At 36.5% G+C, this 1,153,433-nt stretch overlaps 2 protein-coding genes and 5 long non-coding RNA genes across 13 annotated transcripts; 5 read left to right on the top strand and 2 right to left on the bottom strand.

Annotated features, from left to right (window-relative positions):
• Positions 1 to 331: 331 nt before the first annotated feature.
• On the bottom strand, positions 332 to 168,960 carry LOC101801794 (rho GTPase-activating protein 42). 3 transcript variants are annotated; one of them, XM_027467816.3, is made up of 24 exons: positions 168,448 to 168,959; positions 129,850 to 129,945; positions 109,778 to 109,839; positions 75,632 to 75,703; positions 55,989 to 56,090; positions 51,589 to 51,699; positions 43,957 to 44,061; positions 40,468 to 40,597; positions 37,039 to 37,139; positions 35,930 to 36,039; positions 35,261 to 35,339; positions 34,221 to 34,260; positions 32,989 to 33,051; positions 31,114 to 31,188; positions 30,328 to 30,412; positions 29,845 to 29,903; positions 28,925 to 29,030; positions 24,260 to 24,419; positions 21,472 to 21,616; positions 18,279 to 18,659; positions 16,253 to 16,409; positions 12,777 to 12,839; positions 5,842 to 5,921; positions 332 to 5,593 (listed from the first exon to the last, which is right to left on the bottom strand). In XM_027467816.3, the coding sequence occupies exons 1-24, from the start codon at positions 168,599 to 168,601 to the stop codon at positions 5,505 to 5,507; spliced, it is 2,625 nt and encodes an 874-aa protein (XP_027323617.3). In that variant the 5' UTR covers positions 168,602 to 168,959; the 3' UTR covers positions 332 to 5,504. The 3 variants fall into 3 exon arrangements, with proteins under 3 accessions (XP_027323617.3, XP_071888862.1, XP_071888863.1); XM_072032761.1 differs by lacking the exon at positions 75,632 to 75,703 and having other exon boundaries at positions 168,448 to 168,960; XM_072032762.1 differs by lacking the exon at positions 55,989 to 56,090 and having other exon boundaries at positions 168,448 to 168,960.
• Positions 8,194 to 35,276, top strand: LOC119715022 (uncharacterized). Its single transcript, XR_011806536.1, has 4 exons — positions 8,194 to 8,241; positions 9,836 to 9,879; positions 10,058 to 10,132; positions 32,185 to 35,276. It is a non-coding gene; the product is annotated as an uncharacterized lncRNA (long non-coding RNA).
• Positions 40,105 to 43,260, top strand: LOC140001351 (uncharacterized). Its single transcript, XR_011806535.1, has 3 exons — positions 40,105 to 40,244; positions 41,934 to 42,050; positions 42,463 to 43,260. It is a non-coding gene; the product is annotated as an uncharacterized lncRNA (long non-coding RNA).
• Positions 108,934 to 124,839, top strand: LOC140001350 (uncharacterized). Of its 2 annotated transcripts, none has more exons than XR_011806533.1 (3): positions 108,934 to 109,333; positions 109,804 to 109,892; positions 123,201 to 124,839. It is a non-coding gene; the product is annotated as an uncharacterized lncRNA (long non-coding RNA). The 2 variants fall into 2 exon arrangements; XR_011806534.1 differs by lacking the exon at positions 123,201 to 124,839 and adding an exon at positions 117,466 to 118,712.
• Positions 168,961 to 272,919: 103,959 nt separating the features above from the next.
• CNTN5 (contactin 5) lies at positions 272,920 to 971,646 on the bottom strand. 4 transcript variants are annotated; one of them, XM_038176391.2, is made up of 26 exons: positions 971,489 to 971,646; positions 970,673 to 970,770; positions 776,470 to 776,611; positions 669,069 to 669,198; positions 546,828 to 547,046; positions 538,290 to 538,413; positions 531,407 to 531,582; positions 476,009 to 476,104; positions 452,293 to 452,496; positions 437,233 to 437,335; positions 417,427 to 417,608; positions 409,986 to 410,122; positions 407,922 to 408,051; positions 405,316 to 405,466; positions 341,140 to 341,267; positions 340,275 to 340,450; positions 326,457 to 326,577; positions 313,538 to 313,696; positions 312,224 to 312,373; positions 302,953 to 303,023; positions 300,022 to 300,256; positions 288,431 to 288,540; positions 279,169 to 279,355; positions 278,556 to 278,668; positions 276,870 to 277,038; positions 272,920 to 275,685 (listed from the first exon to the last, which is right to left on the bottom strand). In XM_038176391.2, the coding sequence occupies exons 4-26, from the start codon at positions 669,124 to 669,126 to the stop codon at positions 275,582 to 275,584; spliced, it is 3,303 nt and encodes a 1,100-aa protein (XP_038032319.2). In that variant the 5' UTR covers positions 669,127 to 669,198; positions 776,470 to 776,611; positions 970,673 to 970,770; positions 971,489 to 971,646; the 3' UTR covers positions 272,920 to 275,581. The 4 variants fall into 4 exon arrangements, with proteins under 4 accessions (XP_038032319.2, XP_071888864.1, XP_071888865.1 ...); XM_072032763.1 differs by lacking the exon at positions 971,489 to 971,646 and having other exon boundaries at positions 776,467 to 776,611; positions 970,673 to 971,009; XM_072032764.1 differs by lacking the exons at positions 970,673 to 970,770; positions 971,489 to 971,646 and adding an exon at positions 843,471 to 843,489.
• On the top strand, positions 729,678 to 736,098 carry LOC140001352 (uncharacterized). The gene is made up of 2 exons (XR_011806537.1): positions 729,678 to 730,367; positions 733,151 to 736,098. It is a non-coding gene; the product is annotated as an uncharacterized lncRNA (long non-coding RNA).
• LOC140001509 (uncharacterized) lies at positions 782,327 to 799,226 on the top strand. Its single transcript, XR_011806755.1, has 4 exons — positions 782,327 to 782,543; positions 788,163 to 788,255; positions 794,249 to 794,321; positions 798,770 to 799,226. It is a non-coding gene; the product is annotated as an uncharacterized lncRNA (long non-coding RNA).
• Positions 971,647 to 1,153,433: the final 181,787 nt, after the last annotated feature.

Raw genomic sequence — 1,153,433 nt, forward strand, 5'->3', positions numbered from 1 at the left:
GATATCACTGGCTTTCTGGTCTGCAAGCACACACTGCTGGCTCATGTCCAATTTTTCATCCACCAGAACCCCCAAGTCCTTCTCCAAAGGGCTGCTCTCAATGAGTTCTCCCAGTCTGTACTCATGTCTGGGATTGCCCCAACCCAAGTGCAGCACCCTGCACTTGGCATTGTTGATATACGGACCCCTGAGGGGCCCCTTCTGACTGATGAACACTTACACTTGAACATTGAGCCATTGACAGCAACTCTGTGCAGCACTAAAGTGTTATTATTTTGGAAAAAAGAAAGGCTGAATCAGAGTCCGAGTTTAAAAATAATAAAGAAATGAGTCTGTGTAGAAAGGCTTTTTATTTAAAAAAAAAAAATTCAAATTTTTGAAATACAGTGTAAAGTACAACATAGAATTATGTCTGCAAGTCAGCTTATGCATATCATGCCAGTTATTTACATGTAGGTATATACAGAGTGCAGATAATTATTGAAACCACACTACAAAATAAACAGAGAGTTCAATAAGATAATTTAGTAGGACTTTATTAAATATATATATAGTTATTGATTGTATATACTTTCCTATTAAAATACCATATAGTTTCTAAGGTAACCCCTATAAACTCTAATACCTCTAAAATCGTCATAAATATGCTTGAAAAATTGAAGCTATCTGTCCTGTTCAGCTGCTTTGCCCTTTGCTCTAACAGAAACTCTTGTAGTGCTGAGATCATTATGCAGCCTCTAGTGCCAGAACTTTATGACAATTATTGATACAACACTTGCGAAAAGATCAGTTGCAGAATAGCTTTCAGCTGAGACGTCCAAGGGTTGAAGCACCATTCTCTATACTTAACACAGATTATCCTATGGCTTATTAAATACTGCCACATACAGGACAAGAAAAACAATGCTATTATCTTCAGTGACTGAATTACAACATTGTATTAGTAGCTGTTTGGATACCAAGCACCTTATTAAAACAAAACAAAGCAAACTCCCAAAGCCCTTGCAAAATCCTATGCAAAAAGAGACCTCCCGACTTGTACTGATAGAGCCTGATCAACAGTCTGCCTTTTGCACCAACAGTAACTGGAAGGGCTGCATCAGCAGTGGCTGTCAGGGCTGCATGACCACAAAGAGTGGAACTGAACCTTGCTTAGTTTGATCTCTGGTAACTGAATGATTCAGATAAGGCGCTCTGATGAACAACAAAAACAACAAAAGGATAATGCCAAGACATATCACATGTTTTCCCATTAACAGAATATTCTATTTATATTACATTTACTGTATGGGGGCTTCTGGCCAGCGAAACCTCACTATAATTTGCCAAGGGTCTATCTTTGTGCTCACTAGAGCTCTGAGAGTTTCCATCAGTCGAGAAGATCCACCCCAGCCTGAGGATAAGCTTCCTTACTGGGCTTTCTCTTCTTGCTACTCAATGCAAAATTGTACCAACTGCTGCCTTAGGAAAGGAAGTATTAGGAACAACAGGTTTTGGGGGTTCATCATTTATTCTGATCCAACCTTATTAACTAGAAAATAGACCAGTGGGGAAATGTAACAAAAAGCCAATTACTACCATATAATGCTTTTTTGTTGTTGTAACTATTGTTCTGAACTGCTGAATTTTGCATCCTTTTCTCTTCCTAACATATCTTTCCTAAAGGCATATTAAAATGAATTCAATTACAGGCAAATAATAGAGATTATCAACAGAAAATATATAAAAGTTAAATAAGTTACTATTACTATCATAGAGTAGACTGGTCAGCAAATCTGTGCGTCATTTTTTTCCAGAAATAATCGAACAAATGAACTTTATAGATTAGTTAGGGACTTAAGTGATATCTATGGTTTAATTTAAGAGTTTTGTTACATAGTATTCTAAATGCCAAAATATGGCAAGGACATTTTAATACTGAACTCATAGGAATTACACAAAAAATATTTTTTCATCTTTATCATTAATAAAAAGTGTGAATATATAATATAATATACTTTACATATTTATCATACAATATATCAGTCCTTCACACTATTAATTTGATTCATGTTGTACTGCAACATGTACCACAAGTTTAACATAGAAAAAACATGGCTAATTACTTAAGTGGTGGGTATTTTCACAAGACAAACAGCAATCACAACATGTTATCTACCTCAAATTCTACAGTGATATTCTGAGAAAACTGCTATATCCTTTTAGGAAGGATAATTAAAAAAAAAACTATAATAAAATTAAACTTTGCTTGTAGAGTGACTCTGACTTTCACAAAAAATAGTAAATCAATCCTATGAACTAATTTAGTTCAGCTTGCCTAACTTGCTGGTAAGGCACTATCTCAGTATTATATCGTCATTTAAATTTTACATGGATTTCTGATCCTTTACAAATATTAGAAGGGATTTTTGGCCAGGGCTGAGAGTCTTGTCAGTAGACAAGCCTTGGTGCTGCACTCTTCCCCCATTCCAGTCAGTGAGCACCCAGGTACGTAACTTTCCAGTTCACTGTACAGCTTCTCCTGGAGATAAACTCCCTCTTGGAAAGTCAGGGAAGAGCAGAGGCATCTACAACCCAGCAGTGGAATGATACAGAAAGTGCTTGTTATGTACCGCAGTAGAGAGGACCAGAATAACCCTACTTTCCATTGATACTAAGTGTAATCAAGCATGGGAGGAACATTTCCAGATGAAAATAACATTTTAAAGCTAAGCTACTTTAAAATTATTTATGTGATCACCATGGCTGGTTCAACAGAATAAGAGCCTTGAAAAGTGCACAGTCTTAAAGAGGAAAAGATAGATTTGTTTTGTGAGTAGCAGAATGAATGAGATCCCTTTCTCATGAAACCGCCTTCTGCAACTGACTTGTGTGTCTAATGTAAGATGAATGCACGGCAAAAGACACACCACCTCTCTACAGGGATTCCTCCTTCTACAACCTTTCCCTCAATGCTTACAGGCTCTACTTAATCTGTAACTGAACCTTTCATTTTTATGATTTTTTATACGAACTGAGCATCTTTTGAGTCTTCTAGCTTGCACTCAGATCAGCTGGTTTCAAAACATCCTGTTGCAGAATATCCAAACACATGCAAACGTTGTGAGGTTACCTACAATTAGTCTTCTCCTGCTCTCTCTTTTCATTTTGTTTTTGATTTACTCAGACTAAAGCAAAGCAAGTAAGAGCACGCATTTTCTGTTTCACCGTTCCTCAAGAATTTCACAACAATCAAATTCCTCGTAAGAGGCACGAGGGGTCAGAAAAGGATGTTAAACAAAGGTCAGTTTGCCTGGTGCAATTGATAGACCCAGACCACTGCATTTCTCCATGTGGGTGAGGCACGTGCAGGGCCTGGAACCTCTGCTCACAGCTCTGTCTCCCTTTCTACTCCTCTTCCCCTGCAGCAGCATTCTCCTGAGCAGTTCAACAGAGGGAAGCCTTTTGGCACCCTGCAATTTTTGGATTGTGAAATAACAGTAAAAATACAACAAAACCCATGTTGATCTGAGGGCAACAGCAGCTGCAGGCATAGCTTACACAAACAAATGTTGGCTTGCATTAAAAATAAGGCTCAGTCTGGTGAAAAAGTCCTTCTCTTCACTTCCCTTCACGCTCTGGGAAAATTTGACAAGCACACGTGTGTGCCTCCACTGCCTGCGATGAACCCTTCATCACAATGTACTGAATACAGCCTGGTCTTAAGGTGAGGGAAAACATGATTTGGGACCTAATAAAACTGTTTAGGGTGAAGAAAGAACCCAGATCAGTCAGTCACTAATTCAAGGGGTCTCTCCTCAACTGCCTTACCCACACTGGCCTGGCTTACTGCCACAGACCTCCCCTCTGAAACGCCACACCATTCTTGAAAGGATGTTCTTCCAGTCTCTCCACTTTCCTGAGTGCCACTTGATACTTCAACTAGCGAGAAGGATCCTGCAGGCTTTTGCCACCAGCCTGAATTCCAACACGGATTTTTTTTTCAGAAATCATGCGCTATACACAAGTAAAGAAGGTTCTGATGTGCTTCTTAATATTGGCAATAAATCTGTTTTTTAATTTAAACCCCCAAAAGGCTTAGAAATAAGCAACTGGTAGATTACTGGTGTTTTTAGTCCTAGCAAAAGTTCTTCCTAAAACATTCTGGAAGCAGTGTACATCTTATAAATCAGCAGAAGTTTATATACTGATTACTGTTATTGAACAAAGAACTAAGACTGAATAGGTCTATGAAACAGTGGATTCCTTCTGTGCCACTAATGCTGAAAAGCTACTAATATGGCGCTTATGTATCTTGTTTTTCAACAGGCCACGGTAACTAGCCAAGTAAGCACTGCATGTTTTCCCTCAAGGTGTAAAAGAAAGAGGTTCAAATTTAGGAAGCTGCTTATATCTTCTTTTCTTTTTTTTTCTTTTTTTTTCCAGGCCCACCAAGAGCAGACAATGGGTATTTACAAAATCTTTATCAACCAAGGTTATTTTATTTTATTTTTTTTCATTTTTTTTTTAATCCCATGTAACGGAGGAACATTTGCCAAATAATTTAGTGGAAGTCAGAAGAAATAATGCTAAGTACTTTTGTCTTATTTGAAATGGAAAAAAAAACTTGAAAAGGACTTAGTTACTTTTTATCTAAGGTTTCAAAACATATTGCTGCTTTTCATTGCTCACTTCATATCTACCCATCATTCCAGATTGAGTATTTCCTTGTTTTCTACTGCTGTTGCTCTGAGATACACCGAGAGTATCTTCCACCTGACTGCTATTACAGAAATACTAGTTATTATTATTCTTATTTATATTGATATAGAAAGGAGGAAATAAATCTAAGAAGTACTTGAATGAAACATTCATTAAACACATCACATTTTGAATGAGCACTTACTGCTCAGGCAGTGTATAATCTGATTTCATTATCAGTTACATAAATTCTATAACATATTGTAATCTCAGTGACTAACAAGTTCAAACTTCTGATTTATGGAAGACTCATTTCTTATTTGAAATGATTAGGACTAATCTCAGAATTGATTTTTCTATGGGAGCATTCAGATCACAATAGAAACATTACTTACATTAGGAAAAAAACCACAATTTTTCATATTAAAAGAAACAGATTGTAAGAAATGTCACAGAGTGCATTGCCTCTAAATTTCACACTTCTCTGAGCAACATCCGAGAACCTGAAGGTCTGCAGCTAAATGGCAACTTTTTTGATTTTATTTCTGTAGTGTTCCTTACCCATAAAAGAAGAACAGAACAACCTTTTGCAAACAATGGAAGTTATTTAAACAGAGTACCGTCTTCAGTACAGTAACTGTTAACTGTTTCATTACATTCTGTTCCGTTGATAGGGAGCTATATAACCTGCAGCTGCAGTATCTGAAGGAAATCTACCACGCTCAGCTAACGGGCTGATCCCATATCTGTGTCAGATAAAAATCATAGTGCTTATTATTTGTTACCATGGATACCATGAAGATATTGCTGTCCACTGAAGATTACTAAAGGAAGACAACATAATTCTCAGGAACGAGTCCTGTTTTGCCTTCGTAAGTTGCTTTTAACCAGCCTGGTTCTACTGATGGATACACTGTAAAAAAACAACCAAACAAAACATATTTACAATAAATTAAGACAGTTAAAAGACCCTACATGTTTCGTATATTTATTTAAACAGCTTTTATTCAACAGCAATATAATAATCAAGGCCAAAGCCGAGAGCTGGAAATGGAATTACATTCTCTTATCTTGTGGGTACCATTCATTTTTTGTTTTTATTTATTATTATTTGTTGACTGGTTTGTTTTTCATGTAAACAAAGAATGTAAAACATCTTACCATTGGAAAATATTGCCCCCTGTGGGAAAGACAGCTCATGACTATGCTCAGCCTTACAGGAATACATGGCTTTTGCTTGCCTGAAAGAAAAAGAAATATATATAGGTTTGAAAAAATAAGGAAAAATGTATGAAAAAATGGAGTGAAAACCTAGGAAGTGTAGGAATAATAAGCTGCACAAATACATAATGATAACAACTAGTTACACAGTAGTTCAGAGGAGCAGAATTATAGCAGACAATAACTCCTGGCTTACTGCAGTTATCAAGTATGTTATTGCAGAAAATAGATCAACATTCTACTTGAAATTTAAACAGGAATACAATAACATTAAAAAAAAACAACAAACACTTTTGTTCTAGTTGAAACTGTACTTCAAACATATATAAACTGAGCAAATTCCTTGAAGCAAGATATGGACTGCCTGGAGAGAATTTCAAAGAGATCATCAAGTTATTAAAGGTCTAATGACATGGTTTGTGAGAAAATACAGTTGATTAGTCTACAGGAGAAAATAACAAATATAAGGCAAATATTGGACTAAAAAGAGTAATGTGTCCTCCAGGCTGACTGTGAAAGAGATATAAATTGATTTAAATTGCAGCATGGGAGATCTAGATTAGGTACTTGGAGTGGATTACAGCTTCGGCCACCTCAGATGTCCATAAATAAACTTTGTGCCTAGCTCAGCCGGCTCTTAAGGCCTGGGTTCTGCTATGGTAAATGACTACTTGAGAGTGCAAGGGATGGCTCTCCAGGTGCCACTGCCCTTAGCGAAACCTTCAATTAAATATTTTCTCAAATAGAACCTGGCATGAAGAGACCTAAATGTAGACAGCTACGTTTATCTCTTCATTTATAGCTGTAAAAACCTACTCTTGGTCAGAATAGCAAACCACTGGAACTGCTAAGATGCTAAGAATTGGAGGATCTCTGAATTGAAGAATTCTAATTACTAAAGATTCATTAATAAATAAATAAATAAATAATAAAAAAAAGCAGCACTATTCAGACATCTGTATAAGAACTATTTAGATACTATTTAGATATGATTTGATTTGATTTGATTACAGAGGAGGACAGATTATCAGTCACCTGGTGATATGGCTTCTAGCACCACGCTTCTACAAAGCACAAAATGAGGGACTGAACATAAAGATGTGTTGCTTAAGAGTTCTCACTAGATTCCTGTGCTTTACCTATAACAGTAATACCTTGACTTTAATTTATATACTGGAAGCAATTTTTGTATGACCCACCAGTTTTTCTGAGTTTCTTTAACCTTATCGGAAAACCACATTATGCCGAGCAAAGACGAACCTGTAGATTATTTCACCTTTGTATGATGGAATAGGGGGCTACCAGGTCAGCTTTCCTTCCAGCCAGCATTTATCTCAATGACCTAGTATGTGACCTTTGGTGAAATTTTAAGTTTTTGGCGTACTTTTTGAGAAAGTGTATATGCAAGTGACCTGTAATCTATTCTGTTTTCCTCCCACAACAGTGAGATAACTGAGTCATACATCATATGAATGATAGTGCCTTATCATAAGCCTTAGTGTAAGGAAAAGACTGTTTTATTTGTGTACTGCCACTGGGCCATGGCTCTTCACTTTGGAAGTTCCACACTAACCAGGGGAGACAGACTGGGACATTTCTTAAAGGGCGCAGAGAGCATCCCTCTACCCTGGCCTTACACCCTGGAGCCAATCAAGACTATCATGTCGTGATTAATCCGAATCTCTAAAAAGGTGTGAAAGGGGATGCACGTGTGAGCTTTCAAGAAATGATCTTGTAAATCCTCTCCATGATTTACAAATACTTCCTCTGTTTTGTATCATAAAAACACTACTGTGGTGTGCTGCTACCACATGATTTACATACCGCATGATTTAACATACTGTGTAATGAGAAAGGGCATGCAAAATATCAATTATGTCTTGGGACTACAAGGCCATCATATGGGGTTATGTTTTTGGATACTATTGGTTTACTTTGGTGGGGGAGAGAAAGAGAACCAGTTCTAAGCAATGTGTATATACATAAAGCCAGTAATTCCACTTGACCTCAATATCACAAACTACTTCTTGTGTCTTTTTAATTTAGATACAACAAAAATTATCACAAAAAATATTTACTGCCACCACACAACATCCACTTTATATCCACTCTCATTTCTAGAGAAGAAATGAAACCATCAGTTCCTGCATAGGCAAAAAAATTAATTGTGCTCTCCTTTAAACACCAGCATTAATATTCCAACAGGAAGTACAGTTACTGGTTCTGACTGGGACCCTGATCTTACATAGACTCAAGGACTATATATTCACCATGAAATACAGTCACTGCTATGAGGAACTTGCCTTCTACAGTAAACAGGACAGACAGACAAAAAAATCAGTAAGTTTTGTTACTCTACATAATATATATTTATAATATATAATATAAATAATTATACAATATATTATATAAATAATATAAATAATAAAATAAATAAAATATAAATTATTTTAATCCAAGATCATTATTTTATTAAAGTAATTATGAGTAATTAGAGTGCTAAAAATGTTCTATAATATACTGACCCAGACTGTTAACATTCAGAAAAACACACAAACAAAACAAAACAAAACAACAAAACACATTTAATTCCTATGTGGCATAATAAGGATTTTTTTTAATGTATAAAACAGCAGAATAACTGTTAATAATGAATACAATGACAATGTTAATCAGATAATCGGTCATGAATTTACTATAACACAGGAACAATTTTGCACTCGATCATATGTGGCACCTCACCACTTAGTGGCATGAGTATTGAGCCAGTTTCCCATGTTAAAAATGGAACATCTGAGTAATACTGTGATATAAGACATTGAAGGCAACTGTAAAACAGAATAGCAATATGTATATGAGGGAGAATTGTCCAAGCTATTTTCAAAATACGGCATGTTTTTTTTAGTGCCCTTAGAAAGTTAGTAAAATGAAATTATCTCCTGTATGCTTGTATGTCTAGTAAACTACTCTGTTTTCAGCTTCTAATTTTTCCTGATCCAAATATGTTTATCTTAAAAGTAAAAAGAAGAAAAGAAAACATGAACTCTGATTTGCTCAGTTCTGGGAAAGAGAAAACTACCCAGCATTTGGCAATACACAGATAGACAAACACAAGGTATAAAAAAATCACCCTCTGAAAAGCTCTGAATTACTGGATTCTTCACATTATCTTCCCACTACCTTGCTCCTAACACAAAGCCTAAGAATATTTACTTATATATTTACTTATACTTCTGGAGCAATTTTCAAGCCCCTGGTTATTCCTTCCACACCCAACTTGAGAACTTAGGTTCTTTGTCTTGCTGCTCACTTCAACCCTATCCATCTAAAAGCAATACTAAGGAAAAGGGCTCACAGACTCCTGGGAAACTTTTTCTGTGCAATTATGAAAATGGATATTGTTTCTTATGGTGTTAGTGTTCTCCTCCCTGCAATCAAGTCTGCTCATTAAAAAGCATGTGATGACATCACCGTCATCTATTGTGGTTCTCTTAAGATGATGCTAACCTTCTGAGAAGAGTGTAATTCATAGTGTTGACTTCAGAGAAAAAAAAATCAGAAAATGGTGCCCACATTTCCTAGAAGTTTCTGCTTTCCATGATTTTTAATGGATAGAATCCAATGGAGAAAAATCAATTTTCCCTTTTACTACCTTTTATAATGTTTATTTTGAGACCGTAATGACAAATTTATACTAGTAGTCAAAGGATTGGTACTCATCAGATCAGAAATTATTTTACTTGACTATACATGGTCAACAACAACTGAGGTACTTTTAATAACCTATTTTAACAGTTATAAATAAGCTTTAAAATTATGCTCCTGCCATAGTAAGTTTTCAGTCTAGAAAGACACAGACAGAAGCCAGATGAACAAATCAGGGAAAACACATGAATTTTTTTCAGATGACTCATCAGTTAATACTATCTTGCAGGAAGAAGAAAAGTTTGTCGACTCGTAGAAATGGTAGACTTATGAGTAAGTAGAAAATGCTGGGCTGGGCTGGAAACAGTATTCCAGTTTTTTAAGGAAATGCAAAATATAGCATGAAAATAAAAACAGAAGTATGACTGGAAATATTTAGTATTTAATCATATGGTTGGGAGGGAAGTATGGAACTAGAGGATTTCATGTTGCCTTTCTATTCCTATTACAGTCCCAGCCTGGTACCCACAGATCCTGCTGCCAAGCCAGGGCTACTGGCTGTCACCAGCTCCTGTTCCCTACTTTTGTATGTATTCTCTTCTAATGAAAATCCTTTATGATGCAGTTTCTCATTTTATGTGCACCTCTAAATCAAAGTCAGTGTTGGTGCATTTTTGTATAGAAGATGTAATACAGAAATCTCAGGCTAGGTAATGGCAATATTTCTGAATCCAGTAAGAAAATTTCTTCACCTCTTTCAGTCCCCAACAAAGATTGGTCCCAGAGTGCACAGTACCTTAATACCACAGTATGGGAGATGGACAATTAATAAACTTGATGTCAGGAGTTAATGAATGGGATGAATGAGAAGTGAAAGTAACTCTGAAAACAGGAAAAAGAGAGCTCAGGCTGGACAGGGCATTGTATTTTGGTCTTACCTGTCCAATCCTAAAACATGTACCGTGGACTGTCAACCTTTCTCTTTCTGACTATAAAAACCTATTCAAACTGATGCCACTATAAGGGCAAGTGTATACAAAGACTGGTAACAGCCAGCCCAAATAATGACTAATCATTTTAAAAAAGAAAAAAATGTGTGGGGATACAATTTCCATAGTTGAGACAGTGCATTACTCAAAGTCAGAATGAAGTGGTGCAAAGACTACCTGGAAGAAGGAATTAAGTCAGTCCAGGTCACTGTGGTGGTAAAGCACTGAGTCTGAAATTATCTGATGGAATACATAAGACAGTATGAGACTGCAAAGCCACATAGATACTTTTGATCCATCTATTGTACAGGTGATTATGAAATACTGTTTCAGGTAACAGATGCTTCAAGTCAGAATGAAGCTACTTAGATACTACTTTGTAAGTAGTAATGTAAGGTAAGCAGTAGCTATAAATTTAAAAACCATTTATGTATAGCAGCATAAATTACCCCTGCACAGAGGTCAACACAGTCCTGACTTAAATATTTCTGGCATCAGACCAGCTTAAAAACAGTTTCTCTGTCTTATACTCTGCCCTGCATATACTCGTTAGACAGCAGAATTAGGAACACAGAAGGCCTTTCTAGTTGGTGGATCAAATGTAATTATCATGAATTCAGAGCAAAAAAGAATATACTAAGGACTCAACTCAGGCTTCATCTCCATAGCATGCATGAGAAGGAAATATGAGTCGGCTCTGAAATGCAAAATCTCAGTCAGACTTGAGCAGCATTACAGGAACAGCTGAGCTGCTTCTTATTTCTTCCTCATTTTGCTTGCTGACCTCTCATTTTCCATTCTCCTTGTTATTGTTGCTCTTCTGCTTTTCTTAGGAAGGCTGAAGTAGAGGAGCTATTAAGTCTTTCAGCATTTTCTGCTTCCTTATCTGCTCTCCATATCCATTATCAAGCTGCTACATTTTTCCTTTATCAGATTTTGGCTTCTTACATGCTTTTTATATACAGATAGAGATGGCACAGGTTCTGAGGGAACATCAGGATAGAGTTTACAAGAAGAGAGCAATACAAAATGAGAGAAGGAACAAAGGTGGAAGTAAAATGATGCAGTACTGGTGAAGCAGTCATTGCTCTCGGCTTAGGTCACTGGCTTAAGAACATTCCAGTCTCTTCTTTTATACTTTTCTTCCTTAAATTAATTCCCTGTTCTTTTTATCCCTTTCCATTCACCATCGCACTGTTTCTTTGGTCTTCTTATAGTTCATCTACTACGCAAAACAAGAACAGCCTTGATTCCTGTAAACCACTTCTCTCAAACAAAATCAGCAGGCCTTTGCAGGTCAGCTTTCTCCTCTCCCCTGCTAGATCTGTCAGATAAGACAGCTGTATTCCACTACTATACATCTCAGCGCACATTGGCATCTTTGTTTACACCTATGCTATTTTATTAATATATTTGGATTCTTCAATTAACATTTCATTGCTCAACAGTTCCAGTAAGATCGTGCTATCGCTAAGTAGAATGATGAACAAAAACATACAATTTGTCTCAAAAAATCTGAAATGCAGGGACAGTGAAAAGAGAGAGAGATTTTCCCCAGAACCAATTATTTGTTTATCTGCTTTAGCCTATTAATTGTCGTCTGGTTAATGCAAAATAGTACTGCTTCCTAGATGAACACTTATAGGAACATTCTAGCTTCATTCTATGTACGAATAGGCCAAATCCACCAACTAAATGTATATAATTACAAAGAAAATGTAAGTAATTCCTGCTGCAGACTATCACAAAGAAAGGACAACAATTTCTCCAGATAAGTAGTAAGGCAGGAGATGTGTGATGGGAATAACAGGGATCCTCAATAAATTAATCCTGAACTTTCTAAAGCAGCTGTTATTCAGGACTTGACTACACAAGCACATTATCATAAACTAGCAGGTTTACTATTCTGCTGCAAGTATGTATATACAAGCAGCTATATGGAATAAATACAGTGCCCTCATACTGTTAATATACTCTTGTAGCTGTGTTCTTAGGCAGCTCACTAATCTGAGCATCTCTCACTGCAATTTCCTTACAGGAAAGTATAGACAGGTCACTAATATATATGAAATTTAGTGTTCTTCTGTAGAAAGGATAAGTTTAACAAACCAAGACAGCTTTGCATGCCACATGATGCTGTCCTGAAGACACAGAACAAAGCTCCAATGTTTCTATTTTAATCTCTGGAGCCAGAAAAACACAAAGGATTTTACAAGCTGTTAAACAGTATGAGATACTTACCGTCCTGAAGAAGCTTGTTTAAGTGAACCAGCACTTTCAAACAACTGGGCTCTTGCAGCCACTCTGAAAATAAGGAAGCATCTTGCTTTATACTTTGCTCATTAATTAAACACACAGACTATAGAATCATAGAATATTCTGAGCTGGAAGGGACCCACAAGGATCATTGAGTACAACTCCTGCCTCCACACAGGACCACCCAAAAATCAGACTCCATGTGTGAAAGCACTGTCCAAACGCTTCTTGAATTCCAAGAACTGCTCAGTGCCATCACCACTTCCATGGGGAGCCTGTCGCAGTGCCTGACCACCCTCTCAATGAAGAACCATTCCCTAACACCCAGCATGACCCTCCCCTGTCCCAGCTCCATGCCGTTCCCTCAGGTCCTGTCGCTGTCCCCAGAGAGCAGAGCTCAGCACCTGCCCCTCCGCTCCCCTCATGAGGGAGCTGCAGGCCGCCATGAGCCCTCCCCTCAGCCTGCTCTGCTCTGGGTTGAATGAACCAAATGACCTCAGCTGCTCCTCATATGTCTTGCCCTCTAGACCCTTCACCATCTTTGTAGTCCTTCTTTGGACACTAATGATTTTCTGTTTGTTTATATTGTGGTGCCCCACATTGCACCCGTTACTCAAGGTAAGGCTGCACCAGTGCAGAGTAGAGCAGGACAATCACTTCCCTCAACTGGCTAGCAATGCCATGCTTGATGCACACCTTGATAACTAATTTCACTTTTAACCATCTAAAGACAAGGAAACATATTTTTTAAAAAAATGTTTTAATTATTCAGGCAGAGATCAGGTTAAGAAAGCTGAAGTCCTATTAGAATTAAATTTGGCCAGGGACATCAAGGGCAACAAAAAAGGCTTCTATAGGTACATCAGTGATAAAAGAAAGACTAGAGTAATTGTGGGCCCTCTCTGGAAGGACACGGGAGACCTGATTACCTGGAATATGGAGAAAGCTGAGGAACTCAATGACTTTTTTGCCTCAGTCTTTGCTGCCAATGAGCTCTAGCAATGTAGCCCAGACCAAGAAGGCAAAGGCAGGGACTCGAGAAAATGATGAACTGCCCAGTGTGGGAGAAGATGGTTGGTCAACACTTAAACACCATTTCTTCCAAGCTCAAGACTGGTGCACCCCTAAGAGTAAGAAATCAGAGCAAGGTGGCCAGAGGCCTCTGTGCTGCCCATGTGCCCGTGGAGAAACTCAAAGGCAAGAAGAAAGCCTACAAAATGTGGAAAAAGGGCCTGGCCACTTGGGAGGAATACAGGAACGCTGTCAGGGCCTGCAGGGATGAGACAAGGAAGGCTAGGGCCCATTTGGAATTAAAACTGGAAAAGGAGGTCAAGGATAACAAGAAAAGCTTTTTAAAGTATGGCAATAGTAAAAGAAAGCCAAGGGAAAATGCAGGTCCACTACTGAATGAGGTGGGTGCCCTTGTAACAGGGGATGCTGAGAAGGTAGAGATACTGGATGCCTTCTTTGCTTCGGTCTTTACTGCCAAGACTGCTCCTTGGGAATCCCAGATCTGGAGGTAAGGGAGAGAGTCTGGGGAAAGCAAGACTTCCCCTTGGTTGAGGAGGATCTGATCAGAGAGCGTCTAGACAAAATCAATGCACACTAATCCTTAGGCCCCGATGGGATGCACCCATACTTGCTGAGGGTGCCGGCAGGTATGATGGCCAAACCACTTGCTATCATCTTTGAAAGGTCTTGTAGAATGGGAAAGGTGCCAGATGATAGCCAATGTCACACCAGTCTTCAAAAAGGGCAAGAAGGAGGATCTGGGCAACTGCAGGCCAGTCAGCCTCACCTCTGTCCCTGGAAAGGTGATGGAACAACTTGTTCTGGATGCCATTTCCAAGCAATTGGAAGAGACAAAGGTTATCAGGAATAGTCAGCATGGATTCACCAAAGGAAAATCATGCTCGATGAACCTGGCAGCCTTCTGTGATGTCATTACCAGCTGGGGAGATGAGAGGAGAGCAGTGGATGTGACTTCTGGAAGATTTTTGACACTGTCCCCCACAACATCCTTGTAACGAAGCTTAGAAAGTGTGGGATAGATGAGTGGACAGCAAGGTGGATTGAAAACTGGCTGACTGGCAGAGCTCAGAGGGTTGTGATCAGTGGTGTAGAGTCTAGTTGGAGGCCTGTAACTAGCACTGTTCCCCAGGGGGTCCATACTGGGTCCAGTCTAGGTCAACATCATCAGTGACCTGAACAACGGGATAGAGTCCACCCTCAGCAAGTTTGCTGATAATACAAAGCTAGGAGGAGTGGCTGACACACCAGAAGGCTATGCTACCAGTCAGTGAGACATCAAACAATCAGGTTGGATTAGGCTTTGAGCAACCTGGTTTAGTGGAAGGTGTCTCTATTCATAGCAGGGAGGTTGGAATTAGATGATACTTAAGATCCCTTCCAATAAAAACCATCCCGTGATTCTATGATTCACTTAGAAAAACAAAGGAAATTAAAATGTTGCATTTAAATCCCTATTCAACAGAATTCTTAAGCGCATAACCTAATTTAGGCCACTGAATTCCACGTGCTCCAGAGCCTTGCTGAGTCAGCAAGTAGGAAAACCTTAGCACGCTATGTTTAAAATTATATTCATGGATGACCAATGGATATACTGGACGTGCTTGTTATTCCAGTCTGTTATTTTCATGCTTGAACTCTGAGCTGTTGTACTTCTGTTTAAGTTAAGACACATCAATTTGTGAAATAGCTACTGTCATCTCTTCCAGTTTAAGAAGTGAAGAGGCTTAACAGATTCCTCCAGTATTTGGAAAATTTCTTGGTGTTCTGCAGTGATTATGGAAATCACTTGCTCATGGCACTAGAGAAGGCCTGGGACAGTCAAAATTACAGCAATGATCTTCTAATTCTTAAGCTTGTGCTATAAACACTAAGAATCATTGCTAACCTAAATCTCAACCAGCTAAATTATAACCTCTATTGTTAGAACTATCTTCCTCTCAAGAAAAAAAAATATCGTCAGAAAAAAAACACACCAAAGATCTCAACTATTGATCATGCAACAACTGAAGAAATTTCAGATTTTTTTTAATCTCACTCCAATTTTTAACCTATAGTAATATGATCTGATGATCTTCTTCACATAACGGCATGAGCAGTAAGCAGCAATTGTGCTCCTTGAAATATTAAATTTCAGAAGAGTGAGAGATAATAATACTTATCACTTTCCAAAGATCCATGTCTTCATTAGGGACCTTATCAATAGTCTAATGAAGTAAATGGGAGTCTTTCAACTGACTTTAGCAGTCTGTGTTGTGTCTCCTTTGTTTACTTTACAATTTTAATGAAGCTAGATAAATAATTAATACATAAAGAAAATTTCAAATCAGGTATTCATGGATGCTTTTTCTACTATTTATACTAGCTCTTTGGGATCCCTTCATAGTAGACAACACTGTAACAACTCAAAACTGCAATAGGCCTTGACTTACACAGATCCTGGTCTTTGATAACCGTTACTCGATGCAGTATCTAATCTTAATCTCCTGCACATTTTGGGAGGCAAATCAGGGTTTGCTGGAGCCTTTGGTGTATCTTTGGTATCTGTTGAAGATAAGCTCTGTATAGATCCACTGTAGCTTTTGTTACCTAAAGAAAGCAATAAGGAATATTAAAGCTAATTTGAAGTTATTTCACAACACATGCAACGCAAATAATTTTTTCTTAAGAAGCAAAATAGAGAGAAAGAACTTACTAAGTAAGTACTTACTAGAAGAAAAAGCCTTTCAGACAAAGAGCTAGGAGAAAAGGACCAGCAGCAAAATTAGATTAAAATTGTAAAGGCTAAAAAGTTACATTGCACTTAAATGGTTAGATAGTACTTTCAACAAAAAGTGAAAATAAACCCCCTCAACATTTATAAAGTAGTACAATGCATACAACTGTAGAAAAATTCATGTTGGAGGGCACCTCAGGAAGTCATCTTGTTCAAAGTCTTGCTAAAAGCAGTATTCACTAAGAAATGAGATGATATTAATTTGTAAGAATTAATATTTCAGTATTCACAGAAGCTTCATGAAGCTTTTAAATTAAAAAAAATATATTAAGCACTAATAATTAAACTTTCCTAAAACAATTGTTACTGTAACTTGATAAACCTATAGCTGCAGAGTCTGTATTGTACAGAGAAAAAGTCCTTTTAATGAACACAAGGTATGCTCTCGTGCTTTTTAAGCTGATCTGTGGACTGCTACTTTGTTTGCATATACACTTGCAAGACAGTAACTGAATCCACATGTACTTCTATGTTTCTTTATTCCCAAGAACAACAGATGCTTAATGATGCTTTAAGGGCAGTTATAATATAGAGGTCTCTGTAATTATAAAAACACTACCTATATCAATCTTGTTATTAATTAACACTTGCTCATATAAGGGAGTCGTAGGAAAAAACTTGTACACACCATGAGGGATACAGGGCAAAGAACTTTCTTTAACTTTCAGTGCTTCCCACACAAACACGTATTTACCCTACCTGTACTTCTATTACTTATCATATTGACAGCTCAGTGGCAAACTCAGCACTAATACTTTGTCCACTGGAGCTCATTGTTTCAGAGCTGACTGTTGATCTTCATAATCCAAAACATTTCAAGACAGCGTCTGTTCTAAAGTAATTTCCAGATAGCTATCAATATTATCTCGTGTACTCACAGAGGTAAAGCAAGTGTCTAAATTAAGAAGCTCTAATTTCAGCCTTCTCTATATTGTAAGGACCCTTTCTACAGGTTTGTTTGGAACACAAGTGCTTCTTAGGTGCTAGGAGGGTGTTCTTCAAATCAGCATCCTTCTTTGACTGAACAGGAAGACTGCTTTCCTAACTTTCACATTGAAACTGGATTCCTAAAGGTGGGTTTGCAAGTTCATTGTTGTTCCTGAACATCATGTCCATCCATATACAGACATGTTCAGCCATAATCTTGTGTTCAAGCTACTCTGCTTGCTGTATTGGATAACAAAAAGATGCAGGTATGGCAGAATGAAGACTATTCTGTAAGGAGGGTTTCAGATGTACATTTCATGCCATGGACAAGCAGAGACAAAGCTGTTACTCGCTAGATACATAAAGCATAATGGATTTTAAATTTAAATGCTAGCTTTGATCATTATCAATCATGTTGCAAGGATTCGTTCTTCTGACACAGGGATAAACCATAGCTACCAACTCTTCTATATTATAAGCCAGAAATCATCTTGCAAGTTAGTAGCCTCAGTGAAGCACAGCAGGACAGCGAGTACTCTAAATTCGGAGAAAAAATGGTATCTTTTAAGCTGTGTGAACTTTACAGATGACAACAGAAATATGCCAGAAGCAGTTTGAAAAGTGAAAGAACACACCACAATAGTTAAAAAATAAACAAACAAGATCAAAGAATATCATTAGCTTTCAGATGCACCTCATGTTTTCTGATACCTCACAGTAAACACAATGATGTCCTAAAAGACCTTGGAAATTACCTTCAGCTGATGGAATTGATCTGAGCGAAGAACCTGAAGATCTTTTCAGCTCGGATAGACTGTAAGAACTCTTCTTGGTCAGATCTGTTGGTGGAGAGGCATTCTCTGGTCCAGTGACAGAAGCTACACTTTGGCAGTCTGATTCCACATCTGTTTTTGTTGCATCCTCCTTTGATGAGGATTCTGGACTTGTAGTCCAGAGGCCTGAACTCTTCTGGCCATTAGAAGAAGGGGGAGAGGCAATCCATGGAATCCCTCCTGATTTCTCCCTGGGCTGTGGGGGTGCACATTTGGTGGTGCTGTTCTGCTCGGAGGAGTGAGAAGAGAGAGATTCAATGCTCCCCATGGGAGTGCTATCTGGGCTGCTGCTGTACGAGTCACCTAGGCAGGAGGGAGGGGAGAAGAAAGAGAAATAAAAAGATAATTACATTGTCTTACCATGTACATTTCTCTCATGCCACCTTTACCCCCTGTACATTATTTGTCATCAAATTCTGTGGTTCCATCGACAGTCATTCTCAAGACAAAATAGCAATTTAGTTGCTCTAGGTTTCACACGTTCCTATCTTTAACCTCAAAAAGCTGCATTTTGTGGATATTTCTCTAGAGCGGATGAACATAATGATCTACTGGTGGTGCTATTTCACAAAAAAGTTTGCATTTTCAAAGAACTGCCCACAATATATCATTAGGAAATTAAACAGTTCCAGTGTCACAATATCTTTTAACAAGTATCTTACTTTGCTTAATAAAGCAAATGTGGTGTTTGTCACATTTATGTTCTGAAATGCGTAACTCTATTGCCAGCAAGTTAAATACTTAAGTTTTACTTTGTTTACCAAGTTGCTGAGGATCTTGGCAGTCTCTCTAAGACTATCTAAGACATAAGTCTATCCACAGATATTTTCTGAATCATCATACCTTTCATGAAATCCCTGTCCTGTAGAAGGAGAACTCATTCCATTATTTACAACTTTAACATTGAACATTTGATTAATTTATTTAATTAGACTGATATTAGAGAAGTTGACCTACTTACACAAAAATGTGCTGATCTAATTATTTTCAAAGATATTGTGCAACAAGAAGTGGAAACATCCTAAAGAAATTTGTTGATATGAGGCTAGGAACACGCATCAGAAATGAGGAAGCACTGGCCTACAGTATAGTGAGAGATGAGTTATCTTAAAGATTGGATTCATAAAAATGCAGTAATAGTCTAGTGACTCATATGCTAGTTTCTAATAAGATTTTTTCCCCACAGCTAGGAGATATAACTCACAAATTTCAGAAGAAGCAGGGAACGTACATTTTTCATCCACACAGTGTTGTTTATCCACATAGTATTTATAAGATAACGTGATACAGATGCTTTTGACTCCAAAAGTTTCAATGTCCTTGGCAACAGGTGACTAAAGCCACTTGCCAATACTCACAAACACCAGTGCCTTGCCTAGTAGGTGTGAAAACAGTAGTGCCACTGGAACAGTAATTTGAAATATTCTGTCTACTTCTGCTCAGAACATGGGTATTCCAGATGAGATTGTGCCCTAACTTACTCCTGACAGGCCATTAGTTTCTTGAAAATTGCAAGATAGGCTGGAGTGTAGATTTGTCAGATACATTTTCTATCATTCCCTACAGCTTGGCATTTATACTTCATGTTCTGCTGGCATATAAAATTCCTTAAATTCCTGAAATATAGTTAAATGTCCATCCTTCATTTAAATGATGACAAAACCATCTAGCACTTCAGAAATAGCTACTGCTGGAAGCCAGGGCTCTCTCTTATCTGTCTCTGGCACAGCTAGAGATACTCTGCAAGGAGAATACTTGTGCTGCTGCCTCACCCTTCCAGGCACAAATGAGATATCTTAACTGGAACTTGTGTAGCAAATACTGAACTTGAGCCAACAAGCAAAGCCTATGTTGAGAGTTCCTGGGTCAGGGCTAGTTCCAGTCCAGCCACCAGTAGAAGGTTTGAGTCTGAATAAAGAAGATTGTGCTTGCATATGCCCTGCAAAATACTTGCACAGAATTGCCCCACAATAATGCAAAAAAGTTACACAGTGAAAGAAAGTTGAAACTTGCTAAATTTCTCTTCTGGTGTGTAGTTATAAGCGACAGCTCCTCCGTAAATTCTTACTCTAAGGATCCCATGTCATTCAAATAGGGAATTGATGTGTAGACAGCAATTGTGTAGACAGCAATTGTTCTAATTCAACATTTAAATTCTCATCATCAGGAAGTATGTAACATATATGTACATATAGAAAATGCAGCATCCATGCAAGAGCATAGCATGGATATATTTCCCAACATTACAGACTTGAGAGTTAATACAGAACCTACAGAACAGATAATCTTAACTGTGGATTCATTTACTGTACTAGTTTAACGTAAATCTCCTTGAGGAAATAGGGGAGACAAAAGTTCTTTTGGAAATCTCTTGCAGTAGCTGGCAAGCTATTCTTTGGTACAGTTTCAAATGGTTTCAACCTCTTAACGGTAAGGCAGGTAAGTAATAAGTGACGGTCCACTGGATGAAAAAGAAAGTGCAACTTTTTAAATAGTCACTTCTACATGAAAATTAATACGCATTTGCAGCTGTTAACTGCAAACATAGCTCCCTGCTGTTAAACACTGTCATATGATGAGTATGCTGTTTCTCACAAAAATGTGAGCGCTTGTTTCTATTCCAGTAAAACTAACAAAGTTTCAGTGGTTTTGGCAACCTAGGCAGTGGTTTACTTTGAACCAGTGACCACAGTTTCACGCATGTGAAAAAAGCCAAGTAATGGCTTTGATCTCCGACCTTGACCAAATTGCATTTATTAAAGCTTCCAAACCTTAACAATCAACTTACAAGCAAATGAGGTGAATGTCATACAGTGAACTTTGTGGAGTTTCAAAGCAGGCTACACTTAGATTAGACTATAAAGTCTACTATAAAATATTTTTGAATACTGTATGCAATACAAGAATTGACTAAAAACAAATATTCTTTCTCCTCTGAGAGAAGTAAGGAATGCAGTCATTTAGCAGTGTGGCTGTGACTCACAGAGGTTAAAAAGCTGATGAAAACCCATCTGTGATGCTTATATTATTGGAATACAATATTTACTGGATATTCAGGATAACTAAAAGGCAAGACATAAAAAGGAAGATAACAAGTCAACATGCACTAACTTACTGTCAGGATCTGCTAGACATGGTGTGTACCTTCCTTTGGGTTTACGTGGACCTGTGGAGAGACAAATTGCTCTTGTCCTTCTTGAGCTTGAACGGGACTGAGGTTGGGGAAGAGGAATATTGGGGTCTGGTGCAGTGTGAAATATCTGTATGATTAAAAAAAAAAAAAAAAAAAAGGAAGAAAAGACAAACAATAGAGGTACTCTTAGACTTCCATTAATAATCCATTTCTTTTCTTAATTGCTGTTCTTGAAATGAATGCTGTAATAGTCTCACACATTGTAGAAGTGTAAATTAAGAGAATACATGCTTTATTCTGATCTGATTTTACAATCCAGGAAGAACAGTAATGGATTAGTGAAAAACAAGCTGTACATAAACTTATACTAATTATATAAAAATATTTGTTTAAATGTTTTTTTTTCTAGTCCCAGTTATGAAGTGCTTAACAATCTAAATCGTGAAACTACAATAAGCACTTACTACTAACTCCTGCCTAAGAAGTATATTTGTTAAATAAAAATTATGAAAGATTGAATTTTGTTCTCTATGTTCATATGAGAGCTTTTGTATGTCACAGAAAAGAGTCATGATTGTAACTTATTTCAAACCCATTTGGATTTCAGAAAACTACTTTATTTTGTCAAAGAAGTCAAGTTTCATGAGGATCGCCCTTTAGGTTTGGAGCATCTCTTGATTTTTACCTTTCCTGTACCCCTGCTATCACTGGTCAATTTTGTACTTCATTGCTATAGAAAACACCAATTTTTTTCAAGATCTGACACAAGTATACATAAAGTTTTAACAACTCTTTGCTGATGAGAACAGCAAGCCTGCCAACAAGAATAATGCCAGGCAACTTTAATTTAGGTGACTTTCATTTGTATCACCTGTTCTGCAATATTCACCACACCTGCAGTACAGGTGTTGAAAGACCCTAAAAATCATCTGGTATACTTCTAGTAAAAATGGCAACTGGCTAGGAGGAAGATTGAAAAGGAAAATATAACCAAAAGATTTCTTTTTCTTTCAGATCTTCTTCCTCACTTATTCCTCCTAATGTAGACTGTGTTTGTAAACTCTATCAAGTATCTCTTACAGAATTCTGTGGAAGGAATTGTGATTAGTTCTGTGGGATGGAGAAGAGAAAGATTGCCTGTTCTGTTAAGCTACTGAAGGAATCAGAAGTGTTCAGTCTCTGTAGTGTAAGGAGCAAGGGCCAAGCATTGCAGGTTAAATACCAAGCAAAATGGGTCTCTGCAAGGACTTCTGGATTCCCTATCAATAGGGCACTCTTAGAACAGGATGAAGGGAACAATGAGAAGACACCTTTGTGCCACTCAAAAAGTGGATGAAAGCAAATATACTTTGATAGTAGAAAATACTTTAACAGAGGATTTGAGATGCTCTTGAAGTATATTAAAAACATAGTAGTAATTGGTAAGTATCATGTCAGTGAAAAAACATGTCTTGATGCAGAGAAATAGAGCAAGGGTGATTTTAGTTGTGCAGTCATGGTCTTTGTGTTGAATTTGCTGATGATTTTCTGGAGAGGAAATTCAGTGTTGGAAATGTAATATGTATGGTTTGGAGTTACATGTACGAAGACCACCAGTGTCATACCAGTTTTGATGAGTCCTTTTGAAATATAACTGATGATTATAAAGCAGTACTGTCAGTAGTTACTTACCAACCAGTTCAACTGCCCTTGAGCTGAGTAATGTGAAATGGTATAAAACCAAAGTTCTTTCACTTTGTTTTGTTAATCGTCAGATAAGGTAATATAAATCAACAAAATACCTTAAGAATACTATTTCTTTTGAGGATTAAGTAAAGGAGGTCTTGACTATTCTGCCAGATTCTGTAATCAAATAATAAATCAACAACAACAAAACTTAGGAAGCCTTTCAGTGAAGCTGATTCCTGAAATGGTAGTGACTAAAAGTAACTTCTTCTCATTTCATAGATTTTCCTTCTTAAGCCCTGAAAAAGTTTTTATTCCGTGTTCCAGGAATGAGTGTGAGATGTACTTCTGCTGTCTCTTTGAGGAAAACAAAATAAACCATGGAGTCACAGGTTACCTTTCTTCAGATGAAAAGAAGTACCTAGAGACATCCGTATGTTCAAATCACAAAGATTTGATAGGTTAAAAATCTGTAACTAGGGATAAAAGGTCACCTAAGAAACTTTTTTTTTTCTTTTTACAAGTTTGATCTAGTATCTACACACTTGAAAAGTGACAGAGCATGTAGAATTGGGGATTCTGCTGGGAATCCCCACTGATGCTGCTTTTGGAAAGAGGAACTGAAGGATAGCTGGGGTTTCATGGTGGGACTTAACCTCCACTGTGAAGATAGCATATCCCCAAAAGACAGTAATAGTCAGAAAGACTCTGTGCTGATGCACAAAGTGTACACGCAGGAGAATCCATGAGTTCACTCAGAATGAACCTCAATATACTGCTAGCGTGAGAGATAGAAGAGCAAAGTATGCTCTTCTCATTCTGTTTCTAGATATGAGAAGGACACAGCAATCTTCAGAAAGCTAATGAAGATTCAGAACTATGCCCTCAAAGCACAGGAGATTATCCCTTGTATTTATACCTTTCATAGCCAAAAAATCTTGCTACGAATACCGATCCATAGCAAGGGCAAGGAAAAAGGTACTCTTTCTATCAATAACCTTCTACAAATGCTGAATTCAGACAATCCTGAAGAATTTTTGGATGGCAATGAAAATGAGATCTCAGTTTCATTTTATCACAAAACATTCAGATAATCTCCTACTACCTTTTCATAATGCTCTATCAGAATTTCAACGACGATATTCTGAAACTTAATGTTCATCATAGCAGCCACGGTTTCTTCTTGGGCTCTCATCAGAGTTGGTCCAAAGATAACACCAAGGTTGGATACTGTCATAAGATTTTGCTGACTGTGTAATGATACCCTTTAAATGAACAGAAATGATATGCAGTTAAATAATTGTGCTAAACTACAATTCCAACAGGCAAAATCTCACATTCATGCTTCCCCTTTAAAAATACTTTAACATTTTAAAATTTACTAGAGTTAAAAGCTAGTGCAGTACTGTATTTCCATTAAGGCTCCAATCTTACAATAATTTAATGGCTAAGAAGCAAGTCTTCGTAGAGTAAGTATCTAAGTTCCATACATAACTGATAGGGAAAAGGAAACATCTCTGAATGTAGCCACAGAGAGATCCAGTCCATTTAAAGATTAGGAGCCATAGATACCTCTCTATCTCCAGTTGTTATACAGAAAATTAATTATTCAAATGACTGAAAATATTGGGTGAAAACAGAGGTTAACTGTATACCTTAGCTTTCATGCAAATGAAAGAAACTTAGTTACTGAAAACACTTAAACTGCAATTGGATCTTTATGTCTAAAAGGTAGGAGCAGTGGGGTCAGTGTCACTGTTTTTGTGGTATAGATAAAACTCAAAAAGATCATCTTCTGCCTTTAAAATACACTAGCCTTGTAAAAGCCATGAAAAAAAAGCCATGAAAGCCATCTATCAGTAATCCTCAAAATACTTTTCTCTCCTTACAAATAAGATTTACTGAATAAAATCTGTATCATCATAAATTCTTCAAAATAAGTGGCAGTGACTCCCCAGTCACAGCTGCCCCATTGCCTTACATGTCTGAGAAATACCTTGACAAGTGAATTTTTCATAACTGCCTTAATGCTTAGTCTTACTGAATCTGCTACCAAATAGAGGCACACATTCACATTTTCCTCTTCCTTCTCACTGCTCTATCTATTACTGTTGTCAAACTGATAAACACCATTTTACCCACTTCTTAAATAAGTAAAATAACCCTTGTACCTTTTAAAATTAAGAAACAGTGAAATCTATAAAACAGTGGAAGTAGCAGGTAGGAGCAAACCATATCTTCTGTTTTTCTCTGACAGCCTTCATTAATCAAAGTTATGGAGACATCTGCCATGCTTTTCTTCCAATAAAACTCTCAGGTATCTTGATGTGTTCTTAATGTTATACAAACTCTAGCAAAATGATCTGTCTGATGTTAAAGTTCGGTAGCAAATTACACAAATATTATCCCTTTACAGATTAGAAAGCCAGTGACAAAAAGACTGTGAGATTTTCCCATAGCTGCTGGGAAATTTTGAAAGGATCAGGATCAAACCCATATCTGGACTCACAGACTACCCTCTCTCGGTCTCACAGTCGAGTAGGCACTAGTGGTACACTGAATGAGGGAATGAACAATAGAGTTATCTGGGTAGAGAGGTGAACTAGACTAGAATTACTTCTATAATGAAGTAAATACTGCCTTCGTAATTAGAACAGGAACGCTTTGGCACCTTATTTACACTGAGAATCAGGAGAAAGATGGGAAAGAGGTTTGTACAGGAGATAATGTGATATGAACTGCAGAAAAATAAATACCTGTCTTCTTACATTTCCTATTTTGTTTCATTAAGTTAGGCCTAAAAGCATCCCAAAATTTTACTTAGACACAGTGGCAGAGATTGTTTTTTGGAAGCCTAATCATGGAAATTTTTACCTTGTTAAAGCATATTTTTAGCCAGTTATTTCCATGTAAGTTTCTCTGTCATAGATCTTATGTTTGGCTAAGGGGTGTTTGGGAAGTCCACTAGTGTCTTAATGAAATGTAATTTTGAATAACTAAGCTCTAAGTCTATTAGAAAACCTAAAAAAAAAAATAACTCTATGCAATGTTAGTCTGCTTTGTGCTGCACAATAATTGTTAAGGTCTCTTACACAAACATAGTCTTACAGCATAGGACAGAAAATAGTGTTTGTACTGTGTTTGCGTTTCCTCGGTGACAAATTTGGTAGCTTGGCTAATAAAAGGAAGGGTGAATTTAATAACATTGTAACCAAAAAGGACTTTCTGCAAAGCATCTCAAAGGCTCAATTTCTAGCAAAAAAATGAAAAAAAAAAAAAAAACAGGCCTGTAAATGGATCATTTTGATAACCACTTTCCCACTTTCCTCTGACCTAGTCCTACTGTTGCTGGGCTACTGAATAGGTAGAGGCCAAAGCAATCATGCATTTTGGGTAGCCATAAGACATTCATTAATGTGCAATTGCTTTCTCCTCAAAATCTCTTTCTTTGATGTATCCCCAGTAAATCTCTGATACTACCAGGCTGCAGGCTATCTACTATAGAAGGGTATGGTGCTACTAAATTATACCAAAGAATGATCCATTCTTCAAAGGCAGATAATTTAATTAGGAAGGTTTAAAAACAACAACAAAAAAATGAGTTTCCTATCTTAAAATAACACCAAACCTCCAGTCCTTGCCTAGCTGCTGACTGAGTGTATAATCATGCAGCATGACCTCTCTTCGGAGTGCTTTTCAGGATTTGCTGGTTTTGATTGTTTTTAGTATGAGCTCCATCCTACAACATCTAGATCCTATTTAACTGTGCACAGTGACACCGAAGTCAAGGTAGGCAGAAACCTAAGGGCCTTAAGACCTAAACCAAGGAAGAAAACTAATATCCTCTTCCTATAAGGCACTGTTAAATGCATAGTATTTTTATGTAGACATAAGAGCATATGCAAAGGAACTGAACAGAAAAAAATAAATGCTGTAAAAGGACATACATTTTGAAATAGGATTTTAAACAAAAGAATTAAAAAACATGATTTTTTCATATTTATCCATTTACATAAAGTTATGCACTCTATTTTGTTCCTTGAAAAATTTCCACATGGGTAGGAAAGAGAAGGAAGAAAAATAACCAATATATTCAAAAGACTAATTTTGAATTCGGGATCATTAGAATTGCTAGCATAAACAACAGCTGGCAAATTATGAGAAATTAGAAGGGATGAATTGAATGTTGGCAAGAGACAAACTGAAAGTTTTCAGAATAAATCCAAAAGATTTAAATTTATCAGAAATGTGAATCACATCAAAGTTGAGACAGGCAAGAGCTAAAGAGAACAATTAAAGAAGGGAATACTGCAGACATGCTCTTCTTTGAAAATGCATCTGAGGTAACAGTGAGAATAAAGAGTCCAGGAAAAGAGGTCAAGAAACAAATGTTTGCCTGCAACTAATTCTGCCTACAAGTCAATTCCTAGATAGATATATTTCAATTTTGTGGCCTTCAGACTAGCAGCTTTTACAAAATCTTTAATTCCTCCTTAAAAGTCCTAACTTTTTAGGGTTCTAGAAAGCAGCAAATATAATATTTTTAACTAACCAAATAACTCTTTTGTTAGAAACTTGTTTTCTTCCTGTTCTCTGGGTCTCCCCATGTCTAATGAGATGCAAGGTCTGCCTAAACAGCTTTTGCAGTGTAAGCACCCACAGCAGTTCCCTATTATTCCACAGCTCTCCTTGGACAAAAAACACAAAGGGATAAATAATTTCCACCAAAGAAATTTTCAATGTTCTTAAGTCCACGAAAGAAAGCAAAACTGCATTAGGCTGCACTGCAGTGTACTGCAGGTGGAGGTGGCTCAAGCTGTGATCAAATTGCAAAACAAAGTGGAGACGTAATGAATAGAACTAAAACAATACGGAGTGCTTTATAACATATTCTACATGTCGATCATGTGGACCTTATCTAAAAAATTGCTGTTTCAGTATCCACATTCCAAGCATCCTAACTAAGAAATAATAACAGATTTGTAAAAGTATTCAGCAAAAGTTGGTGAAAAATGACAAAACATTTAAAAAACTTATATAAATAAAGTTTGATGCAGAAACAGGATATAAGATAACATAATAAAGGTATGTAATCATAGCTAGTTATACAGAGAGATAGAAGATAACAAAAACTTGTCTTTTTTGTCTCAGAGCGCATGCTAAGGGTAATTCCATGGAGACAAAAGATCATCAAATAAATAGAAAATGTTTTCCATGTGATATTTGGTTAAGACTCAAGAGAAGCTGACGAAACTGGGGAGACTCAAAAGTGGCTTTGGATACATTTATACAGCTATCAAGAATATAAATACAAATCCTTCAAATTAATATTTTCAAAGCACATTTCACCTCAGAGTTGTTACAGATAAAAATAAGATCAAACATGAAGGGCCAGTCTAGTCTTGATTTTTGAAACAGTTTGGGGGCCTAAACAGTAATTTCTTGTCAACCTTAGCATAATTTTAGATGTTTCTCAAATTTAGTTAGTTCCAATTCCTGTAGTTAGTAGGAACTATGAATGAAAACATTAAGTAAGTTTATTTTATACATAAACAGTCATTTTGGTGAATCATCATGGTGTTTCTTTTTAATTTTGTTTCTACAATAAGCATCCTTCAGCTACACTGAGAACTATATTTCAGAAATCAAATATAATTTCAAGAGGCACTGTCTTAACGTAACGGCCCTAATGGATTAGGCAACACTGACAAATTAAAAGCAAAAATGATCACAACTTATAATAATATGAAACAGAAAAATAAAGAATTACTTGACCAAGTGCTTGATAAGGATGTCCAGCATCTCTCTGTTCTTCTCTGGTAATTTATGTACAAGCGCATGCACTGCCTCAACTCTGTAGTTCTGATCATCTGATTCTATTAAACAGAAAACAGATATTGATGGTAAATTAGAACATGTGCTAAAGTGAGACTAAAAATGGCAGCAGTGCCTGTATGCCAATACATACATGCATTGCAGGGAGCAAAAAACAACTAGCCTTCAAAATGATGAGTACAATTCAATTATATTTATTACAAGAGCATTCTGGAATCTGGATTTCAAGCAACTTGCCAAAAACAGTTACCACCAATACCAAAGCCAACAAAATCTGTGGCAATTTTGACTGAGTGTTGTACTTAGTGGAATCCAAGATTTTACTTCTTGATATTTAAAATATCTAAAATTCTTGAGTGTATTTTATCAAGGTAAGAGGAAATGAGAAAATGACTTCAAATTTTAAACTGGAGTTGTTAGAAAAATAATTTTACTATCTTTCTCTCTAATTATTCCATTTGTGATAAGGAGATAATTATCACTCCTATCCAATTTCTCAAGGCAAGCTCGAAAAAAAAAAGATCCCTGCATGAGAGGGATGAATGATATAAAAGAATGCCTCTGTAAAACAAACAAACAAACAAACCAAGATTTAAAATTTCATGCAGAAAGCAGTCACATAGAATCTCTAAAAAGATCAGAACAAACCACTGAACAGCTTCACCTAGTATGCCTTTTCTGTTTTGTGTGCTTCACGTGGCACTGTGTTGTCATATACAGCAAAATGGAAGAACTCAAATCCTTGCCTGGATTACTGAATACTACATCAAGGAGAAAAACAGGGATAATAACTGAGGAGATTAGAGGTCAGAAATGATAGTACTTTAATGAAAGCGTATTTATTATTTTACTTACTAACAGCAACAATGAAATCTTTGTGCAGCTTGAATGTCATCAGTGGTTCTGAAAGACACCTGGTGGTAAAAAATATTTAAAAGAACATTAGGAACAATGCATCACTCAAAGTCTGCTCAGGTTTTACAGGTGCCATTATGATAGCCCAGTATCTTGCTTGTGAAGATACCAACAACTTTTTAGGAAAAAAATAGTTTATTATCACTTCTGCAGAGATTTTTACTCTGCTCCAGCAATGATGCCATGAAATATCATGGTACACAGCTTGAGGGAGTCAGAAAAGAAAAACTCAAAAAAACATGCTTTGTAGTTTACACAAAAGATTTTACATAAAAATATGCAATTAATTATATTCTACCAAATTTACATCTATACAAGAGATGATTATCTATGTTAATAGATAAAATAAACGTAGTATGATACTAACAGGCAAAAGATTAATGGGCCATAAAAAGTATACTGAGATTTGCTCATCATACTTACCTGAGGTAGTTTTTTAGTCCGCTTGTTATTGTTTTATTGTCCCAAAGTTCCATATCAATATCCATATCAGGAGGAGATTTAGGGGCTGGTAGAAATTTGAATTAGGATTGTTATGGTTTGACTAACAGACAGACAAGAAAAGCAGCAAAACAGAAGCTAACAGATTATTCATTTACATCATGTGATTACTTATTAGCCAGATTAACTACCAATTCAATCAATTTGAAATATTTTAATCCCTGCCAAAGTATTAATAAGAATAATTTAGCATTCATACTTAGTACCTGTAAACACTAAGTATATGCACTATTCCAAGATGTAAAGTAAGCCCAAGAGAATTAGTAATTTATTTGGCTTGGACATTTGAAGACGGGCATCAGACAGCCAAACTAGCATGAAAAGTGAAATACAAGAATAATTGTCTACTATGCTGAATTATTCTGCATTACAGAACTAAGCTTTGGAACACTTCTTGAAAATACCAAATAGATGTCCATAAATAGAATTTAAATGTTAAAAGAAGAAATGCATTTTATCACTAACTTGCTCATGTATATCAATGACTGCATGGAGAAACTGAATAATAATGCAAACAATAATCTAGTTGGATAGACTGCTCATTTTAAGACTGCAAAGTCAATTTAGTGGTAGTAAGTGTACATACAAAACTGTAAATTTTTAAAATTTTAAAAACTACACGCTCTTCTGGGTACAACGGTAAAGGGCAAAAGGGATCATAGTATATGTGCCGCATGTTATAGAAAAAGGTTCACTTAAATTACTTACAAAATATGGTATTCATCAGCTTTTGCACTTTGGAGTTTACACCACCTATTCTGTACAGACCCAGAATGGTGATACCTATATTGGGAAAACAAGCAGAATGAAAATAGGGAAAATGTGGTTATTTCTATATACATTGATGCTTCCCTGGTGTATGTTTTCAAACCATCTAAATTTATTTACGGAATATTGTAAAATTACATTCTTGAATACTTTATCCTATTGAGCTCTCTTCTGGGATACTAACAAATGCATTCCACTGAATCCACAGCACTCCATGCCATATCCTAATAATAATTTTATATTAACAGAAACCCTTGCATAGAAATGACACATTAGAAAACACCAAGAGGGTAACTGGCAAAAGTGAAAAATAATACCCCAAAGCAGTCTTAAAACACATTGCATGCTAACAAGTTTGTCTTGCCTAGACTTCCATGGAATTATTATGCATCTACATCACCCTTTCCAATTAAGAATTGGTTGACATCTATCAGAGAAATAATTGTACCCAAAATAAAAACATAAATCGTATACTGCTGGAACATTGTAGTTCAGAATTTATGTGATGCAAGGGTCTCCATACAAAATAAAAACAATCAAGACCCAATTTACCCATAGATTTCAGGTTTGTTTTATTTTTAATAGCACAGATACTAAAAGCAAACAATACGATGTGTGATATTCAAAACACAGTGTTTCAGGATTCCAATTATGATAATTTTATTGGCTTTAACTTTCTTTTAAAATCAGCAGTACTTGGAAATCCAAGGCAGAAAGCAATTTTTAATATGACCTGTTCCTCTTCTCAACCTACATTAAGTAGGTTGAGAAAAAAAAAAAAAAAGAGGCAAAAACAATAACAGTTCATCCCTTAGGAGGGATGCCAGCCTTTTATCTTCAGCAGGATATACTCAAAACCAACTCCTGATATGTAGATTTAATTTTGTTATGTAATTACATTCTTCTTCCTACTTCAGGTCTTACCATTCCAAAAGTGCAAATTTTCATTTGAAAACAACATTCTACTATCTGATCTGTATTATTTGTAATTTACCCTTTTTTTTTTTTCAGAACAATGCTATCTCCATGTCAGTAAAGGTGAAGCTACAAACACTGCTTCTACAAACACTGAGAAAGTGGATTTATGTTGGGCTCAGTGCTGCACAGAGTGATCACACAGCTTTTGGATTAGAACAGACTTGCATACTGAGAGTTCAGTGGATGGACAAAATAAGATTATCTCTGTTTAGGGAAGACCATATACCTTTATCTCTTTGTTTGAAAGGGAACTATCAAAAAGCTTACTGTGAGTTCTAAGATACCACCTCAAGAATAGTATAACTTTTTTTTTTCTACTTTCCCACTACCATATATTAGTTTCTAAGCATTAAAAAAATGACTGAATGACATGCAAAATAACTGGATGAAATGATCGACATTGGGCTCTACAACAAAGATGTTACAGCAAAGAGTGTTCACACCATCTTTTTGTTTGTTATGTTTCATGCCAGAAAACAAAGTTGGGAGTCTCAGCCTCATCAGGAAAAAGCACAATTCAGTGCACACAAATTAAAGACCTAGACTAAATGGTGTGTGCAACTGTATGTTAAGTTGTCTAAACAACATAAATCTATTGAAAATGTAAAAAAGCAAAACAAAACAACCCTACCCCCAACACTTTAGTGATACGCTAAGGACTGTTGTTGGAATTTGTGGCAATGGTTTTAAGCATAAAGCACACCCATGAAATGTGAGAAGTGCAGATTGAATGATGAACATGTTCCAAAACACAGCTGTAAAATATGTAGAAAAAAGTACTGCTTGAGAAAAAAGATTCATAATAATCTAATACAGAATTTGTGATTTAATACACACCTCTTGTTTCTACAGCGTAGATACATTTCCTCACGAAGTTGAAACCTGCTTCATTTAAGAACACTAGAAAGATAAGAAAAGTATTTTTGCATCTCATCAACACAAAAAATCTCCATGTTTAGCAATATTCACATTTCAGTTAGAGAGGACTAATATATTTATCCATGTGATACTTATTCTATAATGCCATAATCTAGATATACCTTTAGCACTCAAAATCCAACTTTCTCATCATGACGAGGGAAAGACTCTACTATCTTTCCCAGAAATCAATACACATAGAACTGAAAGGTCATTCCTTTACAAGATTACTGAATTCCCTTCCCTCTACTGAGGGAAATGGTTTTAAGAGTTGAGGACTTAACATTATGACCAGAATATTTTCACTGGTTTCAATACAACAATATTCTTTGTTCCTTGCACATAACTGCTCCTAAAGTGGTAACATGGGAAAAACAATCTTTGGTATTGACTTTAATTATTGAGGTTATTTCGAGTGAATGTATTTCTCATTAATTCTTTTATCTTCAACACTAATTGCTCTACCTAACTAAATAGAGATTTTATAGCAGCATATTTGTCACCATTAAAATAGCACCATCACATAAAAAAACAGACATGCTGGCTTAAATTGTAGATTTCCAGAGTCTCAGATATACTTCCTGTGAAGACACCTGGGAATATCTGACACATCTCTCTCTCCTTCTCTGTTATGTATACCCAAACTTATGTAAAATATTTTTACATATTTGTGTACAGATGTTAATATAATACAATTACACATAGATAAATCTCATAATGTCTCTACATATACTCATTTTATTACTCAGTGTATATGTAATGGATGCATATACACCTACAAACAAAAAGGTGTGATACATTCAGATATTACTTCAACACACAGGCATAATATTTTACATTTACATATGGACTGCAGATATATATCTGTTGCAGATTTGTTAAATATACTGTCATTTTTGACCAAATCAAATTTTCTTCCAATTTATGTTTGATAGTAATACAAAAGGAGAATTCTTTCACACAGTTCATATAATTTATGATGTGCTTTCATATGTCCCAATCAGGTAATCCAACAGACACTTTAAAGTATCTTCATAGCAATAGAAAGAAAACTTAAAAAAGATAATGTCTGTCTCTCACACACATCCAGAAATAAGGCCATTACAGAAATCTTGGAATATTTAGTAGGTCCTCATAAATAAAGTGCTTACTTTCTTCCTTCTTGCTAATAATGGCTGGCAGTGTGTAGATCTGGAAAAAACAAAACAAAACACCAACATGAAATGTCAATGTTTGTAGCTTTAAATTCTTTATTGCTGCGTTTGCTGATAGCTCTTAAGCAGCTGTGACATGATTAGCTTGCTGCTATGGGAAAGCCAACCAAGCCCTTCACTTCCTCCCCGGCAGCCCCTTGTTAGGAACTGAGTAGGTGGAGAGGGCAACAATGAACAGCTGGACTCCAAGTAAAATACACAGATGTTCTGCATCTCTGGGGAGAAGGCGTACAGCCAGCAGGACCTGTCCCAAAAACGTATTCAGGCCTTGAGATTCTAGGGATTGACTAGGGATAAACATTAAATTTATAGGCACGTAAAATGTGTTAGAAGTCAGATATGCAGACTGCAAATGGGTTAAATATCAATACAAAGACTGATTTAATTTCTGCACTGTTTCAGTCAAGCAGGAAGCTTTGTAACACTTATTTATCTTATAAGACCAATCAACCATTTTTTTCTCCTTGGGTAAAGGTCTGGCATCACCTCATTCAGTGATATTTTCATGAGCTGATTAAGAGTGAGAAGAAATCTCAGATAAACCTGTCTCTTAGTAGGTTTCAACACATTTTTATACTCTCTGCAGTGCTTTTCAAGATGTTACTTATTGCCAATACTCCATGACACTGCCTAAAAGATAGTTTGTCTTTACCAATCTGGTAGAAACCATCACTTTGCAAATTTAATCTGAACCACAAACCTTATATAAGAATTGGCTTACTATTATGAAACACTAAATATCCCAAAAAAAACCCACACCTATAAATAAAGGTCTAAATGCATTAATAGTTCTAACTTCACTAATTTGTACCTATCTTCACTGTGCATTTGCAATTGTGTTTTATGAAGAACAGAATTGTATTTGCTTTTATTGTACTGTATTGTAACAGATTTTATGTCTAAAATGTATACTGGCTTCTTTCTTTAACACGTGTCATAAAGCTGTAAAAATAAAATAAAATGACAAATATCCTTACAGGTTCCTTTCCATCCATAGCTTCAAGCCACAGTTTTCGATTGGATTCTGAAAAAGCTTGTAGTGTGATGATTCCAGGTCTGTCAAAAACATATACACATACTGAAGTTACTAATTTCTTTTTCTCAAACAGTAACCAAAATCAGAGTTAAAATCATCAAATCCCCTAAAGAACATCCAAAATAAGTCAAAAGAAATGTGTCCTAACAGGGTTGCCTAGAAATTGCACTTTGATGTTGTATCTTAGGTTTGGCGACTGAAGCTAACTGCCTTGAAGCAGGTGGGTTTTTTTGTTTGTTTGTTTGTTTTTTGCTTTAGAGGATTCAAAAAACTGTTCATTCTGCAGGTTGTGCTCTAACCACTGCAATACAAGTTCAAAATTCATATTCTCTCTCTTGACGAAACTTTCACATTGCATAGAAAAATATTCATGGGAACCAGTGAAGGAATGAGGGAAACAATTTCAATCTTTACTCCCAAAATTATATGAACAGATGTGTAAACACAAAGAATCTTGTCTTGTAGTAGGTCTTGAAAGCCAGGTTTGTGTGGATGCAAGCATATTGAGAAATATATGTCCCTGTTGTAAGTGTAATTAATATATATTGGTTGCGAGTGCTTTATTTCTTATTTATATTTAATTTGTTAACGTAACAAAAAGAATTCACACCTCTCAAATACTTCAATATCAAAACAGAACCGTTTGTCAATTGAATCAGTCTTTCTCCTGATGCAAGATTTTAGCTTGAATATTTCTGGTGAGCTTGTGACAAGGCCATTCTATAAAACAAAACAGAACAAAACAAAATTAGTACAGGTAGTATGTTGATACAGGCTCCAAATGTTAAATTTAACCGTATGAACAGTCCCAAAAAAACATGCCTTAAATTGGGGCTTAAGAATATTTATGAACATTTACGGTAATTTTTCTATATACAGAGACTACATTTAATTGCTTTCTATCATTTTTTTTTGTATTTTTATATTATTTGTTATTTAAGTAATATTATACTTCAGAGAGCTCCTTAACTTCAAAACTTCACAAATACTTGCATATATGATTGAATGCTGTACGTTAAAACAAGTATAATATACTTCTGTCACATGTAGATGAAAATATAAAGTTGGCCAACTCATAGTTCTGACTACTGTCATGGTGAAGCTATTCTTGATAATGTTTGAAATGCTGTGGTAATTGGCAAGGGTTGGTTCTTAGAGGTGGCAGAAAGTAAATGTCACTTCCATCTTCAAGAATGGCAAGGAGGAGGACCCAGGGAACTACAGATGGGTGCAACCAGAAACCATTTCCAAACATACTAAGAACAAGGAGGAGTTTGGGAGTAGTCAGCAGGAATTTATGAAGGGAAGGATCATGCAGGACCAACCTGATAGCCAACTACAACGTGACAGATAGCTCAGTGGATGAGGGAAGAACAATGGATATTGTTCTAAATATCATGGAAATATTCGCATATCTTGTTTAGCATGGTGACCAAAATAAACAACCTCTAGAGCACTTTCAAACCTCATCCATTCTACTACTGTGTAAATGTGATTGCTTTCCTACGTTTTTGGAACTACTATATTAGAGGAATTATTTAATATGTGGTTCATAATGTTATATAAGAAATATTATTATTTAAATATTTTGTGCATGCATATAAAATATATACTGCTTCATGTATGAAAATAGCTTTAAACTCCTTCCACCAAATCTTTTTCTTTTAAGGCTTCCTGAATACTTGAAGTATATAGTTCATGTATGTGCTAAAGACTCACCACTTTTCCACCAGATTTTGTTTCAGCTATGCTCATTGTAAATGTTTTTGTTCCTTTATCATAAGTGCAGTAATGTTTTACCCATGTAAATCCAAGTGGTCCTAAATTAAAGAGAGACAGTATTAGAAATAATTGTTTTGGTATTTTATCACTATTTAATTTGGAATTAAATACAACACATAGATGAAATGTAACAGTATCCATATGTAGCATACAAAATAATAAATACATTAAAAATATTCTTATTTTTGGATTTGAACATATTCAGGTCTAATTTTCATCTATCTCTGCTTGATGTTCGAGCAGACTGATTTTCTTTAGCAACTAGATAGGTAACAGCATTTTGATAGGATAGACAGATAGAAGCAGATCTTGAAGATTATTGTGCTTACGAAGTACAGCTAAAGATTTTTATCAACAGAAGTAAAGCACTAAGATTCACTATTACATTCTTTCTTTGAAGGAAAACTTAAATCTAGTAGCAGACTCAGAAAATTGGACAAACTCATGAAAACAGAATATATTTTCCTTTACTTTCAGAGCTCTTGTTAAAGGTAACATGCTTTTGGTAACATCATAGGATCTTTATTCTGCTACCTGTTATCTTTAGGACATTGTATAAAATGGCAATGGCTCACATATAGAGTTAATCTTATGTAGTTGAACACTGGAGGATGATTCTATTACAAGAATGGAAAGGAAAAGTAACTGTGCACTAAAACAATAGTGGTTTAGAGACAAGGGGTAAAATGCTGAAGATGGCACTTTCAGCAAGAAAACACTGGCCTTTTATCCCTTGGAATGGTGTTCTGCCAGGGAAGAGGTGGGTATAACAGTGGCCCAGAGTCTGAAAAGAAGGCTGATCGCTAAGAGAATTGGCCATGGTCAGAGATAAGGACTACAGGGTCATACTTTCAAAAATGAAAACACATTTATTTTGGCACACAGAGAAGAATAAATGGTCAAAACAGTCCACAAACTGACAATTACATTATCTAATGGTATTGTGAGCTTATGTACTTCGGAATTCACTTGTCTTTGATTTAGCTAGCCATACATGAAATCTACAATGATCCCCAGATTAAGTGGAGCATCCTTTATCCTGGAGAGGTCACACCACAGTACTTAATCCGACTGCAAAATCTGATTTCTGATGCCTTTGCTCAGGCATTGCTGTGAACCTCTAGCAAATGTAAACAGAAAGCCCCCTTGAACTGAAGCACAATGGTACTTTAAACTTTGGCTTCTAACTTAGATTAGGTACAGGCCCTTATAATGCCTGGATTACCTACAGTTCTTTGCTGTGAGGACAAAGTAAATCCTCCCATTTCCAGAATTCTCTCCATATCCTAGCACAGAAAAAGTCTCCAATATTTTTTGGATAAGATCCCTGAATCTCACAGACACATCTAAAGGAGTGTTGCACTGCAGGAGACAGGATAATTCAAGTTTTTTGCAGTGTGACTGCAGCGCCTTGGGCCAGAACATCATGGCTATGCCTGCACTGACATGAAATTGTACTGGAAGCACTCGTGCTCAGTAGATAACACATGGACGTAGGTAACTTAGACCCTTATCCCCAAATTTTGCCAATAAGAAATTTAACAAGGAACATGGGATATCTAGAGCAAGCTGGTCTCAGTGTCCGAGTACAGTTCCACTTATTTAGCTCTTTTAGAAGAATAAGCCATCTCAAAGCAGTTTTAAATGAGTTTAGAAGTCTTTTTTTTTTTTTTTTAATTAAAAAATTGTAGCCAGACACCTAAGTTTTAACTTTAATAACATTACACGACTGTCCATCTGAAAGAAGTGATTTATAGCCTACTGCCACTTTTTCAAAATATATATTTACCAACACAAATACCAGTAATAAAAATACACAGAATTTACTTTCTCTTTCAAGAATAGTGAACATTTAAGCGTGTTGTCCATAATTTGGCAAAAGCCTATGGGATGCTGTTTGCAGGAAAGTCAACCCGCATGACAAGGAAATACACAATTAGTACCTTCCCCTCTGACACACGGATTACAGATCCTGTTACTCTTACTCCAGAATACACTAATGAACAAGTATCTTTTCAGTAGGAGGATGTCAAGTTGGCCTCTCACTATTTAATGAAGCACAGCATGTGCCCAGTGCTTCACTCCTTTTGTCCTTCCCCCCATTAACAAGGCTCAATGTAATTTCCACTTAACACAGGTTTCATTTAAGATTATTACTCAATTAAAACATAGAGGGTCTTCTTCAAGCTTTCAGTGCTACTGAAGGTAAAAGTGGCTGAGGTTAACTATGATAAGCACTGAGCTTCTTTATTTTAGCTCACATACGGCATAAAGAGTAATTTCATGATGTCATCTGGAAAATCAATTAACTATAATTCCATGCAGTCTCTTGAGTTATCGTCTAAAGGAGGGGCAGTGAAGGAGGAGCAGTGAAGAAGAAGATACCCTCAAAACTGAGGTTAAGTGGAGACAAGTCCCACAAGGCAATTCTACGTCCAGATGCCTTCTATTTATTTTTAGATTGAGAAATCAAGTACAAAGTAGTATTTGATCACTTTTGAATGAACGTCAAACTTGCAAGAGCACATACACACTATCTCAAAACATTGTTACATACTTTTCCAGCATCTGGCAGATTTCACATCAAAGAAATTAATAAATACATCTGGTTAACCCACACACTGAAAAACATTTTATTAAGAATTTTGAATAACCCTTGTCTAATGCAGCTAATTTGGCTTGGTCTTCTATATGATTTAGAGTGGCAGCAGATACTTCTGATGACATGAATAATAATTAGGTGCAGGTTTGCAACTATTTTGAAGCTGTGGCAGACTGTATTTGGATATATTTTCTTCTCACACCTTTGTTTTCTATTATGTGCATGCTCATTTACAGTGCCTGGGTCAGCAGAGATGACAGGTAAAAGGTGGAGGTTGTTCTTGCCAGGTGAACTATAGAGCTTGTTCAGGCAGAGAAAGCTGAAGAGACAGAAGGGTTTGGCAGGGTGGAGCTACAGCAGTAGCCCAAAGTAGACCTAAGTGCTTGTAGTTCTGCAGTAAGGAGAAAGGCAGCCAGACAGAGCTGTGTGCAAGGGGACTTTGACAAATTTACTGCTGAGTTACTGCCAGTAACTTGGGGTTACTACCCAAGCAGAGACCTACCCACAAAGACCCAGGAAGCAGGAGACGAGATGCTTACAGGTGGGTCAGTAGCCTTAGCTACTCTGAGTGCTTTTTGAAGTGTCAAACACTTCTTTTTCTTTGCACCTTTCTTTCAGGAAGCAAAAATAGGAGAGGTCTGCAGACATTCAAACACAGAGCTGTTGCTTTATCCTAACTAAATCATTTTCTCATCCTTGTTGTGCCTTCCTCAGCATTGCTGTGTCTTTCAAATCAAATTAAATGGTACATCTGCTTTACTCACGTTTTTCCTGCACGTAGAGATAGCCCTCCATTGTCCACTGACTCGGTGGTCTGTAATCCTGGTTGGCAGACTTCATTCTTTGCATGAGTCTCTCCACTTCCTGCCTCGTGCTTTCAAAGTTATTCCGGGTCTAACACCCCAAAAACAAACAAAAAAATCAATCCACATAATTTCATGCAAGCACAAAAACAATGATTAAACGAAAAACTAATTACTCATAATGACAAGGAGTGAGATTGCTGCAAATGGAGAACAACAGAAGTGTTTACGGTAGATATAAAAGGAAAATGGGTGCAAGAATAATATTATTTGTTGCTCGAGAAGCCTGGGAAAAACACAGCAATGAAGAACTCAGTTTAAGCACATAAGTCTGCAGGTAGCTAACCACAGAAAGGATGCCATTTTGTCTCTTCATGTTTACTTACGCAGTATTTTGCAGAGAGATGCATTCTTTTTCTGTGTGTACTCGAGACAAAATGCAGGCTAAACTAGAAGGTGCTGATAGCGTAACCCCAAGCTTCACTGAACCACTAAAAGTACAGTTCAGAACAAAGTACTGGTTTGGCTTAATGCAAGGCTAATGCCTCTAGACATTTGCAGTCTCACACGTGGAAGCAATACGTTTCAGAAGACCGTTGTCCATACCTGCAGTAATACCATGGCTGCTGACACTCAGGGTAGTCAGAGCACTGTCATTAACAATTTTTGACAGAACTGTGTAAACCACAATTAAGATTAATATAATTATGTTAGGTAAAAAACAAGTCACAAGTGGCACAAGTGTGCCATAAGCCTGGAAACACTGTTTCTGCCGTAAATATTGTGCATGTTACCAGGCAGCTGGCTGAGCAAGTACAAAGGTGAGTAATTCATATTTACTAATGTGCATGTAAATTAACATTTTTTTCTGTTGAATTCACTGGGGCCAGGATTTCCCTCTACACACTAACGTGGTGTAGCAGAGGAGAATTATTATGAAGTGCCAGAGATTTGATAGATTGCTACTGATATAGGAGATGTTGAACACTTTGTTACTACAGGAAACAGAATAAATCTTTGTGATGCTTTTGCAAAATCATTTTGCAAAGTTGTCTTATGGAATCTACTCCCAACTAATCAGGAAGACATTGTTTGGACTTTATATACTGGTGAATACTTCCCCTCATTTTGTGGGACATTCTGTGTCACAGATGTCACAGTGAAGATGACACCAGGTTGTACGAAAACACAGTAGACATGTTAATAGCTGGGCAGGGTCTGCCACTACTCTGCTCCTCCTGTTTTTACTGCTGCTACTCTAATCCGTAGGAAGATTTTATGAATAGAAGCAGAATTCAACAATTCTGCAAGACCATAACACCCAATGCAATGGAGAGGGGTACCTCTGACAGCTACAATAGCCAGCCTGAACACAATTTTCCCTGAATACTCTCCTCAGTGTTTTTGTCTCTCCCTCCAAAAAATAGAGCTCATCATTATGAGGTTGGGTGATGCTGAGTGACAAGTCAATAGATAGCCCAGCTGACAAAAAGCAGATGTGGACCCAGATCTGGAGCCAGAATCCAAACTTCTGTGTAATATTGGTAAGCAATATACTGTAGGTCAGTTTTTATATACATATATGTTTGTCTCATGTATAAACATATTTTAAAAATATTATAATAGGTTGCTCCTACTGCTCAACTTTACATTTCCCACTACCTCTGCAGCCTATTTACACACTGAAGTTGTACTTAAATACTATTTAACAAGATAATCTGTTTACCTATTTCTTAATTAACATTGAAATTGAAAAAAAAATCCTTTAAGAATTTCATTTCTACTGCATAGAACATACTAACATATGGACTTACGATGCCAGTTATGGTCTGTGCTGTGGACTAATGCTCCTATCAGGACTTGTCACATTAAAGTAAATCAGTCTCTGAACTGAAGCACATTTTTCACTGAAACTGAGCTGTGCAACAACACTGACCCCTTGTGCCTTTATCATAGAGTCTCCGCAGTGAAAGAAATGCAGCAAATACATAATTTAGTTCGAAAGGAGAAGAGGCTGAGAGGCTCTACAGTCAGAGAACGTTTACATTTTGATCGCAGAGGAAAAGGTCAATCAACTAGGAGGTTTTGTCTGATTTCCTCAAGAAGCAGTTTAAATGGGATCTACACCCACATGCCAACAACAGCTGTAAAAGGGAAAGGACTACAGAGAACTGCAGTGAAACCTGGAATACAGAATACAGATTTACATTAACAGTGCTAAGGCAGTACTGTCTTCCAACACTAAGCAAACATACCTCTGCAATATACCTCTGCAACAGCAAGATGCTAGAGGGAAAATGTCATTATTTTAACTTCCAGTAACCCACAGGGGCCAGCAGATGATCTGGACACATTGAGGTGTGCATGCACTCCCAGACCTGTTTCATACTTTCTAAGCACAAAAGCTAAGGTGCTACCCACAGAAGCTGATGTCAGATGTTCTCAACCTTGTAGCTTCTCTGAATCCAGAGCAGCTACACAGAATTGTTAGATACGTTTTCTTGAAAGACTGAAATGGAAAAGAAATGGAGCCACTCCCAAAAAAATAGCACTTGGAGTCATTTAATGACGTCTCTTCACAATTATTTTCATTTCATCTTTACTTTGAAGTTACTTTTCATGAAAAATGTACATAGCCAAATAATTATACGGCTGTATGAAGTAGTTATGATGCGTGAAAAAGTATGTGTTTTTTTTTTTTTTTTTTGTTATTCCTGAAAGCTACGGAATTTTTGGGCATGATTAATCTTACTCTCAAATTCAGACCAATCTCCAGTAAAAGATTCACCAGTTCAATCGTGAGCACTCTACAGCAGATCTTTTCTTTCAGTGGAACTTTATGCTCACAAGAGCTGCCCGCCATGGAGGAAGGTCTTACCAATCCTCCAAGGAAAACAACGTAAATCCAGAGCATAGTGAGAGCACGGCTTCCTGAGCTTTCTTTATGCACAGTGGGAAGCTACTGGACAGTAGGACAAGTTTTTCATGGCAATCCGCAGTCTTCAAGAAACAAACAGTATCATTCTGTACCAGCTGAAGCATTTCTGGGATATTTACTCCAAAAGTCAGGCCCCACTCTCAAGCAAATGTACACATTTAAACCTATATGAACTAATCTTATGTTTTTTATTTATTTTATTTTTTTAATTGAAACTTGACTATTCTGCTTTTCTGGTTTTCACACCCAAAATTTTGACCTGCAAATCACAAATTAACTACATGAAGATTGAATTTTCCAGAGTTCTTTGTTGACCAGCATCTTCACTACATTAACCTTAGCAAAAAATCAATTATATCATATATTAATCAATTATATATATTAATTTGATTTCAGCTCATTAAAACATCATCATATTTACAGTTTAAAAAAAAAAAGTGCTATATGAGGCTACTTTAGTATCCTGAAATTAATTTAGCAAATAAAATGATGTAAATACAAACTATCCTTACGTTCTGCAAATTGAACTGCAGCTGCTGCTTGTATGGTGCAAACTCCTGAGCCAGTTCATATCCTTCATGGTAAAATGTAAATAATCCTTGAAGAAAAGCCAAGAGCTGAAAAGGTAAAATTGAATAGCATTACAGATTTTTAACATGCTCTTAATGCTAAATAACACAATGATAACAGGACATACACTAACTTACAAATAAGATATAGGTACTGCCAATGATAGTGAAAAATTAGTTTAAATTAGAAAGCAAAAACTTAGGACAGCTGATTTTCAGTTGTTTTCTGCAGCAAAAGATGGCAAACCTTCAGCAAAAACATCCCATGTTTTAGCTCCTAGAACACTCTGAGCTTTCATTACTTGCAATAGCAATGGTTTGCTGAGCAAGAAAACAGTGGTCAGACCTTAAGAAAGAGAGGTGTTAAAAGGGCTTTTGCCTCATGCAGTTGTCATTTCTATAATAATTTAATTCACAATCCCAGTCATTTTGTCCAATATTTCAGCTGATGGTGTGAATTTTCCAAGCTCATAGTTTCAGAGTTCAAGGTTTTTTTCTTCTATTACTCTTAGAAATATGTTTTCATTTTCTTCATAGTAATTGAATGGGCTATGACCTATTTTTCACAAATGAGACTCTTGAAGATAAGTTTTGGACAGCTTAATACAACACAAGAAGTCCAGACTATTTCTTCCTGCTCTGACCAAAATGTGAATTCTATCTGGTATGTCTGCAACTGACTCCAACAGAACAGCTGAAGTCTGTACTATCCAGCTGAAAATTCTTTTTGAAGTTTGTTCTAAAATAATGCTTAAGTAGTAAAAAGTGCAAGTATATTTTCAGAAGGCTTATTTTAGTGGTTGAGTGAATGCATTCCTACCATCTATTAAGTTTTAAAAGTTTAAAACTTTTTTTTAAAAGTTTTAATTTTTTTTTTTAAGTTTCAAACTTTAAAACTTAACTTTAAGTTTATAGAACTGTAAGTTGATAATTCTAACTTACTTATTCTGTTCTAAATTAAAAAGAAATACATTTTGCATAAAGTTGTCTTACCTACTATTAAATAACAAGCATTTAATTTTTTATTATGGAATGTTTCCCTTTACATATAAATTTAGCTTACATACATCCAAGTAAAGAAAAAAAAATTAAAAAAAATGAGCTATTAACTTTGATGTACAGTAACAAAAGCTTTAATAAACAGGATAGATTTATCTGATTATATTACAGCCATTGCAAAGATAATCATCTCAGCTAAGTAACAGATAGTCTAGGCTGTCTCTTAAACCAGTAAAAAACCACAGGTATTCTAAAGCATACTCCTGATTCCTTCCTCAGACTTCTTTCTCAGGAGAGGTTGAAAGATCCAACAGACACATTTGCCTCTCTCCACCAACTACTGAAGTAGCCTAGACTCAGGCAACAAAAATCCCATCATTCGTATTTAATGCACTTTGCTTTGAGTTACCAGTGCCATAAATTATTGTAAATGTAAAAGCTTAAAAAATGAGTCTTTTACAAAGTTTGTATTTTCTTTAAATTTACACTCATCCTTACTTGCAGAAACGTAATTAAGTTGTTCTGCCTCCCTCTTTTCTACTGACAGAATCACAGAACTGTTGAGGTAGGAAGGGACCTCTGGGTCCATCTGGTCCAACCCCCTGCTCAAGCAGGGACACCAAGAGCTGCCTGTTGTGTTCCCAGAAGATGTTTGGTGGATTTCTCCATAATGCTGCCTTGTAGGCATTTCCTTACTAACCTGTAAGTGCTGGAGGTGACCCCTCTCAAGGTCGTTGATATCACATAACATCACTGATTTTGTGATCCCTCCCTATCACATCACTCCGTGACCCTTGTTCAGCAGCCCTCCGCGTTGTTCCCTCACTGAGATTAACACTAATGAAACATTTGTATTTCAATGGAATAGCTAAAATAATGTTTTGCAATTTCAGAGCCCCATCAATTCCCCAGCAAAGCAAGACATTTCACATGCTTTAACATGGAAACTGCAGCAGCTTGAAGGATGAGAGATGAAGGACACAGGTCACTGGGCAGGGGAGCTAAAATGATGACTTGCTGCTACTGGACCAAAATCTTACTCTCCCATTACGTTCCCTTCTCTCTTTCCCCATTCGGCTTCATCATGTGCCCCTCACATCCTTCTTCCATCCCTGGTCACTGAGCCCTACAGTGAGCGTACCTCTGACTCAGAAAGCCAGTTCTTCTGCTGCATTAGAAAGTTAAAACATCTTTTGGTTTACAGACCATCAGTACTGCATAAATAAAAGTGTGAAGGCATGGCTGGGTGAAGGACTTCCCCCTTGTTTTTTACTGATACCGTAGGATGAGATAAAACTATGGCATCACAGAGCCTGAAGAACTGAGAAAATCCTTGGGCATAAAAGCCAATGGTCCTCTACAATGGGTGTGAGGTCCTGAACCACAACCCACTACCAAAGAAACAACATAGGCAACCCAGCAGAAAGCTCCACATCTTGGATAAATCTTCTCAAGTTTAAATGACCATCTGCCCAGCAGAAAGCATTATCTCAGCTAATGACTGGTCCTGAAAGTCCCTTACTTGTTATTCAAGTCATTCCGAGGAAGGTCCGAATATGACAATTTATCTTAAAAAGCTCCTATTACGTAAACTGTTATAAGAAGTTCTATAATTTTAAGGTTTATAATGTAATTCTAACTCTTTAAAAAGAAAAACTATTTTCATTTCTTTATGAATAAAGTCTAAAACAAATAATAAATTATAGTTAAAACTCTGCTCTGACTCCAGCTGTGCAAAGCCCCGGCTCATAGTCCAGATCCAGTTAGTCATCATGTACCCAACCACAGCCCCTTCAGATACAGCTGCATAATTATTCCTGTGCTTACTCAAACTTGTTTGAGTAAAAAATGAAGGGGATTAACTTGATGTGTAATTATGAGTTCAGTGCTAAGCATCCCTTTTACCAGAACTGCAGGAGTACTGTGAGCCCCCACCAAAACTGCAGCCAGAGCAGGCTGTTTAGGCACACTAAAATTTCAGTAAAAGAGCTAGTGGTAGAAAGATGCAGCATGTCAGCTGATACCTGAATTTTAAAGATCATTTTAAAACGCATTTCTGAAGAACATAACTACAAACTGTTTAAATTTCATCTTGAATACTGAAAGAAAACCAGCTTCCATTCTACAAACAGCTTTTACTGAGTGCATGGGAAAATACTGGGAAGGAAAAGATTTAGCACTAGATGGCAGCAAAGATGAATTTATTAGAAAGAAAAAGAAAAAACAAAACAACCAGAGCAAAAAAAAAAAACAAACAACAAAACAAAACAACAACAAAAAAAAACAACACCACCACAGAAAAATCAGAATGTATTTTAGTGAAAGTCCTGTTCAGCTATTCTGGCACTTGTGCATTGCAGAGGGTCTGGCCTTGAGAATCTCCTGGTCAAATACTCTCTGAGCACTTCGAAAAAGAGGAATAATAAAAGAAAAGTAAAAACGTGCTTGTTTTATGCAAGTTCTACTCCAGTTTATTCAAGTTCTGTTGAAACAACTGATACTGAGGATGGTATTTGCTGCTACTTATGTTCCACTAGTGGTGGAAGAACAGGGGGACAGAAAGCACCTAGTGCCTATGCTGTGGGGTATTTTCCTAACCATTTCCATCACCACAGGCATAGCTATAGCATTGCATGGAGGAGATTTAAAAGCCAAGGACTTTTACCCCAGGCTTGTACTCACAGTGAGGTTTTCTTCCTGCTGGTGTTACAGGAGGCACTGTTGCTAAGTCTAGGCTCATAATTTTAAAGGGATTTATTTTAAAGGATGGAAAAGAAAAACAGCCCTTCTTCTTCTTTTTTTTTTTTCTTTTTTTTCCTATCCAATGTATTTCAAGGTAATCTTCATATATTAAGAGCTGACTGATTTCACCAAACATCACATGTAATGTTCATATCATCAGTTTGACAAGCAGCAAGTACCTTGCAGTTACCTCGTTCTGAGAACCTAATCGGTCACGTCAACAAGCAAGGACTGAGCTCAGTAACACAATGCTACTCACTATCCAAGGGCTGTGAGGATTTCAACACAGAACCTGAAACAAAATCCAGCTACTTCTTGAGACTTTATTTATTTTTATGTAGAGCTGGTGACCTCAAGACTGCCTGGTCATTTCATTCTCACAGGAAGGAGACTGTGCTTAGGTTTCGGATAGGAGAGGAATTTAACCTTTGGCCTGCAGCACATCAGCCAAAAAGTCCCTGTCTCCTCAGTTTCATTTTATTTATAAGTAAATAGCACCAGAAGGTACTTCTCTATCAGATTGAAGTAAATGCAGTTAATAACATAGAAAATCCAAGAAAGGAGAAATTGCGTTTAACATCCACCGTCTCTTTGGACTAAAAAGTGAAGTCGGATCAACTGCATGCAATTACTGGCAGTTTTTTTTTTTTTTTTTTTTTCCCCTTTAAATAAACACTCCTGGGCTTTTGTGACGGTTAACGGATGACCCCTCACATTTCAGCTCACTGAGTATGAACTCTGTGCCCTAATTCCTGCAGGCCAGGAAGGCCCTGGCATCACTGAGGGGCAGGGTGGAGCTCTGGGTAGGAGGTTTTGTTTCCCTCTCAAGCACAACATCCTCAGAAAGCTTCACTATTTCTGATGACCTTCTCTGGGCCCCCACAGGCAAGGCCAGGAGCAGAGATTATTGCCACTTCTTTTTTTTTTTTTTTTTTTTTTTTTAACTGCAAGGTAAATTTTAACACTAATTTGTTTTTGCATAAGAAAAAGTTTAAATTAATGACCTGTATGAAAAGCTTATTCTTTTATTTGAAAAAAACTCAAAACCTAGGAGGGTCACAAAGAGGCAGCCACCTGTTACTCATACTCTCATGGACATCAGCAGCTCCTTGAGGCACATCAGCACTCCAAGAGGCACAGAAGAGCAGAGAAACCCAGAGCCTGACGATCAGCTGCAGAAGCCTACACTAAATGCCACTATCCTCTATGCAGAGTACAAATTATTAATATCTTGTGCCTCACGGTCCTTCCCTGCTGCCCTCCGGGAAGAAACATTTTCCACTCACTGAAATCTATTGTCCTGTGCACCTGGCAATTTTTGCTGGGCCACCTCTCCCTGTCTATTTCCCAGGGAAACCTTATCTTTGGGCACAGACAAACTGAAGATGCTGGAAGAAGCTCCAGCAGATAATTTCAAATTCTATTCTCATATGACAAATTTGCCCCTATTCCACATAGGCATTATACTTTCCTCTTTTACCACACTAATGCCATTTCTTTTATGTTGTTAAGACTCCCTTCAAACCTTCAAAGAGTCTACTAGTAGGATGTCAGACTGAGAATTATATTGAGACATGACACTGTGCTGACAAATCAGACCTAAGCAGCACCTGCATCAGAATGCCCCACAACCAGCTGAGCTCATGAGGAGGAATGTCTGTTATATACACACAACCTGGCTTCTTCTAACATCTGAACATCTTTAGAGCACCCAGAGGAAAATGAGTTATATGGTAATTCTTTTGATGGCAGATTTTAAAGTGTTAGGCTCTGTCCTTATCTGCTTGCATCTAGGTGCACATGCTCATACTTCATACATCACCAGGTATTTTTACAAAGTCTATTTTGAAGACTTTTTTTTTTCCTTCATCCCATAGTATTACTGATGTGCAGTATTTCACTTGGCATACTTTGCCTTGTGGGTTTTAGTAAATGTTTTTTATTCCAAAACTTTGTATGAAACAGACTAGGAACAAAAAAAGTAGGAATTTTGGAAATTCAGAGTTTTATAACTGGTGTTAGAATTTAAGCTCTATTTATATTCAGTTTGATTATAATTAATATACACTAGAGCCAGAAGACACTTCCCACAAGGGCTCTCAGTACTCAGTCACCACAGTTTTTCCTGTACCTTCCTCTGGGACATCAAGTAATGGCCTGTGTATAACAAACAGCACACTGGACCAAACAGCCTATTGATCAAACACAGGATGGCAACCGATCTACCCTAAGTAAATTTTACCTACTGGATGCATGTATCTGGTGACAAAAATACCCAGGTCCACAACACAGAGTCTACCAGCAACCTCCCCTGCTTGTCTGCTCAGTATCAGCACTGATGCACTAATAAATCTCTCTTTCATTTTGGTAACTGATAGCTGCTGCTGTGGTGGCTGACATATTGTGGGGACAGCTCTTGGTCAAAAGAATAAAACTCTGTATCTCCAGCTATAATATACAGAATTAAATTTATTTCTTCCTCTCTGTCTAGCCCATAGGATGAAAGATGCCCTACTTTTACTACACAGAATTGCACAACAATATTTCCTGATGTGCCATGTCTTCTCAATACAGCAAGTTTCTACTACTTTAAAGGAGCATAAAGTCTCCTATACAAGGGTCAGAGCTAGGTCAAGATTGCTAGATTTTTCCAGGATGTGAGAGTTTTACAGAAGGAGACAGAGAGAGACACTCTGGATTAATCTGTGACAGGTAGAAAAATGTTCTTATTTAGGAATCTAAGCAAAGTTTTAGTCTCTAAGATTTGGCAGCTGCATGCCATAAAGATAGGATTTCTGTAAGTACTGCTTGCTGAATTCAGGTTCATTAGTTTGCATCAATGTCAAACATTCACTATACAATACATTCTCATCTCATAGGAGGAAGGCATCTGAGACGCTCTACTTGGTGACATTGGGTGTTAGAGATGTAATTCAACCTGTTTCAGTCAAGAGTGCAGCTTCGGTTAGTTATAGGGGAGCTAGAAGATGGTGTGGAGACAGAAAAAGTTATGCTTGTCATGTTCCTTTTTCACAAACGATGTTCTGCTCTGCTCAGAATGCTTAACAGGAAGGGACAGACGACACTAGAAGTTCTCTGTCAAGGCCTACAGGTGCTAATAAATAAGGCAAATGGCAAGCTAGTCCTCCATGACATGAACAGTATTAATACTAATAATATGCCATAGAAATATGCTAGCACATTGCACTGAAGCAGCTTCTGGTTCTGATCAACCTGGCAGGTATCTTGGGGGTGTGGTACAGTCCAGAAGGAAATCCCAGATGTGAAATCCCATATCTAAACATGGACTTTAGCGTATAACTTCATCCTCCTCTTTTTGGCATGTCAAGGTATGCTTTCTTTTTTATGGATGGTAAACTAAAGACAAATGACTTCACCAGCAAAAGGGAAATATACCCATCCTACAGAACTGAATTTTCACATTATTTCATATATGATTTGGAAAAACAAACATATATGCTGCCTATACGGAATATATGAATCCAAGAACTAGCTCAAAATTTCAGCCATGAAACCATGACATTAGGAAATACCCAGTAAGTGTTGCACAGACAAAACATTACATATTGTCCCATTAAAATGTTAGGCACACTCCAAGTCATTTGACATTTCACTTCATAGTAAATACGATACTCTTACATAGACCTTTAATAACCATGGAAAATGCCCAAGCCTAGATCCTAATGCTTCTCTATACACAAATGAACTGTAATCACAACTTTAAAAAGAGACAAAAAATAGATATTTCGTATTAAATGTCCAGCTTTAAATAAATGCATTCTAAATTTGGCAAGAACAAAATATAAAACTTACAGGTTCAACAAATTCAAATTTCTTTTTCTCTTGTACTTCCTGAATTTTAAAAACATATTCTAAAGATGCTTCGTAGAAGTTCTGATGTTCTCTGTCAATCTGTGTATCTGCCTAAAAGGCAAAACAAAATATAGATGTTAGTTTACTCATGATTGCTTTAAAACAGATATTGCCATAATTAAACAGATCTTTCATAAGATTACTTTACAATCTTTATGGGGCTCATTTTTTCCCTGAAAAAATAGAATACCTACTTAAAATATCTAAATGTAAGCTGAAGAAGTCAACATTATACATTTTTGCCTCATGACTCATCCCCAGTGTTTTTTGTTTGTTTGTTTTGTTTTCCTTTTTGCGCTTTTACATTCTCCTTTTGAGGAGAGGCTGAAAGGAAACAAAGGAAACAAGAAAGGTGGCACGGGGAACTTCGTCTGTAGCACATGGAATGTTTAGAAAAAGAAGAGATCAAGACAGAAATCAGGGAGGGCCAAAAGATTAATATTTCTATTGAAATTATTGAAATGTTTATCACATGCACCAAAACCATACATATTTCTCAGTTTCAAATACCTTCTCAAGAAATTGTTCTCCTTCTAAAAGAGAGTGTCTTTAACAGCAAAATCTTGCAACATTGTTTCATAGTATGGATCTTATGCTCTGGGAATACAAACATGTCTAAGTCCTTATCCTCATGTATCAGTTATGTTTCACATTTTAATTTTCCAGTGCCATAACTACAGGGCAATATTTGTAAGAAATGCCTCAATAATACCATCCAACATGAAGATGCAGGACCAAAGCAGAGACTACAAAGCTAAGGAATTAACTCTTATCATCTGATAAGGAGTAAAAGCCTTCTATACTCAATTTAAACAAGGCATGAGAGAGGGACATAACAGACAAGCAATGTAATACAAGGATAATCCTTACAGAAGAGATGCAGATTCCATTTTAATTCTCCCTTTACAGTAACAAATCATCTTCTCAAGCAAATCCCTTTTGGGCTTTATTTGTCAGCTTTTGGTCTTGGGTCAAAAAGAGTTTTTATCAAGTTTCAACCATACAAGTGAAACCAGTTCAGCTTTTTTTTTTTTTTTTGATGCATAGTCATGTATTTCTGTAAATTCCCTGTTTCATTTTCGGCATTAAGAATAACAAATATGGGAAAAATGGAAGAGCTAGATGTCTCCCTTGAGAGCAAATATTAAAACAATATTAAAACAGCAAACGTATCAAAAAGAGGTTTAGTACTTGTAACTGTACAAATGCAGAAAATCATTGTTTTCCTTTAGGCAGGACTTGGTCATCAATAGCATCATACATAATTAACATTGCTTCTTTAGTTAAGAACATGCTACTACCATGATTTGGATGCACAGAGCCCTTAACAATATCGATCCACTTCCCTAGCACTATGCTCTAGCACCACTTCAAAGCATAGGTTTCAAAACAATATCTTTCAAGTGATTCAGTACCAGCATTCCCCTCCCACGCCTACAAAAAGGTAAATCAGGAAATCAAGTACAAAACCTAATATTATGAAACAGAAAACAAACACTCAAAATTCCAAGAATCAAGGGCTTTTCCACCAAATGAATTCTACCACGTACCATTCATATAGTGCATTCAGGTACTGTCTTCGTACTCTGTTAATAGCTTTATTTCACAAAAAATATGCAAGGCAATGCTACATAGCTGAACAGAACCAGGTGCCACCACTTTGGGACACAATTCACACTCACACAAGTGCAGTCAATAAGCACTTGAGAGAGACCTTAGCTTTCACATTTAATTTTAAATAAATAGTATAATCTGGCAATAGCAATGAGGTCTTTCAGGCTTCAACTCAGGAAAGTATTTAAAGACCTAATTAAATCCATCTCTATTCTGAACAGCATTTAAGCAGCTTGTAGTTGTAACAATACTTATGACAACTTAGTGCTATTGCAAGTATGGATGGGTTCCTAAATTAAGGCCACTAGTGTACAGGGACTAAATCACAATTTCCACGATATGTCTTCTGTGGAAGCAGATAAATTTGTGTGAATACTGAGGACTTAGATTTGTAAGAAACACTTTGAAAGTTATTTTAAAGTTTCAAAAGCTGAAAGGATTTTCACATATTTTTATGACTTCAAACTGCATGTAAAAAAAATAAAAGGATTTGATGGATGCAATTTTGAGTTTCTCCTTGTATGATATCTACTTATAGTGAGTGATAATTTCTTTGATGTAGGATATCAGTAAAGTGTATACTAGAACTTCATATAAGCTTGGAGAGTGAAGCCTTTGGTCTATATTTATGCCTAATTCTGGAACGGATTTCAGAGAAATAATATCAAGAATTTACTAACTTTTCCACATCATTCAATGTCTGCTCTGTTATGAATTTCTGCAGGCAGTGAAAAGACAGTATTATGAAGTTGCTTTTTGATGCTAGTGGGAAAAACCTCTACTGATCTATGTAAACTGTGTCAGTAGTCATGCAGGCTCTTAAAATATCCACCACATTTCAATTACATGAACATATGTCAACCACTCTCTACAGAGTATGTTCAGACCATCAAACTTTAGATGCTTAATTAAGGCGCTCTCAATTGCACCCAAGTGAGATATGTAAAACAGCTTAAGACAGAAGGAGAACTTGCCCCTCCCAATACTCTTCAACCCACATAATATGATGAAGCACCAAGAAACCTGAGCAATTAAAACAAACAGTGGGCTAAAAAAAAAAAAAAAAAAAAAAAAAAAAAAGCATTATTTTTGGTGTGATTGCTCTGGGTGTGAGTCAACAGCTATCACTTGAAATTTGGGCCACGAATCGGTGCTTGGTGGCATCCTTTTCTTTACAATACAAATGCAGCCCAAAAGTCTCCCTGGTCATCATTTTTGGTACTGATTTGCTATAGTGTTGTATACTAGGCAGACCTACATATGTAGGTCTATGTTGGTGATTCAGCACACTTTTATCTACATAAAAACGGGGAAGATAAAAATGATAAGGTATGTGCTATGTGCTTTACAAGTGGGGTACCCAGAAAAGCAAAAAAAAACCTCAGACTCAGTATGAAATTTTAAATCCAGAAATGTCACTTAAGGACACAGTGGAAAAATTTACTCCAATTTTCCATTAGTTTATATACTTGAGCCAAATCCATTGTTATTCTGCCACAGTTTATTAGATTCACAGTCATTACTTTTCACTTTAGTTTCTGTTTTTAGGCTGCAATTATTCTCATGTCTCAAGAGTAAAATATTTTATTTATTTATATTCTAGAGTAAATCATTGCTTAAGTTCAATTTTCCACATTCTGGTAAAAAATTAAATTATTTTTTTCTCAGCTGCTGCTTAGCCTCCAACTGTTTCTTCATCAATACACAAGATATTTAGGAAAAGTGAAAGCTATATATAGAAAACTTTGATATATGCGTGGAACAATTAACCCATCCTATATAATTAATGTCCTATTTAAACTGATTATTACATACACAGCTATGGTAATTCAGGATTATAAACGTTATTGCAAATTTTAAATCACTAAGTCTCTTTTGATTCAAATCACAGAATTACTGGTAAACATGAAAAAAAATCTACAATTTGTGACCAATGGTCACATATTCTGTGAAAACTCCATTGGCAAAATAATCCTCATGATTTAAGAGTCACCGTGATAACAGCGAAAATAATTCAAAATAATTTTAATAACTTCTGGAAAAAACAGTACCATTGAGATCAAATTTATGCTTATACTGTAATTTGTCTCAAAGATGAATCATAATAATTTCTACCAGCATACTGAAAAACCCTGGAACCCTCCTTTTAAACTGGAAGTCTTCATTTTTTATTTTTTTTTTTTACGATAAGAATTAGGCATACAAACTCTTTAAAGCTGAAGTTGTGGGTACAATTGCAGCATGACGCTGCAATCTCAGAATAAGGTGAAAAAGAAGAAAAAGAACCACAAAAAGTATCATTAAAATTATCCCAGTTCAGTCTCTCAAATTAAAATTTTTGTGAAACAGAAGCATAATTTCATTGAGCAATAAACTGAATAAAAACAACAACAAAAAAACAACAATTAATTATTTGTCTTTCAAATAGTTCAGATATATCTTATAAAAGTCACGTTTTTATTTTAGTAATATAATTCTTTCATGTTGTTGTAACAAATAAACATTGGTTTGGTCACATCAAGTATACAGAGTTGGACGTGTAGAATACGGCCTTGTTAAAAGATTTAACTGTTATTAGGACTGTATTAATCCCACTCAGGAATTTATACTCACAGCAAGAGTAAGTACAAGAAATTATCATATTTCACATAAATAAAGTACAACACGTTTGTTATCATGATCTCTGTGCAAACTGGAAACCAGGTAATACTGTGTTAAGTGCTTACATCTTGCAAATGAGATTCTTTCTTCTTTGCTGATAAATTTAAGTGCTTCTCTAAGATGGAATAATATTTCTCACTTTCCTTGTCAAACTTCTTCTTCCCATCCTGAAAAACAAAACATTGCCATTTTTGCCAACATTGCATTTGACTAAACATTACAGCTAACTTAAAAAAGGTGCCAAAATATGCTTGGTTATAAAACCATTTTGTTGGTTCAGATGTTTCTAAGGTTCATTTCTGCATTGAGCATGAAGACCCCAGGAGGACTGATTAGTAAACACAGTATTAAGTAGGACTTTCCCCATAAATAATAAACTTATAAAATAGACTTGTGTAGCTTCCCATATGTAAACATATATAATAGGTGCTAGGCAGTATCTTCCCAAGCAGGTATTTAGCATAAAATAATCTTTCCCAAGCTTTACACATATATGTAGCTGTCTCATACTGTTTTCCTGAATATAAACATTGTGGAAGCAGTGGTGAGTATAACATATTTGAGGATGATAGAGGCCTCTCATCTGTATTTAAGACCAATATATCCTTGTTTTCCACCCACACTCTTAAAATATGTGGATGAGGGAAAAGCACATATGTGGTTGCAAAAGAAAATTGGTCCAAAAGTCTGTTTCCAATAATTTTTGATGTGCCTGAATATCTAAGCTTGTCTCATTTAAAAGAATTATCTTGCCATTTTCCTTCCCCACTCCTCTTAAGTTTTTCACCATGTGCAGACGATCCTCACATTTTCACCATGAGACTGCTTTAATGAATGTTAATATAAAAGAAAGCTACTGTTACAAGTACATTTAAAATACTTTATTTTCTGTAACCTAATTTACAACATATACTTTAAAAATTAAGATCTGATATTCGCAGAAGTTTAAGAATAAGACATCTTTCTTAGCTTTTCCATCTTCTGAGATGGGCCAAATTTCAGGAAAGGGGAGAAGGGATTAAAGCAAACATCTCACATGACTATTAATATTAAAAATATATTTTTCATTATTAAAAATGTATATTTGAGGCACTGCTCAAATTGAAAGCAACTCTCTGCCAGTGACATTTATAATATTAAGTAAGACCTAATGATTCCTTCTAATGTTAACAAGTTGAATATGTTGAGAAAACAAAGAAAGGTCAACATGACCTGTCCTACTCACACATGTGCAAAAGCTATTAATGGTGGAAAAACTAATTACTGGACATAATAGTAACATCAGGTCATGATAAGAGCTGTAGTGATTCTTTTCCTGACCCCTTTCTTCTTCAAATTTGTTATGAACTAAGCAAACAACTAGCCTGCATTTTAGGATGACCATTTTTCTTTGTCATTTCATGGGAAAGCCTGGTCAGCCAGAGAAATAAGATATACAAGAAAGAACTTAATGCCATGAATTAAAACCTCTTAACTAACTTCTTAACTAATAACAGCAATCCTCTGACTGACTAGCTCCAGTGACTAAAGTTATCAATGGTAATTATATTAAATTATAGAACAGGTAATTCCTATCTGGCTAAATAAATAAATAAATAAAATTAGCATGGGGAATATGCACAATTTAGTGTTCTTATTTCACAATAGAAATATCTTCAAAAGACACCAGAGAAAAGACAGCACCTGACTCAACAAAGTATTAATTAAAAAGAAATACAATAAAATCCCCAATGCCAACCTATATTTAATTGAAGCTATGCAGATAGGAGGGGGGGAAAAAAAGTGTGAATTTTGCAGCACAAGGAAAATGAAGGCATATGAATTATCCTTCCAAATCTTTCCCAAAAGCATTCAGAAAAGAAAGAGAGAAGACAGAAGGTAGGACTCACTAAATGACCAGTTAGCCACGAAATCAACTTTTGTGGGACCAAAATTACAGATCAGTTCCATGGCCACAGTTTTCTCAGGGAATATTCAAGTTCCAGATCCTTACAATCAAGCAACAGCAAGGTGAGTACATCAACACCTCCTCCATTCACAAACAGAAATCAAGTTCATGTGGTTACGGACCACAGATGTGTATCTTTTCAATAAAAGGTGCAGCTAGTTGCCTACTGTTACCTTCTGAGATGACATTACTAAGGTGTTGGATGAAAAAGAGGGGAATTACATTACTTGAAATCCAAGTGACACAGGTGGCAAAGTCACCATCTTGAGGGAATCGCTGAGTGAAGGCCACAGTCACCTTACACAATAAAAAATTAAAAGAGAAATACTTCTAAAAAAATGTTTCCATATTGCTGAAAAGTGAACACCTAAGGACAGTGTTGTAGGATACCAAAGACCTGAACTAAGGAATGAGACAAGGCAAGGCAAAGCTCCTGCAGGATTGCTTGTGTAAGACTGGCCATCACCTAGCCCAACCATGCCTGAACCCCATGAGTTACAGATCACGTCAGCTATACTCTTCACATGTAAAAAGAAAACACAGAAACTAAACGATTACATCTAACCAGATACAACCATCCAAGAACAATGCAATATATCTATATATATATTATATATAGATAGATAAATTATATATATATATAAATATATATATATATATATATATATATATATATATATATATATATATAAATATATATAACTTAGATAGATAGATAGATAGATAGATAAATTAGTTGTGGTTGTGAGGCATCTTGCACCTCACATGAAGCTTCACGATGATCTTCACAGCACCATCAACAGAATATGAAGGCTCTCTTGATCTTCCACCCACATTGCCAGTCACTTCCTGAAACACATTACCCCACTGTACCAGTGATCCACGAAAACTTTATATGTATATTTTTTTATATCAGCTAATTTAAAGAGAAAGATAACAATTTGGGGCTTTCCTTGATATTAGGATAACTTTGAGCCCAAGTGCAGTGCTTCAAAGAACAATGTTGCTAGCTTCTTTCTTTTTCACTGGATTTTAACACATGAAAATTTCTCACTTCAAAGACAAGCAGAAAGGAGAGAAAGTAAGGAGAATAAACTGAAGTAGACTGAGAATATAGATCACTTGGCAGTTTTGACTGCGTATGTCTATTTACTAGGTGATACTTCTGGGAATAAGGCTGCAGTGGCAGCAGGATAGTGCCTCTGGCATTGTGCAGATCTCAGACCTGCTTCTGGGAAATGCCTAAAAAACACTGGCTTCAACAGGTAACTGAGTTCCTTTTGCTTCAAATGCCATCAGACTTGCCAGTAAAAACATACTTGAATGTATTGAAGCCTCTGAAAACTGTTTATTTCATAGAAATTAACAAGAAAAGACACAGAAGCAGGTGATTCATTTTCTGGAAGAGATGAAACTTCAGCTTATGCCAAGACAACTCTCACCTCACACTCAGCCAGTGACTCACAGCACACGCACATCCCAAGTGAAGTCACAGGTTAATCTCCTTCCAGATCCAGCCTCTCATTCTGCAACCCTCAAAACATTCTGTTATACACAGCAGCTGCCCAAATGAGTCATCTGAGTCCTTGTTCCTCCAATCTGTGCCTGTGAGACTGGGAATCCTGCTTTTCTGCAAACCAGGGTGTTTATGAATTAAGTTTCCATGTGAATCTCTCTCCTCAAAGCTTAGGAGATGGAGAACTGCTTCTGTCTCTAGGTCTTACATTGGATCAGACTACAAGGAGCAAAGAGATATGTCTGGACAAGAGAGGTGTACTGTTTTCTGAACAGCCAGCACCAGCCATAACATAAACTATAAGGTACATGGCCATTAGGAAGATATTATTGCTGACCTCTGCACCAAGCCTCTTATCCTCTTATTCCCTTCAGCCTCCAGTTGCCTTTCTTCCTTGCACAGCCTTCCTGCAAGTAATCTTCATCCTTTCTCTTTGCCCTGGAAATTTATAAACCATTTTTTTCTCAAAACATCATTTATTATATATATATATATATATATATATATATATATATATGAAATCACTGTTGAGACAATTCAAAGGATGCAATATAAAAATTCTAAATAGAGAAAAAGACAAATTACAAAAAAGCATTCCTTGGTACATTTTACATTGATGTATAAGTTACCAGTACATTTTGCAAAGATCAAGTTCAGTCTGTAGGCTGTAAGCATTGTAAATGACTGTCTGTAGCTGTTTAACTGTTCTCAGGTAGGTCAAGTCACTATGCCTTAAATCAGTATAAAAATATTTACAGTTCTAAATGCCTCAAATTTCCAACATCACTATTTGGAAAGCCCTTAACCAGATGCTCAGCTTCTAGCATGTAAGGAAGTCTCATTAACGTCCCGTACTTCCTTGACAGAGCCAAGCTTTATACTACTGGATCCAGATTTAATTATTGTTTTTACTTTCTGCTTAGATTTCCATTATAGTTTCATTTGGAAACTGATTAAACAATCTCCAAAAGGAGATTTTTTTTTTTTGAAATAAATTTTGCTCAAGATATTACTAATTATGGACATGTCAGTTAGAAGTTTACCTCAAGAGATGTTCTATTAGAATTAAATTTGGCTAGGGACATCAAGGGCAACAAGTAAGGCTTCTATAGGCACATCAGTGATAAAAAGAAGACTAGGGAAATTGTGGGCCCGCTCTGGAAGGAAATGGGAGACCTGGTTACCCAGGACATGGAGAAGGCTGAGGTACTCAATAACTTTTTGCCTCAGTCTTCACTGACAAGAGCTGTAGCCAGACAGCTGAAGCTCCAGAAGACAAAAGCATGGACTGAGAGAATGAAGAACCGCCTTTGTAGGAGAAGATCAGGTTCTCCTTTCCAGGTAGAAACCTGAAAGTGCACAAGTCCGTGGGAACTGATGAGATAGATCCCATGGTTCTGAGGGAACCAGCAGATGAAGTTGCTAAGCCACTATCATATTTGAGAAGTTGTGGCAGTCTTGTGAAGTTCCCACTGACTGGAAGAGGGGAAACATAACCCCCATTTTTAAAAAAGGGCAAAAAGACCCAGGGAACTACAGGCCAGTCAGCCTCACCTCTGTGCCTGGCAAGATCATGGAGCAGATCCTTCTGGAAACTATGCTAAAGAACATGGAAAATAAGGAGGCGACTGGTGACAGCCAACATGACTTCACTAAGGGCAGATTGTGCCTGACAAACCTGGTGGCCTTCAAATCCAAAGAATGGATTGAGAACAGCCCTGAGGAGAAGGACCTTTCCTGGGGGTGCTGGTTGATAAGAAGCCCGACATGATCTGGTAATGTGTACTTGAACCATATCCAAGGCTGCATCACAAGCAGCATGACCATCTCTCTCTCTACTTTGCTCTCGTGAGACCCCACTTGGAGTTCAGCTCTGGGGTCCCAAGCACAAGGACATGGATGTATTAGAATGAGTCCAGAGGAGGACCACAAAGATGATGAAAGGGCTGGACTACCTCTCCTGAGAAGACAGGCTGAGGGAGTTGGAGTTGTTTAGCCTGGAGAAGAGAAGGCTCCGGGGAGACCTTACAGTGGTCTTCCAGCACCTAAAGAGGGCCTACAGAAAAACTGGGGAGGGACTCTTTATCAGGGAGTGCTGTGATTGGACAAGGAGTAATGTTTTTTAGCTAAAAAAGGGTAGATTTGCCTTTGGACCAGACGTGTCCTTCAACCAGTACTGTTTAGTATTTTCATCAGTGACACAGACAGTGGGATTGAGTGCATCAGCAGCAAGTTTGCAGGTGACACCAAGCTGAGTGGTGCAGTTGATACAATAGAAGGAAGGGATGACATACAAAGGGACCTGGACAGGCTGGAGAAGTGAGCCCATGTGAACCTAATGACATTCAACAAGTCTAAATGCAGGGTGCTGCACCTGGGCCAGGGAAATCCTAGATGTGAGCACAGACTAGGAGAAGAACTCATTGAGACCAGCCCTGCAAAGAAGGACTTGGGGGTTCTGATGGATGAAAAGATCAACATGTCAAAGATCAAAACATGCACAAGCAGTGCATGCTTGCAGCCCAGAAGCCAACTGCATCCTGGGCTGTGTTAATAGAGGAGTGGCCAGCAGGTTGAGGGAGGTGACTGTTCGCCTCTACGCAGCCCTGGTGAGGCCACACTTGGAGTACTGTGTCCAGATCTGGAGCCCCCAGAACAGGAAGGATATGGAGCTGTTAGAGCGGGTCCAGAGGAGGGCCACAAAGATGATCAAGGGGCTGGAACACCTCTCCTATGAAGACAGGCTTGGAGAGTTGGGGCTGTTCAGCCTACAGAAGAGAAGGCTCCAGGGTGAGCGCATAGCAGCCTTTCAATACTTAAAGGGGTCTTAAAACAGGATGGAGAAGGACGCTTTACTCAGGTAGATAATGATGGGACAAGGGGGAATGGGTTTAAACTAAAAGAGGGGAGATTTAGATTAGAGGTTAGAAAGAAATTTTTCACTCAGAGGTTGGTAAGACCCTGGCACAGGTTGCCCAGAGAAGCTGTGGATGCCCCATCCCTGGAGGTGTTCAAGGCCAGGCTGGATAGGACCTTGGCCAACCTGGTGGGAGGTGTCCCTGCCCATGGCAGGGGGATTGGAAGTAGGTGGTCTTTAAGGTCCCTTCCAACCCAAAACATTCTGTAATTCTATGATTCTCCAGTCACTTTGCTTTACAGAAATGTATAGCTATGAAAAGATTGACATGAGCTATCAATAAGGTCACTCAATTCAGTCCGATTTTTTTTTTCCCTGTTCAGAAAGATTTTGATTCCATGCTGCAACTAATCATAGGCATGCAACTAATCACTGGCATGATTCCCACAAATTTTAAACACAAGATGCAGTTTTGGATTTGAAGCAGAACGACATATTTTGACTTCTCTTGTCCAGCGGGAAAATCAAGATTTTTTTTTTAAATGGACTAAGTTTGCTAGTACTCTGTGCCTAGTATTTTATGTCAAAAATGTTACCATTCCCCCCAAAAATATTATATAAATTATTCCTCCTTACTTTTCATAAAGAGCCTTTGCCATCTGGAAGGGAACTTTTCTTTCTGTTTATTCTAATTGTGATGACTTTGGTGTTATACTTATCTACTAGCATATCTTGGCTATGTTTGTCCTTAAATAAAATATTTTTATTCTTTGTTTGTCCTAGAACTCACAGTTAAATTTTAACATGATAATCTTTAAAACAAAAATAAACCCATTTTCAATAGCAGTAGTTTTGTGTAACTATTAAAAAAAAACAAAACATTTTTGTAAGAGGTGATTTTAAAAGGATCAAGAAAGGAAATGAAAACACTACAAAGAAACACTTTTGGAGAAAAAAAAAATCATTGAGAATCCCTTATTTAATTAGAAGACAAGAGAACATTATGAAACACAGTTGCAATTATTTTTTTTTATTCACCACCCAAAATTAGTACATGTTTCACACCATCTCAAGCTGAGATTCAGAAACAGTAGGAAGTGCTACAGAAGTGCAACAGAAAGACAAGACAGACAGATCTGTCAGCGAAAGAAACTGAAAGCAATAGTGAGACCAGCTGAATTCAGTAAAGCCACATTCCCTTTCTTTCTCTTTGACAAGAACTACAAAAAGATCAATCTAACAGAACACTGGGGATGGTTTACTACTTGGATTTTAGACTTCAAATTTGTTTTTAAAAGAAACACTTTTCATTACTTTGCAAACAAAAATTCAAAATGTCTTTCTACATAGATATTGGTATTTTGTTTGGATTTGTGAATTTTGGGGATCATCTCTTAGTTGGTAATAGGATAAGGAAAAATAGGATACTGAATTAAGCTGAGTTGAAAGGAGTGATTTGAGTTCAAATCCTATGGATTTCATGGGAGATGTATGAATCAATTCTTACAACTTCTGAGAAAATAATTTTACGTTCATTTTATGTTGCCTTAGAAATCTTATGGAGGATAGAGATCTTTTGTTGTTTTTGTATTTTTTTTATTTGTTTTTAATAAAAAAGTAATTATCATAGGTGTCTAAGGGCACAGACTGCATTTAGACAGATGTCTGGATGGTGGGATTTTTTTTTTTTGGAAGAGATTTTATTTGTTATGTGAATGCTCACATGACCGATATAAGGCCCAAAGAGATGTTTCAAAAGGAGAAATAAAAAGGTCATATAAAACTTGTTCCCTTCTGCTCTTCTTCCCAATAAGAATTTAATGGGACAGGACAGTAAAAGGTTTCTCCAAGTCTGTGAGAAAGCTATGAGGTTAAAGGTCATCCTTTTATGTACTGCTAGCAAATAATATGAAGTGAAACAAAGCTATATCATAGTTGATAAAGAAACAATTGCTGATCAATATAAAATAGGGTTAACACAGCCATAAATTGTGAGTTACATTACACGTAACTGCTAGTGAAAACATGTTTGAATTGAAGCTGAATTCATCACATAAAAAATAAATGACCTAGCAACTATAAATCTTTTAGTCAATTCTTTACTAAAAACCTACAAGCATATGCAAACTATGAAAATGCAGAAAAGAATATGGTGTGTAAGACACAAATTATCATAATAAAAGGAACATATTGCCACTAAGAAGAATAATAAGGCAATAAACAGGAAATACAGGAGTGTTTAGCAGCACTAAAGCTTTGAAGACAGATATTAAAAACTGGCAGTTTAAAAAATAATCTCATTTCAAATCAGGTATGAGATACATAGAACTACAGACATATTTTAAAGAGCCCCAAACTAATCCAAGTTTAGGATGGAATTCACATCTGTGTAAAATACTGAATAACTCTGCAAGAGATAATTTCCTTTCAGGTTCATAAAGCTCTGAAGAAAATACTCTTTTCCCTTTCTAATGTCTTCTGTAATGACAGAACCAAATATCAGGTAGTTTCCAACGTCTTTCCTGGAAGTGGAGAATCCTACAGCCATTTCATAATACTCTATTTAATTACACCAGATGTGTGCAGACAGAATGTCCTTACCAAAAGGCCAAAAAAAAAAAAAAAAGCAGCTGAAAATTTTCACTATTTTGATGAGATCTAAAATTCTGTTCAAACTAAGAAGTAGTTACTGTTAAATGAACAAATAGCAGCATTTGGCCTTGTGTTTGTAAGATGCTATTTATTTCTCTCCAATAAAATCTCTCTTGAAATGGAAAAATAATTCAAAGTTCCCAGCATTGCTGTGAAAAGACAGGCAAACCTGCCAATACTGGCAGGTTGCAAAGCAGGACACATTAGACTCCCTATTATTAAGCTGCAGATTTGTCTTGAGTTTATTTGGCATTTGCTGATTCCAGGAGTAGTTGCTAGATGTCTGGGAATCTGTTAAACTCCTGCCCAAACAGCAGAACTGGTAAGTCTACACACGTAATCTGGTTTTATTGTTTTTACTGTCTACTAAATATGAAGTATTTTTAGTGGAGTACCATACTTAGGCTATTATTCAGCATATTACTGCTTAAATAATATGAAGATTCCTAGAACAGCAGCAAATGACTTTTTAAAATATTCCCTTAAGCAGGTTCAGGACATTTTTCTAAAGCTGAAAATGTTTTATCACAATAGCAAAGAGGTCTCCTGTTCCTACCCAAAAGCCAGTGACCTTAAATGATTTTAAATTTACCCATGCTAATTAGGAATTCAGAAGGAAGCTTGAATTAATTCAGTATACTCAATCAAAAATCATATGGAATAAGCTGTTTGTGTTATAAGCAATCCATTTTTGTTTTTTCTTTTTTAGAAATCAGCAGAGCTATATATGCTGATTCGAAATTACACCAAAAGATATGACTCAATCCTTAATCGTTGCTTATGTGATGAAAGCAAAGGAAATAGTTCAGAAATGGGGCATGTTAATCTTCAAAAATGAACGGCAATCAGTAATAATACATGTTGTGATTTAGAATATTCAAAATGGTAAGTCATTGTGCTGGCACCTTTGCACCCCACATTAAGGACTGCCTTCTTAACAAGCAGAGTGGTGAATTTCTTTTCAACTTCAAAAAGAACATCCAATTTTCACAGCTGCATTACACTGGTCAACATCCTCCCTTGATCTTCACCACTGCCCCTTTCCTGCCATCATTGCTTATCCTCACCCAGTCCTCTGTCTCCCTAAGTTGCCATCACCCAGTTCCCCGAACAGCTGCCTTCGTGGCCTCCCATACATGGTGTTACCACCCTCCTCACCCCATTTCTTCCCGTTAACGCTGGCTTCCTCTTCTCCCCTTTGGAGGCATTGCTGCAGTTTCATGTTCTCCATGCCTCATTTCGGATGCTAGATTACCTCACAAATGAAGCATGTTTCAGCAATATCCCAGTACACTAGTAATCTCTTCAATCTAAAAAGTATATGAAGAAACCATTTCACCTGCGAGTAGTTAGCAACCACCTTCCTTCTCTCGTGCACTCAAAGAAACGACAAAAAGACTGTAAAGAATGCAATGTTATTCAAATAAAGCAATTCTGAAAGTCTACCTTATAGCGTCACACACTGCTTATTTTATAAACAGAAGATAAAAATATCTCTTTCTTAAGTAGTAATTTCTGTTTTTAGATACTCATTGGGATCTCTCTCCTATCCCTGCCAAGCAACGAGCCAACATCCCTGACCTCCAAACAGCAGCAGTATGTCCAGCCCTGCTTGCTTTCCCAGGCCACTTCCAACGTCATTGCGACGTGACTCTAACTCTTATCTGAGGAGGAACTAGAGATGTGTTATGAGAAAGTTATGGAAAAACAAGGAAACAGTTTGGGGTTAATGTCAGAAGTGATTTTGTTTCGTTTTAAAAGCATCTATTTTGAGGGTCCCTCTTGTAACACTGATAAAGGAACACAAACTATCACTTTGGGGGGAAAAGCCATGCCCCCTCAGAGCTGCTGCTAAGCTCCACCAGTGCTCTCCTTTTACTTCTCAGAGAGGGACAATCTTGTCATCAAAACAACTGTCCAAAATAACCCTTTCTTGGCCAACTCAACAGGAACAAATGGTTCTGCGATGGTTACTACAGCCTGAAATATCCCATAATAATAAAGCTGGTTCATCTGGCAGAAAGATGGGAGTCGCTGGTGCTCCCATGTCTACACAGAGGCACAGTCAAGTTTCAAGGAATGATGCCTGCCTTTTGTTACAGCACAGATGTGCTGCTTTCCAGCTACCATCACCCACAACACTTTGAAGTGGAGCTATTTTATTCTCACTTTGCCAAAAGCAGAATTACTACAACGGTAGAAGAGTGCATGTTTGCATATGCCCAGCCCCCTACAGAACCTGTTGCATAGAGAGAACAAAACACTAGATGAATGGAAACATGCAGCAACAAGGGAAATTCATGCCAATACTGCCAAGTGTGACAATAAAAGGAGTTTCTGTTTAGAATGGGAAACGTGACTCTACCCTAAGTGTGGACTAATGACCTGTAGAGTCAACACCATCTGAGTAATGTCCAGACATAATAGAGGAATTTTTATGCTATTATCTTAAATAATTCACATAAGAAAGAGGAGTAATGGGGAAATAAATCTTCCTTTTCTCCAACACTGGTGCAAAAGAGCACAACAGTTTATAACAGAGTAACAGATTAATTAAGTTCTGTCCAGGTCCAGGCCATAGTCCACATAGGCCACAGGCAATTGGGCACTGTCTGTTTCTCTTAATTTTTCCTTAACACTCTCCTAAGTTCTTGTCTGCAACCTTGAGACCTGCTTTTCCTTCTTATCCTTTGGAGGTGTGGAATGTCATTCCCTCCCCACCGCAGTCACTTTGGCCTTACCAGCTAAGGGGAGGGGAAGAAAGGAGAGAATCAATGAGCAGAGCTAAGGTATCCTATTGAGACTTAGAAAACTTTATTTATTTATTTATTTTCTAAATTGAAAACACTTGCCAAATCCTTCCTGCAACTAAGCACTGCATAAGGGGTTTGGTTCCCCTGTGAACTGGAAATTAAGTCTGGAGGCAGTAATGAATGCCTCCACTTGTATTTTTAATCACTGCACAGGAGGAATGCAGTAGGCTTCTAGCAGCCATGTGGGGTCAGGACACAACCTTCCTGAATCCTTCAATGTGATACCAATTACTGTGGGCTGATTTAAATTAGCAAGGAAAAAGACTTAATTTAATTAGAAAAGTGGCATATTTGTTTCCATGTTTACATTCTCTTGCTGGTTTTGCTACATTTTTTTCTTTTGTATTTTTTTTCCCCATAGAATCATAGAATAGAATCATCTAGGTTGGAAATTACCTTTAAGATCATCAAGTGCAACTATCAACTTGGCCTACCAAGTCCCATAACTGAACCATGTCTCTTAGTGCCACATCTACACGTCTCTTAAATACCTCCAGGGATGAGGACTCCACCACCTCCCAGGGCAGCTGGTTCCAATGCCTGATCACCTTCTCCATGAAGAAATTCTTCCTGATATCCAATTTAAACCTTCCCTGGTGCAACTTGAGACTATGTCCTCACATCCTACCACTTGTCACCCGAGAAAAGAGGTCGACACCTTGCTACAACATCCTTTCCTGAAGCTGTAGACAGTAATAAGGTCTCCTCTCAGCCATCTTTACTCCAGGCTAAACAACCCCAGTTCCCTCAGCTGCTCCTCCTAAGTGTTGCTTTCTAGTTTTGTTTTACTAACTGTAGATTTTTAAAAATCAATTATTCTTATTGCCAACAAAAATACACTGCATGGTCACTTAAACAATTTCACAGATTAACACATTTATTCTAAGTCTTACTTTTCAAATGTTATGGCAGAATATTGTAAATAGAATTATCCCTTGCTAGAAAATAGGAAATGTATTTACCCTTAATTTAAACCTGCTTGCTTTTGGACACAAATTAGAATTTTATTAAAGTAAAAACAAACAAACAAACAAAACCAGCTTCATAAATTGTTTTTAGTCAATCAGCTAAACTATCTTGTAGCAGAAAGAATGCATTTAGCAGAATTTATTAAAACTGACTTTGCACATAACATTAACCAATTTACTAACAAATACCTGCAGTTAATGGATTGAACTGAAAGTTTTTCATTACTGTGTCCATAATTGCATTTGCAGAATTACAAGAGCTGTTCCAAGTATATTAATTGCTTCAAAAATCCTCAGGGTCCAGGTGCTCAGACAGTGACAGCTCCCAGCTCAACACTTTGACTTTCTGTAAATGAAAATCTGACTGCCTGAGAAGATGAAGTGTGTTCACACCTGGCTCTTCACCATAATTTTTGAAACTGACAAAATATTTTAAAGTACAGGTATACAAGAAACACTAGTCATACTGTGGCACTAGAATTATTTTGTACTTTCTCTAAAATTGTAATAACTATTACCAAATGGATGCAGGTCTTTCAAAAATTCCTTTTTTTTTTTTTTTTTAAGTGGAACTATATTTGGTATGTATTTTAAACAACATTTTTATGCTTTATATTTTTATTAAATAGAAATTACAAAGGGAAAAAGTAGATAGCTTCGGCTGATGGAAAAACAATCCAGCTGTTCCAAGTTTTAAGCTCTGGGACAATTGGTAGACATTTCCCCCACTGAAGCAGAGGGAAATAGCAAAACTCGAGATTAAATAACAAATTTTTAACAAAATTTAATTTTAAGAATTTTTCAAACTTTTTTGGTTACAACAGTCACAAACACTATTTAGTATTTTGAAATATTTTTTTCAACTTTGCCTACTAAACTCTCAGTTCTTGCATCTGTCAGTACTAGTTTAGCAAAGATAATCTGATTAGACAACATATTCTAAACTATTTCTTGGACAAAAATTATAAAAATGGTCTAGGACCAACATCTTGGAACTAAATTTATTTATAACTGTTTAAAACTTCCACAGTTCACCAGTTTAATTCAAACTATGAAAAATTATATAAGTAAAAGAAAACCTAAAGAAAATTTGCACTTTTCCAGAGAGACATCCTTAAAGACTACAATAGCTAAACAGATTGCCATTTTACTTTTTTACTGTTACAGAAAATTTCTTGATTTACAGCGGTGTTGTGACCATTTAGCAGCCTCAATTTTACCTGATCCACTTTCTTCTCAATTCTCTAGTCCTCCTCCTTTATTTTGATGATACCTCTGACATACAGCAACCCCAAATGGTGTTAGTACAACTGTATTTTGTACCTGGCCGTTACAGAAAATAAAGCAAAAGACCAATCTCAAGTTGCCCCTTTGGACCTTCTGATTTCTAACTTCTCTCTAACAAGACAAAAAAAAACCAACCTCACTGCTCTTCCCAATTAGCCAGTCCTCACATTTCTTATACTTATCTCCACCTGAACTAAATTGTCTCTTGTAGTATGCTTTAAATGCCTTGCTGAAACAGAGAGTTTTGATCCACTGCATTTCCTTGCCTACAGTATCAGTTATCTTATCAGAACAGATATCAGGTAACTTTGGTACTCACCATTTCTGGAAACCTGCGCTGCATTGTAACTCAGAATAGCTGGGCATCAATGATCCTGGCCAGGGCTGTTTCTGCTGCCTTCCCCAGCCCCCTCCCCTCCGTGCTTCAGACTGACACTAAAATACTCCAAAACCAGTGGACACAAGTGCCAAACCTTGAGCAGCAGATGTGGCTTGTAATGAAACATGTTCTACCTTACCTACTGGAGCAAGGTCACTAATTTTGCGCAGTTGAAGAAATACTAGGATTTCCAACAACTCCTATAATTTGATTAGAGACCAAGGAAAACAATTCACAAAATGGGCATTCTGGCATATCTTAGTGATCTTGCATACCTATCAAGACCTCTGCTTTGACAGCTTTCTGACAGACTTAAAAAAAACCCACATATTTAGCTTTATGATCCTCATCTTCCGGACCATACACACAACAGCCAGTGAGAGCATGGCTGCTGCTGCACGGCCACATCGTGCAAGCACAGATGTGAACATAGATGTGAGAAATTAATCCAGCAGTGAACATGGACTTGTTTCCCAAGTAGAAAGGAATTCACAGCTTTGAATGAATGAAGGAATGAAAGTAAATAATAATAAAAAAATAACCCTCCAGGCCAAAATAAATAGCTTTATGAAACAAACAGAGGGAATTGTAAGGCGGAAACAAAACTCTTCTTTTAAGTCTTAAAAACTAAATTGCTTCTGTTTTCTTTGATCTCGCTTAAGTTACTCTAAAGGTCAATGAACACTGGAACAAATACTGCCAAATGCAGTGCTGGATGGCTGCAGAGAGCCATGGAAGTTTGGCTTTACTGCATACAGCACATCACACAGTGACCTCACCACCGCTACCAGCTGGGGACTCACAGACCACATTTACCAAAAAAGGCCAAGTACTTCGTGCCTGGAATCTTTTCCCAGTTAGCTCACCACGCTTTTGCTAGGATTTGTACAATAATTGCAGAGGTCATTTTTTTTTTTTTTTTAAGCTCAGATGGAGTAAATCAACGGGCTATCCAATGCAAAGCCGCATTTGTGTAGTCTCTGGAGACAACTCAGCTTTATTTAAACTGAGTGTGTACAGAAAAGGAAGAACTGAAATATGTGCAATAAAAACAGAGGAGCAAGTAGTATAAATCAAGAAGAGCAAGTGATGCAGATTTGTATATTGCTAATTTGATTACAAACACTAGTGTTTAACGGAGAGCGTTTCTCAGAATGGTTGGGTACCTTCAGGTTTTTGAAGTGCAGATGAATAATTGGTCTTTAATGTTATTCTTGTGACATTCTAAAACACTTGAACTCTGCACTCTGGGTTTATGCTGTCCTTGTATTTGAAGTATAGCTTTGTAATGTCAACAGGATATATTTTATCCTCCATATTCTCTTTGATTTCTGTAATCATATTTTGTGTCTAAACTTCATGTAGATATGAAGACATATGAAGACAGAATATAACTTTCTCATTCTCTGTATGAAATGTGACATTTACGGGAGTAAAAATCTCGCTAAATTACTTATTATAAAAACAACATGGTGATCGTCTTAGTGAAAAATATTATTTTATATTATTTTTCCTTTTTTTTTTTTTTTTGAAGGGGGGGGTGCATATGTTTGGTGCAGCAGTGGGGGAGGCTTTTTTGTTTCCAGCTGAATTTTATGTAGTATTTCAGAAAAAACAAAACAAAACAAAAACAAACAAACAAACAAACAACAACAACAAAAAAAAAACAGAAAAAAAGTCCAGCAAGCTCTCTTACAGTGGTACACAATATCATTTCCTATTACACATATTAGTAACATAGCTAGCTAATATTTTTTTCCCTGGAAAAAAAAAAAATTGGAAACACAGCTTAATGGAGTACAAAAATGAAAAATTTCAAAGTTCAGTTAGAAGACAAATAATGCAACACTCACCACTGCTTAGAAAATATGCTCTCTCAATGGAGAGCTGATCACAGAGACCAACTGCTTGTATCTCTAACTACTTCTGAAATCACCAATGCAAAAGTTATACAACTAATCTCACCCTTCTATTCCTAATCTCTTAAAATGTCAGTCCACATGATGCAAATTACTTGTAAATTCGGTGCTCTAGAAAGATCTAATACGTCATAACTAGCAGCTATCCTGCACAGTCCACACCATCTCAGCCTCAGTCTGGAGAGGACCAGGTACAGTGAAATGTTTGGGATTTTGGTGGAAAGAGGGATGACAGAGAAATAGTAGTGTATTTGTGTTTCACTATACAGTTCTACACTGTTTTAAGTTAATACTAGAGAAAATCCAGCCCAAACATGATATTTCAGAGCATGAAGTAACAGCTGATACATGGTCCACACAGCTGACATGTTTAGAGAAGATCTCTAATAAAAAGTGACATTCCCAGTGTCCTGTGAAACTTGCTGCAGGAATCCAAATAACAAGAAAGCGTCTGTTTCCTGTTTTGCTATCAATTCAAATCACCCCAGAGGAGTTCAAAGAGCCAAATCTCTGCACAAGCCTTCATTAACTGCAGATAAATAACTAGCAGTCTAAACTCATCCAATACCTACACGAGTTCATAAATTCTCAAGGGTTTAACCAAGTGAACAGGCACAGAGGTAAGTGCTCTGACCATGTCCTTCACTAACACGAAGTTTCAGAAAAGCCAAATTTCTGCTATATTTCAAAGTGATCTTGTTATTTCTAGATTGCATGTTGCTATTTCTTAATTACTAGAAAAACAGTATTAAATGTAATTAATCACCCACTTCTTTGTGTTGATTTCCTTTATTAAAGGGCCAATTGAATTTGTTTCTGCTGATAAAAATCAATTCAGAGGGAATGTATGAAACTGTTCCACAGTCTAGGTCATGCGGGTGGTCTGAATCTCTTGTTTTTGAACTTGACAGTTGAACTCCACGAGCGGCAAAAGAAAATGCGAGTTTATTTGACACTTTATAAAACAATGAACTGAGAGAGCTCTCCATGTGGTATTGATGTGTCAAGCCAATATCCTACACTGCCCAAAGCACACATAATGTTGCATAATAAAATGCATTAGACATGGGAAGAAAAGTAGTTGATCCAGGTTCTCTCCTGTTCTTTTTTAGTACACTGTTGCATGACCACATACAAGTTAAAATGATCACCATTTCCCCAAACAATATAAGATGGGTAAATGCCCATATCTGGAGGGGATGTAGACAGGATAAACTAGCCCTGTGATATACTGAATTGAGAGGATTCAGTCTGTCCTGCAGTACTCTGGAATTAATGTTGAACAATTGCCGATTTAAAAAGTAAAGGAATAATCTTCATTTAGAACATTAAAATATGACATCTACTGAGAGATATCACAAGGCTTGTCAAAGGGGACAGCAGTGTCTTATATACTTCTGCACAGAGCCCTGCATGATCCACCCACGATTCTTCTCTCTGATGTCCCAGGACAATCAATAGCACAGCAGGTTAAGCTTTCAATAAAGGTTCTCAAGAGAGAACAGTATCGCTTAAGCTATAGGAATACAAAATGAAGTGGCAGCTCAAAGAGCTAAACAATGCAACTAAAACCCACTGAAAAGTGCAAATAGTTTTGTGCTGCGATTAGTTTGATTTGTGCAGCAGCACAGTAAACAAACTTCCACCCTGCATCTAACAGCAGCAGGGTGGGACAAGAAAAGAATGCAGTTGTACACAAAAAAATATCAAGCAATGTGGTGGTTTTACCGTACTGGGCAGCTAAACCCCACAACCGCTCTCTCACTCCCCCTCCTTTAGATGAGGAGGGGGAGAAGTAAAGCAAAGAACAACTCACGGGTTGAGATAAGGATAATTTAATTAAAGGGAAAATAATTATAATAATAAAATAAAGACTACCGAACTAACAATTTAACTAAGGGGAAATAAAAAGGGAAAGGGGAAAGGGAGGGGAAAAAAGGAAAATAAAAAGAAGGGAGGAAAACAAACAAACAAAATAAATGAAGGCTATATGGAAGTGCAGAGGAAAGAAATTACTCTCTACTTCCCACAAATGAGCGATGATTGACCACGTCCTTGAAGCAAGGCCTCAACGCACGCAGCCGGTGTTCGAGAGGAGGACCGACGTCTTCCAAACGAGAGCCCACCCCCTAGGAGGGTTAGAGAAAGGCCTAATACTGTGCCACTGCTGCTCAGCAGCAGACACAACACTGGTGTGATAACACTGCTGTTCCAGCTACAAGTACAGCGTACGGCACTGTATGGGCTGCTGCTGGGAAAGTTAACATTCCAGCCAGACCCAATACAAGCAAGAAGTAAAAAAGCATCAATTTCAGAGAAAGCTGACCTCAAGTTCACTGTAAAAATTCTTCTCAAATGTTTATTTAGTTACTGTGCGGAAGCAGTCTCATCTGTTTTCTGCACATTCACAACAGCGGTAAAAAAAGCATAAGCCTGCAGTCTCTCTTTCCAACATCTCTGCTCTCCTTCTGAGGTTGTTTGAGTACAGCACAAGTGTAACCTCAGCTACAACATCAAAGATTTTTTTGTACCCATTTAACCTTACAGATGGAAGGTTTCCCAGAAAATTTTATGAGTGCTAGTACAAGATGCAAAATGCTTCAGAACTAGCATATTTGTGTAACAGGAGGAAAGGTTATTAACCGTATCACTGACTACCACAACCTTTAAGTATCTCTGGGATCAAAGTAGTGACTGATAACCACTTAAAAATACAGGATCAGACTGAAAATAGCTCTCCTAGATGAAGTTCATTTTGACATCTTTTTTTTTTCCCAATAACATCTGCTTTCCTGACTACCTGATAGAGGCAGCACGCGCTGTTTAGCTAACACCAAAGAACCGGTTCAAATCATCAACTGCAGCACATCCTCCATGGGAGAATCTCTGGGCAACATAAAGATAACCATCACCACGCTGCATCAGCTGTGTGAAGCGGAGAGGGAAGTCAGAAGGAAATAGTATGCCTTTGGCACACCAACTTCTCTTGGTCTTTACACAACAGCCACTTCAGGACCATTGCACCCATGATAAATGTTTGAACACTCTGTATGGTTCTGTGATAACCCAAGGCACAAAGAAACATAAATGCAGACATCAAAAGATAAACACAATTCCAGATGGTAAGAATGTGCAAGAATCACATACAATACACAGAAAGCGCTACACCTTATTTATATACTCAGTCTTTAAACTCAGTATCTAGATTATCTCCTTCTCTGAAGCAAATAATTCCATTCAATTTGCTAATATGTTAATGACAATGGCATCAAATATATTTGAATACGTCTGCCTGTTTTTAGTCCAGGTTTCAAAACACACTGATAAATAAACAGGAAATGAAAGAGAATTGTTTCCATAGCCACTTACTTTTGCTGCTCCTATTTGCTCTTTACGAAACTTTTCCAGGGGTGCTATGAGCACATCATTTGCATTCTGGATCTGAAAAGTTAACACAAAGCATGTATTTTCAATATTGAGTATTTGCAGAAATCGCAGTCACTGTAATCCTGCTGATGTATAAGATGGAAAGATTCATGTCCATAACATCCTACTAACAGCATATGGGTAGGACTAAAATAATTCTGGCTTCTTAGATAAAACATACTACACTAGTCATGCAACATGTCTATGAGCAACTAAAGCAATTGTAATTAATGGTGTAATAAGTTTAATTGTAAGACATAGAAGAGTTTTCTGGTATTTTACTTCCACTTCTGTATCTTGTCTAAAATCGGAATAGAAAATGAAAACTTCCAAGAAAATGTTTTGGCAGAGCAGACAAGACATAGTAATAATGACAGCACTGCCTAAAAAGCGTATGTTTACAAATTCTGAAGCTTTGACAGCTGAATCTTTTAGCTATCTCTTTGGATTATATGCCTATTTAAACTGAGCAGAGAAGAGTATGGGAGCAGAGGGAACTCTAAAAAGAAAAGCAGACAGTTTACAAAATATTCTAGATTGGATTCCTTCACTTTACTTTTTTTTTTTTTTTTCTTAATTAACTGAAGATGTCTGACAGCTATTTTTATCACTTTAACCTCAGTGAGGATTCGTAATGAATCACAGTGTTCCCCTCATGGTCTTTGTTTATTTCGTGTAAATCCAGGACTGGAACCCACCTCTGGAGATCGCTCACAGCCCCAACCACCTTCAGTAGCCCCTCATCATATGGGCTGGACACGCACAGGCAGCAGAATACAAATGCCAGTCATGCCATTTTACCCCTCTCCATAAAATGTAGCTTGACTTAACCATATGCCTTCTAAGGACAGACAGAATAACCAACTGAATTCTGATTTTACTGGAGAAAAATCAGAAGAAACATTATATACAATTTTTCATCAAATCCAGGCTTTGTGCCTACAACACAGTCGAGTCATTGCATTGCACCCTGTCTACAAAGGGTGTATTTACCTTTTTCTTTCATTAAATGATTTTCTACTCTTTTACTATTGTATTCACGATAAAAAAATATATGTATGTATAATTATTGTCAACATTATCTTTCCTAAGTGCATTTTTTTCTACCTTTCAGGAAAAATAGCCCTTTTTTGCTCCAGCTTCCTAGACAAAGGACCACACCTCCCCAAAAATGCCTCATTCTGTACACACAGCTTTCATGCATCTTTTCTGAAAACTGCCAACACATCAGAAATAAAGCACAATAAAACACATTACAATATTATATTGCACTAAGTACAGGCAAAACTTTAGGCTTTCCGCATGAACAGCTCTTTTGCTCCTCACCAGTCCAGCCTTTATACCATACTCATCACATTCCAAATTTGGGCTTTGGCACGTTTGGAGGTCTGGGCAAAGCTAACATGTACCTAAGCCAAATGTGAATGAATAAAGCTCTTGTAATTCTTCCAATAATTGATAAGTTACATTGTCATTAGAGCACAAAAACTTCCCAAAGGGCTGTAACAATAAACATACAGAACAAAACTATTAAAACACAAACACATTTTCTTTCCTCCCAAATCTAACATTACCATTTCAAAGACCACAGAATCACCACTTATCTCAGTGGGGCAGAGTTTTAGGAGAAGTCAAGTCTCTCTCTGACATCCTGATGTAACAAAGTCCAAAGCAGCACAGTGGCATGTTTGATGATGCAGTGATCAAAATGAACCCATTTTTTATGGTAATAATTAAAAATCAGGCACTCGGAAAGTAGAGGAGCAAAGTGCTGGGTGGCTTCAGTGAGCTTTTGCTTTATTCAACATATTCCGTTAGTTTGACTGGAACAGACTGCAAAGCTGTACTATTCTCCCAGCTGGCATTTCCCCCACATATATAGACTTATGGCCTATATCTAGCAATCTAGCTGAGATTCAACACTTTCTGCAAGGCAAAGTGCATGCACCTAACAGAAGGTAATTCCTATCCCAAGGATTACTATACAAATAAGGCAGATAAAAATTAACAGGGGTGCAAAAATGCTAAATGACTTGTACACCATCAGGCAGAATTGCAGTGCACATGTCTGGAAGCAGCTGGAAACTTTGAGAGCTTACAGAGCATGTATATGGCTTTTGGCTTGTACAGAAATCATGAAGGCTTGCTGGCGTCACTGGGACAGAAGTGTGGATGTATCTTTTCTTTCTTTGCATGTACAGAAGTAAGTTTCCTTGCTTTCACAGTCATTTTTATATACACCAACGATATACCAAACACCTCAGTGTTCAATTAAAGGAGACATTCATGTTATTGAATTATTACTCGTGATGTCAACAGTCACACAGAATCACAGAATCACAGAATTTCTAGGTTGGAAGAGACCTCAAGATCATCGAGTCCAACCTCTAACCTAACACTAACAGTCCCCACTAAACCATATCCCTAAGCTCTACATCTAAACGTCTGTTGAAGACTTCCAGGGATGGTGACTCCACCACCTCCCTGGGCAGTCTGTTCCAGTGCCTAACAACCCTTTCAGTAAAGAAGTTCTTCCTAACATCTAACCTAAAACTCCCCTGGCGCAACTTTAGCCCATTCCCTCTCGTCCTGTCACCAGGCATGTAGGAGAACAGACCAACCCCCACCTCGCCACAGCCTCCCTTGAGGTACCTGTAGAGAGCGATAAGGTTGCCCCTGAGCCTCCTCTTCTCCAGGCTGAACAAGCCCAGCTCCCTCAGCCGCTCCTCGTAGGACTTGTTCTCCAGGCCCCTCACCAGCTTCGTCGCCCTTCTCTGGACCCGCTCGAGCACCTCGATGTCCTTCTTGTAGCGAGGGGCCCAAAACTGAACACAGTACTCGAGGTGCGGCCTCACCAGAGCCGAGTACAGGGGGACGATCACCTCCCTAGCCCTGCTGGTCACACCGTTTCTGATACAAGCCAGGATGCCGTTGGCCTTCTTGGCCACCTGAGCACACTGCTGGCTCATATTCAGCTGACTGTCCACCATCACTCCCAGGTCCTTCTCTGCCTGGCAGCTCTCCAACCACTCATCTCCCAGCCTGTAGCTCTGCTTGGGGTTATTGCGCCCCAGGTGCAGGACCCGGCACTTGACCTTGTTGAACCTCATGCAGTTGACCTCAGCCCATCGGTGCAGCCTATCTATCTGTCCTTGCCAGTCTTGTGGCTAGTCATTGTGAGTCCAAACAAACTCCATGTGGAGCTGAATACTTCTTCACTTCGCTCAAAGCTATTGCATACAGATAGCCTCCATGCCCCACCAGGAGACCTCAAGACGTGTAGTATCCTCTTGATAGCCTTAAAGTGACTGAAACATGATTACCACCAGCCTCACTCAACTCTGAATGAAATCTTTTGGAGGAGTCCCGCCTTGAGCACTGTGGAAAAAGGTTTCCATAGGCAGCACGTGGCTTTGCGAGGAATCAGCTGGGAAGGAAGTGGCTTTGCTGGATTTCTCACAAAGCTAGAGCCAGCTGGGAGCAGCCAGTGGGGATCACAAGACTAATTAAAAGCTGTCACAAACTTCATCAAGTTAGAGTTTGTGCCTTGGAAGAGAACTGCTGGGCCACATCAACAGAACATACCTGGGCTGGAAGTTTCTGCTGCCCAGAGATGTGGCACATCACCTCCTGGCACGAGTATGAGCTAGTCAAGTGATGGGTTGTTGCTCTGGGATGAACACGGCAGTGAAGTACCTGAAGCCAGCAGCTGCCTCTTGACAGCCCGGATCACAGGACACAGCCTGCTCCAAAGCCTCCTGTTGACTGCCACCAGCTCCTGCCTAGCTTTTGGAAACTAAAAAATACATAGAAAGAAGAACTGTTTTGCCTTATGCATTTATTCATTTCTTTTCATCACTGATTCTCTTCACTGCAATTACTTTTATTTAAAGGGTTAAAAATTGGCTAAGCCCAGCCCTCCAGAATTAGGAACCTAATCTTCCCACAACCATTTTTATTGTAATTCAATTGCTTCAGATAATCTGGAATTTTCCCTGTGTGGCTCTAATATAGTAACTTTCTTCCTGCCAAGACGATAATCCCCTTCTTACTCAGTTATTGCAGCAGGCTGAAATCACAGACACTTGGAACAAGCAAACCATGTCAAAAAGTCTATAATGGTTTCTGTAAATAGCAATTTCAGAAATCCACGCTGTGTTTAAAATACAGATCTTTTTTCTTAAGAGCTTATTCAGATTAGTCACACCTGTAAGGAAGTCACACTCTTTTGATCTAATTCAGCTATTGACTGGTGCACAATTCCATCTCCCTGCATGGCCAACACATGGCATTCAATCAAATAATGGGATAGTTTCTCTCATTTGGAAAAGTACCCATATTCCTCCAGAAAAAAAAAAAAAAAAAAAAAAGAATTGTGCAATTCTAACTCAGCGTCAGTTCAACAGTCTTTTCTAAATTAAGATGCTAGACATGCAGTAAGGAAGATACAATAGAACATGTTACTTTGAAAACTGAGAAATTTACATTAGATAGATCCAGTAAAAAGAAACAAATTTTTATGAAGAATTTAAATCAACTTTCTAACTTTGATATGTATAAATCCCTCCATTTAGTATTATTGCTAAAAGTACCATTAACATAAGTACCACCAAAATCACACTGAATTTGCAAAAACTACTTGAAAAAGAACCACATAAAAATGGAGTATTTTTTCTCAGCCAGCTTTGACAATGTATGGGGTCACCCTCAGTTTCAGTAACTGCAATACTGCTCTGTGCTCTGACATCCCTCGAGCCAACACGGTGAATCACCTTAAGTTGTCTTTTCTCAGTCATGTTTTTTCACCTTTCCAACCCATCACCTTTCCTTCCAGAAGTTTGCTGTAAAATTGAATTAAAGTACTAATGGTGAGAATAAACTGTGGTTTTCACATACCAGAGAGAAAGTCCACATTCATGCTTAGGGACACAGTTGGCTAACATTATTAAACTGTTCTTTTTCAGAAAAAAATAAGTCATCAGTAGAATGAAGAAAAAAAAACACAACATCAACTAACATATCCTTATGGGAATCATGATTATTAAACCATGTTAGAAAGGAAAAAAAAAAAAAGTTATTTGTAAAGCTATCTAAACATTTCCATTCCTAGATTATCCTAAATTTAAGCCCAAGTTAATTTCTGGAATAAGTTTTCTATGACATACTGTATTACATAAATTATATATACATAACTTGAATTTCTGGCTAATTTTGAATTTATTTTCTGTTTTTATGTATTTGCCTAAATATAAATTCATATGATTTACGTAACATTAGGGTATAAATACTACACCAACTTATATTTGGGATATATGCTTTCTTGCATGTGAATATTTTATGCAAGGAATCCAAAATAAACTCTGATAAAAAGCTTTATAGCAGAACATATCACACCTCTGTTTTCTGTTTATGAAATACAGAATGTTCTTTGAACTGAATTTTTTTTGTTTAGTTTTGTTTTATTGCTGTGAATAAAAATGTCTTTTTTTTTTTTTTTTTTACTCCTGTTTTCCATCTTTCATAGAAAGACACAGTAATTCTAGTTTGAAGGCACCTCAGGTGGTTCTTGAGATTAATCCCCCTGCTCAGGTCACAGTCTGTACAGAAGGTGAACCATGCTGTTCGGGGGTTTGTCCTGAAAACCTCCAAGGACAGAGACCAGCCAGCCTCTCTGGGTGGTCAATTGCACTCCTGGTGGGATTTTTCCCCCCTTATATCAAGTGGGAATCTTTGTTTTTAATTTTCCTTCATCCTGCTGCGCATTGCTATTCACCTGCACACAGCTACTCTTCAGTCAAATATAAAGCATGTCAGTCAAGAGACAGGAACTTCCCTATTTGCAACATAAACTATTTGAGCTATGTATGAATGTATTTTTGCCATAATGCATCCAACTGAAGCAATATGCATGCAGGTGGGAAAAGCTGCAGGACCAGGGCTGACGTTCAGCTTTTTGAACTAAATTGAATCAACTCTAGCCCAAATTTGGGACAGCATATGATAGGCAGTTTGCACCTCCACTATTCTTCATCTTATTTCATTTAGGACCAGTGCATATAGACAGAAATTGAACTAAAATTTAACTAAATTTAACTAAACATTGATGCAGCTGCTTATTCTTTATTAAATACTAACAATATGGACACAGAAATCTTAAGCCCTGAAGAGTTTTTACAAGCTCTGAGCTTCACCTGGCAATCTACAAATGCTGAATTGCAGTATAAAACAAACAACAACAACAACAACAAAAACACCAGTAACAATAAAAACACAATACCTCTTAAGGTGTGTATGTGTATTTGCAGAGTTAAAGACTTTAGGCAGCTCACACAGAGAAGTAACTAACAGGATTCCCAACTGACAAAAAGACAGCAACAACAGCAAGTGAGGCAATTCCCCAGTAACAAAATAAGGGATTAATAAAGCTCATCTGAACTATAGTAAAATGTTTTAACTATGAAAGCAGATGTTGGATATTCTGTATATGCGAAAAAAATACTACTGCTACAAGTACTTTCCCTGCAACACAGAATTATCATGCCTGCATATTGGAAATAAAACTCAGTTCCTTGAAGTGCTGAATGACTCATAGGTCCTGAATGCTGACAAATACTGATTTGCTTCATGTTGGTGTAAGACTTTTAGAAAATAGCAATTAAATTCATTCAAGCAAGGCAACAAATCTCATAGCAAGTATATTCACGCATTACTAATGTAGAAATATGTAGAGACAAAAGAAACTATACAATTTGGAATCCTTTCCCCAAATCCTACTAATTCCTAACGTCATGATCTGTCAGAAAAAAACAAAACACAACAACGCTTCTTTCACTCTGTGGCATGTATCAACAGCTCCTAATCAATACAACTTCAAATGCAACAACAGAAACCAAATACAGACAATCAGGCATTTATGTAACTTAGTTATATACCAGGTTATATACATGCTACAAAGAATATAAATATGTCATTTCATTGTGAAACACTAGTCATGTATTTAAGTCCTCAGTTCTTATTTTAAAATACTAAAAGTACATAATACATATTACATAAACTTAATAATATGCATTTCAGAGCACATATCTATTTGACACAATAAATATTTTAAGAATATATTTGAAGTTTATCAGAACCCTTCCCACATGTACAAAAAAGATGATATCAAGCAATATTCAAGCTTGTGATAGATTTATATATTTTTTAAATATCACTCCCAATGCCAGTTATTTCAAATAGAACTGAAACACAGATGTTAATTCAGGATCAGAAGATCACAAAGTCTTAACTATGGACTAGTAATAACATAGGTTGGACACTTCTATGTACAATGTGTAGTGCAACATTCAGCTTCTTAGCAAAAGGCTAGTGCTATATCAAAAGGCCTTAGCACATTGCCCCAAGAGAATGCTCAGAGACCCCACACCACTGAAGGCTGGGGGTAGTTATTTAGTGCTGAACAAATAATTTTTCTCAAAGTTTTTTCAAGTGAACATTTTTTATTTTTTATATTGTATAACCTATGTTGATATTTACAGGAAACAAATCATCCTATAATTTATGGTAATTCACTGTTTAAAAAATATGAATATGGTGTCATACTTGAAATGACTATTTCTTGAAATAGTCAAGAAATAACACACAAGAACATGTACAAAGGCTGCCTTTAGCATATAAACACAACTCTCCTTATAGAGTCCTCTTGAAACATTAGAGGAAGAAACACTCCTCCAAAGAACAATGTGGAGCAGGAACTGAACTTCAGACTTTAGGTCTCCTCAAGGAGTTTTTCTCTATTGATTATAGAGCAAGCACAAGAAAAAAACAGCCCCCTTTGGATAAAGTCAGTCCTTGTGAATAACGCTTACTCACATTCTATCATCAAATTTTTAAACCTAAACACTGCTATTCTACAAACTACATATTGATATAAGATACATGTATAGAGGAAAAAGGATGTGGCACATAAGCATAATAATTTAAACGTAACATTGCAATCATTATTTCTATTTTTATGTATCCTGACTTCGCAATTGCTTGGTAAGGGGCTTGGTAAATAAAGGCTTTCTGATACATTTCTACCCCCAACATCTAATTTTGGGTGCTTAAACTAGATTAAAAAGCTTTACATTTCAAAGTATTTGCTATCAGATTCTGCTTTTTTTTTTTTTTTTTTTTTTTTTCCATTTTGAGGATTATTTACTATTTCAGAAATACTGATTTTTGGAGAGGTAAAATAAGATAGGGATTTTTGTTAGAAGTCTCCATATTTCAGATGTAAAAGTACTCCATAAAGAATGCTCTGTCTTTTTATCTCTGTGTCCTCTAATGATGCTATGGTATTATCATGCTGGATATCAACTCGCGTTCCACTTCCATGAACGCATGAATGCCTTTTTCTATTTCCAGGCAAACTGACAAGGCAAGAGATATGTCTGCTTTTGCATGAACCAGAAATGTTCTCTGGTCAAACGTCATCTGGTTAGAGACATCCTTTAATGTTCACCTGAAGAGAAACTGTTGGTGCATCGATGGTTTTGAGTGCTGCTGAGATGGAGGCAAGTGCTACTAAAGAGCACACAACTTCATTTATGGAGAAATAAACTTGATCTTGAAAAGATGATCTTTGGTAAGACCTTAGTATCTAAAGCAGTTTGGAATATTTTTGATGGAATCCTTACAATCTCATACCCTGAGCAATCCATATTCTCCTGCAAAGCTTCAAATGTCTGTGGCATGCAAAAATTTCCAAAGGAGATGCCACAAGAAAGTAATCCTAACACCATCAGAGCTTTCTGTCTCAGTAGTCAGATTTGCCTTGTCCCCACCTACGCAGGGCTACTTTGTTGGAGGTACTGGCTCACCGCTCCTGCAACCAGCAAGCCTTAATTTTTCCCCTCTGTCTCCCTTTAGGACACTGTAAATTCCATGCAAGCAGGAGACTCTACAGTTTATTTCCCTGGTATAGTCAAATCCCACAGCAATTAGCCAAGCATTCGGTTTGCCCTGCTGCCCTTCCTGTGACTGTCCTCGCTTAACCATCGTGATGCTGCAGGAATTTACAAAGAAAGAAAAGAAAAAGAAAAATCTAGGAGGTCTGTGTTGTTGTAACAGAAAGAGAAGGAAAAACAGAGATGTGAAAAGCTATTTTTTTTTAACTCAGATGTCCCATTCTGTTAACCCCTTTGGTTCAAGAAAGCTATTACAGAAATTTATATTATTGTGGACTCTGCAAGGCATCTTTCACACGCATCAAGGTAATAATACTGCTCTTTAAAAATCTGCATATTTCAGAGTGTTTTTTTTTTTTTTTTTTTTTTTTTTTTTTTTTTTGTTTAGTTTGTTTGTTTGTTTTCCCCACTGGTTTCTGTGAATAACATTATTCTCTGTTTCCAGACAGAAACTGTTAACTGTTATTCTAAACATTATTCTCTGTGCCCTTCACAGAATCAACAGCCTACCAAGGTGGTATTAATCTTAACTCTGCTCTCTCCTCTGCCAGTCTCCAATTCACGTAAGATACAGGGCAAGTTAGGTAGAGAATATTACATCAGCTGTAATTGAGACCAGGACTAACAGAAAGAAAAGAAATTCCTAGGCTGAGAAGGAAAAAAAAACGTTTCATCATTCTTCTAAGCAAGAAAAGCACCAGGACAGTAGTTGTACCATTTCCTGTTCTAATGGAACAATAAGCCAAAGACTTCATCAAGGGAAGCCAATTCAAGGAATCCCCCCAGGACTGCATTTAGAGGGGAAAAATAATAAATAAATAAATGAACGAGCACTCCCATTCATGCTAAGATTGCTAAGCATGGCTTAAAAACAAGCAAACCTTGCAGAGAGTACTGCAACTATGTTTGTGATCATTAACCAGATGGGACTTTATCCCATAAACTGGGGAGAATTCCAAATAGTAAGACATCTCTTTAACATCAGGCAAGGAAGAAAACACTGAAGTTTGCAATGAATCAATATTGTGAGCTCACTGGCAGAAATGATTGAGTACACATCCTTTCAGAAACACTCCATCAAACCATTTTTTTTTCTTTTTAAGCACAGAATGCAATTAAAAAGAACTGTTTATGATACTTTTTGTTAGAACAGTACGTTAATAATGTGTTCATGGAAAATCACATTTCATTGATTTTACACTCAACAGTCTCCAAGTTGGGCACTATTTTTTGAGATCTTTCCACAAGCTCATAACCAAGGTGAAGAAAACTTCTGCCCTCTCGGATGTCAGGTGCAACATAGTGAGTATCAGATAAAAGCACAACCATTCTTAAGCGTTTGCCTTTTTTGTGCTATCTCCATCTCTATGGCAAACTACAACATTTATGGTACTTCAGCTACTCAAAGGTCTCAGTGTCCAGTAACTGGGATCTCTCAGTGTGAAAGGAAGCACCAATGTCCTCTTCATGTTCAATGATCGTGGAGCAAAAGCTCCTTGCTTCCTCCTAGAAGACAAGCCTTGTGCATGATCCTGAAACCCTTCAGATCACTCTGTACTAACACTGGTTAACCTTCTTTGGTGCCAAGTAGTAACAGAAAAATATGAACTCTAAGGACTGGTATTGAGAGACCAAAGTTTTAAAAAAAAAAAAAAAAAAGTTCTGGGCCACTGCGCCTGAAGTTGGTTCTTACTCAAAGGATTCTGCAAACCCATTTAAAGTTTTATTTCCCAAAGAAATTTGGGACTAGACAGAAGAGTCACTGCTCATTCATCAGAAAGTGGTCAGATTCAGCAGAGCCAGTATGAACACCATAGATGTTATAGGATTCACTAAAGGTTACTGTGAAATAATGCTTAGTCCAAAGTTGCACTCACAAAGGTACAGGACACATCTAATACCTGACTAAACAGTTGAACTACAAGTGTAGTCATAACCCCCAAAATGACCAAGAATAAATTACCAAAGTACTATAGCTAATGAAATAGCGTAAGAAACAACTTCCTCCAGAAATTAAAAGAAAAAAAGTCAAGTTCATTTTAACAGAAATCTCTAAGGAGGGGCTAAATGGAAACTACATTAAACTTCATTAAAAATATATTAAGTAATAAAAAATATGGCTTCATCTTAGGCACACAATGAAATTCTATTTTTATACATCTTGATTTCATTTTGTTTAATTAATTTCTAGCATAGTTATTACAGGTAGCACCAACAGTTACGCACGTGGAGTGCTGCAATTAGTACATTTGAAACCTACTGTCTGATCCATGCCATCGTGCATGTTAAAACCCAAACTTGCCAGTGCAGATCTTCTTCTCTTTAAGATGTAATGATGTTCAGTCTGGGAAATAAGCATTCTGCCCCTGTACCATGGAGTCCTGTTACAGCACACTGCTTCTGCTGCTCACATTTTCTGTTGGTAACCAGCACACCTCTACGCTGTCGCTGGCACCAGCCATGGCTATTCCTCTCGAGGCATGAACCGGAGAAGCAGGGCAGGGGGCCATCCCGCACTGTCTGGAGACATGCCCGATATACATTCTACTCTTCTCGCAAGCATAGGTAAAATTCATGGCAGAAAAAATATTTAACGGAACTATACAGTTAGTAGTTGATGACTTCAAACCTTTTATGATTACTATGATTTTAGACATTGTTCAGTGAATGACCAGACAAAAAGGGAAGGGAACAAAGACTCTCGGATGAGAATAACTGTACCATGAAGTTATGGCAAAAAGTTTCACATGTATCTCAACAGCCTTGCCTGAACTTATTATTGCAGGCAAAAGACAATTAAGTTGGCTGCAAAATTTCCATCTATTAAAAGATGCTTTAAAGATGGAAAAAAATGGTGTTTAGCATATCTAGGATAAATTATACTATTTACATGTTCATTTAATACTTCTTTCTAAGGCTATTTCCTTTTAAGTATCTTGTTCACTCGCTGCATTCATTTCTTGTGATGTCTCTAGAGGGAAAAGCTAAATATTCATTCCATCTGTTTCAAATTCCACATTTGTGAATTTGCAGTAAGCTTGAAATATCTTTGTTGCCTTATAAATATTTAAAGAGAAAATATCATTATACTTAAACTCCCCGAATTGTTGTTATTTTAGAGTAAGTAAGCTTTAATATTTATATGCTAATCAATTTTGGTCACAAATGCACAATTCGTGGGTACTGTCATGCCACCAATACCTGAAGCAGAACTTTAAACACCACCAAGAAAAACCTGTTCAATTACTACTGTTTGCATGTGGAACAGAAATTGCATTTTTTATAATCACCTACTACTAAATGCATCAGTCTTTGACAAACCATATTAACTGTTAAAGACGTTTTGATAGCTGATGCTCAAACTGTCCTGCTGAGCTGAGCCTGAGCAACAGATGCACATTATCAATCACCCCAACCAGCAGTAAGTCAGAGGCTACAAACCTGCCACTACCCAGTGAGAAAGCTGCTTCTGATAACACATAGTGGCAATGAAATGTCAAATACATTTTATTGGCAGCCTTAAAAATTATTTACGCCACATAATATAACGTCATCTGCATGTAGAAAGCAGCTTTGTTCTCAGAGGAATATTCTATGCCTTTCAAGCATTCTGAATTGCTGAAATGAAATTCCTATAAACGCTTACATTTATTCCATTTAATGTTTTCAAGACACACAAAATAACTCTTGAAGAAAATGGATTGCTGAAAACAGTCATGTTCCATATATATGTATGTGTATAAGTAAATATATAAAGTCAGATACTCTCATTTCTGTAAAATTATTTATTTTATTGTAACTTTCAAAAGAATGCTAGATTTATTTTTAGATTTTCTTTTTTTTTGATTTTCTTCTTAAGTAGTTGAAGTGCAGAGACAGGTAAAATATATCAAATATTTGACCCAAAGAAGGTTAAACTATATCTTTTCTTGCTACCAACTATTATATCCAATAGCGTTTTATGAATTCAAATTACAATAGGAAAAGTATGTGATGCGAACATTTACAAGTGTCTTTAAGTCTGTAACACAGACATTGTAATATATGTACCCTTTAAAAAAAATTATACACAAATTTACATTTAAAACAATGTATTTTAAAATCTGATTACATAACAAAATATAAACCTTCAGTCATTACTATCTACAAAAAAATGTAAATATGAACGAAAATAAGCTTCAAGAAAAGCAACACAATAAAGTTTAAAAGATAAACAAAGAAATGGAGAAATTAAAAATGTTAAAATGGATAAAGTAAAATGTGATTGCCTTCTGTTTATGACCTAGCAGTACAGAAAACAACAGGCTGCTTGACACAAAACAGCAGCTGATAAGAATTCTATAAAATTGTTATTGTAGTAGTAATATGTAACGGTCTTGAGAAACTGAATACTAGAGTTCAATATCATGACAAAAAATCCAGCTGAATTATTAAAGGACATGGCTAATTTTATGATGATTAATAAATACATACTAGTTACACGCGTTAAACTGAAGGAAGTCAGATCTTAGACTTGAAAGTGTCTTCAGAGAAAGCATGTTACTCTTCTCTCCTCTCCTGCTTGTGGCATACACACCAGCAAAGGAGTCCTGTATTTGTTGGAATATTAGATACTATCCAGAAGAAACACCTGCATACAAAAGGGGCCTAAATAAATTCAAAGATATTATGCTTTATAATGAAGCTGAAGTGGTTGGGGAAAAATTCAAAAATTAATGTATTACGAAAATTTTTCATTTTAAAAATTCAGCTTATTCCCTACATCCTTTTTTCTTCTATTTCTCCTCTTATCCCTTTGTAACCTGGATATAAATAAAAATAAAATTGCACAGCTCTTCTCATGTGTCAAGTCTCTACTCCAAATAGCAAATACTGTCCCAAGAATTACAAGTATCAAAGATGTAAACACTGGCATGTTGTTAATTAGGCTTCGTGGGGAAATTAGGATGCAAAGAAAGGCATCAAGGGAATTATCCAGACATGGGTTTTAACAATACTGTTATTACCCTCCCACAGTAACTTTTAACAAAATTGACTTCATTCCTCTCACAGTACGCCTTGCCAAGAAATGGATTTGAATAAAGGGCCCTCATTAGCAATAAAAGTTTGAAGGATGGAAGTGCTGCTTGAACTTTTTGCATTGCTGCAGTGCGTGCAACTACAAGCACTTTTCTGAATAGCCAGTGGCGCCTGTGTGAGCCCGTCCCAGCCTGCCTGTCCTGCTGGGACAGTTGCTGCTCCTGCTTCGGGAGCCACAACTGTGGAATAAACATGCAGCTCCCGTGCACTGATAGGAAAGCTGAGGAGAACAGGCTTCCTCCACCACTGCAGCCCCGCAGTGGTTATCCAGACCTGCTCAGTTCTCAGCCAGGTTCTGTAATATGCGCTGGAGATGCCCTGGGAAGGTTGAAAGAATTCATCAGTAATTATTAATACTCAAACCTTCTTACCTTCTTTTTTTTTTTTTTTTTTTTTTCTTTTTACCTGCTTCCTATGAGCTTCTGAGCAAGATTTAAGGTATTGGTGAGTCCGACATGCAGGGGTTACAGGCAGGAAAATATCTGGGAGTTATTAAGGGTTACTTAGAAATCTCCCTGCTGGTATTTTGATGACTACTGCCCTAGTGGTGGTATAAAATATCTATGTTTTACCATGGACACCAACACTTCTTTTCCAATCTGGAAAAGAAGCATGTCCTATCTACCTACTTATGGATCACGGAATTATAAACTAAGTTCCTGTAACGCTACCATTGTTAAACCATCTTTAATTCAGCTTCTCAGGCCACTGCTGTACATCTACAATTAAGCACCTAAATCCATTTTAGGAAATGTTCATTAGAGCATGGTTTTACGAATGAAGTTTTAACCAGGATATGCTACAAACATGTCTACACCAGCCAATGATCTTTAACAGCCAGAGGGTTCACAACAGCATGGACTTACCCTTCTGGTAACTTACAGAACTATTGATGTGCCCTGAAGGCAAAAGCAGACCCCAAGATTCCTAACATTCAAAAGCAAAACTTAACTTAGGACATGTTGTCTCTGTATGAAAATACCAAACATGCCTGGCAAGTGCCTAGAGAGGAACAGCAACCTCAGCTCTTCAGTTCAGCTCAAAGAGTTAATGTCAGGAATGCGAAGGGCGAGACGCTAAAATCTGTCTCTGATTAATCGGGAGGGACTCTGATATTGTTACACACAATTGACAGAATGAAGAGCCTCCTTGAAAAGTGTTCTGGGCCAACAGAAAAGTAAAACACATGCAAGGTCAGACTCTGGGATGCGCTGATCACTGGAAAACTTCACAAGAACATGCTTAAGAAAATTCCTGTTGTACCTACTGATAACGAAAGTCTTACGAAGCATTAAAGTCTCATCTTCAGTGTGTTCAGAAATAAGAAGTGGAAGGGCAGGAACTGGTTCTTCCCAACTCATTTTTTTGATCTGGGGTTCTGCACCATGACACAGCATTGACCACTATGGCCTGCGCTCCTCTGGCCAGACAGGAGCTGCTAAAAGCCTCCTGCTTTTGAATACCCCAACACTGCACGCACTGGTAACGGCAAAGTTATCAGATTCAGATGCAGACAGCACTGTGTGTAAAGAGGTTTTTTTGTTTGTTTGTTTTGTTGTTTTTTTTTCCCTCCCAATTCTCATTTATGTGAAAAATATTCATTCTTCCACCCTTTACGAATTTTAAATGGATTAACAGAAGCTACTGGCCAGCAAGTTAAAAAGGAAAAGAAAGAAAACAACCGATTTGTGCCTTGTAATTGATTGCAAAAGCTCACTAGAGGACAATATTCTGGGACAAGTTTGCTGCACACATCTGGGGCTCCAGTTTTGTATTCCCCATGCTTTCATTCTTCTCTTTTTAGGATAGTCTTGTGATTTTCTTCCTAAAAATTCTTTCACATAACAAAGAACGTGCATGCCACCACCTACTCCTTCATTGTACAAAGCACTTCAGAGAACTTCTGTTTTGGCTGTGTCCTGAATTCTTGTTTTTTTCTTCAGTGAGCACAAGTTCAGTTTGTTTTTGTCACTACCCTCACTTACTGGAAGAAGCTTTGCCTATCTCCCTAGCAAGGGAGCTTCTGTCCCCCTTCTCCCTTCGTCTTGCTTCTTATTTCTGTCAGCAGAATTATTTCCCATCTTCTATTCGTAAGATTTGTTTATAAGTTGTTAGAGAATGCTTTCAACTTTCTTTGATCTGTGAAAAATTGCAAAGATGGCTGAAGCTGGTGAGTTTCATTAACTGAGAGAGCGATACCCTTTTTCTCTTATTGTTTCCTGTTTTTTAGCAAATTTAACAGCTTCTGTTCCTCAACAAACTGAACACTGCCTGGTGTAAAAGAAAAACAAGCAATAAACAAAAATCCCATCTTGCTTTCATCCCTCTGAAAATATTTAGCAGACAGACATAAACCAGGAATTGATATGGTCATAGTAAGTGGCTAATCATCTGGTAAGACATGCCATTTCTTCTCATGGCTTATTCTATGGATTGTCCTAGCAAAAATTATAAAAGATAAAGTCATCACAAGCATAACCACAATGAAGGAAAAATAGCTCAGCTGTGTACTTACAAGTTTAGGTATTTATCTTTTTATCACTACCACTAATACAAACAGTCTACGTCTCTTGACCAGGCTTAGAGTTCAAACCATAATGAAAGCAAAAGAAAACTTTAAAATGCCATTTCAGATAACCAGGGTAAAGAAAACTTTTCTGGTTTTTCTTCCCTTTATGGCTTTCCAAACAAACAAAAAAATCCTTAGCTTGAGTGTTTACATTACATATTATCAAGGGGGAAATGACTACATAAACACAGGAAACAGCATAATTGGGGCACAGAACTAATTAAGAAAAATAGACCCAGAATTCCAATATACCTATGCTTCACAACATTTTTAATAGTAAATTGTTCTACTGAGGACACTGCTAAATGCAGCCATTTTACTATGCTAAAAATATCCTTCACTTCTTCAACATGTATCGCAAGAAAAGACATTGTTCCCCCCAGAAGAAAAACCAAAACCAACATAAAAACAAACCTTCTTGTACTGGAGGGGAATTTTTTAATTTAAGAAGAGAAGGAATCTCTGCCTTAGTGGAGAGGTTGTGTTGTGTGTTATTTTTAGTTATTGTTATCCTTTTTACTTTATTTAAAATTCAAAGCATTAACAATTGCATGAATTACATGATTAAGATAAATCTTTCCAAATAAGCAACAAGTTTTACTTTGCAAGGTCCCCACTTCAAACCTTCCCAGACTCTTTCTTTCATGCTGGCTGTTAAACCTAGGTGAGAATTGCCCCAGACACGTCCTGCGCTGTTATTACTTTCTCTCTTTGCTTTTCTAAATCCGGATCTATAAATGCTGTGGCCAGGCCTGTTTTCCTCACTTTGCACATGTCAACAAAACTCAGAGTGGAGTGAAAGGACCCCAGCCAGGCTCCTTGTGAGGTCCATTACTATGTGAAGGGAAAGTTGGAAATCAATAAAAGAACAAATAAACACTCGACTAACTGAAGCAAGAACTTTCTGACTTACTATGAAAAGTAAAAACAATGTTTTTCAATTACCGCACATTATCCCTTAAGGGATACTGAGCTGTCAGACTCACCACAGCATTTATTTTAAAAAGTTGGATTTGTCAGAAATCCTGAAACTGAGTTTTCATATGCTTTCCTCAGTACAGAGAAAGCGGGTGCCTTCTTCAGAGCGAGAGCCTAGAGAAATGAAGGCAGATGTACAGGCCGCTCCTCAGCGACAGACTTCTAAAAGAGATCAGGAGCTTGAGTTCCTGAATGTCATCAGTAAATTTTTTCCCAGTCCAAAACATGAACAAACGCCCCAAAATTTTAACTCAAACAAACAATACAAAGGCAAAAAAACTCTACATGAATATTTAACAGCGAGGCAGTAAGGGATAAAAAGATCGCCCAAGAAAGAAGCCAAGAGATGTTGGCAGAAATATGATTGTTAAAGCTAGGATTTTGTTTCAAGTTCTCCAGATTGCCAGAAACAGTTATATTTGACTTATTAGTTCCTTTATTTTCTGTAAATAAGCAAGAAAATTAGCCAGCTACACAACACTCCATAGAAATTTAGGCTCCTACATAGTGAGAGCTCTCTTTATAGCCTCACAAAAAGCAGTCTTGGTAAAAAGTCATGGCTAATGACTCTTATATACAACTGGAAAAGCAGATATTCATTAGCGATCATCCAACTTCTGACTGTCTCTTCTATTCCCCATAATCCCACTCCCTTGAAAGAGAGTGGAAATCTTTGTGAGAAGTATATGGTATTCTTAGCTCATTATCATGACAGACACCTTTGAAATAAGTTACTAAACAACATTTTATGACCATCTGATTAACCATGGTTCAGTCTAAGGAGGATCTACAGTCACTGAATAAGCTAACAATACTAAGTACTTTGCTTCTACATTACATTTTCTAACACTTGGCTCGGTCTCATTTTGTGCCTTAGACACTTCTGTTTTCCTTGGCACAGCGTTTCACTATGTAGCTCATCCTGAGGAAGTTTTCCTGACATTCAGCCTAAATTCTCTCCCAATTTCTTCCTGTCAGATGATTGCCTCTTAACTAGATGATGTAAGCAGCATACACACTTCCCACAGAAAAAAACAAAAGTTTTGCTCATCGTGTACAAATTAAGAAGATAAAATTCCCTCTTTTCAGGAACTCATGCAGAAAAATGCAATAAAAGACCGTTTGAAAAGTGCTGTATCAGATCCTCATCTCATTGCTTTTATACAACAGATTCTGAAAATCCCTAAGGAAAAGTATGAGGATAAAAATACAAAGAGCAAAGCAGGCAAATTATACATTTATTATCTATACATATGCTTAGGTATTCCTAGTGTTTTGAACAATTATTCAACCTGCCGATGTTTACAGAAATTGTATTCAATCTAGAATGATAGACACTGAATTTAGAATGATAAATATATATAAACATCTTGACCTGTTTGTAATGAATCTGTGAGTCAAAAACTAGAAAGCTGCTTTTAGCTTTTAAAAACCTATCCACATTAAAGTATTAATATATTTCTGCTGTTGTGATTTGTTTGATTTAACAAAACATTGAAAATGCTTTTAAAAGATGCCCCAGCTAATGACATAAAATTTAAGAAAACAGTTTTGACTGCTAATAGCATGCATGAATCAGTGTAAATGCACAGACATTTGTCATGATTGTGGTTTAAACACAAGTGTTATTAACTTCCTAAACTTCATTATTAATAAACCTAGAACCAGCAAACTTATTTATAAAATACAGCATCACAGAATCAGAGAATGGCTGAGGTAGGAAGGGGCTTCTGGGTCCATCTGGTCCCACCCCTGCTCAAGCAAGAACACTCAGAGCAGGTTGCCTAAGACCATGTCCAGGCAACTTTGGAAGATCTCCAAGGAGGATACTACTACTCTGGACAACCTGTTTCCACACTTCATCACCCTCATGGTAAAGATGTGCTTCATGATGTTTAGACACAACCACCTGTGTTCCAGTTTGTGCCCATTGCTTCTTGTTCCTGGCACTGGGCACCACTAAAACCAGCCTGGCTCCATCTCATTTCCACCCTCCCTTCAGGTATTTACAGACAGTGATGAGATCCACCAAGCCTCCTCTTCTCCAGGTTGACCAGTCCCAGCTCTCAGCCTCTTCTCACAGCAGAGGTGCTGTGAGGTCCAGTATGTCCATGTCTCTCTTGTACTGGGGAGGTCCAGAACAGGACACAGGACTCCAGGTGTAGCCTCACCCAGTGCTGAGTGAGAAAAACAGGATGACACTTCTAGGTGCTAACACGAGCAATTTTAAAGATGATTTTGAAAATGGACCTTGCAAATTACAGCAGATAGTCCAATTATGTTATCACATTATATTAAGATGCTACTTTAAAGAAAGACCATGTTCCTGGAATTGTTGGGCCCATAACAGCTGCTGCCATTTTTAGGACACTGTACTAGAGTAATCTTTACTGAAAATTTCTTCTACCAACTCGGTTACAAATGTAACTACATCCCTTTTGTGATAGTCATTATCATAACAAGTATTATTCTTGGCTTGTCATTTTGGAAATGGGTACCTTGGAAACAAACCTCTCACTGTAGGCCCAAGAAATTCATTTCATAGTAGCAAGTCTTCCTTCCTGGAAATCTCAACAGGGTCATGTAGAAAGTTAACACTATTATTGCTTAAAATAGAAAATGAATGAGCCTGAGTATAATTTTGTAAATACTTGCTAATCCACAGATACTCCAGAGCTCAGACATTAAAAGAGGTTTCTGTCTTTAGAGAATATCTTTATCAGTGGATAAGTGGTGGCTATTGGGACCAAGCAGCTAAGTACATACAAGCTTATTAGAAGTCATTTAATACCTGTTGGAGGCTGAGAACTCATACAGGTGGGGTTGCGCTGTTGGTGCAGCTGGCCCTGCAGTCACTATTTGACCAATACTGTACTCCTGTATGAAAATGAATTTCAGCCTCACAGACACTGTGGGTCCCCACAGGTAAATGGGTCAGTTCCAGTAACTGTGAGAGCAGGGTTAATAACTACAAACCTCTACTATCTAGTACATTAGGAATTAATCATGTTGTGTTATATAGTGTAGCTGCTATGAAATAGAACACTGAGAAGGGCAGTCTGATGCTTAAATGCTCCACTTCTGTGCTGTGCTTGGTTCTTGACAGGCATAAGAGCCATGGCAGTAACCAATAAGCCACTATTCATTATCTCACCAACACCTTTGAACCCCTAACGTCATTGTTTTTTGTTTTTTGTTTGTTTTTTTTTTTTAAAAAAAAGCTGAGGATACTAGCTATTCTAAGAGCTGAATGTAATTGGAAGTTGTATTTTGTTTTAACAAGTATTCATGAATGAAAATGTCCAGGCACAAAGCCAAAGTCAGCCAAGCTGTTTGCAATGGTCCCATGCCCAGGAAATGTTAACTCGTAGCTTGTAAGCATGCATCCTTTCAGGAAACAAAAGCACCTGTATGAACATTTAAGGCATTTTCAGAAGAAAAGTAGGTTGGCCATAGATTTGAACAATTCAGAGATAAATGAACTTTTATAGGTGCTGGATCGCTGGAAAATCTTTCACTATGGCCATGCTATTATTGACAGCATTGCCTCACTCCGCAGAAACTGCACTCTGGTACCCCAGCACGAATTTCAAGAGTAAATTAGAAAGGTGCCATGTATCTGCTCAGGCTAATTCCTTCCTTCCAACCACGTTTTTCCTTTAAATTCGGTATAATGATAAACAAACTAATACAAAAATAAAATAGGTAAGGTTATAGACAGATTTAAATTGACTTCATAGTGTGAAAAACAATTTTACAGTGGCACACATATAAATCTTTACTGATATTTGACCCAATAAAATGCTGAAGTTATTTAAGTCTCATATGCTGAAGAACTGTAATTTAAAAGGCTCTGGTACTGCTACAAAAATAACCTCTTCCTTTGACCACCACTAGGTGTATCGACAAGACTGCAACAAACACTGCATGGAGAGCTAGATTGCAGGCATTTATTTTGGTAGCCATGCTAACTTGAGCAGGATTTGCTGATGTTGCATTGCTTACTCATGCACTGTTTGACTTTTTGCCCTCTGTTGTGATGCTGAAACAGTTTGTGGTGATGGAGCTGAACAATAACCAGTAAAAAGTTTCATTTCTGTTTTGCTTTCATCCAGGTCATTTTCCTGGAGTGCATGCATAAACTGGCATGGCTACTGAAAAAATAAAAAAAAACGTTAATCACTTGCAGTCTTAGATCAAAGTAAAAACACTTGCTCAGGGAGAGGCATCTAAAAGAGTTTTTCAAAGTAACGACAATTTGAGCTTCTGCAGGCACTTGAGAAGAAAAAAAAAAACCAACACAGTTTAAGTGTTCTGCAAATCTTAAGACAACATCCCCATGAGAAGATTTTACATGAAACTTCTATATCTGTGATATAGCTGTGGGCCCATGCAGATTATGCAACTTCCCCAAGGCAGAATACCGAACTGCTTTGACTACAAGAAAACTTCATTGATTTGCATTCTTCTGAAAAGGTTGTTTTGTTGTTGGTGGTGGTAGTGGTTGTTTTTGTTTTTTAATTGTGTGTTTTTGTTTTTAAATAAAGACATCTTTGTTTGTACATACCCTTAGGTACATAAAGTGCTTGTGTGATTTTCCATTTTTGATCACATCTACCAGAACACTCAATAAGAGAAGAAATATATGGCTTAATACTATTCCAGAGAAATAATAAATGATGAAAAAATCTAGAATAAATTGTTCATAAGAATGAAGTACCTTTTCTCATACCACTGGAAGAAGTGGAGATGAATTCAGAGACCATTAAAAAAATCAAGTGGCAGTTCTGACATTGTTACAGGGCAGTAAAGTGTACAAAAAATACCATCTGCTATGAGCAAATCCATTTCCTTCCTTTGCACAGTCACACATTAAATGCATAACTTCATTGCTGGAAGGTTGGATAGTCCAGGAAAGCTCTGCTTGCTTTGAAATACTCATTTAGAAGTGCAAACACTTTTTTCTTTTCTATGTCAATAGTCATCCGAGAAGACACTGGTTAGTGACCACACTGAAAGCCAGAGCGCCTGCAGGCTGAATTCACAACTACATGCATTACTACAGAGACTAAAATGTCAGTGCAATAAACTCATTCCTGCCACACTGCTCAGTGACTGCCTCTCAAAACATTTTGAGAAGTTACTGTCCTGCAGTGCAAGATCACATTCACTGAAATGCAGAGAACACAAGTGCATGAAATCGAGGATAAATTGGGTTTGTAAAATGAGAAGTAGCAAGCAGTTTTCCAACTAACCCCTCATTTTGCACTTTGAGTGAAAGGAAGATTTAATCTGTCTCTTAATGGTACTTTTCAAAATTGGGACCAGCAAGCAATGTCTCTCTCTTAAATGAAAAATGCTGCAAAGTACATCAGAAATTTTCTGAAATTTGGCTATGAGCCATTGTTTTGTTTCTTGGTTTTCAGTAATCACTTCCTATTGTTATCTGTACTCACTGCTGGTTAGTCAATTAAGAACTGCAAAAAATAAAAAGCTACTACGGCACCATGGCAGCCTACCAAGACATTATAAAAATCGTGAGACTGCTTACAGCAAGCTCTTAAATCTTTTAAGAGAATGCTTCAGGTTCCAAAGATTAAAGATTCCTTTCATATTGTAATAAGCAGAAACCATCCTGGCACCTTCCTGGCCAGATATGCATAGGGAGGTAAATGCACTGCATCCCAAATACAGAAAGGAGGAGATATTTTAACAAGTAGATGAACCAACCGTGTTAATCTACACTGTAGATTAACTAAAGTACTAAAGTACTCCTGCAACAAACACCATACTTTAAATGTGAATGGATTTTCCTCATTTTCATTCTCTGCAGAAAACTGAAGAGAAAATACTGAAAAGATACTAATTAACACAGCCTTCTTACTAAAGTCTTTGGGTACAGTTTATGAGATGTTAAAGGTGCATGAATGTTAAGAAATACTGTAAACAAGGTCAAGAGCTAGCGAAGCCCCTTATCTCCACTCCCCCCTTTCCCTTCCTCTTGGATGAACATTCCAGGCCCTACCTGCAGGCCTTTGGCCTCATCAAGACAGGCAAGTGCTGCTCAGAGTTGGATGCCAGCTCACCAGCCAGCGCTGAACAGCAGAGATCAATGTGATGGAGCTACTCTTTGCCACCTCTGACAAAAAATGTTTGCTACAAGAAAATAACAACATCATGCTTAAAACTCAATGACAACTATGTTGGAACACAGCAAAGACCGTCTTAAAAAAAAATGTCAGATTGCTTTCTTCCTTGGCTGGTGGCTTCATGAGGGAACGGAGTTATCAAGGACTGATCTGTTTCTTAACTATGCACATTTATATTGACAGGAAACAATCCACATTTTCAAAAGGCAAAGAAAGTTGAAAAGAGAAAGCTGCTAAGACGTCCTTCTCATGGTTTTGGCTGAGACAGTTAATTTCCTTCACAGAGGCTCACACCATGCCATGTTATGGATTTTTGAGGAAAGTAATGCTGGAGAGTGTGGAAGATAGCTTCCTGACGCAGCTGGTTAGTGAGCATGCCTGGGGAGGTGCCCCGCTAGACCTGCTGTTCACAAACAGAGAAGGACTGGTGGGAGATGTGGTGGTCGGGAGCTGTCTTGGGTAGAGTGACCACAAAATGGTAGAGTTCTCTATTCTTGGCAAAGTCAGGAGGGGGATCATTAAGACTGCTACCTTGGACTTCTGAATGGCAGACTTTGAGCTGTTCAGGACACTGGTTGGCAGAGTCCCTTGGGAGGCAGTTCTGAAGGGCAGAGGAGTCCAGGAAGGCTGGGCACTCTCCAAGAAGGAAATCTGAAAGGCTCAGGAGCAGACCATCCCCATGTGTCCAAAGACGAGCTGGTGTGGAAGAAGACCAGCCTGGTTGAACAGAGAGTTATGGCTTGAGCTTAGGAAAAAAAAAAAAGGTTTATGATCTTGGAAAAGAGAGTGGGCCAGTCAGGGGGACTATAGGAATGTTGTAAGGCTGTGCAGGGACAAAATTAGAAAGGTCAAAGCTCATCTGGCACTCAATCTGGCTACTGCTGTTAAAGATAACAAAAAATATCTTTAAAAGACGTTTAGATGTGACATGGTTTAGTGGAGGACTTGTTAGTGTTAGGTCAGAGGTTGGACTAGGTGATCTTGGAAGTCTCTTCCAACCTAGGTGATTCTGTGATAACACAGGGATGTTTCAGTTGCTGCAGAGCAGCACTCACACAGAGCCAAGGACTGTTCAGCTCCTGCTGCTGCCCTGCCAGTGAGGTACCTGGGGGTGCTGGGAGGGGACACATCCAGGAGCTGACCCAGACTGGTCAAAGGGATGTCCCACACCATGTGGTGTCATGCTCAGCAATAACAGCTGGGACAAAGAAGTGTGGGGGGGGGGGGGCGGGGGGGATGTTTGAAGTGATTATGTTTGTCTTTCCAAGGAACCAGTACATGCGAAGAGCCCTGCCTTCCTGGAGGTGGCTGAACACCTGCCTGCTGATGGGAAGCAGTGGATGAATTCCTTGATTTGCTGTGCTTTTGTGTGCAGCTTTTGCTTTACCTAGAGAACTGTCTGCATCTCAACCCACGTGTGCTTGCACTTTTACCTTTCGGATTCTCTCCCCAACCCACAAGGGGAGAGCGAGTGGCTGTGGGGTGCTGAACTGCCTGCTGGGGCTAAACCACAGCAATCCAGCACAAAATCTGGACAGTATGTTTTCTGTTGATTTCATTATAACTATAAAACTCTGACCTAACTCCATATTCCAGAAATATTTTCTGCAAGTTTAAACAAAACTGAGACTTGTATTTTCAATCCAGATGTCTACAGGTGGGCACTTGTTAAAAGTGGGACCAGTTTCTAGTGAGATCAGTTCGATATTTTAAATATTAACATCATCAGAAGTCACAGGATGATTTCATGCTTCCTTAATTTCCACAGAAATAGTGGAATAAACAATTTTAAAGAATGAAAATTAGAGAAACTTAGAAATTATTATTTGAGATCATTATTTATTATTTAGAAACTTATGGAAGCTGACACTGTAAGCTGGAAGAGCCAGCTAATGCTCAGCATGAAGAGAACCCATAATATTCTCTCCACATTGTCTGCCCTAGTATGTGTCTTTTACCTGGGGGAAAATACCCATGTGTACACACGGATGTTAGATGTTAAACTACAATAATGATAACTGAAAGGGAGCAGTTTACATTTGTTACTCAATATTGTACTCCTTTTTAAAGATTGAGCACAAATGTTAAGAAACATTCACTGAACATGTATATTTTTTTATACTTGAGTGATGCAGAGAAAGACAGCAAATGGGACTCCTTCTAGCCTGTGACACAGCAAGAGGGAAAGCAGCACTGTGAATTCTGCCCTGACAAGCAAACCAGAGGATCAGATTGCAAAGCTGCCCTCTGGGAAGCCTACAGAGAAACACAAGCCTATCACCTCTTGATTTCATTTATCGGTTGCAGATAATGCCTGTAGGCAAGTGAAGATATAGTTTAAAAATTATATTTTTGATAGAAATTATATCAAGGTAATTACTATCTTCTTGACAGTAATTCATTTTCCTTGCAGGCACTGAAGTGAGGGGAAGTAGCTGATAAAGTCAGGGTTGACAGGATTATTTTTCCAGCTGGATCACTTCTCCAACTATATTCACTATACAGTCAGACAAACACTTGTACCAACACAACAGAGAAGACTGGACATTTTACTAAATGGTCCAAGAAAGACTCTACAAATATGCAATTAGTATCAATATGAAAATATTCTACTAGGCGTCACACCAGTTACCTCCCTTTTTTTCTTTTTACATTGACAATGCTTGGGACACAGAGATGACTCAGATTTAGGATTGAAACCTTATTCTGAGAAACATTCAGGAGTTAAAAGTTTCTGTAGCAGTTATTACAACTATTTCACAGTGAAAACACAACAGAAAACCACACAGTGCTGCTGTCCATACCCTTTCTCTTCAGTAACAATTCTCAAGGCTAAGAGGCAAAAATCTGATAGATGTAGTATTATATATACTTTAAAATGTAAAATTGTTATAGTGTTGTATATGTTAATGACACATCAGATTTTTCTCCAGAAGAGGCAAATGGAAACCGTAAGTAAAAAGTTAGTCTCTAAACTAAAATAAATGGAAGAAATTAGCACATTCCACAAAAATTGAAGATTCACCTAATTTAACTACGTAAAAGATAAAAACTCACACATTCCAAAGAGAAACGTATAATACCAGTAAATTACTTTTCAGTTCCTTTTAAAGACTCTACAGGAGATTACAGTGTATCTTCCCAACGCAAGCTGAGATTGGAAGAATATAGATGTCTACAGTGTATAAGCAACCATAAGTTAAAGGAATTTCACCTGTACAGACAAAACTTGCAGGATCTTCCATAAACTGATTGCTGAAACTTTTCAGATGAACGTGGTTCATTCTTGCTTTACACTTGCACTGATCTATGGATTACTTAATACCCCTATGAGATATGATCTCTTCTCTCACAAGGGTAATGACTTCAGAATCTCACTATGTCAAGGTATTGACCTGTGTTTACTTCAACAGAGCCTTCAGCCTGCCTACCAGTCAGGAAGATCACTTGATTGCTTAATTCTGTTTTCTTCCAATAGTTTGGGTTCTGAGACCAGTTCCAGGAGGACAAAAACTAAGCAGGAAGATGGTGAGGTTGAAGATAATCTAAGCACTCCAGCACTAGGAAGCGTCTGTGGCTTGTCCAAAGACTTCCAGGAAACAGTTACAGTAAAAAGAGATGAAGCAGCAACCACTACTAATCTTTATACTCTGAGGCTCAGCTGTACTCAAATGTTCTAGATTTGGTTTTCTTCTATCCATGCAACCACTTTTAAGCTCTTGGAGGTAGACCCTTCCTCCAGATCCCATCTTCCCTTGCCTTGAAGGCAAAAGAGGACTAGGACATAATGTGCTGATGCATTGCCTGCATCTTGCTCTGCAGACCCTTTCTGTCTACTTTCAGCCATGAAAAAAGATGATGCCTGTGGGGACAGCAAGATTTGGCAGTGATACCTTTACCCTGAATCAAGATTAATAGCCTCAGTGATGTATTCAGCAATATGAGAATGAAGGATGAAAAGTGTTTTCTTTCGTTTCCTTTAATGTTTCTTTCCGTATTTTCATGTCTCAGATCAGGAAGCAGAACAGAAGAGTCTCTGATAAAAGGCAGTGGGGGAACTGGGTATCAAACATGGAAATATTGACAGAAATGCTTAGTCATATGTGAAGTTAGACTTGGAATAGTTTGTTCTGGATAGTTCTAAGGAAGTAAGATTGACAACAGTTTAAGCAGGAAAATGAAGACAAAAAAAAATCTAGTTTCAATGGCTGAAGCATTAACTTGCTGCTGAGGACTACAAGTCTGATGTGCTAACTTACAGGTTGCTGAGGTATGCCCTTGCAATTAATGATTCCCAGGCCTCCAAATAACACCAGTCTAATTTATATGAACTATTGCTACATAAAGACACCTACATTGTCTCTTCTGTTCTACTAAAGCAGAGTGACCAACAGCATATCATATGGAGAAAAATATTCAAACCAGATCCCATATGAAAGAAAATACCACATATACACTCTGTGGTCTCAGGGAGCTAACATCACAGAATCACTGAATGATTTGGGTTGGAAAGGACCTTTAAAGATCCTCTAGTTCCAAATCCCCATCCATGGACAGGGATTTTATGATTTCTTTGTAAAGAATAAAAGGTTTATATAAACCTTTATAAACTTCTTAATACGTGTGGAGGGAGGCCTGCAGCCCACTTCATGTTATGTGGGAACAGGTTAATTCTGCTCAACAGCATGCTGTGTCCTTAGTTATCTGATTATATGTACCATTCCAGGGGTGGCTTGTTTTAATAGTTCATTTATTTTTCTTCAAGTGCAGCTTTTGAAATGGAATGTTTTGATGCTTTCCTTAGAAGTAGATAGCATCAGACCCCTTGTGTGAGGGCAAACACAGGACCATAATCCACTTAACACACACACACCAAAAACTGAGATACTCTCTGAAGCATGAAGGTTATGAGATACAAAGGAAAAGATGTTAGAAACAAAAACATTCATCACGCATAGCTATCCCCTTCTGAATTTTGTACTATCCCCTGAAGTATTTAATATTGGACAGAGTTTGAAGTAACCATCTCACTTGATTCATGATGCCAGAGAGAAAAGACAGAACTGTTTCTCCTGTTCATCAGTTGAGAGCTACCCAGAAAAACTGGGTAAACAGCAAGGAATGTAACAGTTAAGAGAGGCCTATTTCAGTTCAAGATTCAGTACTCTTTCAGAAATAATTAGGGAGACACATTCAAGATAACTTAACACTCAACATATTTAATACTTCAAATCAATAGGGGATCTCAAGAAAGAGGAAATAGCATGAACCAATCCATCTATTGGGTCAAAACAGCATTAATCCTATGAAAGGAAAAGGCATTAGTATTTTATATTACTCTCAGTACATCTCTTGTTTGCTGTAAATTTTACTAACAGGATCAAATGAATAGGAAACTTAAATAATGCATTAATCTCTAAAATAAAAATGCTTATCATTTATTTAAACAGAAACAGTGTAAATTCAACAAAAGCAGAAGGAAATTATTTGAAGTAAGTTCCATTGATATAGATCCAAATATTCACACAAAATTAAATTAAGGCAAATCTTTATTGTTCCCTAATAATCATTAGGAAATAGGAGTAATTATTTTACATTCCCTGGTGGCTTGCTCATGTGTCATTGGAAAGGCAGCAGGGATCAGCCTGACTTTTATCTGACTTTTTACCCTATCGGTATACTATTTGTAAAACCTAAGAGTGAGAATACACCATTAGCCAGCCACATCATTAACAACAACATGAAATGACATACGTTAATGTTGTATATTATAAAAAGTTTCTTATGAGTTATTATTTCCTCTAATTGTGTTTTAAGAGGAATTATTTGGTGCATACCTCTTTTTTTTTTTTTTTTTTTTTTTTTTTTTGAAGACTGCTACTCAATTCTTCTGCATCAGCAAATAAAAGGTGAGGACAAAATATATTTACTCATAATAACTACTATTTTATTACTACTGCCAATAATAATCGGTGTAAAGCTTTAGGCAACATAATATTTATGTAAGACATAGTTATATTTAATCTTACATATCAATGTTTTTTACCCAATAATATTATTCCTATTATCTTGTTTCATTAGCTTCTTCCAAAGAAACCAAAACCAAGTTCCTTTTGGTTCCTTATGTAAGGACAGAAGATTTACTAAGCACCTCTTAGACTATTTTCTATACCATTAGAAATAACTGTATATTCAGCAAGAAAGCACTCCAACACATCTCTCTGCATTCACTACAACACAATAAGTTTATCTCTGAAGAATTTAACAGGCAATTACCAGAGCTATTCAGATAAGAAATAAATTAATAACATAAATCTGTACTTTCCACATTTGAATGTGATTCATGCACCCATATGCATGTTTGCCAGGATCATAAATTAATAATAAATAAAATTCAAGGTTGGGAAATAAAATCATTAGCTAGTAAATAAAACTAATGTCTGTCACTCCATATTCCCATATAGCCAGTATTCACTGATACAAAACTGTCTTTTACTATCACACACTTCCAGGATTAAAAGGAGGTTTCAAATTGCATGATGAAGTGTATCCATAAACACTCATAATCCTGTGACTGTAGCTGTTTTGTTCCAAGTCATCTTTAAAAAATGTCAAAAAGAGCAAACAATATTCCATATTTATATTTACTTTTGAAAGTATTCTCTTTTCATGCAAAAGTAAAGGAAATCAATTTCTTAATGTCCCACATGCCTTGTCTCAAGCTTTCCAGTCAGCTGATGACTTTCTCTAAAATCATGACTAATCTGCCCACGAAGTGCTTCCAGCAGAGGAATCAAAGTGTACGCATAATGCTCCAGACTTCATTGGAAATGGGAAAAAATAAATAAATTTTGAAGATTTCACAGTGAAATCATGGAAATCACGAAACTGTGAAGCTGAAAACTCTTATTACAAATTCAGCATCTAATCTAGCATGGCACACTGACCCTAACGGGAACCTCTGGATTCTATGACAGCCTGCACAGAAGTGCAGTAAGAGATCTGGAGAATCATAAAGTTGCCCCTTTGTGGATTGCTTTTTTTTTTTTTTTTTTAAGCTTTTAAACCCTTACAACAAAGATGTATGCCATAAAATACAAAGAACGTGAAGGACGGTCCTCTGACATGAAGGACGGTATGAAGTCAGGACAGCAGCAATGTTTTGGGTACTTTTGCTGAGTATTTAGAACTTGGTGATCTCAGGTTAGAACAACAAATAGTGCAGTCCAGGCATAGTACACACAGTGGAAAACATCTCTATCATGTAAATGCCATCATAGTGTAGCTCTCTGGGCATAAACTGAGAGGAAAAAAAGAAAAAAGAAGCAAACTCCTTTTCACTTATGAAATTTGCCCCTAGAGAAGGGATTGAGCACAGGAACTATGTAGAGATCTAGACAGAACAATTTTGTACTATTTATTTTCTCAAGAATCAGGTTCTCATTTTTGCAGTTGGGTCCTACATGGCCAACTATTTAAGGAAGCTTAACTTTAAGAAAAATTAAACAAATTCCAGCAACTGGCAGACCAAATATTTTAAAAACGAGAAATGCTGAATTTGCTGAATTTTCTTATGCAAGTGTCACTGCCATGATAACTGTACCTTCATGATGCTCTCAGCACGCACATTCAGTTTGAAAATAATGATGTTTTCAAACTCAGTGAAAAGCTGTATGTGAGTGATTTCCCAAGTGCAGTCTCCACACATGAACACTATTTGCAGTGATCTGATGGCTGCATACTACTAAACCTATAGCAATTTGTAAAATATTCTGCCATAGAAGACTGAAATCTCATCTAAGTCTCTGACCCTGCAATGGGATCCAACAGCTCAGCTCTTCAATCCATGCATACCCACTGTCACACCAAAATAAAACAGCATCTATTCACACACTGGAAGGAAGGGATGTCATCTAGAGGAACCGGGACAGGCTAGAGAGGTGCACCTGTGTGAACCTCATGAGGTTCAATACGGCCAAGTGCAAGGTCCTGCATCTGAGCCAGGTCAATCAACAAAAACAGGTCGGGTGGACAATGAATGGATCAAATACAGGTTGGGTGGAGCAGCCCTGAGGAAAAGGACATGGAGGTGTTGGTTGATGAGAAGCTCAACGTGAGCTGGCAATGTGCGCTTGCAGCCCATAAAGCCAACCATATACTGGGCTGCATCAAAAGCAGCTTGGCCAGCAGGGTGAGGGAGGTGATCCTGCCCCTCTGCTCTGCTCTTGTGAGGCCCCACCTGGAGCCCGGTGTTCAGCTCTTAGGTCCCCAGCACAAGTAGGACATGGACATATTAGAATGAATCCAGAGGAGGGTCATGAAGATGATCAAGGGGCTGGAACACCTCTCCTATGATGACAGGCTGAGGGAGTTGGCTTTGTTCAGCCTGGAGAAGAGAAGGCTCTGGGGAGACCTTACAGCTGTAGACCTAAAGGGGCCTACAAAAAAGCTGGGGAGGGACTCTTTGTCAGGGGGTGAAGGGATAGGACAAGGGGTAGTGGCTTTAAATTAAAAGAGGGGAGATTTGGATTGGATAGTAGGAATAAATTCATCAGTCAGAGGGTGTTGAGGAACTGGAATAGGTTGCCCCAGGAAGTTGTAGATGCCCCGTTACAAGTAGATGATCCTTAAGGTCCCTTTCAACCCAAGGCATTCTATGATTCTGATGGTTTTTGTTTTTGTTTTGTTTTGTTTTGTTTTACTTTAGGCAATTAATGTTTTTTCCCCTTTTACTCTAATGACCTTGTTACAAGAGCCTTGGAACAGGCTCCCCAGGGAAGTGGTCACTGCACCGAGCCTGACTGAATTTAAGAAGAGATTGGACTGTGCGCTTAGTCACATGGTCTGAACTTTTGGGTAGACCTGTGCGGTGTCAAGAGTTGGACTTGATGATCCTTAAGGGTCCCTTCCAACTCAGGATATTCTATGATTCTATGATTCTAAGATATAAAGTAAAACATTACATGATGAGATCAAATTATAAACCACAGAGAAGCCAGAAATTTCTAAAAGTGACAAAGGAATGAATCATCCGAGGGGGAAAACATCAAAAAAAGGAATGAAATCAAGGGAAATTCTGTACGCGTATCAGGAAACACTAACCAGGTTCAAAAGTAAAATGTTCACATCTTCATTGCTTTTCCTTTTTCTAATAGTTAGTTCAAAATAATCTTTAACCCAAACTGAAAAGCTATTAATCTAAAACATTGTTTAACTAACTAACTAATATGTGTTCTGGTAAACATGTTTTAAGATGGTAAATTCTGAACACTCACCTTCCCACACTCCCTCTCTGTACCATGTACCCAGCATGAATAAAAAATACATTTGGTATCAACCAAAAAAAATTTCCACTTTATTAGTTTAGGTGATAGTAACTGTGCAGTTCTACCACATAAATGTTTATGGTTGTGTCACTTTAAAATATGTGTGTAGACAGAAATAGTGGAAGACCTACTCTATGGTTTAATGCTCCTAGGAATAAGAGAGCGTTATGGAAGACTGTTCTTGGATTAATGAATTGCCCCCTAATATGAGTCAGAAAAAAATTATCCTCACCTCCCTAAGTACTCATAAGAGGAAGAAAAACAAGGATAGACAGTCACTGAATGGATTTGAGTTGGTTAATCTTTCACAATATTTTAAAACCCCCCTACTAACATTAATCCTAACAAATCTTTATTCATGACTGACTTCCATGGAAGTAAAAAAATGTAGTTGCATTGTTTATGTGTAACTTTTTAAAAATACTTCTAAGAGAATACACTTCAAACTTCTTTAACAAAACTACATGTGAAGAGGAACAGAAATGAAAGCGTAATGCAGATTCATCTGTATGGAAACAAAGGGAATACAAATAATACAACAAAGGATGAATCTGAGAGGTTTGATCTATAAATTACTGTGCAAGAGTTTCTCAGAGGTGATGGATTTGTTCTCTTTTCTTAACACTTATCATATTTTAATTACTATTATATGTTCACATTACTCAAATAAGCATTTCATTAAACAAAAATACTGATATTTTCAATTTTAAGGTATTTGTTTAGTGTTTACTCCATGGCTAACAAGGGAAGATGTGGAAAAGAAAAGATAAAGCAGCATTAAAAGTCTATTGCAGGAAAAAAAAAGTGAAAAAATATTTTTTAGATTGGTGCAGAGTATTTGGCTGAACAATCCATTAAAAATTGCTGAAGTCTGTGTTAGCACTTTTCTGCCTTTGCACAACTTCAAGTGATTCTTATGAAATACTTCACACTAACTGCACAAATAAAATAAAAATCAAAAGCACTTCAGGAGGAGTGGAAGAAGTACTGTTTTACATAGAAAGAGGGCCAATGAAAATGATTTTTGCCAGTAAACTTACCAATCGTCTCCTTTCCTCTTCAACAGCAATCAGGAGCCGAGCAAACTCTTTCAGTGACTGAGCTGAAAAAAAGTCAAGAAAAAATGTCCAGGTCAACATTACACTTCAAGACCGGGTAAGTCTGCTAACTGGGCTGATGTTGCAGTGACAAGATACAGTTCTTATACAGTATTTCCCTGCAAACCTTTTAAATTTAATGGATTTGATTTAATTTAAATTAAATGAAGCACAGACTGAAGCGAGCAGTTAACAACAGGTAAAAAACAAAAGAAAAGAATCTGAGTCATAAGAGTTGCATATTTAAAAAAAACACAGTTTTAAAAGGTACATGGCAAACTAATTATCGTGAAATGAGCCAAGATCAGTCTCAAAACAAAGACTCACTCATTCAGCCACAACATTTACTTTTGCAGTCTCTTTCTGTTGCTTGAGTGTTAACAAAAATCTTGGGTTTCTCCAATTATAGTGCAGCAACAAAAAATTACAAAGAACAATGAAAAATACTCAGACAAAATATTGAAAGTAAAGATTTTAGACAAATTCTGCTACAATTGTAAGAGAAGCTTTCCTCAAAATTGCCGTCAAGTATGATTCAAAGGGCTATTCTGGAAGTCAACAGAAACACAATGAAAGCACTAACCCATACAACTAGGCAAGAAAATGGAAAATGCTTCAAAAATTGTTAAGACTCCATTTAAATGAAACAAGTGGTGCAAATCTCTCTACAAAACTCCTATCTGGCTATTTATATTACTTTTTCAAGGTCATGTGGGTTGTTCAGAATTCAGCATCACTGTTTCACAGACAAGAAAGCCAGAGAAGAATCACAGGTGAAGAGCAAAATAGCTCTCTTGACCTTTTCCTGATGCATTAAGCATCAACTGCTGCCAACGACAAGATGCTGCATTTGACGTTTGACATCTCTGATCTCAGAATACACATTCATAACCCCGACAACTTCCCGAAACAAACTCGGGATGCTCTAAAACAATTTCTAAATTGGAGGGAAGGGATGTGTGTTAAAAAATGGTAACATAACTTGTGGAATTTCTTGAAAGAACAGACTTGAAGAAGAAAGTCTTCACAGCTAACTAGCATACATTGGTACGCTAACAGAGCTCTTCTCCTCTTTACTATTCTACTGGGTTTACTTGGCAAAGTTTTGGTAGCAGAATGGCTGTCTCTTTTCAGCATACGCAAGTTGCTACTTAGTTTCTGGACCATAACCAAATTTTTGTTATCCTTTATCCCATCTGGACCTTGCAGAGGTCACTCTTGCATTCTTCTTGTTCTCTTTTAACTTTCACAGCTGAAAAACATTTCACTGTTTGTTCCAATTTCTTCTGCAAGACTTTACATAGTTTATTTTTTACAGCTGTAATGGTATACCTGCACATCCTGCCCTGTAATTCATTCTTTGCTGACAAATCCTTCCCATCATTACTCATGAACTCTTCATTTAGTTCAAATACACCTGGTAATTTAAGACAGTTGTCCTGTTGTGTCTTGAACATTTTCCTTTAAGATTTTTCCCTCAGATCACAAATACCAGAAAATAAATTTTGGCACCTTTATAAGTAAGTGAAATCCTAGTCCTAGTACAAGCTTTTTAACTCATTTTATGTCTTCATAGTAAAACCTTAGTCTGCTATCGGCTAAATTAACTTATTCATTTATAATCAACTGATAATATCACATCTGTCAAAAACAAGTAAAGAAATATATGATTAACTGACTGGTTAAGTTACCTGATAAGAAAATTGCAGAGAAAATAATCTCTGAGTAGAAGGACCTGGGGGTGTTGGTTGATGAGAAGCTCAACATGAGCCAGCAATGCCACTTGCAGCCCAGAAACCCAATCATATTGTGGGCTGCATCAAAAGCAGCATGGCCAGCAGGGCAACGGAGGGGATTCTCCCCCTCTGCTTTGCTCTCCTGAGACTCACCTGGAGTACTACATTCAGCCATGGGGCTACCACCAAAAGAAGGACATGGATGTGTTAGAATGAGTCCATAGGAGGGTCACGAAGATGATCAAGGGGCTGGAGCACCTCTCCTATGACGACAGGCTGAGGGAGTTGGGGTTGTTCAGCCTGGAGAAGAGAAAGCTCCAGGAAGACCTTATAGAGGTACCTATGGTACCTAAAGGGGATTACAGGAAAGCTGGGAGGGACTCTGTCAGGGGGCACAGTGATAGGACAAGGAGTAATAGCTTTCAACTAAAGAGGGGAGATTTAGACTGCGTAAGTAAGAAATGCCCTACTGTGAGAGTGGTGAGGCACTGGCACAGGTTGCCCAGAGAAGCTGTGGATGCCCCATCCCTGGAGGTGTTCAAGGCCAGGCTGGATGGGGCTTTGGGCATCTTGGTCTGGTGGGTTCCAACCCCCAGCCCCCCTGATCTTTAAGGTTCCTTCCAATCTGAACTGTTCTATGCTTCTATAAAAATCTGTTGACTGTTATGTAAAATATCTACATACCCATTACAAAACCCTATGACCAAAATAAACAACAAGCCAAACCCACAAATTATTTACTATTTTCATACTGGTATCCCCTTGAATTTAACAAGAAACTATCCTTCCCTGTAGAAAACAGAACAGAGATAGTTTCTCCTTTCTTGCACATGTGGCAGAGTGATTCTATACCCACCATTAAAAAAAAATAATCTTTTCAAATAAACTAGATAAACATGTTGTTTGATTTTTATTACCTATTCAGGGAATTAGGAGGCACTTTAGAAAAACAGCTGAATTTCTAGTAAAGCCAGTAAGATAAATTGTTTCCAGATTATTTCAGTGAAATAATTGGTAATTTTTTAACCGCAAGATGATGTGTTACTGCAGTCACATGTTAAAACTCCATTCCCCTCTCCTTTTTTGTGTTTTATTGTGGAGCCACTTACAATGACAGAACTATTTCAAAGAGAAATTATCATGCCAAACATTATATCTTTGTGAGGACAGCAGATCCCAAACCTCCTGAAATTGAAGTTTTCCCTACCCACATCAAGCCTTATGGTGCTTTTCCCTTAAGGTTCTGATCACATCATTTTTTTTTCATCATCATCTGTAATATGAAAGTTAACATTTAACACCTTTCAGCAACCAAGCACAAATATTACCAATTCCCAGCCCCATGATATGAACAGGAAATAAAATATGCTCTCTGGTCAGACAACATTCCATATTTTAAGAACAAAAAGTTACTTAAAAAAAGAACAGTAGAACAGTAGGAGGTTGAAACCGGGCAGAAGGATGGCAGGAAACTGTGAGGAGTGGGGAAAAAAAAAAAAAAAAAGGCAGAAAAAGCAGTAAAAGAAGCTTTTGATGCATCGTAATGAGTCCTCTTAATTTCATGGTATAGCTATTGTTTTTTTAATTTCTAAGTCAAAACTTCTGCTTAGAGTATAAAAACATATTCTGCGAGTGTGCAAATCTATACTAGCATGTTATACATTGAAGAAATATCACTAATTAACATGTACTAATTAACATACAGTGCCTCAGCTAAAGACTGAGAAGCTGCTGCCATCCTCCCATCCCCAGTGTGTCACTTTTGGGTGGGATTATAAAGGTCAGAGTTTCATTGGGAGACAGAAACTACACTCTTCAGCAGCGCTAAGGCAAGTTACTTCCCTGACCCTAGAAACAGCCTTGCTGCAGAGACATCTTAACACTAGTACTGACTACACTGCTGTTTACTGCCCAACACTCAAATTCATTTCCTTTTTGCTTTCCAGCACAGGAGGTGCAAAGGGGAAAACAACCAGCACATTGTATGCTTCAGAGAGCACTGAAGGATGCACTACCCATACACAGACAGAGCTTAGCAGCAGGGATGTCTCTGGTGACCTCACCGGCTCTTCTATCCTTGCAACGACACAAAAAAGCTTTTACCACCACTATCTACCCTACAGTATCACACAGAATCACAGAATTTCTAGGTTGGAAGAGACCTCAAGATCATCGAGTCCAACCTCTAACCTAACACTAACAGTCCCCACTAAACCATATCCCTAAGCTCTACATCTAAACGTCTTTTGAAGACTTCCAAGGATGGTGACTCCACCACCTCCCTGGGCAGCCTGTTCCAGTGCCTAACAACCCTTTCAGTAAAGAAGTTCTTCCTAACATCTAACCTAAAACTCCCCTGGCGAGTACCTACGAGTATTAGAGTGCTTCTGTAATACTATGAGTATTGCAGTATTTCTGAGATTCAGAAGTATCGCAGTACTTCTAAATCTTTTATAGTATAACACCCTTCTTCCCATACATTCCCCACTCAGTCTGATTGCACTATAAGGCAGGGTATATCCCAAAAGAACTTCATCTGTGTTGGAGGCTGCAGCAGGAGGTAGTAAAGGGAGGGCAAGACAATCCTTGCTCCTGTACCTCCCCAGCCCCTTTCCCCTTCTCCTCTCCCTCCTTTCCCACAGTCCACTTGTGGTTGTACATATATTACAGTTATGCCTCATTTTGGAGCTCTGCTGGACAGAGAGGTGCACAAAGTAGCCCCCACCAGGGGGCATCAGGACCCCTGGGAGACACTAGCCTGGGCAGGCAGAAATCCCTAGGAGAACTCAGGAGTGGTGGTGTTTAACTCCACATAGAACAAGAAACTAACAAATATTAAAAAAAATATATTTAAAAATAACTTGAGATACTTTGTGTAGTTAAAAATCAGAATCACGTGTGTCAAACATGGCCCGTTCCAGTCTGTCAGTCAGTCCATGAATTCCACACAAATATCACAACCTTTTCTCACTAACTGCAACTCACTGTTTTGAGACAGAATAGGCTTGGAGGAATTAAAATGAACTTTGTAAATATACAAGGGGGTGAGAGGGAATAAGAGTCAAGTTACTTTACAAGAGGAAATGACATGGGAATGTGCTGATAAGAAATAAATCCTGAAAACGTATTGATAATGTAGATTACAATATGTAACCTAAATTTTTTAACATTAAAGTATTTCTAATTATTTTCACAAAGCAATTGTTATTGGTAGGCTGTTTAAGTAAAACAAAGTGCTGCCTTAATCAATTTAATAACACTTTATTCCCCCAAAGTCATTAGCTTACATAATCCAAATAGTTTTACAGTCTGCTTTTTATTTAAGGGCTATTCAAAGGATTTGTAAAATACACTTTGTATTAAGATGGAAACGATGTCTGTGAAAAGCAACTACCAACAAGTAAAAACAATTGTATATTTACCCTGCTGTATACTTGTGGTCCCATTCATCACAATTAAAACAGGTCACCAGCTGTTTTCTCTGGAGTGTTCCCAACCCAGCAATAATTTGCTGCAAATTTTTCCTTGTTTAGGAGAAATAGCTCCTGTTACTTTATTAAAAAAAAAAAAAAAAAAAAAAAAAAAAAAAAAAAAAAAAAAGGTTGCTTCCATACGAAGCAAATGAATTAAACAGCACTGCCAACTTAAACCATAATGGCATAGATCAGCAATGTCCTTCTCCACAAAACTGAGTGTTCTTTGTTTGTTTTAATCCTGATAATTTCAAACATAATGTATGGCTCTAGAAACAGCACCATTTGCAAATTCAAGAGAACCAAAGCTTAGTGTAGGATTGAGGGAGATAAGAAAAAGGATAAAAATTCATTTATTTGCATTTATAAAATGCGTGTTATCAAGAATATACTTTCATGATTTAGAATGCTCTTTTACTGCATCAGAATCAACTCTGGGGTTCACAGAAAAAAAAAAAATTACTTAATTATTATGAACTTTTTGTTATACACTTGTGTAGAGAACACATCACCTTGAAACAACATGCCTGGGGACACTATTGAAGCTACTCTATTGATAATTAGTTTAATACTACAATACAGTGTTGCACTGCACTGCATGTTGCATTCATTAGCTTTGAGGCTGTCTGTATCTAATGAGTAAAGGGAAGCAACACATGAAATTCAGAAGTAGTTTTATATGATCAATACCTAATTCAAAGATATAAAACCAAGTTTGCAAGGTAATGTTCAACTGAAGATAGAAAAAGTTACATGGAAGACAGGATAAAAATAAATACTTTTTTTGTGTGTGAAATGGACAGTTCATTTAACTTATCTATACCAACCATTTTAAATAACACACACACAATTTTCAAAAACTCTGAAGTACTAATCAAGATTTTACAGTATTTTAAGCAGCTACCACAATTATCTTCAGGCATGTGAATGCCAGGATGGAATAAATATACATACAGAAATACGTCTTGCATTAGTAAGAGAATCCAGTTCAGTGAAGGTGTAAAACAAATGTGCAAGCCTGGCACAGATTTCCTAACATCTTCTTGATCCGACTGGGGCAATGACAGCACAGGGCTGTTCTTTGCACCCAGATGCTGGCAGGAAGGTCAGCCAAGTGCATCCTCTCTCCAGAACCGGTCACCGCTAGCGCAGACATGCTACAACAGGCTCTGAGCTCCTGCTGGAGCACGAACATCAACTAATGCCTGCAAGGGAGTTCTCCCCAGTAAGTAATGTATTACTAAATCAGAAATCAAGACGGATGTAAGACCCAAAAGAAAATTTCCTAAGGATTAACGCTAGTTTACTAGACTTCAGTGACAACACAGAATAGACATAAGATCCCCATGAGTAGGTGGGAGGGCTGGGAGATGAAACTCTCTTTTCCAGTTCTGAAATGAAAGTAAATACACTATTAAATAGTTACTATTTCACAGACACAGTTTCAGAGCTTTTAATGACTAGCCTTATTTGCAGCCACAAATGCTATTTCAAGCACTTTTTCAAAAGCCACAACATCAAATAAAATTTCCTTCTCTCTTTCTGTGGCTTTAAGCCAAACTCTGAAAAAGCACAGGGAAGGGAAGAAAAAAAAAAAAAAAGAGAAAAAAAAAAAAAGTAGGGTAAAGGGAGCAACAGATGGTTTCCTAAGCAGACAGGAGGAGAAAAAAAAAAAAAAAAAAGATTTCAGATTAACACTGGCAGGCCACCACAAGTATCTGGAATAAAGACTCAATAATCTGCTTTCTCAGTACTTTATACCTAACACAAACTTTGAATGTCATAAAAGCCACACGGGATTTGCGGCATATCTCTGAAGGCAACCTAGTTGTATGTCTCAAAATGTCACCACTGTGGCAAGTTTTCAACACACCAAAATGTAAATCCAAAGGAGAAATGTCTTGAAATAAGGTCCCGAAAGCCCACCATTGTCTTTGTTTTTCAGAAGGTTGACTACAAATTTAAATACAGCCCTATCTGACAGGGCACAGACTTCCTTTAGCTCCATCAAATCTGGACTGATTTACCAATTCTTTTTTGTCCTTTATTCTACTGAACAAAGCCTAAAACATTGGAAACATACCGCATTGAGAGGAAATTCAGGTGCAGTTTAACCTAAAAGGATTGAGTTGCAGGATCAGTGCCTTATTGCACAAACTCACGGAATAAAGAATAATTTAAGCAATTTATAAATATTTTATAACTAATGCTGAGTGGACCTGAGTCATGCTGTAGTATAACTAACAAAATAGTTGAGTAAAACAACTGTAACACATTCCTAGAAGAAATGCTATTTTTTTATAAGCAGATTCTCAGGAAAGCTATATTTAAATAAGTATACACCTGCTGAATCTTCCCAATTATTGCTCATGTTTTCATTTTTCTTGGCTGCTGCTATTTCTTCTCCCACTTCTATACCCAGGGTTCCACTTCCCTCACTTTCCAAGTGGCAGCATTTTTGGGGAAACTTCAGTTCAGAAGACCAAGATCTGTACCATAAATAATATTTACTGGGAAAGCAGATGAGAAGACAAATGAAGGAAAGAAGAGGACAAAGTGGAAAGGATTTGAAACTGTTGCTTATCTTGCTAATTTCATTGCCTTCTGGGTTTAATTCCTCAGATATTAGAGGAAACTGAGTAACTGCTTTATTTTGTTTAGACTTAAGGTAATATTGTTTATGGATTTATGTTAATTCCAGTTTGTAAACTAACAGCATGTCTGATAACCTTTAGCTTTTAGCAGAACAGTGGTATCAAAAGAGAATTTATGTTAGAAATTTCCACCATAAAAACAAAACAAAAAAAAAAAAAAAAAAAAAAAGGAGGGATGAAAAGATGAAAATAGCAAAACAATGGTTCATCTCTTTATGGGGTTTCAATATTGTTTAAGTTTGGAAAAATAATATTGGAATGGCTTTCTTATCCTCCATTTAGTTTCTTTTATTTCCCTAATCTGGGTATCAGATTTTATGGATCTGTAATAAGGACCTCATGCATTCCTTCAGTCTATGTTTACATTTACCACAGACTCCAAAAAGAATAGAAACAAAACTATTTGAACCTTCTTGTAACATGGTGAAATATACTTCTTGTAGTAAAACACAGGCTGAAGGAAAGATTCAACTGTACAGGTTTTAAAACAACATGGAAATACCCCGGCAGACACCCTCAAAATGACAGCAAATTCTGCCAGCAGACAGTGGTTTAAATTCACAGTCTCAATAACCACAAATTGCCTTGAAGAATTCCATTGTGGGAAGATACATAAAGGTATGGGCAACTCGATCTGCTCCATACAGCTCTCTGGACAAAAGCAAAACATACTTAGAATTGACAATGTGAAGCAAGTTCAGATTCAGTAGATGAACATCCTCACTTTCTCCTCCGTAATTAATACGGTGAGCAAACTTGGAAGGGTTTAATCTAATGCTTTTTATCAATTAGAACCACTGCATTTATTTTCATCTTTCATATTTTGAAGCAATTTCTACCTAATCCAGACTTTGAATTTTCCACTCTAATTAACTAAAAATAAAAAATTCCACCCAATTTCAAGGATTGTTTATCACAACTTAATACAGACATGCCTATAAGAAAAATAAAGAGAAACAATAGCTCTAAGAGTATGATCCTCCCAAGGAGCACAACCTACAGTGTTAATCTTGTTTATCATGGCAATTTCCACCCTGGATTGTCAGGAAAAGTATTTTGCTAAATTTTTCTAAGTTCTTGAAAATAAATGTGCTACCTTACAGGAACAAATCTGACTTTGCCAAACAAAGCCATTATATACCAGAAAGGAAAAGAAAGTACAGAAAGAGACATACACAGAGATGAAAAATGCCTCATTTAAAACTTCTACAATGAAAATTACACAAATAAGGAAACCAGAAAATCACAGAACGAAAACTTTTATGCCTGAAGCTATGCGTCAGGGCATTATTATGTACTGTCCTCCAGAGAAGATCACATATTTTACTACACACTGGCAAGCACAGAACCTTATCAGAGCACACCTACTGAAATCTGTGTAACTAAAAGTAAACAAACAAAAAAAGCAGGATTTTCCCTACTTCATTTGACTTAAAGCACCGTATGTTCAGGGTATTTTGGTACTTTGTCCTCTACTTCAGAATGTGGAGCACATTGGCACTGCAGCATTCAGACAGAGGTAGTTAGGTTAGTAAGTGCTCCACGTTCACCATGAAGACAAAAACAGAAATTAAACTATCACAGATTTAGAAACATTCCCACTGCTTGACCTCCACTGGTTTACAGCATTTAATCCTAATACCTATTTTAGGAAGTGTTCCCCATGAACAGACGTTTAAAAACCTTTCTGTTGCTGGCCATGTACCAGGTACAAGCATTCCTCTGACCGTTCTTCTGGGTTTTGTCACACTAAAAAAGCAAGAAAAAAAAAAGCAGAAAAGGCCAGCAAGTTCCACAGTACAAATGGAAGCTCCTGTCTGAACACGACAGATGTGTGCATCAAAGCACATACAAATAAGCACAAACATACCAAAGTCACACAAGGGAACATATCAAGACCTATGCCCAATAAAAGCCCAAAGCATTGCAAGATGTGTCTGCAAGCACAGCATAATGTGTACATACTGTATTAGGCAACTGGAGTTTTAACTCAAAAGTATTTTCATCTTGCAAAACTTAATAAGCAAATATAGCAAGGCATTTTATGATTTTTTCTAAACATATGTAAACCATAAAATGCAGGGCCTCTATTAGAAGTAAAAACCTTTTCCCTCAATATATAAGTTTACTGAAACAAACCTTTCCCAGCACATCTGAAGCCAGCTACACAGTATCATACTTGAAAATTCTTTGCAATAAAAGGTGGCTATTGTGTCACAGATATTTAAACAAAAACATATAAGTCGCTGACAAATATATATATATATATTTTTTTCAGCCAAGACTTTCATATTTTCTACCCTATTCCTTTTCAACAACAGTCTACAAAAAGGGTACGTATGTTTATAGACAAGCTAAGCAGACTCACAAGAAAATCAGGTTACCTAGAATTCCCAGATCCACTGTTAGAACTTGTCAGATGAGCAATCTTATACAATTTAAATAAATGCAATTATTTGACTTAATATCAGTAAATTATCATGCCCTATGACTCGTGCTGAACCTTAAAAATGAAATATGAGTAGAAAACTCTAGACAGACCAAGCAAAATCAAACCATTTCCTAGAGCCCTGAAAGATTGCTAATGTACATAGCACACACTGTGTTAGATAACAAAATAGCGCACACTGTGTTAGATAACAAAACATTTTTAAAAAAATCAATTATTCAGTTTTACCACCAATCTAAGACTTTATTCAAAAAGCAACTGCGATGTATCTACCCCACATTCGTCTTCTACTCTGATTATAAAAGCAGCAAATATTTTGACAGCATACAATTCAATGCGAAGATTTATCTGTTTTCCAAAGTGTGAATTCTTCTCATAAAATTACATTATATACATTTTTTAAATAATCCTAAAGAATTAGTAGCTCAGCCTTACACTTGATACACTTGCCTCTGTGTACCAGATATTACAACTTTGTTTTCACTGCACATACACAGGCTTCACCCTGAAACGGGAGCTCTTTGTGGTAATGTTTACAAACACAACCTGAAACACTGCCTATGGCACATAGAGTTTGCAGTGCAAGAGGGCTGGACAGAGAAGAAACCAGAGCCTAAGAACAACATGTTGATTCACCCCCAACAAAGAAGCTGTTATCTACAACACTAGTAGGGCTTTGGTATAAAAAGCCCAACCTAGGCCTTGTCAGTCTACAGCAGCTTTCCCAAAATGTGGCATGATGACATGACAGCACAAACATTTTAAATCATCTAAGCGATTTCTTCCAGTTCATTAGGAACATGGGACTGAACTGATCTGGATAATCCGATACGCTCACTTGCTCTTTTATCATCTCTCCCCTTCCTTCTACACTTCTCTGAAGGAGTGGCATCTGGTACCAGCCACCAACTCGACAAGATCCTGACAGTCTTTGAGTGAAAACAGCAAACCTACTATTTTCACCGTGTTCACACAGAAGAGGTAACCACTTTAGACAAGTGGTTGTTAGGCAAAACTGCATCTTTCTGCCACTAATAGGGTTTACAATCATTGCATTTGCCAAGGAGAAGGCAGCCTCTGTTTCCACCTGATAGAGCCACAGGCAGGGCAGTCCTGCAGCCCAGGTGTTCCAGCAGCCTAGCTCGGCGGGGCGTGGAGAACCAGATCCTGAACCTCAGCTTTGGCCCAGCAGGCATGAAGTGATCTCAACATGCTTTCACAAGCTGAGGTTTTGGAGACTGACTGAAACCTTAGCAGCTTGATTTGGCCTCCGCTGAAATGAATGGCGTAATGTCCAATACTGTAAAAGTCCATTAATTAATCTTTAACTAAATTAAATTATCCATTAACCTTTGACTTGAGCAGATCAGACTTTTCCAGAGCTGAATGATATCCATGGCCTGTCAGAGGACAAACGGCTTTAAAACCGCAGAGTATTCAGAAATAGATAAGATCAAAGGTGGGCTCTGGTTAAAGTCAGCGATTCCTCCAATCCCCTTCTGCTTTCCTTTGTGTCCCCCTCTGCAAAATCTCACTAGAAAGAATCATAACATAAATTGACTAGAAATAGAAATCTTTAATTCTAAGAAAACAACTGCTACTTCCTACACAAGTTTTTTGAACAGCTAAGGCAATGTGGAAAACAACCATTGGGCAACATACAACATAGTAAGCTGCGGAAGTAATATTAAATCCTCGCATTCCATAAACAAGGGAATTAGAAGTAATTATGACTACATTTTTAGCTTGCCAGATCACTGATTCTTCAGAGGCATATCCATACTTCAAATGAGGGGGAAAAAAAATGGTATTTCCATCTTTCCAGCTGTATAAACCTTATTTGTGTGTGGCTCTATGTGGGTGCTGAATTAAGGGGAAGTAAAAAGAAAAGCAATACATTCAGGATGCAGCTGAGAATCATTAATATTTTTTTTTCTGATTTGTAAAATTTAGTGCATTTATTATTTGAATGGTGGAACACTTTAATTATGAAAACTATCAACAAATACTGCAATTAATGTTAGGTTTGCCATAATTAGTTTGTTGAATTTAGGCCTACAAAATAATCAAGGACTTTCTGGGCTTAAAACTCCAAGCTCTCCTCAGGATTCTGTTTTTAGAAAGTAAAAGTCCTTCATCTTATTTGATCAAGCCTGAAGATGAGTATCTCAAAGCCGAGTTCATCAAACCACTACTTGCTTCTGAAAATGAGTGACTGATGTTTAAGAGGCATATTAACTTGACAACTCGAAAGTGTTAACGCCTTTTTACTAAAAGCATACTATGAGCAGCAACAGCACACATGAGTTATTTTCAATCATCTCTGTAATGAGATTCTGTAGTCCTCAGACTAACCATCTCCCCACAGGCATTCATATTCATTATAGTTCTGTTGGGACATCCAATTCTAGGAAAAAAATTGTGGAGCTGGACATTAAGAAAGCAAAGAGAGGAAAGAGGGAAAAAAAGGTGTGGTGCAGTCATGGGATGAAGACGATAAAGTAGAAAGCATCTACAAGAGTTCAGAAGTTTCATCTAATAATGAAGGGCAGAACAGATGCTTCATCTTGACCAGTGGGTGGCATGGACATTTCTATTTGTTCAAGTTGCTCACGTCAAATTTAAACTGCTTAGCAAAATGCACCAGGACAGCCAAAGCTATCGATATTCATCACCAGCTTCAACCACTTTCTGTAAACAGCACGAACTCCATGGCAAGGGACAGTCTAAGACACAACAGTTTGCAGTACAACATAATTGAAATGAGCTAGCATGAATTTTAGACTCTCTTATCACAGCAGGATGTATGAACTGCCATGGCTCAGGAGATCCCCTACTTCACATCCAACTTCTACTGCCATAGAAGGAGGGTAGGATGGACAGGATGGGTGGTCACTGCATCAGCCACCCCAGTCTAATTTTTGTCATTTGAATAAATATCTTAACAATGGAGCATGCAAATTCTAACAACATTCTGATATGTATCTCAGAGAAGAAGAAAAAACAAGGTCTGTGTTTATTGTTGATCTTATTTTAACTTTTCTTCCTGCACAGATAAAGAACAACATGACTTATTTTCCTGCTTTGCCAGCCTCATGTGACCTTCCACAAGCAACTGTGGACCCACAGAAAACCAACCTTTTCTTTCTGGTGCAGATACTATTTTGAAGTCTGTGTGGGATCCTAGCCCTAGCATAATATCACTCATTTCTTGGAGTCAATAAACAATAGTGTTTGAAAACAGGCGGCATTTGTTTAAATATGCAACAGGGATAAAAAACTGTAATAATAATAATGGTAGGAACAGATTTCAAACAAATACTTCAGGCACTTCACATCCTGATTGTGCTGAGTACCTCCCATAATTAGTTACTGTTTAACTTCTGTAGATAAAAATAGACCAAAACAAGTACCAAGGAAATCTGTCCTCTGCTTCAGATCTTACAAGTAGCTTATACAAAATTGCTTTAAAGGTGACTTATAAAGTTAATCTGAAAATCCATTCTTCCAACCAGAGGGGAGAAGGCTGGCAAATCTAGGCAGGTAATCATGGTGGAAAAACAGCATATTATTGTTCTATGCAAATACACTGAGTCGCAAATAGCTTTCTATGCTAATTCAGGACTCAACCCCTTCCCACCCATCTAAAAAATGCCTGTGGTAAATATGTGTGTCTTTAATATGCTCCACAAGGTCAACAAACTCAAGCACTAAAAAAATTACTGAGCTGTTGCCTACACTAATAAAATCCACCCCCAGAAACTCCACCCTCAAGGTGGTGGCAACCTTTCCCTAGTTTGGGTAAGGCAGTAGTATATCTGAGCCACAGCAATTCATTAAAATGACTTATTTGAGAAACACAATTAAAAATGGGAGTTCAGTGCAACATAGGTAGAATATTAATTATACAAACTTTCTTGAACTTCAAAGGTAACTTAAGTGATTAAAGTGATGACCTGCAGGATATCCAAAGTGATTCAGACAGTAGGTGGCTCAAGACAGCTTAAAAATTAATTTTTGATTAGACAGACTAATTCAACAGTCCATCTCATACCACATACAATAGAAGTATCGTGACTTGAAATTGTGACTAGCTTGACAACTACTTTCTGAAGTCCCTGATTGGAGTCTCTTAGAGGTTAAAAATGAGTGTACCGTAACTTGGCAACTGCAATGTCAATACATTGGTTTGTCAAGATTTGCCTCCACACAGCTTAGGCAAGCCTAAAGCTCCAATAAATTGTCTTTTTCTGTTTTAATATTGCATTGCATGCACAGTCTGCAACATTAAAAATGGAATTTCCTCCTTTAAATGCCAAAAAAAAATGTAAAAGGTTAATTAAGAGATGGAGGGAGGGGAAGTTTTTTTTTTTCTTTATTTCTTTTACTTGCATACTTTTATACACTAATTACTTTATGTGGATCTATTTGCTACTTGGAATGACTGGATAACTATCTGCTGACAGGCTCTCCAAGAGGGCCAAACAGCTGCTAACTTGAAAGCACTGAGCATGTGGATACCCAGTACAAGCAAAAAAAGAATGAGCTTTTGCTTAACTCAAACACAAGATCTTAGGACCACAGCAGCAGAGTCTAACAAACAACTATTGTTAAAGGTTTATTTCTTTCTTCTATTTTTATTATAAAAAAAAAAAAAAAAAAAGTTTTTCCTCCCCAGTATATTTTGGTTGACTTTTCAAAGTTCAACTTGAAACTAAGTGCTATACACAACATACCTGCCTGGTATGAGTTAATAGTTCTGTAGATAGCTAGTTACTAGCAATTTCAATCACCCTATTAATGACTTACAACATGACGTACAACATGAGTATGTAAAGATCACATAAGCTGCAACTGCTAGCAGAAGGAACTCATTTCCCACACAGAAAGATACCAAATTTAAGAACTCCTCACCTATTCCTTGTGCCTTAATTAATAATAATGATTTTACAGATCATAGTCCTATTACATTCCTAAACTGAACACCTGATGCTACCTGAAAAATCTTTCATAACATAACTCATAAAAGTACTTCTAACTTCAGAATGAAAAAAAAAAAAAATCAGTAGTCACACAGTGAAATACACATGCCTTTCAGTGCTTTTTCTTAAATAGCACACTATAATAAAAACAGTTAAAGAAAAATGGCCAAGTGTAATGGTTGAGGTAAGGTAAGGAGTAACGAAAAAACAGAATGCATTGTCTTGTTTTCCTTTAGTTCTGAAGAGCACTGTTGGTATCAAATCTGATTATAGTAAGTCTCAATATAAAATAGACGAGAACTTGCTAAAGACAGAATAATGACAGCGTTCTACTGAGTGTTATTAATTATTTTCGTCTGTATCAGGCACAATCCAGATAACAAACAGAAGAAAGGAGGATAAAAACAGGGGGATTCCTGCAGAAGAAATTAGGTAACACAAGCTGGCTAATAATGGAAAAGGAGAACCTTCTCCTTGCATAATTTATGTCTGCACAGTGTATATTAACACAAAAGACTCTGGTTCATTAAAAACATAGTCTTTGCAGTTAACTGCTACAGCCTAGGTTACCTAAAAGTATAGTAATGTTTTAAAAACATGCTTTTTTTTTTTTTTTTTTTTTTTGCAAAAAGCTCTCACTTATTTAAACTTAATGCAAAATATTAATAGAATAGCTGGCTGAGACTGTGTACATGATAAATATTTAAGAGCTGAGACTTGGCACTGCTATTCACTATTTAATATTGAGGAAAGAATGACTGTTTGCAAGATGACATCCTCTCCTTTGCAAGAGTGAGTTGCATCAAGCCTTCATTACCATGCTTTTTTAGTGTTGATGATTAATGGTTTTAGTGTTAAGATGCCACCTTATGCACAAATTTCAATCATACAAAAGATTAGAGTTTGACTGAATCATATGACACTGGAACTAATGTTCATGTGCTATTAACCAGTAATATTATGGCTTTTGTAACGCTGCACATCACATGCTGCCATGTGCATTTTGAAACAGAGTAAGAGACAACACTGATAATTGTTTTAGATGTTTATTTTTAAATGAGAAACTGAAGTTGTTGACAGATCTTAAATCTGAAAAGGCTTTTTATAGTATGAATCCTCCATGTCTACAGTTCAGAAAATAAAAAAAATAAAAAATAAAAAAAATCAAGTTGTATTTGATTTGAGGAACAAGCCAGCCTGCTTACTGAAGAAAATCAGAGGAACAACTTATAACATGGGCACAAAGTGTCTGATTCTAAACTGGGCATGGTAAGTCAGAAAGTGGCTAAGTAGATAAGTTTTCACAATTTCACAATTCACAACAGTGTACAAAGAATACATGAAATGCATGTTACAGCCATAACCACATATATTTTTGTCAAAAAGGGACATCACTTCTACAAAAGAAGTAAACATTTTAAAATAAACAGTAAGAAATCATATATATTTAAATCAATTATGATAATTGAAAGAAAAATAAATTCCAATCCAACACTGGATTAAATATTAAATTAATTAAAATAAATCTGAAGAATTCTATCATAATTCTTTGTATATTGAGCACGTTTAGCTAATGAACAGGGACCTGCAACTCTGTTTTCACATCGAAGTACACAGAGCAATCAACTCCGTTTTTAACTTTTTATAGTTAAAAAAAAAAAAAAAAATCCCCTATGTTCCAATTTTTTAAAAAGTTGAAACTTTTTTTTTAAAAAAACAATAATGACATTCTGAAAGAAGAAGCCTTATTCAGGAGGTAATATTAGCATGCATTTCTAACACCATTCTTGAAATGGAAATGCTTTAAAATCTTCAGAACGTAGTCCCTGTATTAAGTCCCTATGTATTTGGTGGTTTTATACAAAAGTCATCAAATCAGAGTATCACCGGAGACTGAAGTAAAATTTTCCAGAGGCATGCACAATCATAGCTCTTCTTAAAGGAGGTGAAGACAGAAGGAGATACAGAGAGCAGGATTCATCTACACAAAGCTGTCTTTGATGATTTAAAAAAAATAAAAATAAAAATAAAAAAAAAATACATTGAGCTTGTTGGGGCACGTTAAAGATATGGACAAATTCTAGGTCACTGCTCTAGGGAGATCAAAAATTGAGACTTACCCTATAAAAGCACACAGTATCATTCAAGTTCTGTTAGACTTGAATTTGATTCCTGTCAATTTACCTTTTACTCTTATAAGCTTCTTTGATGTACACGACAATCCATCAAGGGATAGTTGCCTTAGAAGCTAGAAATCCCTTCTTTGAAGCTCCAAGTGAAATAGATCAGCTGTCAAGCTTCATGAACCCTGTTTTTTCCTAAATAGTTTTAAATGGCTGTTAACGTCCAAACAATAAAATGTCTTTTCTTTGCTACATTTAGGTTACAAGTAAAATGAAAGTCCTCCTTGTCCTCTCACCTCATTTTAAATACAAACCCTTATGTCTTCAGAAATGTTTCTGACCAAATCTGAGACATAAACTTTGAGATACTGTAGATTTAGTCTAAATGCATAAAATATGTGCAATTAACTTTAACAGACAAGAAATAATATGCAGAATGTTAAAGAGTGCAATAAACAAATGATTAGTTTTTAGTATTTTGTATATTTAACTATTCAGAAAAAAAAAGGAAATCACAGAACAAAGTATTGCATTTAGTAAACTGGAATACACAGTGCTTCATGGTCATGGACAAAAATGCTTTTCTAGTTTTTTGAACATTTTAAGAAAATCTGCAAAGGAATAAAATTCACACATGAAACTACTAAATTTGGATACTAATTTTCACTCTTTCCATACCTCCCAAGTAATTTCCAAATGTATAACCATAAGATGGTATTATATATTCCTATTTAAGAAACCGATTTGTATGAAATCAGAAAGTAACTATTTAGTGTAGTAGTTAATTAAAAAACAATTTAAAGAATTTTCATATGTAAGCTTATCAATAAGCTGATCAAATACTATTCTTTTGTTTTGTTACTTATTTTTGTTTATTAGGAAGGAATTCTCAAAGATGCTTTTAAATTTACATCACCTATCAGTTGGCTCTTAATTCCATATTGCTTTTTAAATACAAAGACATAAGTTTCACTTCAATTAAAATGATCTGCACTTAATATTAACGAACCAATACTTATTATTACATTAACGCCTCTATATTAATTGTTTTTATTTGACCAGAACACACAAGCGATCTTTTCCAAATACTGCCAAGACCTTCAGTAAATTGTTTTTGCAACAGATGTAATACTGGGTGCATCTGGTTTGATGAAGGAGCTGTAGTTTGAACAGAAAAAATAATTTATGCTCAGAGTTGGTGTCCTCAACGAAAAAGGTGAGAAACTGGCTATAATTAATGAGCACAAGTTGCCTCTTTTTATTATGTCTTTTATGTTATGTTTATTGTTATGTTTATTATGAAAAAAATAAATCTCTTATCAAACCTTTTGGGTTGAACTTCTCCAATTTTGATACAGCTAAAGAACGCATGCAGATTTACGTCTGAATAGAAGCAGCTCAGTGTTTTCACTCTCCTCTTTTTATATGTCAGTGTTTACAAAATTTTTAATAAGTCCTCCCTCATAAAAGGTTAGTGGAAGACAGTGAACAAATACCAGCTATCTTTGAGAACAGCTTTCTAACCATCACAAAGGTGTAGGATGAAGGTGAGGTAAACCTTGCCTGTGAAAGAAAGTAGCCTTTTTTCCAACATCTAACTAACTCTCACAGGAAAAGGGAAACAGTGAAGGGTGAAGACATTTGAAAAGAGACTATCTTAAGAGATACACTTGGAAAAGCCCAAATCTTGAGTTTCCCCTCTGTACTATGTGTGTCCTTTTAATTACTTTTTTATTTTTAAATAATAACAAGTCCTACATTCCTTATTGTACTGCCAGATTACTTATTTTTAGAAGCAACTCTTTAACAACCACACCTCCCTTCCTCCCAGATGTTTTAGGAGAAATGTGGAAGCCACGTGGTATCTAAGACTCATGACACTGAACCTAGTCGTTCTGAAGATGGATTAGTAACCAGGTTTCTCGACGACAGGAGCTAGAGCATCCCAGCTGCTGTGCTGCTGCCCAAAAGCATCACTGCAATTGCAGCAATGCTGTGGAATAAAAAGGGGTACAATTTCTGAATGCCAGATGTGTTTTCAGGACTAGGTCTGCTGAAGGAAGAATATTTTGAAGATATTAAAGAGATGTATGTTCAAGACAAGCTGAGCTGTTCAGGCCTGAGAGTGCACAGCAACATAACATTATGCAGCTAGTAAATTTTATTGGCAAAAACTCAGACAACTATATACTTAGGAATGCTCAAGTTGTAAAGAACATATTCCTGTCTTAAGACTCTTAAATACTTCCTGTGTCTTACTAGGTACTTAAGTGCTTTTTGCAGACCCAGGTTATTTCATGGTAAACTTGCACACCTTTTAGTATCCCAAAGAGCACTGTCTAAAGTTAAAACAGCAGCAGGACTTAGAAGATTCAGGGTTGACTCAGTTGACAAAGTACTGTTGAGTTCTTAGAACTACAGTGAACCAAACTGCTTCATGAAGACAGGTTTTTTGACAACTATTTTTAAAATTTGCAGTTTCCACGTAAGTTTTTCGATTTTTGTTATATGCACCATTATACAATTAACAGCCCCATTGTAACAGTGATACCACAGTAAACATTTAACAAACTAAAAAATATTGCAGAACATACTTACCAATATTAATTTCATCATCAGTTTCAGCATCTCCAATACACTCAAATTGGAAATCTTGCAAAGACTGTGAAAATTTTTGCACTGCCATGGATAAATCTAAAATTCAAGAGAAAGAAAGAGAAAAAAAATCAGAATTACTCCACCACAAGTGGAGCAATATTTAATGTTTTTTCTTTTTTTCCCAAAGTTTCCTTTCTAATATCTTTTTTGCACAGTAATTTCATTTAATTCCTATCACCATTTAAAATCCAACTACTTGAGACATCCCAGAAACCCACCGAAACATACTGGATGCCATGTTTTGAACACTAATACATAAATTATGTTGAGAACTGAAGAACTAAGAACTGTTATATTTATTGAAAAATATTGTAAGATATCAACAACTAGTGGTAAATCACTTATGTAGGCAGACTACTGTTGTTTAAAATACTACAAGATTAGTTCACAGATTAAAATAAAAGTCATGATAATTTCTTTAATACATGACACTGCCAAAAAATAAATGCTAGCTATTCACTATATGTGTGTATTCACTATACACTATCATCGTAAAGTATTACATAAAAGCTTTGTAAAAAGAAATCAAGGGGGAAAAAAAAGTGTTTGCTAATCAACTAGGTTGCCCATGCACTATGAGCACTGTTTTCTCTGAATCACACACAGTGGGTCTTAGGTCCCAAGGAAATGTCAAAGTAATCCAAACTTCATAGCATAAAATTTCATTAGGATTCTATACACTCCGGCAAACAACATTCATAATAAAAATAAAATATCAATGTAACCATATAAATCCATTCTTTCCTTCACTGGGTATGCGAACAACAAATGTGTAGATGAATGTGGTAATGAACAAACTTAGTCAAGACTTACAAATGCTATCAGTCTAGATGATCCCTGAATGACAGCTACAATTCTCCATGTCCTTGAGGACATATCTAAGTTGTCTGTTCAGAAGCTAGGAAAACTGGCAATTAAGAGTCTGATATCCATTAAATCTAATCAAAATACATTGTGAGGATAAGATATGAACCAAAGCCAAGTCATAAACTTTGATCCAAAAGCATCATGTACCCATTCTTGGATATCTTCTCAAAACCACCTGGACGTGGTCCCAGGCAAGCAGCTCCTGGTGGCCCCAGCTGAGCTTGAACCAGATGGCCTCCAGAGGTCCCTTCCAATTCAAACCATTCCGGTATTCTGTAACTGCCTTAAGGCACCACTCTTGTAAAGCCATATAATACTCAGTTAGCTGCACCACTATCCTAAAAGCTGGATGTGAAACTGGAAGGCTAACTTTTTTCCTGGCAGGAATAAAATCTAATGTATAAATGCAGATATTCATCTATTGTCTTAAATCAAGACAGACAGACACACACTATTATTTAAATATGAACAATCTCCAGCAATTAAAAAACATGCCATTATCCTACACACAGTAAGAGTTGAAAACCTTTCAAAATCCTTTCAAATCAGAGTCCACACAATAAGATAACTGCAAATAATTTTTTTTTGTAATTGAAGGTGACCATTATCAGAAGTCATGGTCCTTACCAAGGTTTTGCCCTGCCCATGTTTGCTCAGTGCCTGCTGCTTTCAGACTGGCCTCTAGCTGGCAGGCACCAGTGAGCCAAAACCCACTCCTGGGCTCAAATCTGCTATCCACCATGCTTACATGCAGCTATAGCGTACATCAGTCTGACATCAGACCCAACAGTCTTTAGAAAATTCAGGTATAAACAGGTATTTCTGATATTTCAGGTATTCCTTTCTATAATGATTTATATCATTATATATATATATTTATATATAAAATATAAATATATATATGTATCAGATAAATAGCTAGGATATAAAGAAATGGGTAAACGAAATCTGTATTTTTTTGATAAACAGCATAAAAAAAAAAAAAAAAAGGAAAAGAATGCTCCTCCTTCCAAGGAAAGATGTACCCTCTACTTCAACCTACATCCACTACATCTTTGACTACTTGAAAAAAATTAACATAAAATTACCACAGCAGCTCTTAAATATCTGTTACCTGTTTGTTTGTTTGTTGGTTGTTTTGTTTTTTTTTTTCCAGAAATTTAGCTAATATATTTCCTTTAAAAGAAAACTGTGAACTGTATCAGTGAGAATTATTTAGCAATGACTTACAGTATTTGAAAGTAACTTCTTGAGAACCGTATCAGTGAGAATTATTTAGCAATGATTTACAGTATTTGAAAGTTACTTCTCAGACCTTTTCTTTTTAAATATATATTCCATCTGCTTTTTTAAATTACTTCTTTTTATATACTGAACAAAAAAGAGTTTTGGTATTTTCTTTAGATGAAAATATGCTGCCTTGATAAAGCTTCCTTCAATTTGCATTACATAATTTTCTCGGTAAATCCTATTTTTATTCAACACTGTCCTTCACAGTGTATTGACACTGGTAGTAGAATGTTATCAAGCAGATTCACCTGTAATTTCCTGCCACTGAAAAATCTTATCATTATCAAAATATACTATGTTTTCCATCAAAAGCCACACTGAATCTAATTATTTCATCCTTACTGAACATTTCCTACCACATTTCCTAAAAATGAAAAGTTTATTATTAAATGTACTAACAACTTTGAAGCTAAACACAGTGTTTCCTACTGTTAGCATAGATGAAAATAAATCTTTATAAAGAAAGAAGCACTCTCTGTTTTACAGAAATAACGTCTCTGATATCTATGTAACTAACTATTCTACAGCTCATAGAAAGACACAAACTTTAATTTGTATGCAGCATATTGCTTTGAGTTTAAAGGGAAGAACCATAGTTTTATTGCTGGCTCTTCCACCAAGTCACTTCACCAAGTCCTAAGTACCTCTATGAAACTGCTGCACACCAACTGGTGCTGAAAGGAATAAAATGGCCCTAATGCAAATGAATGAAGAAGATGCTCTATGATAAGTACTAGCAAAATGTAAAAGCTATCTGTCACTAATAGGACTACAGATTTATTTCCTCTGGACAATCTACTAACTATCCATAATGACTGTCATCTCTGTGAATATGGAAGGAAATGAGGGAGCATGGACTCTTCCCTATCACTCTTCTCCATGTGCAGGGTTCACTGGAACAAAAGTCAAGGGAAAGGAAAACAAATGATAAAAATACACAAGGTGGAGCCTCCACTTTATATACCGGATTAGTCACACACAGATGCTGATATCTCTTTCACTGTGTCAGTAAATCACTTTATTAATGCTTATAGGTTTTGAACCTGAAGAAAGCATACTGAATTTAACTTCAAAATGTTGGCTAAGAAAAAAGTAATAAAAATTAAATAGCTCATTAGATAACTTGTTCAAACTACCCAAAATGATACATTTGGAGATTTCTGGCTCTACGTAAGACCTATTTAAGAGCTTGAAAATAATAGAAGACATTGTGTTAAGGATAAAGCCGTTCAGGCTCCGAGGAGACCTCACTGCAGCCTTTCAATACCTTAATGGGGCTTATAAAAAAAGGTCGAGAGCAACGTTTTACTCAGGCAGATAATGATAGGACAAGGGGTAATGGTTTTAAACTAAAACAGGGCAGACTTAGATTAGATGTACGGTGGAAATTCTTCAGTCAGAGGACAGTGAGGCCCTGGCACAGGCTGCTCAGAGAAGCTGTGGATGCCCCATCCCTGGAGGTGTTCAAGGCCAGGCTGGATGGGGCTTTGGGCAACCTGGTCTGGTGGGAGGTGTCCCTGCCCATGGCAGGGGGTTGGAACCAGCTATCTTTAAGGACCCTTCCAACCCAAGCATTTCAATGATTCTATAATAAAACAAAAGAACCAGCTGTGAAATAAGCAGGCCTCTTTTTAGTGATCCAAAGATTCAAAACTGAATTAAATCAGATGCAATCCATAATACCTCAAATAAATAAATAAAATAAGAGAAATGGAGCAAAGACTTCTCACTGCCATACATCCCAGAGTCTTAATGCCACTGAGAAGCCTCAATACATTCTGCTCTTTCTGGATGTAGGAAGATCCATCACACCATACAAATTAGCTTTTTAAGATCTGCAGGCTACGTAGCATCACAGGACTTACTCATTTTCTAATGAGTACATCCTAATAGTCATCTCCCCCTTTCTGTGGAGTCCACCTCCACCAGGATATTTCACTTTGCCCAGGTCAGAAATTCTCTTCAGTGTGCTGATCTTGCAAATTACTATAAAAGCTTTATCAGCATTACTCACTGACAGCACAAGCCAGGGAAGGATGCACATCCAAGGAAGCACATCCAGGGAAGGATGGCCACTCATAGGTCTTGATAACCTCAGTGTTGTTGCCCTTACTCTTCTGCAGGCTCTCAAATGGTGCCAGGGAAAGAAAAAAAATGCACTCTGACACCCCTCAGTTGCCAGAGGGGTGAACTGCTAATTGGCAACTTCATCTTCTGCTACCATTTGTTTTCCAACATTACTCACCTACCTTGTGTGTCCTGCATTCCCCAATTCCAAAGGAGTAATCAGTTCAGATTAGCAGTGGGACATATAGTCATGAGCAGCCACCTACACTCTGCTTATAGTTAGGGGAGGGAAATAACTGAAGTGGAGCTGCCTGTTTTAGTCAGGGCTGAATCAAGTCAAACGGCCAGCTAGGAGGGGTTGTGGAGTTTTGTCAGAGGCAGTACTAAAAGAAACATACCGCAGTATGGCTGGAAACAATGAGAGGATAATGCAGCTTAACCACAAGAAAGCAATATCACAACAGTGTTAAACACTGGTACATATATTTCCAAGTATCAGTATCATATTGCTAATAAAAGAATAGTAAAAGGCATCATTTATTCAGGAAAGTCACAGAGAAAGCAGGAAACACATTACTCTACTGGAAACCACTTCTTCCTGAAGTTGACACTTTTATATTTTCGATCAATCTTCTTAATACATATTTACCCAATAAAAAAAAAAAAAAAAGGAAAAAAATGCATTACACTAAAAGTCAGGTTTATTTAAGACTTGCTTTGCTTCAAACTGCCAAAAAAATAGATTGAATTTGAACTGTGATAATATTAGTTTATTTTAGGCTTCAGATAAGACCTTACATGCTGAGCATAGGAAGATGCACTCCCTTGCATTACGAGAATTGTTCCTCAACCTTCTCGTCCTAGGTTTGTTAAAGAGATGACAAAATTAAATTCTTGTATAAAGCTTTAAGGAGGAGGGGACAAAATATCACAACAAAGTGATGAAATGATGGATGCCATTACCTAAAGGACAAAACACTGAGTGTATTAGTTTTGGCACAGCCCTTGACGAGAAAGATTAAGTTCCACAGATAAGGAAACTTGAGAAGTTCTTGAGAAGTTTTCTGCAAGTTGGTAAGCACACAAATTTTGTTTTGGTTGGGGTGCGAGGGTTTCTTTTGCCAGTCTGCCGCTAGAGGAACAGAAAAAAGCCCAAGCCCTTTACACACAGGACTTCAAAAAGCTCCAAAAGCAGATGTTTGGTGCACTTGCTAAGGACCCATACCGCCACCCTGGTAACAGCCTTCAAGAAACTGCTCTCACACAACACAAAACTGAAGTCTTTCTACTTGTTTACTTACAAGGATAATTTCATTTGGAAATGAAATTCCAGTAACCAACACTCTTCCCGATTGCTGTCAATCATCCTGGTAAAGCTTGATATCACTCACTAGGTTAATAAAGAAAAATAGCAGCTGAAACCTAGTGAGAAGATTAAACATGCCTAAATTAACTCCCGAGCACAGGCAGGAATGCAGTAAAACAGACTTCAAACAGCAGACACTCTGGCTAAATAATAACAGCAAGATATCTGGTGATCTGACACAAAGCTGGTTATTACTGTACGGCTTCAAAGGCAGCTGTAGCAAAGGGGCAATGGCTGAGCTGGCAGGATACTCCACACAGGTCTGCAGTAGGCTGAATTTTGGGGCAGCTGAAGATGGGAATGGAGACCGAGCACAGCTACCTTTGGTGTTTCACATCTTTGAGCCATTTGTTTCCTCTACCATGTACAACTGAAGATGTTCTGTGGAGCTGAGTGATCTGTGATTTTCTGGTGCACTGACAGACAGGTTTAGCAGAACTCAAGCAAAAGCGAGCACTGACCAACTGCAATACGCGAATAAAGCAGCAGAAAGGGAGTGATATTGCTGGAGTACTTGATAAAATGGCATGGTAAAACTCGGGGAACCATTTATTAAGGTCACTGACTTTTACTCCTTCTCAGTACCTCATACCTCAGGTACCTGAGCGGTTCACATTTTTTTCTTTTAATTGATTCATTTTCATAAATTCATTTTCTTGAAAGCAATTCTCATCCTATAAACACTTTTTCTGGCTAAGTTACCTAGACACTTGAAGATGTAGATATATAATAGAGACATTGTTATTGTGAACGAGCAGCTACAGGCATGATTTTCAGCATTCCTACTACACCAAAAGACAGAGGCAAGGAAACATTTAAAAATGGATACAAGTAAACATAAAAAAAGGGTGGGGGGGAGATCAATATTATAAATACAAGTATTTAAAACATTATTTATCCAGGAAAATAGTTGTGAGATATATGTCTCCTTAAATACTTCATGATATGCTTCTTTGTTGTGGAGATGAACTGGGAATTGCCTCGGTTTTGTTATTTTCTACAAGAAGGACCTTCAAGGAGGTGAGCTGTATCAACAGCCAGAAATAAGCTGGAGGAACAAGAACACCCCACTGAGAAGCACTGAACTTCAACAGCTCCTGTGTGTGCTACAGTCAATTTGATTGTAACTAGAACATGTCACAGTGGGACATCTTTTTCCACATCAGAGACTGTAAACACATCAGCTGGCAGCATGATTATATTTAGGCAGTATGAATGATTAAGCAGTTAAGAGCAGTGATCATACAAGATCGTGTCTATCACCATTATATTTCAAATTCCCTCCTGCTTCGAGGGCTTTCTCATTAGAAAGCTCAGCTTCACAGTTGTTGGTCTTAATTTAGAAAACAGCATTAAAATGCATTTTTTTCCCCGCAGTTTTCTCCTCTTTCCGCTCTTCATCACTTGTTATTACTTTAACACGAAAAATAGTGAAAATCAACCACCAGAGTAACTGTCACATATAGAAAATCTTCCCATTTCATACATACAATAGCAGGTCTGTCCAAACAAGGGGACCTGTAATGGGCTTACAAATTTGCTCAAAGCAGCATGGGGATGTTTTCCTCACATCTCAGAACTGCAATTAATTTACACAAGCTGTTTATGTTAACAGAATTCTGCCTTTTGCTGCCAGAAGAGGTAATCACAGCTCAACAAACATCACCACCACAACACCAGGGCATGCCCATATCACGTACAGTTAGAAAGCAATTCAAAATGCATGCTAGCATTCCTTTTAAACACAAACATAAATCTGCAAAACCAGACGAAATAGCTTCTGCCACCTTCAGTTTTAAGTGACTTCTATCACTAGAGTCTTTCCAAGCGCACAAGGTTCACAGCCTGTACCACTGCATGGAAGACTGCCTTCTAGTCTTAGAAGTGCCTTAGATGAATTTATTTACACTTTCATGTGCACACACACTTTCTATTCTTCATAACTCGACTGAATTAATTTGAATAACAAATTAACTATTCTATCATAAAAGACGCACACAACAACACCCCTCCTACAAGCGATCCCATTTTTTCCCAAATTTCTGCAGAAACAGAGGGCAAGCTAGCACAGCAGAGAGGCTGTCTGCAGGGGCAGCTGGAGCTAGTGCTGGCCACCTGCCATAATGCCTTCTAACGAAGAAGCCACAAGAAATGACCACAATGGGATACTTAGTCCAGTGTCTAGAGCCAAAGATTTTGCAGCACAAGGGCCATTGCTCTGTACTGACACAGAGTTTCATTGTTGCTGTCAATGAACTCTTTATCCCCCGTATTTGCCAGCTCCTTTGGTCTATGTTCTTTGCCAGCTTGCTATTCACGGAACAATGCTGCACAACTAAAACAAACAACCCCACATTGCTTTTCCACCTTAAGCTCAATGTTTTCCTCTTTAATTCCAGAGAAACTAATTTCTTTCTCATAATCTCAAGGAAAAGGACATCAACAGAATATGTCAACACGTAGTCCACGCACTGTTGCATTCCTCTGGGGTTAAATAAAGCACTATAGCAGTTCAAAATTTTTTCAGTGTCGTTTTCTTACTCGTGAATATTTCCATGAGAAAAGCCCATAATTTACTTTCTCATTCTAATGAGCACAGAGAAATCCCCTTGACTGAACACAACAAAATCCCCACTTTCTTAACACTATGATGCAAGAGCTATTGAAAAATCTGTATCTCCTACAAACTTGACAGCTATTTACTCCAACTTCTTTAAAACCCAGATTTCTTATGTTAGAAACTTTTAAAGTACTTTCAATATTCTTAGCATTTCTCTATGGTTAAGCACTAAATCCAACATGTTCTTGAGGAAGAGAATAGAACAGAACAGAATATTGATTCTAGAACAGAATATTGATGTTTATATGAGAGTTTGAGGGGGGGACGGAGGGGGGGTGGCCACATTTGCACTGTATTTGAGACATGATCTCCTAATAAAATCATACTAAAACTCCCCAGAAGCATAATTGTCTAAAACAAAAATACTATCGACAAAATTGGTAGTATTCCACCCCTATTTTCACTATACCTCTCTTGACCCCAACTCACTTTGGTCTATGGATGTAGAAGCCTAACTTTATTCACCTAAGTAGAAGAAAATAAATAAAAGAATTTTTGTTTACTATGCAAAAGCTGTAAAGTCTATACGATGACTAACTAGTTTTGACTTTGTACTGTACTAAACATAAAAGAAAGAAGCAAAGGTAACAAAAAATGTTTGTTTATAGTGAACATGTACTGTAAGCAGCAATCTGGAAGACACCAGGTAGTATGTTCTGCAAATCTGCTTCTCTAAATTAAGGCATAAATGTAGCTTCACAGTTTTGTGCTGTATTAAGCAATGTAATTCTGTTTTGTTTCAATGTTCCTACCTCCTTGCATTTTAATTCTCATTATACCTCATTACTAAAAAATCCTGTCTTTCCCAGAACTTTAGTTCATATGACTGCATGTTCAACTATACTGCTGCATTTGATTAGTAAACAAACTGACCATGCAGGGAATTACTAGGCTCAAACCCTTCCAACCCTAAAACCATATTCAGAGCTAAATGCAACAATAAAACCTTTACAAGTAACTAATGATAAGGTTAAATGCAGAAAGGCAAATCGTCCTTTGCCACCGATTGCAATTTGCTGCATATTTTCCACAAATATGGCTGAAAGTTCCAGAACGCATTTGGTTTCATTTTACTTCTGAAATTATGAAGATTGGCTGTAGGGTCCAACTCAGTACTATTTCTAGTATATTATTATATTTTTCGAAGTTATACTCAAACAAAACATTTCTATACAATGCCAGTTTTGCAAACATACTCATTTTCATTCAGTGAACTTTTTGTCCAAGATCCACAGAATGGATTCCAATATTTACAGAACCCTCTGTGTTAGAGAAGAATAAATCTTTTTTTTTCTTTTTTTTTTTTGTACTGTGTATTCATACACATAGCTTTCCCTTAATATAAGCACATTTCCCTGCTGCTCTCCATTCTAAAATTACAGAAAATTGGCACTTACTCAATATTTTCCTTGGGTCCACTGATAAAACTATTTTTCATAGCTCTATATCAGAAGATCTCAGCTCTTGAGCCTAACTTTTTAACCATTCAGTAAAGTATGACATGAAATATACCTGAAAAGAAGCTTATATCTTCCTATAGCACATAGTAAATAATTCCTCCTGATCCTCCTTTATTGTTCACAGATTTATCTAACATTCAAATTGCTTACTTCAGTTAAGCGTTATGTATATCTTCCTAAGCCTACTGCCTTTCCATACATTTTGCTACACTTTCTAAAAAGGTACAGAATGATGGTCTCTTGAAGAGTAGCCTTGGCGGATCCCAGTACATAGCTGATCTCATGGGTCCTCTGTTCATATAGCCTTGGTCATAAATTAATTTTTATGCCACAAAAGGATATTGAAAATAATACCAGGTAAGAGCCTTGTGCAACACCAGCTTAGTTAACTGAACGCAACGCAAGGCTGCTCTAAAATCTTGGATATAAGCACACAACATCTTTCAGCATTTGTAGTATTAATACAGATACCACAACATGGTATATAATTCAAAGGCACACAGACACACAGAACTGCTAGACCTACCCTACACTGCATACATACCAGTTTTCATCCTTTTTTCATGCACAATCAATTAATTGCCATTTTGTTTCAACGGCTGTTTGAATGACAAATAATCTAAAGCAGCAGCCTTAGCATAAGATTATACTGAAAATGTAGAGAGTTGGAAAAAGCTAGATGTTAACATTTTCCCTATAATTTCTGTTGTTAGTTTTTCGTATTCTTATCATTTTAGGTGAACTCCTGCATAGTTTTCTACCACTCCGTTATCCATCCTAGGTTCTTAAGCTTTCTTCCCTGCAAATGTGCTTTGACCCTCAACATACTTTCTCTCGCTCCTTCTGGGGATTTTACACGCTCTTTTATGATCTTCCACATTCTTCCTCCACCCCGTGGATGTTTGCTGATTTCCCAGAACAGTGTCAGCCTTTCCCAGTGAACGGGATCCACAGCCCAGTCTTTCCCCCCATCCTCCTTGCTCAAAATACAGTTTTTATCAGGCTTGCTGCCGTCATTTCTCACTCCTCCTGACACATCCCAGAGAATGTGAGCAGGCGGAGAAGTACCACAAAAAAAGGACAGAGAAACTAAGACCAGATGCTGCCAGAGGTTGAAAAAGCAGAAAGTGACTTCCTGTCTAGCAACCTAGGAGTTGCCAGAAAAAACATGGGAATTCCCAGATTTCTAGTGCAATGTAAGACACTGGTGCAGTAGTAGTAGTGTTTTAAAATATGCTGTTTTCTGTTTGTTCTTGATCTAACAATGAATCCAGAGGATTTTTTTTTTTTTTAAATGCCTATGCCTATTTAGAGACAGCAAAAAACAAAGTAATATATTGTAATACAATTTCATAATGTAAAGAAAGCTGTTTTAACACATGGAGAAGGAACCACAGTTCTCAGTACATGTGCAAGATTAGTTCTGCCATTTCTGCTCTGTATACGTGCAGAAGGAGATGCACTGTCCTCACCAGTACCATTACCTAAATGTATATTCAAGTGGGAAAAAATAGAGTTGCTCAGTTTTGGTACAAACATGGAGCTGTAAACAAACTGCTTCCAGGAAAAGCAAGAATAAATCACTGCAATGATTACCCCCAAAACATACAGATCTCTAGCTGTATGATTTTTTCCAATAAATCTTTAAGTGCACACATGTGCATGATTTTTACACGAGGTCCATTCCCCCAGTTCTGCGAAGACAGCTGCTGGAAGGAGGATCAGGCACATCAGGCTGGAGGAGGGGGAGGGCTGCAAGGAATGAAAGCAGTTATCAAGGCATTTGTGAGCAGTGAGCCCTTGGAACAACATTAGAGTTGAGGGTCATGGGAAACAGAAGCTTTGCTCACTCTTCTTCCTGGCAAAGCCTTCTGCACTTGGGCAACAAAGTAAAATGTTTTGTAAGAAGAGGAGGAGGAGGAGAGGGGGAAAAAGTTAAAGTGTGTATATTTAACTCATTAAAAAAATACTACCACTTTGCTTTAAAGGAAATGAAACACATTCTGTATGAAATTCTTTTGAGCTCTTAGAGCTCTGGAATACAACATCTGATTAGATTTCTTTGATCAGACAACTAATATCACAGTCACAAGAACTTCAGTACTACACATAGCACTGTTTATATTTATTTATTTATTTTACAAACACACGCACAGATGTAAGTAGCATTTGTTTACAGACTCAGATATGCACTTCCAGACAGGGAGGACAGAACTGAGACCCCAGATCAAGCAGGATTTTGTCCAGTGAAGTTAAACGGCACTAACCATCGTACCAAATTTGGCCTGAAGAAGTTTCTTGTACCCAGATAGTCTGCCACAGAGCTGGCTCACTACTTACCTACTTCCCACTGCTTAGGGAGAATGGATAGCAAACACATCAGATTTGTGCAACAAACTATCTTAATATTCTATTTAAAACCTTAGAAATATGAAAGGTATTTAGAAAATGCAGAGATGAAAATAATGAAAGTACTTGAAAGACTTAAAAATACCTTTTAGATAATTTAAACTTAAGCATACACAGTACAGCAAACCGCAGAATCTGTTACCAAAATACCCACATTTTAGTATTGGGGAAAAATAGCCAAAAAATAAACATGCTCCTTTAAATAAGGAAATGCACAACTGTGAATCTGTTTCACTGTGAGAGCTCCTGTTTGTAGAGCTTGAGAATCAAGTGTTCCCCAAAAGTTTACAGTTTACTCCAGTTTAGATGTGATGCTATTTCCTTAACAGCTCTGAAATAGTGTCTGTATCGTACATACCCTCCAGTTTTACTGCATTCTGACAGAGGGCAAAAAACAAACCCCATAAAAGGCAGTAATTATATTAAGTTTCTCTCAAAGTACACAATTATTTCTAAGAATAGGCTCTTCATATTTTACAGGAAAAACAAAGCATCCCTCATATCTCTCACGTTCATTTTGCTGGAATCTCTTACTTAAATTCTCAGACAAAATAAGGAGCTTTAATGATATTTTCTGCTGAAGTCTGCCCAGTTTTTTTTAAGTCAAAACTTGTGTGAAGCACCAACTAAGCGTCTACATATTTCATTTGCTGGACTCTTTTTTTTTTAATAATAAAAAAACAAAAACAAAAAAAAAAAAACAACGCTTATTCTCTGGAATTTTGTTCTACTTTCCTGACACGGAAAGATTTAGGAACATACGACAACATCCTCTTGTTATCACTGTGTCAGGGTGATAGCCTTTAATTAATAATCTTAGTATCCATTAGTACTAGTACTGTTTACATTAAGGCATGCGTAATGAGTTCTGAACTTACTACTATCACTCACAAATGAGATCTTGTCATTAAAACATCTAAATAATAACTAAAGTGTTTTATTACTGTATACTCAGGCCTGGTCAAAAAGCAAATCAAACAGTAATTATTTGAAATTGGAAAAAGAAACAAACCAATATATCAAAATGCCACTCCATCAATCCACGACAAGCCTGCATTTAAATATTATGGGCATATTTTGCCTTACTCCTTCACACCATCCCAAACCTGCTGTGAAAGACATAGAGATATGTGGCATGGGTAAATAACAGCAGGAATATCTTCTTAAAGAAATGTGCTAACAATCATCAGCCTGAAAAAGACAACTGGGGAGTTATAAGAGCTCCACAAAATGACAAGCTTTACAGAAATGGTGGCCATCTCTTTGAAAGTAAAAACAAAAGGCTATCTGACATAGCAAAAAGTAAACTCAGAACAAGAAGATGCTTTTTCACAAAATGTGTATTAAATCAAGGAACTCCCTGCCACCGGATACTGTGGATATTAAAAATTTATGTGGGTTCAAGGAAGGACTAGAGAAGTTCACAGAAGAAAAGTCCATTGAGAGCTATTAAAGGCATAACCTCTTGCTCAGGAAATCTTCAAGCCACAAACCGCTGGAGGCAGCGGAAGTATCACTACATTCTTGCCTGGTCTTATACCCTAGCCTAGGCATTCACCACTGTGTGTGAGAGGAGACAAAAAAAAAAAATACAACTCACATCACAGCACTTACTCATATCCAGAGGCAGGATATAAGGCCAGGTAAACCTTGGGTCCAACCCAGCAAGGTCATTGTTATGCTTTCCATACGAAGATTTGTACACATACGTTTTGCAATAGCTCAAATGAGTCAAGACACCATCAGCTGATCACTACTAGGAGAAGGTTAACGCTCTCACAGACAAGCCAATTCACCACCATGGTTCAGTAATCAAGCTTTTTCAACGCACGGTCACCTATTTTAACTAAAAACAGTGATAGAAGAGAAGCTGAGTTAGTGCTGCAGAACTAAGGATCACGGATCTTACTTCCTTACTTCCTGAAATATCACAGAATCACAGAATTGTAGGAGTTAGAAGGGACCTCGAGAGATCATTGGATCCAACCCCCCTGCCAAAGCAGGTTCCCTAAAGCAGGTTGCCCAGGTAGGCGTCCAGATGGGCCTTGAATAAATATCTCCAGAGAAGGAGACTCCACAACCTCCGTGGGCAGCCTGTCCCAGTGCTCCATCAACTTCACCATGAAGAAGTTTTTTTACATGTTGGTGCAGAACTTCCTGTGCTCCATTTTGTGGCCATTGCCCCTTGTCCTGTCCCCACAGACCACTGAAAAGAAGTTGGCCATATCCCTCAATGGGAGATATTCTCCAGGAGATCAGCGATGTCCGGCAGGTGGAGGCTGTATCATCTTTAACTGCTCTGGAGTCACAGGAGGAGTACCCTTGAGTCAACTTCAAGGCTGTAATTCTCTCAGCAAAGACTTGTTTAGTGGTCTGTGCTAAGCATAACTTCAAACAGTAAAAATAACTAAGTAGCAAATGACAAAACTTGATTTGGGCTATCAAGCAAGCACTCAAAAGGCTTCCAGTGAAGACTGCCTGTACAGCTTCACCACTACCACCCTTAGTGTTTTCATGCACACGGATTATCTTTACCCTCTTCCTTCAAAATTTTTCCTAACTTAGTTCTTAGCACGAGGGTGGTCACCAAACACACAGCTATTCAAAATTTGTTTTCTTCCTCAGAGTTCAGTATTCCTCAGTCCTCTTCTCCTCCCAGTATTACTTACTGCATACCATCCAAATCCTGTAATGAATACAGAATTATCTCATCCTTCATGCAAGCCAAGTCTATAAAGAAAGTAGAATAAATGTATTTCTAGGTAACATGCACCATCATTACCCTATTTAACGGATGGAGATGCTAAAAGCAAGATTGCCTAAGGCCACACAGGGAAGTGGTGATTAGGCGAGCCCGGCTGGGTCCCTGCTTCATGCCCATTACTCCAGATGCCTTCCCCTTCAGAGTAGGAGATGCTAACCAGAGCTGGAAAAAATGCAGCTTCTCACACCTCCCTGTCCCCACGAAAGACATCATTTTTTCTTCCAAAGGAACATCATTTAAAAAAAAAAAAAAAGTTGTATATTAAAAGAAGAGAAGAAACCCCTAACTTCATTAAAAAGAAAGTAAAAACATAACTTGTTTTGATCCATTTAAAGCAGCCCCTCCAGAATGCCCAGTTACTTCAGCTACAGCACTCAGTGCTGTGTCTGTTTCAAGTCAGTCTCCAAAAACATAAGGAACACACCACACATAATCATGGCTCCTTGATTAACAGTCACTTACTAAAATGTAGTTCAAGCATCTTTTTTTTAGACTAGAACAAAACCAGGACAGAATGATTAAGGCTTCCATAACTGAACTCTCTCCTAACTGGAATCCTTTATATTTAAATTACCTTAATGTAGGATTTTTTGCATGTTAAATGTTTCTTTTAGTTTTCAAGTGCAGCAGAAATTCATTTCTCTTTCTCAAAATCCTGATAATCCTGAATCCTGCAGTCTGTAACCTCATCACAGCCACATCTCAAGAATCAATATCCAGGGAAGAAAATCGAGCGTTTCTTTGCCTATGTACAAGTTCTAGAGAAAGCCTGGCCAGGTTTTCTTCTAGGGAAAAATTCCTTCTCGCAATACACAGAATGAAACTGGAATAGCTCATAATGATGCTTTTGGAAAATATCCACCCAACTTGTTTACACACAGTAGAAAAGCTTTAATAAGTCAATAGTTCATCAGGAGGATGAAGAAAAAACCAGAAATACTCTGAGCCTGAACTAGTTCCTTGTTATTAGGGTATCCATAAAGCAAAATTTGGTGTTTAACCATAAAACTGTATTTTTGCCTACATAGTGACGGCTGAATTTCCCTGCCATCACTGCAATAACATCATTTTCCCTCCAGGATGCCTCCAGTAAGACCGTGCTAGGAGCACAAGCTCTGTATGGCTCACAGCTCACTGGCTGGCTAGATTTCCGTTTCAGTACACCCTCCTCTCCCTTTTCTCAATGAAAAGAGGCTTAAAGGAATTGCAGATTCCATTTTATAAGCCCAGCTGTGCTTAACATAGTGGCCTCTATCTTCCATTCAATACAAGGAAGAACATTTCCACGAAGTTACACTTCTCATCAAAAAATGGGAAACCTCAACAAGATTAAAGGCAAGTTCTGTAAGTGGCTGCAATTTTGAAATCATCAATTCTTTACAAATTCTTTCTGTAAGGGTAAAAAAAGGTTCAGTTAGTCTAGGAAGCATTTATGGCTTACAACAAGCAACATGAACTGAAGCGACAGAGGACAGATATGACAGTCCAGATCTTGGAGCTCACTCTCCAGATGCAGCATTTCTTCTTTTCATGAGCATGTAAAACCCTTTACTGCAATGGATGCTTCTTTCAGCAGGCTCTCTATATCTCCTGCAATGCTGTTCCAACCTCAGCTCTCAGCTGAACATGTAAGTAAATATGAATCAATGAAGAGCCTACAATCTTTTTGCATTACTCAGGAGACTGCAGAAGTAGCCAAGTAAAACACCCTCTTCCTAAAACGTTCATTTTAGCTTCCTTGACATAAGTAAACAGAGCACATTAAAATAGAGGCTGCAAGAAGGAAAAACATAGCACTAAATAGGTTAAAAAAATATATTTTTTATATATTTTTATATATTTTTATATTTAATTCCTTAATTTTTACATTTCCTAAAATGTGCCCTTGCTGCTAAGAAGGCAAATGGTATTCTTGGCTGTATTAGGCAAAGTATCAGCAGCAGGTCAAAAGCGGTGATCCTTTCTCTCTACTCAGCCTTGGTGAGGCTGCACCTGGACTCCTGTGCCCAGTTCTGGGACCCCCGCAGTACAAGAGAGACATGGACATACTGGAAAGAGTCCAGTGAAGAGCCACCAAGCTGATGAAGGGACTGGAGCACCTCTTCTGTGAGGAGAGGCTGAGAGAGCTGGGCCTGTTCAGCCTGGAGAAGAGGAGGCTCAGGGGGATCTCGTCAGTGTTTGTAAATACCTGAAAGGAAGGTGCAAAGAGGACAGAGCCAGGCTCTGCTCAGTGGTACCCAGTGCCAGGACAGGAGGCAATGGGCACAAACGGGCACACAGGAGGCTCCCTCTGAGCACCAGGCAGCACTTCTGTGTTGTGCAGGTGAGAGAGCCCTGGCACAAGTTATCCAGAGAGGCTCCTTGGAGATCTTCCAAACCTCCTAGACATGGTCCTGGGCAGCCTTCTCTGGGTATCCCTGCTTGAGCAGGAGCTGGACCAGATGGACCCAGAGGTCCCTTCCAACCTCAACCAATTCTGTGATTCAATATCATAGCATCCAATAAACAGATGGTTTTACAAATATCCTTGGATCTAACACAGGATGATGCATAGTGTCTCCAAAGGAGTCATTGTATTTTGTTAATTGTTTCTGAATTAAGTACCCCCCAATCTACACATTGTCAAGAGAGACCGCAATGACTCCCGCTGGCTGTTGTAACAGGTTTCACATTACTGACTGTGATTCTCTGGCTCCATAAATATACAATGCAACAAAACACCTCTTATCAAGCCAATTCTTCCTGAAGACAGGCTTGCTAAATCTTTTTACAAGCACCCTTCAATACACAACAATACTCCTAGGATCCCCTTTGCACAGACAAGAACCCACAGCACTGCTATCACTGAAACTACCCCCAATGCAAGTTCATCATGCTCATTACTGAGCAGCCAAAGAGCTAATAATTTTAACCTGATATCATACCATCAAGATAAATATGCAAATTAATCTTGTGTGATCTGCTGTCAATTTTCTTAATGGTTGGATGAGAAAATTAAAAAAAATCACTGTGGAATATTAATTATAACCTGGGTAAAGACTGTGCTCAAAATTAGTGTGGGAAGCAGTAATTCATTATGGATGAGAGAACTAATCTGAAGGATGACATAGCCTCGTTGCACATTACTTTCCTATTGGTTTTGGAGGACACCAACATACATACGCAGTTATTATGAAAACAGGTACCAACCAAACCAAACAAGAACAGTGACCTGTAACACCAAAATCTCAATGACATTCAGGTAGTCTTTCTTTTCTCCCCTCCTATTTCTAACATGAAAAATGAAACTTCCCATTAAGAAAAACAATCCTATAATAACCCTCAAAAATTCTGCCTTAGCAGCAGAATTGAGTAGTCTTCAGCTTAAGAACGTTTTTTTGAACTGATTTTTCTGGCGGCTAACATGCTACAACTGCAAACTTTCCTAGCTTGTATAGGTGTGAATAAGTCAGATTCTGCTTCTCATCAACCCCCCCCCCGAGAAATGAAGAAGAAAGGCTTTGGAGAATTTTGATTTCTTGAGGCTTTTAGGTTAAAACTCTGGTAATTTTCAAGTGTATGTGTAAATGATTACTGCAAGAAAAAAAAATAAATGAGAGTACAGTTACTGCAATAGTACAAAACAATACAGTTATCTGAACATTTCCTCTTTGTTATCGCATGCATGACTGCAGAAGGCCCTGATAAACCTCTACCGGATAAAACTTATCACTGACAAAAGTTATTGTAAAATAAAATGCAGAAGGCTATGCAACATGGACGACATTCAAGCTAACAAAAGACAACCCAAAAAATATAAGATACAGCTCTTCCTTTCAGTAGGAAGTGTACAGTAACAGAACGATACACCTAGCATTAACTGGAAATAATGCATAAAATGAAGACCACTGTAACAAACCTCAAGGATGAAGGCACAGTACACCTACACCATGCTTTCAAATATTTCTCCATTTTCAATGCTAGCAATAAAACTGAGTTTCTCTTTGTGGCTTCTGGGAATGTTTTATCAGTACAAAAATCTCTCTAACATACAAAAGAGGACGAAGTAAATTTTCTATGCTTAGTCATCCTACTTTCCAATAACAGACCTGCTTGGACAATATCTGTTCACAGTAATTATTTTTATTGCCCTCATCTGCATAATTTACAGATGGAATTTACAGATGGAGTAGATTGTCCCTTGTCTCTTGTAAACGGGAACGTCCCTCAAAAAACATAGACTAAGAGCTCCAAAGTCACTTTTTTCTTAATGTTATCCTTTCAAGTATTTACAGATAGCTAAAAGAAGACTCTCAAGACAACTGGGAAAAAGAAAAAAAAAAAAAAGGAAAAGAGAGGAAAGAAGAGAAAATAAAAAGATACATTCTATATGTGAGTTATTCTTCTATGCAGTGTGTAATGGAGGAAAAGGAGATAGCCAAAAGCCAAGGGCTTGAGGTCAGTTTTTAGGATCAAGTATTTGTATTAATACAAATTTTGAACAATAGTACATCATTTATGAAAGAAAATTGGCTGCCTAGACCTCTCTAACTCACATTCAGTAGAAGAGATGGCTGACACCTCCAAAAAGGTCTCACACAGCTTTTTCCAAAATACATCACAAGTCAGAACTGGCATTCTCGTGAACTATTTCTATTCATTGGCAGAAAAAAAAAAAATAAAAAGAGATTGACAAAGACTGCTGCCCAACATGGATACGAATTACCTGAATGCAAAAAAAAAAAAAAAAAAAAAAAGAAAGAAAGAAAGAAAGAAAGAAAGAAAGAAAAATTCTTATTACCAAGGGCTGCTTGCACAACAGCTTTTCAAGTACAGAGATATGCATTTCTGAAAATCACACTCCAGTGAGAATGCAAGAGCTTTTAGCTCTTGTTCTTCCATACTCCTGAAGCAACCAACATATTCCTGGTATATTTTATCATTCAAACAATATATTCCTGGTATATTTTATCATTCAAACAAATCTCCCTAAGGACCAAGGGAGAGCAGTGGCAGTGCTGTAGGGAGGGTAGCAGAAGACTCTTCTCTTAAAGATTCAGTTCTGGTAAGTATTGAATTGTGCAAAGTGTATATTCAAGCTCAGTGCAGCTATTAATCTCCTGAAAGAAACACCAGAAGAGGACGTGACTTGAAGCCAGTAAATACTGAAGGATCTGGAAACTGAGAGAGTAGACCTACTGAACTGGTGTCACAATTCTCAGTGCACAATGACAGCAAGAAATGATTCTTGTAATAGGACCAGGTTTTAGCAGATTTTCTGTATTATCACTATCAACATTTCTCTTTCATGCCAGATAATTCATTTGTGGACCTCAGAGGAGCCTTACTATTTAACACAGACATAAAAAAAAAAAATCTAGGGATCAGACTGGAAAAAGAATGTCAGCAGCTTGCTGCTGATAGAGATGTTTTTGATGAGCTTTCATTTTGAACTTTCTTGAAGGCAGCAGTAGGATGTCACAACCTTAAATGACAGGGAAATAAGGCGACAGATGAAAATGACATGTGGAATATCACACATTAACGCACATGGAAATTTCAGTTATAGAAAAAATGTTTCAGTTATATCCATACAGTGACGGGGTTTACATTAGTTTTAATACTCTGGAAATATCTTGGAATCACTGTAGGCAAGTCTTCTACAATGTCAATTCAATACTCAGCAATAGTCAAAAATACTAAGGGTTATTAGAGAAAGAGGGAGTAAAGCAGAAAATATCATTATTAAAATGTACTCACACCTTGAGTTTTCTACAAAATTTCTTGTCAATCTATCTCAAAAAGTCACTATGAAGAAGGCACAAAGAAGGATGACAAAGGACATTGCATAAAGGCAACAGTTACTGTTTCTCAGAGGACAGAAATTACCATAATCAGACAAAATAACCAAGTAACTGACAGAAGAAGGAAAGGAAAGACTTTTGTCCATGCAGCATACACTTAAATCGTGAAATTTGCTTCCTATCATCACAGACTGCTATGGACTCTAACAGGACAATTGGATTCAAAACCCAGTTAGATAAATCTGGCCGTGAAGCAGGGCTATTTGAGAGTGCCTGGGGGAACTTTAGCAAAATTCTACTGTGATCTGGAACTTTTCCTCATCGATTATATTTTAGAAGCTGAGTTCTCCTGGTACTGAAGGTCTGAAGGCACAGTATATGGCTCCTCTGAAAACTGCAGACATGTTGACATCTCTAAAGTCAAGTAGCCTTCCCAAACCTGAAAATTGTATTTCAATAAAAGTAGGATTTAATTATTGACTGAATAATATGGGAAAAAAAAATGTTTTGCAGAATTGGAAAATTGGTTGTGTCTTGTCACTTTAAGGTTTTCTTTAAAAAATAAAAATACTCTATAACCTTTCAAACATCATTTCAGAAGCAGAAGCCAGCTTTCAGAGACACCAAATCCCACACAGTACCTCTGGCTCTCTCCCATAGCAAGAACTCCCTAAACCCCTCCTCTAAAATTTCTCAAAGAGACACAGATAAAAGCCTTACATTATACCGAAGCAGGAATCAAATGAGTGTTAGAGTTCATTTTTAAAGAGCCAACATACACTTTCAAGGAAGTTCAACAGAACAGTGTGACACATTTTTTACTGCACAGTATGGCATACAACACTATCACAAGCTCTGCGTCACTGCGGCAGAAATCTGAAGAATCTATTAAGCTTCACCTAAATTTGCTGAACTCCTTTGCTATTTTGTTCAAAAAAAAAGTTTCAGAGAATAACCATGTGTTTTAAGATCCCCTCCCACAATAACACAGAAATGCCAGCTTTCAGTGCTTAAAAAACAAACAAACAAAAAAAAAACAAAAACAAAAACAAATCCATACAACTTTTAAAATACAGTATTTAATGGATTTAGTCACTTATTTTATTTTATTTTAAATAAAGTCATATGTGGAAACTGATGTGGAAGGGAAATACTTAGTAACACTTAACTGCCTCTTAAATGCAAATACACTGTAAAAGACAGGCCACACAGAATTACTACCTGTATAGTCAAAGATGGTCAGAAGTTAAAGAAGATAACCTCCCCCAAAATGTAATTACTATTTTACTGAGACAAAACTGGACATTCAACCACAGTAATTTTTATAAGTGCCAAGAATCCAGACGTGGGATTTGACACACAGAGACTCCAGCCCACTAGTACAGACCCTCATAGTCCCTTTCCCTATGCCCTGCACTGAGCACTCAAGACCCCCATAAGAAGAAAACAAACAAACAAACAAACAAAAAAAACAAATAGATTTGAATCACTTGGTATGTTTAGAAATTAAACAAACAAAAAAAATGAAAAATACTCAACACTCCTACCATGCTCACTACTATTCACAAGATCAGATCATGGCTCACTGCACAGTAATGTTGCCATCATGTACTATAGGTACAAATATGTAATTGTCTAAGTGCCATTTTAATTTTAAAAGGGACAAGAGAAACATTTGTCAAAATAGCACAACATTCTTTTGGGTACATTAAACGTTCAACAAAATACTGCAAGACTGACATTTAATCCAGGAACACACAGTTCTTCATGGCGTCTCCTCAAGACAAGTGACAAAAGGAGGCATGAAAGTGAGTTTTCATTGTGTAAGAGTACTGAACTCAGAAGGTGTTTTGAAAACTGGAGCTTCTCAGAGAAAACAAATCAAAGAGGCTCTGGAGTGCCAATGACAGCAGGAATTGTGACAGTTAGTAGAACACATATTTTACTGCCAAATGACTTGGAAACTGTCAAAAAGCTGGTAAGAAAAAAAAAAGAAAAAGATGTGATTGGCAATGTTATTTTTGCAAATTTAAGCTGATTACCGCTCCCAGGGAGATTAGGGACATGTTGCATTAAGAGCCAAGAGTGAAAGAACTGAATCAATAAAACAAAGAATTACATCATTGCTGTGCTGTGGCAACGTAAATAAAAGAAGAATAATCACATTTCTAACTTGCTGTATTTCAACTTCACAGAGGAGGCACTAAAGAGAAAAAGCAGTATGATATACACAGTTACCAATGTTGTATAAGAAAAGAAACATCATAAGTTCTTCAGTTTGAATGGAACCAAAGGAAGCAAGTGGAAGTTGACTAAAATAGCTAAAAATAACTAAAGAGTGGATCCTGTGCGTTAGATTTACTTGGTCCTGAGACCTCAACTGGAATTTGTCTCTTGGGACATAGAGGGGGGAAAGGAAGGGAAAATAGGACCAAATTAAACTTAAAGCAATGCCAAACAAATGACTTAAATATTCGTGTTTTTATTTTCAATCCTACAATCCAAGGATAAACAACAGGTGGTAAATGGAGAAAGACTTTCGGGGCACCAGTGGATGAAAAACTCTACATGAGCTGGCAATGTGCGCTTCCAGCCCAGAAAGCCAACCATATCCTGGGCTGCATCAAAAGCAGTGTGGCCAGCAGGGTGAGGAAGGGGATTGTCCCCCTCTGAGAAGGGCTCTTGTGAGACCTCACCTGGAGCCCTGCGTTCAGCTCCAGGGCCCCCAGCACAAGAAGGACATGAAAGTATTAGAGCAAACCCAGAGGAAGGCCACAAGGATGATCAAGGGGCTGGAGCACCTCTCCTGTGAAGACAGGCTGAGGGAGTTGGGGTTGTTCAGCCTGGAGAAGAGAAGGCTCTGGGGAGACCTTAAAGCAGCCTGCCAGTACCTAAAGGGGGCTACAGGAAAGCTGGGGAGGGACTCTTTGTCAGGGGGTGTAGTAACAGGACAAGGAGGAATGGTTTTAAACTGAAAGAGAGGAAATTTAGATCAGATGCTAGGAGGAAATTCTTTACTCAGAGGTTGGTGAAGCCCTGTCACGGGTTCCCCAGAGAAGCTGTGGATGCCCCATCGCTGGAGGTGTTCAAGGCCAGGCTGGATGGGGCTTTGAGCATCTTGGTCTAGCAGGAGTTGTCCAGGGGCGTTGGACCCGGGTGATCTTTAAGGTCTCTTCCAACCCAAACCATTCTGTGATAATCTTAGTTCCCTTCTCCACAGAAAAATGAGCTATGTCATACTGGCCAAAGTGCAGATTATGGCATCTTCAATGAACTAAGCAAAAAGAATTACAACTTACAGTGCACACTTAAAAATCTTGCATTAAAGTACCAGGAAATCTCCCAGCATACAAGCATGTGGCTAATTAAGCAGAAAACATACTGCTGAGTCTATACCCCTTTTCATAAAATGAAATATTTTTGATCTCTCATTTGTCTTAGGATCCTAACAATGTGAAAGTGCAGCAGTTCTACACTCACACAGGAAAAAGCCAACCACGCTGACTGGATTTGGGAGAAAACTTCTTGAAGTCTAATGCCAAGGCTTACACTTGTGGCTAAAACATTTTGTTTAGAGACACGTTTCTGAGTTTTTAAATCAACTTGTCTATTTTTAGATCAAACCAGTCAGGATAATAGATGACAAAACAGTGTATGTACAATAACTATGAGATTTTTAACATGTTTGAAGTACTTCAGACAACCTATATCTCAAGAGGCTAATGAGATAAGCTTGTAATGCCACTTTCCTAATATTAAAAATATTTCAAAAATGTTAGTTTTGCTATCTTTACATGCCTGTAGCATAGCAACTTGAACTGAATATATTTATTTAGCACCTGTACATATGGAAATAAAGGTACTATTACCATCTTCAACTGTCTAGATTTGTTTCATTGTATATTTCCACTTGCATATATGAACACTCTGAAGTAGGACACCCAGTCTAGTACTCAAAACTAAAAATTGGAAGAATAAAAAACACTACCAACAACAAAAAAATCCAGATAGTTATTGCTTCAGAACACTTCAGTTTCAAATCACATAATGATGACAAGTAAGGAGTCCTCATGTGAAGGAAGGCCTCACATGAAAGCACTATAAAACACAAAGAACACTGAACTATAAAATGTCTACAGGATGCATTCTCCCCACATTTCAAAGCTCCACACACATTCAAGTAATGTAAACATGAAGACTTGAAGTTAGGCTGAAAACTTTTCTTTTAAGGCCAAAAGGAACCAAAGCGATCAAGGCCAGCTACTGAACAGAGCTTCAGCAGTTAAAAAACCCCCCAAGTCCAGCAGGTAAGTGATCTTGACATTTAGGAAAAAACAAAAACAACAACAAAAAAAATCTAGATGATTTAAAAGTTTCCAGCAATGAAAAGTACATCACAGTCTTAATGAAAAGCCTCACCAACCTTATGGCTGCACATTTCTCATTTAATTTGTATAGCTTCTGCCAGCACTTGGATCTTCACATAACCAGTCTGTCAGAGAAACTTTCCATTAAACTTCTTTCCTGTGATACCTTTAACTTTCTCTTTGGATTAAGCACTTGCAGAAAACAAATGCTTTATGGTGCCTGCAGTTTCCAAGTAGCCTGAGTATTGTTATAGGTCTTCTGTGATCCTTTACAATTTTTCAGCATTCTCCTGAAAACAAGCTGCAGAATGAGACCTGACACCCACAAAAGTACCAAATATACCAAATACTCATAAAACCCTTGAAGTTATCCTTCCAGAGATCACACATTTCTGGCATCTGTCAGTCTGCAGGCCCATGTTCAGCTTATTAAATATACTCATTTTCCTCCTCCACCAACTGTTTTTCACAGCCAATGTTAACTGGCCTGCAGGCACACCATATTCTGCATTTCTTGACTTCAAAATCTGTTTGGGACATTTTCAAAGGATGCAAAGAGTGACATTTGCTGTGATTCTAACAATATTACTTTAATCTCAATAAAAAAAAAAAACAACAAGTTTTTTTTTAACACAGAAGCCTCATTTTACTTTTTAAAAACACAAAGAAAGAAGCAAGAGAATTTCTAAAATCTGGAACAAAGCACTGGCAGTTGTCAAGGAGAAACTTTGCTGAGATCACAGAATCATGGAATCATAGAATGGTTTGGGTTGGAAGGGACCATTAAAGATCATCTTAGCCAAACCCCGTGCCAATTAGTAAATCATAGAGATTTATAAGTCTAGACCAGCTTTTCAGGCATTTCATGATGCTTGCTTATGAATCTAACTGCAGTATTTTTCCTAGTTTTACCAGCAGACTTGGACAATAGCATGCTGAAACTGAAAGGAGAAAAAAAAGAAGTACTCCTAACTGTATTAAGTTTCAGTGACAATATGTGTACATAATTAATGAAAAAGAAAAAAAAATCCTAAGGATTACTTTAACCCCATATACGTTGTTATGGCTCCTAGTCCTATTGCACCAGATCCATCACCAATGGAAGGCAGCGTTTCTTCTCATCAGGTTTATTTTGAACTACTGGAACTCTATCTAGTCTCCAGTGTCCGACTCCTCAAAGAGCAAATCAGATGAAGAATCAAACTAAAAGGATTCCGCAAATTCCAATCCCTAACTCTTAAAGGCATGAACAACAATTAATAGGCCTTTTATGAATAGCACATAGCACCAGCCAAGATTCGTAAAAGCATCAAATCTCTTCTGTGGTACGCAGAGCAAACTATAATTTTTATTATAGTTAACTGTAATTTTTATTAAGTAGCTTTTTTCTTCATTTGTCTGCTAAATCAGACTCCATTTTTATAGACGCATGCAAGCTAGAACAGTTTATATTAGAGGTTAATATGCAGGACACTACTTAATGAATTAAGGATGTATTTTAATGCAAACATGTTGTTTCTATCTGTAGCAGTCTCTCAGAGAACAATGTCTCGACTTCTCACAATTTCTGCTTTTCCACAGAATAAGATTTTACCTCTTGCACAGTAAAACAAGTATTGTTTCAAAGTTTCCCAGAAGGTAAACTCCAAAGCTCTCTACCTTCCCTTTTCATAGCCTAACTAGCAACTTCATGTGAGGGATGTGAAAGCATGTTTCAATTTTCTCTTCTAGTATTAGTATACTGCTTGTTTAATTGCAGTCAGAGGACTGATAAAAAATATATATATTTTAATAGATAATCTTAGGTATGGAGCAATATTTTTCAAAGCACCAGGTTCCACTTGCATGCTTCTTGCAACGTCAGGTCATTTTAACGTTAGAGGGCAAATAACTACCCCTCTACAATATGCATGGATTTAAAGTAACAGTTTACACAAATAGGACATCCCTCAAAAAAACTGATTTTTGTGTTTTCCTCCACTCCTCATCATCATTAGTAAGCAAAAGTTTAAAGGCAGACAAGGTGGGACAGAAGGTGAGAAGATGCAAGGAATGGACATAAAGTGAAATGCAAACTTCTGTAACAGTGGAGCCATGGTATTCCTTAAGCCATGACTGCACTGGTGATGTGGGAAGGCTGCTGGATATAAAGATGCTACCACATTCTGAACTCTGCCTGCTCTTCAGTTAAATGACTGACACTTTAAAGAACTGCAAGCTTTACTGATCCACAGGTTTATGCTGACATTTGGCATAATGAATCAAACTATCAGAGCAGACAAACGTTAAAATTCAGTCAGTTAACCCTGCTTGTGTAATTCCAAATAACAGCCAAAAAAGACATTTTCAAATACATGTAGAAAGAAAAATTAAAAGAAAATGTCTTTATTAACAAACCCTACCCTATGTACTGCTTGTTTTACCAGGAATTCGTGCTCTTCTTCACATGGAAGTGAGATAGGGGCAAGGGGGAAGAAGAGCAAAGACTTTTTATACTTGGTAATTCTCTAGAAGCAAAAGGTTCTCCCTCATATTTTTGGAGAAAGCATGAAGAAGGACATCATAAAAGATACACCTTTAACAGAAAAATTAAAAGATCAGCTGAGTGCTCATCTTATTAATGATTTATAAGTCACAAGTCTTAACAGCTTTTAAATAATTAATCTCCATGTTCCCTCCCTTTCCTAAATTCCCTTCTCCCCATCAACAAGAAAATAACCCTGAATCATCAAACACCCAGATGGCAGCTGCTTGTCAGAACAGGAACCAAAAAGAAGGCGTCTCTTCCAAAGACAGATGTACTGGAAACCTGTAAAATCCCATTTGGGAGAAGAGATGAGCTCAGAAGTCACACGTCTTCAGCTTCAAAAAAAATAAAATTATTGCAGAAGATATAACAAATGTGCCATGTGAGTGTTAGCTGTCATTGGTAACTTGTATATTAATTTTGGCTGACACACAAGTAAGCTGTCACTGCTACCAAACAGTATTTTAATGCCCTGTCCCTATTCTTCCCCCTACCAACTTCCTCAGGCACTTACACTTCAGGTTGCCCTGTTCTCTGCCAGCAGGAGCACTTCCATATGTATTTTTAAGGAACCCAAATCAGGGAACTGGGACTCATGAAAAATTATTCAGCAAAGACGAACGGTTAGTTTAGTTCCCTAATCCGGTAGAGCGTGCAGCTGAGCAAACAGCAATGCTAATACCACTTACGGGACAAGAGGGGGTGGAAGTAAGGGCTGAGAGTGGGAAAAGCAGCAGGGGTAGGCTCTGGAGGTTTTCTGTTTGTTTGGTTAGCAATAAAGCTGGCTTAAAATTACGCATCAAAATGTAGCTTCAGATGGATGCTCCCTATTAACCTCCTTTAGTTACAGATTCTGGGAGAACTCCTGGACAACTGAACCACTTCACTGTTGCTCATGGAAGAAGGCAGAGACTAAAGTGCTAGAGTAGGAAATAAAAATTAAATTCAAGATTACTGCACAACTAGTCTGTGTGATAAATTTCACGAATATGTAACTTGGCGAAAGCCTGTCTAATAAAATAACCTAAGTAATCCCATGCTTATTTAGTTTAAAATTAAATGGAAGAATAGTAAAAAGAAATAAAATAAGCCTGTAACAAAAGTTCTGCATTTCAAAAAAGCAAAATCTGAGCAGCTAAGGGAAGCTGAATTTAAAGGTGACTGCATATGAAGAAACTCCAAATGTACGATATGAGATACCTTCAATTTTCACATCAGTTGCAAGGAGAACTGCATAAAACATTTAAATCAGGGTTCACTGAAGAAATGGTATGGAGATGTAAGTAGAAGATCACAGACTGGGCAGGCAATAAGGGGAAAAAAAGTCAGTACTCAACCATACATGTATATTGATGTATTTTAAAAAGCAAAGACAACTAGGTTTGGCACCAGGCACTAGTGGAACTCCAATGGCACATGAGCTTAGCCAGCTACCCATGAAGTGCCATGTCACTCCTCATAAAGCCGTGAAACAAAGAGGGTCAAAGCACAGTAAGATGGCACAGAAACAGACAACCTAAATATTAAAGTATGATCCAAAATCAACCTCAATTTGCAACACTGCTATCAATATGAAAAAGGTAAAAGAAATTCATATGAATTAGTATTCAAAAATGAAAAACTATCACATCAGCAATCTTAATATCAAAGATTTTTAAATTGGTCAAATGTAGCAAATATATACTTATATTTAAGAAACAAACATAGTGATCCAACAAGAATGCTTCATAAGTTTAACCTTAAAATCAAGCAATTTAGAACACTGATCAAAGGAAAGAGCAATTAAAAGCTTTAATTAAAAGCTTTCAAGGAAATTGATAGAAAAGAGGGTAAAAAGCAATGCAGATTTATCAAAGGTAAACTTCACCAGATGAGTGAATCTCTCTCTCACAGAAGGCAAAAGATTATTAAAAAAAAAACAAACAACAACAAAAAACGAACACAACAGGTCTTATCTAACTAGCCTTCAGTAAAGCACATGACACCAAGCTACAATGGAAGTTTAATTATTAAGGTGGAGAAGATGAGAACTTGCACAGAAGCTATACAGATAAGGAAGTAGCTAGGAAAAAGCTTTGCTGCCAACACTCAACCAGAGGAATGTCATTATTTGATATCATTTAAATAAGGCTGACGTTGAGACTAATCTGATCTATTATTTCCATCCTGACTTGGGCACAAACTTGGCTAATGCTTCAGAACAGGGAGGTATTACAAACACAGAACACTGGACCAGCATCTATGAAAAGCAGGAGAGAAAAAAGGAACAAAAAAAGAAACGTGAGAAAAACAAAAATCCACAACTGAAAGAGGCTGAGAACAAGTGAAAAACAGAAAACAGTGATAACAGTGATACTAAAAGCAGATCACAGATTTAAGGGCTATTAACTTCTGTGGGTTTGGTGTTGGTTTTGTTCCTCTTTCACATCTTAAATTGTAAATTCCTAAGTTAGAACGGTATGTGAGAAAGGATGATGCCTATTAGATAGAGGAAGAAAAACCATTTATTTGAAATAGCTGCAAAGAAGACCAACCTATCCCACAATGTATTAACTGTGTGGTGTACAGTTAATTGGGAAACAAAGTCAGTGAGTGCCCAGTAGAAAGTTACTGCTACTATCCCACAGTAGTAAATGCAATGACCTCAGAGGCTGTTTACAAGGCTGAGGTTTGTTTTGTGGTTGGGTTGGTCTGTTGGTTTTTCTGTTGTTGTTCCTTATGAGAAAGGTGTGGCCAGAGACATAAAGAAGACTGAGAAGACATAGGTCAGATGAAGCATTTTATATAACCACTATGATATCTGCTAACAGAGGCAGCTGTGTGAATCCCCATTCCTAACATTATGGCACAGGAAAAATCATCCTGCCTTAACTAAGCAGTACACAGGTATCGCAGCTTTTGTTTCTTTTAGGCATCCTTTAGCCTACTGGAATCATCCTAATTGAGATAATCTGGTCCTCAACAAAAAAAATATATATAGGAAATGAGCTGTTCAAATACATGATTCATAGGCATCAGTGGAATATACGGTCATTTGAGAGCTGGGAGAAAGCAGAGAACAACATCCTAACTGCATCTCTAACAGATTCCTAACTCTGAGGAACTCTTACTTCAGCTGTCCACTGTAAGAGCGCAACCAAATATCCTTTTCCTGACTTAGGGACATCATTTTCTCCCAGTAGACGGAAGGATAACTTCTGAACTCTGCTCACCACTGCTGACCTGTTTTTAAAATAGCATCTGCCTGTATCTTCCATCTCACGCACAAGAACATTAATTAGCAAGCTAAATCAATCGCTCCCTCTGTGGTCATGAAACAATATCAGCAAAGCTGACTGTGGCTTCACAAGATCTAAGCTCAAAGGTACACAGCTAAGGAAAACAGATTTGATTACACTCATTACAAATTTGATTTGAGCAACACTACCTAAAACAATAGCAAGTGATACAAAAATTAAATTTGACCCACTACTAGTATCTGTGCTGTTGATTGGAGGCAAAAAAAATCCTGAACATATCTTGCTGCATCCCCTACTATGAGAAACCTAAGGAGAAAGGAAGATTTTTCCTAAAGCACAGAAGGCAAAGAATAATTAATACAAGAGGCTTATTTGTTCTAATAATTCTACAGGACCAAATCACATTGGGTCTTCTTACTTCTACCCGTTTTATGTTTTCATTATGTTTATTTCACTTAATGGCTCTTTACAGAAGAAAAATAATTCTGTTGGCAATACCTGTTTTCACTTACATAATAACTTTCAGTGAACAGAAGAGTACCTTTGTAGACACAACAATGCACACCTGGCATCCAAACCTCTTTTAAGCACCTTGCAAAATATCAAATACACAACCTACACATTGCAGCGCCTTGTATCCAGCTTTGAATACTAAGCTAAAAGAAGATAAGACTTCTGAAGGCACACAGAATTTCCATGTTCTTTTCCCATGCCCGAATTATACTACGCAACACACAACATGTTGTTGAAGCTTCTGGTGTCCTGTGAAAGACAAGTTTGCATAAGTCAGGACAGGGAACCAGTTGATAACATGTGACTGATCTGGAAAAAACAAACAAAAAAAAACCATACTGTAATATAGCCCAGAGTTCATAATGTGCTGGGAAACGTATTATCTTTCTAATGAAAGTTATGTGCACTTCAAGGGGTGCCAATGGGAGGTTAACTTACTACCCAACAGTACTCCAATCTCTTATTAATGGGGAAGAAAGGTCAAGCTATTTTTCTTAAGCTTCATATTTACTTTATTTCTGCTCCTTATAAGATCCCAAAAGTTTTTCACCTTTCATCATGCTTGAGGAATTCATAGCATCACACAATCAAAAGAGAACCATAAACATTGGTTTCATTTAATGAACTGATGTTCTCACAGCATAAATACAATGACCAAAGATCAAACCTGTGTACATTGCCATACATATTAGTTTTTGTTTCCACCATTTCGTATTCAACTGTCCTGCATATTTAAAAGTAATTTCAAAAAAGTTTAGAAAGGAGCTACTAAAATGACCAAGAAACCAGAGAAACCCTTAGCAGAGAGGTTGAGAACAGCTTGTTCAGTCTAGCAAAAGGACATGATTATTCCACAGGCAAATACAAATAAACAACAGTACAGAAGAGTAGAGTGAAAGGAAAATGAGCATAAACAAGTTAGGATTTCCAGATTAAATTTATTTTTAATAAATTACTCAATCCTCAGAGTAACATGGTTCTAGAACAGTCTTCCAGAAGAAAGAGTAAGGATAAAAACTGCTTTTAAAATTGAATTTGACAAGTAGGAATTACATGATACAAGACTAGAAGGAGATCTGATTTAACAACGAAGAAATCCATGATGCTCCTAAATACCTTAATCCCCCTTATTCCAAATGTATAATGACAGTTTTGACATTATAGGACAAAATATAAAAGCAAAGAAAAAGCACTGCCTCAAATATCACTTCAGTAGAAAGAAGAACAGCATTGTCCTCTATATTTTTCACAGAGGACAACTGATAAGTTAGTTACCCATTACAGGAAATTGCAAGTTGCTGTAGTGCTTCTGCCCACGAAAACCCAAGAGATCTGTTCAAGTTCAGCAACCACAGCATCATATTTTCCATTATAGTAAAGACAATATTCATGAAACAGCTGGTTCCTTATTAATAAATACAGTTCTTGTATTCATAGCAAATGAAGCATGTAGTAGACAAAAAGCCAATTGGACCACTAAGAAACAGATTAAATTTATTATTTTCAGAAAACACTTTAAAAGTTTAAATATAGTTTTAAAACAAATAAATAAATAAATAAATAAATTTCTTAAATCAGAGACATCACTTCATATGACATTTGTAAACACTAAATTACTCCTCTGGTAACCTGACTTTATCCAGTTACAACATTTCTCTGCAGAATACATGTTTCAATATTAAGACAGAAGAACGCCCATGCTGAGTCATTTCAGGACTTAGTAACACAGTAGTTGTTACTGATAGCATGGGAATTCCCTTTCATGCTTTCTTGGTTCAAAATCATATGATAGGCAGAAAATACAGTGCTTCATAATAGATCACGACATGCTAGTATTTGCTTTCTCCGTATACATTTTGTTAAAGATAATATAATACAATACAGACTGCAGCTGCTTTAAACACTAGAGGAAGCAATTAAGCTCCTTCTCTGGCCAAGAACCAGCTTATCATTAGTATCTTTGCATGAAAGGCTGAATGCTGTTGAAGCTATTTTTAAGAATTATGTCCATAATCCACTGAACACTCAGTGCAAGAGCAGCAGAAGCTGAACAGGACAGTAGAAAAAGCAGTACAAAGTTTTGTTTTTTCAACCTGGGGGCAATGAATCATTTATTTAGACTAAGAAATGCAAGCTATTGTATTGCCCTGCCGCTCACCCAACCTAACTATGAAAGACGAGTTATGCATTTTGGAATTATATGACTAAAACAGCTAAGAACAATCCATTTGCAAAGGCGATGTGAATTACGCCTGAAATTCTCAAGAGCAAGCCATACTTTTATGATTCCATGTTCCCCATCATAGTATTCATATGGAATATGAAGAATTGGTTGTTTTTACTTAGAAACTAAATTTAAAAACTAGAATGATTGCTACCAAACTTCAGCAGTTATTATTCAATGAACTCACTTCTGCTGCAGTTGGGATCTGGAAAAGACATTTAAAAAGATATTAGCACATGAGAACATGTGAGACCAAGATATCTGGAAAAATGTATCTTTCTCTGGAAAGATACAGAAGTTTTTTTACATTAAAAAAAATCCCCAAGAGAAATAACAAGATCATAGCTTCTTATGCACTAATTTTGTCTCTCTCTCTTTTTTTTTTTTTTTTTTTTTTTTCTTACAGCCAGCTTACCTCAAAGGTTACTGTATAAATAGCCAGGTTCACCTCTGCACTTTTATAATTAGGTTTATGAGGCAAAAAAGCACTCGTGAATACTGTATGTCAAAACAGTTTAGAGGCAGTCTTTTTTTGTGTGGAATTTATATAAAAGCTCTAGTAAAAAAGACGGTATTTCTTTCTATCTTGTGCCTGTTTCTCTGTGTTAAGCAAAATAAAATCAAGCACTTCAAGTTACTAATTCTGCTAGTAAAAAAAAAAAAAAAGGACAATGCTAACAAAAAGTAAAGATTGCTAGTAATTACAAATACCTAAAGGTATCTGTTAACTTTTCTATTACACTGCAGCTCTGCATTACAATTTAAAGCACTTTAAAAGGTATGGCATTACTTAAATCAACTGTGAATGCACTGAACTTCCAACCATTTAAACCAAAACTTATGCGGCTCAAGTCTTTGAATGCGTAAAGTTATAGCTAAAATAGCAACTAAGATGCAGAAAGAAGGCCATCAAAAATCAGAGGGTAGAACTGAAGGCTTCTGCACAGAAATAAGCCATGAGATATCTGAACGAGATACATGTTACTTTTTTGGATTGTTTAATATAATATTCAGAACAATTTGGGCCCACCAGTAGACCTTACTACAGAAATTAAAAGTATACAAGTCTTTCTATAATGAAATTTCCTACATATTCTATATGACAACCCCCCAGATTAGGTTGCTTTTTCACAAAGCAACTACTAGTAAGGAAGGACATTACAAAGTACAGTACTAGCAAAAAGTACAAAAAACACTGATTTGATACTTTAACTCTTAAAATTAAACTTTTAAAATTTTAAAATTTAACTTTTAAAATTTAACTTTTAAAATTTGCTAGAATCAATGAAAAGAAAAAATTTCAATTCTGGTTCAGGAGTGGACTATGGGTGGACTTCGCCAAGTTAAACATTTAAGCATTTTAAACATGTATCTAGAAGATCTTTTAAATTAGATGCCTGAAGAACTTACAAAATCAAGTGTTATCTAATTATTTTCAGAAAAAGTTTTGTGTTTTGTTTTAATTTTTTTTTTCCTAACTTGGAAGTTAAAGACAAGGAAACCTTCCTCCAGATGTACCAAATAAAAATACACAAACCTACTTAATTGCCCCTACACACAGAGTTAAGTCTTTGTAGAAAGATAACGTACATGCATAAAATGAGCCTTTCAAGAGAGAACAATGTATTTAGCATCTCAGTTGATGTAACAAGAAACGCAGTCTATCACTGAGATACCAACTGTAGGATAAGGCTGAAGTAAGCACAATGACCATACAAATGGGAATTCTCCACCTATAATTAAACTGGATCACATGATCTGTGCTCTTCTGGTGTACTCCCCAATAGTCTTCCGTATTTAGAAAGAGAAGGAAACTGCAAAATGCATTAGGAAAAGGTGCTAAGGATTTGACACCAATCCCAGCACTATTTGTTATCTCTGCATTCACAATAGTCAACTGCTACTTCAGACAGCACATTATTAGGGCTCTGTATATTACTTTAGAAAGAAGTATTCTTCAAAATGAATGTGAAAGAACCACATCAAAATAAAAAGTGACCTCATCTTGCGACCACTATAACAATTAAAATGCAAAAAGTCTGCATGCTACTTTAGGTGTATTTGTTCTACCTTTGGTTTAAGTGTCTCATGTATTTTTTTAACATTGCATTTAGATACTGGCTTATGCACAAATGTATGTACTGTAACCTTTAATATAGAAGTTTGACTCTATCTGAAAAGCCATGCACATACCATAGATTCATCTTACATTTAGACAACTTAAGAGATTATGGTATTTTCTAACTGCATTATGTCACCTTCACTGTCTCTTCCCTAAACATAGTCAGGAAGGATGTATTCCAAAATTCATTTCCACTAAAGCTCTGCATGAGTCTGAATTTTTCCCTAACAGGACTGAGCCTCCAAAATGACATGTAAATGAAAAATCCTAGATCACCTAAAGACATAAATCAGGGTAAATAATATTTGCTGTTCTCCAGTGCTTGCAGGTTATTAAATCATAACAACCAAATCACAGGAGTTCAGCACTGAAGCCAACTACTCCATCATTTGATTAGATCTTCAAATAAATAAATAAATAAATATTGCACAAATACTTTACACTGTGTCAACTTTAAAACTGGGTAGGAGTAGCCAGTGTGTTTTAATGAGTCCAAGGTTCTCTATTTCAGAAAAACTAAGATACTTCTATTTACCTTAACTGGTACACTGTGCAGCATCTGCACCACAGCCTACAGTATAAAAAAAAAAAAGTATTTTCATTTTACTGAGAAAAATTCAGGCAATTCCCAAGCTGTCTTAACACAGGGACTGAGGCAGTATTCTGTGGAATGCGTGGTCACAAAACTAAGGGATTTGAAATGAACAAGTAGAAATATTTCTTACAAGGACAGACTTCACTTTCCTAAGGCTAAAAGACTCTAGCGCACAGCACTTTAAAGTTGCACATAGAATACAATAAGCATTGTGTCAAACACTGTAACATTTGAACTAAGAAGTTTTAAAAAACAGGGGAACTTGCAGGTTAGGTTGCAGTTACTTGTGGCAGAAATAGCACTTGTTCCTGAAGACGGACAGAATTGTTAAACATGGAGATATAAGCTCTATATCTAGCAAGGACTTACTTGTAGTCTTCACAAAGATAATGGGATTACTCACTTCAAAATCAAGGTCTAAATTACTTCTCAAGAACAAAGTTCATCCGTCAGTATTCTTTCTTTGACAACTTAAGAAGAAAGTTGTATTTGTTTATGTCTGATCTGGAACAAAAAGCAGCCAAATTCCAGTGCTAGACCAGGATAAAAAGCACCAGTGTGGCATCATCTCCTGTCATGACTCCTTGAGCACAGCACTGTACAGAACCAGCCTTAAGTTTAATAAAAACTTACATGTTCACCACTTTAAACAAGCTCCAATTTCCTGTTTTATGGAGAAGGCTCTTTAGCAAATAGAAAATCTGAAATAAATCTGAGAAACAATCTTTTTGGCTCTGGAAGGGGAAATGTACCACTGAGTTTATGCTTATATATATGTGTATACATAACACATACACACAGATACACGTAGATTTTCAGAATAATCTACCACCTCATATTCTATGGGCACAGATACATAAATATATTAAATTTAATACAAGTTTACAAGAGATACTAGGCTTGTATCCAGCTACTCCCTAATACAGAGATGAGTCCAGAAATACGTGTACTTCTATGACAAAAGTCTTAAAAAGCCAATAGTTGCTTTATGTAATGGCAACACTATACCTTAACTATGGGATAAAGTATGGGACATGCAGAAGTACAATTAATATTGAATTCTGCTTCTAGCAGAACAAAATCATCAAAGATCAACAAAATTTGAATTTCTGTTCCAGCTAAAGAGACAAACTTTGGGTTCAGACTCTGGGTTAGCATCAGTTAGATTTTCTGTGAGCTGAGGATTTTATGGTAACACCTGTTCCAATCCTAATAAAGAGCAATACTACCTTTCCACTCTGTAAATATAGCATATTGTGTCAACGTGGTAGATACTTCAAGGATCATTTTAAGTGCCTTTTTTTCCTTAAACATCTCACAGCACAAGAAGCTGTAAGCCATGTCTACATGAAGGCAAGCACTGGGCAATGTATAAAAGAGATCCTAAGTGAGTTAAAGGCAAGAAGTAGGTGGCAATAGCTAACACAGAGCAGTGCAAGCTGAGTCTAGTAATGCTGGTGGCAGTCCTTAATCTTCACTTTACGCTTTTCAAAGCGGGAGGGCCATTTTCACACTCAGGAAAGCTGTCATTTGTCACCTCACGGAACTTGAGAAGTACAACACCGTTCATCCTGAGCTTTTCTTTCAAAATCTTCCAAAATAAGTACCACGTTATCAGTAGCAAAGTTGCTAGTTAATAAAGATATGTAACTGTTTTATTTGTTAGTATGTTAACTTCGGTAATGTTATTATTGCTATTAAAAGTACGCAACAGCAGTCAGGACTGAGGGAGGGATCATAAACTTGCTCCACACAAATTCACACAAAGTCCTGCTTCACCACTTTGGTACAGCCGTCCCCGTTCGTTGAATCGTGAAGGCTGAAGAAGACCTCCAAGATCATCTGGTCCAACTGTCCCCCTACCACCAATGTCACCCACTAACCCATGTCCCTAAGCGCCAGGTCCAACCTTCCCTTAACCACCCCCAGGGACGGTGACTCCACCACCTCCCTGAGCAAAAACCTTTCCAATACCCCAGAAGGGACCACTTCCAGCCCCTCGAGGCCGGCCTCCCTGCCTCCTTCCCTGTCTCCCTCTTCCATTCCCCCGCTCCATCTCTGCCTCCTTCCATCTCTCCCTGCCTCCCTCCCGCGGCCTCGGCCTCCGGGTCCCCTCGGGGTCCCCCCTATGTCCCCGCCCGGCCCCGGGCAGCCCCCCAAGCCCCTCCGGTGGCCAGACGAAGGCAAAGCGGCGAGGAGGGAGCTGGGGAAGAAAAGTTTACGGGAGGTTTTTCTCCGGCTGCCGGCAGGGGAGCCCGCTCCCGGCGCCCATTCAAACAAAAGAAGCCTCTTCCCCCGCCCGCCGCCGCCCCCCGCCCCACTCACTCCGCAGGGCCCCGATGAGGAGGCTGCCGTCCTTAATGAGCTCCTTGATGAACTTGTTCGTCCTCTCCAGCTCGATCTCGTGGCACTTGAGGCGCTCCCTGAAATCCGGGCTGTCCAAGTAGGAGTCGCTGAACTCCAGCGTGGGCAGCCCCATGGTCAGCGGCGGAGGGACGGCGCTGCGGGGAGCCTGGGGGAGCTGAGGCGAGAGGGGAGAAAGGAGAAGGGAGGCTCCCGACCCCGCAGCACCGGCCCCTCGGTGCCCTGGGCGGCGGGGAAGAGGCAGGCGGCGCTCGGGCGGCTGTCACCCAGCTACATGCTGCCCGCGGGGCGCCGCCGCTCCGTGGCTTCCGGCAGCGCTCTGCCTTCCTCCTTCCCCGGCCCGAAGTTCAGTCTGAACCTCCCCCGGCCCGGCCGAGGAAGCCCTCCTCCTCCTCTTCTTCCTCCTCCTCTTCCCGCCGCAGCATGCTCACACGGCGGGGATGAGGCCCCGGCAGTGCCCGCCCCTCGCTCCCCGCCGCCCCCTTCGTGCTCTGCCCTCCAGCGGCGGCGCCACCCGGGCTCGGCTCGGACGGGGCAGCGAGGGCAGGAGGACAGCCTCTGCCCTGCCCTGCCTTGGGGGATTTCGGGGGCACAGGGGGAAGGAGGAAGGATCCAGATCGGGAGCTGGAAGGCTGAGGGGTAGCTGCGAGGGGAGCTCGGGGTGTGAGGAGCACCTCTGTGGAGGCTGCGGGAGGCAAAGCTTAGTGCCCAGTTAAAACAAGAACTTATAAACTTGTGTGCAGGAAGGAGAACGGTTTATTTATACAGAGCCACGGGCTAGTGTGGAGGAGTGTGGCCCACCTTTGTCCAGCAAAGGTGAACTGTAAGCCAGGTTGCCACAGCTGGAGGAGCTCTGGGCTCGGGCAGTGGTCCCCAGCTCACCCACAGCACCTGGGGATCTGCCATGGCACCCCAGTGCAGGCCTGCTGTGCTTGCGAGGGCCTGCGGCAGGGTGACACTCCTTCGAGGGTGGGTAATGAGACGAGAGAGCAGCAAAAGGTAAAGGAGGAGGAGAGAGGGAGGTGCAGACCGAGGAAATAGCAAACAAATGCTAGGAACGCCCATGGTGCTTGATTGCTCTGTGGCTATACAGCTGAGCCAACGCCAACCTGAAGAAACTGCAAGCCTGGTTACGACAACAAAGTGGTGTTTTTCAAGTATGCTGGTGGGTTTATCTCAGCAAACCAAAGCAGTTTGGATGATTCTTATATGTTATTCTGGAGTGATTTCTTTCCAACATACTGTGGCAGTATACAAATATGTGGCAGTATTACAAATATGTATACAAATTGTATGTGCTGTTTTTAACAAGAGCTGTCTTATGAACACACCTTCAAGTAGTGAGCAACTCCATTGGAAACAACCATCAACACTGGCCACACAATGATCTTAAGCACAACCAATGCCTTACCAAAAACTCACCAGTGTCTTACCAATCAGGAAGATGATGCTTCTCTTAGCTGTCCATGCACTCCTGCTATCAAATCATTCTCAGCCTTCTCATTTACACAATTCAACTGTGAAGATGGGGGAAGGCTCAATGCTGTTGCGTGTAGTTCCTTTATGCAATTTGTGTTCTTCACACTTTTTAATTGTTTGTCAAAGCTCACTTCTTCATATTCACAACAGTTTTCTGTAGGTACTAGAAATACAGAAAATATGCTGTAGTTTCTAACTGTATGGCCTGCAGAAGTGAAAAAAGTAATGCTCTGGCTTTACTGGGCTGAGAGTTTCTGCCCATAAGGCACTCTACAAACTAACTGTCTATGTTCATATTAACAGATGCTTTTAAGACTCTTTCAGTTCATACTGACCACAAAACTGTGTTCATCAACATGCTGCCTGAGACAAATTCATTTTTTTTAGTAATAAGAGGAATAAGACTGGAAAATGTTGAGTTAACAAGTTTGTTACCTTGCTTTTTCAGGCACTAGCATATAGTCTCTCTTGTAAACAAACAATCCCCCACCTAGTATAACTACTGGAAGGATGTTCAAAATATACTCTTCTCTGATTATTAAAAATTAGTTTTCATATATTCATAGAATCATTTTAGGCACACTTGTTCTTCCTTCAGTGTCATCCAGTAGCTGAAAAGACTGTCTTTCTACCATGTTTATTTGATGTAATTTAGAAAGCAGTAACATCATTGAATCATAGAATCATCTAGGTCAGAAATGACCTTCAAGTTCATCAAGTCCACCCATCAACCTGGCCAAACAAGTCATTAATCATGTCTCCTAGCGCCACATCTACAAGTCTCTTAAATACCTCCAGGGATGAAGATTACACTGCTTTTCTGGGCAGTTTGTTTTAAAGCCTAACCACCCTGTCCATGAAAAAGTTCTTGCTGTTATCCAATCAAAGTCTCCCCTGGCGCAATGTGAGGCCGTTTCCTCACATCCTGTCACTCTGTCACCCGAGAAAAGACACCGACGTCCTCCTCACTGCAACCTTCTTTCCTGTAGTTGTAGCAAGTGATGAGGTCTCCCCTCAGCCTCCCCTTTTCCAGACTAAACAACTCCAGTTCCTGATACTCCTCATACTACTTATTTTCTAGTTCCATCACCAGCTTCTCTGCACTTCTCTACATGTAAGCAACTCAACATCCGTGAGCCCAAAACTGAACACAATATTAGAGGTGCAGTTTCCCCGGTGCCACACAGAAGGGTACAATCAATTCCCTAGTCCTTCTGGCCACACTATTTCTGTTGCAGACCAGGATGCCATTGTTCTTTTTTGGCCAATGTTCAACCAGCTGTCAAACAATATCCCCAGGTCCTTTTCTGCTGGGCAGTCTTCCAGCCAGTCTTCTCCAAGCCTGTATTTGCTGCCTGGGGTTGTTATGAACGAAGTGCAGGGCAAAGCACTTCTTGATGAATGCCATACAACTGGATTTGGCCCATCTACCTAGCCCATCCAGATCCCTCTGCAGAGTCTTTCTACCCTCAAGCAGATCAACAGTCCCTCCTGTATTGGGTTTACATGGCAAAGGTTTAGTGGCAGGGAAGCTGCAGGGGTGGCCTCTGTGAGCAAAGCCCAGCAGCTAGCCCATGGGCAGCCCACACAGGTTCAGTTCGGGAAGGACAGCATCCCGTGGGAGGGACCCCATGTGGAGCAGGGACAGAGAGTGACTGTTAAGGAGCAGCACAGACAAAGCATCAGGGGCTGACTGCAGCAATCATTCCCTGTTCCCCTGTGCCAGTCGGGGGGATGAGATAGGAGAGGGTGGATGGGGGGGAAGGTGTTTTTAGTTTTCTTTTAGTTCTCACTGTTCTAGTCTGCTAGAGATAGGCAATAAATTGTATTAATCTCCCTATGCTGAGTCTGTTTTGCCCATGATGATAATTGTTCAGTGATCTCCTTGTCCTTATCTCAACCCTTGAACCCTTTCCATCATATTTTCTCCCCTTTCCCTTTGAAGAGGGATAGTGAGAGAGTGGTTATGGTGGAGTTTATCTTCCCAGCAGGGTAAAACCACTACACCACCTAACTTGCTATTGTCTGTGAACTTACTGAAAGTGATCTCAATCCCCTCATCAAGATCATTGATAAAAATATTAAACAAAATTGGCGCAAGACTGAGCCTTGGAGACCACTACTGGTGACCAGCTTCTGACTGGATTGAACTTCATTCATTGTAACTCTTTGAGCCAAGCCATCCAGCCAATTCTTCACCCAGCAAACCGTATACCTGTCTCCAATCCTGCCACATGATAGCTAAATAAATCATAGATTTCTGTCATAAAATAAGATATCTCATTAAAAGTTTGATTTCATGTTACTTGATCATGGTCTACTGAAATAATACACAACACCTTTTTCAGACACATTAATGACTATACTATGACACTACACCTTTAACATCATATTTATCTATCTCATGGCCAAATTATATCTGTGAGTTTACTAATCCGTGGAAGTCTTTCTCTACCTTTGTTTTCAATCAGCAGATTCCAAAGGTAAAACAGAAATACTAATTGGTCCCAAACACACATATTTTGCATTTTAGTTCAGAGCAATTATTCTAGTAATCAACATGACTCATTTCTTACTCTATAATGTTCCATCTTCAAAATTTCCATAACCACACTGCTACTTTTGGTATCAGGATCATGTTTGGAAATATTAATGGGACTGGGACTAGAACTGTACTCAGCAACATTTACTAAGAACCTCCCTCCAGTCTGACTTCCCTCCAAATAACTTACCATTACCTACTTAACTGGTTCCACATGTTTCTCAGAATGATCCATATCATTCGTAGCTGAACTGAGAATTTCCTATCTTAAAATGTATCAGATACCATGTAAAAATCTTACTAGTTCATATGTACTTCCATTCCTCCTTCTCAGAAGAAGCTTTTATTTTTACAGAAGATGGGTGAGTTAGCAATGACCTTTGTTTCATAAAGCTATATTTGATCAGATGTAAACCCAACCCTAACTTATCTTCCATTGGCAGAGAGACTGTTTATAGGTACCCTGTGATCTTAATGAGCATTTATGCCTGTGTCTGGAGGAGGATCTGCTAAATGAGCTGTTTGGCACAGCTACAGAGAAATTAACTAACAAGAACAAAAAAATCTTCACAAAAAGATAAGTCTTACTATGTGTTTTGTGTTGGAGTTAAGTGGAATGCTAAAGAAAGCAAAATATTTGAGGATGCTTTTGGGAAATATAAAAGTTCCAAGTGTTACAGTGAGCAGAAATATTACAATATTTCTGTTTTTTTTTTTCTTTTCTTTTCTTTCCTTTTTTTTTTTTTTTGTTTTCCTGAGAAGACTATGATGGAGGAGCCTACTAGATACATGAGGTTTCAGGACCTTTAAAGGCAAGATAAAATGGGGAGGAGCCTAGACATACTGAAAAAGCCTTTTTCTTGAATTCTAACAGTATGCTAGGAGAGGGTGGACTGTACTAAATGACAACTCATTTGGACACCTCAGTAGGTAGAAGGACCAGTCCCTTAAGTCCTTAAGTAGAAGGTTTTAGTGATAAATAAATGAGTTACCTAGATATTATCACTAGCTGTGAAGAGATGAATGAAAAGTGAGCTTTTTTTTTTTTTTTTTTTTTTTTCCTGTATCCTGGGGAACTTTGTCCTGTTTCATCCACTTCTATGTTTGTCATTCTAAGCTTGTCCTAAAATCTTACATTTTAATGAGGTCAGATCAATTATCATAGATTTCTCCTTCATTTCTACTCATACTCTACATGTGCAGTCCCCAGTTTTATGATTCTACTTGGTTCTGTTAGTTTTGCTGTTAATGCAGAAAAGGATGGTGAGTGACTCTCATCTACAGGGGAATATTTTAGAACAGAGAGTCTGCCAACTACCTTGTTATTTCTTCTGCTCAGTGTGCGCAACTGTGGGAAAATTACTTATCGAGTTGTGTGGCATTGCTCTGTCTTCTGAAAACTGCTGCTTTCCCTTGAGAGAGTGCAGGATCATAGGCAAGAGATTGCAAGGACACTGATGCTTGTGAGTCCACTTGAGTTACTCAAGGGTACAAGATAAGCTCTTTACCTATATAGTCCAGAAAATATTAATAGAACCAAAAACACCACTCAGGCAGAGTACAGAGTTTACGTAGTATTTGAATTAAAGATCTTGTTTTATCTAAGTTTCCAGTTGGTTTCTTCATGGGAATTGTCAAAATTCCCAGTAACTTGCTAGGGAGAATGCTATTAAAAGTTTTCAGTTTCTCCTTATTAAAGTAAGATTCTAGATGCTAGGTTTATGTTGGCTAACACAGACATGTTGTGTTCCTCTCCCCCCACCCCCTCAATTGAACATAAATAAAAATGAACTAAGGAAGTAAGTCTAAATTTCATAATTCCTTGTATGTATGAATTGAAAGTGGTACTACTCTCTATTTGGAATACAATCTCCATGTTGTTAGCTGATTGTTAAATGCTACAGCTGCCAAAGTTTTTGTTGTTGTTCTTGTTTCTGCAAGTTAACATTGTTAGAGGAGGAGAGCAGCTAACCAAAATCATAGCTCAGAATTAAAAGCTGTAATTTAGTATGTACTGACTCATGTTATCCTAAGATATTGGTCTCTGTGCACAAAGGTCCACTCACATCTCCATTCCTATCAGTGTTTCAGATTGTAAACAATAATTACAGATCAATAATATTTCTTGAAAAACCTCCAGTCCTTTTAATAGGTAAGTTAGTTCCAGGTGGTTTGGAGAAGCTTCAAACAGCAAAGTTCAAAGCTAAAATTAAAAATAATGTTTGGTAACTCCTATTCCGTGTTTGTTTAAGCATCCTGAGTACTTCTCTCTGGAATTTGAATATTCCCTAATTGGTATATTTCTCTGTTCTGGTATTGTCAAAATGGTATTTACCTGAAGAAATAGGTGCTTAAAAACAAGTGATATCCAGACACTTGGACTAGCAGCTCCCAAATCCCAAATAGGATTGATGAAGTACAAAAGACCAAGCAAACAAAGGCTACTCAACACTCTAAACGAAACAGTACATATGGCAACTTAAAAATCACAGCAATGTAACAAGGACTAGCAATTTCACTTATAACTTACATCTTAAAAGCTAAAGTATTTGCCTACAAAGTGGGAATGCTAGATGTTAAGTTTCTGCAGTCTTGATTCACATTGTCAGTCTCTAGAGGGATGAATCTTCAGAAAATTCCTTGCCTGACATTTCTAAGTGATCACTTTAGGGAACTCCACTCAGCATGAAAATTCTTTGGAGCACACCAAAGTCTTGGTGTCTGTATTATCATGAAGATAACTTATATGCATTATTATAGTATTATTATGCAGGTAACTTACATATATTATTTATGGTAGTATTTATTGGATATAAGTAAGTAAACAGGATTTTAATAGTCATCACTGAGGTGAAAAGCAAAAAATTAAATTTTAACATTGGTATCCAAAATTATCTCTTCACATCCAGAATCTGGTTCCATAACAGGATGTCACGCTTGATAGCCTCTTAAGTTGTATCTCTATGGCTGAACACAAAAGGAGAAACTGACTACATGTCTGCACCAAATAAAAACCGGGTTGTCACGTGGTTATAGATAATCTAAAAGACAGAGTATATTCATCTCAGACCTCTACTAATACCTTTACAACAATGCTTGGATCAAATTAGGTTTCTCTGGTTGCTGATGACTGTAGAGACACTGAGAGAAAGGAATAACAGAAGATTTGTGAAGGAAGCTCAATCACTTTGGAAGATCATGAAAATGCCACAGAAAATATAGCATGAGAAAGAAAATGGACAGACATCTCTGCTGTCTTCTTTACTGTACGTTCCTCTGTTGTATGGAAACTAGAGAGACAGCAGTTGCAGCCATACTGTGTAGTGATAACAAGCATCAGTAGATGGGAACTGGTAAAGGATTGCACATTAAGTCTTTGCTATGTTTCTTGGCTTTCAGGAGCAGAACCTGATCTACTAATACACAGCAGTGAGGCAACATCATTTTTCTCCAGCTAGTAATTTCATCGCATGATTTGCAGGCGCATAAGACCTTTAAAGGAAAGGCCTGTATTGATTTCTGACTAATGTCCATACTTCACTATATGTAAATTTAAAGTAGTAATGGTAATCTGCATTATGTATAAATCAGTGGAAAAATAGACTAATTTATTCTTGCTGTGTCAGTAAGATACTACATAAAAATTGGTAGGGCCAAGAGCTCCTGAATGAATGGCGTTAGTTGCCATTCACTGGACAATTTTACTCATTAGCATTCAGAACTCTCTACTACTTAATTTGCATTTAGATTGACTCAACAGATAACTGAACAAAAAAAGAAAAAAAAAAGATCAGGGAGTCTTTTTATGCTGCAGTTCCATCTAGTTTTTCTGGGAGCTTTGAGATCTGCTAAGGAATCAAGCTGACTCCAGTAACAATTCTTGATAATGGGCACTTGCATCAAGTAAGGTATGCTCATCATTAATATCTCCCCTGTGTGGACAGAACACAGTTGACATGCCCATTCAAAGGGCAAGCCACATAATGCAATTATAGCATTTTGTCAAGTAAAACGCAGTTCCAAAAGATAAATCTAGACTTGGCCAAGTTAAACATTGTGATAGAAATGTTGGATGACACATGAACTACTGATTTACCAAAAGCTACCTCTGCCCCAAAGGCTAACTTTAATTGCAGAAAAAATAATGTAGAAAGTAATGCAATTCAAAATTGAGAAAATATCTAAAAATCAAATGTCATTTTTGAAAAAAAAAAAAAAAAAAGAAACTTTTTTTTATTGTTCTTAACACATTTTCATGGAGGTAGATAAACCAGAAACTAAATCAATAATTTGTTTACCTGGGTGCCTTTGCTTGTAACTCTCTGTTATTGTTGTGTAACAACCCTTACTTACACGTACATGTGATTTTAACTTTGGAATCACTAAGTGTCTAACAAAGTTACTGCTGCAGCCCCTTAGCATCTACTGAGTCAACATCAGAGACAACTGTGAAGTTGTTCTTGCCCTTGGTAAGCATAAAGGAAAACTATCAGACTCTGAAATACTAGTAACTAGGTAGTGATTCAGGAGAAATTCAGCTATTTTGCTGGGTTTGGAGTGGAGTAAGCACAGCAGTGGAACTTCATCAGCCATTCCAGTATAAGTTGTCCCCAGCACATCAGAGTTCATAAGATGCTTCCATCGTAAACATTAGTGAGCTGCTCAGGGCTGCTGGTAAATTTATAAATAAATAAATAAATAAAAAGAGTCATACTGTTACCAAAGTTCACTAAGTGTTTTATATTTTCCATGTAAAAGTCCCCTCAAGCTCTGCTTTTGCACATCCTGAGAAATGTCTACAGCTAAATAGTTCTGAGTTCAGCTCATCCTTGAGTTCTTCTAAAATCCATAAGCAAGGTCTTCTTTATGGCAAATAAGGGAATAATTTCTCTCTAGGGATTAAAAGCAATTATGATGGGTTCTAATCTTTCTCTTCTCTAAAACTGAATCAGTCAATTTATGTGAAAGCCACTGAGTAGCAGTCCTAGGGTGAAAAACACAGGCTGTGACTCTGGGTGTGCAGGTCAGGTTTAGAACAAAATACATTCAATGAAATATATATATATATATATATTTCTTGCAGATGGGGAAAGTGAGACAGAATTAAGTGCCAGAAGCAAGTTACCTCCATAAGTTTATCTACACTTGAACATTTACTAAAATACCTATCACAGAATAGCAGTGTCCCCTTGAGGATTTACAGCAAAATGATCACACTGGAATAAATTAGGGATAACTATTTTAGTAAATCTCCAAATACATAGATGATATATAATGCAGAAGTAAACTTCCAAATAATATTTTAACTAAACGTATTCTTCCTTTATCTGGGAAGCTGTTTTGAACATTTTTTCCATTTACTATACAATTGGTAATAGCTCTGAGGTGGGTTTTTCCCTTCTTCCTCTAAAATATGTAAGTTACATTATAATTTCCAAGAAATTGAAGTGTTGCCAAATAGTAGGAAAGTGCTTCTTGTTTTAGCATAAAACCCAAATCAAGTAGTTAGTGAAGTCTGTTTTTCATGGCTACATCTGTGAATGCACAACAGATCTTCATGTGAACAACGAAAATGTGCACTTTCTTTGAACTCTGTCCCCTTTCTCATCAGCGTTTCATTTTTTTTTTTTTTTTTTTGTTTAATTCTTTATGTTTTCATTACTTTAAGGGAACAACAGGGTAGCCCTCCTGTAGACAGTGGAATAGCTATGTTTCCTTGTGCTATAATATACAGCGTAACTTGCTTTGTTTGAGTTAAAATCCTGTTGATTTTGTAGTTCTTAAAAAGAAAAAAAAATAAAAAAAAAACAGTACACTTTTTTGTTGTTTGTTTTAACTGGCTGTTATTAGTAGCAGTTTCATCGAGTTTATAACCAGAAATGTATTGGTAGTCATGTGAAATACATTATTAATATTTAAAAATAAGACATCTAAAAAACTATGGAGTTAGCCTATTATAACTAACCTGGGTAATTCTCCATGTAATTGATAAAGACTCAACGTTGAAAATCACCTGGAAGTGTTGAAATTAAGTTTGCTATGATGTATAAAATCCAGGTTAGTTTTCATTTTTTGATATCAGTAACATAAATTGGAGCATTATTCAGTGATTAACCCACATCTGGGAGAAGAAGGGGAGAAGATACCTATTTAAGTCTGTCCTCAGCCTCTGGTGCACTTTACCGGGTCTGGTTGGGATGGAGTTAACTGTCCCTGCAGGGGCCCATACAGTGCTGTGCTCTGCACTTGTAGCCAGAACAGCACTGGTATCACACCAATGTTTTGTCTACTGCTGAGCAGTGCTGGCACAGCATCAGGGCTCCCTCCCTCCAGAGTTAGTAGGTTGAGGGTGGGCAAGAGCTGGGGAGAGGACATTGCCAGTGCAGCTGATCCAAAACAACTAAAGGGATATTCCATACCATATGCTGCCATACTTGGCAATAAAAGGTGGGAAACGGGAAGAAGATGGAGTCTTTTGTTATGAAAACCTCTGTCCTCCCAAACAACCGCTGTATGTATTGTGGCCCTGCTTCCCAAGATGTGGCTGAACATTGCTCATTGATGGGAAGCAGAGAATAATTGTTTTTTCTCCCTCTTTGTTTCTGTATGGTCTTTGCTTATTTCTTTCTCTTTCTTTTCCTTTTAATTAAATTATCCTTATCTCAACCCATGAGCCTTTATCTTTCCCATCACACTTTCTCCCCACCCCTCATCTTTTGAGGAGGGGGAGTAAAAGACTGGTTGTGGTGGAGTTTATGCCCATCAGGATGAAACCATCACATACACGTGGTCCACAAAGCTATCAGATGTTGCTCAGAGCCATCGGAAATTAAGTTGAGATTGAAGTTATGGCTAGTCTGTTTTGCTGTTTCATGTAGAGTTGCTTGCTTGTGGTCCTCATCTACCACTGGAATTACGTAAATGATACTGGCTAAAGACAGATACCTTTGACAGACAGCAGATGCTCCTAATCAGGAATTCTAAAATTAAATTAGAGGTTGATAAAGATTATGTATTCTGTTGTTCTCCCTTCCTCATATTGGAGAATGAATATTGTGTAATTTATTGTAATGACTCTCCATTATTCCTCTTCCCCATGTTTTTAATGCAGTGTATTTTTTTCATAAAATTATAGAAATTGAAGGCAAGAAATGATTAACAGGAGTATGCGGTCTGAATTTCTGCTTTGAATCTCAATCAAGTGTACGTAAACAATCCCTGACAAAGAACTTAACAGCCTACTAATGTTCTTAGTAAGGATATTTTTTTATTCTCTTCAGATAGTGCCTGCTAGTGTCTCACCTCCTTCCTGTAAAGCTTTTCCAACCTTAATCTTTGATGTGAATAGCATTTCTTCTTATTCTTCTCCCATTGGACTTTTACCATGTGTCTCCTCCATCTTATCTAGACTAAATTCACTGCCTTTTATTTTTATTTTTATTTTTATTTTTTTCCCCATAAAATTCCTTTTTCTAAAACCTCTTGCTCTTCTTTGTTTCTTTGGAATTCTCTCTATTTTCTTGCTAGACAATTTTTTCCTAAGCTCAACACAGAATTTCCTTTGAGTACTCATCAAAGCCAAATTTGTAGGAATAGTTATCGTTCCCATTTTATCATCCTGGTACATGATTCTTTGGAAGGACATCATGGTGTTGGCTCAGGTTTAATTTAAATAACTCTAACCCATTTCTGGGTTAATCCCACTGTAACCTTAATCCATTTCTGTCCTCACCATCTAGCTAAATAGTTCCCATTCTTTATTTTCCATTTGATTGTATTTTCTCATAACTGCACAGTGTTTTGTTCTTTTCTTTGGTCCAAACCCAACAAGATGAAATGAAAACTAGAATTTGTGAAGTTAGGAGTTGTTCAATGTTCTCCCAATTTGACAGGGATCTTCTGAAAACTACTTACTTTAAAGTGATTTTTTTTTTTCTAACTCCATGTATACGCTTCTGATGCTAAAACTTGTTAACCTTCATCTTTCAGCCAAAATTTTAAAATTACGCTAATGTCAAGGTTTGTCACACCTTGTTATTTACTAGGCCATTTATTCTGTTGAAAGAGGAAACCAAGCAGGCTGAATATCTTTTGTCCTTGACAAATCCATACCAGTGGTTTAGTATTCCATTTTCTACAGTTTATCACTTTCTTAGAGTCTTTTGTTTCTTAATAATATCCCCACTGTTCCCTTTATCTTTCCTTTGTCTGTTACTTCTTATTTATAAAACTTGCCAATATTACTCTTTATACCACATTACATCCCCTTACATCTTAGCTTTTATCGATATGTCCTTGGTCTCTTATGTTCATCCTGGCTTTCACTTTTTGTATGATTCATTCTTCACTGTTTTGCAAGTTATTGAAGAGCTCTTGATGCAGCCATAATGGTCCCTGCTACTCTGTCTGTCTTTTGCTGTACAATAGTTTGGTTTACAAAATAATCTTTCAGTAATCCTACCTGCACTCCTTTGTTCTGCAAATTCTTTCAGAAAATGACTTACCATCTGTATGTTTGCTGAAATCTGCTTTTCTGAGCACTGTTGCCCTATTCAATTACTTTTGCAATCTTTCTTTCATTAGAATAATGACATTTGTCATTTAGTGATCACTCCCTAAAGGTAACTCTTAATTCTATCCCAGTAGCTAGAGCCGTACCTAAAAGAAGTGCTGCTGTGAAGGAAGAGAGTACTCTCTAAAAAAATAATTCGTCCTTGATATGTTCAAAGGATTTAACAGGTTTTTCATCAAACAACAAAACAACATAAAAACTTCATCTTTTTAGTACTCTTTTAAGCAAAATATATTTATATTAAATTTGCATGTAACACTAAGATGCATGGTTCTGCAGGTGCATTGAGACGTGGTCTGTAATTCCAGTGATGTAGTAGCCTGGAAAAAAGAATCCTGGAAAAAGCTATTTTTTTATTCAAAAAATATAAGTGCAATATTCTATACTTAGGTGCAAATACAGAGCAACTTCTTAACCAGTTTTATGTGTAATCTTGAGATTATAACAGATTAACCAGCTGAACTTTACTTACCAATGTTATGTCATTGCTAAAAGCTCATTTTGTAGCAGCTCCATAACTCCATTATAAGTTACATTATGTAAGCTCTGGTTTGGCCTATTTTGTCCTGTTTTCAGGTATGGCGTTCAAAGAAGGATGTGGACTAAGTGGTGAGAGAGAAACAGGGAGCAGAGATCTAGGAAACAAGAGGAAAGGAAGGCAGTGTGTGTTGTATAGAGAGAGAATACTGAGAGGTCATCCAAGTCTACTGCAAAAAGGAGGGAAGTATTTGTTTTCCTTGTTCACTTTAGACAGACAAAAGGTAATTGGTTTAAATTGCAGCATGAGAGATTCAAACTAGGGAAAAATGGCTAGTGATAAGAGCAATTAAGTGTTGGAATAGTGTTTCATTTTATTTGTAAAAGCTATGAATAATAGAGCACTTACATTTTTTCCTAGAAAATCATCTGGTACATACTTGTCCCTAAATAAATCAATTGTGTGTAAAGTAGAAAATCTCTCAAGAAAATTTCTCCTGGCTTCATATTAAGCTATGATATCTCTAAATTACACCCATCTCCCTGAATTGCTTCATTTTTTATTATATTGATAGTTCCTAGCAATAGGAAATTTATTGGATTCTATAGGAACTGAAAACATAATTGAGATCCTAATTGAGATCCTTGCGTTGCAAGGCTGTGAGGTCTTGGCCACCCCCACTTTTATATATTTTTTCAAAGGTTAAGCTTAGTGAGGCCTACTCAAAAGCCTGTTGAAGTCAAAGTTATGATTATTTTTATTGGGCTTCAATTAGATTCATTTGAATTTAGCTTTGTTAAATATCTGTTACTTTGTTTTTGTCATTCTATTATTATTTATATATATATATTTATTCTGTACATTCGTGTGTAGTCTAATTACAGAATCACAGACTCACAAAATCACAGAATGGCTGAGGTTGGAAGGGACCTGTGGGTCCATCTGGTTCAACCTCTGCTCAAGCAGGGTCACCCAGAGCAGCTTACCCAGGACCATGTCCAGACAGTCCAGTATAATACAACACAAATATTTGAATGGCTTTTACCGTAGGCTCCTGTCTGAAAATCTGTTAAAAGTTACTCCATAGTAAGTTCAGATGTCTTTTATGATGATCTTACAGTTTCAGAGGCTCTATTTTGAAAGATGGACTGCTGTGCTTTGTTATTATCTGTCATGCAGGGTATTAGGAAAAAAACAGTGACTGTAGTAAGTAGTCAGTCTACACAGACACAGCTTTGCATTATCAGTACTGTGAGAAAGTAGCGTACCATTCTGAAAGAGAGATGAGGCAGTTGACTTAAATTTCTTGTTCAAAGTGTAACTGGGTGTCTGGGACAGAGAGTGGAGTTAACTTATGTTCTTTTGAGTTCAGGTTTAGAATTACAGCTTCTAGGTCATTATTTTCTCCTGTTCTGTTGGACAGTTGAGTACAGGGGTTGGTGAACATGATTCTTTGCTAAGAGATTAGTATTGAGGATAAATAGCACAGTTTTCACTCAACTGCTTAAACTGATGTAATTCCCTTCAAATGGAGAACGGGTTCTCTTTTATGAAAACCAAACCAAACAAAACAACAACAACAACAACAAAAACCACAATTGCATAAACCTAATGAAAAGAACCATAATCACACCATATTGTGATAACAGAAACTTGGAAAACCAGTCTGAGGTCTGAGTGAAACAGTAATGGCCATGATGAAACAATATCCTCTAGCCAGTAGATCTTCCAACCACATAATTTAGGCTTTCTCAAAAAAAAGTGTACCCATATGACTTCAAATTGCCAAGGCAGAGATATGACAGAGTCCAAACAGAACCAGAGATGGACATATGCCAAAGAAACAGTATTTCACAGTCAAAAATCAAGAAGATGTGACAATCTGCAGTACTTCTGCTAACGGGCTGTCTTCCTCACTTAATTCAAAAAGTAAGCCTCTCTGTAGGTTCCAAGAGCAAGGAGATGTCCCAAACTTGGTGTCTGATGCAATGTTATGTGGAGCATAAAATGTTGATTGAGAACTTTGTAGGCAGAAGTAGGTCACATCATCTAGCTATGTAACAGGAAACTCATTAAAGGTAAGTTACTTCACATTGGAATCTTCCTCCCCTCCCACAAAGAGGTGTTTTCATTATACCTAAACATCTTTGCCTGAGGTGTGATCTCTATCACATCATAGGCTTTGTTAGGATTTACTCTCTGCATTGGAGACTTTAAATATGGGGAAGCAGAATGCTGAGTCAGCAGACTGAACCTGCAGATCTCTTGCTTTCTAGTTGGTACTTGCCTATCCTATCCCACTTCTTTGTATATCACTGCCCCCTCTCCCATTGATTTGTTTTAGAGCTGCATCTTTAAATTTGGTGGATTTTTTTTTTTAATAGATATATGGATTTGTGCTTTTGTAGTAGCTTAATTCACATCTCAAATATTTGGAATGATAGCACTTTCACTTCAGGGTAGATGCTTAACTCTCCCTAGGCAAACTAAACAACACAGACTTCTATTTCCACATCTGTTTATGTCACTTGTCTGTAATCTCTTTATTTTCACCTCTCTGACTTGACTTTAGCTATAAACTGTTGCAGTCAAGGTTTGTTTCTTTGCTGTGAATGTGTGTGGGATGCTTATAACAAGAAAAGGGTTGTAAGCACTATAACTGTATGAGCAAACAACAACCCTGGATTTAACTCATCTGCTTTATCATATATTTACAAAACAACTCATTCTCCTGCAACTGATTTAATCATGCTAGTGTTTGTTCCACAAAGGATAAATTTTGTGCTGATTCAAAAAGCATTTTAAATTCACAAAAGTTTGCTTGTATTTTGGTTAGGATTTTCCAGAGAAACTCTGAAGAGCAAATGGAAAAAAATGACTCCCAGCTCTTTTCTAAAGCTTTCAGACTTAAGAAAAATCTGAAGTTTTCCTGGAATAAAGTGAGAAGCCATGCAGAGAACATAATGGCGTGAAGGTCAACATCAAATCCAGTTGTACAGGATGTCTGGAATTTTGCAGATGCGTTGTGGGGTTGCAACAACATGAAGCAGAGGGGAGAATTGCATCCTGAATAGAGAATTAAAAGCTTAAAGCCGTTTAATTTGAGGAGGGCTTGGAAGTCTTTTTTCAGAGGACATTCTGTCAGTTTGAACTATTGCCTAAGAAATGGGAAAAATAGTCCCTTTTCCTTCCTTTATTTTATAAAAAGACTATTTCTTCTGTTTTCCTACAGCACTTGATTGGGTCTGTAGTTGTTACACAAGTTTACAGTGCCATACACAAATATAGATAATCACACAGTATCACAGAATCATCTAGGTTGGAAGAGACCTCCAATATCACCTAGCCCAACCTCTGACCTAACACTAAAAAGTCCTCCACTAAAGCACTAAACCATATCACTAAGCGCTATATCTAAACGTCTTTTAAAGACCTCCAGGGATAGTGACTCAACCACTTCCCCGGGCAGCCTATTCCAATGCCTAACAACCCTTTCGGTAAAGAAGTTCTTCCAAATATCCAACCTAAACCTCTCCTGGTGCAACTTTAGCCCATTCCCCCTAATCCTATCACCAGGCATGTGGGAGAATAGACCAGAGCCTCACCAGAGCTGAGTGCAGGACGCCAGAGTCAATCTGAGCTGACATCTACAGCTAGCCCTACTGAAAGGGGCTATTCCCTATCCATGGCTACATGATACTGCCCTTTCCTTTGCCCTTGCCTTAATCTGACCCAAAAGGATCAGGGAAGACACATTACCACAAAAGTAACCTTAGAATGATGACACTGGTGCCAGGGAAAGGTATGGGGAAATGAGATAATGTTGGAGTGCTGTAATGCATTAATTTAGCTGAGCCATCGATCTGTGTTGCTTGCTATAAAAACATGTTACTGATTATTTCCATAAGGGTTAGCATAGAAGCAACTGTAGGGCTGCTTTGCCTTGCCAAATGATGACTGTCTGGGTATATGCACAAACCAAACCAGAGATCTTTGGAAAATTTTACTGAAGGAAACATAAGCACCAATTTAGGCAAGAGTTTTTAAGACTGCATTCTAGGACTTGTATACTAAAATACTGTTGGGCATCTTCTATGTTTGGACCACAGGAAACTTCACTGCTGAAATGTAGGTGTCTCCTGCAGGAACAACTAAGCTTTTAGATTAGTTTTCCTAAAATGGTGTATATGGTTACCTCAGTTTTTATCCTGTTACTTGATGCTTCTAGATGTTAAGCTAGGGTAGTGACCTCTCCATTCATTTTAGTGATAACACACACAATTTACCCTATTTATTTTTTTTTTTTCAGTCAATATTAAAAAGGCTTGCTTAAAATGTCTTTATGGTTTTAATGTTTTTAATTTACTTAAGGTATCCTAAATCTATTTGATTTAGATCAGATATTATATACATACATATATATATATATATATATATATATATATTTGTTGGTTTAAACAAACAAACAGAAAAGATGACAAATATATACCCTCTTGAAAAAGGATAGATTACATAGAAAAGTAAAGTCAAGCTGCTTTTGGCTTTTGTTACATAAAAAATAAAGTTTTAGTAAAAACTATAGGCTGCTCTTGCAGAAGCATGTGATTTCTATAACTCTAGGGAGTTTACTTCTTATTTTGCTATAATAATCAGGCAGAACTATAAAGAATCTGTGTGCCTGAAACTAGTTTTAGTGCCATTGCTCTTTGACAATTATCCATGAAATTCAGGGGAGGAACATAATTCTGCTAAATTAGATTCAGTGTTTCAGGTAGTCCCTTTCTTACAGCGGTTGGCATTTTCTCACTTTCTTAAATTAAATGCAATATGTAGTTCTGGAAGTCAATCAGCTTGGCCAGCATGTATCAAGTGAGGGTTCACCTGTGGAAAAAGGGTAGCAAGTGAATACAGACAACAGTTCACACTAATTGGAGAGAAAATAATTATCTTTTGACTCAAGGAAATATAAACGATGACCGCTGGGCAAGATAAACTAGGAATATGGCTGTTTTTATTGCTGTATTAAGGAAGCATGTTCATTTGTGCCTTACAAATATATGCAGCAATGATATGTTATTTCTTTTGGTATGAATGCAAGACACCATAACATTTGAAGCTCCTTTACAGCCAAATTCAGCAGATTTCATTCAAAACAAAAAGATAATGCAATCTATTCTGTAGCTGTAAGCCATGCTGAGTTAATATTTATTAATTTGCTAAGTTCTACTGGATTTAATATATTTATTTGATTAGATTTAAGAATGTGGGATTAGGGATGCAGTACTTACTAAATTGAAGTTCTACTTTTTTCAAAATCACTCATATTTGCAGAAGAGATAGAAGCTGAGATAAAGTCTCCAGGATTAGGTTATAAATGTATATTTCTGTACAAAGTATATGGAAAGAGAGTAGACCACTGGTACCCCATTTTTCTTAACATGGCTGGTTAGAGATGTGGCTACTTACATAGTATAGACAGAGGCTTTAATCTTTCACAGCAAATCACTGTGTACTGAGGTCCAAGCCATCTTCTGAAAACCAGCAAGTAATAAACAGCATTAGAGGTCCATGGGTCAAGCCCAAGATCTCACACTGAGAGCTCCTTTCCCACAGATGGCCTGGAAGGCACCTCTGCAAATCAACTGGTCAACACACCCCTGTTTAAACCAGAGTCAACCACAGCAGGTTGTTTAGGGCTGTGATCTGGGTTTTGAGTATCTCCAGAGATGGACACTCCACAGTCCCTCTTGGAAATCTTTTCCAGTAAAAATATTTTTTCTTATGTTTATATGGAATTTCCTGTATTTTGGTTAGTGCCCATTGCCTCTTCTCCTGTCATAGGACGCCACTGAGAAAAGTGTGGCATTATTTTTTATACTTTTACCAGGTATTGCTAAACACATTGCTAAAATCGCCTGAGCCTTTTCTTCTCTGGGTTGAACAGTCCCTGCTCTCTCAGCCTATTGTATGTCAGACGCTGTAAGCCCTTAATCATTCTGGTGGCCATTTTCCAAGCTCTACATTATGTCCATGTCTCTCCAACATGCTTGGAAAAGTTCTTGAACATTATTTCTCTGTCACCTTCCTAGTGATAGGGGGAGGCTGACCAACATGTAACTGGCATTCTTAAAGATAGAAATGACATTTGCTTTCTTTCCGTCCTCAGGAAACACCATTCCACCCCACTCCAGACTCCAAATCAGTCACCAGACATTCAGAGTGGCCTCATAATGTCATCAGCCAGCACTGATGGGCACATCTCTACAACTTCATGAGAAGGTAAGCACAGAGGGAGGCACTGGTCTCTGCTCCCTGGGAACTGACGGCAGGATGCACAGGAATGGCACAGAGCTTTGTCAAGGGTAGTCAGCCTGGGCATGAGGAAAAATTTCTGTACTGTGAAGGTGGTCACTGGAACAGGCTTCCTAGCAGAGTGGTTGATGTCCCACGCCTGTCAGTGTGCAAGAGGCATTTGTACTATTATTGAGAGCAGCCCTGAGAAGAAGGACATGGAGGCGTTGGTTGATGAGAAGCCTGACATGAGCCTGCAATGTGCACTTGCAGCCCAGAAAGCCAGCTGTATCCTGGGCTACATCAAAAGTAGCATGGCCAGCAGGGTGAGAGAGGGGATTCTGACCTTCTGCTCTGTTCTTGTGAGACCCCACCTGGAGCCCTGCGTTCAGCTCTGGGGCCCCCAGTGCAAGAAGGACACGGATGTGTTAGAACAAGTCCAGAGAAGGGCTATGAAGATGATCAAGGGGCTAGAGCACCTCTCCTGTGAAGACAGGTTGAGGGAGTTGGGATAGATTTAGATTAGATATTAAGAAGAAATTTTTTACTCTGGGTGTGGTGAGGCCCTGGCACAGGCTGACCAGAGAACCTGTGGATGCCCCATCCCTGGAGGTGTTCAAGGCTAAAGTGGAAGGAGCTTTGAGCAGCCTGGTCTAGTGGGAGGTGTCCCTGCCCATGGCAGGGATTTAGAACTGGATGGGCTTTAAGGTCCCTTCCAACCCAAACCACTTTATGATTCTATGATAATGCCCTCAATAACATGCTTTAATGTTTGGTTACCCCTGAAGAGGTCATGGAGTTGGAATTGATAATGTCTGTAGGTCCCCTCCAGCTATGCTATGCTGTTCTATTCTATTCTATTCTATTCTATTCTATTCTATTCTATTCTATTCTATTCTATTCTATTCTATTCTATTCTATTCTATTCTATTCTATTCTATTCTATTCTATTCTATTCTATTCTATTCTATTCTATTCTATTCTATTCTATTCTATCCACATGCAATGGACTTGTGCATGTCTGTTTTGTTAAAATGTTTCCCAATCTGATACTTATTACTGAAGTAAGTTTTCTTTGCTCCAGACTTTCCCACTGGTCTGAGAGCTTTGGTATTCCTGATGGCAAATCATACTAGTCAGGACTGAGGGAAAGAAGATATTGAATTCCCCAGCTTTATACATGCCTGCTGTCACCAGGGCTCCTGCCCCAGTCAGCAGCGGGCCCACTGGCGTCCTGCTCATGTCCCTGTAGAAGCCCCTCTCTGTGTCCTTCACATCCACAAAATTTGATTCCAGACCTATCCCTGCATGCTCAGACAGTTCCTCTGTATGAGGACATGGGTCTTTTGTCCCTTCTCCTACTTTCTGTATGCTTATTTTTTATTAGATTATTATTATTTTATCAATTTCAGGCTGGAATCTCCAGTCTCTGATTGATTTTTTATTGACTTTATATCCAAAAATGCTATTTTAGGTTAATTAATTTGAAAATATATTCTCTGGTTTATTCAGAGGACATTTTGAACAAGTAATTACATCGAGGAGAACATTTTTCTCCATGTACTAGGAGAAAACAGTCTCGTTTCTATAACAAGAGCTACATTAATGCTGTGAACATCACACCTTCTTGGAATGTTAACAAAGAATATGAATTTACCATAGAGCTATACATCACCTTCCAGAAAAATATAATTTTTTCTCATTTTCTGAAAAATGTCAGATGGTTTAGAAAAGAGTAACCATCACACCAAGTAAAGAAGCACTTTTTAGTGTACTGCTCTTATGATCTTTACCACGGAAAACCAAAAGGTTAGAACCATAAAATTAAAGCATGCCATAAAACAAACCCCTGCGTTAGCAACATGTTTTCCAGCTGTCTTCACTAACTGATTTTTGTAGCTCTAGAAAATAAAAGACGTGGGACAGCAAATGAGCTCTACACAGATTTACATTTCATGTGTTTCCATTCTAAAAGCTCTGCTGAATCAGCTACCAAACCTGTAATATACTGCAGTAATTGTATATAAAATTGCTGCTGTGCTGGCATGATTTTGCTGCTTTTGGTTTACATGTTTAACATTTTCTGTTTTCTTTGGTATCTCAATGCTATGTTTAATATAAAGAAGTATTCCTACACAAGAAGAAACAGAGTCCTACTAGAATTCTATGTATCCATACAGACCTGAAGTACCACTCTGTTCCTTATATATTCTTTGTTACACTGAGAATGGCTGCTTTTGACTGTCCCTTGCTGCCTTCTCATGTCAGGCTTTTTATATCTTCAGTCATCACTTACACAGTCTTATCTGTTTGCTATCTTATGAGGTTAACAGTTGTGGGTCTCACAATTTGCATGGGAGGCTGCCAAGAAAACTAACTCATTTAGGAATTTTGGATTTTATTTTATTTTATTTTATTTTATTTTATTTTATTTTATTTTATTTTATTTTATTTTATTTTATTTTATTTTATTTTATTTTAAGCTTCTATTACTGTAATAACTGCATAATCCTCTCCAGAGTTTTTTATTTCCAGTTTCTGTATTTCCCCACAACAAACAAGAACTGGAGATTCTTCATCACAATTGGTCATCTGCCTCTCTAGCACTATGAGGGAAATCTTGATGGATCAAAATACAATGGTGTCCATTTCCTCTTGAAGTAGATGGTTACTGCATTTTCTGCTGAAAGTGTTAGAATTATAAACCACGTGGTAAGAAACACTTACTATTCCTTTTTGAGAAATATGGTTCATCTGAACGTACCTTTTCAAGGGACACAACCATTACACAGAACTGTTTCCCAGGATCTTGGGATCTTGGGTGATTTTAAGTTTTACCCTTTTACAGTGTTTTAATTTATTATATATTTTTTATGTGGAAATTAAATGATTTCTGCAGTCCAGCTCCCAAAAGATTTGGATCTCCAACTGAACAAAAGTGCCCTGACAGACCTCAAGGTTTCAGTTTTATCCTAAATCTCCCAACACTCCCTGCAGATTTAGGCAGCCACGTGCCTTGCCATCTGAATCTAAGATCTCCTGTTCCAATTATTCTTGCCATGCTCCCCTAGTAGTTGCTTCCCCTCACCTCGTTCATAGTCATGAGCTTGGTGTCCACCTTGCTTATGTCTCCTGACCTTTTAGTAGACAGAAAGACATACCTCTCCTCTCACACCAAAGCTGAGGGTTGCTATGAAGCTCCATTAGTCATTACAAAGCCAAGAGGCAGGCCCTGATTGTCAAGAGAACCACAGAAACCAATAGGTAGACTGTGAAGGAGGCTGGTGTGTTGATAGACAAGTGGGCTCACTCATCTGGCACAAAATGTAGATGTGATCTAAATGGGAGTAGCTTGATCTTTTCCATCCACATGTAGGTGAAGGAAGTGGTGTCACCCAGCTGGAGGCTGTGTTGGATGTCTAGCAGGAACTGATGGTCTGATTTCCCTAAGGATGCACTTTATGCATGGATACCCGTCCTATCTCTGTATTCCCATTAATCCAGGTTTTGATAAAATCTCTGTCCAGGAATAGGCACTTGCGAGAATCCAAATTGCTGAGGAAGGCTGATGCATGCTGGCAGAACTGGTACTTCCTGGTATTAGAGCATTTGCATCAACAACATTATCAACTCCATTGAATCTTGAGACAGAGTGGGTGATTTGACAGGGCTTGGTGACCTCAATACCTCTCTGATCCCACAGCTTGAAAAGAGAATTGACACTCTGCTGGTGTCTGTGAGGTAGCTGAAGTTTCATGGGCTGGATTGGTTCCTCCAGCAGGAACACACAGTGCCTACTTTCTTTATTCACAGGTCTCAGTCCTTCTCTCTCCCAATCTCCCAATAAAATGCTGGAGGAAAAGCAATGAGAAAACAGATGTTTGGTGAAGTTCTTGTATCCATCCCTAGTTTAGTCACTGCTATATACTTGGAGATTCATGGTTCGTAGTCTTACTCCTGAAGTTGTTCAACTGAAAATTAAGAAGCAGAAAAATGCAAAGTAAGCCCATTAACCTGCCTATGAATTTCCAGACCCCTCTACTCTTCTACCTTTGATGTGTCTTGCTGATTTTTTTTTTTTTTTACTTGCGTACAAAAATCTTAACTGTAGTCCAGTCACCTGTTTATTCCTTTCTCAGATTATAAGAACTTCTCTTCTTCTCAGCTCAAACACAGACACCCCCAATTCCTGCCTCCAGAAACAGCTTTATTCCATGGAGTCTCTGCCCATGTTGGTTCGAACTCCTGTCTTTATGACAGTTAGTCAAGTTTTCTCAAGCACACTCATATTTTTCAGGTTTAACAAAGTAAGTGCCTGTTACTGTTTTACTAACCATGGGGTAAGAAAAAGCTGTAAACTCCTCCTCATGTTTTCCAGTCACTGACATAACACTCTGGTGTACTATTCCAGTTAGCAACATCTGCCTGCAGATCTGAGGAGATAAATCAGAACATATTACCATTATTTATCTAATGCATCATTGCACTTGAGTGGGAGGGAACCCTCTCCCTCAATTTTAGCTACTGATTTCAGCCATAGGAAGCTAGGATAAGATCAAGAATTTTTTCCTTTAAGTGAAATTTTAATTTATAAATCAGAAGTGTGTTTGGTATATATCCTAAAGAGACTAAAGGCAAGTAACCTGTCCTTATATTTGCAAGTGTTCCTACTGAGTGTGCACCATCCTTCTTAATACTTTATTTTTCCATGGTACAAATGTAATTGCCTTAAGAGACCTAAAATACCTTAACTGTCCTGTCCAGCCCCACCTGGGACCTTCACCCATACCTGCTACCCACTGGTCTGGGGTATGGCTGCAGCTTGCCCTCTGTTACCATGGTGGTCACCAGACCCAACATGGAGGAAGCACAGGGTGGAATTTGGGTGGAAGAACAGGAAAGTCCCTCTTGCCTGGCAGCTTGGAGTTAAGCTGATTTGAATGAGGGGCGAGTTTATGCCTGAGATGTCTTGTTCCCACCACAATAATGCTTCTAGGATTTATCTTCAGAAAACCACTATTTCATCCTGTGTTTTGAACTACGTGGTCTCTTGTTGCTTGAAGTGACTGAAAATCTATAGTGAGTTTCCTGAGATGGTGATTTAGGGGTACAGTGCAGGCATAGCTTGAAAAATTTTGAGAAATGTCCAGATGGAGTTTAGAGGTGACCTTAAACAGATTCTTTGTTTATTCAGATTGCAGTGAGAGAAAACTGACATTTTTTGGTGTTTTTTTCCTTCCTTTACCCATCCTGTGAAGTCAGGCACGTATACTGACATCTTTAAATAGCCATTTGGACTTTTTTTTCTGTTTGCCATTATCATTATAGTTTTCTTTTCATTAGATCAGTATCACTCTGCTCAGTTGACTGGGAATTTCCCTCAGGAGTATGCCTTGCCAAAAGTAATATTATTTCAGGACTGATTTACGTAAGAACAGGTTTTTCAGGTTCTTGGTTGTGAGCTGTGTGGAAATATGTAAATTGGAAAACTGCAGATTTTTAAATAGAAAAATACTACAAGTTTAATTTTTTTTTTTTTTTTTAATAGGTACTTCTACTCCACCAAATGATTGCTAGTCAGCAGTGCAACTAAGGGCTGTGGCTAGCATATGGAATATATACTTCCAGAGTGTTTTATCTCCATGGGGAGCACTGCACAAACATTTTTAAACAGTTGTATAAAGCAAAAGATGAAAAATAGAAATGTTTCCTGTTTCTCTTCTGTAGAGTGGGAAAGGGGCACTTTTATCAAAATTAGGAAGGTTTGTGACTTGAATTGTGTTCTCCCCCAAAATAATACTCTGCATGTGGAAATTTGTATTTAGAAGAGTACAGAAATGTTGCTTAAACTATGTGAAGAGTCTTGGATATACTCATCTGACAGGGTGACTTGTAATGCAGTAGAAGATGAGACAGCCACAGAAAAGAAAATAAAGTTTCTTAGTCTTGTTAGATAGCTAAAGAAGGGATAAGATGAATATCTTCTGATACGTCTACATCTTGTCCCAGGGCCTACTAGAGAGCATCCTTGTGCACTGAGAGTGCACTTTGCTGTTGAAGTCTCTCCTGTCTTCTAGTTCTGAGCTTGTGGAAACAGCTGTGAAAAGTTCTGTCACTCAGTCTTTCAGGCTAAACTCTAACCCAAGGAAACAGGACACAGTTGTGGCTGGCTGAGTCTGTAGCTCAAGACTCAAAACCAACTGTATGAAGTTGCATAAGCTCTATTAGCAGAACTATAACCCCAGATCAAGGCATGTAACTGAATATCTATGAAAAAGCCCAGCTAGTGTAATTAGGGATGTAATTATGCAAGAAGATTTGGGTGTACACCTTTTAACACCAACCAGCAAGGCTGCATTTCCAGTACTTGTTCCCCTTTGTGGAAACCTGTGGCAAATGGGGAATTAAATCTTATCACATTTATTCAATTCAGATTTTTGGGTCCACAACCACATCTGAAACTCACAAGATTATATTGAAGAACTGTATCTTTTAAGAAGAGGTAAGTTTACAACTTGCTCTTAATCAGGCAATACTTGAAAACAGTTAAAACCTGATATGTAAGTAATTTCACAATTGAAGTAAACAACTGGTTGGGTACTGGAACAGGCTCCCCAGGGAAGTGGTCACAGAACCAAGTCTGCCAAGTTCAAGAAGCATTTGAACAACGCTCTCAAACATATGGCTTTATTTTTATTTATTTATTTATTTATTTATTTTTGCTGGTCCTGTATGGAGCCAGGAGTTGGTCTTGATCCTTATGGGTCCTTTCCAACTTGGGATACTCTACGAACATGTAACTAAATTATTAATATTGCTGAAATAGGTCTTTTGCTTGCTATAATGAAATCTTACAGCCATTGACTTCAATGCAATTCTTTCCCTGCTTTGTAAGCATATTTTACTTAAAGTTTTAATGCGCCTATACATTGAACTGTCTAAATGTCAGTTTTACAGTATTTCTGTGTATGCACAATAAATAGGAAAAAGTTCAAAAACGTAGCTCTTAATAAAGTATTCTTAATAAAGTATTCTTAATAATGTATTAAGTATCTTAATAAAGTATTGCACATCACATTCTACTTAAATACTAAGGATATCATATTTATGTTGAAAACACTAGAATTTATAGTCAAATATTTATTAAACTTTTCAAACGTACTCCTCCAACGCCAGTGAATTACTGTTTGTGACAGAAATGCTAGGCTTCATTTTGTATTCACGTAACTCGGTCCTAAAACGCCCTCTACTGGTCACTTTCAGCAGCCAGCCAGCCAGCCAGCCAGGCAAAAGTAAGGTTGTGAAATCTGGTGTGAAAATGTTACATCAGCAGCACAGTTTCTGGCTTTTGAAGGAATATGTTTGTTATTTAAAATCTATAATTGTCATATGAAACAGTTTAAAAGGAAAAAATGATTAGAAATAGTTAAACTTTGAAAGATTTTTCTAAAGAAATTTATTTTCTTGTACTGGAATTAAAACATTTTTAGCTGACATCCCCTTCTTTCCCCATTCCAGGCCACAAATATCATTATATTACTGAGCTAACAGGTATGCTGGGAAAAAAATAACAAGCTCTAACATTGATATCGTAAACTTGTAGAGTAATGAAAAGACAAAAATGTAACGTAAAGAGAAATGAAATTATATATATGAGAGAGAAAAGAATTTCACCACTGGTGCTCACTGATCTGCCAGAGTTGCCTTTCTTCCCCCCAGTCTGATTATGATATATTTCTAAGATCAGTGAAGTAGAATGGTGTAGAGGGGACCTAAAATGCTTTGTGTTGTACTGATGGAGGAATTCCCTTGCTGCAAAGAACCCTAACGGTGCCTAATGGCTGCATTAGGCAGAGTAGTTGCAGCAGATCAAGATGATGAAGGGACTGGAGCTCCTCTCCTATGAGGAAAGGTTTAGAGAGCTGGGACTGTTCAGCCTGGAAAAGAGGAAGCTCAGGGGGATCTCATTAATGTCTCCTAAAAGGAGGGTGCAAAGAGGACAGAGCCAGGCCAGTCACTGGTGTCCAGTGCCAGGACAAGAAGTAACGAGCAGAAATCCCTCTGACCACAAAGCAGCACTTCTGTGCTGGGTGGGTGATAGAGCCCTAGCACAGGTTGCCTGGAGAGGCTGTGGGCTAAATTTCTGTTAAAAATGTCTGTACATTTCCTATTTATCTTCTTACCAGAAACTATGACACTGGTAAAGCATACTGAAACCAGATGAATTTGTAACATCATATTTTGAATATATTGTTTTCAGATACATTTCTGTTTCATGGAAGTGTGTTCGTGTAATGTCTTCATCTGTTTAGTTCCCATTTTTGTTCTGTAGAACTGTGGTGTAACACCAATTTAGATTCAACATCTGTGGAAGCATGAAGCCTTTTTTTTTTTTCTTTTTCTTTCTCTTTTTTTTTTTTTTTTCTCTCTCCGCACTGATGACCATCTTTGAGAATGGTGATATGCTGGCCATCATGCCAGAATCCACATTTTTCAGGCCCCTTAATGACAATGAAAATTAAGAATATAAAAGAAGTTACAGCTAGCTGCATCAGGTAATACTCCAGTCTCAAATTAAGCTGTCCACCATATAAGTTTATTTTTCACCATGTGAATTCTGGTAATTTATTCCAGACTCATTCACCCCACTGAATGCTTCTAATATGGTTACTCTGTATTTGTAGGCAGTTTCGGAGGGATATATTCCATCTTTTAAATTTAACATCATCTATGAACACTGGAACATAAGATTTAAGTTACACTTTTGTTACTGTGGGCAACTGGTAGCACAAATTTCTGTAGTCATGCAAATATTGGCATTGCATCCAAAGCTTTCAGGATCTAAACCTATTGACTGACTACTGCACTTGGTCTTTTGATTGTTTGTTTGTTTTCTGAAACGATGTGTACTTTTTTATGGTTCAATAGGTAGGAAATCAATAGGGCTAGAACTTCAGGAGTGCTGAAATACTGCTTTGTGAGGTTGAGAAGAGAGGAATGTTAACAAGGGTTGAGATAAGGACAGGGACATCATTCACCAATTATTTTCATGTGCAAATAGCTCCCTATTAATACAATTTATTGCCTATCTCTAGCACACTAGCGCAGTGAGTGCTAAAAGCAAACTAAAAACACTTTCCCCACATCCACCCACTCCTACCTCCTCCTCCCAAGTAGCACAGGGGAATGGGGGCTGCGGTCATTCCCTGATGCTTCGTCTCTGCAGCTCCTTCGCGGTCCCTCTCTGCCCCTGCTCCCCGTGGGGTCCCTCCCACGGGATGCTGTCCTTCCCAAACTGAGCCTGCGGGGGCTGCCCACAGGCTGCAGCTCTTCAGGAACTGCTCCCACACGGCTCCGTCCCACGGGGTCCATCCCCCAGGAGCAAACTGCTCCAGCACGGGTCCCCCACGGGTGGGCGGCAGCTCCCCCCAGACCCCCTGCTCCTGCGTGGGCTCCTCTCCACGGGCTGCAGCTCAAGCCCGGGGCCTGCTCCACCGGGGGCTCCTCCACCCATGGGGGGGCTGCAGCGTGGAGATCTGCTCCATGTGGGACCCATGGGCTGCAGGGGGACAGCCTGCTCCACCAGGGGCCTCTCCAGGGGCCTCAGGGGAACTTGTGCTGCCTTGTGCCTGGAGCACCTCCTGCCCTCCTGCTGCACTCCCCTTGGGGGCTGCAGGGCTGCTGCTCTCTCAGCTCTCACCCCTCTCTCCCAGCTGCTATAGCACAGCAGATTTCCCCTTCCTTCAATCTGTTCTCCTAGCATCGTTTATGGCTTGGCTCTGGCCAGCAGCGGGTCCCTTTTGGAGCCGTCTGGAGCTGGCTCTGATCTGACATAGGGCAGCTGCTGGGCTCTGCTCACAGAGGTCTCCCCTGCAGCCCTTCTGCTACCAAAACCTTGCCACGTAAACCCAGTACACCTATGCATCATTTGCATCACAGACATCATAAAGATTCTTCCTTTAATATTTAGTTATTGTTTGCAATAATAAAATATTTACAGAACAATTAAAGGCTAGAGGTTTTAACAGCATAACATACTGATCTACTTAAATATTCTACCTTACAATGTAGTTCGAGTGTTTGTGTTGCTCTGTTCCTTAGGCCAATAGTAATAGTTGCAGTACTTTTGATTTGTCAAAACAAGACACTGAGGTTTTTTTTTTTTTTTTTTTTTTTTTTTTTTTCCAGTCATTAAAATTTTGGCCTAGTAAGATCAGAAAGAATTCAGACATAGAAATAAGTAAATTAGGAACTGTCCTTCTTGTAGTGTATCATTGAGTAGATGGCTGTAAATGGATTTTAATTGATTGTGTGTCCTCATGATATGTCTGAGCTGGTTGTCTAATATTGTCTGCTTGTCATCGATCAAATTATTTTGTGATAAACTTGTCCAGTTCTATCAGTATTACCCAATACTGATGCAAGCCTACATGTATTAGTGTTTTATACCTCTTGAATGTATTAATCAAAATTGGACTTTCTTTTTGGTAAATTTGTGTAAATGACCGTTTGAAATCTGCTTGAGATGCTTAACTGCATTCAACAAAGAATGTTAATGAATATTTTATGTTTGTACATGGATGCAGTTAGCATAACCTATTCTTAGAATTTTAACTCCTTACTTCTGACCCTGATTAGGGTGAGAAACTTTTTTTCTTCCAGTGTAACACTGGAATTGTGTACAGGCATTTTAACTAAATTAAGATGTATTTTAGCGAATTTTTGCACTTTGTAATTATAACCTCAGTTGTTTAATGTATCTTGATACAGTCATCTAAAAATTACTTTTATGTGAAATAGTTTACAATCACAAACAAATGCTTCATTGAAAAGTGATAACATAACTGACAAAGAGTACAATCTAAATTATAGTTATTAAGCTGACCAGACCCACAGATATGCTAGGTCTGTTGTGGAATTAACAGGGATTTTCTGTCCAAAGCACTTGCTTTTTCCTAAAGTTTGAAATCTTTGTTTTAAAACATAGAATTTGCCTAATCCACCATGTTATGTGATAGCATTTAATGTCATTTGCAGTATGCTACTTCATATTAGAAAAAAATATTTTTCTTCTATTGTTCTACAATAGGCAAAGAAGCAAATGAAATCCCTATGAAAGATGAATGCTGCTGGTCAGTCCCTAATTTCCTTAAATTGGTGGCTGTATCTTTCAGTTTCTTCTGATTCCTTCTAGGTATCATACAAGGAAAACCTTTGAGTCAGATCCTCATCTCCTTAAGTCTGTCCCAGATACCGTTGTTACTCAGCTTACCCTTATTCTTATAAAGCCATGCTTTTCTGCATACTGCCTCAATAAGCCATGCTTTTAAAATACAGAATGACAGAATATATAATAAAAATGTAACTTTATAAATGTCAGGGGGATGCTTGAATGTGTTTAAGGAAGTGGCCTTTCTACTTCAGCAGAACAAATACTCTGTTATTTTCTGACTCTTCATGAGTTTTCAAGCAGTGTAACTCCACTTCTTAACAGCTTGCCTAATTCCATTATGTTCCTTGTCCTCGTGCCATTACCCTACTTACTAATGTGAAATGTGGAATTTCAAGGGTTTATTTGTTTCAGAATACTTCCGTGTTTGCACTTTCAGCTGCATAGCTGTTCTCATTGTATTTGCCCCCCACAAACATTGGGTACCTAAAATCTTCTAGTGCATTTTCTTGCTCTTTTGGTCTTAATTTGAATTAGTTTTACTTTAATGTGATCACAGGCTCATAAATCAGGTTATCTTTATGTTGGGGAAAAATGTTAAATCATAATAATTACATATTATAGGAGAGAAAGTCTCTAATAATTCAAGGAATTTGACTTATAGCACTGAGCATTCACAAAATATATGATCACCATATTGTAAACCATATGTGTTAGACAATACATAGTTCTTACTGAATGTGTGGTAAGAACAAACAACCATATATATTTCACTTTTTAATCTTATAGGAGTGTTTCAAAATACTTATTCTGGCTCTACGGTCAGCAGGATTATTTTTCTGATGATGTAGGTGCTGCAAGTAGCTTGTTTGTTGTCAGCTCAAGGTTTGAACAGTGATAGTAGTCATTTTTTTCACAAACATTGGGAAAATACATAGTGATGTAAGCAACTTGTCCAGCCCTTTTCCCAGTGAAAGCTTTCTGTATGCATTGCTGAATGGCTATCATGTCATTGTAACAATGGGAATTTTGCCATTCAAGGGACCAAATGTATTCAATGTTGAAATTAACATATTGTTTACAAATTCTTAATGATAAAATCTTTTGGTTTCAACAGTTATAAGAATTTGTCTTCAGTCTCTCTCTCTGTCAATTTCTTCTCCACCCTATCGTGCTATTCTCTGCACTCTCTTGTCTCCCCAGTTGTCCATCCTGCACATAAACTTTTCTTTATGCCATCATTGTTCCTGAACTTCCCAGTTATCAAAATTGAGAGAGAAGAAAAAGAAGCAAGTTTCCCATACCATCTTTTATGTTGGGAGTACTGCCTCCACTTATTGACTGATACCACCAGCTATCCACATTATATAGGGCAGTCCCATGCTTGCAAAGCATGAATATGAGGCTGTCTCTGGTTCCCCTCTCTGCTGCTGTCTGCCTGGAATGTGGACTGGTGTTCTGTGGCTGGAAAGAGAACAGCCTGCAGGGAAGAGAGATGCAATGGTACGTGTTAAATGTATGTGACAGGAACAGTTTCTAAAGGCTTAAGGTAATTTTTGTCTCCTGTTGCAATTTTCATCAATCTACCAGCTACCATATTTTAATTCTGATGAGGAAATAAGAACTGGCAAACAAATACTTTACTTCCACATGGAAGGACTGATAGACACCATTTGATGTTTTGACAGGAAGATAGTAGATTCAGTTCTCTTCTAAATATTAATAAAATCCCTGCAGCTAATTTGAATAACAAATGCATTTTTCAGCTTGATGCCTGAGATCTGGAAATCATCAAATATTGTGATACTTCCACTAAAATCACAGCAGCTGCCAAGAGATTTTTTTTTTTTTTTCATTGTGAAAGTCTAAACAGAAAGCCTTCTGCTTTAATGTTTCTTCCTGCTTTAGTCACCAGATCTAATATCATCATCTTGTTTACTAGGTAAAAGACTTGGAAGTTTTATACTTTATATGTAGGGTTAACCTTTGCTGGCTGTCCACCACGCCACTGTCTCACTCCCCATCCTCAACAGGACATGGGGAGAGTAAGGGATAGAAAAGTTTGTGGATCAAGGCAAAGACAGAGGGATCACTCATCAATTATCATCATGGGCAAAACAGACTCAGCTTGGGGGAAAAAAATATTAATTTATTGCCAATTAAGATACAATAGAATGGATTAGTAAAAAACAAAGACAAAGCTGACAATCTTCCTCCCACTCCCATTCTTCCCAGGCTGAAATTCAATCTTACGTTCCCAATTCTTCTACCTCCTGCTCTGTTTACTCACAAATTTGTCCAGCCAGATGTTGAATTTCTCTAAGGATGGAAGCTCCTATGGGAACCTGTTCAGTAATTTTATTTTTTCTCTTTAGAGGGAATGTCCTGTATCTAAGCTTTCTATCTATCTGTCACAGTTTGTCCTAGTGCCTAGGGTTATTCCTCCGTAGGGGAAGGAGTTGGCATTTTCCTGCACAGAACTACATGAGGTTCCTGTCCTCCAAGCAGTGTACAGCCTGTCCTAGTCTCTCTGAATGTCAACAAGACCAGCTGGTGGATCAGCCACTTCTCCCAGTTTTGAATCATCTGTAAATATGTTGAGGGTGCACTCTGTCTCATTATCTACGTCACTAATGAAAATGTTCAATGCTATTAGCACCACTATTGGCTCCTGAAGCACTCATGGACTCTAACTGGACTTCATCCTGCTGATAAAATCCCTGCAAGGCTGGCAGTTCAGCCAATTTTCAGTCCACCTCACTGTCCACTTACCTAGTCTATACGTCACCAGTCTGTGTGTTTATCTTCAGTCTTAGCAGATGTGGAATGACAACCTCTAGGAAGCTGCCTTACTTTTTATAGTGTAGTATCTAAGTTTTCTCAATGATACAGTCCTTGTCTGGGGACGCCTTCTTATTCCTGAAATATAACTCTAAGCAGCAAAATCTCATGTTGTTTTTCTCCTTTTTTTTTTTTTTTTTTTTTTTTTAGCATTTACTCAAGACTGTTCATAGACTGAGATCATCAAATAAATTCTACTTCTCATAAATTGCATTTTTTATGAAGATATAAAATGAGCTGAATGTACAAAGCTGATGTCCCAAAGGAGTAGATTTGCTGGGGGGGGAGGGACAAAGGAAGCCTATCTCTTTCCTCATTGTCATGACTGGCTGCAGCATACACACACAGGTGAACCCGCATATGAACCGCTCTGTGCTTGTGCACACTTTCCCTGTATTTAGATGGCTTTAGGATTTTGTGTTTTCAGTATGTGTTTAGCTAAAGAGCTCCCCTGTTGATAGCTAATCAGGAGATATTTTATGGTGGAGACATGTCTTACTCTGGCACATAAAATTCCTGTGATGTCAACAGACTCTTGTACACTGTAGGAAAAGCTTCAGTCTGTAGCTGTTCTCCTTTTCAGATCCTTCTACATAGCTTGTATTTAAGTGTAAGCTATCATATTAGCATATGCTGCATAGACTTTCTTTGTGAATTCCTGTTCTTGTTGAAAAAAATATCTGTTTGTATTTTCAATAAATTTCTTAGCATGTTTGGACTTAAAAATCCAGGAATCTAAAGACTGGAAATCCTCTTTATTATTTCTGAAGTAGTGTTTGTGTCTGGGAAGAGCATACCTCCTTTGTGGTTTTTATTTATTTATTTATTTATTAATGCACTGGAATCCTAGGCACATTTGATTAAAAAAAAAAAAAAAAAAAAAAAAAAAAGGCCTGTCACATTTTTTTCTGTTTGTATATCACAATTTATTTTCTCCCCTTGGATATGCATTCCTGGCTGTTTAAAAGCAAAACAAATTCTTTCATTGTGTCTGTCTTTTACAAGTTTGGAGACTCAGACATCTAATTTTAAACCTGATTTATTAGCTGCACAGCTGGTAGTGAATTTATGGACATTGCTTCTTTGAATCAATGCATTCTTAGATTCATGTTGCAAAGTTCTCATTTTCAGAGAGAACGCCTCTGAAAATCCTTCATTTTCCAAAGAAAGCTAACTCTTGTCTTCCGAAGCAAGATTTTTAGGGAAAAATTCAATTAATCCAGCCTTTTAAATGGAAGTACAAGTAATCAATGCTTTAATATGTCCTTATGCTTCTTGTTTGTTTCTGCACTTTTCCTCTCAACTCTTATGCCTGAGGAAACACCTTACATTTGGAAAGTTCTCTGACTTTCTGACTTTATTTTTCTTTTTCAGCTCTATTGTCAGTATTAAATATGTGTTCTTCATAAATATTTTTTCCATTAGTTTTCTTTGTAATTAAGTCAAGATTTTGTTCATTTTCTTGACTTTCGATCTTATTTTTATTTATCAACTTCTTCTTCAACCTTTTCTTCTTACTTTTTTTTTTTTTTTTTTGCTTGCTTTGTTTTGTTTTTCTCGGAAACAGCTAGTTATTACTTTCAAAAGTATCAGAGCATAAAATTAATCAGTGAATTTTTTTTTTTTTTTGCCTGTTAGAACATGGTTTGACTAAATTAAAGTCAAGATTTTGTTTTGTTTTGTTTGATTTATTTGTGGGGAAGTAGGATAATAATTGTAATGATTTTTTAATCTTGTCTTCTTATCACTGAAATATACCTCTTATGCATTGATGGTCTTTGCTTCTCAATCTTTGAAACAATTAAAAATGTATCAGATCTCCCTCCTAGATTATTGAAGTAATTGTTATTGAAGTAATTGTTATTGAAGTAATTGTTATTGAAAGTACTGTTAAAATCATAGAATGGCTTGGATTGGAAGGGACCTTAAAGACCATCTAGTTCCAACCCTCTGCCATGGGCAGGGATGCCACCACTAGATCAGGTTGGCCAAGGCGCCATCTAATCTGCTCTTGAACATCAAGACCATCCAGTTCCAACTCCCCTGCCATGGGCAGGGACACCTCTCACCAGACCAGGTTGCTCAAAGCCCCATCCAACCTGATCTTGAACTCTTCTAGGCATCCACAGCTTATTTGGGCAACCTGTTCCTTATCACTCGCTGAGTGAAGAATTTCTTCCCTACACCTGCCCTCTTTAATTTCAAGCAATAATGATTAGGTGATTAATTATTGTGATTTAAATGATTTAAATCATAACGATTTAAAGCCAATAATGATTAAAAATTATGGAAATAGAGACCAAAAACAAGTTTGCCTCTTAATGAGAAAACAAATCAGTAAATTTCAAACAGATTTGGGAACATTTTCAGTACACTGGGACTAAAAAAGCTTACAGAAGTAATGGATTTTACTCTGGGGCATCTAGCTGTCAGTCAGTGCTCAGTGTTGTGGGAGAGGGTGGACAGATGTGGATGCTGATTGCTTACTCAGCCCAAGTTCCTCTGGTGGTAATGTCCTCCTAGGTACTAGGCAAATCATCAATTAAAGAGGAAGGAAATTATGAGCTATGACATGTTTTTTTTTTTTTTTCTTTTTCTTTTTTATTCTTTTTTTTTTCTGCCTCCCCTTAAAAGGCATGATTTAATCTCAAGTCTGTAGGAAGTTTAACTCTCGATACAATTTAGTAAATTAGCTGAAGAAGAACTTGAATGATACTTAGAAACAAGTATATTAAAATACATTTTTTAAAAGTTTGTACCATTTGAGGGAGAACTGTAAGCACATAACTTCTGCTTAACACACCCATTTGCATCTCCACTTCTTCCTTTACATAAGGAAAGCAAGATGGACATTTCACTAATGGACACTGTATACTACAGATTTGTTGATCGATGCAGCTAATAATCAGGTACACAGGAATCTTATTTTATCACTACTGATGCTAATTTCCTCACTAAGGTTCACATTTTTCCCTTCTCATATGAGTTTTGGCAGCAGATTTTCCATCTAATGGTATATAAGTTTACACATTGAAAATTCCTCAGTCTTAGCTTGATGTTTTTCTCAGAGCAACAGGGCACTCAAATAAAGAAGCAAAGTACTGGAAAACTGACAGACACAAGATTCATAAGGGCAAGTTTAAGTGCTCTTCTAAAACCAGTTTGAAAGCATCATTAATCATGCTGGGCACTGAGCCAGTATTTGCAACTAGTTACAATTGTATTCCGCATTTTAACAGAAAAGAGGAACATTTCTTAGCTTTCCTTTGCATGGTTCTTTGCATTGAAAGTATACCTGGCCTCAGCTAGAAGTCTTCCTCAGTAGGAAAGTGAAGCTGGAGGTTCTGAAATTAAAACAGAAGCCTATTTCAGGTGTTCCATTTTCCCCCCTCATAAATTTTGGGGCACAAAAGTGTTAATTCATTAGAAATTCATCCATTGCTTTGATTGTAAAAATAGTGGCAGGTCTTTTTTTTTTTTTTTTTTTTTTTTTGTGCTAAAGGATACCCTACTCACTCTGCAAATAGGCAAAAGAAAATCAAAGTAGATCTCCAGGTTATCCATTCCTCTACAACAGATTATGGATAGGACACACTGTCTCTACCAAAACTAAATCTAGAAACATTTCAGTGTACCACATGCATTGTACCTTAATTTTAGTTCATCTGCACCTCAAGATCTCCCAGATCAAAATTACACTGAACACTTTCAAAATCAAATTGTCAATTGAAACTTTTTGTGTGGTCTTTCTGCTCCTCCCTTGCTCACTTTGAAACTGGGAAGTAGTAGTTGTTTCCCACTATAATTTAATACAGTGATCTGGGGACTAATTTATGCTAATCAAATCCTTTGAAGATGAAAAATGCACTACTTCAATTTTATGGAGCTAGATTTCAACTTTATGTATGTAGGTTTAGAAGCCTTCACTTCTAAGGACTTGCATGCCACAAAATTCAGGTTTGCTTTGTCCTTCAGTCTAACACTTGTTTTATCCTATTTTCATTCAAAGTATTTTGAAGACTTTTCTATCAAATTTCAGAGCATAAATTTAAATAAGCATGAGATTAATCCTAGGATTGTAGAAGGATTGTAGAAGGACAATGTATGTTATCTCATTTCTAGTGGTTCTGAGTCTCGCTATTACATGCTTTATTTAGTTCTCCAGTTACGGATAAGAACAAATGTGTTCAGTTTTTGTCTTGAAATAGATACCATTCATCTGTTCAATTTAGCGTAGCTTCATTTAGTTCAAAGTGGGATTTCACGATAGATATTTACTTAGATTGACATATAGGTATTATTTTTTATCATTTTTTAACCTTCACAGAATCACAGAATTATCTAGGTTGGAAGAGACCTCAAGATCATTGAGTCCAACCTCTGACCTAACAAGTCCTCCACTAAACCATATCGCTAAGTTCAACATCTAAACATCTTTTAAAGACCTCCAAGGATGGTGACTCCACCACTTCCCTGGGCAGCCCATTCCAATGCCTCACAACCCTCTTTGTATCAACAAAATAAGTTTATTGGAAACTAGGATGTGTATCTTATTTTATTCAAGATAAATGGCCTTAACTTCAAGAGGTTTTTAAATTTTTCTCCATTTCAGGATACTAGGATGGATTAGGTTCCAAATGGAAAAGCTACTTTTCTTAGGAAAGCTGCATGAATTCTTTGTTAAATCCTCAAGCAATTTTGTTTAGGAAAGAAAATTTAAGTGTTCTTAAATATTGATTCAAATTTAAGGTGATTTGTAAGTTAAAGACTGCTAATAAAATAGTATCACAGAGTGCATGAATTCTTTGTTAAATCCTCAAGCAATTTTGTTTAGGAAAGAAAATTTAAGTGTTCTTAAATATTGATTCAAATTTAAGGTGATTTGTAAGTTAAAGACTGCTAATAAAATAGTATCACAGAGTTGGTAAAAACACAAGTATGATCAATTTGGTATTACTCCTGTGACATAAAGGCAATTACATCATTTTACACTTCAGACCCAGATAAGGCAAAGCAAGCAACTAAAAAGAAAGTGAACAAAATATAATTCAAGCTTATTATTGTATTTTTTTTCTGGCTTTTAAAATTAAAATAGCAGCAACAATGGTTCCTTCTTTGCCCTCAAAAAACAGAAACATCTATAGTAAAATTATAGTAATTCATAAAAAAATGTGGGTATAAATGTGTAATGGACAATTAATGGAATATTTAGTACATAGGAGCTAGAACACAAAAGTAGTAGTGCAATGAACAGTTCCAATTTCAGGAAGAGCGTGGGCTGAACAGTGTGAAGATGGATTTTAATATTGCAAATCACATCATTAGTTGTGTCTTCTCTAATAAAAATGCATACCAGTGTATATACCTATCTACCTGAAAACACAGTTTGTCTTTTGGTAACAGACCCTATTAATACTGCTGGTAGGTTACCCCATAATTCTGTCCTGCAAGCTTTCACATATAATTTGTTGTATGCACGAGATGTTGTTCTTTATTGAATAGAAATAATTCATATTATGTTCTTTCCATCACTTCTCTCATGCAGAAGAAAGATGTGCGTGTGGGGCATTAATGCATTGTTGTTTTCCACACTACCCACTGCAAATAAATTGTATTAACTTGTGCATTCTGCATAGAGTTCTTTATTGTGCCCCAGCAATAAGAACAAGACCACTGGTACCTAGTACAAACAAATTTCTGTATTTGACCTGGACATAGTGAACATTTCCTTCTTTTCTAATTTCTTGCATTTTTTTTTTCTGGATATAATATGTAAGCAAACAATTGTTTTTCCTTAAAATTTCTGTAACATTTTTTAGTAAAGTATTTGAGCCCTGGTCAATGAGAAACATTCTTTCTAAAAGCCCTGTATGCTGGAAATATAACTGGATAGTTCTTCATTATTTTTCCACAGCAAATTGCTGAACTGTATTGTAATAAGGATATAATAAAGCATGAAAAAAACAAACAAACAAACAAAAAAAAGCAAAAGATGAATCTGTACATGACTATATATATTTTTTTTTTTTTTTTTCTGGATTGAAGATATAAATAGTAAACCATTCGTACCTAATACTAGTAATTTTGCTATTTTCTAAGATGTATAAGGCTAAAATGTCACTGGAAACAGACTAAACACCTATGAAGAACAGACTATAGCAGTCTTCTATGATCATCCTTGGCTTTATGGGGAAAAAGAATTGATAACATGTTCAAGATTAAATATGAGATAAAGCAATGAAAAAAGCACAGTCCCACAACATATTTGGACTTTAAATATGTACGAAGGATTTTTTTAACTTACATTTAGAAAAAAAACTACACCTTCAGTTGGACTTGATCTGAATTTCTACTTTATAATTGTGTTGAAAGACAGTGCCAAAAATCCATTATCTATAAAAAAAATCTATATCTAATCATAATGTCTAGACGGCTTCAAAGCAAGCATTGTATATGTTAATCTCAGCTACCTTTAAGTATATTAATGCTGATAGTTAAATCTGAGCTTGTTTCCCTGCTTGCCTTTGCAGTCAGTGGAAACTATTAGGTGCCTCCAGGAAACATCTCATCTGGTCCATTGAGATCAGATTACATTTGATTATATTGTGAATTTACCCTCTGGAAGTGTGCCTGTTTCTTTCTATGGCCTACAAAAGGAGCCTGCAGAGACTACTTGAGATATAAACCTCTAATTTAGAGTGAATGCATCTCTTTCCACATTACCTGTCACTGCAGTAGTATGTTTCAGCTTTCTATGGAGTTCACAAGCTATTTTTGAAACCAAAGCTACTGACACAATGACAGAGCTTGGTTTTTGAATAGATACAGAAGGAGGAGGAGATAAACAGAGCCTTCTGCCTTAACTAGCATATTAGAAGAAGCATATTAGTCATACAGATTCCCTCCAGAACAAATTACGTCCTCTATTTCTGTGGCTAAGAAGGAGGTGAAAGGAGAAACTTTGGTCTTCTATGTCTTGTAAGCAGCTGGCAGCTTCAGGTGGTGCTCTTTGTCTCCAACATGATGCTTTATAAAGTTTAATGTGGGTAGTGCATACTGCCTCCAATGTGAACCAGTGAGAAAAAGTGTCACAAACAAAACTGGATATTTGAGAAATTTCATAAGGAAGATCTCCAAATGTAGTGACTAATTTTGCATTTTGGTATTTTTTGTTAGGTTACATAAACACTTGGCTGTGATAGCTTCAGGTATATATATAGGACAGAACAGTTCAACCTTTTTTTGATCTTGCTTACTATTTATGTTATAAAAAACTAAAAGGAGATATAGTAGTTATTCAGTAGAACTTTCAAAGGTAAATAACTTTGGACTATTTTTTTGTAAAGAGTCTTTTCATATGTAGAATATAAAAGACTGATAGATGTATAAAGGTTGTTTTGATTCATGGTAATATAATAGTTGCCTTTAAACCTCCAAATATCTGTGTCCTCATACCCATCCATAAAATAACGTTGCCCACCATTAGTAACTCTTCTGAATGGTTTTCACATGGAGCTGTATGTATAGCCTCCTCTATATGTTGTATCAAATTAAGTTCTGCTTTATGAATGATGAAAATGTTACAGCCAGGGTGAACTCAATGCGGTGCAATGAGAAAAATTTGTATATTCTGGTAGGTACTTTCAGAAAGAAAAATAAAATAATAAAAATTCTTCTCAGACTCTCTGAAATGACTTGGAAGCTCTAAGTTCTTTGAATGACCTCCAAGGGTATTTGTGCTGTTCAAGTTATTTGTGCTGCCCTCAGCCTGAAATTTCCAGAGCTTTAGTATTATCCAACATCTGTTACAGAAGGTGATTTGGTTTTACCTGCTGCCAAACCTCCATATTTCCGTGTTTTATGACTTTTAAAATGAGGTGGAGTTATTCAGAAAAGTTCTGCATTTTTTATATTTGTTAATATCTACAAATTTACTCAGGTATTTTTTTCAGAGGTTTTGAGGCAGTTGACTGTTCTTCCAGAATATTTTCAGCTTTCCAATCATCTATAGTAAGAGGAAAAATAATATGAGTGAAAGGTGTGGAATTTGATCTTTAAATCGGAGATGTTTTAAAGTGAAGCTTTTATTACCTATTAAGTTTCCATCTTGCAGATTTAATATCATTGTTGATATCCCCACTGGCTTGCATGTTATAACCAAAGCAGGTATATTCACTTAATTCTCATGCTACATTGTGTTCTAAGAATATGTTGAGTTTAGATTTGAAGAAGTTCACATTAGGTTTTTTTTTTGTATGCCATGTTGATTAAGTTGTTACTTCCTAGAGCTATTTTATTACTCACTTTTATACCTTCCGTGCTCCCTCTGTGGAACCACACAATGCTGTTGTTGTGTCTAACTAGGACTTTTCTTAGAATGAAATGGTAATGTCAAGCAGGAAAGATGTGTTCTTGACACCACTTGACATTATGTAGAACTGTTTACTTAAGCCTGTGCTTAGTTTGAATATGCTAAGTATGGATGTGAGGTCTAAAATCGTAATGATACCCATTATTAGTTGGCATATTATTATATTTCAGTGTGTTCTGGGATGAATTAGAGTGAAGCCATGACATGCATTCTTAAAATCTAATAAGTTTATAATAAGAACTTTTTGCCATTTGATTCTCTCTTTGGCGATTACTCTTAGAAATTGTAATTGGTGAGTGTATGGTTTTGGAACATACAAGGAACACAGTTCCTTGGCAGGAACTGTGCCTGTTACTTCTGTTCCCTCTGTTTCACACTGACCTTTCTTTTATTTCAATAGAGATAAAATGTTACTACACTTCACCAGTCAAAATAATTGTTGCTGCTAATTAGGTTATCTCTGTTCTGCTGCTTTGTAATTGTTTTTTAAATCGAGTATTATGTTATTCAGTGCTGAGTCAAATTTTCATGCTTCATAATTTCTTGAAAAATATATATATTCTTTAATAGGATAGAATAGAATAGTTCAGTTAGAAGAGACCTTCAAAGATTATTGAGTCCAACTGCCTGACCTCTTCAGGACTAACCAGAAGTTAAAGCATATTATTTAGGGCATTGTTGACATGCCTCTTGAACACTGACAGGCATGGGGCATCAACCACCTCTCTAGGAAGCCTGTTCCAGTGTTTGAATACCTTCATGGTAAAGAAATTTTTCCCAATGACCAGTCTGAACAGCTTTGTGCCATTCCCAACCAACTTGTCATTAGATCCCAGGAAGCAGAGACCAGCACCTCTCTCTGCACTTCCCCTCTTCAGGGAGCTGCAGGAAGCATGGAGCTAATCTCTCAGCCTCCTTATCTCTAAACTGAACAGCCTAAGGATCCTCAGCCTCCCCTCACAGCACATGCCTTCCTGCCCTTTTACCAGATTTGTTGCCCTCCTCTGGACACTTTCAAGGACCTTAACATCTTTTTTTATGTTGTGGAGCCCAGAACTACACACAATATTTAAGGTGAGGCTGCACCAACACTAAATAGAGCAGGAGAATCACCTATTTTGACCACCTGGCCATGCCATGTTCAATGCACCCCAAAAGGCAGTTTGCTTCCTTAGCTGCCAGGGCACACTGCTTGCTCATGCTGAGCCTGCAGTTGACCAGCACCCCCAGGTCCCTTTCTGCTGAGCTGCTCTCCAGCCACACGTCTCCCAGTCTGTATCTGTATTCTGTATTACTTCTTCTCAGGTGCAGAACCCATTGTTTACTGCTGCAGAACTCATGCTGTTGCTAGTTGCTCAGTGGTCCAATCTATCTAGATCCCTCTGCAAAACCTCTGACCCCTCCAGGAAGTCAAAAGCAGCTCCCAATTTGTTATAATCAGCAAACTTTCTGAGGATGCATTTGACTCCAGCTTCCGGATCACTGATGAGAATAGTGACAAAAATAAGTGACTTTTTTCATGTGTATATCTGCAGTGACCATGTTTTCATCTGTAATTTTCCTTTATGCTAGGTTTGCACCTATGCTGTCACTTCACTGTGTTATGTGGATATTCTTTGCCATACTTATGCAAGTCATTTATGATTTTCATCTTTTCTTGTGATTATAGTCTGTAAGACTTGTTAAGAGTTCTTCAGTTGCTGTTCTCTGTTCTTTTTCAGTCTGAGTTGTGGAAATGTTTTCCAGTTGCTAGTGAAAAAGATTTTCTGCCATAAATTAAACTAGCTTATTGATATCACATTGTTTATATATATATATATATATATATATATTAATTTCCCTACTATTTCTCAAAATTAAGCTAAAAAGAAAGAAAAATTGCTTGACAAGTTTCTTTCTTCTTTTATTTATTCAGGTTTTAGATCTACTTGCTGAGAACATTATTACTGCTGTTATAATCTATGATAATGTCATGCAGGAAACAATACATATCACATTGATGATGATTTCTTGTGAATCCAAATACTGTAGCTCTCTGAGTTTTGCTTCAGTTTCATTTTTGTTGTTTCCATTGGTGTGGAAAAATATTTTTCTAGTTAGGTTTGTAATTGTGTTGCACATAAATTAAACATCAGCTCCTCAATATCCAGATGTTCTGAGGGGCCATATAAGTTCCCTTCAAATAAGAGCATTAGACCTTTTCTTGAGACTCCTGATCACTTTGTGGTGAGCAAGTGGGGATAATGGTCTTCCAACAGTAAGCCTAATGCTAGGCAAAATTTCACTGCTTCTGCACTATTTTGCTTTAGAAAATGTGTGTCCATTTTCCTTCTCTTTATATCTATCTTGACAAAGAAGTCCCTCACTGATGGCTTTAACATTCTTGAGAATTTTGTCAGTCCAAGTTTGTAAGCAATTGTAGAATTAACCTTTGATCTCAACTGTGTCATCTCTTAGTGTATAACATTGTATAATTACTGTTTTCATGTAGTGTGTTTAAAACCTGGCTCAGAGCAATTGCTGCTAATTAACGTCTAGTCTATCAGCAATTTTTTCTGCTTTAGAAGTCATAATTAATGCTACTTGCTTTGACTGCTAATCCTCTGGACTTCTTGAATATTTTATGACTCTGTTTTTATACTTAAATTGCTTTTGTGAGCTTCTGGCCATTGAAATATACTTTTTACAGTGATTTAAAATTACATTAGTCTAATTCTTTTTGAAACAGCATTATATTGTTGCAGTTAGAATTACTGTTCCAGAAATTCCATAGTTTGTTACACCTTAATCAAGAGTTTCTTGGAGTTCTGGCAGTACCGTAATCAGTGCTTGCCAAGAAGAGTAGGTTGCTTGCATTAGTTTTAAAGGATACTTTGCTATGTTTCTGTAACTTCGTTTTATATGGCCTGTAGTACAACTTTGCCCACAGACAAAGCTTAAACTATTGTTAGGATTCCCACCAGATTATGTCCAGAGATGAAATTCACTATTGCATTTTGAATTGTGTTTGAAAGCTCATTAGGGCATTTTTCCCCCCTATTCTACTGTCTTGTAATTTTATTTGCATTTTACTCCAGCTAGTAACTTATCTTCATTAAGGGCCCAACTTTCATGCCTCTACAGCAAATGTATATGGGAAATAAGCAGATGAAACTGGAATTTTTAGCCCAGTCTCGGGGCCATGAAGCTAACTCCAGCACTTTTAGGTTAGCAAGGAAATGCCTACAAGGCAGCACTATGGAGAAATTCCCAAACACCTTCTGGGAAAACAACATACCAGGGTACCTCTCTTAAGAGCCTGTACACTAATGCACACAGTATGGGGAATACACAAGATGAGTTAGAGACCTGCATACACCTACAGGACTATGATCTTATTGGCATCTTTGAGATGTGGTGAGATGACTCCCATGGTTGGAGGGTTGGAATCGAAGGATACAGGTTCTTTAGGAAGGACAGGCTGGGGAGATGAGGAGAAGGCATCACCCTCTATGTTAATGAGCACCTGGAATGCCTGCAGCTGTGCCTGTGGATGGACAAGAAGCTGACAGATAGTTTATGGGTCAGGATTAAAGTAAGGGCAGGGACAGGCCATCTGATCAGGAAGACCAAGCAGGCGAGGCCCGCTGTAGACATATGGAAGCAGCCTCAAATTCGCAAGCCCTGGTCCTTATGGGGGACCACACAAATATCTGTTGGAAGGACAGCACAGCAGGACATAGGCAATCCAGGAAGTTCCTGGAATGCATTGATAATACCTTCCTTGTCCAAGTGATAGAGGAGCCAATGAGGAGAGGTGTTATGCTGGACCTTGTTCCCACAAATAAGGAGGGACATGTTGGGAATGTAAAGGTTTAAGGCAGTCTTGACTGTAGTGACCATGAAATGATGATCAAGATCCTTAGGACAGTCTGATGGTCCACAGCAACCACACAACCCTGGAGAGTTTCAGGGTAGTCTGCTTCAGGGGAGCAGACTTTGGCCTCTTCAAATATCAGCTTGGTAGAGTACTGTGGGACAAAGCCATGGAGGGAAGATGGGACCAAGAAAGCTTGTTCATATTCAAGGATCACCTCCTCCAAGTTCAGGAGCAATGCATCCCAACAAGGAGGAAGTAATGCAAAAATGCCTAATGTTATCTACCTGGGCTTGTGAACAGCACTTGATGTTGTCTTTTACAGCATTCTTGTCTCTAAAATAGAGACAGATTTTGATAGGTGGATCACTTAGTGGGTAAGGAATTGGCTGTAATTCAACAGCTTGATGTGCAGGTGGAGACCAGTGATGAGTGGTGTCCTTCAGGGGTTTGCATATTGCCCAACATCCCTGTTGGTGACATGGACAGTGGGATTGGATGCACTCCAAGCAGCCTTGTGGATGGCACCATGTTGTGTGATGTGATCGACATGTTAGAGGAAGGGATAATGTTCAGGGGGACATTGACAAGCTTGAGAAGCGAACCTCATGAAGTTCAACAAGGCCAAATACAAGGTCTTGTGTCTGGGTCAGGTCAATCCCAAATATAAAATACAGGCTGGGCGATGAGTGGATATAGAGAAGCCATAAGGGAATTGGTTGCCAAAAACTGAGCCTGAGCCAGCAATGTGCACTTGCAACCCAGTAAACCAAGCATATCCTAGGCTACATCGAAACAAGAGTGAACAGTAAGTTGAAGGAGGTGATTCTCCATCTCTATTCTGCTCTTGTGAGAACCCACCTGGAGTGCTGCACTCAGCTCTGGGGCCCCCAGCACAAGAAGGACATGGACCTATTCCAGTGGGTCCAGAGGAGGGCCATGAAGATGATCAAGGGGCAGGAGAACCTCTCTTACAAAGACAGCCTGAGGGAGCTATTAGCTATTAAGACACTCAACTAATTGGAAAAGGTAGGAGGTTCTAATACGTAATGTTTTATTTCTTTAAATCACATTAATCTGTTTAATGCTTCAAAACTGCATATTCATCCTGATTCTCTAAAACAAAAGAGAAGATTTGCTCTTCTCTTTGGGAAACAATGCTATGGTCTCTTTATTTATGCTGTGATCTCTAGGCGCCCAGGAATATTTCCTGAACTCTGAAAAAGGGAGTTAGTAGGCAACATTTGTCTTCAGGATTTTCCAGTTTGCCTGCTCGATCTCTGTGCTAAGCATGGTAACTGGGGGCAGGACTCTCTTTAGCATATGGGTCATTTAAATTTATGTAATGTGCTTCATGTGCCTGAAAGCTTATATATCTGGCATCATATGGTCTAACAAAGAGTAATGCCTTTCCATACCATTCCTGCTTCTCTAATTCCACATATTGAATATGGAGCCCTCAGACAGGCTCTGTGTTGAGTGCCAGGAAAAAGAAGAGGCGTGAAATGGAAGTGTACCTCAAATTCATTACTTTAATTGGATTTACCACATTTTTTTTTTTTTTTTTTTTTTTTATGTGTGGCAGCAAACTCATGCCCTGACACTTTGAAAATAAAGTAAAATGGAAGTTCAATAAAAGCTTTTTCCTCTTGGCCAACATCTATAGAAACCCTGTTTCTCAAGCATTTTCTATTTTGCTTGTTCATGTCTTGGATTAGACAACCCCAATGCAGAAACAGAAATAAAAATGTCAAGTTTTTAAAAGCTTAGGTCCTTATGAGATACATAGGTTTATGTTTTGTGGTGTTAAAATGTTCAGACCAGCTTTGTAGTTTTATTGCTCTCTTCTTGGGGATAAATACATCAATAAGGAGAGCACTTATAAAAGCACTTCAAAGTAGGTAAAATCATAAAAAAATGGATGGCTAGTTTTAGTATTTTATTTATTTTATGATAAACTTTTAATGGTTTCTGTTGTTTTAAATTATTTTGAAAAACTCCCATTTCACTCATCTTCCTGTTTATTTTATTGTTGTGACCCGAGTATGGAGAACAGAAATAACAACTACTGATTTTTCAATTTTTCAGAAGAAATATGATGCAACAAGGCTAAGAACATAACATTTGCACGTGCACACAAACAAAATGAAATAAAAGAAGAATGTGGTGAAGAGAACACTCCATGTATTTAATAACAAATTATATCTTTCCTGAAAAAAAAATGCAATCTCCAGCAATTAGATGAGGTTAATCACTTGTGATTTGGGGGCATCTACTGACATGATTAATTTGACTGCATATTAGCAGTGCTAAAAATGCACCATGAATAAAGTTTATACATTCTGAGTAGTGTTGACTTAAACTGTTTACCATTTTAATCCATTAGTAGTTTGTTTTCCTAATCATCTTGTGCATAATATTAAATACTGTAATCACTTGCTAAATAACAAGCTGAACATTGCTTCATAAAATCTAACATATGCAATGTCTAATGTTTGTGTGACAATCTCGAAGTCTTACTTGGATATATCTAGAAAACTAGAAGGGGATGTTGTATTTAAATATGCCAAAAGTAATAATAATTTGTGTGCTAGCATTTCAAACAAATATTTTTTCCTTATGAACAGGTATGACTGTTGTAGTGTGAGGAGCAGTAACCTGTAGTGTTGCAAATTTGCTTCTTCTAGGTAGGCACCTCAAATCTACCCATGCTGTAAGAGTTTCTAAAGGATCCTTTATCAGATACAAAACTATTGTTTTGTATCTGATATTGAGAAGACAAGGCTAATGTTACAATGAAAGTCTTCATGACAAGGCAAAGAGAAAGAGCAGGTCTCACCAGAGTTTCTTGTAGAGACCAAGGTCTGATCAGTTTACAGGTTTTGAAATCTTTATTTAAGACGTGATTGACATGAATCCGTTTCTCTGTTCAAAACTCTGATACCTTCAAAGAAATACATTTTAACTAAATTTTCAAGTCATAGGACAATAGTCTCTAACATCCAGACAGATCTCTTGCACAGCATTGCAACTGTTATGAACAAAATCATAGATGACTTTTTGCATAGTTGTATTTTAAGACTAAAATATTTGCTGACCATGAAACAAGCATAGTTCATACAAAAGACTAACAATTAACTAGTATTTGTAACTGAAGAGCTTCTTTAGTGTTCACCCCCAACAACTGAACAACAAGCCTGATCTGCAGAACATAGGCCTTCAAAAGTGCTTTTTTTTTTTTTTTTTTTTTTTTTTTTTAATGCAGAAAATCTGTGTTCCTTCTCAGAGACAGATAGGCCTCAAGATGTCTGTGAGCATAGCCTATAGAATGAACTAGTTCCTAAAATTTGGCTTTCTGTGAACTTATTGCTTGCTCTCTGGCTGAGGAAATGTAAATCTTGTTTAGTAGTATAATTTTCAAGAACACGACTAAGTACCATCAAGGATCACCAAGGACTAATCTGGTGAAAATGGTGAAAATATCCGGAGACAGACTGAATCAAAAAATTAATTTAAATTGTTCTTCAGAACCTGGTCCTTTTACCTTTGCCATTGTGCTATGACCTATTTATTCTACGTTTTGTGTCCCAGTTGATGAGATAACTTCATTGTACTTTGCTTACACACAGTATTATTTGTACAGAAGTCCACATTCCTTCTAGTTATTTTGATTAAGTTAGCAAAAACTATAAAGAGCAAATCATTGTTCTCAATCTGCAGTCATGTTATATTAAAGGTTAAGGGAATCAAAATCTTTGGAGTGATTACAACTAAGATGCTTCCTCTCACAGTGAAAACACCTGCTGTGCATAAAGCCACAACAAACCAGAAATAAAAGTGACCTTCTTATTAGTGTTGCCAAGGGTAACTTTTCATAGGACTCAGCAGAAACCTAAATGATCACATATTGTGTTATTGGGGAATTCAAATATTACGGTCCAGCTCCCTAAACCATGAAGACACTCTTTATTGAATGAGTCAGTTTCCTGTTTTATTTTCTAAATTCTCTCTACTTTTACCTAGCAACCTGCCAAGTTCTGAATATTAAAATTTATGGTATCTTTGCTAAAAATAATTCCATGCAATATACAATCCCTTTCCAATACAAATGAGAACGAATAGTTTACCCAAAGTTTGGCCTAGTTAACCTTATTTTCTTATGTTTAAATATATATCAGTCACTGTTTCTTTCAATATTACATCCTTCAAACCTCTTTTAAAGCGTGGTTTGGAAATTCTTTCAGAATGAGTTCTGATGCTATAAAAAACATTGTTCACATATCTTTGTTATGTGCTTAAGATTTACATGTCCCAGGAAGAGAGCCAGTGTGTGCTAGTGGTGTTTGCTAGTACATATTGCTGTGTACTTTCAGTAAACAAGTTTTTTGACTCACTTTAGAATATCTGTTTTCAAAAATATGAATATACTGACTATTCTAAAATTATACAGGAATTGTCCCTGTAGTCTTTCTTCTTGAATGTATAGAATGCTGATAAAGAAGTATTAAAAAGCTATGTAAAAGTTAATTTGAATGCCTTTCAGATAGGACTGGCCATTTAAAATTCTCTTTCCTCCATAAAACAAACAAACAAATAAATAATATGGATAGGGAACTAAAGACACAGCCAGAAATTTTGCAAGCTGTTCCCACCTGCCTTTATTTTTAAAAAGAAAATCATGAAAAATTGTGTTTCTGTTTTGTTTTGTTTTGTTTTGTTTTGTTTTGTTTTTTCTTTTTATCATCCCAGAAAAAAAGAAGCCTTTATATTGATATTTTCTGGATAACAGGCATGGGGTCTGGAGAGTCAACACGAGAAAAAGAAAGTTGATGTGAATAGCTGCCTGAAGATGACACCTGTAGAGGTGCAAGCCAGCTTGGCTTTTCTCTTGTCCCCACATCTAGTCTTCAGAATTGTGGAAGCCTGTTGCCACAGGGAAGGAGAACTGAATTTATACCACAGGTGAAATAAATATGAAACTGGACTTGGGATTCCATGGGAGTAGTAATCCACTGTATTTAAACGTATGACTACATGGCTTTATTATTATAATTCCAGCAACCTTTGTTTCCCAGTTAACTAGGATTTACTAGTTTAAAACTGATTTCTGAGAATACTGAATAGATTAGAATTTGGTAAATCAAAATCCATCTCATGTTTGACCACAAAATTATCTATTCCTTTTCAATTTACCACTTTAAAAGAGCTTTTGAAGCATGCCAGCAAGTTTTTAATATGTAAAAATTATATTTTATTACAATTGGGTTTATCAATACTATAACATTTTATTTTTTATTATTTTTTATTTTTATTTTATTTATTTTAAAGGGGGGTAGCATATATTAAGTCACGTACTTTTAAAATGGCTGTTATATTGTATATGACCGCCTTCCTTTATGGACCACCATTGTAGCTGTACCTAAGGCTGAAATTGATTTTCTTGTCAAGTTCTATTTTCCTTAAAATTATCCTGACAGGTACTGGATGTATCTTTGTCTTTCAGTTGGATACTAAATCTGATTTTTATAAAGTTGCTAGGATTGCCAGAAGAATAACTGGTCCTCTCCTACTTGAGTATTCCTATTTACCTTATTCTATGAGCAGTTTCTTCATTGACTCTCATGCAAACATAAGAGTGTGATAAGAACTTTATGGTAATATAAGGAATATAGGCTGGAATTTTAGCATTCATAGAATCACAGAATCACAGAATCACAGAATCTCTAGGTTGGAAGAGACCTCTAGATCATCGAGTCCAACCTCTAACCTAACAAGTCATAGTTTTGTTATTTCTTCTCTGATATCCTGATTTAATAGCAAGTATTCATGAAATATCTTCAGTGATTTAATAAAAGTAAAGTGAGGCCTGTGCCAAGCTGACATCTTTTATACTTAGCTGGCATTTTGTGTTAGGGAATGAAAAAAGGATGTCTTAAAATCTCCATAAATTAATGACAAAGAAAATAAGAAACTGTAATAATTTATTTTGTTTCATTCATAATCTAATCTGCATAAATTAATGACAAATAGAATAAGAAACTGTAATCATTTAATTTGCTTCACTCATAATTTGACAAGTAACAAATATCTGGCAGCTTCCTCATGGATGAACTCAAAGCAAGAAATGTTCACTTTATAACAGGTGCTCTGCATTAAAAAAAAAAAAATAAATAGCTGTTGACCAAATTCCTTTTACCTTTGTAACCATATATGTGTGTATATATATATATTTGTAAAGATAAATAACAGATTTTGATTATGCACATTCTCATGTCTGTATTTTTACCATATTTTATATTCTCAATGGATTGTTATTTTTTATCACTTTGTTAAAATGTCAAGATCATTGTTTAAAACAGAGAACCTCACTGATTGATTCAGGTATCCAGTGCAGAACAGGTTTCTACTAGATACATATTTTACAGAGTTTCCATACCATATGGTGTCATGCTCAGCAATAAGAACTGGGGAAAGAAGGAGGAGTGGGGACATTCAGAGTTAGACCATTTATCTTCCCAGGAACATGTATGTGTGATGAGCCCTGTTTTCCTGTAAATGGATGCACATTTGGCTGACACTGTGAAGTAGTGAATTAATTCGTTCTTTTGATCTCCTTGAATGTGCAGGTTTGCTTTACCTATTAAACTGTCTCAATCCACAGATTTTCTCACTTTTACCCTTCTTAATCTCTTTCTGATCCAAATGTGGGGGAGTGGGTGAGCTGCTGTGTGATCCTGAGCTGCTTACTGGGGCTAATCCATGATACTGGATGCCTGTTTAATATCTTTGTTGGTGACATGGACGGTGGGACTGAGTGTGCCTGCAGCAAGTCTGGCAATGAAACCAAGCTGTGTGGTGTGGTTGACATGCTGGAGGAATGGGGTGCCATGCAGAGGGACCCTGGAGGAGTGGGCCTGTGCAAACCTCAACAAGGCCAAGCGCAAGGTCCTGCACCTGTGTCAGGGCAATCCCAAGCACAAATACAGGCTGGATAGAGAATGAATGAAGAGTGGCCCTGAGGAGAAGGACCTGGGTGTGCTGGTGGACAAGAAGCTTGGCATGATCTAGCAATGTACGTTTGCAGCCCAGAAAACCAAAGTGTCCTGGGCTCCTTCAAGAGAGGGGTGGCCAGCAGTTTGAAGGAGGTGTTTCTCCCTCTATACTATGCTCTCGTGAGACTTCATCTGGAGTACTGCGTTCAGCTCTGGGCCTCCCAGCACTAGAAGGACATGGACATATTATAATGAGTCCAGAGGAGGGCCATTAAGATGATCAAAGGGCTGGAGCACCAGTCCCATGCTGAGGGAGTTGGGGTTGTTCAGCCTGGAGGTGATAAATAGGGACCTTCCAATATCCAAATGGGTCCTACAAGAAAACAGGAGAGTGACTCTTTGTCAGGGAGAATAGTGATAGAACAAGGAGTAATGGTTTTAAGCTAAAAAACAGTAATGGTTTTAAACTAAAACATTTACATTAGATATTAGGAAGACTTTTTTTACTCAGAGGGTAGTAAGGCACTGGAATGATGCCTAGAGAAGATGTGGATTCCCCATCCCTGGAAGTGTTTAAGGCCAGGTTGAATGGGGCTTTGAGCAACCTGTTCTACTGGAATGTGTCTCTGCCCATGGCAGGGGCATTAGAACTAGATGATTTTTAAGGTCATATAGTCATATAATAATGAAGGTTGGAAAAGACCTCCAAGATCATCTGGTACAACCACCCCCTACCACTAATATCACCCACTAAACCATATCCAACCTTTCCTTAAACACCCCTGGGGATGGTGACTCCACCACCTCCCTGGGCAGGCCGTTCCAGTGCCTGACCTCTCTTTGAGAGAAAAAGTTTTTCCTGATATCTAATCTAAATCTCTCCTGGTGCAACTTGTGGCCATTGCCTTGAGTCCCACCATTAGTTATCTGGGAGAAGAGGCTGACCCTCTCCTCATCACAACCTCCCTTCAGGAAGTTGTGGAGTGCAATGAGGTCTCCCCTGAGCCTCCTCTTCTCCTGACTAAACAATCCCAGCTCCCTCAGCCACTCCTCGTAAGACTTGTGCTCTAGACTCCTCACCAGTTTTGTTGCCCTTTTCTGGACATGTTCCAGGGCCTCAATGTCTTTCTTGTAGTGAGGGGCCCAAAACTGAACGCAGTACTTGAGGTACAGCATCACCAAAGGAAGTACAGGGGGATGATCACCTCCCTGCTCCTTCTGGCTACACTATTCCTGATACAAGCCAGGATGCCATTGGCCTTCTTGGCCACCTGGGCACACTGCCAGTTCATGTTCAGGCAAGCGTCTATCTAATTCCTTTTCCTCTGCACAGCTTTGCACCCAAGCCTGTAGCACTGCATGGGGTTGTTGTGACCAAATTGCAGGAGCTGGCACTTAGCCATGTTGAACCTCATCCCATTTGCTGTTACCCATCAACTCATCCTCTCCACATCCCTCTGCAGGGCCTTCCTATCTTCTGGCAGATCGTCACTTCCCCTCAGCTTGGTGTCCTCTGCAAACTTACTGAGAGTACACTCAATTCCCTCATCCAAGTCATGAATAAAGATATTAAAGAGGATGGCCCCCAATACCAACCCCTGAGGAACACTACTGGTGACCAGTTGCCATCTGGATTTCAATCCATTCACCACCACTCTCTGGGCCCGTCTCTCCAGCTGGTTTTTAACCCAGCAAAGCATGTACCTGTCCAAGCCATGGACTGCCAGCTTCTCCAGGAGAATGCTGTGGGAGACTGTGTCAAAGGCCTTGCTGAAGCCTAGGTAGACTATGCCAACAGAGTTGCCCTTGTCCACCAGGAGGGTCACCCAGTCATAGAAGAAGATGAGGTTGGTCAGGCAGGAGTTACCTTTCATGACTGGGCCCAATCCCCTGGTGGTCCTGCATACCAGGATGGATGATTGCATTCAAGATGACCTGTTCCATCACCTTTCCCAACACCCAGGTCAGGGTGACAGGTCTGTAGCTACCTTTCAAAGGTTGACAATTAGCTTGCACCTTAACAATAAAAAGCATTTTTAACACAATTCTGTGTGTCTAGATTTTTACTGGATAGATAAACCTTGTAACATATAAGAAGAAAATGAATATTCCGTGGAAAGGGTGCATCCTTAATGGCTGAGATTCAGAACATAAAAGATATCTACTGAGTGGATAATATTTATTTATTTATTTATTTATTTATTTATTTATTTTTGTGATTGAGTAGTAATTATACTACTTATTTCTAGAACAGCAGTGGTGTCTAGAATCCCTCACTGGGGTCATGAACTTGAAGTCGTGGGCTCTGGCATAGAAACACTCCATGTATAAAAGAGTTTACCCTCTATAAAGGCAAAGTACAGAAGTGTCCAATGTGTAAAGTATGAAAGATACTTCTCCAAGGTCACCTCAGATTAAGGTTAGATGAAAACAGGCTACAGAGTTCTTTAAAGTTGTACTTGATTTTGCTGGGCCACATTGATTCATTTGGAAATGCACTACAAATGGCAATAGTGTGGGAAACAAGAAAATGAAGTTATTCAGCTAGTGGATACTTTAAAAGCATTTGAAACACATTAGTGACAGAATTAAGTTTAAAAGCATCAGTTTCTGTTTTACCTGCAGCATTTGCACATTCAGTGCTTGTCTGTCTGGATAATTAAAGAAGTGTTAATGGTACCAATTAAGAAGTGAGAATGTGATTTACTGCTCTTTGTTACTTTCCAGGTCAGAGGAGATGCAATAGGAAAATACATATCCAGCAATCTAAAGACAATTTAAAGTGAAATAGTTCTTTGCAATTTAGGCGTTTAATTAAAAGCTTTAAAGTTTAATTAAAAAGTTAAATCATTTGTCTATTTCTGTGAAAAAAGAACCACCCCCCCCCCAAAAAAAAAACAACACTTCTTTTCTATTTAGATCAATTATATAACATAAAGCACAGTGAGGTAAGTGTACTATTTTCTGGTCTGAAGTTACAGCATTTTTCATGCATAACAGCACAACACATAAAAATTAAATAGATAGATGGTTCCATTAAACCCAGTTTGAGAGTAAGTTTTAATCTAAAAGGATATTTTTTCTTTACTTTTTGGGGTGTACAAAGACAAAAAGCCTTTTGTAACACAGTGAAAACAATGAAAGAAAAATTAAGTCTTTTCTATTATACTTTAAACTTTCAAAATATTAACCTTTTGCATTTATATAGTGCTGATAAATACTCAACCTAGCATCTGGGAAGAATTGTAAGGAACGAAATGTCGTTCAGAAATGTTTAATTAGCAGCATCTCTGAGGTCATGTTTTAAACAGTATTAAGTAATAGGATTTAAAATTCAGAACTGGTTTCATCCCACATTTTAAACCTGCCTTTTCAACAGCTATGGCAAATGGAGGAACAGACTTGTGAAGGGCTCAGAAATTCAAAAATGTTCGGAGCAAATACCATTGGCGCAGATACAAGCAGGTACAGAGCAAATACAAGTAACTAAGTGCCCACTCAACACTCCCCTTTGAAAATAACAAGAGCTGCTTGATATTACTAGAAATAATTCTGATCTTAGGCGTATAAATAAAGACTAAGTTTTTTTTATATGTATATATATATATATATTTCTGTGTAAACAAGGAACTGTCCATTTTGATGAAAAGTACTCCTTTCTTTGGAGTACCTCCCGAGTGAGATAAAATTGTCAGTTAGTATTTTTAACTGCTCAGGCTAGCTCTCTGCAAGACACTTCTGCTCTTGATGGCATTAATATAAAATGCACAGACAAGATGGAAAGGATTATTGGAAAGATGGAAAGGATTATAACTGTATTGTGCAATCCTTGCAAATAATGACAATGCTGCAGCGCTGCAAGAGAAAAGACAACTTCAACAGATTGGAAAATGTTGTCCTTAGCATGTCCAGTTTTGGACTTGTGGTTCAGCACGGATGTGAAGAAACTCTATCAGATGGCTGTCAAGAGGGCTTGGGCCTATTGGGCCTAGAGAACATCTTATGAAAAGATGGTGCAATATCTTTAATATGGTGAAGACTGGAAAGCAATCTAATACAGGCCTACAATTACTAGAAATTAGTTGTAGCACAAAGACAACAGAGACAATATTTTCTTGGTACTGCCAGATGGTGTAACAAACTGAGATGGTTGTTGATGGATTGAGAAAATCAGACTTAATTTAAGGGCAAAAAAGAAGTTTGATGGAGACATGCATCAGGTTGCCTAGAGATGCTATAGAATACTTGACCTTGGGAGTTTTCAAGATCTAACTAAATTAAGGCTTAACTGATCTTATGTAATGTTGTTGATAGTACCTTTTCAAGCATAAAATTGGACTAGATGCTTGTTAGAAGTCTGTTCTTTCCAAAATACTGCAATTCTGTGAGGCTAAAGTATTTCTGGTCATGCAGATTAATCTGTTATCTACAGCTGTATAAATATATCCAGAGCAGTATAAATATAGCATCTGATATAAGTTCTTAGTCATGGAAATAGCATGTGCTGGGCACCACTTCAGTTAAGCAGCATGGACATGACTGAACCAGGTTTATCTCCTTCTACCCTATATAATTTTCCAGTACTATCCTATTAGGATGTATGATCCTTAACTCTCTTGGCTGCTTTCATACCATAACTCCATGCAAACACAGCCTTTCTTTCATAGTATAGAAACATTAATTTGATCAGTTGCCTCACAACCTATTTCAGACACTTTGAATCAATAATAAGCAGCAATCAAACAATAAAAGTCATGTCTTCTGATCACAAGGCCTCCACAAGGGGTTCAGAGGAGACCTAGAGTTAAATGCAACTTAGCCAGGTCATAGCACTGGTGGCAAGGTCAGAGGTCATTTCTTGATGCCTTTTTGTTTGTTAGGATGCACATCATCTGTATGATTCTGAAATGCAGCCCTAAAGATATAAGTATGATTCCTTAAACTTCCAAAATGTTTTCAATATGATATTAAATTGGTGACTTCTACTTCTTTCATTACTTCCATTTTTTATTTTCTGTCTGCCCAGTTGGAGTGCCTTAGGACTATTTGCAAAAATATGTTAATAGCTGCAAATAAAAATCTGTACTTTGAGCATCTTAAATTCAGTCTAATGTGTGTTTTTTTGTTTGTCTCTTCATTTTTGATAATAAATGAGGCATGTGATAAAGTTCCCAAAGTTGGTCCTTCTTCATTTGTTTGTGCCTTATTTCTTCATTTATAAAATAGAACATTTTTTTTTCCTGTCTTCAAATGGCATTATGAAAATGTAGTTTTATTAATAAGAACTATGTAGTCATTAAAAATGGTAGAAGACAATAATTTTGTAAGATTTGAATCATCTGTACCAATATGGTAAGGTAGTATACATACACAATTCAGTAACAATTCGTTAAGTAATCACTTGTAAAGGTTCAGAGAAAAAAAATAAAAGCTACATGGAAGTTTGTGCCAAAATAATACATGTATATAAATTGGCTGAATTAGGACTGCTAACAGCAATGTTAATTATGATATATCATAATTTTAAAATAAATGTTGTTAACCGTTAAAACATTTGCAAAGGTAGTTTTGAGAACATATATATATATATATATTTTTTTTTTTCATTACTTAGGGTCAATGTTAAAGAAAACTCACATAAACTACATTGTGTGCATGCCTCAACAATTAGAATATAATTATTAGGCTTCACTTCAGTAAAGTGATAGTCTTACACTAGTAGAGATAAAGGGTTACCACTGCAGATGACTTTTATATGCAAAAGAATTCAATCTACTCAGATATTGTTGATTATGAAATGCCGTGAATAGACTATGAAACATATATTGTAGGTGTTGTGACAATACTTCTCTTAGCTAAAAGTGATTGTAAAAATCTGAAAAAGTCTTTCTGTCTATGAGCTAAAAAATGAGACAGGATTTATATAGCAGTTCAGGAGTGCATGCATTTTATAGATGTTACAGAAACATGTATGAGGTAAAAATGAATCTCCTGCTTAATTTTATTTGCTGTCAACAGCAAGATTAAAGTGTTGTTTTAAAATATTAATCCTCCTGCTCAAATCTGTGACTAAATGACCCAAGATATGTTTCATATATGCCTAATCTTAATTTCCCTGCTTTTTCAAGCAGTTTAATTATATTCATGGACCTTTGTCACATTATTCACATGGAAGGCCTTGAATATGCATTACACATCAGCATTTCATAACTCAATGTCCAAGATAAGCACTGTATTCAAACATGAAATGACATCATTAAGTCTTAAACCTCTAAAAATATACGTGAGTCATAGTATGATAGTTTTCTTAGTTGTAAATATCCAGCATAGAGGTAGACTTTGATTGTAGTGTGTTGCATGGTTCAAAAACTGTATTACATAAATGGAGCTCTTGGCAGAGCTGGTAAAGCAAACAGTGATAGAATTATTAATATACTGATTATTCTCCAAGGAGTTAAATTTAAGAGAACCTTTCTCAGTTTACCACCTAATAGCCTAAGCTAAACACGTTTGGACACAATCACGTAGAACACTCCATAGTTTAAGCATTTTCTTTGTCTGCTTGGCTTCCATAGACTGTAGTATAGACAAATTCAGTATTGGGTATCTGGGAGTTCCTTTTCTGTTAGATTAAAAAAGAAAAAAAAAAAAAAGTGTGTACCTGGATCTTTGTGTAGTAACTAAGCTGCCATGTTTCCCATTCCATATAACAGTTTAGAGACTTATCATGCTATTTGCTGAGCAAAGGAAAAAAAAGGAGAGAAAAAAAAAAAACACAAAAAACGGATAAAGTGTTAATAAGCAGCTCATTGAACTTCTGGCTACCAGATAGAATAAAGTACTTTCTGAACTGTCATCAACTGTATGAAATTCTGCTGGTGTTTAATCATTTTTGTGGATTTCATGTCTTTTTCTCCAGAAAGTAGTATGGATATATTACTCTAATTCCTCCTCCCTGAAATCTGCTGTTGTACAGAGGGGAATCAGAAATGTGTGGATATCAGCACTTTAACCTATTTATTCCAGGTTTGACCCTGGATTAGTTTACCTACTATTCAAGTGACTGTTTTGAAGTTAAAACGTGCTCATTTAATTTTAACCGTGGTATTAATTCCAGGTTAACTTTGTAATCGATTTCCCTTTATGGGATGTAAATGAAAAGTAGGTAATATGAGAAGGTGCACCAGTGCTACCTACTGTAGAACTACCTGCCTAGCACCCCAGAATAAAACATTACAAATCCAAGACATATCTAATCTGTTTTGTGTTTTTATCCTGGTTATTTATCCTGGATAAAACTTCATCAGTTGCTTTTAAGGGCTAATTAATGTACCCATATTCTAAGTATGCTCAAGCCCCAATATTGTATGTAAGTATTTTCAATCCATGTGCTTCATTCTAATGGATTTTTCCATGTGTGCAATACGACAGGTGTCTTGTGTGGACCTTCATTAATCCATTTAAGGATTAATAATATGTTATAGGACAACTGAAGTCATGCTCAGTGGGCTGTGATTTATCTCCTTATCAGTTACTTATATTTCCTCTGCATGGTCACAATAGTTAGGCTTTCTGTTTTTCTAGCAGGAATACTATTGCCGTTGTCTGTAACTATGACTCTCAGTGAAAACGGTAGATGTTGAACTTGTTCTAGAAGTAGATGCTAAATAGACAGTAGCACCCGAGTCAAGCAGATCAGATTACCTCCTACTGGTTTGCAGAAAAATCTTTTGATTTTATGTGTTATCACTGAACCTATTTTCAGTAGACCATGTTGCCCTGCTAGGGCAAAGCTATTAAAATTTTCATTTCAGAAACTACCCGAATTAGAATGAAAGCTATATAAATGTTCCCTTTTCTAACAAAATCCTATATATAAAATGATTATATATAAAATGATTATATACTAGGGTAGTATATCTTAGTAAAACAGAAATAAGAAATAACTTCCTTTTGGAAAGATAAGCTCCAGGGTCTATACTCATCTAGTGAATTGCTTTTTGTTGATCGTGGTATTTTTTTTTTTCTGTATTGTGACTCACAGTTAGAACAAATATATGTTTTGCATGCTGTGTTCATGATTGTATACTCAGCTTGCTAATAATAGATGTTATTCTAGGATAATAATGTACCAACATTATAAGACATTTTTTGTAGGTGCAATTAACCATCTATGTAGATGGGCTATCAAATTGCAGTTCTGCATGTTTGTTTTATAATCAGATATCTTATAGGCCAACATAGCCTTAGCTCAGGTTAACGGTGACAAAGGAATCTTCTTAGCCATTCAGTATCATAGCAGTATTTGGGCATGTGGAGCAAACACTAAATTGTTTTGTGTTATTAAGGGCTGGAACAACAAGAAAGACAGAATATAGTGTTTCAGGAGATTGTAGGGCAAATTATGAGAAGTTCTTTTGTGCATCCAACACACCAGGAGGTGGAAAGATAGACAAAGGCAGGTAGGATGGATTAGAACAAAGAAAAGAAACATGCCTTTGTCCTGGCTAATATTAGTGTTCCCAATAATAGGCCTACCTCTTTCATATTTCATAGGATGAAATACACGATTAAATTGTTCCTGCAAAAGGTTACATCAAATTTCCTCTATCCTGGGTTTAAATTACATTTATTTTGTACTAATAGGCACTCAAATAAAGAAACCCTACCATTTGTCTGTTGTTCTGGTCTTTATGTGTTTGATTGTGAAAGTTTCTTTGCTGTATTTTTGATTCCCATTTTTGAAAGCTGGCGCATTTAGTCACAGTCAGTCTGTTAAGCTGTATTTTTAAATAGAAGAAATCATGGAGGGAACAAGTTCAAAAGACTTTTTCTTTTTAAATTTTGAATTCTTAACTTTTCTCATAATGTTTTGATGACAGGGACACGAACATAAGATTTAAGAAGTTATTGGCAAACATAAAAAAGGACAGCACAGAGTCTGCTAACAAAATGAGTAGAACATTCACCCTTAAGCTAAACTAACTGGCAAATTATTGGCAGTAGCAGCAGAAAGTCGCAGCTCTGTGTGACAGTGAACTGAATTATTAGTTATCCTTAATAGGTGTACTACTTCTTAAGTACATCTCATATAGAGAAAGAAAAATCTGTAGTGGATAGATTTCTCAACAATTGAGAAATTGCTTAATAAAGATTTTTTTTTTTTTTTTTTTAATGTATTTTCCTATGAAATTGCCAATACTGGTAGGTGATGGAGTTAAAATACTGGATTACATGGATCATTTCTGTAATTCAGCAACTATTTCCTCTACTTTTTGAGAAGGTCTACTCATCTTTGTTACAACTGTAAATTACTAATAAATCTTAGGTCTTCACTTTTTACCCTCAAGAATACGCATGAATGTCTTATATCAAGTTGAACCTCGAATATTCTACTCAATTTACAGAGTTACTTCAAGTTGAAATGTGTTTTTATATCCATGAGGTATAGAGTAATTCAGCATGTACAACTCTCTTCATTTTCTAGACAGATTTTCACATTGCCACCCTCCCAGATTTTGCATCTGTGAATAAGGTCAACTGAAACTAGAATATTAGCAAAATACATTTAAAACGAAGTTTCCTGATGGATTTCAAAGATTTTCTTATTTTTATTCAAAAGTTGTGATTCAGTAAGCATCCTATGCCTGTTTTTATAGTAGGTATTTTATCATTATTTTTTCATTTTTTTTTAATTAATGAAACAGAACTATAAATAATGCTTAAAATAGGACTTTTAATATATACACATATATTATAATACTTTTGCATATATATGTTAATACATATATTATACTAATATATACTATATATTAGTAGTATTATATATATATACTATATATATACTATAATATATATATATAATACTATTTATATATATAATACTATTATATATATATATATTTTTTTCCTGCTCTACTCTGCACTGGTGCAGCCTCACCTCAAGTACTGTGGTACTGTGTGCAGTTCTGGGCACCACAGTGCAAAAAGGATGTAAAACTGTTGGAGAGTGTCCAGAGGAGGGTGACGAAGATGGTGAAGGGCCTAGAGGGAAGACGTATGAATAGTGGCTGAGGTCACTTGTTTTGTTCAGACTGGAAAAGAGGAGGCTGAGGGGAGACCTCATTGCAGTCTACAATTTCCTTGTGGGGGGAGTGGAGGGGCAGGCGCCGAACTATTCTCCTTAGTCACCAGTGATAGGACCCACAGCAATGGTGTCAAGCTGAGGCAGAGGAGGTTTAGGCTAGACATCATGAAGAGGTTCTTTACCGAGAGGGTGGTCATACACTGGAGCAGACTCCCCAGGGATGTAGTCACTGCACCAAGCCTGTCTGAATTTATGAAGTGTTTGGACTGTGCATTTTGTCACATGGTCTAAAATTTTGGGTAGACTTGTGTGGTGCCAGGAGGTGTTTTTTTTTTTTTTTTTTTTTTTTTTTAATGTAGTAAAAATTATAAACCTGTATTATATACTGCTGAACTTTGTACTTTTACAGTTTTTCTGGGGATTAAGTTATTTTCACCTGGAGTTTATGGACAGATCTCAAAATAAGTGCCCATATTACTTTTAAATCTCTTACTACAGGATTGGTTTTATTCACTTTATACAAATAGACCTCCAAATTATTGCTCCTGCTGAAAACATTTTTTTTCTGCACTCTGCTCTGAAATTATGTCAATTTCCTTCCAGATTTCCCTGAAAATGCTCAGGATTCCCCTTTCTAGTTACCTGGAGAGTGGAAAAAACAAGGATTGTCTGTTACAACCGTCAACTGCACATTTCCCAGGGAAACACATGATTGGATATTTGACAGGTGCTAAGTTTCTCTTTCCACATTTATAGCACAATGATTGGTGTGGAATATTGTGTTCACAGAAGTTGATTCACTGTTTATACTTCTGCTACAGAATTCAGCAGTCATTCTAGGAAAGCGTTGTTGTTAAAGAAAGTGTTTAAAGAGTCGGATTAACATTAAATTATAGTTTTTCCTCTTTAAGTTGTTGAAGGAAAAGTTAAGATGTGTCTTTGTAGCCTATAAATAAATATGTGGGTGAAAAAAGACTCCTGTCTCCTTGGTAGTGTCATTAATCTGTAAATTGGAAGCATAGCAGAATCCCACAGCTGGAAGCTTGGTTCAGACATCCTGACTTTAAATGAGGTATTCATTTAAACAGTACAGATGATTAATCATTGAAACACCTAGGGATGAGGGAGTTTGCTGTCATTTGTAATCTTCAGATCAATATTGGATATCTTTCTAAATCATCAGCTCAAGTTTAGTTGAAAACTCTGCAAGAAATCCAGTAATGGTCATGCCATATGGTATGTTCCCTTTCCCCTTAATTTTATTAAAGGATGCAATCAAAGCTAAATGTGTGTTTAAGTATGTTCTATGATATAGGAGAGAAGCTTAAATGTTTGAGTGGTTCTTCTGGATTAAAGTTTGTTTTGGTATGGAAAAGTAATTGTTTTTATGCTGTTGTAGAATTGTCAACCTTATGAATAATATATTCATAGTGACTCTACCTTTGCCAGTGCTTTAATGCGTTTTCTTTTTGACTTTATTAACTGTGCTGTTTTGATTCTCAGATGTGTGGGCTGTAGCTCTAACTAGAAACTTTATTACAAAAGAACCAAGTTCAGACATGATTTCAATTAAACTTAACAGTACAGTCTTTCTGCCTTTTATAAAACTGTTTACTCCATTCAATATTTTATCATTTGTTTTTAAATGATGTATTGAACACAATATGTATTGAATACATTTATTGAGACCCATCAGACAGCTAGAAACTAACACTGGCTATTTGCCATGAAATTATTTTATTTCTCAATATTCTATACGGTTGATTTGTCTCAGAGCAACTCTTTCGTTTGTCTCCTCCTTCTAACACAGCATTTCACTGTGGATCACACAGTGTAGTGTCTGCATATTAGAATTCTCTGTTTTTCTTTGAAAACTGTTAACAGCATCCACAAAATGTTGGTGTTCTTATTCTTTATGCTAATGATACCCATTTCAAAGTCAGTAATATTTGGTCTTCATGTATTACAAGCACAAACTAGTTCTATAAGCCAGGTCTGGAAGGGAGGAATACAGTTACTCTGCAATGGATTTATGATGAAATGGTACAGTGTGGGTGTGTTGGGTCTGTCTGAGCTGGAGTCCCTGCAGCAGCCCACACAGTGCTGTACTCTGCACTCGTAGCTGGAACAGCACTGATATCACTCCAGTGTTGTGTCTATTGCTGCATAGTGCTGGCACAGCATCAGGACTCCTTCCAAACCCCCAAGAGCCAGCAGGCTGGGGGTGGGCAAGTTATGGGGAGGGGACATTGCCAGGGCAGCTGACCTAAATTAACCAAAGGGGTATTCCATAACACCTGGTGTCACACTCAGAAATAAAAGGGGGAGCTCTCGTGGGGGAGGGGGCTGTTCCTCCTGAACAACCACACAACCACTATGCATTTTGAGGCACTGTTTCCCAGGACATGGCTGAACATTGCTTGTTGATGGGAAGTAGAGAATATATATTTTTTTCCTTCTCTCTGTGCTTCCACGCGGACTTATTGTTTCTTTTGTTTCTTTTTTTTTTCCTCCCCTTCCCTTTAATTAAACATTTCTCATCTCAAACATCGAGTTCTCTGTGTTGTATTTTCTCCCCCTTCCTCTTTGAGAAGGGGAGTGAGAGAGGGGTTGTGGTGGAGCTCGGCTGCCCACCTGAGTAAAACCACCAGAGTGGGAGGAAAGAAGTACCTGAAGATATGAAAAAATAGTTATAGAACTGCAAGAAACAGAATCTGTGAAGAAAGAAAAGAAACAAGATACTGACAGTAAACCTAGATAGTAAAAGAGACATTTGGAAATGTAAAACACTTACAAATATCATGTCATTTAATTATTCTGCATGTAATATGATATTTTTCCGAATATATACCTTAATATTGTCTCTAATATAATTTCAAATATAAAATGATGCTGCCATATATTGAATTATGCTGCAATATATTTAATATATTTTTATGTTGTGTCCTAAACATGAGTCATTTTTGCCATTTAATGCCCTGCATGATATTTGTAAAAAATTTCATGGACTCGTAACAGGAGTCTTACTTGTTTGCAGTCATCCTGTAGTAATTTTTCACACAGCGTATCTATCTCTATGTCAATGTGAAGCCAAAGGCAAAAAAGAAAAAAAAAAGTACCTGTGAAAGTTGCACTGAACTTGTATAGTAAGTTAGATGATTCTACGTTTTAAACTGAGCTTTGCTTTTGTGTCTGTCTGTTCCTCCTCTGTGAAATGAAAAAATAGTATTGTCTGAGCTCATAAAGTGAACATTGATACATGACAGACTGTTAGATGTTCAGATTTAACGATAATGAGAGCAGATAAATGGCTAGGGCATGTGCACTGGTACAGTCAGAGGATGCACAGTGTGTTGGTGACTTTAATGGGATGTGCCTGAGTGCATGGTTGCCTTTGGACATCAGGGCTGAACCCATCATGGTGACAGCTTGATGACAGAATTCAGTCACTGAAATACTCCAAGAAAGAAACAAGCTGCTTTGAATGATCTCTGTAGTCAGCCCTGGCTTTTTTTTTTTTTTTTTCCTCTTAATTTTTGGGTATTTGCATTTACAGTAAAAATACTAAATATCTTAAAATTATGAATCTGAGAGTTTAAAAATATTAAAAATTTAATATCTGTTTTATATCAGCTTATTGCAGACTTGAATTATGCATTCATTAACACTAATTTTTTACAGTAACGGAATCATAGAATATTAAGAATTTGAAGGAACTCACATGGATCATTGAGTCCAACACTTGGCTCCACACAGGACAACCTAAAAATTAAATTATATGTCTGAGAGTGCTGTTTATATTTTTCTTGCACTTCTAGCAGGCTTGGTGCCATAACCACTGCCCTGGGGAGCCTGTCCCAGTGCCTGACCATCATCTGGGTCAAGAACCTTTTCCTAACACCCAGCCTGACCCGCCCCTGTCCCAGCTCCATGCCATTCCCTTGGGTCCTGTCGCTGTCCCCGGAGAGCAGAGCTCATGAGGCCATGAGCTCTCCCCTCAGCCTGCTCTGCTCTGGGCTGAACAAACCAAGGGACCTCAGATGTTGCTCATACATCTTGCCCTCTAGACTCTTCACCATCTTTGGAGTCCTCCTTTGGATACTCCCCAACAGTTTTATGTCCTTATACTTTGGCACCCAAAACTACACATAGTGCTTGAGATGAGGCCACACCAGTGCAGAGCAGGACAGGACAATCCCTTCCCTCACAAAGCTAGCAATGCTGTGCTTGATGCACCCCAGGGTATGGTCGGCCCTTTTTGCTTCCAGTGCACACTGCAGGCTGATGTACAACTTGCTGTAGATCAGAAGCCTGAGATCCCTTTCCAGGCGGCTGCTCTCCAGCTTCTTGTCCCCCAGCATGTATGTACGTGTATATCCGGGATTGCCCCCTCACAATGAAGAGTGAAAAGCATTCCTTGAAACTAGGAATACTCAAATTTGGTGTTAGTAATTCACCACTCATACATGACCTAAGGAACAAGACTAATTTTAAGGGAGTGAACCATGGCATAGCCCATTTATTTCAACTGTAGTAACTCTTAAACTAAGGGCAAAGATCTACTAACATGTATTAGCTTCTGTTAGGAGGCTACGCTGTACATTACTGATGCTCTGATTTTATCTGAATGTCAAACACCAGATCTTAACCTCCTTTTCACCTTTAGCTTCTTTTGTTATTTAATCACAAATCATTCATTCATTTCCTTGCAGAGGAAATCCTATTATCTTTCATGTGAAGTATAATTTTAACAAATGCTTAGTGAAGTCTGAAAAGAAGGTATTGTTTTTGAAGGAAAAATCACTGAGTGGGGTTCACACCACTAAGCTTAATACAAACATTTAGACATCTCAAGTTTAAACATCTGCAACCGAATTAGTTATCTTTATATCAAAGAGAAAGAAACAAGCACCTTTAAAATTAGGTCTTTGAAGATGCTAATATTGTTTGATAGTGTTTTGTAATTAAAAAAAGTTCTTCAGTTGTTTGCTATCTTATTAAATATTGTGGTGTTTTAGGTTAAATAGCTTCTGTTCCCTTAAAGAGTTCTAGCTGTCAGTTATGCCTTTGCTACTTTTCCTGAGTGATGTGGGAATTGAGAGTTTAGGAGGGCAGAGTAGGAAAATCAATGTTCATTATTTTTTTTGAATAAACAAAAAGAAGGCATGGTGTCTGGGCTGCAGCCCATGCAGAGCTCATACAAGAGCAGAGCAAAAGCATGAAGATGAAGGAGTGTCAGAGCACGACTGTTGTGGACTGGCCACCATCCTCTACCCCATCACCCCTTTGCTGTTAGAAGTTGTGGGGTTCAGATTTGGGAAGGGGTGAAGTTGAAAGTGAGAAAAAGGGGTGGGAAGGAAAGTGTTGTTTTAATTTTGTCTGTGTTTCTCACTACCCAAATCTACTTCAGTTAGTACTAAATTATAATTTTCCCCAAGTTACATGTTTTCCCTGTGATGGTAAGTGGTAAGCAATCTCCTTGTCTTTACCTTGACCCATGAGCTTTTTCATCCTGTTTCTTTCCCTTGTCCTTTGAAGGTGGGGAGTGAGTGAGAAGCTGGGCAGACATTCATCTCTTAGCCAAGAATGACTCACCACAAAGAAGATACGGCTATATCTTTGAATATGATATTATAGTTAAAGGAAGTAAAAGGAAGCTATCTGATGTGTCAGTTAAGGTTCATATTATATTCTGGAAGTAGGAGATGCAGAATCTGAGTTAAGGTTTTAGTGTGTTTGAAATTCTTCAAGCTGAAAGAATTATATTGATTGTGACAAAACAGAAAATTACTTCTACTGTGGTGTCAAAAGATGAGATACTGAGTAGGAAGTTGTTGGTAACAAGAAAAGAAGATACAACCATGAAAATCACAAAGTATAAAAACTACCCGAATTTAATAAAAATCAAAAACAAAAACAAACAAACTGTCGTGGTTTAACCCGGCCGGCAGCTAAACACCACGCAGCCGTTCGCTCACCCTCCCCCCTCCCTCTCTGGGACGGGGGAGAGAAATGGAAAGTGAAGCCCGTGAGTTGAGATAAAGACAGTTTAATAAGACAGGAAAATAATAATAACAAAATAATAATAAAAATAATAACAATAATAATACAATGGTGATAATAGGAAAGTAATAATAGTATGTACAAAGAAGTGATGCACAATGCAATTGCTCACCACTCGCTGACCGATGCCCAGCCTAACCCCGAGCAGTCCGGCCCCTTCCCCCCCAGCTAGCCACCCCTATATATTGTTTAGCATGACGTCAGATGGTATGGAATACCCCTTTGGCTAGTTTGGGTCACCTGTCCTGGGTCTGTCCCCTCCCAGCTCTTACTGCACCCCCAGCCTGCCCGTTGGCAGGACAGAGCAAAAGGCTGAGATGTCCTTGGCTTAGTATAAGCACTGCTCTGCAACAATTAAAGCATCGGGGTGTTATCAGCACTCTTCTCATCCTAAGCCAAAACACAGCATTCCACCAGCTACTAGGAAGAAAATTAATTCTGTGCTAACTGAAACCAGGACATCTATCCACCCCTTATTCCATACCATTTATGTCATGCTCAGGTTACACTCTTTTCCATACATTCTAATTAGTCACCTATAGTAATCATGGTAGTGATAACATACAGTATAATATACTATTTAACATGGTACAATTCAGTTCATGGGCTATTCTCACCCAGTATTAAATCTCCTTGAGGTACACACCGGACCTCTCCGTTCTTTTGCATCACCCACCAAGTGTATCCAGGTCCCTGAGCGAAAACAATTCCACGAATAGGTTTGCCTTTTCCTGAGGCAGGAGTAGCCCAGACTGTTTTACCCAGCATATTTTTTACATGCACTACAGGAACTTTATCCCCATCTACAGTACGTAACAGGTTTGATTGGGCAGGTCCAGCTCGGTTGGTAGATCCCCTAGTATTGACTAACCAAGTGGCCTTTGCTAAATGCGTATCCCAGTTTTTGAACGTCCCAGCGCCCATTGCTTTCAAGGTAGTCTTTAACAGGCCATTGTATCGTTCGACTTTTCCGGAGGCTGGTGCATGATAGGGGATGTGATACACCCATTCAATACCATGTTCTTTGGCCCAAGTGTCTATAAGGTTGTTTCGGAAGTGAGTCCCATTGTCTGATTCTATTCTTTCTGGGGTGCCATGTCGCCATAGGACTTGCTTTTCAAGGCCCAGGATGGTGTTCCGGGCAGTGGCATGAGGCACAGGATATGTTTCCAGCCATCCGGTGGTTGCTTCCACCATTGTAAGTACGTGGCGCTTGCCATTGCGAGTTTGAGGGAGTGTGATGTAATCAATCTGCCAGGCCTCTCCATATTTATATTTCAGCCATCGTCCTCCATACCAAAGAGGCTTTGACCGTTTGGCTTGCTTGATTGCAGCACATGTTTCACAGTCATGAATAACCTGTGCTATAGCATCCATGGTCAAGTCCACCCCTCGATCACGAGCCCATCTGTATGTTGCGTCTCTACCTTGATGGCCTGAGGTGTCATGGGCCCATCGGGCTATAAATAATTCACCTTTATGCTGCCAATCCAAGTCCACCTGAGCTACTTCAATCTTAGCAGCCTGATCCACCTGCTGGTTGTTTTGATGTTCTTCAGTAGCCCGATTTTTGGGCACATGAGCATCTACGTGGCGTACTTTCACAGCCAGGTTCTCTACCCGAGCAGCAATATCTTGCCACAATGCAGCAGCCCAGATGGGTTTGCCCCTACGCTGCCAGTTGTTTTGCTTCCATTGCTGTAACCATCCCCACAGGGCATTTGCTACCATCCATGAATCGGTGTAGAGATAGAGAACTGGCCATTTTTCTCGTTCAGCAATGTCTAAAGCCAGCTGAATGGCTTTCACTTCTGCAAACTGACTCGATTCACCTTCTCCCTCAGCAGCTTCTGCAACTCGTCGCGTAGGACTCCATACAGCAGCCTTCCATCTCCGATGCTTCCCCACAATACGACAGGACCCATCAGTGAACAGGGCATATTTCTTTTCATTCTCTGGTAACTGGTTGTACAGTGGGGCTTCTTCAGCACGACCCACCTCCTCCTCTGATGATATCCCAAAGTATTTGCCTTCTGGCCAGTCCGTGATCACTTCCAATATTCCTGGGCGACTGGGGTTTCCTATTCGAGCCCGCTGAGTAATCAATGCAACCCACTTGCTCCATGTAGCATCAGTTGCATGATGCGTAGAGGGGACCCTTCCCTTGAACATCCAGCCTAGTACCGGCAATCGGGGTGCTAGGAGGAGCTGAGCTTCAGTACCGACCACCTCCGAAGCAGATCGAACTCCTTCATATGCTGCCAATATCTCCTTTTCAGTTGGAGTATAGCGGGCCTCAGATCCTCTGTATCCCCGACTCCAAAACCCCAGGGGCCGACCTCGAGTTTCCCCAGGTTCTTTCTGCCAGAGGCTCCAGGTGGGGCCGTTCTCCCCGGCTGCAGTGTAGAGCACATTCTTTACATCTGGTCCTGTTCGAACTGGCCCAAGGGCTACTGCATGGACTATTTCCTGCTTGATTTGTTCAAAGGCTTGTCGTTGTTCAGGGCCCCATTCAAACTCATTCTTCTTACGGGTTACTTGGTAGAGCGGGTTTACAATCAGACTGTAATTTGGGATGTGCATTCTCCAAAACCCCACAACACCTAGGAAAGTCTGTGTTTCTTTTTTGTTAGTTGGTGGAGACATAGCTGTTATTTTGTTGATCACATCCATTGGGATTTGACGACGTCCATCTTGCCATTTTATTCCTAAAAACTGGATCTCTCGTGCAGGTCCTTTGACTTTATTCTGTTTTATGGCAAAACCGGCTTTCAGAAGGATTTGGACTATTTTCTTCCCTTTCTCGAAAACTTCCTCTGCTGTGTCACCCCACACAATAATGTCATCGATGTACTGCAGGTGTTCAGGAGCTTCCCCCTGCTCTAGCGCAGACTGGATCAGCCCATGGCAAATGGTAGGGCTGTGTTTCCACCCCTGGGGCAGCCTATTCCAAGTATATTGGACTCCCCTCCAAGTGAAGGCAAATTGTGGCCTGCACTCTGCTGCTAGAGGGATGGAGAAAAATGCATTAGCGATATCAATTGTGGCGTACCACTTGGCTGCCCTCGATTCAAGTTCATACTGAAGTTCCAGCATGTCCGGCACTGCAGCACTCAGTGGTGGCGTGACTTCGTTCAGGCCACGATAGTCCACTGTTAGTCTCCATTCGCCATTAGACTTTCGCACTGGCCATATGGGGCTATTGAAAGGTGAATGGGTCTTACTGATCACTCCTTGGCTCTCCAATTGACGAATTAGCTTATGGATGGGAATCAGGGAGTCTCGGTTAGTGCGATATTGCCGCCGGTGCACAGTTGTGGTAGCGATTGGCACTTGCTGTTCTTCGACCCTCAGCAACCCCACAACAGAGGGGTCCTCTGAGAGACCAGGCAAGGTAGATAATTGTTTAATGCCCTCTGTCTCTAAGGCAGCTATACCAAAAGCCCACCGGAACCCTTTTGGGTCCTTGCAATATCCTCTTCTAAGATAGTCTATGCCAAGGATACATGGAGCATCCGGGCCAGTCACAATGCGGTGCTTTTCCCACTCATTCCCAGTCAGACTCACTTCAGCCTCCAATACAGTCAACTGCTGAGATCCTCCTGTCACTCCACAAATATAGATGGGCTCTGGTCCTTTATAGCTCGATGGCATTATAGTACATTGTGCACCGGTGTCTACTAAAGCCTTATACTTCTGTGCGCGTGATGTGCCAGGCCATCGAATCCACACAGTCCAATAAACTCGATTGTCCCTTTCCTCCCCCTGGCTGGAGGCAGGGCCCCCCTAATCCTGGTCAGAATCTTCTTCGTTTCTGTGTTTGAAGGATTGTCTGCTGGAAGTTGGAGCAGCAAACTTTTCGGAGAATCCTTTTTTCCTGATTGTTTTCTTTTGCAACTCACGTACCCGTGCCTCTAGGGTCGCGGTAGATTTTCCATCCCATTTTCTCATGTCCTCTCCATGGTCTCATAAGTAAAACCACAGGGTGGCACGGGGTGAGTACCCACCATATCGTCTTCCTTGTGTGGGTGAACGCCTACCCCTGACAGCTGAGACACTGCTTTGTACAGGTGCGGAGGAGAATAATCTCTCTTCAAGTTGGTGAAACTTTTCAGAAAGTGTTTTCTCCCAGGTGTTCTCTTTTGGTCGGTGGGCACTGGTTGGTTCAGGTGGGGAGGACAATAGATTCTCTTCAAGTTGGTGAACCTTTTCAGAAAGTTTCTCCACAGCTGAGACACAGGCCTGTAAGGAAGAGGAGAGACTTTCTTCGTACTGCCGGAGTTGTTTAGCCGCTTCATCCACTGTGGGTTCCTCATCCTCTTTCCAGGCCATTATTGCCAATGAGCTGGCATATGATGATGGTGCACTCCGTACAAACTTCCGCCACATGGGTCGTGTACACTTGACTTCATCTGGATCTTTGGATGTTTGTGTCTGGTCTGGATCCTCATAAATCACTTCCCGTACGGCTAATTCCCTCAGGTACTGGATTCCCTTCTCCATAGTGGTCCACTTGCCTGGTAGACATAAAATATCTTCCTTGAAGGGATACCTTTCCCTCACAGCTGAGAGGAGACGCCTCCAGAGGCTGGTGGGTCGTGCTCCATCTGCAATTGCTTTGTCAATGCCGGCGTCTCGAGCAAGGGATCCCAACCGTCTGGCTTCCCTGCCGTCTAATTCCACACAATTGGCTCCAGAGTCCCAGCACCGGAGCAGCCAGGTGACAAGCTGCTCACCTATACAGCGACCAAAATCTTTTCGCACATCTCGTAGCTCGCGCTCGTTTAGGCTTCGGGTAGTTACTGTTGCTCTTTCGGCATCCTCATCTTCCTCCTCCTGAATCCTTGATGGCCCAGCGTCGTCATCATCTTCGTCATCTCTATACTTAGTTTTGGCAGAAGCCTTACCTGGATTGGCAGAAGACTCTCTGCTTTCTAAACGACTTGAATTTCTATACCATATTTTCACCTTCTCTACAGGGGCAGCTTGCACTGCTACTGCTCGTTTCTCTGACACGGCCACAGGAGCTGGAGCGGCTGCAGGAGCTGGAGCAGTTGCAGGAACCGGAGCTGTAGTGGCTACAGGAGCTGGAGCTGGAGCTGCAGCAGTTGCAGGAGCTGGGACTGGAGCAGCAGTAGGAGCTGGAGCTGGAGCGGCTGCAGGAGCTGGAGCTGGAGCTGGAGCAGTTGCAGGAGCTGGGACTGGAGCAGCAGTAGGAGCTGGAGCTGGAGCGGCTACAGGAGCTGGAGCTGGAGCAGTTGCAGGAGCTGGGACTGGAGCAGCAGTAGGAGCTGGAGCTGGAGCGGCTGCAGGAGCTGGAGCTGGAGCAGCTTCAGGAGCTGGGACTGGAGCAGTTGCAGGAACTGGGACTGGAGTAGCGGCCGGAGCTGAAACTGGAGCGACTGCAGGAACTGGAACTGGAGCGGCTGCAGAAGCTGGAGCTGGAGCGGCTGCAGGAGCTGGAGCTGGAGCGGCTGCAGGAGCTGGAGCTGGAGCGGCTGCAGGAACTGGAACTGGAGCGGCTGCAGGAGCTGGGACTGGAGCGGCTGCAGGAGCTGGGACTGGAGCGGCTGCAGGAGCTGGGACTGGAGCGGTTGCAGGAGCTGGAACTGGAGCGGCTGCAGGAGCTGGGACTGGAGCGGCTGCAGGAGCTGGAGCTGGAGCGGCTGCAGGAGCTGGAGCTGGGGCGGCTGCAGGAGCTGGAGCTGGGGCGGCTGCAGGAACCGGATCTGGAGCGGCTGCAGGAACCGGATCTGGAGCGGCTGCAGGAGCTGGGACTGGAGCGGCTGCAGGAACCGGATCTGGAGCGGCTGCCGAGTCCACCGTAGGGGTCACAGTGGCCGTTGGATCTGTCACAGGGCTTGGAGTGGCCGCAGGGTCTGTCACTACGTTGATAGCAGTATCAATGGCAGCTCGATAGGCATGAGCCAGGCCCCAGCACGTTACAATGATTTGTGTTACTTTAGAACTGCCAGAATCATGACACCTTTTTTTCAAGCATTCTGCCAGTTTTTGAGGATTTTGCCATTGTTCAGGGGTGAATTTCCAACACACTGGGGGTGCCAACTGCTCTAGGTGCCTGCCCATATCCGCCCATACTCCCTGCCACCCACAACTATCCTGCCCCCGGGCAGATCTCCAGAAGAGCTTCCCAAGTAGTTGTTTAACTTTAAGCAGAACCTGAAGTGCATTCATGAGGCAGAACAACAAGACTATGGTATTCTGAGTATTCCAGAAATATTCAATATCTTGGAGAGCTATTGTGACAAGCTCAGGGGATAAGAGGGTGGTGAAGGAGGAAGGCAGAGTGACCCAGGAGGATACAGGGGTGGTGAAGGAGAAAGGGAGAGTAAGCAAGTAAGGAAAAATATCCTCCCCTTTCCCCTCCACAGCTTGACTCCCTAATGGAAAAAAACAATAGGTATAATTGCTAATAGTTTCCAAGATACAGTTTCCAAAGTACAGAGTCGACGATGTTACTGAATACAAATAACAAGTTAGAGTCATGACCACATATTTCATCGTCTCATAAGCCATTGCTACAACACACAGCACCATAATGATCTGAAACCAGGGCCCGGAGAGGATAAACAACACGACAGAGAGTAAATACGGAAAATAATGTACTATAATACTCAATTTGGAAAACAGGCGCAGCAGAGTTGAGATTAAAGCAATCAGCATCATGACAAGTGACTATTAAGCAGGTCTAATCCTTACACCAATTTTAGTTTAACACACTCTGGTCAGATCTGCCGTTATCTCAACCTTTCGGGCCCCACGTTGGGCGCCAAAAAGGTTGTCGTGGTTTAACCCGGCCGGCAGCTAAACACCACGCAGCCGTTCGCTCACCCTCCCCCCTCCCTCTCTGGGACGGGGGAGAGAAATGGAAAGTGAAGCCCGTGAGTTGAGATAAAGACAGTTTAATAAGACAGGAAAATAATAATAACAAAATAATAATAAAAATAATAACAATAATAATACAATGGTGATAATAGGAAAGTAATAATAGTATGTACAAAGAAGTGATGCACAATGCAATTGCTCACCACTCGCTGACCGATGCCCAGCCTAACCCCGAGCAGTCCGGCCCCTTCCCCCCCAGCTAGCCACCCCTATATATTGTTTAGCATGACGTCAGATGGTATGGAATACCCCTTTGGCTAGTTTGGGTCACCTGTCCTGGGTCTGTCCCCTCCCAGCTCTTACTGCACCCCCAGCCTGCCCGTTGGCAGGACAGAGCAAAAGGCTGAGATGTCCTTGGCTTAGTATAAGCACTGCTCTGCAACAATTAAAGCATCGGGGTGTTATCAGCACTCTTCTCATCCTAAGCCAAAACACAGCATTCCACCAGCTACTAGGAAGAAAATTAATTCTGTGCTAACTGAAACCAGGACACAAACAAAACCAAACCAACCAACCAACCAAAAAAAATGATTCTGAAGAATATTATGTCATGCTGTAAATGAGCAGTTTGCATAAAAAAACTGCACAAATTTACTTGTATCACAGAATATATCACAGCATGATCTGCAGTTATGACTAGACTTGGCTGACCTCTAAACTATAGATAGTAGCTTATTTTTGTCAGTCTATCACAGAAGGTTCATTTCAAATTGTTTCCTCATCCTTCACAATGTCTTTTTCCTCTATCGATTTGAGGTCAATTTTGAACTTGGTCTGCTGATTCCTAGAAGGCCAAATCTATGGCAAAAAACAAACAAACAAAAAAAACAAAACACATTTTAATTATCTCTTCCTAATCAGTGAACTGGCAGGAGGTTGTTCAGCTTGTCTTCTCATTTCTGTTAGTCATCTATCTTCACTTTTGAAAAGGACTGGTATATGTCTCTTGAGACACCTAGTCTCAAATCAGTCAATATGCTGCATCATTGCTTTCTTAAATCTACCATACACTCTGTACCTTTCAGTAAGATTGATAGGGCATGAGCATGGTAGTTTTGGACTTTGGCTGTTCTTGAGGGCTATAAATAAAGGAAACAGCAACATATTTTGTTCAACTCTTTTGTGCGTAAAATACAAAGAAGTAGAAAAATAAAAGAGTCTACAATGCAAATATATGTGCATATATTTATATGTGTGGGTGGAAAGCTGGCTATGCAGTGACTTCATTTTTGAGAGCTAGATATTTACCTAGTGGGCTGCAGCAGACTAGATTGTCTTAGAGAACAGAACTTGAAAACATGTATTTATTCTTTGTCCTAACATGAAATTTCTAGGTGATGTTAAGTAAGTCACTTCAGAACCAAATTTTTTGTGTGTAGACAGATAAATAAATGGCTGATTTTGAGATGGGTTTGTTGCTCCTGAATTCATTGGGATATCTGGTAATACAAATGAAAGTACTTAAATGATGTTTAAGTATCATTTTAGGCATCTAAGCAGAATATAAATTCCTCACAGAGAATCTTCACGGGGTTCTACACAGAGAGGGTGGTTGCACACTGGAACAGGCTCCCAAGGGAAGTGGTCACTGCACCGAGCCTGTCTGAATTTAAGAAGAGATTGGACTGTGCACTTAGTCACATGGTCTGAACTTTTGGGTAGACCTGTGCGGTGTCAAGAGTTGGACTTGATGATCCTTAAGGGTCCCTTCCAACTCAGGATATTCTATGATTCTATAAATGTCAGTTTTAAATGATTAGCTTTATAAGTCAGTCCTTTCCCTTTGCTGAAAAAATGACATAATGTTAATACCTATAACACAAAGTGAACTTGAAGTTTCTTTTCAGTAATACTTCTAAACTGCTTTGAATCATATAGCATCATAGGCTGTTGGGCAAAGGGAGTAACACTGGAAAAGGCCTGAAGAGCTTTACTGCTCTGCAGCATAGCTGGTTATCATTCTAAGAGCAATTTTGGATTTTGTAATATTGGGATATTAATCAGTTTACCTCTTTTAAAACTCCTAAGAGACAGTGAACAGTGAAATGATCCAAAGTATGTAATATATCCACAGGATAAATATGATTGTGTATAGAACTGTTCCAATCATTTAAGTGGAACCATAATATGCATCCAATTGACTTTCCGATGAAAAGCATATTTTAGATTTTATTAAAGCAAAATATCTGCTGCAATTCTTCAGGCCAAATGGCAATGTTATTTTAGTAAGCTGCTGTCTGTTAACTGGCCTGGCTGACTTAAAAGACAGTTCATCACCACTTGGTTCTTAATGACATTCTTACTCTACTTTCTTATTCATAGCTGATTGCCCATAAGCAATTAAGCAATTATTTTACTACTGATGTGTAGTATCCCTTCTGTACTATGGTAATTAACTAGACTTCCTCTTCCATCTCAGTGTTTGGATCTGGATGTCTTGTGCAGCCCAACAGAGTAAGGAACTATAGATAGATTTGACTGTGAAAATATGATCCAGGATCTTTCCCTATGATCATCAAGGTTTCAGACTGTCATATTTACAACTCAGTTTGTTCTCATTTGTTCTCATGCAGTTGCCACTGAAGTACGGCAAGTTAAGTATTCAAATAACCAACAAGATAAAGTGATCAACAATATTTAAGTACTGTTTAAAATAGCCTCTGTTATTTGCCTTCTTGCTCAACAGCACCTCTTTGTTCTGCAGCCTCTTCTGTAGGTCCCCTATCCATTAGGGGTTGTTCATCCCAGACTTACCTTCAAATTCATTGCAAGTCAGAGCATTTTTAGCTCCTGACTAATACTATTTTCTGCAGCAAAATAAGAGGACAGGAATTCCTCCTCGGAGGTCAAAACGACGTGTCATTTCTAATCCTTTCATGCTGATCCATTCTCTGTTCTCAAGAGGATAGGAGATCTACTAAAGAATCGGTAGTTCCCAAACTAAGCAGTTCTTTGTTACTGTGATACACCTGTAAAAAATACAAAGCAATGATTCTTAAAAATACAGTGAATACAAAAAAGAGAAAAATCTATTGCTTCACTGCAAAAATGGAATAATTTATTTAGACATAGTTCCTTATAAACTCACAACTCTTGGCTGTATGAACATTGTGACAACTGTGTTTCAACTGCCATTTGAACATTTATTCAAGGCAGTAATGAAATTCCTGATAATTGATCTTGAACAGGTATAGTTGTGATGATTTATGAGTGTCGCTATCACTCCAGACTTCTGACTTGTTTTTCCACATGAGGAAAATATCTACACAGCAGGGCAGCAAACTGGATGGATTCTTCTCTTCCAGGTTCACAGTCTTAGTACCTGAATAAGAACCAGCTTCATCTTCTGAAGTCTGCTGGAGTTTGCCAGCCAGATTACAAAATCCTTGCCTTAAACGCTGTGAAAAATCAACATCTGTTTGGCTTTGTGGAAAAGTAAAAGTGATATGGTAAGTGACCATGAGCCATTAAGACCTAATTCATCTGTGAAGCAGCTGTGCAGGATTCCTGACAGAAAGCCATCTCATGCACTGACTTCAGTGGAGATGTAGCAGATATAAATTTGGTACTCCAGGAGCAGTTTTGTATTTAGGGTGTCCAAATACAAGCATTTTTTTGTATGAGTACTTAAAGTCTAGTAAGCACAGTAATTGAGCCACCTCAATTCGGCAATTAGGCTTGCAGTGAAACAATTATTTTTAGCATAGTGAAAAAAAAAATGATGTCAGATTTCATGCAATAATATAGCTATTCTTATGATTAATTTTAAAAACCTTTCAAATAATGAGCTACTACATCTTCTTATTTCTGGGAGATAAAACCAAGATAAATGAATCAGTTTTCTTTTGCTTATCTTCAATAACTCCAAAATTAACAATAGATAAATTATCTTTAAATCTGTTTCCAAATACATTCTGGATACTTTAATTCCTGTATGTTATGACATTTAAACATTCAAATAAAATGACATGGCTTTCTGAAACAGTTAACTCCTGGGCCAAACTGCAGCAGTTGATAGGCTGGCATATGTGGGCTCATGAGCATGTCTGGATCAAACAGTTTTATATGCTTGCCTTTGTGTCTGCATTTGAAGATAGATTCACTGGGAGACAACTGATGCCATTCCTAATTAATCAGGCTATTTTCCTCAGAATAACGAGATTGTTCAGAAAGATGATTAACTACATTGAAAGGATTAGAACTAAAAGTCCTCTTGCTATGCAAAGAAATCTCTCTGAGCTATCATATTGTGTGGCTAGGTTGTGAAATTTGCTTGCTTTAATAGAAAGGGGAATGTTTGCATTATCTCCAGATCAACCTACCTTCCTGATCTACTCTCATATAAAAATCTGTGAATATTCTGCATTGACCTGTTGACTGTCTCATTGCATCAAACCTGTTGGTTGACCTTCAGATCCTTCAACAAGGCTCTGGATTAGGAAAATATACTTTAAAACTTGAAAACAAGAAGCTAATTTCAAAAATTTGAGAAACATAAAGGTGAATGAAGAACTGCTGATACTTAAGCATGTCACATGTACTAATGGTAGTACATGTGACATGCTTAAGTCACATGTACTTAAGCATGACATGACGTATGCTTCATGTATACGTCATGTCATGAACGTATGACATGACATACGTTATGTCATGTCATACGTAGACATGTACGTATTTCTGGTGACAGAAAGCTGTATGTTTTTCATATCTTTTTCACCACATAATTTCCCAGCATAGTCACATTTTCACATGTACGGATGGTTAGTTAACAATACAAAGCTGTTTACAATAGCTTTACAATACATTTAGCAGCAGCGTGGGTTCTGTGTATGCCAAGACATTATAAGGCAAAGTGAATTACGGGGTCTCCTTTTCCATAGTCTCCATGCTTGTAATTTGACACATCTTTAATTCTCCTCTGCTGTGGTTTCTGGAATTCTTTGGAAAGAATAGCAGTTATGAAGGATGCTGGATGTCTTAGGTGTGGTATATGCTTTTGAAAATGCAGTAGCAAGAGATTAATATTATCTAGATAAACAGTGAAAGTCAGTTTTCTACAGTATGATAAATAGACCACCAGAAGAGCTGTCAGTTATGAATTAAGAAGGCTTAATTTTCAGTATGATTGTGAACAAAACTTTTTGTTTAAAACTGCCTATTTTTGACACATAACAAAGAAAGACACATAAGAATTGAGACATTTAATATAGAATCATAGAATCATAGAATATCCTGAGTTGGAAGGGACCCTTAAGGATCATCAAGTCCAACTCTTGAATATGTTTATTTTATTTAAATGGCTATAACTTGGCCATCTCCAGTTATGGCATTTATTGTTACTTTGGAATCCTTTATACTTACAAATTTAGGAATAGCAACTCTTACATCTGATTCTTACATTTACATGACTTAACTCAATCTTTCTATTTAACCATAATGGTCAAAAATAATAATAATTAAATAATATTTTGCCACTTATTCCTTGTAGATTTTGCCATGAAAACTTCAGATTTTTCACAGTGAAAGCATATATTGTTGGTTTGTTCATTCGAGGTCTTCAATTACTTTCTGGATGAAAGTAATGCAGGGCATGCAATAGTATGAATTAAATTTACTTTCAGTACATATTAAACGTTTGATTGCTATGTTATTAAAAGTCACCAGTTTAGCTTACAATTCAATTATTGCTAAGGAATTTCTTCCTTAAGCAACAAGTTTTGAATTGCAGTAAATTTACACTGTGATATTTCTATCTTAATAGAAAGTTATTTTTGAAAATAACACATTAATATGGTTTTCCTGTTTTGGGATGCTTCCTATCATGTGGCAGATGACTCAGTGTGGTTTGTGGAGTGTATATACACAAATAATTAGACTTAGGAATGTAGTGAGCTGACCTAATAGTAACTGGAATCCTAGTAAACTCAGCCTGTTTGCAAATGTTAAATTAACTTGAACCATGATCACATTTTCAAATAATGTGCTTTCATTTAATCTGGAAAGTCTGTGTGTGACTTGTGTTATCTAAATGTTGTGCTCTTGTATACAAAGTTTTTATCTTAGTCAGGAAGAGAAAATATTACTTTTTCACTTTTTGATTCCAACAGTAGAGAATCTTGTACAAAAATATAATGTGTGTAGCTACAGGGCATACTTCATTATTCCTTCTATACTTATATGTTTTTCTCCCCCTCAATAAAAAATACAGGGCCTGTCAGATTGTACTTTCCTTTGTGGGCACCTGTGCCCTTTACATCATCATGGAAAAGACTCCACGCTCCCTAGAATTTAATAGAAAACAACCATCTCTCCACAGCAAGCAGCCATCTTGCCTCATCATTTCACTATACTATGATGCAAAAGAAAAAGGAACAAATTTTTCCTCTTCACTTTTGACTTTCGCAAAACTAAGTAGTTGGGTAATCACACCATCACACACTGATATTTCTTTACAAAGTGCAGTCTGAATATGCATGAGGATGTCAGAGCTATGATTAGTTAATACTAGGTTGTATCTGTGGGCTAATTCCCCTTAAATTTTCCTGTGTGGCCCTTGGAAAATAACTTCTGAAAGATGGTGCTTTTGTGACAATGATATTTCTTCCATCAAAATAGTTTTGCACTTGATGTGAATATATTAATGTATATCACTGAGACTGAGATAACTGCCTATATATATATCTGGATGCGGTACTTGAAAGTTTTTACTTGTAGTTACATATTTTTGTAGAGGGGTGTCGTGGTTTAACCCGGCCGGCAGCTAAACACCACGCAGCCGTTCGATTACCCTCCCCCCTCCCTCTCTGGGACGGGGGAGAGAAATGGAAAGTGGAGCCCGTGAGTTGCGATAAAGACAGTTTAATAAGACAGGAAAATAATAACAACAACAACAACAATAATAATAATAATAATAATAACAACAACAATAATAATAATAATAATAATACAATGGTGATAATAGGAAAGTAATAATAATATGTACAAACAAGTGATGCACAATGCAATTGCTCACCACTTGCTGACTGATGCCCAGCCTATCCCCGAGCAGTCCGGCCCCCTCCCCCCGGCTAGCCACCCCTATCTATTGTTTAGCATGACATCAGATGGTATGGAATACCCCTTTGGCTAGTTTGGGTCACCTGTCCTGGGTCTGTCCCCTCCCAGCTCTCACTGTACCTCCAGCCTGCCCGTTGGCAGGACAGAGCAAAAGGCTGAGATGTCCTTGGCTTGGTATAAGCACTGCTCTGCAACAATTAAAGCATCGGGGTGTTATCAGCACTCTTCTCATCCTAAGCCAAAACACAGCATTTCACCAGCTACTAGGAAGAAAATTAATTCTGTTCTAACTGAAACCAGGACAAGGGGTATCTCATGGAAGAACCTGTTACAATCTTCTGACTGTTCAGCGGGGTGGAGAAGCTATTCCTTTTATGTGTCAAGAGGCAGAGGAGCTTGGAGGCATAGGTGCCCATAGAGAATACCAGAGATCACTTTTTCCTCTTTTGCAAACAAGTTTGAAGAAAAATCATACTCCCCTGAAATGTTATCTCTTTCAGACCCTGAGGCAACAGAGGTTTTCTACATCTTCACACAGGTTGATGTCTAACGACTACAGCAATATTTTAAACATAAGGAAGCTGATTTTTGTTTGTTTAGTTTTCAAAACACTGAAACAAACTCACCTTAGTGTTAACAGGCTAAAGTAGGCAGAGCTTCAGGCATTTTGATCAAGGATGAATTTAACTTCTTGGATGATTCTGAAAATATGTTCAGAGGAACACAGCGGGTGTGAAGTGCTTATCTCTCACTGACTTTCCCTGGTATTACTCAAAAAGTCTCCTTTGTTGTCTGAAAGTGGCCCTAAGAAATCATGATACAGTGTGAGCGTAGTATATTGTGAATGTGGCCTATTGCTTTCTATTCTCTAAATCAGCTGTTTCAGGCCATGGAGTGCAACACTTGTTAGAGCTACTAGAGCTACTTTAAAATGAATGGCTTTTTTTTTTTTTTTTTTTCATCAAGCGTATAAGAAATACTAAAAATTATGTCCAAGCATGAGGGTAAAAAAGGAAAGGCTGATCAGTATTCTGAGTCAACCAGACATGAGTGTGATGGAACAAATAGGAAGAGGTGAGTATAAGCAAATCTCCAGTGCTACAAAATGTGATTGAAATTGGGGCATCAGTCTCACTGAAAACTTGCCAGGATTTACATTTCAAAGGACTTTAGCTTTTCAGTCCTCCATTCAGTGGTATGTAGCTATCAGCAGACAGCACTTATTTGTAATGTGTAAATGGGTTTTCTATAAAAAACAGGAAAAAATGAGGTTTAAAGTCAGATGGAGAACAGATTAACAGAACCACTTTAACTCAGCATAATGGTTGGGAGGGATCCTAATCTAACCAGATTTAATAAAAAGAAAGCTGAAGACAAGGGTATGTCAACCCCTTTCCTATTTTGGTTTTAAACACCTCCTGCAGTGCTGTCATCAGTCATTGCCATCTACCACGGGAGTCAGCAGCTTCTGCAGTCACCCACAAAATACTTAATTGTGGTTCAGTTGTTATCCTTTCAGAATAACCAAATTAGACTTTCATTAGCCACAAGGCTAATAGTCTGAGGGGGGAAATGATGAAATTCTCATTTTCATTTAAGCATGGTGCATTTGTTGTGCTTAATGGATAAAAATTTCTTTCTTCCTCCATGGCAATAATGTGGTCCTAAAGCTGCAGAATTCTGTCCCCCAGTGCAGGTCTCTTTGGATGTAATGAGTCATTCCCTCTTCTGCAGAGCTGAGTCACTCTAAAAACACAGATGGATTCATGGTGTCGACTGTATGCATTTAGCTTTATCTATTTAATTTAGGAACATTATCTTTTTGTACAGACACTTCAAGAAATTTTTTTCAGAATAGGAGTTTGTTTCTGTGTCTTGACTGAGCATATGTAAGAAAACTGAGAAAAAACATTCAGCCTCACAGATACTAAGGTGCTTTGGAGTGTGTGTATTATTGGCAGTTTTAGAACCTGTAACCCTCAGGAGCTCTAATTGTAGAATGAAGTCATAAATATTTTTATGATGTACCTCCCAAACTGTAAAGTCTACTAATCCTTTGACATTTTATTGTGAAATTACGATTGCTAATATCTTTAATGGCTATTTGTCATTTTTCTGGAGTCCTACTTGTTCAGATTTATTTCTCTGTCCATAATTTAAACTGTCAGTTACTTAAGTCACATACTGTGAAACATAAAAGATGATGTCATAGATCCACTGGCTGGTTTGTGAAAGTAAAGTGATTGGCCCGGTTATGAGTAAGAAGTAGGAAATTTCTCTTCTGTTGTAAATGGCCAGATACAAGTTGTGGAAATATACATTTTTATTTATTTTTCTAATTATTATAAGGAATCATTGGAAGAAACCATGATTCATATCACATGCTCACAAATGTTAAGTGGGGGATGAACATACAGAACATGTCTGAAAGGGGCATATGCATGCCATAAGCAGAAGCGTTAAAATTATACTGAGGGTGATAATATCACTGTATTTCATTGAATCGTATAATGTCCAAGTTGGAAGGGACCCACAAGGATCATTGAGTCCAACTCCTAGGTCCCCAGAGGAAATAAATAAATAAATAAATAATAAATAATAAATCAGACCACGTGTCTGAGCACGTTGTCCAAATACTTCTTGAACAGGCTTGGTGCTGTGACCAGGCTCGTTGCCATGACCATTTATTGCTGGGGTTTACTCACTAGGTGATTATTTCTCAAATGGTGTAATGTTATTTTCCCCATGTTTATTCATGCGGAAAAAGGGAGAGAAGAGTTACTCAGATGAATGAAATAGAAGTAATACATTAATCTTCACTGGTGGTTCAGAACAATCTGGGAACACCTGCTGGAGACGAACATTCATGTCACATTACTATGGGCTTTCTAACCTACCAGGTTTGTACATTTTCCAGCACTAGTAAGTAAAATAGACTACAACCTCTGAAATATTGGCTACATAAATAAACAATTATAAGGCATGCTAATCACTGGATACAGCTATTAGATGTTAACTCCTATAGTCCCTGGTTCTATCTCACAAAACCATATGACCTATGGTAACATACATCCATTTTATTTTTGCACAAGCTATCTGGTAGCTACTATTAAAGAACAGAGCTCATGTGAGTAATTCTCACTCAGTGGCTAATGTCCTGTAAGTTTTGAGGTTAGCTGATATCATAGTAATGTCCTCATACAACCACAGTAATTTTTTTGTGTAACCAAATCAACATTTCTTCTTCAGTCTCCTGTAGCTTAAATTACCTTTTGCCTTCTTCACAGTGGCATTTTTGCCTCCTTCTTCTCCATTTTGCTTCCTCTATTTACATCTCATGGCTACATGCACATGGCCCCCTTCTCAAAAAAATATATATTTTTTCCATTATCGCATCATTAATTATTGCTATTAATACTTTATATTAAATGTAAAGTATTATGCAGTCTTGTTCCACAATCTTAGTTCACCTTCAAGCTTTGAGTTATTCTCCATTAAACTCCATTCTGTGTGTAACACCCATAATGTAGCATCCATTCATTAAAGAAACTGTCTCAATGCGTCCTTCTTAAGGCAATTATTAAAAGGATTTTCTCCTGAATAGTGTTGGTAAGTCTCGCTCTCACAGTGTAGTGTTTAGTTTGTCACTCCTGAGGTTGCCTTAATTACACCAGAAATCAGGCCCCTGTTTGATGGTAAAAGTGAAAAAGAAAGTGCTCTTTTTGATTCAAATAATGTGAGAGAGACAGTGAAAGGATAAAATCTCTCATTCTCTGACAACTTGAGCGCTTAGGGCAGACAGTACCTGCTAGGATTACCATTAGCAGATGAACCCAAAACCACACTGATGAGTTTATTGATCTTTTCAGGGCATTTGAAAAAAAAATAATCAAGAAAAAAAAAAGGGGTGTGATCATCTTATCTTCCAAAATTACCGAAAAGTTTTCTGAGAAAGAATAGATTGGAGTTTTACACTCAGGCAACACAGGAAGTTGAGTATAAATGTGATGGGTCTAAAGTTGCTTTGTGTTGTACCTCTTTTCAGACTCCAAGACTTCAGCAGGAGCTATGGCAGTATGTTACAATTATATATAGAATCACCTGACTAAAACCATGCAGTCCTTGCTCAATACTTTGTTCTTAGCACAGAAAAAGGCAGAAAGAAACTTATGTATTTACAGTGCTGTGCAGCACAATATGTTTGATAAACTAGCATATTATTGCTTAAATATTTCCTCATATTTGCTTATTTTAGACCTGAGGTTTACATGGAGCTTTGGGTACAGTGTGGTGTGTGGCTAACTGGTAATTCTCAATTTCTGCTTTAAACATAATTACATTGGACATGCTGTTAGAAGTGTGACAGAGTCATGTTCTACTTTCCATTTCTCCCATCCTTGCCCATGCAGAATGGGAATTATTGTGTAAATGTTTATGTTACAAAATTCTGTGAGGAAAAACAGTCACATATATCGCTGTCTTTGACATCTGAACAAGAACTGATTAAATCTGTGATGCAGTGCTAAGGTTAAAGACTCAATTATTTTATCCATGAATAGCTTAAGCATTCATGTGATAGTGATAGACATTCATAGTTATAAACATTCATATGATAGAACTGAACCCAGACCTCCTATTCAAGAAGCACAAGTTTAAGTATTGGAATATAAAAGCCAATTTATCTGTATGGTGGTAACCAATGGGCATCACACTTTCAAAGAAGACACATCAGGACATCAAAAACATCCTCGATTTAAACACAGAACAATATATTTTTGTGTGTGTGTGTGTGTGTATATACATACATATATGCATGTATATATATGTGTATGTATGTATGTATATATATATATATATATATATATATATATATATGTCTTTTCCCTGTCACTTATTTGTCTTGGTCTAGCTGATCTGTTCTAATTCTTTGGTGTTGTAGCCATATAAGGCTGTACCCTGCATGCATGTCTCTATGGTGGATGCTTTCTTTGATACTTTCTTTCAGAACTTGCTAAGTCAATTTCTTTCACTTCACACTCTTACCTGCTAGCTTATCCCCCTGGATGCTTGTGTGTGCCCTTTTGACTATTTTAGGACTTACTGTTTCAGCTCTTATTTAATCTTTTTTTTTTTTTTTTTGTTCCCTAGAGATTTTCCCTTTCAGTATCTTAGTACTCTAGCTCCTGTGGCATTCGCTACATCTGATAAGGCATTATTTCTGTTGAGCTATTATACTGGATTTGGAAATGTATCATCACAAAGCACAGTAATGAAGCTGAATGTTTAATGCTCTTTGCACTGACAGCAGTTGGCTTCATGTTGTTTTCTATGAAACTAAATGACAAAACATTATCATAGGAAGCAGGAAAATACAGCAGAATATTATCAGAAAAACAGAACCAGATGAATTTTATATCTATATTCTTGGTGTTGGAAAAATTAATTGGAAGGTGATTGTATATGTTCATATGTTTGGGAATTAGATCTTTAATTATGAGTACAGTTTCTGTATTGTCTGTCTTCTAGGCTGTTTTACTATGGACCATCTCTAATATATCCTTTTTACTTTTGAGAACAGTCTTGCAGTCTACCTTGCTGTCTCCTCAGACCTGAAGAGCTGTCAGGCTGTAGTTAAAAATTATAGCAATGGGTACTGAGCATGTGTCCTGGTTTCAGTTAGCACAGAATTAATTTTCTTCCTAGTAGCTGGTGGAATGCTGTGTTTTGGCTTAGGATGAGAAGAGTGCTGATAACACCCCGATGCTTTAATTGTTGCAGAGCAGTGCTTATACTAAGCCAAGGACATCTCAGCCTTTTGCTCTGTCCTGCCAACGGGCAGGCTGGGGGTGCAGTAAGAGCTGGGAGGGGACAGACCCAGGACAGGTGACCCAAACTAGCCAAAGGGGTATTCCATACCATCTGACGTCATGCTAAACAATATATAGGGGTGGCTAGCTGGGGGGGAAGGGGCCGGACTGCTCGGGGTTAGGCTGGGCATCGGTCAGCGAGTGGTGAGCAATTGCATTGTGCATCACTTGTTTGTACATACTATTATTACTTTCCTATTATCATCATTGTATTATTATTGTTATTATTTTATTATTATTTTGTTATTATTATTTTCCTGTCTTATTAAACTGTCTTTATCTCAACTCACGGGCTTCACTTTCCATTTCTCTCCCCCGTCCCAGAGAGGGAGGGGGGAGGGTGAGCGAACGGCTGCGTGGTGTTTAGCTGCCGGCCGGGTTAAACCACGACAGCATGTTTGCTTAGAGAGGGGAAGAGAGAAAGAAAAACCTGACTTTAATTCAATGAGATGCAAATCAGAGTTCCTTTTACCTCTTGAAATACCTATATAACCAGGAATATGAGTGCTGGTAGCCTGATAGGGAAGCAGGCAAAAGGGAAGTTCATTCTTCTACATGAACATAGAGAACAAAGATTACCTTGGAAAAGTTGCGCTTAAAAAGGTAAAGGGTGTGCTTAATCCCACTGTCTATGTCACTGATAAAGATATTAAACAGTACCAGTCCCAGGGCAGACCCCTGAGGGACACCACTGGTCACCAGCCTTCACCTGGGTATAGAGCTGTTGACCACAACTGTCTAGCAGTGATCTTCCATTGACTTTTTATGCTACAGACTCAGTTTTCTTTGCTAAACTGTCTGGAGAAAGCCACAGCTTCCACTGTGCAAAACTTAAGATTGTAGACCTTTTATTTAAAGTTGAGTAATAGCACTTGACTGTAGTTTAGACAAGAATAATAATACAATGTAGAACTGGAAGCAGACATAGCAACAGAAAACTGTCTCTTAGTTGTAATATTACTAAATAATCTTTTTTGATGCATGGGCAACTATTTTATTATCATGAGCCACAGATAAAGAAGTATTATGCAAAATGATACATCACAATTACTTAAATATATATGACTATCTTCCAGGTGGAATTTCCTTAACTTCATTTTACATATATTTTAAATACTTTTCAAGAACAGGAACCACTTGGTAAATAATTGTGCGGTGGCCTTCCTAACCTTAGTTCTTGGGACTTTTTTGTTGCTCTTGTTTTGTAGGGAACGAGGTTCTCTCTGATGCAAGGTAGAAATGCACATGTTCAAATACATATGCAAATTTTGTCTCTAATCCTTCTCAAGTAAACCCTTTGCTAGAATTCTTGCCCCTTAATAGGGGCATTTCAGTGGTTGTTTAAAATGATTGAACACTTAAAAAATTATCATTTAATACATCTTTATTAACATTTATGTGCAATATTTTGATATTTCCAAAATATTATTTGAATATATTATGGAATCATACAATGGTTTAAGAGACCTTAAAGATCATCTGATGATCTTTACATAGGCAGGAGGGACACTTAGATGGGAGCCCAATCTTAGATGGGAGCTCCCACTTAGATGGGAGCCCAATCCAACCAGGCCTTAAACACTTCCATGGATGGGGCATCCACAACCTCTCTGGGCAACCTGCGCCAGTGCCTCACCACCCACACATTAAATAATTCTCCGCCCAGCCCGTATTTGTGCCTGGGATTGCTCTGGCCCAAGTGCAGGACCTCACACTTGGTCTTGTTGAATGTGAGGTTTGCACAGGCCCACCTCTCAGGTCTGTCCAGGTCCCTCTGGATGGCACCCTTTCCCTCTTGCATGTCAACTGCACCACACAGCTTGGTGTCATTGGCAAACTTGCTGAGGGTGCACTTGATTCCACTGTTCATGTCACTGACAAAGATGTTAAATAGGACTGGTCCCAATACTGACCCCTGAGGAACACCACTCATTACTGATCGCTACATGGACACTCAGCTGTTGACCAGAACTCTTTGAGTGCGACCATCCAGAGGTTTCCTTACCCACCAAGTGGTCTGTCTGTCAAATCCATATCTCTATAGTATCATATCTATAGTCTGTGTGTGGAATCAATATGTCTAATCTCTTATGTTTTGTAGGATACTACCTTAAAAGTTGTAGTTTTATAGATATAACTATGACAAATTTTTTTATTGCCCTTTTGGCCAATTCCTCCCATCTCTTTGGATGGTGCAGTTAAGTGCGTAGCACCTTCCATACCTGTCTGTGACACTCCAGAATTTATCTAGTAATCTGTGTGCCATCATGTTCCTTGTCAATGATAAAACATGTCTTGCTTATAGAGAATTTCCTAATTGAGCAGAGAAGGCAATACAAGCAAAGCTTCTGTGCACTGGTGATCATTCAATAAAACACAATCATAAAGAAGAGGAGGTAGCTTGATTTAGAGTATTCTAGTCTGCTTATTCTGCTGTCACTAATACAGCAATTCCATGTGCATACAAAAGTCTCACGATGCTTTAAGTTGTTAATTTAATGCTATCATTTAATGAATACTCTCAAAAGCTGTAAATTGCCACAATGTCAGGCAAATTGCTTCAGGCTGATCTGGTTTACACGTGCTAGGGTTAATGAAATTCTCTCTCTCTCTCTCTCTCTTTATTTATTTATTTATTTATTTATTTATTTATTTATTTATTTTTTACCCATCTTTAAGCTTGATATATTTATGCATATCTATATGGTAATATAGATCATTACCCATATTGTGCCTTTTGCAATATTTTAGTGTTTCTTTGTGTGTTTCCCTTATTTCAACTTACTTAAAAGAAATGTCTCAAAACAAACATTAAATATGTGAGTATCTGCAAAATCGTTCTCCTGTCTTATGGTAGCAGAGGTCTTATAATTCCTGGACTTATAAAACTTAAGTAAACTCATTTCCAATAGATCAGCTGAGGACAAACCATGGCATTCCTGTCTTTTAGTGAAACTGAAAGTATTTTTCCAAAGTCTGATGGAATATTCTGCACAGTTCAAGAAAAACGCTGTGCAGGGATGTTGTAAACAATCATTTTCTCTTCTGTCAGTTTGGTAATAGTCTGCTCTGACAGATATTCTGGCATTTTTTATTCCAGGCTTTCAGTCCCATTAAAAGTGAAAGGGAAGGATTACTTGTACTGGATTAATTGTGTTGAAGTATAATGAAAAGGCTATAAGAAAAAAAAATCATTTGTTTTTGCAAGAAAAATAAATTGAAGTCCCGTGTTAATAGAACAAGATACGTTCCTGATAGGATATCATTTCTGGAGCCTACCTCTTACTATTGGATTTTGGATCCCAAAACTTCCTTATCTATTTTACCAGAAAGGCAGGAAATAATGGAGGATTTCTATATACACTATATATTTCCTATTATTACACAAACCTTTGTCTCAGGAAATTTGTACAGGACTCCAACACACTGTTAGCAGAAATGGGGAACCAGGACAATGTGAATAAAGATCACAAGATTTGTCCCATTGTCTGGGACAGATTATCTAAAACAACTAGAAGACACAGAAAACAACAACTACAAAACAACACACCACACATCACTGAGAAAGCACAATCCTTCTCTCACTGTTGGCTTCCTTTATGTTTTTTTTTTCTGGCTTCCTGTTCTCCCTGGCAGATGCAGGCAGACACGCCTTCAAGAAAGAAAATCTCAACAGTGATTTCTTCATGCCATTTGGATCCCTGCTTTTACCCAGTTCACTCATCATAACATATGCTTATAGGAGCTGCTTTGGGGGGGTAATGCTCACTACCTGTTGGGATAAAAAGTCCCAAGAAGATACAAAGGAACCAGAGAAAGAACTACAAGTCTTCTAATATACTTGAAGAATTCCAGCCTGCTTGGAGAAGAAAGAAAAGAACATTTTCTGAACATGCTTTAAAATCTGTTTTCTGTCTTGAGGCATAACAAGTTTCTGCTTAACAACAGTGGGACATGCAGGAGGTTTGACTCTTCCATTGATGGATGTTTGGCAAACTCTTTCTTGAAAAGTTCAGCTTTCATGTTAGTCTGAGCTGTCTTTTGAATGTGTGCCACATCATCATTGCCTGCTGATTTGCAAAACTTGTCTAGATTTTTTTTTTTTTTTTAAGTAAAAAGAGAACTGTATTCCTTAGCAATGGCATAATATGTTACCATGCTTGCAGTTAATGATATTTTTAGAAAAGGTTGAGAACTCTTTGAGGATATTCGCATACATTCCCAGTAAAAGATGAATGAGACAATTTGGTAGTTTAGACAAAACTTAAGGTGTTTAAACTTACTTGAGCTAATCTTATCTATCCTTTACCTCTGAGCATGTGTATACTCACACATGTATACATATATTTTTTATTTATGTAGATCTAATGATACTTTTTTGCAGATTTATCTTTGCAGAGCAGTATTCTTGTTTTGATAACACTAGAAATAAATGAAGGCTGTTCCCTTAGCAACTGCCAGCTGAATAACCTTAAAACGCAGTGAGAATAAATAGAGTAACTAATATTTCTTGAATGTCTGGGGTTTGTGAAATATTCCTTTTCATAAATTTAGTAAATGTGCTTCAGCTCTATAAGGGGTGGGTTTTAAAATGATGTGTATTGTTTTGATGTGCAGTGTAATTTGTTTACTTGGATTGAAATGTCCTGCCACTTTGCAGCTGAATATACTGAAAAAAATTCTGAAATCGGATTTATTTTTTTTTTTTCTCTTCTTTGTGATTTATATTTGTGATTCTGTATTTTATCTCTTGTTTGTGATTTATATGTGATTTATATATATATTTATATATTGTTTTTTATATATATTTTTAACAGCTCCTTATACTTAAAACCATTCACTTTAGAGATTACTGTTTATATTATACATGTCATTTTAATTCTATTTATTCGCTTTCTATTAATTTAGTTGAAAATGATATTTATATTACTTCAATGCCAGATCCAAAAGAAAATGCCTCCATCTTTTGAAACATGCTAATTGGAATAGTGAACTCTGAATTTCATTTCCAAGCTTTTCGAACATGTTGTGAATCTTAATCTATTGTCTGCAGAAAGACCTCATAAGAAAAGAACCTCATTGTTCTTTGACACTTGTGTAATAACAAACAAACAAACAAACAAACAAACAAACAAACAAAAACAGAACAGTTTAGGGGAATGGTCTCCTCTGACTCCCAGTCAAACATGGCCAAGGCAATGGTTTATTCCTCTGTCACAAAATCATGGTAAATTCTGACTGGAGGGGAAATAATTATCAAAATATCATAATGTAGTGTAGTAGATGCCACTATCTAATTCTGAGCATTAAATGATCTTTACAAAATGCGTGCAATCTGCAAAATATTTGAGAAACCTTATGGAGGAAACTTATTGGACAATTTTTCCTTAGTAGCTGAAAGACTGCTGGAAAGGCAATAGCTGTATTACTTTGCTCTAAAACTAATGCCACTAGCTATTACATTAGTAAGTTATGCTCCCTGTGAATAGAATAAGAGGAAGAATAAGGTATGCTGGTATTTTAGACTGGTAAAAGTTGGTATATGCCAAGATGCTCTGAGTATATTCTAATTAAAACAGGTAAGAAGTTTGCAATTAAAACAGAGCTGATGATGTTAACTGAGCTCTAGTTCTTGTTGAAATTCAGTTCTTACCTTAGAAAATTCTCATGAGAAACAAGAATCTTTTATGGTAGAAAGATTTTTTTTTTCCTTCTGAGAAATAGAGATATTGACTAGTATTTTTCCTTGGAAGCATTGGATAACCTTTAAAAAATATTATTTTTTTAAATATAAGTATATACATGCACACAGTGAACCCAAGGTGATCGATCATCTTGAAAATAAAGATGAAAAACATTAAAGTCTAAGTGATATTCTAGGAAAACCTGGTACAGAAGTGTAAGATCAACTCAGATGTGTTCTTCAGAGGGTTAAGGGTTTCATGCCTATGCATATTGCTTTACCACAGTCTAGATGGAATGTTACAAAGCCAAGACCAGGACGAGACAGAGGCTCCCAGCCAGCTTAACCTCTCACACAAAATTTCCATTCTATCTCCTGGCAAAGAAAGCTAATACTCTGATGGGCCCAGATTTCTGTAAGTGATATTAAATTGGGAGCTTCACAACAATAAGTACTAGTATTGTGTTGCTGGTAGGTCAGAGTTACATGACATGAATGTAAGCAAAAACTGTTTTATAGAAACAAACGTTAGACAGTTCATTTATTGTACTCTGAAAAAGCTTTATCTTAGTTACAATGAAAAACCCACTCCCAGATAGAATATTTTTCAGTTATAAAAGCAGAAAATATTCATCTGTTTAAATGGCAACATTTAAAAACAGAATACTATGCTCTTCAATAAAGTGTTTCTGCTGAATACCAATAACTGTACTAACTGTGTCCATAACAATCATCTGCATTACTGATCATTAACTTCACAATGAGCAACAGGGCTGATTTATTTAATGAACCTGCAGGTAACTGTTGTTTCTTTTACTAATTACATCAGGGAAATGAGACCTGTTAGCACTGAAATTGTTTGAAATGCTTAAGCAAACATTTCTGAATGGTAAAATGCCTGGGTATTTTTCTCTTGCTTTCTGCCCTAAGTTTTTTTTTTTTTTTTTTCTATTCCCCTGTGGGAATTAATGAGAAACCCCTTATTCATCCATTAAATAGAAAGTCTTGGACATATGTGCTTCTGTATTCTGGGAAATTTTCCCAAATAATTAGAACATATTGCTTATGAAAAATAGAACACTTCTATTGTATTTAAAAGGTAAAATTATATGGGAAACAATTTCAGGTCAGCCTTAAGTGCCGATATTGTCAAAACTGTATTTTGAAAAATTGGGCTTGGGACAGTACCGCTCTGCTGTTGAAACAGGTCTACAGTGAGGCCTGTTGGGCCTCTCACCTCACAGCTCTGAACGTGGTAGTAGGGATCTTGCAACTTTTCTTGGCTTATGTATATTACAGGTTCTCATAACATATGAGAATACTGTGGCCACTTGATTTAACTTTCTATAAGAACAGATCATAATATTTGATCCAGTATTTCCTGGGCAGAGACCTTAATTTCTGACTGTACCTGAATACTTACTGATAGGCTTCTAAGCCAGATGTGGAGGACAGAATGATCTCGCTTTTTAGACAGGATTTAGGTTGAATAAACAGGTCATATGTTAGCATTTTCATTTGTCTCCTGTTGCCTTTTCATGCCCCTATAAAGCAATTGTTTTAATTAAGTTGTTGGCTCTCACTTTACCTGCTAACCTAACTGAACATTCAGTCACCATTCCTACCTTCCTTGATCTAAAACTACTACATTTCACCAATGATTTTCTTAAGAACTATAATATATCTTTCCATTTCGTTATATCAGGTGTCTGGAATGCAGTTTAACTTTGAAATAGGATCATTATCGAATGTAGTTTACTTTGAGCTGTAAATTGACTTAACTGTAGGTTTTAGAGAATTATATGTTTCTGAAAAAAACTTGCCTGTGTTAAATTAACTAAAACACTTTAACTTGAAAAGTAATTGCAACAGGAAGGAAATAAAATATTTGAATAAGCACAAAGCTATGGAATTCAAAATTTGAAAAAAATATCTGTTTGACTGCACATCTAAATTAAGCAGTATTATGAGACTGGCACACGAACATTCAAGGCATCTATTTGTGTTCATATTTAGGTGCTCCTATGGAGGTAGCTTAGTTTTTGAGGACACTGGGCACAATATTTTATTTTTATAGATTATTTCATGAAAATGATAGCTCAGTTCCTGTACTTAGAATTTAAAACACTTTTTTTTTTTTTTTTTAATCCCTCCTGCACTTATGCTAGTTTGAAAGATTATTTGTTATTTCCCTCCCTGCTGCTTTACAGTTTGCACTGTGCCTCTCCAGAAGCCATGGCTCCCTTATATCTATAGATCAAGCCAAACATATTAGTTGCTTGTTTTTCCTAATCAGTTAATTCAAGATTTTCATATTAACTTGCATAATTTAAATATAATTTCTTTACAGCACAGTTCTTTTAATTTCAGTGAACCCAGTAGAAAGACAGAAAAAACAATTGATGCAGCACTATCTACAGATGATGCGCTATGATGTGGTGACCTAAGATACTCTAGTATGGAAGTAGCAGTGTTCATAGTTCAGTCAATTGTGTGCAAGGCAGGGCAGCCTTCTGCAAAACCTTCCGTGTTTATATGTGAAAGGCATTTTGTCTCATATAAAAAAAAAGTAATATGTTAAAAATATGGAGTAGTGTACTAAAGCGTAGACCTTTCTGGAAGTGAAGATAAGAAACTAAAAAAAGTAGCTGAACTGCCTGGTTTTCAAATGTAGATATTCTATGCTCTCTGTCAGTAGCATTTCAAATTACTTCAGGTGTATTTAAAATCTCTCTCTCTTTTTTTTTTTTTTTTTTTTTCCTTGATGTATTTAATTTCTGGATGTCTCGACAGACCAGTTAGCTGAAATAAAAATAGGCTCTAAAAACTTCCAGAGAAGAGCACACAACCTCCAAAATCACTAGATAGCTTAACTGTGAGTCAGCAACAGCTTTACTGAGGCTTGCTGAGCTCGTCTATAATGTTTGAAATGTCCGCAACCCCTAAAAATAAATTTGATTTTTTTATGGAATGAGTCAAACATACGTGAAAACACCCTCAATAGTTTGAAGAAATACGCTTTATTCTCTTATAAGCAGAAATATAAAGTATTAAAATGAAAATGTCAGTCATCAGATCTAGAAAGATGTCTTCCTATTTAAATAAGCTGCAAGCCCAATGCAAAGCACACCAAGACTTGTATCCGTCCTTAAAAAGTGCTAGTGAGAGCTGAATGCCAAATAGCCTCCCATGAGGCATGTTATGCTAATCACTATGGCAATCAGTTATTTATCATTCTTGCAGACATGTATTTTCTATTTACGCTAACAGGGTGGTTGATTGGATTTTGTTCATTAAATGGGCAGAGTCAAAACTGGTCTTATAAACTGCTGTTCAAGTTAATTAGTGAGTGTGTGTACTCAGAAGCAGGAAACTAAGTTTTAAAATTATAACCTACATCAATCAGGCATCTTTGTTTCATTATGCCAAGATCATTCCACTGAGTGTATTCAGAATAAAAGAGAAAGTAAGAATGATACAGTTTCATTTCCCTCATTCTCTGATGTTCTGGTGGTAAACCTGATATTCTTACTCATAAAAGACTCCATATAGGATATTTTATTTTGCCTCTACTGTCATACTAAATCTCTTCCAAGTTTTGTCTAGCTTAAGAAAGGGTGCAAGGATAAGAATATTCTTAGTGGAGTTCTGTGTCCCTTCATTTATCATTCTTTATTTGATTAGCTATTAGCAGGTAACAGAGATGGCCTGCAGCCTCTACCATAAGGTTAGAACTTTAGCAGTAGTAATTAAAGTAATAATTTCACAGATATCAAACACCTTTTATTTCTGTATAATATGTTCAGGAGTAGATTTTTTTTTCCCCTCTGGCCTCTGAATAGAGAGTATTTTGAAGTAGCATCTTTTTGATATTGGAGCTTTCTTTGCCAATAGTTCAGTATTCATTGGACAGATGAAGTTGGAACTCTAACTTTGAATTTAAAGCACCGGAGTTCTGCAGTTTCCAAAGAGGAAAAGGAAGAGGTCTGTGGGTATTTCACAAACTCTTAGCGTGCTTTGTTCATTGCAAAGGAGAACAATGGAAGAGAAAGTTTGGATGTGTTTTCTTCTTATCCATTGCCCGATTGTCTCCAAAAGTGAGGAGTCCTATTCCTTTTAACTTCTCTGCAGGAAGAAGATATTCTAGGTAATCCCCTTGAACATTTTATTTGTCTTTCTTTTCACCATCTGAGTCTATCACATCCTTGAGGTGTGGAGACCACAAGTGTACACAGTAACCGGTACTATGATAAAACTGAAGTTTTGTCTTGCAGAAAAATCACAGATTCATAGAATGGTTTGGGTTGGAAGGGACCTTAAGGCTCATCCAGTGCCAGTCCCCCTGGATGCCTCCCACCAGAGCAGGTTGCTCAAAGACCCATTTAACCTGGCCTTGAACACTTCTAGGGATGGGACATCCACAGCTTCTCTGGGCAACCTGTTCTTGTACCTCACCACAGTCAGAGTAAAAAATGTCTTCCTTATATCTAATCTAAATCTATCCTTTTTTAGTTTTAAACCATTACCCCTTGTTCTATTACTGCACTCCCTGACCAAGAGTCCCTCCCCAGCTTTCCTGTAGACCCCCTTTATGTACTGGAAAGTCGGTAAAAGGTCTCCCTGGAGCCTTCTCTTCTCCAGGATGAAAAACCCCAACTCCGTCAACATGTCTTCATAGGAGACTTTTTTTTTTTTTTATATATATATATCTTTCTCTCAATAACTGAGAGATTATAGCCTGATGATAGCCAACTCTTGACTGCCTTTTAGCAGCTGCTCTATGGTGAGCCATGAGTTTCTGATTCCCTCTGACATAACTGCAAGTCCCCTTTCCTGAGTTTCACCTGTCAGCTCTACACTCAGTATGAAGTAATCACAGTATAGATTTTTCTTAATCTCCCATTTAACAGCATTGAAACACACCTTCTGTCTTTTTCCTCCCTTATTCTATTTTGTCACTCTGGAGCATGTCAATATTGCATATCATTTAATTACCTGAAAGGGTTTAGCATCACCATAATTTTGAAATTTAGGTGCCCAAAGGAGATACAAGGGTGACCAAATATCTCTCACCTGACTTTTGAGCTCTATAAAACTGTCAGCATCAACCACAAAGTACACAGAAAACTAGTTATCTATTTTCCTCAGATGTCTGGCATTCTTCCTCTATAGCCTCTTGCAATATACCTAGTGAAAAGTTGTTATGACAGATCCTACACTACTGATATTCAACAAACTAATGCCTGTATATGTGTGTGTGAGAGAACCCTACCTCCCATTTCATCTGGATAGAGAGGGATATGTGGGTCACATAGTTTCATTTTGTATTTGGCATGTGTGCAGGTCTATTCAGGAAGCCTTGCTGGCTTTTGGGGCTTTGTTGTCCCATATATTTTCTTAACTTTTTTAGGTGTTTACAGTATTTTAACAGCTGTACTCCTTGACTAGAAGTAAGAAAGAATTCAGCAGCCATTTAAGATCAGAATGCCTCATAAACTTACTGTAATTAATGTAGGTAAATATTTTTTTGGTGAAGGGAAGGGTTGGGGGAGTAGTTATTCCTTAAGCAGAGTGTACTTGTCACACCAATGATTAAAGTACTCCAGATCTGTTGTTCTGAAGGATTTTCTGTCACAGCCCTTAGTCTCCCTCATTTCTTCAAGAAATTATTCAGTCTAGTAAAAAAATGATAAAAAGGAAAGACTACGACTCTGCAAACAGAACTTGCAGAGATACAGCAGTATTCAAAGTCTTTATGGATCTAGAAATCTGAGGAAATTTTTGCACTGCAAACCTGTTTCTCGTGCTACAATAATACACCCAGTTGCTGCAACCTGCTAGCATTATCTCCAGCATTTACTGGCCAAAGGTTTTGTTAATATCATTAAATACTAATATTTTATTTTGTGGATACTCTGGTTACCCAAATTTTTAATGCACTTTTTAAAAGTGGTGAAAGTACTTTTATTTACAACTCCTATGTAAAAGTTTTGGGAGTAGCTTCTATTTCCCTGAGAAAGTCAGAAAGTGTTGACAAATAGCAGCCCATCACAGTGGTAACCTTGCTGAGCATTTTTGGTACTCTATTGCAGTCATTCTCAGATGGATAGATACTTCCTTTTCTGTATGTTTTAAGGTTTACCTGTTCAGATGTGTTGGAAGACAATCACTGCTTGGTCAAGATGGCTGTGTGATCTCCAGGCTATATTAGTGGGAAACTGTGGCTGTTGTTTCCTTTACTCTCTCCTCCCTTCCCCACATACAAACGTACCATTTTGCATATGATTTCATATGATGAGGCAGAAGGAGGAGGAAGGGGCTGCCTAGGGCCTGACTGGGCAGGGTAAAGTGCTACTTTATCATCTCTATAATGGGGCAGGAGAGACAGTCAGTGTAGCCTGGATGTTTTTGGTTAGGGTAAGGAAGAAGTGATAAAAACGTAAGAAAAAAGTCCATAAATCACAGATGTGGTGGACAATGGTACTATTGAAAGAATGTGAGTGAAATTTGCTAATGAATGAACTGGATGAGAACCATGTTCAATTTGACTTGTATTGACTGGTATTGGTTGACTGGTATTACTTACTTTGCCTTGAATATAAACAAAGAAAGAAACAAACAAACAAAAAAATAAAAGAGGATAAACATTCTTTCATGTATTATTCATCCTGTCTAGACCTCTGCTCCCACCAAGAATTATCCAAACCCCATTAGTTACCTTTCATGCTAAAGAAATATCCCCAAACCTATTTTGCCATGATATGAGCTTCTGAAAGCTACCTCTCTCAAAAATATTTCTCAGCTATTGAGCCAGTCTGATTTTTCATAGGACAGTGAATAGACTGGACTAATACTTGCAAGCTGGGATGTGACCTCACTCTTAGATTTATTTCTATGTTTGCTTTATCCTTGCTTTGTTGATTGACACTTTTCTGTTTGTCATTATTTTTGGTGGGCCATATTGTTTCTTTATCACCAGTGTGTGTCATATCTCCCATTTTCATGCAATGAATGTACATCTAACATAATGACTGGATTATGCTATATCACAGTGGGCATCATCCCACAATCTGGTATGATACTACCTGGTGTTCTGATAGAATTTCATACAGTCTTGGTACTTTTGTTTATGCCAATATTTTTAACTATCTTGGTAGGAGCATATGAGTTAGAGCAGCTCTAATTCCTTGCTGGATCTCTCTAGGCAAAGTCTCCACTCTAGGCTAAATCCCCTCTTTAGGCCAAGTCTCATCAAATTATATTTAAAAACTGAAAAGTTTAAATTGTGACTGTGGCCCACAACTGCAATGAGGGGGCATAATATCATCATGAGTTGCTATTCTGACTTGCCCTATCTTCATTCATTCTTGAAATTCTTTCCCTTCCCTCCTCCCAAGCTGTTTTGCTGAATTATACTACGTCATTGAATAACTTGTCTTGATTCAGGAATTCAGTCTGGATCTGGATGAAACCAGCTTTGGATGTAATTCAGTCTACTGAGAATGAATTTGAGCATCTTAGTGCCCTTGAAAACTCTCAGATCTTTGTTGGATTTCTGTTTTCCAAAAATTTAAATAATTGGCATTATTTTTTTTCCAAGTTAAAAAGAACAAATACCAGGTTTATACTTCCACTGATACATCTGACAGCCCATGTATTATAATCTTATAGTCAAAGCAGAATGAGTGTGTGAACATTTTTTATTTTTTCATCCAAAGCACATGTGAAACTTTGTAACCTGAACAAATGTTATCACCTAGAGTGATTCTCCAAAATAATGGTAGATTTTGGTGTGTATATTGCACAAAAATATGGGATTGAGGTACAGAAAACTAGGCAATTGATTTCAGGCTTGATTTCTGAGTCAATCACTGCATGTGGTAAAGTTTTAAAATAATAAAAAATATAAAGAATTAAAATTTACTTGCTAAAGTATTGAACCAGATATGCTTCAGATATTTTGCTTTTTATTCATGCTTCCTTTTCTGAAAGGAAATTGATGCAATTTCCTATCTTATTTTCTGTATGAAAATCAAAATATGCTGAATATGTTCATTGGTGATTAACATATGTATAGTGCCTGCCTTTGCTGTTCATTTTTATAACTTGTATCTTTTACCTTTTAGGAATATTTTTTTTGTTCCCCATAATTTTTAGAAATGATGAGTTTGGACCTAAAAGTGTGGGTGGGGGGAAGTTAAAAAAAAAAAAAATATATATATATATATATATATATTGGTGGTTCTCTGTTTCATCATAGTAAAAGATGATCAAATGAATAAAGAGGCATCGCACATTTCTTTATCAGTTCTAGGTAGGATTTTTATATGAATTGGTATGAGCTGGGCTGCTTAGTTAATAATCTGACAGCAGAAAAGGAGCATAAGAAAGAACAGCTAAATATGTGTGCCAGTTTGCTTAAGCAACTGACTATTCTAATAAGTACTGTGAATATTGAAATTGCTCATGTACAATTTCCCATTGACTTTTCTCCTGGGTTTGTGAGTCTTTAATATAAATACCCTACCATTGTCTTGTTTAAAGTATTAAAAATTGTGCCATAACAAAAGTAAAATTTATGCTGAGGTCTGTCTTTACTGGAATTGAAAGAAAAAACAGAGCAAACCCAGGCCTGTTTTTTTTCTCTCTCTTTTTTTTTTTTTTTAGAAGCAACCTGTTTGTAGGCAAGCTTAGGGAGGCTGTTTGTAATATCCTAAAGCCAACTAACTTATTATAATAAAAGGCTGTTCATTTTGTCTTGTCATTGACATTGTTTTACTTCAGAACATAGGAAGTAATTAAGAAGGAAAATGTCTTTTGTCTTCAGAGGAAATGGGATGATGGCCATAAAAAGACAAGAGTGGATTGCGGTTTGGTAGAAGTTCTGATAGGATATGGATTTTCAATACGCACAGTTCTCCTTGTCAGCAAAAACAGGTCATTACACTTTTCTATGACATTCTTAAATAATTTAATGGCAGTCCTGATATACTATGCTATTTAAGCGATACCAATTTTGAAATTGAAGTCTCAGTTCTAATGGAGACTGTGGCAATCTATTTTTATTTCCAAAATGGGCTTTTTGACTTCTTACTGTGTTGCAATGTCATTTACCCCTATAGGTATACATTACATAAAGAAGCAATAGGGGATTATTAAAAAATAAAATGAAACTATCAAAAAAAATATTTGCTATAATTAGGACATCCATTATTACATTTTTCCCCCAACAGGGTATGCATATTTTTGAAAGCTTTTTTTCCTGTGATTTTTCACACAAAATATTTCAAGTATAAGACAAAACAACTACACTTTTCAAAAGAACATGAAATGGTCATGCTGTGCTTTTGTGTTTGCTTGGCCATTGATGACACTTGAAAGAATACTACACATGCCAGAGCATTCCAATAAACTGCTTCATTATACAATGGAATTTCCCGGTGGCTTCCTTATAAAGCACATCTTTTCATGATCTTTAAAAATTCCAGAAAGCTTTTATTTCTGAAACTAATTCACAGACATATTTTGCAGTTTGTTAGTTTCATGTTAAGAGTTCTAGCCTTCTTTGTGGCTTTCAGTTATTTAATTATGAAAGTAATATCTGTCCAGGGAATCTGAAATACATCTGAAATTAGAAAGATGCAAAAATTGTCCACATTCACTATTTCAGATTCATCATTTTCTTACTGAAAATCATGTAATTAAAAGGTTGCTGCTGTTGGAATCCGAAATGTTTCTGTCACCCTGTCTTCCATGAATACAGTTCAGGAGCTGACAGGAGATAAGATAAAAGTCAATAAAAAGAGAATTATTTATTAAAAAGATCTAATGTTACAAGAACAGTACACAGGAACTATTATATTACTGTGTCTTCCACATAGTATATACCATTATATATAGTATATATACAGATTGTATACAATATATCTAACATTTTGATATGGGCCATGACAGAATCTTTCTTTTGGTCTGCAAAACAAAGTTTCTTTCAAATTATTTTCTTCCAAACAAGTACTGTGGTATTATACAAAAATACAGCCTCCTAAGTGACTCTAGACTGCACTATTACAATCTTTTACATAAAAAAGGAAAGAGTTCTTCAATGAAACTAAAAAATAATATGTCATGATAAGGAAACATCCTCTTCTACAAAGTAACAAATATGTAATACATAGGTACTTAAACATTTAAAACTTGTTTATTAATATATTTAGATGCAAAATACATTTTCTGTTCATGTTGAATATAAAACATACCCCTTTTTGTCCCTGCATTACAACTACGTTACATGATGTTATGTTCATCATTTCTATCTGTATCTTTATACTAGAGATTGAGATATAATTATATGCAGCTCTATCTCCTTATCAGACTTTCATTCTTCTTTGTTCATTCTTAAAAAAGCATAGTCATTTATTGTATTCAGAAAGTTGTTTAGCCAAACTTCCAACAGTACCCTTTTTGAATACTTTGAAATAAACTGCATTGGCAAGTATAAAAAAATAGAGGAAATTATGCTTAGCTAGTTTATAAAATAGCCATTTTACTTTTTGGTTCATCACTTTATTCTTGTTCACTTTAACCTTTTGAAAAATGATGGTTTATAGCAATGCTGTTGTTTTGCAAAATAAAACAGGCAGTTATTTCTTTGAATTTGTTCTATCAGCAAAGTATATTTCCCCTTCCTTTCTTTTATCTCAGAAGCTTTTTCACAAGCAGAGATACAGACAGGTCTCCTGTTTGTAACTACACAACAGTCAGGGTTCAGCTCATTATCCTGTCATTGTTTTGCTAGCAACATGGTGACTAAGTACATTTAAAACCTACTTTTTTCATATGTATATATATTTTCTTTTAATCTTAATGATGGAATCATAGAATCATAGAATGATAGAATCAGAATATTCTGAGTTGGAATGTATTCACAAGGATCATAAAGTCCAACTCATGTCTCCACACTGGACCACACCAAAATTAGACCATATGTCTGCAAACATTGTCGAAATGCTTCTTGAACTCCAGCAGGTTTGCTGCTGTGACTACTTCCCCAGGTAGCCTGTTCCACCAAGTGAAGAACCTTTTCCTAATATTCAATCCGAACCTCTCCTGAATAAAATAATAAAGGTTTGAGTTGATTCATCTCTGAAAAATTCAACTGGTAAAATATTCAAAACAAATTAAGTCATCAGTCAGCTTTTTACCTACCAAGCATTGTGCTTTCTTGCCTACTATTTTAAAAGTGCTAAGAAAGGACACCATTAGAGCATACTATCCAAATACAAAGTATTATTCGCTAGTGAGCTGGCAAAATAATATCATTAATTAAGTGAACACATGAACCAAAACAGATTTGCATCAAAACTTTTAGAAGGATGGACAACTAGAAGAACTATGCCATTAGGACTTGTCTCTTGAACTCTTTTTACTTGATTTTTCCCAGACAAGGAGTGTTTATCCTAGGCACAATACCTAGACACATGGTAGTAAAACACCATCCTTCATAACACCACACACTCCATAACTGTACAAACACACACAGCATATACAATGGAGATCATTTTGATTCAGGTGCCAATATATGGAAACATCTTCAAATTTAGAAAAGTTGTCCAGATTGTATATTGAGTGAAAATTTGTTTGGTACAGCAAAAAGCAGGGATTACAACTGATAGCGTACAGTCCCTATAAGAATAAATCTATCTAGTGAGCTATAGAAATAGATCCAGGTAACTAAATAATTGGAATGATGCTCATTATCCAACCATTTTTCAGACACACTATTCTCCAAAACCTATCCTACAGAAGTCTGTATGTGTGAATGACTACGTTTCAAAAATTGTTAATGTTCCTTCTGTTATATACTCTCATATATGCTTTAACTGGCTTTCCAATTATACGAAGTATAGAATCTTACTTAAAAATGGACCCAGTGGAAAAAAAAAGATTACAACTGAGAAGTGCTTGGAAAAAGTAGGTTTATCTTCTTGCATACCTTCTCTATATCATGTTTAAATGCCCAGTGGAAATTTCATTGTCATATGCATTAGGAATAGACTTTTTATTTCCTATTGAAAGTAAATATTTGAATCATTTGACATTAAATCATGTAACATTTAATGAAAAACAATGGTATTTATTTCCTTTAAATTTTGTGTTTAATTATGATCAGGTTACCTAGAAATAAAATATATGTCTTCTTTTCTCCTCCATTTTGTCACTTTTAAAGTGTGCTGTCTAGTATTTTATTGATGATTTTCTTTTTCTAATTTATTATATATTATATATTTTAAGAATAATTTCTCTGTACTCTTGCAATGGGATACATATTTTAATTATATTTTTTTCTGTCTTGCTGTCTTGTCAATAGGAACAGCCAGCTGCATGGGATGCAAGAAATCTTAGACAAAGCTATGTCAAACTTTGTTCTCTAGTTAAAAAAGTTTATTTATTTATTTTTTAACCAAACAGATGTACTGTACTAGACACCACTGTTTAAACACCTAATGATACATGTCTGGGGTTACCAAAATTGAACATATTAAAAAAGTAAAGTACATTTGACAGAAATTACATTTGCTTACAAAAGTTTATTACATACAATCTGCATATTTTTGGGCCAAGAAGAGTCCCCTCCCCAGAGGATTTTTACAAAAACTGAAGAGAAAAAAAAAAACCTGATGAATTTTTGACTCTCTTCAACATTCTTCTAAGTGCACCACAGGTATTTCTATGGGTCTTTAAGCATTAGCTTGGCTTTCCTGTTAATCCATGGACATAAAACTCCATTCCTTGGTGTCATCAAGCTAAAGCAAACAAATAACAACAATGAAGTCTTCAGTCTTCACCATGAAGTTGAAGGAACCATCAGTGCCAAAAGCAATGTTACAGAGGACGAGGAAGTAGAGAACACATGTAAGGTGGTTTGAGCACTCGTTACTTTCCCTCCTGAAATAAAAAGTGAAATAACTAAAGAAGAAACAATGCAAACAATTCTGAGAACATTTAGGTACTAAATTTTGGCTAAAAATGTTATCCTTTAATGCTCAGCAAAAGCCTAATTTTGGGAAGGCATTAGCTTGAGAGAACTGCAATCCCAGGTTAGGATCCCTACACAGACATAAAGATATTGGGGATTTTATGATGATATCTACAGAAACTCACATTCTGAATCCTCATATTCAGTCTGTAAAAAAATAGGAAATTCCAAAAGGATAGGTAAGTTTTATGCTTTAATCCTCATGAAGTATTAGGCTGCAGAAAGTGCATAATCATAAATGTTCTTTCTGGAAGAAAGAGTGAAATCTAATCCTTTATCTTGATGTTTGTCCAGGTCTTTTGCCCTATAGTCTAGTGGCGTTTTATATCATAGCACAGTGCCTTAGTTAGAGTAGAAATTTTAGGTGTAGATTGAAGTTTCAAGCCTATACTTTTTGTACAGTACTCCATATGGACAAGCAATGTTTAGTACATTTTTAAGGTGTTATTAAAAAATTAGAATTTATATACCTTGTTTTCTTTGGCAACAGATAATATAATTATTTTTATCTTTCCCACTAATCCTTAGATCTCTTTCTTAACTGTGTAACATTGTTACTTGAAATTCTTTTAACATATTGCTTTAACTGAGGAAATAGAAGCTAGGCGTCATCAGTTACTGCGTGATTAAATTAATACTGTAATAGTCTTATCTAATCAAGTCAGCGGAACCTAAGAAAAACACAGCTTATTCTAACATGGGCACACACACAGGATTCAGCTACCTAAATGCAGATACCTGATGCTGTTTTAGGTGTATTAGATGTTACACCTCCAGCTGGTGGTCCAGAGTGATGTGTGTGTCCTTTAAGTTCTAGATCATACCAGTTCTGGGTTTCCTGTAAATCCTGAATCCTGTGATTTTTTCATTAGCCCCATACAGATGCATCAGATACTCTTGAGAATCTCAAATGGCATTAGATATCTATGTTACAACATAGGAACTAAATGTTTCAGTTAATGATTTTGTCTAATAAAGAAATGTGAGAACTATTTTTTTTTATTTTATTTTATTTCAGATAGAGAGTAATAGAGTTAATAATTTTTGCACATTGCTGTAATTGCCACTCTTCCACATGTAAGTGTAGCCTTACCTACAAAAGATGGAACTCTGATCTGGGGACTAGTGGTCCCATCACCTCCTTCACTGACCGCACAGACCTCAATAATGTAGACACCAACATCAGGAAGAAGTACCACTGCAGAAGTTTTCTGTGTTTCTATAACTTGACTGTTGCTCTGTCCTTCTTGCCTAAATAATACCTATGGTCAAAAAAGTAGATGGTGGTCATAGTGACCATGCAAGATACGTTCCAGACATTTTGTGTAGATAACACAGCCACTGAAACAGTTGTTTCATACTTTCATTAAGGACTTCTGTATGTGACAATTTCTGGATGTGACATTTGAACAGTCACCCGCTTTTACATCTCCCTTCCCTATTCCCCTCCTCCCCCCCTCCCAAAACAGTAGCAGCAAAGTATATTGGCAATTAATGAATGTGAAAAGACATTGAATAGGATCCAAGCAATGATATAGGATTTGCCCTCTCCATCATTAGGTGTTACACTTTTTTATTTTATTTTATTTTATTTTATTTTATTTTATTTTATTTTATTTTATTTTATTTTATTTTATTTTATTTTATTTTATTTTATTTTATTTTATTTTATTTTATTTTATTTTATTTATTTTATTTTATTATTATTATTATTATTATTATTTTCCAAGTGACAAACATTCTTTGAAAAGCATGTTGGGTCCATGTTTCATTATGTTTGAATCCAGCTTCAAACATAATGAAAATGCCTTAAATAAAGTCCTTAACTGTGTTTACTTTAGCTGGCTAAATAACAGTGAATAGCTCAGATATAACCCTGCATCTGCTGTACATGCTTATGCCAAGTGGAAGGAATACAAGCATGTACATTGCTGTCTGTTTGGTATTCCTGCATAAGAGTTTCTGTTCCCAGACAAAATTGAAAAGGTCTGAGAGGTGTAAAAAACCAAAGTAGTCACTCCATGTTTTTTCAGAATCTCAATGATCCTGATGAAGTTTAAAGCAGTTTCTGGCTTATTTTGAATCAATTTTCATGTCCTTGGTGATATTTTCTGTTGTATCAGAGAGATCATAGTCTAGAGAGAAACGATCTTATATACGCTTCAAGATACCCATATAAACCTCACTAAGAATACATAAAACATTATTTTGATTTAAAAGATTTAGGTGAATTCCACTGCTTTTTATGATTTTTTTTTTAAGAGTTAATCTGGATTTTGCTTTTTAGAACTTCAAAACTTTAAATGCTAGATATTACCATCATCGATTGTTGAAAATCACCAACATAATTAAAACAAACAAACAAACCTAAGTATATGTGTTTTTCTGCTCCATGAAAATATTAATTTTAAAGTCACTGTAAGATGTGTCATTATTCATCATTTCTTTAAATCTTACTGTAAACACAGTCAAATTGAAGTGTTAGTAGGAATTTCATTGCAGGCTGGCCTTATTAATAGCCACTTCTCAGCCTTATATGATGAACTGATCCCCTCAGATTGAGCTAAACTCAGTCTATAATAACTAGCTGAAAGTCACAACACAAAAAATATTTGCACATTTCATTTTTATTTATTGCATTTTATAGTGAAATCTTATTGCAGATAAGATTATATTACAGCATACTTAACAAAGGAAAACAACAAAGAGAAAAAAAGCAAAGAGGAAAGAGGAGTAGTTGTTTAGAAGAGAGTAAGGTGTGTGAAGGGAAGTCACTGACCTTGTATCCCATTACATCAGATTCATTAGCTAGAGGTCTAACTGGCTCCCACCCAAGAGAAACTTGAGAGCCATCCTGTATCCACATAATATTACTTGGTGCTTGACTGGGAGCTGGGAAAAAAAATAAAAATAACAGCATGTACATAAATATATTTGTAGATACTTCCTTTAAAATCACCTTTAAAATCAAAAGTATGTAAATCTTTTAATAAATTTACAACTACGTGTGTTAGCAGGCTTCCAACTCTAAGTAGAAATTTTTTTTTTCCCCACCAGAATTATCCTTTAATAGATTTTGGTTGTGGTGAGTTGATGCTCCTTTAATAGATTGTGGTGAGTTGATGCAACCCAACATATAGACTTTACAGAATTTATGAACTTGAATGGTTTTATCTCAATTTTATTTGTCAAAAAGGTGTTACTTTCTGGGAAAATAATCTTTATTATGAATGCAAAATAATAAGAATTCACATGTATGCATCAAAGCAAAGCCATGAATCAAAACTATATGTAATTCCTAATTACTGTATGATCTTATTAAAGGGACATCAAAGAGGGCAGAATTTGCTTCTTGACTTCTCATTTTGAGCAAAGTTACTGAGATCACTTACGTGATTTCTTGGTTGTTACACGCACAGTTGTGCTAGGTGGTCCATACCCAGCAGCATTGTATGCCCTCACAGTTAGGTGATATAATGTATTTCCTTCTAACCCTGTCAGGAGGACAGATGATTCATTTCCCTCAGTTTTGACCTTTTCTGCTGCTTCTTCCTGCTCCATGTCCTTCCAGTAACCAACCTGCAAATGAGTGATAAAAGGAAGGATTAATATAGGTGTTTTGGAAGCTCTACCTTTACAAGCTATCCTGTGGTAGGTTTCTTTGCCAGTCTTGCCTGTTGTGTGATCATCAGACCCTGATAAAACACATGGGAACTGTAGTCTAACCTCAGATCCAAAAAATACTCAATCCTGCAAAATAGTGAGAATCGGAATATCATAGTATTACCTAAAGAATATCTAATTGCTGTGTACTGGCATGAAAAGATGTGACTTGTAAGACCAATAAATAGGGGATGAGTTCTGGCAGGAAGTCAAAAGTATTTCAGAGAATTCAAGGTGAGCTCAGCCACTTGTAGGTGACCAGAAATATCTACCTTCACCTGGAAAGATCTGACCACATCAGTTAAAAAGTGGCATGAGTAATATTCACTTTCTGGCCCTGTACTGCTCAGAGACATAATGTTTCTTATCAGTGCAATGAATAGGAAATGACAGAATAACTGCTGAGATGTTGCGTTGATCTGAAAAATCTTGTCTGAGGAAAAAGAAGGAAGTGAATTCTGTTTTAGTTCTTGGATATAAACAAGTTTCCTGTGAAAGTAATTTTGATAGTATGTGTCTGCCCTTTCTTTTCAGACATAGCAAACCTAAATAATATTTGGTGTTTCTTAGTCCATATTTCTTGTATCTGTGCTGAATTTATCATAAAATATATTACATGAAAAGAGGTTATAGTGCTGAGCTAAGAATTTGACTAGTTTCTTTCTGCAGACAACAGATGTTTTCAGGTCATAACTGGGGGAAAAAAAAAAAAAGGCAAGAAAAAAAAAAGCAGTACTCTCTCTCACTAATGTTTCTAGGTGACCTACTCAAGAAAAGTAATTCTCATATCGCACTACTCTCCCTAACGGAAGATGTCACTAATATCCCATTGAAACAGCTGCATTCAGCTTACTGTTTTTCATTATGAGATCTACTTGCATTTATTCCACATTTTGACCTTTTCGATGAAGTTGGTTACTTCGTAATAAGTTATTCATGTTATATCTGGGTAACTTTTCCTCTGAGAAAAAGGTCATGGACAATACAGGACTCTTGAGAAAGTATACCAAAAAAAATGGTGAACTCAAAACACGAAGGGATTCATAGGAAAATAAGACCAATGAGTACAATGTTGGCCTTTTATAGGTCTGTCATTAAAAATATATATATATGTAGAAAGATCTGGCTGCAAATTTGTACATTTGAATTCATATCTTCATTTGAGTAAAGTAGCTCTGTTACCTTTGATGGAGGGTGTATCTGAGCCAACTAAAAATCCTTTAACTCCTTTAGTTGTCAATGTCATGTACCTTTTGTATTAATTCTTAGCTGAGTTACAGATCAGATAGCAATTTTAGCTGTATTTACAAGTTCTTTAAATATGATTCACTGAAGTATTTCACTATCTGAATGCTTGACTAATACTGTTGGTATCTGTAGTAACATCTTTCTTGGAGGGAAAAAAGAATAAACAATCATTCATTCACATGGTAGGCATGAACCTCTAACTGCTAGGCAGTTGGATTAATCAATTTTACTTTTAATACGTATTTACAAACTTGACACTGCAGGTTGAGAGTGACATAGCATTAATCAGTATATGAATGGATAGTGAGAGGGAGTATGTCCTGGAGACCCTAACATCCAGTTAATCAGTTCTGCTGAGGATCCAACAGAGAAATGGTCAGAAAGGAAAAGTGACTTGCCCAAGTTTACACAGGTGGACAGTGGCAGGTGTGGAAATGTAACTGAAGTAGTGAAATCCTTATTCTAAGAAAGCCAAAATTAGAAGCATCTCAGTAGCTCTTGTGGTAACTTATTCACAGGGCCTCATATCCCAAGTGAATGTAATGTACAAGACAGTAGAGAGCCCCCAGGTTTTGCATTGAAGCTTTTGTTGTTGTTGTTGTTAAAACATGATTTCCAAATATTGACGCTCTCTAGCACTGCTTATATGGCATTAAAACTAATTGTGTTTTGATATGTTAAGTCTGCAAAAATAGCTACTTCAGAAGCACTACATGACAAAAGCATTGCCCCTTGGCAAAGGGGTTTTCTTTGGAGAATGATTATATTGTATTAATGAGCAAAAGCATGAAATGCAATTTGGCAATGCTTCTATTTCAGTTTCTTCCTTACTTCAAAGCCTTAAATGTTTGGTCCCTGCTTTTAAAATTCTCCTTAAAGTTTTGCCAGGTGAGTTTGGACTTTGATCACAAAATATGCTTCTCTCTTTAACTCTTCATGTATGCATCCATTTGTTGATGGCTAAAAGAACTAAAGGAAAAAGTGATTACAAACAAAACAAAACAAAACAAAAACCTTAATGATAGTTGACTAAGGCTGGCTAAGGCAAGGCAGTTTATGTTGATTTATACAGAGGTGAAGATACTGCTGATCTTTAAAAGTGATGCATGTTTCATAAAACAGAAGGTTTGTTTATTTATACCTATATGTGCATTAAAACAAACAAAAAAACCTTGTTATTTTCTGCAGCCTGAATTTGTACCTGTGAAAGGTGATTTACCACTCTTAGAATAAATTTCCATTAATGCTACATTTGAATATTGATATAACATAAAGCATAAATCACAAAAGATTAGACTGTTTAAAATAAATAAAGAAAAAAAGGGGAAAAAGAAAACATTTGGTCTGTTTAATACATTATTGTTTGTAAGGTTTTAAAATTTTGCTGTACTTTATGTTGTTTAGCATGTATAAAAAGATTAGAAAATGTTTATGTCTGGTTCCCAGAAACCCAGCTCTTCATGCTGGAGAGAAAACAATAATGATTAAACAACTGACTAGAGAAGATGCAGGAACACAGAGTCTTCTGCTTTGTCCTGATAATTGATTAAACAATCCTTAAAAGTAAATTAACGTATTAAAAATACTTTTATCTTCCAATTTTTGAACCTGTAATACTTGCAGACAACTTCCTTAAAGTTTTAGGTTTAAAGGTATCTAAAATAATATTACATTTTTTCCCCAATTGGTTTCTAAGGTAAGCATAATACCATTTTGTTGTAAATTCATTTAACCTAACTGCAGGCCATCTTCTCTAAATTTAGCAAGGAGTTACTGTCTAGATACTTCTTCTGTTGACCAGAGAATTTAAGCTCCAAATTAGGCATTTCAAATAACAACCTGAAGTAGGTAAGATGAATAGGAGTGTTTGTTGCAGGCTGGACAAGACACACAAACTTTTTTGGTCTCTCTGACTATCAACTCCAACAGTACCGCTGTAACTGAAAATGAACTTGAAGAAATCTCAGAATACAGAAAGTGCTAAGGGAGAAGGAAATAAAAGTGAACTGAAAGAACTGCTGATAGCCCTGGGGAAAAAAATGAAAAAAAAAAAAAGAAAAAAAGAAGAAAAAAAGCCACATTGCATAAAACCTTTTTATTATCATTAGCAGCAAACCTATTAGCTCCTTCAACTTGCACACTGTGCAATGTAAATGTTAGCACCAGCACAAAAACAATGGTAGAACCAAGCACTTAGGACAGAAGTAATGCTTTTGTATCATCTATTGCTGTTTTTTTTGTATCACTTCAAAATATTGATGTGATTGTCCTTCAGAACAAGATGATGAGTTCCTGCAAAAAGTTCAGTCAATCTCAGTTGCTTCCCTCTCACCTAAATGTTTGCTGACTGAAAAGGAGAAAGAAAACACTGTTCATTACTCCTAGGTTCTAGGGTCTTCTCTGGAGTAGCTGGCATCCTTCTTTTCTTTTTTTTCAGGTATTCTCTTCTCCCACATGTTCCTGCATATACATAGGATGAAGACCAATATCGTACCTCAACCTCAAGGGGTATTATCAAATATCTAGTCATATTTGCCTATGAAAACAGCAATACTTTTTAGGTTTCTGATGTTTGGTAATAGAAAACAAGCAGTCTTGTAGAAAAGTATTTTCTACAGACATTAATAAAGAACATGTCTCTGTTGAGACCCTCATGAGAAATCTGGAGTATGATCCATACATTAAGGACTGCTGTTACAAATGTTTATAGTCTTCAGGATTTTAGTTTGGTTTGAATCTGCATATGAGTAACTTTGAATGCTAAATTGACTAATGTTTAAAAGTATTTGTTTGTTTATTGCATGTTTGGGAAAATTCATTCATTCAGAAAGCAAAGTCTGATAAATCAATATTCAGTCTGACGAAACTCTAATTCCTCTTTTTTTCTGTCTTGCTTTACTAGCCTCTGGTAGAATCACTGATGTATCCTTTCTAAATAACCTTGAGAAATACTTCAGTAAATTTAGAAAAAGATTTCAGTGCCACGTACATGCAATTTTCTGTTTCATTGTAAAAACAGACAAATAACACCTAAGGAACAACAAAAACAACAACAAAACAAACAAACAAACAATCAAAAACAAAATAAAACAAAAAAAAACCCTGGATATTTCTCTTTGAAAAGAAAATATGATGTAAACATGTTATATGAAATAATCCTCTTGGAAAATGATGTTCAAGATTTTCTTTCTTTCTATTTCTTTTTTTCTTTTATTTTCTTTATACATTTTGGTTTCAAGTTTATCTATTGATTATTTTAGTCAAGCTCCTACCTCTCAGGGGAATTCCAAAGGTAAAGACGTGAGCTTTGTGATCTATACTTAAGTATTAGCTGGAAAAGAACGAAGAAAATAAAAAATATCTGTTCTTCCAGCTAGTAATTCTTTCCCTTTTCTTTCCCTACCCACAGTGAGTGACAAAGAAAATATTGCCTAAGGCTTAAATAGATTTTATAACCTTCAGGTTATGGATTCTAAACAATAAGTATTAACTACACACTATATTTTTCTACCATTCTGACAAAGTTTTCAAGCTACTTCTACTTTATCCAAGTGTAGCTGGCACATACATGTATTTAGTAAGGTCAGGTGGACAGCTGACAAATCTTTACCAAAGTCTGGAATAATATGTGCTTTGGAAGATGCAAATGAGTACAGCAAACCTTGCATAAAACTCATGTGACATAACAGTTAACACTGCCTTTCAGGGATGACAATGTGCAATTGGACAAGTTACTTTGCCTTTCATTACTCCTTAGTACAAAGTACAAAGAGGGCTGGAGTGAAACTGGGTCACTGTGAACTTGTCTGTATGTAGTAAATATTCTGTCACTTTTGTTGCTTAGAGCCCAAGCATTCAAATGCTAGGAAACACTCCCCCCCCTTCCATAATACTGTTGCTAAAGGCCAGGAGATTTGATGAGCGGGTAGGTGGTTGTCACAGATGTGGTGACCACCGGCAGAATAAAAATTGAAACAGGAAAATAGAATGGCAAATCAGATTGTTTTGCATAAGGCTCAGCAACATTTGAATTGAACATTTTACCTGTGGTCCACAACAATTCTACACTGGAAGATAATTGTTAAGAAAAGAGAATTAATTCTTTTTGTTTTTTTTTTTTCCAAAGTCACTGGAGTTTTGTACATTCATTGCTTGCTATTTATGGATTAATGGAACACTACAGACTGTGTTCTACACTGTACTACATATGACAAAAATTTCAAAATCAACTTTTAGATTAAATTAGTGTTTATAGAAGCAAAAAAAAAAAAAAAGATTTTTTTTTTTTTTTTTAGGGTGTCCCACTGTACAGGATCCCAGTGTCCCACTGTACAGGATGAATTTTGCACTGAGGGAATGGTTTAAAGAGATGCTGTGAGTCTAGCAAAATTAGACTTATAGTGTGGACTTAGAATTCCTAAGTGGCTAGTCTAATGTACTGACTAACTGATCCTTTCAGTTATTATATCCTTTTTGAGGCTATCCTTCCCCAAAACAGAACAGAACTGAACAATCAAGCACTATCATCCTAGGATTTCATTCTGTCTTGCTGTATCATACAGGGGAGTAACATTTATTCTTCTGTTTATTGAGTAAGGGTTGCTCTGATCATATTTTTTTTTTTTTTCTTTCTGGGTATGAGGACAAAAAAGAGCAAACACTACTCCCTTAAATATTCCTCTGTCAGAAAGTGAGCAAGGAAATTCTGGCTAAACGAACAAAGAGGGAAAATTTTAAAAAAATCCTGCAAATAAAAGCAACAGCCTCTGAAGAAGACTCTAATTCCCTCATGGAGATAAGTAGAAAGGAGCAGCAACATATTTTTAGTTTCATTTTTGTGTTCTGTCCACTGCAGATCCTTTCCTTGAAATATTTACTCTGTAATATTCATGTTAGATTCTTAAAATTGGTGTACAGTACAGTGAGGAGCCAAATTATTAATAAAGTTCAATGTTAATGACTGCTATATCAATAATAATTTCCAAATTAATTCCTAAGAAGTCCATGAGAGAAGCAGCAATTGAGTGGTACAGTTGGCATCAGAGTATGCTGTGGTCTGCAGGTCTAAGTGCTTTCCAGGACAGGAAGACCACTTCTGGTATGAAGAGTCCACGGTTTGTCACAGACATCTAATATTAGGATGCATCTGTAAAGCTAAGAGAACTGCTTTGTGGCACGTAGGAAAAAACAAAATACATTCAAGTTATGAAAGAATAAATTTCTAGAGAAATCATTTTCACTTGAAAAAGAAAATCTGTGTTTTTATTTTAAAATGATGTAAGACAAAGCTAATAGAACATTTTGAGAATCGATGTGATTGATGGAATGAGAATAAGAGTGAAATTGTAGGTGCAATTTAAAAGACATCAAGATGTGTGAGAGGGAGTAACAAAAAAAAAAAAAAAAAAACAAAACACAAACAAACATATCTTTTTGAAGAGAAAAAGACAGTACAGTGAATAAGTTATTTCAGAGGATAAAAGACTGGCCTGGAAATTGAAGACTGAGGTTAGTAGCAAGTGGAACACTTTAGTGTGGAGAGGGACAACATTTCCAAGGTGGATATCATCTCTATTGGATATAATTTTGTTCTCTTTTTTATATAACAGTCTTAAAGGTAAATTGTTAGGTATCAGTTTTGCTGCTTGAAGTGAGCCATGTGCAAAGGGGTAAAAATATGTTTAACGTAAGGGAACAGTCAGGCTAAAGTACAATGAGAGAGAACTGACAGAGAGGTTGCAGAGTTCAGCATGGAGATGTGTATGAGAAGGAGACTCAGAGAAGTGAGAGACCCAGATGAGTGAGAGGGTTCTGTGGTGACAACCTGCACAGACTGCACTAGGGAGCAATACAGGAGTAGCTAAGTACCAAGAAGCTACAGCGAATCAGGTAGAAGAAAAAGTAAACTAACTGTGTCTAAAATGTGGGGTAAATATGCCGTCCTGGACATAGCTGTCCAGCCAAAGGCTGTGCTGGAGAGTGTGGTGGCTCTGGTGGAGCACCTGCTTTTCCTCCCAAAGGCCATTGGTGATGGCTGCCAGACCCCAGCACTTGCCTGGACATGCTGCTGAGGAGACATTGTGTGCTAGTAGGTCACAGGACACAAATGTTAAAACTGAAGTCTGAACAGAGCAGACTGCAGAGGAGGCTGTGGGTGAGCATGGGCTTTGCTGCCAGGAGTCTGTTTTTATTAGTGCAGATCTCAGGTGGATGAGGCTGGCACTATAACACTGCGCCAAAGAAGTTTTATGAGAACTAAATATAATAGTCCTGGGGCGATCTAGTCCTGGGGTGATCTAAGCATTTGGATCATGGCTTACAGGAAGAGGACTCAAAGAGTCATGGTAGAAGATGCAAGAGATAAGTCCTTATTACTAAAGAAAACTCAAGGGCATGCCTTATTTTAAAATATTCTATTTGAATTGCTTGAATTTGAATTCATGCCTAATCTGGATCAAGGAAATCAAATTAAGAAGGTACTTGGCTAATCTGTTGAAATGAGGGCCATGTTAAAGCATAAAAGCCTCAGAAGCCTTAAGTTATTCTTCTACAGAACCTTTGAACAGGGAACATCATTAACTTTTGAACATAAGTCAGAGATGAATCTTAGTCAATAATGGATCTATCTTGCTTTTACCAATCATTAATAACAAGAGCACATGAAGGGTGTAAAAAATTATAGCTCAGAGTTTTTCTTGATAATAATTTTTAAGGGCTTTCTGGAGGTAAATATAATTTTCTTCAACTTAAAAAAAAAAAAATAAATCTTTACAGGAGTTGAGTTTCGGGTGCTATATGAAGTACTGGCAATTTATACAAGAAAATATTCAAGATGCATATTCTTTGATATTAATAATATTAATCACTGATATTACTTATATTGATTTCTATCCTGTAACTTATTTTTGGATTCATCTTATTTGTCTTCAGGTATTCGTAGCATTGGTATCCGCCTCAGATATACCTGTTTCCCCTCTTTGTTACTGCAGACAGGCAGGAAAGAGCATGCACTCTCAAAATAATGGGTCAAATAACCTGAAATGCCAAATCAGTAAATTGAGTCTAGCTAAGTTATAACTTGAGCAGCAGCACAGTCTGAACCTCAAGGTCAGGATGGGTTGTGCTGTCCCCAAAAGATAGGTTTATTCCCTGGAGGTTTGGATCTTAAACTGGATTTGATGCTACAACTGGATCTAAAAGTGCAAGAAGGTCCATTTCCTGTGCTGGTTCCACGTCCCTGCTCATGAAGGGCTGTCTCTAAGCAGGGCTTTGTCTGTGGACAGTGCTGCTACTGCTTCCTTTCCTGACATCCGACCTTTTATAGGCTGCCCAGCAGATGTTCCCCAGACACTGCTGGATGAGAGCACATGGGTGGAAGAGGCTGTTTCTTTTCTGTATGTTGGTTTTCTCAGTAAATAACAAGTTTGAACTGGTCACTTCGATATTCGAATCAATACCTAATCTTCCCCAGCCTGTGAAAGAGGCATGCTAGGTCACTTGCAGTTCTTTCAGTTCTTTTTGAAGTGTCAAAAAGATGGTATAAGAAGTGGTGTTGAACAGTTTTCAAGCACTAATAAATAAAAGATGTGCCAGTGCTACAGCTCTGACCGTTGTTCTACAGCTGGTTGTATGTATGCTAAAATGAGTATAATTTCTATTGAAGTTTCACTACTTCACATTTTAACAGAACGCAATGCTAGCAAAAGCAACAAGACTTCTCATTATTATATTCTGTGTTCATACCTCAAATCCCTGTGGTCTTCCTAGACTTTCTTTAATATGTTTCCACGCAACAAGAATCTCTGATACAGACAAACTCGTAGCTTTGACATCAATAGGAGCAGCAGTGGGTTCTGTATTAAGAAAAATTGAAACAATAAACCTCCACTGTAACAACTTGTATTTATCAAAAACACTCCATCTGAAACTGTCATTTACTTCCTTTATTCTACCTTAATACTCACAAGAAGGTATGACACTTATAGGGAACATGAAAAACTGAAAAAGATGAAGAGATTATTATTGTTGTACTCCTTTATTTGTGTCATGATATATCAATATCTTATCACTGATGATGGGCACAGCAAACTGTGACAGAATCTCTTATAAATTTTTTTTTTAAGATCTTTTATATTAGTAAATGACTCTCCCTCCCTCTCCCTCCTTCCCCCCACCCCACATACACCTTTCATACCCCTTGATCATCTTAACTTCAGAAGTAAATGGAGCGTTCATTCTCTTCCTGGCTTTTTAGTGCCTTTTTGTCAGCTCAGAATGAATGATACCTAACTAGGGTGCTCAGTCAATCCTGCTCTGGGGCTATATCAAGAAAGAAGCAATACCCAGAGCTGCAGTGAAATGTTAAGTAAAAGATCTTTTAAAAGCTGTGTTATCATGTCCTTGAAGTCACAAGCACCATTGTTTGGGGCATTACTCTCAGCGGTGAAGCAATTACAATTTAGACCTAAGATGCATGCTTTTCTAAAGAAGGTGTTAAGACCTAGATATGTACCTCTCATTACCTGTATTGTTACTGCTGGTCCTATGACTGTATTTGTATCTCATCGGGCACTCTGCAGTCCTAGTCTCCTGATGGAGACCAGACCAGAGGACCTATAGCCCAGGGCTGCCCTCCCACTGAGGTGGGCATCCTTGGATGCAGCTGGGGAATGGCCAGGGTGCACAGGGTTAGGGCTGCCCAATAGTGTTGCCACAGGCATGTTTTAATTTGTATTTTGATATCAGTGAACCTTTCTATATCAGTGAAGATATAGAGGTCCAACTTCCTTCAATGATTGGAAAGTTACTAGGGAAAATGTAGAGAGGATATGGCAAGGTAGGTCGTTGGACCATAGCATAAATATATATCCGCATTTAGTGCACTGGGAATGGAGGATCCAAAAAATGCCACATATCAAACCAAGACCTGAGTGAAGAAAATATTTTGAATTCTCCACTTTATTGCCTAAATATTACTGAAAAATTGCTTAAGATAAGATGTAGAGACAAAGCTTGAACACAGACAGCAAAGCGCACAGTAACTTCATTTATCTAGCTACACCATTCTGGTGTAGCTTACTTGCTCAGCAAAAAGATGGATTCACTTTCTCCTGCAGTAGCAGAGCCTGCAATTTATTCCTTGGCCTAATGTTTCTCGTTATATTTCTAATGCATTAATCTACTCTTGAAGGGCAGGCAGAGGTCCTGGCTTTTTTGTTATGGGGAGGCACATCAAAGAACTTTCTAAAAAATGTGTTTTGGGGGTTCATTTAACAGTGTTACAGGAAAGGAATTTCCTTATGGAACAGCCTGAGTTAAAATTACACACTTTTCCAGTGATCAAACTGCTTTACTAAGATGTCTAATATCAGTTTTGACTCATTAGCTACCCTCTTTTCTCTGATCATGTTGCAGGGGTTGTCCTGCCATTGCTGCCCTATACCTTTTCTCTGACATGGCTTGTACAGATTTTTCATCTTTTTTGATGTCAGATTTTTAATGTTTGCAGCTCTTTTTCATCTCCTTCTTTATTTACATTTAGAGAAAAGAAGCATTTCTTCTGTGATGCAAAATGGTATTCTCCAACAATGAGAATTACTAATTTACATGGAACTTTTCAGGTAAAAAAAAAGAATAATAGTAATAACAAAAAAACAATCAAAAAATAATAAGTAAAATGATCCTCTGAATTCAATACTGAAAGAATTGTGCTATGAAGAAGTATATTTCTCATAATATGATTTTCTGTTCCTCAGTTACGCCCTGCATTCTATTTTATGTACTACTAAGATTTGTGTGGCAAAAGCTATTTTCTAGCTTTTGTATTATTGAAGCAATTACCTTGTTGTCAGAAAAGATTGCAGTGGGATAAATAATTTGTGATGTACACAAAATGTTGGTTGGCAGCTTTTACATTTTCTATAAATGTAGAAACCATTTCCTCTTCATAACTTCATAACTTCATTTCCTCTTCATAAACCACTAGGGGTGGTTTATGTATTGTTTAGAATAGAAACACAGGGCATTTCCTGATATTTTTTGAAATTGTTTTCGACAAATGGAGTAGAAATAGTTTTGTTTGTTTGTTTGTTTTTGTTTTTAATGTGAAGAAAATGTATTTCTTACATATCCAGAAATTATTCACTATATTCTAACATTTGTGAATAAGTTATTATGACTGTCTGAAAGTTTATGGAGATGAAATAACGTTTTTTTATGGATTCAGATAGGATGAGGACCATATAATTTCTGGTGATGTGATACATTCTGTGGTTCAGTCCAATGTCATGCTTTATTCTGTGTGTCTAAAACTAATGATAAGTTTGAGAGGTTCATTAGGTTTTCCATAATGGTCACTGATGTTGTAATCATATTCTGTTCTTAATATGTTGTCATCATGCTAAATCTATTTGTTAATCTATTGGTATCTTCCTGAGATCATGTTGAGAGAAACAAAAAAAAAAAAAAAAAAAAAGCAAACATCTTTAATGGTCCTTGTAATACTTCCTAGTTAAATTAAAGATGCAATGTGGTAACTTCTCAGAAGGCTGTGTGAAGTATCCACGAAACATTGTCTTTCCGTGTGCCATAGTCATACTGTAAAGAAACATGTTCAATCTGCAGGGCTTTGGGATGACCATAATAAAGCAGAACAAAGAATTACACTGATTGCAAAGATCTGACATTCAAAGAAGGAATCCTGAATTTTGATACTGGCAGATAGGAGAAAAAGAATTAGTTACCAGCTCTCCTTTTGTTTTCTCTGTTTCCCACCAGAAACTGGTCTATTTTTTCTGAAATATTCATCCTTAAATATTTTCATGTGATCTAACTTAAACAAGTCCAAGGAACTCTTTATTAAATGTAATTACAGTTAATTCTGTTTTAAACCTTTTATGGAATAAAGCCTCTGTTGGACTCCTTGTCCAATCACATAATATATATTTGCTTTTCATTTTGACTCCAAGAAAGATTTTTACACACTTCCCTAAATTCAGAATCTGAGCTCTCATTTTAAGCTACGAGCGCTGGCCTGTGTAATTGCATTATTAGCCCAGGCAGTTCCACATAGTTAAGGCTTTAAGTCTTCCAAGGATCTGTGACTGAGTTGATTCCCTTCTGTGGAAAAATAGAACAAAACAACAACAAAACACCACAAAAGAGATCTATCAAAAGGAAAATGACAAGGAAGAGGCCCTCTTGTGTTATCCTGTAGGTAAAGAAAGAGGAATTATTTGCTATCTTGCTTGAAACAGCCACAGGATCTTCCAAATCAAGGCATCTCCAATTTTCATTCCTGAGAAAAGCTAAGAGATGTTATGCTCAGCTCCACCCCTCATATTGATGGATGTGTTTCCATGTCTGGGGGACTCCACCATCTATGATGGCATGGTTGCCTGCAGGGTAACAGTGCATCCAGCATCTTGTGCTACAAAGGGAAAAAGATGTCATCAGAAGAGGAAACACAAGCCCAAGCTGTTTAAACTTGAGTTTAAACAGCTGATTTCCAGAACACCAAAAATCAAATGAACTAATCATTCCATGGACAGACCCCTGGACTTCTCACTTTTTCTCATGTCCTTTCTGTGTCCAGCTTCTCTCTGACCAATGTATTTGCAGAAGACTTTAAAGGAGGGACAAACCACAAGGCCCAGGAAATGAGCTAGCAATGAAGCAGTGATCAGGCCTGCAGTGCTGAGCTCTGTCCAGGCCCTCCTTTGTTTACTAGTGTAGAAGTATTCCTACTTGTCAGGCAAAGCTTCTGAAACCCATTCCTTCAAGGCTTTCCTTTCTCCATGATAAAGCCTGGCTTTATCATGCAGTAGAATGTCCACAGCCCATAAAGAAGGGATATACCTATAGCATTACTTGTACATCTAACTTCTCAAGGGAGCCAGTGGCATTAAACAAATGAATGCTTAATAAACTCTTACATATCAGGGTTTGACTTCATTCTTTAAAAAATCAGTGAAGACAGCTCTAGCTGAATTTTTAGAGGATCTAATCCAGATGGATCAGGTGGCAGAAGCAGGAAATAATCCACTGTAGTTTACAGCTAATATGACAATTTATTAATATTCAGGTTCACCTAAACTCCAAGGAGCTCAGCTTTAACTGTGAAATGATCTACAGGACTTTGGTTCATGAGTGTAAGATTTTAATCAGAGAAGTGGAGTATTTAAAAAAGTGTAATTACATATTCTTTCTTCTAAATGAAAAGGAAAGGGTAATTTATTTATGTATTTAAATAAGGGATTAGTATGAATAGCAAAGGGAGTTGGACCTAACAAGAACAATCCTTCAGTCTGCAATGTCTTGTTCAACGTCATATCAACCACTATCTGGCCTGATGCAAAACTCATTCAAGTTATGAAGGAACAAAACTGCAAGGGCTGTTATATGGCCATTTGTCTTTCAGATAACTGAGAAGATTGGTTCTCTATTGGCTTAGTGAATTAGTGCAAATCCGTACAAAGCAAGAACAAAACTTTGTGCAGTATCATTGCATCTTGTATGTATTACAGAAGTGCATCTGGGGTCCCTCAGGAGGTTTTTAGAAAGCACAGCAAGACTCAGAGTGTTCAGGCTTTATCTGGTACTGCTCAGGTCTCTCTTTTTCATATCTAGAAGTTTTTAGTAATATTCACTATTTATCGAAATTATAAAACTTTAATTTTTATGAAGATAATTTCTGATGGAGAAAGGTACTGAAACTAAGTGAATGAATTATTTGTCTCCCGATGTGGCAACCATGTTAAAAACACCTTTATATAAGACCTAATTCATCCTGAAACCAGTTGTGTTCCCTCTTTCTCCCAGAAACCTATTTCTATGTACTTGTATATTTTCACCAATTTCTTTACTACATATTTTATAATTCCTATTTATTCCTGTGCTGATAGGCTACATCTATACTCTTAAGCTAACCGGAGACAGAGAAAGGCACCAGCTTGAGCACGGACATACATTTTTCTGTAGTGGTAAGTTGTTCGCATGGTCAGTGCTGAAGTATTAACTCTGGCCAATTAACTCTGAAGTATTAACTCTGGCCGTCTAGAAAGTATGCCCACCTAGGGATGGTTCCTGGGAGGTATTTAAATGCAGGCATGTTGTCCTGGGGGTGGCAGTGTTCAAGTATGTTGTGAACCCTTTTTGGTCAGTTGGCTTCAGGCATAAAGAATGCCTGGGATATTTAGGTTGCTAAAAAGGATGTACCATTATTGTCCTTTATGTTTCAAAGCTCTTCACTATGCCTAATATTTTTCCCCAAATTCAAGACAGCATCCCGACTCTGCCTTTTTCACTTGGACAAGCAAAAGAAGCTCTCTAGTTTCACTATCCTGACTTCTTAGTTGAGAGTAAGCAACAAGAACAAGAATAAGATTTTAGCAAAATGTTGTGATAGTTTTATCAGAATTGTGCCCAGATATGAATTAAAGCATATGTGCCTTTCTTTAGTACAGGTTCCAACCATTAGGACCCCATTTTGTTGGAAAGGCTTGTTACTATGCTTGTTGCATACATTTGCATGTCATTTGTGTTTCTTTTACTTGTGTTCTCTAATTCACATTTAGCTCCGTATTGTTCAGATCTCTTTCTGTTTTGACAGTATATCACAAAGTTATAGTAACAGCATTATATTAACCATGCTCTTCTGTTAGCATTATGAATATACATTATATATATACATTATATATGATCTAAGACTGATCTTTAAGAAATGTCAGTAGCTTTCCAGCACAGTATTTTCCTTTCAAGTACCTTTGTCTATCATTGCTTCTTATCCGGTTTCATACTCTACCGTTTTTGTATCATTTTGTGTCTTCTTCAGCCTAGTTAAAGAACTATTTCACTCCATATGTATGCTTGTATTGAAATCCAAAATCTGAAATCTGCTAGCCTTTATCAAGTAAATTATTTTTTTCAAATTAATGCATCATCTATGTTTCACAAAAATCTTATTTATTCATTTATTTATTTATTCTATATTGTATAGAATTTTCTATTTAGAGTAGAATCATAGAATCATATAATCATTAAGGTTGAAAGAGACCTTCAAGATCACCTGGTCCAATCATCACCCAAGGAACCATGTCCACCTTTCATGTCCACCAGATCCAACCTTTCCTTGAACACCCCCACAAATGGTGACTCCACTACTTCCCGGGGCAACCTGTTCCCATGCCTGACTACTCTTACATCTACCTCTTTAATTACTCTTTCTTCTTGATTTGATTTGAAGCTTACAGTATATTGTCATTGTGCTTTTGTAAGTGTGCTGATAAAGATACATTTTTTGCAAAAATGTAGAAATATTTTTTCTTGTTAAAAATATTTTTTGCCATCTTTTCATTAGTTTGGGATAGAAAAGGTCTTACCCCAAAGCCTTGAGCGTATTAAAAGGGCTAACTTTAACCATCAATGGCAGTCATTAATAGAAAAACTGATTAAATTTAATTGCTGGTACTGTTCAATGGTAAAGTCTTTTGTTTGAATTAGAAATTTGAATTTCTGAGCAATTGGCAATACCAAAATTTTTCATTACAGAAGTAACAATTTACAGGCTCCTACATTCTTGTTAGCTATCCTGCCTATATCATCTTATTTATGCAAAACCGATGTTACAGTACTGAAATATTTTTGTCCATTCCTTGAATATCTTAAATGTCAATGTTATTTACCTCACATCTTTTTCCTGCTTTATATGCTTTATTATTCTTTAAAATCTTTTCTCACCTTACGTTTTGCCCCTACATGTGCCATTCTTATCCTTTCCATTACTTTAATTTAATTAGAGAATCATTTTGTTTGGAAAAGATCATAAAGATCATCAAGTTCATCAATTAACACTACCAAGTCCACCACTATGTGGACTTGTATTATGTCCAGGCATTATGTATGGTCTTTACTTATTCTGAATATCCTGTAAATCCTGAGGTGCACTGTACTGCCCTAGAAATGTACTATTTTTTCCTTTATAAATTTCTGGTAGATTTTACACCTCTGACATGGAGATATTCCAAAATTCTTTAATTTCTAGTCTCAAATGTTATTTACATTTTCTTTAATAGCTTCTTGCTATTTAATAACTAGTTCAATTGTTATATACTAAGATTTTTTTTTTTCTATAATGCTGCAATTATTCACCAAAACAAGACTATAGTAGCATTATTTCTTCTTGGTTCAGTCAGTACTGGATAAATAATCTGCTAATTATCACAGCCGGAAAAAGGTAATTAGTGGTATTTACTACCCAAACTATGAGCTGCTAAATTCTCTCATAAATAACACTGTCCTGTAATATTTATCTAAAATTAGTAAGGTCTTTCTCAGAATCCAAATTTATCATGGCCATCAGCAACCTTTAGTTCAACTTCCAGTATATTTAATCGCCCTTTTCAGAAATTACAGAATCACTTTAAGTGGAATTCAAAGAATGCTTTTCAGAATGCTTTACCAAAAGTCTGTTTTTGTATTTCTCAATATCATCATCATGCTATGACTATTTTAGCTTTATGTTGTCTTTCCAATGCAGATCATGCTTTGTCTAGGCATGCTTGCTAAATTAATCCTACCTGGTCATCAATCTAGACAAAGGCCTTTTCTGTTTTCTTGCAATTACACTTTTACACTTTTGTATTTCTTTCTATGTTGCTATAGTTCTGTTTCCCAGTTTTCCTCTTCCAGTTAATTAAAACCACACATAGAAATTGCATGTGCTTCCCCTAATTCTGAAAGCTTGTCTTAGCAGTCTTGGCCACAGTAGCCTCTTTATTTAAGTATTAATCAAGAAAAATCTCCAAAGAATGTTTAAATGGTAGGACAATCAGTGTATAATGCTACTTTTGTTCCCTGTTTATTTCTAATACCTTTTGCCTTTATTCTCTGTGGATCCAAATTGTCTGTGCCTACAATGAAGTTCAGTACTTCGTTTCAGTATGTTCTAGCACAAGTCTAGTGCTTTTGTTTTTCTGGCAGAAAGTACAGTCAGAGGGTTTCTCCCTGCAGCATCAGGCCTGTATATTGTAACCTTTCTTCTGATGAGTAGCCTAACTTGTTGTGTTGTGTTATCAAGTGTTCACTTATTGAAGGCTCAGCCTTGTCTTTCCTTGGTGTTGGAATGTGTCTACTCTGTCCTTCCATCCTGTCCTCTTATAATTGTGCATTTTTTTTCCCCTTTCCTGCATCCTCTGTCATCCTCATTCCCTCTTTTTCTTCACTAAAATATCTGACCTCTCTCCTTGATAGGAAATATCATTCTTATCTCCTTGATTGTTTGCTTGCTTTCATTTCTAAGGTCTCCAGAAGAGAATCACTGCTTCATTTTTTTCCACTATATTAAACTGTCATTTTCAGAGGATCATATTTTATTTTATTTTATCTTTATTTATTTATTTTTTTCCCTTCCTGCTAAAACCCAGGAATTTTTGTGTGACCTCCTTCAGCAGACTCTAATGTTTTTTTTTTTTTTTTTTTTTTTTTTTTTTTTTTCCTTTGCTTCTCTGTTCTGTTTTCTACTCCTGCATTACATTCATCTACATCTTTAGCTCCTGGATAGTCTCTCCCATGAGGTGTACAGAGGTGATGTTTCCTAAAAGGTCAAAAAGTGAATGAAGGGGAAGAAAAGTTTTAAAGCATCTATAACCAGCCACAGTTTTTTGCCTTCACCTTTGACTTATCACTCGCATTGCTATGATGTAACCGTTGGTATCATATGGTCTCCAAAGTATCTCACTTCAAGATAAAGTGAGATTATCCCCTCCAAGTACTTGTGAAAAAAACTCACTGTTTTGCTCTCGTTTGCTGTGTTTCTTTATTCACTGGTGGATGTTTTTTTAAGGTTTTTCCCTCCATTACAGAACCTGCCAGGTCAGTCAGTTGTGCTTACACAGGGGAACATCTTACTTGATACCATCCACAAGGTTGCCTACCTAGACACAAATCAGAGCCACCACAAACAGGCTCTGACAATATGCAGTAGGTGATAATTTGCAGGTAGATATACAAGATATACAATATAGGCAATATACAGTCACAGTCATACAGAAAAGATAGATGCATGCATTTTTAATAAATTACATTTCTTCCTTGTCCAGAACCTGTCCTGTGCAGTCTTTTTTTTTTCTTTTTTTTTTTTTTTGTTTTTCCTTTTTTTTTTTTCTTTTTTCCTCTCGTGTTGAGCAGAAGCAACAGAATGTAGACAGACACTTCCTTAGAAAAATTTGTTATGCCACTAAACTGCTCTATATCCATCTGGAGGTACCTTTTATATATGATATAAAGTTTCCTTAACTTTTAATAATTTTGTCCTAGACTTTTATTCTATATGTTTACAGATCAGTGAATTGAGTATGTGATGAAAAGCAAGTAAGCTAAGGGTTTTCTGGCTCAGCCCTAGGATCATAACATATTGTACTGTCAATCTTTATTTAATACCTCCTTTTCAATAGAAATCCTTGAGAAAATGTGCTCACAGTTGTTTGACTTTTGGATTGTGAAAATCAATGCCTCTTTCAAAACCAGTTTATTTATTTATTTATGTTTCATAGCAAACTAAGACGTCTATTGTCCTCTTTCTCCATGTTGCCTGGAACTTAACTATCATAAACTGTTTCATTGCTTCTTTATATATTCAGTATATCACCTAGTGTTAGTCCAGGAAAAAACAAAACAAAAAAAATCTTTTTTATATATTAATTTTGAACTGTGCTGTCATAGTATACCATGTTTTTTTCCTCAAATATAAGTCTAAGAATGTAGCCCACAGAGTTCTTCCAAAGAAAAGACTGATGTATGGACACATACACAGATTGAATTAGGTAAGCTATGAACAGTAGGTATGTGTCAACAGTTGCATTGTAACAAGATCATTTTTTTTTCTAGATGTATTCTCTAGTAGCATAGGAAGAAAGTTAATTTTAATAATTCTGTTCAGGTCATTTGCAAAGTTTGTAATTAAAAAAAAATATTTGAAATATTGATATTGCTCATTATTCCATTTCTGATCTTACCCAAGAAACAAGCAAAGGACTTTTTATTACAATTCAGTGTTCCATTTTTGCTGATATATTTTGCTTTAAAAAATATGCAATAAAGTTTTGTGTCTTTTATTTTTTTAAAATTTTTTTTTGAACTTTCTGATCAGGGTATGAAATTGTTAAATAATAAAAGCATTATCATTAGATTCACAGCATCATTTTCCATTGAGGAACAAGGAAGTCAAATGTAAAACTGTTCTGGTTGATTTAGGCAATTTTTACATTTTAAAATATAATTGTTTTTATAATAACATGAATATTTACTAATGATGATCCAAACAGTGGAACATAAATAGATTACTGAAAATGCTTTTAGCAAACAAGCAATTCCAACCTCTATAATTACTGTGAGAGAATAGTAGTTGATGATCTCTGCTACACAATAGCTTCAAAATTACACATTTATTATGGGTTATTACGGAACAATGTTTACTGTTTTCCAGCTTCACTTGAAAAAACATTATCTTCATTCTACAGTTTTGTAGTGATAATATGAAATTCCACCAGTTTCCACTGATTCCTTGCTGATTTTATTCTCTTAACAGTAGACAGTAGGATAGTACTACTGAAGAAGAGTGGGACCATACCATTTCCAGCAACAGAGCTTCTCATAATATTTCTGTGGACAACGTTTGCTTATGTTTCATTTATATGGAAATTTACATATGTTGGCTTCTGTCAGTACAGAACATCTTATTTTACTAGTACAAATAAGTCTTTTTTCACAAAATACTTTTTAAAGTTATATGAAGTTCACCTCATAGCAATTCTCCAGGGACATTTTCCATTTGTTCTTCTGAACTATTCATATAATTTTCATTGAATATTTGGCCATTAAGATAAAGACATAACATTTGATACTAATGAACCAAAAAAGACAGGAAACGGTAGAAAAAAATGAAAATCCCATCAAAAAGTTATCGTATCCCCATCAAAAAGTTATTGTGAACCTCAGAAACATTAGAAAATATGAGCCTTTCTTTGTTCAGTTCTTTAGAGCAACCCAGCTTACAGTTAAGAATACAGGCTTCACGTTACAGATGAAGCTTCATTAAAACTTTTTTTTTTTTTGTTAGGATTGACTTGGCTTCTTTTTAACTTGCATTGTGGGTAACCTTGCAAAAATGGTTCACCGGTTCACCTCCTTCTCTGCAAAACCTGAAGATTTATACTTAACACTTCTGCACAAAATTTTGAAATATATGGTTAAAAAGCATACCAAATGGCATATGAATATAAAAATACTTTGATATAGATAAAAATATAAAACTTAATTTTACTGTACATTGAACTGACCTCCTTCAGCTGAGCAGATGACAACAATAGGGCTGAAGGGACCATCTCCTTTGTTATTGTAAACACCAACTTTCACCTCAAAAGGAGTCAGAGGCGGCACACTTTCATCTCTATAGATGAACTTCGAGGCATCTGAAGATGTCACCATTTTTTCCTTCCAACCACGTGTTCCATTGGGTCTGAAGGCTACAATATATCCAAATCCTTCTCCATTCTGAAACTCTTCTGATACTGGCTGAAAAATAAAGTTCCAATAATAGTCAGATGTGGTTTTACTAATTTAGAAAGCAATCACTCAGTGAATGAGTGTCAGGGTGGTAACTTACAGTTGCATTATAGGATTTTACTTATCATGCCTGAGAACACATAGGGACAGTTGCTTCTGAGAAGGAACATTTTAAGAGAGTTTCTTCACCTAATGGCCATAGTTAGGTCATTGTCCCAGGACTGAATATGTTCTTTAGGCTCAAAAAGATGCTTCTTCTATACTTCTCACTTTCTGGTTAATGTTTGAACCATTGATATGTTAATGGAAACATTCCTTCAGTTGGGCTTTTAAAAAGTATAGAGCAACATATTGTTAAGGACTCCTAAAATATGATGTGAATTACTACAATGGGACTTTCTTGTTTTTTAAGTTGCCAGCCTGTTTAATTTCTGTATCCAAATGGGGTGTCGAGTGCTAGTGATTTAATTCTGGGGTTCAATTTGAGAGTTAGATTATGATGCAATAAATTTAGTTAGAATAACTCTCAAACTAAAAGTCTTGAAAAAAAAAATCTCATTTACTTTTCCCATCTCAGAGGATCTGTGAAATTAGCCACTTAAATTGGGACACATCTGCCATAAGCAGGAAGACAGCAAAGGGATTTATGTACTGAGAGGCTGAGCACTGCAAAAAGCTAAATTTTAAATGTCCAGCTCAAGGAGTGGAATTTTTCATGCTAATTTACTGCCTGTATTTGTTATAATGTCAATGGACTTGGTTAGGCATTAGGTTATGTTTAACAGCTGTCAGCATATTAAGCCTGTGGGAAATGAGAAAAAAAAAGTGACTAAACTCCATCTCTTGAAGTGCCCATCTTAGATTTTCAGCTAATGAACATGTGAATCAGAGCAGAGACACGGGGAACACAGAGTCCTCTTCCCTCCACATTGTAAATGAAAGTCTCATCACCAGGCACCTCACTTGCAGAGGCTATTTTCTACCCAGCTTTCTGAAGCTGTGCACTGCTCATCAAAAGGAATAAATAAATAAATAAATAAATAAATGTATCCTAAAGTAGTGGAGGCAAAAACAAGACAGCCCTTCTAAGTGGTTTCAGTTGGAAAGGAAGAGCTTTAGATCTCTGCAATATTTCTGGGTATGGCAGTAGATAGTCACTAATCATGGTTTATGATTCACACAGATGAAAAGCCATTTTATTATCTTAATAAGATTAATGACTATGCGGTTTACAAGGTATGTGAAACAGTGTGCTGGAAGTATCAGATTTAGGAAGAACAGCACTAAGAGTTGATGGAAACAATGAGTTCATCAGAAATATTCGGGAAGAATTGACACCTTCTGCCTTATTGGTAATTTGCATCCTTAAGCTATAAAAGAATGTCACAAATACATCAAATATATATATATATATATATACACACATACACATACATATATATATATTTATATATTTCAAAAAATATCAAAGTTTACTGAAAGTTATGTTATGACATTTGCTAATTCTTAGATATCTGTACTACAGAATATCGTGAATGCATCTCAGGTTTCTTTTGGAAGACTTTGGCCTTTGACAGAGAGGGGAGATACGACACAATCCTGTCGTGCCCAACTCTTAGGAAACACCATAAACACACTTAATATGAGTACTACATACTAATATATCATATTAGGGACTGGAATTAGGCTAGTTTATATCAGATACAGTTTTAGACACCTGAGATTATAATTTGGGATTCTGTGAGTTCTCTCCAAGTTGGAGAAATACTTCTGCTAACAGTCCTAAAATTATAAACAATATGAAAAAAAAGCAGGCTCAGGTAGCAGATGTTGGGGAATACAGAGGCACCATGAGAGGACATCCTCTTCACATGTCCCCAGATTTGTTACTTTAAGAAGATAGCCAGAATTCTGTGTGTCTTACTGTATGAATCACTCCTAAAGGTGGCTAAAACTTCCTTTCATTAAAACTCCCTATCTTTATTTGATGTATATATATATATATGCATATATAGATATATATACACACATACATACATATGTATTTAATCAAGGCTGAAACTCTTCATGATGAATCTAAAAGTTTTGAAAACTCCTCAAGAAAGCTTCTGCTCTACTATGTTATTTATTATTAGAAGAGAAAACAACTCTCACTTCTCCAGTTTCCCGTTGCATTGGTGATACATATGTATTGCATCTTGTATCACAAATATCTTCTCAAAGTAAAGGTTTATTTTAGTTCTTCAGTATTTTATTTTTATGAAATATTTCAAAATTTATTCTTTCTTAATTTAAATTTAAATATAATTTAAATTTATATTTAAATATAAATATACTTTACATTTGAATTTAAATATAGTTGTAAAGGTTTCCTCTGGAAGAGGAAATTAGCTATTATTTTATCTGTGTAGCATTCACTTAAGATCCAAGAATGTCGGGACAACGTAAGCGATAGATCTGGAAAAAAAGACTGATGAATTAGGAGAGCCTTGGAGCTGCCACTAAGCAGGGCAGATTTACCACAGTGCCCTCAAGCTATGTGAAAATGCACATCAATTTGAAACTTTAAAACATATTTAAAGAACACTATTTTGTATTCACGTCTTTCCAATATTTGCTGTGATGAAACCCCAGTACAGTGCTGTTTACTTTGCCCACAAAGAAGTCAACATGAAACAAGACTTTTAATCAGAAAAGTCCCTTACCTCCCATGCTATTACTAATTCATGTCGTCTTCCACTTCTGCCACTTACATTAGCTGGAGGTGTCTTTGGAACTGTGAGCAAAAAGGAAAAAAAAATTAAAATAAAATCAGAGAGCCCAAGTTATTGAAGTTTTCCCTGTAGTAATAAGCTGCTGCAGAAGACATGAGGCAGCATGTTAAATCAGAACAGAAATAACAAACATAGCACACATACATAGTAAAGAAATTTTTCTCCAGTTTCATTTCAAAGGATTCCATAGTCGTGTGATTGTAACTCAAAGAAAGCATAAACTGAGAAGAAAACTGATATTGAAATAAAAAGTTACTTAAACATTATTTCTTCTGCAGCTTAGTCAAAATTTCAGTGTATATATCATCTGAGAGATAAAACAGGAATTATTAACAATTGTACTTTTTCAAAAAAACAATTCAAAAATGAAATGCCAGGGAACCGGGTATTTTCCAGACTTCAGGTAAAATTTTAGGAATTAATTTCAACATTTTCCCAGGTCATTAGTGATTTAGAATATTTTGATTCTTTTAAATATATTCTGGTATGCATTACCAATTTTCAGAGACTTTAAGTTTACCATCCTTAAACAGCCCTTATTATTTCTTGAAAAATATTGGAAACAGTACTACCTTCAGGTCTTTAAAAACTGAAGCCATCTATCATCATCTGCAAGACTTCATAAATCTTAGTTGTATCGTTGGAATTGTATACCGTCTTTTCTCTTATTTAGTACACCTAATGGAGCTCCAAAAATGACTAGTGCCTTGAGTTTATTAACTGTGAGCATGTAGTACTTACATTTTTATTTTTTTTTAATTAAATATGTTCTAAGATATAAACTTCCTATTTTCTTCCTTACAGCAGTACATAGATCATTGGTAGAAATGTACTGTGAGGCATTTAACTGTTAAGGCCTTATTGCATGCTATTGAACTCGTCTATTGAGTAGCAGTGTCCCTCTGACCTATACAAAGAAAAATACATTTAAATGAATGTACACAGACCTCTCTATTTCCCATGTTGATCATTAACAGCTTAAGTTCAATGAAAGTGCAGTTGTTACTAGATCCTGGGAGTTCACACAAAACTTCAGAATTAATCTATATAGTGTCTTTTTGAACTCTGATCTCCCTTTTAAAGAACATTATCTTAGTTCTGTTTTGTTTTGTTTTGTTTTCTCTTCATAACTAATGCAATCCCATAATGTTTATGAATTGCTTCTGATTTCCACTGTTGAAAATGTGGTAAGAGTGAGAAATTAGTTATGCATACATTTCTAAAATTAAATTTTTTGCCCTGTTAATTGTGGCTCTAACCAGAGCAATAGGGGAAATTTCTAATTTGTGAAAATTTCTCCCATAAAGATGCATTCATTTGGCAAACATAGTATCTGTCATTTTTCTTCCTTCCTTTATTCTTTGCAGAAAAATATTAACTTGCATATAATAATTAATATAATGATCTAATTGCCTTGCGGTTAAACTTTAGCTATTGGTAAACAAGCTATCCAGTCTAAGGATGTAGTCTAGGGTCAATCTCCAGCTTTGGGCTCATCCATCCTATTTTAAGATAGCTGCCTAAGCATGGGAAGGATATATCTCATTCTACGGACTGGAGCTATGAACAAAGTTAAATTAAAACCTGGTCTTTAGAAGGTGAAATTTTAATAAAATGTCCCAATCAGAAACAGAATTTTACTGTATTGAATTGTGAGGAATTGCCTCTGGCAAAAGAACAAAAACTGTGCTATACTGGGACGAATGTTCTACAGAGAAGATGTGGTTAAACAACATTTGTCAGTTAACTAACATGCAAAAACTACTATCATGCCATCTCTGATGGAGCACATTTAAAGCAAGTTCAGCACCCATTTTTTTTTGCCTTTCTAAGATTTTTTTTTTTGTTAAGTTATAAAGTTGTACTGTTTATGTAAATTATTGATGGGAGACAATGCCATCTTCCTTTGAAGTGACAAATGTGATGGTCTTATTTAACCAGCAGTGCCCTCTTTCTAGAATTTTCCAGTTAATAAGTTTGCAGACCGAAGCCCTATTCAAATGAATAAGCGTTAAAAGAGTAAAACCGTCAAAATGATGAATTTCTTTTGCACCAAACTAAAATGTACATTCACACAGAAAAACTCTCTAAAATGAATAACCATTAAAAGAATAAATGTGTCAAAGGAATAAATTTCCCTGCACTACACTAAAGCAAATTATTTACTGTTAGAGGAGAACATTTTAAAATGAGTTAAGTGACGAAAACTATTAAAAGAAAACATTTTTGCCAGGCCTTGAGGTTATATATTATAAACCATTTCAGCAACATCACTTTTATATCAGTTTTATATCTGAATTTTCTTACTCATAACTTGTTTATTGCCATGCAATTAGTGACTTCAAGTTGTTAATTTTCAGCAATGACACACATGGCACACATGGAGAAACACTTGTTCCAAAAATGCAAATGATACCAGAACTTGGTTCCCAGACACAGGGTCTGTATTCCTAGGGGACAATGACATAATGATATGTTTTCTTAATTCCTATCAAGGGTGAGAAATTTAGCATTGTGTCTTCTGAATAAATAAAACCCCAAGTAGCAGCACGGATCTCTTTGCTGTGCTAATTCATTTCATTTAATAAGATGAAAGAATTCCATCTATGGGGAAATGAATCACTTCTTGGCTTAACACTGGTCCTTTAGATCATCAAATATTATCATGCTTTGCTTGATTGTATGTCTTTAATTCTGCTCAAACTGTTCTCTTTAACCCCTTTGTTGACTACGTAGTATTGCTCATCTCCCATTTCAGTCTTAGACTGTAAGCTCCTTGGGATCAGATCAACTGTTATTTTCTTTTGGTTCTTCAGCTAATGGTAGGCTTGAAAGCTAATAGTTGGGTCTCTGCATTGTCCTGGTGATGCAATCAACAAAAAATACTAAAACCAATGTTCTGAAAGTTTGGCAGACAGGGACTAAATGTTGTGCACAGTAAATGTGGGTCACAGTGGTTATATGCTGGCACATTTTGACATTTAAACCTTCACTTAAGTTACGCAAACAAAATTCTGGAAATGGCCAAAATGATTATTACCAACTTGATTTAAACTTAAACAGTAATCTCTTCAGAGATTTTATTTCCTCACTTTGGGGCAAAATATTGAAAATGATTAAATATTTGGTGAAATATTTCAATTTTTATTTTAAAATGTATAATTTGATATTTGCTTCATTTTTATAAAAAAAATGGAAAAATGAAAACCGTAAACAGAAATTAGAATATGTTGCCAAATTGTCAGATTTTTTTTTTCTTTTCATAAATTATGGTTTTATTTCCAATTTTCTAAGGGATGCCAGGAAATTTTTGAATTTATTTAAAATCAGGTTTCTTCTTCTCCTGTTTTTACTTAAGTGGGTGAATCTTTTTCACTTCTTGAACTATAGGTTCCTTTCCTTGTAAAAAAGAAAATAAAGTGTCACATTGAACCTGGAAAAGCTGAAACTGCTTGAAAAACAGTTCATCCACTTTTTCACATTCCAGTCCTGCAAAGATTTTTTTGTAATGTTGTTCCTGAATGAATAATTAATCATTTTAAAATTGTTCCTTTCTTTGTTAGCTTATTTTTCAAGGAAATGTTGAGTGGCTTTTTTTCAATTTTGTGTGTTTCAATTTTGTGGTTAGCATAAACAGAAATGACAGATTTTTAATTTTGTGGTGTATTTTAATTTTGTGTAGAACAAAAGTATTTGGCAGCCAAGATTATAATTGATTATAGTATTGTTGTAGAAACATGTAACTAGATTTAGCCCCTATCACTCACTAGGGACTGTGAAATCTGAATAGGTGAGATAGAGGGAAGACTAAGAGACGCAAGAACCTCACAATCCTCCTATTAGTCAGAGTAAGAAGTGCTTAACATGAGCTGCCTAAACTGACAGAGAAGGTTCTGATAAACAACTGACACCAGATTTTCCAAATACCAGCTCTATGTTGTCTTCAAAATCAAAAAAAGTTTTTTTTTTTTTTTTTAAATTCTGTTTGGATTCTATATCGATAAAGATATTTTCTACATGGATTTTTTTTTAAATTTTATTTTTTTTTGTATAAATTCTGAAATAAAGAAAAAACAAAACAAAACAAACAACAACAAAAACAAACAAACAAACAAACAACAACAACAAAAAAACACAACCTGCTACACTATCTGGGAAGATGAGTTATTAAACTTGGCTTTAGTCCCTAAGAAAATATTTGCTCAAGATGTAGGTACTATTTATTTATTTCAAAGCTGCTTATATCTTTTAAAAAACAGATATAGTTTGAAAGACAAGTAGTAGCTGTGGAAAAGTTATGGTGGGGATAAAAAAAGGTTTGTCAGCAGCATGACAGAACTTCATAATGTGAAAACCAGTGCAACAACACATTCAAAGGTTTTTTTTTTTTTAAGTTATTTTCCTTTATATAAGTATATATGTGTGTAAGTGTGTACTGCAGTACACACTTGGGAAACAGAGATGTTAAGTGAAAACCTTTGCTGCATATTAAAGGCTAGCCCTCAAGTTCTCACACTCCCAGGGAAACATCTCATCTGTTCAGGACTGAGACGTAAAATGCTCCAGCATCTCTGAAGCAGATGATGAACTGCATTCAGCTATTGGAAATGCCCCAACTGGTCTCATAATCTGCATTTCTGCTATTCTCATTTTCTTCTGTATTTTTAACATCTGTAATTTAGTAGAAGATAGGATTCAGTTCTATCCACTGAAAACAGTGTCATACATGTCTGCAGGATTCACCCTGAATAGTCTCCAGATTGCTACACAGGGTCTGAAATCTCAAATGCTGTAACATACATGCCAAAGAACCAAATCCTTAGTTTTCCTGACATGTTTTCTAATAATACATATATTTGGACTCTTTGTCAATATAATGCATATGTGTTTGGGCCTGCAATATTACATGTAGCCTATTGATTTCAAATATATCCATGCAGTCAATGATTATTGCCTACTTTATCTTCTCCTTTAGTTTTTCCCTGTGGAGACATTTTCTGCAAAGGTTTCAGTTGCCCATCTAATGATACAAATAGACCAGGCAATTCATTTTTCTCTAGAACCAAAAATAGTTATGATAATGGGAAAAAATGAAACTTATTTTGTACAGGTCTCAAACATAAAAAAACACCACCAGCAAAAGAAACCCCCTGGAACAAACCCAGTATAAAACATATTATTGCCAGGACACAGTTTTTTCCTGGTATACCATGAAGAAATATTAACTGAGAGTAAGCGTGACCTAATGAAAGATAAGGACTTATTAAAAATCAATCCTATGTACAATCTGCTACCAATTGAGTGCATTATATTTTTACCTCATAAAATCAAGTTTTCATGCCTGATTAGCAGGTTAAATTTTGATTCTACTCAATTTCTCTCTCCCCATGTTTCCCCATGAATAGATAATGTAATTGATGCTTTGCCCCAGGCTTCAAATGCCCAACTGCTGTAGTGGAATGCCAGACATGTCTGAATTCATGTTATTGGCTCCTTTCACCTTGTGGACCTGTAAAATATGTATCGAGGCTAGAAGTGACAGAAATGCAGCAGCTGGCTATAAGTTAGATGTGCCAGAAAATTGCAGAATTATCCATTCCAATGAAAGAAGCTATGAAAATCAACCATGTTAACTAAATATAAACTAAGTAACAAGATTAAGGTTTAATTAGAAAATTAAAGCAAGTGGAAACTTGTTTATTATTCTGTTGATTTCCTTACACCACCCCAAGCATTGCTTCCATGGGTATTTTTACATAATGTACTTGTGTAAAATGCTGTTACTATCTAGGGGAAGAAGTGGTAAAATAAGTGAGGTGTGGGGAGAGAAAAAGATTTTAGTCTCCAGCCAAATTAGCTGATGCCATTAAATTACAGATGCTGATTTCCATTTAAGTATAAAATAATAGCAGCAGAATCACACATTTGCTACCTCTGTGGGTTGTCTACACAGCTATTATTCAGCCTTGTGGATCATGACTGTCCTCTGAGTGCAAGCCTCAGTCATCGTCTCCTTTGGGAGACTGGATTCCTGTATTTTTTTTTATTTTTTTCCAGTGCAGTTTGTTTTCCAGTGCATTTTTACTTGTAGGGCACGTCTAATATCATTGCAAAGAGCCACCTTACTCTGCTAGGTCATGAGAAGAGAGGTTGATGACATGTTCTTGCTAAAGTATGATGTCCTTCCACATGCACTTCTAATTAGAATTCAGATCTATGATATTAGAACTGGAGCAGTTAGCAGAGGTTTCTGGTTTAAAGCAGAGACTATTTTGTTATTGTTTTTACTTTACAACCCTTTGAAGGTTCCAACAAATTGGAAAGTTATATCTTATTGTTTTTTATTGTAAATACTGTCTTCTCACTGCCTCTATAGAATAAAACAAGAAAACAGTTAAATCTGTCTCTTATATAGGTAATAACAAAACAAACAAAAACAAACAAACAAACAAACAAACAAACAAAACCAAAGCCATTCACAACTAAAAGAGAAACCAAAGGGTTTCACTGAAGAAAGTTATTTTGAAATTGAGGTGATGACAACTAACTTCTGCTGTACCACACTGTGCTAAACAGGCACACCAATAAATTCAACTTCAATTTCTCTGAAGGCTGTTAAGTTATTTTACTAGCACCTGTCTGGAATTCAATGTCACACTACCAAATGCTCCCTTCTAACATGACACTTATGCCACTGTAACTCTGGTAACAAAATTGTGTTTCTAACTGGAAAGCTGAAAGTGCAGGTAAACACTGAGTGTGGTCTTTTCCTATTTGAACTAATATGTTCAAAAATCTTGATTTTCAATTCAAAAACTGCATTATTATTGTCTATTGCTGTTTCTCAGGAAGAGTCCCATGTAAGTGATTATATATATATATACATATATATAGGCACTCAGATTAAATACGTCTGGTGGATTAAAATCAAACTCAAGGAGCGTGTTCATAAATCTGCAAGAACAAAATACCAGGAGTGCAACCTACTACAGGATAAACTTTTTCCAGAATGTCTATGTCCTTTCTGATATACACCACCTGAACAAACAGAGAAGTCATTTAAACATTTAGGTTCAGTAATATTCTTGGCCAATGCTGCATATAGTTCTAAATCATGGAAACAATAGTGGTGGGGGAATATATGTATATATTTTAATCATTTGACATGAACATGTGTTATTATTATTATTTAATATCATTTTCTCTTTCTTCCTTTTCTCCTCACAAAATATGCAGAATCTGAAACTTCTGTGATACACTGAGGGCAACTTGCAGAAGACTGGGGGGGAATTGGAAAAGTAGCATCCTTCAATATGGGAACCAGATGACTTCGGTGCAGTTTTGTCATTGCATCTATATTACCAGCCAACAGCTACGCAGTTGTTTAAAGAAGAAAAAATAAATATGTCTTATTAAAACAGATCTATCTTGAGATTTAATAAGACATATTTATTTTTTCTTCTTTAAACAACTGCTTGGTTGTTGTTACTTGGTAACTGCATCCAATTTTGGATGCCAGAGAATGAGAAAGACATTGATCAGCTAGGGAGAGTTTAAGGGTGGGACTGAGATTGTGAAGGCTGTAGCTCTTGCCCTTTGAGGAGAGGCAGGAGGAGCAGGGCTTGGTCAGCCTGGAGCAGAGACAGCTTCAGGGGTTGAACAGCAGCCCCAACGCCTACAATGAAGGTCAATGTGCTGGAAATGATGCTAGGATTTCCACAATGGTACAGGGAGGGAAGGAAAGAGGCAGCAGTAATAAGCTGAAATAGGGTCAGTTCTGACTGAATGTATTTAAAAAAAAAATAAAAAATCCTAATTAGAGTAATGAAGCACTTGCACAAAGATGTGCAGTCTCCATCCTTGGAAGTTTCGAAGTTTTAAAGACCAGGAAAAGGTCTGAGCAACCTGGTCTGAAGTCTGTTTTTCCAGCTTTGAACAGGAAGATGGAGCAAGGGTACCCTCAGTTCCCTTCCAGCCTCAACTATTTTGTTGATTCTGTGGTTCCAAGAAATCAGCCTGAATAGTTCACTGTGAATGTTTTTGGGTGGTTATACATAGATGTATGAACTAGGGAGCGGAGGCAACAAGATTAATATATCTTAAAAGAAAAGGATTTTTATTTCAGAATAAGAGACATAAATATATTGTGGCATTGCCACTTTTAGTTTTTATGATCTCTCTTAATGAGAAGACAGAAGATGGGACAATGCAACTGACATTCATCTGGCGTGTTTACAACAATAAAATCTTATGCTTTCAGTTTAAGTGGAATCTTTGAATTTGGCACTCATCTATTCTGTATGATTAATAAGCTACTTTCAAATTATTCAGCTGAGGAAAAATCAAAACAAAATCAAACTTCTCTAGGCCTCCTAAATAATAGAGGCATGCAACTAGCAATGGAGAATAGTATGAGAGTGTCCTGAGGTGGATATCTGTTCTGAGGCTTTGTTCAAACCCTGACTCTGTCTCTTTCTCTTTCTGCCTCCTGAAATGTGTTTCTCTGTCTTCATAGTGATTTTTGTCAGATTCCCAGTCTTCAAGCACCACTTGTTTGCTCCCTTCATTCTGCCTAAGTTGCTGTCAGTGATTTCAAACTTTCAGAGACCATTGCAGTTTTCAAGAGATGCAAACTGTATATACAATATTCTTCTCTGGACTCCCACAATATCATCCCAGTCAGAAATTTAATTACATTTCTTCAAATGCACTAACAATTCATGGTAGAATATGCATGATCATGAAACATGTCGAGTATGTGGTAAATAAAGCAGCTTCCCATGGATTTTCTACCTGCTGAAAAAAAAAGGTTTCAGTGTACCTTTAAGGGGAGAAGTTATGAGGAGTAGGGGGGAAGAGGCTGCCTGGGAGCGGTTGTGTGAAGGGACTGGGAAGTAGCCTGCAACTGAAGATCAGTGGAAGCCCATGAGAGACTAAGCAGCAAAAGCTTAAGAGTAAGTTGCAGAGTAAGATAGCCTGGAAGAAGTAAGACATCAGGGAATAGGGTTATTTGGAATTTCTGCAAAATAATACTCCTCTAAATAAAACAAACTGTTCTCCATTACAAAGAATATCACCTTTGCACAATTTTAACTCAGCCCAGAGATGTGTGCTAGTGAGAAGAGAACAGCACTATTATTACATTAAAATAAATCTTGTTGCTGGTAGCCTTTGAAAATTTACCTTTGTATACTCTGCTTACCTGCTTCATTGGTTCTGATCAGGCGGGATGGTGCACTTGGATCTCCAGTCCCAATTTTGTTGGTTGCTACAACTCTAAATTCATACTCCACCCAAGGATTAAGTTCAACAGCCATAGCAGATTCCATGTCTCCACTTATCACATCAGGAACTGCAGACAGTAAAGAAATAGGCTGCTCAGAAACATGAGGCTCACATGAAGTGTTTCAGTAGGAAGTGTTTATTTTTATTATTATTTTTATTTAAAATATATATTAAAATATGCATATCAATATATTATAATTATATAATTATATAATATATAATTACATATTATGATTATATAGTTATAATATGTAATATATTTCATATATATTTAATACATAATATGTATTATATTTTATAATTAAATATAAAAATAATTGAATCATCAAATATAATCACAGAATCACAGAATTTCTAGGTTGGAAGAGACCTCAAGATCATCGAGTCCAACCTCTGACCTAACACTAACAGTCCCCACTAAACCATATCAATAAGCACTACATCTAAACGTCTTTTAAAGACTTCCAGGGATGGTGACTCCACCACTTCCCTGGGCAGCCCGTTCCAATGTCTAACAACCCTTTCGGTAAAGAAGTTCTTCCTAAGGTCCAACCTAAAACTCCTCTGGTGCAACTTAAGCCCATTCCCCCTCGTCCTGTCACCAGGCACGTGGGAGAACAGACCAACCCCCACCTCACCACAGCCTCCTTTAAGGTACCTGTAGAGAGCAATAAGGTCACCCCTGAGCCTCCTTTTCTCCAGGCTGAACAAGCCCAGCTCCCTCAGCTGCTCCTCGTAGGACTTGTTCTCCAGGCCCCTCACCAGCTTATATATATATATATATATATATATATATATATATATATATACACACACACACATATATATATGTGTGTATATATATTTAATATATTTAATATATTATAATATATATTAATATAAAATACATATTCATATATATGGACTTTAGAAATGAAAGATATTGCGGGTTTGGGTTTGTCAGAAATCACACTTAGATTTTTGACACTGTGGTACTCCCCAAAAGACAAAAATTGAAGGGTATTGGGAAGAGCTTTCTGCTTGTTCACAGATGCATCATGCAAGTATCTTTGTGCTGTCCTTTCAGATATGTTGCTAAGTAACATGACAGGAAAAAAAATAATAAAGTCAGTTCTTTTAATTAGTCATTGTTCTCTTCAGGGTATCTGTTCCTGCAGATGCTGCTGATTATTATTGCCATGTGGCAGGAGTTTTGAACAGCCTACTATTACTATTTTAAAGTTTTTCTCACCTGTTTTTACTGTCTGCCAGCCAAGAGAAAATGGACTGCGTGCTTGCAAGTTGTAGAGGGAGATCGGGCTGTGATTGTCTGCTCCAGGGCTCCAGGAGAGTGTTGCTGTGTTGTCTGTAATTTCCTCCACTATTACAACCCCTGGGGGACCAGGAGGACCTAGAGTAAAGTGGAATAATCAAACAGAACACACCATCATTGCAACTGAACGGTAATAATACAGGAGACATATTCTGTAGGGAGTTCATGAAATGCAAGGGTTAAAATGCATACTACTACAACGCGGTGATAGCTTATTTTCAAAATTTCTACTGTCAAATTGTGATATTGTTTCTACTTTTTAAATGTTGTGCAGGTGAGAAGCAATTTACTTATCAAAGTGACAGAAGGAGAACTAGAAATAGCAGATTTCTAAAATAATCCTCATTTATAATTATTCTGATTCTAAAATTAAAGGAAAAACAAAACCAAACAAAACAAACAAACAAAAAACAATCTTTAAGTAGCATCCATGCTAGATTGAACACTCACAGTAACATCTCTTTGTGAGAAATGTCATCAGGAGAGACAAATCATGATCAAGATGAAGCAAGGTCAGATATGTTTCTTGAGGAGAAAATAATATTGCTATTAACTGATTTCTAAGAATATGTCATGCATCCTGTTCTCGGATTCACTCATTCAAGGAAACACCCTTCTAAGTCCAGAGCCACATATTCTTAAGGTTGATATTTACTATGATTCTATTGAAAACAAACAAAAAAACCCTCCAACAATTTCTCAATTTGAGAAATTAGAGGATTATTTTTTCCACTTAACTATGCCAAATGAGAAAATGTTAATTGTCAGTTGTGTAAGCCATGTGATTACTCCAATAAGTAAGTTATCTGGTAACAAACATGACTTTGGAACGAAAAATATGCCTATAATTTCTATCTACCCCGCATTTTCTTCTTTAATTTTTCCTGGTATTGGTACTACTGATGTTTGAAAACATTGTATGTATGCATTTGCTAAACTAAATTGGAGGCAAGGTTCCCCCAAATCAGAATCCTTTTCCAGCTGCTGTAAACAGATGTTTAAGGGAAAGAGCACATTTCTGTCATGGTTCAATGCAGAATTAAAAATCTTTCGTGTGGTTCCTTATATTTTAAAGCTTAAAAAAGTTCAGAGGTACAGGACTTAATACTTTTTAATACTACTTAATTAAAATATTAATATAATCAATAACTCTAATTAATTATGAGAAAATGTGGATATTTTTGGCATCCAATTCTTTCCCATTTTTCAGTTTTTGGAGGCTGAAGTTCTGCTTCTGCTCATGTACAGATGGAGGCCTTTGAAATCAGAAATGCACTGGCCATTTTCTTCCAAAATGAAACTGCAGGAAAGGTGATGATGTAAACAACTTTTTTTAAAAAAAACATTTATTTATTTATTTATTTATTTATTTTCCGTTCATTAGAAAGCAATGCTGGATACACTTCTGTGAGAGCCTGAAGCACTTTGCATGTATCAGACTTTTCCCTAGAGTTACAGTGGAATGGATCTGCTAGACACCTCCACTCTTGTCCATCCTAACAGTGAGCCATTATGAGAGGCATGGTCCTACTAGAGTTCAGCAGCTGCAAATAAGAGAGAAAATACTCAGGTCTGGTTCCACCATTTGGTGTTGTGGTTGTAGCCATTACATGTAGTACATTAGTGAATATAGTACATTACTGAACTCAGTTATTTTTTATTTGTTTGTTTGTTGTCTGTGTATGTGTGCACTATTTCATACAACCAAATCTTTAAATATTTTGCTGGCTAGAAACTTAGTCCATAAGTAAAAAAAAATTTGTATGAATATGAAAAGCTAAAAAAACCCCTATTAATTGAAAAGGTTTCCTTCTCCCCCCGTCATAGTTTGCAGCTGCAAACAATTTTCCACAGGTATTCCTTCAACAAAAGTGTGTTTACATGAACTATGACAACAATGCATTCAGAATTTTCTAGTAGTTCAACTCAGTATTCTCAGAGAGGAAGAGACATTGATTCCTTTAAATAACAAAGCAAACTACACTATTCACTTTCCTCTGTTTGTCTGATAATGATCTACTAGTGACTAATTGACACCAAAATATTGGAAAGCTATAGCATTTACAGGAATAAAGGCAACAAAATAGAAAATATAATTGTCTTTTTAAAATGTATGTATAGAATTCAGTAAAGTTTAGTGTTACAGATGTATGAGAGATCAAGACTTTCTGAAATACATGTTCAAAGGAGCCCTGGATACTGCAGTGGGCTATGGGAAAAGAAGAGGCTTTCCACCCTGAATGGTGGTGAGCAGCTTTTGTGGCTCATAGTGCCAGGAGTCTTTCCTCTTCCCTTGCCCTTCTTGCTCAGAAGTCCTGACATTACTGCTGCTAGTGCCTTTCATCTCCTGTGCGGGATAACATGGCACCACCCCTTGGACCCCTTGTGACTCGGGCTTCTGGAGTACCTCATTTGTAGCTGAAAGGTCTTGATTTTCTTCCTGGGAGAAAGCAGGGCAGAAAACTGTGTCCTGTGCACACCTCCTTTTCTACCACGTATTTGCTGTTCTTTGGTGGAAAGCACCAGGTAAGACCTTTGTCTCGGAATAGTAACTCCTGGGGCTAATTTAATAAAACAGGGTGGTCTTCAATCTTCATCATCTACTGTTTCAGGCTATCTGTTGATGTAGGAAAATATTAGTGAAATTTTTATTTGTAGCCATGAGGGAAAGTTTAAAGGAAAGCTTGGATCCTGATGCAATCATATTCTTTTAGTGATTTGGAGCCCTAGGCCCAGAATTATATCATGGTTCTAAGCACAAACAAAATTAAGGGAAAATATTTTAGTGCTTTTCCTCTACGACAATATTTCTTCCATGCTCAATGAATATTGTTAAAGAGTTTCTAGCCACTGCATTATAGGAAAAAGAACAAGATTCTTGTGTATATAAAAATATCTAAAATATATTTATGCAGATGTCTCCTGCTAAATTCTCAATATATTTTGTTGTAGGAGTTCTCTCATGGTTTTTAAAACCTTTTAAACACATTCCTAGTCGTGATAACGTGTCATTATGCTTTCTGAGATGTGTGCTCTTACACAGTCTGTGGGATGACTGCTAAAAAGCATTTCCATTTCCAACAGCAGGCATCCTTGAAAGCGGATTAATAAGGGACAAAAGCCTCTGTGATGACAAATCTGTGACAGTTAGCCAGGACCTGAGTGCTATGCAGATGTCACTCATTTTTGTAGAAATCTCATTAAATTTTATGCTTGGATGTAATCATTCATGGTGTCAGCTGGATGGCTAATGCAGAGAAGCATTTCTCCCAAGGGCTGTGCTATTGTTCAGGATCTCTAAAACAATTTTTTAGTTGGGAATAGTCAATTGAGGAAAAAATGCACAGTCTGCTCAAATGCTTCTCTGGAAACCACACAGAAAATGACTGGTCATAAATGCACTACAGTGCAGTTGACCTTCACAGAGAAGACATTTGAGGCTGTGATAGGCTCTTATGTAGCTCTAGAAACCTAGCACAGAGGTTGTTAATCAGTTATCTTCTTTCAGAGCAATTCCATAGATCAATGTTTCATTTCAAGACATGCATGAATGCATTTTGGCAAACTTGTTTTATGTGTCTTTTTATTGTTTGAATGATCATCCTGAGAGGTCCTTCAGATTACTTGCGATGATTCAATGTTAATGTGAGAGTTCTTGAAAGAATGTTACCAATAATAACCTCAGTCATTCAGTGAGACAGTGCCCTTTCCTGTGAATCCCAGGATGTGCACTGATTTACTCTACTGCAGTCTGACCAGGATAATCCTTACTTTTACCAAATCACTAAAAAGGCTGATACAGCCTGATTCTTCATGAATACATAATTCTTTACCTGAAGGCTTTGCCAGTACAATGTGTACTGGCTTGTCATAAAGAAGATCTTAAGTCAGAAAAAAAGAGGAACAGAAAGAGGTGGTAACTACAAGATAATGGAAAAGTTGTTTGAGGAAACTGGAGGCTGACTCTAACATGAAACCATTTTGCTGTGTCCACCTATGGCACCGCACATGTTGAGGAAGAACAAGATGGAGAGAAAGAGTGATATGTGGTGAATACTTTAGAGGATATGTCCTCATTCCCATCCCTACATGTGTGGTATACCCAAATGGTTTCTGTAAGACAGCTACATAAAGCCATGGGAGAATAGAGAGGTCACACTCTAACCAGACCAGTACAGAGAGGTCAGACTCAGCACTGGAAGGTAACAAAGAGAAGATGTTGATGTTCCAGCCTTGGTAGTCTTGACTCATTCCAGGGATGCATTTCTTTGCCCCATCCCTGGAAGTGTTTAAGGCCAGGAGGGATGGGGCTTTGAGCAACCTGTTCTAGTGGGAGGTATCATTGCCCATGGCACGGGTGTGCAACCAGATGATCTTTAATGTCCCTTCTAATCCGAGCTATTTTTTGATTCCATTATTCTATGTTTAAAGGTATGATACTCCACCTACCCTAGCATACTGTCTTCCTATACTGTAGATGTTTCAGCTACACTGATATACAGAAAAGGGCCAAAGCACAGACTTGAACTCTATCAATGATCCTATGTACTATTATACCATCAGCCGTTCCCTATCATAATTTCAACCCTGTGCCAATCACACTTTTCCCATCCAAGGCCTGTGAACAGTTAACTGATTACCATGGGTTAGGATAGATCCCAATAGCCAGTTTGTTGTGTCCCTACTGTTTTGAAAGGGGAGGAGGACTTTATCTATGTGAATGGGAACTCCACTGTATCCATTGACCTCGGGAAGTGGTTTACTACTACTACAGACATATCTGTGAGTCCAATTAATGGGGTCTGTACCTAGGGCATTTCTGTGGCTCTTGTTACAGCTCAAATGTAAGTTCAAGGACCAGCAAAAACCTGCTAACCCTGTTTACGTTCCATTTAATAATATTGTGGCTGATGGCCTTTAAACCCAAATGCTTGTCTTTAAGTTTTATTGGTAATATCCACAACTGAAAGGAGCAATGTGATCAATCTAACCAGCAGTTCCTGTGTTATATTTGCTCCAGGTCAGTAGAGTTCAGAGGAAACATTGCTTCTCCAAAAATATATCATGAGAGTGGATTTCTTGCTTAGGTAGGTAGTTTGCCAGTCTACAAGAAGAATAGCTTTAACTTCCTTTATGATTATTATGATTATTATGATTATGATGATGATGATTATTATTATTTAGACCACAAAACATGTACTGTTAAACCACATTTTACAGTCACAAAGGCTTTCACCTCTTTATGCTACAGAATTGCTCCCAGCTCCATTTCAAGATCTTACTGCTTTCAGGTAGCCATTTGATCTCAAAGCTCATTTTACTTACAGTAGGCATGCTTAGTGAGTTTGGCTAGCCTTCTCTTCATAATTTTACAATACATGCTATTTATTCATTGTAGGAGAAATCTGCTTTTCAGTTTGTTTTAAAGAAATTGTCCTGCCACGATTTTTGTATTAACATTTCTATAGTTTAAAGGATTTTAATTAGTTTTCTATATGCTGATAAATTTCCAAGGATGTACAGAATTAACACAGAGCATTCAGAACACTATACATTATTTTTTTTCTTCCTCTGGAGGAGCACTATGTCTGTTAACATCCATAATAGAAACAGAAAACACATTACGAGCAGTCTGAATGGAAAGCATAATAAAAACAAGTAACAGTAAACAAACTATTACTCAAATACCCCCCAAATATCTAATCTAGTAAAATCTTAATTATAGACCAAAGACATAGCATTAGAAACAAAGTTACTGTATTAACTATTAGAGAGCAGAGAATTGAGACTGATAGCATGATCTGTGTTTGAGTTGTTCCTAAAACATATTATATATCATGTAATATATAGCATATAATTTTTTGATATATAATACATAGATACAATATATAACTATTTTAAAATAAAATTACTAGATACTTTGAAACAATCTCTTTTGCATGACCATTGATGAGTACAAGGAAACATGGAAAAATAATTTGTTGGTTAGCACCTCAAATGAAAAAAATAAAGGAGTAGTTTGCAATTGATACTGCTTACTAGTTTGTGTATAACATATTGTAAAACAGCTTTGCAAGAGTAATTTACAAATAGAACTAAATGATGGAATTTATTTGACAAAGTTACTGAACCTGGTAGCATACTTTTTCTTTTATTAAATATATATATGTTAAAACATTTGAGACTTAGTACTCTTGATTAGACACTGAATTTCACAAATTAAAACAACAACAAAAAAGACATTTCACACATTTCACAGCCTTGTATTCCTTACTCAGTCACGTTGATCCTGAAAAGTAAGGTGATACAAGAAAGGGATATGTGAAAAATTACCTACATTGTTGTTGATGGTGTCACTGTCATTGCTAACAATGCAGAGGTTTATCCAGGAAAAATCACTCACATCTGTTTGAAGCACTGTCCCAGTATACATCAGATAACAGGGGTAACAGTACTACACAATGAGCCGCTGCTATCCAAGAAACTCCCTGCTGTTGTGTAAAGCTACTGCTACAGCAGAAGTGCCTCACACCTCAGTGCAGGTGGAAAGGATCTCTGCTCTTGAAATACTATAGGAATACTCAGTGACCTTTGTAGAAGTATTAGACTCCTGTGTGACATCCCCAACTCCCACAATTTTACTATGCTGAACTGTCTAAGCCAATCCTCCAAACTTGCAGAAGCAGCAAGGAGTATAAAGCTAGTTTTAGTAGCAAAGACTTTGCTCAAACTTTCCTTCTTGTGATCTACGGCAAATCAACCCTTCAGTGAGTTCTTTAAAAACTGTGTGTTCCAGGAGCAAAGGGCTACTTTTTAAGGAAAGTGAACATAAGAAGTAGCCTTTGGCTCATAGTTATGAGTTCGCCTAGTGTTCTCTAAAACCTCCTTATCTATGAGTAACAGATTTATTTTGTACTGATAATTTAAATAACCACAAAGTGAAAAGCACTGTTGCCCTTTTCTAATGGAGTTGACTGGAGCAATGCAAGGTACTAAGGGATAGCTCCTTCAGACTGTCAACCTCTTTTATGACAGAGGTATTTGGTGTTTAAAATTTCTCTACACTGAAACATGATAAAAGCATAAGATCATGAAGACATCCTTTGTCAGGAAAACATGAATGCACAGATTGATTCAAATTTCTACAACATAATGGGGAAATAAGAACATAATAAACCCTTTGGAAGACAAGCTTTAGAAACAAATTAACTTGCCAAGCAGGCATTGTCTTGAGGAAACCTGACATGTTGCTGGCTACAGGATCACCTGAGACATCTGTGGGATGCAAACCTTCTGGCTAGTTCTTGGGTGTTTGGTAACCAAATTTGTGATCATAACATTAGTGTCAGAACATGACGTGCATATTTATCCTGTATTAGAGCCTTCTGCTTTGGTAATCACTTCTTTGTGAAAAATCAGCACAGAGACAGCTCGAATACCAGGGTGCCAGTGATACATGGAAAACCAGCCAACCTGAAACATTTTGTTATTGTGCTTCTCTGCTAGCTAATACTCCCTGAAAATTGAAGGTCTGGTTGGATAAATAAAGGCTAGTAATCAGAAAAAATATGCAACTTAGGAAAACTATTATTGGACTGATGTCAAGAATGGGACTAATGTTCAACTATTCATAAATCACTTTTGCTTCTTAAATGGTCGATGGCTTCATGTGCTGGGGCAAACATTTATTGACTGTGTAGCAAAATATCTAGATTATCCTATAAACATCCTTGTTTGCATTATGAACAGCTATTCTGCATACATTTTCCTCAGGTGAGGAAACAATTCAAGGCATAATGTAAGTAGAATCAAGCAATCACTTGGTTTCAGCAGTGAAAGTCCAGAACTATGATTTTTGCAGTATTCATTTGCACCAGTAAAACTGCTTATTTGCCCATTAGACATGGATAACTCCTCTTACAGGAGTCCTCTGAAGTAACATGTCTGTGCAGGCCTGGTTCCAGAATAGTTACTACTGTATGTGAAAAGCTGTTTTCTCTTCTGGATGTCCTTGAGTTGTCTGTTTTCTCTTCTGGATGTCCTTGAGTTGTATCAGCCTGCACTATATGCCCTCTGCTCTGCTATAGGTTCTGATGATTGCCTTCCAGAAAATCTTGCAGTGACATTTAAGTTTATTCCGCCTTATTCTCTTGCTGGAGGGGTGCACATCTGTTATTTGGCTTTCCCAACTCTCACTTCAGTGTATTGGCTTAAGCAGATGAGCAATGGCTTCTCTGAGGACTCTTCATTTTGTGGGCACCAGCCAACTCAATGAAAGAATCAAATATTCAGGTTGCTGGAAGGGACCCTACATCCTACCCTAAACAGGAATGCTCGTTTGTTTGTCTGCTGGCTTCTGTATTTCTAGCTCCCCTGCCTCAAAAAGGGCATTGAGTGTGTGTTGATCCCACCTAACCTACTGCCAACAAGTATGGCATACTCTTGAGGAGAGACAAGCTACATTCTGAAGCAGGGTCTGAGGGCATCCAAAAGTGATATCCTTCCAGCACTTGAGCACTGCGGTTACTGAACTTGGCTGTATGTGATGTGCATCACCTCTTCTTCATTGAATCAGTGGCCCACATAACCTGGGCTTTGAGCTGAATCCTATCTCTCATCCTCCCCACATTCAGAGGGTAAAAAAACTCTCTGGAGACTTCCATTGAATTAAAGGATTCATCTAGAGAGGATGGGTGACACTGCCCAAATGAGGAGCTTCTGCATGCACACAGAAGCCTAAATACAAATATTTAAGGCTCAGGCACACAATGGATGTGAGAGTGCTGTGACCTTTCAGATGACTCTACTGTGTTTGGTGACCAAAATGTGAACTTTCTTGGGTTTACGTGCCAGAAGTGGTGAAAGATACTTTGCTGTAAACCATGAAACAAAAGTAAAATAAACTTAATAAGTAGTCAAAAACAAACAAACAAGAAGGACTTTTTCATTCATGTAACTACTAATAAGAATAACTTGTGATGATGAATAGCAGAGAATTTCATATAAGCTTATTTTGAAGAAGAAATGCTCTTGCCAAGTTAGGTAGTAGCCTACCTGAGTATAAACAGATCATGCCAAGTATGCCAGGACAGCTGTTCTCTGAACATTGTTAACTAGCATGAGACTACTATGAAGTATTTGTCATTCATATTCCATATCAAGATTAAAATGCAAGACATTTAAGCTGGAAAGCTAATGTACTGCCTGACAGGTCCAGCTGCCAACAGAACATCTCTTCCTAATGACATCCACATTCTTGGTGACATTAGAAAAAATGAAACAAAAATGGAAAAATAAATAATTTGAGCTTCGAGAACAGTATTTTGGGAACAGAGAAATGACTAGAGATCACTAAAAAGTTGTTTCTTACTTTAATATACGTAATTTAATCACATTTTTAAAGCACTTAGGGAAGTATTTTAATTTTGTTTTGAGCAGTAAGTGCTGAAGGGATTTCAATCTTAATTTTGCCCAAACATGGTCTTTCACATCTTTTCAAATGCAATTTTGAAGTATTCCTGAAAAAAAATCACCAGATAAAAATCATTACAAAAATAATGTTGGCCATGTGTTTCATTGCAGCTTAACTAAAATCAAGATCTGTAAATTAGTGACTCTGAAAATATTTTGAAAATGTTTTTAGAAGTCTATAACCCATTGTAAAAAGTTGCAGTATAAAAACTTGTTGCTGTCCTAACTTTTGCAGTTCACACACATACACATATAATAAATTCAGAAATGTTGGACCATTAATTAGCTCTTTGTAAGTAATTAAACTTAGAAGAATTGAGATTTACTTGACAGTATTCATTATCTGTTCTTCTGATACTCCTCTACTAATGACATCTTTGGAATTTAACTTCTACGATGTAATACAGGGCAAAGAAGAACTGCTGTAAAATGGGAAAAATAGTGACAGGATTAGTTCTTTGGATTATATTCAAGGGATCTTCCAACTGAAAACTCACAAATATGGTTTTACAAAAAAAATAAATATATTTTTAAAACATAGTCCATGACTTCTTCACAATAAAAGATAATGAGACACCAAAATTGTCCATCTAAAGAGCAGCAGCAAGGTTAGTTGTCATCCAAGTTACTTACAATAAAGTTCTAAAAAAAATGCATTGAATTGGAAACAATGTATGAATTGAACACATAATTCAATGCAAATTCAATTAGTTTGCTAATAGCAATAATTCCTGAATATCATAAGGAGGGAAAATTACATGATTCTCATTTAAATTATTATGTGTCCAATTTATTTCCTGAGGAAATGGTGTTCGTAGAACAACCTTTTGAGTCAAAAATTACAATGATACATTAAAAATATCAGATGAGCCTTACAGTACAACTAATGGTTGAAATGTTTTTGTATGCTGCTGGTATGTTATTGCCAGCACTCAAGACTGGTATTTTGTGTAGAAGTAAAATGAAAGTAAGGTCAGAACAAGGTTATGCTGGAACTTTGCTAATATTGGCACTTCTAAAAGTTCATTGTTTCTGGTATCTTGATTTGGCCATGGACTGTAACGTTTAAAGTAGGAATCACAGAATCACAGAATCAGAGAACTGTAGGTGTTGGAAGGGACCACGAAAGATCATCAGGTCCAACCCCCCTGCCAAAACAGGTTCCTCAGAGCAGGCTGCCCAGGTAGGCGTCCAGACAGGCCTTGAATATCTGCAGAGAAGGAGACTCCACAACCTCCCTAGGCAGCCTGTTCCAATGCTCAGTCACCCTCACCATGAAGGAGTTCTTTCGCATGTCAGTGTGGAACTTTCTGTGATATAACTTGCAGCCATTGCCCCTTGTCCTATCCCCACAAACCACTGAGAAGAGGTTGGCTACATACTTCTGTACCCAACCCCTCAGATATTTATATACACTGAGGAAATCCCCTCTCAGTCTTCTCTTCTCCAGGCTGAGCAGACCCAGGTCTCTCAGCCTTTCTTCATAGGGAAGATGCTCCAGGCCCCGTATCATCTTTGTGGCCCTCCGCTGGACTCTTTCCAGGAGATCCCTGTCTTTCTTGTACCGGGGAGCCCAGAACTGGACACAGTACTCCAAGTGAGGCCTGACCAGGATAGAGGGGGAGGATCACCTCCCTTGACCTGCTGGCTACTCTCCTTTTAATGCACGCCAGGATCCCATTAGCCCTCTTGGCCACAAGGGCACAGTGCTGGCTCATGGTCAACCTGTCGTCCACCAGGACCCCCAGCTCCTTCTCCTCAGAGCTCCTCTCCAGCAGGTTGTCCCCCAGGAAGATGTTTTCTGATATGAATAAAATGAAATTATTATTATTATTATTATTTTTTAAACTGGAAACTATACTGTAAATAAAGAATATATAGCTTTGTATTTCATTGACTTTACTGCATAGTGGCAGTGTTTTCATAAATGAAGTCTTCCTCTGCAAAGTGAAATTCTTCAGTTTACTGAGATGTTTGTTGAAATATCTGTTGCTACTGATCTCGTTTGCTCAGCAATGCCCAGTATCTCCAAAAGCTAAACTTAAAGACGTTTGAAAGTTGCTGAAATTTGGGATCATCAGAGAGTGTCAAATTGCAGGCTACTGAGTGCACTGTATAAGCTGAGATAGATAGAGAAAAAGAATTATCCAATCATAGAAATGAGGGAAGTAGAACATTGTAATTAAAGTATATTTCAATATAAATTCTATTACAAAGCCATCATAGTTTTAGTTTCATCAACAAGGTGGCACGATAATGAGACACTTGAGTACATACATTCTGATACTGCTTATAATGCACTTTACTTTCATCTCAAACCTCTTCCTCAGAGAAATATTTATTTTCTACTTCAAATTCAAGAAACTCATATATATAACTGGTATTCTTCAATAAAACAATTTAGTAGCTGGTCTGCAGTGTCCTAGATAGTAGTAAGCTAAAAGATTTTTATCGTTTAACAAATTCAGTGACATTAAAGTTGAGATAGCCTTGCTTACCCATAGAGCTTTCTCATCTTGTCTCAGGGAGGTAAAGGTAACACACAAGTTTTGCATAACCCATAAGGATGACTCAGATTTCCTCAGGCAGCTAAACCAGCGTTATGTTGAAGTGCCCAGTTATGCCATAGCTTATAGAAAGATGATGGTCCTTAAAGTAACTTTATGGAAATATTTAGCAGCTACTCCCATAAAAATGTGAAAAGCCCTGCATCAGCCAGAAGCATTCTTTATCATTTCAAGCATATATTCATCCTAAAAGTGGTGGATATGAAAACATCAAAACTAAAGAAGTAGTGGAATGCGATAGAAGAAATATTTCTGAAAGATTATAATCTCTAAATAATTTTGATTTATTTTTATCTAGAGTTTTTCAAATATTAATGAAATATCTACCTCAATTTATACTTTCAAAACCCGTGTACTCCAAGCGAGGTTACCCAGCTGTGCTACCTAGCAGGGATCCATGCCTTTTGTCATTATAACACTCCCCAGTTGTATTGCCAGTAAGTGGACTAGAAGTCCTTAGCTCCTGTAGTGCACTGAGCATACACATGCACACACACAGTGCAGACATACTCAGCATAAAGGAATATACATATGGTGCTAAAGTTTGGCTTTATTGCAGGCCAATTGGTGTCCTGGTTAAGATATGAGATCCTGCAGAACATCGACCATGTGTTCCTGCATGTAATCAGGAATGTTCAGTGGAATTTAACATTCAGGTTAAAAAATTACCCAGGCCTAAAGATGTAGCCAAATTTTGGTGGTCACAATACCGTGCAGTCCCTAAAGCCCACATATTTTAATTCCCTGGTACAGTGATTTCTGGTGCCTGCATATTCAGAGGGCACTGTGAGGCTACTCACCCCTAACAAGCAGCTCCGTCTCATCTGACACGGTGTCTGCTGCAGTCTGGACCCTGCAGCCGTATCTCCCAGCGTGCATCAGGAGGATGTTCCTGATCATCAGATCTGCAGAGGACGCTTGCTGAAACAGGGATGAAGGGTCCATTTAAAGTTTAGTATATCTCTGTGTTCAAGGTACCTCACAAAGGTGTTTTGTGAAGTGTGAGAAAGTCACAGCTGCAACTTTCATCTTACACTGGTGTGCCTTAATACTCTCTTTGAGGATTATCAGAACACTTTTCTTATACAATTATTAATAGGGATTGAAGAAGAGGATTTCATTTTTTTAATAACTTTGACTTTGCTTAAAACAGTCTGTGAATATTTGCATGCTCAAAGAAAATGATTCCAAACTAACACTAACATAAAGAAATTTGTTAAGGAGCCAAACAGTTTTTTTTTTGTTTGTTTGTTTGTTTGTTTGTTTTTTGATGTAATCCTTAACATACATTGAACAGGTAGTCTTAGAAACGAAGGACTCTCTCTTCCTCTTCCCTACAATGCAGTGACATTAGGAGTATATATCTCTACATTAATGAAATTAAGATAAATTGAAACAAAATGTTAATTGATTTTATTGACCAAGAGGAAATTAATACTAAATAAGACCAAAGAAATATAAACAGATTTTCATTTTTCCTGATGAAATTTGTATATATTTAAACCTAAAACATGTAATCCGTAGATATATGTACAAAGAGAACCAGTTCAGATTTTTATTTTTCATCATTCTAGGCAACAGTAATTGCAATGCCCCAAAACCATGATCAGAAAATTGAAAAGTAAAACAGATAAGAATCTCTGTGTTATTTCATAAATGGAAGTGATAATATTAGATTTTATATATACAAAATCATGTATATCCAAGATTTACTTTAGTCATTCCATCTTATTCCATCAGATGTAGTGAGGCTAAGTCCACAGATAGTTATAATACTGTAGCTACTTAAGGAAAGATCATGTAAGGGTGAACAGAAGTCACCCTGAGGATATGATGTAGCAATTACAGTTTACTTTGTCAATTCTGTGTTCTGAAAATACTTGAAAAATTTGTAATTCTAAGGTAAACATTAGCAATACATACATATATATTAGCTAGCTACATATAGCTAATTGCCATATATATATTTGTTCCTGTCAAAATATTTTTTTATTGAGTCAAAGAGAAACGTTTTTAACAGATTAAATATAAGATTAAAACATATTAGATATCTCTAAATTTTCTTGTTGGTGCTACTCTGTATGATATGTAAATCTAACATGTACAATAGAATTATAATTACACTGCTTATGATATAAAACATATCATTTTAATAATTACAGAAGTTATATGATACATAATCTATAATAATCTACAATTAAATAATATATAGTTTTACTAAGTACAACTATTCCTATTATAAGCTATTATGTAAACTGCTATTATATTCTTGAGCCATGTAGAGTTTATATAATAAATCACTATGCTATATAAAATGTATTACATCATGTACACTGCATTTTTTACAATAGTATAACAAATATACATAATCTATAATAAATACATACAACATATGCATATATTGCCTATTTATGTTATGTTAAATTATATTTACATATTGCATATTACATATCAAGAGCAATAGATTTTCATGTATAGTTATATATTTTTATATAAAGTAGTATAATGTAATGCAGTGCAATATAGCCTTATATGGTATAATACTATATGTTATATATTATGTACAGGTGTTTATATACTCCTCTTCCGTGTTTCACTTTAAGAAACATTTACTGAGTAGAGGTATTTCTCTTCTCAGATTTTATTTACTTTGCTAACCAAGAAAAGATTGTCAGTCTCTCCTTGAATGACAGTTTCCCCAGGTCATCATTGGCTGCACTGGTGACTAAATGGTGACTAAAGTTGTATTTATTTGCCTGTTTTTTCTTTCTGTTTTTTTTTTTTTTTTTTTTGTTTTTTTTTTTTTTTTTTTTTTCTTCACATATTCTGCAGTCAGGTAGGTAGGTACACTCAGATCTTCATTTGCAAGTTATGAGCTCTCACTTTATAACCATCATCCCATATGTATCTGACCTTGCACTTTGAAGTATTAAATTTATGTTTATGACTTCAGTTCTCAAACCCATCTAATTTTTCTTTTGTGATATTTTTGTCATCTGCTGTTTTGGTAATATAATAAACAAATAAACAAATAAACTTGGGCAATTTTGTACCACACAATTGTCATTCAAATTCTTGTACTTCTATGCCAATGTCAAGGTTAAATAAGATCGATTCCAAGATGCAATCTTTTAAAAGCTAGTTTCTCCTTTCTGGGAAGAGCAGCTCCTTTTCAGCACAATATCTTGCCTTATCTTCTTTAGCTGATGAATGGAATGGAATGGAATGGAATGGAATGGAATAGTTCAGTTGGAAGGGACCTTCAAGGGATCATTTAGTGCAACTGCCCACTTCAGGGCTAACTAATCTTCTCCTCATTTACATTTTTGGAAGTGGGGTTGTCGTATTCCACACAGCACCAAGGCCAAATCCCTACTGAAGCATATTCACATGGAAGGAAGGAAAACAGAGGAAGCAGGTCAAGAACATTACTGACACCAGAGTGAATGATCTATGGCTCAATAACCCTGTAAATGTAAGAAGTGTGTATATAATGGTAGTGTTTTGCCTTCTGAAGTGTCCTCAGAATGATATTGCTGGAAGCAAGCTACTCATTTCCAGGTCGTAATACAATTCCTGTATTTCTGCTCTGGCATTCCAGAAATCACAGTGATGAGTGCTCTGCAGCTGTAAAAGCACATGCATGACCAGGAGTCAACTTCAGGATACACATTTTTCTAACACATCAGAGTTTACTAGCCAATGAAATGGGTTGCTCAAGATGATTAATGATTTTAGTACAAAGCCTTCATTATTAGAAAGGTAAGGCAAGAATCAGTCCACTTTTGTTCTCTCTTCTTTGGATGTAATTTATGTGTTTTGTTGTCAAGTGGGGAGAAAAACATTATAGGTAGCAATTATTTGGTTTCATTGCTCATAAGCTCTTAAAAAACCTGACTGTCACTGTCTTCCTGAGAGTTCATGACAATATGAATCATAATATTCTTAATCAGGAAAGATATGCATTTCATATGCATACCTGTGTAGCTGGGCTGGCAAGCAGCTATTGGAAGAATCATTGCTCTAAGTAGAGAGCTGTGCAGTAAAATGTAAGCCTGTGAAACACTTGGATTTATTACAGCACAACAGAATGTACAACCAGCATTGTTTGTGCGAGTGGAAGAATACTACATTTGGTATGTTTAATACAGATGGATATATGTTTAGACATTAGCTTCATTATCATGGTAAATGATGAGATATTTTAGATTCCATTTAGATAACTAGGAACTATGTTTGACCAAGACCTCTAAAAAAGACAATATTATTTGCCGTTCAGTGGTATCAAGGGTCTTTACAAATTTTAAGGTTTCTCCTATTTTATGCAAGATATATAAATTTTAGAAAAAAAAATATTATATAGTAAGATTTTGGTAATATTTAACTTTACTCTGGGGATAAAACGCTTCATAACTCTAAGTATTCTTAGATTTTATCCTTGTTTTGTACAAAGGTTTCACAAAATACAGAAAGACTAAGTAAAGGCTTTATTAAGAGAGCTATACTATTGTTGCTATGCTGTTGCTATGCTCATTCTCGTCTACTGGAATGTGAGGACTTTCATATTGACCCTTAAGGCAGCCCTCATTATTGAGAATGAAAGGATTTGTTTATTTAGGAAAAGTATTAGAAGCCATAGTAATAGGCCATTATTTTGTGGTGATTATTATAGAGACTCCCTTTTACCTGGTCGATTATTTACACTAATGTCAATAGAGAATTGTTTGGATAATCTTAATTTGTATCTATTTTGAAAATTAGCTTTGTGTCTGAACTTCCTTAGGCCTGGAGCAAGCCAGGGAAGAAGAGGCTGCAGCCAAACAGTTGGCACATGTAAGACTGGACTAGAGTTTTAGACTGGATTAAAAACAATGAGAATTTGAAAGTAAAGACATTACAATACCAGTGGGTCAAGGTTCATGTATCGTTTTGTTGATGATCTTATCCTGTTATAAGTTCAGAACTACAAAAAATTCTGGTGGTCAAACTGATGTGCTGGCTTTCCATATCTTAAGACAATCTCTATAACATGTCACTGGAGTTGCTTGTTTAAATCTGAATGATGACAATCCAGTTTTAAAAAATCTGTTAAGCAGGGAAGCATGTAATGCTTCAGCAAAAGCAGAGCCTTGCCCTCCTCTTTAGGGAAGATGCAGAACAGGTGGTTACAAGTAGCATAGAAAGAGTTTGCATCTTGACTATGTGACTCAGAACAGCCTGAGTTATCTGTGACAGCGTGGTTTTAATATAACGAAAGCCAAAATTAGTGGTGTCTAAATTTCTTTGTCAACATCTAAATTTCCAATTTATTAAGTGTACATTCTGGAAAGCTGCATTTAATTCCACTAATTTTATGCTCTTCTCCAACAGAGCACATTTCGCAATACATGCATTATATCAAAGAAGCATTTAATTAGAAAAAATCTATATTCATTGTTGTTCTGAATATCATTTATTACCCATTTAGCCAAGTATCAAAAGTATTTGTATTTATTCAGTAAAAACTTCTACTGTGTGGAATATATATTGTATTTTAACAAATTTAAGGAACATTTATTAGGCAACTTCTAATGATTTTAAGGAAAGGTAAAATTAGCTTTCAAGGCCAACATCAGCTGGGCACTTACGGCAACACTGAGCACTTTCGGGGCCTTCATTAACCAACAAATAAATAATAATACAGCTACTATGCTATCTGTCATGACTAATAGTTCTTCTTTCTGGGACAACAAATTATTGTGTCATTTATATTATGCTCCAGAGTATTCCATTCATCAGTTTTTGGGTAGCTCCAGTGATGAATACTGCGTGAATTTATTATTCTTACTGTTCCAGTGTGATATGTTATCTCTGAGGTCATAGTTACGTCTTCAGTGTATCTACTTAGGTTTACAAGTATTGACTTTTTTTTTTTTTCCTTTCTTTCTTTTTTTTTTTTTCTTTCCCACAAGCTGATGCAACCTCTACATAGCATTTGCTTTTGGTATAGAGATACTTCCAAGGACTATGTAATATTTGTATTTAGTTAAATGAGCATTATCCTGTTGGATTTGTCTTTTGCACCCATTGCCCTAAAGTAGGGGAAGGGGAAGGGAAAGGAGAAGGGGAAGGGGAAGGGAAAGGGAAAGGGAAAGAGGAAGGGGAAGGCCTTGCTGAGAACTTTTTGTTGTTGAATTAATACTTTTTCAGCCATTCCACATCACTATTGAAAGGAAGCTGTATGTGGATTTTTTCCCTCTCTGTTTCATAAATCCTAAGAGACTGTGAGTTGCTTTGCAGTGAAGCAACTTTTACATATGGTTCTTAAAGTGGAAAGAATTATACTTATTCTTCCTTTGAGACTGGGTTCATTATCTTGAGCTGGTTGCTAGGAAACCTCCCCATTAATCTGTCCATTCATTTGTTGTGTTTTTATCTCCAAACCAAGGTGGTTCATTCAGTATCCCACCTTTTCTTTTAAAGGCTTTGTGCAAGAACAATCTATAATCTACCTTCTTGAAATGGAGCTCATGGTTACACAGCCGAGTCCTTTTTTAACATCCAGTAAGTCTGTTCACTTCCTCTCTCTTCCATCGAAGAATTAAACATTGGTTTGATAATTAAAAAGCTCATTACATCTATTCAAACTACTGAATCATATGTGGAAAATATACATTAAAGAACCTTACATTACTCTCTCCTCATGAGAGGATCCTAGCATTCATTTCACCTGTTTCTAATGCCTCTAATTTTCTATGTTGGTTAAAATACTTCCCTTCCACACTCCAGATGCAGTTCTGTAAATGTAGCCCCGCTTTGTCTCGGCAAAAGGGACAAAAAGACAAGGTAGTTCAAAATACCAGGTAGTCAATTGAAATGATTTGGCAACTTGCAGCTCACAGCTTCTGCACTGCAAGGGCCTGGGGTCTAGAAACTCTGCCTATCACTTGTGTTGAAGACTGGGCTTGGGAACTCCATCTGGCCACCACGCTGTGAAAATTGTCTCCCTGCTTGGGAAGAACATATGTAAAAAGGTAGTGAGACTGTTGTGAAAGATCATGAGAAAACACAAGGTTAAATCAATAATGAAAAGAGTGGGCCAATCACCATTACAGGAAAACTTTTATGTTGAAAACCTAACCCATGTTTGAGTCAGTTCTTTACAATGACTACAGGGGTTTACTGAGTCTATTTGTCTGTCATCTCACTTGCTTGACAGTCAGGTGTGAAGATACTTTCCTGAAAAAATTGTTTCTGCATAGAAGAGAATGATCAAGAGGTATAAAAAGCTTGGAAAGTAGATAAACATTTTGTAAAGTCATCTTCTGTACAAGCTTAGATCAGTAAAACAGTGTTCTGTAATTAAATTTGACAGAGATTTGATCCCAAATAATAAAGACCACAGCTATTAATGTTATCTTGTTCAGTTTAAGTAATTATTTAAAATATACAGCTATTTTTACAGCTAACACACAGGTGAATTCCTGACTCATACATTATTGGATTTAGCAGAATAGTCTTTATTAATGAAACTCAGTCTGACTAAATTAAAAAATGATTTCACAGCTGAATCTTGCTTGGTTGACATATTTGATTAGCAATGGAATTTATTTTTGGTGAATTTATCTGAAGTAAAATAATGATTCTACAGAACAACCTCATGGCTATGTTAGCTTTATACCATCAAGAGTAAATGAAAAATAACAATACAATGAAGTTATTTTAAATTATACTGATGATTTAAATGTACATTATGATGGATTGTTGGCTTCAAGCCAACTTCTGTTTGTAATACATTAAGGTGCCATTTTATGCAAATTCTTAGCTTTAGCATATCAACCACTTGCCTGTTTCTCATGATGTTTATGAATTGAAAATATTTAATGTGTTGAAATGCAACAGATTTTTGTGTTGATATAAGGATTGTGGAAAATTATAATGTGTGTTCTATCATTTAATCATATAAACAAATTCAGAACAAAGATTAGTTTATTGTCAATGTTTGTTGTGATTACTGGTATATAACAGTACAATAATGGTGGTATAATAGTATCCACGCTGGTGCCGGTTGACTGAGGAATACCTGATGATATAAAATTTGTATTATCCCTATCAATAAGAAATTGTAAAAAGAGGTGGCTTTCAAAGTTTCAGATTTTTGGATCCATGATGATCTTTAAGTGGGAATATGGAACTTTCTAGTAACATTATTTTTGAGCACTGTGCATAGTGAAAGCAGCAATAATGAAAAGTGTTTTTTAGAGTGAACACTGCTGGTTAGGAACAGGTGTTGGGGTGGACAGAATGGACTTTGCAGTAGTGCTTGACTTGCTGCAAATTAGTTCAGTTCATAGTATCTGAGAAAAGACGGAAGAGATGAAGTTAAATGCATGCCAGGAATATCTCAGGTACTGGTATAGTTTTGTGAAGTTTAGAAGGAAAAAAGCAGATAAGATATTTTTTAAAAATGGAAAAAAAAAGTGATAAAAAAAGCTGGGATATGAAGTGAAAATCTTCAGGACAGAGAATGTCCCTACTCTCATATTCCCCAATTTGTTTTCTGTACTGAAGTTACTATTAACAGGAAGGAAAGAGTGAAGTACATAGAATATTTGTGCTTTGTTTAAAGCTGCAGATTTTTATTTATTTTTATTTTTAAAGGAAGACTGTAGAGCTAAATATATTATTTGAATATTGAAAATTTGAAATTTGAATATTTGAAAATTTGTGATGGTAGTGATGGTGTTAGTGATGGATGTGGTGTTAGTGGTGGATGAAGATGATAGAAGTGAAAATAGCATCCAGCTGTGACAGTTGTAACATTTTAAAGAAACATCAGAACAGGAAACATGAAGAGCAGACACATGATTGGGATTTCATTAGCATGCACCACAAAGGATGTTACAACAGCTGTATGTGAACAGAGATTTATTAGCTGGGTTCAAAGCTGATGGCACACCTTAACTCTGGGAAAGAAAGCCACCTAAGAGAAGAAAAAATCAAAAGAAAACAAACAAACAAAAAAACACGAGAAAGAGAGAAAGGGAAAAGAAAAGAGAATACTTCTCCTGGTGGCCAGCCAGAGAAACCCTTGTCCTCTCAAGGTTCTCTCCAGTGCAGTAGGTGACAGAGAAGACAATGATGAGATATAGTTTTTGCCATTTCCCCCCCTGGCCTTAACCTTTTCTTTGAGACCTGTTCATTCACCTTGGTTAATGTTGATTGGCGTATGTTAATTATCAGCCACTGTTGTACCCAGCTTGACTGTTAAGCTTTTCAGGACATACATTAGATAATACTTATTAAGTAGTTAAGTGATTGATATTTATTTTACTTCACACTATTCTCCCCTCCCTCTTTTTTTTTTTTTTATTTTTATTTTTATTATTTTTTTAATTTTCCCCTAATATTAATCAAGATCTATAAAACAGGAAAGAAATAAAGGAGGATGAAAGGAGGGAAGTTTTTCAGACTACTGGGAGCTTTCCATATGACCCTGCCATAGCAACCTGACTGGGGTTTGCAAGTGTAAGGCCATAAGAACAAAAACAATTGAACAGCAGCATAAGGAATGATGCAAGGGAGAAATACTGCCAGGGGTGCTCTGGAAAACACTGGACAACAGCTTGGGAGCAAGAATGCAGAGCTGCAGGTGAAAAACAGGCTACACAGAGCTGTAAATGGAAAGCCTTCAAATTAGACAGTATTGATCAGGTGCTCAAACCATCAGTGGTGCTGTTACAGCCCAGATTAATACTGGGCTAAACAGAGTTAAATGGTGCAACAGCTGCAAAGAAAGAGAGGAAAGAATAAAAAATGGGCTGTTGTGAAATATCTGTTATTTACCCCCCCCCCCTTTTTTTTGTCCTTTATATAATAAATTTCTTGTAAACAAGGGAAGGCAGAAATACTTTAATGGAATAAGGCTATGATTTTTTTTTTTTTTTTTTTAAGGATGTGACTTTTTTATGATGATCATTTTTCTGATAGAAATCAGTTTTCAAGGATATTTAGTCACATTGTCCAAAATGGTCAGTTATCTCCCTGTTCCAAAGTAAAATGAAATGTAAGAGATGTTACTTATCATCTTCTCTCTTTTACTCTTTATTCATAGCCAAATACAAGTATTTGGGCATATCAGTTCACACACTGTTGATTTTGGGAAATGCTCAGTGTCCCATCTTAATGCATCATGCAGGTATGTCTGTAAATTTAATCAGTTCACAGGGACTGTTTTATTCTGGAAGCAGCACATGGAAAAAGTTTGTATCAGACAATGGTCTTCATTGTGTTCAGATTTTGAGTAGTAGCTACCAGTCATAAAACAAAAAGTTTTTTGACATGCAATCTTTATTCTGTTATGTGTGCACCTCCTCACCCCACCCTCACCGTGAAGTCTATAAGAAACAGAAATCCTCTGTTCATAAAGCATATCTCTTCTACAAGACTTTTGGCAACTATTACTTTTTTTCTATGGGTGGGTGTTAAATAAAACCAAACAAGATTAATTAAATAGGGCTTTTATCTCAAATAAAGAGCAGATATATTATTATTAATAGCCTGCTCTTTTAATTGATACCATGCAGTGTAGAACTTAGTGCTTCCTATTTAGAAAATGGTAATGAAATTTTAATCTTCTGAAAGATCATTACAAGGCAACAAACAAAGGAGAGACTAGAAAATGTAGGGAAAGATGCAAAGTTATGCTCTCATAGGTTCTAAGTTATCATATTCAAGTCTCCAGTGCTAGAAGGTTAATGTACTGTCCACTTTATAAATACTAGCCTTTTCTAAGTGAAACAGTGGATTTTAATTCACTTCTATGTGGAAAAAATTATAGCAGTAAAATATAATGTGACAATTTGTGCTTATGGCTTCCCATGGTTGCAGTTTCAGTTAAGGTAAAAGACCAAGAAGATATTGAGACTAAATCACTTTCCTCAGTCTGAAAGTTATTCATACAGGTCAAGGTGAGGGACACTAAGAACAATGTTGCTGCTTACCATTATGTAGATGAACACAATAAATTATTTTATTTGGCTGCCATAAAAACAATATCAGCTTTCAAACACAGGTTTGGAATAAGGATAGCTGGTTGAAAATCAACTCATAAAATCAAATGTCTTTAACTAGAAAATTGATACCTCCTGTAGAAAATTATGGTAAATGGAGATCTCAAAAACCAGAAAATTCTGTACAGGAATTCTGGATTTAACAACAACAACAACAAAAAAGTAGGATAGAAAATCAAAGTTACCCTAACAGATGCAAACAGGTTTATATTTTCTGTGCTCAAGTGCTCACTGGTGTTGCTGGAAGGAAATTCTGGCAGTTCAACTTCCATTCAACATAATTTCTTTTAATTACACAGATTACCTCCCCACAGACCCTGAAATGTTATCAAGTCTTTTGGTTGACAAAATATGATTTTTCTGATGCCAAAGGACTCTTGGTATATGTATGCCTTTGAATGATTGTTCTGCTACAGAGCCTGTTGTAGAGTTATGCATGCAAAATATTTGGCACATTTTCTGTCCTAGAGTACAGTCGCTCCAGTGGATTTTTGCCTCTTTCCCTTCAAGCATAGCTTTTTTCAACTTGACATCCTTACAACACTTATCCTACCTAAATTGCCATAGGTATGAAATCCTTGGTAGCTCAGTAAATAACAGAAAAAACACCTTTAATTTGTATAAAAAATAGTTCTCAGTATGATTTTTTTTTTTTTTTTAAGAATGCAATTTTAGACCAAGCAAAGTAATATGTATTATTAATAGAAGCTTGTCCCTTTCCTTTTAACTGTAATTACTAAGGAACATGCAATTTTAGCAAATGGAAATTTATCTAGGATCCAAATAAATGTTACTTAGGTGATAGCTTTTATAACACTTTATTAAACATCAAAATGTTTGTCATACTTAACTCCTGGAGCTGTCACAGTGATACTGTGAGCAATGCAACTGGTGTTGTGAAGCTGACAGTGGTTTTGTTATTAACAAAGTCCCCATTCAAATAATGTTCAATTTTTCAGGCTTTCAAACAAATAGACAAAACCCAAACAAACCTGAGCAATTTATTTATTTTTAATCTGATGAAGAATCAGTGTGTGCAGCACAAAATGGGTGTATAATTATAGAACTTCATGCACACAAAGGATATTATTTTTTCTTAGATGTACTCAGATAAAAGCATATTGTGCAGGATCAACACATGCATTTTTTTTTTCCAAAAATATAAAGTAAGGGATATAAATGGAATTCTATTAGATTTCAAGTGTTCAAGTTCCTTTACTCTGCATTCTTAAAGCAGTGTCTTTATCACATTGTGTAGCACTCTGAGAATGGATGGATGGGATTACCTGATGGGATTACCTGATGGGATAAACAGAAGAGGTTTATTTTATGTTGCTTTCCCATAGTACATGGTCATTCTTTAGGTTTCAATTAAGTAAAGGAATATCTTTCTAACCTCTTGATTAATTTTACATGTTCATGTAGTTAACAAAAAGGTAAATGAGATATAATTAACTAGGCTCTGGAAATGAATAGGTATGAGAATTTTTATTATTATTTTTTTCCCCTAATGTCTGTCAAAACACAGAAAGTTTCTTATATCCACAAATATTACTTTGGAGTTTTGCACCTTATGATACAACTTGATTTCAAGACAACACAGGCAGGTCTTTTGATAAATGGACATCTGCACAGGTTTTTACTACTACTTTTAAGTGGGAGAAGGATGTGTCAGATATCTCCAACAGCATTAAAAAAATTGTAGTGAGGATTGTCCTAAATGATCATGCTCTGGTATATCTGTCCTGGAAAGGAGTGTTTCTCCTATTCCCATACTGTAATGAGTCAGTAGGTATCAGTACTATGAGTCAGTAGCCCTCTTCTAGTTCATCCAAGCCTAAACTACTATTCTAAAATAAATAAATTAATAAATAAAACAGAAGAGAAATGTCTTGACATTTAAATGACTTAGGAATGCAAGTAAATGAAGCATGGCCTGACAATCTCTTGTGTGAGCAATCTTGTAAAGACAAATCAAGCTACTCCAGTTTAAAATAAATAAATAAATAAATAAATAAATAAATAAATAAAAATAATTTTGGCATCATTTTATTATTTCTTTAAAGCTTTATAGTATTTCACTATTTTAAGACTGGCTCAATAAGGACAAAGTAGACCCTAATCTTAAAAAAAAAAAAAAAAAAAAAAAGTGTTCTTTCTCTTCACCTTGTTTTTCTTTTATGATCAGCTGAAGTTTGCAATTTGTTAAAAAAAATGTCTTTGGTAATTTCCTAGCCTGAGCAATTTTCTTGGTGATTATAAATTCCTTTCAGACTTGAAGATGCTGAAATGTACTAAAGGATTTGTGTAACACATTTTAGATTTCAAATTTTTTGAAATAACTTGATTTAAACTATAAGGATAGGTGTTTTCTTGAATTATAAGATGTTTTAAATTTGAAGTAAAAGAGGAAAAAAGGAAGAAAGAGAGAAAAGGAAGGAAGTTACAGTTTTTCCTTCTTAAATATTTAGTATTGGATTTTGAATATTGGATTTTTGATGAAGAAAAGTACGCTAAGAACCTTCACACCTTACTAATATTTTTCAATGGCAAAGCTTATTGAAGTCAAACTTTTGTTTTGTTTTTGTTTTCAAAAACAAAAATGAAAACAAACAAACAAAAAACCAAATCCCTCACCACCAACACGCATACAAAATGAATACAGTATAACATATAAAGCCAAGCAGAGGAATAAATTGATTGTCACTGACAAGATTTCTAATGCAAAGTTAACTTTGCTACATTGTGCTCAAATTAGACACATTGACTTTTAAAAGTTCCTGACCTTTGTGAGGTTCATTATTCTGTTAACATAGCATGGACATTTGATTTACATTTCATTAATGGCTAAATAGAAGTAAATGTCTGTAGCTTTTATTTCCATACTCATTCACATTAAGAAATTTCTTTCTACTAAGAAAAGTTCAAACAGTTTTACATGGGACGGGCTCATGTTACTTTATCACACTATTTGATCATATTAAATTATTTTTGTTTTTAATATATATAATTTGTATGCATATTTTTCCATATGATTTTTATTAACTTTAATAGCAGTTGCACAGCTAGAATCTACTTGGGGGGGTGGGGGGGGTGCGAGGGGGGGAGGTGGGCAAGGGATGGTGGTGGCAGAGAGAAGGCTGGAGAATAAAACATAGTCCTTGTTATTCAGATAAAAAAAATATGAGCTAAATAAATAAAAACATTGGGAGGTAAGTACATTCCAACAACCATACTATCTGTAAGAAAGATAAAGTTTATAGCAGCATCCTTTTGGTATTAAAATCAATAGAATTATGCAAGGAAGGTTAGATTCAAACTACTTTCTGTTCCCTCACAAAGATCAACAGGTACCTCACTAATACTAACAGATGAAGAATTAACTCTAGTAACCTGAAGTTTGTACCTCTTCTAGCTGTAATTTCTTTCCAACATTAGTGAAACAAGTTATCTTTCAATTTTGTTAGACTTTTGTACACGGAAGGCATGAAAAACCATGTAAAAAACATGTAAAATAAATTTTTATCACTTTGCAGCACACATAAAACCATACATATGATCACTTACTGCCTTGATGCTTTCAAAGTGTCCACCTTCTTTATCAAAGTCAATTGGCTGCCCATTAAGTGTCCAATAGAAAGTGACATCTAGTGTGCTGTCATGAAGGGCTTTGCAACTGAGGACAATGCTTTCTCCAACTGTTAACTCTATCTTCTTGGGAGTCAGCTCTATTCTTGTTGGTTCTTGAAATACAGAAGGATAAAGAACATTTCAGTGGAAGTCTAGTTATGGCAAGGCATGAATATAATGTTTTTAAGTTCTGCTTGGTTTACTCAGACCCTGCATTTATTGCTTTTTGCTTTTTTTTTTTTTTCAAAATATATAGTTCTAAATACTGAAATATACATATATATGTACATATATGTATATATTTGCTTGCTTTTAAAGCTGTAACACCTGGAATCTTGTGATTGTATTGTTTTGTCTCGTAAAAAATAAATGAAAAATAATAAAAAAAATCCAGGCATAAATACACAAAGATGACCATTGAACATCTAAAATGAAAAGCAATATAAGAAGTCACCTACAAAGTGAGAAAAAATGTGGCTTAAAAATTAATCGTGACTCAGTCCTTAGAATGTTCATTGATACATTTTTTTTTTTTTTCCTCCAGACTTCAATCCTCTTTAGAAAGGGGATTCCTCTTCAGAAAGCAAGTGAGATCCCAAAGATAAAATATGTTAAAAGGGATATAAAGGGATATTGATTTTTATTTTTTCTTCCTCTCTCTCCCTTCTCTCCTTTTTTTTTTTTTTTTTCCTTTTTTTGTTTTTAATTTTATGGAACTATTTGTGATGATCTGGTTGATTTAATATGTATGCAAATATTAGCAATGAGATATCATCAATAACATCAAAGTTTTTTGTCATACCTTTAACAGATACTGATGCAATGATTTCTGCAGATCCAAATACATTTACACCTTGGCATAAATACCGTCCTTCATCAGATTTAGAAGCATTCACGATTCGTAGGCTCCCATGTGGAAGAATAGTTATCCTGAAAACGAAAAATACATAAATATATCTCCATTCCTAGCAGCCAAATTTCATGATGATAAATTTTACAGCTAATAAATAAGATTAAGGCCTGCTGCCTCTGTAGTTAGGGATGAGGAAGATGATAATTGTGATAATCTCCTGTTTCAAAAGGTTTGTAATAACCCCATTTTACTCCTTTTTCTTTAATTCATAAAGTTACAAGGAGCCATCAGTGGATTAGTATCTTTTAACACATATCCATGGTGAATATTAATGAATATTTTGTAAAGAGTAAAAAGGTGATTCTTCATAATTTGTGTTTAAAGTTTCACTGTTATATTTTGTCAAATTAACCACAAGATATTTCATTAAAATAAAATAAAATCTTATAAACCAAATCTAAGAGAAATGGAAAGCAAAATGTAAAAGAGAACTGGAAAAAGAAAACAAAAACAAAAACAAAACAACACATAAAATTAATTATATCTAGTCAAAGTACGATTGATGACATTACTACACAGTGTAGCATAGACACTTAAATAATCTCCACTTTTTTGTAGTTTAGAATTTTTTTTTTAAATTGAGTCTAGTATGATTCCAGTTTCACCACATTTCTTATTTGAATAACCTCACTTAAGTATACTCACTAGAAATATTTAGTCATTTACACTTGGGAATTTCAGATTTTGTCTTTGCTTACACTGTATTAGTCATAAAATATATTAAGCTATACTAAGTACAAATTAACATGCTTTAACTGATCTAAAAGAAACAAAGCCACAGAATTTATGTTAAATCTGCAGCCCTGGAAGAACATTAAAACAAAACAAAATGGAAGAACATTAAAACAAAACAAAACAAACAAACAAAACCCAATAACAATAATAAAAACATTACTTCTGTCCTGAAAGAGAACTGCAAGGCTAAATGGCATATCTTAAATGGCAATTAAGCCAAACCCTGCTTGCAGATATTGAACTCTTATTAATATGCTGGGTGGTTGTTAGGATTCTCCAAACAACATAGGAGGTATGGGTTGGAAGCAGGCATGGACACTGAAGGAAGATAATTCTCAGTAAATGCTTTCAGGTATCACATAGAAGTGGAGGAGGTGAAGGAGTGCTTCCTTCTCCTGTATTTTGAAAGTAAGATTAAGATCTCTATCTGTATTAAAGTATCTAAGTGGGTAGGTGGCCTTTCACAATGATGGCTGGATTTTTAGATATAACTCTACAGTAAAGATTTTTGTTAAAGTAGTGAGTAATATTCCTTCTGCTGGGAATATTGTGTTGAGGTCAGAAATTGCGGAGACTGCAGTGTTATAGTTTATTCTTCATAGAAAAGTGTTTCACCAGGAGTAAGGATTTCTCACCACCCTTATTAACAGGTCTGTGTTGGGCTCTTCAACAAACAATAAATGGAAGGAATTCCCTTTGTAGGTTGGACACCTTAAAGTGCAAAACTGAGTTTTGTTTAAATTAGCAGTGATTAAATAAATACTTAAGATTCAATTATGTGTTCAAACCAAATCACCAATATGAGAAAAATCACCAAAATGAAAAATATTAATTTTTTACTGTCAGGAAAAACGACAACAACAACAACAACAACACTCCATTCTCTGACTTTGGTGTTTTATTATATGACATTTATAGAAATAGTGGTGGAGAAAACAGAATTTAATTCTCATGAGAGAATGTACAGTTATTCACTTCAGATGTAGAAATACTTACTGTTCTCAGCAAAAAATAAAATAATAATAATAATAGCTAAATAGCTTCAAATGTGAATGGAGCAAAGAAAAGACGTCAACAAATTCCACAGTACAATATGATGCTCTATGTCCCCTCTTACCCTAAACTAATATATATCAGTTTTTGAGTTATATTACTTGTCTAAAAGTAATTTTTTAGAAAGCAAAATTATATTAGATAACTGCTTTGTATCAGAATTTTGAGCTTCCTTTTATCTAACTATTTATTTATTTATTAATGCAAATGGGAAAGTTTTGTTACAATATTTCACACCTGTGACTGGTTTCACATCTGAAGTAAAAAGGAGTACATGTTTCACTAGAATGGTATCTGGTTTAAGAACTGATTGGGATGTAAGCTTCCTTCTTTTCTTCTTGGTGCAAGTAGGCTTTTGTATATTTCTTCTCAAGATACTTGGTGATCAATGCTCTGAGGACATTGTATTATTAGTATGATAGTAGCCTTTGCAGAACAGTAATAGTTGTCATCATACTGTCAGCATCAGACAAGTGAAAGGACACTCCTGCAATGTTTACAAATTATAAAAGCTTATACACAACATAAGTCATGATATAAAACTGTTTTTCATTCTGATCTTGGAAGAAAAGAAAGTTAGATGCATATGGAAGATGAATGAATCTTATACATATAATCAACTACTATTCTATTTAGCTAAAAGCTCTTGGAAGCTCTTCTCTATTCTTTCATGAGGAAAAGAATAATTGCTCAATCAAAGAAATTGCAAACACATTTGCTGGTGAATTATCTGACTTGGAAATTAATACTTTCCTTAAAATACCTAACATTCATTTGTTCTCCCTTTTTGTGTTTGGGAAAAAAGCCAGGGTTTGGCTATGATGAAAACTGAAATGCTTTATTTATTCACATAACACTTGCAGAAACACCGACTTCTCCCTCCCTCCCTGCAAATATCTGTCATGGAGACACCACCCGTGTAGTATGTCAACATATTTTAATAAGAAAATTCTGTAGCAAAAGGTTTTTTTTTAACATTATAAACAGAAGGGTAGCAAAGAGAGAAGAAATGAGGTTGGAGTACAGTTAAGAACAATTGAACAATTCAGGAAAACAAAACAAAACAAGACACACAAAACAACACATTATAAACTGAGGGAAAGATTATGATTATAGATGAAGGTATAGAGAAGAGATGGATCAAGGTGATAGTTTGGAGATTATTGTATCTAAGTTTAAGCAAAACCTAATGGAGATAAGTGTTGTCCATCCAAGGACTCTGAAAAAAAAATGGCATATAATCTTACTCTCTCTGTAGAAAAAATTGTCTACATAATAATGTGGAGAAAAAGATATGAGAATTGATGTCTTGGAATCAGTAAATATGCTGGTTTAATACCAAAAGCAAAAAAGACTTTTAGCAATAATATTAGTAAAAAGAATAATTGGGATAATAACAGCAAATGGACAGGATATAAAATTCAACATGATTTAACTAACATAAAACTTCAGGGCAAGACAAAATTATTATAACATTTAATAAGATAAATATTTTCTAGAGAAAGTGAATGCAAATTTCATCTTCTAAGTGTTCAGTGATGAGGCTATTGGAATTCACGTGACTGTTTAAACAAGTTTAATACAGAAATTTGAGATGGTTAAGGAACTGTCTGAACAGGAGAGGAAAATAAATTTTGTTGAAAGAGAGCTGGGTCTTTGAAATATCATCTTATTTTTCATAATGACAAGGATACAAAAAGAAGGATGCTAGAAATTTGCTGAAACAAACAGTACACTGATGCAGCAAGTACCAAACAGGAGGGCTTTGGTGACTGAGAATTACATTCATAGAAAAGTAGTGGATGTTGCTCTGGACTAACAGTACTATACAACAAAGGTAAATGCAATCCTAGAATATAGCAGATACTAACCAGCAGCTCATTATGGAAGTGTTTATAGTTAAGGAACTGAGAAAACGTAACCTGGAATATAGGTCAAACATCAGTACTAATATCATAATTATTCAGAAATATTAATTTTAATAGAGCTAGCACTCAGGAGCTCTATTATCAGGATAACCAGGAAGGAAGATGCTTATAAAATGAAAGATAAGGTGAGATGAGCACATGTTAATTCATGGATCTTTCACATAGAATCAGTACTGTTTCTATTGACAGTAATAAAATGCCACATGTATTTCATATTATGGATATCTAAACTCAGATATCTCCACCTAGAACTGAATCTCACCCTCAAATCTTGAGAAAGTTCCCCAAATATAAATGCCTATTATCACCTGACATCATGTGAGGCACAGAATCACAGCTGCTGTTTACATCAGAAGTGTGGTTCAGAAGTGAATTCCCCCATTTCCTCCCCTTATTCTGGCTTTATAGACTGATATCAAGAAGCAGTCTATAAACTCATGAACTAAACTTTCAGCCGAAATTGAGAGGTATTCTTGAGGAGTGCATCAGTTTTTGGCCACAAATATGCATCCAAGACATGGGATGGGAATAAAGCTACTGTGAAGAGAAACCCTGAATCAGGCACTGTGGACAGTGGCAACTTACGCTCTGTGAATTTGCTCCTTTTCATTCATACTGAAATAGTCCAAAGGTATCCAAGACACCTGTATAGGGCTGAGAAATGCTATACAAAACCTATGAGATGCTTATGGCACAGACATATAGGTTTGTGTAACCATGTCTTTTGGAAGTCTGGATGTGATCCAGGGTACTCTCAAAGGGAAGTAGGAATCTGGGAGGGAGAGAGAAAGGGAGGGGCAGATGACTTACATAGGTGGTGTAATCTCAGAGACAGTCTGAAGAATTAAAGCATATAAATTCTGCTGATGATGGTGGTGGTGAGTACCAAATATGATGCTGGTCTTTGAACTTGAACACCTGCTTTCTCAGAAATCAGTTAACCACATGCTTCACAGCATACTGTATACCCATGAAGCTAAAGATATTGACTGACAATGAAAAGAGCTAAACTGAAATTGAATGTGATTTTCTAAGTGTATATGATGTCCGTGTATATTATACTTTCCCACTATGAATTCATTTGAAGTACTACAGCCATTGAGTGCCCAGCTTGCAAAGCCTGTGATTTTCTTGTCTGGAATATCAACAAGTTTGAAAATACATATTAACCTTTCTATACATATAGCCTTTCTATAAAGTAAACTTTGTTAATTACAGAATAATTCAGTAAACTAAGTTGAGAATTGTTATAAAACCATAAAAGCATGCATAAGAATGTTTTTTTTTTTTTTTTTTTTTTTTTTTTTTTTTTTTTTTCCTTAAGGCTTAAGGATTGGATTTAGATTGACATTGGAAGGCTGCAAAATGATCAGTAATTATAGTTTTCAGACAATATTTTCAATTGAATATTTTCACTGTAAAAACATTTGCAATCTATTCAAAGCTCCTGTTCAGCAGTAACACTTAAGATTGGAAACATTTTTAGTACATTCTTTTAAATAAAAATGCATTAGCTCACACAGATCAACCCTTTCATCAATTTTACTCTTTTACCGATAAAGTATGTATCAGGGAAGGTAAGATACTTTATAAAGATGTGCTTTTTTATTTGGAAGAATGAACATTCATATCATTTGCATGTGAGAAATTGATTTGTTCTGGTGATTAGAAAGGTATTATTTGAGGCTGTCTTCTAAGAAGCTGATGAATATAAATTACAGTTACAAGAAATGCTGGATATTTCCTTGAAGATGTTTGAAGGTGTTTGGAAGTCCTCTGCTTGCCAACTAGAAATGCCTTCAGGGTTGACTGGCAGAGAGGTAGAGAAAACTGATGATGAACAGAATATGAGGTCCCCACAAATGTGAATGACAAAGTTTAGGCTCCTTCAGGTGTGTTATGATTTAGCAAAGAGGACCGTGTAAAACAATGTTTAAGAGTTGCTCATATCAAAAATACTAGTGTGGCATAAAGAAGTCTCTCATTTTACATTGTTTTGATTTTAAAAATTCCAAGTTTCTTCCTTACTGCTGTTTTATTCACAGAAAACAAACTTGTGAGAGTGGCTGTAATATTTTGCCTTATTTTGAGGGAAAGGATAAAGAAGGAGGACATGCAGTCATCACTGTCTTCATGTAAAACAAGGAGGTCTATTCTTCCTGATATATTATTGATGATTATTTTCCCTTTAAGTTCTTAAGGATAAATGAAATGAATTAATAGTCCATATCCTCTTATTGCTTTGCTGTGCTTCAAAAATATATTTCCTTGTTAATATCTGTTACCATTCAGTAAGAAAGTTCTCAGATATTATCTAGAGTCAATAGAGGATATACTGGTTTAGAGGGTGGAAAATCTCAGCCGTCTTTATCATCAGGGACAGTTTTACCTTGATTCACCAGGGTCAGAATGTGCATTTGTTCTTCCTATCACATGTAAAATTGGTGAGCAGAGTCTTCTATCAAGATTAAGATAATGAGAAGGGGAAACTCTCTGATTCTGTTGGATCATTCCTAACAGATTCTCACAAACAGAGGTACTGATGCAGTGGCTAGGTTTTGTTTTAAATTCTGTGATGGACCCTGAAGTCCATATGTAGAAGGAGATGAGTGGTTGAACACAGAAAAAGTTATAATTGCTATACAGTCTTTAGAATCTTATTGGAGAGTAATAGAGGGGACACTAATAAAAATGAAATCCAGGCAGATTATATTTGGAGCTTTATGTTTTTTGAAATATATACATATATATATTAAAAAAACAAACAAAAAAAAAGCCAAATATGTGGGCATTTTTCATAGGGGATGAAAAGTAATAAGTAGCAATGAGTAGTTTGATTAAGCTATGCCTGCTTTTGCCTTTCTGTATTTCTGTTATTTATTTATTTATTTATTTTGTGCTTTTGACTCTTCCACACTAAAGTTATTTTTATAGGGCTAATAAAAATCAAAGCAATCGGGAGCATTAATAAGAAATTCATTAAAGATTTAGTCAGCAGTTTTGTAAACTTGAACACACATAAAATAGGTAAAAGAAGATTATAAGTTATTCAAGTGGTTAGAATTTTTTCCCCCATATTTCACAGCGGGGTCTAAAAAAGAAGTATGAAATTGGTTTGCGTGTATATTGGAATTAAGAACCTTTAAGATGCAAATGCAGAGAAGCTGCTCTGACTCACTTAGCCTGTGGCCCTTTAGAATGTTTGGATCTGAGCAATCTGTCATTTCACATTAGCTTGGATATGGGACCTGTCAGTATTCTTTAATGTAGATTACAAGGAATCAGGACAAGCACTTGTAAATAGCTGAAACTTTTATTTCTCCTTGAATGACTGTGAGCTCTCTCATTTCCCTGTGCTTTCTCTCACTCCTTCATAATAGATGTACAAGCCTATAAATCTCACAGAAAATGAATATGAGTTATTATAGTAAAACCACTTAAATAACCAGAATACCATCTACTTTATATACATTTTTTATAGCATCATACTAGATGGAGTGTTTTATTTTAATATTGTTGACCTGATTAGAAAAAAAAGGTGATGTTTGGCCCAATCCCTTAGCAGGATACAATATTAGTTGGATTTTCTTCAGATTTTCAAATATTTATAATAGTGTAATTCCTGTGTGTGATATGCTAGGTCATGGGAATATGCTAAGATTTATGATTAATAAACTACTTCCAGCTCTATTTAATCTAATCTGTGCAAACTGTCTTAGGGCAAGTTTTTTTCAAAGGAGCTACAAGTGGGCCCATCATTTTGTCCTTGAAACATTTGTGTATGCAAATGCACTGACTTTAACAATTCAAGTGGTGTCCACATAGGTACATGCAATTTCAGGTGACAAGCATTACAAGACAGATTTTGCTAACTAATGTAGTTTCTGTTCTAAGCACAAAGAATATGTACAATTTCTGCATTGTTGCTGAACAGTAATGTCTAGAAACCACTGAAATGTCATAATGAACACGGTCTCTTGAAGTGCTTTTTTCTCTGTATGAGTGGGCTGGTCGTTTTTAATTTTAACATTGCTTCTTATTAATTCCCCATTTCAGACAGGTACTTCAGTACTCTATTCGTTTTAAAGACCCTGTTAATAACTGAAGTCAATGATGACATGAATGTCATAAAATGTAAATATGTGCAGTATTAAACTCATTCAGAACCTAACTGTAAATGGAATAGAGATCTGTTACCTATATAAAATAAACAAACAATAAAACATGTCATTATTCTAGTTTTCTATAATACTCTTGAAGTAAGAAAGATCGGTTCGTGTATTTTGAAAATTTAGCATCACTTTGCTAACAGACACCTTGCATTTCTGCTCTAATATTATGCCTCAAAATGTGTTTAGTCTTGTATGAATAGGAAAAACTGGAAGAATTTATCAGAATTTATCTCAGAAAAAGTGTTTGAGAGAGTAGGGAGGAATGTTTAAGGTCTTTATGTTCTTCATTATAGTCAAAAATTTCTTTTAAAAGTCTTTTTATAAAATAGGTTGGGTTTAGGACAATATATCTACAAACACACTGAAATAACTCAAAAAAGTATGAAAATGTTATTTTGTATTTCTTACCATACTGTTCTCCTGATGCATTTAAAAATAAAATCTATATTAATATTTTAATATTTCTAATAATTAAGTTTATATATTTATTTATTTTACACACTGTTTCAATGTCAGAAATATTCTGCTACTTAGAAAAAGTCCTTGATTTTCAAGGAAGACTTTTGTCACAATAATTTTTTCCTTCTTCCTAGGTGACAACAATGAATTATTAACTTACCCTATTTTTTCTCAGAAACTTTAAAAACAATCATGTGCCTGTAGGACTTCATAATTCCCTCAGGAAAAAGAAAAATACATGGGGAAATTTTAGTTACTTTAAGATATTTCCGTGTTTCACTCATTAGAAAGACAGCTTAGCAGACTGGGTATGCAAAAGTGAAAATAAAAATATACCATGTACTCAAGGAAGCAAACCTTTAGTCATTGTAAAATGACAGTTTCATTCAGTCACACGGATCTGCTTTAATTTATACTGGTTAAAGACACAACTCAAACCAGCCAAACTGTCTTATGCCTGACGTGTTAACATTAACTTCAGCAATGTAATATGAATAGCAGAAATATTTTTCATATTAACCTGTAGCACACTAAACTTTTATTTCATTAAAATGTGATTGTTTTGATTATTTGATTTAAGACAGTTAATTAGATGTTTATATGTGAAGTTTTCGTACGCTCGGGGCAGCAGTAATCTAGCTAAAGCATTATTATTGTAAGCTTTGTAATAACACCCAGTCAGATGGAACCTGCTTTTCAACATTGATTCATGTTCTGCAACAACACTACTAGAATACTAACTTAAAGTTATACCTCCATATAGTTAAGTACTGAATTTAAATCTTCCCCACCTCCTTGAAAAAATATAATAATTATTATTATTTTTAGAGGTAGTTCCTGTTTTCATGTGAATAGAAGAGTTTTGTAGATAGGAAGAACTGACAGCCTTTTCCTTAGAACTCATGCACACTCTCTCTCCCTTTCTCTCAAAAAAAAAAAAAAAAAAAAAAAAGAATATCAGAATATCAGTGCAACTGGTGATGCAAAAGAAAAGTCAAGGCAATTGACAATTTTTAAATTTACATTTTTTAAGAACATCCCAATGGATCTGTTTTCTACTTTCTAGTGATCTCTACCTTGCATACCTAGGCAGTCAGTTATTTGGGTGTCAATGGGAGCAGAATGTTATAATCCCAAGGAAGATAGACCAGTAGCCAAAGCGGCTGCTTATTTCTTCCAAGGGTGGCCAACAGATGAGAATCAAAAGAGCAAAAAGCTGTGAACCCATCTAAAAATCCCAGCATGGAGTGCTGAAAAGCAGTAAGTTGAATACATGCGCTCTATATCCCATTGATATAATACATCCAAACAGCCGCAAAATATGCACCTGTTCTTGTCTATCATTTCTCCTAGAAACAGGCACTAAGATGAAATGAGTATGCTCACAGTACGGGAAGACTGAGATCATTTGAATGATCTACTGATAAATGCTGTTGGTATATCATTCTATTAATTTCTCATTTAACACCTTTGAATTTGAGGTTGTTTTACAAAATTTTGTTTTTCAAAAATGTGAAATGTGTAATCTCAATGTAGTTCAAAGATCACAGAATCACAGAATTGTAGGGGTTGGAAGGAACCTCAGGAGATCATCAGGTCCAACCCACTTGCCAAAGTAGGTTCCCTAGAGCAGATTGCCCAGGAAGGTGTCCAGATGGGTCTTGAATATCTCCAGAGAAGGAGACTCCACCCCTGAGCAGCCTGTTCCAGCATTCTGTTACCCTCGCTGTGAAGAAGTTCTTTTACATGTTGGTGCAGAACTTCCTGTGCTCCATTTTGTGGCCTTTACCCCTTCTCCTGTCCCCACAAACCACTGAAAAGAGGTTGGCCAAATCCTTCTGTCTCCCACCCTTAAGGTATTTGTAAACATTAACAAGATCCCCTCTTAGTCTTCTTTTCTCAAGTCTGAACTCAGGTCTCTCAGCCTTTCCTCATAGGGAAGATGCTCCAGGCCCTGTATCACCTTTGTGGCCCTCTGCTGGATTCTTTCCAGGAGATCAGATCCCTCTTTTTCTTTTTTTTTTTTTTTTTTTTTTTTTTTTTTTACCGGGAGCCCAGAACTGATGGGACAGATGAAGATTGGAACAGCTGTCACATCCTATGATCAAACTGACTGTAAGCTCTAAGTTTATTTCTTTTATTTCTAATATATTAGAAATCTAAGTTTATTTCTATTATCTTTCATCCTCCTCCTGCCTCTGTAAGCGCGCAAAGCCTGCACTTAGTACATTTTTGCTCAGAGGTTGGACTCGATGATCTTGAGGTCTCTTCCAACCTAGAAATTCTGTGATTCTGTGGTTCTGTGAGATATAAACTCTTTGTGCGAAGACTCAATTAACATGATGAACATTTTACATGGATCAATAACTAAAAGTTCTTCATTAACTGTTTAGAAATTTCTTTATAAGATACAATGTTCCACAGAACTACTGGCATTCTAACCATTTCTGCTGTGAAGTGACCTATTTCAATAACTACAGGGGCTCAGTTGGAGTATGGTATAGTTTGGCATACTGTTTTCATGATCACTCTAGTCTTAGATTATTTTAGCTTTTGAAATAAATTACATGAGAGGTCTGTGGAATTGTCAACATTGAGAATCTTTGTAGACTGTATATAACAAATATGGCATAGATTACTATTCTGATAGTAATGATAGAATGGTATAATTGGTAGTACTTTTTCATAAGAAGTCCCTACTAGACCTATGGTTATTCTAATAAGAGATTACCATGCTGTGAGCAATCAGAGGCAATCTTTGTCACTTGTGTGCTCAGTTCTACAACACTTCTGAGAAATTCTGGCACTTCTTTCTTCTATCATTCTTATTGGAATATAGATCTAGTGGGAAAGATCTAAATAATCTGTCACTACACTTTCTGTCAAAAGAAAGAAAGCAAAGGCTAGATGCAAAAAGTTGTCTTGTAGCTCCATTTTCACCCTACACAACTTCACACCTTGAGATATGAGCAGTAAAGCAGAGAAATCTGCCTGATGAAACAAACAGCACAAAGATGTGAGAAGTGAATGTATATACCTGACAAGCACTCTTCCCTCACTAGTCCCATGGTGCTGCTCTAATCTAATTTGGTGATACAGCAACATTAGCAGATTTCTACATCCTCTGCATCCAACAGAGTTCTTGACTGCATCCTCCATGAGTGGCGTGCTTAAAAGCCAGCAGCTCTTCTGAACACATGCTAGTTTATTAAATTATTGGTGCAAAACTGAGAATTCATCTGAGCATTCAGAAAACTTCATCAGGAATAGCAGTGCAGACTAAAGATTATACTGTTTCATATGTACAAAATCATCATAGGAACATCTGAGAAGGAAGATAGCTTTTCTTGAACACTATCTAATTTCTTATAGTGTCAGTTGTCTCTGGTAGTTTCTCTCTTTGTAGACAATCTACAGGTTAATCATAGAATCATAGAATGGTTTGGGTTGGAAGGGACACTGTTCCAGTACCTTAACACCCCCATAGTAAATTATTTCTTCTAATATAAATATACCCTTTTCTAGTTTTGTAGTGGGTTTACGTGGCAAGGTTTTGGTAGCAGGGTCCATAGGGGTGGTTTCTGTGAGAAGGATCTAGAAGCTGCCTCATGTTTGGTAAGGGCCCCACAGCTGACCAGAGCTGAGCCGATAAGCGATACTGTTTTGCGCCTCTGTGAGAGCATATTTAAGACAGGGAAAAAAATGCTGCGCCACACAGCAGCTGGGAGAGTGAGAGGAGTGAGGAACAGCCTTGCAGGTGCCATGGTCAGTGAAGAAAGAGGGGGAGAGGAGCTCCAGGCGTCGGAGCAGAAGAAGTCCCCTGTGGCCTGTGGTGAGGACCATGGTGAAGCAGGATGTCCCCCTGCAGCCCATGGAGTACGGTGGAGCAGGGTTCCACGCTGCAGCCCGTGGAGGAGACCACGGTGTAGCAGGTGGCCCTGCACCGACGGAGGCTGCCGCTTGTGGAAGACCCCTGCCGGAGCAGATTCTGGACCAGACCTGTAGCCTGTGGAGAGGAGACCACGCAGGAGCAGGTGACCTGGCAGAAGCTGCTGCCCATAGGGGAGCCAGGTTGGAGCAGTTTTCTCCTGAGGGATGGACCCCGTGGTATGGACCCATATCTGGAGCAGTTCTGGAAGAGCTGCTGCCTGTGGGAAGCCCACACCAGATCAGTTCATCAAGGACTGCATCCCATAGGTGGGACCCCACAGCACAGGGGATGAGAGTGACCGAGAAGGAGCAGCGGAGAAGAAGTGCTGTAGACTGACCATAACCCCCATTCCCCCGTTCCCCTGCGCCGCTCGGGGGGAGGAGGTGGAAGAGGGTGGATGGAGGGGGAAGGTGCTTTTGATTTCTTTCTTTGTTTCTCATTTCTCTAGCTTGTTAGTAATGAGCAATAAATCTTACTATCTTCTTATGCTGAGTCTGTTTTGCCCGTTACAATAATTATTGTGTGATTTTTCTCGTCCTTGTCTCAACCCTTGAGCCCTTTTCACATATTTTCTCCCCATTCCTCTTTGAGGAGGGGGAGTGAGAGAGCAGCTGTGGTGGAGCTTGGCTGCCCACTCGAGCGGAACCACGACAAGTTTAAAACCCTTACTCATTGTCCTATAAATATGGTCCCTAATGAAGAGTCCCTCTCCAGCTTTGTTATAGAAACACAGAATCATTTAGGTTGTAAAAGACCTACAAGATTGTCAAGTCCAACTGTTAACCTTGCACTGCCAAGTCTAGAGTTAAACCATATCCCTAAACACCATATCTACACATCTTCTGAATACCTCCATCAATGGTGACTTGACTACTTTCCTGGGCAGCCTGTTCCAACTCTTCACAACCCTTCAGTGAAGAAATTTTTCCTAATATCCAACCTAGACCTTCCCTGGTACAACTTGAGGGCATTTCCTCTTGTCCAATCATTTATTGCTGGGGAGAACATAATGACCCCCAACTCACTACAACCTCCTTTAAGGTAGTTGTAGAGAAAGATTATGTCTTCCCTGAGCGTTTTCTCTAGGCTAAATAACCCCCATTTCCTCAGCTGCTTCTCATAAGACTTGTTCTCTAGACCCTTCATCAGCTTTGTAGTCCTTCTCTGGACATGGTCCAGCACCTCACTGTCTTTATTGTATTGAGGGGCCAAAAAGTGTACACAGTATTCAAGGTGCAGTCTCTCCAGAGCTGAGTACAGATGGACAATCACTTCCCTAGACCTGCTGGCCACACTTGTGATACAAGCCAGGATGCTGTTGGTCTTCTTGTCCACCTGAGCACACTGCTGGCTCATATTTAGCTGGCTATCAACCAATACCCCCAGATCCCTTTCTTCCAGGCAGCTTTCCAGACACTCTTTCCACAGCTTTGTATGCTCCCTTTAGGTAATGGAAGGCCCCTATAAGGTTTCCCAGGAGCCTTCTCTTCTCCAGGCTGGACAATCACTGCTCTCTCAGCCTGTCTTCATAGGAGAGGTATTCCAGCTCTTTGATCATCCTTGTAGAGTTCCTTTTGGCTTGCTCTAGTACATCTCTGTCCTTGTGCTGGGAGCCCCAGAGCTGGACTCAGTGCTCCAGGTGTGCTCTCACAAGAACAGAGCACAGGGGGAGAATCACCTCACTCCACTTGCTGGCCATGCTGCTTTTGATGCAGCCCAGGATATGGATAGCTTTCTGGGCTGCAAGCACACATTGCTGGCTCAAGTTGAACTTCTCATCAACAAAATTTCCCAAGTCCTTCTCCTCAGGGCTGCTCTCATTCCATTCTCCACCCAGCCTGTATTTATGCTTGGGGTTGCTCTGGCCCAGATGCAGGACCTTGCACTTGGCCTAGTTTGAGTTTATGAGTTTTGCACGGGCCTACCTCTCAAGCCTGTCAAAGTCCCTCTGGATGGCATCCCTTCCCTACAGCATGTTGACTTCACCACACATCCTGGTGTCATCAGCAAATTTGCTGAGGTTTCACTGAATCCCATTGTCCACATTGCAGACAAAGATGTTAAACAGTGCCAGTCCCAATGATGACTCCTGAGGAACACCATTTGTTACTGATCTCCACCTGGACACAGAATCGTTGACCTCAACTCTTTGAGTAAGACCATCCAGCCAATTCCTTACCCACCAAGTGGTCCATCCATCAAATCTCCAATCTGGAGACAAGGGTATTATACGGACAGTGTCAAATGCTTCGCACAAGTCCAGGTAGATGATGTCAGTTGCTCTTCTCCTATCCACCAATGCTGTAACCCCATATGGAAGGCCACTAGATTCATCTGGCACAATCTACCCTTAGTGAAGCCATGTTGGCTGTCACCAATCACCTTCTTATTTTCATGTGCCTTAATGTAGTTCCCAGGAGGATTTGCTCCATGATCTTGCACAGAGGTGAGACTTATTGGCCTGTAGTTCCCTGGGTCTTCCTCTTTTCCCTTTTTAAAAATGGGTTCTATGTTTTCCCTGTTCCAGTCAGTGCAAACTTCACTGGACTGCCATGACTTAAATATGATGGACAGTGGCTTAGCAACTTCATCTGCCAGTTACTTCAGAACCCATGTATGTATCTTATTAGTTCCCATGGACTGCACCTTCACGTTCTTTAGCTGGTCTCCAACAGTGGGTGTTTCATCATCCTCCCAGATCCTGCTTTTGTCTTCTGGGACTTGGGCTGGAACCCTTGCTGGTGAAGACTAAGGCAAAAAAGTCATAGAGTACCTCAACCTTCTCCATCTCCCAGGCAACCAGTTCCCCCATTTCTTTTCAGAAAGAGACACAATTTCTCTAGTCTTTCTTTTATCACTGATATACTTATGGAAAAGCCTTTCTTGTATCCCTCGCCAAATTTAATTCTAACAGGGCTTTAGCTTTCCTAACCTGATCACTGCTTGCTCATTTATTCCTCCCAGGCTGTCATTGCTTCCACCTTCTGTAGGCCTTTTTTTTTTTTTTTTTTTTTTTTTTTTTTAACTGACTTCCTCTTTGCTAGGATATGTCGCTTTGAGTTTGGAGGAGGTGATCCTTGAATATTAATCAGGTTTCTTGGGCCCCTCTTCCCTCCAGGCCTTTGTCTTATGATACTGTACCAAGCAGATCCCTGAAGAGGCCTAAGTCTACTCTCCCAAAGTCCAGGGTACTGAGCTTGCTGTGCTCCTTCTTCACTGCCCTCTGAGTCCCAAACTGCACAATTTCATGGTCAGTGTAGCCGAAGCTGCACTTGAGTTTCATATTCCTCACCAGACCCTTTTTTTTTTTTGGTGAGAATGAGGTCCAGCATAGAACCTCTCCTCTTTGGCTCCTCCATCATCTATCAGGTGGCATGTAGCAGACACCCAATATAATGTCACCCCTCCCTGCTCTCCCTGACCCATAAGCTTTCTGTCAGTTCCTCATCCATACCCAGGCAGAGCTCCAAGCACTCCAGCTGCTCATTGACATAGAGAGCAACAACCCCTCCTTATCTCTCTTGCCTGTCCTTGCCTGTATCCTTCCACCCCAGTCATGAGCCATCCCATCATGACTCCATAATGCCAAAGAGGTCATAGCCCTGCAGGCATGTGCACATCTCTAACTGCTCTTATTTATTCCCCATATTGCATGTGTTATTGTAGAGATATTTAAGTTGGACCCCTGATGAAGCTGGTTTATTGGCTGGAGTGGCTGGAGTTCCTCTGTGCTGCTCTTCATGTGCTCTCTTGATGAACTGTGATCCTTCTCCAGGCTCTGGGCATCTGTCACTGACACTGGCATCAAACTGGGAGTAGTGGGATGGACTGAGGTTCCCTTCTCACAGCAACTGTATTTTAAATCCCTCTTTACCACCTTGGCAAGCCTATGACTGAAGATGGTCATCCCCTCTCTGATGCCATCATACCCCAACAGACCAGGTTTCTCAAAGCAAGCCCCTGTCAAAGCAGACAAACCTCTATCTGTGGCGCCAGTCCTGTGACCATCTGCTGATTTGCCGCGTTCGACTGGCCCTTTCAATCCCCTTGATCACAGTGATAGGGTCACTGACAATAATTGACTGAGATGCATTAGCTTTCTTATACTTTGTGGGAAAAAAAAAAAAAAAAAGACCACAAACATTCTGGCCTGTGAATGCAGACACCTTGGAGGAAGAAGAGATCATCAGTTCAGTAGAGATGCAGTTTAATAACACCAGATTGCCACAAAAATACTTCTAAGCTGTACAAAAATTGTAAATGAGATTTTGCCACAATGGTCAATTTTGGGGTCAGTTGAGTTCACTTAGTATTCTGGAAGAAAATCTGCTACTATGTCTGAAAAACTAGCTAAAATAAGATTTGTATTTGTGTGTGTCACAAGGTGAAATACAGTCTTTTAACTGTGAAAAGGCAGTTAAAAAGACATGTTCTCTCCAGAGAATTATATTACCACTAATAAGTGAAAAGAGTAAAAAATTTCTTACTGACAAACAATCTGCTGATTAGGATTGTTTGAACCTTAAAAGCTTCAGTTTACTTTGGAATACCTTGCACTTTAGCCATGACTCAAAAGATTTTAATTATATGTTGTAATAACAGTTCAGTTGGAAGTGCTTCTCTTCAAAAGGGACCACATCTATCTACAGCTATATCATTGTGCATGAAAGAAAACAGATGGAATTACCCTGCTGACATAAGTTATGAGCAATAAAGCATAAACAATAATAATGATACAAAGAAAACTTTTCAGTGACTATATCTGGGAGAATGTGGGGAATTGTATCTGGATGTATTAGGGAATTGGGTTAAAGTTGCACCAGGGGAGGTTTAGGTTGGATGTTAGGAGAAACTTCTTTACTGAAAGGGTTGTTAGGCATTGGAATGGGCTGCCCAGGGAAGTTGTTGAGTCACCATCCCTGGAGGTCTTTAAAAGATGTTTAGATGTAGAGCTTAGCGATATGGTTTAGTGGAGGACTTTTTAGTGTTAGGTCAGAGGTTGGACTAGGTGATCTTGAAGGTCTCTTCCAACCTAGACAATTCTGTGATTCTATGATCTGTGCTACTCTGCCAGGTTGCTCCCAAAAATGGTTCTTGTAAAGGTGTTTTAGAGGGAGATGGTCACAGGCCTCTTTGGGACACACACTCAGGCTCATCCCATTTTACTTTATGCATAAACATTCTTAACCTCTACACCCTTCTTTTCATTGTCCGTAATGCTTTTGCAAAGATGGTGTGTTGCAATAATAACACACTCCAAGAGAGGACTGGGGAGCCAGTGAGAAGCATGTGGGGAGAAGATAAAATACCACGATGCCAGATGGAAACACCATTTCAGAGACTCATATTGCTCTTGCTGCTGCTAGCCACATGCTCTTTGATTCATGGAATGTGGGGACCCAAGCTCATATTTATCTTGTTAAGTCTGGGTGCACATCATTACAGCCCACTGATGGGATATTAACACCTGATGAAATTAGCACCTGATCACCTCTACCAAAGGTGATCAGGTACTAATTTCAAGATATAAACTGTTACTGTTGCAGTGCCATACCACTAGCTGAGAAGAGGCATTGAAGAACCTCCCACTTTGGTCCAGAGGCAGGAGTGAGTTTTGGCACTACCTGTGTGACGCCTACAGATTGGTGGGTGGGCATCATTACAAGGTCTCTACTGCTGGAATTGTAAAGGAAAGCTCTAATGCCAAGAATTGGCTCATGTTGTCTGAGGTCAAAGTGGCATTGGGGCATTCATCTTTACTGTTTTCCTAATTTCTATTTTCTTACTTCCACATTTTTTCTCCACAGTTTTTCTTCCCTGAAAATTTTCCTGCTCAAAGCAAAACATTGTCTCACCTCTCTTCTTCCCTAAACTTACCAAGGTAGTGCATTATCAATAACATCAGTGTAAAGCTAGGAACACAGAGTATAGAAAACAAGGTGAAAAGGATACAATGTCACTGGGGTTAACCTGCTGACAGACATACAGTTGTGTCACATAGTTATACAGATAAATACTAATCAGATTAATTCATTTTATAAATTCATATAAGTGTAGAAAACTCCATTCTCAGGATGCTAGAGAGTAGTAACGAAACAGTGGAGACCTTATACATAGCTCATATGTATATATATGCTCATATATATATAGTTCATTATATAGCTGCTCTAAAGCCACTATATGGCCGCTATATTGCACACAGGCTTATATTCTCTATATAAAGGTACACTGATCTCTTCCTATTGGCTGTACTTATATATCTCGAATCATTCTATTAAGCCACATAACTAATTCCCAGGGACCTGGCAAGGATAAGCTAAATATCTAAAGCTGGCAGTGTGAATGTGTCCTTAAAGCAGATAGGAACAGATGGCATCAGTTTTGCCTGTCATTTTGTAGTTCACTGTGTCAGTATCTCTTTTTGCCTCTCCTCTGAAGTCTGGGAACACACACGGTCAGGGATCAGAGGTGATGAAAAGAAAGATATTTTTTTCCTAGGGACCCAGCAAGGACTACATACAGAGTTCCTTGAAACCTGATGAAAGATTGCTGAAATAAGGGCACGCCTGAAGGGAAGGATGATCCTTCCAAGGACACAGTGGACAGGGATAATCTGTTTAGAGTTTCACTTTTCTGTCTCCAAGCTTGCTTCATTTTTAAGATGTTTCTTGATTTTATCTCACTTCTATAAAAAACTATAGCTTCTGTGGTTCAAAGTGTTTTGGTGCTTTGGGGATTCTCACTTGGATGAAAAGTTGCAAAAAAATCCTCAAAACTCCATTTGACTCATGTTCCTGTCACACTTATGTGCATTCCTGCTGAACTGAGATTATACCTGTAACCTCATTCACCCTTTTTTCCCTAATTTTTGAGTTGAATGTTTGAACTTTTAACCCTTGAAGTGCTGCTCACTTAGATTCTTGGATATGATTATAGCATGCTTTAAAACTGCACAAAATTAGAAGATTGTGAAGAGTAAATGACCTTTCCTTTAATTCAAGATTTCATAGCCAAGGACAACCAGCAAAAACAAAAACCTGTTTTATATGATGATTTTGCTTATTGCTGTTATTGAAAGTAGAAACCTAAGCTAACAGTTAACAGCAGGTCTACGGAAGAGAACACAGTAAAATGGTCTTTCCTACAAAGCTCATATAAACACAGCCCTTTGAGAACAGGGTGTGGTTTGGAATCTAAATAAGGAGCAGAGTGGGTGACCTTGATAATACTTATTATGTGATACCCAAAATATCTGTATATTCAAGGTGCAGTTCAAGCTTCAAGATCATTTACAGACTTTATGTATGGACATTTATAAGGTTTATGGCCTTGTCTGTACTGTGGAGGTAGCTTGATTTATAATTCCAAGTGCTGGATCTAAAGAGATTCCTACTCAAATGCATACTGTTAGTATTAATTGGGAGGTATGTGAGATAACTCTAATTAGCTAATGCTCAATTCAGTGTCTTAACTCAGTAACATTACCCATATCACTACAATCTTCTACAGATATCCTTTGTACTCAGAAAATGGGAAGAGTCTTATGGCAATGGAAAAGGATACAACTTAATTTAAAGACAGTGTGAAGAACCAGAGGTTTTGTCTCATACAAAGTGAGAAGCAGTGAATGTAGAATCAATGCTCAGTAACTTGGGTGCAGCTAATGATATAATCCAACAAGGGGACACATTTTATACCTTCAGTTTATAGCAGAACAAATAGCCTGTCTCACCACTTGTTCAGCAATGATTCAGGCAGTAGATAAATCAGTATGTTAATCAGTTGGTGCTACTGTCAAACATGAGGTAAGTATGGATTTTCAGTAATTATTCATGCAAAGGGGACATTAGCAATCGTTATACCTGTGTGAAAAACATGGGACCTCTGACTCATCTATGAACCATGGTCCATTGACTACGTTTTCACGGACTACTGTTTCTACCTAATGATTTGCATCTAAAAGCTTTTCTTGTTAAAGCTGGAATTAAGTTACATTTATAATTTGTCTGTCCACATTTGGTATATTGAGAAAATAATGATTGTCTAAATTTCTAAGCATGTCTTACCTCAAGGTTTGATGACTGTTAAACAAATGAATTAATTAAGAGAGAGATTAGTGCCATTCTTGCAAAGATATGCAAATAACATTGGAGTTACAAGGAAACTGTACTATTCTGTTGTTGGTTTCTTATAAGGACCAGGCCCTTTCAAGAGTTCTTTATAGAGAAGACAGAAGACATCAGAAAAAAACAACAATGGGGAAAGTCTGGGAAAAAGGTGAGAAGAGTTTTTTGTTTGTTTGTTTGTTTGTTTTCCCTACCTGTGTTTCCTTGGGAGCAACTCCAGCTCTTTTCTGAACTACAAAATGTGGGTACTATGATTCAATAATCACAATGTTGTTGTAAATTAGGAAGAGTATCAATGCCTATGTAGTGTTGACATTATTGAAGAAAAAAGTGCTATAGATCAGAGCCCTTAGGCAATGCTATCATTCAAAAACAAAAAAGAAAGGATGAGATGAAAGATTCATGTTTGCTTTGATAAAGGAATGTTACATATCCCATCTTTTACGAGTATTTTCATGTCAAAATGAAGATATTTATAGGGTATTTATATTGTTGATTTTACATGTCCCTATGAACTCAAAATCCAAAGTTCATTGGAATGAAAGGGGGGTTTTGAATAGGTTTAATCTATTAAATATTATTCTAATCTGGTTTCTGAATTTTTGAAGACAGTGCTCAAGATCTTGTTCAGGTTGTGAGATCTTGTTCAGCTGTGATTTAACTCTTTCAAGTGTGTAATCACTAAAGTTTGTTTTTTTTTCCTTTAAAGATAAAGTCATCTAAATGTACTCCCCTCCCTCCCCCTGAAAAACAAACAAACAAACAAACAAAAAACACACAAAAATCCACCACCACAACCAACATAAAACTTTGCAAAAAACTTTGCTTCTACTTTGACTACAAAAACCTACCCAGACTGTTGGCAGGTGTCAGAACACCTGCCTAATGGACCACTTCAGCCATTAATTTCCATGTTCCCCTTTCATGATAGGTACATTATGAAGGAAATTTTAGATAAACATTTGGCTCATTCTTTACCTGAATTTCTAACTCAGTCAGAATTCAGTAGTCCAACACTTGCTTTCTCATTTTCATGAGAAACATGTAGGCCAGCAAGATGTGGTCTTGGAATTTTTAAGAACAACCCTGTCTTTGCACAATATTCTTAGATATGATGGGATAAATATGTGTTTAAAATATAAATTATGCTGATTTTCTTTGTGTGAAGAAGACAGGAATATGCTCAACAGAAAAAGACATTATATTCTAGTGTAATATTCTAGCACTTGAAAATGTAAATTTAGGTGATATTCTAGTATTTCAGACATAATTCTCTATTGTAATTCTCTATTGTGTTAACTCAATAGAATTACATGGTTCTGGAAAATTCAAGTTTGGTACGTGAATATTTATTTGTTTGTTTGTTTGTTTGTTTGTTTACAGATTTCCAGAATTCCATGGATTGTGACTAAATTTTGAGCATATATCTAAAAAAATATGTCAGAAAACAGTTTTGATATTCAACTTGTTATATCACTTAAGACATATACAAAATGATAAAAATCTGTGTTCTGGAAAACATTAGTATCTAAAATGCAGGCTGGGCATTCACAGTACTCACTAACAGATGGCATGACAAAAATGGAAAATACTATATTATTTAATCAAGGATTAAATAAAAAAAAAAGACTTTTTTTTTTTTTTCTTTAAAAGTTATTTTGACAGGTTTTACTTGACTAAACTTTTTAACAAGTCACAAAATCAACTTCCAAACAAATAATGCCAAGCCTTACCTCCTCCTTTTTATAACTTGTTTTACAGATCAACAGTTTAATGTATGGAAATTTATTTAGATATTGCACAAGTACTGGAACAGAAATGCTCACATGCTTTTGGAAAATTATTTTCATGTGCAGGTCATCTGTTGGGCAAAAATATGATATTTCTTTCTGAAGATACTAATATCAGACATTTTAAAGGATTTCATTTAGATTAAGTCTGTGTTCATGGAGAGATACAGATTCATTCTTGTTTAATTCAAGGTAATATGCCTAATTACTGTATTATAGAATTACCATTTTCATCTTTGTAAATGCCAAATGAATTAATCACGGTGTCTAAACAATGAATATCTTGGCAATTAAATAATGTCTTACTTCTCACTTCAGGTTGTTATACTAATTCTTGGTCCTTGTGTCAGGACATTTGACATAAGATTTCATTTCATTTATTTTTATTAACAGGAAACCATTAAAATAAAAATCACAAATGCAGAAATTCAGTTTAAAGGTTCATACACCTGAATGAAGAAAGCTAGCACATTGATAACCGGACTTGTAAACAGATCTGCTTACAAGGGAAACAACAAATTGCTAAATATATTTCATGAAGTGGGAGTATATTTTCATTCAAATTTACTATTTTCAGCTCTGGAACTTATGGAGGAAGATGAAACAACTGTTTCTAATTCTTATCGTCACTGTATTTTAGTCTGTTATTCTACAGCAACTGTGGATCATTTTCCACTAGAAATTTGAACCAGATGAAGGATGGCCACTTTCATGGCCAACTCATTTGGAGTTGGATGATCTTTAAGGACCTTTCCAATCTGAGCCATTCTATGATTCATTCAATTAGCCTAAACTCATTATTGAGTCTATGACAGCCTTATGTTTTTATTGGCTTTCCAATAACATAGGAGGACTTAATTTACTTCATTTACATAAAACCATAAAACCTGATGAGACTCTTTTTTATTTTATTTTATTTTATTTTGTTTTATTTTGTTTTGTTTTGTTTTGTTTTGTTTTGTTTTGTTTTATTTTATTTTATTTTGTTTTGTTTTATTTTATTTTATTTTATTTTGTTTTATTTTGTTTTGTTTTATTTATTTTGTTTTGTTTTGTTTTTTCTTTTTTTTTTTTTTTTTAACAGATCTGAAACAGTAGATTGCTTTTGTACTATTTTTGGTGATTTATGAAACCACTTAACTTCATCATGTTTGGTTTCAGAACAAGTAGTCTAGAATTGGATTTACTTTCTTGTGAGTCATAGCCATAGGAAGAGCATCTGCAGAGCAAAAAAATAAATCACCAGTGTGGGACATGGTGCTTCCAGCACCATGAAGAAGACCAGGACATGGTCTTCTAAATAGACACACTGTTTCAAACTTGGAAAACAGTGACAGTTAAAACACTGGCTTATCAGCACTATGTCATCATTACAAGAACCAGTTCAACATTCTGATTCTATTACTAAAGAGCTTGATGTACAAAACTTCTGCACTATGTACAATGAAGATGCAGCCAGTATGAAAGCACAATGGGTAGCACACTGGTAATGCATCTACCTTACTTTTATAGACTGTTTTGTAGCTCCTTCTGGAATGAGATAATCATCATAGTCATGAATACGAGAAATCTAGTTCTGGGTTGCTGTCACATGCACTTGATTACTTTTTATATTACAGCAAACTTTGCTTCAAGCCCACATAGTATTTTAATTTTAATTTATATCTAACAATATTCTTGAATGCTACTTTTAGGGGAAAATGTGAACTATTTTCCCTTTTACACTGCCCAGTCCATGAAAACTCTGGAAAACTATAGAGAAATCTATTACATCTCTATTTTAGCCAGATCACATGACTGTCACCCTGCTTCTATTTAGTAGTCTTGATATTATGTTTGAACTCAGTGCATATGCCAATGGGGGAAAAAAAAAAGGTAGAAAAACATCATGATCTTCATGTGCTTTACTGTTTTTTTAGCAAACAGAGAATCTAGAGAATCCTGTAGCTCACATATTGTTTTGCAGTCCATCATGCAGTAACCATGGCAGCACCTGGTTCTATTTAACTGCAGCTTCTATTAATAACTATTAATATGAAACAAGTCAAGGCCTTATTAAAGTGCAGAGAAGCCTGAATTTGGAAGACAAAAAAGACAAAACTTTTGCAGCAGCTGGATGTAAATTTAGAAATTCTGACAAAGGTAATCCCAAAGACTTTATCTGATATTTTCATCTTTGGCTAACAATACATATTCTTTTTTCTTTCTGCTTGCCTTCTTTCTGTATATAGATTTACATGGTACAGCAAATTCAGATATGAACTCAGTCATGCAAAAACTAAAATGTCTTACAATAGAATGTCCCAACTATTTGTTAAACTATATATTTTTTCTCATTATTTATCTTTTAATTAATGTTTTATAGGTAAACATACAAAGCCATCCACTTTCTTATTTAGACAAACAATTCTCTACACACTTTATTACAAGAAAGAGAAGAAAAGTAGATGTCATTCCTAGTCATTACTGCCACTCCTAGTTTTAAATGTTTGTAATTAATGCAGATATGTGGTGTGATCCCGTAAACAGAAATAAATTTCTACATTTATTAAACATATATTTTACCTCCATAAGACACTGAAGCATTTTGATTCCAAAGCACCTATCTAGTTAAAGATTAAAACAAGAGGAAAAGAAAAAGTTGTATTTCCAGAATTCCAATCTCTTCAATGTACAGATGAGTAAGAGCTATACTGTCACATAAGAAATATAAAAATGTTACTGTACGAAATTGATGAAGTGTATTCTCAAACATGAAAATAGAAGAGTCATTTTTATTTATTATTTGAATAAAAAAGAAGTACTATTCAAAGACTAAGCATCCCAATTCAAATTCCCAGCAGTGGTATATAGATGATTTTGCCAGCTACAGCTGAGTAAACTGAATAAATTGTTCCTATAAAGTTAACTCAGTAACAGAAATCTATGGATACAGAACAGTGTGGTTGTAACTGCACAGATAATGGTGATAAACAAGTCACATTGTGGAATCAAATAAATCACAAGCAGTATAATGAACAATGGACTAAATCTTGTAGCACATTAAGGGATATATCCAACAAGGATGCCATTATATTAGACATAATTGAACGAAGACAAAATGAATGTACATAAATCCAAATGGTGAAAGCTAGTAACAACATGCTGCAAAAAGAATAGGTGCAGAAACATCAGAAAAAGGTACTTGTCACTTCTACATTAGATCTTTACAAAACATTTATTAGCAATTATGAACTGCTCTTTTTCTCTTCCTCTCTTTCTATGCTTTCAAAAACTAGCCTATGTATCATAGAGCTCTAAAAATAGAATACCTCTGAAAATCTGGCAATTAATGAAGATTCTACTAACATGCATTATCAAAAAACAGGAGTCAATTTTTTTCTTATCGTAAAGATCCAGTAAAATGTATCAGAATCTCAGACTAAAATTTTGAAGCTAGTTTTGATCTTTGCTTATAGAAAATAACTTACTATCAAAAAAAGTTGTTTTATTCTGCTTTTTTTATTTCCCACTGTTTCTAATGAATCTTATGAAATAATTAACATGTCTCACAAAAAAAAAAAAAAAAAAGTATAATTCACACAATTTGCCATTATCAGTAGTAACTTTGGATACGTGATACTTCGTAGTATTTTATACCTATCAGCCTAAATGAGAAAAGGAGTTCAGTGATATTGGAATGCCAGCAGTTCCTTGTTATTCTGATCAGAAAAGCTGAAGGAGCCTTGACGCATACAGAATGACGATGCTGATTAAATTTTTTTAAGATAGGAACAGGTACATGAAATATCAGGCATGTCCAGAGCAATAGTTCATCTCTGATTGTAGTGCTCAATAAATGCTTTTAAAGAAAAGAATGGAAATCTATAATGGTGTATTTCTAAATTCCACATTAGAGATAAGATTAAGCTCCAAAGCTCTTTCAAATATTATAAATAAAACATATTCCTACAATTTGTATATTATTATTATTTAATTAAATGTCTAACCATTCTCTGAATATTTTTTAGATCTTAGTTTCTAAATAATCTATTGTAGTAAACTCTACAATGGGAATATCTGGAACAGCCCTACCATAATTTACCATAGATGACAGTGAGACTTCTTTTTCATCATGAAAATACATTACACCAGACTGCATTCTGAACAGAAATGAACAACTTGGACTGGAACATTTTGAGTCTACTTTTGTATATATAACCTGAAATAGTAAAAGATTTCTGAGTCTCTTTCTAGGAATCTCAAAAATTGTATTATTAGTAAATTAATTTTTATCTGTATATGGATATTTTTTATAAACCTGTGTTTTCAAAGAGAAATCAATTCCTTCAGTGTCTGTGATAACAAATCAAAAAGGACATTAACCAAATGGTCATGCTTGTAGTTTATTTAATCCTTTCTTGTTGGCAATTTAGTGCACATCCATTGTTGGCCCAATATTTTACGCAGACAAAAATCTAAATTTTATCAGACAACCAGACAGCTGAAGTGAAAGTTGGTAGAAATTGAGCTTAATGTTTAATGACTTCATGAGTACCTACTTCTTAATTCAATCAAGATATCTTTGCCTAACATCTTTTTCTGCAATGACTTCTGCAAAGTCATTGGAGAAATCTGTCTGTGTTTTTACTGTTGCTATATGATATTAAAGTCCATGTACAGTAAAGTGGATAGATCCAGGATTTAAGGTAGAAAGCTGAAATTGGAAGTATCTAAACATGTGGCTTCAATTTAGATGTTGCAAATATATGCTCAACTTCAACCCTGATTATCTGAGATGACAAAGTTAGGCTTCTTATTCTACCATGTCAATAAGTAATTTTAGCCAATATTTTATATTAGTCAAGTAAGAAGCCAATCACTCCCCACTTCATATCATAAAGGATAGGAAAGAAGGGAAATTAAAACAAAACAAAATAAACAAACAAAAAAACCTTTTTGCCTTTGTCACTCAAACTGATGTTTTGGTTACACGATAAAAATCCTACTCTTTCAAGTTACTGGAAACAGTTTTGAATGATAATCCAAAAAGCCTACAAGAAGTGCAGTAAGCCACAGGTAGCCAAGACAAAATTCTACCTAGGGTATTTTATCAAAAACTTACCAAACCTTTGGTACCTAACTGGGTTATATCTTACTATTCTCATATTCAGCAACACACTAGAACTTTCATATAGAAATTTAAGAATCAAAATATTAGGAACTTGTCTTTGAGTTTAAGCACAAAAATGGAAGGTGCCTTTCTAACAAGTAGGTGTGTAAACTCAGCCAAAAAGCAAAATTAATGTTTCTAATCCTGCTTTGCCTTAATGGTACTCATATTTCTTTCCTCTGTAACTGTGAACCTCTAGAAAACAAAACAAAACAAAACCAAAACCAAACCAAACCAAACCAAACCAAACCAAAACAAACAAACAAACAAGCAAAAAACAACAAACAAACAAGGAATAGTCAGCTGTGTAGTCTCCCCTGTAAGTCAGGGAAAAATGATCTTGGTTTCTTTGTGACTGTTTTTCTGCCTTGGTCACCAACATTTTATGCTGAGAACATTTTTGTATTTACTTATCTGATTGCTTCCTTCATTTCACTTAACTGTGATTATGACTTAGACTTTCAAATGTATTCTATGAAATAAAACAAAATCTGTTATCATACATTGTAAATTTTGACCCCTCTGATGGCAGTGCATTGGTTCTTTTTTAATCTCTAAGATTCACATTCCCATTATGTAGCCCAAATCAGTGAAGAGTATAGTAATTATCTTCATTTGAATGCATACATTAATGACTGACAATTTATTCTCTTTCAGTGGTGGCAAGTGATTACAGATGACATTAAAACACTGCATTATTGCATTAAAACTGTGATTTTCCATGGAAACTCGTTATATTTCTATGTATCCCACCTAGGTTTAGATTTATTATTTATGAATTTGATTCCTCCTTCAACATAAAATATTAAGAGTAGTTCTATAAGACACTGAGGAAAAACATTCATTTTTATCTGAGATATATACAATAGAAAAAAAAATCTACCTTTTACTATGGGGGTTAAAACATTCCCTATTTCTCAGCAATAACTTTGAAAAGAAGCATATTTAGTTTTATCTAGCTACTAAATTATTAAATTGTTAAAGAAGACAGCTAAAAGCAGCATCTTTCAAGGTTTCTCTGTTTTCCCACTTTTGTTATCAAGGTCATGCAGTGGCTTTTGCTACTGTTTGTCATGCTTCAGAAACACAGGATTGCTTGATGAATAAAATAAGAAGAATGACAAGTGCATGAAGTTGGACCTTCAGAAAGGTGCCCGTACTTCATTTAGTAAGGATATCAGCTACTCCCAAGGCTCAGATGACTGCAGTGGAATTTGTCTTTGATCCATAGAAAAGAATTGAGAGGATTTAAAAGCAGCATGCTTCAGTGCTGTCTTGCTGTCTGAAACTGCCACTCTATTCCAGCTCTTCATATTTGCACTAATTGACAAAGATCTTGCAACATTTGGCAAGTATCTCCCCTCCAGTTTACAAAGAAGAGAATTAAACACTGCTTTCAGTTAAATACCTCCTGGTAAAAACTGAAGCACATTAAAGGAAAGAAGCTCGAAGTCTTTATAGTCTATTCTATGTGTCTAACAGCCCCATTTTTCTTTATCAAAAATAATTCATCTGCTGATAGAAGTACAAATGAACAAACCTTGTAAAAGGATTAACATAACCGTATTCAGATGGAACACAATTATAGACCTTGGCATTTACCACCAAGTTCAAGGAAAACAAGAATGAGCATTAAAAACATGAGACTGGAAATGGCAGTGCTAGGTAGTATCTTCTACTTCCACCAGTAACAGTTTCAGTTATTTCTTATACTTAATTCTTCAACTGGTCTGAGTGTTAACTGATATCCACCTTGCCCATGCAGCTCAATCAGCTCCTATGACATCAAGCTGTTGAACTATACTTCAAAATGAATGTCATATATTGCCAGGGGTTTGACATCAATTGCTACAGTTCTGAAAATAAATGTCTCTATCACATGTACAAACACTTTTGAAAGTGATTGTACATCTGTGGCTTTGCAAGGAAGCACACAAAGCAGGAGAAGTTGGAGATCCTGCCTGATCTTGCCCTCCCTTTCACTTGTCTGCATGTCTGTGGGTTCTTAGGGTACCACACAGACATCTGCTTGTTTGCACCATGTTATGGGGCTATTGATTTAAACAATGTTAATTGGGTCAAAAATAGGAGTGGCTGATACCTCATAGGGCTGTGCTGCCATTCAGAGGGAACTTGACAGGCTGGAGGGATGGGCCGAGAGGAACCTCATGAAGTTCAACAATGGCAAGTGTAGGGTCCTGCACCTAGGGAGCAATAACCCCAAGCACCAGTACAGGCTGCAGGCTGACCTGCTGGAGAGCAGCTCTGCAGAGAGGGACCTGTGAGTCCTGGTGGACAGCAGGCTAGCCATGAGTCAGCAATGTGCCCTTGTGAAGGGCAACGGTATCCTGGGGTGCATTCAGAAGAGTGTTGCCAGCAGGTCAAGATCTTCTCCCTCTACTCAGCCCTGGTGAGGCCTCAGCTGGAGGATTTTGTCCAGTTCTGGGCTCCCCAGTACAAGAGGGACATGGAGATACCGGAGCAAGTCCAGAGGAGGGCTACAAAGATGATTAGAGAACTGGAGCATGTGTTGTACAAGGACAGGCTGAGAGATCTGGGCCTGTTTAGCCTGGTGAAGAGAAGACTGAGGGGAGACCTCATCAATATATATAAGCATCTGAGGAGAGGGTGTCAAGAGGCTGGGACACACTCTTTTCAGTTGTGCTCAGTGACAGGACAAGAGGCAGTAGGCACAAACCGAAGCACAGGAAATTCTGGCTGAATATGAGAGGACACTTTACTGTGAAGGTGAAAGAGCACTGGAACTGGTTGCCCAGAAAGGCTGTGTATCTTCTCTGGAGATATCCCACACCTGCCTGGATACTATCCTGCGCAACGTGCTCTAGGTGATCCTGCTCAGCAGAGGGGTTGGACCAGATGATCTTCAGATCAATTACAACATTGGCCATTCTGTGATTCTGTGATAATAATTTCATTATCATAGTTATAGATTTATTAGTATTATTGGTATTATTAACATATATTTTGCCATAGGTTTCTCAAGAGTAAACTTAGTCATGGAAATCAGTGGCTAAATTCCTCTTAACATAGTTAGGGACAGGATTTCACCTTTTACAACACATTTGATTGCTCATTGCTTAAGATTCCTTTAAGAAACATTTAAATAAAGGGTTTATATAACTATAATTTCAGTTTTAGTCATAAAACACTGTAACAAGATGGATCTGAGAAAATATCTAATGCCATAAACCTGTTATGAACTCTCTTCAGAAGAATAAATAGAAGATGGAATAAATGGAAAATGGAAAAATATTTCAATTTTTCATTGTATCATCTCTCATAATGCATCTCAAGAAAGCAGAAAGACTGTTCTATCTAAAACTCCTCAACTGCTGTCCAATAATTTTGAAACTGATAAAATATGACATTATTGTGATTAATGCATGCATTTTGTAAAAAAAAAACAATTAAAATAAAGCTGAATATTAGTGAAAATTCATGGTAATTGCAAACCTTCATTAACCCTGCACAGCTGAGGACATTAGATAAAAGTCTTAAGAACTGCCTGCTTTTGAATCAATCCCCTGCTATTGACTGTTTTATAAATAGCAATCTATTCACAACTCATAGGATATTTCAGAATGTCCTTAAATCACTTAAAAACTTAATCTGTGCTATTTTATTTATTTATTTATATATTTGATGTAACATTTATTTATTTATTTATTTATTTATTTATTTCTGTTAAAGGTAAGAACAGCAGAGGTGCTGACTATTGAGAGGTGTTATATTTCAAAGGTGAAAGAGAAATCTGAAATGGTTCTAACCCGTAAGAAAACTGGTAGCATAAAAACAGAAGCAATCTTGTTGCCACACTACTTTAGTGTAATGAAAACTGGCAGAGCAGCATCTGTTGTGCTTTAGAGCATAAGTGGAAAGATTTCAATGCTGCCTCTGATTTCTACTGGAGATCCATCAGCCAGTAAAGAGGGTGAGCACAGATAATGTATTGTACTAGTATCTTATTCCATTGTTATCTGACAAGGTCTAAGATAAAAAGGGCAACATATGAACATGGTACAAAGATTGAAAGTATGCTCCATGTTTTCTAGGAGTATTTGTTCATTTGTTTGTTTGCTGTTTTCAAAGAGAGTATGCTGATTTAAGAAGAAGGAAATATATATATATATAAATATATAGGTCAGTTAAATCCTGCTGAGTGGGCAGTTTAGCCCTAATCTGTTGCTATCACTCACCAGTACATGGTCTTTACCAAAATTACATTACTAGGTACAGCTTCATGTCCCTCCGTTCTCACTTGGAAAGCACTGTGGCATTATGTTATAACCCTTAAAAATAGCTAGAAATTAAATAGTGAAGTTGGAAGTACAAGCATTTTCCACTCTTGAAGCAAGTAAATCCAAAGTAAATCCAGATTTGGAATGTACTGCTGCTGCACAATGCAGCGTGTTCCAAAATGATGGTTACTTCTTTATTTCCTTCTGAATTTGATTAGCTAACAGGACATATAGGTAGAGAAAGAAGAGAGCAGTGTTTACATGGACAAGTCACACTTGAAAATGACAGTGACTCTATAAATTTAATGTTTCTACATTTATATTATAAAATTTTTTTTGTGTGTGTGCGTGGTTTTTTTTTTTTTTTTTGTAAGGATTCAGAAAAGAAATTCTAAGGTATATCAATAGCTAGGGAAAGCATTGTTTAGTGAAAAACAGAGTTCCTCAGCATGGTTATCTTAAAAGACTTGTTTCAGAAATCTTTTTAGGTTGATTGAATTCTAGATCCCAAAGGGTTACATAACCTAGAAGAGAAAGGGATTAAAAGTGCAAATTGCAGGAAGCTGCAGAAAAAAACAAATTAAAATCTGAAGAATACATTTCTTGCTGGGAGAAAGATTAGTTGCTAGAAGAAAATCCCCTCCACCCCCTAAAACAAACAAAAAAACAAACAAAACAAAACAAAACAAATCATAGGAAGCGTTAGTTCTCCATCTTTTTATGTTTTTCTATTAAATATAGGCTTCCTTTCTCAAATTAGACATGCTATAATCACACGCTATTTTACAAGGTAAAGGGAATTAGGAGGATCTGAGTTGTAAAGCACTTCAAACAAGTTTATCAAGTTGTCCACCCCAGTTTTAACCTCTATAAAACTAAGAAATATTCAGATATCATGTTATTTTTTCTCTTCCAACTAGCACCGACAAGAATATATGCTCAGCTGGCTTTAGATGTCACATTGCAACTATTTACAAACTATTCACTATTAAAGGGATGTAATTAAGACTATGCATTTTCTTGTTTGCAATGAATCTATGCTCATCCCAGGGCTCGGTGCTGGGGCCGGTCCTCTTTAACATCTTCATCAATGATCTGGATGACGGCATTGAGTGCACCCTCAGTAAGTTTGCAGATGACACCAAGCTAGGTGCGTGTGTCGATCTGCTCGAGGGTAGGAAAGCTCTGCAGGAGGATCTGGATAGGCTGCACCGATGGGCTGAGGTCAACTGTATGAAGTTCAACAAGGCCAAGTGCCGGGTCCTGCACCTGGGGCGCAATAACCTCAAGCAGAACTACAGGCTGGGAGAGGAATGGTTGGAGAGCTGCCAGGCAGAGAAGGACCTGGGAGTGATGGTGGACAGTCGGCTGAATATGAGCCAGCAGTGTGCTCAGGTGGCCAAGAAGGCCAATGGCATCCTGGCTTGTATCAGAAACACTGTGACCAGCAGGGCTAGGGAGGTGATCGTCCCCCTGTACTCGGCTCTGGTGAGGCCGCACCTCGAGTACTGTGTTCAGTTTTGGGCCCCTCGCTACAAGAAGGACATCGAGGTGCTTGAGCGGGTCCAAAGAAGGGCGACGAAGCTGGTGAGGGGCCTGGAGAGCAAGTCCTATGAGGAGCGGCTGAAGGAGCTGGGCTTGTTCAGCCTAGAGAAGAGGAGGCTCAGGGGTGACCTTATTGCTCTGTATAAGTACATTAAAGGAGGCTGTAGAGAGGTGGGGGTTGGCCTGTTCTCCCATGTGCCTGGTGACAGGACGAGGGGGAATGGGCTAAAGTTACGCCAGGGGAGTTTTAGGTTAGATGTTAGGAAGAATTTCTTTACTGAAAGGGTTGTTAGGCACTGGAACGGGCTGCCCAGGGAGGTGGTGGAGTCACCATCCCTGGAAGTCTTCAAAAGACGTTTAGATGTAGAGCTTAGGGATATGGTTTAGTGGGGACTGTTAGTGTTAGGTTAGAGGTTGGACTCGATGATCTTGAGGTCTCTTCCAACCTAGAAATTCTGTGATTCTGTGATCCCTTAGAAGTGATTAATGAACATGTGAAAAGACAAGCTGCTCCATTTTACTTCTATGAATGCAGAAGACGACTCCTGTCTACTGATACTAGATTTACAATACACATCAAGTTATTGTGGAACCTGTGCTGATGTAGTGGAAATTATACTTCTTTGAATCTGATAGTTGTTATCTAGCTACATAGTAAATAGCTCCTTTGATATATTACAAATTAGAGTACAGCTAGATTTGTTAGATATTTTAAAATGCACCAGAAAAGCAGATCTGGACTAAACTGATAAACGCTTTTTGTTTATTTCATTTTACACTAAATCACAATGCAATACTCAACACAGTAACTATATTTGAAGTCAACATATGTTGTCTTCTTTCATAAATATGCTAAAATTTGCTGAATATGCTTATTTGGTCTATGCATGTTATTGTTTTTGGCTGGGATAGAGTTAAATTTCTTTGTAGATGCTCACATGGTGCCGTGTTTTGCATTTTTATGACAATATTGGTGATAACATGCTAATGTTTTAGTAGTTGAAGAACAGTACTCACACAGAGCCAAGGACTGTTCAAGTCCTCATTCTGCCATGCCAGCAAGGTACCTGGGGGTGCACAAGGAGGGGACACAGCCAGGAGCTGACCCAAACAGTCCCACACCACAAGGCCTCATGCTCAGTGATAAAACCTGGGATAACAAATGAGGAAGGGGAGGACGTTCAGAGTGATAGTATTTGTCTTCCTAAGGTATTTGTAGGTTTTCTGACTGATAGAGAGATAATATAGTTGTGTCTACTCCTGTCTCTCATAGACATTATGGAAAGTTATAGTGAGAACATGGACAATACATAACATGTAAAAGTAAGGTATATTCAGGTGCCTTTCTATGTATGTTTTATGTTTCTTTACGTTTATATATGTTTTATGTTTCTTTAATGAAGTATAAATCATTCTCATCTCAGTGGAATCAACTGTTTATCTTCTGATGGAAAATAAAGGAGAAAAGGCAGGAGATGCAGAACTAAAAAAGTGTTTAACTGAAAGCAGCCTTGTTACATGATTTTATTTTATTTTATTTTATTTATTTAATTTTAATTTTATTTTATTTTACCTTTCAAAGGGATGTTAATGGTTTATGACTAAAAAAGATAAAAAGAGAAGATTCTAACCTTGCTGGCAACCCAAGACAACAAAATATATGCTACTGCAGTTTTTTGACATTTTGGAAAAAAAAAAATCGATCAAATGCCTTTAAAAAGTTTACTATATTTACTTGGTAAAAAGAATTCCATTGCTAAAATCCAGCTGGCAGTAGTTTAATGTTGTTCAACCTGGAAATTTAAGGTTTTGAGAAATTAATAGCTTCTAGGTTATACATGTCCTCTTTTCCAGTTATCTCTAATTATTATATATACATAGTTTGATGATGACCTTAATCTGATAATTATGTGATATATACACATTCCTAAGAATATGCATCACTGATATATTGGGCACAAATCATCAATGATAAAAGAGGAAAAGGAGAAAGTATAAAGCAGTATGGGAAAGCTAGATCATAGAACATTACTGCATTCTCACTTGTTGACTTGTAAATAACTTTAGAAGAAGAGGAAGATACTACCAACACTAAGACGAAGAAGACACTGGGAATTTCTATTAAAAAAAATGTCAATGAAAGTCAAAACACCTTTGTACACAGAACTTGAGATAAGGTCTGATTTTTCACAGAATCACAGAATCACAGAATATCTAGGTTGGAAGAGACCTCAAGATCATCGAGTCCAACCTCTAACCTAACACTAACAGTCCCCACTAAACCATATCCCTAAGCTCTACATCTAAACGTCTTTTGAAGACTTCCAGGGATGGTGACTCCACCACCTCCCTGGGCAGCCTGTTCCAGTGTCTATCAATCCTTTCAGTAAAGAAGTTCTTCCTAACATCTAACCTAAAACTCCCCTGGCACAACTTAAGCCCATTCCCCCTCGTCCTGTAACCAGGCACGTGGGAGAACAGGCCAACCCCCACCTCACCACAGCCTCCTTTAAGGTATCTGTAGAGAGTGATAATGTCACCCCTGAGCCTCCTTTTCTCCAGGCTGAACAAGCCCAGCTCCTTCAGCCGCTCCTCGTAGGACTTGTTCTCCAGGCCCCTCACCAGCTTCGTCGCCCTTCTTTGGACCCGCTCAAGCACCTCGATGTCCTTCTTGTAGTGAGGGGCCCAAAACTGAACACAGTACTCAAGGTGCAGCCTCACCAGAGCCAAGTACAGGGGGACGATCACCTCCCTAGCCCTGCTGGTCACAGTGTTTCTTATGCAAGCCAGGATGCTGTTGGCCTTCTTGGCCACCTGAGCACCCTGCTGGCTCATATTCAGCCGACTGTCCACCATCACTCCCAGGTCCTTCTCTGCCTGGCAGCTCTCCAACCACTCATCTCCCAGCCTGTAGCACTGCTTGGGGTTATTGCGCCCCAGGTGCAGGACCCGGCACTTGGCCTTGTTGAACTTCATACAGTTGACCTCAGCCCATCGGTGCAGCCTATCCAGATCCTCCTGCAGAGCTTTCCTACCCTCGAGCAGATCGATACACGCACCTAGCTTGGTGTCATCTGCAAACTTACTGAGGGTGCACTCAATGCCCTCGTCCAGATCATTGATGAAGATATTAAAGAGGACCGGCCCCAGCACTGAGCCCTGGGGGACGCCACTAGTGACTGGCCTCCAACTGGACTTGACTCCATTTACCACGACTCTTTGGGCCCGGCTATCCAGCCAGTTTCTAACCCAACGAAGCATGCGCCAGTCCAAGCCAAGACCAGCCAGTTTCTTGAGGAGAATGCTGTGGGAGACGGTGTCAAAAGCCTTGCTGAAGTCAAGGTAGACCACATCCACAGCCTTTCCCTCATCCACCTAGTGCGTCACTTTGTCATAGAAGGAGATCAGGTTCGTCAAGCAGGACCTGCCTTTCATAAACCCATGCTGACTGGGCCTGATCGCCTGCTTGCCCTGCAAGTGCCGCATGATGACTCCCAAGAGGATCTGCTCCATGAGCTTCCCTGGTACTGAGGTCAAACTGACAGGCCTGTAGTTTCCCGGGTCTGCCCTCTGGCCCTTCTTGTAGATGGGCGTCACATTTGCTAGCCGCCAGTCAGCTGGGACCTCCCCTGATAGCCAGGACTGCTGATAAATGATGGATAGGGGCTTGGCCAGCTCCTCTGCCAGTTCTCTCAGTACCCTTGGGTGGATCCCACCCGGCCCCATCGACTTGTGCACATCCAAGTGCCGTTGCAGGTCACCAACCAGTTCTTCGTGGATGGTGAGGGCCACATCCTGCTCCCCATCCCCTTCCACCAGCTCAGGGTACTGGCTATCCAGAGAACAACCGGTATTGCCGCTAAAGACTGAGGCAAAGAAGGCATTGAGCACCTCCGCCTTTTCCTCATCTCTTGTAACTAAGTTTCCCCCTGCATCCAGTAAAGGATGGAGATTCTCCTTAGTCCTCCTTTTTGTGTTGATGTATTTATAAAAACGTTTTTTGTTATCTTTAACGGCAGTAGCCAGATTGAGCTCCAGATGAGCTTTGGCCTTCCTAATTTTGTCCCTGCACAGCCTTGCTACATCCTTATAGTCCTCCCTCGTGGCCTGCCCACTTTTCCAAAGATTATAAACCCTCTTTTTTCTCCTAAGCTCAAGCTACTTTTGAACTCAAGTAAAACTAATCAATATATTAAAATATAGTTTTAATTTAATTGTAGGCTAAATGAAGATAGGAGGGTTACTAGTCTTTATGTGGTATATAATAATAATAATAATAATAATAATAATAATAATAATAATAATAATAATAATAATAAATTTTATTTCTTATTACGTATGACTGACTTAGCAACAACAGTATGGCCATCATTGACCTGATATTTATTTATAAAAGATGAAAGTTTCCAGCATTTATGATACAATACATTTAAGTTGATGTTATCTTAACCTCCATTTGCATCATATTCTGTAACTCTTATCAGCTATATTTTATTTTAAAGTTAATTGAGTCAGTGCCCCTGTAAAGCAGTTATTCTGTCCTTCCTGTGCAAGTACAGAGAGCTATTTTAAGTATGTATTGCCTTTATGTATATTTGCATCCCTACTATTTGTGAGAATATGAATAATTATTCACAAGTGTACCGTTTTCTTTTATTCATACCTGATAGTCTATGATGGCTTCAGGGGACACTGAGCACCTCATCTACTATGTAAAAAAGTCACAGAACTGCCACAGAAATTCATGACCAAACATGTGAAGTAGTTTTCTTCACACTTGAAAGTTTTATTATATATATATATATATATATTTGTGCGAGGGAGTGGGAAGATTAAAAATATATCCATATATTGCAAGAAAGGAACAGACAAGGTTCATAGACCCATTTGCCTTCTCATTGTATAAACTGAAGTGAAGGATAAAATGCATGAAGATTAGTGCAGTTTTCAGTGATTGTAAGAGTAAGAAATCCCAAAGGCTCACCACACGTGGGAAAATCCCCTGTCAGTAGAAGGCACAAGGGGAGATAATGAACCATGAGAACACCATCCGGACAAAACTTAAGACTTAACTTGCTGACTTGCCCTGGGAAATTTGCTGGAGAGGCATAAGTGCACTAATCTGGAACATGATGTGCAGTGGCCTTTCTCAAGCAGGTCAGAGGACAAATAAGAACTTCTGGTCATATTATTCCAGACTAGAAAATACAAAGAAAAATATATGGAAAACCAAACAAGCAAGCAAGCAAGCAAATAAACAAACAAAAAAAAACACATCAACTTACAACTGTAACAGAATTGGGTTTGGAAGGCGATGGCAGTAGTTTGCCAACACTATAAGAAACAGAAAACATAAGGATTATTCACTCTGGAGTGCTGCCACTTAGAATGCTTAATTTGCTTTCTGTTATGCCTGTTGTAATAAATCATAACAATCCAGGATCCAGAAACTACAGAAGGAGACTGTGTACTTTATAGAAGATAAATGAGTGGACAGACTTTGGGCTAATATGTTCAAAGCTTATTTACAGTCCCTATTTTAGCTTTGAACAGAGATAAAATCTGTCAGGAACAATCCCAGCATATTAATTTACAAATTAGGGCAAACGACACAATCAGTAAGCAATCAAAATAAAGTTCTCAATTTGTTTTGTATTCCACACGACTTCAAGATAGACAATATTCAAACCTGCTCAGTGTTTTTTGTTGTTATTGGTTCTTGTTTTGTTTGTTTGTTTGTCCATCTCTGCCCCTGCCCCCCTCCCCCCGATAGTTACAAAAATCATTAGAAACAGATTTGTCTTCTTGTTCAGGAAAAAAGGAATTGTACATGGTTGCATAGAATATTTGAATAACTTGAACATAAATATTTCTAAGTTAAAAATTAATGTCTATAATGTCTACCATATTTTCTTTGATTAAAATCTTCAAAAGTTTCAATAGTTTTTACCAGGCTCAAAATACTATAACACCATTATATCTTTCATCATAAACTGTCTACTACAGAATAAAACTGATCTCTCCTCTACTAGGTAGCTGTAACTTCTTGTTTGAACTATGTGTAGGAACTTGAGCAAAATTCTGAAAATATGATCTCAAGAGTAATCTTTATGACAATAATCTCTAAACTCTGTTTACTCTATTGTGACAATATGAATCCATACTTTTGATTTTTTCACAATGTTTGCTCTTCATTTTATTATTTGTTGAAAAACACTCAAAGTACAGTACATCAAAACACTGCCAGATTCAGTCCAATTCAGTGGTCATTCTGCTCATGAGGGGTAACTAGGACTTTCCAAAGTCCCTTTCATCTTGCATAATGCTCTGAATGTATGAGCAATCAATGCCTAAAATAAATTAGAAATATTAAAATTAATTAGAAATATTATTCCTATCCCAAGGAATCACGATTTAAGTGACTTTAGTAACAGCAGCCCTTGCTTAAGTTAGATTTTAGTTCCCAAAGTTCCTATCTGTTTATTCAGAGAGCCAGAAGCACACACTGACACTTTAAGAATGTTTTATGTAAATACATGTGTGTATATATATACACATTATAGCAATTATATATACATAATATAATTTGTATATATAATTTGTATATATATATGTACATATATAGATATGTACAAATATATACGTAAATATATATGTATTTGTATGTATAATTTGTATATGTATGTATATATGTGTATATATATATATATACAAATTATATATATCTACATGTGTATATATATAAATCGTGACAGCACATTCTGAAAAAGCACATGAATCTTTATTACAGTAGCAAGAAATAAAAGCCCATGATTGGGTACCTAGAATAAATTATGCATATATAAAAATTAAAATATGTGTAAATTCACACATATTTATTTTAAATAGTTATATATGTGGTAGCTTATATATATATATATATATATAATATACAGTACAATAGGGATTGTATATATATAAATACCCCGTCACTTGCTCCAGAACATAAAGAACACATTCTTTGTGATTAACATACACTTAGAGCAGGTGCTTCATGTTGTAACACACATAGATGAAGATTTCTTCATGTTAAGGTTTCTAATGAAAATTACTGTTTTGCTTCTGGTATTCTTGTGTATACCATGTAAGAGAAGATTGCTTGTAGTTTAAGGGTTAAGTTTCTTGGATGACATTTTTATGGCACTTGTAATTAGTTCTATATTTTTTGGTCATTCTTCTGAATGTGGTTGACAACAGTATCAGATAATTTCTACTATGTGCCCCGGTAATTGCTGAAGTCAATGATCTTACAGAGACCGTATCCTCATTACTCTAAATTGGGGTCACACTTGACTAGGATTACAGTTGTGCAATTTTTTAGCACAGATTTATCTTATGGTTATATATATATTTCTTAACATTAAGATAAGGAAGTGAATGTAAACAAAAAGAAGCTAAAAAACAGTAAGCAAAAAAAACCATTAATTCTATGCTATGGCATGTCTCCAAATCCAAAGGAGTAGTTGAATATGATTGAAAGCAACGTAATAGCTGGATTGAAGTCAGGAAATTTATATCAGTGCCAAATCAATTACAGGTTGCAGGTGTCCAGAATTAATTAAAATAAATTGCTATAAATCAAGCATTAGCTATCTGCTGTGAGTGGAGAAAACCAGAAAAATATAGTTAAAATAAAATCAAGCATTTTGTTTATGGTGATATATGCTTAAAAGTATCAGAAAATAAATGTCAGAATAAAAATGTACATAATTAGGTAGAGTTTTATTTTAAAACCTAAAGTTTGCTTGAAAGTTTCTTCTCAAATTATATTAAAGTGTGCTTCATTTTTATAAAGCAATTTACGCCAGATAACTTTGTTGTACTAATATTTATACTTTTTGTGTTTAAGATTAGGAATATATATAACTATACCATTAAAATAACTTAAATTCTGTACTGCATACATAGGCGCTTTAGTAGATGTAAACAAATACTGATTTATACTTACAAGTGCATAGAAATAAAGGTTTTATACAAGTAAATACTTAGAGATTCTAAATGTTAGAAACTGTGTGCATAAAAGTGATACCATGCAAATAAGTATGAACATTTTTTCGATATTTCTTCCTTGTCATTAAAAATTGTCAAACTGTGAAATGGTATCAAACAGTTCAAACATTAGAAGAAATTGTTGTTCTATAGAAATCCCTACAAAACTTTAGAAATCCAATGACTAAAAATAATGGTGTGTTTTCCTAAATCTTAGAAACACCGAATCAGTGTCTACATCCATAAAGTTCCAAGGACCATGAAGTTGCACAGACATGATGCAAGTCACAACAGTTTTTACTGTAATGGGAAACTTTCCAAACTAAAAAAAATATTGGTGAAATATATCAGTTACCAGTGGTTCAAAGATCTATCTGAACATCCAACACATCAGAGTCTTGCTTTTTCTGAAACTAAATTAAAACTTAAACTGTAAGTAAAACAAACAAACAAAACAACAACACAAGCAGCAGATAAAATTCAGATAAAGTTCAAAGAAGACAGAAGAGAGAAAAGGCAGAACTCCAGACAAGTATATACACTCTGCCATACGTATCATGTGATGAAAAACATCATATTAGGGAGAGACTAAATCTGATTCTATAAGCTTGTGGCTATGAGAGTGAAGTCACTGAGGCACTAAAGTCACAACTGTTTGGAATGCTCTTCAGATAGAGATTTTTGATCTGTGCACAGGAGTCTGTTTGGATTTCTTCCACAGAAAATTGCATTTGGTGGTGAAGTCTTGAGGATGGGACTTGTCTCATCTTAGCTACTTGAGAGTGTTGTTCCTTGTCTAAACTATGTGTCCAGGTTCACTTTCCCTGTAGTGAGCAGACAGAAATAAGCATTTTAAGGAGACAATTCATATCATTTGTCTTAGTGATTATTTTTGTATGTACACTTGTGTTGGGTGAGCTATTATGTTTCTTAGTAGGCTTTTAAATGTGTAATATGAATATGATCAGAAGAAGAGCCATAAGCATATGAAAATAATTGTGTATGGATAATATATCATACATTATGTAACATCCTAAGCAGAATTATTCTTGTCTACATAAGTACCTAATTTAAGACTTTCATAATGGCAGAAGAATAACCTACAACTTAAGTCATGAACATTAAGATGTTTACACGAGCATTTTCAGTGAAGTTGCTGGGTGTTTGTGGATACATTTGAATCAGTATTGTTCTGTTTACATTGTACTTGAAAACAGGGTCAATAAAATCAGTCACCTATGTTATCTTAAAGAGGTGAGGAGAGAGTTGAAAGAGGGGGACTGAAAAACAAAACAAAAGAACAAAACAAAAGAACCTTTCCACATCCCCCCTACCCCCCCCAAAAAAAAAAAAAAAAACATAAAAAGAAGGCTAATGAAAGCTGTAAGTTTAATCAATGAGCTATAGTAATGAACTTCTTTAGTTACCCATGCTACAAAACAAGGACACAGTTTTTGAACTGGCTTCTCAAGTACCTTCGTGTATAACTAAAAACACATACACTTGTAAAACACTGGGATCACAGAATCATCTAGGTTGGAAGAGACCTCCAAGATCACCTAGTCCAACCTCTGATCTAACACTAACAAATGCTCTGCTAAACCATATCACTAAGCTCTACATCGAAATGTCTTTTAAAGACCTCCAGGGATGGTGACTCAACCACTTCCCTGGGCAGCCCATTCCAATGCCTAACAACCATTTCAGTAAAGTTCTTCCTAATATCCAACCTAAACCACCCCTGCTGCAACTTTAACCCATTCCCCATTGTTCTATCACTGGGCATGTGGGAGAATAGATCAATCCACACCTCACTACAGCCTTCTTTGATGTACTTATAGAGACTGAGAAACTTGCCCTCAAACCTCCTCTTCTCCAGACTAAACAATCCCAGCTCCCTCAGCCGCTCCTTGTAAGACTTGTTCTCCAGACCCCTCACCAGCTTCGTTGTCCTTCTCTGGACCCGCTCGAGCACCTTGGTGTCCTTCTTGTTGCGAGGGGCCCAAAACTGAACACAGTACTCGAGGTGTGGCCTCACCAGAGGAGACAATCACTTCCCTAGTCCTTCTGGCCATGCTATTACAAGCCAGGATGCTGCTGGCCTTCTTGACCACCTGAGCACACTGCTGGCTCATATTCATCTGTCCATCAACCAATACTCCCAAGTCCTTCTCTGCCAGGAAGCATCCTAACCACTCATCATCAGCCTGTAGCTCTGCTTGGGGTTGTTGCGCCCCAGGTGCAGGACACGGCAATTGGCCTTGTTAAATGTCATACAGCTGGCCTCAGCCCATCGGTCCAGCCTATCCAGATTGTCCTGCAGAGCCTTCCTATCCTCAAGCAGATTGACACATGCACCTAACTTGATATTGTCTGGAAACTTACTGAGGGTGCATTCAATCCCCTCATCCAGATCGTCAATAAAGATGTTAAAGAGAACTGGCCCTAGTACTGAGCCATGGGGGACCAGTTACAGGCCTCCAGCTGGATTTAACTCCATTCACCACAACTATTTGGGCCTGGTTATCCAGCCAATTTTTAACCCAATGATAATAATGTAAAACTGCATCCAATAGACAGTCTCAATAGGCCAGTTAAGTGGAGACAAAACGCCAGAAACCTTGTGACGGGCTGTGACTCCAGCTAAGTTAAGGGTTTCTGTGCTGTAAAGAATCTACAAGATTTGTTTACTTCCAGGTTTCTTGTTTGAAACAGGAAATAGGTGACTTAACCCTGGGTACCTCACAGTCAGAACTGCAGCCTCATTTTTCTTCCAGCTTGTTTCACAGAGCTCCCATGAATACACCATCTGTTTCTCTGGGCTTTGCCCCAGACCTCCTCCACCAAATCAAAGCTTCTTATTGTTTTCTAGAGGCAACATGCACAGAGGCAGATAGATAATAAACCTGCATCATTGTTACAGCCTGTGCCTAAAGATTTTTAATAAAATGCTGCAGACTAAAATGACTGTACTCATATATCACCATTAATGTTGCAAATGGCTCCCATGACCTTTTGCCCATCTATAAATCACAAACTATGAAGATATACCAGAGTGATCAGATTAGTCAGTGGACATTTAATTAAGTTCACAGCTTTTCAAGCTGCTATTTATAAACAAGCAGAAGTCATTTTTCTCTTACAACAGAAAATTAGAGTCTAGGTGACGGTGTACAGAACAGATTAAGCTATACTTTTTCTGGATTGTGTGTGTAACAAATTAGATCTTCTTGTGCTTTTTCTTCAAGAAACACACATTATGTCACAGAAAAAGCACGTATCAAGTCCTACACTCTTTTATGGAAAGTGCTTAGCATTTAAAGAGGATCTGATGAGAGCTTCAGCATGTGTCAGAGAAAATATTTGTATTGTTTTCATGTGTCATTGAATATCAATCTCACTAACACCACTAAGAATACTTCAAAGTCTTTTTTATATGCTGTGTTTGTTTCTTATGACAAGCAATGTGTCCTGGGACAAGCTGCCAGTGCCAACTTTCCTACATGTAAAGCACAAGCTTTTCATTTTGACTTCTAGAATTTAAATAATCAATTGATTTTTTTCCACAAAGAGGGAAATCTGCTGACATAACATCATTTGCTGCAGCTACTTGCATCCTCATCTGGGAACAGAATGTGCTTGAGCAGTGCCTAGCACAGGAAACATTAAGACAACATTCATATAAAACATGATTTGCAAATTTTTATTTATTTATTTATTTATGGCTGAATAGATATAACAAAACCTATTTTATTGGAAAAGAACAAATGCAATTTTATTTGTTCCTTTCAGTTGTCTGCCTCTGTTTGGATTATGAAATAGCCTTTTACAAAGTTGTTAATCTCCATACTGACGTTACTAGATGAAGTTAAGGGACTGTAAATAGATCAGTCAGGTAACATTCATCTACCTTTTGGCTAAAATCTAATGAATCCTTGAAATTATATTCAAAATAGCTGTCCAGCATTGGTGATCCCCTAATTTTACCTTATTTCAATTTTTCACCTTTGATATTTCTCTCATGACTTTGAATCATTTGCATTCATTGAAAAATGACTTTTGTTTTGTTTTGTTTTGTTTTTAATTGATAGGCCTGGGATAGAAATCCCCCTTTTTAAATACTAAAAATATTAATCTTGGATGATATTCAGTCAGTTAGTTTTCTTCATCGTATTTTGAGCTCAGCTTCTGAATCTTTTAATAGGAAAATATAATATTTCCCATGAAATGAAAAATGAGCCACTTTGCAATGTTTTAACTAATGTATATTTTGGCCTTCTTTGATGGCAGTTCTTTTCTCACAGTCAGTTTACTGCTGAGAATGTGACAAGAGCAGCAGCCTGTAATTTGTCAAGACTCCTTGAAACTTCTTTTAGTTGCTTCAGTAAGTTTAATGCCTATCCACAGAGTCCCTCTTGTAGAATTCTTGTTATTGATCAAAACCCTCCACTTGCTAAGTGCAAAATCCAGCTTAACAGTACACAGATAATAATATCACACAGCAATCTAACTCAGAGCTCCATGGAGTGCTGTTAAGAACCTGGGGCATCAATACTCATCTTTCAATCACCCTGCTATGAGGACGACAGCAGCTGCAGTCTGAGCTTCCTGAATTCCTGAGCTTCCAGAATGTGCATTAGAAGTGCAGCAGGTGTTTTGATTCTCCTAGCAAGGTTTCAACATCGCACTAAAGAACATTAAGCCACAGTCTAGAATGACATTCCTGTCCTCAACATTTTAGAAGAAAAGAAACTGAATGATTCTGAAGCCCAGAATAAAGAGAATTAAAGCAGCATTTGTTTACCTGTTCTTTGTGCACTCTGAAGAGCCACATTTTGTTGGATGAACTATCCTGGATCAATCTCAATGTTCTTTTAGATTTTTCCTCTACTCTTTTTGTTTGAAATGTGCATTGTGGAAGTGTGAATATTACCTTTGCCGTTTGCAACATTACATCAAATGTTTCCATTGTTTCTGTAATTAAACTGTTAATTTTGTGCTTCAATGAAAGCTCACATAGTTCAAAAGATAACAATTTTGTCATACAATATTTCCCATTTTTCAGATGTTTTCAAGGCACTCATATGGTTTTGATACTTTACCTTTGAAAAAAAAATATCTGTCTGAATTTATTTTGGGTTTTACATAAAATTTAAGCTGAATTTTAACATAATTCTCTGTGAAGACTCTGTTCCAAGTGTCCTTCCCTTTCAACCCTCCTCCTGTCTACAAGAGCAGTCTGTTTTCCTCTGGCAGTTCTCTTGACCAAACACTTGCCAGGTGGGGCTGTCTGTCTGTCTGCAGCCTCCTTGGTGGACCTTTTGTTATTACATTCACAACATAGTGCTGGTACTGGTACTTTAAAAACTACTGGGAATCCCCAAAGGGAGCAATTTAATTGTCAATGTTATGTTCTGATAAAGCTTAAGCACTGAAAATATTACACATGATATTTAAAAATAAATTTCTCAGATATCATTTGTTCCAATTGGTCAGTTGTGCCTCTGATAATGGAAAAGAGCTGATGAATCTAGGCAGTGACTGTAGGGGTTGTTTTTAATTTCTGATTTTTGGTGGCAATGATGCTATTAGTATGTCTACTTGACAACTATATTAAAGTGTATGTCACATTTTTTAGGAAAAAAAAAAGATTGTTCATCACACTTCAATTCACTCAGGAACCTTTCTTTTCTGATGAACTCCAGATATATTTTCATGAGATAAACTTAGATATTGATATTTGGAAACTGCAAAGCATTGTCAACCTGTGCAGAGCACTGGTCACCATGAACCATTGTGGCTCACAGCCTGCATTCTCTGTCTGGTTCTGTCAGAAAGGATCTGAGGTAGCATGTGCTACCTCATCTAAAACTCAGGTACCTGTACCAATATGGGGAAAGTAAAGTATTTTTGTATTTAATCAAATGATACACAACTTGTTGGCATAGGCTAGAAATCTCTATATATGATTCTCTGTTTAAAAAGGATATAGACTGTTTAAAAAGGATATAGATATAGAAGTTTTTTCTCAGCTTATCTCATGTTGCTGGAAAGTTAACCATAAACACAGCTAAGGAATGTGTGTCACTCTGAAGAGAAACAGAATCACAGAATCATAGAATCAGAATGGTTTGGGTTGGAAGAGCCCCTTAAAGATTACCTAATTCCAGCCCCACTGCCATAGGCCAGGACACCTTTCACTTGACCAGGTTGCTCAAAGCCCCATCCAGCCTGGCCTTTTACACTTCCATGGATGGGGCATCCACAACTTCTCTGAGCAACCTGTTCACCCTAATCACCCTCAGAGCAAAGAATTTCCTCCTTATACCTAATCTAAACCTACCCTCTTTTAGTTAAAAGTCATTACCCCTCATCCTATCACTACACTCCCCAACAAAGAGTTTCTCCACAGATTTCCTATAGGCCCCCTTTAGACATCGAAAGGCCACTGTAAGGTCTTCCTTCTCTTCTCCAGACTGAACAATGCCAACTCCCTCAAACTGTCTTCACAGGAGAAGTACTCCAGCCCCTTTATCATCTTTGTGGCTTTCCTCTGGACTCATTCTAAATACTTTGATGTCCTTGTGCTGGGAGCTCCAGACCTAAAAAAAAAGCAGAGCAAGGGGGGAGAATCACCTTGCTCCACCTGCTGGCCATGCTGTTTTTGATGCAGCCCAGGGTACAGCTGTCTTTCTGGGCTGCAAGCTCACATTGCCAGCTCACATTGAGCTTATCAACCAACATCCCCAGGTCCAACTCATCAGGGCTGCTCTCAATCCTTTCTCCACCCAGCCTGTACCTGTGCTTGCAATTGCCCTGACCCAGATGCAGGACCTTGCACTTGTCCTTGTTGAAGCTCATGAGGTTTGCACAGGTCCATCTCCCTGTCTTTTCAAGTCTTTTCAAGGCCCCTCTGGATGGCATCCCTCCCCTCCCTCCACCTGGACATTGAGCCATTGACCACAACTCTTTGAGTGCAACCATCTAGCCCATTCCTCATCCGCTGAATAAAGCCATCCATCAAATCAATGTCTCTCCAATTTAGAGACATAAACATATTATTCCTGGAAAGAAAAGCAACTGAGTACTGGGCCTCTGAAAACAGAAACAGATTATGTGTGACTGAGGTAATTAGAAACTTTGTGTGTGTGTGTGTGTGTGTGTGATGAACTATTTTGTATATGCGGAATCCTGAAGAGGAGCTCTCAGCAAGTCACTGCTACCTATTGCTGGGCCATTTGTATAATCAGGCTTTTAGGGACGCAAAAATAAAGGATAACGTGTCTGGAATTAGGTGTCACAGGTTGAAGACATTTGAATGTAGGCAGTGTGTTTTTTAAGTGTTCACACATCTACATGAATGGCTGTGCAGTAATTGTCACGTGGACATCATAAAAAAAAAGGTTGAGTATAATAACAATTTTAGCTCTGATGACTTGGTAGAAGTTTTTTCTTTTCTTCTTTTATGTCTTATTTCCTAAAATCATACTCCATTCCTGAAAGTAAGTTATGTATATGTATATATATAAAATCAAAAATCAGCACATACAAACAAAACATAACAAGCAGATAAGGGCTAAATTAAAATGGCCCAATGGTCCAGCAGAATTTAAAGTTTAGAAACAAAAAAACAAACAAAAAACAACAACAACCACAACAACAAAAACTTTGTTATCTGATTTACGAAGAGAGTTTCATTACAGAGTTTTCTACACTCTACAGTTTTGTTGGAAGTGGCACAATTAGTTTGTTTCAATACTATGCAGTGCCTTTTTTTTTTTTTTTTTTTTCATTCAAAGTATGAGGCAAATTACATCCAACAGAATGGGAAATCCCTTGCTGAGGAAAAAGTAACTTCTAATAAACCAGGTATCACTTATGTAGTTGCAATAATTTCTTTTTGTATGAATTTGTGTTAGACACAAGGGATTCTCTTCAGTACAGATTCTGGATTATACTTTCTAGCATGTTTTTATCTCAGTGTTACATGAAAGTGCAGTTGAGCCATGATGAAGAACTCAAATATCAAGGAGGAATTACATCTTAAAGGAAAAAGCACACGTGCTCAAACTCAACATTCTGAATCTCTTGAGTCTTTTAAGCTGACATTAGAGTTTAGGAACTGTTGTGTATTAATGGAGTATCAAAGAAGATGTATGATGTCCCTGAGTGGGTGTTCAGTAGACAAAAGAAAACTATTGTTTTGGCCTTGATCCTGAAAGGCATAGAATAAAAACGTCAAACAAAATACAACAGCACTACTACAAAAACACGCTATGCACTACATGTGACTCTGAAGTGCTGAAAAACTGATTCCAAAAGAAAATGAATCACCACTAAGGGGAATATTGTGATAAAAAAAAATTAACTGATATGCCTTTATGAATGCTGCACTTAGCTCTTGAAATACTAGGAATTTTAAAGCTCCACAAATACTACTTTTTATCTGAAGGAGATTCAGTTCAAAGATAAAATATATGGTGCTGTTAATGGCTAATTACCATTAAAAACAAGAACTTACAATGAAGAAACAGCATCTCTGGTAACATATAACCAAGGCAATACAAACACAGAGAGTCTTTTACTTCCTTCCATTTTTACATAAAAAAAAATAGAAAATAAAAAATGTAAGTATTATATTACCCAATACAAGGTAGTCAGATTGTTCAGAGTTTACTGATGCATGATATCAGAATGAGGAGAAAAGCAAGAATGAGGAGGTAAGCTGAGAAAGATTTGGTTGTACCTACAGAGATGCCAGTCATAGAATTTCTTTGTGCAATTTCTTCCAAAAGTGCTTAAGACCTCAGTAAAATTAAAGGTCCAGTAGTGTTAACTTTTAAAGATTTATTTATTGGAAAGCTTGCTTACAATATAAACAATTTCAGTTTCTGAGTTGTAAAAGATTCTGTATATGCCTGTGCTAAACAACATACTATTTCTGATGCATCTGTTAGCTTACAAACATGTGGCTATAGCACCTTGTTTCACTTCTACAAGAACACAGATTGCCATTCTTTTAAAGGAAAATTATAGTTATCCATAACTGATTCAATAAGAAGATTTTTAACATCTAAATTAAGTATAATACAAATAGAGTCCTTCATATTAATGCAAATAAAATAGAGTCCTTCATATAAATGTCTTTTTTTTTCTTCAGTTCGATGCCCTTTAAAATCCAGAAATGTTGTTCATCAAAACTTAGCAGAAAGGAAAACTTTGGGATGGAGGAAAACAACAGGACTCAGACCTTAACCACAAGTGAGTTAGAGATTAATAAAGCACATATGAAAGGAGAAATATGGATTGATCCACGTCACTGTTGTTGTATTGCCAGGTTTGGAGTATTTGTGTCCTAGAATCTTATTCATTGCTTTTCGCATTCTGTAGTGAGTAGTCACTATCCTTCACTAACCTCTGCCCAAGTCCATATCCTGCCTGATGCACATTCTAGATTCAAGACAAATATTTGCCAAAGTTTGTAAAACCTTTCCAGCACTGAGCTGTTGGCTTTACAGTAAATTTTATTTAGCATTTAACTTATGCTGTGAGATAATTAAAAAAGGTGAAATTGTTTTTTAACTTACCATTTCCTTAATAATATGAGGTTATGAAGAGGCATGATCGGGAAAACACTGAGAAAAAGGTAAGTTAAGAAAATGTTCCCACCCCATATGAAAAAAACAAAAACAAAACAACAAAAAAAAAACACAAAAGGACGCTGAAAAATCAACTGTAGAACAAAAACATTTTCCAAAGCACGGCAAGCAGGAACTATCTGTTATTGTTACAGTTCCCACTTTCTTTTGAGAACTTCTTCTGGATACTTTTGGTGGCTTGTTGTTGGTGAGGGTTGTTTTTTGCTTCTATCAACTAACAGAAGATTTGACTGTTTACAGGTTAGGGGTTGTCTGTGCCTTCTGTCGTCATCTGACTGTTGTCAAGAAGAGACCCAAACACATCTGCAGGTGGTGCTTTGGGAGCAGCCATTTAAATTTCAAGCTGGACTAATGGTGGCAGAGGCCTGGCAGTTTGTGTATCAGTGCATATAGGTAAGCAGACTGTGAGACATTAGGCTGTTTCCCAGAGAGGCTGTAGAATCTCTGAGATCCTTAGAGGTATTCAAGACTGGACTGAACAAGGTCATGAGAAACCTGATGTAGTTGGTCCTGCTTTGAACTGAGTGTTAGATTTCTTAGAAATCCCATCCAATCTCAGTCATTCTAAGATAAAAGTCATGCTTTCCAAGAATACTGCAGTGCACTAGAAAAGTACAAACTAGAAGAAAGAAAAGGAAAATAAAGAAAGGATATATGAAAAAGTGATAATTTGTTTATAATAAATCTTTACTAACTAACTAGCTCTTCACAGAGACACATTTTGCTTTTGACTGATGACAGAAGATTTGGATTTGGCATCATTAGTAAAGGATATAAGTACCTATTCACAGTAAAAAGGTATCAGAGATGCAGGAAGGAAACTGAAAGATTTCTGATAAAATCAGTAGAAAAGTAAAGGTTTTTCAAAACTGTATGTTACTGTATCAGGAAAATAGAAGTTGCCAATGTGTTAAATAAATTTGGGGATGTTAATTTGCTGAGGTACTGAGATAAAGAATTATCATGATATAGGCCGAGATTATTTGTAGATTCATTTGAACTTTCTCTAGCTTGAAAGTTACTTTTACATTTTTGGGGGGAATTGGAGGGCCCTGTCTTTTAATTTTTACTGGACAAGAAGCTTTGAAGAAAGTCATTGTTTTTTGGAGTATGGTGAATTTCCAGCCAAGTTACAAAAAACATTTTCTGTTCTAAGGTAATAAAAGTAATAAACATGGAGAGCTAATATTACATGGATATAATGATTTATTATTTTTTAAATATATAAAAAAATAATAATTATATTATCCCTAAGTATATGTTCTACAAATGACCAGACAACTTCTACACCAGAGGATGTTTTTGCAGTTATGTAGCTGCTGAACATGTTGAATAGTAAAACAAACAAACAAACAAACAAATAAAAAACTTTTGAGGAGCAAAAGTTAGATATCAAATGACAAAAATATAATGAGAAAAAAAAAAATATGATGAATAAACATTCACTAAACAGACAAAAGTCCAAGCAAGTTTCCTTTGAATATTTGTAGCTGTTCTTGCTGAAGAATCAGTAAGGCATAGATCTGAGAATGTTGAAAGAGATGGTTCCTACTAAAATAGGAAAAAGGGGAACTGAAAGGACTTTCTGCTCAATGGTTTGAGAACTTTGTAAAAATGAAAGGCTTTTGGAAGCTACATCAAACATTTATCAGCTTCAGAAGGTACATTTTCTGATTCCTACAGAATCGTATTCTTATCGTACCATATCACCTTATATTGGTAAAATACCATTATCATTTTCCAACAACATAAGACTGTGTAATAAGGAGATTTTATGCATTGTGACCTTAAATCAGTATATATGAAAATAACACACTTTTCTCATAGGTCTTTCTGAATTTTTAACTAGAAGCTGTAAATTTTTAATCCTTTAAGGAAGTTTCAATGGCTCTAATATAGTTATTTTAATGACACCATGGTATAATTTAAAACATACAATTTCCAGCTTCAGGATGATTATGTCTGCTGTGAACACAGGCTAAGAGATAATAGCCAATGAACATAATACAAAAAGCATATTATGACTGTGTACAAAGACAGCAGGCTATGGTGACAAAGAAGAATAGAAAGCATAGCATTCATTATATTAGGTCCAGTGAATTGGTGCAGATACTAATGTTGCTGCTGGTTTTAGTAATTTGTTTTTAACAATCTGATAAAGGTGACATAATAATTATTTTGGAAGTTATTAATTGTTAAAATTTAGAAACAGAAGCTACAGAAGTAATTTACAAAAAGATTTTGCAAGAGAAAAGTGGAATAGAAAGGCAAAGCTTATGGATGCTCATTAAAAGGCTTCACAAATACGAAATGCTTCAGTTTGCTCTTACTAAAACGTTCTCTTTTGTCAAGGCTAGTCTAATAAATGTCTTGGTACATGTTTAACCTTGCTGTGTGAGCACTTATGATTCTTTTATACCTGTCATTCTTTTCATTTATTTGCTGTACACAGTCACCGAAAGGAACCTGTAAAATACAGGAATCTCAGATATGTATGTAGAAAATACATCCATGGAGGTCATTAAATTCAGTGGAATCTTTTTTTTTTTTTTCTCACTAATGCTAGTAATTTCATGAGGCCAAATAGATGTTATGCACAACTAAATCATATTAGAAATAGTTTCTTTCACATTGTTAAATGTGTTTATAATTTACAAACAGTGATGGATCATTTCTGTTATTGGTTTTCCTAAATATCCTATTTTGAAATTCTTGCCTTCTATCATTTGTAAAGGAGAAACATTTAATCTGAAGTTCTTTTATATTAACACCTTGCTCAAAGGGAATATGAGATTTATAGTGTTAAAGACAAGGAATGCAACTCATAATCAGAAATAGTGTGATAACCGATTTGTGATATTAATTGCCATATTACTTGAATAAATGAATACCTTGGGTCTGTTTATAGATAAATTGTTCATCATTATAGATAAATTGGTATAAAATTTTCAGGTGAAACTGTGATGTTGTCCTGGTTTCTGCTAGGATAGAGTTAGTTTTCCTCCTAGTAGCTGGTATGGTGCTGTGTTTGGGATTTAGGATGAGAGTAATGTTGATAACATACTGATATTTTAATTGTTGCAGAGCAGTGTTTACACTAAGCCAAGGATTTTTCAGCTTTTCACACTGTCCAGCAAGCTGGGGGATGCAGCAGGAGGTGGGAGGGGACAGACCCAGGAAAGCTAACCCAAACTGGCCAAAGGGGTATTCCATACCATCTGATGTCATGCTGAATAATTAATATGGGGGGCTGGCCAGGGTGGGGGGACTGGCTGCTCAGGGATAAGCTGGGCATTGGTCAGTGGGTGGTGAGTGATTGCATTGTGCATCACTTGTTTGTACACATTATTATTATTATTATTATTATTAATTATTTTCCTTTCTTTTCTGTCTTAATAAACTGTCTTTATCTCAACCCACAGGTTTTAATTTCTTCCTAATCATCTCCCTCCCTCATCTCCCCCAAATTCATTTTAAATATTGAAATTTAATAATAAATTTAATTCTGTAGCTAGTATTTTCATTACAACAAACATCTGAAACTTGATGGAATAAGTGATAATGTTTCGAAAAGATCTTTGATTTATGACAGATAAGGAAAAATATTCCTCGTGAAGTTGGCTCTCTGGTTCAAAGTGAATTTTAGCAGACCGTGAGAATAAAATCTTTATCTGCAGTCACCAAACAGGTCATGGACACTGAATAATAGACCTAAGGGCATGTTGAACTACACTTAACATGCACTTCAACTGTGTACAGTGGTATTGGAAAAACATGTACCCAAATTTGTATTTTGGAGCCTGACAAGGTTTCTCAATCTAAATAATTTAGGTTCATTTCACCAATTTCCCAACATGTCTTGGGAATTTATTCTTTAAAATTCTGAGTTTCTTCATAAATTAAAAACAGACCCATGACTACATATTTTTTATTGCTATAAAGTAACTTGTTGCTGAGCCACAGAAATTATTATTTATGTTGTGACTATTTCAGTATATAATGCCCAGAGATTCTGAATGAGGTAAGACTCATATGCTGCACAACTAAATAGGCATACATTTTCCACATATTGAAGCCAGTTTTTACATAACTGTTTCCATCCAATTGTACTGGGTTTAGGTGGCAAAGTTTCGGTAGCTGGGGGGCCATAGGGTAGCTTCTGTGAAAAGAATCCAGAAAATGCCCTATGTTAGATAAGGACCCCACTGCTGGCCAGAGACAGCCCAATAAGCGATGTTATTTGTGCCTCTGTGAGAGTATATTTAAGAAAGGGAAAAACAAAAACAAAACCAAACAGAACAAAACAAACAACCAAAAAAAAACAACAAAAACAACAACAAAAACTTGTGGAGCAGCAGCTGGGAGAGAGAGAAGAGTGAGAAACAGCCTTGAAGACACCAAGGTCAGTGAAGAAGGAGTGGGAGGAGATGCTCCAGGCATGCAGCACAAGTTCCCGTGTGGCCTGTGGAGCAGGCTGTCCCCCTGCAGCTCATGGTCCCACATGGAGCAGATGTCCATGCTGCAGCCTGTGGAAGAGCCCCTGGTGGAGCAGGAGGATGTGGCCTGGGGAAGGCTGAGGCCCCTGCAGGAGCAGGCCCTGGGCTAAAGCTGCAGATCATGGACAGGAGCCCATGCAGGAGCAGGAGGCCTAGGGGAAACTGTCACCCGTGGGGGACCCGTGCTGGAGCAGTTTGCTCCTGGGGGATGGACCCCGTGGGACGGAGCCGTGTGGGAGCAGTTCCTGAAGAGCTGCAGCCTGTGGGCAGCCCCCGCAGGCTCAGTTCGGGAAGGATGGCATCCCGTAGGAGGGACCCCACGGGGAGCAGGGGCAGAGAGTGACCATGAAGGAGTTATAGACTGACCGCAACCCCCATTTCCCTGTTCCCCTGTGCTGCTCAGGGGGAGGAGGTGGAAGAAGGTGGATGGGGGGAGGTGGTTTTTAGTTTCTTTCCCTTGTTTCTCACTTCTCTAGCTTGTTAGTAATAGGCAATAAATCTTACCGTCTCCCTACTCTGAATCTGTTTTTCTTGTCATGACAATTGTTGAGTGATCTCCCTGTCCTTATCTCAACCTTTGAACCCTTTTCATCGCATTTTCTCCCCTTTTCCTTTTGAGGAGGGGGAGTGAGAGAGCAACTATGGTGGAGCTTGGCTACCCACCTGAGTAAAACCATCATACTTATTAAATACTGAAAATGCTGATAGCTTTTAAAACATAGCATCAGAACACGGACAGCCCAGAAGGAATGGGTTTTGGCCTGCACAAACTCCTAAAGTGCCTAAGGACTACCTGGGGACAGCTACTTGATGCAAACTAAATTCAAGCCAGGGACTAACTGCTTAATAGCATAGCTGATTGCATCCGAGTGCAATCCCAGGCAACCTTACAAGGCAGTTTTTAATTTATTTGTATAGATAAATCGTCTGCCCCAGTTAGAGTACAGCACAAGAAAGTGTGAAATGCTTTGTATGCTATCCTGGACACTCCTATGTTGTGAGCACCTGTTCATGGTCCATGGCTATTTGCTCTAATCCCTCCCGGGCTGTCCTGGTAAAAGCATTTCTACATCTGAGTGACCAGCCAAAAAGAGAAAAAATCTGGGAGAAAAAAATAACCTTGATAAAGTAAGAGGAACTATTTCTCAACTGGATCAGGTCCCTAAATCTTTCCATTGTAAAGCAAGAGACATGAGAAGAGGGAAGGGAAATCCAGCAATGTAACTTTCCCACCGAAAGCAGATCTAAATGCATTCACAGAAAAAGAAAAACAAGTCTCTTGCGTAAGGTTCACAAAGCAAGAAATATTCCAGGTATGATGTGCACTGTTTTTTTTTTTTTTTTTTTTTTTTTTTTTTTTTTTTTTATTTTTATTTTATTCATGTTCTCTGCTTTCTTCTGTATTTTGGAAATGATTTGGAAATTGAGATCCTTACGATCTTTTGACGTTACTTCCGAAGAAACTGTTTCATTGAATACTATGATTTTTTTCTCTTTAATGAGTGAGATAATTGGGGATTTTATGTCAGAATCAGACTTGTTTAGGAGAATGACTAAAATCATTGTATTATCAAAATTTGTATTGTACAATAAATTATTGAACAGTGTGGCTTTTGAACAAAGATCCTTATTTTGTGAAGGGGTGATCTTGCCATTTGTTTTTACTATTTAGTCAAGGTTATCAGTGTTTCCCTTTTCTACTCTATAACCGTATCTCTAATTCCCATTATGAGCCTGTCACAGCTAAATTAGACCATGATTTATTCAAAAAGTGCAAAGAAGTGACTTGCAGAACTCTCACAGGAAGATAAGACTTTCTGTCATGAAGTTTCTCTTTCTTAATGTCCTCAGCATTTTCTATATTCACTACTTTCTGATCATTAAAGTGCCACTTGGGAATCTGGGGATCAGCTGGTGGCATGAAGTTAAGTGTTTAAATTCCCAAGAATTTTAGATGTAGTCTCTATTAAGGACAAATTATGCTGAAAGTCATAGTCTGAAGAGCCTTAAGCAAAGAAAAACCTTTAAGCAACTGATGACTTGTCATTCTGCCTGTGTAGTGCACAAACAGACAACCATTTATAACAACAACAGAGAAATGAATAAATGAATCACAATTAGAATTGGAATTTATGAACTGTTTGCTCAACTGGTAATTAGTTGAGCTGTTTAAGTAGATATTAAAGACATATATAGTACATGAAATATCTGGTGATTTTTAGCAACTTAAAAAGTACTTCAGCTTTTTTTTTTTTTTTTCTTTTTTTTCCTTGCAATGCTATGGGGTATATCCACAGTTCAGTAAAACAAAAAATAATAATAAAAAATAATAAAGAAAAGCAATTGTATGGAAATATTGAAAAGCAAGGCCACACAGGGTGGGACTTAGCTCCTTGAGTTTTACTGTGTAGTCTTGCCGTAGGTGTTTGAAGAGGTCCAAAATATCCACGAGTGCTTGATGATATTACAGAATAATTATGGGAGTTTTGTAGTCTGCTGACACAGGAGATGAAAATCAGGGGGCAATAAGACACCCCAAAGGAACTGCATGCCTGTTTTACACAATTAAATCCCATTTGAACTCAGCCTTGGTGGGACATGCCTTCAAACATCAACCCTAGTAGTGAGGAATAGAATGTTTCTCTAAAATAATATTTGCTTCAATGCACTGTTATACATGCAGTAACACACTTTTTTTTTTTTTTTTTTTTTTTTTAGGCTCAATCATTATTTCCTTAAGAACAGACAGCAAGTGCCTAAATAGCTCTATAGCAATATCTCAAGTACTATATTAATAACGAATAACAGGAACTGTCATCCTGAATACCACTTCTGGGAAAAAAAAAAACAGGATTTTTCAGTTCAGGAATGTCATTTAAGATCTTTTAGATAAAAATTTCTTTATAAATAACCATTTCCTTGTAGATAGCCACTGAATTTGTTTGGTAGCCTATGGAAATACTATTTGTTAAACTAATTGAAACTTAGCGCCCATTTTCTTTGTATATTATGCTGGGAACACAAAGTAAAATATTCAGACTACTTAATATTCTGCTGATGTAGTTGATTAAATCTGAAGATCTTATTAAAAGGAAAAAAAATGGTGTTTTCACCATAAAGTGGAAAGATAGTAGACTGAGCTCCTGTGCTCTGTGTGACTTATCACACAGATACAGGAAAGCTTGTACCAGATATCAGCTGAGACTGATGCAATAGACAAACTGAATACTTTTCCTCCTATTTTACATATAAACTTTCTTTTGCTGTCACAATGCAGAGTTTTCAGATTAAGCAAATTTTACATACCACAGTTAGATGGAACTGAAGTCATTTTGGAATGCTACCACAATTATAGGGAAGAAAGCCTATAATAAGAAAGCCTCTATTGCATACAAATACAAGTACGTATTTGAAAACATAATGCAACACATACTAAGCAAAGAACTTTTTAAAATTAAATACAAATTTCACCTACAAACTCAAAAAAATTTTTTGTCTTGTTTCAGCTCTGAAACACCCTTTTTTTTGTCCTTTTTTTTTTTTTTTTTTTCCCTAACAATTGCACTATAAAGCTGTTAAAAATGGGAACTTAGAAAGGAAACATTGACAGATCCTTAAATATAGTAGAACAAAGAGTAGAACTGTAATAAGAACCTGTCAAAACTCAAAATGAAGGAGTCTGAGAGAATAGAATAATATAAAAACATGTCAATTTCTAAGTTTTTGAATGATGATGTTTTTAGATTTAAGTGCTCTGTGTGTTTCCACTAATTGCATAGCAAAGGGTGACAGAAAAAAGGACAAAGGCATACAGGACAACTACTTCTCTAGTTCAAAGATTTTGGTATTAACCTGAACGTAGGTATAACAAAATCATCTCAGGCTTCTCTGCCTCTCTGTCTAGCCACACTGTAGCAATCCTGTATTAGTGTTTGGAATTTAATATCACAATACAAGATCTCTTTCTGGTAATAGTTTTCTGCAAGCTTGTTCAGCCATATGAAAGGGAAAGTTTTGAATGTGTCATAAGAAAGAAAGGACTACATAAATGCAGATCTATATTACCAATATGTAATATTACACATATGTTTTTATATATATATATATATATGGATAAAATGCACCCAAATTGAGATATACAAGAAACATTGACAAAATAAATATTATTATTTAAAAAGACAAAATAACATTATTTTGAGACAAAAAGGAAAAAAAAAAAAAAAAAAAGAAATAAAGCAGCACAAAATGTGACCAGTAGAAATCCTGCTTCTTCAGTTTGTTGGTTGAATTGTTCAATTCTTTATTTCTTAGTGAGCTGAATGGACAAGAAATAATAGAGACTGAACAGAACTCTTTTGCACTGCTAGAGTGGTTTTGAGTGATTTTGTTTTAACTATAATTAATGGATATGTAATGGAAATAATGAGCTTAAGCAAAAATTCAATATAAGTTTAATGAGAATAATATTTTAGATGTAGAAGAAAGAACAAAAACAGATGAACAAAGATTTATAATGCTTTTTAACATCTATGACTCCGCAAGAGTATCTGTTGATACATCAGATACATCAGCTTTAGTTGCTACAAGTTAATCTACGCACCAAAGGTAGGTGGCCTTAAGAAATTGACAAAACAGAGATCATCGTAAATGGAGCATTAGCTCACAAAAATGTATACAGCAATATATCATTAGAAAATACCAGCTTTTTATGGAAGCCTTAACAGAAAAATTTAAAGAATTTATAAAAACATAGAAACAAAATTTATAAAAACAAACGTTTATTTAGAATCCAATTGTCATTATTAGCATTACTCATGATTTGTACTGAAGAAATGACAGTAAATTCAGAAAATTCCAGTCTATTCTATTATTTACTGCCTACATAAAATAATCTGATGAAATATCTTTGTTGTTGTTGTTGTTGTTGTTGTTTTCTTTTTCTTTTTCTTTCTTTCTTTCTTTCTTTCTTTCTTTCTTTCTTTCTTTCTTTCTTTCTTTCTTTCTTTCTTTCTTTCTTTCTTTCTTGTAGCTTTATAAATAAGTTAAAGAACTTTAAATTAGAAACAGACACTTTGATTTAAATAGTTCGGATCTGGGTCTTGTCTAGAACTTAATACTAAAATTGTAAATGGGGGTTTGATTACTTATGAGGGTTTCATTGCTTATCTGATTGAAATTCTTCAGAAACATCACAAAAAAAAAAAAAAAAGAAAAAAAAATCACCAAACTCTTACACACGGATTAGTTGTTCCTATCTAGGACCTAAATTAAAGTTCCAACCAAACATTTTATTACAAATCAAAGAATAAACTTGTTTTTCATACTTGAATCTGAACACAATTTGTTTTTTTCATAAAACCAAAACTTTTAATGAACTAAAAGATTCAGAAGTTCTTTACCAAATTCTTATGGACTAAAAAGATCATCATATTAATAGCCTGAGTATGCATTATCACAGATTGCTACAAACGACATGCAGCCTTCTATCAGCCTGTGAGACCATAAATTCTAGAGGAACTTGGTGAGTAAAGATACATAAACAAATTAATTATTGTCAGATGACTAATGAAAATATGCAGATTAAGTATGTCTACCAACTCACTGCTGCTGTTCTCTGGTGTGTTCCAATTTCAAAGAAGAAAGTATAACAATAGTATTTTATTTTTCTCCTCTTAACTTTAAAGCAAAAATACCAATGAATTCATATTTTTATGGATGTTTCACCATGACTCACCAAGAAAGATGTGATATGAAAGAGATTTGAGTTTTATGTATAGTTCCTCTTCAATGCTGTGTCCATTAAATACCCTGTATAATCAAGTTTCCCTGACTGTGCCCCATGCTTTGAGAGTTTTACTTTCCTGAATAGTAGATCTCTAATAAAAAAATATTTTATTTTATTAAAATGTGGCCGTTGCAGCAGGTTTTGATCTTTAAATCAGGTTAATAGAATGCATTGTGCCTATTGTTTGGTGAGTATGTATCTTTCCATAGGAGCAAATTCATCATATTTAAGACATTTAGCATACTGTAGCACTCAGAATTATACATTTTGTCAGCAAATAATTACAAATATCCTACTTTTCTACTTTATTCTATAGCCTTGCAACTTATTTAAAAAAAAAAAAAACAAACAAAAAACAGTTAAAAGATCTGTTCTAGTCTACTGGTGCTTTCTAAGTGATCTCACTGCTCAAAATAATGACTGTTCACCAGGGAAAGCAAACCTAGCACAGGTAGACAAAGAATACTAAGAGGGTTGAATAATTAGTTCATACGTAAAAAACGCCAAAAGATGGAGCTCATGATGACTCTTTCCACAGTTACCTTGTCAAGTGAGAGACTTTAACTTTTTGTCTCAACCTGGAACATTTAAGGCTTTCAGACTGCATTCAGTTCCATCAGGTAGAGTCAAGGTCTGACTTCAGTGATAAATGTGCCCAGCTATGAGTTCTGCAGGCACAAACTCATTCTTTAGCAAAGTTACAAACTGAAATGTCACGTGAAGTATTTTTGTCAGCTAGTCAAGTGGAATTTCCTCTTTCCTGTAGAGGGGAAGCTCTCATTGCTCTCATTGATATTTTTTTTTGTTGGTGGTGGTTTTTTGTTGTTGTTGTTTGTTTTGTTTTGTTTTGTTTCACACAGATGTAGCTAAATGGTGCAAATTCCTTTTTCTAGCAAAACACATGTTCTACCAACACTCCATAGATGATGAAAAAGCTATAGAAGAAAATCATATTAGGCTGAGCTCTTCTTGCTTTCATTGTTATTTAACCAGAATGTTAGTGTTCTTTACTTTTTTTTTTTTTAATTATTATTATTATTATTTTTTATCTTTGATGGACTAACATTCTATGTAAACTCATCACACGACAATTCCATGACATCTTCACATGACAATTCAGTTATTGTTGATATTTGTATCAGCTATCTCTGAAAAAAATAAAAATAAAATAATAATAATAAAAAAATGTAACATACATAAACATGTTCCTCAAAATATGTCAGATTTTTCCTTTTTTTTCCCTAAACTTTTACACACTTCTCTTCCAGTGGTTCTTTCTCAGATTGCCTACAACATGGAAACATAAATTCTAACTCTACTGAATGGAAACACAGATTCTAATGCTACTGATTTACATTTACTTTACCAAAATCATGATTGCTTTCTTCATCTGCTCTTCAAACAGATTCTATTATTGTGTGAGGAATACTGTATACAGAGGCAGAACAGAGTTCCCTTGAAACAGATATTGTTCCCCAAGATACATAATAGACATCAGTGAATTGCTCTGAATGACACAAAGGATTCCTTGAACAGCTGACTAAAAGCTAAATTGAAATCAACCTTTCAAACATTTGAAACAGTTCAAATATCTCTTTTAATCTTCCATATTTCATCATTTCCTGCTCCTGGCTCTGCCAAAATAAACAAGTATCAAAAGCTGCAAATACCAAAAATGTAGCTCCAGATTTCACCTTTATGATATTTTAATTTCAGAGTTAGGCTCAATTTGGACAGATAAGGGGTAATTACCAAAGTGTTTTACTGGCCATTAATTAAAAAGATGATTTACATGTGTTGATCAGAGCAACCATAATGAGTTTTGTGCAGATGAGAAGAACAGGTCACGTAGTGCAAGCTACATAACTATAGCATTAAAGACATCAAGGAATATTTTATATTAACATCTTTGTAGATGTTGTTCTATCATGCCTTATCAGTATGTAGAATTCAGATCTGTCAATAAAATGGTTAATATAATGCAGGTTCACTCTGCTTCCCCCAAGAGACAATATGACATGAAAGGTTATCCATTTTTTCCTTTTGAAAAAGTAGCATGACACGAAAATAAAACTCACCTGAATGAAATGCCTTTTGCAGCTAACAAGGAGAGATGTGCTCTACTGCTCTCATCAGTATTGCACAAATGAACAAAAAAGCCTTGCTTTTAACTTTTTGACTAATGCCACACAAGTAAGTTTAATTGGTTCATTCATATACATTACCAGAAGGAAGATAAGATCTCTGTGTATACTTAAAGACCATATGCAGGCTGGCGAAACTATTCTAGTGCACAGACATCCAATCCTGTAAAGTGCAATTACAGCTGGCAGTTAACCCACAGTACTTAAACTACCTTTAATGTACAGAGATGGACGAAACTTATTTAATCAAACATATTCTGTTAAACAGATGTGCTGCTGAGTACAGAAATTACTTGTATAATTAAATCCTGTAATAGAATCACATTTTTCTTCACTGAATCATTTTAAAACTATTCATAGATGGACTTCCAATACGACCAATCTGCCAATCTGCCTTATTAAAAGCATTTAAATGATTTTTTTTTCATTTTTTTTTAATTTTTATATTAAATAGTTTTTAAAAATATTTGATATTTTATGCAGCCCTGACTACTTCAGTCTGTATACTTTTAATACCCTCAAACACAGATTCAAAAATGAGTAACCAATTCACAAATCAGTAACATGAAATAGAGGAAAAATAAAACAAACAAGTTCTTTTCATCTTCTGCATCTTTGAACTATTATAATAGTTTTCAATATTGTGGAAACAATAAAGTCACTACTGTAAGACTAAGTAGCTTGAAAAAAGTATGGCATAGACATGCTTACATACATGTTATTGTCAATGGCTGTGTTTTCATTTAGTATCACAGAATCAGACATGCAAACACAATAATTAGTTTACCGAACAGGCTTCTGACCTCTTACTCTCCCTTAAAGCTTTGTCTCCTTTCTTCCAAGTGATAGTTGGCTTTGGAGAGGCTTGTGGCTTGCACTCAATGACAACTTCTTGGCCCTTGGTAATAATTATTGTTTTCCTCATTTGATTTAGTGGGAAAGTGGGAGCTGAAGCTGTTGAAAAGAAACATGTTAACACTACAGAGAAAAATCACAGTTTTTCAGTTCGCTACATTTTAATAAAGTTTGGTTTAGGGGAAAGAATTTCAATTTTAGGTTTGAAACTTATTGTACCACAGATTAGATAGAATTTTACAAGATGTTTGAAACTGCAGCCAAGACTAGATGGTAGGCCTGTAATTTATTCAAGTTAATAATTAGTGAGATGTCATCCATGTAAACATTCTAAAGTAAGATTGCTTGTGAAAACCAGTACCTTTAGAAATTGAATGCTACAGTTGATTTGGTTATACCTTTCCTAAAATTTTTGGATTTCTCTGGTAGCTTGTTATATGTAACTAGTTCAAAATGAAAAGAAAATTAAAATCCACAGCTATCCAAAATGCACTCTCTAGAGTTATTTCTTATTAAAATTTTACTTTTGGAACAATTTTGTTGCTTCCCATTTTATATTTTGTCTAAATGCTGGGGGTTGAAAAGGTATTTACATAAGGTATTTAATCATATTTTGTTCTTTTCACTTTTCAATAAGTCCCATTGATTGCAATAAAACAGCCAAGGTAACAAATATATCACAAAACGTTACTCGTTACTGTAATTTCACAAGAAAGGACAATTCTGCAATTGAATGCTTTGGAGGCATTGGAGTGGGCTGTACAGGGAAGTGAAGGAGTCCACATCCCTGGAGGTATTTGAGAGAAGTGTGAACATAGCACTAAAAGGACTTATGTTTAGATGGTTGGACTCGATAGTCTTGAAGACCTTTTCCAACCTGGATGATTCTATGATTCTATGGGATATTATTTGTTTGTGTTTTTGTTAAAGCTGTTTTGCAAAAATAGACACAACTCCCCTCATAACACAAACATCTCAAATGCATGTATAACATATTATACTTCACTGCCTCACATATTTTCTAATGTTATTTTGGGTAATTTTCATGCCATGCTATTTATATGGACAATTTATTCTGCTCTTTTCCTTTTAATAATCCAGAAAATAATAAAAAAAAAACTACCACATTAATGCAACATTAAGGTTAAAATTTAACAGGGGTACAATTTCAAGTGACAGAATTAAAGGCTGATTTTTTAGTGGTAATATATATCGCCCATTTTCCGTGTTACAGAACGTCAAAGAAATTGTACAACTACCTTATAAATTAGGTATAGGAAAACAAACAAACAAACAAACAAACAAAAAACAAAACAAATAATAATAATAATAATAATAATAATAATAATAATAATAATAATAATAATAATAATAATAATAATAATAATAATAATAATAAAATAAAACAGAACAAGAGAACTTTGTAACTAACTGGGACCTCTTTGTTGACTATATCTGAAATGACAAAGGAAAATGATGGGAAATGTATAGCCACTAACTGTGTAATTTGTAGGTAGACAGAAATATTTCTAAGAGTTAACACTGAAATTTTAATGTTGGCCAGCTAGGAAGTAGTGGAAATGCACTACATACTTTTTTCAGAAAAGAACAAATTTTAGCTCAAATGTATTATATTATTTCAGTAACTTCAGCCTTATTATTTATTTACTGGGATTTTTCAAGAAGGATTCCCAGGTGCAGGTTTTGAAATTTTCCAGGTTTAAGCAGTGCAGAGACTTCTGACATGACCAGAGAATTACTTTGTCAGAAACCTGTCTTCCAGCTGTACTACACTGGATTATAGAAAATAAGTCTCTTACAAGTTTGCCTCATTTATCACAGTGTAATTCCTTTTATCACTTCTGTATTGTTTTGTGCTACTTTTTTTGCTTTATACAAAACCAGAGTTGGTAAGGCATGCTTCATATTTTTTCTTCATTAACTCCCTTCCTCAACTTGTGAATGGTGAAAATTTTCCTACATTTACTGAGAAACACTACATAGTATATTTGCTTTAATATGGGGTGATACTAGCTCAAATATACAATTGCCATTATTCAATCAGCCCTGGTGAATTTCTAGGAAATTTTCAAGTTTGTAGAAGTAACTTCATGCTTAATCACCTGTGAACAATGGCCCTTGTTAAATAATAATTTAATTTAACATAGATTAAAATGTCTAATAGTTCTCTAGGTTTCTCTCTTGCATTTGTTTTTGAGGGAAAAAAATATTTTCCATGTATTTTAAATTGATATAGACTTATATGAGAAATAGATACAAAATGTAACTAAGTCAGTAATTTAGGAATGGAAGCATTCAGTTACAAAAAGGATCTGTGGTCTCCTATGCAATAAAATTCCCCATCAGAAATAACAATAAAACCCACTATTATCTGTTCTGCTAAGTTTGGACAGAAGCCATTCTTTATCATAAGAGGCCAAGAACAAATGTAACTATCAAACAGAAAAAAAGAAACAGTCTGTTTTTTTTTTTTTTGTTTGTTTTGTTTTGTTTTTTGTTTTAATTAATTCATTAATTTATTTATAATACTCACCTAAAATCTTCAGCTCAGCACTGGCATAAATAGTACCATACTTATTTTCTGCTAAGCACTGATACATTCCAGCATCTGAGACATTCACACTGTTGATCATCAGTACACCATTAACCATCTCAGTCCTGCTCTGTAATGAAATAACAAAAAACAGTTCAATGAAACCAAAAAGGTACTGGAAATTTGCTGGGCAAGAGACAAAAGACATTATTAAACTAAAATAAAAATAAACAATAAAAAACCTTAGGCTTTTGTTATCTAAGAGATAACAAAACTTGTTATCTAAGAGATAACAAAACTAAAACAGGCCAGAAAAAAAACTCCAAGAATATTTAAATATTTCTAAGTGTAAGTTCACAATCACCTATGCTTGCTTTTGTTTCTTTGCTTATATATATATTTGGTGCTATCACCCTTGTACAACTTTTAAAAACATTTCATCCTGGTAACTTTAATGAGGCAAGAAGTGTTCTGTGGGTGGAAAATATCTGATGATCTTCATATCTCTGTCAAATGTTTGGTCTCAGTCACGACCCTATGTTATAAAAGTAGACATAAAAGATTTCATGAGTAAGAGTGAACGGTTTTAGTTGCCTTAAACATCAGAGCCAATTTCTATTTTGAAATGTCCACTAGTAGAAAATAATTAACACAGGTAGAAAAGAAGGGGTATTAACGGCTGTTTATGGAAAAAATATACTTTATGGAACTTTATAAGGAATAACTTGAACTTCTATAAAACATCTCTAGGTTTCATTACTGAAGATGATATTTTAGTTAAAATTTACTAAAGAACAGATTGTTTGGAAATACAGAGGAAACTATGAATAAAAGTTTTCTCTGTCATAAACTCCTGTTTAAAATGAAATTTAATATGGAAATTTTCAGAGCCCAGTGCAACTAATGATTTAGATAATCAGAAAACCAAAAACTACAGATATTTACACTGCTTCAATTTCAGGAATGAAATGAATAAAGTAAAGGCATATAAACTTATTTTCAATGCCTCACAGCTTCAAAAATAAACTCTGTTTATGTTTCCTTTCTCATTGTTTGCATAATTGGTTGATGTTCACAGAAGTGACATTCACTGAAAATAAAGACATTTCATTTTATATTTATGAATCCATTCCATGAATTCTTTAACAAATGGAGATGTTTTCTCCCAACATTGAACAGCTTTAATTTAATCTGGAAAAAAAAAAAAAGTATGAAATAAATTTACAAAACTTTTCCTTAAATATTTTAAGACTGTAAAAATGGAAAGGTGTTAGGCAAAAACAAACGAACAAAAACCCCACATGAATTGGGTTGTTGACATGTTGATGGGTCAATGGGAAAAAACAGAGTAAAGACAAAAGGCAGTCTATGCCGTGACCGTTCTTTTAAAAGGAAAGACAATATTATCTAGGTCTACTTCTAAAACATATCACGTGATTGTATGAAAGTCTTTACATCTTTATCTGGAATATTTTAATGGTGTCGATGGTGAGTTCTGCTACTTGTAGAGAATTAATGGAGTTGAAAACTGATGAAACGTACTTCTTACATAAGTTTCAAAACACTATCAGTGTTTTGAAAAATACAAAAAATCTTACTATGTGGTAAATAACATAATATTGGGGGAAATATGAAGGAGTCTGATTCAGCAAATACAACCTTTTTCTGACTTGTTACAGTCTCTTTATACAGAAAAATAGACACAAATAACATAATTTGTCAATTAATATCAATATCTAAAATAGAAAAAGTAAATATACATATACTGGGGTTTGCTTAGATCATTATTACAGTACAGTGGCAGTGCTATTGCAAACACAACTCAGAAGATTTTGTTTCCAAAATATTTCTGAACTAGAGAGAATTACTAATGAATGAAACTCAACATTGCTTGAGATGATTCAGAGGGGACAGATATTGAGAACCTGTCTCTAAAATTATACTTCAGAAACTAATACAGAAAACTCTCATTTCTGAAAGTACTTTTCAGTACCTTCTTTAATTGACTTTATCTGTATTAAAAGAGAAAAATGTGACATACTGGTGATTCCTCATCTAATGTACCTGTGGCCAGAGTGGAACTCCATTTTTCAGCCAACGATATGTGGGCCTTGGCTTTCCAGTGGCTTTACATTCCCATCGGAGTGGATCCCCACTATCTAATTGAGTATCATTAAGTTTCTCCACCCAATGTGGGTAGGCTGCAAGAAAAATATACCATGGTATGTACATAGCATATGAACTGTTAAGTTTCTAGCATATATGCAAAGACCTAATCAATTAAACAGATTGAATTGTGGCCTTTACAAAGCCTAGCTTACTATAAAAAAAGGAACATTGTTAAACAAACAACCAAAACAAAAAGAGAAAGTAATAAAATTTATGAAATTTCTTAACTTTAAAGGAAATGCTGTAATGTCATCAGACAGTTAGCAGTATCATGATCAGGAATAGAAAATCTGCCCAATTTAATAAAATCCAAAGGATTAAATTACAGCACTATATATTAAAATATTATTACTGGATTTAAGAACATTTGCTTGGGAGTCACAATAGAATATTTAGTAACATTGCAATACTTAAGCTATTTAAATTTCAATAAAGAAGTCAATCATTGCAGACTCTGAGTTTCATAGTTCTCTCATTTTACTAGGAAATCATTGTTTATTCAGCTAAGAATGACTGGGCATTTAGTAAGGCATTTGCACATATTTTTATTAAAGTTTTTTTTGGCATTAATTAGTATTTCAAGTGAGAAAATATTTTTAATGCTTTTAAGCACAGAACCCATGAGATTTCCAGCACTCATCATTAACATAAATTACATAACAAGTCAATGTTAAAGTGTCTCTCTCTCTTTTTTTTTTTTTAAAGGTAGACAGTTGATAGTTGTATATATGATCATTAATACCCAGATTTCATGTAATAACCTGCTAAAAAAAAAACAAAAAAGCAGGGAATACTTTTTGCAGAAATGCAAATTTTTAAAGCAGCAGTCAGACAGTTACATGTAGGATCTTATCATTTGGAAAACTTACTAAGACTCAGTGAAGAACTGAGTATTCATATATAAGCATATATATTCATATATATATAATCATATATATATTCTAAACATATATATTCAGTAAAAATATATATGCTTAGAAGTCCAGTTTTTGGTTTTCGTATTGTAGCAATACCAATTTCTCTAGCAAAGAAGATAATATATTAATTTAATTAATGTATTTATACTAAATATATATATTTTAAATGGTAGAGAATAAATAGCTAATGACCTTCATTTCTAAAGGAATATAAAATTCTTCTGTTTCAAATGAGTAGAAAGAAATCTAGTTCTGTCAAAACACAATCTCTACTTCAAACATCGGATAATTGATAACATGCTTAAACATGGGGAACCAAGTTTAAAAGTAAATCTTTGAATCTAGCTGCCAATTGACAGATCACCAATCAAAGATGTGAGTAGGTATGAGGATGCATGACAGGTGACTAACTGCTTCTAGCTTACATCTTGTGCATGCACGATAAAAGTAGTGAATGAGTTGTCTATCATTCCTAAACAGAAAATAATCTGCAGTACAGTCCCTGGCCAGACGGTTGTCAGAAACTGGATATGTATCATAAAAAGGAATCACTTATTTCCCTTTCAGTGGAGGAAAACAGAGACAAGATAGACCCAACTTAACTCCTACACCAAGACCGAAAACAGCTGCTCTGACATTCTTATTACAGCTAAGGCAATGCATGGCATGTACTCCTCTACACTGAATCACTTGATTCTTATGTTAATCAAAAAATCTCATGTAATATTTTGAAGAAGTTAGTGCGAGTGCCTGTAGTCACTTGTCTACTAATTTTCCTAAAAATATAATTCAATTGCATTGTTTAGTTGTTTCTGTTGTTTTCTTCTGTAGTGTATTGGTATGCACAAAAAAAGCATGCTGAGAAGCACTTGCTTCCTTTGAAAATTAATATGCTAGTATGATTTTGGCAAGTGTGACAGTTTAATATGTAGTTAAAAATTGTAAAAGATAGACAGTGGTGCCTTAAAGATATGCAGTTTCAAAGAGGCACTAAAATGTTCTTTTTGCTTTTCTGAAACTTCTACTGTGTGATCCAAAGCATATATGGTCTCATTTTTCTATATTGAATTTGATCTCACAATGAACCAAAGCATTACTTAATTAAGAAGTAACCTGATTTCACTGAAACAAAACTGCCTCACCAAGTCTGGCTGCAGAGGTGTTCTTATTGGTACACAGCTGCCATTCCCTTCCCCCTGGCTGTGACTGTCATGAAAGTATAATGGCACAGTTTTTCCTCTATAACCACAAAATTTCAAATCATAGTGATATGATCAGTAGGTATTAACATTTTTTTTTTTTTTTTCATTATATGGAGTATTTCTACCTTAAATTTTCTCCTCATAGTCTAAGTGGTCTTTGGATTCAAAATTTTCAATCTTGCCATCAGCAAAGGCAATGACTTGGATTTTTACCTTTTTGAGTGAAGCAAAAGAAATTTTGAACAAGATGGTAAAGCGGTAGGTAGAATGAAAACAACTAAGTGCATGATTAAGCCAAATTTTTGGCTTCCTTTCTGCTCTTTGTTTCTTTATGTTTCTCTTCCTACTTTGCTACAGGAAAACAGTTCCCTTTCTAGTTATTAGCAAGAGCCTCTCCATAATATCATAACATTTGTTCTTAAACCTTGTCAATAATAAGAAACAAATGTTTAACTGGATTTGCAACTTCTAACTCAATGTATGATTTTAATTTTATTTAAAAAAAAAAAAAAACAAAGCAACTTTTAAACATAATCCTGATATACATGTGGGCAAAGAAAATTTCATTCCATAATTGAACTTAATTTTAATAAGAAAATATAAATTGTATTTAAACAGATTTTGAAATTAACTTTTTATTTATATTGATTTATATTTATTTTTGGAATTAATATTATATTTATATGATATAGATGTATGTATATGTATATACATATGTAGATGTATGTGTATATATATATATTTTTGCGTGTATATATATACAATATTCATCATGGAAAAAAAATGAGCATTTGCCAGTATTTATCTGTCCAATGAAGTTTTGGGAGTGAATGTAAGAATAGAAGGATTCATTAAACTTCATAGATACTTTACCATAACTTTCTATAGTCCTGCCAAGATTTTAAAATCACTGTCCATCCCCTGATTTATTTTATTAATTTCTGTAGCTTTTTATTCAAGGATGCCAAAATGTTTTACAAAAACGCATTGGCAACAAAACAGCAAGTTTACAGGCCAGTTTTTGTATCCTCTGTGGAACCACTTTCTGGAATAATTTAGCAAATTTTTGGCTGAAAGAAAACTTATGAGAAAATTTTGCATAGACAAATGACTTCAGATAGTGTCCTAAAGTGTGAATGAGTAAATGCATTCAGGGTGAAATAAATTATTTTTCTGAACATGAGGCCAATTGAAAAGTATAAAGTATGAGAAGAATAGGTAGCTATCACAGTGAGAAATCAAAGATAACAGATTTCAGCTGAAGATGCAATCAGCAATCTTATCCTTTTTAGCCGGTTTTACTCTATTTTTCTGGGGCTAACCTGCAGTGACCCTGGTGGATTTTACTCCATACAATTTTTATGAGGAAGTGATTAAAATGGTGTTAAAAATCTGGTTTGCCTACTACACTGCATTTCAGAATATTCCTGCCCTCAGCTGCTTGTTCAACTGCCACGTTATGGCAGACCTCCCATCCTGCTGTGTCAGCAGAGCTGTTCATGGGTTGCTGCTGTGAGCAGGATCAGGTAACTGAGCCAGCTGAAAGAAAAATGGCAAGAAAAATGTTTTCATTCTCTGGTTCACATCACCACCCTCTGCTGAACTGGCACTAGTGAGTAGGTAATACAGAAGCAAACCCATCATTTTCAGAGTGAGAAAAGAGCAGGAGGAATTGCACAGAGCAGAAGTTGCCATTGGGAACATCCTGGTAGTCCTGGTAGAGTTTGTGGAGAAGCTGTGACTGCAAATGGTTAATGCCCAGTTTCTCCACCCAAATTTTTGTGCTCTTTTCTATTAATCATTTTCAGCTTGAATATAATTTCTTGTAAGCTACAGGATGAGCTTGGGGAAAAACACACCTCTCAAAATAGGTTGCAGTCAAATATATGAAGATGTCTCGCATCATCAAAATTATATTTTTAATAACTATGCCACTTTTACAGCTGAATTTCAACCAAGTGTTGAGACTACAACAATCTGAAATTGTCAAATTCTGAAATACCACTTTCTGCACAACATTCAAAGTGTCATTTGAGTCAGGCAGTTATGTTATACCTGGATTGCAGCATCAGGAAAGAAATGATTGATAAATCAGCAACTTCTGATTAAATCTGAGGAGACAGGCAGACTTGGGGCCCTGGTCTTTCTCCAAAATAACTTGTGATGACCCAGATTAGATGCAACTGATGAAATGAAGATTCAAACAGACAGCAACTGAGTTCCTACAGAGATATGCAGATTGTAAAACCACAGTATGACACAGCTGGTACTACAATCTGCTCTGAAATTTTACAAGAAACCCCTGGTAAGGAATGACGGCCTACATCTGAATTTCTGAGCCAAAATAATCCTTGTCTCCTGGAGGAATAAGATGTCAGTGAAAAGACAATGAGCTTTAAGATAAATAATTCATGTTGACTGTTGTTATGAATAAGAAATACATCAGCAAATGCTGCCCCTGTATCCTGCTATATCAGCTCTCACCAAAGGAAGCTGAGAATTTTGTAAAGTAACACTTGGCTAAACTTTGTGCTGTTAAGAACCTTCTTACCCAAACTCTCTTACATCCCTGGAAAAGGAAGTTGGGGATTTTAGGCCAATGAGGAACTAATGTCTTCAGGAGCAGTCTGAATGTGAGAGGCTCACTGGGGAATACTTTATCTTGAGGCCAAGATACTTGTAAGGAGCTATTAACAGTTTGCACTTCTTGTTTTTCTGGGCTGGAGGTCACTGCCGTTCTCCTCCACTTGAAAGTCCCTTGTCACCTGCTCTGACCTTCCTCCCTGCTAATGTAGGTGAAACGTTGATTTGGATGTGGTTCTGAATTAACCTTCAGAATTTACCCATTACTAAAAGATAGTAATAGACTGCTACATTTAGAAATGTAGCACTATGATAGTCTGATGCAGCTGTTAATCAAAGGATTTAGACAATCTGAAATGAACCTCCTTTATTTAATGTACAAGCATTTGGTCTGATATGGAAAAAAAGAAAAAAAAAAGTCAATTAACACAAACTGTGTGTTATCCGTAAAGTCAGATTGAAAACAATATTATTTTTGACAACCATACAATGGCAGAGAACTAAAAATTCTTATTTCTATCTAAACAGAATGGAACAAAGCTGACAAAAAGAATGTTTTCTTCTCTTCTACATTTGAATAGCATCTTTACTACTACTGAAAATGAAAATGTATCCTGGCTAATAAGAGAGGTAGAGTTAGGTGGAACATGAGATCATGTGTGCTGTGATATGAGTTCTGCTTATGGCTCTGCACAGGTCTGAAGGCTGCTCTTGAGGAAGCAATTTAATTTTCCAACAGCTTAATTTCTCTCCTGAAAAGGTATTTTTTTCTTTTATTTTATTTCAAAAGAAAGAGGTAAAGATAATTGTATCTCTATTACAGAAAGCTTTGGTTATTTTATTTATTTATTTATTTATTTATTTTGTTAGTTTCACAACTCTAGAGAAGAGATAGCAACTGTATGAGCTGGGGTATGTATTATAATCTTTGGAATTTCTGATATTTTAAGAAATATTAAGGAAAAAGACCAAACATGTTGCTAAATTCTTTGGCATCCATGACTGTAACAGAATTTGTCATACTTTTGTAGAAGTAAAAAACAGTAGGAATTAGTAATAATGGAGAAATATCACTGTGGAATTGGCACAGTGGAAGGCATAAAATAGTTCCTGAGGCTTTGAGTTTTCTCTCTTTCTCTCTTTCTTGTTCTCATTCTCTTTCTCTCTCATTCTCTCTCTCGTTCTCTCTTTCTCTCTTTAGTAAAATACTTTTATTCAAGTGCAGTATGGGTGGCATGTCCAAAAGGAAAGGTGCAAACCACCACCTTTGCTATCACATATTTTTTCCTATACACAGTAGAAGGCAAAAACCTGCCCTTGGCTCCAGATGGATAAGAAGGAAAAGGAAGGAGAGGAACATCATCCAGCTATATGCTGACACTCACTGAAAACTGAGGAGCTAAGATAAAGACATTTGAAAGTTGGAGGAGACAGCAAATTTGATTATGGACCTGGAAATATTGACTTATATGAAAAATAACTAAACATATGGTGACAATCTATGATTATTTGATGAAAGTGTGGAAAAAAAGACAGAGAACTATATACAGTGAGCAATGGGGAGAAAGCACTAATAACAGTTGTCTGAAATCCAGAAAATAAAAATAAAATTAATTAACAGGATAGACTTAAAGGTATCTATTAGCCTGAGGAACAGTCTCAAGTAATGAAGTTTGAATAACACTGACTGCAATATTTGAAGACCAAATACAACTCAGAGTCTGAAAGATTTGTTGCATGATCTCCTGCAATAGACTGCTCCTGCTAAGTACTTAAGGTTGTAGGATTCATGGACTGATAACAAGAAATAGGAGGGACTAAAGTGAAATATTTGAGCTGCAATTAATCAATAAGTCATGTTTTGTATAGGCTTTTGTTTCTGGCCTCTAGGGTGTATCAATGACATTATATAAAAATGAATTAATGAATTACTTTTATCAAATATTCTTAATTCGGGGTCTTTTTTTTTTTTTTTTTTTTTTTTTTCCAACAACATATCAATATGGTTGAATTTTTTGACTCAAAAAAAAAAAAAAATCTAGGAAGGCTACATAAATTGTGCATCCCCAGACTGAGAGCTTTTATTTACAAAAAGAGAATTGCTTCTCCTATTCTGATTCCTGTACAATGACTTTGGCAAAACTCTGCACCCAGGCATGGCAAGTATGTATCCTTAATAAAAGTAAGAGAAAAATACTAAGGTATTTCTAAAACTGATTTTCTGACATATGCATTATGGTTAATGTGAGTGAGTATATATATATTTATATATTAATTTATATATTACATATTATGTATTATATCAGGAGAAAAATAAAGACCTCTAAAATTACAAGAATTCTCTTCACAAACAAACAAAATAAAATGCAACCCTAAACATCAGGAAACATGAAATGCTATTTAAGCCAGGTTTTGTGTGAGACAGCTTCATTCCCATTCCAGACTTTAGTGCATTACTGAGGAACAAAAATATATATCTTAATTAAATAAAGATTTTATTTCATATTTATTTTATATATCTTTAATTTCTAGTGGATATTATAGATATTTAATTTCTAGCATCCTTCATATATCGTTAAAGCCTTGAGTATGGACAAAGCATTGATGGACAATACCGTGTGCAATTATACTTACTGTACACTTGAAGTTGCCCTCTGAAGACATTCCTTCCACGTGAGTTTTCAGCTTTACATTCATACATCCCCGCATCCTCTAGCTGCACATTAGGTATTTCAAGCACAGCTTGAGATTTTCTCAGGCGGGCTTTACTTGGATTGTGACCATTAACTTTCCTCCAAGAGATTGTTGGAACAGGGCTGAAATGTTTAGTAAAATTACTGTTACTACCCTTTCACTACTGAGAACATAGATTCTGTTATCTCATAGTTTAAACAAGTTTAAACATTTAATAATCCAAGGAGCAATAAAATATAATTACAATTAAGGTTCATTTAATGCTTGGTATAGCTTGCTTTCTGCAGGGAATCTTTAATAAATGGGTCATTGCATAGAATATGTCTCTTTCACCTACAAGGGAGGCCAAGATTTTATCGAGATCAAGCAAATCACTTGAAATGCTCTTCATGCATCTTCAGTGCTCTGTTTTACTCCTGATTATGTTCATTCTATAGGTAAAAGAAAATAACTTAAAAACCTGGATGAAATGAGAAAATTCCACCACTTCTGTTGTTGTTGCTGTTGTTGTTGTTGCTGTTGTTGTTTTTGTTTGTTTGTTTGTTTGTTTGTTTTTCTGCCATAAACCTCCAGTCCAGGAGATCAGTAAGTGACACATTCAATTAGATGGGGGATTTCAATAACATTGTTCTTTAGCTAAAATGAAGTGACCGAAGTCTTGGGGACCTTTACTTTTGCAATATTCTTTAAGTTACAAAATTGTTTGGGCAATAAGTATGTACTCATGTCACTACCACTTCTTAATGACTGCATTGCACACCTGTTCTCTGGAATAGAAGTGTTTATCACTGTATTTTGCTATTCAACAGAGATCTAGGGGAAAGCTCAGATGTGTCATTTACATTCATACTGAGGGAAGAAACGGATTAGAGAAGAAACGGATTAGAGACTAGATAGTGTTTATACTAATTCAACTTTATTTTTAGCTCAAACACTCATCAGTCATTTTACAAGATTTTTATTCTATAGTTTTACATTTCTCTAAATATGGCATTAGATAGGAAGGAAATAAAAAAAAGTAAAGGAATAAAAATGTACTCGTTTGATTTTGAGCTGAGAATGAGACTACTTCAGGTATTCTAAAAGAAGCTAGGAGGACATCATAAAAGGAAAATCAATTGTTACATGCTGATTTTTTCTCATTAAAATATTTTGGATTTATTTTAATTGCTATCAAATCTAAACTTAGATGTAAACACAGTTGGATTTTGTGGAAGATGGGGATATGCAGTTCATAGCAGAGATTGAAATTTAAATTATCTATTCATTTCTACCATCATTTGCTGGATTCCACTGATGGAATTTTCTGGAGCTGTATGAAGCTGCAGGTAAAAACAAAACAAAACAAAACAAAACAAAACAAAGCAACAACACCTTTCACATTATTTAAGGGTGTCCTTTTGTTGAGACACAACAAATACAGACATGGCAACTACCAATGTATAAGGCTGTAGCTATCATTCAGCCAGAAAAAAAAAAAAGGTTGTGAGTAATTGAGCCTGGGCTTAAGCTTTCAGCCAAACACTTCCAAATTCAAGAGCTTTAAAGAGATTTGGGAAATAGTAATTGGAGCTCAGAAGTTAGTATTTTCTGAATGTCACAAATCATTGAATCTCATTAAGCACAAAACTTTTGTATTGACTAATATACAATCTCTGCAGTGGTATCCATTGTTTATTGGGATATTTCAGAAATAGAGAATCATTTTTTTCCTTATCAGTTTGTTGATAGCTTGATTATTTAACCTGACAAAAGATAATTTATTTTGAATGAGTGTGGATTCATCTCTGAGACTCTGACACTTAATCCCTAAAGTACCTTTCTATTCTTGTGAAATGGTCTCTTCACCATAGAACCATAGAATAGATAATGTATGGAAATGAAGTTTTTTTTGTTTTTTTTTTTTTTCTTAGTAAAAGAAACAGACTGATCTCTTTTTCTTCAGTACTCTATTAATTTATGTCTTTTTATAGATATGTGTGGATCATATGAGGTCTCTTGTATTCTCTTTTCTATTCTATCACCACAGTTGCTTGGTAGCATGCATTATTAATCTGAAAATACTTTCTTACAAGCTAGTTTCAAAATTTGGTGTCCTGTTTGGCTTGAGGACTCTTCTGTGTAGCACATTTGGGTATAATCTATAAAGTTTGCTTTATAGAACTTTTCAGAAGTTGTTTTATGGCAATTTCAATTAGAACATTAATTTATTTTTTTTAAATTATTTTTATCTGACATAAGTACTTCATACTTTTCCGTTCTACATACTAAGAACAAATAGGATATTTCTGTCTGTGGTACACTAATAAAACCAACTGTCTTTACCCTTGTCACTTATAATATTCCTGTTACTTCCTTAGCAAGATATTTTGATTTGCTATACTTTGATAGTTATTTATATATGTTGGAAGTAGCACAAGAAACAACATTAATTTATTTTTTTCCCATTTATTAGCTAGCATATTTTAGCTCTAATTCCACACTTCAATTTGAAACTCTAATTTACGCTCTTTTTTTTTTTTTTTTTTTTTTTTTTTTGAAGGATTTTATAGAGATTTCATAGCTCTGTTGTTTTGGGTTCAGATTTAAATGTAAATTACTTACATGCTTGTCCTCTTTCTATATATAATTATGTCATGAATACTGGCTGCAAAACAGCAACTCTAGCCAGGTAAGTGTTTAGCTAGTCATTACTGATCACAACACCAGTCCACAGTAGAAATACATTGTACTTGTACAGTGCAATACTTCTCAGTTACTCAGTTTTATAAATGACATAAGTGGGCAGGTACACTCTATTTGACAGGTACACTCTAATGTTGCCATGTGTGTTGCCCATATTCACTTACTTTTTCTTTCACCTTTCTTGCAGTAAGGCTCAAAAACAACCAAACAACCAACCAAACAACAAAAAAAAAAACAACCAACCAAACAAACAAACAAAAAACCAAACATTTACTCTATTATCTTGGAAGGAAACAGATTTAGCTGAATAGAACTGATAAATGTAATTTTCCATGTTGTATCTTTCCAAGAAACAATGAGGACATTATAAACCATGATTGTTGTCTCATTTAGCTACAAAGAGGTAACTCATTTGATTCATGTATTTAGAAAATTCCCTTTAAATTGTGTTTATTTCTATTTTTTGAAATTTTCTTTACTGTATACTACAGAAAGTGTGTATAACATGCAAATACAGAGCAAATGACGTTCTCTAGGTAATTAAGAAGTGTATTTAAAAAAATAAATGTCTATTGTCTTCATCAGTGTAAGATAGTAAGTGGAGTTTTTCAAAGAAATAAAATTATTTTAGCTGTGTACATTTAATGATTTCAAATGAAATTACTCCCAAACTGCAAATCACTATTCACAGACAACTTGTTTAATGAAGCTTCTTATCTTCCTTGCATAACTCACAAGTGAGGTATGAATTTTAGGTCTGAAATAAAAATATATCTATACCTATTCCTCCTTTGTGACTCATGTGAGAGTGAAATGAAAGAAGGAAATATATCTGAGTAAGGACATGAAATAATAAAAGTGACTGTTGTAGAAAACTCATAAAATCTAGCATAAAAGCTAACATATACACATATTGTTCATCCTTAAAAAATAGAGTAATAGTAGAAGTAACTGTAACATTAATATGAGTTCAACATAATATGCATAATTGGTAAGTCTTATAATTGTTATATCCCATTTTTATTTTGGACTAAGCAGATATTTTTGGGGAATATTACTTAGTTTTTTATTATAACAATGCTCAAATTTAACTCCAAAAAGTATCTTTATGCAAGTTTCAGTTGAGTTCAAAGAGAAGGTTCTCCTCACTTTTAGAAACTATTCAGTAGAATAGTGCTGGTAAATCTTAGAACTGCTAACAAAAAAAAACAAAAAAACAAAAAAAAAAACTAATTCAGAAGTGTCATCATTAAACCTCTCATTAATCTGAGCTGAAATAAAAGTTCAAAGAGGTCACTTGTAAATTGATAGCCATTACATTGTGGGTTTGTTCACTTTGAATCTGAAGAAAACATAAGGTATAGTTTTGCATTTATATTTAGAAGAGATTATAAGAGTTAAATTTCAGCAGTATGTTATCAGGAGGAAAAATATATTAGCCTGAGATGAATACAGAGAAATTGTCTGAGCAGCCAGGGATCAGGTTAGGAAAGCCAAAGCCCTGTCTTAATTAAATTTGACCAGGGACATCAAGGGCAATAAGAAAGGATTTTTCTGTAGTTACCCCAGAGATAAAAGGAAAGAATAAGGAAATTGTGGGCCCTCTCTGGAAGGAAATGGGAGACCTGTTCACCTGGGATATGGAGCTGAGGTACTCAAAGACTTTTTTGTCTCAGTCTTCACTGACAAGAGCTGTAGCCTTGTCAGACACAAAAAAAAAACACAAAAAACAACAACAACAAAAAAAACCAACCAAACAAACAAAAGGCCCAGGCCCCAGAAGGCAAAGGCAGGGACTGGGAGAATGATGAACAACACAGTGCAGGAGAAGATCAGGTTCAAGACATGCTAAGGAACCTGAAAACCCACAAGTCCATGGGACCTGATGAGATACATCCATGGGTCCTGAGGGAAACAGCAGATGAAGTTTCTAAGCCACTATCCATCATATTTGAGAAGTCATGGCAGTCCAGTGAAGTTTGCACTGACTGGAAGACAACAAACATAACCCTAAACATAAAAAGGGAAAAAAGGAAGACCCAGGGAACTACAGGCCAGTCAGTCTCACCTCTGTGACTGGCAAGATTATAGAGCAGAACCTTCTGGAAACTATTATAAGGCATATAGAAAATAAGGAGGTGATTGGTGACAGCCAACATGGCTTCACTAAGGGAAGGCAGATTGTGCCTGACAAATCTAGTGGCCTTCTACAATGGGGTTACAGCATTGGTGGATACGGGAAGAGCAACTGACATCATGTACCTGGACTTGTGCAAAGCATTTAGCACTGTCCTGCATGATGTCCTTTTTTTTTTTTTTTTTTTTTCTAAATTGGTAAGACATGGATTTGATGGATGGACCACTTGGTGGGTAAGGAATTGTTTGGAAGGACTCATTCAAAGAGTTGCAGTCAACGTCTCTGTGTCCTAAGTGGCGATCAGTGACAAGTGGTGTTCTTCAGGGGTTGGGACTGGCACTATTTAACATCTTTGTTGGTGACATGGACTTTGGGATCAAGCGCACCGTCAGCAAGTTTCATCCTAAATAATAATAACAACAAAAAAAAAAGTATTTGGACCTATAAAGCATGTATTTCTTTTAGAAAAAGGGTGAGATGGAAATGAGAGAGTCATTTCTGAATTTTAAAATATCTTTTCTGTTAATCTGATCTCCTAATTTTTCAACTGTATATTAAATAAGACTGCATTGGTTACTTTTTCTATTTTTGGTTGGTACAAATTAATGTGCTCTTTTGAAATAGTTTACTTTCTACTGTAATTTCAATTCCTTTCCACACTATTTATCTTTTCCATACATCACTATTCTGAGTTGTGTCTTTGAACTCAAAGGCTCACATCACAGTATATCTTAAAATCTCTGCATGCCTGTGCATATGAGATTAGAACAGAACCCTTTGTCCTTACGCCCTCCAACTGTGTTAAACATATTTTAATTACTACAGACTAATTATGTAGGATTAAAATGTTGAGGAGAATCATGAAATTCTCTCCATCAGACTCTTTCCAGAAATAAACACCAACCGTTCACCAAGTTTTACCTTTAGATTATTGTATATAAGCCTATTTTGGTCAAATGAGGTTTAGGAGACTATCTCATTATTCTATACAAGATAATAACTTTTGCTTTCATTTGGTTATGAAAAGATACTCCTGTACCTTTTATTTATATATACTCATGCATCATATCTCTGTACTTATGAAACACAGCAACTGTGAGTATTGTTGACTTAAGAACAAAAAAAAGAAGAAAATGACAATGAATTTGGAACCAGTGAGGAGAAAAATGGTGAGGTTTACAAGTCAGTTGTACATAATTCCATGACTTTGATAAAAGGTCTAATGGTTTAGATTAGGTCTGATACATGTGACAGTGTTGTATATTAACATGGATTTACTTTCCCCCTACTCCAGACTTGTTCCTTACAGCACAGAGCAAGGTCAGAATGCCTTTGCCTGACTGTATGTCCAACTCCAAGTCATCTTCTTCACACTCTGAGTGTTACCATGGTAGAGCATCTCTAACATTTATAACAGTCCTGTGTCTACTGATTCATTATTCATAATGATTCTTTAACCATGATGAATTATACTCCAGAGGCTTTTCTCTACAATTTTCTCAGTCTAAATTGATAGCTCAGACTTGATTCCTAACTGCTTGATAGCTCAAGTAAGATAAGATACGTTGCACTTCTGGTGATTCCAAAGAAGTTTCCAAGTTCTTAAATTCAAGTTGTTCATAAGAACAATAATAATCTGATACAGATGTGACTCACAACAGGATGAGTTGTTTTTGCAACTCGTGAGTTAAAGGGAAAAAGATATTCCATAACATTTCATCTCTTCATTTAAAAGTTAGATAATGGTATTTACTCTTAATGAAATCACAACATCAAGGATAGATAAAGACAAATCTAATGGAAAAATGTTGAATGTCTCCTGCCATGCATTCGGGGTTGGTCACATTGCAAAATTCCATGCTATATTTTATCATTATCAAATACTGTATTATATTGTGGAATGGATGAGATACTGAGCTACTATAGTTTTAAATAAGGACAAAAGTAAGCTCATTTTTTTTTCCTCAGCCATCCAGTTACTTTTTTTTTTTTTTTTCTAGTCTCTGTATCATTCCCCACCGCTGTTGAGAAAAGAGTTTGAAGCAAGTTGAAAAGCAAAAGACATATATGATATCTGCTGTGTGAGTATGGGAGATAACACACAAAAATTCCACAAATTTAAGTTAGATTACACAAATACTTTAAAGTAGAAATTTTGCCTAAAAGGTGACTAGTTTTTGACAGGGATTCATATGGATTCTCAGAGTCACAGTACCAGAGAAGCACTGTTTTCTTACTCAGTATAAATCTACTTCATAACAGGTTTTTGTGTTATTATTCTCTTAAAACTTTGCACAGGAAGAATTTCTGTAGCTTGTACATTAATATAGGATTTCTAAACTCATCTTAACTGGTATAGAAAGTATGTGTGTAAAGATCATTTCCAGAGGACTGAAACATGAGTCTTGCCTTGCCTTTCATTGCCTTGCAGAAAAAAAAAGGTCTACCACCAATCATGACACAAGGGAATATCACATGTAAATCTAGAATCCAGGGTGTATAAGATGTCTTTGAATCTGCTGATCAGCAATGAAGTGTGAAGATTGTGAACACAGTAAAGATAGGTGATTTCTGAAAGCACTGGGTTTAATGTTTTGTACCATGCATTTACATGCGTTTATTTCTTTACGGGAAATCCTGAACAAGTAATGACAATTATAATTACGAGGAACTACTATTGATGATGGCAAGATATTTTTTTCCTTCTGATCATCTCAATTTTGACACAGAGAGCCTGCATATGCACTTCTGGATAGTAAGTTCAAAATGCAAATGGAGGGAGGCAGATCTATCTGTGTAGAGAAGTGGACAAGTAAGCATCTGCATAAATTCTCCTCTGTCTTTAAACCTAAATCAAAACTGTCTAAATTACCAAAGTTTTTAGTTACATTTACAGGTTTTCATTGACAGCCCTCAGAGAGAAAGATAGGGGACTGGTAATATTGCTTCTTCAGGATTTATGTCTTATTGATGGGGACTTGCAGTTTGCCAGGGTTGATTTTTTCCACTTTCCTTATGGCATATGATAAAAGCAATTAACTCTAAATTTCCAGATGTAAGTATGAAGCATTTAGTCAGAGTGAGACAGAAAGAGAACTGGGAGTGCTACCTGAGATTTACCAAAGAATGTTTATTACATTACTATGAATGATTGCAATACTTGTAACAGCATTATAAAGTCTATGCAACAGCAAATCTACTCAAAGAAGGGTAGAAATCAATCTAGCTTGAAAAAATAGGAACAAAATCCAATCCTACTCTAGCACTTTATGACATAAATTCTTTTTCAGTATGAAGTAAAAATGAACTTTAAATTGATGAAAGTCTTAGATTTATTTGACATAAACATGTACTATCGAATGAGACAAATACTGGATCTGTTTCTATCTTATATAAACAAACTGAGCTTGAAGATGCCATATTCACATTCAGAAAGGTTCCTTCCTTTCATCACAAATTTATCTCCAGATGTAAGGACATCCCTATCTATAATACTGACAAATGATGTTCTACTATGTATGCTAATTTCCCTCTTGGGATTGTTTCGCTATCGGAGAACTTGAAGAGTAGCTTTCACAGTTTCTAGATTTGGAATCTGATAGAATTAACAAAATCTACTTCCTAAAGTGAGAAGTGGTGTAAATAGGCACGAAGGAGCATGACTTCCTAAGTATGGGACTTAGAGACATATATTTCAGTACCAGGTTTTCTCTCTATCCTGTAGCTTGATTGGCAAATCATTTTATTTTAATACATTGTGCCACAATTTCCATGTTAAAAAAACAAACAAACAAAAACACATTTTTACAGCTTGGTGACCTGCAGATGAAAAATAAGATATCATTTTAAGAATTGTTTTTGAGGGTGACGGCAAATTGCTGCCTGTGGAATTCTACATTGTGATTTGCTTAATATTTCACACTGCTTAGATTCTAGTATCTTTTGTTCCATTGGTATTTCTCCTATTTGTAGGAAAAACACTTAATATTTGAATCCTTAGTTCCACCAAGGAATTTGATGTATAACATCTAGAATGATTTGTTCCATTAAATGCAAACCAGGGATCTTGGCATGTCATTAAATTGTGAGTACCATAATGCATTTAAAAGACAAGTCAAAATTAGCTTTCAGTTCACTTGCAAATTTTATATTAAAAACTTGTTAGTATTCCTCAATCCTCCATCCTTCATTTATCAGCGCAGGGATTCATCATGCCCTTTCACACTTTGTTTTGGCTAGTAGTTCCTGTGTAGAAGTTAACAATATATGCAGTATTATCACAGGAGTCAGTGGAAATGAGACCTGTTAATGTGCACCGAATGTTCTGAATGTAGACTTACGTAACCTGTAATATCAAAGTATCTCTGTGTCACCATTATTGTAGGAAGAGGCAAGGACTGTTTCATGTTCATGGAAAAATACAAGGAGGCTTAATCTTCTGAAATACAATGTCCAAAGACAAGCAGCTCCTGTGGGTGAAAGGCCATTCCACTTTGGAGAATATTTTTGAGCTATATCTCTGACTGCCAGCACACCATAAAGATCTGATAGAATATTGCAAACCAATGGCCATCAAAATTGTCATATTGGCTCTAAAAACAGTGAAGCCTGCTCACAAGTATCACAAGTATTAGTATCATTTTATAACCAAGTTACATTCCCATGTTTTTCCTATATAAACAAACCATCCTGGAAGTTATGTTGAAACACGTGGAAGACAGGAAGGTGATTGAAGACAGCCAGCATGGCTTCACCAAGGGCAAATAGTGCCTGACTAATGTAGTGACCTTCTACAAAGGAGTAACTACATCAGTGGACAAGGTAAGAGCTACTGATATCATTCTATCTGGACATCTGTAAGGCCTTTGATACAGTCCTTCTTGCCTCTAAATTGTAGAGATATGGCTTGATGGAAATAATTGGCTGTATGATAAAACCCAAAGGTCTAGTCAATGGCTCCATGTCCAAGCAGAAACTAGTAATGTGTGGTGTCCCCCAAGTGTCTTTGCTGGGACCAGTACTATTTAGTATCTTAATTACTGACATAGACAGTGGGATTGACTGAACCTTCAGTAAGTTTGCAGATGACACTGGGCTAAGTGGTGTTAATAGGAGTTAATATTTTAGAGGGAAATATGAGTTATATGTTAGAAGGAAGGAATACCAGATAGACTTAGCCTTGAGGTGGGCCCATGTGAACGTTATGAAGTACAACAATGCCAACTACGTGGTCCTGCATGTGGACTGGGGGCAATTCCCAATATCGGTAGAGTCTGAGTGTTTAATGGATTAAGAACAGCCCTGCAGAGGATGACTTGTGGATACTGGTGGATTAAAAGTCACATATGAGTTGGAAATGTGTGCTTTCAGCAGAGAAAACTGATCATACACTAGGCTACCTAAAAAGGCAGATAGCCTGAAAGTCAAGATGAGAATTCTACCCCTCTGCTCTTGTGGGACCCCACCTGTTCTACTGTGTCTAGTTCTGGGTCTGTCAATACAAGACATGGATCTGTTAGAGTGCATCCGGAAGAGGGACTCAAAAAATTATCGAAGGACTGGAACATCTCTCTTGTGAAGAAAGGCTGAAAGAGTTGGGATTGTTCAGCCTGAAGAGTTGTCTGGGGAGATCTTATTTTGCCTAAAGAGGGCTCTAAAGAAGGATGGAGACTTTACAAAGGCCTTTAGTGGTAGGTGTAGTGGTTTTACTGTGCTGGGCAGCTAAACACCACAACCGCTCTCTCCCTCTCCCTCCTTAGATGAGGAGGGGGAGAAGTAAATCAAAGAACAACTTACGTGATGAGATAAGGATAATTTAATTAAAGGGAAATGATAATAATAATAATTAAAGAAAGATTATTATGAACTAAACAATTTAACTAAAAAAAAAAGGAAAGGGGAAAAGGGAGGGGGAAAGGAATAAAAAGGGAGGAAAACAAAAAAATAAAACAAATGAAGGCTATGTGGAAGTGCAGAGGAAAGAAATTACTCTCTACTTCCCACAAATGAGTGATGCTTGACCACGTTCTTGAAGCAGGGTCTCAACACACGTGGCCGGTGTTTGGGAGGACTGACGTTTTCACAATGAGAGCCCACCCCTCCCCTCTTCTTCCTGTTTCCACCTTTTATTGCTGAGTGTGACATCATATGGTATGGAATATCCCTTTGGTTGGTTTAGGTCAGCTGCCCTGGTGATGGCAGCTTCTCACTTTTTGCCCACCCCCTAGGAGGGTTAGAGAGAGTCCCAATGCTATGCCAGCACTGCTCAGCAGTAGACACAACACTGGTGTGATAACACTGCTGTTCCAGCTACAAGTGCAGAGCACAGCACTGTGTGGGCTGCTGCCGGGAAAGTTAACATTCCAGCCAGACCCAGTAGAGTAGGACAAGAGGCAGTGGTTTTCAACTGAAGGAAGGTAAATTTAGACTGGATATTAGAAACATTTTTGAAGATGAGGATAGTGATAAGCTTGAACAGGTTGCTCAGAGAAGTTGTGGATGTCCTGTTGCAGGAAGTGTTTAAGGACAGGTTGGATTGGGCTTTGAGCAACCTAATCTATTGAAAGATGTCCCTACCTATGGCAGGGGTGGGTGGAGAAGATGATCTTTAAAGGTTTTTTTCCAACCCAAACCATTTCATGACTCTATGATTCTATGAATATTCAGCTGCCGTTTTTCACCTTGACCTTTCACTCATATCAATGACCCTGGGATGCAGCCTAGTACAGTTAGCAGAGATTAACTTCAAGTTTGTTTTAAACTGTGATTAGTGCATTAGGTTTGTAATTCCTTAGCATAATACAAGGGCTGGAATGGAATGTATAGTAAGGAGATTTATGTCAGCAAATTGGTCATACTAATAGAAATTCTCACAAGACCTTTTGTTATACTGTATTGGTGTGAAGAGGTCAGGCTACAGGCTGCTCTCTTCTGCTTCTCTTGACATTTTAAAGCAGGAGATGCTTCCTGCTGGGTATGAACCCGCAAAGAACACAGAGAACACTGTTATCTACAGATAACACATGAATACCAGTTCTGCAACCTTCTGGATGAATACAAACAAGGTCATATTGGATTTGTCAAGATCAAACAACAGAAGGATGCAAGTCAGGGAGAGAGATAGAAAAGGCCTGGAACACAGTTTTAACTGGTGGACTGAAAGGAAAAGGAATATTTTACAAATATGAATAGCAGAGAGGGTTAAATTTTGTTCTTTGTAGTTAAGAAACAGCATGGGGCAATACTATAAGATTCTGTTCACCTATGTTGGAAGACCAGATGAACATGTTAGCCAGAGAGCTGTTCAGCCTGGATCTGTGACTCACTACTGTCAGATTATTTTCTGTTCTAATTTTATATTCCTGAAAGAAATTGTATATATATCTAAATTTCAAAGAAAAAATATATATATATATACATATAAGAAATGAGAGGAACCAAACACTATAAAACCTTTGACCAAAGATGTACTTCTTGAGTGCCTTTCTTCTTTTCTGAAATTTCTCTAATCCTTGTAAAGCTTTTTGCTAATCAGATCTCACAGAACCATCCTTTTAACATGTGGACTTGCTGTGGTGTAATTGCCTGAAGTAACTAGGAAAATAAAACTAACATTCATGTTTTAAAGAAAATGTACAGCACTGAAGAGGCTTTCAGGGTAGGGCATAGCTGCATTACCTGAGTGTTCCCTGGGCTTCCAACCTTAGATGCTATCGCTCTGGGGAAACTTGGTGTGCTAGCCCTAAGGAACAGTATGGAGCGTAGAATGGAGTGGAGACACCATGACTAGGCTCTGTAACCAGGTGGGGACTCTATTGTTCTTGTGCACACCAAGACTGATACTGCACTTTTTGCCACCCTGAGCCAAGGACCTATCATGTTTTGACAAATGCTGTACCCTAGTGTACTTTTTGCTCATTATAAAATCATTATAATACCAAAACACACCTCCATCCAAAAAGCTACCCACCTCCAAGGTGCGACCACCCCTCACCGAGCATGTGCTCTGAATTTCTCGGAGCCTATTACTTTAAATGGAGACGGGAGAACTTTTCAGCAATCATAACTAAGATATGCTTGACTAGAGTCACTCAAGCTCCACCTAAAAGATAGAAAATAATATAAATTGGCCTAAGAGAGAGGGGATGTTAGGGAAGATACCACCGTCAGGGGAGATACAACATCCTTAGGACCTCCTGACTCCTGGGATCACTTGACAGGCTGAGCCTCTCTTCCCCCCCATTGGGACACCTTTGGGTGAGATCTGAACACTTGCTTATAGATCTCTCTAGAGTTTTTGATCCTTTTAGCATGTTTATTTCTAGACTGAGCACCTGTAACACCTGTAACACCTGTAACACCTGTGTATTTCATGCATGCTAGCTTGCTTTTGCAGACAGTCACTATCACTGGCAATACAAAAGAACCTGGTTATCTGTTGCTGTAATAAACCATACTTGATTGCATTGTGATAGCTCTCATTAAGTGTAGCTAGGGTAAGGGTGGTTATCCGTGACAGTGATAGTTCAGTGTTCTGAATCCAACCAGACCCCAGACAGTTAATGCGTTATTGGTGAATGTCTGACCGGACCCCCAGACGGTTAACGTGTTATTGGTGAATGTCCGACCGGCCCCCAGATCTGACTGGTTCAGTACCCTGAATCCGACTGGGCCCATAACGGTTAATCAGCTACACCCCTTAACGCGACACTTGCAAAGTCTATATTTTTACACCTACAAAAAGATATGCAATAGTTAGCCTTCCTTATAGCCATTATTCTATGTCATTTTCTTATTCAGTGACTCAAGCAGAAATAACTTCTGCAGATACTTCATGCACATGCTTCACGGTTCCAGTCATAGAATAGAATATCCTGAGTTGGAAGGGACCCTTAAGGATCATCAAGTCCAAAATACCTTCCAGCAGATCATACAGGTTTTATATCATCACTCTGATCTTTGCTTAGATATTACATTCACCTATTCAAATACATTTTGCATTTATGTCTGCATATTGTAAAATCTTCAGTAAGCTTTCTGTACATACTGTATAATGAAAATACTGATAATGACATAAAATAAATAACACAATTTTAAGTAAAGCATGAATAACTATTAGAAAAATCAGTTAAAAAGTCAAATCTAGGTGATAAAATTCAACATTCCATGGATTTAAAACTGTGGGATATTTACAAACCAGAATTTGTTCCAAAAGTTAATTATTTCAGGAAGAACACTTTACAACATTTCCTGGATTCACAAAATTTAATTCAGTTTTGTAACTTAAATATATGTAATTTTACCTCTTTTTTGTTTTATTTCCTTAAAAAAAATAAATAAATAAAATGGACTATCAGCTGAGTTCTTGCAGACCATATTACAGATGAATGTTTATGACTGAGCTATAAAGCTCTTCAAAATAGAGTTTACAACAGAATCTACAATTATTAAAGCAACATTGTCTATAACAGCATGAACAATGCTTCTATCATAACAACATCATCATAATAAATGTAACAAAAAGAAGTCAATATCTCTACTTTATTCTTATCTTTAAGATTATTTTTCAGTAAGGACATGGTCTATTGGTCTATACATCAGTAAAGTCAACTAAGATAACATTTATAAAGAATATTGACATACTGTGTAGATGTTACTATTGTACAGAAATAGCACAAGCATGAAACACTCAAAAATACAGAAAAACAAGTGTATGGGATGTAAGAAAAAATGATTGCAAGAATGGTTATCTATTGATTATTGATTCGATTAAAATCCCTGTCTGCTGGTCTATGTGGTTAAAAAAAGGCCATAGTGGAAAAAGGATAGATAAAACTCTTTTTTCTTTCTTTTGTTACAAACAATCCTTTTGGCTGTCTGTGTGGCCCAGGAATCCTATTTGAAATGAAAAGACTGAAAATTTTGAAAACCTGTAAGTACAGGTATAGCCTATGTCCTCTATTTTTTTCTAATAGGAAATAAAGTATGATTACTCATTCAAAATTGGATTTTGGCAATATCATAATACAAAACGTATTTTATTTCGTGGCTGAAGTCAGGAAACCAATGACGCACAGATTTGTATGGAGAACAAAACAGAATGCTTGTATGTTATGTTGCATGGCCAAATCACAATGAGGAAAAGGTTGAGGAGTGAGGTATATGTAAAGTGAGTGCACGGTACACAATTTGACATTAGAGTATCAGTGTGAAAAAGTATGTTTAGATGTAAAGTTTAGAAATTCAGTTTATTTGAAACTGAAAACAGAATACAATCTAAATACAATCTAAAAAATAAAAAAAAAAATAGAAAAATAAAAAGGAAAAGAGCAATATATGTGACACTTTTTTTTTTTTTCTTTTTTTTTTCCTTGAGCTACTTTCCTTTGAGGGCAAGACTTTTTGATTGCTGAACAGGGGCATAATATTCATACTAGCTTGGACAAGGAGTCCTATGCCATTGTCTGAGCTGTGAAGACCTCTTAATTATTATTATTATTATTATTTATTATTTTTTTTTAATAAACACTTTAAAAAACCACGTCATGTAGTGAGGACAGATTTTAAAGTCCTTTTACCTTTCAGCATTATGATTTTCACATTGTTCTAATGGGGAAAAAAATGATGTCATCGGAATTCTTCCTTTTGAAAGAAGAGGAAATGAGAAATGAAAGAATTAACTGGTTCCCTCTGGATGTTCTTGGAGGCAAATTTTGTAATACTTAAGAAAAAGTGCAAATGCAGTCACTTCTGTCACTGCAGTGACAGAAGCCAGAGAAATTGTGTTTCTGGAGCAGGAATACTCTGATCTATGCTAGACTGTTGATGGGGAAAATCGTGTTTTCTTTACCACAACCTACACAAAGAATGAGGCCATGATTTGTCTTTCTGATTTACATAATAAATTTAAGTTAACATTGGAATGATGGATTTGTTAGAGAACCGAATTTGTCCAGAATCTGTATCTGGACTACAGATGAGCATATCATTAACAATAAGCTCATCACATATTTGCTTGTCTTTTTAAATAACAAGATATAATCAGTGAAAATTGATAGCAAATACTAACATACCATTGGTTATGAAAAAAAAGTTATGAAAAAAAAAAAAGAATTTGTTTTGAATTCTTCCATTCAGTAAGATTTAAAGTAGATATTTTCTATTACTATTATTATTTTTTAAGTTTAATCTAACGATATTTAATCTAAATCTTGATCAGGATTTAGCAATTATGTAAATTAAGAATATATATTATGTCCTTACAAAAAGTTCAAAAAATAGATGTCAATACTTTGTCATTGCAAGAGGGTTTTTTATTTTATTTTTATTAAAAAAATCATCTGCCTTGTTAGGAAAGAAATGAAAATTCAGGTGTTCCTAATTAAAATAATGTAACTGAATCTGTGTGCTACAGATACATATCAAATGTAGACATAATCAATACACAAGTTTTCTGTGGAGATGAGTAATTCTCTATATAAAAATGACCTTTCAACAAAAGTGGGACAGCATAAAAACCCAGCACAAAACATTAAATATCACTAAACTGCAAAATACACACTCAGATATATATAACAGTAAAATTTATTTTGGACTTTTCTGTCTGTTATGTCTTTTCCTATACCTCAACAGTAAATCATGGATAAATGCTGTGATTTCTTAGTCAATGAGTGATTCTCATTATAAGCAGTATTACCTAATATAAATAACATGATTTTGAGATTTTTCACTTCTGTATTACTTTTAATTCTTTAGAAATAACAAATATATTTATAAGTGGTATTTGTAACATAATATTTTTACTTGTAATTGTAGCATATTGCTTGGGTTAGACTAAAATCCTTTTCAGACAATTTCTGTCTGTTAAGAAATTAAGTAAGTTTGGAGACAAAAGCTGAGCAGCTCCAGTTTATTTAATTTCTACAGCCATGGTGACTGGCAGTTCTAAATAAACACTATTAATAAATCATTAATCTGTAACTAAAGACTAGGCTTTCTCTGGAATATCTCTGAAATGTCTGGTTCAAGAAATCTTTCTGGAATGGCTATCACTGTGACAATTACATAAGTAGCAGAGAGCAGTGCTTGAGAACAGATATATTAAAGCATGAGAAAAACAGCAGCATATTGATTCTGAGACTGCAATAACCATCATTTTAATTACAATCAGAATTCAAAACTCCAAAATTCAGAAAGCTAAATAAAAAACAAATTAGCTGCTGATTCAATTTGGCAATGAATACCCCTGGCAGGAGAACCAGAAAATATCTGTACAAGCTATTGGGAATAAGAGATGGGGAAGAAAGTGAAAGCAATAAAAATGAGGAAGGAATCTGATGTATTTCCACCTTCCACCTCAGCCTCCAGGTTTCAAATGAGGCCTGAAATGTCATTCATGTAATTATGACCATATCAGGTTGAAAGCAATTTCAATTCAGCTGGCTTGATTAATGGCTGCAAAAAGAAGATAAGGAGCATTTATGGTAAAAGTAGTTGCTTGTAATAGCAGCAAATGAGGTCAACTTATTTGATAACCTAAAATTCTCTGATGGATCAGGTGTTTTTGTTTTGTTTTGTTTTCTTGATAAAGGTTAGCTCCAAATATGAGCCCAGCTAATTGAAGCTTTTCCTGTCAACTGTCACTTTTATTTTGTAGCAGTTTGAATAGTGTGAACTCTCTTTTTGAGAGAGTTTACTAAATCTTGAGGTGCTGTTGATGGAAAATATTAATAGCTGCTTTTCTTGTCTGTCAGCAGTCATTGTGAAGGACAACAGTTGGCTTACCTCCTCTTTTCTGGAAAGTGACAGTTGAGTAGGAATCTGCCTGCAACTGTAGTTCCAACAAGAGGGGGAAAAAAACAACATGTCAGTTACTGTTCCAGCCATAGCCAGGAGTCTGAAAGGGCCTTGTTGTCACTACTGACCTGGCAGAAAACTAGTTAGCATTGCTGACAGGAGAGAGTCTGGGGCCACCTGCCTCTACAGAGCAGCTGTTTTCCTCACTTATTTTAGCATCTCAGCTAATCTCTCCTTCTATTGGAGAGATTTTTGCTTCTTTGCTTCTCTTTGCTTCTCTTAAAACATAAGACCCTATACATATAAGTTCTCTCCTTGTATTTGCTTTCTCAACTACAGCTAACATTTATGTAGAGCATGAATTTGCAAAAAAAAAACAAAAACAAAAAAAAACACTTTCTCTGCCTGATGGCCACCTGCATGTAGGCTATGGTCTCCTACATTTTGTTTTGTATAGCTCAGTTGAGCCTGTCTCTCCTTACGGTCAGTGGGTCTAAATAGATATAATAATAATATATATATATATATATTTTAGAAAATTCTCTGTAATTGTTTATGAACACTCTCTGTATCATAAATCATTGAGATTACCTGGATATTGGTCACATAATTTTGGATTGTCAGTAGAAACAGGCAAGAAGGGAAGCAAGTTAAAGACAAATCTTATCCAGGTAGTAAACAGGAACTGTTAAGGGAAAAACCTGAACCAAAAAGGAAAAAAAAAAAGTAGAAAATAATAATAATAATAAAAAGAAAATAAAAAATAAAAAAAAGAAAGAACAATGACTATAAATACATTTTTTTTTTCTTCTCCACTCTCAAGTCATGAAGACAGGCTGGTCTGGAAAATCAGACTTTCTGAGCAAGGTACAGTGGTGATCCCCAGGAATATGATGTATTGCTTTTCTTCTGAAGCTTTCTTCCTACTTAGGTAAATAAGAACGAAGACTTGGAGGATACAGTACCCCTGCCATGGGGCAGTATCCCATGCCCTAGAATAACTGAGTTGTGAAATTTCACTACTAATTTTACAAAGCCAAATGTTCCCACTGTTTCTAAATCCAAGCCAGCCTGTGAGGACCTGTATGTGCCCTAATAATCTAAGAACTAGAAAACCAAGCAGGATAAATGATACTGAGCAGTATGACTAGGGGGAAAGATGAACAAAAGGAACACCAATATAAAAAGAAATATAAAGGAATTCAATACAGTGAGATTTCTTTCAACATACACACATCACAGATTTTTATGGTATATATATTTAAAAAATATATTTTTTTTGTATTTGTTTATATATCTGTAATGAAATGTCAATGATGGAACACCTTTTTTAAGCTACATACATATAAAGAGGCAAAAATGAACTCTTTGAATCAACAGAATTACTATTTATTTCTGACCGTACACTACCTTTGCCACACTTACTCTTTACAATGATAATAATACCTACTGCCACAACAAAATCAAGTTATCAGTTCCATTTTATATTCTGTGATCTGAATAGTATACAGCGATCATTTCACTCCTTAGTTAATTTGTATGAAACAGCAAAGTAGTATTTATAAAACCATTCTGTCCCTAAACTCATTCATCAATAAATATATAAACAAAACACTTGACATGAATATGAAACACCTGCTCTCTAGTAGTGCTATTAGGTCAGGTGGAAATTAGAGAAATGCCAGTTCCACAGAGTGTGTTAGAAAGGTTAGACCTTTGTGCTCTTATGTTCATAATATTTCTACAAAAATAATGCAGTTGAAAAAAAAAAAAAAAAGCTACTCATCCTATTTATTCTCCAACTAATTTTGGCAGATGAAAATGGAATTTATTGATTAAAAATTATCACAGTTAATAAATAGGTGAATGTGATAAAATTTTCACTGACTAACTTTTTTTATTTGTGAGAACACTACTTTTCATTTTGATGGAGTCTTTTAACTTAACTGAATTACTGTTCACGTAAATGGTTGGGCAGGGAATTCTTAAGTGGCTACTTAGTCAATTGGTTACTTTGAGTATGCAGTAAGGGCTGTGTGAAAATGAAATCCAGCAAAATAATGAAGTAACAAATTAGGCATGTCACATCTTAGACAATGATGTCTAATTATAAAAGAATCTGCACTTACTTGCCAAGCGCAAAACACTCCATCTTAACGGTAGTTCCTTTTGCTGCTGTAACTGTGTAAGGAAAATGAACTTCAATTTTTGGTTCATATTCCCCCATCACACCTGGAAAATAAGGAACGTTTAAAATATGAAATATCACCACTCTTCCATACATGAGATTATCACAGAACAAACCATGTGGATTGCTTTTTAAACCTGCCCAGCAGTAAAGCTAGTAATTGATGGAGATAGCCTTGGTTCATCTGATTTGCTCTACTCAGATCCAGTACATATTTTAAAATGCTCTTCAGGGCTACCAGCAGCACTACAGCAAGTTTAAGAAAAAAAAATATTTCTCAAACACAGGTCCATATTTACATTTTGAAAGATTTAAGAAGGATGAGAATTTTCCTAGACCAAATATTTATTTATCAGTGCAGTGACAATTATAATTATAATTATAATAAAAAATACACATATGTTCTGTTCAACTGAGGACCTTCCAAGATCAGCAAGAAAAACTCAACATTTGTGTGCACAGATGCAAATACAGATATGTAGAAACACAAAAAGTTCAGTTATTTAGTTATTTAATTTTCAACAGTCATTTTAATATGGAAAATGGTTAATTTAATCAAGACAACATGCTTGGTACACAATGAGAAAAACAGTCAGGGATGTGGAAAATATAAACAATGCCATCAACAACGTTATGAAGAATTTGCTGTGGAGTGATTGACATTTTGGAGAGCTGCAAGAGTTTAGAAAATTAGAAATGAGTGGGGGAAGGAGGCAGGTTATGAAAGGTGAGATGAGAGGTTTTTATTTGATATGTCTTAGAGAGAGGAAGTATCATGGTGTGAAAGGGAGGAAAAGAATATATGATGCCAACAACTCTGTTCTGTTAGACACGTCGGGCTATTGGGGTAAGCAGTACTCAGCAGCTACATTAAAGAAAGTGTATTATTCAGAAGATGAAAAATGAGCTGTGGATACACTGGCAGCAAGACAAATCTAATCTAAATCTAAAAAATTCAGTCAAGATTCTCCAAATAATTCCAGAGCCAGCGACTTAAAGAGAAAAAGAAAAGGATAAGAGATATCTTATGCAAGAGAAAATAAAGAAATAAGTAGGAACATGGAAGTAAGGGAATATAAGATTTACAGCTGAGAGAACACCAGCATGCAGAGACAGAAAGAAAATCAACCTATAAATTGCGGGAATAAAAATCATATATATAAAAGGCTGAACGGTAAACAGCTTTGCCTTTTTTCATAGAAAAAATAAAATGTTTATTTCGGGATGAGAATGCATACACATCTAAACATACATGTCTTTAGGGGCTAAAGTTTACTGAGAAAATCTAAATGTGTCAAATCAAAAGAATGTTATTCTGTAAATAATGTGTCTGTATGTAGCAGTAGATTTCTTTAAAATAAAAATCATAGCTATGCAAGTAATATATATACTAACAATTGTAACATGTGCGACCTATTTTTCCTCAAAATCATGACCAAATCAATGTTTTGACATTGTTTCATGAACTCCTTGAGAAATACTGACTGAAATACCGACCCTTGAATGAAAAGGCACATTCTGAATCAGTTCTATCATTTAAGCTTAAAAGGTTTTGCTTTTTGCTTTTGCAGGAAAAAAAAATAATAAAAAATTAATCTTTGTGTCCTGGGTATTCAAATAGTCAGGACATCACCCGAATTTAGTCAATTAACATTTTCCCTAGCCTAAATTGAAATAATTCCTAGCCTAATCTGTCATAAAAGAACGTCCCCAGTGGCTCATACTATGTTGATAAATTTCATAATTTAATTATGCTCCTTGTGACTTCTTTTACTGTTTCCTGACTTTGTGAGTACATTTATGAACACCAGTTTCTGATTCATCTCATTTGAGTCATTTGTGAATTTATAAGATATTTGTCATATTCCCTGTTAGTTGTGTCTTTTGCAGACTGAAAGATTCAGTCTTGAATTTTATTTTAAAAATATTATTTTTTAATAAAAAGATTATTAATCCTTCCTCACACAGAATCTTTAGTAAACTTGAAATCATTCCTAGTGACCATGTTATGACATTTCAAATTACCTGATACTTTGAGATGGGAAGTGAAAACAACATGCCGATATGGAAGCTGAGGATCTTTATATCACAGATTTTTCTTGTTTTGTTCGTTGTGTTAAAACAAGTCCATAGGAGGGCCATGAAGATGATCAGGGAGCTGGAGCACCTCTCCCATAAAGACAGGCTGAGGGAATTGGGGATGTTCATCCTGGAGAAGAGAAGGCTCCAGGGAGACCTTACAGTGGACTTCTAGTATCTAAAAGGGGCCTACAAGAAAGCAGGAGAGGAACTCTGTCAGGGATTGTAGAGATAGGACAAAGACTAATGGTTTTAAACTAAAAGAGGGTAGATTTAGATTAGACAAATAAAAGTTCTTTATTGTGAGGGTGGTGAGGCCCTGTCACAGATTCCCAAGAGAAGCTGTGGATGCCCCATCCCTTGGAAGTGTTCAAGGCCATGTTGAATGGGGCTTTGAGCAACCTGGTCTAGTAGGAGGTGTCCCTGCCCATGGCTTAGGGATAGAATTAGGTGACTTTTAAGGTCTTTTCCAACCCAAACCATTAGCTGATTCTCCTATTCACCGATTCATATTGTCCCTGACTCTTCAGGAATGTTTTATAGAAAGTGAGGTTGTATATTAAAATAAAAGCCATCTTTTATTTTATTTTTAAAAAGCCCTCTTTAAAAGCCACGTTCATGGTATATGGATATATGGTAAGATATATGGTAACCGTATGGTTATGTGATACACAGGATCATACCTACTGGTATTATTTAACATCTTTGGTGGTGACATGAACCGTTGGATTGTGTGCACCCTCAGCAAATTTGCCGATGACACGAAGCTGAGAAGCATGGTCACATGCTGGAGGGAAGAGATACCTGGATAGGTTTGAGAGGTGAGCTCATGACAACTTCATGAGGTTCAACAAGGCCAACTGCAAGGTCCTGCACCTGGGTCAGTGGAATCCTGAGCACAAACACAGTCTAGGTGATGACAACAACCTTCCATTACTTAAAGGAAGCCAACAGGAAAGGTGCGGAGAGACTCTTTGTCAGGGGGTGTAATCATTGGTCAAGAGGAAACAGTTTTAAACTAAGAGGGTAAGTTTAGATAGGGTATAAGGAAGGAATTCTTCACTCAGAAGGTGGTGAGGCACTGGAACAGGTTGCGCAGGGAAGCAGTGGATGCCCCATCCCTGGAATTGTTCAAGGCCAGATTGGCTGGGGCTTTGAGCAACCTGGTCTAGTAGGAGGTGTTCCTGTCTATGGCAGGGGGGTTGGAAGTAGATAATCTTTAAACTCTCTTCCAACTCAAACCATTTTATGATTCTATGATTCTACTAATTGCATTTTTAATGTATTTTCTGTCAAGACATTTCCTATAAAATTCAGGCTTACTTACTCCTTGGATACTTCTAAAGTCCTATTTAAAAAAATGCATTTTATTTCATTGAATCATTGAGTTTCATTGAATTTCTACCTGCCCATCCTCTAAATTTGAAGCCAAGCGAAGGAAAATGGTGATTCCTGGTTCCTTTAAAACTACTGTATGTGTTTAGTCATGGTAATTTATTATTATTTGTAATGTCTATATTTCATGTAAAATTTCTTCTGTTGAAACTTCAGTTATGGAAACCTCAAGGTCTTTTGTAAACACTGTTGAAAATAATTCATTTAGCATGAATAATATAGCCTTATACTCTTTTAAAGGAGTTTCCTCAGTTCCCTTTAAGCCTCTGCCACTCTGCCAACTGTTAACTGTACAGACTCACTCAGATGTTTTATGCTTTGATTATTATTTTTTTTTAACTGTGCTTTAATGTAAGACTATTCCTAAAAACAATTTTGTTAAATTGTCATATGGAATTAAATATTTGCCTTTTTTATCCCTGAAAAATTCATCTTAAAATAGAATTAAATTATTCATGCCCTTAAAATAATACAATGCTTATGAACACATCTAAAGGACAGTATTATGTTTCAGTTCTTATGTTTTTAATGTAACTCCCTTTAGTAGGTACAATCTATACAACTACTGAATGCTCTTTGCAAATCATGTAATCATTTCATATTCCTAATGAAATGATCTGCTAATATTTTGTACCATATACTGTTCTTCTGGGTTATTGTTACATTAGCAAGCAATATGCCTGCAGCAACTGGCAAAAGAATGCAGAAAAACTACTAAGTGATTGCATGGTGTCCCCATGTTATCAATGCTCCTTGTGAAAATTAGGAAACAAAAGTTTATTATTGCAAAGGGATATTTTTCATCTTATGATTGAAGTTTCATCTTATTTCAAAGAACTTATGATCTTTGAGACCAAGGAGGACATTACATTTGCATAGACTTTAAAGGAATAATCAAGGTCTTACCTTCCCATGTTACATTATAATTGCTTTGCTATGACTAGTGTACCTCCAGGCTCTTGAACTTTCCCAAATTCTGTTTTGGTCACTATCAGTCAGTAATAGCAAAATAACCCTTGTGTGCTTTTTCTCAAGATTTTTGTTCATTTGCATCAGGTGTTAAAAAGAACCCAAACTTTCAAGAAATATTGAGGCCTTGAGCTATGTACATTAGAATCAATCTCTCAGAGGTACACATGACTCTCTTTCATCGTTTGGTTAAGGCCATAAAAAATTCCGTTAGACATTTTTTTATTTCCAGTTATTAAGCATGAAATACAGCAATAAATAAAACTGATCAGCAGAATAAAAACATAATATATGATTTTCAAAATCCTAACAAATCACAGAGATCACATGGTCTGAGCACAACAGAGGAACAGGGAGCTGTTCTCATGTTCCCATGTCTGCCCTTCCCATGAAAACACCTCCTTTGTGACAATCTTCCATTTCTTGCCTTCCCAGAAGTGACCTCAGTGATTCATTCTTCCTTAGACTGGATAGTTTACAAGTAAATCTTATCCCTGGTCTTCATTTGGAGACAAGTCATCTTCCCTGGCATTTTCCAGTCTCCAGGTTTCTGCCTTGTCAGTGTGCATGGGAATGAGAGCACTCTATATTGCTGTCCAGCCAGGGTATTTCCTGGCCAGATGAGTTTGGACTGGAACACTAATGATCTTTCTATTATATCTATATTATCTATTATATCTACAATTACTGAAAAGACACCAATTTAAAGAACTGAACGTATTCCTGTACTAAGCACAGCTTGATCTTGCTAAAATGAATGGTGTGTTAAGTCACACAGTCAGAAATGGAGCTTAATATTTATAGAAGAGATGACTTTCCTATACCCTCTTTCAGATATATTTTACAATGATGCAATGATCACAGAGCAATTGTTACATATTCTCCAACTAATATAAGGAAAACTAATATAATGAAAAATCTAAAAACACACAAACAACAACAACAAAACATAAAATAAGTTTAATTTAATTTAATAATGCTCTGCCTCTTCTTTTTGTCTGCCAGTCCATGACTTAGAAGCTTAAATAAAGAGTGTAGAAAAATTGTGAGTCTAAACTGTATCTATACAAGTACACTTTTCGTCTTCATGGGGAAAAAAATCAAACTGCTGAGAAATCATCACATCACCTTACCTCAGATGTGTAGAGGCTAATGCTTCTATTCCATTAATCTTCCAGGTACTAACTACACTCTTGAAACTCCCAGAGCATACGCTTCTATAATGGCCCCTTAAATGCTTTCAGCTAAAATGGTCTGGGCTTGTTTCAAACTCCTTAAGTAATAGCTCTTTAACTTAATTCAGAAACTTATTTTGAATGGAGCAGGTTACAGGGGACACTTGACTAATAAACTTTTAAGGTGGTAGAAATAAAAGAATATAAGAATATAATGTCATCAGAGTGCTAGGGAGAAAATGAAACCCAAAGAACTCCTATACTCAGGAGAAAGATTAGGGACAGATTTATACTTACTTATTTACATTATTTTGCTAGCAAAAGATACAAACTCCAGAATTCAGTGATTAAGAGTATTTACCTGAGAGGTTTGGATGAGATACCTGATCTTAGCCAAATGATGTAGGAATGTTAGTCTGTGTCCCTTACAGCTGAAATAGCACTTTAATCACAAAACTATTGCTATTCTTAGTTGTTTGGGTGTTTCTGGCAATTTCTGGTAAACTTCCTGAGGAATCCCTAAGAATTTTCTAATAATTACACAGGTCAAAAAATGTGTTTCTTAACACATGGTAATTCTGATCTATTGGGTGAATCTTGATTCAAAACCAAGATTTTGATTAAGAAACTGCTGCAGCAATGCTCAGGTATGCTCTTGTCATATCAATAATCTCCTATTAATAATGTGATGCAAACTAGGGTTATCCATTGTAGCATTTTTTTGACAAAGGAATATTTAACAAATTCCCTGAAGATCTGTACTTTTAAATGTCTCCATATATTTATCTGGGAAAGAAAGCTTTGAATACGGTCATTTACACTGACAATACAATCATAGTATAAACTGAATTAATTCAAATATAATGATGATACCCATCCATTACATCCTGACTGCAGTGGAATTTTTCAGTGCATTGTGAAGAATTTATTGACTCACCTACCATTGACCTTATTCTAAATACTGCACGTGCAGTAAACCTCTAAAAATTTACTGTGGGAATGATTGTTTTATGATAATTATCCACAATATTCTTTCCATTAGAGATTTTTCTTGATCTCTTTTGAAAAGTCCTAAAAATTTTTATGTGAAATTCTGTTCAGCAATGCACTAAACGCTAATGTACCTACGTTTCTGTACATTTCTCCAAGAGAAAGTCCCATCAGATATCACAGGACAGAAAGAAGCTGTTGCTAGAATCTGTCCAAATAACAAAGGAAGTTCAATAACTCAGCATCTGGGATTTAGTAGTTCAGTCTACATTTGGGAGCTAAGATGTTCATATATACCTAATTATGGGGGTATACATGTATACATAGAAGAAGATCAAATTTAATAATAATTAAAAAAAAAAAGTTTAAGTAAAGCTTAAACAAAACTTTACTATTCTCACTTTAAAGTCTTTACAGTCCATTTCAATTCTCCAGCAGCTACCTTCTGAACTCCGTCTAGAAAGCCTTTTATAGAAATAAGATTTCTGATTGTTCAGCCTGGAGAAGAGGAGGCTTAGAGGCAACTTTATCGCACTCTACAGGTACCTTAAAGGAGGCTGAAGCAAGGTGGGGGTTGGTCTGTTCTCCCACATGCTGGTGACAGGATGAGGGGGAATGGGTAAGGTTGTGCTGGGGAGGTTGAAGTTGGATATTAGGAAGAACTTCTTTACCAAAAGGGTTGTCAGGCATTGGAATGGACTGTCTAGGGAAGTGGTTGAGTTGCCATCACTGGAGGCCTTTAAAAGATGTTTAGATGAAGACCTTAGTGATATGGTTTAGTGGGGGACTTGTTAGTATTAGGTCAGAGGCTGGACTAGGTGATCTTGGAGGTCTCTTCCAACCTAGATGATTCTGTGATTCTGTGATCATGAAACACTTAAAAAAACTGGTTATTTTACTCATGTGTCATACATATATCAGAGATTTCTGTCTCTCTTAAAGAGAGAATAAAACTGAGAACAGTTTATTTTCAATACAAATGGATGTGTTATGACTAAGAGAAAGGACACTGGAGCCAGTGAGAAGCAAGGACACTAAGGACACAAAATCAATAAGGTAAACACAGAAAAAGCACTGAGGAGGATATTGATACTTTCTAGTGCCAAACAAAAGGTCAAAGTTTCTAATTTACAGTTTAGGCTGGGGAGATTTCTATTTATGTGTGTTTGAAATATCAAGCACTAACAATGACTAACAAAGATGGTTGTCTTTTCTTTCTTCTCCTCTGTATATGAAAGTCTTTATTAAGACAGAACTTAGACTTCAACCCATCAACTTTCTTATGTATATGTAAGATAACATCTAAGCTGTCCTGCTAAACCTAGCACAGTTGGAGCTGGATGAAATCAAACTTTGTCCTCTGGACATTCAGAGATGAGGGAGGACATCTTGTATATAACATTCCCCTACAAAGATTTGTGCATATGTAGATGTATGAAAACTTGAAAACCTGAACATTTACATTGAACATGTGCAAGAATGTTTCTTACCAGCCACACACACCAAGAAAAAACAGGACTCCATTCCACCAGACAATGTGTTTTCTTGCATGAGTCCTAAGAATGGAAGTCAACAGGAAGCCAAAAGTATCACTGCTGTTTTTCTGTTCCATTTCATTTTTACCAGGGAGGAGATTGGGAGACTGTGCTGAAGTTGGCATAAGAAATCTGTTGCAGTTTTTTTTTATTTATATATTTTTTCCCCAGACATCTCTGGCCAATATTTATTTTTCCTTCTTTCCAGTTGCCTGCTATTCACAGAATCACAGAATCGCAGAATCATCTAGGTTGGAAGAGACCTCCAAGATCACCTAGTCCAACCTCTGACCTAACACTAACAAGTCCTCCACCAAACCATATCTCTAAGCTACATCTAAACGTCTTTTAAAGACCTCCAGGGATAGTGACTCAACCAATTCCCATTCATCCAGGTCAGTCTCACAAAAGCTATTCAGAAACATTTGCAACTATTAAGATTATATTTGTCATCAATTTGGACAAATTTTAATTTAGTCACTGTTAATTAAAATATTGCCCATACACTTCTGAATGAAATCTTAATAACAACAGTTCCGTGTAACATAATCACAGAAATGTAGGGGTTGGAAGGGACCTTGAAAGATCATCGGGTCCAACAACCCTGCCAAAACAGGTTCCTCAGAGCAGGTTGCCCTGGTAGGCATCCAGACAGGCCTTGAATATCTCCAGAGAAGGAGACTCCACAACCTCCCTAGGCAGCCTGTTCCAATGCTCAGTCACCATCACCTTGAAGAAGTTCTTTCATAGTGCAGAACTTCCTGTGCTCTAACTTGCAGCCATTGCCCCTTGTCCTGTCCCCACAAACCACTGAGAAGAGGTTGGCTACATCCTTCTGTCCCCCACCCCTCAGATATTTATATAAGCTGAGGAGATCTCTTCTCAGTCTTCTCTTCTCCAGGCTGAACAGACCCAGGTCTCTCAGCCTTTCTTCATAGGGAAGATGCTCCAGGCCCCGTATCATCTTTGTGGCCCTCCGCTGGACTCTTTCCAGGAGATCCCTGTCTTTCTTGTACCGGGGAGCCCAGAACTGGACACAGTACTCCAAGTGAGGCCTGACCAGGATAGAGGGGGAGGATCACTTCCCTTGACCTGCTGGCTACTCTCCTTTTAATGCATGCCAGGATCCCATTAGCCCTCTTGGCCACAAGGGCACAGTGCTAGCTCATGGTCAACCTGTCATCCACCAAGACCCCCAGGTCCTTCTCCTCAGAGCTCCTCTTCAGCAGGTTGTCCCCCAGCCTGTACTGATACTTTGGGTAATTCCTAATCCTGAGTTGAATTGAGAGGAACATCTATTTCTCCAGTTCATTTATTTTATGTTTTTGACTTTACTATGCATTTGGATCAGTTAACTCTTTCATTTATTTAATAGTTTCATAAGTCATCAGGAGGAGAAGCAAAACAAAACTACATGACTACAGAAAGCGTGCAAGATGGTACAAGTCTAGAATCTTAAATTATGTTAGCTAATTAAAAACAACAGCTTCTTTTCCAGTAGACAAAGTTGCTACAAAGTAGTGGGAAAACTTAGCAATTAAAACTCCTTGAATGAAGTTACCGTAACAGAACTCAAAGAAAAATAAACACAAAGCAAACTTTTTCACAATCTAAGAGTTTTTGTTCTGTATTGAACACTGGGACCTAATCTTTTCACCTGTTGCTCCTGAGATGTTCTCCTGGTTTCAGCACATTTATATTGTCAAAAGACCATCCCTGCATATTTTCTCTCTGATTTTTATTTATTTATTTAATTTTTTAGACCAAATCTTTTGCAAAGAGCATCTTTGAATTTCTGCATTTTTTTGATAATGTGATTGAGCCATGCTACAATCAATATAAAACTCTCTGAAAAGAGTTATGAAACTTCCCCCCTACTTACAGATTTTCACTTATAGTTTTAGGTGGAAGGACCACTGGTTGGCTGTAACTAATGTGAACTCTGTATTGAAAGACATAATTCCCTTATGCTACTATATGTATGTCCTTGTTTTCTTTTTGTATTAAAGAAAAGTTTTTTGTTTGTTTGTTTGTTTTTTAATGCTATGACTTCCTTCCTATTATTTTTGACAGCCTTGTAGCAGGATCTAGATACAAGAACCAGAGTGAAACAGATAAGAATATGGTTCTTCAAAATGTTTGTTTCCCATGAAGTATATATAAATATATTTTTCATTAGAGAAAAGAAGAGATTGAGTGAAGTCTTTTATTTTCAGTTACACGATGACTCACCATAAAAATAACTCACTACAATTTTAGGGGAGAAACAGGAGTAGTGAACAGATTATTTTACCAACCGTACCCTGGAAAGGGGGAGTATACAATTCCCATTTTATACTTTGATGTGTCTGTCAGTCTTATCATTGTCTCTGGAGTTCAAATGGTCTTTTACCAGAGAATTTGGATCTGCTTGAAAAAAAACAAAGTGGGATCCTTTCAAGTTCAAGTTCAGTCCTGTAGTATTATGAGGAGTTCCAAAAATTCCCTCACAGTCTTGCACTTCTTTTAGAGATTTTCCCAATTCAAATATAAGCTATATTCCAAGAATATTCTTAGAATATTCCAAGTTGGTGGTAAAGACTCAGGAGGATCATTGACTTAAAATGGAACCCTCCTAAAATTGAGTCAGTTCTCTTTAATGTTTTTAAAACTGATTTGGATGCAGGACTCAAATGCTTACTCAGTATGTTTGCAGATAATACTAATAACATATTCAAATAACATATTCTAGAGTTCAACCTGAATAAGCACACTCAGAACCCATTTCATCACAGAAAAGCAGAGATGAGTATTCCTAATACCTAGATATCCATACTATCAAGACTAATAACCACATAATGAAAATCAATAGAATTAGGACAGACATGATTCAGTTCATAGAACTATAATGACATGGAAAAAATTGTGAAGGCTAATCTCTGCATTCAATTATATCACAATATGTCTGGTCAGGTACACCAACCTCAGCTGAGCTAAACTAAACTAACTTGCTGTAATGGAACAAAGTAGAAAGTGTCCTCTGATGTTTGAGACTGTACAGGTTTTCTTTCTTTCTGGAAATTCCACTCTGGCAAAAACACTAGGCAATATACACAGAGATAAAATGAAGAACTACTTAATTCTCTCCTGTACAGTAATAATGTTAAAGTTAACATCTTTTCAAGAGAAATTAAAAAAAAAAAAAAGAAAAAAAAGAAAGAATTAAAAAGTGTGAATTTCAAATATGTGCTTTATGCTATCAAAAGTTATGCTTTATACCACCTAGGTTTCTATTTCTTAAATTTGAGGAAGTTTTCTGTTATTTTTATTAATCAAAATACTTTACTACTCTTAATCAGCACCCATGCCTACAAGGATCCATGTTAGCACACTGTTTATTATTTGTTAAGTGTTATTAAATAATTCCTCATAGTTTCTAATGCATTATAAAAGCAGTTAGTGAAATTATATTTTTTTTTCCTGGTAAAAGTTTTTTATCTCCTCAGATAGTTTTAGAGTGTTTTTATAACCCAGCTTGAAGTGAAATTGAATTGTATGAAATGACTGATTGTCAAGGACATCTGAACAAATAAGGTATTCATTTTATTCAGAATCCATTGAAGGATTTCTTGATGTTTTTATTTAATTTGCTTCATATCGAGGAGCTAACTTCCCCTTTGAGACACATCATGAAAGAAATAAAAGATTAATAAAAGCCAAGGAAGTTCCTACATTCTTGCAGAGTTTGACAAAAAGCCTTAATATTATTCTGTTTCTTCCTCATAGATAAATAGGGACCAGTGTTATAATTGGATTGTTTTTGTCACAGGCTGTCCATTCCCCTGGGTACAGGTACTGTTTATACCTATACTGCAATCTATTAAAAAAGAAACCAACCAACCAACCAACCAACAAACAAACAAACAAAAACAAAACCACACAAGAACAATGACAAATATATCAAGTATTAGATTTTTGAGTTAATGAATACATATGTCCAGAGAATAGAGAACATATAATTTGTTTTATTTATATAGCACCATTTGTAAATGCTGTTTAAAACCACAAGCTCTTCCTTTGGTTTCTGACTCATTCTGACCAAATGAGTTGACTGAGTAGGATTATGCCAGTTGGGATGCCAATCATTAGAAATCAGAAAGCTGTATGGTTTTTTTTGCACTTAAGTGAATATTTGAAAAGTTGAAAGTGATTCAACTCATTTTTATATCTAAAAGCTCAAAAATATAAGGCATATTCAAAATTACAAAACAGTACTCAGTAACATAACAGTAAGAAAATGTTCAGATACATGGATATTTGTTTTAAAAATCATTCTATTTTCTCACTTGCTTAAATATGGACTTGTTTATAAGAGCTCCCTCCTCTCCACAAACAAGTAATTTTCTGTAAGGCTAATAAGCATCTCTTTTCATGGCAGAGAGGTGATCTAAAACTAAATGATCTCTAGGGTCCTTTCCAAGTCAAGCCATTTTATGATTCGTCAGTTTTATTATACCATATATTATATATACATATACAAAATTCTGACATCCCCCTTTAATATTTTAAAATAAACAAGTAATATAACCTAAAACAATCTATATCAAAAGGAAAAAGCATAGTATTGCTATTTGAGTATTTTAATTGTGGTCCCATGTAGTTTTTAAAAGGTTATTATGATTGCTGTCAGTGAAAGAAGTAGAACAAGGCAGAAGTTTTAAATAATGAGACCCAGTTGCTAAACCATAACATTTTCCTTAACATTTTTTCAAGGTAGGATTATGAAAACTACAAGGATAGGTAGAAAATTCCATTCTCTTCACTAAAAAAAAATCCCCAGTCATGCAGAAAAGTAAATGCAATTTACTAAGAAATATTAAAGAACTCCATTGAAACAATAGAGAGTTTTCAAAAATCCCAACAGACAAAAATGAAGTCATAGGAGGCTGGTAGAAATTCATACATGGGAAAGAATGAATTGGGAAATTGTTCAGGAGCAGTTCATCTAAGTGCATTTGCCTCCCCTGTTTTCCAGCACAGTTCAGAAGGCTGGATCATCACATCTGTATGACAGTCAGCCATGAAACACACATTTTCTTGAAGCTAATATACGTATATACTACCCATTTGACATTTAAGTAAATTTTCACTGTTTTCCTTCACAGAGTTTGTTTCATAGCTCAGTGATGTAGACTGCTGCCTTTATCCTTATTTATCCATATTATGTTATGGATAATCAATCACAGGATCATAGAACTGTTAAATTTGTTGAATCTGTTGAAATGCTGCACACAAATGGAACCTAATAAGAGCATGTAAAAATGTAATAAATAAACAGCAGAACAAGATATAAATAATAAATATGGTAATAAAATTCTTTTTGTGTCAAAATTTAAACTCATTAAAACATATATTTTTTTCTGTTTTCATTTTCAAAGAGCTAATATTGAAAAGAACAGGTCTGCTTTCTTCATTTGGTAAAACTAAACATCTCAAATACAATGATTAGCATAAGTATTACGCCAGAACTAAAAAAAAAATAAATAAATAGGAAATGATACTGTAAAGCACGCAGCTTTTTGTTGTAGACTGCATACTCTACAGACAGACATGATACAATGATAAAGATTAATTTAATTCCATTCTAATCTGTGAACACATTTTTTTATTTACTCTGTAAAACTAAATTGTCAGTGTTAAAGTCTAGTCTTTGTAATGCTTCTGCAGGGATAGTCTTAGTGCTAGATTAAGTTATAAGCAGAACTAAAGCCTCAGAGTCTCTCTCCCTGTCTCTCTCTGTCTCTGATTTATGTAAATATTAATTCATATTTGCTAAATTGCTGAAATTAATTTCTGAAGAACTAGAAAGTGTCATTAAATGTAGAACATCCTGGAAAAATAAAAATATAGATATTTATAGAACCACTAATTATTAGTCTCAAAAATAACGTTATTTTGATGGAAAACAAAACCAAAAAGGAATTATAAAATAAAAATACTAATCTTTTAGTTGTAAAAAAAGCAATAAATACCTGTCTGTATAGATAGCTATTCCAACAGAATTGCAGATACATATATTTTTTATTGAAATGTCATACTGCTCCATAAGAAATATTATTGGAAGGTATTTTCTTTTAATTTTTGGAAATGACTAAGATATCTCAGCTCGTAAGCTAGTTTTTGAAAATAATATTTAGGTACTTAATTACAGAAAAAATACTGTAGTGATATGCCTTGATGAAATTCAAAAGCACCTGGGTAGCTAACTATCTTTGTAATCAAAGCAATTGTGGTGGTCTTAGTGGTTCTTAATCACTTCAGTGAATTGGAGCCTGGAAATGTAATAGGTCTTCAGAACAACATCAGGTTTTACGTGTTAGGGTCTCTGTTCAGTTTTCTAACTGTCCTGTGACAGCTGAGATGCATCAATGTATATCTTCAGGCATCCAGCTGGCCTGTAAGGGCACAGGTTTCCTGTATGTCCTGTGTGATATTTGCTAGTCTCCTGTGGATGTTTCAGATGTCTAACAGCATCTCAGTGTGGCAGTAGCCACATTCATTTGGCAATTGAATGGAGTCTTAAATAAACAGACATTACTGAGAAAAGAGATTTGCTTCTCTCTGACAGTGACAGAGCACTAGAATAGCAAAAAGAAATCTTCTAAACAAAATAATTCAGGACTGTCAGGTTGCACCTCAGTCTCTGGAGGTCTAAATAGTCCCACCACCAGAAGACTATCTGCATGGACACCATTCCTATGCTGACTGCAGCAGTAAATGCATGTATAGATTGAAAAAATAAAATAAAATAAAATCATGTTTTTTAAATTACTGAGTATTTTGCTTCCATGTGGTACCCAGAAATAATACCTGTCTTACCATCATTTCTCAGTGTCAGAGGTGTAGGAGGACTCAAAACTCTGGCATTTGTCACCGTGTTTTTTACCAGACATATATAGCTGCCAACATCAGATGTTTGCACCTTGGAGATGTAGAGATTGCCTGTCTCCTGAGAGATGAAGCGTCTGCTATCTTCTGTCACAAAAGATGGGAATTCATTAAATACCCAGCTGTAGATGATCTCTAAAAGAAAACAGAAAAATAAGAGAAAGCTATTATGGAAACAATACTAAATAATATTGTTAATGGATACCCTCAAGAAATGTTCATTAACTTTATTTAAATAAAGAAAAAAAATAAAATAAATAAAAAAAAAATAAAATAAAGACTTTAAAAAAATTATTTGCTTTAGAACTGAAGGGTTTTTTTTTTGTTTTTTTTTTTTTTTTTTTTTTTTGTTTGTTTGTTTGTTTTTTTTTTCTCTCTTTCAAATTTTGGAAATGAAATAAGCCATAATTGACAAATTATTCAACAGTCCTAAACAGGTTCTCTGGGAGGGAAAAATTAGTTCAGAAAAAAAAATAAATTATTCAACAGACTCAGAAATTAACTGTAAAATATTGGATGATTTCCTTTTCTATTTTGTGGGGTCAATAAAGAAATAAAACATTCTTTTCTCTACCTGTTCAAATTTTCAGTGAACTACAAGATGTTTCCTATAGAGCTAGCAATGATTTTTTTATGTGCACACATAAGCAGGTTTTATTCTGAATACATCTTAAAATATATATATATATATAAAATTAACCAACAGATTCTAATAGCTTTTCAACCTACTTTGCAGGTATTATTACTCCACTACACTTACTATACTCTTCTATATCTGTTTATTTGAAGATATCTCAGAACCCTTTCTATATGCAGCTTAAGTCCCTAGAATTAATCAATCATTAATTCCTTAAACCAAAGCTATCAAGCACTTTACCACAACCTGATTAATCAAGGCGTAATCAAAGAGATTTATTTATTTTATTTTATTTATTTTATTTTATTTTATTTTATTTTATTTTATTTTATTTTATTTTATTTTAAAGTGTAATCTGCCTTGGTTATCATTTTTATCCTGGGAATCATTCTGCACACCCAAAAAGTATATATATTTTCCTTTATTTGGTTGAGAAAAAATATTCTGTATGTAATTATATTATGATGTATTACAAATTATTCATGTGGAATTCTACAAATTAGACTTTAAAGCCTTAACCTTAGGTATACTTTTTAACGTGTTGTTCTCTTCTGTTTCCACTTTATCTTACACTGTTTCAATTTGTCTTTACACTGAAACAAATGTTCTTCACTACTTACACATCAGCTATGAGGTAACTTCTTCTGTAATCTTCCCCTATGACAGTTTTTAAAAATCTGACTCAAGAATTAGAAAAGCCAAGGCTAGTTCAGGTATATTAAACCCTTCCTACTTTTCCTAGATGGATACTGCTCCATTGGTATAGCTAGCCAGAAAAGGAAAGAAACAAAGTGAGAGGAAACACCTCAAAATTTCTGTTTTTTTTTTTTTTTTTTTTTTTTTTTTTTTTTTTTTGCCAATGATATGATAGGAATTGGGGTATCTATTTATGGTACAAGAAATACACTAACTCAAACTGATCTTTCCTTCGTGTCCGTACGTTGTACCACTCCCTGATGTGGTCAGAAAGAAATTGAATGATGAACAGTTTTCAGCCAATATAAGCCAATAACGTAAGCAGTCGTGTAGTGATTTATAGATGAGGGAAGTTCTGGATTAATTTTGCAGAAGTTCAGTCCACTTATGTGAGAAGAAAATTTTCTCATGACAAATTGATCAGATCAGTACAAAAATGCTATGTTAAAGGACTAAACATAGTCATCACACAGAGGGGGAAGATTTTTGCAAAACTGAGAATTAAGTTGACTTTCTGCTTAGAATCCTTTTTTCAGATATAATTGCAATTCTGAGCAGACCCTGAGGAATTTCAGAGAGCTCTCTGAATGCTCAAAATCTCCTTCGTCTTCTGCTATGTTTCAGGCAAAATACTAATTAACCCAAAATATTTCTCTCTGAAAATTTAGTTGCCACCATAAAGTCTTATCTGGCAGAAATGATTTGGGACAGTATGAAATTCTACAAAGTGGTGATGAACATATGAGTTCAAGGAAAATGCATAGATTTTAATTGAAGACACCTGTTACTAATTCTAGTGAAAACCAATCAATCTCACTAATTGCTCTGGCTTAAAAGTAGTTCAGACCAAATGTAAAGTAGTCATCATTGTGAGTTCATTGTCAGTTCATGAAGAAAAGAATTTACTTTATTTGTACCCTAAAAACACACAATTAATTATTCAGTAATTAATTAAAACTACTGCTAATGTATGAATTTCAGGCAATGAAGTTTTGTACCTCTAATGAAATGAAATACTTAGTCTTTGCTGGTTCTGAGTCTGGAGGGATGCTGTTATTTTGGTAACTTCCAAATAATTTTTGCTCTTAAAAATTGAGTGATGGATGAATTATGACAGGGTAGTGAGAAAAAAGCAATAGAACTTCTGTGAAATCTAAAACTCAAACAATTTGTGTTATTAAACTGTGGTTTAATCTTTCTATTTATTTACTTATTTATTTTTCCTTCTTGCTACAAAAACCCAATACACAGAGAAACTCTGAAATTTCCAGCTGATGTTATGCAGAACAGTCAGAAACAACCATGGTTGGTTAGGGATCTGGGATCTCAACAGTTCTTAGCTCACATAAATAGATGGATGATCTTGTAGAAGTGATGTTACAAAAGTGTGTTAGGAGAACTACTGCTATTATGGGAAAATGGGTGTATCTTGACATTGACCCATTTTACAAATCTCTGACTCTTCGAATTTCTAAGACGATGGAGGACAAAACACACACTGATTTTCATACTCTAGGACTCTGACTGTTCCTGGTTTACATACCAACAAAATTAAAATTTTGGGTTCTTAAATCACAGGATTACTGATGCAGGCTCCCCAGGCAGAAGATTAATTTGCTTTTTCATTTGATTTTTTTTTTTTTCCTGACAGTGTCATGCATAAGTGAATACTCTAGTAATTGCAATGACATTTACAAATAGCTAACAAAGAGATGATGAAGAATCAACAGTTTAAAACATTGCTGTCTATTTTTTAAGTCTGTTATTCATAATACACATACGTAAAAAAGAATTCTAGAACAACAGTAGATAGTAACGTATCACAACTCCCACAGCTGCTCATCACAGGAGCATATATAAATTACAAGAGAGTCCTTGCTTTAAATATCACCTGATATACCACTCTTACAAAATGGCAAACTGATGAGTGAATTTCAGACCAAGATTCCTATGACCAAGTAGAAGATACTAGTTCTATTTGTACACAGGTCACTGCAGTTTTTAGTTTAAAAAAAAAAAAAAGTAAAAGGTTTTTAGAACTTCAAGCCTGTATTTTAGTGCAACAGTTTAGGTTGTAAGATTTTAGAACCAGTGTTGTTTGGTTAGGCATAGAGTACAACCTTTCATTGCATTAACTTTTGAATAGGGTATTAAATCCCACAGATGTATCACTCCTGACAGGTAAATAATTGTGAGTTTGAAGAAATTTTGAAGCTTAAATTAAGTGCTGCCAAAACCTTAATAAACCAAACTACAACTGTAAACTCAAGAAGTAATGACTTTAGAGATAAACCATCTGAAGTCATCTCTTTTTGAGAAAAAAAAAAAAAAAAAAAAAGTGAAGTAAGACTGAGTAGACGTTTTCTTCATGTTGTACTTACTTTGATTTCAATAGAGAAAAAAGTTCAGGTGAAAATAGGAAACTGTGAATACTGCTGTACACAGAAACAGAGAGTATTTTTAAATAATATGTGCTGAGCATATTTTTTATTTTTACAGCCATATGTTTTATATTTAATATGACACTTATGCCAAAATCACAAAGATGATGCAGAGACCTTCCTGGAAATTACAGTTGAATGCCAACACAAAAGAAACTTGTTTATATACTATTTTTCAACACAGGGAATAAAAAGCAAGCAAACAAACAAAAAACAGAGAAATAATGAATTTTGAATAGAGGCAGTTGTAAATTGGTATTTTCCTGTGGCATGGGCTTGAGGAGTCTTCTGCTGCCAGGTTCCAAAGTCTTCCAAATGCCCAACTTTTTTCTGTTTTATTAAGGAGTTTTTAGTGAGCTATGTAGGTGAAAATTTGGGTCACTTGGTGATAAAGTACTGAGAAGAATACATCTATCTCCTGCCAAAAAAAAATGTATGGTGAGAAATTTTGTTTACTATTATTTCTTAAATGATTTAGTAGATCTATTTTTCTGTTTCACAATACTGATTTCTATACTGTCACAATGTTACATATTTCTCGTAATGGATGATGCTGGAGTACTGACATAGCATTTTTGTTAGCACTATATGATGTTTTTGGAGATATCATTCTGATGTAGTAAATGTTAGTACTATGGTAATGCAAAAGTTTTTTTGTCAGTGAGGATCAGTATTAAGTATTTTAACCAGAACTGTGGTGGAGGCATTCAGATATCACCAAATATTCACTCCTATGTTTGTTAATGCCTGACTGTTTCCCATGTTTGTTTCAAGGCTTTTCTCCTCAGAAATTGCTTCTTTTCTCCTTTAAACATGTAGTTTCTGGACACAAGTGGTATTTCAAGTGGCATGCGAAGATGTAACATGAGAGTCACCACTGAAACTCCTTCAGAGTGCCTAGAACCTAAAGGTTCATATAGTCCATATTAATAATGCAATATTAATAAATGCAATGTTAAATATTGCATTTTCAATAAAGCATGCACACTCATCCCACAATTGCACTTTTGTGGAATTATGGTATTTGCAAAATAAAGAAGTCTATTTTGTGTCTTCTTATTGTGATGCAGTGAGATATACTAGTCCATCTTCTCCAGTATCCTGTTGGGAAAATGTATTTATCTGCCTCTGTTTTAGGGTTTCCTATGATTGCTCCAATTCCACAAGATGGCAGTACCTGATGGTACTAAATGGTACTGACGCCTGATGACAGCCAAAATCTGAAGTAATCTGGGAATTTTAGCAACTCTGATGAAGTTCCTTCTTCTCTTTCTCTCTCTCTCCCACTTTATTAAAACAAACACACAAACAAAAACAGACCACCACCACCAACAAAAAGACAAACTAGCAACACATTCACTCCAGATTAGGGTATGAATTTACTATGCATAACTGTAAACCATCAAATTTACATGATAGCTTTGCTTTATCATTCAGAAATATTCAGTTCAAATTAAATATATAATCAGAAAAAAAAATCTAAATCTCCCCTGCTGAAAATACAAAACCTTATTTTATCTCAAGCCCGGTTTTAACTTTTATCATCACACTTGATGTTTGGATATTCTGTGTACCAAGCACTGAATAAGGGTGTAATATGTTGCACTTTCTAATGATGGAGTACATTTCACATTTCTGTGAAAATGTGAAAGGCTTTCTGTAGCTAAGATGAATGATAATAATGGGTTGTTCCTTCAGCGTCCCACTACAACCAGATAAATAATTTTGGTGCATTTCTTTGTGCTGCTGTGGCTTATTATCAGTGCTCATTAATCCTCCAAGAAAATATTTAATGAAGGTAATTTATTTGTTGCATTGTAATGTCCCCATGTAGGGCAAATAGATGTCTATTTATCAGCTAGCAATGGAACTGCTCCTTTTCTGCTCTGGGGGCTCAGTATCTACTGCTCACTTACCTGAAACACAACTCTACCGATCACATATTTATCTTTGTTCAGTTTTAATTACAGTGATAAATCTTCAAATATTTTTTTAATCACTTACAGAGATAGTAACTAAAATACGTTGGAATAGGTAAGTGTAGTGTTAAGACTGATCTTGTACTGGATGTTACCAATATTATATTAACATTTCTAGTGTACGCAGTCAGTATAGTCAGTTTTGCATTTGACATATATGAAATGCAGCTAGTCATTGAAATGTGTAAATACTTTTATGTATGCTCTTTAAAGAGACCACATTGCATATAACAAAAAAAATGGTTTCTCAGAAATTTTAATAGATTATTACGTGTACATGTTTGTCATTGATACGAGTTTCATATTTAAAAAAATATTTCATGCTATAAATAATCAAAAAATAGGAATCAAAAAGATCTCAAGAATATATGTCCTTCAGGTTTTTTCCTTTCCCTGAGGCACATTTTCTTAAAAATGTGTGTAGAGTTATATTCCTAAATTAAGAGCTTCAGAATAGCCTATTTCATAGCTCAGTTAATGATTGTAAAGTTTTCCTTTACATTCAGATGTATTTCTTTTATTTATTTATTTAATTTCAATAGTTATTGCTTATTCAAATTATCATGAGAGTATCAGAGTATCATTTTGTTGCTAACCTATATTAAGATTTACAATTACAGTAGTAGACTGTTACTCCTCTGGTCTGTATAAAGCTTATGTTTTCAAGGATAGGTCAAGCAAATCTCTTTAAATTTTCCTTAGAAATCACGGTTTTGAATCATCTACTTATTTTTATAGTTATCAGTTCTTCTGCTTATTTACAACTTATTATGTAGGACCCAAAACTGGACATGGTACTCTCACATACTGAGACATTAACAGTGGTGATAAATGGAATAATAGTCTCACATACTTTGTATATAATACACTTACTATATCCTGGAATTGAGGCATACAATTATCCATTCAATTAGGTATTCAGTAGCAAAATTATAGTAGCACAATTTGTTTAATTTTAATTTAATAATTGTTTAATCACTTATTTCCATTTATTCTATCTTTATGTTTGATTTTTTGGTAAGTTTCGTACTTTGCATTTTGCTGAATTTTATGTTACTAAGTTCAGGCCACTTCTCCAATTTACTAATGATTTTGTATTCCTCTTCTGTCCTCTGCAGTGGTTACACTCTCTTGGAGCTAGGAGTAATTCACAAATACTAAATATACCTTTCTTTACATTAGGCCATTCACACTTTCAAAGATAAAAAATAATTTAAATTTTATATGATTTGTTCATTAACAAATCCATAAAGGCTGTCTCTTAATAGCGATTTATTATCTTATTGCTTGCAAATTGAGAGTTCAATTGAATTCTACAGTAAATTTGAAGAACTCAAGCTCAGCCAGCTATGATTTATGGACCATCCTTTATTTTAAAAAATAATCATAATAAAATATAATTATTACATTTTCATATATTTTTATATATTTTTATTTATTTAAAAGTATATTTTAATATAGAACATATTTATATATAATGTGTATATTTATATAAAATATATTCATAAAATAATAATAATAATAATAATAATAATAATAATAATAATAATAATAATAATAATAATAATAATAATAATAATAATAAAGCTTTTCTTCCCATAGTTTGAGATAATTTTTGAGATATTATATTCCCAGTAAGATTTTCATGTAAAGGTATGTTTAGACATGCTCTCATTTCAGAATGTAAAGCTATTTTATCAAAATATACAGTTTTCTTATATAAATAGAGAAAATATATAAGTAATATAAATTTATGGAAAACAGCTGATGGTGAAAATATATCTATTTAGGCTTACTTTAACTTTATTAAAGAAGAAAAACACTGGGAAGAGATTTCTCTGACAAACAAGACAAATAAACTACAAATAAATTTTTAAAATATTCCAAGAGAAAATAAAAGCATTCCTGCTAAGGGTCTGCTATTGAAACTCATATATTATTAGGTAAGAGTGGAAAACAATGCTTATGTAGAAAAATCCTAACTGCACTGTTTACATGTATGTTTTACATTTTCTAATATACTGTTATTTTGGAGAAAAGCAAGGAAAAAAAGGGGGGAGGGGTGGATGATAAAAATAAATAAATAAATAAATAGCCTAAATAAGTAGTAACAAAGAACTTAGAATATAAGATTTATCAATGAAGCCTGTTAAATCAATACCAGTGTTACTATTGGAACAATAGTAATTTCCAAAGTCAAGAATTAGGGATAAATTCATTCTAGCATTAAAAAAAAATAAAATAAAATAAAAGACCCCATAAAGTCATTAGCTTCAGTCTTAGATGAAATAATTGAATGATTGATATCAGAATTGATTGATATCAACTTATTAAAAAGTATGATATAATTAATGACATTGGATGAAAATAAATCTATTCAAACTAACTCAGTTTATTTTTATTGTTCTTTCTATGGAAAAAGACAGCAAAGCTTCTGTAATACACCTAGAACTCATGTTTGTATAAGTATGCTTTGTATAAAAAGAATTGGAAGAACCTTCCTATTAACTTGTTGTATATTGAAAAGAATAAAAACTTACTTTAAAACATGATCAAAAGGGACAGTTCCCATCTTGTTCTGGGATCCTTGATCTTTTACTGATGAACATTTTAATGGCTAAAAACAAACCAGTGCAGTTGTAATCACTGATCTACAGGAGATATAAAACTTGTCAGAGACCAGTGTGCAAGACAAGTCACTGGTAAATCTGATTTGGATAGATTATTATTATTATTATTATTATTATTATTATTATTATTATTATTATTATTATTATTATTATTATTATTATTATTATTATTATTATTATTATTATTATTATTATTATTATTATTATAATGATGGAAATTTGTTGAATACACAGCACCACAATTTGATAAGTTCTTAATGAATAAGTTCAAATGAGAAAGAATTAATAATTTGTTCCAAATTCCTTTAGTAAAGTCAGTAACCAATGACTAACTAATTATTGTCCTCATATGAAAAGTGTGGCATTGGAAAATTCTGAGGAAATTGTTTCATGCTCAGGAAAACACATTATTCTATAGAATACATGTATTACATATGTTTGTTTTTTTTTTTTTTTCCTCTGGCAAAATGTCCAACAGAGTTTAAGTAACATTGTTTCCTCTCCTTTTTTCTCATTCCCACTTTTGCACTCTGATCATGCTCTGATATTAGAGTTTTACAGTATCATAGATTCACAAAATGATTTAGTCTGGAATAGACCTTTGGATGTCATATTGTCCAATTACCCTGCTCAAGCAGGGCCACTTAGGTCCTTAATGTTATCGTCATTTTATATATGAGGAAACTGATCATGGAATTAGAGGAAGTGACTTCCCAGCAGTCATGAGTCAGGTTATAGTTAAAGTGAAATCTCAACTAATATATAATTCTTTTAATTTTTAATGTTATTACTTCTCACCATCTCTTCTTCACACTTATAAATCACCTCAACAAAACAAAAAATTTAGAACCAACTAATCCTTAGGAACTTGGAAGATGAAACCCCAAATATTGCCTTTGAATTTCACTTTCAAATGTTGAAATGAATTAGCAGTATAAATCACATAGTGATTCAGATGCTGAATGTGTAATGCTCAGCTCCTTTCTGGTATATTTTCTAGGCTTAAATTTAGCAAGTAATGGATCATCCATTACATCTGAACACAATGGGACATGTGAACAAATGCTTCAGAGGATAACATAAGAACAAATGTGTAGTCCCCAAAACACAATTCATAAGTATTAAGAATGACAGTGACAGATCTTATTTATATATATATATATATAAATATATATATATATATATTATTTATCTCAAATAAAAAATAACTCAAAGTGCAGATGAAGAGGAAGATACAAATCACATTAGTAAACTGCTCTAGAATGCCAATAACACTGTTCAACCATGTTGTACAAATAAATCACTACAAATAACCTCAGCAACAATCAATCATTTAAAATTTAACAATGTAGAGACTGTTACTCTTACCTGTTGTTACATATAGACAATACATAGCTGAGTCTCAGTGCATGTCATTCTGCACTGCTGGAAACCCAGGAACTGTTGCCATCCATCTTCTACTTGTCACATTATTATTTAGAAATAATATATAGACTTCTGTTGCCTTACTTGCAGCTTAGGGCAGTGTCTCATGATTATAATCTCTCTTCCTCATCTCCTTACCATTAGCAGTCAAAGTGACACCTGATATGTCACATTATATGTATGCATTATATTTATATGTATCACGTGGAGAAAGAAGATATTTTTCCAACTCTTTCTGGTTGTTGTTGTTATTCTAATAGAGATAGCATTACTAAAGTAATGTAAATGACAGGCAATTCTGCTTCTTCCTGTGTTGAATACATGTGTAGTTTTCAGAACTCCAGTTATGTTTTCCAAAGCCCCTTTCCTTTCCCTAATATCTCCCCTAAAACATGTTTATTTCAGAATTCATATGCTGAACCAATGAAATTTGATCTAAAACTGATCACCTGAAAATCTGAAGGTATCTTCTCAAAGTTCATGGTTATAATGTTTTTAATCACAGAATCACAAAATCACAGAATTTCTAGGTTGGAAGAGACCTCAAGATCATCGAGTCCAACCTCTGACCTAACACTAACAGTCCCCACTAAACCATATCTCTAAGCTCTACATCTAAACGTCTTTTAAAGACTTTCAGGGATGGTGACTCCACCACTTCCCTGGACAGCCTGTTCTAATGTCTAACAACCCTTTCAGTAAAGAAGTTCTTTCTAACATCCAACCTAAAACTCCCCTGGCACAACTTAAGCCCATTCCCCCTCATCCTGTCACCAGGCACGTGGGAGAACAGACCAAACCCCACCTTGCTACAGCCTCCTTTAAGGTATCTGTAGAGAGCAATAAGGTCACCCCTGAGTCTCCTTTTCTCCAGGCTGAAAGTTATATTCAACCACCTAAACCAAGTTTAACAAGCATAACATCTGGAATGGGAAACTGCTTCAGAAAATTTACCTTAGGTGTTCATGCTTACACAAAATCAGAGGACAAAAGCAGAGTGAATCAGAGGTACTAAGCATCACTCATCTGCAGATGAGTACCTTCCTGTTTGCATTAAGCAGAAAAGTTAAGCAATACTGTCTTATTTCTTACTAATCTTTGTTTGTTTGTTTGTTTTTGTTTGTTTGTTTGTTGTTGTTCACAAAAATGTGTAAAATACCTAATTCTTTCAGTTGCATCAGTGGATTATATTGCCAGGGATTATATTCAATATGTATCTCAGGGAGTAAAATTAGGAAGCATATAAATAAGTAGCATTCATACATTGATTCACAGGCCACCAACTCTGAGAGGCCAGTGGGAGTAGTACATATGTCATTTTTCTAAACACATGTCTACATGGATCATTTTCATAAGCACATGTAAGTGCTTTTCACTGACCTTTTTTGACTGCAGTAAACAGAAAATGAATGGATGCAACTTCTGGTAATTTGCAACATCTATCAAAAAAGGCCTTCAGAATAAATAAACCTGAGTCTCAGCCTATCCATCACCTTAGAATTGTCCCAGATTCCTTTCATCTGATCTGGAGAAAGTAGACAGAGTCAAATCCTGTTAACTATCTAGCACTTCTGAACAGCAGCACTGAGATGGAAAAGTTTTATACCAGGCCATTCCCTGACAACAGTGATCTCAGAAGTAAGGATCCTGGTGTTTCAGCTTTCTCTCACAGCCCTTCATCTTGCCATGGAGTTGGGTTGACTGATCTCAAGTCCTAATGGACCTTGTGGTTCTTCGGGAAAAGCAAAACTGAGACAAAAAATTGATCGGTATTATCTTTCTTTCCATTCTTTTTTTCCTATTATTGATTTTTTATCCCTGTAGTCTCCACTGGAAAACTTTTTTAATTATTAAACAAGAAAAGTGCCATGAAAATTAATGCTTCAATAAACCAATAAATGAAGTGAAATTTTCCAGTTACATATTCTCTGCTTTTGGTATAATAGCTTCAACACAACAGGAAGTGTATTAGCTGGCTAATTAAGTCATCAGTGATGATTTTAACAATATTGGAACATAGCATGAGACCAGAGGAGATAGAAATGGACAAGCAAATTATCACAATTGATGGCATCAGAAAAGATGTCATTGTGATTGGAAAGAAGACACCATTCCACTGTTGCTGCTCTGAAAAACATATTTTGTTGTCAGAAAGTAAGGATGCATACTGGTTTAGTTTAGCTGTAACCATTCAGATTTCAGTCTGAAAGCCATGATATTAGGCTTATATCCATTCAGTCATTTTCTTCTTGATAAGTCCAAACAATTGTCTTTAACATAATTATTATTTAAGTTATAATTGCCTTCAGTTATATTTGTATTGGGCAGGTAAAAGAGCATAAACACATCCAGATATATGTTTCTAAACAATTTCTAAACAATTTATAGTTTCACTTCTGTAAAGGAAAAAATAAAAATATCCAAAATAGGTTTTTTTTTTTTTTTTTTTTTTTTTTTTTTTGCATAACATTCCTTTTATCTGGAACAGTCTTCCTGAACTTATTAAATATGTGAAAATATGTCTCATTAAGAACTGCATTACCTCTAATGATTGTATGATTGTCTTTCATATCAAACATATAAAATAAGGAATAACTGACATACTATTGAAAGAATTCATATCAGAACTTACTCCTTTGGTCAAGACTGACTTCCTACCATCTTCAGTAGTCATCTCTACCAGAATCACTATTGAGTTCAGTTAATCATGCCTAGACTGGGAACAGTAAACAATTACATCTTCTGAAAAATCAACTGTTTTCATCCTTTTTCATTCCTTTGATATTTACTCACAGGGGTTATGGAGAGAAAGAGCTAGACTCCAAACCCTTATAAATGAATATTTTTTAATGTCTTTCTCTTTATTATGTATTCTCTTGTTTTAGCCGTCTGACCAGCATTGTATTTCTGGCTTCTTCTCCTTGGTTATATTGATTAACGTGCACTCTTGCTATTGTTGACTGCGATATGGAGAGGTAATTGGGATTAATTAGGAATTCTCTATCTTAAACAAAATAGACTTTCTGGTATTTAACTGACATGTTTGTAAAACTGTGTTGTTCCTGCCACCAGCTTAGTAAACCATCAAAACTAAGTAACAAGTGGATTGTAACAGAAAACGTATTATGAGAGAGTAACATTTGCAAGAACACTGTGCCACTGTATCTGTAACTGCTGTATGTTATTCCGATCTTAAAAACCTGTAGCACATTAAAAAAAAAAAAAAAAAAAAAAAAAAGGAACATTTTTTTTTTTCCTTTTTCTGCCTTAATTGGCATTTTTACATTATTAGTTGCTGAGATGTGGTTGTGACACCATGAACATACATTTCTGTTAAACCTGGATGCCATCTTGTTTAATCACTAGACTGAGGGGTCCCTGATAGTTGTATCTAATTTGTTGGGACATCTCAGTAACAGACTAGCTTTGTGTCTCCAGGGAAGAGAAGTTTTCCCATTACAGAAACTTTTCATCATTATTGTCCCATATGTCAGCCTCTAGAAAATAGCCACATATGGCTGTTGCCTGAAAGGCAATAAAACATGAGTCTGAAAGCCAACATACTTAATGCATTTTTTAAATTAATTAATCTCTTATATTCCCTCCCTCTTTTTCTTGGTATCCACTTTAATTCTCCTGAACTGGCAGCTGGGGTAATATTTGTTGACAGCAGTGAGGCTGTGAAACAATAGTACATATGCCTTAAGCACATGTACTTAACCTGTCAGGGCTGCCCCTTCATCCAGCATTGCATGCTGGTTTAATTTGCCAAGGTCAACCAGTTTTCTCTCACTATGTTTTCATAGTACTTGAGGGGTAAAACAGTACCAGTCAGTGATCCATTGGGTCTTGGGCCACTAAGCTTTTGTTTTCTAGTGTAGCTTAGCATATATTTGGAAATAATTGTTACTGTTTTTAAGAGGATGGTAGTGCTATATCAATAGAGATAACGTTTGGAAAAGCTTTTTTTTAAAAAAAAAAGTTTTTTTGAGGTAATTTACTGTGGTTGGATCACCAATACATTGCTTTTAATTTATTAATTTTCAATGTGTTTCTTAAAGGAAAATCTAGAAACCTATGTACAAAAATTTTAAATGGTTAATAATTATTTATCCCTATGACTATTATACAGATATTCCCTAGAATAAAATGTGGTGAAGAGAGGAGATGACCCTATGGAATGTTCATTGAGAAAGAATTAGGGCAAAATTATGGAGTTTAAAGTACTGTGTACCTGTCTCCTAACGTATTTTTTTTTTCTCATTATCAAAAAGCAAAGTCAAAGCTTTGTTATAATTCAGTCAAAGTCAAATAAACACAAAAATATAATAAATCCTAAAAGACTGGTGCCCTTCAAAACATTCAGTTGGTAGGTGTGGCTCTTGAAATAATATTTTTAAAACATTTAATATTTGCATTATAATAATTTATATGTTATGGGCATTTGAAGAAGGGATAGAGAAGTTGTGCCATCTTGTCCTATATATGTGACATATTAACTTTATTAAACTTTTCTGTCATGCATTTTTCTAATCATTTTCTAATACTGTTAGTCATGGCCCATTTTCTGTTACTTAGCATCATGCCTTGATAATGAATAGAAATGTGTGAAGAAGAACATGGCATATTGCATACAATTATGAGAGAAGTAAAGTAGAGTTAAGATGGGTGTCTCATATGTCTTCATACAGATCTTCTTATAGACCAACCATTTGTTAAGTCTAGGACACAGATTTACCTTTCATTTTGACATTGATATGTCTTAAGGGAAAATAAACAAAAACCTCAATGTTTTTCTTATTCTCACTTTTGTTAACAGAAAGAGAAGCACGAGGGCATTGGACAGATCAGCCTTCCCAAGAAATAGTTAGGCAATTACAGTTATGTACAGTAATGAGAAATGTTCTATTTGCCATCATCTGCATCATATATATCTAGCCTCTAAAAATTGTCAATAGAAGATACTGTGTGGAGAATACTTCTTAGCTTAAAGGAGAGTCATGGCTGGATGCATGACTTGTACAGATGCTGTTTTGATTGCTAATGTTTTGATTAGGAACCAGCAAATCAGTCTTATTTGGTGTTCTCAACAGAGAGGAAAAATGTGACTGCTTCAGCAACACACTGGTTTCTTCTGGAAACAAATTATACAGCTTTACATGTTAAATTGATTTTAAAAGCCAGATTTGAAAAAATATAGAAAACAAAATGAAAAAAAAATTAAACAAGACAAACAAACAAACAAACCAAACAAGTAAACAAACAAACAAACAAAAAACAAAATATTAATTTACTGTTTAATACACATAGAACTTTACTGATATCATGGTCAGCAAGAAACCTCACCTGTAAAAACAGGCTAGAATTATGAAGTAGCACCCACCGTTGCCAAGAGAGGCGGAGATTCAGTGATATAAGTTCATGCAGGCTTCCTATGATTTTAAAGAAATTGGTAATGGCTAGATAAACGTAGAGACTGAAGTTCTCTTACGCTACGCACTGTTAACTGCCTGGATCCTGGGACTGAATTCATATCCTTAATATAAACTTGTTGCATGAGTATAAATACAGAAAGTGAGATGTGTGAACTACATTCACAAAAGCCAGTTTAGTGAACTGACAGGACCATAAGATGTATGTATGCCTTCAGAACAGAATTTGATGTGACATGCATGCAGGTATCTGAGCCAACTGCCTGTAAACAAGCTAATGAGTATACTGAGGGCAGTCTAGCCAAATATAAGAAGCTTGTTATTAAAGCTAATTTGCCTGGAGAAGTCTCTACCTGTATAAAGTCATTTAGAGACTGCCTTGTTATTTCTGTGTATTGTTCATATAATATTGGCCAAACCCATGGACTTCTGACTAAAGGAACTAATGGACTTCAGACTAATGTTATGGGATGCACCCACGAGTCCTGAAAGAGTTTGAAGATGTGATCTCAGGACCACTTTCTATAATCTTTGCTTGAGCATGGCAACCAGGAGAAGTGCTCAAAGACTACAGGAAAGAAAAATATCACTCCTATCTTCCGAAGGGCAAGAAGGAGGACCTAGGGAACTAGAGGCTGGTCAGCATCACCTTGATCCCTGGGAAGTCGATGAAACAGCTCAACCTGAAAAACATTTACAGGCACATGAAGGAGAAGAAAATCACCAGGAGTAGTCATTATGGATTCAACAAGGGGAGGTCATGCCTGACCAACCTGATAAGCTTCTATAATGAAACAGTCAGCCTGATGGATGGGGGGAGAGCAGTAGATATCATCCTCCTGGGCTTCAGGAAGGCATTTGACACTATTCCCATAAAATCCTCATAAAGAAGCTGTTGAAGTATGGGCTGGATGAGCTGACAGTGAGGTGAATCAGAGCAGGCAGAACAGAAAGACGCAGAGGGCAGTGGCTGGTTGTGCAAAGTCTAGTTGGAGGCCAATAATGAGCACAGTAGCCTGGGGGTCAGGACTGGGTTCAGTGCTGTTTAATATCATCATTAATAATCTGGACAATGGGGTAGAGGGTAGAGTGTCCCTCAGCATATTTGTGGATGACATGAAGTGAGGGGAAGTGGTGGACTCAACAGAGGGACACACAGAGATCCCGAGGGACCATGACAGGCATGAGAAATGGGCTGACAAGAATCTCATGAAGTTCACCACAGAGAAGAGCAGAGTCCTGCACCTGAGGGGGAACAGCCCAAGGTACCAGGACATGCTGGGGGCCACCCAGCTGGAAGGCACCTCTGCAAAAAAGGACCTGAGGGTCCTGGTGAACACCAAGTTGAACGCGAGTCAGCAATGTGCCCTTGCTGCTAAGAAGGCTAATTGGCTGCATTAGGCAAGGTATCACCAACAGGTCAAGAGAAGTGATGTTTCTACTCGACAGCCTCGGCAAGGCCACACCTGGACTACTGTGTCCAGCTCTGGGCCTCTTGAGTACGAGACCTAGAGATACTGGAAAGAGTCCAACAGAGGGCCACCAAGACGATCAAGGGGCTGGAGTACCTCTCCTAGGAGGAAAGGCTGAGAGAGCTGGGCGTATTCAGTCTGGAGAAGAGAAGGCTCAACAGGGATCTTATCAGTGTGTATAAGTGTCTGAAAGGAGGACGTAAAGAAGACAGAGCCAGGCTCTTGTCAGTGGTACCCGGTGCCAGGACAAGAGGCAAGGGACACAAACTGGATTACAAGATCTTCTGTCTAAGCATTAGGAAGCACATCTTCACTTGTGCAAGTGACAGAGCCCTGTCAAAAAAACATATTATTTGATGTGACTTTCTTCAATTAACATGAGGACATGAACAGCTACTTAGGAAACAATTACTGGACAAAACCTATTTGAACTTGGCATAAAGTGCTTTTTATTTATTTTTTATTTTTTTTTCCTAGCAGCTTGCTAAACACTACACAACCTCCAGAACTCCAGAAGGGGAAGTAACGTATTTAAGAGATGTGTGGATTTGACACTTAGGAACATGTTTTAGTGATGGGTAGGTCAGGTTGATGGTTGGATTCCATGATTCTGTGATGTCCTGTGAAGCATCTCTTATGAAAACTGGTTTTATAACACTGAAGATGATGCATAAAAGACACAGCTTATAAAACAGTTTTCAAACTGGGTAAGATCATATATGTCTGCTAAAAAGTGATAAAAAAAAATCAATTTAGCATCTGTGCAGATGTTTCATACTGCCTCCGTACAGCAGCATCCTTTTGAGGCAAGAAGGAGCATGCATCTGCTTTCCTAGCTTGCGGAGTGCAGCACATCCACACTACTCTAACAATGGGAATCTTCATTCTCTATTAAGCTGATACAGAAAGCTTTGAATAAAAGCCTTAAAAAGCTCATCTGAAAGTATTAATTCTGAAGGAAACATGTAAATCTTGATGAAATCTTCTATTCATCTTTAATCTTGTTATGGTAAACCTTGTAATTAAGATGATTAAATGACTGAATATAACCCTATATTTACATCCTTTGGAGTATTACAATGAAGAACCATAATCCTGTTTATGGAAAAACAAACAAACAAACAAACAAACAAAAAAACAAACAGCAGAAACCATTTTAAATGGAGACATCAAGCCAACCTTGTTTTTTATGTGGTAGGTAATTAATGAATCTCTCATTTAGCAAGGGTACATAAGAGTTAACTGCATAGGAAAACCATTGAGAAGAAAAGCCAAGGTAGGGCAGAGAAGGAGAAGCAAATGTAATGTTTATAGGGAAAAAAAGATATCAAATGCATTTTTGGATGTCCAAGTTATCCACTATTAATATATTTCTAATGGAACAACTTTAGGGTTTGCAACACAATTAGGATGAGTGGGAAAGCTTCTGAAGTAGACATATTAAAATGATATAGCACTCACAGTGAAGTGAGATGCAGCATTTTTATTATTATTATCTATTTTTATTTTTATTTTGGAATGACTATCTCATAAAAGCAGGAAGTGAGAATCTGTCAGTAGCTCTTTGAAAATCCTTTTGGTTGATTGTATTTTCCTTCACCATTGTGAAGGAACAAATACTTTCTCATGAAAAACTCCTTCATTGTGCTGCTCAGCTAGTTCTCAGCAAAGATGATGATAAGAAAAAAAAAGAAAACACTAATAAAACCAAGATATTCTCTTTATAATTCTCTCATCTGAGTCTGCTCTACAAATATTCTGAATATATTTCTGGTGTTTGTTTGTTTGTTTGTTTTCTCCCCTCAAAATAATTGAACAATCCCATGAACCTACATGAATAATCTGTATATATTACAAGTTTGTGTTTGTTTGTCTATTGTATTACCTCTTGATAATATAACAACACATTAATAAACAGAAAACAAATTTATCTACATATAAAAATCTTCTTAATAATAAATTTGCTGTACTAATTTTTCATTCACTGGTGCTTTGTAAAGACTTTTGGATATTTCTAGAATTGTTTTCTGTAAATAATAGAATGTGGGCACTATTCAAGCAAAAGTATTTATTTTATCTCCTATTCGAAAAGAGATCAATAAACTTATATCTCTTTTAATATAGTGTTCAAGCACTACATAATCTTTTCCCAAAATGATATTGCCATTTTCTAAAAAGGCTCAATCCTGAAATTCTTAGGCAAGTTTATTGACTTTGGAGACTGAGGAATAGGATTCTGTTGAAGGATGAACTGCTTATGAGGTTGTGGAGAATGATTGGATTTGATATAGTATCATGGATCTCCTGAGATAGCAAGTTAAATTTATTTCTAAAGGTGTTGATAAATGTGACTAAATCAATATAGCAGAGCTTGCAGTGTTCATCTACAAAAACAAAACAAAACAAAACAAAAAAACAACACTCTACCAAGAACACACCCATAACTCATAGTCTTATTAATGTAAGATGTTCACACATTTTGTATATGCTTTAAATAGTTTTTATCATATCTGCCAGAGCAGCTTAGTATTCACTTGTAAGTTTGCCTACAAGGTGATTCTAAGGATCAACATTTCTTAGAGCGACTTATAAGACAATGTCATTTTTCAAATCTGACCCAAAAACTAAAATGGAGTATCCAGAAATGAAATGCTTTCAAAAAATAATAAAAATGTTTTTGACGTTCCTGCACACAAATACGTGATGTTCCTGTCCTCTGCAAAAGGGTTTGGAGAAGTTTCATATTTACTGCTTAATTATACTATTGAGCTCACACAATTCCCCTTTAAAGTTCTGCTTGTCTAAAATTCTTTTTCACAAGCTGAAAAAGATCTGGCAATCATCTTTCATTAATGTCTTGTATCCTTGTATCCTATAACCAGAGCTTCATCAAATATTGTTGTAACATCACTAGGTGTGGAATTTTTTGGAAGGTCCATAGACATAGGTCTCACCTTTCTCAGGCATTTCTAGCCACTCTACTAATATTATTTTCTTTCCCACTGTAGTACTACAAGGACTTGAAACCCTTCAGTATATTGCAAGAAGGGAGATGAAAGGAAGTTGTATTTGATTACATGACAAACAAAGGAAAGGAAATCCAATCCCCTTTCCCATTTACATGAGCTTGTGTTTACTTTTGTATATCAATGCAATTTTTCAGCCTTCTTCGACAATGCAGAACTTTTTCTATGGTGAAAAAATTATGCTAACAGGGGTTCCAAATATTTTTTCAGAAGGAATTTTCGTGTTGGCATAGGATACCAATACTCAAACAATATAAACAAAAGCAGCTGAACATTGTCTTTGTAAGCACAGGAATTTCCACAGCAGGGTTTTTGCTGACCCACTGATGAAAATGAAAGATAATAGTTTGTCACAATCAAAAGCAATGTGCTTGTCACAGTAAAACATTGAATTGGAATCTGGCTAAATATAGGTTTAACAGCATAATTTTAGGGAAAATTTACAAATGCTTCGATGATATATAAGGTGCATTTGTTGGAATGACATGTGTTAGGTGTATGACTACTGCTCTATCGTTGCCCATCTATCTTTACACTGTCAGTTTGTTTGGAGAAATGGAATTTAGCTCTCATGATGAAACTGTTTCTCACTTTTTGTACCTACTTCTTCTTCCCAGTTTATTTATCTTCATTAAACCTTAACATCATGCACTCAATTCATCAAATTGTAGTAACATAGAATATCCTGAATTGGAAGGGACCCACAAGGATCATCGAGTCCAACCCCTGGCTCCAAACAGAAACACACAGAAATCAGACTGTATGTCTGAGAGCATTGTCCAAATGCTTATTAAACTCCCACAGACTTGATGCCATGACCACTTTCCTGGGTAGCCTGTTCCACCCCTGTTCCCAGCCCGACCACCCACTCAGTGAAGGACCTTTTCATAGCATCTAACCTGATGAAGCTTCCATATTTGAGAAGTTGTGGTCAGCGGCTCAATGTTCAGGTGGAGATGAAGGGTGTTCCTCAGGGGTCAGTATTGGGACTGACACTATTTAACATCTTTGTTGGTGATATGGACAGTGAAATTGAATGCACTCAGCAGGTTTGCTGATGACACCAAGCTGTGTGGTGTGGTTGACATGAGGGGAAGGGATGCAATCCAGAGGGACCTTGACAGGCTGAAGAGGCAGGCCTGTACAAAATTCATGAAGTTCAAGATCAATTGCAAGGTCCTACATCTGGATAAGGGCAATCACAAGCACAAATACAGGCTGCATGGAGAATGGATTGAAAGCAGCCCTGAGGAGAAGGACCTGGGGGTGTTGGTTGACATGAAGCTCAACAAACTAGCAATGTTCACTTGCAGCCCAGAAAGCCAACCAAATCCTGTGTTGGCCAAGGGAGATGATTCTCCCCTTTTCTACTCTTGTGAGACACCACCTGGAATATTGTGTTCAGTTTTGGGGCTCCCAGCACAAGAAGGACATGGAAATATTAAAATGAGTCCAGAATAGGACAGAAAGATGATCAAGGGGCTGGAGCAGTTCTACAAACAGAGGCTGAGGGAGTTAGGGTTGTTCAGCCTGGAGAAGAGAAGGCTCTGGGTAGACCTTATAGTGACCTTCCAATAGCTAAAGGGGCCTACAGAAAAGCACAAGACAGACTCTTTATCAGGGATTGTAGTGATAGGACAAGGATTAATGGTTTTAAAGTAAAAAAAGGTAGATTTAGATTAGATATAAAGAAGAAAATCTTTGCTCTAAGAGTGGTAAGACACTGGAAAGAGTTGCCCAGAAAATTTATGGAAAGCCCATCTCCCCGAAAGTGTTCAAGGCCAGGCTGGATAGGGCTTTGAGCAACCTGGTCTAGCAGGTAGTGTTCCTGTCCATAGAAAGAGGTGTTGGAATGAGAGTATCTTTAAAGTCTCTTCCAACGTAAACCCTTCTATAATTCTATGAACATCCCTGCTTGGCCAAGTCAACCTTCTGCCCCACCTTCTTGACTTCTGACATTTTGAAACTGACTATTTCTGTTCTCTTAAGAGGTGGTACTTAAAAATTCACCAGCACTGATGGATCTCAATGACTTCAATAGCAATTTCCCAGCAGAACTTACTAGGAACCTCAGCAGCCTGAAGTCTGCTCTCCCCATTTCCAGGGTTGAAGTTTTGGTGGCAGTTTTCCTCATATCACCAAAGACTTTATACTCTCCTGCTTCATGGTCACTGGGGCCAAGATGGAAACTGATAACTGCTTCACCCACAATACTGTCTCTGTTTACAAGCAACAAATCTAGAGGGGAACCTCTCCTAGTCAGCTCCCTCAGTACCTGTACCAAGAAGTTATCCTCAAAGGTGTTTCAGGAATCTCCTGCATCTATTTGTACCAGCTGTGTGTGTTTTCCCAGTTCATGTCTGGCAAGCTGAAATCACCCACAAGCACAAGAGTGGTTGACCTAGAGGAACCTCTTAGTTTCTTAAAGATTAATTCACTGGTCCTGTCATCCTGGCTTGGTGGTCTATAGTAGACTTCCACAATGACATCCACTTTACTTGCTTGTCTCTTAATCATTACCCAGAGACTCTCAACAGTGTCATTGCCAGCTGCAATCTCTATACAGTCTAGCCTCTCCATTACACACAGCACCAGCACTCCACCTTGCCTGCTCTGCCTGTCTCATCTGAAGAGCCTGTCCATTGTAACACACCAGTCACAGGACTCTTCCCACCAGTTTTCAGTACCACTGATGTTTTAGCTCTGGCACAGACGCAAGGCTTTTAACTCCTCTTGCTTGTTCCTAATGCACTACACATACAGACTATAGTATCAAACTTAAAAATAGATTATAAAGGCAACCATAACAAGGCAATATACTCAAAAGACAGAAAAGCAGAGATGGCCAAAAGATAACAATTGTTAATTTGGAAATTCACAGCCATTTTGTGGGATTTGTGATATTTCTGGATTCCATCAATGATGGTATTGTGCTGGAAACTAAGCTATACAATAATTGGAAGCAACCAAAATCATGGCTGTACTTCTGAAAACAAAAGCCAATTTGTATTCAACTGTACAACGCAGACATTTTGAATAATTTTTGGAGATTTTTAAAATCTGAAAAAAAAATTGTGACCTTAAGGCAGCATACATTTTTGTACTCAGCTCTGGTGAAGCTGAATACGGTGTTTGGGCCCCTTACTACAAGAAGTAAGTAGGTACATCAGGGTACTGGAATGTGTCCAAAGAAGGGCAATGAAGCTGCTGAAGGGTCTAGAGAACAAGTCTTATGAGGAATAGCTGAGGGAGCTGTGTTTGTTTAGCCTGGAGGACAAGAGGCTCAGGGAATACCTTATCATGCTGTACAATTACCTTAAAGGAAGCTACCACAAGGTGGGAATCAATCTCTTCTCTCAAGCACGAACTGATAAGATAAGAGGAAATGACCTTAAGTGTCACCAGGGGAGGTTTAGGTTGGATATTAGGAAAAATTTATTCACTGAAAGGGTTGTGAAGTATTGGAATAAGCTGCCCGGGAAAGTGGTTGAGTCACTATCCCTGGAGGTCTTCAAAAATGTCTAGATGTAGAGCTTAATGATATGGTGTCATAGTGGACTTGGCAGTGCTAAGTTAAAGGTTGGACTAGATGATCTTAGAATTCTTTTCCAATTTAAATAATTCTATTATTCTATAATTAACCACTGATAGTACGGAGAATATTGCTACACTGAACTTTTATAGTGGGAATAAGACATTCTTGCAGGCAAAATCTTGTAGCTATTCAGTGACATTTGTAGTGTATGGGTTTTAATTACTCCTTTGGTGCTCCAAAACTGTCAGCAGAACTGTGTATATTCCATCTTTAAGTACCACAATCAAATGCACATTCTATCAACAATACTGAGCATCCTATGATGAACCATAATATGAAGAACCAATGTGCGTACAAGCTGCAACCTACTGTACCTGGTGAATGAAGTGGAGGGGAGCACATCAGAACGACTCCTTGACCTTCACGTACAGACACAGCGCTTCTTGTCCGACCACTAAAATTCCCCAGATCTATTCAAAACAAAACACAAACACAAACAAAAACAGCATTTTAGTTACAGAAAAAAATAATAAACTTGAATATGGTGTTAAAGGAAAGCTATCAGACAATATATACATATAATTTAAAATATCTAATAGTATTTTTATTTCTTTTTTAAACATCCTGTTTGTGACTTTTTTTTTTTTTCTTTTTAGACCTGTAGGAATCATTCATATACAGTGAAAAAAGAAACGAACGTGGAGAGAACACCTTGTCCAACATCCAGACTAATGACTGTTATTAACATGTCATCTGGAGAGTGCACAAAGCATTGTAATGATTAGACACGAATATCAGCTAAATAGGTGCTAAACCCAAATCTTGTCCATAGCTTTATTCTTCTTAAACACATTTCTACTGGTTTCTTCAGTGTTGTAAGCATAATCCAGTTGTGGGTAAATATATTTTCCCTCCATAAGTTTCCCTCCAGCAGGTGAATAAGGAATATTTCATTTTTCACACAAAAACTTTTGAATGAGGCTGTAGGGTGCTGTATTGAACAGTTCATTGTGTTTCTTTAAAGACCCTCAACAAGAATGTTCAACTACTATATTTACCTCAGGGAACACTGGATCTTTATTCGCTTTTGAGGTGGATAGCTATGCTGTAGCATGCTTATCTGTAGCAGAACAAATATGGCAGTTCTGACATCACACTGATTCTTTCACCTTCATCATCCCCAGTGACAGCGATTCTATTAAAGCCTCTATTCACTCACAGATCTAGGTACGTTTATTTCTAACGTAGATCAAGGGGAAGATAACTGAGTTAGTGGTACCCACAGTTATCTTTGAAAAGGACACAGAAGTTTCAGCAGACACAAAATGAGGTGTCTAAATATAAACAGAATGAGCTTGGGCATCTCTCATGGACCTGTTCATTTCTGAGTGCAGACCAAGGTGCTGGTATGAGCTAAGCAGCACCGAGCAGTTTGATTAGGTTGAGCAGAATTATTACTTTCTTAACTACACTCAGTTTTCTGTCAAGTTCTGGAGCTCCACAACTTGTGCCATGCCTAGCAGGATATAAAATTGAAGTTCAACAATTTTCAGAAGTAATACAAATTGAACTTTGATGGTTTTTATAGTGTGGAATAGGTACAGTTTTAAGTAGAAAGTGAGTTATAATCTTTCAGAATGCCTATTCACATTTTTAGATGTCTTAGGCATAGGCAGAAGCCTAAAATTTAAATGTATCTAAATGTGCCAAAGACAGGGCACATTTAGATATGTTTAAATTGTATCTTTGGCACATAAATAAGTATTCTTGTTCATTAATAATGTTTGTACAGGAAAAAGATGGATGGGCTTCAGAAACTATACAAAATTTTGCTATGCAATAGTTAATTAAATATTATTTTGTATTTTAGAAAAATACCATAATGGGTTATAATACAATCTGGTGTAATTACATTTAAAATGTCACCTAATGATTCTGCAGGAATGCAAATATAATTATTTTACATTTAGAAAGTAGAGGCTGGTATAGTCCTGCATAGGCAGTTGTTTTGTATGGGAGCACAACTTGCAGTGAAAAGTTTTCTTAGGAAATGTCTGGTTTCCATTGTCATGTGACTTAGGGACTATAACTTTATGTATGCTTGTGTTAAGTTCTGTATATTTCTAAAAGAAAGCAGATATATCAACAAATATTTTCTGCTATCTGTTAACAAACCAAAGTTTAACTTTTATTTTAGTGCACAGTTTAGGAATATAATAAACTTTTAAAATGTCTTATTGCTAAGTCCTTGTAAAAACAGTGTGTGTCCTCAAAGATCTTTTTCAAGGGCAATTTTTCAGGTGAGAAGAATGTCACTGAATTTCCATAAAATTATTCTTTTAGCCCTCCTTCTCAGAAAAATGTGATGAATCTTCTCCGTATTAGTGCCTTAAACCATGCTGTTTGATTTGCTCATGTGCTTTCAAGGTTCCAGACTGTATTCATGAACAGATCTCACTGAATTTAAAACATAAACAAAACTCAAATTGATATGTCATGGTTTCAACAAGTTTTGAGGAGATGTTCTGACACCAGACTTTCTTTCCTCTGGGAGAAACATGTAAGCCATCTATCTATATGTTGGAATAGATACTATCACAGTAATGCTTCCTTTTGAAGCATTGAGAGAAAAACAAAAAAAAAACAAATCAAAAAATTAACACTATTTTGTATTTCTCTGACACCAGATAAGAGCATTAGCACTACTGACTACCTGAAACTCATACTGCAAATACTGCTATATGCATTCTGAAAACGAAAAGAAAAAAATAAATAAAACCACTTGGTACAATGAATTAAATAGCTAAACAAATATAAATATTGTCAGTTCAATAGTGAAAATTCATACCAGTATCAGGACAGATTCTCTACAATGTATATAAAGAGTGGAGGACAAGGAAGTGATTTTTTCTATTTCTAGGAAAACTTTCTGAGATTTATTTTCATAGACTCTCTCTGTGATCTGTTGTATATGTGAAAATATCAGAGTTTTCAGAAATGTTCTGGTTTAAAATTAATGAACTTCAGTCTTTTGATTTCAATTCCAAAATCAATTTGAAATATCAAATTATTTTTCTACATGTCTGTAGTTTTGGAAAATATTTTTTAATTTCATGAAAAAAAAAAAAAAGATAATTTAAGTGTTTCTTCTGGAAGCTATAACATTTTAATTTCAGTGTGGAATCCTATGTCTCATGTGTTTATATATTCTCATCATTAACATTAAATTTTTACTTCCTATGATGCACAACCTGGAAATCTGTCACCATGAAATAGAGGAAATTTGTAAAATCTAAATTGTAACTTCCAGAGGCAAAGTAAAAGTTTAAATTAATTTCATTTTTACTAACATATATTTCTAATTGTTGCTATTATTTTCCTCAGATTAATAAATGTTATTTTTCAGTTGGCTATAGTCAAAGTAAGGAATTTTTTTTTTTGTTTGTTTTATTTTAATTTCCTCGTCTTCACACTGTGATGGGCATATATATATATATATATATATATATATATAAATCTTTTCTTTTTTATTTCCTTCTCTTTTCAACCAATTTCAAGGTTGGTTAATTTCAAACTAAAGAAGGAAGAAAATTGAAATGTTTGAATTTCATCTCTTTTTGGCTGTTAATTCAGAATTAGATTTCTTGTTAGTTTGTAGTTGGAAAAAGAAAGGATTCAAAGATATAAAAGTAGAGATTTAGTTGTAAAACAAATGAATATACAGAAGCTTAAAAGGAAGGACACAGGAAGGTTCATGCTTGCAGTTTCCCTGTGTTGAAATAATAAGTACAGCATGGAAGAATCAAATGAAAGAGAAATTTTATACATGTTCTGTAATCTCATACATTTCACATGTGGATATATTGGGGGGGAAAACAAACAAATAAATAAATGAGAGAGATACAGTTATTAAAAACACATTCAAAACCCTATCATTTCACTCTAAAAACTCTGAAAAGAAATAAAAGAAGAGAAAGAGTGAGGCAGAATACAGCTATCAGTTCTTACTACTTCTATATCTATTACTACAGCTATCAGTTCTTACTACATCATAACATCATTCTTACTACAGCATAAACTTCTAACTCTCTTTCAGACAGCCCCAAACAGAATGAATGTATCCTTCATATTATGATGATATACTTGTTTGGTTGATAAGAAAATGTGTTTTTTTTTTTTTTTTTGTGCTCCACAAAAGTTTATTTTATGCCAAGAAAGATTAGATTTATTTACATTTACCTCAGTACTAGTGGCAAAGATAACACTTAATGTATTTTCAAAGCAGTTTCTGGGGTATTAGCTACCTGGCTTACATATTCTTTAACATGCTCACATGTGGCAATGGCAAAAAATTTGCCTCTGAAAAAGTCAGTCACCATTTCTAATGTGAAAATAGTATTAGCAACATATCTGCCAAAAATGCAAAGAACATTATAGGATGGAGTATGCATGTGGAGAGGAGGAGTATCACAATAATATTTTTGCTAAATAAATAAATAAGTAAATATTGCAATTCAATAAATCTTGTGCAGTGTCGCTAGAGAATAACCTGTGACGTGGGAGTGGTCTCCACTATGGGAGAAAAAGAGTACAGAAATTCCAGATGTAGTGAACATCACAAGACGTTAAATCTAATGGTGTAACACTTTCTGGATGTCCTACTTCAGGTGTAAATAGTTCAGTGCATTCCTTGATCTTTGACAGAATTTATAAGTTTGGCAAAAGCATTCAAGTCTCTGTTACAAAACATCTCCTGGAAGTATGTGTCTCTCTGCAGTGGCTACTCCTGTTCTTCTGAAAGGAGCTAAAATATGAGTTTCTGTCAGAACACAAATGTGTATTGATGTGCATTATGGGAGAGTGACATTCACTCCAGCAAGAGTATCTTTTTAAGGAAGACTAGCAGACAACAAAGCACTTCAGTGGAAAGTGAAAGGAGTAATGGAAAATAAATGAAAAAAATATCAAGACAATCAAAGAAACAGAAAAGCAGTGCAGAACTAGGAGCAAAATAAACAACTAAATAAAGGAGGAAAAGGATCACTTACAAAGGGGATCTAGTAAGTATTTTTCCATTAGTAGATGATACATGTGTGGACAAGAATAGGAAAAGGAGAGTCAGTTACATTAAGATCTGTTAAGATAGCTTACATTGGCAGAACTCATACAAAAGCTGGAGTACCTTCAACTCTTTTTATCCTTCCAATTCATCTCCAGTGTGCTTTGCCTTTTGCATAGGAGGGATAATTAATTCCTGTGTTCATCAGTTGGGTGTTGCTGATGCAAACATTAAAAGGGCAGTTTTTTTGTGGCCCAGATAACTGTCCACTAATTGTTATAAAACTAAGATCAAGTTAAAAATTAAAAATAATCTTGTATTTGGGTGATTACTGCTTGGTGACCTCATGTGAAAGCTGTGGAGGGCTCTGTAGTTCATTATCAGTGACTTAAACCAATCAATTTACTTTTAAAGTAGAAATTTGACAAATGTAGAGCAATGTCCTCTTCCAATCCGATTCTCTGAGTTTAAACTATTTTATGTGCAAATTTATTATGGAGTTTAAAAGGGGCATGGCATATATTGCAGAGATTAAAGGCACATGCTAAGGACACCTAAAGAAGAGTATAAAACAGGAAACATTCTTTCAAATAAGTTAAAAAATAGCTCTACACAAAGTAAAAATCTTCTGTCAGGCCAAGGACAAATATAATCATTGCATTGTTGCTGCAGAAACAGTAGCCTTCTTTGCCTTGTATATGAAAGACAGGACTAAGAACTTAACCTTGAGCTGGAACTGTATCTGTTTTAAAAATGTAAGGTTTACAGGGAAAGAAATTCCATTAAAAACATATTTTTTAAAAATTCCATTATAATCTAAATAAAAAACATTGCTTAACTGTACACTCTAAACAACACGAAATATAAATGTTGTGTTTAGTAATTCATAAGCACAGGCAATAGAAGAATGAAAGGTAGGTATTAAGAAGAAATGACATGTATGATTGCATAGGGAACTTTTAAGTTGGAGGAATTAAATAAAACAGTCATTGAATACCAAGATGTCCAAAGAAATTACTATATCATTTTGCATTGACATACAATTATTTTATAGGAATGCAGTTTAAGTAAGTGGAGCTTTATTATTAGAGTCAGTCTTTGGGCCTCAGAGTAACTTTTAATGCTGAAGATGGTAGCTAGAAACAGCGTGAAAGAAAGAAGACTAAGGCAAAAAAAAAAAAAATAAAAAAAATCCTGCCATGACAAAAAAATAATCTCACCACACTTAATAAGAAAATCATAAATCTTGAACTTTTAAAAATCATATTACCATATGACTTTCAGGTGATAAAATAAGGGCCAGATTCAAGTGCTTCACTGCTATCATGCTTATTATCACTGCTATTGCTTTTATTTATTACCAAAAAGCTTTTTAAATCTTTCATGGATCATTAGTTTGACATAACCTGAAAAAGTCTTTTTTTTTTTTTAACCTCCAAAGAAGTTACTGTGGAAGTATGTAATGAGAGACAAGAGAAAAACAGGGAATACCAAGAAACGATGTATTGTAAACCTGTGCACCACCCTGTGTCTCAGACCTAATAAAGAGTTTTAAGGAAAGATTTTGTGTAAAATAATGTGGTAATTATACAGATGCTTTGAGGCAGTTCCAACAAATGATGAGGAACACAGGAGAAATTTTAAAGATTTCTGTCTGAATATATGAAGAAGAAAAAAGAGACAGAAATTGTATTTTTGTATATCTTAGATAAACTTTGTTCGGAATCTGTGTAATATACTAAGAATTTGTTTTTGTTTTCGTTTTTCTCTTCAGAAAAGAAGTTATGTAAGAAATTCTGAACAATGGTGGTCTTTGAGCATTTTCCTGTAAGATGAGAAGAATTTTCTTCAAACTTGCTTCCAGGATTAATTATAATGTACAGACTATTGATTAATTAGCCTGGAACTAATTTTTTCACTAGAAAATGCAAAGGAATAATTAACTAAAGTAACATTGTTTTCCCTGTCATAATGACATTTTTATATCTGTGATTTTTAGGGATTATAACAATTCAAACTAGATTGTTTATATAGTAGTAACATCCTGTTACGTGTATACTTCACCTGTCTGTCTATGCATAACTGTATTATATTTTAAGCAGAGAATATATTTCTTTACTTTCTTAATTTCCTATCACAAACAATTTACAAATCCATTAAAGGGGCTAACACACGGTACCATAATGAAATTAATTATAACAGAAATAATCTATTCTGGTGGAGATAAGAAATATGGAGAATCATGGAATCAGTTAGGTTTGAAAAAACCTTCAAGATCATCAAGTCCAAGCATCAACCTAACACTACCAACTCCACCACTAAACCATATACCTCATTGTCATGTACCCATGTCTCTTAAATACTTCTAGGAATGGGGAATCTACCACTTCCCTGGGAAACCTGTTCCAATGCTTAACTGCCCTCTCCACAGAGAAATTCTGCCTAATATCTAAGTTAAATCTCCCCTGGCACAACTTGAGGCCATTTCCTCATCTCCTATCACTTGCCACCTGAGAAAAAAGACTGCCACTCTCCTTGTTACAACCTCCTTTCAGGTAGTTGTAGAGAATGACGAGGTCTTCTTTTCTCTAGGCTAGACACACTCAGTTCCCTCAGCCACTCCTCATAACTCTTGATTTCTAGTCCTGTCGCCAGCTGCTTTGTTCTTCTCTGCACGGGCATGAGCAACTCAACAGCCTTTTTGTAGTGAGGGGCCCAAACCTGAATGCAGTATTTGACGCGTGGTCTCACCAGAGCCACATAGAAGGGGACAATCATCTTCCTTGTCCTGCCAGCCACACTGTTTCTGATCCAGGATTCCAGTCCAGGATTCCATTGGCCTTCTTGGACAGCTGGGCACACTGCTGGCTCATGTTCAACTGGCTGTTGACCAGCACTCCCAGGTCCTTTTCTGCTGGTCAGCTTTCCAGCAACTCTTCCCCAAGCCTGTAATGCTGCCTGGGCTTGTTGTGCCCCAGTCGCAGACCCTGGCACTTCCCCTTGCTGAATGGCATACAGTTCAGCTCAGCCCATTGATCTAGCCTCTACAGATTCCTCTGCAACTCTTCCAACCCTCAAGGTCATCAACACTCCCACCTAAATTGGCATTGTCCACAAATTTTGTGTTTGCACTCGATCCCCTTATCCAAATTATTGATGAAAATATTAAATAAAACTGGCCCCAGTACTGATCCATGGAGAATAACACTGGTGACCACCTGCCAACCAGATTTAACTCCATTCAAAATGATGCTTTGGGCCCAGTCATCCAGCCAGTTTTTTTACGCAGTGACTAGTACATCCATCCAAGCCATGCGCAGACAGTTTCTCTGGGAGACTGCTGTTGGAAACAGCATCAAATACTTTGCTAACGTCCACGTAAACAGCATTCACAGCCTTTCCATTGTCCAGTAAGCAGGTAATCTTAACACAGAAGATACGGTTAGTCAAGCAGGACCTGCTTTTCATAAACAGATGTTGACTGGGTCTGATCACCTGTTTGTCCTGTGATCACATGCCATGTGATGGCAGTCAAAATTATCTGCTCCATGACCTTCCCTGGAACACAAGGCAGACTGACAGACAGGCCTAGAATTCTCTGGATCCTCCTTCCTGCTCTTCTTGTAGTTGGCCATTACAGTTGCTAACCTCCAATCAGCTGGGACCTCCCTGGTCAGCCAGGAATGTTAATAAATTATTGAAAGTGGCTTGGAGAGCACTTCTGCCAGCTCCTTCAGTACCCTTATGTGAATCCCATCTTTTTATAAATGCAAATAAGATAATTAATCTTTATTTACTATTCTGTACCTGTTAAAAAAGAATACTACTTTTCAATTAAACTACTCATTACTATACATGATCACTACTACCTGTGATTATGTATATATGTTATATAAAATAGAAATTGATTTGCTTCCTCCATAATTTTCTCTTGACCAACTACTCATTTTTAATGTTGTCTAATAGTTCATGGAAGGTTACCATAGAAGTCTTATGTATATTGGGAGCCTAAAATATTTTTCATTTTGTTGCACCTGGTTTCAATAACACCAACGAATACCATCAGTACTATCAATAAAACTAAATTCTTCCCAGAGTCTTGAAGAAAAAAAGGGAATTTGCATATAACAACATCTCCCTGAATTTCAGTAGGATTTCTGCATTCATAAATCCTGAAGTACTAGGTAAAAGTGAATTAGAAAATGAAATGTTTACATCCAGAATCAAAATAACAAGATTATGTTGCAAATTACAGAGTTGCTATATGATTCAATTTGCCATGTTAATTGCATAATATTTGGGATGTTTGTGGTTACAGTTGTTGATGGTTATGATTAATTAACTACAATCATTCTGTGTCTGTCACGTTTCATCTATTCTCACAAGAATTATTTCAGCATGCTCCTTTTCAGCATTTCATATCTGCATACTACCATATCAAGGTAAAACACAGAACTAAGTGTGAATATTGTAGTTAAGACTTTTAATCCATTCATTACATTCATGATTTTTCATTTAGGATCTGTGTTAAGTTTACTTGGCAAGCTTCTGGTAGCAGGGTCGCTGCAGGGGTGGCTTCTGTGAGCAGAGCCCAGCAGCTTCCCCAGGTCAGATCAGACCCAGCTCCAACCTGCTCCAAAAGGGACCCACCACTGGCCAGATCCAAATCATGAGCAATGCTGGTTGGGTCTCTGGGAAAATCTGCTGTGCTACAGCAGCTGGGAGAGAGGGGTGAGAGCTGAGAGAGAAGCAGCCCTGCAGCCCCCAAGGGGAGTGCAGCAGGAGGGCAGGAGTTGCTCCAGGCATGCAGCACAAGTTCCCCTGCAGCCCGTGGAGAGGCCCCTGGTGGAACAGGCTGTCCCCCTGCAGCCCATGGGTCCCACATGGAGCAGCAACCTGTGGAGGAGCCCCTGGTGGAGCAGGTGGATGTGGCCTGGAGGAGGCTGCAGCCCATGGAGAGTCCCCTCAGGAGCAGGTCCTGGGCCAGAGCTGCAACCCGTGGAGAGGAGCCCACGCAGGAACAGGAAGTCTGGGGGGGAGCTGCCACCTGTGTGGGACCCGTGTTGGAGCAGTTTGCTCCTGACGGATGAACCCTGTGGTACAGAACCAGTATGGATCAGTTTGGGAAGAACGGTATCCTGTTGGAGGGACCCCACATGGAGCAGGGGCAGGAGTGACTGTGAAGGAGCAGCAGAGATGAAGTGTCATGGACTGATTGCAGCCCCCCATGCCCTGTTCCTGTGCAACACTCAAGGGGAAGACATGTCAGGAGGCAGATGAGAGGGAAGCTTGCTGTTTGTTCTCACTGCTTTAGTTTGTATATAATAGGCAATAAATTCTATTGATCTCCTTATGGTGAGTCTGATTTGCCCATGATGGTAACTGATGAATGATCTCCCTTTCCTTATCTCTAATAAAGAGGTTTTTTTTTTCATCATATTCTCTCTCCACATGCTTTGAGGAGGGTGAGTAAGAGAATGGTGAGCAACAGGTAAATCCAAACAAACAATTAACCTGCCTTAAGTAACAAATGAAAAGAAAGATTTTCAAATACAGATTTCAACATTTAATCACCAAAATAAATGGCATCAATAAATGGTTGTATTTCCAGAGCTGCTGAGCAAATATCTTGCACTATACACAATATACTTTTTTTTTTTTTTTTTGTAAACACATTGTTTTACATAACCCTGTCTGCTTCCTGAAAAACACATATACACATTTCTGTTTGATTTCTTTTAAATACTCTTTCCTGTCACTGAGTAGCATACTAATCTATCAAAATTCTATATACATGTTATTTACAATTCTACTTTCTTACTTTTTATTTTGTACTTACAAGTGTTTTTTTCTTTTTTTTTTTTTCTTATTTTCTCTTTTAATCACTTTTTAAAATTAAATTCATTCCAAACATTCAAGGATATATTGCCAGGTCTATTTCATTTAGAATAACTTTCTTCAATGACACGTGACTTTTCCATCCTTGAATTAGTGACTAAAGACAATAACAACACTTAGAATTTTGCACGGGATAACAGTTTCTTGTTGTATGGTGTCATCTCGAATCAATTGTGACTAACATCCTCATCAAAGTTTATTTGAAAATCACTATGTAGTTGTTGTAGTTGATAGGAGACTGATATCACAGAATCACAGAATCATCTAGATTGGAAGAGACCTCCAAGATCACCTAGTCCAATCTCTGACCTAACACTAACAAGTCCTCCACAAAACCATATCCCTAAGCTCTTCATCTAAATGTCTTTTAAAGACCTCCAGGGATGGTGACTCAACCACTTCCCTGGGCAGCCTATTCCAATGCCTTACAACCCTTTCAGTAAAGAAGTTTTTCCTAATATTCAACCTCTACCTCCTCTGGCACAATGTTAGCCCATTCCCCCTCGTCCTGTCACCAGCATGTGGGAGAATAGACCAACCCCCACCTTGCTACAGCCTCCTTTAAGGTACCTGTAGAGTGCAATAAGGTCACCCCTGAGCCTCCTCTTCTCCAGGCTGAACAATCCCAGCTCCCTCAGCCGCTCCTTTTAAGACTTTTTCTCCAGACCCCTCACGAGCTTCATTGCCCTTCTCTGGACTCACTTGAGCACCTTGATGTCCTTCTTGTAGTGAGGGACCCAAAACTGAACACAGTACTCAAGGTGCAGCCTCACCAGAGCCAAGTACAAGGATTAGTAACAAAGAGGAAAAAATGTTTTTATAGCTAATTTGTGTTACAGAGCAGAACACTGCTTATAAGAATTTAATACTTTTAATTAACTTTGTCTCATTAAGATAACATTATGTTTTCAATTCCCTATCTACAGGACAATAGTGCAAACCTTGACGATCAAAATCCTTTCTCCTGTTTCTTTTAGGTTACAAATCACTCTTTGACACAGATGAAGGTTATTATAGAAAAGGTATAAAGCAGATAAAATATGAAATTATTCTCATCAGGGAAAGTTAGTAAAGCAGTAAGCTTTTCCAGGTTTTGACATGGTGGTGTTGATTTCACTTAAATTTAATTCTTTCCATCTTCCATAGCTGCTACATTTGAGGCTATCTTGGGTTTTACTACACTGACGAATACCACTGTATTTCCATGACTTGTTTCATTTGACCCAGTCTGTAATTTAAGAAGAGATTAATGCTACCCATGAATTGATTATTCCTTTGTAATGACTACAAAGGAGACCTATGTGTAGTTTTACAAATCAAGCCAAGGTTTTGTTTTAACTTCATGGATGTTTATTTAGCAGCATGAATCTAACAGTTGCTACAGGCAAAGACTGCAAAAAGTGAAAGAAAAGTCTGCCCTACCAGGGTCGAGTTTTGAAGATAACAAGGTAAAGGTGTTTGATAATATATATATACATGTATATATATTATATATATATATATATATATATATATATATATATATTTCTGATTAAGTAATATTTTGTGTAAGTGGAGGCTTTGTTTCAGAATTGCAGGTTCTGTGTGCATGAACTAGGAGAAATATGTTGTCTAAGAACTGAAGTTAACATCGAAAGCTAGGGGAATGGCATGACTGTCATAACTGTCCAGATTTAGGTAACAGCAGGTAGCTGGCAGACACAATTTTTATGAGGTATGACATATCATATTCTGACTTCACTGTGGAGAAGTGATTTCACAGTCCTCCTCTCCTCTCCTCTCCTCTCCTCTCCTCTCCTCTCCTCTCCTCTCCTCTCCTCTCCTCTCCTCTCCTCTCCTCTCCTCTCCTCTCCTCTCCTCTCCTCTCCTCTCCTCTCCTCTCCTCTCCTCTCCTCTCCTCTCCTCTCCTCTCCTCTCCTCTCCTCTCCTCTCCTCTCCTCTCCTCTCCTCTCCTCTCCTCTCCTCTCCTCTCCTCTCCTCTCCTCTCCTCTCCTCTCCTCTCCTCTCCTCTCCTCTCCTCTCCTCTCCTCTCCTCTCCTCTCCTCTCCTCTCCTCTCCTCTCCTCTTGATACTTACTCCTTCAATGAAAATTATATCCTACCTGATATGCATATAAGAAACTGAATTACTCATAGATGCATTAATACTATGCATAGACTGCTAGTTAATAGTTGCACAAAAAAAGTGATCACAATCTTTTAGAAATATACTTCAGTCAACAATCCCTCAGTATTTCATTTCATCATTTAAACTCCTTATCATTTGTCACAATTATATACTATTGTCAGTTAATCAAAAGAAATAAAAGTAAATTATTTTTCCTGAACTAAGTCAGTCAGATGCTCCACAATATGGATTGACTTCTTTAAGCAATCTAATAACTACTTCTGTTCTAACTGACCTTCCTAAGGCAAAACAAATTACCACCAAGTATGTCCCTGGTGACACAGACTTCTGATATTCAAACTAAGTGCAATAAGATCTGAGAAAACTGTAGGTTTGGAAGCTATGAGTAATTTGGCAGTATTAGTAGTGCTGCACAGAAGAATTGCAAGTCAGATTCTCATCATATGGACTGCTGCCCACATAGCATGCAAGAGAGAATCAAATATTTTTCGTGCTAATCAAGTCTGCAGTCACATGTAAACACAGTAGCATGTGAAACTTGAAAATAAATTAATAAATAAATCTGTAAAGACAGATATTTCTGTACAAATTAACTAAATTTGCTCATAGGACAGGTCTGGGTGTCCTATCATAGAACTATACTTTCTCATACAATTTTCCAAATACATTATGCAGTGCTTGTTAAATCTTAAAACTGACCATGATCAAAGACTTCATTTAGACAAAGCTTATCCACAAAAGAATTCAGTCATTCAGAGAGAGACAGACATAAAAGAGGACATGGGGAAAAATGTTAAAAAGAAGTTGAGCCATTTCAAATATATGGGGTGCATTTGCCAGAATAGAATAAATACATAACATATTTTTCTCAGCAAGGAAAGAATACAAGCTGCTGTGGTGGATACAGTGTATGAAGAAATTGAAAGTTCACTTCAACAAAAGTGGATATGCATTGAAAATATTGTCTGGACTTTATATTGCAGTAAGATATATTGGACCAAGACATATTGGACCTCGTAATTAGAGGCTGTGAAATGAAAAATATGAAAGTGGCTGGTCAAGTTTTAATATTATGAAATGATGTAAAGAATGAATTGGATATTAGTGAATACTGAAGGAAAAATAATAAAAAATATATAAATCTACAGATGAAGTACACACAGGACAACACTTTCTGCAGAAATATTACTAGATAACCATTGAATGTCTTAGAATAAGCAGGTAAGTAACCTAAGAGGCTCTAAAAGATTTTACTAGTTGTAACTAGTCAACGAGGAGCTTCATATATGATTCTACTTTAAGGTAACGGGATACTGTTAATGCTGAGAATCCCTCTCTTTTGTATTAATTCTTACACAAATTATTTTGAATGGAATAGAACAACATTTTAAATTGCTATCCGTAATCTTTGGGAGTATTTTTTTTTTTGTGTGTGGAATACAGATGAGAGAGTACAAGTATTCTTCTAACGTGCCACCACAAAAACAATATTTGTATGTTGAATTAGCGTGAGATTTAGTTTTCTGATAGCTACATCTGATCCAGTCATCCTAATCTTCCCATAAAGACAATGCAAAGAAATAGACACTTCAAAGACCTGATTCATTTGACCTATGTCAGTTTGACATAAATGAATTGCATGCTAGGAGTGCAGTAGATTAAGTAAGGAATCTAAACAATTATATCAGTTGCAGCTGCCTGTGAGTGTAGATATCTGACATTAAAGGAAAATGAATAAAGTGCCTTTGGAGCCACTTTACTATTTCCTTGATCTCCAGATTGCTTTCTGAATGTTTCAATGTCTATAATAACCTGATATAACTGAGAAGAATTTAACAAATGATTCTTCTGATCAAACACATGGAAGAAAAGTAATAAAAGACAAATTTAAAATCCCTGAAGTCTTTTGGTCCTTTGTTAGTAAAAGTGGAAGCAACAATTTTCTACTCTTATCAGTACAATACTAAACTTATTTTTTAAATAGTACATATGAGATCAGGATATAAATTTAGTACTTTTCCAAACATTTTCAAAATAAAGGCAAAAAACAGTCTTTAACATTTCATAGACTTTGTTATTGAAAACAGTAGCACTAATTGTATTGTAAAATACTGTTTCAAATGGAAAAGTAGGTAGCTTTAGATGTAAAACAACCTGGATCACAGAATCACAATCCCAGCTCTCTCAGCATCTCCTCGTACAAAAGGTGCTCCAGTCCCTTCATCCTTTTGATTGTCCTATGCTGGACTCTTTCCAGTACATCCAGGTTTCTCTTGTACTGTAGTCAAGAATACTATTAGCCTTCTTAGAGGCAAGGGCACATTGCTGGCTCATGTTACATATATATATATTATATACATTTCACACATTTTTCATACTTTAATTTTCACACTTAACACGTTTCATATTGTTTTACAGTATGCCACGTTTTTAATTTTGAATCTATGGAGAAAATATAAAAGCCACATATATTAAAGTACTTAAAATATAGTGAGCCCCGTCTTATTGGTGACAAACAGACATGCAGAAAAACCTCCAGCTCAATCAGCTGAGACAGCATGATGCTTAGACAACTGCATCTAGGGAAGACAATTATTGAATAAAAGATAGTGGCAGAAGTGGCACCACTGTTGCCATGATGCTCCATTAAGTGCACAGCTTCAAAAGACTAGCAGACTGAATTCAGCAAGCACAAAGTGAGCTAGAATTTCATATTTATTGTGTGTAATTTCTATTGAAGCAAAAGGCATTAAAAATAACAAGGAAGGAATAGAAGAGCCTTTGTTATGCACTTGCATTGCTGCATTGTCTTTTTAAAGAGTTAAGGAAACTATTTTCCTGTCTAGAAAGACCTGCAATATCAAAGAAGCAGTGCCTTTAGGTAGGTATTGATTTTAACTAGACATAGTGATGACTGTCAACAGAAAGATTGTTGTTATCATCTTAACCTGCTCCTCAGCCTCACAATTGCAGAATTTAACCTGTTTAATTCTTTTTTTTTTTTTTCTAAATGACACCAATATTTAAATACTTCTAATTTATTTCAGTGCTTATTTCTTTTAAATAATAAATTAGAATTGAAAAGGAACTGAATTGATACATATGACGCGATATATACACAACAGCAAGACAAGCTTCATAATTGAAAGTGCAAGGAGGTTCAATATTCCTTTCTGTGTAAAACATTTTTTTTCCACATACAAGTAGTGAAAGTGATGGGAGACACAGGTCCTAAATGCTTAAAATAATGCTTAAAATATTTTTTTTCTGTGTCATGCTGTATTGATTTGCAGTCCTATCAGAAATTTTCAGGACATAGCCTGGCCTCCCCTACAAAATTTAAATACACTCATATATTTTAGTGTCTGTAATCAAACTACAGAAATAGCAGATGCTGACATACATTCCTATCGTAAATCAAAATGTGAAAACTATTGCATGTAAAAGGATCTCACTCCACAACCTCTCTGGGAAACCTGTCTTAGTGCTCTGTCACCCACACAGAAGAAATGCTTCCTGATGTTTGTATGGAACATACTGCCTCTTGTCCTGGCCCTGGGTACCACTGAAAGAAGCCTGACTTCATATTTTTTGCATTGCCCTTTCAGGAATTTATGCACATTGCTGAGATCCCTAGAGCTTCTTCTTCTCCAGGATGAAGAATGCCAACTACCTCAGCCTTTCCACATAGGAGAGATGCTTCAGTCCACAGCTGGCAATACAGTCAACTCTCACTGAACAGAAATCAGTTCTTTCAAAAAGTTTATTTAGAAAATGATGAATATTGATACAACATAAATCCATGGATAGAGCAAACCGTACAGATGCAAATAAAAACTGAAAAAACAGCAATTTATCCCCAAAATTGAGTTTTGCTTACTTGTTTTACAGTAATGTCTTTATCCCAGCTTTGATTTAGGTCCATTGTTTTCTATTCAACTTAATTTTTGTGTTCCTGGCCATTAGGATCACTAGGAAAATAAATGTAATTCCAGATTAATTTTCTCTACAGTTTCCTTAATTGTCATATTGTCCTGTTATATTACTGCAATGAAATTCTCTAGATGACTTTTGAGCTTTTCCTGAAGCATTTTGTAAGTTAAAACAATGATTGTTCAGTCCTGTTAAATCCCATAGACACTGCCTTTTAGTAGAGATGACATAGATACTCACGGCACTGTGCCTGTAGAGAAGTCATGTACAATACATCATCTATGAATTGGATACAAATTTTGTTTTCCTCCAGCAAACTGCACAACGGCAGTTCAGCAAAATAGCTGTTGTACTTACTTTTTATTATATAATGTGAAATGCAATGCCCAGAATTCTTAATTTTATATAATCTGTGAAAATAGTGTTTACATAATTTGATTAAAAGCAAGTGCCAATTGCTCATCTATTCTTATCCTAAGGATCCACTTTAATGTATATCAGGTATGAAAAATCTCAGTGAAGGTTCACAGATCTTATTGTGTCTGTTATTTCATCCTCATGTGCGCGTAAGAAAATGCAAAACAGTTCTGTGTTTTAGGATATACATATGAACGTATTTGAGAAGACATTCCAAGAATGCTTTTCACTGTGTCTACACTAGTCAATTATATCAATGATGGGAAAATGTATGCATTTTTTTCAATCATTATGAGAAATGCACTGATACACTTTACAGTGCTTAGATGTTCAACACATCATCTTTACTTATGTACCCTTGCTAAATGAGAGATTCATTAATTACCTACCACATAAAAAACAAGGTTGGCTTGATGACTCCATTTAAAATGGTTTCTGCTGTTTGTTTTTTTTGTTTGTTTGTTTGTTTGTTTGTTTTTCCATAAACAGGATTATGGTTCTTCATTGTAATACTCCAAAGGATGTAAATATAGGGTTATATTCAGTCATTTAATCATCTTAATTACAAGGTTTACCATAACAAGATTAAAGATGAATAGAAGATTTCATCAAGATTTACATGTTTCCTTCAGAATTAATACTTTCAGATGAGCTTTTTAAGGCTTTTATTCAAAGCTTTCTGTATCAGCTTAATAGAGAATGAAGATTCCCATTGTTAGAGTAGTGTGGATGTGCTGCACTCCGCAAGCTAGGAAAGCAGATGCATGCTCCTTCTTGCCTCAAAAGGATGCTGCTGTACGGAGGCAGTATGAAACATCTGCACAGATGCTAAATTGATTTTTTTTTATCACTTTTTAGCAGACATATATGATCTTACCCAGTTTGAAAACTGTTTTATAAGCTGTGTCTTTTATGCATCATCTTCAGTGTTATAAAACCAGTTTTCATAAGAGATGCTTCACAGGACATCACAGAATCATGGAATCCAACCATCAACCTGACCTACCCATCACTAAAACATGTTCCTAAGTGTCAAATCCACACATCTCTTAAATACGTTACTTCCCCTTCTGGAGTTCTGGAGGTTGTGTAGTGTTTAGCAAGCTGCTAGGAAAAAAAAATAAAAAATAAATAAAAAGCACTTTATGCCAAGTTCAAATAGGTTTTGTCCAGTAATTGTTTCCTAAGTAGCTGTTCATGTCCTCATGTTAATTGAAGAAAGTCACATCAAATAATATGTTTTTTTGACAGGGCTCTGTCACTTGCACAAGTGAAGATGTGCTTCCTAATGCTTAGACAGAAGATCTTGTAATCCAGTTTGTGTCCCTTGCCTCTTGTCCTGGCACCGGGTACCACTGACAAGAGCCTGGCTCTGTCTTCTTTACGTCCTCCTTTCAGACACTTATACACACTGATAAGATCCCTGTTGAGCCTTCTCTTCTCCAGACTGAATACGCCCAGCTCTCTCAGCCTTTCCTCCTAGGAGAGGTACTCCAGCCCCTTGATCGTCTTGGTGGCCCTCTGTTGGACTCTTTCCAGTATCTCTAGGTCTCGTACTCAAGAGGCCCAGAGCTGGACACAGTAGTCCAGGTGTGGCCTTGCCGAGGCTGTCGAGTAGAAACATCACTTCTCTTGACCTGTTGGTGATACCTTGCCTAATGCAGCCAATTAGCCTTCTTAGCAGCAAGGGCACATTGCTGACTCGCGTTCAACTTGGTGTTCACCAGGACCCTCAGGTCCTTTTTTGCAGAGGTGCCTTCCAGCTGGGTGGCCCCCAGCATGTCCTGGTACCTTGGGCTGTTCCCCCTCAGGTGCAGGACTCTGCTCTTCTCTGTGGTGAACTTCATGAGATTCTTGTCAGCCCATTTCTCATGCCTGTCATGGTCCCTCGGGATCTCTGTGTGTCCCTCTGTTGAGTCCACCACTTCCCCTCACTTCATGTCATCCACAAATATGCTGAGGGACACTCTACCCTCTACCCCATTGTCCAGATTATTAATGATGATATTAAACAGCACTGAACCCAGTCCTGACCCCCAGGCTACTGTGCTCATTATTGGCCTCCAACTAGACTTTGCACAACCAGCCACTGCCCTCTGCGTCTTTCTGTTCTGCCTGCTCTGATTCACCTCACTGTCGGCTCAGCACAAAGGACAAGTCACTGTAGGGGAGCTGTCATAAGGGCCAGAGGCAGGGAGGGCCACCACACTGTGGCCTGGGCCATCAGTAAGTATAGCTCACACCTCCTTCAGGCCATGGATCAGCTAATCTTCCTTGTCCTGGTTGTGCTGGGCATTGCCCAGAAGCCACAGTGGTATAGATGTAGATGTACATGGGCAAATGCAGGAGCATGCAGAGCAACTGAGTCAGGGCATGGCTCAGCTGCTGCAGGAGATGGACGAGAGGAGCCAGGAGCATAGTGGGGTGGCCCTCAGAGGTCTTCTCTTCACTGCCTTGCAGCAGTGGCAGCTCTTCACCTTGGCTGAGCTCCTTGTCCTGCTCTTTGGGCTTTGCTGGTGGCTCAGGAAAAGAAGTTGGGCAGCAGCAGCAAGTATGGCAGCTCTACAAGGAAGATGGAGGACAATGATGATGCAGACAAAGACGGTGACTCCTGATGACACCTGGGATCTGGGCAGGGTTTGGGCTGATAGCACAGTGGCCAGTGCCGTACATGTCTGACAAGTGCGTGGTGGTGGAGAAGCTGCTGGACAAGCTTCTTGATGCTTGCCAAGGACTCTCCAGGAACTGTCTCTTCAAGCCACAGCTGCAGCCAGCCATCATCATGGACTGCCTCTACAAAGGCTGGAGTGCCTGGGAAGACAACATCCTCTACCACCTGCTCATGCCCCTGAGGCCTTCCCCTGGGCATGCCTTCCACCTGGAGTTGAGTGCCACAGGGGAGATGCCAGTGAGGAACTCCTGCCTGTGCATGAAGCTGGAGTGCACCTGCTCAAGGCAGTGGCTGGTGGGGGACATGTTGTGCTTCCTCCACCACCCTGAGGACGAGCTGAGGAGAAGACAGGAGCCCGGCCTGCTACACACCCTCTGTACTGACTCCTATCTGAATGTGGAAGAAACCATCCACAGGCCTTGGTGAAAGCAGACTGGGAACATCTGCCACAGTCGTGCCACTGGTGCCTGATTGTGCTGCGCTCCCGCTGCTCCTGCAAGATCAGCCTGGCCAGTGCCTACAAGAGCACCCTCTCCATTGAGATCATGCTTGGGGTGCAGGTAGATGACTTGGACACCTTCCTGAGCCTGGAGTAGGCCACAGACAGCTTTACCAGCAGGACAGCACAGATGCATAACACCAATTTATTTATTTATTTATTATTATTATTAATTAGAATTAGTATTAGAATTAGTATTATTATTTATTCTGGGATTTATTGAAAAACTCCCAGAATTGAGTTTATTGAGGCCCGTTGATGGGCCTCAGTGTGCCTGCCAAGGGCCAAGCTGGAGAATCTGCCTGTCCCAGACATCCCCTGGGTGCTGGTGCCTCAGGACTGAGCACATCGGACACACAGAAAACAGTGCTCAACAGGCAGTGGGAATTACTCTTGAACAGTTTCTCTGCAGCCAAGCCATATTTGGTGTCCTGTGCCGCTGAGGAAGATGATGTGTGGAGGCTTGCAACAGAGACAACTGTTAGCAGCTGGGCAGTGACCACTCACCCTCTTGGAGAGAGTCCATTCCCTCCAGGAGCTTTAGCCTATGCAGATACATTGCTCATATTAACAAACACTCTGTCCGTGACTGCCTGTGCAGCACTTTGTAGGGGAACATGGACATAGGGTACAGAGTACACCACTGCCACATAATTGGGAAGCATTTTCCAAAAACGAACCACAGACCAGCTCAAGTTGGAAGGGACCTCTGGAGGTCACCTGGCCCATCCCCCCTGTTCAAGCAAGGCCACCTAGAGCAGGCTGCCCAAGACCGTGCTCAAGATGTGGTAATTACAGGCCTGTCAGTCTCACCTCAGTGCCAGATAAAACTATGGAGAAAATTATTTTAGGAATTACTGAAAAACACTTGAAAGACAATGTGGTCATTGGTCACAGACAACACAGGTTCATGAGGGGAAAGACCTGCTTAACAAACTTTGTTTCCTTTTATGACAAGGTTTCCCATCTAGTTGACCTAGGGAAGACAGCTGATGTCATCTTTTTGGATTTCAGCAAAGCTTTTGATACTGCTTCACTTCTGGACAAAACATCCAGCCTACAGCTAGACAAATGCATAGTATGATGGCTGAAGGCTCAGGCTCAAAGGATTATGGCAAATGGGGTTTCATTAGGCTGCTGGTGAGCCACTAGAGGGGATGCCCAGGGCTCCATTCTCAGCCCAGTTCTCTTCAATGTTTTCATAAATAACTTGGGCATAGGACTTGAAGGTGTTTTGTGTAAGTGACACTAAACCAGTCTTCCTAATAAAGAATGAAGCAAAGAAGGCATTTTCTCTTAGTCTTTTCTCTGTCCTGGGTAACCAGCTCTCCTCTGTCCTTCAGGAGAGGGCACACACTTGCCCTATTTTTCCTTTTGTCACTGTAGAAGCCCTTGATGTCCTTGCCCAGATTAATTTCTATCTGGGCTTCAGCTTTCCTATTTTGATCCCTGGCTGCTTGGACAATGTCTGAATTCCTACCTGGTTACCCTCCCTGGCTTCCAACCTATCTAGGCTTCTTTATTGGCTAGGAACATCTTGTTCATCCATACAGGTCTCCAGACATTTTTGCCTGACTTCCTCTTTGTTGAGATACATCACTCCTGAGATACATTATGAGTGAAATAGAGGTGGACTAAAATAACTTCCACTTTCTACATACTGTAACATACAGTAAATAAATTTGCCCATAGTTAATGTTTAGCATGTGAAGTTGTATACTCATTCTTGACTTTTGAATCACATCACAGAAAGAGAATCAAAAAGTGTATATTTTCAATTGCATTGAAATTCTTAATGTAAGTCACTTTTGAAAGAAAAAATGCATTTGTCTTTTACTATTTAATAGGTTCCTCTCTATGTTCTCCTATCCTCAGACCTTGTCTGTGGTCTTAATCTGTTCTTTCATAAACCAAGAATGGTCTGTGCAAGAGCAGACGGACCTGAATCTTATGATCCAGATGATATGTAGCAATGTTGGCCTGGTGCTGAACAGGGGAGAATGTGCTGTCTTTAAATGACAGACATTGGTACTTGACAGGGAATATACCATAACCAAACCCTGGTTATATGTACAGATTGTGGGACAAGATGCTGGAGATCAGCCCCACAGGAAGGGTTCTGGCTGACAGCATGTTGAACATGAGCCAGCAGTGTGCTCTGGCAGCCAGGAGGGCCAACTGTATTCCGGGTGCATCGAGCACAGCATTGCTAGCCAATCGAGGGAAGTGATTGTCCCACTCTACTCTGTGCTGGCGCAGCCTCACCCTGAGTGCTGTGTGCGGTTTTGGGCGCTGTAGTATAAAAATGACATAAAATTATTAGAGTGTTCACAGGTCTACAAAGATGGTGAAGTGTGTGGAGGGCAAGACATATGAGGAACAATTGAAGTCAATTGAAGTATTGTTCAGCCTAGAGAAGAGGAGACTGAGGGGAGACTTCATCGCAGTCTACAGCTCCTCACAAGGGGAGCAGAGGGGCAGGCGTTGATCTCTGCTCTCTGCTGACCAGTGTTATGACCTGAGGAAATGGCTTGAAGCTGCAACAGGGGCAATTCAGGCTGGTTATCAGGAAAAGGTTCATCACTGAGAGCATGGTTGGGTGCTGGAACAGACTCCCTAGGGAAGTGGTCACAACACCGAGCCTGCTGGAGTTCAAGAGACATTTGGACAATGATCTCAGACACATGGTCTGAATTTTTGGGTCATCGTTTGGGGATCCAAAATTTAAATTCAATGATCTTTGTGAGTCCCTTCCAACTCAGGATATTCTATGATTCTACGATCAGGAGGAATCCAACTGCTTTTCATTAGAGCTTGGATGTAAGACTGGGTGTCCTTCAATATTTCCCCAGTAAGCAGAGCATTTGCTTCAGATGTACTGTCAGAGTGGAGGAGCCACTTCTATCATTCATCACTCTACAAGGAATTCTCTAGATGATGGAGACAGAGCTTTCATTGCAGTTTGCCCTTCAAATGCTATGTCCCATAACCAGATGATGCAAGTCCAAGTTTGTAGTTATTTCTTTTCTCATGTATCAAATAAGTTTTTAAAGTTGTATTTCATTTTTCCCATGGCACATGTAAAAACACTGTTTTAAAACTTGACTTGATATTTCTTGAGGATACTTTATGGCTTCTACCATTTAACCCTACATTGAGTCAAATTCCATGAAGCTGAATAGACAACTTGTCATTTAGATACTCTGTCATATCAATGAGCTCACATTACCAGGGGAAGAATCCCTTACTGTTCTTACTTTATTTTGAATTTTTCCCCTAAAGAAATATCAGTTGCTGAAATTCACAAACTGACAAATAAAAGTCATTAGTAATAAGTTTAAAAATATGAAGCTAGACTTTTAATATTCTATGTTCTTGCTATATTGAAGGACTTAAATGATTATATTTAAAGAATTTTCTTTGTTTAAATAGATATGAAAAGATGAATATCTTCCTTCAAGTTTCTTTGTGTAGTACAATTAGGTGTCAAAATACTGTCAGTCAATCCTGTCTTTCTGAATATGAGAATACTTGTCTTTGCTTGTCATCTGGGTGAACTGAAAATATTAACAGTCCTACCCTGAAGTAAATAGACATGTGATGCTTGTTGCGAGAACAAAGTCAAAGTTATTTAACAGATGGAGGAACATTTAGAAACTGGAAATCAGATAGATCATAGAATCATAGGGTCATAACATAATTGAAGGAAGAGACCTTAGGACCTGGTCCAATCTTCTTTTTGACCAGGGTCAGCTAGATCATCAGATGAGGCTGCTTGGACCTTTATCCAGTTGGGTCTTGAAAACTTCCAAGGAGTGACAATGTACAACCTCTTAGAGGAACCTGTACAACTGCATGGCTGTCCTCATAGGGAAAGTTTGTCCTTATAATTCTTCCTACAGTTTGTTCCCATTCTCTTCTCCTCCTGACGGTTACCACTTTGAAGAACCTGGATCCACCTCCATGATAACCTTCCTGTAGGCACTGGAGTCTGTTGTTAGGTCACCTGAAGCCATCTGTGTTTCATGCTGAAGAAGCCCAGTTCCCAGTTCCCCCCAATCATCTTGGTGGCTATCCTCTGAATTTCCTTCAGTTTATCAGTTTTTTGTTTGTTTGTTTGTTTGTTTGTTTGTTTTTCCTACTAATGGAACCAAAACTGGATGCACGAATCAATTCACAGTCTAATGATTGCAAAGTAACCTCATCTCCTTCTATGACTGGTTCACCTGCCTGGTGGACGTGGGAAAGGCTGTTGACGTAGTCTACCTAGACTTCGGCAAGGACTTTGACATGGTCCCTACTATTGTCCTGGAGAAGCTGGTACCCATGGATTAGCTGGGTACATGCTTTTCTGGTTTAAAAACTGTCTGAACAGCAGGGTGAAGAAAGTGAGGTTGAATGGAGTGAAATCCAGCTGGCGACCGGTCACCAGTGATGTTCCTCAGGGGTCGGTTTTGGGGCCCATCCACTTTAATATCTTTATTGATGATTTGGATGAGGGAATTCCTGCTCTAAGGAACTTGCTTTGGCAGGGGGGTCTTTTGTGGTCCCTTCCAACCCCTATAATTCTGTGATTCTGTGATTTAGTGCACCGTCAGTAAGTTTGCAGAGGACACCAAGTTGCTGTCGATCTGCTGGAGGGTAGGAAGACCCTGCAGAAGGACCTGGACATGATGGGTTGATAAGCAGGGGTCAATGAGATGAGGTTCAACATGGCTAAGTGCTGGGTCCTGCACTTTGGCCACAACAACCCCATGCAGTGCTACAGGCTTGGGGGAGAGTGGCTGGAAAGCTGTACAGAGGAAAAGGATCTGGGGGTGCTAATTGATGCTTGCCTGAATATGAGCCAGCAGTGTGCCCAGGTGGCCAAAAAGGCCAACAGCATCCTGGCTTGTATCAGGAATAGTGTAGCCAGCAGGGCTAGGGAGGTGATCGTCCCTCTGTACTCTGCTCAGGTGAGGCCGCACCTTGAGTACTGTTCTCAGTTTTGGGCCCCTCGGTACATGAGAAGTACATTGAGGTCCTGGAGTGTGTCCAGAGAAGGGCTACGAAGCTGGTAAAAGGCCTGGAACACAAGTCCTATGTGAGGAGTGGCTGAGGGAAGTGGGGTTGTTTAGTCTGGAGAAGAGAAGGCTCAAGAGAGACCTTATTGCTCTCTACAACTACCTGAAAGGAAGGTGTGGGGACTGGGGGATTAGCCTCTCCTCACAGGTCACTAGTGACAGGACTAGAGGGAATGGCCTCAAGTTGTGCCAGGGGAGGTTTAGGTTGGAAATCAGGAGACATTTATTCTCAGAAAGAAGAGGCAGGCATTGGAACAGGAATTGGCTCAGGGAAGTGAAATCACCATTCCTGGGGGTGTTTAAAGAAAGTTCGGGCCTGGAGCTTAGGGACATGGTTTAGTGGGTGACACTGGTAGTAGGGTGAAGGCTGGACAAGATGATCTTGAAGGTCTTTTCCAGCCTTTATGATTCTACGATTCTATATAAGAATGTCTTAGTCTTAGAGTTCTTGGATGTCTTGGCTTTGCCCCTACTCCTGAAGCGCAGGCTACTGTTCCCCTCTTTCATCTCAGCGTCCCTGAGCATAATGCTCAGCTTTGTTCCCCAGCAGAACACCTAGAGCCCTTTCACATATTTTCATTTATTTATTTATTTATTTACTGTTACTTTTTTTTTTTTTTTTTTTTCAAGGACTCTTCTCCAGGTAGAAGCTTTGCATTTGCCTTTATGAATTTCATCAAGTTCCTGTGAACCCCATCTACTCCTCAATAGCAGGAATCTTATCAGTAGGAACTGTTTTCTGATAAGTGTCTGAGTTCTTAATTTTTATCTCTTAGACTTTATCCTTTTATAACTGTAATTACTTAAGTTTAAAGAATATTAAAAAATATTATTGAAATAATTGAAATAGAAATATTTCCTTGGCTCAATATTTATACACATGCTGGAATTTATGTACCATGATAAAGCCAGTCAGAACATCTTAATGTTAAAATCATAAGACACTACATTCTGGGAAGAACGGCACACTTTAAAAATGACAAAAACAAGCAATTCAAGGGACAGCTGTGACATTCAACACTCTCTGGTGATAAATTTCATTTCTCTCAGACAAATTAACTGATTTTGTCATTGTGTGGTCCCTTTTAGAATGAGGAACATGTTTTTTTTTTTGTTGTTGTTGTTGTTGCTTTTATCTTGTTTACATCATCGAGGATTTTATCAGTATTATTTCCTCTGGAATCATGCCCTGAGTAATCCATTTATTTATTTATTTACTTATTTATTTTCTAAATCCTTTCTGAACATCCAAGCCTTTCTACTGAATTAGTACGAAGAAGTTAAAAACACAAGGTACAACAATACTGGAACTACATAGGATCTCTGCATGGATTTGATTGTCTTTCAAAAAAAGTTATCACAATTCAACAGGTAATTGCAGTAAGTCCTTTACATACTAGATCTCTAAGAGATGATTCTCTCATACTCTCCATGTCACTGAACTAAATTGAGTTATGCAAATATACCCCATGTGTATATTAGTTTTCTTGTGTTGTTATTATCCAAATAAACAAAGCACAGAGGCACAAAATGTCATTCTCTGATAAAAAATAAAAGAAAATGCAACAATCTAATGCTCTGTAAAGCACGACATACAAGACAGAAAAAAATGCATTTGATGAAAAGTGTTAGAGATAAAATAAACTACAATTAATTAATCTCTTGACACTGCAGATGAAATGGGTCAAATTAATGCTTTATCATTCCACTGGCTTGATGGAGTCTGACAAAGGGTAAATTTAACTGTATATTCAGCTGTAAAGTGAATGGTATCTTGCTGATTGCTTTGTGACCCTACTTTAGTGTTATTATCTGTATTACTGAAAGGCAACATGAGAGTATAGAACAGCATTTTGTGAATGATGCATACATATGTAGTGGTTATAATGGGAGAAATAATTTTATTATAATTATTATTTTCAGAGAAGAATAATTCAACAAACAAACACCTTCTGGGTTTCAGATCCAAGTGACAATCAGATTAGTTACTGTGAAGAGACTCAAATGATCACCAGAACCTGAAGTCTGTCCAGAGTCAGGCACTGTTCTTAATCTCCCCTAAAGTGACCTTTGCTTTCTACAGTATGCACAGTACAGGAACAAGTAAGACTACAACATAGACATTTATTCGGGAGGCTTAAAAGGTTTTACATCCTGACTTGAAAGCAGTTGTATGTTTTCCATAGGGTAGGAGTACACAGACGATACAAGCCATCCAGTGAAGTAAGGTGCTTGTGTATTCACTCTCTCACCAAAAGCAATGCTTAAAATATGTGGGTATGTAAAGATATGCAATCAGCATTAGTACTACAAAAACAAACAAACAAACAAAAAGGCTCAGGATCAGCTACTTGGCACTGTATGTACCTCTGTGAGGCACAGCAGCTGCTGATTTTGACCTCCCCCATCCCAAGAAGCTCGAAATGCAGAAGAGCTTTGCTCTTCTAAAGGCGTGACACCAGCTTTTCTCTGCACATGTATACCTCTATGTATAGAAATAACATATAGCCAAACAGCATCTTCTCTTCACCTTGGAAAGAGGAATTATATCCAGATTTTTTCCCTAACTTTCATCACTGTATGTGTGTGTACAGTTATCAGAGGGAGCTCAAGCCATTTCCATGTTTTCTTATTTCATTCTCATGGAAGAAAAATATGACAGCTTATGTTACAGACAGCATTTTTTGCATTGTGCTGCTGTTTTGGATAGTATACTAAGTGTGGACAACTGAATGTGAGTCACAGGTATTGAGCCAACTATTCCTAAGAATTTGAATTCACTTTGTTGGAGCTGGAATCTGATTTTGATCAAGAAATTTATCCCTCCTCCCCCACAAAACTGTCATAGAGTAGTTTGGAAGGGACCTCTGGGGATCATTTACAACCCTCTGCTAAATTTCAATCAGGCTACCTTGTCTGATAGTTTTGAAGGTCTCCAAGGAACCTTTCTACCATAAGAGCAGAGTTAACAAATTGCCTCCGGGGGCCAGAGAATTTAGGTCTAAAAAATATAAGGAAAATAAAAATATATTACTAATAATTTTGGTTACATTAATGGCTACTTAGTCCATGTCTAGATGTCTGAATTTGTTTTATATGGTCAGACATGGCAAAGTTAGCACAGTGATTGTCACAGAGAATAAATCATGTACCTTATATCTAGTTGACTGGAGAAGAGAGAATGCATGAAAGTAAATTTCAGAGATCCTGTGAATAAAAAGATGGTATGTCAAAGTCAAGCAGCTAATCAGACTACACACCCTAAGGTATTCCAATAAATCAAGTTGTCATGAGTGTTAATGAAGGACCATTTCTGAAAGTTTTACCTTTATTGTCTTCAGCTAGTATTTAGTGAGTGAAATAATTGCCATGTTGCTCCCAATAGAATATGCAAAAAAGTCAGAAATACTACAGAATGCAAATTTTAAACATCTGTAGATACATTAAGTGATAAATAAAGAAATGGCTATTGCAATCATCTGCTGTAACTCCTGTGGAACATGAACTGTAGGATTTCTCTAAATTAATTTCTATTTAAAATAGACATCTCTTCCAGGAATAAAATAAATTAAAATAAAATAAAAATATATAAAAATATATTTGCACTAGCCAAGGTATTTTAATAGTTATCTCTCTCTCTTTTTGAAGCTAAAGCTTACTCCTAATCTAAAAGTTTAGCTTTAAATTTCAACTGCTGAATTTTGTTCCTGCTTCTCCTGGTAGATTGTGGAGGCCATTGTCTTTTTATTTTCATTGTCTGTGTATCAGTTCATCAGTAGAATTCTTTTTGTTGAACTAAGAAGAACAAATCCCTTGTTTTTTAGACCACACTCTGGCTTTCTACTCAATCCTTCAAGTCCTTGCCCATCTCATCTTTGTTAACTTGAAGTGCCTGTGTGTCTGTGTGTGTCAGGGATATGTGCTCAGCCTTGTTACTGGTTGAACCTCCAAAGGTTAACACAGCAGCAGCTGTGATCCCCATCCTGGGAAGTGACCCCAGGTCCCCAGACAGTGGGCTGGGCCCCGGTGGCAAGATAGGATTGGTCCTGGGCTGGAGTGGCTGAAGGAGGAGGCTGTGTTCTTAACATCCCTTAATAATGTTAATTTCTCCATTCCTAATTTTGATGACAAAAAAAAAAAAAAAAAAAAAAAAAAAAAAAAAAAAAAAAGATTGCAGCTTTACATGAAAAGATTTAAGCTTCTACCTCCTGGGAATGAAACGTTATGTAATAATTTGAGCAGAAGTCATGTATATTAGATGCTGGGACAGCACTAGTATCAGTACAATACTCTTAAATGTACCTTAGCTTTGCAAATAAAACTCGATTACTTAGATTACTCATTGAGATAATTTTCCAAGCCATTAGATGATTATCCAGTCCTGATGCCAATTTTTATTTGGCAGTGAGTAAAACATCTCATGATAATAAGGATGACAGTAGTTTTATAAGAAGCCAAAAAAATCAAGGAAGAAATCACTTCTCTTACTTGTGTTTTCTATGGCTACAAACAGACTGCTGATACCTTATTGTACAAGGCTCTTTTGAACAGTTCAGAGGTCAGCAGGATTGTGAATCATGTTCACGATGTTATATAAATATTGGTTGGTATTTTCCCCACGGCTATTGGCTCCCACAATATGGTGGCTGCAGCACAGAAGCACTTTGGATTTTACAATGGTGTGCTTCTCTGTCCCCGCCACCTTTGGCCTGATGGTTGCCTTGCTCAAACATTGGCCATCACACTCAAGGCCTCATTCAGGCAGATAATGACTACAGCTGTGGCTACACCCCAGGCCTTATTCATTCAGACATCAACCTCAATACTGGCTCAAAGTGGGTGCTAGAGGAACCGAAGGACAAACATTTTGTGTTGCTCAAATTCCACCACCCATTACATTGCTCATTTATATATTTTCATTGAATATCCATTTCTGTTGATTTTATTTTTATTTTTTTTCAAAACATTTCATAGTGTTTAGGGATCTAGAACACTTACTGCTTAATGCACTAACCTTCTCCTTTGCATGCTGCCTTCCTGTTTTTTTTTTTTCTTTTTTTTTTTTTTTTTTTTTTTTTTCTTTCTTTCTGTTGTTATCTCTTATTTTTATTTTGCGGTGTAAAATCCTTTAGTTGTTACTTATGTATTCATCATATGATGTATTACATCATTACATGGCATGGTTTTGGCAGCAAGGCGGCTGTAGGGGTGGCCTCAGAGAGAAGAAACCAGAAGCTGTTCCTGTATTGGTCACAGATGGTTCCAAAACAGACCCACTGCTGCCAAAGCTGAGCCCATGAGTAACACTGGTGATAACATTTAAGAAGGGGTAAAAACACTGCACAGCATCTGGGAGAGAGAGGAGTGAGAAAATGTAGAGATCCTGCAGATCAGTGAAGAAGGAGGGGGAGGGGGCTCCTGGTACCAGAGCAGATATCCATGCTGCAGCCCATGGAGAGGACCCTGGTGGAGCAGGTGCATGTGGCCTGGAGGAGGCTGCAGCCCGTGGAGAGCCCCCGCAGGAGCAGGCCCCGGGATGGAGCTGCAGCCTGTGGAGAGAAGCACACTTAGAAAAAGGTTTTCTGACAGGAACTGTGGCCCATGGGGGACCCATGCTGGGACAGTTTGATCCTAATGGACTGTACCTTATGGAAAGCACTCAGTCTGAGGCTGGTGTGATTTTCTTCCCCCTGTTCCATTGTGGGGAGAGAGTGAGAACGTGCCTGGGTGGGGGTCTGGCAGTCAGCCAAGTTCCATCCACAACATAGGTTTATAGGGTATCTCAGACAGCAGGCCCTCAATCCTGTGCATTTTGCCTCTTCATTATTATAGAAGAAATAGTGTTATAAAATAGTATTGTCTCCTCTCTTCCTAGTCATCTACATGTTAGAATTTGGAATCACTTACATAAGTGATGGTCACCTTTCTGTTTTTATCTTCGTTTTAAATGCTACAGACTTTAGATATTTTAGATATATTAGGTATATTAGATATCAAAATTCTCATGGGTAACAATCGCCAGCAATCTAGATGACAGCTGTCCTCGTATCTTAGCACTATTTTGTTTAAAAACTTGTAAAGAAAACAAACAAACAAACAAACCAAATAAAAACACACCTAGCAAGTAGTTCAGTGAGAATATCCTGGAAATGCCAAATCAGACCAAACATGCTGCTTCAAGAATGTCTAGAGTCTTTTTGCTGATCTGACATTCCTTCAGGCAGCTCTAGCTTCTGTACTTCACTTGTAAAATGTTTCCACTGTTTTTCTTTAAATAAAATATACTGCAATACAGTCTACTTATTGATTCTGAGAATATCACAGTTCTTTCATGACTTCAACAGCTTTTTGTCTTAATGTGCACATTGAGATGAGAATGGTGAGGTAATGTCCACAAGAGTTTCCATGAAAAAAAAAAAAAAAGAAAAATATAACTTATGTAAACTCAAAATGTTCTACTTTCACAGAGTAAACTATGCAAAGAAGCTGCATAAAAGTAAATAGCAGTTTTATAAATCAAACCTTAAGTGCCTAAATGCATTTCCGTTTCAAGCAGTAATTTAAAAAGTTGAAGCAGAAACATCATCTTTGCAGCCATTATAATTCAAACACCAAAATTTGTAAGCCTTTTATTATAGCCCTTTTTCAAAATGCCTATGCTTAATGTGAGAAAGGTATTTCTATTTCTAGTGATTTGTGACATCAGAGAGGTACAAACAATAATTTTACTCCCCGTAGGTACTTTACTTTTAGGCTTTCTATAAACTAAACCAAAAAAAAAAAAACAAAACAAAAACCTTTTTAATTTTTTCAAACTTAATTTCAGGTGTAGTATCACATAAATCCTACCCAAGCTGAATGCGCATTCACAAACATATATATATCTCAGGTAACTTAAATGAATTCCACAAATGAGACTAATCTAAGAGCAAAACATCCCATGAGTACAAATTCCATGTATTCCATATTAAATACACTATAGAATCATAGAATCGCCTAGGTTGGAAGAGACTTTCAAGATCATCAGGTCGAAACATCAACCTAATGTTATCAAGTCCACCACTGAACAATGTCCCTTAGTGCTACATCCCCATGTCTCTTAAAAACCACCAGGAATGGGGAATCTACCACTTCCCTAGGAAGTCTGTTCCAATGCTTAACTGCCCTCTCCATGAAGAAATTCTACCAAATATCCAAGTTAAATCTCCCCTGGCACAACTTGAGGCCATTTCCTCATCTCCTATCACTTGCCACCCGAGAAAAGACACTGCCACTCTTCTTGTTACAACCTCCTTTCAGGTAGTTGTAGAGAATGACGAGGTCTTCTTTTCTCTAGGCTAGACACACTCAGTTCCCTCAGCCACTCCTCATAACTCTTGATTTCTAGTCCTGTCGCCAGCTGCTTTGTTCTTCTCTGCACGGGCATGAGCAACTCAACAGCCTTTTTGTAGTGAGGGGCCCAAACCTGAATGCAGTATTTGACGCGTGGTCTCACCAGAGCCACATAGAAGGGGACAATCATCTTCCTTGTCCTGCCAGCCACACTGTTTCTGATCCAGGATTCCAGTCCAGGATTCCATTGGCCTTCTTGGACAGCTGGGCACACTGCTGGCTCATGTTCAACTGGCTGTTGACCAGCACTCCCAGGTCCTTTTCTGCTGGTCAGCTTTCCAGCAACTCTTCCCCAAGCCTGTAATGCTGCCTGGGCTTGTTGTGCCCCAGTCGCAGACCCTGGCACTTCCCCTTGCTGAATGGCATACAGTTCAGCTCAGCCCATTGATCTAGCCTCTACAGATTCCTCTGCAACTCTTCCAACCCTCAAGGTCATCAACACTCCCACCTAAATTGGCATTGTCCACAAATTTTGTGTTTGCACTCGATCCCCTTATCCAAATTATTGATGAAAATATTAAATAAAATTGGCCCCAGTATTGAACCCTGGGGAACAGCATTGGTCACTGACCACTGTCTGGATTGAACTCTGTTCAGTGTGACTTGAGCTTGGCCAGACGGCCAGTTCTTCACACAGTGAACAGTATGCCTCTCCTAGCCATGAGCAGCCATTTTTTCCTGGGAATGTACTGTGGAAATCAGTTTTAAATGATTTACTAAAAACCATGTGAACAAGGTTCATAGATTTTCCTTCATCTGCTAAGTGTGTCATCTTATCCCAAAGAAAGAGAAAGTTATTCAGGTAGGACCTTCCTGCATAATGCCATTCTGGTGCCATCTGATCTTGATTGTCATTATAGAATCACAGAATGGTTTGAGTTAGAATGGACCTTAAAGATCATCTACTTCCAAACCCCTTCCTGTGGGTATGGATGCCACCCACTAGATCAGTTTGCTCAGTTCAGATCAGTTTGTCCTGTTATAAGCTATGAGATGACATTCAAGATGAACTGTTCCATAACCATATAGAGATGTGAGAGGTTCACTAATGAATTAGTTAGGTAATAAAGTGGTAAGGTGTTGTTTGCCTGTTGGTTTACATCTTTAAAATCAATGTCATTCTTTCAGCTGTCCTCTTTTTTTACAAAAACAAAACAAAACAAAAAAAAACCAGTAATTATTACCACATTACCACCGAAGAGGGTGAAACTTACTTATATTATACAAACTACCTGTGTTTAAATTTCTACCAGTTTATTTTTAAGAGAGGATTCCCAGGAATATGTGTCAGCAAGTTTCTTAAATGAAAGTACTTAAATTAAGAGACTACAGATCCATAGATAACCCAAAGTGAGAAGTCAGATATTTGGTAGAGCCATTTCAAAATGCCAAGTTACTGACAAAAAAAAAATAAAATAAAAATAAAAAATAAAAATCTGTGATATCTGTTCTTACTTTTTTTTTTTTTTTTCAGTTCATGATCAAAATCCAACATGACTTTTTTGTTCTCATTGTTTATAAGAAGGTGCTTTTTGGCCTTGTTATAGTATTGGTCCAAGTGTACCAATATAATGGTGCTTACAATGAGCAGTGTACCAAACCCTCATATGAGTTTGCAGTTCACAAACCAATAATTCCCCTAAAGCTGACACTATCAAACCAAATGACTGCCTGATGGACTAACTAAAATAAATGTTTCAAATTAGTATAAAGGTGGATTTTAGAAGAAACAGAAGCAGAAGTTTCTGAAATCTAGACAATTTACAGAATGAATATTTTGTTTTTAGCATATTACAGCACTGACCTACTTTGCATGTATTTTCATAGCAACTACAGACATATCATTAGTCTTTGCTTAAAAGATATAAATCATAATTATGATCAGGAAACAATATCTGCGAAAGTGGATGAAAGCATTTTAAGACCATTGATAGCAAAAGCATTTAGCTTTATGGCAGACATCATTTACAGATTTTTCTGTTGCTGAATCACAAAAAATATTTCTTTTTTTTTTTTTTTTCCTTTTTTTTTTTTTCTTTTATATATGTGTGTGGCTGATTCTCTTGCCTTGACTTTGACTGTTTTTCATTAACAGAGATGAGAATAAACACAAACATATATACAAATATGCATTGTACTAGAAAACCCATCAAATTTCAGGATACTCAGTAACATTAGAACAAAAAAATGGAATGCAGCTTGGCAGACATGACTAACTGAAGTAGACTGCTGAACATTGTCTTCATTACCATCCTCTGTCACACGTTACTAGTCTCTAAATTAATAAAGTCAGAAGATACAAATTCTCTGTAAGTGATCTAGAAAGCTTGGGAGCTTGGCTATTTAAAAACAGAAGCCATTTGGTATTTTACTTGTCCGCAAACATTTTGTGTATGTAGTCAAATGAATGAAAAGCATGTTTATTACATAAGGCTGTGAACAATTTATTGGATGTACAAAACAACTAACATAGGATTTTGTTATTATTTTCAAATAGAATGTCTCCTAAAACTACGAGATGAGCAATTTTAGTCACTGGTATGTGTCTACTATATTACATATCAAAACACATGTATTCTCTAACAAACAACCTATCCGAAAGGGGTCTTTACATTTTTCTTGTTATACCATGTCATTTCCTTACACAACTCTACATGTTACATTAGAAAATAATATAAGACAGCTTTGAAAATGAATGATTGTATCATGTCTTTAAAATAAGTAATATTAATTAATCGTGTTCATTTCTACCTCAATTGTCTAGGTCCTCTCTCCCTCCCTCCCCTCCCCCCCCCCCTTTTTTTTTTCCCAATTTATTTCAGCAAATATTTTATTTAAATCAGATAAGGCACCTATGATGCTATAAAAGTAAACATTAGAATTGCAATTAAGTTTGCTCCCAGATAATTAGGAGATAATTTTATATGTTAGTTTACTGACTTTCTTTAAGGTCTTTCTAAAACACATTTCTCTGAAAGTTATTGGTCTGATACAAAGTTCATTTAAGTCAGTAAGTAACTGCACAGATTTTGGGTGTCTGGATAAAGTTTTGTTTTGTTTTGTTTTGTTTTTCCTTCTTTTATGTAAATATTTACCTCAGGAAAATAAATGCATACATTTTATGGACATAAGTATAAGTCTTGTTCGTCACACTTTTGGATTGTGTATGAAATAACGTGAAATAAAGGTAAGTTTATAAGCCACAAGAAAATCTCACTTTAGGTCTAGATGACTACGAAGAATGTACAAGTATTTGTCAAAACTGAACAAAGATGACTTATTGGATGTGGATCAGGTAGTGTGAGGAGAAATTGTATGGAAGATCTTGGGATGGAAGAAAGGGAGGGAGTTTAAGAGTTAAAATAGCACTGCAGTATTGGTGGTTGCAGGGCAACTCAATCTCTGGTCTTAAATTCCTCATCAGATTATTTTCTTTTAACTCCAACAATTGAATAACTAAATGAGAATATTAAAGACTTCAAAATAAAATAGCTTTCAGAAAAAAAAAAAAAAAAAAAAAAAGGAAAGAAAAAGAAGAGAAAAAAGAGAGAAAGGAAAAAAAAAAAGATCATTACGAAGACATTTTGATATCAATATTGTACATTTTCTGTAATTTTCCAAAATTATCAGTACAGAAACCTATTTTAAGAAGTCTTATACATAAAAATAGTAATTTTGGTTTTAATTTTCATTTTGGCAATTCTATATCATGTTTTACTGTGCCTAAGTACATATGTAAATTTTCATTATAATACAATTTTCTGAACTCAGATTTGACAAAAAATTTGACATTATTAAAATGTCATATTTTGTTAATTCCAAAAGAGATTTCTTTGGAATCTTCTTGTGAAGGAAAAAATAATAAATAAATAAATAAATAACAATAATAATAAATTATATATAATTATATGTAAATTATACTATATATTATATATAATTAATATCACAGAATCACAGAATTTCTAGGTTGGAAGAGACCTCAAAATCATCGAGTCCAACCTCTGACCTAACATGAACAAGTCCTCCACTAAACCATATCCCTAAGCTCTACATCTAAACGTCTTTTAAAGACCTCCAGGGATGGTGACTCAACCACTTCCCTGGGCAGCCCGTTCCAATGCCTAAGAACCCTTTCGGTAAAGAAGTTCTTCCTAACATCTAACCTAAAACTCCCCTGGTGCAACTTAAGCCTGTTCCCCCTCATCCTGTCACCAGGCACGTGGGAGAACAGACCAACCCCTACCTCACTACAGCCTTCTTTAAGGTATCTGTAAAGAACAATAAGGTCGCCCCTGAGCCTCCTTTTCTCCAGGCTGAATAAGCCCAGCTCCCTCATCTGCTCCTCGTAAGACTTGTTCTCCAGAATATAAATATAATAATATAAATATTATAATAATATAAATCCCATAAATTATATAAATTTATAATAATAATAAATTATAATTAATAATAATAATAATAATAAGTTACTGGGAAATATAAAAGTTAGAAGTGCTTAACTCTCCTGTGGATCTAGTATCCTAGTTTTTAAGTATGTTTTGCTCATATAGTGCATACCTCTGTACATTTCAGAGAACTTTGACTAAAATACTCAGCAAAGAGCTTTATTCTGAATGCAGTTGAAGTGATTTACAGTGAACTGCTGGTGACTGTGCTTTGCAGGATAAAGTGCTTAAAGGATTGGCTCCTGTGTTGATATTGCCATAAGGCTATTCTAGATTTGAGAATGCTTACTGTCTTTTGTTCAGCGAGCTATGATTTTCTTACCAAAATTGCAGTCTGATTTTTACATTCACTAACAGATTTTGTCTCTGATGATACTACTTGTTGTTGTTGTTGTTAGCAGATGTAGATGCTTTTAATGAGGTAACAATGTTTTTATGAGATAATTAAAAATTAAAAGAGATATCACTTCCAGTATGCATATATTCCAGTATTTTAACAGATCTTACGCAAACAGCAATACAATAAAGAAAGAAAAAAACATCAGAGGACTTATCCATATTTGCAGTCTGTCATGGCTAGTGATGACCATAAGTTAGGATTTTCCATATTTCCTATGCTCCATTTTAGATGGAGTAATAATCTTTCATTTGTATGCCATAAAGGCACATAGTAGGCAAGGACAGGAAACAAAGATGACAATTGCACAATAAAATAGCAGTAGATTTCTGGGGATGTGGTTGAATAAAGGCTGTCTTAAAAATCTGAAAATCTTGTAGTCACCAACCAAAATGTGAGTCATGGTTAATAATTGTTATATTAGTAAAGAATGAAGGGTTTGATTGAAATTTCACAGTAAGGAAAATGCTGATAAATGGCAAGTACTTAAGTGGAAATCACTTTTCAAGGAGAAATTTCCCAAGGAGCACCTGTTTCATTACAATGGTTTCTAAAGTAATGATTTAATAATTCAGAAGAAAAAGTGCCAGTTACTGAATTAGAAGAGAATGCCCTACTCAACACACTGTTTACCAATCAGGGCCTTGCCCACTTTGTCCATAAGAGTTAGCAGAATAGTAATTTATTTAGCCTGAAGATAAATAGAATTTTGGAATAAATAGAATAGATTTTTTTTTTTTTGTCCAAAAAATCTTTTCTGTCAATGGGTGTTTGTACTGTAAATACATTCAGCCATTAGAATAAGCAACAATTGGTAACAACTACTGTGATTTGGAGGACCAACACTTTCCATTAGAATATCTTGTTTTAGTTAGTCCCCATGTTAGTAAAAAGAAAGGTAACGCATATTAATTTACTCTTTAAGGATATAGAAGGTTACAGATTGAAGAAGCATGGTATAAAAAGGTACTGAATAAGGACAGGAACAGAAACTGTGTTTAGGAGCCTGAAAGTGGGAAATGTGAGATAGAGGAACTGAAGGCAAGGAAACAATGGGAGCATAGGGAAACTAAAGGAGAGCTAGAAAGATGTTACTACCATTTTTAGTCAAATAGATTCTTTCATTAAGTTAGAAAACCACAAATGGGATTAGAGGTTTAATCGATAGTAGGATAGGGATCAGAAACCAGATATGACCAATGGACTGAGATATGACCGATACAAGAACTGAGAAAAAGATTGGTCAGAGTGATGAATAGGAAAGTAATCAGCTCTTGCTCTGCTAAGTGCTTGGGAAAAACAACTCCTCATGATTTCATGAACATCTCCCCAAAATACTGGATATTTTGTATCAATCTTTCGTGTCTCTGTTTTCCATTTATAAAAAGGAGATGGTAATAACGATTCACTTCACAGGGACATTGTAAAAATAAATGTATTAATGTTATGAATCACTTGGATGCTGTAATGATGAACACCATGAAAAGCTTCTGAGGAAATTAATTTTGTCTTCGGGGTAGACTTTAAATAGTCTGGATTAATGAAGGTGGAGGACTGTGCACTGAAAAACAGAAAACAGAACACTGCTCGACAAGTAAGCAGCAATTTTTCTGTGACATGATAGAGTCAAGGGGTATAATACTAAAAAAAAAAAAAAAGAAAATTCATTGTGAAAAATCTATATCATAGAATCATAGAATCATAGAATCATAGAATCATAGAATCATAGAATGTTTGGGGTTGAAATTAACCTTGAAGATCATTTAGTTCCAATCACCCTTCCATGGCACAGGGATAGCACAGGGATGCACAGAAGGGGAGAATTCAGAACATATAGAAACTGTAATTGCCCCATCCCTTAGGTTTTGGATGTTTGACCTTGTAACTCTAATAAAATTCAGTGTAATAATTAGTGTGTACTTAGACACAGTGTTTCTGACTTAAGTTTCTGACATTAAGTTTCTGACTTAATTTATTGTCTTTCAATTAATATGGTGTGTGGATTATAGATAGGTGGGTGGATTCAAGATTTACACATTTATAGGATCCTAAGGGCATTTTTACATTTTTCCATGCTTGATGAGAAATAAGTCTGAAACCTTATTAAACTTTTCTTTAATTGTTTAACTGTGTGTTTGTATATGGAGGCAGGTTACAATACATTTTAAAGAGAGAATTTGTCCCTTTTTATATATGCACCATCTTTTAGTGAAAACTTCCAATATCTGCCTTTAAAAACTAGTGCAGAGGAAATTAGTAACTTCTGGATCCTGGTGCGCAGATATCTATCCAATCACAATAATTTAAGATTGTCACGTCTGGGCACTTGTCTATAATCACATTCTCATCATATGGTGGTCAACAGAGGATGCTTCTGATGTTATAATTGTAACCAGTGAGAAACTATTCTCAGAATTATAGAATTATAGAATCATACAATATCCCAAGTTGGAAGGGACCCACAAAAATTATCGAGTTGAACACCTGAGTCCTGAAAATACTACACAAAAAATCAAACCATATGTCTGAGAGCATTGTTCAAATGCTTGTTAAACTCCAGCAGGCTCAGTGCTGTGACCACTTGCCTGGGGAGTCCGTTGCAGTGCCCAACCACCCTGTCAGTGAAAAATCATTTCCTGATATCCAGCCTGAACCACCCCTGTCCCAGCTTCAAGCCATTTTCTTGGGTCCTGTCACTGTCATTAGAGAAAAGAGCTCAGCTCCTGCCTCTCTGCTCCCCGTCATGAGGAAACTGTAGAGTGCAATGAGGTCTCCCCTTAGTCTTCTCCGCTCCGGGTTGAATAAATCAATTGACTTCAGCTGCTCAGCAGTGGCTTCTCCTCAGCCACTCCTTGCCCTCCAGACCCTTCTTTGTAGCCCTCCTGTGGACATGCTGTAACAATTTTATATTTTTCTTATACCATTGCACCTATAACTGCAAACTGAAAAAAGGGGCAAAGTACTCAAAGTATGGCTACACCAGCACAAAGCAGAGTAAGACAATCCCTCATTCCCTCACAATCCATTCTAGCTACCATTCTAGCTACCATTCTAGCTAGCAATGCCATGCCTGATGCACCCCAGGGTATGGTTGGCCCTCCTGGCTGCCAGGGCACACCGCTTGCTCATGTTCAACATGCTGTCGACCAGAACCTGCATATCCCTTTTTGTAGGTTTGATCTCCAGCATCTTGTCCCCCAGTCTGTACGTATAACCAGGGTAGCCTCTTCCTACGTGAAGAATCTGGCACTGACTCTTGTTAAATGTCATATTGTTGATGACTGCCCAGCTCTCTAATTTGTCTAGATCTCTCTGCAAGGCCTCACCACCCTTGATGGAGTCAACAGCTCCACGCAATTTGGTACTGTCCATGAACTTGCTCAAAAAACCTTCAAGTCCTACATTTAGGACAAAATAGTTTATGAAAACATTGATGAGGTCAATAAAACAGTCAAATCAAGCTCTGAAAATCAATCAGAGCTTGATTTGATGTTGTCCCTACAATAATTAGAAGAACTGATATGCAAAATGACTGTGATGTTACAATATTCATGACTTTGAGTGCAAAAGATTAAAAATGAAGTGTATAGTTATTACAGTTAGGAATCTAATTTCTATGTCGACAATACTTACCATCTTTGTAGTGTCAGATAATTTAATTAACTTAATTTTAGCATTGTGCTCTGAACACTAATGAAAATATCCAGAATAACAAAGGACAAATTGGCTCTGGAACTGCACACTATTCTAATGTTATATCACCAAAGTACTAAACTTTACTAATAAAGCTTGTGGATGTCATAGGAGCCTCAGTTTTTATCAAATACTATTTTTGAACTCTGGATTTACTTTTACCATTCCTGTCTTCACCTATCGCCATGCTAAATGCATAACTTTCCATTTCTGGAATCTCATGCTTTGTATGGAATCATCTGTATAAGTTATGCTGTTCTTACGGAAAATCAAAGTAAGGTAATTATTGAATTTGATGTTATATATAAATTAACTTTAATTGTACATTGTTCTTTTCTTATTTGCTTGTACTAACACCACTAAAAAGCTTATCTGTATTTCTTTTAATTTCCTTTGTCAATCTAACTCATCTTGATTTATTATAATTCTCACTTTATCCGTATGTTTCACAGCCTCCCAGATGTTCTTTTTTTGGTAATCAATCTCCTTCATTCATTGCAGGCTTTTCTTAAACAACACCTTCTCTGCAATATTTTTAACTCAGCTAGAATTCAACCCTTTCCTAGAAGTTTTTTTTCTTCTGAGTTCCAAAAGAATCATCAAGAATGACTCCACTGCACTTATCCTCCTGAATGAGGACATCTTAAATGTCCTCTCCACTTCTTTTTTCTTCCCTCCTAGCTTTGTGCTGCTTTCTCTTGTGCTATCATTAATACCTGTGCACATGAGTTTGTAAACAGAATACCTGACAGGAAAGTTTATTTCTCAGTAAGATCAGGATCCTGATCCACTTCCCAGGAAAAACACAATAAAGCTGCATCAGGATAATGGAGGAGTCATGGTGAGAACAGGAATGCCATTGTAGCACTACAAAGACCATGCAAAATATGTAAGTCAAATCACACCTTTAATTTGAAAGAATGCAGAGTACTGATCACCATAATTTACAGTGCCTGAAAGGCTGTTAAGTAGAGACATGATGCAATAATTGCCAAAAGTCAATCTGAGCTAGAATTTGCAAAGGAAATTTAAAAAAAGTGTTATCTTGCCTTGGAATAGAATTCTCCTTTAGCCTTTTAAAATTTCTCCTATTTAATAATGCTACTCTTAATTATTGTAATCCATATTTAAATGTCAAGGCTAATGGTTCATTAGCATGATAAATTAGATCGTGAAATATAGGTAAGTAGGTTATAGACAGGTTAAACATGAACCGTCCAGTCCTGCAGAGAAATGCATGATGCTAAAATGGGAAGTCAGTAGATGTACTATGCATCTTTAAATGATTGCTGTAATTACATTTCAAACTGTGTCTCCCTACATGACTGATTTCTATTGGTTTCCACAGAACAGAAAATATAAAATGTATTGTTTAAAGTACATTGTGAGTGTTAAAGACTGAGAAGAACTTAAACCTAAGAATACTTTTTTTTTTGGCATCAAAACTTATTTAGGTATACATGAACTTGTCAGGACTAATAAATCTCATTTCCATTTGAATAATTTGGAATAATCATATTTATTTTTTTTTTGGTGTTTGATGGATAAGAGGATCAATGAGGTTGAAGTTATGCCTGTGCACAGTTAAATGGAATAAGATAATAAATGTTGCTCAATGGAGTACATCCAGAATTGATACCCTTTTCTGAAGCTGGTAACCTACTGCAATGAGAATCAAATTCACACTGTATTGATGTATAATCCCTATCAGGGATCTGACCTCAACATTTCAAGCTGCCTTCACTCTGATACTACCCTGCAAAAGAACAAAAACTTCTGGGTTGTTGCTTTACAGCATCCTGGGTTTTAACTCTCTGCTTTGTTAAAATGTCCCTCTGAGGATGAAGTAATATGTGATTTCACCACACAAAGTCAAACGGACAAAATGAAGAAAAGTTTGTAAGGACATGTGCAGCATAACCAGCTTCTGGAACACAGTGCTGGTTAGAATAGTCTTCCCATGTTCCCAAGTGTCATCCTACAGCAAAACTTTATGTCTATCTAGGATATTTCAGACTAAATCTCTCTTAAAAAATCTATTCCAACTATTATATAACTGAGATATCAAAATGAAGACTAAGAATTAAGGAAGTGTCGATAAGGCCTAGTCCAAAAATTATGAGTTGATTTGTTTAATGCTTATATAGCATAATTTGTTTTTGTAATTTTCTTCACAAAATAAAAATCATAAAATTACATTATTTCATAATACTGTGGCACAGCTGATTAATATATTAAAGTTTGAGTGTGTTTTCTTCAACATTACAAAGTGTCTTGGTTCAAGATACTCCGACTTTGCCTACGTTAGAAATGATAAATATCAAAAACTACACTCCTGTTCTGGAATTTTGTCGTGGACACTCTAAAAATGTTAGAACCACCCCCAGCATGCCTTGGTGGGACCGCAGCCTTCACCAAGACAATTCTTGTCACATATATTGGATGTTAACAGAAATGACTAGGGACCATTCCCAAAAGACATTTTGGAAGTACTCTGTGTCTTGAAAAACAGAAGAATTTAGAAGCATGGATTTGGACCTTTTCATATGACTTGGTCTCAGTGACAGGGAATGTTTAAGTTACTAGCACAAACATGGATTGCATTTGGAACTAACAAGATACTGATTTAAAGCAGCAGAGAGATTAAATTTTAAGATTAAATATTTCTTAAAGGCTAGCACCAAAGTTCAGTGTTCAAAGTTCAATGATGAATTCAAAATGAAGCACCTTGCATCATTAAACTAATTACATATGCTGAATGGTTCCATAAATAGCAAAGGAAGTGCCACTACAGCTAAAATTAAAATAACTTTTTTTTTTTTTTTTTTTTCCCAAAATTGAAATTAAACAATTGTTCTAATCAAACAAAAGTTCTAATTTGACTCAGTCTTTTTTTTTTTTTTTTCTCACTATTTGCAGGTGAAGAAAATACATAATTTTCAAGTTAAAATTCTGTTTGATTCTCTTAACAAAATAAAGAGCAATCTAGCACAACTGCAAAGTAGATATGTGTAGGGGGCTTGTGCATTTATTTGAGAAACAGAGACTCATGGATGTGATCAAAATCCTGCACTCACTGAAGACAGCACCTTAGTTTTGGATGTGATCAAAATCCTGCACTCACTGAAGACAGCACCTTAGTTTTGAGATCTCATTCTGTAAGAGAGATCTCACAACTTCCTTTTGAAATTGTCTCACCTTGCACAAATAAATAGTGGAAGAAACAGAAATCACAATCTCCACATCCAAACTAGAAGTCAGATGCTTTCATTCCATAAGATGACACAACATTATTAGTCTTTGTTTATCTGAAACTGTTTGTGGAATGTAACACAAATCCATATTAATTTCAGGTTCACTGAATGTTAGTCTTAAATTAATAAACTACTCATTAAAAAAAAAACAAAAACAAAAACAACAAAACAAAACAACAACAAAAAAAAAACAAACAAGGAAAGATGTCTATATACAATTAGAATTTTCTGTCACGTACATCTGCTTGGGAGGTGTATCTTAAGAATGCATTTCCTAAAAACAGTAACTTGGAATTATGGAGAAAAATATCCAAATGTTTTATAGCACAAACTGCAATGGTATTTGTAGGTATTCCTAACTGACATGGTAACATTTAACACATTGCTATGCTGGTGTCAGAGCAAGACAGTGAAAAACTTAGGCTGTATTACAGGATAAGAGGCATTTTTACAAATGATAGTATGAGTTGTATTTTAATGTGTTTTTTTTTTTTTTTTTTTTTTTTTTACCACTTCAGCTTGTTTTCATCTTTCCTTTATAGTATTTAATATTCTGCTTTGCATGGTTTAGAAAGAAGTGTTGATACTGTAATGTGATCAAACATTGTGTTACATTTTAGATTCTGGAATTAGCATAAGAAATCAAGGATTTTCTCACGTTTAGGAGGTTGTAGTCAAATCAACTGTTTACAAATTAATTTTTATTAGGAAATTATGTAGTAAACCCAACAAGACATCCAGGAAGCATGACATCAGAAAAGATTAATAACATGGGTTATTAAGCATATTTCTTAGGAGGTGAACACGCTAACAGGCTGCCATAATGGAATGTACGGTGCACAGGCTGTCTCTCCAGAAAGCTATTGATTTATATGTCTATATCATAGCTGACTTCTTATTCTGTATTTCACTGGACAGCTGTGCTAGCTCATCAACTCAAAAGGGGACACAAATTTTATCTGATCAATATCCTTCTCTGTAGATTAAAAGAGAAAATAGATTTAATTAAAAAAAAAAAAAAAAGCCAGTGACAATCAGATAAATAAAACTGCAGTGAGGATTTCCATAAACAACTGATAAGTTATTTCCCTCTAACCCTTCTCAATTTTTTAAACCCAGGTTATAAATATCACTGCAATGGTAGACTTGTGAAAAGTTGTATAATCTACAGATGGAGAAAAGTGATTTTGTTTCATGACTTAATGAAATATAGAGATTGTATGTGTGGCAAAGTCAAGCACAATATGCTTCATCTGTTATAACCAAAGTTGCCACACACTGTTCCAAAGAGAAGCTGTACAACCCGGAAAAAAAAAAAAAAAAAAAAAAAACAACAACAACAAACAAACAACAACAACAACAACAAACAGGCACTTGTGCAGTAAGGCAGGTAGATTTAGTCAATTTGGATGCTGTATTTTTTTCAGCTTCTCATGAGGTTCAAGGAGACACATTTCCTTTTTAGCTCATGTATAGAAGCCTAAGGTAACTATTGTTGATAAATATTAAAGTTTAATTTTTAATTCCTCCCTTTAGGTTATACAAATTTCTAACAACAGAAGTCAGAGAAGATAGAGATCAAACGAAAATCATCTACCAATAGACATGTGCTTAGTGAATAAGTAACTTCATAAAACTTTTACACTCTGTTATTGTTTCATATCCTCAAAACACTTTTGCTGTTATGCACTTTTCTGAAACTACTAGGTGTTCAACAAAGTTAGGTTTCTGCTTGCAGCAACTATAAGATTGTTTTCAGCTTGATAAGCTGTTGTTGTTTTATTACCTGGTTGATGTTCTTGCCTTCATATATACACATTTTTTCTTAATACAGAAAAAATGTATTCTTTCCCTTTTGGTTCCTTTGAATGCAGAACCTGTAAAGTTGTGTTTGGGACTTGAATAACTTTTCTATAGAGCTAGCTATACACAACACTACTAAATTCATTAATGTAAGGATGAGCTGAAGGAATTCAGTAATTATTCCTCTAATTCTCTTACATGAAAGAATTAGAATCTTGTTAAGAAAACAATATACTTTGTAATATGAGCTCTTTCTTCAGACTGTAAAATGTAAATGACATTTGAAACTACAGCATATTGACAACTTCTTGTTTTTTAACAACCTGCTATGAGCAAACTTCAGAAATGTGACTTTAAAAACATGGTTTGGGGATAATGAGTTCTGATTTACTTGCTATTTTGTCGATGCTATTTTTTGGTTTAGGTTTTGTTATTGTTCTTATTTCTTCCCAGTTTTTCTGCATAAAATTTTATAGAAGGCAAATGAAATTTTTGGCAAAATATTGCTTTTATTGAAAAATATAATTCTCCATTGCTTCTGTTACACCTTTTTTTTTTTTTGGCCTTTTTTTTTTTTTTGATTACTAAAAAATCACAGAGCATAACTTTGGGTATATGAGATTGTAGGAAAATCAAACAGACAAAAAAAAAAAAAAACTTTTTGCTTTGTTTAGGTATTCATAAATATTTCCTATGATAGTATAAAATTCTGAAAAGATCTTGAGCTGCACATAGCTGGTCCTTCCAATTTGCTCCATCAAAATAACCAGTGACACTGGAGACCATATCAAATGTTATACCTATAAGCATATATAAAATAATGTTCATCTTCTCTCTTTCTCTTTCAAATCCAAAGATATAGTATTTCAAATGCCTATTTAATTATGCACACATATGCAAATAACATAGTACATAAACATTTATGCATCATCAGTGCTAAACTACATAATAACAACCATAGCAACTGGGCTTTTGGTCATGCAGCTATGAAAAAAAAACAAGATCCAATGCAATATACATGGTCTTTTTCAAATTTTGTGATATTTTGCATATGCACATTAGAGCACATGCCTTTTCCTATAAGACAGTGTCAAAGGCCTTGCTTAATGGTTCATAATGCTTTCTATTTCTATTTCTGCATGCTATTTTTCTCTTTAATTAGAACAATCTCTTCAATCTGCAAAGATGTAAATATTTTCCACAGCAGTACAAACTATGCATTCAAGCAAGCCCATGAACTTTAGGGCCAATCCATGAATTTTAGTGCCTCTTCAGTGTTTTTGTAAACTATCTGTATGCAAGACTAGAATGCATACTACATGTTTAGATGATACTAAATTAGGAGGAGCTGTTGACTCCTGTGAGTGTGGAGAGGCCTTGGAGAGAGAGCTTGACAAATTAGGGGACTGGGCAATCACCCATCACAGAAAATGTAACAAGAGCATGTGCTAGATTCTGCATGTGGGAAGGGGCAAACCCTGGATATACGTACAGACTGGAGGACAAGAAGATGGAGAGAAGCTCCATGGAAAGGGATCTGGGGGTTCTGGCCAATGGCAGGTTGAACGTGAATCAGCAGTGTGTTCTGGCAGTCAAAAGCACCAACTGTATCCTGGGGTGTGTCAAGTACAGTACTGCTAGACAGTCAAGGGAAAAGATTGTCCTGCTCTGTTCTGTGCTGGTGCAGCTTCACCTTGAGTACTGTGTGCAGTTCTGGGCACCACAATTTAAGGACATAAAACTATCTATGAGAGTGTGCCCAAAGGAGAGCAACAAAGCTGGTGAAGGGTCTCAAGGGTAAGACATATCAAGAGCAGATGAAGTTACTTAGTTTATTCAGCTTAGAGAAAAGAAGGTGGACTGGTGACCACATAGCAGTCTACAACTTCCTCATGAGGGAGAGGCACAGTTCTGTCTGTTGAGCAGTGGTAGGACCCAAGTGAATGGCATGAAGCTGCATCAGGGGAGATTCAGATTGGATATTAGGAAAAGGTTCTTCACCAAGAGCATGGTCAAGCATTGGAACAGGCTCCCCTGGGAAGGTCATGGCATCAAGCTTGTGGGAGTTTAAGTGTGAAGACAAGTGAAGACAATGTTCTTAGACATATCATTTAATTGTTATGTAGTCTTGTAGTCTTGTGTGGAGCCAGGAGTCAATCTTTGTGGGTCCGTTCCAATTTAGGATATTCTATGATTCTAACTCAATTTTCAAAACTTTCCTGTAAAAAGACTTCTAAGTTTCTGGAATCCATGAATTTTGGTGAAGAAAGGGAAACTGAAAGCCATTATACACATCTCTGTTATAATCACAACTGCCTTGGGTTTATTACCCACCAAGCCATTAGAGACAGGTAAGATTGTAGGGTATCAATTACTTTAATTAACTGAAGGTTAGGACCTTTTCTTAAAAAATCATTTTCAAAGCTTTATCTTCTGTCTTACTGAAAATAACTGGAGACATGTAAATCTGCTGTTAATGAACAATATAAAAAAACGTACTTCAACTACAGTGAAATTTTATCTTACAGTATTTGATCACAAACATGACACTTTGAAAACTCTTACTTTCATTTCAGGTTAATGAATGCCAATCTTTGTTTAGTTCATGTCTGTTTTTATATAGTGCTTTAGAGCTCTGTGCTAATTACTGAACAAGGAACATTGCTGAATCTAAAGCCATTTTATTCTTTTTACTACATCATTCAGAGTTGTTTTCAGGTAATGAATGAATTTAAATACATTTAAATACAAGAGAAAGAGTTATTAATTAGTTGTTGTCTATTTTTATGTTTAAAATATCTTGATATGTAAAATATCTTTTTTTTTCCTTTTCTTTTTTTTTTTTTTTTTTTTTTTTTCAGAAAGATAGTGATGAGACTATGGAAGTTTTTCTAGATATGAATTAATAGGGCTCCAAACCATTATGCTTTAATTCCTAAAGCCATCCTTCATGCTATAAATTAAGGAGCTTTTCTTTAAGCATCTGAAAAGCATTTTTCATTTTCCTAAAAGAAACAGAGTACCAGCGCTTTGGGAACCAATGAAAACTATATTTCCCAAGATATCCAAATGAAAGTATTCTATTCTTCCCTTAAGAAAATTTAGCAGAACATTCTTGTCGAATTCAAGACAGTGTCTTAGAAATACATTTTAAAGCTGTAACCACAATTAAAATCTTTATTTTAAATTTCCTTTGGATCTGACTTCCTATAACATATTTGTGTGACCTAAGCTTCTGATAGGTAGCTATGATTTTACAGTAGTGACAGTAGTTCACACTGTGAATTGCTGCATCATACAAATATTGTTTCGACAGCAACCCTTGAGTTATTTTATGCTATGTCTGCAAGTGATAAAAATACTTCACAATGAACCTTGCAATGAATGGAGAACTTCTACATATTAATGCTTACCTCAGTCTGATAAGCATTGATTATAATTTATTAAGCATATCGGAATAGTTCACAGCATTCAAAAACAAACAAACAAAAAGGGTTGGGTAGGATTTTACAACTAAATAAATATCTTGCTGTGTAAGAGGACAAAGAACTACATATAGTCCCCAAGAGATTTGACTGTGGCATTTGAACTGGGAGAAATTACCATTGTTATTTTGCATGTGCTATATTACTTCAGTTTGTATGCAGAATGACTTTATGCAAAAGGACAGAAATTCAGTATTGGGGGAGTATGGCAATAGGTTTTGAAACTTATGAGGAAGAAAAATCAAGAAATGAAAGGCTTTGGGTGTTATAAAAAAAAAAAAAAAGGAGATTTAAAGGAGTTTATAACAATTTTTTAAATATCAGATTCAGTAAGTAGATGACAATCATCTTAACGTTCACCAATATATGCTGAAGTTACCAAAATTGTAATCCCTTTAAGTGAAAGAGCAATGTAAGGACAGGAATTTGAGGAACTATTGCATCAAAAGTGGAAGTGAGAATGTCATAGTAGGCAAAATTTAACTTCTACAAATATGCATTAAGCTTGAAATCATTCTAATGAAAGGCCTGCTAACAAACTTCTGAAATAAAGTCAGCCAGTTAGACTGTCCAGCCACTTATGACTCTCTTGTTTACAGTTCTCTGTGTTCTGTGCTTCTCTGTCACAAGCTCTGAAGCACTGACCTCAGCTCTTCCAGCTAGTATTCCTCCATTAATATTACATGGGAAATCTTCACCATGATTCCCAAGTAATACTCCAACAAAGAGATAAGCGCAGTGGGTTTACGTGGGAAGGTTTTGGTAGCAGGGGGCCATAGGGGTGGTTTCTGTGAGAAGGATCTAGAAGCTGCCTCATGTTTGGTAAGGGCCCCACAGCTGACCAGAGCTGAGCTGATAAGCGATGTTGTTTTGCGCCTCTGTGAGAGCATATTTAAGACAGGGAAAAAAATGCTGCGCCACTCAGCAGCTGGGAGAGTGAGAGGAGTGAGGAACAACCTTGCAGGTGCCATGGTCAGTGAAGAAAGAGGGGGAGAGGAGCTCCAGGCGTCGGAGCAGAAGAAGTCCCCTGTGGCCTGTGGTGAGGACCATGGTGAAGCAGGATGTCCCCCTGCAGCCCATGGAGTACGGTGGAGCAGGGTTCCACGCTGCAGCCCGTGGAGGAGACCACGATGTAGCAGGTGGCCCTGCACCGACGGAGGCTGCCGCCTGTGGAAGACCCCTGCCAGAGCAGATTCCGGGCTGGACCTGTAGCCCGTGGAGAGGTGACCTGGCAGGAGCTGCTGCCCGTGGGGGATCCAGATTGGAGCAGTTTTCTCCTGAGGGATGGACCCCGTGGTACAGACCCATATCTGGAGCAGTTCTGGAAGAGCTGCTGCCTGTGGGAAGCCCATGCTGGATCAGTTCATCAAAGGCTGTATCCTGTGAGTGGGACCCCACAGCACAGGGGACAAGAGTGACCGAGAAGGAGCGGCAGAGAAGAAGCACTGTAGACTGACCGTAACTCCCATTCCCCCGTTCCCCTGCACCACTTGGGGGGATGAGGTGGAAGAGGGTGGATGGGGGGGAAGGTGCTTTTGGTTTCTTTCCTTTGTTTCTAACTTCTCTAGCTTGTTAGTAATAAGTAATAAATCTTACTATCTCCCTATGTTGAATGTGTTTTGCCCATTACAATAATTACTGCATGATCTGCTTGTCCTTATCTCAACCTTTGAGCCCTTTTCATTGTATTTTCTCCCCGTTCCTCTTTGAAGAGGGGGAGTGAGAGAGCGGCTGTGGTGGAGCTCGGCTGCCCACTCAAGCGAATCCATGACAATAAGATATTCAAGATATTGCCCTATAACAACTTTGATATCTACAAAGGCAGGCATGCAAGTGAATACTAATGAAAAATACATATATATAACAATAATCCTCCCTTCCCAAAACTCAACTGTTTCTCTCCTAGTATGTTTTTTACAACTTTATTTACATTTGTTATATTGAAGAGTAATATGAAATAATATAATTAGAAATACAAGGGGTTCTAAATGAGCTGTGGATGTAGCTACTGAAATTCCATAGGCCTGTTTGAGCTCCAAATCTCATTTTCCTGTTCATTTTTTTTTTTTCAGCTGGAGGTCAAACAGCCATGCTCTTTGACTTCAGTGCTCCTGAAACAGGAACAGAGACCTGAGGTTCAGAGCCCTGGGACAATATAATTTTACCAGTTGCCAGGTTCTCTAAACAACTGATTTGTTCTACAATAGTTACCTTGTCTAAAAGACAAAATATGGCACTGCCAAGTCTACCATTAACCATGTCACTAAGCGCTACATCTAGATGTTTTTGAAGATCTCCAGGGATTGTAACTAACCACTTCCCTGGGCACCCTATGCCAATGATTAACCACCCTCTCCATGAAGAAATTTTTCCTAATATCCAGCCTAAAGCTCCCCGGCACAACTTAGGACCGTTCTCCCTCATCTTATCACTTGGCACATGGAAAAAGAGACCAATCCCTGCCCCACTATATCCTCCTTTAAGGTAATTATAGAGTGCAATAAGGTCTCCCCTGAGCCTCCTTTTTTACAGGCTAAACAACTCTAGCTCCCTCAGCCACTCCTCATAAGACTTGTTCTGTAGACCCTTCACCAGCTTCATTGCCATTCTTTGGACAAGTTCCAACACCTTGATATCCTTCTTGGAGGGGCCTAAGACCGAACACAGTACTCGAGATGCAGCTTCACCGGAGACAAGTACAGAGGGACAATCATTTCCCTAGTCCTGCTGGCCACACTATTTGTGATACAAGCCATGATGTTGTAGGCCTTCTCGGCCACCTGAGCACATTGCTGGCTCATATTCAGCCGGCTATCGACCAGTACACCCAGGTCCTTTCCCACTGGACATCTTTCCAACCACTCTTCCCCCAGCCTGTAGCATTGTATGGGGTGGTTGTGTTCCAAGTGCAGGACTTAGCCTTGTCGAACCTCATAGTGTTGGCCTTGGCCCATCGGTCCAGCCTATCCAGATCCCTCTGCAGAGCCCTCCTGTCCTCAAGCAGATAAACACTTGTGCCAAACTTAGTGTCACCTGTGAACTTACTGAGAGTGCACTTGATCTTATCTTCCAGATCATTGATAAAGATACCAAAGAGAACTGGCCCCAGTACTCTGAGCCCTGGAGGACACAACTAGTGACTGGCCTCCAACTGGATTTAACTCCTTTCACTGTGACTCTTCAGGCCTGGCCACCCAGTCAGCTTTTAACCCAACAATGTATACAACCATCCAAGCCATAAGCAGAAAATTTCTCCAGGAGAATGCTATGGGAAATGGTGTCAAAAGCCTTACTGAAGTCTAGCTAGACCACATCCACAGCCTTTCCCTCATCCACTGAATGCATCACCTTGTTGTAGAAGGAGATCAGGTTTATCAAGCAGGACTTGCCTTTGATAAACCTATGCTGATCACCTGGTTGTCCTGTAAGTGCTGCATGATGGCACTCAAGGTAATCTGCTCCATGAGCTTTCCCAGCACTGAGATCAGACTTACAGGCCTGTAGTTTCTCATATTCTCCTTCTGGCCCTTCTTGTAGATGAGCATCACATTTGCTAGCTGACATTCAGCTAGGACCTCCCCTGATAGCCAGGACTGCTGATAAATGATGGAAAGAAGCTTGGTGAGCACTTCCTCCAGCTCCCTCAATACCCTTGGGTGGATCCCACCTGGCCCCATAGATTCAAATATGTCTAAGTTGTTTAGCAGGTTGCTAGCCATTTCCTTGTGGATTATGAAGGCTTCATTCTGCACCCTGTCCTGAGGTGGGACTGAGTACAGGGAGAAAAACTGTTTTTACTGCTACAGACTGAGACAAAGAAGGCATTAAGTACCTCAGCCTCTTCTGTATTTCTTGTCACTATATCTCCCCCCACATCCTATAAAGGATGGAGATTCTCCCTAGTCCTCCTTTTCTTGTTTGTGTTTAAAAAAACACACACACATATATATACATATATACATATATATATAAATTAAATTATCTTTAAAAGTGATAGCCAGGTTGAGCTCAAATTGGGCTTTGGCCATTCTAATTTTGTCCCTGCACAGTCTCATGACATTTTTGTAGTCCTCCTGAGTGACACACCCCTTCTTCCAAAGGTCATAAACCCTCTTTTTCTTCCTGAACTGTAGCCACAGCTCTGTATGCAGCCACGCCAGTCTTCCATGTTGGCTCATTTTTTGGCATGTAGGGACAGCCTGCTCCCAGCCTTTAGCCTTTAGGATTTCTTTCTTGAAGAGTGTTCAGCCTTTGCTCTTCAGGACTGCCTCCCAGGAGACTCTGCCAACCAGTCTTCTTAACAGACCAAAGACAATCTTCTTGAAGTCCAGGATGGTAGTTCTGCTACGTCCCCTCCACCCACTCCTACCCCCCCTTACTTTTCCAAGAATCAAAAACTCTGTTAATTCATGATCACTATGCTCAAGAAAGACTCCAACCTCCATACCACTCAGAAGTCCTTCTCTGCTAACAAGCAAGAGATTCACCAGAGTACCATCCCTAGTCATCTCACTCACCAGCTGTATCTAATGCTTGATAGCATCTGCAGCAGATAAGACTAAAAACAGAAGGTAAGACTAAAAACAAGAGATTTGAGAGGTCTGGATTTCACAAGGGGCTGTGGAGTAAGAAAAGGTCTCTAACCCCACACTAACTCTGCTGAGTACACCACGTCACAAGGGTTAACAGATGCAGACAGGCAACTTGTTCTTGACACTACTGTTTTCCAGTTGTATAAAGGTCTGGCTCACTACCTCATGTTTCATGGTAATGTCCTAGTTTCAGCAGGATCTGAGAAATAAGGATGGAGTTCTTTCTGCATCTGTGCCTCTTAAGGAAGTTTCACAGATAAAGCAGTAAAAAATGTATGCCTTCCTGTAAAGTGCTGAAGGAAAGCCAGGGCTGGATGTAGGATATCTGAAATCCTGAGCATGTTTCTTCTGTTAGTATATTTGAAAACATGAATTCTATGGATGGAGTATATGCATTACTCAGGATCATGAATTGTTAATAGCTCCTGGAAAGCATACTGCAATGAATTATTCCAGAAACTGTGATATTTTCAGTTTCTGTGCTGCTCATTAACAGACACACACAAAAAAAAAAAAAAATAAAATAAATAAATCACTTTGATAATGTTTAAATGTATGTGTAAACATGGACATAGGACATATATATACATTTAAAATTTTGCTTAAGCATGCATATAATTATAGATGCAAACTATCATTTGTATATAGATGTAGTTAATGCCTAAGTTTCTAGTTCTTTCTCACTTACACAGGTAGTATGGCAAAATGATATATGTTTCAATAAATTAGCAGAGTGAAATATATCATTGGGAAGTACTCAAATATGTCACTAAAGGACAGAATTTTTGATCAAGTAATAAAGTTATTTATTTTATCTATAATTTGTTTCTATCTATTTTCAAAGTCAAAAATCACCAAAAACAAACAAACAAACAAACAAAAAACCACTTTCATAATGAACATTTTACTTCCATTTCTAAAATCCTAACCCAGCAACATCAGTGGACAGTGCAACTTTTATGTAATATATTGAAATTACAATTTAGAACCTTATCAAACAATGTAAAGATCAGATTTATCCATGTTAAAAAAATTGTTACTTACATGCAAACTGAAGAACAGCCTCTCTGCTTAATATACTACCAAACATGTTGGTGGTTAAACACTGATACTGTCCAGAATCCTTCATTTCACTGGGGTTGCTGATGATCAAACTTCCTTCTATTAAACTGTAGCGATAATCACTTTCAATGTCGATTTCAGTTCCATTTCTAAGCCATCTTAGGAAAAAAAAAAAAAAAAAAAAAGAAAAAGAAAAAAAACTACTTGAGCATTTTATGGCCAAAGGAAGACATCAAGATTAGTACACAGAACCTGATAGCACCAGCTAAGGATGAAAGCTATTCAAAGATAGCCTGTGTAGTAACTCAAGACTATGAGTTTTACCATGATTATAATAAGTGAAGTTTCAATTAATATTTTATTATTAAAGCCTTAGGCCCAGATGACCTTAGATCTGTGTCTGCACTGTGTGAGAGCTGGAACTTTTTTTTTTTTTTTTTTTTTTTCAATTCTTTCACCATTTGTTCTTAGCCCAGGAAATGCAGAAATCTGATTTTACTACAGAAAGTAGAAGAACATAACCTGTGAAGAGCAGGGAGGTGGATTTATGTACACAGATTGCTGTGAAGTAAAAGATATTGGTAATATTGGCAATGGACAAAGGCAAAATAATGTTAGCTGGGCCAAGATATTTGAAATTCAGAGAAGACTGGATCTGGGGAAATTGTAATTAGTTAATTTCAAGGATAATGACTGGCAGCTACCACATAAATGGAAGCTATGGTCAGAGGAGTTAGGAAAAGAAATACTAAATTTGGGAGGTGTCTGGGAGTGAAATTAAAAGTATAGACAAGGAGTGGAGTGACGAAAAGGTGGAACAAGCTAAGCGGCAGGAATCATATCACGCTTTAGCTGAAGCACTGAGTAATTCTCATGTGAATACTTATTCTTCTGAGGTTCAGAAGTAACCTAAGAGTCACTACATTTTTCTGCTGAGCATTTTTTTGGGGTTGGGTTATTTTTTTATGAATGGGGATATTCTCCAGCAAAAAGCCTCACCCCTCTCATTCATCTCCAAAGACTGGAAAAAAAATTAAAATAAAACAATACTCAGCCCACTGGATAAAAGAGAGATTTTGGGAGGCAGATTAATAGACTTCACCACTCAGAAATAATCTCTGAGAAGGGTACAATATCTTAATTAAAGAATAACAATCCACATAAGCAACCCACATTTTAAATTAGCTTTTGTGTTAAACTGTTAAGAACATTAAATTGTTAAATGAATGTTTCTGATATTGCAAAGAAGAGACAAGCAGTATAACAGGTATGACAAATCTCTATGAAAAGTGTAATGTGACATCATTATTCTGAGATACAGATATTTCTTTTATGACTAGTTCACAATCATTCTGCAGTTTCAAAGTTGTATCAGGAAACTGCCAGGTACATTCAGGCTTTGCCAGAATTCAGCAAAGACTGAACTTGACAACACGTAGATTCCAGAGGCAAATTTAACGAAGCCAAATGATTATCGGTTCATCCTATCTTGTTAACACTCATGGTGAATGAGGTATAGACAACAAAATTCAGCTGGAGTACTTAATTTTTTCTTAATGCAAAAATCAGAATTGTCAGAATTAAGTTTAACTGTAAAACTATTATTTGCCTATTTTATCATGATTGAACTTTTGGTCTCAGAGGAACCCTGCCTCATTCAATGTAAGAAATAGAGCACCGTTGACAATATCTTTATACTGTAAAGGATATCACAGAATCACAGAATTTCTAGGTTGGAAGAGACCTCAAGATCATCGAGTCCAACCCCTGGCCTAACACTAACAGTCCCCACTAAACCATATCCCTAAGCTCTACATCTAAACGTTTTTTAAAGACTTCCAGGGATGGGGACTCCACCACTTCCCTGGGCAGCCTGTTCCAGTGTCTAACAACCCTTTCAGTAAAGAAGTTCTTTCTAACATCTAACCTGGACCTCCCCTGGCACAACTTAAGCCCATTCCCCCTCGTCCTGTCACCAGGCACGTGGGAGAACAGGCCAACCCCTACGTCACTACAGCCTCCTTTAAGGTATCTGTAGAGAGCGATAAGGTCGCCCCTGAGCCTCCTCTTCTCTAGGCTGAACAAGCCCAGCTCCCTCAGCCACTCCTCGTAGGACTTGTTCTCCAGGCCCCTCACCAGCTTCGTCGCCCTTCTCTGGACTCGCTCAAGCACCTCGATGTCCTTCTTGTAGCGAGGGGCCCAAAACTGAACACAGTACTCGAGGTGCGGCCTCACCAGAGCCGAGTACAGGGGGACGATCACCTCCCTAGCCCTGCTGGCCACACTGCAAGCCAGGATGCTGTTGGCCTTCTTGGCCACCTGAGCACCCTGCTGGCTCATATTCAGCCGACTATCAACTATCACTCCCAGGTCCTTCTCTGCCTGGCAGCTCTCCAACCACTCATCTCCCAGCCTGTAGCACTGCTTGGGGTCATTGCACCCCAAGTGGAGGACCCGGCACTTGGCCTTGTTGAACTTCATGCAGTTGACCTCAGCCCATTGGTGCAGCCTATCCAGATCCTCCTGCAGAGCTTTCCTACCCTTGAGCAGATCGACACATGCACTAGCTTGGTGTCGTCTGCGAACTTACTGAGGGTGCACTCAATGCCCTCATCCAGATCATCGATGAAGATATTAAAGAGGACTGGCCCCAGCACCGAGCCCTGGGGAACACCACTAGTGACTGGCCTCCAACTGGGTTTGACTCCATTTACCACGACTCTTTGGGCCCGGCTATCCAGCCAGTTTCCAATCCAATGAAACGTGCGCCAGTCCAAGCCAAGAGCAGCCAGTTTCTTGAGGAGAATGCTGTGGTAAAAAGTGTCAAAAGCCTTGCTGAAGTCAAGGTAGACCACATCCACAGCCTTTCCCTCATCCACCCAGCGCGTCACTTTGTCATAGAAGGAGATCAGGTTCGTCAAGCAGGACCTGCCTTTCATAAACCCATGCTGACTGGGCCTGATCTCCTGCTTGCCCTGCAATATTAATGAAATGTCTGTAGAATCACATCTTTAAAAAGAGCCATACATAGCAGAGCATAAGAGAATATTTTTTCATCTTGAACAGTTTATTGATGATTCAAGATTTTGAACAAAATCATTATGAAAGTTAATATATATATATATATATGAAATAAAAGTGCAAAATCAATTGATCTTGAAATGATGGATGTTTAGATAAGGAAAAAGTCAAAATGACATATTTTGGTATTTCCAAATGGGAATTGAAACAAAATTCAGTTTGCTTTGAGTAGCTGACTTCATTTAGTTTCATTTTTGTTTAAATTCAATGCAAAAATATGTTTTTGTAAGGCTACCCCAATACTTCGAGCTTTACAGCTGCGTACCTATAAGTCTCCAAGGCCATTCTGATTGCATGCATTCTGATAATATAATTTAAGCATATTAGAGGAAAAGCAATGCTGAATTTTATGATGTGTTTTCTTATATCTAGCTAGACTGATTTGGGAGGACAGAAACACAAATATAATACTTAGAAGACAATGAGCCGATGATGAAAATCAGTTCTCTCTATATATATTTCTTGAAGGAAAATGACAAAAAATATTTCATAACATTCTAATTTGGTGTAAGAAAATAAAAATACTTTTTTATTATTTTTTTTTCTCGTCTGTTTTTATTCTATCAAGAACTGATTGTGATAAAAAATTTCCAACCAGATTACGTGTCCTAAGTAAAATTGTGTACAGGTTTTGGCTGCAATAGAGTTAATTTTCTTCACAGTAGATTGCATAGCACAATAATTTGGATTTGTGATTAAATGTTTTAGATAAAACACCAATGTTAGTTTTTGCAGAGCAGTGCTCACACAGAGCCAACTTGTTGTGCTGCCCTGCCAGTAAGGAGGCTGGGCTTGCACAAGAAGCTAGGAGAGGATGCAGCCAGGACAACTGATCCAAGCTGACTAAAAGGATATTTCACACCATATGATATGGGGAGAAAAAAAGGAGGAAGGAGTGTGGCAAGAGTTATCATGTTTGTCTTCCCAGGTAACTGTTACATGTGATGGAGCCTTGCATTCCTGGAAATGCCTAAACATCTACCTGCTGATGGAAATTAGTAAATGAATTCCTTATTTTGTTTTCCTTGTGCGTACAGATTTTGCTTTACCTATTAAACTGCCTTTATCTCAGCCCACAAGTGTTCTCACTTTAACTCCTCTCATTCTTTCCTCCATCCCAGTGGGTGGGGAATGAGTGCGTGGCTGTGTACCTATGAGAGTTAAACGACAACAACTAGTAAACACAGTGTTTCACAAATAGTACAGGTGTAGTGAACTAGCATCTCAGGGAATTCTGCACCTGCCTTTAACTCAGTATTGCTGGTGCCTTGTGACAGCCCACAGGAAGCTTGTGAATATGCGTATTTCTCACCAAAGGTATCTCAGTTATGTCCTTCACTGAGTGAGTCCTGACTTATAATAATGAAGTCTGATTTGCAAAAAATGAAATCAATTTATCTGAGGCATCCATTATCTAAGAAGTGAGAACATTTAGATACATTGACTAGATTAAAAGACTGACTCACAAAAAAAAAAAAAAAAAAAAAAAAAAAAGGTACACATTTTGATTTCAGGATAGAGCTTGAATAAAGAGAAAAAAGATCTTTGCAAACAGGAAGAATATCTGAAATGATATGAGCATTCTCCATGCAATTAGCTTGAAGCAATGTCTTAGCAAAAAGTAATTTGTAAAGAGTTTATGAACATTGTGCCATCAGTTATACAGACTAAGGGAATGAAATAAAAATGGCAGAGACAATCTCAGTTTTGGAATTTTTTTAGTTCTTTAAGAGGTCTTTTTGCATACTTCTTAAAAAGAAATATAGAAAAAGAAAAATTACACTCTATTTTGTTTATGGATGAAAAGAATTCTTAGTGGCATAGACCTTACAGCCCAGGTAAATAAAGATCTCTATTGTCCAGTGCTTGTAGATAATACAATAGGGACTTTGGTGATATGGAAATATGCCATCTCCGCCATATTTCACTTGGCAAAAATTGGATAAATACAACAAACCTCTGTTTTACCATAATCTTATTTTGAGGCTAAATTCACTCTTCACCTTCCCTGAGAACAGTATATGCCTGACAAATTCATGCATATCTTTTATTTTTCTTCCACTGAATAGTAGTGATGGCATGCACTGTATGGACAAGTGGTATCAACAGAAGGAAGAGAAGTTAAATAGTGCTGTTAGAATTAGACCTTTCTGGTCAAAGCTCTCCTTGCATGAACACCTGTCAAGTCAGCTTGTTTCTGAGACTGCTGGTACTAGTGAATCTCTGGAGAACTGAAGAAATGAATATGCTGAAAGTGTTTGTTGATTGAATTCCTCTGGGAAAATGTAAAAATGGTTGGACCAAGAAAGAAATGAGATGGCATAGATTCTCCATAGATTTCCAAAAGAGAATGTTTCCACAATATTTGTCGCTGCCCATGGCAGAGATGGTAGTGATGGCTAAGCTAAAGATTATCTGATCTGTAAAAGTACATTCCAAACGAAACCATTCTATGATTTTAGTATTAATGAGGTTGTCTGTGAGATCTGAGAACAGGGTTCCCCTCTTTTGTTGGTAATTTGTACCTTTTGCCCATGACTCTTATGGTGTTGAATGGACTGATAGCTCTTAAACTGAGTGTAGAATTAGCACACATTATTTTTTATCAACAAAGTAATAAATATGCAATAGAAATTACACAGAGGTTATCAGTAAGAAGGAATGCAACACTGTCTTTCATCCCACAGTGAGTTCAGGCAATTCCAGTTTGAAGACTTTCTGGCCACTCATTCCTAATCCTATGTTCTATGTTAGCCATGTCTATGTTGTTTGAGGAGTCTGTGCCACTTACCAAATCAGTTTAATGAATCACATCTGTTGCATTGAGGCAGATTCAGTGCTGTTGTAGTAGAGGTATCTAAAGGGGGTACTGCCTTTGAATGTGTGCCATAGAAGTGCAAGTGCAAGTTCTGTGACTCAAATAAGCCTAAGGAAAATTCACCCAGTATGCTAAAGAATCCACAAGTGAAATAATTGTAATAGATAAAAAATAAAACTAAGAATCAATGACTGTCACATAAGACAAAAAAAATGGTGATGAGTCCTTATTCTCCCTCAGTAGGTGAAGAATAATTCTGTGTGAAAATATAAAGGGTGTCTGGAAAAAATAATTACCCATATGTTCTCCCAGCCCTGCTACATCACTTGGAATTCTTAAAAATACGAGTAGAGTCAGATACAGCAAATGGGTAAGGTGACTGCAGCGTGCTGGTTCTGCCTGTAAGTGGGCACCATTATGCTGAACTGTCAGACTCATAGACGTGACATAACAGATCTGTATGAGTTAACTGTCAAATAACACTATATGTGGGAAAACAGGGAAGAGAAAATGGTTGCAAAAGAGTAAGATGCTGGTCTTGTAAGTGAAAAGATTCCAGACATGGCTGAACTATGGTGCCTTGTATTAGACAATCATGTAATTTAATTTACCTGTTCTTGGCTGCTTTCCCCATAAAACAGGATAGTATTTCCCATCTTTAAAGATGTTGTCTTTAGAAAAAAAATCAGTTAAAGGTTTTGATCTTGTCAGTTGTTACAGTCATATGTGAGAAAACAAGGCAAAAGGAGTCCCTTCACATGGATAGATACAATGCATAGATAACATAATTTGAAATTTCACAGATTGCTTTGCCTTTACTTACTCCCATTTATCTTTCTTGCTTATTCAGAATCAGAAAAATCATTGAATCAGGAATGTGATTTGGTCACAAAAGTTTTAAAGTGTTTCTGTTATATTGTTATGACCAAATATTCTTAAAGATACAAAAACTTCTAAAACATGTACCTGTATGTGGGGATAGGATTTCCATGAGCTTGACAATTCAGAGACACTTTCTTCTCTTCAGAATCAGTAGGAAAAATCACATCATCTGGCTCTTGTACAAACACAGGCCCATAATTGACACTTTCTGTGGAAATAGAAGTGCAAAAGTTTTGAAAATATGAATAAATATTAATGTGTTTTAGCATTTATAAAGTTAGATGATAGTATTAAAAACTGTCTTTGTTATCTAGAGATTCGAATCACATTACCTCGGACGCTGTGTTAAAAAGCAATAGTTAAAAGAAAATTAATATATATGTAAGAAAGAAATATTAATGTAACAGTGAAGTAGTAAGATTTAAGGTGTGCACTAAGCCAGTGCATTAAAATAGCTTTCCCAATAGACATATTTTGGCCTGAAGCCTAATGAGCAGTTTAAGAGAATTAAGAATGCTAGAGGAATTAACTCTGTTTATAGGAAGCAAGGTAAACAAAAATTATCTTGATGCTTTCAGAAGCTCATATCAGAACTGAAACACATTTCCTCTTTATGTCAAAGATATGCTAAGAAAAAAAATGCTTTTTAAATTAATAGCAGCAACTGGTTGCTACTATTATATAATGTAAATGAAAGTTTGACATTTCATTTTCTTTCACTGTCTTCTCTAATTTTGTCATATATTGTATCTTCATATGAATTAACATTTCTGGATAAGAAAAGCTGTATAGACCCAGACAATATGTCTATGACTCCAATTCATTCATAATGTGCAGAGGGAAGTGTAACCTTCAGAAAAGTAAAAGGTTGCAGGTAGACTGTTTGTGAACATGTATGCTCACTATGCAGTAGAAGACTGTGGAATTTTAATCACCTTAGCCTTGCTCCAAACTCTTGAATCATTTAGTCTTATAATACACATCAAATTCAAAGCACGAACCTATGGATTTGGATGAGCAAGAGAATAGTCATTTTGTCCTATTTGCTGCAATGAAATGTATGGGAACAGAGTTTTACCTGTCATTTTATGGTTACAATGTATTGTATGGTTTGCATCTTATAATTCAGATACGTACTTCTCACATCGCAACAGAGAGAATCTGTTTGTAAATAATCAGAGCATTCATCAAGCTAGGGTTTAGCAATAGTAAGAATTGATTAATAAATGCAAAACTAAATAATGCTTTTAGTTGTTATCCCACACAGATTAAGAGGTGTACAGCTTGGAAGTATTGATGAGCACTAATGGTTTTACCTTCTCTCTAGGAGTGACACTGTAGGTAAAATATTTTGTTACAATCTAGGATTGCTAGAAAGTAAATGATGCAATACTAGTTAGGTGCTAGTGTCACTAGCAATGCTGGTTCTATACCTCCTGTCTATATTTCAAAAGAAGTGAAGGGAACATACTGCACATATAAACATTTCATTTAAATATTTCCAAATAAGTATAAATATGAAATTAAAATACTGCATGACATATATATTTATATTTAAAGTTTTAATCTTCTTATGCGTAATGATAATAAAAGCTCAGATAAAACAAAGCCTTGTGAAGGCTTCAGTATTTGTATCAATGATGAGCACATGTTTTAGCCAATATTTAAAATCGCCATTGAAGATAATGGATAATCCATAACTTATCCAAAATCTACTAAAACACCAATTGAGGCTAACTGTATTCTGATTTTTGTGTAGGGAGTTTAACATTACATTGAAATTGTGGGACTTAATAATTCCCAGAAGCCAGTGCACACTGCTGATGTTTCAGTTTCATGGTGGGGTGAGTCTCAGGTACTCAGGTCCACAGCCTTACATCTCTGAAAACAAGCAGTGTAATTCATACCTAAACTTATATAGTTAATACATTTTTTTATAATAAATAATAATAATTAAAAAAAAAAAGTGTGTGCATGGCACCACTCATACTACAGACTATGAGACTTACCATTTGGCAGGATAAAATTCTGAATTTTCGTGAAAAAGTGTAATAGAATTCTGACTGTGTTTTGCCATCCTACTAACTGATAAACTTTTATTTTTAATAAAAATTACTTACTAGCAGTTCTCAACCTTTTCATATTAAAGAACAGAAATAAGGAACCATAATCCTAACTTATAATTTTAAATATTTAATTTATTGGTAAGGGAATTGAGTCGATAATCAACGTTGAGATAGATGGCTTCAAACTACTATAAATTCTTTAATTTTCATAGTGCTTTTCAATTTTCAATTCACCAATACTATTTCATTTAAATTTTTGAGTATCTTCTTCACCCATTATATTAATTTTATCATTTCTGAGGCAGATATTTATACCTGAGAGAATAATATGTAGACTAAAACCTGAGGTACTTGGAAAAAACATATTTTGTGATCAGTATGGGATTTCTCAGGAACAGATGAATCTCATCTATCACTGTTTTTTAAGGACTGGAGATTTTTGAGTAGATGGCGATGAAGTTTTACAATTGAAAAATACACACGGGTTAAGACCTCACTTTTAAATATCTTTGGTTTTAATTGCTAATCTTGGTGTGTTGTTTGAGAATGTTCACTTATTCAGGAATTCCAAGTTATAGAGGCATTAATAACAACAGCAAATACCTAGGAGAGCTTGACTGCAATCTGCTTGAGGATTCCAGTTTGAAGTGGAGTACCAGATGAATTTCACCTGATTACAACTGGGAATATCTTAATTTATCTTTTAGTGTTGTATCACATATTAAACACATTTAATCACCATTAAAAACCTAAATACAATTTCCTCTGCCTATAGCATAACTGCACATAACTGCACATTAATATTCACAGAAATTGGTCATGTGTACTTTTACAAAATATACTGAAGGACTGCTCTATTATGCTTGGGAAAGCCAACATCAGGGTTAATAAATGCTGGTTGTTAGTCCCAGGTCTAATAAACTGAGTAAGTTTTTTTTTTTGTTTTGTTTTTTTTTTTTTCTTTTGAGAATCTTCCCTGAAAAGTGCATCTCCGGGTCTTACCACAGTGTTATCATGAACAGTTGTTGTAGTACGTTTTCTGAGACCTTAGGCTAATCCCATGAGTAACCAAGGTGACAGATTTTTAGATAGCAGTAAACATGCATGATTGTTGAGCAAAAATAGAAAGAAAAAAAAAAAAGTGCCTGAGTGCCTAATTATAAAGTCTGTTTGACCACATTTATACATATGAACTACTTTACAAAAGCAAGCAGGCTTATATATTTGTTCAAATTTTTACATAATTATAAGCATTAAACAATTCATAAGCTAAAACAATAAAACAAACAAAACAAACAAACAAACAAAACCTTCTATATTTACAGTACATACTCTCCAAAAAGCATTACTGTAGTACATTACATATTATGGTGGGTTGACATCTGCCAGCTGCAAGCCACCAGCCACTCACTGCCCCTCCTCAGCAATAAAGGGGAGAAATAGGATGTAAAAGCTCATGGGTTTTACAGGGAGATTGCTTACAAGCAATCAAAAGACAGGGAGATTGCTTACAAGCTACTGTCTTGGGCAAAACTGCTGGGAGAGCAGACCAGCAGAGTTCCATGTTTGTGTCAGCCCTGCTCTATTCTGGTGTAGGTTCAGGTCAGGTGAGGGTCTTCACAACCCCTGAAGTGCTGCTGCACAGTCCAGCCCTAACAGATGAGCCCTACTCTGTGCAACAGCGGTGAGTTACCTGTCTGTAGGTGGAGCCAGTGGACTTCTTGATATTACCACTAGAATTAAAATGAATATTTAGTGCCATATGAGGTGCCCTGGTGTGGTTGATCTAGAGGCATGCATTTTTATTTTTTTTTTTCCAGGTCCAGTGTCATATCTGCCAGTTTCATGTATATCCATAGGATATTAGTTTTTTTTTAAGTTGAAAGTTGAAGTGGAGCTATGTGTATTAAACACCTAAACTACTCCCCAGTGTTTAGACAATCCATTTATTTGTCTGCAACCTCATGCTGAATTCCACTTCCCTCGGCCCTGGCCCTGGGATGGGGCAAAGGGCCTCAGGATGAACAGTCCTAGTTAAGAGGCTGTCCTCACAGACAGGAATGATAGTGGACTCTTTGTGTCAGCCATTTTCCCAATGGGCCTGACTTATGGGGTTTCTCCCACTGTATTTGAGTGACAGCCCTTTTTTCCCAAGCTGATGAGAGCTCGGCCTTTGTCCTGGTTTCAGCTGGGATAGTTAATTTTCTTCCTAGTAGCTTCCTAGTGCTATGTTTTTATATGGTATGAGAATAATACTGATGTTTTAGCTGTTGTTTAGATTATTGTTGTTTAGCTGATGTTTAGACTATCCCAAGGACTTTTCTGCTTCTCATATTGCCCTGCCAGCAACGAAGTTGAGGGTGCACAAGGAGCTGGGAAGAGACAGAAATAGGACAGCTGGCCTAAACTGGCCAAAGGGATGTCCCATACCATATGACGTCATGCTGAACAATTATATGGGGTGACTGGCCAGGGCGTGTGTGGGCTGCTGCTCGGGGATGGAATGGGCATCAGTCAGTGGGTGGTGAGCAATTGTAATAATTATTGGGGCTTTTCCATATGGTCAGCAATATTCAACAAGGCCAAGTACAAGGGCCTGCATCTTGGCCAAGGCAATCCCAAGCACAAATACAGGCTGAGTGGAGAATGGATTGAGAGCAGCCCTGAGGAAAAAGACCTGAAGTTGTTGGTTGATGAGAAGCTCAACCAACAATGTGCACTTGCAGCCCAGAAAGCCAACTGTATTCTGGGTTGCATCAAAAGAAGTGTGCCAGCAGGTCAAGGGAAGTGATTTTTTCCCCTTTGCACTGCTCTTGTGAGACCCCACCTGGAGTACTATGTTCAGCTCTGGGGCCCCCACCACAAGAAGGACATGGATGTGTTAGAACAAGTCCAGAGTAGGGCCATGAAGATGAATCAAGGGGTTGGAGCACCTCTTCTGTGAACACAGGCTGAGGGAGTTGGTGTTGTTCAGCCTGGAGAAGGAGATCTTACAGTGGCCTTCCAGTACCTAAAGGGGTTCTACAGGAAAGCAGGAGAGAGACTCTTTCTCAGGGAGTGTAAAGATAGGACAAGGGGTAATATTTTTTAACTAAAAAAGAGTAGATTTAGACTAGGTATAAAGAATAAATTATTTACTCTGAGGGTGATAAGGCACTGGAACAAGATGCCTGAAGAAGCTGTGGATGCCCCATCCCTGGAAGTGTTCAAGGCCAGACTGGATGGGGCTTTGAGCAACTTGGTCTACCAGATAATGTCCCTACCCATGGCAGGGGTTTGGAATTAGATGTGCTTTAAGATCCCTTCTAATCCAAATTATTCTATGATTCATTGGTATATCTCAGTTTACTATTTTAATTTCTCAAGGGAAGATTTTCTGTTCCCCACACACTTTTATAAAAAATACTATTTCTTTTTTATCTTATTTAGGTAGTTTGAGAGTACCTAGCAGACGGTGTGGAACTAGGAACTCAAATTCAACAAAAAACTGACTCATCTTGAAATTCATTGATTCAAACATTTTCTGTTGTGAGGTAGACCCTCCTCTTTCTTTTCTTCTAAAAGATATCAAACCATAGATAGAAGGATAGTCTTTATTCAAAGTTAATTTCAAATATTTATTTACTGTTGTGTTTCCAAAAGTTTTAGGAACAGTAAGAAAATTCGTTTGCAACTGAGTTTACAATTTTATGATTCTTCGAGTATCGCATGAATATGCGCTTCATGAATGTGCACTTTCTGTGCAAATTCTTTAGTCATGACTTTATGCATTGATACATAGCTTGAAGAGGACTGCATTGCCTTAACTGCATGTTTACGCTAAGTAGTTCTATATAGTTTAAATTCAGCAGTGAGCTGCAGGAGAGTTCTTTTAATTTGTGATATCAAGAAAACCATACTGATATACTGCGAGTGCAAATTAAATAGCATAACGTCAGTATAAGAAGAGCTTTATTAAGAGCCATGTCAGGCCTCTGAGCATGTCTGCTGGGAAATCAATTAAGTCCCTTGAGAACCCCTATACTTAGGCTGAGTATTCTGTCATTTCTTATGGCAAATCTGGCTCCTAAGTGTATGCCACATAAAAGATGTTTGAATTATGCAAGTTCTCAATTGTAATAACATAAAATATGTCCCTCCCACCCCATTATTAATGTTCTGTCACTTGTTGCAGGCACCTTATGACTATACATGAGCTGTACCGTTTCCTTATTTAGAATGCCCTGGCTAGTAAATACCATCACCCAACTTTATCAGTTATCACATAAAAGTAGGAAAATAACTAAAGGAAATAGGAATAACTAAAATTATTAGGAAAATAACTAAAATATTTTTTCTTCAAGAGCTTTAGAATCTTAAATAAGTCTGAAGACCAAACTGAACTCAATAAATTTACTTATTTTACTTAGTTCAAGTCAATGGGAAAACAGATAATTGAGGAAGTAAATTTATTTCTGTTTTCTAAATGTTAAATATTTATCTCAGACATAAGTAATTAACAGAAAATATACCATATCATGAACTAAGAGAGGTTTTGAAAAAAATGGATTCAGTTGCCTGAATATAGATGTTCTCACCCTCTACGATGATGCAGAATATCCTACAGAGCCCAGTCTCCTTACAAAGGATCCTCACTCCTGTTGTACCTGAAGTACAATAGTCTCTTTCAAGTCCTAATTCATACCTGTGTCTGTGCCATGGAGGTGCTTCAGATAATCAAGGGCTCTTAAAATATTACTCAGGTGCTTCATATTTACCTGTCTGTGCAACTGTCTGCTTCTACTCAGCTGGATATACAAAGGCCTGTAAGTAATGGAGTAACTCCTGGGACGGTTTTATGCAGTCCTTGAAAGAAAGAGTTAAGGTTCCCCTCTTCTGAGTGAAGTGCTCTGTTCACTGGGGCTTACGAGTTATGACCCTTTTTAAATTTTAACTCCAGTTAGTGGTTCTTCACTTTCTGCTGCAAAACAGAAGAAGCTAAACTGCAAAGTGAAAATGTGGTCTCTGTATATTGAGAAGAGTCACAATTGCTGACCAATACCAGGCACAATCTCAGTATATCTCCTGGAAATTCAAAGGATTTAGGTGGTAGAATGCACCCTAAGGGTCACTAGACCATCTCTTATTTTCTTAGAAAGTGATAAGTATACATTTTTTTCAGCTTTGTCAAAGGATTCAAATGTAACAGTCAAACTTCATATCAAATTTAAACATAGTAATCTGTTTTCCAGAGGAAAACAATGGAAAAATCAGGGTCAATTAGGAAGAAAATGCTTTGTAGTTTCATATTATATTACATTATTCCTAAAGTCTCTTTTCTGTTGCCTTACAGCTACCATTTCCTTCTACTTTGGTCTCTAACTCATGATGTTGAAGACCAGGATAGTACACTGCTTCTAATCTTGAACTTTGTTTTTCACCTGCACATACTAGGTTGCCTGGGAGGTTTCATCAATGTCTGGTGCATGGACAATAACTGAATTTAGTGTAGTCAGTGCTTACAAACAATATCGCAGAAAACAGAGAAATGTAAAAAACTGCACCAGCAACAGAAATGCTATGAAACAAAATTTATCTGGTTGCTTAATTCAAGTTGTTTGTCTGCTAGATAAAGCTTCATTTAGGGAACATGTTCATGTTTATACATAAGCCACTTCTGTTCACAGGAAAAAAAAAACACATGTACCATTATCTTTCAATGCATGCAAGGTACTTTCCATAAAACAAACAAACAAACAAACAAACAAATAAATGTGTCTCCTATTGAATGAAGCTGTAATCCTGTAACCACAATCATTATACTGCATGAATGTTGTTGATCTGTGGTCTTTTTTTTTTTACCCTCTCCCTCTCCTTCTTTCTTCACTTTCTCCTTTTCTCTCTCTCTCATCTTTTCTTTTTTCTTCTTACATAATTCAGGTAAATATAATTAAATAAATACTAACGAAACACAGATTCTTTAAATGTACCCAAATATGAGAAAATACATATTATTTGAATTATTGTATTTAAAGGTAAATGAAACCATATTGCACCATAAGTGTAGCTATGCATATAACAGAATTGACTATACAAAGCAGACAATTTAGAGAAAAAGCAATTTTATAAGATTTACTATTCATCATTAATTTATGTTACTATCATTCTTGATTAAATTAGAAAAAATCCAAATAATATATATATGTATATATATATAGACTGTCAGAGTCTGACATTTTATTACTTTGCTTCTCAAATATACAGATACTAGTTGCACAGATCAAATTGTGCTGTAATGGAATTTCAAATCACTAGCTTGCTACTTTCATGTAGCAAAAAACTGTATAAAACAGTTCCGTATAGTAATCTTTAATAAATATTTTAGCCAGTGACTTTATGGCTAATTGGAAGAATCTCAAGGGAAAGATGCCCATTTCTACTTTGTTTAATAAAATTCAAAATTAAGTTTGAGAAATGCTGAATTAAACTGATAAGAAACATACTGTGTTTGAAAAATTGTGTTGGCCAGACATAAGCATGGGCTTTTCGAAGAACCAGAGAAGGAAACTAGACTTACCATCATGTTTGAAGGCCTCTGAAAAGTGGTAAAGGTTTGTTGGGGAGTGATAATGTTGTGCAGCTCCTCTCCAGCCTGGTGAAGATACACTTCCTAATGAAGGACTGCTTAATCGTGGTCTGTTCTTTGAGTTAAATGAGGCTAAAGATGAACTACCAGATTTGATTCTGAGAATAGCAGCATATGAAGTGGGGAGGCCAGGAACAGCTTCTGAATATTCTGAAAAAAACAAACAAACAAACCTCACTAACAAATAAGAAGTCAACACTGACTGAATAAAGGTAAGAATCTATAATTTATCAAAATAATATTTCAATTACCCAGTATACAAGATATGGAACAAGAATGGAATAAGAAAATCTCTCTTATTTATTTATTTATTTATTTATTTATTTATTTATTTATTTATTTATTTTTACATATGTCATGTTAAAAATTTAAAGGTAAATCAAGAATTTTTATCCCTGAAAGGACTATCAAAGACACTATGGACTGCAAGAAGGACTCATATTCTAGACTGAAATGAGTAGCAGCATAAAGCTTTAAGACAGAAAATTCTCCTGTAGTTTCAAAACAATATATATATATATAAAAAGATAGCTATTAAATTTATTACTTATGGTAATATGCATATTCGATATTTTTAATTGTATTTCTACGAACCTAAGTCACCAGTACAGAAGTGCCTGCCAGCCCATTGTCTTTCCTTCACTGCTGTACATTACTTTGTATATGCAGTGCAGAACTACTAGCTGTATCTAAATATGCTAAATATGTTCCTCCTTTCAACAATACTCTGCAAATCACATGGGTTAGCTAAAAAGTCTGACACTACATGTTTGCAGAAATGTCTCACAAAGATGCATATGTGAAAGCTAATTCCTTTTTTTTTTTTTTTTTTTTTTTTTTTTTCCTTCTGCAGCTTTTACCTATACTTAAAATTTCAGTGTCTAAAAATATTGGGTAGTGCTGAAGATTTTAGTTCCTGTCTGATGCCAAATATAAGATAAATAAATTACATTATTATAATAGATTAAATATCACTGCAGGAATCAAGCAATCAGAACTTCTATTGAAATCAATAGTTGTTAACATACAACAGCTGAAGAACCAAAATCTTTAGGAGGTGAGAAGAACGTTTTTTAAAAACACTGATACAGATGAGAAAAAGAAGTCAGACTGCATATCAAAAGCTTATGAAGCAACTGATTTTTCAAAATAGAACTGGTTGGCAGAAAAAAAAAAAAAAAAAAACCAAGTCGTCTGTTCTCTACTGATTATAAATATTTATAAATCAGACATTCTTCATATACATGTAGGCATAACATGAAAAATAAAAAAATTATGAGTGTTCTCTTCAAAAACTTTGAGTGGTAGCTCAATCAACTGAAATAAAATCTCTTTGAAATATTAGTCCATGGAAATGCTAGAGAGCTTTTAGAAAAATTTAAGCATAAATAACTATAGATCGGACAATTCTATATTGCAAATGGTTTAAAATTAGAGAAATATGTGTTTTACTTTGTCAAGATAGTGACAGTGAACACTGAGAGTCTTACAGATTTGGGAAAAGGTCATTCCACTGCACTGGTTATTGTCTCTGATGTTAAGAATGCACATTTTCTACCTTTTATTAGAGGCTGGAGTTTGGCAAAAGCAAATAAACAGCATTTGAAAATATCTATTTTCTTCTATGTATACTACAAATATGTATATTATATATTGATGCGGTATCTCATTTAAAATTAGGATTTAAATACAAGTTTTGACAGTCAGATGGAAAGGTCACAAATAAGGATAACTGTGTTTTTCATACTGGTCTAATAAAGCATTTTATGAAGTATATTATGTTGTTATATATCCCATATACATTACATCATATTCCCTGGCCCACAAAGAAAGTGAAGATAGAAGATCATCATGATTAATTACAATGTAGTATGACAGCATATCTTATAGGAAATCTTGTAAGTTTATCATTGGAATATAACTGAAAACAAAACAAAACAAAACAAAACACACACACACAAAAACACTCTGATTGTCATTTAATTTATTCTTTAAACATTTTTCAATATTTAGGTGTTTTAGTTTTTCTAACATAACTTCCAGCAAATATTTTTTTTAAAAAAAAACCTTTACAATATCATACTAAAATCTATCATCATTAAAATCAGTTCTTTTCATGCTGATTTCTCTGAGATCAGTATACAAAGGCTATTTAGTTTTCTTGTAAATATGTTTTACTTATTTTGGTCTCACCAAATACTAATTTATCTTATGAACAAAATCATTTGTTTGCTTTACAAACACAAATGATTTTAGATGAATGAACTGCAGTAGAAATATCAACATTTAAACTTATCATGCAAAGTGCTCATCACAGAATTGACATCTTCCTTATAAGCAAAGAACATGGGGAATACAGACATAAAGGAAAGGGACCCAACTCTCCTAACCCATTTCCATCAAAGGATGAAAATGCTCAGTGGTGAATGTAGCAGTCCTAGTGGCAGGATAGTTGTAATGTAAGGGGGCATTGTGCACTGTGAAGGTCCTCATATCTTCACAGCTCAGATCCTCTGATATCCTCCAAAGTGCTGATACCTTGGAAATTCTGCAGAATATTGGGAAATGGGCAGATTGGGAAGCAATGCTGTTTTTCTCTACATGGAATTGGGATGTAGCCATATTGAACCTGTAAATAAGGGCACAAGGCACCATGAAAGGGACTCTTGCTTTGAAAAAATGATCACATCTCTGCTCTGTCTTGTAAATGCATACATATCCTTCAGCTCTTAACGCAAGGTGAGCAAGCAATTTATAATCTACCTGAGACACATAAGGAATCAGAAGGAAAATGCTACATTAAAAAGTATGGTTTCACAAAACAATTCCTGTGTAAGTTAAAACAAACAAACAAACAAACAAACAAAAAGTTAACTAAAGTTAACTATTATATAATTCTAGCAGACATATATGTATTCTGTTCCAGAGAATCCATATCCACAGCTTTTCACCCCAAAAGTATAAACAGTTGTGATTGCTCTTGGAAAAACATTCTTCCACAATGCACACAAACACAGAAAAAATGTACACTGGAAGGAATTTTACTGTTTAATAAAAGAATGCAGACCTACCTTTGGTCCAAACTTTACAACACAGCATCATAAACCTTAATAAGATTTCCAAAGGAAACATGATTGCAATCACATCTATAATGAATGTAGTGCTCCCTGAGTATTTTCTGCAAATATAGGCACTTTTCTATTTTCAGCATGGTATTTTAGCTCTGTGCTGTTTACCCTATGGCAAAGGACATGTATTTGGGAATACTTTGTGGCAGTACTTTTTCAGCAAATCTTGTAAACACTGTGTGACTGAAATTTTACTGGATTGTTAAGTATACTATCTAACATATGCATGTCAGTAATGAAACTGTAGTTCCTGAAGACCTTTTAATCTATGTAATCCACTTGTTGACAGTAGAAGATAGTTTCGTAGATAATGATCATGAATATATCAGCCATTCTAGTCTGTGAACATTCAAGTAATTATTTTGTCAATTCACTGGGAAAATTATGAAACATTCATCCTCAATAAATAGAAAGGAAAGTTTCCTGTGTAAACTAGACAATCTGAGAAATGTATATCTGAGAGCTCTGTTTCATTAGCACTGAAACAGAGATTAGTAATTAGAAATGAAATAATCACACTAATAATTCTAATTTGTAGCTAGACAGGCCACTTAATGTAGCTTCCTGGTTCCTATTGCCAGCTCAGAAAGCGAGTGGCAGAGACACCCAACATTTTCTATATAAACATATTTTTTTATAAGTTTTCTTTTTGTTTTCAATATTATATTTCCTAGTTCAATGACACACTGAGAATGAAAGCAGCTAGGCTTTTATTTATCCTATTTAGGCTTTTTTTTATCCTATCATGAATCTGCCACCCAGCACTCCTTCTTTACTGTCTCTTATGCTCTGCTATCCTTCCATAAAAATCTCTCATATTATCTTGCTCATAGGAGAGTTACATCTTTCTAGGGTTCTGCCAGATCTAGCACCCAGCAAAAAAGCTAAGAATAATAAGCATTATTTCTCCTTGTGTGTTGGCAGGCGCACAACAAAAACAATAAGTAGCATGCATATATAAAGTTATAAACAAAAACACACACAAAAAAAGTATCATCCATTAAATGTAATTTTTTTACCACCATGCCAAATTACAGATTATCAAGGCAGAGGAGAGCAAAATAACCATTATTTCTTTCAAAATTGTACTATGAAATACTTTTTTCTTTTATTTGTTTTTGTTGTTGTTGTTTTTGTTTTGTTTTGTTTTTTAATTGGAAGTACATGCCAACTTCTGAGACAACACATACTACAGTTCCTAGTTAAGTTTGAGCTAACTAGGTACTTCTGACCTGATAAGTTTGGTATCAGGCTTTATATCATTAGGATGAGTGCAAAAAGAGGCCAAAAGAAGCAGAAGCAGCCTGTTGGAGAGGTGGTGAGGCAGGAACAGCTTCCAGTCAGAGGGATGCAGAAGAATGGAGGGCAAGATGCTTCAAGTCCCTCTGTTATGAATGATGTCCCTCTAGGGTATGTACTGGGAACAACGTTATTAAATATCTTCATTAATGATTGAGATAGTAGGATTTAGTGCATACTCAGCAAGTTTGCAGAAGACACCAAGATGAGTAGTACAAACTATTGATATGTTAGAAGGGATGTCATCTACAGGGACATGACAGGCTTGAAAAATTGGCCCTTGTCAACCTCAGGAAGTTCAACAAGGCCAAATGTAAGGTCCTTCACCTGGGTCAGGAACATCTCCGGTATCAATACAGTCTAGGTGATGAATGAATTGAGAGCTGCCCTGCAGACCGCTTTGACATTCTGGTGAATGAAAAATTGGACATGAGATGGCAACATGCATTTGTAGTTCAGAAAGCCAGTTATATCCTGGACTGCAACAAGAGAGTAGTCAGTAGATTGATGGAGGTGTTTCTCACACTCCACTCTTGGGGGACCCCACCTGAAGCACTGTTTCCAACAATGGTACCTCAGTACAAAAAAGACATGGATCTGTTACAGTGAGTCCAGAAACATCATCAGAGGACTGTGAAGAAAGGCTAAGAGAGCTGGGATTTTTTCACCTGGAAAAGAGATGGCACTGGGGAGACCTTACTGCAGCCTTTTGATTGATAATAATGCTTATAAGAAAGATGGAAAGACATTTTTTATTAGGGCCTGTAGGGACAGGACAAGGGGTAAAGTTTTTAAACTAAAAAATGATAGATTTACATTAGACATAAGGAAGAAGTTTTTTACTGTGAGGTTGGTGAGGCACTGAAACAGGTTGACCAGAGGAGTTGTAGAAGTGTTCACGGATAAGTTGGATGAAGCTTTGGGCAACCTGATCTAGTGGAAAGCAACGCTGCCCATGGCAGGGGTGTTGGAAGAGATGATATTTGAATGTTCCTTCCTACCATTCTATGTTTCTATGAGATGCAGAAGCCAGAGGAATTTGGAGGGCTAAGTAGTTAGAAGGATGACAGAGAGAAGAAGAACAAGAACAGTGAGACTCACTCCAAGCTGCCTAAGTTTTGCCAAAATATAACATTGCTAGACAAAAATAAACAGAAGCCATACTGAAATCTCTAGTTGTAGTATGTGGTCTCACTTTCTGCAGAAGTTTAAATCAAAATGTAGCTTTTGTTAATGTCATCTTTCTAATTTTTAGGCTGTTTCTAACTCTCCAGTTTCTTTGCATACATCACACACGTTCTAATTGAAGCACTAACACTTTAAAAAATAATGTGTTAATGCAATGCAATCAGCTACACCAGTACACCAGTAAATAGGATTCAAGAACTCTGAAATAATTTTGACAACTTCCTTTTGCCAAAATAGTACATGCAGGGAGCTTGGTGAACTTGTTCTGTGCTGTGTGCTACCTCATCAACTCCAGAAGACTTTTTTTTTCCTTTTTTTTTTTCATTTTAAAATTAAAAAAACCATATCTTATTATCTAGTTAAATGAGGAATGATTGCTTACATTGATTAATGAAGAGTTTTAAAGAACAACAAAACCAACATGATCTTAGGTTCCATGAATGTGAAGTATTGTGGGAAGAAAGAGAAGGAAAGGATACAGAAGTTATTTTCCATGGTGAAAAGGTCCTATAGTAATGGCAGTACTACACAAGATGTTTTCCGATATTTCATTCTATAATTGTTTTATTTGGCTGGGATTCATGATCAGTGTGAAATTTCACCCTAACTCTGGTTGATTTGTCATTTTCATCTGTGTGGTGGTTTTACCGTGCTAGGCAGCCAAACACCACAACCGCTCTCTCATTCCCCATCCTTAGATGAGGAGGGGAAGAAGTAAAGTAAATAACAGCTCACGGGTTGAGATAAGGATAATTTAATTAAAGGAAAAAAAATTATTATTATTGTTATTAAGGAAAGATTATTATTAACTAAACAATGTAACTAAAAGGGAAAAACGGGGAAAGGGGAAAAGGGAGGGGGAAAGGGAAAAAAGAAAAAAAAAAAGGCTATGTGGAAGTACAGAGGAAAGAAATTACTCTTTACTTCACACAAATGGGTGATGCTTGACCACGTCCTTGAAGCAGGGCCTCAACACACATAGCTGGTGTTCAGGATGAGGACTGACATTTTCACAACGAGAGCCCACCCCTCCCCTCTTCTTTCTGTTTCCACCTTTTATTGCTGTGTGTGACATCATATGGTATGGAATATCCATAGGTCAGCTGCCCTGGTGATGTTTCTTTTCTCACTTTTTTGCCCACCCCCTAGGAGGGTTAGAGAGAGTCCTGATGCTGTGCCAGCACTGCTCAGCAGTAGACACAAAAACACAGAAGACACAGTAACACTGATAACACTGTTGTTCCAGCTACAAGTGCAGAACACAGCACTGTATGGGCTGCTGCAGGGAAAGTTAACATCCCAGCCAAACCCAGTACAATCAGTATGCTGTATCTGAGTAAGGTTTCTCTGATAAGACATAACTAGAAATGGCTAATAAATATTGTAAACAAATATGTCTTGTGTTTTTTATTGAAAGTCTGTAGCTTGTGATCATTACTGACAACTAGAGCAGAAATGAGGTTTACCTGAAAACAAAACCCACTTCCTAATCCAAATGTTTGCATGCATGAAAATCTGCAGCTTGAAATTTGCATGCATGAAATTCTTTGCACTAGAACTACCGTAATTACAGCCATCTTAACAATAGTGTGACAGGTTTAAGACTATGTTTTTTCTTATAAATGCACATTTCCTTAAATGTGATTTCCAACAGCAGACTATGAGGTTTTGGTAACTTTTTAATGAATCTGTGTCAACTCATTAAATTATTTATACCGCTTTTATTATTTTGCAGTATATGCTGCTGTCCAGTGTTTCTTTGATCAGATTCAACACAACTAGGAAAAACAGCACCACAGGTAATAGAGAAACAGTCTTCTACTGATTACATTTTTTAAATTCTATTAGAAGAACCATATATATGAATTTTGAGATGATAGAAAATAATTTTAATTTAATCTGTAATAGCTATTTACAGCTATGTCAGCTATTTCATATGTGCTATGGTAAAACCAAGCTAACTCTGAAAAAAGAGGTATTTTTTCTGCCAGAACAGTACATGCTCCTTAGCACATATGTCCCTTAGGTATAGTCCACAGGTACAAATGTAAATTACCAATACTATCCTGTTTTATTTAATTAGATAGATTTGTTTCAAAAGGTAAAATAGTTCCATCAACAGTACTACATAATTTTACCAGAATGCATTATATCTCCAAACGGTGTAAGATGACAAAGCAAATTTGCAGAATCTGTCACTCAAAACTTCTTTTAAAACATTAGTTGTAATTTGAAATCTATGGAGAATGAAAGCTTCTGATTCTTGGGGTGATATCTATTTATTTATTTATTTATTTATTTATTTATTTATTTATTTTTCTGTGGGACTACTGGTCAGTATCTACATCAATGACTTTTCTCAACTCTCAGATTAAAATTTAGTCTATTTTACAATACTTGTAAGTGTGACCTTCATTCAGATATTTTTGCTAGCTATCGTGCTTGATCAAATGCCACTAAGAATGCTAATATGTTGTTTTTGTTTAATTTTGTTTTGTTCATTTTTGTTTTTCATTGCAACTTTTAATTGGTTCCTTTAGAAGTGTTCATTCTTCTAAGCTTATGAAAAAGCATACCTTTACTCTATAAACTTTGGATGGTATCACTGTTGTTTTCCCAGTATTTTCAAAACAATTATGTTTTCTGCTTTTTTTGCACTTTTTTTTTTTTTTTTTTTAGAATACTTCAAGACAATTGAGTGTCAATAACCAGAGAGAAAGATGCCACTTGTTGATAAATGTTGTGTTGATAAGATATTCATGCAGGGCAATGCAGTGCTACTGCAACATAGTAAAATGTCAATAAATTATGTTTTACTGATGATCTTTAATTAACTATAACTAAAAACAATTAAAGAGAATTTAACAAAGAAAAATGTAGAATCTGGTAGACTTTCTCAAAAACTTGTTAATACATCTGATCCTCCTATTCACACCTCCAACTGCCTGTGGTTTAGTTTACTTGTCAGTGGTTTAGTTTACTTGTCAGAGATTTCATTTTAATAGTCAAAATAACAGGTAATGCAACAAAATAGGCAGAAAAAAAATGTTGAAACTGAACAAAACCAAACAAAAACACTGCAACCCTCATTGTGAATGTCATTTTAAATAGCTGGAGTCTGGATGTGTACGTATGACCCGTGGAGGCCAGGTTCACTTTATGTGTAGTGAAGAGAAAGAGTAACAGGGCAAGGGACATGCCCATTAAATAGCTAATTTTTGCCACTGAGTTTAAAAGGAATGTAAGGGAAGTAGCTGAGATGTGAACACTTCAACTTGTTCCGATGTCTGTTGTCTTAGTTGTCTCATAATAAATCAATCTTACTTTGTTTGTGTCCTTCCTTCTCAAAGCATATTGCAGAGGAATGAATATGAAAAGATTTGTGGTTTTTTTCCAAAGCAGCAATGGGGAATGATTTAGAAACTGAAAGTTCTCAAGGAAAGCATTCTGGCAGTCTTGACCTGCAGGACTAATCTTGCATCTGGCAGAACTGATCTTTTTCACCAAAGATTTGATAGTATGAGAAATGGAGAAACTTAATCTATTTGGACAATCTTTCCTTGGAAAACAACAACTGACTTTGCAGGACTTCATCAAGAAAATGTAAACCTTCAATCCAAAAATTGTATTGTTGAAGTTTTCAGTAGTTCAGTGTTCAAGGAAGATACACAGTAATTGAATTTGAAAATCCAGAGTAGCCCCTCACTTATAGCATTTGCTTTTCTCTCAGCAATCTGATCACATAAAGCAGCAAATTTGGGAACATAGAATGCCATGGATAGATATGAAAAAATAAAATACCGATTAAAAAAAAAGGGGGGGAGGATACATTTTGTTTTCCTTTAGACTAGCAAAGAGAAAGTGGTTTGAAGACAAAAGCTTCAACTGAAAGATAGTAAAGAATATTTCCAGCGGCTATTAGCAAATCAGTGTCTTTGGAATATTATACTGTTAGAGTTAATTTAAATGTCATGAATTTTTATGAGGAATTATTTTGAATAATATAAAAATGATTTTCACTGTTTCTCTTCCTACTGAAAAAGCAATCTATTTTCCATCTCACTATCAATTCATACTTACAATGCAGCAAATAGATGATTCAATATATGCCCAATTATTCCCACTTTGCATCCAACATATAACATCCACCAGATAAAAAAAGAAAAGGCTTTAAATTAGTGCACTTTCAGCTACATAATGTTTACAGCTGTAATTATAATAATAATAAAAGTAATAATATAATCTATTTATAGAACATTCATCCTAATTAAAGTCATTTTAATCCAAGAAAAGTGCTTTGAGATTACTTTGTCATATTTTTTCTATCAGAATATTTAGCATGCTCTCTATCAAAACACATTAATATCACATATGGATTACAACTATTTAGGATATGCTTCTGCCTTAGAACAGGATTTGGAAACTGATTATTCACTAAGTGCTTTGAAGCTTTTTTCAGATTCACTGAACCCACGTCATCAGAATCACATGTTAGATGTAAAAAAGAAAAAGAAAAAAAAAAATAATTGAAAACTTCTCATAAGCTTTCTGAAAGAAAATTTAGCTACAAATAATATCAAAAGAAGTTTTTAATTTAGCATATTCCATCTAGTTTAGTATTTATTACCTTTGTGCACTCCTATTTTTAATACCAGTAATGTGTTTAACACTTTACTGATTTGTGGAATCTTTCTGCCTAATAAAAAGAAGTTTTTGGCCAGCTTCATCAGAAAAATAACACTTAGAGAGCACAGTGTAGGCAGCTGAAGGCATCACTATTCTCATGCAGCCCAAGAGTGAGAACGTAAAAATTAGGTTATTCTAAATATCTTGTAATCCTTGACTTGAAGAAGTAGTGCTACTTACTAGATGTGATTTGAAGGTATATATAAAAAAGTGTCCAAAGACTAACAGTTTTTTTTTTTTTTTTTTTTTTTTTTTTTTTACAGTAATTTTTAAGAGATATTTAATTGTTCTACTTCTTCAGATATCACAGAATCACAGAACCTTCTGTGTTGGAAGAGACCTCCAAGATCACTTAGTCCAATCTCTGACCTAACACTAACAACTCCGCTAAACCATATCACTAAGCTCTAAATCTAAACTCCTTTTAAAGACCTCCAGAGACTTGCCATATAACTTTTTTCAGCTCAAAGTTGACATGTATTCTCTAGCAGGAAAGTATGCAGCGTTACTAATATAAGATCCATAGATTAGCCAACACTGCATGCTTTCAATTGAAATCTTAACTTATTTTCCCCGTGGCTGATGAACATCAGAGTGAGCTGTCAATTTTGAATATGAAGGGAGAACCAAGCACAAAAGGTCAACTATTTCATCACAAATCCATTAAAGTAATTAGATGGATAGAAATCCTTATTTATAACCCTTCCTTCCTACAGCAATCTGCATACCAATGTTAGGTGGACAAAAACATATCAATCCACAGCAAAGGAGAAATTTCTAACTTACATTGTTAATGTAAAAGGCTTAATTATATTATTCATAACACCATGAAAACTGAAGCACTCAAAATCTTTAATAATCAGCATATGAAGGAAAATATCTGCTGATTTTCTTGGCAGTAGTAATGGGTTTACATTTGCTGTTGTCTTTTAAGAGATCAAATTGTTACTTGGTCAGAAAAAACAATCTAGAATACTGCTCACTTCTCAAAAAGGTCTTGAAACATGCATCCTTAAGAAACTTGAAAATAACCAGTTCATCTGCTGCTGCTAAAACATAAGTTCTAGTGACTGCCTTAAAATTCCTAGATTTGCTTTCAAAAATCACTATTCTGCTTTCTCCAATGTCTTTCAAATAAAGAATTATTTTCTTGTAAGAAATGTTATTGCTGTCTTATCATGTTACTGTAGTGGTTTTACGTGGCAAGTTTTTTTTTTTTTTTGGGGGGGGGAGAGAAGGAGGGGAGACATAGGGGTAGCTTTTGTGAGAATTCAAAAGCTGCCCCATGTTAGATAAGAGTCCTACCGCTGGTCCGAGCTGAGCCAATAAGTGATGTTGTTTGTGCCTCTGTGAGAGCATATTTAAGAAAACAAACAAACAAACAAACAAAAGCTGTAAAACAGCAGCTGGGAAAGAGAGAGGAGTAAGAAACAGCCTTGCAGATGCCAAGGTCAGTGAAGAAGGAAGGGTGGAGTTGCTCCAGATGCCAGAGCAGAAGTCCCCTGTGGCCTGTAGTGAGGACCATGGTGAAGCAGGTAGTTCCCCTGAAGCCCATGGTGCACCACAGTGGAGCAGGATTCCATGCATCAGCCCATGAAAGAGACCACGGTGGAGCAGGTGGACCTGCACTGACAGAGACTGCGGCCTGTGGATGACTCCCGCCAGAGCAGATTCTGGGCTGGACCTGTAGCCCGTGGAGAGGAGGTCCACGCAAGAGTAGGTGACCTGGCAGGAGCTGCTGCCCATGAGGGACCCAGGTTGGAGCAGCGTGCTCCTGAAGGATGGACCCTGTGGTATGGACCCATATTTGGAGCAGTTCTTGAAGAGCTGATGCCTGTGTGAAGCCCATGGAGGATCAGTTTGGAAGGATAGCATCCCGTGGGAGATACCACACGTTGGAGAAGGGGAAGAGAGTGACCATGAAGGAGCAGTGGAGATGAAGTGCTATAGACTGACCACAGCCTACATTCCCTGTTCCCTTGTGCCACTTGGGGGGAGGAGGTAGAAGAAGATATATAGGGGGTGTTTTTGTTTGTTTGTGTTGTTTTGTTTTGTGTTGTTTTGTTTGTTTCTCACTTCTCTAGCTTGTTAGTAATAGGCAATAAATCTTACTATCTCCCTACACTGAGTCCGTTTTACCCATCATGATAATTGTTGAGCAATCTCCCCGTCCTTATCTCAACACTTGAGGCCTTTTAATCATATTTTCTCCCCCTTTCTCTTTGAGGAGGGGGAGTGAGATAGCAGCTGTGGAGCTCAGCTGTCCACCCGAGTAAAACCACAATTACCTCCTAATACCTTTGAAAACTTTTTTTTCTTTTTTTTTTTTTCAGTGATGTGCTCAGTGGACTTGGGTTTTTCATGGGCTTGGGTTTGTTTTATACAGTAACCTCGCTTAGGGAGAACTATGTCACTTTGGTCTTTTACACAGACCCCCCCACTAAAACCATCAATTATATCCTAGCAGAAGCAGCACTGACTTCAGTATTGCTGCCACTAACATAGTGCTAATAATTATGTAACTTATTACATGAAGTGAAGCTTCCTTCCTTTGACCTTTAGCACCAGCCTGGAGCATAAGGTCAGGCCTGGACATGGGCCTGGCTCAGTAAGTCCCATGGCCAGACAGGACCAGGCTGTGTGAGATGGAAACTAGTATGGTATTGCTGAAGAAGGGACTGTGCTGAAATGGGGTTCTGGGCCATGGGCACATTAAAGGGAGGCCCTGGGGGTGGTTGGTTAGGAACGTGCAAGCAGGGCCTGAGAGCTTTGACAGCAGTCTCCTTTTTAAGGCACCAACAGGTGTGTCAAAGTCCCACAGGGACCTATGCTCAGAAGCGACTCACTGTGGAGTGGTTTAGTTGCTATGGGTTGGCACAGGGCTTTTCTGAGGGACAAAGCGCCAGGCAAGGGACAGAGAAGTAACACAGTAATGGCAGGGGACCCTTAGGGTGGTGGGGCAGGGGATTCAGGCTGCCAGTGAAGTCTTGGAAGGCTTGAGAAGAGGCTGAGCGAGCTCGGTCCATGCCTGACCTTAGGACTCCTGGCTGCATGTTTTAAATGGAAGCACAATTAAGGCTATGATCTTTATCATTAAAATGAAGATTTGCTATCAAAATACATTAAAAATAATAAGAAAAAAAATACTAAAAAAACACACCCTAAACATATATAAAAAACTATAAAAACTATACTAAAAACTAAACATATACTATTAGAGTATATGTGTATGAATGAAAACTTATAATGTGTTTGCTTAGAAAGAAAGGAGGCTACTACTTTAAGTTCACTTCTCCAGGCATGTCTTTCAACAAAATATAGGCACATTCTACTATTCACATAGCTTCCATGTCTTCAAATTCACTTGGACTGAAGAAGCTGAAAATTAAGAGAAAGCCACTTTCTTAAGAGAAAGTACTGGAAATCGTTTTAAGAGGGTATTACAACTTTTTATACATCACAAACAGGTATAGACATCTTTTTATGAAATAAAGAATATGTCACATTTTTCATCAAAGTATGGAAGCACAGTAAACAGTAAGGTTGTAAGTGTTTTTGTAGTAATGAAAGATGACTATAGCATACAAGAGAAGGTAATTTATTAATAAGATGAAAAAAATATATAGAATTTGATAGGTATATGTAATCTAGAAATTAAGTTTAGTTTGGAGAAGTAACAGCTGCACAGTATATGACTAGTTTAAAGAATTTTTCAAAATATCCTTTTACTGTAAGGGAATGGAAACTGTACTGGTAAATAGAGATCAAATTAATTTTCCATGCAATGAATACAGGAGCAAGACTTTCTAACTTAATTCAAATAATAAATTAAGCCACTAGATACTTCTTAGTGAACATTTATTTTTTGGTTTTGTTTTTTGAGAAGGATTCATTTTATTTTGTCACTGAAATTTGTCAATAAGTGACATTTATGATTCACAGCTAAAGTAAATCTTTCATTAAATTGAAATATTAATTAAAAGTTATCTAGGATAATGTAAGTTTTTCTGTTCTCTGTGATACTCATTCTTACGTATTATCCCAATTATGTTTAATTATTTATCCAGTGGAAGCAGACAGTCTTTCATCCCCTTTAAAATATCTATATCCTCTTTAGAAGCATCTGTTGATTTTTGAAGCAGCTAATGCATTCTCCCCTACCCTTGGGTCCTTGTCTTTGGTTTGCTTTAGTCTTCGTTAAATATTTTACAGAACACTCTCCAGCTTGGTTTGCATCTTTGAAACCTTTATATAGGTGAGCCTTAGCAATTAAACAAAACTTATACACACCGAATGAAATTCATTCTTTTGTTCTAGACAAATACACTGGGAAAGCACCTCTTAAGCATTTTTGAGTTATTGAAGAGGCATATAGGTCTATACTCTAAAGGGGGTAAATTTTGTCTTCTTGCTGCTGAAATGTTTGCAAGTATAATAATAATAATAATAATAATAATAATAATAATAATAATAATAATAATAATAATAAAGCCCTTATGGGTATTTGGATTTGGATATTATTACAGATACTATTTCACTGTCTTCCTGCATAGAAACAACAGTTCCATGAAAAGGTACATGCCAAAGCTTGTCTCATGCCTTTTTTCTGAGACATACTAATGAAGGTGAATACTCAAATTGACAAAATATTTGCAATGTAAATAAATTAGGGTTCACTATGCAGGGATTCATATTTTCATGGGGTGTAATCTGGTTAACACTTAATACAAGCACATCCCTACAACATTTTCCTATATTTAAAATAACTTTATTGTACTAAAACCTTAATATTTCCCAATCTCTTTAGGTAATTCTTAACTCTTCTCTATGTACATAATAGTTGTTTTTAACCACAGGATCTGGTGGCTCCTTGAATGCCTTTCCAACTGTAAACCTCTTTTCTTGTGGCAAGCATAGCAACCTCAAGGAAATATTTGGCAATTCAAATGAAAGTCATCAAAAGGATGTAGCCATGAAGATAGATTAGCAGGTGCTTGAAGCACACACACTTGAGCTGTTGCATTCTTTTTAATTGAAAGAACATGGCTGTAAAGCTGATCTCCACCAAAGTGTAAATTATTTAAAAATATTAATAGAAGCACTGAGATAATTCACTGGTAAAACTGTTTTGTTACCCAGACAAGGCAAAAAATATAGTTTAGTAGTATAGACCAGTAGAGCTACCTAGTGTTCTGGTAAATTTTAGAAAACTGAATATTTTAGTTTTTAAGTTCAGGAATAGATTTTATGGATCTTGGAAAACAAAACAAAACAAAAAAACAGCTGATCAAAGTTTATCCCGCTTAGAGTTTTGGCAAACTTATCATAAATAGTCATTCCATCAAAACCCTGTAAGTGCTAGCCTGAAAATACTTTGGCAAAATGATGCTATATGAAGGTGAAAAAATGACTATATCTTATGACAAGGTGATATACTGTAGCAATATTTATGGTTCTGTTTGCATGCAGAGAGATAACTAGAAGTTTGATTAATTACTTCAGGTAAGAAAGAGCAGAAAATCGGCTATAAACTCAAAATAATACTTTAAGATATTTGATAAGATTTTCAAAGGAATATAGATGTCCAGGATTTCTTACCATTTTCCAAAAAAATGATTTGAGCACACAGAATTTTTATGAAGTACTCACAGAGTCTCATCTTAAAGTGATACTAAATATGTGAGCTTGGGATGTAGGGGATTTGTTCCTCCCAGTCCACTGGAGCCAGGCTGCTCTAGTCCTGTGAGCCTAGGTCCAGGCACTAACAAGGCATTTATCCCCAATACACACAGACAAACAAGCAAACACATGTACTCATACACATTTAACACACTACACAGATGCCACTGAACATCAGTGGATTGAAACAAACATGGTAGTGCCTTTACAGGCACTACAAAGTACTAATAACACTTTCACAAACATGAAGAGTGTTAATCATCTCATCTTGTTCTGACTTGCAGGCTAAGCATAGCCATAACTAACTAGCAGATTGTACATGACATCCACACCCACACCCCTGTATCTCCAGTAGCTGGCCCAAATCTACAGTCTCACCAATAGCCAACTACTTCCACTAGCTCCAATGTTTCTTCCACTAGCTGACTCTCAGATTATGTGATTTCTTCAGTAACCAGTCTGTAGACCTATGGCTGGTCACCAGCTACCACACTGCTTGAAGTTCAGATTGAATTTCAGTAGTGTTTTACATACCCAAGAATAATGCCTACCCTCTCCCAGGAAAATAGGTAGGAATAGAATATAATAAGAAGAGATGTCGAAGAAAAACATTGGACTGAAATTTGGAGAAGATGCTCACCTAACAAGCATAGATGAAAAACAGGTGGAAGCATTTAATGCCTTTTTCACCTCAGTTTTAACAGTGACAACAGATCTGCCTGTTGCCAAGATCTGCCAAGATCTGCCAAGATCTGCAACAGATCTTGGACTGCCTGGTTCTCAGAGTTGTAAACCATAACTGGGGAAGCAGTGACTTTCCATCTGTAGTCACAAATATTGTAAGGTAGGAGTTGTATCAGCTCAACATTCATATGTCCGTGGGGCCTGATGGGATTCACTCCAGAGTACTGAGGGAGTTAGTGGGCATTGTAGCTGAACCCTCTAACAACTTGCCAAAGTTCTTGGGAGTCTGAGGAGGTCTCTGCAGACTGGAAGCTTGCCAACATTATACTCATCTGCAAAAAGAGTATTAGGGAAGACGCAGAAGACTACAGACCTGTTAGTCTAACTCCAGACCTTGGAAAAGTTATGGAGAAGATTATCCTGAGGGTTCTTAAAGGATAAAGATATTATTAGACATAGTCAAAATGAATTCATCAACAGAAAATCTTGCCTTAAGAATTTGGTCTTTTGTGATAAGGTCACCTCCTTGGTCGATGAAGGGAAGGCAGTAGACATAATCTTTCTAGATTTTAGTAAGGCCATTGACACTGTCCCTCAAAACATCCTTATGGGTAAATTGTCCAACTGTCAGGTAAACAGGTTCATGTTATACTGGATGATGAACTGACTCAACAGTAGAGCTCAAATAGTTGTAGTGAATGGGGTTACATCTATCTGTCGACTGGTTACTTGGGGTGTTCCAAGGCCTCAGTTCTAGGGCCATTTTTATCAATGATCTGGATGCAGGAGTGGAACACATCCTCTACAGATTTACTGATGATACTAAACCAAGTTTAACATAGGAAAATGCCAGGTGATGCACCTTGGATGGAGTAATGATGGACACAGATACATACAGGGAGATGCCCAGCTGGAGAGCAGCTCAGCAAAAGGGGATCTGGGGATGCTGGTTGACAGCAGACTCAGCATGAGCCAGCAGCATGCTCTGGTAGCCAAGAGGGCAAAACGTATTTTGGGGTGCATTAAACACAGCATGTCCAGTTGGTCAAAAGAGGTGATTCTCCTGCCTTATTTATCATTGGTGTGGCCTCACCTCGAATATTGTGTGCAGTTCTGGGCTCCACAATACAAAAAGGTTGTTAAGGTGCTTGAAAGTATCTAGAGGAGGGCAACAAAGCTGGTAAAAGGACAGGAGGGTATGTCCTGTGAGGAGAGGCTGAGGACTCTTGGATTGTCCAGTCTGGAGAAGAGGAGATTGAGAGGCGATCTCACTGCTCCCTGCAACTCCCTGAGGAGGAGAGGCAGAGAGGGAGGTGCTGGTTTCTGTTCCCTGGTAATCAACAACAGAACACATCAGAATGGCACTAGCTTGTGCCAGGGAAAGTTCAGACTCGACATTAGGAAAAAGTTATCTACTATGAGGGTGGTCAAGCACTGGAACAGGTTTCCTAGTGAAATGTTTGATTCCCCATGGCTATCAGTGTTCATGAGACATTTGGATAATATCCTCATTAATATTCTTTAACTTTTGGTTAGTCCCAAAGTGGTCAGGCAGTTTGGCAAGATGATCATTGAAGGTCCCTTCCAACAGAGCTATTCTATTCTATTCTATTCTATTCTATTCTATTCTATTCTATTCTATTCTATTCTATTCTATTCTATTCTATTCTATTCTATTCTATTCTATTCTATTCTATTCTATTCTATTCTATTCTATTCTATTCTATTCTATTCTATTCTATTCTATCCTATCCTATCCTATCCTATCCTATCCTATCCTATCCTATCCTATCCTATCCTATCCTATCCTATCCCGCTCCGCTCCGCTCCACTCCACTCCACTCCACTCCACTCCACTCCATTCCACTCCACTCCACTGTATTCGAAGACAGGAGAGAATGTGAGAGAATGTGACAAGAGCAGGTGATGGCAAAACAAGCATACTGACCAGCGACAGATAAACTGGGTACCCTTTTATCCCTGAATCATACAATCACAGGCTGGCTAAGGTCGCAAGAGAACTCTGAAGGTCATCTTGTCCAACACCCCTGCTTAAGCAGGTACACCCACAGCAGGTTGCCCAGCACCACATCCAGTTGGCTTTTGAAGATCTCCATAACCTCTCAAGGCAACCTGTGCCAGTGCTAACTCACCTGCACAGTAATGTGCTCCCTGATGTTCAGAGGCAACCTCCTGTGTTCCAGTTTATGCCTATTGACTCTTTTCTTGCCACTGGGCACAACTGAAAAGATCACAGAATTGTAGAGGTTGGAAAGGATCTCAAGAGATCATTGGGCCCAACTCCTGTGCCAAACCAGGCTCCCTAGAGCAGGTTGCCCAGGTATGACATCCAGACAGGCCTTGAATATCTCCAGAGAAGGTGTGGTGGTTTTACCGTGCTGGGCAGCTAAACCCCACAACCGCTCTCTCACTCCCCCTTCTTTAGATGAGGAGGAGGAGAAGTAAAGCAAAGAACAACTCACGGGTTGAGATAAGGATAATTTAATTAAAGGGAAATAATTATAATAATTAAATAAAGACTACCATGAACTAAACAATTTAACTAAGGGGAAATAAAAAGGGGAAGGGAAAAAGGGAGGGGAAAAGGGAAAAATAAGAAGAAGGGAGGAAAACAAACAAATAAAATAAATGAAGGCTATGTGGAAGTGCAGAGGAAAGAAATTACTCTCTACTTCCCACAAATGAGCGATGATTGACCACGTCCTTGAAGCAAGGCCTCAAAGCACGCAGCCAGTGTTCGAGAGGAGGACCAACGTCTTCTCAACGAGAGCCCACCCCTCCCCTCTTCTTCCTGTTTCCACCTTTTATTGCTGAGTGTGACATCACATGGTATGGAATATCCCTTTGATTGGTTTAGGTCAGCTGCCCTAGTGATGTTTCTCTCCTCACTTTTTGCCCATCCCCTAGGAGGGTTAGAGAAAGGTCCAATGCTGTGCCACTGCTGCTCAGCAATAGACACAACACTGGTGTGATAACACTGCTGTTCCAGCTACAAGTACAGAGTACGGCACTGTATGGGCTGTTGCCGGGAAAGTTAACATTCCAGCCAGACCCAGTACAGAAAGAGACTTAACAACCTCCCTGGGCAACCTGTTCCAGTGCTCCGTCACCCTCACCGTGAAGAAGTTCTTTCACGTGTTGGTGAAGAACTTCCTGTGCTTCATTTTTTGACTGTTGCCCCTTGTCCTATCCCCACAAACCACTGAGAAGAGGTAGGCCAAATCCCACTGTCACCCACACTTAAGATATTTGTAAACCTTGGTAAGATCCCCTCTTTATTCTCTTCTCCTGGCTCCGTCTTTGCACCCTCCTTTCAGATGTTTATAGACATTGATGATATCCCCCCTGAGCCTCTTCTTCTCCAGGCTGAACAGTTCCATCTCTATCAGCCTTTCCTCATAAGAGAGATTCTCCAGTCCCTTCATCATCTGGGTAGCCCTCCCTTTGTTGTATTCTCTCCAGTATTACTGGAAAACCTGTAACTGTGCCTACTATTCCAAGTGTGGCCTCACCAGTACTGAACAGAGTGGAAGGACCACCTCTGAAGTGCTGCCGATATTTTGCCTAATGCTGCACAGGATAACATCAGTCTCCTTTGTTACAAGGGTATACAGTTGTTTTATATTCAACGTGGTGTCCACCTGCACCACCAGGTCCTTTTCTGAAGATGCTTTCCAGCTGGGCAGTCCTCAGCATGTACTGGTGCCTGGGGCTCTTTTTCCCCAGGTGCAGGACTTCGCAATTCTTGTTGAATTTAATGAAATTCCTGCAAGCCAGCCTGTAGGGACACCTCTAGATGGCAGCATGAGCCTCTGGCATATCAGCCACACCCCCATATTATGTCATGAGCAAACTTGCTGTGGGTACACTCTGCTCCATCATCTAGGTCATTAATGAAGTTGTTAAAGAAGACTGGACCAAGGACTGACCCCTGGGGTACTTCAGTAATTCCTGGCCTTCAACTAGGCTTTGTGCCACTGATCAGCACAATCTGGGACCAGCCATTCAGACAGCTTTCACACAACTTCACTGTTTGCTCATCCAGCCCATGTATCAACAGTGTGTCTATGGGGATCTTATGGGAGACTATTACTGAATTTTTATTACTGAAATTATGGGAGACCTTACTGAAGTCAAGGTAGACAACTGCTGTCCCTTCATCTATGAGGCATGATTCCTGGCATTATTCCCTGTCCTCTCTATTTTTACAGGTTTATTTCTCTCTAACCCACCTCCAATCCCTTCCTTTCCCTGTATTTGGCCTTTTCCATAAGCGTTCTCTATTAACTATTACCCCAGGTCCCCTCAAACATCACGTAGCTTTGCTTTCCCATGAGACCCATGACAATGCCTTTTTTCTCTTTCTTATGAGTTACCAAGTTCTGTCTGCGCATCTCTATGTATACAGCTGTGAGTCTCTTTCATGGGTCTTTGATATTGCCTATGTTATCTCCTCTTCATTAAAATTTTTATATCTAGAAGCTTAATTTTATATTTTTTTTTCCAGCCTCTTGTCTTTTCTTTTAGGGATAGACCAGATAGCCTTACATTCTATATGCCCTTACAGCTCATGTAACTGAGTGCATTTCCCTAGAAAGCACCTGAGAGTAGTAGCGCAACAAATGTTTCTCTGATTTCTTTTTTGGATAGGTTTCTTCTCTTCATTCACAATAGTGGATCCTAAGGAGACTAAGCTTCCTAAATGTAGCCTTTGGGAATATTACCTTTATTCTCAGTGAAAGTCAATGGTAACTTAAGTAGCTTAATCACATTGACTCAGATCAGCCACAGACTATTTATAATAAGTTTACCTCTTCAATAACTTTTTAGAAAACTGAAGTATCCATTGTGTCATGGCTGTGTATAGGTGCCATATATATTTATAGTAATTTATCATTATTGTTGTTACATTAAGGTAGTATAAAGAGGTTAGCCTCTTCGAGCAAACTGAATGAAGTACTGTATTGATTTTCAGTGACTGGGAATAATATTTAACAGAATAACAAGCAGACATTAAATAAGTTTCTCAGAAAATCTGACAGATTATAACTGCTTTACATACTTTACATGCAACTAAAAGATCTCTGTATTGCAAATAGAACTCACAATTATATCATACAAGGTGTCTGAAGGAGGATGGAACTCTGAAATCTCAAAAGAAGACTCATGGTCAAAATGACAGAACCAATTTACAATTAATATCATAATGCAGCCCAAAAAACCCACCCTGCAACATCAATCCATTCAGTTGCAGGTAGCAGCATGCCTTTTTGTAGACTAGTCAGAGATCAATTACAGTCCCAAATAAATTATTCTGAGTACATTACCTAGTCTTTCAATAATGTGATTGGGAAGAATTCCTATTAGGAACTAACAAGAAGAAATACATGATATGATAATTATAAAGCTAGAATGAAAGCATGTTTTCTTATTACTAACAGCAAAAGCAAGTCTGAAGAGAAAATTACACCAGCAAGCAATGCTATTATAAATTTGCATGCATGATTCTAGTAAAATGTATAAATGCATTAGAACCATCTATGTGGGAAACAAATCATCTGCAAGTATTGGCACTGTAACAGATGTAATGGGATTACAGTTGCAACCAGCACTGAAACACCATGATAGACAAATTTAGTCCCCATATGTACATCAAGTGAATAAGCAATGAAACCTTAAAATACAGCAGAGAAAAATGAACACAATTGATTTTAGAAGTCACCACAAAGGACTTTTCTAAGGCAATCAAAAACATCTATTACATTTCAAAGTAGCATTAGTTTGCCAAGCACTTAGGGGAATACAGATGGGCATCAATAGGAAAAGGCCTGTTATGTCTTGAAATGTTTTGGCTTTATTGATAATTTCAATTTCAAAAATTAGTTGCCATTTTATAGACATAGAACACAGCAGAAATTTTTAAGTAAGGAAGATTTTGTAATCAATCAAGGCTGTATAAAGTGTAGATCCCTTTCCAGGAGATTTTATAACAATTCTTTTTATTACAATGTAATTTAGTGCTGGCACATAAGTAAATTTTTAAGTATGAATAGCACAGAAAAGAAAGATTTATTCTACGTCATCCACTTGATATATATAACTTTACAGTAAACACAGTTAGTGTGAGTGTTTTGAAGCCTGAGGCTATAGCTTTCATTTCAAAAACCTCTCAATAAAGAAAAGATATTAAATCAATAAGCCTTATCATTTCAAGGGATTTTGCATTCAGTGGGTTTTATGTTCCCAGCTATGGTATTGCATTACTAAATGACAGTGATTGTCAATTGTGATAATAGAGAAAATACATTTCCTTACCTGATATTTCCTTTACTTTGAAATAATCACGTCCAAATAACTGTCATTCTAGGAGTGTAGCATGGAGTCAGACAAGAGACAGTAGGAAGGGCATACTTCGGGGTACTCTTCCAGTAACATGGCTTCCAGAACCAAAGTATTTCTACCAATTTTCCTAAATTTTATATGATGGAAAATAGCTAGAGGGAAAAACACAACAACAGCTACTAATGAAGCATGTGGGAAATCCAGCTTTTCAATAACACACCAAAATCTTTGTGTGTTAGTGTCCATCTCTGTCTTCAAAGCAGGTTGGATTTGTGGACCTCATTAGTCAAGAAAGTCAATTTCAAATTCTTTCAAGTTTATTCTTGCCCAAAGGAAGTTTTCGTTTTTGATAGTTACTATTTTAATATTTGATTCTTAAACTTAATTTGAGCTACTAGACCTCATTTCCTACAGGGAAATACCATGAAGGCACATCTGGAGGGATTAAAATATATTTTTGACCTGATCTCCTTTGTATTAATTTCATGTCACTTCTGTATAAATAAGCAGAGCTAGTTCCAGAGGATTATCTCCCTATAGCCTTCCATGAGGAAAAACAAGAGAAACATTGAAATTTTATTGTTAATTTAGATACATTTCAAAATTTTGCATCCATAATCTCATCCAGAGGTAGTGAACTCAAACTGTCTCTGAAAATGTTTTAGAGCATGCAGCATTGTTCCCAATGCTGGATTTTTTTGTCTCCCTTCTTCCTATTTAGCACGAACAGGCTCCCTCAGAGGAGGAAGAAGCTTCCAAAAAGCTCTGATTCTTAGTGCTGTATGGAATCTGTGTGGGTCAAGTGTTTCTATGCTTCTGCTTTTAACTATCAATGTAGAAAAAAACAAACAAACAAACAAAAAAAAAAAAACAAAAAAAAAACAACTGAGTTTCTGAAAGTTATAACAAGTGAGAGCAGAGAGAGACTGTTTCTTTTAAAAGCCTTTTGAGAACAACTGGTGCTGGATTTCTCCATTCTCCATTCTTTGTCTTCTGTCAGTGACTTTCTGGGAAGCAGAAGTTAGGGAGAATAGACATTGTAGGTCAGAGATACAGTTGATGGTGTGGACATCAGAATCAAGGAGGCTTGATTTAATGTACTGTTTAGTGAGATTTATACTTATGTTACTTTTTCAATCTCCATCACTTCTCCAAGGAAAAAGCAAGAAGGCCCTCTACAGTTGAAAGCTATTCTTGACTCTTCCTGAGCTTGGATGACTGAAAATTCATCTTCTTAAAATGGAAGATTTTCTTACATATACTTGTTATTTCCAATGAAATCACATTTGAAGACAAATCCTATGCAGAAATTCTAGCATTTTAAACTGAAGTGTTACTTTCAATTTTTCATCCACATACATTTGCTGTAGCTAACTGACACTGAAGAGTATTAGAACAAGGAAAAGAAAGAGAATTTTTTTTTTTTTTTTTTAAAAAAAAGAGAGAGAGAGAGAGAGAAACTCAAATATCAGGGTTTAGAAGATGCATAGACTGAAGAAGAAAATGAAGACAGCTATGTCTCTTTCCCCTGCTTGTCATGATTGCTTTATTTCTGTCAATAGCATAGAGCAGGGAAGAATAGTGGAGGTGCAGGGAATCAGGAAATCTGATATTGTAAACCCAAAGAAGTAGAAAGAACCACAGTATATTACTGATAGTAGAAATAAGGATTAAAATCTGCCTGGTTCCATTTGTAATTTTGCTGTCACTGGCAACAACAGAAACAGGAAAATCTAGTCACCAACATAATATTTCCAGAGCTAATAAAGGATAATATTGATAAGATTGAAACACCCAGAGGAAGAATAGAAATGAGATGAATTCTATAAAGCATCAAAACTCTATACCAGCAGGTACTTGGCCAAAACACCTGTTCTTTTTAGAATCAGAACCAGCCATTTTGTTATTGATGACCACTAACTTGCTAACACAGCAAAACCAAATATCAGCTGCTGTTACCACTTTAAGCTCTAAAAAGAGATCATTGTGCAGACTAAAAAAAAAAATAGCACCTACTCTCTTGTGCTCAGTGATTTAAAATGTTTCTTGACCTTTGAGGGAAAACCTGCTTCTAGGAGAGTTTGCAGAATTTAGAAATCCGAATACACAGAGCGATGGTGACAATTCTGAAATTTACCTATGGGTTGTGTAAATGTTCAAAGGTCTCAAAACAGAAATATCTGTCTATTTAGAAGACAACATCAATTCTTTGGTATAGAAATTGCAGAGGAAAAGAAAGATCTTTTCCTTGTGTACTCTGTTACGTTTGTGGTAGGATTTTCCATCACTTTCTTAAGGAATTCTCTTTGCAAAGTTTTCTACACCAAGTTGCTTATACAGTCACATTGAGAGCTGTGATTATGGCCAACATGTGGTTACAGAGTTCACTGAGAACACAAATGACTAACAGTGACCTTAACTATCTCTGGGAACTCACTTCTGTATACCCTGTAGAACAAAATTCTGCTCACCTTTTCACTTCTTTTGCCCAGCTAACCCCTTTATCCACATATAATCACTGTCCATGAAACACAAGCAGAATACAGTCAAAGAAGATACAAGGATTTCTGATCAGATGGGCAGACTTCAAAGAAAAATCACACATGACACAGCTGACTGTCTCAGACTTCCAGAAGAAGCAGTAGTCAGGGCAAATTTTGATGGAGATTTTGGAATGTAAACACATGTCTCCTAGAGAAGACGCTAATCTCAGAGAAAGATGGCAAGGATGACAAACAGGAAGTCTATAAAAAGCCATCCCATTTTTAACAAAAGTTGTGTGAAGGCATCATCAATTGCTCTGACATAACAAGCTATTGAATTCATTAATACCACTTGATAGCTCTTCAAGCTTGGATGGGAAATGGGATTAACTTTGTGCAACCTGAACAATTTAACTGAAAAACTTTACAATGCTAGCATCAGTTTATTCAAGCTTCATTTTCCATAACTATGGGGAACAAAAAAAAAAAAAAAAAAGATTTTTCCCCCTTTTCTATTTTTTTTTTACTTTTATTATTATTATTATTATTATTTATTTTTACTTTGTTGTTTAAATTCAATGTGAAATTCTCTTCTATGATTCTGCCATAGCTCTTCAGCTGCAATCCAAATCTGCTCATGCTTTAGTAAATTATGTTCATTAATACCAACATTTTTGAAGAGTAACAACACAGTAGATCATAGGACATGTTTTATTTCCTCTGGACTGTTCCTGCAAGTCAGGTTTTAGATTCTGTAAAGAGATTATTAAGATTTAGCTGTAGCAAGAAAGGTTCAAGCTTGGAAATATAAATAAAAAATAGTTTGAAGCAAATAAATCTTAAACTTTCTCTTTCAGAGTTTGAATTGGCTGTCATCATGTGAGGAGCTGCTCATAAAAAATGAGGTCAACTTTTCTGTAGAAAATCTTCCTAAGAATGGATATAACAAATTCCACCTAGAATAAAAAGGATTCTTTCAGTAACAATTTACTCAGCTTTCCACTAAATGTTCACCTGCCTTACTGCTTTTCTGTTTTGTTCTATCAGAAAATATCTATATATCAACAGGGATAAAAAAATAAAAAATAAAAAAAAAAATGCAAGGATGTATGAAACTAGACAGATGTTTTACTGGAATAACTTCTTAAATATTGATACAATCAGAGAGTAAAAAGGATTGGAGAATACCCAGAAGCTTAGCATTATTCACATAAGAAGTAGGAGATCTATATTCATGCTGTGTTCTTTTCAATTTTCATATATATATATTTACTAAGCATAGAAGACTGATTGTAGAGGTCAGCAATGAAAGCTTTCACTTCCACAAAGGCACTTTCTAAAGTCACTGTTTCAATTTGTATTTTATTATCTACATAGGTGGAGTAGGTAATAGGAACAGCAAGAATACTAAGTCCAATTGTAAACTACACCACTGTGTGTAAAACTCATTTACAATACTGAAGACCAGACTGGAAAAGCATAAAATGAATATGAGTTAAATATTCTAGTTGTAAATTTCAAGCACAAAGTTACTGAATAGTTATCAGGGTGGGCTCTCCACTTGGTTTTGGTTTTAGATTTTTTGTCATAGGCACAGATAGGTAGTGTTTGTCTTCCTCTTAATACTAAAATGCCCAATAAATTCTATTCTTTTTAAAACGAGTACTTCTAAAGGCATTTATAACACTGTACTTTACAATGAAAATAATAATACTTCAGAAAACTACTGTATATTTTAACACAAAAATGCTATAGTACAGTATTTTGTATAGGGTAGTGGATACTGAATATATAGTGATCAATATAGTGATTACTAACCTCGTGTTTCCTCAAACTGTACCTTCCTTCCAGAGAAGAGACTTCCACCTTGTGGGTCTGATGTGGGTCTCTCAACCCTGATATGCTGTGAACCTCTGAACCTCTTCAGACCTTTCTGATTACAGTAATTTCTTCCTGTAAGCAGCCCATGTAATAAATAAGCTGCTGGGTTATGACACTGCCCTGGAAGGGACTGGTTCATGACAGCATGTTTTCTGATTTTAACTGGCCGATAAGGTTCTCTCCAGAGCAAAAAGGAATCTCCACACAAAGCAGGCCATCAAGGACCAGAAATATTTTTAAGCCATAAAGATAAGCTGAAGACATTTGAATCTTACTGTTTCCAAGATAAATTTTGATAACTCTAGTTAGGTATTAAAGATATTTTACTCAAGCAGCATAGTTAAAAGAAAAGATAATGTAAAAGCAAAACAAAACAAAACAAAACAAAAAAATCAGGTAAAGAATACTACTGATTATATCTATCTGATTTTTGATTGTATACACATATGTAACTGCATGAAATATTTGTTTTTTTTTCTTGTTCAGCCTCCTGTAAAAAACAACATTTTGGTCTAAGTCACAGTTACTATGTGTTTCTCAATAAAACACATCATATTTTTCCACATACCCACTTAATATTATTCTTACATCACAGTTGAGCTTCAGTGTGTAATAAATTTGAATTTGATTAAAAGTAACCAACACTTACAACTGATTTCAAAACAAAAAAACAACAACAAAAGTAAATTGAAAAGTATGTTCCTATCTTTTTAAACAAAAGCTGTCAATAGCACTTGGGAAAAAAAAAAAAGTGATTTACTTCTCGGCTTTCAAAATCAGAAACACAGACACCCTATAACTCATTCACTTCCATAATATAAAGTCTTCTAAGTACAACTGGAGTTTACTGTGGGCTATTTGAACTATCATAAGAGGAGATTCTTACAGAAAATTCTTTCTGAGAGATTTATTCCACAGCAGGCCTGCTTCCCCAATGCAATTATGAACCTTTGGTGTCACACGCAGAATTAATAGAGACTACTCTTCTTTTTCTGGATGCATAACAGTTTGAGTTTTTTGCATGTCTGTCTGTCATCTGTGTGATAAAATATTAGATGCCCTGATACTATTGAAGCAATTAGATACATTCATCTTTTCAAAATTGATTCAATTTCAATACAACAGAAATTGACCTTTCACTAGCAAGCAGCAATCCCAATGTGCAAACTGAAAATAGACTATAGTTATAATGCCAAGTAAGGGGTTTGCTGATGCAAATCTCTTTAAAAGTCAGAGAAACAAAGACTGGTTGTCCCTGAACAATGCTGACTAGAGCTCTTTGGGGTGAGACCATGTGTTACGCAAAGGAAGTGTAGTTTCACTCAGCTTAGTTTCTCATGTGTGTTGTGGTATTTTTGTATCTCTTGCAGGAACCTTCCAGTCACACAGTTCCTCTCTTAGTACTAAGCAAAGTGCTAGAAAATGGCATGAAATTCTGCCCTACTAGGGATCCTCATATAATAAGATCATTTTTTCATTATTTTCTAATGACAGCTGAATTAACATTACAGCACATTTCTCCTTCTAACTGTAGCCATATATATGGCTATATATATGGCATATTAGGCACTGCAGACTGGTCCAGAATCACATACTGCATTTTAAAGCAATATTTCTGTTTAAAGTTAAGGTTAATACAACAGAATTTCCTGGACAGAGGCCAAAGTGCTCATTATTTTGTAGATAAATGGTTTAAGGCGCTACACAAAATAATACATTTATGATAGGATGAATTTTTTAACAACATAAATAGACAACAATCCATTACACAACAGCATTTATGAATACCAAAAGGAAATATATCTATTCTAGCTCTTGTGACTTTTAGTTATTTCATTTAGTCAAGTTTTTCTTAAGTTTATCAGTTTTGTTATTAACAATTTATTTTAGAAATGCCTATAATCCAAGTTTAGCTCCAGCTTACACTACACTCCAGTGTGACAATATGAATGCTTAACGAGGAAAATTCACTGAAATACCATGTAAAACTTCTATGAATTACATTTTTCGCTCCTCAGAGAAGATCAGTGAAAGTAGGAAAGACTGATGTATATTTGCAAGAGGTAGGCATTAAGGAACATAAATGAAAGAATGAACAGAAAATTTAGATGACTGTTTGAACTCTAGTGTTTTACTTGCTAATGCTTTCTTCTCTGGGTACCACAGCAAACAAATACCTAAGACAGGAGACTGATCATATATCTATAGTAACAAAGAAAATAGATCTGGGTTAACAGGTGTTCTGGAAAGACAATGATCCTATGTAAGATAATGTGTCATTAAAATGTAATTTCTTCTGGTAATTTATACATTGCAATTTTAGTGTTTGTAATGGAATGGGCTGCTGAGGATCACTCCGCTACTGCCTACTATTGAGTTACCTATGAAAGATATTTGTGGCTTATTCCATATTCCACAGTTTGCTAACCAGGATTGTTTTCTACTTACAACCAGGCATGCTACTGTTCTTTCTACATTTACAGATCTTCTACTGTATTATCATAAAAATATTTGCATATGAGTTAATACAGTACATATTTTATAAATTGTAAGACCAAGGGAAATCTTGATCATTCCTGATATATCTTCTTACATAATTTCCACCAAAACTCTTCAAATGAATCCTACTTATACTCCTGAACATCATCCAAAGAAAATACAAAGACATACTCAAAGGTTTTAATTGTTTTTATCTCACTATTCAACTCCTACACATTTTTCCAGTTACAGCTCCCCTGATTATAGATATACTTAGTAAACCAAAGTGACTGTCCAATAGTGGAAAACGTTTTCATATGTAATTATGTGGAGATAATATTCAAGCGTTCTTAATACCTTAGTTTAGAATAAAAAAATTGTTTTTCATTGCTCTCAAATAAGAATTCTATGCAGACAGCACTGTTTTTTACCACCATTTTCTTTGTTAACATATAAAGATTTTGTTTATCTTCACATTCAAATGTTCATTAAAAAAAATGGAAGAATGTATAGTGTACTAATTTAAAACTGCTAGATGGGGACAATAAAATAGTGAGAAAGCAGGACAGACCTACAGTCTCTAGTAATTTGGACTTTCCTATGAGTTTGTGATTGTGCCCAATACAGAAAGGCCCGCTTACTAATTTTTTTTTTCCTCAAAGAACCTGAACCAGTCTCTTTTTGTACTTTGGCAATAATTGATGGAAACAGGATTGTCAAAAGTGGATGTTTGTTTGAGAATATACACTCCAGAAATGTGGGCTTCTGAAGTGAGAGCTTCAGGCTAAGAAAAGGTGTAGAGCAAGGTGTAAAAACAAAGCTTCAGAACCTTTAGAAAAGGCATGTTGTAGCTGTTGCCTTACTGAAGTAGTAGAGGGTATAATAGTCTGAACAAGATGTTGAAGTAGGTTGCTTGGGACACACACACACACATATATATATATATAAGGAATATATATACATATTTAATATGTATTCTTTGTCTCAAATAGAATATCAGACTCTACAGTTACAGTGCAAGTCATTCGTGTCTATACTCATAGTACAGGTAGGCATTAATTGAAGACATACTAAAGGCAAGAATCCAAAGGACTGCCTAATACGTTGTCTTTGGTTAAGCACTAGGAGAAATTGTATCTGTGTTTAATACCGAGAAAAAGTATGTTGTATATAGAGAGACAAGAGTCAACAGGAGGAAATGGCATTCCCAAAGAGAATGCTGAGAGGCAAACTAGAACAAGAAAAACATGCATTTCCCTTGCCTCCAACTTCCTTTTAGGTTTCTTCCTGCACCTGTCATGGTTGACTGGCCTAACAGGCATTCAAATTCACTGGTGCAGGTAATGGGCTACAACCTCCCCAAACTCCCCAGAAATGACTGAAGTCTACTGATTTACACAGGCAATTTGAGTTTGTTTTTCCCACGTGGTCCTACTCATTACTCTAGAAACTTCATTATTCTCACGGACATCAAATTTTTACAACAGCAAGACCAATGTAAAATGGCACAATAGGAAACAGTAATGACAGAGTCAGCCAAATTTAGAACATGTAAAACTCATTTATTATTATTTTTTTTTTTTGATGGATCTTCCACACAAACATACCCTCCAAACACTTCTACTACAAAGAGACGAACAGGCCACCATCAAAAAGTTCTTTCTTTCTACAGGCTGTAAATTCTATTATTGATCTTTCTATTTTTTAATTATTTCATACGTGTCAACATACATGTATCCACATACATCCTTTTTGTGCATATATCCTTTTTCTCCATGAAAGAATGTACTGGGTCTAGCTGGAATGTTAACTTTAGTGGCAGCAGCCCATACAGTACCATACTCTATACTTGTAGCTGGAACAGCAGTGTTATCACACCAGTGTTGTGTCTACTGCTGAGCAGCAGTGGCACAGCATTGGGCCTTTCTCTAACCCTCCTAGGGGATGGGCAAAAAGTGAGGAGAGAAACATCACTAGGGCAGCTGACCTAAACCAATCAAAGGGATATTCCATACCATGTGATGTCACACTCAGCAATAAAAGGTGGAAACAGGAAGAAGAGGGGAGGGGTGGGCTCTCGTTGAGAAGACGTCGGTCCTCCTCTCGAACACCGGCTGCGTGTGTTGAGGCCTTGCTTCAAGGATGTGGTCAATCATCGCTCATTTGTGGGAAGTAGAGAGTAATTTCTTTCCTCTGCACTTCCATATAGATTTCATTTATTTTATTTGTTTGTTTTCCTCCCTTCTTTTTATTTTCCCTTTTCCCCTCCCTTTTCCCCTTCCCCTTTTTATTTCCCCTTAGTTAAATTGTTTAGTTCATGGTAGTCTTTATTTAATTATTATAATTATTTCCCTTTAATTAAATTATCCTTATCTCAACCCGTGAGTTGTTCTTTGCTTTACTTCTCCTCCTCCTCATCTAAAGGAGGGGGAGTGAGAGAGCGGTTGTGGGGTTTAGCTGCCCAGCACAGTAAAACCACCACAAAGATCTATTGGAAACATTCCACAATGTAGTAGGTTTACGTGGCAAGGTTTTGGTAGCAGGGGGGCCATAGGGATGGATTTTGCAAGAAGAATCCAGAATCTGCCCTGCCACTGGCCCGAGCCGAGCCAATAAGCGATGTTGTTTGTGCCTCTGTGAGAGCATATTTAAGACAATGAAAAAAAAAATGCTGTGGAACAGCAGCTGGGAGAAAGAGAGGAGTGAGAAACAGCCTTGCAGATGCCAAGGTCAGTGAAGAAGGAAGGGTAGAGTTGCTCCAGATGCCGGAGCAGAAGTCCCCTGTGGCCTGTAGTGAGGACCATGGTGAAGCAGGTAGTCCCCCTGAAGCCCATGGTGCACCACAGTGGAGCAGGGTCCCATGTTTCAGACCATAGAAGAGACCATGGTGGAGCAGGTGGACCTGCACTGAAAGAGGCTGTGGCCTGTGGATGACTCCCACCAGAGCAGATCCCGGGCTGGACCTGTAGCCCGTGGAGAGGAGCCCATGCAGGAGTAGGCGACCTGGCAGGAACTGCTGCCCATGAGGGACCCAGGTTGGAGCAGCGTGCTCCTGAAAGATGGACCCTGTGGTACGGACCCATATTTGGAGCAGTTCTTGAAGAGCTGATGCCTGTGTGAAGCCCATGGAGGATCAGTTTGGAAGGATAGCATCCCGTGGGAGATACCACACGTTGGAGAAGGGGAAGAGAGTGACCATGAAGGAGCAGTGGAGATGAAGTGCTATAGACTGACCGCACCTCCCATTCCCCGTTCCCATGAACTGCTTAGGGGGAGGAGGTGGAAGAGAGTGGATGGGGGTAATGCATTTTTGTTTTCTGTCCTTTGTTTCTCACTTCTCTAGCTTGTTAGTAATAGGCAATAAATCTTATTATCTCCCTACTCTGAATCTGTTTTGCCCATCACAATAATCATTGTGCAGTCTCCCCATCCATATCTCAATCCTTGAGCCCTTTGCATCATATTTTCTCCTACTTCCCTTTGAGGAGGGGGAGTGAGAGAGTGGCTGTGGTTTAGCTAGGCTGCCCACCCGAGAGAAACCACCACTCACAGAAACAGGCAATCTTTCAGAGAGTGCCTTTGCATCCCCAAAAGAAAATTCTTCTTTTAAATTTGACAAAAGGCTGGCATTTCAGAGAAGGAGTTTTCAATAGAAAAAAAAAAAACAATCTTTCATAACTGTTTTACTTCATTATGCCAAAAAGAATATTGGCTAGACAGGCAAGTAAAAAGATGTGAAAGTTTAAAATAAGAACAAATATGTTTTTAAAATTATTACAGGTGTTCATCAGGTGATACTTTCCTTGCTGACAGATTAAAATTGATCAGTAGTCATTCTAAAAAGGAAAATCTGTCAGTAATCTATCACAAAAACACTTTGAACTCCTGTATTTCATTTAGAAGTCTACTTTATGTGAGAAAGATTTCAAAAATTATACAGTGAATAGAAAAGCAAAATCAGAGAAATTTACGTATAGGACCAGCTCGACACACTCCCAAGTGTAACACAGATCTGTTTGTGACACTGTATAAGTCCCTTGACATCACTCTGGCTCAATCTACAAAACAAAACCAATGATCCTTTAGGATCCTTGTCTATGCACTCACACTGAAAATGTCAAAAGAGACTTAGTCAGAGGATTAAGTAAATAAATTGTACTAATTTCCAAGGGGAACTGGTAAGTTCATTTCTTTGGACAACAAAAATCAGCCTCCATACTACTTCTGTTTATCACACTCTTGATAATCATCAATCAGACTGGATAAGCATGCAAACAGACTGGATATTCAACACTGCCAAGCTTTGTTCTTCTTTCAAGGCAAAATCTGATATTTTATGATGACAAAGGTCCTAAAATTTGTGTCAAAGAAGGTCATGTTATTCTTTAATACCTCCCTCCTCTGGATTAGTGACATTTTGTTGATTTTATTGTGATAGCAGCTGGTGTTCCAGTTTTTGTTTGTTTGTTTTTTTGTTTGTTTTCAAAGAATCTGTAATCTAAATGTTCCATAAGTGTGAAATATTGTACATATTTTTATGTTCTTCATGGGTTCCTACTGGTGTACTAGGTTTACAAGATTTTCCAAGAGGGACAATGGAGAAAGCTAGTCTGATTTTCATGAAATCTTGCTGCAAGTGTTGTAATATTTAACCTCTAATATTATAAGTAGGTATAGAAATTTATCCTAGGTCAATATTGAACTGAGTTTAGTGACATCAAAGGAATTCCATTTCAAGATCAGATAACAGATATTACCAGCAGAAGAAACAAAACTTAAGTTGGGCATCTGGGCTTTAAAATTCATGGACTAGAGGAAGAAATGTTTGAGGTTATTTTTGTCTTAATTCTTATGTTCTGTAAAGGGCATTAACAGTCTGTCATATTTTATGTATTAAAAGCATTGAATATAATTAGAATGAGACTAGCATGTAATTAGAATGAGACTGTTTTCCACCTTTAAACTTCTATATATTTTTTTGTTTGTTTTATATTCTATTCTAATTTATATTTTTAAAAGCATTTTATTAATTTTTAAATCTTTTTCAAAAATCTACACTGAGGCCATTATTAGTAAATATTTTAAAATCAGATAATAATTATCACTGATAATAATAGAGCTGTCAGAAAATTCTTCTTATTAAAGGAAGGGATGGCATATTCTATATCATCCATAGTTAGAGCTCAACAAATAGTTTATTAGAAAGACATAACTTCTCTTTTTGGCTTGGAAAGCCTCTGCAAGTAAATATAGAGTCATAGAATCGTAGAATATCTGAGTTGGAGGGGACCCACAATGATCATCAAGTCCAACGTCTGGGTCCCCAGAGTACCACACCAAAACAAATAAATAAGTATATAACTAACTAACTAAATGTAGATCAGATCATGTGTCTGAGAGTGTTTTCCAAATACTTCTTGAACTTTGACAGGCTTGGTGCTATGACCGCTTCCCTGGGGAGCCTGTGCCAGTGCCCGATTACCCTCTCAGTGAAGAATGTTTTCCTAACAGCTAGCCTGAATCTCCCCTGTCACAGCTTCAAGCCATTTCTTTAGGTCACCAGAGAACCTAAGAGGTCATCAGCGCCCGCCTCTCCGCTCCCCCTCAGGAGGAAGTTGTAGACCACCATGAGTTCTCCCCTCAGTCTCCTCCAGGCTGAACAATCCAAGTGACTTCAGCCATTCCCCATACATCTTCCCCTTTAGACCCTTCACCATCTTTGTTACCCTTCATTGGACTCTTTCTAACAGTTTTCTATCTTTCTTACACTGTGACATCCCAAACTGCACACAGTACTCAGTGTTGATTTCCTTACTTTTATTTTTTCAGGTTTTGTATTCTATGGATATGATTAAAAGATGTCTAATATTTACATTTGATCTTAGGGTTTGGAAAATTAAGTGTTGTTTCATCTGGGACAGATGACATGAGTCATGCTCTTGTCATCTTTCTTTTCAGCTAGATTCAGAAACAGAAATTATTTCAGAAATAGACTATTTCAAAGGTTTGACATGCCCCACATGGAGCTAGAATTCTGCTTTCTGGACTATTCAGCATGAATGAATTTGAATTTTTGCAAGGACTAATTTGTAGGTTAGTAACAATCAGATGTTTAACTGTTCACCGTATCAGCATAGCAAAAGACAATATAAGTGAAGCTTGCAAATCTCCACCTTATGGAAATTACACTGTTGGATTTTCAGAACAACAACAACAACAGAAAATATATATATTAATAAAATATTTAATTATAAGCCAACGGAGAAGCATAAACTGATATTATTCCTTCTCAAGCATTGATTGTAATATCTGCCAAAAATTTTGACAAAAGCATACAGGAGAAAATAGATATAGTTATGAAAAGAACTAATTCTTTTTTCTTATACTTTTATGTCATGTTGGATTGTCTTTGACATATAAAATCTGACAGACTGTTTGCACAGGTGTGTCCTGTACCCTCTCATAAGTATAATTTCAGATCTCATCAATACTGTACTCTGTCAGTACAGTACTGTCAGTACAGTATTTTTTGACTCCTTCTTGGTCATGAATTCTTTACATAGAAGTAATCAAAACTTCTTGTCTTATTCTCTTTATCTGGGAGACGTCTGGAATTTCTGTTAGCATAACATAAACAGCTGAAATCTCAAAATGAAGAAATACCCCCTAATATTTTATTTAATCACCCTGTTTGGGTGACAAAACACTGGAACAGGCTGCCCAGAGAGGTTGTGGAGTCTTCTTCTTTGAAGATATTCAAAACCCACCTGTGCAACATATTAAAGGTGGCCTTGCTTGAGCAGGGGGGTTGGACTAGATGACCTCTTGAGGTCCTTTCCAACCTCAAACATTCTGTGATTCTGTGACACCTACTGTCATAGAACTGAAAGGAACTCAGTGATCTTCGAGATCTTCCTTTGTTAAGCTTGGCAGAAAATAATCAATTGCTTAATAATATGTTATTATGGGACATGGTAAAATGATGATAAAATAATCACCAACAAATAAAAAGAAATCATAAAGAAAGCATGACCAAACATAGTTTCTTCCTAGGGGGGCAGGCTTACAATCTACACACTCCTTTACTTCCAGCAGGGGACAATGGAGTTTCAGAGTTTCAGAACACCTAACTAGAAAAAAAAAAAAAAAGGGGGGGGGGGGGTCGATTTTGAATATGCTAAAGCTATATTACTTTGCTAGCCATAATTTGTTCAGATGTGGTAATGTATTCAGAAACGGAATCTTAGAAGTGTGCTTAGGTTTCATTTAAAAAATCTGCTTTGTAGGGACTCTCCTCCCTGCTTACATCACATAAGGTTTTTACATTACTTTTATATGACATGAATAAGGTGAATGAAACGTTTAGCATTAGATGGTTTGAATAATCCATGTACAATAAATAAATAAATAAATCGCATAGATTGAACAATTGCAAAATTGACAGCAAGCACATAAAATGAAAAATGATATATCCTGATGAAGGTCATACACTCAGTAATAACACTGAAATTTAGGCATCTTTATTAAATTGCCTACTATAAATTACAGAAACAAGACAGAATAAAGATCAAAGGGAGACCTCAGGAGACCTTATCATCCAATGATACACTTGATATGCTTATATTACCTACCACTTATATAGTTCTGTACATACATGTATGAGCTACAGCACAATGTTGTTTAAAGGTAAAATGTGTTGTCTGGAATAAAAGTTTTAACCTTATTGTTATCTAAATAAATCAATATAAACATAACACCTGTCTTTCCTTTCTGCATTCTTTCTATGGTAAATACACTCTGTAAAAATGTGCCAGAAATACAGCAAGTATTCCATATAATTTTCCAGACTTAATCTTTCTAACCATCCTTCTGTAGCATGAGTGCAGTATATGTCTAACAAAGGTTCCTTCAATTTTGATATGCCAGTTCTTTTTTCCTAGGAAAGATAATTATATTTATTAAAGCATGTTCCTTGAGTTAGAAAGAACTTGCAATGTTATTAAATTTTTATACCTTAATATGGGATTATCTGTGAAAAGAAATACAGAGGGGTAGAAAGGAGACAAGTTCTATGATGTTAGAGTGATTAGACTCCAGATAATGAGTATTACTGATACTTCAGAAGGGTAAAGACAATAACTTCTAATTTATGTAACACATGAGCCCTCATGGAAATGAGTACAAATGTGTAGATGTCCCTTGTGTGGGAATGTGTCTGAGTGAAGATGGCACTTACAGAAGACAAAAGAACTTGAGATGAAAGAGAACGAAAACATGAGTATCATGTATGTCTCAGACCTGTGAAAACATGGAAAAATGTCCCTAAGTATTCATAATTTCCCTTAACCTCCTATTTGTGGGAAAAATGTCTTATGGACTTTAGTTTCAGAAAGAGAGACACAACTAATCCACTTTCCTTCAATACGTTAGTGTTACTGTGGTAGGCAGAGGAAAGGTGGAAGTCATTGTCATCCTCACAGCTCAAATGCAGACCTCAAGACTATATGAATGTTTAGGCTGCACATTTTACACAGTAGAGAAATAATAATTTCAAGCTGAATACACATTGTTTCCTGTGTGCAGGACAGGTGAAGTGTAAGAAATATCAGTTTTATATGACCAAGATCAAGGTGTTCAAGGAGTACAGAATAATACTTCATATAGATAAAGTTAAGTTTCATTAGATTCAAATTTTGCTTATTGAATTTGGTCAAATTAAAAAAAAATAAAAATCTTTTGAAGCTATCACAGAATCATTGTCATTATATTTACATTGAAAAGTTTGAGCAGTTCTTGCATTATATATTATGCAAACTACACAACCTGAAGTTGTGCAAATGTATTTATAAAATAGCTATTATTTCCTATTACTTTGTTATCTTTGCAATGTGGATATCCATAAATGTTTTGAGGAATTCAGTATTATAATGCTTACTTGTGCTTGCAAGTTTTATATTATATGAGGAAAAGCAGTCTCTGAAAGCCTAGAACTTTTCATTAAAACTCCAACTATGTAGAATATGTGTTTTCTACTTTGAGGTGTGATTCAAAGATGAACAGCAATTTAGAAAGTGCATTAAAGCTGAGTTCACACAGTATATGACACCGAACTTTATTACTTCACGCATTTTTTTCAACCACTGTCAATTGCAAAACAAAAGCAGTTATTTTGAACTTTAGAGAAAGTAACAGTGGCAACTACATTTTTAAGTCATGTAAATTTCTTCAAGGTTATTTGCTTGAAATCCATATTATTTCACATGTAGACTTACTGTTGCCATTAGAAAGACTTTTTATTCTATAAGCCTAATGTCATTCTAATTATTTAAGATGTTACACTGTCTAGAACTATGATTAAACATTTATTCAGACGTCTATTACCAGTATTTATGAGTATCAATAACTTAACATCTAAAATTTATTCAGTCATTTTTTAAATATTTTTGAATAATTCAAGTATCTATGTCATATTAAGTTAGCATCACTATGTCCCTTAATGATATGCATTACACAGCATTCTGATTTACAGACACACTAATATGAATAAAAAATAAAAAAATAAAATAAAATAAAATAAAAAATAAAAGATGCTTAACTCCAAGCATAGCGTGTTCTTACCTAAGTATGTGCCACCTTTTCCTCAAACTCTAGACAGTTTGCAAGATGGGTAAACTTTAGTGGACTCGTTTTAGAGATGAAGCAGCATAAATGGTCTTTGAAAAATTCATGCACTTCTCCATTATGTGTTCAGTGGTTTGAATATCCAGGGACAAAATGTCTATATTTTTAGTTGCTATTGAAAGAAAAACTTGAGAAAGGAACAAAACCCAACACTAATCAAACAAGTAAGCAAAAAATAAAATAATATACCTTTCAGAAACAAAACCTGTTTCAAAGATTCCATGATTGGTCATATTACATTACAGTTTTACTTCTATAGTTTTCTTTTTATTTATTTATTTATTATTTATTAGCGAGGGGAGCAGATGGGGGATGTAGGGAGAGGATTAAGGAGAAGTGGGGAAGATATTAATGAAATATCTCAGTATGGACAAGAAACAACGTAAAAGGCTGTAACCTCAGTTTGAAGAGAAACTTAAAAAGAAGAATGCACAATATGTTTCACTGTGCTACTGAAATATTAGGTGACTTTTTATTAGGAATTACCTACTGATAATATAAAAATACTGTGTTTGGTATACTAGCTTTGCCCTGCAGAAATATTTCTTTCTTTCTTTTTCTTTCTTTCTTTCTTTCTTTCTTTCTTTCTTTCTTTCTTTCTTTCTTTCTTTCTTTCTTTCTTTCTTTCTTTCTTTCTTTCTTTCTTTCTTTCTTTCTTTCTTTCTTTCTCTCTCTCTCTCTCTCTCTCTCTCTCTCTCTCTCTCTCTCTCTCTTTCTCTCTCTCTCTCTCTCTTTCTTTCTTTCTCTCTTTCTTTCTCTCTTTCTCTCTTTCTCTCTTTCTTTCTCTCTTTCTCTCTCTCTCTCTTTCTTTCACTTCCTTCCTTCCTTCCTTCCTTCCTGTTCAGCACCAGCAGTTTCTATAAAAAAGTGTTTCAATGTCCTCTCTGAGCAGCACTGAATATTGAAATACTGACTAGGTTATATGGCTAATTTTAGATGCAGGAAAATCTATTAGTCCCTCTATGCTTCAGCTTTATCATTTGTAATTCTGGTGTAATCTTCAAATTTTTCACAAGAAAATGTGTTAACCTACATTAGTCTCCAAGGAAAAACAAATAAAGCATGTCTTCCACATTGAGATTAAATGCATGTTTACTCCTCAAACCAAATGTCACAGAAAGACCAATGTCATTTTTAGTTTGTTTTGGGCTCTACTGAGACCAGTTTAAACACTGATTGAAATATAACCTTTTGATTACATTCATAAATAGAATTATTAAACATCTATTTCTCCATTTTTAGCTTCACAAATCTTTATGGCAATCTCTACTGCCCGTATTACAAGGGTTTTCTTTTCTTTGTTTGTTTGTTTTGAGTCAGTGTATGTATATTCCATAGACAGTAAGGGTTATGGTGGGTTTTGTTATGGGAGTATGTTTACCATCACTGCATCACCTTTAAAGTCCTGATCAGCAAAATTATTATAGGCATGAAAATAATTTATGGCCTTATGGGAAGAGTCTGGCCTTATCCCACAGTGCAGTGCTTTCTGCTCACTTGCAAAGAAATTGGAGAGCTCTGCTCTGGTAAACAGTAGTCATGCTCGACCATCTGTCCCTATAATGCTGAGTTTAGGGGTCCAAATAGGAAAATTAAAAATAAAATCTTGGGACTTCAGGGGATAATGATTTACACCGTTATATCTTCTGAAGCAGGTGTGTGGCCTGCTGTTGAAGGTAATTATCAACTATTATCAGTGAAGCTGGCACACTGCCACTTTTCTAAAAGTATGTTTTTTCTCCTAGTCTAGGCTGAAAATATTTTCATTTTCATTTTAGTCTTCCTTCCATTTATGTATGTCTCAGATTTGACCTTAAAATTTATCACCTTCAATTAAAATAATCTTTATAGAATTACTAGTCCAGAAAGCATTTAGAAACACCAAATGGGGTAAAATAAAACCCAGTATCTTATAACTTAGTTCATTTCCTTCCACAAATAGCTATGATTAACTGAAGGAGTAGTTATTCATTTCAAGTATTGTTTGTTAAATCTGTTAAAAATTTTGCATACAAACGGGCATGTATAAATGAAATTATAACAATAATACCCAGAAATCAAAACATAGAGCTATTTCATCTTTTGTTCAAGACTCTGTTACTGCAGAGGTGTAACTCACTGGCACATCAAAGTTTAAAAATAAACATGATGTTTCTGGATCAAAAAAGTTTCCTCATACAATAGATAGTGGACAGATTTGGGGTGTTTCTATGCATTGTGGTTGATCTGGTATCAGTAAATTCTGTCTAATTTCTACAAATACAAGAGCAATGTACAGAATATTTAAATTTCATATAGAAAAAAATAATAATCAGGGTGTAAGAAGAAAAAATAGGTTACTGAAACTGTCTTATACCATCAGGCTTTGTTACAGTCGTAGTTGGAAAGCAAATTGGTAGAACTAGGTGATCAACTAAACAAATACACACACAAAAAAACCCCAAAACCTAACAAATAATTAGCTATTTTAGTTTTAAATACATTAAAGAACTCTAAAAAGGAAAGTGACAAACTATTTTGCATTGTGATTTTCTTTGATCAAAATTCTACTCTCAAATACATCTTCATATCTCTATTTAGTTTTGAGGGAACTGTAAATGCTACCTGCAATGTGGGAATTATAGATAAGTGTGGAATTCATAAAACTGAATTTCATGATAAATAGTGCATTCCTTAATAATAAAAACAGTTGAACTAACAACACATTTAACAATCACTAACAATCACTCCTATACTAAAAAGTAATAGGATGGGATTTACACAACCAAATGCAGATGCCTACGTTATGCAAGTCATTCAGTGTTGTTTTGTAGTGAAGAAAAATAAATAAATCTCAGATGAAGAGCATAATTAATCTCCCACCAAAGTGGATGAAATGTATTTATAAAGTGCTTTTTACAAAGATTTAGAGCTGCACTGAAAGCTCAGAAGTAGAAACCTAAAGAGTAAAATAAATCCCATATAATATTTCTAATTCTGAAATCAGATGCACAATATGAGTTCTGCCCATTAAAAAAGAAAAAAAAATGTTTATAGATGGTATCTAAGTTAAGATTATGTTTAACAAATATTTTGAGTTCTTCATTCTTTATAAACTGTCATCAGATTATGTTTAATTTAGTAAAGATATTCATTCAAGTGACAAGCTTATAGAACTCTGATTATATGCCTTTATGCATGATAATAAAAAGAATTTAGGTTTGAAATTCCCTCTTCTTCAGATTTGAAAAGACTTCAGAGCAGACTGTTTTAGAGAAAAATATGTTCTCCACTTCTGGATGCTTCCAGACAATACAGCAATATAGCATTAGGATGGTAACAGCAACCAGTAACTGACATAATATATAAAACAGAAAAAAAAAAAAAAAAAAAAAAAAAAAAAAAAAAAAAAAAACATGGGGATGACTTTATGAAATATTCTTAGTAAACTTTGTGTTATTAAAAAAAAAAAAAAAAAAAAAAAGGAGAGCTTAGTGTGTAATATGAATTTTATTAAAGTCAATGGAACAGCAAGACTAATATTATACTACATCATTTTGACAGGTCCTAAAAGACCAAGAAAAATGTGAATAGAAAAATATTTAAAGATGGGCTTTGGGGATTAAAAAATGTCTATAGTGTAACATTTTCAACATGTAGTTCCTTAAAGCACATGGCAGGTCTAATTTCTTCATCAGTACAAAATCTATAAGGCGTGTTGCTTCATACTACTCTGATAAATGTTTATATAATATATGTAAAACCAAATCATGTATTAAATGTTTATAGTAAAATAGATATGTGGAAGTTGAGAGCATCTGCTTCATTGAGGTTAACCAATCAAGGACTTCAGCAAAGCAGAAGAGGATAATATGTAAAGGTGGAAGCAAAAAATAATACAGTAAGATAGAAACTTAAACAAGGTAAAGCAGATGATGCCAAAAATCAAAGTCTCCAGTCACTAATGGCTGAGCCATCAACAAGCTCCATGCTCAGCTTTGGAGCAGATTAATGAGATTTTGTAACTGTTAAGAAGGGGTTAACAAGAGGAAGATGAAAGGAGAACCTATAGCAGACTTCCAGTACCTAAAGGGCAAGAGACAGACTCTGTCAGGAATGTAGTGATAGGAAAAGGAATAATGGCTTTAAACTAAAAAAGGGTAGGTTTAGATTAGACATAAGGAAGAAATTATTTACTCAGAGGTTGGTGAGGCACTGAAAGAGGTTGCCCAGAGAAGTTGTGTATGCCCCATCCCTGGTGGTGTTCAAGACCAGGTTGAATGAGGATTTGAGCAACCTGGTGTAGTGGGTGTCATCCCTGCCCATGGCAGGGGGGTTGGAATTAGGTGATCTTTAAGGTCCCTTTCAACCCAAACCATTCTATGATACTATGATTCTTCACTGGTGAGCCAGTAGCTGGACCTGCTGGGGCTCAGGATACAAGCAGAGGTATTGGATAGGCAGAAGGGCTGTGCCAGTACTTGGGATCTACAAATGAGTGTTTGTTAACCTGCAGATTGTCATGTGTATGCTTTTACTTGTGAAATTCTTTGCTGACTAACCAAACAAGAGAAAGGAGGCTGGGCTCCAGCAGCCAGGCAGGAAGAATCTCCAGGCTCCAGAGCTGCTAGAGGTGGTGACTGTAACACTCCTTCACAAAGAGTATAACAGTAATTTCTGATTAAAACTGGAAAATTTATTAATCTGTCTGGGGAAAAATAAATAAATAAATAAATAAGTACCTTAAAATAAAGATATTCCAGAAAAATAAGTAAATCTCTTTTTAAAATATATCATGCTGTCAGTGAAGACAACTCTCTTTTAGTTAAGCCAAACTGCAGTTCCTCCTAGCATAGTATTTTGCAAAACAGATGTTGTACACTTAGACACAGAGGTTTGTGTTCTGAGAGGTTCTTCTGAATTACAAGTCACTTGTATCCTATCAACATATCTTTTTGGAAAGGTTTCTTTTAAAAATGCACAAAATTGAAATACCAATTTGAAGAAGAAAAAAATATTCTGAGTGGTAATGGTAACACAGAGAAAGAAGATGCTGACTTTTTTGACTTAGCAGGAACAACAGAAGCCTTTGAAAGCTGCAGTGTAGCAAAGATGACACAGGATGGCATAGAAGTGGATGACATCTCAGTGTACAAAATTTTATTAAACCTTGCTGAATTTAATTTCCTGTTCCTGCATATCTGCCTAACACATCTAGGTCATATTGGGCTGAGCGTGCACGCACTTACATTACTTAATCGTGTATTAAACTGACTCATGTAATTCTGTGTTTGCACACTGCCATAAGTTGCATAAACTGCAAGACTAACATTTAAGTTCAATGGTGTTAGAAGAATGGTCTGAGGCTACAGCCACTTCAGAATATGCAAGATTTATCACCATTATATATATATATATATATTTATTTGTGTGTGTGTGTGTGTGTGTGTGTCCTATTAGTTTATTATTTGAACTTGGTTGCCTTTACCTCTTCAGTGTGAAGATAGATGTAAATTTTCAGGGTTTGGTTGTTGTTTTTTTTTTTAATTTCCACTGTTATGTTTTGTTTACAAATGCTTCTGCTGGAGGCCTGCAGGCTGAGGAGCAGCTCTGAAATAAAAGCCCTTGGGTAAACATGAGCCCATACTGTGTGTGCCCTGGCAGTAAGGAAACCAAAAGCAACCTGGGCTGTAGGAACACAGGCAAAGCCAGGAGACCCAGGAACACATGCAAAGCCAGTAGACTCAGAGAAGTGACCTCCACCCTCTACATGGTGCTTGCAAGAGCCCATATAGATACTACATCCAGTTTTGTGCTCTGTAGAAAGAGTGACCAATGGGAGGGAGTTCAGGGGAGGCAATGGTAGGAGCTCAAGTATGAGCCCTGTGAGAAGAGGCTGTTCTTGGTCAGACTGGAGCAGAGACATCTTTGGGGACCTAAACAGCCGCCCCCAGAGCACATTGGGAAGTCACAGAGAGACCAGATTTCACAGCTGTCCAAGGCAGGATAAAAATAGATGGTGAACTGGTAAGACAGAAGTTCAAACTGGATATAGGGAGAAACCTGATGTCCCAAAAGGCTGAATAATCTCTCTCCTCTGATGCTGTGGATAAAAAGCTCTGAACAACCTGATCTGACCTTATAGCTGACCCTACTATGAGCGGGAGGTTGGAGACCTCCTGCATTTGCTTCCAGCCTGAATTATTCTATCACAGCATTTAACTCTACATTGTTTGCAACATTAGTCAGGCTTTTAATCAGGTAAGTATTTAACTTACTGTTAAACCCATTTACTGTTCCATTACAGCCACTGATAATATTGCCTATGCATCTCACTTAAGAAGTTATTCCAAGTTTTTTTTTTTGCTTGTTTGTTTTGTTTTGTTTTGTTTTGTTTTGTTTTGTTTTGTTTTGTTTTTTTAACCAAGTTGATTAAGAGTACCGGAGAAAACAATTATACTACTTCATATGGTTGGATTATTATTCTTTTTTCTTCTTTTTAAAATAAAATCTGTCATTTTTGCTGGCACATCCAAAGTCATCACTCACTGAGATCAATGAAAAATTCTTTCATGATCTGAAAGAGTAGGATCGAGTATAAAGTTGTTTACGATGTAACAATAACTTGTAATAACAGCTATTTGGACTGACTGTCTTTGAGTACTTAAGCTTTCCTTGTCAACTAAAGCATAACATTTGAAGCTGTGTGTAAGCAGATTACTTTCAGTAATGGTGGATGTTCTGTTGTGAGAACAGACATGAGAGTAACAGGACAGGTGGAGTGAACAATAATACAGGTGCATGCTTTGTCACCTCAGCTTTTATTAAAGTAATGCAGCATTGGATATTTTAATCCCAGGACAGGAGAACAACTGGCATAGCAGATCTACAGTGAGCATGATGCAGGTGTGTGTTCTGTGGACTCAGCTTTCTGAACAGCATCAGTGGCTAGTAGGCTGACGCAGAAAGGACAATGAATAACATGATTAAATAAAGTACTGCATTACCTTTCAATATGTAGTGGTGTAAAGAAAAACACAGAGCTGGTAGCATGCTTTAATAAAAAAATTTAGGTAAGCAGTATTTTGGGGTTGAAATATGCAATATCAGAGAAGCCAAAACTACCCATGAATATGACAAATGATTTCAAATTCCCTGGCTTTTTGATTGACTTTTGTTCTGGTTTTGGAACTAGGATTGATAGGTTTAGGATTCAGTTAATTTTGCTCATAGTAGCTGGTATGGTGCTGTGTTTTGGATTTAGAATGAGAATAATATTGATAATACACTGATGTTTTAATTTTTGCAGAGCAGTGCTCGCACTAAGTTAAGGACTTTTCAGCTTTTCATCCTTCCCTGTCAGTGAACAGGCTGGGGGAGCACAAGGGGCTTGGAGGGGACAAAACAAGGAACAGCTGACCCAGACTGGCCAAAGGGATATTGCATATCATCTGACATCATAAGGAACAATTAATATGGTGTGGCTGGTCAGAGTGGGGTGGGGACCACTGCTCAGGGAGAGGCTGGGCATCTGTCAGTGGGTGGTGAGCAATTGCATTGTGCATAACTTGGTTTGTCATATAATAATAATAATTATTACTATTAATTAATAATAATTAATAATATAATAAAATAAATAATAAACAATAAATATTTAATAATAACAATGATTTTTCTTTTCTGTTCAATTAAACTGTCTTTATCTCAACCCACAAGCTTTTACTTTTGTTTCCCAATTCTCTCCCCCATCCTACTGGCCAGGGGAAAGGGTGAGCGTACATCTGTGTGGTGCTAAGCTGCCTGCTGGGTTAAGACAAAATATTCAAGTCCTGAAATTTACCCTCCTGTTTGGCAAGACAGCCTAAGCATAAGACCCGTACTGTTCTCCAGACCAGTTCCTTTTTTTTTTTTTTTTTTTTTTAAATTCTTTTTTAACTGAAAATTCTTAAAACGGGAAAGGAAGCAAGAGATAATGCCATGATAATGCCACTAACTGGGAATTGCAGGATTCTGGATTCTTTTTGATACCTGTTTACATACAAAGATTTTGTGATGTAGCCTGGTTTCTCATATATTCATTGAATTCTGAAATTACTTGTATATTTTCACACTCACATGATGTTCTTCACAGAAATTTAAAAAGGTACAAAATACAGAACTTCTTTATTCTCTGCAAGCTTCCTGTACAAGGACAGACTACTTTTTTTTTTTTTTTTCTGTTCAGATCTGAATTATAGTTTGTGAGAATGCTGTAGGTACTTCGGGGATCTAAACCTACAAATCCCGCTTGCTTGTTGCAAAACTTCAGGATCCTTTAGTACACCAAATCCTCTTTTTTTTCCTATCACCAGCTAAAGACAGATGAACTGTATTTGAAAGTCCAAAGTGAAACTGTTATCTGAAAGCGGTTTACAAGTCATGGAGAAAATACTGTGGATAAAACCATTTTGCTGCTGAAAAACTCATCTATCCTTTTCATTCCAAAGATTTTATTTAGTTAGTAGTATCCCCTCTTATGTGTGACTCTTTTCACATAACAATTAACTAGTATATATTTAGAACTATAATAGTTCTGAAGATTGCTTAGTTTGGTTAAACTGCCTTATATGCAATTTGAATTAAATGAATGCATTAAATTGAAGTAAGCGATAGAAGTCTTCACATTTTTCATGTAAATTAAGGCAGTCAATGTATGAAAAGACCTTTAATAATTAAAAATCTTAAAAATTAAAACTTTAAAACACTTTTTTTTTTCCCTTGCTTCCAACAGTGGTTAACACTGATTTGATACTAATAACATAATTTATCATGCTTTGCAGGTAGAATTATGTCAAACCAGATGAAGGATCTCCCTCTCAGCTACTGCTAAGCAAACAGTCAAAAGTATTTCAGAAGAAAGCAAAATCATACATATGTACAATTAAATACTGTAATTAAAGACAGTCGGTCAAACTTAAGGTTTTATGAACATGATTAGTCAAAATATCAGCCTAACTCTCTATTCAAATATCATATGCACCTAAGTAGTTGGAGTGCGTAGTTACTTTGTCAGAGTCACAGAATTGTAGAATCATTAAGGTTGGATATGACCCTTGAGATCATCTGGGTCAACCATCACCCTACCACCAATGTCACCCACTAAACCATGTTCCTGTGTGCCAGGTCCAAACTTTCCTCGAACACCCCCAGGGACACCGCCACTTTCCTAAGCCAATTCCTGTTCCAATGCCTCACTACTCTTTCGGAGAAGAAATGTCTCCTGATTTCCAACCTAAACCTCTCCTGGCACAACTTGAGGGCATTACCTCTAGTCCTATCACCTGTGAGAAGTGAGAAGAAGCCGACCCCCAGATCCCCACATCTTACTTTCAGGTAGTTGCAGAGAGCAATAAGGTCTCCCCTGAGTCTCCCCCTCTCCAGACTAAACACTCTCAGTTCCCTCAGCCACTCCTCATGTAGGACTTCTGTTCCAGACCCTTCACTAGATTCCTAGTCCTTCTCTGGAGAAGTTCCAGGGCCTTGATGTCTTTCTTGTAGTGAGGGGCCCAAAGCTGAACACAGTACTCGAGGTGCAGCCTCACCAGAGCAGAGTACAGGGGAATGATCACCTCCTTGGTCCTGCTTGCTACACTATTCCTCATAGAAGCCAGGATGTCACTGGCCTTCTTGGCCACCTGAGCACACTGGACTCATGCTCAGGTGAGCATCAATCAGCACCCCCAGATCCTTTTCCTCTGCACAACTTTTGAGCCACTCTCCCCCAAGTGCTGCATGGAGTTGTTGTGACCAAAGTGCAGGACCTGACACAGTTCCATGTGGAACCTCATCCAATTGGCCTCTCCCCATTGACCCATCCTGTCCAGGCCCCCTGGAGGGCCTTCCTACCCTCCAGCAGATTGACACTTCCACCCAACTTGATGTCGTCTGCAGACTTATTGAGGGTGCAATTCCCTCATCCAAATCATCAATAAAGATATTAAAGAGGATTGGCCCCAATACCAGCCCCTGAGGAATACCACTTACCAGCTGGATTTCACTCTGTTCACCACTACTCTCTGGGCCCAGCCATCCAGCCAGCTTTTAACCCAGCAAAGAATGTACAAGTCCAAGCCATGGTCTGCCAGCTTCTCCAGGAGAATACCATAGGAGACTGTCTGAAATTCATCTCTTATCAAATACCTTAAAGTCAGCATGTATTATTTCGGTTTTCAAATACCTCAATGTAATCAAATAATAATTTGATAGAAATAGTATTGATAAATAGGAAGGGCTGGTTGGTTGGCCGGCTGGGACAGATGTAAAACCTATATGCCAAGGGAATGTCATGAAGCTGTGATATGGAAGTTCAAGTTGGATATTAGGAAAAGGTTCACTGAGAGGGTGCTTGGGCACTGGAACAGGCTCCTCAGGGAGGTAGTCACAGCACCGAGCTTGGCAGACAGAGTTGAAGAAGTGTTTGGACAACACCCTCAGACATATGGTCTGATTTTTGGGTCGTCCTGTGTGGAGCCAGGGGTTTGACTTGATGATCTGTGTGGGTTCCTTCCAGATACAGAGATTCTATTATTCTAGTAATTTTCATAAAACCGTGGTGACCAGACCAGACCAGACCTGATGACCCTGAGTAACAGCCATTCTCTAATACATTAGGCTGCTGGTTTGTTCCGATGCTAATCATGAGACATACTATGTCTGTGTCCTCTTCTGCTGACTACTGATTTTTGGTTGATACATTGCTTGCAGGAGTTACTCTGAATTTGTAAAAAATACAGCACAATAGGCTGCTAAGTATTAATATATTATTATCACACACTATATTATACCCCCACACCAGTATTTGATATCAGTGAATTCATAGGTTTGGATGGCTTTTTCTGCTTTTTGTTTTTCTTGTTTCTTTGCCTAAGAGAAATTAAACTCTCAAAGCAGCACTTTTCTAGGGCATTAATGTACTTCTTAGGTAAAGTATTTGACCTCAGGATTTATAGCATATTTCTTATTCTCGTTTGCGTGTCCCTTGAGGGTGTTCAGCACTTACCTTGCTGTATGATATCTGATTTGTCTTCATGCATTTTCCCTGTTCATGTGACATACTTTGAAACATTAGCAGCAATTTGTGACTGATAATGGAACATCTTTCATATGGAAGTTTGTTAAAGATAAGCAACAATAAATCCAAGCAACTCCTTCAAACTGTGATGGACTTGTAAAATAAATATAATACAGTGTTTAGGAATATTTAAAAGTGGACTACTTCTGTTACACAATATTCAGTGTACCAGGAAACACAAGTTATGAAATGCAATTTAAAAGTCTGTCACTCACATCTACAATACGTGGCACAATCAGCTGCTTTTCTGACTGGATCTAGTGTGAATCAGTTTCTTCTGTCAGAAGAATATATATAGAATATGTAAGAAAATATTAATTCCCATTGAATAAGGGTTTTTTTTTTTTTTTTTATATATCTAAATGTATCCTTGAAATTGTGCTTCTGAATATATATATAATCAATAAACATGAAATTTTAAATATTCATTTATCTGCTTTCATACAACCATCTCATTTTTATGGCTACACCTTTATTTTATCTTATTTATTTAAACATAACTGTAGACTAACTGATAGACCTTAAGTACAATTGGAAGCTCAAAAAGCAGGAACATTTTATTTGCATTTTCTGTCACTTTCCATATACATTTCAACAAAAGAAATCATCGTAAATATGATGATTTGAAAAGTATAATTATATCTTTTTAATATTAAGTTGTGAATACACTGTGTGGTCCTTAACAAAACTCAGTTACTCTTGGAAGTTGTAGCTCCTCTCCTTCTCCACTATCTGTCTATCTTCTTCAAGCATCAAAACTCCAAGAAGCACCACACCATTGCTGAAAGACCACTGTAATTAAACCATTCTAAAACAAGAACAACAAAAATAAACTTTTTTTTTTTTTTTTCCCCCTTAGGAAGGATTGAGCTGTTGGGCTGTAAATCACCGGAATATCAGTTTGATCTGTTAAGAACCTGTTAACACCTATAAGGAGATTTTCAGGCATTTGCATGTCAGATAGCTTGGAAGGTTGTGAAAGGTTAGGGTCTGTGCCCATCAGTCCCACAGTCAGCTGGAACTGCCTGTGCCAGACAGCAGTGTGAGAATCATTGCTTGTCTGAATGCAGACAGACACTGGTGTGTTCCCATGGGAATGATGAGTAAGATCAAGGAGTATAATGCATTAGGAAAATAATAAACATATTAATCTCTTGTACTTCCTTAAAGTAAAGCATCATCACCTTTAGCAATGCAGTGCAAAGCCTATTTGCTTGCAGCTATACACTTTAACTCCTCTGATGGCCCCTTAAACCACAGCCATCTTTGATGTGATGTTCTGAGAAAAACTCCATTACGCCTTTACTGAAAATCGAAGGCAATCATACTGTGACCATATTGAGGGCCACAGGGAGTTAAACAGAAATTCTGCCTTTTAAAAGTATGGGACATGAAGTGTAGCATCAGTTGCCTTTACAGACTTGAGAGACTTGAAACTACTAGGTTCAGTGTCTGGATCTTCTGCTAATAGTCTACCAATCAGACGGAAAGTGTTTTATTCTAGGATGTAATTAGTAAAATGACAATGCTAAGACAATTTCTAGGCCAACTGGTCTTATGGGAGTTACTCCAGATTTAAAAAGTTTCACTATAAAATGGAATTCAGCCCTTAACGTATGACTAATAATGGTACAAACCTGCATTAATGTAGGTTTTCTCACTTAAACTTTTACTTGCAATGATAAAAAATGAATAAAGTTAATAGAATTATATTCTTCTATCAATCTCTTCAGAATATATCAAGCTCTGTCTTCATTACATTTTGTGCTCTGTGCTTTAATGTTATTGTTTTGTTTTTAGGTATAGCAGAACAAAGGACCCAAGAAAAAATCAGTTGCCCATAAAAAAGAAATGTAAACTAGTTTTGAATGCATATCATGCTTTTTCATCTTTGACAGCAGCAGTATTTCAGAAGATACCAGATATGAGGTATTTATGGCAGGTGCATTACTACTTAGAAACTAATCTCACACACATGGCTGTTAACGTGAAATATGGATTTTAATAATCCAGCTTGGTGAGATATGTGAGCCTGCCTGGTGGGGATGTGATTAGCCACAGTCTGCAAGATTAATTGAGATACACAGTGCAAGATTGCATTTAGTGAACTCCAAGCCAGCCTGATTATGCAAGAGACCACTTAGTTAAGGCTGTATCTTTATGGATAAAAAAACAGATAAATCACACACTCTACTCTGACAGGAGAGTCAGAATAGAGACTATTTAAGTCAGTGAGCCTTGTGAACAGATCATCAAAGTAAAATACCAGATTTTTTTTAAGTGGGGAAAACAAACCACCACCACCAACTGAAAATCACATATAATTTAGATAGAAGAAAAAACAAACAAACATATAAGCAATGGGATTTAAAATGTCAACCATAATAATTATTTTAATATGATGGTGTGAAATTGTGAAATTTACTTTTTGTTTAAACATAGCGATACTCATTCAGAAGACTACTGCTTTTAAATGAAAATATTCTTTTTAGTTTGCAGTGGGGTCTGATATTGCATTAAGATCAGAACAACACAAGATACCTTTTTCATAATGAGTATATTTTTTCTCCTTCCAACCCACCACATTACTGAAAACACCAATTTGTAGTACAGAAAAAAAAAAAAAAAAAAAAAAAAGTACAGGACCATACTTGCACAAACCGTCCAATGCCTTTTGCCACAGACTATCTGTGTTTGGTATAATGTACCTATTCACTCCTATCCTCAATTTTCCTGTCTATGAATTCATTATAAGATGTCAGATTCACAGCAGGGTATTTAGATACTATTGTTTTACCTTTAAAGTAATATGAGTTCTAAAAGCAGAAAGTTCTCTGAGAGAAAATTTTTTGTGACACCTGGTAATAACTTCGGAGTATAAAAGCCTGAATAAAACACAATTACTAATGTAAAAGTCTAGATTTTCCTTACATACCCTTAATTTTTGTAATTGTTACATGGGCTCCTAGGTGCACAACTAGTAACATATTTAGTAATCTAACATTTGTTTTTTTCATTCTTTAGAACTAGAGATGAAGACAGCATGCACAATAAGAATGCCATAATAAGACATTGTGAATTGTACGCTACTTTAACAGGAACAGTTTAGCTTAAATTATTCATGAGAATATTTTGTATTTATTAGAAAATGCCATATCTTATATGTAGAAGTACTCAGCTCTTAATAGCGTGAACATCAGTTTATAAATTTGCTATTAAAGCATTTTCTGAGAAAGAAATTTTCATGCATGTACAAGGAAACACTAACAGTAACAACAGTAACAACCAGAGGCAATGGGCAATGGACATTTTTTCTCTAATTCACAAACCACATCATTCCTATGTTGGATTTAGCGGTTTTCTACAGTGTGACAGCCTGACAGCATAGTTTTTTTTTTTTTTTTATCCATTTACTGTTTTTGCCTTCCTCAAGTTATGTGCCCTGAAGCACTTCAGGAGACTTTCTCCTCACCTAAATCTGTTAGGCCACTTCTCAGTCAGGGAAATATGCAGAACAGGAGAAGCAATAGCCACCAATAACAGTGGGGTAAGGATGAAGTAAAATGAACAAATTCCTGACCTTGTTGTCATTTGACTACCAGCTCATGGCTAGACACAAGAGTTGAAAGCAGAACCCTGAAACACCCAAAGAATGTTATACAGCGACATAAAATACAGAAGGGAACCACAGTCAAATAGGACTAAATTAATGTTGGTTTTGTTTAGCTTTTACCGTTCAAGTTCCATGGAATCCTTCAGGGATTTGAGCTGTTACTGCCATAGATTTTCAGCAAAAACATTTAGCAATTTTGTAGTGTAAAGGAAGTTACACTTTCAGACAAACAGAAGCTTGTCAGTCTGCTGCAAATGGATGCTATTGGTTTGTGAAGCAATTGAGAAAGAAAAGAATAATAAAAGAAAAGCATGCAGTAGAATCAGTACAAACTTACTTGGATAAACTACTTACTTGGATAAAGTATACTACTTGGATAAGTATACTACTTACTTGGATAAAAAATCCTCTGTGCCCTATGTAAAATCCCATTATACAAAACATTGATTCTTTTGATCTTTGACAGCAAAGTATTCTGTATACATGTGTTTATTCTAGGATTAAGGTTTAATATCTATCTACGTGTTCTTACAGAATTCTCAGAAGACCTGAGAAATGTAGACTTTCAATTAAGGTCTTGACTTGAAGAAAATCAACGTATGTGCATGAGTCTTTTAATTAAAGTAATAGCTTCTCTACTGATGAGGTGGATTCTAACATCCCATGTAAGTGTTTGCTTTCAGCTTCTATTAAAAAGGTCAGGAAAAATAATTTTATCACATACACCATTATTTTTCATTAAAGGACAGGATTTTCAGATATATTTCAGCAATTTAGGAGTAAAAGTTTCAGAAACAGGTTATTTTATTTTTTTTTTTCATAGATCACCAAAATACTCTAAAGATGGAGTTAAAATTAGAAGTGAAGAGTTATCCCATCAGTGAATCACATACAGACACTTACAATGAATTTTAGCTTCAGTGAAGATTTGCTGTCTACTTTGAAAAATCAGTCAAGTTCGAAAATTATATGTGAGAAATAAGAAAAATGTAGACTATAACATTACTATGCCATAAAATTTCTGTCAATGAAGCAGCTCTTACAGTTCACAAGCATTCCACTCACATTACAATGTTTAAACAATGAAAAATAATTTGGTTTGCATTTCATTCCTTAAAATTTTAGTCAAACATCTGACCAATGTTAATGTATGCTTTAGGTATGCATGATTAAATGAGTTATCTTTTGCATCCATTTATATTTCTTGCTTTATTTCTAGTCATTCTATAGAAGTTCATCATAATACTGTCAGGGTTTTATATTTGCAGTCAAACAGAATTTAAATTGTGCCTGGATTTTGCTTTTTTTTTGTCGTTGTTACTGTTGTTGTAGTAGTAGAAAGATATTATATTCCAAATTAATTTGTGTATATAAAAATGTACAATTAATTAAACATTCTGAATAGTCTATTTTAAAATCTTCTTTTTCATGAAGACAGCCACTGATCTAAAAAAACATTAGAAAGTTCTCAGCAGTACCTCAGTAGGTCTGCAGTCCTTAGTATGCAAGTAATGATTAAAGACATCTTCTATAATAAACTTCATGACAGTAAATGATAAAATATTTCTTTTCCCTTAAAAGTGTTGAGATTTCTTCTTTCCATGCAGATAAAACTGATGAAGATATCTGTACAAAATTTTAAAGGAACTGTAGAAATATACTTAAGGACAACCGCCTTCCCAAGGAGTCTATTGCTTATTTGTATTTCTCCATGCATATCAAAACTGAATCTTTTATTCTTAATGATGACCATAACAAAACACTGTCTTTGAAACTACCTGAACGTAGAACCAGTTTCTGTAAAGTCACAATAACATTATGCAAATACAACCATTATGTGATTTGAACAATGAAGGTGGATATGTTGTCCATGAAGTAATATGGGAATAAAATGGGGGTGTCTCCCTAATTATGGCATTTCTTACTGCTGACATAAGAACTTGCATGAAACAATGCAAAAAGAATGATGAAACAGTGGCAAAAAAGGTCTGCTTTATTTCCCACTTATATCTAAATTAAATGTTTTCCCCATCCCATTTTTTTCTTGAGTGGTATAAATGCTCAAGCTCTCTTTTCTTTAAGATAAAATTGACATTTAATGATGGTAAAAAAATCTTCCAACTATATAATGTGTATGTGTATGTTCATACATGTGTATGTTCAGAAGAACATATATGCAAAAACAGATTTATTTTAAATTTTGGAGAAAGCATACTAGATATAATGAAGATTATTTAAAATAAAGTTGATAGTTCAGGACAACAACAACAAAAAAAACACGCCCTGCTTCTGGTTTTGAATTTTGCAAGATATCTTTGTTTTGATATTCTTATGGAATTCTTTTATAGTACGTTGAGCTTGACTACAAACAAGATACACAGAGTTCATTCATAATAAAATTACATTTTATTATAAATAATGCTTCCTCTTTTCTGTAATTACCATTTAATTCATAGAGCCAAATGTTTAATTACATGATGAAGATGAATTACAACATGTATTAAATATAATAGTTCTGGTTTCTCAAGAACATAATGTGAAATTAGAAAAGGAAGAGGTTACACATTCTATTATTAATGAAAGGGGAAGAGTAAGTGAGAGTTGTATTTTTATCAACTTTGTCTTATTACTATATATTTTTTTTTCTTTTTGACTTGCAGAATTTTCTATGGAGGTTTATTTTTCTCTGTGCCTGTTCAATTTTTAAGTTATGCTTAAAAATAGTACTAAAGGATAATATAATTACTTTCATTTAGCAAGGATGAAAAATCTCATCCATTTGACCCATTCCTTTAGATTTGTTTTGGATTTTGGACTTGAGAATTAACAGTATTCAATGTCTGAGAAATTAAATAGCTATGTTTTCTGCTTTAGCAGTCCACTAGAAGGTAGGTTGTTGTTGTTGTTTTCCCCAAAAAAGGTAGGACATAAACAATAAAATGGCAACTGCTTTGTTAATAACAGAAAAATAAAATTTCTACTGAGTACCTTTTAAATGTCCACATAAACATTCTAGTAAAACAATAACCCGTTTCAAGTAGTATTTGAATCCATTCCACATGTGGTAGATTATTTTTTAATTTTTTTTATTATTTTATTTTTTCCAGAACAGTCCAGCGTCTTCCACATTTCATCACAATAATTACACTGAAACTATAGAATAGTTACCTCTCTTCAGATGTTACGTGGACAGCTAGGTAAAGAATTACTGAAAAAATAGGACTAGATTTCTGTGAGTATTAGTACCTATAAAGACAATAGCATATTGACTCATAACATCAGATAATCTTGGTAGCTTGTTGCTTGTATTTTTTCTCATTAGAGAATTACATAAAATTAAACGATACTATCTGCATATAGCATAATTTCCGTATAATTTATGTAGCATTGGCTTGTCAACACAAATATACTTTATTTCTTTATACTGTAAAGGTACAGTAATTTTGTATAGTCCTTTTTACATCATCAAAGCATATGGAGTTACCTCAAAAGAAGATGTAGAAAAACAGAAAAAAAAAAAAAAAAAAAAAGTCTTGGGGGGAGCTCTATGATTCATCTAGACTAGTTCACCACCCCTGCAATAACATCCAACCACATCTAACCATTCCTGACAGTTTTTGGCACCAATAATGGATATTCCACTATATTCCACAGCAATTTTTATGATGTTCAACTGTCTGTATAAAATTAGAAACTTTTCCTTAATGTCTATTCTAAATCTCTTCATTTGTAGTTTAATCCTGTTTTGATTTTCATGTTGCTTTCAGCGGTCATTTTATTTGATTTCCTGTTTGCAATTAACTTCAGTTACTCACTAAGAAAAACCAGCCAAGCTCAAGTGCTCTACCCTTCCCAATTATATCAGATTTTGAATAAGCAATCTTTCTATCATTCTTTATATGCTTTGTTTTGTTTTGTTTTTATTTTGTTGTTTGTTTGCTTTTGCCTTTGTGGTTTTGTGATCCTTTTCAGCTGAGCACATCACAATACTCCAGGCAGAGCCCTTCCATTGGAAGAAAAGGTTTACTTCCCACCTAAGAAAGAGCATTACTGTGTATACATTGTGCTGTAAATCTATCTGCTTCCTCACATACAACAGCAATTAACCTGGTTTGGCTTCTTATCCTTTGTAACTTCCTGTTCTTTCTGAAGGACTCCTGCACCTCTAGTGCATCTACTTCATCAGAGGAATGACCATACTGAGATAGGCTAAAGGTCAGTTTAACCCAGTAACTCTCACATGGATGTCTAATGATAAGCAAAAGATACTTTCCAACATTAAAAAACAACAACAACAACAACAAAAAACTTATTTCTTTAAATTGCTTCCTGTTACTTGCTTATATCTAGTGTTAGTTACTTGCCACCTCCTGAAACCTCTCATTTTTCTTTTGAATTAAAAAACACATTATTTAAGATTTTATAGTACAATATGTTGTCACTTTTCCTACGTGGTGACTTTCAAACCATATTTTTGTTCTTTCTTTTAACATTTATATACATACACAACTGTGAAATTATAGAAGAATGCTGTACTGAAGTTCAGTGTTGTTATTTTTTTCTTCCCTTTTTCACAATAATCAAGAACTTTGCCATGACCTTGATCACAGTAAACAAGCTGCCTTCTATCCTCACACTAGCCATGAATTCCTCTATGTCATTACAAAGTTTTAGAAGCACTCTTTCTCTGGCTGATTTCTTCAGAAAATTCAGGAACTTAGCGTATACAATTTCACAAGTTTGAAAAAGATGAGGAATTTCATTGAAAGTCAGTAATGCAGGTGTCTCACTAGATATGTTTCCCAGTGACATTAAGTCCCTTGCTGCTAACAGCCCTGCTAATGAGTCATCCCCCCCCACCCCTCCCTTCATTAAGCTTCTTGGTGGGTATCTCTAATAAAAGTCTAAATGTTTGCTTATAAGTATTTTATTACTGCTAGTCTTTCAACAGATGTGTTTTCCTGTGCACTGTACACGTATAAACCTGAGAACATCCACATGCAGCTTTCATACATAGGGCAACATTTTCTCTTTTCTCTCTACATGCCTTTACTGAATTAATAATAAGAAGAATAAATAAAAATAATTTAAATCAATCTAGCAATATTGTTGCCATGAGAATTATCACAAGTCTTCATCATGTGAATTAAGTTATATATTAAGCTTGTAACATAATGATATCCATACTCCCAACTTCTTTTTTTTTTCCCCGTATTTATGATACCTTCACTCACAAACACATGCATGGGCACACAGGAAGATACTTCCAAAACTGCTGCTGACTTGTTATGCAAGTGAAATTGGTTGAAATTTATTTGAAACTATGGGAATTTTGGAACTTCTCTGTCAAGGTAAAAGAGAGGAAAGGATTTGAATTAAAATTAACAAGCTATAGAAAATTATGATAGTGCAGGTAATTCATTTGAAACATGTCTGGCTCCTGAGGATTCAATGAATTTATAATACTTGCTTCAGGTGTTTCTTATAGAACAAATAATAAGAAAGGAATGGAAGTATGCTGTCACATACCAGTGAAAATTTTTAGATTAATAAAAAAATAAAAATAAAAAAAGTCCTCCATTAGTTCAATTCATGCTTGGATGGAAAAATATATTAAAACACACACACACAGACACACCAGAAAGAGTAATAGGTTAATAAGGATGTTTTACATACAACTGGAACAGAAGAGACTTGGAAACTAAATAAATTTAACTCACATGCCTATACTAGGTTTGTGAAACAAATCTACAAGAGACAGAGAAATCAGTTACTTTATATACAGTACTTGCTCTCTGACTAAAGCTAAATTTAAAAGGGAAAGAAAAATTTAAAGGTCACTTCACTGGAGTTTGATTTCCTGCTGGGCACTAATATGGGGAACTTCCATAATCAGAACACCTATCACTGCACACTGTCAGAACCACCACTTTTTTTTTTTTCTAAATAGAAATGCATCTAGTTGTTTATTAGCAAAGAAACAAAGAATTAAAAAATAAATAAAATAAAATAAAAACTCACCACCAAAAAAAAAAAAAAACCACAGGTGGGAGGAACTTCTTAGTACACCTGCTGGGTTGTATGCCTCAGGGGTGCTGCATTCCTGTAACCATCAGCTGGGTCAGCTCTGGCTCACAGACTTGTGGCTAATCACAAAAGCACCAATTTGATACTGATCCCCACTAATGGGAGAGGCACATATTGCTGTAATTACCAAATTTTATTCTGTTGAGCATTGCTCATCTAAACTTGGGAATTAATTGCATTCAAAGTGCGTAGCAGAGAAGAGAGATTTGGCGCATGTTCTCAGGGACATGCGTTGCAGGGAAGCATGACTGCCTTCACATTTGGCAGGCCTCAGTTTGGACTCACAGAGAAAGTGCTAGATCCTGTTGGGACCAAAAAAGGAAAGGATATTTTACTTGTCCTAAAGAAAAATTTTCTGGACTCTATGGTGCCAGAGATACAAGAGAGGACAGCTGCAAGCCTCTAGACAGGGGCAGAGGAATTTGGGAATTTCTATTAGTAAGTTTCTACTCAGAGGAGCTTTATATACAGAAAATGCGTTAAGGGGATTGACCCATACTATAATATTCATTCTACTTTATATTATTTTTAAATAGGCTACGTTAATTTAACTTAAAGAAAGAATAATAAAGAAAGAAAAGCTTAGCTCAGTTAAAAGGTAACCTTCTTATTATAAATGAGATAAATTTGAGATAATTGCCTGAACTGCTTGACAGCAACCTGTTGTTTTGTGATGGTTGTATTTTATTTATTTATTTATTTTTAATTAAGTATATCTGTTTCCTTCCCTGATATAAAGAGATAGTGGCTGGTCCTTAACATACAGTGAGCTCCATGTCTTTTGGTCTTGGAACTAACTCAATTCCCAGATGAGACTGCCTTCCTTTTTTTTTTTAAAAAAAAAAAAATATCCATAGCATAGTCATTATGTACCTGGGGTAACTCTACTTGTTCTCTTCATTGTAACTGGAGAAAAAGTATGCATTTTTAAGAACAGAATTCATCTTAGCTTGAAGGAGAAGATGAATCATACTCTGAAAATACCATGAAAGGAACCTGGAGTGATCAAGTCAATAGATTTATATTGTAGAAATCAAAAATACATGCAAGACTCACTTGTTTTGCCACTCTTTGCAATGAGGATTCCATAGTCCAAATATACAGGGCCTCAAATGGGACCAGTTTCTTCATTGCAGTTTCTTTTTTCTACAAGTCATTCTAGAATTCAAATTCATCTATTTGGAGATATGAGATAAAATATCTCCACAATCTATTGAATTAATTTTTTTTTTTTTCAAAAAGATAAAGAACTAGACATTTCAAGTGATTTTGAATACATGTGCCCCAAACCCTATAGTTAATTCAGTATATTCTCTCAGATCCTTTGGGCCCAGCTTTCACATTATGAAGAATGTCCATGCAATTGCTTTCAACCTGACAATGGATGATGGTCCAAAATAAGTCAACTCATGCCATTTCTAGTCTTTCATCTTATTTTATATGGAGTTTTCTGAACAGACCTAGTAATTGACAGCTGAACCCTACTCCATGTGGACTGAACTTGTCAGGTTTTCTCAAAACTGCTCTTGGTCTGGCCATAGTTTTATTTTAGTTGATTGATCTGCAACATAAAGAAGGAAATTTGACTCCCTTTTGCTTATCTTTAATTATGTATAAATGATATATATGTATTTATACACATACACACATAAGAAAAACAAAAAAAAGTCGGGTAGAATAAATATATATGACCCTAGCATAATGGTGTAGTGTAGGGTGATACAGATACAACATGATAACAGACCCTCAAAATGGAGACAGAGGATGTACTATAAAGGAATGCTGGCAGAAGATGATACAAAAAAGGGACACAGAATCATATGAGAGACCCCAGAGCTGTAAACAACTGACCTAGTAAACAACTTTGACCTAGTCAAAGAAATGCAGACCTGAGAACTGGGCAAAAACACTTATAGGTTTAACAGAAGTAGCAAGTATAAAGCACAGTAACACTCAAATTAAAAAAAAAAAAAAAAAAAAAAAAAAAAAAAAAAATGAAGTCACAGACTCACAAAGTCTAAAAGTATGTTAGAAAAAAACAGGGTAGGGGGGGAGGAAAAAGAAAGCCTCAAGTATCTTAGAGCCTTAGAGCTGGAGAAAACATCAGCCTTGCACCAATTCTGGGTTGCAAGATTCTCAAGATACTGCTGACTCACTCTAGCACACTGCTCAGAATGACACCAGCAACTGTGGGACTCATGGGGGTCAGTGAATCATCAATATCAGAGAATGGGTGCTTCTCTGCAATAGCATTCTTCTCTGTATTTTTGTTCCTCTCTTTTTCTACAACAATGAGACGTGGGCTAATCATTTTTATTGAAATTTCAGTTATACGAACAATAAAGTATTGGTTTTACAAGGTCTGTTTCTTTTTGCCCTTAAGATTCTGAATGCAAAACAAGGTTTTGAGTGATCATAGAATCACAGAATTATTAAGGTTGGAAAAGACCTTCAGGATCATCTGGTCCAACCGTCACCCTACCACCAATGGCACACACTAAACCATGTGTCCCTAAACGCCAAGTGTATCCTTTCCTTGAACACCCCCAGGGACGGTGACTCCACCACCTCCTTGGACAACCTGTCCCAATGCCTGACTACTCTTTCTGAGAAGAAATGCCTCCTGATTTCCAACCTAAACTTCCCCCGGCTCAACTTGAGACCATTGCTTCTAGTCCTATCACTAGTTACCTGTGAGAAGAGGTTGATCCCCAGCTCCCCACCACTTCCTTTCAGGTAGCTGTAGAGAGCAATAAGGTCTCCCCTGAGCCTCCTCTTCTCCAGACTAAACAACCCCACTTCCCTTAGCCACTCCTCATCCTATATGAGTGTTCTCGGTCTTCCACCAGCTTCATAGTCCCTCATCCTATATGAGTGTTCTAGGTCTTCCACCAGCTTCGTAGTCCTTCTCTGGACACACTCCAAGGCCTCGATGTCCTTCTTGTACCGAGGGGCCCATATCTGACCACAGTACTCGAGGTGGAGCCTCACCTGAGCAGAGTACAGGGGAACAATTACCTCCCTGGCCCAGCAGACTACACTATTCCTGATACAAGCCAGCATGCCATTGGCCTTCTTGGCCACCTGGGCACGCTGCTGGCTCATGCTCAGGTGAGCATCAATCAGCATTATAATGGGATGTGGGTAAGGTGCTTAGCACATGACAAGATCACTTGGGTATAAAATTCTTTATGCTTTAGTAATAGATATGTTGTTTATCTTACTTAGCATGTACTTAGCATTTCCAGCAGGTACTCAGCTGGACAGTATTTCTGAGCAGTGCAAATGTGAAAAACAAAAAATCCAACCCTTGCTTTAAAAGATCCTTTGCTAGTGTTGTTTTATTATATATATATATATATATATTAATCTGCTTTCAGAAAATAATAATGAAAAGAATAATACAATACTACCAAATGGAAACAAGTATTTGTAGTCTAAATTGTATGATATTTTATAGGGGCTTACGTAATGTAACATTACATAGGTACACTGGTTTTATGGGTACAGAAAGAAGATCTATCACAGAGATGTGTGATAGATGGAAATGAGATGGTTTCCTTATGGAAACCCTGGAATATGAATATAACTAATGAATGTAACTGCACCCATATTCTTTATTTTCCATATGTGAGTAAATTCACTTATATAGCATCCAGTCCTGCCTAGTGTCTTCAAACTATTTGCCTTTCCTACTGTTATTTTCAGCATTGTCTTGCATATCATTTTTTTTCCTTAGCAGCAGTATTTTTTTCTGTTATGTCAGTATGTTGGACCATCCCAGTAGCCTTTACATACATTGTCTTACTTACTTTAACCTTCAAGGATAGGTTGATTGTCTTAAATCCCCAAATTTCAGTTCTTTTGGACAGAGTCTAGAAAAATATATAGTACTGTAAACCACATTGTCATCAGCTTAAGAGTGGAAAAGGTGGGGAAAAGGTGGATCCTTCATTTATCAGGTATTGTTTTACACTGAAAGTATAATGGAAATGTTAATAATACATAGAAATAAAGAGGATAAAATTCACAAAACCAAAATTAAGATATATATGCATATGAGAAGAGATTTCTTAATTAAGAGTGTTGGTTAGGCAAGTAAGATTGACGTTCAAGCATTAATTAAGTGCTATATGTCCTTAGCGAACACTTTCTGCAAAACAACTGAGAATTTAAGTGTTGTCAATTAATTGTTTAGATTGATGAGAAAGTAAATGTTGAATGCTTTTTCAATACTATTTTTGAAAGAGAAATTTAAAAACATTTATTAATTCTAATGACATGATTTGGGAGTTTGTTTTTATTACAATTTTCAATTAATTACTTGCAGCAGTTACAGTCTACAGCTTTTTGTTACCAAATATGAACATCCTTAACCATCTTATTTTTGTCTAATTTTTCCTATATCATCAAAACACTTTTTTTAGTTTAGACATACTGTATGAAGTTAGATTTTTCAAAAGTCATAGAAATAACACTACCCAAAGAATAAAATGAATTTATATTGTAATTATACAGTGTAATGTTATATACTGGAAATAGCTTTAAGAAGTAATGAACACACCCAGAATGAGTTCATTGTAAAGTGATACATTTTTTCAGAAGCCTGCCATGAGCACCTACCCACATTTTACAGGTTTTATACTGAAATGGATTTCCCACTTAGATTCATATCTCTCTGAGAGCTATTCATACTGTTATTCACTGTAAATATCTTCAGAAGCCCTATTAACTTTAATGCATTAGCTCTTCTATTTATTGCAACTTAATGAATGCATAATAATTTTAGTTTAGGACAGCATTAGCAGGATAGATTTTCCAAGCTCCTGTAGCTCAGCAGATGTACTATCATAAATTACCACAAAGCTACGTGCTTTTTTAAAATGGTCATAAGACAAAATTATTTGAAATTTCTTCCTCTATTCTCCTACACATAGGACATTTGGAAAGGCTGCAGGTTTAGTAAAAGCATCTTGTCTGTCTGTTATAATCAACATATGTTCTACAACTTACAAGGATTTAGCCGGAAATGTGGATATAAAATCAGGCCCAACAACATTCTTTTAGGTAGGACAAGACTACAAAAATCCAGAAAGCATACTATCAAACACAAGAGAGCTGCTTGTGTCTGACAGTTGGAACGATTACTTTACATTGTATTCATAACAGTAGTTCCTTCCCAATTATTTGAGACAACAATCAGTAAAAATGAACCATATCTTTGAGGGCTTGTTGAGGGTTTACATGAGCAAATGATATAGTATTTCTATCATTCTATAAAGATAAAGCAATGAAATAGAGATAACTGAGTGGATTTCAGGGAAATTTTAATGTATAAAATGTTTTCTGAATCTCTCCCACACTTGAAAAGCAATTCTTGAACCTCTGGAGAATAGTTTAAGTAGCTGTAATATGCACTTGGGTAATTCACGTAAATACTACATATAAAGTTTTAGTCTGTCAAACAGATCAGCTTGCTTTGATCTAACTTTAGACTATTTAAAAACAAAAACAAAACAACAACAACAACAACAAAAGCTAGCTAGCTTTTGTAAGATCCATATTATAAATCCTATAGACATCAAAATAAGCTACATGAAATAGAGATAACCAAGAAAGAATATCACTTCCAAATGCAAAATATATGTGAGCATTTGATAACTGGTACATTTCTAGCTGAACAATATGTTATATTTGGAAGTAAAATTATAAGTACAGTAAAAATAAAATAAAATATTATTTTTAGAGATTCATCAAAGTAAAAATAGCTAGCTGAAACTGAAGCTCAGTTACTTCCAATAAGGTTTCTGGAATTGCATATGGACCTGTTGAAAGACTAGGATCACTTTACAGAACAGGAGGAAAAATGCAAAGTTTTCATAAGCAAAATTGAATTACGACAGTAAAATGGTTAGCCATCTGATTTAATTTTCAGGTGTGTTTTTTCTCTTTCATTTCATCAAGACAGAGATTCAGCCAAAGATAAAGTTTTCCATTTTTTCAGTACTTTCTTTCTCATTTTGTGGCCAAAAAGAGATGTTTCTTAAAATTTTGTTATAACTTAATATATCCAAACAATTTTTGTTATCTGTAATGATTGTCTTTGCCATAGTTCTTGAACAGTAGATGACAAATTCTATTCTCTCTAAAATCAGTAGCAACTATCACTTCGAAATCAATAAGAGTTTAGGGACTAAAAAAAAAAAACCCACAACTATGAAGATATTACAGTGAATTAATTGCAGGTTATTTTATGTGTATGCAAAGCCTTGCTGCATACACATATGCAGTTGAAATTGTTGAAAGATTTTGGTAACTATTATTATGTCAAACTGTCCACAAAAATGTTCATTTGTGCTTCTTTATTTATTGAAACTGCTGGTGCAGGACTGCAATACCCAAACTTCTCTGAAAATCCTGGGACATGTCAGCTTGATGCACTACAGGTGACAGAGCAGACAGCCTGTCAGCAATCAAACAGATGTTTCCTTCACATTACTGTTTCTTGCAATAAGCTGTGATTGATGAACAACCATGCAACTGTGAAGAGTCTCACATTTACTTAAGATTAGCATATTTCATAATAGGATAGATGTATAGACTTAATACTCTCACACCCTGTTCCAAAAAGTACCGTTCACATGAAAAGCAAAGTTTAGCTTCTTTCTTTTTAGTTGGATGAAGATTTCTGAATCAGGAATTCTCACCTCCATGGGATGTATGAACTAACATTTCAATACTACACATATTTCTTCAGAAATCACAAAGAGAAACAAGGGGCATACTGTTTTTGTTTGTTTGTTTGTTTGTTTGTTTTTGTTTTGTTTCTTTTTTTTTTTGGCAGCATCAGAAATTTTATGGAAGTCAGTTCTGGCTAAAAGTTCACATGTGGACAGCGGTTCTCAGAGCAGTCATTCTAAGTCCTCTTTGACTTGCATTATGGAATGAACACTGCATGTTAGCAGCTTGAAACTCTTGCATGTGATTCATGTAAATGAGATGTACATCTTACATTTTATGAGATGCTACATTTTATGAGATATGCCAGTCTGTGTGGAGTAAATTTTCAAGAACTATCTTCCAGGGCAGATAGCTTTGCACTGCATGTCATTGGCTCTTCTTTGTACTGCATACAATGATGTTAATGACATCATCATGTGTGCTAAATCAGGGGTGAGTAATCTCAGAAGTTTTTTTTTGTTTGTTTGTTTGTTTTTTTTTTTTTTTAATGTGTTCTCAAAGGAATAGCACCTTCCAAATATCCCAAACAAGTATTGAAATACATTATTATAAACTCTTTATAATTTGCTGTTGAAGAACTATGCCTTTGTTTAATTCATCTAGCTTTTCTCTGTTTATGTACGTATGCATTCTGTTGTAGATGTGCACATCATGTAGAAGAAAATATTCCTCAGAAATAACACTATCTAATCAACTTCTTCCTGGTAATTAAAGAAGGATTAGAGAAGTGTTTAATTCTGTTTTACTTAATTCCGTTGGATTTGAAAATGCAATGGGATATCTTTTTAACTCAGTTCGCTATGTCTTATACATAAGTTATAAATAGTAAATTGTAAACAGACACTTGTTTACACCTTAAAAACAATATTCTGGGTGAGCTAGCAACTTAAAGACTTATTATTTTTGAATTTGTCCTCTGCAAGGAAGTTCTCTCTTTGAATAGGTCTTAAACATTCTTTTCAATAGGAATTCCTAGAATTACAGACAACCTGTAACTAATATTAATGCTGTTTTGTATTATATATGTATTATGCAGATACTTTGTTGCATATATTAATACTCTTTAACTGCTTAAGTAAGAATTACAAACAGTTAAATCATCAGACGAATTCACACTTCCTAATTAAGTTTAGAAATCTATTCTAAGTTTGGAATTACCTTGGTTTTCCTGTTTTTGTAGTGTTAGCATGTAGGGCAGTATGTAAATGTGGCTCGGCAGGCACTTACTTTAGATCTGGAAGATCTAGAGTAAGCACAACTAATGAACGAATGAAGTCACTGATGAAGCTACAGGACTGACCTTGATCATTTGCAGAGTCCAGGCACATTTTATGCTGATGGCCTGTGATTCTCTGCAACACACTGATGCTGAGAAGATCAGAGGAGGAGAAGGAAAGTGGGATTCTTCAGATAGCATTGAGCAGTAAGACGAGTCACATTTCATGTAAACATGTGATGACCAAGATCTTGTTTGGAAAAGTAAAGCCATCTGTAACTGTAAATCAGGCAAATAGAATAGTTTTGCACTGTAGAACGCACAACTTCTGAAGCTGATCAAATAATAATAATATACTTTAAAAAAAAAAAAAGTTCTATTTTCCTGTCCATTTTTCTTTCATCTGTTTAATATTATTATTATTATCATTATTATTATCATTATTATATTAAATTCAACAATAGCTGAAGAAATAAATTAAATTTTAGTATAATCAATTACACATTTTTTAAGCAGGAATTATCTGTATGGGGAAACGTCATGGGTAAAGTCTTCAAGTGTTAGAGTTGGTGGATGAATGTTTTTTAACCAGGAATGAAGGAATACACATAAACATTGTTTTTTCTACAAAGAGTGGAGTTAGTATAGCATAGATAGCTAGTAAGGATCATATGGATCACCACTGGACTTGGAACTGTGAACATCTGGATGAGTTTCCGTTTGTGATTCATAATACTATCACAGATATAATTTGAGATTTAACATGTCTTTTCTCATTATTCTAGGTTTCCTTTATAGACAATGGAGAGGGAGGGGCATCCTTGGGATGACATCCTACTTCTGCATAGCATCTCCTCTGGAAGTGTTTTTTAGGAATCTGTACTAACAGAGATTCACCAGAATTCACTGTTTCTTTATATCAAATGCATATTGCTCTGTACAAATGAAGCACTAGGATATGACTGCATGAAGAACAAACAAAAACAAACAAACAAACAAACATTGGTTTGCAAATGAACTTCAGACTCCAAGCTAAGTCAATTTTTTGAAGAATCATTATTGCATAAACACTCATTTCTTTAATGACATTTATGACTGCTGTCCCAGTTGATGGCAACCCAGAAAACTGCACATGACTGCTTCCCTTCAGGGAAGGTGTTCTGCTGAAAGAGACAAAATAACTCATGCAGAAGTAAAGAAACAAGTGAAGAACAAAGTGCTTACAATCAAATGATGCACTGGGGCCCAAAGTAGCCTGACATAAGCCTGACTAATGATTTAATTCAGCCCTTCAGCATGCAGGTGTATCTGTTCTATCATCTAGAGGACATACAAATCACTAACACATGCAAAGGAGCTGAAGTTACAAGATAAAGGTAAAGTGCACCTGTAATTTAGAAAGCAAATCAAGGCCTTAAAATAGTAGGTAACATAAATTGTTATAAAGGGGGTTTGACTCGGAAAATCGGGAAGTTGCTATATGTAATACAATAGCTTAGTCCTTATATTTTGATATTTTATCAATGATTTATTCTAACTAAAACAAATAACAATAAAAAATCCCCATATGAAGGTTTATAAACAATCCCAGATATTTGTAATGTACAGTTGTCAAGATACTTTTTCCAGAACAAGGAAATGGGATGATGTCCAACAAGCAGTGGCTGACTACTTACCTTCTGTTTCTTCAGGTTAGCATTTCAGGTTTGGAAATGTATAGCCTACTTATAGCAAACTAAATGCTTCATGCGTTCATCCTTTTACTCTAAGATTATTTTTGCAGCCAGTTTAGAGTTTGTGTTTGCTTTTGTTTGTATGAGAGTACATTCACGTATAAAGAAAAATGAGGGACTGAGACTAGGAAATTGCTTTTATTTTCCTCCTACCACTAAATAAGCTTTCTTTTCAATATCAAGTTAAAATGCCAATATCTAATTAAGGATCCTGTTTCTATAACACTTGAAATGGATAACTCGTGACTGCAAGGGAGATAGCTTAATGATTTAATACTACTTTAATGTGAGAAAATGATGAATAATTTGGCCTAAACCACACCTAAAACCAGTCATTGAAAAAAGCACATTTTTTATTTTATTTTATTTTATTTTATTTTATTTTATTTTATTATTTTATTTCATTATTTTATTTTAAAATATATTTATTTTCTGAACATCTGCTTGCTGGATATTCCATGAAGGCTCTTAAAACAGGTGCCACGGCTTTGACAAAGCTCTCTGTACTAGTGCTTTCCAAGTGCCTGTGTTTGGGTATATAAGTAGTCTAGGAAAAAAAACAACAGAAAACAGTTTACTGGTTTATTGCTTTATGGTTTATTCATATTGTTTAAGATTTAATGCTATGGACACACAAAGTTTAGCTTCATATCTTACCTCTGTTTTGGGCATCCCAACTCTCACGAAATCTGTTGGGGTAAAATGTAGCTCTAAGTATTTTTCTCTTTGGCCCAATGAGTATTTCCTGCTATTTGTTTTGAAGTGATCTTGGATACACTTCTATTTAGAATTTTAGATGTAGATTTTGAGTCTACATCTCTGGAATAAGATCTGGAGCCTACTAGGTCTCATATTTTTCTCTGAGAAGTCTGCATTAGATGTCACAGAAAAACCATAGTCTTCCATAGGACTAGATACTTCAGTCCTTTCACAGATGTGAAACTTGTGGGCACACAAGTGTTAAGTTCATTTACATAAAATAGATTCATGCTTTGTACAATAAAGAAAATTTCTCTCTTCTTAGCAAAAGATGTGCATTTAAACAAAGCCATCTCTCTCTCTCTATATATATATTTTTCCCTTCATTTTCTTCTTGTCTTGAGAGTCTGGGGAGATAGGATAAACTTTTCCTTGGAATCTCAGTATTCTGTTGCATGTGGCTTTTTCTTTCAAATTAAAGTATACTCATCTTTATCCTGTAATTAATTTTGTTTTTCCTTAAGTGACACTTAAGGAAAAGAACCTTAAGAGGAACCTCTCTACTGCAAACAGAACCCTTCAATTCTATTTTCTTTGCTAATTTTTCTCAGTGAATAATGGTGAAATGTATGTATAAATATTATATATATATGTACAACTGAGTTCCAACAGCTTGAAAATTAGGTGGTTTTGAAGAGATTTTCTACCTCAGACTTCTGTGTTGTTTTTATTTATTTATTTTTGTGTGTGTTGCCTTCTTAGCCTAACTTTGTTTGGCCAGTGTCCAGTGACTAGGTTAATGGCTGACACTGTGCTTTACAGCTTCATCTAGACAAGCAGATTGATTTTTGTTAGAGCATTTGTCAGTTCACGATGGACTTAATACTCCTTGAGGCATGTAGAAATATTGATCTTAGGATTTAACAAGCATTTTTCATTGATACATATACCGATGTCCCAAATTATTCCAGCAGCTACACTGAAAAATAAATTTCCCTGAGTATATGAATGGGATGTGAAGTGTTTACTGCAGTATTATTTGAGTCTGTCTTACTGTGGCAAGCATTTGAAGTCCATGAATTCTCCTGTAGAGAGTGTCCTTTCTTTCTTTCTTATATTATGAATTATTTCACAATGCCACAAATACATACTGAACAAATATTGAAAGATTTTGGAATTTATTATAATTGTCCTGTGAAAAGCTAATTTATTTTACCTAATATACAGAGTTACTATTTTCACATTAATTGTTCTTCACAAAGCAGAGCAAAAAAGAAGATGAAAACTATCAGAAGAGTCTGCCCAATGACATTTTAATGAATACAGGCATACAGCAATCTAAACTGTGGAAGAAAAGTGTTGTTTGCTGGGCAACCTTTTTTGGCCTTTATGAATGAAGGATGTCTTTTGATCTCTTCCTAACTCTGTGTTTGACTTTGTGTGACCTTTGGCAAATCACATTATTTGGGTGTGAAACATCCATAAAAATTAGTAAACTATTGCTTTACTTGTTCTCTTGAGGTTTGTGAGGCCTAATTAGTGAAATTTATAAATCTGTTTTAGACTTACAAATACAAAGTATTATAAGGACAAAGTTTTATTGCCACCATTCCTTTGGGAAATGAGTTTCTTAGAGCTGTGGGAGATAATTAGTCACATTTTTCAGGCTGTAGTGCAGTTAAAACCACTTTTAAAATAGTCTCCAGTATTATATGAACAATTCTCACAAGTTTGTCAAGATCAGATGTGGGTTTTGAGCAACTTGGCCTTTTTCTGCCCTTCCGCAATGTGGAATGCTAGAATTTATTCTATTTCCTTCTTTTTTAATGGTGATACATTTTCAGCTTATTTCAGAAAGCTGCTTATACTGAATGGTTAGGAAATACGTTCTGCTTAATAATTCTGCTTTACTTAGGATCATATTTTCCCTATTCCTTGCAGTTGTCCACAGTTGTAGTCCATAGGAACTATAAACATCCTTCCCAAAATACTTGGCATAGCCACAAACTTTAATTAATTAAATAATTAATTGCTAAAAAATCTTGTAGTTTAATATAATATTTGTTTGTTGGTATTCTTGTCCTGGCTACAACCAATGTCAGTAAGCCTGTTGATCAGCCGGCCATTTGCAAATGTACTCATTCTTTTTCTTTGAGCAGACAATGTCACCTTTGTTCGTTATTTGGAAGAGCATATCAGATGTTGGCCTCATTTAGTGGAATTACAGAAACTGGACTCTCTGTGTGTCATCAGTAAAGGTAGTAGGGCACTTCTGATTAGTTTATCTTATGGGCCATATATATTTTTGTTTAAGTAGATGCATGAAGATTCACATACACTTCTCATGTTTTTCTTATGCTGATATTTCTATCTTTTCTTATTAACCACTGAAATTTATATTTGTATGGTAGCCTGTTTTAAATAAGTTGCCTTATTATTTCTTTCTTTTATTCAGATACATCTTGTTAGAAGAAACCATACAGACAAAAGGAGATATACCTTCTCTCCATTATTTTTGTCCTTTAACTAGTTTTTAAGAAAAAAAAAGAAAAAAAATAAAATTATATATATATATATATATGACCATCATATTTCAAAACTTCCTTGTCAATTCAGATTCTACTATTTCCTTCTGAATGATTGTCCAGGTAGTTTAGATCTTGCCCTACTTTTAAGATCTGTATGCTACAGAATTCCACTAATTGCTCCCCCCTCCCTCCCCCCCCGCAAAAAAAAAAAAAATCCTATCCACACGATCACTCATTTATCAGCATTTAAAAGACCTTATTCACAGTACTCATTTTTTTTTTATTATTATTATTATTATTATTATTAAGCACAGACTCTCAGCAGGTACAATTGCTTAGGCAACTCAAAGAAACTTCTCACTTCCCTTTTAAACTGTGCCATGTTTACATGCCTCCTTTTTTGCCAGCCAAGTAAGGACTACTATTGATGTTAATGTTCCAGTCCTGTGACTCCACCAAATTTCTGTGACATGAACTAATTCATAAATGTGTTCACAATCATAATGTAAGATGTTTCTGTTTACATTTCTTGCATTAAAAAATATTCATATAAAATGTTCATAAATTTAATTTATGACTCACTTTCTTCTCCCTCATTATGAAGAGTAATCCTCTTGACTTTGGTTCACAGTCCCTCTGCCAGATTGATTAAAAATTAATAGTAGCGTTGTGACCTAATTTTAAGTTCATTTTCAAATTTTAAGTTTACAGTTAGTAAGTCAGTATGGAAAGGCTGCTTGTTTTTAATTCTTTTTAATGAGGCCATTGTCACTCAACAAGCTCATGGAACTTCAACCTGTGATTTAGGAAGCCTCTCTCCAGAAATACTACCAACATGGTTAGGCCTAGGAAAACTGATATTAATGTTATCTATGCTTAGAGGTTCCAATTCCAGTGGTATCAGTGGTGCCTTTGTAATGAGAAGAACACAGTAGTAGCCTGTATAAAAGATGAGCTATAGCATACTTGTAGTAACAACCTGAATTTGATCTCCCCATACCTATTGTTCCTTACAAACTAGCAAATGGAGCAACTTTGCATCCCTGGAGTTCACTACTACTTGCTCATCAAACAATCTGGTTATCCTGATGAGTCTGGCTGTGAGACAGAGACTTTATTTAGGTCTATACTGATTTGGGAAAGTCTGTTGTGGACTTACACAAAAGTATCTTGACAAAACAAACCACAATAGCAAGAAGTTCCTCTTGTGCTTTCAGTGGTCAAAACAACACTCAAGGTACACATTGATTTTTTTTTTTTTTTTAATTTTTTATTAAATCTTTAACACTTCTAGGACAGTTCATAAAGAGAAAGGTAAGACCAAGACCTAAATGATGCTAATGTGCTAACCCCCAAATAACCCAAACTTACACCGGAGGTGTAAAGCTTTTCCACAGTACTCATAGATAATCTTCTTTGCTTTGTAGGTAATATAGTTCACTTTCCTCTTGAAATTTATAGAGCATTTTGAACAAAATCTCAAGGGACCCATAAGGCTCGGTCTTCTCTACATTCCATTTACACGTCTATCTTCCATTAGATACAAAATATTTAGGTGTCCTCTTCAATGAAACAACATATAAAAGGAAATGTCTATATCCATCTATATCCTTCATCTATATCCATATTCACTATATATTATACATGTATATCCATATTCACTTATATATTTTAATAAGAGCAAGTGTAGAGTCCTGCACCTGGGAAGGAACAACCACATGTATCAGTACAGGCTGGGGAGCGACCTGCTGGAGAGGAGCTCTGAGGAGAAGGACCTGTGGGTCCTGGTGGATGACAGGTTGACCATGAGCCAGCAGTGTGCCCTTGTAGCCAAGAGGGCCAATGGGTTTCTGGCATGCATTAAAAGGAGTGTGGCTAGCAGGTCAAGGGAGGTGAACCTCCCCCTCTACTCTACCCTGGTCAGGCCTCACCTGGAGTACTGTGTCCAGTTCTGGGTTCCCCAGTACAAAAAAGACAGGGACCTCCTGGAAAGAGTCCAATGGAGGACCACAAGGATGATACGGGGCCTGGAGCATCTTCCTTTTGAGGAAATGCTGAGAGACCTGGGCCTGTCCAGCCTGGAGAAAAGAAAATTGAGAGTGGATCTTATCAATGTTTATAAATACCTGAGGTGTGGGAGACAGAGGGATTTGGCCAACCTCTTTTCAGTCGTTTTTGGGGACAAGACAAGGGGTAACAGCCACACAATGGATCACAGGAAGTTCCGCACTAGCATGCAAAAGAACTTTTTCATTATGAGGGTGGTGGAGCACTGGAACAGACTGCCCAGGGAGGTTGTGGAGTCTCCTCTGGAAATATTCAAGGCCTGTCTGGATGCCTAGCTAGGCAAAATCTTCTAAGGAACCCGCTTTGGCAGGTGGGTTGGACTTGATGATCTCTTGAGGTCCCTTCCAACCCCTACAATTCTGTGATTCTGTGATATATAGTTATAATCCAAGTACCATGTCAGATATGATGTGGAAATTAATTTGTCTTGTAGAGAACATCCAGTACAGAGATTCATGTACTCCAACATGTGTCCTGGTTTCAGCTAGGATAGTTTATTATCCTAGTAGCTGGTAGGGTGCTATGTTTTGGATTAGAATGAGATGAGTGTTGATAGCATGCTAATGTTTTAATTGTTGCAGAGCAGTGCTTATGCTAAGCCAAGGACTTTTCAGCTTCTCGCTCTGTCCTGTCAGCGGGCAGGCTAGGGGTGCAGCAGAAGGTGGGAGGGGACAAACCCAGGACAGCTGACCCAAACTGGGATTATTCCATACCATGTGATGTCATGGTAAACAATATATAGGGCTGGCTAGCTGGGGTGGGGGGACCAGCTGCTTGGGGATAAGCTGAGCATCGGTCAGCAGGTGGTGAGCAATTGCATCGTGCGTCACTTGTTTCGTATACATTATTATTATTATTATTATTATTATTATTATTATTATTATTATTATTATTATTATTATTTCTGTCCTAATAAACTGTCTCTATCTCAACCCACAGGCTTCATTTTCCTGATTTTCTCACCCATCCCAGAGAGGGAAGGGGGAGGGTGAGTGAACGGCTGTGTGGTGCTTAGCTGCTGGCTGGGTTAAGCCACAACAACATGTTATCTCTCAAAAATAAATACAATTTACATTGTTATAATAATAATAATGGCCATTTGTGCTGTGGATGAAGACAGTGTTGTAATTAGTCAGTGGAAACCAAAATACAATGTGTTGTTCTCCATTCCTACATTCTTCCTAGGTAATTTCCAGGAACAACCCCCACATTGTGTCATATATATATAGGTTATATAAGCACTTTTTTTTTTTTTTCCTTCTAGCAACATGGTTTTCTGAATATCAAAGGGTTGAAAAACTTTCACCTGATGCTGACAAACAGCTTGTCAAACATTAGTGTCTTTTTTGTTTGTTTATTTTTAAGTTGTATCAAAATAATGAACTATTCAATCTAATTTCTGAGCAGGGTTTATATATATATATTTTCATGATGAGGGTGATGGAGAACCCTCATATATATATATATTATATATATATATATAATTACATATATGTATTATATATATTATATATTATATATTATATATTATATATTATATATTATATATTATATATTATATAAATATACTATATACTATTTTACTCCAACATATATATATATATTATAATATATAATGGATATATAATATATATATATATATGTTGGAGTAAAATAGTCTTTATTGATTCTAGCTGTTTTAGTTATGTAACCATGGGAAGATTGGTCTCAACCCACTGCACAGAACTAGGAGACTATTATAGATATAAATAATGCAGACCTATGCAAAGGAATGCATTCCTAGGATTTTGCTTCCCTTTTCTACTAAATATTCATTCATGCATCTCATCCTGATGAAAGAAAACAAGAGGGAAACAATCTGAAATATGCTCATCCATCTCCTATATAAATTTCCTTTCCTTGTTCTCTACATGCAAATAGTATTAAATTGCATCTGAACAAGGATCCACAAAGAAACAACTTACAATATAGATCTAACATTGTGCTCACCAGTATTTTTAAATGCTTTAGTCAAAAAGTGGCAGCATAGTTGTTTGCACATTTTGTGCTGATAGGTGATGCATTACTGGCACCCTGAAGAGTGGTATTGTGATAAGCATGCACAGGCAGAATTAGACAGTTCTTTATGCAGGTAACCTTCTTAATGGGAAATAGCATTGTAGGTCTTCTCTTCACATTTTCTTTATGATTGTCATCAACTCCTGACTATTCCAGTTTATCTTTTAGCATCGTAAGATAAAAGTTATTTCTATCTTTTCCATTTTTTTTTTTTCAAATCAGATGTTTTTCAGCACATTTAAATAAAATTATATTCCAAAGCAATAAGACAGTAAGTGTGAAAGATGAACAAATTCTACTGTTACATCTTCCCACCCACCTTTTTTTTTTTTTTTCTTTTTTTTCTTTTAACTCAATAACATTAAATGTCAGCAGCAGGTGCAGTACTGGACAGTTTGACTAACATTCTGCAGTTTAGGCATGGCTTTTTCATATATTGCTGAGCACTGTTTGCCTGTCTAAATTAGTGAATGTTATGTTTATTCACCACAATTTTCAATACATTTAATATTGGGAGTTTATGCAGACAATTTATAAATTTCCAATTATTTTTCTGCACTGGATCTCTTCCGAGGGAAAACTCCAGCCAAAATAGTGCTGCAAACCCTGTGGAAAGCCTGCTACACAACACCTCTTACAGTATTTCCTTAACTGTTGTGACTGATATGCAATGTTTATTCCTGAAGAATTCTTAATATACTCAAAAGCTTGTAGCTCTAACAGACTCTACTTTGGCTCCATACACATGCTACTAAAATAATTTTAACCTTAGTCAGGCTTTCATTGTAGCAGTTGATCAAAACCATCAAACTGAAATGCTGCAGGATAACTTATCAATGATGAAAAATGTTATTGGGAAAGTCTTCAAATCCATTTATATCTATGCATTTTGCTGTAAGATAAAACAGAGACAGGCACGTCTGTTGCTGTGTGTAGGGTATGTAGACAGGGCAGACCTTGTAACAGTTGCATTATTTCTTTTATTCAAAGCAAGATTTTTAATAAAAATATCAAATATTTAAGGAAGAATATCTTCCAGCTGATATCCCACAGTATCTCCTGATGAAGGTTTTATATTTTGGCTAAAGCTGATTACACTGAGGCATGCAATGGAGATACTCAAGAATGAATGCTACTGAGTAAATTACTTGCCAAGCTTTCTGAAACTTGAATTCAAACATACTGTATTTGTCTCCCACAGATATTAGTGCTTTAACATTTTCACTTAATATTTTGTTATTCTCTGGCTTGTGCATTTTAAATTTAATTTTCATTCTGATCTATATTTTTCATTGTAAAACCTTGGAATTTTTTTTTAAATTTGATGTTCTTGTTACATCTCCCAGTAACCCCGGTTGCTAAGAAAGAAGCCTTCATCCCTTTGGAACAGACACTTTGTTTTGTCAAGAACAATAGAATAATAAAATATAGTTGTAGTCACTTATTTAGATTAAATGGAACTAAAGAATTCCAGAAAATTCTGTAAAAACTGCAAGAAAATAAGCATTGAAGCTGATACACTGAATTCCTTATGACCAGAAAGGTGAGGTACTTGTCTAAAAAAAATCCAAGGATTTTTTCTCTTTTTTTCAATCCAAAGCCATCTGACAGATCACAAAATCCCTAAATGTAAGAAATAAGAAAGTCCAGATAGTGGCATGAGCCCTTATTCTCAATGTAAAACGTTTGCTGGTGCGTCTGGATATAAGTACCTTTCACTGGGTCTGTGTGGAGTCATAAACTATCTTCTACAGGGCAGTGTTGAATCACTTCAGTCTTGTGATGAGATGATGAGGAAGAAATAGACTCCTCCCTTTAACTCATTAGAAAGATTCAACCTATTTTTGTATTTTGAGGGCACAAGAACTCATATCTACTACCTTTGTCAGAGCTCCCTTAAACAACATGGCAAAAACATGCACTATGAAGCTCTCTTGATGGCTAAGGCTGTTCCATTTTTGATGGAATATTTATCCCAGGAAGGACAAAGCCTTTCTTTCTCAGTTACTGGTGAATAGTCTGGGGAGGGAAGAGACCAGGCAAAAGTTCAATTCTAGTCTACCTTGTTCCAATTTTAATTACTACAACCTTAATGGTCCTACTTCATGTTTGCCTGGCATTGTATTTATCTGGTAGGCAAGTCTTGAAATCTTCCAGCTCAGGCTCCACAAGGCAAGAGAATGCCTCCCTGAGGAATCTTCATGGGGCTTTGACATGAACGAGTTACTTCGTTGCTCCATTTCACAACATAGATTGTTGAGTGCATGTCTACTGGCAAAAACTTAGGCACTTGGGAAACATCCAGTAGGAAATATGTGCACCCAGAGTATACAAGTATTCAGAAATTTAGGCAAAGACTGACTTGGGATTTCAAGATTTATTTTTTGAAGCTGGGTATGTTTTTTACATTTCTTCCTCTCTTTTCAAAAATATTCCCAAATTTTAATTGCACGAAAATATGTGCTGCCCACACTGGAATAAACAAAGAAAAGTAAAGTAAATGTTTTTAGCTGAAAAATAATAGGAAAAAAAAACAAAAATCCAGCTTCTTGCAATGTTGTGCCCAGATCAAAAATCAATTCTGGAAAATAGATTCAGAAAAAAAAAAAAAACAAATTAACTATGCTAATGATTTAGACTTTTTCTGTAAAGTTTTCTTCTGCTGTTTTTAACCCTTTACAATATTAGATGGCTGCTAGATAATGGAAGATGTCTAATTTTATTTATTCTTCTTTGTGATGTTTTAGCAAAATTTGTTAGCACAGATTTCAAGATAAATCTCAACATAAAGTCTTCAAGGTAGATTCAGATCACTATTCAGATCACTCAAAGACAGACTAAAGAATGTATGGTACTTGTAAAATTTGTTTCAAATATCAACAAAGTAAAATCACATTTCAGGCATGACTATATTCCCTACTGGTATACAGATATGGAATTTAAATTGTTGGTGGATTCTATCTACTCCTTTTTTTTTTTTTTTTTTTCCACTAAGTACTTCAGATGCTTTTGTTCTGCAGTTTTCTAAATGATGGCTGCATTCCAAACAGAACTAGGAAAGTGATCAAACCAATATATCATAATATAATTTTCTAAGACTGACTGATTCAAATAGGCTGCTGACTCAGAGAGATAGAAAACAATGAATGTTCAAGATTATTCAGAATGCTAATGTGAATTTTGCCTTCTGTCCCCTTAGTGTTAATTAAAATTAAAACAGATTCTTTCATCCTCTTTATCATTACAGCTTAAACAGCTTCTGACTGACATCTCAGTTGACTTATTTTCCTTTCTAACTTTTACACATATGCCAGTCTGGCCACAAATCTAGACAGTATTTTTTCTTCACATTATTTGCAAGTCTAAACAGTGCTAATGAACTGAAGGAACTGAGAACTTCTACTTCCAAGGGCAATCTTTTTTCTTCCTTCATTCATTTTGGATTGGAGAATTTACACCTTTGTGGAAAGCAAAGAATATATGTATGTAACATAAATGATTATAGAAGTAATGGCAAGTGAGGATAAAAATAAAAATATTAGTTTTTAATTTACAAACCTTTGGTAAATTGACACTACCATTTGACTAGTCACCACTAAGTGCTCTCTATTACTTCAAGATGTATTTAAAAATATACAAAAATATTTTGTATAATGCATTTCATTTCCAAAATCTGTTCCTCAGCAGGATCAAATCATGTACCTAATGCTGCTTCTATGATGAAATTCACTCAAAAAGTAACATGCTAGGAGGATTTCATATAACATTTAAATCTCACATAGTGACTAGAGATACAGCTGAGAAGGAGATTACCCATCAAACATTTGTCTTTGATTCTGAGGACTTTTGTAGATCAGTCCCGGAGCAGACTGCGGTTTCCAGGACTTTTAAAACAAATGCTACTGAACTAGAGCCTCTGCAGTAACTCCTGGCATGAACTTTGATAGTGTGATGCACTATGAAAGCATGTCATCTAATGCCAAATTTTAATTGTGCTGGTGTCTTCTTTTTCTTTGTGAACAAACTAAGTGTTATAAGAATATGTTTTTACTTCTTATGTTCCCTCTTTCTTTTCTACCTGTCCTCTCATACCACCAGAACTCGTTAAATGAAACTGGTAAATGTCTCATAATTGTCTGTTCTTTTATACAGCTCTATAAAACAAACAAGCAAACATAAAACAAAACAAAACAAAACAAAAGAATACACATAAATCCTTAAAGTCTTAATACTTTTGGAAACATCATAACAGCTGGGCTTAAGACAAGCCACTTATTCATATTTTATTGGTCACTGGAAAACAAAAACTCATATTTTAGTATTAGATGGCATAAAAACAGCAGTAGTCACAATGTGTATTTAAAAATGCTGTCATACTGAGGCCAGAAAAGCTCATTTATATTATTACTATATATCACTCTCTCTATATATGTATATTTAAGTAAAAAATAACACAGAAAGGTCTTAGATCTTCCTCTCTTTCCTTTGTTCTGTGGAAATTAATGGAGTATGTATGTCTGTGTGTTCATATTCTTTCACATCTGGGATTTACATCATAGACAAACACCTCCTTGTTTCAGGATTATCACGTGTGGTGGAGTAACACTTTCTTCAGTTCAGCTGTGACTCAAGATTAACTAATGTTACATCATCTGCCTGTTAGCAACAGGCATAACAAGTGAGTATGAACAGGCACTCCCTGACGCTGTCTTGGACACTGCAACCTGGATCATAGCCTAGCCTGGGAAGTACCAGAACAGTACATTCTGGAAGGTACCAGAATGGCATGGTTGGTGGAAAATACCAGAATTGCCTAATCTGAACAGGATATCTGTCAGGAAGGAGAAGTACTGACAGTCCTTGGTGGTCCTAAGCAAAGCATCCTTTCAGCTCTCCAAGGACCACAGCAGGCTGTGACTGATGGTCTCCCCCTGAGGTGGGACGCCTCTCAGGGCAGACTCCTCGAGGTTCAAAGGTTTTCTGCTGTACACACTGACGAAAGAGAAGGGTAGTTCATGAAAAAGAGAGAAGGTTTGTGAGCACGCATTTGAGTTTAGAAATCCTCCAGTAGCCTGCAGTAAGTCTTGAGTGAACCTTTAAATTCTCGCATCTTTAACTAAGTCATGGTTTTGATTGCAGTAAATTCTGTTGAATTATATGGTGTGACACCATGGCATTTATTCATTCTCTAAATATAGAAAAAAAAAAAAAAAAAAAAAAAAGAAGTAAATGGAAAAAGTTCATCGTTTTGTAAGGATATTTCTCATTTTTCATATTCTCTCATAAACCAAAAGTTCTTTCTTTAAAAGAAAGAAAAACAAACAAGATTGTTTCAGGTTTTCATTAGAGACATGTTTTCATCTGTTGTTTCTGTGCTTCCAAAGCCTTGGTACAAGCGACTGCAGTTAAGTGAAATATTCAGCCCTTAAATAACAGCTTGAGAAAAACAGCAAAACTGGCATCCACAGAAGTTATGCACATATTCCTTCAATTAGTGCTGAAATACTTATCCTTATTAGGGACATTGTCATTTATAGAGCTTCCCTGCCTCCTCATCTGTTTTCACAGCTACACTGAATGCATGTGAAACTGAAGAATGATGAAAATTCATAAAGCTGTCAGTTTGCACAGTCTCCAGCCTCTACATATGGGCTGCCACTCTGCCAAGGCCTTTCCTAAATGCCAGTTAAAACAAGGAAGACATGAATATTGTGCTATATTAGTTGCTATTAATTTCCCAGTTATTTTGGCTAGCACTATTGATTCTTCCATCAAAATGAACAAATTGGACTGGACAATGCAGTGGAAAAATCTCTAATTATAAACACCCTCTAAACAACACCTCTCTTGGAATAATCACACCCTCGTCATTATTGCTATATATTCAAAATCGCAGCTGAAGAAAAATCTTGTTAGCTGTACCTTACAATTCATGTCTTATTCTCTGCTTGCTCACAAGAGATATTTCATTGTCCTACTTCTTCAGGTATCACAGAACCACAGAATCACCCAGGTTGGAAGAGACCTACAAGATCACCTAGTCCAACCTCTGACCTAACACTAACAAGTCTTCCACTAAACCATATCACTAAGCTCTACATCTAAATATCTTTTAAAGACCTCCAGGGATGGTGCCTGAACCACTTCCCTGGGCAGCATATTCCAATGCCTAACAACCCTTTCAGTAAAATAGACACTTCATTTCAAGTATTTTATGGCATGTATAAACCTATTTTACCAGTGGTTTTAATTTAACGTAATCCCTCTCTCTGTATACATCACTTTCAGGACTGAGGCTAAGTATAAAATTCCTGGTGCTTTTAAATAAAATATAATTTATTTCCTGAAACAAACAAACAACATGGTCTGTTTATTTACTTTCTACCTAAATCTTCCAAAAGAGTTTCCAGCAGAAATACAATTTTATTATTTTTATTATTTCTGCATTTGGAGGTATGTAGATGCCAATATTGCAAGTGAACCTTCTGGAAACAATCTTGCTTTGCTCACAAAGTCTGATCCCAGTATCCATGTTCAATACACCTGACTTTAGCCACTTGACACATTCACTTTAGCAATGTACAGCTTCTCTTTCAAGACAGGGGCAAGAAAAAACAAACAAACAACAACAACAACAACAAAAAAAAAACAGTCTAGAGTGAAGAATTATTAATCCAAAGTAACCAAACCTGATTCTTTATACCAAAATCTTCATATGGCCAATACTCACAGAATTTACACTACGTTTTTGAGGGGGAGGAAGAAAGGGAAGTTTTGAAAGTGATGCTCAGTTGTATAACTGCAGTTACAACTCGCCACTCCATTTCAGAAAGGAACCAGTCTTTCTCATCTGTGGTACAAGTCCCATTTGGGTGACCAGGCAGAGGACATAAATTTGTACTTAACGATTAGCCAGGTGCACTCCAACAGACAGTTTTGTCCAGAAGCAACCTGGGCTTCACAGAGACATAAACCTTTTTAAATGCCATAAATACATAAATAAATAATTTTAATAATAGTAGTTCAACTCACCTCATCTCTAATCTATAGTCTTCTGAAAAAGTCAACTGCAGTATTAAAATGTCAAGATGTTTGTTGTTATTAACAAGGCCAAAAATAGATCTTTTAAGAATATGAAAATGAGGGCAGCAGAATTTAATAGGATCTCTGATGACCTGAAAAAGCCTATTTACAATTCTTTTGCTGTGTACAAATCAAAATAAAGCTAATTTATCTCCAAAATAGCAAATTGCTTTTAGTAAATGGCCCACGAGGGGGCAATAAAAAATTAGAGAATCTTTGACATGGTAAATAATTAAGAGACTGGTCAAAAGCTTGATAGAAAGTCCCTATTGCCTGCAAATTACAAGACCTCAGGAGTACTTCTGTAGATAAGGAAATGTACAGTAACACAGGAAATGACTCAAGTGCCAAATCCAACACAATAGCATTGAACATTAAATATTAAGCAAGCCCCAGAGGAAGGGAATTTTACATCATGATCTAATTTATCATGACCTTTATCATGGGGACTTACACATGTTAATGGTTCAAGTGATCAATTCAAATAAAGAAGAAAAAATAAAAAACTGTAATAATCTATAAAAGGAAGTACATTAATAGGACATGTATATAGTAATAGCTTCTTAAATTTTCCAATTAAATGATAAAAGACAAAATTAGGCACCATAATTAAGTATCCTGTAAGCTACTGTCCAATAAATACTCATTTTTTTCTCTTCGTTTGTTGAAATTCTAAATACAGTAGACCCATACTAAAATATTTTGGTTTCAGTAAGCTACAGTATCCTCATGAACAAGAACGATTTAGGTTCTCAAATAAGGATTTTTCATTATGAAGATTTTCATCAAAATATTTTTGTTTTTAACAATACAAGACCTGTGCTTCCCTTTAAATTGGTCAGATAGTAGCACCTTCCCAACAACTGCAACAGAAAAGTCAAGTGCACTGTCCTCCATGAAAATGTCAACAATGCTCCCCCCAGCTCAGCTTACTTCCGTTGTTACTTAGGTCCCCAGTAGCTACAATATCAGTATGAAGCAGGGCTGGCAGATTAATTACATAATAGTGCCACAAAACTTACAAGTCAAGAGTCATGTGTTTACCTTGGTGGAAGTAACAATGGGATAGCTGGAAACACACCCTGTATACACCAACATCCAAAACACCACCCTAGGCCTTGAAAAGGAAGTTCTGCGGTGAAACTACACCCCAGAAAGAACCGAGACAATGGGACACATTTCCAACACATCCACATAAGCACCTTGCCAAGAAACCTAGCATTAATCAGGTGTACCATATTCTCTATCCTGCACCAGCCTTCTGAAAGCTTGAATGATACCATGGACTGTTGAAGACTATACTGAAAGCAATGGGCACAGGGACATGCAAATACTGGGATACAAATTTAGCAGAAGTCATTTGGCTGAGTAATATTAGAGGATCAGATCACAGAATTACAGTTACAATATGCATGAGGTTTGAAGGGATCTCTGGAGGTCACCTTGTCCAACTCCTTGCTCATAGTAGGGTCACCTACAGCCTTTGAATATCTCAAAAGAAGGAGACTCCATAACTCAGTAATCCTCATTGGAATAACTTCCATCTCAACCACAAAAAGACAGACCCATACGAAAAGGGTAGTGTAAAATATTTTATAGTGAAGTACTAATGCTTGTGTAAAAACATAAAAGCTAAAACTGGAGTGTCATGTTTGCAATCAAGTAAATCATCACAATAATACAGTGATCATTCTATTTCATATCTACTCATATATTCATATTTACTAATAGAGATACTATTGTCAACAAAAGTTTCATTCCTTTTTTTTTTTTTCTCTGTAAAATGAATACGAAGATAGTTCTACATATTTGTACCATGATAAACCTTGATAAAATTATAATCACTTAGCAGAAAATAAAGAACAGCAAAAACACCAAGACCCCCCTACTGACTTTAACGAGTTTGGATGTGAACATTAACAACTTTGAACAAAGACACGTGATGCCTGTTCAATGTACATCTCTTTCATGGTTCCAGAAAAAAAGACATCACTGAACTTGTATGGTAATAAAGCGTAACAGCTACAGTACATGTATTGTCTCTAGATGTGCCAGAAAATGCAGCTAAAAGTTATAATTATACCTATACTTTCCATGGAGAGTAAGAATAGAAGAGACTTATATAGTATCTAATTTGGCCTTGACCAAACAAAACCCCTGTGTATTGTTGAAGGACATCAGGTTGCACTGTAGCCCATGTAGGGAACTGGCTGGGAAAGACATTATGAGTTGTTCCTCCATCAGGAAAAGGCAAATCTGTTGTTGGGATTGCTTTCACTCAAGGACCCAGGCAATGGATAATGAAGGAGGATGGGGAAATCTGATGTGTCACCTAAATCATGATGAATCACGATGAATCACCTAAATAAATGCAAAAGCCAGGCAAGAGCAGCAGTGACCCAATCTGAACAGGCTTTGGCATCTAGTAACTCAACACAACATATGTCTCCTGTCCAGAGCAACCACCATAACAAATAGAACCCAAGTCCTGGACTTTATATGGATATATTATGGACATCTGACAGAAAAGACCTATAGATGAAGGGAGTTATGTATATACCAAAGGACAGGAAATGAGGTGGCTATTAATGAAGATATATTAGATAGCATAGGTAGTGAGGACATGCCACTGAGCATGACATAAATGGTATGGAGTAAGGGGTAGATATTACATTGGGTATGGCTGGAATGGAGTTAATTTTATTCATAGCAGCTCATATGGTACTGCTTTTTGGATTTGCATGTGATGGTATCACATTAGTGATAACACACATGTTTCAGCTATTGAGCCATTTGCTGAGGCGATCAGCTCCGGGGCAGATGTGTTCTGCAGCGGAGCAGGGGACTGAGGCGGGCAGGGTTTTTTGTCCGGCATCGAGGCCACTCGGGGGAGCCGCCGGGACCCGGCAGTCCTCGCGAGGGAGTCTGACGAGGCGCGGGCGGAGCCAGCAGCGCCCCCTCCCAGGCTGTTTAAAAGTTGCCTCTAGGGAGCGCGAGCGACCAGGAGCGTTGCGAACAGGATGGGCAAACAGGGCGTGGCACAGCAGTTTGCACGGCAGTTCGCGCGGGCAGGGCGAGCGGGGGGCCCATCGTCGCTCTGTTGCAGCTGCCTCTCCCTTCGGTGCTTGTAACCTGCTTGCGTAGAACCTGACCATGGTATCAACCAGGCAGAAAAACATGGCCTCCGCATCTCGTGCGGCATCTCCAGCCACGTTCACCAGTGTGGCTACTCAGACGGAGGGCTCGGGGAAACATGCAGCCGTCCAGGTCCTGGGCTGCAGAGTGTGCCCCAGCCTTCTGTCGGTCTCCGACAGCAGTGGTGGGTATGCCTGTGGGAGGTGTGCCCAGGTTGAAGAACTGCTCAGCCAGGTAGCGGTGCTCCGGGAGGAGGTGAACAGGCTCAGGAGCATCAGGGCATCAGAGATGGAAATTGACTGGTGGAGGTGCACTCTACCCTCTCTGAGGCAGGCTCACGAGCCTGCCACAGCACAGGCATCTCCTGTTATGCAGAAGACGGAGGTTCCCTCCTGCCAGGCAGCGGGAGGAGACCTAGATCGAGGGGGGGAATGGAGGCAGGTGCCTATTCGGGGTGGTAGGCGAGCCCTCTCTCTGCCCACCTCACCTTCTCATCTACCCTTAAATAATCGATATGAAGGACTAGAACAAGACAATCTGAATGACAAAGTAGATAAAAACCTGTCCCAGTTGGAGGGGGCGCCTAAGACAAGGCGACCTACACATTGCATTGCCACATCATCCTTCAAAAAAGAAAGAAGGGCTATTGTTATGGGGGGCTCCCTTCTGAAAGGGACAGAGGGACCGATATGCTGACCGGACCCAACCCGCAGAGAAGTCTATTGCCTCCCTGGGGCTCGGGTGAGAGACTTTGCCAAGAAAGTCAAGCGCCTGGTACGGCCCACTGACTACTACCTGCTACTGGTCTTTCAGGCTGGTAGCGATGAAGTAGCAACGAGAAGTCCGAAGGCGATCAAAAGAGACTTTAGGGATTTGGGGCGACTACTTAGAGGATCAGGCGCGCAGGTTGTGTTTGCCTCTGTCCTTCCGATAGGGGGGATCGAAGCTGAAAGGCGTGCTGTTCACATAAACTCGTGGCTTCGAGACTGGTGTGACCGGCAGAACTTTGGGTTCTTTGATCACGGCAAGGTCTATGCTACACCGGGCCTGATGGCACCGGATGGGATGCGCCTCTCTCGGAGAGGGGTAAGGATCTTTGGTCAGGAGTTGGCAGGGCTGATAGATAGGGCTTTAAACTAGAGTCGAAGGGGGAAGGGGCTAAAACCAGGCACGCCGGTGAAGACCTAAGGGATGGTACGCTAGAATCAGAGGGGCTGTGTGCCAGTGAGGTCCTTCAGTCAGATCCACAAGGTGCTGAGTGTAAGGAGACGCACCTGAAGTGCTTCTACACGAACGCATGCAGTATGAGAAATAAAATGGATGAGCTAGAAGTCTTGGCCCAGTCCCGCAACTACGACATCATCGGCATAAGCGAAACCTGGTGGGATGAGTCCTGTGACTGGGGTGTTGCGATAGATGGTTACAGGCTCTTCAGGAGGGACAGGCAGGGTAGAGGAGGTGGTGGGGTGGCGATGTATGTGAAGCAGGGGCTGGACTGTGTGGAACTTCAGGTTGGCGATGGCAAAGTTGAGAGCCTCTGGGTAAGGATCAAGGGATGAACGAATAAAGGGGATGTCGTTGTGGGAGTCTATTACAGACCGCCTGGCCAGGACGATAGCGCCGATAAATTATTCTTTACAGAACTAAGAGAGGCCTCGAGATTAACTCCCCTTGTCCTTATGGGGGACTTCAACTTGCCAGACGTTAACTGGGAGTGCTACACGGCTGACACGAGCAAGTCCAGGAGGTTCATGAAGCACCTAGATGATAACTTCTTGGTGCAGGTGCTAACGGAGCCAACTAGGAAAGGTGCCCTCCTAGACCTGTTGCTAGAAAACAGAGAGGGTCTGGTGGGAGATGTGGTGATTGGTGGCTGCCTTGGTCATAGCGACCATGAAGTGGTTGAGTTCAAAATTTACGGTGAAAGAAGGAAAAGTGCCACCAAAACCTCATCCCTAGATATGGGGAAGGCGGACTTCAGGCTGCTCAGGGAACTAGTCAGCAAGGTCCCCTGGGAAACTGCTCTTGAAGGCCTCGATGTCCACCAGTGCTGGTCATTCTTTAAGTGATGCCTCCTAGAAGCACAAGATCAGGCAATTCCTAAATATCGCAAGTCAGGCAGGCGAGGCAGGAGGCCGGCGTGGCTGACCAGGAACATTCTAATGGAGATTAGGCGGAAACAGAGAGTGTTTCGCTACTGGAAGGAGGGCCAGGTGTCATGGAAAGAATACAGGGATGCTGTTCGTGTTTGTAGGGAGAAAATTCGTGTGGCCAAAGCACACCTAGAGTTGAAGCTGGCTGTGTCTGTGAGAGAAAATAAAAAGTTTTTTTTTTTAGATATGTGAATGGAAAAAGGAGAACTAAAGAATACATAGGGCCGCTCATTGATAGGGAAGGTCTCCTCACAGACAATGACATATGCAAAGCAGAGACGCTTAACGCCTTCTTTGCCTCTGTCTTCAATGCCGATGATGGGCTTCGGGACCCAGGGTGCCCTGAGCTGGAGGACCAGGACGGTGGGGATGACAAACTCCCAATTGACCCTGAACGTGTGCGGGATTTGCTACTCCACCTGGATCCCTACAAGTCCATGGGTCCAGATGGGATTCATTCCCGGGTGCTGAAAGAGCTGGCGGACATCATTGTGGAACCTCTCTCAATTATTTTTCAACGATCCTGGCAATTTGGAGAGGTCCCGGTAGACTGGAAGCTGGCAAATGTTGTGCCAATTTTCAAGAAGGGTCAGAAAGAAGACCCTAGCAATTACAGGCCTGTCAGTCTCACGTCAGTGCCTGGTAAAATCATGGAGAAGATGGTTCTCGAACTTATTGAGGCGCACCTGGGGGACAAAGCAGTCATTGGTCCCAGCCAGCATGGGTTTGTGAAGGGTAGGTCCTGCCTAACTAACCTGATTTCCTTTTATGATAAGATCACCCGTATGGTGGACCAAGGGAAACCAGCTGATGTGACTTTTTTGGACTTCAGCAAGGCTTTTGACATGGTTTCCCATAGGATCCTACTGAACAAAATGTCCACCATACAGCTAAATAAAAACATAATACGATGGATGAGCAATTGGCTAATGGGCAGGGCCCAAAGGGTTATGGTAAATGGGGCTGCGTCAGGCTGGCAGGCGGTCACCAGTGGGGTCCCTCAAGGCTCCATTTTAGGGCCGGTACTTTTCAGTATTTTTATAAACGATCTGGATGTAGGAATAGAAAGTATTTTGAGCAAGTTTCCTGATGACACCAAACTAGGAGGAGTTGTGGACTCGAATGAGGGTGGAAAGGCCTTGCAGAGGGATCTGGATAGGTTGGAGAGCTGGGCGATCGCCAACCGCATGAAGTTCAATAAAAGCAAGTGCCGGGTCCTGCACCTGGGACGGGGAAACCCTGGCTGCACGTACAGACTGGGCGATGAGACGCTGGAGAGCAGCCTAGAAGAGAGGGATCTGGGGGTCGTGGTAGACAGCAAGTTGAATATGAGCCAGCAGTGTGCCCTGGCAGCCAGGAGGGCCAACCGTGTCCTGGGGTGCATCAAGCACGGCATCGCTAGTAGGTCAAGGGAGGTGATTGTCCCGCTCTGCTCTGCGCTGGTGCAGCCTCACCTCGAGTACTGTGTGCAGTTCTGGGCACCACAGTATAAAAAGGACATGAAACTGTTGGAGAGTGTCCAGAGGAGGGCGACGAAGATGGTGAAAGGCCTGGAGGGGAAGACGTACGAGGAACAGCTGAGGTCACTGGGCCTGTTCAGCCTGGAGAAGAGGAGGCTGAGGGGAGACCTCATCGCAGTCTACAACTTCCTCGTAAGGGGGTGTCGAGAGGCAGGAGACCTTTTCTCCATTAACACCAGTGACAGGACCCGCGGGAACGGGGTTAAGCTGAGGAAGGGGAAATTTAGGCTTGACATCAGGAGGGGGTTCTTCACAGAGAGGGTGGTTGCACACTGGAACAGGCTCCCCAGGGAAGTGGTCACTGCACCGAGCCTGTCTAAATTTAAGAAGAGATTGGACTGTGCACTTAGTCACATGGTCTGAACTTTTGGGTAGACCTGTGCGGTGTCAAGAGTTGGACTTGATGATCCTTAAGGGTCTCTTCCAACTCAGGATATTCTATGATTCTATGATTCTATTGTTGAACAGTGTTTGCACAGTGTAAAGGGCATGTCTGCTTCTCACTCTGCCCTCACACGCTGAGTAGATTGAGGGGTACACAAGAGGTTGGTAGGGGACACAACCAAGCATATGACCTGAACTAAACAAAGAAATAGTCCATACTATATAACACGATGCTCAGCAACAAAAATGGAGAGAGGTCAGACATTTTTTGCTTGGAACTGGCTGGATATTGGTCTACCTGTGGGAGGTAGAGTGTGATTATCTTTACATTACTTATTTTGTTTTGCTTTTTTTCTCACTTCTTCCAGTTCCCCTTTATTTATTAAACATTTTTTTATCTCAATCCACAAGTTTCCTTGATTTTACTCTTCCCTTCTCCTTCCCCCATCACTCTGTGTCTGGGAAGGGGAAATGGGTGAATGACTGCGCGGTGCTCAGCTGTCTACTGGGGTTAACCCACAACAAGGATTAACTAGATTTGAAAGGAATCACAAACACAAAATCAATGACAGTCATGCCAGAAAAAAAAAAAAAAAAAAAAAGAGTTAACATATTAGGCAAAAAAAGATACAGATTTTCAGTATGTCAGTTGCCCTACACTGCAAATTAAAAATCATATTTAGGGTTATTCAAAAATACAAGTAAATATAACACTATAAACAGTTCTACCAGGTTAACTAGAAAAAAAAAAAAAAAAAAAAGGAAAAGAAAAACAAAAAGGAAAAAAAAAAACGACTTAAAAGCAACTACAAGTATATCTTTCTACCTTTCGGACCCTCTGAATCTCTCCTCTCCTCTCTGCAGTTTTCCTGGTGTGCACACATGTATACAGTCATGTGTGCTAACCATTACAATCACCTAATGAGAGTTTCGTAACGAGTAACGTGTTTCGCAAAACTGCATTTTGGAGATGATGAAAAAATGGAAGAGGAAACCCATTTAGAAGAGGCCTGAATTTCGACTCACCAGACCTCCGCATTTTCCTAAGAAATTGTGCAACATGAAGGAGCTGACAAAGACTTTTTTCATTTGTTGTCAGTAACAATTGACCACCATTCAGTAACACAAGCTTCTGTGTGTCCTGTGTTTGTGTCAAGTGGGTCTATATTAAGACTTAAACAGATATGTCTTCTTATCCTGTGGAAAGTCTTTTGGCAATAAACCTGGAAAATGACTGTAAGATGAAACTTCACACTGCCTTCTGCTATTGCATTAAAATATAAATATCTTTTGAATATTTGCTATGAATCACTACAGCACTGATGTAACAGCTATAATAGTGCATTATGCAGTTTTTAGTTTACTCTGAGAAAAAAAAAAAAAAAACATAAAACAATCAAACAAACAAAAAACACTTTATAGCAGAAATAGGACTCAAATCAAACTTATTATTTATTAATCTAGGTTTCACGGAGCAGGATGGGGAGAGAGATATACTCTATCATCATATTCATTTATATTCATTTTAGCAGAACTTGTATTGTCTGGTGAGGATTTTATAGTCCATCGTCTAACTGTAGTCTAGAATATATGCTTCTTTTTGTATAAGCATTGTCAGAGAAAGCTTTTAAATATATATATATATTAAGGACAATCAGGAAAGACCAAGAAGTAGAGAGTGGATGAATTCGAAATCTAGAATGTTCTTATGACTTGGAATAATGTATTATTTAAAAACCAAACCGTTTGTATGTCTTCTGCACCAAGAGATTATTATGTCAATGTTATTATGACACAGTATAACAATGTCAAAATGTTCATCTCTTTTTGATGTGTGATACTGTCATTACAAAGGATGTGAAACAACATCAACAGCTTAGATCAGCTAAGTAAATCTATATAACTCGTGATAACTTTGTCACACCATTTATGCTGTGAAAGCTGTCTTGCTGAAGCTACAAAAGTCCATTAAAATTCTCATGTCTTATATTAATGTGTTTGTATTCTGGTTTAACCACAACAGGACATGACTTTGGCCAGCATGGGTCCTGTCTGTGTCCTCTCCCAGCTCCTTGTGTACCCCCAGGTACTTTGCTGACATGACATCATTAAGAGCATTCAGCTCCTTGGCTCCTTTTCAGTCCTTGGCTCTGTGTAAGCATTGCTCAGCAACAACTAAATAATAACTGTGTTAGCAATATCTCATTCTAAATTCAAAACACCGCACCATACCAAGTACTATGAAGAAAATTAAGTATATCACAGATGAAACTAGGACAATTTGAAATATTTTTCAGAATCACAGAATCACAGAATTTCTAGGTTGGAAGAGACTTCAAGATCATCGAGTCCAACCTCTAACCTAACACTAACAGTCCCCACTAAACCATATCCCTAAGCTCTACATCTAAACGTCTTTTAAAGACTTCCAGGGATGATGACTCCACCACTTCCCTGGGCAGCCTGTTCCAATGTCTAACAACTCTTTCAGTAAAGAAGTTCTTCCTAAGATCCAACCTAAAACTCCCCTGGCGCAACTTAAGTCCATTCCCCCTCGTCCTGTCACCAGAAACATGGGAGAACAGACCAAACCCCACCTCACCACAGCCTCCTTTAAGGTGTCTGTAAAGAGCAATAAGGTCGCCCCTGAGCCTCCTTTTCTCCAGGCTGAACAAGCCCAGCTCCTTCAGCCGCTCCTCATAGGACTTGTTCTCCAGGCCCTTCACCAGCTTCGTTGCCCTTCTCTGGACCCGCTCAAGCACCTTGATTTTTTATCATGTGAACCTTAGAAAAATTAGAAAACATACAAAATATCCCACGAAAACAGACTAAATCATATGCAAACAAATATACACTTATAAATAGCTAAAATGAATGATTAAAAAGATAGAGGAAATGAAAATTCATATTTTTTTATCTTATAAAACAGGATGCAGAAAAAAAATATATATATATATATAAACGTTTGTATTCAGTGTTTAATATTGTTTTCCTATAGACATAGAACTTATTTCCCTTTCTGTTCCCCTTGCTAAAAAAAAGGCCTAAAGCATCAATATTCATTTTTAGCATCTCTTCAGAAAAAGTCCAGGAACAATATAGATGCCTGCGTAAATTGAATTTTTGTCCTTGTTTATAAGCACTGCTGAGCAAGTAGAAAATACATGTAAATGATGAAGGAAAGCAGCCAGGGTTCTTCTGTGTTCCACTGGGAATGTAAGGAACATGCTTCTGGTGATATTTTTGCTGTTGTATTTAGTGGTAACAAATCTCTAAAGAATTTTTGTTTCACAACAACAAACTGTTGCAAACTTCAGTAAATGTACTTTTCATAATAGTAACTCTAAATGCATACAAGATTCCTTTCTGCTTTTCAAGCTAAGCACCTAGAGACCCCAAATCAAGACAGGGAATATGCTGCATATAAAGTTATAGTCTATGGAATTACTAAGCTTTTTAGTATTCTAATTTACTGTCAGGACAAGGTATTTTACAAGCATCGAAGTCAGCAAGTCAAATGAGTAGACTAAATGTAATGACTTATACAGTGGCATTAGGAAGCTTGGAAGCTTGTTGTGGCTAACAATGAGATGGTAAGTAAAAGCATAGAAAAAAAAAAAAAAAGAAGAAGAAGATGGAAGAGAGGTAGTGTGAAAGAAAAAGAAACGGTGAAAAGCCGTTACACTTAATCAATCACATACATAAAGGTCAGCAAAATAAAAGAAAAAAAGGTTTTCTCACTTTACCTGACAGAAGTAATGCTTCTCATTAAACTTAACGTCCAACTCTCATTAAACATAATGTCCAACAGCTGCTGGCTTCTCTGAGACCAGAGAAAGGCCCAGAGAATGAATTATACACAGAAGAAGATATGATCTGTAAGGAGGATTAAACAACAGGAAAACAGCTCTCTTGCATGCATCCTTCTGTTATGGAAAACAACTTTTCCATATGATTCCTGCTTCTTGGTAAACCCACTGGTACCTAAACTGATTTTTTTTTTTGAAGCCTCTGGCTGTCTTAACATGCTCCAATATTGATTAACTAATTCATAGAATGACCAAGGATGGAAGAGAACTCGAAATCATCTTTTCAAAATGTCCTGCTCAAGCAGTGTGGTGGTTTTACTCAGGTGGGCGTCCGAGCTCCACCACAACCGCTCTCTCACTCCCGCTCCTGAAAGAGGAACGGGGAGAAAATAACATGAAAAGGGTTCAAGGGTTCAGATCGACAGTAATTATTGTGACAGGCAAAACAGACTCAGCATAGGGAGATACTAAGATATTGTTTATTACTAAGAAGCTAGAGAAGTGAGAAACAAAGGAAAGAAACCAAAAGCACCTTCCCCCCCATTCACCCTCTTCCACCTCCTTCCCCTGAGTAGCGCAGGGGGACAGGGGAACGGGGGTTATGGTCAGTCTACAGCGCTTCTTCTCCGCCACTCCTTCTCAGTCACTCTTGTCCCCTGTGCTGTGGGGTCCCTCCCACTGGATGCAGTCCTTTCTGACCTGATTCGGCATGGGCTTCCCACAGGCAGCAGCTCTTCAAGAACTGCTCCAGATATGGGTCTGTACCATGGGGTCCATCCCTCAGGAGAAAACTGCTCCAATCTGGATCCCCCACGGGCAGCAGCTCCTGCCAGGTCACCTGCTCCTACGTGGTCTTCTCTCCACGGGCTACAGGTCCAGCCTGGAATCTGCTCCAGCAGAGGGGTCTTCCACAGGCCGCAGCCTCCATCAGTGCAGGTCCACCTGCTCCACCGTGATCTCCTCCACAGGCTGAAGCATGGAACCCTGCTTCACCTGCTTCACTCCGTGGGTTGCAGGGGGATAGCCTGCTTCACCATGCCCCTCACCACAGGGGACTTCTGCTCCGGCACCTGGGTCACCTCTTCCCCTCCTTCTTCACTGACCTTGGCACCTGCAAGGCTGTTCCTCACTTCTCTCACTCTCCCAGCTGCTGTGTGGCGCAGCATTTTTTTTTTCCCTGTCTTAAATATGCTCTCACAGAGGCACAAAACAGCATCGCTTATTGGCTCTGCTCTGGTTAGTAGTGGGGCCTTTACCAAACTTGGGGCAGCTTCTAGATCCTTCTCACAGAAGCCACCCTGATGGCCCCTGCTACCAAAACCTTGCCACGTAAACCTTCTACAAGCAGATCACCCAGGACCATATGCAGATCAATTTTGAAGCTCTACAAGGAGAGAGATTCCACAACTCCTCTGTGCAACCTGTTCCAGTGCTCAGTCACCCACACAATTGAAGTGCTTCCTGATGCTCTGATGGAACCTCCTGGAATAATCCCATCCCACTTTATTTTTCTAATTTACACTTCTTACATATGTTTTTAAAGACTACGTGCACCCTTGACAGTGAGCAAAGAGAGACAGACCCTCAGAGGATAATTTGGTTTCTGTTTTGATAATATAGGGTGTCATGGAAGACAATGCTCCTGATTTTAAGCTCTTCAGTTAGTTTACTATCTGTTTGAAGGACCCCACTCTTATAAACATAAACCATTAGACAGATTTCTGCTTAGACTTGTACACAATTATTTTGCTCACCATGAGTGTTCACACATACAGCAACGTTGTGAAATTGAATGAAAAAACAAAAAGAATGACAAAAGCCAAACAAGGGAAACAGCAGCTCCAAATTATACTTCTACTAGAGCTCCATACTTTAACTTTCCCTAATTATTCTCAGTAACAGTGAAGTAACAGAAGATCAGCAGTGTAAGATATAATACACTGGTATATGAATTTATTTGCTGAGGTATCAAAGAATACTGAGTTGCATGTTTGATGCACCAAAACAGTTCCGTGAAACTTTGGTATGCAAAAATTATGCCTTATCTCTTGAAAAGCTCTTAATGTTGTCACTATTGTTGAAAAAAACAAGGTGATTACAATACCTGAAAAACAAGCAAGCAAGCAAGCAATATTTTTGTTAAACATTATCTAAATTCTGTCAGAGAAATTCTGAATTCTATTCTGATTTTTTTTTTTTTTCTTCAAATGAAACAAGTCAAACACTCCCATTGTTTAGACTGGAAAATGAATGACAGTTGAGTAAAATAACATTTATCTAATGACAATGAAATAAAGTGGAAGTACAAAGGCACTAAATATGGACTGCTAGGCACTTGTTGGTAGAATAAGTTATGGTAATGTATGTAGTAAGAAATTCTTATTGTAATAGATGGGAAAACCTAGAAAAATGCTCTCAGGGTTCTAGCACTTCCAAGACATAAGGAAGTTATATCTCATAACTAAGAATTCTCTGATTTTTATTAGCTGTTTCTGGATGTCTCATTTTATGTAGAATGAGACTGAGAGAGAGCTATGAAAAGGAGACCTATATGAAAAAATAGACATTGTTTTGGACTGCACTGTAAGAACACTCCTGAGAAGATCAATAAAGTTTTTGAGCAAGTAGACACACAATTGTGCACACACTAAATGAAATTGCACAACAAATATTTTAGCACATCTACATTTTTTTTTTATCATAAAATGATACTTTTAAAACTTAAATCACAGACACGTAGACAAATTGCTTTTCAGTTTAATTAAAAAGCAAATAAAAATAAATTCTGTAGAACTCAGGACCATTTCCAAATAGGCTTTTTTGGAACATAGATTGATTTTGTCTGGTATTCTACAATTTTTATTTACTTATGTACAGTTTTACAAGGTACCTGCAAAATATCTTTTAGAAAATAAATCTCTGTATCTCCATGGATGAGATAATTAGAATTTTGTAGTTGAATGATTAAGTGAGGATATGGTATTCGAAATCTCTCTCTAGTGTAGAAAAAGCTACATATCCACATGATCTGTTTGGATTTTTTACACTTGAATCTATTATGAATTCAATAAAGTACCAAAAGACTTTTACTCTCAAGTAATTTTCTATGGTTTTAATTTCATTAAAGCGAGTTCATTTCAAGTCAGTTTACAGTTAAGAAAACATAATGCTGTAAATTTTATTTTAACTCTTTGGCATGCATGATCTAAAAAAAAAAATAATAATAGAGAAAAACCTTCTTGCTGTTGTGAATGTACTGACATAAGGTTTACTTGCTGGATCTCACTTGCCATAGGCGGGAGGGGAGGGGGAAGACAAGGAAAGTAAATTAGTCAAAATTTTTAAATGCTCAGGAAAAGGCAACAAAAATTAGATTTGAGTAGTGATTTGGTACATATCTATCAGAAAACTGAATGATCTTACAGAAATAGGCACTAATGCATTTGTATAAGACAGAAAATAAAAGAACAGAAGAAAAACAAAACAACAACAACAACAAAAAATGTGTAACTGACATGCCTAATTATAAGACTCAACTCACTCTATCACCAGCAAAAAGAGAGAGAGGACAATTTTCAATAGGCAATTCAACTTATCCAAGATCTGATGCAGATTCCACTGAAGGACTGATATCCATTTACCAGTTACAGAATCATAGAATCATGGAATGGCTTGGGTTGGAAGGGACCTTAAGATCATCTGGTCACCATAGGCAGGGTTGCCAACTGCTAGATTGCCCAGGGTCCCATTTAGCCTGGTTTTGAACACTTCCAGGGATGGGATATCCACAGCTTCTCTTGGCAACCTGTTCTGGTGTTTCATCACCCTCAAAGCAAAGAATTTCTTCTTAATACCCAACCTAAATTCCCCTCTTTTAGTTTAAAGCCATTACTCCTTGTCCTATCACTACATTCCCTGACAAAGAGTACCTTTCTAGCTTTCCTGTAGCCCCCTTTAGGTACTGGAATGGGCTGGACTGATGGGCTGAGGTCAACTGTATGAAGTTCAACAAGGCCAAGTGCTGGGTCCTGCACCTGGGGCACAACAGCCCCAAGCAGCGCTACAGGCTGGGAGATGAGTGGTTAGAAAGCTGCCTGCCACAGAAGAACCTGGTATTATTGCTTGATAGTCGGCTGAATATGAGCCAGCAGTGGGCTCAGGCAGCCAAGAAGGCCAACAACATCCTGTCTTGCATAAGAAACAATGTGGCCAGCAGGACTAGGGAAGTGATTGTCCCCCTCTAGTTGTCTCTGATGAGGCCACACCTAGAGTAACGTGTTCAGTTTTGGGCCTCTCACTGCAAGAAGGACATAGAGGTGCTCAAGCGAGTCCAGAGAAGGGGAACGAGGCTGGTGAAGGGTCTGGAGAACAAATCTTATGAGGAGCGGCTGAGGGAGCTGGGATTGTTCAGTCTGGAAAGGAGAAGGCTCAGGGGTGACCTTATTGCATTCTAAAAGCACCTTAAAGGAGGCTGTAGCGAGGTGGGGGTTGGTTTATTCTCCCACATGCCTGGTGACAGGACAAGGGGGGAATGGGCTACAGTTGTGCCAGGGGAGGTTTAGGTTGGGTATTAGGAAGAACTTTACCAAAAGGGTTGTTAGGCATTGGAATAGGCTGCCCAGGGAAGTGGTTGAGTCACCATCCCTGGAAGTCTTTAAAAGACGTTTAGATGTAGCGCTTATTGATATGGTTTAGTGGAGGACTTGTTAATGTTAGGTCAGAGGTTGATCTTGGAGGACTCTTACAACCTAGGTGATTCTGTGATTCTGTAATTCTGTGATTCTCCCTGGAGCCTTCTCTTCTCCAGGCTGAACAAACCCAGTTCCCTCAGCCTGTCTTCATAGGAGAAGCTCTCTAGCCTTTTGACTATCCTTGTGGCCTTCTTTTTGAGTCATTCTTAAATGTCCATGTACTTTTGTGCTGGGGACCTCAGAACTGAACACAATACTACAGGTGGGGTCTCATGAAAGCAGAATAGAGGGGGACAATCACCTGCCTTGACCAGGGCTGCTTTCAATCCATTCTTTTCCCAGCCTGTATGTGTGCTTACAATTGCCCTGACCCAGATGCAGGAACTTGAACTTGGCCTTGTTGAAATTCACGTGGTTTGCACAGGCCCACCTCTCCAGCCTGTCCATGTCCCTCTGAATGGGATCTCTTCACTCGAGCATGTCAGCTGCACCACAGATTCGTTTCATTGTCAGACTTGCTGAGGGTGCACTCAATTTCACTGTCCATGTCACCAGCAAAGATATTAAATAGTATCGGTCCTTATACTGACCCCTGAGGAACACCACTCATTACTGATCTCCACTTGGACACTGAGCTGTTGATGGCAACTCTTTGATTGTGACCACTCTGCCAATTCCTTACCCACCAAGGGGTCCATCCATCAAATCCATGTCTCTCTAATTTAGAGGCAAGGATATTATGCAGGACAGTGTCAAATGCTTTGCACAAGTCCATGTCAGTTGCTCTTCCCCTGTGCACCAATCCTGTAATCCCATTGTAGAAGGCCACCAGGTTTTTCAGGCACAATCTACTCTTAGTGAAGCCAGGTTTGCTGTCACCAGTCACCTCCTTATTTTCCATGTGCCTTAGCATAGTTTCCAGAAGAATCTGCCCCACGATCTTGCCAGACAGAGAGGTGAGACTGACTGACGTGTAGTTCCCTGTGTCTTCCTTTTTTTTTTCTCTTTTTAAAAACGGGGGTTATGTTTTCCCTCTTCTGTTCAGTGGAAACTTGCACATGAGACTACCTCAGCTTCTCAGATATGACGGAGAGAGGCTTAGGAGCTTCATCTGCTGGTTCCCTCAGGATTCTCAGGATTCTCATGATTCTCAGACTTGATCTTCTCCTACACTGGCTGGTACATAATTCTCCCAGTCCCTGCCTTTGCCTTCTGGAGCTTAGGCTATGTAGCTAGATCTTTTGCCAATGAAGACAGAGGCAAAAAAGTAATTGAGTACCTCAACCTTCTTTGTATGCCTTGTAACCAGGTATCCCTTTTCCTTCTAGAGAGGGACCACAATTTCTCTAGTCTTCCTTTTATCACTGTCGTACCTACAGAATCCTTTCTTCCCCTTGATGTCCCTGGAGAAATTTAATTCTAACTGGGCTTTAGCTTTCCTAACATGATCCCTGGCTGCTTGGACAATTTCTCCGCATTGCTTCCAACCTCTGAGGGCCTCCTTTTTCTGCTTCAGCTTGTCCAGTAATTTAGCTTTTAGAAAGAGTTTTTGGCTGTACATGCTGGTACAAGGATGCTCTTAGTTCTGTATCATATGAGGGGAAAATTATTGGTCTCACCTGATAATTACAGAGATGCTCTCTGGGCCTTGTTGAGGGCCATTTGCCGAGGCGATCGGCTCCAGGGCAAATGTGTTCTGCAGCGGAGTGGGGGATCGGGCCAGGCAGGGCTAATTTTTCCGACATCGAGCCTACTTGAGGGAGCCGCCAGGACCCGGCAGCCCTCGTGAGGGAGGCTGACGAGGCGAAGGCGGAGCCAGCAGCGACCCCTCCCGGGCCGTTCAAAAGCAGCCCCTAGGGAGCGCGAGCGACCAGAAGCGCAGCGATCAGGGCAGGCAAACAGGGCGTGGCATGTCAGAAGGTAGTGGCACAGCAGTTAGCACGGCAGGGCGAGATGGCAGGTTGCGCAGGAAGGGCAGAGCGCTCCCCCCCGCCCATACGAACACCTCCTTAATGACAGCCGTTAGCTAGGTGATAATGGTCTCCACCACGCACGGTGCACTCTCCAGGATGTCAGTACACACCCAGACCGACTACCCGTTAAAAAATGCAGCAGTTCAGGTCACTGGATGCAGGGAGTGTCTGAGCCTGTTCCTGCCATCGGCGGGAGGCAGAGAAACTGCGTGCGTGAGGTGCGAGCAGGTGGATGACCTGGTCCGCACGGTGGTGGAGCTCAAGGAGGAGGTGGAGAGGTTGAGGGATATCAGGGAGTGTGAGCGGGAGATAGACTTGTGGAGTAACTCCCTTCAGGGCCTCAAGGAGAGGTACCGAGGTGAGGCACCCCAAATGGGGGTGGACCCCCTGCCCTGTCGCCATCGGGCAGAGGGAGGGGATTTGGGAGTTGAGGAGGAATGGAAACAGGTCCCTGCTCGACATTGCAGGCGATGCCCTCCCCTTCTGGCCCCACCTTCCGAGGTGCCCTTATGGACCAGGTTTGAGGCCCTGGAGCTCGAGAGACCGGTGGGTGAGGAAGAGGTAGCAAGTGTTCCCAGGAGGATGCCTAAGGCGAGGAGGTCGACTCCACGCCTCAGGACTGCCTCCACCAAGAAAGACAGGAGGGTTATTGTTGTGGGAGACTCTCTTCTTAGGGGAACAGAGGGCCCTATTTGTCGGCCTGACCCTACCCGTAGGGAAGTCTGCTGCCTCCCTGGGTCCAGGGTCAGGGACGTTGCCAGGAAGCTTCCCAAACTGGTTTGCCCCTCCGACTGTTATCCTCTCTTGATAGTCCAGGCAGGTAGTGATGATATTGAAGAGAGAAGCCTGAAGGCTATCAAAAGAGACTTTAGGGTGCTGGGATGGTTAGTGGATGGAAAGGGGGTGCAGGTGGTTTTTTCGTCCATCCCTATGGTGGCAGGGAGGGGAACGGAGAGGACACGGAAAGCCCATCTGTTAAACACGTGGCTCAGGGGCTGGTGCCAACAAAGAAATCTTGGGTTTTTCGATCATGGGGCTCTTTACTCGGCACCTGGCCTGATGGCTGCAGACAGGTCCCTATCTTTTAGGGGAAAAAGGATCCTGGGCCAGGAGCTGTCAGGGCTCATTGAGAGGGCTTTAAACTAGGTAAGAAGGGGGATGGGGCTGAAGCAAGGATTGTTGGAGCTGGGCCCGGGGGAACAATAGCAAGGCCGGACGATAGGGCAATGGCCCAGCTGAAGTGCATCTACACCAATGCACACAGCATGGGTAACAAACAGGAGGAGCTGGAAGCCATCGTGCGGCAGGCAGGCTACGACTTGGTTGCCATCACGGAGACGTGGTGGGACCAGTCTCATGACTGGAGTGCTGCAATGTCTGGCTATAGGCTCTTCCGAAGGGACAGGTGGGACCAGTCTCATGACTGGAGTGCTGCAATGTCTGGCTATAGGCTCTTCAGAAGGGACAGGCAGCACAGAAGGGGTGGTGGTGTGGCTTTCTATATTAGAGAGTCTTTCGATGTGTTAGAACTCGAGGCTGGGAATGACAAGGTCGAGTCCCTGTGGGTTAGGATGAGCAGGGACAACAAGTCTAGTGTCCTGGTCAGGATCTGTTATAGACTGCCGAACCAGGATGAGGAGACTGATGAGGAGTTCTACAGGCAGCTGACAGAAGTTGCAAAATCTTCAGCGCTTGTTCTCGTGGGGGACTTCAACTTCCCTGACATAACCTGGAAGCACAACACAGCCCAGAGAAAGCAGTCTAGGAGGTTTCTTGAGAGCGTGGAAGATAGCTTCCTGACACAGCTGGTTAGTGAACCTACCAGGGGTGGCGCCCCACTAGACCTTCTCTTCACAAACAGAGAAGGACTGGTGGAGGATGTGGTGGTCAGAAACTGTCTTGGGCAGAGTGACCACAAAATGGTGGAGTTCACTATTCTTGGCGAGGCCAGGAAGGGGACCAGTAAAACCGCTGTATTGGACTTCCGGAAGGGTGACTTTGTGCTGCAGAGGACACTGGTTGGTAGAGTCCCTTGGGAGGTGGTTCTGAAAGGCAGAGGAGTCCAGGAAGGCTGGGCGCTCTTCAAGAGGGAAATCTTAATGGCGCAGGAACGGTCTGTCTCCACGTGCCCAAAGACGAGCTGGCAGGGAAGAAGACCAGCCTGGCTCAACAGAGGATTGTGGCTTGAGATAAGGAGAAAAAAGAGGGTTTATAATCTTTGGAAAAGTGGGCAGGCCACTAGGGAGGACTATAAGGATGTTGCGAAGCAGTGCAGGGACAAAATTAGGAAGGCCAAAGCTCACCTGGAGCTCAATCTGGCTACTGCCATTAAAGATAACAAAAAATGTTTTTATAAATACATCAACACAAAAAGGAGGACTAAGGAGAATCTCCATCCTTTACTGGATGCGGGGGGAAACTTAGTTGCAAGAGATGAGGAAAAGGCGGAGGTGTTCAATGCCTTCTTTGCCTCAGTCTTTAGCGGCAATACCGGTTGTTCTCTGGATACCCAGTACCCTGAGCTGGTGGAAGGGGATGGGGAGCAGGATGTGGCCCTCACTATCCGCGAAGAACTGGTTGGCGACCTGCTACAGCACTTGGATGTGCACAAGTCGATGGGGCCGGGTGGGATCCACCCAAGGGTACTGAGAGAACTGGCAGAGGAGCTGGCCAAGACCCTATCCATCATTTATCAGCAGTCCTGGCTATCGGGGGAGGTCCCAGTTGAGTGGCGGCTAGCAAACGTGACGCCCATCTACAAGAAGGGCCGGAGGGCAGACCCGGGAAACTACAGGCCTGTCAGTTTGACCTCAGTGCCAGGGAAGCTCATGGAGCAGATTCTCTTGAGAGTCATCACGCAGCACTTGCAGGGCAAGCAGGCGATCAGGCCCAGTCAGCATGGGTTTATGGAAGGCAGGTCCTGCTTGACGAACCTGATCTCCTTCTATGACAAAGTGATGTGCTGGGTGGATGAGGGAAAGGCTGCGTGTGTCGATCTGCTCAAGGGTAGGAAGGCTCTGGAGGAGGATCTGGATAGGCTGCACCAATGGGCTGAGGTCAACTGCATGAAGTTCAACAAGGCCATGTGCCGGGTCTTGCACCTGGGGCGCAATAACCCCAAGCAGTGCTACAGGCTGGGAGATGAGTGGTTGGAGAGCTGCCAGGCAGAGAAGGACCTGAAAGTGATGGTTGATAGTCGGCTGAATATGAGCCAGCAGTGTGCTCAGGTGGTCAAGAAGGCGAACGGCATCCTGGCTTGTATCAGAAACAGTGTGACCAGCAGGGCTAGGGAGGTGATCGTCTCCCTGTACTTGGCTCTGGTGAGGCTGCACCTCGAGTACTGTGTTCAGTTTTGGGCCCCTCACTACAAGAAGGACATCGAGGTGGAGGTGCTTGAGTGGGTCCAAAGAAGGGCGACGAAGCTGGTGAGGGGCCTGGAGAACAAGTCCTATGAGGAGCGGCTGAGGGAGCTGGGCTTGTTCAGCCTAGAGAAAAGGAGGCTCAGGGGCGACCTTATTGCTCTCTACAGATACCTTAAAGGAGGCTGTGGTGAGGTGGGGGTTGGCCTGTTCTCCCACGTGCCTGGTGACAGGACGAGGGGGAATGGGCTTAAGTTGCGCCAGGGGAGTTTTAGGTTAGATGTTAGGAAGAACTTCTTTACCGAAAGGGTTGTTAGACATTGGAACATGCTGCCCAGGGAAGTGGTGGAGTCCCCATCCCTGGAAGTCTTTAAAAGACGTTTAGATGTAGAGCTTAGGGATATGGTTTAGTGGGGACTGTTTGTGTTAGGTTAGAGGTTGGACTCGATGATCTTGAGGTCTCTTCCAACCTAGAAATTCTGTGATTCTGTGATTCTGTGGAATACGTAGATTTGAAGAGTTACTATCAACATTTCTAGCAGTTGCAGAGCATACAGTTTGAAAATTGCTAGCTTTGTTAGAAGTTCCGATAAAATAATTTCTGATTATTTGATCTTACATTTATGAATCTGTGAAGTTTACAGGTTTCCTAAACGTGCTTATGGAGACTTCTTGAAATCAGTTATGTCAATATATCTAAGTAGCATACCATCATATCAGCTCTATGTGCAATTCCTAAAAGTTATATGATTGGGAAGTTTTTTTAAGCAACAAATTATTTCATAATATTATTAAGTGGTTCCTAGTGTTTGCATTTTTTTAAGAACTAAAATACAAACCAAACAAATTTTGCAGGTCAAGCACGAAACAGGCACATATGCTGTTTAACTAATCAATAAATCCCATTAGAAACCATCCCTATTTGCATTTTGGCCTGTTTGACACCGTTAAAATACAGCTACTAATCTATTAATTCCATCAATATCTAATACTCTGAGATTAAAAATAAGAGGGACTAATTGTGAACTAATTAACAGAATCCTTGCCTGCTGGCATAATAATATGTTGTTAATCTAAAATTTGACTTGCAATATTGCTATATTATTACATCAAGAACATAGGGGTTTGTTTATCTTAGCTAGCGCATGGCCTTGAGTATTAATCATCTCTAAGTGTGTAATTCTTCAAATTTGTAATAAAAGCTTAAAAGCTAAGCTAGCTTTTTAGCCATTTGCAATTTAAATGCAGTATGGAGGAAAACTGCCAAGCTACTAGTATCACTGCTGGCTGTGGTCATGTCTCACCTGACAAGAACTAAACAACTGACACACTAAAATCAATCAATCAATCAATCAATCAATCAATCTCTACAAAGAATTGATACATTCTCTGGGTTCAAATGAAAGAACTTTCAGAATGACCTACAACTCTATACCAGCATTGCAAATCCAGTCACTTCCCAGATCACAGACTCTTAAAGGCATAAAGATTCTTTCACATCACTGTAATACACAAAAGTCGTATGTAGCATGTAGTACCTAGGCAGACAATATGACATTCTGAAGACATGCTTTCACAACCAGACCAAGACAAGTTTCAAGACTCCCAGATAGAATAAACTTATTGGTTGCTACTTTTGCAGGTAATATTTTTTTGGCTACTCTTAGATAAATTAAGCCAAATGCTAAGCAACTTACTTCAAACTGAATTATGAGAATATTGTGATCAGAGCACGGGAAAGCAGTTTTGATGAATTTCTCTGCAGACACATTAAAATACTTTGTGGATTTAGAAATAGGACATAGATCTATTTTTAATCTTTTACTTTTATTTCATACCAAAAAGTCTTCACTAATAGCATGCTGGGTCTAGAACTATTTTTTTTAATGATTATTTTATTTTATTTTACAACTTCTCATTTCTTAAACATCAAGAAAATACCGCAAACACTGTGATTAATTCTGTCTTTAGTGAGACTTATCTCCCCTGAGCCAGTGTTATAAATTACTTACATATTTAAATATTTTACACAGATTAATAATATCTCCATTTGATATCTCCAAATATTGTAGGAATTAAGAGCTTTTTAGACTACACTGTAGCACTGCCTACACTGCTGAGTGACATAATATGGAACTTCCCCTAACCAGTAATGGTAGAAGGAAAAATGGTGGATATGTTTAAGTAATAGAAGAAAAGGAAAAAAAATAAAAATGTTTCACAGTTCATGGGAACGGATATAATAAAAATGTTCCAGTAATACTCAGGTTGGAAATGAGGTGCCTTTGTAGAAAGCCACATGCTTTCTCTCTAGTTGGAAGATTAATTAGTAGTTCATAATGAACTTTTTCAATGACATCAGTAATGTCAAAATTAGGATAATTAAGAAAAGTTCATTACAGCACTCTATAATTTATGACAAAATATACTTTATTAAAGTGCAAACGAGATTTTAGAACTCATTAATTTCCTTTGTAAAGTATTGCTAAGAATTATGAATGTTTTTAATCATAATTTTCTTTAGCCTTAAGTTAGAATATATTTGTTGAAACACTATATTTTTTTTTTTGCTTAGATCTCCTACTTATTTTTTTCACCTTTTTAGTCTAAAGAATTTTATCCTCTTTTATGAATATATAAGACCTATTAAAATCTAAGCATTTTTAATATTTAAGAGGTGTTCTACAAGTAATAACAAAAAATGTTATTATTATTTATGCGATTAAGTATCAAGTTAAGTTCTGTGGGTTTCTTTCCCTGTCTGGGGATCTTAAGTTTTGACTGGTGTGGCAAAACTCCACTAACCTTAAAAATGGTTCTGAGAAAACACGTTCTGTCATGCCCACAAAACTGTCAGATTGCACTATAGTACCTGTTGTGCAAGTCTGGAGATATGAAAATTAATACTACCACAGTTATAAGAATTATTTATGACAAGTGATGAAAAGAAGACAGAAGATTGGGAATTTCAGAAGAGTGTGGTTTATTTTGTTTTTTGATTATTTGTTCATTTTTTAATACATTTCACAGTACCTAGTACCTAGCTCACATAGGAATATCTTGTCACATCAAGTATTTGTAATTTTGTTTGACATCCTTAAAGATGTAGATGAATATTTCTTAAATATTTCAGAGACACAACCATAAAACTAAAGAATAAGAATTCTAAAGAATTCTAGAGGTATCTTTTAAATCTTATTTGTTTCTCTATCACTCTTTCCTGTTAGATGAACTAAATTAAAAATAGACCAAATATGTTAGACCAAATAGACTGAAGATGTTAGAAAAACTAGGCCCCATTTCACACAATGAGGTAAACAATGCCCAAACCAATGTAACTTAAGTACAAACTGAAATAACTTAAGGAAAGATCAGGCATGGTTTCTGGTTCATCATTTTACTTTGGACATCGTTGTTTGGGGTTCAAAAAATTTGTTCACTGTTTAAGTCCATTACTATTTTTGGACAGTTTCCATATTCACAGACTGTACCTTGCACTCTCTAAAAAATTATTTTGTTTGTTTCTTTCTTTCTTCTTTCTGTTGCAAGACACTTTGATTCATTCACTTAACCATTCTTCCTCACACTCTTCAGTTGGTCCACATACATAAGTGTGGTGTGCAGATTAAGTCCATATTCCAGATGGTACTGTGTATCAGTAGAACTGAAGAATTAATTCCTATATATTAGAATGTCCAAGAGGAAATATTATAACATTTAGAATAATTTTCATGAATATCTAATTATCTGAGTTAATATGTAGCAGAAGAGAAATTGTCTTTCAGATATTGTTACCTGTCATCTTTACGAATGACATTTTGAATTTAAAGATCAAAAGGAACTAATCATGAACAAAATATATTGGTGCTATTAATGGAAAGAAAGTTGTTTCTAGGTCAATTATTTCACAAAAGAAGTAATTGTTAATGTATAAGTAAAATTGATTAACTTTTGCTATTTCTGCACATTCAGAATATTTTCTGTAATTTCTAAGGCAGAAAAGATGACAAGATTTTTTTTTTTTTTTTCATAAGTGAGTGACATGATATTCACTATTATAAAGGTTAAAACTAAACATTACTGGATTACTAATTTAAACTGAGTTCACTGATCAAGATTTTACATTGTTAAAATAGATGTGTTATACTCCATCCACAGTGTGTTGTTGGGTATTTCTACAAATCACAAAATTAGTGTGGTCAAATAATATTTTCTGAAACTCTGCAACATGACGATATTTTATTGAATGACAACACTGTTAATTGAAAAGGGTCTCAAAGATTATTTAAAATAATCAAAATAATTGATTTGTAAATGATATTAGACTTTACTACAGGGGCAAAAATAAAAAATGAGAAACTAACTTTTTATTCCGTATACTTCTTTTCCTTTTTAATACCAGCTTTGTTGATTTTTTCTCCAGAGTTATTCAAACATTCACTCAAGAGAAATAATTTGACAAATCGTCATTGAAATGATGGCGTCTACTATCTTCAGTTTAGCTTAATTCTCACACTCATGAATTTACCTATTTTTTTCTTTAACCATTTTATGAATGGTGAAACATATTAAAGCAATAAAATCAACACAGCACATTAACTATCAAGAAGTGTTAAGAACAGTTTGACAAATAAAACAAAACAAAACAAAAAAAAAAAACAACATAATTTCTTGATATTCTATTTGAAATGATTAAACAACAAGAATTTAGTGAAGAAAAATAAACTAAATCAGAAAAATATGCTATTTTGAACTATAATTATGTTGAGCCAAATTTAATTATTCTTTTATATTATAGAAATCTAATTAAATGTTACTTCTATAAAGATTAAATGTGTATTTATTAACCTCACTCCCAGGTGAGTAAGGTCACCAGATCAGGATGGGTTTGATGTAGTTGCAGAAGATTAAGAGGTCATATAACCATTTCACTTTTCCCCCTCTGCCTATCTTTGACATAAATAGATCTAGAACAGATGATCGCAAACCTTATATCTCAAATTAGTTACAAGGCAAAACTATTCTTTTCTGTACTCTACTAGTTCAGTATAACCTTTTTCTACTTCCTATTGTGTATTTTGCACTCTAAGTCTTTTTGAGAGGCTTTCCATTTTTTACTTTTTGATCAGTTTAGTACTTCAATTGCAAGTGAATAGTTGGAGAGCTAGGGTGCACCCATCACAGGGTTCACATCATGGTGGACATCAACAGCACCTTGGAATTTATGATTTGCTATGGCTGTCGTGGTGCAGTGCTGAATTTTTTGCCTTTTTTTTTTTTTTTTTTTTTTTACGAAATTCCCTCCCTCCCCCCAACAAATAAATACATAATACATGCAAAAAACAGCCAAAACCAACTCTGATGAAGTATTTAACAGAACAGTAGTTAAAGCTTTTGTACTCGAATACCCAACATTAAGGTTAATAAATCCAATGAAATAAACTAAAACCACTACAGAAAGTGGCCTCAGTACATAGCACGGCTAACCATGCTGAATAAAAGCCAAAATCTCAGGATATGTTCTTCAGTGTTATCAGCATTTTCACGCTACTGCACTTAATAGGAAAAAAACTACCTATCAAAACAGTCCACTGAGCAAAGCAGTTACCAGTCATGGTGCTGTACAGAGCTCAATAAACTCTGCTTCCCACAGCCTTAGCACTGAACAATAGATGCACATTTCATACTTTCTGTCAGATATTTATTTTTCACACTTCATTTTCATTCAGTTCAAGATAGAGGTTTAGTTACACTACAGTTAAGAAATTGCTTTCACTAAACTGCTAGCTGCAATTTAAACAAAGACAGCTATAGAGTTGACAAGTGCATTTTTAAGTTGGGAAAAGCAAGATTCCCTGATAGCTACACATGTTCATGTGTTCCAATACTTACAAAGTGTATTTATTTTGTATCTGATATGTGTCTGCTCCACATCAGCTAGCTTGCCTCCACTGTGGAGAGTCTCTACAAAATTTATTCTTACATAATTTAGTAGTTTTTGCAAATACGACCCAGGTGGGGTGGCTTCAGAAAGGAGCTGTATTTGCAAATGGTGGTAAAACCTTTTACTTTATAAACAAAGAGAAAAACAAAATTGCACCAGCTTTTTTTTTTTTTTTTTTTTTTTTTTTTTTTTAACGCATAAAGAATTCTGATATATGATATATGATATATTTGTATGATATAGGCAACAAACTCTATGTTTGTATTATACAAGAATGCTCTCAGTTGAACCCACTTCCACTACTCAGATGGGCACATATGGAAGAAAAAATATTGTTAGCACACGGGGGACAGAAAATATTTGCAAGGACACAGGTTATTTGATCACTACCTCAACACAATTACTGCATGTGTAATTATCATATACAAAGAAGTTGTGGATTTAAGCAGTGTAAAGAAAATTGTATTATTGCAGAAAGTCTATAACTTGAATAAGTACATGACTTTCCATTCCAATAGAACAAAGAATTTAGCTCCTTGGATCATTTTTGAAGGAGTTTTATATGGGTTCCTTGATGATAACAGTGATAACAGATGTTTTTGATTTGTTTTGGCTTTGTGTTTTTGTTGTTGTTGTTTTTGCTTTTTTTTTTTTTTTGCTTTTTTTTTTTTCAAAAGTTAAAAGAATTTCTATTTTTTATTATCTAGATTTATTCAGTTCAATGTAACAATTTGATTTCCCCCACTGAGTCTTTGTAATATTATTTGCTACAGCAATCTTTCCCATTTGAAGAGTAGAGAGGTTTCGTTTAACTGAAAAGTGTGATATGTAATTGTGATTTGATAGCTCATTCTCTTGTTGTAACCAAATATGCTTGACCATACTAAATAAAAACTCAAGTTTTCCCTTGGCAGTATACTGTCTGAAGAGGCCTGAGTGGAAAGTTTAACCAAAGAAAAGTAGTAAGTCTGGAAGTCTGAAAGAAACAAGGAACTTTTATAATAATATGCTTCCTATCAAATGTTGTTGGAATTGAGCAGTGAGAAATAGAAATAGCTCAAAAAAAAAACAAACATACAGTTTCTTTTTTTCTAAGACCCGGATAACATAGTATTTCTATCAGTTATTTAGGGCTAAAATGATCAAAAGAAGAAATAAGGTTTTCCATACAGCCATGATGTATTTTTATACATAGGAGGCAACATGTAAACTGGATTACTAAGAAGGTTTGAGCTTAGCGTTTCTTAGGGTTAAAAGCACTAGCTGCTAGTGCTTGAAACAGAAGCTGGATGGGAACCAACAATCTGGTTGTTCTATCTTGCTCTTCTGGTTGTATCACAGTAAAACCAGAAAGATTCATGATCACTTCTAATCTGATAAATTGATATCACATTGGAAAACATCTGACCAGCTCTGTGGAAGAAACGAATACAGAGCTTCCCATGTTCTCAGTAAAACCTTCCCCACGATTCCACCCACCTCTACCCCCACCCCCCCACAAAAGGATAAAAACAAGTCCATAGGTATTAGTGACATCCAAAATTATTTAAAAGGGAAAAAAAACATTAGTATACTGTTCCAACAAAAGCACATAAAGACATACACATTCACCCACATCCTCTGTGGATTTTATATTAGAAACTTGATAAAACACTTGTTTTTTGAAGATATTTAATTTTACTTTCTGACTTGAAGTATTGTTATATCCACAAGCTCTCCTAGTAGAGCTGTTCCAATATTGTTTTAACCTCATTACTAGAAAACTGTTATCTAATTTCAAAGATGAATTTGTCATCATTTAAAAGGTTTCACTGCCTTTTCATTGCATTCCTATTAGGAAAGGCCAGGGCAATGCTTAAAAAACATTTTTCTAGCCTCTAATGACTTTTTGAAATGAACTTAATGACTAATTTTATTTTGTATTTGTGATATTGTTAAATGCCACACTGAAACTGGAAATTATTCTGTATTATGAGATAACTACTTGTATAAGTCTGGCACTAGAGGAAAGAGAAACAGGCTCAGTTGCTTGTTGAGGCCCACTACCCAGTGTTACTGGTTTTATTACTTCTAATCATGAGCACCAGTCATGCAGAAGTACACTTAGGGAAAATGATGACCATTTCACACAAAGAATTACTTTTGAAAGCCTATTACAAAAACCTATTACAAATATTCCTGCAAAAAGCTTATCACTGTGGCAATATGTTGCACAATGGCTTAATTTCCAGTATTGTAAATAAAAGTAGCAGAGATTCCTGGGATGAGGACCTCTGGTGAAGTGCTGCTCACAGCAGTAGTTAGAAAAGACATTAAATATTTGGTGAAAATACTAAAGAGCTACTTTTAACATCCTGCTGGATGGCAGTAAGAGAATTTATGAATTAAACCAGTGTATCCTTAGTGGTGACTTTAAGTTGGCATATGCCATCTTTCACTGTGCTGCATACAGCTGAAATGCTATCCTCCATGGTCCTGTTCAGCTGAGCTTCTGGCTGAGGGCAAGCATTTTACACTCTACCTGAGAGATAGATTTGTTGGTTTGTTCTAGTGATGATAAGTCAGTCTCTACGCAGACTCTGTGACCTTGTTTTACATCAGCTACAAACTTGAAAATTACTTTGGGGTGAAAAAAAAAAAAAAGCAACATTTATCAAATGGATCCAATTGACTGTTCTAGTAGCCAAATTGTTCTGTTAAATTTAACTGTGTGAGCCTTTTTTAATGACCTTTCCTCATATGGTAATTGGAGGTGCTGGGTGTAAGGAAAAAGTTACGGATTGTGCTCAGGAGGAAATAATACAATTTGCCACCCACTGTTTTTTCTAAAGATTTCTCAGAGTCTGGAAGCTGCCTGAGGGTTGGTGATATTTTTCTGGCACCCCATGGCCAGGGCATTTTCCATAACACTTGCCTGACTACGCTGAGCCATCTCACAGCCAGGATGAGGAGAGGACTCACTGTCTGGACACTTCTGAATGACCCAGCACACAAAACTGTTCATTCCTCCTCAGTCAAAGCTTTCATTGTTATTATAAAAGTTTTGAAGGTACAGTGTGGAAACGCACTACCTTAGATTTATTTATTTTTTATTTTTTTATGTCTTCCATTGTTATGAAAATTTAATATCATAGCAATTCAGATACAGATGTGTTTAGCTGCCCTAGTGGCTATCTCTGTCCATTGACTATACAGGGGAGAAGAGACATTATACTTTTAGGTATTTCAGTTTAAACATATACATTAGATTAGATGAATGAGGGCCTGTATGGTTGATGTTTTGTGTAACATGAGGTTCTGCATGACATCGGATCATGAGCTCTTCATGACAACTTCTTGACAACAGAATTCACCCCACTAGCACTATTTTAAAAGATGCTCTAATAGCTTTAATAACATTATTTTCCTATTAGGCCATTATCTTAACATCTTAGCCCATAAAAATAAACAAGCTGCTTTTTTTTTTTTTTTTTTTCTTTGAAGAAAGAAATAAACTTTTTTTGCCTGATTTTTTTATTTTTACTTCTTCAGTAAAGAAAATTCAGGCAAAAGAAGTAAAACAACAAGAAAAACTAAATAACTGAATGTCTCTTTCTTGATTTTACTCTAATATACACGTTAGCTTATATCAATGCTAAAGATGTTAAGTATCTTTAGCTTCAAATGACGGGCTTTTGAAGTCAGAAGAGATTTAGTCTTTAATATTTTAACCACAAAGATGGAGAGGGATGAACAAACACATTAATTGAAACCACTGTAAATAGGTAATACTGACTGACATTTTTCACTCCAGGATTTCACATCAGGATTGAATTCAAATACTTTGTCATCTCCAATATCATTCCAAAATGATATAAATAAGAGGAAAAGAGTCTTTATCGTATGATGTAATCTTGAAATCAATAGATATTTCTGTGTAAATTGTGAGAATGCAAGGCAAAACTATTATTTTTAACACAACAACACAACAACATTGCTTCATTATGTTTTTGTATATTCCTATCAGTAAAAAACGTATGATTTAATATCACATGTAATGCAACAGAAAATACTGTGAAAGTGTCAGTCTAAACAGACTAAACAAGATACATTAAACAGCTTGTCACACTAAGACATATCCACCACATAAGAGGAAATGCAAAAATAAGGATAGATGTGGAGAATGTGGAGATTATGGTTTCTCCAGGTTGATAGTAACAATAGCATCATTATAATCTTTTTTTTTTTTTTTTTTTTTTTCAGTAGATACCAAAAAAATTCTTCTGGAGAAAGATTTGTCATCCCAGTTCCAAATTGGTGCTAATCTAAGTACCTGTTCCACAGTTGTCTCTATGATTGATAAGAGCTTGCTAGGAGGTTGAAGCTTTTTAACTAACTTAACTGTAATAAGTTGAGAAAGTATAGTTAGGTAGGTGATTAAATTCTAGTGTAATGGTGATATTAGTGGATGTATTGCTACCCTTATGTGATGAAATATTAATCAATTATTTCTTGTATACATGTTTTTTTTTTTTTTTTTTTTTTTTTTTTTTTTCTGATTCAAAATATTTTTCACATTTACCATGGACTCAGTTCCGGATAGACCTAGCACATCAATTACTTCCATGCTAAAAGTAAAGCATCTATTGTTCCCTAGTATTTAGTACCGTGCAAGTTGAAGCACTATATTTCACATATTGTGACTGGTGTGTTATGATGGATGGTAATAGTCTCTTCAGAAGGTCCTATACTAAGTAAGTTTACAGATGACACTAAATGGGAGGAACAGTTGACTCTGTCAAGGGCAGAGAGGCCTTGCAGTGAGATTTTTACAAATTAGAGGGCTGGACACTAACTAACTGCATTAAGTTTAACAAGAGCAAATGTTGGATTCTGTACCTGGGAAGGGGCAACCTTGAACATTCTTTTGAGCACTACAATATAAAAAGGACAAAAAAAAAAAAAAAAAAAAAGTGTCCAAAGGAGGGCTACAAAGATGGTGAAAGACCTAGAAGGCAAACATATGAAGAGTAGCTGAGATCCCTTGGTTTGTTCAGCCAAGAGAAGAGCAGACTAAGAGGAAACCTCGTGGCAGCCCGCAGCTTCCTCATGAGGGGAGTGGTGGGGCAGGCACTGATCTCTTCTCTCTGGTGATCACTGACAGGACCTGAGGGAATGGCATGGAGTTGAGACGGGAAGTTCAGGTTGAATGTTAAAAGGTCCTTCACTGAGAAGGTGGTTGGCACTTCCTTTTTCCCAGGAAAGTAATCATAACAGCAAGCCTCCTGGAGTTCAAGAAGAGTTTGGACAACGCTCTCAGACACATGGTCAGATTTTTGGGTGGTTCTGTGTGGAGCCAGGAGTTGGACCCAATGATCTTTGTGGGTCCCTTCCAACTCAGGATATTCTATGATATCACCGCATTAGTATATGGTTGAATATCATTGCATAGACCCAAGTAGGTATAAAAACTGAAATAGTTTATATTTTTTTTAATTGAAAACAAAACAAAAACAAATAAACAACAATGACTACAACACCTGAACTCCCTCCCAAATCTATTCAAACAAGCTGAAGGGTTGCTCATAAAAGCACTTCCTTATGGGCATACTCAAAGAGTTTCTTTTCACAACCACAACTTTTTCAGCTTTTAATGCTCCTGATTGCTTAACATTAAGCACACTGGATTCTGACAGGAGTAATTTTTTTTTTTAACCTTTTAATTCTTCTTTTTAATTAAGAATTATACAGAGTGTTACATTCAGAAGGTTAGTGCTTCCCACCCCAATTCAATCAAACGTTGAATCCAGAAATGAGACAGTAGCAGTCTGCATTATATTTCAGCATTGCAAGAAGTCGTTTCTTCTCTTGCTTCGTACTGTCTGTGAGGATGGTATTTCTGGGTGGGCAGTAGAAGGGTGAAGTGTATTTTGACTTTTCCATTTTACCTGGAACTCCAAGAAATTGAACATCCCCAAGCTCTCATACTTATCTAAAGCTCTGTCTCCAGGCTTTTGTGCTCAGCTGTCAAAGGTGACACAGCTGCATGCTATTTGCTATACTGTCATCAGTTTGGGGCTGGGGAAGGGAGAGGGAGAAAGAAGACCGGTAATTGCATAGGCTTATCAATAATAAACACTAGTCATTCATGTGTTTGTCATTCATTTGGCAGAAAAGCAACCTTTTGTATACTGTCTGTTTTGAGGAAAGAAGGATGTTGTCAAATAGGGGGAGGAATAAAAATGAGAAATAGCCCTGGCACTCATTAGTAGTATGCATACTTTATATGGTTTGCTTAATGAGTTCATGAACCTTAGGCTATGAATTTTAATCCTGTCAGTGGCTGTTGGAATTCTGAAGGTCACATATTGAGCAGGTTTGAGATGTATTTTGGATGCTGATAAGTGCAGATGACAGAGACAATTCCTGAAAGCCTCCAAGTAGCCAGATGGCGAGAAATGGTCATAATAAAAGACTGGAAGCACCTCAACTTACTGCCAGCTGTAGGTCAGAAATAGACAGGACACTTGTGTTTGTTCCACATATGCTGTCTTACTTAAGAGCATTTTGGTAAGTGTCCATTCATGTTGTATTCTAGCAAGCAACTGTTCAGAAAAAGTCGTGCTGTTTTTAATTTTGAGCACCATACTGAGAGATAGAAAGAAAAAATTACTAGTCAGGGAGTTTTTGCCTGGTAGTAAGAATGTTTTATGTGGAGAGAAATGAATAGTACATAAAGATGAGGTTTAAAGACAAGAGTTAACCCACTTGGCTCTATGAGCAATGACCACTGAGTCTCAGAGATACTGCTTCTATCTTCCTAGTCCTTTCTACTTTCATTATACCTATAATTTCATTGATGTCATGAATTATAAAGTCTTACAGAGAAAATGAGTATCTATTTGACCTGATTAACATGCAGCAGGTGATAACACATTAGAAGTAGATAAATGAGCAAGGGAATAAAAAGGCATAAGGAATATATGTCAGATTAAAACAGAATCAGAACTCTACAAATGCCACTCAATCTATTATGTACTCTTTAACATGTATTTAAAATTTGAAGTGTCTTGTCACAGGCAGCAATAGTTATTAAAAAGAATGTCAGGGAGCCCTACTCTCAAGCTGGCTTTTGTCAAGTGTCTTACATCTGCAAATAAAAGCCAATGTCTTACTTTTTCTATTAACTGTTAGCTGATAATCTGAAGTGATCTTATTCTGTTATAAAAAACATTTATCTTCTTCCTGAAACACAGAGAAACATACCCATTTTTCTCATTGCAAATTCAGGGTGGGCTGCTTTAAAGCAATGTCTTTCAGCAATATTCAATTCCAGGTTCTCTGAGAAATAAGTACAAGAAAACCTTGACATCTCTAGCCAAAATAAATAAATAAAATAAAATAAAATAAAATAAAATAAAATAAAATAAAATAAAATAAAATAAAATAAATTTAATAACATTTACTATACACATAAAAGCAGATTGCAAAATGATCCAAAGGAATGAGGCCAGTAAAACCCTGAGAACATAACCATAGTCCTGTTGCACGTAGGACAGTGCAGTCTGAATCATAATGTCATGACTACACAACAGGAACACACAGGCAAACACATCATCCAGAAGGAAAAGCTGTCAATGCCACACTGTGGTATTCTGTACTACTGAAAAGTCAATAGACACCTGTCAGCTGTTGTTATTCCAGTTTAACTGTCCTGAACATATACATAAAATGTATAATTATATATAGATAATTCAGTAACTCGACAATAACTCAAGAAAGCTGACTACTACCAACAAGTTAAATTGTCTATCTTGTTTTTAAATTTAAGATGGCCACCTCTGAACTCACTTCAAGTATTACTCTAAGTGAATCAGTTACATAAGGCCCCTCTGAATTTCAGATTAACAGTCTATCTTTGGTAACCTATTCTGTTACAGCTGGAGGTCTTTCCCTACAGGAAAACCTCATAAGGAGGAAAAAAGAAAAGCATATTTTACCCCAGCTGTCTGTTCAGGAATAAAGCAGGCCCTAGGCCTAAAATAACATCTTAATTCCTCTTCAGCTCCAATTTGGCTTGAAATGAATTATCTGCCATAAGAAAAGAAGCCACATATTATCAATTTTGAGAGTTTCTTTGCATGTGTTAATTATTGACACTTCATAAATGTAAAAATTCTCAGAATGTAAGTGTATAACCATGAGCTTTACTGTTATTTACACTAAAACAATCAAATTTGAATGAGACATAATTTTGTCCTCAGTCTGGTAGTCAGAAAATATACTTTTTCTTCACCCACAATTCATTTTGACACAGCTTAAGCACACTTGCAAATATTTATGCATAAGCAAAGCCCAAAATACCTGGGTCAGCATTAAAATAAAAATAATATAAAAATAGAGTCAACACAAACCACAGAGGTCATCTTCCTTTTCTTGGATGATTTCCCTCAACACTGCAAAATCAATACAACAATGTAGTACTCTCTTCCAAACAGTCTGCTGATAAGAATGATCGCATGATCTGATGATTTAATGGATAAGTACTGAATTTTAACATAGCCCAAAACAACAGGAATTGGATGAATTTTATCTTACTGAAGCAGCATCAATATCTATTGCTCTTTAAGAACAGTGCATTCAGGCATCTAACTTACTAGGCTGCATCAACGGTAAGAACTATTTACTGTTGTAAGCATATTTTAGTGAGTGCTGCAATACAAAAGCAGCTATAAATGCAGAATTATGTAATAAAACGTGAAAAGTACAGAAAAAGTAAATTACCAGGTACATTGACAAGTTAATTAAAATACCTTTGAATCCAATTTATTTTTCTTTCAGCTCTATAGCATTAAATGTTCTAATAAGTGATTATTACAACTAAAATTATTTAAAAATATTGTTGTGTATGAGAGAAATATATGTGCTACAACATACATTTTAGGAACCTCAACACGTAAAAATAGGTACTGTAGTTTAAAATGATTTCTTACAGGAGTCTAAATTTACTCCATTAATATGGAATAAACCTTTAGGAATCTTACAGAATCACAAGACAAAATGAAATGTATAAAGAAGAATACAATCTATAACTGTCAGGTATAAGTAGCAAATAAACAGATAAGAGTAATAGTCATTTAATTTTAAACATTGTGCTGAATGACTAGAAAGACATTTCAGGACATTAATGTTATTTGAATAAAATACATCTGTAAATACTGACTTTAAGTTCCAAAGTAGTTACATATTTTAATGCTGTATTAGAAAAGGTCACTGCTAATGCTATAAAACCTGTGCAAAATGTTGGTTTAATATATCTACCTAAGCAGTGGTTGACATAAACAACTGAAACTTCTTCATGCATTTGCAATTTTAGTATGTGAAAGTGCCATCATACGAAATGTGTCATATACATTTTGCAAAATGCTATAGTATAGATTTAGATAATTCTGTTTGGAGCAAACTCTACTACTTTACTACTCTACTGCATTTGAGTACAAGAAGATTTCTGAGAAACAGAATGCATACTCAGGTACACTAATATCACTCTAATACCTGCTGCCAGACATTGACTTCACTCAGTTTTCAAAGTTAAAGACATAACTCATAAGCAGAAATTCTAGACTTTAATTTCTGAAATGTTTTTGAATTTTGCATAAAAATTTTTGGAAATTGTATCAATAAAAATACAATCTTCAACTTAAGAAAAATAAAATTACATTTTAATATGCTTGGTTTTAACACTCTTCTTATAGAACCATCAACATACAAATATTGACAAACATGCCTGATAATGCAGGACAAAAGAGAACACTCCGTGTTCGAGAGTGATAATGAAAAATGGTTTAGATAACACAGTATAATGAAGCTACATTAGGAAAACCAGATTAGATTTGACCATTTCATATATGCTTCCAACGGACATACATTCAAGGAATATCCATAGGCAGTTCTGTAAATTTGTGTCTCCAATATCACAGTATTATAACAACCTCAAATATATAATTTCACTGAATATTGTCAAACAAGATTTGATCCTGTGATGACACAAAATGATAAATTTAGGGAGAATTTGAGAAAAGAATAACTTAACTGACAGGGAGAAGAAGGGCCAGCATTATGAAAATCATATGGTAAAAAAAAAAAAAAAAAAAAAAAATCAATTGGAGACTATATGTTATCAAATTGCAAAAATTCCCATACGAGAAGTCTAAATGAATATTGATTAACTCGTTTTATTACTATCAAAGATAAAGCCAACCAAGTTAATGCCGTGAGAAGAAGAAATATACTTATTAGACAGACAAAAATCAGAATGATCAATAAAACATTCACAGTATTAACAAAACAACCTAATAATTAGTTTCTAAAATTTGAACATGGTTAAGAATTCACAGATCCCAATGTGAAGCTTTCTACACCTGTTAGTCTTTAGGAAAACACTGTCCTAATTAATCATTTTTTCTTTCTTTTTCTTCTTCTTTTTTTTTTTTTTTTAATAATAAAGTTAGCATTTCTTTTTCAAGTAAGATACTTAGCTTTTGTCTATTTTAATGTTATTCAGGTTTACCTATGAATTAAAGGCAGATGGACAGCATTTTTAAATCCGTTAATATATTTTTTTACAATTACACCACTTAGGCATGTAGTTTTAGTAATGACGTTATCATCTCTGGCATGCTTTTACATATTCCTATGTCTGTTTGCAGTTAAAAATCTTCAAATAATAAGCAGATTTTTCTTGGTTTTGTCTTGATTTACCTGAAAGGCTCCCGGTGAGTGACAGAAACAGAAACAGTTTCCATGACAACCACATCATTGGTCACAAAGGTCTTCGGTCCCTCTTTGTGCAACAGTTAGCTTTGTTGATGCTTCTTCATTAAAGCTTAGCCTAGTGAGACAAAGGCAAATCTTTGTCAAGAAAATTAAAAATGTCTTGCAATAATATGGTAAGCAATTCAAAAGACAAAACTGGTCTTAATGCAATTAAAAGTCTAATTCAGAAGAACTCTCTACGTAAAAGGGCAGGTAATCTGACAGATACTCAGAGGGATATTGTTCCAGTAGTTACCTGTATTAATAGCTGAAATTTCTGTGGTAGTGCTTTGGATATTGTGCATGGTTATCATTCCAAAGCTGTATATTGCAGATTTTAATTTCCAAAACACCAAGCTTAGAACACATATCTTTCACACCAAACATATTTGAAGTATATAGCTTGGCATGTGTCCTTCTTTTCCTGAAAGCAATATGCTGATATTTGGTATACAGCATTTTAGAAAGCTCAGCACTAAAAAAATAATTTTCTTTAAGAAAATTCATGTATTTTTACCACTTGCAAATTGTGTTGAAATAGGTTCCAGTTTCTTCCTGTTTATTCAATATACAAAGAATCTACCATTATATTTGAAACAAACACCTTTTATACAAAAGAGACTATTCATACTTATCTCTCTCCACCACTCCTCACTTTTTTTTTTTCCTATCTGTCCCATACTTAGCACATACACCTTTGTACATTGCATGTTTGATCATTGTGTTCTTAGTTATCACTTTGATAATTTCAATAACCGTAACAGAAACTCCATCCAAAATTGGATTTTCAGATGGTCTTGTATGGACATAAGTGTATTATTGGTCTTTGATTTGAAAAACATTGTTGCAAACATAAGTTCATTTCCTACACTTAGTTGTATGTATTTAGGAAATCTTTGAGATCCTCTTCTTGGAGCTCAAGGAACCTTCAGCCCCTTTTGCTTGTGATCCGCAACTGTAAGAGCAATCCTCAAGAGCAGAACAATGCACTAGGTAACAAAGAAAAGTGTGGCTTTTTTTCCCCTATTAGACCAATTTTGAGGACAATAAGATGCCTTCAGATTACAATAAGTTTAGTTACATGCCACAGCTCCTGTTTTTGGGGACCTATACCGTGTGTTCACAGTATATTCACAGTAAATAAGCAGAGGCAAATCTCAACACATTTGTTGTGGGGGAAAAAAAAATAAATAATAATTTCATAGTTTAAGAGGTGGTTCTTGCTGTATCATATCAATTCAGCTGCTCTCCGAGCATCTCCAGTTGTAACATACTTTGGCAGTCCTTCCTCTGTATATAAGGACAAGCATGTATGCATACATGTGTAGAGAAACACAGTGTGAGAACAAGATGACATCTTCTATTTAGGTGCCAGTAGTTATTCCTGCAACAATCTAAACATGTAACTTGTCAGCTTTCATTTATACAGCACAGCAGGTACAGCTTTCAATACAGATAAAAATTCCCAATTAGGATTTTACTTCCTTCCAGGTAACTCAGACCAGGCAAACAGGGTGTACACATTAATAAGAGTTTCTCTGAAAGGGATCATAACAGTCGGCTAGCCAAGTGACTCATAGTGCCTGTAGCTCATCTAAACCTCCACAGGAAACCTCCTCAATTAATTATTAATGTCAGCTGCCTTTGTTTTACACTTCAGTGATAATCTATTTTTCAGTCACTCTGTTCCTTTGCTTAGTAAATTATCTCTTTCAGCATTCTTTGCTGGCTAGGCCTTTGGGAAATAAGTATTTTCATTAATATTTAAATTTCCCCTTATGGTCATATCTGTTAAAGAGGGTAGAGCTCAACTACCCCTCCATGCACCCTCATCTTTATCAGTCTTCTTTCTCTTTTACTTGTCTTGACTTATGTTTACTTATTTTTACTTCAGCTGTTTTTATAGTGGTGCAACACAGAAATTACCAAGTTGACTTGGTGATTTCTCTGTTGCATAAACAGAGAAAAATAAAACAAAGTTTCCAGCATTAAAGAGTGAAATTGTTATTATCATAAGGTATTACTGTGCCTATTTGACCAGACTTTTAAAAAATTATATTAAAGGTTGTAATTGACAGAGCAGAAACAGCATAAGGAATAGTTAGAGCTGAGCAATGGGAACATCATAATGAAAGATGAATTTATATAAATTTCTCATTGCATTCTTGAAACAATGGTTTGAAGTTCCAGGGGAATAAAAATTAAACACAACAGAGTTATTACAATTTGCACCAGATAAGGAGCCAAGGAAAACAGCTATAACAACTTTTATGTGACATCTCTTAACTGTGACCTATATAACCTGACCCAATCAATGTACACGTAAAACAAACTTCAGTCCTCTTCCACAGCGATATTAATATGTTGAAGCAGAGTCTAATGACAAGGGGATGCTGTGAACTAAGTCATGAATGTTGGACACTGACAACCCTATTAGGATATTTGTTGTATAAATACGTTGGTTTATCTCAGTAGAAGTGTCACCAAAACAAGAAAATGGAAAATATGTCATTCTGTAGCTTTTTTTAAAATCTACCTACCTAGAAATCTTGCTTATTATTATAAAGAAAATATTATATCTTTATCTTTTATAATCTTGGTCCTTCAGGGATACCTGATAAACATTTAACTGGCTGTACAGATGAAAGGAGTGCAGAGCAATATGGTAGGGATATTGTAAATCAAAGAGTTGAGGAACACTCTGAGACTCAGACTCTGAGGAACACTCAGAGTCTGACAAAGACTTTGATACTGCCTATGGGTCCAGCACTCTGGAGCATGTCCAGAGAAGGGCTACGAAGCTGGTGAAGGGCCTGGAACCCAAGTCGTATGAGGAGTGGCTGAGGGAACTAGGGTGTTTAGTCTGGAGAAGAAGAGGCTCAGGGGAGACCTTATTGCTCTTTACAACTATCTGAAAGGAAATGGTGAGGACCTCGGGGTCAGCCTTGTCTCACAGATAACCAGTGATAGGACTAGAGGGTCTCACATTGTGCCAGGGGAAGTTTAGGTTGGAGACTGGGAGACATTTCTTCTCAGAAGGAGTAGCAGGCATTGGAACAGGTTGTCCAGGGAAGTGGTGGAGTCACCATCCCTGGGAGTGTTTAAGGAAAGGTTGGACATGGTGCTCAGGGAAATGGTTTAGTGGGTGACATTGGTGGTAGGGGGATGACTGCAGCAGATTCTTGGAGGTCTTTTCCAACCGTAATAAGTCTATGATTCTGTGAAATAATATGTTAAGGTGCATGAAAATACTATATATAAGAAATGCTAGCATATATTCTAATCTCTAATGGAGAATTTAGGAAGGGTTATAGTCCAGGCTTCTCTACTATCAATGGCTGTCATCTGATTTTTGGATGACTAGGCTCTGGCTTCTAGATAGTTCTGGGTGATTGAAGAATTCTTTTACTCAAAGGACCAAACAAAAAGACCAAAGCTGCACTAAACATGTTATGAAGAGTATCTGATTTCTAAAAAAAAAGTAAAAATTAAGAAAAAAAAAAAAGTGTCATTCCTTTATAAGTAGTTAATTAATATTTCCTTACGTCTTGGAAGGAAGTGGTTTTGTTGTTGTTGTTTTGTTTTGTTTTTAAACTAGCTTGTTTGTTAGGTCACTTGAGGACATATAGACAAAAAGTTTTGAAGTCTCAATTTTGTGGATTTATCTATTTATTTATTTATTTATTTCCCGGTCCTGGGTATCCCAAGCCCAAGGTGAGAAATCTTTTACAACAAGCATTTGCTTTTTAACCCTAACAAGACAGAGCAAAATATATCATCACTTAGTACTGGAAAATAATACAACTAAAGATGTCACTAAAAAGGCCTTTAAAACATTTCAGCTGAACAGTACTTTTTTTTTTTTTTTTTTTTTTTTTTTCCATATATAAATGTAGAACTCACAAAAATCCAACTGTTTGGAACAGTTTGTTGGGTTCATTAGAAATTAAGTGCTATGAAAGAAAATGAAATTGTCCAGAACCTATTACTTTCTATGGTTTTCTTTTGTAACATAGCATGATTTGAGCAAGCTCTTTTTTTTTTTTTTTTTTTTTTTTTTTTTTTTTTAAATAAGGATGGAATGTGTAGCATTTATTGAACTTTCTTCATGTGCTGATTTCTTCATGAAATATGCAGATATACAAATTTTCCCTGGTGGTAAGTTGTAAAAATCAGAAATCTAAAATAAGGTTGATGCATATAATGTGCAGCAAGTAATTTGTCTAACAAATTTAAGTTCTTGTTATGCACAAAGAATTAGCAGATGTGATTTTTAATTTCCACGATACTATGCATAGTTCTTTATTTTCCCCTGAATTTCAGTCAAATTACTTTGCAATTTGTCTTTATTCTGTGTGCTGAATGCAGACAATTTATTAGAACATTCAGTATATTTTAATGAATTGTTTTGGCTAGTAGTGAAAGAGTGGATATTGTTTCATGGTTCTGAGTCCAAAATAAACATGAGTACTTATGCAATGGTGTCAACACTACTGTAGAAGAAGCCTCAACTAGATTTAGTAAAATCACAGTCTTTTGCTACTAATAGCACCTACTATCATTAATATTTTTTTTTTTCTGGCAGTTAATGTGTATGGAACTATGATGATTTCTGCCTTTTTTAATTAAAATAGTTAAGAAGTGAAGCTTTTAGCATAGATACTGTGATATTGATATTAAAGAACTTTCTTCCATTATCACAATCTTATTTTCCGTTTTCAATCATATGCATATTTAGCAGTTTATCTGTACCGACATGAATGAGATAATTACTTGAATCCACACCCTCTCGCAAAGCCAGTCTTTCTCTACAGTGACTACACTGCTGAGAGGAAAAGATGGAAAGGGGAAGGGGAAGGGGAAGGGGAAGGGGAAGGGGAAGGGGAAGGGGAAGGGGAAGGGGAAGGGGAAGGGGAAGGGGAAGGGGAAGGGGAAGGGGAAGGGGAAGGGGAAGGGGAAGGGGAAGGGGAAGGGGAAGGGGAAGGGGAAGGGGAAGGGGAAGGGGAAGGGGAAGGGGAAGGGGAAGGGGAAGGGGAGGGGGAAGGGGAAGGGAAAGGGGAATGGGAAGGGGAAGGGGAATGGGAAGGGGAAGGGGAAGTGGAAGGGGAAAGGGAGGGGAGAGGAGGGGAGGGGGAAGGGGAAGGGGAGGGGAGGGGAGGGGAGGGGAGGGGAGGGGAGGGGAGGGGAGGGGAGGGGAGGGGAGGGGAGGGGAGGGGAGGGGAGGGGAGGAACATTTGCTATGTAATAATTATTGTTCCTGTACAAAAGGAAACTGTATTGTTCCTGTAGAGGAAAACTCATCACTGACACTTCAAATTATTTAACTTTCCCTTTTCTTTATTAAAAAAAGAAAAAAAACATATTCAACATATTCACAGGTAATTAAGAAATGTCCAGTGATAAGCAATTCTTATGTTTTACATGAACTTAGAAGAGAAGAAACTGAACAGAATAAGAAATTAAGCTATTGCCACCCACGTTTGAACTGGAAAATAACATATCCTGGAAAGAACAGATATTCTTGGATGATTTTGGTTGTAATTTTAGGCAATATTTTTCTACACATTTGGAGGATTCCCTAAAATCCAACTAGACTGCTAATATGATTCCTCAAGGTGGCAAAACTTGCAATAAATGTTAAGTATCACTGGGCTTTCTATAAAAGGCTTGCTATACTCCTGGAAAAGGTCTGAGATCTAACTGAAGATCCACCTATCAAATCACTGAAATAAAGCCTTGTAATCAACACTGAAGCCTCTGTCCCTCCCTGAACAACCTTTACTTCAATAAGGACTTGGAAGACGTGAATTGAATTGAATTGGCACAGTCAGCAGGTCAGTCAGTCTTCCTTGCTCTCATGCATGTAACACACAGTCCATGGAGAATTTAAGGCTTTAGAAAAGCAAAGGCTCAGATGTTACAAAGTTCATCATCAACAGTGGAGATAATTTTGTTGGATTTTTTTACAAAAAAAAAAAAAATGCCTGCTAAGAATTCCCTGATGGTATATTTATATATAAAGTCAACTACTAGACCATGATTATGACAGATATTGGTTACACACAATACAAATAACCTCTATTGAGTTCATGTTCCCACTTGCTTTCAATAAAAAAATAATTTGTTCAGTCCAGAGACTTTTTGACAATGCTGTTTATAAAATTCTTTAGATGTAATAAAATTATATTAAGTTAATGTTTGATAAGAAGTCATACCATAAACACATTTAAAATGAAATATCAGTGGATTTTTGTATAGGACAAATGGAAGTGGAATGATGTTAAGCCAATGTAAACAGCAAGACATCTTTCAGGATTGATTATAACCACTAGGGAAGATCATTTATTTTCAAGTTTTAATAATAGTTTAACCTACTGTAAAGGAAATTTAATAAAGCACAAGTTTTCATAGTTTTGTAAAACAATTTCTGCATTCTTTTATGAACACTTAATTTACTGCTAACAACATTAAAAGTTTATTCTGCAGCAGAACTTTTTCTTGTCAGGTTCCTCCTGGCAAGCAACTAGGACTTTCACTATCTAAATTAATATTTTATAGTTTTTTTTGTTGGTGGTGGTGGTGGTGGTTTTTTTTTTTTTTTTTTTTTTTTTTTTTTTTTACTTATGATGTTAATATAGCTTTCAAAGAAACCAATCAATTTCTACGAATAAACATAGAATGCTACTGTGCAAAAGAAGAAAATTGGTTATTTTTGAAAAGTGGATCTATCACAACTTCTATAGTAGTCAATGAACATCTGGACTACTGTGCTGAAAAACAAAACAATATTTGATTGCAAGTGCTGAATAAAAATCTCAAAATGTCTCTTAGTCCAAGAAGTTGTGAATTATTCAGATGAAGGAAATCTGTTTTAAAAACTCTGCACAGTACCCACAAAATAAGAAATTAATATCATATTAAACTTTGATTACTTTCTAGTATTTGAATATATTTGCAAGTACATATTTTAAAATTAGTTTTTTGAATATGAAATACAGTGTCTCCCTCTACAACACATATGTATCAAGCTCTTGACAAAAGGAAATGTTAACATTTCTGCCAAATGACTGCATTTTTACTTTGTCTATTATTACTTTTTTATGAAATAAATCATTAATAAGCATGGTGGAGATGAACAAAAACATTGACCAGGAAAGCTTGTTTAATGTTGAATGATTTCAGGGATCATTCAATGTTAGCTGTCAGAGGAGCTAGATCTTCTTTGGGATTCTTATTGTAAATTAGACATAAAATGTCATCAGTGTGCTCAGGGGGAAATGACAATTGCAGAAATACTTTACAGCTTCTCTAAGCTAACACTAGTGAGGCACTGCTATTTGATTGTATTGACTTGAATATTGATCTGAATCTAGATTTGGGTACAGCTCAGGAAAATGGAGTGGATCAGGATAAACCTTTATGTAGTGGATGGGTACAACCTTGCAGGACTGTGCTGCTCACAGTATGTCATGTACGTTTTCTAGAGTGAATAAATACCTCTTAGATGTGGCCTTCTGAGAAGAACTGCAGTGGAATTAATTATTTGGGATTTTTCAACCCATTTCTCAAACAGAATGACATTTTCTAAATTTAAGCTCACATGTTAAAGAACAAGCAGCAGCTGCAGATAGAGCAATACAAAAATCCTTGCTGCTGCTTTTGCTTGGATATGCAAATGAGCACTGCAACACAAATTGACTTAATCAGAGTGATTTTTTAGTTTATCAGAAGCTGTAGAAGGAGTAACAGAGATTAGTACACATCTATCACTGTTAAGTTCTCTGGTTATCTGTAGAAATTTTATTAATGGTTGTTTCTTAAAGTCCCATGAGAATTTATGACACTCTCATTAATATTTGTTTTTAGCTGCACCAGTATTAATAACATCTAGGTACTAGGAACGTTAAGAGTAAAGATGAAAACTATAAGTAATTCGACACTGAAGAATTTAGTTATACAAGCTCTCCTCTTAGTCAGTAAAGGGAAATGGGTAAGCTAAAGGAAAATGCATTCAAACCATTTTCAGAAGCTATTGTGGAGTGCAATGAACAACTTCATTTTGTGCTAGCTGTGATTTTAACCTGATTGAAGCAGAAGTGTAGTCAGCTACTTAAAATTATTGTTAACTTTCAGACAGCTAAAACTGATTGATGTCAGTCTTCTCTTGTTTGTTCAAGCCAGGATGAAAGTTTCCACAAAACCTAAGAAACTTAACTGGTCATTTCATTACTATCCCCGAGGTCTTGCAATGAATTAGCCTTTCTTTATGATGGATATTCTTCAGTATTTTGCTTTAATTATTCAAGAAATATATTTAAACAATTTTATTAAATCCCACATAGGAGTTTGAGGATGAACAAATATAAAATTGTGTCCATGACCTGACCTCACCCTGCATTATTTGTGATGGACTCGATTTCTTTACTACCTAAAATTTCAGGGGAAAACAAACAAACAAACAAACGAACAACAACAACAACAAAAATAATTTTATGCTAGTCTTTTCAGACCTACTTGTTTACTTTTCAATTCCATTGGGAGATCATAACATGTGCCAGAATAATCACATTGGGAAGTTGTCTTTTCTCTGCCAAGAGGGAGGATTAGTGACAAAGACAGGACCAGCATGACTGCTGTTGTTCTGTTTCTCAGCTGTACTCGGCAGATCTACCTCTAATGCATAAGAGGAGTAGCTTATCTTGGCCTCCGTTCTGCAGCAGCCAACTAGTGCCAAGAGTGAAGAGGACTGCAGTTAAATAAATATCCTTGACTGCCACTTGCATCTGGTATTATATCAACCTTTATAAATAAGTACAGCTTAAGCCTTCTACTTAGTATGACTGCCAGATTAATGATATTCTGCATTTTAATAACACAAAACAACGTCACCACTCAGGTCTCTACAAGGATATGAAAACCTGCAGATTTTTGCATGTATAATGTGCCCTGGAGTAGTGGTCAAAAACCCTCTGTGGGCCTGTAAATCCAGTTCATTTTTATCCTTACTTCCACAGAAGTTATCTCTGACATAACAGGTTATATTGTGTACCAGGGTGTTCAATACTGTATGTGAAAATAATTAATACATTTTCTGTGCCTAAGATGTGAAATCGTATTCACTTTATCAATCAGGTACCTACAGGGCAGACTCCCAAATGTATGTAAAGGAAAAAGTGAGATGCTTTAATACCTACTTACCTTCTGATTATGGGCCTAACATGATACTGCCAGCCTGTCAGGACACTGATACAAAAAGATGTAGGTTACATACAGTGAGTGGAAGTCTGTTTCATGCTTGCAGATGATGGGAGATACAAAGAGCAGTTTGTATATGAAAAGATTTTTGTGATTGGTTAGTGTGGATATGTCTCTCTCCTTGTCAATCCCCAAATTGGAAAAAGCGCAGTATTATATAGAATCATAGAATATCCCGAGTTGGAAGTGACCTATAAGGATCATCAAGTCCAACACTTGGCACTGCACAGCTCTACCCAAAAACTCAGACCATGTGACTAAGCGCACAGTCCAAATGCTTCTTAAATTCAGACAAGCTTGGTGAAGTGATTACTTCACTGTGGAGCCTGTTCCAGTGTGCAAACACCCTCTCCATGAAGAACCTCTTCCTGATGTCCAGCCTAAACTTTCACTGCCTCAGCTTAACATCATTCCCATGGGTCCTATCACTGGTGATTAAGGAGAATAGGTCACCTGCCTCTCTACTTCCCCTCGCGAGGAAGTTGTAGACTGTGATGAGGTCTCCCCTCAGCCTCCTCTTCTCCAGGCTGAACAGACCCAGTGCCCTCAGCCGCTCCTCCTATGTCTTCCCCTCTAGGCCTTTCACCATCTTCGTCGCCCTCCTCTGGACACTCTCCAACAGTTTCATGTCCTTTTTATACTGTGGTGCCCAGAACTGCACACAGTACTCGAGGTGAGGCCTCACCAGCGCAGAGTAGAGCGGGACAATCACCTCCCTTGACCTACTAGCGATGCCGTGCTTGATGCACCCCAGGACACGGTTGGCCCTCCTGGCTGCCAGGGCACACTGCTGGCTCATATTCAACTTGCTGTCTACCACGACCCCCAGATCCCTCTCTGCGGGGCTGCTCTCCAGCGTCTTGTCACCCAGTCTGTACGTATAGCCAGGGTTGCCCCGTCCCAGGTGCAGGACCCAGCACTTGCTCTTATTGAACTTCATGTGGTTGGTCATCTCCCAGTTCTCCAATCTGTCCAGTTCTCTTTGCAAGGCCTTTCCACCCTCATCTGAGTCCACAACTCCTCCAAGTTTGGTGTCATCAGCAAATTTGCTCAGAACACTTTCTAATCCAAATCATTTATAAAAACATTGAAGAGGACTGGGCCTACAATGGAGCCTTGGACAACCCTACTAGTGACCATCCGCCAGCCCGGTGTGGCACCATTTTCCACAACACTTTGAGCCCTGCCCATCAGCCAATTGCTCACCCATCGTATAATGTTTTTGTTAAGTTGTATGCCGGACATTTTGTCCAGTAGGATCCTGTGGGAAACCATGTCAAAAGCCTTGCTGAAGTCCAAAAAGATCACATCAGCTGTTTTCCCATGATTGACTAGATTGGTGATTTTATCATAAAAGGAAATCAAATTTGTTAGGCAGGACCTAACCCTCATGAACTCATGTTAGCTGGGACCAAAGACCATATTATCCCCAGGTGTGCTTCAATAACTTCAAGAATCATCTTCTCCATAATTTTACCAGGCACTGACGTGAGACTGACAGGCCTGTAATTGCTAGGGTCTTCTTTCTTACCTTTCTTGAAAATTGGCACAACATTTGCCAGCTTCCAGTCTACTGGGACCTCTCCAGATTCCCAAGATTGTTGAAAAATTGTTGAGAGAGGTCCTGCAATGACATCAGCCAGCTCTTTAAGCACCCTAGGATGAATCCTGTCTGGAACCATGAACTTGTATGGATCCAGGTGGAGCAGCAAATCCCACACACATTCAGGGGCAGTTGGGAGTTTGTCATTTCCACCATCATGGTCCTCCAGCTCTGGGCATCGTGGGTCCTGAAGCCCGTCATCAGTGTTGAAGACAGAGGTGAAGAAGGCATTAAACGTCTCTGCTTTGCCTGTGTCATTGTCTGTGAAGAGACCTTCCCTATCAAGTAGCGGACCTATGTTGTTTTCGGTTCTCCTTTTTCTGTCCTCATATCTAAAAAAACCTTCTTTATTGTCTCCTACAGACATGGTGTTGTGGTTTAACCCAGACGGCAGCTAAACACCACACAGCCGTTCACTCACCCTCCCCCATCCCTCCCTGGGATGGGGGAGAGAAATGGGAAAGTGAAGCCCGTGAGTTGAGATAAAGACTGTTTATTTAGACAGGAAAATAATAATAACAATAATAATAATAACAATAACGATGATAATAGTGCTACTGGTAAAAATGTGTACAAAACAAGTGATGTACCATGCAATTGCTCACCACCCGCTGACCGATGCCCAGACTAACCCCGAGCAGTCCCACCCAACTCCCCCGGCTAGCCACCCCTATGTATTGTTCAGCATGACGTCAGATGGTATGGAATACCCCTTTGGCTAGTTTGGGTCACCTGTCCAGGGTCTGTCCCCTCCCACCTCCTGCTGCAGCCCCAGCCTGCCCATTGGCAGGACAGAGCAATAAGTTGGGACGTCCTTGGCTTGGTGTAAGCACTGCTCTGCAACAATTAAAACATTGGCGTGTTATCAACACTCTTCTCATCCTAAGCCAAAACATAGCATTCTACCAGCTACTAGGAAGAAAATTAAGTCTGTCCTAACTGAAACCAGGACACATGGCCTGCTTCAATTCTAGTTGGGCTTTGGCCACATGAATTTTCTCCCTACAAACACAAACAGCATCCCTGTATGCCTTCCTTGTTGCCTGACCCTCCATCCAGCAGCCATACACTTTCTTTTTTCGCCTAAGCTTCAGTATAAGATCCCTGGTCAGCCAGGCCAGCCTTCTGCCCCACCTGCCTGACTTCCGATATTTTGGAATTGCCTGATCTTGTGCTTTTAGGAGGCAGTGCTTAAAGATTGACCAGCACTGATAGACACCAATGCCATTCAAAAGCATTCCAGGGCACCTTGCTGACTAGTTCCCTGAGCAGCCTGAAGTCTGCTTTCCCCATATCCAGGGCTGAAGTTTTGGTGGCAGTTTTCCTTCTGCCATAAATTCTAAATTCAATCACTTCATGGTCACTATGACCAAGACAACCACCAATTGCCACGTCTCCCACAAGACCTTCTTTGTTCTCCAGCAACAGATCTAGGAGGGCACCTTTCCTAGTTGGCTCCCTTAGCACCTGCACCAAGAAGTTATCATCTAGGTGCTTTACAAACCTCCTGGACTTGCTCATGTCAGCTGTGTGGTGATTCCAGTTAATGTCTGGCAAGTTGAAAACCCCCATAAGGACAAGGGGAGTTGATCTCGAGGCATCTCATAGTTCTGCAAAGAATAATTCATCAGCGTTGTTGTCCTGGCTGGGTGGTCTTTAATAGACTCCCACTACAACATCCACTTTGTTCATCCCTTAATCCTTGCCCAGAGGCTCTCAACTTTGCCATGGCCAACTTGAAGTTTCACATAGTCCTTCCCATACTTCACATACATCACCACCCTGCCACCTCGCCTACCCAGTCTGTCCCTCCTGAAGAGCCTGTAACAGTGCTGCTGTATTGCAGCACACCAGCCACAGGACTCATCCCACCAGGTTTCACTTATGCTGATGATGTCATAGCTGTGGGACTGGGCCAAGACTTCTAGCTCATCCATTTTATTCCTCATACTGCATGCGTTTGTGTAGAAGCACTTCAAATGTGCCCCCCTACACACAGCACCTTGTTGAGCCGACCAAAGGACATCACCCGCACACAGTCCCTCTGATTCTAGTCTCTCTTTTCTAACAAAAATTTGCCTCTACTTTTTGTGAGGTCCAAGTCAGTATCTGTGTTAGCCATTGTGGTGAATTTCACATGAGCTCAGTCTTCAAGTTTGGTTAATAAGAGTGATTTGTTGAGTCACCATCCCTGGAGGTATTTAAAAGATGTTTAGACATAGAGCTTAGTGATACGGTTTAATGGAGGACTTGTTAGTGTTAGGTCAGAGGTTGGACTAGGTGATCTCGGAGGTCTCTTCCAACCTAAATGATTCCATGATTCTGTGATTTTGACATATGAAGTCAAAATTTATTGAAATATTTTCTTTTACTTTATTTCAATATAAGATGTCTAATTTAAGAAATAACTTAAAAATAGACAGAAATATACATCTAAGGAAAATATTCTGCTTTAAAGACATGGGGACTTTCTGTCATATTTTGTCATTATTTGAGAAAGAAGAAAGCAAGTGTTCTACAAGCTGAGGGGATCTATAGATACAGATCCCTTTGACAAGTGTACATCTCCATTTTGCAAGGATTTTGCATAAGCTTTTTTTTTTATACATATGTGTAAGTTGTTACTGCATATGTATTCAGATGAGATGATTCTCTGCAAAAATGAAACAGGTCAAAAGGGTTACATCTTCAAGATAGGATAAAAGTTTCCTAAGCTTAAAAGACACAAGTCATTTTAGACACTTTTGAAAACACTCTTAACAGTGAATGTATTTTAGAAATATATGTATAGTTCAATCGCAAACTATTCAAAAGAATAACAACAACAAAAAATATTATTTGTTTTATTTAGATGGTTGAACTAGATGATCTCCTTATTTTTAATAGTTGTTTCTAGTATTAGAAAAGCAAACCTAGTTAGTGCAGTAAGATCTCACCAAGAAACAATTTATTTAATTGACAGTAAAAATAAATAATCTTTGAAAACTTAGCTGTTAGAGCTATAGATATATATATTCTTTATATTCCATATAAAGACATGAAATTGGAAAATACATCTTTGAAAATAAAATTAGTTTGCAAATGAGACTTGAAACACTTAGCTGTTGTTCTGAAACAGTTATGGTGGTTTAAATGTTAATATTTTTTTTTCTTATCTATTTTCCACTTGAAACACTCCAATATATTTTTAAACTGCCATGTTGAAGAATATTAATGATGCAACAAATTGACTGGTGCTACAGAGATGTATCTTTTTTTTATTATTATTATTTTTTTTATGAGCATATTTAATTGCACATGTTTCTTAAATTTCTAATTACAGCCAGCACTAAAAGCATCTAGATATTTAAGGATGCATTTTTATATTTAAACATACCTCATTATTATTACTTATCTGGCAGATAGTTCACTAAGATATAATGGTGGGATATTAAAGTGGATTAGAAATCTCATTATTAAAACACAAGCTTGTCTGAATAAAGAGGGAAAAAAAATAAAGTACTCTAAATGGAATAAGCACTTCTTCATTTTCTTTCACAAATCTCATTTTATTATGGGCTAAATGTCAGAGACATAAAGACATAACTGGTGGCATGATCCCATCAGGGAGGTTTGTATCTGTTATCATACTGTATTTAACATTATTTTCCCAAAGATTTTAAATAAAGCCAGTGAACTTTACTAAGGGCTCAAATTTCAACCAAAAGTGTTTTAAGTCTATCTGGAGATGGATTGTTTATTTTTAAAGAGTAAGATATGACTGCAGTCAAATTATATCTCCTCCTGTATTTTAACTCAGTATTAGGGCAGACACCAATTATGAAACTATGCTGTCAGGTTACCCCTCTAAGGGCAGTAACACACTTCATGTTTTCAGTGACAAATTGAATTTGACATTTAATTTTAAGCCTAGGATACCATAATGTAAAACCTCCTGCAGTATTAGTGATAAAGTAGGAAGGCTGACATCCTGGCTGCCTCTTTTAAATAGTCCACTCCATATTACCACTGCCTTCATTATTTTCTAACTGGATTTTTTACCTGATCATTAAAGGAAAATTAAAGTGTTTGGAATGACAGTTGATCACAACTAGAGTATTGTAGGTTCCTTTATCCATGCAAATAAATGATCTACTATAATTTTCATCCATAATGTGTTATCCAAGCATCCTGTCATTTCTGAGTTTAGATTATATATAACTTATCTAGATATAGATATAACTTCTAGCAGCCTAAAGTTGAAAGACCTCATTATGATACAGTAAAACACAATTAACAATATTTTTATAAGTACATAAACAAGAAAAGGAGGACTAAGGAGAATCTCCATCCTTTGTTGACTCTAGGGAGAAACATAGTGACAAAAGATGAGGAAAGAAGCATTTAGTGCCTTCTTGTCTCAGTTTTTATTAGTAAGACTAATTCTTTTCAAGGTACCCATCCACACAAGAATACTGAAGGAGCTGCTGGAAGTGCTTGCCAACCAACTTTCAATTATTTACCAGCATTGTCATTTAGCTGTGATGTTGCAGCTGATCGGAAGTTCATGAATGTGATGTTCAACTACAAGAAGAGCAGGAAGGAAGATCTAGGGAATTCCAGGCCTGTCAGTCTTCCTTGGGTGCCAGGAAAGGTCATGAAGCAGATAATTGTGACTGCATGGAATGTACAGAACTACCAGGTGATCAGATCCAGTCAGCATAAGTTTATGAAAGACAGGTCCTGCTTGACTAACCTGATCTCCTCCTGCTTAGCAAACAAGGGAAAGGCTGTGGATTTTGTTCACCTGAAATTTAGAAAAGCATTTGAAGCTGTTTCCCACAGAATTCTCCTGGCTACTCATGGCTTGGATGGATGTACTAGTCACTGTGAAAAAATCTGTCTGGATGGCAAGGCCATAAAAGTTGTGAATGGAGATAAATCCTGTTAGCTGGACTGCAGTGGTGTTCTCCAGAACTCAGTATTGGGGAGACTTTTATCTAATATTTTTATCAACAATCTGTATAAGGGATTCAGTGCATCCTACCTAAATTTGCAGGCAACATCAAGTTGGGTGACAGTGTTGATCTGTTTGAAGGGAGGAAGTATAATCAAGTCCACACAATCAAGTATATATAATCAATATACATGAGTATAATCAAGACCAAGTATTTGAGTGGGATTATCCAGCCCACACAACACATTCATACCTAATTCGGTGTAAAGATAATTCTGCATAAACTGACACTATCTGATCTGCAGGAGAGCTTGCGAAGACCAAGTTATTTAACATTTTCTTTCTACCAGTTCTGCAATCTGTGTCAAGTGGCTGTAATGACACTTTTGTATTGTATTATTTTTGTATATATTTTGTATTGTATTATTTTTATATTTTTGACATCCTAAAATTAAGTTTACTGTCATGAAAACAACTTTAGTATTCCCTTCTATTCATAGAGTACCCACATTTCCCTAATTATACCAGGAAGATGTCACACTTCTGTCAGGAGAACTAGAATTTTTTGCTCATATGCTGGTTTTGTTTCTGACATAAATTATTCTGGAAGACTTTTTGTGGGGAGAGGGTATCCTCCTTAACCAACACCCATGAAGAAATGCAACGTCATTGATTGCAATAATAGCATTTATTTTCATTTATCTTGCCCAGTTCTTTTTATGTCTATCAAAACTTGTCTTTCAAAATTTGTTATTTTTTCTTTATATGGTTATAAGTTTTTTCAATGGCAGAGAACAAATACTTCATTTATTTATTTATTTATTTATTTGCCATTTAGGAAAGCAGAGAGACAGAATTTAGAAACAAGAACACAAAGAATACATGACTTAAAGTTTTCAGCATTTTCTTTGCTGTACAAGAAACTGCACTTTGGCAAATTCACACTGTCCATAAAATGCAAACTAGGAACAGCAATTCAGCAAAATGCAAGGAAATATAATGAAGGAACTATGCACTTTTTGTCGATGCCATGCTGAAATTCTGCTATTGCATCAGGCAAAAATCAGCCAGTTATATACAAGCCTGGGGCTACTCAATATTCTGATACATGTTGGACAAGTGCTGGTAAATCCTACTAATTACTTAGTGTAGGCTCTATCAAGATATAGTTTCCAGTCACTAGTTTGGCAGTGAGTGTCCAGCTCATCACTGCCTCTACTTAAGATGATTTTCTGTGTTTCTAGAAGATTTGTGGCATGATGTCTGCTTTCATTAAAAGTTTAGCTATTCTCTTGCCAGAAATGGAAACCCATCATGTCCCCATCAGTGGCTACAAGAAACCAAGGTGGAACTGATGCAGGGGAGTGAATGTGTTTCTCTTCCTTCTCTGACAATTATTTGGAATCATACGTGTTTTACAATTCAATTTCTAACCTCTGCTGCCAAACGAGAATAGCAGGATGGCTAATAGCCAGAGTGACACTTACATCTGAGAATGAATACTGTCTCAGGACACCTTGTCACCTTTCTACCCTTTTCTAGAGGTTTCATGCAAAGCAGCAGAGGGAGAGAATATGCCAAGGACACAGGGTTTCAGGGCTATGTAAAATAAAATGTGATGCTATACTTTCTATTTTTCTCATCTTGGATGTTCCCTGAGATTCTAGTTATATTAATTTATCAATACAAAATAGACAGTTAATCTATATAATTGTTTATTCTGACAGTTACTACCGTTAAATAAATAAAAAAAAAAATCAGAACAATTGGAAAGACAAAAAAAAAATCTCTTCTATTTTTCACATTATGTTGGAATGCTTAAAAACAAAACAAAACACTACAAATAAAATAGTGAGGGTGCCATTAAACATGATTATGTGGATTACTGTTGAAAATGGAGAGGCAGATATTGCCTGTTCTTTGATGACTGTTTCTAAGTGTGAGAAGTACTAACTTGCAGCCTTTCTGTCTGTGTTTATGGGACATGTTGGCCCCACAAAGTTACCTGTCAAATGGCCAAAGCTTTCTAAAAAAATAATCTGATTTTAAATTAAACTGATTTTACAAATTGAACCAGACGTAAACAAGGACAAAGGGACATTAGAAACATGATAATTCTTCATAGTTTAACTATACAGTTTTATACAGTTAAGGAAAGGCTTAGCCTACTTCTGGTAAATCAAAAGTTTATAAGAAAATTTATAAGTGTAAATCATTTACTTCAGCACTATAAGTGTACAACAACTGCTAATCTCCCAGCTAAGGAAAATCTGAAATCTGAACACATGGGATAGTTCAGAACAAATCAGTGGGAGATATTTCATTTTTATGACTATTTAAAAACTTCAGTGAAAGAGAAACATGGAGCCTGGTTTCTGAGATTTCCTGGAGGAACCAGAAGACAGCCATTCCTTCCCATCCATCCATTTTGCTTCAACAAAACTCGGTTTGATTTTTCTTTTATACTGGGGACAAAGGAAAGGAACCTTATCCACTTCCTGAAGACTTGAGGACTTGCTAAACATAGCAAAGGTGCCAGTTTTAGGGATCATCCAATACTTTAAATGCTGCAGAGGCAGAGAATAAGGAAGGCAACATATCTCTATGATTTTAATTCAGTGAAGGGAAGAAAACATATAGTAAAAGTTATCTGAATATTAGAGAAGAACCTTATTACCTCTTCTTATCTTTGAAGTTCAGATTGGCAAATTAAAATAAAGAAAGAATGAAGGAAAATTGCTAATTTTCCATTTTTTGTCAGTTGTCTTTTTCCAGTGTAAATTGTAGGCAACCATTGATGTCCAAGGTGAACAACTGATGACCAAGGTGAACAATTAAAGACATGGCATTCTGCCCCCATATAACTTCTTATAGCACAAGGAGATTAAATATTACAGAACAGTTATCAATCCAAAAATAAATCTGCTGTGTTTCCCATTCCTATATATACTGCAGTATCACATCTTACCCTAGTTGTCCTTACTTATTGGCCACTACAGGCCAGTCTCTGCCCTTGCATATTTGCATATAATACACTAGAAAGTTAGTGCAGTATCAGCTTCCACGCTTTTTAATATCTCTTTTCTTTTTTTTTTTTTTCCTTCACAATAAAAGCATAAAATTCAGAGAAATCTTTTTCTGCCCTGTAAGTACTACAATGTTATTGTTCCCCATCCCCTTCAAAAGTCTTTAAGAATAAATATAATAATAATTTAAAAAAAAAAAAAGACAATGAAGTAGAAAAAAAAATCAAGACCTTTTTTTTTTGTTTGTTTACTCAAATGACCAAGGACAGGGCAGAAAAATCTCACTATTTCCTGTCATCTCTTTAGCCAATTTCACTCAGCTATTGCCAACTAGACAGCAGCTCCAAACAGCTATTGGGAGCAAGAGTGCTTGTTTCTAATCTGACAACAATGATTTTCATTCTGACCAGCATTTATAACAATATATAACAATAATACAATTTTTAAATCTTTGCCAGTCAAAGTGGAGATTTTCATTTTTCAAACTATTAAAAGTTGTAGTTCTTTTGACAATGCAACAGGAAATGTAAATACATTACTTTAGGTATACAAGGTAGTGCCATAATAATTACAAATGTCTGATGTGCCCATTTTTAAAGCTTGTTTTACACAGTATTTTAAAAATCTACAGACCATTAGAGATTTTTAGCACCAGGCTCCCTCTCTTACAAACACTGCTGTGTTCATTACATTCATTGTGTTCATTACCCTATCTGCCCCTTGTCCTGCAAAAAGAAAAAAAATCACCTACCCTTCATCATTATTTATCCCTTCAGCTCTCCTCATGAAATATCCATTAAGCACAGGTTCCTGGCTGAGATACATACCAATGATGTGCAGTGAAAACTGGCTGGATTCAAGAAGGTTGGAAGGCTGGAAAAGCTTCAGAGATGCTAAGTCAACAGAAGTGAGCATCTGTACATACATGTACTTACAGATGTACAAATGTATTCATGAATTAAAAAAATAGTTTTACACAAGTTTTATTTGGCAAGTATCACACCTAAATATTTCAGTTTAATGTCCAGATGTGAATCTAACATGATCTTTATAATAAAAAAAATGTTCCAAAGAGCTAAAATAAAAAAAATTTTATTGTGACTTTTATAATTTTTACCTAAAGAGTAAATATTGCAAAGCCCTGTGTTCTTGTTTGTTTGTTTGTTTGTTTGTTTGTTTTTGTTTTTCTTTAAAATTATTGTTAGGAGGCTTTTTGGAAAATAAATCTGTTTTTGTTATTTTTTGACTGATGCACCAAGGGTAGTTTTGAGACTAAAGCTGACAATAGTTTTGAAACTTAAATTTCATTTTAATAACTGAATACATTACTTCTAATTTCCCAGACTCCTATGATATAAAGACTTTCTGGAAACCTTTGCATTAATTAAAAAAAAAAAAAAAAATAGTTTTGATACTCATGGTAACATATGTTACCTACTAATTTGATAAAAAGAACAGTAAAAATAATTTATTACACAACAGACACTGTGCTCTCTACTTATACTATGTTCAAGTAAAAATGTTTTGATTTTTCTTTTTTCCCCCTATGTCAAGTTGCTCACACATTTTTTTTACAGGCAACTTCATCTCATACATACGTTAAACAAAATATTAGAAGGATTAGGACAAGTTTAGAGATAAATGATGTATTTCAGTACTTAGTTGTATGTCAGTATTTTGGCATATGGAATTACAAAGTAAACTGCAAGCAATTCAGGAAGGTGTTGGTATGAAAACACAAACATAAGCATAAAAAGAAAACAAGAAATGTGCCACTATAAAAGAAAGACTTAAATCACACAGTTACTTGACTTCCAATGTTATGTACTAAGAGGTTCAACTGGGTAGCCGTAACATTCAGTTAAGTAAATTACTTTACCTGTTTAGTCTTTTGAAAATGAATAAGACAGAATGATCAAAATATATGACTTTATTTATCTTTCTCCTTCAGGAACAATTTTGATTACAACACATAGTGCAGAAAGTCACTGGATATGTATATCACGCTCCAGGTATAACCCATGACACCTGTAAACCTTATCTTATCTTTAGGATTCAAACATTATTGTTATTTTTTACCTCATTTGCAAGATCTTTCCATTAAATATATCAATATTGCTGATCTTAGTTTTCAATGTTAACAGTAAAGACAGCTGTTCCAGCACACGTTTGCTCCAAGCCCACTTTTTTTTTTTTTTTCCTAGGGTTGTGGGAAATATGGCTGAACAATAAAAGCTCCATTTAAACTAAGTGACAAGTAGATAGAGAAATTGAACTTACTGCCCCCAACAACTCTTAGAATCATTCTTAAGCTGGTACAGATTTGTGTATGACAATATACACAATATTATTATTCTCTTTGAAATAAAATATTATTCAGCTTAGTAACTAGCTGACAGAAATTAATCCAACATAATACAAGTTTAAATTACACATTTAGGAGTCAGTAGAAAGTAGTTCACACTGACTAGTTTAAAAAATCAATTTAATTAACTCAGTGAAAGGTACAAATCATCTCTGAAAACAAGTAAAAACAAGGACATACACAGACTAAATATAATTGATGATGTTGACACTTCATTACATCATCATCAGGTTTTGTGATCAGTGTGATATGATCATCTGAGTTTTGAGCGCTAGCTCTCAAACTCACACAATTCATTTAATGTTTCATGGTGTTCAGTCTTGCCAACTGCTCCTCTTGTCATAAAACATAAAGAGACTGCAACTAACTGTGAACTTTGAATCGTTTATTTCTCTGTTAACCTTTAGGCTTTTTAGATTAATTCTTCTAAAGATTTGCAATACATTTTCTTGGAGTTGTTACAAGGAAGTGTCTTAAAATAAAAATAAAATAATGAAAAAGACCTAAATATCTTCACTAAACAATCTGAGACTGAACAATCCAAGTTAATTCCAATAAAAATCATAGAAAGATTATTGTGTGGTAGAGAAAGCCAAACTAAACCAAACCAAATATTAAACAGAAACAAATGTCAGGAGAGACAAAATATTTTACTGGGTGCCAACTCCAAAAGCTGCTCTTTCTTATAATTATCATAATTTGGAAGTAGATATTGTATTAATTACTTTAATTAAGACATAATGGTGCCACCCTGCAATTAAATCATGTTTAAAGGTATGTGAGAGATAGGAGCTAGGTGTTTGTTAGCTATCTTAACTACCCATTCACAACACAGTGTCTGAACAATGTCTTATTTCTGTTAAGAATACCAAAGCCTTTCTTTGCATTGGGTCAAAACAACGTATCCCTTAAAAAATATTTCAGCTTCTTTTTTTTTTCTTCTTTTTACTAACAATATATTTTTATTTAAATATATATTTATATGTATATATATGTGTGTGTGTTATTCCGTAGGTGGGTTTCTAACTTTCCTACTTATTTTCTGCAAAAGAGAAGATCTTATTAGATGGTACCATTTGATCTTTATGTATTTCCTCTCAATCACAAGTGTTATAGACAAACAATAATCTCTAATGCTTTTCTGTCTGCTCTGGCCATGTTTCCTGATTCTTAACCAGAAGAAGGTCTAATTCGGGTACTTCCTCTTCTCTATTGCCTATAATAAACACTTTCTTAATTCTCAAAAAAACTGATATCTGGTAATCACAGCAGAACCGCATCACATACTTGTACTTTGAAGAACATTTCATAAGACATATACCTCAAAATGAGCAGCTAAAAAAAATAAATTAAACAAATTAAAGGAGATATTAAAATTAAATTATAATGTACTAATATTTTCTGCTTATCTGTCCTTATTACTACATCAATGATTTTATTTTCGTACTTAAGAGTAGTCATGTATTATCAGAGACAGATTTAGTAATTCTGGCCAGTTGTCTTGGATTTTTTCCCATCAATAATACTTCAGCAATAAAAATATCAGAATTACAGAGAGATGAAAATCACTTAGAAAAGCATGAGAAACTGAAGAGAATTTGAAAAAGGATGTATTAAAAGAAAAAAAAATATGTACCTTTAAATATTATATTTGCCTACAGTTTAATACAGGTTTTGTCAAAAAAAAAAAAAAAAGGAGGGAGGCCTGTTGCAAACATAGCTCCTGGAAGGAAACAAAAACAAACATTGAATTTCGAGCTATTCTGTCCATTGCTGATGAAGCACAGCACACAAATGCTTTCACAAATGCTGTACACAGACAGGTATGTGTGGATACATCTGATAAACACTTACCAGGATTTGAATACCTGCATCAGCAGAGGACAGGAGCTGTGCATGAATCCTGGGAAACCTAACCCTGCTGTATAACTACCCTCTGCAGAAGTGCAGATCATACAGTCTCAAAGTGGGTCTGGTTTTTAACTTTATAAAATTCCCTGGGGGGGGGGGGGGGGGGGGTCCTGTACCTCAAATTAACATCATATTACATTCTATATCAGAGGGATAAGAAAAATAATTTAGGTACTGCACTCTTGCATCAATATTCTGGATTTTACAATCCAGTTGTGAGAATGAACCTGAGCAACCCCTTAAAACCATCAAAAGTTCTTAGCATTGACTAGCATAATTAGCACTGCAGAAGAGCACTTTTCACATGCTTTAATGTATTATATTTTAACTGAACATCTCTAATATGACTTAATTTCATTAAAAACATTGCTTTCTCTTTGAAGAATTAAAAATAGCTCTATGGATTTTCTTCAAGCTACACATACATTTTTCTAAGCAGAAGTTCCAGAAGCTACTGTCAGTTTAAAAACTAATGAAAATTATGACATGGAACAAAAGAAAAAATATGGCTCAGCCTTAAAGAGGAAACAGCAGCAAAATATTAGAGTGAGTTGAATCTTCCCTCAGAAATAGCTTCTCAAACTAGGTATTTACTATTATCATAACTTGGTACAGATAAAACGTTATAAAATACATTTCTTGAAAAGCTGTCCTAAGTGGTAAACTTTCCAAATTGAAAGTGAAATTCCATATTCTTGCAGTTACTGTGTTAATGCATGTGAAACACATTTTTTTATTATTTGTTCATCAAAGATTGAATAGAGATCTGATTATATTACTTTAATGGAGATTATTTAAAAAGGTCTAAAAAAAGATAAAAAAAGAAAAAAAAAAAGAAAGTAAAAGAAAAGAGAAGAAAGAAAAGAAAAGAAAAGAAAAGAAAAGAAAAGAAAAGAAAAGAAAAGAAAAGAAAAGAAAAGAAAAGAAAAGAAAAGAAAAGAAAAGAAAAGAAAAGAAAAGAAAAGAAAAGAAAAGAGTAACAAATACATGTAAAGTTATAAAAACACCAATTCGTAACAGGCCCCTGTCACTGTTATATGACCTGTGAATGAAGAAGATATGAGGTGGGAAACTGGATGAATAAACTTCTCAGTCTGAGAAAAATAAGCTGCTATACCAGGGCTTTCTGGAGGAATTTAATTGTCTTCATTATGCTGATTATTAAGGCAGACAACTAAACAGCCATCTTTATAATATTACAGAAATTAAGTAGGTCTTGAAGAAAGTCAGAACAGATTAATCAACTTTTCGTGTACTAACATTTGTCTGAAGTGAGATGCAAGAAGACAGGAAAAGATTTCTTTTCCTCTCCAGAAAAAAAAAAAAAAAGTAAGAAAATTATCAGCACTTTACAGAAGATAGTCTTTTCATTTTTAAAATCAATTTGAATATTCTATCCTAAACAAGCAAGGTTGCAGGTTGAGTGTAATTCAGAAATAATGATAATAACAAAAAAAAAATATTTAAAACATATAGTGCACTTTAATGAACTTTTTTGAACTATCAAGATTCAGTCACTTAAAATTGTCATAACTATATGCAAATTATAATGGCAGAGTTCACATGTGAGAATTTTCTGACTGGAAACAAGGTATTTTAAAATTGAGAGATCCCACCTTTTCAAAGCAAAATGCGTAAAAAGGCTTAACATTACTTTTTATGAAAGAAACGTACATGGTGAAGCTCTAGGAAATACGAATGCACTAGACAATATTCTGCACAAAGGAGAATCCATACACTCAATAAATTAAAAGAGGTACAAGGCAGAATATACTCTAACAAATGGTGGTTTTTTGTTTGGTTGGTTTTTGGTTGCTTTGTTGTTGCTTCTTGTTGTTATTGCTGTTGTTGTTTTCCCTAAGGGATGGACAATATTTTCAAAGAAGAGACTTAGGGGAGACCTTATTGTGCTCTATAATTACCATGAAGAAGGCTATAGGGAGGTGGGGACTGGTCTCTTTTCCCAAGCACCAAGTGATAAGACAAGGAAACAGCCTTAAGTTTTCACCGGGGGAGGTTTAGGTTGGATATTAGGTTAAAAATAATCTTCACTGAAAGGGTTGAGAAGTACAGGAACAAGTTGCCCGGGGAAGTGATTGAGTCACCATCCCTGGAGATCTTCAAAAAATGTCTAGATTATGTTTTAATGTGGAACTTGACAGTGATGGGTTTAAGGTTGGACTAGATGGTCTTAGAGGTCTTTTCCAACCTAAATGAATCTATGATTGTAAGAATGGGAGAAACATTACTTAAGACAGAAATGAAAGCCACGTAGACAGTTTAGATAAATAATATATATTTTCATTTAAAGATAATTTAACTATTATCTGTACATTCTTTGAATATTAAACAGATGACATGATTCCAGTGGCAACTAGAAAGGCAGCACACTGATAGTACAGGTTTGTAAATCGACCTGAAAAATTAGTAAAGGAAGGAGGGAGGGAGGGAGGGAGGGAGGGAAGGAAGGAAGGAAGGAAGGAAGGAAGGAAGGAAGGAAGGAAGGAAGGAAGGAAGGAAGGAAGGAAGGAAGGAAGGAAGGAAGGAAGGAAGGAAGGAAGGAAGGAAGGAAGGAAGGAAGGAATCATAGAATCATAGAATATCCTGAGTTGGAAGGGACCCTTAAGGATCATCAAGTCCAAAGGAAGGAAGGAAGGAAGGAAGGAAGGAAGGAAGGAAGGAAGGAAGGAAGGAAGGAAGGAAGGAGGGAGGGAGGGAGGGAGGGAGGGAGGGAGGGAAGGGAGGGACATGCCTAAATGCCTACAATTTATAAGACACAGCAGAGGGGTTGCCTGTCTTGTTAGGATGTCAACTGCCAAGATGAAAAGTGTTTTTTGTCTAAAAAATTTCAACATCTTTTTTTTTTTTGTCCCATTTCTAAATATTGTAAAACATAACTATCTTTGACTAATATGTTTCCTGGAAAGGCAGGATGACATAGAAGAAGTAACATAACTGATTATGAGCTGGAGTTTCTGATGGGCATGAAGATTTATGTGTGATAATAACCAAACTTTCCTTATTTATTGTTTTATTCTTTTTTCTTGTCAGCGATACATGTTCAGTACTCCAGTATATGTGGCCTATGCATGCTTTATACAGGGCATACTTTTTATTATCAATGTTGTCTGAGTTGTGGAAATCCCCACAACTGGAGAGTGTCAAATACTTATTTTGTTGATGCTGAAAGCTAAATGATAAGGAAAATAAATATTTCTTTCATTTCATTTCATTTCATTTCATTTCATTTCATTTCATTTCATTTCTTTCATAAATATTTCTTTCATTCTTTTTACTAATATAAACACTTCTTGCCAACAAAATCTTGGAACTTGCTTTTGCAAATAAAATGATCAGTTCAATAGAAAAACTAAAGATTATCTTCTCAATTTATTTGTAAACTAGTAATTAAAAATAGATAGATAAATATCTGGAGTAAAAAAAAAAAAAAAAAAACAACAAACAAATAAAAAAACAAAAAAAAAAACAATTTTTGAATTCTAAATCAGATATTTATTTTTATTTTTTACTTAACACTGTACTTCATACTTATTTAATATATGCTAAAATGATGTTAGCCTTTTGATATAAAGCTAACTAAATGAAAACATTTTGTGTTCCTTACTGTTTTTATGTTGGATAAAAGTCATATTGTTCCCCAAGAACTAAGTCAATTTAAAATTTCATCTAAGCTGATATCAGACACATTTTAAGCAATAAAATGAAATGTGTGAATCACAGGTTTTATGACTTTCAAAATTATTTCAACTATATGCAAAGACAATGCTTCACGTACATGGAAAGATGAAATTTAAATACAGTAGCCATGCAAGCAATTGGAAACACAGAAAGCTGTAGGGTGTGACTGAAAAGCACATTATGTCAGAAAAATAAGCAAGATGTCTAGCAGTATATCAGAAGTTTGACCAATGTCTGTAGAAGATATTGTATTATATGCATGTGGACTAGCAATTTTTCAAACATATAATCACAGAATCATCTAGGTAGGAAGAGACCTCCAAGATCACTTAGTCCAGCCTCTGACCTAACACTAACAAGTCCTCCACTAAACCATATCACTAAGCGCTATATCTAAACGTCTTTGAAAGACCTCCAGGGATGGTGACTCAACCACTTCCCTGGGCAGCCTATTCCAATGCTTAACAACCCTTTTAGTAAAGTTCTTCCTAATACCCAACCTAAACCTCTCCTGGCACAACTGTAGCCCATTCCCCCTCATCCTATCACCAGGCATGTGGGACAACAGACCAATCCCCACATCTCTACAGCCTCTTTTAAGTTGCCTGCAGAATGCTATAAGTTCACCCCTGATCATTCTCCTTTCCTCCTCTTCTCCAGGCTGAACAACCCCAGCTCCCTCAGCCACTCCTCGTAAGACTTGTTCTCCAGACCCTTCACCAGCTTCGTTGCCCTTCTCTGGACTCACCAGAGCTGAGTACAGGGGAACAATCACTTACCTAGACCAGCTGGCCACACTGTTTCTTATGCAAGCCAGGATGCTGTTGGCCTTCTTGACCACCTGAGCCCACTGCTGGTTCATATTCAGGTGACTATCAGCGAATACTCCCAGGTCCTTCTCTGGCAGGCAGCTCTCCAACCACTCATCTCCCAGCCTGTATCACTGCTTGGGGTTGTTGTGCCCCAAGTGCAGGACCTGGCACTTGGCCTTGTTAAACTTCATACCATTGGCCTCAGCCCATTGGTCCAGCCTATCCAGATTCTCCTGCAGAACCTTCCTACTCTTGAGTAGATTGACACATGCACATCACTTGGTGTTGTCTGCAAATTTACTGAGGGCATACTCAATCCCCTCATCCAGATTATCGATAAAGATATTAAAGAGAACTGGCCCTAGTACTGAGCCCTGGAGGACTCCACTAGTGACCGGCTTCCAATTGGATTTAACTCCATTAACCACAACTCTTTGGGCCCGGCTATCCAGCCAGCTTTTAAATCAACGAAACTTATGACAGTCCAAACATGTTATCGAAAATGCTATAACATACTAAATGGAAGGCTACCCATGTTCATAACTTGCATGAGTATCTAGTGAAAGAATAATGTGATTAACTAGTTTGAAATGCATGATAAAATACTTGATAAGAGAGCACAGGATACAGTGTGTATAAAGATGTATGCAAATACAAGGATGGGCCCTAATTTCAGACCACGGACTCAAACAGCTACAAGGTGAGGTCTCTGTGTGTTACTTATCACCCAAATAGAGAATTTGATATCCTGTTGTATTGTACCACACAGAAAAATAGGAATTGTGGAGTCAACCTCTGAGTCCAGTAAAGATCTTTTAGGGGCAGCTAGGTGCAGAGCAGCTGTGTCCCTAAATGTCAGTGCTGGATATTCAATGTAACAGGTGTAGTCCCAGCAATGATGTTTGTCCGTTCAGGGAATTGTCACTAGCATTATTTGAAATCATGATAATAACTTTCTATATAACTTACTTTCAGAGTGTTTTAATAACAAAAAATATGTTAGCTATCAACTTTTAGGAACTTATAAGTTCCTAAATATGAGTTTACATTGATATTATCTATCTATCTAATCTACCTATCTATCTATTTTTAAGATAGACAGAAATATGTTTGAAGAAAGTCTGTCATTGGCTGAAATTTTACAAGCATTCTGCTCCATGAACACCTTAGAAATGTTCTGAAGCACTTTGCATGCTTTTGGGAAAGGCTGAAATGCAATATAATCTTCACCCTTTTGTTCTTTTTTTTTTTGTTTTCTTAAAAGGATGATGTGTCAGGTTTTCAGGTGGAAGATGCATTCTGTTACACAGCAGCATTTCATTTGTATTTCTCAGAAGACATTTATAGAGTGATTCTGATAGCAGAAAAAACAGCTCTGCAGAGTAATGGAAATACAATGATATAGAATTATTTAAATCCTTTAAAGTTTTATGGTTGGAAAAAAAAGTAAACTACTGTTTTTCAACACACTGCTTATTTTTTCCATTAGAAACTGCCCTATGGGATAATTCGAGGGTCCCCTCTTCGAAGCTCAGGAGCAATGCATCCCAACTAAGAACTCAGGCAAAAAATCCAGGTGGCCTGCATGGATGAACAAGGAGCTCAGGAAGCACAAGGATTCAAACATGAACTTATACTTGCTACCCACAGAAGTCACTAAACCCAACATTTTACAATCAAAACTGTACACACACACAGACTCTAAGCAAGTTGGTGCTTTTAAGCTAGAAATGTTAAATAAATAAATAAATAAATAAATAAATAAATAAATAAATAACAAAATTGGTGAATTACTGTATTTATGTTAGGTGGGAACTTTCATAATGCCCTTAAGGAACCAGACATACAGCTGGCATCAGAACCTCGTAGGAATGAATACTTAACATTTGGAATTGCTCCGTGAATCATGTAGTTGGGTGACTGCATGTTAGATGGAAAGCTGTGGTCAGAAAAATTAGATTATCCTGTTCAAGAGCGACTATATAGTGATAACAATAAAAGTTGCCTGAGGAGTCCATTTAAATGTTAGACTTCCACATCAGAAACCTGTGAAGTGTTTGATTTTTTTCTTTCTACAGAATCTTGAGTACTTGGATTTTGTATGCCTTGCAGATCTACAAATGCTTGAATTCAGCATGGTTAGTTACATTAAATCTCTCTATATATAATGATTTTTTTTTTTACTCATAATTGAGCAAAAGCAAGACTATTTTGAACAATAAAACCTTGTAAAACTGCTCACTGAAAGATCTGCATACCCACAAACTTCTGTTTTGAGCATAAAACTATGAGCCACTTCTGAAATCTAGTGTTTCTACGAGTAACATCATGGTATTAGATTCTACCACTTGAGATATGAAGAGTGTTAGCTTATATTGAAGCAATTTCTTCTTTTGATTCAGCAAAAATGGTAAACAGTTAAAAGCATACAACACTGTGACCAAATGTTTTATGCAAATGACTATGTTTAGAGCTAGAAAAACTTAATCTTCAGTTGCACTTTACAATCTGGTGCAAAAGAAATGCAGAAAAAAAAAAAAAAAAAAAAAAGAAAGAAATCCAATTTCTTTCCATTAATCTATTTTTACTGCCTCCTCCAATGAGTCAGCTGTGGTTACTGACCTCCTGGAATTAACTGCCATGGAAAACGAGATAATGTCATCTATATCAAGTCCTTGTTACAAGTAAAGTGAAAGAGTAAATCATTGAAACATTTCCAAGAACAGAAAATAATTAACAAAACCTTAGACAAGTTAATACTATGTTGTTATTGCTTTCATCTCTAAAGATGAAAGAAATGTTTCTTTTTCACATGTCTCCTGCCAACTTCAGCTTTTATTTTACAAGATGAAATAAAAATTTTCAGTGTTAAATCTATGAATACATGAATGTATGCACATCACTGCTGTTCTAAATGTGACTTTGACCCTTAAATATATTTAGATCTTCCAGGAAGGTAAGTGTTTCGAAAATTTTCCTCCTAATCAAAAATGGTTTCTGGAAGGAATCCAATGTGTATTTTAGTGATGAATGAACAGATGAATCCAACAGGGGTATGAAAGAACTTTCTGTAATCTAAGGAATTATAACAGAGAAATCTTAAACCAAGCTTTTATGCAGCTTCCCTCTGCTTTTTTCCCAAGCATGTTCCTGAAATGTGATTTCCTTTCCTAAAAGACTAGTTCATAGGCAACCTCATCAAAACATTTAATTACTAATACAGAACAATCCCCTTCAAAAATATTAGTAATAAGAGCATTGAATAATAATAATAATAATAAATAATAATAATAGTTTTAAAAAAGATTAACATTTTCAATTACCTGAAAGAAAATAGGAAAGAAAAAAAAAATCCTTTCTGTTAAATACAAATACAAATATAAATATTTTTAGAATAAAAGAAAATAAGATTATAGCAGTGAATAATAAAGACATGTTTGCTGTGAAATCACTTTTTCTCAATGAAATTGAAAAAGTGATTATTATTAAACCTCACACATCTGAAATGTTATTACTATGCTAAACTAAAAGCCTTCATGAACTATGAACTGTCCTTGAAATTTGTGCAAGAAGCAGAAACTAAGTCATTGACTTTTGGGTAAAGACCTGGCAAATAAGAGTGTACAAAAAAAGCATTGTTCCTTCTACATGAAGAAGTATGCACTCAGGTGATGATGAATAGGAATTTAGTCTATGCATGCCCAGCACTTTGTGCAGCATGAATGTATGGCTTCTAGGCTACCATTAATTCATGAATTTCTGTTCATGTAAACAAATGTATATGTATTACTATGTGTGTAGAGACGACACCTCCAAGTTAATATCAGAGTATCAGAATATTACATATTTATGTTTCACTAGTAAAGTAAAACAGTGTAGCTTGCTTATGGGAGATTATTATTACATAGAAAAGCAACAAGTGACCTCACAGCTCTGAAGTTTTACTGTATTGGCATTGTCACTGAATTTATTTTATAGGTCTAATTTTATTGTATTGGTTTAGAATTGAAACTTTTCATATACTGCTATGTCATTAAAGATATATGAGTTCAAAATTCTGGAGTAATTTTATAAAACTAATTCCAGATCCTAAACACAAATGTATAAATATGAAAAGTGTTCATAATTTTCTCTTCTGGTGTATTCAATGGACATATATAACATAAAATGATCATGAAGTTCCTCCTCAGATACAGAGTGTCATATAACTGCCTTCATACACAGATGTTAAAGCTTGTCACTTTCCTGACCATTTTATTTTATTTTATTTTATTTTATTTTATTTTATTTTATTTTATTTTATTTTATTTGGTATTGCACACCATATTATGCTATCCAAATAAACAAATGTCACAGAGAAATGTTTATTTGTGCAGACAGAGGCTAGGAAGAGGAGAATCAATACCAAAACAAAATCAATGAAACAAAAAAGATCTACAGTATTGTTCATCCTACTCATTATTAAATTTTATTTACCAAGCCGTCAGATTTTTTTAATTGTAAATCAAGTTTTTGCAGCTCCTCCAGTATACTACATGCAGTGTTACAGAAACCAGATCTCACTGTAAAGTTCTAAGAGAAGGCAAACATCTTGCTTCCTCACTTATGAGGAAAAAAGAAAAGTGCATACATGTTACATACTTACAGCACATACAACTGATAATCTGAAAGTAATTAACAGTATGTAAATTGTGGGAATGTGAACCATGCAAGAATTTACCAAAGGGTGTGCCTAAAGAACTGTATTCTAATTTCTTTCGGACTTGATCCACCTCCAAGGTCCCTTCCAACCTCAACTATTCCGTGATTAGCCTTTACATGTTGCAGTGATGTACTTTACAATAAGAATGTATACACAAAGATTGAAAATTCTTACAATACAGTAGCTAGGTGGAAGAGAAAATAAATTATTTATCAGTCTCTCTGAAGTGATCTGTCTCTTACTACAGGTAATGCATTTAAGACAACAATTAACTAAATTTAACCTAAGGAGAGAGATGAACATTTAGTTCACTACAATAGGTGAATTTCAAAAGTCAATGAAATATACTGGTATGAATCACAGAATCACAGAATCACAGAATTTCTAGGTTGGAAGAGACCTCAAGATCATCGAGTCCAACCTCTGACCTAACATGAACAAGTCCTCCACTAAACCATATCCCTAAGCTCTACATCTAAACGTCTTTTAAAGACCTCCAGGGATGGTGACTCAACCACTTCCCTGGGCAGCCCGTTCCAATGCCTAAGAACCCTTTCGGTAAAGAAGTTCTTCCTAACATCTAACCTAAAACTCCCCTGGTGCAACTTAAGCCCATTCCCCCTCATCCTGTCACCAGGCACGTGGGAGAACAGGCCAACCCCCACCTCTCTACAGCCTCCTTTAAGGTATCTGTAGAGAGTGATAAGGTCGCCCCTGAGCCTCCTCTTCTCCAGGCTGAACAAGCCCAGCTCCTTCAGCCGCTCCTCATAGGACTTGTTCTCCAGGCCCCTCACCAGCTTCGTCGCCCTTCTTTGGACTCGCTCAAGCACCTCGATGTCCTTCTTGTAGCGAGGGGCCCAAAACTGAACACAGTACTCGAGGTGCGGCCTCACCAGAGCCGAGTACAGGGGGACGATCACCTCCCTAGCCCTGCTGGTCACGCTGTTTCTGATACAAGCCAGGATGCCGTTGGCCTTCTTGGCCACCTGAGCACACTGCTGGCTCATATTCAGCCGACTGTCCACCATCACTCCCAGGTCCTTCTCTGCCTGGCAGCTCTCCAACCACTCATCTCCCAGCCTGTAGCTCTGCTTGGGGTTATTGCGCCCCAGGTGCAGGACCCGGCACTTGGCCTTGTTGAACTTCATGCAGTTGACCTCAGCCCATCGGTGCAGCCTATCCAGATCCTCCTGCAAAGCCTTCCTACCCTTGAGCAGATCGACACACGCACCTAACTTGGTGTCATCTGCAAACTTACTGAGGGTGCACTCAATGTCCTCGTCCAGATCATTGATGAAGATGTTGAAGAGGACCGCCCCCAGCACCGAGCCCTGGGGGACGCCACTAGTGACTGGCCTCCAACTGGACTTGACTCCATTTACCACAACTCTTTGGGCCCGGCTATCCAGCCAGTTTCTAACCCAACGAAGCGTGCGCCAGTCCAAGCCAAGAGCAGCCAGTTTCTTGAGGAGAATGCTGTGGGAGACGGTGTCAAAAGCCTTGCTGAAGTCAAGGTAGACCACATCCACAGCCTTTCCCTCGTCCACCCAGCGCGTCACTTTGTCATACCCCCTGCTTTGTCTGCAAATCTACAAAAAATTCAGCAACTAGCACTAATTTGTCAGGACCTGATTTTCAGACAGAACTCAGACTTGACTTTTCTTGCCAGTATGTACATTTACTTGAAGCATAGCTGCTGAAACAGAAAACAGACCAAAAACACTACAGAGCTGTAATGTCCTCTAATAACTTTTCCTTGACACTTCAAGCATGCACTAGTCAACATTGTTAGCACTCCTGCATGTTATAAATGGCTTATACAGTCAATCTGGAAATATTTATTTATTTATTTATTTATTTATTTTTTCTCAATTTCTGTTCTTATTAGGTATGAAAAACCTTCAAGAAAAAACATTCACATTCTTATTATTCTTTTAATATCTCTGTTATTCTTTATTCAGAGCTCTCGTGTTTACACTTCAAATGACCAAAATCTTTACAGCTATATAATATTAGAGAATTTCCTCCAGACAAGAATAAGGTCAGCTTCACTCCTGCATCTCCTGTATTTGCAAAGTTCATTTCTGAACTGAGGACACTGGAACTCTGTAACTAACAACAAAGTAATGATATCTCTCAGTCTGTGCTTGAGGTCTATATATTGTAAGTTCCTGAGGTCAACTTATTGCAAGCTTTATACATCTAATCTTTTGAGGTTATCATCTAATTCAATTATATTGGATCTGTCAATTAACTGTAAGTTCTTCCACTGGTTGTGCCTAAATCCATCTCTAACTATGTCACTTAACATTTCTTCCATTTTCTTTTGAAAGTGTGATGCTGTTTATTGGGAAAATAGATGTTTTCTGAACTGAGACATGATGAAATATTAAGCTTTTACACAATAATAATAATAACAACAATAACAACAATAATAATAGTAAGTATTTCTTCTTTCCGCTCTTGCCACAATGCTTCTTGACCCATATTCATTTTCTTCCATGGCAAGAATTATGAATACAGTTTATTCTTCTTCCCTGTCTCTCCTGGGAAGTCTGCCTAGTGACACCTTCATAATACTGCCATACTCAGTCCTTACTTTAACCATGTCTTTGTTGGCATTCATATTGTTTCATACCATAGTGCTGCAGTCACTGCATTATTTATAATTTCCATGTACCCTTACTTCAGGGAACAACAAAGTGATACAGCCTGATTATCATTCTACTCCAAGGCATTATCAGCCTCTTGGAGGAAAAGAGGCAAAAATAAATAAATACCTATAGAATAAGTAAATGACAACTAATGAGGAATATATTAAATAACAAATAATTTAAAAGCTGTAGATAAAAGTCTTGAGTTAATAAACTGACTGCTTATTATTGTTGTTGACAGAGTATAATATGCAAACTAAATATAATAAAAATGAAATTTCAGAATGTCATCTGACTTCATCCCTTTTTTTCTTAAAAATAATAATAATAATAAAAAAATAATAATACAACTTTCTGCATTTAGTAGAAGAAAATCATGCAATTTATCTCCTTATGTTTATATTCATGAGTACCTGAAGGAAAACAGTTTCAGGAAGATTTGAGTAAAATGGGTTTCAACATAATCTTTAAGAGCCCTGAATCTAGATATTCTTTTAGGAAGGCATTTAAGAAGGCAAAGAGGTTACCCTTAAACATATTTAAAGATCGTCCAAACAACAAAGGAATATTTCAGTCCAATTTGAAGGAGATATGTCATTTTTCCACTACTTTGAATTTTCCAACTTATATTTTAAAGATGGAATTATTCTATGGTCTATTTGTATTAGCTATCATCCAGCAAAGAACAAATGCTACTCAAAATGCTTTCTTCAGACATCCTGTTGAGGCATGGTAGTCCTGCATTTCAGGGCCTTTTATCATCCATGCATTTAGATAGTAAAAGGCAAGCATATCAGGATGCTAGCAATAATAATCATGATCATCATCATAATAATAACAAACACCTTTGTGTTGTGGTAAAAGATAGTTGTCTAAGGAGAAAGGGGGAGAGCTAGACTTTAAAAACAGCAACAAAAACAACAAATTTGTATTTTTATCAGATAAGACTGTGGTCTCAGAGGCTGATTTGAACTGTGTTCTGGCCAGGAGCTTTAGCACGTTTGTTGCATACATAGCGACCATGCCTTTTACATTTTTTTAGGTCATGACAATCATTTCCTAGAGACTCAGTGGGATTTTTCCACAGAAACAGAACAGCAAATGCTAAAAGACCATCAAAGTCCAATATGTGATGCCTTTTCATTTCACACAGGCTTTCTGACCTGCTCTTTATTTAAGAACCTAAATTGTTGTTTAAATCCTCTAAGTCCCACATAGACATTATAGCAGGCAGTCTGTTATTACACTAAAGCTCATTCTTCTTTTCCCCTCCTCTCCCAGATTAAATAGTTAAAACAGACCTTTTTAAGGATTAACTTGGTTTTATGAATTTACCAATAGAAATCCAATAATTTCTATATTTTTATATTATATAGATTATTTTTATATTTTATCTTTATAATTTCCACAAAAGCAATAATACAAACTGAGTTCTGAGGTTTTTGTTTGTTTGTTTGTTTTTGTTTTGTTTTGTTTTGTTTAGAAATACCTTACAGGAAATATCAATTACTTTTTCTTCATTCTATCTAATTTTTGATATGTTGGGACATGGGTTTCACATTGTTCTATTACTATAAATAATGGTGTCAATGTTCCTTTTTTAAGGGTATAATACTTCTAAACAATAATATAAAGACACCTTTTAAGCATTTTTCTTTTGGAAATAAAACAATAGGTAGCTACGTTTTTTTTGTTATCGTTTTGTTTTGTTTTGTTTTGTTTCTTTGTTTGTTTTTTGTCTGTGAAAATTTAATGAGACTTTGTTTTAGCACTTTGTACAAACTGAAACTTGTCTGTATTGAAATTTACTCCAACTAACAATGTTTTTGTGCTTTAGATAATGAATGTTGGAATATGTTTCTATACTGGAAAATTATGTTTGCTTCTTTGATTTTTTTTTTTTTAAGGAAATGCAATTTTGGTTTTAGTCCATATTGTAAACTCTAACAAATGACTTGGAGCTAGAAAAGGTTTCATGTTATCCAAGAAAATTAAGTTTTAGATGTGAGAAAAGTTTTGGATCGTTCCTTTTCTTTTAAAAACAGTGTTTGTACTGATTCAGTACCCAGCCTCATTCACTGCTTTGATTTTTTGCCCTCAAGCCTTGCTTTTCCTACCTGCCTCAGCCTCATGAGAATGACTGAAGGTTAAATCATTCTCAAAGGATTTATGCTGTGACCCACTGATCTTATTTTTCCCTTTTCTCCTGTCTTCCTTGAATTGAATCACTATGTTTTCCCCTTCTTGAGGCAGAACACTGTGTGGCCTGTACTAAGAAATCAGCTGAAGAGAAAGCCAAGTCTAATATATAAAAAGGATTGTTACTCCTTCTAGGATTTTATAGTTGCTCACATGCTTCTTTCTGTCCTCAGCTCTTTAATGAGCTTTTGCTAGCTTAGAAAGGTGATAGGTTTCTTCTCTTTGGAAACTGGTCCTTATAGAATGCTACAATATATATAATATACATATAATATATATGGGATACAAATATATATATATGTTTTATAAGATACCATATATTACTCAAAAAATACAATACTCCCTTGTCCTTCATTCTGGAAAACCTTCCAAGACATCTTTTTCATGGTAAAGTGAAACTGTGGAACCAAGGACACTGTATGTTATAGCGACAGCCAACTGCTGTCACACAGTGATGCAGGAAAGAGCGCTCTGCAAGGAGCCAAAAACAGCCTCATGACTCCTTCTGTAAGTACATGAAACATCCTGGTGAAGGAATGGAGAGCAGAAGCAGGACAACTACACAGTGCCATAACTCAGTGAGACAAGCAAATCTGTTGCTATAGTTTACAGCTGTTCCTCTCATGCATCAATATTTTGTTTATCTCAGTTTGCCAATTTTTCTCCAACCTTCTCTGTAATCTCCCATTCCCCTTTCTTTCTCCATTTTTTCCTCTACTTTCAGTCTTTCCCACTTCTTTTGCCCTAATTCTTGCCTCAGGGTACCATTTATTTTCCTAAAGTCTTCCACAGCGTTGTGTAAGAGGGTTCTTCATCTCTGCTACATTCTTCTTATAGTCAACTGACATCCAAACACATCAAACGTATGTACACGCTTTGCTCCTTATTTTTCAAGTTATCTCCAAATGGTACTAATTTGTATACCATACTCCTCATTACTACTGAAATGTTTGTTTGTTTACATGTGTTGGAATTATACCTTATGGAACAGATACCTACTTTCACTTAGCTAGGCATCTATTTGTACTTGTTGCCATCAACACATTGACAAATCTATTTGTGGATGCTTTGTTAAGAAGGTTCACCTGAATGTCCTCTTGCATTCTGAAGCCAATATTATCTCTGACACAATTTCATCAGCAATTTCTTCTAAGATAATGATTGGATTTATGATTTATGATTAATCTTCATGGTTTATATTTATGAAAACTGAGAATTTTAGGACAGTCCCCCTCAACCCCATGACCATAAGCAGTCAATGAGAATCACAGTGAATGGCAATGAGGAATGAAAGTTCTCAGGAGACAATGCTTGTTACTAAGTCAGTTGTTTACTAACACTGTTAGTAATGTTAAAACAAGTAGTTTCTGGATAACCTCAATTTCTTGCATCTCTTCTCAGTATCACTAACTAGTTTTCAGTTTATGTGTCTTCCTAGAATATTGAGGTGTTTAATTTTCCTTTAGATTTCAGTCACACTGGTTTGGTAAGTACTGGGAATGCCATTCTCCAGCACTGAAGAAAAGAAAGGACTGCTTATCACTGTTGGAGTTTCATCTACCTCATCCAGGCTCTAAAGATAAACAGGGAGGTCCACCATCACAGTGAAGGCACAAAGATGAGGGCATTGATTCAGTGTATTTCTTCTGTTTTGGAAAATATTACTACTAAGAGAGACACCTGTCCAATTTTGAGAAATAAAATTGTTTCATCACAGATCTGAATGGTAGTAAAAGATGTTTAAATGGTATCAACATACATAATTGAAAAAAAAAAAATCTAATTAACCTACTTCAGAAAAATCAAATATCTTGCCCTTGATGCAATTATCAAAGAACTAGAACTAGTATTAATAAAAAAAATATTTTTTTTCCACTGAAGTTCCTATGGTCAGCCTGAGGAAAGCACACAGCTGGAGTTAGTACTTTTCTTTCAAAGGATGAGAGAAACCTAAAATGATATCAAAGGAAGAGTCTTTCTATTAAAATAGCTTTTCCACATTGTTTGGTAATTTTCTTGGTCCTTCCATTTTTATTAATTCTCTAATTAATACAAAGCTTGCAGTACACAGCTAATAAAAGACTAGCTATTCTTAATAAAACCCAAGATCTAAACAAGAGATTATCTATTCAAATTTAAAGGAATTATCTATCCTCACAACCCACTCCCCCGTCAAAAAAAAAAAAAAAAAAAAATCCTAAATTTCGTAATTCCCTTCAGGTTCACTTTTAAAATCTGACTGATTTGTACTGATTACATTACAGCTTTATAGACTCCAGTATAAAAATGTGCAATGTATCAGAGAAGCCCAGCCCAAACAGTAATGTTGTTTACAGTATTTATCTTAAAGTTCCACATAAATATATCAAGTTCTTCATTTGGTTTTCTATTTCATGTTACCAGCTAGAATGCTTAATAATGAGTAGAATATCTAAACCTATGTCAGTTGCTGTTTGTGTACTAATTTAAAACACTTTTAGACGGAGCCTATTTCAGTAATCTGTTTTTTAAGGTTACAAAAGGTGATTAAATTCAGTGACTAAAACTGCAAGATAATATCTTCTTTAAAGGAACAACTTCACTTACTTATATGGAATGCTAATTCTTAAATGAATAGTTAAAGAAACAGTCTTGAATATCATTAAAGCAAACTCGAGAAAACCACCTGCTTTGCATGTAGTAATTGTCTCAAAAAGTACCTCAAGGTTATTTTCTTATTTTCTGGAAAGGACTAGATATTATTATATTTTTTTTTTTTTTTTAATTTTTATTTTAAGGACTAGGTATTACTATTACAATTAAATATCCCTCTTATTTTCAAGATATAAGTTCCAGAAGTTCCTTTTTTTTTTTTTTTTTTTTTTTCCTTTATGTCTCCCTCTAGTTTAGCACAGAAAACAAATAACTTTATCATTTTGTATTTCAGTACTGAAAATACATCTGTTCCTGATCCACTATATAATTTGTTGCTTGAAATTTTAACAATCAGACACTAAAGCTTGTTGCCTTATTTGTCACTCACACTTAAGTGGAATACCGCATGGACAGATGTCTACTCTGCATCTTTTTTTTTCATGATTCTCCTCAAATCTCCTAGATGACAATTAATACTGAAAACATGGAAACAGCTAGGTTGCTACTCAGCCAAAGAGACTTGTTCATTTGTACTTCTCCACCAAGCTTTGTGTCTTGTCTTTCCCTCCACTTGCTGTCCCAGAATTAAATTATCTTATTATTCTGACTTCTTACACTATTTGTCATCTTCAGGGCTCTTAAGTGATAGTAATCATCACATTCTTCAAGAGCTAGCTTTGTTCAAAATGATTCTTTTGTAGTAGTAAATTTTACAAGGTTGATGGATAAGAATTATGTTCAGTAAATTCTGATTTTCTTCTCTTCCCTTTGATATACATGTACTAAGACTGGTGGTCCAGAATGTCAAATATTTCAGTTATTAGAGCTTCTCACTTTCTGACTCCTGTCTTTCCTAATGAACTGCTAAGTCATCTGTTCCACCCAAGGCCATGATTTACTAACCATAACTGACGGTGATATTTTATGATATGTATTTTCCTAATTTGGATGCTATCTCCATGTATTGATTTTACCAGTGTGAACCTTATGCTACTGCTAGACACAGAAGGAAGTTGTAGTTTTAAATGTTGTTGTCATTATTGTTATTTAATTTGTTTGAAAAATCTGCTTTTAAAATAATTAAATAATAATAATAAAAAAATCTATCCCTTAAGAAGGATAATTGATGCTTAAGCACACAGAGGAACATCCAAATACTGAATTCAAGGCTGAATATTTACCAAGCCAACATCAGGAAATCAGTTGCCTCTTGACCCTTGAACATTAATCTCAGTTGTAAAGAACAGCAAAATAAGCTCTCACATTGCTGCAGACGTTTTAATGTTTTGAATTTTTCTGTATAAGGATAGTCTATAAATCATAAAAAGCATGATGTGGTAATAATCTTTTCTTAAAGTCTTTCAAATAATTTAAAATGTTTTGTTGCTCTATCTCATGCATATGTCCAGGACAACCAGGGGGTGAGGCCCAGTCATGAAAGGCAAGTCCTGCCTGACAAACCTCATCTCCTTCTATGACCAGGTGACTCGCCTGCTGGATGAGGGAAAGGCCTTTTACATGTACCTAGATTTCAGCAAGGCCTCGCACAGTATTCTCCTGGAGAAGCTGGCAGCCCATGGCTTGCACAGGTACACTCTTTGCTGTGTTAAAAATGGGCTGCATGGTGGGGCCCAGAGAGTGGTGGTGAATGGAGTAAAATCCATCTGGAGACTGGTCATGAGTGGTGTTCCCCAGGGGTTGGTGTTGGGGCCCATTCTCTTTAATATCTTTATTGATGATTTAGACAAGGGAATTGAGTGCATCCTCAGTAAGTTTTCAGACGACACCAAGTTGAGGGAAAGTGTCAATCTGTCAGAGGCTACGAAGGTCCTGCAGAGGGACTTGGATGGGTTTGGTTGATGGACAGAGGCCAATGGGATGAAGTTCAACATGGCTAAGTGACAGGTTCTACAATTTGGTAAAAACAACCCCATGCAGCGCTATGGGCTTGGGGCATAGTGGCTTGAAAACTGTGCAGAGGAAAAGGATCTGGGGATGCTGATTGATGTTCACCTGAACGTGAGCCGTCAGTGTGCCCAGGTGGCCAAGAAGGCCAACAGCATCTTGGATTGTATCAGGAATAGTGTAGCCAGCAGGACCAGGGAGGTGATCTTTCCCATGTACCCTGCTCAGATGAGGCTGCATCTCATGTTCAGTTTTGGTCCCCTCACTGCAAGAAAGATATTGAAGCCCTGTAACCTGTGCAGAGAAGGTCTACAAAGCCAGTGAATGGCCTGGAGCACAGGTCCTATGAGAAGTGACTGAGGGAAGTGGGGTTGTTTAGTCTGGAGAAGAGGAGGCTCAGGGGAGACCTTAATGCTCTCTACAACTACCTGAAAGGAAGTGGTGAGGAGCTGGGGGTTGGCCTTTTCTCACAGATAGCCAGTTATTAGAGGGAACATCCTCAAATTGCACCAGGGGAGGTTTAGGTTGTAAATTAAGAGGCATTTCTTCTCAGAAAGAGCAGTCAGGCATTGGGATGGGTTGCCCAGGGAGGTGGTGGAGTCACCATCCCCAGGAGTGTTTAAGGAAAGTTTGGATGTGGTACTTAGGGACATGGTTTAGTGGGTAATATTGGTGGCAGAGGGACAGTTGGACCAGATGATCTTGGAGGTCTTTTCCAATCTTAATGATTCTATGATTCTATGATAATTTAAAATTTACGTTCTTATTGTGACTGGAGCTCTACATTAAAGGTATATTCTGTATGTTTTAGGCAATGCTACTTTTAAATGCATGAAAGACAGACATAACCGTTCATTTCAGTGAGTCAAACACTACACGAATAGATTATCACTATTAAAACTCTATGTGTGTGCATGTGTGTGTATTCTGAATGAGAGAATGCTTCTTTCATCTGTCAGGAGTATTAACTGAGAGTCATGGCAAACTTTCAACTTTCACTTATTCTAAGCTTACATTAGCACAAAGCGATCCATTACTAGCTGATAATTGATCACTATATCACAGCATAATAGCTGATCCATTCTAAGCATAATATTGCATAGATAGTTTAATATTAAACTTTTAAAATTAGCTTGATAACAAAAGCTATCCTAATTTTATTCTTATTTAGGGGGTTTATAGTAAAGACTTTTACAAGTAGTTAATTACAGTCAACATAATTCATTAAATTGTATTGTAAATGTCTTACTTGGATATGACCTACTTTATCTTTTCAACATTCAAATGGTGACCCAAATCCCAAATATCGTAACATTAAATATTTTTTTCTAGCTTTGACTGCAAGCATTTTGCTTAAAAATCAACACTGACTAATAAATGAATAAATAAATAATTAAAAAAAAAGACTATATATCTATGTATCCTCCCATTGATGACATAGCAAAAAGCTGTTACATCTGACAGCAGAAGGATTTCTCTGATAATGAAATCTATGTTGATAGAAGAAATTTAGAAAAATTACTTCCTAATCTCAGCACCCAGATCAACATGAAGATCGTCTCACCATGTTTCCATAGTGTTAGAAAAATCCACAAAGACCAGCAAATGTAACAAAACACTTTACATAAAATAAATACAATTACATTTGCTGCTCAGAATACTTTAGTCTTATAGCCAGAATTTGAAAGGCATATTATAAGCAAAAAAAGTGTATGCTGCTGAGTTAGCATTTTCTTAGAGGCTTGTGGGAAATTAGAGGTCTATCAATGACATGCATCATCATGTTAAATGAACTGTGGAATCCTATAAAATAAGTGTGCAGATTCCATATACTTGGAAGTGAATGCAAAAATTTAGTAATTTCTCATGATTTCATGCAGTGGCTTTTTCATTATGATGTCATTTTTGGCACTTCTGAAATTTAAAAGCTAATAAATAAATAGACTAAAGCAGAAAATAGCTTATGAAGGTAAAATGAGTTAAGAAGGTTGAGGATTAGGCCTGACATATTACTTGGACTATGAAGTTCTGTTTTAAGGGGAAAGGTACCATCACAACCTGTCACATTTAAAACCTATGCAAATGTATAGGAAAGTACACAAGCAAAATCAAAGAGCTTTTCCAAATGTCCTCTTGTATGGGCAGTTTAACATGTTCCTGCCCAGATATGCATATCCTGCCATGGCAGAAAGTTCTCTCTTGTAGAGTTCTCTCTTGTAAGAGAGAACTGCATATTCTAGTCTGGCAAAAAGATACAAAACCTATCTTTTCATTAGCAGACTAAATTAATGAATCAAAATGTAAACTGAAAGTGCATGAACATGTTTTCTTTTCATCACCTCTTCCACAGGGGCAGTAAACTTTGCTAGGGAAAAGGCAGGAGAGCTGGAGATAGATGTGTCACATCAGCCTAGCTATATTCACTAGGGGATATCTATCAAAACCCAGAGCATCCTGTATTAAGGTGGTGGCCAGCTCTGATAAGAAGGAAGAAAAGTATTTTCTTTAAGCTGCTTAGCAAAGATGGCAAAGAAAGTACAGTGTTTTCTGGGTGACCAAGATACAGTCTAATGTGTTAATACCTCTGAAACAAAAAAATTATAACCGATTACTTTTCCTAAGGTATTTCTCATGGAAAACACCATATGTATATAGATATTCCATTCTGTAATAGATCTTCTATTATGACACTACTCCTGAAATGCAAAACAGATCCCTGCATATGTCTTTATTCACAATGCTTTCAACAATTTAAATGATAATATTTTCCATCTATTTGTGCATTCATCAATTAATATTCCTAATATCAATGTAATTCTGAGGGTAGAGAATTAAAACAAATTCCTTGTATTCGATAACCATTTGTTTATTTTCTGTTAACTTTGTTGTAGTCTAAGTTATAACTTCTAGATTTTTTTTCCTCTTGGAATGACAAGAGTGAAATACTTATTATCTGCAGTAAAATAGTCAATCTCCATAATTTTACCAAATAAATAAATAAATAAATAAATCTTAGAATAGAAGGCTCAGATGAAATCCTGGCTGTACTGAAGTCAAATCCAAAAGCCAAATTTGGTCCTTAAATTTTGGCATGTGTATGTTTCATTTAACATTAGCAGATAACCAAAAATATTATAAATCTTCCTCTTGAAAGACAAATCTTCCTTTTTTCACTGAATGTTTCTACTTTGGTAAGAAAAAGGAATATCATATTTTATAAAAATTATTCCAGTCAGAGGACATCATTATTATATGGTAGTATTTTTAAACTATCATTTTAAAAAAGATGTAGAGGACGTTAGCAACATGGAAGACTCAGAAATAATAATAATAAAATAGAAATACAGAAATACAGTAGAATAATTAAAGAATATGATGAAGAACACTATACATGATGAAGACATGTATATGTATATACATGTATATGTATATATCAACATGAGATGAAGAAGAAACAGATTCAAAACAGAAGTAATAATTCAATACACCAGGAATAATATATTAGTTCAGACTTCCCAGAATTTAACCACTTATCTTGGAAAATGAAAGTATTATTATAGTATATCTAGTATTATTAACTATTTTTTTTTTTTTTTTTTTTTTGCCTGGGATGGCATCTGCGGTGGTTATTCTCGAACAGACCTAGTGATAGGCATATCTTTTGTTCTAATACACATTGTTTATTTCTTTAATTTGGAATATGAAGTGATTTTTTAAATGAATTTTATCTGTTGTGTGAAAGCTGTATATTTGTTTAAAAAGTCTCAAGAATTGTGTGGGGTTTTTGTTTTTGTTTTTTCTTTTTCTTTTTTTTTTTTTTTTTTTCAATCACAAGTAACTGAAATGATGCAAACCTTGGAAATTTTAAAATTCTTAGAAGATAAATTGCAAAAATCCTGTTTTTCAAGTCAGAATACAGAAACTTTAAGAAAATAAAAGGCATCTCACTATCTAGAAGAGCCAATAATTTTATTATTAGACTAATCAGTGGAATGAACAGAAATTTAAGGATTTACATCATCACACCTTAGATCAAGAATTTAGGGCTTACCACATAGTAACAGGTTAATTCAACAACCTTAGTTGTCTCCTTTTTCTGAACAAAACAAGCAATCCTTGTCAATCTCTAAGATAAGAGCTAATATAAAGGTATGAATTTCTTGTTAAAACAACAACAACAAAAATGAAACACAAAAATAACCCAAACCTTTTCCCTCATCAGAATGCTCAAATGACTGACTGTCCCACTTTTATCTTTATTCCTCCATAGAAGATCATAAAAGGGCAGGATTACAAGCAGAATTGGTATGGTCAGTTCTGAGGATAGCAACTGGCTACATTTTTGAGAGATAATCTTTGTCACAATGTTAAATTATATCTGTCAGTCTGATTCTCTTGAAACCCATGCTTAGAAACATGACAAAAGGTTTCAGATTAGAATTAACTCAAACTTCGGTGCATAAGGGCGCAATTTGTTTATGTAATAATCTTATTTTCTCTTTAAGCTTAACCCCAAAATATAACTGTAATATTCAAAATGCATTTTTATGCATTTATACATTAATGATAAAATACAAGCATTTTCCATTTTAAAACACATAGCTAAAATAATAAATACAATCATTCAAAAAGTCATAAGGCTATTAGTTAATAGGTGTATTTGTGATTTCTGAATTTATTTAGTTACTAACAGTTTGTGATAGAGATAGAATGAATTAATTATACCCTCTGTGTAGAATGTGTGATGTAGAAGACTGAAAAGAAATTCTAGTCAAGTCCCTCAGTATTATAGAGAAGTATGCTCTACTATCTACCATTTTACTACACTTGACAGGCCTTAATTTCAAATACAATCTTTTACTCACCCTGTTCGTTTTGGAAACACCCTTCCTTAGTGGCTAAAGACCATTTCACTTAATGTGTTATTTTACAGGACATATTCTTTTTGTTTTGTTTATTTTTCAGACACAGTTGAGTATTTCTTAGTCTTGTAAGTGCTCTTTGTACCTATTCCTTCAATGAATACAAGCACTACTTGTGGTGTTCCCCACAAAGTTTTAGCAGTATCTGACAGTATGGCATTAACATTTCATCATTGCTACCATAAGTATTTTGCTTAATACATAAGATCATACTAGTCTCTCTAGTATGTATCTCTCATATATCTCTCTAGTACACATCAGATCAGTAGCCCATACTATTAACTAACATAGATCATTTCCTCCTCGGATTCCAAGGGCTGAGTTCCAAATTTATACAATAATCTTCTTATCCTCTTATTTTGCCCAGAGAAGCTGTGGATGCCCCATCCCTGGAGGTGTTCAAGGCCCTGGAAGCATTGGATAGGGCTTTGAGCACCCAGGTCTAGTGGAAAGTGTCCCTGGCCATGGCAGTGATTGGAACTTTAAAGGTCGCTTCCAACTCAACCCACTCTTTGATTCTATGATTGATTCTGTGATTCTGTTTAGTCAAACAATGTTGTCCCTGATATTCAAAGCACAGCTGGACTTTTGACTATCGTTCATGAAGGCTAGGGCATAAATATTTCATGAGAGCTTCTACTGTATGTAAAATATGTTGCAAGTCCATCAGACATTAGTAGCCAATAATGGAAAGACTGCTTTTCAGTTCAACCCATACCAGTTTGTATTTTTTAAACCAGCAGAGATCCTACTCAAATATTAGGGCACTGAAACAAATGTGAATTTGTACTTAGACAGAAACATAACTTCCTTTGAGTGACCTCTGACTCAGCTCCTTCTGCGAATAGCTGATATTCAGATTTTTCATTGTCTAGCTCACATTTCCAACTTGCTTCACAGGATGAAGGCTTCAGAACAAATATCAACAATTATAAAATATATATTTGTTAGAAAAGATGTTAAGCCGACTAAAGGTTACTCTGAACGATTCTGTGATCAGCTCAGGAGCAAAGTATTAGATAAATAAATCTTACGACTGAAATTCATTCTTTATAGAATCTTCTCAATATGAAAATCCTCGTTACTCAGTTACCTTTCATTGCAACCTGGTTGTATACTTCTTCTATTTTCCTTTTAAACTAACAGGTAACACTTTTCAGTAAAATTCACACCCATACTTTCCATTGAGCACAAGCTTAGAATTTAGATATACTGCAAGATGAAAGTCCAGGTCAATGATAAAGGCTTATCTGTGTCATTCCTCCAATTTTCTCAACCCAAATATATTAATACAATAGTAAAATGAAGTTTGTAAAATCATACATCTAGAAATTTGATTGCTTTTACTAAAAAAAAAAAAAAAAAAAAAAGAGTTCTCAGTGGGAATTGAACAGTATATTTAAAAATAAATTAAGTGATTGTCTTGAAGACTTGTCCTTATTTGTTACTTAAATTATTATATACCTTTAAATGAAATAAAAAATAACAACAAAATGAAATAATTCTAAAATGTTAACCATGAAATTTAAAATATTAACCATGAACTTAGGAATATTCATATGAACCTGCAAGTTTTGCAGGTTCTAGAGAAGTTTATATTTCTTTTAAAACACAGACCAAAGATTGTAAAACTCCCTAAACAATAATTTAAAAAAAATCCTCCAAAGCTTTAGATTAATGTGTTTCATAGGTTAAAATGTAATTTTTAATAAAAAGAATATAAAAAGAATACAAATTAATTTTTTTCAAGAGATCTGTTGAAATCCAGATAAAGTAAATTGATATTCTAAAGTTCAGGTTAAAGGTTAAAAATTATGGAAGTGCAGGAAAAAAAAAAATGAAGTCAGTGGTGTATGATTCATTGAGTGGAAGAATCACAGTAGTGATTAGTGAAATGAGGGATTATGCCCTAAGGGGGGGGAAAAAAAAAGAAAAAAACAAAAACAAACAAAAAAACCCACTTCATTATATAGATGCAGAAATGCATGTATTTCCTATGTAAAATAAGACTTAATTAACTTGTACTTTTTTAAAAAACATACTGACCTGAATGCTACAGTGTATCATGAATAAAAAAAAGCATGGCCAAAGACAACCAGGGTATAAACAATACTAATATTTCAGAACAGTTGCATTTTCTTTCTATTCAAATCCAGAAGATACATGTTCAAAGTTGGTCTGCAATACCACACAATTTTAAAATAATTATCAATATAAATTCCAGAATATTTATTGACTATTCTTTATTGGTCTAGACAAAAATTAAATTTCAGGGAGCACCAGTTTGGAGGCATGTCAAAGTAAGGACAGGAAGATGGTTTTGGTTCTAGATTTCTTTTGGCTACTTTTTACCCTAGTAGTGTGCAACTTAAAAATCAAAGGGCAAAAAAAAAAAAAAAATATATATATATATATATATATATATATATATATATATATATATATATATATTATATATATATATATATTTTACTCCCTCATGTCTGAGAAACAGAATTGTAAAGCATGTCCCAGTATTTTCCATGGGAAACATCAGAAAGTTTTGTATGTGTGTGTGGCTTGTCTTTTCTACTATATTTTTTTATTTCAGTATTTTCTGTCTTCACAAGTACCTGATAGCTTAATATACTGCAGCATGCTTGCAACTTGGAACTAAGTTTATACATTAGGAAAACATAAAATTAAACACTGTATTCTGCAAGGAGTCTATAATAATCCTAGGATTTAATATAATTATGTATTATATGTTATATAATTATGTATTATATGTTATATATTATATATTTTATATATATTATATATATATATATTATATATAATATATTATTATATATATAATAATGTTATGAGTTAATTATCCTAGTTAAATTCACCAAACCTCCTATATTTCTTTGTAAGACTACTCAGCAATTTCAATGTTAATATCTAGCTTTCTTTCCAAATACAATATTTTAGCATACACAAAGCATACAGTAGGTAAAATTCCTGCTCTATTAGCAAAGATAGAAAGAAAACCAAACCAAAAAAAAAAAAAAAAAAATGTATTTGTCTGCCACACCTCTAATCTCTATCCTCATATAGAAGAAAAAGATTGTACTGAAAAGTTAGGCGTCTTCATCATCAGAAAATTCATCAAGGCACTTAAAATGGTTGAAAGGAGACTTCATGTTAGTTAAACGGAGGAACTTTTTAGTTAATTCAGTGCCATATTGCAAAAAGGCAGAAATAATGCCTTTGCCTTAAGAATCATGCCAAGCCTGTCTGGTTTCTGCAGTATTCTAACCCATCCTATTGCAGCCATTCTGTATTGATTGCCATAGATCATTTCTCATTGGTAAGTAGGTTCATTTTCATTCTTGGTACATTAGGCACTTCTTCAACCTCAGTCTGAATTGCTGTTTAATAAGATAAATAATCATAAGTAGTAGTTACCCAATATTTAAGCTGATTTGTGACTGTAGCTGTGGAACTGCAAGAGTATCGGGAGCATTACTTATATATTTGTGTTTCTTTGTCTTCTGTTTGAGAGTACAAAGTTGTCTAATCCTAGACTAAGAGATAGGAAAATACTAATTTTCTTACTTAGTTTTAAATTAAGTCTTTAAATATTTATCCTCAAGGAAGTTTTATAATATTTATTGTTCAGTTCCCCCACCTAGATAAATAAATACATGTATATCACTATTTATTTACACTGTGGTATGATCTACAGATTCTGACCAAAGTGTCATCAAGCTGAGTGGATTTCTTGAGCCTCTTACCCTGCCTCAATACAGAATCAGTTGCATCTACATCATTTTTGACAAGCATTTTTGACAAACGTATTACTAGCCTCTGTAGTTAAAAGAAATGTTGCCACTTCTTCATGCAGTCTGCTCCATCTACCATTAGAAACTCTTCCTTAATGGACTTTACACATCTTTATTTTGCAAACTGAACTGTAATCTCTTGTCTCATGAATTTTGGATATGGAGAAAATTGTGTTTATTTCTCTATACCATGGATTTATATGTTTTGGAAGGTTGTTACAGAACACCCAAATTCTATCTTCTTCATGGTGAACAGCATTAATTAGGATAATCAATTTCAGAGATAAGTTTTGCTAGATTGCTAGATTGCTCTCCCTTTTTTTCTCTGGACTCTCCAATAGATGTACGTATCTCTTAATCTGTGACACATTAAAATTGTTTTTTTTTTTTTTTTTTTTTTTTTAAACATTATCATTATTACTGTTTATTTTATTTATTTATTTTAAAGTATCTGTTTTGTTGTTTTGAATACTTATTGTTGTAGAGTTTAGCAGTAAGAATACTTGAAGTGTCTTTCTAAATGCCTGCTCTGTCACAAATCTTCTGGTTGCACATAATAGGATAGTGTTGTTCTGCTGTTTTGACAGTAATATGGCATTTATGTTTCATCTTCGCTTTGTGGTCTCTCTTTGCCTGTGTTAGATAGCCCCTACCAAAGCAGTTGCTCTCAAATCTGGGAAGTCATTGTGTGTATCTTAAACAGTATTTCAGGTTTATACACATTAATATTTATCTTTTTCTTCCCTCAATGATTGCTTGTTTGTCAGGTTAATTTTGAAATCTTCATCTTCCAATATGCTGCAGTCTTAACAAGGATGATGTGATATGTGATTTAATATAGAACTTTCTGTTCCATCATTAGATGCTTAATGAAAGCAGTGACTAGAATTATACTGAGAATAGGCATCTTGGTTTGTTTGACACAACAGACTCTGTGCATTACTGGCTGCTATTCACTGAGTATAGTTTTCTAGCTAATTTTGTATTCACCACTTTGACCTATGCAGATCGTTTTCAGATTCCTTTGAAAAAGCCCAATCCTAAGTAGAAAACCAAAATATATTCCCTTTATAATATATCAACAAATATATCAACAAATCAGGTGTCACTTAGCTTTCAGTCTATTGGACTGCATAAAAATTGAGACAATTCAATAATCTAAATTGTGACAAGATTAGGCAGAAGGCTCTTTTTCAGAGTGAAATCCTATTAAAGGGTATGAAGATAATGGTGATGCTTAATGGCCAATTCTCAGTGTGGAAAAAAGTCAGCTGTGGCATCCCCCAAGAGATGAAAATGCCCACTGGATTCAAAAAGCAATTAGAAAGATTCATGGACATGTCCAGAGACAGGTATTAAAATGTGGGTTCAGAGATGTATGCTTTAATACTTCTAAAAATGACTATGGATGCTGGAGGAGAACAAGAGAAAATGACTACAAAAAATGATCAGGTTCCTGTGGTCTTCCCAGACAGCATCTTTTGTTGCCACTAGTAGAGGGAGGATGAGCCATCAATCTGAAAAAAAACAAACCACTTCTATATTCTTAGGACATAAAATAATTTGATATAATTACGAATAGATGCACAAAAAGAAAGTAAATCCTAGAAATGTAAGATGACATTACCACAGAGGAGAAACTCTTGGGGCTAAAACAGACAGTTCAGTGAAACTATATGTTCTGTACAGTGACTAACAGGGTAAAGGACAGAACCAAGAACATCATAAAGCTATTGCATAAATGCATGATTTTCCTGTACCTAAAATGCATTCACAAATTTAGCTCAAAAAGCATACAGTAGATTTGGAAATGGTCCAAAGAAAAACCACAAGGATAGAATGGAAAAAACAAGTATGGTAAGAAAACTTGGTCTGTTTAGTCTGGAAAAGAGATAGCTGAGGGAAGATAAGCTTTATAAGATCACAAAAGCCAAGAAGAGGCATTAAATATATCTTTCAAAACACAAGCCAGAAATTATCAAATGAAATCAGCAGAAGCCAGGTCAAAACATGTACAGAGAACATTGATTTTTTCCAGAGTGCATATGCACAACAGAGGATGTTATGGATGTTAGAAGTTAACATGGAAAAAAGGAAAGATTGGAGGCATTCATGGGACTGAGATCTGCAGAGAGTTGATAAATATGTGTGAATTTCCAAAGATGGATTTAGTTTCCTGAGCTGAAAGGAAAAAAAAAAATAATATATATATATATATAAAATATATATGTGTATATGTATAATATATATATATGTATATAATACATACACATAAATAAATATATATATTTATATATGGCCTTTCACAAACCTTCTCCAGGCACATATTTAGGCCAACATTAGGGGCAAAGTAGAGAAGAATATTTTCATTATTCAACATGCCTGGTCTTTTGCTCACTGCAACAAAATCCCAAAACATTGCTATAAATTTAAGCTACAGAAGTGTTTATTGTTGATGAAACTTAGAATAGTTTGTTGGATTGTTAGATTACTGGATTTTGCCAAATAATGTATTTAGGATTATTAAATTGTATTTTAAGCATACTAGAGAAGTCCTTTACAACTACCAACTCAAAGAAAGATTTCCGTTACATGCAAATGCAAGTCCGTGATAAAATAAACAAAATAAATAAATAAACAAAACACCCTAAGTTAAGGTAATAGTACTTCACTTTACTTTTTTTCCCAATGACTTTTTTGATACTACCCACACTAATATAATTTGTCATAACACTGTCACAACGAGTTGAAGAACTGTCCAAGAAAGAATAATAATTGTCTTAGTAACAAATTGGTTATTTTGGCACTATGAAGATCTTGGATGTCACTATACTAAGGGTTCATGAAAGACTACAGGAGGAAAGAGCTTCTTGGAATAACAACCAGACAGTAAGTTTTTTGTGTAAGTGTACATCTGTTTTTCAGCACAGCTACACAATGTTTTTACCCCGTTTTACAAATTTCTAGTGATGCTTGAGAACTGCCTCAAAGACAATTGGCATCTGTGCAAGCTAGACAAAGTGGGAGGTAATAGAGATTGACAGATAAAATTGTCTAAGGCTTTGGATAAGCCTGCAAAAGCCATCCCAATTAAGGGAGTTTGTTAGTTTCTTCACAAAAGGGTTCACTGCTGCAGGCCCTAAGTAGATCAACTACTGCTCTTAGCTTTCCAGTTTGCACAATGGAAAGAAGTGAGTGCTTCTTCTGATTCTGACCATTAGATTATAGTCTACCATACTAGAGAAGAATCTATGCACAGGAACACTCAGGTTGACTGAGGAGAATTAAGAAGTTACATTACTACAGGAAGCACTACAATGAAGAAGACTCTTGATTATTTTTCACTGCACCACAGATTTTATACACAGATTTTTGTGTATAGGAGAACATACCAGGCCACATTGTACATTGAGTAAAATAGAATGCCTTTGCAACAGTAGCATTTGCTCCAAGTACCCTTCCCATCTCCCATTCACCGTCACAGTGGTAGATGTACCCATACCTTGGACTTCTTTCAGCATTTTATCCTTGGAATGAAAAAAAAACCTACCAATTAGAAGCCCCAATATAGTTTTTAATAGAAATAGACAGTGAGATCATTTCTTCTGTTTAATAGAACTAGATTGTTCTTTAAAAATATCATTCACTGATCCTTTGTATGTTCAATTAAGGAAAAAAAAAAATATTCCATTTTTTTGTTTGTTTGTTTTGTTTTGTTTTTTTTCCCCCCAGTACGCGCTCTGGTATACCCTATTTTATGCAAACACATAATGAATCCTTTTACGCCTCTCATTAACTGAGTTATTTTCAGCATGTCTGTGTCCTCTGCTGTTACTATCCAATTTTATTATATATTCCAAATGAGAACAAAAAGAATGTATCTCAGCTTTTTATTAAAGCTAAATATTTGCACAAAAGAATCACAGAATCACATAATCACAGAATTTCTAGGTTGGAAGAGACCTCAAGATCATCGAGTCCAACCTCTAACCTAACACTAACAGTCCCCACTAAACCATATCCCTAAGCTCTACATCTAAACGTCTTTTAAAGACTTCCAGGGATGGGGACTCCACCACTTCCCTGGGCAGCCTGTTCCAGTGTCTAACAATCCTTTCAGTAAAGAAGTTCTTCCTAACATCTAACCTGGACCTCCCCTGGCACAACTTAAGCCCATTCCCCCTCGTCCTGTCACCAGGCACGTGGGAGAAAAGGCCAACCTCCACCTCACTACAGCCTCCTTTAAGGTATCTGTAGAGAGCGATAAGGTCGCCCCTGAGCCTCCTCTTCAGATGCAAAGTATTTAAACGTGCAATGATTCTATTGAGATAACAGTAAATGCCATGATTATGTTGTAGGTTGAAAAAAATAATAATAATAATAAAAGGAAATACTGATTTACAAACAAATGCATTGAACATAATTTTCATACAGCATTTTCTGTTCTAAACCCATAATATTTTGCATCTACCATTTTCATTCTTTGTTGTAGATGGCCTTTAGAACACAGAGTCTAAAGACATTACCAAAATTGTATTTGGCCAAGATATACTAAACTGACTGTAGTCTAGCAAATGTTACACCAATCTACAGGTAGGGCAGGAAGGAGGATACAAGGAATTACAGGCATGTCAGTAAGTTTGCAGATGACACCAAGTGTGGTGGGAGTGTGTGTTGATCTGTTTGAGGGGAAGAAGTCTTTGTAGAAGAATCTGGATAGGCCAGATTGATGGGCTGAGTCCAATCACATGGCATGCAACAAGGCTAAATGCCAGATGCTGAACTTGGGTCACATTTACCCCATCCAGAAGTATAGGCCTAGGGAAGAGCATCTGGGAAGTTTCCCAGCAAAAAAGGACTTGGGGGTGTTGGTCAACAGTTAGCTGAATGTAAGCCAGTGCAAGCCAATGGCATCCTGGCCTGCATCAGAAATTGTGTGGCCAGCAGGACTGTCCCACTCCATTTGGCACTGGTGAGACTGTGTGGTGAGTCTGGTGTTCAGTTTTGGGTTCTTTATCATAAGAAAGATATTGAGTTGCTGAAACACATTCAGAGAAGAGCAGGGAAGCCAGGGAAGGAACTAGTGAACAAGGCAGTTTTGTCTTGAGAGAGTTGAGGTTGTTCAGTCTTGAGAAAAAGGCGGCTGAGGAGAGACCTCATTGCTCCCTACAACTACCTGAAAGGAGGCTGTAGCCAGGACGAGTCAGTCTCTTTTCTCAGGTGACAAGTGATAGGACATGAGGAAATGGCATAAAGTTGCATCAGGGAAGGTATAGATTGGATATCAGGAAGAATTTCTTCACGGAAAGGGTGGTTAGGTTTTACAACAGGCTGTTTGGGAAGTTGGTAGAGTCTCCATCCCTCCGGGTGCTTAAGAGACATTTGGTGGTGGACTTGGCAGTGTTAAGTGATGATTGGACTTGACGGCTGTTTTTCAACCTTAGTGATTCTCTGATTTAAAATTTATAAAGTTCAGTACTGTTTGAAAATAAGAATTCTCTTCCATTTGCATTGCTTTTCATATTTTTGAGAATGTATGACTGTCACTTATAGCTAAACATTTTATATTAGTGTTCAATCAGGACTTAGAATAAGGTGTCCAGCATTAACCTTTTTACATAATAAACATCAGTGCTGCTCAATTGTTCCTGGTATTGTCCTTTCATTTAATTCACTTTTTATCTGCACTCAAGAGAATGAATAACAACATTTTCTGCCACTCTATCAAGTGACTCACTTCATCCTGTGAGGGATTAAGAGATAAAGCAGCTTCATGACTTAACTTTCCAGTTTCTTTTTTAAGTGCTGCAACACGATTTTCACACACCCATTTTCATCTTACCATCAAAGCTGCATTTGTATTGGTTAAAAGAAGACCACCTTTACACACATAATTTCAGGTCTACATTCAAAATACACAGAAAGAGAAGTACGATTTTACCAATATACTAAGGTCCTTAAATCCCAATCTTCTCAAAAACTGTATGGCCTCTGATTATTATTCCAGCAGAACTCCCACAAAAGCATTGCCACAAACAGTGTCCCAGTTGTTCAGACATACATACTCTGGTTCCAAAGAGCTAACAACCTAACTTCAAACTTCAAGCAAGGAATTTAACAACAAGATAAACTAACGGAGACAAAAAAATTAAGGTCAAGTAGCTATATTAATTAAAGTCAAGAAGACAAGGTTTAAAAAAAAAAAAAAAAAGAGCAAGGCATGAAGTAATTTCTTCATCAGGAAGCTAATAAAGACAATTTGCTCCCATTTCATGGAAGCAACCATCAATATATATTCTTTCTTTTACTTTTCTAAAACCTTTATATTTTCACTCATGAAAGACAGCAATGTATACACTGCTATGGTCTTATAATAGTGTTTCATCCACTTGAATGAGAAGTGACTAATGCTAACTGCCTTGAAGGAACAGCAAGAAACCTCTTATAGCAGCAGACTGTGCATCCTGTGCATTCAGCCACAGCCAGTGTTTATCAGCAACAATTTCCTTTCAGTTACATGCAGAGCTTTGGTGAACCTACTTCATTTCCACACCATTAACTTCCAAACATTTTTTTTCTTCCTACTGTCACTCACCATGATCTCTTCTGTGTCTTTCTGTCAAATTCAATAGCTTCTTCAGCAGACTCACTCTGTCTGCCTCAGAACAAGTCCACACCTTCCTTATTCTAAAGAGCCCCTCTCATTCACATCTATCTTTCTGAGTAGCTTAGACAGTACTGTGGAAAGTACTCCTAGGACAGCTCATCATCATCATCATCCTGTACTCACCCCAAAAGTATTAAGCATCCTGTGATTCCAAGTGTGGTAGACAGAGCCAATTTAACTGGGTTACTCAGCCCTTTCCCTTAAAGAAGCAAGACACCATGCTTCACTTGCCAAGGCAGCAGTACAATTGTGCCAAATGCCAAGCAGTTTCTGGCTGGCAGTGCTCTGAAGCATGGGGTTTTATCTCCTGTAAACAGGATCAGCAAATGAATATATGTATTCTCGTTTCATACAGCAGGATTATCAGCAAACCAATGCATTTCTGGGATGTTCCTTTTAGCTCTATTTTCCAATGAGTACAGCTTTAGTTAACCTCTTCTGTAAACAGACAAGTGCACATATTCTAACATGTTTAACGTGTTATATGGCAGATTGAGACTACAAATTTTAGAATCACTTTGGTAAGAATAATAGAAATATCTCAGTCCACTTTTCCTTTTAGAAGAGAAAATGTTGTGTCGTAAAATCTCTACAGATAACAGAATAGCTTAATGCATCGAAAACCTACGTGTTTTATATATATCCACTATATATGTTTCCACACTGTTGGAAACATGTGCTTCTAGTTTTAAGCTATTTCAAACAAGCATATTATTAAAAATAAAAGGAAGCATTACTGCACAAGTTTCATTACTCTCCTAGAAGCAGATTCTGACAGTTAACTATTTTTGAGAAGGCACTGAAAAAAGTAAATCCCCCTCTCATTTTAACTCAGTGACAGTTCAGGAACACTATATTTGCCATTTGAAGTTTCATAGTATGTTTCCAAACAGGCTTATAAAAATTCGTCATGAGGTCTCATACTGAAGCAACGTAAGAAAATTTCCCTGAACCTTTGCCCCATTTATTATCTGCCTATCTTCATTACAAATTATTTTGTTCTATTTGAAATTTAAAATATGATGTAATGCGCTTATGAACAAAAGAACTAATCCTCCGAAGTTCCATTTAACAGCAAAAGTAAGTTTACCAGCCTGAGCATGTATTATCCAAGTTGATTCTACAAGATGGTTGAAATATCCAGAGATATTCTTTCTGAAGAATGGATAGCATCTAATGTCTGTGAGACGCACTTTCTGTTAAATATATGAGGGAAGTAACAACACAGCCAGAATTTGCATTTCCCTCTGCAACAACCAGAAATAAATACACCAGATTACAAAGAATATAAATTTGCCATTTTTATTTCATTTGCAACTTGTATTTCATTATTAACTTAAAAAATAATATGAAGAAAGGCTATCTTCTAAAATGTATACATTTTTTTAGTGCTTGATGTGTTTCTTCTCTAGAGCCAATCAACATGAATCACCCTACCGATTTTTCTCTGACAAAATGTAGTTGTGCACACCCATGTAGTAAAACATTTTACTGTTATGCATAGAAATTATAAATATTAGCACCCATAATGAAAAATGAAAATAATGAAAATGTTACTCTTCCATGCAACATGTAGATACAATGCTGAAACTCCCAGCTAAGAGCCTAGGTAACTGTTTTCTTCAATGTAGACAATGTCAGATTGACAGAATAACTGGAAAGACATATACCAGAATAATAAGTAGCATTCTGAATTGTATCACTGTCAAATTGTTAACCAGGTGAAAGCAATTTCCAATAGACAAACACAAGGATCTAAACACCAAGGGCAAAAATCCAAGCTACTAAATTACTAAATTCTTCGGTTTAAACTATTAACAGATACACATAGACACACAAGTGGACCGACCTCAAAAGTGATGCAGGTATTTACACTGACACTGTTTTCAAAGCTTTCAGTTAAAAAATTCTCTATTCAACGACTGATACAGTAATATTCTTATTTTGGAGCAAAGAAGAATAAATAGATATGGGCTTTAACGTATTTAACAGCTATCTAATTTAATATAATCACATCATTTAAGGTATTACTACAAACAAAGAAGCAGTAAAATACATGCAAATTCTCTTTATTAATTCTCCATTCTCAAATGTCTGTTCTGGTCTCTATCCTCCTCTCCACCCCACTCTCTTTTCACCCTAGCAATGATTTCTGGCTCTCACAGACTTGATTGCTCTGATGACCTCAATCAAAAGGCAATTATCCAGCAAGGATGGAAGGTAATTATTCCCATCAAGGAGAGATTGAATGCACCTGAATAGACAGCTGCAGTTCTTCCAGGGATTACATTATTACTATAGAAATTGTCTGCATTAATTTGTGATGCATGTCAACTTTATGATAAAAAGTTGATTTGTCTGCAGGACAACAGTTTTTCCCATTTCGCTCTCAGGTAAGAGTGACAATCCATTGTAAGTTGCTTTAATGTTATATGTGACAACCGTCAGCACATGTCCACTTGCTCAGAAGTGAATGCAACATATCCAGAAAATGGAAATGAAACACCAGCTAGATGTACATGACAAAATTCACAAATAGAGACAAAAGCATAGCTGTTTCAGCCCAAGCTTACCAAAATCTTGCTTCAGGGACAAAAGTATAGGGACAATAAACATCACTAGTAAAAATAAATTAATAAATAAATAGAAATCTAAAGCTCAGTTCTTCACAGTCAGAAAGTAAGTTTACTCAACTTGTTTACTTTCAACTTATGATGGGAAAATCTTTCATTCTAGAAGAGGAAGAATATCAAATCTGCAAGTTCTTATGAAAGATTTCTACTTCAAAATTTACAACAATGTTCTATTTTAAAAAGAGAATGAAAATCTTCCTGCTCCTGGAGTGTTAACAACTTAAAAAGTATGTCTTAAATGCTGACCCTTTTCTGAAAATTCTGGAAAGGCACATACTACAATTTTAGCTTTCCTAGGGGGAATTACATAATGGATAAATGTGATTTCTAACATAAAATATTAAAATAGATCTGGATATACCACTATAAATAATCAAGAAGCAATCAGCTGTTTAAGAATCTCAGAGGATAAAACTAGTCTCATTCAGGGCTGGCATTTTCCCTGAATTAAAAGGAACTGTTTCCCTTACAAATACTTCCCTCCTAAAAAGCTTGAAGCTCGAAGACTGAATGAGAACATTTTACTCACTCACTCAGTGCTGAAATGTAAGGAGTTTTAGTGGCCAGTCAACCAATAAACATTACATTTTACTACACGTTATTTTCTGCACAGGCCTCATCTGAAAATTCTGCATTTTAATACAGATAAAATATGTAAAACTTGCTATTCTAATACTAATAAACTCAAAAATCTCAGCAGTAAAATCACACAATAGTGTTATTTAAATATGTATATAGCCTTTTTAATTTAGAAATTGAGAATTTTCCATTTTAATCTTATATGCCTTCATTCTTGAAAGTATACTATCTTGTGTCATTGTGGTGTAAATGCCTGAAGTAACTAGGAAAATAAAACTAACATTCACGTTTTTAAGGAAAAGGTACAGCATTGAAGAGGCTTTCAGGGTAGGGCATAACTGCATTATCTGAGCGTTCCCTAGGCTCCCAACCTTAGATGCTATCGCGCTGGGGAAACTTGGTGTGCTAGCTCTAAGGAACACCACGGAGCGTGGAGTGGAGTGGAGACACCACGGCTAGGCTCTGTGATCAGGTGGGACCTCGATTGTTCTTGTGCACAAAGCTGCACTTTTTGCCACCCTAAGCCAAAGACCTGTCATGTTTTGACGAATGCTGTACCCTAGTGTACTTTTTGCTCATTATAATATCATTATAATACCAAAACACACCTCCATCCCAAAAGCTACCCGCCTCCAAGGTGTGACCACCCCTCACTGAGCATGCGCTCTGAATTTCTCGGAGCCTATTACTTTAAACGGAGACGGGAAAACTTTACACCAATCATAACTAAGATATGCTTGACTAGAGCCACTCAAGCTCCACCTAAAAGATAGAAAATAATATAAATTGGCCCAAGAGAGAGGGGATGTTAGGGAAGATACCATCGTCAGGGGAGATACCATCCCGAGGACATACAACATCCTTAGGACCTCCTGACTCCTGGGATCAGTCGACGGGCTGAGCCTCTCTTCCCCCCCCATTGGGACGCCTTTGGGTGAGATCTGAATATTTGCTCATAAATCTCTATAGAGTCTTTGATCCTTTTAACGCGTTTATTTCTAGGCTGCGCACCTGTAACACCTGTAACACCTGTAACACCTATAACACCTATAACACCTATAACATCTGTAACATCTATAACATCTATAACATCTGTAACATCTGTGACATCTGTAACATCTGTAACACCTATAACACCCGTGTATTTCATGCATACTAGCTTGCTTTTGCAGACAGTCACTATCACCGGCAATCCAAAAGAACCTGATTATCTGTTGCTGTAATAAACCATACTTGATTGCATTGTGATAGCTTTCATTAATGCGACTTGGGTGAGGGTGATTATCCGTGATAATTCAGTGTTCTGAATCTAACCAGACCCCCAGACGGTTAATGCATTGTTGGTGAATGTCTGAACGGACCCCCAGGTGGTTAATACGTTTTTGGTGAATGTCTGAGTGGACCCCCAGGCGGTTATTACGTTTTTGGTGATTGTCCGAACGGACCCCCAGTTTTGGTGAATGTCCGACTGGTTCAGTACTCTGAATCCAAACGGGCCCGTGACGGTTAATCAGCTACACCCCTTTAACGCGACAGTAAAATTGGCGTAGTCGGCAGGATTGCTATGGATAAACTTCTGCAAAAATACAAATGTGCCCCTTCCCAGGCAGGGAAGGAGTTTTCCCAAAAGTTTTGGAAAGATGAGGAGAAAGTGGTAGAGCGCATTGAGCTGTGTCAGGCTTCACGAAAGATTGGTCAAAGAAAGGGTAAAGGTGCGATTTATGCTGTGTTAGGAGATTGTTTGTCTTGTGCTCGGCAAAAAGCTAAGGAAACTCCTGCTCCCAAATTGATCTCTGATGCGGAACATACAGCTTTAAAATCAGAGAATGAAATATTGAAGTCATCATTGGCCTTTGAAAGGGAGACGGGAAAAACATTAGGAATCAGAGTGGATAAACTTTTGGATGAAAATAATAAACTTTCCATTGAGAATGACAAACTTGTGACTGAAAATGATAAACTTGTGAGTGAAAATGATAAACTTGTGCATGAGAATAATCATCTTAAACAATTGCTGGAGAGGGTTAGTCATCTGTTAAATAAAGTACAGCCTTGTGCTCCGGTCAAGCAGATTCGTGGAGTGCTGCATAGTGCAGAACCTGAAAGCTGGGACAGTGATTTCTGGTCTGACAGTGATGATGGTGTTAAAGAGATTTCTGATTCTGAACCCCAATCCATTTCCTTGAGACCTTTGGTTAAGACTGAGACTACTGTTGATGATAATGATGAAATCCGCACTACTGTGCAAACAATTCCGTTGCCACCAGCAGAGTTGGTTAAAATACAGGAGAAGTTCTCAAGGCGGTCAGGGGAATCAGAAGTTGAGTATGTGTGTCGAGTTTCTCTTAAAGGAGGAGATCGAATGATGTTGAGTGAGGAAGAGGTAGGAGGCTTTTGGAGACCTGGAGTATCTTTAACCACCACACCAGGAGCTGACCTGGCTGTAGCAGTACAGAAAGCAGCCTGCATTCAGGCGATATATGAAAGAGATGAATTTAGGAAATCCCCGATGTTAGCTCCTATTGATCCAATTCGGTTAACCCCTCTCATCCTTGGACTCCCTGATTGTCTTAAGATGTTTGTAGCAAACACCCAAGATCATATACTAGCTGCTTGTAGGGATAATGATAGTGGTTGTAGGCAAAATCCTAACTCCCCTATTCCCACCTGGAGTGAATTGGTACAAGACATAGATAAGTACGGACACCGAATGCGCTGGGCTAATTCATCCAGTATTAAATCCCAAGACCACTCTCGGCGAGTCCACCAAATCCACACTAAAAATCCCAGATATCCCAAATTCAAAGAGAGGTTGAAACCTAATAGGGAACGAGGTGAGTTGTGGTGTCAGCAAAAAAACTCTTATCCCCGGGGAGGGCAATGAGCCACCCTGCTTGGCAGGTATTAACAATTCAATGGCTCTCTAATGAACATATTGACCCTATCATTGCCATTCCTGTTGAACCCCCAAAAATATTGGTAAATTTTCTTATTGAAACCAGGACCCAAATGTCAGTAATTACACATGCAACAGCACAAACCCTGAGCATAACACCTGGTCAACGCAGGGTTAAATTCACGGGAATCAATGGTGTGGAAAAACAATGCCCCACTGCAAAAATTTCACTCTGGTTGCCAGAGGAACAAAAATTAACCAGGGTAGAAGTATTAGTTGGTGCTGCATATACTAATATTTTAGGATTTGACATACTGCATGGTTGTATGTGAAAACTCCCTGATGGAACTGTGTGGAGTTTCGCGACACATCAAAGGGTTTCAGGCACCATGAGACTGAGTCTGTTACAAACATCCATACCCTCATCCCCTGCTAAAATCATTAATGATCGGCAATATCTGTTGTCAGCAGCAGCACTTATGGGGATTGACGGGGTGGTAACAGAATTGGAAAAAAGAGACATTATTAAAAGGACCAATTCACCTTACAATTCACCAGTGTGGCCGGTAAAGAAACCAACCAGGCAATGGCATTTTACAGTGGATTACAGACAGCTGAACGCTAACACTACACCTTTGACTGCCGCAGTTCCAAACATGGCAGAGATAGTGAAAGCCCTCTGTGTTTCTAACAGTAGCAATAGTGCTAACTACTCCCAAATATTTCTACGCATGGGAAATCAAAGATTGCTATTTCACCCTCTTTCTAACCCTGCCGGTTGAATACAACCGAGCATATTTTATTTTCTTTTGTGTTCACAGGAACCCTGAGCGAACTGTATATGGACAGCTGGAAGATGACGAATCAACAGTTTGGATTAATGATGCTATGCTTTACCCTGACCTTGATGCAATTACAGACTTTAAAGGAAACTTAGCTACTGTGGCTGTGCATGGAGCTGAGGTGTTTCACCATGGCATTTAACCATGTATTGTCACAGTATAGCACAGTCACTGGAGCATCTCAAAACAGAAAGGACCTAAATCTCTCTACTTTAGTTCTACATGGAAACAAAATATTTTCAAAAGATGAATGGAGTTGGAACAATTCTCTAAGAATGGCTGAACTTCAAGCCATGTCTGGACAGACAATACAAATTGGTTGCCAAATAACTAAAATAACTGAACCAAATTTTGATTGCTGGTACCATTTTACTTTCACCAAACCTATAATTTTGTACTGTCTCTGGGGCTACAGAGGCACAGAATTACTATTTGAATTCATGGTCAAAGGATATGAAGCCTCTGCCCCTGCAGATATTTGAAAACGAACCGACTCAGCCTCCCATTGGTCTAACTCCTTCCATCTTCAACACAGGTCCTTACATAATTAAAAATATGGGACAACAACAAATTCTCTTTGACCCTAGTTGGTCCCTAAAAAAGGGCCACAGGATGCAACTGGGTTATTAGGGACAGGATTAGGTATATTAAATAGCATTGATGCTGAGGTCTTAATGAGTAGAATAACTGCTACTACAGATGACCTAAGGAAATTGGAACAACCAATAAAATCATCCTTATTGGCTTGAGGAAAATGATCATCAATTAATTGTAAATACCCTTGGAAAAGCCCAAGGCAATACCTCCCTTGCCTTGAGCTGTATCCAAGCACAGTTATGGATACAATCTGTAGCAGCAGCTATTATTAGAGAGGGAGAAGGAGGAACTTTGCCCACTGAAATTTGAAAATTGATTTGGGATAATGCTTCAGAATTTGAAAAAGAATTTCAAGCTTGGTGGCAATTAGTCAACTTTACCCATTAAAATGATCAAATTGTTGCCTTTATACTTACTATAAGTAATGCCACCGTATATACAATGTATATCCAATCATTGCATTAGGACTCAATCATAATGGAACTATACTTTATCCTAAAGAGCATAAAGTATGGGCCCATCAAAAGGGAGGAAAGTGGCAAACAATTGATGTAAATGCATGCATTGTGCGTGAACAAAAAGGTTTCATCTGTGAAAGTAACACGCTGGAATCTCAAGACATTTGTCTTGACACTGAGCAAAATATTTGCCACTTTGAGATACATCCTAATGAAACCCTTGAAACTGTACTTGTATATATTGGGAAAGGTTTTGTTTGTATGAGAACTCATTGTGATTCTATAGTTGTAGATACCAGTAATCACTCTAATGTTTGTGTTTGCAATTTTACCAAAATTCTAGGATGTGATTTTAAATACTCAGCTCCTGTCACTTCTTATCAACTTATTGCATCTAATTATATTCTGCTTCATGAACTGCTGCCTACTCCTATTGGAATGAACCTCACCTTGGTGAAGAAATTGCTGGTACATGAGGACCTGAAGCAGCTGATGACACAAGTCCGAGAAAATGGACAAAAGACTCTGATTACTGTCCATCATGATGCACAAGAAATACATCAAGTGATGGAAAGAGTGAAGAGAGATGAGAGACACCATTGGTGGGACACTTTGTTTGGATGGTCGCCAGCTGCCAAGGGAATCTTCAACAAGATGCTTCACCCTGTTATTGTTCTGCTAATACTCACTGTGTTATGTTTTATACTGACAATTAGTTTGTATGTTAAACTCTGGTTTATGATGAAACGTTTAGCATCCCTACACAATGTACATACACTCGATAAACCTCAATCCGAGAATGTATGTGACATCCCCGACATATTTCAACTGTCGTGAAGCTTGAGTGACTATAGTCACGGGGTGGATTATGTGGTGTAAATGCCTGAAGTAACTAGGAAAATAAAACTAACATTCACGTTTTTAAGGAAAAGGTACAGCATTGAAGAGGCTTTCAGGGTAGGGCATAACTGCATTATCTGAGCGTTCCCTAGGCTCCCAACCTTAGATGCTATCGCGCTGGGGAAACTTGGTGTGCTAGCTCTAAGGAACACCACGGAGCGTGGAGTGGAGTGGAGACACCACGGCTAGGCTCTGTGATCAGGTGGGACCTCGATTGTTCTTGTGCACAAAGCTGCACTTTTTGCCACCCTAAGCCAAAGACCTGTCATGTTTTGACGAATGCTGTACCCTAGTGTACTTTTTGCTCATTATAATATCATTATAATACCAAAACACACCTCCATCCCAAAAGCTACCCGCCTCCAAGGTGTGACCACCCCTCACTGAGCATGCGCTCTGAATTTCTCGGAGCCTATTACTTTAAACGGAGACGGGAAAACTTTACACCAATCATAACTAAGATATGCTTGACTAGAGCCACTCAAGCTCCACCTAAAAGATAGAAAATAATATAAATTGGCCCAAGAGAGAGGGGATGTTAGGGAAGATACCATCGTCAGGGGAGATACCATCCCGAGGACATACAACATCCTTAGGACCTCCTGACTCCTGGGATCAGTCGACGGGCTGAGCCTCTCTTCCCCCCCCATTGGGACGCCTTTGGGTGAGATCTGAATATTTGCTCATAAATCTCTATAGAGTCTTTGATCCTTTTAACGCGTTTATTTCTAGGCTGCGCACCTGTAACACCTGTAACACCTGTAACACCTATAACACCTATAACACCTATAACATCTGTAACATCTATAACATCTATAACATCTGTAACATCTGTGACATCTGTAACATCTGTAACACCTATAACACCCGTGTATTTCATGCATACTAGCTTGCTTTTGCAGACAGTCACTATCACCGGCAATCCAAAAGAACCTGATTATCTGTTGCTGTAATAAACCATACTTGATTGCATTGTGATAGCTTTCATTAATGCGACTTGGGTGAGGGTGATTATCCGTGATAATTCAGTGTTCTGAATCTAACCAGACCCCCAGACGGTTAATGCATTGTTGGTGAATGTCTGAACGGACCCCCAGGTGGTTAATACGTTTTTGGTGAATGTCTGAGTGGACCCCCAGGCGGTTATTACGTTTTTGGTGATTGTCCGAACGGACCCCCAGTTTTGGTGAATGTCCGACTGGTTCAGTACTCTGAATCCAAACGGGCCCGTGACGGTTAATCAGCTACACCCCTTTAACGCGACAGTCATTGATGAACCAATCCTTAACTTACAAGATCTTCTGTAACATTCTTCTGAGAAACTAAAGTCACCAAAACCATTTGTAGTCACCAAAACTCTTTTTCCCAGTCTAGTCCAAATGAGACAAATGCATCTTCAGCTTTTCACTATCATCTCCACCCTCTCAATGACTCAGAACTACAAGTAGTTCACTGAAATACGAGAGGGAAAGTGCACAGAGAAGGGAGAAAAGTGTTTAAAAAAAAAAAGTCTTTTTTTTTAATTATTTTTTTTTTTTTTTCAGTTTGATACGGCTGATTTTCCAACCTTTAAAAAATAACTATTTGATCCACCTGGCTTTACTCTCACAACACATCTTGTTCTGCCTTTGCTTTCCTTTTTTTGTTCTTTGTTACAATGATCTAAAGTACAGTCAAATTTCACTTCCTTAAGCCTATTTCACCACTGACTAAACGTGTAAGTCCTAGTTTGTTACTAGGACTTCACTACTTAGAGCTGTGTGGTGCTCTCTATGAAAGACTCCATGATGTCAGTTTGTACTAAAATAACTTTTTTTTTTCTAGAAGAATAGTAGAAATGAACTGCAGAGTTTAGAATCTCTATTGAACAGTAGAGATTAAATTTGTGTGCATCAGTACAGATAAAAGAAAAGATAAAACTTTTTTTTTTTTTTGAGATATTTTGGCACATGCATGACTTCTCCTAAAATTATCTTCAGATTCATAATTATTGTGATTAAATACAGATTTTGCAAGTTACTAAATAACCTTCAATTCATGCAATTCTAAAAGTTTGTCAGTTTCTTATTTAGTTAAGGTAATTTTCTTCCAGATATTGTGATACATTCTGTAAAGATCTTAAGAATTCATGCATGTTTTCCTGTATTTTACTTGATGTTAGCCAACCTTCTAGTAGACAATTTTCTCTTTGGCGCAGACTTCTGTAGCACAAACTCTTTACTGGGGTGATGCAGTCTTTATGCAGAAACTCTCTCCTTGCTTTTGGCTATTTCAGAAAACATGAGGGAACTGGGTAGTTAAGGAGACCAAGTGACCAGGTTTCTAGATCTGCCTTACTCTTCAGTGAGGAACATGTTGCTTTGGGGTTATTTTGAGATTATTTTTATCTAAAGCTTGGTTAAAGAAAACTGTAGTTAAAGCTGTTATTCAAAACACCTAGAATAGCTGAGAGTTAAACAAACAAACAAAAACGAGAACTATATTTCATCTACTTGTGCTATGACATTATAAAAAATAAAAAATGGCTTTATCTAGCAAGTGTGATATAGACTTCTCCAGTATCTGTTGATTTTATTTTTCTCAATGTCCCAAGTTTTATCCCTGAAAGAAAATCTTGTCTCAGTAGTACAGGATTGGTTTTATAGTTAATTTCCATTTTGGAGCCCTCCAGTGGGTCTAGATATATTTAATGTGCTTTTTCTAAAATGCACTTTTACTTCTCTGATTCTGGAGATAGTCTGGCCACCTAACTAAATCAAAACAAATTTTTCTTCACTTCCTCAGAAATACAAATTCCTTCTTAAACCAGGTCAACTCTTATACCTGACAACTTACCCATTCCTCAACTCAGTGAAGGTATAAACTCTCTCTCTCTTTCTCATTGTGTGACTTAGTGTGATTTTTTTTTTTTTTTCATTACAAATATTGCAGCAGAACACTCTCTCTTAAGAGTAGTGGGAAAATTGTTTCTTCTCCCTTCCTGATATTATATCTAAGTTGACCTCAGCTGACCTGATCAGAAGCTTTTATTTTGGGTAGTGTAAATAGATAATTTTCCAATCTACTGATTGAACTAATTCACCTATTAATAAATTATTATTGCATCTGTTGGAAAGGAGGCAACAGAGTGTCTGGCTGGGAATGAGTAAAAAAGGGGTAGAATGATTCTTCATGGCAGCAGGCTGCTGTTAGTTGTAATATGTGTAGCAATTACACTGACAACACAAATGCTGCAGTTGTCAGGTACCTTCTACGCTGATTCTTGTATGTCTAAACTGATGAATATAGTGGAAACTATTACCTAAACGGTATATATGGTTCATTACTGGTTCTTCTCAAAGACCCTGACATGAATGTAATTAGCCTTCTGGCATGACAATGGAACTGGGAATATCAATGTTCAGTCCTCAAATCCCTCCTATGAGGATGTTATAACACATAGGCTCTTTATTCAAATCCCTGCTAAGCTCTTGCAGTTTTCCAGTGAGGATCTCCTCTTTCCTTATCACTCTTAAGCACTGAGGCAAGCTATTTCGCAATCAGAAGAGTAATAGGAATAGCTACTGCAGCAAATAACCCCTTTGAGAAATAGTGCAGTAAGAGGTTATCAATTTTGAGTAAACAGACAAATTGTGCCCCAGGCCTCTGGGTATATCTACTACTGCTCCAGTACTCCATTGATTCACAAAGTTGAATATTCAGTTTGTTGCTGCAGAACAGCAATTGAGGTGTCCTGGGTAATCTACACAACTGAATTAGTCATGGTCATCTTCTACTAATTATGGTTATGGATGAACTGCTTTCAATTCACCTACAAGTTTGTTAATAAATCCACCCTCCATGCAGAGACTAGCTTAAGGGTAAATCAGAGTGAGGTGACTTACAGGAAAGAGCACATTACCTGCTAACACCAAACATATCAATTTATATTGCCAAGAACTGCTGATAAGAAAGTTTTATAGCATGCTGTGATATACAGCTTTAAATTATGGCATTACCACTCACCCTGTATATGCCTTACAGGAGATTTATCTGTATCTTTAAGGGTTTATAAAATTAAATATTCCTTTAAAGAATCATACCAAATGTAGAATACTTTTAAAGATGTAAACCTAGAAATCATAAAAGCTCATAAATTATTTAAAATGAAAACATGTTAATATAAACAGAAGCCAAAATGAATAATAAATCTCATGATCAGCAGACAAAACCCAGATTGCCATTCTAAGAGTCATGGTTTCATTTCTAATCTCTACTAACTAAACAAAGATAAATAAAAAGAAAAAAAAAAAAAAAAAAGAGGAAGACATGACAGTAGGTCAACTCTTTTGAATTTTTAGAAGTTAATGAGAGAAATGTAAAATTTCTGCTATGTTTTTTATATTGACATGTATGTTCTTTTGGGAATGTAACATGAGACTATTAGAATACAGGACGCTGCTGCATATTCATTGCATTCTTTATAATAAAGAATGATAAATTACTGCAAATATCTGTTGCAGAGGTGTATGAGAGAGATGTAATGAACACACCAAGGGGTTATATTTTAAAGACAATATGTGATTGTAGTATACACAAAACCAATTATATAAGTAATGCCCACATCATTCATGCTCTGTTTTGCAGATCAGCACACATTTTAAAGTTCCCAGTAATGAGAACTTGGCTGATTGTTACCCAGGGAGGAGATTTGAAGAAGTCTTTTTAAGGAAAAAAAAAAAAAAAAGACCAACCAACATATTTTCGTAGCTTTACTTCCTGCATTAGATACTGATTAGATACTGATAGCCTTTACAGCTATCAGATGTAACTCACTGTTTTAAAAATAATCATGGTTTAAACTTATTTCCATCTGCTCTGAAGTCAGCTAGGAAAGGTAATGCAGCCTTGTTTGAGATGCAGAGCAGTCCACAGTCCACCTGCTGACAGCTTGGCAAGCTCCTCTCTCACCCCAAATTCCTCGTCTATATGGCGTTCTTACCTGTCTCCATATACCTGCTTTTTAGACCTCATAGACAAATTATTTTACCACTCCATATATATATGTATATATAAAAGTAACCTCAGAGTTGTGTGCTGAACAAAAAATTGAATATTTTATGAACATTTTATGTGTTCAGAATGACAAACAGTTTGTGCCCTCTCCACTTGCATTAATTCTGGCACTGATATGAGTCTTTGCAAACTCACTCCTTATGATAACCTAGGAGAAAACTCACCTGAAAGTGAGCAGTTTTCTGCAAGGTCAGTTTGCTAAAATGCATCAATAAAAGGGCTGAAGAATTGAAAGGGAGGTGGCTTGCATTGCATGCAAGCAAGAAAGGAGGAAGGATGCAAGTAGCTCGAAGCTGGACTTAAGATGCTGGGTAGCCCTAGACTTCATTGCCACATCTCTGCAAAGAAGACACAGGTAGAACAGAAACATTTTACTCATCTATGACTGTTGAAAATTACCATGAGAAGATAGAAAATGAGCAGATTTGACTCATGACTGCTAATATCTTGGATCTCCCCTCCATGTTACAACAACCAAACCTGCTTGCTAGTGTCCATCTGTTGGATCTTGTCTCTAGCAGCTAACATTCACAAATATGCAGTGATCCCAAAATTACTATCTGCCACATAACCTTAGCGTAGCAATGGCAGTCACCCAAAAGTATGGATATAGGGTATACTAGATGCCAGTTGTAGCGACAGCTGGGTTACTGTATTAGAAAATTCAGTTTGCCCTGAGCACAGGGTGACCCACTCTGAGGAACAATCAGATGCACAGAGTGCAGCATTAGGGCATGATAATATTCACATTTTATGGTAAGATAAGGAAATATATATAATGCCTCCAAGACACATGAGTGGATGTCATCTTCCATCATAAAGACTTTATCCACATCTCTTCTTTTGAATTTCTTCATGGAGAAGTCAGTAGAAATCAATCATGATGTATACAGAACAGCCATACCAAAAACTCCATTCTATCACTGTTCTATTAATAGAACATGTTATATAATATATAATATAGACGTTCTATTTAGAACATTTCAATATTCTATATAGACTTTATCCTAAATCATTAATGGGTGTCTGTGGACAGATAAAATTAATTAGAGACTGTGGAAGTTCTACAGATGCTGTAATGACACAAATTATTTCCCCTGGCAAAAAATAAATAAATAAAAATAAAATAATAATAATAAAAAATAAACAAAAAATCCATATCATATTTGAATCCACATACACATAAACTATTCAGAAAAGTATAATTCTATGATTCTATGATCACATCTTCTCTCTACAAATACCTGTTTACTTGATGTGGTAAAGGAACTACAAGACACCACAGAAAACAAAACAAAACAAAACAAACAAACAAGTACAACAAAACAAACTCACTTAAAAAAAAAAGCTGATGTAACTACAGAATGGTATGCTAACTTAAACAACACCTATTACAAATCCATTTCATTTATACCAAATGCTTTTTAAAATGTCAGCTGTAGCTATAACAACACACAAAAAAAAAAATGCACGAAGTCTTTTGGGACTGAATACAATTTTAATAAATTATTAAAAAGTACTATCCAAAATAATACTTAGACCAGCATATTTGCATTTTCTGTAAAAACATACAAACAACGACAAAAAAAAAAAAACACCATAAAAACTCTAAAAAAAAAGTTAGAACATAATTAAGTAAAGTTTCTTTGACTACAGATCTTTGTCATCAAAACTATATATATACAAATATACTATAACCGGTTCTTGCATTATCCATACAGTATCTGTGTGGGTTAAAAGAAAGGACATTCTGTGTTAGTCTACCACTGTGCACAGCAGTTTAGTCATAAGATGTATTAAATCCACATTCTACCTGAATTTCTACCAGTGAAGAATTCTGAATTCTTTTTCTATGTTTATATACTGGTTTATCCTAAAAATGCATGTTGTATAATTCTATATTTATACATGTATATACTGTTTTTTCACTCAGTTTTGGTGAACATGAAGTTAGAAGATTTTTGCAATTTTTTTTTTTTTTTGATTGCTTGAAGAATACTGCTTTTACTGAAAAGGGAGAAAATGAAGATCCTGATGGCCACATTGCATACAAGTTGGAAACTCTCTTAAGAATGCTATAAAGACTCAACATTAATTTTGTCTTTCTCTATATTTTCACATGTATTCTACATAACTGTCACATTTTTTTCATCCTATAATCAGTTTTGTTTGTGGTTCCCAAGCTTCAATTAGATTTGGGAAGAGAAACATGATAGTGCTGGTGAAGTCCTGGTGCATGAGTATTATTGCTACTGCCTCAGTAATAGAAATAACAGAAAAGCAACACTGAAGAACACACCTATTGGTATTCACAGTTGGACTTCTCACTGTGGTCTAGGCTATTGGCTGCTGGTATAGCAATTATTAAAATGTCACTTTCTTTCTCCTGGAAGGTCCAAGTGTCAAATCTTAGAAGAATATTATGATTTCCACGGGCCACAGTGTGGGTATTGATATTGTTTATATTACACAGGGAAGCATACAGATTCAGAGTTTAATGATTTTACAACATTTTCTAGCAAAATCTCAAAAAGGTTGTAAAACAAACGAGCAAAAAAAAATTTCAACATGCCAGAGAATTCTGATTTTCTAAATAAAGATTATATTTCATCATCAATACAAAAAGTTCATTGTAAAAGTCTATAGTAAAAAATAAATAAAATAATAACAGAACCAGAATACTTGATTCCAAGGTCTATAAGGAAAACTCCTTACTGCTCCATTTCCATTAAAGTCGAGTCACTCTGAACAACAAATGATGCCTGAAGAGTAAGGATGTCTCCATCTCTTTTGGTGGCATACTCCTGAGGAGTTATGCCTCATCATTTTTCAACAGCCAAAATCTTTGACAGTTTTCAAGGACAGCTCTAAAAAGAGCTCATTGCAATATTCTAGCCCAAAGACACACAGCACTGTGGGCAGGTTTGTGTCCATTATCATCTTTGAATATTTCACAGATAAAAATTATATATATATATATATAAATTATTATATATATATATATATACAAGAAGTCTGAACTGTTTTACTATGAAGCACTGCAAGCCTATGCTTTGATATTATTGAATATTGCCAGAGACATCATTTCCAAGTGAAACAAGGAAAAAATTGACCATGTTTAGCCATTTCTAGAAAAGCAGGGCTTCCTCACATATAGGGTTACTTGGGAAGATAGATACCAGATATATGAACATTCTTCCACCTCCTTCTTGCTCCAGCTTTTACCTCTTAGCTCAATGCTATATGTTATGGAATATCCCTTTGGTCAGTTTGGATCAGCTGTTCTGGCTGTGTTCCCTCTCAGGCTGTCCTTGTGCTCCCCCCAGCCTCCTCACTGATGGGGCAGTGTGAGAAATGCAGAAAGCAATACACTGTGTAAGCTCTGTTCAGCAGTAACTAAAACATCAGTGTGTTAACACTATTTTGGTCACAAATCCAAAACATAGCACCGTACAGGCCACTATGAAAAAAAAAAAAAACAAACACACACACACACACACACACACACAAAAACCTATCTCAGACAAAACCAGCATGCTAATAAAGTCATAATACGCTTGAGTTCTCCAGTTATAGACGCCATACTGCATACAGAAAATAAATAATTAAAATAAATTTAATTTAATTAAAAAAAATAATAATAAATGAAACTATCTTCATTGTCCTCTCTTTTAGCGTAGCAGCCTGCTCAGATGGAAGAGATGCAAAGAGACCTGTTTACATGATCTAGTTATCATCAGATTGTGTTCAAATATTATACCCATAGAACATATACATACCCATGCATACCAAAGACATACTTGTTAACTGGGGACAAATGGAATTCTTAGATGTCCATCTTAAGATATGAGTTTAAGAAAAGAAAATTAAGAAATTAAGTATAAATAAATAAATAAATAAATAAATGAAAAGAAAGACAGTTAACCAAAAACAATGATGGCAGTTTTCAGATACACGCTGAAAGGTGTGTGAGATAGTTATTTCTGTGTACTGAAAGGAAAGCATAACTCAGAGGAAGCTGTAACAGAATTTCTTTTCCTATTTATTGGTTAGTGTACTGAGAGTTAACACTGACTTAGGATATGATTATGAAGATGTTCAGAAGTTCATACTACATATGAATACTTCCGTCTTCTATTACACATTGTAAAGCAGAAATTACAAGTAAAGATACAGGAAAATAATCAATTTTTGAGGACTCAGAGGCATTTTTTTTTTCTCCCTGAATAGTTTGCAGATACTGTGAATCTATGAAATTGAGATACTGTGAAAAATCAATGTAACAGTCTCTTCATGTGTATTCCCTAGCTGACAGTGGAAAAAGGAAACTCATAGTTTGCTTCTCAGTGGAAGAAAAAGATTCATTGGTATAGTTTTGAGCAATCTGTACAACCACCACATACTTAACTAAACAGAACTCTGAACATAATTAAAATCCAGAACTTGAATTCTGTGCTATTCAAGATATACCCCAATGTAAATAAAATAAAACATTGTATTGAAATTTTTATTAATGGATGTTAGGTCTGTCCAAGAATTAAGATTAGTTTTACTTTTATTTTTATTTTAGGGATTATGAAATATTTATTGATATAAGGATTCTTATTTTGTAAAAATAATTGTCACAAAGTGACAGATCCCCTACTTGCCTTTTCTCACTGCTTTAATATTTTCCTGCCACAATTGGCTGAAGGTTCTTTGTCACCTGCTAAATTATCAAGCAACAGCTTTGCTCAGAGCCCTTTTGAAATTAAAAATAATCAATTGAACTTGACTCTCCAGAGGTGAAATAGCATTATAACAACTGTTTCTGAAATGAAACTGTAGTTTCAAAAGTAATCAGACTTTCAGGCTGGATTAAGGAATGACATTGTTCTTGTAAATGTGATTTTATTAATTAAGAAATCATTAAGGAATTGCTAAATGAAACCCTATATCATAAGTAGCAAAATCCATTTCAGTTTCTAATCATAATCCTTTTAAACTCCTAGGGGCAAAAAGCAGTTTGTGATTTAAATTTTCTTGCATTTAAACATCATTAAAAATATATATATATTATTTCTACAAACTTATTTTTCTGATCTTTCAGATGTTTCCAAGCAAAAATATATTTAATTAAATGAAGGATGGCTATGTCTAGTGATTGTGGTTTTTAAGTGTATTCTTCTGAAGTACTTTAGATTTCATGATTTTTTTTTAAAGATATAGAAGTTGCTACTGAATTGGGTAAATAATTAAAACAGTTTATATAACTACAGCGAGATAGTAATAGAGGTTCCAAAGTAGATCTACCAAGTTTTCCTAGGTTCTTATTGTTATCTGACAAATAGTCAGCATTATATGAAGATCTATAGTGTGTCTTTAGAAATACTATTAAATGTATACCAGAAACAGAACTAGCCAAAATGTCCAAATACTTAAAAAAATGTTCAGACAAAACAAATTATTTATTAAGAATCTCTTTTAACTATAATGGTATTTTTTCATTAGAATAAAAATTAATTACAAGTATTTTGATGGCATATTTTTAACTTTTTTCTCCAGATTTTTAACTTGTCCTTTTAATACTGTTTTCTGAAGAATCAATTTATGCCATTGTCTTTTTCACATAAGGAAGTAATAGGTAAAGGATCAGGGCCAGTATGTTGGAACTGTGGGAACTATGGTATTCAAGCAGGCCTTTGGAGTCTCCATAATCATACTTATCACTCCTGGATAGATATTATCGTTGCCAAGAAATCCCCTGAAAAAGCCTGCCTGAGTCACACAGGTTTTGCCTCAGTGATCAGTGTTTTAAAACAACCAGCCTGAATGAAATATTTAAGCAGTTACAGCAAATGAAAATAATATTTGAAGAAATTAGTTGTACAAGTGTACAGCATTAAGCACAATGCTCTTGGAATGTTAAAAGAAATCTTGTCATTTATTCATTTATTCAATTCATTTATTATCTAGTTTGAGAACTGTATTTCTTTATAATCATTTCATTGACATTGGTGTAATGATTGACACTTTGGCATCACCAGCGTTACATGCTCTGGATAGACCAAACATGACAATAACAAAATGGAAAGATTACTTTTCAAATGTATTAGTCATGACACACAGAAATATCTTACTGAAATGAATCTGACAGTTTTTGGTGTGAAATTCCTTCACTCTTAAAAAGGAACTAATTAAAAAATTAATTCATACCGAAGATGAAATATATGAAATGGATTTTCATGAATGAGCATTAGTTAACGGCTCTAAATCCTAAAATTTACAGAAATATAAAGAAATATTTAAGACAAATTCAAGAAATGATTTTAAGCCATCTGGACTGAACTGGTAAACTCTGAACACTATAGTTTAGGTATATTTTCACACAAACCGCTTCCCTTTTGAAAAATGGCCCACTGAATGCTTTCTACCAGCTCTGGAAAAGCTCTGATAAAAGATGCTATTTCAGATGTTTCCATTTTAGAGGAACTTGGGAAAGAAGTAGACACATGTCCTAAACTGCCTTCATAGAGCAGTCAGTTTGTCCGTCTTGTTCAAGAACATCTCCAGAAATAAAAATCCCCTTTGGCATAAGAGGCAGAGAATTTTTTTTAAAGAAGGGTGTGTTTTTTTTTTTTTTTTTTTTCTTTTTCATATTCCATAAAATATCATTCCACTAGTGACAGAATAAGGATATATCAATTCAGAAATTTCATGTAAAATCTTTACCTTTCAGATTCTATTTTCACAGCAGAATGATATATGTTACAATTTTTTGAGTAAGTCCCAGCTAACATCTTGTTTATGTAGTACGTAGCAGTAATCAGAGTAGAAGTGTTATCATTACTTTACAAATTATAAATTCATTTTTTGCAGATTCTCCTATGACTCTCTACAGTCATGGAGAAGTCATGTATACCTATGTAGTCATATACAAAGACACTATGCTTACTTCTGTCATCGTCAGGATCTTACAAATGGATTATTATATTTTGGGATCATTAGTAAGTGATTGACATTATTTGTATGAATAGCATTAAGATGTAAGGGCAATAACTAGACAAATGTAGGGGAAAAAATAATACACAAACACACAAAAAAAAGAAATGGACAGGAATCCAGAAATAAAATATTTCCACCTGATGAAAATGAATTTTTTACCTGTATATTTTGCAGGAAACTTTCAATTTTTCTAGTAGGTGGGCCCACCTGGACAGGATGGGTCAATGGGCAAAGAAATAAGGTTCAACATGGTTAAGTGCCAGGTCCTGCACTTTGGCCACAACAACCCCATGCAGCACTACAGGCTTAGGGTGGGGTGGCTTGAAAGCTGTGCAGAGGAAAAGGATCTAGGGGTGCTAATTGATGCTCACCTGAAACTGAGCTGGAAGTATGTCCCGGTGGCCAAGAAGGCCAATGGCATCCTGGCTTGCATCAAGAATAGTGTAGCCAGAAGGACCAGGGAGGTGATCGTTCCCCTGTACCCTGTTCTGGTGATGCCGAGTAGAATCACGCAGAATCATAGAATCACAGAATGTTAGGGATCATAGAATCATAGAATATTAGGGATTAGAAGGGTCCTTGAAAGACCATCTAGTCCAGTCCCCCTGCCAAAGCAGGAAGCTTAGATCACTTCGCATGGGAACATATCTGGGGGGGGGGGGAGGAGGGGGAGGGGGAAGGTGGGTTGAATGTCTCCAGAGGAGACTCCACAACCCCCTCAGCAGCCTGTTCCAGTGTTCTGTCACCCTCACCATAAAAAAAAAGTTTCATCCCATATTTACATGGAACCTCCTATGTTCCAGCTTGCACCCATTACCCCTTGTCCTGTCATTAGATGTCAACGAGAAGAGCCTGCCTCCATCCTCCTGACACTCACCATTTTCATATTTATAAACACTAATAAAGTCTTCTCTTCTCCAAGCTAAAGAGACCCAGCTCCATCAGCCTTCCCTCAAAACGAAGGTGCTCCACTCCCTTAATCATCCTCATGGCTCTGTGCCGGACTCTCTCAAACAGTTCCCTGTCCTTCTTGAACTGAGGGTCCCAGAAATGGACACAACATTCTAGGTGTGGTCTCACCAGGGCAGAGTAGAGGGGAAGGAGAACCTGTCTCGGCCTACTAACCACACCCCTTCTAATACACCCCAGGATGCCGTTGGCCTTCTTGACCACAAGGGCACAGTGCTGGCTCATGATCATCCCGCTGTCCACCAGGACCCCCAGGTCCCTCTCCCCTTCACTGCTCTCCAGCAGGGCAGTCCCTAACTTATACTGGTGCCTGTTTGTTTTTTTTTGCCCACATGCAGGATGCTACACTTGCCCTTGTTATACATCATTACATTTTTCCCTGCCCAATTCACCAACCTGCTGAGGTCCCACTGGATGGCAGCACAGCCTTCTGGAGTGTCAGCCACTCCTCCCAGTTTAGTGTCATCAGCAAACTTGCTGAAAGCGTGCTTCATTCCCTCATCCAAGTCACTGATGAATATGGTGGTCCCAGTACCAACCCTTGAGAGACTCCACTAGATACAGGACTCCAACTCAACTCTGTCCTATTGACCACAACCCTCTGGCTTCTTCCTTTTCAGCCTGTACACAGTCCACCTCACTATCCGATTGTCCAGACCACACTTCCTCAGTTTAGCTGTGAGGCTGTGTCAAAGACTTTACTGAAATCAAGATACACCACATCCACTATCTTTCTATCACCTATCCACGTAGTTATATCCTCATAAAAGGCTAATAAGTTGGTCAAGCATGACTTCCCCTTGGTGAAACCATGTTGACTGTCCCTAATGACCCTTTTATCCTTGATATGACTAGAGACAACTCCAAGGATCAGTTGTTCCATCACCTTACTAGGAATGGAGGTGAGGCTGACCAATGCACGTCGAGTAATGTGTTCAGCTTTGGACCCCTCAGTACAAGAAAAACATGGAGGCCATGGAGTGTGTGCAGAGGAAGTCTATGAAGCTGGTGAAGGGCCTGGAACACATGTTCTACAAGGAGAGGGTGAGTGAACTGGAGGTGTTTAGTCTGGAGAAGAGGAGGCTCAGGAGAGACCTTATTGCTCTCTATAACTACCTGAAAGGAAGGTGTGGGGAGCTGGGAGTCAGCCTCTTCTCACAGATAACTAGTGTTAGGACTAGAGGGAATCGTCTCAAGTTGTGCCAGGGGAGGTTTAGGTTGGAAATTAGGAGATATTTCTTCTCAGAAAGAGTAGTCAGGCATTGGAACAGGTTACCCAGGGAAGTGGTGGAGTCACCATCCCCGGGAGTGTTTAAGGAAAAGTTGGACCTGGTGCTTAGGGACATGGTTTCGTGGATAATATCGGTAGCAGGGTGATGGCTGGACCAGATGATCTTGAAGGTCTCTTCCAACCATAATGATTCTATGATTCTATATTGATAGAAGTTAAATATCATGTTAGCTGCTAAGATAACATTACTCTTGGTTAGAAGAAGTGACAAAGGTGCCTTTCCAGTTATAACTGGCATGATAATAAGGAAAAATCTAAGAAGGGAACCATGAAAAGGCATTTCAGACAGAAGTTAGCTATGGAGAGCCTGTATTCCTTGTTCAGGCATGCAAATTTCATTAAAGTTCTTTTGATATCAGAGAAACCAGAAGCATTAGAAAGATTGAAATTAATTTAATTTGGGTTTCATAAACCCAATGATGAAAACAAAACAAATAAAAACAAAACAATGCATTTCTCAGACTACAAAGAAAAATTAGCCATGGCAGTTATAAAGTCAGAACATTGATAAACAAAAGTAATGAGATATAATTTGAAATCGGCAGTTAAAGGAGTTAGCCAAGGATTGAGTCAACTGTTGTCCTGTCTCAAGACTTAGAACACTAAAAAGTCCAAGGCTATGGAACAAAATTGATGCTGTGACAATATAAAGTTGCAATTGGATAGACCAAGTAATTACCAATCTATCAACCTCGTGTTAATCTGTTGAAAAATAACACGTAGGATTCAACTAATAAAGGAAAATAGGACCTTGTTAACTGGCATGAATTATACAAAAAGACACAATACTGTACTTAATAATTAAAGGAAGGTAATTAATCCAAATCTGCATTGATTTATATTTATAGAACTTAACTTGGATCATTGGATGGATCTTTTTCTTTTTGATGCATTTATGCATTTGGCTGATACAAACAATAGTGCTGACGCAGTAGGTTTATATTTTTTTAAATGACATTCATACAATACCTATTTAAATTCAATTGTTCTCATTTCATATTAAAAACTTAAAGTATACTGAACACTGAAATCAATTAAAAGAAAAAAATGGTTAGTTGATAATGTGAGTAAATGAAAGAAATGTCTATGACTAGGAGTGTTTTTTTATTGTTGTCCCAGACACTTAATTGTGGCTAATATCTATTTCACAAAATCCCAAAATGACACAAAAAAACTCTAGCTCTAAATAACAAAATCTGTAAATGACACAATAATCAGACTGGAAAAAACAAAAACAAGAAAAACTTTAATTTGTATTTCACTGTCACTTGAGGCAGAATTGTGTTGCTAAGTACACAGAATACAGGCAATAATTCTAGAACGGAAGACTGTGGAAGAACTTCAAAAAAAAAAATCAAATCACTGAAAGCTCCTGAGCCAATGTTATAGGCAAATCACTAAAAAAGCTCAGATGAGTATAAACAAAAATTCTCTTCCACATATCCTACATACTGTCTTTATAATTCAAAGTGGGTGTTGAGGCACTTGAGATGGTTCAGGAAAGAGCTATTATTGATTTGATGGTGTGGAAATCATGCTTGGTGGTGAAAAATTCCAGTCCTTATACTAATGGAAAAGTTAAAGGTGTCCTGTACAGAAGTAAACTATATTTAGAAATATGGAGTAGTCAATGGAGCATTTTATAAATTAATAGCAAAATCACAAATTCAAAGGCTGAAAATTAAAGCTGGAAATTCTTAGGCTGAAATAGGCATATATTTAATATTTTAAGATATAAGATCTGGATCAACTTTTGTTTTAAAGATTGATTTTTTGGACTCAAATATAGTTACAGAGATTTTATAAATTCTACTGCCTGTTTTAAAGAGACCAGACTATGTAATTGCAATAGTTCCTTTGGTCTTAAGAATTCTAGTTCACTCTATTGTTTAATCATATTTCATACTGATCATTTCTCCAGAGAAGAAGAAGTTCCACACATTCTAAGAACAGGAATAATCTCCTTCATGATATTTAAAATTATGAAATACACATATCTAAGGACTAAACAGAACACTTATCTACAGTTACCATTAATGTTGTTTTCAATTTATTTTCTCATCAAAATTGTACCTGTTCTTACAGCTTTTTCTCGTTCAATTAAGAGAAAGAAAAAAAAATCTTTCAAATTCTGCTTAGCTCTGCTAAATTCTACAAAACAGATTCCACAGCTGACAGGCTTGAGTTTCTTCTAAGACTGCTATAGACAGAAATCAGAAAGAAGTACAAGTTTAAGAAATTAAGAGTTATTTTTCAATGTTGTCTTTTTACAGAACCTTGTTCAGAAAACTGTCAAGTACACACCAATATGGGAGTATATTCTGTATTTATTTATTTTTATGTTGTGAATTGCTAAAGACATTGATATCCAGAAAAAACAGATACCCAAACAATTGACATGTTTGGAAAAATGTTGCATTTAACATTTAAATGTCTTAATTCATGTAACCTACAGGTAGCATCAAGCTTTGTCTGAAGTCCTGATATTCCAGGAAGACAGTTACACGAATCAGACAGTTATATTTAATGCCACATGTCTGTGATCTCCAAATATCACTAAAAAAATAAAATATCCCTGAAACAAAACCCCACAGGTTGTTACTTAGAGTATTTGTATTAACAGACATTTAATTGGCACTTAGTGTAATAATTATTCAAACTGAATGAAATATTCATTCAAAAAAAATAAGATTTTTTTTTTTTTTTTTCCCAGTATGTTTAAGAGACAGCAACAGAAACCTTAGCAGGACAGAATTTGTTCATCTGACTTTTACTTTCACAACACTTTAAGGGCCAATATATTTTGCTGAGCTGTACTCATTTAAATTCTTTTTAACAGTTCATATCTGCACTGCAGGATCATCTCTGGAAAACATTATTTTCATCTTCATAAAATAGGTAGGAATATTTATAAAGCTGTAATTACATTATATTTTCCCACATTTATATGAAATTTTCACTTAGCCACCTCAGCTCATTTACCCAAAGACATGAATTAATTTATTTCTGCATGAAAAAACAAAACAAAACAACAACAAAACATGATAATATAATATGGTGGAAGACAGATCTTCATGTCCTTATGGCAGAACAGAATTCAAGGCCAGTCACACAATTCTGGAATTATGTATCTGGATACTTTGATACTTTGGATTGACCAATAAATAAATAAATAAATAAATGTTTAATGTAATTTGCTAGTCTTTAGCAAAACTGCATTTCAGGCAGCCCAGATTCCAGACACCTAGAGAAATGACAAGGATCAGGTTACAGAATACTTAAACAAACTGGATACACTTAAGTCCATGAGACCTGATGGGATAAATCCGTGAGTGCCAAGGGATCTGGCGAATGTCATTACAAGACCACTGTCAATAAACTTTACTCAATCAGGTAATTTGAATTACGGTTATAGGTGGCCTATATGCCACTATCAAAGTGGATGCTTACATCAAATAAACACTCCATTGTTGCAGTTGTTCATAGTGTTTGACCTTTCAGGTCACAATTTTATGTGTTTTTGTACCTCCAAGTTGTTATGTTCTTTTGTTCTTTTTCTGAAGTTTATCCCTAGTAATTTATGAAGCTTTATTGGTGAAATTAAATAAAAACATTGTTCTCCTTTGCTAAAACCCAAGCTGTTACAATGATAAACTCAGAAATTCTAGCATATCCATCTCATCAACTTGTGATTTCAATTTTGAGAAGTACATATTCCAGGCACTGTAGGTGTTCTTTACCTGTTCCTCTGAAAATATAAACTTCATCTTTTATGAATATCAGTTCACACATGGTCTGATCTGCTAGTTCTCAGCACCTAAATGTTCTGATTGAATCTTTTCTTTATGGAAAAATTTGTGTTTAAATTTTTTAATATTTTGTTGCCTTTTTTTTTCCTCCAAATATTTTTTTTTCAGGGCTAAGGAGCATAATGGAATTTTGCACAAAACAAATAAAGGGGACCATTGTACTTTTCTATTGTCATTAAGAAACGAAAGAAGAAACAATTTTCTGAAGTATGGAAAAAGCAGGAAAATGAGAAAAAAAAAAAAAAAGAAAAAAAAAAAAAACAGAGATGGAGCAAAGGCCGAACAACACTAACAGAAATCAGAAAGGAAACATTTATTGTGGCCTGTCAAATTTTTCTGACAACTAGAGTGAATCACAGAGCCTCTTTAGAGGTAAGCACAAAGAAATGACTAATTTTCTATTTTTCTGCATCCATTTGTTACATAGATATGGACTTTGGTCAAGTATTCTGAAGATCCTGTTCTGAAGATGAGGATTTGGACGTCTGGAAACCTACCTGGGTAACCTGCTCTAGGGAACCTGCTTTGGCAGGGGGGTTGGACCTGATGTTCTCAAGGTCTCTTTCAACCCCTAAAATTCTGTGATTCTGTGATTTTTTTTTTTTTTTCTTCTAGATAATAGGAAATTATTGTTAAAAGAGAGAGAGAAAAAATCAAAGAAAATCTCCAATGAACTAAAAACCAACCAACCAACCAGACAACAGCAACAACAAAAAACACCTGGGTAAGCAAACAAAAATGCATCAAAAAATGTCAGTCTGTAAAGAAAAAACTGCAAAGGTAGGATGTGCCAGACTATTTGTGACCTGAAATCACCCTGGCATATGTAGGCATTCTGTTACAGCTTTTAGTTACAAGATCACGTAGTATTTCCCACAGGATACCTACCTCATTTAGGTACTGTGTACTGGAAATAGACAGGACTATACTTTTCCAGGCAGCTGAGGTTCAATTTGCAGGGGTCCTAAGCATTGACAGTTGAAACTGAAATCAGTGGGAGTTCTGCTCTGAATTAAATTTCTGTGAAAGTGCTAAGAAAAGTGGAAAAACAGCCAGCCTTTTAGATTCTTGGATAAGGCATAAAACTGGTCAGCACTTTTAGAGTTGCTGCCTACCACTTGTGACCTGCTTTCCTAGCGAAGCCGAGCCATGCAACATGACTTCTGGAAAACGCTTTAAGGATAAATTCATTGACAGTTTGCAAGAGTGAGAATACGCTGCATGAAGACTCTGGAGTCAAACCCTTATGAAAATTAATCACTCTTTGTTAGACATTTGTGTGGTATAGAACACATGGGATTACATAGGTCTGTTATAGAACAGATAGGACTGGCATAGGAAAAGATAGAACAAGATTAGACTCTAAAAATAAATTAAGAAGAAAAATAATAATAAAAAAAAAATCAAATAGAATTAACCAAACAACGGCAACAAAAACATAGACTAAACAGCTGTGTTCAGCATTACACAGAACTGCTGCTATCCACCCTGGGCACAGATGTTAAGTCATTTCCTTAGCTTTCTTCTGTTTAGTTGAGAAACGGTCATTTCTCATTTAGAGCTAAGCATAATGTTCTCCACAGATTGTTGACTGTTCAGGTACCAAAGAATAATATAATCTTTATAGTCCAAGCAGAGTCAGCTTTCTGGAGTGTGTATTGTTTGGAACTATTGAGCATTATCCCCAATAAACAGTTTTTGTTTGCCTTTGGGACCAAACCCTGAATATGTAATTCAGGGGAAAAAATATATATATATTCAATGTGTCAAGCTGAATTTGCTGCTGTATCAAGCTCCTCAGATACAGAGATAAAAGCATTAAAACACAAAACTGATTCATTCAACTAATTTGAAATTCAAATCTCTGTGTTTTGTTTCTGGGGAAATTAGCATTGTTATCAACTCCTATGTGTTCTAAATATAAAATAAATAATCACATTTTACAACAAAGCCAGTAAGAATTTTACAGAACTTGAATTTTAGCCTGTGATTCATACCGTATTTGCCAAGGAGATACAGATACATACAGATACAGAGAAATCTTCTTTAGGGCTTTGTTAGCACAGACAATAAAAAAGACATCAGACTGATTTTAAAAGGTGTACCAAGCTTTTTAAAGTGTTTCCTTGTACATCTAATACAAGTAACAAGATGCCTAGGGTGTAGTCCATAATGAATGTCCGCTCATCTTTGCTTGTACACAGAAGTTCAGCAGCAACTTCAAATATACTAACAATTCTTGTAAACTCCTGACTATTAAAATTAAACCTTCATAAACCAATCATAAACCTTCCCAAATTATTTGTGTCTACCTGACATTCAAAGAAAGATGAACAAAAATGCTAAAAATTCTCCACACATTTGCCAGTTTGGGCCCTAAAAGGAAAAAAAAAAAAAAGCTCTTCCTGAGCTTAAACCAAACAATCTATCAGACTATTAGCACTGTTAGACTAAAACCACCTAAAAGTTTGATAGAGGGAAAGAGGATGGGGTAGTGACATTGAGCATTATAAAGTTTTTAGCAAACATTTTTATGATGGAGGAAGGTGAGTGTGCAAACTAAAATCTTTCCTCTATCTGTGTGGTACTTGAGACAGAAAACTCCAAGTTCTGAAGTGTCCTCTCCTTCATTTTCACATGATTTTCTCTCCCTGCTTTTTTTTTGCATATCCTTTTCCATTTGCAATTTGGTCAGCTACACTATCTGCAGCAGAGTGGTGATAACAGCTGATCAATAATGTCTAGGCAGATATTGTTTGCACCAACAAATTCAAGTTCAAGTATTTTTTCAAGCAATGACAATTAATTTGTCTAGCTGTCTATTTCAGCTGAGCACTTAGCATGATATGCAATTTAAAAAAAAAAAAAAAAAAAAAAAAGTTATGTGATCTTTTTATGAAGATTCAGATTTTAACACTATTGACCATAACTGTATACTCCATTTTCTACCAAGGTAATAGAAACCCTTGAGAAGCATACTAGAACTCTAAAATCTGCATTAATGTATTTCTGTCTCATAAACACATAATAAAGACTATTTATTTAAATTCCATCAGTGAAAGAGATCATTCTTATCAAAGAATGAGAATTAAATTGGATCTCTTCATTAAAGATCCACTAATGTTCCTCTACATTTATGTCATCTGTTATTATTGTGATTCAATTAAACATCAGTCACATATTTCTCTGAAATTTCTACTTTTTCAAAGGAAAGGAGAATGAGGCTCAGACAGTGGCAATTATCTGAAGAAAAGATTCTACAGACTGCAAATTCATGCTTTTTCATTCAAGGACGTACCAAAAATCCCACTAGCAGTACACTAAACAAACAAGGGTGGAACCAAATACTTCTGCTTCAGTAGATCTATATTAAGTAGATATGTTTATTTGCACACATACACTGTTTTGCTCTGTAATCCAAAATGTTTGCAAACACACCTGGACTCACTTTGTACTCACTTTTTATACCCTTTAAATATTGTCACTTTGAGGAGTAAATTTGTGAGTTAAATTTGAAGCTCTTCAATACAAGAAAGGCTTCATTTAATTGTACAGACATTCTGTCTAGACCCAGATTTGTTTGTTTGTTTGTTTTTTTCCATATTTTGAAAATCTGTGAAGAAATTCAACATAGAGGACAAGACAGGCAAAGGCATCTACTGTTTGTGCATTCATCAAATTGAAAATTTTAAGTAATAGCAGAAGAAATAAAATACAAATCTGAAAATTCAAGTTGAGATCCATGTGATCTCAACAAATTCTCAACAAATACATTCACTATGAATCTGAACCTTTGGTATAATGATCAGTTAGTCTTAAAAATCTGCAGGACTTAATAAAAATGTGGGGCGTTCATTGTATATCAAAATTAAACTTTCTTATTTGCCATAATTTCAGATTATGTCATACTAGAAGCTATATACTTTGAAAATAATCTTATGCAATTTTGCAGCATTTCCATAGTGCTTTAAAGATCATATTAAATTTAAAATAATGCAAACAGTAATTTGTTTAAGTACTAAATTTAGTATTACCGGTATGAATCCATTTAGTAGGCAAACTCTTAAACATCCTAAATTCAGACAGTGTTTGATTCCACTTCAATTGACTGACTAGATAGGTCTTCTGCTATTTAAAAGATCAAGAAAACATAATTTAGGTCATTTATCTTTCTAAAGTGGTTATGCATCGTGTGATTAAATCCTTTAAACACATTTCTGAACTAGATGATTTAATTTTGTCAAGTATTTTTAAAACGCTCCCTACATAAGTCCTACAAATTTTAATACCCTTGATATTTTGTGGTTTTGTTGTTGTTGTTATTGTTTGTTTGTTTGTTTGTTTTTTTTTTTTTTTTTTTTTTTTTTTTTTTTTTTTTCAAATAGTGAATATATTAGGGCTTTCTTCAAATGGTATCTGTCTATATCCCAATATGATAGCATTCAAAGATATTTTTTATCTGCAAATGCAGAACATCTGCTATTTTGTCACTTAGCAACACTGTGCAATAATTTTACCCTCCTCCCCCCCTCCTCTATTATTATGCAAAATATGTTCAGGACAAGAAATGATTAGAGAAAAATTGTTCCTGTAGTGAGATATTTTGACACAAAAATCTTTTCTCATCAAAGATGAAAAGCACCTTGTCATTCATTTCTAATTACAGCCTGCATACTGTCAGTACATAAAGATGCCAACTCCCTGTGGTGATGTCATACACTGACATTTACAAAACTACATTGGACTTTGTCTTCTCTTGGTGTTTGCCAAGATCAGTCAGTGTCAGCACAGACAGACACCGATAAAGGGAATTTATAATTATGAGCATTAATTGTGTTTAAAGTCAAGAAAGGGGCGTTATGCCTTTTGATATTAATAGTTGCTGAATCATCTTCTAAGACAATGGAAAAAGCTTCAGTTTGTATTCTTGTTCAGAAATGTTAAGACATTAAACCACAATGACAACAGAGATTTCACACTCCAATAATCAATTTGAAAAGATGTAAACTTATTAAAGATTAAAATGAACTATTTAGTGTTCCACAATTAGTGTTAACATCCAGGCTAAAACTACCAGCAGGGAAATAGCTGAATGGAAGTGGTATCCATGTGAGAATGCGAAGCCTATAAGGAATTATAATCTGGCCACCAAACAGCATTAGACATTTTAATTCAAACTACAGATGCACTCATATTAGCATAAATCAGTAGAAGAGAGGAAACAAACAAACAACAACAAAACATCATCAGTTCTACTTAACACAGTATCTCTTATTAATTTTCCTAAATTAATAAAAATACCTATGATTGTATGAGTGCAAGTTAGAAGTTTATTTTACATCTTAGTAAGAATTATTTACAGCTTTCAAGATAACCACAATAGCAGATAACTTCAAAGTTCTTGACATAATTGTCAAATAAGCATTCTTGGTAATTTACAGATGTCACTATTTAATGAATTTTAATGAAATTATTGTAGGCTCTCCAAGATACTAATGAACTTAGCAGAGATATGAAAAATTACTGAGTTACCTACACTGTATAATATTTTGCCTTCTTAAGCCTTCAGCAAGAAATTTTCTCAAAGAGATCATGATCTACTATGTTGCTTATGACACCTTGCTCTGAACCAAGAATTGGATTTTCTTCTTTTTGACCTAAGACTTTTCCTAGTCTTGTTTTCAATATGTATGTTCCTTCTTAATGAAAATAATTCTTTGGGAACCCGTCCCAAATGGTTATGAAAGCATAACCTTAAAAGAAAAATTAAAGTGGAGCAAAATCAAATGATTATTGAAGGATGACATATTTAAGAGAAAGTCTCTATAGATCATTATCTATCTACTCTTGCTACAACAAGAAAATCAACCTAAAATACACAAAATGCATTCAATCTGTTGCAAGGATGATGTTCCCTATGGGAATGGCACTGAACAAGTTTATGTATATGTATGTTATATATACATTACATATATACAAAATACACTGCAGTGGCTTGTCGTGTATGTCAATTAAATATCTTGTTTGCCTAACTTTCAGGAAAGCTATCTAACTATTTATGTGAAATGTTTATAATAATTAGATTACATATCTAATCACCATGGAACAGCAGAGTGGTTATTGCTGTTAGCCTGTATGTGGGGAACAACTTTATGTAATCCCAGTGCATTTTTTTTCCCAGTTTTATGACACGAGTTTCACAGTCTCCCAGCGTGCATGTGAATCTGCCATGCAGGAAGGTGTTCTTGTCAAAGAGTCATCTCTATAGCAGTTGATAGGGTGTTGAAATAGGGGTTATCAATAGACTACTGCTGTGAATCTCTTATTTTGAAATTCACTGCAGTGCTCTCATCCCTACTGTTGGTATTCTGGTGCTTTGAAGTTGTCCAGTCGGCAGCTTCAGTAAAGCAGATATTATTGATAGCTGCAGGGGACCCAAAGTAGACATCTATTTATCAATAATTAAAATATATGCAGCACAGTATTTTCTACTTTAGTCATCTTAGGTTATATCCTTTTTATAGAGGATAAATGATACAAAACCAGTTCTTATGTCCAAATAAAGAATCAAAGGTATTTCTGTAGAGTGAATTTTACAAGTTGTCTGTGCAAGTTCAGTGTCTAACCTCTGCAGGATTTTCAAGAGTTTGACAGAACATAAAAATCTGGCTCTAATCTTCAGGAAACAGCTATCTAGCACTCAAAAAGTTTGAGCCAGATATTTCAAATGAACTAAAAACAATTGCAAGCAGCTTCATCTCTCTTAGACACACTGGCGGGAAGGGATGTCATACAGAGGCAACTGGACAGGCTGAAGAGCCTGTGAAAACCTCATGAAGTTCAACAAGGTCAAATGCAAGGTCCTACATCTGGGCCAGGGAAATCCCAGGCACAAATACAGGCTGGGCAGAAGATGGATTGAGAGCAGCCCTGAAGAGAAAAAAACTAGGGGTGTTGGTTGATTGGAATCTCAACGTGATCCAGAAATGTGTGGTTCCAGCCCAGAAAGCCAACTGTATCCTGGGCTGCATAAAAACAACTGTGGTCAGCAGGTCAAGGGAGGTGGTTCTCCCCCTCTACTCTGCTCCTGTGAGACCCACACAGAGTACTGCATTCAGCTCTGGGGCACCCAGCACAAAAAGGACCCTGCTGTGTTAGAACAAGTCCAAAGGAGGACCAGAGGATGATCATAGGGCTGAAGCACCTCTCCCATGAAGACAGCCTGAGGGAGATGGGGTTATTCAGCTTGGAGAAGAGAAGGTTTCAAGGAGACTTAATAGCAGCCTTCTATAACCTAGAGGGGGCCTACAGGAAATCAGGGGAGGAACTCCTTGTCAGGGAATGTAGAGATAGGACAAGAAGTAATGGCTTTAGACTGAAAGAGGGTAGATGTAGATAAGGAGGAAATTATTCACTCAGAGCGTGGTGAGGCACTCAAACAGGTTGCCCAGAAAAGCTGTGAATGGCCCATTACTTGAAATGTTCGAGGCCAGTTTGGACAGGACTTTGAGTACCCTGGTGTAGTGGAAGACGTCCCTGTCCATAGCAGGAGGGTTGGAATTAGATGATCTTTAAGGTCCCTATCAACCACCCCAAACCATTCTGTTTCTATGAAAATTTTCACAATTTATAGCACTGAGCTTAATGATACACAGGGAAAATATCACAGAATCACAGAATTTCTAGATTGGAAGAGACCTCAAGATCATCGAGTCCAACCCCTGGCCTAATGCTAACAGTCCCCACTAAACCATATCCCTAAGCTCTACATCTAAACGTCTTTTAAAGACCTCCAGGGATGGTGACTCCACCACTTCCCTGGGCAGCCTGTTCCAATGCCTAACAACCCTTTCGGTAAAGAAGTTCTTCCTCAGATCCAACCTAAGTAAGTATATAAAGGGAAATCCCTGTTGAGATTCACACGGTTTGTAGCAGTTAGAAACAAAATACACTTTTGGCACCAAAAATGTATTCTCTTGGTGTAAATAACAGTGAAAATACCAGTAGAGTGAAAATAAAGTTTTATTATCTCACAACAATGATTCTGGTTTGGGAGTGTAAATGCAGCATATTGATTTTTCTGATCTTTGCAAAAAAACAATTGAGTTAGATATTTCATTTTAAAGATAAACACAATTATCACATTAATTAAAATCTTATGCTATACTAAGCACTGCTATTCTACCAAAGTTAACTAATTTGAAAGCTCTATTGAATGGATTTATTTCATTTTTAAACTACTAACAAGTGCTCATAAGGCACTAAGTAGTAGAACTTAAAAAAAAAAAAAAAAAAAGTATCATTATTTTTTAATTAGTTCTGTTTAAAAAAGTACTCCCAGAAGAGATGCATATTGCATCTCTACTTCAGCTGTTGAGACAAATGACAAGAAATATGTATAATTTTAACTTTTCACCCAAAATAATCAATAATGAACATGAATTGAAAGGCCGACAGTCTATTGTTGAAGGGATTGCAAAGCTGGTCATCACTGTTTCCATTAAAGGAAATGGAAACCTATCAACCAGAACTAATGCAGGACCCTATGATCCTCTTTCCACCTTAATAAATTGATACCTGCTAAGTTCTACCTTTGAAACTCAATTTTAAGATGCAGCTCAAATGATAATGGTACAGATTATTCTGGGAAGTGAAATAAAGGTTCAGATTACACTAGGGAAAGAAAAGAAACAGAGAATAAATCCAGAAAACTAATCTCTCTCATGAACTCAGGTATATTTTGCTCTCTGAACAAAACCACTAATCAGCATAAATTAAATACACAACATTTATCCAGATTTTACATAGAATCAAAGATCTGAAGGTACATCTTTCTATGTGCCACACTAGAAGAAAACAGCCACATTTTTGGCAGTTTCTGGCCAAAAGTAAATCTCTTTACTATAGTTATACAATAATGATAAAGAGAAATTTGTTCTTGAACTAGTAAATTTGGCATTCAAATAGCCTGTAGCAAGATCAATTTTTGACCTGGTGTTAGGGTTCTGAAGGAAACACCACTGAGTTTTGTCAGGACACATGTTATTATTGGTCCATATTTGCCTTCTGGATTGCACAGCACCCAGATCCTAAGTGGGTTTTGAGGTGTAAAGGAATGAAGAGACAAAGAATGGATATCAGACTGAATATTAGGAAAAAAAAAAAATCTTCACTGAGAAGGTAGTCAGGTACTGCAACAGGGTCCCCAGGAATATGGTCACAGCCCCAAGCCTGTCCGTGTTCTACGAACAGAAAAATATGTTTTCTTTTTGAATTTCTTCTAAAATAAGAATTGTCTTATTACTCTCAATAAAATTTGTGACTTTTTTTTTTTTTTTTTTAAGAAAACAAAAAAATCTTATATATCCCAGTTGATGAAGTAAGAAATTCTATGAAAAATGTTTCAGAACGAAACAGAAATGAAGAGTGTGGAATGTAATCTCTTATCTTCTTCTCCTCATCACAACTTCATCTTTTGGTGAAATCTAAACTGATACAAAGTCAAAATCTAATGTTGTTTCACAAAGGCATTTCACAAAGGCATCATTCACAATGATTTTAATAGAACTGGTATTGCTTTACTGTGGTGTATATAAAACAATTCAGGCTACAGTGAGATAAAGTGACAATACTTTCCACAAATCAAAGTATACTAAAGCTTTTAAACAGAAAAAACTGTTAAAACTGAATAAAGATTATAAGCATTTTCTTTTCCAAATGCTATTAAATTGTAAGCATTTTCTGTTCCAAATGCTATTAAATTATAAGCTTTTACATAACTCGGCTAATATAGAAAACTCTGGACACATTACTAGCTCCTTAGTGCTCTTTCTAACACTAACCTATTACAACTTTTGGTTTACAGTTCAAAACAAACACTGAACTATATTAGATGAAACTTAATTAATTTTTTATTCATTGTAAAAGGTAATTTAGACATACAGAGGATGACATTAGTTACACACTAATTCTAAACTCAGGTATAATGTTTTAAAGGTGCCATACGTATACCTCTTGAATGAATATATATATATACACGTATATGTGTGTGTATATATATATATATATATATATGCAAAAAAAAAAAAAAAAAAAAAAAAAAAATCAAATCCCCAAACTGAAAGATGTGTAAATGCAAAAACATTTTTTTGATTTTTTTGATTTAGTAAATACATTACAGTTGACTATCTACATATATCCATTAAAAAATATATATAACTAAACTTTCCCTTTCAAAATATAAAGATATCAATTTGAAAATTTACATAGCTAGTTGTGTAATCAACAGTATTTTATTTCTTTTTGGATCCATATCTCCAAGTCGTTTGTCAAACAAGATATGCACAGTTACTAAAGAAAGTTTGTACTAAATCAAGGCCTTTTTTTATTAAAAAAAAAAAAAGTTATTATTATTTGAAACAAAACATTGACTAGACATTTATTACTCTGTTCTTGAACTACATCCAATTACTTTTACATTCAATTACTTTTACAATACATGGCATGTTTCAGTATTTGACAGAAAAATAAGCTGCAGTTAAAGAAATAAAAAATAAATAAAATGCATAAAAACATAATGACTCTAAATGCCAATTCTAACCCACAGCAAATACACTTGACTAGAACAATGACGTAAACAAATGATTTGTTTCACAATATGCAGTAGGTTTGCCATCTATTCAAATATTGGTAATCACTCTGGTTGGATGAGAAAAAGAACATAGAAATTAGAGGAAAGATAAACAAATATAAACTAGTTATCACAAGGTAAATATGCTATAATGAATTCTCTATCCTATGTAGGCAGCCTAATTTGTATTTAAGCACTTACAGAAAAGAGACTTCCACGCTTATCCTGCATAGGAGAGCTTGTTGTGCCCAAAATGATATGCATTGCTTCTTATTTCTTAACTATTGTGCTAGTTCATTATGCCCCCAAATTCACTTTCAGCAGGTTCAGAGCCCTCCAACAAACCCACCAGCACCCTGCAGCCCAGTAGGATTTTTAAGTTTTTCTTTCTCTTTCAAAGTAGAAACAGAAGTCCATTACAGAACCAGCAGAAAACAAGAACAAAAAAAGTTGGCTAATTATGTGTCGTTAATATAATCAACAAACCACTTTGAACATGATTGAAAAACAAATGCTCAACATCATGGGGTGAGCTTTTTTTGTTTGTTTGTTTGTGTTTTGTCTAACTTATTACAGACTTCACGTTCAAAGAATATGTCTTCAGTTAATCTCTAAACATATAACAAGGAAGCAACCTCCAGGAGCCAGAAATGCGGAACACATTTCCTACCCAAATACTAAGCAGAAGCTTTCAATAGTGAATTGAACTGTGGTAAGAGGATGAAGGGTGTTGAAATCAGGGTATTGCAGCAGAGGTGGCAAATATAAATATGTAGATACCTCATATGGGTGGGTTCTGAAGGTGATTACAGTCTTGACCATAATATAGGCATAGCCCATAATAGTACATGAAGGCTCTTTAACAGTTAAGAAACATTCTGATTAGACTGGTTGATAGAGGTATGTCAATTGTAGGTAACAGCTTTTGCTCTCAGAAGAAAAGCCAAATTATGACAAAATGCTTTTATAATAAGAACTGTGAAGTTCTGTTTTACTACCCATAAGAATGTAATTTCCTCAGCAATTCACAATAAAAGAATTATATGACAAGGACTGAATGCATAATACAGACAAAACATACTCTGAGGAATACTATTTCAGACTAAACATAGGTTATATTAAATATGGTTTACAGTTACAACATAAAATCCTGTTATACCTTCTCTGTGTATGCCATTTTGCAAAACCTTAACCAGTTGACTTCTGTAACATTACACTTGTGTGTGTCAAATTTGTGTGTCAAATGAACTTTAATATATAATAGATGTGTCCCATCTAGGCATCTCAGGTTCCATTCATTGACCAAAAATAGTTTTGTTTGTTTGTTTGTTTTTTTTTAATAGTTTCTTGAACTGGCTATTTCTGAATGGCAAGTTCTGTGTAAGCAAATAAAGTTAAATAAATAAATCATGCTAATTCATACATGCATTTCTAACCTCATACAACTGGAACTGAAAAATGTGGAGTCATTCGTAAAAAGTGAATTTTAACAATATTCAACATTGCAATGTATATGTTATCAGCTACATAGTTGCTAATGCATATGCATCTGTTTATTCAATTACTATGATCAGTACAGTTACATTAGTTGCAGTAGATTCTGTTAAACAAATAATCTAAAACCTAGCATGTAAGACTGTACACATGCATTTTATCACATAGAGCCAGGATGGTAAGTACAGTTGATTTATCAAATGAAAGAGAAGGAAATAGTAGGAAAGTGAAATATTGTGGCTTGTAATAGTCAGAATGTAATGAGGAAAGTATAGCGATACTTTCCTATATTACTTTCAATCTCTTGAGTTCCTCTTCAGGGGTAACTGTGTTTCCAATGAACTGTATTACACAAGGGACACAGCAAACTGATTTTCATATTTTCATATAACCAAATAGACTACCTGGGACCTCAACCTACAGAAGCCAGTGGAAACGTGTTTCTGTCTCCCTGAATGACAGAGATCAGACACTGTACCTCCACAGTTTCTATACATAGATTATTGTCCTGATCAAAGGACTAAATTCAATTTCTCCACTCAGACAATTTCTTTTGTCTGTGACCTACAGAGTAAAGGAAGGTTTTTGTTATTGTTGTTATTGTTTTTAAATGCATTTTTATTTTACTTTATGACTTGTTGCATTTAGCTTACTAAATACTATGAATCACATTTTACCAAGTCTGTGAACTAAGCAGTTCCTACCTTGGGTGAAAACAACTTTCAGTGCCTCAAAAATGCAACCAAACAAATAGTGCTGAATGTTGTCTACCAAAAATATCTTTCACTTTTAACCTCAAGAAGGCAATAAAGTCATATCTTTTTCCTAATCTATGGATAGTAGGAGAGGATTCCATCTGAAAATTTGCTTTACAAAAATAATTAACTAAGATTTACATATCAATATATATAGAAAGCTGCACATGATAATTATCAAAAACATATTTAATATAAAAAGAACAGCTATTACTGATTTTATACATGATCTTTGATAGAAAGAGTTACACAATTTCTTTAGGGTTGGAACTAGTGCAGAGACATCAAAAGAGTGCAGACACAAGTGAAGTTCTCAGAGGGTAGTCTTGAAACTGAGTTCAGAGACCATTTATTGAAATATATGTAGCCAATTTTATCTTTATGAGATGCTCCAGAATTAATTACTATCAGCAAAAATGAAGATTTGCCTAAAGAAGAATGTGCTATACTCCTTAAAAAAAAAAAAAAAAAAAAAAAAAAAAAAAAAAAAAAAAAGATAATAATAATAAAAGTATATTATCTCTACCATGAAGTAGATAGAGAAATCTGGGGAAAAAAATGTATTTTCCCACACTGCAGAGTCCAGGCAATTGTGCTATTGAAGATACACATTCAGTTTATATATGGAAATTGAGATGTTGAAAGTTGAAAATAAAAAGCAGATTTCTTTCACTTTGAAAAAATAAAGCAACTATTTAGCTCACACTCATTAGAGAAAACTAAGCAAAATTTTCTGTCTACAGGTATCAATTTGAAGTGAGTTTTGCCAAGGAACTGCTGACACTTGCAATGACATTCTGTTTCCCTTCTATTTATAGTTATGTCTCTTGAAACTATACATTTGCACAAATAAAGGCTTAAAAAAAATAAAATAAATTAAATTAAAAAACTAATCTGGGGTGAAGGATTTTCTGAATCTAATTTTGGAAATTGAATTTTGCTGCAAGAAACATCTCAAGTGCTAACTAGGATTTTAAATATATTTAAGGCATTTAGTTGCTGTATTTTACTTATTAGAAACAGTGGTTTACCTAAATTTATTTTTCTACTGCCTAGTGCTCATAAATAATTAAAGTATTAATTCTGTACAGGTTTCCTTGCACTTTCATGTGTTTAACATATTAAAAAGTTAAAATGACTTTTTTTTTTTTTTTTCTCCTTTTTCATCCATGGAAGGGTTTTCTTGAAGGACAGTGGCCTTGACAGTCTGGCAAAAATGGGGAGTGAATCTTTATCAAAAGCCTTGATTTTCAGAATTCAAGAATACTTCTTTCTCTATGGTGTGTCTCTACTGACACACAAAACTTTCTTGAAATCCAGAATATACTCAGCACGGTGGGTATGATTCTATCAAAACTATTCTTCAACACATGTGCTTCCTTCCACACTTTATTATTTAGTAAATAAATCTGGTGATTTCTTTCACCACTAATGATAAAACACCATGGTCATAATGGTTCTAATTGTCTATCCAGATGTTAATGCTTAATTAATTATGTTAATTATGTTAGATTATTCTGTGTGATAACTTGTCTACTTGTTTGTTCTTAAATTACAAATTATTTTGAAACGATTTTGGAGTAAAAGAAAAGAATCATTGAAAAAGTATGGTATTTCTATTCTATTCTGCTCCAACAAATGGTGACCTAAAACCTGCAGTTGCTAAATCACAGATACAGTCTACGTACCTTTTTTTTTTTTTCTTTCTTTACAGCAAAGTCCATGTTTTTAAAAGCTTTAGTTTTAAAAGCTTTAGTTTTAAAAAAATTATAAAAATGAGTGCTGTATTCACTTATGCACAATATTCATTGACTGTGACTCCTGTGTTTGATGTAGAAACACTGAGCTCCCTTTCAAGCTAATAGAAATAAACCCAAGACAAATTGCCTACGTATTTCTATTTCTTAGGACTTTATATTAAGAGGACTTAATTTTGTCCTGCATTTTCATTTTCTCTCTTGCCTCTAGAAGAAGCAGCAGTGAGCAACCCACACTTAGATGTCTTTTAGTATCTAAAAGCAGAGAAGCAGAACATCACCACATGCAACAAACATGAGGTAAAGTCAAGGCCTAAAAAAATAAAAAATAAAAAATTACTCACTAATAATTAGATCTAGTAAGGGACAAAAGGGATAAAAATAAATCATGTCTATACTTAAGTATATCAAAGAAAAACAGTTACATGTAAAACTAATATTTTATTTTACTCAATCCCTCATACAATGCTAAATTATAATAGTTTCTTAAGGATGTACATCGTCTTTAAAGTCGCTACACTAATGACTGCCATATCTTGGTCTGAGGGCAAGGCTGGACTTTTGGAAAAGTAGGGATGTGCATGAGTACCTGGTGTTTACTAACATTATTGAAACAGACCCATTCAGATATTTTATTTCATAGCAAGATCTGGTATGGTTCCCACTCATTTTAGAACAACTATACAGGGATGCCTTTCACATCAGTTAAAAGTTGTTCTTTCTTTTTGCTTATTCACTTTAAATAGAGAATCTGACATTTATGGGAAATTGCAGCTGTGCAAGTATCACCAAAAGACACGAGTAAAGAGAATGCCTAAAAAATCGAATTGGATTATTATGTTTCTTATTTTCCCTCTTTATCTCATTCTGATTTTTCTGAATGTAAAAAAAAAAAAAAAAAAAAAAAAAGGAGTTATACAAGATCTTGACTTTTAAGAAACTGGATGCACTCTTTGGATGTTTTTATCTGAAGGCCAAATTCTATTTTTGTTAATCAATGAGAGTCTGACTCATGCTACTTTAAATTAAATAAAAATAAAAATTGGCCTCAAATCAGAATAAAAGATCAAACATGTTTCTGAATGTTGTCTAATGAAGTTAAAGAAAGTCTTATTTCACACTTCCCTGAGAATTTCTGTATGTAGAATAGTGGGGAAAAAAAAAAAAAAAAGATGGTAACCAACTGGAGAGAGGCCACCAAGACTATGGGGCCTGGAGCACTTTTCTTGTGAAGCAAGAGGAGCTGGACTTGCTCAGCCTCTCAAGCAGAGACAGCTTGAATGATCCTAACAGAACCCCCAGTGCCTACAGGGATGTCATGAGGAGGCGGAGCTGAGTTGGTCATGTCAGCACAGGTAGGTTTTAATGCGAACACTATGAATCTATGAACTTTGTTTCTATATGTAGCCACTTTTTTTTTTTTTTTCTTGGCAGTTACCTACTTTCTTTCATGTAATACAAAATCCAGACATGTCAGTAACAAGTGATTTTGAAGTTGTACAATCAATAATACTGAAGCCTATAACAGCAAGAAGCCCCCTCCTCCTCCTCTCCACTCTAAAAAAAAGACACGAAAACCAAGGTAAGAGACAATGATGTGTGACTGCCACATTCATTAGTATTAACTAACAAGACTGTTGATTTCTAAAATTGCTTGTGTCAGGTGGTAATGACAAACTTAATAAGATATTACTTGCAAAATGTCATTAAATATTTTGCAACTCAGTTCTATCAGTATCAAATGTTAAAGCAATAACAATATGCATATGAATTTGAAAGAATTAATTACATAAATTCTTTAGAAATCCCACTGCATATGTTATTAAAATGATGAAAATAGATTTCATTCTAAGGACTTTAAATAGAAAAAATACTCCTGCTATAACCAATAAATGCTAATAATTAATAATGATAAAAAAAAATATTGAGCTTTAGTTCTCATCTTGTCAAAGCAGTAGGAATTATTTCACCCCTTGAAACTGCTGATAAAGTGGTTCTGCAAGTGGCTTACATGCTCAACACAAGTTTCAATATTAGTCCTAAGTTAGGAACCAAAAAGGTATAAATTGAAAGTTGAAATGAATCATTGGTGCATAGTAAGCTTTGGTAATTCTCTTAACATGAAATTTGTATTGATATGGAATGAGTATGATGTACATAGCATTTCTATAGGAAATCGATAAAATGCAGTTTAAATATATATATCATACTTGAATATTTCATATATATATTTATTCACATATATGTACTTGAAAACTACATATGCTATACATATACATATGATATATATATATATATATACATATATATATATCATATGTATATGTATAGCATGTATATGCTATATATACATGCTATATATACATGCTATATATATATATATATTTATATATATATATATCTTTAAAAAATCCAGGTTTAGGAATCTGTATGAATAAATTAACATTTAAAATTTTAGATCCCTCTAACTCTTCAAAATTAGGTAGGAGTAATATTCAAGACCAAAGTATCTCAAAAGCAGAACTACCAAGAAGATATTTTTCCACAAAATTATTTTGTTCTAGTTGGAATGGAGTAGCTTTATATTGAAGTAGCTGATAGGAAGATCCATTATTTCTACACATTTAATAAAAAATTAATAAATGTTTTTCATGGAAATTGGTGTTATTCCAAGTTTCCTGGTTATCAGAATATTACGTTGGAGATTCAGATACAAAAAACTTGGACAAAACCTAAAATCATCAGTGTCCAAGATTGAACGTGACCATATGCATAAGTAGAAAAACTTTCTCAGTCACACTTTTCTAAGTTAATGTACTCCAGAAGCAATCACAACTTCCAGCAAAATGGTATATTCATCAACATCTGAGCCACAGTTAGTTCTTTTTTTAGCAAGAAGAGAAGTAAGTTAGTATGTTTAGTCAGTGTGGATCTTTAACTGTCTATATGCTATAAAAACAAACTTGTCAGACTGGGGAAACTAATCCTATGGAACATGAATTGGCAGGAGGCCAGATTCTGCAAGGAAATTTTAGAACAAGTTATAGCATAACAGCAATCCAAATCAAAGGATCAATTTTCAGAATAATAGAATCATTACTTAGCACATGAAGTGCTCAGTAATGCAATGTATTATTTTATTTTCTCTGAATACGTTACAGTAACCATTAGAAGTGAATTAGTAAACACTTTTCTTCACCCATAGTTTTGAGTGACTAGAATTTCTGGCGTCTACCCAAACAGGTCACCATGAACAGGATAATGTGGCAATCTGTTATCATTAGCTCTGTTGGAAAGGTTCTGAAGACACTAGAGAGAATTAAATGACCTGGAAAACTCAGTCTATGGAAAAGTCTATTGTAGTCATCTTTGTTATATCCACCTCTACGCATCACTGGAACAGTGGAACAACATGATTTGCAGTGGTGGCAAAGATAAAGGTCATTTTTCTGTTTTTATTTTATCTAGCACAAGCCATTTAAGGTTTGTTAAATTCCACACATATAGAAATGACTAATTCATGTGAAGTCCTTCCACTCACTCAATATGTTAATCTACTGAAATCTTTGCATTTGGGAGAAAACGTGGAGATGTATTTTTGCAAATCACTGATACTTTTGTTCCTGTCCATCACTATTATAACTGTCAGAATTTCAGATTGTCTAAATAACAATATATGACAAACATATATGGTCTATTTTAGCAACGTTTTTTTACTAATGGAAGCATTTTTTTCAAGTAAAACTTGAAAGAGCAATTCTAAAAAGATCTACTAAATGTAATCTCTATGCCCAGGTTCACATGGTAAAGATAGATATAATAAGAGGACTAACATAGCCTATTCAAAAATATGCACTGGAGAGATTTCTTTTATTTATGCAAGCTTTGCTGCTGTTGTTCTACATTTATCTGAGTAATTAACTTAAAATGATGAACCAAACTTTGACGTGCACCAGCTATTCTGATTTAACATAGCTGTGCATGTAATCTTCACTCCTGGAAAATTCAACTGCAGATAAATTTGTAGAGAATAAAGAATAGAAACAGGAAAAAACAAAACAAAACAAAACAAAACAAAACAAAACAAAAAACAACAACAAAAAAAAAAACACCAAACCTGTAGAATCATAGAGAATCTTTGAATGACTTGTGTTGGAAGGGACATTAAAGATCATCTGACTCAACCTCCCCTGCCATAGGCAGGGATGCCACCCACTAGCTCAGGTTGGCAAAGGCCCCATCTACCCTGGCCTTGAACACCTCCAGGGATGGGGCATCCACAATTTCTCTGTGCAACCCGTTCCAGGGCCTCACCACCCTCTGAGTGAAGAATTTCCTCCTAACTTATAATCATCTAAATCTGTCCTCTTTTAGTTTAAGACCACTCCCCCTTGTTCTAATATTATCTACCCGAGTAAAGAGTCCTTCTCCATCCTTTTTATAAGACTCCTTTAAATACTGAAAGGCAGGATTCTCTTCTACAGACTGAACATCCCCAGCTCCCTCAACCTTTCTTCATAGGATAAGTGCTCCAGCCCTCTGATCATCTTTGTCAGTCCCTCCTCTGGACTGACTCTAACAGGTCCACATCTTTCTTGTGATGGGGCCACAAACCTGGATACAGCACTGCAAGTGAGGCCTCACCAGGGCAGAGTAGAGGGGCACAATCACCTACATTGACCAGCTGGTGACATCTCTGTTGATGCAGCCCAGGTAAGATCTGGCCTTCTGGGCTGCAAGCGTACATTGCTGTCTCATGTTGAGCCTTTCATCCACCAGAACCCCAAAGCCTTTCTCTGCAGTGCTGCTCTCAAAGAGTTTTTCTCTCAGTCTATACTCTTGTCTGGGATTGTCCCAACCCTGTGTGGGGCAGTTAAGGGCATATTCTTCACCAGTAAATAAACAGCTCACACTTGGGCATAAAATTGTTTATAGAAGTGGAACAAAATACAGAATGACTTGTGTTTCATGGGCAATCTTGGATTATTTTTTGTCCTGTTTTCAACTGGGATAGAGTTATTTTTTTTCCTAGTAGTTTATATGGCACAGTGTTTTAGATTTAGGATCAAAATAATGCAGACAATACACTTCTGCTTTAGTTGTTACTGAGAAGTACTTACACTAAGTTAAGGGCTTTTCAGATTCCTGTGCTGCCCTGCAAACAAGGAAGCTAGGTGTGCACAAGGATCTGTGAGGGGACAGAACCAGGACAGTTGACCCAAACTGTCAGATATCCAAAGGCGTATTCCATACCTTATGAATTGTTCATGCTGAACAGTAAGACCAGGGGAGTTGGCTAAGGGGGGCACCTGAATCATCAGTCAGCTGGTGGTGAGCAATTATATTGAATATCTTTTTTTTTTTTTTTCTTATTAAACTGTCCTTATCTCAACCCATGAGTTCTTGCACTTTTCAATTTTCTCCCCCATTACACTGAGGGAGTAGGGAGATGCCCAAGGACTGGAAGAAAGCCTCTGTCCCTCCAGTCTTCAAAAAGGGCAAGAAAGAGGAACCAGGAAACTACAGGCCAGTCAGACTCACTTCCATCCCTAGAAAGGTGATGGAACAGCTCATCCTGGGTGTCACCTATAAGCATGTGAAGGAAAAGAAAGTGAGCAGGAGTAGTCAGCATGGATTCACCAAGGGGAAATCATGTTTAATGAACCTGATAGCCTTCTGCGGTGGAATGACTGAGTAGATGGGGTGAGAGCAGTGGATGTTGTCTACCTTGACATCAGAAAGGCTTTTGACACTGTCTCCCAGAACATTCTCAGACATAAGCTCAGGAAGTGTGGGTTAGATGAGTGGGCAGTGAGGTGGACTAAGAATTGGCTGGATGGCAGAACTCAGAGTGTTGTGAGAGTGGCCAAGCAGCATAGTCTGGATAGAAGGTTGTAGCTAAAGGTGTCCCCCAGGAGACAGTACTGGGTCCACTCTTGTTCAACACCCATCAATGACCTGGATGAAGGGACAGAGTGCACTCTTAGCAAGCTTGCTGATGACACAAAACTGGGAGGAAGAGCTGATACACCAGAAGACTGTGCTGTCATTCAGAGAGACAGGCTGGAGAGCTGGGCTAAGATGAATGGGCTAAGATGGTTCCTGCACCTAGGGAGAAATAGCACCATGAATCAGTATGGGCTGGGGGGCTGACCTGCAGGAAATTAGCTCTATGGAGAAGGATCTGGGAGTCCTGGCAGACAGCAAGATAACCATGAGCCAGCAATGCGCCTTTGTGGCCAAGAAGGCCAATGGCATCCTGGAGCGCATTAAGGACAGGGTTGCCAGCAGGTCAAATAAGATCATCCTCCCACTGTATTCAGCCCTGGTGAGACCAAATTTGGATAACGTGTCCAGTTCTGGGCTCCCTAGTACAAGAGAGATATGGAGCTCCTAAATAGAGTCTCATGGAGGGCTACAAAGATGATTAGAGAACTGGAGCATCTCTCTTATGAGCAAAGAGAGCTGGGCCTGTTTAGCCTGGAAAGAAGAAGGCTGAGAAGGGAATCTTATCAATATATACAGATATATTAAGGGTGAATGTCAAGATAATGGGGCTGGACTCTTTTTGGTGGTGCCCAGTGATAGAAGCAAAGGGCAGATGCTGAAACACAGGAAGATCCAGCTGAATATGAGGAAAAACTTCTTTAATGTGAGACTGACAGAACACTGGAACAGGGAGGTTGTGGAGTCTCTTTCTCTGGAGATATTCAAAACCTGCCTGGATGCCATTCTGCACAATGTGCTCTAGGCGATCCTGCTTGTCAGGAGATTTAGACTAGATGATCTTCAGATGTTCCCTCCAACCTCAAACATTCTGTGTTTCTGTGAATAAATGACATGGCTTTAAGAAACAGACACAAGACTCAGAGTAAAAGAGCATAAAGGTAAAATCATACACAAAGGCTGGCAGGCCAGAAGTTGGCTCAGTCACCAGTTATTAGAGATTTTTGTAGAAAAAATCTTTATTAATACTTAAATCTTTATTAATACTTAAGATCCTTAAGTATTTGTCAAAGTTGGACTGTCAAAAGACTTGAAAAACTTACAGAATTCTTCAATTTTGATAAACAGAAATCTACAGAAAGTTAAATTCTCAAATAAAATTATGTATTAAATTTATCTCTACTGCTCTTTGGACAGAAAAAGAACAGAGAATGAGTTTTCATTTATGACTCTGGAAATACTCTTCCCTCTTCTCTCCTTCTAACACCTCTTGCTCCTCAGGGACATTAATGACATCTCTTAGATGCCAGAATGTCTATTTTACATGAACTTAGAGCAACACCACTTTTTTATAGAAAGGTTATCCTTCAATAAATCTTCTACTATAATAAGGCTTGTATAGAGAAAGCAATTTAAAATTCAGCATGCTTTCCTATACTTTTAATGGTTGCAATAAATTCTCAAGAGCAGGAAAATGAGTTAAACTGTGTTATATTTAAAATGACAGTGTGAATCTACTCATATCAAGTTCATCAATTCTAATTCACTTATGCCTGGTCAGACTACACTGTCTCATTCATTACTATGGCTTCCTAGTCTTATGATTCTCAATTAGTTAGGTAGGCAGGTAAAATGTCTGACATCCAGCAATGAACTATGTGCTTCCAAATATATTTGCACAGCCACACACTGCACTTTAGCAGACTCTTCATGTTGACCTACTAATAAAACATAGTCTGAGGTTGAGAATGAAGACTCAATTCAAAAATTAATTAAAGATGTCCTGAACTACATGATCATAAGTCATTCAACTATTATATGATGAAGCATAGCCATTAATAGACAACCACAGACATTTACTGCATCTTATTTCCATCTGCAGATGTATTCATGATAAATTTAAACTGAGTATCCATCATTCATCTGGAAAATGAATATCAGATACAAAAGAATCATGCTTACAGCTACTACACTGCACCAGTTTGTGTCACAATGGGCTTTTAATGAGCAGACCACTTTTTACCTTCAACTGTATCATTAGTATACATTTGTATTTATTTGAATATAATAATAAAACATGCACTGAGTTACATAAGCCACTTAAGATTATTTAGGAACAAACGTTTACTGCTTAACCAGGTGCATTAGCCTTGATCTTTAATTTTATTTTCATGAGAACTTGCCTGTTAATTCAGACTCCTATAATAAACCCAACATATTCTAGAACCAGACCAAGCCACACTGAAATACCTGGGAGTTTAGAAGTGCAATTTAGATGTAGTGTCTGATTCTTGTTTCCAGAGTTTTCCAGAATCGATCAAATACTATTAAAAATGAGTCATAAACTATTTTAAGAAGTTATTCAGCATGCTCAGGTCCCAAGAATACCACAGTGATTATTTTAAAACATTTACAAGGGGTGGTGAACACTTTCAAGACAGTATCTTCTACAAACCCATGGTGAGAAACCTAATAGTAACATCCAGAAAACTGGATCTCTCTTTTTATTAATCTATGTTCTATTGGCAAGGGTATTCAAGATGAATTACTGGCAAAAGCTTCTATGTTTGATCTTACTTTTATGAACTAATAACTGCAAGCAATAACACTCATAAACATATTCCCCAAATACTTTGGTTTAAATATCCACTACCTCAGCTCTCCTACTGGCTGTCCAGATGTTGTCCTTCAAAACAGAGATGATCTCCACAAAATTTTTCTTGTATGTTTGAAATCTGATGATGCTCAGGAGAAGAACTGAATCGACAAATGTTAAGACTCCTTTTCAGTAATCTCTGGAACAGAAAAAAATATATATAGTGTTAGCTACCTGTACGTGTAGACCTATATTTGGACCCTTAAATCACTCAATCCTTCTTGTATTTGGAGATCAATTTCTTTAACTCTCTTGTATCACTCCCTGTGTGTTGCATGACATGGCAGCATTGGTTGGCTATATGAACTAAATCTTAGACACATTTCTTGTTTTGGAATGGCTATAGGATATACAAATGCTTTGCTATATGCTGTTATGAAAAAAGTGCTTTTTCTCCAACCTTCTCTTCCCTCCCACATGAAAGAAACAGTAACAAAGAATTCTTTTTGCTACTGTATAAGGAAATGATAGTACTGAAAAGAATGAAAAAATAAGTTTCAAGTTTATACTAATTTGCCTGTTAAGCTTAGTTAAGCTTAATAATCTTTGTTGTTGAATTTTAAACTACTTCATGTGCATTTTTCTAATTATGATTTTCCATATTATTTTAATAATAAAAAGTGACCTTTTCCAGATAACATACAATTAAGGTAGTCATTGATAACTTTGTTTTCAAATGAGTCATTTGAAATGATGCTACAGGCATATGTCTCAATTTAGCTTAACTCCCTAAAAAAAAAACAAACACCTCAGATAGCCATTCATTAAGTTAAATTGACACAACACTTCTAGTAAATTTGTACAATTGCTAGCATCTTCAATTACAAAAGACAAAATAAATAAATAATCCCACTGTTGTGACAGTATGTGAGCTTCTGGGTTAGTTAACTTTCACATGAAGGCTGAACACTTTTTTTTTTTTTTAGTTTTTAGTTTTTCTTGTGCCTAACCTAATTTATGTACTCAGTTGCTTGACTCCTTGGCTTCCTGTTCCAAGTTATTCTTTACATAAGTTATTTTTCTGGAAATCAGTCAGCACCTGGGAACTATGTCTGTTCAATAATTTTAGGTCTAATCATAAATACATACATACATTTATACAAATATGCCAGTTACCTGTCTTAGTCAGAGCTGTTTATGTTACTGTTAGGGAATACATTATACACCTGAAGTTCTGTCAAAGGTTTTGTGGTAGAACTAACTAGTGATTTCATAGCTAACGCACCTGAGTATTATGAAACATTTCCTTATCGTATTGGTATTGAAGTCTGAATTGAAAAATTTACTTAGACCTTGCTTTTGGTGAGGCACTGAATTCAGGGACTGAACAGTAGTTTTGAGTTTTATTGAATATTTAAAAAGGAAAAAACAAAACAAAACAAAACAAAAAACCAACCAACCAACCAAACAAACAAAAAACAGTACAAGAGAGAAAATCTGATGCTTTTCTCATTAACTTATAACTCCAGGAGGTTCATGAAGCACCTAGATGATAACTTCTTGGTGCAGGTGCTAACGGAGCCAACTAGGAAAGGCGCCCTCCTTGACCTGTTGCTGGAAAACAGAGAGGGTCTGGTGGGAGATGTGGTGATTGGTGGCCGCCTCAGTCATAGCAACCATGAAGTGGTTGAGTTCAAAATTTACGGTGAAAGAAGGAAAAGTGCCACCAAAACCTCATCCCTAGATATGGGGAAGGCGGACTTCAGGCTGCTCGGGGAACTAGTCAGCAAGGTCCCCTGGGAAGCTGCTCTTGAAGGCCTTGATGTCCACCAGTGCTGGTCACTCTTTAAGCGATGCCTCCTAGAAGCACAAGATCAGGCAATTCCTAAATACCGCAAGCCAGGCAGGCGGGACAGGAGGCCGGCGTGGCTGACCAGGAACATTCTAATGGAGATTAGGCGGAAACAGAGAGTGTTTCGCGACTGGAAGGAGGGCCGGGTGACATGGAAAGAATACAGGGATGCTGTTCGTGTTTGTAGGGAGAAAATTCGTGTGGCTAAAGCACACCTAGAGTTGAAGCTGGCTGTGTCTGTGAGAGAAAATAAAAAGTTTTTTTTTTTAGATATGTGAATGGAAAAACGAGAACTAAAGAATACATAGGGCCGCTCATTGATAGGGAAGGTCTTCTCACAGACGATGACATAGGCAAAGCAGAGACGCTTAACGCCTTCTTTGCCTCTGTCTTCAATGCTGATGATGGGCTTTGGGACCCAGGGTGCCCTGAGCTGGAGGACCGGGACAGTGGGGATGACAAACTCCCAACCGACCCTGAACGTGTGCGGGATTTGCTACTCCACCTGGATCCCTACAAGTCCATGGGTCCGGATGGGATTCATCCCCGGGTGCTGAAAGAGCTGGCGGACGTCATCGCGGAACCTCTCTCAATTATTTTTCAACGATCCTGGGAGTCTGGAGAGGTCCCGGTAGACTGGAAGCTGGCAAATGTTGTGCCGATTTTCAAGAAGGGTCAGAAAGAAGACCCTAGCAATTACAGGCCTGTCAGTCTCACATCAGTGCCTGGTAAAATCATGGAGAAGATGGTTCTCAAACTTATTGAGGCGCACCTGGGGGACAAAGCAGTCATTGGTCCCAGCCAGCATGGGTTTGTGAAGGGTAGGTCCTGCCTAACTAACCTGATTTCCTTTTATGATAAGATCACCCGTATGGTGGACCAAGGGAAACCAGCTGATGTGATTTTTTTGGACTTCAGCAAGGCTTTTGACACGGTTTCCCATAGGATCCTACTGGAAAAAATGTCCACCATACAGCTAAATAAAAACATCATACGATGGGTGAGCAATTGGCTAACGGGCAGGGCCCAAAGGGTTATGGTGAATGGCGCTGCGTCAGGCTGGCGGGCGGTCACTAGTGGGGTCCCTCAAGGCTCCATTTTTTTGGGCCGGTACTTTTCAATATTTTTATAAACGATCTGGATGTAGGAATAGAAGGTATTTTGAGCAAGTTTGCCGATGACACCAAACTTGGAGGAGTTGTGGACTCGAATGAGGGTGGAAAGGCCTTGCAGAGGGATCTGGATAGGTTGGAGAGCTGGGCGATCACCAACCGCATGAAGTTCAATAAAAGCAAGTGCCGGGTCCTGCACCTGGGACGGGGAAACCCTGGCTGCACGTACAGACTGGGCGATGAGACGCTGGAGAGCAGCCTAGAAGAGAGGGATCTGGGGGTCGTGGTAGACAGCAAGTTGAATATGAGCCAGCAGTGTGCCCTGGCAGCCAGGAGGGCCAACCATGTCCTGGGGTGCATCAAGCACGGCATCGCTAGCAGGTCGAGGGAGGTGATTGTCCCGCTCTACTCTGCGCTGGTGCGACCTCACCTCGAGTACTGTGTGCAGTTCTGGGCACCACAGTATAAAAAGGACATGAAACTGTTGGAGAGTGTCCAGAGGAGGGCTACGAAGATGGTGAAAGGCCTGGAGGGGAAGACGTACGAGGAACGGCTGAGGGCACTAGGCCTGTTCAGCCTGGAGAAGAGGAGGCTGAGGGGAGACCTCATCGCAGTCTACAACTTCCTCGTAAGGGGGTGTCAAGAGGCAGGAGACCTTTTCTCCATTAACACTAGCGACAGGACCCACGGGAACGGGGTTAAGCTGAAGCAGGGTAAGTTTAGGCTTGACATCAGGAGGAAGTTCTTCACAGAGAGGGTGGTTGCACACTGGAACAGGCTCCCCAGGGAAGTGGTCACTGCACAGAGCCTGACTGAATTTAAGAAGAGATTGGACTGTGCGCTTAGTCACATGGTCTGAACTTTTGGGTAGACCTGTGCGGTGTCAAGAGTTGGACTTGATGATCCTTAAGGGTCCCTTCCAACTCAGGATATTCTATGATTCTATGATTCTATGATTCTATGATTCTATGATTCTATGATTCTATGCTAGCCGCAAGGAAGAAATCATTGAGTCCTAGTGGAGGATTCAAGATATAGAGAACTAGCCATTCTTCCGACTGAAGCTAACATTTGCATCCAGATGGTGTTGGAAAATTGCATTTAACAACGTAAAAGGGGTAGATATGAGGAGAGTATGCATGGCAGTTTCAACTTACTCCTTCTAATAGTGTTCTTTCCTTTATTTTTTGTAATAAGATGAACTGTGATAATAAGAATTCTTCAAGACAGAATTTTAATTACACAATAAAAAAAAAAAAAAGACTTTACACATTAGGTATTTTTTTTGTTTGTTTGTTTGTTTTCCATGAAAATATCTTAAGCATAACAATTCCTCTCCTTCACAGCATATTTTGGAATTAATTCGTAGATGTTATTAAGCTGATCAGTCGTTTGCCTGGAGGTTTTACAACCACACCTGGGGAAGGAAAATGCTGCCCTTAAGAATCACATTATCTTATGGTGTTTTATATACTTTATATATATAAATGTATTCATGTATGTATGTGTATATATACACATACCTATATATATATATATATATATATATATACCTAGATATATATATATATACCTATATATACCTATATATATATATATATATATATATATATATATATATATAGGTAGTGGAATGTAGAAACATTCCAAAAGACAGACATTCTCTGTTGAAATAATACCAAATCTCTTCTTTTAGGTACAATAAGCACTTATCTCTTCTATTTTTTTGAGTTTCTTTCTCTTAAATAAATTACACAGGTATTCAATATCTCCATGTGTATGTGTATCATATATGCTATTACTGCATGTTCATGCACAGTTATATGTCTAGATATTAACATTTTTCATTTTTAGACTGATTTAACCTGAAAGAACAGAAATAATTCAGCTGTTTTGCTTTTACAATAATAATAAATCTTTGTGTAGTATTTTTGGCTTTGAACTGAATGATACAAAAATCATTGTGCAAAAAAAGGTTACACAATGTCATGGAAGTACAATGCATTAAAAGGAAAAGGAAAATGACCACAATTTACTCAAACTTCTTATTATATATAAACATCTGCAGATCACTGAATTCCACAGAAGGTGGGCTGGCCATCAGGTTTCATTAACTGGAAGAAACAGTAAATCACAGCTTTTACTTTTACAGCCCATTACACCCAAAGGTCTCAAACCTTTCTTTGGATATTTTCAATCCTTAGAGTACTCCAGCTGTAGAGTTTTATACTTTTCCACATTCTGTGATTAATAGATGCTATAATATACACTGAACAGGAAATTAGAGTAGAAGAGAGGTGTAAAATAACCCCCAAAAAGGTTATGCAGGAAGGCTGTGAAGAATAGCTCAATTTAGGGCTATGCAGTCTAGCAGTGATCCTCAGACAAAACAGATTACATGCCCATTAATGACTTAAGAATCTGAATTTTTATATGTTACAAAGGGGAAACAGTGTCAAAGTCACTAAATATTGTGGAAGGGAAAGGTAGGAGAGGAAAATGTAGAGGTAACAGATCTGGGGAGACATTTGATTAAGGCCTGCTGTAGTTAGCTAGAAAAAAATAGCTTAAGAAACATACAGTTCTTTCTCCTGCTTTTTACTTCTTACAGGAAACTGATTCCCTTTCAACGTTTCATTCCAAGTAGAATCACAATACCCTTCATTTTTCCTTCGCATATTCTGGCAACTGACTTGCCCTTCTGCATTTATTAAACAAATCTACTGCTTCTGATGCAGTGCTGTGCAGAAAAAAAATAGTTACCTTTTGCTCACTTGCCTATTCAGTACTTTGCTTCTTGAAGTGGTTAAATCAGATCTTCTTCCTCCCACTTCATTTAGCCTCTTTCTATTGTGTTAAATTGGCTCGCAGATACTTGTTAATTTGAAAATGTGTCAGGCAACATCAGCTGTGTGGAAGAAAGGCTTCTCTAAGAAATGTAACGCTTCCCATATCGTACTAGACGAAATGCCAGGAATCATTAGACAGTCGAAGCAGGTCTCACTGTGTCTCTACTACAGGTGAAAGGTACTCCATATCCTGGTTCCTGCTGCGCAACTAGGTTATGCAGTGACTGCAAGATAGGCAACACCATCTTCAGAAAACATAGTTTTCATTGAAATCAAAGACAGCTGTGTTCCTAAATGCCCTCTGGGATATCTTGTACTGTAAGTTGAATTGAAGAATATGTTTGCTCTAATAATATATATATATATTATATATATATATATATATATAAGCATTTCCACTGTGTATGTTTCGAGACTGCCTTTGAGTTCTTAGTGCAATATTTTCCATTTAACATCTTTCCTTCTGCTTTTTTGCTTTCATCTGTTTCTAGTACCGAACAGTCTTCAGAGGTGAAGATTAAAAGGTAATATGAGAAGAGACACAGAGGGTAGCTATACCAGGAAATCTTAATGGCAAGAAATTGCTCCTCAGGTTCCTCACCAAGTATACAGGTTGTTACAAAGGCTGTCACATTTCAGCCAAAGCATTTTAAAAGACCAGATGCTTTACAACAGAACTTCAACATTTAAAATTATTTCTCAAGATAGTAATTTATTTTTTTTTCCTATCTTATATTATACTTCAATTTATGCTTTCTATTTATCCATATAGGTATCAAGGATATAATACCTACTTTCATCAAACTTAACAGAGTATTTCTACTGATTTATTAGGAAGTGTGAAACCACTTCTATATTTGTGTGCTGGACGTTACTTTGGTAAGCTCACGAAAAGCTGAGCACAATTCCAAACTTAAATGCATAAGAAAAAAAAAAATATTTAACTTAGAAAGAAAAACCCACATCCTGCAGTGGTGAGAATTTGTTATCTACAGTTACAAGCAGGCACAAGAGAATAATATATATCACATACTAAGTGGCAGGTTATGATCCTCAAAGCGACTTTTTAGCCTGCTAACTGTAGTTAAAAGACTCAATATATAGGAGTTATATATGTATATATATGTATATATATATATTAAATCTGTGACTAAGAATTTCATTCAAATATTTGCATATTCCTTAAAACACAATAATGTCAAAAATTAATTTCTTAATAACTTTTTAGTTTGGTAGACAGAGGCAGATAGTGTTATGCAAGTCTTTTAATATATAGCAACAGGTCCATCTCTAAATTTAAAGTATGTGTTGATGTTCACAAGCCATGAGAATTTTGCATCTTTTTTCAGTGTCTCCTAAATCTTAACTAAGAATGCATGGCATGTCGTTTTCATTTCGGAGACCTTCTGTTTTCAGTTAAGTCATGTTATCAAACTCACAGCAGTAACCATATTATCCTCTCTGTCTCTCTCTTTTTTTCTCTCTCTCTCTTTTTTTTCTTTCTTTTTTTTTTTTTTTTTTTTTTTTTTTCCAGAATGTTCTCTATTCCTTTCCTTTCAGTTCAGGAAAAAGTTCAGCATCCTCCTCATCCTCCTGAATAAAGATTTAAGGAAGAGCTCTCTTAAATACATGAGTTCTCTCTCTTAATATGTGTGTTCTGTGTTTTGTTGGATACTAGAAGTTCAAGAGCAAAATAAATATAAATTCAGTCATAAAGATGCATTGGGTTTATGTGACAAGGTTTTGGTAGCAGGAGGGCTGCAGGGGTGGCTTCTGTGAGCAGAGCCCAGGTACTGCCCCATGTCAGATAAGAGCCAGCTCTAACCTGCTCCAAAAGGAACCCGCTGCTGGCCAGAGCTGAGTCACGAGTGATGCTGGGTGGGCCTCTAGGAGAGCAGATTAAAGAAAGGGGAAATCTGCTGTGCTACAGCAGCTGGGAGAGAGGGGTGAGAGCTGAGAGAAAACCACCCGTGCAGCCCCCAAGGTGAGTGCAGCAGGAGGGCAGGAGGCGCTCCAGGCACAAGGCAGCACAGGTTCCCCTGCAGCCCATGGAGAGGCCCCTTGTAGAGCAGGCTGTCCCCCTTCAGCCCATGGGTCCCACATGGAGCAGATCTCCATGCTGCAGCCCCCCCATGGGTGGAGGAGCCCCCGATGGAGCAGGTGGATGTGTCCTGGAGGAGGCTGCGGCCCATGGAGAGCCCCCGAAGGAGCAGGCCCCGGGCCGGAGCTGCAGCCCGTGGAGAGGAGCCCACACAGGAGCAGGGCATCTGGGGGTAGCTGCTGCCTGTGGAGAACCTATGTTGGAGCAGTTTGCTCCTGGGGGATGCATCCCGTGGTACGGAGACATGTGGGAGCAGTTCTTGAAGAGCTGCAGCCTGTGGGCAGCCCCCACAGGCTCAGTTCGGGAAGGACGGCATCCTGTAGGAAGGACCCCACGTGGAGCGGGGCAGAGAGTGACCATGAAGGAGTGGTGGAGATGAAGCACCGTGGACTGGCCGCAGCCCCCATTCCCTGTTTCCCTGCACTGCTTGGGGGAGGAGGTAGAAGGGGGTGGATGGAGGTGAATTGGTTTTCATTTCTTACTGCTCTGGTGTGTTAGTAATAGGCAATAAATTACATTAATATCCCTATCCTGAGTCCGTTGTGCCTGTTCCAGTAATTGGTAAGTGATCTCCCTGTCCTTATCTCAGCTCTTGAGCCCTTTTCCAGCAGATCTTCTCCTCTTGTTCCTTTGAGGAGGGGAGAGGGAGTGAGAGAGATGCGTGGCGGAGTTTGGTTAGTCATCAGTGTGAAACCACCAAAAAAGATCAAGTTAAACTCTTAAATATTATCAAGATCAAACATTTTAGGATAGTTAATCCTTTACATCACCAGTTTTTCTATTTTCTTACATATGACAGAAACATTTCAAGTCAGGTGCTGTTAAACAGCTGACACACATAGAAGCATTGTGCCAGGGAACTGAAAGCTCTACCTCTCTTCTAGAACACTGAAATACAAGAGACCCTAATTCAGCTGTCAGAGACAGGAATAACAACCTCTGTGGTAGAAAGGTGCAGTGACCTGCCCTGCCACAGAATCCAAATATCCATCTGTCCTGGTTCCGCTCAAGTGGGCAGCCGAGCTCCACCACAGCCGCTCTCTCACTCCCCCTCCTCAAAGAGGAATAGGGAGAAAATATGTGAAAAGGGCTCAAAGGTTGAGATAAGGACAAGAAAATCACACAATAATTATTGTAACAGGCAAAACAGACTCAGCATAAGAAGATAGTAAGATTTAGTGCTCATTACTAACAAGCTAGAGAAGTGAGAAACAAAGGAAAGAAACCAAAAGCATCTTCCCCCCCCCATCCACCCTCTTCCACCTCCTCCCCCGAGCGGTGCAGGGGAATGGGGGAATGGGGGTTATGGTCAGTCTACAGTGCTTCTTCTCTGCCGCTCCTTCTCGGTCACTCTCGCCCCCTGTGCTGTGGGGTCCCACCCACGGGATGCAGTCCTTGATGAACTGATCCGGCATGGGCTTCCCACAGGCAGCAGCTCTTCCAGAACTGCTCCAGATATGGGTCCATACCACGGGGTCCATCCCTCAGGAGAAAACTGCTCCAACCTGGCTCCCCCACGGGCAGCAGCTCCTGCCAGGTCACCTGCTCCCGCGTGGTCTCCTCTCCACAGGCTACAGGTCCGGCCCAGAATCTGCTCCGGCAGGGGTCTTCCACAGGCGGCAGACTCCGTCGGTGCAGGGCCACCTGCTCCATTGTGGTCTCCTCCACAGGCTGCAGTGTGGAACCCTGCTCCACTGTGGTACTCCATGGGCTGCAGGGGGACATCCTGCTTCACCATGGTCCTCACCACAGGCCGCAGGGGACTTCTGCTCCGGTGCCTGGAGCACCTCTCCCCCTCCTTCTGCACTGACCTTGGTGCCTGCAAGGCCGTTCCTCACTCCTCTCACTCTCCCAGCTGCTGTGTGGCGCAGCGTTTTTTTCCCTGTCTTAAATATGCTCTCACAGAGGCGCAAAACAACATCGCTTATTGGCTCAGATCTGGAAAACAATGAGGCTCTTACCAAACATGGGGCAGCTTCTAGATCCTTCTCAAAGAAACCTACCCTATGGCCCCCTGCTACCAAAACCTTGCCACGGAAACCCACTACATTTCACCTTTTTTTTTTTTTTTTTTTTTTTTTTTTTTTTTTTTTTTTTTGAGATGAGAAAGGTTTAATTAAAGGGAAAGGGAATGGGGAGGAAAAAAGAAACAAAAGAAACAATCAGTCCGTGCAGAAGCACAGAGAGAGAGAAAAAAATATATTCTCTACTTCCCAACAATTAGTGGTGTTCGGCCACATCCTGGGAAGCAGGGCCTCAAATGCGTAGTGGTTGTTCAGGAGGAACAGCCCCCTCCCCCACGAGAGCCCCCCTTTTATTGCTGAGTGTGACGTCAGGTGTTATAGAATATCCCTTTGGTTGGATTAAAGCTGCCCCGGCAATGTCTCCTCCCCATCACTTGCCCACCTGCTGGCTCGTGGGGGCTTGGAAGGAGTCCTGATGCTGTGCCAGCGCTACACAGCAATAGACACAACACTGGAGTGATATCAGTGCTGTTCCAGCTATGAGTGCTGGAGTTCCAGGTATGAGTGCAGCACTGTGTGGGCTGCTGCAGGGAAAGGTGACTCCAGCTCAGACAGACCCAACACACCAGCTGCAGTGAAATCCAATAAGCGGTTTGGCCAACTTGTTTACTCACTGTTCCCTTGGCATTTGGGCTTTCTGTAGCTCCTCTACTTTTGACATACATTCCAAAACTTTCAGGAACATTAGGGATGATCCCAGAATAGTCTTTCTTTCCCCCTGCATTATAACAACAGTAATAATGGTGATTGTAACATCTCTAATACCTAGAACTGGTGTTTTCTGTAGGGTATCACAAGTTTTTCACAGTAGAAGTAAATGTCCTTTTACCAGAAGAAAAGACAGAGAGATGAACTGGTAAAGAGAAAGGTCACCTGTGCCCATTGTCAATACAAATCAAGATTATAAAGATCATTTCCAGTAGAGTTCAGCAATGGGAGAACCCAATTGCTCTGGTGCAGGTTTTCACAGAGCAAAATTTTACAACAGGAGCTAATTCCTAGCTTAATAGATGAAACTTTAGGGTCACACACTCAGCTTCAAAAGATCATCTGTCTAGTGGTCAAATGTTTGTAGGTGATGTAATACTTGGCTTCTGTTTCTTGATTCTCTATCAGAAGCAGAGAAGCCTATGGAAGCTGAATAACATCACTCTGTGCATTTCAGTTTGAGATTTTTTACTCTCTCAAATCATAACTAATACTATAACTTTGCTAAATAACTAAACTTTAGTTATATAACTTTGCTTTATAACTAAAACTTCGAGGTTTTTTTTTTTGTTTGTTTGTTTGTTTCTTGCATATTGTCTTGTCACAGTCTAATCTTCCCTAAGTGTACTGTCATGATGCAACTACATTTGCTCTAACCCAGGCACTCCATAGTCACATTGATCAGAGAAGGAAACTCTGAGCGAGTTTGTTGACTGCTATCAAACTTCACTCCAACTGGATCTTCATGTTCACATACAAGGGCATATTGCTGTACCTTGCTACCAGAGACGTTGTTTCTCCTGGCACTGCTACTGCTGTCACTGTCAGTAAAATAATAGCTTTTGGAAACCAGCACACTGTCATTGCTGTTTGCCAATGCAAGTAATCATCTCATGATGAACTCCTCTGAGCTCAACTTCTGTTACATCTGTTTGCTTGGATTCTTTTTAATTGTGGCAAAATACTTACTTTTAAGTCTAATTAACACGATGATTTCTTTCACCTTTGTAACCACAGATGATTTTTCACAGATGTATGTCACTTTTCTAGGAGAGATAGGATTATAACTAATTCTTTTTTGTTGTTGTTGTTTTGACTCATAAGGTACCCAATAGTGTGGATCAGTGTGCAGTGAAGACTGACTGAAACTTGTTTATCAGAAGTCCTGGAGAACAGCCACAGTCTAACAAACTGAGTGTAAGTTTCAGATGGGTTATTTCCATCTGTTCTTGTTTGTAATATTTCCAGAATGTGTAACTTAATACTAATATAGCTGAGTAAATGTCTTGTTCTATAACACAAGAAATCATGACAATTTTTACAAACATTTGCAATCAACAGACCTTGTGAGTGCTATGATTTTCTATTTGCAGATAGGGAAATCAAGGAACAGTACTTTTCAAGACAACATTAAAAACATACATGCTTGAAATCATCTGGGGTTTTAAGATGTTGACTTTGAAATGCTTTAATGCTATTCTGATTTTCCAGTATGTCAAGCACCTGTAGCTCTTACTGCCTTTAACTGCTGTTCTCTGTGTTGAGCACCTCTCAGAACAAAACTCTGTGGTAGGCCACAAAATGAAGACACCCAAACTTTGTGCACCTGCTTGTACATTTGGACCTCCTAAGTGATTTGAGCAAAGTCAAACAGTGAGTCACTGTCTAAACAGTAAAAGAAATTAAGTCTCCTGCTTGTCGCTGCACTTTACTCTGGGAACATGCTGCTTCTCAGACAGCAGAGTTCCTTCAATTAGAGAAGAGTGGTCTATTAAAGCTGCAAGGAAAATAGTATTGCTTAGTGTGTCACTACAAGAAAACAGGTAATGCAGGAATAAAGATCAGACAATACAAGGTGCTTGTAACTAACAAACAGCAAGGCCAAATGTAACTGAAGTGTCTTCTAGTCCAGAGGAAGTTGCTAAGAAGTAGCATTTGAACTGCAGAGGTAAGAGAATTCATCTGCTAAAGAGTGTCCACTGTGGCTTTGCTATGTCATTCACAGCACTTTCTCCTCAAGCCATGGTATGAGTAAAGTACACTGTGAACTGAGACATAGATGCCACAGTTCCGTGAATGTTAAATATAGGTGGAATAAATGAGATAAAAATCAGAGACATGTTAGGACCAGACAACTAAAAATTTAAGGAAGATCAGGATAATGCATTTCCTTGTTTGTTAAGTGGAGGTTCAGGAGGCAGATACATGCTTTAAATATTTTAAGCATAGTAAAATTCCTTGCTAAAAATACCATTTTAGTGAAAGTCACGCCGAAACTGTGATAGACAAAATGTGCTGTTTTGGAACAGATCCCAGGTTTAAAACTACTGAAGGATGAATACCAAAGACATTCATTATCGTAAAAAAATGTTACTGCAACACACATGACTGCACCAAGACTAATCCCATATAGGTTGCAGATAGGGCAGCTACCTATGGATGTATGGACTGGATGAGCAGTGAGGTGGACTGAAAACTGGCTGAATAGCCAGGCCCAGATAGTGGTGATCAATGACACAAAGTCAGGCTGGAGGCAAGAAACTAGCAGTATACCCCAAGGGTTAATACTGTGTTCCACGCTGTTCAACACCTTCATTAATGATGTGTATGATGGGGAAGAATAAGTTTGCAGATGACACAAAACTTGAAAGAGTGGCTGATACAACCAACAGAGGGTCATGTTGTGATCCAGGTGGACCCAGAGTGGCAGAAGAAATAGGTTGACAGAAATTTTATGAAGTTAAACAAAAGTAAAAAGTCCTGTACCTAGGGAGGACAACCCCAGGGACCAGTACATGCCAGGGACCACACAGGTGGTCCTGGGTGGACCACTGGTTTAGCAGAGTTTTCAAATTGAATGTGAGCCAGTTATGTGTCCTTGCTGCTAAGAAGGCTAATGGTATCCTGGGCTGCAGCTGGCAAAGTACTGGCAGCAGTTCAAGGAAGGTGATTCTTCCCCTCTACTTACCTGTTGGTAGTAAGGCTCTACTTAGAACACTGTGTCCAGTTCTGGGCTTCCCAGTATGAGAGAGACATGGAAATACTGAAGAGTCCAATGAATGGCCATGAAGAGAATGAAGAGACTGGAACACTTCCAGTAGGAAAGGCTGAGAAAGCTAGGGCTGGAGAAGAGGAGGCTTGGTGGGGGGGGGGACACACACCTCTCATCAATGTCTATAAATACCTGAAGGGAGGATGCAAAGAGGCTGGAGCCAGGCTCTTTTCAGTGGTGTCCATTGACAGGACAAAAGGCAATAGAAACAAACTGGAACACACAAAGTTTTGTCCGAATATCAGGATACACTTATTTACTGTGAGGGTGACTAAGCACTCACACAGGTTGCCCAGATAAGTTGTGGAGTCCCAGTGCAAGGTGCTCTGGGCGTTCCTTTCTAACCTTTACCATTCTGTGATGATGTGTTTATTTATTTGGAAATAGCACATGCATTATTGTTTTCTCCAAATCTATATATTCACAAAATCACTAAATCATAGAATCATTGAATATCCTGACTGTGAAGGGACCCACAAAGATCATCAAGTCCAACTTTTGGTTCTACACAGGACTATCTAAAAATAAACTACGTCTGAGAGCATTGTACAAATGCTTTTTAACTACGTCAGCCTTGGTGCCATGACCACATCCCTTGGGAGCTTGTTTCAGTGCCTGATGAAGATCAGAGAAAAACCTTTTCCAATTCAAAATCAACAAAATACCAGAATCTTTCAGTTTCAAACCAATACCTCTATTACCAGTTAAAAGAAGAAAGTGCCAGGTATGTTTTTGTAGCTTCCCTACAGTTAACATAAGCAAAGAATACTTATTGAATACTTTTCAATATTTTTATTAACGATCTGGATGTAGGAATAGAAGGTATTTTGAGCAAGTTTGCTGATGACACCAAACTAGGAGGAGTTGTGGACTCGAATGAGGGTGGAAAGGCCTTGCAGAGGGATCTGGATAGGTTGGAGAGCTGGGCGATCACCAACCGCATGAAGTTCAATAAGAGCAAGTGCCGGGTCCTGCACCTGGGACGGGGAAACCCTGGCTGCACGTACAGACTGAGCGATGAGACGCTGGAGAGCAGCCTAGAAGAGAGGGATCTGGGGGTCGTGGTAGACAGCAAGTTGAATATGAGCCAGCAGTGTGCCCTGGCAGCCAGGAGGGCCAACCGTGTCCTGGGGTGCATCAAGCACGGCACCGCTAGTAGGTCAAGGGAGGTGATTGTCCCGCTCTACTCTGCGCTGGTGAGGCCTCACCTCGAGTACTGTGTGCAGTTCTGGGCACCACAGTATAAAAAGGACATGAAACTGTTGGAGAGTGTCCAGAGGAGGGCTACGAAGATGGTGAAAGGCCTGGAGGGGAAGACGTACAAGGAACGGCTGAGGGCACTGGGCCTGTTCAGCCTGGAGAAGAGGAGGCTGAGGGGAGACCTCATCGCAGTCTACAACTTCCTCGTAAGGGGGTGTCGAGAGGCAGGAGACCTTTTCTCCATTAACACCAGTGACAGGACCTGCGGGAACGGGGTTAAGCTGAGGCAGGGGAAATTTAGGCTTGACATCAGGAGGGGGTTCTTCACAGAGAGGGTGGTTGCACACTGGAACAGGCTCCCCAGAGAAGTGGTCACTGCATCGAGCCTGTCTGAGTTTAAGAAGAGATTGGACTGTGCACTTAGTCACATGGTCTGTACTTTTGGGTAGACCTGTGCGGTGTCAAGAGTTGGACTTGATGATCCTTAAGGGTCCCTTCCAACTCAGGATATTCTATGATTCTATGAAAGTAGGAAATGATTTACATTAGAAACTAGGTCACCACAGAAAGATAAGTGTATCAAACAATTAGTCGAGTTTCCTATGAGTAGCTACATAGAGGTCACAGAGTTTACTGTGGGTAGTTGAGTCTGTATTGAACATCTCTAACACACATGAGCTTTGAAGAAATTCAAAAGACCTGCTCTGTGTCCCTGTGCCATCAGGGTCTGGAGAGTCTGCACTCCTGGAGTGGAAATTCCCATTTTATGTCCTTGAAAAGAAGTAAGTTTGATATGGAATTACAAAACCATAGAATGGTTTGAGTTGGAAGGGACCTTAAAGATCACCTTGTTGCAAATCCCCTGCCATGGGCAGGAACATCTCCACTAAATGAAATTACCCAAAGGCCCATCCAACCTGGCCTTGAACACCTCCAGGCATCCATGACTTCCCTGGACAATCTGTTCCAGTGCTTTGCCATCCTGACAGTAATTAATTTCTACATAATACCTAATCTAAATCTACCCTCTTATATTTTAAAACCTGTCCCCAACAAAGAGTCCCCCACCCATCTTTCCTGTAGGCCACCTTTAAATATTGGAAGGCCACTGTAAAATCTCCCTGGAGCCTTCTCTTGTCTAAACATCCCCAGCTTTCTCAGCCTTTTTTCATAGGACAGGTCATCTATCTCTGTCATCTTCGTGGCCCTCCTCTGGACACATTCTAACAGTTCTTATGCTGGGTGTCCCAGAGCTGGACACAGTATTCCAGGTGGGGTCTCAGAGAGCATATTAGAAGGGGTGAATCACATCCCTCAACCTGCTAGATTCGCTTCTTTTGATGCAGCCCAGAATATGCTTGGCTTTTATTAAAACCACACTGTAAAGCAAACATACATACAGAAAAGGAGGATGGCCAGGGCATTTACGTCAAAACTACACTAGTGCTTTGAATCAAAATGCTAGTGTTCCCTTTTCCCCGCCTTTCTCTTCTCCTTTGCTTTTTCCCTTCTGCTCTCCTCTCCTGGCCAGGGGACCTCTTGTGATTGATTGAGATTTCCCAGAGAGAATTATCTCCTGAGTAGCTGCTAACATGGAACACTATATCATGTTTAACAATTATCATCAATATTTATAACACTTTTATGTACAACAAGTTGAGTCACATTATCAGACAGAAATGAAACCTACAGTAGATTCATTATAAGAATTGCAAAGCAGCAGCAGGAGGTCATCTGCTTAAAATTCGAGTTGAGTCTCTCTTGAAAGGAATTGCCTCTTTAACCAGTTTCTCCTTTTTGAATGACAGACTAGCTGGCTTTTTAAAATGTCATCCTGTTACACTGGATACATGAATATAAAACTTTCCAAATTTTTATTTTGACTTTGATAAGGAAAGAGAATGGAGAAACAAATTAGAGTTATTTTTTGAACATCTAAAGTATTTGATTATTGGACTTGGGAAGTTTTCTAGGAATGAGTTTGCAATGTGAATGGTAAAGAAAATCCTGTAGAAAGAACAGACATAATTATACGTAAGGAATCATACAGGTGTAGAAATACATTTCTACAACTAATATAGATATTTGCAGCATATTAATTTATGCATGTAAAACTTGAATGCATGTGACTCTTACACAAAATTGTCAAAAGCTACCTTAGCAAGATAGTTTTGCTTATATGCATAATTGTCCCAAACATCTTTTAAAGTATTGACTCCTCGTCATTACATAGGATGAGCACATCCCATGTTTTCTATAAGTGAAGAAGCAATCCTGTGTTGTGACAGATGAAAATGATTTGATTTATGTTGACTATGCATAATAACATAGTTACAAAGTGATCAGATGTAGAAGTTTGTTCAGGTGTGTGCCTACACAGGCAGAAAACTAAAAATGTCCAATAGGTATTTCTCAACTGAAAATTAGTACTAGTAAAAAAAGGAGAAAAGGTATAATGAAGGATGTTCTGCACAAGTCTTTCTACAAATCCAAGGATAACCACTCCTCAACAGTTCTTGAGAAAACATCTTAACGAAACAAATTTTTCCGTCTAAACATTGCTTTTACTTTTTTTTATACAATCACTTATTTTAATGAACATAGTAGATATAATCACTATCCAAAAAGATATTATTATATGAAATTCCAATAGTGCAGCAAACAATATGTAGGCCAAAATACCACAGAGGTTTAAAGGTATCTAACAAAAGCAGTGCGTGGAGTAGATGAATGATCCCATGTTCACAGAGGGATGACCCTTTCCTTGTCTTCAGATGATATTTTAGTTATGGATTTTAGCAAATAGTAGAAATTTCATAAATTCATAATTTCAAATACATTCTAAAAAGGGAAATGATTTTGCTATCCCGTAAAAACAATCTAAATTTTAAGGTAGTCTCTTCTATTAACTCTTTCCAAATTAACATCTTTTCATTAGACTGGAGATGAAGCTGTACAAGGACTGTCGTTGGACGGCATACAAGAGAAAGCAGATTAATACTTGGATAAAAGTATGATTTACTCAAAATTACTTCCATAAATCTATATTAGATTACTTACTGACCTTTGTGAAGAATTACTTTTTTTCTTCTTCTTCTTCTTCTTCTTCTTCTTCTTCTTCTTCTTCTTCTTCTTCTTCTTCTTCTTCTTCTTCTTCTTCTTCTTCTTCTTCCTCTTCTCCTTCTCCTTCTCCTTCTCCTTCTCCTTCTCCTTCTCCTTCTCCTTCTCCTTCTCCTTCTCCTTCTCCTTCTCCTTCTCCTTCTCCTTCTCCTTCTCCTTCTCCTTCTCCTTCTCCTTCTCCTTTCTTCTCCTTCTCCGTTCTTCTTCTTCTTCTTCTTCTTCTTCTTCTTCTTCTTCTTCTTCTTCTTCTTCTTCTTCTTCTTCTTCTTCTTCTTCTTCTTCTTCTTCTTCTTTCTACTTAATGTATTTGTATAAATAGAACTGGAATTCAAACCTTCGGTGTTGGATCAAACATAAAAACTACCAGATTCAGGACATGTATCTTGTTTTGACCAAGCCAGTTCTAATTTGAAACCAGGTTTGTATTGTCTTGTTACATCTATTGATCTTTTTTCAGTCTGTCAATTGCCACATCAAATTCTCTGAATTCATAACACCTCATTTCTTAGATTCGTTGTGGCGAATAAAATACAAATAGTAGTATACAATTCTTTCTCTTTTAAATATACACCATATATACCCTTTATCTGCTTTCTTCTTTTTCAGAATATCATGAGGTTATATGATTTCTTAAAAATAATTCTCTTAATTAATTACAGGATACTAAGAATATGAGATGAAAATTTACATCACTATAAATTTTGAATACATCTTTATACACATATTTAAATGTATAGTATTAACACTGTACCCAATTTATTACTTCTTATGCATTTATTTCTTCAGCTGATTTTTAAATTCAAAAGAAAAGTAAAATAAACTAAAATCTCCCAAATCATGAGACTTAATAAAAGCCAAACAAGACAAACCTTGAATTACTTTTTTCTGACATTAACTGAGTTGAAGTGTGGTGTGCATTATATGCATCATGATATTTTGACAGTCATTCTCAAAACACTTCACAAAAAAAGTGGTAAGTGTTCAAAAATTCATTTTCCAGTTAACTAAAAAAGACATATTTTATTTTTACAGCAGTTTCTGGAAAATAATATACACTTAAAGATAGTGGCAGCATTATATCCTCACAGGTTATATCACCTTTCAACTCCACCGAGGAAACTGGCCGTATGATCATTTTTAGTGAAAGGGAAACACACCTAATTAGACTAAGTTCAATGTATATATGCTCTCAGTTATCTGGAATATAGTTTTTGAGGTTTAAATCAATGCAAAATCTAGTATTTTAGTAGAAAATCACATTTGAGTTTAGAGAAATTATAGGAATGTTAAGGAAGTTCTATTTTATAATTAGGTGAAATCTTAATAAGCTGTAATACTTTTATATTTTTCAATTTTCTTCAAACTTCACAAAACTTTGCCTACAGTAGTATATTTGCTGGTTTTTAGGTCAAAGGAACTTGCAAAGAAAAGAAAGTAATAGTGTTTAAAAACTGTCAGTTTTGAAAAACTAAATATAGAGCCAATGCATTTCTGCAGCAATGTTAAAAATGTATAACAAATCATGCATATTTCTTGCTTACTGTTATAGAGAGATCAACTTATTTATATACCTATTCTCTCTCTCTTTCTCTACAACTTGTAATAAAATGAATGTACTATTCCTTTATTTATACTGCACAAGTTTCTGTAGAGTCAACTAATGAACTGATTCCTCAGCAATTTTAATTCCTTTTAATGTTTTCAGAAATAATCTAGAATTCTACTGGAATATGTGTTTTTAGATAAAACCACTGTTGAGGAAAAGCTTGAGGATATTCTTATAAACTTAATGATGACATTGCAAAATGATGCACATTTCACACATGATGGTGGTATTTAGTCTTTTCAGACTTGAAGACCTGTTGTAATAATATCTTCTGATTTCTACTTATTCCTAAATGGAAGCTGAACAGCTTTAAGAAGATGACGTTAGTCCTGATTTGAGCAGGAGATTGGAATAAATGACCTCCCTTTAAACATATTTTTTTTTTAACATAACTCTGTGATATATGTCCCTATGTCTCCCTTCCATAATTGTAAATGCTTTTTTTACTTTGAACTTTACTTTAATTTGAACAACTAGTTTGTTGAGCCAACAGCTTTTACTGGGTTTCTCAGAGTAAATAACACATCAACCATAATCTTGTATAAGAATTAGGCAAGAAAAAAATATATTTATTCTAAAAATAATGTTAGATATGTTAAATTGCACATTAAACTCTATGTAGCTAGGAGCTTCGTAGCAGTCAGGAGCATGTATCTTCACACACAGCCAATTTGTATTAGCATGTTTAGGGAACAAGTGCTATAGCAGTTCAAGATATATGAAGGAAAAAAAAAAATAATAAATTCTTGGATCTCAGGTGACTTATTCTTCTGCTTTACCAGATATGCTTTCTTTTGTCAACAGTTCTGAATATAAATTGCAAATTCTAATTCTTGATACATCACACCAAAGTGAATAGGGGTATATCATCAATTACTTGTCTTTGAATGATAAAGCACATATCAGTTGAAATTGGTTTATTTTTTTAAAAAACATGTTCTGTAGACCACTGACTGGAATTCCCAAGAATTAATTGTAAAAGAAGCCAGACAATGCAACTCAGAAAATAATAACAACAACAACAACAACAACAACAACAACAACAAAAACAATAATAATAATAATAATAATAATAATAATAATAATAATAATAATAATAATAATAATAATTCATAAAAATGCTTTGTTAACTTTTTAAATTCAGGAGAAATAGAAGGACATCAGCTTCCATACGTAGTGAGATGATAATTATCATGATTAAACCTTGAATGTAGTCTACAAAACAGAAAATATATTTAGTGCACATATCTCCAGTACATCTGTACACTTCATTTTATGTTTAATGTAGGTGGAAAGATTCCTTTAGCTTATGGTGAAAAATATGACAGTCTGACTTTTTTTTTTTTTAATTACAAACTCTGATGTGTTTAATAGCACAAATCTGGCTTCCAACTTGACAGTTCTCTTTCTTAGAATCAATGGTTAGACTCCAGGGCACCAGCTTGGTCATCAAGATCAATATTAGAAAAAATATAGCTTGTCAAGACCTCTTGGCCCCTTATTGATTCAAATAGGGTACTGCAGAGAATTTAATAATGATGTTACTGCTGTCGGCCAACAAAAAGAAGCTTCTTTCATTGATTTCGGTAGAAGCAGATGAATAACACAAAAATACAATTACCCTAGACACAGTAGTAAGACCTGTTACAGAGCTTCCAAAGAGGGAATTTTAGAGGTGTGTTGGTTAGGTGGAACGACTTTCAGACAAACTAAATTGGATTCATGTTTGCAAGAACGTAACTTCCTGAATCTGAATGAAGAGTAGTACTTTTACATCCTCTTGAAACTGTATGCTTCATTTCACCAACCTAAGTTGAAAGACTACACTTTTTTTTTTTTTTTTCTCAGCAAACATTTCTGCATTGTCTTTTGCAATACCTCCTCTTCAAATTGAAAATGTCAGATATCATTCCAATATTGTAGTTTTAAACTAATAACCCCCGTCATTTACTCCTACACACTGGGAAATTTCAACTATGATTTTGAACCTTTTGTAAATAATGAAATGTTTTACAGAGTCTGGGAAGGTCTGAACTTTTCATTATGTTTAGTTGTTGGAAAACTGTGTAGAAAGAAATTACCCGATGTCAGCTGTATGAGGGTACTTGTAAGAAAACAGAAATGCCTCTTAGTTTTTATTTATTTGTTTGTTTGTTTGTTTGTTTTTAAGATAATAGGTTAAAAGGAGTTAGTTAATGGAAACACTTATTCTTCTTGCTATTCTCTGTTACTATACTCTTCTCTCAGATAATGTTTTCCTCCAGATTCATTTCCTATGACATATTAAACTTTATAAACTAGTAAATAGTTTGCTAATATTTTAATGATTAATATAATTCTTTAATTTAGAACTTGCAAGAATTCAGAAGGAAAGTATAAATTGTACTATAAAAGTAATGTAAAATAAACGTATTTGCTGAAGGCCTGTTATGGCTGAAGAAAAATTCTGCAGCAAAAGAAAGATAAGGACAGAAGTAGAGGAAAAAGCACAGAATTTTAACATTTCTTTTTCCAAGAGGCAAAATTCTTTCATCTCAGAAGCAAACTTTGTGCAATCAATTTTTCTCTCTTTACAAAAATATACATAAATAAGTAGACAGACAGCCGCACATTTATATCGGTGCCATAGTGGACGAAATGCAATGTCACTATTTCCCACCTACTGATTCTGTTCTGCATCTCTTAAAGCTGAAAACCTCTAAAATGATGTTTTTTTTCCCTTATCTTCTGCAGACACTGCAATACTGACAACAGCAGAAGTTAAGGCCTAGAAAACAGAGGAAGACACTGTCAATCCCACCATACAGACTGCAATCAGCAGAGGGAAGCACCTGAAAGCCCTTCAGTGTTGTCATCACAGTAGCAGTGGGTTTCATGGCATGGCATAGGACCAACGCTAAAACATGCTCTCAGAGAGCCTTTACACTTGCAGCACTCACACACTGGTCCTGCTCATGTTCAGAAGCAGCATTAATATACTTTAAACTTCATGTTGAAGTTGGTTTTGGCTTGTCTATTTTTTATTATGCTACCTTTTTATTATGTTGACAAGGTATGGGAATAAAGCTGTACGGTTTATGCCTGTTTATAATATATTAATGTTTGTCTTACTTAAAAAGCTGAAACTCAGAGTCCTATGTGTTATAAACCTCAATTTGTCTTTAGTTTATCCACGTAGATTTGAAATATCACTGAGGTACCTGGTTCAATATAGTTTAATCTTTAATAAAAAATAAATAAATAAAAATGACTAATGAAAGGACAAATTATAACAATGTATCTTTCACTCTGTTCCTTTCAGATTCACCTGAAAAAAACAGCAGCAAGTTTTCCAGCAAACTACTGAATCTGGCTCTTAAAGGTCCCTGATGAATCAATTATCTTCTAGTGGAATTTATTTCTCTTTGCTATGTGTGACTGTCAATTCAAGGTCTTCACTAACTCTTTCTTCTATGTCTATTACTCTCTTAAGATGTAATATTATTACATCTCATTCTAGAGGGTGAAACAGCAATCAGGTCTTCAATATACTGAACATTATTCAGTCCAGTAAGGACGGTGTTTGATGAACAACTTCTTCAACAGCAGTGCTGGTCTAAACAGCACTGTGCTCTCTTTCATCCTCTCCTGCTGCAGCCCTTGGATTCTCATCCTGGGCTCCATTTTGGTCACTTGGACACTGCTAGTGTAAGTACTGTGCTAACTGAAAATCTCCCCTAACTAGTCTATAGATGCTCCTGCCAAGTGTGGCACAATGCTTGTAACTAACTAGAAATTTTAGTATTAGAAATTTAGAAAATTAGAATTTATTGTTAGTGGCAAAAAATAATAATAATAATAATTAAAAATAAAATAAAATAAAATAAAATAAAATAAAATAAATAAAATAAAATAAAATAAAATAAAATAAAATAAAATAAAATAAAATAAAATAAAATAAAATACTGCTCTGACCCTCATTGTTTCTCCTTTCTGTGTTACACAACATGAATAGGAACACAAGGATTGTGTTCTGATCTTTCTGGATAGATTTTATTTTTTTTGTCTGCAGTTTAAAATGAAAGTTAACTTCCCTCTTTTTAATACCTTTTAATGCCACACATTTTTCAAGGTAAGTTGCTGGAACAGGCTCCCCATGGAAGCGGTCACAACACGGAACCTAATGGAGTTCAAGAATTATTTTGACAACACTTTCAGGTGATTTCTGGGTGGTCCTGTGTGGAGCCAGGAGTTGGATTTGATAACCCTTGAGGGTCCCTACCAACTGGGAATATTCTATGGTTCTATGGTTAAGTCTTGAAGCACTGATGTTAGTCACCTTTTCTTTTTTGTTAGCCAGTTGTCTCTCTTCTGGACAATACCTAACTTTGCAAGTCTGGTGCTTCCATCTTTTCACACTAGCACTGAACCTTTTCCTTCAACACAGTTTTCTTTTTATCCACAAACACTAGCCTCTCTGCCTGTAACATCATTCCATAATTTATCATAGAATCATAGTATGGTTTGGGTTGGAAGGGGATCATCTAATTTCAACCTCCTGGCAGGGACACCTTCAACTACACCAGGGTGCTCAAAGCCCCATTCAACCTGCCTTTGAACACCGCCAGGAATGGGGCATCCACAACTTCTTTGGGCAACCCGTTCCAGGGCCACTCCACCATTATAGTACAGAATTTCTTCATAAAATTGAATCTAAAACTGACCTTTTTCAGTTTTAAGCCATTACTCCTTGTTCTGTCACTCCACTCCCTGACAAAGAGTCCATCTCTTGCTCACTATAAGGTCTCCCTGGAGCCTTCTCTTCTACAGGCTGAAAAACACCAACTCCCTCAGCCTATCTTCATAGGAGAAGTGCTCTAGCACTTTGATCATCCTCATGGCCTTCCTCTGGACTTATTCTAATAGGTCCATTTATGACAAAGAAGAACAACTTCGACATGGATTTCTAGTTAGAAATGCAGATGTCATTTCAAAATCAAGAAATAAGACACAAAGTAGAAAAAATTCTGATGAGAAAAATAAATAAATAAATAAAAAGGAACCAAGGAACAAATCCAGAGAAAAAGCATTTAAAAATACACAAATTTTTATTCTTCTTTCACTGCTTCAGTTCACGTAACATGCAGAGCATGGCAGATTAATTAGTTGATGTTTGGTATGTAATAGGTATGTAGTAGGATAGGCTAAAAGTAGTAAGAAGAGATGACATCAAGAAAAGGAAAAGGCACATTAAGTATTAGGGAAAACATCTTTCCAAGCATTAAATATCTTCCATTATGGAATAATCTATACGTACTGGGAAGTTAAAGATACTGTTCCTTTGGAGCATTTACATTTTCCTGGGAAGAGGACTAAACATGTACAGACAACTTTATGACAATAATTCTCATGTGCCAATAAAAAATAAATAAATAAATAAATAAAAATAATTTACTAATTCTAGTGAACTTGAACATGACACTTTGTATAATGCAGATACCAAGAACAAAATTGAAGGGTATTTTACACAGGTATCAGCTGTTCTGGGTTATTAATTTGGATTATGGGTTAATAATTCTGAAATTCTACTTAATAGTAATAGGTGAGGATCTACATCAGAAAATCCAAGATAATATAATTTCTTACCACAAAAATAATAATAATCCCAGTTAAAGTAATGTTAATCACCATTACTTTTGTAATGTGTTGATTTTTTATCAGCAAGCCATCTGTATCCCATTAAACACTATTTCCATTGCAAGCAGTAAAAGATTTTGTACTTGATCTGTCAATATGGAGTTGCCTTGAGCTATGTTTGTTTTTGGCCTGATCTGATTTCAGCTTGTTTGAGCTAAGACAACAATTGTCTAGTAGTCAGGTTACTATTGTCTGATCATCCCCCTATACATGTATACTCTGCTCTGGTGAGGCTGCACTTTGAGTACTGTGTTCCGTTCTTCTTCTCACTAGAAGAAGGACATTGAAGCCCTGAAGTGTGTCCAGAGAAGGGCTACAAAGCTGCTGAAGGGCCTGGAACATAAGTCCTATGAGGAGCAACTGAGGGAAGTGGGGTTGTTTAGTCTGGAGAAGAGGAGACTCAGGGGACACTTTATTGCTCTTTACAGCTACCTAAAAGGAAGTTGTGGAGAGCTGGGTGTCGGCCTCTTCTCACAGATAACTAGTGAAAAAACTAGAGGGAATGGCTTCAAGTTGCACTAGGGGAGGATTAGGTTGGAAATTAGGAGATATTTCTTCTCAGAAAGAGTGGTCAGGCATAGGAACAGGCTGCCCATGTAGTCAATGAATGATAAACCTTAGCCCAAAGAAATGTAACTACATTGATGTTAATCAGGCTAAAGCAGCCCATTATGCTTTCAGTAGGTAATGGGAGAAAACTTAAGATGGGAATGAATGAGGGAAGATCAAGCAAAGCAATCTACATTGGAAGAGCAAATAAACAAAATCTAAGTGGAATTAAGACTGGGTAGAAAAAAGTTCTCATCAGTGTTGAGCTCCATTATATGGAAACTCAAGATGCTGATGAGTTGTTTTAAGCACAGGTAACATTTGCCCTCAGCAAGTATGCTGATGACACAAAGCTGGGAGAAGTGGCTGACACGCCAGAAGGCTGTGCTGTCATTCAGAGAGACCTGGACAGGCTAGAGAGATGGGTAGGAAGAAACCAAATGAGGTTTAATAAGAGCAAGTGTAGAGTCCTGCACCTGGGAAGGAACAACCGCACATATCAGTACAGGCTGGGGGGCGACCTGCTGGAGAGGAGCTCTGAGGAGAAGGACCTGTGGGTCCTGGTGGATGACAGGTTGACCATGAGCCAGCAGTGTGCCCTTGTAGCCAAGAGGGCCAATGGGATTCTGGCATGCATTAAAAGGAGTGTGGCTAGCAGGTCAAGGGAGATGATCCACCCCCTCTACTCTACCCTGGTCAGGCCTCACCTGGAGTACTGTGTCCAGTTCTGGGTTCCCCAGTACAAAAAAGACAGGGACCTCCTGGAAAGAGTACAGTCCACAAAGATGATACGGGGCCTGGAGCATCTTCCTTATGAGGAAATGCCGAGAGACCTGGGCCTGTTCAGCCTGGACAAAAGAGGGCTGAGAGGGGATCTCATCAATGTTTATAAATACCTGAGGTATGGGAGACAGATGGATTTGGCCAACCTCTTTTCAGTGGTTTACAGGGACAGGACAAAGAGTAACGGTCACAAGATAGGGCGCAGGAAGTTCTGCACTAGCATGCGAAAGAACTTTTTCACGGTGAGGGTGACGGAGCACTGGAACAGGCTGCCTAGGGAGGTTGTGGAGTCTCTTTATCTGGGGGCCTGTCTGGATGCCTACCTGGGCACCCTGCTTCTAAGGAACCTGCTTTGACAGGGAGGTTGGACCCAATGATCTTTTGAGGTCCCTTCCAACCCCTTCATTTCTGTGATTCTGTGATTCTAACATATCAACTTATTTTTGATTTTGATTTCTTTACCTCAAAAATAGATATGACCTGTTACATGATATAATTGGAGATAGAAAATCTCTATTAAAGTTTTGGACTCTCAAGAGGTACAATTACATGTACTGAATTTGCTGACAACTCTTTTTGCATATCTGTATTATTATTTTTATTTTGGAGCCTTTGTTACATGTATGCAATAACAGTCATCTCCATCATTTTTCTAATTTTGATGATCTTTTACATGTACATGCTCCATTTCATTCAATTAATTCTTTACCATTATTCCTTTGTAAGGATAAAAGGGATTGATGCAGTATATTAATTAATGATATGATGGTCTCTCCTTTTACTGGTAACTTTGAGCATAGAATGGTAATCAAATATAATTCAGGAAGTTGGTTATGTTGAACTTCACATAAAAATTACAGGCTTTTTATTTTTTGACTTTCAGCTCCCTAAAGGAACAGCTATGTAGAATGAGACAAAATCTTAGTCTAGCCCAATAACCTGTTGGAAAAGAACTCAATAATACAAACTTTGAAATAAGACAAGCCTATTGTTAAATTTTCACAGCCTCCAGGATTCTTTGATGAAGAGATCTGTCACCAGAATTTCTCTTTAAAATTTATAATGTATTAAAGGCCAAATATACATAAATATTTTTATACTATTATTCATAATAAGGGATGAATGTCTGAAGACAGAGGGGAAATCATTACTCTCCTAAAAATAGATCTTCTGCATTATATCTTCAACATTTTGCACTTCAAGACTATATAATAGCATGTGAAGATGTCATCTGAATGACAGCAATTGCCTGAGCATTAGTGTTAACATTGAACTCATTTGCACAATCACAGCCCAATTCAGTACATATCCATTACTATTTATCTCCATTCTGAAATTTCACCTGCCTTTTCCGTAGTATGAATAAATCATTAGAACAGATGGTAAAAGCTTACCAATAAAAGGCACTGTCATTCTCAGAGCAACCCACCATGTATAGTCAATGTGCATTCACTAAAGCAAAACAGCGTTTCTATGTTTTGGGAATGTATGCTGTTAGAATTGCTGATTATATTATTTTAACAATTAACCTAAACAGGAACCATTCACTTATTCCACAGAACTAGATCCGTTCACTACAGTCTTTAGTTAATTAGAACTGGCTTGTTCTGATTACATTCATTTCTTTGAAGGCTATGCACACACAAACCACACACATCCAATTTCTGTTCTGTGGTAAGAGAACAGGATTCATTGTAGAGGAGCCAGATCTTGAAGATGAAATGTTATTGAAATGTGGTGAGACCATTAAAGATCTCTCTGATGTATGTCTGCTTACAAATGTGTTTAACTGCTGCTCAGACTGGTAATCTTGCAATTGTTAAAACTTCCTGACAGTTTAGTGAAATCAAGAGTGTAGTAAGGTGTTTTTTGTTTTGTTTTGTTTTGTTTTGTTTTGTTTTGTTTTGTTTTCTGCAATCCTTCCTACCTGCAAATAGTCTGAATTGCTCTATGCCCAGGTGGAGGCTGGTGACAAGTGGTGTCCCTCTGGGGTCTGTCTTGGGAGAGGTACTGTTTAATATCAAGTGCACTTTCAAGTTTGGAGATGACACTAAGATGAGTGGTGCAGTTGATACAATAGAAAGAAGAGATGGCTTTCAAAGGGACCTGGACAAGCTTGAAAAGTAAAGCCACATGAACCTTATGAGGTTCAACAAGTCCAAGTACAAGCACCTGGGTCAGGACAATCCCAGACATGAGGACAGACTGGGAGAAGAATTCATTGAGAGCAGCCCTGCAAACTGAAAAAAAAAAAAAACACCTGGGTGATCCAGCTTGGTAGGGGCATTGAACTAGATGATCCCCAGAGGTCCCTTCCAACCTCAAACACTCTGTGAAAAATAAAAAACAAAAAAATATCCTAATAAGCATTTGCATTAATCACAGACCGAGGCACAGTGTTTCCATAGCCCCCAGCATTGATTCTGCTAACTGAAATGACATTGATGCACGTGTTGGAGCTAAAAAGTATAAGATAAATGACCCTATCCATAGCAAACACTAATGAAGGATATATGTAAGCAAAACAGAGTATAAAAATTGAAAATCTCCTTTTCTAATACATTAAATGGGTAGTTGTTATTTATTGCATACATTGACATTCTGCCACTGTATTACTGCACAGTGCAAAATCTTTTAAACTGTCCGAGTTTTGCAGAAGATTTCATCTTAAGGACTATTAAATTATAAAGCCTGACATCTTTTATAACACAAGCAATATTATTTAACCCAGTTAAACTTGCAGTGAATTAAATGGCTTATACTGTTATAAAGCAAGACTTTCAGAAAGATATTCCTCAACAACTTCAAGAGGTGATGAACCCATCAATTCCAATATCTGATCAATTATTAAAAATGTACACCTTAGTTCTGATTTGAATTACTCTGGATTTAACTTTCATATATTGGCCATCATTACATCATTCTTAGCAAATTAAAGAGCCTCTCAGTATGTGCTACTTTTCCTCCATGAGAGCATGATTCTAGTAAGTGTTGAAAAACGTGGTTCCTTAAGACATTGCACTAAGAATTTTAATACACAATAAATGGGGTTTAATGATAGTATAATCTTACTACAAATGCTTACGAGTACTGAACAATTACTTGCAGATATCCGACCAGTTAATTATGCATAATCATTTGGCTCATTTACTTAAAAAGCAATACTTGTGTTTTAAGCAGAAACATCAAAAGATGAAAGATTAAATCTGTTTCTCCTAACCATTCAAATACTCATCATTACCTGAGTGGAATATTTTGGAATGGGATTCTACAAACATGAAAAAAATAGGATTTACAAACGCTGAATCTGGAATCAAGTTAAACACAATACAAGAAAATTTGGGTTCATAAGGTCTAAATGAAATTAAAGTGTAATGAAGAGGCATTGACATCAAACACCTCTGATGTTCATCATTTCTGTTGTCATCAGATGATGAGTTATAGGACTGACTCTATGCTATAAAAGTGATTAAAAGAGCAATTGCAACAATCTGAGCATAAATAGTAAATAAAATATTCTGAATTTTATTTAAAATACTAGATTAATTCAGAAGAAAAGAAAAAAAGAAAGAAAGAAAGAAAAAAAAAAAAAACTACTGCAGAGGAGCTGTTTTGACTGGCCACAGATTATTTCTCTGCCACCTTGTAGCAAGTCATAAAATACCTTTGGCTGTGACCATTACATGTCCTAGGCTGAGTCCCGCTGCGTGGTTGTTGTACTGGGTCTGGCTGGAATGTTAACTTTCCCGGCAGCAGCCCATACAGTGTTGTATTCTGCACCTGTAGCTGGAACAGCAGTGTTATCACACCAGTGTTGTGTCTACTGCTGAGAAGCAGTGGCACAGCATCAGGCCTCTCTCTAACCCTCCTAGGGGGTGGGCAAAAAGTGAGAAGAGAAACATCACTAGGGTAGCTGACCTAAACCAACCAAAGGGATATTCTATACCATGTGATGTCACAGTCAGCAATAAAAGGTGGAAACAGGAAGAAGAGGGGAGGGGTGGGCTCTCGTGAAAACGTCGGTCCTCCTCCCAAACACCAGCTATGTGCGTTGAGGCCCTGCTTCAAGGACGTGGTCAATCATCGCTCATTTGTGGGAAGTAGAGAGTAATTTCTTTCCTCTGCACTTCCACGTAGCCTTTATTTATTTTATTTGTTTGTTTTCCTCCCTTCTTTTTATTTTCCCTTTCCCCCTCCCTTTTCCCCTTTCCCTTTTTATTTCCCTTTAGTTAAATAGTTTAGTTCGTAATAATCTTTATTTAATTTTTATTATTATTTCCATTTAATTAAATTATCCTTATCTCAACCCATGAGTTGTTCTTTGCTTTACTTCTCCCCCTCCTCATCTAAAAAGAGGGGGAGTGAGAGAGCGGTTGTGGGGTTTAGCTGCCCAGCATGGTAAAACCACCACAGTTGTCTTATTAAATATGTCAAATTTGATCATACTTTATGTGTATGTGTGACATATGTGTGTCTGTTTTCATGTCTGTGTCCTGCCTTTCCCCACCATCCCTCCAGTCATGGTCAATATCAGTATTTACCAAAAGTACCAGGAAAGCGGAAATCCTAGTATTATTAAGAACTCAAAAATTTTGTCAATATCAGAATTCATTAGGTGGAAAGAGGAGAGAGACTTTGTCAGTGAACCTAATGAGAAACCCTGTGGAAGAAATGTGCAGCATGACCTTTGTCTTGACTGGGCTTCAGATAACCCAATGGTTACAATGATGTTAGTAATGTTTCACCATCCGGAAGAGTTGTCTGCTTGAACCAGTGCTGTGATAGACATTCATATAGGACAGATATACATGGGAAATAGACTTTGGTAACTTTGATCCTCAAAGAACAGCTAATGTTTCTTTGGAATTCCTTTTTTACTACTGGTCTGAGTTGATATTCTTAGGGATTGATAATGTGGAAAAAGCATTAGTTATAACAGCATCAGGTTTACTTGAATTATACACATTTTAGACTAATCATGGCCTTTTCAGCATTTCTTAATTTTTCTAAAGTCAGACAAAAATAAGATAGGAGAGAGATTAGACAGTATGAAGTGTTAGCAGATTAGGGTTGTTGATCTAGGAATCCTCTTTCAGTGCCTTAGCCCTCATGTAGGTAGTTACACTGTGTAATACAGTTTTTTAATTCAGACTTTTGCTCCTAGTTCCTGATTTATTAGACACAAAGTGCTGTATCTAATACCTGCTTTACTCACAAGAGTTTGAATTAGAATAGAAAAATATGGTAGAATGTTGTATGGGACAAAGAAATAAGAATGCTTTCATCATGGTTTGCTTAAAGGCTTGTTGTTGCTGTTTTTTTAACCTGATTCTGCAAGTATTGAAATTGATCATCTTAAACTTCTTGTGAGCTTAAATCAGGTAAGGGTCTCTGGAAAATATGCATCTCATTTCTACAAGGTTAAACCTTGGTTTACTGAATTATTTATAACTAAAGAGTACTCTCTGGAATGGTTTCATTTTTACAGACTTTTTTTTATTTTTTTATTTTTTTTTTTTAGTATTAGCCCAAATCAGCACCCACATTTCTGTGTGCTACAAATAAGGCAAAACTGATGGCAGACTGATTAAAAGACTCTAGTCTGACTGTGAATATCATAAATGATATTCACATTCAGCTTATTCAGTTCAGCTCGTTGGACAAAGAAAGCCAATGGCTTCAAGCACTTTCATCGAAGTAGTCAGAAAATAACTTCCAAATCATAAGCACAGAGAGCTGCTGAACTAATTTCTTCATCCAGGAAAAGATGTTCAGCAAAAAATACCAAAAGTAGTGGTACTCAATTGTTTTTTCTTTACAGTGTTTGTTCTGATTTATAAACTTTTTGATGCATTTTTCTATAATTTGTTTCACTGTAAGGCTAACATTGGCACTTCCAACTGATCAATATTCATAGTATTTCTCACGCAGTCCAGCAGCCATACTCCAAAATTATCAGCAATTTAAAAAATAAATAAATAAATAAATAAAAGCACGTTACATTTTGAATGGAAACAAACTGTTTGCTGAAGTGTATACTAGAGTGCAATTTCCCATTCAGAAGACAGAATAAAAATGGAGCATGGAGACTGCCTGTTATGCCGAACCATGTTGTGTCATTACTTCTTTGTATTTCCATACCTGTCTGTCCATCTCCTGCCTTTCAATTTTACATTGTAAAGTCCTGTGTTGAATAGAATAATTTTATATATCTTACACACAAAATGTTATATAATTTTCATCACTGTTTTGGATAGATATATTAATACTTCTTTTCCACATACATGAATAGATTGAGTAGCAGCTTATTCCATTTCACTACATAAGTGAAATATACTCAGTATATTTGCATATACTTTGCATAAGTATATGCAAAAACATAAAACAGAGGTAGATCTTTTCAATTAATTTTGTTCTTTTGTATGTACAATAATAGAATGTATCTTTTAATTCCAAATAAAGATTTGTCAAATGTGGAAAAATTGTGTCACAGACACAATTCACCATAGTAATATAAGAACCACAGAATCACAGTATATTGAAGTTGGGAGGGAATTATGGAGGTTCTCTGGTCCAATCCCCCTGCTCAAGCAGGGAAGACAAAGTGGACATAGACACTTAAAAATCAGATGGAAAAGTTATATTAAATGAGTTTCATTAGATTTCTATATTTTGTCATCACCTGTGAGTGATACAGAAAATTCACTGACAAAAAGTTTATGACGAAAGAACAGTTTAATGACTAATGAAGGAGAAGGTAATTTTAGTATTGGCAGGGGGATTGTGAAAGGAAACAAAGGTAAATGTGCAGGTAGAATCTGCTAATAATCACGACCTGGATATAAAGGCCTTTTTTTTTTTTTTTTTGGCCAATGTTACAGTCATGAATCGGTTCAAGACATCACCTTTACTCACCTTTGAAATGAAAAATGCTTCTTCCTGTTTCTACCAATAAGTGTCAAATGCATTTTCTTAGGAATAAATTTGCACAATAGGATAAAGAAAATAATTAATAAGAAAAATACTCGTAAACTGTGCTGTGAGACTGTTTCAGATTACCTTTCATATTTGGAAATGGGGTTAAAAAGTTTTTTTTTTTGTTGTTTTTTTCTTTGTTTATTTGTTTGTTTTCTCAGCAGGATGTCCAGACTTTGTCCTAAAAGATTTCGTGAATGTACCCACTGACATGAAAGTATCTGATGACATCATAAATTCAAAGATACAAAGATCTAAACATTGGAAGACTAGCATACACATTAGTGAAATTTATGAGTTACAAAAATTGCGATAAAAGTCCAAAGAAAAGTAATGATCTCATTTGTAAAATACAATTAGCTTTCTTTTTTTTGTTCTGTCATAAAACTCCCACAGTAATGGAAACTCATTTCAGAAAACTGTCAAAGGGGTTCTCATCTTTGTCAGTCTCTCATATTCTCATATAGATTACTTTTCCAAAACTGATTTATACTTTTACCAATGAGAAAGTGATGTTGGTCGTTTCTTTCATTCCAATTACAGATTTGTATCATGTGGTATATTTTTTTCATCATAATTATATCTGTTTCTAAATCTATTAATGTGCAATTTTGCACTGTTTCATGTAGTTTTCCAAAGGGCATATATAAATGAAAAAAGGAGCCAGTAATCACCAATTTTCTTTTCTGGTGGGAGTTTATTTCCATTAATGTTTTTGCTTTTCGGTTTGCAGTTTTGCTTTTCAGTTTGCCTACATTTCTCTCAGTCCCTTCTACCTAGCTTATCCTGGAAGCTCTGAGCTTCCAGCCAAGCTGTTATCTATTATTCATTAAGTCATCTTTCCTGTCTCTCTTTTTTTTTTTTTTTTTTTTTTTTTTAATAACCTCAACTCTCCATGGCTTTAACAAATTGGGGTTATTACCTAATGCAAAAATATTGTCAGTGCAAAATAATATTTGATGGGCATTCCCTGGCAGAATGTTGAGTTATAAAAGTTTTACATCTAAGGAACATAAATTTTCAAAATTAAGATTCCAACTCTTAGAAAAAAAATATCAGCAACAATTAATTATTCAGCATTGTCCCATGAATACCTCTGAAAAGACTTTTCATTATTTTGTTTAAATTCCTCTTGAAAAGGAAAAAACTGTTACACTTCTAAAGAGCAGCTACAGGACTAATAAAATTTTAGACTTCTCATGGGTAACAATGACTTCTTAGGGATCTTAAAGTTACTACATAATACAAGATATTTTTGTTACAAAATTGATTTCGTATTTACAAAATGTTAATTTGTATTTCACTTTAATTTGTGAATGTAATTTTAAATTAATTTTTAACATTTGATTGATTATATTACTTGGTTCTGAATAATGGTATTTTTCCATCAAGAACAATGAACAATATAAATATAACATTTCAATACATTTAGTATTTCACAATCATTTTCTAAATGGGGATACATAACTTTTATGTGCACCAACACCAACAAAAGTTCTGTGGAAATATAGAAGAACCATATATTTAAGAATATGAAAAATCACACTGAAATCAATTTGGCTTAATTAAACTGAATTGAAATAGGGCAAAACACAAACACAAACACCCCTTAGCTCTGTTAAGTCCTTTCCTCTCTGTTTATTATTACTATTCTTCTTATTGTTGTTGTTGTTGTTATTATTATTATTTTATCATTCAGTTGTTTGCTTGCTTAGGTCTTTAAAAATTTGAGGCAGCCACAGACAAAAAGCCCATTTTTAGGTAACACGAAAGAATGAAATGTAAATAATGTCCCTGGTGTAAACTTCAAAATAAAGATTGCATGCATATATAAAATTATTTTGTTTATAGGTTAGTTCTGATATTAAGTGAGATTTTAACTTGTTGCACATGTGCTTTATATAGTCATGTTTACATATATTCATACTAGACATCAATTCCTACTTAAGTCTGTACCTTAGAGGCTAAGACACAGAGGTCAATGTGGATCAGAGGTCAAGACACAGAGGTGAATTTAGTACAATGCCTATTTTTCTGAGACCAGGCAGGAATAAGCAATTTTTATTCACTTGGGAAAAAAATAAAATAAAAAAATAACCACGGTTTGTTTTCATTCAGAAGAAAAATGAATTTAAAAAGCTCATCATTTTTCATGAAATTGAAGTTTTTACTTCTAACCAGGAATAGACTGACATATTGAGATTGATAATGACAGATGAGAGATTGAGATATGCTTCAAAATTAGACCAGAGACCATATATCAAAAATATGGATTTTTTGAGCTTTTTTTTTTTGGCAAGTTCAAGTGAATGAATAAATGTACAAAATCCTGCCAGAAACTGGTGTTAATTAGCAGAACACCAATTATTGTTTTCCTGGTTTATGTCATCTGGAGATTTGACCAAGAATTTTGCATGTTACAAATTCGTTGAAGTGCCTTGTTCAATTTCTTTATTTTAGCAGTTTCCTAAGACTATAGTTGTCACAAAGTACTAGGAATTCACTGTTTCATTAGGAATTGCAATTGAGAGGCATTATTAAATGCTAGCCATTCACAAAATCATATCTTCAAAGACATAATAACATGAAAATGTAAAAATGAAAACAATTCTCAACTTTATAACCAGAAGTATAATCACAGCATTTTCAATCACTGATAGTATACTTCTGCAAATCCAGAATTAAAGGGACAGAAATTGACTCCATTTATAAATTAATAAGTGGATATTTCAAATGTAGATTTTCAGTAATATTACACACTTGATCTTTCAAAATACTACTGAACTCTTTTGCTATATAATGTTTGCAGAATTACTCTGTCACATTGAGGTGAAGCCCTTACCTGCTACATGAGAAGGTGCTATTAAAAAGACCCAATGATTCAGGCACATAATGGTAACTAACATCAGAATAAGCCTGTTATATGTCTGGGAAGGTATGTGGAAGGTGGAGTTATCATAAGGACAGTTTTGGGGAGGGGCTGTTGATTTAACACCATATTTGCATAAAGAATGTTACTCCACTGGCAGGATTACCACTCCAATTTGTTCACTCTTAAAAGACTACATATGGCAATCTGAGAATCAGCTACTACCAAATGTTTATGTACTGCTATATCATATTTAAATATACTGTTATCATAGAATATCCTGAGTTGGAAGGGACCCATAAAGATCATCAAGTCCAGCTCCTGGCACTGCACAGGTCTACCCAAAAGTTTAGACCATGTGACTAAGTGTACAGTCCAATCACTTCTTAAATTCAGACAGGCTTGGTGAAGTGACTACTTCACTGGGGAGCCTGTTCCAGCATGCAGCCACCCTCTCAGTGAAGAACCTCTTTCTGATGTCCAGCCTAAACTTCCCATGCCTCAGCTTAACACTGTTCTCACAGGTCCTATCACTGGTGTTTACAGAGAATAGGTCACCTGCCTCTCCACTCCCCCTCGTGAGGAAGTTGTAGACTGTGATGAGGTCTCAGCCTCCTCTTCTCCAGGCTGAACAGGCCCAGTGACCTCAGCCCCCGTTGTCCTCCTCTGGACACTCTCCAACAGTTTAATGTCCTTCTTGTACTGTGGTGCCCAGAACTGCACACAGTACTCGAGGTGAGGCCGCACCAGCGCAGAGTAGTTATATTTGAATACAGTAAAAACAAACATTACATGTACATGCACATGTGCATGTACAATGAGAAGACTCATTGAATAGAGCTATGTGAAACACTAAAAACTCAAAAACTATGCATTCTGAACCAAGCTCTGACGCAGATTTACCTAGTGATGTTGGATTAATACCCTAACCTCTTCACTTATCAGACACTGCTATGCTGCTATGTCCACTTTCCTCTTAGGTATGTCTTCCAGATTATATAGGACTTTAAAAATATGATTTCAATATTATATATATATATATATATATATATATATATATATATAATATATATTATATATATTTATCACCAAACTATTATCTTCAGCCCTGTATTTCATCCTGTCAGAGTAATTTTTCAGCTTCCCTCACGTTGGCTTTAGCTGAATATAGTCAAACCTGAACTTCTGAGATTTTTTCCAGAACCCTTTTCAGGTTCTGTTGTCCTCCTTACCACAGAAAAAATGAGGCTAGATGAAATCTTTAAGTTTATCTAGTGTATCATGCTATTCACAGTTGCTCTTTCATCTTACTTTAACTATCAAACATTTAGCTAGAGCACTATTCTAAATCTAATCTTTATTTTCTTGTCCCTTGAAAGCAATAAATTGCCTTCATGTTCCAAGTCCCACCTACTTAGACATGTCTTTACCAAAAGTGTCTTATTTTTGCAAATTTTCTTTCTCTTGTATTAGCACATAATAATAACACAGACAATAACAACACAGATATTAGCACATGGAAAAAAAGTCAAATATTATAATATCACCAAAAATGAAACAAAAGAGAATCAGAGGTAGAGATAAGAGAGATCAGTCATACTGATTTTTACATCACTGGAAGACATAAAACACTACAGTTGTGAAGACAGGGTGAAAATATAAGGAAGAATACAAGAGATATCTAGTTCTATTCTAACAGTGAGTATAACTTTGAGGAAAAATCTGTCAACTTCTGTTTCAAATATTTCCATGCTGATTCTATTACACTGAACATTTCATCTGAATGGATCAATACTATGTGGTCTCCATTTACAACTATCTCGTTTCATAGAAAACAATTATTATGTAACAGTTATAGAAGAAAGAAAAAGGTAGATTGTTCATTTACTAAAACGAGCTGGCTTATGGCAACGTTCATTTTCAAAGAGAAATATTTGTGAGGGATTCAGAAACATTAAGTGGAATACTGGACAGCCCTGTAGCATTAGGTCAATACACTGCATTAATTGTTCTAGTTTCTGTTCTGTTTTCAGTTATTTGCCAGGCTTTGTAATCTTGATATTAAAGTAAAAACATAGTTTACTGTATCCTATACCACATTTTCAAGTTGTGTTCTCAAAAAAGATACTTTGGCTTTTCAGCTCTGCTCAGTTCAAAAGCCTGCATGACTTTGTATTGAAGTTTGAATCAAAAGTGCATGTTTCCTCTGAGACTTCACTGTGAAAAGTACACTTTCCACCAACCTTGCATTTATTAATGAATTAGAAAATACATTTGCATTTTAATTCTTAATAACAAGCATTGGTTAGGAAAGATTGATGTACACACAACATAACTTAGAAAGTTAGTCATGCTATGATCAATGTGTTTGCCACCTACAGAAAGTGGGCCTTCTCAGGACCTTGTACTTATTTTTGTCTCTACAAGAATCTAAAACAAACTTGGGTAATTTATATTCCTCAAATAAATGCTAATACCACATATTAACAAGGAAATAACAATATTGCTGACACAAAAATGGCAACTGTGTTCTATTTACTGGAATGACTCTTCTTTCTGGGAGCAAGACTGGAGAAACAGTACATACACTGACTCTTCAAGTGAATGAAAACCTCTCCTCATAAGAGATGCTAAAGATCACTGCTTACTAGTGCATATTTCAATAAAACGATTTTGAAAAATTTTATCGATTCAATAAATTCAGGCACAGTGACTGTATTCGGACCCCCATTGAAGTGGTGATGTATGCTCTTCTCAAACACTGATCAACTTCTTTCTTGACCTGTGCTTAAATCTAGGTCATGGACCATCATCTTTTAGGGCTTGTTACAAAATTCCACTTAAGTCCCAGTTCAATGATCCTCCTCATTAACTCCTTGCCAAGGAAAATCTTTGACCAATTTTGGCCACCAAAAACACTTATTTATTGAGGTAGTTATCAGTGCTTTACACATGGACAGCTTGTACTAGAGTATGCCTCATATTGAGATTGATTCCTTGCTCCCTACACGTATGACATTATTAAGACTAAGAAGTCAAGAGTTTTCTTTGACTACAGAAAAATTCTAGAGCCTTTTGTTTCCAGGGAGTTTAAGGAATAAAGATGGAGGGGAAAGAATAAGGAATCAATAAAAGAAATTGTGTAGATGAAACATGCATCGGACATTTTTCAAGGTCTGGAAAGGACTAAGACATACTAATGCTCGTCCTTTTCTGACTCCACAAGGATGGCTAGAAGGCCAAGTTTGCTAGGTGTGCATGTTTCTCATTTTTTTAGGTTCTTGTTGTTGATTTATTTAGCAGTAGATGTCAATGTCCCCTGCAGTCTTCACAGTCTCCTTTTCTATGTTTTGCAGGATCTGAGGTGAGTGCTGGTAGCTATCATGGAGATGATCATGTCTCTTTTTCCATTGGGAAGCAAGGTATTCCTATGTTAAGGTTCCTCCACATAGATAGATTGAACAAACAGACATAAGCCACTTAACAGTAATGTTCTGTTGCTTTTCCAGATTTCAGATTAGTCCTTTTTGTAGATAGAAACTTGTTCTTAAACTTCATCTGAAAAGAGAATGCTACCTCAAGTATCTCTTGAGCTCTGTACATTACACTTTCGCTTCTTCCCAATAAATTGAAGAGCCTGGGTGTGATATAAAAGGCTTTCTAGCAGGTCCACACAACAGGTTGGAAAACATGAATTTGCAATTTAAGATTGCTGAACCCAGTCAGTGAATTGGCAATGTCTTGTTAACTTCATTCTGAAGTAATCACCAACAGAAACAGAGATTTAAATTGTTTTCTAGAATAAATAAATATACATATTTTTAAAGTGACTGCATTAAAAAAAAAAAAAAGAAAAGTTTTATTTATTTAATTTCAGTAATATCTAGCCTGAAATACATAGATCTCTATCTAGCTACCTATCTTCATGACCTACACACATTTGTTTAGTTATCCTATTGTGGAGATCAGATATTTTAAACAATTCCCTTAAAATTTAATTATCAAATAAGGGAACTCTGTAAAGCTGTCCTTCACCACTTCATATGCATTCTCTTTTTATAAGACTGCTTTTTATTTTTGCCCTTTTAAAATACGGAACACTGTAAGTCTATGTTATTCTCCTGCAGAAGATACGAAGAATCTGTCAGCTTGGGAAAGCGTGGTCAACACAAAGAAAACGAGGCACCTCACTGCAAATCTCTTTTCGAAGTTCGCAACAGGGCTTGGTCTCCAGACAGGCCATATTGTAAACAGTGTTTGGTTATCCATGCTGATGAATCAAAGAGTATTGCAATGTGTGATATAAGTTACAACTTTTTGCCATTTACCACTGAAATCACTTTGCTGTAAATAAATGTTAGCTTGAATTTTTGTTGCATTTTTTTACTCAGATTATTCATGTTATTTCAACATCAATAGGCACACAAGAGAAAAAAGATACGGTAAAGACAGACTGCAACAATAGAGCTAGCATGACCTCTGTGGCAGAGACTTCAGGTAGTGCTCTAGAGGAAACAACCAATGGATGGAAACTATGGAAATGAAATAGTGACAGACTTCATGTGATTTCAATTCCTCAAATGAGATACAAGGAAGAGTATGAATGAAACAATCAGCTTCTGTATCAAGCTGCATATTTCTTAATACTCCCTTTTTGGGAGTATATTTTTCAGGCAATTGAAATGTCGATGGCAAACATTTTTTAGACACAATTAGATGTCCTCAAATTACGGGAGTGGCGTGATGGATATACTGAACCAGTTTACAAAGAAAAAATAAAACTGAGGCTGTTAAAGTAAGATCTGAACTAGACAGTGCACAAAGTATTCGTTATTCCAGAATTAATCATTTATATAAAATGAATACAGTGACTCTATACCCTTTGTGCCTCTGAAACTTAAAGGAAGGAAGGGAGGGAAAGCATCTGTTGGTCTTACTTAAAACTAAAGAAAAAAAAAAGAAAAGATGTATAGATTTATATATGAAGGTAACAATTGAAAGTCCATGTGTGTCTCACTTTTATTACCAGTGAACCCAAGAAATACTAAGAAAAACTACATCACCATAGGTGACTATTATCTGCATTGCACACATGATGTTTAAAACTCTGGGAATTAAAGCATAGAAGTATTTGTTTCTGGTTTAGAATACCAGCTCTGCTATAACACTGGCACCTGCATGATATTTATGGAAATAAACATGACGGAATGCATCTTCCCTTCCTCTCACACAGTAGGGGTAGGCAAAAGAGAAAAGAAAAAAAAAAAAATCAAGCAGAGCATTTTAGAGACAGTAAGATGTGTGGGTTTTCAAACTATTTTAGTGTACTGGACTATTACAGCAAAAGTTCAGATTTCTTGTTGTGATCTCTTTTCACATCTATACACAACAGCACCAGAGAGAGAGAGAGACAAACAGTGAAAATGATAAATAAATAAAATGATAAATAATTTCAATATCCCCACAGAATAGTTTCATTCAAGAAAAAAAATTCTCCTACCATGATAAAGAAGAAAGTGAACAACTCTACCCTGGTTTTGGTTGTCCTTTCAAGTACTTTCTTTCATTGCACATTTTTGCATGCATAAGTTATGTACCTACAATATACAGACTTGCATTGTAACTAAAACAATACTTCACACTTTTATCAGTAATGAAATCTAGAGTGCCCATCACGGTTAAGGTTCAAAACCAATACCATCCACACAGGGAGCAGGCCTGAAAAATTTCCTGACTATCCCCAAGGCATTAAGTTACCAAACCTGAACCATCCCAGAAAATATTTATCTAACTTGTATTTGAAGTGTGTCATTCTGCCTCACTTCATTTTTTGCCTCTCTAGTACAAACGTTTTATCTTATTTCACTCAATTTAAGTATTGGGTGTCTACAGAAAGGCAGGGGCATCAAGGAGGTTACAGGAGCCTCTGTGAGGAGAGGTGAGGGCTGCCTGTGCCAGCCACGGCTGATTCCAGACAGGTCCAAAGGATACAACTGAGCTCATCAGCAAGGCTGGTGGTGCCTTTGTGAGAATATAGTTAAGAAAGGACAAGAATGCTATATAGCAGCGTGATTAGGGGAAGAAGAGGACAGTGAGGAGGTGCTCCAGGTGCTGGAGCAGAGATTCCTCTGCAGTGCATGGAGAGGACCATGGTGGACCTGATATCCACACTGCAACCTATGGGGGACCCATGCAGGAGCAAGGGTCTACCAGTAAAAGTACAAACAAAAAGTGTGGAGAGGAGGAGCTGGTATGGACTGACTGCAACCTCTATTTCCCATCCCTCTGCTCCACTCAGGGTAGGGAGCTAAAGGAGTTGGAGTTGATGGACCCAAGCTGAGCCTGGGAAAGAGGGGGTGAGGGTGGAGGGAAGATAGTGCTTTAACTTATCCTTGTTTCTGTCAATAAAAATCCATTTTAAGTTCAAAAATTGTGTTTGGGCCTTTTTCTTTCTTTTTCAGATCTGGATTTTATTCTAGTCTATTTAGTATTTCAAACTATGCACATCACTGTAATCATTGGAACCTGTTCTCCAAAGCTAAAAGTGCTTGCAGCCTCCTCAGTCATTATCATTAAGGTCTAGCTATGAAACAAACAAAGCTTCTTGTTGTTATTTCAAATGATCTGCATTTCTTCTTTTAACAAACTCAGTGATGACTGTTTTTGCAGTCTTGTGAAAACAGAAGAAACAGGGCTGCTGAACATTTTTGTTTTCTCTTTTATTGTCTACTCTATTCCCTACTACAAGTCTGTAAGGGTAAAAATGTATTTATTTTTTTTTTCAATTTTACTATATTGCAACATAAGCCCCAGTGACTTTTAATCATCAGTCAGCACCCAGGGCTGTATGCTCCGTTAGAATGATCTGGTGTAGCTCTAATCAATTCACTGGACCAGTATAATTTCATATCAGATATGAACCTTGGCAGTGGCCACTAAACTAGAAAACACAATGGAGTCCAGCCACAGAATTGCTGATATATTTTCCCTTAAAAAAAAAAAAAAGAAAAAAGAAAAAAAAAAAAAAAGTAAATAGGAAACAAGTATTCTAGGTTAAAAGCAATTATTTTAGCATTATAGTTTTCCTGACTGCAATTCACTAGACATACAATTTATAATGACATTATCAAAATGTCTTCAGTAAAGAAATAATATGGACCACCTCAGTGAATTAACTCACGGAAATATGCGGCTGCTTGCTGCACAAAACAACAGTAGGATTTGGTTGTATGTGTCGGATCAAATCATACTTAGTCAAATTATTCACTTTTATGATATGAACAGAATAGACAAACATTATTGGAAAAGATATTTCCCTGAAGGATAAATGGAGCTGGAGATTCCATCGAAGAGTAGGATATCACTGAGAAGATGCTAGGTGATGGCAGGATGCTCATGGCTGAAAGGCCTGAAGGTAGTCAGCTGAAACCATCCTAATTACAGTGAGACTGGCTGACAGAAAGATGGGAAAACATAACCAGAGGTAATCTGGAGTGAGAGACAGAAATGGTTGGCTATATTGATATAGGCATTTAGGAATGACTGTCAGAACAGCAAAGAAATGATTGAAACTCAGTGACAATTTTAAAAAATAGTCTAATACCCTATGTTAAAAGGACAAAAGTCTAGGTTCTTGGAAACAGCACAAAAGAAGGATTTAGAAAATTATCCATAATTGAATTATGAAGGTCTGCAAAAGGATGCACCACCAAATGACTGTATCATTTCTTAGGCCATATCTTCCAAATCTATTATCTAGTATGAAGATAAACCTGCTTGTACTGGAATTTGTTTCAACGGTTCAACTATTCCTGTTTTAATTTACATTTCAATTTAAGGTCAAAATCCTGCTTGATTTATCCATTTTGAATAACCACACATAAATCACACAGGAAAACACTGAGGATGTATCTGTAGATCGGGGTTGCATCAATGAATTTTGTGGAGGAGCTCAAGAGCAAAGTTGGACCCTGTTTGTCCTTTGAACCACAAGCATCTGTGGGAGTGAGGACAAATCCATGAGGAGGCTGCCTCAGTTGATTCTCACAACACAGTTGCACAAAGATACATCTTTATCTCATTCATTTACAGTGGAATAGCATTGGATTTATTTGTGGGTACATGTTGCTACTAACTACATGCATCCCACTGTGAGGTAGCACCTACATGTAGTGTTTCCTTGATGTGGTCATTTGTCTTCAATTAAGTAAACAAAAGTGTCTATGGCTACCTACAATGCCTGAAACATCTTCACTGTGCTGACACTTGCTCCTTTATGCATCTCTGGTGGTGAAATTCAGGTCTAGTTTTAGGTGTTTATATGTAGGTATCTGCATGTGCAATAGATGTCAGGGTCTGTAACGCAAGACAGGCAGGCCTTGAGAGTGATTTAACTCTACTACAAAAAGGCATCAACACTGATCAGCTAAGTGCTTAAGCATTATATAAGTACTGACTTTGTTGCTTTGGGAATGATTTTGCTGCTCACCCAGGGGCACATGGTTTAATCTCAGATTCTCTAGTGAACCCTGCAAGGACTCCAGACACATCTCCCAGCAGACATTCAGGTACAACTGCCTGCTTCAGATCTGCCAGCCACATAGATGTCTGCAGTGGATATTTAAAGGACAGTAGACACATTTTATAGGCAGTCATACTCTAGGTCCTTTTCATTTATAACACGGTAAACATCTAATACAAGTTGGAGGTAACATCTTTATCATTAATCCCTGTCCTGATATCCGAAATCAAGTAAGTCTGAGGTGCAAGTGATGTCAGCAGGAAAAGAAAATAAAGAATAAAGAGCAGGGATAAATTACATCTTTAATTAGTCCTTCCTTTGAGAAAGGTGTTTATAATCAAATACATTCTATACTCTATATAGCCCAAACTGAGCAGATAGAACACTTTTAGATAGTTTTCAGGAGGTGTCAGTAGCTCTAATTTTAAAAGGGCAGGCCAGACTGTAATGGTACAGCTAAGCTTTTATTTCCTCCACAAGAAGGTTAATACAGTTTTAAAAGGTAACAAAAGAACATGCTGTAACCTTTTATCCTTGTCTTTAATCTGACACTAACAAAAACCAATGAAATGCATCCTGCCACCTCCTCTCACATCACCACACACTGCTGTATGTGTGGAGTTCCCAGGAAGCAATATCAGTCATGGACATGTGCAGATACGTGGACAGACACTCCCTGCAGACTGCCATACACACCAGTTCCCTCACAGTGTATGGGAAATAAGAAATTAACTCTCAGGAGTGCAGTGGCATGGAAAGAAAGGTTGCTATCCCATGATTTAAATATCCATTGATATTGTCAGTGCTGTTAATGGTCCTGCTGTTTGGACTGAAGTCTTCATTGTTCCCGAAAAATCCTATGTAGGGTGACTGCAGAATTCTGCTGTGCCAGTGATAATACTGCCAGCATAATTCTGCCTGCATCTCCCATCTCCTCATGAAAATTTTCCCATCTGTATGGTACCATAGGAGATAAGCACGTTTCTACCATAGAGCCATCACTGCTGGGGAAAACAATAATGAAATAAATAAATAAATAAATAAAAGACCTAGCATGGAGAAAAAGAAGCTACTTTTCATTGGCAAAATTACTGTTTCTGTAGCCCCTTTGCTATGTATTGGGAATAGAAGTTCTGGCAAGTTGAAGCTATCAGATACTAAAAAGTTAAAAATAAAAACCTCTTCAAATGGTAAAAGGCAGGGAGAGGTTTCCTAGCATGTTTGAAGGAGCTCCCTTGATGTAAACCATACTGCTGATTAAGGCAGGAGTTTCAGGATGGAGCAGAATGGTTTTATGGGGTCTGAAGGCAGGCATGATTTGCAGGCAAAGCAGCAAGGGGAGATCTAATTCACAGGTAATTGCTACTTTTTATCCCTTTTTTCCCTTCTGAGTACTTTAAAAAAAAAATAATAAAAGTAGTGCCACAAATTTCAATGAGTATTTTAGACAAATTCTAACCTTATTAAACCCTTAGTTAAACAGCAATTGTAAAACTTCATGCAGTAATTCAACCCACTGACTGGATTCCTGCCCTGCCAACCCACACCTGGAAGAAATAAAAAATAGACAGAGGCACATAGGGAAGTATTAGGAGATACGTGTGTAGGGAAACATGAAGCTATCTCTCATTATGCTTATTAGCATGTTCACTGCTTCTTACCTATCATAGAACAGTGTTTTTCTATTGCTCTTTACTTCACCTGGGCATATCTGCATTTCAAAAAATAACTGCAGACTGATAATATTGAGAAAAATAAAAACAAAGCAAAGATTCAATTAGGAGACTACAGGCATATTTAGGAAACCTTACTGTGTAGTATTTATTTGGCCTGCATAATGTTCATTCATTTACATAAGTGCTAGCTAAAATATAGAAACCTCATGAATATGTAGGAGAGATTCATAAAATTATTCTAAGACAAAATAGTCTGATGCTACCTTCTCGTGACTTGGCTGTATTTACTCATCTTACCCAAAATTTTGGCAATTTAATCTCTTCTGCTGAGAAAGAACCTAGCTGACTGACTATAATACAGGATTTGTGGAATATTTGAAATACTATGGTTCTAATCAACACAGGAACTAAAAAGTAGCATTTTTACAGCATGAACAAAACTAGAGCTAAAAAATACAATTTTTAATGTCTATAGTAATATAAAGTAAAGTGAAAATCATAAAGAGAAAATGAAAGTATCACCCTTAAGCTTTCTTTTTTTCTAAAATTTCAAATTGTGATGTGAGATTAATGTCAATCAGATGAGGTAACTTCTTAGAGAGAGCAAACAATTTACTGCAGTAGCTGAAGTTTCCATTTTAAAACCCTAGAATTTTTACATATCTGTGTTAACCTTGAAAAATGTGTCCAATTACTTTTATCAAAGCATATTCTATATCCCTCCCAGTCATAAGAGGCCAGCAGTACCTCGCTATTGCACTGCTTGCCTCCCACCTTGTTGCACTGTGGGGTCACAGGTTTGAGCTACACCCTGGGCCGCTGTGTGGGCTTCTTCACCCAGAGACTGGTGGTCAATGGCTCTTTGTCCAAGTGGAGGCCCGTGATGAGTGGTATACATGTATCTCAGGGGTCTGTCCTCAGACCAGTACTGTTTAATATCTTTATCAATGACATAGACAGTGGGATTAAGTGCACCCTCAGCACATCTGCAGATGACACCAAGCTGAGTGTTACGGTTGATACAACAGAAGGAAGGGATGCCATCCAAAGGGACCTGCACAAGCTTATGAAGTGGGCCAATGTGAACCTAATGAGGTTCGACAAGCCCAAGGGCAAGGTGCTGCACCCGGGCCAAGGCAATCCTGGGCATGAGTCCAGACTGGGAGAAGAACTCATTGAGAGCAGCCTTGCAGAGAAGGATTTTGGGGTTCTGGTGGATGAAAAGCTCGCCATGAGTTGGCAGTGTGCATTTGAAGCCCAGAAGGCCAACTGTGTCCTGGGCTGCATTAAAAGAGGAGTGGGCAGCAGGTCGAGGGAGGTGATTGTGCCCCTCTGCTCTGCCCTGGTGAGGCCCCACTTGGTGTGTCTAGGTCTGGAGCCCCCAGCACAAGAAGGATGTGGAGCTGTTAGAGCAGGTCCAGAGGAGGGCCACAAAGATGATCAAGGGGCTGGAGCACCTCTCCTACAAAGACAGGCTGGAAGAGCTGTGATTGTTTAACCTACAGAAGAGAAGGCTCCAGGGTGACCTCATTGCAACCTTCCAATACTTGAAGGGGGCGTATATAAAAGATGGAGAGAAACTCTTTGCTCAATCAGATATTGACAGGATGAGGGGAATGGTTTTAAACTGAGGATGATTTAGATTAGAGGTTTGGAAAAAATTCTTCACTCAGAGGGTAGTGAGGGACTGGAAAATGTTGCCCAGAGAGTCTGTGGATGCCCCATCCCTGGAAGTGTTCAAGAGCAGGCTGGATGAGGCCCTGAGCAACCAGATCTAGTGGCATTCCTGCCTATGTCAGGGGAGTTAGAACTAGATGATCTTTGAGGAGGTCCCTTCCAACCCAAGACATTCTGTGGTTCTATGATAACCTGAACAGTATAAAGTAAGCTTAAAATATCACCCCTTACATTGAAGCCAATGTTTTCTCCTATACTTTGCAGCATTATTTTAAGTGAAACCTATGAATATGCTATTATGTACTAACAGTCAGATAGGTGACTCTAACTAGGATCTAGTTATTTTAATTGATGTTCAGCATCTTAAAAAAAAAATCAAGTACCATGAATAAATAAAATAAAACAGAATTAAATGGTAGAATGAGTTTCTATAGGATTACCAACATGATGCTCATGTCTAACAATTTAATCGCATACCGCCATGGTCATCCCCAGTGACACTCTTGTGATTGCACATACATGGAGCAGAATAAGCAAGTAATGCCATGAAATCAGGAGTGTTCAGTTCTGTTTTTCTATAATATAATCGGTGTCAGTGGAAAAGAAGCATTTCCACCAGTGTTTCCTGATACACTGACCACAGTGTATTTCAGAAACTAAACAATATGTCACAGATTCTCAACTACAAAAATAATTTATTAAAATGTCAAAGTGGTGATAAATACTTTCTATCTCTTGTTACAGAATTTTTGCATTCCACTGTCTAATAGGTTTTAAATAGCAACATCATTATATACAGATTTATAAGCAAATCAAAGGATACATAACTGACAGCAAAGAGATATCCAGACTGGCAGAGCTTTGAGTCTCAGGTTTGAAACTGCTAACAACAAGGTTGAAACTTCGCAGAGTTTTGCATATCCTTCTCTCAGATTTGTTCTTCCTAGTAAGTCCTCTCTCTTTCAACATGCAAAGAACCAGTTGGTGTCAGGACTTTGGTGACATCAATTCCTTTGTGCCATATGACTTCCTTGAAATATTTTGCAAATAATTGTTACTTCTGGAAAATTGCAGGTGTTATTTATTTTTCTGTATTGGATTTATGTGGTAATGGTTTACTAGTAAAAGACGCTGTGGCAGGGGTAAGAAGTGGTCTCTTCTGTGTGAGAACCACTGACAATGAGCTGCCCTGTGTTGGACACAGCCAGTTCCAGCTGGCTCCATGTCAGATCCACTGCTGACCAAAGCTGAGCACATGAGCAGCACTGGTGGTGCCTCAGTGATAACATCTTTAAGAAAGGGTAAAACAGCAGCAGATGTGAGAGAGAAGATAGAAAATGTTTTAGAAGCAGCCCTGCAGCCCCCAAGGTGAGTGCAGCAGGAGGATAGGAGTTGCTCCAAGAATGCAGCACAAGTTCCCCTGTGGCCTCTGGAGAGGCCCCTGGTGGAACAGGCTGTCCCCCTGCAGCCCATGGGTCCCACATGGAGCAGATCTCCACGCTGCAGCCTGTGGAGGAGCCCCTGGTGGAGCAGGTGGATGTGGCCTGGAGGAGGCTGCGGCCCATGGAGAGCCCCCGCAGGAGCAGGCCCCAGGCCAGAGATGCAGCCCATGGAGAGGAGCCCACGCAGGAGCAGGGGATCTGGGGGGAGCTGCTGCCCATGGGGGACCTATGTTGGAGCAGTTTGCTCCTGATGTATGGACCCTGTGGGAAGGACAGGAGCAGGGGAGAAGTTTAGTGTTGAAGGAGAGGGTGTTACAGACCCATTCTCACATCTTTTGCACTGCTTGAGGCATGGAGGAGGGAGACAAATAGTGAATGAAAGAATTAATTTGAGACTAGGAAGAAGGCTGGGGATGAGGGGAAGGTTTTTTTTGTTTTGTCTTTGTTTCTCACTGTCCTATTTATTTATTTATTTATTTATTTATTTGAAATTAAATTAACACCCCTATTTCAGTTCTACTTTTCCTGTGACAGTAACTGATAAGCAGTCTCTATATGTTTGACCCATAATTTTTTTCCATCTTAATTTCTCCACCTCTCCTCCTTCAGGAGGAGGGGGAGAGAGAGCAGCTCAGTGAATATCTGACAGCCAAGCCAAGCTTAACCTATCACATTGTCTCAGCATGTATGTCTAGAATGAAACTGATCTTTGTAGCCTTACAGTCAATGAAGAAAAACAGGCACTTGTTGGAATTATTAGGAAGAAGTGACCAGTGTACAAGATGATTTTGTATACTGGTCACTTATAAATTGTGCACATAGAGCTAGAAGAAGCAGAAAAAAAGCAAATAGGAAAACTAAAGAGACTAGAATTCTACGTCTTGAGAAAGATTTGTGTCATGAATGATGTGGAAAGATAAAAAGGGAATTATGATTCAGTGTTTCACATAATACACAAGACAAACACTCACTAAAGTTTAAAGTGAGTTTAGAAGAAACAGGTTTAAAAGAAATAACAGGGCATTTTTGTGCAGTGGTACATTATTATTTTCTGAAAAGTGGTTAGTTCTCAGGGATGCTGCAGAGGCCAAAGCTATGCAATAACCCCAATGAGTATCAGATACATTCACAGAGTTATTAAAGGGTAAATACTGACTATAATCTTCACTTCAAGAAGCACTTAAACCACTGAGAAATTACTACAGTGGAAAGCATCACCCTGTATGTGCTGTTGCACTTCTGAACTTTTATTGGCTACTGCTGGAGACAGCATACAGATGTACATGGACCTTTGCCATAACACAGTGTTCACTTTTGATCTTATTGTCTTACAGGAAGGTGATTTTTAGAAGTCTTAGAAGTCCATTTTTTCAGGAGTCTTAGAAAGACATGCTAGAACTCAAACATAAGTGATAAGGTAGAAATGTCCAGACAAATTTCTTTGAGATGCACTGGGAGGAATGTTTTGGGAGAAGATTTTTAGCTTGACAATTAAAACAGTTATCTGCAGGTAAATTAGGTCTGATTTCTGAAAGATGACATTTAAATGTGTTTTTGTTTTTTTTTTAACTGTTAAAGTAAGCGGTAATTCTGAAGCTCTTAATGCCCCTAACACTTTGACAGCTGCTATGAGAACTGAAAGGCTCAGATCTAGAAATAATTTTAAAAAATAGCTGAAACAGTTTTTACATTACAATGCTGTAAGGACTTTTTATTTGATTGTCTAGGTTTTAATAGATGGACATTAGAGACCTTAATGTAGTTGAATATTATAATAAAACAAGATGGATACTAATATAAATGTACATTAACTCATTTGCTAATGATCAACATCAGCCATAGGGACAGCTGCCAGCGGTTTCATGTCCGTTCATCAAAAAGGAGACAGAGCCTATTTAAATGTTTTAATTGTTGGGAAAGAAATGGATTTGCTTTTATCCGATCAATACTTCTTTGACCAAGAATCAATTAAACTGACAAGGCTTCTGTTATTGAAGTAAGTAGGGGCTTTAATTAAATTCCTTTCTATAGTTTAAGTTAGGCATAGGAAGAGAAAGAGCATATAAAGGCTGGCTTTTATTTGGTGTACATGGTTTTAGGAGCAAATAATAAATTAAACTGCAGGTGCATTAACATTTCACTTTATATCATACTGTATATCAAGATAAAACCACAGATATATACTGGTCCCATCTACTACAATGCATATTTCTATTTTCAATGAGCACAAAATGCAATGCTCAGTATGATCTTTTATACTACAGTGACACAGTATGTAAAAGGGCATCCTTCTCCTATTTCCTCAGAAACCATCATTAGTACTAAACAGACTCTTTGCCTATTTTCTTTAGAAGATCACTGCACAAAAATGAGACACTGTAGAATAACAATAAGTTCCACTTAATTGGTGTAACCCTTCCCCCTGCCTATCAGCTGCACAACTCAATATCCACTCTGAGGCAAAGGAGTTATTAAAGCACTTCAAGTGATATTTTCAAAGGGAATTTTCCTTTTTTCTTATTACCTGTTCAAATCTGAATCATTGGGTGAGAAGGGAGGCCAAGGGGATGAAAAACCAAGAGCTTAATTCCTAGGAAATTATTGAAAATGATGTCATGAAAGCAAACAGCACTTTGGTGTAAAAAATGTTCAGAAGAGAAAATACACTTTAAGCAAAGCACCTAGAATATAATTTTTTTTTTTTTTTTTTTTTTTTTTCAAACAGCAACACCTCAGATCACTTAGCCCAAAGCCTCTGTCATTCCAGTCTCGTTATGTGGTGCTATTCCAGTTCATTTTCCTCAGGCTGCTTTGCTCACTAAGACAAGTAATTAGAGAAGCAAATAATAGAGCCAGAGTCCCAATTTAACTTTCAATATTATCATCTGGTTGCTAGTGGCTAAAACAATGCTAACATTGGTAAATCTATATAACTGCTAAACAGCTATTAAAATTAATGATTATGTAAAAATCATCTTCAGCTTCCTTGTTCTAAAATATTAAATTGCATTCTATGTGAACAGTAAGTGGTTAAATGTTCTTAATTGCTCAACGGTTCAGTCCACACGAGTTTCACACAGAGCATCTCTTACATCACTAGCTATGTCCACCTTGTTGTTTGATGATATTTTCTTTTGGTACTAGTACTTTTCAAAGATTAGCTGGATAGCCTTACTTATATTTTAAACAGCAAAAATGAGATCTTTTTTGATTTATTGTGTATATTGAAAATTACAGTCCTTAAGGATTAGTCCAGTCTTTTCCAGTGTAAGATTTTTCTTGTTCTAGACAATTTTTTTTAAAGATGATAAATTATTGATTGAATGAAATATAAAATTTTCAGACAATATTATAAAAATGTATATACTTAATGATATATCTCATTTTTAGTGTTTCATATGATAATAGTGACATACACATACTATTTCATATCTGGAAAAGATTTAAACTGAACCAAAAATGTAAACAAAATGATTTTTAATTTGTTTCATAACTGATATTTAAACTTTCATTTTGTATTCTGAAATGTTGAAAATTCCTACAGATAAAAGACATTTACAAAACATATTTATGAGTTAGGCACTTTTTTCACATTATGCTGATATAGGAGAAATCTGTAGACAAGGCATTAGCCTTTTCTACTTTCAAAGTAATAAATAATATTTTAGAAAAATTTTAAAAAGAATGAAAAAAAAAAACTTTCAAAAATAACTTTATCTCACCTTTGTTCACAAAGTCATAGCAGTGTAATAACAGTAGGACCGTGTCTAGTATTCCTGCTGCACAGCAATGTTAAATTTATTAAATTGCCTTTTAAAATTGGCAAAGTTTTAATTTTGGGTAAACTCTTGAAATTTTGGTATGGCTATGAAAATAAAGTTTTGTCTTCTGTTCCTCAGCAGTTTTCATACAGGTTTTCATGAGCTTTTCAAACATTAAGGTTCTCCACATCTTTCAATAACGTTCTGCATATTACATAAGTGGTAGCTAACATGAGTTTTAACTGGTGGAGAAGTTCACACTGGTACTTAATCACAGTGATGGCCATACTCCACAGAATGTTCATGTTCATGAACTCCTATTTGGAGTCTATTGAGCTATTGACCTTCTTACTGAAGAGTTAAATATTTTCTTTCTAATTATGACCATTACAAGGGCTTTAAACCCAGAAGAAATTACATATAATCATCTGAATATATTTACAGAAGAGTGATCTGTCACATCCTGAGCAGTTTTGGCCAATTTTTTTTCAACTAGTTTAGTCTAGTCAACTAGTTTAGTTGACTAGTTTAGTCAATTGGAACATATGGTTTTGAATTTATAACGTGATTTTTACTTATTTACTCAGCAGGTAACAGCCATAATGCACTTCTTTCTGTCCACAGCACTGGTGTGGTAGCAGTTTCTTCAGCAGTTTTGAAATAATTTCTGTTTTTATCAATGATTTGCTGTACAGGTCATAAACTGTTTTGGAGAACATAGTATTTTAGGTTATATGCAGAACTGAACTGCTTAGTACCTTGATTAATTTTTCCAAGAGTGCATATACACTGTACTATTAGCCTGTTCTAATAGCAGCCCAATAATTTTCTACAAATTAAAAGAGAGCACCCTATAGTGCTGTAGCGTCTCACTCCATTTGCTTGCCTATTGTCTAGATAATGGACCAAAAGGAAGCATTGATAAGGATGTAGCATATACTTCATGCAAGAGACGATCATATTTTTTCACTGAAAGGCTGAATTATTTAATCTTAAATGTTGTATAAAAAAGAATTCCATTCCAAGAAAACTGTGCAAAGTATTTCAAAAATACAGAAGCAGCTGCTTTTCACACTTCTGACTTCTTTTCTTGTTTTCTTTTTGAAGGAAATTGTTTTGAATGTATACTTATAGCTTTAAGAAATAATAATTATAAATTAATTTCATCCAAAAAGAATGTTTTGATCATCTTAGGTTAGAGGTTGGACTCGATGATCTTGAGGTCTCTTCCAACCTAGAAATTCTGTGATTCTGTGATCTTGCCAAATACGTTTTTCAGAGCTATGCTTTCTAGAAAATGTAAAAATTATTTCTGTGTGATCTCAGAACAAAACATTTCAGAACTGTATCTATTTTCACATAATTAATGATCTATGTTTCAACATCTCTACTCCTTTAACACTGTAGAAAATTGTTTCCTATAGCAATTTGTACTTATGTTGAGCTATAAAATATTTCTATGTTGAGTTATTAAAAAGCTTCCAATATTGTGTAACAGCTGAATAAACATTCCCTTTTTCTCTCAAAGATGTCAGTAAGATATCAGTATCATGCAAAAGAAAATTTCTTTGGTTGCCTTATATATAAAGTTCAAAGAAGAATCATCATCTTTTGCTGCCTCCCTCTTCAGCAACAACTTGCAATATACAGTTTATGTTCTTTAGACTCATGTGTGTTCAAGGATATTTTTTTATTTTTTTTTTTCCTACCACCTATAACAGAGTTGTATGGGCAGTTCTGGGTCCTGCTTTTTAGAGTTTTTTCATCCAGACTCTTCCTTTGAAAAGGTGCAAAAGAGCAACCAACAAAGTCATCTCCAGCAGCTAAAGTTGTTTCTTAAAACGGTAAGGGCCACTATCAGACCAGTATAGGCGAGCACAGTTTTTTTTTTTTCTTCTTGAATCTGTTTAATACCACCAGCTAGAAACAACTCTGAGAGGAAAAGGCCATGTTTAGCTAGTAAATGCTCTGTGACACTGCATTTAATTAACATCATGTTATTCTGGAGCAGTTATAATTTATTTTAGTAATTAGATCAAGATTTCACGCTTTTATTTCGCTACTACTTCCATTTTAATATGTCGTATTTAAATTTGTTAAGTCAGCCATATTAAACAGACCTAGCCAGGGAGATAGTAAACACACTGTCATTTTGTGGCATGGATGATATCACAAGCCTTACAAGGGTTTGATGGGCCAAAGCTGTGCTCTCCATGAGACAGATCTCAGAAAACTGGGGCATCATGAAGGCTGGATTACTTGTCATACAAACTGGGACTAGCAGGTAATGATGCATAGCAGGCAGTGATGCATGGAAATACAAGCCTTTGCAAAAATTACCCACTGCATATGTGCTTTTCTGTCTAACACAGCCAGTTAGAGATGAGTATAGTCTTATCACATGCAATGCAGACTTTTTTTTTTTTTTTTTTTTTGAATATGGACTGAATGGTGAAGAAGCATTCTTATATAAAAGCCAATTCCCACTTGATGGAGGGCAGAGTCTAGAACAGGTCACCTACTATGCGTATCTTCTGAGTTCTGCTCTTGATCATTTCCTCAAGATTTACTGATTTTTGTAGATGTCTGTAAAACTTCTAGATCAATAAGCATATTTAATAGTGCTGAAGAAAACATCAGTTTCCTTTCTGTGAAGGGAAGCTGTGTAATCAACCTAAGCACTTTGAGATTCAAGGTTAACTGAAACCAGAATGCTGCTTCAGCACAGAGGATGTCTTGAATCTTTTGATCAAGGGAAAAAAATCAGGATTTAAGAGTTACATGATATTTAGGTGGCGAACCATAACACCCTTTCTGAAAGTATTTTCGGAGGATTTGAATAACAGTTTTCTTTAGCTTCCATTATTAGACACAGTGTATTTGTCAGTGGAGAAAGAATATGTATTTGGATTTCCTTAGACAGAGCCTTTTTCAAGCATTTTATAGGATATGATTGATAGGGTTAGCAAGGTTAGCCATGATCTTCAGTTAGGAAAAGAGCAATGCAGCATGCTATATTTGAGTTGAATCAAAATAACTATCTAACAATAACAGCAACAAACCTTTTCTTCCCCTCCAAATCAGTTAAATATAGCCTGCTTAGCCCAGTGCTCCCAGTTTCAGCACTGATTTTATATAGACCAAATCTTATGTTCCCCCTTTTTTCTTGGATGCCATATGACATATGATTTTCTCCATCATTACCATTGAGTTTGATAGCTTATGAGATTGCATCATGATGTTCTTTTAATTGGATGATTACATATATGCCCCAGGCAAGATACAATCCTAACATCTGATGATTTTGCAAACTGATTTGTTTTTATTTATTTATTTTACTTCTGGCTGAAACATTTTCTAGTCTTGATGCTGAAAGTGTAATGCCTTTGTGAAAGCAGCATAGATTCAAAACTTCTGGGTATTGTCATTAGAGGTAATGACGGATGCCTTGAGCCATGAGAAAACAAAAAGACTTTTGTTGTTGTTGTGTATGTGCTTAACTGTTGTGCTAGGTCCTTAACTTTAAAAACTCAGTTAAAATATTTATGAAAAGCCATTGTTAAGTTTGAATTGATTAGTCACTGGTAATCTTTTAAAGAGAAATCTGAAAGATTTGCAATCATGTTGCTTTGCTGAGTTGCAGAGTCAGATGCTGCTTCAGCTCTCCTATGCCAGAGGGTTCAAACCATGCTAAAGTTTTTCAAATAAAAATTTAAAGTGAAATTATAACCAAGCTATGGGGGATAATTCAAACTTGGTTAATGCAGTTAGATAATAGTGATTTAGGATGATGGGTTCTGGATTTGAAAGAGAAAATAGTTTCCTGGATTTATTTGACATTTGTTTGTAAATTGTACAGGTTTCATACTTGCAGACTGTGCCTCCTTCAACTTGTATTGAGTGTGTCTTTTTACTATCATCTATCTATTTTACATCTATCTCAAGATATAGAATACTCAACACAAGCTTACTGCTATTTTTTCCCCTGTCCTTTAAGAACTCTGTAGTACCCTAACTTTTCTAAAAATAATTTCTGCAATACATTTTGCAGACAATGCAATGGATATAGATGCATAAACAGGCCTAATCACATGTCACAATGATCTATTGTGTCTTCATTTTCAATTGTGACATGAATGTTCTTTAAATACATTCTTTGACATGAGTAGAAAAAAATCAGTAATATCAGCCAAAAATGAATCTATAAGCTTTTGGCTAGAATAAAAACTCCACCAACTCAGCCTCTGTAAGGATAAAAAATACTGGTTTAATAATATTACGTTTTCTTTGATTTGAATTAATAATTATTTTGTGCCAATACATAAAAAGCTTACATAAATATTGCACCTATGATCTTCTTTATTTCATTTGATTATATATATTTTTTCCTCATAAACAAACCCGTCTATGAGGCAAATATGCTTGACTGAATAGTAGTGAATATTTAGATAAGGTACCAATGGCTGGAGGGCAACTGCAATATTCTGCAATTATATGTATAATACCCCATGCCCCAGTGGGATTCCTGCTGAGAATGTGCTTTGCATTGTGTAGAAACAACCAAGGACATAATAGAGCCACAAATATTCACATTAGGCAGTTTAATGTTGGAGACTATTTCAGAAGATAAGTTTAAAATAATAGATACCAGTAGACTAAGAGCTCTGTGAAGAACTGGAGACAGCTATTTCCTGAGGAACAGAACCCTTCCTGTGCAATTAATGGCATCTGTTACTTCTGCTCTACTAGTTCCATATTGTTTCCCCTCCCCAGACCTGAAGGAGAAAAATAAAGCTTTTCTAGTCAGAATGGAAAAAACTCTTTAGCTTAAGTCAGTAATAGAAAGCTTGCTTATTTCAAGTTCCACCAGGGTTACTTGGCCCTTATGATACAGCATAACAAAACAGTAAGTAGCACATATTTAAAGAACAACCTTGTATCTGGCCAACACAGTGTGAGGCATCAAGGAAATGGCAGAAAGATTTTAGCCACCTGAGTTAGAGAGGAAATTAATCCCTTGAAAAGGGCTTGTCTGGACTCTATTATTGCTGTTATGAAAGGCACATTTATTGAAAGAAATAAATTGGTTATTACTAGTACATTTAGTGACCAGCACAGATTCAACGTAAAACACAGTTGCTAAACAGAAAACAAGTTCTGCAGAGGGTATTGATGACCCCATTACTGCTAATGACCTTGAACACCATTCAAACTTAGTTTAACGCTCCAAAACTTGTCAGGCACTGTTCTGTTTTTTATTTAATTAACTCTTGACATTCTTCTGTGTCACAGTATTAAAGGCAAAAGTAAATATCTTAAGGCTGCTTAAATTTCAACAGTCTTCATTTATTCCAATATCCCTTATGGACACTAGATTTAGAAATCTTAGGCAAGATGTGGGAATACCCATACGACATGGAATGTTAAATTTTATTATGACAGCTAGGATTCACTGTGAGGGCGCAGTGATTGCTTACAGTTCAATAATTATCCAAACATCTCTATATGATGAAGTTATGGTTAACTGTGAACATTTATTCTAGTTTTCTTCTTCTGCTGTAACTTATTTTCTGTCTACCATCTGTCCATTTGTTCTTTTTAAGGTTCTGTCAGCTTCAGCTAAAAGTTTTGCTCGAGAGTACCCTTAACTGGTTCCTGAACATACCCCAAAATGCTAGCTTGAATTCCATAATAGCTGCAATTTATGTTAGCCTGACTATCATGGGAGCTGGGCTGAATCTTTACTGCTGCAGTGAAAGAGAGAAGCTGAAATTACAATTCCTGGGGTGCCAAACCTAATAATTTAGATCTGCTCATTCAGCCAAGTTCTGCTCATGCCGCCTGACTACAGAATGAAGCTGGCCAAGTAGCAGCCTAGGTCTGGCCCAGGGGGTGATTTTACCTACGTCCCTGAAACAGAACAGAAAACCTTCAGGTTAGGAGTGGAGAAAGAGATGTGTCAGAATCTCTGTCCTGTTGAAATTGCTCCCCGGGAAGAAGAAATAAAGAAGAGAGAGATAGGACATGTTGTAGTGTCAAAGGGCATGTGGCAGTAAGGGCATGTGGACCATTGAAGAAATAAAGTGATATTGTCCCTGTGTGATTACAAAAAGAGGGGAAAAAAGGGTGGGGGGTGGTCTGGGGAGGCGTAAAGAAAAAAGTGCTGAGATACAGGATCTGCTTAATCAGGGACTAGTACAAGATGATGAAAGCCATTGCTTCTTACACATTGAAAGAAGCATTTCATAAAGGCATACAAAGCCTATAGACGGATCAGTGGATTGAAGCAACTATAGTCAATACTGCATTTCGTAGCATTTCAAAGCATATGCTCACTCTTATGTTCATCTCTAGGTGCTACATTGTTACTTCAAAGTCTCACAATTACCCCAATCCGTTATATAAATATGAGTGTAAGGCAATTAACAAATATAGATTATACCTACAGAGGGGATCTGTAACACTTTTTATCAAGTATATATTTATATATGAAAGTGAAGGGTTTATATATTGTGCAGTGATGCTGGGGGAACTTAAGGCCAAATGGGGCCTTTAGGATGGTTACATCATGAAATAAAAGAAATGTAATATGAAGATAATGGACATGAGGGTGCAGAAGTGGAGGGGTAGAATAACCATAGGTATAGTAAGAAAGATTTAATGTAGTTGTATAGCTCATCTTCTTGTCAATTAACACTCAGTAACTCCATGCTGTCCACCACGGATTAATCTGGATTACAGTTTAGCTATACCATGGGTGAAGAGGACAGCTAATATCAATCCTTGCAGAGCTTATTACATGACGTGAATAATATGTAATGACAGTTGAAGACGGTCATCTAATTCCTAGGGCCAAATGATAATCTAGAGAGCACAGTTTTACATGAAGGAAATTTGGGCATTCCTTGCCTGGTGCAATTAGCTTGGCTCTGTGTTGTCAATATATTGACATACTTGAATATCTTCTCATACTTGTTTATCATCTTTTTTCCTTTCATAGGGCTATCTCAGAGTGCCTTTGCCCAAATACTGCAGCAATGATTAACTACCATACCCCACTGTATTTTTCTTACTCTCAAGCAGCCGGTTTGAAGAAATCTTCCTTCAAAATACCCTCCCTCCAAAAAAAAGAAAAAAAAAAAAAAGAAAAGAAAGGCCAACACTAATAAACAGCTGCGTTTGACAATATAGAAAAAAAAAAAATCTCTTTCTTTTTTAAGTATGAGATATTTAAATAAGAGGAATTTATGTGCAATGTATACTCACAGCATGACACAGCCCTTCAAAATCTCTATTTCCATCTTCTACCAAAATCATAGCTTGTATAACTTGCTAACTGGGCTTTTCCACAGTGAAGGAGAAAGTATTAAAAACAGCCACTTCTCCAGTTCAGACAGGTCCCTCCAAAAGACCCCATCAATAGACATCTCCTTGTGTTACTTGCATATAGTTAACATGGCTACAGAACAAAGACCAAAATAATCTTGCCTTATTCTTGACAGTAATCCTTTTTAAACTGAGATGAGTGAGTTGGAACTTTAAGCTGCAGTCATATTAATCTTATTGCTAAGCAAGACATATTAACTACCTAGGTAGCAAACATAAATAAGCAGAAAGTTCTGTCTTCGTCTTAGTCAAAGCAAATGATTAGTTCCACATTTTCTGTGAAATTTTGTTGATGACAGTAAAGTACTGTCACAAATAAATATCATGCAGTGATGCTAGTTTGTAGTGAGTCATCTTTAAAGGAATACTGTCAATTTGAAGGTCTCGTTTCTGTGCAATTTTTTAAAATATCCAATTGTTAAATGCCTCTTTGTATATTGTTAGTACTGTAAGAGATCAGAAAGGGAATAATTCCCTATTCAGTTTTGCTGCAGAGAGTACAAAGTCTTTTTTTTTTTTGTATGTATATATATAGTTAGTGACAATGCTGCCTTCTGCCTGTTGTTGTACCTATCTGTGTATCTCTTTAAAAAGACAGAAAAATACATTAAAATGAAATACCAAAAATGCATCTGATAGGAGTTAACCTGGGGTCTGGCATCATGGATTCCATGGATTGTTTGTGCATTTTATATTAGATTGATGGGAAAAAAAAAAAAAAAAAAAAAAAAAAAGGCTGATATTGGGACCAATGTTTTGGTCTCCTGTCTGCTATCTGTCTCTCCTAACCGCTTAGTTATGGAGTTATGTTTCCAGCTGCTTGTCCTCCTTTTGCCTGTCAGGCTCTTTTGTTGCCTCTCATATAGGGGTTGAGATTGAAGATGAAGCAGGTGCCTAAGCCTACAAGTAGTAAGCTTCTAGAATCTATTTTACCTTTCAGGCTAAAAAAAAAAGTCTGAAGTCCCAAGTCTCCTAACTTGTGATTTGGACATTTTATCTTTGGATTTTAAGCAAAAAGTAAACAGTGCTATCAACACCTCCTCCTTTTCTGGTACTTTTAAAATACATGGTTGTGATACTGTATCAGATAATGAATCTTGGATTTAACTAACAAAAGTCCCAGCCTTAAACTCTATGTCCGTATTGAAAATGTAGCCAATGAGTTTTTTGATTGCTTTGGCTGACTAGGTATATTCCTGGGCTAAATTTTTAACTACATTACTGTGTTTGGACTGCTTTCACCCATTGCTTGCAGTTGTGTTGTCTGACATTATAGGGAAATATAGTGATGCTTTTATAATCCTCTCCGAGACTTTAATGAAGAGGTTTGACTCCAGGCTGCGATACGGTCAAAGCTCATATAACTGTTTGGGTCAACTCTTCGGTATTCCTTTGCAACTGGGAGTTCATCTTCTAGACATGTAAGACAATCTGCCATGTTCAACTAGAACAGAGTTTTGCAGCTGAAACAGAACTTCAATGTTCAGCCTTACCACTTTTCCATTAGGAATTATGGGCAGAGCAGCAAAGAGCTGTCAGCTTCTGATTGACTGATAGCCAGATACTCCCTAGAGATTTTTGGTTTATGTATTTTAAACATAAAATATTTTGGAACCTTTGAATGGATGGACACATCTTTGTCAGACAAGCAAGGGAATAATAAAGGCAAAATAAAGGCAAACTCAATAGTTCAATTTGTCAATTAATACTTGTTAGAATCATATCCTAAAATGGCATGAGAAGCTGTGAAATGAGAACTTTGATTGGGAAAAGTGTTGAGATGAATCTGCCTACATATCACTGTTGAGCAGTGGTCTCATAACTGGAATACAAAGATCCTGAATAAGGAAAACGAGGTCTCCAGTGTGACACAATAACAAAAAAAAAAAAAAAAAAAAAAAAAAAAAAGTGGGTAAGCAAATTTGTACACTAGATCCCTAGGATGTGTCTTTTTCATTTCTTCCTTGCTAAGACGTACATGCATGTCTGTTCCCTGGTCTTCTCCAGGGTTACCTGGTGGCTGCCTGTGCTGTCTCCCTGAGCTTGCTCTGCGTTTTCACTGTGCTCTTTTTTTCTTCCTGCACATCTCAGTGCAAAGTTGAGAAGTCATCCAGCCACTTAGGAATTTCTAAACTCTCTCAGAGAAAGAGCAATCCCTGCCTGCTGGGTTTTCATTTGACCCTCCCTGGTAACAAGCTTCCTTCTCCACTGTCTTCCCTCTCTTAACCAAATAAAACAAGGCATACACTATCACATACCTAATAGAGAACAAATAAATAAATCACTCAGTGTAAACTGTTACAGTATATTATACATGTTGGTCAGTGTTAATCCCACCACTCAATGAGAAAGAATATGCCCTCTGCAGATAACCTGCTGCCAGCTGGAGAACTCACGTTTTGTAGGAGTGATGAGCTCTGAGACCTTCAAAGGCTAAACTACTAATCTCTAGTCTCTTAAATAAGGGTACTTGTCCCCACAAAGCCATAATTGCCCCAGCACACTATAGGATCATTTCTTCTAAGGAAGATCTCTACTGTGCTGGTATTTTGCTAAAAAGCATTTGGTGTAAATTGTCACTAAGTTTCCTCTTTTTGTCCCATTTGTCTCTACAGTCTCTCTGTCACCCTTTGCACACCTAAATAATGATTTTTCTCCTTTGATTAAGATCGTGATAATCTTTAACTTTACAAAACAAATTAAAAAAAAAAAAAAAAAAAAAAAAAGGAACAAATAGCCCTGTCTTCAAATTACTCTGCTTTTATCTGTTTGTGGTACAAAGTTATTTAAATGTATGTCTTTGATTGTATTACTTAATGCTAGAGCCATTATTATTTCCTTCCCTTTCAGCTGATGCACATATTCAGTTAAAAATCAATTGTGTGCCACATCCGCAAACATACCCTCAGTCTTATTTCCTCTCCTTTATATTTTCCACTCTTTGCTTGGATAGTTAAACTTCCATTAATACCACTCAGGACATCTAACTTATTTATTTATTTATTTATTTAAGTTCCATCATTTCACAGTCCAATTGCCATTTGTGGCAAATTGACCTCCTACATAGCATTGATAGAGAGCTATTTATCGTGCAAGGCTCTAACCTCAATCTATAATATCCCTTCATTCTTAATTTTATAAACAGTTTTTGATAGCTGTCTCCAGTACAGTTCCAAAGGCTTTTCATTTGAAAGTTATTTTAAGAGTTGATAGTTTTAGAATAAATTATTCGTGTTAGCAGGTTTGGAATCCACATATCTATGTCTATGTTTATTCATGTCTAAGAAACTGGCACTTGTCACAAGAAGTATTAAAATACAATGCTGAATCTAAATGTCATTAAAGTTTGCTAAGAATGAGAGATATGTTTTTTTAAGTAGCTATAATTTTTTAAATCAAAGGCTGATATTAATATGTGCACTGTTACTGGTGATACGGAATGGTATTTACTGAATAATGAATAAAACTACAGCTGCTCCCTGCAGTGAATTTCTGTTATGCACACAGCTACAATGTAGAGCAACAGATTCAGCTAATTGCCAATGTGTCATAAATGCAAAAGGACAGGTAAAAGAAGAGTCCATAAAGATTTGATGACTGACAAGACTTAAGACCACTGTTATTATTATTATTTTTTAAATCACTTTTTGTCTTGCAGATCTTCAAAAATATGATTCCTTCTTACCCTTTAAAGTGAATATCCAGGTTTAGTCACCAATGTAGCTGTTTGTTTTGTTTTGTTTTTGTTTTTAATTAAAAAAAATAAAAAAGCTTTTTCTTTTTTTATTTTTTACTTTCTGTGAATTACATTTATTTATATATATATATATCTATATTTTTTTTCTGAATATCATGTATTTATATATAGGCATTTTTATGTAGGCATTTATATATAGGCATTTTATAAATCCTGCAGTAGAACTTACTTGTCCTTAAACAGCTGCTCATATATTCCAAATTTAGCTATATTATATAGCTCATCTCCATTTCAAGTGTGTACACTTTATCTCCTCTCCCCAGGAAAGTACTTTACATTTTTATGTGCCTACCTTTCTCCTTTTTTTCTGGTGTAATGATGTTCATCTTCGTTTCCCCTTAAACTTATGTTTTCTTTATTTCTGTTTCTCTCAGTAGTCACAATTCCCCGTCCTTTGTCTTATGACTTATAGGGTTCTCATGTACACTAAAAATGCTTTTTTTTTTTTCTTGTCCAGCATTTGGCAAAGCAAGCAACTAAGTTTCTGCTACTATATATGGTTTTGAAGGCAATAAAGAGAAAATAATATCAGGTAGAGTGTCCTTTTTTTCTTTTTTCTTTTTTTTTCTTTTTTTTCACCTGTGTTCTAACCCTTATTCTCTGTGTTCAGTTCATAACTGAAAAGGTTATTTATAAATTAAGCAGTGTCATATGCAAATGTATTCCCTTGTTTCCTTGCTTTCCTGAATCTGTATAGGAGGTATTTATATGACAATGTCCTTCTAATTTTCTGTGAATTAATTATTTAGAAATTATTACTTCAATTGAAGATACCAAAATCTGATTCCATACATTATAAAAGCCCATTTTTCCTCATCTGGAGTATTTTCTGCTGATTCCTGGCATTAGTCCCCTAAAGTCAGTTCTAATTTCAATTAAAATGAACCTTCCTCACTCTAGTAAATAGACCTGTTGTCATATATTTGCTTTAGATAATCTTCTAAAAATGTGCATCATTCCTTTTACTTCAGTTGCATCCCTGGAGGGAACTGGGCACCTCCAGAGACAGTTCGGTTAGGGAGGCAGAAATGCATTTTCTCCTATAAATGATTATAGAGTCTAAGGAAACTGCACTTCTAATTTAAGCATCTTTGTCAATAGCTTAAGCTGATAGCTGTGCAAGATGAAGCTCAATTCAAAAACCAAACCCAGACATTTCTCAAAAGCTTCATTCAGACACTACTCACAGCTCTGTCTCTGCTGAAGACCAGAAGTCTTCAGATGCATTCATGACAAGGAAAAAAATAAGGGGTATGAAAACTCAGGCTTTCCTCCCTTCTCTTCCCAATGAATCCATACCCTCATAACTCATTAACATCTATTATTTGTCCACAGTTTAACTGCCAGACTAACCATAAGCTATAATAAGAGAAAGGCTGTGAATTATCAGCTGAAGTGGTTAACACTAAAAACAGAACAAAAAGCTAAGCACTGTGCAGTACATACATCAGTACTGTGTATTAAGATGCAAAATATCTGACTAAATCCTGGGAAATCGTTTCCAACTAGCATTTAGTTTTGCAAACCTATGCTTTTATTTTAGACCTGAAGAAGAGCTTCTGTGCTTGAAGAGCTATTTAATTGTCTCAAACTAAGCTGAATGAAGAAAAATTTTACATCAGTCTTTGGACATTGTTCTCTGTACATCCTGACACCACCATAGTTACAGCAAAGCCCCACTGAAGTGCTACACTAACCTATATTTGATTTCCTTTCCTTTCTAACCTTCAACATGTAAAAGAAGAAGTTAAAAGCAAGGGAGAAGTTCATGTTTGGTGTATGCCTTTTGACTTTCCTTTTGATTGCCATTTTTTTTTCTGAGAATCAAGAAAAAAAAAAGTATTAGATTTTCATTAGGTAAAGTGATCATTGACTAATTTTTCAGCAAGTATATAAGCCAATATTTCCAAGTAGCAATACTTTTCTGAGTTTTGCAGTATCAATACGTTTACATGAGAGTACATACTCTATGCAATATGCAGCTATAAAATCTATGATATACATCTATTACATATAAAACAATATACTATGTGAATATCTCATGCAAGTGAATAGCTTTATTAGCCCCAAAATTCACTATTGAACTCTAAAGGAATTAGGTCTCCACAATGGTATCTGCCTATCCAACCTCGTTTATATATGTCAGGAGAACACCTGTTTAAAGCAGGATAACAATCTTTACTTTATTCACTTTTTTTTTATTTAATTTGACTTTTTTAATTCACTCAAAGAGATTCTTTCTTAAAATATAGTGTTTACAATTTTATTATTGCTGATGTTATTTTTAAATTGTTTCCTGAAACTTTAAAAAAAATCAATAAATTAACAAATTTTGTGATTTTACTTAGTGTTAGATACGTACACTTTTCACTTAGCACATGCGGATATCTTCTACTTCCTGTAAGACACAGAAAAGAAGCAGCTGACAGTTGCAGTCAAAGCAAAAAGCATCTACAATTTATTTCTGTGAAGTCCAAACAACAGTAATAAAAGATTTAATAATTTAACATTCAACAGAATTCTTGTCTCTTTGCCTAAGTGTGGCTGGATTCTCCCTGTCTCTGTCAGACTCAGATGATTCCAGGTGCAGCTATTCCTCAATTACTGTCATCTGAGTAAGAAGAATTGTGTGCAGCCTCAGCAAATAGTGTCTCTCAGCCATTTATATTTCTGGAAGTGTTCAGAAATAGAAGTTTCTTTGATAGCACATAAATAAGATATTCCTGTAAAAATCATGATTCCAGATATAGTCAATGTACTTGCAGAGATTAAGAAGCCAGGCAAAGCTAATTCAAGAAGTAAAAAAACAAGGGGGGGTGGGGAGGGATAAGGGGGGTGGGCAGGGGACAGTGAACAGTTTTTTTGTTTGTTTTGTTTTGTTTTGTTTTACAGCACACTTTTCTCTTATACTTCTGTACCAAAAAATTTCACTTGTCTTTTCTGAAGTCTGGAAAAATCAAAATACAAGACAAAGAAATTTTGTGCTGAAAGGATCATAGTTGAATACATCACAATTTCCCTTCATTTTATTAATTTTGTGATGCTGGTAGTTATTGAATAGTAAAATTAAGTGTTTGGAAAAAATAAAATAAAATCCAAGCAAGCCTTCAGTTTTGCATTTGTAATAACTTTTTAATTGCTAGAGATGATAGTTTTTTCCAGTACTAAAGGAAAAATTCAATTAAAACTAATAAAGAGAGAAAGGAGTTTGAGCCTGTGTTTGAACACTGAAGAACACTTATAGCTTCTTAACATTCTGAATTTGAATTAAGATAAGAAGGAGACTTATGCAACTGACTACTTGTACATGCTGCTAAGGCTGGAGACTTTCCTCAACATGCAGTTAATGGAACATTTTAGTCTGTAAATTGATAAATAAATAAATTAAAGCACCACCTTTATAAATTTATAAAATCACATAGAAAAAATGTTACCAAATGTCACCACCATATTTTTAATGCAGTGAGATGTTCATTAAAATATTGAAGTGTCTGCTTAAAAACAGTGTTTGTAGACAGGGTAAAAACTAATTCTAGAGGGTAAGATAGGAAATAATTCATTCTTACTCTGCAAGGAGAATTTCAATTCATCAAGAAAAATAGTTCTTCTATTAAAAGTATTATTTTCTAAAAAGCAAAACTCCAGGACCTTTTTTACGGTAAAAATAAAATAAAATAAAATAATGCTCCTATCTATATTTATATATAGATATATATTCTTTTTTTTTTTTTTTTTTTTTTTTTTTTTTTTTGCATAATAGGCATGATATAATGGAAGCACAAAATTATATATTTTTTGGAGAAAACATTTCCTTTTCCAAAAATATATTTATTATATTTTTTCAATAACTTATTTCCTACCTACTGCTCATGCAAAGGTAAGAAAACAATGCAATTAATAAAAGTGACACTAATTATTCGTAATTAAAAATAAATAAATTCAAAAGACATAAAGCAGTTCTATTATCTGCTTGAATGTGACCTAAAATAATACGGGTGAAGTCACCAGAATGAATGAATAGGTTTCCTCTCTTTATTGGACATTGGTAGATATCTCTACTTCTTAAGACAAATTCTACATTATATTGTTAATAAAAAGACCTACTGGGCAGGTTGTTCACTACAGTATAAAAGTAAGTAGTGGAAAGGTCAAGTTTAGAAAAACTTCTGCCATGCTCATGGATCTGTTTCCACTCTGATGAACACTTCTTCCCCATCCCATGATACTTCAGGGTAAATAGAGACTTGTTATAAGCAATAATAATATTTGAAAGAAAGTCCTGGTATAATTCTTGAAATGTCCATGACTCAGAGACTGTTAGAAATGTAGTTTTGATTCTGCCTATCAGCCAAAGCTTCCACTTCTTTAAATGAAAGAACCTTTCAGTTATCTATTTCTAACTGAGCAAGGAACTGAAATATGTGGTACACCCTGCAGATACTAATGTAAGCAACTGCTTGGTAAAGCATAACACAAAAATAAATGTGTATATAAATTGAACTCTTCCTTCCTTCCTTCCTTCCTTCCTTCCTTCCTTCCTTCCTTCCTTCCTTCCTTCCTTCCTTCCTTCCTTCCTTCCTTCCTCCCTCCCTCCCTCCCTCCCTCCCTCCCTCCCTTCCTCCCTTCCTTCCTTCTTTCCTTCCTTCCTTCCTAATATACATACCTCTAGCTGATATTTCAAAGTCTAAAATAAATCAGATGACTTGTCTCCTGGATGTGCTACATTCTCTCATTTTCTTCAGCTCTTCTAAAAGTAAGTCTAGATGAACTCAGATTTCTACACCTTTTCTGTATAAAATTAGGTGAGATAAATGATACATCTCTAGCTTCTGAGAATACCTTGCCAATTTAGAGATGTCTAGATGAACACATATATTAAATATTATAATCCTATTAAAAATATTTTAAAGTTCCTAAATGTGAATTTAAATGTGAATAAATGTGAATAAATTATTTCCTTGTTTAGTCATGTCAGACAACACCATTACTGTGTAGCTGTCAAATTCAAGTTGGAAAATGCATTAGTTAACTTTTCTTGGCTTCTGTAGCCCATAACTCTTTGGTAGTGGTACTGAAATTTAATTTTAGTCAGTACTAAATTGTTAAATTTAACTAAGAGAAATAATACTAGGTGGTTATTATGATTTGAAATAGAAAAATAATCCAGTAATTTGAGCAAATACCAAATATTCAGAAAACATTAATACTGGAAAATATAGTTGTATAATATGTGATGCTGCAGTATATTTTCAACAGGAACACAAAAGCATTCATTAAAAATAAATAAATAAATAAATAAAAGAGAGAGAGTGAGAGAGAAGAGAATAAAAAAGAAAAAAAGAAAATGATACTGAAGTGTTAATCAAAAACTGTATTTCAAATTATATGACAATTTTGTTTCAGTTGATGCTTGTTTATTTTTCATTTACTTGGTGTTCTCCATGAAAATAACATTTGTTTCACACTTTAATATTTTTATTACTTTATGAGAAATCAATTAAACTATGATTTAGACTTTGCAGGGAGTTAATGGATAGCAATTTAAAGAAGTATTGCTGTGCTTCAAGTAACATCAAGTATCTTATTCTCCTTACATAATTTTTGTCCTTCCTACTGCTTAAGAAGCTATTAGGAGGTGCCCCTGACACTGTCTTATGATGTGTATCTGCAGAACTCCTTCCCATTGCTTCTGATCCAGATGTTTTATATTGGTTACATTATGTTTAAGAAAAAACGTAAGGCCATTACAGAAAGACAATGTTACTGCATTTGTTTACGAACACAAACAAATGAACAAACAAAACAAATCCATGATTACAGATTTTAAACTGAAAAGTTACAAAAATTCAAGACAAAATAATTTTTTAAATGTGCTCAAGAAACCCAGGAGCCACATTCAGTCAAAATCAGCCTAGCATACTTGTGTCTTGTATGTCTGAAAGAAGTCAATATGCTAAAAGCAGCTGTGATCTGCATGGATATGTAAATTACACAGAGGGAAAAAAAAAAAAAAAAGTTATGAGTAGATGAAAGTAGTGAAAGAGTGCAATAAGCAGCACTTTGCCATGCATCAGGTATGGGATGCTGAGGTATGTTAGCTACAAAGCACTGCTTTGGTGACTCAAAGTACCAATAAACCTCACATAGCAGATTCATCAACCTGAAGATACTGGGGAATCTGACCCCTTTGTATATGAAGTTGCCACATGTTATACTCTATTTGCTATTTAAAGCTATTTGTGAGAAAATTAAGCATTTAAATTTGCATTTTTGTTCACTTGAATTGGGATGGGCCTTATTTTCATATACTGCAAGAAAATGTATAGCAGGAATGATAAAACAAAGGCAGCCAATGCCTTGCACACAAGGCGTGCAAAGTCACCATGAGAAGCAAAAGAGGCTACTGACACGTTAACCGTTTTAAGGATGCAGCCTATAGCAGATGATATATTTTTCTCAAGAAGACATTTGTTCCAATCAGACAACTGGTAATGTGAACCCTGGAGAGGAACTATGAATGGAGATATCTCATTGGATGCCTTTTTGTTTCTTCCATTGCTAAGTGATTGTTTTCCACTTCACAAATTGGTATCAGCACTAAATGTGGACATGAAATTGTTCTCATATCAGAGTCAACTTCTAAATTTTGTTTGCCTTTCACCCACAAATATCTAAACCCTAATACTTAGCTTATCTTTCATTACCTATATTATATATATATATATATATATATATATATATATATATATATATATAATGTATATTCTGGTTTATGACCCTTTCAAAATTAAGTGAACTCTTTAAAAATGCATCTAGCATATGTAATTAGGCATTTTACTTTGTCGTGTCTGGGTACAGGTAAGCAGGAAGAATTAGATCAAAACAAAGTCTGCTGAGTCCTAATTAATATTATGAGGAATTTATGACCAGTAACTAGCCTTGGTTTCTGTATGACTACACAAACAAGTAACATCATTTTGGGACATCATGATTCCCAGCTCACCTCCTCATTGTCTGTAGCAAAGATAAATGTTTACTCCATCTTAAACATGAATTTATCTAAAATGCAACAACAGAAAAGCCTTTCAAGAATTCTTGACTGTCTCTAAACGTTTAGCTTTGTACTCTGTTGTTCCAAGTAATAATTATTTAACTTCTCTGTGAAGAAGAGGACCTTTTACTAATAGGCTTCACACTGCATGCTGACATTTCAGGAGGTTGCTATATTAGTTCTATCATTCAGAGCCATGAATTATTGATTCACCTACACTATTCTCCTTCAAACCACTGAACTACTCACCATTGTACTGATGCAAATAGCTAATAAATAAGCAGAATGTAAAATGACTTTATTCAGCTTTAAAAGAATATCATAAAGTTTTAGTATAGCCTGCACTATTACTAGTGCTAGCTAGGTAGTAAATTTTGTTTGCAGCTTTCAAGCTTTATGCACCAGACTGCCATCTCCAAATTAGTTTCAGCTTCATATTTCATGGGGATTATACACTCATTTGTAAGGTAAAAATGCTGCAATTCTTCCATCAGTTCTTCATCATGTTCCCATTCTCAAACCCCAATGCAATGCTCCAGAAATCAAAGCTGTCCTTCCCTTCCCTTCATTTACTACGGGATGTAATTCTTTTACACAAAGTTACATTTGTGTGAATCAGGAAAGATTGTGGCAATATGTGGAGCTGCACCATGGAGAGAAGTATGGAGAACTGTTTAGTTTCTAAGAAAGCCTTTGTTATTAAGATGAATGGCTTATATTGACAAAGTGAGATGATAGACTTTATAAAGTACAGTCCCTGACATTAGCCTTTAAAGGCATTTACAGCCTGCTGTAAAGGTTGGAAACATTATACAGGATATTTCAGATATTCCAGAAGTGCTGTAAAATATTCTGTTCTACTAGCTTCAAAATAAAGATAACCTGAAAGACTTTCATTGTAAGGCATCTTCCTACAGTGGGAATGTTTTTATCAAAAAAATTCAATAGAGGTTTTGGTGAGCTCATCCTGTTTGTTTGTGTTTAATGGGCATAAAAATTTTAAAATTTTCTTTTGCTGCAGGAGCTATAATAGATTGACTACTGAGATACTGATACAATGTGTGCAATACAAAGATATTCATAAAAATAGAAGCAGTACTGGAATATTTCCCTGTTCTCCAACCTCAACAGAAAAGCAGCAAAAGCAGTGATTAGTTACACCTGGACCATTTGCTCTGAAGGTATTCATTATGCTACAGCACACAGTTTCTTTTGATGAGCAAGAAAGAGCACTTTTCAGTCACTTTAGATCCTCCGTATACTTTTTTTCATTTAAGAAGTTATGAATTTTCTCTGAGAAAAAATAGAGAAATATATCTTTAGTGCATTTTATTTTCTATATAAAGTAAAACTAAACAAACAAACAAACAAAAAACCTGTGGTTTTATGGGAATTCAGGTAGAAATAATAAAATTCCAAAAATATCATTTGTGTGTTTTAATACGTGAGGACAAAATGCTGTAGAGACCATGATAGGATCTTTTGTCTGCTGGAAATATTAAGCTTCTTAAACAGAAGCCATCTAACTAAGTTTCTGAAAACCAAATGACTACAGAAATACCTACTAAATATGTTGGATGCTCACACCATGGAAATGCCCACAGAACCCATTTAAAATTTTTTTTGTTCTCGCTTCTGGGAAAGTGTGAGCATCGTTTCAGCAAAGCTTAGCACTATGGGGACATGTGGTCCAGGCGAAGAACAAGCACTAAGAAGCTAAGAGACTCCTGAGGGCACGTGAATTTTGTATCAACCTCTCCTTTTACATTGCATTGGGGCATGGAATTCCTGAAGTGACAGAGCTGACAGAGTGTTAATTTACCCCAAAATGGGTTTTACAGATTAGGCTGCAGTCCTGGAGGCCTCAAGGTATCTCTTCAGTTCATCACACATAAATAGTGACTTCAGAGCAAGTTCAAGTATACTCTATGTACAATATATTCCAGCCACATTGCTGACTGCAATGCTGGAGACCCTTTATTTTTATCCATTATACCGAGTTTTTATGATTTGCTTATAACTGGAGAGGGGAAAAAAATACTTCACCCATAGTTTTACGTGCCCTAATTTCTTACATCAGATGACATGATTCTTCCAGAAATCTTGTAGAATAGCCTTAAAATCTCACATCAGCTTAGAGATGACATCAAAAGGTTAAAATTAATTTACACTTTGAAAAAGTGGATCTTCTCTATGGATTCCACAGATTATGGAATGTGGTCTCACTCATAAAAAATGTGATCTAAAATGTTTTAAGTGGGATATTCTGGAAAATTTTGCATTGGGATAATTCCATTCTGTAACTTCTCTTGTTCATCTTGATCATTAGTAAGCTTCTTCAAAGATCACTCTGCATACTTCACCTGTTACATGTCTAAGGACTAAATATAGTTTTATGTTGTCCTGGTTTCAGTTAGGACAGAGTTAATTTTCTTCCTAGTAGCTGGTAGAATGCTATGTTTTGGCTTAGGATGAGAAGAGTGCTGGTAACACCCCGATGTTTTAATTGTTGCAGAGCAGTGCTTATACCAAGCCAAGGACATCTCAGCCTTTTGCTCTGTCCTGCCAACGGGCAGGCTGGGGGTGCAGTGAGAGCTGGGAGGGGACAGATCCAGGACAGGTGACCCAAACTAGCCAAAGGGTTATTCCATACCATCTGACGTCATGCTAAACAATATATAGGGGTGGCTAGCTGGGGGAGGAGGGTGGGACTGCTCGGGGTTAGTCTGGGTATCGGTCAGTGGGTGGTGAGCAATTGCATTGTGCATCACTTGTTTGTACACATTATTAGTAGTACTATTATCATCATTGTTGTTACTATTATTATTGTTACTATTATTATTGTTATTATTATTTTCCTGTCTTAATAAACTGTCTTTATCTCAACTCACAGGCTTTACTTTCCAGTTTCTTTCCCACATCCCACACAAGGATGGGGGAGGGTGAGTGAACGGCTGTGTAGTGTTTAGCTGCCGGCCAGGTTAAACCACTACATGTCTTCAAGTTTTCTACATTACAACCCCTTCCATTCATTTAAACGGTAAGATTCTGATTTTTCTGGTGCCCTTTAACAACTAGCCAGCAGTAGGTTTGTATCTACAGATAGATTTAAGTTCCTAATTATATCTACAAGAAATATATAAAGAATATTTTTGAATGTTGTTTTTATCCGATAGATTGATAGGATTCCTTTCTACTAAGCATTATGATAATCATAAATTATATGGTGATGTGGTGGGTTTTTGTTTGTTTGTTTTCTTGTTTGTTTTCCATATAAGATCCTTTGTGCTGAACTTCCTAATGCTGGAATACTGCAATTTTCAGCCTTAATGTAGTTTCCAGGTAATACAGCGGAAGAAACCTGTATGATACAGTAAATTGAGCCAGCATTACATGTCATTGTTTACTCACCTAATTTCTTTTTGGACTTTATTGATTTTAGTAGTTTCATGTGCACCACTGCAAATATAAAGCTAAGCAAGGCTATATAAGATAGACACCTTACAGTTTCTAACTTTCCACTATATTTTAATCCCTACTTTTCTTTCCCTTTTGTTTTAAAAATGTCTATCCTCTATGATAGTTTTTCTTATTTTTCTCCTTTTTATTTTTCTTTTTAATGGAGGTCACTGTTTTTTTCATGAAATAAAGCAGACATCACAGAAACACAAAACTGTAGGGGTTGGAAGGGACCTCAAGAGATCATCAGGTCCAACCCCCCTGCCAAAGCAGGCTCCCTAGAGCAGGTTGTCCCTGTAGGCATCCAGACAGGCCTTGAATATCTCCGGAGAAGGAGACTCCACAACCTCTCTGGGCAGCCTGTTCCAGTGCTCCGTCACCCTCACCATGAAAAAGTTCTTTCGCATGTTAGTGTGGAACTTCCTGTGATCCATTGTGTGGCCATTGCCCCTTGTTCTGTCCCCACAAACCACTGAAAAGAGGTTGGCCCTCTGTCTCCCACACTTCAGGTATTTGTAAACATTGATAAGATCCCTTCTCAGTCTTCTTTTCTCAAGGCTGAATAGACCCAGGTCTCTCAGCCTTTCCTCATAGGGAAGATGCTCAAGGCCCTGTATCATCTTTGTGGCCCTCTGCTGGACTCTTTCCAGGATATGCCTGTCTTTTTTGCAACAGGGAGCCCAGAACTGGATACAGTATTCCAGGTGAGGCCTGAGATAGGCATCAGTTAAAGAAAAATTAAGCAATTTAAATACGAATATGCATTGGGTGAAGAAACTTTAAAACAAAAAGCAAAATGAAACAAAACAAAACAAAACAAAGCAAAAAAAATATAGAAGCAAATTTCACAGGAATGAAAGCAGAAGATCTGTCTTTCCATCACTATCCTGGCAAACTCTCTGTTTGCATGTGAACCCTCTGTTCTGGACAGAACTGTCTATTAAATCTTTCTATAAAGATGTCTACATACTCCCTCTTGTCAATGGTTAACAATAAATATGGACCACTATAGAGAATCTTCATGTAAATTTTATGGAATGCACTGAGCCACATACATTTGCCATTCACTGAAGGGTGGGGAAGAAATAAATGACAATTGTGAAACCATATAAGTATCTCTATTGGACAATGTCCAGATTGGGCATGTGGACAATTTTCATCTACATAGCACAGTGTACTTTGAAAAATGGAGTAGAAAGTATTTGGCTATGGGGGTACTATGTGTTAATGCTCTGTAAATATTCATCAATACTCACAAAAAATGGACATGAGAAAGTAGGGTGCATATATAAATTACTATAATTCCATGGTGCTGTGTTCATGCTCATGAACAATTTACATATGCTGTATAGAAAATAAATTGCACAATAAAAGAAACACAAGGTCACTCTAAAATATTTAAGCACCATTATGTAGTATTTATCCTACTGCTGGATATTATTGGATATAATTCTGAATATTTTCTAGTACAATATGCAGACTTCTTCCCCTTTTCTCAAAAGCAAAAGGAGGAAAAAAATAAAAAAGATAATTGGATAATTGTTAAATCTGTCACTTTAGACAAAAGCTACCTAGGTGTTGGAGAGCATTGTGAGCCTCATTAAGTATTTTTCTTTCTCTTTTTAATTCTCATCATTCGCTTACGTTTCATAAGGTGCTTTGTAATGGAGCCAGTAAGGAAAGCAACCACATGCTCTGTATTAAATGTACAAAGTCTTCTGAATAATCTGCCTTTGAGATACAATTTTGAATTGCTTCCACTGAGAGTCAGTACAAATTTATCTAGTTGGTGCATGCATGGTCATTTTGTGCAGGCAAAGGGAGAGGGACAAGCAGCATGAGCATCACCTTCATGGCTTCATCATCCAGCAAAAGGTGCTCTGCAAGCAGTGTCACAGAAGTCAGTGTGATTTTAGTAAATACACTAAGGTAAAATAATGGTTCTTTGCCATGTAAATAACTTGAATCTACATGATACTTTACAGCATATCTCCCACTACAATAATTTGGCAATACATTTCAGTACAACTAAAATATTCTGAAAAGACAGAAAAATGCTTTCAATATCATCCAAAATGATGAAATAAATTTAGACAACGTATCTGATTTTTCACCCATTTCCTATAGAACAGTGTAATCAAGAAGTAGATATATGCTACTACTGGAGTTCAGAAGTTTTCAAATACTATATATAGCTCAATATATATACATATATATATAGCTCAAGAACACTGGATTTGAGTATTTGAGATAATACATACTATTCCATCAAACACTTAAATAAATATTGCAAACCAACAAAATAGACAGACCTTAAAATTAGGCCATGACCGCCTAAAGTATCCAATGGGTGCATCTAGATGTTTTTATGATGGGAAAAGCATTAAGCCAAAATAAGGTGAAATTGCATCAGACTTATTTGAGACCACAAACCTAAAGCAATATACATCACTATAAGAAGTTTCTGTATCTGACAGATTTTTTAGACTTCTGGAATATGTCAATTTAACTAATTGTCAATTAATTAATTTTAGATATATTTTATGTGGAAATACACTTTAATTACTTCCCATATTTATCATATATTCACCTGGAAGTGAAATACTTTATGTCAGTCAGATTGTATATAACAGCATTTTGAATAGGCGTTTCAAATCCACACAAAGGCCATCAGGAAATACAGATATTGATGGAAATAAAGTCACCTTTGTCTTTTTTACAAATTAAAACAAACAAACAATATTTCCTCTATTAAGCAATGAGAGTACAATATTTGTATTTATTTTTTATTTTGCTGTACATGTTAAGTAGTACATTTGAATTGTATGTTTGTCACATTTTTTCTGTAAGTTTAGAGGTGGTGGGACTGTTTCCATTGGTGTGTTGTTTTTTGTTTGTTTGTTTGTTTGTTTATTTGTTTTTTAATTCATTTTCTTCTCTGAGTGAAAACATTTTGTGTATATTTTAGACCACTGTTACTCACTCAAAAACAAAACCAAAAACCATTATAGAACAGTTTGAAACACAGCTGATGCTGAATAATTCTTGAAGTTTTAGTATAATTTTATTAAGTTGTTTTTATCAAAAATGAGTTATTAATTCAGGTAGCTTACAAGGAGAACAATTCAAATTCAATAGTGCGTTCTTGCTTAAACATACCAAGGGAGCTGACCCAATATCATCTCATTAATTTCAGTGGGCTCATATCCAAAGCAGAAGCTAAAACTTCCTATGACAATTAACAAAGAAGAAAGGACTCAAGTGAACTAAGGATAATTTTGAAACACTACAATTCCTTTTGGTTGAAGAAATGTTTTTCAGAATCGCACACCACTGGATTATAGTTGACAACAGAATTTGATTTCTGCTTTTATTAACATAGCGATGATGAAGAAGAATATAAAAGCTTTAGTCTGAGTCCTTTCAGAATCTGAGGTTTTAAAAATAAATAAATAAATAGAAAAAAATGTCACTTGATATCATTAAAGTCACTTGATATCGTTAAAGCAGATATGACAGGTAAAAATGTATAGAGTTTGAGTCAGTGTTATTCATCTTGCACTGAAAGTGTTTGGTTACACACACAAACACACACTGGGTAACGTGTTTGTAGGAACCATGTTTTAAGAGGCATTTAGTAGCGATTTCTAATAATAATCACACTTGTTACTGAAGGTTAATCCTCTGGGTATTAATTTAGCTTTCTCACAAAGCAGACAGTGTCTGTATTCATCTCACTTCACTTAACATATTAGCAAAATTAAGGTCTCTATAGGAAAAAAAAGCTTTATTTCAAAACAGTGAAGCTTAGCCAATGCAAAAGTAAACCTAGCATTTACTGTGGCATGTTCAATATACAGCACAAGAACATGCATTTAGTACTCAAAGAAAGTGAAGTAATACACACTTTCCAGCTCTGCTGTTTATGTATGTCATATTTTCTGAAAATTTCTCTTGGCATAATGAAGGTTCAGTTTCATGCTAAAATAGCCTCTTATATACAATCTTTAAATGCTTAGATAAATATGCTGTTAAAGTAAAAATCTTTATATAGCATTTTATAATTCAAAATATGTGTGATTAACTAAAAACATTTTTTTTCAGGTGTAATTAAGATCATTTTACAGTTTAAAAAGACCATCTTTATTAATAAAAAAATAAAAATATAAAAGAACAAGCCCCTCTCACTAAAGCAAAAACAAACTAATTTTTAGTCATTAATTTAGTGAGGCAGAACATTTTCATTGTATAAATGCATTGCAACACATGTTGCTTACTGCAAAAGTGAGTTCACATAGCCATTTGCTACAAGGCTTTATTACAGTGTTAACAAGTACAGATGATCAAAGTTATGTTATTTTGCTCATACTCGCTAGAAACATTGTCTAAAATCACTATGAAACACTGAATGAAATGCTCAAAAATCCCAGTGTTTATTATTTACATGAAAATATAGTATGAGACAAACAGGCTCTTTTTATCATTACCTCTTATTAAACATTCACATGCTTGTATTATGTAAAGCATGCTTCACATACTTTTATTAATATGTCCACAACACGACTAACATAACAAAATAAAATACAGAAAAATAAGTGTTGTTATGCTGAAATCATGATTAGTTACCTGTGTTAATGTGGTCACTTGGAGTACGGTCAAATGCTAGACCTGTCACTGCTCCTCCTTAGCAGATAGCATTGCCATTAGCAATCCAGTATGGCAGAAGGATGGTGACAGCTTAGCTGGGTAAAATTCAGTGTCTATGATACAATTATTACGCTACTGATTACTTCAGACTTTGGCGAGTTATTCCTTAGGGTATTAATTTACTGCTCTGACTGTACAAAACAGATCCTAGCGCTTTACTCTTTTGAGGGCTGTCACTGTAATTATTCCATATGGTGGCACCAGTAAGGTTTTTCCTGTGCATCTTTCCCATTGAACCAATGTTAGGATATTTTCAAGCCAGCCAGCCAACAAAAAAGATCTTTTCACTGCTTTGGAGCACTGCAAAATACAGCAATCTCCTTTTAAAAATAATGTAATGATTTCAAAATCTTACTATATTTTACTGAGGAGCAATCCTACATGTTTCAAAACTTTCTGAAGGAAACTTCTGAAACTTTATACCGATCAACTAGAATTCTGTTTTTATGTATAATGATATAGGTACATTAGTTAGGCACATAGGTACCTATATTTACATATATACAACATTAATTATGAACAGAAATAAATTTTAAAACATCTGTTCAAAAGTATTGAAGCATACTATCTCAGCAAGTCTGAATGTCCAATATTATTTTTATTTTTGAAACTAGAATCTGAACTAAGTAAATACCATATTGGTAATTAAGTAGTACTTATTCCACCATAATTTTATATCTCGGTGTCAAAGTTTTTCATAAAAGTTCATAGCTCCTTGCATTTAGTTGCAATGCTAAAGTTAAAAAAATACTATCAAGAGTAGAAACAATCAATGTGAGAAATTCAGTCTCTAAAGCTGGAAACTCCAAGGTAAAGATGATACCTACTGATAAGGTAGTTAACCTTGAATTTGAGACATTTCTTCTATTTCTGTCTCTGTTACAATGTTATTTTTCAGTACTAGATTTCTTTGTGTGTAACAGGAAAGCAAAGAACAGAGAAGAAACATTTTCAAGAGGTCTTTGTCAAGATCTTTCCTGAGAGAGGGCCATAAATGAGGTAATTAAGCTTGGGAGCCAAGGCAGTATCGTCATGGATTCAAGGCTGTCTGGGAGGAAAAAGTCAAAAACTGTGATTGAATAACTGGGTTTCCCTGTGATAAAGGTCAACAATCTTAAAGTCTCAGAATGAGTATGTGAGTATGTCAATTTATCTTATTTTATATATTTTACATTCTTATCAAAGAGCAAAGAGGCAAAAATTGGCAATGAGACCACACTACTTAGATTTTAGGAGGAGTGGTAAAGATTTCACATCACCACAAAAGAAAGGAAAAGTAAATGTTTCAGATTAAAATTAAATGAAAAAATTGGCCTGAACATCGTTTTTGAAAAGTAAGTTTTCTTTGAAAATTATTACAAGTAGTAATAATAAAGAGAACTTACATAAAATGTTTGCAAAATAATTAAAATAATGATCAATCCAGAGCATATGTTGATGCCTTCATACTAATAATCAATGTTGCAGACTCATTTGGTTATTTTACCTCAACTAGGCACTAGCCTCCCTTCTTACAGAAAAAAAAAAGGAAACAGAGAAGGACAATGACACTGAGTGTAGACATGTATCTCTTGCACAAGAAGGAGCAACATGATAAGAGCTGTGATACATACAGTATTTGCATTACAAATAAATAAAATGCATATAAATATTATTATGTTGGTTCAGTGACATCTGTGTCACATGTCAGATGTGACATAAGATGTGTCACATCTGGTACAGGTATAATGATAATAAACACAGAAAGTCACTCGTGACATCTGTGCTTATTATTGTTATTTCTACTGAATGGAGTTTGGGAAAGTCACTCATAAATGTGTAAGCCTGGATGGAATTTCACGGCTTCTTTTCTGACCATTTTGAAATATATGTGCTGCTTTCTTTTCAGGCTTCAGACTTACTCCTTTAGGTTTACCCACTGCTGACAAGCTTCTGATAATACTGTTCTGTTGTTTGTTGCTCAGCTGAGCTGTTCCTTCCTTTTACACATCAGAACATTGCTGTGTTGATGGATGCAAAGAGCCCCTTTGATCTGTGGGCATTTTTTAAAGCAGCGAGTAAAACACTCCATAGCAGCAAATTAATGTGTTAACTAGTTTTTTTTTTTTTTTTTTTTTTTTTGGGGGGGGGGGGAATTTTTCATCTTTAGAGGCAAAACAGTTTTTTTACAGAAACAGCCTGTCCTATTTGTGTGTGTGTTTCTGTTTGTTTTGTTTAATTACAATTTACAGATGCACCTTGTCATTGTGCATTTCCAATATTTCAACAGCATTTGACTCTTACTAACAAAATATCATGAATATACCTGTAAAGTAATTTATTTTTGCTTATTTGCAATTTTTTGAAGTGACATTTATTTAACCAAATATAGCTATCTACAATGTATACATCTAATCAATAAAATGGATGTTCCTGTATAGAAGAGGGAGAAAAAAAAAGACAATTCTTAGCTGGGAATGATATCATCCCAAAGAAGAAATCCATTCCATCTAATGCAACTAGTTATAAAAGCAGCTGTTTTTCTTCCTTGTCTATAAAAGAAATCTGATTAGCAATATCTGCTTGGTTCAGACATTAATGTTTATGCTGCACATGTTTGAGATTATATTTAGATTATTTAGATTTGAGATTTAGATTATTGAGATAAATCCCTGGTTTCTGCTTTTCTTTCACCTCTGGGCTCTTTCATTTGAGTATCATTTCAATGCATCACCTGTATCTTTGGAAGGATTCCAAAGCCCTGGTATTCCTCACTGAATTTTGTATTACTGGCATTTCAAGTACTTAAGACATTGCTAAAAAGTAAGTTTGGCCTTAAGGAATCAAAAATAATTCCCTCTCAATATTCGCTGAACAAAATGAATAGTAAATCCAAATTTAGATCTCTTACTCAACAGAAACAAATAGGGATGCTTGGTCAGCCATGAGCACTCTCTTACAGGACACTGAGGTTGAGCTTTAGTAATCAGGAAAACATTTTCATGTCTGAGTGACATTACTCTGCTGTATATGTCTTTCAAGTCCTCCAAAGGAGAAGAGTTCTCAGTGCCTTCAAGCTATGACTGGAATTAGAATTGATAATGCCTAGAGTATGGGGAACTTCAAACACAGTGTGATGCACAATTTAAAAGCAACGTGATTATTTCATTCAAGAATATCCATCAGATAGGTTAAATACACTGCTGTATGTGTAACTATGTAATCTACCTAGCTGCAAATTCAATTAACTCTTAGATAGATACATTTCAAATTGTCAGTTTACAAGTAAACTCTCTTTGGGGAAACAGACAAACAAAAGACCGCAACTGTACATTCCTCAACTACTTTAAAATAATACATTCCAAATTGAACTAGGCCTTATATTGTGAAGGAAAATAAGGCCAAACACCACTGCTCCAGATGAAAAATGTCTGTATATGCCACCAACAATGTGTCTGTAGTACATGCCACAGCATATTTGCTTAACTTAATGGGATCAAAAAGAGGGATACCACCAGAAACACAATTCATTCATTACTGTAGTTCAGAAAATGTACTGCATTCTACTCTTTACACAGGTTCTAATTTTCTGTTTCTGCATGTATAAATTGATGCATGCAAAACATCAGGAGGTATTGATACTATTTTTGCAATGATCTAACAATTAGTTTTTATTATATATATATTTACTAACATAAGACTATGGAGAGGGAAGGGTATCTTGCATGTGTGTGCATATGTGTAGATTTTTTCTCTATGTGAATCCGTGTGTGTATATAGATAGGTGTTCATGCACTCTGTAGGTTAAGTGCATTCAGTAGCATTTGGGAGTCTTATACATTCCAAAGCTTTCTAAGGTTCTCACATGAGAAAACAGACAACTGCAAATATTACTGTTTGTTTCATAGGAACACAAGTTTCCCATTTAATGATTTGGTAAAGTACAATATTTAATAAAGTACAATATTTAATATTTAATAAGTGACTTTAGCCGTGAGAAGCAGAATAAACTATAATAACAAAAATAAACAGAGTGTGATAATCCATTCCTTAGTAGGTATCTCTGATAGAGGTTGCCTTAAACCTTGAAATTTTAAACTTAATATACCTTTATAATTTGTGATAATTATGATAATTCTTTTAGGTACTTTTATATGTATACAAGCAGTATACATATACAAGCACTCACTTCCTTTTTGAATCATTTTCAACTTTTTTTGAGTCTCGATACTCAGTTGCTGTGTATTTCAGTCATGTTTCTTACAAATGATTAAGCCCCCCCCCCCAAAAAAAAAAAACAAAAAACACAAAGAAAAAAAAAAACACTAAGGAACCTTCAGTGACTCTTCAATTTTGTTGTAATTCCATTGGAAATGTTGTCATGTTCATATTTAATGAGAAAGGAAAATTAAAAAAAAAAATCTTTTTCTGTTTCAGCTCATAAAACATTAACACATCCACTATTGTCTTCTAAGATCAACTGTTCTTGTGAGAGACAGTACTCTCTTGCTCATTTCCATATCAATTTTGCTCTCTATCCTATTCTTTATTCATATAAAGTCTTTGATGTTTTTTGACTATAGCTTTACTAATGGTAGACTCTTAAATTCAATTCTCCAAATTCAGTAAAGGATCTGCTTGCAGACACGAAGCAAACAAGACAGCCTTCTTTGAGGCTTCCCATGTGTTGATGTCCATCATGGAATAGATGAGACCAAATGATAAAAGTAGAGCAGAACTGATCAAAATCCTAAAAGTTTATTTTCATTCAGAGTATGGTGTCTTCCTTCGTGACTCCCACATGATAACTCTTTATTCCCATATGTTTTTAAATTTGAAACATTCTAGAGTGGTAGCCATTTATTCCAATGAGATGGGGGCGGGGAGGAGGGGGGAGAAAGAGAGGAAGGGAGGAAGGGAGAGGGGGATGGAAGGGAGAGGGGGATGGAAGGGGAAGGGGAGAGAGAGAGAGAGAGGCTGGATGTTGCCTCTTCTGGCAAGATAATTATATCATTTATTGAGTTGACTCCAGTAATAATAAATACACTTTCACACTAGGAGGTGATATATATCTTCCCAATGTGAACAAGTAGTCTTTTGTTAAGCTGTAAAAGATTTAAACATTTATTAAATTCATAGTAGAAATGAATATAAATCTGATTCTATGAGAATGCTAATACATTATCTTTACTGCAATGCACTGACAAACATATCAATTCATGTAGGACAAGGCTTTTTTAATGAATGGGTCAACTGCTATTGTGTCTTGCAACAACAGAAATGTACTATAGTAGAATGTCTTGATATCAAAACAAGCAAACAAACAAATAAACAAGCAAACAAAAACTGGCCAGAACTGAGCAACTCTGCCTATTTTAGAAAGGATTTTCAAGAGAATTTGAAGTACATGCATGTCTTGGGACAGATTATTTCTCACACCAGGGTAGCCTGGTCTGATTAAATGGAGGTCTAAGCATACTTCTTAAGCAAAATGCCAGTTACTTGCTGTCCAAATGTGCATGAGCTTACTACCATGAGTGAATTACAAATAACAAGGATGGAAGAATGGGCAATGAGAAGGAAGGCCCATGAGTTAGAAGGAATATACAAAATGATCCATAAGAATTCCAGGATAATTTACCAATGTGCAAAATCTCAAAGACTTCTGAAGATCCAAAATATTTTAGGAAATTTCTTTCAAATTAGGAAAGTAATAATCATTTAAACATTCATATTAAGCCTGAGGACAAGAAAGTCACAGGTATACATATATACATATATATACATACAGCATGTGAGGGAAATATTGGAACATTGGGGGAAAAAAAAGGAAAGAAATTATATAAGTTCTTAAACCCTACTGTGATTGAAAACAAACAATCAAACAAAAACAAACAAAAATTCAACCATGACTCATGACAAATAGCTATGTGTTAATTAATCAGCTAGCAAAATCACTTACTCTCAAGATCATTTTATTCAAGCTGTTTGTGTCTATCCGTGTATATATGTAAATATATGTCCATATATAAATTTCCAAGTTTGTCATGCCAATAGAGTGTCATTCATTACAATTACTGCCAGGTCATTATTCCTCATCTGATGAAAATAGATAGATAGATAGATAGATAGATAGATAGATAGATAGATAGAACTTTAGGTTTTTATTTTCTATAGCCTGTATACAATAGGGGAACTAAAACGCCCTAACATGGTCAGAAGGAAAAGAAATTCAGAATGCTTTCTAGAAAACAGGCAGAAAATCTTAATTCCAGCAAGCAGTAAGCATACACTTACTTCTTTGGTCGTGGTTTGGTGTCCTATATAATGAAAATTTAGTCCCAATTTGTGGAAACTTGGCAGGGTATAATTGTAGTTATATATCATCACAGCAAGAAACAGATTTGCAGGAGAATTGTCCTCCACTCTATTCCATTGAATTTATCAGTATCACTGCATAAAAGCCTGGGATAACTTCTGAAAGAGAATGTGGAGTAACAAAATAAGCCATAATCCAGCACATTCTTGTTGCTCATGGTCTGCTCAGAATGGGGAGCTTCAGTGACAACCCAGTTTGCAGTACATTACAGGCTATTTGGTGCTGAAAAGTTCAGGAGGCTGTTTTGCAGCTGCTGATGATTGTAGTAATGAGAAGAGTTTAACAAAAGAAAGGTATTTCAGTTACCCTACCTAGAATGAGTTATGGTGTGTTGCACCAGTACTAAAGTACCATTGCTTTACTTGTATCCCATGCCAGCTGTGAATCTACTCCAATACTGAAAATGCGTGGCAATGTTAGTGAAAATTACTGATAATATACTCTGATTCTCATCAGGAATTGACAGCTCAGACCTGGTGATGCAACTAGCATCCTCACACATTTTGTGCGCTTGAGGTAGATTACATCCACATGCCTTCCTAACTGCCTGCATTAACAGTAATTTCTGGTTCCTAAATCTGTGGAAAATACTACAACAGCTTGGTAAGTAAAGTGGGTGATCTCAACAATAACAACAACAACAAACACCTGAATCAACAAAGAAAATAGATCTCTTCTCTTCTGAAGTTTTTCATTTTTGCAGCTGACTCATATTTCAGGTTCCTTAGAAAATCCTGTGCTTTCTCATCCAAGTATTTCTGCCATCTATATTATATCTGAATTGAGGGTACCAGCTTCCAATTTTGCCTGTAGTGCTTGTTTTCTGGGGGCAAAGTGCTGAGACTGAATTAATTTCCACCCTTCCCTCATATTTTTTCACCCCAAAATAATAAATAAATAAATAAAAGCAAATAAAACACAATAACAGAGGTGATTTGGGTGATTTGTTCATTAGAAATTTAATCAGAACATTTCTAAAGATTGAGAATAAATTCCTCTTTCAGCTGCTTGATGTGCCTTTCAAGAGGCCAGGGAGGTGGGGACAGCTTTTAGCTCTAACAGCTTAAATGAGGTCAAAAGGAGCAAACTAGTAGTTGAAAAATTGAAAATTTGCTGGAGAAGAGAAAGGAAAAATCTCCTACTTGAATTGTGAGTTACATCAATGCCCTTCAGGAATGCATTTGAGTGGTTGTGTTGCCTGTGTTTCTGAGATTCTCTTCGTCTGTGACATGACTTCTCCTGACACTATTGCAGTGTGTACATACATTAATGTACTGTCTGCATGCTTTACTTTTTGCCTTCCAAAACCATCTGAAATAGCAAGATCTCTAAAAGCTGTGAAGACCAGTTCTTCTCTGAAAACTCTATCAAAACCATCTCAGTCTTACACCTATAGTACCTTGACAATACACACATCAGCTGTCCTACATTTACAAATAAAATAACTTATCTCACAAAACAAAACAAAAATAAACTGAACACTCACTTGATATAAGATAGGATTTGTACATGGATAGGTCTCTATAATCCTACACCACTGTATTGCCATCCTTTTCAGCTTGTGTTCTCACTCAGGGTTGCTCTGTCTTATCATTGCAGACAGCAATTCAGATTTTGTAGTACAAGAATCATCAAGCTCAATACCTGCCCTTCAACAGCACTTTGCAGTAAATGCTCTAGAAAGTGAAAAAAAAAATCTAAATTTGATATAGGATGATGTGACATTAGAACTCCTATGCTGAGTTGATATAACTAGAAATCAACTGAAATCTGAAAGTATGGTATTTTAAATTCCTTGTGAAATGTGTATATTGAATTTTGATAACAGCAGATATTCTTTTATTCAGTGTCAGTCACATGTTGAGACTTTTTTTTTCTTTCCCAAAGAATTGCTACACCTCAAAGACCTCTTTTTTCAAAGAATTATTAGCCATGATTTATTAAAAAAGCATATAAACTATCTATTCAAGGCATTTTATTGTTATTATTTTTTTTTAATATTGACTTCAGTGACTGAAGTACACTTAAACCATTTGTAGATTTTATGAGATAGAAGAATTTATTAGCACTCTGTAGGATAGGATTTCAACATGACTAATAAATTGAATAAATGGTTAAAAATCAACAATACAAAATTCAATGAAGAAAAATGCAAATTACTGCTGCTAGAAAGGAGAAAAATAAAAGTAGAGATTCAAAATGAAGATAGCTGTTTAGCAGCAATATGATACAAAAGGATGTGGGAGTTTTGATGGATCATAAGTTGAATATGAGCTTTACAGGGAAAAAAAATCAACTTGATTTATCCTTACAAATGCTATCTAAATAATAAAACAGATAAAAGCGTAAATTCTAATTGACTCATGTGCTGTCTCAGGGACTGTTAGTACTGTTTTAGATTGTGGGGAGAGGGTAGATTTCAGTCAGCTTTTTAGGAAGACATTTTTCTTAATGATGATGGTGAGACACTGGAACAGTTTTCCCAGATGCTCCATCTCTGGAAGTGTTCAAAGCCAGGTGGGATGGGGCTTTGAGCAACTTAATCTAGTGGAAAGTGTCCCTGCCACCCTGCAGAGGGTTTGGAACTAGATAATCTTTAAGGTCCCTTCCAACCCAAACAATTCTATGACACTACACTTTATTAAAGATGTAAAAAATAGAAAGGACATGAAAAATAAAAAAAGAAGAAAAACAAACGAACAACGACAACAACAACAACGAAGTTAAAACAAGGGTTAGGAAATGTGTTGCAGAAAAGTTTGAAGAAAATAAATTTCTTCAATTAAAAATGTCAAGTAGACATAAAAACAGTCTTTCAATTTATAAAAACTATCAAGCATAGGATGATAAAAATAGTTCTCCCTTTTACCTGGGATTAATGAGTATTACAAGAAAATATTCATAATTTATTGGTAAATATAAAATATAAAAAATATTTATATTTTCCTGAGTAGCAGAGGGGCAAGCACTGATCTTGGTCACTCTGTTTTGACTAACAATGGGACGCAAAGGAATGGCATGAAGCTGTGATGGAGGAGATTCAGGCTGGATGTTAGGAAAAAGTTCTTCACCAAGAGGGTAGTTGGGCACTAGAACAGGGTCCCTAGGAAGTGGTCACGGCACCAAGCCTGTTGGAGTTCAGGAAACATTTGGACAATGCTGTCTGACATAGTTTGATTTTTGTTTAGTCCTGTGTGGAGCTAGGAATTGGACTCAATAATTCCTGTGGGTCACTTAGAACTCAGAATATTATATGGTTCTGTGATTCTATATTTTCAGCAAAAATCATTAAGATTTAAGATTGCATGCTAGGGACAAAATTCTTTGGAGACTTGAGTGCTTGAACAGGACTGATTAGTAGAGATTTTCAAGATGTGAGTATATGCTGAAAATGTGCATTCCTTGCACATCAATTCCAAATGTAGACAGCCATTATGCATAAAGACATATATAACAATAGAGAGGTGAATTTTAGCAAGCTATAAATAATTATAGATCTTTTTGATATATGTGAATAAAATTAAAGAATTTATAAACATGAGTTCCATGGGCACAAAAGCCAATTACAATTACAACTACAAAACGAACAACAGTAATAATAATAAAGTCAAATTCCATTCAAAGCAATAACTAAAGTAGTATCAGCATCTGATAATACAAGTAGTACTTCGGCAGGTGTATGAAATCTTTAGACTTTGACCTTTCCTGGCTCTTGCTGCAAATAAGACTGCACCAACAGGATCTCCAAGGGCATCAGATCGACTCTGTTAGTCATTATATTTTATTATTATATCATTTTATCTTATGCTAATATGAAGAAACTTCCATCAGTGAGCAATTATTTTTCATGTTCACTAGGGACAGGACAAGAATAAATGAGCTTAATGGAGAAGATTGGGTTTGATATTAGGAAAATACATATAATTATACAGATTGGTAAGTGCTGAAAACAGTGACAAAGTAAAGCCATAGAATTTCCTTCCCACAGAAGCAAAGGTAGGAAAAGACCCTAACCAGTAAAGCTGATAAGGACTAAGTGCATTTGCCATATGCCAACAACTTTGTTTCCATAAATAAACTACAAATCACAGCATCACAGGACCAGAAAATAATAGAGCTAACAGGTAGCTGAAAAAAAATAAATGCTGAATTCACAGCAGAATAAAATACTGTTGCACTTCTTCTATTGTTAGTTTACCTAAATTGTTCTTAAAAACCTCCTGCAACCTCCTCAGGCAATCTATTCTTGCATTTGTACTCCTGAACCAGTGCATGTACAAACCCCTACAGAAGTAGACTATACAGGAATATCCAAAGCCAAATGAAGCAAAACAGATACAGGGGATGGGAGAAATATTGCTATCAGCAACTTCTGATGTTATTTTTTGACACAGTTAGTACTTTGGAAACGTTACTGATAGTAGAAATTACTGGCATGTTTTCCACAATTCTTGTAATACTAAATCATGAATCCCACACAAGGGAATAATCTAAGCAGCATAAAAATGTAAATCTTAATTTACAATCTGATAAAACTCATTGCTACAGACAGGACTCATAATGAACAGGCAAACTGTCTGGGCTGGGAATGTAACATTGGCCATTATCAGCCGTCCTGCAAACCCAGCCTTCCAAAAGAAACAGAATTGTAACTTTCTGCAAGAATGCACAGTTTTTAAAAGCTTACTATTTTTTTTTTCAATTCTGTTGCTGCTTGAGAGCAATGAGCTCCCATTAGTTGAGGATGAAACAAAAATTAACATTACGAAAAAAAAAAAAAATCCACTTGTTTTTAAAATACGCTTAGTTAGCTAAATATAATTTATGTTACCAAGTGACAAAAGTAAGAATCAGTAGCATATGGACGTGGTCATTTGTGTTGGTGATAAAAAATATACATCTGCTTGAAACAGATGCACTGTAATATTGCCTTTACATTCTATAGTGTATGTCTGCGGGTGGCAGGGCCAATAGGCAAAACTGCCCATTTTCGGATTTCTTAGCATCAAGTGAATTTTATTTCCAGAGTGTAAATTACTTGAATACTTACTATACAGCACAATGCTGTGACTGACATTGATTTAAAAGCAACTTACTCAACACAAAATATTAATACTACATGTATGGATACAGCAAATGCCAACAACAAATATTTTCTTTAATTTTATTTCTCGTAATAAAATTGTATTCTACAAAGCCAAATGTTCATTGCACATATACACAACTGCATTCGAATAATATAATTTTAATTGACTATCAGTTCAGTGAACAGTATCTAACTACCTGAAAAAGGAATTAACCTTAAATATTCAGTGATTTGGTTTTTTTCTTCCTCAGCCTAATGCCAGAGAGTTTGAAGTGAGATAGAAAAAAAGATGGAAAATACTTACATAACATGGCTTCTAAAGTTACTGAGAAACTACCCCATATTGCTTTTATTCTAATATTCCAGCACAGTCGTAAAAACATTAATTGTACATAATCATGATCCATTTTTTAAAACTATATAGTAACTAGGCACAACATTATTTCTGAATTTTATTAATTACCAACAGTACTTTCAAGTTATGGAACCTACGAACCTACTGATTCTAGCAGAAAAGCACTAGATGTTATATATATATATATATATATATATATATATATATATATATAACATTTTTATAATCATTTTATTTAATTGGTTTATATTAAAAATGCATTTTTTTCTAATCCTCATTACTGTTGCTACCATTGCTACATTACTACCATTTTTGGCATCTCAGGATATCTTGATAGTTAAGCAAAAAGAATTATTTTAATTGTTTGAAAGAGAAGAGTTTCTTCTATAGTTTCTCCTACTCTGGTTGTTTATCTTGGTTATACATAGGAAATAGCTACGATATTGTTACCTATTTCACCAATGAATACTTAAAAATTCTTTCCTGGAAGTCGTTGAGAAAGATTTCAGTATACCAATTCATGAACATACACACACACACACAAAGAATTCCGCTGACCAGCATGCCAGTTAACACCATTATATTCACAGCAAACATCTTTTTTTAGGCTAAAAACAGAACATGTGCTGTGAAGCACAAATACTCCTGCTGTACAATGTATGACTGCTCGTAGCTTGATCTGGAAGTATATGTACTATATGCTCTTCAGAGCCAGACATGAATGATGAGATTTTCAGAGACCTGTTCTGGCTAAGAATCTGCACTAATCCTTCATGTCGAACCCTGTAAAGCAAACATACGTTTTCTCTAATCTTTGGTTGTCTGGAGAAGACACAATCATAAATGTCCAGGTACCTAAATAAACTTATGAAAAATAAATACAAAATAGCATATCATGAACACAGTACATAAATACAGAAAATAAAAAAAAAAAGGAAAAAAAAAAAAAAAAGGAAGAAGAAAAAATGTACTGGAATTTATTTTGCAAAACTAAGTCTTCTGCAAAAAAATTAACATTCAAACTCTTCCAATATTTCACAGGAAATAGGTTATAAAAAATAGAAGACCACTGGACAACTGTCCAATTTTGCCTCAAAAAAAAAAAAAAAAGGCAAGCTGACAATCAGAAAATCTTCTTATGAAGCTTTGAAGAATGTGTTTGGCTGTATTTAAATAAAGTTGAAAGAGCAAAGTGATATCATCTTAGACACTCTTCTCTCCCTATACTCTGCAGACGAGAGAAGAAGAGAAAACTTGGACGAGCATATATTTCATATGCTCGTATTGCCAGAAGGCAAAGCTATAAGCATCCAAAACAGTGTGATGAAAAAAAAAAAAAAAAAGAAAAAAAAAAAGCATTGCAAATTTCATTACAGTATTTCTTCTTAAATAAATAAATATCCAAAATTCTTCTGTAGATTCTCCATGTATTGCAAATTCCATAGTTCTGGGATAGATGAAAGCAACTAGCTAAAAGGAAAGCAATATATTTTAGCTTGCTTTAGATTGGTTTTTAATTATGAGGCTAGGAACCAGCTATAATTTTTTGACATATATAAGCAATTATTTAAATGCAAAATGCTCTGAAAAATGAAAGATGTTACCTAAGAACAATTAAAAACAATCAAACAACAAAACAAAACAAAAAGCTTGCAGCCCTAATGAGGACTGTTCACCTGCACATGAGCCAGAAGCATGCCCAGGCGGTCAAGAAAGCCAATGGCATTCTGGCTTGAATCAGGAACAGTGTAGCCAGCAGGGCCAGGGAGTACAGTCCCCCTGTACTCTGCTCCAGTGAGGCCACACCTTGAGTATTGTGTTCAGCTTGGGGTCCCTGAAGGACAAGAAGGACCCCTGATGTCCCAAGAAGGACATTGAGGCCCTGGAGTGTGTCCAGAAAAGGGCTACAAAGCTGCTGAAAGGCCTGGAACACAAGTCCTGTGAGGAGCAGCTGAGGGAACTGGGGGTGTTTAGTCTGGAGAAGAGAAGGCCCAGGGAAAACCTTATTGCTCTTTACAACTACCTGAAAAGAAGGTGTGGGGAGCTGGGGGTCGGCATCTTCTCACAGATAACTTGTGATAGGACTAGAGGGAATGGCCTCAAGTTGTTCCAGGGGAGGTTTAGGTTGGGAATTAGGAGACATTTCTTTTCAGAAGAGTGGCCAAGCATTGGAACATGTTGCCCAGGGAGGTGGTGGTTTCACCATCCCTGGAAGTGTTCAAGGAAAGGTTGGACATGGTGCTTAGGGACATGGTTTAGTTTAGTGGGAAATATTAGTGGTAGGGTGATGGTTGGACCAGATGATCTTGGAGTTTTTTTCCAACCTTAATGATTCCATGATTCTATTCTATTCTATTCTATTCTATTCTATTCTATTCTATTCTATTCTATTCTATTCTATTCTATTCTACTCTTACTCCTTATCCTTATCCTTATCCTTATCCTTATCCTTATCCTTATCCTTATCCTTATCCTTATCCTTATCCTACTCTATAAACCTCATTACCTTATCTCATAAGGAGAAACCTTGTCCACAACTCAGGGAAAGTAAAATGTGTGCTACCAATATTGGAGATTATAATGATAAAACTTTTATAAATAGAAATGAAGCAGAATTAAAATACTTACTGTTTTTGTTGTTGTTGTTGTTGTTCTTTTTTGTTTGTTTTGTTTATGAATTTACTATAGTGTATACACAAGTATTTTTTTTCTTTGTTTCTTTCAGAAAGATAATCTAAAAGACAGTATTATATTTAAAAAGACGCTCATAGACTAGATGCTCCTTATTGATCATCTCCCAGGTGGCAGATCTGCCATAGCTTGGAATGCCCTTTTGAAAAAATGCCATCCATCAATGTTATTGTAGAATTAAAGGAAATCACATTTCCTACAAAAATGAATAATCTTTTTATTAAAAATAGAAGCACAGAATTGAGGTATTTGTTCACCTACACTATGAGCTGTCAAGTTTTAGAGTATAATGATGAATTCAGTTTGTGGTCTTGTTTTGCATTTATTTTTAAAATTTCTCAGTGATAGACTACAGAAATAATAAAGATAGCTAAAGAACTTTCTGCCACAAATTATTAATGTTCCACATGCTTTAAGGACAGGTTAAATGTCAACAAGGGCCTCCATAACTTAATGAGTGAGATTAATGGTCAAGTTCTTTTTGCCACTGGTATGAGAAAATTTTGACTATCAACACTATATTTTTACACTTGATTGTGAACTCATGACATCAAAAGATTTAGACAGAGATTTATTTGTAATAGATGTGAGTACACCAGCTCCTGTGGAAAATAATGGTTCTTTTGTGTACTGTAAGATACAATTCTGAAAACAAAGACCAAGTTGGCTCAGTTATAGAGCATTTTACTTGAAGTGATGTTCAAAGGAACGCACACAGTTGGAGTAATCAAGAAACTGAAGTCAGAATGAATAATATGACCATAAATATTTTGGAATGAAAGTCTAAATAATATTGTGATTTACAACCATGATAGCTATGACAATTTTGATCATATGACAGCCTACATTCATGTCTGAGGTACAAACTTTTCCACAAAGAAAAGACCATATTCAAATACTGGAAGATTACTATCTTTACATCAGATTAAGCATATTCCTGATGACTGTCATTAAAAGAGAAGTAAGACTTTGGATGAGGACTCAGTTTTCAGTAGAAATCACAATATTGGCTGCAGGGTTCTTTATGACTGACTCCAGAAATCTCTGAATGTGCAGTTGTACTGGGGGCACTGGAAATAGATAAAGAAATTATTGATCCCATCTGATTCCCTCTTCCCCCTCTGCCCTTTTTTGAATGGGGGGTTTATGAACCCTGGATTAATTTAGGATTAGCGTACATAGAATATCCCTGGTTGCATGATCCCAATGCACAACAGAATTGAAATGATTGATTGTGAGAAAGTGAGTGAGCATAAATGTGGTGAGGGTAAGGGAATGCCTTAGTTTTCCCAGCAACGATAATGCAATCTGTAACTACATTCTACATTACTAATTTGACTGGCTTTGAATATTTTATTTCCCTGTTCCAATATATATGTTAAAAAAAAAAAAAAGTATGTGTATATCTATATAATTCAGTTCCTTTTTTATGTTTTCTCTTTTTAACAAGTTTAAGAAATCTGTATACATAAGCCAATGAATTTCACTTTTACCAGGATTTAAGAGTATGACCCCAGTTCTGCTGGCTTATTGCTTCATGTTCTGCCTTTCAAAGGTTACTTTTTTCTTGTTTGCACTTTCTAGCTATATTCTACAGTTATTAAAAATCTTTTCAGGCCATCCCTTTCAGAAATGCTAGCCTGTGATTGATGTAGACTACTGAGAATTTTTGAATTTTGTGTTTGCTGCTCCAGGATACTGGTTAACAAGTTATTTCATAAACTTATTCCAGTGTGGCACATTTGAATGACCAAAATATTGTTGCCATGCCCTATTTTGGTTTGAACATTAATTCATGAACTTCAGATATCTGGAGTTGGTTAAGAGATAACCTACAAGGCTGACAGACTGCTTTGTATAGAATACTTTTACAGCTGCCTCATGGCACTCATGCCAATCCATGGTATAGCTGCTTGCGCATTCTTAGAGCCTATTTCTGCTTTCCACCTCCTATTTCTGTCTTTTTATTTGCAGTTACTTTTAACATTACAAACTTGTTAGTGATGAACAACAGAACTGTCTGAATGGACTACACACCTACGAATGTTGATGTGTATGGAAACTAAGTAAGTGAAATGAAGTATACTGTCTTGAATGGCCCATCAATAGCAAGATAAACATTGGAAGACAAAAAAGATTTTTCCTATATTTTATAAAATATATTTCTACTATCAGCTGATTCAGAGTTACAATGTATAAAAATCACAGATAGCAATGATTTCATTAGATAAAATGAGAAATATGGAATTCAGTGTTTTCCTGTTATCTTCAATTAATTATCTTAAATGGTGACATTTAAATCAATTGATCTATTAAACTTATGTCTATGCTAATCGGCCTCACAGGCTGTGTGGTGGTCATGAAGCCATCTGCACTTAACTCAGTTTTAAAGTTTACTTTGACATTTACTTTAATGCTTCAGGTGCTGTGATTAAATAGAAATGATGAATGAGTAAGTTTAATGACTACACAATTGTCAGGGGTACAATGTACTACTTCTCCAGCATGACCTCTAACATTTCTTCTATCACTTTTCTCCCAATTTATTCAGAGGACTGATTTCTGACCCAACAGATATTTCTAAATCCCAATTTTTTCCTACCTGCTCAGTTATTGTACCCCCTTCCTCTCCCCAAAGGTTTCCACTCTGTTAATCATCAGATGTAATTGTGAAAGGTGTTAGAGGTCCTACAAGAATTAGTTACTACCTGTTTCAGTCACCGTGGTGGAAATTTGTACCAGTTATCCCAGACATAGCCGGGGTAGATGTCTACAGCAGAGCTACTCAGATAGGCTTCCCTTATAGTCAAAAGAATGAAGTAACCACTTTCAGACATAGTTTGTCTTATTCTGAGATGAATTGTGATCTAAAAATGTTTATTTCTTATAACAGACCATAAAGGGAACAAACAACGAATAGACTGGGTATAGATTTTAAAGCTTCAGTGAATAGATCTGATGTAGATGTTTAAGTCTGATCAGAGCATAAGAGAATATTACTCTGCCCAGATTCTCAGAAATACAAAATACTGCTAATTGTATGAACTGGATAGATTTCAGAAGAATTTAGTTCACCTTAAAATAGGGAAAGGAGGACAATAAAATAATATAGAAATGATTAAGATTGTATTGCTCAGTACCATACAAAGGAAATTATCAAGATTGTTGTAGACAGGCAACTACACAGATGCTGTACAATCATTCTGACTTTCTCATTTTCTTTTTGGTAGAACCAAGCTTTTCTGTGAATTTTAGTCTTGTGAATACTTTCCTAAAGAAACTGTCCATTCAGCTCTAAATAAATATGTAAGTCTTTTGATATAATACAAACAAACAAAAATGACTTTAACTTGTCTGGTCTCATATCTTGTGGATCCTGACATTAGTCCTAATCTTTTGACTTGACTTTCTGGCTTGGCTTCAGACTTGCCTCCTCTCTCCAGACCTGCTGGGTGATCACTCTTGGCTGACACCAGAGACCATCAGGGACCTGTTCTGTTCTTGCTTGTGTCCTTGTCAGTAAGGTCACTGCACTTGCCTTGTTGTGGCTCCCAGCTCCCAGCCACAATTTCCCTAGGGTTGCCCAGGGAGATAGTAGAGTACCTTTTCCTTGAGATATTCAAAACTTTCTGGGTTTAGTTTTGAGTAACCTTCTGTAGCTGACCTTACTCTGAGCAGAGGCTGTATTAGATGGTGTCACAGAGATCCCTTCTGACCTACACTGTTCTGCAATCTATGACCTGTAACAGCTGTTTGTAACTACTCTCCATCATAACCCATCACAGAAGCTTTTGTTTGTAAATAACTTGGTAATGCAACTTGGAGTTAAATATTTCCTGTATCTGCCAATGGAGAGCTCTACATACGTGTGTGTGGAATGTCATGCAATTTGTGTGTCGTTAATTCTGGTGCTCCCAAGACAGAACACCTGGACTTATATGGCATAAGAATGAGGTTTCTGGGAACTTTATGATGACAATCTTAGGCAACTGAAACCTATAAGTACATGAGAATTTAGGTTGTAGATATCACTTTTAATTTTAATTCCATCTAGTTTTCAGTCTAGGTATTACGTCTTTTTATACATTTGGTGCTGATCTTCACTAAGCTAGGTCCATATTTAGTTATTGCTATCACTGTTTTCAAGTTCACTTTTAAAAACCTTTTGAATCTCTCCAGACTTATGTCTTCTTAATGAATATATCAAACTGCACTTACCACCACCAACAGCAAACCACCCATACAACAACAACAAAGCAACAAACAAACAAAACTACTGATTATGAAATACTAAAATATTGTTATGTAACAGCATCCACTTATACACCCATGTCCGAGGTCTAAGTTATGTCTATACTGTTCATGTCACTGCTCTGAAAATGGTGGTATTTAGGGATGCCCTGAGACTAAAGTCGTCCATATTGTGGACAAGCTGATCATGTTTTGTTTTCTAGCCAGTCTGAACTCAGCCCAAGTTCATACTAATAAATCTACTGGATCTATGCCTGACGGAATCAGAATTCAAGTATTTTGATGAATAACTTCAGAGACATTCAAGATAGATCCTTGGGAATCATAGGTCCTTGTCTATATTACTTCTGAAAATGAGTTTTTTCCCTCTGATAATTGTAGCAGGGCCATAACAGTTTTCATTTGTTCCTATCCAGGCAGCATGTCCATGCCATCCAGATAATAAAGGTGCTTGGGGCTGCCCTATGGAATAACAAAAATGTAGACATAGATTTTATAGCCATATTTTTTACAAAAAAAAAGCACAAAAAGGACTTGAAAGCACAAACACTTAGTAACTTTCTGAAGAAATGAGGAAGCCTTCCTGTCTAGAACCTGGGGAGGTTCAAGAAAATTTAAGAAAAAAATTTCAGAGGTGAGCTCAGTAAGAAAAAAGGATTCAATGACTGTATAGTCAACAATGAAGAGGTTCTTTATGGTGCCACTCTAGTTCTCCTTTTTCAGCAAATGAATCAATGATTATTTCTTCATTTGCAATGGAATTACCTTCTGATTTATGATAATAAAACTAGAGCTCCTGATGGAGTATTTGTAATCCATGAATAACTCATTATGCTACCTCTTTTTACTTTTTATTTCCAAAATAATCTTCACAATTGACTGTAATTGGAACCCTAGAATTGATTTCAAATCATTATCTTCCATTGTACAGTCAGTAAACATTTTAGATTTTGTTTAAGGTATATGTATACTAATAAGAATGAATTCTGGAAAACAAATACAGAAAAGACTATTTAAAAAGATGCTCTGAATGACTGCATTACCACCGTGTATAGTAAACTTCTTAAAATTGTTTTTAAAAACTGAGTTGTGAAAAGAAGCTATTCCTTAAACAACGCTTCATTTCCTATGGTAATGCTTTTTCTTTTTCTCAATCTACTGTGTTCTGTTGGGACTATAAACATCGTTATTGCTGTTACAGTTTTAAAATCATTCCAGATGAAAGGGAAATTATCAATGGATTAAACAGATTAACATATTACTTAGACATTTTTATTTGACCAATTTCATTGTGACTAAGCATTTGAACTTATTTTATGAAATCAGTATATTATTCTGTATTTCTTCACTACTTGGGAATAAGACCTTTGATAAAGGCAACTCGTATATATTTTTGTATTCAGGAAAGAAGTCATATATTCAGTCACCATCTTTCTTTTGAAACAGAACTGACTTGTATTTCCTAATTCTTTGTATTTAGAAGAAGCTGGTCTTCAATCAGAAGCTTATCATTAACAAGCAAAGGCGTCAGTGAGGACAAATGAATTCAAGGCACTTTAGTTACACAGCAGATTGGGCAAAGACAGCTACTGTTGTAAAGATTGCTTTGTTCTATGAGCAATCACCTAATTGGATCTAAACAAAATTATTTTATGTTAAGGTACATACATTGTTCAGAAGATCTGGATGCCACAAACTTTAGAAAGCAAGAAAAACTCAGCAAACTTATGGCTTTCAGCTGCTAATAAAGCATTCATCTAGACACTGTATTTCTAGACAAACAAAATTTTTGACAGAGATCCTATAATCCAAGCACCAGATATACAGCATGTGTTTAGGACAGATGGTTAGTTGGGTGGCTACAATAGTTGATTAAACAGGCAACAATATTAAAATCATTCCAAATACAGTATTCAGGGAAATATCTACACACTGGTATTCTGTTTAGATTATTGTATTTATCTACATAATTGTTGGTCAAAGCTGTTGATATGACCTAGTTTTGCACTTACATCCTCCCATCCAGCTGGATATTATTAGTAATTCATTCTTAATCCGATTCTTAATCCATGGTAAATGGTTAGAATTAAATTCTGTGACAAATGCAAAGGTCTTATTTGAGTTCCATGAGGAGGGTTTGTCTAGTCACAGAAAAGGGTTAGCTCAAATAAGAAATCTGTATACTCTAAGGGAAATGGTGCAAAACCTTTGTTGGATTTCTTTTTGAATAAATCTATACCTAAAGCTCAGCACTATAAACAGGCTTTTAGTGTAAAGTACCTCTATATTTCTGTCAAGCCATTCTTAATACAGTTTAGGATGTTTGTTATTTCTATCTGCAGAGGATCTGAGTAACTTTCATACAAAATCAGTACAAAAATCAAATTCATGTTCATGAAGATCAATTGTAAAGTTAGTTTCAAAATGCATCTTTTAAAGTGTTGTGATTCATTGTTCCTGGTATCAGCCTAAATCTATACTGAGACTGAATCTGGCACCAAGACTGGGTCCAGTCTTGTCTAACATCGTAACTATCAGGATAATGGAGTAGAGTACACTCTCCATAAATCCACGGATGACATGAAACTGGGGTGAATGACTGACTCACCAGCCATCCAGGGTCATGCAGCCATCCAGAGGGACCTCAACAGGCTGGATGGAGAGGTGGGCTAACAAGAATCTCATTAAGTTCAGCAAAGAGAAGTGCAGAGTCCTGCACACTGGGAGGAAAAACCCAGGCACCAGAACATGCTGGGGGCCAGCCACCTGTAAAGAAGCTCTGCAGAAAAGGACCTAGAGGTCCTGGTAGACACCAAATTGAACATGAGTCAGCGATGTGCCCTTGCCTCTAGGAAAACTATTGGTGCTCTTGGATGCATTAGGTAAAGAATCATCAGCAGGTCAAGAGATGAAATGTGATCTTTTCATTCCACTCACTATTAGCGAGGTCGTGAGTGCTGTGTCCAGTTCTATGGGTCACAGTACAAGAGAGACCCGGACATACTGGAAAAAGTACAACAGAAATGATAAAGGAATTGGAGCACCTCTTCTATGAGGAGAGACTGAGAAAACTGGGACTGCTCAGCCTTGAGAAGAGGAGGATTGGGGTGTGGGGAATCTCAGCAATGTCTATAAATACCTGAAGGGAAGATGCAAAGAAGATGAAGCAAGATTCTTTTCAGTGGCTCCAGTAGAAGGACAAGAGGCAATGGGCACAAACACAAGATGTTCTGTCCAAACACTGGGAAGAATTTATTTACTGTGGGAGTGATGGAGCATTGGAACAGATTGCCCATAGAGGTTGTAGAGACTCCCTCCCTGAAGATCTTCCAAAGCTGCCTGGACACAGTCCTGGGCAACCTGCTCTGGGTGTCCTTGCTTGAGAGGGCAAGGGGCTGGATTGGGGGGCTGGATCAGATGACCTCCAGGGGTCCCTTCCCACCTTAAGCATTCTGTGATTCTGTGAGCACTTTCAAAGGTCAAACATCCAGTGGGAATAATCACTAACAGGGAGGTGTTTTACTTGAAAGCTTGACTGACATTTCCCCCTATTAGGGGGTCAAACTAGAAAGACAGATTAGAAATACTAATCAAAGCAATATTTTGGAACTTTCTTACTTTCTTCTTTTTTTTTTTTTTTTTCCTTTTCCTCCACTAAATGAATTAAATTGTAAAGAATGTGGTGCAATTCTATGTGTTCCTTTATATATCATATCTGAACTTATTGTTTCCTGAAAGACAGAAGTGATCAAATGTCACTAATATGTGACTAGTTGTCACATTATGCAAAATGTTCATCTCCTTGGAATCATTAGACTTAAGAAAACTTTGCATAAATTTCCTGTCCTTTTTATCCTCACCTACCTCCTTCTTAAGTCACTGATATTTTGATATTTTGGCCAAACCTTTACTTTTCTAGGCAATGAGAATCTGGATGATACTCTTTTCTGTTTCCTGATATGATAACATGAACAGCTGTGCACAATCAGCATATGGCGTACATTTAAGCCTGTAGCATTTTATGATGTTGCTGGCTGGTTTAACGCATATATTGAACAGGGAAGAAAGAGGAAAAGATATATCTTTTTGAAACTCTGCAGAAAAAAAAAAAAAAATCATTGTTCAGAGTATCTGAGATTTAACTAAGAGAAAGGAGTATAATCACGGCCAATCCATTCTTTCAATTCCTACTGAATATCTCAGATAATCTTTCAGTATCCCAGGGAAGATGTTGCAAACAAAGAATATATGTAGGTGGAACAGTCTGGATGCCTTTCCTCTGTCTTTGGGTAAGCAGAGATAATCTCTCAGGAAGAATAGCTCTCTCTGAATAGTAAAAGCTAAATACAGAACCTGACTCTGACAGTGGGAAAGTAATGTAAGGCTAATGCTATAGGAGATAATATAGGAGATACAGGAGAGCAAAGAGCCCTTGGTTTGGACCAAAGATGAAGGTAGGAGAATAGCTGAGCAACAGCTCCAGTTAGTGCAGAATACCTGTTCTATGCTAGGAGGAGCATATTTAAATAACTTTTAAGTGCCACGTCTGATAATCTAATTTTGTTTTCTTGACAAACTGCAACCAAGTCTTAAAAAAAAAAATAATATCTAAAACAAAACAGCCCTCTGCTCCCTAACTAAGTAAACAAACCTTCCCAAGCCATTCAGCAACCTGAATTGATTAGTGATGGTGTCACAGGTATTTGACTCTCTCTGAAGCACCTTAAAGTATATTTCATTTTATGCAAAACATAAATCCCCCAAGGCCAACTACACAACAAAGTGCTAAACTCATTTTGGTATGTGCCAACAATATTGTTTCATAATCAAGTACTTGTTTTGATCCCTTAATGTAACTTGCTTGAATATAACTTGCTTGAATATTAATGAGATCATGGAGGACTGCGGAGGGTCACTATTAAGCAACTTTATAATTTTTCATAGGATCATAGAATGGTTTCTGTTCAAAAGGAGCTTAAAAACCATCTGGTTCTACCCCCACACCCCTCCCCCACACACCATGGGCAGGGACACCTCCCACCATAGTTGCTCAAAGCTCCATCCAACCTCATCTTGAACAGCTCCAGGGTGGGGCATCCACATCTTCTCAGGGCAACCTGTTCCAGTGGCTCACCACCCTCACAGTAAAGAATTTCTTACTTATATCTAATCTAAATCTCCCCTCCCTTAATTTAAAGCCTTTACCCTTTGTCTATCACAACACTCCCTGATAAAGAGTCCCTCTCCCTTGTAATATTTCCGCATAAGTATGCTATAATTGCATTCTCCATGCAATTGAACAGCTTCAACACTTCACCTTGTTTTCTTCCATTCCCCAGGAGCCCAGAGAGGCACCCACAATTCTCTTCATTTTGTTCCTAAGACATTATGTTCCCTCACTTTGCAGAGATAGGCATTGCCTGAGTCTCCCATACCTCAAGTGGGCAATGCATCTTATTGAGATGCTCAGCGTAAAAGGGTGAGAAGTGACTCCCTGTCTCTGTACAGTTCTTTTGCTACAGACCTTCAAAAAACAGAATATTCATGCCAAGCAAATGAGTAGGACATTAGCTTGAATTAGATATATTTTACACATTTCATTATACAGTTTCATTATCGGAAATGAAAAGATAACTGCTTTGAAATAAAAAGAAGAAATAACAGATGGTAACCATGATGGGTGCAAGTGTATGGCCAAAACCCAAACATTGTTGCTCCTGAAAAAAAAAAAAAAAAAAAAAAAAAAAAAAAAAAAAAAAAAAAGAGTCAAACCAATAGGTGCAAAAACACTAAAACATTGATTAGCAAGTACTTTTGGAAGCTGTAGTTCTGTAGTTGGACATTGTGATAATTACATTATATAGCAAAGTCCAGAAAAAAATCAGCAACACAAAGTATAATCTTAAAATTACAGCACTACAAAGTATGACTTTAAAGGTGCCTAAAATCTGTATATATCTAACTGCTGTCATAAGCCTGAAATTCTGCCTGAGAGATGTGGCGGGACAGAAATAAATGTGCAATCCACAGTAGTAAATTACATTTCAGTTGTAAGAATACAAGTGACAACATTGTCATATTCTTTGAAATAACTGAAACACAAATAATTTGAGGAACAAAACTTGTTGTGGCTAGATAGGCCTGTAGAATTCACGGTGCTAGAAAAACCATTCCTCATTCATGGTTTCTGTTTAACCTGCATGTATTAAGTGGTGCTATACTCAGTTTTTGATGTGGAACCTCAAATCTTACAAAGAGCAACACAGTTACAGGGGAATAAACTCCTTAAACTGTTGCCAAGTCCACAACAGAATAAGATCCCAGTATCTCTGGTCTCCTACTCTTTTTAGTTTTGATAGCAATCAGCTTACTGTGGCATTAACCTTTATAACTAGTAGCAGTAGCAGTAGCAGTAGCAGTAGTAGTAGTAGTAGTAGTAGTAGTAGTAGTAGTAGTAGTTTAGATACTTGGAAAAGGTAAAAAAGAACAAATCATCCATTAGCTAAAAGACACTAAATTTATTTTGTGTTCATGTGTGTGTGTGTGCGCACGCCAAGCACAACCGAGGTACAAATAATTTTACAAGAAATATAAATTAGTGCTGGTGTTATATCCATGTTCAGTTACTACACATTTATATAAACTATACTCTGATGCATCAATATGTAATTCCCTTTGAAGAGTTCATTCAAAGTCCAAAACTTCCAAACCATGATGAAGACCAGGAACACAAAATTCAAACTTTAGGAAGTAATAGGGAGAGTTTTAAATACAATTTTAAATTTTAAAATACAATTTTAAAAGTGGAGGCAGTGTAAGCCTCCATCTCTGACAGGTTATGTTATTTAGAGCTATAAAATAAAAGTAGGCTTTAGGTCAGGAATAAGACGCAATGCACTTCATTTATGCCAGATTTTTGCATGATCTTAGAGAATAATAATTGAGCTCCAAATAAAATGCTTGCGTTTCAAACAATGACTTAGATGACATGAAATGCGAGCAGAGACCTATTTCATGTCAGTGATTTTTCATGTTTATTCAGAAAAGTTTATTCAGCAGTTGCTGCTTGCATTTTGTCATTTTCAGCTTTTATCATGTGCATACTGCTTGGTGGCTATAGAAAGAAGAAAGAAAACTAGCCAGTAACTTTGAGATCCATTATTCATGTCTACATCCCCTTTTCTCTCTCTTTTTTTTTTTTTTTCCTATCTCTATCTCAAAGATGTTACATATTTGTTCATCTGTCTGGTCTGCTTATTTTTCTGATCTGACGTTTTGAAGACGAGGAGTACAGGTGGTTTATTAATTATTATATATAAAATGTTAATAATATTTTTAGTGCAATAGTACTTTAGGCAAGACAATAATTTTATTTTATTTTTTTCTTCAACTGTGCTTTAAAGTTCCAGACTGGCCAGGTCAGATTTCTTCAGGGAGAAAATCTACTTTCTCATTTGAATCCATGAGCCAGCACAGTTCCCCGCTTAAAGTTTAATGGAAGGAGAGAGGTGAAGAACAGATGGGGTGTAGGAGATAGGGGGAGCCAAAACTGTGCCACAGTGCAGCATGCCAAGCAGCAGTTGGGTCAGCTCCTGAACTGCTAATTAGCAAACAATTAAAACAATATACATGGTGGTGTCAGTATTCTCACAGTAGTGGGAATTATCATCTTGTAAGTTTAAATGAGAATTTTGATGTTAACTATTTTATCCTCTTTGAAGTAAATGTTCTTGTGTTATTGCCTTGTTCAGTAAATCTTTCAAGATGTTGTTTTTACTGTTTTTTGCTTAGATAGAAATGTACGTGTACACATCACTTTACAAAATATGCTGAATGACTAATGTCTGCCTCCAAGAATTTGCAAGATAAATAAAAGATATCAAGAATGACTGTTCAGAAAATAAATGAGATAATGCTAGGAAAAAAAAAAATAAGAAGAAAAAAAAATGAAAAAGAGAAAAGAAAAAGGAAGAACAAAAGAGAAACACGGGACAATCAGGGAAAGGGGAGGGCTTTCACTGAGTATTTACTAATGATTGCCTATAAAATATTGTTGTATGACAACAATGCTGAGGCAGAAGCAGTCATGTCTAATTCCTTCTGACTCAGTGCAAATACACTTTTAAACATCCATTACTTTCAAATTTGGGCCCATTTACTTCATCAACTAAACAGAAAAGTACATATTGACTTCAGTGAAGCTATAACTATCTGCTATATTTTATATAGCAATAATTGTAGAAATTTAGGTTTAAAAAATATCGTCTGTATTTTTAACACAAAAGATTACAGAGTAAAAAAAAAAAAAAAAAAGAAAAAAGAAAAAAGTAACCTATTTTTGTCTATGTAATATTTTATGCCAGATGCAGGTATTGCTATGTACATATACTGCATTTTGGCTCTGCTTTAGACTGTCTGGGGAGGGGGAGAGCGAGGAATTCTATCTACAGCTCCATTTAGTCCTTCTGTATTTTAATATAGGTACTATTAATATTGAAATAGGTACTAACCCAACCTACAAACCATTTATCCAATATGAACCATCTACTTGTGTAAATTAGGGAACAACTTTGTATTTTAATTGAATACACAGAGAAATCTTCTGGGGCAGCATAACTGCTCTGAAGTACCTGTTTAGCAAAGCAAGACAGCTTGCTCTGAGCATTCTGGAACTGGAACTCTGTGCTAACCATAACAGCATATTATGGGATTTGATTAGAATTAAATGTTAATTACTCAATAATATTGAAGAAAAATCATCTGAAGTACATAAGCTTATTAGTTATGTAAAAGTCATAAAGGAGGTCTACTTATTAGAAGATTTAATTAAGCAAACAGGCCTTCTTGCCAAAGTCAGCTTTCCAGTCTTATGGAACAACAGTCCAATAATACTGCTGGGTATGCTTAGGTTTTTGCTGTTCAGTTTTGAGTCTCTGTTCAGTATAGGAGTCAAGAATGTGTCTAAGACCCTATGAGATTTAATCAAGCTCATTGAGACTTAAATTTAGGTGCATTCTAAACACCCTGCCAAAGCAAGAACTACGTGATATAACCAATGTGGTGTTTAACAGCTGTCGGTACAATTCAACCTTAATTTTAAGCAGTTTTTTGAATCTGAAATACTCCAAACTGGACAATAACAACTTTCTGTCTAATTAAGAAATTTATATGGCTTCACCACTTAAGTGTCTGAGCACTGCATAGTCTCTAATACCATGAGATAATAGTGCAAATTCCATTGCTGAACTAAAGCACAAAGAGAATGAAGTGAGACTTGGAAGGAACCTCTGGAAGTCATTTGGTCCAACTCCCCAACTCAGATAAGGACACCCAGAGCAGGTTGCCCAGGACCACGTCCAGCTGGCTTTTGAAGATCTTCAAGGAGGAAGACTCCACAGTCTCTCTTCACAATCTCTCTAGGCTACCTGTACTAGTGTGTAGTCTCCTGTATAACAAAAAAAATATATTCCTGATTTTCAGACAAAACCTTCTGTGTTTCAGTTTGTCCCCATTGCCTCTTGTCACAGAATCATAGAATAGGCATGGTTGGAAGGGACCTCTGAAGATCATCTTGTCCAAATCCCTGCCAAACAGGAACACCTAAAACACATTGTGCAGGATGGCATCCAGGTGGGTTTGGGTTACCTCCAGAGAAGGAGACTCTACAACCTCTCTGGGCAACCTGTTTCAGTGTTCTGTCACCCTCACATAAAAGAAGTGTCCTCTCATATCTGCTTCAGTTTGGGCGTCTTGCCTCTCATCCTGTTGCTGGGCACAACTGGTAAAAGACCAGCTCCATCCTCTTGACACCCTCCCATCAGACATTAATGAGGTCTCCCCTCAGTCTTCTGTTTTCCAGGCTAAACAGGCCCATATCTCTCAGCCTGTCCTTGTACAACAGGTGCTCCAGTCCTATAATAATCTTCATAGTCCTCCTATGGACCTGCTCAGGTAGCTCCATGTCCCTCTAGTAATGGGGAGCCCAGAATTGGACACAATACTTTAGGTATTGTCACCAGGGCTGAGCAGAGGGGCAGAATCTCCTCCCTTGACCTGCTGGCAACACTCTTCCAAATGCACCCCAGGATACCGTTGGCCTTCTGGTCATAAGGGCATATTGCTGACTCCTGGTCAGCCTGGTGTCCATGCTTTATGGTCAAAATGCAGACAAATAATAAAAACTTACAAAAAAAAAAAGAAACAAAAAATGAAACCATATAAAAACAAACAAAAATAACTCCTATCATTAAAAAATAAAAATAAAAAAGACAGTGAGGAAAGTCTATTGCAGAAAGACTTCTCTAAGTAGCACATCCTTTAGATTAAATCAAATATACCTTCCTTTATTATATACTTTTATAATACTTTTCCCATGCAATATATATACTTTTCTAGTCATAAATGAGTATTGTCTACCTGTGTGCAAATGAAGGTTGAGGTATATTAAATACTACCAGTATTGAGAATGAATTCACGCAATATAAATACGTTAATACATTGAAAAGGTCTTCAGCTACCAAAATGAGCTGAAAGCTAGATTCAGAATAATCCAAACTACAATAAAGAGTTAGTGTAGAAATGTTAGTACCCCCTTGGTTGTCAGGAATGATAAGAGGAAATAGAAATATTGATTCCCCCTCTCTCCCCCCCCACTTTTTTTTTTTTTTTTTTCTGAGAGGTCTATTAAAAAAAGGAGGCTATTACAATTCTAGCTTATATTTCCATACAAAAAATTGTCACCTAGGGAGACTAAATAAGACAAGGCTGTTAAATAATAAAACTACTAGACAAGTAAATATTCCTTAGGGAGCTTCACTATACAATAGAAAATCAGAAGCTGGATTTGCACATTTCTTTCATCAGTACCTTTTCTATTTCAGAAATGAAAGCACGTTCTAATGGACTTGTATGTAATAGGTGGGAAAACAGACATTTCTGATGTCCATGATTTTGACTCTGAAATAAAGCCAAACCATGCCACATGCTCTGTGTAGACAATGCTACCCTGCCCACTCTAAGTTTCTACTTTTGCGGTTTAATCAGAAAAAAAAATGATTTAATGCTGCCCTAGTTTGCACCCAATAAACCTTTACAGTCCTCGTTCTACTATTTTCAAGATGATAATTCTTATTTCTGCTTAATTGGATTGGCTAAATTGTGTTAAATTAATGGCTATTTGTTTCCCTTACAGTTATAAAACAGTTATAAAACATTAGATAATTAGCACATTCGAGATATTTTTACTTGTTTTTAAATACCTCTTCTTGTAGTTCTGTGACACTAAGAATGCATCTGTTTTAGTTTTTAAATAACTGAATATGACATTTCTTACTTCCTTACTCTTGCACATTATTAATGCTGAGGATTTATACCAGTGTTGCTACTGGCACCCTTACATCTTTCAGTCATGCAGCCAGATTCTCTGTTTTTTCTCCAGGCTATTCTCCCACTCACTTCCATACTGACTTTGTGTACAAGACCAGTCTGTCTTACTCTAGCCTGGACGTTCTGTCTTGTTAGTGTTTATTTTTCCAGTGAGTTCATATTAATTTTCAAAATATGTATTAAATTGTTGAGATGCTTGGAAATATGCTCCAGTATCAACAAAACAGGTTGCCTACTGTGGTGGTTTTACCCTGCTGGGCAGCTAAACTCCACTACAACCACTCTCTCACCCCCCTCCTCAAATGGAAAGGGGAGAAAATACGATGGAAAGGGCTTGAGGGTTGAGATAAGGACAGGGAGATAAGTCACTAGTTATCATCATGGGCAAAACAGACTCAATATAGGGAGATAAATATAATTATTGCCTATCTCTAGCAGACTATAATAGTGAGAAACTGAAAGCAAACTAAAAACACCTTCCTCCCACCTCACCTCTTCTACATCTTCTCTCCGAGCGGTGCAGAGGAATGAAGAATGGGGGCTGCGGTCAGTCCATGGCACTTTGTCTCCATCACTCCTTCACTTTCACTCTCTTCCCTGCTCCATGTGGCATCCCTCCTACAGGATGCCATCCTTCCCGAACTGAGCCTGTGGGGGCTGCCCACAGGCTGCAGCTCTTCAAGAACTGCTCCCACATGGCTCCATACCGTGGGGTCCATCCATCAGGAGCAAACTGCTCCAGCACAGGTCCCCCATATGGGTAGCAGCTCCCCCCAGACCCTCTGCTCCTGTATGGGCTCTTCTCCACGGGCTGCAGCTCCGGTCCAGGGCCTGCTCCTGCAGGGGCTCTCCATGGGCCGCAGCCTCCTCCAGGCCACATCCACCTGCTCCACCGGGGGCTCCTCCACGGGCTGCAGCATGGAGATCTGCTCCATGTGGGACCCATGGGCTGCAGGGGGGCAGCCTGTTCCACCAGGGGCCTCTCCACGGGCCTCAGGGGAACTTGTGCTGCCTTGTGCCTGGAGCACCTCCTACCCTCCTGCTGCACTTACCTTGGGGGCTGCAGGGCTGCTGCTCTCTCAGCTCTCACCCTTCTCTCCCAGCTGCTGTAGCACAGCAGATTTCCCCTTCCTTCAATCTGTTCTCCCAGAGGCCCAACCAGCATCACTCATGGCTTGGCTCTAGCCAGCAGTGGGTCCCTTTTGGAGCCCTCTGGTGCTGGCTCTTAACATGGGGCAGCTGCTGGGCTCTGCTCACAGAGGCCACCCCTGCATGGTTTTAGCACCCAGTATGAAAGTTTCTTTATAATTTCTGCCTTATTACCAGCAGTCAGAGCAATTTCTATACAATGATGACGTCTGTCATAAATAATCATAATCATAATCATAATCATAATCATAATCATTATCATAAAATTATATATTAAGATCAATATAATTTTAATAATTGTTGTTGTTGTTATTATTGCTGTTTTTTAGGGATTTTGATGTTTTTTCTATTAATTTTCTAGATTTTCACCCTATTTTCCCATTTGAAATATACCAGAAAAGACAGAAAGTTTAAATGTTTGATATGAAGCTCTATTAGGAAATTAATAATATCATATGAATTCTTTCTTTTTTTTCATCTGTATTTCTTTGATTTTTCATTAAGACACAAAAAAAATCAACCACAAAAAAAAAAAAAATCAGTATAGACAACTTAAATGCTACAGCCATCAAGAATATTTGCACAGAGAAACTTATCACATCTAAAAGTCCGTATTTCTGAAATTATTGTGTGATAATTAAATAATCCTCTTGCATAAAGACTAAATATTGCATAAATATAACATCATACTTATAAAATTTACATATAAATAGATTTGTGTGTGTGGTGCTTAATAATCTCCCCTGATCTTTCCTTTCTCATATTAAGTTAATAGTAAAAGTCTTTATGCAAGACTTTTGGACACATTTGGACACAGCTTAGTTAAGTGAATCATTTTCAAATTTCTGTAGTGTTTTAGATATTTCTCTATGGAGATCTCACTAGCACATCTCCAAGTAGGGGACTGATGTTCACAATTTAGTGGAGAAAAGAGTGAAGATCAGAAAGGTTAAAAGCCTGCCTGAGGTAGGAGAATTAGTTGATAGCAAAAGTGGAATTGGAATCCACATTTTATAGTTGCCATCTCTTGCCATCTCTGTACCGCATTTGCTGCTGTAAAGAAGCCCTTGCAACAAAGAAGGTAATGTGGTTAAATACAGAATGCTACTCTACTGATACTCCTGTTCTTTTGACTACTACAATGAAAACACTTTTTTTCAGTCCGTATTAAAAAATAAAACTAAAAATATTTATCTTGTGCTTCTCACCTCAGCATGCATCTATGTTTCTCACATTGCAACTTCAACACATTTGTTAGAATCATACTTATATCTCCTGACATTTTCCATCATTATGTGTTTGTGTATGTATATGTGCTAATGGGAATGTGATGAAAAACTGCACAGAAAATTAATCTAGCTAATATAATAGAATCATAGAGTTCTGATTCTAAGATTCCGCATTCTAAGAATGGAACATATTTTACAGTATGATTGTATCAAAGTGAAAAAATGCACAAGAAGATGAATTTGTACCATGTCATTTCCAAGAAGTCCTGAAATATAGGTGCTGAAGCTCTATATAAAAGTAGTGTCCTTTTTAAGGCACTGTAAGTAAATATAGCTATTACTATATAATGTCACTACTTGGAAGTGTACTATAGGGAATAATAATACTTTTCTGAACTCTAACTCATGTGATTAGTTGATAAATATATTACTGTAAGTTATGAACATCGAGATGAATTGCTGTGGTCAGTCATTTAAAAAACTTACTTGGATTTCACATGTACAGTTTTGTTTAAAAAATATCTTTAAATTAAAGTAGGTGAGGTTTTATCCAACAGTTCTAATTCATGCTGCTTCTTACTTGTCAAAATACAGACAGAACAGCATCTTTTATTTTATTTGACATTTCAGATATAAAATCAGAAATAAATATGAAACTCAATATATCTTTACTATTACTATAAAGTTTTTGAATATTAACAGATAAATTAAAATTATAACTAGCCAATAAATATCATGGTTCTGTTTTGGCTTCTCTGGTGATATTTTAAGTGGTTCTTTTCTTATCTGTCTCTTTATATCAACCTCGGTGTACTTTACTTACTATACATGTAAGAGTATGTATATATATGTATATACACACACATATACACATGCACACTTTCAGAAAGAGAAATACTGAGTCACAGACCAGAGTGGGAAAGCCATAATTTATTTACATAGTAGGATGAAAAATTTGATTATACTAAGATGCATTACGTCTAGATATTTGTAAAATGTTTTAATGTGTTTCAAAAATATTTTTACATGCTTTACGTTTTATGATCTATGTGATTTAGATGTGAATCATAAAAAGCCTACAGTGATGAAACCATCAATGAATATATAGTAGTGCTCAAAATCAACATGGTGATTATCATTGTAGAGGAACCTATATGTAACATTTATATATATCCACTTGTCTGTGTACTTAGACCTACCAATTTGCATACTTTAGACATGATACATTCATGTTATTCTGCCTCCCTCAAAGATATAATTTGCCACAAAAATGCAACCGGTCTCTTCCAGGACCTGTTACACACTGCAAGACCAGGAGAATGGAGTAGAATAGAGTAGAATAGTTGGAAGATCTAGTAGAATATTTGGAAGATCTTCAAAGATCTTTCAGTCCAACTTTCTGACCACTGCAGGGCTAACCAGAAGTTAAAAGAGATTATTGATGTCATTATCCAAACACCGTTTGAACACTGTCATGCATGGAACATGCATAGTAGCTTAATGGGAAGCCTGTTCCAGTGTTTGACCATCATCACGGTAAAGAAATTTTTTCCAGTGCCTAGTCTGAACTTCCCCTGGCACAGCTTTGTGCTGTTCCCAAGCATCCTGTCATCAGTTACCAGGGAGAAGAGATCTGGAACTGATACAAAGGGCAGTTCAAGTCAACTTGTGAATTCAAGACCTCACAGCTTAGCCAGGAATGCTCAGTGGTTTACCTGACATTTTATCAAATATCTGTATGAATATGTTTTTGGATTTAGGAGGAGCAGCCCTTAGCATTCTCTCCTTTTTTTTTTTTCTTTTTTTTTTTTTTTTTTTTTTTAAGTAGGGCCCTACATTGAGAATATTGGACTGGAAATTATGTCATAAGTATTCAGTTTTCCATCTGCCAGTTTTTTTCATATGATTTCAGTTCAGAAACCCTTGTCGTAGCATTGGACTACAATTTATAGAGGTGTAGAATGGAAAACAGCAGATCTGAATTATGCCTTTAGCATATTTTCAGTCTTTTTTTTTTTCTAGCAAGAATAAAAAGATCCGATTGGTACCACCTCTGATGTGTATACTTATGTTGTAAGTATAAAGAAATAAGTGAATTCTGTCATAAGAGATAACATATTCTATAATAAGAGATATTATTCAGAATTCTATCATAAGTTTGTTGTTGCTGTTTTTCTGCAAAATGGAGTGATAATAGTCCACTTCCCCTTTGTTTTGTTCACTATTTACTTTATCTTGTATTTTCTAAAATGTAACTTTTAAAGATCTAGGTTACGATAGAAAGTATTATTTGGCTATTTTCAAACCGAGAAAGACAAATATGTAGATTATATTAAGCTACTATTAAGCTCAGAGTATTGTTTAAATTGACACTAATATTCAAGAAGCTATGTCTGTAAAATTATTTTATGCATTTATTTTCCATAATTACAATGTGTGATAATTTATGTTAAATTTAACATGAGCATCTTAATGCTTAAGACACACTTTTACTGTATCTATAATACAAAGTCTCATAAAGATTGCACTTAAATCTAAAGAGATTACTAACACTAAGGCCAGTGCTCAAAAATCCTTGCTAGGAATGGTAAAAGGCTGAACCAGTAAGAGATTTCTACATCTTTTTGTACAAGGCTCTTTAATACAGGAAGAAATAAAACAGAGGCTTTTAAGCCCCAGGAAGACATTCAGACATGGAACTGACATCTTCCACCTCACTCAGGTTCATTTTTAAACAATGACAACCAGGTACTACTTATAAGACTTTACGGGAAGGTCCTACATTACAATATTATAATACAGTTATAAATATAAAACAAATTATGGTGGAAAATACAGTTACATGACCATATAGTAAGCCGTAAGTCTAAGTGGGAGGCTGGGGACCTAGGTTTCCAAAGAAATCCCAGTAAATTATGGGTAAAATTACTCAGAGACTGTAAAAACACCCCTTATTACTCCGTATTCTCATTAGTGTTTATGACATCTAACTGGAATGTAAGTTCTCCAGGGCAGGAATTAATGTTAACTAATTGTGAATATTTTCATAGATATCCTGACCTCCATTCATACATCTCAGTGCTGTGTGAATATATATAATATTGCATTAATATATATATATATATATATGCATATATATATATATTAGTTATTTGCATATATTATCATAGAATCATAGAATGGTTTGGGTTGGAAGGTACCAATGCCCCTGCCATGGGCAGGGATACCACCCACTAGATCAAGTTGCTCAGGGCCTCATCCAACCTGATCTTGAGTAACTGCTGGGATGTGGCATCCACAGCTTCTCTGGGCAACCTGTTCCAGAACCTCACCACTCTCTGAGTGAAGAATTTCTTCCTAACATCTAATCTAAGTCTTCTCTCTTTTAGTTTAAAGCCATTCCACCTTGTCAAGTCATTGTCTGCCCGAGCAAAAAGTTGTTCTCCATCTTTTTTATAAGCCCTCTTTAAATATTGAAAAGCTTCCATAAGGTCACTCTGGAGCCTTCTCCAGGCTGAACAGCCCCATCTCTTTGAACCTTTCTTCATAGGAGAGGTGCTCTAGCTTTCCGATCATCTTCATGGCAACCTCTGGACCTATTCTAACATAACAACATCCTTCTTGTGCTGGGGGCCTGGATGTAGCATTCCAAGCCTCACAAGGGGAGAGAAGAGGGAGACAATCTTCCTCCACCTGCTGGCCACTCTGTTGATGCAGCCCAGGACACAGCTGGCCTTCTGGGCTGCAAGCACGTACTGCCAGCTCATATCAAGCTTTTCATCCACCGCATCCCTCAAGGACTTCTCTGCAGAGCTGCTCTCAATGAGTCCTTCTCCCAGTCTGTACTGAATTATGAACTTTAAGAAGTCTCAGAATTCCCTGACTGATACATTTCTTTCATTCAACCCCAAATTTCTCCAATTGTCCTCTCAGAAAAAATGTGTGTGGTTTTTTTCATGTCCTTTTGTTTGATATAAATGATACACACACACAGCAGAATATTTAAGATGCAAAATAAATAAATAAGTAAATAAACAACAAACAAATAAATCTTCTATTCAATAAATTCTCTGTCTTCTTCTGCCTTTTAAGCGTTCAAACTTTAAGAATCTTATTCTTACCCTAAATAATAAATCAGTCAATTTAAACTGCAGTTCTTTGCTGGACCTACATAAGAAATCAAGATTCAGACAGTTTTTTGAAGTTTTCCTTCTCAGTTGTCACCAGTCTCCAAATAGATTATCATCTCAAATACTATGATTAAATCTGCATTACTTCACTTGCTGTTTTCATTCACGCTTTAATGCAAAATTACTATCACATCTCTGAATATAAATAATCACAACTGTTACATGCGGATGATATGCCATGAATTTAATTGTGTTAATTGACCATGCAACACATTTGCTTTCATGAGTCTGTTATCTGATGGCTTATCCAGTTGCTTTTCCTATTGTTCCAACTGCAGAAGACTTGAGATAGTTTTAGTCATCCAAGTTACTGATCTAACTATGTTAAGTACTAACACAATTCCATGTGAAGCTGGTAGGAGTAATGGATCCTTGGTAACTTGTGGTATCAGTCTGAAACTAAGAAAATTGTTTTGGTAGAAATTAACTCTGGTCTATATTCTAATAAACTTTTTTTTTTTTTTTTTTCATGTAGAAATTCATAGTCATTGAGAGAATCATAGTGCAGACACTGCCTTCATTACTCAGTCCTTGCTGTCTTACTGCTTTTACAAATACTGTCCTTACTGTATCCCAAGACATTGAGAGTCCATCACTTGTAAGCAACAAGTGTTTAGGAGCTCTTATAATAAACTAAATGAATTGTTGCAATGCTTGTTGTATCTTGTGAAACTCAAATTACTGCAGTCTTAGTTGGGAGTATTTCAATCAACAACTGTCATCAATCTAGTTAGGAACACAACTTAAAAAGTTTAAAATTCTATCTTGATCACAAATCAGAGACAAGTAAGGAACTCCAGCATGTGTTAAAAGAGTGTTAAGTATATAATTCTACTGAAGTCAGTAAGACATACATGAGAAATTTTAGAATGTGCTAAAGTATTTTGCTAAACAAGGTCTTATGTGTGTATATATATATATGTATTATATCTTATTATATGTATATTATATATCTTATTATATCAATATTTTATATATATATATATATATATATATATATTTGATAAATGCCACATTCCAACATTTTCTTCCTGATGTAATCAATAGAGAAAACAAATCAGCAGTCTTGAGTTTTGAAATATTCTGTGATAAGCTTGTGTGTGTTGAAGCAAGTTATGTATAGTTCATCCTTGGAAAGTGCTAGGGTTGACCAAAGGTAATTTAATTTGAAGCATTCACTAGTACCCTCTAAATCATCCTTGAACTGTAGCTATAACACGTTTAAGAATGCTTTTAGAGTTTCATTAACAACAAATACATAGGCATAATTGCAGGGGAAAAAAAACAAAAACAAAAACAAAACACCATTTCCACTGAGTATGTGTGGTGTTACTTTCCATTTACAACTGACTGAACAACAGAAAATGGAGCCTCTCAAACCCCTGCTTTCTTTCATTTCATGAAAAGCCAAAGGAAATATTCAGCCAATTCAGATATCTAAACTGGTCAAATGTTGCTGGCTCTAAACCTGATGATAAGAGCAATAAAATGGGCACAATGATGTTAAAACCAACAGTGTAGTTGTATGCTTGCACTTAATATAAACTCCCAAAGTAATCGAAATCAACTCATGTTGTTGAAATATATCTGGGATATAAGGAAGGTATACTGAAAGAAATAATCATGTATATTTTCCAGTTCACTTAAATAGTTAATATAAATATCACCATCTACTGGCAGGAAAAAAAAAAAAAAAAAAAAAAAAAAAAAAAAAAAAAAAAAACATGTAACATAGTTCACAAGTTTGCAGGATCAATAAAGTTAAAGATGTGAATGGAGTCCAGTTTATATAGCTCTTAAAAATCTGCAGAAAAGCTGTGAACTTCTTTGCTGCCTGGCAACATCCACAGATTTTGCCCAAGTTATTACGAAACTGTAGGTTGCTTGCTGAGCAGCTTCACACACTTCAGCAAAATTACCCTGTGTGATCAAGATGCTCATCTCATTTAACAGGAATTATCTTAATTTGGATTTACAGAAAGCTTTTTCCTACTTGCTATTCTCTTTGATCCATATAAAAATAATCTTAGTTTATTTCTGAGGTTTATTCCTGTAGTACTAGTTGTTACCAAGTGTTCCTCATATTAGCGTGAACATTTTTATCTCTAACTTCAATGTGGAAATATTTCTGAGATAGGAATTCTCCTGTTTTCTCAATTGTGAGGCTAGTTTTCTTAGTAATGGACAGGAGAAAAAAAATATTAAAAGAAGGGTAGCCTGGATTTTTATTTGCCTTCTGGTATCTGAGTCCTTAATATGGTCTTCTTTTGTGATTTTAGGCTTTTTGTGTAAACCCGAGGGCTAAGCATTTAGTAATTTTGATAAAAGCTTGGAGTTTCTTGTTCTCCATTCCCTCTAGGAAACGAAGCTTTAAGTAAAACATTAAATAGCACAAGACTTGTGGTAAAATTGTGACAGTTTGCAAGACTCAGCTTGACCTGATTTGGTTTGAAACAAATAAAATAGTTGTGAATAGAAAGATGTCAAAAGAAAAAAAAAATAAATAAATAGCAGAATATTACCACAGTTTGGATAACAGAAGATGAGGAGAAAACAAAAGAAAAAAAAAAAAAAAAAACACACAAAAAACAAAACAAAACAAAACAACAACAACAAAAACACACACACAAAAAACCTATGATTGAGAAGCTAGCAATAAGGGAATGGAAATACTGTAAATTGAATATAGAGATAGTAGAGTAGGTCTTAGAAAAAAAGGTCAATGACCTGGGAGACATAAAAGTGTCCTCTCCAGAAGGAAAAATGAAAAACCAAGGAGGACATTGTTATGAAAGTCAGAAAAGAGCAAGGTAGAAGTATTGATGGACCTGGAAAGACTAGGAAGTGCAAAGAAAAAGTAGAGGCTTAGAAATTTTGCCAGAATTTACACATTGCTTTAGATCTGAGCAGGATTCCTCTAAATAGAGAACATAGCTGGGAAGATATATTTGAAATAAAGTAGGAACAAGACAATAGATCAGTTTGTTAATGCCTTACTATAGACTGGGGTCCAGGAACTGTTTTAATATGATAAACTAATAATTTCATACTAGAGGACATCCTAGTAAAGAGGAAGAACTGGTATTGCTGACTATACCTCTTGCTACGATGCTGCTGATGGTGCAGCAGTACTGGAAGACAGGAAGTTCAGCAAAATCTCTGTGTAAGGTGGAGGTGATTACGAAGAAGATCTGAGGTGTTATCTTCAACAGTAGTAACACAAGCAGTAATTCTTCATGCAGTGGCATGAAGAAACATGATCTGTAGAAGAAACAACATGATCTGTAGGTAGTAGGAAATGGGTGAGCCCAAAGTAAAAGTTTTTGGAAAGGTATATAAAAAGATGTATAAAACATTCAGAAGGGTTGAGGGACTGAAGAATATCAAGACTTTTTATGTCATTAGTCCACTTTAAATCACAAGGCATTTTTCCATAGATTTTAACCCTGCCTTCAGTGTCTGGAAACACAGAACATACAGCCTGTGTTCAGCGGACGTAAGAAGCAGAACCAAATGCTTGTGCTTGGAGTTTATCTTAAGATAATGTCTTAAAGTATTGCTACAGAGTAGGTTTTTGCTGCTCTAAGACCTCACTTACTTTTCCATTCTGTTAGACATACATTGTATTCTTCTGCTTTCACTTCCTCCCCCTTATTATTTTGGTAACTATTTCTTTTTTGCTTCTTTAGCCAGAGGAGCACTTTAGAACAACCTTAGAGCTTGTAACTGATTCTTCCTGACAACTGCATTAGTACTAAAAGGAAAAAAAAAAAATCAGGATGTCTAATGGGACCAACAAATTTATCAGTAGTCCTTTTGGTAAAGAGGTCAGCAGTTGATTTCACAACACTCAGTCAAAATTTACAAAAATAACTACCCTTTCTAGAAAACAAACAAACAAACAAATAAATAAAAATATTACATTCAAATCCTCTGCTTATAAAACAAAAAGTTAAAGCTTTGAAGATTAGCATCTTTCTATCAATTAGCTAATGATGCTGTCTAATTTTATTTAAAATATCATCTGAGAAAATAAGAATGTGAAAAGACTCTTCCCAATCCCAGCTCGATGTCTAAGGTAATTGGCAAATTAAATATCATTCCTTGCAAAGCAAAGCCAGGAAAAATAATTCAGCATCTCAAGCAGTGAAAGACACCTTTTCCCTATTTTAGAGAAATGTTGAATGTAGAAATCAGGAAAAAAGGACCACTAGAAATCTGATTTCTTACTTTCCCAAGCTATACAGTGAAACATCATAAAGAAACACTGAAGTGATTAGGGCACTATCTTGCATGATGCCAACAAATTCCTAGGGCCTTACTCTCACTCTTTAGCAATAACAGAATTTCTCATTTCTGTAGCACACCTTTCTGAATCACAGCCTCAAACACATTTCCATATCATCCTTGAGTCTAAGCAACAAAGTTATGATACGTAGGTCATTGATTAAGACTGAAGTACAGAAATGATGCACATTGAATTCACATTGTAAGCCACCCTATTTATGTCTATACCCTATACCCCATGCTCTCATTGCAGTCTAGAATGAGACAACTTACTTTTCATACAGAGAAACTCACAGAGGGCACTAGGGGGATGGATCCATACCTGAATTTTGCCTTCACAGAAGATTTGGACATAATTTCTTTAAGCCATTTGGTTCTAAGAAACTGATCCAAAAGTTTTACACAAGGCAATTCAGACATTTACTTATCTAACTTTACAAACCAGGAATATAGCCAGGGAAGCCTCAGACCTTCACCCTAGAATCCCATGGACAGTGGAGACAAATAGGCATTTTTAGGACTCAATTCATGTGAACTATTTCAGATTTTTAAGTCACGATGAGATGAATCATGTTCCACAAGTGGCTATTTCTCTTCCCTGAGTATAAAAAGTCACCATGCTGTCTGGCTCAGACATATACATCCACATTAAGGAAAGATATTTCAAGATAGGTGAGATTAATCTTACACATGGAGGCTAAAGATTAGCTTTCAAAAGATATATGTGGGCAGGTATCATGGCATGATTTTCCAATATATTTAGATGCTTAGGCACTTTTGAAAACCTCTCTGGATGCCCAACTACGATCTTTGATATTTACAAACTTCTACCAAATTTGTCTGAGGAAAAAAAAAAAAAAAAGTGAAAAAGGTGTGGAGGAGAGTCCACAGGAAGATGATTTTTCATTAAAAACAAAGCAAAGCAAAACAAAACAAACAACAATCCTACCACCATGCAGACACATACAAAAAGACATAGCAAAATTTTAAATGCTGGACTACCGGTCCTATTATATTAGAGGATGTTAAGCACTTGATAGGATAAAACCCTTATATCCAACTGTTGTCCAAAAGTCTAAAAACTACATGATTATTTCTGATTTAAAACTTTGCCCAAAGCAATTGAGAAAAATACTCCATTTACAATAAATTTCCTGTGAATTTTTGTTGCGCCCACAATTTCACAAACTTAAGAGTAACCAAAACCAGTTCTAGAATATTCAGGAGTTGGACATGTATTTCATGTTACAATTTATCTTTTCTAATACATCACAGAAGTTCAAATAAACAGAAGAAGCTTTTACTTCAGCTGAAAAATAGAGATTGCACATTCCAATCTTATGAAGATAAGATTGGAACAGTATGGTTTGGGTAACAAATACAGTATGGTTTGGGTAACAAATAAAAACAAAAGCTTGGAAGCACAGATCACTAACTACGAGTAGTAACAGAATTGTGTTGTCTAATCAGCTGCAAACATATTCTTCTAGTAATTACAATACTTTTTTGTTTAGTTGGTTTTTGTTTTGTCTTATTTTTAGAACCTGAAACCTCCTGCCATCTTACGAGGAAAATATCCAACACCATTAAAAAAAGAAAAATATTTCTGCACTATTCAAGTTGCTACCCTGCACATTGTCTAATGCTGGATTCTCTGGAAGCTCCTTAGATGCTGTAGATTTTCAGATTCCTTTGCCAATGTTAGTTGACCACTATGATGATTGGAAGACACAGTAAAGGTCTATTCTAAATGTCTCTATTTACTATAATGCACAGTCATAATTATTATAGTACAATGCCATTTTAAGGATGTTTTGTACTATTTAACATTCAAAATAAATTTGTAATGTTACATTGTTCTGCTCATTCTTCAAACTGCAGTCATAGTAAATTAATCATACAGTTTGAAGTGGAATATATTAGCTAACGTCCAAACAGTGACTGCCTGACATTACTGTCAGCTGTGTATCATTAAGATTCTTATTGAGTGCAATGAGGGGTTGGTTGAATGGGTATTAATGGCCTATGTAGATACGGATGAAACAAACAAACAAAAAAGGCTGCTTGTACACAGTTTTTCCAATAGAAAACATGTATTTATACAGCTGAAAAACTTCAATTTATGTGCAACGGAGAATATGGGTTATCAAAAGTAACACACCACTGCTACATTGGGGTGATATGTAAGTTGCTGCATTTTTTAATGGGAATTACATCTATAAAATTTATGGTAGGAAGACATAGCTTTCCTGCAATTAACACATGCATACACACAGAGAGTTGTATCCTATAAATATTTATAATCAGAATTTCATTATTTGACACTATTCTCCATAAGAGCTTAGCTATTTCTATCAGATTCTTCCAGCACTTTAGTGCTTCACAGGTTGTGACTTTTGTGAAGTGTTAAACAGCTACTCTGTTATAAAAAGAATAAAGGTTCTGATGATTAATTACTGTTAGTCACCTGCTGCATTACTATCTGGATGAGAATATTAACATAGTAATCATCGCTGCAGTCTTCTGAATAAAATAACCATAAAATACATGAAATAAGACATTCACAGAGTGAATCACCAATGGAAATGTATGTCTATCAGCTCTATGAGGTATATGATCAGAAGGATGATCTAGACAGAGCCACCAACTCAGCCAAGCATGAAAGCCAGAAAAGTGAAAAAGCCAGATGTACACAGAGCAATGAATGACAAAAAAAAAAAAAAAAAAACAAAAACAAAACAAAAAAAAACACCACCACCACCAACAACAAAAAACCTGCAGATCCTGCAGATCCAGAAGGCCAAATTATAACATCCTCATAAAGGTGTAACCACCAGTCACTCAGGGTATTTTCTGTTAAGATTGATTCAAAAAGTCTAAAGAAACAGTGAAAAAAAATTACCTAAATGAGGTGACGTGTTCATTTCTGTGTGGATCAAAGCAAAAGCTGTGACAACTGCAGAGCAAGGAGCAAGGTAAGAAAAAAACGTGTAACTACAAAAGATATGTGCAATTTTTTTTTGTTGTGTTCCAAGAGGCCTAACAACTGAATACTGAAATCCATCCCTTAGGTTACAGAAATGGCTTCTCTTGGCTGATGCACTCTTCTTCAGCTGAATTGCAAACTTTTTAAACTTTCCTGTTTCTTGTATATTGCTACATTTTCAGCTACATTTTGCACATGGAACAAAAAGACACTGATAATCGCAGCCACTCTATAAAAAGGTGGGGTTTTAGCGTGAGTAAATTCTGTGTTGTGAATGACAGGAGCCAACTTTGTGGGCAGAGCTTGGTACTTGTGTGAAAGGAGAGGAGAACCAAACACAAAGAGCTCCAGTCCACAGGACCCACTCACTACATCTCCCCTTTTGACTAGAATGGGCAAAGCATTAACTTTCTCATAGGGGGACTGGAACACCGATGAATAGTGTTACAAAAGCACAGAAAACATTTATTTTGTGACTTGACTGAACTGATACACATAATGTTTGGTATATTTTTTTATGTTTTAAATGCAAGTCTTTGAGAGTGAACAAAATGTATTTTTGCCTTTGTGCAAAACCATGCTGGTACATTTTTTTATTTTACTTTTTCTACAAGACCTTGTTTTATTCAGTACATGGAGTGGATAGGTCATGAAGAATGATCAGCTGTTCACTTTTTCTTCATATCCACTTATGCTCATCACTCAATGTATGACCTTTACCTTACATACCATGCATCATCCAAACCAAGCACTGAGCTCTGAATAAATATTTGTTTCCTAAGTCTTACACTACAGGCATGCAATATCTGACTGTCTCAAAAGGCAGGCAAGTTATCTTGTCTATCATTACATCTCCCCTATGAAAAAAAGGCAAATTTTTGATCATTACTCTATGGTTGGAGATCCAGAGACTTGGCAGAAGGTAAAAGAGGAAACACTGTTGAGGCCAGAATTGCAAAGAAGGAACAGAAATATTTGTGCTATATTATGAAGCCCTACTTTAGATACGGACAGGTTACGTTTAACCTCTAGCATCTTCTAAGCCTCCCAATGATAAACAGTTAAATGTGTTAAGCAACGATAACAATTAAACATTCATCTTTGGTGTGGAAGAACCATGGTAGAGGCTCCGAGTTTCCATGGTCTGTGACTTTATTTCACATTTCCTGTGGACATCTAACTTATACCTGAGAAGACATATTCAAGAGCTATCTTAAAGGCTATTCATTTGTATAAAAATTTTCATTTTAAGAGAATAATTTCACAAAAGGTTCCCAGAAAACTCTTCTTGGGAAAAGTACCTCACAAAGCTGTTCATTCATTCACACAGCCCTGCCAGTGGTGTTGAGCAGAAAAGAACAGTATGGCAAGAGAAATACCTTGAACAAAGAAATTTTGTATGTAATAGTACATTAAAAAATCAGCAATGATTTGTGTGAAATGATTAGACTCCTTTGTGTTTGCCAGTGATTTGTAATATGTAATAATTGCAACTGTTGTGGACCAAGGAAGATACAAGAGGTCCAGATTAGATACAAGCAGTAGTACAATGTGGAAGATGCCAAAAAATAAATAAAAAATATTTCAGCCCACACTCCTGAAACCAGAGCTGTTCCCAGCTACATGTGTCTTCAGTGCCCATCTAAAGATTCGAGTAGTTTTCTCCTCCCTTTGAGAAGAATAGATGCATTTAACATCCATATATCCTGGTTAATAGACAGTCTCAATATTACTTTGAGCTTTTGTATAGAAGGCATTCATAGTTTAACAATTCCAGTTTAATAATAGTTTAATGTTAACAACAACAACAACAAACAAATAAATAAATGAAATAAAAGCAACTGTGTATTGGTGTGCAGGACATAAGAAAAAATCTCACAGAGCAGGGATCTAAATGGAAAGACTTGTATTTACAGTTTTGACAGCAAAACTATGTATGCTGAATGTTTTCTGAGGAAACAGGTTGGGTAGGTCTTGTTCAACTCTTCTTCTCATGTCCAGATCACCGCTTACACAGGTTTGAATATCTAGCTGTCTTCAGAAAAACAGTCCCACTGATCACTGGATTTGAGTTAATGATTAAAATTAAGCATATATTGAAATGATCCATTTGAGGATTATATTACAAAGCACTGTTGGAAAGCATAAAAAGCAATTATAAATTAGTGGGTAATTCCTGCTTAGTGGGTAATTCCTTTTCTTAGTTTATAAGCCCCTGAGGGCAAGGTCCCTTTAAACCAGTGTGGTATCATTGAACAATATCTAATCAAAATTATTCATTCACCATAATAACATGTTTTTGCAGTTCAGACATTTATTTGCAAAACAGAAAATGTCTGTATATTGATGTTACAATCAATATTTTTTAGCAGAAATCACCAGTTCCATAATACATAAACACAAATATATGTATACATATACAATATATCTTTTATGTATATTTACATATACATATATATATTTCCATTTTAGCAAGTGAAAACAATATAACATATAGAGACAGAGCCCAAGTCTCTTCCTGCAATGGCCACTAAATCTTTTTTTTCTCTCTCCATAGTAAAGTGTTAGCACCAGAAGCCAAGGTATGTCTATTTCGCTAAGAGATGAAAGCTAGGTCTTTGCTTTCACAGATGCAAAAGCCAGTCATTGTCTCATTGCCTTTCTCAGTGGAGACACCAAAGCAGAAAACATGGTACTTTAGCTCCAAACAAATCAATCAAGCTACATATAAATAGAAAGTGCTGTTTTACAGATGTAAGGTAGATACAATAGCACAAGCCCAGATCTGCACTGTTTTTAGCCATTTCATCATGAAAAATGAAAAAATAAAATAAAATAAATAAATAAATAAATAAATGGGAGGTGAAATATGGAGGCATAAGTATAGAGTGCTGTATAGAAAGTGTTCTCACCACTTCATGATCACTTTAAGGGGACAAAATGTGTTTTTAGATTAGAGTATTGTGGTTGTTGCTGTTATTGTGTGTTTCCTTAATTGTTCCCCAATATTTGTTTTATGCCTTGGATTCAAGTGGAAAGAGTCATAATTTGTGATTTTTTTTTTAATAAACTTTTTCTCAAAAAAAAAATAAAATTCTGAATAAACTATCACATTCAAATAACCATTCTCATAGTCTCTCAGTTGTCAGACCCTGCACCTCAAATGTCCTGTCTATTCATTTTACACCCTGTTCCACATAAAATATTCTGAATTTCATATCATTCTTTTGAGGTTATTCTATACTATAGGGTAATAATTGTGCAACTTGATGGATGATCACTTGACTCTGAGTTTCACTCAATTCTCAAAAGAACACGCTAGTTGAAATATTAAACCAATTATCAATGTTTGAAATAACGCATTGTGACATCAGTGTAAACTATGAAATTAAGGCAATTGTCACTTAAGAAATAAATTAGGCTAAGAAGAAGATACTAAATCTATTAAAAATAAGTAATCAATAAAGATTTCCTCCAAATTACCAAATCATGCAGAGTCAAACATTGGTATATCAGAAGATAAAAATTATAATATTGTAATAAACCTCCACCTAACTGCCCTGAAGTTCACATTGTTCATAGATCTAAGCTAAATATTGACAAAAAACAGAAACATGACTACGTCTGGAAGTCAATCTCTTTAACCCAGTAACTGGGAAGTTATCAAAATGGCAACACTAAATTCAAATAGTGAGAATGTATGTCAATAATATAAGAGTATAATTTTAAAATGCTTTTTGATTGTAAAATGCTTTTTGATTTAACAGGGCTCATACTGTTTGGACTTGGTGATCTGTAGATACTCAGATATTTAAAGTTTACGTAGACATACAGTGCTGATCTCCAAAGCTCTAATAAATTGATGAGAAAAAAATCAACTCAAATAGTCAGTCATATGCCTGAAAGCTGATACTTTGCTAGCTTCCGTATGTTATTAATTTTTCTCTCTTATGGACTGTCTTGTAACTAATTAATAGATTTATCTATCTGACTTACTGAGACTTCTAACTGCAACCACTTATTTATGTGCTTAGATAAAAGCATGTAAATCGTTCTGTCACAATAAATTAGATTTAACACAAACCTAGAATTAAATATTAAGTGTTAACAGAATCAAAATAGAGTAAGTTTCCCATGACACTTATTCATGAGAACAAAATAGAAGAAATGTAAATTATTTTCAATAAAAAATATTTGAAGCAAAGTAGAGGTAGATTTTTGACTATGAACAAGTCACTAGAAAATTTAAATTATAAGTTTGAATTTTTTTCAAATTTACAAATCTGATTGCAGTTAGCATATGGTTTTTTTTTTGTTTTGTTTTGTTTTTCCCCAAATCAAATCCAGGTGGATTATTTGCTAGTTATTTTTCATGACTAGTACTAATTGAATCTCTCTATTGCAGAATATAAATTAAGACAGTTAATTTCAATCAAAAAGGCTACAGGTGTAAGTGAATTTACATGTTTTTTAGCAATTCTGACTATCAGTTTTAGCAAAGGGAAAAGAGGAGGCAGCAAGTTCATGCTCTGTTAAATACACAAATATAGCAAAGAAAAGAGTATGCACACGTATGCACATGTGCATATTTGGATACATCTCAGAGCTTTGGTTTTGCATAGACAGCTTGAAGCACTTTAATGGGATATAACTTCCGCTTCCTAAAGTTCAAGAGGCTTTAAAGATTTTTTAAATTAGGCAACCAAAATCATTAATCTCCCTAGAAAATCTTGGCAAAACACTGAATTCATATTGACACAAGGACTAGGAGGCAGCAGGCTCAATTAACAAAACCATTTCTCTCCTCTGATGGCTTTGCTCTTTTCTCTCTGAAGTCACCAAGGTAACACTGACTTTATCACACAAAGAAAAGGCTAATATTTTAGGAGGGGCAACAAACAGGTATGGATAAAATAATTACTGAGACAAACTGAATCCAAACCTGAACTCAGTCTGCTTAGTGCATCATTACAGACCAAGAGGCAAGTATGACAGTGGACAAAGTGAACATCCTCACCTACTCATAACTATCCTTTTGCTAAGTTAAGAGTGCTTTACTAAAAAAAGCAAAGTCTTATAAGGGAGTGCAATGTTAATTAGCTGGGAGGAGACACGATCACCCTGCTCTGATTTTCTGTACCTTAAAGACACAGCAGAAAGCGAGCTTATTAACAGTACTGTTAATTACCTTATGCAGAAGAAAATCAGCAAATATAATGTACTTGTTATTTTTCAGATATTACAATAGCTTGTACACAAATCCCCACCCTCATCCCCAAAAGGAGGGGGAGGGGGTCATTTTCAACTTTGTTGTCTATAAGAAATGATTAAACAGGACTTTTTTTTTCCCAGCAGAAAACATTCAGAACATTTTTTTTTCTACTCACGATGCTTTTGATTCTCACACCTATTTCCTGAGAAACCTCACTGTAAATAATTCCAGTGGGAAAAATAATGTCATACTTAGCAAAAATACTCAGCAAAAGAATGAATAGCCAAATTTGATCATCTTCAGTTCTTTACACCACATTTTTATGGCCTGTAACTTTCATAACATTTTGCTTTAACAGTGGAGCTTAATATTTTTGACAGAACCTGAATATATCCTTACACCCTGAGACTCAGTAAGGTTTCTGTCCTTTTTTGGTAAACTACATCACTATTTACTTACATATGTATATGTAGGTTCATTGTTTTTCTTCCATCTTCTTTCTAATGATTAAAACCCTTTCAAAGTGAAGAAATAGACAAAATACATAACTTGTCCCAGTGGAGCATAAATTGCATTCTGTAAGTGTCTAATCCAAATAGTTTTTGTGAGGGAGGAAATATTGAAAATATAATTGAAAACTCTTCTTTATTGCTAGGAAGTTGCATCACTTATGATTTTCCTAAATCACACTTCTCTGATTATTCTTTGTTTATCTATGGCTTCACTTTACAAAACTATCCTACCAAATGTTGAGAACCATGTGTATATATATATATATATTTATGTATGCATGTATGTATACATTTTAAAATCTGATTGAAAACTACAAGCAATGAAGACTGGGTTATGTTGAATTCACTATCCTTCCTGTCCTTCTTCTGGATATGTCTACATAAACCAGGAGAGTACAACTCAGTGATGATCAACTCTGCCATCTTAAGCTTAAATATGAGTGATTATGTTTTTCAAACATACTTTCCAAAGGTTTAGCAATCTGAGAACTGTTCATTATTATTAAGCTTGGGATGGACTTTCTGGGATTGTATGCGTTTTTTCTCCCTCTTCTAGGCAGCGTACTATATGGGTAGGCAACATGGCTATGAAGTCCACAACTTCACTGCTTTTTACATAGTAATATACTACAACACTGTGTATCTGAAAAAGTTAGCAGGTACTAAATTAGCTATTAGAGAGTTTCCTTTGTACTTTTTAATATGTCTTATTTAAATAAACTTAAATAAAGAAAAATCAAGATAACTCTAAAGCATCAGTTTCAAACTGTCATTGAAATCTATACATAATCAAAAAGTCCTCGAATCTACATCTCTAGCACACAACTAATATCCATAACCACAACATCCAAATCAAGAGATCTAATGTTTGCTTCATAGCTATGTTAAATTTTCTTGTTTTCTCAACACATCTTCTCATCCTTTCAAAACCAAACTTGAATGTGTAAAGTTGTTCATATGCAGTTTGCACATGATTTATACTTAAGCTTCATGTCCATCTTCATGGGATTGTGATATAGTAGATTTTCAGTACCTCAGAAAATGAAGCTATACAGTTAAGCATGGTTTTATTACTATATTTTAGATAATCAGTTTGGAACATCTGGACCTCTTTACATATATCCACATCTATATTGTCATGTACATAACATATCTGTGTAGATATTTGTGTGTATATGTATGTAATCAGCTTTTCTATCTAAAAAATGGGGATAATTATTCTTTCTTTAAAAGTATCATGAGGTTTCACTTAGTAATTTCTGGCAACTGGTGTGAGATATTCTTAATAAATAACTACATATGGTAAGTGATAAGGTTAATTATTCTGTTATGACAGAAATCAATCACTATTAAATCATTTCTAGGTAGATAATGGGGCAATCTTAAAAATTTGGATTTGATGAAACTGACTTGACAGAGTCACATTGGCACCATATGTTGGAAACCCAGGAGACTCTTATGGATATTACAACATAGCTCACAAAGTCCCTGTGCAGGTTCCAAAGGACTGAAAGAGATTATAAAATAAAACATGCCAAATTTTGTCTTTTTTTTTTTTTTTTTTTTGTTATGCTTCCATTTGACTCAGCATGTTACTCTAGAAAATTATTTATTACCCAAACCACAGCACAGAATAAATCCATGGCTCTTCTCATGAAATGTGAGGTTAAAAATCATTGACATACTAACTTGAAACAACAACAACAAATATTTGATTTTATAATTCTAGCCTTTATATTTGACTTCAACAACAAGAAGCTTCTAGAATTAATAAGATTCAGAACTTGTTGATTTTTTGAGTCCATTATTCATGATACTTATCTTTGTTATTTAAGTAAGCATGTTAGGAAGTACACTTAAATTGATATGTAAGGAAGACTAGCAAATAAAGAGTAATATGTGATGCTGAAAAACTATATATACTTGAATGCTTTTATCTCTCCTGCACAGGCAATATACTACTAGTTGTCTCTCATTCAAAATTCAGTTTTGAATACTGATTTTGCCACTCTTTGTTATTGACATGAAACATAGAGCAGTATTAAGTAGTGTTCATGGCTGGCTGGCTAAGTAAACCTCTTCCAGTGGTGGAACATAGACTTTTGTAAAATAGGAAGTTCAAACTTTCACATCATTAGTGGAGTTTTAGACCATATGCTGCCAAGCTCAAAGGTAGCCAGGCTGAGCTTTCTGTGTCAAACTCATTATCTCTCACAACAAATGCAGTCTCATGCCTTCTGCAAACACGAGATGAAAGTCTCAGCTTTCAGTCAAGGTTTGGTTTGTTAGTAATTAGGCCCTATAACACTGTGGAACAGTGTCTTTTTTTTTCTTTTTTTTTTTTTAACCCATCTTTTTTTCTCTATTGAATCAAGGATCTTTCAAGTTTCTCTCATTCCTGACATTTTATTGCCAGCAGTTACAAATGTATAACAGTTCTAACAGTAAGGAGAAAACTCACTGGAAGGTGGTTGTTTTTATCTGTTTTGCTGTTATGCAGTGTTTGAATTTCTCCCTGCGTTCTCTCAGCGTAAAATAGTTACAAATTCATTAAAAATTTAGTTGTGCACTTTGGGTTGAATATTTTGATAGGAAAATGCAGTGGCCAAGGAAATTGAGAAAGATACCTTTCTTCCAAATCTTCTTCTTCTCCAGCTCTTCTGTTGTTTTCTACTCTAACACTTGTTTTAAATCATATTGCCTATGATTCTCCCTGCCTTTCCTTGTATTTGTTTACTCTCTTGTTTTATTAACCACACTATATTAACTTCACAGAAAAGGTTAGTTTAATCTCAGTAGGTGAGAGACAAACCTAACCCTGAAAACAGGGCTCCCCTTAGGAACCATAAGCAGTTTTTAAGACTGCTAATGTTTGTATACTAAACTGAACAACTGAATGTTTCTTGCTGGTAAACTCTGAGAGTTTTATTTTTTCTTAACATGTTCGTCCTAATTCAAGATGTCATCCTTAGCAGTGTAAGTCATCATTAATCATCAGAAATGGCAAATTCTTGATGACTAAGTGGACTAGGAGGGGCAAGCTTCTCAGAGTTTTATCAAATTGTTTTGCTGTTGTGATTTTGGAGAAAAAATATCTTTACCTGCAAAATTTTAGAGTGTTCCAAATTGCATTATAAACTGATTTAATGAAAAATAAGCTTCGAAATATCTGAGACATGGAAGAAAATAAGCCTCAGGATCCTAAGTACTTCACACTAAGTACTAAGTACATAAATTTTGGGTCTCACCATTCTTTCACAGGAAGCCTGGAGGAGAGAATTGAATTTGGCCTTCACAGTCCCAGCCAACAACTTGACGGACACCTAACAAAACATTTATTTAATCCAGTTCATACCATGCCCACTATTTGCAAAGAACCTCAAGTTCATGCATAAGCAAATTATGTGCTAACCATGTGTGGACCAATTCCTTATGCTTAGCAGAGTCTGTGTAATTTGGTGTCACAAGAGGTTATAAAATGTGTTGGCTTCTATTTTTAAAGGGATGTCTGTGAATAATTTAATTTGTGAATATAAATGGAGGTGAGTGTTTGTAAAGACTAAGTTAAGCCTACACTGGATAATCTCCTCAAGCTCCTACAGTAATCAGAGGAGAGAGAGGTTCCTTTGGAGTATGTCAGAATAGACACTTTTCTTTGCACTAACTCCAAATGATGCCAGGGAGAATCAGGTTTATAAGAAATCAGACAGAGTAAATCTCATGAACAATTAAGACTAACTCTGTAGTGAACTCTAAAATGCCAAGACAGAGCTCTTGTGCACGTCTATTAATTAATTAATGCAGTAGGAGAACAAAAATAACTAAATAAATACAAATAAAAATAAAGGCTTGATAGATACAGTTATAGTTATACTGCAAAATTTTAGTGTCTAATGCCAAATTTCAACTTGATGTGAAACTTTCCAGAATACAAGACGCCTTCACATTTTTTGGCTGCAGTCTCTCTGGAAGACAGAGAGTAGTTTCTGCCTAAAAATCATATACCTTATAGATCTTATAAATTAGGATTTTTTAAGATTTGTTTTTTTCTTCCTGGAGAATACCCAAAAAGGTTAGTGGTGTCTCAGAAAATTACTGTTTTATAAATATGCTTTTTCCACTTTTTGCTAGCCCTAAGCAATCAGGCTTCCTGAGACAAGCCCATGCTGAAAAGTAAAAGAAACAAAAGTTTTTTATTTTGATGTTGCCAGATAGAGTTCTTCATTGCCAACGCAGTATGTGGGATAAAGCTGATGTTGTTAGACTGTCAATATACTTAATAACTTAAGCAGGAAAAGATATTTTTTTAGAAAACAATAATTTGGCAGAGAAGGAGGAGAGAGGCTGTATGGGTGTGAATTCAGTGAACAAGAGAAGAGGGATAGTCCATGCAAACAGAAGGAGAAATAATCATTAGTGACTCCTGGAAACAGCACAGCTGCTGCTTACACAGACTGTGCTCTGTTGTGGAAGTGGAGTTGCAGTATGATGCTGGTGCAGCTGTCCTATGAGGAGAGGCTGAGGATTCTTGGTTTGTCTGACTCTGTCACATCTATCACCACCCACTAAGAAACTGAAGACAGAAACAACATCACCTTCTCATAGCCTCCAAGATGAACAAAACACTATTATCTCCCTCTCTCTATCCCTCTCCTCTCCCTCCCCCCCATCATATGCTGGAGGTTGGCTTCCCAATGGAGAGAAAATCTTTTATAGAATCATTAAATTATTTAGGTTGGATAAGACCTCTAAAAGTATCAAGTCCAACTGTTACTACTAAACCATGACCCTAAGCACCACATCTACATATCCTTTGAATACCTCTAGACTCAACTACTTTTTGGGCAGCCTATTCCAGTGCCTCACAACCTTTTCAGTGAATAAATGTTTCCTGATATCCAATGTAAACATTCCCTCCCCCCCTTTGCTCAACTTAAGGCCATTTCCTCTCGTCTTATCACTTGTTGCTATGGAGAAGAGACTGATTCCTACACCACTACAACCTCCTTTGAGATAGTTCTGGAATACAAATATAATTCTAGTACAAAGATAGTTCTAGTACAAAGAACCTGACTAGACATCATGTATAATTTGTTCCATATACTGACCAATTCTAGAACAGATCAGTACCCAATCCTTTCTTTCAAGGGTCTCGTTTCAGTCATTCAATAATTTGTGTACAAGAAGCATATTCCCCTCAAGAACTTCAGCTCTCATTTGACCTGTAAAACAAAAATTCATTGCACAACTTCAAAGTTACAGTACTGATTATCTTCCAAAGAAAATAAATAAATAAATAAATAAATAAATAAATAAATAAATAAATAAATAGGACATTCTCCTGCAATCTGCAAGTCAAATCTGAACCTAAGTTTGTTCAGACTACAATCATTACAATCCCTCCACTACATAAAGGTTTCTAAGTTTTTCTTTTACATGATAAAACTTTTATACAAAACCCATTGTGTGAACAAAGTAAAATTAAAAGCATTTTATATAACATGTGGTGATCCTTAATTTTCTCTTTCTGAAAGTTTAAAAAAAAAAAAAAAAAAGAGAGAGAGAAGTATTACAGTTGTGCCTAGACATAGAAGACAGCTTGATATAAAGGATTTAGATTTTTTGGGGAGGACAAATAAGTAATGAGGAGCTTGACAATTTTGTGAGCATACTTTTTTTTTTTTTTTTTTTTTTTTTTACATATTTTCATCAACTTTATGACAGAAGCTAGTCTAACCATGATAAAGTTAATCATTTTTCTATAGAAATCTCAGCTTTCTAGGAAGTTGTACAGTGAATGTCCTTAAATATATACCATTAGGGAGACATATTGCTCTATGCTGTCTGGCACAGCTTCTCTTAAGAGCTTGGATCTAGAAGGCCTTTGCTTTTATGGTTAAAAAAATAAAAGGGCTTGCAATGAAATGGTAACACTAGATGATCTCTGACACACAAATGTCATTTCATGGAAGCTTTGTATAGAAAACAAAAATACTCTAAAATACCACCTCTAACTGGCTTCTGAAAGAACACATATTTCAGGTTTGAAGAACTAAATTGTTTTTCTGCATATAAACATCCATTTAGGTCACACTCCCACACAGCAGTGACTCCTCCAATAAAGAGTATGACTCACGTCAGTGGTAGTGAAGGATATTGACTTTTCTTTCCAGCACTAAACATCTGTCATCAGGATTACAAAATTATTAACTAGGATATATAACAAACTAGTACCACTGGCTCCAGAATAGCTTTAGTTCAGTAGTTATTGAGCTCTCCAAGTCCTCTTCAGGTGCAAGACTATTTTTTATTACCACAGTAAACCTACAAATGTCATTTCCTACCTCAGAAACAAAAGGATTTTAAGTCCCCTATATTAAGTTACATCTCAAGGCTTTCTTTATCTGTTTAATGCAAATCAGGCCAAAATACCAAATCCTAACTTTCTTATATTACATTCAGAAAATCTTCTCTTATTTCTCTTGTTTCATATTTTTGAGACACTTCTACAAAAATCTTTTTAACATTAATATTCTTGACTACCTGAACTCCCTTTACTTTTTTTTTTTTTTTTTTTTTAATTTTATTCTACATATCATCTCTGTCTCTTCAGGTAGTCACCCAGTTCTTAGCCTACCCCAAAAATACCAGAATTCTGAGATACCTTTTTCTATTCTCACAACATTCATATCTGATTTATTCCACTATCATTCTGTCACAAATATTTCTACAATGATCTCATGTGTAATCAATCAGGAAACAGTGTGCATCAAGTATTTTATGTTTATAAGGTATGAAAGCTGATGAATAAATGTTCATCTGTAATTTTTCAGGCAATCTTCCAGAGTGGAAAGAGAAGATATGTAGTTACTTATGGCAGCTTAACCATATTTCCAATGAAAACAAAAATTCCTAGAATAGCACATTTGTTCTATGAACAAGTGCATTCATGCATGTGCCAGTGCTACTACTCTCACAGACAGCTCAATCTATATTTATCGTGCTGAAAAGGAAAAACGTACAATAATTTCCAGGCATGTAGAAACCCAGTCACAGGTGCTTTGAAGACTAGGAGTGGCACAGCTGTTAGTTTGTCAGGGGTAAGGTCTGTTAATGAAACTGAATTGCTGGCTTATGGCAAATGAGCATTGCATGTGAATAAACTTATGGAGGTACATCAGTGGCTAAAAAACAACAGTATGACAGAAAAAATGTTAGTTATAAAACACTGACCTGGGGGACTCAGATGGAAGGTTATGCCTAATTAAAGTAACTAGAGTCAAATACACAATTCAAACAACAACATCTGTTAGGAAACAAAGCAACTGAAAAAGCATTTATTATGATGCTGAGCTTTAGGAATAATCCACTTCAGGCAGGTTAACTGTGTTTGTCACATAACTGCCAGGCATTTTTCCATGCTTTGATAATAGCAAGGCATATATGGGATACTTAAAGACAGAATGCCTTGAAACAAAGGCATTTAAGCCCTTCCTGGAGAGCCAGCTGTGGTTATTCCTGTGTTGTTAGCATAGAAGCTCATACCAGAATAGGAAGAAGTTATATTTCCCCTGAATCCTGCTGTCTCTCTTCTATCGCTAAAAGTTGTTTCATCTAAAATGGGAAAAGGAGTAAAGTATCATAGAATATCCAACTGAGAGAATGATAGTTAAAGCTGAAGTCATGTTTTAAAGCCCCATGTAGGGGGTAGGAAATTCACTGTTCAGCTTTTCATTCTCTTTTCTTTTACAACCTTTTTTTGCTTCCTCAGAAGTACATTGATACAAACTCCAGTGAGCCAAGACATTACTCTCATTACATGTAAGCAGCTGATTTATTGACTACCAGTGGAGTCTCTCCATTGGCTTCAATAAGCTTCCAAACAAATAAGAATTTTTCTCTTCATATCAGTTTTCTCCTTTTAAGTATACAAAAGCAGTATAGAAAAGAAGAGAGGGAAGAGCCATGTGATGGTTTCCACCTAATTTTTTTTCATTACATTAGTCATGTTCATTCTTAAAAAATTAAATGAATAATATTCCCCTTCTTTCTTTCCCTGTGATTGACACTCAAGAGCACGTTTAATGACACAGAGTTGTTAGATGTATTTATACATAGAAAATAATTTTTAAACTGGATTGAACAGAAGATCTACAAGGAAGAAGAAAAAAGAAGGTTCAAGGAATCTTAATTTATGTTAATACACATGTAAAGCTGGTTTTGTGATATTCTTTGTAGCAGATAATTTATTTCTAAAAAGACTAGAGCTTTTCTCTTGTTGTTTACATTAATAAAGAGACTTTCTTTCTTCTTCTTTTTTTTTTTTTCCTTTTCTCATAATGACCATGGTGTTAGTCATTTACCTATTTAATATTCTACAATAAAATAAAAAAGAAGATAATCAGGAAGAAAATCCTAAAAAGGATATTTAGAGCAATATTTTACTGAATAAAGGAGAACAAAGGACTGAACAACATTAAAATGAGATTTCCATATATATATATTATTATTATTATTTATGTTTGAGAACATTTCGGTCACTTTATCTTTTTTAAAAAATGCAGTCTTTTTGATTGCCCAATAATAATAATCTCATCTGGAATTATTAAAACATTTTTTGCAACTATATTTTTCTCACTAGTCTTTTCTCTCTTCTAGTTTGAAAAGATTAATACATCTGTAGAGAAAGTTTAGTTATTTGTATAATCCATTTTACAAATATCCTAAGTCTCTGTATCATAAGACCTGAAGGAAATCTAGACTCTAGTGAATCTACTTAGGAATTATTTATGCTTATAATTTTCAGATTTAATGCACAAAATTAAATAATATGTTATTTAATAAAGACTAACCTAAAACAACTGGCTGAAACCTGATTGAAACCTGTGACAAAAAGCTAAATTAAATTATTCACTGTTGCGTTATATTCATAGGTCTTTTCTTATCTCTTAAAATGAATGAATAATTCTCTAAAGTTTGGAAGCAGGAACTAGGATTTTTATTTAAAGACTTAAATTCTTTCATTTATTTCATAGTCTTCAGCTAGAGATCAAATGCTAAAGAGTTTCATGTCAAGTACACATGGATGCCATGTTAACTTAAAGCAAAGCTAGACAATGCATATGCATTTTGGTTTAGATTACTTTGGTCTTGGATTGCTCTTGAAGATGGAACAGGGTGGAGAATTTAAAAGCACACAGGTGAGGCGATTTGAAGTGCCATGCCTGACCTCATTTCATGCACATCAATATCTCTGTCTTGGAGCCGTAATGAACAGCACAAAGTCAAAGGCAGAAGCAGCTGTACAAGAAGTTCCTACATGCAAGGGGCATGGAGTATGTTGAATTTATGATTCATATATTCTGTATTATTTATATAATTAACTTAATTAACTGAAATGTAACTGGATAATTACTAACTAGGAGTTAAGATGCTACCTGAATACATGTGGAGGAGAAAAAGAAAAAAAAAACTTTTCAAATTGACTTAATTACAAACAATACTTAATAATTAAATAATGGCAATGAAGTTTTTGTGGGTAGTTAGGGTCTGGCGGCCGGAAGATGTCGTGCTGTACGGAAAGGTGGAGCCCCTCCCTTGATGGACAGCAGCGTGTGGCCTGTGATGTAAGCAAGCGGAAGTGACGCTATGGGCCTCGGGTATATAAGCCCATGTGACTCGACAATAAACGCCATTTGCCATCCACCACATTGGTGTCTGTGAGCCGATGGACCGAGCGGCCTGGGGTTGGTCGCCGTGCCGTTCCTGAACCAGGTCGCCACTGCCCCCTGAAGGCAACAAGTTTTGTAACTTTGCACAGATGTGCCTTTTGTGATATTTGATGAAAAATCATCCACCAAACACAATTGCATCATGTGGAACCACGTTTCTACACAGCGATTAAACTATGATATGTTTTCTTTCAACTGTGACATCTCTTTTCTGCACTGGAAGATCTCGAGAATTTACAGGACTGTATTTATGTCTTAATTTTTCCTATGAATTAAAAATCTGTTGGAAAAGAGGAACAAACTTCTTGTAAGTTCTCCCTCTAGTTTTAAGTTATATATGATGAGAGATTTGCAAGGATGTTGAAAAAAAATCTGCCAAATCAGACGGATATAGCAGGAATACAGTGCAATACAGAGATTCCAAAACTTAAGGGTCAGTTTTCATTCTAACTCTTTGTAAAAACCTAAAATTTTCATTATTTTTTTTTTTTTCCCAAATAATAATTCTAAATAGATTTGCTTCCAAAGCATTTCATTAAGGTGTCTAATTATTTCAGAGTTCTTCAAATCAAAATGTCTAATTTTAATTTAATGAACTGTCCCGTTATATTTCTATTAAAATCAGCTCTAATACTAAACAACATTTCAAGTGTCACATTACTAATAGAAATGTCTCAGTTGATGTTTCTGATATCCCTATTTTCTACATTCTTTAATACATCCACAGTTGTGTTTCTGATGAAATCATATTGTGGTTGTATTTCTATTAGAGGGAGATCTACAGCATGCTGCTGAGACACAGAGAATTTCTGCTGGCCAAAAAAAATATTGAAAATACCCCATAACAGGAAGTATCTTACAGTTTTCAAAGCCCTGATAAGAAAATTTAGTTTAAAACTTTTTGATGTTTCAAAACTAAAAACTCTACACCTGTTCAAAAACATGAAATAATCTTGGATTTAACTGATCAGCATATGACATTTAGATTTTTCTCAGATTTATTTCCTCATTAACAATTTGATTTTAAGAAAACTGCAGCTTCCTTTGTGTAAACAAACAAGCAAAAATCCAAAAATCTTTTGGTGATATCTGATTCCTAACTAGTTACCTTGGTAACATTTTGCATCTATATTGCATTAACTAGCGTGGGCTGGTGGAGGAGTATACGCAAGTATACAACAATGTAAGTCTATTAATATGAACGTAAATTTTAGCAGGAATGCCAAGGAGCAAGCTTCATTTCTACAACAGGCTATTATATTATGAAAATGTGTTTTCTAGCTGTTGTGCCTGTCTAGACTACTATCAGCAGCTTGTAGTCATTTTGAAAGCCTGCAGCTGGTCCATGCAAAGTTTTCTGTTTTGCAGCCCATCTGCTCAAGAGATCTGTAACACTGCCCAGTTTGGAGTTATGCTCCCTTATCATTGTAGCTGTGGTTTCTAAATAGAACTCTGACATAATGATGGTTGCTTTCTTATTTTAGATCCCATTAAATTCACTTCTATCTGGGCAGTTGGCTATCTGGACAGTGAAACCAGTGACAGCTGAGAATCAAGTGAAACCATCTGGGGAGTAGCATCCTTTCATTTCTGTGGCTGCTTGATCCCTGTAGTCCCACTGAAACTGCAATGCTGACTGTGGTCAGGAGATGAGAAGGCGGCCATGAGGCCATGAAGTAAAGTGTGAATAAATTAAGTTGTTAAATGCAGGAGACAAAAATAAAAGTCCATGCTTGGAACTAAGTGCATTATACACAGCTAATATGCCATGACATTTCCAGGATCTCCTAAGCAAGGAAGTCCTGAACTTGATCTTTAAGTAAAGTTTTAGAGAATGAGTCCAACACACTCCTTTTAGAAGTACTAGCTATGTTGTTAGTAAAAGTTCAAAAACAAAAGCAAAACAAAACAAAAAAGCAAGAAAACATATTCCCACTGTCCTAATTTTTTAAAGATAGAAGTAGAATTCTTTTTCATTATTTACATTTCATTTAATATTCTGAAGGGGAAAATTTGACTGCAGCTCATAAATAACCACTTTCTGTGTGACCAAAATCAACAAACTGATTTACATGTATATTGTTTTGAGTTAATCTTGTTGTGTTGTAACTTACCCTTATGGGTATCAACTGATTACCACTGTCTTAAGAAGGAACTAGAAAAGATTACTGAATGTATGTAACAGTTGTCTGTAATTAAAAGTCTCTCTTTAGCTACAGTTTGAGTACCAGGGCTCTGTAACGGGTTAGTGTGTTCTTGATCAAACTCCTGCCAACCTGAGGCACTAAGATACTGATAGAGTCAGCAGAAATGGTAGAATATGGATAAGAGCAGCTGATTAGTGTTCTCTAGCAGTGTGTAGGAATTCCTTGCATGGATTGCTCTTGGCTAGTTGGCTACTGTGACTTTTTCCTTTGTTCTTTCTCTTGCCTCCTTAGTTGTGACTTCTGGAACTTGCTGTTCTGCCTCTGTCTTCTTGTCCCTGTTATTATTTGTTTTCCACTATAAATCTCTCCTGAAGCTCAGAAAAATAACTGCTAACCTTGTTTCTGATTACATTCTTTATACTTTATGCTTTATACTTTATGCTTCTGATTACATTCTTTCTCTTCTGGCTTGTGAATCCATGTCTCCAGCTCTGGTTCTAGCCTCATTATAATCATCAGGACCAATGGTGCAGGTTCTTAGTATGATGAACCTTATACAACCAGTGCAATGATGAATCAGAAAAAGAAATCAGTCAAAGCAAGTGATTTTGAATCCAGAAATATACTATGTAATACTAATTGACTTTCTATCTAGCTTTCAAATATTGCCATATATACCATAGTTAATAGAGATGTTAAAGTAATATAGCATTAGATTCTCTCTCATAGTCCGGTTTGCATGGAATATATGTGTATTGTCCTTTTAAGGATTGTATCACTAGAACAGATGGTCTCTCTACAGCATAGAACTTGGCCTGGGTAAACTCTGCTTGTACATGGGGCCTTTAAATGTAACGTTTTTGTATGTGTATGCTTTCAAAGTGTTTGAGAAACAGCAATAGTTGAGTTGTAACCCATACAAACACTGCTTCTGTAGACAACATGACACTAAAAATATGTTGCATACCCTGGGGAATGATAGGAGGTTATGCAAAAATATATGAAAATATGAGGGCGTGTGAGTAACACTGAATTGTACTGGAAAATGAATGCAAAGAGCAGAAACACATGGAATAGTTCCTTAAAAGAGAATAAAGTGGCAGTTGACAAACCGTAGTAAAATTAGTATAGAGATCATGGAGGGACTTTTTCCCACCTCTTTGAGTGCTGACTATTGTAGGAAATTAGGAAAAAAGCAAGCCCTCTTCTCTTCTATGAAAGAAATGTATGTTCTTTCTGTTCTCTGTGGAAGAGTGAAGGAAGAAAAGGCATCTCAAACACTTTCCCATGATTTACTTACCCTAGACAGGCTGGATATGACCTTTAATTTGGCTGGATATGCATTGATTCGGACTGAATCTCATTAAGACAAAATCTACTGGGGGTGGTGCAAGAGAAAATATAATATTGATTAAAAAATAAAATAATCCTCCTCTCTCTCTCCCTCCTGACTGTCTTACTTCATAATTAGCCTTCCCATCCAGCTTTCCTCCTACGTGTTATGTAGCTGTCAGTCTGACAGGAAACACAATCACAAGAATGCAATTAGAAATTTCAAATTAACAGTTAAGTACTGAAAAAGGATGGGAGAACCTGCATCATCCCCTATATGTGGCTTGACTGAAGTTTGATTGCGATAATGTGCAATAAAGACTTAATTCAGCATAAGAATACAACTACTATTATGTTACAGTTTCCAAAACCCCAAACAGTTTTCTTATATGGAATGACCAACAAAGCTAGCTAATTTGCAACACTAAAAATAAGGTTGTTTTCTCCCTAAAATACAATACTGAAACAACAATACTGAAAGGACTACTTCAGGCCCATGGCAGGATTATTTAACACAGAAAGCCTTAAAAGGCAAACTTCGCCAATATTGGCTCTGTGTTATTGCTGCAGAAAGGAAATGAATCAGAAGTGGTAGTGTTCCACTCCCTCCTTATTTTTTTATTTTTTTTTTTTAAAGTGCACACTTTCTTGATAAGGGATCTGACAGTAATGAGTAAGTATCAAAACAATGCTTTTATTTATTTATTTATCTATTTATCTATTTATTTATTTATTTATTTATTTATTTATTTATTTATTTTACAAATGTCAGCACTTTTTTAACAGCACACAGACAGTTCAATTTCTACTTTAGTTGGAAGTATGTGAAATTGTTTACCAGCTAGCATCAGGGAACAAGATGCAAAGTGTTAGCAGTTCATGAGTCCAGAGAAGGATTGTTTCCATGTTGTTTTTTTTTTCAAATTTCATTTCAGACTATCAGCATCTGTTTTAGAATTTACAACATTGCAAAGTAGTAATTTAAAAATTATCCTGTGTATTCTGGCTGCTACTTAGTTGTAGGGAAATTTCATGGGCAAGGCTCTTAACAAACAACAACAACAAAAGGGTGGTAAATTTGGTGTATGAGCAAGGCAATTTCTTCCTGAGAGAAAAATAATTTTAGCTGACATATTAAAAACATAAATGATTCAGTATTTGGGCTCCTCACAATGATCACTCACTGAGTAATGAGCAAAAAAAGCTGCAGTAAGCATCTTCAGCTGGTTTGTGTAGGACAACTGACTTCACCCAAGTGATGCACTTCTCCTCTCTGTTAAGATCTATGCCAAGCTGAAAGTTCAATAAGATTTATTTCTAATGACCATTTAATAGATTGCTTTTTCATGTTTGAAACTCAGTTTCAAAAAGAGTTGCTCAGTGTTATGTGGTCTAAGAAAGTTCTATAGCTCTCCTTCAGCTCAGTAAAAGAGTAAAAGTAACTCATGTTTGTCTGAGATTAAATAGTATTAGATGCTGTGGATGTTTTATACTTTTGGGCAGCTAAATTCCACCACAACCACTCTCTCAATCCCTTTCCTCAAAGGAATACAGAGAGATGAAAGTATGATTAGAAAGAAAAAGGCTCATGTGTTGAGATAAGGATAATTTAATTAAAGGAAAAACAAACAAAAAAAAAAAAAAGAGGAAAAAAAAAAAAAAAACAAGCAAAGGCTGTATGGAAGAAAAGAGGGGGAAAAAAGTCTTTACTTCCCATCAACAAGCAATGTTCGGCCACATCTTGGGAAGCAGGACCTTCATACATGTAGTAGTTGTTTGGGAGTACAGATGTCTGTAAAAAGTGTCCCCCTCACCCTTCTCCTTTCCCACCTTTTATTGATGAATGTGACACCACATGGTATGGAATATGCCTTTGGTCAGTTTAGGACGGCTGCTCTGGTGATATTTCCTCCCCATCTCTTGCCCACCCCCAGCCTACTGGTCCTTCTGTGGAGGGGGTGGGGAGGTGGGGGTTTGTGTAGAAGGAGTCCTGGTGCTGTGCCATAATTGCTTAGCAGTAGACAAAACACTGGTGTGATACCAGTGCTTTTTTAGCTACAATTGAAAATTGCAGCACTATATGGACCACTGCAGGGAAAGTTAACTCCATCCCAGCCAGAAGGGTACAGAAGCAAACCAGGTACAAAAGAAACTGATGGAGTAAAGGAGAGGAAATGCGAATTTCAGAGCTTCTACTGGGGCTTAACACTTTGTTGCAGACATGTTTGTCTTTGTGAAAATAGAATAACCCCCTCCTTCTCATAGGTTTGTTACCACCAAGATTAAAGATGAGACAAATTTGTCATCTTTACTTGTTTTTTGTTTGGTTGCTTTTAATTTTTTCCCCCCATCTTCGGAAGCAGAAAGAAGACAAATAAAATGGAGCAGAAGGGGCAGACATATAAGTGAAGATAATAAAAGCTTTTCTTTGCTTTTGACAATGTTGTATGCTGTCTAACCATTTGTTCAAATGGTAATGAACAAAATCATGTAACAGTGGCCACACATGTTGAGTGGAGATAACAGGTGGGGAGAAGTGTTGGGAAAAAAAAATATATATAGTTTATCATCTGAGAAAGGAAAGACAATCTGTCATCTGGATAACAGTGACGTTACCATGATGGTGAAATCAAAATATGCCCAGATCCAAAGTGAGGTGGTGCAGTCTCTGTTTACAATCGTGTCAGAGCTCTGAAATCAGAAGACTATTCAGAATCTGTCAAACCCTCATTGAGAAAATATTCAATACTCGTATCATCAATGTTTTTTAACATTGTAGGATTTCTGGTAGTCAGACATTTAAAACACTTTATTGTTAAAAACAACAACAAAAAAAATGTGGAAGAGCAAGATCCCACTGTTATTGACTAATAGAATATTACAATACTGAGCCTGATGAAAGAGCAGGAAAATTTAAAGAACCCTGATGAATGAAAAATCTTAGGTACATTAAGTGTCTGGGTCTCTCATCTTAAAAGCTACTTGTTCTCTTCATATCTTTGTGAAATTAAGTTCAGATATCTTTGGTCAATATGCTGTTTTAAGTCTGTATTCAAAAGCATTTAAACAGATCTATGGCATTCATTTAATTTAAATCAAAAATGGTATTTCCCTTTTTACATTTTTCATTTTTACACTGCAGGGGTTTAAGGATTCTTTTTAAAAATGAAAGATTTTTGTCTTGCTTTTTAAGAGATGTACATTCTTCCTAGAACTTTTATTCCTGTCTTGTACTGTAGTTCACTTCTTCAGACCTAGTCATTTAGAACAGTAGCTTTTCTACTCCCTTGCACTTTTCTGTTCTTTTAGTAAAAATTGTTTTGTCTTCCTTAAAGCCATAATAAAAAACAATAGTGAGGATCTCCTTTGAGAGGCACATAATAAAATTCACTGTCAAATTCACGAGAAATTTCCTAAAGGTCATTCTATGCTGCACTTAACAATGTTGTTAGCATGTCATTAGAAGATATTTTTTTACCTTTGAGGTTAGTGGATAACCTTCTATATAAAAGTTAGCAGAGAGAACCAAAAATAACTTGCAGAAATATTATTACTTCCTACCACCACTTCAATCTAGAAAAAATAGGAAGCCAACAGCAGCCAGTAGGAACAGAGTGCTATAGTGTATAATACATAGCACCACATTGCTGTCTGGAAAAATCTGATAGAAAAATAAGCACCTGAAAATAAGATCAGAGAAAAGAAAAAAATGTAGGTTGATCTCTTGCTATTGCTAAAGATCTAGTTAACAAAATAATGACTTATGTGCAAATAATGACAAATCCTTGGAGATAGAAAAAAAAAAAAAAAAAGTAAACATTCTATTTCTCTTGAAAAGACTAAGCATTAAAAATTGGAAACTTCAAAATGAGTTACAAATCAAACTGAAAACCAACACATTATGTTAGATTTCTAAAAAGAGAAACTCAAAAAAAAAAAAAAAAAGGAACCCCATTATCAAAGTCAAAGTTTTTTTTTTTTTTTTTTCCCCTAGATTACAAGGAGAAAAAATTTATGGCTTGTTATAATTTTGGATGAATTTTGGAAGAAATGTGCTTCCATACCTGGAAATGGGTTTATGGGCTTGGAGCCATGCTCATATTTTACTAAAGAGCTTCAGGGAAAGATACTTAATATGAGATTTAGGCAGTTAAGTTCTTGCAAGAAAATTTGTGTTAGTCAAATCATTTGACCTCTGGTGCAAACTACAATTATAAACACATACATTTATCCATATCCACAGGCATATATGAATGAAAATAGGATTTTGTTACTCCTGGTGTTAGGATGCTGATTCATCATCCATGAAGAACTTTAATAAAGAGTAAATATTTATACCTTCCATGTCACAGGTACCTGTTGAACAGTGCTAATTTGAGCGTATTATGCAGGAATATGAGTGTTATGTGAAATAGATACCATCTCCCCATAATCCAGAAAAAGTATTTGTTTACTCCTGTACTCAAATTTCCGCGAGAATTTGCTCCAAGGAGGTAAGTACCTCTAGCCTTTTCCCATCTGCCGTTAGACATCAGATATCCTAAGAGAACTTTGCACTACCAAAACATGATGAGGAAAACATAGCCATCTGCTTTATAGGATTTGGGGTTCACCAGTTGATCTATAAAATAATTTGCTTAGGGAATGGCACCAATCTGTCTTGCAAAATGGCTCTGGCAATTTATACTTGTTCAAATTCATATACTTTAGTGAAGCTAATCCTCATTTAAAAATATATGTCACATCAATCAACTTGATTTTAAGGTATTAAATTTTCCATCTTTCATACTTATTCCATTCATCTTTTTACTATTGAATACATGTTTTGTGACTAATAAAAGACCCACTTAGTATATCTTGAGCACATTCTTTATGCCAGCATAACATGAAATGTGTACAAATAAACCACAACTGAAAATGAACAAGAATGTTGTAATGAATGAATATTTTTCATTTTGAATTTTCTCATTGATACATTTACACAAAAAATAAATGTTTCATTTACATATTTTTCCATTTCTCATAAACTGTATTGTCCATCAGGATACTATCTAACTGTAAAATTTCAATCAACTACAGATATTAAATTTTGAAGATTTAAATATTTTTCCCAACTTTTTGTTAAGATAACATTTTTCCCTGAAATGAGCAGTTTATATGCCTTCACTGACTATACATCCCTACTACTGAAATCAGACCATTTGTATGAAAAACATTATTTTTGGATGGATTTTTTTTTCCCACAAAAAGTACATTCTAAAAAATTCTAATAACTTTTTAAAAAATTCTAACAACTTTTATCCAAATGTAATTATTTTTCAAAACCTATGTTCTCTAATTTATATGAAGATGCTTTTTATCACATTCTTTGTTTCACAGTCTGATATTTTCAACTAAACTAATTATGTATAATTTGTAAGAAAAAAAAAAAAGTATTTGTATTAAAAGCACTGAAAATTAATTTAAATATGCAGTTTCTTTTAGCAAATTAAAAATAAGATGAATTCTGATGTGCCTTAGAGTACTTTTATGTCTGATCCTCAGAAGACATCAGGTCATTTTTTAATGAATCCATATATACTAGTCACATATTTAATAGTCACATTTGTAGTGCTAACAAACACAAAGGACTGGGTGGGAAACAAGTATTCTATTTCACACACATACCAAAAACAAAACAAAAAAAAAATGAAAGTTTTGTTCTCTTTTCAGCATAGAATTTTACATTATTTTGAATTTGTCTATTATAATAAGCAAGTAATAAACATGATTCAGGGTATATTGAAACAAAGAATGGACTTGTCCAAGCAACTACTTGCCTACTGGGAGTTGTGTGAGTGTTTTTTTTTTTTTATTATTATATATTTATATATATTTTTTATTTTTTTCTTAAATTATCAGATAATTGAGGTTCAAAGGATCCAATCCAAATTCCTGCTCACTTTAGGGAGATCTGATCAGGTTACCCCAGTTAAAGTCCTGCTGTTATTGAAAAACCTCTAAAGATGGAGGCTGCACAACCTCTCTGGGCAATGTGTGCCACTGCCTGGCTGCCTTTAAAAGGAAAAAGTTCTCTTTATATGAATCTAATGAAATGATATGAATCTAATAAAATGTATGTATCTAATGTATGAATCTAATAAAATTTATGCTCTTGTCTTCCCACCCCTCACAAGAGTGAAGTGCCTGGCTCTGCCTCCTCAAATACCTTTCTTTAGGCACTGAGGGCTGCTGCTACATCCCCCTGAGGATGGGGGATCTCAGCTACCTAATCCCCTCCTCACATGGTAAATACTCAAGCTCCCACCACCCTGCAATTTTGGTTTGATTTTTTGCTCAGAGTCCCCTGGCTAAGTGTGTAGGAAGCATTTTGTATATTACACAGATCCTGATAGTTTCCTGCAGAAGCCACAGTTTTAAACAAGCCAGAGTTATGTTAAGAGCTTTCTGGGCAAGAGAAGAGAAAGGTTTAGAAAATAATTTGTGTTTAATGCACAGAGGACTTAGCTAAATAAAAACAACGCTTGCATACACCTCGTTCAGTTCAGCTGCTCAAATTGTCTGCTTGACAAAATTTATTGTTCAATAAAACTAATTTTTGAACTCTGTGCTTGTTTGACATTGCTGAGTATTTGCTCTTGTCTTTCCCTAGCTTTACTAGCACCACTTGCTCTTCCTGTCTCTTTGTGACCTCTTTCATGATCTTGTTTGATGTTTTCCCCGACCATTTCTCTTTGCACTATAGAACAACAAGATTCTTCTGTGTCCTTCCTCCCTATAGGCCATGCTTGTTTAGAAATCTTCTGCAAATCCCAGATCAGTACTGAGAATATCTCCCAATCTTCTGGTGTTTTTTTTTTGTTTTGTTTTGTTTTTGTTTTTTTTTTTTTGTTTGTTTTGGTTTTTGACATGTATGCTCCAGCCAGTCTCATGTTATGATTTCTGCAACACCTCTGTTGTAGTCATATTTATCACTAGTCTGAACCAATATTATCATTTCAATCAGTGAACAAATTTAATCTGCTAGGGATCTCCCTTTATTTGCTTTACTGTATTTAGCTGGACATCAGGAATACAGAATCAATCTCTACTCTTTTGGCCACTTGTGTAAGATGGTAATTAGCATCTCGATTGCTAAGCCAAGAAGTCTTTTGTAAGACTTCCTTTTTATACTTTAAATTGCACTAATGTACAATTTCTATTCAAACCTTGATATATTTCTAAGATTTAGATTTCTTTTTTTTGTCCAAAAAGTATCCATCTGTAGTCCTTATCATTAACAGTTTTTCTATTTTTATTCCTATAAACACCACCTAGCAACCTCCTTCAGACTGTGGAAACTAAAATATGTTTGTAATTCTGACCAGTTAGCTATTTGTTTGTCATAATAATCTTTCCATCTGCAGTGATTTCACACTGATGGGCAACTAAACACCACCATGTTCTCACTCATTCTCCTCAGAAGGACAGGGGGAGAAAATATGATTAAAAAAGCTCATGGGTTGATATAAGGACATGGTGTTTTACTGTCACAGGCAACACAGACTTAGTATGAGAGAGATTCATGTAATTTATTAACAGTCTAGAGCAGTGAAAACTAAAACAAAGGTAAAAACACCTTCTCCCTCATCCAAACTCTTCTACCTCTTCCCCCAAACAGTGTAGAGAATGGGGTTTGTAGTTAGTCCATAACTTCATCTCTGCCACTCCTTTGTCTTCTCTTTTCCTCTGCTACAATATGGTTCCTGAGCAAGAATAAGCCTATGAATAGATTAAATGGGATATAGCTCATGTGGTAGCCCTTGATCCTGTCCGTACAGTACCAGCTGTACTGGTGTACAAAATGTACTTTACACCACAGCAAGGGAACATGGTTTCAGTTGGAGCCTTCAGCATAAAGCTCCAGGATAAACCCAGGGTTGACTTAGGTTGGTTAGGTGTATCACACCCCCTATCACCCACAAACATCTAGAAAGGATGAGAGATGTAACAGGATGTTAAAGACTATGCTGATGGTTTTGCGTGCTGGGGGATGGTAGCACTGGGAAAGAAATTTACCAGAAATCACTTGACGTGTTAACAGAACAGAATCTGCCAACCTTCCTGTTTCTGCCCAAATGAAGCCCCTACATACTATAGAAGGAGATAAAGTCTCTGTAGTGCATGAAGGGAAGTGGCTGAGGAAGACAGTATGAGTTATTTCTCCCTTCCACCTGTTCATAGAATCCTCTTCACTCAGGGACCCGGGTTCACTCAGTGGGCAATGCAGAAGGATAGGGAGGACAAATGTGCACCTCAAAGATATTTAACCTGGGACTGTGGTGGTTTTACCGTGCTGGGCAGCTAAACACCACAACCGCTCTCTCACTCCCCCTCCTTAGATGAGGAGGGGAAGAAATAAAGCAAAGAACAACTCACGGGTTGAGATAAAGATGATTTAATTACAGGGAAATAATAATAATAATAATAATTAAAGAAAGATTATTATGAACTAAACAATTTAACTAAAGGGGGAAAAAAAAAAGGAAAGGGGAAAATGAAGGGGGAAAGGAAAAAAAAGGAGGAAAACAAATAAAACAAATGAAGGCTATGTGGAAGTACAGAGGAAAGAAATTACTCTCTACTTCCCACAAATGGAAGTATCCCACATCCTTGAAGCAGGGCCTCGAAGCATGTAGCCGGTGTTCAGGAGGAGGACCAACGTTTTCACGAGAGCCCACCCCTCCCCTCTTCTTCCTGTTTCCATCTTTTATTGCTGAGTGTGACATTCCATGGTATGGAATATCCCTTTGGTTGGTTTAGGTCAGCTGCCCTAGTGATGTTTCTCTTCTCACTTTTACTTTTTTCCCACCCCCTAGGAGGGTTAGAGAGAGGCCTGATGCTGTGCCAGCACTGTTCAGCAGTAGACACAACACTGGTGTAATAACACTGCTGTTCCAGCTACAAGTGCAGAGCACAGCACTGTATGGGCAGGGAAAGTTAACATTCCAGCCAGACACAGTAAAGGGATGAAACTAATCTGTAATCTGAAGTGTTTGTGGTGCTGAACCATCAATGAATCAACTTCTCAAGGAACTGGGCCAGTACAGCAATGTCTCAAGCTAAACTGGTAGTTGTGTCCAGCACTTCAATATGCTGCTTTTCCTGTCCTGAGTGACCAACTTGATGAATGGTTCCTAAGTCATTGATAATTCTTATGGGAATTCTGGGAAGTGGGAGAGGCCCACTGAATGGGAAGATAGTATGCATATACCTGTTAAGGTACAGGTAATAGTGGTGATTAAAATGTATACATCGTTATGTTGGATATAACAATGATTACAGATATATTAAAATGTGTGGAAACTGGGCATGATGTAAATGCTGTGGAATAAGGAGTGGAAGTTGTACTGGTTATGGCTGGGATGGAGTTAACGTTCCCCACAGCAGCTCATAAAATATTGTGTTTCACACTTGTAGCTAGAACAGTGTTGATATTTCATCAATGTTTTGGCTATTGCTAAATAGTGCTGGCACTTCATCAAGGCTGTCTCTCCAATTTTGCCCCCCACCTTAAAATCCAGTAGGCTGGAGGTGGGCAAGAGGTGGGGAGGGGACATAGACAAGATGGCTGACCCAAAATGACCAAAAGGATATTTCATATCATATAATACTTCAGCAATAAAAGCTGGAGATGAGAAAGAGAACAGGACACTCTTGTTATGAAGGCATTAGTTTTCCCAAGCAACCACTATGTATATTGAAGGCCTATTTCCCAAAGTCTGAACATTGCTTGCTGGTTGGAAGTAGAGAATTTATTTTTTCTCCTTTGCTTTTTACCTTTCGTTACAGTGTTCTTATCTCAAAATGCACAAGTTATTATTACTATTTTTTTCCTCCAACTCATTTTCTCTTCTTCCCTCTTCCCCCTATCCTGATCAGGAGAGGGAGTGAGAGAGCAGGTATGTGGTACTTAGCTGCATATCAGTGTTAAACCACAGCACATCCTGATCTGATATCCCCCTTTTCCACCTCTTCATTTTAAGTTTTTGCTTCAGTAGTATATTGTCAATCAAATTAAATTCCTGAAATTCATTACATACCTGTCTTTTATATAGATGAGGGAAAGGCTGTTGATGTAGTCTACCTAGACTTCAGCAAGGCCTTTGACATGGTCTCCCATAATATTCTCCTGGAGAAGCTGGCAGTCATGGCTTGGACAGGTACACTCTTTGCTGGGTTAAAAACTGGCTGTTCGGCCGGGCCCAAAGATTAGTGGTGAATGGAGTGAAATCCAGCTGGCTACTGGTCACCAGTGGTGTTCCCCAGGGGTCAGTGTTGGGTCCCATTGTCTTATATATCTTTAATGATGATTTGGAACGGGAATTGAGTGCACCCTCAGTAAATATGCAGACAACACCAAGCTGGGGGGAAATATCAATCTGCTGTAGGGTAGGAAGGCCCTCCAGAAGGATCTGGACAGAATGGGTCAATTGGCAGAAGCCAATAGGATGAGGTTCAACATAGCTAAGTGTCAGGTCCTGCACTTTGGCCACAACAACCCAGTACAGTGTTACAGGTCTGGGGGAGAGTGGCTGAATGCTGTGCAGAGGAAAAGGATCTAGGGGTTCTGACTGATGGTCACCTGAACATGGGGTCTTGAAGGTGTCCTCCAACCTTAACGATTCTATGATTCTTTGATTCTTTAAAAGTAGTAGAAATACTTAAGTGAAACATTAAGCACATTCTACATTTGTGTACATCAGTCTCATACAAGATGATTAAAGTGGGAAAGATTATGGATTTACATAATTTCTGCAGATGTTATAAATATTTTCATATTAGTCTGATTTTATAAACCAATTTAGCAAATGATAATTCAAGTGTAGCTTTCCAGGTTGTTCTGACAATTCCCTGTATAGCTTTTATGGTAATGGTGATGAACAATATTTTAAAAATGTATGGCTGCAGTGAAGAAATTATTCCTTACTATTATTATCTATACCTTGATTCTGCAAACACTTCATCATGGCAGCAGTTTTACCCATCTGAGTGGTTGGATTGTACTCAAAGGAACTATTCAAGTGATATTTCCAGCTTTCAGAGCCTGAAAGCAATTAAAGCATTACCTGACCTCTTGCTTTACATAAGCCAAAGACCTTCACCCAAAGATGTTAATATGAAGCACATACTTTCTCTCTGTGTGAGGAGGCTTATAATGGTACGTTCCAGTCTTACTCGATTATTCTTATTCTATCTATCCCATTTTTCTCAGTAACTTCTAATAGATGCACATTAGATCGAACTCTTTGGAGATTATGTGAAATTCACCTACCCTAGCACCATCATTTGGATCAGAATGAAATTTTGAATCATAGAATCACAGAATGGTTTGGGTTGGAAGGAACCTAAAAGATCGTCTAATTCAAGGGACCAAGATCATCTAATTCCAACCCCACTGCGATGGGCATGGACACCTCCCACCAGACCAGGTTGCTCAAAGCCCCATCCAGTCTGGCCTGAAACATGTACAGGGAGAGGATGTCCACAACTTTTCAGGGCAATGCCTTCCAGTGCCTCATCATGCTCAAACTATAATTTCTTCTTTATGTCTAATCTAAATCTTACCTTTTTTACTTAAAAAACATTCTTCCTTGTCCTATCACTACACTCCCTGATAAAGCTTTTTTATTTTTAAAAGCTGATATCAGCTTTTTTTTACCTCATCAGCTTTTCTGTATGCTTAAAAACCTAAAATGTTATGTACTGGAAGACTGGAAATTCCCTGGAGCCTTCTCTTCTCTAGGATGAACAATCCTAACTCCCCCAACAGGTCTTCACAGGAGAGGTGCTCTGGCCCTCTGATCATCTTTATGGCCCTCCTCTGGACTCATTCTAATAGTTCCATGTCATTCCTATGCTGAACACAGTACTCCACGTGGGGTCTCACAAGAGCAGAACAGAGGGGAAGAAACCCCTCCTTCAATCTGCTGGCCACATTTCTTTTGATGCAGCCCAGGATAACGGTTGGCTTTCTGGACTGCAAGCGCTCATTGCTGGCTCATGTTGAGCTTCTTGTCAACTAACACCCCCAGATCCTTCTCCTCAGGGCTGCTCTCAATCTATTCTCAGTTTACCCTGTATTTGTGCTTGGGATTGTCCCAACAGTGATGGATGACCTTGCACTTGGCTTTGTTGAATTTCATGAGTTTCACAGAGGCACACCTCTTAAGCCTGTCCAGGTCCCTCTGGATGGCATCCTTTCCCTCCAGTGTGTTGACCACACCACACAACTTGGTGTCATCGGCAAACTTGCTGAGGGTACAAATCAAGCCTACTCCATCCTACAGTGTCTATGTCACCAAAAAATATGTTAAACAACAAATATCTGGATCATTTCAATTTTTCAGGGTTTGCATTGCATAGTGGCCTCCATGTATGGAAACTATTTATTCATATGAAACTAACAAGTTCATCTGAGGCACTTCAGCTACTAGCTAGCACTCAGTTCACGAGACTGCATTAGATCTAGTCCAAATTAAAACTCTCTTGAATGGGTTTATGTAGACACCACTAGTTTCATTGTAAATAGCTGCACTATTGAAATATGCTGCTTGCTACTGAAGACAATCTTGTAATACTTGCACAGGGCAGATTCTCTAAAACCACAGAAGTAAACCACAGTGTAAAACATGCGTGCTTTATTCTTTATTTCTTACTTATATCAGTCTCACTATTAGGTTGTATTAGTTTTTTGTTTGTTGTTTTGGTTTGGCTTGTTTGTGTTTTTTTTGTTGTTGTTGTTAGGTAGAAAGTCTGTTTCTTCTAGCACCACTGTGTGATATTTATCTTATCCATGTGTGTTGGAAAAAAGAAGAAAAGAAAAAAAAGTTAACTTCCTCAATTAGTTTTAATTGTTATTTTTACTTAAAATTTATGCATATATATATATATATATTTCTAAATTTTGCTGACACTATCATACTACTGGACAGTGTCATACTACTAGATAGAATAATGTATTTATTTTTACATGATGGCTGATGTCAACAAGCCTTCTCTGATCTACTGGAGAACAAGTGAATCTTGGAATTATGATCATATATGGAAAATATGATAATAATTTCCATATATGGAAAAAGCCAGGATTAGAGGGCAGATTTTCCAGAGTTAAAAAAAAAAAAAAGTGCAATGAATCACCACAGTATTTTATTCTCATGCCAGTACTTTAATGTGTTCACAACGAGAACCACTTAATAGATTCAGGAAAACAGGGAGGTAACTGATCAAATACTTCAAAGCTTAAGTTTTTTGAAAAAAAGAATCTAAAACTTGTTAGATTTCCTTTAACAAAGCATTTTTTTTACCATTAAAACTCATATGGATAAAAATCCTGTCCACTGTCTTTATCAATATCTATATTTCTTTAGCAATAAATCTACTTTAATTAAAACAAAATAAAACAAAAACAAGAGGTTCTCAGCTAATCACACTTGAGGGTATTGTCAATAGCCATAAAAGACAAACTAATTCTCTGTGATACAATTCATAAAAAAATAATAAAAACATACAAAATTAAAATAAAATAAAATAAAATAAAATAAAATAAAATAAAATAAAATAAAAACATTCATTGCAATTTTTAAAAGTTGTTTTAATCCATGAATGTGTAGGCACATCTAATATTTATAGTATAAAGAGGACAAATACATATAATTCCCTCTGAATTACATTTTACAGATACCTATATATGATAGTAAGACATGTCAAAAGGACTGCCATATAAAAAATGCAAGTTTATACAAATACAAAATACAAATACAAAAAGTACAAGTTTCATCTGTATTTCCTTGATGAAAATTTGTAATAAGTATCAGCAGTACTACAACCTACTGTCACACAGCTTTAATATTCCAAATCACAACCATGAAGACATACATATGAATAAATAAATAAATAAGTAAATCACTTAAGAATTCCTCAATTAAAATTAAATTTTAGAAATGAAAACATATCTACTGTAATATGACAATAAAGAATATAGATACTGAGTGTAATAAGGAAAGGGAAAAATATAACAAAGTGAGACTACATAAGACATATAAAGAGCAATTTAATAACTAGGCTTTTAACCAGACTTGCTCAGAGATATTGTCCTTTATTTTTTTCAATTTCATTCATGAAAATTTATAACAGAAAATATGTTATAACTGTTAAAGTTGACAAAATCTATGACAGCAACATAATTTTACCTCATGAAGGGAATTGTGTTCAATGGGTAATGGAAGAAATGGAAATAAAGATAACATCTGACAAATTATAACTACAAACATTTTTGTTAGTACCCAAAAAAGTACTTGCATTTGGTTGAGACCAGCTCCTTAGGTATCCTTCATCAAGGAGGAGAAGTATAATAATCACTGTAATATCTGTAAGTGGTCCTAGATAAAACACACTTTTTTTTTTATCTTTAATTTTTAACTCATCTTCTGTATTTCCTAACTGTCCTGTATTAAAGGTCTAAGAAAATAAGCTATTAGTAAAGATTTCTAATTTGTATCAAGATATTTACATCTCCTAAACTTTTTATTTATTTTTTTTTTTAAAGTTGGTTTTATTTTGACAAGTTGGAAGAATAACTGGTCGGTTTATTGTAATTCATAGTCAAGATCTGATTTTTCACTTATTCAAAGTCCAAACAAAGATTTCAAATGTTTTCCTACTTGGTGCAACACACTAACAAATGTTACTGTACTCAAACTCCAAACATATTCAAGTGATGCTGGCCATGTATGCTCTCCTGACAGTGCATCCAAAGGACACATCTGATAGGGCTTTTTATACAATGCTTATATGAAAATTAATGGTGATGGTGATCCTGAAATATATGTATATACCTACATGAAAGGTGGAAAAGGTGAACTCCTGGGGCTTTTTCCAGCCTTTATTATAATTATCAAACATCCAAAAGACATCACCTTTTCTTGATAACATTTTTGTCTCATTGATCAAGAAGAAGAGCAACATTTAGTTAAGTGAATATTCTTAGGTCCATGCAGTGATTATGTTACAAAATGTCACAGGAAACAAAGACATGAAGCTTGAGAAATCCTCTTAATTATAGAAGTCTTCAGTTTTCAGTAAGTGGACTAGTATTCCCTCCAGTTATACTACTGTGTTTATTGGTTCACAGTTAGTTCTAAAATGTTCCACTTCATAAGAAACACCAGAGCAGTGGAGAACATTATGGATGGTTTGTGTTATTTTCTTGGCGGTACAAGCTTGTTTTTTCTTCCCTTCAATACGAATAGAAAAAAATATAAAAGTCCATTCTGTAAATTTTATATTTATAGCTGGGGACATGAGATATAATTCAGTGCTGTTTTCTGTCTACATACTTCTCTTTTATTTCATCTCCTTCCATCTAATGTATACATACAATATAGTTAGTATGTTTTCATAGCTAACAGGATGTAGGTGGAAGTCAGACAATGTTCTCTTAGTGACTTCTCCAAATATTCTCAATGCAGCAGAGGAAGGCACCATGAAATCCAGGTGGGGTGAAGCTTTGTACTACCTTCTCCTCTCCATCTAACTCAAAGACTGCTTGCCTGAACTCCAGCTCCAGAAGTTCATTATCTTGACCTTCAGTTGTAGCGTTTTAATCCAAATTGTTCTTAGTGTAGGCATTATAATGCAACTTCTTTGAGCTGCAGAGAACTGTTTATTAGTAATCTACTTCTGATTTTCCAGAAACCTACAAAATCTGATGTGATTGTATGTATGTATTCAACTAATCGAATACAAGTTATATCAGACCAATTATTGTTTAATCTACTGGTGCTGATACCATGTGATACCAGAGATCAAGTACATCAGAAATGGATTCTCTCTTTTGAACTAATGAAGGGAAGGTTATCTATGCAATAAAAACACTCCTGTTTTAGCAGTCAAGATCTTCAGAAAATACTATAATGTAATTTAGAGGACTGTGGGAATTTATGCAGAATGAATGCATCATTACTTCATACTGGCTGCATAATGGGAATTATGGAGGTTTCAGAATCAGTTTTATACAAATAAATGGATATTAAATATATATATATATACCTACAGACATGGCACCAACAGCATTTCTTTCACTGATACATATACCTTGGCGCCAAATGTATCAGCATTGCCATCTAAACACTTGTACAATTTTTATGCTTGTGGATGACTGATAGGACCAGTTCAAGCTCACAAAGAAATCAATGACAAGTCCCCAGCTACCTTCACTGGGATATGGATCATGTTAGGTCAGAGGTTGGACTCGATGATCTTGTGGTCTCTTCCAACCTAGGAGTTCTGTGATTCTATGTCTACACAGCATCACGTCAAGCTACTTTGTATTACAATTTCATACCCTTTGTTGAGTTAAAATATGAGATTTCTAACAGTGCAAGCTGCTGCAAAATCTCCATCTTGATTTCTCTAAAAATGTTAACCTACATCTTTAGGCACGCCAGATACTCTGAGCTGAGTAGAATCCTAGATCTTGGTTTCATATGATAAAAACTACTGATACTTATGCTTAGGTCTTCTGAGGGTGAAAGGAAAGTAAATTACAAGAAGGTCTGTAACTGCCTAGGCAGCACTCAATTCTTACTTGCAACATCTGTAAAAAAAATGTGTTATTGGATCTGTGGAATAGAGGAAAACAAATAAAAGGGATAACTCTCTCCTGAGAACGCAGAAAAAATACTGCTACAAAATACAGAATAGACAAAGGTTTGTAAGGCTATAGAACTGTAATATAGGATAAAAGACTTCATGAGTTTCTAAAACACATAGCTGGTTGCATTGCATCTGTGCATATGAAACAAGTCTTTTCTTTCAATTATAAAGTGTCTTTGTTACTATCAAGTAGCTATAATTAGGAGATTTCAACTAAATTAGTTCTGAAACATATTACCAAGGATGAGAAAACTGTTTTTTTTTTTTTTGTGTGTCTTATCCACTTACTTAGAGGATATATCCTGCCATTATATAATAGAATATAAAGTTATAATTCTATATTCTATAGCACCAAGAAACATTTAAGGTAACAGATCCTGGGTGATTACCATGGTACTTGTATAAAAGCAAGAATTGTTTAGTGGGAAATGTATTAATTCATATCTATGTCTTCTATCAGTAAAACAAACAATCAATCAAACAACAACAACAACAACCCTTTCTTAGTCTTGTTAGTTTTGCTCTCAAATACAGCTGGTTGAAAAATTCTCAGTGGAACAGTTTTGTTTCAAAATGTAGTTTTGTTAAAAAAATAAATTGAATAAAATTTTAAACTGTGAAAAAGTTAAAAAGCAGCATTTAAGTTTTTGTTGGTTTATTATTTATTTATTTATTTATTTATTTATTTATTTTTGTAAATACTGAACTGCTTTGATAAGTAACAGCTTCATTTGAATTTTATTGTTTCATTTCAACTTCTACAGCAATGTATTTCTTTATTGTGGTTATAAGTATGATATTATACATAATATTGTAAATTACATAAGTGTTAGATTGTGTTTTGACTGATTGAAAGCCAGAATAATTCTTCTTATTAAAACAAACAAATAAAAATCATATGTTCCAAATTTTAAATTACTATTGTGGAAAAATCAACATGTTTTGATGAAGAACTTTATCTCCCATCAAAATGTCAAAATTTTCCATGTAATTAAAATTCCTCTCACTGCTAATCTTTGTTCCAGAAAAGTCATGGCATGACTGAGTTCACAGCATGAATTCTGTGATTTATGAAATGTAAAAAAAAAAAAAAAAAAAAAAAGAAAATAATAATGTGACAGTCACACATTTTGTTGCTCTTGAATGAAGGGACTTAAGGTATTAATAAATGAGATTACATACATACTGGAGAACAGCATAAATGCATGAGGAAGGGCAAGGACATGAGGAAGGCACCATCAACAGTGGCTTGATAAAAATTATCAAATATATTCTTATTTTAAGCAATTCTTGGAGCTTTTTCCCTTTTTAGTGAAGACAATTGCCTTAGACATTGGCTTAGAAAATGGAGCCGGACTAGTAGGCAGCAGCACCCTAATTTACCAGTCATGTTAGCACTTTTATATTGCCCTTTACGCTGCACATCACAGCTTCCCAGTAACAGTTTGAGAGAAAATTTAAAAGCCTCCTACATATTATGTTACATATAGGAGAGAATCCATGTTCTCCAGGAAATGTAAGAGTCACTTCATACTGTCACAGTTATGTGTATTTTCTCAAAATAGAAGTGACAAAGAATGTTCATCTTTTAGCTGGTAAGAAGACCAAAAAGAAGACCAAATAATAATTTTAAAATCCACAAAATCCTTTTTTTTTTTTTTTTTTTTTTTTTTTTACTAGATGCATGCTAAATTTACAGCTATACTAGAAAAGACATGGCATTGGTTATAAGGTTATAACTTTTATAACTTTATTGGTTATATGGTTATAACTTTACAAGCAAATAGTGTAGATGAACAGGAGAGCAGTCTTGTGGAGCAACATGGATAGTTTCCAGTGCCTGATGTTCACACTTACTTTATTCACATTTATTTATGGGGAAGGTATTCCAGAGAATCTGCAAACTGGTCTCGGGCTGAAAGCCTACCAGCTGTTAACTAGGTGAGCTCCAGGAGGTGCACAAGTTTCATACAAGAGGAACTCTGTTCATGTTCACAATCCTGCTCTTGGGTGTGAAGCAAGGCAGTTAGTGGGGAAGATAGGGAGATTCAGTTCAGAAATGCACTCTTGTATTGAAAAAAAATGTTGCTGTATGTGCACCGCCACACACACTGGGTCAGATACAATGGACACAGAGAACGTTCAGCAATGATTTGTGAAGAAGTTAAAACTGAGAACCTTGGTTTTTATCTCTCACCATACACACAAGAAGGACACAATGCCAGGATTACACATTTTACACAAAAGGTGAGTTAAGATTATCTGCCACAAAATAATAAATAAATAAATAAAGCAGCTTTTCTGCATATGTTTTCTGCTCTAGACATATATAAATCTTTATTTCTTTGTGTTTTCTGAATCATTTATTGCTGAAATACGAAATAAATGTTTCTCAGAGAAAAACAATGGAATTGAGCATGATGAGATAAAGCATAACAATAGCAGAATATCTATCAGCATTTGACCGTACATTGAGATGGCTGTAATGACACAATAATGGGATTTTAGGAGTGGGAATGAGGTGCTTCTGTTATGTTCCACACAGAAATGAGAGTGTTTGTTCAATTTCTTGTGGTTTCTAAATCAGACAGGTTTGGCATAAGGACAAGTTCTAGGTCTGTATACAATGGGTATATAAAATATCATCAAACTTGATTTTGTTAAATAACAAATAACTAGCAGTATTAATTTTCCTCATGGAAAATCTTCACCTCCCCCCCCTTGTCGTCCCCCCCCCCCCCCCCCCCATGGTTATGCTGCCTGATTTACTACAACTTTAACGGACCAAATTCAGTATATATTTTCCTTCCAGTTGTATTAAAACTTAGTACAAAGATGCTGATTGTTCACTGTAAATTTGTATCATGACAGATGGGTGGTTAATTCTTGAAATTTTCTTGTCTGCAAAGAATGCATGTTATAATTTTTAAATATGCACATTAATTCAAGCAAGTGGTACAAATATATTTCTCCAAGGCTGCACCATCTGCCAAAGACATGCAAAATTTTCATTTTTGCAATATAGATCTATATGCATACATGTAAGTAACATAAATATATATATATATACATACTTGTTTTTCAGATTGCTCAATTGCCATAAAGATTTCAAGGAAGTTTAAGTGAAAGTTAAAACACATATCCAGTTTATTGATGTGTCACTGGAGATGCTATTCAGAATGTGAATTATTCATAACTCAGAACTGTCAGAAATTAACTTTAAACCCCTGAGGGGTTTATAGTTAACTCAAAACAGATAGTTTCGGGGTCTTTGCATTTCAGTGTGATATGGCCAAGCATCGTATTTTTGAATGGCAAGTTTCCTGCAATGCTAAATTTGGTGTAGAAGAATATGGAAACCTTTTTCATAAAGAAAAAAGTTGACTAGAGAAAGAGGGAAAAAGTAGTGTTTCTGTCACTTTCACAGATAAAAGATCATGAAAACTTTAATCTCACCTAACTGCATACATCTAATCTTATTCACTTGTATCTATGTGTGTTGCCCTGGGATCTTTTTATACAGAGCAGAGAGAAACAGTTTTAGGACACAATTCATATAAGATAGTTTCAATATCTGCCCTACAGTGAAATTGATTATGCTCTAAAAGTACATATAAGGGAGGCCTAGCGTGGCTAGATTAGATGAAGGCATTCACATTGTGCATATCTTAATTTTGTTAGATTTTTTTTTTTTTTCCCTAGATATATTCCTATATAATGACATTTAGTACTGATGTAGCAAAGGATGTGTTAGCTCTTTCTAAAAAGATAATAAGATAATAATACAGAGTTTATCTCTTGTTTACAAGTGTTAGAAAAAGCAGAATTGCTATAGTGAGAAATCAATGTTACCTTTGAAACAAAATAGACCAACTGACTTGGAGACCATATCCACTGAGACTTATAATTTGATCTCAAGCAATGAAGGGCCAGAATTAGAGAAAGTAAGCTAATAAAGCACATATACATAGTGAAATGATGCATAATTATGTGAATTTATAAAAATTCAATTAGAATTAAAAGTCAGAATTTTACAGAATACAACATTATATAAGCAACATTTTCAATGTCATTGGTAGTTAAATGAACTTTTAATTAAAGAGTTGTCTTTTCCTCAGTTTTCTATTACTTTATCATCACAGGTAACATGTTTAAATATAATGCACCTGGATCCTGCTATGTGAAACCTTAGGAAGACTGCTGTCTACTGTTTTCTTAAATGATAATGAAACAAGAACATATTTATTTTTTTTATATTGCTTTCTAGTTTTTCAGAAATTCACTCCTTGATCTCAGTGCTTGTTCCAAAGATACCAAAATCTAATACTTTTGCCTCTAGATCCCTTTGCTAAAGAAGAGTCTATGCTCTGTACTCTATTCCAGTACCTATTCCTTAGGTAAGATTGCTTCTGTGAAAAATAAAATAGCTTTTTTTTTTTTTTTTTTTTTTCTTCTCCCAGAGATGGTGCAGAAGTAAACCAGAGGTCATGTTCTTGAATGCAATAGGTCATGTTCTATTACAACTTACAACAGTGTAAAGCCTGAGCTATTTGAGAAGAATGGAGTGAAATTATATAGTGTTCTTGAACAAAATAAAAATAAATAAATAAATAAATAGGGTGAGAGGTGGATTTAATCTTTCTGAGGCACAGATAGAATTTTTAGCCATCTACATGTATGTACTGTTTTGGGCAGACATGTCTCAGTTTGAGCTTATGTTCACCAAGCAAAACTACCTGGGGGTGTAACATTCATGCCATAAGCATTCGTAAACTTCTTTTCTTTGTCAATAACATCATACCTTTCTTCAGCAGCAATAAACACTATTATCCCGTTAGTAAGACACATTTTTTCTTTGCCAAAATACAGTTTCTTGATTGTATATTTTACCTTAATTATCCCACCTCTGGAAGGGACTATTTCTGACTCCTATCTCCGTGTAACCAAGTGCTGTGCCTTCTGTTGATTTTGAGTATGATGAAGGGCTATGTTCATAGACCAGCAGCAGATGACCAAGCAATTTCTTGTTTTTTGTATAGGGGAGCAAGGACTTGCTCATTCAAACTTTGTGGAAAGAAAAATTGCCATGACTCTACCTTCCATAATCACCATGAATTGATAAGGCAGAAAAGGAGTCTGTAACTAGAAAGGACTAGCAGCCTATTGTAACATTGGCCTAAAGGACTGACCATCAAGATTTTACCTGCAACCACCAGTGTTTTTCCTTTCTCAATGAATTATTGAAGCAGCAGATGTCATGCGGCTATCCTGGGTCAATTCTTGAGTGAGATTAATTTTACCTAGTTTTATACATCTAAAAGGTAGCCTTCCAATCTAACCTAGTTTCTAGTTCCTTATGTTTCCTCTCTAATAGATGGAAAGTAAGAAGCAACATCTAAAAGTAAGCTGTTACATCTGTCCCAGAAACTAATGCCTCAAGGTAACAACATGGAGGAAATGGTACTGAAAGCTGTTGCAGAGTTTTGAGACCATTTTCCCATTTTCTACTGCCTGGCTCAATATCAAATTGATGGCACTTAATTATGCTATCTCTTGTTGACCAGCTGAACATAGAATTTCACTCTTAGTTTATACTGGTGATAGACAATACTTACAAATGTTTTCCCAGGAGATATTTAATAAAGACTGTCAGACTTTATAATTCCTCACTGGATGGAGGAACTTACTGGAGTTATTAAAGGAAATATACAAAGACAGCATTGTCACATTTGTTCTACTTTATTTTAAGAATGAAACTAAAAGAAAAAAAATCAAAAAGATCATATTTGAGAACTATAAATTAGGAGTAAATAATAGATCACAAGAGAGTACATTGTTACTGTTGCTTGGCTTTGATTGTCACATTTGTAAGTTTATGCACTAAGAAAAAAAAAATATTTTGTAGAATTCTTTCTAGAGCAATAGTGAGTTAATAGCATAATTGAAGTTATACCATCATATTGCTCCACACCATTGGTTCCCATGGCATCTCATGGCACCCATAAGTGTGACATAGCTAAAGAGTGATAAAATATTCAAGATTAAATTATCATTGTAGCTCCTAGTACAAAATAGATAAATAAATAATAATAATTGGGTACCATACATGAAATCTGAAGGGTCAGAATCTGAATGTGTAGACTAATTTAATTTCTCCATAGACATATGCATTTTAGCAGTGTATTTAGCAGACAGTGATTATTTATTTATTTATTTATTTTTGTTCCTTTTCTTTATCTCATCTCAGGCATTCTGTGGCTCTGTGAAGTATTTTCTCATAATCTTACCCTAGCTTCTCCCCGCCCCAGTGCAGCAGCATATAGTTGGGTCTTGATAAGGAGTACACCATGCATGAAATTTTGAAGGACAAGGAGCCAATGGAAAAGATGAACTGTTGCTCTGGAAAATATAGGATAAACAAGCAAGTATACAGAAAGCAACACAGTAAGTGAGCACTGATGTGTGTGGAAGTGTATCTAAACTATGAAGGCAACATCCCAAACGTTTGCACACATCACACATGCTATCAATGCATGTGTAATTCAGGGGCAACTTTAAATGTAATACTGTCAGCAATGGGAAGTTCAGTAATTCAGCAATGCAGTAATGAAGAGCTTTTTTTTTTTTTTTTTTTGGAGCTGAACACTTCAGTAAGAACTCACATAAAGAGATGGACAAACCTTTAAAATTTCATGTGGCGTTCTAAAATGTTAAGAAAACTCTTGCATTTATTCACAAAAGGAAGAAATGTATCTGTTATAGTTCTCATGCTTAAAAATGAGTGGAGCTTGCAAGCAATTTCAAGAAAATCCTAAATAAATATTCAGTGAGGATTCTTATCATGTTGCAACACAGAATAGAAGTGTTAACAGTAAGGTAATCCTGAATAAACCAACCCAGTGAATAACAAGAAATGTAAAAAGGGAGGTGTCATCAGTGCAAACAATGCAACTGTGGCCAAGTGAAGCATGACACAAGAAAATACTAAAATGGAAAGTGTTATAAAGCCAGTAGGTCTTTAAAGCTTAATACTGAAATGGAAAGGTGAAAATCTGAGGGCAGCAATAATTCCAACTCTGAAATTGAAACTGAAAAGAGACAACCCAGAGGCAACATTCAGTCAAACCCTGATGATCAGGCTGAAAGAATAGAGCCTGAGGGCAAAAATCATTCAGACCCTGACAGTAAATTTGAAAGGAGAGAGCTTTAGGGCATGTATTACTCAGGCCTTAACAATGAGCTGGGATGGACAGATCTTGAAGACAGCCTGCACTCAGGACCTTACCTTTCCAGTCTCGGGTCCTGAGCATCCATACTGCAGCCTCTGATAATGAGCTTCATTGAACCTGTTTTATTTACCATTACCAAATACTAAATTTAAATGAATGCATTGTACAACATACTTAAAGGTCTAGAATTATAGTGAAGAAAGGAAGAAAATAGGAGGACCGACATAGTTTAGTCTAAGAATGATGTTAAAGCCTTAAGAGCATCTAAGATGTGTGCAAATCTAAGCTATAATTTTACATTAACAAAACTGACTGGACAAAGAGTTTTCATAATATATGTCTAATAAAATTACACTATCTTTTCTCAGGATATACAAAATCTGCTGTAAAACTTCACAAAAGCAACTATCTCTACACAGCACTTAGGCTATGTAACTACATTTGCTTTGCTTTGTCTTACTAATTACATTATGTATATTATATTTATGGTTTTCAAATTTAAGAAATAAAAAAGAATAAAATATTTTTCTGTAAAAAGGAAACAAGGAAAAAAAAAAGTTTTGTAAACTGTAGTTTTGCAAAAGGAAACATGTTTCTTAGTAAATACTTTCCAATTGCTGTTTCTTTCTAAAAAGTAAGCCCTGTTAGAATTAAATTTGGTCAGGGACATCAACGACAATGAGAAAGAATTCTATAGGCACATCAGTGATAAAAGAGGGTTGACCGGCTGGAAAGCAGCTCTGCAGAGAAGGACCTGGGAGTCCTAGTGGACATCAGGTTAACCATGAGCCAGCAACATGCCTGTGTGGCCAAGAAGGCCAGTGGCATCTTGGGGTGCATTAGGAAGAGTGTTGCAAGCAGGTAAAATGAGGTCATGCTCCCATTCTGTTCAGCCCTGGCGAGGCCACACCTGGAGTATTGTGTCCAGTTCTGGGCTCCCCAGTACAAAAGGGACATGGAGCTACTGGAGCAAATCCAGCAGAGAGTTACTGAAATGATTAGGGGATTGAAGCATCTGTCATACGAGGACAGGCTGAGAGAGCTGGGCCTGGTTAGCTTGGAGAAAAAGACTGAGAGGGAAGCTTATTAATGTGTACAAATACTTGAAGGGAGGCTGTCAGGAGGATTGGGCCAGACTCTTTTCAGTGGTGCCTGGAGACGGGAAAAGAGGCAATATGCACAAACTGAAGCATAGGAAGTTCCTGCTGAATACAAGAAAACACTTATTTACTGCAAGAGTCTGTGGAGTCTCCTTCTACAGAGGTATTCAAAATCTGTCTGGATATGAATCTGTGCAATATGCCCAAGGTGATTCTGCTTGGCAGGGGGATTGGACTAGATGATCTCCAGATGTACATTCCAACCTCAACCATTCCATGATTCTGTGATTCTGTGAAAAGGAAGACTACGGAAATTGTGAGCCTTCTCCAGAAGGAAACAGAATACCTGGTCACTTGGGTTGTGGAGAAGGCTGAGGTACTAAATGACTTTTTTGCATATCTTCACCAGCAAGAACTCTAGCCACATAGGTCAGGCAGTCAAAGAGAAGGACTAGGAGAATGAAAAACCACCCACTGTAGGAGAAAATATTCTCAGCCCACAGGCTGGGCTGAGAACAGATTGAAAGCAGCCCTGTGGAGAAAGACCTGGGGGTGTTAGTTGAAAAGAAGTGCAACATGAACCAGGAACGAGCCATAAGCTTGCAACCCTGAAAGCCAACCGTATCATGGGTTGCATCAAAAGAAACACGGCCAGCAGGTTGAGGGAGGGGATTCTCCCTCTCTACTCTGCTCTTGTGAGACCCCACCTGGAGTAATGCATTTGGCTCTGGGGCCCCCCTCACAAGAAGGATGTGGACATATTAGAGCAACTCCAGAGGAGGGCCATGAAAATGATCGGAGGGCTATAACACCTCTCCTATGAAGACCTGTTGGGGGAGTTGGGGTTGTTCAGCCTGGAGAAGAGAAGGCTCCAGGGAGACCTTACAGTGGCCTTTCAGTACCTAAACAGGGCCCACAGGAAAGCTGGGGAGGGACTTTTTCAAAAAGTGTAGTGATAGGACCAGAGGTAATGGTTTTAAAGTACAAAAGTTAATATTTAGATTAGATATAAAGAAGAAATTCTTTAGTTAGAGTGTGATGAAGCACTGGAAGATGTCTTGAGAAGCTGTGAATGCCCCATCCCTGAAAGTGTTCAAGGACAGGTTGGATGGGGCTTTGAGCAACCTGGTTGAGTGGAAGGTGTCCCTGCACATGGCAGGGGAACCAAGTGATCTTTAAGGTCCCTTCCAATCCAAACCATCCTATGATTCCATAATTCTAAGTAATACCCTTTCAAACCTATAAATGAAGCCTATAAATGAAAACATTCAGAGTACCTAATATCCAGATTCCCTGGTATCTAAAAGAGAGATACGTATTCCCCATTGAACAATCCAGACTTCCTAAATCCAGATCCTAAAATTCATGGTCAGCTGAGTGAATGAGGCACCCTGGAGGTCTTAAAACAGAGCTCAGAATGCTGACAGTAATCTACTGATATGAAGACTCAGTTTAAGAGAGATTTTAGAGTTGTGCTCCCTGCATGTCCTCTCTGTTCAGCCAGTTAGTGTCTTATGTCATAAATGAGATGCTGATAACTACCCATAACCAAAGCATACACTCTGGAATAAACCTAAAGACCTGAAAAATTTAATATCTTTTTAAATACATAATTACTTTCTCAGCATGTGACATTCTCTTACACACTAAATCAAGTTTCATTTTTTATGTATTTTTCCCTTCCTTGAAAAATATCTTCAATTAAAAGTGTGTCCACTTTTCAGAGACTAATTGTAGCTCTTTTTAAATTATAAAGGGGTTTGTCATAATATTTCAACCATCTCAAATGTATGCTGAGTGTGCTATTTCTTCACAGGAAGTAATAATCTTTCAAACCTTTATTTTTATTCTGATCATCCTCAAACTATTTTAGATTTTAATTTAGAAATTGGATGATTTGTAGAATAAATATTCTTCCCATGTCCACAGATTCTCTTTCTTCCTTTAATGAGGTAGCAGTTGATGCTTCTTATTGGGAATGTCTGACTGTTCTGCTTCACAGCAGTTCTTATATATTTAAGAATTATGGGAGTAATCACTCTCTGAAGGAATATGTCCCACTACAGCTAGTGATATGGTTCTCAGATTTCCAATTTACATGTTTTAAATTAATGACTGTTTACTCTGCTGTATAATAAAAAGGGTAGTTATCACTGGAGCTAATTCATTACACAGTACTTTATTTCTGAGATTCACAGTCTTTCCATGTACAGGACACAAAGTAAGCAATTACAATAAGCATACATCTGTCAAGATACAAGAAAACATTCAGAGTACCTAACCTAGTCTTTGAAAAGATTCTTGCCAGCATGCCATTAAATCAAAACAAAACAAAACAAAACAAAAAAAGAAGCCTTTTAAAGAATATATTTGTCATCTGAAACATTAGAAAAATAAATAACAAAAAAGTAATTTTCAAGAAACTTAGGGAAACAGTCTTACATATCAACATTCTGATATTTAATATAATGTGAACTTCATTCATTAGTAGCTTCATTTACACCATTTGTTCAGCACTGTCTTTAACATTGAAGGGAAGATCAAACTGAATGGTGCTGCCTGTTTCTGGTACAGCACTCAAACAAATGTCCTTGAAAGTACATTTTATCACATTCGCTTCTTAGTACCTGAAAAATATGAGTTTCTTTATCCTTCAGAAAAGTTAAGATTTGGTCTTTGGACTTTGTGGTCTTACTAGGTAAGACTGTCAAGACTTTCGAGTAGACCACCCAATGCAGTTAATGTACCAGAGGTAGAAAATCCAGATAAAAACTTTCTCTCTCCCTCTCCCTCTCTACCCCATCCTCTCACAGAATCACAGAATTGTAGGGGTTGGAAGGACCTTGAGAGCAGACCCGATGGTTGGACCATCGGGTCCAACCCCTCTGCCAAAGCAGGCTCCCTAGAGCAGGCTGCCCAGGTAGGCATCCAGACAGGTCTTGAATATCTCCAGAGAAGGAAACTCCACAACCTTCCTGGGCAGCCTGTTCCAGTGCTCCATCACCCTCACTGTGAACAAGTTCTTTTGCATGTCAGTGTGGAACTTCCTGTGCTCCATCTTGTGGTCATTGCCCCTTGTCCTGTCCCCACAAACCACCAAAAAGAGGTTGGCCAAATCCGTCTCCCACACTTCAAGTATTTATAAACATTGATAAGATCCCCTCTCAGTCTTCTTTTCTCCAGATTCTCCAGACTGAACGGACCCAGATCTCTCCCTCTCCACCTCCATTCCCCTCCATCTCACCCTCTCTCCATCTCCCTCTCCCTCTTTCTCCACCTCCCTCTCCACCTCCCTCTTCCTCTCCCTTTCCCACTCCTCCTTCCTCTCTCTCCCTCCCCCTCTCTCCACCCCCCTCCTGTCTTTGATGAAAGGGGAGGGTAACAGGGACTGCTTAGAAACACTGAGATATGTATTAGGGAGATAAAATATGAAAATATTACTACTTGTAGATTACTATTATTGCCTGGTATATATAAAGAAACTACTTTAAATGACAAAACTTAAATATGTTGAAAGAAGAAACTTCCTTCATGTGTGTTGTTACAACGTTAAAAGAGAAACAGAAAAGAATGAACTCACAGTGTTTTAACAAGAAAAAAATAAACAAATTTATTAATTCCTAGGTTTGTATATATTTATTGATTTCAGCATTCTCTACTGGTAAACTTGCAGAACTATTTATCTGTTAAAATTGTTTTGTTAAATATTCGTGCATATGATCATTTTAATAAATGTGATATATACATGATTGTTTTTTTTCCTCATCTTAAAGCAAAATAATGAACATTCATTATAAAGTGCATATTTTGAAAGACAGGTTATTTTTCAGTCTAAACCTCTCAATAACTAAAAAGCCATTGGTACATAACAGAGTTATTGAAAATAGCTGATTATTATGTAACAAAGGAAAAGAAGTATTTGAGTATGAGCAACTTCATGCTCTCTCATTTATAAAAGAAGTTGATATTCTAAAAGACTTCAAAGTTTTAGTATTACCATTTGAAAAATGTTATGCTTACTTCTTAGTCAACAAAGCAAAATAATAAGAAACTGCTCAAATCCTTTACTGTGATGCACGGTATTTTCAAGAAACAGTAACTTTTCAGTTCAGTCTCAAAAAAACATAATTAGAATTCTTATTTATAGTCTTTGAAGAAATGTTGGAGATATGTTCTAAAGTTGAAAAACTAATGTCCAGTGACCAGCACTATACTAGAGTCAATATCATTATGATATTCTGAATCAAGTAACCACATTTGTGGAAGATTTAATCAGGATGTTGTCTCAGACACTGAGTTAGGGCTTTGGCCAAATATCAGACCCTTAGGCATAATTCTGCAATTCAGCACATCTAGCTAAATATATTTGACTTCAACAGAAATTATATAGAGGGAATCTCAGAATCAGGTCTTTCTTGTAGTTTAGGTCATTTTCCATTCAATCTGTGAACCAGTATAAAAAGTTTGACATCTTAGGAAATACAGCTGTGCATTGACTGTAAAAACCTTTGGGCAAAATGAGACTGGAAGTTATTCTGAAAATGACTTTACATGCATGATTTTATTATGCTTCTGAATTATAGATACTGCAGCTAACTCCTGTCATTCATGAGCCTGACACTGTAATAAAAAATTAAGAGTATGTTTTATGTATATGTATATGAAAACACTATGTGCACATACATGTATAAATGCACTTATGCAAAAATGAGTAGACACCTGTAAAGAACCTCCTAAGTACATCTTTTTTTTTAAATCTAAAATTGGAAATACAAATAACTGATTTAATTAGCTCTATTGTGCTGTTTTATTTTCCTTAACTTTTTAGTTTACAATGAAGTCATAAACCATTGTATAGTTATGAATGAAAATTATTATTATTATTATTATTATTATTATTATTATTATTATTATTATTATTATTATTATTATTATTATTATTGCATTATATAACAATAATAATTAAATTATATTTAATTATTATTTAAAATTTTATTTTTAATTAATTTAATTAATTTTAATTATTATATTTAAATTAATAATAATAATAATAATAATAATAATAATAATAATAATAATAATAATAATAATAATAATAATAATAATAAAAATAATAGTTTTCAAATGTTTTCTCTTTATTTGGTAAAATGTGAAATCTTTCACATGCCTTGTGTTTGCTTATGGGTGTACCTTCTCTGCAAACATCTGAAAACACATAAGATTTCAATTAGTAAGATTTGCTGTATTGAAGTATTCACCTGAAAATATCAAATGCAATAGGACAGAAAAATGAAAAGATTTTTTTTTTTTAGTAGGTCATTTTTCAAATAATTTAGCTCTGTAGAGGCAACACAGAAATCTGGGTAATAAAATTTCAAAACAAATATAGTGCACAACATACGCAAAAGGTTTGCCACCTTTAAAAAAAAATCTTATTTTGTCAAACACATCTCTGCTGCTTTTGAGAAAATGGATCTATATAGTAACCACTGCACTGCCTCAACAAACAAAGCAACACTCAACATGAATTCATGAATAGTAAGCAGCATTAGTGCCAACACTCACAATGAAGCACATGATAACATTAAGCATCTGGATTTAAAGCCTACTGAATTCACTGGGAATCCACTGAGTTCACTGACCTTTGGATCAAGGCCGTGGTGTCTGTCTCACTAGCCTTTGTATCAGGCCTGATTGAGAGAGCAAGAGATGTGACTGCACCTGCATTTGAGCATGCCCAGCTAGGACTCAGTAGTACAAACATGAGAGTGAATTTCTGTAGTTACTGGAAATTTGAAGGATGGGTAACAGTCATAGGCAGTAAGCTCCTATGTAAGGAGTAAGGTCATGTGCTCTCCAAACTCCAACAGCAAGTGTTTGGTAGACCCCATCTCTCTTTGGCCTGTGTAATGTGTTCCTACTTCCCATGCTACAGATCTTCCAGAGTAACGATGGAAATTTTACAAAATTGTCTGAAGTTATCAAAATCCTTTATTGGAGACTACAAGAAATGGCACCAAAAGTATTTAAAAATGTTTAATTATTGTGATCTTAGAGCAAAGCATCCTATATTTTAACTGTCAGTGAAACTTCCTTGGAAACAAGGATAAATAAGAGGAGACTGTGCAATGATTATGTAGCCAACCTCTTCTCAATGGTTTGTGGGGATAGGACAAAGGGCAATGGCTGCAAGTTAGAGCACAGGAAGTTCCTCGCTGACATGCAAAAGAACTTCTTCACAATGAGGGTGATGGAGCATTGTAAACAGGCAGCCTAGGGAGGTTGTGGAGTTTCCTTCTCTGGAGATATTCAAGGCCTGTCTGGATGCCTACCTGGGCAGCCTGCTCTGAGGAACCTGCTTTGGCAGAGGGGTTGGACCCAATGATCTCTAGAGGTCCCTTCCAACCCCTACATTTCTGTGATTCTGTGATTAATCTCTGCAGGGAGATTAATGTTATTTATTGCCTATCACTAGCAGACTAAAGCAGTGAGAAATGAAAAGCAAACTAAAACCACAGGCAGCAGCTCCCCTCAGACCCCTTGCTCCTGTGTGGGCTCCTCTCCACGGGCTGCAGCTCCGGCCCGGGGCCTGCTCCTGTGGGGGCTCTCCATGGGCTGCAGCCTCCTCCAGGCCACATCCACCTGCTCCACCAGGGGCTCCTCCCTGGGCTGCAGTGTGGAGATCTGCTCCATGTGGGACCCATGGGCTCCAGGGGGACAGCCTGCTCCACCAGGAGCCTCTCCAGGGGCCGCAGGGGAACTTGTGCTGCATGCCTGGAGCACCTCCTGCCCTCCTGCTGCACTCACCCTGGGGGCTGCAGGGCTGCTTCTCTCTCAGCTCTCACCCCTCTCTTCCAGCTGTTGTAGCACAGCAGATTTCCCCTTTCTTCAGTCTGCTCTCCCAGAGGCCCATCCAGTGTCGCTCATGACTGGGCTCTGGCCAGTGGCCTTTGGGATTTTTCTGGAGCTGGCTCTGATCTGACATGGGGCAGCTGCTGCGCTCTGCTCACAGAGGCCACCCCTGCACCCCCCCTGCTACCAAGCCCTTGCCAAGTAAACACAATACTGAAAACTAGAATGGTCTACATTCATTTGCAAATTATATGTGACAAAACCAACACTGTAATTCACTGTATTTGGCTAAGTATAACATTATTTGGTTAAGTAAATGTTGGCCAGATCCTTGTTAGCTTAACTGACCCATCTTTTCTTCATTATGTTCCTATCTGTACTTTTTAGAAATAAAATTTACATGAAGATCTTGTGCTAGGACATGGCTTCTCCTCTCATGCCACTGGTTATGTGAAATACTGCAGTAAATATGTAACAAATTAAATATTAATTAATTAATTAATTTCCAGAAATGCATTGCTTTATGTTGTCTAAGAAAATCCTGTTGAAAATGTAAAGTGGAAAGACATCTGTCTGCCTCTGAAGGAAGACAAAGGGAACCACTGGTAGCTTAAGTTTTCTGAAAGCTAGTCCACTTACATACAGCACCTGAATTTGTTTTTGGAACCTAGCTATACACTCTATCCAGTTGTCTTTAGATTTTCCAGAATTTGCAATTTCTCTGGTAAAGGAGTACCAATTAAAATCAAATAAATATACGTGTTTTACCAGTTCCTCCTTGTACAATTTAGTTTAATGCTACTATCTTTCTTAAAAAAAAAAAAAAAAAAAAAAAGTTATGACTTTGTTTGGTTTCCTTTCCTCATCACAATAAATGCAAATGTTGTGAAATGTTGTGGTGCTATGTCCCATGAATTACCTGTACCATGAATCACTGGGGTGATGAGCCTCAAAGCTAAAACTACAGTTTAGAAACTACCTACCTAGCACAGGAACATATGCAAATAAACCTTCCGTCAGTCCTCAGGCCTCTTCCTTTTTCCCACAGCTCTCTGGAAGCATGTTTATTTACTCAGAGGAGAGTCTGGAAGAAATTTGGCTAAAAATACAGTATCACCACCTACTTTCTTTCCCTGTTCATGTTCATCCCCCCGCCCTATTTCACTAATCACATTAAGATTGTTGATAGAGTTAGTCTAAAGAGAAAGTCTTTAACCTTGATTCAAGTATAAGGCTGATAACATTTTTCCTCTCTCCCTGAAAGATACTTTCAGCCATTTCTGAACAAAAGTCTAAAGGGAACATTGTCACATTGATACAAAGCATCCAACTCAAACAGTACCTAGTGAAGAACACAGTGAGTGTACTTCATCTTTAAATTTTTCATTTATTGCTACTGTTACATCTGTTGAACATCTTTTGCTTTAATCCAAAAGTGGAAGTTTTTATTTATAATCCAATTCAGTTACTGTGGAATCAGTGTATTGAGAATGTATGCAGCACCTCATAAAAAATAATGTAGCATCCAGCAAGATTTATTTATTTATTTATTTATTTTGTCAATCCAACTTTTGGCAGTGTTTCCACAGATTTACAGGATTTTATTTTATTTTATTTTTATTTTTTCACATACAGCTATGGCAGAGAGCGCTAAATTAGAGTGTTTGCAAATTAAATAGAAAACCCACGGAACACTCATCTTCTGTTGAAATCTTCTTGTGCATGTAGAAATAAAGATTTACATGTATTTGTACTTGGTAGAGATGACTGGGCAGAGGATTACTTCCTTAAATGAATTTTAAAGCCTTCAGACACCCACATTTCTAATTGTTTTAGTATAAATGCTTCATAGATAATACACAGTTTAATTGTTTCTAGAACACCTGCTTCATAATACTTAATCTTGACTTTTGAAAATTAATTAAAAAATATTAAATACATAATACTCCATCATTCTGTGCAATGCAACATTTAGTGCTAAAGAGCAGCTATTGAATGACACTTCTGGTGAATGGAGACAGAATGTCTGGTCATTAGACGATAGCAGCAATATTTTAGGTAGTAAACAGATGTCAAAGGAATTCATCAATACAAATAAAAGTTTGCTTAACCAGATCTAAACCCACTCTTTTAAAGCATTGCTAATTTAATTATGCTTTCCATATACAAAGAACAAACTTACATTGTTTATTTATTTATTTTTTCACTCAGAGAGACCTTTGGTTTAGATTACTACAACAACAAAACAAGAAATGGATGAAAAGCATTCAGAAAAGTCATCAAAACCAGCACAGTTCCTCCTTGCCTCTGCCTATGGGCTGCAGAACCTTCCCATAACACATTGGCCACCATCTTCTGAAACAGCAGTACACAGAAAACAATATTACTATGATGATATCTAGTACAAACACACACAGTTCTGTTGATAGCATTAATAAATTGTGAAGTTTGGATGGAATGAACTAGCATAAATCTACAACTGAAGAAACATGGTAGTTTAACATTGATGGGCAGCTAAGGACCAGTGTGCTGCTCCTTCACTTCCCTTCTTAGCAGAAGAGGGAGAAAAAATATGATGAAAAACCAACCAACCAACCAACCAAACAACAAAAAAAAACCCTTGGCTGAGATAAGGATAGGAAGATCACTCACCAACAGACTCAACATAAGAGATCATACTGTAAGTTTTGATAACAGACCAGTTTTGCCTTAGCCTTTCACAGAACACAGGAGGGCTTTTCCCTTGATCCCCCAATACTCTCAATGTGTTTAGTCAGAAACTTGCCTAAAGAAAATGATACATCTCTCCCCACTCCCACCCCTCCCCTCTCCCCCATCATTCTTGTTTTTCTTCTCCTGTCTGGATTCACTTGCTATTTCATAGCTTAATAAAAAGCTGACCTACTTCTTTCCGTTTAATACACTTTTAATAGTTTCAGCATTTATAATCAAATAAGTCTTGATGTCATGTCTATCAGAGCCATTTTTCATCAACGTAAAATTCTCTTTGGCTTTTCTATAATTATACTTCCACCTTCTTCTTGTCTTCAACTCTATTTAAACACTACCTGCATCATCAAGATCATAATTTACATTTGCTCTAACATTGCTAAGCAAGATAATGTATATGTTGTCCGTTTGAATTTCCATGTGTAGTTTGTGTTTATTTTTTAATTCTCAACAAATTGCCCACTGTGTAATGGGGACAGACTGTCACTAAAAGGCAATGCTTCTGACTAGTTTTCCAGTTATGACTGTACTACCTATAATTATGTTTTACAGAAGTATTTAGGCAGTCTAAAGGGACTAAGTGATCTGCAAGAGGCTAATTCATTAGAGGACAGAGCTGCAGTTTTTCACATCTTTTGCTATTCATTCTAAAGTGAATGTATCAGGAACTGAAGATAAACTGGATCAAACAGGGTGGGACCATAGAGTCTGAAGGTTCAGAATGGAGTATTTGGATCCTCTGCTGGCTGTTTCATTATTGTATATTTAGCAGATGCAGTCCTGGCAGCAGAACTGAGAACTCCTTCCTGGCAATTCAATCATTAGCAACACTGAAACTTCTAGCGTGTGCTCTGGCTCCAGCCCACAGCAACATCTAACTCCTTTCTCCATGATAAGGGAGCATAAACTATGCTATGCCAAGGTACCCATGTGTTTGCAACCCTCCTCTGGCTCCTTATGAAACTGAACCCAAAACTCAGACTTGGGGAACATCTCTAAACAGAGGGATATTGCAGACATGAACTCATCCTCTTGCATTTTAACAGACTGGTATTATACATTTATTTTAAAAAGATAAGCAATTCAGTGACATGCATTGTGAGTGACTGGGTCAGCTTCTGAAGCCTTGCAGTTTGGCATCTCCCCTGTGGGATATAGGCCTTGTCCCTGTCATCATTGTTTGCCTTTGGCATGCTCTAGGCATCTGCATGCTGAACGTACAGGCTTTAATTGGCTTCTTGCTGGTGCCTAACTCTCCTCCTAGCCTGAACAGCCAGCCTAAGTGCTAGGAAAGGTTTCAAGATTCTATCCTGGTATCTGAAAGTGCTGATAGTGATACATGATAACTTTAATGATCTCATTAATTGTTCCATTCCTCCATAGGTTCCGATTCCAGTGTTGGTAATATACAGAACACTAGGAAAAAGAATAAAATGATGCCAAGTGTGCTATTTCATCATACTTATAGTATGTAGTAATAATCCTCTGAATTTTCAATTTATTTCTAATGTTCACCTATACTTTCACTTAAAGCAAATACTTAAAAACTAGCCACACGGTTTGGTGATTATTTTATATTTTATTTTATTTATTTTTTTTTTTTACTTTATGTTGATTTCTGAAATGACCATGATAGAAGGGTGAAGGAAGTGTTAACTAAACCAGCAATCACATTTCAATGACTGTGTCTGCAGCCAACATCTGGCACTCTGGTAGTGACTGAGGCTTGCATAGCTTTTCATATTCCCAGAAGCTTTTTGAATATTAAGAACTGATGTTTTGACACATTCTCTTTCTCCTGCAGCTGGGTCCAGACTTGCTGACATTTGCAAAATGGACAAAGTGCCCGCAGTTTTCACATGTGCCGTGTGCATTGTAATTACTATAGTTACTCTGCATGGCTCTTGATATGTAGAAGTTGGCTTTAACTACTCAGAGCCAGTGGCCTATTCACTGATTCAAAAAATTCCCTAGCACAGATTACCAAAATCCATTGTTGCATATAGGTGATGGGTGTGAATACGTGTGTATGTAAATACAACCCCTCCTTGCCTTGCAGAGATGCAGAGGCTGTGTAGCTGATACTATGAAGCAGGAAATCCAATTATACCTAACTTAGCATGCATAACTAAAAATGTTATTATTGGTCATAAAATTATCGAGCCCTTTTAAAAATCAAATCTATGAACTATGTGTGTGTATTCCTCAGGCTGACTTCATGCTGTGTGAGGAAGTGCTCCCTTTAATTTGTTTTAACATTGCATGCATTATGCAGGCCTCATTTCAGTGTGAGAGAAGGCTGAGGTAAAGTGGACAATTTCCATTGTAAAGTGACTGTGAATTTGAGCTCAGGAAAACTTCTGCCACTTCAGTGACAGGTCAGCTTTCATGTACATTATATGGCATTTCCCAAGTCAAAGCACAACAACAACAATATCTGTTTTCCACATGTGTCCTGAAACGAAATGTCACCATTTTGATGAACAGCTTCTGTGGCAGAACAGCATGTGTTTGACCAAATGGCAATACACCACTGTTTACCCCCAAAAATGAGTATAATAAAATAAAATTACACTAAACAGTAAAATTCCATGCTATTAAGAAAGAAGGAAAAAAAAAAAATCCCCATTAGAGCCAACAGCAAACCACATTATCTTTTTAGAACCTTGAACATCTACAGATTCATCATCTAGACAAATAAGGTAGATGAGAGTTAACAAAGATCATCACTATTTACTGTGCAGTGAATTCGTCTTATCAAACTTAAACTTAAGTTCTATGGGGAAAATTCAATCACAGCCCCATGGCAGGAGGACTGTGCGCTGTTTTTGATGGCATGTGGTGTCTGCCCAAAGCTCTGGGATTTCTTCTGCCTTTTGTATCCACTAAAATCCATTCTTTTCCCACCAAATTCATCACCTTGGCAATATGAGCCCAGATATGACTTACTTCAGCTTTCCCAGAAATATCCCCTGAACATTAACTTTCATAAATGTATTTCAGGATGCAAGTCCTTGAGGATTTGTGTGAAAACTAGTTTATTTGTATTTGAAGAGTGGAAAAATGTTATATTTGTGAGTTTCCCTGTGCTGCTGGTAAACTAGACAAGCTTAATGATGCAGTAAAAAACATATTAATCAAAAGTTCAAGTCAGATTTTTATACACTAGTAGCAGAGGTTATAAGTAACACAAACACAAACAAAACCCAATTGAGATTAAGTGTTTGCAAACCAGTTGCTTTCTAGCTGCTCAGCCTCCCATACTGAGGACAGTAAGATATATCTCAGCAATCACAGGTCACAGTCACAGTCCACAGTCTTTTGAATTTAACTTACCATTCAAAAAACAAAAGGAAGGAAGGAAGGAAGGAAGGAAGGAAGGAAGGAAGGAAGGAAGGAAGGAAGGAAGGAAGGAAGGAAGGAAGGAAGGAAGGAAGGAAGGAAGGAAGGAAGGAAGGAAGGAAGGAAGGAAGGAAGGAAGGAAGGAAGGAAGGAAGGAAAGAAAAACTTTCCCTGTGCACTCATACATGCATTTGAAATGTGTTTAGGATACAAATATATTAGACTTGGCCATCTTGGGTACTTAAAGATCATTTTCTCCCCTCCTTGATTCACACCTCATCTAGTACAGGCTCTGCAAATTGCCCAAATTCTGTTAATTGCTCTTCCAAAAGATAGGCACCTTATCTATTATGAAGAGCTGTTACCTTTTTTTTTCTTAGTCAGACATGAACATTAAACATCATAAAAGAAATTTGCTTATTCTGAAAGCTCATGTTTTTTATTACCTTGGCAACAAAATGATCTGTTGAAATTGCTTTTTGCTGCTAATTTTAGGAATGTTCTATGTCACAGAAAAATTCATGACAAGCAACTGAATAGGTAACTGTCCTCTTTCCTTATACTTGCATCAGCTTTTACGGAGGGGAGAATGGACATATTGTGACAATGAAGTCCCTGTTTGTCCAGAAACAGCGGTAGTTATAAGAACTAGATTAAAAAGAAATTTTTCAGTTTTGTGACAATCACTAATAAAATCCCAGTTGGGAATAGAATTTTATTTTAAATACATCCAGAGAATATTTTGAATCTGGAGAGGAAATCTAACCAGAAAGAAACAAAATATTTGAACAAAATCATTTTTTTTTGGTAAAGCTTTGTATCTTAATTAACAAGTAAGCAATCAAATGCTGCCAGTAAACCTTGTTGTAAATTGAAAAATTAAATCATTTCATATGAAAGGTGATGTAACACCCTCCTCCTCCCCCTTCACCCTCTTTTATTTTATTCTATTTTTTATATTTTTTTCAAATGATTGTGACATTTGGTTGATTGTTTCCAAGGGCAAAAATAAAAATAGAGACAGTTACACATTGATCTAATGTTTCTCTGCTGTCATACCAGTGTGTGTCATTGACAGGTGAAAAGCCTCCCACCTCAGCACAAGGAGGAGATGAAACGTGTTCCCACACACCAGTGCCCAGAGAAAGCCTCCCATCATTCAAATGCACACTTCCAGGAAACTTCTACTACTCAAACGGCAAGTGACTTGCAACATGATCTTTAAAATGTTGAAGGCAGCAGACTATACTGAAATATGTGGATGAAGTTTGATATTTCTCCGGAAGACAACTACACATAAATGGCACTGCAGGGTTCCAAAGTTACATTGTTTTCTGTACCAAACACAATGGTACAGGTATTTTGTAAATACCTCTAAACCTTCAAATTTAGTATGAAATATGAAAATTAGGCAAGTCTCTCTCCTTAGTGTGATCATGATTAATAAAAGAGTTGCAGTGAAAATCTTCCCTAAGTTACAGCTCAGGGGCCTCAATGTGGACTGCAGTAGCACAATTACTTCATCGAAGTGGACACAGCACGAGAACCCTGTGGACATTTTTCTGAGTGCTACACTAGCCAGAAAATATTATTTGTCAGCCTCACACAGCACTGGATGCATCATCATCTAGTCTCGAGGAAAATTAATAAATGAATAAATAAAATAAATGGGCAAGTGATTTTGTGAATGTTTTATGCAGTTGGTAGTGAATCACATTTGACAGAATCAAACAGCTAGTTTAAATGTATTTTATGAGATATTTAATATTATTGTGATATAAAAAAAAAAAAAAAACTAATGGAAGTGGTGTTTTTTTTATATGACAAATCATAAGGTTTTTGAGGTTAGAGGGTATGTTTCCAAATGTTTCAGATAAAAATGCAAAATTGCTGTAATTCTGAAAGTTCCATTCCATATAATTAAGTAAAGTTTAGCTGCAATATATGTCTTTCTGTTCTTTAACAACTTGTCTAGGACTTCACCTAAGATTAACATTATTGCTTTCAAGGCTGTTGAAGTGTAGGTTCAGTTTAAGTTCATGTATGAAGCTGCACACATGTATATGTGTGTGTTTCTTGAAGTCAAATTTACAATCACCGCTGTTCCAGCACACCCCACACAGAAGCTTTGTCTGTTCTGTGGGTCTGGGTTTTCTCTTTTCCAAGTCATCAATATTTATGATAAAATGCCAACGAATTTGACGAAGAGGTGCATGTTTGAGTTGTGCTCTCTCTAAATATGCAAAGAAAAGAGAAGTCACAGCTGAGATTTAAATGTGTGTGAGACGTTATGTCCTACAGGACCTGAGATGGAGATTAAACTAATTGCACTGAATTAAAAATTAAACTAGTTGCCATTGCACTGCACTGAACTGCTTTCTATCAGCTCCCCCTCCTGTCTGTTTTTTTTTTTTGTTGTTGTTGTTGTTTGTTTGTTTTTGTTTTTACCATTTATTTTCTGATATCTTCTAAATTTTTATGCTCTCATTTGCAGTTCCTCTGAGATCTTCTTCTGCATCCATCTCCTGCAGCCCTTGGTGGTAAGATGCAGTTTGGGGAGCCTACCCTTGCTCATATCTTAGTTTTCTTAACCAGATGGTAACTGTAACCTGACATCCTGCAAGAATTGATTGGTCACTCAGATCCAAACATTAAATATTTAAAGTGGCACCACACCATTCATAAAGTGGAACATAAAGTGTTTGTTTACTCTCTGCTAATTATTTTAGTCAAAGCAGGCAGACTCAACTGTCTGCATTATTAATTAAACCTCTAAAAATGAGCTGAGGACAGGAAATGTTCTTCTCTGCTGGTAATAGTGCTAAAGAATAAGTAATAACTCTCATTAGACATATGATAGCATGAATTTTTTTATTTATTTATTTTTTCCCCCAAAACTGGGCCAATACAAAGCAATACAAATCATATTAGTTCATATTTCCAAATCATTTGGAAAGAAGCTTACTGGTCATGAAAGCTCTGATGCTAGCCATCTTTAGGAGTATGTCCAGTGTTACTAATTTAGTACTGCTTGAGGCTATGACAAGTGTCTGCGGAGCTAACCAGCAAAGCCTCATGGTCTCTAAAATAACGTGCTTTAAAACAGATTAGTTTGAAGGTTATCTTGAAGGAAAATAGGCTTCCCCACAGGTCATGGAATAACAATATATAAGAATACAACTTTATCAGTGATCTATTTCTTTACAATTATGTTTCCTAATGGGAACATCTTATAAATACTAATCACTTGGCTGTGTGATCAAGAACACTGTACAGTGATGGAAACGACAATAAACATTCACATGCATATTAAAATAAAATAAAATAAAATAAAATAAAATAAAATAAAATAAAATAAATAAAATAAAATAAAATAAAATAAAATAAAATAAAATAAAATAAAATAAAATAAAATAAAGGTAGTTTCATTGCATAACCTGAAGCCATACAGGATTCCTGAGCTGGGATTTTCAACTCAAACCTGAGACTGCACCATTGTATCAAAAGTTTCACATGGTGGTTGAGTGTTGATTTGCAGTTTAGGACCAAAACTACTCAAAATTCTCCTTTTTATTAGACACAGGGGGACAGATCGAAAGGGAATGAAGAAACTAGTTATAGCATGCAAAGAGGTGGGATAGATGCAAGCATACGTGTCTGTGAACTGCAACTTTTGAGTGTTGCAGAATATAAAGCCTACAACTCTGCTGTGAGTCTCCACAGGACTCGGGAGCCTAATTATAAAGCTGTATGAAAAAGTTCTGCTTGTCAGCAGAGCCAGCAGGGGAAAAAAAAATCCACATTTTTGCACATTCACAGAAGAATAAAATATTTAGGCAGAAAATCATCATTGCTGCAGATGGACACTTATAGAACAAAAACGGGTAATTTTTGTGCAGTTCTGCTTGTTGCTAGCATAGCCAGAATCCATTTTTTTTAGCAGATTTAAAATCCAGCCTAGAATTCCTCAGTCACTGTAAAAATATGCTTCATAGGGTGGTAGTGGTTGAAGGTCATGGGTAAATTCAAGGTGGAGGAGCCATTCTAAAATGAGTAGGGAGGACTCACCAAATTTAGTGTTGCTGAACTTCCTTTTGCCCACATGGAATTTGGCTCTGGATAGTTTCTAGTCCTTTTGAGTAAGGACTAGCCAAAAAAGCCTGATCACAATTACAACAAGGTTGTGAGAATACACTGTCTCCAAGTAATGAGGAAAGAGAACTAGAAACAACACAGGAGATGTGTGCAAACTGGGAAAGAATGCACCAGTCAACAGTTGTAAATGGATTTCATCTGGTGGCTTCTGTTGTATTTAAGGGCACACTCATTAAATACATGCTCTATGTGAGAAAAAAAATATGCCTATTAAAAAGCTATTTTATACACAGAGTGTGTTATAAGGATTTTTAGGATAAATATAACCTGACAGGATGGCAGGTACAGCTCTGATTCCCAATGGTGTTCAGGTGACAGCTTCCATTTAGTGTATCCAAAAAACTCAATTGCCTAGATCAGTGTTCTGTGTGTGTGTGTGTTGTGTGACCCTCCATATCCCCAATATTGCTGATATGCAGGTGCAAGTCTGTGACAGAAAAGAGAAGTAACTTATGTTAATTTTCCACTTCTTTCACCCACTTAGTATTGAGCAGAGGAAGGGGGATACATTACTACATGGTCTCTATCTTTTCTGTACTACCTAACCTCTGTTTGCAGCCTCTCAGTGGAGAACCTGGCCCTTAAGCTGCAGTGACCTTTGCTTTCAACTTGGGCTAAGTGTTTTTCTCTTAAGCTTGTTAAATGCAGTGTTAATTTTATGTGAAAGTGTTTTTTTCTTATTTCTTTTTTTCTTTCTTTTTCCTCTGCATTGTCTAATTTGGCAGTCCTTGGAGTGCTAGAGAGCCTCTTTAATGTGCATCAAGCCAACAAGAACTCTGACTTTGCTGTATTAACAAAATACATTTATTTGTTGCCTTCATACATGGCAATGAGAGTGATGAAGGGCTATGTCCTCAATAGTTCCCTCATCTCCTTCTTCTTAGTCTAGCATTATAATAAAATCTGAATTATAGAAATGACAAATCAAGTACACAAATTAAGAAAACTAATTTCAGGCCAGCCAACATGTGGAAAAATCTCAGGTGATGAGGAAATCAAAGGAAAATAGCAATAAAATAGATATTACAGGGAAAAATAAATAAATAAATAAATAAATATACACATGTATATAACTAAAGTTAAAAAAAAAAATCCAATCAGATTTTTATATACTGGTAACTAACACATTCCAAACAAGAAATAATACAAAGCAAAAAATATCTCCTGTGGTAGGACCTTCTGTCCATAGTCTGACAAAATGTCTGTTGACTGAGTTGTTGGAATGTTTCCTTAAAAAAAGGAAAAACATTTATTTCTGTCTGTGAGGTGTCTTAAAATCTGTAGTATTGTATAAAGAAGTGAGATAACTTTATGTGCAGTGTGCTTCACCCTGGAAGCTGGATTTGTTTGATACGATTTTTTTTTCTTTTCAAGTTAATGGATGATTTATTTTTTTTCTTAACCACTTCAAAGGATAAGGTTAGGCCCAGTGAAAGATAAACTTCTGTATTTTTATTTACTTGATATCTGTCACCTCATCAGAATATATTAATAACATCAGTAATAACAACAGTCCAGAATTACTGCCTTACTGTTTACAGTCTGTTTCTTCCACTGGCAAAATATTCTAGATCTTATTATACCACCTACAGGTAGTTTTTAGAGAAATGCTTGGGATCCACTAAGCTGCTTAGTTACACTCGTGTAGATTGCAAAAAGCAAGTGTCCCCATCACTTTTTTCGAGAGGTTTCTCATAAACTACATTCTTTAAAGCAGCGTTCCACAAAAACAGTCCATCTTTTCTGAAATCTTAGATAACATATTAAAACAACACAATTTGTTGAAACAAATGATATTTTCATTATACTATTCAACTGACAATACTTTCTCATATATTAGCTTTTATTTTATACAGAATGTCACCTTGAACATGTATAATCATTTTCTGTTGAAGCAGAATAACAAAACATTGATATGTTTTTCTCTCACACGATGCAACAGTTACAGATCCTATAATTGTATATAAATTATAAATGCATACTTAAACATTTTAACTTATTTTTGTAAGGTCTGAGATAAATCCTCTGCAAATTTCTTTACATTCCTTTATTAATTGCCCTTATGGATAAAGTCATGCTGTTTCAAAGCAAGTATTTTGCAAAGATTGATAGGTAAGGAATTTTAAACATATTTAATGGAAACTTGCAAAGATAACAGAAATTTTGAACAGGTAACTTCTGGAGGTAAATTACCTTAGGTTATAATCATTAATACTCCTGTGCGCTGAATGCGTCTCAATTTCTCAATTTGCTCAACATTTCTTGTTAATTTTCCAGAAAAAAAAAAAAAAAGGTGGTGGGGGGGGAAGGGGCTTATTGGCTTATTGCAGGACTTGATCAATCAGTCTAACTGTTTTGCTTCTACTTTTCAGAAAATATGCTAGAACTTATTCCAAATTCAACTAAATTATTATACTTTGATGCTACATATTTTATCTTGTTGTTGATTAATACGCCCCTTATACAAACACCCTCCTACTACCTGATGCCTTCAGTAGTGTCTCAATTCATTGTTCATGACATTCAAATTTCCTCCAGAGATGTTTTGTGAAGTCACAAACAGAGGATTATACCCATCAGAGAATGACTCAGACACAGAGTGATTGATAAGGCAAATAAATACTTAGGTGTTAGCAATCAGTCAGTTGTGATATGCAAGGGGGGAAACAAGACTGCAGACATTTCAGCTATATATCATGTTTTCTAAATTATCTCTTTGTGTGCCAGTGGTCCTCTTAATAAATTATCCTGCCTCATTATCTGATGTGGTCTATGTTTTCAATTATGCCTTTTCTTAAAACTGTGTAACCGTCAGTCTTTCTCAGCCTGAAGCTATTTCAATATCCAACCTTCATCTCCCAAAGTCCAGATAGAGGAAATACTACACAACTGTTTTTGAGTTGAGAAGCTGTGCACATACGCATCAAAGAGATGTTATGACATCAGAGAAGTCAAGGCTTTATTCCCAGATTCCCCAAGCTGAGTTTTATGTAAGCATTAATACATGACACTGCATATGTTACAGTGGAGCAGAACATTTTGGGCATGTAGTGAAGCATAAAACTGAAAAATCAAGCAATTGTATCATCTCAGATGTGCAGAAGTCAAAAACAAATAAAGAAACAAACAAAAAACAATAACTTGGCCTTTGCACAGCAGTGAGCGTAGTCTTTGGTTTCTCTAAAATTATTTTTTGGATTGAGAAAAGCAAATGCAATGTTTTAATAAGGAGAACTTACCTTATAATAGAATATAATATGGAAGGCCAAATACTTGTTTTTAACAAGGTTTGTTTAGCATGAAATTTTGGAAAGCTAAAGAATGAATAATTTAGAAAAAAAAAGTTTTAAAGCTATGCATTTCAGAAGTAATTGTTGTGGACTGCTGGTACAATGAACTCAGACAAATGTTCAAGACATTTTATGGCATGTGCATGATGTGCATGATCACTGCACATCATAGTGTTGCAGATCGTATCTTTTTTGTTTTTTTGTTTGTTTGTTTGTTTTCTCTGGTCTGGGATGTGATCTTGAAGTCTGAACATGACCGTGGTTGCAGGGCTGTGAGACAGGTGTATTCCCTTAGATGTAAGCTTTTAAAATGTCACAGATAATCGCAGAAAGGGAAGAGCTCTTGAGTTAAGCCATATGTTATTTGATTCAGGGACCATTTTGTGTTTACAGCTCCTACTACAATGCAATCTTGATTTATGATTATAGTACCTAGTTGCTATGATGATGATAATAATGATAAGGTTTATAATAGAGGCAGAGGACATTGCTAATGAAACAACAAATCTTCTACGGCATTCAGAATTCTGATATAAATGTTATTTAGTATGGATTTCTGATGTCAATTAGACAATTGTGTCATCTGCATTTTAAACTGGCTTCTGCATTTTTGTAAATATATGTACCTACAGGTTATGTCTACAATTTATACATGCAGTCAGTGAACTGCACATCAAAGTAATTTAAATAGTAGGTTTAGAACTATGCCTGAATTTTTTCAGCTTTGAAAGTATATTTTTGCAACCTTAGAGACAAAGTTTGATATCATTAATTTGGTCCAGAAAGTAGTCTGTATAATATTCCAAGCAGCAAATGCTTGTGGAAAAGAAAATAGTAAGCACAGAAAAGCAAACAAACAACTAACCAAATGAAACAAACAAACAAAGCAGATTTTTAATCTGTGTCTATGTCCAGAAGTTCAAATTCTTGTCTGGAAAACAAGCACATCTTTGTGTGCTAGGCATACCATAATTCCAATATAATAACAAGATCAGGCTCAGTAAATTTTCAGTATTTTTATCCATTCCAGAAACTGTTCAAGTGCCCCCACCACAGACATTGCAAGAAAGAGTGACAAAATATAAAAATAAATGAATAATCCTGATTGCATCACAATAATGCAAATATGACAAAGCTGATTGATTCTGTCACACCAACAGTGTTGAATGCCAGAAAAGTTTTCCAGCATGTTCAGAATCTTTTTTTTTTTTTTTTTTTTTTTGAGTGACTAAAATACTTCACTTTTGGAAAATGTTCTCTATGACAAACATCTCAAAAGAAGAAGTGAAATATATATATTGGATCTTTGTTGACTCATTTTAATATGGTTTTGTTCACTAAGTTTCAGGTCTGTGTGAGACTGACAAATAATTTTGTGCAGGTGTGCTCAAAAAAGCAACAGTTAATCATTTTGTCAAAAAATAAATTTCTGTAAAGCTCCTTGCCTTACTCAGCTTTGAAAGCATATTTTGGGGGCAGATTATTTCAACATATCTTCTGGATGTGTTCATTTTAACCATAGTCTTTTTCACTCACCCGCCCATCTGCGTAGCTACTACTCTTGGTTGAATGCATTGGTGTAATACGCTTTTAGTAACCTGAAATGTTACATCCACAGGGCAATCCCTGTCCATCACATACTTAATGAAGACTATAAAAACAATAAAAATAAAATGGGGTTCATGAATTCTTGCAAATTGTTGTAATTCAGTAAGAGAAGATGCTTAAAAGACTGAGCTGATACTATGTCTACATCTATGTCCACAAAACTGTACATTTAGTCTTCAGCAAAATGATTTACAGGCTAGGAGTCCCACTGAATACATAGTAAATCTTGAACTTCTGGCTATTAAATATTCAGTATTTCTCACTCACAAGGAGGCTGAAGTCCTCCCTTCTGTATGTTAAATGGAAAGTTGTTATCCTTTACCCCTCTCAGCAACCTTCAATATTTGTCTGCTTTTAGCTTCATCACAGATGGTTCTCCAAAGATACCATCACAGTTTAACATCATTTACAATAAAACCTTTAAGAGCATCCTGAAAAAGGAAACTCCCAGAAGATGTTTCTGATAGATGGAAAGAGTATGATGCGTTCTCTATTTCCAGGTATGGGAATGGAGAAGTTATCAATTTTTCCAGAGACCGACATGCAAGTTTAGTCCTAAAGATGTAAAGAGGTGAACTATGACGTTGGTAACTACTACCTGAAAACATGAATAGCCACATCATTCTGACAGTTCATGGCTCTGTAAGCTTAGGAGTGGATGACTACACAGAATAATTATGGGCATGCATGATTAAAGAACATCAGCTGTAACATGGATGGTAATACTAATGTTTTATTATATTCCCAGCATACAGATTCTACAATTGTATTCCCTTGTTTTACATCCACTTGCAACACCTAAAACTTGATTTGCAGCTTTTATAGAGTACAGCGAAAAATCATTCTGAACTCCCTTTTAGAAAGTAGTATATAAGCAAAGATCACATTTTCTTGTGATTCATACAAATAAGGATACTTTCATAAATCACTTAATAATTTTTTTATAAAAACAAGCAGATTACATTTCTTTCCACTAACCAGAAAATGTTATTTTTGTTTCCATTCCAGCTTGCAAAGACACAGCATCATTATTCCAATATACACTATGTGTGTGTATAAACACATACAGATATACATACATATGCACACCTTATGAGGTTTTGAAATCTTAAATTTAAATAGAATCAGAATGTATTTATCTTACCAAGTTCTAACTATTCCATATTTTTTTAAAAGGCACTAGCCTCTAATGTAGTGTTATTGATCAAGATTGCTTAGAAGATGAAACTCTGTAGGGACACTTCCGGACAGAGTATTTTCCCCTTGTATAGTGCTAAGGAGTTGATATTCAGGGGTGTAACTGACCCTAAAGAAAAACAAAAAGCACCTGAAAAGGTATGTGCAGAAGGAAGAAGAAAAAACTGTGGAACACCTGCCAATATCATATTAACAAACAAAAGTCTATTTGACATTTTCTCTCGGTAATTAAAACCACAGTATAGACTGTGTGGTAGATTTCAGTTTAGTATTTTAGAGTATGAGAAACTGTTCAAATGATTGAGGTGGTCCTGAAACTGAGAGAAAGTGCAAAGCACAAGCTGATAGCAGGTGCATATGGATGGAGTGGATCAAGAGTGGTGAATTATGCAACGAATTCAGAGGAACCAAAGGAACCATTCAGGTTACATGCATAGAGACCAAAACATTCAAACAACGAGACAACAAACAACAACAAAACAAACTAACAAACAACAAAAAAAAAGGTCAACAACAACAAAAAAATATATAATTATTTTTGCAATGTCACTGAACCAACTACCTCAGCTAGCTCCTTTGGCATGTACATTTTATATAGTTTCCTATGATGCCTTTAGCATTTAGACTTGCATTAATTACTTAAAATCAATATTCATATCATTAACCTAGTCAGAAAACTTTCAGTGCTCTGAATCATTTCAGTGGAACAGATTTTTCTGTACTGCTAGCAAATCAGATTTATTCTTTTTGAACGTGACAGATTTATAGCAAGCAAAAAAAGAAAAAAAAAAAAAAAAGATCTCAGACTGTCACTTAAAGCATCATACTTTTAACCTCCTCCTTTCATCCATAGATCCATAGCTCCTTACCTTTACTGACACCCTCTGGTCCCTATCTCTAAGTCGGTTTTGATTTCATTCCAGCACTCCTTCCAAAATTTACTTTCCAAATCAATATTTTGTGGAGCACAGAACTGGACATTTTCTGAAACCCCCATAAATCATATCACTGATTCCCCAGTAGTCTACCATGTCAGCAACTTATTCAGGGGACTCAAGCAAATTTGCCAGTCATGACCTTCCTGTATTGAATCTGCGCTGACAGTCCTCTAAGTTGTGCATTTTTAAAGTTGCCCTTTATTATTTCCTAACAGCTGAGTTTTTAATCATCCTCTTTACCTTATTTGCTAGGTTATTTTTCTGTTTTCAAACTTCTGTTTCAAACTTCTTTAGATCTGTTTTCAAACTTATTTTCTAACAAGTTCTTCAGCCAGTCAGATTTTTTTTCTATTTCCTAATATCATTCTTAATAATTCTACACTCGTTATAAAAGTAAATTAACATTCCTTAAGATTTTAACCTAGAATTAAAAATATAACCTTCAGCTTCATGTTGAACAACAAAATCACAATCTAGAGATCTCTTACTTTCCAGACTATTTGTAGATGTCTTCACAGTTTTATGTCACACACCGCTAGTTCTGACTTTTTGTATTGGCATTTTTTCTGAAAGTGTATGAAACAGAAGTACTGCATGCTGAATAGTTCACTTTTTAAACTAGTTAACTGTTATCATCTTCCTGAACATTTAACACTTTAACCTCCTCTTATATATATATTTGTTGTCTTCTAAGACTTTGTCTTCTTAACCACTTTTCTTAATAGATAGAGGCATATTGCCACAGAGGGCCACTGTACATGAAATATTCTTTAATTACTAGAGTTCATGTCTCAGTTTTCTGTCTTCCTTTTAGTATGCCTCACACTGGAAAGTAAGCTTCTTCACAAGTTGCATGATATTGAAATCTATCTATATGTATGTTTCTCTTTTTGTACTTGAAACTTTGCAGATAAATGCTACACTTGTTAAAGAAATTTTATGAAAATGATATATTTGCAAATTCTGATAAATAATTTGATAGTATTTTAAAGTAATGGCCCATTTATTCCTAATTCTTTTGGTGTTCACTGTAATAATATTAATCATTTTTAACTGATTTTGCATAGTATTGATTGCATAAAGTACTTCTGAAGGAGTTCTACTGTAACTCAGAAATAATTAATTGCAGCTTTATTAAACAGAAAATGTCATCCAAATTTTAATTGTTAGGAATTCCCCTTAGCTTTTGGCTAACAGTCACCATGTAATTTATTTGTAGTTTAAAACTTCAGGGTCTGATCCAAAGGCTACCAAACACTATGGGAATGCTGTACTCCTGTAAAAGATTACGGCATCAGGTCCTTCACTGAAAACAACACTGAAAAGTCATTCAAGGAAAGTACTATCTTAAATAAATAAACAAATAAATAAATAATTATTATTAATAATAATAATTAAAAAAAAAGAGAATGAACTTTGCTAAAATGTTAAATTTCTTAACGGCTGCAACACAGAAAACTTTAGCTCTAGTAGTCACATCACACTACCTTATATTTCTTATGTTTTATGAAGTTTCTGTGCTCAGCAGGAATGAAACTAAACATCTGAGTGAGTACAAATAGAGTAATGGATGGTGATTTTTTTTTTTTCTGAGATAAACATAGAAGCTTAGTTTCATACTTCATGATACAGGAATAACTCTCAGTTCATCTAGCTAGCTCACAGACATTCCAGATAGTCTTATCTACAGTCCTCACCTCAGAGAGGAAAAATCAGTGCATCTTTATGTAATTCCATCTCCTCTGCCTGTCAGCAAAGAACATTTCTGGCACTGTACTTTTCTAATTAAGGAGATAATTGTTTATCCCAAAGCCAAGTTCCATCCTGAACTTCACAATACAACTTTTAGTGCTTCACCATAAACTCAATATGCTAGATTATTTTGCTTCACTCTCAAGCATTTGCTTGGTAGTTCTTCTAAACATTTAAAAATTAGCATATTAAGATAGGCATTCTTTCTCCAGAGTACGTATTTGTTCTAAGAGCTTCACATCTCTCTTCACAACTCATTCACTGCAGTACTCTGCTAGCTACTTAAATGACAGGAAGCATATAACAGATCACAGTAATTTCTGCTTCAACTTTTCTGCTCAATTATGACAACAATTTCAATGCAAGATTCAAAACAAAAACCAAAACACATAAACCCTGCAGTAGAAGCCCAAAAATGGGATCTCTCACCATTACTGGCTTCACGACAGACTGCTCACAGAGATGCCGCGATGGATATTTCAACAAATAATCTACACACACTCAAAAGTCTAACCAGGGAAATCTGTGCCTGGCTGGGGGAATGGCAAAGGCACTTACCGCTGCTGTGGCACCGTCTCTCTCGCGCCCTGACTCTCAGTCTCTCTCTCCCATCCTCCTGACAGCCTCAAATATAGCAGTCCCTTATGCTGTTCAGCCTGTGGGGAGCAGAGGATTGCGGAGTTGTTTTTTTTTTTTTTTTTCTTTCCCCTGCAATTTTTTTTTTTTTTTTAAACCATCCAGAGGTAGTTCTCCAGATCCGACCGCCTCTCCTCGCCTCGCTCACTGATGGAGAGACCCAGGTGAAGGCATCCGCGGCGGCAGCTCCCGCGAGCCCCTCCCGGCCCCGCCGTGCCCCCTCCCCGGCGGGGGGGAACAAGGCACCTCCCCCTGCCGATCCCGGGGGGGTGGCGGGGGCTCTGCCCGCCCCCGGCCGGGCGTGTGTGTGGGTATATGTGTGTGTGTGTCCGTGTGTGATGTGTGTGGTTATCTGTGTGCCATCTCACACCGCCGCCCGCGGCTCGCCCCTACCCCTAAGCGCACGCGGACGCCCCCCTTCCCCGCTCCCCTCCTTCTCCTCCCCATCATCATTCTCATCTTCTCTCTCCTCGCTGCCTTCCTCCCCGATTTTCTCCCCGTCCCCACTCCTCTGACCCAGAGCGTGAAGCAAGAGGGCGACCTGGCGAGCGCTCTCCCCTGATCTGCTGCCCGCCCCTATAACCCAAGCCACCAGCTTTCCCCAAAAAAACACTTTCTCCCCTTCCTCTCCTTGTCACCCCCTTCTAGATAGATAGATCTTTTTTTAATTATTATTTTTAATTTTTATTTTTCCTGAAACGTTTTTTATTCCCCTCCAGCCTTGACGACCCTCCCTACCCTCCACCCTGCTGCCGGCTCCCGTTCTCCCTCTTCACACCGCGGCTGCGGTAACTGGAAAAACACCGGGACAGCGGGCTGGGGGCCGGCAGCTGCAGCTCCGCGGCTCCGGCAACCCCTTCTCTCCCTTCCTTCCCCGTTTCCCTTCATCCCCCCGGTGCTAATTGCAGCCCGTTTCGACCGAGCACAGCGCCCCGCCTCGCCGCCGCTCCGCGCCGCTGCGCGCCCTCTTCGCCGCTGCGCGAGTTGGGTTCTTGCCTTCCTCGGCCGCTTCGTGCCCATCACTGCACGTAGTGCGCACTCTGTGCTTTTAATGGCTACCCTCAGGATTTTAAGCCCCCTCTTTATTATTATTATTATTATTATTATTATTATTATTATTATTATTATTATTATTATCATTATTATCATTATTATCATTATTATCATTATTATCATTATTATCATTATTATTAATCCTTTGGCAACGACAACTTTCTGCTTTAACTTAATGCTTCTCTGGCCTCCTATACATTTTTTTTCCTTGCTCTTTTTCTCCCACCCCTTCGGCAAGTAATGAGTTTGTTTGTTTGTTTGTTTTAACTTATGCATTAACTGAGTAACTGTTGTCCATCTCATATTCTCCGAGATTTTTCTCTGCTTCAGTGACTCCATGTCATTGGTTAATGCTTCCTAGACCTTTGTGGTGTACAAATATATGTGTGTATGCATTTTTCTCTACTAATTTGTGTTTATATATATATATATATATATTATTTTTTTTTTTTTTTTTGCGTATTTGTTTCTTATAAATCATTCTTTGTTTGTTTTAGATGCATGAGGAAGAGGAGTTGTTCAATTTAGGAATTTGCTGTGGGTTCTTACACAACTCCAGTCTTAAATCTCGGCAATACTAATATAAGTTTTTCTCCCTGTGTCTTTTGCTTGTCTTTCATATGATGCCTCTAGCAAGATAAGTTATCAGTGATGAGTGACACAGTTTTGTGATCTTGTATGCTGTATGGAAGTCTGTTAGAGGATTTACAATTCAACATCATGTTGAATGAATTTTATCTACTAATATCAGTGAGGATGAGTTGGGAGAAAAAAAAAAAAAAAAAAACTTTCAATTACCCCTTCCTTTTTTTTTTTTTTAATTTTAAAATTGTAAATGTTTCTTCATTACTTGCTACCGCTGTCTTAAATTTTATAGTAAAAAACTGAGAATGAACTTATCATTAGAAATGGACTTTGAATACATTGTCCCATACAAACACAGAAGAAAATTGTCTCCACAACTGTGGATGGTTCTCTAGGCATATTTCTGCTGGGCAAATAATGTTGCAACTTGACATGTCGAAGCTTCTCTTCATTGACTCAATTCACAGAACATTATCATCTGGTCATTATTTCCAGTGTTACTAGGTTACAAGACAGTATTTAATCAGAAGCCAGGAATAGGGACTGCATTAATTCTGATAGTATGAATAACTTATGAGACTCCATTTCTCAGTATTTCCAAAGTGGACATTAAAGCCAGAAGCATATTTGCTAACAATTTTTATTTTTTTTTTTTTCAGTACAGTAGTTATTTATGACAACAGTAAAGAATTACATGTGAACAGGTGAGATTCATTAGTTCTTTAAAATAAAGACTTTTTTTTTTTTTTTAAAAGTCATGAAGACTGGATTTTATGGCCTCTACCTTGTGAAGTTTGTAGATGAAGCTTATTTTTCACTAATATAAAGAACACATACTATCCACACTGAGTTACATTATTTTTGTTTTTAACTCACTTCTACTTAGAGCTCTTGTCAATAAATGTATTTATTTTGAATGGCAACTGGCAACTTTTTATATTTGCTTCTTTCTTTTTAGCTTCACATCAGCAATATTTCTACAAGGACATGTTTTTACATTTTCCTTTAAAATAATTAGGAATGGACAATATACATTTAAGCACCGGCATTCTTCTCTGAAAGTAAAGTAATGCACAGCTTTTAAGACAACCTGTTAAAATTTCATTTGATTGTGTGTATCCTTTGCAAGGTCAGTTCTGTTTTCACTTCATCATTTAAGAACATGAGCTGTTTTATAGCATATATATGTTCAATGTTTAATGCACTGACATTGAATAACATTCACCACTTTGTTTCAGTATTATTATTGTTTTACATTTTAAGTCAATCTAGCTGCATTTTGCTTATCTGATATAGATGGCTAACTATCTCCATATAAATAGCTTAATCTCTCTATCTCAATGTCCCCAGTGGGCAAGCAAACAGATGCAGCACATCTGCAGGATCTGAATTGTTTCTGAGCTCTTTTCTTTATTTTTTACATCTTTCCTTTTCATTGAGTCTCTCTTCTTTTGAGCTGAGTATAACGTATTTTTTTCTTTGCCACATGGAGAGCTATCTGAGCAATACCATTATTATTGGGAAATTTTAATGTTCTTCCTTAACCAAATGCAGAATATAAATAAAGATAAGGAGTGAATTTCGAACAAAATAGTTGTCTGCACAAACTCCCAAACATCTGTGTCTGCAACAGCACCAGGTGTATAGCTTCAGAGTGGCATGAAAACTCCTCTCTGTCTTCCCCTCCCCATTTATAATAAGTTCCTTCAGGTAACCGAGAACAATAAAACTGCTGTTTTTAATTTGTTTGATTGTTTGTTTTGAAAGTATGCATTGAACCTGTTTTAGTATATAACTGTGTAATTTTAGTTGCAACCACTATATTTTGTCCTCCACTACAATATTCAGCTCCTCATGGTTACATAATTAGAGTTATAAGAAAATTTTTAGGGAGATAAATAGAATTATGTGTAAATGTGACACATAATTCTTCAGGCCTTCAGCAAACAGGAAGGGATTCAGATTCATGGAGGATTTCAGTTATAGCAGATAATTAGCAAACTGGAGATGTTAGCAAAGTCACTGCATAAAACAAACAAACAAACAAACAAAAAACTAACAACCTTTGAGACTTCTGAATTTTCAGAAGTGCAGACATATGACATCTGGTTCAACATAAAGACCGAGAGAAAGTTAACCTATCTGCAAGATTGTTGATGCAACAGAATGAAGCATATGCCATATTGTCTTATATCATGTCAGAAAGATCTTTTGTATCCTGCAAAAGGAACCTTTAAACTGAATATATTGTTTCCTTGAGCCATGGCCTAAGTAAGAGAGGATGATGGAGCGACACTGAAGTTAGTCATGTACCTTAAAGGTGGGGAGGACATTCTATTCCTTGGCAGAAAATTCTGCTGTAAACTTCGACTGCTGTCTGGATAAAGAAATACTCTGGGTACTATGCATTTTGAAATATCCAGGTAATGTCATTAAATTGCTACTAAAATAATGTTAATTAAAGAACAAACTAGCAATGCCATGATATTCAATTTTTAGCAGAGACAGACTTGAAGTTGCCTTGTCTCTGCAGATGCCACAACTACAGGGAGAGGCATAGGGAAGTGATAGATTTGAATATCTTAGCCTTATCTCAAACCCATTTGCATGTTGCTTCTCCTCTGAGTGTCACTCATTTTGTAAGGAGCTGGTCCACAGGAAGCCAGAGAAACAGATTCCTAAAAATGTCTGCTGGATATTGATACAGAAGTTGCCATCGAAGAGGATTCCTATCACTTTTGTGAGTGGTTTGCTCAAGTGCAAAATAACTTTGTACTTTCAGAAGCTGAATAAAGATCAGAAGGGATTTACAGAATCCCTTATCTGCTGGCTTTCCTAACCTTGTGAGAGACATACCTGGAACATCTGTTATCAGACACAATGCACTGCTTTTGGTGCTGTGATACAACTTACTAGTTAGTATGCTGGGAATAGCAAAATCATAATATTACTCATTCCTTCCAGCTTGATCTTCACCATATGCACAGGAAGGATCTAGTGTCCCCTGGAGACTGTTTTTATCTTCTACAAACATGGTGAAAAGCTTCTGCTGTACATGAGAGCAAAATCCACAAAGGGATAAAGAGTGGAGAAAGAAAATACTTGTTCGCCACTGTGGCCATCCCTTGCTAACATGAGATGTTCAGATAGTGAATAAGGAATGTGGTGAGCCAAAATCCTCGGAGGAAAGAAAAACAAAAAGGAAAATAAGAGGTTCCTGAGATGCAAAGAATTTCAGAATAACCCATACTTATGTCTGAATGTTCTAGCAGCAAAAAGAACGGGATAGTAACAAGGAAGACTCCCAGAGCATTCCCAAAACAAATCTCAAAAGAGCGAAGGACATGAAGAATTAAAAGGAACCCTCCTTTCAATTACAGAATAGTCAGAATTTGTGACTTCCGAATGCAGATAGAGGTATACACTAAATTTAGCTTCTTGACTCATATTTCAATACCTAAATATAAGTGGTCTGTTTTTTGTTGTTGTTGTGTGTGTGTGTTTTTTTTTTTTTTTTTTTTTTTTTTCCCCAAGAAGTTGAGCAATTGCAGATTTATTTATTTATTTATTTATTATTTGCATATGTGGTTCAAGTGTTTGGGGTTTTTTTTTTGGTTGCTTTTTTAAGCACTTGGGGAAAAACAGGCTCTTGATTAAGTATCTAACTCTACCTTGTAATATATTTGAAAATAACCATCGTGTTTTCCAAAGAAGTAAGATGCTGCAATGCTGCAAAAGTAAAATTTTCTTTCTCGTGTATTTCTATTAATTATTATTTTTTTCCTTGAGTTTAACAGAAGTACATTAAAAAAAGTAAGGTTGTTGTTTGTCATAAAAGTCTTAGAAGTGTAGTACAACTATAACTACATTAGCAATTTTCATTAATTTTAAATTATCAGCCTTCAGTCCTAGGTGATTTTCTTAATAAATACAGTAACAAAAATCTAGAATTTATGACATAAACAATTTATGTATTTCAAAGTACATGCCATTATATTTTGTTTCAGAAGATTTGGGACTCAGTGAAGTTAGGAAGACTCCCTACTAAGAACCATAGCCTCCTGGAATTTCAGCATTTCAAGGTCACACAAGGAAAAGGGGGAATTATGAAAAATGACACAATGTACAAGGCAAATAAATACATAAATAAAGCTGATTAATGTAATCCTCAGGAAAACTAGGTGATTCTATTAGAAAGTCCTTGTTTAATTAAATGTGTATACCTGAATTTCTGAATTCTCATTTGAAAAGGAAAACAACAACAACAACAAACCAAACAAATAATCCCTTTTCCTAATGCCTTCATGAAAACAAACAAGTAAGAAAGCAAGCAAACAAACAACCAAAAAAAAAAAAAAAAAAGCAGAAAAGAAGACTATATCTGTGAATATCTTCCTTGAGTCTTGGAAAATCCTGATAATTCTCAGATTATTCTGTTAACCTCTGAGTTTCCCAGAACAGTTGCCAAATTTACTCTGAGTTCCCTACCACCATGTTACCACATAAAAGAAAGAATTGTATCAAGAATGCCTGAAATGAAGAGTCTGTAGTAACTGCAATTAAAATAGCATGAATCAACATTGCCTAGTTTACCTACTTGCCTGCCCAAGGGGTTTAGATTCAACATTTGAATTTTCTCTTTGAAGTTTTATCCTTTATATTACAGTTTACTGGAAGTAGTGAATTTGGAACACCTTATTTGAAAACAATACAAAAGAAAGCTAGAGTGAAGCTGTTTCTTCAAGACCAGCTGGAACTGCCTGTTTAGTTCAGGTATAAGCATGCTGAATATTCTATCAAATCTACATATTTAATGGTGGCATTAATTTAATAAAATAAATTGAATTAATCTAGTAACAAAGTTTATCAATGGCAGGTGAACTTACAAAAAAAGATGGCTTTTAAACCTTTAATTGTCTAAGGGAAGAATAATTATCTGACAACAGATCTTTCATCTTAGGACCACAAAACTAAATAAATTCCTAAACATATATACTTGAACTAAATGATATATCATTTATAAAATGTATACATAGATTGTAGGATAACCCATAAAACATTAATTATAGCACTTATTCCACAGATGTTCTATGAAATATCAAATAAAATGTGTCTACAGTTAAAACTGAATATGTACTGACATCATTAACTTAACAGCTGCACCAATAACCAATACTAGGGAACATACCCTACTTTGTTAATGTCTTGATACCATCTGTAACAATCAAAACTATTGGGTTTTAAAGCAGGAGATGTCTTACTGTTATTGTGATCACAGCTACCTCAATATGCTTACACATGCTACTAAAGTGAATTGATCTATTTCAAGGGAACTTCAAGGGTTATGTGCAGCAAGATGGTTTCCTAACAGAAGTGGATTTGCTACAAAGTCAAAACCAGATAATCCCGATGTTGTCTTTCCATTTCTCGTGTGTACAAACATGAATTTCTCATGTGTCCAAAAAAAATTCAGCTTCAGGGCAAATGTGGGGAGAGACTAAAGTACCATAGGAAATTTTTACACTACATTATTTTTCTTTCACTTTGACACTACAACCCTGCCATTTTCACCCATATTTCAAAGTGTAACTTCCAGTTTTATAAAGAAAAACATACCCACACAAAAATCAGAAATTCTGTCATACAGGATCATAAAGACATTCAAGGAAATATATCAGATTTTTAAATCTGCTTCACAAACTCTCCTAACATGAAAGCAGTAAGAGTTAAAAAGAGACATCAAATTTTATACCACAAAGAGATGATTTCATCAGATTTATACAGCAGTATGTCATTAGATTCGGGTTTTCCTCCAGGCTCTCTTTTGGAGGTGAACTTATATCTACTCTTCTGAGTTTTCACTAGCTATGTTCTAGGTATTGCAATCTGTCCTTCACTGTCTATGCTTAAGTTATATCCTCACACAGCTGGTTCTTTTCTGTCTTCATAGCTCCTCTAAATTTCCAGGACAATTCCTACTTTTTCATTCCTGCTTCCTCACTTCTTCTGTCATGTCTGTTGGTCAGAATTTATGACTCATGTAATTTTCATAGCTCTAATTCCCAGCGTTCCTTATTTTCCTCTTCCCAAAATTTCCTCACTTATTAGCCAGTGTTTTCCTCCTCCTCCTCCTCCTTACACTCCCTTTCTGATTTTTCTTGTTGCAATATGCTGCTTTGCTGAACAGTTACCCCTCCTGTTGCTTCTTTTTGTGCTTGCCTCAGATGTTGCAGGGTTTTTTTTGTTTGTTTGTTTCTCCCCCATGTTTTCTGTGCTTCTGTATCAATTGAGCACTAGTAAAGATATACTTTAAAGCACTAGAAAAATAACTTCTTAGTGCACAGGTTTGCATTCTGTATCCCACATTAACTGGCACTGAGATTTCGGAAGTCTTCTTCAGTCTTTGTAATTGTGGCAGGCCACAAAAAGTGACTGTGTTCAGTCACTTTCCAGATGTGAAGCTTGCTCAGACAAGTCAAAACTCTGAGCTTGAAGACAGAAGCTATGAGGAATGTATCTGACAAACCTTTAGAAGGACTTTCCAAGCTACTGTGGACAGATATTTTTCAGGAGGTTGCAGCACAGAAAAATGTAGTTTTATTACCAAGATTGTACCAGACACACCTTTGGCTTACAATTACATTCTGCTAAAAGGTCAAGCTCTTACTCTGAAGTGTTCATAAAGTAACTGGTGAATTTGTTATAAACTAATATCGGAGAAACTTAGCACATGCATTAGCTTGTGTTTAGAAATGTCTGAATAATTTTTCAGAAACATTCATTAAAAAAATAAATAAGTCATCTGCCTGACCGACACCTAGTGGAAAAAAAAATTCAAACTGAGTGTTAAGTTTTGGTAAAGTTAATAGCATCCTCAATCAGAATCTTCTAAAGAGAAGTATCAAGCAAGAACAACTCCAAAGACAATACCAGCTCCATCTATTATAATAATAATAATAAATAATGATTATATTAATTATATTTAATTATAATTAAATTACTATGGTTTTACCAATGAAAGAATATTAAGATATCTGTTTTCCTTTCAAAGCATGAATATAAGGGATGTAAGGGTTTTTTAAAAAGTTTTGTTTATTTATTTACTATTGCTAGCATCCTTTGTGAAAGAGTGACAGACTGGATAATGATTTACTTTTTCATGCACATTTGTATACATTCCTGTCATTAGGGATGGCTACCCAGCTGGATAGATAGTGGCTTTGCTGCTTGGCCCTGGAGGCTACAGGCTGAGAGGTGGTATCCTCTGATGTGGAGAAATTGCAGCTCTCAGGGAGCAATCAAGCTGCTGTGGTAGAGAAAATTGTGAAAAGTTTCATTTGTTGCTCCAAGTCAAATGGGGAAGGATGGACAGATGCACATACAAAGTTCGCAGGGAAGCTGCAGTGTGGTGGAGGCTTCTGAGGGCCAACTCATAGTGGCTCACAGGGACAGAGAAAACAGCCAGCATGGGATTTGTTGTTGGAAAGGAAGCAGTCTACAAGGGCATAACAGGAAATGGGGAGGGGTGTGTGTGTGTATGTTTTTAATCTTGTTCTCGATTTTCATTATTTTAAAAAGATTAATTTTCTAGTTTGTGTTTCAATAAAAATATCTTTTGAACTTCAAAGTATTTTAGTGTTTTTATTATTTTTTTTTTTTTTTTTGGTGGGGGATCTCTTTATTTAAAGAATTGTGGATTACATCTCAGAGCTGCATCTTAAAGTGCCACTTCAAAATATTTTTTAAGAAAAGAGAGAGAGAGAGAGACTTTTACTCCATACCAGGCTAGTTCTGAGTGATTAGGTAAAGGATACATTAAGTATTTAGTAGAATATCAGTTATTGTTGTGAAATATCAGTCAATTAGTGTAAAGCATCTTTACCACAGGAAAAGATTGAAAAAATAGTTATACAATTAACTAAAATGTGTTCTATAGAATTTGTATTAGCATAGGATTAAAGTTTTGACAAATACATTTCTGGTTTTAATTGAACAGACTAAAAGCAAAATTGTTTATGTGTGAAAGACATTTTGGCAGATACATAGCCAAGTACCATTTAGTGAAATTTAGAGAGTGATGACAATATGTAAGGATTTTTTAGCATACTAATAGCATAATTTAAAAGCAAAAGCAATTTGTTAAGAATTAAATTGCATACTCTACATGTGCAGTAAAAATGTTTTGTGCCCCTCAAAAGGTTTTATTTTCTTAGGGAGAGTATACATGCTAATTGAATAATAAACTTAGAAATAACATTTTTCCAAGCATTCTGGTCTATTGTCTCCATAACAGATTCAAAACACTGGTAGACTAATCCTTCTCCTATTAGGTATATAATGCATGCTACATAAATGGCATAATTATGTTTTTACTGTAGTTGATGGATTTTAACATGCACTTTAAATGTCATGATACTATGAGAAGCAGCTGTGAAAATGGCATCTTTCTGCTTTATATCTATTTCCCCCAATCAGTGACTTCCCTAGCAGTTTTGAAAGTCTGAAGGTGTGCTAACTGCCACTATTGCCATCCCAGAATGGTGTGTGAACATCTTTCTACCTGACACGTCCTCATCCTCCACCAGTGCCAATTATAACAGAGTTGGACTCAAGGGATTACTAGCAATTTCTTTAATGATGCATGAGAGCTCCTATTGCCCTCTTAGATTTACTTTGCAACACTGACAGTGACAAAAAGGTGTGTGTCTTGGCTTACACTTACACTTTTACAAATAGTGTGCCATTGTGTGTCATGTCTTGTACCTGGAAGAAACGCATTTTTTTCTGTATGTCCATTCATAGCAACCTTCTGAATATTTATATGACTAAAGGTTCATGGGTCCAACAACATGTCCATGCTGTCCCTTTATGTCTGGGTATTTGCAACACAAGTAGTGAAATATACAGGTTTGCTAACTGGGTTTGCTGTGTAAATGCCAGGGATTAAATAACATTGATCAGAATTGCTAAAGTGCCAATAAGAAGCAAACTTCTGGTAGATAGTAAGGAATTAGTCACTTCTAATACTTTTAGTCCCTTTTTAAATAGAAGTGCTGAATCTAGTTTGCTTATATAGTGAAATCAATCATAATAAATGTGGTCTTGAATATATGTAATATAACAAATGATTCAAAGGTGGAGAAGGTTGCTTTTAGACATTTGCATTGGGTTTTGCAAAGTACCTAATATTTTAATGGATATTTTCCTTTAGAACTTCTAAAGAAATGTACGAATATTTCTGATATCACAGGAATCACCAGAATACATAGCTATGGCTGATCCACCTGTAAAGAACCTAACTGGAATTTCCTTAGAGTCAAACATGACTCACATTCATTTTGCTAGGTTTTAAATGGGGCTTCTAATCCTCTTACTAATCAGTTTACAAAATCTAGGAATATTGTCAAACGTTTATGCTTACTGTATGAGAAAATGAGTACTTCATTCTGTATTGATCTACTTATTTCAGGACTGGTCATTGCAACATGTCCTTAAGAGGATTAAAACAAGCAATAGGAACTGAAAGATTCCAGAATATCTTTAATTCCACAAATTCCATGAACCTCCTCCTGTGGTTTTATGCAGGGAGGAAGCTCATATTACACTGTGAAACTGTGCACATTTCAAGTCTCTATAAAAACTCAATGACTGATCAGTCATATCTCTAACGTTTTGTAGTCAAAGCACTGAACCAGTTTGCATAACATTTGGATTCAATTTCTTGCTATACTATAAACCCCTCGATGGCCCTGGACCAGTGATTTATTTATTTATTTATTTATTTTCACAGTTCTTCATAATGACTTTTCCTAACTTTATGACTATATTGAGTACATTTTCTGAGCCAGAATAAAATGTAGTAATAATTCCTATTTTGTCTTCATCAGTGTATTTAATGTAATGGTCTGATTTTGGGTATAAGGTAAGTTGAGGGTAGGTTCTACAGATGTCTTTTTCATGTGTGATTTTTTTTAAAAAAACTTTCTTCTGTTATGAACTGTGGGTTTCTTGTTAATTGATACCTAGATATAAAGCTTTACTTCTGGAAATAACTAAGCAATTAATTTAACAAAATGAGCTGATCAAAATGTATGTGTTTATTTTTAATTATATTTCTACACATAAATGTTAATTAAAATTCGTTGCTGCTGAAAATAACATTATTAACATGTATACAGTGTACAGTTAACAGAAAGTAGCATTAATTAGTGGAATTAGGTGTTTTTTTTCTTTTTTTTTTTTTTTTTCTATCGAGAAAGAGTATCCCAAATGGTAACTGCATATATTCATATCTTCTATGAAGATATTACTAATAGCATCATTAAATCAACCACTTTAAAAACACTAAATAGGTTTAGTGATTGGGGACTAGATAGAGATTTCACAGATATAACTCTGTAGTTTGTGTCACTGAAAGTAAAATAATGTATGTGGAAGTCTTTTGCTTCCAAATTATTGCTTTTCAGGTACTTTTGAAGCAGTTGACATCTTATTAAGTGGTCATTGTGTAAGTTCACATAGTTACTTTTTTTTTTTTAACCTTTTTTCTCAGATGTTTAGTCTTCAAATTAAGAAATGGTGCAATCACACCAAACCCCCTGTAAATCCCAGTTTTTCTTTCCTCTTTTAGTGATATAACAACTATAATTTTACAAGGATTAATTCTCTCGACACCTCTGAGGGGCAGACATGCTAAATAAGTCAACAGAGGGAAATGCCATGACAAGAGAGAGAAAAGGTTTCCCCAGAGGTGTTGCACTTAAGGTGAGACTATTTAAAATTTAGCGAACCTGACTGACAAACTCTGCACTCAGACCTCAAGTCCAAAACACTCCTTGAAATTTAGCTGCTTGTTTTCAATAACGTAAATATTATAGTATTATGGAAATGAAATTGAATTATCTTAATTGTCATCTTGTAGCCAGAATGATGTAGGAGATATGTGTTGCATAAATCCTTCTATGGATAATCTAGAGTAACAATCAATGCTGGAAAAATTAGCTGTATGTTATTAAGGAAGCTAAACATGGCAATATATCACATGAATGGTTAACTTATACTGACAGAACAAGTTGGCTGATTAAAGTCAATTTTATGCAGGTAACGTGCTAACGTGAAGAGGAAAGTAGAATTAATGTTGAAGTTACTGAGATGTTATCGATTATAAATACACCTTTATATGCTTGTTTGTTGTACTCCTAAGAAGGACAATGAAAGATGATGATAAATAAATTTAAAAAGGGATACTTAGCTGGTCAGCCTGCATTTAGGACAGCTAAGTATTATGCAGGTTGACAGTGGTTGGAGGGAGGTGTGACAATATTAGGGTCTTCAAAAAATGTTGTTATGTGTGTATGCTGTAAAACAGTTTTAAGGTGGCATCCAGGTGTCATTGATAAAATACAATTAACAAGAGCAACAGAATTAAAAAAAAAGAAAAAAGTAAGGAACAGAGGATAGCAAAATATGTAAACAATATAAAGGAATGAATTGAAGTAGGGTTTAAACTGCAGATGGTGAGAGTGGTGCGAAACTCAAAGATGTGGATATTTTATCATGATGATAAAATATCTCTACATTTCATATGCAATGTACAGCCTCTCGGCTCTTTCCCTTTTCAACTCTTCAAATTCCATCCTTGCTCCTTACTGTCAATGGATGCCATGGATAACCTGTCAAAGCTGTTTCAAAATTTGCTAGCAGGGGATTAAGAATGAATATCTTTAGGCACCCACTTCCTTTCAGGAGCTAATTCCCTTTCCAGAAGTGGCTTAATTGTTCAAAAATCCTCGTTTCTACAACCAAAAAAATAAAGACTAATCTGGGGATTTGAACAGGAATGCTTGGCTTTGACTGAGCCACCAGGCTTGGCTGAAGTCTCACAATGATGACAAAGCTTTATAGCAAAACCAATTCCTCATGGAACAGAGAGTCTGAGAACATGAGAAAATAGAGCAGAAATGTCTCTTTATACACAACTCACCAACAGCATAGAGCATAATGAGGAGCAATAAATGTGCTAACTGGATCTGGAAAATTAAATCTTCTTTTGTATAGACCACTCTTTTGGAGAACCTGGATGTACTTTGCCCGAGGCTTCCTTTCCCCAATTTCTTTGTAAGGAGTAAGAGGGTTAGTCATGCTATAGCTCTCTAGTTTGTAATAGTGCTACCTGTGTGATACCTGCTGTTGGTAGCCTATGGAGAAACTATAGCGAGGGATATGTACTGTTGCTGTTGCTCACATTGACCCTTAGCTTATTTAACGACTGGTCTCAGAGATTAGTAACATAAACCTCGTGGTGTAGTGGGCATCTCTAAAGGACGTTTCAATCAAATCACATTAATTAACTATTGAATTTATAAATGTTATGAAATCATAAGGTACTATGTGCCCTCATTTCTAACCTACAAGAAACTTTAAACAGTGTATTTAAGGTCACCTTGGGGTTAATTTAGAAATAAAATAAACATACCACATTTCAAAAGGAAAAGAATCCTCACTACCTTATTACTTAATCTATTTTACAGCAAGCAGGGCTGAAAATAATTACTGCCTATCTAAAATATGCCTTCTATATATATATTAAAAAAATACATTTAAATAAATGTATTCTTACAAGTGGAGCCTGCAGAAAAAAAAAATGTAGAGTACTGAAATATTTTTACTACTTTTGAAGCATAATTATATAATTGCATAATTAATGATACATTTCTAAAAGGTAAGGTAGTGGCTTTACACAGAAAAGTCTAGAATATGTTATTTTTATGTTCTACATAATGGTTGACTGTTATGATATCTGAAAGCACTATGGTGTAATAAAATGTGCTATTTATAATACTTTTTTTTTTTTCTTAAATATACAAAGGGTTTTTTTTTTTTTTTTTTTTTTTTTCTTTACAAATACAGGCTCAAAACAAATCAAATTGTAAATCTGGCTTGTTAAACTATGTTTAAGTATATATGTCACCTTTCTTTCTGATTTTTATATACCACAGATAAAGAAGTAAAAAACTTTGCTTACAGTCTTGTACCATCGTTGTTGTTATATTTATATATTTAAAGAAAATATTTGCATGACTATGCATCCCTGCTGTCATCAGTCTCAACCCTGCTGCCATAGGTCTATCACATAACAGGTGGCATATGGGCAAACAGATGAATTGTAACTGGGTGCATTAGACTGCCCCAGGGCTGCCAATTGCAGGATAGGGCTGGTGGCTCATTGCAGTTCAGTAAGTTGGGAGTGCATACAGTATGCTGGCTCTCAGCCTGGTTCCTTGGAAAGTGTGATCAAAGCACCATGCCACATATAGAGTGTTCGGGGAATATACTCCCGTATTTCTCAGTCATAGGGAAATATCCATATCCTCCAAAATACACGACTGTGTATGGAAGTTAACACTCTTGCAAGAATCTATTTGATGGCAATGAATTAGTAGGCAAGCCACCTATGCATTATTTACAACACAAAGAAAGATGAATGAGTGGGGGGAAAAACAGAGGAAAAACACATGGAAGCTAAATACCAGGGAAAGTAAACTGATGAAAAGTGAAGAATCTGTACTCTTCTAGTCCTCCAAAGGAAGACAGTACAGAGGCACAGTGCTAAACTCTTGTCTGCACAGCGGGTGTCTATCTGTCTGTCACAATTTATTTGCCATGTAAACAATTTAAAGGAGAAAAAAATCCTATGTACAGTATATTGTGTTCATTTTCTTTTCTACAGTTTACTTCTCTAATCTACTTCTTGTCACTGCTTTGGTGTTCCATGTTGTTTCTTTTCTTTTTGAAAATTCACTGCTCTAAAATTGGCATTCCTTTCCCTTGGTTTCATTCCCAGAGAATATGGATCCTCCTTCCATCTACTGTCACATCACTGAATACTCCTTGTATGCTACAGTGATCAAAAATAGATGGGAGTTGACTTTCCTGGATCAGTCGCTATTGCTGTCCCTTTCTTCTGTGTGTTGGTGCCATCTGCCTAACACCTGAAGCTCAGCACTGGGGACGAAGTCTTGAACCATAACCATACCCCTAACACTGACTTGCTTTGTGATCTTCAGAGATGACAGAAAAATTGTTCTTTCAATGAATAATTCAAGCATTCAGACTGGAATTCAAGCAGTCATGGACCTGCTGAAAAATACCCCATACACCATTGCACCAAAAAAAAAAAATAGGAAAGTGCTGCATTTGAAAAAAGTAACAGAGGTGGCTTTTGTATTAGTGTCTCAGTAAGTATTGGAATATCAGTTCACATCATCCAGTTGCTGCTTCTGTTGTTAGGGCAGTCTTTTAAACTTATTTATTTATTTATCACTAGGATTTTTTTCTTCTGCAAAATGAAGTTCCCTGTCCTGCAGAGCTATAAAAATTAATTACTACATGAAAACAGTAGATGTAAGTCTCCTCATCCCCATCATTATCCTCATCCCAACCTTCATCCCCATTCTCACTCATGTTAGTATTAATCTCTTCTTTCTGCTATACAGTGAAAAGATACTACTTTCCCCTTCCCCCTCCTTAGAATTATTATTTTTTTTTTCCATAGCACAGTCCATTCTGTTACTCAGCTTCCTTCCTCTGCTGCCTATGTGAGAGTTGCAATAACCTCTTCCATAACAAGTTATCTTGTCATTTTATCTTTTTCTATAAAGTGTTTTGAGATGTTTTGTACGAAAGATGCTTTATGAAAATGAAATTAATTTTACTGTTTTAGCCTGAAGCAGGTGTTGCACGATGAGTCGATTCCCCTCCTCTCTCCCTTCTAGACTTAGCTGTCATATTTTTAAACAGATGTTACATTTGTATATATACATATATATATATATATTTAAATGTTACTTATGAATTCAGCATGCAAAACAGCTTGGATTTAGAAGTTCTCAGACATCCTTTTTAGAAAGGTCTTACTCTCGTGAAATAAAATAAAAATTAAAACAAAACTAAAAAGACACCTGAGAGTAATGGACCTGCAAAACGCATTTGCCTCAACAAAAACCTCACAACAAGCCTTCAAGTCACAACAAAATTGAAAAGTCACTGATGAAAAGGGACAGTTTAGAGAAGGTCCCTAACAGAACCTTTCTCTTCAGTACATTTACCTTCATAGTTTTTATTTAAAATTTTCAGTGCTGAGACTTTATGCCAAGTGGTGATAAAATTTCTCATGTATTTCATAAATTTATGTGTTTTTTTCTTGTGTTGTTGTTGTTGTTTTTGTTTTGTTTTGTTTTGTTTTTCCCTTCTCCCTGTAGTTTCACATTTATGAAGTAGTAATAGTGTCAGAGGCTCCTGCAGGACCACCTGAGCAAGCAGCAAATATGAGTAAGGGGACCTCTGTATAAGATTTCATGACTGTGAAGTTCTCTGTGAAGTTTGCCTACTGGCCTAGGCCAAAAGAATAAGAATTCTTTAGTCAGTACTCACAGTGCCATCAACTGATCATTGACAGCCACACTCTAGATTTTCAAGTCACCTGACCAACAAGGCCTGAGAGGGCTTTTCTCACCTCCCCATTCACATCAGTAGCTTGGAGTCTGACATATGACAATATAAGGTTTGAAGCTCATATGGTGATTACTGAGGCTAAACTTGCTTAATGATGAAAGACAGGAAGACAAGAATATGAAGACAAGAATGTATTACTTCTCTGAAGCCACTATTAGTTTTATCAATGGTTTCAGTGGAGCCAGTATTTCATCACAATTTATCAGTGCTTTCAGAAGTTAAAATATTCACACACACAAATTAAAACAAACAAACAAACAAACAAATAAAAACATATAAAAAACTTCCAGCAAAAAGCTCAGTATGAGCTGATGCTTTGTATTTAAACTAGGCTCCCTCACTTGAAGGAGGGAAATCGGAAAAATCGGTAGGAGTTTCACACTTTTGAAGGAGTGAGAATAAGGCAAACTAGTAGATTCCAGAGAACTGTACAAGGAAAATGAATCAGTGGCACCTGTGGAAGAGATCTGACAGTTAAGATCTGACAATTCAGACCTGTCTGTCTGCTACATTCATCTTCCTTGCTCATTTCATTAACTTTACAGACTGTGTTTTCTTTCTTCAGAAAATCGCTTCTCTTATCACTTGTTTCTCATCTGGAATCCTAATACATTGTAATATTACACTTTTTTTTTTTTTTTTTTCCATGTTAAATCATTGTGAAATCACAAATACAGGGTTATGGCTTTAGGTGGGATGATGTGATGATTAACTCTTATAGCAGTCTACTCCATAGACATGAGGCAACATGTACCAACAGATATCTGCAAAACCATGCAAGGTATCAACTGTGAAACAAAGACATCATGGAGATTTACTTATTCCTTTGAAATTATTGTGAATACCTTTTCTTTATTTCTTACTTCTGTATGCCTCAGAAGGCTGCACTCGCCATAATGACAGAAACCCATAAAAATATCCAGTTTACTGAAGTCTTCCCAGCATATCTAACACAAGGAGCATTTTCTTTACCCATAATATGTTGGCTCGATTCATTCTCTCATAGGAATACAAACTCTGTAGTGGGTGTGACAGACTGTTTTTGTGTTGGCAATGGCCTGCTCTTGTTGAAGATTGTTTTGTTTCCCACAGCACTTCCCTCTATATAGTTTATACTGGTCTACCTGTTTTAGCTGGTATCCGATTATGCAGAGACTATATCCATATATAGGGAGGACTTTAAAATTTAAAAATTTTATTCCAATAAATTGGAATAAATTATTCCAATAAATCTATTCCAATAAATTCTTTAAATTTGGGTGTTGTTAGATCTTGCATCTCCCTAGACACTCTACATGGAAGATTGAGATTGATAAATTCCACAATATTACAAAACACTTGACAACTCCATCTTTCTCATGTAATTACATAGTGATTATGGACATCATCTATCACTGTTTTCTGAGGTGAAAGAATCTTCTTATGATGTTGTCATTCATACGAAAGCAAGAATAAATCTACTACCACAGGGAGGCAATTCAAACTATCAGATTAAGGTTTCTAAGTGCAGAACTATAACAATGGTACTTGTGTTTTTGTCTCTTCTGAAACCCTGAAAAGAAAATATTTGTTACTGGGTTTGAGAGAGCAGGCAGAACTTAGTTATCCATCTTTCGGCTTCAGGTAATGAGTTAACATGGTAAGGGAAAGTTTGGGACAAGTCCTGCCTGTCTTCACTTTTGTGTTATCCATCCATAAGAGAAAATCAGAGTCAAATATTTGCCTGTTTCAGAGCCCTGCTAAGGGCTTTCAGTGAGATGGTTTCACAAAGCTTAATGTATTTAATTAGGCAACAGATAGATTCAGAATCGATGTTGATAAATACACTTACTGCAATAGCACAAATATATGATAATAGTGCTAGCAAAATGCTATCCCAGGTATTCTTCACTAAAAGATGAAGGCTTAGAGATTATCAAGGTGTCTCTGTCTTGGTGGAGGAGAAGGAGCACAGCCTCTTCTAGGTTTCCAAATTATTCCTTATCCCCTCCAGTCTCCTTTTTTCTGCACTCTGCACTTTTTTTCTGCACTTTTTTTTTCCTAACACTAAAATTTAAACACTAACTCCTGACACTGTTTTATATCCTAACCTTATCTGTTCATCCCCTGTAGTGAGATTTAACATGATTTGGATGAAGAGTTGAGTACTATACTCATATATATTTAGCATATACTTCATTAAGATCAGTTTCATAATTTGGGTTTTAACTTTATTATTCATTTTACAAATAGGGAAGCAAAAGGTTTCACTCTAGGCACCATGGACTTCAAGATTCTGTTCTGCCATCAAAACAGGGCCATCCCACCAAAAAAAAGACTCCATGGTGGTTTTACTCGAGTGGGCATCAGGGCTCAACCACAGCTGCTCTCTCACTCCCCCACCTCAAAGGGAAAGGGGGAGAAGATCTGATGTGAAGGACTCAAAGGTTGAGATAAGGACAGGGAGATGGCTCAACAATTATCATGATGGGCAAAACAGACTCGGAATAGGGAGACAATAAAATTTATTGCCTATTACTGCAAGCTAGAAAAGTGAAAACCAGAGGAAAGAAATCAAAAACACCTCCCCCCATTCACCCCTTTCCACCTTCTCCCCTCAAGCAGAGCAGGGGAACAGGGAATGAGGACTGCAGTCAGTCCCTGGCATTTTGTCTCTGCCACTCCCTCACTGTCCCTCTCTGCCCCTGCTCCACGTGGGGTCCCTCCCACAGGATGCCGTCCTTCCTGAATTGAGCCTGTGGGGGCTGCCCACAGGCTGCAGCTCTTCAAAAACTGCTCCCACATAACTCCATATCACGGGGTCCATCCTGCAGGAGCAAACTGCTCCAGCACAGGACCCCCACGGGTGGCAGCTCCCCTCAGACCCCTTGCTCCTGTGTGGGCTCCTCTCCACAGGCTTCAGCTCCGGCCTGGGGCCTGCTCCTGTGGGGGCTTTCCATGGGCTGCAGCCTCCTCCAGGCCACATCCACCTGCTCCACTGGGGGCTCCTCCATGGGCTGCCCCATGGAGATCTGCTCCACCGTGATACACTGTGGGCTGCAGGGGCACAGCCTGCTTCACCATGGTCCTCACCAAAGGCTGCAGGAGATCTTCTGCTCCAGTGCCTGAAGTACCTCTCCCCATCCTTCTCCCTGACCTTGGTGACTGCAAGGCAGTTTCTCACTGCCCTCTCTCTCCCAGCTGTCCCAGCTGCTGTTCCCAACAGGTTTTTTTTTGTTTTGTTTTTCTCTGTCTTAAATATGCTCTCAAAGAGGTGTAAACAACATTACTTATTGGCCTGGCTCTGTCCAGTGGTGGTGGGGTCCTTATCTAATATGGGGCAGCTTCTGTATTCTTGCAGAAGCCACCCCTACACCTCCCCCCCCCCCAACCCAGCTACCAAAACATTGCCATGCTTGCCATGTAAACCCACTACAATCCCCATCCACAGAGTTTGTATAAGAGATAAACAAGAACAAGCTGCTCAATTCCCTTTTGCCCAAGGCCATTGCTTACCAGTGATGCTAACAAGTCTGAATATTCTCCACACAGGGTAATGTCTACTTGTATTTTGAATATCTCCAGGGCTGGAGACTCCACAACATATCTCAGAAACCTGTTCCATTGTTTAACCACCCTCACAGAAAATAATTTTGTCTGTTTATTTGTTCTGTTGTGTATTTTTGTTTGTTTGTTGAACTTTTTACCTTCTGTTTATATCATGCAGATCATGTACTAAAGTAAGAGCTTGATATTGCAGTTTACTCTTAACATTTAGACCAAAACCAATACTATTTGTGGTCAGTCCCTGACGCTTTGTCTCCACCGCTCCTTCACGGTCTCTCTCTGCCCCACTCCACGTGGGGTCCCTCCCACAGGATGCCGTCCTTCCTGAACTGAGCCTGCAGGGGCTGCCTATAGGCTGCAGCTCTTCAAGAACTGCTCCCACACGGCTCTGTACCATGGGTTCCATCCCTCAGGAGCAAACTGCTCCAGCACAGGTCCCCCACGGGTGGGCGGCAGCTCCCCCCAGACCCCTTGCTCCTGCGTGGACTCTCCATGGGCCACAGCCTCCTCCAGGCCACATCCACCTGCTCCACCGGGGGCTCCTCCATGGGCTGCAGTGTGGAGATCTGCTCCATGTGGGACCCATGGGCTGCAGGGGGACAGCCTGCTCCACCAGGGGCCTCTCCATGGGCCGCAGGGGAACTTGTGCTATATGCCTGGAGCACCTTCTGCCCTCCTGCTTCACTCACCTTGGGGGTTTCAGGGCTGCTTTTCTTTCACTTTTCAGTACCCTGTCTCCTAGCTGCTGGTGGTTTTGTTTGTTTATTTGTTTGTTTGTTTCTGGCTCATTGGCTCTGATCAGTGATGGGTCACTTTTGGAGCCAAGTGAAGGTGTCTCTTATCTGACAATGGGGCAGTTTCTGGACTCTTCTCACAGAGGGCATCTCTATAGCCCCCATGCTACCAAAACTTTGCCATGTAAACCCATATTAACACCAGTTAGAGGACTGTGGTGTTTCTTTCCAGGAGTACAGAAAGAGTATGTATATAAACCTAGGTCTCCAAGAGTGCTGCTATGCTCTCTGCCATGAACTACTACTATGTAAGTAGTTGCCCTCCTCACCTTTCACACCCATAATGTGATTTTCATAGAATGGAAAATTCAGACGTGTAGGAAAGATGGAAACTGATCATATCTTTTGTCTTGTATTATATCTTTTGGGGAGGAAAAGATACTCTAGCCTACACCTGCAGGTCAGTTTAAAAGGGACCAAAGATAGCACTGGCAGATTTGAGGAGGCATTTTACAGGAGCAGAGGACTGCAGGTGCCAGTTTGTCCTTGCTCTGGCGGTTGGCTTGGTGCTGACTAAGGCTCTAGAGGTTATGTACAGTTTGCCCTCAAAATGTGAGTTGTTAGAAGATTATTTTTCCTGCAATCCAAGCCATTTTCAGAAAGCTTTATGCTCTAAATCAACTCTTCACAGTGCTTGGACTATTTTGTAAGAAAAGCTTAAAGTGCTAAAAGTATATTTTGGTTTAAAATAAGCTAAAAGATTTTTCTCTATTTGAAACAGAAACATATAAATCAAAGAAAAGAAAGCTTTGCTTCAGAATGAGGCTTTTTTTTTTTTTTTTTGGCTGCTTTTAATATCTTAGTATGACAGTTTTAAACATCAGACAAAAAGCAAGCAAACTAAACTTTTGGACTTTCAGAATGGAGAAGACTAGGAAGAAACAATTGTTCCAGCAGTATTCTACTTCACTTAAACACTTGTTTTGAATTCATGCCTTAATAGATACTTATATACATGTATATGTATACATATAGGAAAATCAAAGCCCAGAAAAAGACAATTTATTCAGAGAGATCTCATTTTTTGTGAAAACCTTGTGAAGACTCTAGGTCATCCCACAGCACACTACTGTAGATTTTGAAATTTCAGAATATTTCAGGGAATGGACAATCTCATTTCCACTCCTGCCTTACTTGATACCATATCTTCAGGTGTTCTTTGGCACCTCTAGCATTAACAGAATGTGAGACTTTAACATTGCTATCTATCAACTGAATAAGGGAAGAGGCTTTAATTAGGATATGCCTCAATTTATCTTGCTAAAAAGCCAGAATTACATACATAGAAAATCTCTCAGAAGATGAATGAATATGAATATAAAGGAGACTTATGCAGATAACCAGATAAATTCAGTAGGCAAACCATGAGTCTATGTTTTCTCTAGTTTGAAAGGAGATCAGGTACATGCAGTCATGATTGTAGAACATTAATCTAGAACCATTTTCAGTGAACTTTTTTGTTTTTCAAACAGCCAAATATAATCTGTAATATTTGATTTATTTATTTTTAATCTGACTTAAAGGTCAAGTATTAAATAATGCCAGACCTCTGACAGTCTCAGGTCAGAGGAAACTTGAGATTGTAATATATAATAAAGTGGAGACAAAGTCAAAGATACAAGGCAGAGACAAAACCAGCTGAATTATGAGCAAGTGAATAGGGAAAGAGAAATGTGATATTATGGTACAAACAAGTGAATTCAAAGAAATGCCTTCAGACAGTTATGGTATAATTTATCTGAGGAAATGAAACCATGACCCCACCCCACAAAAAAAAAAAAAAAAAAAAGTCTGGTAGGACAACCATATTTAAAGAATTTATTGCCTGGAAAAATGATCTAATTTTTATTTCTTTCTCTCTATGCTTCTTCCCCAGTCTGATAATGCCCATTAAAACAAACAAAACAAAACAAACTAACACCACCAACAACAGCAAACTCTTGCATAAAGCTGAAATGAACAGTCATAAAGCAGTTATTTAAAATGTTCAGAATCTGAAAGGTCAGTCTCTTTGGTAAACTTTACACATAACCTGGACTTAGAAGACACTTGGATAACAGTCCTGCAACTTGTCATGATATTGTTTTCTGCAGATGAACATCATTATCAGATAAAAACATTTTTTCCCAATGAGTTCTTGTCAAGGCTGTGATGTTGCCTGCAGTGACTACAGCTTTATTGTCAACATCACAGGAACGTGAAATGTGTGGTCTTAAAGATGTATTCTTATGAATATAGTCATGGTTGTTCTGAGCATATGCTGCATATCCAAAGGACATCTGTGATGAATATCTTCCAGGTGATAATTGTATAAAGGACTCTCTGCTCTGAAAGGAACAGCTCCATCACTGAAGGTAAAGAATATAAAATGCTTGTAATTATACTTTATTCTGACATAGCACCTTTGTTCTAAAGATTTCAAGCATTGTACTAATTTCAATAACATTTACTTCTATGTAAATAACATAAAAATATTTCTACCAATAACAATATTTACTGGAAAAAAAAGACAGATATCTTTTTTTTTTTTTTTTTTTTGATTGCTCAGATGAAAGTTTAGCAAGCTGTTTTTTGTTTTGTTTTAGGGACACAACCGCACACTCAAAGCAGTCTCTGCCCTCTTCTACCCTCAACCCACTTTTGCTTTCTACAGCTTTCTGCCTCAGTCACGCACCAAGCTCCATTTTCAACCCACCACAAACCAGTTGTTTTTCAGGTGAGCAGTGTTACATAAACTAGTACTACTGCAATATTCTTTTCAGATAGCTTCCAGTAGCTTGTCTCTGTCTGTGATTTCTATCCATACTTGTTTAAGCAATGAGGTTAAACACATAAGTCTTCCTCTCCTCTCCTCTCCTCTCCTCTCCTCTCCTCTCCTCTCCTCTCCTCTCCTCTCCTCTCCTCTCCTCTCCTCTCCTCTCCTCTCCTCTCCTCTCCTCTCCTCTCCTCTCCTCTCCTCTCCTCTCCTCTCCTCTCCTCTCCTCTCCTCTCCTCTCCTCTCCTCTCCTCTCCTCTCCTCTCCTCTCCTCTCCTCTCCTCTCCTCTCCTCTCCTCTCCTCTCCTCTCCTCTCCTCTCCTCTCCTCTCCTCTCCTCTCCTCTCCTCTCCTCTCCTCTCCTCTCCTCTCCTCTCCTCTCCTCTCCTCTCCTCTCCTCTCCTCTCCTCTCGAGTGTCTTTCTCTTTTTTCTTTACTCTCTACTTTTCAGCAATTTTCTATCCTCCCTCTTTTCCTAAATATTAACCTTCCACAGAATGAATAAATATCTGATAGTAGTGATTTCAAATGAAAGGGAAAAATGTCATACCTATTTCTAAAACAGACTTTTTATACCTTGTTCTTGTGGTCACTGCCTATTAAGGTGGTTTATGTGTTACATTTTTAAAGAGTTTACCAATGTTTATTTTTCTGTTAGACAATGCTGAAGAAGTTCATGAAGATTTTCTGTGAATTCTACATCAAAAATTGTACAGAAGTTTTCCTCTGGTTATTTTTAGAATTGACAGATATGAACTTACCCGTTCAACAGTATAAAATTTTGTGCACTGTTGTCTTATCTTCCAGACAGGATATCTTTGATAGATGCTGGAGTTTTGAGGTTTACTATTAACTGATTTTTATTTTTTTTATAAGTATTTTTTTTCCTTCCAATATTTCAACCATGGAAGATCTCACATTAAGCATTTCAGTGTTTTAAAATATAAATAAAGTAACAGATATTTTCTAAATAGTCTTTTAAAGAAAACAACTATTAAATTATCCTATGACTTTTTTCTAAGGTTCCTGTTAAACTGCCAAACTCTTTTTAGGCTATATATCACTGTTTTTCAACTCAATGTTTTTTGTGTATGAACAGAAGAGATGATCAAAAATATATGTATTTGAAAGTACAGTACAAACTTATTTTTGTGATAGCAGGATCTCAAATTGTAACCCTATCTGATCTTTAAAAGTCTATTTTTTAGTGACAGATGCTAAGTTCTGAGGTCTTGGACATTTATGGATAACACCTGCACAGACCTGCACCACATATTGCTTCACTTGTAAAACTTTTCTTTCAGGTGCTACTTGATTTTCAAAACAGGATGGAACAGTGTCCAAAATTTTTAAAAACTTCTTCACTATTAACTGTGTTGATACTTTAAATTTATTACAGTTTTAGTAATAAATTAGCTCTTCTACTGAATCCTTATCCATCCATGTTGCTCTGTTGGGGATGGATAACGCTCTACTTAGGGCTGAGTTCTGCAAAGAAGTAGCTGCAGCTGAAGTCCCATAATTCAGGATAATGAGGGAAAAGGATGCAGATGAGGACTGGGACGTGAGACTAAAATGAGAGAGTCCAGAGTAGTGCTGTAATCAATATTTATTTATTTATTTATTTATTTATTTATTTATTTATTTATTTATTTAAAATTATATAAACTACTGGGAATCTTGCCATCACAATCTTAAAAAATCAAAAATACATATTTTTGGAAAATAAAAATATTGGGAAGACTATACTATAGATGTAAAAGTGCTTATATTTTCCAATCATGAGGCATTTGGGCTGCCCAGGGAAGTGGTGGAGTCACCATCCCTGGAGGTCTTTAACAGACATTTAGGTGTTGAACTTAGTGATATGGTTTAGTGGAGGACTTGTTAGTGTTAGGTCAGAGGTTGGTCTCGATGATCTTGAGGTCTTTTCCAACCTAGACAATTCTGTGATTCTGTGGTAATTCTTTCCTTAATCGTAGAGCATTTCTGATAAAGTGTTATTTTAGAATATAGAAACATGCTAAAGCCCGTTTCCCCTAAGAAGGGAAAAGAAAAAGGAAGACTAGGGAAATTACAAATTATTAAAGTTTAAATTTCCTATCTTAGTCAAAATAAAACAAGAATTTTATACTCCTGCGAAAAAAAAGTCCAGTGAAAATGAGTGATTTGTCAATAAAAATTTTCCAAATATGCCTGTGTCTTCATGTCTGTTTAAATCAAGGGTAATAAAAGACATCTTGAGATGGTAAAATTTTTGCAAATTTTCAGAGATATTACCTTTGTTTCATTTTTTTCTCCCTTTTTTCATTAATATATATATATTTATTTTATATAAAATATATAACTTTTATATAAATTTTAATTAATTTTATATTAATTAATTAATTTTATATAAAATATATTTTATATTTCATATAAATATATATATATATATATATATTTTAAGCAAAATGCAATATTTTGCTTTGGTTTGAACTGGTTGACTTACTTGCTCTTAAAGACCTGCTTGTGCAGAGCACAATGCAGTATTCACAAATCAGTACCAGGGATAGTACTTCAAAAACATCTACATAGGAGAAGTTCTTTTTCTGTTGATAATTCAGATATGTGAGATACCTTGTTCAGGATACCAAGATACAGGAGAAAAGCTGTAAAACCTTCCCCTACTGGGAGCTTTGAAATAATGTGGTACTATAACATATTTTTACTTCCAGAAATTTGAATTTTAATTAACTTTCAGTATTTTATGGTTCATAATTTTTTGTCTTGCAAGTGCCAGTCACTTGTTTACTCTTACAGAACTGAGCTGGCTGATGTTGGTGTAAAAATGAATTATCATATCATGTTAGCATACAGAGCAGTGTTTATGAGAAGAATGTATTGACAGCTACACTTGCCAAAATGACTGACCAAAGTCACTCTGTTCACAACTGGACACAACTATCTTGGTTTTACCATGTCCTGGTTTTAGGTTGAAAATACCTGGGTTTTCTCTGATCTCATGTTTGCCTCAGACATTGTCCTAGAACCAGCAAAAGCAGAAAAAGAATCCTGCAAGAAGGTAATTAGAGCTTTGCTGACAAATCAGCCATAATGTTATTAAAATGGTCATTCCCTTGTTAATTCCAAATATTGAGTTACAAAAATAAAAGTTTAGATGCACTTTTCATCTGAAAGTTTCACAGTTCTGTGCCAGTAAGTTTAACACAGAATTAAATGTATCTATTTTGTGCAGATTGTTTTTATTAAGAGCTATTTATGTTAATCTGTGAATTACCTTTCAGATACCTTGCAAATTTTAAAGGCAGCTGTAGTCATACAGAAATTAAACATCATTAACCCTAAACTTCTTATGAAGCTGCCCTCATCAAGCTACCTACTGAATAAGAACTTGTCAGGCAGCAGCATTGTGCTGCTCTATTTTTGCTTTTACTGGAAGAGGCCTGGATAATTTAGCCTGTCTTTTAAATTTTATCACCTATAAAGGAAGCCAGAAATTTGGCATTTTTGGGGCTATTCCTAATGTGCCATGGATTTCTTTCATAATAAGTTAGGCTAAAGCTTTTCTCCACTGAAATTATTTATCTGACATCAAAACTAGAGCTCAAGTACTACTGTAAATCTGCTGACACTTACATACATACAGCACATACAGCAACTGCAAGCAGTCTGTCCAGATCAACCATTGTAATTACATTACATCTAATGACTGCTCATTAAGAAATTTAAAGGTAAAGTCACTTGTTTTAGACAGAAGGCTCTAAAACATTCTATAGTTAAAAATATGTATGTATATAAATGCATAGTATAATCTATATGTACAGATATATGTATGTATATACATATACTGGAAAGTGATATAAAGAAACCAGAAAATACGAACTATGTCACATACATATAACTAAAGCGTATTTCATTAATGACTGACTTTCAGCCTCAGGAAGTAAAGTCAGAACTATACAATAGCTGTCAGATCTTTCTTTCACTTTATATCTTTTAAAGGTCTCTGAATGATGGAAAATGATTACTGTTGTGTTGATTGCTCTTCTCCTTTCAGTTGCCCATTTAAATTCAGTAATATTATACCTGTTTGTACTTGCTACATGAAATAAGAGCATTTCTATTCTGCTTTGCCTATTACTTTCCAGTATTCTGGTAAAGCTGAGAATTCTCACTTGACAAGTGCCATTGTGCCGTTCCCCATAACCCTCCAATAAGACATATCTTTCCCACCCCCAGCTTCATAAACTAAATGACGGAAAGGAAAGGAAAGGAAAGGAAAGGAAAGGAAAGGAAAGGAAAGGAAAGGAAAGGAAAGGAAAGGAAAGGAAAGGAAAGGAAAGGAAAGGAAAGGAAAGGAAAGGAAAGGAAAGGAAAGGAAAGGAAAGGAAAGGAAAGGAAAGGAAAGGAAAGGAAAGGAAAGGAAAGGAAAGGAAAGGAAAGGAAAGGAAAGGAAAGGAAAGGAAAGGAAAGGAAAAAGAGAAAGTTGGATAAAATATCTTCCATGATTTGCACATAGGGAACATAGGGAAAAAGGTCAGCAAAAGGGATATGTGACTCCTTCACACACACACAACCATATGAAGAACTGACTTTAGATCTCCTGTTTTCCTCATGTCATCATTATAAGACCTTCCATTCTACCTTTGATTTAACTTTTTTTTATACTTTCTCCATGCACCTGCTGTTTAATATCAGGGGTTCAGATTCTACGGAATGACAAGGTGAGCATACAAATGTGCAAGGTTGTAGATGTAACCAAGACACTTAATATGGATAGGCATGCTCAGCACATTTTTACTCTTTTTTTTTTTTTTTTTAACTTCACAGGTAAGGTCTGTCTTGCCTTTGAATTTAAGAAGAGGCACTATGTAGTATTCCTACTTCAGTTAATTGATGAATACATTCTCCCCCCCTGATTTTCTTATATATCTAGAAACCTGTCACAATGCAACCTAAATATTCAAAATAGGGAAGAGACAAGGAAAAGAAAAAAAAAAAAAAAAAAAAGGAAAGAAAAAAAAGAGAGGAACTAGTTGATATTTGTCAGTTACAGTATTTGTATTCTGAATTTATACTTCTAACCTTGTTTGAAATCCTAGAGAAATTGGGAGTTTCAGTTAAAAGTGACCCTAGGCAGTTTCAACTCACATGATAATTATTTGCTCAGAAGTTCACTAAAGGTCTATTTGAGTGTGGCATTATTACAGAAGGTTACATTTTTTCAAAGACGAACTGATATTGAACAATTTCTACAATTTAGTGGGTAGAAATAAGCGATCAGTACCGAACACATACTCTTTTTTTTTTTTACATATTTCTCTTGAAATATTCCATTGCTTTTTTGTTTGTTTTTATCACTCCTTCCTGAAGATTTTACACAAAATGTTACATTTTTCTCAATAACATAGAAATGTCCTTAGTTAGTGTACAGCAAAACTACAATAGATTATAATATCCTATGTCATTCTAAGATTTTAATTTTCTGTTGTGAAAATCTGGATCCAAACAGAGCAATGAGTAGTTACTATTTTCAATATATCTGGAAACTAAGTAGTCTACAGGTCCATTGCACTGGAAACTGAACACATATTTAAGTATGTAAGTTTCTGATTTGTTGCAACTTGAAAATGTGAAAAAAAATCCAAGGAATGAAATTAAACATGAAATTATAAAAGAAAAAAGAAACAAAGCAAAAAAAAAAAAAAAAGTTTGTGTAATATAAAATTCTCTTTTAGAATAGTACTGCAGTTCTTTTTTTTTTTTTTTTTGGAAAAAGCTGAGAGATTGTTCTGACCAGACATTTGATCATGTAGAAGGTATTTCCCTCTTTTTTTTAAGTTTAAGTTAAAAAGTTGCTGGTAAGTTGAAATCTGAAGATTTGCCATAGCTTGTCTGCTGAGGGTATTCTACTGAGCCTGAGCAGACTGACAAGTCCTAATACTATGTGTAGAGCTACTGCACGGAAAAACAAAAAATATGTTATATATATATACACATATATAATTGGTGCCATTCTCATTCGGCAATGAAGTTTTTATTTTTCAAAATTCTTTCTGATGAATTCCCATATCCAGAAACCCAGTTGCTGTAACATGAGCAGTTCTTGGTGGACTGCAGAAGAACTTGTCTGGAAAAAGGAAAAACGAGTTCTGATGGTACTTTTTCTGAAGACAATTCATATGAAATATCTAATGGGGAAAAAAAAGAATACATGAAAACAAAAAACAAAAAACAGTTAGATCAGTGCAATACTTATTCCTTCTTCAATATCAGAAAGAATAAATAGAAACATTTGTACCACTTTTGCTATCCTACCTATAGCTTTTATAACTTCATAATGTCCTATTGTATTTTTTGTCTTCCTTAAGTAAATAGCCCAAGATGCTCCAAACTTCTCTGCGGAAGTTGTAATGCCTGTCTCACGTTTGGAATACAGTGCTGTAACAGAAAATACTAGCTCTTTTGTGTAATAGCAATGCAATATTTTGGTAATATTTCCTATTGTTGTTCCTTATTAATCACAGTGTTTTGTTTGCTTTTTCAGCTGCTACTGAAAGCTCAGTTTGCAAAATGGTTGAAAGTATTGTCACTGGGATGTGGAAAAGGATGCTGAGTAAGGTCTGGATTTAAACCAACCAAACAACCAAACAAAACCAGAAAGGACAAAATGCCTTTGTTGCATAGTACCACAGAGTGTTTACACATATATTTAAGGTTATGTAGAATCACAGAATCATAGAATAATAAAGTTTGAAAAGAACTTCCAGATCATCAAGTCCAAACACCCATCTGATCTACCAAGTCATAAAATCATCGAATCATAGAATTGATTCGTTTGGAACGGACCTTAAATATCGTCTGGTTTCAACGCCCCTTCCATAGGCACGGATGCCACCCACTAGATCAGGTTGCTCAGGGTCTCATCGAACCTAGCCTGGAACACCTCCAGGGACAGGGCATCCACAACCTCTCCGGGAAACCTTTTCCAGTGTCTCACCACAGTCTGGGTGAAGAATTTTCTACTAACCTCTGACCAAAATCTCCTCTTTTTTAGTTTAAAAACATTCCCCCTCCTCCTGTCAATATCTGATTGAGCAAAGAGTTGCTCTCCATCTCTCTTATGTCCTCTTCAAGTACTGAAAGATGCAATATGGTCGCCCTGGAGCCTTCTCTTCTCTAGGCTGAACAGCCTCAGCTCTCAGCCTATCTTTGTAGGAGCAATGCACCAGCCCCCTGATCATCTTTGTGGCCTTTCTCTGGACCTGCTCTTACAAATCCACATCCTTGCGCTGGGGGCTTCAGACCTGTATGCAGTACTCCAAGTGTGTCCTCACAAGGAAAAAAAAAAAAAAATGAAGAACTTCTTCCTGATGTCTAACCTAAACCTCCCCTGCCTCAGCTTGACACCATTCCTATGGGTCCTATCACTGGTGATTGAAGAGAATAGATCAGTGTCTGCACCTCCACTCCACCTCGTGAGAAAGCTTTAGACCACAATGAGGTCTCCCCTCAGCCTCCTGTTTTCCAGGCTGAACAGGCCAAGTAAACTCAGCTGCTCCTCATACATCTTCCCCTCTAGTCCCCTCATCATCTCTGTAGCCCTCCTCTGGACACTCTCCAACAGTTTTACATCCTTTTTGTACTGTGGTGCCCAGAACCGCACACAGTACTCGAGGTGAGGCTGTACCAGCACAGAGTAGAGTGGGACAATCACTTCCCTCAACCAATTAGCAATGCCGGTCCCACCATTGAACCATGTCTCTTAGTGTCATGTTCATGCTTCTCTTAAATACCTCCAGGCATGGTAACTCCACCACTTCCTTGGGCAGCCTGTTCCAATGTTTGAACACCTTCTCCATGAAGAAACGGTAATATCCAATAATATCCAATATCTAATATCCAGTCTAAACCTCCTCTGGTACAAATTGAGGTTATTTCCTCACTCGTCACCTGAGAAAAAAATAAAAATAAAAAAAAGACACACTTCTTCCTGCAGCTTCCTTTCAGCCAGTTATAGAGAATGACGAGTTCTCCACTCAGCCTCCATTCTCCAGACCAAATAATCCCAACTCTCTCAGCCGCTCCTCAAAACACTTATTTTCTATTCCCTTCACCAGCTTCATTGTTTTCCTCTGCACACACTCAAGCAACTCAATATCTTTCTTGTAGTGAGGATCCCCAAATTGAACCCAATACCCGGAGTGTAGTCTCACCGGTGTCAAGTACAGCAGGACAATCACCTCCCTGGTCCTGCTGGCCGTGCTATTTTCAATGCAGGCCAGGATGCTGTTGGCCTTCTTGGATATCTGGGCACACTGTTAGCTCATGTTCTGTCAGCTGTTGACCAGCATCCCTAGGTCCTTTTCTGATGGGCAACTTTTCATCCACTCTTACACAAGCCTATACCACTTCATACATGCATGACTAAAGTGTAAAACCCATCAATTACTCTTGTCCAATGTCATGTGACTGGAATCATCCCATTGGTCTAGTCAGATCCCTCTGCAAAGCCTTCCTTCCCTCAAGCAGATCAACAGTCCTACATAATTTGATATCATCTACAAACTTACTGAGGGTACATTCAATCCCCTTATCAAAGATCATTGATAAACACGTTAAATAAAACTTGCCCCTATACTGTGACCCGAACAGTGGCACTAGTGACTAGCCACCAGCTGGATTGAACTCCATTCATTATGACTCTTTGAGCCTGGCCATCCAGCCAGTTCTTCACCCAATAAACCATACAGCTGTCCAAGACATGAGCAGCCAGTTTCTCCAGGAGAAAACTGCGGGGAAGAGTGTCAAATGCTTTACTAAAAATGGTTGTAAACAACATCCACAACCTTTCCTTCATACACTAAATGGGTCATCTTGTCATGGAAGGAGATCACGTTTGTCAAGCAGGATGTGCCTTTCATAAACCTGTGTTGGTTTCTTCTCATCACTCAGTGGTCCCCTGTGTGCTGTGAGATAACAGTCAAGATTATCTTCTCCATAACCTTTCCTGGTACCAAGGTTTGACTGACAGGCCTGCAATTCCCTGTTTTCTCCTTCCTACCCTTCTTGTAGACTGGAGTTACATTTGCTAACCTCCAGTGAACTGGGACTTCCCTGTTTAGTCAAGACAGCTGGCAAATTCTTGCAAGTGTGCATTTCCACTGCAAGGTGAGCACTTCCACCAGATACTTCAATTCCTTTGGATGAATTATGTCTGGCCCCATAGATTTATGAGTATTCAAATATTCATATACATGTATATCCTATAGTTTCCCATTGGATTATAGGCACTTATTCTCACTCCCTGTCACTGTCTTTAAACACAATGACCATGAGATCACAGAATCACAGAATCACAGAATTTCTAGGTTGGAAAAGACCTCAAGATAATCGAGTCCAACCTCTGACCTAACACTAACAGTCCCCATTAAACCATATCCCTAAGCTCTACATCTAAATGTCTTTTAAAGACTTCCAGGGATGGTGACTCCACCACTTCCCTGGGCAGCCCATTCCAATGTCTAACAACCCTCTCAGTAAAGAAGTTCTTCCTAAGATCCAACCTAAAACTCCCCTGGCGCAACTTTAGCCCATTCCCCATTGTCCTGTCACCAGGCATGTGGGAGAATAGACCAACCCCCCACATCACTACAGCCTCCTTTAAGGTACCTGTAGAGAGCGATAAGGTCGCCACTGAGCCTCCTTTTCTCCAGGCTGAACAAGCCCAGCTCCCTCAGCTGGTCCTCGTAGGACTTGTTCTCCAGGCCCCTCACCAGCGTCGTCACCCTTCTCTGGACTCGCTCAAGCACCTTGATGTCCTTCTTGTAGCGAGGGGCCCAAAACTGAACACAGTACTCGAGGTGCAGCCTCACCAGAGCCGAGTACAGGGGGACGATCACCTCCCTAGCCCTGCTGGCCACACTGTTTCTTATGCAAGCCAGGGTACTGTTGGCCTTCTTGGCCACCTGAGCACACTGCTGGCTCATATTCAGCCGACTATCAACCAATACTCCCAGGTCCTTCTCTGCCAGGCAGTTTTCCAACCATTCCTCTCCCTGTCTGTAGCTCTACTTGGGGTTATTGCACCCCAGGTGCAGGACCCGGTACTTGGCCTTGTTGAACTTGGCCTTGTTGAACCTCAGCCCATCGGTGCAACCTATCCAGATCCTCCTGCAGAGCCTTCCTACCCTCGAGCAGATTGACACACGCACCTAGCTCGGTGTCATCTGCAAACTTACTGAGGGTGCACTCAATGCCCTCGTCCAGATCATTGATGAAGATATTAAAGAGGACCGGCCCCAGCACCGAGCCATAGGGAACGCCACTAGTGACTGGCCTCCAACTGGACTTGCCTGCATTCACCACGACTCTTTGGGCCCGGCTATCCAGACTATCTAGTCCTCTGGCCCTACTTGTAGATAGGCGTCACGTTTGCCAGCCGCCACTCAACTGGGACCTCCCCTGATAGCCAGGACTGTTGATAAATGATGGTAAGCGGCTTGGCCAGCTCCTCTGCCAGTTCTCTCAGTACCCTTGGGTGGATCCCATCTTGCCCCATCGACTTGTGCACATCCAAGTGCTGTACCAGGTCACCAACCATTTCTCCTGCTCCCCATCCCCTTCCACCAGCTCAGGGTACTGGGTATCCAGAGAACAACCGGTATTGCCACTAAAGACTGAGGTGAAGAAAAGATGATAAAGTTCTTGATTGTTGGTGAAGTAAGAAAAGTGATTAGCAAAACTGCTGCTTTGGATTTCCAGAAAGGCAAACTTTTGCCTATTTAGAAACCTGATTGACCAAAGTTTGCCTTCTGGAAATCCAAAGTTTGCCTTCTGGAAATCCAAAATAGCAGTTCTGCTAATCACTTTCATTACTTCACCAAGGATCAGGAACTCTATTACCTCATGAGCATTGACTTCAGAGACAGTGACAGGTCTAGTGGAATATCTTCCCTAGTTGGCTCACTAACCACCTGTATCAGGAAGACTCCAGGAATCTCCTTGACTATATACTCTCTGCTGCACTGTATTTCCAGCAGACGTAGGAAGTTTAAGTCCCCCTTAAGAAAAATGGCTAGTGATTGTGACACTTCTCATAGCTGCTTGCAGAATTTACTTCTTCAACTTTATTGGACTTTCCCCTGACTCTTACCCAGAAACACTCAACCATTTGATCTCCATTGCCCAGCTCCATGTAGTCAAGGCATTCCTTAACATACAGGGCTCTATATGTGAGCAGATGAATGCCTTTGATGACATAGGTTAAGGATATAATGAAATGTTTTGTGAACTAAATTCACTAGGGCAAGAGCTGAATGGAAAAAGACTGAAAGACTGGAGCCCTAAAAAGATCACTTCTTGGAGTAATATTTTTAAGACATTTATTAAAGCCTTTCAATTTGTGATAATCAGGGAGACTTTAAATACGTCTATTCAAACCCTATTGAAAGTAATTAGTGTTCTCGTATCAAATTATCAAATTTCATCTCCTGTTCCCTCTTCCAAATAATACATGTAATTCCTGGTGTTAGCTCCATTTCAGGCTTTACTTAGTAAGAATAACAGAATAACAGAGCTTTTTTTTTTTTTTTTTTTTTTTTTATGTTTTTCCTGTAAAATTCTTTCATCTGCAAAGATCAATCAATTGGTGTTACATTACTCTTGATACTGTTACCATATCATTCTGTAAAAAAAACAAAAACAACAACAACAACAACAAAAAAAAAAAAAAAAAAAAAAAAACAATGAGCTTTGAACAGGCCATAAGTCCTCTTGTTCAATTAGTTTCACAGAGATAAAGGTTAATGAGATCAGGAAGTGTTTGGGCAAGGGAATAGCTCAAAGGAGTTATTCATTTGAATAGAGTAAGGAGCATATCTAGGGCTATCTACGTATTCCTTTCAAGGCCACCTCTTTTTTCTTTTTGAAGATGGAAGCGTGCTTTGCTTTGAAATTTGTTAAGACAGATGTCTTTCAGAGGCTGCAGACTTGATCAAGAAAGACAGAAAATCCCTACATATTTTATTTCTATTTTGCTGTTTGAATTGCACTTATTATTGGTCCTGACCAATTTCATTTACCGTACTTTTCCTGCACTTTGGAGTACTCTGTACTTTTAAAAAGCATCTGCATGCTCACTACACTCACATGATAATTCAGGTGGGAATAGATCGCAGGAGGACTCTAGTCCAGTCTTCTGATCACAGTTTGCTATGTGTTTTATCCAGCCCTATCTTAAAAACCTCAAAGGATGGAGACTGTACCTCTCTCAGCAATCTATGCCATGGCTTAACAGTCCTCGTGGGAAAATATCCTGTCTGAACCTCTCATATTTTAACTTGTGCCCATTGTCTCTGTGCCATGAAGCATTGATCCAACTTCTTGATAACTCGTCATAGGCACTGGGGGCTGCTGTTAGGTCCCTCAAAGCCATCTCTGCTCCAGGCTGATTAAGCCCAGTTCTCTGATCCTCTCTTCACAAGGCAAGTGCTTCAGCCTCCACTGTCTCAGTGGCTTCTCCTGAATATCCTCCGGTTTACCAGTCTTTCTTGTGTTGAGGGCCCCAAAACTGGACACTGTATTGAGCCGTGGTGTAAGTACTGAGTTAAGAGCTCATTATCACAAGAAATCCACAGGCCAAGAGACTAGCAGTTAGGTTTCATAGAATCATAGAATCATAGAATATCCTGAGTTGGAAGGGACCCTTAAGGATCATCAAGTCCAACTCTTGACACCGCACAGGTCTACCCAAAAGTTCAGACCATGTGACTAAGCGCACAGTTCAATCTCTTCTTAAATTCAGTCAGGCTCGGTGCAGTGATCACTTCCCTGGGGAGCCTGTTCCAGTGTGCAACCACTCTCTCTGTGAAGAACTTCCTCCTGATATCAAGCCTAAACTTCCCCTGCCTCAGCTTAACCCCGTTCCCGCGGGTCCTGTCACTGGTGTTAATGGACAAAAGGTCTCCTGCCTCTCGACACCCCCTTACGAGGAAGTTGTAGACTGCGATGAGGTCTCCCCTCAGCCTCCTCTTCTCCAGGCTGAACAGGCCCAGTGCCCTCAGCCGTTCCTCGTACGTCTTCCCCTCCAGGCCTTTCACCATCTTCGTAGCCCTCCTCTGGACACTCTCCAACAGTTTCATGTCCTTTTTATACTGTGGTGCCCAGAACTGCACACAGTACTCGAGGTGAGGCCGCACCAGCGCAGAGTAGAGCGGGACAATCACCTCCCTCGACCTACTAGCGATGCCGTGCTTGATGCACCCCAGCACACGGTTGGCCCTCCTGGCTGCCAGGGCACACTGCTGGCTCATATTCAACTTGTTGTCTACCACGACCCCCAGATCCCTCTCTTCTAGGCTGCTCTCCAGCGTCTCATCGCTCAGTCTGTATGTGCAGCCAGGGTTTCCCCGTCCCAGGTGCAGGACCCGGCACTTGCTCTTATTGAACTTCATGCGGTTGGTGATCGCCCAGCTCTCCAACCTATCCAGATCCCTCTGCAAGGCCTTTCCACCCTCATTCGAGTCCACAACTCCTCCAAGTTTGGTGTCATCAGCAAACTTGCTCAAAATACCTTCTATTCCTACATCCAGATTGTTTATAAAAATATTGAAAAGTACCATCCCTAAAATGGAGCCTTGAGGGACCCCACTGGTGACCGCCCGCCAGCCTGACGCAGCCCCATTCACCATAACCCTTTGGGCCCTGCCCGTTAGCCAATTGCTCACCCATCGTATGATGTTTTTATTTAGCTGTATGGTGGACATTTTGTCCAGTAGGATCCTATGGGAAACCGTGTCAAAAGCCTTGCTGAAGTCCAAAAAAATCACATCAGCTGGTTTCCCTTGGTCCACCATACGGGTGATCTTATCATAAAAGGAAATCAGGTTAGTTAGGCAGGACCTACCCTTCACAAACCCATGCTGGCTGGGACCAATGACTGCTTTGTCCCCCAGGTGCGCCTCAATAAGTTCGAGAACCATCTTCTCCATGATTTCAGTAAGAATAAGATGGCAGTTCTTGTCACCTTGCTCAGATAATTGCATATATTGGTTTGCAGAAAAACAGCTGCACTGGCATATTTTAGCCTGCTCAGCTGGCCTGTTTTCCATGCTAAATACCCTGGTATGAGGTTTTCATATCCTTTCATGGGAAATCTCAAACTTGTGGATTAGAGTTTTCTGATTTTTTTTTTCTGATTTTTTTTTTTAATTTGTTTAAGAAAGAGAACTGAACTTCAAAATATTGAATTGATATAATCCACCTGACACTCACCTAAGGTGCTTTAAAAATGTTTTCTACAGAAATCAGTGGAGACATAGGAACTGAGTTAAGGCTAGCATTTTCCAGATAGCCTAAGATAGTTAAATACCTATCCTTAGCAGGACACAGGGCTCTCAAGTCCTTGCCATATCTTCATGGAAGTTCATGGAAGGCATCTGAAGGTCAACATTCAAAACATTTTCTAATTTTTGTTACTACTATTCAGACATATTAATTTTTAATTTACATTATAAAAATAAACATTTAAAATGCAAGCTTTTTTCTTTTTAGCAAACTACAAGACACAATTACTAGATATAGTAGGAAAAGAAAATAATGAAAGGAATGTATGAAATGTAAATAACTGGACTGTGGGATCAATTTCTGTTTGCATCATTTTTATATTATCATTAATCTAGTGGTTTGCTCTTGATTTAGTATTCAAGGTGGAGATTGCTACCATAGCCAGAATAATTCTGTTAGGGCATTATTGAAATCCTGAAAAGGCTAATTTGCAGTAAGGAAAACAAATTATAACTTGACAAGTAATACATATACACATTTTTTCTTCTTCAAAATAAATATATTTAACGTATTTTGTATTTGTTAAATAATCTATATTGAACTTTCCTCTTTTATGCAATAAACCCTAAAAAAGCTGTGCATTTACTGTTTAGAAGCTTCAAAAAATAAGCCAACAAATTTGTTTTTATGAGACAACTACTTTTGTCTATGTTTTCAAATACTTCCAAAAATTATGCTCCTAGTTAGTAAAATAATAATAATAATAATAATAATAATAATAATAATAATAATAATAATAATAATAATAATAATTATTATTATTATTATATATATTATATATATATTATATTATAATTATATAATATATATAATATAATATAATTATATATAATATAATAATAATAATAATAATAATAATAATAATAATATAATTATAATATAATTATATAATATACATTATATATATATATTTATATATTATTATTATAAATTATAAATAAATTATAAATTTATTTAATTATAAATTATAAATTATAAAAATATAATAATAATAATAATAATAATAATAATAATAATTAATAATAATAATAATAATAATAATAATAATAATAATAATAATAATTATTATTATTATTATTATTATTATTATCATTATCATTATCATTATCATTATCATCCATGTAATCAAAATGGCTAAATGATATATATTGAATAATACATTTTAGAATCAATATTTTAGAAGTGTTTAGACAGCACCCCAAATCAGTACTTTGAATCATAAAGACACACTGGGCCTCCATTTCTTTTTTTGTCATACTTTGCAGTGTAGTCAAGACAGACTAATGTAAGACTAATGCAAACATTCATTTTGGTTCTGCTGTGCTCTATGTCCAAGTAGACAGAATACAAAGCAGTTGGGAAGTGTTTGAACTAATCTTATCATGACAGATGTTTAGGAGTACAAGATACAGTGGTGACATTAGTTATAATACACACAGAATACTCACAAAAACTATTGAAACACCTGAAAACTTAAAGGAACATTAGCCATTGATATAATTCTTATCTTCCAAAATCATTTTTTTCTTATGGTTGACTTAGGAAGCAATAGTCAGCAAATCAGTATCAAGCAAGTATGTTTTATAACTTTTGCCATTAAAATAATAATAATAATAATAATAATAATAATAATAATAATAATAATAATAATAATAATAATAATAATAATAATGATGATAATAATAATAATAATAATAATAATAATAATATCTTTATTTTAAAACTGAATTCAGACATCAGGTCACTGATAAATACTTTTAGTCTAGTCTACACTTTTGATATTCAGCTTAACTGGAGAACCATAAGACTCCTGCATTTATTGTGCCATATACTGTTGCAGCTATAAAGAAGCCTAAATACTCTAAGATCTCCTTCGATAGTTACTGCTGAAAAAAAAGAACATCACGCTTCTCTTAATGAAATCAGTATTCTAATTTTGGTTTTCTTAATTAAGTATTAAAAAGGAAGAGCTGCATATAATTTAGATGACTGCTTATCACAAGGATTCCTCTGCTTGCATAACGAAATCTTTCAGGAAATGCATAACAGCTTTGAATTACTGAATTATCAAAAAAGAAAGTTCTGAAGTATACCCTACCCCTGCAAGATTATTCTTGCTTTCATGACTGATCTGCTAACCATAACTGTTGTAAAATAAATTAAAAAAAAAAAAACACTGCAGACATTTTTCTCAATATGCTTCTTTCAGTTAGAGATTTTTTAAATTTTATTTATTTATTCATTAATTTTCTCAGAAATGCAATAGATATGACTTGTATTAGAAAGGTGGTTCACTCCTGTGGAATTTGTATAGTATTGCTATATTGCTATATAATATTATATATATGCTACGATTTCTTCAACTTTACTTGTCTCCACAACTGTTCCCAAAAAGTTATAATTTATTCAATTTTGATTAAAGTTAAGAAATGCGTAATATTTATTTGTACATATTTATATAGTATAATATCAATATACTTTGAAATTTCACAAATTACAATGCATCCTGATGTTATGGTAGTGGCTACTTTTTTTGTTGAAATATGTCTACCTTAAACAGTCTCCATACCTGCTGTTCTCCAGTAGATATAATTTTGGTTCAATTAAAAAATGGATGCCTTTCAAAATTGGTCAACATATTTTGACTTCGATCTTTTTCAATTACATATGTTTTCTTAAAAGGAAAAAGTAGTTTGCAATGTAGTCAATTTTTACAAGAGATTGAGGAATAATAACCTTATTTTATGTTATTAACTAATGCCTCATTCCTAAATCCTTATGTACCAAAATTTGAAAGGAAAAAGAATGAAAAAAGGTGATTGGAAAAAAGGTAGTCTGTCTTTCCATCAGTTACTAAAAAGTTACTACTAATAGTTACTACTAATAAAGCTCTTTTGCGATAGATAGAAGGGATGAAATTTTTAGAGCTGTCAACATTCTAAAAAACATATCTTTTGGCATGTGAAAATTTCAATCATACTGGACCAAAAGCTTGGGACTGCAGAAATAGTTTGGTAGACCACACTTATTGAAGACCCTCCCAAGACTGATAAATTTTTCATTAATTTTCTCCCAGAGTTCCAGATGGCTGTATATGTTATGATTCATAGTTTAAGTATTTGAGATCCATGAAGCAAGGAAAACAACAACAAAACAACAGAAACAACACAAAAGTCTGTAAAGGAATAATCCTTAAATGGATTATGGATTATGGATAAATGGATTTAACCATTTTGCTCCAAGACAGAATAAGAGAACTACAGATTTATATAAAGTAATGCACAACTTTTGTTGTTGTTTTTTTTTTTTTTGTTGTTGTTGTTGTTAAAGATCACTCAGAACAGAAGAAACTAGCAGATTTTCTGTGTTCAGCTTCTTTAATTGTAAGCTATCCTTGTGAGATGAGACTTAACACGAAATAGCTACCCATTCCAGTAAAAACCTTTATCAGTGCAGTTCTTGCCAAACTGAAATACTGTTGTTACTGTGCACTGATGGCGTGATCCCACACTTCAGGTTAGGAAGTATGCATCTAGTTTTGGTTGGACGAACACTACATCTAAACCAGCTGGCTGTGGTTTGCCTTTCACACACAGAACATTTTCTGCCTCTCCTTGCTAAGAACTTTAGTTTGAAAAATTGTGTTCCAATCATAGAAAGCTCCTATGTATTACAAACTTCCTTCACAGGTCACTTTCTAAAAAAAAAAGAACAAGCAGTTCTTGGGGTAATCTTTTGTGGGAGGCTTCTTCATGGTTGAAAAGTACCCCTTCTTCTCTTTATGACATACAATAATGTGGGAAAAAATACAGCAAATCAAAAGTCTTGAATCACATAATACAAATTATATTAAGACACCAAATGGGAGTTGTAAGCAAAAGAAGTTAACAACAACAACAACAACAAAACAAACAAACAAACAAACAAAAAACTTGTGTGTAAAACCTGAGGGAAATTATTTAAGTAAGATAAACATATTCTCAAATATTATAATCTTATAATTAAGAGCCACTGCTTGTTTGGAATCAGCCTGCATAGTTAGTTATATGGTAATATTTCTCTGGTTAGTCTATCCTCTTCTGACAAAATATTCTGATAGTTATCACAGAAACATATGTCATTGTGTGCAAATTCTGAAACGTATGACAAAGTAAGACTTAATGCAGAATTTCTGAGCCTGACACCGGGTATAAGCTACTTGCAAAAATAAATAAATAAATAGTTATCTTTTTATTAAAAAATAGAATTGGAACACATTTGAGGACTGGAAAATACTTGCTCTCTGGATGTGGAAGAGCTTAATATTTTGTATAGGTCTTTAGTACACCTATAGAGTACACCTATAATAATTACTACATCTCTTTGGATGCTTAAAACTTTTATGATTTGGAAACTGAAGCATAGAACTAGTGTAGAGTGAATACTTGCTGAAGTATTATATGATATGAAATATCCTTTTGGTCATTTTGGGTCAGCCATCTTGTCTATGTCCCCTCCCCACCTCTTGCCCACCTCCAGCCTACTGGATTTTAAGGTGGGGGGCAAAATTGGAGAGACAGCCTTGATGAAGTGCCAGCACTATTTAGCAATAGCCAAAACATTGATGAGATATCAACACTGTTCTAGCTACAAGTGTGAAACACAATATTTTATGAGCTGCTGTGGGGAACGTTAACGCCATCCCAGCCATAACCAGTACAACTTCCACTCCTTATTCCACAGCATTTACATCATGCCCAGTTTCCACACATTTTAATATATCTGTAATCATTGTTATATCCAACATAACGATGTATACATTTTAATCACCACTATTACCTGTACCTTAACAGGTATATGCATATTATCTTCCCATTCAGTGGGCCTCTCCCACTTCCCAGAATTCCCATAAGAATTATCAATGACTTAGGAACCATTCATCAAGTTGGTCACTCAGGACAGGAAAAGCAGCATATTGAAGTGCTGGACACAACTACCAGTTTAGCTTGAGTCATTGCTGTACTGGCCCAGTTCCTTGAGAAGTTGATTCATTGATGGTTCAGCACCACAAACACTTCAGATTACAGATTAGTTTCATCCCTTTACTGTGTCTGGCTGGAATGTTAACTTTCCCTGCCCATACAGTGCTGTGCTCTGCACTTGTAGCTGGAACAGCAGTGTTATTACACCAGTGTTGTGTCTACTGCTGAACAGTGCTGGCACAGCATCAGGCCTCTCTCTAACCCTCCTAGGGGGTGGGAAAAAAGTAAAAGTGAGAAGAGAAACATCACTAGGGCAGCTGACCTAAACCAACCAAAGGAATATTCCATACCATATGATGTCACAGTCAGCAATAAAAGGTGGAAACAGGAAGAAGAGGGGAGGGGTGGGCTCTCATTGCGAAAATGTCGGTCCTCCTCCCAAACACTGGCTGCGTGCATTGAGGCCCTGTTTCAAGGACGTGGTCAAGCATTGCTCATTGGTGGGAAGTAGAGAGTAATTTCTTTCCTCTGCACTTCCATATAGCCTTTATTTGTTTTGTTTGTTTGTTTTCCTCTTTTTTTTTTCTTTTCCCCCTCCCTTTTCCCCTTGCCTTTTTTTTTTTTTTTCCCTTTAGTTAAATTGTTTAGTCCATAATTATTTTTCATTTATTATTAATTATTATTATTATTTAATTATTTTTATTATTATTATTCCCCTTTAATTAAATTATCCTTATCTCAACCTGTGAGTTATTCTTTGCTTTACTTCTTCCCCTACTCATCTAAGGAGGGGGAGTGAGAGAGCAATTGTGGTGTTTAGCTGTTTAGCACGGTAAAGCCACCACAAGGTATCATGTTTTTCTTCCATAAAAAGTAACATAAAATGATGAGTTGTTTTGTGTTAGTATCTCATAATAGTCTGGAACATTTGTCATTATTTTTAAACAAATTCCTAAAATAATCACTTTCTTGAGGAAACATAATAAGAAAATATTATGTAGATGCTAAGACACTGCAGCACTGTAAAGAAGTGAAAAACTTATTGTATAACCTACACATAAGACAGTCTCTGTTGTTATTCTGTAGATAGAATTCTCCCTTACTGTTTTCTATTTTACTACAATAAAATTATATAGGGATTCAGGATACAGGCTTCTTCAGTCTCTTTTTTTCCCTCTGGGATTGTCACTCATGTCAGTATTTCTAAATCACTGTACACATGATATTTGTGTGTATTTGGATATGGATACGTGTTTATATGCAGAGAGAGACAATCGAGTACAGATGTTAGAGACTGTAGAAATCATAAAAGCTAAAATGGTACATTCTTCCTTCCTGTTTTAATCTCACAAAGTCATTCTTAAATGATGAATAGTTGCAATTCTTCCTGAAAGTCATCCTGCTTACTTTTAGCTCCTTGCTGACTGCTGGAAGTCACATCCTCAGCACACTAAATTGGCATCTCTCTGTCAGAAATCATAGAGCTACACCAGGGGAGAATCTGTCTCTGTACAAGCATAAATCATACAGGAACTAATTTTTCATTGTGTTGAACCCCTTATAGTACATAGTAGACTGGGGAGCAACAATAGAGAATGAGTACAACTCTCTTTGAAATCCTAGCAATCAAAGTTTGCAGATAGAAATGAGTACTCCCAGTTCAGGATTTGGCAAAACTGGGTTCAAATTTAACAGAATCAGTCAAGAGTCAAAACACGCAAAATTGTAAAATAAGATTACTAGAAAAATAAGAGAAAAATAACAGAAAACCAACCAACCAACCAACCAACCAACCAATAAACAAACAAAAACATTTGCTCTTTAGGAATCTGTTTATAGATAGTGCTTTGGACAAAATTACCGAGGAAAGGTAATTACAGCATTAAGCATTAAGTTTACTGATATGGACTCTACTAAAAAGAGTTAATGTGTTATGAATAGTAAGTCTGAGTTCATAAGGCTAGAAGTCAAAAGTATTTTTTAAAAAGGTATATTGGTGGTTTTATTATGAGTCTCTGTAGCTAGCTAGGTATTTATACTATTATCTTTGTTTCCAAAAATGTCTCATCTCAAAGAAGGCTAAGCTCCTAAACTTGAGCCAAATGATTGATTTGAATAGAAACCAGAAGTTTTAAAACAAACAAACAAACAACAACAAGAACAATGAAACACCACCAAATGTCAAATGTACATTTTGGTTGAGTTTCCTGTTGAAGCAAGACAAAAATATTAACTACTTCCCCATGGAAAACAGAAATGTTGATGACAGAAACAAATTTGAATCAGTCTTGGATTTAAATTTTGCACAAAGCAGCACGTGTAAAACTCTATTTGAAGCTCTGAAATATAATTATAATTAAGACTTCAAAACATCTTTTTCATTACATTCAGAGCTTAAATTGTGTAACTTATTTGCATTTGAGATAAAAAGAGATGCATATTTTGTATGTTGAAATTAGATTTGTAGAAGTATAAGCTCATTCCCAATGGCAAATATTGCTAACTCCAATTCCAGTTATGAAACAGTAAATTGTTTTTTAAGTGGGAGCCAGCTCTCCTAATAGGCTTTCAATATTAATCCTCTAATGCTTATTGTTGTTTTACTTTCTAGAGGTTATGTTAGATGGGATGAACGAGGAAAGTGTGAATTAAATTTGCAATAGAATTTAGGATTAAGAATTAGAAATATTTGGCATGAGATTGGCAGTTTAAAATTAATAGTGGTACAATAGTGGTTGTAATATTAGCCATGATTTTTCAAAAAATTCTAGAGATTCTTTTAGATTAAATGAGCTTTCAAGGCTTAGACTGTCTTTACTGTTGAAATTCTCACTATCAACTGTTTTTGAAAGTTTTCCTGTCTTTTGATCTAATATTCAGATGACAGTTGGTCTTACATATTCTTGTAGAATTTAACAGGAACAGGTTCTTGTTGCATTGAACAAGATCATTTTGCATTTTAGAACTTAACTTTGATAGCACAACCAAAAATAAAAAACAAACATCAGAAACTTATCTTTTGTCCTTGTTTTATGCTGCAATGGCAGACATAGGACTATCTGAGATCAGTGGCAACCATATCATCTAATGCACCAGTGCTGTGCTGCCTAATGCCTGATCCAAATGGCAAGGAATGAAGAAGAAATTATTCTTAACAGGTACTCCACACATTCTGCAAACCCATTATGGTATTAATCAGACACTTTTAGGAATTTTAACAACCAATTTTAAGAAAATAAAATAAATACTATTGAACTCGAGAGGGGAATGAAGGTCTTAAACTATTATACTTTTTAATAAGAATCATACAAGTGGATTTGTTTGTATGTTTTCCAGCAGGTGGATATGGCCAAGCAGGATGTGGATAGATCTTTTCTAAGAACGTGTTAAATCTGCAAGATTTCTAGGTTCTTCAGGAAACTAGTAATCTTTCTCTGATACAGAAAAGTGTATATTTATACAGCTCTTAACTTGCAGACAGGGTTAAAGTTATAGTGGTTAAAATTAAGCATGTATATAAATGCTTTGTTGCATCAGACTTCCATGAGTCATCTCTCTGTGATTCCGTATTTAGAGGGAGGACACATTAAAGAATATGTTTTGAAACAGGAACTGGAATCCAGGTTTCATAAATGGAGCCTATCACTCAAAATGTAGTACCTACAGGAACAACAACTCTATTAAAAATGAATACTGAAATGTTCAAGTTCTAATCCTCCATTTTCACCTGACTCTCCTTCCTAGGAAAGAAGTAGCTTAGAAAGAACTTTCCACCTCTAGATGTATTATTATTTTTAAGGATATAGTGCATAAATGCCAATTCCTATTCCAGATACTCTGGCAAATACCATCCAGTTCTGTTTGTTTATTGCGGATGAATTTTCAAGTTGCTCTATAATTTCTTCTTTATGGACTTCAGCCTCTGTAAAGGCTATACATAAGAAAGGCCACTGGGAGTTGAATTCTTCTACCACCCAGGTTAATAAACACAAAAACAACAACAACAACAAAATGTTATTCAACTGCACTCATACTTCAATATATTCCTGAAATGTCAATTCAATTGCTGTTTATCTTTATACCTATGAACTATACCAAGCTAGAATCTCCAGTAGTCCTGATTTCATTCTGTAGTAATTTCACCTTTCTCTGAGGGTAAAAAGAGAAGCAAGCACACAGTCCACATGGTTTTGGTATTCTTGAACAAAAATAAAATTTTAAAAATAATTTGTTTTTCTTGTTATTTTCACACCTTCCATTTTAACGGGCTTCAGCATTAAATATTGAACATATGTGATTTAAAACAGGATAAAGGACAATTAGCTCACTTGAGAGCTTTACAGGACATAAGAATAGAAAGTCAGATGCAACCACTGAAAGATCAGAGTGGACTAATTTGTGCTTCTTTTTGGAACTATTTGAACCTGCTTTGATCTGTTGCTGTTCCATTTACTTCTGGGATAAACCTAATTATTTTCAAAATATATTAAATATATAAAAAGTATATAAGTATATATACATGTATATACCTGCAAGTGATTGAATATATGTTGGCTGCCATTAACTTGAAGAATTTGCCAGAGAGAAAAAATTATCTCCTCCATGCTGCAAATGTCACAAACTGTTTTAGCAGTAGCACGAGATTCATAAATTCTGGATTAGACCAATAGGGTCATGAGATTTACACATTTAATATATTAAAAAAAGGTATGGTAAATATCTCCAAGTATGTGTGGTTAAGCATAAATATACCTAGGAAAGGCACCACACTGAAACTGAGATTAAATGCAAACTCTTAGCTTTGTAACTCTGAAAAAAATGATGTTTATATGAATTTTGACTGGAGTAAGAGAGTAGGTAAAAACATACACGGAGACATTAAAATGTATTTGCATTTTTTTTAGGAAAAAGTCAACTGTTTTTTCTCTTTACAGTGGTGCCCAGTACCAGAACAAGATGCAATGTGCACAAAACAGAACCCAAGATATTCCATCTGAACACCAGGAAGCACTTCACTGTGTGGGTAACAGAGTAATTGAACAGGATACCCAGAGATGTTGTGGAGTCTATCTCCTTGGAGAGCTTCAAAAAATGACTGGACATGGTCCTGTGCAAGCTGCTCTGGGTGTCCCTGCTTGAGCAGGGCAGTTGTACCAGATGACCTCCAGATGTCCTTTCCAACCTCAACCATTCTGTGATTCTGTGATTCTGTGATATTTTTAAAGGAGTTATTATATATAACCTTTGGGTAGAAACAGAAAAAAAAAACCAGCATGAGATTAGGCAAAGAAACCTTTCAAAGAACATTTCAGGGATTGTCAGCTAGAATCAGTGAACACTGAACTAAGTATAAAAGATTGACTAATTTGCAAATCTGTGAACTGTACAAAGTGGTCTTAAGGGGAATGAATGAAATTCACTTGACAATTCACTTGATAGAAAGACAGTCGAAAAGGTGACAGGAATTTTTTGTATTTCTAACAGATGTAATTCATGGATACACAGAAAGCACTCCACTAAAAACAAATAACAACTACCATCAAGAAAAATGCTCCAAATGTCCTAAACTCTGCCTAACTGATTCAATGAGTATTTTTCAGTATTTTGATGATCGGTGCAAGATATAAATATCATTTAAGGTCAGATTTTTGAAGACAGCAAATAATTGAAAGTGCTAAGAAAAATAATTGAAAATGCAAATAATTGGAAGTGTTAAGTGATAAGAAAAAAAGAAATCTAGGCTTTCAATGATTTATTTTAAAGACCACTCATCTGAGTTTTCCACACCCAGAAAACATTGGAATTTATTTTTGTGCCACTGTTTGATAAAGAGCTTCCTATTTATATGGCAAAGGTGGATAGCAAAGTCAACGCAGGAAACGGATGTCGTTGTGTTTCTACAGATCACATCAAGCTAACATCTGATGATGTTTGATATGTTCTATATGTTCCTTTGTATGACAGATCATGTTTTCCTTCAGTGCTAAAGTACTGTTTCCAATACATTCCCTTCTTAGCTGATCTGTGAGCTGCTTGTTACAATACAATGATTTAAGATGCTTTTAACATCTTAAATAAAATCGATGATTTTTTTATCCAATAGTTTTGAAAAACTCTTCATAGGTGGTCTCTCAGTTGCTGCTCAAGTAGCATGGCAAAATGATATGCAATGAAATGCAGACTCATACGGAACCCAAAGTTCTGCTACTAGCTAATTAAACCTTGCTTTCTATGGATTTATACCTTATGGTTGATTGACTTTATAAATGAATGAAATTAAAGCTTCCACTGGAATGCACATTCTCTTAGGCTTCAGGGAACGGTAGCAGGGGAGGGGAAGGAGGTAAAATGACTTTATAAATGTCAGCAGTATGGAAGAGTTGGAGACTTTTTAAATTTAATTTTTTTTTTTTAATGTTAGAAATTGCACATGATAGAAAAACATGGACTGATATTTAGATTCTCTCATGTTTAATAAAGCATGAAGTTTACATGAATCTTTCTCCAATCCTAGATCATAATAAAGTTTTCCTGTATTGATTCCCCAGTGTATTATGTATTGTACTCACATCAGATTCTTTCTTTCCATGAAGATATTCTTACTTGGGCACCCATTTTCATGAGCTATGTGAGCACACAACAGATTTGGATATTGATGCAGCTGAAGTTGGCAACAGGTTCAAAAATTGTTAAGAACTTGTAGACTAGCTCATATACATACAGAAATTGTGTGATCTTATGGCTCTTTTTCTCATAGGAATCAGAATTACAATTTTTTATTTTTTATTTTTGTAAATGAAGTAACCACTGTCCATACAAGATACAGTTTCATATGTGCTAGGAATTAATATGTATGTAGATTGTAGGAGTATCTATTAATTAGTTTTGTTAAAATAAAAATAGTATGATTCTGCCTTTACTTAGGCTATTCATGCTCTTCATGGATTAGATAATATATGTCTTTTGGCAATGTCCCTAAAACATAGTATGTTGAAAAACAATAAGTGTACTTCAGTTTCCATACCAAACATCTCAAATTAACAGTCATAATAGAAGTCTATTATAGAAGTCTAATTATATAAAATATATGGCAAGCAAACCTATTTTGGGGGTGGATGTACAACAATTCCCTAAGCACTTTTATTTCTTCATTAGGCCTGGATACCGAAAATCCCTTGGTGTGGTTGCATTAAAACATTTTTGCACTTTAATGATAATTATTTTTCACATAGATTTTGAAATCCCCTGGTATGATGGAAGATCTATATTATCCTATGAATCAGCTATATAACTTGTGCCTTTTGGCTTTTATTAATAAAAGGCCTCTGGCATATTTTCTGTGGTGAAGAATATAAGAAAGAGAAAATAAATACAGTGAATAGTTAAGGACAGGCACTTGTTTTATTCTTTGCAAAACTGTTATATTTCTAAAGTAAAAGTTATTTTCTTACAAGGTCTTTGCAGTCTCTATAAATCACTTCTTTAGCTAAATCTGCCTGTTAGCATATTTTGAGCTGCCATTGCATGCTCCTAGCAGTTTCTTTAAGCAGCCCATGCATTTGTTTTTGACAGAGGTTGGCCTTAAGACAAAATCATCCATTCAAATCAATAACCATCATGCAACAACTGTTGACTAAGCCAATGTTCTCTCCTTCAGAACAAAAATCCAGTGGGAATACTGTATAATTTTACAATTTATTTTTATATCAGGGCTCATCTGTGTAATTTTGCTCTGTCTTTCTCCACCTTGTGGTTATTTTGTATAGTTACAATCAATTATTTCAGTTCACAAACTGAGAGTTGTTTTCCCATATATACATTGAATATTTAAGGATGTTATCCTCCTCCATTTATTGGTCTACCTGTTATCTGTTATAGCTCAAATTTGTATCTGATCTAGCTGAAATTTATAGTTGCTAATTTACTTTAAGGATTAAGTTTTTCTGTCTTGTTTAAGAACACACAATGGGAAGTGTTGATTACCACACACTTTCACTTTTATATATCATATCAGGTATATGATATATATATATATTTGTTGTCTTTGCCTTAAGAACTCAGCTAAGAACACCTTGTGAACATGTAATAGATGATCAGGGAAAAAATAAAAATAATAAAAAAAATCTCATTTTATCAACAAATACAAAGGACTGTTATCTCTCCACCTTTTTGGAAGTCCAGGTTGGAGTAAGCCAACGACAGACTCATGCTGATTACTGATGTGTTTAATTTTTAAGCTATGTGCTTAATGAAAGCACAGATTTAGATACTTTGGCTACCTCTGTAGCTTACACTGTGAGTTAGTCATCTGAATGCTAGGAATGCTAACAGGTTCAACACCTAGATCACAGCCAGCAATGAAAACACCAGCACATCCTCCTTTCCCCCAAAGTAAAGGGTTTTTCTTATATTTTTCTTATATATATATATAGAGAGAGAGAGAGAGAGAAAAAAAAAAAAAAAGACCTGAAGGTTCCTCATTAATCTAATCAATACTGAATATTAAAGTATTTACAAAGTGGTCGTTTTTGTCTCCCAGATAAATGTATCAGCCATTTTCATCATATTCACTTTGTCTTCTGTGCCAAATGAATGTTCATTGATCCTGCATAAAATGGAATGATTTTAGCTTAAGGGAAAACAAAAAACAAACAACAAAAAAAGTGAAAACACTTCCTTTCACTAGAGTCAAACTCAGTATGACAATTAAGGCACCCCTATATTAAATGTATATTCTGTGACTGGAACTAACCCCTCTCTCACAGGTGCACATTTTTCCATGGGTTCGTAGATAAAAATAGATCAAGAAAAGGGCATGGGATGTTATCTGCTTTGCTTTGTGTGGAACCAAATTTTGTTTAGTATGCTTTAAGGAAGTTTGCAGAAACTATCTGTGCCAGGGACCTAAGCAGAAGTTCAGGTTAAAAACTGCGACATGACTGAAACAAGAATTAGGACTGGAGCTGCTCATCTTTACCATGATTCAGCTCAGGAAGACTGTTTTTTGTTTGTTTGTTTGTTTGTTTGTTTGTTTTTTGGGTGGACATCATCTGAGCATCTGCAGTAGCAAATGTAGCTAACTATTTCAATATCTTTTTGTTTGTTGTCTATTATGCACGATCAATATGTTTTGTTTTGTTTTTCCTTGACTATAATTTCCAGTATTCCTGTAGTTTGGGGCTGTTTTTCTTCCCAAACAAAAGCTTCACAAAGCTATCAATCGTACAGGATTTCTATCAGGTGAGTCATTAATTATTCATGTTGATGAGTGTGACCACTGTTGTGAGACAGCCCCAGGAGGATTTCCAAAGGACCATTTGGTAATAAATATTCAACAATTTGTAATATTTAGTCCCTATTCATGTCCCAGTACCCATCAATGGCTGGACATGTCCACTGTCCATGCATAATATCTCCTTTCACCATCATTTTATAACATCAAAATCATGCATTGGACCATCCTGAAACAGAAAATTAACAGATTTTTAAAGTCACCTTGTCAACTCCAAGACTACACTTCAGACTTGTAAGTCCATAAGCTCTTTTAAAATGCTTATTAAAGATCATAAAAAATACTTCTACTTCAATGGAGATGTTCTCATTCACAGTGCAAGATGTGGTTCCTTATTTGCAAAAGGAAGTGAGGCAGAATGGAAAGATGTGTGGAAAAATGACAGCAGCAGCAGCAGGCGGCATATTCTTAAAAGGATAAGAATGATAGCTGGGAGGTGTTTCCAACCCTAACCACACAGTCAGGAGTCAAACAAAATAGATTCAGAATCCAGTGATGTGATGTTATTTTTTTTTTTCTTTATGCTATCAGGCAAATTTATATAATTCTTGTCAAATTGATTTTACTTTATTTTTTTTTTCCTAAGTAATAGAAACACAAAAAACCATGCCTATAACAAATATGTGTTAGGATATGACTCATCAAAACTTTTTAACAAGTGTTTCAATCTGTCATTTTTCTGTGTTCAAATCAAATCATGATTCCAGAGAAAGAATTGAAAAATGAATGTACATTGACTGTACATTGTATGTACATTGACTGTATGTACATCTCTTTCTCATTTTAAACAAGCCCACACAGAGGAATTAAACTTCTGAGTGGCAGGTGCATCTTGAATAAATGCCAGCACTGCTGAAACACCAAAATGCCAAGTTGAATTGGGCTTGGCATAAGGAAAATCATGAAGAAGAATATGAAACTTGGTACAACGTTCTAGTTACCTCCAATGAGTAAATCTTGGTAGAAATCAGTGATTTATTTATTTTTACTTCATCTTTTTTATTTCTCCTTTTTCTGATGAGAAAGAAAAAAAGAAAAAAAATACAAGTTTCTTATGAGATTGAAAAGTATGGAGAGAAATGAGTCAGGATATAGGTGTCAAAGCTGTCAGTATAAGGAGCAAGTATAAGATTATTTTAGATGTCCCTGATACTGAGATTAAGAATATTTATACTCTCGGTTATGCTCTCATATACATTTTCAATAGCATCACTAATATAATTAGCATGATATAACTAACTTTGAAACCAGTATAAACTGGAGTAAGAGAGATCTCTTATATTCAGAATTTAAAATTTGCAATATCTGAAAATTAACTTTTTGATCTCCAAAATCTGAAACCATTGACACTGATCAGAGAATCATAAAATCAGAGTATGCTGAGTTGGAAGGGACCCACAAGGATCATCGAGTTCAACTCCTAGCTCCAGACAGGAGCACTCCAAAATCAGATCATACGTCTGAAAGTGGTGTTCAAATGCTTCTTGAATTCAGGTTAACTTGACTATTTATCATTTTTATAAATGAGCTGCTCTGCTACCTGAAGTTTCTCAATGAATGAAATATTCTAGTAAACAAAAAATCCTGGATTTTTAGTCACAAAGGCTGGATTGATTGTACTTTAACCTCATGAAAGTTAAACATCACGTTTAGGCTAGTTGACAAGACATCATCTATAGCTCATGCAGGGAGACACCCCCAGAAATTAATTTATCAATGACTAAGATTCTGTCTGAGATAGATAGCACAAGCTGTCCTCAGGACATACTTGTCTCTTTCTCTTGACAATAGAGAAGGCCTGCACAAATCCCGGAGGTGCGATGCTTAATGTTTAGAAGATTAAAGTTAGGTAAGCTGAATCCTACCCTAAGTTCCTCACGTTGTTGTGAATTATAAGGAACAGCACAGTTCTCATCCTGACTCAAAAAGATAATTTTATTGGATCAGAAGAATTGATAAGTAAAAATAATTGATATAACTTTAAAGGAAAATATCTATCATTAAACATGACATGAAAAACGCTAAATATTCCTACATTTAAAGACATTCATTTCACATCCTCTCGTGTTTCCAGTATACAACAAATCAGAGCAGTTGTAGGGTCTGGGCATCAGAAATCACAAACCAATTACTACTTTATTTGTAGAGAATCCTCATCATCTCATTATATAGGTTTATGCAGAAAAAATATTTTTAACCTAGAAACACACAACTAGATTCTGAAATGGGTTTACTATGTGGAAGAAGATGCCTAAGAAAAGTCATAACCTTCCACAGCACCTCATTAACTCCATCTATTGTGAGCTTCACCTCAGTTGCATGATACAGTGCAACAGCATGCAGCTGTGCAAAACTCCTGTACTCAGCTATACAGGGCTTCACATGGACCTCAAATTTCTTCCTAAAATGTTTTTATAAACCAAAGAAATATGTGGCTGATAGAACTAAAACAATGGAGGTATGTTTTGGTATGTCTCAGAGGACAAGGTGCTGCAGAGACATGGACAGAATCTGTTTAGTTGACGATGGTGGCTGAAGTTACATACTTTAGATCTGCTCATTGGTATGTCTTTAGTCTGAGAAAGAAAAACATCCTCATTAAAAATATTATTTCTCACAGCTCTGTTCTGTCATGCTGACATCTATTTACTCCATTTCATATGCTTGAAATCTTTCAATTTATCTAGTAGAGTTACGCAGAATGGAATAACTTCTGAAGCAATATGACTCTTAATGTGAAAGAAATAAGAGAGTATAAAAGCAGTCCACATCAAACAGTTCCTGTTATTTTAAAGGCAGTAGCAAATAAGTAGCTCTGTCAGCCTAGAGTTGTATTCCAATAAGAGAAGACACAGTAAAAAAATAGTAAAAAGTAAATTAGGTAGTTAGGTAGTTTTAATTTAAAAAGTTGTCTTGTATCAAATCTTCCAAATACAGTTTTTGACTTATTTCTGATCTTTAATATTTAATAACACCACATTAAAATTATAACATCTAAATTAGTAGAATTAATGATGTTCTTACTATAGACAAATGTAAAGGAGAGGATAAGAGGAGCAAGTCCCATATAAGTAAGTGCTTGGTCTGTCTGGCCAAATCGTGTACCTGATCATTGCAGTGTGTCCTGTCTTCTTGTTAAACTCTGTTCCTGCCTCTTTTCTATGTGACCTAGCTCTCTATCACATATGTGATTTACTATTGAACATCAGGCAGGACTAGTTAGCAGACAGGAGACCAAATCTGTCTAGACTCAAGTCTGGGACTAACCACTGATTCTGAAAAAAAAACATGGAGCTGTGGCTTGAGGACCCCATGGATGTGTCTGTGCCCTTGGGATGGGAGTGTGATAGTGTCTGTATTTCTTCAAGAGAGCTCTAATCCTGATCACAGAATCACAGAATCACAGAATTGTCTAGGTTGGAAGAGACCTCCAGGATCACCTAGTCCACCCTCTGTCCTAACACTAACAAGTCCTCCACTAAACCATATCACTAAGCTCTACATCTAAACGTCTTTTAAAGACATCCAGGATGGTGACTCAACCACTTCCCGGGGCAGCCTACTCCAATGCCTAACAACCTCTCAGTAAAGAAGTTCTTCCTAATATCCAACCTAAAACACCCCTGGAGTAACTTTAGCCTCATCCTGTCACCAGACATGTGGGAAAATAGACCAACACCCACCTCACTACAGCCTCCTTTAAGGTACCTGCGGAGTGTGATAAGGTCACCCTTGAGCCTTCTCTTCTCCAGGCTGAACAATCCCAGCTCCCTCAGCTGCTCCTTGTAAGACTTGTTCTCCAGACCCCTCACCAGCTTCGTCGCCCTTCTCTGGACTCTTTCGAGTACCTCCATGTCCTTCTTGTAGCAAGGGGCCCAAAACTGAACACAGTACTCGAGGTATGGCCTCACCAGAGCTGAGTACAGGGGGACAATCACTTCTCTAGCCCTTCTGGCCACACTGCTTCTTATACAAGCCAGGATGCTGTTGGCCTTCTTGGCCACCTGAGCACCCTGCTTGATCATATTCAGCTGACTATCAACCAGTACTTCTGGTCTTCTGGTCCTTCTAGGTCCTTTTAGGCCAGGTAGCTTTCCAACCACTCATCTCCCAGCCTGTAGCTCTGCTTGGGGTTATTGCGCCCCAGGTGCAGGACCCGGCACTTGGCTTTGTTGAACTTCATGCAGTTGACCTCAGCCCATCGGTGCAGCCTATCCAGATCCTCCTGCAGAGCCTTCCTACCCTCGAGCAGATCGACACATGCACCTAACTTAGTGTCATCTGCACCTGCAGAGGAAATACAGGATCAGCCCTCAGTGCTGGTCACAATGATTAAAGTGCAGCTGGTGCATTCATGGGTACTGGTAAAGGCTCTGCTCTCTCTCTCTCTCTCTCTTTCTGTGTTGACCTATCTGTGTGTGTGTATCACAGCATGTGGCTGGATGTATGTTTGTGTGTTGTGTGTGCATCTGCATTTTTTTTTTTTTTTTTTTTTTTACATGCTCAGCCTTGCTGTTGGCGACACATACACTTGGGAGTAAGAATAAACTGATTACAGAAGAGAAATCCCCTGGGCCTTCAAGTATTCCAGATCTGTTTTCCTGTAACAATTAAAAAAGCTAATGTCATCTAAAAATTAAGTTCAGAGCATCCAATAATTTCTGGAAAGTACCAGGTGCTCTCACTCTTAAACTTAAATTCAGACTTTTAAAATCTTGTTCTGGAGATATTAATTGTAACTACATGCTTAAAACAGTTAAGAGTTCAATGTATTTATATTCTGTGCTCAAAAATGTAGTCAAAATCCATAAGCCATTAGCAATTATTTTCAAAAACAAAAGGAAGATAGGTGAATTCCCTAAAGACTGAGGAAGGACAATCATTGTACCTATTTTTGAAGAGGAGTAAGAAGGAAGACACAGGTCTATCAGCCTCAATACCAAAAACATTCTGGAACAGCTTGTTAATTAGTTTGGATCCACACTGAGGATAAGGTGGTAGGGAACAGTTGACATGGATTTGTCAACAAAAAAGTCATATCAAATCAATCCAAGTTCTTTCTGTGGCAGGGTAATTGCCTAGAGGGCAAGGGAAAAGCTACAAATTTGATATAACTTGACATTAGTAAGCATTTTCACACAGTCCCATTTGGCACTGTCGTAAACAAACTACAGAGGAGCTGGCTGTAATTGTCACATGGAGGGTGCACAGTTGTTTGAAAAGCTGAACTCAATCACTACCCAATAGACACCATCAAATCTGGAAGACTTTGCAGTAAAATTCACCAATATAATTAATAATAATATAATACCAATTACTAAAGTAATAGCAAAAGCCAGGACCAGTATAAATAATTGAATAAATAATTAATTAATTTATAGCACAAGAAATGCTTTCTAGGGAATCTGTTGAATCCCTGTCATTGGAGATATTTAAGAGGGAGTTAGACTACCATCTGTTGGGGATACATTTTGGTATAGTTGATGGATAGATGTGACTAGACAGATGCTTGATGTTCCCTGTGGCTCTATGATCTCTTCAGTGTTTTCTTTTTCCTTGGCTCTGTTACCAGCTTCTGACATTACTTTGGGGCAGTCACTTACTTGCTTCTTATCTCAAGCTTTACTAAATCTCATAAAATCCTCAATATCTTTCACAGCCGCTAAATTAGAGGAGCTGCTTGGCACAATTTGGAAAGGTTTTGGAATGAAATCATTGTATAAGCACAAAGTTTCCTCATTATGTGTCAAATAAGAAGTTATTTGTGCCATAATTTTCTAGCGAAGGCTAGAAGTTAAAGTTATCTGGCTGCCTATTGTGTGTATGCATATATATTTCTGTATTAAACAGAAAGATTGTATATAATTTCCTTTAATTATATCTTTCCCTATTAAAAGTCAACTGAATGTTTTTTGTACCACATGATCAATGGTGTTAAATCACTTGCATTTCAGTGCTGAAAATTTATTTTTGAGATTCAGTACTTCAAGCTATAATAGATTTCCTAATTGTAAATCTCAAAATTATGTTCTGCCTAAATTACAGTGTAACTTGCAGCAGTACATGCTTTGTATCCAAATATAGTGCTTCATGTTTTGTGTGAGATGGAAAACCATTCTGTTCAAGCATTCTGTTAAAGATGGTTTTGTATAAACTTTCATTTTTTACTGTATTCAGCGAGTTTATAGAATGATATATATTTATATAACATCTTTCTTTCTCACTATGCACACACATGAACACCCTGAAAGAACTTTGAAGGTGCAAAGTCAAATATTCAAGTCAAATTCAGAAAACCAGTGTTGAAATACTGTCTTCTGTGTGTGTGTGTGTGTGTGTGTGTGTGTGTGTGTGTGTGTGTGTTTGGTTGTTGTTGAAGTTTTTGGGTTTTGTTTTTAGCCATCTGCTAGGTGAACATCATCAGGCAGTGTTTGATTAAACAGTCTCATAATATTTTTTTGGTTTTATAGACTCTGCTCTTATGCTTAATGTTGTCCTGAAGTTGCTCTTGGCTGACAGATAAATATACTTGGTAAACCATGTGTAAAACTGAAGAGAAAGATTGGTTTCCTTAGCTAATGGCTGCCAAAATGTTCTCAGGAAATAAATAAATAAATAAATAAATAAATAAATAAATAAATAAATAAATAGATTTCCTCCCTTTACCAAAAGATACTAACCTCAAAAAAGAAAACTGCAGTTCAGATGAATCTGCTAGGAAGCTTTGAGCCCGGCACCTATTCAGACATACTACTCATGTTACATGCATTGAGCTGGCTGCTCCCAAGCAGCTTCTCACACTGTGCAGACATCTAGAATCATTTTTCACATAACATAAATGGCAAGATTCTCCCTGTAGTCAGATGAGACTTAATTTAACCTATCAAAATATCTGTGTATTGGCTTTCAAAGGTACCCTGATTCTTCTGGCTTACTTCTGAACTGCCCCATGGTTCCATGTTTTTCTTCCCAAAATCAAGGTAGAAAAGGGAAGGGATGTGAGATAAAGGGATCCTGGATCTTTGAGTTAAAAATACAGCATTTTGATAAAATGTATAGTAAGCTTATAAAACAAATCTCAGTACTGCAATTCAGAATGAGTCACTTCTAAAATTTCTTGCTATCATTTGTTGATAGATCAGAGTGAACTTGATGAAAAAGATGAAAATATGCTTTTCAAGGAAACAATTTCTAGCCATTTTTAAATGCTATGATGTTCCCTAAATCAACTTATAGAGGTGCAAAGTGGTTTTCGGTTAAATGCAACTGTTTCTTGACGTGTTCAAGTTGAAATTAAAGTGGTTAAATAACACAAGTTTGTAATTAACGAAAAGAAGTTTTAGATGCAGGAACATAAACAAGATTCTCTTGCGTCTTTGGTGCAAAAGCCATCTTAGCACAACCACTCCATTTATGATGGTAGCATATGTGAACACAGAATAGATAATCTGGGTTAGCAGAAGAACCAATATAGAATTGTTGCGAAGCACGGACGAAAGCACGACAGACACCAGCAGAGTAAGATCATGGTTCACCATTTCATTGCCCGAATAGCCCAACTTTTATAGTGAATTTTACAGGGGTGGACAGTGTTTCACACAAGATTATTGGTCAAAAGCACTCAGACAAACCGTTAAGAAAATAACACCACCTTTTGATTAGAAGTTAGGAAAACAACCCCCTTTGTGCTTAACGGTCACGTAGACCTAGTCCTTGAGGCCAGCTGCTGATAACAATATTTTCTGAGTTCCTTAATTGGGTGATGTGGGAGTCATTGCCGTGGGAGCTTCTCACAGTTACTCTGGCAGCTTGGTTTGCTCAGCTACAGCAGGCCCTGAGATTTCTAAGGCCTACCCCTCGTTGCTTAAAGCAAGCTTAGATCGAACAATTATGCCAATTCCCAACATAGAATCACTATTGCATGACAGTTATTTGTCCTTCAAATAGCCAATCAAATTCCAATAAAATTTCTTCTCAAATTCCAAGAAATTCCAAGATAATTTCTTTTCTTGCCCTCCTAATTAACAGGATTGTTGTTTGTCCCTACAGTGCATTGACCAGTATATTGACTCGCTTATCAATTTTTGCCTTGGTTCATACTCTTTGAAGACAGTCTCTGCATGGCTCAGCCACCATTATCACCTGAGCTTCTAGTCAGCCTTTGGTTCAAACTGTCTGATCTCCCAAAACAAAGCCAATACTTTTGCTTAGAAGGTATTTCTGTCTTATACAAAGATATTGAGCCTTAGAAAGCTACATAAGAGTGAAAATTTGGGACATTCTTTTCTGTCCTTTCCCCAAATGGAAAGCCAAAGAAGTGATTCATTGTTAGAGGACGCACGGCCGAAAGCACGACAGACACCAGTAGAGTCAGATCATGCTCCATTTTATTGCCTGAATAGCCTAACTTTTATAGTGAACTTAACAGGGGTGGACAGTGTTTCACACAAGATTATTCGTCAAAAGCACTAAGACAAACAACTAGAAGAAAACAACCCCACCTGCAAGAAAACAACGCCCCTTGTGATTAGCAGTCACGTAGCCCTTGTCCTTGAAGCCAGCTGCTGGTAACAATATTTTTCTGAATTCCTCAATTGGATGACGTGGGAACACTGTCATGGGAACATCTCATAGTTGCCCTGGTAGCTTGGTTTGCTCAGCTACAGCAGGCCATGAGATTTGCTAAGGCCTACTCCTGGTTGCTTAAAGCAAGCTCAGATAGAACAACTGTTCCACGGACTCATGTCCACACCCTTTGTGCCAATTCCCAACAATTCATATTTAGATTCCAAGGCTCAAATCTTGAATCAGTCAGTGCAGAGGTCTGTGACAGCCCGGATGAGTGCCCTTCCTCTGGGATATTTACCAGAAACACCAGTTTGAGAGATTTCTGCTAAAGCATATGATAAGAATTTATATAATATATATATATATATATATATATATATATATATATATATATAATATATATCACATATATTTATATATATATTTATAATCCTAAGTATCAAATTCAATTGTAATGGATGGACTTTCTCTGATAAGAAAATTATTTTTTTCAAAAATATTTATCGAGCTGTAAATTTCATTTTGCTGGAATACCTAAAATGCCAGCCAGTCTTGTGTATAATTATGCTGCCTTCAGTGAGTACTCAGTTAGGAAACCATTAGAAAATTCATATCTCAGATAGGTATCATCAAGAGTTTCACAATCAGCTTTGCATAAAAGGGAAAACACCTGTTGTACTCCTGTTATTCTAGCTTTACACAATTACCTCCATTCTGCTTGTTACCTCTGCTTAAGTTTTGATTCATCTCACCTATAGTTATGTACCTAATAGAGATTCTTAAACTGAAATTATAAGCATACTTAACAGTTAAGGAGAGAGAAAGGCACCTCCACAGGATAATTCAGAATTAAATTGGGCTCTATTCCCAGCAGAAGTGCTTCTCTCTATCCTCTGACAACAGACAGTACCCACACCATTCGTCCTCCCAAATTAGGACCTTCAATTAATTGGGTCAATCAGGATCCATCTGGGACATTGTCTTAAACTAGAATAAGCTCTACTGGTCTCTTTCTTTATGTTTTGTTAGTTGTTGTTGTTGTTGTTGTTGTTTGCTTGTTTTTAAATCCTGAACAATAAAATCTTAACTTTGATTAGTTTTTGCTCCATGCTGCAATCTTAATATAATAATACAGGGTAAGCAAATAGCTAGTTGATATTATGCTGTGATCCTGGCAGACTTTCTAAGCCAATTAGGGTCAATGTAGATCAGTTTTGAGCCTGCAGGGAGGTAGTCATAGCTATACACTAAATGATTCAGAGAAGCAGCAGACAGTATGGTATGAGGAACAATAGGACTGCCTTGGGTCTTTGTATTAATTTAAAATATACAAAAGGGAAAATGCATGAATGAGTTTGTAAGACTTTAGCCTCCTGGCCTGTGTGGAAATGCTGGTTCCAACATATAATATCCCTGGTGGCAATAGCTACACAATACCTAGTGGCATCATCTTATCTGCTGGACAGCTATACATCTGCAAATGCTGACTGTACTTAGTATATTGGCAGGAACTGTGGGGATGGAAACTAGAACTTATGCACATGCTTGCTAAATTCCTAAACTGAACCCTCCAGCAAATATTGTAAACATATCTTCAGCACAGCAGGAACAATTCTACATGAGCATTATGCTTCTTTTCCAGGAGGAATGTTGACACTAATTCTCATAAAAAAGGAATGAGTACAGGGAGTCTGTTGACTACTGAGTGTAGCTGAAATGGGTAAATGAATGAGATCCTACTGCTACAGGAAGGAGAAGTCAATTAGTAATGATGTGACAGTAAGCACCAATCATGAGAAATCTGTGAAGAAATAGAACAAGGGCTAAATCATAGACGTGCCAGTTCAGTTTCCTTTCTTATATATTACATATCATGCTCAAATACCAGACAGTTAAAAGCTGTAAAAGGAGGAAAGCAGGCAACCTCTAGATACCCAAATACAATATATAAGTATTTTTGAAAGGTGAAATAAAGTTCTGCTACATAGGGGAAAAAATGAATTTATTGGTCCCAAAATATCTATAAAGCATTGCCTCCTTAGTCTTAAGGGTCCTTCGTCTATTTCTGGCTTTGCTACAGATATTCTGCATCAACTCAAGATTTTCCTTATCTGTACAATAGGAGTAATGACATATCCCTGATATTCACTGTCAATGCAGTGAGATTCCTATTCAGAAATGTTAAGGCCAGAGGCTCTAATAGTTCATCATATCCAATGTGCTTGGATGCACAAAATCTCATTCATTATTCCTAGATTTAGCCTAATAATTGTCATTTGAATAAACAGTATGTTATAAAGATTCTGAGCTTCTTTTGAAGATGTAGATGTAGATTCTACAGGATGCAGAATCTATCTACCTTGATAGCTTTTGATTAAAATTATATGCCTTTTTTCCAGCTTGAATCGATCTGGCCTCAGCCACTGATTTTTGAAATGTGTTTCTTTGCTAGTCTATAAATCTCACAGGGGTGGCACAGTCGGTCTTGAACTCAATGCCACTACATGTCCATGTAATAAGAGCAAGAATGGTTCTTCATCTTACACAGATGCAGTAATAATATTTGATGTGGGGAAATGTGAAGGAAGGGTTGGAACTAAAGGCATTTGACTTACTATCAGTTCCCCTCAGCTCACCTTAAATGTATTAAAATTCCCGCTTTCAATTGGTAAAGGGAGAAATAATGATAAGTGTCACATTACAGGGCAATTTGAGCCTGTTCATTACAAGTGTACTAGAGATATTTTCTCAGCAGTGCACACACCAGAGCTCAATGCAAGTGCAAGAGTAAAAATCAGTACAATAACCCAACAAAGTAATTAATTCAGATAGGAATAAGAAAACCACACAGTTTTAATTTCTTGTTATCCTTTCAGACATAAAAATAACATTGTAATGCAGAGTCCTTACACTGTGCTTTTCACCTGGTAAAGAAACAAATATCTGCTAACATTTTTAACTCTTCCTTTGCTATAATTGAACCAGTTCATATTCATTCTGCTTCCTTGTGCTTCGTCAAGTATCCAATGATAGGGTGGATTTAAGGCTCCAGATCATTGCATAGTATGTAATGTTGGTATGTTAGCAAAGGTGGATTAAGGGTTGGGTTTGTCATAATATATCTATGCCATGTGAAGAAGCATGCTTTAAACTGGGAAAAAAAAATATAGAAAAGCCAGCATTTTTCTATCAATTGTACTAACTACTTTGTGAGAGAAGGAACAGGATGGGAATATGTCACTGTCTGCATGAGTAAATATCCCCGTAAAGGTTGGAAAACCTGAAATTTATTGACCATTTGCTTGATCTCTCTAGTCCCATATTGCTGGATAATAGAAATATTCTGCTTAGTAGAAAAGAGAGGATTTTTTTCTACCTGCTTACATAGAAGAGCAGAGATAAATGATGTATCTATAAGGCTAGGGCACATACTTCCTTGCTATGGAATATACTTTTGGAGCAGTGACAGATATGTGGGCAGTCAGAAAACAAACAAAGAAGACAAACAAAGAATAATTCTTTCATGATTTCCCCTTTAGGCTGTCACAAAGGAAAAATATTGTTGATTATCACTATGGTCATACACATTTGAATTAGAATATCTAAACTCTTGCATCTGTCAATTTGTGCCACAAATTGCAGTACAATAACATTGCATGTGAAAGATATTATTATTCTGGCACACCGCACTATCCCATCTTCTATATCTCTGTTTTGGGTGGCAAATGCATCCCTGATGAATATTAAGTCATGTCATATGGCTGCAGAAGACAGAGTCCACACAGTTGAGTTTTCCAAGGATTCCAAGAAGTACCTGAGAATTAAAGACCACTGAGTCAATTTAACTATAGAATGACTCACTGACATTTGGTTTTGGAGGCAGATTACTTATATTGAGTAGTCTAATGCAATCAGACATACTATTCTACATTTATTATTTCCCCTTTGAGATATTTTTGACATTTGTGTGCATTTTCATTTGCAGTAGACATCTTTTCACAAAATCAAAACCTCAGCACGTGTATATGGATGTTCACAGATAAAAAATTGCTGTTTTTCATAAAAACCTTGGAGGTATTTTCCTGTAGTTTTTTTCAAGCTCTGGTATTAAAGAGAGACAGAGAGAGAAAAAAAAAAAAAAAAAAAGAAAAAAGTAATTACAAGGCTGATTATTTATTTATCATAGTTTTTGAAAATGTGAAATATTAAAGTTGGGGTTTTAGAAAACTAGAGCTCCCAGTTGTCTGCATAATAACTGTGTAGCTTGAACAACATGTTAACTAAAATATATAAAATACCAAGAAGCTTAAGAAACCTTTTTTTTTTTTTTTTTTTAAATTAAAATACTAAAAAAAAAAGAAAAAGAAAAAAAAATGAAAAAAGACAGTCTTTTGGGAAAGGAAAGAAATGTCAAAAAGGTAAAAATGGACTTGAGATCAAACACTTAAAATCCTGCTGGGTTTAATATATGACTCTATTATTTTTTTAGTGGTTAGTAAAATTCAAATGTTTAAATAGAATTTGGTTAAATGTTTACTGAATTTAACTTTAACCCTTTTATTTTTCTTGTCATTCTTGCAAGGTAGTGGTAGAACATTATCTAAGGGTAAAGTTACTCTACTTTCTCAACCCTTTGTGGTAGCAGACTAATATTATACAGAGGCACAGGAGGGCAAATGGTTTAGATCCTGACACTCATTCACACTACACTTTGCAGTAAAGTTTCCACCTATTTCATAAATTATGGGTCTATTCCTCATAAGGTTAATACCATCCCCTTTGAATTTATCAAAAGACTTTACTCTTTCTTGAAATTAAATTGTCAAGGATTTCTTTGGTGAGCTGCTGGAGTGGAGTATTCTAACACTCTTTGTGCACAGGTCAGTTTTCTGTCTTTAATGAACCCAGTCTTATCTGTTTATAAAAAAAAAAAAAAAAAAAAAAAAAAAAAAAAAAAAAAGTTATATTTTATGAAGCCAATTATATAGAATGGTAGTTAAGATTTTTAGATCTGTATTTAATAGTGAGGCAGATTTGCAGGATTAAAATGCCATAAAGACTTTTCCAGGTGTAGACAATAATGTGATAATAACATATCACAGAAATAGGAGTCTATTCTCCATTTGACAGTCCATTAAATGTAACAGTAGCATTATTAGTAGTATTAAAAATGTGATTTTGATCAGTTTTTATTCACTGTGCTAGGAGCTGTACAGATATATATGTGTGTGTAATCTTTTAATTACATTATAAATTAAAATATTTTCAGTTAGGTAGTCAGTATCAATAAGTCAGTATCCATACGTTTAGAGCTAAACAGTGAACTGCACATATCGTAAACCTTACATATCCGCATAAAAAGCTGTGCGCAGTCTTCGTAATGTTATTACCCCAAGTGTAAACATTTTGATTGTTTCTGAAATTGTATCTTTGTTGTTTTCCCCTCCCTGTGATCTGTACTGTTTTTGATTTTCAACAATTAAATAGGATGAACCTTTTAAAGGGGAGCATGAATACTTAGAAACAATATCAAAGACACAGCTCCCTGGGGAGTAAAAGGCTGGACCATCAACATGGGATAAGCAATCTTACTGTTTAACTCCCTCCTATGTGGCATAATTCATTGTTCTGAAAACTCAGGTTTAGAATAAAAGAGGATGTTGAGGATCTGACTTTATTCAAAATGTCAGTGGGAAGGTGGAAGATTAAGTTTCAAAGAAACAAAGGCAAGCGGACATGGCCTTACATGTTCTCTCTGTAAGCAAAGAGCAGGTTTGAGACCATATGAAGATTTAATAAAGTACAACTCTATGGGGCTTGATGCAATGCATCCCAGGGTCCCGAAGGAATTGGCCGATGTAGTTGCCAAGCCTGTCTCCATCATATTTGAAAAGTCACGGCAGTCAGGTGAAGTCCCTTGTGACTGGAAAAAAAGGAAACATCACATTTTTAAAAAAGGTAGAAAGGAGGACCTGGAGAACTACAGACTGGTAAGCCTCACTTCTGTGCCTGGGAAGATCATGGAAAAGATCCTCCTGGAAGCAGCGTCAAAGCACATGCAAGGCAAGGAGGTGATCTGAGACAGCCAGCATGACTTCACCAACTGCAAATCATGCCTGACCGATCTGGTGGCCTTCTACGATGGAGTGACTGCATCAGTTGGCAAGGGAAGACCGACTGATATCATCTACCTGGACTTCTGTAATGCCTTTGACATGGTCCCACATGGCATCCTGGTCTCCAAATTGGAGAGATATGAATTTGATGGGTGGACCCAGTGGATAAGAAGTTGGCTTGAAGGTCACACCCAGAGAGTGGTGGTCAATGTCTCTATATCCAGGTGGAGGCCAGTGATGAGTGAGGTCCCTCAGGGGTCTGTCCTGGGATCTGTACTGTTTAATAACTTTATGAATGACATAGGCAGTGGGATTGAGTGTGCCTTCAGCAAATTTGCAGATGACACTAAGCTGAGTGGTATGGTTGATACAATAAAAGGAAGGGATGCCACCCAAGGGGACCTAGACAAGCTTGAGAAGTGGACCCACATGAACCTAATGAAGTTGAACAAGCAAGGTTCTGTACATGGGCTAGAGCAATCCCAGACATGAGTACAGACTGGAGGAAGAACTCATTAGGAGCAGCCCTGTGGAGAAGGACTTGGGGGTTCTAGTGGATGAAAAGCTCAACATGAGCTGGCAGTATGTGTTTGCAGTCCAGAAGTCCAACTGCGCCCTGGGCTGCATCAAAAGAAGTGTGGCCAGCAGGTCGAGGGAGGTAATTGTCTGCCTCTGCTCAGCCCTTGTGAGGCTCCACTTGGAGTATTGCATCGAGGTCTGGAGTCCCCAGCACAAGAAGGATGTGGAGCTGTTAGAATAGGTTCAGAGGAGGGCCATGAAAATGAGCATAAGGCTGGAAAACCTCTCCTATGAAGAAAGGCTGGGGCTTTCAGCCTAAAAGAGATGGCTCCAGGTTGACCTCATTGAAGCTTTTCAGTACTTAAACGGGACTTGCATGTATAAAAAATATGAAGAGCAACTTTTTGCTCATTTGGATTAGAGGTTAGGAGGAAATTCTTCTCTCAGAGGGTTATGAGGCACTGGAACAGGTTGCCTGAAGAGGCTGTGGATGCTGCATCCCTGTGGGTATTCAAGGACAGTATTCAAGGACAGGTTGGATGAGGACCAGGGCAACCTGATTTAGTGGGTGGCATCCCTGACCATGGCAGGGGTTTGGAACCAGATTATCTTTAAGGTTCCTTCAAACCTGAGCTCTTCTATAAAGAGCTCAGGTTGGAAGCTATAACATATATATGTTAGACTCCAAGTTTTGCCTAAGATCTGAGATCTAATTAGTGATTTTGCAAGTAATTGTCTCTCCTTAAATACTGACTCATATACATAAACATTCTCATTTTCTCCTCTGAAAATGTTACAGTTCTATATTTGGTATGATAATATAAAGGCGTCTGGCCCTTTAGGAACTGTTTCAACTATGTTCTACATATGAGTTAAAAAGAGATTGTGAAGCGGAGTTTTTCTTGGAGTTTTTTTCTTGGAGTTCTTTCTTGGAGTTTTTCTAGTCTCGAGATATCTTATCCAGCTGGTAATGTCACTCCCATGGAGAAAAAAAAAAAAAAAAAAAAAAAAGGATTAAGATTAAAAAAAAAAAGGATTAAAAAAAAGATGGGGAAAAGAATCACTGGAATAATAAAAAAAGTGTGAGGGGGGATGAATAAACAGTGCAAGTTACAAGGAATCTGCAGCTCTCTTAAAATGTTTTTTTTTTCTTTTCAGTAATTCCCTATGTTCTCTTTTACATGCAAAATTGAGATAAAACCCTGAAATTTTGTAAGCATATTATAAAGATGATACATTGAACTCTGATTTTGCTTCTATTCATATTATTGCCTATTTATGGTGAAGTTTTAATCTATTTTACATTGCTGGACTTTCAGTCACCTGTGATTCTGCCTCTTAATTTACTTTCCTCTTTGTTCTTCGGCTATTTCTTCTTGTGAGTAGTTCCAAGATGTTTTGTCAATTAAAACAGAATAAGAAAGGAAGACCTGTCTAACTTACACAGATTTCTATTAATGCCTTATACCATGGGCTTAGAAATTAGGCAAGAAGTTTTCTACATTTAAATTACAGTTGCATTTAATGCACTGTTTACCTCTTTAAATGAATTACACCATTGTATAGAAATCTTGATTCAATATCATCTGTTGTATTACACTAAAGCAAATACTGCTCTATATACCGAACACTATGACAAACATTCTATACAAATAATCAACTTTTTTTTTTTTTTTTTTCCACTTTTTAGGTATTTATTCCAAAGTGCTTAGTGATTTTGAGGATTTAGAACTAGTGAATAGGTCATGGCAATGGGAGATGGAGGGACAGTGGGGAGATTCCTGATAACTGGAAGAAAAGAAATGTCACTGCAGCATTCAAGAAGGGCAGGACAAGAAAGAGGCTCTGAGGAACTACTGGCTAGCCCACTTCACATCACAGGATTCTGATCAGTAAAACCCAGCATGGACTTATGAAAGGGAAATCATACTCAATCAAGCTAATGGCGTTCTACAATGAGATGACCAGCTCAGTAGATACCATTAAATGCTGCTTATATTAACTTTTGTAACGTTTTCAACACTGTCTTCCATCACACCCACATGGAAAAAGAATGACAGAACTAGACAAATGAACAGTGAAGTGTACTGAAAACTGACTGCACTATCAACTCAAAGAGTTGTGATCAGAGACACAAAGTCCAGCTGGAGGCATGTTGCTAATGGTGTGCCCCACAGGTTGATATAAGGACCAGTATTTTTTAACAAGTTAATTAATGACCTCTGTGATGGGACAGTGTACCCCCAGTGCATTTGAAGTTCATACAAAACTGAGAGGGGGGTTGTGTTAATATTCAGAGGGGTCTTGACAGATTGGAGTTATGGGCACGTAGGAACCTCATGACACTCAGCAAAGGGAAATGCCAAGTGCTTCTTCTGGGAGGAAATAACCTCAGGCACCAGGATGGGCTGGGGGCACACCAGCTGGAAAGCCTCTTGGCAGGGAAGGACCTGGGAGTCATGGTGGCCAGCAAGCTGATCATGAGTCAGCAACATGAGCTTGTGGCTAAGAAGGCCAAAAACTTCCTGGGCTGTATTAGCCAGAGAGCATTGCCAGCAAATCAAAGGAGGTGATTCTGCCCCACCCCAGTGCTTTACTCAGCCTTAACACACCTGGAGTTCTACTCCCAGCACTAGGCTGCTCAGTACATGAGAGACATGGACATAATTCAGCAAGTCCAGCAGAGGGACATGAAAATGTTTTATGGCTTGGAGTATCTAACTGCATGAAGTTTTTAACTGCATGAAGTTTAACAAGGCCAAGTGCTGGGTCCTGCACCTGGGGCGCAATAACCCCAAGCAGAGCTACAGGCTGGGAGATGAGTGGTTGGAGAGCTGCCAGGCAGAGAAGGACCTGGGAGTGATGGTGGACAGTCGGCTGAATATGAGCCAGCAGTGTGCTCAGGTGGCCAAGAAGACCAACGGCATCCTGGCTTGTATCAGAAACAGTGTGACCAGCAGGGCTAGGGAGGTGATCGTCCCCCTGTACTCGGCTCTGGTGAGGCCGCACCTCGAGTACTGTGTTCAGTTTTGGGCCCCTCGCTACAAGACGACATCGAGGTGCTTGAGCGGGTCCAAAGAAGGGTGACGAAGCTGGTGAAGGGCCTGGAGAACAAGTCCTACGAGGAGTGGCTGAGGGAGCTGGGCTTGTTCAGCCTGGAGAAGAGGAGGCTCAGGGGCAACCTTATCGCTCTCTACAGATACCTTAAAGGAGGCTGTAGTGAGGTGGGGGTTGGCCTGTTCTCCCACGTGCCTGGTGACAGGACGAGGGGGAATGGGCTAAAGTTGCGCCAGGGGAGTTTTAGGTTAGACGTTAGGAAGAACTTCTTTACTGAAAGGGTTGTTAGGCACTGGAACAGGCTGCCCAGGGAGGTGGTGGAGTTGCCATCCCTGGAAGTCTTTAAAAGACGTTTAGATGTAGAGCTTAGGGATATGGTTTAGTGGGGACTGTTAGTGTTAGGTTAGAGGTTGGACTCGATGATCTTGAGGTCTCTTCCAACCTAGAAATTCTGTGATTCTGTGATCTGTGATATGAGGGAAGGATAAGAGAGCTGGGACTGTTCAACAAGAGAAGAGAAAGCTCAGATGGGATCTTATCCATGTGTATAAATACTTTATTGCAGTAGGGCACAAAGAAGTAAACAGATGTAACCTGCATCTTAACCTTCCTTTGTGATGTGGTTCATTTTAAATACCTGAGTGATATTTACATCTCAGCTGCCTGTTAAGCTTACTCTTTGAAATCAGTGGCAAATTCTGAATCATGGCAGCTAACTATGTATTTAACAAACTACCCCAGGATAAATACCCCTTAAAATGGTGTACCTGGTGGTCAGATATTAAACCAAAACTCCCAGATTATATCTCAGCTTTCTCCCCAGTTATAATTTTGGGAAACCTTCCTCCTCTGTATTTGCTTTATTCACTAGGATATTGTCAGGCTTAATAACTACGCATTAAAGATTTTGCTTGAAAATGCTGTGTAAAACCAGATTTATTTGCACAAACTATTATTTTATAAAAATACACAGACTTGTATCCTTCAGAAGAACTCTTGATAAATGTCACTAGTTTGAGCTTCTATTTGGAATCTTCAAACAATAAAAATAAATAAATCAAGCAAAAGATAGAAAACAAAACGTCTCCCCTCCCACAAGCAAAACAAAACTACAAAACCCAACCCAACCAAAACAAACAAACCAAAATGACAGATAAACAAATAACAGCATCAACAAACTTTTCTCAATTAGAAAAAGACCTCAGGACAATATTTTCAGCTACACAAGCACAAACGTACACGTAGAGATATTCCCACTTACAAAAGGCCATTTGAAAATTCTCTGCTTTTACTTAAGTTTTATTAAAAATGTTTTAATAAAAAAAAAAAAAAGCCTTTTCAATAAAATGCTACTTTCTCTTTGAGATGAGAAGCTTCAAAAGGGTTGCCTACAGGATCAGAGCAGGTTGCCTTTAAACTGCAGTGTTATAAGTACTACAGAAGACCTTACATCCTTCTTGGGCTTTAAATCTTGTAGTATATAATGATTTATTTAAATCTACTTGAAAAGAGTAAGGATTGTTGAAAGAGATAATAATTGTTTCTTTCTTCTTTTAAATTTCATATTTCAACCAGAACTAAGTTTGATAATGAAAAGCCAGTAAAAGCTACGTTATAAATAAGCAAACAAATGGTAAGATTTTTGATAAGGCATATATTAACACTCTACCAAGTCAGAAGTGTAGTGAGTAACTACTATAGTTAACAGGTAGCATGATTTGCACATTGTAAGATAGTGGTTTGTTTTTGTTTTTGTTTTAATTATTATTTGTATTATATTTTTTTAAAAGACTTAGTCCTGACTGGTGTACTTGTTCCTTATATCATAAATATAAATGTATAAATAGCATAAATGCAATACAAAAGCATTTTATATAAAGGTGATATAAAAGTGGTTTATTATTACCAAAATGCTTATACAGCAGGATAAACTCTTAATTTGAATGCAGATGACTGTACAAATATGCTTAGCGTCAACAACTATAATTATACCGTGCCATTTTACCTAAACTATTATATGACAGATTTCAGTAAACTGCAATATTTTAAATATAAAACCAAAGGCTGATCTGAGACTATGATTTTTGCAATATAAAAGTCAGATGTGAAAGTTTTGGGTAGATAGCTTAGTTTGACTTTCTGCTGCTTATCTCCTCTTCAAGACCTAATCCCAAATAAAAGAATTCTGATGATTTTTTAACACAATGTAACTATCAAAAGATTTTTTTTAAAATTATTATAATGTTAATTGTTTTTCACCTTCTTGATTATCTTTTGCTTCTGGATGCTAAGCCTTATCTCCTTTCATTTTATGACAACTAATTTCCAATTTTTTTAAACAAGCATTTGATCTTGTTTTTGTTCCTATAATTAATCTATCCATTCATTCATGTAATTTAAATAATGCAAGGGTTTGTTGATTTTGGATTTTTTTTTCTTTCCTTTATCCCCTAGAGAACCTTATTTTTCCAGTATGTTCTCATATTATGATCCATCAGATTTTTATAGTTTATTTTATTTGCTTCCTCAACAGTTTTGTCAGGATTATTGGTCTGTGTTATACAAGTGCTTTTCTAGTATTCTTGTTATCGCTGATGTATGCACAAAGTAATGCTACAATTCATTCAATCCATTTGTCCTATAAGTGTCCCTTCTTGATGTTTCATAACTGAGTTAACAGTATTTAAATAAAACATAGAAAATTTGGGGATAAATAAAAAAAAAAAAAAAGTTTTCTTTGTAGCACACCATTTCAATTCAAGGTTAATTCATGATTTTTCAGCAAATATCATGAATGTAGTGATGCATTTCCAGCTTACATTCTTCTGCTTACGTTCCCTCTGTTGCACGCTCACGGTGCTGTAAGGTTGGACTTCTCTAATTAAATCAGTGGAGCTATTGCAACAAAACTGTTGATAGAGGAAGAAAACACTACTTGAAATTGAACTCTATATAGTCAAAAAAGCATACAGAATCTTCAGTGTTTCATAAACCAGATATCAGTTTGCACACAATGCTATTTACAGGCCAACATATAATCTTAATCAAAACCAAACAATAAAAGTTACATTGATAACTGATTTTCAATTAGTCTGCAATACTGCAAATGTTGGAGAGATATTGCAATTTAGTTCAGGTGGGTATATTTTTTTTTTCAGTATATTTGGTGAATGGCACCTCCAGGTCAGGGGATAAGACAATTGGTAGATTTCTGGGAAGAGAAGTTACTACTCTTCCTTTACCATTTTTGGAGTTATGATCAAACTCTTGGTTTCCCCCTCTCAATTCTGAGCTTTGTTTTTGCTAAGACACAGTTTTAGAAACGTACTTTGCTCTTTCCTACAGCCTTCAGACATTGAATAAAAGTTCGAAAAACATTATATGAAACATTACCATTGACTTGCAAACCATACGTTAATGACACTCTTACTACATTCTCCTAAGCCTGAAGAGGGTGTTAGAATGGGTAACATAAAAATAATGGATAATGTTTAAAGAAATATTGATGTAACAATATAAATAAGAGTATACAGTCAAGACAGAGAAAATTAAAATATAAAGCCTTTAGCCTCAACAAGCATTTCACTTCTCATCTTGAGAGGTGCTACTAATCTCTGTTAGTAATGAGTTAGAAAAGAGACTTCTATTCACAGGTATAAAACAGCTGTTCCTTTTTCAAAGATGGGGAAAGAATGTCACAGAGAGAAAAAAAGGACAACAATTTTTCTTCTGGAAGTTTGAGTACTTTAAGAGAGCTCAGAATTTGTAGTGCTGAGCTCAGAATGCAAACTACTAGAAATAGATTACACTGTCCATGTTCAGGCACCTAAGTATTTTGAACATTAAGCAGCTGGACAAGAGCTATCTTCTTTCTCTATCAGGTTGAATACACCATCATCCCAGAAACATTCACATCTTAGAAAAGTGAATCATGTTTGAGTGACTAAAGTAGCATGACCATTGTTTATTTGTCTAGTTAGAAATGAGGTACAAAAATAGGTCCAGCCTGAAAAACATGCACTATTATAATTTCTTGATTCCTGCCCAATTTTTCAGATAGTAAAAACCTGTGAAGAGGAGGGTTTCTGGTTCTGTTTTCCTTTTCTAAGTGAAAACTACCCATTCTTGTGCAAATATATCACCTTGTAAATATTCATCTCAAACTTCTATGCCAAAATCGAATAAAAAATCAGAGCTGAACAAGTTCCATGAAACATCATTGCTCTCACAGAACGATTAATTCAACACAGTGCATGTAATTTAGACAGAGGATAAAACATTTCTCTTCATCTATAGAACCTTTCCATTCCCAGCAGCATGCTCTTACATCTTGACCCATCATACATTTACATGCTATTTTCTTTTCATCTGCTTCACATCTGCCTTCTCTGTATTCATAGCTTTAATCCCAGCAGCTTCTTTCTGGTGCTCCTGTGAGAGCACATGTAAATCCTGCTGTAAAACTCCATGTTCCAGTAGGAGCTGACTGCCCTACTGTGGAAGGATGGCATCTATTCAGAAACTGAAGGACTGACTTTTATTCTATATGGAGTAGAAAGCTACAGTCTTTAAAGGCTGGAGGAAACACAGACAGTTTACTACTATAGACAGAAAAAATTGTAAATGCTGCCATCCCAGTTATATTCTGCTGTCATATGTGCTCTGCATCCTCTTGGCATTTCATTTAAATAAATGAATACAACCTTTAATGGATCCTTTGCTTCAGCCAGGTGAGGTTGCAAGTGTATTGCAAAGAAAAAAAAAAAAAAAAAGCATAGGCGAAGCTAATGGGAAATAAATAAATAAAAAGTAAATGCATAAATCTTTATTGACTGTTACTTTGTCTTTACTGGTTTCTGGTTCTGGGAAGAGTCTCTAGACTTCTCATATACTTTTGTGTGCAAAGAAGTGGCAGATGTAAAATGCTAAGGCAGTACCTTCACTGGTATCCTGGAGCAATCCTCTTTTGTCTCCTGGGCCCTTTGGCAAGCCCTAGGCATTGAAGCAGGGTGTTCTGTAAGAGGCAGTAATGTAATCTGGATGGGGAAATGTGGAGAGGGGAGTAATTTTCTGTACCATTATGGAGCCTCATGCTCTGGAGTTCAGACCATCAAATCACAGCAGGAAAATTGTTTGTCTGACATTCCAGGTCTTGCTCACCTGTGCCTGCACTGATCTTACTAGTATTAAAGACTAGTACTAGATTATGGAGTTACAAGGTTATATGAGTTATATGTACTAGGTTATATGGAGAGAAATTGGCCTCCTTAACGCCACACTGAACACAGACCTATTAGAAATGTGTCCCTAGCTCAATATTCAGTTCCTGCTGGTGCAGAAGACTTGCTTGCCTCATGTTGTGTTTCATTTTGTCTTTGTAGCAGTTGTCAGATCCACAGATTGGTCATATCCATTGGCAGATAATGCTACCTTGCAGTACTGGTGTTTACAGTACAGGAAGTGATCCATGGATCTTTTCAAAAGAAGGCCTTATAGCCATTGCCAAAATGTCTAAGCACACTGCATGCAAATATATATATTATATAGATTTATCTGATGAAAACTCCAGAATTTCTGGAACAATAACTAACATGGAATTGTATTATTTCCCTGATTTGAAATGATAAGCAGTACTCTAGAACTTCTGCATGAGTGGACTTGTCTGTTAAGGCTTTGCTTTCTTGCCTTTGTTGCCTCCAGCATAAGTGGGGAAGCTGGCCTGGAAACCAGCCACCTCACATTGTCACACATATGTGCTAATCATTTTGACACTGGAAAATCAACTCAGCCTGGCAGTGCCGGGGGACTGCTATGTTCTGCTGAGAATTGTTTGCCTACCATTTGTAGCCATGAAGAATATGCCAGGAAAAATATTATTGTCAGGAAGCAGCGAGAGCCAATAACTCTTTTTGGGCAATGGTCTCCTTGGAAGCAGCATGGCCTGGCCTGGCAGCAAGGGACCACCCAACCACCCATCCACCCCAGCCTTGAAGACTGTGAGTCAGGCGCAACCCCAGCTGTGGGAACTCGGCACTTCCCTAGCAATAGGGACAGGCTGAAGCAAGGCTGGGATATTGGCCTGCAAGTGGGCCTGGCGTTGAAGAACCCATTGGTAGACAGGGCAGGGCTGCAGGGAGCTGGATACCAATGTCCTATGGTGTCACTGGGGCAGGGTTTGACAACCCCAGGCTGGGCTGAAATGGGGTCCTAGGCCATGAACTGGGGTTAAGGGAGACCCAGAGGAGACCAGGCATGCAAAATATAGCCCATTCGTGCCCTCAGGGCCCTGACAATTTTTTTCTTGTAGGAAGTGTGTTTTATTTTTCTTGTAGAAAGCTAGAGCCTTTGGTGTCATGCATGTGTCAATGGCATGAGCTGTCTCCACCATTCTGATCCTTAGTAAGTAAATTTGTCAATCCTTCTTTGTTTGATGGGTTAACAGGTCCAGTTTTTGGACAATCACATGAAAATTATAATACACATCCTCTCAATGCTCTGAGAAGATCTAGCATGGACATGTTCTGCTTCATACTTGGTTCTTTCCAAGGGCGTACTATAATAATCAGTTTTCTACCTTATAGGTAGGAATCCTTCCTCCTTTTGACTAATATTGCCTATAACCACATGGAGGGCCTCAGTGAGAATTCTTTTACCATCTAATCAGCTGCAGAGTAACAGGGGAGTGCTTATTTGGACAGCTAATGGAAGGATGGAGTTCTATGCAAAATAATAGGACAGGAGAGAATATTTGAATTCAACAGTTCAGTGAGAAAATGTCAGATTTTCCTTTCTAATACATTTTGTTCAAAACAGTGAGCTTTCATAGAATCATGGAACCATTAAGGTTGGAGGAGACCTTCAAGATCATCTGGTCCAACCATCACCCTACTTCCAATGTCACCCACTAAACCATGTCCCTAAGCACCAGGTCCAACCTTTCTTTGAACACACCCAGTGACAGTGACTCCACCACCTCCCTGAGCAACCCGTTCCAAAGCCTGACTACTCTTTCTGAGAAGCAAGGTCTCCTAATTTCCATTCTAAACCTTCCCTAGCACAACTTGAAGCCATTCCTTCTAGTCCTATCACTAGTTACCTGTCTATGAGAAGAGGCCGATCCCCAGCTTTCCACACCTTCCTTTCAGGTAGTTGTAGAGAGCAATAAGGTCTCCCTGAGCCTCCTCTTCTCCAGACTAAACAACCCAGTTCCCTCAGCCATTCTGCATAGAACTTGTGTTCCAGGCCCTTTGCCAGCTTCATAACCCTTCTCTAGACATGCTTCAGGGCCTCAAGAGGCCCAAAGCTGAACACAGGACTCAAGGTGCAGCCTCATCAAAGCAGAGTACAGGGGAACGATCACCTCCCTGGTCCTGCTGGCTACACTATTCCTGATATAAGCCAAGATGCCACTGGCCTTTTCGGCCACCTGGGCACACTGCCAGCTCATGTTCAGGTGAATATCAATCAGCACCTCTAGATCCTTTTCCTCTGTGCAGATTTCCAGCCACTCTCCTCCAAGACTATAGAGCTGCATGGGGCCACTGTGGCCAAAGTGCAGGATCTGGCACTTAGCCATGTTGAACCTCATCCCATTGGCCTCTGCCCATCGACCCATCCTGTCCAAGTCCTTCTGGAGGGTCTTCCTACTCTTCAGCAGATCAACACTTCTCCCAACTTAGTCTCATCTACAAACTTACTGAGGGTGCACTCAATTCCCTCATCCAAATCATCAATAAAGATATTAAAGAGGATGGGCCCCAACACCAACCCCTGGGGAACACCACTGGTTTCCGGTTGCCATCTGGTTTTCACTCCATTCACCACCATGCTCTGGGCCCAGCCGTCCAGACAGTTTTTAACCCAGCAAAGAGTGTACCTGTCCAAGCCATGACTGCCAGCTTCTCCAGGAGGATACTATGGGAGACAGTGTCAAAGACCTTGCTGAAGTCTAGGTAGACTACATCAACAGGCTTTCACTCATCCACCAGGCAGGTCACCCTGTCATACAAGGAGATGAGGTTGGTCAGGCAGGACTTGCCTTTCATGAACCCATGCTGACTGGGCCTGATTACCCCATGGTCCCGTATGCATTGCATGATTGCATTCAAGATGACCTGTTCCATCAGCTCTCTCAGCACCGAGTTCAGGCTGACAGGCCCGTAGTTCTCTGGGTCCTCCTTACAACCCTTTTTATAGATGGGCATCACATTAACAAGTCTCCAGTCATTCAGAATCTCTCTGGATGACCATCACTGCTGATAGCTGGAGAGAGACCCAGCAATTACATCTGCCAACTCCCGCAGCACCACTGGATGGATCCCATTTGGCCCCAGGGACTTGTGACAATCCAGGTGGAGCAGCAGGTCTCTGTTTCCACCAGAACTGTGGGGGTGTTCTTCTGCTCCTCATCCCAAGCTTCCAGGTCGGGAGGATGAGTACACCAAGGATAAGTGGCCTGGCTAGTAAAGACAGATGCAAAGAAGGTATTAAGAACCTCAGCCTTTTCATTATCGTTAATAGTCATGTTCCCCACTGCATCCAGTAAAGAATGGAGATTCTCTTTGGCCCTCCTCTTGCCATTAATATATTTATAAAAACATTTTTTATTATCCTTAACCATAGCAGCCAGGTTGAGCTCGTGCTGGGCTTTGGCCTTCCTGATTTTTTCTCTGCATATGCTGGCAACTTCCTCGTACTCTCTGAGTTGCCCGTCCCTTCTTCCACCTGTCATAAATTCTCTTTTCCTCCTGAATACACAGAAAAAGAGCCCCAGTCAGGGTGGAACTCAACCTGAATTCCTGATGACTCTTTCTGGAGCCTGTGCTTCTGGGGACCCTTACGCCATTCAAGAAGTTGACACTGAGGTGCTCTTACACTGATGGGCAGCTGAACTCCACCACTCCCCTCACTCCCCCTCCTCAAAGAAAGAGGGAAAGAAAATACGATGAAAAGGGCTCGAGGGTTGAGATAAGGACAGGGAGATCATTCACCAATAACCACCACAGAAAGAACATATTCAATATGGGAATATTAATATAACCTATTGCCTACTACAAACAGAATAGAGCAGTGAGAAACCAAAACAAAACTAAAACCACCTTCCCCTCATCCACCTTATTCCACTTCCTTGCCCTGAATGGCGCAGTGGAATGGGGAATGGGGGCTGCAGTCAGTCCCTGACACTTTGTCTCCACCACTCCTTCAAGATCACTCTCTGCCCCTGCTCCACGTGGGGTCCCCCCCACCAGATGCTGTCCTTCCCGAACTGAGCCTGCGGGGTCTGCCCACAGACTTCAGCTCTTCAGGAACTGCTCCCACATGGCTCTGTACCATGGGGTCCATCCCCCAGGAGCAAAATGCTCCAGAACAGGTCCCCCATGGGTGGCAGCTCCCCCCACACCTCCTGCTCCTGCGTGGGCTCCTCTCCACGGTCTGCAGCTCCAGGGCCTGCTCCTGCAGGGGCTCTCCATGGGCCGCAGCCTCCTCCAGGCCACACCCACCTGCTCCACCCGGGGCTCCTCCACCCATGGGGGGGCTGCAGCGTGGAGATCTGCTCCATGTGGGACCCATGGGCTGAAGGGGCACAGCCTGCTCCACCAGGGGCCTCTCCATGGGCCGCAGGGGAACTTGTGCTGCCTTGTGCCTGGAGCACCTCCTGCCCTCCTGCTGCACTCACCTTGGGGGCTGCAGGGCTGCTTCTCTCTCAGCTCTTACCCCTCTCTCCCAGCTGTTGTAGCACAGCAGATTTTCCATTTCTTTAATCTGTCGTCCCAGAGGCCCAACCAGTGTCACTTGTGGCTTGGTTCTAGCCAGCAGCAGGTCCCTTTTGGAGCTGTCTGGAGCTTTCTCTGATCTGATGTGAGGCAGCTCCCACATTCTGCTCACAAAGGCCACCCCTGCAGCACCCCTGTACCTTCCCCTACAGGTTATTGCTAATCAAGACACCATATGGTATGAAGTATCCCTTTAGCCAGTGTTGGTCAGCTGTACTGGTTCTGTCCTCTCCCAGCTCCTTCTGCACCCCCAGCCTCCTTGCTGGCAGGGCAGCAGGAGAATCTGTACTGCTTTGCAGCAGCTAAAACATTGGTGAGTTGTCAGCAAAAACACAGAACCATACAAACTACTAGGAAGAAAATTAACTATCCTAGCCAAAAGCAGGGCAACTACAAACTGTGGTTTTGGTCATCTCTATATGGAAGTAGCATATACGTCTGTGTTTTCTTATGCTGTACAGAGGTGAAATATGTCATATACTATAATGTGTCTTACACACTCATGAGTTCCTTTATCAATTCATAGACTCATAGAATCATAGAATATCTCGAGTTGGAAGGGACCCACAAGGATCATCGAGCCCAACTCCTGGCACCTCACAGGTCTACCCAAAAATTCAGATCATATGACTAAATGAACAGTCCAAATGCTTCTTAAACTCTGACAGGCTTGGTGCTGTGACTACTTCCCTGGTTAGACTGTTCCAGGGCTTGACAACCCCCCCCAGTGAAGAACCTCTTCATTCATGCAGCTGGGAAATGTTCTCCAAAATCATATGAATCTAGGGTCAAGGGAGGCTTGGGAAGTAAGAAGGCCTTGAATATGTTGCTAATAAAATAATTTAAGTGTGTGACTGATTATTTGTGCACATAAGTCTTTCTGGATTGTGAAATACCAAACAATATCTCTGAGCGATATTTTATAGAGTTGTATAGTAGCTTTCCACATGCTTTTTAATATACCTGAGGTGACGGAGCTGCTAATCCACATGGGGTATATTGTGCCCAGTTAGTTTTATGGAACGCATTGGATAAGAGTTGATTTATTTGCTGAAAAAAATACCAACTTACATACAACTCTATGTGTTTTCTAGTTTGGGGACATGCAGTGCCATTTAATTTGCTTGTGTAGATATCTTTCTGATTTTTGTTACTTTAATAAAACCTTCTGGTATAGCTGTCTCTTCACCTTTCCTTACAAGTAAGTGGTTGGCAATATGGTCAATAAGAAGCACATAACTTTTTAAAACTTATATTTGTAATGCAAGGAAAAGATTAGGAACAATGAAGTCAGACTGTTCAATGCTAAAAATAAATAAATAGCCTTTATAAATTTTGAAGTTTAACTTATGAAGTAAGTGAAAAAACAACAGCAACAACAACAAAACATATTTTACTAGTGGTATTCATGGCTATCAGCATCCCTTGTGTTTTCTTCTCTCTTTTCATCCTCTTGCATTTTCTGTCAGGAATACTGCACTTTGGCTTGTCCCCCAAGGCTCATTTTGCTCCATTCTATAAAACCTCTGTAGCTATCACTTCTACAAAGAAAACAACTTCTTTTGTTTTCCACTTTCAGGATCTCATGTCACTAACTCTAGGCTGCTATAGGAGCGTAAATAGAAATACACCCAATTAGTCCGGAAATGATCCATTTAGAGTGTCTCAATATGTTTGGTTTTACTGATCCCATCAGTAGAAGACAAATGTTGACTCTCTAGATTATCATTGAAAGAATCAGTTTTACCATTTCATAATGTTTAAATATATTTTTATATAAAAGCAAATCTAGTGCTTACTGAAAAAAAAATAAAAAAATATCTATCAATATTGGGACTAAGTTACAGAACAGACAAATCAGGGAAATGCCTTATTAAAATCAAGCAGCAAACCACTTGTATTTTCTATATACGTATTTCAGTCTTAACTTAAAATGAACACTCCATTATTATTTTCTTCATCAGGTGATGTCTTTTTCTTTCTTTTTCTCTTTGTGGTGAAGGAAAGACTGAGTAAAAGCTATGATCTTTGCTATACCAAAACACCCTTCCCTTGTGTTTTACCAGGCATTGTTTCTTAGCAGTGGGATACTGCATAGTCCCCCAGGGGTGTACCATTGTACTTCTGAGGCTTACATGACTTCTGTCCCTTTTTTCAAATCCTTTGATTAATTTCATTGTACTATAAGTATTAATTAGCACCTTCTTGACTCCTGTTTTTCTCTCTTTATTGTAGACTTCTGAAGAAATAAGAACACAAGAATGTCTGTAACAGGTCAGATTAAGGGTCCACTTAGCCTAATAGCTGCTTTTCAGAACTGGCCAATAACAAATGTTGTAGATAAAAGTATGAAAATAGGATAAGCAAACAGCAGTGCTGCTTTCTTCTTCCTTTTCCCCTTAGTGCACCCAAACACCTGGTGATGTGCTACTTACAGACTATCTGAATCAACAATGGCATCGTTATTTTTTGATGAATGTTGCTTCCAGGAAGTTCATAAAACATTCTACATCTTATTCTGAGAACAGTAAATACATAGCTTTCATATTAGATGCCTTGTCATTTTTTTCTCTTGTAACATAATGTATCATGTAGAGGCTAACGATTTCAAAAACAGAATACGATGTAATACCACAACTAATAAAATTAGGAATGGAGTGGTTAGATTTCACAGATGTCCTTCTTTTGCACATCATGTTTTTAGTTTTATGAGGATACTGTGTACCTGTATAGACTCATTTTTCTCATACGGTAGTAGACATCAAACTGCATTAGGAGCAGAGTCATCAGTCATAGTTTTGTAAATGGAGCACTGAAACAATGATAATGGTGTGAGATAGATATATTTCAGGTATACTCAACCCACTTAAAATCGGCGTTGTCCTTTAAACATTACTGTATTTTCTCCTTTTGTCTATGTGCAGCCGGAACGACTGTGTGACTCATTAAGTTCTCTGAGCTGATTTATTTTCCAAGCATGTGTCAGAAAATAGTTTGAACGTTTCCTTCTTGCCATCTATTTTATGAGTGTAGCTCTAGTTGTGTCTTGCTTGTAGTTTTCTTGTTAGTTTAAGAAATCGAGAAATAAGTGTTTAATTTGCCTCTTAATCACAGTTCTGTGTCACTTGACAAATGGTTACTGCATTCTGAAAAGAAATAGCTTTACCATTTTCAAAATCCTCCTATCAGCATTGAGCAGATACATTTAAACAAGTACATGAAAATAATTTCCAGTCAAAATCTGAGAAAATATAAAAATAATATTTCACAGTCACATAGTCTTAGTTTTAAAACCATTGTCACTTTTATGCCATGAAAACTGTATTTTTTAAAACCTATTTCTTTTTTTTTATGCTCATTTGTGAGTTTTTGGAGACTTCTTTTTCAAAAAATGGAATACCCTGAATGAACTTGGAAAACATCAAAAGTTCAGTTTATTTTTAAAAATGCTTAAATCTAAATGAAGCATAGTGTATAGTCTTCAGCTTGAAGATGGAAGCTGTCCCTAGCTAGGGAGAAAACAGAGAAAGCTATTCTATAGCTTTCTATAACCTATTCTATAGCTATTCTATAACCTATTTTCCTGATTTGACTAAGAATTTACCTTAAAGATTTACTTAAAAAAGAAAAAAATTTGTCCACAATTTGACATGGTAGGACACATAACCCTTTCTGTTTCTGAACTCAAATTCGAGAAGAGGAAAAACATATCTGACCTCCATCTCTACATTTCATTTCATATCCCATGAGACATTAGCTGCAGCCTTTCAGGTAAATATCTTTATAGAATTATTTCATCTCTATCAAGAACATAATCGTGACATCACTGAGATGACATAAAATACATATTCATTACATGAAGCCTTACAGCCCCAAGGGACACTTAGGTTTTTGAGCACTGCAGAAAATATGTTTGGGAAATTAACTGAAGTTTTTACTTAGACTTTGTTAGTAGGAAAAATACTTTTGCTCTTTAAAAAATTGAGATTTATTTATTTATATTCTCTCCTAATGAGACATAACTAATTTATTGTTTTTTTGTTTGTTTGTTTGTTTCATTTGGAAGTAGGGAAACATAGCAAAAGATTTATTTATTATTTTTTTTTCACTGCTTTAAATGCCTTCTGAGATAGATTTTCTTTATATTTCTTCAACAGTCATGGTGAGTCCATGCTGTGATTCTGCAAGGTAAAGGGTTACAGAAGCTACTAAATAACCTTTGACTTTTCTCATTTTCAAACACCTGGTCTCACCTTCCACACACAGTTCCAAAGACTGTGGAAATTTCCTACTACACACCCTGCAACTCTGAGAAAACACTACATGGATGCCTCACCAAAGAAAAAAATATGAAAAAAAAAAACATAAAGAAATATAAAAAATATAAAAATATAATAAATAAATAAAATGATAATAAATTAATAAAATAAATAAATAAATAAAATGAATAATAAAATAAAATAAAATAAAATAAAATATAAAATATAAAAAAATAAAAATATATATAAAGGAATATAAAAAATATAAAGAAAAACACTCTATCCTCCTTTTTTTTGACCTTCTTCCTGAGTACAACTTAATCTGGAACCTGATAAGGAAACTATAGTCTATACTATTATTATTATTATTATTATTATTATTATTACTATTACTATTACTATTACTATTACTATTACTATTACTACTACTACTACTATGACTACTACTACGACTACTATTATGTCCACTTAGAAAAATCTAATTCAAAATAATACAACAGCAATGAGAAAAGGACTACTAAAATAAAATAATTCAGTGTTCGTATGTTTTTGGATATCTTATTATTAAGAATAACAACATCCATGTAGAGTGAATTAGAAGTGACTAAATAATCATAGAATCATAGAATCATAGAATATCCTGAGTTGGAAGGGACCCTTAAGGATCATCAAGTCCAACTCTTGACACCGCACAGGTCTACCCAAAAGTTCAGACCATGTGACTAAGCGCACAGTCCAATCTCTTCTTAAATTCAGTCAGGCTCGGTGCAGTGACCACTTCCCTGGGGAGCCTGTTCCAGTGTGCAACCACTCTGTTCTTCAGAACTCTGTGAAGAACTTCCTCCTGATATCAAGCCTAAACTTCCCCTGCCTCAGCTTAACCCTGTTCCCACGGGTCCTGTCGCTGGTGTTAATGGAGAAAAGGTCTCCTGCCTCTCGACACCTCCTTACGAGGAAGTTGTAGACTGCGATGAGGTCTCCCCTCAGCCTCCTCTTCTCCAGGCTGAACAGGCCCAGTGCCCTCAGCCGTTCCTCGTACGTCTTCCCCTCCAGGCCTTTCACCATCTTCGTAGCCCTCCTCTGGACACTCTCCAACAGTTTCATGTCCTTTTTATACTGTGGTGCCCAGAACTGCACACAGTACTCGAGGTGAGGTCGCACCAGCGCAGAGTAGAGCGGGACAATCACCTCCCTCGACCTACTAGCGATGCCGTGCTTGATGCACCCCAGCACACGGTTGGCCCTCCTGGCTGCCAGGGCACACTGCTGGCTCATATTCAACTTGTTGTCTACCACGACCCCCAGATCCCTCTCTTCTAGGCTGCTCTCCAGCGTCTCATCGCTCAGTCTGTATGTGCAGCCAGGGTTTCCCCATCCCAGGTGCAGGACCCGGCACTTGCTCTTATTGAACTTCATGCGGTTGGCGATCGCCCAGCTCTCCAACCTATCCAGATCCCTCTGCAAGGCCTTTCCACCCTCATTCGAGTCCACAACTCCTCCAAGTTTGGTGTCATCAGCAAACTTGCTCAAAATACCTTCTATTCCTACATCCAGATTGTTTATAAAAATATTGAAAAGTACCATCCCTAAAATGGAGCCTTGAGGGACCCCACTGGTGACCGCCCGCCAGCCTGACGCAGCCCCATTCACCATAACCCTTTGGGCCCTGCCCGTTAGCCAATTGCTCACCCATCGTATGATGTTTTTATTTAGCTGTATGCTGGACATTTTGTCCAGTAGGATCCTATGGGAAACCGTGTCAAAAGCCTTGCTGAAGTCCAAAAAAATCACATCAGCTGGTTTCCCTTGGTCCACCATATGGGTGATCTTATCATAAAAGGAAATCAGGTTAGTTAGGCAGGACCTACCCTTCACAAACCCATGCTGGCTGGGACCAATGACTGCTTTGTCCCCCAGGTGCGCCTCAATACGTTCGAGAACCATCTTCTCCATGATTTTACCAGGCACTGACGTGAGACTGACAGGCCTGTAATTGCTAGGGTCTTCTTTCTGACCCTTCTTGAAAATCGGCACAACATTTGCCAGCTTCCAGTCTACCGGGACCTCTCCAGACTCCCAGGATCGTTGAAAAATAATTGAGAGAGGTTCCGCGATGATGTCTGCCAGCTCCTTCAGCACCTGGGGATGAATCCCATCCTGACCCATGGACTTGTAGGGATCCAGGTGGAGTAGCAAATCCCGCACACGTTCAGGGTCAGTTGGGAGTTAGTCATCCCCACCGTCCCGGTCATCCAGCTCAGGGCACCCTGGGTCCCGAAGCCCATCATCGGCATTGAAGACAGAGGCAAAGAAGGCGTTAAGCGTCTCTGCTAATGTCTGTAATGTAAATAGTGATTGAATTTTAATATGTTAAAGGTGAAATAATCTAATTTCTCAGGAAAATAAAAAAAATATACAAGGAAAACAGAATTATGAAAAGAAGAAAAAGAACATTAAATGAAGGGTAAAGTTCCTACATAAAACAATTAGGGAAAGGTAGAATGTATTTTTAATATTGAGTAGATCAGGAGTAAGATTTAATTACAAAGAAGATACTTCAGAAAGGTTTTCTACTGTATAATGTCAACTAAAAAGGGAAACAGATAATGCAAAATTTCATTTTATAGTTTAGCTAAATCCTTATAATTATTTTTAATTTTAACATAATTTTAAAGCTATGGTTTCATAATCTCCCACGCAGGTCAAGATTTGAAATCAGTTTGCTGAAGCAAATCATGGACAATCTCTGTTTGAAAACCCATCTTCTCATCTGCTTCCCCAAGAACTCTACATTCCTTAAAGTGAAAGTAATACGAGGTGTTTGGAAAGAAACAGTGATAAAGGAACTCTTTTTTTTTTTTTTTTTTAATTTAAATATTATGAAAAAAGTGGACTAATTTTTGAAAAAGACAAAATGTGTGACAGGTACAACTGGAAAGGAAAATTGGTTTGACTACTTTTTTTTTTATAGTTATGCTAAGTTCTATATTCAATTTGACTTTGAGCTAGTCATCAACCTAGAAAATGTAAACATAGGAATATTCACAGCAATTATTATTTGCCATTTTGTATTATTATTATTGTATTTTGTATTTTTATTATTGAATTATAGTATAATTAATTATATATAATTGTTATTATTATATAAATAATTTGCTGTGTTTGTATTATTATTATTGCAGGATTATGCAAATTTTAATGTTTTCCTGGGTCATAAAAATAATTACATTGAGAACATCAGATTTTTTTGAAAATAGATCCTGACGTTCAATAAATTTATTTGTTTAAGCATCAGAAGATTTCAAAATTTTTCAATTCATATGGGCAAATGCAATACAGCAACTTATAATAAACTGTAGTGATAGCATGGCAGTAAACCCTCTCTCCAGTCATTGAACCTGGCAGAAACAAATACCTTATTTACTGGAAAACATGTTTCTTGATATCCTTTTTTTTTTTCAGATTTCACACATATTTATGGGAAACATATTTGTAAGAAAATGGATCACAAATGTTTATTTTCCCAAATGACTGCTCTAAGCACTGGAATGGGGATAATCTTTAGTTTGCATAGTTGGGATAGTCTATTGGAATAGTCGTTTTCTCTCTTTCTCCGTTACAAGAATCTTGCCTGTCCTGCACAACAAACATTTAGAATATGTTTTTTCTAAATTGCATTCCTCCCTGTAAAATCATATACAATTATATATCTTTCAGCAATATTTGTATATTTTCATCAATATTTCAATATTTAAGCGTATCTTGTTGTTATAAGATGGAGCAGTACCAATAGTAAAAAAAGAACAGCAAATTCCTACTGCAACAGTTTTAGGCTCTTTTTGAAAATGCTTTTAACATTAATTCTGGAAAATGACTGAATATGCATCTCTTAATCATGATAAAGTACCAGAATAACAGAACTTATTCTATTTCTTAGCATATCTCACAGTTCTTGATTTGATTTCAAGGAATGTTTGATTAACTCAAAATCATTTTTATTATTATTTTATTTGTGGAGGGGTTCAGGTTCCACAGAAAAATAGCACAAAACGAAATGTCACTCCTGGAGTCCTATTTATGGTATTTCCTTGGTGTTTGTGAGTATGTGCATGTGCACAAATATGAAAACACACAAACAAATATACCCACTTTTTGTAAATACCAGGATATATGAATTGCAAGACATTGGATTACTAAATTGCAGGCAGGTAGAATTTTTCAGGAGTGAGTTAGGCTATCAAAGAGAAGTACAGAAAAAGAAAGCAAAACCATTTGAGTTGAATTATGCATAAGGCAATAGGATCTTGGTTTTGAAATTCTTTGCATCTTGTAGAGGAGGCAAGTGTGTGTGTTCTCTTCTACCCAAGCACATCATTAACATGGAAATTAACATGTATTATGAGGAAAAGATTGTGTGTAACTAAAGAGGACCTGTAATTTTTCTAAAGTATAGGTGTATAAAAATATTGAAATAATTTATTAGGCTTTTATTTAAACTATATACATTTATAAAATCAATTATATATATATATATTATTTTTTTTTTTAAAGATATATTACTTTCTTCACACCATTTCTCTGTTATTCTCTGTCTCTTTCTCATCTTTGAATAAAACTGCATGTTCTTTCTCTTTCCAGATAACTTGTTCTCAGACAGGTAAATGATAATATCCATTGTTTATCATATCTTCCTGAATTAGGAGAGAGATTTACCCTTCTTAGTCTCATCTCCATGGTTAGAAAATCAAACAGTAAACCTTTAACTTGTCTTCAAACTAGAACAATCCACCATCCTAAAATTCGAGAAGTCAACCATTAGTTTAACATGTCGAAGCTATAAAAAGTGTGATTTCATTACATCCTGAACACTCAGTTGGAGTTTCAAACTTGCATGCAGACAGTGTTCAGGGATTGTATGGCCAGTGTAAACCATCTCTCCTATTGAAAGTATTTTCAGCTAAAAATATTTTGAGTTGTACTACTCTGCCTTCATGCATTGGCAATGAAGTTATCATAGATAAAGGAGAAATTAAACGAAATCAAGCACATCGGTAAGATTTATTTGACCACATCCATGTGGTCAAATCTGTTCTGTTTTGGTCAGTGGTGAGAAATAAGAAACTCTAGGTCACAGTTATCTCATTCTAAAGTAGACAAATTTAAAAGGTTGTAAGAATCACACTCTGAAAAATGCTGCTATTTCTCCATTGATTACAACAGGAGCCCAGAGGGAAAATCATAGATAAGGATGTCTCTGTGGTAGATTTCTAATGCTACATGAACTTAATCCAACCCATGCTATATCTCCCAAGAAGAAACACTATCAGAAGGCATGACTGCAAAAATTTGTCACATTTTATCTTTATGTTATTTCACAAATGAAATAACATAAAGAACTACTGAATTTGAAGGAAAATTACTGACCAGTTCATAATTGTGTAAAGTACCAGTATTTATCATGGGCCAGTTTCAACATAAGCCAAGAATAAAGTCATACACCTCATTAATTGAATTAGTTTGAAACAAAAATGCAAGCCAAGCCAAAATGCTATCTGAGTATTCAGCAGTTCAAATCTATATATTTGATCTTGCGTCACAATCTGCAAGGCATCATAATATCCTTTGTGAGTTATGACCACAAGACAAATTCAACACAAATTCTGTCAGTTTGTATGAATAAACACAAGAGTTGCTGCTCTCAATTTTAGCATTTTGATTTTCATAGTTAAAAAAAAGAAGAAAATTAATGTAATTTCAGAAAATTTAAAAAAGGATATTATGGAACTTGAGTAAATCATTTTTATTGAAATTGCACAGAGAACGGCACAACAGATGCGAAGTGACTGATACTTGCAAAGTAAATCTATTGCTAAACATTATCTGAAATAGTTCCACTAAGCCACTGTAGAGGAACTAGTACATTAAACTCCAATAAACTACTGTAGTGGAGCATTACTAATTTGCTGCTTCTGTGCAAATGAGTTGAACAAGTGGTTATACTTGAAAGATGAATAAGAATCAACAACATCTGCAGCATTAGGATGAAGATATTAGGCCTGAAGTAGTTGGGAGAAATTAGCAATAACGAGGAGCTAGGATGAATATCAATAAAATTGTTGGATCCTTATTAGAGGAAACAGTGACCTCAGCTGTGAACTGATACTCAATAGGTTCACTAAGTGGAGAGCTAAAGAGAATAAACCAAAGTCAGAGTTCCAAAGCCTGTCTTTTTCTTTATTATTTATTTATTATTTATTTATTTATTTATTTTTGTCCTGGCTATGCTGGCTGTCTTTGCAATTGATAATTATAATTTCTCTTTTTGTCTTCCATCTTATTTGCTTATCAGTGGTTCTTCTATCCTAGCAACAGCCTCCAGAGTATAGAGCTTAAACCAGAACTAAATTAAAAGATAATGGTCTTTGTCCATTTTTGTTAATAAAAGAATCAAGCAAGTTGTAGCAAAATACTGACCCAACACATAGCCACTAAAGATACATTTCTGATAGCAGTAACTGAAATCATATGGGGAAAACATCACTGTAAATGCTTAATAGTGTCCAGAAACAGGCCAGAAACTGTTTGTGCTGTCCAGGTAAATTGGTTCAGTGCTTTTACAGTGCAGAGTATCCATCCATAGATTTAAAACAACCCCTTTGTATTGCTTTATGTGCCAAGGTTTAGGTAGCAGGCTGGGTCTGCAGAGGTGGCCTTTATGAGCAGAGCCCAGCAGCTGTCCCATGTCAGATCAGATCCAGCTCCAAACAACTCTAAAAGGGACCTGCTGCTGGCCAGAGCTGAGCCATGAGTGACGCACAGTGAGCCTCTGGGAGAGCAGATTGAAAGAAAGGGAAATCTGCTGTGCTACAGCAGCTGGGAGAGAGGGGTGAGAGCTGAGAGAGAAGCAGCCCTGCGGCCCCCAAGGTGATTGCAGCAGGAGGGCAGGAGGTGCTCCAGGCACGCAGCACAAGTTTCCCTGCAGCCTATGGGGAGGCCCCTGGTGGAGCAGGCTGTCCCCCTGCAGCCCATGGGTCCCACATGAAGCAGATCTCCATGCTGCAGCCTGTGGAGGAACCCCCTGTGGAGCAGGTGGATGTGGCCTGGAGAAAGATGAAGGCTGTGGAGAGCCCATGGAGGAGCAGTCTCAGGGCAGGAACTGTGGCCCATGGGGGACCTACACAGAAGCAGAAGGTCTGGCAGGATCTGCATCCTCTGGGATACCCACACTAGTGTACTCCATTCCGGAAGGAGTTGTTTGGAACCCTGTTGTATGGACCACAGGGGGAGGACATAGAAGAGTTTAGGAGTGAAGATGAGCTTGGAGAAAAGTGGGGCTAGGGGGAAAGTGGCTTTACTTTTTTGTCTCACTATCTTACTCCATGTTTAAATGGCAATAAATTAATTTTCTCTGAGTCAAATGTTTTGCCTATGACATTAAATGGTGAATGATCTCCCTTTCCTTACCTAGATCTACAAAAGTTTCATCTTGTTTTATCCTGTTCTCGTGAGAAGGGGTAGTGAGAGAACAGCTTGGTGAGCACTTCACAGACCACAAAGCATGGGACCACCAAACCCATGTAGCTAATCTTCTTACAGATTAGTTATAACTGTATAAATCTGGATGAAACTTGCTATTGCTTAGTCTTTAGGAAGGTGTTAATCTATAAAGAAATGCAATTTATAAACTGTACATAAGTGTAAAGCCTGATTGATAAGGAACAAGGAAACTGAAGATAACTGTAGGATTATTTACCTTCCATGCTCTCAGTAGCCTTAACTAAATTAATAAATAGAAGTGGAATGCAATAATAGTGAAGAAAAACAGAATGACAGAATGGCTGAGGTTGGAATGGACCTCTGGAGGTTATTTAGTCTACCCACTGCTCAAACCATGCCACCTAGAACAAGTTGCCCAGGACTGTGTCCAGATAGCTTTGGATACCTGTAAAGATGGAGGTATCCAAAGCCTCTGGAGGTATTCCTCCAGCCTGTTCTGTTGTTTGACCACCCTAACAGTAGAGTAGTGTTCCCTGATGTTCATATGGGGAAAAAAATAATAATTAAAAAAAAAAAAAGAGGAAAAAAAAAAAGAGAGAGAGAGTAAACGGGGGTGAACTATTTTGCTTGTGAGTCATGCCAAACTTTAGTGCTGGAAAAAAGAAAGTCGTGAATCAGGAAATTAAGTCTTCTGATATCATACAAATCGCCATTGAGTCCAACGTATTTCACATTGGAAAAAGCCATTTGAGCCAATACGGAAACTGGCTTGCAAATGTTCAAGTGTGAATCACAGCACAGAGGCAAAACAGGCTTCTAAAGCTACCACAAGTACAGAACATTGTTAATTACCTTATCTTGAGAGACAGGATCTGACCTCTTTTATGCCCTTTGTAATTTAGATGTGCATAATTTAAAATGGGAATCATTATTCTCTGCAGTTGAAAATAGATAATTGTGCCTTAAAAGTAATGTGTTCTCAAAAAACTTTCTCAGGTCTGCATATACAGGGTCAAGAGATGTGTATTTTCTTCAGACGTTAAATGGAAAACTAAAGAAACATTTGTTTCAGATGCCCTTGTGCTTTTTAACTTGTAGAGTGCCTTCAGCCTGGGGAATCAAAGCACTTAGAGTGTACAAATTGTATCCACAATTAAGTTGAAACACTAATTCCGTTGTTCCATAGAAAAAGAATGCTATAGTTTTTTATTTACTTTTACAGTCAACATCCCATTGTTTACTTGACAATTCTTGACAATTCTGTAACTTTTTTTTTTCCCTTATAAGCTATTCACTGTTCATTTTAAATAAATTCCTTTATTTATTTAAATAAAGGAAATATGACTTGTTTCTTTTCCACCACATGTGAACAATCCTTAAAATAGAGCTATAGTGTCCTTAATTTCTTTGTTAAGAACAGTAACCTCCCTACTCCCATTATAGTTAAAAAAAAAAAAAAAAAAGAAGCGTTTTTTAATAATTTTAAGAAATATGTATATATTTGACTCTTTATCTTTGCCTTAGGAGTTTTGTCTCAAAGGCTTTAAGAAAAAAGCAAACAGTATGTACTTATTCTGCAATATACAAAATCTTAATATCCATATTTTGCATACTTATTCAGCTGTATGCATCCTTGCACAAATCATCCTTACAGGTTGTCTAGGGAGGCTGTTAGACCAATCTCCTGTTGTAGGTGCCATCCAAATTCAAAATGGCACAGAGCCAGCATACTGATGATTTAGTTAAGATAAGCAAAAGGTACAGAAAATAATTTCAAAATGGAATTTAATTCCATTAAGAGAGTACACAATTTTTTAAGTGTAGTTCAATTTGAACAAGATTCCCTCACCAGATTGCAAATCTCAGCTTTTTGTGATTTGTGCAATCACTTATAATAGTGCCAAAGACTAATAATGCATTTTTTATTTTATTATGTGAATCATCGTTGTCCTTCATGACTATAACAGTTTTCCCAAGACTCAAGAACATCTTCTTTGATCATGAACGGAATCTGTGGCACAGTGTTGACTGCAGAGGTGGTAAAATGCTATATAATTATTTCCTGTGATGAAAACACACAGACTAAACATCAGAGTAAACACAAGAAATATCACTTTCTGTGAGCATGTTCAAACTGGAATTTATACCCACAGGAAGCTTTGAATAAAAAGGAAAATCTCTTGAAAAACATAATAACTAACTTTGTGTTTTGTTTGTTGTTTGCTCATTTGTTTTTTTTTTTTTTTTTTTTTTTTTTTGTTTTGTTTTTCACCTAGTAGTTTTTCATTGAAACAAACAAGCAAACTGAAAATATTAGTTCATTTTCAAGATGAACATTCCCCTGGGGGAAAAAGAAATATATATATAAGAAAAGTTTTTTTTTTTATTCCCAATATTTTAAGAACAAAGTCTCATCAATCTAGCTTAGTTCCCTCTGTATTTGTTGAGTAATAACTCTTTTCTATTTCTGTTTTACAGTCCATCTTCAATTAAAACATGACTTCATGTGATATTGTCATGATGTTTCTTTGCCAGTTTCACAGAATCAGAGAATTATCTAGGTTGGAAGAGACCTCAAGATCATCAAGTCCAACCTCTGACCTAACACTAACAAGTCCTCCACTAAACCACGTCACTAAGCTCTACATCTAAACGTCTTTTAAAGACCTCCAGGAATGGTGACTCAACCACTTCTCTAGGCAGCCCATTCCAATACCTCACAACCCTTTCGGTAAAGAAGTTCTTCCTAATATCCAACCTAAAACACCCTTGGCGCAACTTCAGCCCATTCCACCTCATCCTCTTGCCAGGCACATGGGAGAATACACCAAACCCCACCTCTCTACAGCCTCCCTTAATGTATTTATAAAGAGCGATAAGGTTGCCACTGAGCCTCCTTTTCTCCAGGCTGAACAAGCCCAGCTCCCTCAGACACTCCTTGTAAGACTTGTTCTCCAGACCCCTCACCAGCTTTGTCGCCCTTCTCTGGACCCACTCAAGCACCTCAATGTCCTTTTTGTAGCGAGGGGCCCAAAACTGAACACAGTACTCGAGGTATGGCCTCACCAGAGCTGAGTACAGGGGGACAATCACTTCTCTAGCCCTGCTGGCCACACTGCTTCTTATACAAGCCAGGATTCTGTTGGTCTTCTTGGCCACCTGAGCACACTGCTGGTTCATATTCAGCTGACTATCAACCATCACTTCCAGGTCCTTCTCTGCCAGGCAGCTTTTCAACCATTCATCTCCCGGCCTGTAGCTCTACTTGGGGTTATTGCACCCCAGGTGCAGGACCCAGCACTTGGCCTTGTTGAACTTCATACAGTTGACCTCAGCTCATCAGTCCAGCCGATCATTCAGTTGGAACTCAGTTCTAGACTAAGAAACTTATATATAAGTGTTCCTATATATGAGTAGGAGTATAAGTTCCCATTATTTAGGTGGTGGAAATGTAGATAATTCCAAGCTGTAGCTACAGTGGAGCTATGGAGTGATTAGACATGTACTAAAGCAGATGCTTGTGACCAAATCTACTTGCTAACTTTGGTTAGCAAGTGTTATTTCAGAGGCTGTAGGGAATTCAAGATATCTTCAAAGGAAATGTAAGTATGACACAATATCTTTGAAAGGTCAATGCACTTCCAAACCACAAGCCGAAGTCCAGAGAGTTGATACCCTAGAGAAAATGAAATGGCTCTGAATGACATTTTTAGGCAACTGAAACAAGAAATTCGGCGGGAGATGATATTGCTACCTAACTATTGCTGACTAAAACATATGGTCTAATTTATGTACCATATCTACTAACCCTGAGCAGACATTTCAAAAAGTCTTGCGGGTTGGAGAGATCCTCCATGGCATAAACTAACCTAACAGGTAACTAAAATTTCTTCCCAATACTTGGTCATATGAATAGCCACAAGGGCACCAGTGACTACATACACATCCAGAATTAAGTAACTATGTCTGAAGATATATCCTGCTTCCTATTCTGGAAATTGTTCAAATTCACTGACAAAGTGGAAAAACAACAGTGTTAAGAAGTTAAACAAAAGCTAATCTTTATAACCTGCGATGTACCAGTATAAGATGTAATTGATCATTAATATGGATGTTCTTATTCCTTACAAATATAAATACAATTCTTAAAAGAAACTCTGTCAAGTTCTAATCACTTTACATTAATAGTGAAGATCTTTAGCAGTTTCTGTGATTTAAAAATGCATACTCTGCCACTAATTTGTTAAACGCATTATTATGTTTAATACCATTTTTTTTCCTAAGTGAGCTTAGCTTTGCCATGTATTTTCCAAGACTGTTCAGCAATAGTGTTGAAAAGGGTATTCCTACTACTTTGTAATGGTAACTCAGAAGCTGAACGAGCATTTAGCCTGTAATGCTATCTTGCTTCTTTATTAATTAGTCATGCAGTTAACATTTGTCATTGATACTTACTTTAAAAGAAATAGAATTGTTTTTAGAGAAAGCTATTCAAGACAAATAAGTTCTGCAGTGATCAATGCCCTAGAACACTTAGCTTTCCTAAGCATAGCAATAAATTGTCAAAGCAAAGAGCTTGCATGCAACAGTATTTCTTTCATTAGCTATGCAGTACTTATTGCATGTACTTTTACAGAGTCATTTTAGCATTGGTATAATTCTGCAGTAATTTATGTGTGACTCTTAGTGAGAATATTTCTTTATGATAGGAGTTTCCAAGAAAATACCCTAATGTTTTCTTGTAATTCATGAAATGGCTTATGACTTCCTATTATAATAGAGTGTAGAATTGGGAATCTTTATTCAGGCAAATTATTTATCTTTCTTTACTGGCCTTTATAGGAAATGGATTCTAGAAAGCAAATAACTTTAGGAAAGTGATATTCTTCATTGATATATATTATACCAGATAGACAAAGAATATAAATCTACCAAAATTTATTTATTAATTTCCTATTTCCCTCAGTAATTTAATATAAAATAGAAAATTAAAAAGAAGATATTTGGAACAATATGACATCAAAACTTAATAGTTGCCTGAGGAGTTGCTCTTTTTTATTTTATTTTATTTTATTTTATTTTATTTTATTTTATTTTATTTTATTTTATTTTATTTTATTTTATTTTATTTTATTTATTATTTCATTTCATTTCAGTATAAATTGACTTATTAGTTACTTATGAGATATGAAAACACTATGGTTCTCAGGAACCATACACAGTCAGAGACAGATTACATACTGACATCTCTTCTGAAAATAGGGACCTTTGACACTTAATGCTAGAGTGCTAGAGTAATTGTTACCAGGTGGAAGGATTTCTTAAATTGTTTGTCTTCAGAAGGAACTGAAAATATCCTCATGATGTACAGGGCAATTGTGAACATACACAAAAAATTTCAATTTACATGATACCAAGAAGCACTGAGATTATTCATATCTATCAGCAGTTCACAGGCAAAAATGAATTCCAGTCCATAGATATTTGGTCCATAGATATTTGTGTTGCAACCTTATAAGAGGCAAGTTTTTTTTTCCTTCAAACTAATAGACTATGAATACAAAAATAAAGAGATAAAACAAATGCAAGGAAGAAAATTTGTGTAAATGTGCTGAGCAGGGAAAGTAACCTAAATAATTATAAAACCAATGTTAATATAATTTGATTGTAAACTGAGAGATAGGCACAGTTTATGAAGGGGCTTGAACTAGAAGAGTGTTTTTAACAAGCTTGTTTTTATTGTGTTTCTTTACAGCATCTCTTGGGAAGTATCCACAAAGTCCAATGAGCAGGACAGGAGGAATTGTTATAGAGCATGACTGGACAAATCAGTGTTAGATTCATCCTCCAACGACATATGGTGTCTTGTAATTGTTGACAGAAAGCATAACCCTATTAAAGGCTTTGGAATTCACAGCTATCACAGGATAAAAAGTATATGTACCAAAGAGATGTTGTTTATAGTATTAAAAGTAGGGTTGCTAAATAGTGAATTCTCAACCTCCTCATCTCCAAATCATCAGAGCTGTTAAGGAGCCGGACTTAGACTTCATGCACATAATCTCCAGGTCCAAGGTAATTTTTTTTCTTTTTTTTTTTTTTTTTTTTTTTAAAGCATTACTAATTAAAAATATATATTTTTAGAGTTAAATTAACTGATGGTGTGCTGTGGTGGTCTTGGAATTTTATGTACCTCTTATTGTTGTAGGTAGGAAAAAGATATGCTAATTTCTTTTGTTAATTTTTTTTTTTTTCTAAAAAACATACCCTTCTAACTTGAGTAAAACTCTCCATTTCCACTGAAACCACAAAACTTTTCCCATCAAATGTTCTGGAAACAAAACCACAGGTATAAGCAGCCTTGATTTTAGAAGAGCTTGGATCTACACCTAAACTTAAGAGAAGTAGTTAATGTATAGCCTTTACATTTCCAGATATTTAAGATCTAACCAAGCTTGGTGGGAACTGGATGAAGAGAATAAACCCTCTGACTGTTGCTGGTGGTGGTCTGTCTAGAATTTTAAACACAAGACTAAGCATAGAATCACAGAATCTTTAAGGCTGAAAGAGACCTTCAAGATCATTTGGTACAACCATCACCCTACTACCAAGGTCACCCACTAAACCATGTCCCTAAGCACCAGGTCCAACCTTTCCTTGAACACACCCAAGGATGGTAATGCTACCACCTCCCCGGGCAACCCGTTCCAATGCCTGACTGCTCTTTCTGAGAAGAAATGTCTCCTCATTTCCAACCTAAACTTCCCATGGCGCAACTTGAGACCATTGCCTCTAGTCCTATCACTAGTTACCTGTGAGAAGAGGCCGAACCGCAGCTCCCCACACCTTCCTTTCAGGAAGTTATAGAAAGCAATAAGGTCTCCCCTGAGCCTCCTCTTCTCCAGACTAAACAATTCCAGTTTCCTTAGCTGTTCCTCATAGGATCTGTGTTCCAGGCCCTTCACCAGCTTCTACTTGCACACAGACAAAAAGAGATCTGATGGGAATATATTACTGTGATTTAATTAAAGAAAAATAGAAGATGTAAAAAATGATTCCATGAATCATATAAATCTCATAAATTATGTGATGTAAAATTAAATTATGTGGTGTAAAATTACTTTTAAGGAGACAAAATTTATTTACTAAGTACCTACCATACTGGAATCTTTTATCTAATGTTTCTGTTGCTTGTGCTATTCTATTAAGAACATAATAATTCAGAATACTCTTTTGATGTTGACAAGACTTTGGAGTTTTATAGTTACTTTTTAATGATCAATGGGAACATTTAATCACGAGTGCAATATCTACAACATGCATGTTTAAAATTTACATCATATTGTATTTGTCAAGTTCAATGGTAGCATAGACTTGTTTACAATAGGAAACTATTTATCCTGTATAAAAAGGGAAGAAGGTAAAATATTCTCCCCTGTACCTGTGGTGTGCATATAAATAAATAATATAATAATAAAAAAAAAACATGGTTTTATTTTCAATGAGTTAATTAATTTATTTATTTATAATAAATAGTGTAATATTACTCATGTATCACAGAGGTAATCAGAACGAGTTTTGAGTAAACAATCTCCTCCATTGAGAGGAAACAGTACCTAGCATTAATCATAACTTCTCAGGACTTCTGTTCTTCCCAAAATTAAATATATATATAAAAAAAAGAAATAAATAAGAGACAATATTTGGTAGTACCAGTGGCCAAGCGATTTACTTTGGTCATGAGTTAGAATAACAAGCAAAACTGTGCTTTCTTTCTATTTATTATTAACTTTGAATTTGTACAATGCATTCCATTTCGTTTTGAAATGCTCTATTGATCATGGTAAGATTAATTTCTGGTCCTCGATACCCCTGGCTCCAGAACCTCAAAGGCTGACCCTAAGTTTCTCCTGGGTTTTTCTGCCAGAGGCTCCAGGTGAGGCCATGTTCCCCAGATGCATATAAAGTATGTGTGCATATAAAGTATGTTTTGCACAGCTGGTCCTGTATGGACAGGCCCAAGGGCTGCTGCATGGGCTATTTCACAGAATCACAGAATCACAGAATCACAGAATTGAAGGGGCTGGAAGGGACCTTTAAAGATCATTGGGTCCAACCCCCCTGCCAAAGCAGGTTCCTTAGAACAGGCTGCCAAGGTAGGTAGGCGTCCAGATGGGCCTTGAATATCTCCAGAGAAGGAGACTCCACAACCTCCCCGGGCAGCCTGTCCCAGTGCTCTGTTACCCTCACCGTGAAAAAGTTCTTTTGCATGTTGGTGCAGAACTTCCTGTGCGCTATGTGTGGCCGTTACCCCTTGTCCTGTCCCCACAAACCACTGAAAAGAGGTTGGCCAAATCCCTCTGTCTCCCACACTTCAGGTATTTATAAACATTGATAAGATCCCCTCTCAGTCTTCTTTTCTCCAGCCTGAACAGATCCAGGTCTGTCAGCCTTTCTTCATTGGGAAGGTGTTCCAGGCTTTGTGACCCTCCACTGGACTCTTTCCAGGAGATCCCTGTCTTTTTTGTACTACTGGGGAGCCCAGAATGGGACACAATACTCCAGGTGAGGTCTGACCACGGCAGAGTAGAGGGAGAGAATCACATTCTTTGATCTGCTGGACATGCTCCTTTTAATGCATACCAGGATCCCATTGGCCCTCTTGGCCATGAGGGCACACTGCTAGCTCCTGGTCAGCCATCCACCAGGACCCCCAAGTGCTACTGCATGGGTTACTCCTTGTTTGATTTGTTCAAAGGTCAGTTTTTGTTAAGGCCCCACTTGAAACAGTTCCTTTTTAGAGTTACTTGATATAGAGGACTTAAAAGCTGCCTGTAGCCTGGAACATGCATTCTCTAGAACCCTACAAGTCCTAGGAAAGTTTGTGTTTCCTTTTTGTTGGTTGGCAGAGACATCACAATTATTTTGTCGTTCACATCCATTGGGATGTGACGACATCCATCCTGCCATTTTGCTCCCAAGAACTGGATTTCCTGTGCAGGTCCTTTGACCTTATTCTTTTCAATGGCAAAAAACAGATTTAAGGAGAATTTAGATTATTTTCTTCCCTTTCTCAGAAACTTCTGCTGTGTTGCCCCAAACAATTATATCATCTATGTATTGCAGGTATTCAGGGGCTCCACCCTGTTCCAGTGCAGTCTGGATCAGTCCACGGCAAATGGTGGGGCTGCATTTCCACCCCTGGGGCGGTTGATTCCAGGCCTACTGAACACCCCTCTAACTGAAAGCAAACTGTGGCCTTCACATGCAGCCAAAGCGATGGAGAAAAATACATTAGCAATATTGATTGTCTGCCTTTGACTCCAGTTCATATTCAAGTTCTAACATATTTTTTTGGCTGGATAGCCGGGCCCAAAGAGTTGTGGTGAATGGAGTCAAATCCAGCTGGAGGCCGGTCACTAGTGGCGTTTCCCAGGGCTCAGTACTGGGGCCAGCTCTCTTTAATATCTTCATCGATGATCTGGATGAGGGCATTGAGTACACCCTCAGTAAGTTCACAGATGACACTAAGTTAGGTGCGTGTGTTGATCTGCTCGAGGGTAGGAAGGCTCTGCAGGAGGATCTGGATAGGCTGGACCGATGGGCTGAGGTCAACTGCATGAAGTTCAACAAGGCCAAGTGCTGGGTCCTGCACCTCACGTGCAATAACCCCAAGTAGAGCTACAGGCCGGGAGATGAATGGTTGAAAAGCTGCCTGGCAGAGAAGGACCTGGAAGTGATGGTTGATAGTCAGCTGAATATGAACCAGCAGTGTGCTCAGGTGGCCAAGAAGACCAACAGAACCCTGGCTTGTATAAGAAGCAGTGTGGCCAGCAGGGCTAGGGAAGTGATTGTCCCCCTGTACTCAGCTCTGGTGAGGCCACACCTCAAGTACTGTGTTCAGTTTTGGGCCCCTCGCTACAAGAAGGACATCGAGGTGCTTGAGTGGGTCCAGAGAAGGGCGACAAAGCTGGTGAGGGGCCTGGAGAACAAGTCTTACAAGGAGTGTCTGAGGGAGCTGGGCTTGTTCAGCCTGGAGAAAAGGAGGCTCAGTGGCAACCTTATCGCTCTTTATAAATACATTAAGGGAGGCTGTAGAGAGGTGGGGTTTGGTGTATTCTCCCATGTGCCTGGCAAGAGGATGAGGTGGAATGGGCTGAAGTTGCGCCAAGGGTGTTTTAGGTTGGATATTAGGAAGAACTTCTTTACCGAAAGGGTTGTTAGGCATTGGAGTAGGCTGCCCAGGGAAGTGGTTGAGTCACCATCCCTGGAGGTCTTTAAAAGACAATTAGATGTAGAGCTTAGTGACGTGGTTTAGTGGAGGACTTGTTAGTGTTAGGTCAGAAGTTGAACTGGGTGATCTTGGAGGTCTCTTCCAACCTAGAAATTCTGTGATTCTGTGATTCTGTGATATTTAGCATACTAGCCCTCAGCAGTGGCATGACTTCATTCAGGACACGATAGTTCACTGTTAGCCTCCATTCTCCATTAGACCTTTGTACTGGCCATATGGGATTTTTAAACATGAGTGAGTCTTTCTGGTCACTCAGCTCTCTAGTCAATGAACCAGCTCATGAACGGGAATCAGGGAGTTGGTGCAATATTGCCACCAGTGCACCATAGTGCTGGGTAGTGTTAATTACCCTCCGATAGGCACAAGCCACATCCCAGTACAGTGCAGGAAGATGGAGTTCTCCAGCATTGCCAGGTTTGGTGCTAATATCTTTCAAACATTCCATCAGATTTTTTTAGGATTCCACACTTGTTCAGGGGTGAAGTTCAAAACCACTGGAGGAGACAACTTTGACAGGTACCTGCCCATATCCTCCCACATACTTTGGCACCCACCACTACACTGTCTCGGGGCAGATTCCTGGGTGGTATTCTTAACTAATTGCTTAAACTTAGGGGAAAAAATTAAAAATCTGAAGAACTAATAATAGAAGTATGTTGGTTACCCATGGATGTTTGAAAAACTCAAAAGCTGCTGTAATTCTCCCACAGGGAAAGAAGGAAGAAGTACCATTCCTGATACCATTCACAAACTGCCTTCCAGAGAAGGAAAGTAAGAGGGTATAGTTCTTAATATTACCAAAGGGATAGTTCCCAAAGGTCAGAAATGATAGCAATGCAGGGTCCGAATACCATATTAGGCTGAAGGCCAGTGCTTTACAGCACAGTGAGCTGAAAAAAAAGCCATACGCAGCCTTTAACAAACTCTCTGACTTGATATACAGTAAAAGGGAGAACATGGCACAGATCACATAAACCAGGATCACACAGAAAAATATTAACAGTGCAACAAACAACATAGTGACTAGTAACTAAGCTTTATAATTGTAAGTACCCTCTAAAGCACTCCTGATCAAATCTACTTCAACCCTTCAAGCCCCACTCTGGGCACCAAAAAGGACTGCAGTGGTTTTACCTTGTTGGGGAGCTAAACTCTACCACAAACACTCTCCCACTCTCCATCCTCCTAAGAAGAGGAGGAGAAGGATACTGAAAATAAATAAATATATAAAAAGGCTCACAGGTTGAGATAAGGATAATTTAAAAGGAAAATGAAGAGGGAAAAAAAAAAAAAAAGCCAATGAAGCTCAGAGAGAAGAAAAAAAAAAAAGTTATTCTCTACTTCCTTCTACTTCTCATCAATGACTGATGTTCAGCCATGTTCTGGGAAGAAGGGCCTCAATACACATAGCAGTGGTTTGACAGATATCTTCATAATGAGGCATCCCCCTTCCCTCCCTTCCTGGCCCCCTTGCCTTCCCCTTTACCACCTTTTATTGCTCACAGTGACATCACATAGCATGGAACATCCCTTTGGTCAGTTTAGGTCAGCTGCCCTGGTGATGCCCTCCCCATCTCTTGCTCACCCCCAGCCTACTGGTTCTTGGGGGGGTTGGAGGGAGAATCCTGATGCTGTGCCAACATTGTGCAGCAAGAGACAAGACACTGGTCTAATATGAATGTTGTTCTAGCTGCAAGTGCAGAGCACAAAACTGTATGGACCAATGTGAGGAAAGCTAATTCCATCCAAGTTAGACCCAGTACAGTAGGACAGATAGAGTCCAAGTTTTTGGGGAAAAAAAATGTAAAACTTATCTGTGGTTGGTACTTTTGTTTGTTAGTTTTTGTTGTTGTTGTTGTTGTTGTGGTTTGTTTTGTTTTGTTTTGTTTCCTTGCACATGCCAGAATCATTGAATTAGAACTGAGTATATGTGGTTCAAGTCTTTCACCTGAGCTGCACTTTCAGTCAGGTTTTACTCTTTTGCATGCTAACACAGAGGAAAACTGCTGAAGCTAGAGTTCTCCCTACATTTCATCCAAGAGGGAGCTCTGTGCCAGTTCATCATTTATTACATCAGAGTATCTGAGTGTTTCCAGGTGTATAATTTCTACTACTTATTAGTTTAAGTGTCAAACTTGAGTTTCATTCACCTAGAGGAAGTCACAAAAATCATATCCCAAATGACAAACACAACACCATTGCGATGACCACTGAATAGACATTCAGAAATCTTCCAAAAGGATATAATAGCACCACTTTCAGATTTTAGTAACAGAAAAGTTGTTTCATTCACTTTTCTTTAGTTTGGGGACAATTACTCCTAAACTTTACTGTTGGTCAATATTTTTGTATTTTCACATATTTATGCATTTTCACATTCTTAAGTCCAGCAACCCCATCAGCATGGTAGAATAATTGTTACTAATGGATGAGAAGTTTCTCCAGTATAATGCAGAATCATCTCTTGCTCTCATTCTTAGGAATGCCTTTATTGTAGTTCTTTCCACAACAAAGCTCTTAATCATTTTATGAGAGCAAAGGGAATTCTGTATGTTAATTACATGCTATTTTCCCTGTGCCATTTTTAGCATTGCATAGCTGACTATATTGCTTTTATATATGATTTTTATTTCAATTTCTCACTAACACTAGGGAAAATCCGTAAGAGAGAGCACAATAGAAACAGAGAATGTTTTAAGAGAAAGCAGAGCCACTGAAGGAGAACTGAAATTTGTAGATATTTTGACTCCCTTATGATCTTATGAGGTTTGTATTAGTTGAATCGTTGGAACTAAAAGTCACAGCATATGTATTAGTATCTTAAATAGTGAAACACACTTGTAAACATTTCAGAAAAATGCAATGATAGCCTAAACAAATGGAAAAACATCTGTGTATTCAAAGGTGATCTTTATGTATTAGGCTTTGAGCAACCTGGTTTAGTGGAAGGTACCCCTGCCTACAGCAGGGGGGGTGGAATTAGATAATCTTTAAGATCTTTAAGTCCATACCAATCCAAACTATTCTAAGATTCTGCTTCTATGATTCTATGATTTAGAATGTTAGAAACATCATTAATACATAACAGATTTCATATGTTCTAGAAACATAAGGATCCTTGTGAATACTGAAAGAGTAAATATATGCAATATACAGTTAGGTGTGGCTTTTTTAATCTTTTTTTTTTTTTTTTTTTGAATCATAGATTGATTTTATGACATTCAGACTTCACAAACAGAAGTTATGCTCAGTGTGATATTCAGTGATGATAGTGGTAGCATAGCAGATTGCTCAAAAAGACAGTTGATTATCTTTGCTAATAGTTTTCTGAATAAAAACATATGGGTGCCACAGTATGTGTAATCATATGTTAATTGTTAATATAGAACAACTGTTTGATAACAACTGTCACATCACTTCCACTAATATTTATTTTTAAAGCTTACACTTCTTTATATATTGCTTATATATTGCTTTTAATGAGTCAGGTTTGATCCAGGTGTTTCTGAAAATGCATGTATTTCTGTACTTCTTGTGAAAGTTGAAGAGACATATATGATAAAAAGTGAAGACTTAATTTTGGAGTTTTATTTGCTATTTAGTATCACAGACCTGTTGTGATTCTAATAGGGATGCTAAGCTATATCACCTGGTGATGGACTCTGAAGGTCGTCAAAATTAATATCCATGGAGGAAGTGATGGCTTTCTTTCATCCTATTTTTTTTTTTAAAGTGCAATTAGACTTATCACCTCACCTTCTAAATAAATTCAGGTTAACATCCAGTTAATCATTTTCAGTCTCTTCTAATTTTTTTTATTTTTTTTGCATATAATTTATTGTGATGTGATATTTCTGTCTTACCAGCATCATAAACTTCATCACTATTGACTTATTTCCTTGTTTACACATGTACAAAATATTGCATTGATGTCTCTTAAGAGCTACTGATTACTGGTATAATGTTTGGTGATGATTTTCAATAAAGAAATGATTAAAGGGTGTTCATGTGAGCACCTTGCTAATATATTAGACCCTCTCCAATGCTCTAAGAGTACCTCTGAGGTATTCCAGGATCAATCAAGCACTTCAGAACTTGCAAAAATATTCTCTTCAATATATTACCTTATGTAAATAAACTGTAAGGAACATGCAGCTTGATTCCAGCCTTGGAAAAAAAAAAAAAAAAAAAAAAAACTTTCATGAGAGGAAAAATTGTGAAAAGTATCATAAACAAAATGACTTACATTCTTTGTGGCATGTTCCAGTAATTCATTTAACTAATTAGATTGGAAGATGGCTCACTTTTATTTTTCAAGTTAAAATAAATTATGCAGAAGAAGGTGCCTATTCTTTACATATTGAAATATGTAAAGCAAGGAATCATTGTAGCTGAAAAGGGACCCTTGGAAATCTTCAGTCAAACCCACCCATCCAAAGCTGCATCAAGCAGAGCTGTTTACTTAGGTCCAGGTCCAGTCAGATTTGGGATTTTACAAGGGAAGGACAACATCTCTGGGCAATCCATTCCACTGTCTGATCAATCTTACAATCAAAATGTTTTTCTTACTTTTAAATGCAATTCCAAATATTAATATATCTTAATATATTATTATATCTATTCCTTCATATAAACTTTGCATTACTATTTTATTGTATATCCTATAATTATGCTGATATGCACCAATTAACTACTGTGGAAGACAGAACTGTTGAAATATTATTCTGGCATTTTCAGTTGCCAGATTATGAGCCTGATGAAAGCAAAAGATGTAAGCTGATACTGCTGCATGTTAGCTAAGATAAAAGCTGTGAATCCTCTCTCTGTATATATGCAATTCACCCTAATCAGAAATATCCAGAGAGCTTATTGCAGTGACTGAACTTAGATTCTGTGAACAACATAAAGTCGACTCTTCTTTAAAACACACATTAAAAATATAAATTAAATATATATCTCTATGTGCAGTGTAGAGTAGTGATCACCATGCAGTAATGAAAATCTGTTTGAGGTCTGTAGTAAAAACTCAGAGCAGAAACCAAAATACATAAAAATAGCTTTTGATTTTCTAATATGGCCAATTGCCCAACTAATTTCCTCAAAAAAAAAAAAAAAAAAAGAAAAAAGAAAAAAAGAGAAAAAATTGACTGAGTCTTCCACCTCCGCAGTAGTTATACGCAAATATTTTATTCATCCAAAAATTTAGCTGAAGTTTTACTTTATATTTCTATTAAATAATAGTTACAGGTGTTACATTACAATTGTGTACTGAGGAAATACATGTTACATTCTCATGAATGTCAAATTAATTCTTTATGATTAGTACTGTTATAATGAATACCAAACCATTCCATTATAATTAGTGCTATTACAACGGATACCAAAGGAAATCATGATAATTAGCAGCAGTAGGCTGAATAACAAATAAGCTCAAAATGAGAGATTGGAGAAGTCTCTTGAAAAGAAACATTAAACTTCCTGTGATTTAATATAACTTTATGGTTACCTGATAGTGAAATGTATGCAAACGCAGCATTCTAAGCCATAAGATCTGTTTCATCCAGGCAATCTCAAGATATGTGATTTTGTGTCGGACATATTTTTAGTGATTCTGGAAGATGACACATGACAAGGAATTCAGGTGTCTACATGGCCACACACTATGCTTAGGTGGAAAGGGAACTAGCATGTATGTGTGTTAAAACCTTTAAAGCTGGTTGGAGGAATAGTGAAACAATGTATGTTAGAGTGCACTGTTCAAGGTGTTTTGCCTCAAGGCAGTGCAGAACAAGTGATTTAATTAGAATTATAGAAGAGGTTAATATTGGTGTTATCAGTGGTACTATAGTCACTATGTTACTTTACTCTTAGTGTTACTAAAGTCAACATGTTAACAAACCTAAATAATGTAGCAGTGCTCTTGCAATTCCTTAAAAATTGAGGTAATAGCTGCAGTCTGACCAAGTAAATGAAATTTTCATTTGCATGTAATTTTCTGTTTTAGTCTAACTGTAGTAAGATGTGTGATTAAAAACACAGTGTCACCTATTTTTTATGTTAACAGAAATAAATTTATTTAAGCAAAACAAAAACTCTCTTATGTTTTGGATAATAATGCATTTTTTAAAGGGAAAAGACCACAGGGATAAATTTCTAACACCACCAACAGACTTATCCGTGTTTGACAAAAACACTTATTAAGATTTCTAAAAAAATTCTCTTTCACAGTGTTCTATCTTTTTATTTCATTGATGCTTGATATTCTCCTTTGTTTCTGTGAATTTTATTTTTCTGAAAGAGAAGTGAAAATACTTTCCATGTTACCAATAGTTTTGTTGCAGCAGGCAAAATAATTGTCTGATTGTCCTGTATAGGTATGACTGCTATTCTTTAGTCACAGCTATTATTACTTTATAAAATGATTGACTTCCACAGTACCTGTGGCTAAAATGACACATTCTTGTGGATCCTCTTGATAATTAAACTTTAATACAAATTAGTGCTTGTTTATCCAATGCTTATTTGTCCCACATGTTCCTGTTATGCTTCTTCTGACTTTGACTGCTTGACTATCAAAAGGTTTAAAATAAATAAATAAATAAATAAATAAATTAATAATAAATAAATAAATAAATAAATAGTGTTTCTTTCATTTTATAAAACAGAAAATTTCAGAAATCAGGATGGAGAATGCAAAGACAAATGGATTACAGTTGGACTGCTTTTTTTAAAAAAAATATGTATTTGCATGTATATTTGTATCTTCATTATTCCAGCTGTCTTTTCTGAGAATCGAGATACAATAAAAAAATGTATGGAAGATTTTTCTTTCCTCAAATATTTATTTGAAATGTTTCATTCTTAAAGGAATTCAGTTAAATAAGAGACATAAAAAATAATCTACAAGATTACATCAACTCTTTAAATGGCCCCATGATTAAGATCTTAATTGAGGTAGCATAATGCATCCCTAGTGGCAGTAGAAAATGAAAGAAATCATCATGCGCAAAGTGAACTGCGCAGGCAAGACCTTTAGATTGACTTTTATCAAACAGAAGGCTTAATATGCACTGTGACATGTCTTAACAATTCCCATGAGTTCCAACACAAGTCCAAAGGCCTTTTTTTTTTTTTTTTTTCCTCTGAAGAGATATATATCATTTCTTCAAAAAGAGAAAAACAAAACACCCCAAAATGTTGAAATATTGGTAGGATGAGAAGGTTTGTTCTGGGTGTAAAGGTCAGCACCACAGCTTTAGTGAGCATAGTCTGTGCCTGAATAGGAGTAAAGCAGAATCCACCTGGTTAAAAATAAAAACCAAAATAATAAAAAAAAAAAAAGACAAAAAAGCTCCAAGGCATATTACTAAACTGGGTCCAGTTCTGAGGCTAACGCTAAGACAGTATGTGATACTACCTTGTACTGCTCAGCTTTTAAATCTAGAAATTGATAACTTGTTATTTATGCTTATAGTGTATCTTTTTCTGAGGATTGTTTTGAAAGTCTTTTTATTCGTATAATTTTTCAGTGAAATATACTACTGTAACTGGAAATCAAACTGAACCCAGGCATATAAACACAAGAAGGATACTTGTGCAACACAGTCCAATGCAGAGTAACAACTTCCATGACAACAGCTTTGCGCTCATATTCTCAGCTCGTTGCAAATCCATTGGAGCAAGCAGAATTACAGGTGAAAGAGCTAGCTGGGAACTGGTGTATGCTAAAAAATGTGACTGACAATTTTACATCCTTTTGTGAGTGGTAGAAAGGCTTGATGATAGCTTTCAATAATGTTTGTAAGCGTGAAGCTTTCCCAAAGCTTTCATGTAGTTTGAAAGATCTCAGAATTTTTGAAAGCTGGAATTAAAGCTAGAATTAAATATTGTTTGATAGTTGCTTGATTGTAAGGTAATTTTATAGGAAAACTTGAAGTCAATGTTGAAGGAAGCTGAAGTAACTTAAAATTTTTAGTGTTGATTTATTTTATTTTTTTTTTTATAAGGAGGAGAACATATTGAAAACTTTTAACTAATGGGATAAAAATAGCTGTATGTGGGAGGTGACAAATTCTAAAATAAAATGATTGGAAATTGTAATAAATGGCTCAGTCTTCAAAATAGGATTATAATCAAAGTTTACAATTTATTAAAGGAATCGAGGTAAGCAAACAGCGCTGGGTGCGCTGGGAGTCTCTGCTCCACCAAGACGCACAACAGTTACATCAAGCAGCTGATTTTTATGCTCCTAGGCTGATACATATTCATTACTACTTCTAAAAAAACCAGTGTTATTATAATTAGTTTCTGGAATCTGAACTCTCCTACTGGAGCATGCGTATCAGTCTCCAGTGGTCCCTCTGGGGGTCTCTCATGCTGAAGGCTCATAGTCTTCCTCCCTCTTGTCCTTCTCCTTTGTCCAACTTGGCTGTATGTCAGAGACTTGTGCAACATCCCCTTCAAGCTTTTTCTTTTAGTTGTTTTTCAGCTTTCCCCATCTCCTTAATCTCCTGGCCAGATAGCAGAGATGTCCATAGTGTCCCATGCAATAGTCATAATAGTTAGCAGTTATTCTGAAACCTCCCAGATACCAGAGACTTCAAGGAAAAGTCTAAAAATACATTTCCCTTCAAGCTCTCTATTGACACAAATTGCTAAAACATTCCTTTGCAAGATACAATAATTATATACTAACCACTCTGTTTTTCTTAGACTTGTGGTTATACAAGGGTATGTAAGACAGAAGGTCACATTGATCATACCATGCGGCCCTAGCATTGTTCTATACTGACACGAATCAGATGAACATATCTCACAATCCCCCATCTCCTTTTTCATGGCATTGATTCGTATTTTCCTTTCTAATCAAGTTAATACTTGCCGAATTGATGCCAATTGATACCAATTCTGGATCTTTATTTGTTTTTATTATCATCAGAGAATGGGTTTTCTCTTTCCCTGGTTCTGGGTCAACAGGTACTACAGATATTTGCATTCCTTGCATAACTGAGTGTATGAGTCTGGTAATATTAAATATGGAATTATTAACAATCCTCCACATATCCCCAATACAACCATCCTTATTTTAGCAAACCAATCACTACCCATAAAGCCCCCTTCCATAATCCTCTTAGATCGATTCCATTCTGAATTTGAACTGGGATATGTGTAATTTTCTTCATTTCCTTTACAAGTTCATTTACAGCTTTTCTTTCTGTTGTGGTTTAACCCAGCGGGCAGCTAAACAACACACGGCCGCTCGCTCACCTCCCCCCCTCCTTCTCTGGGATAGGAGAGAGAAATGGGAAAGTGAAGCCTGTGAGTTGAGATAAAGACAAAAAAAAAAAAAAAAAACAATAATAATAATGACAATAATGATGACAATAGTACTACTAGTAATAATGTGTACAAAACAAGTGATGCACAATGCAATTGCTCACCACCTGCTGTCCGATGCCCAGCCTAACCCCGAGCAGTCCGGCCTTCCTCCCAGCTCTTGCACCCCCAGCCTGCTTGCTGGCAGGACAGAGTGAGAAGCTGAAACATCCTTGGCTTGGTGTAAGCACTGCTCTGCAACAATTAAAACATCAGCATATTATTAGCATTCTTCTCATCCTAAACCAGAACATAGCATTCTACCAGATACTAGGAAGAAACACCCTTATCATCAGTCTTTAAGCAACAATTACTAAAGTTAAATTTTCCACAGACTTCTCCTTCTTGTGCTAGTAAATAATCCAAAGCTAAGCGATTTTGATATAAAGCAGTTCTCATCTTGGTATTTTGCTTTGCAATTAATCCAAGTGCATCTCCGGTTTTATTTATAACTATTTCTATTACAGCTAGTAACCTAATTATTCTATTAAGTATATATTTTGGGGTCCTATAGCCCCAGGATCTGTCTTCTGCCCACATAGCTGGATCATAATAGGCAAACGCCTTCAATCAAGGGGTTGCGCCTGCTTTCAGGGGGAAATATAATTTCTTCCTCTATCCAGACAAGCATAAGTAACAAAACATGTGACATAAGTTTGGGATCCAAGGAGGGAATTGTTTAGTGATTAGTTTATCTTCTACTCTTCTTTTTACTGAAAATTCCACCATGGGATAACATTTACCAAGGGCAGGTTTAATCTGAGGAAGAGAGAATCACTTGCCTTCAGAGGTACCCTGAACATGTATCATAATTTTTATACATTTTTTTACGATAGTACCATCAATTACTCAAATGATAATGTCCAGACCTGACTGTTTTCTCTCATGGTCACTGCCTTTCATCCCAGTAGAAATAAAATGGCTTTATTTCTCTTAACACTGCGCAGAAATAATAATAATAATTATTGATAACAATAGCAACAGCAACAACAACAACAGCAATAATAACAATAATAATGATAATAAATAATAATAAAAAACTAAGCTTTGTGGGAACCAATACAATGCCATCTAGCCCTACTTTAAATATTTTCTTTTTTACATTTTCTGGTAACTCATAATGGTCGGAGTTCTCATCTCCTTAGTAGGATATTTATTTCCTGAAAAGTATTTCTATCTGAGACAACAATAATAATTTATTTACTAAGACAATTCCAACAAGCACACAACTTTACTGTAACAGAATAAATGCAAATTTCTAACAATACTAAAACCCAATAAACTAATCATTCAGGAAAATGAATTTCTCCTTCAAATTTTGAAGAAGGGCTGAGCTGAAAACAAATATATATATATGTATGTATGTATGTATGTATTTTCCCCTTGGATCAAATTACACCCATGTAAGTAATGAATTAAACACAGATCTCAGAATTTGTGTCAAGATCCTGGTAATTTCTTCTTAAATACATATAGAATAATAATGACAAAAAGACTGGAAAAAAAGGTATTCAATAATCATAATTCTCTCTTGGACAAGTTCTTTAGTCTGATAAGAATACTTCCTCATTCCAGTGCAGTTCCTTATTTTCTTTTTACTCTTTTTTTTTTTTTTTTTTTTTTTTCACTTAGGTGAATAGTTTCATCTGGAAAGAAACAAGAACAACAAAAGTGTGTGTAATTTTGAAAGGTCAAAATAGAGCACTTCAAAGTTTTCAGAACGAAGTTTTACGGATTCTGATTTCAAAATATCATTCTGAAGTTCAGATAAACTAATTCTTGTTGAATAAACAAGGTCTTTTTTGTCCATCATAGATAAATTAGTTTGATTACAATCTCCAGCCAAGTAAACTAAGTGACCTCTCAACTGTAGCACAGAAATGAGAATAATTTGCTTCAGATTTGTGCAAAGTGAATGGAAGTGATCTGGTTTAACACAGAAATATAGATGAGCTGTAGTTCCTTACAAAGTGCAGGCTGCTTCACGAATTCAAGGCCTGGTGCAGATATGGGGAAGACAAAGTCAGGCAACACTTTTTTCTGTAATAAAGGTTAAAGATTTGTATCTGAACTACAGAGTAGTAGAAATAATGACTTTTTATTATTATTATTATTATTATTTTCAGTTTTGTGTGTGGACAGGACATTTCAACTTTTTTTGGCAATATGTAAAATACCTAAAAGCATTCATCACAAAAAATGCTTTTGTATTAATATAAGATTAAATGTGTTTTATTTCCTTCCTTCCTTCCTTCCTTCCTTCCTTCCTTCCTTCCTTCCTTCCTTCCTTCCTTCCTTCAAGTAGGATAGGCACTACTCTTCTTAGAATCCATATAGGTGTAGCATCACAGGAATCCTAGGACTGGCTGAGATACTGAGATACTGACACACTTTTATTATATTTATTTATTTATATGGAATAACAGAAATAGGCTGAACAAAACCGAGAATGAAAAACACACTACTATTAACCCTATATTATAGGCAACTCAACATAGGACTAAGGATGCTGGTGACTCTTCATAACCCCAGTCCCCACTCTTCTTGAGGAAAACTCTCTATTGATCTTAGGATCTAAATAATAGGAGGAACATAACACCAGAGAAAAAGGATACATACTAAGATATATTATGTAGAACAGTTTTAACTGCTTTTTAAGGTTTTTCTGTAATAGTTAATTTTGACTAGGACTGTAATTATTACTGTAATTAGACTAATGATAACTAGGTGCATTTTGTTTAAACTGTAAAGAACTCCTAGATTAATAATAAATTCTTGCCTTTGTAGAATCACATAATCATAGAAATGTAGATGTTGGAGAGGTCCTCTGGAGAATGTCTTTTCCAATCCCTGCGAACACAAGATTTCTTCCAGTTGTCTGAAGAAGACCTCATCTAATCTAATCTTCGTGATTACATGAGCTGTGGCATATGATCATGCTGCCATGTAATACTAATTGTAACCAGTAAGATCTCTATCTTGGCTCCTCATCCATCACTAGGCTGAGCTCCATGTATTCAATGATTTCCCCTGACTCTCTATGCTCTGTGCATTTGCTAATTACAGACACTTCAGAGAGGTACCCAGTCATACAGATTTCCCAGAAAAATGTGAAAGCCACTGCTATCATCCTGTCAGTTTGGCATTTCCATATTTGTTCTCTTGATTACAAGTTTTCTCTTTTCCACATTACCAGTATCTTTTTGCTTTTCATCCCAGGTCACTATTTCCTCACTTGATTGTGGATCACATTCTCCCTCCCCAATTGTTCCTAGTTTAAAGCTTTCTTAACAAAGTTCACCTCCCTGTAGGCAAACTCTTTGTAACAGACTTCAATCCTTAAATATGGTACCCTAGTTGTAAGAACAAAATCCTTTTTTTTTTTTTTTTTTGACACCAGATGCACCACCTTTTGACCTTCAGGATCCAGCCACTCCTCCTCAAGTCCTTTCCCTTCACCAACATAACTGGTGAAAAAAAGCACCTGGGTCCTCAAGCCCTTGACCATTGTCCTGGGTTCAATCATGCTTAATATGCTCCAGGTCTCCCCTGATAGTGTCAAGGATAAATCTTCACATGCGTTCTTTTTCTTTTGTTATTTAATATAATGAGCAAATAGCAAGATCTCATTTCTCCTGTGTAGGCACACCAATCTGCCACAATTTGAGATTTTTTAGGTGTTCTACTTGGCATCTGAAAGACACTAAAGTGTTTGTATTACTCATTTTATCTGCTGCATCTTCTGACTCTACATGTTGCATCTGCCAGCCTGCTCCAGATATTTAAGTCACACTGGAGTGTCAGAAATAACATTCCAGTCATGAATGTTTAGGAAATAAATTTATCCCCAGGCCACCAAATATCTCTTTATTCTCCATTGATGATAGTAACTAGATTCAATTTTGTAATATGGGCATCTAGTGACATTCTAGATGCTCAGTGCTGAGGTCCATCTGCCTGCACAAAAGGATGAAGATCGTATATGTTCTAGGTCCTATCTGATAGTCTCATTAGAGCATTTCAGGTACCTTCAGTCATCTCAGATCAAACTAGGAAAATTAAAATAAATAAATAAATAAATAGATCTCCAGTGCTTATACTGGGAATTATGACATTCAGCATGTAAACACATTTTAATTTATATTTCTGAACCTGGACCTGAATCCAATCCCCTGGGTGTGTAAGATAGATATAGTGTTCACAGTCATAGTGCAAGGGACTGAGTATCTTTCATGTCAAAGTGGACACAATCTGCATTGTATTTTGTTTTTGTAATGTAATAGAAGCAACAGTCTTAAATATATTTTATTGTTTTCATTTACTAGTATTTGGTTTTTTTGGGCAAAAGAAAGAACAATAACACTTCAGACACCCTACAGTTCATAAAGATGTTGTTTGTAGCACTATTCTGGTTTCATTTCAGAAAGAGATGGTAGGAAGATTGTGTCCTACCATTTCCTCATAATGGGGCTCATAATGTTGGACTCGATGATCCTTGTGGGTCCCTTCTAACTTGGGATCTTCTACGATTTTATGATTCTATGATATGAATGCACACAATCTGTTTGAAGAAGTCTTTCTTTTGAACATTGTAAATGTTGTCCAAGACACGCTAATTGGCTTAACAAGCAATGCTTAAGTCCTAACACACAAAGATAATACAGTCATTTATAGTAAACTGAGAGGGAACTGTGCCAGAGTTTCACCTGAGAGAGAATCTTATGAAATGTATATGCTTTTTTCAGTTTGCAGCCAAAAGGAAACTGAACAGAGTTTTTAAAGTGTTATATGTAAAGAATGTAAAGAGTTATATGCAGTTATAATAATAATAATAATAATAATAATAATAATAATAATAATAATAATAATAATAATAATAACAACAATAACAATAACAATAACAATAACAATAACAATAACAATAACAATAACAATAATAAATGGATTAGTTTGCTAATATTGTTAGGGGAATATATGCCAAGATGAATTCTTTCTGTTGTTGTTGTTTCTTTGAATCTAGCACTGAACTGATGTCTATGTCTCTGCATACTGAGTCTGGCTGGAATTAAATTAACTTTCTTCACAGCACCCCGGATGGTGCTGTGCATTGGATTTATGGTTAAAACAATGTTTGTGGCTAAAAACAACTCTTCCCTAGTATTCTGGCTATTGCTGGACAGTGCTTGCACAGCAACAAGGCTTTTTCTCTTTCTCATTCTGCCCAGCATCCCCCTTCACCTTGGTGAGGAGTCTGGGAATGGGCAAAAAATTGCTTTCTAAGCAAATGTTATATGTGCTGAAGTCCCGCTGTCCAAGAAATGGCTGGACATTTGCCTGCTCATGGGAGGAATCCTTATTTTGCTTTGCTTGCACAACAGTGTTTCACCTATTAAACTGTTTTTATCTCTATCCATGAGTCTTCTTTTCTTTATGTTGCTCAGGAGAGGTGAGAGAGTGAGTGGCTATGTGGGTGTGTGGCTATAGGTTGGGGTCAGCCTACTACCAGCTAAGACTCCTTTCCATAATCCTATGCTTGCTCTGATTTCTGTTATGAAGAGCAACTTTAATTTATTTTAGTCAGTTCTCAACAGAAAGAAAGTGATTTTACAAGAAAAGTACACGCTAACATGACTTTAGCTGAGCAGCTGGCAAGAAATATTTAATACTGTTCTGTATTTTTCTTAATGTAATTATGATTTCATAGCCAGCTTTTATTGCATCAACCTTAAACTCAGAAAAGTAACTGTCACCTTGATACGAGCAAACATACAGTTCTTCTATTTATCTCCATGCAAACATTTTCCTCATGACATCTCTTGGAGTTGTGAAACTTGCTCACATGGTTTACATCTCTGTAGTCATAACACTAGGAATGACACTTTCAGAAATCAGTAACTGAATTAGTTTGAGAAACATGGGATCAACTGTAGAAGCACATAGGGAAAACAGTCTAATTATCCTTTCATTGCCTTCAGTACCTCATCTTCTCAGGATGGATTCCAAATGTGAACACTGTGAGCTGCTGAATTCCTGCCATCTGGAGCATAGCAGAAGACAATGTTTGCAAAGTGTGAATGGAAGCCAGTGAAAGGCAGTCCAGATATCAGTGGGAATGGGGATGGAGGAAGATGAAAACTGAAAATAAAATAATAAAATAAAATATAATAATAAAAAAATAAAACGTTACTTCAGGCACGAATATGGCACTGCAAAGTCTTTTTCTGAGCTAAGCCAAATATGCTTTTAAAAATGACGTGTAGCTGTGAAAACAATTTGTAGGTCACAAAGTCTTTCTTGTTGGAATGAGTTTTGAAATGAACCTAGTTCAATTCATTAGCCTCATGTCACATTTACGCTGTCACAAATCTTTCCATTAGGTAGGAAATTAGTTTACCCACTGGTGAACCAGAGGAATGAAACATAGAAATTGTATAACTAGAAGTTGGACTCTAAAGAAAACTGACAAGATTGCTTGATAAAGTAGATGAACTTCTCTGGGGTTTTGTAAATCCTTCATTCAATCCATGCCCCTGAGCAGGAGCAGATGCACTACTCTAACATGAAACAAAATTTCAAAGGTTTAGAGCCTCGTTCAGGCTTCAGTACATTTCAAGCCCTGTGAAGCTCCATCACTAATCATCTCCCATCTAGAATACTCTGACACTAAATGACTAGAAAAAAAGATATCCCCCAAAGTAGCATAACATGCACTTGATGTAGTGGAGGACCACACAGAAAATATTTAGTAAATTACCATGTTGGAATTTTGAAACATAAATCAGTACATAGTGGGGGGGTAAAAACATCCGTTACTCAACTGTTGAATTACCATAAAAGCATGAACATGTTGAAGATACTGGTCTTCAATGACAATTATAATTCCATTTAAAAGCTGTTCAATCATTAGAGCTAATAACACAGTTAAGGGACTTAAATAGAAACTGGTTGATGGGGAATAGAAAGCTGATACATATCTGCTGATCTGTGATAACTTATGTAGGTACAACTCAGCCCAAAGCAAATACAATGTAATTCAAGTTAACATAGACTGTGGTGGAAAAGTAATAATCTAAATTCAATTATACAGTATTTAATATGAGCTAAGATCACAAGCATTATTTAATGCAGATTTATCAACCTGTACTCCTACTTAATGATAATTTATTCATGTTTCCAAGCCTTGAGTTGCATTGTTTGTTTTGTTTGTTTGTTTGTTTGTTTTCTCCCATTTAAAATAATATAAAAAGAGGTCAAAACGGTATGCTCTTAACCATACCCATTCAAAATATACAAAGTTTAAAGACAACCTCAATATTGATTTTCTGGGTTTATCAGCAATTGTTGCTTTTTACTTTCTGTTTTGCAACTGTCTTAAAATATGTGTGTGTGTGTGTGTGTGAAAATCAACACAAATTCAAATTATTTTACATATCTAGTGGTGAGGTTTTCTGTTGAGAACAAAAAGATGTTCAGCAATAATATAATGAAAGTATTTTAATATGCCCAGCCTAAAGGACCTTGATATTAATAACCTAATATAATTAGAAATTGTCACAAATAGCTACTTTTTGCTCTGTTATGTTTGGAAAACATTAAATATTTTTAAGAAAAATAGCTTGCATTGATAAAACTCATCACTCTACAAAACTACTTTTAAGATTGGCAGCTCTCAGAAAACCTCAATATATATGAAACTTCAAAGTATGAGAATTATGATTTTTATTATTTTTATGTTATTTTATTTTATTTGTGTGTATGTGTTTTCTGATGGATTAACAGATGGCTGCTGAAAGAATGCAGATACTCAGTAAGACTAAATGTGTTTTTATTTAAGGAAACAGAAATTAGAGAAAGTTAGAAAGTGGGGGAAGGGTAATGTTATAATAACACCTGCAATAGAACTTTTGGAATCCAAGTATCCATAATCCTATTTGTTTATTTATTTATTTTAACTTTAGATATTGAACCAGAACAAAGGACATGCCTTGGAAATGTAACAGAAAAGGAAAAAATATATATATGTGAAACAAAAATTTAAAATTACCATACACGTATGAATATTTTTGAGGTGTCTTGCAGTATTAATTTTCCCTGTCTCATATATATATATATAAAGGAAATTGTCAGACGGGTGCATGAATTTGCATAAAAACAATGTGAACGCTTTGTATAAATACCAAATCACAGACACTCAGATAGATTAAAATATGACTTCTTGTTGAATGGATCTTTTTGAAACAAATTAGGTGAAAAAAAAAATCAGTTTCTTCAAAGTTTGCCTACATATTTTAATAATATATATTACATCTTCCTCCAAAAATATCTTTACTTGTAGCTTTGAAGATAATTGCAATCTAATTCATTTGCTTGTATTTAGGAAATTTAATGCGCCAAAATAAAAATGCTCTAGTTCTATTAGAATGAGTACCGAAAGAAAAATACTAAAAATTATGAGTGAATACACTATATAAAACTACAAAACAAGAAAAAGATATAATGCACAGAAAACATTCATACATAAAAATATGTTTTTTGCAGAATCAGAGAATGTTAACAGACATTCATCTGAACATGTCATTACAACTTAATTTTTGGAGACAGAATAGTTCCCAGTAGGCAGAACAATAGATTTTATGCTCCTAGGTTCAGAGATTTTATGTAACTCCCACACTACCTGATAAATTAATCTGAATTAAGACAGAAATATTCTGGGAAGCAATATTGCTTACTGTTTGTTTCTTTGTTTGTTTTAATTATTTATATTTATCCAATAACATAATGTGATGCAAATGACAAACACTTGCTTAGCACTGCAGTTTACTTATAAGGCCAAAAAATTGGGAAACTGTGTAGAGTATAAGACTTAAACCAATTTATAATATTCTAGTTGTGCTGTGAAGGATCCCCACCCTTTGGGAATAGAATATGCTAATGTACAGGTGATTAGATGACATCTATACCATGAGACACTAAACTTGTTTCTGGAATGAGAAAATGAAATGACATCAGTAGTCAAAGGGTATCCTTACAGTTGCAATAAAGAATAGATTTTGAGGCTACTCTGTTCTCCAATGTGAGAAGTTCAAAATCTATAGTTAATTTAACTTAAAGAAATCCTATCCTGATTTGAAAAAAAAAAAAAAAAAAAAAAAAAAATGAAACCACCATGGAGAATTCTCACAATTCTTCCTGAAGTGTTGACGTAGTTAATTATCTTACCTTTTGAAGAAATGGGCATCTTTTTTTCACTACTAAGTTACCTGAAATCTCGTTAGTATTTCTGTATTATATTTGTGCATATTTATATTCTAAATTGAAGGGCATTTTGTTATCAAATTCCCCCCCCCCCCCCCCCTCTATTAGTAAGTGTAGGTCTTAGAATGGTTTGCATCAGAAGGGATCCGTAAGGATTATTTAGTTCCAACACCTCCCGCCAGACCAGGTTAGACCAGGTTGCTTAAAGCCCCATCCAGTTTGGCCTCAAACATTTTCAGGGATGGGGCATCTACAGTTCCTCTGGGCAACTTGTTCCAGTGCCTCACCACCCTCACAGTAAAGAATTTCTTCCTTATATTTAACTTAAATCTACACTCCTTTAGTTTAAAGCCATTACCTTATAGCTTTAACCCCAACACTAAAATTTCTTTGATAATTTAATAGACCGAACTGTCTTGAGTCTTTCATTGGAATTAATATTTTACAGTCCTTTGTGTATTCGGGTCTATTCTGAGACTTCTCAAATTTTCAGTAAACTTGTTCAAAGATAGATACCACAATTGGATACAGATTTCAGAAATGTCACAGTATGACCCAATAGAGAAAAAATAAAATGTCTAAAGATACTTTTTTTTTTTTTTTTTACCTCTTGCATATCCACCTTGAACAATATGTCCAATTCATTAATTAAGAATCATGATACTTCTGAGACCTCTCTATACTTCCTTTATTCCCTAAGTATCTGTTCCTCAACATCCCATAGCTTTGAGCTATGTATATGATTGTGCATGTCTATATTAGCCTTTAACAAAACATACACTATTTGTTTACAGGCTAACTACCACCTTATGAACTGGATTCAGAACTGTCTTTTCTGTTATTTGCTATTTGTTATTCTTTCAATTTTGGTGTCATCTACAAACTTCATCAATGCCTTTTTAATGTTGTGTTTTGAGTTAGTGATAAAATTAGACAAACAGACAAACAAGAAGGCATTATCTTCAGTACGCCACAACATATTACGTGTGGTGGATTCCCAGTTACATTTTCTATTTCATAAAGTATCCTTTTTTAGTGAATAACTTTATTCAGATTGTCTGTAGAGGCACAAAAATTTCTGCGTAACAAAGATTTTCCTAAAATCTCTAGATATTAAACTAACACAAAAACATATAAGAAAGAACTTACAATTCATGATATTCATGAATATACAAAGTTCGGTCATTGAATACACACAGACTCAGAGTGAAATTATTACAGGTTAAGTTATAAAAATGTCTTTTTTTTTTTTTTTGTCCTGGCCTCAGCAGCTGAGATAGGGTTAATTTTGTTCATAGTGCTGTGTTTAGGTTTAGGAGGAAAATAATGTTGATAATACACCAATGTTTTAGATGTTGTTGAGGAGTGTTTAATTTAAGTCACAGACTTTTCAGCTTCTCATGCTGCCCTGTCAGCAAGGAAGCTAGTTTGCACAAGAAGTTGGGAGGGACAGAAACATGACAGCTGACCCAAACAAGTCAAAGGGATATTCCATAATTTATAACATCATGTGGAACAATAAAACTCTGGAGGAGCTGGCTGGAGAGACTGCTGCTTCTTGGGAACTGGCTGGGTTGGTGAGCAATTGTATCACTTACTTTGTATATTTTTATTATTATTATTATCTCTTTCTTTTCTGTCCCACTAAACTGTCTTTATCTCAGCCCATGAGTTTTACCTTTTTCTGATTCTCTCCCCCATCCCAAAGGTGAGGAAGTGAGTGAACAGCTGTGTGGTGCTTTCTGGGTTAAATCATAACATACTTTTTACTGTTTCTGTCACAAATTTGTACAGCACCTGTGTTGCAAATGAACACAGACATACAGGCACCATTCATTGACTCATGGAATGGTTTGGATTAGAAGGGACTTTAAAGATAATCAAATTCCAAGTTCCCTGCCATAGGCAGGGACACCGTCCACTAGACCAGGTTGCTCAAAGCCCCTTCCAACCTGACCTTCAACACTTCCAGGGACAGGGCCTTATCTTCTCTAGGCTAAGTAACCCAATCATAGGATAGGTGCTCCAGTCCTTTGATCATTCTTGTGGCCCTCCTCTGGACCTGCTCTAACAGGTCCATGTTCTTATGTTGGAGGTCTCAGAGCCTCAATGCAGTACTTCAGGTTGGGATCTAACAAGAGCGGAGCAGAAGGGAAGAGTCACATCTCGCAGCCTGCAAGCTACACATCAATCATATAGACTGAAAAATATGTAAAAACTTTCTATGAATTTTGAAAGAAATACTAACAGGAAATATAAATAGTGCTGTAAGATATGTGAAATATCCTCAGCCTGTTCTGTTTGTCAAAATTGTAAAGCAGTTGGTATCACAGAATCACAGAATCACAGAATTTCTAGGTTGGAAGAGACCTCAAGATCATCGAGTCCAACCTCTAACCTAACACTAACAGTCCCCACTAAACCATATCCCTAAGCTCTACATCTAAACGTCTTTTGAAGACTTCCAGGGATGGTGACTCCACCACCTCCCTGGGCAGCCCGTTCCAGTGCCTCACAACCCTTTCAGTAAAGAAATTCTTCCTAACATCTAACCTAAAACTCCCCTGGCGTAACTTTAGCCCATTCCCCCTCGTCCTGTCACCAGGCACATGGGAGAACAGGCCAACCCCCACCTCTCTACAGCCTCCTTTAATGTACTTATACAGAGCAATAAGGTCACCCCTGAGCCTCCTCTTCTCTAGGCTGAACAAGCCCAGCTCTTTCAGCCGCTCCTCATAGGACTTGCTCTCCAGGCCCCTCACCAGCTTCGTCGCCCTTCTTTGGACCCGCTCAAGCACCTCGATGTCCTTCTTGTAGCGAGGGGCCCAAAACTGAACACAGTACTCGAGGTGCAGCCTCACCAGAGCCGAGTACAGGGGGACGATCACCTCCCTAGCCCTGCTGGTCACAGTGTTTCTGATACAAGCCAGGATGCCGTTGGCCTTCTTGGCCACCTGAGCACACTGCTGGCTCATATTCAGCCGACTGTCCACCATCACTCCCAGGTCCTTCTCTGCCTGGCAGCTCTCCAACCATTCCTCTCCCAGCCTGTAGTTCTGCTTGGGGTTATTGCGCCCCAGGTGCAGGACCCGGTACTTGGCCTTGTTGAACTTCATACAGTTGACCTCAGCCCATCGGTGCAGCCTATCCAGATCCTCCTGCAGAGCCTTCCTACCCTCGAGCAGATCGACACACGCACCTAGCTTGGTGTCATCTGCAAACTTACTGAGGGTGCACTCAATGCCATCATCCAGATCATTGATGAAGATGTTAAAGAGGACCGGCCCCAGCACCGAGCCCTGGGGGACGCCACTAGTGACTGGCCTCCAACTGGACTTGGCTCCATTCACCACAACTCTTTGGGCCCGGCTATCCAGCCAGTTTCTAACCCAATGAAGCGTGCGCCAGTCCAAGCCAAGAGCAGCCAGTTTCTTGAGGAGAATGCTGTGGGAGACGGTGTCAAAAGCCTTGCTGAAGTCAAGGTAGACCACATCCACAGCCTTTCCCTCATCCACCCAGCGCGTCACTTTGTCGTAGAAGGAGATCAGGTTCGTCAAGCAGGACCTGCCTTCCATAAACCCATGCTGGCTGGGCCTGATCGCCTGCTTGCCCTTCAAGTGCCGCATGATGACTCCCAAGAGGATCTGCTCCATGAGCTTCCCTGGTACTGAGGTCAAACTGACCGGCCTGTAGTTCCCCGGGTCTGCCCTCCGGCCCTTCTTGTAGATGGGCGTCACATTTGCTAGTCGCCAGTCAGCTGGGACCTCCCCCGATAGCCAGGACTGCTGATAAATGATGGACAGGGGCTTGGCCAGCTCCTCTGCCAGTTCTCTCAGTACCCTTGGGTGGATCCCATCCGGCCCCATCGATTTGTGGACATCCAAGTGCCGTAGCAGGTCACCAACCAGTTCTTCGTGGATGGTGAGGGCCACATCCTGCTCCCCGTCCCCTTCCACCAGTTCTGGGTACTGGGTATCCAGAGAGCAACCGGTTTTGCCACTAAAGACTGAGGCAAAGAAGGCATTAAGCACCTCTGCCTTTTCCTCATCTCTTGTAACTAAGTTTCCCCCCGCATCCAGTAAAGGATGGAGATTCTCCCTAGTCCTCCTTTTTGTGTTGATGTATTTATAAAAGCGTTTTTTGTTATCTTTAACAGCAGTAGCCAGATTGAGCTCCAGATGAGCTTTGGCCTTCCTAATCTTGTCCCTGCACAGCCTCGCTACATGCTTATAGTCCTCCTTAGTGGCCTGCCCAATTTTCCAAAGATTATAAACCCTCTTTTTCCTCCTAAGCTCAAGCCACAATTCTCTGTTGAGCCAGGCTGGTCTTCTTCCCCGCTGGCTCATCTTTGGGCACATGGGGACAGACCGCTCCTGCGCCATTAGGATTTGCCTCTTAAAGAGTGCCCAGCCTTTCTGGACCCCTCTGCCCTTCAGAACCGCCTCCCATGGGACTCTACCAACTAGTGTCCTGAGCAGCCCAAAGTCAGCCCTCCGAAAGTCCAATACAGTGGTTTTACTGGTTCCCTTCCTGGCCCCGCCAAGAATAGTGAACTCCACCATTTCGTGGTCACTCTGCCCAAGACAGCTCCCGACAATCACATCCTCCACCAGTCCTTCTCTGTTTGTGAAGAGAAGGTCTAGCAGGGCACCACCCCTGGTAGGTTCACTGATCAGCTGCGTCAGGAAGCTATCTTCCACTTTCTCCAGAAACCTCCTAGACTGCTTCCTCTGGGCTGTGTTGTGCTTCCAGGATATGTCAGGGAAGTTGAAGTCCCCCACGAGTACAAGTGCCGACGAATTCGCAACTTCTGTCAGCTGCCTGTAGAACTCCTCATCCGTCTCCTCATCCTGGTTCGGCGGTCTATAGCAGACCCCGACCAGGACACTAGCCTTGTTGTCCCTGCCGATCCTAACCCAAAGGGACTCGATCTTGTCATTCCTAACCTCGAGTTCTACAACATCGAAAGACTCTCTAATATAGAGAGCCACACCGCCACCCCTTCTGCGCTGCCTGTCCCTTCTGAAGAGCCTATAGCCAGGCATCGCAGCACTCCAGTCATGAGACTGGTCCCACCACGTTTCCGTGATGGCAACCAAGTCGTAGCCTGCCCGCTGCACAATGGCTTCCAGCTCCTCCTGTTTGTTACCCATGCTGCGTGCATTGGTGTAGATGCACTTCAGCTGGGCCTTCACCTTATCCTCCGGCCTTGCCATTGCTCCCCCTGGCACAGCCCCAACAATCCTTGCTTCAAAGCAAGGATATCATAGATTAAAAAATAGATTATCAAAGCAAGGTATCATAGATTACTTATATTTTAGTTGCAAATATAGATCATGAGGCTAAACTATCCTGGAACATCAATATTTAGGCAAATTTAATTTAAGAGGGTCAGATTCACAATATTTGTGTACAGGAGAATTATGCATATGCATAAATTATGCATATGTTGCTTAAGAATTTTCTTTAAGTAACTAAAACAAGAAGTTAATGTAGACCTGTAAATATACACACACACACATACACACACACACAAACACATACATATACATATTTATTTTTGATGAAGTCCCTCCTCAAAGTTTAGGGACATAAATAGCCATAGGAATAAATAGCCATAGCCTAAATTTCCCCTGGCGCAACTTGAGGCCTTTCCCTCTAGTCCTATCACTAGTTACCTGTGAGATGAGGCCAACCCCCAGTTCCCCACACCTTCCTTTCAGGTAGTTGTAGAGAGCAATCAGGTGTCCCCTGAGACTCCTCGAGACTAAACAACCCCAGTTCCCTGAGACACTCCTCATATTGGACTTGTGTTCCAGGCCCTTCACCATCTTAATAGCCCTTATCTGGACATGCTCCAGCCTTCACTGGACTTGCTGCAGGGCCTCGATGTCTTGTAGTGAGGGGCCCAGAACTGAACACAGTACTCAAGGTACAGCCTCACCGGGGCGGAGTACAGGGGGACAATCATCTGGTCCCATTGGCTGCACTCTTCCTGATACAAGCCAGGATGCTGTTGGCCTTCTTGACCACCTGGACACACTGCTGGCTCATGTTCAGGTGAATATCGACCAACACCCTCAGGTCCTTTTCCTCTGCACAGCTTTCCAGCCACTGTGTCCCAAGCCTGAAGCGCTGCATGGAGTTTTTGTGACCAAAGTCCAGAACCCGGTACTTTGCCATGTTGAACCTCAACCTGTAGGCCTCTGCCCAATCCAACCTGTCCAGGTCCGTCTGGAGGGCCTTCCTACCATCCAGCAGATCAACACTTCCCCCCACATTTATCTGCAACTCCTCCCTGTCCCCACATGAACAGACTGCTTATAATACTACTGTTTTCTCTATGCCAGTCTCTTTCCCCAAACTTATCCTTCATGAAAATATTATGGCTGCTTATGATATGAATGTGATTCACCACAAGAATACTTATTGCAGCAAGCAAAATTTGGCCTTTAGCTATCAGTTTCCACACATTTCTTTCCTGTAAGCCAAGCTTAGACGTCAGTAATACATGTAGCTACATTTTGCTTAAAGCAAAATTAATGTCAGCTGACATAAACTTTCTAATATTCTAATGTTTTTGAGAAATCATCAGAAAAGATACTGCTTTTTCTTGTATGCTCACTAGCCCACTTAATCTGAAAGCAGTGAAATAACTTGATTATATGTTCAGTATTTCTGTTTATAACGAAACAAAGTTTGATTAAAAATATGTGCATAATCTCTCACAGTTTCAAGTTAGGAGTGTCAAGGATCATAGGCAACTCACTTCCACTGAGATCACTGCAAAGAAAAACTTCTAAAAAGGATAGATCCAGGCCCCAGCCTCTCTGATAAGATTCACGTGGAAAGATTCTAGTACACCAAATTTAAGAAAGAACAATATTCTTTGTATGAAAGTTTTTATAATTATAACAATAATAATAAAAGGAAGGAAGGAAGGAAGGAAGGAAGGAAGGAAGGAAGGAAGGAAGGAAGGAAGGAAGGAAGGAAGGAAGGAAGGAAGGAAGGAAGGAAGGAAGGAAGGAAGGGTGTTTTAGTTTGGATATTTGGAAGAACTTTACCGAAAGGTTTTTTAGGCATTGAAGCAGGCTGCCTAGGGAAGTGGTGGAGTCACCATCCATGGACATTTTTAAAAGATGTTTAGATTTAGAGTTTAGTGATATGGTTTAGTGGAGGACTTGTTAGTGTTAGGTCAGAGGTTGAACTGGGTGATCTTGGAGGTCTCTTCCCACCTAGATGATTCTGTGATTCTATGAAAATCTTATGGGAGACAGTGTCAAAGTCCATACTGAAATCCAGGTGGACAACATCCACTGCTCCCCCTTCATTCATCAGGCTGGTGATTTCATTATAGAAGCTTATCAAGTTGGTCAGGCATGACCTCCCCTTGATGAATCCTAGTGGTTTTCTTTTCTCTTTCATGTGCCTGGAAATGTTTCCAGAAGGAGCTGTTCCCTCACCTCCCTGGGGATCAAGGTGAGTGTAATCAGCCTGTAGTTCCCTGGGTCCTCTTTCTTGCACTTCCTGAAGATAGGAGTGACAATTGCTTTCCTCCATTTTTTAGAGCATTTCTCCTAGTTATGTTTGACCAAAGACTGTAGAGAGTGCAATTACATCTCCCAGTTCTCTCAGAGTTCATAGGTGCATCCTATAAGGCACTGTGGACTTGCAAATGTCCAGTTTGCTCAAGTATTCCCTGACCTTATCCTCTTCCACCAAGGATACATCTTTTCTGATCTACCCTTTCATGCTAGTCTCTGGGAGCAGGGATTCCTGAAGGCTGGTCTTCCAGTGAAGACTGAGGCAAAGAAAGTATTCAGTACCTCTCAGCCTGTCCTTGGTAGCCAGGTCTCCTGTTTCCTTCAGGAGAGTGCCTGATGTTCTATAATAGCAGGGATAGCTATCACTATCATAGTTATTAAAGGAATACTATTGCTATTGGCTGAAAAAGATCAAAGCTTCACATTGTACAATGGATCCAATATATTACTTTTAAACAATAAACCAGTCTTTATACATACCCATACTATGTCGACATATAATCATAATTGAGTCAGGTTGTGATAATTCAGATCTTCATTTTTTTCAGTTGAAGTATATTCCTTGAAATGAAATGAGTACATTTTGTCACTTTGCTCCACTTAGTACGAATTGATAATACGAATTGTGGTGAGCATGTTGTTACAGTCTCTCAAAAACGGCTTAAGACTATTGCATGAACTCTCTAGGTTTTAGGCAAATAATTATCAGAAAAGAAAAAAGAAATATATAAATATATATGTATCAGCAGATAAAGCTCAAGAATATGCACAGTTTTTTATTGGTTTGGTCAAACAAAGTACATTGATATGCACTCTAAATACAGCTGGGCTGTTAGAAGCATTTGACATAGACAGAAACAATGTTTTATCAGTGCTTTATTTATGATCAGGGAATACTTTTGGCCATCAGTCTTTGCAACCTAGCCCACAAGCAGCTGAGCCTGACAATTCCATTTACTTTGACAAGTGTAATTCAGATATAATTACTTATGTTCTTAGCAGTGAACTGGGATTCTAAAGATCCAAATCCCAAATCTGCCATTCAGATAAAGGACTTTGGAAAGGTCAATCTCCTCCCCCTGTGCTGAGACTCAGTGACTGTTTTTTGCCTTTTAGGGGGTATTGTACTGAAATTCTATGTCTTCTACTGGTAAAGACAATGCCAAAGTACAACTAATTTTATTAGTCCTAGTATGCCAATTAATATACTACAATTAATCTACTGAAAACTGGTCTTCACTGAAAAATACAGTGAGACTGAGCTTTGTGAGGCAATTAGCAGGTTTTCAGAATTAGTTGCTACTTTTCACATTTAGCTTGTTTTTCTTATTTCTTGCTGCCTGATAGACTTGTGAATGGAAAACAAGAAGGCTGAACTGCCTTTGTACTCCTCATGACTGAGGGAAGAAAGGAAAGGAAAGGAAAGGAAAGGAAAGGAAAGGAAAGGAAAGGAAAGGAAAGGAAAGGAAAGGAAAGGAAAGGAAAGGAAAGGAAAGGAAAGGAAAGGAAAGGAAAGGAAAGGAAAGGAAAGGAAAGGAAAGGAAAGGAAAGGAAAGGAAAGGAAAGGAAAGGAAAGGAAAGGAAAGGAAAGGAAAGGAAAGGAAAGGAAAGGAAAGGAAAGGAAAGGAAAGGAAAGGAAAGGAAAGGAAAGGAAAGGAAAGGAAAGGAAAGGAAAGGAAAGGAAAGGAAAGGAAAGGAAAGGAAAGGAAAGGAAAGGAAAGGAAAGAAAAGAAAAGAAAAGAAAAGAAAAGAAAAGAAAAGAAAAGAAAAGAAAAGAAAAGAAAAGAAAAGAAAAGAAAAGAAAAGAAAAGAAAAGAAAAGAAAAGAAAAGAAAAGAAAAGAAACAACTGCTCATCTACCTTTAAGATAAATAAGCAGCAGTGCCAAGGACATTTCTGTATCAGCTTAAAAGTAAGGTATATGATAAGTGAATTAGGTTGATAGATTGAATTCTACCCTAAGGGACTCAAAGGAAGAAGGCTGAGTGGTTATTAACTTAGTGATGCTGGAATTTCTCCTGCAAACTATAAGACCTTTCAAGAGCATTAGTTGTAGTAACATTAAGATGTAAATGTAGTTTATTTTGCTATAACATTTTTAATCTGCTATCAATTCCTCATGAAACCCTTGTCTGTATTGTTGAATCACAGATATTTTAACTTTAAATTTTATAAAAAAATGTGAATTTCCAAGTTTTCAAGGTGGAAGTTCCAATACATCATAGAATCTCGCAAATGGTATGTTTATAAACATATACAAAAGAAAAGTAACGAAAGAAATTCAACTTCACTGGAAACAAACAGACAAACAAACTGTCCTCACCACCACCAACAACAAAGAAAAGCTTAGGGGGTTTTGAATATAATATATGAAAAATGTAACAGTGGGTAATATAATTCAGAAAAAATACATAATTGTTTAAGATACACTACATGTGATGATGTCGATATATAGTGCAGGGGGAAGACACTTTCTAAAATCTTCCAAAAGCTTCCTTGGATATTAACTTATTTATTTTTTCCTTGAGGTTGCCAGTTTCTTCACCACACATGTCCTTAGCCCAAAATAACAAGATTTTAATATTGTTTTGTGTTTTAGGCTTTGCATTTGCTGCAGCATGCACAAATAAAAAATAAGTAACAGAAGTAATAATTGCATCATAATTTCTGGTATACTCTTCCATTAAGAGATGTTCTTTGAGCTTCTTCAGAGAGGAATTTTCACTTGATGAGTACAGAAGAGGAAGTGTTCACAGACCCATGGGTTTCTTTCCAATGTTTAGGAAGCAAGGTGTTATTATTTTATATTATCCCCTTCCAACTGAGGTATTGTCAGAAATTTATAGTATGGGTATTATCCACAGAGAGACTATCATTAATATAAGTTATTTTTTCTTTTGTCCTTATTTTATTTTACTAGTAGTAATCCCAGTAAAATAGCAGGAGTTCATTCACAGCTGAGTTAATTACCATGCTGCTAGTGCTGATGAACTAAGTCTGATAGAAAACACAGAATCTTGGAAGAAGCACTGCAGGAGTTTGGTTTAGCTCATGGCAATTCAATATAGAAAATTAATTTAAATGGGAAATTTAGTAGAAAATAAAATATCTTAATTAGTAATTATTAATAATTGAAAGAATAGTCAATAAAGTATTGTAGTATTTGAATATTTGAGATTTATAACCTCTAACTACATTTGTTGTGGTTTCTATAAACTTTGAGAAAAAAACATCCAGAAGATGAAACACATGAAGATACAATCAGTAAAATATATGTTTCTAATTGGAAAAATGACTTCACTAGATTTCCACAGGGTAGGGATGATGTACTCCACATAAAATATGTGTCAATCTAAAAGTTTTAGGTTTTGTTGTTGTGGTTATTGATTTTTTTTTTCCCTTAGAGGAAGTTTTTTTTCTCCCAACATAGGCCTTGACTTAAGAATCAAATTATCTTTATGTTTCTTGTGTCATCCCCAATATGTAGGTTCTGCAGGCAAAACACAGTCTTCCGGGAGCAACTAGACAACTTTATTTCCTGCTGTTTACACACTACATGAGACTGAAAACACAGCTCTGCTGAGGGAGTGTACTCTAGCTCACTAATCCCAGAAATGCTGACTCTAAGAGCTGCTCTGAAAAAGATAGCAATAAAAGAATCATTTTTCTTGCTCAAGGACACAGAGAACAGAAGGGACCAGAACTCTCTTTCAAAGGAACCATCTGGACTTGTGATCTGTCTGTATAGGCTGCAGATTTATATATATATATACTTTTTTTTTCCAGAAACTGGATTAAAATATGTTTTTTGGGGAACAATCGAATCTGTTTTTAAACACTCCAAACAAAAGCAAGACCATGGCTTCTTTTGGCATGTTGTTCTAAAGGTTAATTACCTTCACCAATGCATCTTATTTCAAGTCTAACTTCAGTCCTCAGGCCCTGGATCTCCTTAAGCCAGTATCTGCAAGATACAGACACTCCACTTATAAAAAAATATGGTTATTCAGACATGCATATTCATTTATGTATGTTGAAGTAACTTTCTCTTCCATAAACAAGTATACTGAATTCCATATGCTTCCCCTTTTCAAGGATTGCTTTTTGCTACTTGGGTTATTTTTGGATATCTATGAATTCTCCTCATTCTATTCATATCCTCCATGAAGTTCAGACCTTGAGCAGGATAAAAAATTCTTTAAATTGTTACAAATGCTGCTTACAGTGTTTATCTTGTTCCCCTCTTGATGTTCTTTTATGCATCCAGTGACAATATTCACTGAAGATTATTCTCAGCTACTATATTGGCACTGTTGTCTCTGGTAATTGTTATGTCTCACATCTCTTCTTTCAAAGGAGAAATCCCTAATTCTGCAGCTGAAGTCTTCATCAATTCCAATATGCAGAACTTTGCACTGGCAATGCTGCATTGAAATACATTTTGCTGAATTATAGTCTTCTACATAGGGGATTTGGAACATTGCATAACCACACCCTATTCTCCTCATTGTTTACTGTTTCCACTGATCTATTCAATGTACTAGCAAAGGTCTTATATGATCATCTAAAAGCACATGGTATCATTGATTAAAATATTAAGTAGTATCAGATCCTGAAGAATAAGAAGCTTAAGATAGCTACTAGCTATCTTAAACCTTAGCAATAATATCTTTCCATTTAAGTGATTTCTTCCCTGAAGTGGTCAGACAGTTGGACTAGATGATCTTTGAAGGTCCCTTCCATTCTGTACTAAATTCCATTTGCTACCTTTGAATGTTTTGGCCAACTAAAACATATGAGCAATTAATTATATACATTGTAAACAACATATAATTCTGTGTCAAAAGCTTTGAAATATTTGATATGTGTAATCACTTTTACCAATTTGTTTTATTATCTGATCAGAGTTATTACAACATTTTCATGCTCTGGTAATATTTTTTAACAGAACATAGCAATTGTATTTTTATATCAATGTCTGTTGGCACATTGCATGCATTCTGAATATAAATATTTAATGAAGTCTTCTGGAAAGAGAAATAGTGACATTTCTAATTTGATGGTAGGGATTCTAGGTTAAATAAGGTTGCTTTTTCTTGCTATGCATGCCCACATTCTTCTATGAAGGATATAATAATAAGAGGAGAATGATAAAATTCTTCTCTTGTCTTCAGAGTAAACCAGAATGAAACATTTATAGATAAAAAAATCAGTAAGGATAAGCGATATAATTATCCCAGCAAGTAACACTGTAATTGATAGAATACAGTATTCTCTTCCTGTGATATTTGTATTGATAGTGTTTGAATAGCAGTGTATAAGTTCCATATTCTAAAAATAATTATAAAAAAAAACTTCTGTTTCAACATTTGTAAATGAGGCTGAGCATTTTCAGTCTTTTGTTGTGCGTGCTGCGTTTTCTTATTCCTGTAACAATGCTCACCATGTCTTCCATTTCTGTGCTCACCCATGCCAGTGGATTGCTGCCTTTCTGTCTACAATCATATACTTCAGAATCTTTTTTTTTTTTTTAATTATTTTTTTTTTATTTTTTATTAAGTTCCAGTTACTGTTACTGTGTTCTTGAAAGGGTTCTCCTGTGGTGTCTGGAACTGCTGACAAGATGATGAATGTGAGTAGCTGAAAAATTATTTTATATAATTTGTTCTCAGATCCTGTATGATCATTGCTTTGAAAACTGAACATAACTAACTTGACAGACTTTTTGGTTCTATACTAACGCCAGGTCAGTGATCTCTTTTTTTTACAGTTGCCATTTTTATGCTATAATGCTTGGAGAACAAATCAAGTATGTTAATCCCCAACTGTTCTTGTAGTACACAAGACTGTAACAGTGTAAATTCAATGAATATTTTTGAGAACTATATATTTATAAAATCACTGTCTTCCAAAGCAGCTATATGATTTAGAGATACTGATAAAATTTTGTACATACAAACACTTTTGCAGGCACTTGTGTTCAGTATGAACACATACTTTCCAATGCCAATGGTGACAATGATTTCTTATTTCTTGTTTAACTTTCCAAGGAAGTTGTACAAGTCTTCTAACTCGTACATATTTTGTATGATTCTTTTTCTTTAATTGATAATCAACTGTTTGAGGAAGACGTGAGGAAGATAACATGATGAAGCAATTAATTTCTATCTTTCTCCAGGACTTTTCACACACTGGAGATGCAGTGACAGTAATGGACAAAGATTTTATAAGTCTTTTAATTCTCTAACACACTTAGGTCTATGCACTGTGTATATAGCTTAGCATTCTAAGAGTCAAATTATAGCTTTTGGGTGACCAGCTAGCATGCCCTATCTGAGTCATTTTTTTCATAGAATTTCACCTTTATCTCCTGGTTCCATTTTAGCAGAGAAGCAAGTTTTGTTCTTCACCTCCCACAGCATCAACAATGTTGTATCTGCAGCCTAGACCAGAATGACATTCAAACCTGCAAGTTCTGTCAGCATGCTTTGCCACTTATTTTTTCAGTGAAGGTTTATTCCCTACTAACATTTTCAAAATATATTTACCTGCTGGCACACCAGATGTGATGAGACATTTTCTTTCTCTCTTCCTGTAGCATTTGCCAATATTCATTTTGGCATCAATTTCTCTTTTATGAAGTCTGTTATTACTATTATTTTACCTTACAATTTCTTAGTAATTAGTATTTTTACTTACATTGCTTTAAATGAATTGGCTTTATGAACTTGAGGAGAATTTAATGAATTTCACCCATTGTCTATGTGATTATCCTGTCAATAACTTTAGCGTTTTAAGCAGCAACGACTTGTTTTCTCATTATATATATATGTGTGTGTATATCTATATATATTTATTTTATTTTATTTTTTTCTATCGATACAGTGGAAACTCCATGTGAGAGTAACAGTTTTGGCACATGAGAGGAACTGTGTGCTCTCATGACTTTGTTAGTTAAGCTAAGAGATTGCTAGATATCACAGGTTAGCAAATTTGAAAAATGGTTACCAGATAAAAGAATGTTCATATTATGACTGACTGCTGTCTGACATCTTCCCCACAATCAATCTTGACGTATACACACACATTATAAAAAAAAAACTCTCAGATGTATTCTCGAAAAATACTAATGGTAACATAATTAAATAGTCACACCTGTGGATAAAGGACCAGAAACATGGAAACTTTTGAGCACTTAATGACTGATAACAATACTAAAGAATTAATCACTCTGTTGTGAGAAGTATAAGAAAGCCAGAAGTATAGCCCTGTATCTGGTAAAACACTGTAAATGACAACTTTTGTTCAACTTGATAAAAACACGTACCCAGGCAGAAGTATTATTATTCTGGAAGCACTTTAAAAGAGTATCATTGAAGGATACCAAACAGTCAAACATTAATTTAAAAAATGGAAATGTTTAGACCACAAAGAACACATTTAAAAACTACATAGTAAAACTGAGTTGTATAAACAGGAAATCAAGGCTGGTTTAATTGAAATAATTGTCAAATTTGCAACAGGTTTGTGAAACAACTGAAAATACCTGTTCGGTCACTCCCCTTCTTCCAGTGGGATGGAGGAGAGAATCAGAAAAAAAAAAAAAAAAAAAAAAGAAAGGAAAAAAAAAAAAAAGAAGGAAAAAAAAAGTAAAAAATATGTATTAAGATAAAGATAGTTTAATAGGACAGAAAATGAAGGGAAAATAATCACAATAATTGTGATAAAGGAATATAGAAAACAAGTGATGCATAATGAAATTCCTTACCACCCGCTGACTGAAACCCAGCCCCTCCCGGAGCAGTGCTCACTCCCTCTCCCTGGCCAAACACACAGCTTTAGCTAGTCAGCATGCTACAATACGGTATGGGACATCATTTTGGTCAGTCTGGATCAGCTGTCCTGGCTGTGTACCCTCCCAGCTGTGCACCCCCAGGTACCTCACTGGCAGGGGAACATGAGAAGTTGAAAAGTCCATGGCTCTGTGTAAGTGCTGCTCTGCAACAACAAAAACATTGGTGTGTTATGAGCATTGCTCTCACCCAGAATTCAAAACAGAGCAACACACCAACTACTAGGAAGAAAATCACATCCCAGCTGAAACCAGGACACCCTATTTTGGAAAAAGGGAACATAATGGATATGACAGTCTGGTATCTCCTTCCTCTTAACGGTGTATCAAATATAATTTTCAATATGTATATATATTGCCATTTTTAAAAGGAGGATATTGAGAAAAATCTATATCGTTCAAGAAAAAAAAGCCAGTGACATAACACAGTTATTCTGGAATGAGTGTCACCTATACCATTACTTTTTTACAGATTTCAAGAAAACACATGAAAAGCCTATTGTGCTACAGGATATGTTACGTGCAAGAATGTGTAGTACCCATTGAAATTATTATATTTGTACAATGTTGCATTTGCATTCAGAAAATCCAACATGAATGTCAAGTGAAACTTTTCCTTGTTCTGATTTCAATATAGGATTAAAGACAGAAAATTATTTATCCACAGGACTTACTAATGTAAGTAAAGAAAAAGAAATGTGAACATGAAAAACATTGACGTAGAGAAGATTTCAATTATTACTGAAAGAGCTGAACACAGAGTTATAAAGATGGTCAGAAAAATTGAAAAAGCAAAAGGAAGTAATGTCTACAGAATTTGATGCTCTACCTGGATCCATACAAATCTATGGGTCCGGATGGGATTCATCCCAGGGTGCTCAGAGATCTGGCTGACATCATCACAGGACCTCTCTCAATTATTTATCAGTGGTCTTGGGAATCTGGAGAGGTCCCAATTGACTGGAAGCTGGAAAATGTTGTACCAATTTTCAGGAAGGGCAAGAAAGAAGACCCTGGCAACTACAGACCTGTCAACGTCATGTCAGTGCCTGGTAAAATTATGAAGATTATCCTGGTAGTTACTGAAGCATACCTGGGGGACAATGCAGTCATTGGTCCCAGCCAATGTGGATTCATGAGGAGTAGGTCCTATTTAATAAATTTGATTAAATTTGATTTCCTTTTATGATAAGATTGCCCATCTAGGCAATCAAGGGAAAAGAGCTGATGTAATCTTTTTGGATTTCAGTAAAGCTTTCAACACAGCTTCCCGCAGGATTCTGCTGGACAAAATGTTCAGCATACAGTTAGACAAAAACATCAATGCAGAGATCTTCAATAAAAGAGTTTGTGTCTCTTCTTGTACATTAGAAGACAGAAATCCAGAAAGACATAAGCAATTTTCTTCACTAATGCTTGTATATAGAAAACCCAGTCAATTTTGCATATAGAATCTTAAAATGGTTTGGGTTGGAAGGAACCTTAAAGATAGTTGCAAGCCTCCTGCATGGGCAGAAACACCTCCCACTAAATCAGACTGCCCAAAGCCCTGTTCAACCTGGACTTGAATGCTTCCAGAGATGGGGCAACCACAGCTTCTCTGGGCAACTTGTTCCAGTGCCTCACTACCCTCTGAGTAAACAATTTCTTTCTTAACTCTAACTCTCAAATTTACCCTCTTTTTGTTTAAAGCCTTTACTCCTTGTCCTATCACTACACTCCCTCTTTAGCCTTCTTATAGACTCTTTTTAGGTACTGGAAGGCTGTTATGAGGTCTCCTTAGAGTCTTCTCTTCTCTAGGATGAACAACTCCAAATCCCTTAGCCTATCCTCATCAGAGAGGATATTTTATCATTAGTAGTCTAACTTTTCAGTCTACCTGAATACATACCTCCTGAAGAGAGACCCATCTCATATTGGATTAAAGACACTGAGAGACAGAGAATCCAGTAATCTCAGTGAAAATTATTTTGTTTCATACACATAATATAGACAGCTTTCAGTTTTAAAACACTCAGATTTGTATTTTTTTTTTTTTGGTCTTATTCTCTGGCTTATTTTAAAGATAAAGTTTATTAATATGATGTTTAATAACATGTCTTTGCAGGGTGCTTCATACATTATATTTAACTAAGTATACATTAATCACCTTTTATTGGGATTTGGATTATAGCTATATTTCTAAATCCTGGTAATTTTAAGTGTTAATGAACACTAAAAATGGAGATGGAAGACTGAGGAAGATTATTTAATGGTTAAGGTTATTCAGTATTGATAAGTATATTTTCAATTAAGATAAACACTGACCTGCCACAAAAGCCACAGGGTAAATTCTGAAAGTTAGATAGAACTCAAAAATAGGAGACAACATATTTGTGATTATGAAATATAGTGAAATATAGATTAAGGGTTCAGGTTGCTGTGATTTAACCTTGTTTTACTCTACAGATTTCTACTTTTATTTATTTATTTATTTATTTATTTAATGTTAGTCGTGTATATTCAGGAGACAGAAAAAAAAAAGGAGGGGGAACGATGACACAAAACCTGCCATATGTTTATTTCTTTTTAATTAAAAGAAGGGGGTGCTGTCGATTTATACAATATGATCCTCATTAGCCCTAGAAGTATGTATTTATCTGGCCAAGCTTATTACCCTTAAGGGTTTTCTCTCCTAATTGGTAAGATGAGGTCACAAGTTATGTGGCTTCTGCTCATTGAACTTTGAAAACTCCCTTTAACTACTGTATGACTGAAAATAAAAACTGTCATTCAGTTGTAACAATCTCTAATCTTCTGCTTGTAGCCTGCCATCTGGTCTCACATACAATGTCAGCCTTGCATGACTCCCTCTCAATTGGAGTGGTTGTAGCCCACACTGGCTGGCATTTTCTGCATGCAAGCCATTCTGAGGCAGGAGGATGGTGCAAAACCCTTCCACAATTGAAGGGGGAATGGCTTTAAACTAAAAGTGGGGAGATTTGGATTAGATACTAGGAGGAAATTCTTCACTCAGAAGGTGTTGAGGCACTGGAACAGGTTGCCCAGAGAAGTCATGGATAACCCATCCCTCAAGGTGTTCAAAACCAGGTTGGATGAAGCCCTGGATGAGGCCCAAAGGGTGGCATCTCAGCCCATGGCTGGTGGTTGGAACTAAATGGTCTTTAAGGTCATTTCCAACCGAAACCATTCTATGATGATTCTGTGTTAAATTCCCCATTTCTATAATATATTTTCAAGTAAAAATAAACAAAAAGACAAACAAAGAAAAAAGGTTTACCTGCTACATAATTATAAGGATCTCATTTCCTCATTTTCAGTCAGGCCCAGTTATTTTCCATCCAATACTTCAAGTATTTTATGACTGAAATGTCTTCCAGAGGCTGTATTCAGAAACAGGATGCTCATTTTACCAGGCAGCAAGATGACAACCAGAATAGAGTGTTGGGAATCTATAAACTTTTTTATCTGGCATAGTGTTGTGCCATGTAAGAAATTCTCAATTTGCTTTTGAGCTAGCTGAGAGAGATAGCTATGTGGGACAAAGCAACACTGATCTGTTGTTCCTAAAATTATAACAGCAACATTAACACACAGGTATTCAGAAGCTAACCATTGAGCCTCTGAGCAAAGTTACTTAGCAAGGCAAGGTGCACTCTGCAGAAAGCTGCTTGTTTCAGAGCTGTCTTCCCTTGTTCAGTTCCCATGAAGGTTGCTCGGCTTATACCATATATAGACAGATACAAGGTGAAAAAATACAGCATTGACTTTTTTTTTTTTACTATTATGTTTAATTTATGTTTAATTTTTACAATTAAACATAACTGCCTATAAGCTTTATTATTATTATATTTTAATGTGTTTTATTATATTTATTTATATTATTATTATTATTATTATTATTATTATTATTATTATTATTATTATTATTATTATTATTATATTTATTATATTTTTTATGTGTTTTAGGATTTATACATGTTAGGAAATCATACTAGTTTAATATATTTCAAGAAAATTATACGGACTATTGTGAAGAAAATTGAAATAACAGGTGAGTGGGAGAGAGGTTGACAAGAATTTCTGAGACTTTTTTAAACTCAATTCCAATATATTTTCAATTGCCCTTTTCAGCAAGAAGTTCAAGAAGAAGAAACAATACTCAGTCTTGAGGCTTATTGTACCAAAATGAGGAACAATTTTTTTTTCAAACACAGATGTATGGAATATAGAGTGCTTTCTCTTTATCCAAAGAAGAACTGACTGTTTTTGTTAGGTTCATATTTTCAGTAAACATCTTCGTTGTTTTCCTAAAATCATAGAATCATAGAATCACAGAATATCCTGAGTTGGAAGGGACCCTTAAGGATCATCAAGTCCAACTCTTGACACCGCACAGGTCTACCCAAAATAAATATTTTGGGTCTACCCAAAATAAAATACCTTACAGCAGCGGAAAAATACTATTCTTCAAATTTCTCCCTATGACTAGTAGAATAAAGACTGTCTTTGCTTTAAAGTGAATCTCTACTGGATTTAGAGATACTGAATTTGTTTTATGTGAAAGTAAACTGCTTCTTCAAGGCTACTCAGATAGTAATAGTGGTATAGATCAGCTTAAATAACAATTCAGCTTGGAGAGATATAGTCATGATACATATACAGCTGCTATTTCTAATATTCAGCAAAAGAGGTCTTAGAAGACCAAAAATGGTCTTCTAAAAAGAAGATGGTCTTCTGAAAAGAAGACCCATTCCATTTTACAGTGGTTTCTGAAGACTTCATGGAAGACCCAAAAAGCATGGAATGGCACTAGACTTCTGTGTGTTGGTGAATGAACTAAGCCCAAAGATATCTATAACTAGTCATAGTTTATATTCATCCAGTCTTCTAAGTCCTCAACAGAGACCAAGTGAATGATTCGATTGATTAAACATGGTGTCTAGTGCCATTTCAAGACATCTTACAGATATACATTTTGTATATAGCTGTTAGATATGACGCACAGCTATAGGAATATCTGTGCCCTCCTGGAGTGGGAACATAAACCCAAGTAGATTAATAAATTAGTGTAAAAATAAATCCTACTTAAAATACCAGCAGACATGGCCATACCAACAAATGTTTTTAGTCAGCTACCCTGTTCTTTCACAATCTGCAAAGAGAAATAGGCACTTAAAGGAAAAAGCCATTCTGCGTTAAAGTAAAATGATTAGTTTTGTTCTATTAACTATGAAAGGATCCATGTTGACTGGCTCACATTCAACACCTTTAGACATAAGTGTCTATAGCTAAATCAGAAGAATCACAGCCAATATGATGAGAAATGCATATTCAGTCAAGATGGGAGCAGAGTGGATGTATTTAATTGCATATCAGTGTTTTCTGTTGACATCTCCGCACCTTTCATAATAACTGTTAATTTCATTTACCTATTTCACCACCATTAAATATTTAACTGGTGTATAAAAAGCATTGTAATAAATGTATATATGTTTCTTTGAGTGTTAACTGAGTCATAAAAAATACATCATTTTATCACTTGGCTTTATTTTTAATAATTATATTACTAAGAATTTAGAAAATCTGAATTTTATTTTACATCTATTTGCTACCATGAGATCTTCCTGCAAGCTTTTGAATTCAGATTGTTACATATCTATTGTGACTGAATTCATATTATCTTCAGAATTTATCACTATTAACCTCCTTACTAGATCATTTACTGAGGATTCCACAACCTTTATTAAAAGATCTACACATAACAACTATAACAACATAACAACAGAAACTTATGCTTATTTTGAAAATCACATATAAAATGTCTTCTTTAATTTTCATACTTTTAGCCACTCATTGTGTATAAAACTCTTCTTTATAGTTGTTCACATTTTCTTTAGGAGCTTTTGGTGAAGGTCTGAGAGATCTTGGTGAAAGCTTTTTAAAATATAGGTACACTGTATCTACATGTTCATGTCCTCTTTCAAAATTTGTTAATATTACTTTTCTCCAGAACAAACAAACAAACAAAAAACTCCAGATTTAATTTTGGAAATACATGTTGTTCTTGTCTATAGTATTTTGATGGGAGTGTTAACAGTACAGAAGTTGAAACAAGAAAGGAAGCAGCCAGTAAAGCATTTGTAAGTTCACTAACCTGCTTGCAATAGCCCGTTCTCACAGATCTCATTGTATCTAATTTCTCTGGTACGTTTCCTCTTAGCATTTATTTGGAGGAAGTCTCAATCTTTGAAAGCAAGACTGAGAGGCAGTAAGATCTCTCAGTAGAGAGAAGAGGGGAAAACTATGACAGAGTAACAAGTGCATGAAGAAATTGACCGGTGAGCAAATAATCAATAGTGAACAGGGATGTAGTAGGCGACAGAGTAGAAGTGAACAGAGGCAATTTGTCAAACTGACTTTCTCCCATACACAGTTCACCCTTTATGGATAAACATGACTGTCCAATATAAGTATCAGGCAAGCTTGAACACAAACAGTGCGTGAGTTAATATGCTGTCTCCATTAGAAGCTCAAACGAAGATTTAAGGAAAACCTGGGACAAAAACCTGTGAAGTGAGAAAGAGAGAAAGACGTTATTTAGTTAGGCTAACTGGCAGCAAAGAGTCAGACTGAAGGAATAGTCACAGATTACCAAAGTATCCAATACTGGAGGGAATAGGAATGAAATGGGAATCACAATATCATAGAATGCCTTGAGTTCGAAGGGACCTTAAATATCTAGTTCCAAGCTCCCTGCTTGGAAGTCCCTCTAGTGGAAGAGACACCTTCCTAGTGGAAGAGACAACTCTAGGTTTCTCAAAGACCCATCCAACCCAAGGCCCAACTTGGCCTTAGACACTTCCAGAGATGGGGAATCCACAGCTTCTCTTAGCAACTTGTTCAAGCACCTCACAACCCTCACAGTAAATAATTTTCTCCTTATATCTAATCTAAACCTACACTCTCTCTTTTAGTTTAAAACCATAACTCCTTGTCCTATCCCTACACATGGTGACAAAGAGTCCCTACACAGCTTTCCTGTAGGCCCTCTATAGGTACTGGAAGGCTGCTATAAGGTCTCCCCAGAGTCTTTTCTTCTTCAGGCTGAACAACCCCTACTCCCTCAGCCTGTCTTCATGGGAGAGGTGCTCCAGCCCTTTGATAATCCTTGAGGCTTTCCTTTGGACTCATTCCAATAATTCTATGTCCTTTTTATGCTGGGGGTCCCAGAGCTGACCACAGTAGTCCAGGTGGGGGTCTCACAAGAACAGAGTAGAAAGGAGAATAACCTTTCTTGACCTGCTGGCCAAGCTGCTTTTGATGCAGTCCAGCATACTGGCTTTTCTGGGCTGCAAGTGCACATTGCCAGCTCACGTTGAGCTTCTTGTCAACTCAAACCCCCAGATCCTTCTCTTCAGGGCTGGTCTCAATCTACCCAGCCTGTATTTGTGCTTGGGATTACCCTGTCCCAGGTGCAGGACTTTGCACTTTGCCTTGTTGAACATCATGACATTTGCACAGATCCACTTCATAGGCTTGTCAATGTTCCTCTGGATGCCCTTTGTCAGACTGTGTATTTTCCACTGTGGCAGTGTACTCCCTCCGGCCCTGCCCCCAACCTGACCCTTCATCTGCAACCCTGCTTGGGTGATAATCAACAATGGTGACCATGATGAAAGTGTTTGGTCATGATAGCTAACTGTGCTCAAGGTAGATTTGGGGAAGGTAGATCCAATGGCTAGCTGAACATGTAGCAAACAAATGTGTCTGGTCTGCAAATATGACTAGTAGCCAATCATCTCACCCCATATGTAGGGGACAACCCAGAGCCCATTAAGGTCTCCTTTATTGCAGCAGGCTGTACACCAGGATCTTCCCCTTGAGTGCCTCTCAATGGTTATTCCTTGAAATCGAGAGATTCCTTGTATGTGACATACTCAGTGACTAATAGGTTGCTTGTTGAAACTTTGCTAAGCATGCTGAAACTTTGTAATCTTAGCTAAATGATAGAGATGATTATTGTACATATAATCTTTTAGGCATAAAATGTTAAATCTGGGATTGGGATAGGATCTGATTATATCTAGACTACTAGGGGTTTGGATGGGAAAAGGGACTCTATTCTGAACCTGGTGACTCAACTTGGGGGTCTCCCTGATGCTTTTAGCCTTACTCTGTCCTTCATGCAGTAAATAATCAACCAACCTTGCCATCAAGAATCTTGTTAATGTCACACTTAACATTAGTTTTGTCAATCACTGTCTCAGTCACCATTAAGCTCCATTAAATCACTGTTTTCATCAATAATCATATTGCTACTTCTTTCTTACGAGTGGAATGCATAAATTCCTTTTTTGACATCCACCTCTTTCTTCAGAGATAAGTCTAAGTATTAACAAAAATCAAAGGAGACCAGCTCAAGTGGAGAAATGATCAATTTCAATGGCTAGTTTTTTAGTTTCATTTGCTAGTTAACTAATGTGTTCTTCTAATGATCTTCACACTTCTTTTAATTGAGATGCTTTTTGTTACTTGTGGAAGAGAGAACCTTTCTTATTACTTCTTAAGTTTGGTGGACAAGCCAATTCCTTTCCTGTTCATCATCAGTAAAGAATGAAAGTAATACATGAAATTGCCTATAGCTATGTTTAATAACATTCTGTAAAGGTTTTTTTTTTCCAATTCCTCATCTCTTGTTGAAATCTTTATGGTGGCTCCTCAAGTCCATAAAATGCAAAACCAAGCCTATTACTTGGTAAATATTCAGAGGAATCAGTAAGCCAACAGTTCGTTCAGGTACATTCCGCTACATTCAGTGTAACCCTAGAATACATAATTAAGATAATCAAAATTGAGTCATCTCTGTTTAACTCTGCTGCTCCTTAGGTTGGTCAGGATTGTCTGTTAGAGCATCACATTGTAGTTAAGTCTGCTGGGTTTAGTAACATGAACAAAATAAACTACTGAGACATTTACAAATTGTATCTTCTCTGCATTCTGATTTATCATTTGAATTTCACATTTCCAGAGCTGAAAATTAAAGACTCTTAATTTCAGGAGTGTTTTTATGGTGTTCATAGATTTAAATGTAACTCTCTGGATGTTATATAAATGCAGTAACTTTCAGGATTGGGATATAACTGATTCTTAAATCATAACACACTTAGAGAAATGCTGTTAAGGGCTAACAATGTCTCTACATTGCTACAAATTTAGCCTATGGTTGGTGATGATATAATATAGAACATGCAGTAATTGTCTTGTCCAGATGGGAAGTCCTGTGAAAAATAGTTTTATTTGTTCGCATCAGTAATACATCTGCTTCCAGACACATTCGTTTCATAGTCTTTAATGCTCACCTCATTAATTTCAATCCATGGTGGACTGCCTAAATGAAAATAAAAAGAGTCTTGTCAAAATTGTAACTATAAAATTTCTTATATCCAATCATGTGTCAAATTTGGTGGCTTTTATATTTGATCTCAAGCTTTTCAACAAAGCAGAGGGAATGAGGACATCTGTCTTCTAGAAGCTCTGACATAAATAGGTATGTAACACTACAGACTTCTGAAGGGAGATTCACAGACTTTATGGAAAAAAAAAAAAAAAAAAAAAAAAAGCTTTATTTGTAAAATGAAATGGTCATATTTTACCAACTATAAAATGCTTACTGGTATTCCCAGTAAATAAAATACATCTTTTGCTCATGATGATAATTTTTACAATTGTTAAAACACTGTTTTTAAATTTCAGTTAGGTTTTAGGTTTCATTCATTCTTTAAGAATATTGTTTTATAACATTTATTTGAGAATTTGCACTGTGAAATTTGTGGTCTTTTTTTGAAACTTTTCAAAAATTCTGGAAAAAATAAGGTGTTGGGAAATTACAGAAATGTTGGAGATCCAGTTTCTAGCTTCTTTTCCAATGTATATGATTGTTTCAGCGGTGATTATGAATCTAGATATTTAACAGACTCATTCTCAAGTGATTCATATGACATCTTCCACATAAGATCTATTCATGAAAATAATTATTAATAACATAATTAAGAAAATAATAATTATTACTATTATTATTTTTGTCAGACACTGAAATTGTTATCATGCACTTGTGAAAATAAGAATAAGAGGAAAAAAAAATCATATGCAAAAACCTACCATGCCTTACAATGTTGGAAGCAACCACTGGATGTCTGGAAACCTATCCTGTGGCCCATGCTCTATTCTGTGCACCCAAAACACTATTCTGGGCCTTGAAAAGCAAGTCTTATGGTGGTGACATGGCACCCAGAAAGAACTGAGTCAGACAATGGGGCTCATTTCTGAAACAGCCTCATGGACAACTGGGCCAAAGAGCATGAAACTGAATGGGTGTGTCATATACCCTACCAAGCACCAGCCTCTGTAAAGTTGAATGGTACAATTGAATGGTACAATGGACTGTTAAAGACTAAGCTCAGAGCAATGGCTGCTGGAACAGTAAAATGTTCTGAAACACCTTTAGGAAAGTACAAATGGTTAGTGAACACTAGGGGATCTGCCTACCAATCTGGCCCTGCCCAATCAAAACTTATGTATTGTACAAGGTGATAAAGACCCTGTAGTGCACATAAAAAATATGCTGGGGAATATGATTTAGGTTATTCCTGTTTTGGGCAAAGGTGAACCCACACATGGGATGGCTTTAACTGAAAGACCTGGGTGCACTTGCTTGCTGGGTAGACCCCAGCATTCTTCTGTGGAAGAATGGGCAAGTCTGATGTGGTCTTCAATAGGATTTGATTTGGGGTGATACTAACCAATGATTTGAATTCTGTGATGTTAATTACTACATTAGACTGTACACCATCATTGCAAAGCTACATTCCGTACTGATAGTATTACAGTAAGGATAACCCAGATTAACAAAAAAATTTGAAGAGAGCAAATGCAGTGGTGATGGCTTCAGCATGTGACAATTCAACACCACACATCATCTCTTCTGCCCTGAAGGACTGTTATGATGGAGCTCAAAGTCATGGACTAAATAAACTCAACAGATATTTTAGAGGCATGGCCCATAGACTAAGGAAAAGCAATTTATGTGTATATATCAAAAGATGGTGGTGCTTAATTCGGATGTATTGGAAAGTCTGGGACCTGAGCATGACATAAATGGTACAGAATAAGAGGTTGTCCTGGTTTCAGCTGGGATAGAATTCATTTTCTTTCTAGTAGCTGGTATGGTGCTGTGTTTTGGATTTAGGATAAGAATAAAGCTGATAACATGTTGATGTTTTAGTTGTTGTGGAGCAGTGCTTACACAGAGCCAAGAACTTCTCATCTTCTCATGTTGACTTGCCAGTGGCAAGGCTGGGGTTGCACAAGGAGATGGGAGGAGACACACCCAGGACATCTGATCCAAACTAGCTGACCCAAACTAAGATATTCCACAACATATAACATCATGAGGAAAAAGAAAACGGGGGGGAGCTCCTGCTGCTTGGGGACTGGCTAAGCATTGCTCTGTGGATAGTGAGAAATTGCACTGTGCATCACTTGCTTTACATTTGTTGTTGTTATTATTATTATTGCTATTGGTATTACTATTATTACTATTAAAGCTACTATTAAAGTTTTCCCTTCCTTTTCTGTCATATTAAACTCTCTTTATCTCAACACGAGTTTTACTTTTTTTCTGATTTTCTCCCCCATCCCAAAGGTGGAGGAGTGAGTGAACAGCTGTGCGGTGCTTAGCTGCTTTGAGGTAGAATTTTCTAGACCTTCTCTTTGTCACAAAAGAAGACAGAAAATATTTTAAATACTTCCTCTACCCCTCCCCTGGCGCTGCACACAAAACAAACATTTTTTAAAAAAATAATAAAAATAATATTTTATTTGAGTATGATCCACAAAAAAAAGTGATTTAGCTCTTTGTTTAGGACTAATATTTATTGGACTGCAAGATGATTGGCTTTAGTCAGTATTTTTTCCATCCTGGCCACTATTCAGGTTAGGTAATTCTTGTGTTTTCCACCAACCATACAATTCCATGATCTTCCAGATTGTACATCTCTTGTATACAGGAGTTCCAAATGCAGTTAGGAAGTACCTAATTGTTCCAACTCACTGTGCTCGTAACAAAGGCAAACCTGAGATCACAGAGTGTCCCAAAGTGGGTGGGGTGCACCACCACAATATAGCAAAGTTATGAAGGATTGTGAAGGTGAGAACACTGCAATTTGAACTCGATGTGCAAACAGACAGGTGTCAAGGACAGAATAAGAATAACACATACAAACATGCCCTCAGTGTCAAAGGGAAAGATAGTTAAAATTTGACTGATACATAAATGTCTAATTTTTCAATCTTATTTTAGCATTTTGTTTTCTTTATTTGAAAAAGAAGACATCTGTTGTCCCCAATAGAAATGTATTCCCTAAACTGTCATGTACAAAAATATGATTTCTCTGAGAAAACACTCCAGAAATAAAACTGTAACATGAAGACAGATAATTTATTTATCTCATTTTCAGTTTTGTTTGCTATTAGTAAATAGCTAGCAGTCCTAGCAGTGATTTCATTATACTCGTTTTTCTTAGTTATCTATCTGTCACTGAAATGAATTTTCCTATTGATTTTTTTTTCTCTTTTAAAATCTAAGATTATTTGAAAACTCCTCAAGTCTTATTTAATATCAGAACGTTACTTCTGACCTTACATGCCTTAATTGGAGCTCCTAACTGCTGCTATCTACATTCTGTCACTACACTGCCATTTTCACTATGTATCAAATTTCTGCCTCTTTTACTATGTACTAAAATCTCATCTGTCTGTGCAGCCTGTTTCATTTAGAATGTTAAAAGGTGATTATCAAAAGAAGGGTTATGCTCAGCAGAAAAAAAAAAAAAAGAAAAAAAAAAAAAGAAAAAAAAAGAAAAAAAAAAAAAAGAAAAAAAAAGTAGCAGCTCAGGTAAATTTGGAAACTATACTTTTTATTCTTTTCAGCCTGTTCTGAACTGGAGTTGGAAATAACTATGCAATTTGGTCACAGCAACTCCATTCAGTGCTACAGGCTTGGGGCACAGTGGCTGGAAAGTTATACGGAGGAAAAGGATCTAGGGGTATTGGTTGGTGCTCACCTGAGCATCACCCAGCAGTGTGCCCATGTGGCCAAGAAAGCCAATGCCATCCTGGCTTATATCAGGAATAGTGTAGCCAGCAGGTGATTGTTCCCCTGTACTCTGCTCCGGTGAGGTCGCACCTTGAGTCCTGTGTTCAGCTTTGGGCCCCTCAGTACAAGAGGGGCTCTGGAGTGTGTCCAGAGAAGGTCTACAAACCTGGTGAAGGGCCTGCAACACAAGCCCCATGAGAATTGCCTGAGGGAACTGGGGTTGTTTAGTCTGGAGAAGAGGAGGCTCAGGGGAGACACTATCGCTCTCTATAACTACCTTAAAGGAAGGCGTGGGGAGTTGGGGGTCAGGCTCTTCTTGCAGATAACTACCATTATGACTAGAGGTAATGGCCTCAAGTTGCACCAGGGGAGCATTAGGTTGGAAATTAGGAGACCTTTCTTCTCAGAAGGAGTAGTCAGGCATTGGAACAGGTTGCCAAGGGAAGTGGTGACATCACCATCCCTGGGGGTGTTTACAGAAAGGTTGGGTGGTACTTAGGGACATGATTTAGAGGGTAATATTGGTGGTAGAGTGATGGTTGGACTAGATGATCTTGGAGGTCTTTAACAACCTTAATGATTTTATGATACTATAAATTTCTGTTTATACCAAAAGTTCAGCTATTGGCATGAATAGTGATGATGAAGATATGCATCAGTCTTACATAACTGCTGATTTAGTCTAAAAAAGCTTTATCTGTTTTTTGCTCTAAGCTTCACATAATTTTACCCTTTGTTAATGACTACCCTTAATACTTAGATTCTCAGAAGTTAAGAGGTGATAAACTGTGAGCAAGAAAGGGAAAAGAAACAGTAAAAATGATAGGAATTAAAGTCAAAACCATCTACAAGGGAGTATTTCTGTCACTAATATCTAAACCTCCCTAAAATATTTGCCTAACCTGTTCTGAAGCCTTCAACACTGTAGATTACAATCTCTGGTCTAGTTGACCAGTATTATAGCCACCAGAAATTTTTTTCTGATGGCTAAAGAAATTAATTTATTTCCATACATTACCACATTGTACCTACACCAGGAAGAACAGAAATGAAAAACAATTAATTTATTTCATGTTTGCAGATTATTATTTTTTATCATTTTGCATCTATTCCTTTCTTTACTGTCTTCTGTCAGTAACTGAATTAATTAGGGACTTTTACATCCTTGCCATGTCAAAGACAAAATGTCTTTGTATTCATCCTTGCCATGTCTTCCAAACCTCTGATTTGTCTTGGTAAATCCCATATTTCTCTAACTGGTCCATATATGTCTTGAGATGTCCTTAAAAACAATCAATTTCATGGGGATTTTGCAAGGCATTTCTTAAACATCTGGGGAAAAACAGCTACCCCAATATACAGAGTTTATTTTTTAATTGAAAACATTATAATAGAAGACATCATATATTATAAGAGAATGATCAAATTCTTGATAGTTAAACAAGTGTTACAACCATACTACTAATAAAGAAATTGTATTGAAATGTTATAAAGCACAACAGAAAACTGATGTAGGAGAAATCTGTAGCACAAAATCCAGTATCAGTGGTATGAAGACCAGCGGGAGGACAGCGACTAGCAGTGTACATCAAGTCAATACCACAGCCAATACTGTTTAACTAATCCCTAATGACCTGGTGATTGGACAGAGTACACCTTCAGCAAGTTCACAGAGGTTAAAAAACTTTCAGGGATGACTTATAGATTGGATGGCTGTACTGCCATTTAGAGACCCCTGGACCGCCTAAAGAAATGGGCAGAGAGGAATCTCATGAATTTCAACAAGGGAAAATGTTGAGCGATGTGATAAGAAGCAGTGTGGCCAACAGGTCTGGGGAAGTGATTGTCCCCCTGTACTCAGCTTTGGCGAGGCCACACCTCGAGTACTGTGTTCAGTTTTGGGCCCCTCACTACAAGAAGGACATCGAGGTGCTCGAGAGAGTCCAGAGAAGGGCGACAAAGCTGGTGAGGGGTCTGGAGAACAAGTCTTACAAGGAGTGTACAAGGAGTGGCTGAGGGAGCTGGGTTTATTCAGCCTGGAGAAGAGGAGGCTCAGGGGCGACCTTATCGCCCTCTACAGGTACCTTAAAGGAGGCTGTAGTGAGATGGGGGTTGGTCTATTCTCCCATGTGCCTGGTGACAGGATGAGGGGGAATGGGCTTAAGTTGCGCCAGGGGAGTTTTAGGTTGGATGTTAAGGAGAACTTCTTTACCGAAAGGGTTGTTAGGCATTGGAACGGGCTGCCCAGGGAAGTGGTTGAGTCACCATCCCTGGAAGTCTTTAAAAGACGTTTAAAGACGTTTATATGTAAAGCTTAGTGATATGGTTTAGTGGAGGACTTGTTAGTGTTAGGTCAGAGATTGGACTCAATGATCTTGAGGTCTCTTCCAACCTAAAATTTCTGTGATTCTGTGATTCTGCTTAACATTTGTGAGACACAACTGTGTGCAGTGTTGGGGTCCCCGGTGCAAGAGAGACATGGACATACTGAAGCAAGTCCAGCTGATGATATTAAGATACTGGATTATCAGTCATATGAGGAGAGATCATTTGAGGAGAGAACTGGGACTATTCAGCCTGTAAGAAAAGAAGGTTAGGGGGGATCTCTTCAATGTATATAAATGTGGGGTTTTATACATATTGATGGGGGCTTTAAAAAGACAGAGCCAGTCTCTGGGAATGGTCACACATTAAAAATAATAAAATAAAATAAAATAAAATAAAATAAAATAAAATAAAATAAAATAAAATAAAATAAAATAAAATAAAATAAAATAAAATAAAATAAAATAAAATACATTGCTTGCTTTCTCCTTTCTTGCTTTCTTTTTGCTTTCTTTCCTTTTTTTCTTTTCATATGACCAATGGAAAAGGCAAAAAGAATAAGGGAACACAAGAGTAAAATGGTTGTCCAACAGAAGTCCCTAGGGGTTTTATATTTGGCTTTATTTCTAGATAATCTACACATAAAAGCCCAAATGACTTGAGTTAACCACCCACACCCCAAACAAAAGTATATATAACAAATAAAATTAACATAAGTGATAAATAAAAACTTGGTAAATTTCTGCTGCTTACAGAACATGTCCGTTTCACATCCCAGACATGATAAAACAAATTCTAACTGTTTTTATCTAAATGTTTTTACAGTTGTTTTTTGTTTGTTTGTTTGTTTATTTGTTTTAAATAAGAGGTATTTCTTTCTATCCAGGATCCAAAAGAAAGCTGGTTAGGCATACATAGTTATATATATAAGCATGTCTATGTGTACGTATATGTATGTGCATATGTGCATATATAGATGTATATAGACGTATATGATATGCATATAATATATATATATAATATATTTACGTATAATATATGTATGTATATTATATTTTTTTAAAGGAAGAAAACAAAACATTATAAATGTGAGTGAAACATAAAAGAAATATTTTCATTTGAATGTGAAGACACAATTCCTAAAGGATATCATATCAAGTCCTATATTGACAGTTGTCCTCACATTATTCTATACAAGAAGTAGAGTATTAGTGGAGAAGAACAAATCTTTGGGCCTACATGACATCATCAACAGCTGATGAACTCCTCTGAAACAAATGTGCTAAGGCGAGATAGAAATGGATAATAAGGTACATGGGAAGGAAAGCTGAAAATAAATAAAATAAAATAAAATAAAATAAAATAAAATAAAATAAAATAAAATAAAATAAAATAAAATAAAATAAAATAAAATAAAATAAAATAAAATAAAATAAATATTAAAATTAAAATTAAAATATAAATGAATAAATCAATACATAAAAATATAGAAGAAAAATTCAGGATAGATCTATCCACTTATTTGTCAGCATCTAAATAATCATACAATCTTTTTGAAATGGAACAAAGTATTTGAATGAACAGCCTGAATTTCTGACAAAAAATGCAGGAATACTAACCCTCTTTTGGCAAAGTGATGGAAAACACCATCTGATGTGGTCTAAAATGCATTGAACCTTGTTTTCCACTTATTTTGATCATTCCCCATATTGTTCATATTCTTGTCTTTATATAAAACACTCTAGTATCTCCTCTGACATGCTGAACATGAAGAAAAGTTCAGCTATTGAGTCTGTCACAGACTTACTTAAAAAATGTATTATTTTCCATTTTATCACTTCAAAAGGTAACATTCTTTATATGTATATTATTTGGAAGACAAAGCGTAAGAAATACAAATAAAAAGAAGCCTGGTTTACATCCATCCAAAAACAAGTGCAATTAGATTTATTAATTCCTGGAAAAGTTTTGAATAAAAATTGTAAAAAAGAAATTAAAACGTTAGTATCTCAGGCTATAGATAGTTAGTATCTCAAGCTTGGATCAAGTGATTTGAAGGATTTGTCATGGTATGAGACTACAACAACAAAATTTTGTCATTTTGACAGTTACTGTCTCAGAACATGACATTTCTTTTTCATTATGTTGATATTAAAACATTATATTCACTTCTCATATTTCCTCCATGAAATTTACTGCATGAACTCCTGGTCTGAAAACAGACTGACCACGTAAAGCACTTTGTGGGTTTGTCTTTAGCAGTGCTCTTTTCTCAGATGGAGGTTGGGACTATACACTTAATATACTCCCAACTCCCACATAGTAGGAGGTAGAAGTGAATCCCACTGTCATCTGTGTTGTGGTGACATATTTCTTCAGCCATATTTTTTATATAGCCATAACATATTTGTTTAGCCAGAAAATTCATGAAAACAAATTGAGGGGAGCAAAATCTTCACAAAGCCTACAAAGTGGGCTTGAATATTCTTTATATTTAGAGTGGAAAATATACCACAGTTCTTACTGACTTTTCTACATGATTATTTGTCTTTTATCTTATGAAATTTAAGATTTTTAACATGATTGTTTCTATCTAATATTTTATAACATAGCTATGTTTACCTACTGACAAATTTAGTTTGCAATATCTCTTTGAAACTGCTGTTGTCTATGAGACACTGAATAGGGAGAATTCACCCAGTTTGTCCTGCAAAATTCTGATGGGAGAAATGTTCACTGAAACGGAAATAAAAAAGGTTAAATACAAAGAGTCAACAAAAGACTTCCCAAAGCTTATAGAAAAAATACTAGAGAGTATTTTACAAACACTTTTTATGATTCTTATCTCTCTACTGCACATACCACTTTTCACCTGACTTTAATAGAAATGCATATGAACTCATGAGAATTACTACCATATTACTTATAGAGTACTACTATTCTTAAATTCTTATTCTATTACTATTCTTAAGTAATTCAAATAATTGCTTTGTTCAGAATAAAGTATATTGCTTCAATATGAACAATTCTTTACAGTGAAAATGTAACTACTCATATTCACTTTCCACTCTAGGTCTGAGTTAAAATTAAGCAAAAGAAATTTTCACATCTACCTTTGTGCACTGTTGCTTTTAATGTAAAATACTTTCTACAAGTTCTCATTTGGTTTTTGGTTGTTTGTTTCATCTAACCAAAGGTATAAAAAAGTGTGTACACAGGTTTTGCAAGTATACTGTTCAGTAGGTTAAGTAAGCTGATCTGAAGACAGAAACTCTAGTTTTTGCTAGTGATACATGCATGTAAGACACTACTTTGTACTACTTTCTTATGTAAGATTCTACTTAAAAACTAGACTTTTTTCCTTCTGTTCATTACATATGTTTGGCTTCTAAGAACCTATATAGTCAAAACAATCAAATTCAATAGATAGCTCCAAACTAGCAATGTGAACTATTGCAAATGTCATGACACCATGCACTGACAGACATGCCTGAGTGAATCTTGTTGTGTCAGTTTAAAATGTCACCTTACTTAACCACCCTTCTTTTACCTCTACCAAATACAGCCACTGCCCTGAAATGATATCACAATAGGAGGAATGTGTCTGCTCTAATTGGTGACTAAAGGTTTTACATTCTGCTACCACTAATATAGGGGAAGTATCTTTTCCTCCAGAACAAAGCCATTTAATCAAAACTATCTATTGTTTCAGCAGAGAAATTCAGAACTTCAGCTTTGTACTGGCCTGATGTGGGAGATAATTGGAAAGGTAAAAGTGCAAAAACTCATGGGTTAAGATATAGACAGATTAGTAGGTAATGCCCAAAGCCATGAGAACAAGCACAGCAAAACAGAGAATTCATTCATGATTTCCCATCAGCAGTCTGATGTACAGACATTCCCAGGAAAGCAAGACTCATCACTTATAATGGTTCCTTGGGAAGAAACATGCCATCAATCCAACCTTCCCCACCTTCTTTCTTTACCCCAGCTGTTATTGCTGAGCATAATGACATGGGACATCTTTTTGGCCAGTCTGGGTCCTGCCTGTGTCCACTCCCAGCTCCTTGTACACCCCCAGGTACCTTGATGGCAGGGCAGTACAAGAAGCTGAACAGTCCTTTCCTCTGTGTGAGCACTGCTCTGCAACAATTAAAACTTTCTTGTGTTATCACCACTATTTTCATCAAAAATCCTGAACACAGAATATGTGAGCCTCTACAAAGAAAATTAACTCCATCCCAGCCAAAACCTTGACAAGAGGTTAGGAACTGTTATCTCAAGGCTCTCTTAAATGTTGGGAATGATAGTCCTACATTAAGAGCATCTTTCAGAAAGTAATGAAAAATATAAGTGCAAACAAACATTTAATTCAACATTTAGAAACACAAAAAGTCTGTTGCACTTCTTCTAGTGGAGTGCCATAATAACCAGAGCTGTATGCACAGGTTAGTAGTATACAAAAGACTCCTGCAGTTTCCCTGTAGACCCTCTATCCACTCAGACTGAAGATTTCTGAAACAAAGATAAAGTGGCAAGGTCCAAGGACAATGAACGCTTGTAGCCCAATGTAGTGGGTTTACGTGGCAAGGTTTTGGTAGCAGGGGGCCATAGGGTAGGTTTCTGTGAGAAGGATCTAGAAGCTGCCCCATGTTTGGTAAGGGCCCCACTGCTGACCAGAGCAGAGCCAATAAGTGATGTTGTTTTGTGCCTCTGTGAGAGCATATTTAAGACAGGGAAAAAAACGTTGCGCCACACAGCAGCTGGGAGAGTGAGAGGAGTGAGGAACGGCCTTGCAAGCGCCAAGGTCAGTGAAGAAGGAGGGGGAGAGGTGCTCCAGGCGCCGGAGCAGAAGTCCCCTGTGGCCTGTGGTGAGGACCATGGTGAAGCTGAAGGGGATGTCCCCATGCAGCCCATGGAGGAGACCACGGTGGAGCAGGTGGACCTGCACCGACGGAGGCTGCCGCCTGTGGAAGACCCCTGCCGGAGCAGATTCCGGGCTGGACCTGTAGCCCGTGGAGAGGAGCCCACGCAGTAGCAGGTGACCTGGCAGGAGCTGCTGCCCATGGGGGACTCAGGTTGGAGCAGTTTTCTCCTGAGGGATTTTCCCCGTGGTACGGACCCATATCTGGAGCAGTTCTGGAAGAGCTGCTGCCTGTGGGAAGCCCATGCCGGATCAGTTCATCAAGGACTGCATCCCGTGGGTGGGACCCCACAGCACAGGGGAAGAGAGTGACCGAGAAGGAGAGGCAGAGAAGTGCTGTAGACTGACTATAACCCCCATTCCCCCATTCCCCTGCGCCACTCAGGGGGAGGAGGTGGAAGAGGGTGGATGGGGGGAGGGGGAGAGAGTGCTTTTGGTTTCTTTCCTTTGTTTCTCACTTCTCTAGCTTGTTAGTAATAAGCAATAAATCTTACTATCTCCCTATGCAGAGTCTGTTTTGCCCATTACAATAATTACTGCATGATCTTCTTGTCCTTATCTCAACCTTTGAGCCCTTTTCATCATATTTTCTCCCCCTTTCTCTTAGAGGAGGGGCAGCGAGAAAGCAGTTTTGGTGTTTAGCTGCGCATCAGGGTAAAACCACAGCAATCACTTGGCTGGTGAACACCTGTTGCATGATCTAATATTTTTTGCAGATATCAGGTAAACCACTTCAGCTTTGCCCAGAGTGGAAGACTTACATATGGAGAGTGACATTAAAACTGTCTTAAGCTAATAATAGAAATGCATTAAATTACCATGTTTTCATTGATGACTATTAACTTCCAATTAACAGTTAACAGTTAACAGTTAACTGGAAAGCACGTTTGAGTTCCATTCCAAAAAATGCCACAGGGACCTCGATGGATGATGTTTTTCCCCCTGTTTCAGTGGCAGGAAAATTAAAAGAGAAAATGGATCTCAGGCATGGTGACCCTATATGCATCATATATGAGAAGCTGTGGCAGTCTATTGAAGTTCCTGTTGAATGGAGAGGGCAAACATAACCTCCATTTTTAAAAAGGAGGAAAAGGAAGGCCCAGAGAACTCACCTCTGTGCCTGGCAAGATCATAGAGCAGATCCTCTTGGAAACTACGCTAAGGCACATGGAAAATAAGGAGGTGAATGGTGATAGCCAACATGGCTTCATGAAGGGCAGATTGTGCCTGACAAATCTGGTGGCCTTCTATGACAGGGTTACAGCTTTGGTAAATGCAAATGACATAATCAACCTGGACTTCTGAAAGGCATTTGATATTGTCTCACATGACACCCTTGCCTCTAAGTTGGAGAGACATGGATTTTATGGATAGACCACTTGGTGGGTAAGGGAGGATGGTCACACTCAAAGAGTTACGGCTCAATGTCCAAGTGGAGGATCAGTAACAAGAAGTGTTCCTCAGGGTTCAATACTGGTACCAGCACTGTTTAGCATCTTTGTTGGTGACTTGGACAGTGGGATCAAATGCACCCTCAGCAAGTTTGCTAATGACACCAAGCTGTGGGGTGCAGTCTACACATTGGAGAGAATAGATGCCATCCAGAGGGACTTGGACAGGCTGGAGAGGTGGGCCTGTGCAAACCTCATGAAGTACAAGTTCCTGCATCTGGGCCTGGCTAGGTGGAGAATAGATTGAGTACAGCCCTGAAGAGAAGGACCTGGAGGTGTTGGTTGGTGAGAAGGTCAACATGAGCTGGCAATGTGCACTTGCAGCATTTGCAGCCCAGAAAGCCAACCTTATCCTGGTTTGTAACAAAAGTATGGCCAGCATGTCGAGGAAGGTAATTCTCCCCTCTACTCTGCTCCTGTGAGATCCACACCTGGAGTACTGTGGTCAGCTCTGGGGCCTCCAGCATAAAAAGGACATAGAATTATTGGAATGAGTCCAAAGGAAAGCCTCAAGGATTATCAAAGGGCTGGAGCACCTCTCCCATGAAGACAGGCTGAGGGAGTAGGGGTTGTTCAGCCTGAAGAAGAAAAGACTCTGGGGAGACCTTATAGCAGCCTTCCAGTACCTATAGAGGGCCTACAGGAAAGCTGTGTAGGGACTCTTTGTCACCATGTGTAGGGATAGGACAAGGAGTTATGGTTTTAAACTAAAAGAGAGAGTGTAGGTTTAGATTAGATATAAGGAGAAAATTATTTACTGTGAGGGTTGTGAGGTGCTTGAACAAGTTGCTAAGAGAAGCTGTGGATTCCCCATCTCTGGAAGTGTCTAAGGCCAAGTTGGGCCTTGGGTTGGATGGGTCTTTGAGCAACCTGATCTAGTGGAAGATGTCCCTTCCCATGGCAGAGAGCTTGGAACTAGATGATCTTTAATGTCCCTTCCAATCCAAAATATTCTATGATTTTATGAAATAATGTGTATATTATTGCTCAGAGATGCAAAACTTTATAATTAATCCAACAGACTTTTTTTTTTTTTTTTTTTTTTTTTTTTTTTTTTCTGAGAAAAACAACTTCTTTATTTGAGAAAAACAACCCTCCTAAGGAGGGTGATATAAAAATTAGACCTTCTCTACTTGATGTTGAACCCTTTGTAAGCTTGCATTTATTTTATCTTGTTTCAACTAAACATTTATGTTTTAATGTCTACGATGAAAGACTATTTTTAAAACATATTTTAAGATTGGTAGCTCAGCCTGGTTGCAGGGTTTAATAAAGAGGTATCTGGAGGTTAGTATAGGTGATGGTATATTCCATTTATACTTTAATTCTATGAGTCCATGAAACACAATTTGCCAGCTTCTAATACCTCATATCTCTTATTCTTCTCCACAGTCTCATTATCTTTACTTTGAAATTTTACTCAAGGGATGTCGTGATAAATTTGGAAAGCTAATTCAGTGAGTATTCTTAGGTTATTAACTCCATGACCTACTCAGGATTAGTTAACCTTTTTGCTTAACACTTTTCATTAAATGATGCAGTGTTAACTTTAACACCTTTGATTTAAATAAATTGCATGTATACAGTGGATGTGATTTTGCACTTTTCACAAGGTATAAAATATTACATTCAAACAATAAGTGAAATGGAATGTGTCCTTATAGAAAGCTCTTTTAGAAAGACTTCTACTCTTCCATATAAGGTCAAATTCTCCTAAGGACTCTGTATAAACTTTCCAGGAATTTGGTGCCAGTCCCTCAGCTGAAAACTATGTTAGAATCTTTTCAATAGACAGGCTGTATTTTATTTGACTCAGATATATAACTCCTGGGTATACATCTCATATTTGACTTGCACCATATTGATCTGGGTCTACAGAAGACAATCTCTTCCTGGACATCAGTCTTTTCATGTCATCCTGTTCTGTTTATTATTTATTTACACCAGGAGTTGACAACATAAATAGCACTTCATGAACTCCTCTTCTCTCACATGCCTTTGTGAACATTTTTGCTTAGAGCAGCCTGCCTTGCTTCCATCCTGCCTCACTCCTACTTCACCATTTTTACCTGCTTACTTTCTGGGTAATGTTCTCCCTGATGATGCTTTGTGGCATAAGCTCATGGACCTTGGGGGAAAATAAATAAATAATAATAATAATAATAATAAAAAAAAAAAAAAAAAAAAAAAACAAGGAGAACCAGGAACCAGGAGGTTCAGGCTTGGCATAGATTCAGAACAGTCATGCAGAGAGAAATTTATTGCTCAATGAATTTGGTGACAAAAAATATAAGGATGCAACTGTGTAGACAGAATTTTTGGAGACCTCAATCTCCTACAGTTTTGCATGTTTTAAGGATGTTTAAGAAAAAGTACCCTCACATTTCTGTTACTTGGCTTGGAAATAAAGAACGTTACTTTGAAAAAGAGAAGTTTGTAACATGAATAGTTTTCTGAGGAATTTATTTTATTTTATTTTTTAACCATACTCAGTTTAAGGATTGATTTTTATCATGTTTGCTAATACTCATGAAAATAATTGATTCTCCGCTGAATTTAACTATTTCTGCATCCACCTGGCACATTTAAAAACTTCTAGGAAAAGTTGTATCTAAGAGTAGCATACAGTAAATTCTGCATGCTATGTGAAATAGAGGTCATGCCCTTCAGAAGATCCTTCAGATAAACAGAAGGAAGTATATGAAACTTTCTGTGTAATATAAGTGCAAGTATATGAACTATTGCAGATCTGTTCATTTGTATCCAGGTGATCTATGCTGTGTTCCTTATTTCTCAACTATTCTGTAAGGATATTTCTTGTATTTCCTGGCAGTGCTGTCAAGACTGAGTATTCATCTCACCTACAAAATTGTTACCTCTGCACAGCATGGAAAAGGCAAGAAAGGAGAACTTTGAGATTGCTGGGAAATAGGCTCAGAGGAAGAATCAAGCAGGGAAAGTGCTCGAGAAGATGCAGCAGAAATGAGATTCAGAAGAGCTCCCATAATTTGACTAGATATTTGGATAGAGGTAAAGACTTGCTGGATCAGAAGTGGAAGGAATATCTGAATCAGGAATAATCTGAGTTCTGGTCTCCATCCTTGTAAGTAGTTATGGAGATTTCATTAAAATTACTTTAGGTGAAATATGTAAACAAGTATTGGAAAAAGTTGTCAGAATCAAGTTCTGTATTTCTGCTTTTCACTTTTCTTCCTCTTGACATAAACACATATGCTTATTCTTTTTTACTTTTGACCCTATGAATCTTTGACTATTTCTGCAAAACATTACAGTATGAGCAGGAGAGATGATTTCTCCCCTTAATTACACACCTGTTATTACACATACAGCTTTTAATTACAACTGACTGCTTGACAGATGAGGAAGGAGGTGAATTAAATTTTCCACAGAGAGGAGATGAACCCAACTTTCTCACATTTCTGGTCAGGGGGACACTGCTAAAGTAAAAATGTAGGTTTGCTTTCCTTCCCTAGCAACCTCAGTGTTTTCAATGAAAAGCATGATCTTTTTTTTAACTTTTCCTGAAAGGGAAGATTCTGATATCTGATTAGACTGTTTGCTTCAGAGCTGCAATTTCCAAGCAAAGAGACCAGGTGACTTTCCACAGCCTGAATTTTGACTTTAAGCCTCAGGGAAAGCTGGAATATTAATACACACCTGTGTGATCAGCATTCGTTATTTGTTAGTTAACCATTCTATGTCTTCCACTCAGTGCCCTAAATATTATGATATTTCATTCCCTCCCTTAATATCCAATTGGCCTCATGTAAAACATAGGAAGTCTAAACACCTAACTTAGAACTTTATCTGATGATTTCTGGAGCCCTTAAAGTAGACACTGAAATATCTAAGTCCTTCATTAATCTATCTCTAATTGCTTAAGATACCATGAAAAATTTATAGCAGACTAGGTAGTTAAACTCTGGGTTTGCAACATATCATGCTTTCTTTCCCTTACAAATAGTCCACCAGCTACAGAATTCACAGATGCAAATTGTAGTAAAGCACAGGTACAGTAGATGGGAATTATGGTTAGTAAATACTTCAGAAAGTCTTTTAAAGTGAGTGTTGTGGGAAGCAAGCAAGCAAGCAATAAACTTCAGCTGATTGCTTTTCCTACCTTTCACATTATCTCTTGAACTGTAGAAGAGTTTTTTCTTTTCTGCTTTCTACTCTGGAAAAAAAAAAAAAAAAGTGTGATTGGTGTCTACTTCAGCAACTTGTGTGCTGCTTCACCATGTCTGGAGCTACACACTCAGCTCTATTATCCCAACAGTGCAGGTAGCAGAAACCAGTCAGGAGGGATGCTATAACACAAAGCCAAGATTGGAGGCCAGCAATAACTAAAATAGTGAGGGAGAGAATTACTTTTAATGAGGGAATCTAGTGAAGGAAAAAATTGCTACCCATAAAGAGGAAAGCAACCAGAAGCCAAAACTCTGGGAGCTAGGTTTTTCTTCACACAGCTGTTATGAAGAAACCAAAGAGAAAGGCTAATCTGTGAGACAAAAATGAAGAAAGGCAAGATGTGATTTGTCTATAAAAATGAGGGATCAGCTATTATCTGTGGAACTTTTCAATGTTTCACAGATAATACGAACAATAAATAATAAAAAATAAATATAATACATAAAATAATATATAAATATAAATATAATATAAATATAAATTATAAATATAAATATATAAATGTAATATAATAATAATAATGATGATTATAAAATAATAATACTATATAATATGATAAGAATAAATAAATATAAATATATAAACAAACAAATAAATAATAAACAGTAATGCACAATTATAAATAATTACTAGATTATGTCCATATATGTCCTGGTTTTGGCTAAGATAGAGTAAATTTTCCTCCTACTAGCTAGTACGGTGCTGTGTTTTGCATTTAGGATGAGAATAATGTTGATAATATACTGATGCTTTAGTTGTTGCAGAGCAGTGCTTACACCAAGTCAAGGACTTAGCTTTTCACACTGCCTTGCCAGTGAGCAGGCTGGGGGTGCCCAAGGGGCTGGGAGGGGACAGAAGCAGGACAGCTGACCTGAAATGGCCAAATATTCCATACCATGTGATGTCATACTGAACAATTAATATGGGGTGGCTGGCTAGTGTGTGTGTGGGGAATGCTGCTCAGGGATGGGATGGGCATCAGTCCATGAGTGGTGAGTAATTGCATTGTGAGTCATTTGCTTCATACATATTATTATTATTATATTATCATTATTATTATTTCTCTTCACTTTCTGTCCTATTAAGGTCTCTTTATCTCATCTCACAGTCTTTTACTTTTTCTTTTTTTTTTTTTTCTTTTCCCTGATTCTGTCCTCCATCCCACTGCAGAAAGGAGGATGAGTGAACAGCTATGTGGTGCTTAGCTGCCTGCAGGGTTAAACCAAAACAATATATCATATGTAGAACAAGGTATTCTCCACAGCTTTCCTCCAGTAATTCAAAGAACTTGACATAGCTCTGTTTCCTATAGGTCTGGTTTCATTTTGGTTTAGAGCTTTAGCGGTATTTGGCTAACTCTACCTACACATCACAATCATGAAAATGGTACATGAATCCTTTTGGAGGTCCACACCTCATTTTCTCATATTTTTTTCTGAGTCTCAGCTTTGTGAAGTGAGAAGCAGTGTGCTGCATCCACTTGGTACAACTGATAATAAGGTTATTTTAGAATGTAATTTGTTCACATCTTAGAGACTATTGAGGGAATTCTAAGCAGTAATTCATCTTGTCCTAAAGTAAACACTTTAAATTAGTCAGGGAATCAGTATCCTGAACTTGTTTACTTTTTTTTCTGTTAACTGTCAAGGAAGTTCAGAGTGACCATGTATAAGACATCTTCATGTCTTCAGAAGAATCCCATCCTCAACATCTAGGAGTCAGTTTTTACTATTTCAGGATTTCAAAAGAGATATTAATACTCATGTGAGATTAATGGTTTGTTCTTGTCAGTTTAGTATTTAAAGTTAAATAAGTGCCTTAGACAATGATCCAGCCTGAAGATGAATGTACACATGTATTATCTGCATGATATAAGTCACAAAATCAAACACAATAATTTCCGCATCAAAGTTATGATTTATAACTTTGCTATATTACATTTATTCAAGTGTGGCATTTACTTGAATCCACAGGCTCCCTGGGCAGCTTGTTCCAGCATATGACAAGCCACAAGTAAAATAATTATAACAGTTTCTAGCATTAATTGGAATTTTCTGCATCTCATTGATTGTGTCTTCCAGTATACATTTTTTCCCTGTATTGAAGTTAATTCCTATGGTAAAAATTTATTCTTCATCAAAATATGTAAAGACTACTAACAAGTCTTACATAAACTAAATGGACTCCTTACCGTCTTACAGTAAAGAATTTTTTTTGGACCACAGGTCACTCTTACAGATTTACTCTGATCATTTTCTTATTTATCAAAATCCTATCAAGAATAGCTGACAACAGAACAGTATTATCTCCAAATTTCATCAGCGTAATAAATGGTGTTGATCCAAGGGTACAGGCTTGCAAGATAGTCAATAAAAATAGTACTATGTTGTGGCTCTTCTGCTTAATTTTAGAAATGTATCAGATAATAAATATTACTCCAGTTTTGTATTACACAGTTTTGTAAAAAATTAAGATCAGTATCTTCCAGGACTAAGTCAAATGTCTTAGAGAAGTCAATTATATCGGCATAGTAAATTCGAAAATTTCATGGTTAAGTATGAATCTGTGCGTCATAAAACCATTGATAGTCATTAATTTTGCCTAATTCTTTACTGGTCTAACACATTTAAATCTTGCCTGGAAGGCATGTCGTGTTAAAAAGCATAGAAAACACATACTTTTTATAAAATATTGGTATAATTTTCCATTCTTACCAACCTCTGCAAACATCTAAGGTTTTCCTAATGTCTTAAATAAATCTATACTGATAAGTTTATGCTGACTTTCTAGTTCCTTTAAAGACATAAATGGATTTCTGGGTGCACAGTATTTAGGTCTTCTGATTAAAAAGATATTATATGTCTTGTCTGAATCATAACTAAAAATTTATTCTTATAGTATCTGAACATTTTCTTCTTTGTCTTTTCTTCTTTTGTCTTTTCTGCTTCTTAATATTTCAAGTTTGTTTCATTTTTCTGTTCCCTGCTAACCAAGAATTTTTCATTGATGTAATTTCTTTACTTTTAAATTATCTTCGTTCTTAAACTTCTTATTTTTATATTTCTTTAAATGAAGTACTTTGTTTCCATTGAAAATGTAAGAGGGGGAGCCTTTATTTAACCGTTACTTTCACCACCCCTCTTGACCATATTTTTTAATAAAAGACCTTTAGGTGTCTGAAGAATTGAGATTTGCAGGTAATTAGAAAAAAAAATCATAAATCATTTTAAAACTTTTCATAAACATTCATAATAATAATAATAATAATAATAATAATAATAATAATAATAATAATAATAATAATAATAATAATAATAATTCCTATTATTATTATATATTTTTTTCAACTGAGTTTTGCTCATGACTATTTTCAGCTTAGGAAATAAATCATTTTGATGTGTATGGTGATACTCAAATGTTTTTAGGTTCTTAGCACTGACTGAAATAATGGGATTTAATTGCTTCAGAAACACAGCGGAAAAAAAAAAAAAAAACAAATTGTGTCTGTATCTTTCTAGTTAGGGTATTTGGTTTGTGTGTAGGAAACCAAATTAATCCATGAGCAGTTACAATTGCTTTGTCTTTAACTGTCACTATGAGTTGTTTTTTTTAGAGAATTGCCCTGTGCTGCTTCTACTTACTTTTTTTTAAAAAACAAAAACAAAAACAAAAACAAAAACAAAAACAAAAACTTACTAGAAATGCTTCATTGTTTTTTAAAAAATCTGTATTAATCATTGAATTTTGTTAGTCTTGATAATAATTTTTTGAACGTTCTATGAGATTTCCAGCCTATCAAGTGGCAGAGATGTGCCACTTCTGCAATGATTTTGTGTAGAGATGCAATGTGTAGTTTAGGTTTAACATGTCTCCTTATCATCTCATTTTCCTTCCTTTATGAGGGTCAAGGAAAAGCCGTACTGGGGCTGACACCTCTTTGTACACTTTTCAACATTTTCTTCCTGAGCTCACAGACTAGCAAAACCTCTATTCCTTCAGAAGATGTGTGATACATCTGGTGAAACAGTCTTTTTTTGCTGACTGTGGAGAAGGGAAAAGTGCCCATCCCTGTCACCTCTAGGACTGAAGATGTTCAAGATGTTTAACTGTAGGTTTACAAACATTAAATCTTGCCAGGCAAGTCCGTTTGCTTTTTGTTGTTATTACACAGCTAGCGAATGATTTTATTCTCAACACTAATTAAAATCAACTTATAAAAATAATCGTTCATATTGACAGGATCTAACAAGACTCTAAAATAGAGTAATGAAGAATAACATTGTATTAAATCTTGATGAGGTATGGTCCTTGGTTTAATTGGGTGCTATTTCAACATTTTCATTAATAAACTTAGGTGGTACCTTGATCTTACTGAAGTCAATGCCAAAACTCATATTCACTTCAGTAGGCTAAGAAGTTCAATAAAATTGTACATTAATGAAACTCACAGCTGATATTACTCTGAGGTTCAAATAATGAAGGAAATAGAAAATACACCAAAAACCTCTGTTGCAGACAACAAAACATAAAGAAGGAAATAATGTTAGGTTTAAAAATTTCAGAATATCACAGATCACAGAATCGTCTAGGTTAGAAGAGACCTACAGGATCACCTAATCCAACCTCTGGCTTAACACTAACCAGTCCTCCACTAAACCATATCACTAAACTCTAAATCTAAACATCTTTTAAAACGTCCATGGATGGTGACTCCACCACTTCCATAGGCAGCCTGCTTCAATGCCTAAAAACACTTTCGGTAAAGTTCTTCCAAATATCCAAACTAAAATACCCCTGGCGCAATTTTAGCCCATTCCCCCTCATCCTGTCACTAGGCACATGGGAGAATAGACCAATCCCCATCTCGCTACAGCCTCCTTTAATGTACCTATAGAGAGCAATAAGGTCGCCCCTGAGCCTCCTCTTCTCCAGGCAGAAAAAGCCCAGCTCCCTCAGCCACTCCTCATAAGACTTCTTCTCCAGACCCCTCACCAGCTTCATTGCCCTTCTCTGGATTCGCTTGAGCACCTCCATGTCCTTCTTGTAGTGAGGGGCCCAAAACTGGCAAGGTGTGGCCTCACCAGAGCTGAGTACAGGGGGACAATCACTTCCCCAGACCTGCTGGCCACACTGCTTCTTATACAAGCCAGGATGCCGTTGGCCTTCTTGGCCACCTGAGCACACTGCTGGCTCATATTCAGCCGACTATCCACCAATACTCCCAGGTCCTTCTCTGCCTGGCAGCTTTCCAACCACTCATCTCCCAGCCTGTAGCTCTGCTTGGGGTTATTGCGCCCCAGGTGCAGGACCCAGCACTTGGCCTTGTTGAACTTCATGCAGTTGACCTCAGCCCATCGTCCCAGCCTATCCAGATCCTCCTGCAGAGCCTTCCTACCCTCGAGCAGATCGACACACACACCTAACTTGGTGTCATCTGCGAACTTACTGAGGGTGCACTCAATTCTCTCATCCAGATCATCAATAAAGATATTAAAGAGTACCGAGCCCTGGGGACTCCACTAGTGACCGGCTTCCAGCTGGATTTGACTCCATTCACCACAACTCTTTGGGCCCAGCTATCCAGCCAGTTTTTAACCCTACAAAGCATACACCAGTCCAAGCCATGAGCAGCCAGTTTCTTGAGGAGAATGTTGTAGGGAATGGTGTCAAAAGCCTTGCTGAAGTCAAGGTAGACCACATCCACAGCTTTTCCCTCATCTACCTGGCGTGTCACAAATATATTGCTTCATTAGTATTAGTGAGTGAATGGAAAAACAAAGAAACAAACAAACCAAAAACACAAAGCACATCTATTTGAGCTGGGGGAAAAAACGGTAAAAACAAAAAGACCTCTCAAAAGAGTTGTAAAGATGGCAGAAAGATCTTAGGGTGATATTGAAAAATACATATGCATTTTATATATGAAACTTCTGAAATATTGGATAATAAAAAGATGATAATAACATTATTTAATTAGTGATTTTCATAATAAGTTCCACACCTGCCTTTGTTTGTGGGGTGCACAATTTATTACTTGTATTTGTTGTTATTGTTCCTGAACTTGAATTGAGCAGAAACAGAAGGATATATTCTACATGAGCCAAAGCCTTATTCTAGATTGAAAGAAGTTGAACATATTAATCTACATGAGTGATGAAAACATGACTGTGACTAGACTTTTTTTTTTTTTTAACATCTAAATAAGTTATGAACAAACAATATACATATATGTCACTATAAATATCAATACATATTTTGTCTACACTCAATCTCAAATATGAATATTTTATCAGGAAAACCAACCTACCAAACAAACAAAAAAACAAGTACCAGCAACACATAACACACCAGTAGTGTCAGGGAATGACCAGAGAGGAAATCTGAATTATTAAACATGAATTTTATAGATTTACTTAATTAATGTACTTCATTATTTGGTAATATTGTTAAGCAGATTAAAGACTCAGCAGAAGATATTTGTCCAGTAAATGTATTAACATTGGCTTGACCTAACACCCGCTCTTCTACTTTGCCCAATGTCATGTCATTAAAATGTGAAGGCTGCATTTTCATTTGTGAAGACTAAAACTGCAAAAATGTTTTTCAGAAGAATCATATACATATTCTATAAGCATATTACATAGCAATAGCTATATTAATACCTAACACTTATACTGTGCTTCTCTTCTGATCCAAAGATACCAGAGAAATTTACAAAGAAAGAAAAATGTTAAAAAAAAAAAAAAAAGAAAGAAAGAAAAAAAAAAAAAGAAATTATAAAGAAATTATAGAGACCCAATAAACCTTCCCTAGAGAGGTTTTGTGAGCAAATAGAATATTTGCAATAACTAAAATAGAATATTTTAAATCTCTCTTTGTATAAAATCAGTGTATTTGGAATGAATATGCAAAATGCAGTCAAAAGCATGTATTAGTCTGACAAATAGCCCTCACCGAAAATTGATGTTCTGCTTTGTAAGATACCTGAGGCCTGCCTATCCTGTCAAATAATTTGGCTTCTAAGTTAAGAGTTAAGCCCTGACTCCTTGATCAGCCATGCTGCATAAATGTTTGTTTGTTTCTAAGCTTTCCTTTTGGACCACTATCAGTCAGTTCCTTATGATACAAAATCCATCCACTACAAAAAGGCAGATGGATCTTTTTATAGAGACTGTTTTCAATGGAGAGAGTACATGAGGGCTGCAGCTGATTAGACTTTTTTTCTGCTCTGTAGCACCCTCCAATGCTACCTGGCGGGCACTGAGACTTCTTAATTAGCACAATTTCATGTGCCTTGGGACGTGCACTATGCATTCTGAATTTCACACTATTAAAAAAAAACAAACCAAACAACAACAACAAAAAAAAACAAAACAGGACCAAGTGTAGTTGGTCAGTCTGCCTGCCTTGAAGGCACCTAATTCTCTGTGGTGTATGTGAACCCGTGCCTCTGTTCACCATGGATCAAAGACACTATCTGTCATAGATATCCATATCGACATACTCTTCCTCAGAGAAATTGATCCAACGCAAGCTGAACCCTAAAATGCTGGAATTTTGAGCAAACCACAGTTAACTGTGAAACTTCTGTGTGTACAGTTGTGATACACAAAAACATCGAAGTCTGTGGCAGGATTTGGTACTTCTCATGGCCTAGTGCCAGACACAGCATCTCTACTTCAAGACGATTCATAAAAAGTCCTTTGAAGCCAAGATTTTTTAAATGAATACCTAGGGCCCAGAGGATTCAAACCAGGCATTCAAGCAAGTTCACAAGAAGGATCTAACAGCTGAGATGAAAGGCCTCTAAAGATGTTAAAATTTTAATAACCCTGTGTGTTGAGTCTGTCTGGGATGGAGTCACCTTGCCCTGCAGCAGCCCACACAGTGCTGTGCTCTGCACTCATATCTGGAACAGCACTGGTATCACTCCAGTGTTGTTTCTATTGCTGCATAGTGCTGGCACAGCATCAGGACTCCTTCCAAACCCCCAAGAGCCAGCAAGGGTGGGCAAGTGATGGAGAGGGGACATCGCCAGGGCAGCTGACCTAAACCAACCAAAGGGATATTCCATAACACCTGATGTCACACTCAGCAACAAAAAGGGGGTCTCTCATGTAGGATGAGTCTGTTCCTCCTGAACAACCACTATGCGTTTTGAGGCCCTGCTTCCCAGGATGTGGCCGACCATCGCTCGTTGATGGGAAGTAGAGAATCTTTTTTTTTCCTTCTCTCTGTGCTTCCACATGGACTTAATGTTTCTCCTGTTTCTTTTTCTCCCCATTCCCTTTCCCTTTAATTAAACCTTTCTCATCAAAAACCTCGAGTTCTCTGTGCTGTATTTTCTCCCCCTTCCTCTTTGAGGAGAGGGGGAGTGAGAGAGCGGTTGTGGTGGAGCTCGTCTACCCACCTGAGTAAAACCATGACACCCTGGACATTACAGTTTCTAAGCTCACACATTGATCTTGTAGATTTCTTACATGTGCCGTATTCAGCATATACTACTGAATTTTCTTCTGTCTACTTGGATAGAAATTATACTACTGAATGAAGTTCCAGTGTAATTTCAATAGGATACAGGTGCAATCCAAAAGTAATTATCCTTAAAGTTTTGGATATTGATTCAAATTTGCCTTGTGCCTAATCACTAGGTTTTACTCTGTTATCACCAGAGTTAAAAAAGATAAATAAAAATAATAATAATAATAATTGCAAAACATTTGACAAAATCATACATTTGCAAAGGCAAAAGGGTACACCATTCAAAAGTGTTATGTATAAGTGTTAAAATTTACTTTGAAGAATTGATGGGAACACTAGATTATTTTTATATCCCACTCCACCTCTCTATATTTATGCACAGTAAACTTACTGAAAAAATACAAGAGGTGACAGGATGAGTAAGCTTTTGGTTACTATATTATTTATAGTTACTGTAAATATAAGACAGCCAGAATCTGATCTGGCAATAAAATAAAATATTATACTCCAAAATCTCAGTTTTTGATTTTACCACCAGGAAGAAAAAAACTTGAAAATTTATCTTTATTAAATAGTGCAAAGCTTTGAAGTGTAAATTTCCCCTTTCTCTCTGAGAAACACACAATAATGCCTGACACACAAGTAAGGTTTGAAAAAAAGTGCTGTGGTCTCTTTCCTCCAGTAAAACCACTTACAAAAGTAATTGGAATAAACCAAGTAGAAAAATATCTAGTATAATGAGTCCTACATTTTGCTGCTTTTAGATAAATATTTAGCATTTCGCAATGAAAGCACATTGTGTATATTTATATTAAGATTTTGGTGAAAATAGAGGTAGATGATTTATTTACAGGAACACATGAATGTAGTTAGATTATAACTAGATCTGAAAACAATACCAAGAGGTGACTGACACAGCACAGCTATGGATCCTGTCCCAGGTTACATGCTTACCAAGTCCCTCATCTACCACTCAGCCTCTGAGACCCCGAGGAGGTGAGATCTTTGTGTTCACTATGACTAATACCCATCTGCAAGGATGATATGTCCAATGATGAGTTTTACAGTAACTGAACTCTTTGGGAAATGTACTGGGCAGCATAAAGCCTCTTTCCTCCACATTGGTAAGCTGGGAAAAGTATATAAGAAGGTGACACTATTGTTCTAGTTACTGTGCTTATACAGAGTCAAGGTCTTCATTTTTCTCATGCTGTCCTGCCAGGGAGAAGGATGGGGGTGCACAGGTAGGACAGTTGACCCAAACTGACCAGCAGGCTATTCCATACCAGATTATGTCTTGCTCAACAATAAAAGCTGAGAGAAAGAAAGGGGGGGAAGAGGGAGTGAGGGTGTGTGCATTCAGAGTTATATTGTTTGTCTTCCCAAGCAACCATTACACAAAATGAAGCTCTGCTTTCCTGGAAATGGCTGAACATCTGCCTGTCAATGGGAAAAAGTCAATGAATTCATTATTTTGCTTGGCTTCCACCAGCTTTTGCTTTACTTAGTAAACTTTCTTTATCTTAGCCCATGTGTTCTTGCACTTTTACTTTTCCAATATTCTCCCCAGTTCCACTGAGGGGAACAGAGCAAGTGGCTGTGTGGGGCTTAGATGCTTTCTAAGGTTAAACTACAACATAGGGAGAACAGATAATTTTTTCCTTACATTGTCCCATTATTCTGTTTTCACACTACTTATCTCTTTTCAAATTATTGTCTTAAAAAAATGTGGTGGTTGAAGCAAGGCCTCAACGCACGCAGCCGGTGTTCGAGAGGAGGACCGACTTCTTCTCAACGAGAGCCCACCCCTCCCCTCTTCTTCCTGTTTCCACCTTTTATTGCTGAGTGTGACATCACATGGTATGGAATATCCCTTTGGTTGGTTTAGGTCAGCTGCCCTAGTGATGTTTCTCTCCTCACCCTTTGCCCATCCCCTAGGAGGGTTAGAGAAAGGCCTAATACTGTGTCACTGCTGCTCAGCAGTAGACACAACACTGGTGTGATAACACTGCTGTTCCAGCTACAAGTACAGAGTACGGCACTGTATGGGCTGCTGCCGGGAAAGTTAACATTCCAGCCAGACCCAGTACAAAAAACTATCCACGTTTCTATTCAGATTCATCTGTAATGTTCCTCTGTGCCACAGATGCACCAGCCCGTTTTACTTAAAAAAAAAAAAAGCACAAAAGAGTGATAACACATTCATGGCTAAAGCAGCATTTGACACACTTCCTTCCATGAGTCCCTTTCATATGTAAGGGAATTTGCTCTTTCTAAGAGAAAGGCCTCATGTCTTGCACCGATAATCAGTAATAAAAAATTATGGGATAGATAGAAACATGTCAGCTGCAATATGATATTTTAAAGGCCAAATAGAGAAATATATAAAACATGTGGGCTCAACATCAGTTTAACTTTTCTCTTGATGAAGAGAATTATAGACATTTTTGTAGGCAAACTTAATCTCCTGTAAAGTAGAGCCTTCTAGCAATAGATTTAATCCGTGGAATTATTGTATTGTTTTTTTTTGTTGTTGTTGTTGTTGTTTGTTTTTGTTTTTCAAAGCAGATCTACGGCAATTTACATTAATTGAGATTCTCTCCTCTCAGATGTTGCAAGATTAAATAAAAATGTTTTCCACTACTCAGTTGAGGTCTATTAGGTTTCTCTCAGAAGTCTTAGTTTGAGTGAGGCATGAACGATGTCAACTCAGAGGTAACCTATAGTATAAAAGAAGCTAAAATGAATGTTATCCATCCCTTCAGAGGGAAAGAAAACAGAACACTGCTTTGTTCATGAAAGCCTAGTATTCACAGCTCAGTAGTCAGTCTTTGATTTGGAGCTAGTTAGCACCAGGGGTACCACGACACTGATTTATTATGGGAAAAAAATGAGGATAACAAGGCACTTAATAAGATTAAGTGATTTAAAGATACATCTGCGATGCACAGTTTAAAAACATCAGTGTATATTTTTTTCTTTTTCCTTCCCTTTTCATCTCCTACACAGGAACAGAGAAACAGACTTTGGAATTGCTGCATTTTTTCTTTTTTTTTTTTTTGTGTTTTTTTTTTTTTTTTTTCCCTCAAAATCTTATATATTTATTTAAATGATAACAAAGAAATCTTTAGTAAGCAGTTGACATATTTGTTGCTGTAATCATAAAAGCACATTAAAAATCCATAGCGGGAAAAAAAAATAAATGGTGAAAAAGTCTTTACTGACAATTAAGTATCACTAACGTGGGGGAAAAAAAAAAAAAAAAAAAGAGAGAGAGAGAGAATGAGAGAGAGAGAGAAGTTGCTTCTGTGAAAACTAGAATTCATGGCACCATGTCTACAGATTTGTTTCCAGCATCCTTTACTAATTCTTTTCGTCTCTGTGTCCATGCTCACCCTCATATTCTCAGCTTCCTTCTATGTCTCCATCCTCAAACACCTGTTATTCCTTCTCAAATCTCCCGCTTGTTTGTCTGAATCAGAGGCAGCCTACACTTTGACTGATTTAAATGTTCACTTAAGTATGCATTGGTCAGGTGGTTGTTAACTCTTGGAGAAAATTAGGGGATAAGTTTTTCTTCCTTTAGTGGGTACTAACAACTACAGAAATTACAACCTCTTACTAATGGTATTCATGAAACCTAAAGAATTTTCATCTCTTTAAGACCTCTTCTGTTATTTTCAATATGCTTGAAAGCTAATTTCAATGAGGGTTAAAAAGAGAGATACAAGCAGTGTGATCACATAAAATTTGCTGCCTTACACAAGTATGCTAACAGATACAAAGATTGCTTATTTCTGGCTTGATATAGCTTAGTGTTAATTCCAGAAAGATTTAAACTTTAACAATAACTGAGCAGTAAAAATGTGTTAAAGTACTGAGCAGAAATTGAATCTTAGTGATTTCTGCACATAGGATATCTTTGAAATTTAGTTTCAGTTTTACTTCAGTTTCGTTCACAGATAAATTAAGAAAATCAAGAGAATGTCCATCACTGAAAAAATATTGTTGTTGTTTTTTTTTTTTTTTAAATAAAAATATAATAAAAAATATTATATTAAAAAGTGGAAACAAGGAGAATCATATCAAGGAAATACGTTTCAGGAAAAAGTACGTTGTTTTGGACATACTTTTATTCTGAAACAGAAGGTGCTCTTTCTAACATCTGAATTCCTCACAAACTCTTGCATCAGTATACAACTTCCCAATCTGCTACTTGTGACAGAAAGATCCTGTGACTGGAAAGAACCTGTGGTGACCAGGGAAGCCCTGATATCTACTTAGGAAAAATATAGTTGGCACATATGTATTAAACTCATAGTTTCCAGTTTTTGAGACAATCTAAACTGTCTCAAAGTCACAATTTTTTTTCAATTTATAAGACAAGGAGGAAAAAAAAAAAAAAAAGTGGAAAACTGAAATGAAATAACATTCTAATATCAAAAAAATTGAAAATTGGATTCTAATTTTGAGTTTTCTTGAAGATAACTGGTTGACATAATTTTTTTCTGAAACTTATGGAATTCAAAACTTACTCGCCCCCATTTTTTCCAAGGTGAAAGTCATAGATACTAGTCCAGTTCCAGCATCACTCTAGTTTATTTTTAACAGGGACAACCTGACTCCAGTGATGGTCCAAGGATGTCTTGTGAACTAAAGTATTTATTTCTTACTGATATTTAAGGGCTAATAAGATTAGGACTTGTAGCTGATGTTTCAAAAGTTGAAGCATAAAATATGCTGATCCAAACCTTAGTTCATTTCCTTATCTGCCAGATTTAGAACTATTTTTGAGTTTTATAACATTTCCTAAAATTAAAACATTTCCAGAACCTATAAAACAGCTTGCACTGCTGAGGATATCATTCTTCATAAACTGTCTTAAAAATAAATAAATAAATAAATAAATAAATAAATAAATAAATAAATAAAAATTTAAAAAAAAAAAACATATGGATCTGGCTCTTTTACGATGTATTTTACTGAGCCATCCTCTCTTTAAAAAAGAATTAGAACAATAACAAGAAGAAAAGCTGTCAGTATTTTAAATGTTTTGACCCCAAAGCATTTGGCATGGATTTATCTCATGTAATCTTACTGCTTCAAAGTTCTGGTTATATTTTGGAAGTACATTTTTGTAACTTCTGTGATAAATGCACACTTTCTAGGAGGCTAATAGTTAAAAGGAAGAAAAATTTTTGGATTAACTCTGAGTTACTGTATTTTTTTTTTTTAATTTAGAAAGGTAATTTCTGTCAGTAAAATAAAGTTTCTGTGTCTGTTACTAGCTGAAATACTTAACACTTGGAAGGTCTGCTTTCATTGCAAAAATAAAGAACAAAACTGCTGATTATTCAACTGACAGTGTTTTTTTGTAACTTAAAAGGTGTTAATTGAAAACATGTTAGATTTATTTAGAAACATGGGCTTAAATTACCAAGTAAAATTATGGATAATTAAAGGAGTATTTTACATGCAACTTGAAATGCAGTTTTACTGCAGTGAAATAGTAGCTTTGCTAGTTGTTGGAGGAGGCTGGATTTCATCCTTACATATTTATCCATTATCAAAATGCACAGGAAGTGCCAACCTCTGTGATGTGTTTAGAGATATGCACCTCCCAGATATTATTTACTACAGTATATAACCTGAAAATAAACTGCTTGCTTATGCAGTGCACATTTGTAAAGACATTTTTGCTGAACTTGAAGCGCAAACCTACTTCCTCCTTCATGTGTCTTCCTAATTAGAGCTATCTCTTGCAGAGGATTTAAGTGTATTTTGTGATCCAGCACAATGATGCCGCATGCTCTGAAGAAGACAATACTTAGGGAAACTGAGGAGATGCAAATAAATCCGTATTCCTTTAAAATGGAGTCAAAGTCCTTACTTTGCAGTCTGGTACCTAATACGTATCAGCTACAGCAGGAATAAATAAACTAATGTTTCCTTTTAAAGAGTTATGGATTGAAAGGAAGCTGAATTATGCATCTTGAATTTTGTCTGAAAACAAACATTGTTTCTGTTTCAGTCACAGAAAGAACTGAGCAATGATATGCCCACATCTCATCAAAATTCATTTTCTGTCTTTCTTGTGGGGCCTTCATTGCCATCTGGTATATTTTATTTTCTTCCACTTCAGATGTGTATCCTTAAGAGCCAGTTGCTATACAGCCCCCAATTTCTCAATGCTTTTCTCGAATAATACCACAGCTGACTTACACCAACCATCCTGTTCGCTGCTGGGGTGTCTTTTAATATATATTTGTTCACAGAGCCCACCATCACAGGTTGTTGATTTTGGATTAAATCATTGTTGGTTTCTTTTAGCATTTATTATTTAATCTAAACATGAGCCAGGTGGCTGAGCAGAAGACAGGAGTCAGTTCTTTACAAAAGAGTTGATTGGCCTTCAATCAAATTTTTCTGAATCCATATCTTATTAGTTCTGCATGAATACTGGAATGATCCTTTCAGGTTTTTAATAAAGGCATTTTGGATCCTAATTGTTCTATACTGGTTATCAATGTATGTTCAGTGTTTGGAAGAGATGACAAGTAGACTCTGTCAATTAGAATATCAAATTAACTTACCTGATTTGCCATGCAAATGGAAAATCAGAAGGCACCTAAAAGTAACTTCTCTGCAGTTCAGTATGGGCCTGTTGTCTTTCTCCCTTCTCCTTTATGCACACGCATTTTGCAGAAATGACAGCAGCAGAAGCAGTTCCAGTCTGGATACCAGATGTCACCTATATGCTGATGACACTACTTAATAGACTTGGCTCAGCACCTCATGAAATTGGATCACCTCTGCAAGCAGACTTTTTGGTATTTCAGAAGTGCTTGATGAGTAATAAATTAGTGCTAAACTTTGAGGAAAAGTTATAAAATTCACCTTTCATTCAAAATTAAGAACATTAGTGGCTCAGTTGCTGTTAGGTAATACATATATTAATGATTTTTTATTTTTTTTTTTCTTTTGGAGCTATCTAATTTCTTTAAATACCTTGTTATTTGCCCATCTAAATTGGTTTTTGCCTGGCCTGAAGTTAAGAATTTCAATATCGTCCTCTGTATATTAATACATTATATTTCAGGAACAACTGTCACTGTCCTTCATGTAATCACTAGAAGCTGATTTTCTGAGCAAATTCAAATAAAGAGCTCCAGATCTAAGAATCACATATTGATTTATAGAGGGAGGATACTTGATGTCTGTTACAGTGGGTGTAAAACCTTTTGAGCTAAAGCCCACTGCAAGCCAAGAATACTTTTGCTGTCTTAGAGATCTGTGACATGGCTGGACCATTTGTACTTCCCTTTGTATAGTGACATGTTAAAACTTTAACATTGCCCTCATCCGTGGCACAGACCTGCAGGATTTCTGCTTTCTTCTGCTTTATTTTCAGTGTAATAAAAGTACACTTTCCTGATCTTTGCTTAAGAGCTTTATAAATCAGGTTGGAGGGGGGCAAGGTTTTAATGCCTATTCCTTTTGTGCTAAAATAGTTCTGGGTTGCTTTGCTGGACATATTAGTTAGAGCTGTTTTTCTTGACACTGATATGTTTCTTGATCTTAGACTATATCTTCATGGCTTGCATTCATGGCTTGCATTTTATTCTCAGTTTCTCTCTCTCTCTCTCTTTTTTTTTTTTTTTTTTGTTCTTGTTGTTTGTTTTTTACAGGAAGCAATGATAAAATTCCAGAAAGTTAATTGATTACCTATAGAATTCTATAAAATAAAAGCAGAAATGTGTAGAAAGCATATAGTTTCCTATCCTGTGATTCCTTTGATAGGCAGATTCTGTTGATTTAAATCATACTACATTCATTAAACGTTTTTAAAAGACATTTGTGATGTTAAAGATTCTCGTAAATATTAAATGTGGTGGATACAATTACACTACCCAAGCAGAGAATGTTTCCATAGTTAATACAAGACTTCTTGAGAATAAAGTTTTCATTATTTATATTGTTATTTTAAATAAATGATATTTTTTCCAGCAACAGTATGAAGAGTATTAGCTTCAGTACTGGTGAGAGGAGAATTATCAGGAAAAGCATGGAAAAGAAAGGGGCAAGGAGGAGGGAGGATAACAGAAAAAGGAGGATATTGGGAGATCTACTTTGTGAATATTGGGACAGTGTGATGGCAAAACAAAATATATGTACCAGTATGAACCATTCTAAGGGATTTACTACTACATTCACAATCCCACACTTGTCTGATTGCTTGAAAGGTACCCCAGAAAAATGAAAACCAGAAAGACTGATGATCAAAAATAAAACTGATCATTCTGAGTATATGTCTTTACGGGCAAATGGAAATGTCCTGGTTTTGACTGAGATAGTTAATTGTCTTCCTAATAGCTGATATAGTGCAGTGTTTTAGATTTAGGATGAAAATAATGTTGATAACACACTGACGCACTAAGTGAAGAATTTTTCATCTTCTTTTGCTGCCCTGCCAGCAAGGAGGCTGGGGGTGCACAATGAACTGAGAGGGGACACAGCCAGGAGCTGACCCAAACTGACCAAAGGGGTAATTCATATGGTGTCACGCTGAACAATAAAATGTGGGGAGTTGGCTGGGGGATTGACATTGCTGGGCATCAGTCAGAGTGTGGTGAGTAACTGCATTTTGCATCACTTACTTTTTAAACTCTTTATTCATCATTAATATTATTATGTATTATTATTATTAATATTATCCTTCCTTTTCTGTCCTACTAAACTGTCTTTATCTCAATCCATGAATTTAAATTTTTTCCAATTCTTTTCACCATCCCACTGTGGGGGAGTGAGAAAATAGCTGTGTGAGGTTCACCCACCTGCCACATTAAACCACACCAGGAAATAATACTGAAATTGAAATAATAATACATGAATTTCATCATAGAATTACTCTTTAGTCATAGTCCTTCTGTAGTGTATAAGACAATAGAGAATATCTCTACATTACCTAGTAATTAACTAGTAATTCAGCACAGTAGGAACAGATAGGTCATACAGTTGGTGGAGGTGTCCCATTACATGCAGTTAATGGTATGTAGGTTTCCCTAAATCAACCATGTCTACTACATATTAAGTTTGAAGTTTTCAAAAGGAAAGCAATTTTACAAACCGAATTTTCCACAGCCATCATCCTTCCATGGATCTTAGTAAGAGTTCTCATCCTGTTTCAAACATCTCAAATCTCATGCAGGAGATGATTTCATATGGTGGTCCTTGACAAGGGTCTCCCATATGAAAGCTGTATTTCCGCATCTGTTTCAATTCCAATGACATTGAAGTGTGTGCTGTTTAACCTGTCTCTATTTTGGGTTTTAGCAATGTTCAAGCAGAATCTGACAAACAACTAAAAAATGTATAATACAGTGATACACTTCCCAAACTAGAAGATAGAGCATGAACACCTGGGGTTAGTAATGTATGCTCTGGCCAGGGGTAGACCAAGGAACTATGTTTGGACATGCCTTTTTGAAGGACACAGAGAATGAAACCTGGAATTTTGTTGGAGGGTATCATCTCTGGCTTTATTCTGTAGCAGATGGATGTCTGCAGCTGCACTCCACAAGTGCAGTTGCTCTCTCCTGTCCTCATGGATATCATCTTCATCTTCTTGAATATTCTGTGTAATTTTCTACCAATTCTCTTGCACTCAGCATTAGTCATGTAGTTAGCAACCTCTTTATTCTATTTCCCAAGAACATCTTGGTGCTTAAATGCAAGGTGTCCATGTGAAATGCTGTTTTTTTCCTGGATCCTTGTTGTAACTTGACAGATTTTCTATATGTGACAGGGAAGACTTTACTATAAAGAAATGAAATAATAGAAATGATTTATTAAAATGCAGGAATAATTGGACTATTGCTGAAGTGACGACAATAGATATAAGACAGGTAAAGGGAGGAGAGGATAGGGAAGGATTTCCAGAGCTGCAGTGTTTAGGCTGATGAGAAACATCAGACATGATGGTATACATATATAAGGATCTTCCTTTCTGTAGAACAAGAAGCACTTCAGGGTGACACAGAAACATGAGGCTCCAAAAGCTCTTTAAGTACAAATATGGTAGGTATGCACATGAAGAGACTGAAAATTGCATTGAGAACTGGATCAACATGGTTAGTAGAGAGAGAAATAGTACTCCTCTGAAACAACATGAAAAATTACAGAAGACCTTTTATAAGCCAAGGTAGCAGAATATAGGCCCCTCTCCCAAAAGCAAATAAAATATCGGTAAGCACTAATGTGCACATCCATGAAAAAGTCAACCTGCTTGAAAAGTCAGATTTCTTGAATGCATACCTCATAGAGTCATAGAATCATAGAATATCCTGAGTTGGAAGGGACCCTTAAGGATCATCAAGTCCAACTCTTGACACCGCACAGGTCTACCCAAGTTCAGACCATGTGACTAAGTGCACAGTCCAATCTCTTCTTAAATTCAGTCAGGCTCGGTGCAGTGACCACTTCCCTGGGGAGCCTGTTCCAGTGTGCAACTACTCTCTCTGTGAAGAACCCCTTCCTGATGTCCAGCCTAAACTTCCCCTGCCTCAGCTTAACTCCATTCCCGCGGGTCCTGCCGCTGGTGTTAATGGAGAAAAGGTCTCCTGCCTCTCGACACCCCCTTACGAGGAAGTTGTAGACTGCGATGAGGTCTCCCCTCAGCCTCCTCTTCTCCAGGCTGAACAGGCCCAGTGCCCTCAGCCGTTCCTCATACGTCTTCCCCTCCAGGCCTTTAGGAGCTAGTATTTTATTGAAAAGTGGTTTGGGTTTCACCACCAATTATGAAGGCTATTTTCTCTATCCTTCTGTTTAGCTGCATGGAGTGTACTGAGCAATATAACACAGGAGTAGCACTAGGAGGGAATTTGAGGCAATCCTCTAAGAGCTGTGACAGAAGATTATCTGGATGCAAGTTCCTAGTCAGAATAGATTTTCTGTCTATCAAATGAGATCCAAGACAGTTCTTTCAACAATCATTAATTCTCATAGCATTCAGGCTTTTAGTAGTTCACCAGGCACTGAATAAAAGCTTCTTATGAGACAGACTGACCAGGATTGTAACCAGCTCTGAAGCTTTTACCAATAATTAAACAGAAACATACAGGCTGAAGGTTCCCATGAGTGATAGGGTAATGATTTGCCCTCTCCTCTCCTCTCCTCTCCTCTC

This window comes from Anas platyrhynchos, chromosome 1 (assembly GCF_047663525.1).
Source record: "Anas platyrhynchos isolate ZD024472 breed Pekin duck chromosome 1, IASCAAS_PekinDuck_T2T, whole genome shotgun sequence".
In the NCBI taxonomy this organism is placed as follows: Eukaryota; Metazoa; Chordata; class Aves; order Anseriformes; family Anatidae; genus Anas; species Anas platyrhynchos.

Coding starts and splice junctions, on each gene's coding strand:
- LOC101801794 (XM_027467816.3), bottom strand. CDS start 168,601: ATGGGGCTGCCCACGCTGGAGTTCAGCGACTCCTACTTGGACAGCCCG. Junction 29,031..29,844: donor AGATTTCATTGTTGCTGTTA/GTAAGTAAAATA, acceptor TCTGTTTAATAG/AATCAGATGATCAGAACTAC. Junction 24,420..28,924: donor CTTATCAAGCACTTGGTCAA/GTAATTCTTTAT, acceptor GTTCATTTAAAG/GGTATCATTACACAGTCAGC.
- CNTN5 (XM_038176391.2), bottom strand. CDS start 669,126: ATGATGTGGTTGTCATGGAAACTGTTTCTGTTTCTGTCACTCACCGGG. Junction 326,578..340,274: donor ACTTTGAAAGCATCAAGGCA/GTAAGTGATCAT, acceptor TCCCTGTTTCAG/CAAGCGTCCTCTGCAGATCT. Junction 279,356..288,430: donor GAAGACCACAGGGATTTGAG/GTATGAACACAG, acceptor ACTCATTTGCAG/GTTGGTTACTGGAAGGACAT.